Genomic DNA, 1,072,305 nt, shown 5'->3' with positions numbered 1-1,072,305 from the left:
ATTCTGGAAAAAGGTGCTGCTGAATCTTCTTTAGCCAGGAAGAACCTGCGGAATTGCAATTCTCTCTCCCTCCCCCTTTTCTTTTCTCTCCCAATCCTATTGTAGTCCAGATTTTTTAGGGGGTGGGAGCACACACATGGACACACAGCATCTCTCTCTCTCTCTCCAACTCCCTCTCCCACCAAGCCTCACAATAGCTGCTGGGTTGATTAGGACAGGAGGGCAGCAGTTCAGAGGGGAGATGGCCCTAACCTGCAACTCCTGACGGGGGAAGGGAGCCTGGTGATACCTTGCATCAGCGCAAGCAGTCCTGCTCCCCACCCACCCTGTTCTTGGCAGCTGCTCTGCCGCCCGCCCTCCTCTGCGTGCTCCTCTGCGTGCTCCGCCCGCCCTCCTCTCCTCCGCAGGGCTGCTGCTTCTGCCTTGTGCAGCAACTATCCAGAGAGGTCTGCCGGGGCAGCTTGTAGGAGGGAGCCACTCTGGCTGAGGGAGGGAGTGAGCAGTGGTGGCTCCAGCAGGAAAGAAGCCCTGGGCCCTCCTAGGCAGGAGAAGAGTGGGCAGAGCAGCTGAATTTGCCACTGCTTCCTGCTCTGCTGCCTCCTGTGGGGCCACTGTGGGCTTGAGATAGGAGGAGAGAGCTCCTTCCTGAGCAGGAGCTGTGTGGGGAGAGCAGCTGAATTTGCTGCTCTTTCCTGCTCGGTCCCTGGGTTTTATGACCTTCTGAAGAGACACCCCCCTGCCGCCCTTTTGCCTGTTAGTGCCCCCTGCCATCCCTTTGCCTCAACGCCCCCTATGCAATCCCACCGCCCCACAAACCACTGATCTAGGTGAAAGATCTTCATATATTTGGAGATGGGTATCATATTGTCTCCTAAGCATGTTTTCTTTTGGCTAACTACACCGAACTCCTCAGCATACCCTTTCCTCAAAGAATATGTTCTCCAAGTCCCGAACCTCCCCTCACCACTCTCGTCTGGACATGTTCCAGTTTGTCAATATCCTTCTTAAACTCTGGTGCTCAGAAATGGACACAATACTGCAGTTGAGGTCTGATCAAAGCAGAAGAGTGGTTCATTTTTTGCGATCTCTTAAAAAAAATTCTACTTACTGGTTCACGCCAAGTTCTTCTTTAAACTTGTTGAAATTGGCTTTCCTAAAGCCCAGGTTGCACGTTTGATTACAGTCTGCTTTCCTTTCCTCAGTGTCAAGAATCTCAAGATGGCATGATCACTCTTTCCCCACCGACTTTCACCTCATCAGCCAGTTCTTCCCATTTGGTAAAGATTACGTCTAGGATAGCTGATCCCCTTGTCTCTTCCTTCTTAGAATATGAAATTGTCAGCAAGGCAAGCCAGGAATTATTATTAGGCATTTCATTCTTTGACCTCCCAACAGATACCTGGATCTGATTACTGCTATGTCTCTCCTCGTTGCACATTTGGTCATCTGATAGGAGGGTGTTCTCCATGTCATCTGCTTAGCTTGGTGATCCATAGCAGACTCACACAATGATATTGTTTTTGAACCACTATTGGGCAGTATGGAAATATAATAAATTGTAGCTTCTGAGTTCTTCCAGATCTGTCATTATTAGATGCTCAGGCATTGGCTATGGTCAGTGCTTTTGCTCAGCTTTAGCTGATGATCCAGCTACAAATGTTCCTAGAAAGGAAGACCTGGCCATGGTCCTACATGCATGAGTTGCATCTTGCCTGGACTACAATAATGGGCCTGGACTACAGTAAAAACCTCTCAGAATCTTTAGCTAATTTAGAATACTGTTGCTACTAGTATTTTGACTGGAGCAAAGTGCTGGGGTCATTTGACCCCTTTATTGTATTAGCGGCCAGTTTGTTTCCAAGTTCAGTTCAAGGTGTTCTTAAAGGACCATCTCCTACCAGGTGAATCTGCCCATCCTTTAGGATTAGCTATTGAACTTGTCTTGGATATGCCTTTGTCTTTAGAGGCACAATTGATGGTAGCATGCAAGAAGGCTTTCTTGGTGGCTGCCCCCACCCTAGGTATGTAGAACACCCTGCCCTAAGAGGTTAGGTCATCCTCCTTATCTATGTTCCCCCATTAAGAAGTGATACGTCCCTTTAAATAAACTTTTAATCCTGCTGTTGCTTAATTTTATATATTGTCTATTAGTATTGGAGGGTAGGGTTGTATGTTTGCTGCTGCTTTCAGTTTGCTAATGTGTTTTAATATTGCTTTTAATGCCATTATACTTTGTAAGATGCTTTGTGCTACTCTTTTGAGGTTGGGGTGGGGGAAACAGGGTAAAAATTCCTTAAGTTATTATTTCCCTCTCCCTCTATTTTCACCCCAAAACTCTCAACTAACCTTCCACGCTCAACTTCATGGCTTTCCCCACATGTGTGTACATGCTTTACATATAATGTTATTCCTTTTCCCTTCCTGCTTAATCTATTCCTTTTGGATAAGTGATACCCTTCATTCCCTGTGTTCTAATCACTCTGCATAAAGTTTCTACTCAAATAATAATGAAATTTTCAGCTGCTTTTATGACAAGGACAAGTAGTTGTAATTGGTTTAATCTGCCAAAGCTTTAGTTAATTAACCTGTGGAGGGCAAGTTTAATTTGGGAGGATGAACAGGAAGACTGAGAGATCAGTGTACACCACTTTTTAAAACTGTTATGCTATTTTAGCTCAGATATTGCTGCAAGAAGGAATGAAAATGAAAATATTTTGCTCACAAAGAGCAATGGGTTTTAACACCTGTGAATTATTGGGATGAAAGACCTAAATTTAGGGCCAAAGTAGACATTACTTGAAAGTACATGCTATTATGATGATGATGATGATGATGATGATGATGGCACAGGGCCGATCTGGATTGAGACCCTAGCGTTGGGGGGTTGGGGGCCCTCCCCGCACCAACAATGTCTATGCAAAATAGTGATCCATTTATGTTATCATTCACTATTTTACATTATGCCGGTGAAAGGGGGCAATCTGGATCAGTTCTGTAGTGTATTGGTTTAGTTTTATTGTGACTATAGTTGACTGAGCATGCCTGTGATCTATTGTACTCCCTTTGAATATTTAGGGTTGTCTGTGGGTGCATCAGGTGGCACAGAATGGGAAGAGTGGTGAATTGCATCTCTCTTCCCACCCAAAGGGCTCACCAATACTTGGCCGGCCAGCCAGCCAGCCACTCTCTCTTCCTCCTGCCACTGCTGCCACCTGCCTCCTTTCTTGCCTGCTTGGTCAGCCGGCCAACAGCTTGCAGCCGCACAACAGCAGTAGCGGTGACATGGCAGTGTCTCCTCCTCCCTCCCTTGGCTGGCCACTCCCATCTTCTGCCCCAACTGTAGGGCTCCTGAAAGCTGGGACATGATGGGAGTTGTAGGACTTCTTTCTGTCTAAACACATATAGCATTGCACCCTTAAAAATTAGGTTGAAAATAACCTGGTGCCTTGTTCACTTGTCTGAAAAGGATATCCCACAGTTTGGGTGCCACCACTGAAAAGGCCCCAATTACCTTATGTTACATCTAAATACCTGGTGAAGGGTATCTCTGGCTGATCTTGAAGAGGGCAGTACTTTTTCACACAGCACATAGTTAAACTATGGAATTCACTACCACAAGATGTAGTGATGACAATAAAATTGGATGGCTTTAAAATAGGGTTTGATACATTCCTGTAGGAGAAGGCTATCAATGGCTACTAGCCCTGATAGCTATGTGGTACTTCCAGTATCAGAGGCAGTAAGCCTATATTACACCAGTTGCTAGGGAACATGGGAGGGTGCTGTTGCATTTGTGTCCTGCTTGTGGGTTCTGGTTGACAGCTGGTTGGCCACCCTGTGATCAGAGTGGTGGACTAGATGGACCCTTGGTCTAATCCAGCATGGATCTTACGTTCTTAAGGCAGTCCTTCAAATACCCAGGTTTCCTGATGTGCCTAAATGTATTGCAGTCTGCAAAGTATTTTTAAACTATTGTATGTGAAGAAATAGTTTATTAAAATTGCTTCTGGCCTTGTTAACTCTCTGTGTTATGCCTGCTGACTGTATGACTTCTTTGAGTTCCTAGAAATACACCATGGAGGATTTTAAATGTATTTATTATTTATTTATTTATTACACTTATATACCGCTCCCATAGCCAGGGCTCTCTGGGCGGTTTACAGAAATTCTAAAATTGAGGTAAAAACAAGTATACAAAATTTAAAACTCTAAAACACAGAACATACACGCATAAAGCATTAAAAACCTTAACATGTGGGTAATTAGGATGTGCCGCCATATGCCTGGGCAAAATTCAATCCTTTATAAAAGAGAACTGCACAGCTTGCAGTAATTCATTAGACCTTTACAGCTCAGAAACATCTCAAATTTTATCCACTTGATACATACATTAGCTTATCAATGTGTCCCAAATTTAATCAGTAAACCTCTTTGGCCTTGGGATTTATTTTAGCTCTTGGAAACAAATAGCATAGCCAAAATTTTAATAAGTGTAGCCAAGAATGTGGTGGTGGGGATGCTACTTTCTAAGGCCACAGCTAGACCTAAGTTTTATCCTGGGATCATCCAGGGTTCGCCCCTGCCTGAGCACTGGATCCCCTGTGTGTCACCTAGATGAACAGGTTTGACCCCTGGACGATCCTGGGATAAACCTTAGGTCTAGCTACAGCCTAAGTCAGTGTAGATGTTGGTGTAGAAGTAGCTAAGTAGTGTGGAGCTGAACCACATAGCTGTTGAGTTATGCTATGTAAGCTGTTTAGTTATGGCTCAGACTGGGACCCTGGCACATAACCTTTTGTAATAAGTCTCTGTCTGGGAAACCAGAGACTAGCAGAGTTGCAGCGGTTCTCAGCCAAGAGACAGCAAAGACATAAATTAAGGCAAAGGATTCTTGTAGGTTAAAATAAATCCTTTACTGGCAGATACACATAATTTAGTTATGGCAATACAGATACAAATACTTACAAACGGTCAATCAATACAGCACACATCAAGTTGGGTAAGTGGAAGGAAGTGAACATGTAAAACACACTTACTTTTATAGACAACCTGTACAATGATGCAACCCTTAATTGATGGAAAACCCCTTAGACAATAATTCAATTATTACACTCAATGTCCAGGTGGAAAGTTGACCTTTAAGTTCTGCTGAGTCCTCTCTTCTTCCAGGTCCTTAGGAAATTATCAAAACAATGGAAAAACAAAACCAAGATCCATTCCAGGATCTAACAATAGCAGCTTTGTCAAGACCCAGTGGACCAGTTCACATTATCATTGCAGCCCACTGTGACTTAAATAACCCTAAAACAGCCTGTGGGTTGTGGGTAACTTGTTAACCAGGCCAACAGGTTCAGATGTCACAATAAACTACAGTGACCACCCACCACAGCTGGAATATTCAAAATGACCACCAGTATGCACTGCAACCCACCAGGGCTTAAATAAGCTAGTAGGGATCATGCAAACCGGGCCTATGTCTCAGCCTGAACAGTGACCCTGTTCAGACGGCACAATAAGCCATGATGGTTAAGCATTTTGATCTAAACATTATGGCTTAGTGTGTCATGTGAACCATGACTTAGCATGTTGTGTGAATATTCCTAGCCATGGTGGCTACATAACTACAGTTTAAACACACTCAGAGACCATAGTTTAATGTGTTGTCTGAACAGGCCATTATCTATAAAATGAAGATAATACTAGTTTACCTTAAAGGTTGCTCTATATTTGCTGGTTGGGCATGATGGGAGTTGCAGTCCAATGCATCTGAAGGGCACCAGGTGGGGGAAGGCTGTTCTAAATATTATTGAGATAATCTGCGTGTAGCACTTTAAACGTTTATTATTTATATAGGAATTTTCCTAAGTAGTAGTAAATATTAATAAGAAATATTAGTTCCCTGATTGAATTGTTAGGACAGATTGAAAAACAAGGCAAGCTTTTATGTTTTAGAGTTGAGTTTACAGCTCTTCTTCATAATTAAATGACAAGAAAAAAGTCAAATTCATGTGGGGTTTGAACATAGTAGAAATAATCCCTGATTTTGTGAGAATAGTTTTCTTCTGGCATGAAAAGAATAGAAGCTATTACAAGAATACAGAGAAAATATTGATTCCAGCTTTGTGGGGAAATTACAGAACTCAGTAAATAATAATAAATGATGAAGTATGTCTGCTATGAAAATTTAATAATATTGCATTTTGGTAGTACTCCTAAAGCCTTAACTACTTGTTCCCCAATTTTCAAACACCATTCTGCCGTTACTCTCTAGGACAGTTAAAAGGATTATTCTAGAGGGAAAACAATGCATTTTCTGTGCAATTATCTGTAGTAACTGTAGCAACAGTTGCTAAAGCACTCCATTTCATGATTTGTAAATTAATTAGATATGAACCAGGCCAGGTTTCATATACATGGGCCCATTATATCCATGGTTCTCAGAGAGTGAAGCTAGCCTCTCAAATGCTGTGCTCTGAAATGTAGGAAGTACTGCTGGGTTGACTCATGTCCCTTATTGACATAATGCTACCACAGCATTTCTGCTATATTTTTGGTTATTTTCCCTGTCAAGGTATAAAAATATTATTTCTGGTGTGGGTGAGTTTGTGGCAAAACAATCCCGGGGCTGAAATTCGCAAATGAAAGATAAAGCTCTTTCCTTTTCTCTTTACCTACACCCTGTGGTGAACATATTTTGCTATTCTGTTTTTATTTCATTTTATTTGACATTGATTTTACTTTTGCATTGTTTTTAATTGCACTATTGTTATCTACCTTGTAGGTCCCATTGTTGGCACAATTGTCAGGGCTGAGCTGTAGGCAATAGACTATGGTTAATCAGGAGCATGGAATGGAAACTTAGGACTGAAGAACAAAGTCAGTGTCAACAGTAGGCATAGTTGGGAACCTGCTGAGGGCCCACACATCTTCACTTCTGCAAACCTGTTTGTTCCCTGTCTCTCACCCTGGTCCAGGTAATGGTGGTGGTAAGAAGGAGCAGTAGGCACTACTGCCTACTCTTGCTCCTAGCTCTTCTGCCTGTAAAGCAAGCAAACGGGAGCAGTGAAGAGAAACAGGATGTGGAGCAACAGCTGCTAGTGGAAATGGTGATAAGAAGATAGATTTTATGAAGAAGGAAGTGTCTTGCTGAAGGGCCCAAGGCACTGCTGGGAGCGACTCTGGTCAACATCTGGTGCATCCTGTGAGCACCTACCTGACTCTGCCTGCTGGTCAGCCTGTCTGCAAGCAGGACTGCTTCCACCATATCTCCCTCTATCTGTCACTACACTGATTGGAGCCCCCTCAGATCCCCCCACTTGGCTCTGTATCCTCTCTCCCAGGCACTTAGTGCAGGACCCACTAAAGCCAGGCAGGGAAAAGAAAAAAGCCCCTCCTCTTGCAGGCACTGGTTCTTCCAGGACACCTCAGCCAGCCAGCTTATGTATCCCCCTCCAGGGAGGGGGACAGTTGGAGGATGTCAGCAGCAGCTGGCTGAGTACCTGGGGGCCTGGGCCTGGGCCTGCAAGGCGTGGCAGTCTGCTGAGCAGAAGTCCAACAGGGAGAGGGGGTTGGTGGTAGCACAGCAGCAGCAGCAACACCAAACAGGCAGACAGGCGGCAGCAGCAGCAGCAGGTGGCTCTCCCTCTTCCCTGGGTGGTGGTGGTGGTCTCCTCCTCCTCCTCCTGCAGGCACTGGCTTGCATATTTTATAGAAAGGTAGGATAGAAGTATGTATAATAAAGAAATTCTATTTTTTAAAAAATGTATTTATTTTAATAGTTAGCAATTATTTTCTTATTTAAATAACTTTTTCATATCAGTGTTATGCTTTATTATGGTTATGACTTTCTTTCATTATTATCTTATTTTGTATTTACTGTTCATTAGTTCATATATTGAATCTGCATTTTCATCTTTTAGTGAAGATTAATATTTGATTTCCCCCTCTCGCTAAATTCCCCCTAAAAACATTCCTGATTGCCCAGTGAGAGTGTAGAAAACAAACTACAATCCGGGCCTGATTCAAAGTGCTGGTATTGACATTTAAAGCCCTAAACGGTTTGGGGCCAGGTTATTTGAAGGAACGCCTCCTCCCATATGTGCCTGCCCGGACCTTAAGATCATCCACAGGGGCCCTTCTCCGTGAGCCCCTGCCAAAGGAAGTGAGGCAGATGGCTACTAGAAGGAGGGCTTTCTCTGCTGTGGCACCCCGGTTGTGGAATGAGCTCCCCAGAGGGGTCTGCCTGGCGCCTACGCTGTACTGCTTTCGTTGCCAGCTGAAGACCTTTTTATTCTCTCAGTATTTTAACACTTAATTTTAACTTAAATTTAAATTTTACTGTTCTAACTGTATTTTAATCTTATATCAATTTTGTTGTGTAGTTTTATCCTGGTTGTGCTTTTTATACTGTATTTTGTAATTGTGCTTTTAACATGTTGGTTGTTTTATTATGGTTTTAACTTTTGTGAACCGCCCAGAGAGCTTCGGCTATTGGGCGGTATAAAAATGTAATAAATAAATAAATAAAACCAGAGGTAATCTCTGCACCAAAACAGACATTGCTTTAAATCTGTAATGCAGTGATGCCTTTCCCCCCATTTTTACTCTAGAGTAGATGCATTGACCCAGTACACATTGGGACCCTTGCATGGCTTTTAAGATCCTGCTTGGGGCCCTGCATCTACTCTAGAGTAGAAAAAAGACAGCTGCAAGATACTAATTTAAAGTAACATCTATTTTGGCCCTCTGAGTCAGCGAAATATATTTCTCAGGGATTCTACCATGGTGGAGTTAATAAGGGCCCCCATCCCACTGTAACCCAGCTGCAAATACTTGGCCATTTTTAAAAAAAAACAACTTGTGTATATTTTTGTGCTTAGATCCTCTCACAGAGTCTCCTCCCCTTAATTTCCAAGAAGCAGTGCTGAACGCTATGTTCATTCACCACTTCTTGAAAATAAAGGTTTCTATGAAGGCATCAGCACATACAGAGCAGACAGTGCAATTTCTTTCTGGAATTTCACAGAAACTGAAATTAGCGTGGACCGGATACTCAGTGGTGAGGGGAAAACCCTCTCTACACAGCATGTTGAGATGCATTCTTGATTTTATTTCACACCTTCCTATTAAAAATATCACAGTCCTGATCCCTAATTACTGGACAAGCTTGAGAAGTCACATGCCATAAAATTTGCCCTCCCAAACCCAGGGCCCTTGAGATGTGTTGGACTACAATTCTCATAATCCCCAGCCAACAGAGCCATATGCTCCAACACATCAAATTGGGGAAGCCTGCCATAATTGAACAAATGCAATTTTCTACACGCATTTCCTATAGACGGTAGTGAACCTTACAATATGTTTGATACTGTTCAGTGGAGGGAGTGCTTCATCGATTGCTGTTACGTAACCTTGCTTTGTTTTGCTCAGGGAGAGAAACATTGGAATATCTCACAAATCCCTTGGGTCCAACAAGCCTGTTATAGACTACATTGGAGCTATCAATAAGAATATGAGAAAATCACATAATATAGTGACTATTGCAAGTGTTAGCAAGAATGCAATTAAATCAAAGGAAACGTTTAAAGATGCACTCTGCCTGATAGCTTAGATACAGCTATTGCATCATTGCTATTTATAACCATGGCATGCTCACCTATAATGACATTTGCTGAGGTGTTGATAATCCATGTATATTGTGTGCTACTGTTTGCCTCATTCCAGTATCAAGTCAAACCTGTTGATTATTTATAGTACAGAAATTTAAACTGACGTGTGACCAAACCATCCCTGGATTCTTGGCCTAGTAAGTGGCTATAACACCCTAATCATTCTCTCTGGGCATGCTCCCTGAGGCAGAATTGTTAACAGCTTTCCCCCTCAATTTGTCACAATAGGGTCAATTAAAACGTTGTTTCAGCAGAATAGCTACTGCCAAAAACCAATAACATCTGCTTGGCTGGGGCTCCATGCAGCTGTGAGAACATGGGACTCCTCTTCCCAGATACATTTCGTGCATAGCACAGGAGGTATCCACTCCAGTGCTGCACCTTCCCAAGATCCACCTGATGTTGGTGTAGATAATTTGCAAGCTGACTCCAGGGTTAAGGGGGTCCTTCATATAGTGCCCTCTAGTAGCCCCACTCCTATTATTTATTTATTATTTATTTATTAATTACATTTCTATAACGCCCAATAGCCGGAGCCCTCTGGACAAAAATTAAAAACATTCAAAGTATAAAACAGTATAAAACCATAATATAAAATACAATATAAAAGCTCAACCAGATAAATACAGCAGCAATGCAAAATTACAAATTTAAAACACCAATAAATAAATTTTAACTTGGTGTTTTAAATTTGTAATTTTGCATTGCTGCTGTTTTTATCTGGTTGAGCTTTTATATTGTATTTTATATTATGGTTTTATACTGTTGTTTTATACTTTGAATGTTTTTAATTTTTGTGAACCACCCAGAGAGCTCCAGCTATTGGGCGGTATAGAAATGTAATAAATAAATAAATAAATAATAAGTTAAAAATTATTTATAGACTGTTAAAATGCTGGGAGAATAAAAAGGTCTTCACCTGGCGTCTAAAAGCATATAATGTAGGTGCCAAGCGAACCTCCTTAGGGAGCTCATTCCATAGCCGGGATGCCACAGCAGAGAAGGCCCTCCTCCTGGTAGCCACCTGCCTCACTTCCTTTGGCAGGGGCTCACAGAGAAGGACCCCTGAGGATGACCTTAGGGTCCAGGCAGGTACATACGGGAGGAGGCGTTCCTTCAGATAGCCTGGCTCTAAGCCTCTAGTTAGTGCATTCCTCTAGATAGGGCCACCATTAACATTTCCCACAATGCCCCCAAGTAACTCTGTCAAAAGCATTGGGGAAAACTAAATTGGTGGCAGTGTGGCACTAGGGCTGGCCCTGCCATTAGGCAAAGTCAGATGTTTGCCTCAGGGTCAGGCAGCATATGCTGGGAGGTGGCAACAAGCTGTTGCGGGAGAGAACTGCGTGCTGCCTTCAGGTATGGGGGAGGATACTGACCCATTGTCAGTGATGAAGAAATATTCAACTATCAGTCCAGTTGGGGTTTTGTGCATGGAATAGGAGGGGGCACCAGCTTGTTCTTTGCCTCCAACAGGAAAATGTATTGAGCCAGCCCTGGCACTTAGCAACATTAAACGGGGGTCCCAAGGCAGGCATTGGCAGTTGGGCCTGCTGAGGCATTGGGACCCCTGCAACTGCCTAAGGATTCTGTGTGGTGATAGCAGGCCTCATAATTCCTTTCTGATACAGGAATGGGGATTAAACAAATCCATGGAGAATAAGGCTATCAATGGCTACTAGTCATAATGCTGGAGATATATATTATCTCCAGCATCAGAGGCAGTAGGCCTCAAGACCAGTTGCTGGGGACACACGACCAAGAGGGTACTGTTGCACTCAGGTCCTACTATTGGGTTTCCCACTAGCAGCTGGTTGGCCATCCTGTAAACAGAAGGCTGGACTAGATAGACCCATGGTCTGATCCAGCAAGGCTCTTCTTATATACTTCATGGTTCCCAGTATGCAAATGTTCTCACAGCCATGCAGAGCCCAAATAATGCACAGCAGTATGGTGAAAGAACTTATCTTCTCCTAAATTAACATTCACCTTTAATTTCCTCCCTACTGTTTTGATAACTTACTCATAAAATGTCATTGCACTTAATGGGGAAACAACAGCATTAGCACTGGCAAGCATCTGTTCCCTCTGTTTATATTCTTAGAACGTCAGGGCATGGTGTGGATATTTTGGTGCACTGCGTGCGTCAGCGTTTGTTTCTTTGGGCACCATATGCAGCGAACATCGGAATCTTAGCCTCACCAGCTTCATAAGCCAAGAGTTGATGCAGATAAAGCCTAAATAAGGCAATTTCTAAACTGATTAAAGTTTCCAGTTGCTCTTACATGATGCAGCAACACTGGCAGTCAAATATCAAATGATGCTGAGAGATATGGGAGATGGAAAGAGAGGAAGGAGGGAAATCTGTCATGACATAAAATCAATATGACTTACAACACAGCAACTTCTGTAAGAGTAAGAATGCAATTAAGGGTACAGTCCTGTGCATGTTTAGACAGAAAATGTCCTACAACTCCCAGCATTCCCTAGCTAACATGGCAAACAATAAATCATGGACATTTCCCCTCTAATTATAGAATTCTATAATTACAATATTGATGAGTGATTATCAAACACATTTGATGGTTTATTGGAATATTTTACTCTTCCGATAAATAATTACCATTTTTTCTAACATGGTTGAACTCTTACCTACTCTCTTTAGTTCTTACATACTGTGTTAGTTTTGCCATAACAACATATTCATGTATCCTCTTTTCCATGTTTGTCTGTTCTGGGGGCTGTTCGTTGCCCACTGCTGTTGTAAATCTAAAATGGGACTAGTCATATTCATGGAGGAGAAGGCTATAAATGGCTACTAAGTCTTGATGGCTATATGCTGCCTCCAGTGTGAGGAGCAGTAACCCTATGCACACCAGTTGCTAGGGAACATGGGTGGGAAGGTGCTGTTTCACTCAAGTCCTGCTTGTGGGTTCCTGGGTTGGTTGGCCACTGTGGGAATAGAAGGCTGGACTTTCTAAGAACTTTTCGTTCTTAGAAAGAACGAAAGAGGGGATAAAAACGGAGGGGCTAAAGTTACCAATCATATTAAACTTGCAAGCTTAGGACTTAGCCCAGGCTTGCAACACCTGGAAAGGAGAGTTTAATCTCTATGTGGACATTGCAGTGGCAGGTAAGAGGAATCTGTGAAAATGAAACTGTTTCTATAATTGGCTGGAGAAAGGGGAAGAGAAATAAGTGAGTCACTGTGCAAATATTCCCCAAATACAGCATACTTTAGCTACAATAATAGATAGTTTGAATGCCCACTGCAAGCCCAGAAACAATGAAACGGTGGAAAGATATAGCTTTTTCAAGTGGACCCAAACAATAGGGGGATGCATTGGACTATTGCACCAATTTAAAAACATTAGTAGCCATCTGCAGTTTTGGAGATCTCAAAGACTCTAAATAAAGAACCAGACAGTGTGTGGACTACAGGACACATAAGTGCAAGACAGATTGCCGAAGGAAGTAGACCTTACCTTAGAGAAAAGCTTGGAGGTTTTCAGGGCAGCTGAGTTGTCCAAAGACAGGATTAGAGCCCTGGAAGGACAGACAGTGGAACTTGTCCATATGGTACTGAAGAAGGAGAGGGTGGTGACCTATAGCAAGCACAGCAGGACCATGATTGTAAACTAATAGCATTCTGGAAAGATGTGGAGTAAAGACTATCATATTCAACAGGGAGAAACCTAGACTGAAGGTTACAGAAGTACCATATATTTACCTTTTAGTGAACTCAAGGGGCCTGAAAGTAGATCTAGAAAAAGTAAGCGGTATTCAAGATACAACGTGACCCCAAGATGTCAAGTGAGTCAAGAGATTTCTGGAAATGCCAAACTACTTAACTATGTTTTGTAAACACCTTTCAGAGAACTGTGAAATCCTGAGGAAGATGGCACATCAAGAGACACTGTGGGAGTGGATGGAGCAACATGAAGATACTTTCCAAAAGCTGAAGGAGATAATTACAATACTCCCCATCTTGAAGTCTTACAACCCAGGAGAGCTGTTAATGCATCAGTGTGATGGTTGGCCACTGTGTGAACAGAATGCTGGACTAGATGGACTCTTGGTCTGATCCAGCATGGCACTTCTTATGTTCTTATGTTCTTACTTACCCATATCTAAGGAAAGACTGAAAGAGATTCAGAGGAAGGTAACATACTCCAGAGATTAAGAGCTTCTTCGCGTGAGTGATTTATTGCATACTAGTGAAGTTTGCAGATCCTTTTCATGACATTGTCAACTTCTGATGCCTTTCCCAACGTTTTCAAATGAGAATCCATCATTTTATAAAACCCTGAAAATGCTGTAATAAACGAAATTACATGATAAAACAGCACCATCTGCTGGTGATAGAAATGAAATCTATGGGGAGGAACTGGTGAAAACAGAGGGGAGCATGTGTACTTCGCTGATCATTGAACCTGTGAAGACTCTAGAAGACAAAGCCCCTGTAAGGCTGCAGGATTCTTGCTAAATGTGGAGAAGCCCTAAAACTCATGATATTACAGGGTTTGCAAGAAAGAAAATAACATGTAACACAGGAGATAACACCATTTTTCCAAATACAGGATGAACAGAATGGCATCATCTTCCATGGAGAAAGAGCAATCATACCTGATGCCCTTCAGATAGAAATCATGCACAAAGTGCGTTCATCACATCTGGGGATTGAAAGGTGTCTATGAGAGGCCAGGGAATGGCCAGAAATGAATGAGCAACCCAAGACATTCATGGGGAAATGTGAAGTGTGCAGATCCTTGGAAGGCTGCCAACCCAAAGAAACACTATTAGAATATGATATTCCAGAGAGACCTTGGGAAAAAGAAGGCATGGGTTTCTTTAGCTGGGTAGAGAAGGAATACATGATCATTGTAGATTACTTTTCAAATTGTGGGGAGATATAACACTTATTAGATATCTCTGCTAGAACAGTCATACATAAGATAAAAGTCCACTTTGCACAATATGGGATATCAGACACTATATGTTCACATAATGGGGCCCAGTTTCTTGCAGCAGAATTCCAGAAGTTTAACAGGACTGGCATTTTGAACACACCACTTCATCACCTGGGTATTCTCAAAGTAATAGCAAAGTAAAATCTGCAGTAAAAACTGTTAAACTCTTGAAAAAAGCAAAAGCATAATGGGCAGATCCATATCTAAACTTCTAGATCATCATAACACTCCATCCCGAGGCCTAAACTCAAGTCCGGAACAAAGGTTAATGAGTCAAAGAACAAAGACACTTTTACCAACATTTGGGAGGCTATTAGAACCAAGGGTTTCAGGAATATCCCTTGGTGAACTGAGGAGATAGCAGCAACAGAGGCTCTATATTGCAACTGATCAGCCAGAGATCTTCAAGGTCTAGAGCCAGGGGACACAGTGGGAGTCCAACCCTTAACAGAACACAGTCTGGCACAAGGCAACAGTAATTCAACATGACAGCCCACTATCATATCAGGTACAGATGGTGAGATGTAACAGAAGACATCTAAGGGACACAGTAGAAGAATCAAGTGATGCCATGAATTGCCAGATCTACACTAAGCAGGATATAACACTTTGAAAATGTTTTGAAAACTGTATAGGGAGTGTTTTCCTGGGCCCAAACACTTGTCACTACTGTTATAAACCATTTTAAAGCAGTAGTGTAGATCCTGCCTCAGGGACAAGCATGTAACCAACAGAGGATCCTGTGGGCTGAGACAAGCAGGGAATCCTGGACTGTCCTCTGGTGTGCTGACCAGGGCACACCAGAGGACAGTCCAGGAGAGATGAATGCAGAAGAAGAGACTGCAGCAAGGTCCTGTGAAGGACAAGGGAGTCTGAAATGGGGTTTGCTCTGTTCTGATTTAATGTTGCTTTTTGTGTCTGCCAGAATGTGTATTTCATTGTGCTTCAAGCTTCGCTGTCCCAGGCTCGGGTGGGAGGGAAGGAGCTGGGAGCGCCTGCCAAGGTCGTCTTCGCCTGGCAACTCCCACTGTAGCACATGGGGATTATCAGAGGTGCTTAGAAGTCAACTTGTTGCAGCTGTGGGAAAGAATGTGGGTCTTGCTCCTGTTGGGAGGGGTCGCCAGAAGCCCAGGAAGGGCATGGATCATGGGGCCAGGTGGCCAAAAAGGGATAAAGTGTCTAGTGCTGGAGAGTCTCCATCTTCTTTGCTGGACGACACGCGTGTCAAGGGAAGATCAGATCCGGGCAGTCAAAGGGAGCTGCTCGGAGTTAGTTAGGTTTTCTTATGTTTTAATGTGTTGGGGTATTGTGGACAAGGTCAGCTGCCGCTGCAGCTGGGTGGTGGAATGGCTGATGGTTTTATTGGGATAATTGCTAGCCTTTTCCCCTCAGCTTCTTTTCTCACTCCTTTCCCCCCACCTCCTTCCCCAACCCTCCCTTTTCCCTTCCGCTTAGCTTTTACCGACCAAGGCCTTACATGTTAGTCTTAGTGGTGTTAATTAACCTGCTTTGGGCCCTAATGTGTGTTTGTGCTTTATTCTTGGAACATCTGGCTCATCCCGGTTGCGGACAGGGAGTCTAGGATGTTTGGTCCAGGAGCTTACCTTGCAGGGACGTCAGGTGGACCCTGACTTCCATTACAGGTCCCACTCAGAGTCTACACGGAAGCAGAATAAAAGATGGCAGCTGAAGGATGTCATCACTGAACCCATGCAAACTGGAAGTAGGCAAATCATTTAGAGACCTGCACACCAGAAAGTCTATGTGAAAAGTACCAGTTTATTTTTATTTTCTTTCAGATACAAAATCTTGGATTCAGTGTGGAGAACGTTAAACGTAAAGCATAAAATGTAAATTCCTATAAAAGTGACTAGGAGCTCCATGAGACAAGCATTTTATTGCACACTCGTTACTGAGCACTCATGGATTTTGGTGGGTCCCTCTCACAACGTCATCTGCCTCCCAAGTACCTCCCATACCTTCTAGCCTTCCTCACGCAACAACAACAAAATCCCAGTAAGTCCAACTTATTTTTAAAGACGGAAGTTGCCGCTATCTCCTTCTGTGTGCAGGAGAAGCAGCAGGATCAAAACACCCCACTGAATGGGCCACATGCACATTGTTTATTTCCTCTTTCAAAAGAGGAAGTAATGAGGGACAAACACGTGGGCGGCGAAGCAACAGTAAGCAAACACGATTTTCCTCCATGTGATGACGCTCTAATTGAAGAGTCACCACTCCATCAGTGGGAGATGAGGAGATAACATACCCATTCTAATTCGAAAGGGAAGGAACTCCTGCCTCTGGTTAAGAAACTGAAGCAATGTAGTTGTTCTAAAATATTGTTTTTGAGTGCTTGTGGTTTTCTTTCTTTTTGTTTTTTATGGCTCAGTTGTTTTGGTTATGGTCCATACTGATGTTTTGGTTGATTATTATGTGTTAATATTTTTAATGGAACTTCTTTTTAGCTGTTTTATATTTGCAGTGGCAATTAATTATTTTGTTATAAGTTGCCTTGGCTCTTTTTAAAGAGGAGGAGGAGGAGGAGGAGGAGGAGGATGTCTTCCCAGGATAGAAGCTACTACAGCAATTTACAATCTTGTATCCTGGTCCTAAACATACATTTCAATGGAACTTCATTTCTAGTGAATGTGTTTATGTTCTAAGCAGTTGGTCTTGTAGCATGTGTATTGGCAATAGCAGTGCAGTTGTGGCTGTGCTGCCGGAAGATAAATGGGGCTTGAGGAATGCTGAACAGTGCCAGCCAAATTCTGCAGATCCGTCTGTTGTTTAAGGTTGTAACACGGCAGAACCTGGGGGAAGGAGCTAGCTGGCGATTGTGAGTATTGTGTGGATCAAGGAACAAGATCTGTTCAGTTCTGTCAGTCAACAGTCTTTTCCAGAAGATGACCTATTGAACATTTCCAGGAATAGCTGTGCCAAGCTTGTCAACTGCTTTCTTGGAAATACACTCAAGAAAAATGGCTCCAGGCCAACTGCGATGTACAGAAATCCCGGACTGGATCGAGGGCTATACTTAGATGAGGAGATAGCTGATTTTCACAGCTGCTGTTTTGTGATTTGGAGCTTTTAGGGATTAATAGAGTAAGTATTATGCTTAAAATCCTTTTTATAGAAAGTTCATAATTACTATTGATGGTGAATAGTAGAAAGGGAATTAAACAAGGTACATTGTTTTATTTACTGTAGTGGGTCATGGAGGTTTTTGTCATAGGCATAGGATGAAGGTAAGGGAAACATTCTTCCCAAAATGAGGAGGACTGAATTGTTTTTCCCACCATGCCATCCAAATTGAATTTAGGGAAATAATATACTTTAGGATTTGCTTCAATGTAAAAAATATAGGATATTATTCTAATTAAACTATAATAATCTTCCTCACTAATAATCTTCCTTTTTAGGAAAGCATTCAATTTGTAATTTTTAAAATTCTGTTTTAATCTGTCTTTTGCATATCTTATTTATTTGTTTTATTTAAACTGAACTTAAATAAATAAAATATAAAATATATTATCTGCTGGTGTTTTGTGTTTTAATGTTTAGTGGACTTTATTTTAAATTGTATGGATGTTTTTAATTGCTAAATTTATGATCTCTGTTGAACTCCCCAAGAGAAAAGACAAAGTCACATTCTTTAAAATGAAAATAAACTCTAATTTCATTTAAAAGATTTTTAGGCTGTCTTTTAGTAGATCTATCAGCAAAATAATGATAAAGATAAACACAAAGCAGAGCAATAGCACAACAAATTCAGCATGAAACAGCAGAGTAGATAAAATCACCACACATCCGAATGATATTATATACTAAAAAAATAAAATAAAGGAAAACAAAACCTGGACATATTAAAAAGCCTGGACAGATCATTGTTTGCTTGTTGTTGTTGTTTTTACCCCTCACTAGATGTACATATTCGTCTGTGTGGAAGCAAGGAAATAAAGGAGGAGGAATGGACACAGAGCAAGAACACATAAATGGGAAGGAACATAGAAAGTTGTCTTATACTGAGTCAGTTCATTGGTTCATCTAGCTCAATATTGTCTACACCAGTGGTCTTCAACTGGTGGGTTGCGATCCAAAAGTGGGTCACAGATCAGTCCAGATGGGTCACAGAAAAGCTGTTGCTGCCATATTGTGAAAGTGGGTCCCATGTTGTAGGTTGGGATTCCGAAGTGGATCTCGGGTCTGGACCAGTTGAAGACCACTGACCTACGCTAATTAGCAGTGTCACTCCTGAGTTTCAGAGAGAGGTCTTTCCTAGTATTACGTGGACATCCTAGAGACTGAACCTGGGACCCTCTGCATGCAAAGCAAGTGCTCTACCACCGAGCAGCAGTTCCTGGCAAATTTTTAATGTTAGAAAAGCTCTCAATCATTATGACACAGCAAAGGTGTATTACTAGCAACAGAGCTCAAAGCCAAGGAAGTTACTGCTAACATCAACTCCAAACAGTGGCAATAACATACATTTATGTAACATTTTGCAGAAGGGTGGCTGAGTTTCTTGCATCTGGTGAACTGGATTTAAGTTCATGCAAGTGTCTGTCTGCCATAATAACTGTGTTAGTCTTTAAGGTGTGCGAAGGCACTTTTCATATTTATGTGGTCTTGTGAGTTTGCTTTTGTTGTCATATCATGTGTTTAGCCTACATTGTTTTCCTGTGCCCTTGATTTTACTCAGTGCAATTGTGTAGCTCCTGGAGTATGGCAAATACGTGCACTCCATTGCCATCACCGGGGGACTCCTCAAGATGCTGTGGGGGTTGTAACTAAAACATCTGGTTCTGAAAACACAAGTATGCCACCCTGCTTTTCCCTCAGGAAAACTGTTATTCAAATAAGTTCTTGGAACCTGAAGCAGGGAAGGAAATTTTGGTGAGCATATTTCTGCCTGCTCCAAGTGAAGTGAATGGGGAAGCCCTTGCAGAAGGGAGAGGTCCCTGTTGTGCATTTGAGCTACTGCACCCACAAGAAGTTATGAAGAGTTTAAGAAAGGTTTGAAAAACTTTCTTTTTGAATAGAGGGGGTTGGCTGGCTGTTCCTGAGATAAAGCATGCTGATGGTTTTTGTGGTGGTCATGATACATTTTATATGGGTTTTTAAGGGTTTATTGTTATATTCTTTTAATTTCAGTTAAGGTCTTTTATTAGAATTATTGTATTTATTCCATTTTTTAAAAAACACCTGACCTATTTTAACTCAAGTACAGTGCTTTGTTAGAAAGTGCTATATTATCATTATATTATTATTATTATTATTATTATTATTATTATTATTATTATTATTATTGAATCTCAAGATTGAGTGCACACTAATTATGGCCAAAGAATCTCATGAATATAGCAAGAGGACCAGATTTGCAACTGGTTTGAAACTTTAAGCTTAGTTATAAGCATCCTAGCTTTCCTGATGCAAGTCATTCAGGAGGTTATTTAGATGGGTGGTATATAACAGTCTACACAGGGTTTGGGTACACATAGCCTGCAGGGCTTTTGTATGACCCACCACCACGGCAGAAATTCAGTAGCGCAGCAGCTCAAAGCTACAAGTTCAACCGCAGCTTTTAAAGCTCAACTAAAAACTTTTCTTTTTCCTAAAGCTTTAAAACTTGATGTTGTGCAGACTTCTACTGTTACTTTCTACTGTTAGTTTTACCCTACCCTGTGCCTGTGCCTGCTTACCCTACCCTGTACCTGTTTGCATTCTCTTCCCCTCCTTATTGTTTTACTATGATTTTATTAGATTGTAAGCCTATGCGGCAGGGTCTTGCTATTTACTGTTTTACTCTGTACAGCACCATGTACACTGATGGTGCTATATAAATAAATAAATAAATAATAATAATAATAATAATAATAATAATAATAATAATAATAAGGCAAGCCATGGCAAATGGGTTGACTTGGCCACAATGGCAGAATGGTATGATTCTCATGCCATCATGAGAATCATACAAAAACATTGACATGTGGTCAGTCATCTTCCGGGTTGCAACAACAGTCCACAATTAGGATTAAGGAGAACTAAAAATGTAAGAGATCAATTGGTACATTCTGATATTGATCCCCCTAAACCACTAGGAGAAACTAGGGGACACTTTTGATGTAGTGGGTGCACTGTGTGTACCTTATCTATACAAACAAAGGCTTTTCAACATCCTTCAGACAATCAGAGGTTTGTGTTGTGCCATTTTTCTTATTGTTTGACCAGATAATATATTTACATTATCATCTGCCCATGTAAGCTGATATATTTTGGTAAAACAACATGCAGCATTCGCACACAGATTATTGAACATAGCTCTAAATTAAAGCACCGTGTTGTGGAAGCACCATCCTGATGAGTTTAGATTCCTGGTCATTGATAGAATTTATCCTCACAGCTACAATTGGTGTGATCATTATAATTGACTTCTGAGAAGGGAGACAGAATGGATTTTCCAACTAAATGCTGTGCAGTCCAATGATCTAAACACCAGCTTAGAATATTCATCCTATTTGGGCTAATTATCATCTGTTTTCACTTCATTTATTTGCCCTTAAAGAAAACAATATAAAGCGTCCTTGAGTCTTTAATGATGACAGCTGGTCAAAAACTCACTGCTTCTGGAGATTTGTGTCTTTTTGGCTGGGGATCCAAGGTTTGGGGATTTGCTATTCCTTTTACTTATGACAACATTATTCTTGAAAATGAATAATATATATTTTTACACTCGATCCTTTTTTGGAGGACTTAAAAGCCTTGTTGAAATTTGAGGAATAAAACTCTTCAAATCCTCTTCTTTCCCCAACCATAAGCAACATTAAGCTAGTGAGTAAGATTGGCATTATAGCTGACATATATTAACATTCTGGTTGTGTAACCTCCACTTTGGGTTTTTTATGTAATTCTCATTTTATTTTATTTTCAAATTATGTTTTTCAGGTTGTGATATTCTGATCCCGACAAAGCAGTTGTTGTGAAACAGGTAGAAATAAAACCGGAGGCCTATAGCTTAACCATTCAGTTATCACTCTGTTATTGTAAACTATTTGAGTTTGGTACTGTTAACAATTTGTTTGGTTAAGCTTGATTATTGTTATATAAAAAGTTTGCTCACTCATGATCAATTTGTTTAGTTATGCTTGATAATTGTTATAGAAAATGTTTGCTCACTTATGATAAATTTATATAAAGTGTTTGTTTACCACCCCAGTTGCTTTGATTTTTATTTAATATTTTAGCAGTTGTGTGCTGATTATTTATTTATTTATTTAAAACATTTATATCCCACCCTATATCAATAAGATCTCAGGGCGGTGTACAGATAAAAGCATACAGTATAAAACAGTAAATATACACAGCTAAAAACAATTAAACCATAAACCAAGTTAAAATAATATATAATTTAAAAGCAGTAAAACTATTAAAACAGTTAAAACAATGTGCCAACCATTTTTTGTTTAAAAAGCCATTTTGTTAAAAAGCATTTTTCCATTTTGTCACCCCTGGTTTACAACACAGACCCTGCTCTAGTGTCTGAGCAAAGGTATACAAAAGGAAATAAAGAAAGTGTTTGAACTTTACTCGGTGAAATCCAAACTCACAATAAACAAACTCACCTTTTCAGTGGTGGCTCCCCAATTATGGAATAATCTCCCCGACGAGGCTCACCAGGCGCCAACATTATTATCTTTTCAGCGCGAAGTTAAGACCTTTCTCTTCTCCCAGGCAGTTAACAACATGGGCTGAGTTTGTTTGTTTCTAACTGACCCCAGAATAGCTGTTTGCGGGGCAGATGCAAGAATAAAGAGATGACACACAGAACTTTGGGTTTAAACAGGGGCCGCATTTATTCAAGATCTGCAAAAGGGGGGTAATCCTAATGGGCATCCAGCCTGGCCTGCACACAGGCCTTGCTACTATGTAAGGGCAAGCATTCTTGTCCAGGGGGTTGGCGCTGCATCTTTCGCCCTCCTACTGGCCGTCTCCCTTAGGGGGTAGGGAGACCTTCCATTGTCACCCCCCAACCCAGGCCACTAGGCTCAAGGTGGGGTGAGAAAGGTCCGCCTCAGAGGTAATCCTTATCTCCCAGCCCTACCACAAGGCTCAACACTGGGAGCCGTCGGGAATTACCTGTCACTGAAAACAGTGCCTCTGAATGCTCACCATTCCAATCCGTCTGGATGCCCGTTCCTACCTGCCATGGCGGGCATCAAGCCACTTGATTAGTCGCTCCACCCCCAGCTAAAATTATGGTTTTCAAACCCCTTTGCAGATCTTCTAGAAATAAATCATTACCTATGTCGGACAAATGGACACCATCCTGCCTGTATAGCTCCCTCCTGGTTAGCTTGATCTCAGGATGAATTATGCTGAAGTCTCCATGCTTAAGTAGATCGTGAAAGATCTCACTATTAACTCTTCTCCGGGCTCTCTCCATTGACTTGCGGTCACAACCTGAACGCCAAGTGAATCTGGGTAACACGCATGACCAGATTATTATTACACCAGGCCAGCGCTTGTCACTCCACCCAGCCCAGTGGCGCCAAACCCAAATGCCCAATCACCCTTGGGCATACCTCTTCCCTTGCCCTGCCCGCAAACCTCTCCACATGCCCAGGCTTTGCCGGGCATGGCAGAATGATCCTTTTACAAGGATAATGTTGATTTTATGCTTTTTATGTTTTAAAGTTTTGTATATTTGTTTTTAATGTTTATTGTTTTTAACTTTTGTAAACCACCCAGAGAGTCTTGGCAATGGGGCAGTATATAAATGCATTAAATAAATAAATAAATAAATAAATAAATAAGCAAGCAAGCAAAAAATCACTTGTCTTGTAGCTCTCGCTTCCTGGCCAGGAGAATGCAGGCCTACACAGTCCCTTAAGGTTTGTGAACTCCAAAGACCACCTATTCCAAGAAAGTCGTCTTTGAAAGTCAGCCAAATGGACTGTCGATCAACATGACATTTTTCATATTATATTTCTTCGCAGTAATCACTCCAAAGTGGAGGAAGATGCTCAGAGATATGGAAGGCAGCAGCTTTGATTAATTCCTGGAACGGGTAATGTGGTGAGGCTGATACTTCCCAGGGGCTTAGCAATAAGAGTTGTGGAATTTCCTTTTCAAAGTGTTTTTACATTTCAAAGCATTTTCAGACAACACAGATCTGCAACATGTGATTATTTTAAATGGTGGACTCTTGCTAGTAAAGTCTGGTTCTTATTACAACCCATTGAATATGACATTTTCTTATCCAATAAACTAAAGCATTTGGGGAGTGGAGGAAAATTGTTGGGTACACCCAAACCCTGATTTGATAAGTCTTTGCTTGATGTAGTTATAATGTGACTGAACATTCCTTGGAAATTCAAGCATTGTATTTTCTTTTGACTATCCATAGCCTTTAAAAAAAAAATACTACGTGCAGTGATGTGTTTGCAATGGGGTTCTGTGAATATCAATTCCATCTCTATCAGGTAAAGGTGAGTGAAATCTCCATTTCAATGGTTTGTATTGTAAAGAAACGGCTGCCACCACATGAGAGCACATTCAAACTAAACATTCTTCAAGCAAAACCAGAAAGTCAAGCAGCATGTCAGTTGGTGGTATTATTTGAGTTTCATTACTTAAGTGAATTCCTGCATGCTGTCCATGTTATAGAAATGTTCTTGAGATTGGTAAAGCCTAAGACTCACACTGCACAATGAGGCTCTTGTTCCTTAGGCCAGTGGTCTTCAACTGGTCCAGATCTGAGACCTACCTTGGACTCCCACCCTGCAAAATGGGAACTGCATTCACAATTGCCCAACATGGCAGCAACAGCTTTGTCGCAACCAATCTGGACTGATCTCATTATCAACTTTTGGGTCACAATCCACCAGTTGAAAACCACTGCCTTAGGCCATTGGATGGGGTCAGTGTTCTTTCCCCTGACTTCGGCAGGCCAGGAAACTCTCAGTTGGAGCAGAATATTCTTTCTGGCAGGGAGGAGGAAGCGAGCTCTCTGCAACTGCTACTTCTTTGGTCAATTGATAGGCCAGGTTGGTTTCCTCCTTGGCTTGATGCTGTCCTGGGGCCAATCTTACAAGTGATTTAGTGCAGAAGGGAAGCACTTTGAGGTCATTTGTGACACGTAATATCATTGCCAATCTGCAGCAACCTTGCAGATTCCCTCAGGAAAAGGCCATTTTGTCCGGGTTTTTTCCTTAATGCAGCTGCTCCTAAGCTGTTCAGCTGCTGTGTGTCTCATTTTTCCAGCCTCCTAGTAGCCCTAAGTCCCATGGCTGATGGCAGAAGCCAGAGTGTGCTTCCCTTCTTTCTATATGGGAATAATATAGAAATCCCAGTGTAGGGATTTAATCTTATGTGAAGTAGGCCTCAGATGGCTGCTTTTTGTACTTCCATTTTAATACAGAACAGGTTCATGTATTAATTTGCCTGGCTTTGCTTAATAACAACCTATCTGAAACTCCCATAATATTGTCATTGAAGAAGTTATTTTCTTGCTTCAAGTGATTCTCCTCTCTCTCCTAAGTTAGTGCTTCAGAACATTATATTATTCATAATACCAGAGATTAATGAGTGGTCTTCTTTTATTTTATTTTTTAAAAAACAACCTTTAGCTTCCTCATCTACCTTGATCACAATATAATTTGCTTTTCAGGAAAAATAATAATTTGTGGAACAAGTGGTAATTGGATAGCAGCTTTTACTCTAGTCTAGTGATTATTAATTTTCCACTGCTGAATGTTCTCTTTTGTGAGCCATAATATGAGATGTCAATAAAAACTGTATTGGCTTCCAGAACCATTATACAATCATACAGTGTCTGAAATGTCTAAAAAGCAACTGTCCAGATTCTGGAGACAGTCTAGCAATAAAAGAGGTGGCTGTCACAGTGTGTGTAGAACTGACAAACAGCAAGGCAAACAACGTCATAGGAAGCACACTTCAGGCTTTGGAATTCCCTTTTTAATTTTTGTTATATATTGTAACCTCTTAACGCCTATTAAAGTTTGGACATGGAGCCAGAGGCATCTATGATGAAACATAATTTGTCTGAAATTCGATTATACCATCTGCAGACATGAAGATGGTATAATGTACTGGGGAAAGTGATCTAATGCTCCTTACTCCCAGCTGAGCAGCTCATCATAAGGTACCCCACACTTCCACTGTGGTGGCTTTCTATCCTTATTATTATTACATATTTATATCGTGTTATTAGTGTGCATGATGCTTTCGGACTAGAAGATGGCAGGTGTCTAACCCAAAGAAATCGAAACTCTGTAATGGCCAACTCCCAGAGATGGTAGAGGGCCACCACCTACCCTTAGAACGTCCTAGTCTTTTCTTCTTATTATTTGTTACATGTGATCCTCATAATGTTCCCATTGTTTCAGGAGCAGAATGACAGTTCTCTTTCTGCCCACACAAAAATAGGTCTGCAGCCATTTTGTTTGTAGGTTTATAGCACTCCACAACCATTCTGAGAACCTGTGGGGTGTTTTTACAATTTGCAAAACAATATAGGGAGCAAAGGTGCAGGAAATAGCCAAGCAGAACCTGTTTTGTGGGCAACTTGCTCCTTCTCTGTGTCTGGCTGGTTTAAACACAGACTAGACTGCTGTCTTTCGCCTTCACACTGATTGTGCTGCTCTCCGAAGCTGATCCTCATCCTTATGTCTAATGTAAAGTGAATTCTTAATCTGCTTGCAGGCTTCCGTTATATGAAAACTGAAAGGAAAATGCTTCTCTGATTCATGGCACTAGGAATTTGGAATATCCTTAGTGACTTCAAAGAAATTGTTTTTGATGAATACTACTGTAAATGAAACCAGACCATGGAGGAGTCTCAACAATGCCCCCATGAAGATGTTTGATGTGGGAACATTTTGAAGTGGAGAAGTAAATCTAGGTAAAAAGATGGAATGTTGACAGATGACTGGAGTGGTCACGTTTGCAGCCATGGAGCGTCTGGTATCTGGATTCTGATGTGCTGTACATCGGAATATGGAAGGATCTGGAATTAATAGGAAAGAAGTTATATCTGATGACACTATGATTTTTTTCTTAATTTCTGTATTAGGCTCCTGCCTCTGACACACAATCACACCAACACACACATACATTTCCCTTCTCTTTGCAATTGTTTGCCCCTTTCTCTCTTTCTCCTCTCCCTTTTCACATACGATTTTTTTTTAAAAAAAAGGGCGGCCCTGAGCAAAAGAGTCAATACCAAACACACTTGATGTTAAGAGCCAAGCTGGTTCAGACCAAAGGTCCATCTAGTCCAGCACTCTGTTCAAACAGTAGCCAACAAATGGCTTCCTTGACCAGAATGTTGCAACCATTGTCTTAATGCCTGTTGGTCTATCTACCTTTTGTGTTATATTCACTTTTTAAAAAACCTCTCCAACCTTTTCCTTGCCTCTCATTTTACTTCCCTTAATATATACATTCTAAAATATTGTTACCTTCTCCCCACTGTTCCAATAGTCTGACACATTATAAGGCAGCTTCATATGTTCCTAAAGATGTGTGTGGCTCCCGCACTCATCTGGACCTTCAACTATGGTTTAAGTATTGTTACATGTTGGGACAAACCCTAACCTTTTCCCCTCCCTTCTAGAATATACTGTATCTATGAATAAATACACTCAGTTTGAAATTGGAGTTGATTTAGTTCTTTTGCCTAGCCTGAGGTTACTCCCCATGCCAGATTATTTGGCATACATTTCACAAAGGTTTAAAGGAAGCTTTGAAAGAGGGGCCTATCTTCACCTTTCCTAGGTACAAACCAAAGCCTGGATTATCCACAAGTTCAAGCTAAGGGTTATTATTAATCACTTGAGTGATAGCATACCTATCTTTGAAATATACATCAAAGGTGTCTTGTAGCCTGTCACAGGAATGGAGGTGCTCATTCCTCACTTTCCCAAGCAGTGTGGAAGTTCAGCGGGGTGGGGTGGCGTGGGGAGGGGAGTTTCCTGTGGAAGAAGGTTACTGGAGGCAAATGGCATTCTGTAATATTTGCATTTCTTTACAAATATACAAGTTGAGACATATCGCTTAAACATTCCAATAGAGACTGTACATCAAATCTCCTCAATTTGGAGAGTCCAAACACTCAGCTCTCTCTGATCAAAGGCTTCTGCCTGTCTCTTTTGTTTCCTTTCAGAGACACCCAGCTTGCCCCCTCCCTCTGGCTGGAGAGGTGGTGGTTAAGATGAGTCATTTTCTGAAGGCAGGGCTCAGTGAGCAGAAGGTGGATCGGGCTCTGTGGTAGATCTTTGGGATACATTGATGAGGATTTCTGTCTCCCAGCTGTTTAACTGTGGCAAGAAGATGCCCCCCACACCAAGATAGTTACACTACTAAAATGAAGAAGGCTGGGTTGGTGGGGGATATAACCACGAGTGGATTTTGTGGGAAAGGACTGTGACAGTTCAGTTTTGGTACTCAGAACAAGTTCCTGGGCTCAGAATTCTTTATTCCTGGCTCTGTTTGATGGATCATAGAGTCCTGGTAAAAGACAAAGTAGATCCTGTATATCAACACTACTAGCACCATTAAAGCTCTCCTGCCCAAGTCCCCCAAACTTACAACCATATACTTCCTGCCCTCAGGGGTAGCTGGGGTAATAATGATAGCCAACAGTTTTGTGGCATTTAAAATACTAAGAAATGTATTATAGCTTGGCATAAGCTTGTGAAAGCCAGAACATATCCCATCGGATGCATGAAGTAATTTGCTAAGCTGGAAGGATATACTCGTATGATTACAGATTATTATTATTATTTTCACAGATTATGCCAAAAGGCCAAGAAAATTTCCCGTCTTCATTTTTAAGCCTTAACTATTCTGACAAATGGAGTAAATTAAAATATTCCCTTGCCACAGTTTTGTGATTTATTGGTGTTAATTTACACTCATCATTACTATGTAGTTTGCCAGAGGCTATATTACATAACACGGTATGCCTTAACTGTAGTATTGGAAAAACAAACAAAAGGAAGAACTTTGTATTGAAAGAATGACAGGATGTATAAATACTATCACAAAATGAATTCTCCACATAAGCGCAAGGTATTATAAAGGTAATACTCTGTAAATTGTCTCCTGTTTTTATGAAGTCATTATGAAGTGTAGGAGGGACAAAGAAGCTATCTTTACCTCACACAATTTCATTCATTTGAAGAAGAGGTATTGTGTAGTTTTGTCAGCAACATACTTCTCAAAAAGATGCAGCTGTACGTCTTTTGTTCTGGTTCTTGGAACTCAGGGTATTTCCAAATGGAGGGATCCTCTTACGAACAATCAAAAGGCAGGGTGCAGCTATTTCATCTTTTTCTGGGAACGTGTTTTTTTTTCTGGCCAGAAAAAAAAGTTAGAAGTTGTTGTGTGAAAACAAGAGTGGGCAAAAAGCCTTGTCTGGAAACACCCACAGTCTGACTTGGATGGTTGAAGGCTTCCTCAGATTTTTAAATGCATAATAGACAAAAGTCTGGCTGCAATATTCTGAACCCATTGAAGTTATGAGAGTTGGCTTGGCCAGATAAAGCAACTTTGTTGGCCAAGGTCTATACAAAATTTGCTTGGAATAAATTAGCTCATCAACCCTTACCAAGCTTCAGAGTTATAAAAAACACAGGATTGCCTCCATCTTTAGTGTAACAAGTCTGATTCATTTCAATGGTTCTAATCTAAGTAGGACTAACATTGTATATAACCAATGCTTGTCCCAAAGCATGAGATGGATTGTGTGTAGTAAAGGGTCTAAGAGCATCCTCCAAGTAAAGGAAGGAACAATTTTTCAGAACAGGTCCATACTTGAACATAGAAAGATTTTCAAAAATGGCAGGTTTCCAACAAGTGGCCCCAACCTTCAGTTAACTTGTTTAGATAAAAATGTCTTTTATGAAGATCTTACTTTATAAAGTAACCAACAATGACTTTAAGCTCTGGTGCATAGGTGGTCAAAGGAGAGATCATTTGCTCATTTTTTTATATCAAAGTATCACAAGATACTTCCTGATGTTTGTGTGTGTTCGTTTGCAAAGCTAATTGAAAAGATACAGTCTCTATTGACATTATGCAGTGCTATATGGCCATTTTAACTTTAATAATAGTAACAGCCTAAAAGTCTTATTGATCTGAAAAAGATATTTAAGTATTAGTTCTAGGCTGGATGAAATATTATAAACAGTTATAAGGCTGCCTGCAGTAAGTGAATTACTTGTGGTTTTTACAGTAATAGTGCTTTCAGTCATGTTCCATTGCTGGAATTAAAACCATGCATAGAATTGTTAGATGAGCTTTCATCCACCATTTCTGTCTACAATTTATTTTGGTTCCTTGACTTTTAAAGAGTTGGTGTAGCAAAAGCAATAGAGGAGATGTGATTGCAGTTCCCTTTCCTGCTATTACTAAACCACAGATTAGACTATTTAGGTGACTATCAGTGACAAATTACCATGGGCTCCTCTAAACGTATGATTTATTCCATGCTCATGATTGGCCACTCACAGAAGTTTCTGGGTCCATTATATGATGTCATCAACTATCAACCACAGTATGCCTTGGAACTCCCATTATGAAAAGAACCACTTTTAAAGTGGTAATATCTAGGAAAAAGCAGATCTTCCGCCACTAGATGATGCTGTCTGAAAGGAAGTGAACGGAGGGGAAAAAGTACATGGTCACTCCTCTCAGCCCATGTAATGCAGCCCATAAGAGTCACACCAAAGAACCAGGAAGCACAAAAGCCCTGGATAAGCAACACAATTTCCCTTAATGTAGAGATGCTGTGTGTGACGGGGGTAGTGTGGTGGATCTGGGGAGGGTTATTTGTTTTGGAGACTGGGAAATTAACCACTTCTCATAATCAAGTCATCATTATGAATATCTAACTTAAATTTACATCAGCAGATTCATGCAACACGACTGGGCTGCAATCCAGTGCAGAATTAGGGCGCCCTTAAGAAAGCCTCTTGACTCCATTAGGCCTAGCTCCACCTAAGTCTGCATAGTATAAGACCAGTGTAACTCCTATGTCATTTGGGTAGTGAATCAACTCTGGGCTTCAGTCAGAACCAGTCAGAAATCTAAAGGAGTTATCCAAGCTGCTGAATCCATTTTCCATGGGCAGGACTTTGGATAGCTCCTTTAGAGTTCTGGCTGAAAATCAGAGCATATTCACTGCCCCACTGACATAGCAGATACCAGCCTCCACTGGGTCAGGCTGAAACTCACCAGATAAAGTTTTTAAAACAATTTTCTTTAAAGTGAATTTAACGAGTAGCAGCTGCATTTCCTCTGAAACAACACAAAGAGTCAAAACAGCCCCCAACCCCACCAATATACTGAAGCTACTACTGTTTAGAATTCTTATAGATATTTGGCAGGGTCTTTATAACTCGTGGGGTCTTTGTTCAAACAGCTATCTCCCCTTTATTTATTTATTTTATTTAAAACATTTCTTGGCTGCCTTTCAGGGCAAAATCCCTCAAAAAGCGGCTTACAACAATAAAATACACAAAATATTAAAAGCAATAAAATATTTAAAATATTAGAAGCAATAAAACAGCAACTAAAACAATAAAACCAACAATAAGGTGATCTAGTAGAATCAGGCTGTATGTCTACAAACATCCAGGGCCACAATGCAGGAAGACAGTAAGAGAAGCACACATACAGTGTTCTATGCAATTGCTCTGAAGTAATACCATTTAGGGCCAAAGTAGGTGATAACTAGGGGTGTGCACGGACCCCCCGCTCCACCCCGCGGGCCGATCCGAAAATTTCGGATTGGCCCGCTCCGCCCCTCTTCGCCACGGAGCTCCGGCTCCGAATCGGAGCTCCGCAGTGGAGGGGAGTGGCGCCAGGTAAGGCCGGGAGAGGAAGGCGGGGGGGTTACCGGGCCCTGCCGCCGTCGCTGCCCGTGCGGCGACGGTGGCAGAGCCCGGTAAGGGACCAAGGGGCAGGGGGGCCTTACTTGCGTCCATCCGCAGTCCGTTGGCTTCTTCAATTGAGCCCGCGGTTCAACCAGGAAGTCTAGGCCCAGACTTCCTGGTTGAACCGCGGGCTCAATTGAAGAAGCTGACGGACCGCGGACGGAGGCAGGTAAGGGAGAGGAGGGCGGGGGGGGTTACCGGGCCCTGCCGCCGTCGCCACCCGTGCGGCGACGGCGGCAGAGCCCGGTAAGGGACCAAGGGAGAGATAAAGCTGCAGGAGCCCTGCCTTTTTTGTATCTGGTCACTAGTGGTATTCAAGAGGCAGTAGACAGCCACCTGTCAGGTATGTTTTAAGGTGGATTCCTGCAATGAGCAGGTGGTTGGACTCGATGGCCTTATAGGCCCCTTCCAACTCTACTATTCTATGATTCTATGACTCTTCATTTATGGTGGACCTGTCCACATATACAGGGATTCTAGATGTTAGTGCATAGACAAATAATGACTGCTAGAGAAACGAGTGTATACGATCCAGAACTATTTTTACTATCAATATACAAAGGATCAAATGTAAGTTTTAAATGTAAAGATTTGTCATCGTTTTTGCTAATTGCCGCACACCAGACAATTGCACAGCACTGGAGAAAATGGATAATTTGAACTTACCTGCATGGTACCCAAATATATGGTCTGTGGCAATATCAGGAAAATAACTCATGATTTGCTTTTGATCCAAGGAAAGACAGAATCATTAGCATTTTATGCTATGTGGTGGAGATTCATTCAAAATACATCATAACCGGACTTACAATAATATATTCCCACTTCTGCTCTGAGCTTTTGGATGTTATAACAACAAATGAAGATTGTACAGCACACTTATTAATTATTTTATTTTCTTATTTGCTTTTCCTTTCTCCCCCTTTCTTTTCTCTTCTTTCCTTTTCTCTCCCCCCTAAAATTATATTTACCAAGTTTTTTGTAACAGCTTATCTGGCCCCAATTGTTAGGGAAATAATCTATTTTCTGTTATATCTAAAATTAAATAGTTGTTTTTCCTTAAAAAAAAAGAATTCTAAAGGAGCTACCAAAGACCTCACCTTCACCCAGCGTGGTGCAGTGGCTAGAGTGTTGGACTGGGAGTTGGGAGATCCGGGTTCTAGTTCCCACTTGGCCACAGAAGCTCATTGGGTGACTTTAGGCCAGTCACAGACTTTCAGCTCAACCTATCTCACAATTGTTGTTGTGAGGATAAAATGGAGAGGAGGAAATTATGTATGCCACCTTGGGTTCTTTGGAGGAATAAAGGCAAGATATAAATGTAATAAATAAACATCTCCAAAATAGGTTAAGAGCTTGGATAGCTACTTTAGAGATCTCACTGGTTCTGACTGAAACATGGAGCGGATTCACACCCACTGACATCAGAGACACCAGCCTCCATTGGCCCTTTGCCAGTTTCAAAAGCCCTCTGCATGCAGTCCAGATTTCTGGCAAGAGCTTTCTATATCCTGGCAGGCTGCTTGTGGAAAAAAAGGAGGGAGAGTGAAAGAGAGAAAGCATTGGCAGAAAGCGAGGGAAAAGAGAGGAGTGGCAGAAAGAAAAAACGGGTGGCTCTTTCTCGTTTGGCTTTGGTCCTGCCCACTGCTGGTTTCAGCCGCATTTACTGCTGACATGGAGCTTCTCTACACACAGGAAATAATCCCATAGCCTTACTGAGGCTTTTGTCCTCTGCAGTCTTCCCACCATGACAACATGGCCCTTTACATGCAACCAAGTGATTATGAGTTAAAAACTTCCCTTCTCAGAAAGGCTCCATTGAGTTCCATGAAACAGTGCCATTTAATGGTGGAATTATAGTGCAACACTGAGTTTACACACTGGGAGATCCTACAATTTTCCAGATAATAACACAGTATTTCTGTTTCTTTAAAAAGTGAGATTTCTAGGGGGATAGTGCAAGTCAGAGATGTCCTGGATGTTAATGATGTTGTGTAATAGACCCACAAATGTCTGTGAGTGGCCAACCATGAGTGTGCAATACATCACTCATTTAGAGAAGTTAATGCAGTCCCTAATAGATTAGCCATGATGAAATATAGCTCTCAACAGAAAAAAAGAAGAAGTTGCCCACCCCTGTTTGATTATCTTTGATATGGGGCATGTAGGACTATACCACAAGAGCTAGAATGTAGCAAATGGAACACTTTGATTAACTGGGGAAACTCTTGGATCAAAGAGAGTCTATGTAAAAAGTCACCTTCTGTCTCAGGAGTTGATCAGAACTCAGTTGTCTTACGGCCATTTCAATCTGTTGTTTTTCACTTTGTAAAAATGCTTGAGTTTCTTTTGAAAAGTGTGTGACAGAAAAAGGTATTAATGCTTCTTACTCATTCTGAAGTCTCAAGATGGAGGAGAAAGCTCCATGCTGGGAATACCTGGATGTTTGGCTTGGCCATTGCGTCCCCAGAAGTGAAACTGTCTTCATGCAAAGGAGGAATAATAAGGCCCGGCATGGATGTCACTCACGATGCTCACTGAGTCGCATATAGTCAGTGCTTTGAAATCCTGTCAGCATGGTGGAGGAGTAATTGAATCCACAGAAGGAGAAGACAACCAGCGTTTACGTTCTTGATCTTTTGCTTAGCTTTCAAAATATTCTTCACATAGCCTAAACTGGAGGACTAAGTACAGTGAGGAAAGAGGGGGAGGTCCAAAAAAGCCCTTTTGTGTTCAACAAGGCAGCTTGATATTATTTTACATGTTTCTTAGACAAGTAAGACATCAACACAGAGAAATTAGACTGTCATGCATGGCCCTAGCTTCCCTTTGAAGTTGTGATGTGCTCGTTGTTAATCTTTTTTTTGGGGGGGGGGGAGGAAGACCTCACTGGACATAATGCTGAAATATTTGGTCAAATTTGAAATGTGATCATTTCTATTTATTCCTTGGATGGCTACTTCCTACAGGCAAAAGGGGGCATCTGTGTGCTCTAACTTATAAGTTGGTCTTATATGTTTGAACCTCCTGGTCCCTGTTAATCAATCTGGCTGCCGCATTTTGAACAAGCTGCAGCTTCTGAACCATCTTCAAAGGCAGCCCCATGTAGAGTGCATTGCAGTAATCCAAGAATAGACAACTGAAGCCAGGTTATCCCTGTCCAGATAGGGGCATAGCTGGGCCACCAGCAGAGGTTGGTAGAAGATACTCCATGCCACTGCCACCACCTGAGCCTCAAGTGACAGAGACAGTTCTAGGAGAACCCCCAAGCTATGAACTTGCTCCTTCAGGGGGAGTGCAACCCCATCCAGAACAGGTTGAACACCTTCCATGAATTTGTCTAAAGGGGATTAGACAAATTCACGAACAGGCTTTCAGTGGCTTCTAGTCACGATGGTTATATATTTTTTCCATTATCAGAGTGAGTATGCATCCCAAGACCAGGTAGAGGGGGAACATGAGTGGGAAGGTGCTGTTGCAGTCATGCCTGGCTTGTGGGCCTCCCATGTACATCTGATTGGCCACTGTGGGAACAGAATCCTGGACTAGATAGGCCTTTGGTCTGATCCAATACCTTGTGAAAGGAAGATTTCTCAATTATCAAAACACATCACAAGTTATGCGGAAATATGACATTACAGAGAGTATATTAGAAATAAGCTTTTTTGCTTGTTGGGCAAAATAAATAAATAAATGACAAGTGTACATTGTTTTTGATGTGCTACACAAAAACTCTGCCAATCATGTTTGATCAAAGATTACTGAAGGAGATGGAATGAGTGAACTCATAATGGGCAACAATGGATCTATCATTCCGCCTTAAATTTCCAGCTAGGGGTGGGGGAACTATGTTTCTTCACCCCAAGTAAAAGCACAAGGCTATGGCCATGTCTGAAAAGGCCCTGGAGGACAATGAAACTATGAATGACACGGGAAAGCCCAGTGAAAACAATAACCTGATGAACAAAACAATCCTGACCTTTACATTGACAGGAACTGTAATCCTGGTTTTCAGCTTGTCATCTTGCAATAATGGAATGCCAAAGCACTTATACAAAAGGTGAGTCACAGGGGAAATGACTCCATTTACAGTTAAGCATAGAATCATAGAATAGCAGAGTTGAAAGGGGCCTACAAGGCCATAGAGTCAAACCCCCTGCTCAATGCAGGAATCCACCCTAAAGCATCCCTGACAGATGGTTGTCCAGCTGTCTCTTGAAGGCCTCTAGTGTGGAAGAGCCCACAACCTCACCAGGCAACTGATTCCATTGTCGTACTGCTCTAACAGTCAGGAAGTTTTTCCTGATGTCCAGCTGGAATCTGGCTTCCTTTAACTTGAGCCCGTTATTCCGTGTCCTGCACTCTGGGAGGATCGAGAAGAGATCCTGGCCCTCCTCTGTGTGACAACCTTTTAAGTATTTGAAGAGTGCTATCATGTCTCCCCTCAGTCTTCTCTTCTCCAGGTTAAACATGCCCAGTGGTTTCAGTCTCTCTTCATAGGGCTTTGTTTCCAGACCACTGATCATCCTGGTTGCCCTCCTCTGAACACGCTCCAGCTTGTCTGCGTCCTTCTTGAATTGTAGAGCCCAGAACTGGACGCAATACTCTAGATGAGGCCTAACCAGGGCCGAATAGAGAGGAACCAGTACCTCACGTGATTTGGAAGCCATACTTCTATTAATGCAGCCCAAAATAGCATTTGCCTTTCTTGCAGCCATATCGCACTGTTGGCTCATATTCAGCTTGTGATCTACAACAATTCCAAGATCCTTCTCGTTTGTAGTGTTGCTGAGCCAAGTATCCCCCATCTTGTAACTGTGCCTTTGGTTTCTATTTCCTAAATGTAGAACTTGGCATTTATCCCTATTAAATTTCATCCTGTTGTTTTCAGCCCAGCACTCCAGCCTATCAAGATCACTTTGAAGTTTGTTTCTGTCTTCCAGGGTATTAGCTATCCCACCCAATTTTGTGTCATCTGCAAATTTGATAAGCGTTCCCTGCACCTCCTCGTCCAAATCATTAATAAAAATGTTGAAGAGCACTGGGCCCAGGACTGCAGATTCTGCAGTACTCCACTCGTTGCCTCTCCCCAGTTTGAGAAGGTTCCATTGATAAGTACTCTTTGAGTCCGATTCTGTAGCCAACTGTGAATCCACCTAATAGTTGTTCCATCTAGCCCACTTTTAGCTAGTTTGTTAATCAGAATATCATGGGGCACTTTGTCAAAAGCTTTGCTGAAGTCAAGATATATGACGTCCACAGCATTCCCACAGTCCTCAAGGGAGGTTACCTGATCAAAAAATCAGATCAAATTAGTCTGACAGGACTTGTTGGCTTCTAGTGATCACCGCATTGATTTCAAGGTGTTTACAGGTTGACTTCTTTATAATCTGCTCCAGAATTTTCCCAGGGATGGATGTCAGACTGACTGGTCTGTAGTTCCCAGGTTCCTCCTTTTTGCCCTTTTTGAAGATAGGGACAATGTTAGCCCTCCTCCAGTCGTCCGGCACCTCACCCGTCTTCCATGATTTTGCAAAGATAATAGACAAAGGTTCTGAGAGTTCTTCCGCTAGCTCCTTCATTACTCTAGGATGCAGTTCATCGGGCCCTGGAGATTTGAACTCATTCAAGGAAATTAGGTGTTCTTTGACCATTTGTTTATCAATCTCAAATTGCAATCCTGTCCCCTCAACTTCTGCTTCACTTTCTCCAGGGGGGTCATAGACCCGCTTTTGGGAGAAGACCGAGGCAAAGTAGGAATTGAGCACTTCAGCCTTTTCTTTGTCATCTGTTATCAATTTACCATCCTCATTAAGCAGTTGAACCACCATTTCTTTCCTCTGTCTTTTACTACTCACGTATCTGAAGAAAGCCTTTTTATTTCTTTTAGCATCCCTCGCTAACCTCAGCTCATTCTCAGCTTTAGCCTTCCTGACGCCATTTCGGCACTTCTGCACCACCTCTCTATACTCTTCTTTTGTAGCCTGGCCTTCCTTCCACTTCCTATATGTATCCTTTTTTGTTTTCAGGTCATCTCTAAGCTTTTTGTGGAGCCACATTGGTTTCTTCTGTTGTCTTCTATCTTTTCTCCTTGTTGGAATTGTTTGTAATTGTGCCTTTAAAATTTCCTTTTTTAAATACTCCCACCCATCCTGCACTCCTTTTCTCATTAGGCTCACTTGCCACGGGACCTTACTTATTATAGTTCTGAGTTTATTATAAGCACAGTATTATATTTTCAATGCTATTCTCTCTCTCTCTCTCTCTCTCTCTCTCTCTCTCTCTCTCTCTCATACACACACACACACACCGTCTGCACCTCCATACATCTTTACCAGCCTCTCATTTTATGAGAGGAAATGCCATTGCCAGACAGAATTGTAGCACTTAACTTTGATGCTACCACTGAACCTGTACCCCTTATAGGAGGGTGTGTGCAGAAGGTAGACCAGGGCCTACAGGTAAATCTGTGGATGATTTAGGGTAGACCAGCAAGGATTTCTGACTCCCAATTAAATAACAATACGAACAACTGACTATTTTCATTGTTGGCTGCTGAAATGAAGACAGCTTTGGGGAAAACCAGGGCTAGACCTACACTGCTGCTTTATAGCAGTATTGTAGTGCACTGATAAGTGTTGGGGCACAATCCACATTCCATATACCACTTTCATGGTGTTATTTCCTGCTTTTTATTCCATATTTGTAATGAATTGACTCAAAACATATCTTGGGCAGAGCATATTTTCAGAGGCAACCTGTTCTTTAATCTAAATGTACGTCCCTTCCCTCTCTGTCCTCTAATAAGATCACTATTTTGCACTTGTAAAAAACAAGGTAGATGCTGAAAGTCTGAAGTCCACCCTGTCTTGCCTTATAGCACAATTCTATATGTCCAGTCAATATATATATCTTCCTAGGTAAGTGGGTATCGGATTTAATCTCAAGTGTGAGAAGACTGGACGTATTGACCTCATGGAGAGGGAAGAGCATTCTTTACATCAGCAATGGAGAATCTGCAGCCCATGGGCCTAATTTGACCTACAGAGTTTCCCCATCTAGCCTGGAGTGGCTTCTTCCCCCAAATCCCACCCCCTGGTGGCAAGCAGGCTCAATGGAGTGTGAGAACTTGGGAGTAAGGGTGCTGCTCTTGGGTAATGAGCTTTTCTGCTCAAGGCATTTATTGTGCAGTTTTCATTCCCTATTCATGGTTGTTTACAGGGTCTTTAGATGATATCATGATCCTCCAGCTTTGCTCCTGTTTTTAAACAGCACTTTCAGAGCTTTATTACACCAGCCTTATATTTGCTGTCACAGCAAATTGCATGCAAAGCAATCCCATGACAGCGACCATGTCCTGCTGTGATTGTGGTTGTTACCCCCCCCCCCCTTACTGACGTATTTATGTGTGCAGAAAGTCCGGTTCTTCCATAGTTTTCACCTGCTCTTAAGTGCCCTGCCCTTTGCCCCACCAGCTTCAATAGCCACTTCTGAGGGAAAACTAGTGTGGAGGCAGAGAACAGCATGCACTTGAGAGTCTGAAGCCAGCAGGAAACAGGGAGGCAGACTGGTCTTAAAGGAGCAGAAGGTGGCTAATGGTGAAGGGGGGGAGGCTGATGGGTGCCACAAGAGGCTCCTCGGGCAGTGCTGGGGCAGAGGGACAACATTCCAGGCGCATTTGAAGGAGTTGTCAGAGTGAGGAGAAATGAAATTTTGGCATCCCACAGTTGCAGTAGTAGCGGTGCTCAGGCTAGGGGGCTATGTCACAGGTGATGCTCCTGCTGAGGGAAGGGACAATGGAGGGAAAAGCGGCAGTGGCAAGCATGTCCTCCGCCTTCGACTGAGGTGGGATGAGGAGGTGCCCACTGCAATATTCTATTTAAAACTAAACTAAACCACAACCACAAACCTTAAAGCCTGAATACACCCTTCCTCATGTCCAAAAGCAAAAACCCATAAGCAAACATGGGATAACAGCAACACACTACAGGAGATGGGTAAAGAGACTTGGGACATACAAGCGCACAGGTGTAAGTTTGCAAGCTTTCATACGCTATGGAAACGAAGTTGGATAATTCAAGGGAAAACCAGGACAAAAGTGTAGGTGTGGTGAAGCTTTCAGTGATTTTAAAATAGGAGTGTTTCACTTAAAGAAAGTGAAACAAAATGTATTTGCTCTATTCCACTATACCACAGTGCCACCTAGAGGTTATGCAGTGGAAAAGCCAGAAATGAAACACTCTTCCTGTAGTGCTCAGATCTCAATTCTGTGACAAAACCAAATGAGACACAGCAGATTAACAGGCTTGTGTAGACAACTCAATATCTCCTTTGAGGGTTGCATTCCAGCCCACATAACCCATTGGACAACACCGAACCATCTCTAATTTACTTTATTAAAAAGTGAGGTTTTACAACTCTACTTTCTTTTCAACTTCATACCAACTGCAATCCATCAAATTACTTAAAGGTGAGGTTAATCTGAATCTCATTAAAGGCACAATCCAGAAATCCCAAACATCACTGAAGACTCATTGTTGTCTCTGGGAATATTCTATTGTAAGTGGAACAACTGCATCCCTAGAACAACTGTTTTGCTTGTGTAGTTTCCCCCTCCCCCCCAATCTGCTTTATAAATATATTCATGTCTATATAGCTAACAGCAATTTGGTGACATGAGAATATAGTTACATTCATCAGTCATGCAGGGGCCATATAATTGGACAGTAATTAGCAGCACTGGCAACACATTATTTAATGTGTTTCAAATTAATATTTTCAGATGGTGCTTACGCATTGTGGCTTAGAGTGGAATTATATGTGAAATTATTTAGTAAAGTCAAGACATTCTAAAGTATTTACAAAAGGGTGAAGTTTATTCTGCAATTACTGAACTTGATTATTCTTCACCCCTTTAAACTGTGAAGAATATCTCACCTCAGAAAAACAACTTGTGTGGCTAATGTTCTGGTCATCTTTACTCCTCAGAGGACCTCAGGATAAAATTTGTGATATCAAAAGAAATAACTACCATATAGAAGGACACTTAAGATTCACTTGGTATTGGAACTGCTCTATGAATAAAATACACACACACACACACACACACACACACACACACACACACATTTCTCTGCTTTTAAGCAAGTCTTAGGCTAAAGTAAAAAACGAAACCCCAAAGCATCTGTTACAGGCCAATTCACATGATCTATTTCTTACGTTTGTACAATGCAAAGATATAATAAATCGTGTGGTATATAAACCATGGTGGAGATGTGCTCATGCTAGACTCTGGGGTGCCCATGGTGCTACCGAAAGCCCCCTCCTCACTGCTTTCGCTGCTGCCCCCTCTCTGCTCACCACTGCCTCCACCCAGCCAATCACAATATTTGTCACAAAAGGCATTGGGGATTTTGGATTTTTCTACCTGGCTTTTGGATGTTTTATAATGTATGCTTTCCACAACAGATGTGTCCTTAATAGAAGATGAAAAGCTTGGGAGATTAGAAATCTTGCTTAGACATACACGTGCCCTGAGTAAATCTTGGTACCATATGCCAGCCTTTTGCTTTATTCCATCCTCCTGTTCTTTCCCAGCTCCAGCTCCTCTGCCTCTCTCTATTTTACTTCAGCTTGGCCTGAAAGCATTTGCAAAGTGCGTCTTGCAGGTGTTTGGCAATTGAGACCCATTTGGCTGTTTTGGGCTTATCCACATGGCCGGTTTATCCCACCATTGTTCTGCTTTTTCTGCTTTCTGTTCACCTGCAGGATCTGTATACTGTCTGGCTTTATCTTGCAACAATCTGCTTTTTATGTTTTCATGCAGGGGCGGAGCATAAACACTGCCACTGTTGTGGGCCTAACTGTTACATATGGTGGATGACTTGCACTGCTTCTTCCATGGTACCTTCCCCTATTCCTCCCTTCGTAGATTACTGGTCACTGAACTGTGATTGGCATAACTATGCATAGAGGGGAGGAGGAGGGGAACGTGGAGGTTAGATGATGTTGTTTTTAATAAAGGTGAGGAGTGAGAGTAGGAGTTGTGTTGCTCCATTAAAAAGTGCTTTGATCCTACTTTGATCCCTCAAACTCTCTGAATTTAATACATTTTTTAAATCACAAGCCAGTTGGATTATAACCGTGCCCCCAAACTCTATCTAATTTATGAGTTTATTGGTCTAATTTCATTATTTAATCATGTGCCTAGCAATCGTGCTTCCTTAAGAAAGGACTTACCCATTTTTGGCTGGAGATAAACAATCTTGTTAACAGATCTTAATCTTGTAATCTGTTTTCCTGTAAGCACTTGACATGCCCCTATTTGAGACATTAACAACAATCACACACAGTCACACACGGATAATAATATATATAATAATATATGTATTTGTTACGCGCCTCTCCCTCTGGATCGAGGTGGAGTACAACACAAATGCAAACACCATAAAATACATATAACTGATTAAAACATTTAAAACTAATACATTATTAAAAGCACCACATTATTAAAAAGGCATCTTAAAATTCAAATGGGTAGAACTGATGTCTTTATTCAATACTTTGCCTCTAAGTCACACCATGTCCCAAGTGGGCAGAGCAGCAGCGATGGGAGAAACAGCAATCTCAGCCTTACCGTAATAGTGTAATCCCACTCTGCCAACAAAATGTTGAAGAGGTGGAAGTGTGCAGGTATGGTAAGGCACCACACCCATGCCATTGTCATCACTGCTGATGTCAGCATAACTGCGCGCACACACCTCTATGTCTACCCACACAAAGCATTTTGTTGCTCCATTGGAGAAGTACACAGGAAGTTTGTTTGTGCAATCAGGAAAAAATACCACATTTTCCCCATTGTGAAATAACTTGGGATATGCAAGGGAAAATTGGGGGAGAAGCACTGGGTAACAACAACATCAAGTAAAGCACCCAGAAAATTCTGTACATGAGAAGTGACGATAGCACCACAAAATCAAGGTGTAGAGACACCCTTAGACAGAGTTGAAACTGTAGCTAAGGAGGTGTTGGGAAGCTTAAATTAACTACTTGTGTACTGGAAGAAGAGATGGAAGACAACATTGGCAGATTTTAGATGCATACTTCTCCTTTTAACCTCTTTTTTGCATGAGGACAACCAAACCTCTTTTTATATATTTTAGTAACATGTAATTCCTAAATCATATGAACAGAAAGAGTTTAAAGTGCTCTTGCTTTGGGCTTTAGAAGAGAACTTGTGAGATTTATGCTTTACCAGTTTTTTGATACATTGTCTGGATTTCTACTAGCTTACAACAATTTCCAAATCTCAATATTTCGAGCATGCCCATTATTTCAGGCATTTATTAGAACCAAAATGTGAGAATGTTCATCGGAATATAGCAGGTTCAGATTTTGTTGCTGTGTAAAAAGAATATGATGGCAGCTTAAAAGAAATATTTAAGAGTGTATAGGTAAACAAAAGATGTTAAAAATAAGACATCTTAAAAGTATAGACCAAGCTGGCCCTGAGTAATCTGAGTCATGTTTTTTTTTTTAACTTGGTGTTGACAATTTAAGACCCAGGTAAAATGACTTGATTTGCACATAACACTAATACATGGTTTATTTAACCCATGGTTTGTTGCCCTACCCAAGGTTTGCTTGGTAGATGATCAAATGAACCATGGGTTTTTTCTCAATCCTTGGGTTGTTTCTTTCCCTCTTCCTTTGTCCACTTCCTCCCTATATCCCAAATGCCTTTGTAGTGCTGTAGTACTGGTTTGTAGAGTGGCTTGCTTTTTTACTTCTCTTACCCACCACCTACGTAGCCTGGCGAAACAACCCATGAACAACTCACAGTTCTGGTTCAAACATACTGAAAATCAATGGTTTAAACAACCAAAAGTTCACAGTCCCACAACAACCATAAGGTCTTTTTTAACGAAATATGATTTGTTAGCATGGCTGCGTTCACATATCATGGCATCCCAGAATTCAACAACCCATACCATGAGTTAGCATTATGTACAAAGTAATGTCATCTGCACTGGGATGTATGGCAACCACAGACCTAAATCACTAGAACTACAGTCAGAAGGCAACTGTTTCCAGTCAACAATAATCAATATTCTTAGTAAGAACATAAGCCCTCTATCAGTTAATTTCAACAAGCTTTGCTTCAGCTATTCTCTCTTAAATTGCTGTGTTGTAGTTTTAGAAGTGGATGTTGCTGCAGAAACGTGTTTCTGTGCATGCTTTAAAACTGCTCTGAAAATTTCCTGAGAATTCTTGCATTAGCTAAAATGGGGGTTGGAGATGTAGAAGGGATGTGAAAGAAAATCTGACAGTATCTAACTTTTACCTTCTTTGTTAATAGATTATTAGCTTTCCAAAGTGGTTGCTCTTCAGGAATATAAACTGTTCCCGAAGAATATCTGAAGTACAACACAGTTGTACTTCAGAATGACCTTATTCATACAATCAAAATAAGCCACTTCATGGATGATTTATGTCAGGAACTAGACTTGAGGAGAGTGCAATTATATACACATTTTTGCAAGCAATTTTCTTAATATAATCCATTTCTGAATTCTGTTTTCATTAATATGTGGATTTTTGCATGCACATTTCTCTAATATATGCATTTTTCTGCACTTTTTGATTGGAGAACTCTTTGGGCTAAGTATGACACATTCATGGTCATGCGGATTGAACCATGTGACTCTCTCACCACAAGCAAAAGTGGCTTGTTTTGCATACCACCACACACCACCTCCATTAGGGTTGGGTGTGGTGTACAAAATTGGCAGTTTCTGCTTGTGGTGAATGAGTCACTTCATCTGTCACCACAAACAGGGGAAATGCAAATGCACAAATCAAAGCAAGAAGGGAGGTGAGCCTCAAGTTAGTACCCAAAATACTTGTTCATATAATGTAAAATGCCCAATGCATTTTGATTAAAGAATATAGTCTTCAGAGGTATAAACTTACATCTTTATCTAGTGAAGCCAAGTTTCTCAAGATCCTTTCTCCACACCATGTGAAAAGCATACATCTGTAACATGTAAAGTTGCCATTAGGCTCTATGTTATCCTAAGGCCACTACATTTAAAAATATCTTAAGACATTTGGCTTTATGTCCTTGGCTGAAGGATGAAAGCGGAAAAAGCGGGCTGAAAGGGTAGAGCGATATCCCAGGAAAATGGAGGGATCGTCCCTGCCTGCTCCCAGGATCCCCTGTGTGTCATTTGCATGCACAGAGATGATCCTGGGATGATCCCAGGATAAAAAGCCCCCTGGCAACCTTTTTAAGGGGATGGGGCCATGGTCCGGAAGCTTCAGCTGGTACAAAACAGAGCAGCCCGTTTACTAACAGGGACTGGCCGGCAAGATCACATTACGCCAGTCCTTTTACAACTTCATTGGCTGCCAGTCCAGGTCCGGGCCCAATTCAAAGTGCTGGTATTGACATTTAAAGCTCTAAACGGTTTGGGGCCAGGTTATTTGAAGGAACGCCTCCTCCCATATGTATCTGCCCAGACCTTAAGATCATCTACAGGGGCCCTTTTCCATGAGCCCCTGCCAAAGGAAGTGAGGCAGGTGGCTACTAGGAGGAGGGCTTTCTCCGCTGTGGCACCCCAGTTGTGGAATGAGCTCCCCAGAGAGGTCCGCCTGGCGCCTACACTGTACTGCTTTCGTCGCCAGCTGAAGACCTTTTTATTCTCTCAGTATTTTAACACTTAATTTTAACTGTAAGATTCCCTGCCTTTACAAGTGGCAGCCAATGAGATGAAGCACAGGTAGAAAAACCAGTAGTGTGATGTCACATCTTGATTATCCCTTGAGCTTACAGGGTGAAAGGAGGACAAGATACATCCTGATGTTTTTGGCATCCGTCATGCATAATGTATCCAGTTCCAGCCAAAACTGGTTAATATCTGGCAGCATTTCTTCAATTTACAAGTGAGACATTTCTCATTAACAAGCAGCAAGTTCATAACCTAACTAAAAGCTGCTGAACTTTTATTTGGGGTGAGCATTAATCCCTTATTTCAAGAAACTGCCAAAATAATTTGACCTTAGGGCACTTCATGAAAAAAATAAAAGACCAATATTCTAAGTGAAACAGCACAGAATTGCACTATAGTTAAAGAGATGAAAGACTAAAGCTAGGGTGACCATATGAAAAGGAGGACAGGGCTCCTGTATCTTCAACAGATGTATAGGAAAGGGAATTTCAGCAGGTATCATTCGTATGCATGCAGCACCTGGTGAAATTCCCTCTTCATCACAACAGTTAAAGCTGCAGGAGCCCTGCCCTAGTGACAAAAGAGGGCAGGGCTCTGATGAAGAGGGGATTTCACCAGGTGCTGCATGCATCCAAATGACACCTGCTGAAATTCTCTTTTTTATGCAACTGTTAAAGATACAGGAGCCCTATCCTCCTTTGCATATGGTCACCCTACCTTACACTCTAATCCTATGCATATTTACTCAGAAGTCCCACTGGCTTCAGTGGACTTACTCTGAAGAATGCATATGTAGGATTGCTGCCTTAGGTTGGGATAGTTTTAAATAAACCGGGGTGGTGGTGGTGGTGGTGTCTATATGACCCTACTTTGCAAATGCTCCCCCCAAAAATCTGTCTCATTGCTGCAGGAATGTTAAATCTAGATAGCAGGAGGGAGGCCATCCTGCTTGTCAAGTCCGCCCCCTCCCCAGTGCCCTACATTCCTGGGCTTACTCTGCACTGGGAACTGCCCCTAGGAATGCCCCCAAACCAAAGCCACCACTGACAGATGGGAAGAACAATGTTTTTGCATTGGAGCAAACAGAAAAGTCATGGTAAAAGGATACTGCTAAAAAGTGCAGTTTCAAAAGTGAAACCCTGATGTGACTGTGAGTTGGTGGCTGCATCATATAAACAATGCAGTGCCATTGCACAGCTACTATGGGATATACAGGGCATATAGACAATCTCCAAGGGTGTTCTAGATGAGATTTTTATTGTGCCTGCCTCATTCACAGAATTTTACAGGGGTCCAGATGACATCATCCTCAAGTCGTAATGCTACCTGGGGGCTGTCTTCACAGCGCCAGGTTGGTGCCACTCCACCGCCAAACCCTACGCTATCCCTGGTGCATGGTGGCAGCAAGTTGTCCTAATGAGGGAAGGCAACATTAAGCTCAGTGGGCCCACCCCCTTGCACAGCTTCCAGCGCCCAATAGGAGGTTGCCTTCTGCCCTGGAATGCCCCCAGAGTGGCTCTGAGTGAGGACACACTGGCAGAAGAATCAAGCTGACCTCACTCAGGCTGGAAAAGTTGGGGAAGTCTCCAATGTTTCAGCCGTGCATCTTCACCTCTTTGCCCCAGGGTGGCTTCATCATCTAACCAACACAGTGTGGATTCAGAGCCACCTGGGGCAAAGTCAACATCGAGACCACCCCCAGGTTTTTCCACCACTTCTGACTTTTTGCTTACTGCAGAAAATTTGTTAAGAAAGCAAAGATGGAATAGCTGCACCACTGCACAGCACCTTCTAATTGGTAGCACTAGGAAGGAGTCTTCCAATTGGACGCACCCCAATTGTCCATCAGCGTGTATAGTTGGCTGGAAATGGAATTTAATGAATTGTGGCTGCAGTCCAGTCCTATGAAGGTTTACTCAGAAGTAAGTCTTTCTCGCTTCAGTGAGCCTTACTTTGTGGTAATTATGTTTAGGAGTTCATCCACACAGCACAATCCTATGCATATATTTACTAGGAAGTAAGTCTAATTGTATTTAATGGGTCTTACTTCAGATAACTGTACATAAGACTGCTGGAGATAACAGGCAGATCTTACGAAGTCTTCTCTGCTTTATAGTTAAGCTGCAATCCAAAGAACACCCATTCCAAAACGTATTTAGCTGCAATTAAAAGAGTTTATTTTACGTAAATATGTTTCAAGTCAGAAGGCCTTGCCTTCTGTTAAGGCAACAGTCTTAGAATCTTAAGAAACTCACTTTTCCAAAACTGAGTAGTTGGTGACACCCAGTGGTCAAACCACTTAAATGATTAAAAGTAGAAGCTTCATTTCTCATTTGCTTGTCTTGTGAATTTTCTTTTTTTCCCCCTGTTTGCATGAAAGAAATGTGTAGAAAAGATGAGGACAAGCAAGGGGGAAGAATAAAGGGAAATAAGTATATATTTGACTAAAAATAGGAATAATTCAACCTTTGTTCTCAATGCAGTGCAGGGGACAATATCTACTTACAAAATCCCTCATGTTAGCTCTGTACTGTAAACTGAAACTGCTAACTTTCATGGCTTGCTTTCATTCATCCTCAGAAACCTGGGAGAGCTTGATCAGTGAGGAGGAGGGTAGGCTTTTCTAATGAAAAGGGTTTATTTTGGACATCAACAGCCATCAGTCCTAGCCAGAATGGCCAGTGTGGTGTAGTGGCTAAGGTGTTGGACTGGGAGTCAGGAGATCTGGGTTCTAGTCCCCACTCAGCCAAGGAAACCCACTGGGTGACTTTGGGCCAGTTACATACTCTCATCCCAACCTACCTCACAGGATTGTTGTTGTGAGGATAACATGGAGAGGAGGAGGATTATGTACTCCACCTTGGGTTCCTTTGAGGAAAAAAGGTGGGATATAAATGTAACAAATAAATAAATAAATAAATAAATGGCCAAGAATCTGGTGAGTTGTAGTCCAAAGTAGGGATGTGCTCCGCTCCGATTAGGAGCGTAGAAGCAGTAGCGGATTGGCCTGCTCCGCCTTACCCAGAGGCGGAGTAGGAGCGGACCGCGGACCCCCTAGAAGCAAGGCGAAGAGAAGCGACCATTTTTCGGAGCTCCGAGTTCAGTCGGAGCGCTCCGGTCGCCATCTTGAAAACATTTCGCCATAGGATTGCATTGCGGCAAATAATCGCGCATAACTACATTGTTTTTGAAGCTATCGTTCTGGAAATTCTTGTGCACAGAGAGTCGTGGATGGGGGTCATTTTGAGACCACTCTCACCTCTCTGCGTGCTGTGGTTCACGTGCAATAATTTTTTAAAAATCGGGTCAACCGCGGGGCTCAAACGGCGTTTCGGCTTTTCGCCCATAGGATTGCATTGAGGGAAAGAATCGGGGATAACTGGGGGGGGGTTTAAGCTATCGTTCTGAAAATTCTTGTGCACAGAGAGTCGTGGATGGGGGTCATTTTGAGACCACTCTCAACTTTCTGCATCGTACGGGTCGCGGGCTAGAAGTTTTTTAAAAATCGGGTCAACCGCGGGGCTCAAACGGCGTTTCGGCTTTTCGCCCATAGGATTGCATTGAGGGAAAGAATCGGGGATAACTGGGGGGGGGGTTTAAGCTATCGTTCTGAAAATTCTTGTGCACAGAGAGTCGTGGATGGGGGTCATTTTGAGACCACTCTCAACTTTCTGCATCGTACGGGTCGCGGGCTAGAAGTTTTTTAAAAATCGGCGGGGAAAAATACCTTTTTCAAAGGGCTGAGGGGCAGAGTCAGCTCCCGGTCATGATGATCCCAAAGTTGGAGGAGGGCATAGGCAAAACAGGTAACTTGGGATTCTGGGAAACTTCTCTTTCTTCATCTGAACGGGCTTTTCCCCGTGTTTTTTAACACAGTAGCCCCACCAAATGCACAAACACAACCTGAAATCATATACTAAGCCAAGAATAAGAGATAGAAAACACAGCACTGCTCCCCACCCTAACCTTGGTGAACAACTGAATCGATGTGGTGCAAGGGGATGAGCTCCCCTAGGGCATCTCATCGTGGACGTGCCCCCACTCTCTCCTGCACTGGAAGGCCATAGAGCCTTCCAAAGAGAGTAAAACGGTGGAGCAATGCCTATCATGAGTTGAAGTGAATGGTCACTTTTCAGTGGTGGAGCAATGCCTGTTATGAGTTGAAGTGAGCGTTTTACTTCTTCTCAGAGCTGTTGGTGGCTGTCTTGAACTGGCAGCTACTTCCCCCTCCCCCGGGCACGTCCCCCTATTGCTGGTAAAAGACAGATATAGCCTTTTTTTTTTAATTCTTCTTGCTGTTTATTGAGCAACACTGCTGCTTTTAATTCCACCCCTCCTTTGTTTATTGATTGATTTATTCCATTTTATATGCATTACTGGCTTATCCTTGGCTCCCTTCCTTATGCCCCCAGAAATGCCAGCTGCATGCCTGCCTGCCTTCCCTCCCTCCTCCCCTGCCCACCTCGCAGGGATGTTGTGTGTGGGGTGCCCGATTTTCAAAAATTCGCCAAAAATCAGGGGATGATGGGATTGCCTTGAAACTTGGCGTGTGTGTGTATACGCCCATGAGGTGTCATGGTGCCAAACGTGAGGTTTCTAACTTCAACGGAAAAAAAGTTGTTTACTTTTTTAGCTTTCAATGCAACCCTATGGGGGGGCAAAAACGGAGCTCCGGATCCGGATCCGGAGCTCCGAGCGGAGCGGAGCGGAAGTGGGCGGAGCGGGGGCGGGGCGGAGCGACCCGCTCCGAAAAATGGCGGATCTGCAAGTGAAGCGGAGCGGGGGGTCCGTGCACACCCCTAGTCCAAAGTATTTGGAGTGCATCCTGTAGGGAAGGCTGCTCTACACTCTTACAAAATATCTATTTATATATAAGAACACAAGAAGAGCCATTCTGGATCAGACCAAGCATCTATCTAGTCCAGCAGGGGCGGATCCGCAAGTCGGGCCCAGAGCGCATTTATGCGACCCCAGGGCACCCCAAAAACGATAGTCTGTACTTGCCTGTAAAAAGAAACGAGGAAGAGATGACGCCGATGACGCCGCCGATGCCACCCAGCTTCCTGCTGCCCGGCCAGCTCGGAGAGCTCTTTTTGAAGAAGGCGGGGTAGAAAGCTTTTTCCGCTTTCCACCCAGCTCTCCGTCCAGGCTGGGGAGCAGGGACGGAGAGCTGGGTGGAGAGCGGAAATAGCTCTCTACCCGGCCTTCTTCAAAAAGAGCTCTCCGAGCTGGCCGGGGAGCAGGAAGCTGGGTGGCGTCAGCGTCGTCAGCGTCGTCATCTCTTTCTCATTTCTTTTTACAGGCAAGTACAGACTATCATTTTCGGGGTGCCCTGGGGTCGCATAAATGCGCTCTGGGGCCGACGTGCGGATCCGCCCCTGGAGTCTGTTCACACAGTGGCCAACCATCTGTCTGCATAAAACCCACAAGCCAGATTTGAGTGCAGCAGCACCCTCCCGCCCATGTTCCCTAGCAACTGGTGTACATAAGCTTACTGCCCCTCATACTGGCGGTATCATATCCATCAGGACTTGTAACCATTGATAGCTTTATCCTCCATGAATTTATCCAATCTGCGTTTAGATTTACAACAGCGGTGGGCAACGAGCAGCCCCCAGAACAGACAAATGGGGAAAAGAAGGATATATGAATATGTTGTTCTGGCAAAATTAACACAATATATAAGCACTAAAGAATGCAACCATGTTAGAAAAAAGAGTGCAACCATGTTAGAAAAATGTTAATTGTTTAATGGAAGAATAAAGTCTTCCAATAAACCATCAAATGTACTTGATAGTCAGTCATCAGTTTTGTAATTTTAGAATTCTATCATTAAAGGGAAAGAACACGTGATATATGTGTTTGCCATGAGAAACACCAGTGTACATGATGCCATACAACATGGGGAGCTGCTCTTGCCATGTAATCAGGCTGGCCATAAAGATTACTTTGACTCAAGCTGAGCTCAGTTATGACATTTTGGAAAACAGGGGACAATGCCCGTGCACAAATTCCTTTTTCTAAAACATATAATTAGACTGCTATTATGCAATGCTTTCACATACTTCCTATTGTAACGGCTATTATATTTTAAGTGAATGAAGGACTATGTGAGAAAATGTATGCTTAATCTCACATTTAGTACAATTGATTTCTGTAGTCTTTATGCTGCTTAAAATAAAACATAATAAATATGATCAACTTCTTAATAATACTGAGGTAATAGCTTAACCTTTTGCTTTTAACTGAGCAACTTCACAGGCTCAAAACATGATGGGGAAGTAAAAAGTGAAACCTGTTGTTTTTTTCCATTGTACATGAAGAAAACAGTGAACTTGTTGTAATCTGATCCACTAATTCCCGTTCCACAAGGCCAGGGCCCTCTTAAATTTCATAGTTTTAATGGGTGATCATTGGAGACTTGCATGGTCTGTATTTGATAAAATCATCATGTTTGAAGACCATATCTTAAATAATTATTTTCACTTGTTTCCAAGCTTATTTTCAAAACTGCTAACAAAACAGAACTAGCGGAAGCACAACAGCAGCATAGTATACTGCCCTTAGTATTTTAGAAAGAAGTAAAGTAAAGTTCTGCCTGCAGCTCAGGGAAGTGTACATCTATAGGACATCTGTTACAGTAAGGATCAAAAGGGAAGTGTAATAATATTTGATTTCTCTCTTCATCCTGCTGCTGCTTCTTTTAATGTTATTAGCCAAAGGATAGAATTCATCAAGAACATTAACTCATGCACAGAAATTCCATAGCCTAATTCCAAACTATGGGTCCCAAGAGATTTTTTGCTGTGGTTACATTGTCCATTATACAAAGTGTATTCTATTGGATTTTTATAGAATTACACTATGAAATAAAAGCTCAAGGAAGAAGCTCAGAAGGTCAAACATTTCTGAAAGTAGTTTAGCAGAGTGACGGCAATATTCTTGGTTTTATTCTCTGCTAGAGAAGTTAGTTATTTGAGCTGATTTGATTAGCTGCAAGCCCAGAATAAATATGCAAGACTTGCAATTTTTAATGTTCTATTTGGGGACTTAGAAACAAGTCTTCTCTTAAATAATTGTGATTAGATACACCACAATCAGAACCTTCAGATTGGTATAAGAGACAGACTGTGTTCACATGGGACAGGATTCCAGAGAATCCTGGTTCAATATGTACAACCATGTGGTTCTCCCACTTTGCTCCTCTATGCTAGTTTGATTGATAAATAAATTTAAGGTGCAATCCTATGTCCCATAGACAGTATCTGAGGGACATAGGATTTTTTGGTTTCTGGGATCTGAGGTCAGAACCAAATCTTGATTTATACTGTTTTTAAACTGTTTTTATATTGTATTGTATGTTTTCTTTATGTAAACTACTTGGAAATCCTGGGATGTCAAGCAGTAAAGAAGCAGCTTAAATTAATTAAATAAATAAATATAGGGCAACTCATAAACCGATTAAATAAATAAAACATTTGCATTACTTTTTAAAGATTTCACACTATATGAGAAATAGTTCCTTAGTAAAAAACAACAACAGCAATCTTCAAAATAATAGAGTTTGTGGATTAAATATTCTTCATAAGCATACACATGTAAGATGTCTATTAGTAACAACTGCTCGGTGTTTTGAGTTGCTGCACAGGGATTTCAGGGGAAATGGGCACTGCTCAGTGACTCTTTAAATATAGTTCTCAGCCCACAGCCACATCTAAGAATGAAACTTGTCAGTTGTTAGTTGACAAATTTCAGTGACAGAAATAGTCGGTTCTGACTTGCCATCTTTTTCACCATAGACTCTTCATCCATACATCCTTTTCTTTCTTTTTTTGACATTAGAAAGTCTGTTAAGGTGGGAATGAAGGAATAGCTTCATGTCTTTTGATTTGGGACTGCTAAGAGTTGTCGATCTGGAAGAGACCTGGGTCAAATCAGTTGGTTGGAAAATAAAGTAGGTGCTCCTACTTTTAGCTTTTGCACTTTTAGCTTTTGCACAATCTAGCTTATCCTTCTTCTTTTGTGGTGTTCATATAGAAACATATGAAAGCAGAAAGTGCTTCTTGTGAAAGTGGCTCAAAAATGATGTTATTTTAGCTCACCCCACCCCACCATAAATCTTGCCACCAATCTCATGAGTTTCTTATCTCATTGAAGGTACTAGATGTCTAGATGTCTCAGAGGCTGGAGTCTTATGCAAACTTGGAAGTAAGCCCCTTTGAACTCAGTGGACTTATTTCTCAGTAAAAAAGCTGAGGATTGCTCTCTACACAGTGAACAGAAGCTGCAGTATAGATACATGCTGTGGTGTATTGTTTTACAAGTTCAATGAGACGGGTATAATAACGTGTGTCCTTTTTGGCCATTTGAAGAGGCTGTCTTTGAAAACATCAGGTTCCATGTCTATGGTAGCAGGGCTGAACTGAAAGTGGTCGCAGCTTTTCTGATGATTGTCTCATTCTTTGGACTTCAAAGTGTCTTCCTCTGTGCAGTAAAGATTCCGGAACAGAAACTGCTGACTGTAAAAAAATTTAAAAAAAAGTTTCCATTTTTCAGTTCTACTAGGGCTGAACACATAATGATTAGGTAAAGTAAAGCAGCTGATTTTTGGTGTCATGAAAAGGCACCAAATTGTCAATTATTTAATTTACCATTATTGTGTTTTTATTGTCAGGGAGGAAGAGAGGTGTTTGCAGGCTTTTCTGCCTGGTCTGTGGTGCCAGGCACCATCAAAAGGGACACGGTTTGCTGTTCCACTTCTGATGATTGTGAATGTGATTTTATTAAAGCATAATCAGGCCTTGCATTTAGCCATTTGCTCAATTATTCAAATACGATGGGGATTTTCTTTTACTAATTTTTTTATAAATAGCCTCCAGCTATTATAAATGGTTATTTCCCAACCATTAGGCAGAATGAGATATGCCTCATCTGGAGACATATCTGTAGGAATGTAGAGTGTCGGACAACAGAGCTGTTTGTGCTAGAGCTCTGACCCCAAGTTCCCTTCAGGTGGGGTGGACAGTGCTGTCCTGCTGCCAGTACATGGAATGCAGGGGCAGAGGGGAAATGGCCTGGGATGTCAAGCAGTAAAGAAGCAGCTTAAATGAATGAAATAAATAAATATAGGGCAACTCAAAAACCAATTAAATAAATAAATAAAACATTAACATTATTTTTTAAAAGATTTCACACTATATGAGAAATAGTAAATAAACATATTTATTTATTTATTTTTCTTGATCTGCGGATTTGACCTAAAATACTTTTACACACTTAAATACGTTGTTGTAAGTTCTAAAGGTAACTGCATAATTGTGCTTAAATAAACGAGTCTTTTAGTGCCAGTTAAATTATTTTTATTTTGTTAAAAAATATATTTTAAAAAATGAAAAACAAATCTGGGAGCTGTCTTCATGTCCTCCCCCCCCCCCCTTGGGCTTGGGTTTTTTGTGAAGTTATTTGCAGCACATGATGTCATGGCCAGCACACTCCCAACCAGCCACTTCCGCCTGGAAAAGCTGCAGTATCAGAGAGTTGTTTTACTCTGATGTTTAAGTTAAAGCAGCAGCTTCCAAACACTTGCTCTGCAATGTGCCTCTACATTAAATCCTGGGCTTGCCTGTGACCTGGCTGTGACCTGGGCTGCCCCGTCCCCCATTCACTGCTTTTCCTAGCATTCCTGTCGAGAGATGTTTGTGTGCGTCCTTAGAGCTACATAATTTGATTCTCTGATACTGGAGATCATCAGACTGGGGTAGGGGGGTGGGGATCACATTTCCCTACCATCACATACAGTTGCTCTTATGGGTGCTCTTATGGGAAGCCAGTATTGTAGGTTAGTTACTCCCCATTCATAAAACTGTAGTGACAGGGGGAGCCTGAAGAGGGTAACAGGCCTGGAGGGGGTAATAAGTTCTATTCCCCCCAACTCGGAAATATGTTTTTTCCAGAACTGAAAAGCCAAGTTTTAGAGATGGCTGGCTCCACCATGTAACACTGATGGAGCAGAGCCGATTTTAGCATACAGCAGCCTATGCGGCAGGGTCTTGCTATTTACTGTTTTACTCTGTACAGCACCATGTACACTGATGGTGCTATATAAATAAATAATAATAATAATACACACTCCTCCCATGCTTGAGAAGATGGGGGCCTGCTCAGGTGAATTATTCCTTTCCCATTCACGTAATTATGTCATGTCTACTTGGCCACTTGGTAAGTGTAATCCAAACAGTCTAGGCTGGGGGTGAGCAAGAGGTAAATCTCCAGATGTTATGTATTTTAACACGCCGACCTAATTAGCACACTCTCTGCTGCAAACAACAGTAGAATCATAGGACAGTAGAGTTGGAAGGGGCCTAAAAGGCCATCGACTCCAATCCCCTGCTCAATGCAGGAATCCACCCTACAGCATACTTGACAGATGGTTGTCCAGCTGCCTCTTGAATGCCTCTAGTGTGGGAGAGGCCACAACCTCCCTAGGTAACTGGTTCCATTGTCATACTGCTCTAACAGTCAGGAAGTTTTTCCTGATGTCCAGCCGGAATCTGACTTCCTGTAACTTGAGCCCGTTATTCCGTGTCCTGCACTCTGGAATGATCAAGAAGAGATCCTGGCCCTCCTCTGTGTGATAACCTTTTAAGTATTTGAAAAGTGCTATCATGCCTCCCCTCAATCTTCTCTTCTCCAGGCTAAACATGCCCAGTTGTTTCAGTCTCTCTTCATACAGCTTTGTTTCCAGACCCCTGATCATCCTGGTTGCCCTCTTCTGAACACGCTCCAGCTTGTCTACATCCTTCTTGAATTGTGGAGCCCAGAACTGGATGCAATACTCTAGATGATGCCTAACCAGGGCCGAATAGAGAGGAACCAGTACCTCACGTGATTTGGAAGCTATACTTCTATTAATGCAGCCCAAAATAGCATTTGCCTTTCTTGCAGCCATATCGCACTGTTGGCTCATATTCAGCTTTTGATCTACAACAATTCCAAGATCCTTCTCATTTGTAGTATTCCTGAGCCAAGTATCCCCCATCTTGTAACTGTGCATTTGGTTTCTATTTGCTAAATGTAGAACTTGGCATTTATCCCGATTAAATTTCATTCTGTTGTTTTCAGCCCAGCACTCCAGCCTATCAAGATCATGTATCTTAACCCACGTGCATCATCTTGCTCTACCGGGCCTTTGAAGATTCCTACACTCTCAGCTATCCATCTGGATCACTCTCAGATCCCCTGACTGGCCTTGATGCTTGGTACGACTGACTCCTGTGGACTGAACCCTGGACTTCTTTGACCTTCTCTCTGCTTTATCCTTCCAACAGTACTTGGAATCTTGTATATGACACTAGCCTGGCCTGGTTTCACTCTTTGTGGCTCAGGGGACTATCTGAGCCTTGACTGGGGCACTTGCTGGCCTTGAAACAGAACATAGAGGGATAAGAAAAAGGATACTTCAAAAGGGCATTCTGCCAGGTTTTATGCTGTTTGGGTTAAGGTGACTTTGATAGCAGTAATTGTATTGACCAATGGGCATCAAATCATGTAGACAAGATACTCTAGGAAGAGGATAATCAGTGCTAGTGTTTGGTTTTTAAAATGTCAGCTTTGTCTTGACAAAAGGCACATGAAAAATTAAATCAATTACAGGAGACGAAAGCTTAAGTCCTACAGCTTATCAATATGTGTGTGTGTGTGATAGTGAGTGAGAGAGAGGCATGCATGGATGTAGAAGGAATAATATTGTGGCATTGACCTATTGGTTGAAGCTGTTTTGCAATTGTCATTTTAATTTACTGTAAGAAGCATATGCATTTCCTCTTTGGACCAGAGTAGAACCTATTTTTGTACTTGGAACTTTCTGATCATATATGGCTAGGCAGGGCATGAAAACCACAGTCTGTTTGAATATGCAAAATTATGTGAATTATTTTGCAACATATTTTCTTTCACAGTGACTTTTGTTATATATTTTTACACAGAATTTGGCCTGATTTTACACATATGATAAAATTGGATAATTAATCTTTGCTCAAAAATGATACGTGGGTAAAAAGGATGCTTACTGTAAGTCTGGGTTAGGATGACACTATCACCCATTGAGGGTTAATTAACCCATTGTGCATTATTGTATCATCTGGCAGAAAATTTTAACCCATGGTGGCTTATTTGCCTGCAATAACCTATGGTGATAACCCACAGTCTGCAGTAGGGGTTGTTTAGCCCACTATGGTTATCATGTTATCTGGCAGGCACCATGGGTTAAATTATACACCTAATCAGTTGTGCAGCAATAACAGCTCAGCTCACTACCACACAACTCTCTGTAACTGAAAGTGAAGTTCTATGCCTGAGCACTGCCAAAAAGAAAGAAAGAAAATGCTTTTACTGCCATGGCCCACTTGCTAAAGTGCACAACTGCATATTAGCGAATGGGCGAAAAAGCACCTACCTGACAGCGCTAGATCGCTATGTCGATATAGTGTAAAAAAAGAAACGCAAAAAACCACCCCCACTGTGTGCAAAAGAGTCAGGAATGCCAGATTTTCTCCCAACTATGGGAGTCTGGACACGATGTTTCATCCCAATTCCGGCCAAGCTCCAAGTTTCTGTAGCCTCCTTCCCCTTTCCGGGGTACTTGGGATTTTTTCTCCTTGGTGAGGAGTCATGTGGGGTTTTGTTGTTGGATCAGGTGCCTTGTAGCAAGAGGAGGCAGTATGTGATGTTTGGTCCTGATCCTGCAATCCCCCAAGGCTTTCTAGCTGCAACCCCCTTTTTGGTGCACCCAGGATTTTTGCTCATTTGTGAGTGATCATGCAGGGTTTTGATTGAGTGCATTAGGTGCCTCCTGGTTAGGGGAGACTTTGTATGAACTTTGGTTCCAATCCTACATACTTCCAGTGCTGAATTAACATCTCCCCTATCATTGGGATATTGTGGAAAGTTAAAATAGGCTGATGTGATGTTGTCAATGGGTGAAACGGTGCCACAGCTGCGGGGGGGGACTGCAACAGGACAGGGGGTGGGTGATGACTCAGATTACACACAGTGGTTTAATAAACTACACTTATTGTCAGATTGTGAGTGACAGCAATAGCTTATTTTCAAAATAAGCTACTGTGAGTGGCTTATTAACCCATCATGGCTTAAAGTGACATCCAAACACAGCCAATGTGTCAAATATTTGTAAACCTGCATATAGAATTGATTTCCAGAAGAATTAGAAGAATTGTGTAATCAGAGTATTCTGATATGATTTTGTGAACACAATATTAGTTTAAAAAGTCACTCATGTGTACAATTTCATGCTCGAATTGGCCAAGTTGCAGGACATCTATAATTTGCATCTATTGCTTCATTTTGCTTCAGTTATTATCAAGCAAAACGATTCTACAAAATGAATTTATCTCAAGAAATCTCTCCAATCCTCATTCAACTTAATACTGCACTTTAAGGTTTTTGTTAGAATATACTCTCCTATAATTTTTCTGACAGGAGCTTAGTCTAGATTAACTTAAGTCCCATTGTTTTCAGTGGGTCTGTTCTAAATATGACTAACACCAGATCACACCTAAAGTGTTGAAAGACGGTAGCTGATCAAACCTTCCCAGTGTCAGGCCTCATATGAGTAAAAAATTGAAATAGATACAGTGTACATAGTTTTCCTTAATGTGCTTTCCTTTGACAGGGTAGACTGATAAATACTCAAAGGAACAGCCATCTGGGGCACAATCCCATGCATGTTTAGACAGAAAAAACTCCTTCAACTCTCAGCATTCCCCAGCTAGTCAAGCTGTTTATTAAGTTCCTGACAGAGGGGAGAGGAGGAAGAGGTGGGTTAATTAACACGTTTCATTTGAATATGCCAAGTGTTAAAATGTATACTATGAGTTGAATCCAATGTTAGTCTAACTGAAGTCTTACTCATTTCAGTGGGACTACTCTAAGTAGGATTAACATTGGATAGATCCCTATGAACATCCACAGAGTCTATTTTCAACACAATTTGTGAAGAAAAACTTCTAGCAGATTGTGTTCCACACCTCTTATTTGTACATTCCTGCTTCAAAATGTACAATCTTGCTAACAATGTTGAAATATACAATGTTATTATCCAAGTTTGCATCCAATGGAAGACAATGATCTGCTTTAGGAAAGATACCATTGTTATTTTATTTCCATACATCAGGGGCTTTTTGCTTCTTGCTGAGTATGTAGCATTTTGTTCTGCATTGCTGCCTGCTTATGGGAAACAGGAACTCCATAGAGCAGTTGATTTTCCTACCATATCTACCACAATATTCCTATCTTCTAAAGTGAGCGTTTATATTTAAACTTGTATTATAGGAAAAGAAATGCATGTTAATATTTTTTTGCAAAAAGATGACCTAAATTTGAGTGCTCTCTCTTTAAAGATTTAGGCTGAACACACTTACATGAAAGGAAGTTCTGATAACTTCTATGGGATTTGTCACTTAATTTAAAGTAAACATGGTTAGTGTTGGGCAGTACTGCTACAATCCTAAATCCTATTAAAGCTTCAACCCTATATATGTCTACACATAAATAAGCCCCATTGAATTCAATGGGACTTATTCCTGGTTAAGTGTGTATAACCTAAAATGAATTTACATCTGAGCAATCACATTGTGTAGAATCCAACTAAACTCCAACTTAGAATAGACCCACTGAAATGAACAGGATTTAAGTTAGTCATGAAACTTTAGTTGGATTCTACTCATTGTTCTGCGTATTAGAATATAGTAGAAGCCAAGCAGTTGCTTTGGGAATTCTATCAATATCCTTTTTGTTTTGATTAGAAGATCCAGCAAATGGAAGAGAGTGACATTTGGAACCCCTGTAAAAGTCCGTGCATGAGGCAGGGCAACTGCATGATCAAAGCCTCATCTGGAAGCATCCCTTCATGAATGATCTCAGAGAAATCAGTATATCTCTGCCTAATCTATTTCATAAAGTTGTTTTGAAGGTCAGATTAGATAATCCATGCATGTGCACCACATTGGACCTCTTGGAGGAAGGGCAGGAATTAGATGTGATTATATATATAGATGATATTTAAAAGATACCAACTGTAGTCTAATCTGTCATCTAAACAGTTGGTCAGTAACATTTCTTTCACAATCCCGCAGTCTACGCATTTATCCAACATGAAGTTTAAACTCTTATCCTTCTGTTTATGTAATTTCTAAGATAGAATTGATAGGAAATGGCAGACCAATGAATTCTACAAAAGTAACTCCTGTAAGAAAGTTGTATGAACTTCATTTACAGTAAGTACAAACCATAAATCCATGCCCTCACAAGTGAATGGCAAAACTGTAAAATATTAATAGCACAGTTACACAAGCATTTATGTATGAAGAATACAGTTAACAAAATTCATCATGCAGAAGGAAATTTGCAAAGGGACACTGAGGCCAATAAGACTAAGGTCCCTACTGTTACACATTACCACTAGATCTCTGAAATGATTAGGGCGTGAGATGCATCTTTCAAATGTAAAAGAGAGACAACAATATAGTGTCATCAGATGGAGGGGGGGAGGGAATCACATTTCCCTACTGTCGCTTTTCTGTAGAAGAAAAGAAGGCAGCAATGACCACGTGGCCCAATCAGAGGGTGTTATCATGCTGCTTTTCCTGTACACAGCAGCAGGAAATGGCAGCAAGTTTTGCCTCAAAAAAAAAAAAAGATTCACCAGGTCTGATTTTGTCACGGAAAATAGAGCAGAAGGAGCAGGAGATGCACAGGAGGCAGACACTGTCATCAAAAGGACCGGCGAAAAACCGGGCGTGGCCAGTAACGAGTGTGCGATAAAATGCTTGTCTGATGATGCTCATAAACATTTTATCATTTTAATTGTCTGAGAAGCTATTGGCCTACATAGAGATAGGGAACACATGGTTCTCCAGTTCAACTCCCATCATTCCTCACAATTGACTATGTTGGCTAGAGTTGATGACAGTTGCAGTGCACCAACCTCTGGAGAACTACACTTTTCCCACCCTTGGGCCTAGATTCTGGCTAGGGTTTCTCCTGCTGAATGGATGATCAGAACTTCCTGTTCTGACTGATCACACACACACTCACAGAGGCTTTTGGTGCTGACAGTGCCAAGCGTTTGGCGGTGGTTCACACGTTTCAATAGCAGAATCTCACCTAAGAACCATGGGGAAAACACACACACGTTCACAGATTTGTTTCAACAAAATACAAGCTTTTCATAAATTTGCCACAAGCTCTTTGAGGCTTTTGAATTTTCAAAAGATGATATCAGAGAGAGGAGGGGCAATCCAGTAACTGTCAGCATTTGCCAGCTAAGAGCAGAGATTGATGGCTCTCCTTATCAATGAGACAGAAAAACTGCAGCTGGGATTTCTTGGTTACTTCCAATGCCAACAGAGTTGAGTCACAGAGTAGGGCTTTAGATGCAGGCAGAGTTGGGGTTGCCATCCAAGGGGTCAAGGTTCACCAGAGAGTCTAAACACACAGAGTGTTGAACGGGCTGAACACCGGGCGTTGCATGTTGTTTCCAGCATCTTCCCTGTGCTGCTCTGAACCTTTTAACTCCTGACACAAGGTGCTGGCAATTAGCCCTGGAACTTCCAAGCTCTGGCCTGTTGGTGCTGATCACTGACTCTCATTAGCCTTTGCTCAGCTGGGGTTGGAGGAGCTTCCTGATCCCCTTGATCATTGCCTGACTCCTGTTAAAGGGGCTTCAGCCAGGTCTTGCCAGCCTCCCTGAAAGTAAGAGGTCTTGTCCTACATTGTTGCTAGTCCCTTCCCCAGGATCTGCTGGAGCTTGCCTTTCCCCTTCAACCTCTGATGATGAGGACTCTGGGGAGCCCCCCTGAGAGGTTTGGGGGACCCTGCTCTGTGCCATGCCAACTGTGGTAACAGCAATACCAACACCTCCTCCTCTCACCCAGACCTGGGGCCAAACTAGGCTTTGTGCAGGTGGTTGTTGTTGTTTTTAATTCAGATTTCATCCCTTCCCTGCATTGATCCTGAGGAAAGTTTAAGTTTGAATCTGCTTCTGAGCAAAGGGAGATGGAATCCTTCTTTGGCATCCTGAGAGGGCAGGCAATACAGGGCAGCTGTTTCTTGCTCACCAAAGAAACAGTTATAAGCAGCAGCAGCAGCTGCTGCTTTGCATTGCTCCCTTGCCCTTTTCCTCTGGGCCCAGCCACAGTGAAAATGCAGGCAAGTGACAAAAAGTCTGGTTCATGTTATATGCTGCACTTGCACTGCAGTTTAACTGTGGGTTGCTAACCACAAACAATCCAGGAAAAGAACTCATGATTTGTTGTTTTGGATTGTGAACTCTGGGTTATTTATGGCTAACAAACTAGTTAAACCATAGTGCAGGGTTTCCACAAAACAATAACCCTCAATTCAATGACAACTCATATTCAACATGTACTGTGGGTTGTCATTAATGTGAAACAGGCCAAAGCTTTCCTCTAGCAATGCAGTTAGGACTGGCTGACCAGAAAGAGAGGCTGAGCCATGAACTTTTCCTACTCACTTGCCCACACTTTCTGAGCAGTGCAAGCTACAGAATGGGTTCACTTGGCCCAATCCCACCACCCTGGTAGCCAACAAATGTGCCCAGACAAGCAGCTGGGCAAATGCCACCTGTGGTAAAGGGCTGGGCAAAGCTGGTAATAGGCCTGGGCCAGATGGGAAATGTAGGCCCCACTTCAAACTGCTCATTAAGTTTTTTTTTTTTTAATCAGTTTTAAATATTCCTGCATTGAGCAGGGGGTTGGACTCGATGGCCTTTTAGGCTCCTTCCAACTCTACTATTCTATGAATTAGAACGATTTATAAAAAAGATAATGGCAAGTGCTTTTATTCAAGATGTATATAAGACATCACTTCTTCACATTCCAAAATGCTTTACGTGCTTTTCTTTGGGCAAATTCATCAACAACAACAGAAAAATCAAGCAACTTTGCCTTGTCAGTGATAGGAGAACTACTTCGTAACAAATCTTTACCAAAGGGTCCCCCTTTGCCTCTACCAGGGGGACTCGGAGTAGGCCCCCTCAAAATCATAGGCCCATGCCAACTTATTATTATTATTATTTAGAATATTTATATACTGCTCCCCATTGAAAAAATTCAGAGCGGTGTACAAGATAAAATGAAAATAAAAACAGAATAAAACAGTTAAAACAAAATTTAAAAGAAGCAATAACAGTAATCCAAGGCTGCATGTTAAAGAAAGGCTTCTTGGAATAAAGATGTTTTCAGGAGGCGCCGAAAGGAGTACAAGGTTGGAACCTTCCTGACCTCCAGAGGCAGGGAGTTCCACAGGATGGGCGCCACCACGCTGAAGGCTCTTCCCCTGGTGGACTCCAGTCGGAGGATGGATCTAGGTGGAACCACCAGGAGCAGGCCCTCGGATGACCTCAGTGACCGGGCAGGTTGGTAAGGGAGAAGGTGCTGTCTCAGGTATCCTGGTCCCAAGTTGTTTAGGGCTTTGTACACAAGTACAAGAACCTTAAACCTGGCCCGGTAGCGAATAGGCAGCCAGTGCAGTTCCCTCAGCAGAGGAGTTACACGCTGGAAAGGGGCAGCTCCAGACAACAGCCGAGCTGCAGCATTCTGCACTAGCTCCAGCTTCCGGAACAGCTTCAAGGGCAGCCCCACATAGAGCACGTTGCAGTAATCCAAACTTGCCTCACTGACCGCCCCCCCCCCCCGCCCAGGGCCTACTTAAGTGCTACTCATTTCAATGGGTCTACTCTAAGTAGGGCTTTAGTTGGATTCTAGCCAGTGAGTCCAGTCTTACCCCTTATGTTGACCAGAGAAAGGGTGAGAGGGGTGTGTGAGAAGCACAGGCAAGCATTCAGAGGCAGTGGGGAATGACCCTGGTAACTACCACTGGCCCAGTCTTTTCCCTATTTCGTGCTTCCCCATGACTGGCTAGGGCATACTGGGAGTTGCAGACCAACACATCTGGAGAGCCCCAAGTTGGAGGAAGCTGAGGGGGTGGAAAGATAGAATAGTTGCTTTTTTCCGTTAACTCCTGGAGGCAGGAGTCCTCCGTCTGGAAGGACCCTTCGGGCAACCCCCAGATGACGACTACAACGCTGCCGCCGCCGCCACCTCGCAGCAACACCTCAACCAGCGGGTTGAGTGTTTGTGGGGACGTAAAGATGCGCTAAGAAGGGAAGAGGCTACCAGTAGCGGCTCGTGCGCCCTCAGGAGAGTAAGGGGGTAGAGGGCGGCGGAAGAGAAACTGCATGGCTTGCAGGCAGAGTGCCGGGGCGAGGGGCGGGGAAGCCTTGCACGAGTGAACGGAATGAGAGGAGCTGAGCCGAGCCCAGCCTTGCTTTCCACCTCCCGGAGGGGAAAAAGGAACTTGTTCTGCGCGCAAGACTTGGGTGGCGCAGAGAAAACCACAGAGAGGGGGGGAGGGGGCGGAGAGGCGGCAGCGGCGGCTTGGTGGGAGTTCCCGCCTCAGCACAGCTCGATGGGGCAGCTGCTGGTGGTGGCGGCGTGGTGGATGCCGAGCCGCCTCCAGGCAGCTCAAAAGCCTTAGGCAGCCCCCGCCGCTGCCGCTTGGAGCTGGAGATGGCTGGGCGGCCGCGAATGAAGGAGCAGCTGGGCGTCGGCCCTGCCGGCTGGGGGCTGGTCGCGCTAGCGCTGGCCGTGGCTGCGGCTGGAGTCGCGTGCCAGCAGCCCCTGGCGTTCCCTCGCGCCATTAGTGGCCTGGCCGTGAGCCGCAGGCACTTGCTGGTGGCCAGCGGCCACTGTTTGTACGAAGTGGAGCCCTCGCTGGCCTCGAAGACCGCGCGCCATTGCTGGGAGCCGGACTCGGTTAACAAGCTCCTGCTGCCCTTCGGCGACGACCGCCTGCTCACCTGTTGGACCGAGCCGCGAGGCACATGCTACCAGCAGAGCCTCAGCGGCAGCGGCGCCAACGACACCCTGCCGAAGACGTTTGGGGAGGAATTGGTGAGCTGCCTGTCGCAGGGCTTCGCGGTCGGGACGATGTACTATAATGGCAACAATCCCAGCTCCGGTTGGTACCTGGTGGTAGCCACGACGCGCAGTCTGGCTGATTCCTCGGATACGTGCACTGCTGTAGAAAGCACGGCCAGAATGGCGGTCAGCATCAAAGGAGAAAACCATCAGATTGTGAAAGTCGACCAGCACCTGACGGTGACCAAAGAAAATTTCTTGTACTTCGTGGATGCCTTTCTGTGGAACAAGCATTTCTTCTTTCCTTATTATCATTACAACCTCAGCATGGAGCCCAGGATGCTCATCTCCAAGCAAGACTTGGCGAGCAATGATTTAAGACAAAATGGCCTAAAGGTGTTGCAATGTGGCCGCCGGACCAAAATCCTGGCCTCTTCCTACATCGAGCAGCGCGCTGTCTGGGTGGGGGTCTTCGGCTCAGCTGAGGTAGAGACCGCTCCAACTTCTACGGCCCTTTGCATCTTCGACCTGAGTCAGTTGCTGAAGAACATGGAAGGCTGCAACTTCCATTCCATAGATTTCGTCTCGGACTCCTTTAAATATTCTTCAAATTGTGTGAGTAATTTTGGTTATTTATTGTTTTAAAAAATGCCCTCCTGGGACAGAGACGGAAGGTCCATCTTGCCTAGCACAATGCCCCTGCCATCATCTGGCCAGATGTTTAAGGCAGGTAGAGCATTTTAAAGATTAAAATATTTTCCAGGCTTGCTTTAGCTTGTTTTTAGCCTGTTTTTAGCTTGTCTTGCAGCAACCCTATGAAATAAGTTACTGTTTCCAGCCTACGCAGGAGTAAGTGAGGCCGAAACATGGTGACTTGGCTGTCCAAAGACTTCTGAAACAAAAAAATTGTGACAATAAAAAAATATACTTCCACCCTACAGTATAAATACATGGTATAATACACAAACCTTATTATTCCAGTTTCCCCTCATGACTACATGGGTGGACAGCAATGGAAACTTTTTGCATGTATCAGATAGTTCTTATGAATTCTCTTTTTCCACTGTCATTCTTTCTAGTTCAGGTTGTATCATGAAAGTACTAAATTGTGAGTTTGATTTTTAGAATTTTGGGCAATTATGAAATTGGAAATATATAGATTTTATATGGGAGAGGGCAGAACGAACGCTGAAGTAGAATGGTGGGAGAGTGTAAGTTTTAAGCATAACAATGTAGGTTTTAACCATATACTATGTAGCTTTATCCATAATGTTACTGAATAACCTAAGGGTACCTGCTTTCTCCTTATTTATATCTCTTACGTTTAAGTGTATATCCCACTCTACTGCTTATCAAGGTTCTCAAAGTGGCTTACAAAAATAAAATAATGTCAAATTAAAGTATTAAAAACAAAGAGAAGCAGCAACAACTTTTTTAAAATTAGCAATGTTTGATATCATAGTAAGATTGGTGGAAAAGAAAAGTTTTTAGTATCACCTGAGCATTCCAATATTTGGAAGGATCCAAATGACAGATTTCATTTTGGAAGGAATTTCATAACATGGAAGCCATGTCAGAAAATGGTCATAGTAGTACTGAGCCTCAGAGCTGATAGTAGAATCTGAAGCAACATTTCTCCTGAAGAAATTACTGCACAGAGGGCAGTGGGGTGGGGTGGGGTGAAGTAGATTGGGGAAGACATATGGAAGGAGACATTTCTTAACATGTGCTACATGTGGTTGCCGAGACCATTTGGGCTGCAATCCTATACCTTCGTAACTGAGAGTAAGTCCCACACTGAATTCAATTGGGCTTAACTCTAAGTTGGCATAGGCAGGATTGCACTGCATGTTAACCATTCTACTCTTGTTTGGTTCCATATGTATATTTGTAACTGCACTGTAACATTGCTGCAACGCTCATGTATTGTGATAACATTAGCTATTGGTGTGCTTCATCTTCAGAATTTTGTGTTGGCTCAAAAATTCTATGGATTGTGCTTATTTACTAAAGTACTAGAAGCCACTTTTGCAAATTTTATATAGGAGAATCTATATTCCCTTCAGTCCAGAATTTATTCTATTTTATTACATTTTTATCCAAAATTGGCATACATCTTATACAGTATTATAAAAGCACTTACAGGGTAGGTTAGGTTAAGGTACAGGTACTGGCCCAAGGTGAAGTATTTTTTGTGAGCTTAGTCAATTTGAAGTCAAAGACCAACATTATGCACTTCATCACTTTGATGAACTGCCAGTGTCTGTAACTAGCATCATTTTTTAGCAATCTTGCAAAATATAGGATATCTAAATTTACTTCCGTTATTGGACCTTTTATATCTTTAAGGCGCAATCCTATGTTTGTTTTTTCAGAAAAAAGTCCTCCAATTCCCAGTGTTCCCTGAGCATGCTGGATGGGGAATGCTGGGAGTTGGAGGACTTTCTCTTTCTAAGTATGCATAGGATTGCGCCTTAAAAAGGCAAGAGCTGTAACTGTGTAGAAAGAGAAGGCATGATCCAGCACTATCAAGTCCCATTGGTTTTAATGGGCGAGAGATTTAAGTAGACACCTTTTCCCCTGTTGCAGTAGCCTTTAAACATGGTTATCGTTGGATGAGACAAGCAGAGTTAGCAAGAAATGATACCCAGCTGCATTACAACTTGCTAAAGAAAGTTAAAGAAAACCTTGTGACATTAAACAACATATGAGGCGGAAATGCAGTGGCAAAGACATAGTTGTGCAGTAGTTTTACAAAGAAAGTCTTTTGATTTAAAATTGTACATTTAGATTTATGTTCATGTGATAAAATGAAAAAAGCCAGCTGTACATTAAGACACAACCTTTATTAAGTATTAAAATTTAAATGGCTGCAACCGCTCTTGAGTCAAAACAGTTTGCTGCTGTAATATTGTCTATTATCTAAATGGATTGCAAAGCAGAACTGTACACTGCTAGAATTTTATCAAGTCATACCAGAAGGAATTTGGCTTGCAGATGGAGAGCAATAAGTAATCCCAAATTTTATCAAGAAATTCTCATATTTCTACCTCAGTTCTGGACACGTGAAATCCAGTGAAATTTATTTCTGTGTCATCCACTAACTCAGAAGCTCCTCCCATATATAAGGAGTTCAAAGTGTGCACAAAGAGCAATTGCCCTACAACATGACTGTTCAATGCCCCAATGTCAGGTGACCCTCTATTGCTGCCCAAATGAGCCTGAGGCAACTCCCACTTGACCTACTTTGGGTATCAGAGCTCTGACTGGTCTGCTCAAAGATATAAGCAAGCTCCTCTGAGAACTGTACCAGTCTGACATGTACAAACCAGGCACTAACCTAGGCAATAGGAGAAGTGCTTGTCCCATACTGGAGTTTTCTCATGCTCTAAAGGATGCATGAGAAAGTTTAGAAAAGGAAAGTGGCTTCTGTAAAGACCATGTCCCCTTCAAAAGGTGAGCAGCTGTCCTCAGTCTCCCAGCCTTACACAGCAACACCTTAAGCCAGATTATATTAAATAAAAAATTAGGACCATACGGAGCAGCTTCATACTGAGACAGACCATTGGTCTGTATTGTCCATATGGCAGTGGCTCTCCGAGGTGGTCCTACTTGGAGATGCCAAGTGTTGAACTTAGCCCTCTGCATGCCAAGTGTCCCACCACTGAGCTACCCCTTGTCCCAAAGAACAGTTGCATAGGATGAAGAAAGTTGCAAGATTATAAAGTAACTCCTTCATATACTATCTTATAAAATGGTAAGTTTTTTCATTAGTTTCCAAAGCCTGCCTTACCTTGGTTTTATCAGAAAGACCTTGGTTTTATCAAAATCCAAACCACATACTTTCCCCTGCTACTTGCAATCTATGCCATAGTCTCTTTCCCACCAAATTCCCACTATCAATCTCCTTGTATTAATGCAACCCAACATTCCTCTGCTTTTGCCCCATACATATTTCTGTCCTAGTGAAATCAAATGGGTTGTTAGTCTGGCCTTTAAATATGCATCCTCTGTAGTGGGAATTTCTTGGGTACATTAAATTAAACCACTCACTAAAATTGGTGTTAGCTTTTTTACAGTAGATAATATTATAAGGAGTCTGATGCCTCCGTAGTAGTGTGACACATATCCATAGATATTCATCTCATGAATGTGAAGAAATATGGCCCAGTGCTAACAATGTCAGGGAGGAATGGTACAACTCATTTAGCTCTAGCACCCCACTAGAAGCAATCTTGAAATGAATAAACCAAATGTTTATTCTCATTTATATCTAATTAACATAGTCATTGTAAATCCTGCATGTTTGCTCAGAAGTAGTTCAATGAGGCCTACTCCCAGTAAGTGCATTATCATTTGCATGGATGTCGATGTGCTTCATTCAGTCTGGATTTTTATGCAAACTGACCTGATTCACATTTCCCAGACTAATGCACAGATCAGAACACAGTTCTCCTTTGGTTTCACATTTCTCTAAATTTTTCAACATCTTTGGGTAAAATTCACTCAAAGACTCATACTTCCAGGGTAAAATGCCTTAAATAATGCAAATTATTATGATTTTTTTTTAAAAAAAAGCTTTGCAGACTGATGTGGAAATGTGATGGAATGGGTGAGGAACACATGCAAAATGGAAATAGACTGATCTTCCCATCCCCATATCATTTGACTGAACTTAGTAGAATGCCAAGTTACAGTTTGTGGACATTTTGTGCTTTTTCTGGATATTTTTAGTTTGGAATTCCTAACCACCAGTTGAAGAACTTTGAATTATCTCATAAAAAAACTTAAGTTATTCCACTGGGGTATGTTACAACTTGCTGTTTGCTTTTCAAGTTATGGTAGTAATGAGAGACAGGGCTCCACAAACCTCCTCACCAACAGTGAGTGTTCTTCATTCTGTGGTGGACATCGTACTCCAGACATCTCTGTGGACTGCAGAGATCAATGGACAAAACAGTCCCTCCTAAGTCAGACACAGAACAGGGGACCTCTGTGTCCTGTACAAGCCCAACTAGAAATTAAACCAGCCTCAAAGTGGGAGGGGAAGTGGGACATACTTCTTTTTCAACAGGGCATTTGCAGAAGGCAGTTGTGTCTTGCATTGTTTCTGCTTTTTGCAAAAGCCTCATTGCTCTTTTTAAAATGAAGGTGGCCTATCGTAAATTCACGTAGAATGAATCCATGTTCCTGAAAATGAGTAAGATAAGAATGAGACAATAAAAGGTTTTCAGAGAAGCCGGGGTGGGTGGGGGGCAGATTCTACACGATATCCTGTTCTTTTTATTTTCTTGTAGTTGTTGGAAGTGTTGCAGTGTTGTGAAACATAAACAAAAAGAAACAAATGTAAGATCAAGATTGGCAGTAGTTAGGAAGGGGAAGCCTTGAGTGTGTTTACTCTATTAGCTACAGCCAAATAAGTTAACATGTTAGTTAAAATAAAATAAAAATGCATGTGATAAAGAAAGAGAAAGATGAAGGAAGCTTTAGTTGCATCATGAGAAATGTAGGCAAGATGGTGAGCCATAAAGTCACATACATTAGAAACAAATATGCTTACACTGCTAGATTGTTTCCTCTCACCCATAGAATTTAATCATTAAAGTACTATTTAAAGAATTGATTGGATTAGCTAGATGTATCTACGTTTGTCTATGTTGTAAACTTGTTTAGTACCAGTTCTCTCTCCCTAAGGGAACTTGATGGAAAGAACTATAGTTCTGTAAGGAAGGCTCTCTAGCAGATAATTATCAGCACCTCCAGCACCTACAAATCCCAGGATTCTTTAGGTATCAAAGTGGTATCATGCTGACTGGGGAATGCTGGGAATTGTAATGCAACATATCTGGGGAAAGCTGTCTTAAGGTAAAAGACAGAACAGAACAGTCTTATCTCTCTTCTGCATGCATTCTAGAATAAAAATAATTTACTACATAATCATTGTGCTGATTCACACATAATTTACTGACGATTTGCCAGGTTGTGTGCTGCTATCTCTTTAAATATGTAACTATGTAACTTCAGATTGGCCCAGTGGTAGGTTGCTGCATGATATGCAGACCTGGACACTTTTGGTTGTCATGGGTTATACACCCCATATAATCACAGATTAACTTTGCATTGTTTTAGCCACAAACAACTGAAAAGCTCCATTGGTATGTAACAGCAGCAAATTGTGTGTGCCACCACCATTTTGAATATACAACCTCTGATTGGCATGGTTGGAGGTTGCTTTCTGATATCTAAACCCAGACACAATGGGTTAATCTTGGGTCAAACAGTCCAGTTAATGTAACAACTATGCAAATTAACTGTGAGTTGTTTAACACACGATTAACCTATAATGTCCAGGTTTGGATGTCATTCAGCATCCTCTAATCAGGAAGATCAGAGGTTGCATATTCTAAACAGAGGTGGCACACAGTGCATGCACCATGACAAATTGTGAGTTAATTAACCCACAATTTGCTACTATTATGCAAAACAAGCCAAAGTGTGTATGTTTGGAAGTAATGAAGCAACCTATGATTGAGCTAATTAGAAGTCGCATGTTTGAAGAGACAGTGGCATGCAGCAGTGGCCCCATACCTGTGGAACAAACTCCCACCAACAATCCGCCATGCACCATCCTTGCAGGCTTTTAAGAAGGTCTTAAAAACATTTTATTTTACTGTTGGCTTCTCATAAACGAATACTGTTTTGCTGCTATTGCCCTTGTTGTTTGTATTGTTAGTTTTTAATGTTAGCTTTTATTGTTTTTAACTGACATTATACTCTCTATGTTTTTATTGCTTTTAATATTTATACTGTTTTATGTATGGCTGTAAACCGCATTGGGAGGGCTTCTGCCTGAAAGGCTGCTAAGAAATGTTTTATATAAATAAATAATGTATGCCGCATGCAACCTGGTAAATCTTGGGCTAATTAACTCAGGATTTACTGCCATTATATGCAAACAGGATCTGTCTGTAAGGGTGCTTCCACACAAGGCTTTTATCATGTGTCACCATGTTTCATGCATAGAATATTTTAGGAGTTCCAGACTACTTCATCTTGTAACCCCCTCCCATGTTTTTTCACCACCTCTTTTTTCACCACCTCTTTTCACCACCACCTTTTTTCCACAAAAAGTCTGTGAAGAAGGAAAAGGCAAAAGAGCCACACAATGCCTTTCAAATTGGGAATGATTGGAACCCTCCATCTGGAAGCACCCTAAATGTTGTTGAAGTTCTTATTCCACAAGTATTGTTCCACAGTACTTGATTTACTACTTGATTTACTACTTGATTGGGCTTGATTTACTACTTTTTATAGTAATTTTTTTTCAATGGACTAGTGTCTTTTCCATAAAATAGAAGTACATGAAATAACAACATCATCTTCAGATGAGGAGACCAAAGTCCTTATTTTTCCATGTTAAGCAGTTATTGTGTTTCTGCTTTGTTTGAAGGTGGTTGTGAAACTTTATACTGAGGTAAGAATTGATTAAAAAAACCCTGTTGAATATTACATGGTCCTACCTAACTTGTTTTAGGCCAGTGGTCTTCAACTGGTGCAGACCTGAGACCCACCTCAGTCCATAACATGGGACCTGTGTCCATAATTTCTCCATGCCAAACATAGCAGCAATAGCTTTGTGGTAACCCATCTGGGCTGATCTCACAACCCACTTTTAGGTCATGACCCACTGTTAGAAGAACACTGTTTTACACCACCAACCGTATAAACTGAACGGCATGTGTCATCCTCTTAAAAGTCTTGAAGTTAGGAGCATTTGACTACTGGAAGGTAAGATGAACCAATTCCTGCCCTCCCTGGCCTTAATCTTGTACTATGCCCCAAGATAATAAAAACCAGATGCCTTTACAAAACTGAGAGACAATACTTGCCTAACACCAAATTGGGAGAAAATATGTTTATTTTAGGAGAATCTAATTTCTTTTTTCTTTGGCTTGAGGGAAATAGAAAAAAAAATTGCATACTTTTGATTCATGATTTCGTTGAACCATACATTCAGGACCATATATTTATGTCCCAATCCAGCTGGGAACTATATGTACATGGGAGCACGTATCTTTCTATATATCCCTAGCTGGCTGGGGAATCATGTACTAGATCTAGTGCTTCACAAGAAATCCCCCTTCCTAATTTGGCAGCCAGGTCTGTACATTTGTAGTTTTTTAAATAAACTTTAAATCCTACTGTTTGGCTATTTGACAGAGGGGGGAAAGGGCTCTGGATTAATTTTCCTCATCGCCACACATGTTGCTCTGCATAATGCCTCTTAGATTGGAGTTTGGGGCCCAGTTAAAGAATTTGGTATGACTACAGAGGTCTTTGATCTTTTCACCGCATAGTGTTTCAGGACAGAGTTAATTACTCAGAGCAAGGATTTGGTTCAGTGTTTCATTTCCTTGTTTTCGAACCTTGACTTTTTCCGAATTTCATACTTGAGCTCTTTACTTACTAGAGTGAGGGTTTGGGGGCGGTTTGTGTTGTTTTTGCAATGAGCTAATCTGAATAATTCTTCCTTTTACTAAACTCTTTAATATAGCTTGAAACATATAGGGTAGTATCTAATGTTAATCCTACATAGAGTGGGCCCATTGAAGTGAATGGGTCTTAAGTCCAATGGGTCTACTCTATGTAGGACTAACATTGGATGCTAGGCTAAATAGGCACAGCACATTAATTGTCAGAAACTATGGACCTAAGAACATGATACTATGTTAAGTTGGGTGAGTACATCTAAACTCATGATCGAGTGGGAGCTGTGCCAATAAGGCATGGCTGTTTTCTGTATGAATGCTTACAGTGTTCCATAAAGTAAATGCCTACGTCTGTCCTGATTTTTGTCAATCTAATATTTCTTGCCAGGCTTTAAAACACACTTACACTTTTATATTATTATAGTGCACTTAACATATATTGAATTCTTTGTATATTAAGTCCTAAATTTTACTATATTGAAGTCATTAATAAAATGTCAGTGATTATGGTAGAACAAGCTTGTGTATGCAAGATTCCCAGTTCAGACATAACACCAAAATGTAGTTTACCATTACAAGAACAAACCTAACCTCCTTCTGGGCTTACACAATTACCCTGCCATTCCCTTTCTCTGGCACACCTGCAAGAAGGAGGCTGGAAACTTCTGCTTCCATTTTAGATTAACTTCAGTTGAGCATGTTCTCTGAACCCTAAACTGGCTCAGGGGTGGGTGGGTCTTAACTATGGTTCGTTGAAATAGGCTTCTTTGTAAATCACAGTGTGAAGTTGTCTTGTTTTTACCTAGTTAAGATTAACCACAACATCCAGCCTGCAATGTTCCACTAATCCCTGTAAACTCCTGTTTTCTTCTGGTATAAAACAGGAGCCTACAGGGATTAGTGGAATGTTGCAGCACCTGGGAGAGCTCCTAGTGAGCAACTTGAGACCCTACTCAGACTCCACTCCTTCCTACTAAAGCCTTAAAAGAACCTCAGATCTTGGGGCCAAATGTGGCCTGCCTGGGGTCCCACTCTATCTCTCTGGGATTCCCCAGATGACCATATCCCCTTTCCACAGTACCTTACCCTGATCAATGATTGTTTGGTAGTTTCCTGTGTTTTGTGCGTTGCTTCTCCATTCTAAAAGATTGAAATGCCTCTCCTAAGGCTTGGTTACTGTCAGTATGAGCTTTTAGCTAAAATATGCGGGGGGCCCTCTGCTTTTGTCTTTGGCCCCACCCACCACTGGAATGCAGCCCCCAAAACCTTATCTGAAATTTAACTTGGCCCTCAGACTGAAAGAGATTCAACATCCCTGCCTTAAAAGGACAGGCTTGTGGCCTGGAGCCTAGCACTCCTCTGTCTTTCCAAAAGCTCACGCTGGGCATGCTGCTGGCATTGGTGCACTGGCTCTATGAATTATGGAATTCTTGGAGATGGGTGTGCTCCAGTTGTTGGTCCAGGCTTGAAGGTCTCTGGTTCCATGGTGGTGTTTGGGCCCAGTGCCACCTCTGTTAGCACCACTGGTTCTATCCTCTGTATCTAGGTCACTGCTGAATTCAGGGGTCATGACACACAGTTTGTCTGGGTTTGGTCAACATGGCAAACTGTAGTTCTTTGAAATCAGAAGTTAAAGCGTCAGAACTCCTCCTCGTGGCTGCACCGAACAAGGAACGGGGAAGCACATAGGCCTGGAAGGAGGCCAGTCTAATTTTTGTAACACTAAACTGTGATTTAGCTTTACTTCTGAGTCAGCCAAATGGATCAGTTAAATAGATTTTTGCAATATTATTTGATGAAACACTACTTGAAATAAAATGCTACGCCCAAAATGTATAGTTCACTGAACAAGTAGGAAAATGATGTTGCACTCATGTCCTTCTTGAGAGAGCTCCTTCTCCCGTATCAACTGCCCAGTTATTGCAATCACCAGAGGGCATGTCCTGGTGGTTCCACACAGAACAATGGCCTGATTGGAATCTACCTGTGGTGACCTCCCTTCTAAGGAACTCCCTGCTCCTGGAGATTAGGCAGATGCCAGCATTGTGTTGTTTCCATCAACTCCTGAGAAGAGCTCCATTCCAGGAAGCCTTCCTTTGACTGACCAACCACAGCTTTTATTGGCACTCTGTTTTTTAAAATAACTTTAATATGGTATTTTACTTTTTAAACTTTTTATCATTTTATCTCTTATTGTTCACCACTCCGGAATCTGTTAGATGTAGAGTGGTATCGTAAATAAAATGAAAATAAATAATAAATACTTGTGGACTTCCCACAGGCAGCTGGTGAGCCAGTGTGTGAACAGAATGCTGGACTAGATGGGCCTCTGGTCTAATTCAGCATGGCTCTTCATAAGTTCTTAAGTTCCCAGCAGCTAGTGATAGTTACTAGAAAACAACATCTTGCACGTGTGATTTGATGATGTATACTCATATTTTGCTGTGTTTGGTTTTTCAGGACAAGATAGCATGGCCATTCAACAACTCAACTTCTCTGTCTCACTCTAATTTGGTGTCAGTTTATGCCACTGTGGTTCTGAACAAGACAGTTTTGTTTCTGGGAACAGGAAATGGGCAGTTACTGAAGGTAGGCAGTTATGATTTACCTCATAACTCATTGTGGTTGCATCAGTTCACAGACTCAGATTATGTAAAGTTGCAACAATATGTTTATCTTTACATCTGTTATTTTGCTTTATGTCTTTAGTTTTATTCTTAAGAGAAACTGTAGCATTAACAATTAAATAGCCAAAAACTATCTGTTTTCATGTTTAGACCGTCCCTTTTCATTGAAGAGAATGGGGAAGCTCCATGCAGGTGTTACAGCCCTGTAGTTGCAAGGAATAACTGGTCAGACTGAAAAACTACAAATGACATCAACACAGATAATTTATTACTGAATATTCATTTATTCCAATGTTAAATTACTGTATCTTTCTTGAGAAAATTATGGAAGGATACAAGATTTATGATGAAACCGCCCCCTCCAATAATTTTTCTTTTCTTTTCCTAAATAAGAATGTTTTCTTTTTATCAGTTCACTTGATATTTGGTAGCACTTCCCAGGTGCAAAACTGCCCCATCCCATCTCCAAGAGGAATACAGGTGTGTGAGCATCCCAATAGTTCACCTTAATAACTCTACACTGTCTGTCACACAATACACAGTAATAATAATGGTCATGGTGATGGTGATCATAGTTATATATTTGTGCATATAACATAAGAACTTAAGAAAAGCCATGCTGGATAAGACCAAGGGTCCATCTATTGTGTTCACACAGTGGCCAACCAGTTGCCGATCAGGGAACCACAAGTAGGACATGGTGCAATAACACCCTCCTACCTATGTTCCCCAACAACTACTTACTGCCTCTGATAATGGAGGTTGCACTTAGCCATCAGGACTAGTAGCCATTGATTGCCTTCTCCTCCAGAAATTTATCCAACCCGCTTTTAAAGCCATCCAAATTGGTGGCCATCACCACATCTTGTGGCAGTGAATTCCAAGTTTAACTATGCGCTGTGGGAAGAAGTACTTCCTTTTTTCTGTCCTGAATCACCCACCAATCAGCTTCATGGGACGTCTCCAGGTTCTAGTAATATAGAAAAATATAGTATATGATTTTGGAGTGTTAACAGCCGGTCACATACATTATCTCAATAATCAGAAGCTGTGGAAATTGCACACACAGGTTACTTCTTCTGTCTCTTCCATCTTTCAACCTCTTCTGCCTTCTGTACCTTCTATCCTTTTTCTGTCTCTTCCATCCTTGAAGGGCCTTCTCCTTCTCAGGCAATAGAAGCTAGAAGAGGAAGATTGATGCATGCACTCAACATAGTATTCACTGCATTTAACACAGCAGATGCATGTGGAGTTAGCTAACCGTTTCCTGGCCTTAACTTCCCAACAATAGCCCTTTAAGGCCATGTGAGAAGTGCTGAGAAGTGGGGGCTGTACCTGAATGGAATGGAATTATTTGCAAGCCTGTGATAGTTACTTTTATGTATTCTGTCCTTTTAGGTTATCCTTGATGAGAACATGAAGCCGAATTGTCCAGATATTTTATATGAAATTGAGAAAGAAACAGCAATTTTTCACAAACTTGAACTTGACCCTGTGGATGAGGATTACATTTATCTACCATCTAATAAAGAGGTTGGCTGAATACTGAGTACCCTGTTGACCAATCAATACAAATGCTACTTCCAAAGTTGGCTGTCAAACTTCATCTGCCCAAGTTCTGGGGGTTGTCTGTACATGGGGAAAGGGAGTGATATCAACATGGTGCTGCCGCCATGTGATGTTGCTCCAGGGTCAACCCAGGGGTAGAGCCCTGGTGGAAGACAACCAGCGATTGGTCGCCTTCCAAATGGAAGAGGGTGGGGCGGCTCTGAGACCTGGATGGCCACCCAGAAACCCCGCATTCTCTCCTCAGCATCACGATTATCCACCGCCACCTGGGGAGAGGGAAAGTGCAGGGTTTGAGAGGGACCCGTGACTACCTGATGCCATGAAGACAGCCCCCTGGTTAACTGAAGTCCAACAAACCTTGTGCAAGGATTTACTGTTGTTCTGTAGAACTGAACCTTGAATATCAGCAGGAGTGATTTCTGATAAACAGAGAACTGAAATTGTAAAAGTGATGCAATTAGTTCTTTGTATTTTAGGAGATTAGCTATCACACCATTTGCCATTGTGTAACTGAATTGCATTGTCTTGTGTGAGCATGAAGACTTCAAGGCTGAGCTGATGAAAACTTGAAAAAAAGTTGGGTGTCATGAGGATGCTAATGATATACAGTCCCTGTCAACCCTCAGTTGTTAATTGAACTGGAAAGAGCAAAGAATCAATCCCTACAGAACTCTACAAGGAATGTTTGGAGGGATGATGAGAAATCTGGATTTCCGTACTAGGCAGTAGCTAACATTCTGCAGAAACTAGCGGAACCTACTGCAACTGCTCCGGGATCCTGAAGCAAATAGAATGGGGCAGATCAGTGGAGCTTGCAAAAATGAGCTTTATTGACCTGCCCTGTTATATAAACATGCAATTCTGATCATTTCTAGGGCTGCTTTAGGAAGCACTAGCTTCCTGTTGCACTAGTGGTGGGTTCCACTGGTGCAAGAGAAAGATCAGGAGTGCAGTGACAGTATTGACTGTTGCCCTTGAAAAGAGAAGATATCCCCTAGCAGATCTTTACTAGTATTGCCAAGAACATATTGTGGTGTAGGGTGTCAAAGGCTGTAGAAAAATTTAATAAGATTAATAGAGTGCAGTTGCCCCGAGCATTCTCTCGGCTGAAAGACCACAATCATTCTAGGCCGAAAGCCAAATTAGCAGATATCCAGAAAGTTGTGGTTTTTAAGTATACCACAGATTCAAGGGCAACCACTCATCCAGCAAACTTTCTTAGAAATGGAAGGTTGAAGGCAGAGTTGTAATTGGCTGTGAATCTGCATCCAAAGTAGTTTTGAAGCCATTTGTCAACTCGCTGTGTCTGAATGAAGCACAACATAAACACATCTGGCAAAAGGCTTGCCCTTTGTCAGCTGGCCCAGGATGGGTTCAGGCTCAATTCACAAATGGTCACTCACATACCCATGAATTAGCATACATCTGATTCATCCAAATAAATAGGACAAATTTCATCCAAAGTAGCATGACGGCATACCTGAGTCCAAAATACCATTTTTTTCCGGTCTTCTACGAGTGCTATATTTAAAAGTAGTAGTTTTTGTTGGTTTATAAAGATTTGTTACTGTTCCCATATTTCTTGGGTTTATGGAAATATTATTTGAGTTTTTGAAAAGGTTGTCTAGAGATTTGCAAAAATGAATAATTTCTGCATTTTAGATCAGAAGAATACAAGTTGCAAATTGCAGCAAGTATATTTCCTGTAAAGGCTGTTTATCTGCAATGGACCCACACTGTGGATGGTGTTATTTAAAGACAAGGTATTTCTTTAATGCTTGCTAGCAAATGGTAAATACTTGATTATCATTAACCTTTTATTCTTAATAGGCTGTGGTGTGTTCAAAATTGTTTTCTTAATAAATTCACATTGGATCACTTTAAGTCCCTGATTCATAGCAGCTCTCACTAAGTTGGCTTTTGCTAAGAAAGTTAATAGAATAGCTAAAGACAATACAGGCTTCTTTACACCTTCACAGTATAGCTGTGTTTGTATTTTGCCTGAGCTAACAGGCAGAATCCTTTGGCCCAATTAACTGTGAACTTCTTCTGTATAAGTCTCAGTGTAAATCAACAGTGTATTTGATCTCTAGAGTACTTTTGCACAGCTACATTTATTTCAAAGGGATGTGTGCAGAAGGATTTTCCAGTGAATTGTACCACTGATCTCACTTTTTCCCTTCCAACTGGTGCAGTGAGTATGGCTGTATGGTCTACATTGGCTTTCCCCAACCTGGTGTCCTCCATCTATTTTGGACTACCACTCCCATTATCCCTGGCCACTGGCCATGCTGGCTAATGCGGGTGAGAGTGGCAGTCCAAAATATCTGGAAAGCACTTGGTATTTATGGAAAGGAGGAGACATTGGAGCATTCTACCCCACCACAGCTCGGACAAGGAAGTCCTATAGCTTTACTCGCACCTTGCTAGGTCTCTGGAAGAGTGCTATAGTTGTGGAGAAGCCCATCCAGAACACCTCTCTATGTGATGTTCTGGTTAAACACTTTCTACATGAATGGTATAGTCAAGTCAGAGTGGAACACAGTAATGCTGCTGAAAAATGGCAACCTGCATTGAGTTCCCTCCCCTCAATACCATCTGTTCAACTTAGTCTGTGTCCTCTTGGCACCATTAACACATATATTTCCAAAATCCTGCTCCACATCCTTGGCTCCTGGGTGCAGAGAAATGCACATTGTTATGGCATCTGGACACAATGTAAGTTGAACTAGTCATTGCAGAATAGGAACATCTGGGGTTTTTTAATGGCTGCACAATATTATTTATTATGTGTCGCTTCATCCTCAGCTAACCTTACAAATTATAAGGGAACATAAAAGAAAAAGCATTCTCTATGGTATGTAGGGCCCATGCTGGTTAGATTTTAAAAACAAAAAAACAAAAACAAAACTTTGGGACCCTGAGTTATGTCCACAAGATAGTATTGCCAGTTAGCTGCTGGAGTACTGGTGTGCCCTTTCTAAACTTCTCCTGTGGACCACAGTTGCAGCATCCATTGAAACTTCTGGGCTCAGTCAAGGTATCCCCTAATAATTAATGAAAAGATCTAAGAAGATGTATAGGATACAATAGGTATAGTACAATCATAGGTCCCAGGGAGTGGTTTGAAGGCACATGAGGCAGTTACCTTGCTAAGCAGGTCTGGGTCTGGACAGTGCGTGGAGGGGAGACCACCTGGGAATCACATATAATCATTGCGTTCCACAATGGAAGAAAGGTATTATTCCATATAAATGGAATAATAAATAAAATAAAAATAAACAATACCCAAAGATGTGCTTTCCCCTTAAATGAAGCTGTCCACTCTCTGAAGTCATCTTGCACATTCCTTTGCCTTCTGAGGTATGGTTGGCAGATTCCCTGCCCCGAAAAGCTAGATTGTTTCCTACTTTGGCATCATTCAGTCACTTCCTTTTCCAGCAAGCCTTTGATTTGTCTGCTGTATGGATTTCTTTCGTTTAGAGCAGATTAAAGGAAGTACTTCACACAAATTAACTTAGGGGATTTATTGCCACAAAATCAACTGTTTGCTGTTAACTTGGAAAGCTTTTTTATGGGCACAATCCTTTGCATGTTTAGACAGACAAAAGCCCTACAACTCCTAACATTCTCCAGCCAGCACGGCTGGCTGAGGAATGCTGGAAGTTGTAGGACTTCTTTCTGTTTAATGATACATGGGGTTGTGTTCTAAGGCTTTCAAGTAGAGGAGCCATGGGTCAAAAATAATAATTATTATTATTAATGTATATAGTGCTTTCTAACAAAGTGCTGTACATAAGATAAAATAGATCAGGGAGCTTATCAAAATGGAATAAATACAATAGTTCTAATAAAAGTCCTAGCTGAAATTAAAAGAATATAACAATAAAACCTTAAAAACCCATGTAAAATGTGTCGTGGCCACCACAAAAACCATCAGCATGCTTTATTGCAGGAACAATGAGCCAAACCCCTCTATTCAAAAAGAAAGGTTTTCAAACCTTTACTGAACAACTCCAAACTCTCGGTCAGCCACAGTGGTAGGGGGAGTGAATTCCATAGCGGAGGGACAAGGTTCTAGAATGCACGATACCATGGTAGAGCACATGTTTTGCATGCAGAATTTTCTAGGTTCACTCCCTAGCATCTCCAAGTAGGGCTAGGATGGAAGCCTACCTGAAACCCAGATGAGCTGCTGCCAGTTGGTGTTGACAATATTAGCCTAGATAGAACAATGGTCTGACTCAGTATATGGCACCTTCCTAGGTTTGCATTAGACCAGCCTTCCCCAACCCTCACCCCTCCAGATGTTTTGTGCTACAACTCCCCACTGGCACAGACTGATGGGAGCTGTAGTCCAAAACAACTGGTGGACACCAGCTTGGGAAACACTGTATTAGACAAAACTGTGGACAATAATCTGTCAATGGCCATTAGGCATGACAGAGGAAGCTTTTCTTTTGGTAGCAGTTGCTGATGCAGAAAAACAACAGGGGAGTAGTCTAGAGTGCCCGATTCTGTAGTATTGTTGAAGGTAAGAAAAAGAGGACCTGATCAGTGCCTGGATGAGAGGCCTTTAGGAGCCCCATTTAAGCCTTTCCAAACTTTCCAAGGAAAAGTGTGTGTGGGGGGGGTAAATATATATACATAAAATAAACAAAATAATTAATACTATGCTTGCTTGTAAGCTTCCTGGAAGCATCTGACAGGCTAGCTTTGGAAAGAAAATCCCAAATGAAATTGGTCTTTGTTCAAATCTAGGTGGTTCTCATTGGCCCCATTCAGAAGACACCTTAAACCACAGCTTTAACCATGGTGGTTAAACCAGAAAGCCAGGCTGTTTTCAGAAGATACCTTAAACCGTGGCTTTAACCACAGTGAATAAGGCTTTTTGCCTTAGTCACCATGGTTAAAGCTGTGGTTTAAGGTGTCTTCTGAATGGGACCATTATGTTCTTATTGCTGAGTTTCCAAAACTTCAAATCCTCTGTAGAATTTCTCAGGATCTCAGTGTCGCAGAATAGTGGCATCACAAGGCATGAAACTGAATCAAGTGCTTTTAGTGGGTTTTTTATGTTTTTAAAGCTATTTAAAAATAGTAAACCATGGGAAATTAATCAGTGCAATCAGTTCCATATATTAGAAGTATTTGCATATTTAGCAGACAGGATGGAAAGACTTGATTAAAAAGAAATGACAGCATAGATGTTAAGTGGTTTAAATTATCTCTGTACCAAATTAGATATCTGAACGATGGCATCTTAGACTATTGAGAACTGAGCAGGCAATGTAGAAATGTACAAAGTGTCCACTGTTTGGCTAGTGAAATAAAATTAATGCAATTTCTATAGGGAATCAAAACATATTGCTATATTTCCATCACACATGTTTTTGGATTTTCTTCAGCTGTACTTTAAAAGGTGAATGTTCTTTTTCAAATAATTCAATGGACTGGGCAAACATTTCAGATGGAACAGATAAATGCCTGAAAATCTACACATCACCTAATCTTGACAGAGGTGAGGTATGTTATACATAAATTTTATTGCCATTTAATTATTTATAGTATAAGGTCACGAACAGGTGTAATAGATTTATAGGTGTAATTATTTATAGTATAAAGTCATGAACAGGTGTGATTGTGAACTGCCAAGAGAGCTTCGGCTATTGGGCGTTATAAAAATGTAATAAATAAATAAATAAATAAATAAATAGGGATAATTATCTCAATACTCTAGTCTGCTGACTAAAACAGATTGGCCAGTCCTTTGTTTCTTAACCTTTTATTCTGTTGCTGGGATTTAAATATGCATAAGCACTCAAGCATCAACATTCATTTGCCAGTGCACTGATGAAGCCCTTGTATATCAAAGCTGTGCTTCACAAGGTACTTCAGGTGACCAGGTGGAAAATGGAGGGGAAGATATGGCCTCTGCTTAGGTTTTTGTTAAAGAAATTGCCAAATGATGTTTTATCTGTATAAATGTGCATGTGATACTTTTTTTTTTTTTTAAAAAAAGAACACCCTGCCTGAAGCATGAGAGAGTGAGAGAAAATATTGAAAAGAAAATAATTGCTCACTGCAGAGTGAGGGGGTATATTGTTTGTGTTGCAAAGGGAGAGAGAGAAGCTGGGCCTGCCCTGTGGACAAAAAGTCATTCAGGCACTTGTTTGGGGATCTGTCTTGATTATCCCATATGTTGGCTCCTTGCCAACTGTGATTGACAAATTGGAAGCCTTTTCAGCAGTATACAGTGCTCACTCCTGTTCCCTCTGAAACAATTTCTCCCCTCCTTTTATTTTGTTGTTTATGGTTTTGGGTTACACGCACAGTGATGAAATCCATTCTTAACACAAATCAGGAACCCTTGTAAACCGTAGATGGTTTGAAGTGAGTTTCAAGCAATGGTTGCTGAGGAGCCTGGTTTACACAAAACGTGGTTTGAATCAGTATGCAGACAGTACAAAACCATGGTTAATTCTGAGAAAGGAAGGAAGTGGGAATCAGAATCCCATGGGTTCTAGTAGATTTGCCCAACAGGGTGGGCAAATCTCAGCAGGTTCCTGCTACCCAGGCAGCTGTCAGTAAAAGTTAGAAAAAATAGTTTTAGGAAGAAATCCAATGGCACCTAAAAGCATCTAGGGGGGCAACCTCTGGCTCAGGAATCTGCACTCTGCACTCCTTCCCCCTTGCAGCCAGCACAAAGAGAACTGTGCCAGTTGCCTCTCAGAGGTTGCAAACACACAATTGTTGGAGAGGAGGTAAAGATGGGCCAAAAAGCCCATCTAGCTAAAAATCAGAGCGGGAGAGGTGCATAGGCAAAGATGGCCTCCGCTGTATTGGATCAGGACAGATTCATGCCCTTAATATATCTCATCATGAACTTATCCAGTTTGTCTTGATGTAGCTTATCAGTATTTGCACTCGGTTTTTTTTAATCTGTTTCTTCTTGAAATTCCTCCAGTGTGTCTACCTAGAGTTGAAGAAAACTTATTATCATTCTCAATTTTCACATTCTTTTAGATTTCTGTGACTGCAGTTGGAAAGTTTTCAGGACATTCTGAAAGACGTTCCAGTTGCAAAGTAATAAATGCAATGACCAAGAAACTTCTTTGTGAGAATGTGAATCCAGACAATACAAACTGTTCCTGCCACCTAAAGAGATCAGATCTAATAGACAAAGGTATTTTTTCTTAAAATTTTAGCTATGAGAATTGACATATTTTCCTTTCCTTGGTTGTGTATAAAAATTGAAAGCCTTCATAAGCTCATTGAATTCAGTGAGATGGAATGTATATTACAGTATTGGTAAATCTTTGCCTTTTGGGGTTTTATTATGATACGCACGCACACATATTCATATTCTCCCTTAGCGTCCCATATATAATAACACTTTGTTTAAAGATTTAAATGTAATAGAGGACATAGTTGTGTTATTTACATTTTCTGAAAATCTACATAACCATACACTGGATATTGTCCATTTCATTAGAGAACTTCTGTTTGGTCAATAGCTGCAAAACCTATGCAAAGGAGAGACAGCAAACCAAAATGTGAACTGTAAAGATTATTAAAATAAATTGCATCAGAGTTTGACTGTGTTTATCCATGGTAGGCAGCTGGGGGCTCTTGTGCCAAATCTTCCCTTTGGGTTATTGATCCATCATTCTCAACTTTGCTATTTTATAGTTGGAGACTTGCAGCCTTAACCAACCTCCTTTAGCTAATTTTAGAAGAAATGAGAAATTGCCAAATAGACACAGGATATTCCACATTTCTTGCAGTCTATGTCTCCTGCTACCATTCCGAACGAAAGGCATTGCAACAGAATTTCAGTTCCAGTTAGCTAGGAGGATGCTGATGAAAGCAATAGGGTAGGGTTACCAACATGCCTTTCTGCCCAAGCTTGTTTTCCGAAAGTGCTGCCCGAAGGACAAAAATCAACTTTTTTGTGCCATTGATAGACACTGATTGGGAAGTGTTCAGCAGTTGAAATTTGTATCTTAAAGGCATAGGAGTCATGCCAGAAAATAAAGATGTAATAGAAAAGAAATGAATTATGGAGAAGGTAGAACCAACTTTCTGTATACTAGATTGATGTGCCATGCCTCTACTTTCTCAATACTGGTATCTGATTTTATCGTTGTTTATGGTTCTGTTCTTTTATCTTATTCATGACTGTAATTATTCTTTATTCTTATCTATGATTTGTTAACCACTCTTGACCAACTTCTTAGCTGAAGAGTAGCATATCTATTTCTTAACAAAACGCACCCTGCTTTCAACCATATCATGGAATGTTCCAGCCCCTTGCTTGTATTTTTAGCAATGTGAAATGTGCTGATGTATTTATTATTGTTTAGTGTGACCAGGCCTTCTAAGGTCAGTGCAGTTACTACTACATCATTCATATTCATTAATTAATAATTTAAGTTGGAATACTTTGTTACGAATTGAAATGTAATGGTTTTATAATGCTTATTTTGAATAGATCGTATTGTTACTTCTCCTAAGTGGGAAACCAAATGCATCTGAGCTCTTCAGATGAGCTTTCAGATAATGGAAAAATCAAACTGCCTCTTCTCCTTTTGCTTTGGTGTTGCAATTGCTAGGATTTAATTCAAACCTGGTAATATGGCAAAAGGAATTCCCAAGCAGGCTTCTTTTCTTTTCTCTTTATTTATATTTTTTAGGGCAGAGCTAGATGTTTCTGAGGTAAACACAGGGCCTCTAACTGCCTCTTAAAGCTGTTGCAGACATCAGGAGCATTTGTGGTGAGGATGGGCGGGCAGGAAGGGGTTGCATAACTGTTCCCATGCCTACTGATGCTCCTCCATACCTTCATTACTGTTAACTGGGCAAACATATTGGGCAATTCTGCTGTCACTATGACTTCCTTTGCAAACTAAAAGTGGAGGAGCAGTTGTGGGGAAAGGAAGAAAACTTGTACAGTTATCAAGCTGGATCAAGCTAGTACAACCATATTCTAAGGGTGAAGAAGTCAGTCATTTGTTCCAGAGAAATAAATACCTGAGCAGATACTGTGATTTGGTTTGCATTAACCATAGACTCCAGATGTAAGGCTAAATTATGGTTAGCATTATGGGAACAAACCTTGAACTCATATGCTCCTCCCTCTCCTCTCTTCCTTTGGTGTGCCTCTGAAGAGACGATTGCAAGTTTTTACATCTGTTTTTTAACAAACCATGATTTATCGTTCTGTTTGAACTCAGACAAAGTGTGGTTAGTCTTCACTGTGCTTTAGGGTGGGGTTGGGGATTATTATTTTTTGGTTTGAGGGCTGAATTGGCCCCAGGATGGGACATTAAAGGCAGCATGCCAGCAATGAGTGGGGTCATTGCCCAGTGTGGGTTGATCCACTGCTGGCATGCATGCCCCTCACATTCTCACACAGAGATACATATCCCATTCACACAGAGACATGCATCATTCACATACACACAGCCCAGCTACAACCCATTCATTCAAATACACCCCATCCTCCTACACACATTTCCCATCCATAGTCCATTCAGATGCATACCCATACCATCCACACCAACATATATTCTCTCTCTCTCTTACACACACACCCCATCTCCTCAGCTCATCCATGCAGAGCATCTGAAGGCACAACATTTTCCCTGGCTAGCAGTGGGAGTCTCATTTTCTCAGCACTGAGCAAGGAAAAGGGCTTGGCAGGAGAGATTCGTCAACTTAACAGTCTTCCAGAATTTAAGAAAGCCATAAAGACTGATCTCTTCCGGCAGGCCTACCCAGCTGAATTTTAAGATGCCTTTTTTAATGGTGTGCTGCTTTTAATGATGCACTGGTTTTAAATGTTTGAATTTTATGTATTTTATAGTGTTTTTATTTGTGTTGTACCCCGCCTTGATCCAGAGGGAGAGGCGGGTAACAAATAAAATTATCATCATCATCATCATCATCATCATCATCATCATCATCATCATCATCATCCCCAATCTGCTACAGTGCTGAGAGGGAGGAAAGGGCTTACATAAGATGTACTGTGTTTCGCCTCTCTCAGCACTGGGGCAAGGATGGATGTGGCTTGGAAGATGGGAGCAGAGCCTGGGAAGAAGCTTGGCAGGTTGAATGGAGAACCCCTTGTAGGCCTTATTTTTTGAGCCATGGGCTAGAGATTTCCCATGCCTGGTTTACAGCAAGTTTGAAGCTACAGGTTTGAAGCTTGCTTGGGAAACAAGCAAGCTTCAAACCATGATTTATAATGGCTTGTTTCCCTGGAAAGATTAAGCACAGTTTAGGGTTTAAACATAACAATGGTGGTTAATTGAAAATGGAAATGTAAGTTCTAATCTCTTCATAGTTACGTTGAAGGAGGAGAGGTGAAGAGGGAACTTACGTTTGCACATACAACACTAAACCATACTTAAGCATCATGTCCGAAGCAGTTCTAAATCATTATTTGTTCACCAGGCATACAGAATAATCATAGTTTGTGTGGGTTCCTTATTCCTCCATCTTCTATGAGTCTTGGTAGATGATATCCCAAACAGCAGCCTCTGTAGAACAACATCCCAAATCATGGTTTGTTGGTTTGCTTGTAATGCCAAGCCACAGTTTGTCTAAACTAGTTTATAAACCAGATCCAGACTATGGTGTCAGATCCTAGTTTGAAAACTTCTTACAAATCATGGTTTGTTGGATGGCGTCAGTTTGGCCATCACAACAAGCCACCATCCTTCAGTGTCTCAGTGAGAGCAGAAACGTGAACTAATGGCAAAATGTAGGTAGATGAAAATGCAGAAATCAATGCAAGGCTAGAATAAATTACAGGTGTGACATCCTCATTTTATGGAATGTGTGCATGTACTTGTGCACTTGAAGGGTGACCTATCGATCACAATGAAATGTGCTCAGGTAGTAGGTCTGCCTAAGTATGCATTTGCTAGAGCAGAGGTGGGCAACACACCGCCCTCCATGGTGCTTTTGTGAACTCTTCCAAATTGTCTCTGCTTCCAAATTTGCCACGGTGCCTCCGGAAGCCTCAGGAAGTGCAATTCTGCTTGGAAACAAGGCACGCATAGTGGCAATTTCAGTGGGGGTGAGGTGCAGCCTCTGGCGGGTTCTGGGGCAGGCATTGCACTTCCTGACGCTCAGAGGTTGCCCTTTGTGGATGAGAGTAGAGTATGTTAAGGATACGGGGGAGTGAGGAGTAGTTTTATCAGTTTTCTGTTGTTCCCAAGATAGATGATGGAGAAATTTATATGTGGTATGAACCTCTGTGACTGTGCTTGCTGCAAGGAAATGAGAGAGTTTCATTGGCTTTGAAAATAAGAGGTTTGAAACTGTGCACTGTGGAGTGCTGTGGTTTGGTGGTTGTTTGTGAGTGGAGAAAGGAGAGAGAAGAGATTGGGCATCGTTTGTGGTTAAAGAGCAAGAAAACCATGGTCCTGTCTTGTGGCGATCTTGTTTTGCACATGCAAGGTTGGGAATAAATAGGGTAAATACTAATACTTTTTTCTTTTCATAGGTTAAAATCAGTCATTTCTAAATTACTCATTATATGTATGGTTGTACTTAATATATTAAAAATGCTCTGTTCTGATTCTTTCCAGTTCAAGTATTACTCTTCTCTGGTTCTCGGAATTTATCAGAAATGCTTGAATTTAATGAGTGCTCATCAAAGAAAATGTAAGATATGTTTACTAATATCTTTGATGTGGGTTTGGGGTGTGTGGCTTTGTAAAGCTTCCTCAGGGTGCTTTCAAACTAGGTGTTTCAGTCTTAATTTAGTTTTGTGAACCGCCCAGGGTGCTTCGGCTATTGAGCGTTATAATGCAATAAAATGTTGTCATAAAATCATTGTTCTGCTAGATCTCCTATCTCTTTTGACTTTTTTGGAACAAACAGAACAATGGTGCAATATCCATCGGGTACATGTCATTTTAGTGCTATTTAGGATGCAATCCTACGCATGTGTAGACAGAAGAAAAGCCCTACAACACCCAGCATGCTGGCTGGAGCATGCTGGGAGTTGTAGGACTTTTTTCTGTCTACACATGCATAGGATTGCGCCCTAAAAGTACAATCTTTGCACATTGTCCATCTAGCTGGGGCGTGTCCAAGTGGGAGGGAAGAAAGCTGGTGAGGCCGAAAGATACATCGTAAGCCACCTTCCTCTGTCCCCTCACCTCCCACCAGAACAGCCCCTTTCCCTCCTCTCCGAGGGTGCTTTTGTGAACTCGGAGAGGAAGCAGGCAAAATTGTTTCCACACCAGCTGTGAGGAGGCAGAGGCAGGGAGCGCAGGCTGCGGGGTCTGAGGTGGGAGCGCTGTCTCTGACCGTGGAACCAGGGATCCAAATTATCTTATGGGCCCCCAGAATTTCTCTAAGGAACATGGGTTTGCTCCATAAAGCATGGTTTTCGTATGTGCAATTAATTTTTCAGGCACATATATACATTTTGGCAAATAATAAGGACCATTAAAAGAAAAGTCAATCTTTTAATTTGTGCTGAAATGTGTTTTTTCTCCTATATTAAAAAAAAGAAAAAATATTTCTTTATTTGCACTTAAAAGAAGAAAAACACAATTTTACTGCAAATTTTAAAATTGGTAAAAATAAATACACTGCTTTTAAGTGTGCTATTAATTTTAGCAGCATGTTTATTTAAATTAATTTTAAAGTAGCACTACAGTGCTTCTTACACAATATTTCCAAAAACTGCACTTAAAGTAACACTTAAACAAAATGCATTTTAGGGAAAATGAAACCACTGATGAAAAAAAGGCACTCTGCTAAAATTTCACACTTATACACAGAGAAGTGTGATGATATGTAGCAGGACGTAGGCCAAAGAAGAGTGTGATGCCTCCTGAAGTGTGTGGGGGTGGGGGTGGGGGGTCAGTGGCAATTCTGCATGTAATAGAAAAAACAATGGCTGTGTAATGCTACAAAGCTGCCAGGCTGGAAGCACTCTCAGTGTAGTGAACAGTTAAATAAAACTTACAGGCGGGTTTTGTTGTTATTTAGCACATAGATAGATAGATAGGCGTGCTATTCCCGTGAAGTTCTGTTTTTCTACAGCATGGTTTTACAGCTCATGTTTCCCTGTAGTTCAGTGGGAGAGCACATGCTCTGCGTGCAGAAGGCCCCAGGTTTGATTCCCAACCTCTCAGGTAGGGCAGGAAAAACTACTGCCTGAAACCCTGGAGAGCTGCTGGTGGCAGTCCATGTTGACAATACTGGGCTAGAGGGTCTACAGGATGGCTGCCAGCAGTTGAGGAAACCATCAAACTACTAGCAGTTGAGGCAACCATCAAATAAATGGGCTGTTTGAAGAGAGTATACTGCCCATGTTCAGAGACAGTATGCCACTGAATCCAGTAGCTGAAGAGCAATGGCATGGGAGGGCTCTTGTTTGTGGGATTCCCAGAAGCATCTGGTTGGCCACTATGGGAGGCAAGATGCTGGATTTGAGGGACCTGTGGCCTGATCCAGCAGGATGTTGTTATGAAGTATTGTGCTTTCCCATGAGGTTCTCCTGCTAATCAAAATAGGGTTTACTTCTTACTGTTGATGTTTATAAATTCAATTTCCCAGTTAATAATAATATTTGTTATATGTAAGCAGATAAAACGTAGAATTGCTATACAGCACTCCAACAAAATCTTTAGGTTCTTATCTTTTCTGACAGCCCCTTCTTGGCTGGGTTTTGCTAGTCCCTGCAAATTGTGCCAACTATTTTTTTAAATGTATTGCTAGATGCTCAGAATGCAATCGTGATGGCTGTTCCTGGAATGCTAGAGAAAACAAATGTGTTGCCTCTACTGTGACTTGTAAAAGAAAGGTAAGAATGACAGGCTTTTATAGCATATTTAAATTACTACATAAATTACTTTTTAATTTAATGGATTATGGTTTTTTAGGTGTTCTTGTCATACAGAAGTATTTCCAATTTTTCAGGTGGACTGCAGTAGGATTATCAATGTATCTGATGGGAAGGATACTTCACGGAGACTAAAGGTCAGCAATTATTGTGAAATGGATCTAAGTTATACCAGAAGTTATAGGAAAACATCCATGTGTTCCACCTTTCCCTGTAACTGATCCAGTTGACTGTCAGTCATATGCTTTCTGGAATTATGGTTTTTCAAAAAACAAATATATCTCTGCACTGCAACACAGTACCTATCCCCCTTTGTGTTGCTACATGTATGCGCTGGCGCTCATCTCTCAGGGTTTATTTGGGGGGGGGGGAACTTCTGGGCCCCATACTCATCTGCCTAGTCCCACCCACTTCTGCTGATACAGATTTGGAACTGCCGTCCCAGGGCACACGTTTTCCTGGAACGGCTCTCCTTTACTTGCGGGAAACATTGATGGCGTGTGCCCTGTGAGCGCTGATCGCGGAAGCTGGGAACCATCGCAATTATCCCTCCTTCGTTGTGAAAGGGCAGTAGGTGTAGATTAGGCCTAAGTGCGTTTTCTCACATTCATCTCTTCTCACCTTTGCTTGTCTTCTCCCTCTAACTCCTTCTGTGCTCTCCTTGTTGCCAAACATTAGAATCTCTAAACTCTTTGGCATAGACCGGTCACTTACTTCTCCCTCTTATCTCCTCAGATTGACTTGGGTATTATCTGAAATTGGAAAGAACTCAGGCCTTAGCTAGACCTAAGGTTTATGCTGGGATCATCCCGGGGTCGTCCCTGCCTGCTCCCGGGATCCCCTGTGTATCATTTACATGAACAGGGATGACTCCGGGACGATCCCAGGATAAACTTTAGGTCTAGCTAAGGCCTGAGTTGATTTGATTAAAAATTGCCCTTGTGTGTCTGTCCCTAAATGACCCTCTGTCCTTCCTTTTGCTTCCTTAGATAGTGGCAGTGGGAGCAGTAGTGAGGTACAAGGAGGGGGAAATAGGGAGCTTTGTGCCTTGCTCCGTTTCCCAAGGTGCAATTATTTCTCTATTCTATTCTATTCTATTCTATTCTATTCTATTCTGTTCTATTCTATTCTATTCTATTCTATTCTATTCACTACTTGCATGGTTCTTTAGGTCCTGGCCCTTAATTTTAGATTTCAGCAGTTCATATCTAATGCTTAGAACTGTCCTACCCAGTAAGGGTACAATTACAAGATCCATTAAGCTGCAGTATGAATTGAATTACAAAGAAGTGGTAATGACCTCTAAGAATACACTGAACATGTTTCATCAAGAATACAAACAGCAACAGTCTTGAATCCTTTTTAAGAGTATGGCATTTCTGTGGTATCCTATCATTGTTATCTTCTTTGGGCATCCCAGTGAGAATAAAAACCCATAAAAAGGGAATTTAAAAGACAAGCATTTTTAAGACTGTAGATAAAAGATACACAATGTCAAATGGAATTGAAAACCTTATGAATGGCTTTCACAAAGTGTACATGGAAATGTATATAAATAGTAAGCTTCATATAAAACAAGTATACAATAGTATACAGAAATAGAAATTCTTTAGAGCAAGTCCTTGCAACCCTTTCAGATACCTGCAATTTAATCTTCTTCCTTGTGCTCTAGAGTCAAACAAGTCATGCAGTTTTGAACTAACAGAAACCTGATGAACTGTCCCACTGATAAAAGTATTTTCCTGTTTATAAATTCTTGTTAAAACCAAGATAAGGCAGATTTTACATATGTGTGATTTAGGTGTGATATGAATCAGTAGGCACATATCAGATGCACTTCCTATTGGTAGCTTTAGCTTCCTTTTCAGCAGCAAACCTTGAAATGCAATTTACATAAGTGTCAGCTGCTGCAGTGGCTTAGCACTTTTGGGACATAGACTAAAATAATTGATTTAAAAGATTCATGAGAAAAGCAAAAAAAACCAATCTTATTATTTCTAAATTGACTGTATAATTCAAATGAGGGCTTTCAATTTATAAATACTATTTAGAAATGTCATTTATATGAAGGATTGTTGCATGTCATCCAGGTATACCCATTGAACCTATTTTCTTACAGTAATTCCATTCCAATGATTGTTTCTGGATGTAAGTATACTTGTTCACCCATGGAAATCATTGGGTTGGATCCAGGTGTAGTCATACTTAGAGTAGATCCATTGAAAACAACAGAACTTTTTAGTCAATAACATACACACCTCATTCTTTTATTTGAATACCTATGCCAATTGTAGATTGGTAGGCTGGTGGATGGACAAAAGTGTGGTAGTAGTGGTAGTGGAGCTTGCTACCACTGCCCTGAGATGATCTCTGACTGCAGGCCTCTCTTTCTTGCTGTGGAGCAAGAGTCATTGAACAGCCTCTCAGCTACCCTCCTTGGGAGCTTATGATTGCTCTCCTAAGAATACAATGTAGAGTGGGAAGGGTGGCCGAGGTGATCGCCTCCATGCTCCCCCCACTCTGCATTTTAGCTAGATGGGCATTTTTGCCCATCTGGCCAAGGCATCGGAACGAGGAGCAAAGGAGGCTGGGGATAGCTCATATCCTGTTTCTGAGTCCCCTTCCTTCCCATGAGAACTCCCTCTTTCCGTCCTCTCCAAGGTTGCTGTCTCCAACGTTTTCTCCACAATAGCTGAGAGGGGGAGAGACTCCGAGGTCAGACCATTGTCTCGGACCTCAGAACCAGGAATCTGAAGTGTCCTATGCCCCCCCCCCCCGGTAGAATCTGTATATAAATAAAAAAATGAGGCTGAAAATTCAGAAGCAACGTAAGAGAAGTGTCAATGTGTCTGAGAACTATGGAGGAGCATTACGGGTTATGCCAGAAAAATGTTTATATGTCGAAACATGACTTATAAAATATTTATTCCTATTGATATGCCTGTTTTATTGATTAGGGTGTTTACAGATGGAGGGTTCCCAGGGCTACCATTCAGAAAGAATTGTGCAGATATTCCAACTTTTGTTTTCCTTAACAGTTTTTCTACAGTAAGAAAAAAGATAGAAGAATTGGTGGAAATACATAGGAGGGTTACAGGTGGCAGACATAGTCTGGACTCCCTGTGAATGATGCAGGACGATGGTGTGATAAAAGCCGTGCCAGGAAGTACCTGGTGAACAGAAATAAACTTGAAATTATTTGGGCATCATTATTGTCTTCTGCTAAGACAACCCTACCAATTTACTTAGGACAAGAAAAATAGTATTAGTGCTACTGGTATTGAAATACTAAGATACATTTGGTTCCCTGCAAACTATAGTTTCCAAATCAGGAGCCAGCATTCTCACCTCCTGTCTCTGGTATGGATTCCCCCTCCCATCTTTTATCTTACTATAGCTTTTCATTACACCTACATCGATACCAGTCATGATCAACAGTACCATGTTCCTTAACTTAAACACAGGTCAAATCTTGAATAAAAGGGGGATCATGATTAGCATTAAGCAAGATTAATGGTGGAGTATGTGTAATGCTAAATCATGATTCAAGCTAACAAGGGATGGCAGGGGGAATTCATGGGTTTCAAGGCTGGCTCTCAAGCTGTGGTTTGCACAGATCATGGACTCTTATGGGTTTGGTTATTTCCTTGTTTTTTTAATTTTTATATTTTATCTCAAGGCAACTGGAAACCAGTAGAAATTGTAGGGTAGAGTTTAACATGCTCTTCTGTAACCTGTACTACAGATAACTTTTAATAGCCACCTATTAAAAAGATTCAGAAATGCATGATTGCATAATTTTATTTAATTCTATTGCCTGGATTTTTATATTTTATCTCAAGGCAACTGGAAACCAGTAGAAATTGTAGGGTAGAGTTTAACATGCTCTTCTGTAACCTGTACTACAGATAACTTTTAATAGCCACCTATTAAAAAGATTCAGAAATGCATGATTGCATAATTTTATTTAATTCTATTGCCTGGATATTTCATTCTGGTTTTATTTTGTTTCCAACAGCCCATGAGGATTACTTCCATTGAACCAATGTGGATATCAGCATTAGGCAAAAGTGAAGTCCTAGTCATAGGAGAAAACTTTACAGGATCAAACATGTTGATGGAGATAACTGGAACCAGTAGTTGCAAACCAGATGAGTGAGTCAAAATAACACCATCAAGTTTTATCTTTGAAATGCATTTATTGCACAGACGCTTAATCAGGAGAATGTTTGGAATGGTGATTCGACTATGCAATCAAAATGGGTGTCTTCCAACTGTTAGATTTAAACTTGCTTATATTTCATGCTACCTCGGAACATGGAACTGTTTCTATTGCTTGTTACGTTAGTCCCAAGAGCATAACTTTATTGATAACTGGGGAATAGGATTCATCATAATTATTCCTGCTGTTAGCTTGCACATAATGTCTTTGGAATGTCCTTTATCTTTAACAGTTGCATAGAAAAGAGAATTTCAGCTGGTGTCATTTGAATGCATGCAGCCCCTGGTGAAATTTCTAGAGTGACCAGATACAAAAGAGGGCAGGGCTCCTGCACCTTTACTGTTGTGATGAAGAGGGAATTTCAAGAGGAGCTGCATGCATACAAATGACACCTACTGAAATTCCCTTTTCTATGCAGCTGTCCTCCTCTTCATATGGTCACCCTATTCTTGAGACAAAATTATACTTTTTGATTTAAACAATATCTTTCTTCCTTCAGGATACCTGCCACCGAGGTGCTAAATCGCACACACATGAAATTCTGTTTACCACCAAGTCGCAAAGAAGTCAAGAGCATATGCATAAAGGAAAATGGGTTTGAGTGTTCACCCCCTGTGACACTACATTATGTCTCTCTCCCTGAATGTTTCGAGATCTTTCCAAATATTTCCTGGGAAAGGTAATGTCGTCTTCTTCTTCTTCTTCTTCTTCTTCTTCTTCTTCTTCTTCTTCTTCTTCTTCTTCTTCTTCTCTGAATTATTTTACTTCTTACTAAAAATTACTACATTGTACATAAATGTTTTATTAATATTTTTATTGAAATAATTTTTATTTCATTTTCCCCTTCTGAAACAGAGTCACTCACAGCAGCTTACAAAATATAAAAACAGAAACAACAATAATTAAAACACATTAACTAGCCAAAAGCTGAAGCAAACACAACAAATGAAAACTAACAATCAATAAAGTTAAGCAACAGCAGAGTCAAATGCTTGTATAAAAAGGAATGTCTTTACTTGCCGGTGAAACGCAGCTTAACCTTTTGGGAGATTAGGGCATGGAGTTTCACATATGAGGGAGCTACAAAAGAGAAAGCCCTCTCGTGTGTGACCACCAAACATGCTTCTGAAGGCAACAACACATGCAAGAGAGATGCAAATACTGGTCTTAAAGGATGGGCAAGTTCACATGGAAGGAGACAGTCCTTCAAGTAATATGTTAAACAGTTCAACGACATCAATAGATCTTTCAGCTTTATAGCCCAAGCTCCCTTGCATTACGATCTGGTTCAGAGTTGCTGCTCGTGGTGCAAACCCAAGATATTGGGTGAGCATCAGAGACAGGAGCTTTTCTGTGGCAGTGTGGTGGCCCAGTTAGTCAGACCCCTCTCTTTGAGGTGGTGGTGGTTGTTACTAGAAGGCTTTTTTTGTATAATTTTAGATCTTACTCCTTGATATTACCTGTGGTTTTAACATATTTTTATTGCATTAATGCCTGTGATTCTTTGTTTTGTATTGCAAATTGCTTGTTGCTGCTGTTGTATTTTATTATTGTTTCTTATCTATGCTGTTGGCTGCTTTGAAGACGCATGGGACAGAAATAAATTATTATTATTAAACTTGCAACTAAATAGGAGACTGAATTGGCAGCTATCCTCTCCAAGCAAACAAGCTGCCAAATTCTGTACCAGATGCAACAATAAACTTGTGGTTTGTGGTAGCAATTAATTCATTCCAGTTAATTTGTAACATGTTACTCTTGGATGGCCTTGTACCAGGATTTTCACTGATGGAACTGAAGACCTGTGATTCTAAAGCAGCTGCATGCCTCTGACTTTCCAATAGACAAATATCACAGTAAAAGAAAGAATAATTTACTGCTAGTGACCCAAACAACACTTACTACGCAAATATCAGCACTAACTGTAGAAAGGTATTATAAATACATGAGAAAGTATAAAACATTTCCCCCCCTCTCTCATAATATTAGAACCTGGGGTCATCCCATGAAGCTGATAGGTAGGAGATTCAGGACAGATAAAAGGAAGTACTTCTTTACACAGTGCATAGTTAAACTATGGAATTCGCTACCACAAGTTGGAATGATGACTTGTGATGACTCAATTAAATGATGACTGTCAATTAGGATGGCTTTAAAATGGGATTAGACAAATTCATGGAAGAAAAGGTTTTCAATGGCTACTAGTTATGGTAGCTATTTGTGGCTTCCAGTATCAGAGGCAATATGCCTCTTCCTTTCGTAGGCTCTCCATAGGCATGTGGTTGGCCACTGTGCAAACAGATTGCTGGACTAGATAGGCCTGAGCCAGCACAGCTCTTCTTATATTCTAAAAAGGGACAATATATGTTTCAGATGTCTGCAGTTACGATATTATGGGTGAATTACAGTATCTGATACAGCCACTGTATTGATAATCTTTTTTTGTATCTGAAGCCTGGTAGAAAAATGAAAAACAGCCCTAGTCAGTCGTTCAAAAAGGGATTAAAATCAGTGTGAGGGGAGGGGGCCCTTAGCCCCACCCTTTTCACTCACTATGTTTGTCGCCCTCAACTTGTCTGTCTGAAAAGAAGAGGCTCTATCCATAAGGGCTCTCCATGCAATTTAGAAACCTATTTTTATAGCGGTCTCAAATGTTGTTGAGAGCCACCACAAGTAGAGGACGACCTAATTTTCAGACAGTTTCCCTCCACCAGTAGAGGGCGACTAATGCAACAAGGCAGAGGCGTGTGGTGTTTATTTTAATCCCTTTTTCTGAATAAGGCTAATGTTTTACAGTTATTTGGATATAAAAATCTATAGAAAGTCTTGAGTGGACCCTATTAAATGTGTTGGCATCTATTTGTCAAGCTAGGCAGGGTCCAGTATATGAAAACTCTTAAAAGAAAAAAGCCTCAACAGAAAAGCTATGAATATAAAATTCAGGGCAAAAAGATTATATGTATTCTCTCTCTCCTCTCTCTCTCTCTCTCTCTCTCTCTCTCTCTCTCTCTCTCTCTCTCTCTCACACACACACACACACACACACACACCCACCCACACCCACCCACACACCCACACACACCACAAACCACATACTCATTCCACAAACCATTCTCTGTAAAGTGTTAATTATTTCAGATTAGCATTTGGTTTTTGTGGATAAATTTGCTTTGCATTCATACCTTGAGAAAGCTAGGAATATCAGATATACCCCACTGTAAATACCTTCAGAATTGCACTTTACTTATTTTTGTTGGTAGATAATACCAACGTTAAGCTTTTATTGCTAGTATCTGTTTTTTGAATGTTTGCTGTCGTATTACATTGTGGTTTGTTGTTGTTGTTATATGAGTTTTTATGTGAGGCACCTTTGGAAGGGTTTTGCCCTGAAAGGCAGCCTAGAAATATTTTAAATGAATAGAAAAATAAATGAAATAAGCCTATTCCTCCCCACTCTTTTTAAATTTTTGTAGTGGAGGTCGCAGCATGACCATACGTGGGAAATATTTAAATATCACAGATACAGTGATTATTTTAAATGAATTGGATCAAAGGTTGACAGTAAGTATTATATTTTGTTTTGTTTTTCCAAATCTTTGATTAAATGGCTCAAAACTTATATTGAGGCGTTTCTCTTTCTGTTGAAGTTGCCAGACAAATTGAAGGTACTTGGAAAGGATTCTTTTCATTTTGATGAGCAAATAGGCAAGGTTCTGACAAACCTTGTAAACCAGTTATACTTAATTATACATGTTATAGTTCTGACAAATAGAAAGCAAACAGGATGCTTCCTACTTGATAATTACTCCAATTGTTGATTTCTGTAGCATGAGTATTCTGACTTGTATCTAATTATATCATTCTGCTAGCCCAAAGCTTATACCACCTGCAGAAACCCCATTTTCATCCTTGTGCAAGTGTCAAATCCATTATCCAAAATCAATTCCATTTGCACAAATACTTTCACAACTCATTCATTATACTAGCTGTTGCTTGCACTAGTTGTGCTAAGTTTTCCACTCTTGCAACTACTAGTAGAACGATGCTGCCTCGTACTTCTCCTGCCAGTGCTGGGGTACATCTCCTTTCTGACCCAAAGGCTGCATTGGGTGTCTGCTGGAATGGTGGTAGCCACACATGTGTGTGCTTATGCACACATATATGCGTGCAATTTCAAATACAACATACAACTCACACACATTACTCACTTACTCAAATCCAACTCATACCCAAGAGCATTTCAGAGACTTGGCACTTGCTTTGATCAGATAAAACCAACACTCCTCCCAGAGACCTCAGTTCCCAAATTAGCCATCCAGGACTCCTGGCTGCCAGCCTTTCTCTCTCTTTTAATCCACTGTCTGGCTGAAGGATCCTGACATCTCACACACTGTTACCTGGGACTTTTTGAGTCAGGAAGAAAGAGAAAAATGTTCTAGGGGGAGAGACTATAATTCCTGCCATAGAAATCCTATGCATCTATTGCTTTTAAATTATATATTGTTTTAACTTGGATTATGGTTGAATTTGTTTTTAACTGTGTATATTTATTGTTTTATACTGTATGTTTTTATCTGTATGCCGCCTTGAAAACTTAGTGATATAGGGCGGAATATAGATATTTTAAATAAATAAATAAATAAATATTTCTAGAGCATCCTAGGAAGTAGGCAGGACACTTCAAGTGCTGCCTCCTAGAATACTGTAGGGATGTTCTAGAAGCAAATGTTTTGAGGAGAAATCTATTGAGAGCTTATTGGGCTGGAGAAGACTCTCTTGCATCTCAAGAGAGGTGCTGGGGCTCAGGACCATTGAAATGGAGGTTATGGGTTCTCCCTCTCTGGAGGTTTTTAAGAAGAGGCTGGACAGCCACCTCTCATGGATGGTTTAACTGGTTTTGCTGCACATTGCAGAGGGTTGGACTAGATCAGTGGTTCTCAACCTGGGGCACTCCAGATGTGTTGGACTGCATCTCCCAGAATGCCCCAGCCAGCAGAGCTGGCTGGGGCATTCTGGGAGTTGTAGTCCAACACATCTGGAGCGCCCCAGGTTGAGAAAGGCTGGACTAGATGATCCTTGTGGTCCCATCCAACTCCACAGTTCTATGGTTCTATGTCTGAATAACTAGTTTAAGTATTCCATGTTAAGTATTTTTAAGGCCTATTGTGTAAATAACTAAGTACTAAGTTAAATCTCTCTGAAGTCAGTGGGGTTTAAACTGTCTAACTGTGCACAGAATTGCAGCCAAAGTGATATTACCTGCATTTTAACAGTGCCTGCTATATAAGTCTTGCCATGCTTTTTTTTTTAGTATTTACTTTTTTCCTTTCCTTTTCTTTTTTTTAGCAATTTACATGCCACAGAAGTAGTGTTGAATGTAAATTTACAACGCCAGCTTTTAAGGCTGAGAAAGGAACTGAAATCGCTAACGTTGTCTTATACATTGAAAACAGCTATATACCTTGCGTCCAGTTTCAATATCATACGGATCCTCAATTTATTCACTATGAACTGACAACTGATTTAGAACCAGAGCTGGAGTTAAAAATACATGTAAGTTTAAACAACAGCAACAAAATCTTCTCTTTTAAACATTCACATCATTTGTATTTTGCTGCATGTTTTTCATTTCATTCTATGTTGCCATTTATTTCCAGAAAGAAAATGACAACTTAAATATTTTAAGAAGTGAGATTGAAATTTTTCTGTCTCATATGGCTGGTAACAAATTGATAAATATAACTTTCACAATCCAAGATATTTCGGACACTACATCTCGTAGCATTATACACTGCAGAGCCAAACAGGAAAAGAATTCTACTAGCAAGATTGATACGTCCAGTGTGAAAGTTTATGTGAGTAAAAACTTTATGGTGTGTGTGTGTGTGTGTGCAATTAAATCTTATTAATTCTAAATTATATTTTAAGTTTTGACTTTTCATATTCTGAATGTGCCAGGTATTATATAGTCCTGCTGGAAACAGACCACAACATTGTGATCAGCTAGATAAACAATTGTCTGCCCTCAGTTCTGTGGGCTATTCTCAGATCTCATGAAGAAATTACATGGCATCCTCTGCTTCTTCTAAAGTGCAATTAAAGTCATAGGCAGCAAAGTCACTGCAACTTCTCAGAGCAGAAGAGTGTGCTTTTTAGTCACTAATCTTCAGTGGCTGAGAAATACTTTGCAGTTTGTGTACGTACATATGTGATTGTAGTTGCTTCACACATGTTCAGATGTAACTGTAACTATCATTATGTAAACAAGCCTAAGTGACCTAAGTAAGGCTTGCATGCTCCCTGCCTCCTCTGGTGTGGCCATGAGAAGGACATTGAAAGATTTTGCCTCAATTTTTGACAATGTGCAGTTTAGCAATATGTCCAAGCTAGACAAAAAAAAGTTAGTCTTAACTATGGTTTACTGAAATAAGCCAAGTTTAAACTTTGCTTTATAAAGTTGGCTTGTTTCAATAAGTCGTACTTGAGATGAACTGCAGTTTGTCCAGATAATTTTAAACTGTGGTTGGTATTAAAAAAAATAGACACAATAACATAAGAATAGCTATGCTGCAGCGACTTGCTCATGTAGTGGCCAAATAGATCCTATGGGAAGCGCACAAGTGGGACATGGGTGTATTATTAACCTCCCACTCATGTTCTCCAGCAACTGGTATTCAGAAGCTTCCAAATGTCTCTTCATGGCTATGCCAGGAGAGGAGAGGAGAGGTGAAGAATGTGAGCGAGATCCTCACCTATGCTTGTTTCTGCAATGATAAACCATTGTTTATTATTACACCTGAATGTAGCCCTGATGTGGAAGCTAAAATGTTGGTTTGCTAAAGATCTTGTGTGGGTACTATGGGCTGATAATAGTACCCACTCTAGGTTTTAAGTAGGGATGTTGGATGATTACATTTGGGGGCGGTGAAGTTTGACAGATTTTTTGGTTTGGCCCTGTGAATTTTGTTCCATTTTTTTTGCTGGTGTCAACTTGCTCTGTAGGAAGTTGAGCCAGTATGTGGATTTCCTGTGTGTGTGTGTTTTAATGGCTGCAATTTGTGCATTTTTTCTCCAGGTTCCACCATTTATGCATATTGTAATTTGTGCAATTTATTTTATTGGATCTTGAAATGTGCTCAAACGTTGTCATAATTTTCTTTTTTAAAAAAATTAATTGCCACTCTCTTGCCATAAATCCCCACACACACCTCTAGGAAAGTGCTACCACCGTTACTGCAAATGGGAGCTGGAAAAAGTGGGGTGGAGGCTACATCTGTGTTAAAAGAACTTGCTTGAGACTTGGGCAAGTGTGCAATGGAAGCAGGGTACCCCCAAGTGTCCGTTCAACACTTTAAACCCTGAAGATCAAATTGCTAACTGGGCAAACTGGTCCCTTTTTCCTGACCCTGTTAGTGGATAATTTGTACATGCATTGACATTCAAGGTTTGGTGTTGAAGTGACTCTTGGGGGTACCCTGCTTCCATTAAAATAAGGAAGAGAGAAGTGTGTGTGTGTGTGTGTGAAAGAGAGAGAAAGAATTTCTATATATATTTCTTGTTGTAAGCTTCGTTGGTAGGGCTCCTGCCAGGAAAGGTGGCCTAGAAATATGTTATTTTTTTACCAAAAGGCAGGAAAACACATTATTTGGGGTATCAACATATAAAATTAATTGAAATATAGAACAAAAAGGGTTAAAACTGTATGAAAAATGCTATATAGTTTAACAAGACAGAAAGCCATATGATTGCTCTAAAACTGTAAAAGCACACACATCATATCTCTGAAATTAATATAGGGCAAATACTTTTTAATGTTTTCAATTTTGTTTCTGATTACTTTTATGTTCCAAGTCATTTGTGTGCAACACAAATGTAATATTCAATGTAAGTACTATGTTTAATGTCACTTTTGTGTTCTCCAGTTTCTCAGATTACCCAAAGGGGTTGAACTCAGATCTTGACTTGAACAATTTAAGCTTTGATTAGATAAGACTGAGAGTGCTCGCCTTTCCTGTACTGCTTGTATAAATAGGAACAAAGTCATTCATGCTTGGAGACACAGCACCTCAACAAATGGAGCTAGAATAAGATGCAACTTGTTTCATCAATTGATTTCAACATGAAGAATTTACTTTTAATATTTTAATACAATTGTAGATCAGTTGGATGGCTTCCATCTCAGGCACCCAGCTACAGGGCACTTTGTTTTCCAGACAGAGGAAGAGGAGAAGGTTGCTGCAATAGCAACTGAGTAGGGGAGGGGCAGAAACGACATACCAGTGTTCAATATGCTGTTATGTTAAGGATAGATGCTAATGGAGCCAACGGTGCATTCACAGTTACGATGCTTGAGGAATTCAGTTTTTCTATGTATGAAAGGACCCTGAGTTGGATCCAGTGCTGTAATTCCACTGATGGAAGAACTTCAATCAGCAGAACCGGAAAAAGGGCGCTTTCCAACCATGGCCCCCTCCCTCCTGCAGCCCCTTTACACTGGAGGACTGGGAAACCTTCTGGTGCAGATTTTAGGGAGGTGCAGAGGGCTGCAAGAGGGAGGAGAAAGGGAGAAAGTCACATAGCACTAGTTAGCATAACATTGGTTTTGACCCCTTATTTGCATCTCCCAGAGTAATATCCGGATTGGAATTTAGCTTTCCACTGCATTTCACTCTTCTACAAATGCAAGCTTTTTTTGCAGCTTAAAGAAATCATAATAGGATATTCAGTTGCAAATACATATTTTGAGAGGGCATTTGTGTGTGGCAGTGGGAGTAAAAACATTGGAAAGTGACATGGAGCACAAATAGACAGATTTGTCCCCACCCTAATTCACAGCACTTTGAGCTCATTGTCATAATGTTAGTCTTCAGACTTCCACAAATTATTGAATTGGCATTCTGGCCACATCTGTCTTCAGCCTTACAAATTAAGCTCTGTGCAGTGATTCTCTGTGTCACCATGATACATGTGATTTATAAACTAATCTTTGGAAGGGAACCCACATAACTTCACTTATCTGTCTAGAGGGTCATGACTTTTAAAAGGCATGAGTACGATCCAGACAGAAGATGGTGGTGGTGTTTGTTTGGTTTGTGGTTCTTAATTTTACTGCTCTTTCTGATGATGATTACTTGACTTTAAAAAAAGATGCAGGGTGCACAAGTGTAAAATGTGTGGGCTTCTTACATAAAAGGCAAAGTAGGTACCATTAGTGGTAAGCAAGAATTTTCCAGTTCTTCTTGCTCCTATCTCATTTTGAAGGATGAGGATTACATTTTATTGGGCTATATGCAATGGACAATTACATATAATGTCTAATGCACAGATATGAGATGGAGCCCAATGTGTGACCCACCAATTGTATTCACTTTTCCCAGTCTGTGAAAAGACCTTAAGGTCTCCAGACACGGAGGTTTCCAATTATCCAGTGCAGGGTGGAAAGAGTGGCAAAGGTGATCTTCATCTCCTTGATCTCCAACACTGCATTTTATTTTTTTGGCTAGATGGGCTTTTTTGCCCATCTAGCAATGGCACTTTGTGAGATAAAGAAGGAGGCTGGTGAGATCTCAGGATAGCTCGCATCCCGGCTTCCCCAGTCTCCTCCACTCCCCACTCACTGAAACAACCCCTTTCCCCTTCTCTGAAGTTGCTTTTCTGAGCTTAGCCCAGCCCGTGCAGTTTTTTTCTATGCTAGCTGTGAGGGCTAAGGATGGGTGGCTGGACCTCCAACTCCCCGTTTCAAGGTTGGAGCACTGCCTCTGACCTTGGAGAGAGGAATCCCCTTCTCTCTAGCAGCACCCACCCTCTGGAAAGCCCTCCTTTTGCAGTTTGGGAGGCAGAAAATGTAACGTCTTTTAAATGCCTCCTGAAAAAACACCTTTTCACACAGGCTTTCTCTGGGCTATAACTGCTGCTGGGTTTTCCCTTTGGCTTTACATAGTACTCTTAAACTTCTTAAAGTTTTAGTGTGTCCTGTTATGTTATATGCTATAGTTTTAATTGTGAACTGCTCAGACAGCCTTGGCTATTGGAAAGTACAAAAATATAATAAATAAATATCCTCTGGCCCATCAAACAATGTCGAAGGGCCATTAAGATTGCTCTCCCTGACTCTGTCTGTATTCCCTCCCTCTCTGCCTCATCTATTTATAATGACCCATCATTAAAATTTATGTATTATTTTATTACTTATTTATACTGCCCAACAGCCAAGGCTCTCTGGGTAGTTTACAATTAAAACCATAGTATACAAAATCAAGATTTAAACTTTATAACTTTAAAAATGTCATATAAAACCAGAATACGTTACAATCCAGGGAAAGCTTGAATAAAAAAGATATATTTTCAGGAGGCATTTGAAAGATATTACATTTTCTGGGGGGCCCCCGAACCACACGAGGATGGGTTTTCCAGAGGGTGGATGTGCTACAGAGAAGACCCACCATCAAGGTCCTTCATGACAACACTGTGTTTGTCTGGGTGTATACAAGGAAAGGCAGTCTGCTAGGTATCCTGGTCCCAAGTTGTTTAGGGCTTTATAGGATATAATAGCATAACCTTGTACGTGGCTAAGTAACTAACATGCAGCCAGTGCAGTTCTTTTACCACCGATTTTCTGTGGGCAGAGCTAGGCATCCCAGGGAACGCCCTAGCTGCTGCATTCTGCACAAGCTGCAGCTTCTGAACTACACACATGGGTAGATCCACATAGAGCGTGATATAGTAGTATATCATGAAAGACCATGGCTAGCCTATCCCTATCCAGGAACGGGCGTAGCAACTGAAGTTGATAATGGGCTACTGAGGCCACCTGGGTCTCCAGTGACAAAGATGGGTCCAGGAGTACCGCTAAACTACAGACTTACCCTTTTAAAGGGAGTGCAACCATTCAGAATAGGCAAATACCCTAATTCTCAGACCTGGGAACCACCAACCTACAAGGCCTCTGCTTTATCGGGATTCAGCTTCAGTTTGTTGGCCCTCATCTAAGCCATAGCTGTCTCTAGGCACCAGGTCAGAATGGGCACGGCCTCTGCTGATTCAGATATTACAGAGAAACAGAGCTAGGTGTCACCAGCATACTGGTGACACCTTGCCCCAAATCTCCTGATGACCACTCTCAACGGCTTCATATAGATATTGAATAACATTGGGGACAAGATGATGCCCTGTGGCATGCCACAGTTCAGCTGCCATGAAGCTGAAGTGCAGTCACCCAATGCTATCCTCTGGAACCAACCCCGCAAGTAGGAGTTGAACCACTGTAAAACAGTGCCTCCAACTCCCAACTTATGAAGGCAGTCCAGGAGGATACCGTGGTCAACAGTATTGAAAGCCATTGAGAGATCAAGAAGTAGTAACAGGGTCGCACTCCCCCTGTCTCTGTCCCAAAGAAGGTCATCTGATATGGCGACCAAGGCCAATTGCATCCCAAAACTGGGCCTGAATCCAGATGGGCAAAATAGATTCCAGGGTGGTTTATGACAATACAACAATTAAAATACAAACCAAATAAAACAATCGATCAGCATAGTGATGGAAGATAAAAGTTCAAAACACAGTACCGTAAATGCCCAGATAAATAAAAATATTTCCCCTGGGTACTAAATGATAGTAGTGTTGGTGCCCGGTGAGCCTTTCTTGTGAGGGTATTCTACAACTTGGATAACACAACTAAAAAGTCACCTCCCATGACCTTGTCAATTCCCTTGTTCATATTTGTCTCTATGTATGTTTTCAAAGGTGAGGGTTGGCAAAATTTGATCTATTTTCAGTAATTAAATTTTTATTAACAGTTATTCCTCTTTCTGAGTTACCATTCAGTAAGAAAATAGTAACTTGTGCTGCTTCTTTTATCCCCATAAACAAGTTGTTGTTTTTACTGCCCATAGTTTGTTACCATTGTATATGTAATAATCTCTTTCTACTCATTCAATTTCTTATTTATTCACCAGGTCAAGGTGGGAAACCTTGTGCATGAAGTTCCAAATGAAGCACGCAACTATTCATTCTTGTACGTCTTTTTGCTAATCCCTGTAGTAATTGCAGGTAAGCAACAGTATACCTGTCTTTAGTTCTGCATTTGTTAAAAGCAGTATGCATAGGTGATGGTGGTCAGTGAGGCTAGACTAAGCCACCCACTGCTGTCCAGTACCATGACCAGGTAAGCCCAGTTGAACCCAACAGAGAGGGGATCTACTAGAGAGCACTTTCCCCAGTGCCATTTCATAAGTGGAGCATACAGGCTCAGACTATTGGCTCATCTGGTTTCGTACTGCTTACTCCAGGGTGGGGAACCTTTGGAGGTCAGGGGTTGCATTGCCTCATGGAACTCACTTGGGGGGAGGGCACACCAAGCACCTTCAGCCACCGAATTTGCCACATACACCCCCCCCCCCTGAATTTGTTGCTAAACGTGCTGTTGCTGTGGCAGCAAAAATCACAGCAATTTTTCAAGGAAACAAGATGTATGGGGCATACACACTTATTTCCAAGCAGAATCCTGCTCCTGGAATCATGATTCTGCTTGCAAACCAAGCACATGCTCCTTGCATGCCATGGTTCCTTGCAAAATGGCTGTTATTTTTGCCATCACTGCTGCAGAGCAAGTTCAGCAGCAGTAACGGAGAACACAGCTCACCACCTATGAAAACTACCATGGGGGGCACTTGTGGCCCACAGGCTTCTTGTTGCCCACCCCTGGTCTACTCTAATGAGCAAAACCTCTCTAAGGCGGACCTGATGCTGTTCTGTGATTATTTTAAGTGAAAATGACAGAGATTGAAGCTAGGACCTTCTGCATGGAAAATTTAGTGAATTATCCAGACGTGTATGTCTGCCAATAGAATGGCATCCATGAGTGGAATGGATCCCTTTCTACTCCTACAGCTCCCTATGCCCCCCATTTATGCTCTTGAGGGTTTGGAGGACCCTTCTGGAACAGATTTTGGCCCTGCAGGGGAGAAAAGGGGAAGTTCCATTACATGAGCAGAAGTCAGTTCACACAACAGTGGGTGTCGTCCATGGCTTCTACTACTGAGCTATGGACTCATTCCTATTTCTCAACTTTTCTCAGTCCACCAGATGTTTCTTTTTACATAGATGTTATATGTTAGAAGATATTGTGAAAATAGGTATAGTTTGTTCATACTTCTGTATTAATTCAATATTGACATTTTTTTCTCAGTTGCAGTTTTTGTGACCCAAAGAAAATCCAAGCAGTTAAACCGAAAACTGAGTGAACACCTGGAACTATTGGAATTTGAACTTCGTAAAGAGATACGTGAGGGTGGGTTTCCCTAGGTTTACTTTGGGGGTAAGGATTGAGACCCAGGTGTGTTCATGTAGTATGCATTAGTAGATATTGCTTTCCATGTGGTACTTTTCCTTAGTTATAAAACACAATTTCCAGAGGGGTTGCTGTGTTAGTCTAGTGCAAAACAACAGCCTACATAGAAATTTGTGACACCTTAAAGATGAACAAATTTATTCTGATATAAGCTCTTGTAAACTATAGCATACTTCACCAGAGGCATGAAGTGTTCACGAGACTTTCAGATACACATTGCAATTCTCCCCAAACCCTTCCACACACACACCTTGTCTACTATATTTGAAACTCTTGATTAGACTTCCATGTACATGAATAGCTGGGCTATAGTCCACAAAAGGTTATCCAGAATAAATTTGTTCATCTCTAAGATGCCACAAGACTCTTTGTTGTTTATAAAATACAGAATTGTGTATTTTTTAGTATCAGTATTAGAGTAATGCAGTGGTACTGGAGGCAAGGAGTAGCTGGGTCAGCACCATGCAGGCTTACAGCAATTGACCAGTGCTCAGTGTTAATTGCAGTTGACCAGTGCCCAGGTGATGTCAGTGCCCACTGACATCACCTGCCACTTGCCATTCAACAGCTGTGTGACGATTCGGTGCTGTCCCAGTTGCCCCTCCCTCCTCTTCCACCTCGCAGTCAGTGGCAGCTATTTTCTCCTGTCATCCCACTGCATTGTGTGCAACAATTTCGTTCAAGAAAACCAAACACTAAAAAGCATATGCAATCAATATTTCACATTCCACAAAAAACGGCTGGGCACAGAGATAATGTATACTGTGAAAACTGTCTTTGATAACTACTTTCCAGGATCATATTGAAAGCTGTAATTAAGTTAATGCTATATTATAAAACCCAGCACTCCAGGGGATCTTTCTTTGTTGCAGGGTTTGTTGAACTACAGACGGAAGAATTGGATGTGGTTGATAGTTTTGGAACAATTCCCTTCCTCGACTACAAACACTTTGTTCTTAGGACTTTCTTTCCAGAGGTAAATTACTGCTGATCTTTTTGTTATAAACCAATTGAAATGGTCCAAATAGCTAACATGCAGTGGCATTGCATACAATTAATGACAAAATGAATGTTTTTTTAATGGCTTTCCAACATTCCCATGGTAACTAACGCACACAGCTTTGATGTTGTACCTGTCTTATGGAATAACATTTTATGAAGTCTCTTTCCAGTTTTCCAACTCTTCTTCATTACCTACTTTATTTCTTTCACACGATTACATCTATTTCCCCCCCTTTTACTTTCTCCCAAAATCTCTCTTACTAATCATTAATAATGGTCATAATTCAGCCCTGTGTTGCACACTGAGGGCCTGGAAGCTAATGAGAGGCTACCAAGAGATGGTAGGCTAGCCCACAGTTTCTTTCCTATCTTGTCTGTTGCTTCTCCTTTCCGTTCCTCAGCTGCTGATGTTTGGTGGTGCACTGTGCCTTTAGGCACATTCAGTGAATAGCTTTCTCACAGAGTTACGCCTGGTATGAACTTAGGTTTCTGAATGCACCCAGAGAAAGACCAGGTCACCTCACCACATCAGATGATGTAACAATCCATTAAAAAGTCAGCTTAACTAGTTGACTTCAACCCAGAAAATCATTGTGTGAATCCACACCCTAAGTTTGCTTATATTTTAAACCTGAATAGTGTGGAGCAGTTTGTGTTAAGGTCTTTCTGTGAAAAATAATGTGCTCATTGCATAGCTTTTCTATTCTGTATACATAGTCAGTTTATTCTAACTCAGTTTTCCTTCTTGTAGAATAGGTAACTTAACCACATGGAAAAATCCAAATCTTCACTGCTTTTTATATTTTATATTTATCTGTTTTGCAGTCTTTTGAAGTTTCTAACAATAACATCAACGGCTCTTTTATTTTAGGCTGGAGGCACGTCATCTATCTTTATTGAAGACTCCAATGAGCCCCTTGTAAGTATTTTACATGTAATTTTAGCTCCTTTGCAAAGGTAGGCAACTGGTTCAGCAGAAAGAAACTTTAAGTAGAAAGATTTATTTCATGTTTCTAGTGCATTTTTATTGTGATTTTGTACTGTATTTTCCTTTAAATGAATGTACAGAGAATGCAGCAGCTAAATTTTATAAATAAACTCAACAAATCATGAGCTCAAAGCTAGCTAATTTTCATACATAGAGGCACATAATTCACAAAATTTAAAATATTGCAAGCACAACACAAATAAAAAAATATTAATCCAGAAAACAGTCTCGTAGAGGATGTTTGTGTAATAACAATTATTAGTGCAACATCTGTTGGCTGGGGATGACCAATAATTAATTTGGATGATGTGATTTAATCTGATTTACTATGGCTATAATGAGTTTTTATTAAGGTAGCTACCTATTCTGAAGCATTGTTGATAGGGCAGGTTATATATCTGAATGAAGATTAGAAGGTTTGAGTGAAAGGTTAAATTAAATATTACATTTATTATACATCTGCAAAGCTTTGATATAAGGGTGCTATACAAAGTGGTAATTTCTAATTCCTCACACTCTCTTTTTTTCCAGGGAACTAAGAGTGTAGTAAGTCTGGAAAAAAACCCTAAAACTTACTAGCAGGAGTTGGTCATATAAAATATATTACCTTATCTGCCTCTTTAACATTTCCTATGAAAACATTAAACACAACAGTGTTTAGTCTATATTTTGAAGGATGATGTTTGCAGCTATAATTAAGAATTAATTGTGGTTCATATTAAAAACAAATAATACACATCTTTCCACTATTACAGAGCAGAAATCCAGGACACAAGGATGAAAGCAGTATAGCATTGTATGCATTAATTAGTAACAAGAATTTTCTCGTTACTCTGATTCACACGCTTGAAAAACAGAAAACCTTCTCTGTGAAAGATAGGTATGATATAAAACTTATCTTCTTCAAGCTGTAGAAATATGAAAGAACTTACAATTGCAAATACTAGGTTTCCTTTGGATAAATTAGGCACAATTCACTTTAGTAGGTATGAATGACTTCTGTTTTACAAATCCTTTAATGGATGAATGGACCCAGAGGAATGATAACTGGAAACACTAGAGCTGAAGCTGAGAAAGACTGAGATAGTCAGCATGACAGCTACATAATTTCTGCCCCACCTTTATATTTGTGGGGTGGGTAAAGTAAAGGATTTAAGTCATCCCCAACTACATTTTTCTGGAAAATCTGATTCCAAAAATGGTTACTCTTCTCAGTTGCATAATTTACAAATTCCATCTTTATATGACTTAGAAGTTCTTTCTTATATGGACTTTCAGCAATCACTTGAAGTTCATGTAAAATTTTGACAGCACAGGTGCTTATTTGTCTTGACACTAATTTAATGCTTCTGCCCTACTTTGCTGGTTGACTGGTGGAGTTTACAGCCATGGCACTGGTGTTGTTAATTCCCTGAATAGTGCAGGCCTTGGTTGTATCTGAGACCTAGTGTTTGTACCTTGCCAAGTGAACTATCTACACTCATTCACATCACTGTGACTTAAGTCATCAAGCAATAATGCATTTTATGTAGAAGATGATGCCATATTGTTGACTCATTCCAAAAATTATCTTTGTTTCTCCTTCAATCTGTACAAAGTGACCAATTTTATTGTTCTCCGGGTGTTCTTAGTAGTTGTGGGTGTAGGAGTATGTAAATCAAATTAGTATTTTTATTTTAAGGGTATATACATTATTTCATTAGATAAACAACTTGTTAGCTTATATTGGAATCCCAACTTTTCCATCTATTAAAAGTAATTTATTATTCTCTCTATAAACAGATGCTTGTTTGCATCTTTCTTGACGATTGCACTACAAACAAATCTAGTCTACTTAACCAATATTCTAGAAGTTTTGACAAGGGATTTGATGGAACAGTCTAGCAATATACATCCTAAGCTGATGCTAAGGCGTACAGAATCAGTGGTAGAAAAGCTGCTGACAAATTGGATGTCTGTTTGCCTCTCTGGTTTTCTTCGCGCAAGTATTATATCTTTTCACTATTTAAGTTCGGATAATAGGATATTGGTTTGTTTGCTTGCAGAAATTACTACTTTTTGATGTGCATTTACAATAACTCTCTGGTAGAATCTACACTACTGCTTTAAAACTGTTTATAATAGTAGTGACAACTGTTGGGGCTCAGGACACACTCCAGATACAGTTTTCCAAACATTTTCAGAGTGTCATATTCTGCTTGGTGTAGATCTGGCCTCTGACATTGAAATCTGTTCAGTGCTGAGGAACTTGACTGCATTCAAAGTCGCTTATTGGGGCTCCTGCCTTTTCAGTTGAGTTAATCTACATAGGCATCCTTTTGAATGCATAAAATTAATAGGAGCCCCACATTTGAGCATCCGGAGATCTTTGGCTGGAAAGATGAGGAGTAGGCATATGAATCAAGAGTTTGGGCAGGGAAGGAAATGCCTTTCCAGATGCATCTGTGGAATCACCATTTCCAAAGTCACTATCTGTTTCCTACAGAAAGGGTTTTGACACAGGGGTTTGAATAGTTAATGCCATATTGTTTTATAATTAAACCCCATTTTTAGGTTTTTGTAGTTTTATGTATTTTATTCTTTCTATTGCTTTTATTGTACACTGCCTCAGCACTCATTATGTGAAGCATTCCATATAAATAAATATGTGGCAATTGCACATGTGTCTATTCCGCTAAATGCACACATACTGTACCTGGATACTGCATTTATGAATATGCAGGATACAAACTGTGTTGTTGGTTTTCTTTTTGTTTCTTAGGAAACAGTTGGGGAACCATTCTATTTGCTTGTAACAACCCTAAATCAAAGGATTAATAGGGGTCCTGTGGATGTAATAACTTGTAAGGCCCTGTACACAATAAATGAAGACTGGTTACTGTGGCAAGTAACTGAATTCAGCACAGTGGTATGTTTATGAATGTATGTCCTACAAATGAACCCAAAAAGCTTTGTGTTGGAGAAGGTGTATATTTATGATCAAGGAACTGGGATCAAGAAAAGCTGGATCCTATAACCTAATGCAATTTGCATATATTTGTTTATTTTGTATGATTATTCTGCTTCAGTCCAGTCATGGTGAATGGAAAGGAGATATATAGGGTACTTAATGGCAACATGACAATTCAGACGCTTACCTATGTCCCAGTAATAAGAGGGAAAGCAAAATATTGAAAATATTTTTAATGATAACTGAGGAAACAAGTCCACAGTGTTATGCTGAAAACAATATCTTACTTTTCATGACAAGAATGAAAAAAGTTGTGTGCCTCTTTTATTGTTTTCTTTCCAGTGACAAGTTAAGTAAAACACAATTAAGAACATAAGAAGGGAGAGAGCAGGCTTGCACATGTAAAGCTAAACTATGGTTTAGCATTATGTTTGAACCAGATCACTGATTTGTTGAAGCCACACAGTATGCCCATGAGTATGAGATTTGAACCCTGTTCTCTCTGGCCAAGCTCAGCATCCTGGCTCAGAAAAGAGCGAGTAAGTAGGAAGTGAGAGGACATTTCTGAGAAATCTATATGAATTTTCTCTGATGTAATGCAAGGTTTCTACTACGGATTCTGATGATAAATAAACTCTTAATTTATACATTTGCATGTGTAAATAAATAAAAATAACTGTCTCACTTTCAAAGTCTGTGTAAAACAACATTTGTATTGTTTCAGGCATTGGATGTTGTCTTTGAAAAAATCCAAGAAAATGAGAGTGAAGGCATTACTCAAAATATCCAAGTTAATGTCCTGGATTGTGACACCATATGGCAAGCCAAAGAAAAAATCCTGCAAGCCTTTCTAAACAAGAATGGCTCTCTTTATGGTCTCCAGCTCAGTGAAATGGGCCTTGGTAAGGCATTGCCATTTGTCATAACTTTGTAATTAGGTATTTATGTTGCTTTATCTACCCTTAGCACAATTATTTTTTAGTAATGTAGTTTGACTTTTTAAAAATGGCAAATGGACATTTCCCCATTTGTTGTTAATAGTGAGAACCACAAATTATGATGAAATCATTAAGTCTAACCTGCTTTATCTCATATTTTTTATGTATTACAGGTAGCCTGCGATATTGCATGAGCTAAAAAGTATATAGGTTTGGGCAAAAGGAATGCTATATTAGCACAATGTCACAATTAGCACTGTTAACCATCCTTGACCAGGTGCCTCCGCTAACCACATTGTGGTCAGCTTCACTAACTCTGTTCTGCAGAAGGGTTGTCAGCACTAACTTTGGCTTAAGGTGTTGTTTGACATACACCTGTGGTTATCATAGAGTGCATCCTATCATGAGAATTATGATAGGCAAAATAGTACGATCGGCTTACCACACACATACTGATTTAACTATACTGGAGCAATCCAGTAAAGCTAAGGGCAAAATAAGTTTGTCTTTAAGTGTTTTCAATGTAATTGTTTGGCAGCTTATCAATCAGGCACAGAAGCAAAAGAACTTCTGGATGTAGATAGTTCCACTGTGATTTTGGAAGATGGAAGTACCAAGCTGAACACCATAGGTCATTATGGGGTAAGACCAAACATTCTTACTATATTGAAGTTTGTCTTTATAAGGAAGATCACCCATAGTGAGCAGTCATTAACATACTGTGTTTTTGATATTTGATGGACAACCAGTTGAAAGGTAGAAGCAGAATTCTCTTACTTATGCCATTGCTTGAGATCTGCTTGCAGGAAGTTGTGTAGGCGGCAGTCTGTATACAGTGGGACCTACTTCCGATTAGACGTGCATACAAAGGTGCTTTTAGACAAGCTGCATTTCCATGTATATGTGACTGAAAGGGGGTCATAAATTATATGACTGTTTATAAATCATAAACTGGCTCTTTTCCTAAATCATATAGTAACTTGTAAATAAGAAAAAATAGAAAATGGAAAATTTTGCATTGGATTTGGGTAAAATCCAACGTAAGTCATTCATAGAGTAGACTTATAGGAATGAATGGGGCTTAGGTTCCATTCATTTCAATAGGTGTACTTTAAGTAGGACTTATATTGGATTTTACCATGTGCAGCACAATTGAAATAATGTTTACTTAGAAGTAAACTCCTTCTGAGTTCAGTGGTGTTTAATCTCAAGTGTGCATAGTATTGCAGCCTTAGTCCCAACTGACCTCATAAGCCATCTATAATCATAAAAAAGATGTGTGTCTGTCTATGTCATAACACCAAGACCATGAAACCCAGATAACATCTGATGCTATCGAAGTCTTACCAAAGTGCCAGAGGATCACATCCCATTCTACACTTGTTCAATAGACCTTATCACTTTTATCATAGAAGTTTGTTGACACAAATCAATCCGGTTTTCTTAGGCATCCTAATAAGGTGCTCACACACACTTTGGTTATTTGATACAAGATATTTTCTAGTACGCAAGTGAACTGTTCTCTTCCCCTTTTAAAAGTTGATTTACCCTTTCTGTTCCTGCTGTGTCGCTTGTCAACCATACCTCCTACTCTTTGCTATCTTCATTTTGTCTCCACTTGCTTGTACTTCATATTCTTTTCTTGGTATCTGAAGAAAGCCAGTAGCTCAGTGGTAGAGCCTATGCTTTCGCACACCCAAAGTACCAACTTCAGTCACTTCCCTCTCCAATTAAAAACATCTCAGTAGCAGGCAATACATGGCTTGATGGACCAATCGTAGCTTTGTGTATTCTTCAGCTTTCCATTTTGGTATGCTTCATCTTCTAGATCATCACATACTCAATAATTGAACCAGATATGTTTCTTCTTGCACTTCTTTCTTTTCAGTGAGGCTGCACGATTCTTTTTGCAAAGGATCATCTTTCTTTAAGTGTCTCCTCATCATTCTAATTATTCACATTTCTATACCACCCCATAGCTGAAGTTCTCTGGGCCAGTTTGCAAATATTAAAAACCATTAAGATAAATGATACAAAGTGTAAAACTATTTGCATAAAAACATATAAAGCGACACCACATACACAGACATGTATCTAAAACAATTTTAAACCATCAACCATAAGACAAATCAAGGACCTGATTTTAAAAAATTATCATATGCTGCCAAATTCCTGAGACTAAAGAAAGTCCTAATCTGGCACTGAAAAGATAACAATGTTGATGCCAGGTGGACAGCTTTGCATAGATCATTCTATAATGGAAGGGGGGCACCGCTGAGAAAGCCCTCTCCCTTGTTGCTGCTTTCCTTAGCCTCCCTCAGAGGAAGGCATTAGATGGTGAATGTAGTGTACAGGTACGCTCTTGTTGGGAGAGGCACTCCGTCAGGTATTGCAGTTCGGAGCCATGTAAGGCTTTAAAGGTTAAAACCAGCACCTTGCCTTTGACTCGGAAACAGACAGGCAGCCTGTGCAAGCGGGCCAGAGTTGGTCTTATATGTTCAGAACTTCTTGTCCCTGTTATCAAACTTCCCACCATGTTTTGCACAAGCTGCAGCTTCTAAGCCGTCTTCACATATTTTTGCTTTGTTTACTAACTTACACTGTAGGACAGAGCATGTGAAGTATGAAGACTCTATATATGTTTGTAGAAAAGTGTCTATTACAGCAAGATGTTTTAATTCATTTTCAGATTTTAGATGGAGCAACTATTAAAGTCTTTAAGAAGGAAACAGACCTATCAGGTATTGAAAGCAATGAAAACTGTTTTATTTAACTGTAATAGCTTTTACAGACATTTGAATTCATAGTGGACCATTTCAGCCATAGCAATTCTTATGAATGGGATCCAATTTTGTGATGCATAATCGGATATGAATCAGAAGCATAAGAATGGGATACATGCTCTGACTGGTTAGACCAAAAGTCCATCAAATATTCTGCTGCCACAATAGGCAACCAGATGCTTACATGTGGGTCATGAAGGCAATAGCCATCCGCTGTTGTTTGTCCCCAGCCTGTGGTACTCTGAGATACTCTGAATGTGGAGTATTGGGGCTAAATAAGATGCAGAAGTAATTAGTACTTTTACATGTTGTGAAATCAGCTTCAGAAGTCCCTGTGATGGGACTGCAAAGCTGATTTCAAGAAATCTATATATATGTCATGAGTAATGTTTCACCCCCTAGTTCAACCTGTTCCTAGTTGGTTGGAATAATACTTTGTGAAAGTATAAACTATCATCTCCTCTCATGCTAGTTGCACTAGTTAATGAAATGAAATAGTAAAACCAAATATGCTGATCGTTTCTTCGTCTATCTACCTTACTGTGCATCTAGGTTGGTGGAAATTACGATTTCTGAATAGCGATATAGTTGAACATGCCTGTCTGGATGTTTTTCTCCCTAGCATGAACTCCTTCTAGGAAGCAGTTTAATTCTCTTTACTGTATGCATTTAATTTACCCTTTTCCCCTCTTTAACATGTTGATCAGAAGGGGAATACTCTGACGACTATTGCCACCTGGTAAGTCAGCAATACCTAACAATCATTTGCTTACCTTCTTAACCACTTCATCCGCATGAACATTTGTGTAAACCCTTTTTTTATAGATTTTGCCAGACTCTGAAGCTGCCAAAGATACACAGGGTGCAAAACATAAAGGAAAACAAAAATTTAAAGTGAAGGAAATGTATCTCACCAAACTCCTGTCTACAAAGGTAACTCCTGGGTTTTATTTCAGACTAGATCAGGAGCATGAAGCATTACAAATAGAGGCTATTATCCAGCACATTGTTGCACATATTTCTAGGTCACTGATGAGATAGACCAGGGTCATCTGAGGTCAAGCTTGAGTGGGCTTCCCAATTCCCTTACTTAAGGAGATAATCGCTTTGCATACCAAGCTGCCCCTTCTATAGAAGTAAATCCAGGATGAAACGAAACTATAAGAACTGTATGGAGTCATAGTTATTTGACAAACTACGTGATCATTGCTGGAGATGTAAAAAAAATTAAGACAGCTTTTATTCAAGCTAGTTGAGAATATGGCTCTGTCAAAGATTGACTCTTGTGATATTGGTAATTCTAGAAATAACAGGAAACATTATGTTGTATGTGCTCTGAATGCAATTTTTTTTGTTTTACAAGGTTTTAGTGTTATCACACAAATTGTCTTGACTGGGGTGGCTGTCTATGTATCTGTAATGAAAGATGTATTTTTTTTCCCCTCCACAGGTTGCAATTCACTCAGTTGTTGAAAAACTCTTTAGGAGCATTTGGACTTTGCCTAATAATAAAGCACCAGTTGCTATCAAATATTTTTTTGAGTTTTTGGATGCTCAGGTTGAAAATAAAAAAATTACAGATCCCGATGTGGTCCATATATGGAAAACCAACAGGTATATACTTATATATGTATAATACCTTTCCAGCAATAGTCTTGTAGTGGGCAATATGTTCAACATTGCAAAGCATATTGAAAATATATCTTAAACTGTGGACATAACTAATGTGCAAGAGATGTTTTTGTTTGTTTTTTGCTTATTGGGTGGTAATTTCCATGAATTACTTTTAGTGGACTAGTTGAACTTTTTCTATAGCATTGAGTTTGAAATTTACTTTTTTTCTTTACTAGTCTTCCTCTTCGATTCTGGGTGAATATATTGAAGAACCCTCAATTTGTATTTGATATTAAGAAGACTCCACATATAGATGGCTGTCTATCAGTAATTGCACAAGCATTTATGGATGCCTTTTCTCTATCAGAGCAACAACTGGGAAAGGTAGTATTGCACTTACATGTTTTACAATACCCTCTCCTTAGGCTATATCTTCCAAACTATTTGCTCTACAGTACTACCCCTGTTGAAAGCAATGGTTTTATTCCAGACCATTTTGAGTAATCTGAAAATCTAACTCCACTAAAACACATTCTCTGATCCAACAAGGACTTCCATGTGAGATTAGCTCTATGCACACAAACGGGTGTTGCACAGAGTTAATGACTCTGGCATGTGGAGCTGTATATATTACAATCCTTGCTGGATTTTCCCACTTACTATGAGACACGGTCAGTGATTTGGAAAGTAGACAACCAAGTACAGTTCATATTTCAGTCCTTCCTTCCTAAGACTGTCTGACTGACTTATGGAAGACTATTCATGCAGTAGGGTATGCGAAACCAGATTGAATTTCATTTCTAATTCTTTATTATAAAGTTCCTTTGAAAATGGGGTTAAGAAACATAATGTTAGGTGTAGTCTAGGGACTATTGGTGCTCTGCCATGCACATTCAGGTTAGTCCACAAGAAGGGTTTGATAAAAATAATAAAGACATTTCTGAAGCGCAAGATGCGTCTCTTAAGTTTCCACTGCAGTTATTTATTGTATTTATTTTATTTTATTTATTACATTTTTATACCGCCCAATAGCCGAAGCTCTCTGGGCGGTTCACAAAAATTAAAACCATAATAAAACAACCAACAAGTTAAAAACACAAATACAAAAGTTGCTTGCATTGATGATAATGAAACAAATGTTAAAAAGTTACATATTAAAATTTAACCTATTTCAAAATGTCATTTTTATTTATTTAATATTATTACATTTATATCCCTTTTCCCCCTCTTGCAAGGAACTGAAGGCAGCTTACATGGTCTTCCTTTTCATTTTTATCCTCACAACAACCCTGTTAGGTTAGGCTGAGAGTTAGTGACTTGCCCAAAGTTACCTAGTGAACTTCATAGCCGGGTGGGGAGTGGAACTGGGATCTCCTGAGTTCCAGTCCAACATTCTAACCATTACACTGGCTCTCATTTGAACCGAAAACAAAGCAATTTGCCTTTTCAACTATGCAATGGCTATGGTAAAGCTTCAAAGAAACTCCGAGCTGTGCACACAGGTTGCTGCATGGGCTTTAAAGTGTTGACCGTAAAGTAAGAATTGGCTGACAGTTTCTTAACTGACAAATATCTTAGTAAAACCCAGCATGCAGAAATATAGCAAGATCTACCTGGTACCAACACTTCCTCTTCTTCTTCACTTTGGGAGTTCATTCTTTTGGTTGCAGTACAGCAGATCTGCACCACTTGTGATCCACTAGGCTGAAAGAGCCCACCAGGCACATATAGTTGCTTAACAAGTGCTTGATAAGCCTCCTGGTTTTTCAGTCCCAGGTAGGCAGCAAAAAACAGGAGGTCTGTCTAGGCCACTGTAGGCTTGGATATACAGTGCAGCTGGATTCTATTGTGCAGGTACAGTTCAGTTTAGTTCTAATTTGGAAACCTTTTTAGTACCCTCCCACTTGGCAATTGCAGTATAAAAGGTGACTACAAATCTGAGGCATGATCTATACATACTAGGATGGGAGAACCAGTGATGTTTGAGCTTGCCTAAATTCTCCCAAAATCACTTCAAAACTCATTTTGGCTCATTTCCATTTTCTTTTTTAGACCTGTTTTTGGCTTGTTGGAATGGGAAAAGTGCACATGTCAAATGCGGAAATCGCATACTTTGTGTGTATTTTTCAAAAGTCCTCAATTTCCCGCTATTGACTAAAGGGTAAAAAAGCTTTTTTAAAAAAACAAAACAAAACAGAAACACCAAAAACCACACACAGACACACATTTTAAAAATTCAATCGTAAATTTGTGAATTTGCTAACATTTCTTGAAAAAAGGGTTCCTGCTCACATTCTGGAATGCAAACAGAACATGAAATTCTCATACATTCCTAGTCCATACATTGAAGTAATATTCCTCTGGATGCCCCTGCCATCTTGACGTGTGTGGTAAGAGAGCATTTCTCTTTGTGGTGCCCCACCTATGAAATACTCTCTGGTACTCATTTCTGGTGTGAGGCAAAGAACCTTTTACTATCCTAGCCCTTTTTCAATCCTTTAACTGCTGAACAGACTGAACTTTTAATACTGTTATTCTATTTATTCTGTGCTTTAGTTTATTGAAATTGCTTCTATTGTTTGACCCTGTAATTGTAAGCCACTCTAAAAATAAAAACAATAGCATTTAAGAATGACTCCATCAGATTTTAACTAACATTTCATAGGAATGCTAAATTTGTAACCATTTACCTGGCTTTTATAACTTTTTTTTAAGGACGCACCAACAAATAAACTTCTTTATGCGAAGGATATTCCACTTTATAAAGAAGAAGTTAAAGCTTTTTATAAAGCAATAAAGGATTTGCCTTCATTATCCACTTCAGAGCTAGAAGATTTTTTAACTCAGGAATCGAAGGTATCAGTTTATTTTTGTGGTGGTTGAAACTTCACACTCACACACACTGTGCAGATAGTCTGCCACTTTGTATGTCTTTAAAGTGGCCTCCTGTGTCATGACTAAAACATTCCAGAAGCACCAAGCATACACAAACCTAGCAACATTTCCCCCTTTCTTTGCATTCCCCAGGTTCTGCCCCCACCTGCAAGGAAAAGCTCTTATCTCCAATCAGCTGCTTATTGGAGATAAGGTTCCCTTTACCTGTTATATGAGAATAGCCTATTTCTTCGATTCTAAGACACACTTTTTCCCCCATATAAACATCTCTAAAAATGGGGTGCGTCTTAGAATCGCGGTTGTGTCTTAGGGTTTTTTTTTCTGTTGGTGGTACTGAAATTAGTGTGCGTCTTACAATCGATGGCGTCTTACAATTGAAGAAATACAGTTATCGTTAAATGTTTCACCGGCTTTTCCCTTTTGTTCCCTAGAAACATGAAAATGAATTTAATGAAGCTGTGGCCTTGAGTAAAATTTACCAATACATTGCAAGATATTTTGATGAAGTAAGGCTCTCTCTTCAGTTTTCTCCAATTAACTTATATCTACATGCTAGTACAAGCTGATTTTTTTATTGTGCTTGTAGCAGGAAGTGACTAACACTGGTTGACTTCTCAGGGAATAAAATGGTCAAAAAGTTTGCAGTGTACAGTGCCCAGATTCTATTGGACCTTGGCCGAAATTTATAGCTTGGTCCATAATGTAATGCCAGATTTTCATTAGAAGGTGTATATAAATATACCTTGGGGTTTGAGTACTCCCTCTTCTGCCATCCTAAATCTCCTTTTCTTATGTACTCTAGTTCCATTCCTATTATGGAAAACCAGTTTACCATTTCATCTTTCATTTGCACTTCCCTTCCAAACCAGTTCTGCAAACTTTGATCACAGAATGGTTTAACTGGAAGAGAAAGCACAAATGTGCTAGTTTGGATATAACAAAAAGATATGGTTTACTACAAAAGAAGTGCAGGAGGGGAGTGGGATGAGAGAATACATGAGCCCAAGCCTCATTTGTCATTATCACATCATGTCTTTCCATTTGTTTCAAAAGCTTATTTTCATAGCTGCTCTTGGAAGTACTTAAAACCTTCAAATAATTCAGGAAGAAAGTAAGGTTGGAAGCACCTTAGGAGTATCTGCCTGACTTTTCAGGATTCCCTCTGGCCTGGTTTGCACAATCAAAATTAGCCATGGTGGCTTATTTAAATTGTGATGCATGTGGGACATCCTTTCCACCTCCTGGGCACAGCTTGTGTTGACATGACATGCCACACACAGGGTGGTGATTTGGAAATTGTATCCCACACACCATGATTTAAATAAGCCACAGTGGCTTATTTTGACTGTGCAAACCAGATCTTTGTGTAGCATTTTAGGAGGACTTTAGGAGCTGTCTTGGGTCAAACGGGGAGGGAAGTTTGGTTCTGCCAGACTTGATGCAGGTGCTTAAAACTGGATCCAACCTACAGTTCTAATCTCATCCTCTGTGCATCCATGTATGATTAACTGATCATCTTCATTTGAAAAGGCCCTTCAACTCAAGCTGTCTGCTGAAGTGTTTCAGAACTATGGGTGCCTTGAGAGAAACTGAGGTGCTACTTGATAGGTGCAAGTTTCTGTTCAGCCCTTGTTAGAACTGTGGGGGCAGCTTCCCTATATGGGGCCATTGTTTTCCCATGATGGTGGAAGATAGGGACTCTCTGCTGCTGTTACAATTTCACAGCATGCCGCTGCTATTGGACTTGCATTTACGAAAACATTGTGGTTTTTAATTGAGGTCGCTCTTGTCAGCAGAAGTGTTGTTCATCCTGTGATTGATAATGACTTGTAAAACAAGGCTTAGAAATTGCAAGGCTTTAGAGGGAATGGTTTGCTCAAGCAGAGAGTACTCTTTAATGTTGAAAGAATGTGTTAAAATAAATAAGCACACATTTCTTTGTTTCCATAGATACTGAATAAATTGGAGAAAGAAAGAGGGCTAGAAGAAGCCCAGAAGCAGCTCCTGAATGTAAAGGATTTATTTGAGGCAAAGAAAAAATGCAAGTGGATTTAAGAAGAGTTTAGTGATCCCTAACAGGGATTAATTAAAAAAACTTTTAGTGTCACTGAAACGAAATTCAAAATAGTGTGTCCAATCCAGTTCTACTCATGCACAACTGGTAGCACACAAGATGTGCTACTACCCAGATGGGAATGTGCATCCCAGATGCATCAACAGACTCATCCCATCAGTTCAGTGCAGCCTGGATCCACAGTGTATTGCAATTGTAGATATGCAGCCAGATGTGCTTCTGTACCAGTGGAAGACTGCTGCCGTGTACAGGTCTTTCTTACCTGATTGAAGCAATCAAGTAATTTTAGCAGTATTTTGAATCCTTTTACCATATACTACTGATATATGTGCTTTTTTAAAAAAGCTCAGATGCACAAACCTTCTATGAAATGATGTGCTTGCATTTTATTTTCAGAGTGGTGCTCCATAGGTCAGTTTGCCCTAAATAAGTCTCTATGTCTTCATTGAACTTAACAGTGCAGTGTGAGCTTTAGAGGTCCTTCCTGTAAATCCGGCATAAGCACAAATATATGTTCCTGCAACCGACAGCCTGAGTGCTGAGACTCTTAAGGCAAAGCCACTGGATGTTTGTAAAATGAGGTATGAGAGGGTCTGGGCATATTGCAACATGACCAGAACATGGCATGGGACTGACACAGAGTAGGATGGGGAAACTCCTATTCATTCCTATTCAGATGTTCTCCATACCCTATTCTTTCTACATGCACTACAGTAGATACAGACCGGTTCAAACAGAAACTGAGGAGAGGCTAGGGCTCATGAGTATTAAGATTTTTTTCTTGAGCCAGAATTCATCAATAAACATAATTTCACTTCAGAGTAAATGTGGGGCACAAGTCTTCCCAGTGGATTGCCTTGTATTCCTACCTAATCAGATCCTCAGCTTTCTTTTCACCTGGGGTATGAAATCCCTCAGTTGAACTTCATGCAAATCCAAGCATTAATGCTTGCCACTACACTCTGTCCAGGGTAATACTCACAGGGAGCATATGGCATTCCAGAGCAATGGTGAAAGAAGTTGTTGCTTGCCTTAGCCACCCTTTCTGAAGTGCTGCTCTTAGAGAAATAAGTATTCATTTTCTCCCCATTCTGAGGGAGAAAAGGTGCTTCAGTTGGCCTAATGACTTAATTTTTGCCTAGTTTTATAAAATGTCAATAAAAGAACTGCACACAAACGGGAAAATTCCTACATTAAGTAACATCTAGTTTGAAAGTACATCATTAACAAAGACATTATATTTGACTCTTGCCACGTCACTTCAACTTTGTTAGATGGGAAGAGTCACAAAGGACCAATTCTGAGAAGCTCAATCAGCCATTAATACCATAGTATTTTTCCCTTTGAAAAAGTTAGATTGTCAGGTACAATACTATAAAAGCTCACCATCTTCCACTAAAAAGGAGGGAAATTGCAGCTCTTCAAAGCCACTCTTTCCCTTGTCCCAGTTAAATATGCACATTTTGCAGACACTGCAAAAGAGGAGGGCTTATATATTCAGGGAGACCTAGTTGTTTCTATGCTTTTTACCTATTACTTGTTAAAACACCCCTGTTCATAAATAAAAAGCAAATAAACTGGTTAAAACTGCTAGCAAGTATTTTTAAATTACTGCTGTACCCTTTTCCATTCACTTCTTCAGTAAATGTTACAAATGATAACTTGTGTAGTTTGGGAAATAATGCTTGTTTTATAGAAATCACAAGGACAGTATCATCTTTAGTTTAGGAATGGGTTTTGCACATCATACAGATTTTAAAAAATGAACAGAACAGATAATTGATCAATTAGTATTTGTATATTTCTAGGGGGCACATTGATAGTGCACTAGCCTCTAAACAAAAAATCCCAAACAACCCACCTGCCCAAACAAAAACGTATGCAGACACCTTGAAAGTGTAAGTGCAGGCACTTGACTTGCAAGGACCATCAGATTTGGGAAGCACAGTTTAGAAGAAAATACATGCAATTTTAATGGACAGCGGGAGAACTGGCACAGAGAGAAAAAGCTAATAAACTGCTTTTTAAAAAACCCTTTTTGGGGCAAATTCTTACATACTTTGTACATGTACTATAGCCGTCCCATAGAGACATGTGACTTCAGTTTCATGTGGGGTTACATTTTTCATAGTACTGCAACTTTCACAGGTAATTCTCTAAATTAAAGGGAGGGGGTATACCACTACCACTCCATATGAGAACATCACAGTATCAAAAACATACATGAACCCTGTTCCTCAGGAGTGAAGGACTGCTTATTATAGGGGAAAGTGGATCTTATCCTAAGTCCTTTGAACTGTCCAGCCCATGGCCACAATCCAACAGATACAGGTGCTTAAACATGTTAGACTATGACAATTACAAATATACATTCTTTTTTTTTTAACCAAAGAACTGCTGTTTAGCCAAGGGTTTGTAAAGGGCTCCTTCCAGTTAAACTGCCTTATCTTACAAAAGTAATATGGGCATCATTGTAATATTGCAAAACAATGTATTGGCTGTAGAGCCTTTGACTGGTTTGATATTTACAATGTGTTGCATCAATCAGAGGAACAAGTGAAATGGAATCTTTGTGACAATCTGCAGATGAAGCCATAGTACATCAATAGTATTGTAACAGCATAAAACAGCCTGAATCTATTTTTAGATGATCATAGGTAAATAGTTCATCTGATCACAATACATGTAAGACTAATTCCTATTCTATGAAATAAACATTTGTATAAAAATTATAAACGTAGATGGAAAATGCACTGGGTGTTCAAATGAGATGTGTTGTTTCAAATACAAAATATCTGATATTGAATTATCTAATACGTCTCTTTGTTAAGCTTGCAATTTTTATTAACGTATCTTCCAACTTTTCAAGAAAACCCACCACGACAACAGATGGCATAATTGAAATTTCTTGATTAAATAAGGCAAATTGTTTAAGGATTGGCTTTTCTACTGTAATCAGTTTCTATTACAGAATCCCTGTTTTGCAAAACGAAAACTGCCTATCTCCAATTAGCTAAAGTGGCATGAAAAAACTCTTTTCATTCACAGCTTCTAATGCTGTTCAACATTCCATTGCTACCCAGGATGCTGGACCAAGATAGACCCTCAATCTGATGCAGCACAGCTGCTCTTATGTTCTTATGCTTCAGAGTGTACACAGTATGCATAAGAACATAAGAAGTGCCCTGCTGGATCAGAGCAAGGGTCCATCTAGTCCAGCGCTCTGCTCACACAGTGGCCAACCAGCCATCGGCCAGGGATCAACAAGGCAGGATATGGCGCAACAGCACCCTCCCACCCATGTTCCCCAGCAGCTTACTGCCTCGAATACTGGAGATAGCACACAACCATCAGGGCTAGCAGCCATTGATGGCCTTTGCCTCCAGGAATGTATCCAACCCCCTTTTAAAGTCATCCAAATTGGTGGCCATCACTACATCTTGTGGTAGTGAGTTCCATAATTTAACTACATACTGTTTGAAGAACTATGAGACATAGCTTGGTTACCACTATGTCCACATGCCATGCTATTTCTGGAATGAGCCTGATGTTCCAAGTTGGGCTAGAACTCCCCATCGCTATTGATAACCTGCTCAAGAGGACATGAGCCTATTAGCCTTATATTAATCAGAAATGCTGCTCACAGCCAAATTATTCTAGTGGACACATGGGACAGTATCTAATGGGATGCAACTAACAAATTATGTTGCACCAGTCTAAACTATTCTAGAGCAATGCCAATAGCATTAGCTGGTGCACCAATTTCCCAGAGAAATCAGTGCACCAGCTAACAGTAGTACTGTCATGCTAAAGTAGTTTACTCTAGTGCAAGATAATTTGTTAGCATAGTACATGAAAAGCAAAGCTAGACTGACCCCCAGGTGCAGTTTCCTGATGCCTTTTGGGGAAATTTTATGTATAATTTATTTGCATTTAATTAATATCCCACCTTTCCACAAAAATTGGTGCTCAGTCCAGCTAACAATAATAAAATAGAGATTAAAACAAAAATTTAATTAAAACAAAAACAAATCCACTAAAAATCAAAAACACAATAAAAGGGATACCACCCAACCAACTAAAAACCTTCAGCAGCAGACCAGCTTACATGCCAAAGGTCTGCCTGAATAAAACATCTTTATTTATACAGTCCCATCAAAGTATATGGCACTTTGGCATTCAAATCATAGGCTGCATGTAAAGAAATCAGAGAATTTGCTTACCTGTGACTTCTTGTCTAAAGTGGCCCAGGATCTGAGGTGATCTCTCCATCCCCCAGACGTCAGGTTCTTCAACGGAAGATTTAAGTTGGGACAGGACTAGAGTGTATTTTCTACTTGCTTCCTAGATTCAGTTACTTGCTGACATATCAAAAAAGAAATCACCCAGTCCAAAACTATCCCTAAAATGCACTACATGGATGTTTGGATTTCCTTGGATTGGATGATAGTTGAGGCAGAGAACCAAGAAATGGATAAATATGACGTGAATAGTATGAAACACTGAACAATGTTCAACACATGTGCCATCACAAAAAAGTCAGGGTTCCTTCTGTGCACATTGCCACTGTACATGAAGAAAAAGAACTGCGGGGAGGGGAGAGAAAGTAATTAGGTAAATTATTAGGATGGCAATCAGATGCACTTGGGCAGAAGTGAAAGCACCCTAGATAAAGAAAATCCACTGATCCCAAACTAGTACTTTCTGACCACTGCTGCAATTAAAACAAAACAAAACAAAACCACACACACACAACAAGGAAGTTGATTTTACAAAAATATATTATAATAAATAGATGTAATCACAGTTAACAAAACTCTGAATTGCAACACAAAGAATTATCTCTGAATAAAGGTAAAATCATATTCATACTTCATATTTCACTAATAAACATTTTAAAGGATTGATTATTTGTCTTGATAATCCATAATATTGTATTAAAGTGCAGGTAATAAATTTCTTTATAAAGATAATTGCATAAATCATAATCCCAAAATTTCACCTGTCTTCACAACAAACGTTGACAGAGTTCAAGTAAAGATATACTTTAGTTTTGAATTATTTTAGTATTTTCAATTGCATGATGCCAGCCTCAAAGTCACAGCATTGATGAAAGATGGAAAACTTGATATATCAAACTGGTGAATGGGAATCTTCCAAGGGATTTTTCCAAAAAGCTGATGCTCGATAAAGGTCTTGTTAGAATTTTGTTTTAGTGCAACATGATCTCTTATAATCTAAAATTAGATTCCCCCCTTCACATTAATTTTACTCGAGTCATATGTTGTTTAAAAAATATATTAAAAAAATACAAAAAGATACAAAATATATTTAGACCTTTCCTGTACTTCAAGGCACCTCTAAGTGTAAGTGTTTTTGGCAAAGGATGGGAAGTATCTAGTGCTCTAGAGTGTAACTTTTATTTGGCATCCCCAGATGGTAGATCATACTCTTCCACAAGCCTTTTTCTATCGGAATTAGAGTCAGGACTTACTACCGACTGAGCTCGCTCATTAGAGGCACCAAGCTCTCGCAACTGTTTTCTCTGTGTGGTTTCTAGTTCTTCCAGGCGCTTGCGAAGCAGAGAAAGCTCTCTTTGATGCTGTTCCTCCTTGAAATGAAGAAGCAAATCAAAGGAGAAAAGGACACATTATATTTAGCAATGTTTATAGATATATCCTGTGATAACACTTTCATTTTTAAACATGTTACAGAAGTGTCAACTATGGAAAAGGCAATCCGCTGTGCTCGTGTCTTTCTGGCTTTGAATAACATACTCTGCTATAGAAGCAAGAATCACACACTTGAAGGAGATGGTCTTGGATGCAATAGCCAACTTAATCAGCCCTGAAGACCACCTTGAAACTATATTGCCAGCCGCAGCTTATTTGCATATGGTACTGGTCCACTAGGAGATTTCCTGCAAGATCATGAGGTTCTTATATAGCTTAACTGCAAAAGTTCAGATAAGACCTCATTGAATGAACAGAAATCATAAGAGGTTAAGATCATAATAAGGCAACGATCAAAAGAACACTGCAACTAATTCTCTGCACAAGCAGGGGGGTCTTGGGGTTCTGGTTCCTGAACAGCAGCTGTCCATGTCACATGGCAAACCACTTTTGAAACAGATTTTCAGGAGCGATTATTGACATGGCACAGGGCTCTGCTACTTTAAAAAAAATGTAGTCAAAACTCTCACTAGCTAGGCCTATGGTAGATCTTTGCATTCGAGGTCTATGGCTGAAATCTATTCCCTCCCTCAACCTACTTTGGAAATTGTTTTATATGATTTTCACATCCAAAACTTTCAGAAACATATTCATTTCATTTTTCAGTTTCCAACAACTGACTATTACAAGCTTATTTTATTCCTATTATCACATTTAACCATCTCTGTGGATTTCTATGTGTCATGTCACCTACCTGAAGGAGATGAAAGGATGGCTCTGGTCCAGGAATCAAAGTTGAAGATAATAAGCTGACTGGATTCAGTGTTGGGATATTGGGAAACAGAATTAACCTGCGGAATTCATTATGTCTACGCTGCAAGTCCTTTAGTCTTTTCTGAAGGCGAATATGTTCTTCAAAGGGAACATTCTGCCTGAAATAACCAATAAAAGATAATTCACTGGGAACTGCAGCACAAGATTTTAAAATATTATGTTGTTTTCTACAAACAGCCAAAAACCACCACCTCAAATGAGGTAGCAAATAATTTAGTGTGCAATGCTAACTTATAATAACATATATGTAACATAATGCAATTCAAGACCAAGCAGCAGCTATTTATACCTATTTAACACTTGATTTTCCGTTTCCAGTTCTTCTCTCTTGGCTTCTAAGAGTTCTATCTTCTTCAGCAATTTCTTTTGCTTATTATCATTAAGTGTCTTTCTCTGTAAACAAAACACACATATATTTAGAGAAACACTGACTGACTGCCAACCTTGCATGTAGCATTGCAGTTTCTGCCCCATTTGCTCTGGTTGGGCTCCCAAATTATCAAAGCACACAAACTCTCCAGAGGACAGAAGTTGAAAGAATACTGAACAAATCCATTCTCTCACTATAGGAAAAAACAAGAGTATAAAGTATCACACATTAGCAACATTTGTGTTTTGGAGAGAGGCAGCATATAACTTTGGAATTAAGAGAAAGTTATTTTTACTTATCACATATATCATTTGCAAAAATAACCCTGAGAAAGGCTAGTAGGAACAAAGCAAGCATTGAGTAGCACTGAAAAGGTGTGTTTGGAAGAGAGGATGAGAAAGAACAAGAAAATTATCAGTGACCCCTACAAGGACATCAAGTAGCTGCAGAAAGCTTTCCACTTCTTCCTGTTCTCTGCCTTTCAAATTCCCTGTTACTTGCTTTAGTGTGCAAGAGAGAAGGAAAGAGGTGGATAGTACTCTGCAGTACTTCAGAAATAACTTGGGTTATGAAAATCTTTGTAAAAAACATTGCTTTTGGTATGTAAAAGTTAATAATTATCCACAAACAAGTAGGTTTTTTAAAGTAACAATTTGGCCTGTGTTATTTCTTGAATCTACCATAATCTCTCTTATCAATTTAAAAGCCTGAGATTTTGGTAATAGATATTATTTTGTTGTACAGATTAAGGCATTCTGTTGGTTACAATTAGAACCAAGATGTAGAAACATAATTAATCTACCCCAGAATGAAAATGTTCCCTGAGAAATAAGTTGTGAGTGACATGCCTTTTTCTGAGTAACTGCTGCTCGATGCAATTTTTCCTTTATTTGGTTATTCTTCTCTTCTATCTCTGTGATGCGCTGAATAAGTTTATGCTTTTCTTCTAGCCATTCTACACGCTTGTCTTCCAAATTCCTAGGGGGGGAAAGTAATGGCTGCCTTGCAGATCAAGTCCACTTATCAGAAAGATTGTACATGGTTAATCACCACAGATATTATTGCCAATGTTATTTCTCACTCTAAGGTGAAGAGTATGCCACATGTGGATGGATAAAGCCCAGACAGACCTAAAGGGTTTGTATCTTAACAGTTCCTCAATAAAAGTGTTGAACTGTGAAGTGCAGAATTTGAAGTGCTAAATCAGCAAGTCCAAAACGGTGTTGGGGCATCCCTCTGTGCGTGCTATATGAAATGAATTCATTTAAATAATTAAAGGCTCCTGTCAGCCCAAAGTACTCTGCCTTATATCAGGTCAGATTGTCTATTTAGCCCAGTGGTAGCAGCCCTCCAGCATTCTCAGGCACACGGCTACTTGACCCTTCTATTACTGGGATCTCTTGCATCCAGAGTATGGGCTCTACCACTGAGCTATGAATATGTTTCTGAAGGTTGTCTGATGCATCTCTGTATGAGCACTGCCCTTGTCTCCTTTCCACCTACACTTACAGTAGGCGAATCTGCGGTTTCTTGCAACTAAGGTACACTAGATTCATCTGTTGCTGTTAGAAAAGCTTCCTTGTTATGTACCTGTATGAGTCATTGATCTGGGCTTGTCCTCTTCCCAATCGAGAGGCACACTCAGAGCAGCGACTCCTGCAGTCACATAGGATAGGCTCTTCTGCAGGTGTGTACTTCTTGCTCTTCCACTGGGCTCAGTAAATCAAGAACCGTATTTAAAAGGTTGCCATTTACAGTGGCATAAAAGTAAATCCTGCAAGTAAAGATTATGGGTCCAAAACATGGATTAAAACCAAAATCTGAGGTGAAGGAAGCAGGACAAAGACAGGAGAGTCTATTACAATTGAATTAGTAATGAAGTATCATGTGTTGTTTCTCTCCAAGATTCTACAGCAAATGAGATCAGTCTTAGCATCCTCAGGCAGATTCCAATGCCCCAAGTGTTCCTCATCACCGCCACCACTTGCACACTCACCGATCTGGGTGGAAGAACCGCTGCCACCACTGGCAGCAAACAAACACTAACAGATACTGAATCTGTATTTAAAAAAAAGCATTCCTTCTTCCCAGAAAATGAATTTCACTCAAAATTCTGTGACATTTCTATTAATGTACCACATTTATCTATGTGGAATACTTTTATCTAGACTCCTTGGAACAAGAGGCACGAAGAACAAACTAAGAAGTTCTAAGGGGTCAGATGCATTAAAATCACTCTACAATATGAAAGAATTTTCAGCTGAAATGCTGCCCATGTGAACTGCCCACACCTAAATTTTATTGTGTGTAGAAATGGGATGTGTATATGCTGCTATTATATAAAAGGGTCTTTTTAAGTCAATAAGGGTTTTTTTAAAGTTAACTTCCAGAAATAACAGTGTATCAAAGATTCTTAAGTGCTCACTATAAATACTTAATTAAGCTATCATCCTGAAATGGATGACTAAGGACAGAGCTGCACATTCATATACATCACTTAGTGATTCACAGCTGAATATGTGATAAGGCGCCACTAAGAAGTATTTTGTTGGAAGAAGTATGTATGGGACAGCTAAAACAGCAATGTCAAATAGTGAGAACAAGAAAGAAAAGCAGCGTGTCCACTTTCCTCCCCAACCCTATCTCTTCTTAATGTTCAGCACAACCCAATCAATACATGTTTACTCAGAAGTAAGTCCCATTGTATCCAATGGGGTGTACTCTCATGTAAGTGTACATAAAATTGCAGACTTGGTATCAGTACTTTCAAATAAGAAGTGAAACCCAAGCACAATCAATACACATTTTAAATCTATCATAACAAAGAACATTCAAATTACAGGCAGATGAACTCAAGATAAATATCTAGGATCATATATTCTCCATATACTTTGGCTTTCTTATGGCAAGAGATGTGACAGCAGCACCAGATTAAGGAAGAAATCATACTTCTCTGAATCTAACTGAGCCCTCTCTGCTTGACTTCGTGCATTCCGACATTCATGTTTTAATCTCTCCAGCATTTCCTTGAGTTTCTGACTGGAGTCCAGCAAATCATTTTCTGACTGTGAAAGTGAAGCCACTTGGAGCTGCAAATCATGGATGTGCTGCAGAAGAAATGTATTTATTTATTTATTTATTTATTTATTGCACATATATACCACTCCCATAGCCAGGGCTCTCTGAGCGGTTTACAGATGTATTTTATTGAAGTAATCAATGAAAAATCGTTTGCCCAAGCTCTAAAGGTTGAGACAATCACACCACACAGATGTAGACGAGCTAAACAGTCATCAGTTACCAATAGAAGATACACACAGATAACAGGGACTAGGGCCATGATGCTGGCCCTGGCCTTGCATGCACAACAGACCCTCTCAATCGACAGCCACATGTTTAGTGCAGGCATCTGTAAAGAGGTGCCTATGCGGATCCAGCTGAACATGCAAAGGAGCTTTCTAAGATAGGGGTCAGGGGTCTCAATCCGCTGAAGCACCTTTGGTGAAGCTTCTACACATGAGTAATGTCTGCATGGACTATAAGGAGGATTACATTTCTCTACCAATGCCTCTTAAACCAGTTTAGTTAACATGAGCAGGAATTACTTTCATAACCAGTAGCTGTTTGAAAAAGAAAAATAGAGAGAGGCTAAATGGTCAAGTTTCAGAATGCATGGAAGGAAACTAATGCGCTGGTAAAAAGAAATGAAACTCTACGAAGTTCACAATATAAATAGATGTAAAAGATTCTGATCTCATTACACTAATGGTGTGAAGAGAGTGGAAGAGCATTTCCCCCCTTTCATAACTTTAGAATTCGGGGTCACCCAAAGGAACTGACTGGCAGTAGGGCAGACAAAAGTAAGTACTTCTTCGTGCAAAATATAAAGATGTTGCCACAAGATGAAGAAAAAGTATTTCATGAGCCCTATTTGTGCATTCCCTCTCAGGTGTTCTGCATCGTGGGGGCAGTGGGAAGAGAAGGACGTGCTTCTTGGTCCTGTCCCTCTGACATGTTCCCAATCGCCCTGCCCTACAGCCCTCCACACACTGGGGCTAAACTTTTACAGTGGGGAGGCTGTTGTACTTGTATAGGTTTTCTGCACAGCCTAGAAACCTGATTATGAGTACAGCACCCAACTTGTTCAGCCCCAATTCAGGATGGGGCTATTGGAAATGTGAAAGATGGGGCAAGGCCAATGAACATCTCCACCCTCTCTTCCCTCATGCAATAGGGCTAAGGCAAATAGGACTATCAACAGCTATCTGCCCTGATAGCTGAACAGGCCACTGTGTTCAGCGGCAACATCAATATAAGATGGTACTGGGAAACAGGGGAGCGAAACTGCCTTCACACCCTGCTTGTAAATGTCCCAGAAGCATTTTGACCGGTGATGGGCACAGGCTTCTCTTTGGTTCTTGAAATGGACAGATAGCATTTGAAACTATTAAGTCCAAAATGTGAAACACTTTGGAAAATAAAATCCTTAACATCTATTGGTTTCAATAGGAACTGCTACAAATTAAAGCAGGATGGACTAATAATCTGTTTTTGGAAGCTGAAAGGGCTTGACACCAGATTCTTACCTGCTTTAGATTTGCATTCTCACTTTTCTGTCTTTCTAGCTCCTCAGAATTAGAAACATGCAGTTGAAGCTTTAGCCTACAAATCAATACAATTTGGAATTTTGAAATGTTTCTCTAAAAACAAAATAAATGTCTACACTACATTAATATCTTCAAACTAAGCAAAATCTGGTAAAAGGTGAAACATGGAACTGAACAACAAAAATAAATTTCCAACACAAAGGAAGGAATCTCTGCTAAGAGAGGATAAAGGCACCACCTGCCCAAGCAAACTGAGTACGCTGTGCCATTCCGCTGCAGGTCTGGCTGCTCCAGAAAGACTCTTGGGACCAAACAGCACTGGGCTTGTTGCAAAATCAGGTCCCTGACTCAGCATTTTCTCCCAAGGATTTTCTGCCACCTTACATCAGCTTTCTGGAGCTGAGGCATTAACGGCTGCCAGTGGTGGGCCCACCACTGAAAAGGTAATAATGAAGAGCAAGAGTGGGCAACATGCACCCCTCCCCCAATCCCACAAAATTAAAAATATTTTATTTTGCCACCCCCACCTCCAAAACCCCTTTCGATAAGTATTCAACCTGCACTAGATGGATTACACTCCTTTTGAAGACTCAAGTTCACATTTTGGGTGTGTTCCTGAATTCAGTCCTGAACCTGGAAGTCCAGCTAGGCCTTGCTCAACTAAGCCTTATATGCCATCTGGATTACTGTAACATGCTCCACATAGAGCTGTGTTTGGGAACTTGAACTGGTCCAGAATGCTGCAGCCAGACTGTTGACTGGGGCTGGTCACAAGAAGCTGTTACAACACTCTCACTAGCTACCGTACTTTTCTGAGCAAAATTCAAAGTGCTGGTTATGATCTATGTGTGTAGTTGAATATATTAAAAGTTCATAACGAGATCCAACTTTTTAAAAGACATAAAAAAGTTTTTTTTACAGACAGTTGAAACAGTAAGGACAAGATTGAAGGAAAGAAGAGGGAGGGCATTGGGGAATGAAATGGGGATGGCAAAGCATGCACTGGAAATTGTTTCAAAGAAACGTCTGAGTATATATTATGTTTGGATCAAATTTAATCAAATATAATTTAAAATGTTTTCTTCATAGTATTTTATAATGTATGATCTAGCTTCATCATTATTGGAGGTTTCAAGTTTCCTTATTATTCGAACTGTAGACAATCATAGAAGTTCCAAGAACTTCTATGTTCTTGGGCATATACATCATGCTTGAATGGACGAAGAAATACTACCAAACAAGGTTTTTCAAATATACACACTTCTGGAAACTCAGTTTTGTGGAAAGAAAGCATATTCTGCTTAACATAAGCAGCTAAATGCCAAGGTTTGTGTTCTTGTTCTATGCAGATTTGTGAAGAGAGCATGAGGTTCTGCTAAAAAGATAAAAACTTATATTCCTAAATAGAATTAAAATCACTTCACAATACCTAAGATTCTGAATTTCCCTTCTGCTGGACTCTTCTGTCAACTGCATAGCCGATAACTTCTCTTCATACTGATCCTTTTCTGATTGTCTCTGAGCATCTTGCTCCACTTTGTTTTTTTCTAGTTCAGCTAATTTGGTCTCAAATTCTAACCTGAAATATTATGCAATATTTATAGCTGTGAAAACCAGTGGGTTTTTATTGGTCACATGTATATCATTTAAATCATTACCAGCCCAGGTAGCCATTCCACTCAATAAAGGCCACACAGTCACCACAGCACATACATAACTTCTTCTGTGCTGTGAGCACTTCTCCTACCTCAGTATTCTGTGGTTACAACAAAAACTGTGCAAGATGCCTTCCACAGAGGACATAGCCAGGAACAATTAATAAAGAAGCTTCCCTGGATAGGGAAAGAGTGATTTCATGATATGGCAGCAATAAATGAGATACCTTTTTAAAAGCACCTCATCAGCAGCAATTTTATAGCTGGAATGGAATTTACAATTTCTATGATATAGGAATGGTTTTTAACACTTTTTAAGAATGGGACAAGAAAGCAACAAACATACTTACTTTTCCTCCTGTAATGCTGCAAGTTTTTGGAAGCCTTCCTCTCTTGCAGCTTGTACTTTGCGTACTAATTCACGATCCTTTTCTATTGAAAGGACTTTGTGCCTTTCAAGTGTCGTCTTAAGTATTTCATTATCTGAGCATAACCCTGTTTTTATACATTTATAAAGTTAGCACTTCTAATTATATTATTTAAAAGCACGGAAAATCATTAAGAAGAATCTGTCAATCATTTACTGAGCCCACCCTCCATTGCCCCACATTCAAGTGCAACTAGCTGAAATTACTCAAGTGTAGCTTTGGAGGAGCCTTATAAAGCCTTATAAAGATCAGTAGGACTTCAATTTAATTGATCTAGAACTTGGTCCAGGCAATAGTAAGAACCTTTAGCAAAGCAATCATACACAGGTTTATTCAGAAGTAAACTGCACTGTTTTCACTGACACTTACTCCCATATAAGTACACACCACTTATACTGGCATTAGTGGAAATATGCCAGTATAAATGATCATAGATGGATGCTTACAAAATTGCAATTCTAATTCATGGGAGGGTTCACACATATCACATGTATGAGAACTGCAATGTGGGAAGTCATCAAAAATACATATGCCTTTTCATTAAAATGCTGTAACCCTAGAGAAAGATCACACTAGAAAGTAAAAGAAATATTCACAAGTCAGGCAGAAGTCACCCACCCACCCACCTCTGAATTCAGGAATTACTGCCAACTGTATCTATGATTACCTTAGATACCTTCTTATGTTTGTTCATGTGAGCAAATAGCTGGGGAGACTGGGATTGTTTGACCAAAATGCATGGCAATTTATTTAACATGAATCATTAAAATGAAATGTTTTCCAGTGAAATAAAGGAAACAATCCTCCCTGCCATACATAATTGTTGCACAGGAACACTTCGTTATTAGATTGCAGTCATTGTTATCCCAAAATACAATTCTGTATTTATAGTTGGAAGCTATAACAAATTGCTTAAGTAATCACGTTTTACCATCCATTTCACTTTGAATCTTGTTTCTTTCTCTTTCTAGTTCACTCTTTGCTCTTGCAGTTTCCAGCTTGATGTTTGTTATTTCTAACTTGTGTGAATGTTTAAGTTCTTGAACCTATAGAAAACATGGTATCAATTTTTAGTTTCCTTCAGACCAGCTTTTAGATTTTTTTTCTTCTTACAGGAGGGTAAGATCAGATACCAGTTTCCTCATATTTTGCTGTTAGTGCTGTTTCCTCCATGACTGTTACTAAGAAAATAATTAGTATAAAATGAACCCACCTTAATACTGATTGAGAGAGAAGTTAAGAGGACAGAACACAGCCACCAGCAAAATCTCCCCTTACGAAACAAGGTCAGGCTCAATCTGGATGGGTAAAGTGGCATTCTACTGTTTTACTCTGTACAGCACCATGTACATTGATGGTGCTATATAAATAAATAAATAAAAAAAAATAAAGAACTTTCAGTGTATTGGATCTAATGCTGTGCAAGTGGAAATTCCCTGGCACATTAGGACTTCTGCTCATGCAACAGGATCTCCCTGTCCAAGCAGTGTTGAATAAATCTGACTATTTAGATCCAGCCTAATTAGGTTTCAGACCTGAGTTTGGGATGGAAACAGCCTTGGCCACCCTGGTTGATGACTGAATGGGTGGCATGCAACCCTGTTGATTCTTCTGGCCCTCTAAGAAACTTTTGATATCATTGATCATGATATCATCCTGGATTGTTTATCTGGATTTGGCTGGGAGGCACAGTTTTAAAGTGGGTCCAGTCCTTTCTGGAGCAGCAGTTTTAGAAAGTCATGCTGGGGCACTTTTGTTCCATCCCATGACCTTTGGGGTGCCACAAGGCTCTATTCTGTTCCACATGCTTTTTAACATCTACATAAAACTGCTGGGGAAAGTCATCAGGAGGTTGGGCTGAAGTGCCATCAGTATGCAGATAATACTCAGTTCTTCTTCTCATCCATCTACACTTACCAGGCAGGTTGTCGAACTCATTAACCTGGAGGGTGTTTTGGGATGGATGATGGTAAACGAGCTGAAACAATCCAGACAAGATGGAGGTACTATGGGTTTAGAAACCAGCTACTCTGGATGGAGTACAACTGGTCTTAGATGGGTTGTACTCGCCCTAAAATAAGAGTATGGTGTAGTGGCTAAAGGGTTGGACTGGGAGTTGGGAGATCCGGTTCTAGTCCCCACTTGGTCATGGAAACCCACTGGGTGAGTTTGAGGCAGTCACAGACTCTCAGCACAACCCACCTCACAGGGTTGTTGTTGTGAGGATAAAATGGAGAGGAGGATTATGTATGCTGCCTTGGGTTCCTTGGAGGAAAAAAGCCAGGATATAAATGCAATAAAGTCTGGGAGTCCTCCTGGACTCTGCACTGCGGAACTGGGGAAAAAGTGTCTTGAAGATAATAGTGTCTGCTGTACTGTCCACAAGTGCATTTACCATCTTAAGCTGGTACACCAGCTGCGGCCCTATCTGGAGAGGGGATGGACCTTGCTTTGGTTATCAACGCACATATGATGTCCAGGTGGGATTAGTGTAATGCACTGTACATGGGGATGCATTTGAAGACAATCCAGAAACGTCAGCTGGTACAGCATGCAACCTCCCAAGTGTTGGTGGGGGCAAGACAATTTGATCATAATGCCTATACTGTGCCAGCTGACTGCTTACTGGCATGTTTTGAGTCCAATTTAAAGTGCTGGCTTTGACCTTTAAAGCTTTAAGTGGTTTAAGAGCAAATTACTTGAAGGACTGCCTTCACCCATATTAACTTGCCCACACTTTAAGATCAGCAGGAGAATTCCTTCTTATAAAGACTCTGTCAGTATAAGGGAGACTCCTGCCTGGCCCTGGGTGGTCTCATCTCACATGTGTAAGTTCCAGATTCAATCTGCTCTGAAGTGTCTTCGCATAATACAAGCCCTGAGGAGCAGTAGTGAAGGAACAAAAGCAAAACCTATTCTTGTAGGCCAAGTGGAAACTGAGATGTGCCTCCATGAACATTTGCCACATTCATACACAGAAGAAAGGCAATATAATATGAAAATTACTTTCACTTGAAGGGTATACGAATTGGGACCAATTAGATTTAGCATTCAAATCAGTGACACACACACCACAAATATTCTTTGAGAATTCTTGGTTAAACTTCAAACTAATGCTAATAAATTTAGCACACTGTGATTTGCCATTTTGTACATTTACAGAGATTATAAATCAGAACCATCACTAACCAATAACTGAAGCAGATGTGGTCCTGACACATTCTATGCTTGATGGGATGCCTCCTCATACATAGAACTTTTTATTTGAACCAGGGCTTGTTTGCTTGCATTCATACACAGAAGGGCAATCTCATATGAAAACTCCATTAACTGAATGCTATATGAAGTGAGCCTAATTAGATTTAGCATTCAAATCAGTGACAGTTTCATTCTGTCAGCCTCATTTCTAATATGTATATTATGTAACCAGTACTCACACTTACGTTTACTTTCAATTATGAGCATTCCTGGGACATATGTCGGGCCCATTCCAATAAATTGTGTTGCAGATTAGATAAAATGCTATACTAAACTCGGTAATCATAAAGCTGTTGTCTATATATTTTACAGTGTTCTATGAGCACTTTTAAATAGTCATCCAGATGCAACCACTTTGTTATTTTCACAACGTTTACACCTCTTCAAGGCAATCTGTCACCTCAGCAACGTTTGTCTTCATGCTAGAAAAGTGCTAGTCTTAACTACCTCATTAAGTCATCAGCCCAGTATTATGACTGCTGCCGCCACCACCCATCTTTTCTGTCACCCCACTAGCTTTGCACATGGCTATCTTTGGAACAGAAATTGCAACATGCTTCCTTACAAATCTAATACAATTTAAAATTAAATGCATCTATATGTACCTGTCTGCCTTGCCTCATTAAAAAAAATCCCTCTAGGTTTTCGACTGAAAATCAAAACACTAAAGACAATTGTTGTTTGAACTGAAGTATTCTATAGTTTAAGCTCTTCTAGTACAGTAATTACACGGTTGGTAAGAATTAAGTAGCTAAAGAAAAGCTCTTGTAAACCATTTACAATGTCAAATGTAATCACAACCTGTTAATGTGTGGAAAATTCAAAAGGTTAAGAATCATATATATATTTAATATGTAACTACGGTACCATTTTGGATGGCTGGTGTTTTTTTTTAAAGTAGCTGTATTTGGTATAAATTTAATAAATTGTTTATGCATTGCAAGGATTGAGCACATCCCTTCATATTCCACTAATTGTCATCAATGAAACCACTTTAAAAATGCCAACTTTTTTCTTTTTTAGACTTTTTTCTGTCTAAACATGAATAGGGTTGTGGCCTAAACCATTTTTAATCATAGAACAGTAGAGTTGGAAGGGGCCTATAAGGCCATCGAGTCCAATCCTCTGCTCAATGCAGGAATCCACCCTAAAGCATCCCTGACAGATGGTTGTCCAGCTGCCTCTTGAAGGCCTCTAGTGTGGGAGAGCCCACAATCTCCCTAGGTAACTGGTTCCATTGTCGTACTGCTCTAACAGTCAGGAAGTTTTTCCTGATGTCCGGCTGGAATCTGGCTTCCTTTAACTTCAGCCCATTATTCCGTGTCCTGCACTCTGGGAGGATCGAGAAGAGATCCTGGCCCTCCTCTGCATGACAACCTTTTAAGTACTTGAAGAGTGCTATCATGTCTCCTCTAAATCTTCTCTTCTCCAGGCTTAACATGCCCAGTTGTTTCAGTCTCTCTTCATAGGGCTTTGTTTCCAGACCCCTGATCATCCTGGTTGCCCTCCTCTGAACACGCTCCAGCTTGTCTGCATCCTTCTTGAATTGTGGAGCCCAGAACTGGATGGAATACTCTAGATGAGGCCTAATCACTGTCAATCAGTCTGAAATTGCCTGATAGGGAATATCTTTGGATTCATTTTTAGAGGTCAAATAATATTACCATATATATACACAAAGAACAAGGCAGCTCTCTCTAGAGGAGCACATGATGTGGCTTGACCTTTCTCAAATATGGCTCATAAGGTCCTGCAAATGACTCACTCCTAATGATGCATCCCATGCATCTACTTTTCACATATTTTCCCCTCCTAGGGCCTTTCCTTAGCAACAACCCCACACAATCCTGTTCATCCCTTTTCTCCCTTAGATCAGCTTTCTGCTAGGCCAAGAATAAAAGGCAAACTATCCAATTTTTGTTTTGTTTAAGAAAAAGCTAAGCTGGGGCTGGAAGTTTTTCCTCAATATGACAAGTTTGCTTAAAAATAATAATTCTATTTTTTATTTCATGCATTTTTAATACTTAAAATACTTTTTATACTTTAAAAAACAATTCTCTCAATGAGAACCATTCCACATTTTCCACTCCACGTGGGAGACAATTATGTTAAGAATATTATCAAAATATTAACTGACTTCCATACTTCTATTTTAAATTCAGTATTCAATCAGGGATCTTTCATATTTCTTTATGAAATAGGTCTACAGGTGGGCTCCTATAGTCATTTGTCATGTAGCATTGTTTAGCATATGAATTTTGGCTTCTCACACTTCACTTATCTAGAGCAGCAATGTTACAGAGTGAACGTTATTACAGGAATGAGATCAGTTTATCATTTGTACAATCTCCAACAGCCCTTTTGTGGTTATCCAGTTTTTGTTCTGTGTGGGATCTCCCTCAGTTACATATTAGTAAAATTGTACTGCATACATAAAGATTTTAGGCTCAGTTGTAATTCACTCCAGAATAAATGGGGCTCACTTTCATATAAGTTTAGAATGATGATATAAGCAATACACTTCCTGCAAAGTTTCAGCTATACGTTAGAATAATGGGCTGAGCAATTCAAAGGTTCCTGGGATGGTGTCACAGGGGCCATAGGGTACTGCAGTTTTCTACCCCTCCCCCCAAGATGCCATAGACATAACTTACGACCCACGAAGGGAAAATCAGAGTAGGGATTCCCCTCCACTCCTTGCAGCCACTATGGAATCCTCCATGGCAGCTCCTCTTCCAAAGACAAACAGCAGTCTCAAAAGAAGGTCAAGGAGGGAGAAAAGGGGGCAGGACTAGGGGAGGGGGCAGGAGAAACATGGATCCATGAGCCTCTCCATTTCTGCCCACAGAGAAAAGTCAGCTAGAAGGGCTCAGAGGCCTGTCTTGCTAAATATGCTATAACAGCAGGAATGGGAAGTGAAAATGTTTCTGTCGTTTCTACCTGTCTGCTACGATTTAGGATAGAAGGAAGTCTCCGATTTCAGGGCCCTTCATCTATAGAGTAGCAATTCTATAAGACTGCGCTCTGATTCTTTTTGCTGCTCAGTTTGTTCCTTATCCAGGAATTGGTGGGACCTGCATTCCTTAAAATGAGAAATATGAGGCAGAAATGCCACGGGACGCTTACATCCCTGCTGATTCTTATGTTCCACCAATTCTGTTGCTCAAGTAGCCCCACTGCTTGCACTATAGCAATTTAACGCTTCCGGGGCAAGCTGAAATGAGTGGAAATGCTCATTTCTAGAAAGAGGCATTTTGGTGAAGCTCGCATAAGAGAGCTCTTCCAACCAACCTCCTTCCAGAAACAAGTGTTCCCTCTTGTTTCAGGGCTTCCCCTAGGAAGTGCTGAATCTCCCTTGCGTAAGCTGTGGGTCCCACTTGTGAAATGGAAATGGCAGGACCCACCACTTGTGGAACGGCAGGGCGGAAAGGAATCGGAGGGGGACATTAGCACCACGCTAAATTCTGCCCGTTACCTTTTCTCCTCTGCCTTAACACAATTTTTTATTTTCCCTATGGACAGGTAGTAAACAGAATGAACATGAGAACAAATTCTCTAAGCTATTTATATGTCTGAGGTATGTGTGGAGTTCCCTGCTCTAGGACAATAAATGATTTAGAAACAAATTTAGGAACGAATCAATAAATATTTCTAAGTCACTTCCTGGATAGATGGCACATAGGATTTTTCCTGGTCTGGCTATTAAATCTACTGATCAATAATCTGTCAATTATGTTCAAAAATTATTCCATCAGAATATGAAACAATATAAAATTTAGCAAGTTGAAATGGAGAACACAATATGGAATACAATTTTTTTTGCTCAGATTAGCCTCCCGTACCATTCCTCAGTATCACTGTTGTACAGGCTGCCCCGTTCTAAGTCAGTGAACTCTTGCCTCACACTTAGTTCCTGTTGCAATAAATGAGACTTAACACATAACTAACTTTTCACATTGATTTCAATGGGAATAACATGAAACCAACTTAGATAAATGGACCTAACCCCTTATCTTTTCAGTCGCCTTTAGGCTGCATAGATTTCCTGCAAGCATGTCCCTTCTGACAGCTTTAAATGTTCCTCCACAGCCCCAAACAATGGAGGTGGAGGAAGAATATACTTGATAAGAAATGCGCTGTTATCACATGCAGAGGGCACATCACAGGCGATCTGAGGCACAAGTAGGCCACAATTCTGGCAGCCCAGAAACAGTTTACCACCTCAACTAAGAACCCGACTTTTGACTAGACCATACTGAGCTACACCAACCAACTTTCTGATCTGGCTTAAGGCAGCTTCTTTTATTCATAACAACAACAACAACAGCTATTAAATGTGGCTTGTGGGTGTCATTACTGCTTTAGGAAGAACAAAATGCTAGGCATGTTTTCATGCCAACAGGAAAATCCAAGAACAGTAAGAATATGGCTTCTCAAACACAGAACTATTTAAAAAAAGGGAGGAAAAAAATGAATAGAACAAAGACAGTTTGTCTCCAATAATACAATTAGTGATAATGTTTCCTGTAACGTCTCCGAAAATATGGCCTAGACATCATAAAAACTACTTACTTTTGTAGTCAAGACATTGATCTCTCGCTCAGCTTTGTGCAGCTTGCCCGTTAAGAGTGTATTTTGCTCATTGCTCGACTGCAGTTCTCTTTCCATGCGCTCAAGCTGCAGCTTCACAGATTGCTTTTCTGCCTTAAAATTAAGAAAGGGAATTTTAATTCGCATAAGGGAAGTGGCTCTTGAACTACAATCCTAAGACTGTTTAGACAAAAATAAGTTCTGCTGCTATCAGTGGGATTTACTTCCAATAAGTATGTTTGGTATTGCAGTCTTAATACGGTTTTGAACTTCAAATCTGCTTGGAGTATGTCCATACATAAAATTTCACCATAATGTATTTTAAATTGAAAGCTTCTTTGGCAAGGAACACACTCTGGCCAATCTATCTTTTGTAAATCTAGTAGATTTTAGGCATTAGAGTATCAAACAACAACAATGGAGGAAGGAGGTGGGAAGAGTGAAGCCAAGCCAGCTGAGTCCCCTTTGCTCTTCTCATTCCCAGTCAGGAAAGCCCCCCAGACAGTGAAGCGACAGCACGGGAAAGCCCTGCTGTTATTTCCGATCTGTGATGAGAAATAACGGCCGGAATCCTCATCCTCCATAACCCCTGGCAGGGGCGGTGCTTGCAGGGCAGCGGGATGGGGCCCACAGAGGTGATGCAACTCCCCATCAGTCATTTGCAGAGCCACCATGGGCCAGATTAGGCCTACGGGCCAGTCAGAGACATCTCCTTGGGGGAGATGTTTCTTTTTCTTTCCCCCTCTCCCTGCTAGATATGAATAGGACTTAAAGACTCATGTTTCAGACTGTCTGGAGTACAGATTAGGAGCAGTCCTCTTGGGAATGTGGAGGTCAACGCTGCAACACTGCAGGTTCTCCTAATAGCGAATTTGTATGGTTGAGTGCCTATCAGTTGGGAATCGAAATGGGGCCACCCAAAAATTAGGGATTCTCTTTCACACTCTTCAGATTACCCTCTACACTATATAGCTATAAAATACTGAGAATGAGGGCTGGCAGCCAACCTGAGCTATCCAGCACAGCAGTCAAGTGTCCTATTTTCTTTTCCTGTCCTAAAAACTTAACAGGTCCTTTTGTATAGCAGCACCCCCATTGTGGGACGCCCTCCCCGGTTAGTTTCAGTTTGCCTCCTCCTTAGTGTAGTTTAGATAGTTGAAGACGACATTGTTCTTCTGAGCTTTTAATACTCAGTGCCACTGTTTTATCATTAACCACTAATTTTAAAATATCTTTTAGCTTTTTGTATTTTCATGTATTATAATTTTCACATTTTTATTGAGCATCACCTTGAGCACTCATTGACTGAAGGGGCAATCAAAAAATATTCTAAATAAATAATAAAGCCTGATTAGGGAGAGACAGTCAAGCATGAGCCAATTCACTGATAGTCTAATGTGAGTTTAGGCCAATGGCCAGATTGTTCACATTCTCTCTTACATCTACACCCACACACCATGCCCAGTAGTTAGACAATTACAATTTCTTACCTCTAGGGATCTCGTCGTAGTTTGCATCTCAGCTAACTGTCGCACTTGAATTCTTTGCACATTTTCTGCTTGCATTCCAGAATTCTCTCTCTGGGCTCGTAGTTCTGTTACTTCGGCTTCTAACCCCTTTAGTTTCTGTAGTAGCTGGGCCTTCTCTCTTAACAGTGTTTCCACACGCTTATTATCTCTTGTAGGGTCAATGCTAAGCAGCTGATTATGCAATTCTTCTTTATCTTTATCCAGTCTTGTTACCTATTAGTAGTTGAACAGAAAACACTTTGGGCCCATTCCAGTCTGGAAGTGGTCACAGTGCTCAAGTGTGCCAGAATCCCACAGGATTCAATAGAGCCCTGTTTCCCCCATCCCTTCATCTTTGCATGGAATGCAAGTTCCATACATGCCTACTACAGTCCCATCTAACTATACAAGTTATTATGCTCCACAGTATGACTAACATGTATGGTGCACAGAAATGGAGGACTGGATGGAAATGCACACAGATCTCCCATTCCATGCAATGGTTCTTTGCACTACCTATGTGTGCATCTTTGTGACCATGTTAGGGCATGAACAAGAATCCATTGCACACAGGCAATCAGCCTGTACTCGGACTGGATCGGACTTTATATATTAATATATACACTTTACATTATAAAGGTAGCTGTTTCACAAATGAAGTCAATAGACGCAGAAATATTAAGAGATGTGAATTGTTAAATATATCTGTTCAAAAATGAAAATAATCTTAATAAAAGTATTAATAAAAGTATTATAGTATTAATAAAAGTGGCACAAGTTTTTCAGGCTTTTTCTGTCAGAGAACATAAAAGTGTCAGAAATTAAGTGCCCTCCATCATATTTAGGACAAAACGTTAGAGATAGATTTTCACTCAGGAAATGTGTCAATACATTTTCTAGAACAGAAAGCATTTTCACTTTATTACGGACAGCAGTAGAACAAAATAATCCATTTACATAATGATTGCAATTGTAAGGATGGAGTCCAATGTTCAGTTACTTGGGAGTAAGTGCACACTTACTTGGGAGCAAGCCCAAGATTTACATCTGAGTAAACATGTGTGGGACCAGATTATGGCCTGGTTTGCACATAACTACTCTTGTGTGGTTTAAACCATGCATAATCAGGACTACGTGTGAGTGAGCAAGCCAACCATTCACTGCTTCTGCTTTCTTAAGGGAGGAACAACCCAGATTTTTAACCATGGTTTGTTGTTGAGCGGTCAGGAGGCAGCTCACTTGCATTTACATGGGCCCAACAACCCATGGGTAGTCATTATGTGCGAACCAGGTCTTTAAGTTGTATACTGATCAATTTCCTCCCATTTCTTAAAAGATTTGTGAAACTGAAGACCTGAATTAAGACTGTTCAGATATTATTTATGTATTTTAGGCAGTACTTTATATTTAAACCAAATTAAAATGCTCAGGTTTTTATTATATCAGGACTTACCTCAGAATCATATTTTAATTTTTTCTCTTCTAAAATTCGGGCATGCTCTTCTTTCTGATGCTCGAACTCTGATTTGAGGAAAGTATGTTCATAACGAAGTTTGTTATATTCTGTTCTATATTTTTCTACTTCCTAAATTAAAAAGAACATGTGTGACTGAGCTGAATCAATGTGAAGAACAAAAAACATGCCCCCAAAATGGGAAAATGAAATATTTAAGGTATAAACTGAACATGAGTCAACGATCTTGAATTGTTGTACTTAATGGTATTGTATGCTATATTTACTGAAGCATCATATTAGGTAGCCCAGTACTGCTGGTTGGTTGGCTTAAGCTCCAGCAGCATCAGTAGGGAATGCTGCTCGCTGATGTCCATTGCAGTTGCAACCGAATCATGCTACTGCAAAATGGGGCAGAGCTGGCCTCGACCCACTTGCCAAGAAACTTCTAGTTTCAGCTACTACAGATTTGTACCAGCCTCTGTGATTGCTACGGGCCAAAAGGTTTTGCTGTGTGGGATCATAGTATCAGCCCGTTCTGTTAGCCCACAGGAGCCATTGTACCAGTAGAGAAACTAATAAGATCAAGACAAAAACTTAGAACACAGCATTACAATTATTCAGTAACAGCAAGACATTAAGAATATTTTGTTCAGTTTAGGTACCAGATTTCACAGATACTGACAAATTAGGAGAGATTTTGAAGAGAGGCATGCAGGCAAAACAGAAATCTAAAAAGCAATTTGCATGAGGAAAATAGAAAACCTTGGTTTAGCTCACAAACAGGATTACAGAGAGAACTATTTTTAAATGGCATAGCCTGGCCAATGAAAATTGGCAGCAATGGATAGGAAGACATATTTTAATTTTTTTAAATGTAAAAACTCCTTAACTATTGAGACAAGCTGCCTATTTTAATACTTTCAAGAAAAAGTATGGTTAGTCACGTGTCGCTTAATAAAAAGCTTTTCTTTCTACTTACTTCATCCAACTTGTGAAAGCGTTCTCTCATAGGTGTTTCTAAATCATGCTGTATTTGTGCTTTCAGCAATTCCAGCTTCTGCGGAGTTATTACCTACATGTCAGCAGAAACAGATATACATAATAAATAACCAAACAGTTGCACCAAAGAATATGTATTTTAAAATAAGTAACATTTCTGACTATATACGTTCAGCTTAAACATTTGGCATGTCTGAAAGTACGCTATTTGGAAATACTCTATTATCTTGCATATATTCTTAAAAATACTAGAACTAGCAATAAGCAAAGGAAATACAGGCCTAGTTCAACTACTGACATTACAAAAAGGTTGTATTCACTGGGCAATTACCAAACTGACTGAAGCAGAAGGTAACTACTTAGTAAGACTGCAACTATAAACACACTTACACATAGAAACGTACTGGACTGGACTGCACAATTCCTGCCACAAAGACTGATCTTAAGAGTACATAAAAATTGGTCCAAGGTATCTATAGTCTGGCTGAGTGCCAGCATGTGGGACTAGGACTCAGGAGATCCAAGTTCAACTCCCCACTCAGCCATGAAGTTTCCTGGGTGCCCTTGATCAAGTCATTGGGCTGGATCCCGATTTAGTCACACATAAGAGTAGATCCACTGAAATTAACAGGACTTGAATTATGACTAATTGAGATACTTCTCACAGCTTTGCTTTTTACTAATCTGCTACAACTATTTTTTACCTGTGTAGAGAAAGAGGGTCGTGAGGATACCAGAGGCAGTATTTTGGGAAGCATACAAATACTTGGCAGATTTAATATTTCTTATTATTTCTGCTTAAGAAATAGTCCAGGAGCCAGAGCAGGATTTATTTACCCGAAGAGTGCAAAAGCTTAGTGAATGATTTTTGTTTATATATGACGTAAGTGTCTCAGAAAAGTGAGTCTTACAAAATTCCAATGGTGGGGGGCTGCGTGATAACTTCATCAACATGGCTGCCCTGCTATTATGTAGTTTCTACATTTAAATATGCATAACTTCTCACCCATTTATGTTACAGAGATTATTATTTTTCTGAAATGTTTCAAATTTAATGACAAATATTTTTTGTAATTACACATTTTTGTTAACTCCATTAGTTTTGGAGATAATTTCATTTGAATGTATAAAATCTGTGTTAACATTTCAAGGTTACTTGTCCTACAGGCTCTGAAGAATTTGTAGATGTTAATTAGATCAATGTACTGTTGATAGAACTGAGCTGTTTTTCTGTGAAATCCTGATCTTGTTTTCGCTTTGAATTTATTGAACTCATCATACACTTGCTTTATATTTGAGCTTTCAATAAACATTCCCAAAATATCTTGAGAAAGGTCATCATTTAGTTTTTTCACCTGATCTTGAAGTTCTTCTAATGTACTGTTTTGTAGTTGTTCTATAAACTTCTGGAAAAGGCAGCTTTCGAGAGACAGGAAAAGTAAGATGTGTACTAGTTTACATCTGTTGAAATGCTTTTCTCCGAGAAATCCTTGTATTGAACCAGATGCCAGAATTTCACTCCCTGAAAGAATATGTTCAATACCTGAACCTTCGAGTTGGTATCCAACAGCTCCAAAGTAGGCTAACTCTGTGGAATGATCCAAAGCAAATTAAGAGATTTCGAGTTCTTTCTTGATTTTGGATCATGATTGCAGGCTTAGCCACAGCCAGATCTTAATGAACCAAGATTTAAGAATCACCACACTGAGAAGCTACTTGCTGTGATACCCTCATAGTGAAGTAAGATACAGTCTATTTATGAAGAAAACAACACCTAAAATCCAGTCTAAGGCATTCTCCAAAGTTAAAGGGATTGTCCCAACAATGCTGCCTCCATCTAATTAAAAGAAGCAATTCAGTGTCATGGCTGTGGAAATGAGCAGATTGTAGAAAACCTGACAACGTCCTTGATCCTGGTAAACACGGCTGGTACTTGGAAAATGGCAGGTACCATATAAAATGGTACGATGGTCCAATACTCCCTGAAAATCTTGAAACGGCCACAGAAGAGGACAGTGAAAAAGAAGACAAAAGTGATTTTGACAGTGATGATACCAGTTCCAATGAAAGTGAAGAGGACATCTGATGAAATTTATTTGTTAACCCTTCTCACAGAACATAGTTTTTATTTTGTAAATTGTAAATTTTTGTTGAAGATTTTAAAAACATTGGTTAAAAACAATTCAGCCTAATAAATTGTCTTTTTAAATATATCATACTCGTCCTGCTTGAAATTTTGTAAAAAACATTTGAACATGTTCAACTGTAAAAATCATGGTTGAACATGTTCAAAATGATCTGTGCATCAGATCGAGAGATATTTAGGGTGGATGCTTTTGAAATGAAAGCCCTGTACGATAAACTGTAAAATCATACAATCCTGAGAATGTGGACGTATAACAAGATATCACTCATAATTCCGTAAGTGTTGGGATAAACCCCATGTTATTATACATTTTCTTAATCCTCATTAAAAAATGCAACTTTTTTGTTATTGAGTATTCTTTCAAAAGTTGTATAGTTTTTGAGTAAATCATGGTTAAACGTCACACAAAACCAATGTGAACACTGATTTTATACATTCGAATGATATTATCTCCAAAACTAATGGAGTTAACAAAAATGTGTAATTACAAAAAATATTTGTCATTAAATTTGAAACATTTCAAGAAAATAATAATCTCTGTAACATAAACGGGTGAGAAGTTATGCATATTTAAATGTGGCAACTACATAATAGCATGGCAGCCATGTTGATGATGTCATCACGCAGCCCCCCCACCCCCACTGGAATTTTGTAAGACTCACTTTTCTGAGACACTTATGTCATGTATAAACAAAAAATATTCACTAAGCTTTTGCACTCGGTGGGGTAAATATAACCTTCCTGGCTCTTGGACTAAAATACTAGTTAGACAAAATCATCTCATGAACAAGATGCTTCCTACAGGCCACTACTAAAATTGCAGGCCATGTTCCAAAGAACCAACGAACTAGTTCCATGAGTCCAAGGGAGCTTTTGACTTCTTTAGACAGCAGTCCTCCCACCCCAGATTTCAAGACAAACCGAGCAGAGTTTCAAAAGAGTTTGTAATATTGCGTGGAGATTTTATGTTCAAAGAAAAAAAGTCACAATTTCCATTGGTCAAGTCCAAGCTCCTGTATGAGCAAGATGACCTAGGTGAAAGAACTGTGGCCTCACCTGCATTTTTAACTCCTCCACTTCTCTAGTTTTATCCAATAATTCCCCTCGGAGTTCAGCAAGTAGAAACTGAAATTTATCATGAACAGTTTGCTTTTCATGTAACAGCTGTTTGAGCTCATTTTGTGATTTTGTATATTCATCCAGTAGCCTGCAAAAAACAAATTTTATTTATTATTTATTTATTTATTACATTTTTATACCGCCCAATAGCCGAAGCTCTCTGGGCGGTTCACAAAAATTAAAATCATCATAAAACAACCAACAAGTTAAAAATACAAATACAAAATACAATATAAAAAGCACAACCAGGATAAAACCATGCAGCAAAATTGATATAAGGTTAAAATACAGAGTTAAAACAGTATAATTTAAATTTAAGTTAAAATTAAGTGTTAAAATACTGAGTGAATAAAAAGGTCTTCAGCTGGCGACGAAAGGAGTACAGTGTAGGCGCCAGGCGGACCTCTCTGGGGAGCTCATTCCACAACCGGGGTGCCACAGCGGAGAAAGCCCTCCTCCTAGTAGCCACCTGCCTCACTTCCTTTGGCAGGGGCTCACGGAGAAGGGCCCCTGTAGATGATCTTAAGGTCCGGGTAGGTACATATGGGAGGAGGCGTTCCTTCAAATAACCTGGCCCCAAACCGTTTAGGGCTTTAAATGTCAATACCAGCACTTTGAATCGGGCCCGGACCTGGACTGGCAGCCAATGAAGTTGTAAAAGGACTGGCGTAATGTGATATTTAATTATATTTACTACGGTGTACCGTTTTTTGGTAATTTATTTATTTATTTATTTATTACATTTATATACCACCCGACAGCCGAAGCTCTCTGGGCGGTTCACAAAAGTTAAAACAGTAAACATTAAAAAGTGTACAAAATTTAAAAACCATCAGAAACATAAAAACAACAGTATAAAAAAAAGGGTATCCATTTAAAAAACTTTGACTGCAATCTACACTTACCTGAGGGTATGTTGCATTGAACCCAATGTTCAATGCATGCTTAAGATTGCACTGTTATATATTTGTATAGTTCCATGCATCTGTATAGTGCCATCTATGTGCACGTTACAAAGTATAAGATAGTCCCTAGTCTGAAGATTTAACCAAAAGTCAACACAGTAAAGGGAATGGAAGAAGGGAATAAAGATATAGGCAAAAATGGGAGCATATCCCCGATTATTTCCATTACACACACTAAGGCTAGGTTACAGTAAGTATGGCAACTAGGGGAATATTAAAAGAGAAGTGGGACCACAAAGATGTTCTGGCCTGGGAAGCAGTTTTACTGTTTTCTTCCTGTTGGAAACACTAAGACACAGCAATGTATACAGACACAAAGAATGACACTTCAATTATTGTGCACCCTTTTCAAAACAGTAAATATCCCAAGAAACTAAAGACCAATTCACACAAGCCAATAACACCGCAATAGTCTCCCAAAACACAACCACTTGCAAGCTGGTCCATTGGTAATTTTTTTTGTATGGTGTGGCTTAGCATGCATATCCAGCTATTTTCACCAAAGTACTGCAAATTGCCACCAAAACGTTTGCAGAGATATAGTGAAATGGAACACTATTTGCCTTAATACATGACAATCACTGCACCTAATTCAGTTATAAAAAGCTTTGGTTTTCATTACTGAAGCCATTTCATTACCGAAAGTCAGCATGTGTTTAAATAGCATAGGAAAATTTCTACTCTTAGCTCTTTTACTCAAAGTGAAAAAGAAAGAAAGGAAGCATACCATACCTTGTATGTTCTGCTTTTAGAGTTTGGTAATTGGTTTTATGGTGTTCGCATCGCATTCTTTCATCAATTAACAGTTTTTGCACTTCTGTTTGTGAGCCAACAAGATCGCCGCTTCCACCCACGGGAGAAAGGACATTCGGCAAAGTATCCATTCTGACTAAATGTTAATGAGATGACAATCAGGTAAAAATGCTGTCAGCACAAGCCTGCCACCGTCATAGAGACTGCTTTTTCGCCTGAGGACATCCCCAGAGGCCAAATTACCTGTACAAACAGAAAAGCACCCAATTAGTTGCTGGTGTATTCATGATTTTACAAGCTCTTCTTTGAATCCATATTGCAAAGCATCATTATTTATCTGACAATACTTAGATCTTTGATTAATATATATTTTTATTTGGATTTTGTTCTCAAATCCATCTCAGTTTACTCAGTAAACCAAATACATTAGTATCTGACAGTACTGCATGTAATTCCCCACTATCTAAACTTTTTTTGGTTTTATACTGTTGAAGGTCCCTTTGGGTGAAAAGATCTGTTCCTCCAGGGCAGTGTTTACTCTAAAGCTTTATGTGAAAGCCAGTTAAATTTTCCCATATCCTCTGATGAAAATGCATCCTGTTTAATGATACATGCAACAGACACCATAAAATTTAACACTTCGCATTAATTTCTTGTTAAAATGTTCGCTGCCATTATTAGCACTAAAACTAATGTATCAATAGTAGCAGCAGAATGTCAGTAGATTATACTGTAAACAAACGATTATTTTTTCATTTGTCTGGAGAAAGAAAAAATAATTTTAAAAAGGAAGACCTCACAGCTTGACATAGGATGAGCTATTTTTGTATTTAAAGTTGTAATCTTCTTTGTGAGGATTTTTTCGCTGAAAAGTGGACTACAACTCTATTAAATAATGAAACACAACACAAATATTAGATATCCCAGGACTTACAGCATGCCAACTTGTAAAAAAACTGAGGAGGGCTCAAGGTTGCCAGAAATCATAATGTTGAGATTAAAAATCTAAAAGGGTTACAACAGTAATATTAAGAAAATTGTAAATATTAGACAGTAATAATATGTGGAAAATCCTTATTTAAATAGACATTTAAATCCACATTTAAATATAATAAAAGATTGTTGAAGTTTTATTTTTTCTTGATTATGATTTCTGGATTTAAATTCCTTTTCTAATTGTATTACTAATTTTTAAAAAAGTTTATTAAGCAGCCCTTATTTGGAAACAGCAAAATATAAAATATATTGAAATAATAATTTGGATTATACTGACATCTTGTGGGAAGTTTCTAAACACATAAAACTTTACAAGTAGTAGTTACTCCAGAGCTATACAAAATCAGTCTCTCTAGGGAAGAAAACAGATCAATTGCAGGTATTTTGGAAGTATGGCAGCACTAGAATGGTAGCCAACATATTTTAAGAGCATCTTTTCCTATACAAATCCCCTTGACAGCAGATTTTCCAGGAACACATTGCTTTAAGTTCCATCTATTTGGGAGTAAAGACTTATTCTTTGTTACTGCACCACAGTTTTAAGCCCTCTCACCAGAGAAAAGTGCCTTGCACTGTCATCATTGAGTCTTAGCCAAATAGTGAAAAAGCATCTATTCCAATGGACTTTACAGAACAATTTTACTATTTAAGTATGCTGCTGCCAATTTTAAGTGGAGTCCTTATCTTAACATTTTGATGGTTTTACATGGTGTTTGCATATTGTGCATTACAAATTGCTGCATTAAAATCCATTTCAACATTTGAAAACTAAATAAATAATTACAGTCCCCAATGTGAAAATTTGTCTATCAATGGCAGAACACTTCACAGTTAGCACATAATGAAGGTCCAACACTTCCCATTAGGTTTATTTATACATATCCACCCATGTGAAAATATTGGAATGAATGCAGCACTTCCTGCAATTTGCTCAACAACAGTCCACAGGCTGGACCAGTTGCTCAGGGGACCATTTTTGAATAAAATGCACAAACACAGGCAACTGAAAACCAATCCAACAAACATACTGTGCTAATGTCAATTTACACTGCTCTAGCATAAACTACTTCAGCACAATACTAGAGAAATTGCTATTTGCATTGCGCTGGAGTAGTTTACGCTAGTGCAACATATTTTTTTGTTAGAAGTTGCCACGTTGGATACTGCCCTATATCATCAGAATGAGACTTCTCCCTCTCTCCTGTCCTTTGGAAACCTCTGAATCAATGGAAAATCTCTGCAGCGTATCCCAAACTTCCAGAGAGGGTTTTGAGGGTGTGGGGGGACTGCGGGAATCACCGGTTCCACTGATGGAACAATTACACGTCCTTAGTTCTTGAGGAGTATTTTTTGGTCTAGTATTAACACTGAAGATAAAAGACAGCCTTTACATTTAATACCCATTTCGCTGATGCCATGGCTTGCCGCAAACGTGTCAATATGCAATTATCTGTTCCTTAACAAATTCTAATGAACCTTGTCAACACTCAAGTGATCAAATACTGGACTCCACCCATCTTTAGGTAGCATATTTTTCACATAAATATTGTGGCGAACGTAACCAGCATTGCCACTTAAAACATCAAAGCTACAGATTAGAAGGTATACCTAGAATAATATGATTTTATAAGGGTGAAAACCTTGCTATCAGTCTTGAAGGATTGTGCTTCAGCTCTTTTACTTTCAGCCACCCAAAACATGAGAGCTTTTATTTATATTACATTTTTAGGCTGCTTTTGGTCAACAAACCCTGAACTTAGTTGGGTGGGTGGGTGTGAGTGAACACAACATACAGCTGTACACTTGACAAGGAGGGCTGGCCTGGTGTAGCAATCAAAGCGTCAGGAAAGGACCAGAGGGATCCAAGATCAAGCCCCATTCGATAAAGCCTAGGCCTACCTCACGGGGCTGTTATTAAGAAGAAATTGGGTGGAAGGGAGAGTAGAACCAAAAGGGGAAAGCACTGAACGCAGCAGAGCAGCTGGCGATTAACAGTTCTCAAAAGTGCCAGGATTGATTAAAGCCCCGCGCGTTAGCGACTACAATTGGTAAGATGAAACTCCTTAGCTTACTCGTTTGACTGAGCAACCGGAAAGCGAAGGCGTTTACTGTTGCGGACTGCGGATCGCCCCCTAAAAGGAGACGTCATTCTATGAAAACGCCTCGGGTTTTAAGATATCCTGGCACTTCCGAGAACCGTTAATCTCCTGTTTATTTGATAAAAAAAAGGGAGGGGAGCCACATATAAAAGCGTGTAAATAAACACAGAGAAAGACGGGTTTAGTGTGTCCAGAGACACCTCCAGTCGGTGGGCTATGGAGAGTAAGGCAGCCCTCAGCCCAACGTGAAGGCAGAATAGCTAACCGAATTCACAGGTGAAGGAGAACCGTGGAGCTTCTCGACAAACGGGCACCAGCACAGCGCGAATCGCCTCAGGAGCCAACTGCCCGCATGCCCTACGGCCTTCTCTCTCTCTCCCTCCCTCCCTTCTTCCCTGGCTCGCTTACCTACCAGCTCAGGCGTGTAGCGGTTACCCTGGCTGTTTAAAAATGGCGCCTCAGCTCCACTCGCCACGCCCCTTCGTTTTCACTTGAGCCCTCTCGGGACCCGTATACTCCTCTACCTTTCCATTTTCCAGGCTGCAGATGCAGGAACCCACCCGACAAGGTTTTCAGCAGCCCCCGGAGCATCACGGGAATGCGGAAGCGCGGCAGCTGCCTTACAATTGGAAGCGCGGCGGGAGGCAGCGCGCGAAGACGGGAGAGGGCGGAGCTTGTAGAGCGGAACGAATAGCGGAGAAGGGGGCGTGTCGCTTGCTGCATTTGGTGTGTGTGGCTAAAGGGCGATCTTTCGGACCGTCCCTTTGCAGCGAAGCTGAAATGCTAAAGCCGCCCTTATTCCCATTTCTTAATAGGAAATTCCACTGAATTCCGTGAACTTACTTCCGAGTAAGCATGGATAGGATTGATAAACAAGGCTGTTCCCACGAATATTGGCTGCTTACCCAAAATGATGGATTCTTGGTCTAATCTAGGCAGACAGTTCTTTGAGAGCAAAATGCAGTAACATTAACTATATACAGCTAATATGTAAAGTATATGCTGGCAGAATACTTTTACTGAATCAACAAGTGCTTTTTGTTGACACAGAGTGAGATACTGCAATGTGTGATGATGCTCAGGTGAAGACTACATGATGAAGCAAAAACTTGCCGTTTTAACATTTTTAGTATCTTTAATAATGTGGATCCTTATTAGGCCAATCAAAAGGTCACAAAAATGTGCAACCTTTGGCGATCTCTACATAAAGTGGCCACTGATGAATTGCCAAAAAAGAGGAAATGCATCACCAAAACAGAGGATATGTATTTGCATAACTTTTTCATATGCTAATTTATATCTATAGATGTGAATTTAGAAATCATTAATTTAAGCAGAAATATACTGCATCTCACCATGATGAGGAAAACTGTAACCGGGTGACCTGTGTGTCTGCCTGTTCAGTCTGCTGTCCAGGTGCTAACTGTTGATGAGCAACAGTTCTTATGTGGGTTTTTTTTAATCTTTAAACTGCAAATGAACAGGACAGCCCTTCAAATAGAGGACGATCAGTAAAGAGGGCACATGGCCACCCTATGAAAGTTGTTATAAAAAGCAGGGTGTGGGAGGGGAATATGAGAATGAAAAATTTATTTATTTATTTATTTATTACATTTCTATACCGCCCAATAGCCGAAGCTCTCTGGGCGGTTCACAAAAGTTAAAACCATAGTAAGACAACCAACAGGTTAAAAGCACAAATACAAAATACAATATAAAAAGCACAACCAGAATGAAAACCACGCAGCAAAATTGATATAAAATTAAAATACCAAGTTAAAACAGTAAAATTTAAATTTACGTTAAAATTAAGTGTTAAAATACTGAGAGAATAAAAAGGTCTTCACCTGGCAACAAAGGGAGTACAGTGTAGGCGCCATGCAGATCTCTCTGGGGAGCTCATTCCACAACCGGGGTGTCACAGCGGAGAAAGCCCTCCTCCTAGACCTGACTTGATGATGAAGTCACATTGTAAGTTCAAAGTTCCATGATGGAATAGGGTAGGAGAGGTTTGCAGACATTCAAGATATTCTCCAGGTCATGTGATGCTTATAGGAAGGACCAGCTGCTGTCTACCTTTGCTATTTATTAGTTACAGCGTTTTTGAATGTAAGTTACTCATCTGTTCTGCTGTGCCTTCCATTTAACAGCATTTAACAATATATGCTAAGTTGCGTTTTTTTAATGGACCCCAGAATTGTTTGTGTTTAAAATGGATACTGTTTTATACTGTTGTTTTTATATTTTTTGATGGTTTAAAATTTTGTATACTTTTTTAATGTCCACTGTTTTAAACTTTTATAAACCGCCCAGAGAGCTTCGGCTATGGGGCGGTATATAAATTTAATAAATAAATAAATAAGTGAAAGCAATCAAGACAGACAAGGCAGTTGGAAAATGTTTAACTCACAGCAATGGCATTTTGTTTTCAGACCTCATGAAAAGTTAAATACAATAACATTCAACAGTTTTATACTAATCAGGAATACAGATTTGTAGTTAGAATTTGTACCCCTAGAGGGTACTATAACCATAGATAAAGGAAAGGTCAGTATTGCATATGGTTATGTTTTCCCTAACATAAGAGTGTGAGCAAAATGGATGCCTCCACTGTAGTGATTGTAGGAACCAGTATTCTGTGAGTGGGTGCGTGAAAGGAAGCATTTCTCAGAAACACCAGTAACTGCAATTGTGGAATCCCTGGCATTTGCCATTCAGATGTCAATTGTAAATAATTATTTTATTTTAAGTACAAAAAATAAAGGGTAAAATAATGTTAGAATTTATTCTTTCCTGCTCTGTGGGTTGGATGCAAAAGGTTCAGGCTTCAAATGGGGAGGGCTAACATTTGGGTGTAAGGTCCACACTTTAATGTGTGGTGCAGTATTCATGGTACTGTCCTTAGAAAGGGGCTCACTGTGCTTCCTGTACATTGCCAGAGGGCATTTACACTCTTCCAGCAGTCCAACATCTGCTGAACACAGGATGGGAATCACTCACATTGTCCATACCAATAGAATCATAGAATAGCAGAGTTGGAAGGGGCCTACAAGGCCATCGAGTCCAACCCCCTGCTCAATGCAGGAATCCACCCTAAAGCATCCCTGACAGATGGTTGTCCAGCTGCCTCTTGAAAGATTCTAGTGTGGGAGAGCCCACAACCTCCCTAGGTAACTGATTCCATTGTCGTACTGCTCTAACTGTCAGGAAGAGCTAACGAATGCTTTCAACCTGCTCTGCTCTATGTGGCCATTTCTGTGCCATTTAACCCTTCTCAGGGTTAAGGTGCTAGGGCAGGAGTGGTAGACTTCCAGACATTGTTGACTTCAGTACTCACCAGCCCCTGCCACCATGGCCAATCCTCAGGAATGATGGAAGTTGTAGTTGAACATTTGAAGGGCCACAGGCCCTCCATCCCTTTGCTAGGGAGACATTCAAACATCACAGCAGATCCTACCTCTGTTGGCTAGAAGTTTTTTAAAAAGTTATACTGGGAATAGGATTGCAGGGAAAACGCCCCCAAACCTTTTCTGCCTCAGGTGTAAACCCCAAATGTGTTTACCAGCAACCCCTATAGTAAACACCCTCCTATTTGAAAGGAAATGTGCATCTGCAAATGTTCAGTGGATACATGCTGGTAGCTATGGCGAATTGTGACTCTGGTCCACATAAAATGTGAGTCTCCAATACATAGACATTTATGTCCTCAAACTTGTATGTGTTTTGTGAACCGTTCAAAAAGCCTTGGCTGATAGGTGGTATAGAAATGTAATAAGTAAGAGTATGTTCACTACAGAAATACAATAAAATGAAACCTGGGTTTCTGCTTGCAAAGCTACCATCAGATTAAAGCAGAGAGATAGGTTTAGATACCTCTACAGCCCAATTCTATGCATGCATGTACCGAAGTAAGGGAACATGAAGCTGCCTTATGCGGAGTCGGGCCATTGGTCCACCTAGCCCAATATTGTCAACACCAACTGGCAGCAGCTCTCCAGGATTTCAGGTAGATGTTTTTCCCGCCTTACCTGGAGAAGCCGGGGATTGAACCTGGGACCTTCTGTATGCAAAGCATGAGCTCTATCACACTGTGACACCAATAATGTTATCTTGCGTGATGGATTTTCCAGGTAATCTTGTCACATAACCCAACACTATTGGTATTATGCAAGATGTCCCTTACACTAGCACAACATAGTTTGCATTAGCGGAATTATATCGTTTATACCGCCCTAAATGCCAATGATGTTGATAGGTCTTACTCCCAAGTAAGTGCACATAGAATTTTAGCTCAAACCCATTCTATTAACTGCTTCCCCACAAGTGTGTGTTTCCCATATTACCTCTGGGTTTTTTCCTTCTCTTTTTACCATGTGGGCAATTATTCCCATTATGAAAACTTGCTTATGAATGGAAAAACCTCAATTCAGTCATTTGTGATGAATTAAGACTTCAGGAAATATTTTAAATAAACTGAACATATTACCAATTAAATTTAAAACCCTTTATTTAAAAAAAGTCAATGGCTCCTTGAGTCAGTTATAACCACCCTTTGAAATCTACAGAACACAATAAAATAATGCTAGTACGTTTATATTTGCACAGTGCCACACAAAATGAAAGTGGATGGTTCACTGTGTGTTACATACATAGAGACAAATTTTCCATTCAGTGCAAATGGTTCAGTAGACTTTTAAATAGATTTTTCCACAGTGCCCAATTGGCAATACCTTACAAAAACAACAGGAAGGCAAGAAGGACAGCCTGGGGTACAACTTAATCTATCAAATATTTGCAAAAAATAAAATAAAATTTTACAAGACAGTTCAACCAGTCACCATGCAAACATATGTATACTGTCTTCAAAATTCATACTGAGACTATGATTCTAAACCTGGATTTGTACAATTTATGTAAACATGCTGCTTGATTAGTTCCACTTTATACATTCTCATTCCATAGTCAAATTTCACTTAAAACCAGGTTGACATGTGCTATAGATGATTCTTACTGTGAATGTTCTTTCGAAGAAGCAGCTAAACAAACACAGCCTTATAAAATATATAAATGACTTATATGTAGAACTTAAAACTGCAAATGCTTGATGTGTCACTGTATATAAAAATGTTGAGTAGTGAAGCAACAAGAACTATACTTGAGAATTTAAAGTAAAAGCACCATTGAGTTGCACAATAAGACACCATATAAGGCCAAAAATAAAATAAAATTGATGAGGTCATGTGAATGGAGAATCCAAACAATCATCTGTAACTCAGAGGGTGACTCTTTTGTGGAATAACTGTGTAGCAGTTTCAAGTCTGAGAAGTTTGCCTCCAAACCGTTTCACTCCACCTTACACATTACATTTTTACACATACAGATAGAAACAGTATATGGATGCAAACGCATGCATGTTTGCAAACATCAGTATTATAAAGATAACAGGAGGTCACAAAGTGAATGCAAAGGCAGTCTAATTGGGGCGGGGGAGGAAAGTGCTAACACATTCCAAGTGAGTACACTCATCATCAGTAAATATAATAGAGGTCGTTCAGTTAGATTCCTCAGATGCTTTCTGTGAACCTCTCTCTGTCTTATATAGATACATCTGCCAGGATGCTGGGGTTGGATGCAGCTGCTTGCTGCATGGTCAAACTTGAATTTGCTGCAAAGTAACCTTAAGCTGTGTGACCTGAAATTATCCAGGTGGTCCGGAGTTTTACAAACATGATTAGAACAAACTGGACCTTTGTTCCAGTTATCGTTAAAGCAGCACCGCCACTAGGCAAATCAATAATATGGTAGATTAACTTTGTTTTTTGAAAAAATAGAAAAAGAGGCAACCTGATTCACAAACCAGCATAGGTTGTGATTGGAGGAGAAAATATTTGCTAATGGCATCATCAGAAATTTTTCCAAACAGGATTAGGTGCAAGTCAAAGTGCCTTGTTTTCAACCAATTTATTTCCACTTAAGTCAATTGAAAAAAATTGGCTTACAAACAGTTACTTTGGCTTATGGAGGATTGTCAATTGCATTGATTCTACACAAAATCCCTCCAGCAATATTACTATTATAAATGCTTCATATATCTGTGTTTTTTATTGTCACATTACAAAGTATAAACTGCTACCCATGAAAATCTAGAATGGGGGAGAGTGAAGGAATGGGGCTCTCTTTTCTCAGTATACTGTTTTAGTCTTTGTTATACTTTTTAAAGCTTGCCCGGTAGTTTCCAATAATTTTGGGGGGTGGGGGTGGGGACTCCATAGGTATCAATATAACTGCCCATCAAAATTATGGCTACCCTTCAAGGGCTGTCCACACATTTCAAGTTATTTGAAGTAGCTGAAGATTCTCAAGAAGCAGCCAAAAGATGTAAGGTACTGCTTCTTTTAAAAATGTTTGGGTTTACAGTGCCCTCTCCCTCTTCAGCTGTTATGCTTCTTACTCTTAGCTGGCCTGGTTCAGACAACACACTAAACCATGCTGTTTAACCACAAAATGGTTAAGGGGATGCATTAAGGTTAATTCATTCCCTTAACCATTTTGTGGTTAAGCAGCATGGCTTAGCATGTTGTCTGAACCAGGCCAGTATGTCCGTTCCCAACTCCTGCTTACAAATTGTACCTTGCATGAATCCTATTTGGATTCCCACTTCCTATTCATCGACGTTGCCTGAGTTGCAAAGCTGGAAACCTGGTAATGAATAGAATTCTCACTGCATCCAGCAATTGTTTTGAGGGCCTTTACTCCTGCAGCGGCTTTCTCATACTCAGCTGTCAAGATTCACTGTCCCTACATGTGGAACACTCACATTGCATGCTAAAAATGCACATGTCCTCTTTGCAATAAACCAGACTTCCCCAACCTGGTGTCCTCCAGATGTGTTGGACCACAACTCCCATCTTCAGTGGCAATGATGGCTGGAGATGGTAGGAGTTACGGTCCAATACAACTGGAGGGCAGTATGCTGGGGAAGGCTACAGTTAACTGAAGCCAGGGCCGCAGCAGTTAATGGTTTTTAAGGTGAGACTAAGGGTAGAATGCAACTAAAGTCCTACCTAAGAGTGGACCAATTGAAATTAATGATACTCAAGTTAGTTTATGGGTCTACTCTAAGTAGGACTTTAGTGGGATTCTATCCTAGGCCTTTGGGAACTGTGGTGGCAAATTTTGACCTAAGTTTGTGCAGCTTCATTTAATCCCTGGACCAAATCTATGTAATCCCAGCAAGTACTGTGATGTTGTCTTTATACACACAACCTGGCAAGAGCATTGTTATACATATAGTTACTTATAGTGATATGATTTTGGTTGCTTACAAATCTGAATGCTACTAGCATGCTTCCTCTGTTTGACGTTGCTGACTTCTACTGCTTCATTATTTAGATCCCAAGCTAATCATTTATTTGCATTACATTGCAGTAACAACTGAGTAAGCTACATGTGACACAGAAATACTGGCAGTTTACGAAGTTACTTCAGAGAAATATTGAAGGTTAGTTTCTTCTGAGCCATAGCATGGAAACAAATAAAGACATAATAGATTTTTTGGAATATTATGTCTGCTCTGCAGTTTGACAAGATGCTGAGGTTTGGTTCAAAACCCAAACAAAAAATAGGCTGGTGGATTTCAGTTAGCTGTTTGATGCTGAACTGGGGTAGAGCTGACAACCCACAACATGAGGAAATAGATTTCAAGAAAACAGAGAGACAGGTCTGACATATTATTTTCCATCCACCGGGAAAGCTTTTGGAATTATTCAAATGAGTATGTGAATAGAAAAAAATTCTCACTGGAGTGTGCCATCTATGTAGCTTCAAGCATTGCAGCACAAGCTCCATTTATCTCATTTGGGCTTGTCAAAGACTCACACATAAGCCCCACTAAAGTGGTGATTTACAGCAAAAATACTTGCAGGATTGCACCATATTTTGTTAGAAATATGCAACAGTATAAACTTTGATTTTTCTTTTTCAAAAGATTAAAGCTACTAACAAGTGGATTCCAGATTTTATAAAACATTTCCCCAATTATTTAAATTTCAGATAGGCCAGCCTGCAGTACTATACATGTAAAATAGTGTAAACAAGAGATTATCATTCACAGATGGGTCATCTATTAGGAAAAAAAAATATTAGCATTGCACCTGAGGGAGCTTCCTTGCTTTTTTAATTTTTTTTTTATTAATCTAGAGTCAGAATTGGGGACTTTCTAAGAAGAATCATCATCAGTTTAGAAAAATAGCTTTTAAAACGGCAAATTGCCTTATGGAAATAGATGTATACAGTTAAAGGTTTCTCAATCTGGAGCACAGTTGTTGGCTAAAGGTCTGGAGCATCCCTATTGTGAATGCTTACAATACTCTTCATATGAGTAAAAACATGAAAGCCTTGTTTAACCAAAGGAAAAGCAAAATATTCAAAGGCTGCGTCACAAGGCCTAGTAATCAAAACAAGGGAAATCCTCTGAAGGGAAGGGATGCGTGAGTTCAGAAATACGTCCAGAGAAAATAAATACCTTTACCCAGAAGGGACTTCATGAGCATGAGCTGGAAAAAAGAAATTCAATTCGCATGTTAATCCTCAGATGACAGTTCACACTCTGTGAACTTGCAATGACAAATGGTTGCTCACGCAAAGTCTGATTTGAGAACAATTTAGCAATTGTCAAAAAAAAATCATTAAGATGCAAGTTATGATTGAGGCAGGATCTACACTACTACTTTAAAACAGTTTATAACAGTAGTGACAACTGTTGGGGCTCAGGACACACTCAATCTACAGTTTTCAAACTGTTTTCAAAGCATCATATCCTGCTTGGTATAGATCTGGCCTTAAAACAAATGCCTAAGTAACATATAGAGAACATATATAATCAGGTTTGAACTCAAGATCCTAAAAGGACTAAACTACTAAACATAACATAGATTGAGGCAGCCAATCTAGTCCCCTCCTTGTTGAGACACTTTGAAGTTCTTTGCTCCTCATGCAAAACATTTAGTATTACTTTAATGGTTGATTGGCTTATACATCGTGCCTCACAATTACAGAGAGGTTCTAGAGAGTTTTACAGGATAAAACGAATAACTAAATGTAAAAACATTATTAAAACATATGCCTCCATTGTCTTTACTTGTTTTCTAAAGTAGTTAACAATGCTGCATGTAATCAGCTGATATTGATGGTAACAACAACATATTGATGGTAAGAAGTCCAGTTCTGATTATTCTAAAAGGGAAAAAATTGCACATATTGATTTTAAACAATTTTAAAGTGCTAAGTTACCAATATTTACATCATCAACAACACTCTTATTGTAATATATTAGCTCCTGAAATTATGCCAAGCCTCAGGGGAGCTTTCCAGACTCTGGGCTTTCCTCAGGAGGGCTGCACCACCTTTGTTAAGCCTTCACTGTACATCAAAACAAAATTCTTGTGAGCACTGCCAAGACTGGTTTCCCAACACTCAGATTGCTAACCAAACACTTAGCCTGATCCTTCCATGATGGACAAGGTCCTTACTATAACATACTGGAAATAGTGTAGTGGTAGCTTTCTGCACAGCTACATTCAGAGGCAGAAGCCCTCATCTGGAAGTTCCTTAAGAGAACAACTCAACAGGAATTTCATCTGCACACACCCCACTGACGTATATGGGAGATCTGCAACAGGATTACAGTACAAAGCTTCATTGCATTCAATCAACGAAAGTTAATGTCTTCACAACCAGTGCTAAAAGTTAAATAAGCAGCTGTCCTTTCACCTTAAAAGGAGGGGAGAAAAATAGAAACAACAATGTAACTCCCACTTTTCACCACCCAGCGAAATGTATTCAATACAAGGATTTTGTTACATGAAGTTTTATTTTAATACGAACTTCACAGTGATAGCGGTGTTATTGTAGGCTGAAACACACGGAATGGATAAAACTACCTTGCTATAGCTAGAAGTTGGCAGGAGAGCAACATTGCTCAGCATCATACAGCTGGACAGAAAGGTTGGTAGGGAGGATTAAAGGAGGATGCACTGGCAGGGGTACCAAGCTTAGAGAGCGGAGAAGGGCAAAAGTAAGAGCACAAAAATGTGCATTTTAATAGGTGAAAGTTTAGAGTCGGACATGAAAAATGAAAACAGCCCCAGAAGAGTGTTCTGTCTGACCCATTTTGTTTCTCCCTGCACACTACTTCTTGCTGTTGGTTATAACAGCAGCCACTTGACAATCAATAAATCATCTACAGCAGGGGTAGCCCACCTTGTTTCTGTTGAAGGGCACCTTTTCATGAGGGTAATCTGTCGGGGACTACTCTCCCTCCCTCTCATCCTCATCCTGCCCAGAAGGCTGCCAGGGAAGAAACAGATTGTGAGAGGTCTGAACCAATCACATACAGAAAACTTGAAATTAGGCTGAGGGGTGCAGGTTGCCCACCCCTGCCTACAGCTTCTGAAGGAATGTAAATAGCTTTTCTTATCTATTTACATTTCTGGCAAAAAAGAATTCCTGTTAGGCCACTGAGAATTGCCCCCAAAGTATCTATACCCATATTTGGACCTTTGGAAGAACCACATGCTTAACAGGTTCTCATTCAATCAACAGTTGGGAAAGTTATTTATATTTTTTAAGATTATGAAACAAAATCAGAGTGGAATGCAATATTAACTAATTTGTAAGGCAAAAAAAAAATTCTCCAAAGGGCCAGTGTCAATAGTATGCAAGAGAGTTATTAAACACCATCACAGTTTCTAACTTTTGCATGTTGGACATCAGGAAATATAAGAAATGTGGCTAGCACTTCTAGGTGTGTATATCTCAGCTTATCATTTGCATATGCTTCATAAGGGCAAATGTAGTTTTTATCTAAAGGTAGGATGATGTAGATTCCCATTTATTAAAACGCAGTGTCCCACATAGGGTTGTTGTTAGTTACCTATTTCTATTAAACCCCTCCTAAACCCAAGGGTAGTCAATATACTGTATTCAAGACTTGATCATTAGGAGATCGGTGGTGTAAAAAGTTGATTGGATTAAGGCAAAAAGATTTACACAAGTTCATGACAGATTCACCTCATTCCATACAATATGACTGATCAGGTGAAAGCACTGCTAGGTGTTATCAGTCTTAACATTATTTATACCAAGTAGTAAAATAAGTCTTCATCTAGTCTGTGCAGTTAAACTGCAAATTTAAAGATTTGGTAGTTTGTTTAGAAGTATTTCTTCTCTTAAAACTAGAAAGGCTCCGGTGTAGTGGATTCATCTTGGTATGATCATCTTTTCTATGGCACAGACAACGTGATCCCAGTTTTTGCATAAAATTGCAAGAAGAGTTACTGCAAAAAAGGTGCAAATAATATGGAAACGGCTTCTCATCATGGGAGCTACAAACTTTGCTATGGTGGAGACACACACTAGGATGACAGTCATGAAGGCCAAGACTACATTTATACATTTCCCCAGTAGAACTTTGGCATTAACAGTTTCTGATTGCAGCGCTTGTTGTTCTTGCTGATGAAGCTCCAGCTTAGAAACCCGTGTCTGGCAAGATTCCAAAGCTTCCTATTGGCAGGAAGTAGGAAGGGTAAAACGCGGTTGAGGAAGAGGGTGGGGAGGGGAGAGAGAGAGAAAGAGAGAGAATAAGTAACTACCACTTTTATACACAAAATATATTTCCATTCCTATCTGATTATCTGTGCATCTCTTTACTCTTCCCCTGAGCCCCAGCCACCATGTACCTGTAACTCAGAGTAACAGTTCATGCATCTGGAGAAGTGGATTGATTGATTGCATTTCTATACCACCCAATAGCCAAAGCTCTCTGGGCGGTTCACAAAAATTAAAACCATCAAATACAATTCAAGGTGGATGGCAGTCCATGAAAACTTATGCCATAAGTTTGGTAGTCTTTATGGTGTTTTAAAATTTGCTGATTTTGCTCCTACAGCTATCCCTCTGGAAGTTCTACTTTGGCTATACAAAAGTTCTACTTTGGGCATGCTGGAGAAAAACAAAGAAGGAGAGGCACAAGGCACTTCCTGTGTCCCCCTGCATCTCCAAAGGTCCAAAGCTGCTCTCAAGGCTGAGCTCAAGTTTTCAGGGCCCTAAAGTGCAATGCTCTACCCACTGGACCACAGTGACTAATATCCTTTGGGAAAACACAATAACGCAGTGTATTATTTCAAGGTTGAAGACTTATACCTGAACATCTCGTGATCGTTCATAGGCCTGATATGCTACTTTTTCTTCAATACTCGCTAGTTCTTGTTTCAAGTTGGCTGTCTCATGCTGATGGAGGTCAGTTAGATCATTCAGCTGGTCTTCTAATCGCTCATACCTTCATAACAACAACAACATCTTTAAATCGGCTTTTATAGGAAAAACTTATTAAAGTATAGGTTGTAGGTTGTTACTACCTTCCCTTATCAAAATAATCAGCCTTTCCCTGAGCTGAAATCATGAAGTGTACTGAGTTTAGAGAAATAAGTTGTCTTATATGCAAGATGGACATAGTTGTCCTTTTGGAAGTAATTTTGTTTTACATTAAATTTTCCCATCAACACTCCAGTTTCTAAGTTGTAATTTTTTGCATACACATTATCCTAATAACAAATATGGCTGCCTCTGCAAGTATAAATGGCAGGAAACTATGACCAATTTCCCTTGCACATTTGCCTATACAATTTATGCAGCCAAAAGTCATGTAGTTGCCACTGCACATCTTACAATTTAATGGGTATATGTAAATGCGTACACCTCCACCACCGCCACACACCAAAAAAAGGAGTAGGAGGAAAAGAAGAAGTAATAATAGTAGTAGTTTGCAGTATGTTGGCTATATGGCATTATTTGGCTATAAAAAGTGCCTCACTGTCCAGAGTCAATGCAAGGATAGGTAATGAACCACTATGTCTAAAAACAAGTATCACTTTGGCCTGTTTTGCATATAACACAACCCATAAAGTATTTAAATCATGGTTTGTTGCCCTACCCAGGGTTTGTCTGACAGATGATCAAACAAACAATGGTTTGTTTTCTTAGTCCTGAGTTTCCTGTTTCCCTCCTTCCTTGCCCACCCCCTCGCTGTATCCCAACTGCATTTGTGGTACTGCAGTAATGGGATGTAAAGAGACTGGGTTTTGTTTGTTTGTTTTGTTTTTTACATCTCTTACGTACTGCCTCTGAAGCCATTAACAATTCACAATTCTGGGTTCATACGTAATGATAACCCATGGCTTAAACAACTCACAGTTCACAATCCAACAAAAAAACATGAATTCTCTTCATGATTTGTTTGTGGTTTACCAATATTTAACCAATAGTTCTGAGTTTAACTCAATAGTTCTGAGTTTGCACTTTATGACAACCCATGATTCAACAAACCATAGTTAATTAAGCCATGGGTTGTCATTACATGTGAGCCATGGTTTGAACCACGGGGCTTTCATATTCAATCTGGTGCCTGTGGACACTGCAGCATGTTAAGGGTTAAATAACCCATGACAAGCTGCAGCGTGTCGTCTGAACCCGGTCAATGAAACATTGCCTAAACCCAGAAAAAAGAAGGAGCAAAATTGAGCCTGTGACTTGGCTGTTCACTGACAAGGGTGGAGATAAAGCACTCTTCTTTTCGTTGCATTGCTTTGACCCACCTACATTCTCATCCACCTGTGCAAAACTATTTCAATGGAATGAAAAAATAGCGTACCTGTATCTTTCCTCCTGCAGTGTTTGAGAAATAAATCCATATTCTCTTTTGAACTGGACTTTTAAACTCTCAATATCTTCTGCTAATTGGGATTGTGCTTCCTTTATTTCTCGCAGGTCTTCCAAGAGCATAGAAAGCTTTCCATGACTGTCCAGAGCATTTATCCCTCCATGGCCAAAGGATTGGTTTCCATTACTGTCTGCAGAACCAGATGTTCCACTTGAGCACTCATCATCACTGGTGTATTTTGGCTTGGCCACTGTGGTAGCACTGCCACCATAGGCTCTAGAAGTAGTTTCTGGTCTGAAGTCATCCAAGCTGCTCTTTAGATGAGCAATATTGTCAGCACTACCAAACTTGTTCCGGATCAGGTTTGCAAACTCTCTGGATTTACTGAAAACAAACACTGGCGGTGTCAAGGAAACACCTGGAACACCTGTTTTGCCGCTCTCATTGCTATGGCCTGTACTTCTAGGTTTACCATGGGCATCCTTTAGAGACTGTTGGATTTCCTTCAAACTGTCTTTGGATGTCTCCTTGGTACTTTTGGAGGAACCATTTTGTTCAATGTCCTTAAGTTTTTTATGATACTGTTCCAATTTCTTCTGCAACTGGGCTATGGAATGGGCAGACTTTTGGTTCTTCTTTTCGAAGACTTGTTTAATTCGGCCAGCTTGCTGCTTGTCTGCACTGTTCACCAGTTTCAAGTACTCTGCAACATTCCCATCCCGAGCTGTTTGTTCTATTTTGATCTGCTCTGTAACTTTCAAAATCTTTTGTTTCAAACTGTCTGCACTGAGTTTTACTTTGTGAAACTCAAACACACCATCAGGTACATCAAAGTTGAGGTTGGTGTCCGAACCTCCCCGGCGAATATTAAGAGGCAAGCTGAGAGTATTCATGTCATGTCTCTCCACCTATGAAGAGATTAAAAATTGAAAATGGATGAGGAGTGTCTTTGTAATGTCTCTCACACACATATACAAACACATAGAGCACAAGGAGTTTTCTTATAACCTTCATAAATAACGCTAAACAGAAAATAAGTTATGACCACAAAACATGACAAATTTTGTGGGAAATATAAATCTGTTGCAGAAATCAGGGCAGTGGGGCAGAGGGGACCCAGTGCTATGCTCATTCAGCTATGTGGAAAACTAGGTACAAGTTCTACATATACACTTTTGGTGGAAACCCAAGAGGTGGCTTTCTCAATGGCCTCTCCCAAGCTGTGGAACTGCCTCCTAAGAAAGGCTAGGTTTCACTGTTCTTCCACAGGCAGGCAAAGACCACTGTATTGCTACCATTTCCAAAACTGTTGAACATATTCAAAATTACTGGTGGAGTCCTTTCAAGTTTAATTATGTTTTAGTATCAGCCTGGTTAAATGCCTTTAAAATACAAACTGTTTTTAAGCAGAAGAGAATTCCAAAGTACTAGTACTGTGTCCAAGTCAGAATCTATTAGATACTTGGCACATTGGACCAGATCAGCATGATCACATGCTGCAATAAAGGAAATAAACATTAACCTTATTCTTAAGTACATTAAGGAATACTGATCATCCAAGAGTGTTTGTCTAAGCAAGCAAGAGTTCCCATAGATAATAAAACATTTCCTTATACAACGTTTCTGTTCATGCTGTGTCTGTGTGGTAGACATTATTTTACTAGAAGGCAGTGCAGATGGGATAACATGTTCATCACAAAAGATATGCGCACAATCAGTATCAAGTTATGGTAGCTGTTTTCAATTTAGAATTCTCACAATAATAGATTCTGCATACACATAATAACTAGTCAGCACTGACTTTACTCCAAAGCCTCTGCTAACTGTGAAGGGGCTAATGCCGTATTACAGGACCAATGCTGGTTTTCAGGTTTTGTTTCTTTTAGAGGAAACAATTCCAGAAGAGACCAACAGAAATAAATGGTGGAAGGAGGGCTCTTAGCCTTTTCTTACTTATTTCCCCAGCTACTTCCACCTCCCCAAGGGTTCAATTTGGATGGATTTTAATCCAATAGAGGAAAACTACTTGTTGGACAATTTGGAGTGGGGAAGTGGCACATAGGGAAAGGATTAAGGTCCCCTCCACCTAACCATTTCTCTGTCCCAAAATTAGTTATTTAAAAAAGACACAAGGGATCTAATACATTTGTGCATAACGTAGGATGAAGCACATAGCAACTCTGTGCCAGAACCAGACCTGTCCTCAGATATTCATGATTTAAACTCTCTTGTTCATGTCACCTCTGGGTGTTCTGTTATAAAATGTCCAACAGACAGGATAGAGCAAATCCTTGTGCGGCCACTCATTTCCTAAAGCAATTCAAAACTGTTGACTCCATGCAAATTCAGACTAATATTGTGTGCTAACTGAGTTACGTTTATACAAAATCTAATCAGCAATGCTACCCAGGACAAACTGTATATGATTCCAAGGATCGGTGGTTCTGGTTGCAATCCTACTTTAATGTTTGTTTCCCTTAGTACAAAATGTTCTAAAAATATCATACTAACTAGACATGAGCCTGAACAGGGATTGCTACAATTTTCCTTCTCTCTCCCTCCCTCCCTGAAGTACTGGAATCTCTTCTCACAAATGTAAATTGCTCTCCAAGGTCTGTTACTTCCTATGACGTCTTATAAAACTGCACAAAAGGCAAGTGTGGAAACAGGCAAGAGTTTATTTTCATGGCACAGGGACAGCGGAAATCACACTGAATTAAGTAGCACAAGGCAACTTCAAGCTTACAGTGCAAAAAGTGAATCATAAGAAAGTGTGTCCCACCCCGCACCATTTTTTTATTAGACTTTAAGACCATCCAGATAACAGGACTTCTCTGGGTGGTACACAGGTAAGCTACAAACATAAAATAAAAAGCAATGATAGAAACAACACATAACAAGACCAGAATAAAACCAGTAGAAAGAATAAAACATTGTGAAGGTTGAAAAGTTTTAACTTGATTATTTTGTATTTTAAAAAGTTATGCCATAAATCAGTTTGAAATGTCTTTCTAGATATAGTCAAACAGGCTATAAACTGATTACATGAACAAACAATTTAACAGTTATTAAAATGACTGGGAAAATTCTAAGGTCTTCACTTAGCATTGATAATTCTATTGTCCTTAGGAAACATTAAGGACACATCTGCTCTTTTCTGACTCCTAATAAAGAGTGAGGAGAACCAGCAATTGTAGGTTGCTGGAGAAACAATTATCTAAGAACTTGAGGTCATTATGGGGTGGGGAGTGTTCACACGCATGTATGTTACTACTATGGATGTCAGAAACTGGAGGTGTCAATTATCTTTTTCTGTAGACAACTCAGTTATTTGGTAATAATCCTAGCAGAAGTCTGATAATCTCCAGTTTATAATGTGCATGGTAAGTATTCAATACATATCTGGGTTGGATCCACAATTAAGTTAGTTGAACTTGTCTCATTGATTTCAGTGGGAATTAAGTTCAATTAACTTAGCTTGGATGCAACTGTTATCTTTTCTTCTTGTCTAAATCCCAAGCCCCTAGCTGTTCTTAGTAATTTCTAACGTACGTCTTTCATAAACATGGCCAATACTATTTCAGTGATCCCTCTTCTTTCTAGGACAGCTAGCTAGCATGCTTCCCTTTCATTTCCTCAAGGAATTCAACATCACCAAAGCAGCTTTTTCTGTATTTTTAGCTTCTTTTTCCTCTGTGTATGGTATTTCCCATGATACTGAGAGATGCACAAAAAAAGTTGCTATTTTTAGCAACATATCTCCAGCAAAAAGCTAAAATAGGTGTGGTCTACCCTTTGCACACATGCCTCTCTGGGGAAGAGAAGCACAGTGCAGAGGGAAAATAAATTCAACACAGCCATGTCAAACTGCTCCAAAGACCACTGCTTGACCTTAATGCAAAATTACTTTTAGTTTGGAATATTTGCAGCATTTCACAAAACCATAAATTGTTCCATCACAAATGGAGAGTACACAAATGAGTTAATTGCTTATGATTAGCAATCTATCCAGCCCCTTCCCATTTTCCTGTATCTTGAGATAAAGGAATTCTTCATATGCAGGTTTTGACAGTAGAAGAGACTGTAAGGATGTGTTAACCAGAAGTAATGATACAGAAATATTGAACATCTATTAAAATCTTCCCAACATGTGAAATAATTAAATGAGTATCATGAAGAGACTCCACAAGCCAAACCATTTCTAAGCAAAAGTATTCTATATAGTGAAGACCAAATTTTTGTTTACAGTTTGCTTGCAAAAGGAAATGTGTTGTAAATTTAAATTATCTATCCATACCTTTGGTTTATTTGGAGGGGAGGGACAACTTCAGTGGGATAATTCAAATAAAGATGCAGTCAAAGGAAAATTAATCACGACACTGGCCCGGCTGAAATCAATTATTGATTCCAATGAGACTGAAGAATATAAACTTTATCCAGATTTTGCTCATTAACATCTAAACTAAACATACTTGCATTAATGCAAGAATAGTTTGTTTTGCTGATTGTGGAAGTCCAGATTGCTAAAGCAAAATATGCAACATGCACACCCATATTCTGGGTGACCTGTACAAAATGCCTTATTTAAAAAGTAGCAGAAGATCAAACCAGGTCACACACAAAGCAAACACATTTCATTCCAAGCTAATCCTTGCAGTGATGTTGATCACAGCTTCCGAGAGCTGCACAGGAAAGCAGGACTTGCAGCCGCTGTCCTGAACTGTTAGCAAATTAGATTGAAGGATAAGAGAGGCTGCTCCAGATGTGGCCTAACAGCTTCATCAGCATACAATCTGTTGCTAGCATTTGCATTTCTGGCAACAGAAAATGTGATCATTATATTTAGAAAAATGTCTTTAAACACTATTTTTGCTGTGTCCACGGTGTTCTGATTGCTGCTTGTTAAAACAACTAGCAGAATCAGCATACGTGCTACTATTTCTGCATGACAAAGCCACCCGTAGTATAACATTGCTCAGTTGCAGCATGTTTATTTATTTATTTATTTATTAAATTTATATACCCCCCCTTAGCCGAGGCTCTCTGGGCGGTTTACAAAAGTTTAAAAAAACGTGTTTGTGCTCCAGTGGCTGAAGAAGCTATACCTGGAAGTTACCTATGTGTGCAAATGGGATAAATGGATATCTCCTGTTTATTTATTACTTTTTTATACCACACAATAATCAAAGCCTTCTGAGCAGTTCACAAAATGCATTTGTAAGAAAGAGTACAATCCTCAGAGTAAAGCTACCTGCAGGTGCAGCAGCAGTGATCATGGAAACAACTCTAGGAACAACATTCTATTAGCATAGGCTGTTCGTGTAAATGGAAAACAGGTTCTTAAACTACTGAAACTGCAGATTAAATTGTGATCTAATACAGACTGGGTTCAGACAACACAATAACCAACAATGGTTTAAATAGTCACCGGTTAGTTATTTAACCCACCGTGGATTCTTTTAACCAAAGGTTGGTTATTTGGCCAAAATAACCCACGCAAAGAATCAACACTGTGCAGAGTTGGCTATTGTGTTGCGGGCTGCGTTGCTTATTTCATTGACCACCATTGGTTATTTCATTGGCCACTGAGTTGCAAGGCAATAACGGTCAAAGTGGCAGCCGCTGCTCTAGTCCAGCCAGCAGGCTAGCTTTTGCAATGGCTTATAAGACACTAGCGGAAGGACTGATGGGCGGAGAGGATGAGTGAGTCAGCCAGTGTGACCAACAGTCAACTCAACGCTGATCCTAATCCACACCACAGTTGATTACTATCATATCATGTGGGGAATACCCCCTAGATAAATATCTGTTGAGTTGGTTATTACCCCACCGTTGCTGTCCAAACACAGCCACAAACACACATAAATAAGAGTTAGATCACAATTTACTCTGTAGTTTCAGTGGTTTAGAAATTGCATATTTAATATTGGTATGCATTTAAATGTACAGTTTCTTGAAATGCTAATCCTGGCAATTCAGACTAGGGGTTTAATCCAACATTAGGCTAGTGGAAAACAGAACAACAGGTAATGGTGTTCTGCTAGAGGTTGTGGAAGTGCTAGCACAGATTTCCCCAACCTAGTGTCCTCCAGTTGTTTGGAATACAACTCCCAGCCTCCATAACCACTGGCCAGACTGGCTGGGACTGCTGGGAGTTGAAGTCTCAAACATCTGGAGCATACTAGGTTTGATAAGGCTGTGCTAGTGGAACAATTAACACAAGGCCACACCTAGCCCAATGAGGTTGTAATGAGTTGTGGAACAGTTTGCACAAGTGGAATCAAAGTATTGGGTTTGACACCTGTGCAAGTAGGTCCCACAAGCAGTAAAAGACTTGCACTTGTAGAATGAAACTATTGGTAAAAAGCTGATGAGGTTGAAGCCCACCCACCCCCATCCCCACCAAATGATATGGAATAGAATGGCGGTGGAAGCTGGGAGTTGGCTGCAGGAGGGGGATTTTCTACAAGCAGAGGCTTCTTGTCTTTCATCCTCACCTATCAAATATATTCCCTTACACAGACCAACTTTATGCAAATATTAATGCCACCTAGCACCATTAACTGAACAAAATGGACTGAAATGCAAATGCACTTAAAGAAAAAAGAAAAGAAAAGTGCAGAAATGCACTGTATTCTTATTTCAACTGCCAGCAGATGGAGCTGCTACTTCAGTCATCTCTCTATCCAAAAGAATTTCAAATCAGTGCAGAAATAGAGGAAAACGAGGACTCAAATCTGGGCTATGGATGAGCTGATCAGGACTATGATGGTTATGTCTTTTTTTGGTTTTGGTCTTGGAACGTGCATATTAATCTTCGAACTTGCAATAATAATAACAATAACAGCAACAACAACAACAACACACCACTCTTTTCTTTTTAAACACCTGAACTCACCAGCAGAATATTAAGACCACAGAAGCAAATACACAACTCCAGCTGACCTCAAAAAGGACAGAGGGCCTGTGCGTGAAATTCCTTCCCTGCAATAAGCAGTTAGACTTTCCACATCTTATCTTTGTTTCATCAACCTCTGCAGATCTTTGTTTGTCAACAGGCTTTAGAATTAATGCTGGTTACATTGTGATGTGCAGTGTGTGCGCTTTTGTTAAATTGTGTCTCTTTTAGTGATAGGTTCATACTGTCTTACTGCTGCATGCTACTTTGCTGTATTACTATATTTTAACTGATAGTAAAAAAAAATAATCTGTTTTTGTTAGATGCTTTGAATGATTTCCTTTTGGGGGGAAGTTTTGGGGGGGAAATGTTTTAATAATAAACAAACACAGCAATCCATACACCAGGCATGGGGAACCTTTGGCCTATGGGTTAAATGTGGCCTTCCAAGACCTCTCAAACCCATACCTCCAGACTCTCCACATCATCCCAGGCCTATTTCCGGTTTTGATATTATTTACTCTGTCCTGCTCTGTCCCCCAAAGACCACGTTGTTGGAGGAAACCTTCCCAATGTTGGGGAAGGGAAATCCCTAAATGCAATTCCCCACCCCCCAATCTAACTGAGCATGCAGCTCCATCCACCTTTGGCTAGGACACACCAACAGCTGGAATGTGGTCCTCAACAGGTTTCAAGTAACTTAATGCAGACCTTGACCATAAAACAGTCCCCATCTCCTGCTATACAGATTCACCTGGGAGTAGGTCCTGTGGAGCACAATGGCACTCACTTCAGAGTAGGGCTGCACTGGAAATAAATAAATGTCAGGGTCTCTCACTGGAAATTCTGTGGTGCTCTCTTGTGCCCCCAAGCAAGTCTAGCTATCCTGCCAAGATGACAGGACATTTAGACTGTATCTGCATCCACACTATTACCAGGTTCAATTTCATTTCATTCTCTAGCCCTAAATAATTTTTCCACACTTTCAATACACACAGGTGATTTTTAATGTATGCTGAATTTTTGCAATTGCACTTTTATTCTTTGACTTAATTTATTTTATGTTGTTGTTGTTGTTGTTGTTGTTGTTTAGAGAAAGGGTTTACTATTGGCCAGAGCCTTTTGTCCATGTTTATGCAGACAGAAGCTCCAATCTAGAGAAAATTAGTTGCATTTAATTTATACTGAAATGAATGAGACTTAAGTTATCCCTGATTAGCTTGTCTCAAGAGGGTTCCTCACTGTCCCACTTCCCCTGATCCTCTGTGTAGCATTTGGGGTGTTGTTGCAGGGGCTGCTGTACCACCACCCAATTGCACATGCCTAAATCTGAATCCAACCCAATACATTGTAAATCAGTTGACAGAACAGCATTCAGACTTTGCCAATCAATCTTATCCTCTGAGACTACATTGAGATATAAAAGTAAAATTGAAGATGAAATAATCTCAGGAACCCTACACTGACAGTCTCTTAATCACAGTAAGTAATATGCCATTTGTTCTTTCCAATAGACATGATATAGTATTTCATTATCCAAATATCAAATTGAAGAAAGGTACAAAAGTTCCTACATAATATTTTAAACAATTATATAGTCCTATAAACATTGTGTTTTGCTATTCACTTTCCATTATATTAATTAAATGTTAAATCTTATGTTCCCCGGGTGTTTGTTTTTTTTAAAAAAAAACCCTTATACTGGGTGAGGAGTTTTGTTTTATTACATAATATTTAATTTAGTAATGTACTGTGACTGAAAAATTCATTAAGGCTGCAATTCTATACCGGTTTATGTGAGAGTCTTCAAAGTAGACATGCATAGGGTTTCACTTTAAGTATCTTATTTAACTAAACGATTCAAAGATTATTATTCTAGCAACCATCATCAATTCATCCCTGATCATTCCTCAATACTGTTTCTTAACAGAGTTCTCAAACTCTGCCCTGATTGGCAGTCTAAAGTCAAGAAAATCGTTTTTACAGCCACAACCTCAATATTAACAAATAAAATACAAATAGCTTGCAGCTAGCAATATGATATTTACTCAGATCCCATGTCTGGGATCAGACAGACTAAAATAGAAAATAAACACCCATTTTTAAAAACATGGTTTTAGATACTGCAGATTTTATCCATCAACTAGAACAATCCCAGACAAAGCATTGTCCATTTGCCATTTCTAGGAAAGTTCTGAGAATAACCTAGTATTATTATCTACTTAATCAGAAATTCCAATAAGAGGACCAGTGCCCAGCTGCCAGTTCCTCAAAATGAGATGTATTCTTCACAATTTGTCATCAATTGACAGTTTGACTTAGCGCACCATCTCAGATTAATCTTTGGATTTGTTAATATAAGCGCTGTCGTGTTTCTCTGCACATTTTCTCTAGGCTGCCTGCCTCACCCAAGGCAAGAGACAGATCAGAATTACAGCTGGCCTTTGTGATTTTAGAAAGAGATCAGCCATTGATTCAATTTCCCAAAATGCATTGCTAGACACCTACAACACCTATCACTGGCTGATTCATTCACACTGCAAATTTCAGTTTTGAGACTGGATCTGTCTAGACCTCACAGCCATAACACCTATCCGTTTTTTTGGGATGTTAAGCTTCATCCTACGTACCTGTTTCCCTTGAATTATCCCCTACAGTGTTTAGCTGTTGTTGCTAGCTAAATCACATCCTGGGCAGCAGTGCTCCTAAGATCCTTTGCATACCAGGAAATGGGTTTAAGGGGGAAATGTAAAAAAATCATTAAACAATCAATGGATGACCCAATCTGATTCAAATTTGGTATGTTTAAAGCTCTCCTTAATATCTATTACTGTGCCAATTTTGATGTCCCTACCTTTAAAACTTATGCAGATGTAAGCATTTGTTTAATTTTTCTTTAAACATATCAAATCGTGCTCCTGCGCCCCAGTGGCTGCTCGGAAAACCACAAATGATTCGCTTGAAAACTACCAGCAAAATAGCTCAATTCTTTTTCCCTTTATAGCACAATTAAAGCAGGATGCATGGGAGTACTTCACAGTCAAAGCAGATTATAAACTGGAAAACTTCATAGTCCTTTGCACGCAATTCACAGTGATTGCACAGTATAATGCTGGTGTGATAAAGCTCTTTGTTTCTTCCTTGTCCCCTGCTGTTTTGTCTGATGAAGAGTTCCGGGCAACTCAAATGATTGCACAATTTTGTGGATTTTTGATTGGTTTCTTATGTTTGTAATACTACTACTTACAACAAAGAAAGTTGGAAAAAATATAGTCTTAACATGTAGGTCTGATTCAAAATAGGGGTTTATAAATAATGAATGGGATGAAAAGATTATTTTCCATCTCCCCAAAACACCAGAACTCAGTCATCCAGTTATATTGATTGGTGGTAGGTAGGTCAGGACAAAACTGTCCCCATCATGCCCTACTTATGAGCATTTGTGTGACAGCCAGGTAAACCACTAGATTGTTTTTTGGGATAATCTAGCAAAACAGGCTTCTTGGACTTTTAATAGTTGTGTAAAAGCATAAATTTTGGCAGATGTAACTTGTCATATAGGGGTGAAAAACCTGAACTCGCTAAAACTCTACTTCAGCACATTCTTTAATGGTAATGGAGGCTTGATTTCCTCTGCCTCCAGGTAAGCCTACTTTCTAGTAGGCATATTATTAAAAATCAGTAATCTTCAGGTCTCATATGCCCCCCTGTTCTATTGTCACAAATTTCATGTAGGCATTATTGGCATCAAATTGAAACCATCTGATGATCTAAATACTTCACTAGGATTTCACAAGAAAACTATTAAAAGGATTTCAACTATTAAATCCTTTGCATACTACATTCTTTGCAATGATCTGACAAAAAGAGACAAGGATCTATAAATCTCATACTCAGCTCCCAGTGGACAAATGAAATTTTATGTTCCTCATTAAACTTTGTTTAAAAATATGGCCTCTGTGCAGTGACATGAATGATAGATTATATCTCTTGTAAGCACTTTTCACGCAATAAATTTAATAGCCTAGGCAAAATATTCCTCACTGGAAAAAGTGTGTGTGTGTCCATGCGTTTGTGTATTTATGCCAGCCTTAAGAGTGAATAAATCAGTACAGTAGTAGTAATTTGTTTATTACTATCAACAAACCAACAATACGAAGTCCAGGATCACAACCACAATAAAATCAAGCATAAACTGTGACATACTCTGAACTATCAATCATATCATGTCTAATAGATGTCAAAATTTATTTTTTAAAAATTGCCACCTGTTCAATGATTAAGATATTAGTGGCCTCAAAAAAAGTCCTCAAGAGGGTCTTAAAAACCAAGCTTGAAACAGTTCCATGAAAGAATGCATTGGTAATAACTACATTAATGGAATGCATGGACAACCATTTCTACCTCAGTGTGATTACAGAGGCAGCATCTGTCTTTAAACTTTAAAGGGAACTCTACCAAATCTGCTAGGCTTTGAAGGCAAAAAGTTAAAATGGGCCAATAAAATCACTCTTCTACATTTAAGTATTGATAATAATAAGAAAAGATAAATAAAGAAAAATAAAGCGTACAGTTATTATAAGCAAACCAAGTCAGTACTTGGTCCACAGGCTGACACATACAACCCTTTCATTCTCCATTCCACTATAAATTCAGCTTGTTCTAATTCCAATGAACATAAACAAGCAGAAAAACACATTACAATCTGTGAACACTGATATACAAGAGACTTAAAGCACTCTTATTCCTTTAAAAAACAAAGAACAAAAACGCAACAGAGTCCTATTTGTAAACTATAAATTAAACATTTCCCACTGTAAGCACATGCTTCGTATACAAACGCCAGAACTTGTGAGAAGCAATGAGGATTCTCTGGGGAATGAATCTTTGGTCAAATTCCAGACTCCAATCAGGCATTACTTTAGGCAAAGCCCTTAGTGGCAGTACTCAGACTGGACAAAACTCATAACAAATAACTTCCAGCCCTACCTTTTCAGTATATTAAGTGGTAGAAAAAATTGCAATACAATATATATGTATATATATGTATATATGCTACATGACTAAGAGAAACTTCAGCTTGCAATCAAGCAACTTATCTAGCCTTAATAAATACTCTAGCCATCATGCAATCCACATGCCTTCCTATGTAATTAATAATTATTAACATTCATACATCCCCTCCTCACCCCTCCACTGCACCATCTTCATGCTACTGTTACTCACCCATTCACAACTTCTTGCTGTTGCCAGCTTTTGAAAGGCCAAACTGAAATAATGTAGCCTGAATGTCAGTAAAAGGTGAGACAGGTGTTTGCTTGAGTTTATATGAATAAACACTTTGCAAGCTAAGGGTCACAGACTTGTACATTTTTGCTTAAAAGTTAGTGCCATTTCTCCCATGTAAGTATAGAGACTTTTGTGAATAGCCAGGCACCCACTATTGTGCTCAAATTTCTATTGATTGGGGAAATGATTAATAATAAAGATTATTACAACAGGAATGCTTCTCCCATTCAATTCACCCCATTCCTTTCTTGCTTCTCAAATCTTACATACTCACCTACTGAACCTAACAGTGTACTGCATGAAAGCCCAATATTCTACTGGCTCCGTTCACTGAAATTTACCTTATGGTGGGGATAGGATTGTGCACACTCCTGTGATGGAAAGAATAGTATCCTTGTAGCTGTTTGTTTTGGGTAGCTTATATTCAGGGAATGGAGTGCATAATGGGCTCAGGAAGCTGAGGGGTCTATGGGAGACGGTATAGGTCTGACATGGACTGGAAAATGATGCCTAGGGAGGGGACACTGCTACTCCACCTGGAATGGCTGATGAGTTTACAGGTGAAAGAGCCATTCCATTCAGGCAGATGTTTTAGAACAAACTGGGTGAAATGATGTAAAACAGATAATCTGGCCTACCTGGCTGCCGTGGGCATTGACCCAAAGGGCAGGAATTGAACAATTCCTTCCTCTAGTTGCTCTTGGCAACTGGTTTAAGAGATAAACTACTTTAGGGAGGAAATGATAGTGATCTCCAAGCAATAGCAGGTTCAGCCTAGTGTCCCAGCATTTGCAATTTCCTTACTCCACCCCTGGAGATATCCATAATATCCCAGAGAGTATAGATAACACTAGCCGAAACATGCCATTTGTAAACAGTAATACTCCAACAGAAGGATATAAACCCAAGTTTGATTACCAAGATTTGTATTTCATTGTTTATAATTAAGGCAACAGCATTGCCTTGGAAGTAGAACTCTGGGTACCCATTTTATACCTTTCATAAAATCAGAAATTGCAAATATGCTTTATTTATACCACACTGTCCTTTTATAATATAGCTTTCTAAACATTTTATTTTAGATATCTGGCATTTTCTGTTTTATCACTCATTGTTTCTGTTTTAATGCCACAGTGTTGTTTTAAATTATAAATACATCAGAAAACATTGCCAAAAACATCAACTTGAAACCCAGGGCTGAAAAAGCATTTGGCTAATGTAACTCAATGTTGTGATTTTATGTAAGCCAAGGAAAAGAAGGCCTAAATGACCAGATTATCTTGGAGATCAACTAACAGTTGATTAAAGAAAGGAAGTCAATTTCCTTATTTTGTTACTGTGAAAAATAATCATTTTCTTCCACATTTAGGATGTAATCATAAACATACAAGGAAGTCCCAGTGAGAATTACTTCTGAGTAAACTCTGAAAGTATATTATTTCTATGTTACGTTATTGGTGTTTAGTTCAGAACTAAATAAACACAGAAAAGAAATAATTGGGCCTAACTCTGATCTGTCCTTCTATGCTGATTAAAATAAAGCACATAGTCTTGAAAATCTACAAAACTAAGAATTGGCTATAGCAACATAGCAATTACAGATAATCCTGTCATAATCTCCTCTTCAGAGTCTAAATAAATTAAGCAGGGATTTGTTTAACCTTAACACAATCTCATTTTTTTAAAATGCTATAGCTAGTCCAGATCCATGTTAGATCAAGTACCTCTTTAAAAAGATATGATACCCTGAATCTCAACATATGTGCTGGAGATTTGAGATTTTTTCGCCACAGCAGACACCCAATCAGTATATTCTATGCTAATTATTTACTTGTTGGCTTTACAAATCTAAGTACAATGTATTACAACATTATGTTAAACTTAGAGCAGAACCACATGATGACTAAAGTTAGGCTTCCTGAAGAAGCCTAACCTGGACCCAGAGGATGTTAACAACTACAGGCTGGTGGCTAATATCCCCTTCCTGGGCAAGGTGCTTGAGAGGGTGGTTGCAGGACAACTCCAGGCACTCTTGAATGAAACGGATTATCTAGATCCATTTCAATCGGGTTTCAGGCCTGGTTTTGGAACGGAAACTGCCTTGGTCACCCTGTGGGATGACCTCTGTCGGGAGAGAGACAGGGGGAGTGTGACCCTGTTGGTTCTCCTGGACCTCTCAGCAGCTTTCGATACCATCGACCATGGTTTCCTTCTGGATAGGCTGTCTGTGCTGGGAGTTGGAGGTACTGCACTGCAGTGGTTCCACTCCTACTTGGATGGCCAATTCCAGAAGGTGGTGCTGGGGGATTATTACTCTGTGCCGTGGCTCCTAAGCCATGGGGTTCCACAGGGCTCTATCTTATCCCCTATGCTGTTTAACATATACATGAAGCCGCTAGGGGAGGTTATCTGGAGATATGGACTGAGGTGTCATCAATATGCGGATGATACCCAGCTCTACCTTTCCTTTTTATCAAACCCAGGTGAGGCAGTGGCTGTTCTGAACCAGTGCCTGGGCACGGTAATGGACTGGATGAGGGCTAATAAACTGAGACTCAATCCAGACTAGACAGAGGTACTGTTAGCGGGTGGTTCATCTGTCCGGCGAGGTGATGTCTGCCCTGTCCTGGACGGGGTTGCACTCTCCCTAAAGGATCGGGTCTGTAGTTTGGGGGTGCTCTTGGATCCAGAACTGTCACTTGAGGCACAGGTGAACTCAGTGGCAAAGAGCACCTTTTATCAGCTTAGGCTGATATACCAACTACGCCCTTATCTCGCTTGGCACCTACATTATATGCTTTTAGACGCCAGGTGAAGACCTTTTTATTCTCCCAGTATTTTAACAGTCTATAAATAAATTTTAACTTGGTGTTTTAAATTTGTAATTTTGCATTGCTGCTGTTTTTATTTGGTTGAGCTTTTATACTGTATTTTATATTATGGTTTTATACTGTTGTTTTATACTTTGAATGTTTTTAATTTTTGTGAACCGCCCAGAGAGCTCCAGCTATTGGGCGGTATAGAAATGTAATAAATAAATAAACTATGCGAATGTGCTCATCACAAATCATAGAATCAACGAATAGTAGAGTTGGAAGGGGCCTATAAAGCCATCGAGTCCAAACCCCTCTCAGTGCAGGAATTCACCTTAAAGCATACCTGACAGATGGCTGTCCAGCTACACCTTGAATGCCTCTAATGTGGGACCGCCCACGATCTCCCTAGGTAATTGGTTCCATTGTCATACTGCTCTAACAGTCAGGAAGTTTTTCCTGATGTCCATCCGGAATCTGACTTCCTGTAACTTCAGCCCATTATTCCGTGTACTGCACTCTGGAACGATTGAAAAGAGATCCTGGCCCTCCTCTGTGTGAAAACCTTTCAAGTACTTGAAGAGTGCTATCATGTCTCCCCCTCAGTCTTCTCTTCTCAAGGCTAAACATGCCCAATTCTTTCAGTCTCTCCTCATAGGGCTTTGTTTCCAGACCCCGATCTTCTTCATTGCCCTCCTCTGAATCCCCTCCAGCTTGTCTGCATCCTTCTTGAAGTTTGTGCCCAGAACTGGACACAATACTCAAGATGAGGCCTTACCAGTACCAAATAGAGGGGAACCAGCCCAAAATAGCATTTGCCTTTCTTGCAGCCATATTGCACTGTTGACTCATATTCAGCTTGTGATCTACAACAATTCCAAGATCCTTCTCGTTTGTAGTATTGCTGAGCTAAGTATCCCCCATCTTGTAACTGTGCATTTAGTTTCTTTTTCCTAGGTATAGAACTTGGCATTTATCACTACTAAATTTCATTCTGTTGATTTCAGCCCAGCACTCCAGCCTATCAAAATCACTTTGAAGTTTGTTTTTGTCTTCCAGAGTATTAGGTATCCCACTCAATTTTGTGTCATCTGCAAATCTGATAAGCATTCCCTGCACCTGCTCATCCAAATCATTAATAAAAAGGTTGAAGACCACTGGGCCCAGGACTGAGCCCTGCGGTACCCCAAACATTACTCCTCCCCAGTTTGAGAAGGTACCATTAATAATCATTCTTTGAGTCCAATCAAACAACATAGATGGAATATTCATATTTCTTTAAAATGTCTTCAAGAGTTAGTTTACACACTAATTTGTACGTTATCTAGTAGTGAGTAATCAACTGATGGGAAATAGAAGTGATATACAGGACCCACTATTTGTCTAGGATTAAATGAAAAACATTCTACACAAATATAGAAAGGGGAATATGCTTTAGTTTTACTTAGGGATGTACACATTTTGTTAGATCCATTCCATCTATATTTCATGGATGGTCGGCCGTCTTTCATTTCGTCATTCATTCATTGACAGAATTGGATTTTTAAAATGGATATTCTTCGCACTTGCACAAGTGGATATTAGTGCAAGTGTGCATTAATGCTAATGTACATTAGTGCAAGTGGAAATTTGCGCAAATCTCCCCACAAAGTATAATATATATATACATCCCAAGTTCACAGAATCTGCACAACTCAGGAAAAGATGGTCCACTGCAGAATCCTCAGGTTGGATTCATAGAAATCCAAACTCATTTGAATCCTTGACATTTCTAGTTTTACTGCAGCATAACTTCACATGGGAAAAGTCATGCCTTTAATAATAAAAATGTAAGGAATATCTATATTATTGTCGATACTTGCATTTCTGAGACTGTACACCTTCAAATTTCATACATTTGACACATTAATGAATTCAGAAAAATCAATGCATGTATGAATTAGCCATGAGTACCTAAAACAAACACTTCTCAGTATCAAATTAAAGCACTACAGAATGGTAGCTAATGGATATTAAAAGTAGAATTACTAGAACAAGCAATGTTGGTGTTGCAATCACTGAGTGTTTCCTTAATCCCATGGTCATTATTCACGGCATGCTAGAAGGTCCATTTTATATTGTCAAATAAGCAGGTATCACTGCAGCACAGAACAATCTACAACCAAATGTCAGTAAAAAGTATCTCTAAATTTGTTTCTCTCATTGCAATGCAATTGCAATGCTTTGGTGAAAATACAGTAGGGACAATGAAACCAGCTGCATTTCCTGAAATTTGAGTCTATTTCGCCTGCATTAATATGTGCTATAAAACTTGCAAAGCTGTTCAAATAGTAATCTATTATACCAATATGTGTGTTGCAATGGGGTGGTTTTACAGTTCTCTACTGCTTGCATATCTATCTATCTGTCTATTTATCTATACATCACAAATTGCTGTACTGTAATACTAATTATGCATGGCAAAACAAAAACAAACGAAAAACACCCTTAGACCAACTATTAAGGCTCCTTCCACACTACCAGTTGTCTTCAGTATTGACACAATTGCCTTCCTATTTTTTTTCTGAGGGCATCTCTACATTAAGGGGGGGGGACCACACTCTTACCAGACTTTTTTTCCTTGGGTCTTTCTATATTCACTATGGATTTCTGTGATGACCATGTGATTTGTAATTGAAAATGTCCCCTCTGGGCAATGGGCAATAAAGTTAAACAAAACAGTGTCATCTAGTGGTGGAATTAACCTCACAATTATTTTAAATAATATATTATTGTTTTTTTAAAAAAGTGAGATTACAGGGGAAAGCATGGGAGGATGATAGCATTATGTAAAGGACCTGCAAACTTCCATGAATGGCCAATCACGAGCAATAAATTGCTCATGGAGAGAAGCTGTGAAACGTTTATCCCAAGCTATTGATTGCTCCCATGTTATTCAAGTGCTGATTGATTACAATTTTAAAATATTGTCAGCACAACTGTACTACAATTCTTTCACACATGGAATGGAAGAGTGGTTAGTGGTGACAGTGTGTAATCCTGCCTCTCCAGCCCCAGCAGCATCTGCACTGAGCCAGGAAAAGCCTAAAGATACTGATAATATGTGTCAATTTCATCAGATATTTCTGGACTCAATGAAGGAAAAAGGAAATCCACGTCAATTTCACTATGCATGCATACCAGTAGAATCCTATTCTACAGCTTTCCCCCTACCTCTGCACAAATCCAGAGAAGCCTTCTGAAACTGTAAATTTATCACTTCCACCAGGCTTCTTTGGACTAGCTGCTGAAGTGGGGAAAACACCACTGCATTTTTTTAAAAAAGTGGAAGCAGGGGGTACCAATGAAACTTGATAGGCTGCATATTTACCCATTGAAATGAATGAGATACTGTACAGTAACTAATGAGCATAAGAACGTAAGAAGTGCCATGCTGGATCAGACCAAGGGTCCATCTAGTCCAGCACTCTGTTCACACAATGGCCAACGAGCTATCGACCAGGGACCAACAAAGCAGGACATGGTGCAACAGCACCCTCCCACCCATGTTTCCCAGCAATTGGTGTGCATAGGCTTATTGCCTAGGATACTGAGCAGAACTTCAGTGCACTAGTGTGGTATTAATAAAAAATGAAATCACCTCTTTTTTAAGTGGGGGGGGGGTGAAGCACCCTAGCATGCATAACTTGATCAATCAGTAATATATGTATATAGTCCATACTTATTAGGTTCTATTAAATAAAGCACATTGTTCAGGGAGAGAGCATAATGTATGCACTGTTGTTAAGCTACTACTGCTTCTCCTCTGGTGATAACATTTTAAAATCAACAACTCCACCTAAATTATAAATGAAGGAGATTAAGGACTTGTGTGCAGAGCAAAATAGAATTACTCCACATAAGACTTGTGGCCAGAAATTGTTGGAGTTCTGAAATATATAATCAACATTTTCTCTTTACTTTCAGAAACAAGCAGAAAAATATTTAAGTCCATTGTGAAAAATTTCCATTGAAGCCAATAAAAATCTAAATGCATTTTTTAAAAAACAAAACAAATGGTTTTGGATTAATTATATATATTCAAGTATTTACACAGTTATAAATGCTTCGGTATTCCATTTCAATATGCTTATTCTGACACAATTGAAAACTTAGCTACCCCAACCTAATGATATATGATCCAGCATCTCCCTCTGTGTGTGTGTGTGTGTGTGTGTGTGTGTGTTACACACAATAACAAATTAAATCGCACACACACAGGGTCAGCCCTACCATTTAGCAGGGAGAGACAGCTATCACCTGCAGCTGATCATAAAAGGGCTGCAAATTCTCAGTAATTCAATTTGTTATTGTTATATTTTTACTGCCAGGGATGTGAAGAGGCACTTGTGGAATTTTCTGCCTCATATGGCAAAATAACTTGCCTGGCTTTGATATAAGGTTGATATGAGGTTGACAGCTTGATATGAGGTGTGAAGTCCCTTTCTTGCTCTGCCTTAGCCCTCACCCCACCCCAAGCATGTCTTAAATCAGCATTGGCTTAAATTGGTCTGTAACTGTAATGCTTATATCTCTGTAATATATGATTTCCTACTAAAGAACAATAGGCACTTCCTCATTCTCCTAGGACAATAATGTTTTCAGACCCAACATCCATTTTCAAAACAACAGACCTTGATTTCAGACCCTTTGAGGTCAGATCTGCAGACAATATTTAATGACTTCTCGGAATGCCTGCTGACACTCTGGGGATTAATGTGGATTTTTGATTCTTTAATGATATGTCAGGAAGGTTTTTCCTGGATACGTTGTGAGAAATTAACTTCTTACTTTTACCCTGCCAACCCCAAGAACTCTCATGCTTGATGGATAGTTGTAGAATTAGGGAGAAACAACAAGGCAGTCAATTTATGCCCCACAAGGGTCATAAGGTGCCCTCTCCCATACATAATCTATCAGGTACTGAAGGCTTTGTCTAATAATATGACCTACCTACCCACCAAAGTTAGATGGAAAGCAGTCTTTTCAAGAGTCCCATGAATGTAGGTTCTCCACATTGGTCTTAATAGTGACTACATCATTAATATAGGGCATTGTAAAAGGGGATGAGTGATCACAAAATAATTCACTAACTTCTGAAAACCCTGAAGGTATGATTTTGAATTGTAACAGCCCTTAAGGGACCATAAAGTATCAATCTTTTTCCTGGATAAAGAAGAAAGAGGGATTTACAAACAGTGCCTCATATTCAGGGACTTTGCTTTCCTCAGGTAGAATAGCATGATATATACTTAAAATATGTGATAAGCTTAGAACTGGGAAATTTGATTCACATCCTGAAAATCAATACAGAATCCCAGAGAGCCCCATTTAACTTCAGGACTAACCATATAGGATGTCTCCATCCCCATTGAAATCTCGTAATAAGGCCAAATGTATCATCTTCACTACTGTTTTTGTTTCTTTAAACAAGCTACAGGATCTCTGATCACATTTCTTTGTCAGATTCAATGTAACAGGTTCTTCAGTCTCCATAGAGATACCCTGACAAATAAGCATAGTAAACAATTGTTTGCCCTTTTCCTTCAATGCCTCAGCTTCTTTGGTTGCTAAAAGCACTCACGTTTATCTGTTCTCCAATATCTGGAACTGGCTTCCCTTTCATCTTCTGGACTAATGCCCATGTATTTTTCACCACGCCCTTAAAAGATTAGCATTTAGGTAGGGTGATCATGTGAAAAGGAGGACAGGGCTCCTGTATCTTTAACAGTTAAAGGTGCAGGAGCTATACTAGAGTGACCAGATTTAAAAGAGGGCAGGGCACCTGCAGTTTTAACTGTTGTGATGAAGAGGAAATTTCACCAGGTTCCCCATATATACAAATAACACCTGCTGAAATTTCCTTTTCAATACAGGAGCCCTGTCCTCCTTTTCATACGATCACCCTAATTTAGGACTCATACTAGGCCTTCCAATCACAATTTTGTAATTTACTAGGCCTGTGCACAATATTATACTTGAAACACTCTCTCCAGGGTTGTATTAGAGACCAATATTTTCTTTTCAGCCCCTTTGGAAATCTGAATTATTTTCTTTAATGGAGAAAATGAAAACAACTTTAATTTAATATTTAAATTCTTTAAATATTATGGTACCTCTTCAGTGCCACATATTCCAAGAACCTATTTATTCCAATTGGCCGGGGGGGGGGAGGGGAACCAAAGACACAAAGCCAGATCCAGCAAACTAGCCTGCATACATAATTTTGTCCAAAGCAACTGGTTGCCTGTGCACAGAGCCCATCTGCTGGGTGGGTGATGAAATTCAGTACTTTCCTCCCTTTCACCTGCTAATCATTCAGCAGGGATGGAGGGAGACCTGCAAGCACAGTCTGAAGTATACATTGCAATTTGATCATGGGTTCTGACAACTTCTACTGACATAATTACTAAAGAGTCTGCAGGTTTCAAAATTCCAAAAGATGCTCTCCAAGCTCTTTCTTGGCGCTTCTGGAAAAAAAATCATGATGGTTGAAATAGTCTCTGAATTAACCACTGCTTTTTTAGAGTATGAAGTTTTTATTTTAAAAAGAAACAAAAAGTCAAAGAAATTTAGGCATACTTGGCCAAGTAATCCAGATTGTGTTAATTAAGTATGAAATGGGATGGAACTGGTTTATTAATAGATTGCAATACTCAAATTATATTGATTTTCCTTAGTAGACATGTGGTGCAACCATGTTTACTTAGAAGTCCAATGAGACTTTACCCTCTAGTAAGTGTGCTTAGAATTGCATCATAAATGATACAATGAAAAGCAACACTGAAATTAATGTATAACACTGAAGAAGAAACAAAAAATTAACCCTTCTCTTCCTACTTCAATTTTTCAAAGAAAAGAAGTCTAACCATGTGAATTACAAGGTTGTTTCCATTTCCCTATTCAGGCAATATAAATGCTTCAGAGGAAACTTGCCTTAAATGTGAAAGCAAACAACAGAGGTTCAATATGTATATTCAGTGGTTAAGAGTATCGTTTTTCAATGGAGAGAACAAACACTGAAAGCAACATCCCCTATCTGAATACTGCTTACAGGGGTGATCAGCATCTGGAACAATTACATTTTGTGGTGTTAATGCCTGCTCTACCCCCTACATACTTTGCTGATGCTTTCCTATTCAAAAGTCAGACCCACCAGCCCTCCTGGAAGCACAAGCTTGTTATACTTTGTCTGGGTCTTTGTATTATGTTGTGGTCTACTGTCTGCGATCCTTTATTTTTTAAAAAGTTTGCTAGTGAAAATAACATTGCAACTGCCTCCCAACACAACTACCAAAAAGAAAACTATCAAGGTGCAATTCTGCCATGGCTTAGGTGGATGGGAAAGAAACCAGTTCATATACTGAAAAGGCAGTCACACTTTTACAAGCTGCACAAAAATATTTAAAAGATTTTGGGTGGATGGGGAAGAGAGAAGCAGGAAGAGGGCAGGAGAAGATAGCTTGTTCTCTGGAGAATTAAAAGGCATTTGGTGTATATCCTTCTAAAGTATCACACATGTAGTTCAGAGAAGCTTATTGGGTATGCATCATTTTATTTAAGCAAATTGTTAACTAATATATATAAAAGTAATAAATATAAATAATGAAAACACTTTAGCTACCACCATCATTATTGCTAAATCTATAAATCAGCTGTTTTATTATAGGCTCCTGTACAAAAGAACACTATGAATGAGAATTCTTTTTTTGAAAAACCTAAGTTAATTTTTTTAAAAAAGTTTATCTTGCATCACTTACCCATATGGCAGTTTAATTTAGCTGATCACTAAATATAATGGAACAAGGATGAAAATCCTCTGACTAGAAATAGCATCAAAATTACAGTTATCTAATCTCCTAACAAGCAGCCCTTCTTTCCCAGCTCAGTCACTTAATCTTTCAGCTGAATTTTCAATGAAAAGCACTTAGAAATGGATGAAGTAACAGCAGAAATTGTGAACAATGTCCTTGATCTCACAGTGACTTAGGCCCTTTCTACATCTATCCCAGGAAAATGGAGGGATCATCCCTGCCTGCTCCCGGGGTCCCCTGTGTGTCATTTCATGCACAGGGATGATCCCGGGACGATCCCTGGGGAAAAGGCAGATGTAGAAATGGCCTTAGAAACATCTATTACCCAAATCATTTTTCAAAAACAACAAACATCGATACCTGTTAAGAAAGACAATTTGCAAAACTGTTAACAAATTGATCTGTCAGACGTTCTACACATCATCATTCAGCTCTTTCTGTATGGCTTGTGAGCCTCACATGGCTTCCAGAGCCTTCAGGTGAACCACTTGTGCAGGTCAAAGAAGGTGTTGGGGGGGGGGAAATGAGCATATATGCTTGCATAAATAGGGCCATAATAAGGATTTGCCCTTCATCTCCCGCTCCCAGTGGCATACTTCTTTTGAAGCATAATAGGAGATGGAGGGGGAAACAATGATATCTGCACAGTTTTCAGGGTCTCAGAGTTGCTAGTCCACCAAAACCACAGGCCTGGCTGGGGAAGAAAAATGGATAATGGCCTCATATCTGGCTATAAGTCTGGAGATCAGTTGTTGGGAAAACAAAGGAGAAATGGTGTCAAATGGATTCTGTGGAGAGGATGTTTGCAAAGGTGGGAGGCAGCACTGGGGCAACATGCCTTGTGGAACTCAACCACCTGAAGATTTCAGCATGAATTTCTTAGGTTTAGGAAACAAATGATATGGATCATTCCAGATAAGCACAAACTGAATGGAATGTTTTTCTGACTGGATATCTATCTTTCTGATGGCAAGGACTGAGCAGTCTTCCTATTCAGTTATAAGTGACTTACACATTACATACAATCCATGTCAGTAACCATGAGAGAGCCATTTTGAGGAAGGGATAGTAAGTAGTATCTGACCTTATCCCTATTTCCCACCCCCAAAGTGGACCAGCAAATTCCATTGCCAGAGTAACCATTCTGTCCAGACATTCCTTTTGCCTCAGGGATGACAACTGGAGGACTAACTGGTGCTCTGGAAGGGGCCACAGTTGGCTCTGGAGTCTCCCACTGCTGACCCCCCACAATGCATGTGGTTAATTGAGGAAAGGCATAATCCACAAACTATGAACCAATGCACTATGGAAGTGCTTATCACTGACCGGATGTAGTAACAGTTCTATTTGAAAAATAAAATTAAACATATTTTCCAGTGATGGCGACTGAAAAAGGAAGAACGCTTAAAACTGTAGCCTAAGTTTTCAGCCAAAGGGGGACTCAGTAAGCTGTTTTAGAGACATCATAATCATATCTGGTTACCTTTCAAATTTTGAAGTGTGTTTGGCTTGCTATTCTTTCTCTGTATTTTATCTGAATTGTTTACATTTCCTATTGTTTGGAAAAGCAATGGAAAATTAGGAGCATAAACATGGGATACAATACTTTATTCCAAAACTACAGCTCACAGAGGTGTGTCTTAGACATTAATTACAACAAAGCTGTACTTCCAAATGTTAGGATCCCCTCCCCACTTTAAAATGAACTGTCTATTTTACTATCAGGACAATGCTGGGTATCCAAATCAGTTTCCATATTTTCTTTTAAAATAGGAAAAGAAGGGCTACTTCAGACTGGTGTATAGTAAACTCTATTGTGTATCAGCTGAACATTGGCCTTCAGAGCTATCATGTTACATATTTTTCAAAAGGAAGAAGTTAAACAAAGGTCATGAAGATTATTCAGGTTTGCAGAAAGAGGCTAGTATTCTGAAATTTTAACTATTTACAGATATATACATGTAGCACTAGATATGGAAACAAATCCTGATGTATTAACTTTTTTATTGTTTTAATGGATGTATTAGTTTGTTTTATTATGTTGTATTGTCTTTTTATTTTGATACAACTGTGGGTTCATCTACACCAAACAAGATATTCCACTATGAAAGTGGTATGAAAGCAGTATATAAAAGGCAGGAGCCTTTTATAGCGGTATTGAAGTGCACTGCAGGATCTATACTACTGCTTTGTAGTAGTACTGTTGTGCACTAACAACTGTTGGGGCCCATGACACATCTACATCAAGCAGGATATAACACTATACAAGTGATATGAAAGTGGTATATGGCATGTGTGTGGGCCCCAACAGTTGTCAGTACTCTTCAATATCACTATAAAGCAGTAGTGTGGCTCCTGCATTTTATATACCACTTTCATAATGGAATATCCTACTTGGTGTAGATGAGCCCTGTGAGATACAGAAGTGTTATCTAAAATTATTAACTTTTCAGTTATGAAGATCAGAAACAGCAGATAGCTTTACTGACGGTATCAAGGGCAATTTCAACTTTGTCTTCCATATTGTTTAAGCGTCCTACTACAAACAAGTATTAATTTTTTTAAAAAAATTAGGCCTTATAAAAGTAAAATTATATTGAAGCTTCTCAATTATTAGTAGGGGAAATATTTATAGTATTTATCTGTTACACTTTTATCCCGGCTTTTTTCCAAGGAGCTCAACATAAAAAACATGATCCTCCTCTTCTCTCTTTTATCCTCACAACAACTCTGAGAGGGCTGAGAATCAGTAACTGGCCAAAACTCACCCAGTGAGCTTCATGGCCAAGTTGGGACTTAAACCTGATTCCTCCAATTTTTAGTCCAACACTCTAACCACTACACCGCACATGCCTTTTTATGAAGTAATAGTAGCCTTTTTTTTAAAGAAATTACCTCATACACTACTTATATGCCATGTAACTATAACTGATCTAATTATTCATTTTGTTCAATTATGGCAACTGCCTTATCTCAAGTGGCTTAAAGACTACCTCAAAGCACTTGACTAACCTATACAAATTTAGGAACAGACTATGTATTTATCTGTCTAGCCAGTCTATCAGTCACGAAGGAAACATTTGTCACTATATAAAAGTATACATAAACATGTGTTTCAAAACCCTTGCAAGCTATCATTTGGACTCTTGAGAGTCGGAAGAAATTCTGCCTATCTTCATATTTTGAAAGAGGTTTAACTGCCTTAATTTCTTTAGTCATAGTGGATAAGAGGTTTCTTTACTATTTTCGATTTTTAAAATGTCATACATGTTGCCTGTGTTCTTTTATACTCTTAAAGAGAATGGCCTGCTTTGAATGAATTTAGTTTCACAAGCTGAGATATGAATAGGTCTGATACATACAACTGCATCCCTTTCTCTCTTTCCTTTGTGTTATGCCTGAATGTATGTGGATGTCTTCAATTAACCATAGTTTTCCATTTTGTCCAAATCAGGAAACTATGGTTACCAGCTTCAGAACAAGGGGCTGCCTAGACACTCTGAAAGCCCCGCGGTGGGTGTACAGTAGCGCTGCATCGATTATACGATGCAGCAGCCACCTTGCAGCTTTCCCATGAAGCTGCAAGTTTAAAAAGTCAGGGACATCTCTACTTTTTCACTGGAGCAAGGTAAATACGGTGCATCTGCCATCTAACCTCGTTCTGGCATCACAGCGGAAGCATTCCCAGGCGGATGGCACCCCCTGATTGGTCATCATCCGCCTGGGCAAAGGGCAGGCGGCAGGCACAGTGGGCCAAATGGCCATTGGAAACCCTGTGCTTTCTATGCCTTGGGATTAACCGCCACCAGCCCAAAGCAGAGAAAGTTTGGGGTTTCTTTAAATGCGGATGCAACCCAGCACCATCATGGCACCACCTAAGTTAGGATCTTACACCAACTTCAAACCATGCTTTAAAATCCTGTCTTGTTTCCCTTCTGTGTTGTTTGTGGATGAAACCTTGAGGCAGTAGGCCTCTGTATACCAGTTGCTGGGGAACATGAGTGGAAAGGAGCCATTGTATTCATGTCCTACTTGGGGGCTTCCCACAGGCAGCTAGTTGGCCACTGTGTGAACAGAATGCTGACTACATAGGCCTTTGGTCTGATTCAGCATGGCTCTTCTGAAAGCTGGTAACCATAGTTTCTTGGTTTATACTAAACGGGGAATTATGGTTATTGAAAACTTTGTTATCCATGTCTGATGAGAAAGAGTTACAAAACAGCAGGAATATATATTCACTGTTTGCTTACAGATCACATGCAGCTGGGAAGGTAGAATTCTCTATTTTACTCTGAATAAAAAATAATTTAAAATACACACACAAACACCAGTTTTAACAAACAACAACCGCTCCCCATTCATAAGATCATCAAGGTTTTTGATTTAAATATTACAGTAACGAAAGAAGAATACTTGATATGAAAGTGGAGAAAATCAATATAGTATATAAAGTTTCTAAACAGCCAGCCAATAGCTAAAGCTCTCTGGGCAGTTTACAAAGGTTAAACTTGTATATAAATAATTGTATAAAAACAATTACAGAGAATGAAAGGGCCTAGGGCAGTATCCAATATTGCCGCTGTGTGTCCTCTCATCCCGTTGTGCCAGCAAAACTGGAATTTAGTGCTTCTACAAGCAACCCTGGAAACAAACAGAAAGCCTCATTTGTGGGTTGAGACAGGTCCCTTCTGCAAGCTCCATTGATCTGCCCCATTCCAAAAACATTTTTTCTCCTCATTTGCAGTTGCTTTAAGAAATCCTACCTCCATGATGCACTAGCAGTGGCTCCCATTGGTGTGTGGGCAGCATAGGATACTCTGCCTCAGTTCACAGCCAACAGGATGGCATCAGCATACAACCTTGGGCTGCTGCAGGGGCTCTAGCAAGGCCCCATGTTATTGCTTGTCCTGCCCATTTTAAGTCTACCATTTTAATTCCCACAATGTTCCCCAAATAGCATTGTTCTGAGCATGATGAGAATTTGAAATGGCAGCTAGACTCAGCCTCCCAGTGCTACTAGGTACGTTGTTGTTCTCCTCAGCTAGGTAAGCCCACCAGGGCCCACTGATAGAGGAGGCCCACTAGAGGGCATTTTCTCTCCTTAAACCTGAAGCCATGCTAGCCAAAAGCTGAATAGACCAAGGCCCCAGGACTGTATATACAGAATAACTCTTCAACATACCAGAATAGTGATTTCACCATTCTGTTTGGTTAAGCTTTCCTAATATGCAGAGCAAACGTAACTATCCAGGAATGAGGTTTCAGGATCAAAACAGAAGACTCATGAACAGACAGTTCAATGAGCTTTAAGTTATTGAGGCCAGTGAGCAGATGTAATGGGGTGGTAACTAGTTACATTTAAGAGATCAGGAGTGGCACATTGGTTCAGAGGTTACCTCTCCTGACCGCTTCACCTCTTCAACAAAAGTCTCCCATCACTACCACCACCACCCCTTTCTCATTTCATTTCATTTATTACACTTCTATACTTCCCAATAGCCAAAGCTCTCTGGGCAGTTTACAAAGATTAAAAACCTTAAAAATAGAGATTTTTAATCTTTGTAGCTAAAAATAGTTTAGCTACAAATTTATAAACAGTGTAGACACACACACACACACACAATATCCTATGACCTAATTAAAAAAACTATCATATGCTGCCAAATGGCTGTCAGTACATATCTACCTTGGTTTTTCATTACACATGTTCCATCAACACTAATGTTACATCAGCACTGGCATTAATCACAGACAGGACTCTAACTAGGACTCTTATACAGCATAAAAACATGGGTAACCTTAACTGTGCCTAACATCAGTGTTGATGTAATGTTTAAAAATTGAGAGAAAACAAACATCTAATGTTTTAGATTCCTATTTATAGGATACATGGAAACTCCTAAATTGGATCCTTTAGGGGGAAATTGAAGAGCGGAGATAAATTCATCAGCTGCCCTCAAGTAAAACAAAAACCTCTCTGTCTGACTTCTGTGTTCACCAGTTATGCGGAGCACTGTACTCTATGAAACAGGATGCAAATATACCAACCACAGAATCTCAGATTATTGCTCTCAAGCCTGTGAAGTCAAATTACTCAGTACTAGATACTGCTTACAACTAAGCACTGACTACAAGCAAGGATTGTAAAACATGAACATGCCAAGGAGCATTTAATCAGTTTTCAGTGCCATCTTGTCCCATATCTGATGTAACCATCTTTGTCTAAAAAGTCGTGGTTTATTGGACAGAGCATAAGTATTGTGCCAGTTCTCTTCCTTCTCTTGTTCACTGTAATTCAATACTTCTGGAGATACTTGAACCACAGTTTCTGTATTTTGCAACAAGATTGCATTGTGATTCATGGTTTCAGGCATATACTTTGCAACTGTAAAAGTGAAGCCGTGCTCATTTTGAATATAAAAACCAATAGTGTCAAATCACAGAATTTTACCACTAGGAAGGAATAAGGTTAAAACAAAGGAAGCATATGAAGTACAGACTTTAAAGGGTGGTTTGTTTAATTTTGTTAGCCAGAAAGGCCTTTTCTAAGTTTAATTACACAACTAAAAGCCAAACAAAATGTGATATAGAATGGTGGGTTTAGCTTATCTTGTGACTTCAGATTTAATAAAGAGCACAAAACATTTATTTATGTTAGTTGTTAGAATGATTGACTATTAGTTTTTGTTTTTTTTAAGAGTATCAAGAAAGCAGATTTCCAACAAATTTAGGCTTTGGATTGTATCCCATGTTAGTCCTACTTAGAGTAGACCCACTGAAATCAATGGGACTCGTTAGATTAATGTTAAATACAACAAACCGAAACTCCATCCAGACAACTTTGACTGCTATGCCAGCTGTTCTCAAACAGAAATGTCCTTCCCATCAGAGTTATTCCCTCTTTGGTCATGTCAAGGTTACTGCAGCTTACTGTATTATAATGTGCTGTATGAGGGGCTGCCATTGAAAATCACTTGGGGATTTCAATGGTCCCAAAATACATAATCAAGACTGTTGACTGAATCATCCTATTCATTTCCATGAGTCTACTTAAATGAGACTAACATTGGATACAAGCCATTCTACCTGTCCTTTCTAATCTATACCTATCCTTTCTAATCCTATCCTAATTTTTGTTGGCTTCCAGTGCGTTTCCAAGTGATGGACTTTACCTATGAAACCCTATCTCCCAACTGGCTGTGGTATGCTGGGAGTTATAATTCAACACATCTGGAGGGCACTGGTTTGAGGAAGGCTGCCTAAGCAGTCTGGACTCAGTGTGTCTGAACACTCCTTCTTCCTGTGACAACCTGTCCACTCATCTAGATCTGACCGGTCAACCGAGTTGAGGGGGTAGTCGCAAGAGAAGGGTCTTCTCCACTGTGGTGACATGCCTCTGGAATTCCCTTCCCTGACAAATTCATGTAGTGCCTTCATTATCAGGTATTTTGGGCACCAAACAAAAACCTTCTGTTTTGTGTGTGCCTTTGGCAGCTCCTAGTTTCTTTTGTTTTAGCCCCTTTTCGGTTAGATTCCCCCCCCCCATGCTTCTTTTTCATTATATTGTTAGGTATTATTAATTCTATTGTTTTAAAGTTGTTTTTATTGTGATTATTGTACGCTGCTTTGGCCTCACTTATTAGAAAAGCAGGGTATAAATATTTTAATACATTAAAAAAAGTAGCAGCTAACCTTAATGCATTCCCTTAACCATTTTGTGGTTAAGCAGCATGGTTTAGCGTGTTGTCTGAACCAGGCCACTAACAGGCTGGGCTGCTAATTTCAAGCAGCAGTAGAATCAGATCCCATAACTTCTACTACTCATTAAGAATGGATGGTTTAGACATTCAAAAGCCCTAGTATTCACTAGAATCTTCTTTTCTAAAGTTCCCATATACAGAACAAGCCTAGAAAATGACATCACTTGCTTCATTATGCCAAGAAGCTGAAATGGGCTATATGGGAATGTCCAGGTTGCCTTCTGACCTAAACTTTAGTATGGAGTAACCAATCAAAGTCAAGTCCAAGAAGTGAACCCGGCAATCTCTAGAGTACAGAGACTTCATGCCAGCTGGCATCACATCTGAATGTTCTACACAGAGACAGCAGCAATGACGACAGAGCAAACTAGCGCTCCTGAATTGTCTGCTTCCCACTAGGGAAATGCCAAGCTGACAGCAGTACAATTACATGTCCTTCAAAGTTTTCCAGAAGCAGCAACCCATGAATTCACAACAGAATTATAATAGATATTAATAGCAACCTCAATTTAAGAGAAACCTGAAGTTTTCAGAAGACACACACACACACACACAAGAGTGGGGGGTGGGGTTTGAACACCTCCTCATAAGATCCCAATGAAGACTGAGTGTAATGCTGACTAAACATTGGGGAAGGGGAAAAAAAAAAGGAACAGAGGCATGGAATTGAGTGGTTAGAATGCTGGACAGGAAGAAATCTACGCTGCAACGTTTGTTTCCAGTCCCACTTGTTAAGAAAAGGCATGCAAAGTTTTTACTACATCACCTACTGCCTTCCATTCCAGCCAATCATTTAGTCACATAACAAACTTCTTACTAATCAGTTTGCAACAGGAGGAAGGACACCACTTAAATCTGTACTAACCCAGCAGGGACAGCTTGGGCGGGAAAACGGCCACTGCGGGTGGGGAGGAAAAGAATAAAATACATTGTGTGTCTTGCACACATGTGCCATTTGAGGCTAGGGCATGACAGAGCCTATAAAGCCCCGCCCCGCTAAGCATCAGCCTCTTTCACTTTCCAGCTCCCTTCCTCCATCTAATATGAGATTTAGCCAGTCGCTCCCTTTGGAGGAAGGGCTGAGTAAGAATTTTTCCTCCCACTAAATGGTGGATAGCTTTTTGCTTACTCCATACTGGAAGTTATATTGAGTAGGGTGGATAAATAGGTTGATTTTTTGTAGGGATGTGTGGGAATTTGCTATATTAGAATAGGGACGGTGAGCACTCTGGCACCTTTTGGTGATTGGCATATCCAGAGGACCTGCTCCTAAGAGGCTATGTGGCTCCTGTGTCAGGATATGGTATGCCTTTGGAGACCCTCCTGCCTCAACTGCTCTTTGTGCCACCAGGCGGGGATGATGTGGGACGGTCACCACATACAAAGTGTCACATCCTGGCTTTGGAGAGCAGCTTGCCCATAAAGCCAGGCAAGTTGCCTAAGGTAAGGACACAGAGATTCCTGCACTTTCAAATGCAGATCCAGGGAGGGGTTGAATCTCCCTTATTGTTTAAATAAAGAGGCCCTTGTTTATCCCAAGCTGTGGTGTCTGTGTCTATTCTATGCTTACTTCTCCACTCACAAACGCTTTGGTAAGGGCTGTTTGCTGGTGTAAGGTGGAGCCCAAAGCCTAAATTTAAGTGTTCTCACACTCCTATGAAATGTTTTCTTAGATGCAAGTTTACAAAAACAAAAACAAAATCAAGTGATTGAACAAGAGTTTGTAGACACACCCACCCCAGGACTCCGAAAGACAACATGGAGAAAATCCCACAATTCAGAACCTTCTGCCACCAATGCTTGACCCAGGATAGGACAGCTTAAGAGGTGCCAGAGACAGGAGAAAAACTGCACTGTTAAATTGGATTACATTTAGGTGTTTAGGCTATATGAATGCTAAATGTGTGTCAGGAAAAATGATAAATGGCCACACCCAACATATATCAGTAGTAGGAGACACTCCCTGAATACTCAGCATGACATCAGAAATAGGGAATGCAATCACATAAGAACATAAAAACAGCCGTGGTGGGACAGATCAAAGGACTATCTAGTCCAGCATCCTGTTTACACAGTCACCAACCAGTTGTCCATGAGAGGACCCCAAGCAGTGCATGAGTGCAATAGCACCTTCCCATTTGGAAAAAAATACTTTGGAGAATCTGGAGACAGAAGAAGCAGCAGGAGGAAATCTTTCTAGGAAGATAGGTGGATGGATACTATCAATACCTGATATTACAGACAATCTTCCTATTGAGCTTCTGGACACTTTAAGTAAACCAATTTCCTATTCAATGCAACTGTAAGTAAACTAATTTGTTCTAAACATAAACCAGAAGAATTAAAAAATATAGTAAACTAGGATTTTTTGGGTCTTAGCTCAGATTCATACATTATTGGTGATACAAATCTTTATATGGTGAGAAAGGGAAACACAGAAATGTGCCTTGTAGTTAAGTTGCTTGGGATCAATATCATTTTGCCGTATTAATTTATATACTAAGATCAGTGTAATTTTTTAAAAGGATAACATAACTGAAAGTTCTTGGGGCATAGTTTGCTAGATTCCTGAACGGTTCAGCAAAAGAGGCTGTCAAAAGAAAAATAGCTGTTTCAGATATAACACTTTCCCAAGTAATACTGTGTCATGGAAAACTTCAGTTACTCATGAGTTAGACACAGAGCTATGTAAGGAGGGGCTCTTCTTGGCAAAGCATATATTCTATCCTATTCATAGCACATATTCTATCCTAGGAGGAGACAGTTACCTGTTCAAACAGAAAGGTGCACCCATGAGTCATGTGCTTTGAAAGCAGTGTCTATGGAGAGTTTGGAACTCTATTTGTCTTTACAGTTCAGTGATAACGTCACTGTAATTTGGACCTTTCTTATTATTATTATTATTATTATTTATTTATTTATATAGCACCATCAGTGTACATGGTGCTGTACAGAGTTAAACAGTAAATAGCAAGACCCTGCCGCATAGGCTTACAATCTAATAAAATCATAGTAAAACAATAAGGAGGGAAGAGAATGCAAACAGGTACAGGGTAGGGTAAGCACTGCAGGCACAGGGTAGGGTAAAACTAACAGTAGAAAGTAACAGTAGAAGTCTGCTTATCCTTCTGGTATCCTTCTGTTTATCCTTCTGGTGGTGTCATTACTAAGAAACTCTCTGATTCTTATGGACCACATACACCTATGTCTTTGTATACGCTCTGCCTATTCATTTCCATGAAGCTTTTGACCTGGAGAAACTTTGGTTGAGGTAGCCTCTACTGCACCACCCACAATCTGGACACCCAGGCTGTCCTCTTTAACAAATGTGTGAGCCACAGCCTCCATTCTAACAGCTGATTGCATGGAATTGTCATTTGCACAATTTAAGCAATAGTATGAATAGGACCTCTGGTAAATCAGGCACTGGCGGTGAGGAGGCCCTAGCTCACACATAAAGGAAAGGGTCACCACCCCTCCAATGTAAAGAATGCTGCAAATGGTAACATACAAACTGGGGCCAGACTCCAGGAAATTTGTAATTAGCAGAAATAAAACCTATTCACATTGCGTTGCCATGTCTATTTATGATGCAATCCCATGTTTAGATAGAAAAAAGTCCTACAACTCCCAGCATTCCACAGCCAGCATGGCTAGATGGGGAACACTTGGTGTTGTGGGGCTGTCAAAAGATGCATAGGATTGCACCCTTAATTGGTCTAATTTGTTTTTTAGAGGTGCTTTTAAAAAGAACATCTGTAGAACACTCAGCATTTCTCTTAACCATTTTTATTCCTATTTCACTTCAGTCCAACAAAATGTGTGAACAGTGAGACCAGGAATCATCCATGAAAATGCACACACACACATACTCACACACACTGAGAGTTTCCCTCTCTCCTGCCAGTAATCACACTAAATTTCAAATCATAAGGATAGGAGAAATAAAAATTATTTTATCATTATTTTCATCCAGTGCTAAGTCATTGCTTCCAGTATTACATGTAGGGAAATGCCACTTAAGTTAGGTACATACAGATCTAGTTATGACAGTGTAACAACAATCACAGCCACCTCAAGTGAGTTTATTTATTTAAAAACATTTAATTGTCCTGAAACAACCTGAAGCACTCCCTATGTTTAGTGATAACGTGCTGTTTAATATGATGGGAGGAGCAGAAAGAGAGACTAACATTCTGTACAAGAAGATGACTTCCTTTCCCTACACAGATAAATAATCCAACTACTTCAAGCTGTGCAGTTTGTTTGTTTTTTGAAGTACTAAACATTTCATCTTAAAAGAGGGATAGCAGAACTAGTTTTACCTACAGCCAAAACTACTAAGGAAAAATTACAACATAAATAATGAAGACCCATTTTCTTTACTTTTTATTAGACCCAAATGACTTTACTTACTCATAACTGACTGGCTGAAATGTATGCAACCTAGCCAAAAGTTTGCCCAATTTGTAGTCATGACTGAAGCAAAAGCTGGACTAGTATAGCCTTCTTCCAGGCTTATCATCAAAATCACAACCAATTCACTTACATATTCATCTTGAGCAACCTCCCAACTAAGGACTGCTCCATGTGTCATTTTTTTAAAAAAAAAATTCAGATATTATTTTGTGTAGGATGAAGCATGTTTCACAGTGGTCCCCAGCCTTTTCTACCTGCAGGTACATTTTGGAATTTGAGAAACTGCTGTGGACACCACCACAAAATGGCTCCCGTAGAGGATACAGCTAGTCAAAAGTGAGCTAAAGAAGAGGACAGGAAAAAATACTGAGGCTAGGGCGGAGGTGGAAATAGGAAGGCAAAGGAGTAGAAGAGAGAGAAAAGTAAGGCTAGCGAGTAGGAGGGGAGAAAGAGTGAGCTAAAGAGGTGGAAGAAAGAAATAGCATGAGGCCAGGAGGAGGAAAAAGCAAGGCAAAGAGATGGAAGGGAGAAAGAACAAGGCTAGAGGCTAGAGAGGGGGAGAAAGAAGACAGCTAGGGATGGGGAAGAGAGAGCGACAGCAAGGAAAGGGGTTGCAGGAGGAGAAATAGGGCATGTCTATGCCATGCCTTTAGCCCAGGGTAGTCCTTGGATCATCCCTTTGCATCCACATGACACACAGGGGATCCTGGGGGCAAACAGGGACCAGCAAGGACTTACCCCGGGGATATCAGGAACTGCGGAAAACTGCTTAATGTGGATTGCTTACTAGTGAAAAGGTGTTCTACAGATCTTCACTTTAAACCCCTCTCAATGTGTAAATTTTGCATTATCTATCCATAAGTGGTCATAGTACACTTTAGATACCCCAAGATTTAAATACCAGTCATGCTTTCACTTTTTTGCATGGTTACATTTATCCTCTAGCTCTCATCTCCTTCTCTTTATTCAAGTTGAAACTTTGTAGTTTTGACTTTGTATGTCTTCAGTACTTAAACAATTGAAAGTGAAATTCACTAGCTTTAAAATGCAGTGTAAGGGAATCATGCAATGAAAGTACTGTGATGATCTTTTTTCTAAGACAACAATGCAAAAACAACCTGAGGGAGATATATTTTTGCTATATTTTCTCATGGTTTTACATATGTTTATTACCACAGTAAGCACTTCAGCTGTGTAATCATTGCATAGAAGTGATTATTTCTACCAGTAAAGCACAATTCCCACATCGTACAACTGTTCATGCTACTTCGATTAACAGAAGATGGCTGCAGTAAGACCACTGACTGGATAGAGTCTGTGAAAACAGTAGAATCTCCCAATTTTACTTTAAACCAGCTCTGCAGACATGCTCCAGTTTTTAACATAAGATGTGCCATGCTGGATCAGGCCAGGGATCCATCTAGTCCAGCCCTCTGTTCACACAGTGGTCAACCAGCCATTGGCCAGGGATGAATTAGCAGGACATCGTGCAACAGCACTCTCCCACCCTTTGCCTTGTACCATTTTCCTGGTCTAAACTGCTCCCTCAAGATGTTGTTAGCCCAAATTTCACCCTCCCAGTGGAGCTAATAAGTTTGGCAACTTAGCTCACAAAAAATGATATAGGGGGAGATTTATTCCCCTCTTCCCCCAATGTCACTACTCTGAAAATATTTGAGTGGAACTTGGCAACAATAGAGTCAGGAGAGGCAATTTTGACCTCCTTCATCACGTCTGTTTTGACTGGGCCTGAGTTTCAAGAGCAGTGTGGCTCCACCTATTTCAACATAAACCGCCACACTCTGTCAACTTAACGCCTCCTACAATACACGGAGAACCTACAGAGCACTAAACCCTGGTTTAAAGTGCCCCCTGAACTACATTCACAAGAGGTTGTGACTTTTAATTGCAGGGGCATTTTTGCCACCTTTGTACCCAGAGGATGCTCAGATCTCTGCCTCAAATTCCTTACGAGCAAGGAAAGAAACTCTTAGCAGGCGCTCCTCCGGTTAATGTTTAGCAGTTCTAGCCGGCGAGGGGCCCACAGTGTTCCATGTCCAGAGAACAACAGGGCAACACAGTAGAGAAAGGTGCAGATCCAGGCGGGAGTGGTGGCTGCTCTACCCGGCCAGGCGAGTTGCAACCTGACACTTGACACATCGCAGAAGCACGCCGCTGAACCGGAGCCTGTTTTGGGGATGTGACAGGCAGCTCCACCTGACAGCTCCTAGAGGCGACGAAAGGCACGTCCCAGGAGGGAGCCCGGCCAAGCACCCGGCAGACGAGCGCACAGTGAACTCAATTCAATTCAATTCAGCTCAAGTGAACGACAGCGGTGGGCTGCGAGGCAGGCATCATAGACAGGAGCCCGGAGGAAAGCGGGGCGGGGTGGGGGAGAGAAGAGGATTAATTACCCGGGTCTTGAGGCGCCGGTGCCTCTCTGGGTCCGAGTAAGTCCTGTCCACAGCCAGGGCGGTGTCGCTGCCAGGCATGATGGTCGCCTCTTCCTTCCCCGCACAGCCAGTGTTCCAAAGCCCCTCGCGGAATCGCGCAGGAGCCAAACTTGCTCCCCACTCGGCTTTCTCTGCCTGGCTGGCCGCGGCAGAAGCCAGCCTGCCTGGCTTTCCTTTCGCCGCCTTCTGGGGCGTGAGAGAGCGAGCGAACGAGCGGGTGCCGGCACGCCCACCCGAGGCTTCCTCAGCACAAACAAACGCCGTGAAGCCTTCCGCGGCCTCGCTCGCCGAGCCCCTTACTGAAAAGCGCCTGGAAGGGGAGTCAGAGGCGCGTGTGCTAAAGACGGATCTCTCTCTCTCTCTCTCTCTCTCTCCTCTTTCCAACCGCAGCTTCCTCTAGGAAATTGCGAAAGGGATCTGAAGGTGCAAGTCAAATCCCCCGCTCCCCCCCCGCCCCTCTACTCGAGATAGAAGTTGTCTTTCCTTCCTTCCCCCCACCCACTTTCTGGAAAAGTTACCAGGAAAAGAGATAATCCCAAACACGTAACAGGAAATCTAACGCTTAAACGAGGCTATCAGTAGGAGAAATGTGCGCGGTTCTCTTCCCCTAAAAGGCAACTTCAGCAGCTAGACGGAAGGGCACCTTCTTCCCTTGATCCCATGCTAGCCCGAATGTGTAACCCTCCAGTCGGTGATATTCCACCAGGGCCACGCCCACCTGGGAAAATGCGGGGGGAGCTGCTTAGGATATGATCCATTCAGTAATCCTGTGCTACAGTTCTGGTCGCCTCCCCGCTACAAAGAGGCTATTGTAGAGCTGGAAATGGGGAAGGAGGGGGCTACCAAACTGATCCAGGGGACTCATGCGCCTTTGCTATGAAGAGAAGCTATGCGCTTGGGTCTCTTTTGGTTCAGAAAAAAAGGTAACTGGGAGGAGGCATGCTAGGGCAAACCTTCCTCAACCAGGTGCTCTTCAGATGTGTTGGGTACAACATCTAGCACTCCAGAGGTCCTGGGGAGTGCTAGAAGTTGTAGTCTTAAATAGGGTGACCATATGAAAAGGAGGACAGGGCTCCTGTAATTTGAGGCAGTGACAGACTTTGTATTTCTGGGCGCAAAGATTACTGCAGGAAATCAGAAGACGTTTACTTCTTGGGAGGAGAGCAATGACAAATCTCGATAAAATATTTAAGAGCAGAGACACCACACTGACAACAAAGGTCCGCATAGTTAAAGCAATGGTATTCCCCGTAGTAACCTATGGCTGCGAGAGCTGGACCATAAGGAAAGCTGAGCGAAGGAAGATAGATGCTTTTGAACTGTGGTGTTGGAGGAAAATTCTGAGAGTGCCTTGGACTGCAAGAAGATCAAACCAGTCCATACTCCAGGAAATAAAGCCAGACTGCTCACTTGAGGGAATGGTATTAAAGGCAAAACTGAAGTACTTTGGCCACATAATGAGAAGACAGGATACCCTGGAGAAGAGGCTGATGCTAGGGAAAGTGGAAGGCAAAAGGAAGAGGGGCCGACCAAGGGCAAGATGGATGGATGATATTCTGGAGGTGACAGACTTGACCTTGGGGGAGCTAGGGGTGGCAACGCCGACAGAAAGCTCTGGTGTGGGCTGGTCCATGAAGTCACGAAGAGTCGGAAATGACTGAACGAATAAACAACAACAACATAGAAAAGGGAATTTCAGCAGGTGTCTTTCCTATGCCTGCAGCAGCTGGGGAAAGTCCCTCTTCATCACAACAGTTAAAGCAGGAGCTATACTGGTGTGACCAGATACAAAAGAGGGCAGGGCTCCTGCAGCTTTAACTGTTGTGATGAAGGGGGCGGAGCCGGACGTCATGACGGGTAAGATCTCTTCTTGAGAGCTCCCGAAGGGGGGGATCTGAAAAGCTAATTATCTCATCTAAAAAGGCATGGGTCGTTAATGAAAGTGAAGGAGGATGATTATGACTGTTAAGAGAGGGTGAAAATCCTGTTTTTTTGGAAGCAGACTCAGAATAAGGAGGAGAAAAACAGCCCGTTCTCTGGCTGCAAGCAGACGGAAGGAGGGGGGAGCAGAAAGCGAAACTAACTTTGGAATGTTAGAGCTCTCCTGTCTTCTAGTCTGATAAAGTGATGATTTATATACTCCTATTCTGAGAGAAAGGTTTAATTGGCAGTAAATTCACCCCTCTAAAAAAAAAAAAAAAAGAGCATCGAAGAATAAAGTGTTTATCTGTGTAAGAAGAGAGAGACGCGGTGGATTGTAATCGGGACAGTGACTGAGAGTTAAAAATAGACCCATGCCGTATATCAGAAAAAAAGGGGAAAAAACCCCGGGGAAGGCTACTTGGCAAAGAATTCATCCTTCTAACCATAATTTGGCCCGTCTTGAGAAAGTGTCTGTAGAAAAAGACTTACAAAGTTCTGGAAGTGATTCAGATGGATCTATCAAAATGGCTGAGGGTTCTGGCACGGAGCCAATTTCAGCTGCACTGGAAGAATTGAAGAAACTGATTCTAGATAGCACTGCCACTTTGAGCAAGAAGATGGATATTAATGAAAAAAATGCAGCTTCACGAATGGGGGTGCTAGCAGATAAGATCGCGGCTAATGATAGAGAGATAAAGAAGCTAGATGTGGAAGTTAAAGCACTTGTGAAAAAACAGGATGTCTTTGAAAAAAGTTGTGAGCTAAAATTTCAAAGTCAAGATCTACAGCTGATCCGACTTCAAGATCAGGAGCGGCGTTGCAATGTACACATTAAACAATTTGTTGAAGAACCAGGAGAGGATTTGAGAAAAATAGTTTTGAAGTGGTTCAACGATATGATGCCAGATCTGGATATAAAAGACTGTGATATTGAAAGGATCCATAGAGTGGGAGGAGCAAAGTATAGAGGATCAACCAGAGACATTCTTGTGAGATTTGGCAGTTACTACAAAAAAGAGCAAGTGATGAAGAAATTGAGGGCTATGGTCATGATTAAATATAAAGGCAAAACAGCGCAAGTATTCAACGATCTTTGTCAGCAAACACTCCAATGGAGGCGCAGCGTTAAGCAAATAACTGAAACGTTAACAAAAAATACAGTGAGATATGCTTGGGGTTACCCAGTTTTTTTAAAGTTTTTCTATGCTGGGGGTGAACATAGAGTAACCTCTCTGGAGCAAGGCAAGGAGCTGCTGAAGAGATTGGGGTTATGTAATGATGCAAGTTTTGGAGCTGGAGATGAGAATGGAGCCGTAGCCGGGGCGTCTGGGACGGGGTAAATGTGGAATGTTGTTATGAGATAATCAATATGATAAGTAGTTAAATACAGGGATTGTGCCGTTATGGCGGGGCGCCGCCTCCCCCCTCTCCCCTAAGTTAGATGGCCGGAGTAATAGACTCACGGGGATATGGGGAGGGGGAAAGTAGTGGGGGGGAAGAGGGGTTGGGGGGATCATTAGGGTGGGAGGGAGGGGGATGAAGGGGGGTTTAGGGATTATTTTTATATTTGGTGTTGTATATGTTTATGAGTTGCAGAGCACACGGGATCGGAAGGAAAATCAAAAGGGTGATTATGAATAAGAATATTAAAGTATCAACGCTCAATGTTAAAGGTCTGGGGGCAGTCGTGAAAAGGAGGAGAATAGAACAAATGTTAAATAAAGAAAGATCGGATATTATTATGTTGCAAGAAACACACCAAAAATTTGATGGCGTAAATGAAATCCGGACAAGGTGGTCTGTTTATTATGAGAAGTCATTAGGGATGTCAAAGAAAAATGGAGTAGCAATTTTGATTTCAAAAAAAAGTGGATTCATATTGGAAACTGTAAGAAAGGATGATAATGGTAGATATCTTATGATAAAGGGGAAAATAGAAAGTGAACAATATACATTAGTAAATGTTTATGCCCCTAATGAGAGACATAGAGAGTTTTTTATGAATTTATTTAATGAAATAGAGGAGTTTAGGGAAGGATATCTAATTTTAGCTGGGGATTTTAATATGGTAATGAATAATAGAGTGGATAGATCAAACCCCACAAATGTGGAAAAAAGAAATAATATTACTATATTGAATAAACTAGTAAAAGAAAAAGATTATGTAGATTGTTGGCGTTTACTGAATGGCTTGAATCCGGGATTTTCTTATTACTCCTCAGTTCATCAGACATACTCTAGAATAGATTATATAATGGTTTCAAAAGAGTTTGCAAGTAAGGTATGTAAAATGGAAATGGGGGTAATAAAGGTAACGGACCATGCATTGTTAAGTTTAGAATTTACAGTTAAAAAGAATTATAAGGAAGCGTTTAGGTGGAAACTAAACACAAAACTTTTGAAGTATAATAAGGTGGTAGAAAAAATGCAAAGAGAAATGATAGAGGCTTGGGAAATTAATGAGAAGGGAGGAACGTCAAGGGCAGTAGTTTGGGATACCATGAAGGCAGTATCGAGAGGGATATGTATTAGAGAAATGTGTAATTTAAGAAGGCAACAAGTAGCAGAGCAGGAACAATTGGAGGAAGAGATTAAGAAAATGGAGAAAGATTATTGGCAACATAAAAATAAATATAAATTAATAGAAATACAGGCAAAGAAAAAACAATTAGAAAATTTAAATTTAGAGGAGGTTCAAAAGAATTTAATATATATGAAAAGGGAGTATTTTGAAAACAGTAACAGGAATTCTAAAGTGCTTGCCAGGCTCACACAAAAAGAAAAAGCCAGGAACGGGATATGGATTTTGAAGGATAAACAAGGGAAGTATTGTCATACAATGAAGGATAAAGTAAAGATTTTTCAGGAGTTTTATCAGGAATTGTATAAGGGAAAGGATACTCAAAAACAAAAGTTGGAAGCTTATATAGAAAAATATATAAAGAAGAGAATAAAAATAGAGCATAAAGAGTTAATGGAGAAGGTAATAACGCAAGGAGAAGTAGAAGAAGTAATTGAGAACCTGAAGCCGGGTAAATCACCAGGGGTAGACGGTTTAGGACCAGAATATTATAAGGTTTTTAAAGGAATTTTAATACCAAAATTAATAAATTTGTTTAATTCCATATTGGAAGGGGATAGAACGCCAGAATCATGGGAACACTCATTAATAATTTTAATACCAAAACCAGATGAAGATTTGACTGTCCCTGATTCATATAGACCTATTTCATTAATAAACCAAGATGCTAAGCTTTTTTCAACTATCTTAGCAAGGCGGTTGAATAAATTTATAGAGGAATATATAGGGGAGGATCAATGTGGATTTGTGGCAGGTAGACAGATGCCTAATTTAGTGGGAAGAGTATTAAATGCAATACAGGTGATAAATAAGTCTAGGGTTAAAGCGGGAATTCTGGCATTGGATATTTTTAAGGCTTTTGATTGTGTGAGCTGGCAAGCTTTAAAGATGGTTATAAATAAAATGGGGTTTGGAAATAAATTTAAAGCGATAATAGAACAGTTATACTCTCAAAATACAGCCGTAGTGGTAGTGAATGATGGTGTGACAGATAAGATACGACTAGCCAGAGGGACAAGGCAAGGTTGTCCGCTCTCACCAGTCCTATTTGTAATGGTAATGGAATTATTGGCGAATGCAATACGAGAAGATGAGGAGATTGAAGGAATAGGTAGTATGAAGGAAATTAAATTGAATATGTTTGCAGACGACACGTTGTTGACGATAAAGAATCCAATAGAGAAGATGGGGAGAATTAAACAACAATTGAGAGAATTTGAGGATATTACAGGGTTAAAAATAAATTGGTCTAAATCAGAATTGATGTTGTTTAATTATACTAAAAAGGAAGAGAAGGATTGGGAAGAAAAGGGAAGAGAAATTAGAGTTAAGAATCAGATTAGATATTTGGGAATAAAAATTACGCAGAAATTAGAGAGTTTAGAGAAAGAGAATTTAAATGTGTTAAAAAAAGAGATTTTAGCAAAATTGGAAAAATATAAAAGGTTAAATTTATCTTGGTTTGGAAGAATAGCATTAATAAAAATGAAGATTTTAGCAAAGATTAATTTTGTATTCAGGATGCTACCAATAAAAATTTCAGAATTAGAGCTAAAAAGTTGGCAAAGGATTATAAATAATTATTGTAATGGTGATAAGAAAGCGAGGGTAAATAAAAGTAAATGGTATTTGAGCCAAAAAAAGGGAGGATTGGGTCTCCCGAATATTAAATTATATTATGTAGCTAATAGATTAAGATATATAGTGGAGGCAATTACAGGATTAGGGGAATTAGATTGGATGGAAGAAAAAATTATGAGTAATATAGAGACTAAATTGGAAAATGTATTTTTTATGGAAGGGGAAAAAAAATGGGTGGAAAGTATAAATAACCCGCTCTTGAGGTTTCACTGGGAAATTTGGAGTAAATATAAAGGGGAGCTGCTTCCAGGCGGCTCTCCTTTGTCACCGGTAATAATGTTGAAGAATTTCCCGGAGGAATTAAAGAGTAGATTAAGTAAAGTTTTAATAGAAAAAAATAAAATGAAATTAAAGGATTGGTTAAGAGGAATGAGTACAAGAGAGGATATGGAAGAGGTTTTGAAGGATAAAAAATTAACTTGGTTAAATTATAGGCAATTAGAACAGTGGACTAAAAAGTGGGTAAGAGATAATGGAGAGTGTAGAGAATTAACAAAGTTCGAGGAACTAATAGTTAAGAAAGATAATGAAAGGGAGAAAAGAACAGTGTTAAAAGGGTTGATGAGTGAATTATATAGAATATTGGTAGAGAAAGGGACGGTGGATAATTCGGGTAAAATGGTTTGGGAGACAGATTTGAAGGTACAAATAGGACAACAGGGTTGGGAGGGATTATGGAAACAAAGAGCGTTGAGAAATATGTCAGTAAGAATAAAAGAGAATTATTATAAACTTGTATGGAGGTGGTACCTAACTCCGGTTAGATTGAATAAGATAAACAATCAGCAATCAGAAAATTGTTGGAGAGGTTGTGGGGTTAAAGGAACGTATTTGCATATGTGGTGGGAATGTAACTATGTTCAGAAATTGTGGAAGATGGTGTTTTTGGAGATTGAAGAAATTGTGGAAATGAAGATAGAACGAACACCAAAAGTTGCATTGCTGTCACTATTTGAAGAAGATTTTAAATGTTAAAAGGAAACTAAGGAACTGATAACGAATTTGTTGATTGCAGCAAGATTGATTGTAGCTAGGAACTGGAAGATTCAAGGGGAATATTCTATTGAAGAATGGTATAAAGAAGTATGGGATATAGCTATTAATGATAAATTAACAAGTAATATTAAATGGAGAAGAGGTATAGCTAAATCAAATGATTTTGAAGGAATTTGGAAACAGTTCCTAATATTAGTGTTTTCAAAAGGAAGTGGGAAACCACCAGCAGAAGAAAGTATGAGATTCTGGAATCAGGAATGAGATCCCGAGGTGGGGGGTGCACTTGTAGGTTATTTTGATTATGTTATTAAGATAAGATTTTGTATTCAAATTGAACATTATGTAGTATGTTGTTGTTGTTGTTTTTATGTGAATGTAAATGTGTATGTTTAAGTATTGTAGAAAATAAAATTTTTTAAAAAAAACTGTTGTGATGAAGAGGGGATTTCACCAGGTTCTTCAGATATTTAAGGTGGATTCCTGCATTGAGCAGGGGATTGGACTCGATAGCCTTATAGGCCCCTTTCAACTCTACTATTCTATGATTCTATGATAAATGACACCTGCTGAAACCCCTTTCAATGCAACTGTTAAAGATATAGGAGCCCTGTCCTCCTTTTCATATGGTCACCCTACTTAACACATCTAGAGGGCATGAAGTTGAAGGCTGCCCTAGAGGTTTTTAATGCTATGAGGCCAAATGCTAGGTAATTATAGGTGTTGTAGTCCAAAACATCTGGCAAGGTTGTTTCTCCACGTTGCCTCTCCTTATGTTTGTTTTGCAGGTTTCCAACCATTCCACTTCTACTTCCATGGCTTTGATTATGTGAAGCTGTGCATCTTCAAGTTCATAAACTACAGATCTACTGGCTCCCTTACTCAAAAGTAAGTCCCATTGATTTCAACTGCATTTACATCCCAGTCATACTAAAATCAGATGCAGGCTTACCTTTGAGTAAACCCCATTGAACAGAGAGAAACTTACTTCTGAGTAAACACATAGAACTGATTTTTAATAGTGTGGTCACTCAGAAGCTTTCTTTTTAAAGTCTTAAAACAGCAAACTGGAAAGAAGCGCTCTGCAACCCCATGCTTACTTCTGAGGTCTTACTTTTGTTTACTCAGAAGTAAGTTTCTCTCTGTTCAATGGTGTTTACTCAAAGGTAAGCCTGCATCTGATTTTAGTATGTTCATGCTCCAAAGTCTCCAGGCAGGGTGAGGGAAACAGCCATAGCCTAGGCAACAGGGAATAACCATGTAGGTAGGAGGGCGCAGTGTCCAGCTACCACCAACCAATGAACTGTAGGGGGAGGTACAAAGGAGATCTGGGGGGATGTGCATCCAGGGCCGGCACCACCATTAGGCCAACTAGGCAGCTGCGTAGGGCACAGACCTCAGATGAAAGCTTTCACATGCTATGGAAATGAGGGTGGATAATTCGAGGGTAAACCAGGGCAAATGTGCAGGTGTGAAGGAGCTCTTTGTGGGATTGCAACTCCCAGCATTTCCAACTAGCATGTGTTGTTGTAGTCAAACACGTCTGGAGGGCGCCAGGTTGGGGGAGGCTGCTGTATGATTCCATCCCATTCCCCCACAGTTTTTGGCTCCCCCCCCCCCCCAGCAATTACTCAGCATTCTATAGACCATGAACATTGAACTATTTTGGGTTTCTGCCGATTCTTAGAGGTTCCAACACTACAATTTTTTTTAATAATAATGAAAAAAATTGTACTTCAGTAAACCTTGGATTTGTCCCAAGCCTGCTGATATCACAATTTTGTGCATAAATACTGCTATTGTGGCTACAAGGGTCTGCAGTTGGAGAATAAGTTTGCTGTTAATATATAGGATGATGCATAGTATGGAGAAGGTGGATAGAGATTTCCTCTTCTAATTAAGAGTAATTATATACTGTGGTAAGCAGTGGAGACTGGGGGCTCTGATTTTGATGGGGATGGGGATTCTCGCTAGGTTTCAGTCACATCCAGTCAGAACGCTAAAGGAGCTATCCAACGTGCTGAACCAATGGTGGGCCCAGGGTTCAGCACCTTGAATAGTTCCTTTAGAGTTCTGGCTGGGTCTGACTAAAACCCAGAATGGATCCACAGCCCCACCAAAATCGAAGCCACCAGCCACCATGGGTGGTAAGGTTTTATCATCATAGATTTGCTTGGATGTCTGTATTGATGAAAGCATATACGTTTTCCTGCTAAAGGTAAGGCTGTCTCACATTAACCACTTGGTGAGTTGGTCATATGTGTTAATAATCTGTGACCGTGGCAGATAACATCAAGTGGAGAAGGTACCACTGGGAGCTGGTGGCTCTGATGTCAGTGGGGCACTGAATCTGCTATCTAAGGTGAGGTTAGCCAGCAGCAAGAGATAGCAGGAGTTGCAGTCTGACAACATCTGGAGGGCCACATGTTCCCCACTCTTGCTATAGAGATTTATGGCTAGAGTTGTCTTTTAAGGAACAACTTTTCTTCCATGCTTTTTCTCCATGGTTTTCAGATTTTTAATTTAAGACTTCAAATTACTATTGCAAATATTGATTATATATTTCTGTATATTTGGCACATTTAAATATTGGCATTTTTCTGTTGTATTTTGAATGTTCACTTAAATTTTAGTGTGTTTTGATAAGATAAACATTTTAATATATATATAAATAAAACTGCGGCTCACTTTGTTGCCAACTTGGGGCTAAAGCATATATTACCACTGCCATGTGCTTTAATTAATGGATCATTAGTTGACAATAAACAATTGCAGGTGCATCCCTCCCTCCCTGGATCCAGACTGGAATTGCACCGCACTAAGAAACAAGATGTGGTTGCTTGCTACATCCTTAAAGTAATGTGTGCTTTGAGTGTAAGAAAATGGCTGTTTATTGCTCAAATACACTGGACAGAAACCCAGCAACAACAACAATCTAAGGGCAGAGCCTAGCTCCAGCCCATAAAAGGCTCTAAATTTAACTGCATAATGATAAGTTTACTACAGTTTGAAGTTTTTTTATTATCTGTTAAGTGAAAACCTCAATCATCTTTCTGAAGTTACAGTTCTGTGTGATGAAGGCTCTGGGCACTGCCAGCATCAAGGGTAGGTAGGAGCCCACTGCAATAGCCCTCTGGAGTTGTTCCTCCCCTTCACCACTGTAACCTGCTTGTTTACCTGCCTCTTCCTCTGGCCCAGACAATAGTGTTGGTGGGAAGGAAGAGCAGTAGATTTGCCTGCCTACTTGCTCACTGTTTTTTTGCCTGTTGAGTGAGCAAGTGGTAGAACTGATGAGAAAGAGAAGGAGCAATAGCAGCTAGTGATTATGACAGTCATAAGGTAGACTCACTGAGGGAGGGAGGGGGCCACTGAGGGGGCCTTGCCCAAGAACCTTCAAAATGCTAGAGCTAGCACTGGTGCTGGGTAGCCTGCATATAGGAGATTGATCTTGATTTTCATGGTGTAGAATTCCATACAACAGATTACTTCATATGCTCAAAAGCAACACAATCTTCTTTTTTAAAGAGCTAGAATGTTTTCCTAATTTCAAAGAGAAGGGGGAATATTTTATTGAACTCACTGAAAAAATATAGTTTGGATAAACTGTTAAAACTATGAGAACATATTAATGAGGTGGGGATAGATCCTTACCCCATAATAAGACAGTACCTAGGGATGGAGCATCATCAACCACAAAATAAAACAAAGCCAGCACGAGTATGCATTGATGCCTTCTATCACATTTTAGTACACATTTAAGAAGCAAGCAAACTTCTCCACATGGCAAGTTGGTCATTTGTATTCACCCCATGAACTAAGGAAAACCACTCCTGCTCTAAAGGAACAATAGAAGGACACAGGTTTCTCATCTTTTCAGTGTCAAAGCCAGTATTATGTTTCCCACAGATGTTCCTAGATGTTCAGCAGAACATGATACCAACAGCCCTCTCCTACTTCTATCCCCAACTTCTGGTACTTAGAGATATACTGGCTTTGAATATGCTATCAGCCTTGCACTCAAAACTGACAATGATCTGGAGGAAGAAATCAGGGAGGCAGAAAAATTAAGTATTGTAAAATCATAATCATAATGTTCAACTTCAGGTATTCTTACAATGACTGAGACAATGTACATTCAAATCACAAAGAGACAACATTTCTAGATACAATGACTTACTGTGCCTTAGAGTTATTCAAATACAACAAGCTTATTCCTTCCTCTTTTACAGCAGTGGCTTTGGGGGCCTTGTTTGCAACAGTTTCTCTCTGTACCCATAGCATCTTTTTCTAGACCAGAATAACACTTCATGCATCTATTGGTGAGATCTATTACATGAAAGGCATAAAACATTTGTTACTCTTAGAACCACAAGCCTCTATATTAGTTTGTTGCAGCAAATCCACTAAAGCCTTAGAATAGATCATAGATGCCAATTAAAGGGAAAGTGTACGTTGATGTAATCCTGAACGGTACTCAATATCTGATGCAAGATGTAAGTGGTGTCAAAACACTCATTAGCAGTGCCAACAGTGCTATTAAATTCAACACATATATGTAGATGGATGGTTGCTCAGGAAATCTAAGTCATTTTTAATTTATTTATTTATTTATTTATTGCATTTTTATAACGCCCAACAGCCGAAGGTCTCTGGGCGGTTTACAAAAATTAAAACCATGGAAATCATTCAAAATATAAACAGACAGCATAAAAGCATAATATAAAATACAATATAAAAACACAGCCAGGATAAAATGAAGCAGCAATGCAGAATTTCATACAAATTTAAAAGTGCAAAGTTAAAATTAAGTTAATAGTCTGTTGAAACTTCAAAAAAAATGAATAGTTAAAAGGGAGAATCAAAATAACTTCAGAATGTTTGTAGGTTGTTTAAAAATCACTATAATAGAAGCTCACATAAAGTGTATAGCACAGATTATAAAAGGTTCAAAATTCAAGAAAATGCCTCTGAGGTTAATGAGCAGCATCAAAACAGTTTTGCAGGATAAGAATTCTTCATTAAAAGAAAGAAAAATGAAAGTCCTAGGGAAAACATTAAGTTGACAATAAAGCAACACAAAAATAACATATTGCTAAAAACATTTTAAAAAATATTTCAATACATTAGAACTAGGAAACTAGCCAGGAAGGTTCTTTATGAGCATCATCACATGGGGGGAAATCACATTTCCTTACCATCGCTTCTCCATCCCCACATTTGTCCCTCATTACTTCCTCTTCTGTCCTGAACAGAAAGAGGAAGTAAACAAAGACCACGTGGCCCATTCAAGGGCCATTTTAATCATGCGGCTTTTCCTGCACATAGCATGAGTTCGTGTCACATTCTATTTATTTTTTTAAAAAAAACTGGTTTGATTCAAAGGGGTCTATTTTGTGATGGAAAAACAAGAGGAAGGAGTGGGAGGCAGACGTCATTGTCTAAAGGACGTGTGCACATCTGTAAATAGGCAGTAGCAAGCATGCGATAAAATACTTGTCTGATGAACCTCTATATCAGTCTTCACTTCAGAAGATATTGAACAGATGTTGGAGATACCTGAATCACATTTGGAGAGAGGGAGGGAATCTAAAGTACTAAGTCAAATAAAGGTGAGCACTCAATGTCAAATTGATTAATTAAAAATTATTAAGTCTCCAAAATCTGAATTGGCTGCTACTGATCAAAAGAGAAATCTAGGGGTCATGGTGGATAATGGAAATGTCAATTCAGTGAGCAGCACTGCAATCCTATTGAAACCAGTAGGACTTACTTCCAAGTAAATATGCATAGGATTGCACTGAAAATACTTCTCGATACAATGTATAACATTGCTGTAATGGCTTCTGGCTTAGAGGGTTTTAAAAGGTGATTTGACAATTTCAAAGAAGATAGATCTAACACAGCCTTCCCCAAAATATTGTCAGACCATTCCTGACCACTGGCCTTGCCTGCTGGGACTGATAAGAATTGTATACCATCTGGAGGAACCCAGGTGGTATAAGATTGGCCTATCAACTGCCATGAGGCATGGTAGCTGAATGGAACCTTTGGGTTCAGAGGCAGCAATGCATACAGCAATTGCTGGCAGACAAAAATAAATGTACAGCTGTTGCCTTTCTACCCTGCTTGGGGGTTTCTTGGAAGCATCTGGCCAGCCATTCTGGATTAGATGGACCTTTGGTTTGATCCAGCAAGGCTCTTCCTATCGGGTTCCTTTTAGATACCATAGCAAATAGCTACTGTGTTGATAGTACTGATGGGCAAACTTATTCCAAATTAATTCATTATTTCCTTGGAAAGCAACAAATTCATTCATGTAATTTTAGGTGAAAATTCTTTAATTCAAGATCTTGTACTGTGCATAAGAATTTTTGCATATGAGCAATATCAAACTGCATCTTGGGAACTATAGTTTTTAATCGCATAATCTGTCATTACCTTATTACATTATGTGCTCCTTCTTGAATGGTTGTTTCTACATGGTCTTCCTACATAAAGTTTACTCACTATCATCAATTGGTATATGAAGGAGAGATGATGGTGCCACCAAGGGACATAATCACATTTTCACCTGAAAGAAAAGACTTCAACCAGCCAATGCAGTGCAATGCAGCGCACATGCAGAAATGCTACAGTTTTGATGCAGAGTGTGCATGCTCTGAAGCTCACAATCTATTCTGAAATTAGAATTAATTTGTAAGACAGCAATCCAAGGTTACTACAAGGGTGAGCATTATGAACACACAGGTTTCAACCAATGAGCCAACTAATTATGAAATTTGGTGGCCTTACTAACTGATAGTATTTTCTATGAATTTCTCCAGTCCTTTAAAAAAAATAGTCATCTGAACTAGTGATTGTTTTAAATATCAGCTGGTAGTGAATTGCACATGTTAATTACACATTGACTAAACAATCACAGAGACTCAAATCCTTTAAAAGTCAAACAAAAAGCAGATGTTTTCAAGATTCATCCTGCAATATTCTCTTTAGTGCAGTGAATATTTCATCATTCACTGTCAACTGATGCCCAAGTTGATTGATGAATAGAAGAAAACCGTTGAGGATGTTAAACTGAGCAATTTCTCCCGGCCTTCATGTTATTATTTCTCCCCCCACCCCCACCCTCCCATTTCTTCCATCCAGCCCAGAAATATAATACAAGACAGCTTTTCTGTTTTCCTCAAAAATTGCCAGTTTGTACGGCTCTATTATTGTTCTCGAAATTGAAAGGTATTATACCAGGCACAGAAATGGTGCTGGGAACACTGCCTTCCTGCCTTCTCTTTTTCCTTTCCCTTTCTTCAAAATTTGTCTGTGCCCAGCAGATGTTATTTTAGTTATTCCACATTCTGAAAAGAAAATCATGGTTTTCTGATGTCATCATGGTAATATCAATGGAAAAGAATTTTTTTAAAAAACCCATTGAATCCTTATTTCACTATCAAACCTGAAGAACTCTTGAGAATAGCATGGTTCTATATATAAACATGATAGATTCTAGGAAATCTAAATACTTTTAAAACAGGAAGTAATTTCTAATGGTATGGAAGATAGTTCACATCTAACTCTGAGTCTAAACTGCCTTGAAAATCTACATATAAAGGTTTATTGGGCTATAACATGGGAGCGGGTCATAGACAGGAGCCCAGTAGTTTTCCCCTTCCCTTCCTCTATCATGCTGGCTCCTTGCCCAACAGGTGAGAACTGACCAAGAAGTATGTCATCTTTGGTTGCTAAGAAATCGTGCTTACCAGGAGTGAGGGGAATACTAGACTGGAGTCTATCCAGCAAAAAAAGGAGGGGGGGGAGAACACTTGTTCCATTGAGTTAGATTTGGTAGAAACTTCAGAGATGAAACAGCAAGATACTAACTTTATAATATGTTTGCCACAGGAACTGTTGTGCATTTACAAAAAGGGTGAGGAGCTGTGGTCCTCCAGATGTTTTGGCCTCCATGGATAAAATGGCTTATGTACACAGCCATGGGTTCCTTGAAGGAAAAAAAGGAGGGATATAAATGCAATAAATAAATAAATAAATAAATCAGCCCTAAGCAGTATAGCCAATAGTGAGGGAAGATTGGAGTTGTTAGGGCTGATGTAAAGCACCCCTGCTTTACATCAACCAAATGCTTCCTACTAGCAGGAGTAGGAGTATTCACTACTACTTGCTATGCAAGACAATGAGCTCCATCCAACGAGTATTGCATGCTCATTACTGGCCACTCACGGATAATTTGCAGGTCCCTCACATGACATCGTTTGCCAGAAAAGTCCACTTGCTCCTCTCTCCTGCTGTGTGTGGGAGAAGCAGCATGATTACAACGCCCAACTGAATGGGCCTTGTGCTCATTGTTTACTTCCTGTTTTCAAACAGGAAGTAACTGAGCAACGAAACCAGGAGTGGAGAAGCCACAGTAACCAGTGTTTTTCCCCCAGGTGTGATGGAGCTCATAGAACGGCTACCGTGGAAATCAGAGCTGTTTCCTAGGGGCTGCCTTGACATGCCGGCTTCCTCCTGCTTTTGGAAAACCCTCACACTTTCACTGCAGCAGGATGGCATCAGGTAATCCCAACACAGGAAGCAGCGCAGGCTTTCCAGCAGCCATTCTGCTCGCCGGGCCCATGCCCTGCCCCTCGCCTGGCTTCCAGCGATCAATGGAGGGTCACCTTCCACCCAGGAATGCCCCGGCACGACGCAATAACAAGGAAAAGCTGTAGTGACCTCACTTCAGCAGGAAAAGTCGGGGTAAGTCACCAACTTTTGCACCTTCGTTAGAAGGTCCTGCAGTGGTTGCTGTGTCATATAAGTGATGCAGTGCTGATTTGCAGCCACTGTGGGACTTTTAACGCATATAGTCTACAAGCAGTTTTAAGATGAGAGAATAGGGACTGAAAATAAGTAGTAATAGGAGAAAATGAAATTTCAACAGGGTACAGCCGGGAAATCCAAATTGGTCCCTCTGGGGTTCCCCAGATGACCCCACCTCCTTTCTTCCAACTATTAATCATTTGATATTTTCCTGGCTTCAGTGCATTTCCCCCCACATTCTAAAAGGTTGAAATGAGTCTCCTAAGATTTGGTTACTCACAGTAAAAGCTTTAAGCCAAAACACACTGGTATTTTTGGTACTTTGGCCCTATTGCCTTTGCCTTTGACCCTTCCCACAACTAGAACATGGTCGCCAAAGGCTTCTTTGAAATGAAGTTCAGCTGTCTGGTGAGAAGAAGTTCTGTATCCCTAGGGTACAAAAACAGTATGCAGGAAGGAATACTGAGGATGAACGTTGATATATGAATTTGGAAATGTTTTCTATTTTTTCCTTAAATCAGTGCAATAATATAAGCAAACCAGTGGTCAGAGTGCATTGCCAGTTTCATTAATGCAAACCTCTCAGCCACATGTAGGTACACTGAGGAATATAGGAATCAAGTTCAGACTTACAAACAGCAGGTGCATTTCATTCACTCTTAGCATGCATATTGGTCTGGCCCTATCCCTTGTAACGTAACAGGGTTGTCCACATAAAGTGCCCATTACAAACTAGCCTGTATCAACAAGGTTACAGTGTGTTTCAAATAACAAGCAGAAGCACACAAAGTGTGCTATGCAACTTTGTTTTGAACCTTCAAATAGCAACACCCATGAGACATGCATATATAGACAGATCATTTACACCTGCAGCTACTCAAGAGATTTAATTCTGGTTTTCAAATATTCCCACAATAATTTGCATTGTTTACTAACCCTTCTGTGCATATGAAATACCACAGTCAATGGTTCATTGCGCAGCATTAAAATATTAACTAAGCTACTTGGAAATACTGTTAGCATAATTTTGCAAGTTTTCCATATGATTACACCAATGCCTTTGTCAATAGAGAAAATCCTTTCCTGTACATTTGCTTCCTGGTAGACAACAGAATTAGCCTCTGCATAATTAGGAGGGAGTGCAAGCTAGTAGTTCATTGAAACTTTAGGCCTGGTTCTTACAAACAACAGTTGAGATAATAAATATGGACCATACTACTTTAGAATGCAACTCTGAGCTCACATGATGAAATGTTTCCCCTAAAAAAGATGTTCAGAAACACAAAAAGCTGCTGAGTTTAAAGTCTTAGCCTCTGCTTCTGCATAATGAAAGCTTTAACTTTAAATGATTGAGAAACTAGCATGTAGATTTTTTTATTACTCATTAAATTTTCATGTCCCCTGTTTGAACATTACCTGCTTGTCCTATTCTGTAAAATGGGTATAGCAATGTTTCTCTCTTTTGAAATGATTGAATAATATTAAGCCTCTGACTATGAACTGTTGCATTACAGCTAAGTATTAATATTATATGAGCTCTTTGTTGCTGAAATAGGAAATATTTAAGCCCTTATCTGCCCATACAAGGTTGAACAGATAACAGACATGTGCAAGAAATCACAAAGGAGAGACTGTCTGTGTTTTTCTTATTTCCTAGTACAGTATGACAAGAAAAGCAACTTTCATCCAAATGGTATTTGGGCTGCCATGTAAACAGAAATACTTTGCAGCACCCATCAGTGCCAGCAAATGAGAGACATGACTGCATGACACAGGACATGCTGTCTTTCATAAGAACGGTATTATTGATGAACACTCCAAGTTTCTGTCAGCCTTTCATAATCACCCAAAATGAGATATTCCAATGGCTCAGGCAAATGCCTTTTCTTCATGATAGAGCTGGTTTGAAACCAACTGAGCACTTGTTCAGGTAGTTAAAATGACTTGGAATATTGCATGACATATTTGCAAAATTGCTGCGGCCTCCTCTAATGACTAGACATAATCATCGGTTCAAAACAGTTGGCTAGTAATATGTTTACAAATTCAGATTTTTTTTACTTTTCTTCTTTAGATATGGGAAGTGAAATTTGATAAGGAATAAAATAAGTCTCACAATGTCAACTGACTCTAGTTGTGAGTCTTATGGATGATGATGATGATGATTGCAACATCAGTGTGCAACGCTGTTTACAGATTACAAAGAGGTCCTTGCACCCAGGAGCTTACAATCTGAAATTTGACACAGGGAAAACAACAGAGGAAGGGAAGGGAAGAGGAGGCAGGGGAAAGAGGCAAGCAATATTCATGGGTTTAGGCCTAGTTACAGACTGGGTTATAGTAAAGCATGGGAACAAAGGGGCTGTGCCAAAGGCTTCATGGACAGGATGGATTGTAAAGGGAGATTTGAAGGAAATAAGGGAGAAGATATCATGCAAGTGTTATAGGAAGCAGATCCAAGCATAGGTGTGGAGATGATGGGACTTATAGTCCAACATATCTGGAAGGCATCAGGTCGGGGAAGATTGGTCTTACCTCTACCAGGAATTATAGGCTATATGAATAATATAAAGGACAAAGTTGATTTTGTTTATCTTTCAGACTATGCATTTGCTCGGCAAAATGGATAGAGTCAATGTGTGGTGCGGAAAGGAGATCATGTCTACCTGCCTTGTACCCACTTATCCTTGTTTAAAGCAGTGGCCATACATTTCCTGCAAACCACCAAGGTATGTACACATTCTTGCATACCTATGGAGCATATGTATGCAAGAGTCATAAAGATAATGTGTTATTGGATGTACACACATGGGACTGTATATTACTGCACACTATCTAGACATCATTAGAAGTACCTGGAAGATGGGGCAGGGCAGGCAGATATGTTATTTGTGCACTGCTGCACATTTACTTTATCAAGTTTGCCAGTCATGTACTTAATCCTACAGTCAACCATTTGTTACTAGAATTCATTGGATGAAATCCTGGCCTATTGGCAAACAAGCACATAACCTATTTGTGCAAGTCTTTCTCCCTAGCTTGGTCCACAGTATGGAAAACCTTTTATAAAATGACAGGAACACAGATATGTAACTATGTAATCTAAACAGGTTGATAGGATGGTAATGATGCATTAAATAATCCTGTGTAATAGCCCATTTAAAAAGGAATAATCAGAGAGGAAATTTCTGTATGCTTCATAGTACTTAAAGCTCTCAAACAGCCAAAGCCCAAAGGTGTATTATATCATACCATATCATACTTCTTTATTGCGATCCATAGATCCATGAAAGAAGGTGGATTATAGGCATCTTTCTATCTCTCATACCATAAAAATTATGAGTTTGTGTTCATTGTTTCCAATCACAGTTGATTTCATGGTCCAAACATTCAATAAACCATTAAACTGAAAACAGTAGATAACCCACTTCAGGCTATGCATATTTAGCATTTAAATGAACCAAGGCCATCTTCCTTAATGAGCTACTGATTCTCAGAGGTGCGAAGTCCATGTCCCATTTTATAATTAGTGCACCTAAATCAAGATTGCAGATATTGCCTGCAGTAATTGTAAATAGGTTTTACAAGTCAGAGGGAAACTACTGTAATTTTACATTTCTGCAACAAAGTTGTTAATCTGTTTCATACTTTACAATCAAGTTTATTTATTTCTGTTGAGAAGTCTTGTCTTTACAGCACTGATAAATCACAGAACTGTACAGAAAGCCTGCACTGCCCCATTAATGTTACAGACCAATAATTCAGAAGCAACATCAAATACAAAATGAATTTAAAATGTAATTGACTAATTAATTACCTAATAAACGGCTCTGATACGCAACACTGCCTCTACCCTCACTTCTACACCAAATACTCTTCGGTAAAAAAAAATGTTTCATGTAGTTTTCAAAAGAGTTTCAAAATGTACTCAAATTTACACTGGGAATATCCTTGGTTTCTCTTGTTGTTTTTATAGTGGGGATTGGGTAGATCTGTTGAATGGAATAATTAACAGAGAATAATTATGCTTTGACCTTTCAAACTACGCAAGAAATGTTTTCCGGGGAGCCATGTTGTGTGTGAGGGAGGGCAGTTCCAGTGGGAAGGAAGGGAAGAGCAAAGATCAGTGCAGCAGCCCCAAGGTCTGGTTGCACAGGGAGGCTAGGAGCCAATCTGAGTCCTGATTGCCTTGTCAGGTTTTTTTCACAGCACGTATAGACAAACATCCAAATGTTCTATAAACAGGGAATGAATGTTCACCTGAAAAACTAATTGGTTTGTCTAATCCTTGACAGAAATAAGCTATCTAATTTTAATATTAAATACTAATATTAAATTAATTTAATTAATTAATTTAATTAATTAATTAAATTAATATTAAATATTAAATACATAATACAGTCATGGATCCTTAAGGAATAGACTGTGTCAACAACAAAAACCAGGGATCATATCAAAAACTTATTATTTTAGATTAAAAAATAGTTACATCTTAAAATTACCCATTTGCTACAAGAACGTCCATGAAATCAAGTATGAATTTATCTACTGCCTACTGTTTGGGCTCATGATTGCTCTAAAATTTCTTTAGAAGAATTATATTACATCCAGACTTCACATGGATTTAGGATCTATGAGTTAGCTGGACTTAGAAACATTGCCCATCTCCTGTCTTATATAGCTAAATATAATAAATTCATTTTGTCAGTCTGATAGTACTTTTTAAAATACATTTATAACATGGAACCAATACATCTATTTAAAACTTCAGAAAAGTCGCTATACAGTTTTCAAAACAACATGCAAAAGTATCAGCTTCCCTAGGGCACAAAATGTGGGTTGCTACATTGTGAGAAATTAAATCATAGTTATAATTCTCGTTAGAACTCTTGAAAATGACTATTGCAATGATTTAGTACTGAAATTCTTTACCCACAAGCATTTGCTGAACATGATTTGTAGAGGGCAAAATGAGGGTTTAGTGGCAGAACAAAGATACACATCCATTGATAAATCTGAGGAAATGCCAACATGCAGACATTTCACCACAGGATTGCTGTTCCAATCTTGCACTCAGTCATGCAAATTCCATGCTGCTGACTTCAGCAGGGGAAATTGTGTGTAACTGGGCACAGGATTGTATACATTAATATTTTACAGAACATGTTTCTGCATAACAAACTGACAGCAATTAGTGGTGCTTCTAATATTTTAATTTTATTACTAGAAACCTACATGAGCCATTTTTATTAGCTTATAAATCCAGGATTTTGCATAGAGAGACCTAAAGCAGTATTCTATTCAGCACTAGCCCTGGTGTAAATAACACTGTGCTAGCATAAGCTACCTGTAGTGCAATGCCAATAGCATTTGCTCACACAAAAAATGCTACTGGTATTCTGCTAGAGATAGTGCAACTATCTCTATATATTAGCTCTATTGCTGAATAGGACAGTGCCCCTACTTCAAATCCAAACACAATAGTTCAAAATATCTCAGTTTCAGCAATCTATGTGCAAAATGGGAATGATGATAGTAATTCGCATTGTAGACTGGGAAGTGCTATACATGTGGCAAATAATGTATTTATTTATTTGTTAGATTTGTATTCCACCCTACTGACAAATGCAATTTACAATCATAAAACCAAACCAAACATAATAATAAAAAACAAGGATCAAAATAATACAATATTAAATATTTAAATAATTAAGGAGCCAGCAGTCGCATTAATAATCAAAGCAGAAGAATAAAGATTAAATGCCTGCTGGAAGAGGAAGGTTTTTACATGGCATCTAAATGAAGAAACATAATAATAAAATGCAACTGAATAGGAAACACTGGGATGAAACAATGGGATAAAAAATAAATAAGGCAAACTATTCTTATAGTACAGCATACTTGCAGAGAATGATGCCTCTTGTTTATGTAAATTATAGCTACCCAAAGAACTGTGTTCTCTCTCTCTCTCTCTCTCTCAGATATAATATCAGATTAGTTGCTTTACAACCATCATAAAACATGACACAAATTAGTTATCTTCAGTGGTCAAATTATGACATCTTGGGGGCAAATGTGTAAACTGCACCATAATCATGAATTGCCGCTCGTCAGTTTTTTCTATGTTTATTGTTAAGGAACATTACATATCTGATTCAACAGATTATTTCAAATTAATATTAATTACATTCTTGCATTTCTGTCTGATGCATGGTTAAAATAAGATCCTTAGAGTTTGACAGAATTTACTTCCAAGTAACTGTTTTGGATTTCAGCAAATTTCTGATTTTGTTTAAATTAGAATGCCATAGTATATCTATACCTACATTAATGGATGTATACACATATTCAATATCAAAATAAATGTTATTTAGTATGATTTACAGTATTTTAATCTCCCTTTCTCAGCATTAAGTTGTAGATATTGTGATAATTACATTCATTACATAAAGTGCTGTCTCCTTTAGTATTATGCTATTTACAGATACAGCTAACTCTAACTGACAGTCCTTATCATTCTTGCAAATTTAAAATGTCTTGTTTAGACTTGGATGATAACACAAGCGGTATCTGTGAAGAGCATCAAAACATTTATTGATTAATGTTTCCTTAACTGATTTCTTATTGTCTTGTTTGCCTGTAAATCCTGGTAGAGACAAGACTAACCTGATGCCCTCTAGATATGGTGGACTACAAGTCCCATCACCAACAACCAGCACAGCCAATGCCCAGCTGGGGGTGATGGGGGTTGCAGACATACACATCTGAAGGGTACCAGATTGGGGAAGGCTGGGCAAGACAAATGCTAACCATGGAACTGATTAGCAGTAAAGCCAGATCCTGTTCTTAGGACCATGGTGAAAACCCACATTCAGCATATAAAAAGGAACTGTGAGAAAATGCTCTGGCCATGATTACAGCCATGATGTGTTGCTCTGCAGTGGCAATATTTTTCATTTCACATAGAATGAATATATTCATAATTTTGACCAAAAGCCATCCACGCTGGCAATGATATGGGCTAAATACATGAATATCACCATGAAAGGAAAGGGCTGAGACACTTCTATGTAGGTCTCCATAGTTTCCCCTTGAATGAAATGGGGCCCGAGAAACATGATCCCATGCTGTATGCTCTGTCACCTGAGTTATGGTGAGGCATTCTGCAATTGGGTGCTCTGTCGTGGTAATGGGAGGCAGGGTGGTCATCAATGCAGGGGCATCCATTTCTTTTTTACTTTCCCCCTCCCACTGTAGTCAATCAGAGGGAGATCCTTTGTGTTGAGGTTGGAGTAAAGTCATGGCGTTGACTGAAGTGTGGCAGTGCTTTGGAGGAATATAGGATACAGCACAAGTTTGCTCCTCCCATGAGTTGCCCCCAACCTACCCATGACTCTTCCCTGTTTTGGTTGCTCTGCTGTATATCAGATAGAAAGTGTTCTGCAAGCGTATATTTTGCAATAGTGAACATAGCAGAATTTCTGCTATCCAGTATGGTCCCTCAGTTGTGTAACTTGAGTTAGTATTTCTGCTTCTAGTTTTTAATGTTAGTTATCTCATAGGTTGCATGCTGCTGCTTTTAATTAAATTTCATTATTGTTCTCCATATTTCCATCTTTATATAGTCATGTTTTATTGTTCTAGGTACATTGAAGCAGGATCATCTGGGAGCAGGTGGTCATTTAAGAATGCTGGGCCCAAACTATATAAAGCATTAAAGGTTATAACTAACACTTTGAATTGGGTTTAGAGATATACCAGGAGCCATTCCAGATTAAATAGGACTCTGTTTGAATAGCATGGCTCTGATAACTGCCTGTCAGCAGCGGTCCTCTGTACAAGCTGTAGTTTGCAAACATCCTTCAAAGGTAGTCCCACATAAAGCTCCTTGCATGTGTATAATGACACATGTGTGACAGTGGCCAGATCTGCCTTCTCCAGGAATGGCAACAGCTGGCACAAAAGCCAGAGCTGTGCAAAGATGTATTTAGACCCATAGGTAAGACTTTGATGAAATTGCAAGGGAATACAACTGGCCGATACAAAATAGGGCACGGAATTCCATAACATTTTGGATGCTTTGTAACTTATCTAATGTTGGTGGATGTGATGGGCCAAGTGAAAAAGATAGCAAGGTAGCTGCTCTGCCATGGCATTTCAGGTCCATGTTTAGGAATATACCTGAAAAGTTATGGTGTATGACTGCTGAATATGGAAATAAAGATTCCAATCAATAAAGAGGACGAAAGGGAAAGACATAAGGAAGCAAACAGATACTGATGAAAATATGTCACTCAGAAAGGTGAGCCATCCACGAAAAAGATTTAGAACAGGGCAAGATCTGGTATCAGATTTTCCTGCTCTCCTCCATGTTTAAACATGTGTTACAAGGTTACCAGGTAGCTGCAAATGCTAGGCAACAGCTTTCATTGCTTGGAGACTGTTTTGTTTCTCTTTGAAGAATACACATCCCCGAACATTGTTCGTGTTGTTTGGAAAACATCAACATAACATAAAATAAAAATGCAAACAAAGTGAATTCACAGCACTCAAACACTGTAACTCATTCAAACTGAATCAAAGAACTGGAAAGCACTTGAAGATAATTATCACTTTATACTTAAGGACAAATCTTCCATACTTAAAATACTAAGCATGCCATAAACACAAAACAAAGAAGATCAAAGCATACCAAGCAGAAAGTGTTTATGGTCTTTAGCCACTCTGTTTCCTTTATAGGTCTAAAATATGTATTTTAATATGTCTAAATTTATGTAACAATGTTATTTTATTTGCTATAAGTTTGTGGTATTAACCTGATTTTAATATTTGAAAAACAAGTTTCTTTTCAATAAAGTGCATGTAAGGAAAATGAAATAACTATTCATTTAAAAGTTACATAGTGAAGATATATTCTCTAGCTTTAGACATCTCTTGTATCTAGAAGTTACTTAGAATCAACTTTAACAGGTTTTTGTATTTATACATTAATATTGAACTGCTAGGTTCTGTTGGATATATTGTTAAGGTGCTTGATTTCTCTGAACTGACTTCATTTCCCTGCAAAGACTTGATTTCACTTCCCCAAAAAATCACTGTATGAAAGAGTCATCTTATTGTAGCACAGCAACATAAGGCATTAATATTTGTACAGCAAGAAAATGACAACCTCCTCTGTCCTAGCTGAATGCAAAATTGGGTTTCACAGTCTCATTAGTTCCCATTAAATACAACAGCTGGGTTTGTGTTTGTCTACATAATACTAGAAAACACATTGAGTTACATCCATATCAAGACTGCAATCCTATGTTCATTCACAAAGGTGTAAAGACCATTGAACTTAATGGGTCTGACTTCTGAAAAGACAGGTATAAGACTGCAAATTAGTCATGCTTTAGTCATACTGGCCCTGCTCCAACTGGACTCTCAATGCCCCCACAGGGCTAACTGACATCGTGGCCCTGTGGGGAAGAAGAAAGAGCAAGCGGGACAGAAGCAAACATCAGGGCCTGCTGCTCCAATTGGACTCCCGTCCTTTGGGAGCAGGACAATCCCATCAGCCCTGTTCCTGGTCTTCTCTTTCTCTCTCTCTCTCTCTCTCTTTTCCCTCTTCCCTCCTTTTCCTTGTGTGTCATGTCTTTTTTAGATTGTAAGCCTAAGGGCAGGGACTGTCTTCTTTGCTAACTGATTGTAAGCTGCTCAGAGAGCCTTTGGCTGAGGAGTGGGGTATAAATATGATAAATAAATAAATACTGAAATTAATGGGAAAAGTTAATCATGACTAAGTCTCATTGATTTTAATGGGACTAAAGTATAACTAAATCTGGATAAAATCTATCAGTTGGATATTGAAAGGCTTCCAAACAGATCCCACTAGATATTTGTAAACTGTGTATAAAAACAGAATCCTAATAAAAGTTAAGGCATTGTTCATGTATACCCATAAAGTGGAAAGTATGTGTGTGCCATGTATGTCCAGAAATGTTTGCCTACTTCCGGATGAGTTAGAAACTTGCAATTTGGCATGCTGATAGGGCTGGTTGTACAATGTACCAGAAAAATCTAAAAACACAGAATTTTGAGTTTTAAGTATTTTTAAAGAATTTAATAAAAAGCAAACCTTATGCCTACAATTCCCAGCATGCGTTGAATGGAACTCCCAGCATGCCTTGGGCAGGAGGCCAGACTTACTGGCCTTTGGCAGCCACTGAGTACCTGGGCAGGGTGCCACTGCCTGTCTTTCACAATCCACATTCCTAAGGTTGGTCTTGAGCAGTCAACCCAATTCCACATAAAAGGAAACAAGTAACATAAATGTGCTGCTGCATGCATTTGCTATGCCCCCTCCCAACCTCTGTGTGATTTTAAAATTGTAATTAGATACAACAGTGTGACTTTGAGGGGCCAAACATGCTCAAAGGCACTCCTGATATCGCTGTTTTCTCAGAATCTGTGGGAAGCAAGCACACAGCCTTCACCCTTAATCATCCTGATCATCCACTTGGTGGATGAGAAGCACAGATTGAGTTAGTCCCAGTTGGATTGACTGGAGCTGGGCACATCGACTGACAGCTGCTTACCTCCCCTCCTTGGCAATGGTACTCCTCAAGACTCTATCAAGGAGCAGCATCAGCAACTAGAGGATGTCTCAGAGGACCTAGGCTTACGCCTACAACTCCCAGCATACTTTGGATGGGAGGGAAGTCTTAGTGGGCTTTGGTGGCCATCATCTGGAAGCGGCTCACCATCCTGGGCCTGAAGGGAGAGTGCCTGGGGCCTCTGTCGCTAAGATCCATCAGGAGCAGGAGGGAAGGAGACTGCAGCTCTGAGCCCATCGCCAACAGCAACGACCAAGCTATCAGTCAGTCAGTCAGCTGGCTCCCTCACAGTCTACCTACAGGCACCACTTGCACAGTGCAACATGGACTGACTCGGCCAGACCACAATTCCCCTAAGCCTTGGCAGCAGGATTCCCATTGGGCAAGTCGGGCACCATGGTGAAAGGCATGCCAGGAGTTGTACTTTTCATTTTTCTGTAGCAACAGGGAAAATCATAGCAGCAGCATCTTCCTCAGGCCTGAGTAGGCCCAACAAATGGGGCAAGTGCCCAGGCTGCCCCTGATGCTTCAGTATAGCCTCCTGTTGGAGCACTTGGTGGGCAAGAAGCACAGGATAAGTTAGGTGTAGGCCTTTGACCCAGCTGCCTTTGGAGGCTTCCTGGCTCCTGCCAAGAGCCACGAGCAGAAGATAGTCAAGCAGGAAGCCTTTCCTTAATATGCAGCCTTGAATCTCTGTTTTTGCTTCTTTTAAATGTTGTTTTAACTGTTTTATTCTGTTTTTATTTTCATTTTATCTTGTACACCACTCTGAAATTTTTCAATGGGGAGCGGTATATAAATATTCTAAATAAATAAATAAATAAATCAGGGGTGAGAGAGAGAGAGAACTAATTTGTTTAAAAGCTAACTCGCAGGCCTAGCACTAGACTACTACTTTAAGATGATTACTTCACAGACATATCTTAGGGGGCCTGAGCAATGCCAGATATATCAGCTAGTTCTATATATTTTACTGTAAACAAGGAGGGCATGATGAGGGAAACGGAGGGCAGGCAGCTGCTCTGGAGAGCACCACCATCTGCTTTTTCATTGCAGCAAGTGCCACAATAGGATTGTGGTTGGCAGGACTTTCCAGAGCATCTGCTGGAAGCGGTGGGGATACAGCAGTGGGCCCTCCTGGTGGGGGCTGGGGGAGCAGTACAACTCTGCTCTGCCACCCGATGTGGTCACCACACTCTGCCTCATGGGAGGGCCAGCCCTGTACCTTTGATATGAACTTGCATCATATTATCTAGACATCAATAAATGTAGGGTTGAATGATTGGACTTGGACTTAGATTTGCCTAATGCACACTTTCTCTTATGTTATAAGGTGATTAGGAGTACTCTAATCACCTTATGACAGGATCAATGGCAGCAGAGGAAGTGAATGTCTTATTAGATAAACTCTCTCAACTCTGTCTGCATTTCTATTTTATTCTATGCGCTGTTGCACATCCAAAGTGATGAAAAGTTCCAGTAACCCAAGTAGGCATAGTTTAATACACTGGGGGTGATAAAAGATGCCATAAAGTAGAATATTATTGTTCTCGTGTATGGGAAGTAGTTTACAACAAATGATTTCCTTTCTTTGTATGCACATTCAATTGTGTTCAACTTTATATTCCACTCAAGGTTGTTTGTAGCAACGAATAATGCAACCCATGACAGTGGCATTATTTCAAAAGAAGCACTCCTCTGTCTCCCTGTGTTTAGGGTGACCATATGAAAAGGAGGACAGGGCTCCTGTATCTTTAACAGTTGCATAGAAAAGGGAATTTCAGCAGGTGTCATTTGTAAATATAGATAACTTGGTGAAATTAAAGTGCAGGAGCTATACTAGAGTGACCAGATTTAAAAGAGGGCAGGGCACCTGCAGCTTTAACTGTTGTGGTGAAGAGGAAATTTCACCAGGTTCTCCATATATACAAATGACACCTGCAGAAATTTCCTTTTCAATACTACTGTTAAAGATACAGGAGCCCTGTCCTCCTTTTCATATGGTCACCCTACCTGTGTTGGTGGCAGTTTCATTTTATAGTCAGAATAACCATAACCTATTTATGCATCTAATAATAAAATGAAAATCATGGTAGTGGACTCATCCCGTCACATTTCAATACCTCCTAGTAGAAGACTGTAGCCAAGTTTGTGAGGTACAAACCAGGAAGTACTGACACAAAAAACATCAGGGTTTTCATACTGAAAGCACATTCACCTGGTGTCTCATTTATCTACAGCAAGTCTGGTCAGGTATCAGTGAATCATACTTGTCTAAATGTACCAATCTGAACTGAATAATCACTGTCAGACTGTTGTTATTTCCCTTACAAGCATCACACAAAGAAGTTAGGAAATCAGGAATTTTGATGTTTGTGTACTGAGATGACAGATGCAATGTATTGAAATAAGAAAGTAGGCGACACAGTCACTACACCTGCTATCCGGTGAGGCTGACTTATGTGTGATTCATATCCCACACATTTCTTCAGTTGCTGCATCCAGGCATTTCACACTAGGTATTACACAGAACTTGCCTCTCTCCTTTCACCTGTTTAATATAGCCAGCAAATTCACACATTAAGTGCATAATCGTGGGCTTCATGCTGAGAAAGTATGTGTGTAAGAAAGATGGTTATAGGAGGCTAACTGGAAGAATATGAATATCAACAAATTTCTCTCAGCTCTTATTTTAATGTGTACAGATTATCATGTCCAAAGTCTGGCTTATAATGGGGTTTTGTTGTTGTTTTACTTTATAATTAGTTCAGTGTTATATTTGAAAAGTTTTGAAATTGTTCTCACATGTGAATGTTGTAGAAATTAACCCTGTCAAAGAGAATGCTTCAACATTTGTATAGTCACTTTTTCAGAAAAAAGGCAGGTGAGTACTACTAATTGCTAACCTTTAGATTAAACATCTACTCTGTGTGTGTGTGTGTGTGTGTGTGTGTGAGAGAGAGAGAGAGAGAGAGAGAGAGAGAGAGAGAGAGAGAGAGAGAGAGAGAGAGAGGATGGACTTGCAAACAAATTTTCAGACAGCTGAGGAGATAAACACATGTATGGATCATTTACATGGGATGAGTTGTGATAATTCTTTTTCCTGTATTAAATGGGTCTGTCAACTGCATCCTTCATACAAACAAACACACAGCTACAAATCTGTGTTTATAATACTGGAATTCAAAAGCCCTTTAGAGACCCAGTGTCATTGCAGAGGTGAACAACTTGTGGCCTTCCAGATGCTTTGGCTTACAACTTTCATTAGCCCTAACCAGCATAGCCAATGGTGAAAGATTATGAAAATTGAAGGCCAAAAAATTTGGAAGGTCCCAACCCCATACTACAGAGTATAAGAGTCTGCACTGTTCGTTTATTTTTATATTGAGTAATGTTACATATTGTGTAATCCCTAAATAGCTGGGCTCTACATAACCTTGTGACTGTCTCCTTCCTTGTATCTCTAGTCAAGTGAGGATCTTTCTTTTGGATGTAGGGTGCTTCCAGACAATTAATGTACAATTTCCCTGCCTCATTCATGGAGTGTCCAGACAATGCTGTCATCCACTTACCACATTAAGGAAGAAAAGGCAGAATAGTTTCACAATGCCTAATGATGTTAATGCTAGGACCCCTCTACCTGGAAGTACCGATATTGAAAATCTGAATGACACTGGCATGTCCCCAGCAGCTTTTTCTAACTTCTTGTAAGGTGGTAAGGTGTGTCTCAAACTGAAGTTTAATGGTCAGGCTACAGTATCTTAGCTCCTGCACACCAGCATTCTGTTCTAAGCATGGTAGAGTGAAATTCTGAGCCTCAAGTGCATCTTCTAGGCTGTGCTATTAGTCCGCTTACCTGAAAGGCCAGTGCACCAGGCCCTATGACACTCCTGCCTCAGAGTCAGCCCCTCTATCCAAGCAGTGTATCTGCACTGTGAGGACTTTGACTAGTTCCTGCTTCTTTTTCTTCTGATTACGAACTCATTTTGTGACCACTACATGCCTTGAACTTGTGCCTGCTTTTGGCCCCTTAGATGCTAATTTGCCGTTCCTGATAAAACTCACACTGGTCTGTTTTTGATAATGTCTGATCCAATTCCACTAGGCCTTAACCCCTGATAACCTGGAACAGACTCCTGTTGAGACCCGAGACCTTCTTTTGCAGGGACTGCTGGAGCTAATGCAAACAGGGCAGCCTAAATAATCCTAGCTGCTCCTTCATTCAAAGGAGAGGTATGGTAGGATGTTAGGATACAGTTTCCCTCCTCATGCTTTAAGGCTATGTGTGATTTCTCCCCAAGAGCATGTTTATTCCTGGTTCTAAACACTGCATAATTAATATTATAAAACATTAGAAAGGCATATGTCCCACAGAAGCATGCCAAAGGCAGAAACTTGCTAATGAATTTGGGTGGCCAGAGGCAAAAGAGGGCAAGCCTCCTGCATCTTTAATAGCTGTATAGTCTAGAAGAGGGAATTTCAGAGATATACTTTGCCATGAAAACTATAGCTGTTGAAATTCCCTGTTCTGCACAATTATTTAAAGTGTAGGAACCTTGCCCTCTTTTGCATCTGGCTACCTATAATTATGATTCATTAACAAGTAGGATATGATGTGCAAAAAATATCATTAGTAAGTTTGAAACAACTATATCTGGACTCAGCCAGGACTGTGTTTTTTCTTTAAATAAAAGAATGTCAAATTCATCTATGCTCTGCATATGATTGGGACATACTGTACGTACTGTTATGTCTTACATTTTGACCATGTTGGATAAAACAGTTTGTGTTCATGTATATACATGAGAAGCAAAATAGGTGTAAGGAAGCTTTTAAGAATAAAAAATCTAACCACGATAAAACAAATTTTAAAACAATGACTAATATAACATACGAAGTTTAAACAGAATTTTTAAAAATAATTAATACATCACCTGGAGAAATTAAATGACCCAACCACAGGCACGGGCCTTTCCTACATGGCTGTCATAATTGTGTACGGAGAAGGATGTGGATACCATGGGAAAGTCCCATATGATAGTACCCCAAATAAACAGTTGGTTTACTTAAAATGTTCTCCCAGCCAAGGTACGTTGTATAGCTCCTCTGTGGCTGGGAAAACAAAAGTACCTAGCTTGAGGAAGATAGCCTACTTTATTTAATATAGGATAGACAAACCTTGGACTCCAGGCTATTATGTGTACTTCTCTATTCATACTATTGCTGTTCCTAAATTAGAATGAAATCAGATCAAAAGCTCATTACTGGAAGAAAGACAAAGGAAATTTTACTTAGCAGGGGGATAAATAAGATTTATTTCCCTTTGGCATAGCTGATAGACTGTTTGCCATGTAGGAAGAGTAGGTGGTTGCCTGTGACATCAACATACTAATGTTTGTTTCTAATTTTAATACATAGCAGAATTTGTGAGGCCCATCTATTTGCATGAAGCAGCAAAAAAGCAGAATTAGGTAACCAAGTAAATGTACTACTTGGCATATTCATCCTTTAGTTGAAAAAAAAAGATGACTATCAGGGGGATACATTGCAGTCTGGACTTCACTTAAAAATATTTTTTTCATTGCAATTTCCTTTGCAGTCCTAGAACACTCTGCTGTGGCACCCCGGTTGTGGAACGAGCTCCCCAGAGAGGTTCGCTTGGCACCTACATTGTTTTCTTTCCGTCACCAGCTGAAGACCTTTTTATTTTCTCAGTATTTTAACACCTAATTTAACTTAAATTTAAACTTTGCTGTTTTAATCTCATATTTTAACCTATATTAATTTTTGCTATGTGGTTTTATTCTGGTTGTGTTTTTATATTGTATTTTGTATGTGTGTTTTAAATTTGTTGGTTGTTTTTATGCTCTTCATGGTTTTAATTTTTGTGAACTTCCCAGAGAGCTTCGGCTATTGGGTGGTATAAAAATGTAATAAATAAATAAATGGTTCAAATGCCTGTGTGGGAACTATTTTCATTATCCTGACGGGCTCAAGCACCACACAGAGACTGGGTTCAGACAATCATGGGGGGAAAAAGAAGCCATCATGGCTTCTCCTCCCACCCTTGCATTTGTCATGCCTGCACCCATCACTTACATAATTACCCACACTGCAGTGGGGTTGGCATGTCATCCAGTGAAACAGGGCTAACTTCATACCCAACCTACAACCCATGACTTGCTGTAGGGATTGTAGGGTGGTTCGAAGTTTCCCCTACTGTGGCATGTGTTAGGTTTGGATGACATGCCAATCTGTGCTGCAATGCAGGTATTTATGTAAAAAATTGGTGTGCATGCAACACGTATGGGGTTGGGGAGAGAAGCCACACTATCTTCGTTTTTCCCCACAATCATCCAAACACCCCCGCAAGGAACCTAGATTCACTTTACATGTCTGGGGAAATGTTGGACAATGTGCACTATTATGAAGAGGGAAATAAGCCACAATGGCTTATTTCATGCCTGTTGCATGTTGGGGGGATTCGCATAATTACCCTTTGCATGAAAGCTTGTTGTGTCATATGAATCCGACCAAGCTACCCATGACCCATGTGCTTTGGGTGGCTTAAGCTGAGTTTGCACAACACGACAAACTGTGCTGCCAAGGGAAATTATGCTAATCCCCCTGTCACAGACCAGGCAAGACTATTTCTTGATGTTTACAACTAACACAATGCCCATTCTGCCATGCCCGGCAAAGCCTGGGCATGGGGAGGGATTTGCGGGCGGGGCAAGGGAGAGACGTGCCCATCCTGCATTGGGCAGGATTTCGCGGTACTGGGCTGGGAGGGGTTTTAGTCTGGATAAAAGCCGGTGACTTACCCCTCGCAGACCTTCTCGCTTTCGCGGCTCCCTCCCTCCCTCCCTGTAGGCAGTGTGAGCTTGCTGGTTGCCATTAGGGGGCAGAGTAGGATTTTTTGCTCACGTTCTGAATTGGACGTGAGTTGTTTCACCTACTCCACACTGTAAGACAATCTGGGAGCATAACTAGGTTGATCTGGCTGCGAGCTAATTTGGTCACTTCTAATACATGGCAGGTAGGGACGGGCATCCAGAGGGATTTGAATGGCGAGCATTCATAGGCACTGTTCCAGTGAGAGGTGATTCCCGAGGGCTCCCAGTGTTGAGCCTTGTGGCCGGGCTGGGGGATAAGGACCACCTCTGAGGCCGACCTCTCTCACCCACCTTGAGCCTGGGGGCATGGGTTGAGGGTGACAAGGGAAGGTCTCCCTACCCCATAAGGGGACGGACAGCAGGGGGGCGAAAAGCAGAGCGCCACCCGCTGGGCCAAGAAAGCTCGCCCTTTACATAGAAAGGTATGCACGCAGGCCAGACTGGATGCCCGATAGGTTACCCCTTTGCAGATCTTGAATAAAAGTGGCCCAGTTTAAATCCAATTGTTTGTGTCGTCTCTTATTTCTTGCATCCATCCCGCAATATTCTTTTTTCCTATCCTTTTTTTTTAAAAAATTACCTTTTATTTTTGCATTAGTTGTCAGTGCTCTGCTTGATCATATATTCAACTTCTTAAGCTATTCCCAGTAGACAGGACTTGTTAAATGAAGAATGCTCAAGAGTAAAGTCTAAATACCTATTCTCTGTTAAGCAACATTACACAGATGATACTATCGATAATTCTGATTTCCACTAAAGTTTGAGAAGCTAGGTATACCTTTCATCATTCAAATTGAAAATTAAATAAAATCAGGACCCTTCTTAACATTTTTTTCACCCTTCAGATTTGTTGCAACGTAAGTTATTGGTCATCCTACCAACCAAAATAATGAAGAAGCTGAAATAACTCGTCAAGAGTAAACTCACCAATGTGATCTTAAGTTTACTTATTTGAGAAAAAGTATTGTTTTTAACTTTTGTACACTGCCTTCAACATTTTTAACACAAAAGCTGGGTATAAAATTACATGTTTAAATAAATGATTTAAACAAAGAATGAATAAATAATAAGTACTGGAGTCTGTAGGGTATACTGCTAAGTGAAAGTATTCATAACTGGGATATCAGTTTTTCACTTGCACATTGCGTGGAGACAGGAAATAATTAACAGAAAGGTATTACAGCAGTGTCATATTCTGTGGCACATGTGTATTAACTAGGTGGTTTAGACCACCTGTCAGGTATGCTTTAAGGTGGATTCCTGCATTGAGCAGGGGGTTGGACTCGATGGCCTTATAGGCCCCGTCCAACTCTACTATTCTATGATTCTATGAGTCTCTTAGGGGCAGAGTCCTCACTTAGAGGCAGAGCTGAGAAGAAAAAAGAAAAAGCGTTCTCTTGTTTTGCTGGGAAACTTTGTGCTAGAAAATTGCTTAATAATTATGGGCTTTTATTATCTTGTGGAAGGTAAACCGAACTAATATTTGGGTAGAGCAGAATTGTATGGGGATAGAGAACCGTTTTTTATCTCTGGCATTTGATAGATTTATAGTGTAATTACAGGGTTGATTCCTTGAACTACAATTTATAAGCTGCAAATTGTGAATTGTCCTGCAGTCTTCAAAGTATCTATAAAGGGACTACCAAAGAGTCCAGCATTTTGTGGAACCAGAGACAGATTGAGACTGGTCAACGCAAAGTTGCAAGCAAGAATTCCATAATTTTGTTTGGACAACAATTGCCCAATTGACTAATTGTTGCATGTATTTGTATTGGGCAATTGTTGTATGCTTTGTATAACTTTAATTCTTACTAAAACATGTTTGTCCAGTTATATCTTCGCAAATTTTATTTCAATTAAGCCCCATAGAACCATATAAATAGAAGTGATATATGCACACCTTTCTCTTGCTCTACTTGTTTTGCAAGTTTTTGAAGCACTACAAAAAACTTCCAAACTTGTTTGAGGTAACTGTGGAATAAGGATGCCTGGTATGCGCAACAATACCTCCATGTAACTCTCTGTAAAACTAGAATCATAGAATAGTAGAGTTGGAAGGGGCCTATAAGGCCATCGAGTCCAACCCCCTGCTCAATGCAGGAATCCACCCTAAAGCATACCTGACAGATAGTTGTCCAGCTATTTTTGTTCTCCAACCATGCTCTTATTATCATTTACCTTTTTATTGCTTAAAGTGAGCGTCTAATTGCTTGGAGAAATACAGGGTTGTCCTCTCACTACAGGAAATGGGAGACATTTGGAGCATCTGATTAGGGCAAATTAAACTTTACACCCAAGATAAAGGTTAGTAGGGAAATCAGCATGTCAGAGTCATTGGATATTTAAGAAACTAAAACATACTTTAAAAAAAGAACTTCAAACATGTTTATGAAGTAGTTGCTCAACTATTTTAATCTAATCCTAACAAACTTTACCCAATCATCACTCAGTGTGTTATTTTAGTTCTATAACAAACTGAAAACAAAAACAGAAACTGATACTCCAGGGAATGAAGAGTCAGGAAATAAACATAAAACTAAAAAATAAATAACACACTAATTCAGTAACACCTGAAAATAAATATCTATTGAGAGGTGGAATTATGGATATAATTAATGGAATTTCACTACTAGTATACCAGCAGTACTTTTGCTAATTGGGTCATTGTTGTTTTAATTGATTTGATCATGTATTATGTATCTTATAAGGATGTTTCTCATCCTTTTTTAAGAATTTCTATTTTTGAAACTGTTTCCCTATGGTATTTTGTTTGTTTGTTTTATTTGTTTTTTGTAGGGGCGGTCCTATGAGTTGGTGAAAGGGGAAATATATTACAAAATCTCTTCTTTATCCTTGAATCTTGTTTAAGGCTTACAAATAGCACATCCTCCATAATCATGTTCAATCCTACAAACTTCAATGGGACTGAAGATGTTTTCTTATCACAGTTCTAACATAGCAGATAAGCTTTGAGAGGCTCTTTCAACTTGCTCAGATGAAAATGAATTTGGCCTTTTTAAAGTGTGTCAGGCTTGAACAAGCAGCAAGGATTGCAATGCATAATCTCAGCAGGAAAGAATTATTCCCTTTGTATTCATTAGGATGAGAGAAGCTTCTGTCCCATTTTGGACAATAGGACTTTTATAGCAGTACAGCGATAATGGGAGAATGAACAAAGTTAGCCCCGAAATGGCACTCAACAGTGTGCAAACTGTTCTACAGCAATAACTGTCTTCCACAGCGTTCCTGTGAGGGAGATAACTGTGCTCTATTAGATTTGGTTTACAAATACAAAGCTGTCTATGATCTGTATTTTTAGTAGTATCCTCTAATTTTTTAGTGTCAAACATGAATAGTCAAATAGTGAAAACAAGTTGAACATTCAGAAGGTGCCTGAATTCATGCCTTTTGGCTTATGGTTTGCCAGATGGGAAGGGAATGAGACAAAAGATGATAATAAAGGAGATCGATATTCCTTATACCCTTGTGTATCCTCCATCTCCCAGCTAGTTTCCTCCCCCACCCCCCGAAATTAAAAAAAGAGATGTGGTGCTGACCAAAACACTTATATAATATAGAATGAATGGCTGGGTGACTAGTGTCCACTCATGTTTCAGTGCTAAAAACAGAGGCACAGAAGCCATGCCAACCATCTTGAAAAGCTTGTTTCATGACCCCAAGTGTGTTGTGGCAGACTGTGGTTACAAGGAAATAGCTGTGTGCATACTGCTGAAAATGACTTTCCTGATCATTGTTATTTCATACACTCCAGATCTGAGTCCAACCTGTAGAGCAGAGGGAGAGAAGAGAAGCAGAGCTATTAAATTGCCTCTGCTCAGGGACTAGCTGCCTTTGGCTTTCTCCAACAATCACCTAGCTGGCAGCCATTCAACTAGGCTACCTGTACTGTTTCCATCCCAGTTTCATGAGGCTTTTATCATGCATTCATCATTCCCTATTCATGATTGCTTATAGGTTCTTTAGATGACATTGTGACTCTCCAGTTTCGCTTGTGTGTCTAACCAACACTTTTGGAGACCTTTTTTTAGAGCATGAAAATGCAGCATTTAATTGTCAAAGTGAAAGAAAGCACAATTTCCTATTGTATAGTCGCACTATTCCACTATACCTCTAGCACCTAGAGGTTATGTAGCTTTATAGCATGGAAGGAAATGTTCTTGAGTAGTGCTTGGACCTCTACATATCTGTTGTCATGCCTCCCTCAGATTCTTCCAAGGTTGAAGAGAAATGGCAGGTTGCAGATCTGGGTGAGGGATCTAGAAACAGCTTCACAGCCCTCAATGCCAGATAACAATCTATGCCCTGCCACAGCCCCTCTGTCACATTGGAGGACCAAGTTCTGCTGACCCCTGTAGAGCAAAGAAGGCTTAATGTGAAAGAGCAGCACATCTAAAAAAAAAAAGGCTGCCAGAAGACCGGGGACTAATTACCAGCAGCTGCTCCAGGACACTGGAGTTAAATGCAGTTGGAATTCACAGCCCAGTATTGAAGTGCAACGTCGAATCAACACACTGGCTCTTCTCAGCCTGTTTCTGGACCCTGAACCTTGCCCTCATCTGTAACCTGGACTTCCTTGGATTTTGGACCCTGGACTGCAAAAGGACTCTTCTGTACCCCATGAATTTGCTTCATAGATTTGGTAAAGACTCAAACCCAGCATCCAGCTTTGTTTATCCTGCATCACCCTCCCTCTTTCCCTGGCCTGGATGGGTTTATTACTGGGGTTCTGCATGAGATTTATGGCTGTCGGTGTAATTCAGCTTTGTTCAGCTGGCAAAGCCTGACATCTGTAGGAAATAATTTCCTTTGATCCTTCCACTCCCGATTAAAAAAAAAATAGCTGCTAAGGAGAGAGATGACGAAGAAATTATGAATGGTGACTAGAAGCTCTTACTTCCCTGTGTGTGTGATTTCACATACAGCCTCCTGTTTCCTTTGCCTGCTGGCTGAGGAGCCTTCAGAATCCTCAGCAAACAGAGGTGGGTTGCTCTCACATGGCAAGCAGAATGCATAGCCTAGCTTTAAGGCTTGATCAGTACATGGAGGGGAATGGTGGGTTGCTCTCACATGGCAAGCAGAATGCATAGCCTAGCTTTAAGGCTTGATCAGTACATGGAGGGGAATGGTGGGTTGCTCTCACATGGCAAGCAGAATGCATAGCCTAGCTTTAAGGCTTGATCAGTACATGGAGGGGAATGGCATAGGAACAAGATACAAGATGGACTGCAGAACTTCAGACAACATGTGGTGAAAATCATTGCTGAACGTTCCTTCACGTTCTGACTTTACCAGAGAACCCACTCCATTCAACACTCTCCCTCTCTGTTCTTCAGTAAAATCAATACAATCAGGAGACATCTTTGTGACTTTCTCCAAACCTCCTTTGTTTTTTGTATGCCATCATTGGTATAACAATGGTGGGGGAGGGGGATTGGTGCTGAGAGACTTTGTCAGTTTCAAAGGCGGCAGAAGTGATGAAAGTGGATGCCCTGGATGAACATGCCTTGGAAAAAGAGAAAGAGCGGATGGAGCATGCATCTCTGTTCATGTAGCATCATCAGACGAGTATTTTATCACTACTGCCCACTTACAGATGTCTGCATGTCCTTTAGATGATAATGCCCACCTCCCGCTCCTTGCCTGTTTTGTGTCACAAAATAGACACCTTTTAATCCAACTTTTTTTAAAAATGGAATGTGCCACCATTTCCTGTTGTGTGCAGGAAAAATGGTGCGATAAAAACAGCCTCTGAATGGGCCATATGGTCTTTGTTTACTTCCTCTTCTCTGGGTAAGAAGAGGAAGTATCATGGGATAGGAGCGGGGGTGGAGAAGCAATGGTAGTGACCGCAATTTTCCCATCTGATGATGCTCATAGTCACCAAAGAGACACTTTCATACAGGGGCAAGGGGGCGGGGGAGGAAACAATTTTCCAGAAATGTACAGTTGTGGGGGGGGGGGATGGTAAGTGGAGATAAAAATGCACTTTAGACAGAATGCCTCTATTCACAAGTGACACATCAAATGCAGGGGGATTGAAATGTGATTTTAAATCCACTTGCTTGCATGGCCATCAATGAATTTTAAAACCTGATACAAGGACACTTAACACCAAATTTCTGTCTTACACATATGCACTCCCAACAGCAGGAGAGAGGCTCAAAAACAATGCAAGTGGCACATGTGACATCTGTCTGCATCATTCTTCACCCTATTGATGTCATCATGTCATCAGGTCTTTCAAGCAACAAAGGCTCTGCATACATTCATTCTCTTTCACATTTCTGAGACTTCTATACTAAAGGCAGTCCTAGAATATGATAAGGCTAGCAATGAGTGCACAGCCATTTATTAGGTCAAAAAGTTATTTCAAGTGCATTGCCATTTAAAGGGAGTTCTAAGAGATGGTATCTGTCTTCAGAAACAAAAAGATATTTAAACACAGCTGTTCTTTTATGCAGTACTAAAAACCAATGAAAGGTTTTCAAGAAAACAATTGTAGAATTAAAATGTAATTTATTTGTGTTTTAACTGCATGAACCCATGGGCTACAAAATGAAAACTGCACTATAGCAGGAGCTCTTCCTTGTGTTTGGAACACACAATTTGAAAAACTATTACTAATATTAAATATTACAATAATGCCCTGCTGAGCCAGACATATAAATTATAGAACCTTCCCTAAGGAAATGCTGTATTAATTATTCTTATTTTAAGGAAATGAATGGGAACAAATGTGTGAGAAAATTAACAAAAGTGGAGAGACTTTAAAAAGAATTTTTTTTTGACCATGGATAGTGTTCTCACAACCAACACTTCATATTTCTCCTGTAAGAAAAAAATCGACATTATTTTATTCTTTATTGTGGGAGAGAGAGAGAAATGATTGAACTTGTGGACAATTTATGCTATTCTCTCACACAGAGACTATTGGGTAGATTTACCTGGTCACATTTAATTTCATTCTCTCTTAACCATATCTGAAAGCTACCACCTTTACCAACTAATTTGCTTTAGTTCTACAAATCCAATATTCATTTACAGAGATCAATATTTCAATGTGAGTAGCTTTCACATTATACGTGGTGAAAAGTACATGTATAAGTACATTTGTCCTTTTGTTTAGACACTTCTTTAGAGCTGAAAAGGGAATTTGCATACCTCTATCATAGAAAAGAGAAGATGCATTTGAACTCCAGATGTGCATGAAAGCAAATGTATTTCTCCTTGTGGAGAGAGACAAATTCTATTTTCCAAAATCATAATCATACACCTTCTTCATCTTTGTTTTTTTTTTCCTGAAAGGCTGCACCATCCCCTCCCCACCCCAAAAAGAATATAATTTATATTCTTTTTGGGGAATATGACTGGGGGAAATTGACTATTTTTCAGTTATCAAATCCTGCCTCAGAACTGAATTTATGCCAACAGACCTACTCTGTTTTTCAAGTTAAGACTGTGAGATATCTGCAGTATTTTAAACTTACCAATCTAAATTCATATATCTTTCACTTATTAGATCCTGGTGGGGATAGAATGAAATGCATTTATCTAGATCCATTTCAATCGGGTTTCAGGCCTGGTTTTGGAACGGAAACTGCCTTGGTGGCCCTGTGGGATGACCTCTGTCGGGAGAGAGACAGGGGGAGTGCGACCCTGTTGGTTCTCCTAGACCTCTCAGCGGCCTTCGATACCATCGACCATGGTATCCTTCTGGATAGGTTGTCTGAGCTGGGAGTTGGAGGTACTGCGTTGCAGTGGTTCCGCTCCTACTTGGATGGCCGATTCCAGAAGGTGGTGCTGGGGGATTATTGCTCTGTGCCGTGGCTCCTAAGCCATGGGGTTCCACAGGGCTCTATCTTATCCCCTATGCTGTTTAACATATACATGAAGCTGCTGGGAGAGGTTATCCGGAGATGTGGACTGAGGTGTCATCAATATGCGGATGATACCCAGCTCTACCTTTCCTTTTCATCAAACCCAGGTGAGGCAGTGACTGTTCTGAACCAGTGCCTGAGCACGGTAATGGACTGGATGAGGGCTAACAAACTGAGACTCAATCCAGACAAGACGGAGGTACTGTTAGCGGGTGGTTCATCTGTCCGGCGAGGTGATGTTTGCCCTGTCCTGGACGGGGTTGCACTCTCCCTAAAGGATCGGGTCCGTAGTTTGGGGGTGCTCTTCGATCCAGAACGGTCACTTGAGGCACAGGTGAACTCAGTGGCAAAGAGCACCTTTTATCAGCTTAGGTTGATATACCAACTACGCCCTTATCTGGACAGAGATAGCCTAGCTACAGTTATCCATGCTCTGATAACCTCTCGCTTGGATTACTGCAATGCGTTATACGTGGGGCTGCCTTTGAAAACGGTCCGGAAGCTTCAGCTGGTACAAAATAGGGCAGCCCGTTTACTAACAGGGACTGGCCGACGAGATCACATTACGCCAGTCCTTTTCCAGCTTCATTGGCTACCAGTCCAGGTCCGGGCCAAATTCAAAGTGCTGGTATTGACATTTAAAGCCCTAAACGGTTTGGGGCCAGGTTATTTGAAGGAACGCCTCCTCCCATATGTACCTACCCGGACCTTAAGATCATCTACAGGGGCCCTTCTCCGTGAGCCCCTGCCAAAGGAAGTGAGGCAGGTGGCTACTAGGAAGAGGGCTTTCTCCGCTGTGGCACCCCGGTTGTGGAATGAGCTCCCCAGAGAGGTCCGCCTGGCGCCTACACTGTACTGCTTTCGTTGCCAGCTGAAGACCTTTTTATTCACTCAGTATTTTAACACTTAATTTTAACTTAAATTTAAATTTTACTGTTTTAATTCTGTATTTTAATCTTATAATCAACTTTGCTGTGTGGTTTTATCCTGGTTGAGCTTTTTATACTGTATTTCGTAATTGTGTTTTTAACCTGTTGGGGTTTTTTTGTGGTTTTAATTTTTGTGAACCGCCCAGAGAACTTCGGCTATTGGGCGGTATAGAAATGTAATAAATAAATAAATAAATAAATAAATTTTGCTATACAGAAATGGAGGTTTTTCATGTAATTTGTTTTTTCATACTAAATCTTGGTACACCTTTTGCAATGCCTTTTTCTTTACTTTTCTAAAACGCTGCCCTCTGTTGCTTGTGCTTGGGAAGAAACTGAAAACCCTTCATGTTGTTGAACCTTCTGCATATACAGCAGAGGTTCTAGAAATTATCAGACTTGATATTGGAAAGTGCGCCAGTATTGACCTCAGACATGTGTATGAATGTGTGTGTGTGTGTGTGTGTGTGTGTGTGTGTGTGTGAGAGAGAGAGAGAGAGAGAGAGAGAGAGAGAGAGAATTATACATGCACACCCTCTGTTCCTGTAACTTTCATACAGAACAAGTCAATTAATAAGAGTGGCAAAGGCTCGTCATAGTGTGGTTCTTACATTAGTCAAACACACTGCCAGGGAATGGGGGCGAATTGACTGCTTTTAACCAGAAGTTTTTATTTTCTAAAACCAAGCTGTCATTTTGGCAAAACAAACGTGGGTGATAAAATGCATCTACTGTCCCCTAACCTGACTAGAGTCCTGCTGGATACTCAAGATAGTCACTTCCATATTTTAATAAAGCCAAATTATTTTTTGTTATAATTCAGGTTTTTTTTAATCCTATGAGGTCAAACCATGTAAGTCAACATGAAAAACATATCAGCACCCTGAAGAAGACCCTCAATGAGTAATTATGCACAATTAATGCTACTGCTTTTTTCTGGCTTTCTCACTCCTTTACATACTACTTCGTGGCCTCAGGGAGGGAGCGAATAATAATTTGGAATAAAAAAAAATACTGAGATAATTAATTAGTAACAGACCACAGTAATTAGGGACCTTTGCACCATTTCATGTTAAACATTGATTAAAGTATGCTATATTCATCTTGCTCTTGAAGTGTAATTAAATAATATGCATGCATTTCAGATCCAGTTAAGCTGTATACCAACACGTTTTTACTCATTATGTAGACTGGCCTCATTTGAAAATCATTTATGGGGAATTGTCTCTTTCCATAACCTGAAACACGCACATACACACTTCTCTTTCATCAAACAATACAGAAAATGGTACTTGCTCATTTATAATAATTGTATAATTCAGCAGCACATATTGGATGTATAATGAGACATCCATCATATAGCCAGACTGGTTGCTGCAGTGATAATTTAGATGCCATATTTCTTTTCAACATCTACCCACTTAGCACCCAACGGTCTCAAGAAGAATGTGCATATATCCTAAAAACTTGGGAGAACTCAGAAATTTAAAAGTTATGATACTGTCTGAAGAAGTTTAAAATTATGTTTAAATTACTTTTTATGAGACAGTGTTCCTCTTTTGAATCTGGCTTCTACTGCCTACACACACACACACACACACACACACACACACTTGTGTTTGAGGATCCCCACTATTTCAGATCTTTGAATCTATAAAAGATTGCATTACAGTCACATAGACTATAGTATATTTAGACCAAATATAAAAAGGGTTTGTGTAAATTGCATCAAAGCTGTAAAAGTGTTCTTCAATTAAATCAACCTTCCAACCAAATTAATTAATTGTTGTACAACTTCTTTATACCTTGCACTTTTAGGTTCTGGAAGTAGTAGTCCAGATAGTACATAAGATGTTATGAACTTTACTAAAAAAATAATAATAAAGAAAATGAATACACCAATACAAAATGCTAATGATCAACAGTAAATGAAAAATATTGAGAGAAAAATCAAAGAACACACACACACAAACCCAAGAACTTAATGGTGCCACTCTTTTGCCTGATGACCAGACTGCTAGTAAGCAATTCCTACTTCTGCAAGAGAACTATATCCCCTAAGCAAACACCATGAAATAACTAAATGTAACACATCGTAAAAATATCCTTTGGGATTTCCTTAGTCCTACTCACAAGCTCCTTTGAATTTTTGTTTAAAAAAAGTCTAAATCAGCAGAGCTCCAGGTGGCATTTAGCATGGCTCCTCTTTCTGTTTTGCTTACACAAGCTTGAAGCAGGCCAAAAATGCTGAAATGCCTGTCTGGGTTAACAAAAATCAGTTTGTTCTCCAGAGACAACAATGCCAGAGTCATGACATTGGCAAGTTTTGAGAGTTTCCAATACACTTAAAGATGCTAGATTGTCACTATTTCTTAACTACTTACCCTCAGGTCTGTGCAAGTCTGCTGCTCACATTTCATGCCCTCTTCCATATCCCCGACTGAATTTATAATTTACTTTGTCTAAAAAGTATTTCAGATTTCACATGTGCTAGATTTCACAGAGACAGCCTGTACAACAGTCTGTGTGCCATGACTTGTGCTGGCACTATGTCTTTAGTAACAACAAGTATCTCAATACAGCAGGTAACAGAAGATGAAACCAGTAAAACTAAAATGAACTCTGCTTTCCTAAGGTGGCAAAGTCCATAGATAACATTTGTGGTTGATGGTCAAATGAGCTGGGTTGCAGCAAATGGCTGAGAGATACCTATTAAAATCATGTCAGTTAGCTGACTCAGTCTGTAACTATGTAATACAAAGGTTTGGCAAACACTAGTCCGGCTCTGAATGATGCCAATTATAGAACCTGGCCAAACATAAAAGGTCTGGCTAGAGAAAGGGTGTCCACTTATAAGCAGAAAACTTTCTATCTGCATTACAGGCAGCAAATGGAAGAGCTTGTTTATTTGGGATTGCAGACAGAATATCAGGGGTAGGGGTAGAAAAAGCTGTTTACTATTATTGTGCAAAAAGCTGATGGGAAGAAGAGAGCAAAGGGGTTGGAAAATGCTACACCTGTAGACTTGTGTTCTCGGATTTGGTATTGAGGAGCTTTAGGATGATGGTTCTGGGGGATCTCAATGTCCATGCCAAGGCTACCAGAACCTGGGTGGCTCAGGATTTCATGGCTGCCATCACAACTATGGGGCTTTCTCAACATGTCACCAGCACTTGTAAGGGGATGCCCGCTTCATTTGGTTTTGTAGACTGGGCAGGAAGTGGGTGAATTAAGACCTATCCTATTGTCATGGTCAAATTGCTTCCTACTGAGAACTAGGCCATGGCTAAACGAGGAGGTTGCAGGGTGACGATCTCATGATTTTATGATGGCGAGATCATCGCCGTCGTCTACTCACAGCGCATGACATTGCAGCCACCATTTGGGATTTATTTTTCTTAAAGGAGAAAGAGCACACAAGTGCTCCACTGAAATTGTAAGAGTTTTTTTTAAAACAAACAAACAAAAATCTCACGCTTCCCCCACCCCACCCCCAATGGGCACAGAGCTCTGTGCCCCATGCCCAGTTCCTGGCTCCTTGTGTTACTCATGAGGAACCAGGACATACCAGCGATGGCGGGCCACACATTCCGCGGTCTTGGGATCATCTCGAGACTGAAGAAAAACCGGGGAAAATGGGTAGGGTGATATCCTGGGCCAAGGGAGGGATCATCCCTTCCTGCTCCCAGGATGCCCTGTGCGTCATGTGAACACACAGTGGCGATCCCTGGAATATCACCCCGTCTAGCTATAGCCTTAGATTCTCAGAAACCTTTTTTCTCTGCAAGGGTGGATGACCTATTAAAATGGTCCACCCACTGAGATTAATGGATTCCAGAGGGCTCTGAGGATTTTCCTGCTGGTATGGTGGGTGGTCCTGTCGAAGCCCTGGTCACTTTGTGGAATGCTAAGATGACTCGGGCAGTTGATACGATCAAACCTAAGCACCCTCTCCACTGAGCAGCTCCTTAGCATACACCTGGGCAATGAAGCAAGATGACAGATGGCTAGAATGCAGGTGGAGGAAGACTTGTGGTAATTCAACTGAACACAGGCTAGAGCTCATTATTGAGCCTACACTGTGGTAGTGAGGATAGCAAAGAGGGAGTTCTTTTCCACCAGCATTGCATCTTCTCCGTGTTGCTCAGAGGAGCTTTTCCAAGTGGTCCTTTTGCAATCTGTGCCAGGGAGGGAGATGGTAGAACCTTTGGGAGCCTACTGTAATGAGTTTGCATGATACTGTGAAGATAAAGTCTCTCACATTCATCATAACTTGAACACCTCAGTTAATACCATTCCATCTGGTTCAGTTTTACTGGATGAGTCTGAGTTGTTGCAATTCACATAGACACGCTGAGAGGAAGAGGGAAAGGGATGGAAGTTCCCTTCCCACACTCTCCTGCTACAAGGGCTACAGGGAATACACCAGCAGAACTTTCTTTTGATCTGCTTGGAACAACAGGAGAAATCCACGCTCTGTCTCTAACTCTACTGTTGTTTTTATACTGTTTTTATGTTTTTTTTAAATTTTTGTATACTTTTAATGTTTACTATTTTTAATTGTTGTAAACCGCCCAGAGAGCTTCGGCTGTGGGGCGGTATATAAATGTAATTAAATAAATAAATAAACTCACCATCTTCCTCAAGACTTGCTAGCCATAGTAGGAAATTCTAGGGTACTGCTCTGAAGTTACTGCCATACTGATCAGAAACTCTAAATTCTCATATATTTGTGTGCAAGCATGGCAAGGATCTAGAACTCATGCGGAAGCTCTTAATTCTTGTAAATGTATTTTCATTTTCACACATCTGGCTGCTCTGTTTCCCAGACACCACTAGGAGTTGTATGACTCACCAGCAACATTAGACTTAAAATAGCTAGACAGTTTTGCATACACTTTACTAACAAACTGATACTCCTTAGGACTAATAGACTTGGCTAAGGGAGGATCTATATTGTTTTCTGTTTTATACCTTTTGTTTCCGAGGCATTGCTGTATCAGTATAACATGTGCTCTGTGGGCACATGTTTATGAATATACTGCAGTAGCTGCTGTGTTTACAGTGTGATTAAATGCCACACACTGCATAGACGCGAGACATGTGAAATAGTTGAAGTAAGGGCCACATTTATTTCAGAATCTGCAAGGAAGAAAAAGATTGTGGAGGACAGGTAAGCTGATTGCTACAGGCAACTAGCCTGATCTACCGTAGGAGCCTTACCCCACCCAGAGTAAGGGATGGGCATAAATTCCCCACTTCCTGCTCAAAGCAATAAAGACTGATCTATTCCGGCAAGCCTATCCAGTGAAATTTTAGAATGTTTTTAGGATGTTTTAAGGATGTTTTAATCATGTACAGTACACTATGTTTTTAATCAGTTATACGTGTTTTATATTATTATTATTATTATTTATTTATATAGCACCATCAATGTACATGGTGCTGTACAGAGTAAATATTCACTGTTGTTCCCCACCTCGATCCAAGTGGAGAGGCGGGTAAGAAATAAATTATTATTATTATTATTATTATTATTATTATTATTATTATTAGCCATCCAGGTATCCAAATCCATCACTTCCCATTGCCTCAGAACTGCAAGTGGATACTACAGGTTAGCCACAAAGCTCATCCAAACCACAGGTCCAACAGCCCTGAGGGACAGGCCTTGAGAATGTCCAGTCATAAAGGTCCTTCAAGGAGCTCACCTAAATGTGTCCCTTCCTAACCAAAGCCACACAACCTACCAAATTAACCTAAACAGATCACTACTAAGTTTTCCAGCTCTGCAACGTTGTGTAGAGTAGGCAGAAAACACATTAACTGGATCAATCTGTTGATGATCAAAAATTCCTACAACCTCCCTCCCCAAAAGAGCAACTAGACAACATTCAGGCTCAGTAGGTGAGGTCGCAGGAGGGGGTGGACCTGCCTTAAATAAGGCATGGTTCCATCCCCACTTCTAGATGCCGACATGGCATGCATCCAAACATCATGTCATGTCACCTGCCCCTCTGGCCCCACCCACAAAGATTGCTCCCAGATGGAGCCTTTCAGACCCACCCATGGACAGGATTGCAGGAGAAGAATGGGGAATCTGAAGGTCAAATAGTTTATCATTTTATCATTTACATTTAGAGTTGCTGCCATTTAAAGTTGATTTTTTTAGGTCCAGTAACTTCATGTACACTTTGGGAGCTGTGCAGGAATGCAGTTTTAAAGTAAGTTACGTGGTTATTCACAGCTGTGTAAGTGTGCACTGAAAAATCACCTCAAAGGAAAAACCACAGATTTCCTGCCTGCAAAAGCAAGCAAGGAAAGAGCAGGGCAGGAAAAAAGGAGGAAGAGGTGGAAGGGGAATGGTGAGTAGGAGGGAAGGTGTTGTGAGAGGGGAAGGTTGCAAAACAGGTTCTACAGCCTTAAAGCCACTCTCAAGAGTTATAATAGTGCTAGATTTTAACCCACATGACCTGGTAACACAGAGAAACCACAATCACAAAAAGTCATAAAAGTAGTTTGAGAAAAATGGAGCATGAGGAAGAAATAACAACAGGACAATGGGTTGTGTGCCACACAACTGATCCAGATGGTACAGTACCAGGATAAAATGCTAGTCTATATTGCCCTTAGTACAAAAGCATGAAATTAAGACATCTAAGCAGACACATTAACAAAGAATTCACCATTCATCTCTACCAGAGTGTTTATTTCAACAGGTGGTCATAATTTGCTAATAGGCATACCAGAAAAAGGTTTGACCTGTTATTCTGTCTCATAGATTAGTAAGACAGTCCATTACACACACACAAAGTTGTTAAATGTACTTTTCATATGTTTTTATCTGTTTTAATTCTATTTAATTTTGTCCACTGCTCTGAAATTCTGAATGGGGAGTGGTATATAAATATTATAAATAAAATAAATACATAACTGCAGTATTACACCAAGGCAGGATCTACACCACTGCTTTATAACAGGTTATAATGGTTTTGACAACTCTTCAGGCCCAGGACATATTCCATATACTGTTTTCAATCTGTTTTCAAAGTATTATATCCTGCTTGGTGTAGATCTGGCCCCAGTCAGTAAATGTCTTGTGTTACATGCCAGTCAAGTATACAACTGTGTAACAGTTGATGCCCTTTGGTAGGAGCTGTGCTTTGCAGGGTAGAGGAAAAAATGCATGGAAATGGTCAGGTGCTTACCATTCACAGCCAGCAAAATACACCTTACTTCTGGCCAATTATTATTATTATTATTATTATTATTATTATTATTATTAATAATAATAATAATAATAATAATAATAATAATAATAATAATAATAATAATATAGCACCATCAATGTAATGGTCCAGGCTGTCTTAAGCCATTCTTTCTCCCCAGCATATGGGTTAGGAGCTCAGCATATACTGGTGCTTAGCAACATTAGCATGTTCTTGTCCATGTTGCAACAACTTCACAGAATCTATAAGCAATGAAGTAGTAGCCAGTTTCAACTTATTTCTGCTTGTTTCCCATACTTCTCCCATCTGCTCCTGCCCGCAACATCCCAACTCCCTGGTCTAGGTGCAATTTAATAGATTAGACAGAAAAACACTCCATTCTTGGGGGGGAGGGGAAACCCTAATTGAAACTGCTGGTTGATGATGATGATGATGATGATTTACATTTATATATCGCCCCCACAGCCGAAGCTCTCTGGGCAATTTACAAAAGTAGACACAACGTCATCTAAAGAACCAATAAATAACCAGTGGACAATAAATGTCTCATGTATAAAAGCCCATAGAAGACAAGAGGAAGAGAATTGGCCTGCACAAGCCCCTGAAGAGTTGTAGTAAGTATTCTGAAGGGGAAGGATTGGGTTTGGAGAGAGAGAGAAAACATTCCTGCACTATAGAGGGGATAGTTCTACCTCCAGAACTGCATGCTACCCCAACTATATAGCTATAAAATGCTCCAGTTTGCTGACAGATCCCTATAGAGCACAATAAGGGAACCCCTGAACAGTACAAGGCTCCTATACCAGACTGGAACAAGAAGGAAGGAAGACATGGCAACTTTATACGTAGGTCCCATTCATCTTTGAAAATACTGGAGTTCTGGGGAGGTGGGGAATGTAACCCACTTTCATCACTTGAATTGTCCTCTATTTTATGAATGACTAACCAAAGAGACCAGGAGGCCTTATATATCTTTGTCTGGCAAGATGAATACTTGTGTTAGTATTCCCAAAGTAAGGACAGTCTATTCATATCCTGCAGTAGTTTAGTTATCAAGACTGGTTTCTTTCTTCATTTGTTACAGGAAAGGGTTCTGAAGGAGAAAATATATCTAGGGATATTTTTCTCTGACATTTTGGCAGCAGCAGTGTTTAAGCCATGCAGGTTTTTATTCTAGCAAAGAATTGTATCATATTCCTATGTCCTGGAATAGTGAATTTTTATTAGTGATTTTAATTTCCCATGCTTATCACTTTAATATATTTATAATTCAGATTCATGCAAAAACACAGCATGCATTAATTGCCTGAGCTAGAGGCACAGGAGATATTTCAGAGGGCAGACTGATGTTTTTTCACTCATTGGATTTTTCTTCTGTTTTTCTTTTCCTGGTCTTCAGTGTTGCCAGTTGAGAGTACTCTGATGAAATTGTAAAGGCAGTGGAAGAAGGGTCAGCTATAGTTTACAAGAAGGTTGCATAGTGTGGCCTGTCTTTTGAAATAGAGTTCAAATGCTGTTTTCAAAATCTTAGGACTTAGTAACTCACATTTCCAGCTGCCATTTGTGTGATATGTTGCAGCCTCACCACTAGCCAAGATGACATTACAGCTTGTCTGTTCAATGAAAGTGTGTCCCATGGCATGGTACTAAAATTCATCCAGAAATATAGCTTTATATTTAAGGACTTAATAAATGGAGGTGAGAGAGACAATCTGTATATATGCAGATCAGTGCGTTAGAGCAACAGGAGAATGACTAAAGAAATAAAACCACATAATTATAACACATTCACTTCCTACACACACTTTATGGAAGGACAGTCAAAACACTTCACTAACATTATTGCATCTGGATTCATAACAATGCTGAATAAATACTAAGGATCGTGTAGTATTTATGCTCACATTAGTTTTCTTACAATTGTTGTATTATTGTTGCTCTTTTTGGTTTTACTGTAGTACATATTGACCCAGTCTGGAACACTAAACCCTACTTTAGTGTTGCGTGAGTGATCCTGCTTGATCCTTCTGCTTGCATGTTCCTCCTTCCGTCTCCTCCTCCAGTATGACCTCCTCCTCCGGTATTGGGAAGCATCTGCTTCCTGATTAGTGCTATTCCTGTTTTATCATTATGTCCAAAAAGATCAAACTGTAGCAAGTGTAAATTATTAACTTACTTTGTAGGGTTGTCTGAGGATATAATGGTAGGAAGAATCCTGAGATTCTTGGAGAAAGAGAGAACTAAATAAATACATAAATTGATGATGATGATGATGATGATGATGATGATGGCAGCGGCGGCTAAGTTCTCTCTACTAGGGTTAACACAAGATTGTGGCCTAGGGTGGACATATTATTGTAAGATATTTGGGGCAGAGAACAGTGGTTTATTTATTTATTTATTACATATTTATATACTGCTCCCCATTCAAAATTTTGGAGTGGTGTACAAGATAAAATAAAAACAAAATAAAAACACATTAAAATCGATTTTTAAAAAAGCAAAATGCAAAGTGAACCATGTCTGGTCATCAAGGAAAGGATTCCTGGAACAACAACATTTTCAGGAGGCACAGAAAGGAATACAAAGTTGGCACCTGCCTGACTTCCAGAGGAAGAGAATTCCATAGGAGGGGGGCTACCATGCTGAAGGCTCCTCTCCTGGTGGACTCCAATCGGAGGATAGGTCTATGTGGAACTACCAGGAGCATGCCCTTGGATGACCTCAGTGACCGGACAGGTTGATAGGGGAGAAGGCCCTCTCTCAGGTATCCGGGTCCCAAGTGTGAAGGACAGCCTAAAATGGCTGTGGTCTTGTTCAACTAAGCCTTGTTCGGATGATTGTATTTCACTGTCTAGCTTGGCCTGGGCTGCTGGGCCAGAGGGAGTGAGTCGGAGAAGGCTTCTCAAGGCCAATCTCATAACTGGGTAATTGGCTGTGCCTGGCAGTCCCCACTCCCACCACAGCACCTGGGAGTTTATTAAGGTTAATTGGAATGTTGATGCACTCCAGCTGTGGGAAAGAACGTGCTTCTGGAGGGGGCTTCATTCCGAAGGGAGGGGGCACCAGGGGCCCGGGTAGGGCATAGGATTGGTGGAGGCAGGTCACGGGGCCTGTTGGCTGGCAAGGGGATAAAGAAGCAGGTAGCCAAGGCTTTTCATCTTCCTGTGGGCTACATTATTATTATTATTATTATTATTATTATTATTATTATTATTATTATTATTATTATTTATTTATATAGCACCATCAATGTACATGGTGCTGTACAGAGTAAAACAGTAAATAGCAAGACCCTGCCGCATAGGCTTACAATCTAATAAAATCATAGTAGAACAATAAGGAGGGGAAGAAAATGCAAACAGGCACAGGGTAGGGTAAACAGGCACAGGGTAGGGTAAAACTAACAGTATAAAGTCCGAACAACATCAAGTTTTAAAAGCTTTAGGAAAAAGAAAAGTTTTTAGCTGAGCTTTAAAAGCTGCGATTGAACATGTGTATCAGGTGGAAGATCTGCTCCAAGCTGGGAGATGCAGCTCGGGGTTTAGATAGGGTTTTTATATTTTAAGTGTCTGGATACTTTAGGGCAGAATGGCTGTGGCTGCAGCGGATTTTAGAATGGGGTTAATGGTTTTATGGTGTGATTGCTTGCTGCTAACCTTTCCTTTGTACTTTACCTCACTCCCCACCTTTCTCTCCTTCCCCTCTCTCCCTTCCCCTTAGCTTTTACTGCCTGACCAGAGCCTTACAAGTTAGATTTTAGTTTGTGTAAATAAACCTGCTTTAGTCCTTAAAGTGTGTGTGTGTGGTTTTATTCCTCAAAGGGCTGGCTCTTCCTGGCTAAGGACAGGGCTAGGGAGGTGGCTGCCCGGGAATTAGGATGTTTAGTCTGGGGCCTACCTTGCAGGGTCGCTGAGTGGACCTCAGCCTTCCTTCACACCAAGTTGTTAAGGGCTTTGTACACTAGTACAAGAACATTAAACCTGGTCCAGTAGTGATAGGCAGCCTGTGCAGTTCCCTCAGCAAAAGAGTTACATGCTGGAAAGGGGCAGATCCGGACAACAATCAAACTGCAGCATTCTGCACTAGCTCCAGCTTCCAGAGCAGCTTTAAGGGCAGCCCAACATACAGCACATTGCAGTAATCCAATCTTGAGGTTACCAATGCCTGTACCACTATGGCCAAGCTATCCCTGTCCAGGAGAGGCCGTAGCTGGCGAACCAGCCCAAGCTGGTAAAAGGCACTATGAGCCGCCATGGCCACTTGAGCCTCTAGTGACAGAGATGGATCTAAGAGTACCCCCAAACTACCAACCTGATCTTTCAGAGGGAGTGCAAACCCATCCAGAATAGGCAATGAGCCTATTCCAAACTCGGAAACCACTCACCCACAGGGCTTCTGTCTTGCCAGGATTTAGTTTCAGTTTCAGTTTACTGGCTGTCATCCAGCCCATTACTGAGTCTAGGCACTGGTCCAGAACCTGAACAGCCTCATCTAATTCAGTTGTCACAGGGAGATAGAGCTGTGTATCATCAACATATTGATGCCATTTAGCTCTAAATCCCCTAATGACCACTCCCAGCAGCTTTGTATAGATGTTAAATAACATTGGGGACAAAATGGTGCCCTGCAGCACCCCATAGCTCAACTGCCAAGAGGCCGAGGAATGGTCACCCAATGTTACTCTCTGAAAATGACCATGTAGGTAGGAGTGGAACCACTGTAGCACAGTGCCTCCGATGCCCATCCCACGGAGTCAATTCAGGAGGATACCATGGTATCAAAAGCCGATGAGAGAGAGAGCAGAATTAACAGGGTTGCACTCCCTCTGTCCCTCTCTCAATAAAGGTCATCCATCAGGGTGATCAAGGCTGATTCAGTCCTGTAACCATATCAAAACCCAGACTGGAATGGGTCTGGTATCCTCCAAGAGTGCCTGCAGTTGCTCCGCCACAACCTTCTCAAGTATCTTCCCTAAAAAGGGGGTGTTTGAGACTGGGAGGTAGTTGTCTAGTACCATCGGGTCCAGGGTGGATTCTTCAGGAGTGGTCGCACTACTTACTGCCTCCTTAAGGGCATAATACCGAATGTTATTTTGTAAAGTGCCATGTAAAATGATGGCTCTATAAAAAAATAATGAACTAAACCAGTTCAGGGTAGAGGATATGATCAAATAAAATCACTCCACCTCATTGATCACCACACAGCCACTTAGCATCTCTATGGTTCTATAATGCTAACAGTGATACCATTTTATCTCCTGCCTGTTCTTGAAGTTTAAAGTTGTACTGTGAGCAATATCAAATCTCAAAATAGATATAAAATAAAAAGAACACAATGGTAATGCTGTAATACTTGTTCTGAAAGGCAAATGCAATACTGAGTGGGTTAGAACTCAGAACTAAAAGCAGATTTGTGGATTGTACAGAAACACCATGTTCTTGTCAAGATCAAATATGCTGTGACACTATGCCATGCTAGCTAAATCATCTTGATCTATTCTAGCTATAACAACATCCTGATGCTAACACACATTGAATTGAATAGGACATGAGTCCTGTTGATTCCAAAGTAAGTTAACTTCCGAGTAAATGTGCTTAGAATCACAGCCAGAGTAGGCTTCTTTGTTAGCAAATAAAGTAATTTACTATTTCCTTAATTGTTAGTAAAGCTTATCAAAAAGAATTCAAATTAAAGTACATGCTTTTATTTTACTACGGCACCTGCTTTTATTCTAGCTTTCCCAGTTTATCTGCACATTAGGTTATTCTGCGATATAATAAATTGAACCTCCATGAATTAAGAAATTGTTTCCTACCTACATACTCTTTCAGCTGCAAACAATTTGGATCTGCTTCTAGGCATTACCACTATGGTAGCTCCTTCCTTGGATACTCTTATTTATTTATTTTTAATAATCTATGTACCATTCAAATTACTGTCTTGACAAGACTGAGGCCACAGCTAGACCTAAGGTTTATCCTGGGATCATCCAGGGTTCGCCCCTGCCTGAGCACTGGATCCCCTGTGTGTCACCTAGATGAACAGGTATGACCCCTGGATGATCCAGGGATAAACCTTAGGTCTAGCTATGGCCTGAGATTCCACAATCCATCCTAAACCCTGGCTTAATACAATATTTGCCTATGAAGTGGCTGCTACACAAGGCATAGTAGGCTCTATGTAGAGGAATCCTGGATTCACAATTCTTTCAGAAATACCAGAAGGTATTGCTGAAAGATCTTTAACAGATCCACTGCAGCAGATTTATTCACTAGTTCCCGTTGCTGCAAAGTTATCTTGAAAAGAGCTACATCCTTAACAGTTAGGTTCAGAGTAAGTGTAACACCCTTACATTTTATGGGCTGCATCACCCAGATTCTATATGTACATAAGTTATACATGTGATGGGCCACCTATGGCTCTTACACCTTCCTTTATCATGTAGACTCCATTCATGCAATCCATTCCCCAACCTGCTGCACTCCAGACATTTTGGATTCCAATTCACAACAGCTTCAACTAGCATGGGTAATGTTCAGAAATACTAGGAGTTGTAGTCCAAAACATCTGGAGAACACCAGGTTGGGGAAGGTTGATGTACATCTTTTTGATTTTTTATGTATTTATAGCCTCCTCTTTGATGTAAATATTATATGCACGTTGGAGATAAGTGCACAAGCCCATTGCTTGCTCCTATATCTTACCACATGTATATCATAGAATCATAGAATAGTAGAGTTGGAAGGGGCCTATAAGGGCATTGAGTCCAACCCCCTGCTCAATGCAGGAATCCACCCTAAAGCATACCTGACAGATGGTTGTCCAGCTGCCTCTTGAATGCCTGTAGTGTGGGAGAGCCCACAACCTCCCTAGGTAACTGGTTCTATTGTCATACTGCTCTAATAGTCAGGAAGTTTTTCCTGATGTCCAGCCGAAATCTGGCTTCCTGTAACTTGAGCCCATTATTTCGTGTCCTGAACTCTGGGATGATTGTGAAGAGATCTGGTTTCTCTTCAGATTGTACCACATATATAATATACATGCTTGGGCTATGTGCGAACTTAATTGTGCTTTTGATAGATAGTGAGATGTATGCCTAAAAAGGGACCATTAAGTTAAATGCATGAAGGAAATAACTTTCTTGCAAAACACAGTCCTAAGCATTCTTACTCAGGACACCCCATGGAGTTCAGTGAGACCTAGTAGGTATGCACAGAATTGCATACTGTATTCCACCTTAACTTTAGTCATAGCCAAAATATGCTGCCCTGGTATCTGTGAGGATGAAGGGCTGTCTAAGAATATAGTTTGCATTGGGGGGAGGGTTAGTTAATCTATCTTGGAAAACTATTAAGATATTTTGGGCCAGAGGAATATTTTAAGATTGGCCTTATCTTTTTTTCTCCCACAGCATGTGGTCATTAGTGGTAGTCAGTTGTGGAGATTTAGCTGGTATTCATTAGGGGTGTGCATGGACTCCCTAATCCACTTCGTGGCTCGATCCGGAAAATCCGGATCGGGCCCGATCCTCTTCGCGCCGCTCCGCCCGTCTCCTACTCCGCTCTGTGGAGCGAGATCCGGCTTTGCCGCCGCCACTATATTCGCCGCCTTCACTTCCGGCTTCAACTGGGGCCTCGATTGAAGCCCGCGGCAGAGGAAGGTAAGCGTCCCTCCTCCCTGCTCCCTTGCCTGGTGCCGCTGCCGCCGCATGGATAGCAGCACCAGCAGCGCCAGGTAGGCCAGGCCCCCGCCCCTGCCCCCGCCCCCTTACCTTTCTCTGTCGCGGGCTTCAATTGAGGCCCTGGTTGAAGCCGTAAGAGGCCTCAGCCTTCACTTCCGGCTTCAACCGGGGCCTCAATTGAAGCCCACGACGGAGGAAGGTAAGCGTCCCTCCTCCCTGCTCCCTTACCTGGCGCTGCCGCCGCATGGATGGCAGCGCCAGATTAGTCCCCCTCCCCCCCACTTACCTGCAGGCGAAGTTCCGGATTGAGGCGATCCTCTTCCCCTCAATCCACAGCCCCCCTGACTCTCTTCGCCTCCGCCTTTTCCGGAGGCAAATTAGGCCGCCTCGCTCCTGCTTCTCTGAACCGAAGAGAAGCGGAGCACATCCCTAGTATTCATATTACCCTTATCTTCAAATTCTGTATATGTATACTGTAACCTCAATTGGGGATTTATTTTTATTCGCATTATGTTATGTTTTCCAGTGAAATTGTACTCGTAATAAAAATATTTTTTGTGAACCACCCAGGGAGCTTCAGCTATTGGGCGGCATAAAAATGCAATAAATAAATAAATAATAGCAAGTTTCTGAAGAAGCTACAGTGAAACAGGACTATATCTGGATTCCTGCATGCTTATCTCACTTTTCCTGGTTTCAATTCAGCATTTCATTGCTACAAATATATGCAACTGGTGCTAAATGTCTCAATTCTGTTGCAGCTAGTAATTTTCACTCCTGATTTGTGTCTTTTGTGTTTACATTATATTATATTGTGTTAAGTCAGTTTATCCTATTGTCCTTGGTGGTCATTTATACTTCGAGCAGTTGTGTGCTTTATAGCATCTGATTCTGTTGGTTACTTGCAACTGCTGCCTCTGTTTTGTATTTAAGAATATTTTTAATACATAAAAGTTATATTTGCCAATGGAGGTTTCTAAAAATAAATTTCTCCACATCAAATGTTTAATACCACAGGTGTAGCACCTAGAAAAATTTGTGCTCATAGCATATCACACCTTTAGTACGCAATGTTCATTACAGGGGTATTGGTTTTGGTGGTTCCAAATTCACTGCTATTTTATAGGTAATTTAACCGGTAAATGTTTTAATCCAGTCAGCTTCACTGGAAATTGTGGGGGTTTATTCTACACAAGCACAATAACCACCGGTATATAATCCATTTGTCTGAAACTCCTACAGTCAGTTAATACAAACAGCTCAGCAGGTGCTTCAAGAATCAATGCAAAGAAGACTGAAGGCTGACAACAGGGAACCTCTTCAACAATAATAGTGCCATATGGGGCTGTTGGAACCTGCAGAGCTTAATGATACTTAAAATCTCTCAAGTATGTTTTAGCACTATCTTGATGCATCCTGAATTTTTGAAATTTAGGCCACTCTTTCTTTCCTTTTTCTGAGTAATGCACTCAAAAATGACTTTTTAAAATCATTGCCATGTCTAGCACAGTTATAATCCCAGAAAATACTCCAGCTTGCCACTTGTTGAAAGGGCAGTCTGGAGCACCTCATTACAAACAGATTTATACTGCAATCCTATATATGCCTACTAAGAAATAACTCCCTTGTTTTCAGTGAAGCTTACTCCCAGGTAAGTATGTATAGGACTGCAGCCTTATGCTAAAATCCTATATACACTTACTTGAATTCAATGAACTGACTTATACATGAGTAATAGAAATTACAGGATTGCTTTGTTATTCACTGATAAACATAACTTTCCAAGTGAAACAGCAAAATAGGGACTCTCTGACAAGTAGATCTGCTTGCAAAAGGGTACACCATCCTGCTATTTCAGTGTCAAACTGAAGAGGGACATATTCTTTGCAATGTCTGTCTAGACATGAAAAAAATTTGCAGAAAAGTTAATAGGCTTAGTATATTAGCTAGTTAGAAACTAACATCACCCTACTTGTTAGTAGAGTTATAACCATGGAGATTATCTGCTTTCAAGTACTCCAAGCACTTTCCAATATTATTTTTATAATATTTACTACTAATAATAATAATTACAAGTAAACATTAATATAATCATTTGAAGCTTCATGAATTTTAAGGAATTTTTTTAAAGAAGTATTTGATGAGCCAACAGATCGCTTTTTATTATTCCAACGTATAGACTACACACTTAAATTTCTTCTTTGCACCATGTCACTTACGATCCAATAGTATTTGAACAGTTGTACACATGCAAAATGGTGTCAGTATCCTCACTATTCTTTTTCTTTTTTTAACATAAAACTTTAATATACTTTATTTCCTTTCCAATTCTCAACCAGATGCCATCCTTTTTCTATACGATTTATTAAGTAGAATGCTGTAAGTGTATGGCCCTTTCTACTATTTCTAAGAAGATGACCAAATCTTGCCTATCAAAGAATAATGGGAAAACCTAACATACTGCACTGTCATATGAAAAAAGAGGATATGTCCTTCTCTATTCCATAAGTATATGAACACTAGAGAAGTAAAGATTTTCCTCCTTGAATAATCCCTGAATATTTCTAACTTCATAATCCTACACATGGTGAGGCTTGGAGTGGGTCTCAAACTAGTATGTTTCCTCCCCAACCTCCACCACATATGTAGCAGCCAGATAGAGTCTGAACTAGTGGATTCCACCATGGACATCCAAAATTTGTTATTCCTGTGAACAGAAGCTATTGTCTGACTCTTCCAATTTAATTCAGCTGTTAGCTTTATTATTAGAAAAGGATTGACTTTCTTTATAATACTATCATGGTATGGTTTTACATTATTGTATTTGAAGGCTTAGTTGATTGAATAAAAATGAAAAGAATGAAAGTCTTCATAGCACACACATAGCTAACAGTCCTATTATAATAAACATCTCATTAGAGCCAAAGCAATTTCAAACCTAAGCTTTTCTTCCAAAAGGCAAATAACAGTTTATATATATTAGCACTTTACAAGCCAACAAAACAAGCTAGAATGAAACATTAACCGAGCTTGCATGATCATGAAGGGAAAATAAACTCTGCTCGCTTATTTTGCCTCCCTGTGTATGCTGGTTGTGTGCTGCCTAATTAGCATAGTTAACCTCGTTGGGCATGGGTTGTTGTAATGTCCCAACCTAGCCAAGTACCTTGAAACCTTTTGTAGCTGGGCAGGAGGGCAGGGCTCCTGCAGCTTTAACTGTTGTGATGAAGAGGGAATTTTACCAGGTGCTGCATGTATAGAAATGATAACTGCTGACATTTCCTTTTCTATACAACCGTTAAAGACACAGGAGCCCTGTCCTCCTTTTCTTATGGTCATCCTACCTAACATGGAAAGTCTATATTATTTAGAAATGGTGGAATGAGTGTTGTGTAATTGTGCCATCTAGTGGTTGTATAATGAAACATATAGAAAGGCAGCAAAAGAAAACCCCAGAAAAAGCACATGTAAAAGAGCCAATCTTAATCCCACAAACAATCTGGAAATAGAAGCCTCAGTAAAGCTGTGTGATAAAAGATTCATGTAGAAATGCCCTTAATAATTGCAGGAGATAATTTTGGGAAGGAACATGTCTTTTACAGCACAGGAAAAACAAAGGCCTGCTGAAATAGTCACATCTTCACAGCTTGCTAAAAGACAAGCAGTGATGTGGCCAGATGAGCCTCTTGCAAGAAGTTCCACAGATTCCACAGATTTTGCCATAACCAAAAAAAGACCCTGAGTTGGATCCAGATTTAGTAATATTCAGAACAGACCCACTGAAATCAATGTAACTTCAGCTAGCAATGACTAACTGAAGTCCCATTTACCTCAGTGGGTCTACTTTGCATATGACTTAATCTTGGTCCAACCCAGGCCCTTTTCAGTTATGACACCTAAACTTTGGAACACTTTCCTGAAAGTGGTCCAATCCCCTGCCTCTTCCCACGCACCACAACGTGCTTTCCCACTATAGTGCCTTCCTATTCACATCTCAAATGGCGGTGGGGCTTTTACACAGAGCAGGGCCTCTGAAGTTGATCTGACAAGGACAATTTGTATGATAGGATGCATTCCTTCAGAGGCCTGGTTTTGCAGATTGTTAGATAGCACAATGAAAATTTCTTTTTACATTGTAATGCCAATTAATTCACCCAAGATAAGGGAAACTGATTTCCCTATTAGAGACCCAGGGCTGGCCCTACCATTAGGCAGAGTGAAGCAATAAACTGAGGAGGCAGATGCCAGGGCTTCTGTGGTGGCAGCCTGGCAGCTGTATCTCCTAAATTCCACAGCTGTTCCCCACTGTTGGAGGACAGAGGTGTATATGCCATACAACCTGTCCTCAGATACCTAAACTAACTTGCTGCCTCAGGTGTGCTGGAGAATACTATCCCAGTGCTAGTTTTGAAGTAAGGTTCAACTACCCATCCAGGTGGCTTCTGTACATGGAATAGGAAAGGGGAACCATATTCTTCTTTGCCTCATGCAACATAGTGTCTTGTGCCAGCAGTGGAATAGGTTTTCAACTTTATACTATAGCCCCTATTCTCCATTTCCTTCCCCACGCCCCATGGTAATTGAATTGTTATTTCAGCTCTTCTTGTCTTTAAACACTGGAAAACAGCTGAGTTGCTTCCTCTTCCATCTCCTCCCTCCCCAAGCCTGATATCACAGGGTTTCTCCATTGCACCATGGAACACAGATACTCTAAAGACCTCCTTCTCACATTGTTTTGCATAGAAATATGAAGATTTAATATGATTAGGTCTTGGGCATGCCTGATGGGATTATACATTTATTTAAGCACATAGGAATGGCAAGAGTAGCAAATATTTGACTGCCATGCTCAGGCTCCCATAACATCATTATTAGAACAGATAGAAAGAAGGAAATGAATTATCTTTGCATTTGTCAGTTTACAGGTTTCTAATTTTCACCCTATAATATACAATGGCTCTATCTAGCCTATGCTATTCAGGTATTCCTGAATGAATGCCATAATCAGAATGCTGAAATTTTTTTCGTGCAACACACACACACACCCCTAATGAGAGATGTATATAAAGTTTTTTCATTAGCTATTTCAGCTACTTTTCATATAATTCCTAATATTAAAAGTACTCAAGGGATTTAAATAGTAAGTTCCTCGAGTATTTTTAATATTAGGAGTTACATGAAAAATAGCTGAGATGGCTAATGAAAAATGCTTAATTCACTACACTGGCATAACATATTGAGTAACAAATCATAGGTGAACATTTTTAATTTGAAACTAAAAGGGAAAGCCAATGAAGGCACAGAGCTCCGTATACAGATTTCAAAACTTTATTTCATAAACTCAACATTCAACGTAATGTTAAGCTACCTCAGGTGGGATAGTAAAGTGCTGTGATGTGAGCATAAAGAAGTACAAACTCATCAAGTTGGAGCATAGGAAGCTGCCTTATACTGAATCAGATCATTGGTCTATCTAGCCCAGTATGGTCAACATTGACTGGCAGCATTTCTCCAGGGTTATAGGGAGAATTATTTTCTAGCTCTACCTAGAGATACTGGGAATTGAACCTGGGACCACTGTGCTATGGCCTTTCCCCTAATTACAGATCAAGCTAACGTTGAGTTTCTTCCTTTGGTTTTTTATCCCATTTGATCTTTCCTAAATCAAGAATACTACAGTATTCTGTGCCCAATTGCATTAAATAGAAAACATTTTCCAGCAGATATGAGCCTGCTTAATTCCAGACCAGGCAAGAGATTGTACCAGTTCTTGTCGATTCTCATGGACATTTGAATCTTAGGACATCATACAGTGGAGCTGTCCTTGGTGTCTGTCCTCCTTCTCTCTGCAAGTAGCTGCCCAGTTTATACAGGATTTATGAAAGAAATGTTTTTTTTAAAATTATATATTTATTGCCTGTAAATAAGGGTATGTTGTTAATCACATGAAAACAAATAGTAGAACTGACAATGTATTTATGAAAGGGATTTTTGTTCCTGAAGAAATCGTCTTTGATTATGTGTATTGTTTCTACACTAATACAAGAGTCTTAGGAGATGTGCTACTATTCCATAATAATTTAAACCGTTTATCTTCAGCCTAGCAGTTTAGCTATATTAAGTTATTACTTAGCAATAAAAAATTGTCATGAACAATTCATGAAGTCTCCAGGCTATTATGGATATTGCTTGCATCCACAACAGGGCCATGATGAATTAAGCATGTGGTTAAATGGCTTTTGCATAGTCATTTTATTTAGGTATTTCAGGTAAGAAAAAAAATGTCCCCATGACTTTTTAAAACCAAGGAGGAAATAAAGTTTTTACTCTGATACCACAATCCTGAAATAACATATGTTGACTGTAGCAAAATCTTCTTTGTGTCTTACAGATTTAACATAGACCTTAGATTACGTCATAGACCACAAGCTGTATCACAAAAGCTTCTAAATCACATGCTATGAGTACCAGAAAAAAATTCACAGGAATTAAGCTGTAAATGTATGGCCAATAATAAATTTATAGCCTAGTTCATCCCAAGAGCTAAGAAAATAAAATAAACCATATGCTAAAACTGAATTCCAAATCAAAGGCTCAGTCTTGAGGACCAAAAATCTTATTCTGTTAAAAAGCCTTAAAACACTTCCAAAGGGGTCCTTCCTTATCCCATTGTCTACATCTTTGCTTCTTATACAGCTGTATTGAAGCTTGCATAAACATAACTGCATTTCCTCTTATCTATGCCTTGCTACCTTTTCACCTCTGGTCCATCTGTTCTCTTTCCTTTGTCAGACTTTAGATGGCAGATCCCCTTAGACCAGAGACACTATGTACAGGTGTGTCAAACTGCAGTCCTGTGAGCCAAATCCAGCTCACCTGGGGTTCCTGGTTTGCCCTGCAGGGTTCTCCAGATGACCACACATATTTCCTCTGACCCCACCCCCTTTCCCCCGGAGCATTGATCATTTATTATAATGGGGCAAAGAATAGTAGAGGGTCTTCAAGATATGCAGGATCTACCTGAACAGGTTAATATATCTAAAACTGTTATTCGTATCACAAAGTTGTCTAAAGAACTTTTTAATTAAAAACCAGCCAAGAAAGCCTTGGGTTCCTTTAAGTGTTATTAATACACTGAAGTGCTTCCTCTTTGGAGAATGTTGGCCATTAAAAACTGAACCAAATCCAAATGTGAGATTTGCAATTTATTTTTATGTGATCAGGTCTTAAATTATTTGGATTGTTCAATCTGTTCTTCCAACCTCATCAGTAATTTGTCAAATTGTATACAGTCTAATTGTGACTAAAAGTTAAAAAATGCAAATGAAAGTTCTTCCCCCAAAATGATTTGCAATGAGGGACAGTATCCAATGGTGTTGCTGCTTCTGCTGCTGCACTAGTGGGAATGTGTGTTGGTGCAATGGGAAACAAGTGAAGGCTTGTGCAACTGGAAACCAGCTGAAACCACCACTTCCAGGATGGGAGAAGCCAATGGAACGTTTTTGGCATATGACTGGTCCCATTCCGAAAGTGATCATTTCAACTAGTTTCCTTGGTTAGTTTCCCATTGTGCTAGCAGATATTACCACTTGTGTTTAGAATTAGTGGATTACCAGCATTGGATACTGTCGCTATTGGATACTCTTTCTATAGTGAGGTAGGTAGGTGGCACTCTAGATCTCAGTCACAGAATGAGAGAGATACCTAACCACTAGTTGATTAAATAAGTGGATTCACTGATAGAAAACAATTAGATCTGATCAATTAGAAAATACCTCTGATGAAACTAGGCAGGTTTTCCTTTTCTTTTTTTGCAACGTGAACATTCTATTGAATACCAAGATATTGGAATGAAATTTGATACACATCCAGGTAAAAAATCTACATTTCAAATTCAAACACATGCTCTGAAGAGTGTCAGGAGAGATAAAGAGTGTCATCAGACGAGCACTTTATTGCATGCTTACTACTGCCCACTTACAGATGTTCGTTCATCATTTAGATGACGAAGTCCACCTCCCATGTGCCTTCTGCTCATTTTTCCATCACAAAATAGACCCCTTTTAATCCATCTTTTTCTTTAAAAAATGGAATGTGCCGCCATTTCCTGCTGTGTGCAGAAAAACCGGCATGAATAAACAGCCCTTGAATGGACCATGTGGTCATTGCTGCTTCCTCTTTCTCTCCCCGTATAAAGAGGTCATCGCTATTGTGGGACAGCAGCAGGAGGCCATAGCAATGGTAGGGAAATGCAAAAATCCACCCATCTGATGATGCTGGTAAAGTGCAACATAATCTGACTTGATAACTGAAAGGTCAAAGTAAAAAATGAGGTGTACATTTACAATATAATTCTGAATTTGAAGAATAAATACCTGCTCAACTCCTTGTTTCCCAAGACCAAAGGAAAATGCAATTACATTTTTCATTTGCATTATGTATTAAACTAGCAAATGGACCCAGCTTCATATGGGTTGGAATAGCAGGAGGAAGGGGCAGCCATATAACTCTGTCTCTCAGCAAATGTGAGGTTGCCCTCTGGTGCTCAGCACACATACATAACCCAATACATCAACTTAATTGGCCAATCACTAGTATCATATAATAAATACTGATATTACTGATTAAATTGAAAGTGTTGAGTGGCATACAAATATGTCTCCCCCAGCTCACTGATGAAACGGCATCCATCAGAAGAATGGGTTCCCCATCCCACCCCTGCAGTCTCCTTGCACCCCCAAGTATGCGCCAAAAGTTTGAGATCCCAGATTTGGGGGCTGGACAGGGGCTTCATGGGGGGAAGAGAAGAAGTTCCACTATGTACTTGGAAGTGTGCCTACACAATGTTGGATATCTCCCTCTGACCACATGAAACAATCCTAATCAAAAGGTTGGCCAAAGAATGTTTGTATTTTATGGAATAATCCATATCAAGTGATCTTGAGAACATGGCCTAAAAAGTGAAGGTTTAATTAAATCAGAAGAATGATTGATTCTCAATAATACAAATGTTATCTACATATTGCTTAACACACATGTGCATTTACAATATTAATTTAATATGAACTGCTAAAAGTAAAAGGCTATACCACAGCACATCATTCACCTGTAACATTAAATTATATTTTTCTGTAATGTTTATTGCTGCCCACCCAATTTACACGCTACTTTTTCTCTTTAAACAAAGCAAGAGAGCCCAATCATACACATATGTTTGCAAAAGGGATAAAATTATTAACACTGCAGCAAACCCAAACACATTTGCTGAGAGAGACAAACCTATAATTCCTTCAGAGCAGCAGGGTCTATTTGCCTGCTGAGACACCAGACTAGCATTGTTTAATACAAAATGTTGCATTTCAGCCCGAGCTCTCTGAATGTATTTATGAAGTGATACAATTAACTCTGTGAGAATAACTGTGAAAAACAGACCCTTCTTATCCCTGTGAACTGCTATAAACTGCTAAGCCTTTTCAGTAATTGCTACATCCAACAACACACAAAGAATGGCACATAGGAAGAAACATGGAAAATTACTATAGGACACATATGACTTACTTAGATCTACCACCACATTTTGCATAAATCAGAATAAGAAAAATTGGAACAACACATTCATAGGATTCTATCCATCCTGTGATATTGGGTCATTATATTGCAATTTTCATGCAATACATCAACATTTGAGAGCAATACTTAAAGAGGTAAAGGAAAAGCAATAATAATTTCCAGTTGTCATAGTACTTTACCTACTAACATTTCCAAGTTATGCAATTTAAAATATGTATACTGCTGAGATCATACTTGATCCACTTTTTACTATGGCAAATGTCAGACCTTTTACTGCAAGATAGAGCACTGTAGATTCATTAAAAGCAGAGCAGTTGCTTTGCCTACAGTGTGGAAAGATAAAAGAAAGGGATCTGCACATGTGGTGTACAATCCATGTGCTTCTGTTACACAAGAAGACCCAGAGAAATGTAAGAGGTTGTTATTATTTTATCACATTCATATCCTGTCTTTGCTCCAACAAAGAAAAGTTAAACAAATTGGGATAAGCACACTGGTGTAGATAAATTAATATCAGATTTGAGGGGGGGTATTATTTATTTATACAGATTAAAAACATACATTCAAAGACAACGTAGTTTCCTGCCATCTAGGAGCATCATCAAACAAGTGTTTTATGGCACGCTCATGTCTGGCCACTCACAGATCTTTGCAGGACACTTTAACGAAACTGCATCCCTCCTGCACATCTCCCAGCCCTTCTGTCATTTTCCCCACTTCAAAATGCCACCTAGAAAATCTGATTCTTCTGGCTGTAATGCTAATTGGCACTATTTCTTGCTATGTACAGGAGAGGTTGCACCATAAAAATGCTCACTGAATGGACCATGAGGTCGTTGCTTTCTTCCCTGTGTGAACAGAGAGGAAGCTGCTCATCCCTACTGTGGGACAGAAGCAGGAGGCAAAGTGACGATAGGGAAACATTATTCTCCCCCCCCCAATCTGATGAGCCTCTATTTGTAGATAAGCTCACACAGATTCTGATATTCCACATACTGAAATAGGCCCAGGCCCTTCCACACTATTTCTAATTAAATCTTAGCTATAAACTACAAAGGGCCTCTGCAATGGTGAAGCTGGGCCCTGAAACTCATTTATCCTCCCAACAACACTGTAGGATAGGTTAGTCTGAATGGAGTGACTGTCAGGCTATTTTCTCACCCAGATCCTGGAGAGACTTCTTCAGAGGAAGAGGATTGGGATCTTGCTGAAAGTTCTACTCCAACAGAAGACCTGGAGGAAGCTGAAGATGCCTCACTGGGTCTCCTAAATAATCAATTCAACCTTATCCAGAGCCTGTCTTAGTCCTCAATCCCCAATTTATCTCTCACCCCACAGAGCAAAGATGGCACAGAGCAAAGATGGCAGCAAATGCAATAGGAAACTCAAGAGTTGCCGGAAGTGTCTGGCCACCAGGGCCGGTGCTACCATAGAGGCCACTCAGGTGGCCACCTAGAGCGCCAAGCTAATGTACATTGATGGTGCTATATAAATAAATAATAATAAATAATAATAAGGGGTGCCGGGTGCCACAGCACTCATGTGCGTTGTTGGGTGTGAGCTGGCCCAGGCCGGCCCGAGGATTCAGCTGGGCCTGGGCGGGCGAGATGGCACTTGGCGCCCACCCAGCCAAAGTGAAGCCAGGGACACTGGGGTGGGGTGGGCGGCTCCACATTCGGACTTCCTCCCGGAAGCCGCCCTCCCAGAGCCAGCCGAAGTGAAGCCAGGGAAGCTGGGTGGGGCGGTGGCTCCAGGTTTGGACTTCCGCCCAGAAGCCGCCCTCCCAGAGCAGCTCAAGCTGCCCAATGTCCAGGCAGGCGGGCAAGCGGGACTCCCTCTCCCTTCCTCCAGGAAAGCTAGGGACTTGTGGACTCCTCGCAAGGCAAACTCTCCTGCTTCTCAATCCTGCACGCGTGGATCAATGGGACTTGCATCCAAAAAAGCGTTGCACCGGGAGGCACCAGTGCGGCCCAATCCACCTATGCCTCCTTACTCAGAAGCCTTATTCCCCCGAGTAAACGTGAGGAGGGGATCGGGATGCCAGGCTGCATAGTGGGTTGCGTTCACACGGAAGTAAGTTCCGGTGAATTCCAGACGGCTCGGTCCCAAATCGAAGTGAGCCAGTTCCAGCTCTCCACTCGGTGCTCACGTTTGGACTTCCATGCAATTGGAAGTCGCCTTGCCTAGGGCACAAAATAGTCAGGCACCGGCCCTGGTTCTATCACCAAGTGTCTATTCAAGAGGAAATGTCTACTCAGGAGGAGTGAAAGACCCAGCTGTGAGCAAAAGAAGACCAGGAAGATGAAGAGCTGGAATGTATATATAAAACCTTCAGGATCCTTTGGGTTAACTGGTCCATTGCTCCAACTTCTAGTGTACTCCGGGTTCCACATCAGATGCAGGTCATGGACAGTTACTTGTTCAGGCCATCCAATGAGGTTCATTAAATTTTGTTACCAGCTGTCTCTGCAGAGGCCATCAGTGGGGGAGGAAGCAGCAGCCAGGCACCTCTCCATCGTGCCTGGATCCAGCTCCAGCTGAGAGCCCCCCTCCCTCCTGCTACCAACTGTCACTGCTGAACTTTGCAACTAAGAATCTAGTGCCTGAATTTGCTTTTCTTTTCCCCCCACTCCTCCCTCCCAATCCCCTTTCCTTTTGTGTCATGTTTTTTAGATTGCAAGCCTGTGGGCAGGGACTGTCTTAAGAAATATTTTTGTAAGCTGCCTTGAGAGCCTTTTTGGCTAAAGGGGGGGATAAAAATGCTAAAAATTATTAATTATTTAATTAATCCAGGTTTTCCACATGCATCTCCCTCATGTACTGTAGAAGGAAAACTTGATGGATTTGGGCTCAGGTACAATGGTTAAACAAAACATTATTTTTGTTACACTAATAACTTTAACCACATGTATAATTCTATTGATTCTGCTACAATACTATGATATAGTATTGATCTAAGGCCTTTATTGTCTTCAAGTATATAAAACAGCTTGGAATTGTGAAATTACAAAATTAGAATAATTACCTTTGCAATTTCTCCTTGCAATGATACTGGGTGGTATTGCCTTTTTTGTAGCACTACATTTAATTTAAATCATCTTTTTTCCCTTGCATATTCATCTAGATTTGTAGTATTTTAAAATTCTGGTGTCATATTTAAAGAGTTAATATATTTGATGCAGGAGGAATCTTAATAGACCCTATTTTGTTATTCTCAGAAAAGTCAGCTTTCAACTGCATCTTCCAAGGGCTGTTTATATACATAGCAATTTCAGGCAACAGTATATACTGTCCCATTCGCCAAAGCTTGTCACATAATTTTCCAGAAAGTGATTTGTCTTGTTTCCTTTATATTAAACCACTTGATTCTTGCCAAATATACCATTTTCTTATCAAACTTTGAAGCCAAGTTTTTTCTCCCTTTGACATGGCCAACAAATTAATCACTTGATCTAACAACATAAGAGCCATGCCATTAGATCAAGTCAAGAGTCCATTGTGTCTAGCATCCTGTTTTCAACAGTGGTGAGCCAGATGGTTCTGGAAGGCTTACTAGCAGGAACATGAGGGCAACCTCCTCTCGTGCAAGCGCTGAGTCATTACTGACTCTTGGAGGGACGCCAGCTTTCGCTGACATTTTCTTGGCAGGCCTTTATAGCGGGGTGGTTTGCCGTTGCTTTCCCCGACTGTTATTACCTTTCCCCCAGCTAGCTGGGTACTCATTTTACCGACCTTGGAAGGATGGAAGGCTGAGTCGATCTGAGCCGGCTGCCTGAAACCAGCTTCCACTGGGATCAAACTCAGGCCGTGGGGAGAGTTTCAGCTGCAGAAACTGCTGCTTTACCACTCTGCGCAACTATTGTATGTCCTCAGCATCAGTTATTTGAGGTATACTGCCTCTATAAACGTGGGTTCATTTGAGCAATCACACTTAATAGTTGTTGATTGACCTATTCTCCTATGAATTTAAGGATTTACCTATCCTTCTATAATCAAAGTTAGTTGTCCAGTTCCATCAGGGGAGTCTTCTGCTCTAGGTAATGACTCAGGCAAGGGGTCATTACAGGAGGAGGCCCAGCAGCTTCAGAACCATGGCCAGTGCTGCAGGTATCAGCGAAGGACTTTGGATTCCGTTTCAGGGCTGTGGAGCATTAGAGACCAGACAAGTTATCCCAGTACTGACTTGGAGTAACTAATAGGGTTTTACAGCTGTGCTGGGAGAGTCTTTCTGGAAGCGCCACCCCTCAAGTGCTGCATCTGGCTGTTAAAGACCCAATATCCTTTTCTGTAGTTGCTGATTTCTCCTGGAGGTTGAGGATAGGAGGATCATTTTGAAGAATATTCCTCAGGGGGTCCTTGCTCACTAGAGGAGTCTGAGTTCCACTCCTTTTGAGTTGGAAGTCAGCAGCACATCCTTCAGGTCATATTAACAGAATGTGCGATCTAAGACCAAGGACAGCAGTTTAGAAGGACTTGTTCTGATGCCTCCTTGGAGTCATTGAGATCAGTCTCCAAGGGCTCTCAGGTCTTGGCCATTATGACTTCCATAAGTTTATAATATATTGTGTGAAATAGTACTTTGGAAAATATTGCTAATAAATTTCATTGGATGACTCCCAAGAGAATTTCATCTATGGGGCATAATAATAATAATAATAATAATAATAATAATAATAATAATAATAATAATAATAATAATAATAATAATGGAAGTATCTCTCCATCAAGTTCACCTCTTAATAGTCTAAACCTAAAAGCTCCAAGTGTTTTAACCCTTTTTGTAGGGAATATGCTATGACCCCATATAATTTAAGTTCTGAACCTTTTCCATTGAAAGTACCTTTCCTTTCTTTTTTTTAAAAGGGTAACCTGAACTGTACCTTATATTCCAAACTGTAAATTGCATTCCGGTAAATTGCATACACACACACTAGAAGGACCAATGGTCTGACTTGTTCCCATGTTCCCATGTTTCCTAAGTAAAAGGCTATTTAAACAGAGGAAAACTAAGAACAGGGGAAAGTACAGACTAAAATTAAATTGAATTTAACAAAGAAAAGTACTGAAGCAGTAAGAATGTAAAAAGTCCCCTAGAGGATTCTTGCTGTCAGTGAGTACCAGAAAGAAAATATAATGCAATAATAAGTGAACCTAAAAAAGCCTTTCTCTGCTAGAATGTTAGAATACTCAGTACAACCAGTTGAGGGGAGGAACTTGCAGAGTCGGGTCTTTTGTAGAGAAACATCTCTGAACAGTGTCATTAGGGCATCTCTGAAATAGGGTGCCCCTTGGGAAGGCTTATTACATCAGTGTGGAAATCTCAAGCACTGGTTGACATTTACCAGAGCACTGAGAAGAAAGAGAACGTATTTTCCATGAGATCTTCTTGGCTCTAGAATTTCACAAAAAAGGCATAATGATTAAATCCCATAAACAGGCTGAAAAAATTAATCTAGAAAAAGAAAGCCCTAAACCAGGTGTGGGGCATGTGTGACCCTCCAGATGGGAGGATTGCAACTCCCATCATCCCTCACTATTGGCTATACTGGCTAGGGTTGATGGGAACTGTAGTGCAACAACATCTGGAAGGCCACATATTCCCCACCCATGCCCTAAACCAAAGTTTTATAATGGTTATCCTGTACAACGGTTAACCTGTCTATACAACGGTGTGAAGACAACTGAAAAATGGGTGATCTGCTTCAGAGCCTACCCATGCCAACTGTGGGAAGCCTTGGATTAAGCCTGGCAAAAGAAGATAAAGTATTCCTAGGACACCATTCTCTGTACAGAAGATGCCATCATGGAAGAAAAAGGGGGGAAGATACTTGCCTCTTTACAAATCTGCTACCCATTTAATAAATTTGATTAAAAATAAGACACCTTGTGTTCCTCTCTTTAAAGCCATTATTATGACAAGCATCTGTTTTAGATAGAATGAGCAATGGCAAGTTGTGTTATCATATAAAATCTCTTCACGCCTGAGGTATTATGGCAGTGAAATAATTCATGACTACGCAACAAACAACATATGCAGGCACAAATGCCATACACCAACAACAGCCCCTAAAGATAGCTCAAGGCTATTTCTCAGACCTTATTTCTTTACATTAGCAAAAGCAAGTTGCCTTCATCATAGGCAGCTGGTGGTAGATGCTCCTTCTCTGTTTTAATATAATATAGATGTTTTTGGTTAGTTAACTTGAACTCTTAGAAATATAACCCTTTCATTTATTTGAGGTACAAAGGGCTATAAACAATTACATGCGCTACCAGGTTGACTCAGAGACTGCAACTGACATTACTTTAAGTAAAGGAATCCATGGCAACTAAATTCTAAAAGCAAATAGCAAGAAGCTTCAGTTGTAAATGGAAAGTTTCACAACCTTTAAGGCTCCTGTCTTAAGCACACATTTATTGGGAAGCAAATTGTTTGAATATCCATGGGATATACTTCTAAGCAAATGCAGTAATGGAATGGGAGAGGGGGCAAATGCAAGTCTTTGTTGAACCCCAACACAACATTTCAGGCAACTCTGAGCTATCAAGTTTTAAACAGGAAGAGTAGCTCTGTGCAATTGTACACTTCTTGCTGTTTTCAAAGTCTTTGTGTTGAATAATCCTATTTTAAATCTCTACAGTTTTCCTCTGCCTAACACTAAACATATTGGTTACGGCTGCAGTCCTTTACATACTTACCTTGGAGTAACTTACTGGAGCTGTTGCTGCATGTTCATATACATATGTAAATTTGTTTGTGTACATATGTAATGACAAATGCAGGAATGAAAAGACCTTTTCCACTGATGTCACATGTGCACAGTAAATTTATGTACTGTGTCTAAACAAAGTGGAGAAATAATTGCTCTGACAACCATTCAGGTCCAAAGTTATAGACCTTATTTTTAACATACACAAGCACATTGATTACAAAAGGTAAAAACAGCTTTGTTAGTATACCAGCCCCCTGGTGCAGTATACTAATTCTAATAGGCATAACATAGAGACAAAGACAGACAGAGATGGGGGGATTCACATTTGCCAAATAATGAGTGGAAGGAGGTGTCATGGAAATGGCAAGGCAGGGGTTGGAAGCTACACACAAAGGAAAACTCAAATTATAGTGACAACAGTGCACTGCAGGAGGAGGAAACCGATAGGGTTAAAGGAGGAAAGGAAAAGAAATAGAGCTGAAGTATTATAATTAAGTTTTTCCAGAGTAAAGGAAACATAAAGGACCTCACTTCCTGGTTATTATTGGTCATAGATAGTTGGTGCAAAAATAGAATTTCAAATGGACAACCTTGGAATGGGACTTCTCCTTCACCAAAGAAAATAACAAACATGGAGGGAAGCAAGAAAACTTGAGGCAAAGAGGCAAGGAAGGGAACTACCCAAAAAGGTTTAAAAAGGTGACTAAAAGGTTGCACTTGGCTTGAGACATTTGGTTGCTGGTTCCACAGTGCTCCAGATTCCCTATTGAACTAAAAAAACTATTGGACTAAAAAACAACAACAAACCAGAAGCCCATACAGAGGTAGGAAGTCCCCTATAAGGCACCAAGAATGGAAATAAGGAGTGCACAGGTTATTCCATGTCACTTTATGGAATGGAACCTGCCTTTGAAGTTAACAAGCATTTTACCAGGGGGTAAAGCTTTTCTCTCTGAGTGTACAAGGTAAAACAGATCTCTCTGGGCCAAGAGTAAGCAGTGTTTTGTCACATAGGCACAACTGGCAATTTTAGAAACTGACCTTCAAATGAAAGTATTAGCCTACAGCCAGCTGCCCTCAGAGGCTTCATAAGAAAAGGATGGGAATAGCTAGAGGCCCTCACTTTGGCTGCCACTAAGGAATTTTGTTATATTAAACAAATTAAAAGTAGAAAAGGCAGGCTACCTCAGTGGTCTCCAAGAAAATTGTCCAAGGGTGCGTTGGTGTCTGAGGGAGCACTAGGGCTCACAGGTGCCATGTTGGCTACTTGTGCTCTAGGCAAAGAAGGCAACAAGGTAGTCCAAGAAAAGAAATGGAGGACTCTGACCCTGGAAACATGGGGTAGGCACCTGAGTGGAACAAGAGATAGTGCTAGGAGAGGATCACTTGGAAACCAAGTGAACCCTGGGTTAATCTGAGTTTAAACCCACAAACAGTGGTGCCTAAGCAAAAAAAGAAAGAACTTGTGCTCAAATTCAAAGGCATTTATAGGCTTCCAAACAAAGTGTATTAAGGACTCCATGGCTCTGAGGCTGTACTCAGGATGGGGCGGAACAAAGGGAAGAACAGCGTGATTCTGGAGTATGAGAGAAAACCTCTGGGGCATTAAAAAATTATTTATTTATTTAGAGTGACCATATGAAGAGGAGGAAAGGGCTCCTGTATCTCTTTAACAGTTGTATAGAAAAGGGAATTTCAGCAGGTGTCATTTGTATGCATGCAGCACCTGATGAAATCCCCTCTTCATCACAACATTTAAAGCTGCAGAAGCCCTGCCCTCTTTTGTATCTGGTCACTCTAGTATAGTTCCTGTAGCTTTAACTGTTGTGGTGAAGAGGGGATTTCACCAGGTGCTGCATGCATACAAATGGCACCTGCTGAAATTCCCCTTTCTATGCAACTGTTAAAGGTTCAGCAGCCCTGTCCACCTTTTCATATGGTCACCCTAATTTATTTATAAAAATCAATCAGGTAGCCAGCTGCAAGAACTGTACTGTGGAAGGCAAAGTATGGAAAGCAAGAGGTATCACAAAAGAGGATCAGGTGGCACTCTTGGGAGTGGGATCTCTTCAGGATTGGGCCATATTTCCCACCAAGGGTTTGGACTGGCCAATTTACACATAGCCTCATGGATTAGCTGGCTGGGCACTGATGGCAATCAGGTAGATATTTGCATGTTTCTATAGTCTCCTAGGAACAACTCTCTAATCTAATCAATGGAAGGAAGTGTATATACAATTAATTAAGGTGTCAGGGTAATGTCAATGAAAATACAAAGCACAACATGTATACAGGAGCCAGCATGTCTGAACTCCTCTGTAATAGAGCTTACTTCTTAATGGACATGCATAGGATTGCACTTTTAAATACATATTGCTGTAACCATTTCTTGTATAGCAGTAGACTTTAGACTTTTCAAATAGAAATCACAAGACAGAGCACATAGTACAGCTACCATGAATATGAAGTGTTAGGGTGGCATTCAGTCTCTGCTGTTTTCTTGGCTACACACTATGAATGAGATTGATTACTCATTCTTACAGCAAATGTTGTAAATAAAGAGGCCAACAATAAAAAAACACAAAATTCTATGTTGCAGTGCTTTACAGTATTTCCTAAAGATCACAATGCAAAGGCATCAGCATTGCTTTCAAGTCACACTCCTATTCAATTTCTATATGCCACTCAAAGCACCCAAGCAGAAGCATAGTCTTACCATGTCTCTCTATGTCAGCTTTTGCCAGAACTTTTACTAACAGGGCCTAATATCCACCCATTTTTCTGTGCTGCTTTGTACCCCAAACTGACATGACATTCTGGTGGCACAAACAGGACTCTTACTGCACACTATTTAGAACTGCCTTTCTTAGAGGGTTTTCTGGAAATGCTAGACTTGCATCACTTCAGAGAAGTGATTTACAAAAAGAAGAAAAGAGATTTAGAGAAGAGATTTAGGGAAATGCTAGGCATATATTTCAGAGGCTTTAGGTTTGGGGTCTCTTGTCTTAACATTAAAATCACTCCATTGGCTGCCAATTAGTTTCTGGGTGAAGTACAAATTGTTGGTGGTCATTATCTTTAAAGCCCTACATGGTTTGGGTCCAGGCTACCTGTGGGGTCGCCTTCTCCCATACAATCCACCCCACACACTCGGGTCCTCTGGGAAGAACTTACTTCAGTCAGCCAAAACTAGGCTGACAACTGTTACTCAGAGAACCTTTTCTTCTGTCACCCCCAGACTGTGGAATGGCCTGCCAGAGAAGATTCGTCAATTTAACTCTCTCTCTCTCTCTCTCTCTCTCTCTCTCTCTCTGAATTTAAGGCAGCTTTAAAGACTAGCCTTTTCCGGCAGGCCTACCCAGAGGAATGTTAAACCGAGAATTTTTGTTGATTGTTATTTTGATGTTGTATTGGTTTTATATGCTCTTTTAATTAACTTTATGTATCTGATTTATACTGTATTGTACCTTGGGCTAGATGCCCATCAGGTCCCATTGTATTTTATCATTTTGCAACTTCTGCAACTGAGTGCTCTCTACTTGGACACAGCTGAGAGAATTAATTTACCCATTTGAAAGAATAGGGAGTGTGCTGAGAAAGGGCTGCACAATCACTGTCAAAGTGGTCAAATTAAAAGCATGACAGGAATAACAAGGAATTACATTGTCTTGAACAGCTTTATCAGTTCCCGTGTCCACAGGAAAAAAAGAAAACCCCACTTTTGCAACAGCTGTGTTAAGAACCATTCTTGAGGCATACAAATTTCCTACTGGGAGCTATAAATTGCTTTCAGAAACTTTTGACAATTATTTGAACTGCCACATGTCCATTAGTTAGAGGTATTTTATTTCAGGAAATATCCAGCTGCACAGATAAGATAAACAGTACATCCCTTATCTCAAGACACCTGAGCATCACAGAACAGAAACTGCTGCCTGTATTTGTTGGAACATATGAGACATCCCCTGACTTCAGGCCACATGTCAAAACTACATAGCATTTTCAGATAAGCATTTTTGTTTCTTTTACATGCAGAATCTGGGGGTGGGGGAGGCTTTTGCATATTTCCTTTGTCAAAAGTTTAGCATTTTACAAACAATAAAGGCTAAAGGCCTGGGAAGATTAATCACTCGTTCTAATAACAAACTCAGCTGCTGAGTGCAGGCAGGATTATTAGCCAACAAGAGGTAGGTATTAGCATTCTCTGAGGAATCCCAAGGTTTGCAGAAACACTAAAACAGCCAACCAGTGGGGGAAACCTTAATGAGAAAAACACACCTAAGAACTCTTCAACAGCCCAATGATAATAGATCATGGGGGAAGGGGAGGAAATGGGATAGAATATCTGGAAAAGAGTGTGGTTGGCTGACTGGAATCCTGAACAGGAGCACTTCTTGCTGCAACATTTTGCTGCAGGTCCCAGTTGTATGTTACAATGAGAAAACCATAGGTAAGATCTACAACTCCCACTTCACGAATTACTTGCCATGCTTCCATGTGGCATATGAACTGGCTCTACATCGCAGAGATGTGGTTAAGCATATCCACACAGCAACTGCTCAGGCTGCTGGTTTGACAGTGTAGCTAGCATATGGGGGAAATTCAAGAAGTGCCGCTGAGCCACCATGCACCTTAGACGGCCCAGGTTGGTCCCCACCGTAATCTCGAGTAGCCACATGAACAAATGGGTAGGACAGATGCCACTTTGCATAGATGGATTGTGCAGATCAGATGGACTGGAGGTGTGTCTTTGTTCCCTACGCAACTTATGCCACAGAGCAGGCTGGAAACGAAATCAGCCCTGTTCACGTCAATGAGAATCTAGGCATTGATTTCAGCGGGTCTTGCGTTTCACGCTGAGCTAACACACAGCCATCATCCAGGGTGAGAGGAAGCAGTCAGGACAAATGGTTCTGAAACCGACTTCTGACACCTTGCCTTTCCAATAAACACGGAAGGAAAGCTACAGTTACGGCACCGAAATCCTCTCAGAAACAAGAAAGGCACTTTGCCGCATCAAATTATGAGACGAATCATTGCCTAGCGAAAGGCACCGCTTGAGGCCGGAAGGATGACTGAACCCCGAAACAAATGGGACGCGTAACTAGAAAAACAGCGCACTCTGGCGGCGAAACCGAGGCAGGATACCTAGGGGATCCGATTCGTCTCGCGCGTGTAATAATAAATGCTTTAAACGCGCTGGGTGGGTGGCTGGGCAGCCGGCGCAAAACGACCCCGGGCTTTCGTAACACCATGGAAGCGCTGCGCTACGATTGGCATGCCTTGCCCGCCCTCCACCAGGGAAAGAAGACGCCAGAGGTCCAACGGAGGGGCTTCGTTTCTAATGGGTTTCAACAGGGTATTCCCTCTCCTCCTGCCGCCCCACTGAACCCTCTCTGGTGTTTCAAATCCGGCCTAGTGTCAGGGGCGAATTCTTAGAAATGACAGCACCAGCCTCTCCGCTCGCTGGCGCGCGCTTCACTAATCTTGGAGACCATCGCGTGGAGCAACTTCCACGCCATCCCTTTCTCGAGTCTCCACCAAACGAGGCTCTTAGATGTCGCTACCCTGAAGCGCGCCAATTCCAAACGAGAATCCACGCGTGGCCGGGCGGTGGGTGGGGGTGGGTAGAGGACGGAACAGCTGCCAAGCGGGGACGCCGCTCAGTTTCCGCGACCCCTCGAGCACAGCAGCCTTACCTTCCGCAGCATGCGGGGCAAGCAGCGACTGGGGCTCCTGGCGCCGGTGGCCGGCTCGTCCTCCTCGCGTTCGCTCTTTGGCCATTCACCGGCGCATTTCTTGCTGGGGGATTTAGCCAGCCCGAGGAGCGCACATTTCATGCCCGCCGCGGCAGCGGCTCCGAGCCCCGAGCCCTCGTTTGCACATGCGTGTGGCACGCATACGGCAGGTCCCCCGAGCGCCAGGGTTGCCTCGGGTTTGCAGCAAACGCCGGCTCTCGGACTTTCCCGGGCACTAAGCAGCCTGACGAGGAAGGAAAGCGGCGGCGGCGGGCTCGCGAATGCAGCGCAGCGAGTCAACCAGGCGGCGGCAGCTGGCCTCGGCAAAACCGAGCGCTACGGGGTGGGGGGAGCGGTGAGCGGAGACAGAGAGACAGAGAGTGAGGGGAGCAGAGGGACGACTTCACGCTCCCACCCCCGCCCCCTTCTCCTCAGCGCGCGAGCTCTCAGGCGCGCTCAAGCAGAAAGGCGAACTTGAGGGTATCCAAGCATGCGCGCGCGCGCGCTCCAACGCTAATGGCAGAGGAGGAGGAGGCGAACCAGCAAGGCTGGAGCAAGCGGCTTTGCAGAGAGCTAAAACGGGAGGCACACAGGGGAGAGAGCAGGGCCCGCCCAAGACATTTTGCTGCCTGCGGAAGAGCAGCGAATGATGCACACACCCCAAGTCAAGGTGCCCAGAAACCAAGGCCAACAAAGTTATTTTGGCACCTGCGTCAGAAAACCGCACAGGCACCGTTATTAAATGAATTGATTTCTTTCGCTATTTGCTGCCGTCCAAAATCTGCTGCAGGCGGTAGCAGTCTGACTCTACCTCATGGTAGAGGCGGCCCTGGGAGGGTTAGAGGGACAGAGGTGCAGCCACACAATCTCCTCCCCACTCCCTGCACGCTCAAAACCGCAGTTCAGTTGATTTCTAACGGAGCGATTCGTGAACAGCATGTGACGCTGACATAAATACCGAGACAGACCACTGGTCTCTGAAGCCCTAGTATTGTCTAGTCCTCGGTCCGGCAACACCGGAGGTCTCTTCCCAGTCCTGCCGCGCTAACTTGACATCCTTTGGCTGGAGATGCCAGGGGTTAAATCTGAGACTTTCTGCGTGCGAAGCACCTGCGCTCTCCCACCCACCCAGCCGCTGCGCTGCGCCTCTCCCTCTTTGGCGTTTGGACTCGAGCGGGTCTGGGAGGCGGGCGAGCTCGCGCGCGAGAGAGAGACCCTCGGAATGGGGAGCTCCCGCCCGCAGGCAAAGGCACGTGCGGCGGGCTGAAGCCCCGCATATTCTGGACACGCTCGAAGCGCTTTTTCCACACTTGAGGCTCGCTTCAGTCGTTTGTAATGGGAATGTAGCAGAGGCTGCATTGGCCAGCAGGCTCATTTGCAATGCCTAAATAGCTCCAGAGGGGCTCAAAGGCAGTTTAAACCACCCGTGTGGGAAAAGTTTTCAAAGGCGCCCCTTTTTATCCCTTCCCATCTCCCATGGCTGAGCTCTGGGGCTCAAAATCAAGCTCTGGCGGCGGAACCCTAATGAGTTTTGCCTCGTCTGCTCAGTGGGAGAGTTTCATTTAGAAACGGTTAAAAAGATTCACCGGGATTTTGCCCAAGAGCCCATTTCAGTGGCAGAACTTAGCCCATGTGAAATAATAAAGACAGGCCCATAGGCAGCCTAAAAGTTCAGGGGTGGGTGGCACCAGTGGAAGAGTTTGTCTGATTTTCAGCCCTTATAAAGACAAAATTGTAAACTTTTAAAATTATTTGTTTGTAAAAATAATAATAAAAATTAAAAAATTAAGGGAGGGCAGAGAAAATAGTCCACCCCTGGCTACAGTACATTCTAGTATATTCAAAGCGTTTTCGGAGGTGTGATGTGCAGGCAGACCTGAGCTCTGACAACTGTTAGTTTAGAAATGAAACCTTATTTAGGACAGCCTATATTTCAAGCACAAAGATATTTTACGGGCAAAGATAAGCTAAATCAAGTTTGCTGTATTTTATCTGGAACCTCCCTAGAGACCAATATCTTCAATTGGAAACCTGGTCCTCTGTACAAGTGGTGCAGCTAAGTAATTTCAGACCCTAGGTCTTATTTGATAGGGGATGGGTGGGTAGAAAGACATTTGTCTTATTAACAACTAACATTTCTCTTCTTCCTCACACCCCCACCATAAAATGTTTTACAACTGTTTCTACATTCCTGATGTTAGAACAACACAACACAAATGTTGTTTGCCAACCTTGGTTTAAAAATAATAATACTCTGAGGTTGTGTAGTTTTACTCACTTAAATCATGGCACCGTCAACTGCTACTCTCTACATGGTCATTTGAAACTCATGAGCTGCAAAGGCCTGAGTTTTAGCCCCATGGTCCAGCTCTACGTGATTCAGCTCAGGCTGGACCGTGAGGCCAAACTTCAGGGCTTCCAAATGCCCACCCATAAAGCGGCAGGTGATGAAGGCATCAAGGCAGCAGGAGAAAACTCCATTTTGTTCCTGTAGTCATGATGGTGCTATGATTTAAGTAAGTTTGAAATGCAAAACTGCACATGCTCAGAGAGTGGTGGTGGGGTTTTTAAAATAATAATAATCAGGATTGGTAAATAATTTAGTTTTTCTTGTTGTTCTCACACAGTTTCCCCCAACCTGGTGCCCTTCAGATATGTTGGAGTATTACTGTAGGTTGTGTGGGTGGGTGTTGAGAGTTGTAGACGTTCTCTACATTGCGGGGGTGGGGACTTACTAGGTCAGGATCTACACTACTGCTTTATAACAGTATTGAAGTGCACTGAGAACTATTGGGGCCCATGACACATTCCATATACTGTTTTCAAACTGCTTTCAAAGTGTTATAACCTGCATGGTGAAGATCTGCCCCAGGTCTCAAATCTTTTCATGTTCACAATAGGCTCCTTCAGACCACTGTTTTTTAATTAAAAAGGAAATACCATTGAAAAGAATAGGCTACAATGAAACAGCGCCATCTAGTGGTGGAATGAATCCCATCATAAACAGATACCCAATTATTTCTGCGTTATAAAAAACAGGATTACTAGGGAGAAATGCCAGAGATGTCCTGGCTGTTGATGACATCATGAAATTGACCCACAACCTTCCATAAGCGGCCAGCTATGAGCATGCTATAAATCACTCATTTAGAGAAGTCCATAGTCCAACACATTTAGAGGGCACCAGGGTAGGGAACACTGTTCTAACATATCAGGAATACAGAAGCAGTTTTACATGTTTCATTTTATGTCTTTATGTATTTTCTTTGTATCACTTAGAGAGGTTTTTTTTAAAAAGGTACACGTTATATAAATCTATTAAATAATTTTTAAAAAGCCTGGAATGGTGGTTGGAAGAGGAAGAGAAGTTTTGTGTTTCAAAATGGAAGTAATACATATGGCCATCTAAACCCCCCCCCCCTCAGTTTAGGGTTTAGAATGACTCTGTGTGTGTGGTGTATGCATGCATACATGTGCACATTCATCTAAAAGTGCAGTGCTAGACATGGGCACAGTGGCCATTAACCAAAGCAATTATAGATGATGTGACCTAAGGCAGGAATTGGTCTCTGAATGGTGTAACAAAACTTTTTAAAGTGATCTCTAGCAAAGGGGAAGGCATTTCGACTCTGATTTAGGCACCAAAATACCTTGGGCTTTCCCTATTTATGGCATAATTTTCCAGCCATAAAAGTCTAGCATTTCTTTTTGATTTGGATAATCTTAACTTTGACAAATAAATATCCTAATCATTGTGATGACTAAATTGTATATTGACTAGAGGCTGTTGTTTTGAGATAGATGGATTATTTTTATGCACTTATTTATTTTTTAAGAAAAATGAGGTGCTTGTGATCACAATCCTATATGTTATAAAGACAAAGTATGTTATAAAATTTAATGTACATGGATATTGACAGTGTCTCTTTATTTTTCTAGTAGAACAATTGTCAGAGTGCCCCCCCCTACTTTGGATGGCCAGTACGTGTTACAATATCATCATCTTGTTTTATGTTCAGAATTAATCTGATTGGTGGAGAAGAGGACTGTGTTGCCATGGCAACATTTTTGCATTGCTGCTTGCAGGAAATGGTTTGAAGAGTGTGGTATGCTCTTATGTTTCTGTACTTAAAAGCCATGTGAAGCTCAGTTGGAGACAAGATAATAGCAAATATCCATAGAGCTGAAGATGCTACTAAGAAAACATGTGGTTTTTAGTCAAAGATATTTCTGGAGAGAGTCAATATGCCAAAATATATGGACTTTTACAGCAGGATCCTATGCATGTTTACACTGAAGTAAGTGCAACTGTGTTCAATGGGGGCTTACTCCTAGGTTTGTAGTGGTGTGTGGGTGTGGGTAGCCTCCCCAGATGTTGTTGGACTCCAGCTCCCGTTAGCCCCATACAGCATGGCTAATGGTCAGGGGAATTCTAGTATAACATTTGGAAGTCCACAAGTTCCTCTAATTTATTCACATTGTTTATTAGTCACCCAATAATAAAAAGTTAATATATCAAAATATTCTGTTGACAAAATATGTAAGTATATTTTACTATCAGATATTTTAATGTTCTTACAGTAGATTATATGAATCATGAAAATCTAGAGGTTAAGGATGTATGACACTAATGCTGATCTTGCAGTTGGTTTTCCACATACCTCAGGAATGTCATATATATATATATATATATATATATATATATATATATAGTTAGTTTAGCAGAAAACAGCCCAACACAATTTTCTTCATACTTTGGAGCTGGATGTTCCACTATGAAAGCAGTATATAAAAGGCAGGAGCCACACCAAGCAGGATATAATGGGTTGAAAGCGGTATATGGTATGTGCCAATGGGCCCCAGCAGTTGTCAGTGCACTTCAGTACCACTATAAAGCAGTAGTGTAGCTCCTGCCTTTTATATGCCGCTTTCATACCACTTTCATAGTGAAATATCCTGCTTGGTGTAGATGAGCCCTATGAGATACATAAAATTAGTGAGACTTTTTCACATAGGGGATGCATCTGAAAGTTAAATCTCTCTCCACTTACTTCAGAAGTTTTCCTAAATCCATTGTTGGGTGTTTTTTGTTATGCAAACTGCTTTTGGAAGTGCAAATCTAAGGCATTTTGTAAAATCTGGAGCAGGCCGAATAGTTTCTTAAGGAGGTGAAGTGTTCTCACTGGGTTTCAGCTTCTGTCTCTTTTCCTTGTTCCTTACATCTTTGGGCAATCTCTACCTCCTTTTGTCTTATCAGGAAATCAGGAATACAAAATTCTGGTTGTACTTTTATATTGTGGTTTTATATTGTGGTTTTACACTATATTTTACACTGTACCTTTTTTAAAAAATGTCTGTGCACTGCCCAGAGAGCTTCACCTTTTAGGTGATATAGAAATGAAATAAATAAATCACAAAATTCTGAAAAGTGTGGATTTTGGCATGCCAATGTAAGACAGTTCACATAAGGGTTTGGGAGGTGTAAGTATAAAAATGGGTAAGTATAAAAATTTGGACCAAACAAATTTTACCTTACATCCCTGTGTGACCCACTAATTAGCAAAGCAAGAGGAATAATATGCATGAACTCTTAAATAGAAGCAATTCCCTTTTCTGTCATTAGCTAGCCCCTCCCAGACTCTTCTCAGCCACTGAGAGCATAGCGTAGCAATGACAAATGGATTCTGACTTAGCAGTTTTGTGATGAAATCTCCCTTTGAGATTACTGTTGAAATATAGCAACTTTAAAATCTGTTATAGAGTATCCAGAGAAATGGAAATACCTCCCCAACTGGTTTAATACAACTTTCTCAGCAGATTTTATTTTAGCTATTTTTTTAAAAAAAGGCTTCTCTTTCTTTTTTTAAGATAAGCTAAATGGTGTTTTTTCTTTTCTTTTTACTACTCAGTATAAATGCTAGGTGTAAAGCTGCTAGTGAAACTGAAGAAAGAGAAGGGAAACAATTTGGTGTTTTATAATTTTTCCTCCTCACTTAAACTAATTATCTGAAAGGGAACAAGGAAATTACTGTAGCATAGCAACTAACACTGCTATGTTAGTAAGCAGTGCTATGGCATCATTAGCTGTGGTACTGCTCTTTATAATTCTAGGACCTCAGACGTTTAACAAATAATAATAATGCAACTTCAAATTGCAAAAGTTTAAACAGGAAAGCCTATGTACCCAACCATTGCTTTCCAAAATTATTACAACAGAGCACAGCTTTTGATGAAATGGCTCTGCGTTTTTCTGAAGGAGGATCTCTGACGATTCCAAGCCCACTGCTGCCCAGGAGAAAATTGTTCTAGGAGGAAGTGACAAGAGATTGTTCTACCCTGCTTCCTTATTGGTTTCAGCCATCATCTGCAGCACGGTCTTTTGCTAAAGATGTTCCTTAGTCGCTTCTACAGAGCTGGCTATGTTGCAGCTTCCTTTTACTGTGTGTGCTTTGATTATGGATTTGATGTTTTATTATCTGGAATTTTTACTCTATGTGTGTGTTTTTAATTGCATGTTTATGTTGTTAAGACTGGACCAATTAAATAAAGTAACTATGAAAAGAATGAGGATAGCTTAAAGAAAGGAGGACTCCATTACCTTTATAGGTGCGTACAGAACTGCCTTTTTTGTTTTGTTGAAGCGGCGATTTGGAAGATCCCACCTGGATGTGGCCTAAACCTGCCATATTAAATCACAATATTGGCGTCTGTTCTCACAAACGTCAAGCTTGGATTCACTCCCTTTTCTCCTGCTCCCAGCCACTAGGACTAATTGTCACATGCCATTTTGTACTGCCTTATTGTACAGGTTAAATTGTTTGTTTGCTATTATCTCTTTTTTTACAAGTGAAGCAAATGAAAGTTTTAGGGTCCAATCCTACACATTTAGGCAAAAAAAAAGTCCTGCAACTCCCAACATTCCCCAGCCAGCCATGGGAGTTGTAAGATTTTTTATTTTGGGGGGTCTAAATATGTATAGGATTGCACCCTAAATCTGTTTATAGTCTGTATGTGCTTATATGTGTTTGTACCATGCTTTTTAAAAACATAAAAATAACTATTTGGGAGGATATAATTTAGAAAATAAATGTGGTGGCTTCTGCTGCTGAGAGCCACTGGAAAAAATAGGTGGTCAAGCTAGAGGCACCTATTATTATTATTATTATTATTATTATTATTATTATTATCATCTTTTATGAATGTTTGGGGGAAATTGTGCTGTGGAGAAGGGTCCACTGTCCAAGAGATGGATTAGAAATTATTGTTTACCTGGGCTTTCATTTCCAATCTAACTGGGAGTAGAATGTTAAACTGCTCCTTACTTTAAGAGTTCCAAAATCTGTATTAGAATAATACCTATATTATGCCAACCAAAAAAGTGCACAAGCTTTTGAGATCTTCATATCTCTTCCTCAGAAAGTCGTTATGAAAGGAGGAGGGGAGAAGGAGGAACAACTAATGTGATGTTGAAAACACAAAGCATGTAGCTATGCCTTTTCTTGCTCAAAAGCAAACATGGGGGACCTGATCCACATTGGGACCCTAGTGTTTGGAGACGGAGGTTTTAAACACACCCACACCCTGCTGTGGTCACAATCCAAGTCAGGCCACACACCTAAAGGGGAAAAAAATCTTCCATTTGCTTCAATGGAGGCTGCCCCACCCCCACAAATATATCTGGAAGGATGAAGCAACTTGGAGTTTTTCTTAAACAGCTGCCAATCATCCAAGAATCATACTGAAGTTGGGTGATGGCAATCCAAATTTCACAAATCCTCTAACCCAATAGTCTCCAACCTTTTCAGATGTGGATTTAGTAATCATTTGCATTTGGGGTCTAAGTCCTTATTCTTTAACCATATATTGTTATGGTGCTAGTGCTACTATTGCAACCCACCTTAAGTCAATAGAGAATCTCACTCACCAGTTTAAGATTAACCCTAAGTATTTATTATTTATTATTATGTTTGTTTTTATTCTGTAACATATTTGAAAGAAGTTTAATCCAGTATAAGCTGAAATTCCTTAGCCTTGTAATAGACTTTATATGTCTGAAGGTAAGCATCCTTAAAATTCAGTGAGTCAGAAAGAAATTATGGATCATTAACTCAAAATAGGTGGTGTTTCCCATGTGCCCTATTTAACTGCAGCTAACTAGAATGTGCAGAATGACTTTAACCAAGTTCTAATTAGTTAGCTCTCCCTTTAAGCCTTAATTGCTGTCGAAGCTGTATGTATTACAGTGAACATCTTGACATTTTGGGAAGATTCACTGGTCCTATATTCAATATGGATTTGGATCAGCCATGAATGTAACCTGTATTTTTGGCAATTTATTTTGTGGTTTGACTGGCTTCAGGCTTGCTGTCTGTCAGAAACTCCCAGATGGAGAATGCTATATAAGCTGATTAATGTTCACTCTTTTATTAAAAGCTTTTCTAAGTTGGCTTTTGAGGGCATTTGTGTTTTTCAACACATCTTCTCCCTATCCTGCATCAAAAAGCTACATTTGGAAAAGGAACTAGGGAAAAAAAACTAATTTAACCTGCAGCATTTATCTATTAAATAGATAAAGCAGAGATCTCTGGCTATTGGGCAGTATAGAAATGTAATAAATAAATAAATAAATAAATAAATAAACCAACCAACCAACCATTGTTTCAATCCTTTTGTTTTCCAACCATCTTCTGCTCACACCTATCCAATATACACAAAGAATCCTTGAACTGCAAATTGGTTAGCTTTTTTCTTTTCTTTTTCTTTTTAACAAAGTATCATAATTCTTGTAGTAACTTTGCTATAAATTCTGTGCAAGGCAAATTTAGTGCCTACCAGTACAGAAATAATCAAAATTAATTATATTTACTTACAGAAGTCAGTTGCCTTGTCTCCCAATCCTGCTATAAAATTCCCATAAAGCAGATGTAAATACGCTTAGGTGTGCAATAGTGTAGAGGTCACATTTCAGTTGTTGAGTTTGAGTAGTTCATAAATCTTTAGATGTCCAAGGAACATGTTTTGGAGGGGCAAAAGTGCACAGTGGTAGGGCTGGATCTTGGGGCCAAAGCCCACGGGTCGCCTAAATGCCACCCTGAAACCTGTAGTTCATGATGGCAGCAGTAGCTAACTCAATTTTATTCCTGTAATCTTGATGAAGCTGCAATTTAAGTGAGTCTATAATGCAGAACTGGACATGCTTAGAGTGTTTATGGTTGGCAAACAATTTTGTTGCTGTTCTAACATATCAGGAACATAAAAGCAATTGTAAAGCATATAATGGCAGCTGGGGTGAAGAGAAATGTTAATTCTCTGCTTCACAAGTGAAGTAATACACACAGCCATTTAAACCCCCGCCCTCAATAATACCATTTAGTTTAGGCTCTAAAAAGATCTATCTGCACCACTTCAAGTGTGTGGAGATTTTTAAATAAACATAACAGATTCCACCATACTTTCTGAAAGTATTACTACTTTTGCTTCCATTTCAATCTAAACTGGAAGTTCCTAAAAGAGTTATATGAGGACTATCCCTGTTTGAAGCTCAAGCTACACTAAGTTCTCCCCCCACCCCATGCAACATACTGTACTCCTCTACCTTGTAGTGCACTCTAGCCATCCTGCTAGAATACACTCTGTGTATCCATTGCCATAGTTGACTTGAAAGCATAGGTAATTTTAGCTAGAGCTAGGTTATCTAAGGGGAAAAGGCTGGAAGAGACATAAGATTTTGCCAATACTGCTAGTCATGGGAGGCTTTGTAATGCTGTAGGTAGCCTCTTTATCCATGTCTCCTACGTTCTCTATCTGGATTTAATGCTACACACACACTTTTCAATGAAATTCAAGATGCTGCAGGTAACTACTATTTCAAGAAACTAAAACATCACCAGGTTGGGGAAGGGTGCCCTAAGCTAAGTTTTTGAGGACATCGCACTAGAACTGTTACACAAAAGAATGAATGCAGTGTAATGGGAGAAGGGCATTCCTTGGAAACATTGCTTGCCCTGTATTCAAGACCTAGTCGCACCAGATTGCCACTACTACCACCGCACTATCACTAGTATAATGAAGGCATGTGAAGAAGCAAGCTTGCTGATGCTAAGCAGATCTGGATGTGATTAGTATTTCAGCAGGAGACTGACTGGAAGGTGGGAACCTTTTGTATATCACCTTGAGTTTGTTCATAGAAGAATGGTAGGATATACATATAATATACAATAAATACATTTAAGATGTCACTTCAACAAAACAAAGGTTTACAGAAGGTCAAGTTGTGGCAGGCCATGTTTACCTGTGTAGGCAGGATTTATCTAGCTCAGGGAGGGCAACCTGTGGTCCTCCGGATGTTCTGGCCTACAATTCCCATTAGCCCAAACCAGCATAGTGAATGGCGAGGGATGATGAGAGTTCTAGGCCAAAATTTCTGGAAGGCCATAAGTTGCCCAAGTGAAAAGCATACAGTGGGCACACAATTAAAGGTTGTAATTTTCACATGATTCTATTAAAAAACATGAAACCCTGAAATAGGTTTTCATGGCTAAGAATGAACACCCCTTGCTATAAGATTAAAGCCAAGAAGGTAATAAACCAGGAATTCCTTGCAGAACAAAAGGAAGAAAAAGGAAAGGAACCTCTCGTGCAAGCACTTGAGTCATTACTGACTCCTAGAGGGACGCCTGCTTTCACTGACGTTTCCTTGGCAGACTTTGTAGCGGGTTGGATTGCCATTGCCTTCCCCAGTCGTGGCTACCTTTCCCCCAGCTAGCTGGGTACTCGGAAGGATGGAAGGCTGAGTCGACCTGAGCCGGCTGCCTGAGAACCAGCTTCCGCTGGGATCGAAGTCAGGCTGTGGGGAGAGTTTCGGCTGCAGTAACTGCCGCTTACCACTCTGTGCCACATGAGAGCAAAAGACCCAGAGGCAAATCTCTCATCTTTAATATAGTTTCTTATCTCAGTTGATGGTACTGAAGGAACCCCCACCCTGCCTCCCGAAGCACATTTTCTTTGTTTACTATAATAAAAGTGTTCTCTTTTAACCATAATTAGCAATTGAATGTTAACTTTCAGTACTAAAAAAGGGTCAGAGCCCTCAGATCCATTACATACAATCACATTCACATTCACACACCTCAAATATCAATAGAAGTGGGGTGGGGGCAGAAAAGTAAGGTACGAAGCCTTTGGAAGCAAGTGGTGAACTGCTATGACTTTGGGCTCCTGTTAGAGAAAAGGAGTAAGTACAGGGTATTGAGATGTGCTGGATGAACTGGAAAAAGGGGCCAAGGATTTTGTAACATGCACATACCATTTTTCTATTCAGCTTTACTGTTTCTGAATTTTCTGTGCATCTGTTCAACAGCCCCCCTGGGCAAACACAGATGCACAATTATTCATACCTGGTTTATAATGCTTAATTATACAGTACAATTAAATGCATGCTGTGTGCAATAAATAAACATTTGGACAGAGAAGAATAGTATTGTTGAGCGCCATCCTGCCTACAGTATTTAGAGGTATAGTTAAATGTAAACATTTAGCCACAGAACAGCCCATACAAAGGCTGAGACTACACTTGTTATTGGAAATCTGAAAGCCTACTGTGAAAGATCACTAGTTGAGAAATGTTAAGAATACACTTGGGTGTACATCATCTTCCCTCCAAAGATAATAATTTATTCACCTGGCCAGTGAATTGGCAGACGACAGAGAACTACCTCATCATGTGTTTACCTGTCATGCAAGAAAAGTCAAAGGAGTTGCAAAATGGCTCATGGCCAATTCCTACAAGACAGTCAGGACAGATCAGTATAGATTGGAGACATGAGAAATACATGTGCAGTTTTCAGTTCTCATTAGATGACTCACCAGGCTTGGGAGGAAAAAAGATACAAGTTTTTTAAATGTCTAAAAGTTGTTGCTGCCACCACCACCCCCTTTGTAACTTGCTTATTTTTCTCAGCTTCCCTTCCACCTCCCTTTCATTTATTGTTATCCCCATTCTTCCCAGTTGTGTAGAATGTAATATAGTAAACTAGCTGATATCCCCGGTGTTGCTCAGGCCCCCTAAGATATGTCAGTGAGGTAATCATCTTAAAGTAGTAGTCTATTGCGAGGCCTATGAATTAACTTTCAAACAAATTAGTTTTTTCCTCTCTTTCTCTCACTCAGGACGCAGGCCAGGGCCACCTTGCAACCCTAGCTCTCCATAGCCTGCTTGACCATCTTCCACTCAGGGCTCTTGGCAGGAGCTGGGAAGCCTCTAAGGGCAGCTGGGTCAAAGGCTTGTGCCTACCTCAGCTTGTGCATCTCACGCACCAAGAGCTCCAGCAGGAGGCTATACTGAAGCACCAGGGCTGGCCTAGACACTTGCCCCCTTCAATGGGCCTACTCAGGCCTGAGGAAGAAGCTGCCATAATTTTCCTTGTCCCCAAAGAAAACGAAAACTACAACTCCTGGCATGCCTTTCACCATGGTGCCCGACTTGTCCAATGGGAGTCCTGCCGCCAAGGCTCATGGGAAGGGTAGTCTGTCCGAGCTGGTCCATGCTGTGGTGCCTGTAGGTAGGCTATGGGGAAGCCAGCTGAATGACTGACAGCTCGGTCGTTGCCATTGGCGATGGGCCCAGAGCCGCAGCCTTGTCCCCTCCCGCTCCTGCTGGAGCCTAGTGACCGAGGCAGCCAGCCACAGGCACTCTCCCTTCAGGCCCAGGATGGTGAGCCACTTCCAAGTGATGGCCACTGAAGCCCGCTAAATCTTCCCTCCTGCCCAAGGCATGCTGGGAGTTGTAGGTGTAAGCCTATGTAACTGAATATCATATTAATCTTTGAACACCATCTGATGTGTGGTGGGAGACAGCTGGAAAGCGGGCCTTCTTATGGATAACTTTTTCTCAAGCAAGCCTAGAGATCGCTTTAATGGCTTTCCAGTGTAAAGTGAATTATTTTTATTTTCCAAGGCCTTTTAACTTGTTGAGATTTTTTATGCTAAGTCCCCCCCCCCCCCGGTTATAACTAAATCACAACATTCCAATATAGATGCATGATTTACTGAATAAAATTTATGAAGATGATGTAAAAGCCTCACTATATCATTGAAACAGAAGAGTGAATGGAGGAATGACTGATAGCGGAGGCTAGAATGGAATGGTGGGCGGGGTTAGTGGCAGTTGGAGAAAGTCAGGTAGAAGGAGAACAAAGACAGTTAATGAAAGGTCAGGAAAGTGGGAGCTGAGTTAGGATTGAGAGATAGTGACCTGGTTATTTTATTTAAAATCATCCACTCTACAAGCCAGGACACCTCTCAGCATGCCTTTGGTAGTGTGCAAATGCCCGCGTCCTCTGAGACATCATCTTGTTGCCAATGCTGCTCCTCAACAGAGTATCAAAAAGTAGCATCACCAAGGAGCAGGTAAGCGGCTGTCAGTGGACATTCCTAGCTCTGGCCAATCCTGCTGGGACTGCCTCAGCCTGCGCTTCTCACCCACCAAGTGCTCCATCATTGTGGGCTCTCCCACACTAGAGACATTGAAGAGGCAGCTGGACAACCATCTGTCAGGTATGCTTTAGGGTGGATTCCTACATTGAGGGGGGGGGTTGGACTCGATGGCCTTAGAGGCTCCTTCCAACTCTATTCTATGATTCTACTGAAGGGCCAGGCACTTCCCCCACCCCGTCGTTGGGTCTGTTTCTGAGCATGCACAGAGTGTCTCCCATTCCTTCCTCTCTCCCTCTTAAGGGTGACGGCTGTGCGCTTGCTTCCCCCAGATTCTGAGAAAACAGCAATGTCAGGACAGAGTACCTTTTAGCATGTTCGGCCCCTCAAAGCCACACTGTTGTATCTAGTTACGAGTTTAAAACCACCCAGAAGGTGGGAGGAGGCATAGCAAATGGATGCATTGATCTGGGTTGTTTCCTTTTATGTAGAAGTCAGTTGACTGCTAAGACCAACCTTAGGAGTCGGGATTGTGAAAGACATGCAGCAGCCACCCAACTGTGCACTCACAATAGCCATCAAAGGCTGGTAAGTCTGGCCTCCTGCCCAAGGCATGCTGGGAGTTCCACCCAAGGCATACTGGGAATTGTAGGTGTAAGCCTTGGTTTTTATTAACTTCTTAAAAAATACTTAAAACCCAAAATTCTGTGTTTTTAGTTTTTTCTGGTATTGTACAACCAGACCTCTCAGCATGCCAAATTTCAAGTTTCTAACTCATCTGGAAGTGGGCAAACATTTCTGGACACACATGACACAAACATACTTTCCGCTTTATCGGTAGGAATACATATTTGAAATATTATAGCAATGATAAATCAGGGGTGGGCAACTTCCAGAAGTCCATGAATCAATTCCCTCCCTGGAACCCATGCAAAGGGACACCCTCTCCATTATCACTGAATTGCCTGAACTGTCGATTTTACCACTGAAATTGGCCAAAAAAAAAAGCGGGGAGCTATTTTCCTTTAACACAGGACACATAGGGAGGAAAAAATTGCAGTCCTGTGGCCTCCAGCACAATTCTGCTTCCCAACAAGGCGCGCACACACACACACACACACACACACACACACACACACACACACACACACACGTTATTTTAAAGGACAATCACTTCTTTTTGATATAGTAAATTTGCCAGTAGGCAGCTACAAAAATGGCCAGGGAGGTATATGTGCTGCTCACTGTTTTAAATATTGAAGTTATGAAATGTAGAGACCTTTCAATAGTTTCTTTTGAAAGAACAGAAGCAATGGTTTTATAAGGTTTTGAGTCTGAAAGGCAGGTTTATATCATCTTACAGTAAATGTATTTTAGTGACAGGGTATAAGAAATGCAAGCCATGAAGATACTTTAGAGCAGTTGTCTAATATGTTGTTATGCAACTGCTTCAGAACAAAAGGAGTAAATTGTTTTACTCTGATTCTACAATCCCACATGTGATCAAGAATAGATACTAACTATGAAGGTTGAATCAACGTAACACTCAACAGTTCTCCATAAAGAGTTTACACAGCAAGTTATCTATGACGCCGCCAATATCTCTGGGAAAAACTGATTAAGTAATACCAGATATATTTACAAATACTGTTGCTTTCATTTTAAAAAGTCAGAAAGTCTAGAAGCAACTACTGAAGCAGATTGAGTATTTCAAACTTTGATTCTGATTTCTCTGTGTTATGAGATCAACAAGAATCAGAGTATTCAAGCAACTTCCTTCTGTCAATTTCTGAAAAGCACTTTTGAGCTCTAAATCAATGCTATTTGACACTCATCTGCTTCCAAAAAAACCCAAGAGAAGCTATTTCCTTCCAAATTAACAATAATGTAATTACTTCTGCTGAGCTGTCCTCAGCAGTAGCTGCAGTTAACTCTTCCAATTGACAATCCTTAGGGAAGGAGCACTTGATCCGAAGGTGCTGTTTCCTGATGCTGCTGATATCAATTACTACCAAAGTGTTTCCACTGCCTCCAGGCTATAAAGAGACTAAATCTGAGAAGAAAATGTATACCTCGCTGTGCAAGACATCAGTCAAGTACACTTGAGTTCTGAACAGCTTAGTCATCAGCGTTACCAGATAAACATGTAATATAGGTTACAGGCTGGTTCAAATGTAACACTAAATTGTAGTTTTGCAGCACAGAACAAACCACAAGAAGCTTAGGCAATTCAGTTCCTCCTCTGGTGCAGCAGTGAAGAGGAATTTGAAAGATTTTGCTTGTTTTAACCAGTTTGCCATGTCGCCTGAACTTGGACAAACTGTGGTTACACTTAGCTATGGCTAGTGGAAACAAGTCAACTTCAAACCATGGTTTTCGAAACTGCCTTGTTTTTATTAACTGTTGTTAAGGCTTCAGGTTAACAGTGCCCAGTTTTGTTTAGTATTATGTCCCAAACTGGCCATTAATTCTTCCACACAATAGCTTACATGCAGAACTGTATGTTCTTTTCTGAACGCTTGAGTCGAAGCTATATTGTTATCCAGAAATAAAACATGTATGTTCCTAGTAGTGATGCTCTGAAAAGTGACAAGTATGGATAACAATCAATTATTGTCCTAAGATCAGCTAGGTGAATAATGCTTGGAATTAAAGGCTAACAAATCTATAATGACACAAACTTCCATGACTTAAGCTTTTGCATCTCATTTTGTATATATACCTATTATCTGAGAGCTTATTGTATATTCCGTTTCTGATCATCTACCACTCACTGCTTCTTTTCCAGCAATACTTCAGATTTGAAAAGATTTCTGATCAAAGGCTTTTATTTTAAATACAGAGGAAAAATACAGTTTACGTTGTAAGTCTAATTCTGTGCAAATCACCATATTCCTTTCCTTTCACTTGCTAGGGGTAGAAGGTGGGACCCATTCATGTATCTTCTTACGGGTAGTAGAATATGGTACATATTGTCCAGGAGTACCACTGAGATTGAATTTATGATTCTGCCAAATGAATTTACGAGGCACTGGTGGATGCGTAGTTGGGGGGTCTTCAGTCGTGCAGTGAAGCCAACGATGCCTTAAAAAGAAACAAAAATAACTAGCAGTATATATCTTATCCCAATAGCCACTGAAAAACACACACATGCATAAAAGCAAACCATGTTTGATGGGCAAATGCTACAACATGAAAAACTTAAAATAGTTACATTTTAAGTAGTTTAATGGCGGGTTATGAAGAATCTGTTGTCTGCAGTGCCATATGGAACGTATTTTGAATAAACAAGTATTCTATTCTAAGCAAAGATGTTATACAAAGAGACACAATGAGAATATTGCTCCAACCAAACAAAGATGGTTGCAATCCAGTTGTGTCATGTGTATGAAAAAAGGCTGGTACAGGTTAACAGGACAGGCTCCTATGACTACATGAACATTTTTTTTATTATAAGAACTACACAAGTACTACCAAATACTTAAAGGGCCATAATCTGTTGGTGATAGTAGGGAAAGCGAAGCCAGATACTGCCTTCCCTTTCCACCATCTCCCTCTCCTAATAGGACTTCGGTGCGATCCAAGGTTGACAACATCATTTCCCCACAGTAACTAACATAACTGCAACAATTATAGCAAGACTGCAGTACATATACTGGGATCGCTTTGGGCATCTCATTTAAGTTCTCATTAAAAACATATTAAATTCAATTGCTTTTTACAGCTGCAAATATTTGAGAAATTGAAAAATGCAGTTTCCTGAGTTATGTTTGATAAGCTTAAAGTCATGTTAATTGGGATGGGGGCAAAAAGAGGAACTTGGCTGTGCCTAAACCCTTGACAGCTATGTGTATTTCTTACTGTTCAACGATCTTGATAAGGCTACTTCTGGCAATACTAGGTCTCAATATATGGAACACCCAGCACCATGCGAGCCAAGGAAAATGCATGTAAGCAGTTGATTCCAGCCCCTTTTATAGCATTGCAACATAATGTGAATTTCCATCGTTTTAGCTCATTACAGTGTTATGCAAGGAATATACTTTCAACCAGATTGCTCTTTTTGAAAATCAAATGCCTTTTACAAGTTATTTGTGTTTCTTGAGCAGCACGGTCTCTGACGAACAGTGTTCACTATCCACACCAGCCATGTATTTTGCCATTTGATTAGCTCTCAGTAAAGCCAGGCTTCAGAGCACATGCTTTTCGTTGGACTTCAGCTCTTAACCTCTTATAGCTCCATATTTTAACATCTTGGTAAGAGACCTTATAGAAGATCATGCAGTTTCTAAAGCAGGCATAATTATGCAAATCCCTATTTCACTGAAATACCCAAAGTTACTTGCAGCCATCTTTTTGCTACCTACAGCATTTTACAATTTTAATGCATTGAGAGTTAAGAGACGTCTATCAATATTTGTATCTGCAAATTTTTCCCATAGCCTCTCTCTTGAAATTAGGTCAAAGGCCGATTTGAAATCAATAAAGGCTGCATAGAGAGCTCCTCTAGCTTTTGATGCATATTTTTCAACCAGGTGTTGGAGAACCAAGCCTTGGTCAATAGTAGATCGCCCAGACCTAAATCCTGCCAGTTCGTCTTCTAGAATGTTTTCTTGATCCAGCCACATAACTAGTTTTTCATGAAGATGGCTGGCATACAATTTACTAATTATACTTAAAAGGCTGATGGGTCTGTAATTTGCAGGGTCCGATCTTTTCCCTTTTTTGTATATTGGGATGATAATTGCAAGTCCCCAATCTTCTGGGATGCAAGCTGAACGATCGATGTAAGTGAATAGGGCTGCCAAAACTGGCGCCCACCACTCTTTATTGGCTTTAAGTAGTTCTGGAGGGATGTTGTCTCCACCTGGTGCTTTACCCTGTTTAAGTTTCAGGATAAGGTTATTTATTTCAGAAACAGATACAGAGGGCCACTCGGGAGCACTATTAATTAAAGCTCTTGGAAACTGTTGGGAAACTTGCCACTTGCATACATAGTATAGAACTGGGATTCCCAAACTTTAGCAGGGATAAGATACTCCGGTCTAGCTGTTATATTTGGCCAACCCCTCGAAATAACTTTCCAAAAGGTGGCTGAATCACCCGCCCTCGATGCATCTATTAAACTCTGCTATGCTTCCTTTTGGGCTTGCTTCTTTTTATCTTTAATCAGAGCTTTATATCTCCTTTTGTGCTCAAACCATTCCTTAGGAAGTACTGGAAGATTCTTTTCCCTGTACTGCCTGTATTTTTTAACTAAGACGTGTTTTAAAGCAATGCAGTCTTGGTCAAACCACCTTTTAGATTTATTGGACAAGGAGAGTTGTTGTTTACCCTTTTTCAAGCAATTTTGAAGGGAGGAGATCAATATTTGGTATAATGATACTGCTTTTTCGGGGGATACTGCATTTAGTAGAAAATCTCTAAGGTGGAGAATGCAATCCAAGTATAACATCTCAGATGTTGCTTTGTCTAGTTTGGCAGACCACCTAATCCGTGAGGATCTCATTTCTGCCTCTTCAATCATTGGAAAACTGTGATCAGTGTGCACATTAAGGTTTCTCAGGTTTAGGGATAGCATTAAGGGTAGATGGTCACTCTCAACATGGTTACCCACCTTAAGCCCAGTCACCTTATTTAACAAATTATAAGAGACTATGATATAATCAATCGTTGATGCACCCAAACTTGACAGGAAGGTAAATTCCCCGTTCATATCACCCTTTACACCGCCATTCAAAATAACTAAATCAAGTCTATTTATCATTTTCATAAGGCATAAGCTGGCGTAATTACAACCCTTATCCTTAGATTGCCTATCAGGTAGGAGGTGGGCCTCCTCTGTTGCAGGTTGGTGTTCATGGAAATGGGCATACAAGGCAGCATCATTCTGACCAGTTCGAGCATTAAGATCACCCGCCAAGATCATCGAGGCTTCAGGATACAAATCTGTCAGCTTATTGATATACTCCTCCAATTTTAACCAATCTTCTTTAACCAATTGCTTTTCCCTATGTGGTGGCATATATACTTTAATTACTAGTAAATTAAATGAATTAAACTTTAGAATCAACGCGGTGGCCAAATAAGTCAGGGGCTCCAATCTAGATAGGGAGGCCCTGATGCTTGTAGCTATTAGAATACCCAGTTCTCCTTTGGGCCGCCCACCTTTGTTACTAGGAGTTGCATCTAAAGAGTAGGAGACAAAGCCATATATAGATAGATCCTCTCTGGCCCATGTCTCTTGAAAAAGTAAAATCTCATGCTTTTTTATGAATTCCATAAAGGGGGGGATCTACCACTTTACTTAGCCAACCTGCAATATTCCAGGAAAGAAGACTTATTTGTGATATGTTACAGTGGCACTTTTTTTGTCAAACTGATGCAGACCCCCCTTGTGGGAAGCTCTGAGTTGTTATAGTCACTCTGGGACAAGTAGATGAAGTTACTCCCCCTACAAGTGACTGATGCTCCTTTGCAATTTCCTCAGCCCCTGATGATGGCCTCAAGTCCTCCTCCAGCTCTTCAATCAATTCCATCTGTGTCATGATCTTGCTAACATTAGTTTTCACTGGTCCCATCACCTTTATGAGGGCGTATACAGGTTCAGCAGGCCTTTCCGGAGATCCTAGTTCCTCTTCTTCCAAATATCGCATATCAGCCCATATTGGAAATTTTAGTCTGCTGGCACTTGCAGTGATCTCTTCGGCCACTGGGTCACGTTGCACAAGTTTATTATCCTGGCGAGTAAATTCTAGTATACCCAGACCTCTCTGCGAACCTTTCTCCCCTCCATTGGAGCCGTTTCCAACTCCCCTCCCACTGGTTTGATTGTTTTTCTAGTGGATTAGGGCATGGTCCTCTACTGACCCGGGTGCTTCTCTCTTAGCCAACGGGCTTGCACATTCTGCTTGCCTGATTATCAAATGTTCTCTCAAAGAGGTCAGACGCCCCAGGATATCTTTCTGTGCTTCTAGGTCCAACGCACAGAAAGAGTCCAAAAGAGCTATCTCCTCATTAGTATAGGGTTCATCATCCTTATAGCATCTGTGCCACTGATCCCATGCTGTTTTTTGATCAGCTTGGCCTTTAAGAGTAGGAGCCCTTTCGTGGACAATGGGAATTCCACAGGCTGCCACTGAATCTGTGGAGTTATTCAAGTTTATTGAGTTGTTGGTCTGCTTCTTTCCACAGTGCTCCGGGTGTTTTATATTATATCCTCTTGAGTCCAGCAGTGATTCTTGGTTTTTTGGTTAATGTATTTTCTCTTGCAGCAAAAGCAGTCTTTATTTACAATATTTTACACCTTCTTATCAAAGCTAAGTATCAATAAAATAAAATAAATTATAACATTTAATAGAAAACAGAAGAAAATAATTAGTCACCAGCTGTTCACACTTTAACACCATTAAATACCTGGGTGAATATATCTTTCTACTTTGCTGTAACTCACACATCTGAACGTTTAACTCAAAATATTAAAATTATCAAAATGAAACAGATAATGTAGGGAAAAGAGAACTGAACATTGCTCATTGATTAATAAAATGATATATCTCTACCATAACATATGGTTGCTAAAAAAGTACAACGAAATTGAATGTGTACTAATTCAGTAATGCAAATTAAAAAATAGCATGTTTAGAATAAGCTAAGGACCGGTTTAATTTCATGGGGGGTGGGGGGAGAAGAGGTAAAATCCCACCTTTTTGTTTTAAATGTTTGTAGCTACAACAAGGTTACAGAGTGACCATGTTTATTTGATTTTAGGCAGCAATCCTATGCAGTCTCACCTGTGAGTAAGCACCATTGAACACAGTCAGACTTACTATGAATAAACATGCATAGGATTGCACTATTAATTTCTACTCCACCTTTCAAAACTTAGAAGATTCCAAAGGCAGCTTCCAAATTAAACAAAATTCAAAAACCATTATCAAGGTTACCCAGAACTGAACACACATAATAGAGAAAACAAAGTTCAACCAAAAACTCAGATAAGTCTATAAAAGCAGCAAAGCACATTATATTCCATCCAGAGAATGTCTGTTATTGAACAGTATACAAAATACCGTTCATAAATTTTAAACATTCATAGAAAGAATGGGAAAGAACAATTTTCAGATGACACTTAAATCTTAGCAAAGTTGGTGCCAAGCAGGCATCTCTGAGGATGGAGTTCCATAGTTAGGGAACTATTTGGCTCACCAGTTGGCAGAGTTATGTGGGATAGGAAATAAAAGCAAGAAGAGAAAACCATCTGCTCTATTAATATACAATTGCATCTTATCATGAATATTTTAGATCTGTGCCCTGCACTGAATAAATATTTGTGAGGTTTATGACATAGAATCTTAAGCAATGTATGTTATGGCTCAATGAAGTAAGTACAAAGGTTTACCAACTAAAAAGCAGCTTTGAATATAAACTCAAATAAAGAATAGGTTCTGCCACTGGAAGCCAGGCAAGCACCCCACACACGAAGAAAGATGCAGCCACTGACACTGTCAAGTTAGTGTGAGGAAAATCCCAATTCAAACATAATAAAAGCTGTGGTGAATTTGACCAAAAGCCTATGTAGTCCAGCATTCTGCTCCCATGTGGCCAACCAGATGCCCATGGGGAGCCCCAATTCTAATAGCTGCTTTTGCTCACATTTCTGGCACACAGGCATACTGCCCCTGATAATGGAGATAATATATAGCCATCATGACTAGTAGCCAGTCATAGCCTTATTCTCCATGAATCTGTCTACCTCTCTTTTATTTATTTATTTATTACATTTTTATACCACCCAATAGCAGAAGCTCTCTGGGCGGTTCACAAAAATTAAAACCATGAAAAGTATAAGAACAACCAACAATTTAAAAACATGAATACAAAATACAATATAAATTTAAGAAGTTGGTGGTCATCACTACATATTGTGGTAATCCCTGGGATTCTGCAGCAAGTGCATTTTATGAAACCAGTTAGTGGAAGGGGGATGGAAGAGTGGATCATAATATCGTTGGTCACATTCAATCTAGTATTGTTGCATGTGTGCACTGCTAAATTAGGTAGCGAGGTGCTTATTTTTTTCACAAATTGGGGCACAGCTGAACAACTCTGCTGTACAGAGCAGAACGGATGTAACGGACACAGTGACTGGGTTTGGACGACATGATAACACACGATAGATAAAATAAGCCACGGTGGGTCTTCAGTTTTTAGCAGCAAATGTGCATTTACCACAATGTATAGTTTGAGCATAACATTTGCCTCTTTCAGATATAACCACAGTGCCTGATCTATGTTCTGTCCTGGAAATGGTGAAGTACGTTTGCTGCCAGATTAGAGGATGATGTACTGTTAAGAAGCTTAAATTTTCATTTCCTTGCTTTTGCTTGTCAGCCTCAGATATGCTTTGAGGTTAAGTTTCACAAGGTTAATTAAACATATAAACACGGAAATGCATGTATTAAACTAGCTGATTTACCATTCAGGAGGCACCATGCTTCCATCCATATCCCAATATGTGTTCTTGCCATTCATTTCCTCTGTATATATAACCCACCTATGACGACCTTAATTGTAAAGATAACAAAACATGTAAAATGTATTAGACTGGATAAAAGGTAAGTGTGGATACATGTAATTTTATTAATTGCAAAGAAAGACTCTCCACCACCACCCCAATCTAAGCCTTCACACAACATACTAAGCCATCATGGTTAGTTCAAAATGCTTAACCATCATGGCTTAGCATGTTGTCTGAATAGGGCTAACATAAGTTATCATTGTGAAGGAAAAAAAGACATGCACGAAGAGGCTTCTAACATATATCAGAACGGAGAACTAGCAAGTAGGGGTCAAAGCCTAGACACTGTGTACAGCAGCTTTCCCCAACTTGCTGCCCACCAGATGTTTTAGTCAAAAAATGCTCAAAAAACCTGGGAATTATAATCCAAAACATCTGGAGGACACCAGGTTGGGAAAGACTGGTGTACAGTTAACTCCCCACTACAGTCCTGAAAGCTAGGAAATTGTTTCCTCTTCCTGAAAAATCTTTGGATAGCAAATTCTACTGCAGACAGCAAATGCTAGCTGCCCCCCAAAATAATTATGACCCAATATGCAAACAAACCTTAATGTTGCCTGAAATCACAGCAGGATGAAAACAAATTATTTTGGGACTGCTTCTTTGTATGATTAGATAGCAATTCTAAACTATTAGCTACAAGCAATAAGCTATTTTGGGGTTCCAGTTTCAACTTGAAAAAGGAAACCGTGTGTGTGTGTGTGTGTGTGTGTGTCCATGTAATATTATTTCCCTTTGGATTTCCTTTGAATTGCAATCAATATTTGTATTAGCATATGACTGGCAGTTAGTTCCAGAGGCAAATATCTTACTTCCGTCATGTTCATGGCTGACAGGTCATGATCACCTCCAGAACTCTGGAAATATATATCGTGCATTTGGATTTGACAATAAGTTGTGCATTTTTACCTATATGTTAAGAAGTTCCAATTTCCAAATTTAAATTCCCATCAATGTGGCGGTTTGTTTCTTTAATGCAAAATGTCATAACCAGAAGGGAAAAAATACAATATTAGCCCATGCAATCCCATAACGACTGCAGTTTTGTTTCCTTGCAGATAGGGTTTCATTTTAGTAAGTAAACCAAGGGATTAAATAACTGGGAAGGGGAATCTATTACACTATTGCCCCTTTACTAAGAAATGAATCAGCTAAGTTAGTGATAAGAAAAGCAAGGTGAACATTAGGACCCCTACTAGCAAACCCAGACTCTGGGTTTATTTATTCCCTTTCTTCACATCTTTGTGTCAGAGCAAAAACACAGCTTATATACGTAAAAGCACAAATCCAAGTTCCCTGTTGTTGTGACAAAAGTTTACAGAGACTTCTTACCACTGCTGGATCTTTCCGCTTGGCATAAAACTTAATTAGGGGAACGACTAACATAAAAAACATGCAGAATTAATAATTTGTCTTTATTCTAGTAAGTGTGTAAATAAGCATAGTTTTTTCAGAAGAATTAGCTCAAATTACTCAAGTACACATACTTACCAAAAAAGTATCTTTTATCTTCATAATATTTGTTCCCATATTTATCAATGCCTACTAGCATACCAGTCTTCAGATCATTGACCCTGCAAGTTCCCAAAAGGAGAAGTTGTATCATTCCTCCAACACCAAATTTAAATTTGAGGATCTGTGGCCCAGTGGTGGAAGACATGCTTTACATGCAGAAGGTCCTGGGTTCAATTTCTGGCATCTCCAGATAGGGAAAATCCTCTGTCTGATACCCCAGAGAGCCACTGACGGAGTAAACAATACTGAGCTAGAAGGACCAACTTCTAAGGCAGAAGGGCCTGCTTCATATGAACCTTTCCATTTTCAACTGTCCTTCTAGGCTGAATCAATGCACAAAAAGCTTTTTCAGCTTCAGGTCCCAATCAATAAAACCGGGGAAATGATCTACTTTACAAGGTAGTGGCGAAGATGGGAAAATGCATATCAGATAACTCAGTATCACAAACTTAAGCAGTTTTACTTAAAAATAGGCTAGCACGAATTTGCTTGCAACTTAACAAATTTGCAAATAGGGTGCAGTTTCCACACAGAAAGCCACTACCCAATGGTAGTGTTTAATCTTTTGTGTTTAATCAAAAGAAAATTCTACAGGACTTACCACTATGTATATTAGATAGCCTGAAATACTATAAACAACAAGTGATACTTAATCACACACCAAAGTTCTGCAAAGACTCACTGTCCACAGCTCAGAAAACAAGGTTTACTCTTATGTGTTTTTTTTAATATAAATTATTATTATTATTATTATTATTATTATTATTATTATTATTAAACACTTCAGCCCAAGTGCGTTCAGGCCAGCTAATAAATTCAAAGCTCTCTCTCTCCCCCCCACTCCCCTATCCTTTTTATTTTCACAACAAACCTGTAAAATAGATTAGGCAGAGAGACAGAGACTGCTCCATGGCCACCTACCGAGCTTCATGGCTGAGTGGTAATTTGAACCTAGTCCAGGTCCAGTAGTCTCCAGTCTTCACCAACCTAGTGCCCTCCAGATGTTTTGGTCTACAATTCCCAGGATTCTTGACCATTCACCATGCTGGCAGGGGCTGATGGGAGTTGAAATCCAAAACATCTGGAGGATACCAAGTTGGGGAAAGCTGCACTATACCATACTGCCTTCACACAAATCCAATTATATTCTAATCAAGCAACCCTCTATTTAGCCGAAGGGGAGAGAAGGCTTCCCTAATCCTACCCCACGGGCCAGGTCAGGTGAATACGCCCCCACCCCTGTCTTTCAGCAGACGACAGCTCTCACTCCTCTTTACCTTTACCCATCCTTATATTAGTCCGCCTCTATTTTTTTGTTCCTGTTTACTGAAGGGAAAAGGGTTTCAGACGTCGAGCTATTCCCATCCTAGAACGAGGCAGTCCCCTGCCTACTTGTCACAGAACTTCGTAGAGATTTGAGTTTCATTCTACTCGAAGAGCAACGTCCTCGCGCTCTATCCCCAAGGTGACTCCCATTGCAAGCCGCCGCTCGCCTCACGCCCCACATATTGAACAGCCAGCCCGAACAGAGCAGAGCCGCCCCCTTTACCTGAGCAACTGCATCACGACCCCGCGAACGCCGCCATGACCGCCAAGCTGCTGCAGCGCTCTCTTCATCACCTGCACGTACTCCGCCATCTTCCCGAAGGCCCTGAGCCCAGGCCGCACAAACGGCGACTGCGCAGCTGCGTTTACAAAGTCAGCAGCTCAAGACTCCTCCTCGTTCTTTGCTCAGGCGCCGGCTCCACCGTAATTTGAACCGTGGAGAGCCTGGGGTGAGGCCACCCTTTCTCTCTGCATTCATTAACAGTTGGGTCACGGGCAGGTTTAGTTAGTCAGGAGTTCCCAAGCTTGATCCCCAGTGCACAGAAGGCATGAAGTGTCGGGATTACGTCCAGCAATTATTTGAAGGGCAAATGTTATTTGTTAAGATTTCGACGACAAAACGATATGGAAGGTGCGTGGCTTATTCATTTACGGCAATCCTATGCATGTTTAGACGGCGGGCGGGGAATCCTACAAGTCCTAGGATGTCCCAGCCAGCCATGGTGGGAATTGTAGGACTTTTTCTCCTGTCTAAACCTACATCGCATTGCACCTTTTTTATCTTTCTGGCAGAGAGGAAGAAGCGAGCTCCCTGCAGCTGTTCCTTGTCTGGTCTCCCCCTTGGCTTGATTATTCGTGGCAGTGGGTACAGCTTCGTGCAGCTTCTCAGTGGCCCTAGGTCCCCTGGGGGAGTGTGCTGCTCTTCTGCTCTCCAATCCCAGATTGACTCTACAAGACAATCGTGATGTAACTATTTTTGGCGAGGGGATTTGTAAAAATTCACTACAACCATTCCATTTCTTACTATACCAGATCCGTTAGTCTGGTAAGTGTGGTGATAGGTTTTGTTACACTAAACAGGGTACTTTTCAGAACAGGAAATCATATTAGCTTTTAAATGTAAATGGGACGGTATAAAAGGTGGAACGGAACTGCCCGAAATGGCCCTTTTATTTAAAAACAAAAAATGTCTCCTATGTAGCTATGCGTGACTGGAGAATTTCATGTGTGATTTGTCTCAGTTGGAAGTTTTTGTTCCAGGCCATTACACAGAATACAGACTGTTGCCTGGAACAGGTACTGGAACATGGTTTTATGGCAGCTTTGTAGCTTACTGTACCACTCTGATGCAGTTATGCTTGGCTGATAAATTTGGTTGAATTGGCTCACTTGAAAGTTGCCAGTTTGGGCTGTTTTCTGGAATATGGACTATTGTCCCACCAGGATATCCAAACATGGTTTCTGTGGACATTTTGTGGCTTATTACATGCCTCCTGTGTAGTTATTTGTGTTTGGAGAATTTGGTTTAGTTGGCTCATTTGGAAATGGCTGTTCTGGGCCATCCCATTCTATTCCGAATGTATTCTGGGCATTAAAGGATTAATAATATCTCTCAAGGGTTTCTGTCCTAAAATGCACTTTTCAAGTATCTCTAACACATGTCAGTGTCTGGCATGTTTCTTTTAAGTAACGGGGCTATTCCAGCCTGTTCTGGCTTTTACACCATCCCAATGTCTGAACAGATTTATTTGCACCAAAAGAGAAGATAATAAATATAGAGATATTAAGGGATCAACAATAGCTAGAAAATTGAACTGATAATAGTGAAGTGAATGCAACTGATCCAAAGTATTAACTTTGTAAATGTAAAATTTTAATAGTTAGAAGTATAGATTCATAGCCCAAGCCTATTGTATGTAAGGCTCACACAAACTAGTTCGCTGCAAAAAAAACATAAAAAAATACAGAACAGCACTCTATAATAAAAGTTACAATTTATTTTTTAAAAATACAGCCAAAATAGAATTTACACTTCTTCAGGTTTCAAGACATTTACAGTAGTTATTATACAACAACAAGACAGCCATTGGGACATTCTGGTGCATACGCTAAAACTGAACCACAAAAAAAATGTGTACAAAAGTGGAATGAAATTGTCCAGTGACAGCCAAGAATATTTGGGTTTAACAAATGTATTGACACCAATACAGTTGACCTTTAAGGAGGACTAAAACAGGATAAATTAATTACACGATGTACCTAGGAATACATCATCAAGAAAATATATTACAATTAGTGTGTAATGCATACCTGCATGTGCCCAAGTGCATACACATTCTGGACAAAAATTAATGATTCACTTCATTATTGTTAGGGGACTCATTCTATGTAAAGAGTACTCCTTTACATTAAATCAATTTTTAAAGCCTGATGCAAATAATCCTATCCTTCAAATTACAGGCCTTTTTCATTGGCTGTTAAAGGCCTTAACTTGACAATTAGATGCAGTTGTATTACTATGATCAATACTTAACATTTGAAACCAAGGGTGAAAACAAGAATTGCCAAAACAATGAACACTATATGGGCAATCCTTGACACAGTAAATGACTATTTTGTGTTGTTGCTAAATTATTTTTACTGTACAGTAATTAAAAACAAGCAGCCTTTAGTGAATCACAAAGTGCATCCGGAAAAAGTTTTCCAGGACTGAAGATATTAAGCAGGAAACACAATAAACAACATAAAATTTGCAATTATGAGGGTACTATGATTGCTACTGTTTAGGAAAAGCAGGATGCTATTCAGTAATGTATGTTCCATCATGGTTTATTTATTTGCTTATGAACATTTCAGAAACTATCTAGATTTATCAAAATTTATTATGAGAACTTGAAACCTATCTTAGCCTTGAAGGAGAAACAGGATTCCTGTATGAGATCCAATTCCAATAAGAGTGGTACATTTTAATGTGATAGCTCATAGACTTGTGAAGAGCACCTCCATGTTAAATAAATCTAATTCTTATCTAGATGTATATGAGCACAAACATTATTAAAATGAGGATAGTTTGAAGGATGACACACAATGACCCATTTCGCATCTCTTCAACAACCCAGTTAATAAAGTGTGGGTGGTTGAAGATGCAGTGGGAGTGAGTGTGCATGCTGGTTCCCGTGCACTCCCCCCTTCCCCCAGAGATAAACAACTCTGCCATGTTGTCCGAACACAGAACTCTGGTTGTTGAGGGATGAAGCATCCCTGGGTCATTTATTACAGAGGAACTGGCATGCATGCATGTTCCTGCTTGTTCACAACTACCCATGGATTTAAATACCCATGGATTTAAACAATCCATAGGTAGTTGTAACATGCAAACTGGATCATTGAATATCTGTTGCAATTAAAATATCAAATTCTTTATTCCTAAAACAGATTAGCATCTGATATAGCTGTAAAAATGGCAATTATTTGTGGTTGAAATTAACCCAAGTAATAGTGAGTAGTGTAATCACTGCTTTGGGGCATTAGCAGGATGTCAAGCTAGTTTTTACAAATTTTCTGTAACTTCCCTTCGATTTTAACAAACACCAGTTCATTAAATAAAAAATGAAGTTTTGTATAAGCAGTTCAAAGTTATCCAAAACTTTGTAATCCAGCCACATCAGAAATAAGTTGGCTTGTTCAGGACTTCAGACTTACACCAAACTGACAACAGTGAAATTTGCAGAAACAAGATACTGAAAACACAACATTGGCAAGAAGGTTAATTTATTTTTTTCTAAAATATCAGTTGAAACATCTTGATGAAGTTTCTCTTTCATCAAAGCCTAGTTTTTGTACATTTGCTTGGAGTTCATAAGTTCCATGTATAACTAAACTACAAAAATAGGATGAACTACACTTCTTGATTTTCATTAGGTTCTAAAGTAATGTACAAAGTTCTTGAAAACCAGATAAAATGTAAATCGTCCTGTACCACTCAGGATATTCCACTGTATTTTCCAAACACATTGGTAAAGAGGAAGTGGCACCTTCTTTTATTTTTCTTGTTATAACTGCATAGGAAAACTTGTTATCTCTTGGAGATAATGTACATTTACAATCACCATGATTGCCATGGTATAGATTCCGTGATTTAACTTTTATACAGCATGACCAATTATTTGAGAGTTGTAGTCTGCAGTCTCCATTCTTAGAATATATGGTATGATGCTGTCAATCTGAACATTTCCAATTAGTCCAGCAAAGAACAATTCTTCTGTGATAGCAGCACTCATTAGTCGCAGAGCAGGTAATCTGAGAAGCAGCCTAGACAACCTGGAAGACAGATTTGACAAAAAGGGAGCACAATGTTATATACAAAGAAAAAAATGCTCTCTTCAGTAAGTGTTAAATCAATGCTAAGGGTTAAATGAAACCATTATTCACATTTTGCACAATGCAAATTTATAAGCACTCTAGGCTGTAATCCTAGACTTGCTTATCTGGGAGTAAGCCCCACTGAACTCAACCAATTTAAAACTGATGAGCTGTTGTGCATGAGCAGGGCACGCTGCCTGCAGCACACCCACCTCTTTCATTTTATTACACAAACCACAATTGACTTCTTCATAGGTTGTCCAGCATGCTGTCTGAACCTGGACAACTGGGTTGTTTAGGGGTTAACCAACACAGCAGTTAGCCTGACAACATATCATGGGTTAACCCCTGGCTTGTTTAACCCCTAAACAACCCAGAGGCTGTCATGCTGCACAACCTATGAAGGAACCAATCATGGGTTGTACAATAAAGCAAAAGAGGCAGGTGTGCAAGAAGTAGTGTACTCACTTGTGCACAACAACCCATCAGGTTTTTTAACTGATGGGTTGTCATTACATGCGAACCAAGTCAATGAGACACTTCTGAGTGAAGATGCACAGGATTTCATTGTTAGTGTATTTTTATAAAAGCCAAACTGCACACAGACTTGGTTAGATAATCTTTAGAGACAAACTTTAATGCTCTTAATATTGTAGTTGGAATTCTTTTTAATAGTGTACTTTAACTGTGATTTGTATTGTTACTGCAGTTGAAATTCTTTTTAATAGTGTATTTATATGTGATTTTTAGTATTTATATGAGAACTCAGAAATTTTACTATATCAAGTGGTATATAAGTATTACTAATAAATAACATTAAAAATAAAACTTTCTCAAATTACAATAAAACCTCAACATTCTGTGTAAACAGTGTAGTACAATTAAATAGAAATTTATAGTCCAATCATTTGGATAGGCTTTAGCAGCAATAACAATTACATATGCTATTACAGTTACAGCTCATTCCTTTCCTTGGCAGGAAAGAGACAAGCCCTGCTTGCTAAGAAACCCCTATCCCTCATCTTACTACATTTCACTGGCATACATTCGTATCAGCCTTTGCAATTGGTTTGGCCCTGAAAAGGACACAAGGTCATACAAACGGCTGGACAAGAACCTTTTAGTTCAGCATTCTGTTTCCAACAGGAGGCAGCCAGATCCCACAGCATGATGGTAGGTGGCATATTATGGCACAGTGGTAGCTCAGGTGGTATGCTTGAGACAGTATGGCATGCACAGGAGAGGGAGGAGATCTATCTCCTAGTTTCCACCACAGTAAAACAGTAAGCCTTTTTGTATTACAGCTGTTGCCAAAAGAGAAGTAAGATGCTTACACCAATCCCACACCGGCAGTGGGCTGATAGCTCTAAGTAATACACAAGATTCTTAACATCATAACATATATTTTGGTAAGAAATATCTTAATAGATTCTTGATGTGTGTATTCGTGGAACAGTACCATTTGTTCCCTCACAGGGACTCAGTGCACTTGCTCTTACACGTTCAGGAAATGTGCTTCATTTGTGTACAACCCTAATGATTTTAACTAGACCATACATATAGGGAAGTAACAATGAACCCTTTGCATTAAGCCTGTTTCTTCAGGATCTACCACTCTGAAGCAGCTACAATAATGGTATTAGAAATGAAGATTTACAACTACTGTAAGAGTATGCTGAAGTGACATTAGAGTTTACAATATAACATTTTAAAACAATCTAGTCCCACACTTGAAACACAAAAAGCCAGAAATTTCTGAAATCAATATTACTCTGAAAAGAAACACTTAAAACAATAATATTTATAAACACACCTGTAGGTATCATCTGGATATACTTTTGTTACATAATCCTGGAATTCCATATATGCTTTTTCTTGAAATTTTTCTATTTGTACCACATTTTCTAAGCCTGGATGATCTAAAATAAGTCTAGAGTTAGATCAGCTCCAAATAAGATGCACATGAGGAGATAAAACACACATCACAAGACAAATATTCTCTTATCACTCCAAATGAAAGCAAATTCTGCTGTTCAAACTGTCTGGTTTCTGTTGAGAATCAGGACTATGAGAGTCAAAGCAATTTTACTGAAATAGTAACATTTTAAATTTAGGACTGTAGCCCTCTAAATATTGGAGGACTCTCACTCCCACCAGCCCCAGCCACCATAGCCAAGGATGATGGGGATTGTATTCCAAGAACAGGTGGAGGGCCACAAATTTCACACCTCTATTTAAGACATCTTATCTTGGGCTTACAGTGGCTTTCATCCAAACATATTAGAACAATATAAATTAATAAGCAGGATCAAACCTATTTACAAGGAAGTTCCCTTCTGCCTGTAATGATGCTCAGTGGAAAGCTTAAACACCCCACACATGAACAGAGTCTGTGTGCCAGTTTGGATTCCAGGCAATAATAACCAAACTGTATTAAAATAACACAAAATTTGAAAAGCTTTCAAATCTTTTTAAAAAGAGCAGCTGTGTAAACCTCACTGGGGTCAACTCAGAGTCTTACTCAGGAGGGCTTTAAATCATCCTTCCCCAACCTGATACCCCCCAGAGCTTCAAGACTACAGCTCCCAGAATTCCTGACCATTGGCCATGCTGACTGTGGCTGATGGGAGTTTCAGAGCAAAACATTAGTTGAAGCGTCCAAATTATTTTCAAGCCACATAAAAGCACATTACAGTAGTTATCCCAAAGATTACAAAAGCATAATAAGATCCCATCTTTCATAAAAGATATGGAGCCTGTGCAACAAATGAAGCCAATAAAATCATTTTTGGCTACCACTCCCATCTGTTTATCCTGCCTATTTCCTCAGTTCTTTGAAACTGCCAAGAAACAGCCTTGGAACCTATAAACCTCAGGATCAATGAAATGGAAGTGGTGAACACTTGAAGAACTGCAGTTATAGTTAAGCAACCTGTCTCTTCTTTGTGGTTTCTGTGCATCACACATATGGGTGAGTAGCAAGGTGGGGTCAGTGTCCTATTGTAGAATGGCTGATGAAAGGAGCAGTCAGCTCTAGCCTGAATATCCACCCTGTAGTGACTGATGAAAGCCGATGGTCTTGACCAAGAGGCCGCTTGGCACAGTGCCAAAAGAGGAACACCTTTACTAAACCAGCAGTGGGTGGCCTGCCAGCTCATAGGCCAGTTTGTAGCCAGCAGTGGATGGCCTACCAACTCATAGGCTAGTTTGATGATGCACAGCACCCAGGAGGGGAACCTTTGAGATGACACTGACTATCTCCCTTGCTTGTTACCATAGCAAAGGAATGGACAGGTGTTATTAGTCTGGGATTTGTAGAATGCCAGGGCATGCCGAAGAGTAAGTTCAATGTGAGCCAAAGGCAAAGGAAAAAATGTTGACAAAACATGTTATTCACAATGGAAGTAAAGTAAGGTAGATCAACACACAAAGCTCATTCGACCTACACACCAAAGTGATTGCCACAATGAAAGCAATCTTCTAGTATTGTAGGCACGGTCCACCATAGCCAACAGTTCAATTAGCTTGGTAGCCAAAGCCTGCAGAATGACAGATGGATTCCATGCCTGACCCTGTATTGGTCATTGAACATCAATTTGTGTTGTGACGATATGGATATAAGTGTCTTTTAAGTCTATATACACACACACCAATCTCCTTTTTGAAGTAGGGGAAGCATGGAAGCCAGGAAGCCATCTGGAAGAACTTTGAGGTGATGTACAAGTTTACCTCTCTCAGGTCCAGAACTGATCAAAGGCTTCCATCACTTTTTGGAACAGTGAAATAACAGGAGTAGAACCTGTTGTGAAGTTAGCACTTTAGGACCTGTTATATTACTCCCATCACCAGGAGGGTATCCACTTTCGTTATTAACACACCTGAAGGTGCAGTGGTCCTAATAACAGTTGTTGGATGGAAGTTGTCAAACTTCAGATTGGTAAAAAAAAATCTGGGGAGACAAAGGCAATGTTTGATATTGCCCTCTTGCTTCCTAGGGCTATTCCAAAACTTAGAAGATGACTTGGGCCTTATGCCAGAGCATCTAGGTCTAGCATAAGCCCTGCAGGTGCACAAGTACACTGTCTTATCTGTCCAAGCATTAAACAAACCCTCTCCATCAAAGGGAAAGTCTTTAATCCTAAACCAGGCATGTCTATATAAGGCTAATGAACTAATTCATCACCTTTGCATTGCAGTCAGCCATCTGCCTGGAATTGTTAATTTGCTGGTGAGAAAGGCACATTGCCTCACTCTGGAATACTTAAGTCAGTTAGTTTATTTCTTTGGGGAGGTGATCGAAAAGTGATCCTATTTCTCCCATAGAGAAAAGCTGATATCTATCCATGACAGCCTGATAGTTAGCTAGTCTTAATCCCAAGATGGCAGAGCAGTAAATGAGACACCCCTTCAACTCCAATCTGCTACTTTCTTTATCCACAAATGAGTTGACTTTTGGGGTTTTTTTCTTGTGATGCCTCAACAATGACACAATTTGGGTGGAAGGCTGGTATCTTGTATCTTGTACATTTGTTCAAAGTGGCTGAAATGGGAAATGGAGCTTTCCATAACTTCTGAATACTTTGTAACAAGGCAGAAAGCATGGCAGTCACTACCAATGTAGAAATTTTGGAATACATAGCACCATTTCTTTGATTTTTACCACTTGTTGCTGGGTCTATTGACCTAGAGATTGCACCATACCAAGTATCTGCTCTGAAAAAGGACCTGTATCCTCAGACGGTGAGAGGGAAAGTTATGACCTGCCAAGTTCCCAAGGGATTACAGTCTGTCCCAATTAGAATATGGTGATTGCGATCAATACCAGGCTGCTCTTGCCACTCAGAACCCCAACTTTTTCATTCAGAGAAGATGTAGCCTAAAAAAGCCAAATTGGGAGATCCCCATCGATATTCTGGATGAGGCTTGTGGTAAAGTGATTGGCAAGCATCAGTCTGCTTTCATAGTGGAAGGTCTGGAGATAGCTTTTGAAACTCACTTTCTGTCAGGTTCCCCTTGAGGAGATGTCTTCTGAGGAGGAATTTGGCTTGCCTGAACTCAAAGATTCTTCTTTCTCCAAGAATGATCCAGAGCAGCATCTCAGGAGGGAGTTGGATATGCAGCTGAAGAGGCAGGCCCCTCTTGAATGTGCAGTGGGGGCCTCCCTCCTCCGCCTCCTTCCCAGGGCGGTTCAGATTCTGAGCCAGAGACAGTGCAACCACCAAGCCATCATGAACGATGACATATGAAGCACTGAGAACAGTCTCAGCTTCTTAAGAGAAGTGTCAGGCTGCAGTCAAGGAATTCTGTTCTGTGAGCTTACCAGAAAGCTCCTGAATAAGTTGTAGCTGAAAGTTAGACATGTCTAAGCTGAAGCCTGGATAAACAGCTGAGAGGCAGGTCAAGCAGGAGCTGGAAGCAATGTCCCTGGTATCAGTCTGTGCTCTGTGATCCTGAACCCTTGGCTTGAATTGGGCTTTGTGTTCAATTTTGTACTTATCCTGACTTCACCTCTGCTTCACCCTTATTTGGATTTCGGGCTGTTTGACAAACTGCTTTTGGTCTTGTCCTTTATCATCTGTGACTTCAAGCAATCTTGAAGGTGCTATTTTAACAGCTACTCTGCTGGCAGGGCTCCCAGTTAGAGCAAGCCTGATTGTTTAGAAAACAATCGTTAGACATGACACCTTCTGCCGTTAGGGCCATAACTACAGGGTCCTCCAGTGGTTAGGTGTCCAATGTCGGATCTGATGTTTGTTGTCAAAGCATTGAAATTAGTGATGGAGCTATAGCACCATAGGCATAGGTGGTATTGGTACCCAGGCTGCCAGTTTCAAAGCTGGGACTGCTGGCGATGGAGCCAAAGACTATGCTTTCTTCTCTTCCGACTGGAGTGGTTTATGAGCTCTTGCCCTTCTAGACTTTTTTTTTTTAAAGCCAGAACAATGTTCAATGACTAGCCCAATGTTGGTGGGTCAGTACGAATGGCCTTAGAGGTGACTGGCGGTGACGGAGACCTTGAACCCGTAGCCACGTTAAAATAGGGTAGGGTCTCTGATGCCCCATGAGGTGGGTGTCCTTCAACACCTTGGAGATTTTCATTGATATCCTGCCTTGCATAGGTTGAGGAGCAGTGCCCACTGCCCTCCTGGCTTAATCCTACAGTACAGCATGAAGTCTGGAAGATCAATTGTCCCTGGCCTGCTTATTGAGAAGAACAACCATCCTTTTCCTAAATAGAGTGAGTGCCCATGTGTTGGAGGGAGTTACTGCCACAGCAGGCACACTTGTGAAAGGGCTCAGGTAATCACAAAAGAAACAACCATTCCCTGCAAACAAAAATCAATATAGAGAAAAACAAAGAGATAGCAAAGAATAAAAAGAACCAAATTTAGACCTCAGCATGTTCTAAATTTCCCTGAGGAAGAAGTGAACAAGACAAGAAGATTCTTTATGAGGCTGTCACAACGGTGAGCAAAAGTGGACTGAGGCAATAGGGAACCCACTAGAGAAATGAGCACTGGAATGGTGGGGAAGGGTTCCACATAAAAATTCTTCAGCTACAGAAAGTACCCATTTGAGGCTCCATTCAGGCACAGAGCCCATATGTATGATGCACTGACACCACAAAGAAGAGAGATTCCAGGTGTACCTCTAATCTCCAAACTTGCTCAGTTGGGAAGATCACAACTGCCCCCTATATCCCAGACAACGTGCACTCCTCTAGACTACTGGGATTACCCACCAACATCATGTCCATCTTGTCTGATTCAGTTTTAGTCTGCCTTCCAAGCACTGGTTTAGAGCAGACATGGCTGCTCATGGGTACTTTGTTCATGAGATGTAGAACTTTGTATCATTAGCATACCGATGACATGCACCCCCCAAAACTACTGATCTCTCTCAGTGGATTTATATATATGTAAACAACAGCAATATTACAAGATCCCAAAGGGGCTAAGCTAATGTCTTAAAATGAATACATTCAAAGTACAGTCAAACAAAAAGAACAGAACCACTGTACCATAAGCCCAGAAACCCCAACCAGTTATTCAGATCTATTTAGAATTGAGTGATCTAAAGTAAAGTAGTTAAGCACATCTTCTTTAAGAACAAGCACTCTTCAACACGAGAGACTAGATGAACAAGACCTATTTAGTTAACGCAGAAACCAATAAAAACAAATGCTTTATACAAAGGCACCTTTCAAGAACACCAGATTTTCTCACTTACTGATTGTGAAAACAACACCAAAAGTTTTAGTTCCATGTTTAACGTACCAGGACTGAAGAGGACAATTGCTTTCAAATAGGCATATTCATAACCATCTAGGCAAAGCTTCACCATACTGTTACAGAACTCCTGCAGTTTGAAGATGTGTTCCATCACTAGCTTTCCTCTATCTGCTGACAGCTTATCTAAGTTAATACAAAACAATACAAATTCAACGGGGGTGTCTCTTATTATTTTAGATATGTGAATCTGTAATTTTAAGTTCAATAATTTTAAATCAAGATGCCCATGGCTGAATTAACTGCATTTTTAGAACTGTCTATATAACAATGCTTAGATGTTTGATAGTTGCCTATAAGCAGAAATAAGAGGGGAAATAACTCCCACAGAATATATGTGCAAGTAAGTTAAGTGACATGCTAATTCATTACAGATGATATAGCATATCTGTATCTGAGAGAATTGATAGTGATAGTGTCACCCAAGAGATACCATGACAACTAGATTTGCTTCTGCACTAGCCCTTTTCTCTGGAGTTGCTGTCCTTTGTTCATTTACTTTTTATAGGGAATCCAACTGAATTATGAATCCAACTGAATCCATTCCAATATTTTCATTGTCATCCTATCTTTTATTCAGAACTAATTTGTGTCCTTTGGCAGGGTGGAATATAAAACAGTAGCAGCTTCAGCCTGTGAAGTGTGTACTGGCAAAGAGCTGTTGCAGCTTTTAAAGGTTACTGTACTTTTAATTAGAAGTTCCCTCTTTTCAAATTCTGCCCCTTTTACTGCTTCCTGTTCAGAACAACTGGAGGATTAGGGATCAATTGTCCCTTCATTAGTAAGTTTCTGCTGGCTTTATTTTGTTTCCTTCCTGTTTCCCATTGAAAGAAAAATAATAAAGGAGTAATTCTGTCCTTCATGTGTAAAGACACACATATTAACTCAAGTGTTATTATTATTATTTATTTATATAGCACCATCAATGTACATGGTGCTGTACAGAGTAAAACAATAAATAGCAAGACCCTGTGTTATTTATATAGCACCATAAGTGTATATAGCACTTGACAGAGTGCCATTATTTTTTTAAACTAATTTTGAAACGGAGAGAAACAAACAAAAAGAAATAAAGAGAAAGTCACAGGTGACAAGAATCAATATAAATAAGTGCTATTAAAGATACTTAGGCCTTAAGACTAAACTAGCAAACAATAAATGACAAAGTTAAGTTATTGAGGCCATTCGTATCCATTCTCTGACTTGTAAGGATATATCTTACCTTGTTGTAAACTATTATGAAGATGATTAACAAATGCAGTTAATATAGTTGCTACATTCATTACTTGTGAACACTGTGCAAGACCAAGTGTAAAAAGTTCATTCCAGCAGGCTTTCACTAATGATATGCTGTTATCCTGCCTATTAAAAAGGAAAAGAATGTTAATGAAACTGTTTGCCTGAGTTTAATAAAGTACACTACACATATTCACAACTATTCAACAGTTTTGACATGCAGAAAAGGGGCTGGTTCACAAGACACAGCAGTTCATGTATTAAATGACTCATGGGGTGTTGGGGACAAGTGGGAGAGAGCAGACAAGCTACAACCCATGCTCCTGCCACTTCCACTTTTAATTGGCAACCCAGAAGTGGCTCTGTTGTATGGGCTAAACAACCCAGCAATTAACCCAACAACAAACCACAGGTTAAGGTCTCTCACTATGAAATCGAAGTTCCTGGCACACCTCACATGAAAAGTGTGTTCATGCTCAGGTTTCCTAATTACAGAAGAGAATGGATGCCTGTGTATGCTATGCACAGACTTACAACTATAACATTTATTTAACCTAAGTGCCATTCTTGGCCCTGGGGATATTTTTCTGATATCTTTTAGCTATGAATGTTTGACCAACACAGGAATCAAGCATGTTTATTTTGTAAATGAAGGCACAATAAAGTAGCCCGACTATTCTTCAATATGGTATTTTGAAAGAGGATAAATTATTTCCAATAAAAATGACCAGCAAGAATGACTAGAGAGAGGCTGTTAACTTGTCAGTGTCCCTCATCATTCTAATGGAGATGGGCAGCAAGCTTGCAGGTAGAGGATAATGAAGACTGTTAGAACAGGGCCCTTACAAAACATCTCCCTTACTTTCAACTCTCAGTTCTATTGGGGAATTATTCCAAGGTAAAGAAAGGAACAGATGACTGGACAGGACCACTGGAATAACATGTGCTAAGCTGAGTTCAGCAGTTGTGACTGGAGCAAGGGCTGCATGTCCAAACTGAATCACATTTACCCCAAGTACATAAATATTTGTTCATGAAAGTATGGCAATGAATAGGAAGATTGGTGACCCAGAGATGAAGTCTATTAAGTTTCTCTTGGTATGACCTGCTGACTAGCATTCATGTTCAAAAGTGGCTGATCAACATATTTAGAGTCAGGAATGAATTTTCACTTAGGTGGACTCACGGAGTCATCTGAAGTAATTTGTCTATGGTGAATTTGTTCCCTCCTTGTGGAACATTGTGTTCTAGACTGAGATGATCTATGGGGTACAGGTAGATGGACAGGCTTGCCTTATGGCACAGATGATCTTCTGGTCACTTCCCACTGCACGATTCTAATAAGTGTTTGTCCAGGTGTCAATTTTCCCAACAACATTATCCATAAACCCAGAAGCAACACAGGAAGCACCTCATAGATGGACCTGGGTAGGTTAAGATCTAACATTGATTTTGTGCTATGGTTGCTGTTTCCATTTCCCCCAATCTAGCTGATTTTGCTAATCCATTTGCAGATATCAGCACTGGGATTACCCTAATTGCAGGTGTCTGACATGGCAGCCCACCCACCCCCACCCAATACCAAAAATACAGTTACTAAAGAAAGCATTGTTTAGAAGTGCTTTAATAATAGAGGAAAACAACTGAAGTTAAAGAATGGATTAAGCTTTTCGGCCTGCACCTTTATATCTAAATTTGGTCCTCAAACTATAAATAAACATAAACCTGTGTGTGTGTTTTTAAAAAGCAACAGTCTCTTGCTTTTTGTTCCTATACACAAATCTTTAAGCAGCCAGATATGGAAGTGCCTTTTATTATGCATAAAGTAGAAAAGAATTATATGCAGGCTTCAACAATTCTGCTTACATGGCAAGTGTGGCACCACTCTCTGGCAAGCATGGTGAGTAACCAACCTAACTCAGAACATTGAAGCTACAGAGGTGGGTGGGGAATGGCAGCTGCATGGTGAATCCTACCAAACCCCCAGCTCCAAAATTTGGAGGAAGACTGGGGGTGCTTGACAGTTGCATGGCCAAAGTACCCAGAGTGCCTTCGCCATGAAGGGCCAAACCCTCAACCCCGATTCTGGCTTTTCCAGCTCTGGAGCAGGAAAGGCTGGTGGGCTTGGCAGAGGTAGGAGGGACCTTTAAGAAGTGGCACTTAAGCTGGCATCCTCCCCTTACTGGGAGAGGGGTGTGGGGGATATTTGCCAATTGAGATGGGGGTGCAGCAATATGAAAACTCAAAACTTAAGATGACACATTCTAAATGTTTTGCAGTAAGAAGGATATTTCCATGCCAAGTAAAATATTCTGAAACTTTGGTTATATTAAGTCATTTTTTCAGTACTCACCCTAGAGCTTGAAAGGAAGGAATAGACCGTGCCCAGTGCATGGATAAGAACAGTAATCTAGAGGCTGATTCGCAAATATAATGAACATTCAGGTATTCAGGCATAGGAGAAGGCATCGTGAGCTGTCATAAAAAGGTATAAATGAATTGTCTTTTTTTTTTTAAAAAAATGCAATTTCAGCAATATATTAGTAAACATTGCAAAGAAAATGATTATTTATTTATTTACTGCATTTCTATACCACCCAATAGCTGAAGATCTCTGGGTGGTTCACAAAGCTGATAAAAATATTATAATATTAAATTTGGAATACTTCATGATGTATCAATGTTCACTATGCTTTATCCTAGACAAATGAATCTTACATTTTCAATGAGATAAATTTAATATAAATTCCATTCCTTCAGTAAAGAATTGTGTGCAGAACAGTTTAAGAATAGCACAGCCAATAAAGTTTCAATCTAGCCCTTTACAGTATTGCAGAAAATAAATAAAATTTTGAAATAGTTAACAAAGATATTTAAAACAGAATGACTTCTCCCTGTTAAGGCCCTCTTCATTCCAAGTATGCCCAAGAACTTATCTCTTCAGGCAAATTCTTATTCCTGTAAGTACTTGCCTCAACTCCCTGCTCTCTTCCTGACCCTTCTCACTCTGAACACATTCAAAAACTTCTCACCTCAAGTAAGTAAATACTTGTTCCAGAGCATATCTGTTTGCAACCAAGAATCTTCTACCCCAACTTTCTGTTCTTTCAGATCCTTGAGCTTGAAGAAATATTGCGGTTTTGGAATGTTTTGCTACTTAAATAGATGTCTTCCCACCCTCCAGCATTAAAAAAAAAAGATGGTGAACTAAAATGGTATGTCCTGACTCATAGCTTTGCACAATTACCAAAATTGTTATTTAGGCTTATTTGAAGACAGCAACAAAGTTTGAAAGTGCATTGCAGTCAGTCATGTGTGCCAGTTTAATAAGGTCTAAAATCTCTGCTGTCCAAATGTGTGTTTGTGTGTGTGTATGTAGAGTGGGTCATTGCTTTCCAGTGTTGTAGGATGAGTTGTTTGTCTACCACAATAGCCCTTAAATCTCACAAATGGTTGATGTGATTCCCTATATATTAATCATGATTATGATCAGTGTTGAATATGTGCTTTAACCATGGTTGAGGATTGGAAAGAATTAAAACTGGGGAGAAAGGAGAATGGCGACCCTATTTCTGATACCTTAACCATTGTATAATATATGGTAACTTGTTGCATGTAGATGCATGCCTTGGGATGCTTGCAACAGCTGTGAAAGAAGGTGGCACAGCTGCTTAGATATGTCTGCAACCTGGGCAAACAATGAAATGAATCAATCCATTAAGTTTGCAACACTCAGGAAGGAAATCTCATCACACGTACATGCAAAAAAGGGGGTTTCATATGCAAACAAGATTTTTTGTATTGATTTGTGACATGAGAAAGCAATTGCTTCTTATTAATAACAGAGATGAACTACATGGCTAGAATTAGAAACTCATCTGGAAAATCAGAATACCCACATCTTGCAGTGAATTATTCATAAGCATTATCTCATTTTACAACTTGCAAAATTATTATACAGAGTCCTCATGGTGGTTTATTTTTAAGAGGAATCACAGAACAGCAGAGTTGGAAGGGGCCTACAAGGCCATCGAGTCCAACCCCCTGCTCAATGCAGGAATCCACCCTAAAGCATCCCTGACAGATGGTTGTCCAGCTGCCTCTTGAATGCCTCTAGTGTGGGAGAGCCCACAACCTCCCTAGGTAACTGATTCCATTGTTATACTGCTCTAACAGTCAGGAAGTTTTTCCTGATGTCCAGGTGGAATCTGGCTTCCTTTAACTTGAGCCTATTATTCCGTGTCCTGCACTCTGGGAGGATTGAGAAGAGATCACATATCTTATACATTTTCAAATGCATACTAAGCCCTTATTTTATGCTTATTTGTTGCTGATGCCACCTCTGCTAACATAGTTTGAGGGAATGCAGTAGTTAAGTGTCTCATATATAATATGCAGCCAAAATACTCAGCATTCACAAGTAGACCTGGTTTGAACATAATGGCAATCATGCATTAACCCACAAATTGCCAAAATCTAGCAAGCACACTGCCTCCAGTATGCTCATTGCTTTCAGTTAGGCAACCTCAGATTGCCCAATTTGTAGATTGTTCGTGTTATGTCCAAACCCAAAATCTGAATTGTTTTGGGATTAACATACAATTTATTGTTGGGTTAACTCTGGGTTGTTTAACCCCTAAACATCCCAAAGTGTCTGGCTTCGGACATTACACTAACAAACTATGGACAGGGTGATCGTAGGTTGTTAATTGAAAGTGGAAGCAACAATGGCACTGGAGGCAGAGCGCTCGCTGCCTGCTAGATTTTGGTAATTTACAGGTTAATTAAGCCATGATTGCAATTACATTTGAACCAGGTCATATACTCTTGAACAACATTCAGACAATCACTGAACAGCAATAAATTCTTCAAACATTATTCCTTAAATATTCACATAACTGAGATTTTAAAATATCTACAGAAGTTAAATAGTTTATAGTTATTAATAAATATATATATTAAGTACCCTAAAAGCTACATGAGCATCACTGAGAAGTGGGCCCTCTACTTCAACAATATTCATGCTTGCTTCTTCACCAACCAGACGTGCACTGGCTTCCATACTTTCTGCAGAGCTCTGACATGATGCACTCTCTCCTGGGTTTAATGCTTTTGCAAGAGTGTCAAATGCCCTATAAATAAAACATTGATAAATGTATGATCAAGCAAGTTGGGAAGGCAAGTAAAGAAGACCCAAGTATTGTTTAAATATTAACACAGAGATGCTCTTACACTTTTTCACTTTACAGGAAAAATATTTAAAATGATCAGGCCCAGAAAATGCAATTTAAACAAAGCTAAGGTATATTGTTCCCAGGAATCTCTACTCCCAGAGAATGTTGCTTCCTGGTATGATTCTCAAGACAAGATGCCTTAAGGAGAAGCTTTTTATTTCATTTTATTCTTAGCACAAAGCTTTGGGAGCCATGGGTCAAAGACACCACCAGAATGCTGATAATTCATGTCACTCATTCCTATTGCCCATTTTCAGAAATCATTGAAACAGAAATTGGTATAATAATTACACATTAAATACTCTTTGAAGAAGTTCCAAGAATTTATTCAAAGCCATAATCTCAGGAAACTATGATTACTAGGATCTGAAACCAACTTCAAATTCCAGTTTAAGATTCTGGCTTGTTCCAATACTGGTAACCATCATTTCCTTATTCAGACATAATGGGAAATGGTTAATTAACCAAGAAAATGTTGAATCACAGCACACCAAGGCTCGGCTTAATAAGTCAAGACAGGCATGTCTGAACTGAACATCTATGTTAGACTCCCCCCATTTACATGACTGGTTGAAGTGGCTTAACAAGACTGTACATGGTTAATCAATCAACATGTTCATTATGCCATTTTCACAGTTACTATGACTGAATCCTGGTAAGTCAAAGGCACTATGGGTGGGTGGTTCCCAATTCCAGGAATTACACTGTTTGCCTCTTCTAGGTGGGACCATACTCCCCCTAAAAGAGCAGGTATGTAATCTAGGGTCACCCCAGGATCCATTTTGTCACTGGAGGCCCAGGTGACATCAGGGGCCCAGAGTACCCATTACCAACTTCCGCAATGTGACAACTACACCTATTTTTTGGATAGGGATAGCCGAGTCATGGTAATCTATGCATTGTTAACATAACAATTACATTACTGTAATGCGATCTAAGTAGGCTGCCCTTGTACCTGGTTTGGAAGCTGCTGTTACAACAATGCAGCAGCAAGGTTGCTCGGTCGGAAACTCAGCTATATTCACATAAAACCTGTATTAAAAGAACTGCACTGGCTGCCTATTAGCTACTAAGCTATGTTCAAGGTTACATTGTTACATTCAAAGCCCTAAACAACTTGAGATCAGAATACCTAGCAGATCCCCTTCACCTATATATATCCAGTTGATTGTGAAGACCTTCAGAGGCGGCCTTGCTGGTCATTCCGCAAGCATCAGAACGTTGTCATGTAATATCTCAAAAGTGGGCCTTCTCAGTAGCAGCACTCACCCTCTGCAAAACCCTCCTCTGTGCAGTTCAGGAGGCTGAAAATGTGGCATGTTTCAAATCCCTCCTGAAAACGTGCCTGTTCACCCAGGCCTCTGGCTTGTAAATAATAAAAACCAATAATACGCTACTCCATCTTACTACTTTTTGTATTCTTCTGTATTGTTATTGTAGTTTTTAAACTATTTTTAATATTGTATTTTAAATGTATTTGTTTTGTTGTAGTAGTAGAAATTGTCTTAATAGTGTTTTAATATTGTATTTAAATGTGATTTTAATATTGGTATGTTAACTGCTTGGAGAATTTTCTTATTAAGCAGTACATGAGTATTATAAATAGATATAAATACATAAAATATCTAATGTTCCCATGTTGTTCTCAGAATGGTTAACTATTTTCAGATCCTACCAACCCTTACCTTGTGACATCAGTATTTGCATGCTCATCTTGCTGGAGTTCAGACAATGATGTGTCTCCATTGCTTAAGCTTTCTATCATGGACAGCTCAGGACTACTTTGAGACATGTCTTTGGACTTACTTAGACTTGCTAACGATGTTACCACATTTGCTAAAGTACTTAAATCTCCTTGACATGTTTCAACCTAAGGAGGAAAACAAAATGAACAAACAGTTAATCTTACAGTAGGACCTATACTACATTGTTAGAGAAGGTATTTTAACTGCAAATACACCAGTGGCAAAATTGAAACTCGCTATAAAGACAAACTATTATTCAGAAGCCTTTCAGAAGACATCTTGGTTCATATGCCTTAATTAATATTTTTCAAATAGTGAACACATTTACCAAAAGCGTCTAAAAGCTTGTTCTACTGCTTTATAATTATTCTTACTTATTACCCTTAATACTAGTGCACTATACTGTCACTTCAATATATTAGTTGATGAGTTTACAAGATGCGTGTATAAATGCACAAGAAACTGCTAATAAATGTATTTACCTGTCTACCCATCATTTTTCTACTAACCCTGAATGCTTAATGAACAAGCATGAATTATTTTAATGGAATGTGTCAACTATTTTAAAGACATTTTTGAAAGCAACAGTGGTAGTGGGCGGTCTGCTTCAGAATAAGATACAGGTGAGAGGAAAACCTAAGAGATAAATTAGCAACACCAGCTATGTTCCAGCAGTAAATGTCACACAACTGATTGGTAATCCTTTTCTTTGTAGAGGTAGAAATCCTAATGAACCTCATGTTTACTGATCTGAAGACGTAATCCTATGCATGTTTAGACAGAAAAGGCCCTACAACTCTCAGTATTCCCCAGCCAGCCATGCTATCTTGAAGACTTCTGGGAGTTGTAAGACATTTTTTCTGTCTAAGCATGCATAGGATTGCGCCCTTAAATGTTCAAACTCAATAGCCACAGACCTGTAAGTTTAAACACAGATTCCCCAATCATGTAGAGAAGATGCTTCTGTTTCAACACCAAAAAGGGATCCATGTACAAGTACAAAACCTTTCCCCTTCACCACAGCTTACCTCTAGAAAGGATGTCTCTCACAGATACTTTTCTCTTCGGCCAAGTTCTGATGTGCACTTGGCAGGGAAAAAAGTGCTTACACCTTACCAATGCACCCCTTCTTTTGCTTTTAAAAATCATACATATCCAACACCACAACTTGTTTTCTACATGATTGGGGTAGCTCTGTTTTGAAACTTACAGTTCAGCCACCGTCATTACTTTGACCCTTCGTCACAATTTGCATGATGAGAAAAACCATGAATAGCAAGAAACATTCTTCAGTCAGCTATCACAAGAAACAGTGACGGTTCCATGAGAGCAGTCCAAGCATGCTATCTAGACATGAGGGGAAGTAGTAAGGCTGCCAGAGCCAAAGAGGAAGAAAAGGTCAGAGTCAAGAGTGGAGCAAGATAAAGAGCTTGGGAGCAATATATAGGAGGTGCTTTGTTGCTGACACAAATGCTCCAGACGCAAAAGGAACTTATACGAATAAGGGAAGGAAGCAAACAGTCAGTGGGGAATAGAACAAAACTACAAGCAAATGAAGCAACTTGAGGCTGAGAAGTTCCTTGATCTGCAGGGCAAGGAGAACAAAATTCCAGCCCACTTCCCAGAGGAATCCCTATCCAAGACAGGCTTGCAGCTAGCAGTCCTGACCACTAGACAGACACTTAAACTTCAGTGCCAAAGCCACAAGTTTTATCTATATCCTGTTTCCAAGCCCAGCCAAATTGAATATGGACAACTGAAGATGTCTGCCCTGTGAATAGCACCTGATAAAGAGAAGAATCTTGAAACATGTTGGAAATAGTAACATTAGGGCAGCTGTCTTTTGTTTCATGTTGGCAATGACCCTGGCATTAGCCTTGGGCTTGCCAGATCTTAGACTCAAGGAAAAAGATTGTCAAGCTGTGCTTTTCTCCTGAGTGCTATACATACCCCTGTTACAGTTTCTGAGGGGGAAACAGAGATAAACAGATTGCATTGAGCTAAACTCTGTTTTTGATTAAGCACCCCCATCCAAACTTACTGTGATCTCTGGTGAGTAGGGCTGAAAGACCCTGTCCATGTAACATCATTGGCAAGGTTTCTTGCATCTGTACATGCATAAAATGGCTGGTGTCATTCCGGGGCAGACATTTCATGGGTGGGTATCACCTGATATCACAAGGGTGGATATCAGGGTGAGTAGAGTCAAGGAAGTGTCAATAAAAGTCCCCATGATGGTTTTAGAAACTCACTATTACCCCACAAACTGTCATGGGGGCTTGTCTTGGGCTCAGGGTAAGACCACAGCTTGAAGCAGTTCCTGGAACTTCCTTTACAAGCGCTCCCTTTACTTGAAGAGCAGTGAGAAGAAGGGACAGAGATCCAGAGAGAAATGGGGATGGGGAAAGACAGATTTTCTTCCTGCCTCTGCTCCCTCCCATAAAAACTTGCCGACATTTTTCCAGTGAATACTTAAATTTAAAAAATCCCAAATGTGGAATAGTATAGCAGAAGCTTTATAAAAAGAAGACATTTGGTAAGACTTCTTAAACAAACACATTTGAATGGTACAAATACCAAAACAAGTAAAACATGCATTGACTATAAATTCTACTTAATAAATGAGTTACTTCATTATATACCTTATCTGCAGTCATCAAAACTGCAGGCTCATTCTTTATACCAGACTGGTGAATGTTCACAAACATTCCAGACTCCAACATTCCTGTTGATCTGAAATAAAAGGGCACAAATGTTTGCTTATGGCCATAAGAAATGCCACAGAGCTATCTAACCCAGAGTAGTATTTGCATACCTTGCTGTTTCACTGTCTGTTACAAAAGTTGGAGTTGCTGTAAGTGGACTTCGCAAATCTTTTCGGATATAAATCTTTTCTGTAGAAGCTGCACAATTTGAAGACTTTTCTCGTGATACTTCAACAGGTTTCCTTTCACACTGAACAGCTACAAAAGAGTATGAAGCTATCAGTATCAATCCAACATTCACACATAATTAGCTGTTACAAATTATTTTCTGGGTTTTAGAGGAAATAACCAACAGTGGTTCAAATAGCCAACTATGTACAGTATTGGTTATTTGAATTAGATACTTTTGTCCAAATAACAAACCGTTGGTTAAAAAAACTCCTGCCACGCAACACGATAACCTACAGTGGGTTAAATAACAGTCGACTATTTAAACCCCCATTGGTTATCCTGTTGTGCACTTGAGTCTCTATTAGCCAATAGTTAATAAAAACATCGAAGTGTTAAACTAGTTTGTACAGATGTCATCCATTTGCACATGACAACAATACATTTCCATAGGAATTTGCTTAGAATCTGACAGCAATTTTCATTTTTTTTAACTTTCAGGAATCCTTTTCATAGTTGGTCTACCAAGGCATCCTTGTTTCTTGCAAACAATTCTGGAGCATTTGAGGGTGCGTACTTAGTCCTTATGACATACGTGCATACTCAGTTTTTGTGAAGAGACAGTGAGCCCCAAAGGGTCTGACCATCACCAACAAGGCTAATAGGGTGCTGACTAGGCCCTTTGGGTGAACACACACTCTAGAACACATTGTAATGCTCCCTTCTGGTTGCAGGAGAATGGTAATGGATGGTAGACAAATTGTCTTTCAGGACAATTTTTCACCATTACTGATCTCCTAATTGAGGATCTCAAGCATATAGTTAAAATGCAACTACTTTCAGATTCTGTTTACTTATTGTAGTACCTAAAATCACTGAACTATATATAAGCAACTAGAATATATAGGCAGATGTTTTACACTACTGTTCAATGTACATAGAGCTTCATTTTGGGGTGGTGGGGAAAAACAGGAGAGGTGTTGTGAAATCTAGAGTCTAAATATGTTTCAGACGTAATGCAAGATTATTCTTTTTTACTAGTAGTTATATATGAAATATGTTAGAAAGGAACTGAGATACTCTCAATAGACTCTTTCTTTAAGACACTTCGTTGCATACAAGATTCTCACACATAGGACGTCAGAGCAAAGTGGTCATTAGGCCTTCATAGCATTGATGTTATCTTGATACTAAACCAGCTACTAATTTAGATGCAATAGGTGAGGACTATAAAAGAGCAACTCAGCACTAACTGAGTCTTCCAACAATTGTTCCCTCTCCACAATGAACTTCGGTTAAGGCTCAGACTTACAGTCTTGTTTCATTCCAAATGCAATACATCTCTGCAGTCTACAGTACTGACATCTGTTTCTGTGATGTTTGTTAATCACACAGTCTCTTGCTCCTCGGCATGAATATACTAAATTCTTTCGTATACTTCTTTTAAAGAATCCTTTGCAACCTTCACATGTCACTGCTCCATAATGGCGCCCTGGTGGCATAACAAAATACATTAATTAAGATATATTACTGCTATGTTTTATTAAATGTCACGAAAGAAAAGACACAATTCTGAGAAGTATTACTGAAATTGAAGTACTTTAAGCATTTAAAGACCAACCCCTTTTATGCTTAAATTGAAATAAGTCCTTTTACTTAGTTAATAATATAAGCATATACAACATCATACAAAGAAATAGTATTTGCACCAAATGCTAAGAAAATGTGCCAGCAAATAATGGGCTGAAAACAGAGTAGATCATCTACTGGGCCAATAGGCTAAATACAAAACATTGTAATAGTTGTGCAGGAATTCTACCCTAAAACTGCGAACAGGCAGGCTAGTCTAGCACAAATGTTCAGGATTAGCCCTTCATCAGGCAACGTTCAAATCTGATAATACCTATTTTGTAAAATGACCAGCCAGTAGAAAGATAACATTCTTATTCCAAAAAGCTTAGGGATATAAAGCAAACTATATATAGGAAAATATTATTACATTAAGTGGCACCCTGAATTCAATTTCCCAATCTCATTAATATCCACCCAACCTAGCAGCAGCAAACCACAAAAGAAGCCAGCCCACAAAGCCTTTGCTCAGTTAATGTTCCTTTCTATGGGAGCTATGCCAAGGAAGAAGTTAAAAGAATAGTTCGTGGTAGAAATATATGATTACTTTTATTTAGCCTGCTCTTTAATAGCAGCCTTTTGATCTAGCAAAGCTAAAGGAATTGTGCTAACTCACTACAGAAGCGAAATCTACAGATTCTATGGTTTGGACTTCATGCAAGCACATCAGTACAATTCCACCCCATCTCCGGTATGTTCAATCAATTATCTGGGTAGGGTTTTCATATCAACTTTACAAGAAGAATAACTAAAATTACTATGCTGGAGAGATGAGTTTCACTATTAATTACAAGTTCCACAAGAAGCAGAAGTATACTGCAAAACTTTCAAACCATTTGATGGACATGTCTATACAAGATTTTTATTCCAGGGTTGTCCCTCGGTTGTCTCTGAGCATCCACATGATGCACAGGGGATCCCGGGGGCAACCAGGGACAACGCCTCCAGTTGCCCAGTTGTCCCGATTTTGCCTGTGGTCCTTTTGAGTAAGCGTAGCACCAGAAACGGGCACAGTGCCATGGTGTGTGGCTCAGTACCCATCAAGTGAGGGGTTGGCAGGAATTTTGCCACCCCTGGGATGGCAGGGAGGGTGTTTGGGGGCTGATTTCAGGGGGGAAGTGTTTTTTTCTTACTTTTTTATTGGAGCAGGGCCTCACTCTTGCGTGATTGGCCCCACTGCTTCTCCCCCCAAAATGGCGGCCGCAACTTCCTCCCCGGAAATTGCGCACCGCATGTAATCAAGGGGGAGGATCTTGCGATCACTATATTGCAAGATCCTCCCCTCTTCCTCCCTCTACACCCTATGGTGTAGACATGCCCAGTATCTCATTCCTGGTACATCATAAATGGGTTTTACAATCTGAAGGCTTCAGTTCACTTATTCATGTTCATGTAACTGCAGCATTTTATCTAAAGAATGACTTTGCTTTGAACACCATTTCCTGATCATGGTAGCAGCCATCAAAAGGTCTGGTGGGGGAAGGGAGAAAACTCAGTCACTGTCTAAGTCTCTTCTATATAGCAATGTGCTGGTATAAATTTAAGTTAGATGCACTGAACAAACGGTCTTTTATTAAAATGCACCAGGGAAATTTGTTTGTAGACAACAGAACTGTTGTAAACCACCCAGAGAGCTTCGGCTATGGGGCAGTATATAAATGTAATAAATAATAATAATAATAAAAGCTGTGCTTGCTGTCCTGATATAAAAGTTTCTTTATTTTAAACGCATGGTGAGGCTAGTTCTAATTAGAGGTGAAAAAATTCCAATTAATTTTACAAAGTAGGACTACAGAGCAATTTACCTGATGCCTTGTCTCCACAAACAACACAGAGATCAAATACTTTATTTAGGGTCTGTTCTGCAGAAGAATTGTCTGTTAAAATCTGAAATAAGAATAAGAGTATTAATAATATTATTAATAATAATTTCATCTCTTGCTTTCACCAACCCCGTTACTTAAATTCACATGCATAAATTAAGAGCCTGATCCTCTTTCACAATGGTATAGCTGAAGTCCAGACAACAAAAAATTCAGAGGACGTTAAACTAATTCCCCACTTAATAAATTGAGTAGAAGAAATCTGCAACTGCCTGAGAGCCAGCACTTATAACTTGAGTTTATAAACATCAGTATTACTCAATACTATATTACACATCAGTATTATTTTCAACTATTTTCATTGCAGTGTGACAAAAGTTAAGATTCTGGGCAGGTTTGCACGTCACGCTAAGCCACCCTGCAAATAAGGCACAGGTGGTTGTTTTTTTCCGCAGAACAACCCATCGGGCTTGCCATGGCTTGTTCTTCTCATTCCCCCTCAGTCCAATGCTAGCTCCAGCACATCCCAGGTGCCTTTATGGCAGAACCTATCCTGTATCCTCATCCCAGCCCCCTCCCTGCTCCATTCACTGCCCCTTTTCATTGTTGTTGTTGTTTTTTAAAAAAGTGCCTCAAAATTATGCAAATGGGTTTGTAATTGTTTTGGAGGGGATCGGTCTTTCACAAGCGCACATTTACGGCTGTCTGATATGCGTAGTCTTGCCCGATCAATTTCCTTGTATGCTTCAGCTGTCAGACGGAACACTGAAGTGGAATAGATAACATACAAGGAAATTTACAAGATAAAGCTGCAAATATATGAATTTGTGCATAGTTGCAAAGGACCAGGGGAGAAATAATAGTAAAAGAAGGGACCAGTAATGCAATTCAGAAGCACAAAAATGCGGGAAATGGGGCAAATCTGAGACCAGTCTGGTAGAAGCTACAGTCTGTGACACCTATTCTGAGTCACATGGGAAGCTATAGAATCAGGCCCAGCCATGGGAGGTCAGAATTCAGCCCTTCCATTGGCTTACAAGCCTGGAGGGGATGAGACCCAGGAAACTGATGCAGCTTTCTTCCACAGCTGGGAGACTTGACATGATGGAGGTTCCTGCTTCTTAACCAAGGATGTCTTCCATGAGAACAGGGTAGCAAGAGGATGTTTGTGCAGGAGACAGTATTTTGAGAGTGTCTCCTTTGGTGCATTGTCGACTAAAGAGGGCAGTGCTGAGGTGCCCAGTGAAGTTCAGCATCCCTGCCAGGATCAAATGTCCAATAGTGCTCTTTGGAGCCCACCCCTCTATTTCAACGAGAGCAACTGGCAGTATACTTGGCTGGAAGCAATAGTTTGTTAACCTGGAATAATTATGATGATGATGATGATGATGTGCACTTATTTTGGGATTTATTCTGTGTGCTGAGCCCAGGGTTGACTGAGACTTTTGTTGTGATGCTCCTGAACTGATTATTTCAGGGAACTACGTTGTAATCTATTAATTGTGGATCTTTTGGGGGACTGTAAAGGCAGCTGCCTACTCAGGTGTTTTTTTAAACTGTCAGAGATATGTGCATATCCACTGAAGTTCAGTAATCACAGCAGTAACTATTCTGAAAAAAAGAAACATCGAAAGGAAGCCGGGAGTTAATCTCTCTCCTTTCTGGAGTAGCAGGAGACTTGGGGGAAATGTTGAAAAAGTGAAAGACACTGAAAAGTGTCAGTTCAACAAGTAAAAGAGAGAGGATCACATCACCAAGGAGGAGATATTGTTCCCCCTCCTTTTTTGGTGCACTTGCTCCTTTCACCTTTGACAGCTGAAACATACAAGGAAATTGACCAGGCAAAACTACACATGTGAGACATGTAAGTGCGCACTTGCACAATACTGACCAATAATAATAATAAATTACAACCCCATTGGCACATTTTTGAGGCACCAAAAAAATAAAAAAAATAAAAAGCCGGGGAATCAGTGACAGTCCTTCCAAAGTGCCATTAGTCATTGGCGAAGGAGACTGGAGTCGGCACTGGCAAGATCTCAAAGAATGGCCTGGGTTGGGGTTTTTTGCAGCTCTTGCCAAGCAGCAATGCAGCTGATCTCTGCAACCCACAATAAAATTGCTCTCCTGGGTCTGGCAACACGACAACCCACCATGGGCATGAACAACCCTACAAGCTGTTGGTTCTCAGCGTTTCTTGTTTGCAAAAAATAAGCCACCCCACAGAGAAGCACCTCCCTTATTTTCTTTAAGTACCTCCTCAACACTCAACTTTTCCAGGAAGCCTTTGGATCATTCTCCTAGTCACTATACTTCATAGTAACTAAGCCAAATGTTATGCCCCTGCTTACCCATGGCTTCATTCCTGGCTTCCTCTATTTTTTTCACTGTGCCTATTTTAGATACTAAGCATTTGGGGGAAGGACTTGTCATACTTGTTCTTTGTAAAACACTATGTACCTAGTTGGCGCTGTATAAATAAATAAATAAATAAATGCAGCAACTAATGGATTGTGTCCATGACATCACCAGTGATAAAACACAAACCCGTGTCTGCCAATACTGATGCTATTTCGTGATTTATTTTTTCAAGTTTAAACTTCTTTGGAGGTCAAGAACTCCCTCAATGTACCACACGGGCACAGGATCATTCATGTCACCCCATAAAAGGACAAAAAAGAGCCAGACACCTACAAAGCCACCCGTCTCCACTACATCAGTGCAGTATAATGGATAAGAATTTGAGACTAGACTTGGAGAAACGAAAGTTCAAATTATGAAACTCATTGGGTGATCTTGGGACTGTCATAATCTTTGACCAAGACTCGGACAGGTTACTCAAATGTGAGGGGGATAACTACCTATGACACTGTGAACTCCTTGGAAATAAGCACGTAATAGATAATTTGGCCTTTTTCCAAAGCAATGCCCTAGCATTTTGTGAACCTTTAAAAAGTTCTTAAAACATTTTTCGGTTTTAAAAAGTAGCACATAATTTACCATCTTATCCATATCAATCCATAACACACAGATAGGATATTGCACTACTGCTGATGGATCAGGATGGGAGGAATAATGTGTTAAGAGAAAAGTCTGGGTTTTTAAAAGTCATCTGAAGCACCATACCTGAATGTGTTGAGCAGATATATCTGGAGATGTAAAAAACAGCTGGTTGACCCCTGCAGCATCTGGAGTTGTTAGAAAAACCTTTCCTTGAGTAGCATCTTGTCTTGCAAGGATCACTTTGCTTGGGGTAGAACTATCATGATTTGTTAAAATGAATTGTTTGCCTGCTGCAGTCTGATCAAGTGCTGTAACGATCTGAATCTTCTGCCCTGTCTGCTGATCTGTAACAATCTGGTAACACATTTATCTCAAGCTGTTATAGCAGTTTAAAGCAGGTATTGTCTAACATAATTACAGAGTGATCAAGCATGACTGAAGAAAATGGAAATATATTAACTGCTTTCAGAAGACAAATATATAGATTCCACAAATCAGCATCCAAGCCAAAACTCTAGTGTTGTGCTCTCACAAGATTTATTCATCCAATATCTAAAGAATGGTGCTCAGTGAAAGATAAGGAGGCATTAGGAAGCGCTTATAACTACCACTTCTGCTGTTGGATGTGAGCACCTCAAAGTGAATAAGGGCAAAGAAGCGCTGCATTAGGTCAGATCCAAATCTAGTCATACTTCCAGTAGACTCATTAAAATCAATGGAGCTTATTCTATGATCATTGTCTCATTGATTTCAAAGGGTCTACTCTAAGTGCATCTAAATCTATATCCAAGTCATTGGTTCTAGTATAAGGAGTATTTCTTTTGTTGGCCACAAGGTTAGGCCTCAAAAAGGCTGCAATTACAATAAACATTATATAACCTGCTCTGAACCATAAGAATCTAAGAAGTGCTGTGCTGGATCAGACTGAGGGTCCATCTAGTTCAGCACTCGGTTTACACACAAGCTATAGGTTGCATTTGTATAAACCTTTTCCTAATAAATATTAAACATGCAGTTTAAGTATTCAAAGTGCTGAATGTACATTAAATGAAATTATTAAACTCAATCTGTCCTATTACATTAGTCCTCTGAAGGCAGAGGAAAATCACATTTAGACTAAATCCAGATATTTATGCCACTGTTCTTGGGTTATGGCCTGTATGCTGTACATATATACACTCAAAGCCAAGAAGCATTTCTGCACTTAAGTGTCTACTGCCATGTTCATGAGACAAGCATACAGGGCCTTATTGCTTGTGGATGCCTGCCTGCCTTTTTCTGGCAACCTTTGATTTAATTTGAAGCAAATATCCTACTTCTACTGCCGTTCTGAACTGGGCTCTCCCTTGTGGTCAAACTTTTCACTTCTACCCTTGGTAGATTATGATGTAACCTTGATAGCATAGGGTGCAGCACTTTGCAAGTCTCTCTCTCTTTTTTTAGATATATTAATTATTTTGCTTGGTACATTTTGTGTGTGCATATCTGGGATTAAACGCCATTAAAGAGAATGGTCTTATATCTGAGTAAAATTTTATCTATCTATCTTTAGGCTCCCTTTCAAGGCCAAAGCACTCCCAGGGTGGCTACATAAAAATAGGACAGGAATGCTCTGTAAATTGAATAAACATGCCAAATAGCACATTTTTAAATGTTAAGTTATAAATTATGTATTTTATGATATTAAAACAGTAAAATAAGTTTAGGCTTGGTAATGAAGTTGGTATTGCATATATTTCAATTTCCCCCAATTTTGGGGCTTTCCCTGGAGGGCCTCAAAATTTCTGGAAATTTTACACCTGATGTTCAGGAAACGCTTTTCAATTAGTTAAAGGAAGCATTTTAGACCCAACATACTTGTATCCGCTGTGGTAAGGAGAGGCTTGTATCAGCAGGGACAATCTGAATTCTTTGTGCTGTCCCATCCATTAATGTTTGTGTAACAGATCCTTGGGAATGTGCTATCTAGAACAAAAACAGACACACTAACCCACTAAATGACCAAAATTTGACCAATTTCTTCTATATCTTCCAAAGTGCCCTTGCTCTGAAGCAGCACTGGACAAACTAGTTCACAAAAAAGTTGAGTGTGAGAAGTGATTTTACTTAACAGAAGTTATTTCTACTTACAATAAGTATTATCTGAAGGTTGTCCTATACCTTCATTCTACATATTTATGCTTGCTGCAACTCTAGAAAATAATAACTGGTTGACTACAGTGCTTAAACAGTGAGTTGTTATTTAACATTGACTGAAATGTAATGTTTTCTAGTTGCTCAACCCACCTCACAAGAGATTAATCTGGATATCCATGAAATACAAAGCAACTAGTTTACTCACAAGCCATTTGGAATGTAACTTTGTAGAGAATCAGGCTAGGTGGAGCAAACTTTTTGAGCTGGATCCAATGATGTCACTGGATCAAGCAGAACAGGGAGGGGGGCAATTCCCCATCTCTCCCTGGACAACCCCCTGTGTTCACTCAAAATATGCTCTGGATTTTGGGAAACCCTCTGGAGAAGATTTTCAAACAGCACGGCAGGCTGCAGGGGAGGAGAGGGAGGGAGAAAGTCCCGCTGTTCTAGCAGACTTCTGCTATCACGATGTTGGATTTAACCCTGGGCAGTATCCAATCAGATTCTAGCACTAACATAAATTACAATGCACTAGTGTAACTGACTTCTAGTGCAATGCCAGTAGTATTAGCTGGTGCAATTGGTTTTCGAGGGAATCCCTTTGTGTCAGTTGTACTAGAGGTCTTTTACCCTAGTGCAACGTAATTTACATTAGAGTTAGTATCTGATAGGATACTGCCCTCTGTTTTCATGTGTATCCACATACAGGACTCACTGCTAGAAACAATCTGTGGCAATAAGTAACCATCACCCTGCCTTGCCCAAAAGAGGATAGCCATTATTTCACCATACCACAACATTTAATTGAGTTATCAAACAAAGTCACCATTATCTAGAATTTTCTGGATGCTAAGAATTTAACTTACTTATTTTAAAGCTTGATATTTGGAAGAAAATAACCAAACCAACACTACTGCTCCTACTCCTAACTTCTTATAGGATTAAATCAAACTCAGTTCCAAATTTAAAATATAAATTGAATACTTTGAATTCTTAGAGGCTGTAGATTTACATCCATAGGAACATAGGAAGCTCCCTTATACTGAGTCACAGAATCATAGAATACTAGAGTTGGTAGGGGCCTATAAGGCCCCTACCAACTCTAGTCCAACCCCCTGCATTGAGCAGAGTCCAACCCCCTGCTCAATGCAGGAATTCACCTTAAAGCATACCTGATTGGTGGCTGTTCAGCTGCATCTTGAATGCCACTAGTGTGGGAGAGGCCACAACCTCCATAGGTCATTGGTTCCATTGTCGTACAGCTCTAATAGTCAGGACCATGGGTCTATCAAGCCCAATATTGTCAACACTGGCTGGTAGTGGGTCTCCAGGGCTTCAGGCAGGAATATTTCCAGGCCTACCAGGAGATGCCAGGGATTGAACTTGGGACCTTTTGCATACAAAGGATATGCTCTACCACTGAGACACAGCACCTCCCCTCTCCTCCCCTTCAAGATGTTAAGAATAGAAATTACAAAGTGGAGAACAATTGCTAGAGATACTTTTATATAACCCATATATAAACTTATTGTACAATTTGTCTAAATATATACATATATATATAGAAGTACCTCCCCCATTTGCTGTTCAATGATTTGATGGGCCAGTTCCTCAATAGTTGCCATGATCTTGAGTCACCAATGTTTCCTGTTGATGAAAGAGAATTTTAAATGTTATACCGTAAAAGAGAAAACTAGACCAAAAATAAACAATGATAGTAAAGGTTTTATTAATGGTGCAGCAACTGTGCTCTGAGAATGCTGCCGAAATGTTGTTTGTTATATTTCAGAACTGTGTATTAATCCTATTTACAAGTTAGACCATTAGTGTCAAGCTAGCATGATTATTATGTTCTTATAGCTGCTTGCAAGGTTGATACATATAGGACAGCACCTTCAGAATTTTAGGGAGGACAGAAATATTGTCATTCTAGAAAATACTTTCCACTTTCTAGAAAGCATAGAATGCACTCTAGAAAGAATGTAGTTGCTAGTCTAGAAAAGCCCAAAAAAATGTAACCATGGCAAACCACATCAAGATCAAAATAGATGCTTTGAATGTCACGGGCAGAGATAAATAAGAAATATGATGTCCTGATTCTTGAATTCTACTGACATCACACTTTTAGAGCATTTATAACTTGCAGATCATAAGCACTTCTTGGGCAGAGAAAAGACTTCCAGATACTCATTGAGTTCCAGATACTCATCGCATGAAATGCTAACATTGCAAATCAATTTTAGGGGAAGCTGAAGACACAAGCTATTACAGGACAAAGCCAGAATAAAGCAAATTAAGGGAGGAATTTCTTTACAGTTAAAAAAAAATCCTATTGCAATTAAGGATATCTGTAGGTTAGCATTCTGCTTACCGCAGTTACAAATGTTACATTCCACTTCCTGTATGCATAATCACTTTTGGGAGACTCCTATGATTAAATAAAGAAAGATCATTTTAGCTGTAAAGATTTTATTGTAAAGGTTTACAGAATGAAAATGGATTTCTAATTTTCTATCTTTCAAAGAATTAACAGAATATCAATTATACAGGTAGATATTTAAATATGTGAATATCTTGTCAGTGACTGCTTTAAAATGTATTAATTCCTAATCCATAAATATATAAATCAACTTATTAAATATAAGGCAATTATCTGGAGAAAATGAAGAGCTTTTATCTGTACAAATGATGGCCTTTGTCCATCATTTGTACACGAACAGTACAATCTTATGAATGTTTATGCAGACATAAGCCCTATTGAGTTCAACAGGACTTTATCTGAAGTAAGTGGGTAGAGGTTTGCAGCGCCACCTTTAAAAAAACCCCAAACAAATTGGTGAGAAGATATGCATTTTTATATCAAGTTCGCACTGGTGAAACCTAGACTTTATTTAGCTGAAAGCAGCTGTTCCCTGGATTCTACAGTATATCTATACCCACCCATTCCTTTCCAGGATTTTGTTGAAAGCTAAAAGTGTTAAATGTTGTACTTGATTACCATTCCCAGTTAATAGACATTAACCACTGTGTGTGTGTGTATTTTAACTCTTTCAAAAATCATCTGGTCCTAATCTAGCAGTTGGATTATACTAAATATACTAAATTAGATAACTCTCTAGGGTAGGGGTGACAAATAGGGTAGAGGTGACAAATTGTGGCCCTCCAGATGTTTTGGCCTACATCTTCCATCAGCCCTAGCTAGCATAACCAATGGTGAGGAATGATGGCAGTTGTAGGCCAAAATATCAGAGGGGGGCATAACTTGCGCACCCCCGTGTCTATGGCGAGGTAAGCAGAAAAGAAATCTCCAGATGTTTTGGATTTCAACTCCCAGCATTCCTGATCATTGGCAATGCTGGCAGGGGTTTCTAGAGATCTACTTCCTGCTCAGCGCTGCTCTAGAACATCAGAAAAAAATCTGATGCAAACTGAAAATATTCTGCTGCATATTACCCTATACTAAGTAATTTGCATGTGAAAATTCTCTAATCCAAAATTATCCAGAAAATCCAAATTACTAGTATGGAAGAGACAATCCCAACAGAATATTCTGCTGCTATCTTTTGAAGATCTGCAAATCATACACCCCAATTACTCATGAGTAAGCATCTTAGTGCTTACTCAAGATTCAATCTAGGCAGGGTGGGAGCCAGCTGATCCGCTTAGATCAGAGATGGGGAAAGTGTGCCCCTCCAACTGTTGTTCAACTAAAATTCCCGTTAACCCCTACCACTGGTCATGCTGCCTGGGGCTGATGGGAACGGGCATCCAATAACATCTAGAGGGCCCCAGGTTTTCCACTGCTGACTTAGATGAAGGGCTGTAACCTATTGCTGGAGCCTTTGAGGCTAGCTAGGAAGAATTAAGCTGTCCCTTGATCACAAAGAGAGCTTTCTAAGAAGTTCAGCTTCTCTGCCCTACAACTATTAACAGTTTCTGATGCTTCTTTAAAACACACACACAAGAATCAGAATTGCAGCAACACAGATTATTGCCAGGAATGCCACTTTGCTGACATATTACAGGAACTGCTTCTATATAAAGGCAATTAAAAACACATCAAAATGCAGGAATATAATTAGGAGAATACTTAAGTATCAGGTAAACAGTTTTAAATATCAGGTTCAGCTTACTTCAGTGGGACTTGCATCAAGTTAAAAGCATGAGATTAGGATACACATGGTATACCAGTATTGGAATCTGCATACAATGATGAAATAACAGAACCTAGGTCACTTTTATTTAGATTACTATCAGCAGTTAACCTTTTTCTTCTTCAAATAACTGTTTCAGTATAGAAGACAAACCAAGACAGGACTGTGGGGTACAAACACAAAATGTAAAATCTGACACAGTTAGCGGATGAACAGACAGCCTTCCCATCTCTCCAGGATAGACACATGTTCAAGATCAGTTTCATTTTCAATTACAATTTGAACTGAAAATGGCAATTTAGAGATTGTTATCAACTTAAATCACCAGATGATGCTACTTTGAGCTTTAAGGAAAACTATAAGTGGGCAACCAATGCTACTGACAACCATAAAGAAGTTAAATAAGTTATAGGAGCTCTTTGGGATGGGGGCATTAGCTCAGTAAAACCACCTCAAGTTCTTTCTCCAACATTTTCAGTTAGAAGAGGCTAGAAAATAACTTCGCCTGAAATACTGATGGCTCACTACCAGTTAAAGTATATAGATAGCCCATCTTTCTGCCTCCAAGGTTGTTGGGTATTTTTTTACAAGAAAAGAAATTTAATATACAATAGATGGGAGCCAATGAAGTAGTTCTGTTGATAGAACGGCTTCCATCAACAGAATGGGGCAGGGGAGATTCCCCCTTCCTCTAAAGCATGCTGTGCATCTTCAAAATCTGCACTAGAGGATTGGGGGATCTTCGGGAGCAGATTTTGGGAGGGTGCAGGGAGGTGCAGGGAAGAGGAGAAAGTTCCATTGTACAAATGGAAGTTTGCCCACTAATATGTGCTTTTTTTAATAAGAAAGCAATGGTGACTGAAAAAGGTCCTATGCTCCAACAGCTGCAGTAGCACCAGTCTTGATCCAATTCACTAATCTAATTACTTTCAATAGAATTCTCTCTCTCTTAAACTTTAAGATCACAAAGAATAACTTCAACTGTAGTATTAGAAGCCTCAGGAAGCAACTTTTAGCTTACTGTTATTCAGTAATATGGAAGGTTATAAAAATATTTTAATGTTGTTCCATCTGCCTGGTAGTGTAAGCACATTAAAATAGATTGGAAATGGATGTAAAAGCAATATCTGCATATACAGGTGTTTTGTAGCTGGATTATTAGAAAAATTGAGGAAATTAGAATGTCAGTCTTGCTAGTCTAAAAAACATTATGCAGACTAAAAACAGGATACTATTAAGATCAGTTGGATTAAGATGAATTGCATCACAGTGTTGATGGATTATTGGAATGTTTTGTTAATAGAATGACTGAAATTGTCATTTATGTTTTGGTATATTTTTATACTGCGTATCAATTTTCTAAATAAAGTATTAAAACAAAGTAAAAAATAAAGTTTGTTATTTCCCATCTCTCTAATTTAATCTTTTAAGTAAACTGCAGCTTGTTTGCATGCAGTCTTTGAGCTCTTGATGCCATGAGATGGTTGAAAAGCTCAGTTGAGTTCCTATATCAAGAGGCAGAATCAAATAGTTAGAGGCCATAAATTTAAGAAACAGTGCATTCATTTATTTCCTTTCTACAACACCTCTTGGTGAGCCCCCAAGACATTTTAAAATGCAAATACTACAAAATCAGTTTTAAAATAACAGTATTAAAATAGGATTCATGAACACCAAGCATCTACTAAATGCATTTTCATGCAAGTTACAGTCATAGTACCATATAAGGCACTACTCTTATAAAACATTTCAATTCTCATTACAGAATTTTATTACAGCTTTTATACATGTGCATATGCAAATCAACTGCAATCTTCTAGTTCACTATTCATTTCCAAAAAAAGTCCACTTGCTTGCTTTCAAATGACAACTCTCCAACATTAAAGGGTGGTATTATTAATGCATAACAAGAAATATAGAAAAGTAGATTTAAGAGCTATATTTTAACAGCAAGTTATAAACAAAATTTATTTTCAATCAATTGCACCATCTGTCAATTGCATTTTAAGAATGGAAAATAGAGAGAACATCAAGGAAAACTTTTAATGTCGCTTTCTCAGTAGCAGTTACATCCTTTCCTTTCATTGTGACAAAATACCACATCCCAGAGTTTAGAGCAGCAAAAGGGAAAGTAATAACTAGAGGGCATGTACTGGAGTTTACTTTTTTATTCAAGAATAATTATCAGACCCACTGCGCATTAAAATAAACAGGAAGAAAGGGGAAGAAACATAACATAAGAAGAACCATGATGGATCAGAACAAAGCCCATCTATTCCAGCATTCTGTTCACCAATGATCTGCCTGATGGAGACCTACAAGTAAGGCATAAATGCAATACCATCTGCCTGAGAGTGTACCTCAACAACTCGTCGACATGATATACTGCCTCTGGTACTGGAGGCAGCATATAACCATCAAGTAGCCATTGGACAGCCTTATCTTTCATGAATTTATCTATGGTAGAGCACATGTTTTGCATTCACAAGGTCCCAGGTTCAATCCCCAGCACCTCCAGTTCTAGGTAAGGCAGCACTGGAAAAACTGCTGCCTGAAACCCTGGAGAGACGCTGCTGGTTAGTGTCAACAATATTAGGCTAGATGGAGCAATGGCCTACTCAGTATATGGCAGCTTCCTATGCTCCTGGTCTTTCTCATTAAAAACCGTATAAATGGCAAACTCAACTCTAGACTGTACCAGTAGATTGAGGGTGACGTTCACATGTTTGAATGCTCCTAGGCAAAAATACATTCTTATACATTAAAAACAAAACAAAACTCTAGCACGTCTATGTGCAAAGCCGTTGATGTTTTGGTATGGAGGCACATTCAATGTTACGGGAAGTGGTACAGTCCAGTCAGAGCTTCATCTGCAGTTTGCGAATAGTAACCCTCAGTCTAACCAAGCAGCAGAGACAGCCCGATACCGGAGCGAGGCCCGAGCCCGCTGTCACTCGGAAGCACAAAATGGCTGCTGCAGGAGCAGGCTGGGAACCTTCAACTCCTCCCACACGCCACAGCGGCGGCCGGGCTGGCTCCGGCTCCATCGCGCTCGTGTCCCCACGAAGCAAAGCACTGGGCCTGGAGAGAGGAGAGGAGCGGGCCCCGGGGCGCGGCCGGGATCCGGGGAGGGGAGACGCAAGCCTTTCCTGTGGGTGAAAGGTCAGGGGGGCGGCGGCGACAGGAGGAGCCGCTGCCGCTGCCACGAGCAGCACCCCACGAGGAGAGGTGCCCTCCCGCCGCTGCAAGGCACGGAATAGGCCGCGAGGAGGAGGCACCCTGCGGCGGCAGCGCCGGCCCGGGCCCGGGCGGGTGGGCGGCAGAGGCCTCGCAGAAGCTGAGGCGTCGCCGCCGCTTCGGCTCCCTCTTTCTCCATATCCCCGCCCTCTCTGCCTCTTACCTGACAGGCGCGGCGCAGTAATCGCTCCTGTGGGTTTATTCGTCGGTGCGGCTCCGGGAGGTCAGAGTTCGTGACCCCGCCCGCTGCGTTCGGTCGAGTCCCGTCTCGCGTGGCGTAACGCTCTGCCCTTCCCCTCCCCCTTCGCAGTCGTCGTCGCTGCTGCCGCCGCCACTAGCAACACGGCTGCGCTTGCGCAAAGTGAGCCCATGGCGGAGGCGGAGCGAATGTCACCGTGCCGGCGGGGAAGGAAAAGCAAAAGGAGAGAAGAGCCGCGCCTGGAGTAGTCATAGCTATTTGGGGCGGGGAGGGCAGTGTTGAGCGTGGACGTGGGGAAAGGTCCGCAGGAACAGCCGTGTGGATCTTTAACCAGAAGGTCAGGGTAAATTTCTTCTGCGCATGCTCACGGAAGGTCTTTTTCAAGCTCTGCAAAGAGTGCTGGGCCGATGGCTATTCAGCCGTCCCTAGGGTAGCCATTGACGAGTTTCCAAAAAAAGAGAGGAAATACATCACTAAAAAAGATGACACTCATTTCCATGAGTAATTTTATATGTATAGATGTAAATTTAGGAAGGAGCATAATTTAAGTCAGGGGATGCTGGTGGCTCCTATCTCAATGGGGTGGTGAATCTGGGTTTCAGTCAGAACTCTAAAGGAGCTGTCCAAAGTGCTGAACCCTAACCCCAAAATGCGGATATTTTACCAAATTAGGAGCCACTAGCACCTACTGATTTAAATAGAAATATAGTAAATCTTACTATAGCTCCTAAGACTGACCAAGTAACCTGCGACCTAGTCCAATTCTACATCTTGTATCCCATCATGGTAACACTATATCCCTCTTGTGCATTTATACCTTGTAGGGCATACAATGAAATTTTTGCAGCATTCCGGTTAATGTGGAATATAAAAGCAGGAAATAACACTATGAAAGTGGTATATAGAATGTGTAATGTGTTCCAACAGTTATCAGTGCACTTCAATACAGCTGTAAAGCAGTAGTGTAGATCTAGCCCAAGTGACCTGCCTGTTCATTCTAGTATCTGAAGTTGGACTGGACAGCCATTCAAAGAGAGGACAGTTCTCTCACAGCCTTTGAAGTAGAGGGTGGCCTCTATAAAAGGGGACACTTGGTCACCCAACCCATCCATGTATTTTATAGATACATAGAACATATTGATTCTTGTTTTAAGTAATTTGGGGTCTTTAAACACTGACTAAAAAGCTGCAGGGTCATTAATAACCACAAGTGCTGGTAAAGATCTGAGCATAGTTCCATCTAAACCAGATGATTTTGGAAGCTAGATTGAATCATTGCTTCAGAGCAGTGAAAGTCTAGATGAACTGAAACAATTCATAAAAGAAAGTAATGCTGTTGCTTAGGGGAATCAATTGATCCTGGGATAGGTGGATAGTGTGGCTTGGATGCAGTTGCATCCCTCCATGTTTGTAGCTTTGTAGTGCTGCTTTGGGTGCTTAAGTGACAGTGGCTAAGAGTGCTTTTTACTAGCTTTGGTTCATTCACTAGCTGCATCTTTGGCAAAAGAAAACAGACCTGCCCGTGGCCATTTATGTATGGGTAACCTCCACAGCTGGCTGGGAATGCAGCTTGTGGGGGACAGAATGTGGATGGGATTTGGAGGAAATTAAGTGAAGTGAAATTGATTTGGGATATTTAGGGCTCAGACCATCCCTCTGTTGTCTTGCTTATGATTTGGGCAAGTCACGTTGTTTCTCAACGACACTATTTTGGCTTTTGTAAAATAGATGTTACAAAGCAGCAGCATATACAGGAATAAAAGAGTAGTTTGGAATTTTGGCTTGGTATTATGTCTAGGGGCACAAACTGAGTACAAGTTACTGATTTCCATCTGGTACAGCATTCTAATAAGGTGCATCTAGGAAGCTTATAAACAGGGCAATGTTGTCCCCAGCTTTTGGCATGCACAGCCACCGCCTAATCAATGCTTACCCAATGTGGCATTTCCATATGACATGTATTTATATGACACACGCACCCCTTGGTCACTCTCCCAATATGACCGACAGATGTGTTGAGGCAGTGAGTGGGGTCTCCATGCCTTTCTGAACTTCAGCAACCAGTTTCTCTTCTCTTCCTTGGCATCTTCAGCATTTCTATTTGAGAACAACTTCATTTGGTTGAAGAATGAAAATGAGAGGAGAGGTACCAGAGTTCACATTGACCTCATCTGCCTCCCTTCAGCAGTAGTTACCTCTACCACTCCAATGTGCAGAATAGGTTTACATAGTGATAAGCTTGTAACCTAGGCAACAAGAAAGGAAAGGACCATTCAGAAGGTTTGAGATCTCAGCTGCTGTAGAAATACACAACCATATGGGACTGATAGTTGCGTGTTGGACTTACTCTAGTTTAGCCTTCCCCAATCTGGTGACTGCCAAATGTGTTGGACTACAACTTCCATCATCTCCAGCCAGCATGGCCACTGATCATGCTGCCTGGGTATAGTAAGTCTGGTCCAACACAGAGGCTACATGGTTGGGGAAGGCTTCTTGAGTGGCTGCTAATGAGAACAGAGAAAGCTATGAGACTGACTGGGGATGCCACAGGGAGGAGAGTGCAGGTGTGGAAGCTAAAACTGCCCAGTCATAACTCTAGGATCACTGGGAGCTGCCTTATACTGATTCAGATCTCTAGTCATCTCACTGAGTAGTGTCTCAACGATAACTGCCAATAGCTCTCCAGGGTTTCAGGCAGGATTTTTCTCAGCCCCATATGGAGATGTCAGAGATTGAACCTGGGACCTCCTGCACACAAAGGATGTTCTCTACAACTGAGCCATGACCCTTCTGTTGTTTCTGTCTATTTTAAACTCAAACTCCTGCATTCTGACTAATTTACCAGGCCACTGGAGTGCCATTTTTGACAGAAAAGCAGGATATAAATTTATGAAATAAATAAGGGTTCTTAGGAATTAAGAACTATCTGTACAAGGTAAACCCATAATTGGCCTGTTCAAACAATACTTCAGGCTCTGTGGTTAGCAAAACTGTGGTTCTCTGGGATTAGCACTAACCACAAGCTGTGCTGCTGCACACAACACTTTAAGCCATGGTTAGAGCCGCTAACCCTGCTGCAGACGGTCTGACTGGTTAGTGAGTGAGCAGGATTCAGCATAAAGCATCACTCAAAACACCTTAAACCCTACTGCTTAACCAAAAGCCTTAACTAGCAGGGTTTAAGGTCTGAACAGGCCCAATATTGGGGTAAAGAGGCAAGTGTGCACATTTTGTCTAATTTATTGATGTATGTAGTATTTTTCATTATATACAAGAGATTGTTTTTGTTTTTATTCAAGTTAGGGTTCAGCCCATTCTGGCCGGGACTTTTTTCTGTCTCAACATGCATAGGATTGTGCCCTAAGACACTTGGGGGAAAAAGACACTTGCAAGGTTATTTTGATAAAAACAACTGCTTATAATTACTTTGTTATTTTAATTTCCAATGTAAAAGGTTCAGTTCTTCCATTTACTGTTAGATAATACAATTCTTAAACACTCATCATAAAAAGCACTTGGAAAATTAGAGGACAGCAGTTGAAACAAAAATGTTAAATACCTCTTAAAGTTGGTGACCCATCCAGATGTCAGAAGACCACTGTGGCGTTTTAAAAGATATAACTGAAGTTTGAAGCTCATTCATTTATTTAATTTAAAATTGGGCAGTAATGGCTGAACATTATGTACTACCGTATGTTGCTTTACTGCAGAGAGTTAACATATACACAGTTGGAAACGTGATTGCTTGCTCTGTTCTGAAGTGTCTGGTTGATAGGGAATTATCCACTCAAAATAAATTTTCATTTCCATCAAAACTGAAAATGTTTAATGATATAGATTGCAATCCACAGAGCCATCTAGTGATATGTGATTTATCTCTCTCTTATTTCAAATGGCAGCCCTACTTACCAAAACACTTTTGAAACATTTCAAAGTAATTTGAGATTCAGTACAAGACGTTTGGGTGGTGGAGGGGTGATAAGATTGAAAAGGCCCAGCATGCTCACACAAACCTAAATGCGATCCTGGATTGCAGCTACATTTTGTTTGCTATGTTGTTCTTATGTTTCTTTTCAAGTACTCTGAAGGCTTAAAATTAGGAGCTGACAAATTCTGACACAATCTTAATGCAATGTTCTATTTTGCTGTTTTAAAATATTTGCATTAGCTAACTGTTAGTGCCATTCCCATTTGGAACTTGTCATATCCAGGGAGAGCATTTGTATCTAAAAGACAGACTAAGTACCCTTTGTGCTTTTTTGCCCATTAAGTACTGAAATTGGGAATGATAGATATTATCCCATCAAATCAGTGCTTAACATTTATTCAATTTCATATATTAAACAATCAAATCAGTTCCTTAGTACTACTCAAATAATTATTGTCTTTCTCTTGTGGCTCTTGTTTTATCCTCTGTACCAAGTGCCCTAAGGAAGGGCCTATAAGATCTACACAAGCCACTAGATCACTATTGAGCAATTCCCATTCATTTCAGTGGAAATGAATGGGAATTGCTCAGTGGAACCTGCTCAGGGGTACTAGGCTATTCTAATCATCTCAGTTAGAACATTAGTTCCATCCTGAACTAAGTACAGCTACTGATAGTACACTGGATACTTGACAGTGAGGGGGTGTCATCAAAAGAAAACTGTAATTATTTAGTCCGTTTCCTTCCTGAGAAAAATATGGTTCAGTAGACCCCAGAAGCAAAGTGCTCAGCAAGTAAGCTAGAAGATGAATGTGAGTCCATGCACAGTCTCAAGCTCAGGCTAGTAAAAATATGGACCGCAGGAAAAGTACTTTGGGATGAGGATGGGTAAATAAATGTTAGGTTGGCTGCGCACAGTCTACAGTAGTGCAGTAGTTCTGTTTTACTGAACTCATTTTAAAACTCACTGATATTGGATACCCTTTAGGCAAAACTCTGACTTCCAGCAACTTCACTGGCATTTTGCTTTAATTGTTCCTGCTCATTAAAAAAGTTTCGATGCAGTTAAAATGTGTACTACAACACACTGCTCACATTAACTGAGATAGGTACATTTTTTGATCAGGCTATACAAAGTTCCTCAGTTCAGGGTGCATTTAAGTGCATGGCTATTTCCTCTGTTCAAGACCGAACATTTGAATTTTGTCATGAAAAAACTGATCCTACTAACAAATCAGGAGCAGCAAACTACATGAGCAGGACATTTCCCTGCATAGGCCAGTTAATATAGTGAGGATGCAATCCTATGCCAGACATATTTCTGCCTAAACATGCATAGGACTGTGCCCTTAAACATTTTAAAAAAACATTTTCAAAGAACAAGAAGTCTTTTTGGATCATATGCTGATCTTTGGCAGCAAGACAAGCATTCTACTAGTGATGTTTTTGATCTAACCACCCTTGCATTAGAAACAGACTAACAAAATTAGAATTTTCTTTTCCCTTTCTCTGTAGCTGAATTGTGGGGGTGGGGGATGATTTAATAAGAACTTCCATCAGTTCAGCCACACTTACAGCCGAACTGTAAAAACCATAAAGAGCAAGGATTTGAACAAGGAACTGGAAGCTCACTACAGAAATATCTTATTGTCAATATCCGATAGGCTTGGATATAAGAATTTAGCAGTTACCCATATTATTAATGCTCTAAGTATAGTTTCCCTGACTTATTCCTACACTTTTATAGTACTCGTTCATTATTATACACACAATTTTTCAAATATTAAATATATTCAAATTACTAATTATGCAAGTACTTTTTTGATTTTGAGTGAAAAGTTGCCCAATATAAAAATACAGTTCAAAGTATGTCTTGAAGATCAAATTGTGAATGAAGAGTTAGTATGAATGACATTTCTTGTCAATGTCATTTCTCTAAAATATTATGCATTCTTGATACTACAATTCATTTCAGCTTATATTAAAATAGTACAAAAATGTTGATTTTCTTTCATGACATTAAGTATCATGTTCTACATGATACTGGCTTCAATAGAAATATATAAGATAGGGGAAAAAACTTATGCTAAATACAAGCTTTTGCCAGACTTTAGAAAGAGCACATTGCATATTCATTTTTAAATCTCTTTGGAATTTATGATTTGATAGCATATGCGATGTAATGTTACAGGGAGAGCAGAATGATTATCCTTTCAGCTTTTAAAAAATTCAAAAACAGGTCCATGGTAAGATACTCCCCTGTTTCTGGAATATGGTTCTAATTCTAGGCCTCTTCTGATGCAGGATGCTAAGGAGAAACTTAACAGTCCGTGTATGCTGGTGTATTGCATTTCACTTCAAAAATACTCCATTAATATAGGCAGATTTATGCCCCCATAACACCATTAGAAACCAACTGAGAACACACATAAATGTACTGAAGTAAATATGACTATTTTAAGTGCACATATGACAATACTGTAGCAAACCAAAAAGCAAGGCTTGTTTACAGCTTTTCAACAAACAAAATTATATAAGGTCAAGGAAACTTTGGAATTCAATGTGAATTTCAGAAATGATTCTGACCATTAAGTAAAACAGTGGCAGAGTTTAATAAATAACACTTTTTGTATGACAAAAAGACAAGTATACATATTTCTTTAAAAATTATTATGCCTGAAAAAAAGAGGCAGGGTTTCCTAACTCTGATGAACAAACCAGTTTTGTTTAGATTGATGTTTGCAAAATTCAGCGACTCTTCACCAAACAGAACTATAGTGTTCACTTTGTCACTGGACATTTTTTTCTTTAAACAAAGAATACCACCAACCATGCTATAATATTGTGGCTTCTTGAAAAGCTTCTATCCACCTGTTAGAAAAAACAAAAAACATTTCTGTGACTAAAGAATGGTTTTTAAAGCTTACATAATTGAACATTTTATTAAAATGTTCTGTTATTTGACTCATGATCTAAAAATACAATAAAAGCCATATTGCCAGACATTATTAAATAGGTTTCAAAATTCTGAATTAAAAATACAAAGGACCATGGGATTGGCAGTATGAAATTTAAAGTAGCATCCTAGTAGTTGATATACACTATACAAACTTTGGGGAAAGGGGTGTTTTCTATACCTTCCTGCTGGATCTTTGTAGAAGCAGCAAGCATCTGTTTGTACAATCTGTAAATGCCCAGTGCAAAGGAAAAGACAGCCCTCCCTTCACTAGTTTTCCCCCCAGTTCAAGGACAATTCAGGAGAGGCATCTCTGTGCTGGGCATGCAAGTCAGGCAATCTGGTGAATGGGTTTGTGAACTGTTATATGATTTAAATAGATAGGCCAAAATATACCTGTACAACTACAGAAACTTAAACAACTATAGTAGATATTTTAAAACAGCTTGCATAGAATCCTGAGTTACTTATTAGAATATAGGTTGAAGCAATAAATGGCCAACTTACTTTTGTGCTGACTGGGTGTCATCTGCTTTGAATATGTAAAATAAAGTATTTTTGTGCAACAAATGGAAAACTTTAGATTCTAAGTGTTCATCTTTGACTTCAGCGACTGTAAATCCCAATAAAGGTTGGCTCTCCAAAGCTGCTACATCCTAATTTTACAAAGAAATCCAGAATCAGACATAGTTTTCTTATAAATGCAATCATTTCAAAAAAAATGTTTCAACCTCAACACAGTGCTAAATTCTTGGGTTGGACTCTAAGGAGGCAAACTTTGGATTCAACCCTCTTGTTTTATTTTATCTTTCTATTTATGTAATACTTAGCTCCTCTGTTATAGATTCCTGCCAGGGAAAAATGAACTTGGCCATGTTTGCACAAAATGATAACCCAGAATTCCTGAAAATCCTTGCTTTTTGTTCATAACCAGCATACTAGTGCACACTACTTAGTTCTTAGCACACTTCCCACCAGCAGGAGCAGTTATAGTACCTAGGAACTCACCAAGAGGAAAAAAGCTTAGGGCTATGTCCAGGATTCCTGGCTTGTTGCTCACAAACAAGCCAGAAATCAGAAGTCAACTTCAAACAGTGGCTTTAGGAGAGAACAATCAACAATGGGACCTTGTCTTCCTGGTAAGCGGGAGCACTAGCATGTTGGTTTGTGAAAAATAAGCCAAGATCCTCTGGAATTCTGACTTAGCTTTTTCTGTGAATGCAGGCATTTTTGTGAACCGCCCAGAGAGCTTCAGCTATTGGGTGGTGTAGAAATGTAGGTGGTATAGAAATGAAATAAATAGTTCACCACTACAACTATTTTTCAAACAGAAATAATTTTGTGGCACCTCAAAGATAATAAATGTATTCTGGAATAAACTTTTGTGGACTATAGCCCAGCCCACCTTCATCAGGTACATGGAGTATTACAGAGAGTTTCTGGTTTATACACCGTAAATATGGGGCAGGGTGGGAATAGTGTAAACAGTAATGCAAAGAATGACAACCATGCTATTAACAGTTTTTATAAACAGTGTTTATTATTAACAGTTGAATCTAATTTCTTTATGACTACACTGTCTACAATTCTCCCTCTCACTCCATACACATGTATTGTGTATAAATCTGAAACTCTTCATAATGCTTCATGCATCTGATTCATTCATTCATTTGTTACATTTCATAGAACCATAGAATAGCAGTGTTGGAAGGGGCCTACAAGGCCATCAAGTCCAACCCCCTGCTCAATGCAGGAATCCACCCTAAAGCATCCCCGACAGATGCTTGTCCAGCTGCCTCTTGAAGGCCTCTAGTGTGGGAGAGCCCACAACCTCCCTAGGTAACTGATTCCATTGTCGTACTGCTCAAACAGTCAGGAAGTTTTTCCTGATGTCCAGCTGGAATCTCGCTTCCTTTAACTTGAGCCCGTTATTCTGTGTCCTGCACTCTGGGAGGATCGAGAAGAGATCCTGGCTCTCCTCTGTGTGACAACCTTTTAAGTATTTGAAGAGTGCTATCATGTCTCTCCTCAATCTTCTCTTCTTCAGGCTAAACATGCCCAGTTCTTTCAGTCTCTCTTCATAGGGCTTTGTTTCCAGACCCCTGATCATCCTAGTTGCCCTCCTCTGAACACGCTCCAGCTTGTCTTCGTCCTTCTTGAATTGTGGAGCCAAGAACTGGACGCAATACTCTAGATGAGGCCTGACCAGGGCTATACTTCTATTAATGCAGCCCAATAGACAAAGTTCTCTGGGTGGTTTACAAAGGCTAAAACCATAAAAATACAATATAATAGCATCACATAAAACTATTTGCATATAAAAATATATATTTTTTTGCATAATTGCCAATAAAAACCCCAGGTGAATTAAAATTCTTATATGCTGTCAAATGCTTGGTAACAGTAAAGTCTTAACCTGGCATTGTAAAGATGGCAATTTTGGTGCCAGGTGGACTTTACTGGGGAGAGCATTCCAAAATTGGGGAACCACAACTGAGAAGGCACTCTCCCTAGTTACCATATCCTGAACCTCCCTTGGAGGAGGGCCTCTGATGAAGATCATAATATATAGGTAGGTTTATAGCACAATAGATGCTCCGTCATGATGAAGTGGGTTCTTTGTGGTTTTTGCTGGAATAAACTAACATGGCTAATCGTATTCTTCAGATGTCTCTTCACTGTCTTGATTAAAGTCATAATGTCTGAACAACAATTTGAACTCAGGCCTGCCTCTAATATTCTACTAACTTGCCGATAAAATGGTTTTTTTTATTAACCTGGGTTTTAAGTTCTGATTTCTTACCTCACTGGCAGCATATGTGTATAGCACCTTATTTTTTATCACAAACCACAGATGTTTCCATGGTTTTTTGCTGCCCTTTGATCTGTATAAATAGCCACTCATTGAAGAATCTTCTGTACTTGCTGACACCTAAAATTAAAACAAATATGGTGGTGTAAAGGTGCATGAATTTGTAGCACTGCCACATGCCCATCCCCCTAAAAGTGTTTTAATATCTTGCCTTGGCAACATTAGTACCCACCATCTTTATTATAAACCTGCTAAAAAGGACAAAATACAAAATAAATGAGGTGAAAGTATGCAATATTTACCAAGTAAGATAAAACCTAAGCTCCACAATAATTTAGATGTTGATAATTAGTGTTGCATCTCCCAACACTGGTTATTTATTTATTTATATTTATTATTGCATTTATATCCTGCCTTTTTTCCTCCAAGGAAGTCAAGGCGGCGTACATAATCCTCCTCCTCTCCATTTTTATTCTCACAACAACAATCCTGTGAGGTAGGTTGGGCTGAGAGTCTGTAACTGGCCCAAATCCTTTTTATAATCCTATTAGCACTCTGCTCAGATTGGAAGTAAATGTACCCATATGTGTCCCCCTGTGCCAAGACGGACAGCATTACGAGGATTAAGAGAAGCAGTGCATTTTCAGAGTGAGAAATGCATCCAACATACTTAAATCTAGAAACCCAGTTGCATTTGCAGACATTTTAACTGTATTCCCTTGCCCTGCAGGTGAATAGTTTAGCCTGCAGGAGAGGTACATTCCTAAACCAAGTCACATTTAAAGTTACGGATATTATGATACATAACAGCCACATCTTTTTCATTTGCGATGAGGGCACAGGATGAAAAACGTAACATCCTTTGGTACTGAATAAGGGACTGACCCCTAGAGGTCACTGGGTAAGCTAAAGAACCTAGGCATCTAGTAGCCCAGTCTGCCCACTGGGTCCAGGTTAACCCTACTCATCCAAGGATAATCATAGCTACTACCTACTGAATTACAGAGCAGTAGGACTCTTAAATATGCTTGACTGCAGATAAAGGCTAGAATGTGGGGTGAGATACATTACTCTTGAATCTACTCAGACTAAAACACACCAAGTACTTGAACCAACTTGCAGTTATTAAGGAAATTTAACCAGAAACATGCAGGTGTTCACAAAATGAGTTTTATTACATTATGTTCTACCCAATATACTGACTCAATATATCTGATTATCCCTTCCCACCAGCTTTCTTGACCACAAGCATCTTTAGCTGCTCCTTTTCAACTATCTCCTCCTCTCTCTGTCATTCTCAACTGCCACTCCCACCTGGCACTTCCTATGGCCCCATTTGCACATAATGGCAACAAATCAAGAAATGCCAGGTATTACAGAACTCTTTTCTCTGTGCCTACCACAGGTCTTTCTGCATCCTAATCTCTGATAACACCCACACTCTCCCCACACTAATGCGTAGTACTCTTATCTCTTTGCACCACTATAAATCTCTGAAACATCAATTTCATACCTGATTTTTCCTTTCTTTTTATTTATTGCATTTTTATACCGCCCAATAGCCGAAGCTCTCTGGGCAGTTCTCTTAAGAAAAGCGATGCTAGATCAGACTAAGGGTCAATCTAGGGTCCATCTCTTCTTATCCACAACTCCTCCTCTATCACCACCATCATGAACTCAGCAACAGCATATAAGGTAGTCTCTTTCCTAGACTATGGAGAGAATATTTACACCTACCTAGAGAACTAATTCTAGCTTTAAACTAAATTGTAGGTACAGCTCAATGTGAACAGCTTGTTGCTGAAAACATCAGAAACCATGTTCAGCAGGCATAGCTAGTTTATTAAAACAAAGAAGTTAAATAATATTTTATAGTAGAAAAGAATTAGTATAGGCCAGTCTTTCTCAACCTGGTACCTTCCAGATGTGGACTACAAGTCCCAGGATTCTTGACCACTGAACATGCAGGCTGGAACTGATGGAACCTGAAGTCCAAAACAACTGGAGGTCACAAGTTTGGGTAAGGCTGGTAAAGGTGATCACTTTTCTAGAAAAGGATGTTTCTTGCATGAAAAATTGCTTGGCACTAAAAGAGCATCATTGAAATACCTTTCAAACTTTACACTGAATTCTTCTGTGTCAGTGTTCTATCTAGACAGCATATGGCAAGTACTGCACGTAACATCCTCTCCAGAACACATTAAAAATACATCAAAATTAAAACAACTTAGGTTACGTAAATAAAACTGAATCAGGAAATTCCTTAGGCGGACTGCTTTTTCTTCAGCAAGTAAGCACAGAAAAATGTATGTTTAGAACTGGCTAAAATTTTAGGAATATTTTACATCAATTTATGCAATGAAATAATACACAAACTTGGTAAATGTGAGCACCATAAATATCCAATTGAATTGCGCTTAACAAAACACTCTCCAACCATTTTTAACTTAGATGAAAATATGTCCATGGAATCATACACAACTTTATGGAGGTCTCACTTTCTCTGTACTATCACCTTCTATTCTCTTCTATTCCGACAAATCAATTCTCCTGTGCTGTCTCTTTTCCTTCTCCTAACAGGCTGTATTTAAAAACAGCAACTGGGAATGCTCTATTATGACAACTTAGCTTTCCAGGAGTGTGTTTGCACAGTTGAGACTAGTGTGGCAACTGCATCCACTCCTAGAGATGTCTGGGACACATGCCTTAGTTACATAGCATTAGGATTACTGTAATAGGGTCTATGTGGAGCTGCTGCTGAAAAGTATTCAGAAACTCCACCTGGCCCAGAAAACTGCAGCCAGACAGTTGACTGGAGCTGGTTACAGGGAGCAAATGAGTCCCGTCTTACAGCAGCTTCTCTGGCTACCAGACTGATTCTGAGCACTTCAATGCTGGTTATGACTTATAAAGCCCTATAGGGCTTCATAGGGCTTGGGACCAGACCACCTGAAAGACTGCCTTCTCCTATATGAGCCTTCCTAGGTTTTAAGATCTTTGGTGAAAGCTGTTCTCTTGGTCTTGTCACCACTGGAGACATGTTTGGTTGGGCCTTCTTAGTGGCTGCTCCCAGGCTCTAGAACTCTCTGCCAAAGGAGCCCAGGTTGCCCCCCTACCTATTGTCCTACCACCAGCTGGCAATTATTTTTTATTATTCAGGTAGGCCTTTGGTATGCAAGCTGGTCTATAGCTGAAGAGGATTTAATTGGTTGGGTGCTTTAATTTCTTTTATTGTTGAGCAAATTAAATTAATATATGCTGCGGTAGGAAATTAGATCTGGCCTCTGGTTCCTATTGTTAATACACACAGCTATGGCTCCAGAGACCCTTCCTAGCACTTGGGGTTCCGAAGAGGCAAGAGCTGCTATTGGCTTCTCACCCTTGCAGCAGTGCCTCCCGTTTCCATAGGAAATGGGGGTGGGGAGGTGTCTGTGCTGACCAGAGAAAACAGAAGAAAAACAAGCATTGCAACTCTGTAGAAGGGCAGTGGGGGAGAGGGAGAGTTTTACTGATGATATTGTATTGGAAAATGGAAAATTCACTAACCATGGGAAGGAATGCATGTAGGTAGCAAGATAATCCAAGTGACAGTAATGGGGAAAATAAGGGAGAAATGCAGGTGACAGGGGCTGTACCTAGAGCATACTATAAGTACAGTATATCCTGGCCATACATGAAACTCTGTCTCCCACTATAACATTTTATTCCCCCCCAAAACTAAGCCAGAATAGCATAATTTACCCCACTCAAAACGATCCCAACCCCAATTAGTTTACTGAAGATTAGCAATACATCTGCTAGTAAATAGAAATAATTTTAAGGCTAATAAGCAACACATACTTCCTTGAGAGCAGCTGGAATTTTTTTCTGCTTTCTTCCAGATGGGATACTATGCAACACTGTAGACAAGGCACTAGATGGAGATCTATGGTTGACTGGAGACCCATTTTTAGGAGAAGTACACGGATTATCTGAAATGGAAACAAGTTACACTAGTTTTGTATTTCAGAAAAATAGGATGTGTAACTCCCATTTTTTGGTAATTGCAAGTTTTAAATGCACGCCATCCATTCACCCACCTCTGACAGTATATTCGTAAGTTACATGAAAAGCAACTTTTTGTTTCTCTTGTAATATTCGTACATGTGTGAGTAATTTTACTGCAGTTTTGAATGTTTTGGAACTCATGCCTGCCTTTTACTTGTGAACACAGCTGGAGTGATAGTACTAAAAGATTGTCCAGGCTCTTGCAAAACTGTATTCAAATGTATGTTTGTTTTTCCTAACACTACTAATAACTCAAAATGCATGTCTCCAAAATACAAATCAAATTTTCAAAACAACAAAAGGAAAACAAGCAAACATGACTAATTGGAGAGGTATATATTTATTTCTGGAGAACCACAGTGTTAAAAACTAAAGCAGGAGTAAGCAATTTGATACCTTCCAGACGTTTTCAACCAGCATGGTCTATGGTTAGGGATTATGGGAATTGAAGTCCAAAATATTTAGAGTGCACTGGTTAGCCTACCCCTGAACTAAAGCACATGTTACATAGTAATAATGTATTACATTTTCCTTCAGGAATTTAATTCTGCTCTGTTTAATCCTTAAATACCTGCCACAAGCTACACTGAAATAAAGAATGTCCTGTTCTGGAATTACAGTCCCTGAAAAGAAATTTGTAGCAAAAACGAAAAGTGCAGTTTTAACCTTACCCTGTTTTTGTAGTTCCTTAAAGCAATAATCACATACTCTTGCAGGGTGATTTTTCATGTAGTCTAATGCATGCTTATTTGATGAACAAGCTTGGCAGATTATCTGGAAAAAAGAAACTCATCAAGTACACACACAGACACACGTCTTTTAAAGCCTTGCTTCTCTGTGCATAGTTGTTTTGGGGAACTGGGGGTAATCTTGCTTCTCTGTGTGGGCATGTGAGTGGGTTTGGGGGGGCTGGGGTTCTTACACCATCAGTTTTCCTTCTGTGAAATGATTTTTTTTTGTACTATGTGGGATCAAATATGTAATTTGGTATTGTGGCTCTAACCTAACCTCTGTCTTGTATTCAATGTTTGAGGAAGTTATGTGTCCTTTGTGACTAGGCATGCCTAGTCTCAGTAGCCATTTTGTGGTGGTGCGCATGACAGTTGCTCATATTTCCAAATGTGCCTTCAGGCTCAAAAGGGTTGGAGATCCCTGAGGGTCTTAGGAATTAGCATCTGCTTCCTTGTTTAAACTAACCTTAATTTCTTGCCATGTCTTATCTGGGAACTCTAGTAGGTTTAAACCAGGGTTGGGCAACACATGGTCCATGGGCAGCAAGTGGCCACCACCAAAATTTGCAGTGGCAAAAAAATCTGCTGGTTTGCCACAGACTATGGAAGGGTAAATGTAATGCAAGAGACATACAGCTGGCTCTTCTGTGGCTGCTTACAAGAGTGCTTTAAAAACACAGTCACTTTTTCTGCCTTTTAATTGAAAAGATTTTATTGTATTTGCTCCTTCGAAACTTCCAATCTCCTCCTTGCAGTTGTGTCAGAGGAGAGAGATCCCTCGAGAGACAGTACTATCTTCTCAAAATTGCAATACTTCCTTAGTAGGCTGCAGTCCAGCTAATGAATATTTTGACTAATAAGAGATGCAACGCAATATAGCCATGAAACTTTCCCAACCTTTCCACATGCTCTGCAGTGATGTCTTCTCCATGTCAGTGTGAACTCGCTAGTACAAATCATACACATGGTGGCTCTAGTATCAGGAATCCAGATTGGAGCCTTTGACCCTATGGGACTATCTTCTTCCTCTTTCTCTAGATCTGCCTAAGGAAGTGAAAAAAGGATGACTTGATGCAAGAAACCTCACATGTTTACAAATGTTTAAAACTTCATGATATCTCTAATTAGGACTGTATACATTACAACTTCTCAATTATCAATATCAACACATTTTTAAAAAGCTATCGTTTCCAGAGGCCCCATTTCAGATTTCAGTGTGCATTGGAGAGGCAAACCAAGTCAGACTTCCTGCTCAGTGCAGGAAATCTAGAGCTAGAGCATGCCCAAGAGATAGCTGCCCAGCCTCTGCTTGAAGGCCTCCAGTGAGTAAGAGTTTTAGACAATGAAACCTCAAAAACTAATCTAACCATGAAGAAGTTTCTTGTAATGTTCAATGAAAATCTGTCTTCCAGTAACATGATAGCTAGAGAATTGTAATTAGCACACATCAAACATGGTCTTTCCCCCCTTGAAGTGGCAAGTTTTGCCTCTGGCATGTATAGCCAGTATATGGGTCCAGTGTGCAGAACCAGTAAATTGAATCAGAATGGCAGGTGCTCTTAGCAAAAACAGATGGCATGAGACAGGGCATTGCATAACTCCAAGACAAAATATACCAGCATTCTAAAAATACTAAATAAATAAATAGAACACCTACCTCTTCCAGACTTTTACTAGGGTTAAAAGTGATTCTTTTCTTTGTATACTCTTCAATTGACCTGGAGATAGCTTCTAACCATTCATCTCTTTCTGTGGCAGAACTATTGGGGGTCAAATACATGCTTTGGTTAAGTAACACTCTCACACAGCATTACCAAGGGTGCAATTCTATGCATGTTGATACAGAAAAAAGTCCTACAATTCTCAGCGTGCCGCAGCTGTTCTGTCCTCAACACACATTGGGCTGTCTGTCTATCCAGGCAATAAAACTCACATCTAATTCACTTTTGCGTAATTCAAACCATCTTTATTTAACATAATATAAAGAATAAACAACTATAATAAATACAGGATGAATGCTTAGTAGAAAGGTAAGGGATGGATGAGGTGGCTGGATGAGATGAAATGGACTGATAAGAGTTTAAATGCCTGGATAGACACACAGCCCAATGTATACTGAGGCCAGAACAGTGAAAAGACAATGCAAGGATAGGCCTTCAGGCTGCAATCCAGAGCAGCAGTAGAGAATCAGACCTGAGCAGCCAGCATGACTGCTGGGGAATTATAGGATTTTTTTACGTCTAAAAATGCATAGGATTGCAGCTTAGGTAGTTTTCCCTTTTTTTATCACAACACTTAACTGTTTTAAGTGCTTTTACTTCTTTTAAATTGTATATTGTTTTAACTTGGTTCATGATTTAATTTGTTTTAACTGTGCATATTTATTGTTTTATACTGTAATGCTTTTATCTGTACGCCGCTCTAAGATCTTAATGATATAGGGCGGAATATAAATGTTTTAAATAAATAAATAAATAACAACTACGAATTAACATGATTTGGGGCAGGGGCAATAAATACTTTGCTACCCAAGTATGCATAATTTTGTGTCTAGAGAACTTACCTTGCTGATAAAATGAAGGACCGTTCTACACTTTCTATGTTCAGTTCATTCTGGTAAGCTTCATGTGTTGGCTTTCTAACCTGACAAGCAAGCAGAATGAATCATCCAGTTGCATTTGGTTTACTCAGAAAAGGAAATGTTCTGTCAACTGGTCATCTCAAAAGGCTTAGCAAAGACAAACAGTAGGGCTAACAGACAGGCACAATATTTTGAGAAGTCAGAGACTACAAAGCAGAAAGCGATGACAATATAAAGAGAAAAAGACTCATTTTTAATGTGAGGGAGCCCAAATGCTGAACCAATGTAAGTCATGGTTTGGACTATAAACAGTGTAGAAGAAGCTGAAATGATCAGATACAGCAGGATGCAGGGGAAACGAACAGGTTTCTCAGCAGAAAAAGACTGGCAGTTGATGTGGAAGGAGCGGAAGAAAATGAAGACCTAGAATGGGAGAATCATGGCTGACAGAGAGGAAAGCTGAAGAAATTCTTCATGAGACAAAGAAGAAAGCAGTGAAAGAAGTCAAGAATAAGCACCCGAGACAACAGAAGACTGAGACTAAAAGATTTGATAGAGAGATGAGATGTTACTCTTAACAGAAGAAGTGCCTGTTTCTGAAAGAACCAAAGATCTGTGCTATGTATCAGGCCTGACTGAGACTAGAGACTAAGGAGTTTCTGTTGCCTGAAGGAACATCTCTGGAAGTTGGGGGAAGGAGACGCAGAACTGAAACAGACTCACTGTGGTATAACTGTTACTACTTGTTGAAACTGTATTTATTTAAACGCTGGAAGCACTTGTTTACTCTGGCATCATTGTTATGCTTATTTTAGCACCATTGTTATATATATATATATATGCTTCCCTTTTTTATTATCTGAATTTTGTACTTATTCTACCCTTAATTTTATAAATTTGATTTATTCTTGCTCTGCTGTTTAGATCTAATTACATTTCTAGGAACCTGAGGTCTGCTACAGCAGGATTAGCAACGTTTATGATTGGAACATCATTCCAGAACATCTACATAGAGCAGGGAGGAAAACTGCTGGCCTGGAGGCCAATTTGGATCACCAGGGAAGCCCATCTGACACACTGGGCCTCTCAGGTGAGTTTCCTTTACCTTTCCAAGTGCCCCCCTCCCCAAGGCTAGTGTGTAAGGGAATCCCCACTGTTATCTGTAACTGGAGATAAGAGCAGGGATTCCTTTCCCCATTACATGGAATTGCAGTTGCACATATTCATCCAATTTTCCTTGCCCACCCCAATTCCCTTTGCTAATCTCCACTGTCAAAATTTAAATAGCAAGATTTTCAGGAGAGGGACTTGTCTTTTTTTACTTGTGTTTTACTCTAAGGCATTGCCATATACCTATGAGCTATGGTAGTCCAATGCTGTAGCCACTCTCCTGTGAGGATAAAAGGGGAGACAATGTATGGTCCTCTAAGTTCCTTGGAGGAAGGGCAGGATAAAAATGTAATAAATTATAAACAAGAAAGCAAACTGTAGAGCAGATCCTCCATTTCTTCTAAGAATAGCACAAAAATCTCCATTAAATCTAGAAATTATCAGCAAATGAAAGATGGCATTCTTTTGCAAAGGCCACATTAATGTATTATTATTATTATTATTATTATTATTATTATTATTATTATTATTATTATTATTATTATTATTATTAGCAACAGCAGCAGCAACAGCAGCAGCATTTCTATACTGCCCCATAGCTGAAGCTCTCTAGGTGGTTTACAAAGATTATTACAGATGATTTTGGTACAGGAATTCAAGCTAGATGTTACAAGGCATGATAGACAAAATTTCATTCACTCACTTTCATTCCAGCCAACGACAGCATGTTGTTGAGTTTATACATTCCAGACTGTACAGGAGTTGTATACAACAGAGCATCATTAAACTGTAAATATAAATGTAATTGAAATTATATTGTATTTAAAGTACAGGAGATGTGTATGCGTCAACATGAACTTCTACCTACACAAGGCAGGGAACAGAAAGTCTACTCTGCCCCTCACCATCACCACCATCCACCATGGAAGACATGTAGCAATGAGCTGCAGCTAGGCATGGCTTGAAAAATAGTCATGGTATCTTACCAAGATAAATAAACTGTGGCTGCACAACTTTCCTGGACAACATCATCCATGTTCCTTCTTTCATAAAGACCAGGATGATCAATCAACCCCATCTTTCTCCATTCATTATTTGGGGAACCAGTGTGAAGGATATGAACCCTATGATGCTGAACTCCATGCCTCCCCACCCCACCCCCAGGTACTGCCACTACTATGGCAGATAGACTAGCAAGTTCTTTAAAGAATAGTACCTAGGTAAATATTAGATGTCTGGATTGTAAATAGACTTTGGGACATCTGAAAAAGTAGCCTTTGTTTTTACAAGAACGGAACTTTTAACCTGAACTTTGAGGGGAAGGTTTTCAAAAAGATGGGAAGAGGGCTGCATTGCACTCATGGAAGATAAATGCAAGCCACCATGAAAGGAAAACCATCAGTACAAGCTGCAATGTAAATTATTCAAACCATTAGCTGAACTTGCTATTTATTTATATTTGTAGTGGGACTGGCTGCACTATTATGAAATTACTATAGCATTAGGCATGTAAAAACGTTTATGGTATCTTACCAGAAAAAACATTCGTGGCTGCATAACTTTCCTGGACAGTTTCATCAATGTTCCTTCTTTCAAGAAGATCTGGATGATAAAGCAAATAAATAAATGTAGAGCTCATCTGCTGAAGGCATACATTCTCTCAAAAGAAAGGGAGCTTCTGTTCTTTAAAGATGTTATTGACATACTAACCAAGAGCCCAACAAGGCCACAAGGCCATGAAGTCAGGGCAGGAAAAAGCCAAAGGGAAGGCATTAGCACTAACATTAAGCCTGTACAGCCAGGTTGCTACTGCTGTAAATCAAGAGAGGAGAAGAAGGAGGCCTCATTTCACACAGAGGCAGTGATCTGGTTCGCATGTAATGAAAACCCATTGGTTTAAAAACTGAGCCGTTGATGAAAATGAGGAGAGAGCAGGGATGGTGCCTGGAACACATCAGCTTTTTCTGCTTTACTGCACAACCAGCTCCTTCATAGATTGTGCGGCATGACGTGTGAACCCAGTGCTTAACCCATGTACTGGATTCGGATGACACAATAGTCCACGGTAGATTAAACAGTCCACGGTAGACTAAATAGTCCACCGTTGACTATTGTGTCATCTGTGGGGCAAAAACCACCCCGCAGCTGGTCAACATAGCACATGCATCCCCATTTGTTTCAGGGCTGAGCGCGGGGAGACAGCAGCTCAGCCCCAAAACAAATGGGAACAGAGCTGGCAACGTGGAGAAATCATTCCGCATTGCCAGCTCCATCTTGCTGGCTGCGGTCTTGAAAGAAATGGCAGTGGAGCCAGCAATGCTGAGCAAACTCATCCCATGGCACCCACAGCAGCAACAAAGAGAGGGGGGCGGAGAAGCTCCCCTGCTTCCTTGTTGCTGCAGTGCCTGTCCGTCAGTGGCCGCCACTGCCCAAATCGGCAGAGAGGAGGTCTGCCCCTCAGTTCGGGCTCCGGCCGCTGCCGAGGAACACGTGCCGAGTATTTGTCTCCTTGTCCATTTGTTTTGACACCGAGGCTGGAGAGAACTGTCAGCTTCTCTCCCCCACCTCTGCCACTTCCCACGGAAAGCAGTGCCCCAATATGATAAGGGGGAACCAGTGCTGCCATTCCATGGGGAGAGCGGAGAAATAGGCAACCCTGCCCTTATAGCCTACTCCATGGAAGAGTTATTAGCATGTTGCTCAAGTTGTTGGGATCATCACTCGTTGCTTAGCCCCTAAACAACTCAGCAGTCTGGGTTCACCTGTCATGCTGCACAACATATGAAGGAGCCAATCATGGGGTATGCTGTAAAATGGAAGAAGCGGGCATACTACAAGCAAGATGCCCACTCATCTATGACAACCCATCCGTTTTAAAACAATGGCTTGTCGTTACATGCAAACAGGGCCAGTGAATTTCACATGTTGAATTTTAGCTGGAAGATAAGGAAAACCCTAGACTGGGTTCACATAAGCAGAGCTCCACGGAGCACCAGAAACTGGAATAGTGGATTGTGGTAATGGTACCAAACTTTGCTTTGTTTTTTCTCCCACTATGGCAATTACACTCGCCTTTGGAGAGGAAATGTTTGCTATCAGATTTGGAGGGGGGTGCAGGTGGGCTACAAAAGTGGCCTTTGTATGCTAATTTTCCCGTAATCTCCTTCATACTTGTTAGTGAACTTACCCTTCCAGGCTGTACAATCTCGTGGTGACCATTTAAACTGTACTGTATCTGTATAAGCTTCTGAAAGTTATCCTAAAGGGTTGAAGTATAAAGTCACTGTAAACAAATGGGCATGAAAAATGTTGCCAATATAAAATGCAATTGTTTCCAAGCACCAGAAAGCAACATTGAAAGCTAATTCAAATGGACTTCAGAAGTGCTTCACTCTTCTGTCTTAAGTGAGTGTTGGGGTTAAACTGAGGTGGTCCGTGGCTGTGTTTGCACAAATCAGTTAAGGCAGAATTGCTGAAAATTTTGGCTCATTGGTAATGAGCAAGCATGCTGTCCGATTGCTCCTGCTTGGTTTCTCTTGCAAGGGGGAGCAGCTATAATAAACAGGTACTTACCAGAAATAGAAAGCTTAGCGTTGTGTCTGAACCCAGATTCTGCCTTGTCACCGGACAAGCCAAGATAGAAATAAACTATAGACCCTGGCTTCAAACTCTGGGTTGTTAGAGGAGTTTGGGTGCAGATGCAGCACTGAGTTTTCAGTTGCTAATAAGAACCTGGTTATTTCAGTCACTTCTGCTTACAGGAGAAGACCATAGGAATGATCAGCCAGCATGTACTAGCATGCTCTCTTGTTACTGATAAGCTAGTTTGCAGCAATTCTGCCTTACTGTTTTATGCAAATTCAGCTACAGACCACATTAACCTTCATTTTTAACATTCACTGTTGAGGCACCTGAAGATTTAACTGGTGGAAAGGTGTTGTGTGTGTTTTAAGCAGGACACTTTATGAAGTATGTATGGTAGGCTGCCATTCTGGAAAAGACACCTTAAGTTGGTAAATGCTACTATTAAAATTACAATATTACATTAAAGTGAATTTAATAAATAAATAAATAAATAAATAAATAAATAAGCAGAAATACTTTAAAGCAGCCTTTCCCAAGTACTCCAACATTTCTGGAAGGCACCAGTTTGGGGCAGGCTGCTTTAAAGTAGGATTTAGCCAGAAGAAACCGTTTTTCAGCAGCATGCCCAGTAAGAGCCCATCAGTTAAAATCCACTTGAAAGAGAGCCTGTTAATGTCTTCGTGAATGCCAAGACGGAAGGAGCCAGATGTAAATCCCTTGCGTGGGAGTTCCACAGAGTAGCACTATGGGTGCTAGCTTTCAGCCTACTATCTAGTTGCAGATCTGCAAGCTTCTTCACAAAACAGGAACCCAACAGTGTCACAACTCAAAATGGTGGCTGCACAGTGGGGCCCAATTATAAACAGCATGCAACTATAGTAACACTGCTAGAATTGTTTTAAACACAATGCTACTGAAGTTATATTTTAAAAATCATATCAAACTCCACAACTGAGATACTACTTACTCCCTGTTTCATAATGTCATTGGCATGGTTGGCCACCTCTATGACCACAGCAAGAGCATCTGAAAAGCAAAACAGTGTTGTTGTTGTTGTAGTAGTAGTATGGACTGTACAGGACAGTATTAACAACACACATCAGTTCTATGGAAAACACATTGTGGAGCAAATCTTCTATAAGAGTAACTGACAGGAAATAAGGGAAATAATTTCCCTTAACATCAATGTGCCATTCAAGGTAGTGGGCAGGGCTGTAGGCAAAAGGGGGTAAGGTCGAAGCAACAAAACTACCAGCCTACTTTACTTTAAAGCTCTTACTGCTGGCGAGTAAGCCTTAGGAGAGGCATTTCAGCCTTTTAGAAAAGTGCATAAAAGCCGGGGAACCACAAAATGTCATAGGAAAGGGGCATGGCAATCTGGGGGAACCAGGTGAGCTGCATTTGGCTCTCAGGCCTAAGATTCAATACCTCTGCTTTAGAGCCAGCTTCATGCATCAGTTCCAAAACAGCTTGGAAAAAATCAGACAAGCTTTCCATTAGCAAAATAGACTTGGATCCAGTGGAACTTCCACAACTGGATGGGGGGTGGGTGGGGGAATTTCTGCTGATTCCCCCACTTCCTTCCCATGGCACTAGTCATGCTGTTCCAGAGTCCTCCTCAACCCTCCAGAGCCAGAGGGTTTAGGGGACACAGGAGGCTGCAGGAGAAGGGAGAGTCGAGACCCAAGAGCAAAACTCCTCTCACAGAACTCTGGATCCAACCCCAGGACTGTACTGCCAACCAAATGTCATAAATTACTACGCTCAAGTATATTTGCATTTTTCATTAAACTAGAGACTAACTATAAAACAATTACCCTGAGTATCTCTGAAGTCCGCTGAATCTTCTAAAAGGTTCTTTAAATAATCTATGGAAAGAGAAATATGATTAAGGAACAGAACACAATGATGCTATTTCAATGAACAATGACAGCATATCGTGTTAACTAAAGAATGCAACCAATAATTAGTGATATAATTGAAAAAGTGAAGAAAAAAGTCTTCCACAATCTGACTAGCATAGTATAAACATTTGTTATTTCTTAGATCAAAAATTCTGAAAAGCTGAGACATGAAATTGTTATTTTGTACATGAGCAGCTTGACTTTCATTGAAATCTGGGACCAGAAAGTAGTTAATTTTTGTTATATTATGCCTTCAGAAGAACATAAGAAGAGCCATGCTGGATCAGACCAAAGACCTATCTAGTCCAGCATTCTGTTCACACAGTGGCCAGTCAGCCGCCTAGAAAAAACCCACAAGCAGGACATATGAGTGCAACAGCACCCTCCCACTCATGTTCCCTAGCAACTGGTGTGCATACGCATACTGCCTGATACTGGAGGTAGCTTATAACTTATAAGCTTATAACCATCAGTAGGCTGGTAGCCATTGATAGCCTTCTCCTCCAGGAATTTGTCCAACTCCCTTTTAAAGCCACAATCCAAATTGGTGGCCATCAATATGTCTTGTGGTAGCAAATTTCATAGTTTCGCTACTGTATGCGCTGTGTGAAGACGTACTTCCTTTTATCTGTCCTGAATTTTCAATGCAGTAGGAATGTCCCCTATTTGTTTATTATTATTGTTTATATACTGCCTCATGTGCTAAAAAAGCCATTAAGGCGTTAAAATGGTTAAAAACGTGAAAACATTAAACTACATATTTTAAAAAGCTAAATTGAAAAGATGCACCTTTACAGCCTTTCTAAAGGCCAAGAAAGTGGAGACCAATAGTAGTTCCTGAGGGAGCACATTCCATAGTTTGGGAGCAATAGTTTGGGACTGTTAGAGCAGTACGACAATGGAATCAGTTACCTAGGGAGGTTGTGGGCTCTCCTACACTAGAGGTATTCAAGAGGCAGCTGGACGACCATCTGTCAGGGATGCTTTAGGGTGGATTCCTGCATTGAGCAGGGGGTTGGACTCGATGGCCTTGTAGGCCCCTTCCAACTCTGCTATTCTATGATTCTATGATTCAATACAGGAGAAAACTATCTATTGTATGAATCAATTGCTATGTAATCCAGACCTTAATCTTACTCTAAGGATTTGGATGGTAAAATTATTATTTTATGGAGTGAAGGCCTAGACACTTAAGAACAATTTGAGGGAAATTTAAACTTTTGAAATGCGGATACACTGACGTATGTTTAAGATACTGTGGACTGATCGAATAACAAATGAGGAAGTAATACGTAACTTCAGCAAATGGAATTAAGAAATAGAAGAAGAAAATTACAATATCTTATTCATATTATTCAAGGAGAAAAATACACCTGAGTGGGAAGAAGATTAACATCATGGCTAAAGAACTGGTATAGCTATATTTCTATACAATTATTTAGTGCATGGCGTCAAAACCAAAAATAGTTGAAATGATAGGTAACCTCTGATAGGAAATAACACTTTAAGAAGATCTATGTTTAATCAGAAGTAAGCCCCACTGCATTCAATACGATGAATCAATATTATTGTACAGGATGTTTAAACAAAGCAAAAGCTACACATTTATTTGTCTTATGATCTATTTTGCTTTTAGCCACTAGATGGCCCAGTTGAATCACATAATTCTTCTAACCAGCATAGGTTTTAAAGCTTTAATTACCTGAGAGAAAACTACAGACCACTGATTTCAAAGGGACTTTAAAAGTGCTTACTGTAACTATCTTGTGCACTAACATTATTATATGTGTATTTAAAACACTCTGATCCAGTCTTGAAGGGGATCTGGTATCACATGCAGCACATCTTCCTGAAATGGGTTGCTTTCTCTCTCCTCCAAGGCAGAGGATCACAAGAATTACAGTAGGGCATGACAGATGGGGTCAGATTGAAAGACAAGGCATCAGCCTGGCTGTTTTACAGCTATTAAGAATGTAGCTGAAAGCTATATAAAAATGTCAGGAGACCCAAGCAGGTCTTGACTGAATGTCAGAGAAGAGACAGTCTTTTTTTCTCCTAGGGATTGTTACAAAGAGATTTCTTTTAATGCATTTATATCTATAACCCACCTTTCTTCCACCATGGAATTTAAGATGGGGTGGCTGAGGTTCATATGTGGTTTCTCATTTGAGCACTGACTTGACACAGACCTGCTTAGTTTCAGCTGTCTCGTGTGCTCCCAGATGATGCCTTGGCAGAGACTGGGCATGTACTGCTAGAAATACCATTTCCCATAACTTCTGTGCTAATTTGGAGATGATTAATAGAAGCATGCTAGTTGATCTTTCTGCTTCCATGTCTGCAGATTTTGCACACAGGACTGCTTATTATTTCCAAGTGGCTTTCTAATTTTACAGTAGAGTATTTAAACATCCATCTTCAACAGCCACATAGACTAAATCTAAATTGTATTTTCAACTAAAAGTTAGATTTTTTTTACTTTCAAGTCTGAAGTCTAAACATTTAATGGGATGTGCAATTATGTGGGACAAAATTCCACATTGGTTCTCTCATAAGTAGCAGCGGGGCAAAAAACGTATTATTTATGCAACAGTTGAAGAAAGCAAAGCAATATAAATGCTTTTCTGGCAAACAAACAGCACTGGAAAAGGATGTTACAAATAATAACAGCACATCAGAGGAAGAAGTGAAGGATATGAGTAAATGGAAGGAAGGGAAATAAATAAATGATCACCTTAGATCACTGGAAGACCTACTTATTTTGCTGCTTTACTCTACTGGAATTCAATCAAGGATTCAATTGAGCCAGGGCTCCCTAGAGCTCCACCCTAGAACTGGTTTCCCATGTTTTAAGGAAGAGCCCTGGAATATGTAAAATAATAAGTGCAAGACTATCTCTTGGATGTATGCCAAATGCCACTTCCACTAGCAGTAACCACGGCCTACCCCACCTATGCCAGATTAGAGGGAAGAGCTTTTAACTCAGGCTTCAGCCCCATGCTATAAGTACAGGGGACTCCTTGTTGTTGTTGCTGCTATGATTGCACTCACAAATCTTTACGTCAGGATGGAGAAACTGTCTCCCTCAAGACATTGTTTGATGCAACTCCCATCACTCCTAGGCAACATGGCCAATTGTGGGGTATGAAGGGAGATGTAGTCAAACAACATCTTCATACCCCACTGAAACGGGATGAATATGAACAAATGCAGTTGTAGATACTAAGCTTCATTGCAGTTGGAGAGAAGATGAAAAACAAGACTGAAATAGTGTTTCATAGAGTTATCTCCTAATTTACATTTTTTCCAGATCTCATTTGCATGATTCTTAGCTCTGACGCATGTGTGGGAAGGATATTAGGTTTTCTATATATCAGAATAGTGCAATGACAAATAAACTAACCATCGGTCTTAGAATACTATGTCTTGCAGCACCTAACAAATGTATTAACACACACAATTATATATATTTGTTGTTTCTGTGTGAAACAACAACATTCAAAAGTACAATGACTTGAAAGATCTATCTTATTAAACAGAACATCACTTGCAAATCTAACAGTGTAATGTATGTCAATTACATTGACTGGTTGCCATAAGCAGTACATTAGCAAAACCACCACAAGATTGAGAAATGACAAGTTAGCTATAGTAAAAAAAAAAAAAAAGGCAAAACAACCAGTAGCAGAACACTTTAATTCTGATGGCCACAACCTTTCACACATGAACAACAACCTAATTCAGAAATCCTTGAAACAAGGTGTATGTATGTATGTCTTTTGGGGCTACAAGACTCTTTCTGCAGCAACAGACAAACAAGGCTACCCTTCTAGAATTTTTACCACGTCCATCCTGACTGCAGCCATAACTTAATATAATCAACAAATTCCAGAATCGTTTGCAGTTTGGGCAAACAGTGCAACAGTTGTTTTGGACTAACAGTTCAATCCTATGCATGTTTACTCAGACGCAAGTCCCACTGTATTCAATGGGGCTCAGTGATCACAGGACTGCATCCTAGAACTCCTATAATACCCTCAAGATCAACGAAATAATGTACCATAAGTTTTTGTGGGCTATAGAGAAGTGACTGCAAAAATGCACTTCTGGCTTTCCATATTCAAAGGTGAATTCCTCTATCAGAGGCTAATTCACTACAATTGTTATTTAAATGCCAACATTTCTTTCCTCTATGAAAAGTTTGATGTCAGATCAAACTTGTGAGCATAAAGTAGATATTGAACATGTGCTTCCAATTCTGTGTTTTTCACAATTAGGAAGTAGAAAATTCAGGCCTACAAAAGTCATACTAGAATTAATGAGCTAACAGATGTTGGCTACAATAGTGCATCCAGTTAGATATACTTAAATTCCATTGATTTCTGTGGGATTAGAGCAAGAATAACTGGAAGTAGGAGAGAGTCATTATTTCAAAGCCCCAGCCATGCAGGAACTCCCTATTTTTTATCTAGAAACCATTAAGTGTGTTCACAGGGATTCCATTTTGTCCACATGGAGTTTTCTGCTGCTAATATCAAGGAAAGAGAAGCTCTCACGTGCACAGAACTGTATGTATATGCAAGCACATGTAAGTATGTTCATATATTGTTATATGTATAGAAATGTTTTAAAGAAATGATAATACTTTCCTGGCATAAGGCATACATGTTTAGCAATTGGCATACATAGTCCTCTAAGCAACTAACAAAATGACCTATTTATTTATTCATTCAAACATTGAAGACTAATCCAAGAGCTATTTCACAGAAAGAATGCTAAGCATATACAACCCTCTGAATCATCATGGAAGGAAGACAAGTTGTGAAATGATTTCTGCATTTCGCTCCCTGGTCTCTTAAACCAAGAGGAACAATGTCAAAACCAACATTTACTGCTCCTGACTTGCCAACGCACTAACACAACACAAGGAAAGCAAAACAGAGCAAGGAAGTCTGAAGAGTGTGGAATTCACTAACTCAGCATAAATAGTGTTCTCTGCATCTTTGGCAATGGAGTTAACCTTTCTACAGCAAACCTACAGAAAGCAATGAAGAAAAACGTTTTAATCTGAGAGAAAATAGGTAACATTTAGCTCAACTACATATCATCAACACATATTGGGTGGGCTTGTACCATAGGTTCTAGATCTTCAGCACATCATTACTGTGACAGGAAAGGCCCACATGCTGCTGCTGCTGCTACTGCTCCCATTCCTTACCAGTATAACAACAGACAGTTCCCAAAATTTGGCTTTGAAGGTGCTGAAGTAGTAGACTTGTTTTACACAATAAAAACTTGTCAACAATATTTTTGCCAGGAAATGCTCACAGATTGGAACTTCCCATCTTTGTTTCAGTGTTCCATCACCAACTATGCAATTCTATACCATCCTCAACTATTGCAACAGATCTAGACAAAGTTCAGTGGTTTTTTTGTTGCTCAAATAATTGAGTAACAAAAGTACTCAGCAACTGAGTAACAAAAGTACTGATAATCTAGAAAAGATTTCCCCCCTTGACAATCTGTATAATACATTAATAGATGTATTATACAACTCTCTAGATGTTGGTAGTTTTAATGTGTTAACGTATTTTGTATAGAGTGTTTGTTAAATGTACTGTTGGTATTGGTCAATGACCATAATAAAATATATTCATATTCATTAATAGGATATTCCTACAAATCTTTCCTTTTAAAGCTAGGCAACCAAACTTTAGAGAAGAATCGACGTTACTGTTTGTATACAACTGCTAGAATACCTTACAGAACAACTCTATGCATGTTTACACAGAAGTCCTACTAAGTTTAGTGAGATTTACTTCCTAGGAAGTGTGCTTAGAACTGCAGTTTTAAAAACAACCCCTGTCCTCCCCCAAAGAAGTAGGTTTTACAGAGAGGCAGAATATGTGTGTGTGTGTGTGTGTTAAAACTATATAGATAGCTTCAGCAACATCACTCAGAGAACAGAATATGTACGGATCAGCATTTCTTCTAAGAAAAATATTTGTATTATAGCAGTTTTCAGAGCCTCCTTTCCCCTTTTGAAATCAAACCTGTTCTATCCTGAACAGCAGGACCATACTGAACAGCTGTGGAAACATAGTATAACATCATAGGCTGATACTTATCACTAGCCAAATTTATTTAACAGAAGATAATAATAATAATGATGATGATAATTTTAAAAAATCAACAGCATGCTTCCTTTGCATTTTTATCCACCTTAGAGTAGCCTAGAAGAATTTCTTGCGATATAGTAGTTTCACCACACATCTAAATTTAAACATTGTTTTGGTGAGCTTAGTTTGCTACATATTCAGAATGGCTTTTAGCTTATAAAGTTGACTTTTACCTGTCAAGAGCAGCCTGTACTGGGGGATCCTCTGAACTGGCTTGAGCAAGTAGTGCTTCAAGGCCAAGCTCGCACAGCGAGGACTCATCTGAAAAACAAACCACCCGGAATTCTGAAATACCAGCTAACTTATCTCAACTAAACAGTTTACTGCTGCTACTATATGCTGGAAAAATACGTTCTTTTTATTTTTTTATATCACCAAAAGAAGACCATAGATGGACTTGGAGTTAGAAACCGCCTTTTATGTATAGAAGTAAGATTTACCTAGCATGTCAGCTTGCTTTAGGCAACATCCAACCTTGTTCCTTCTGCAATTGACGTTGTGCTGTGTAAGCAACCTTTAGCGCAATACCAATACCATATGGGGACAGGAAGATGCTGTCGTATCAGTATAAACAATGAAGTAAGTAGAGCAACATGGTGCCCTTAGACCCTTGTTTGGTGCCCACTGAGACAATCTACTCCTCCAAATTTTTATTTTAAAAATATGTTTAGATTTGTTACTGGCAGCTGGGTTTGCTTCAAAGTGATGTGGGAGGCTCTAGCTGCTGCCCTCTTAATATTCTATGAATCCCTCTGGGCAGGTTGCTTGCCCTTTGTAACTAGCCATGCCCAACCATGACAGCCATTTTATGGCTATGCCAAGGACAGTTTCTCAATTTTCCAAATGTGCCCATGGGACCAAAACTTTGCCTACTCCTACTTGAGTTTGCATTTTGGCAGCAGATTGAATCCCAAATGAAAAGTGCTTCAGCCAAGGGACATGACCTGCTTTTTAACGTTCCACCCAAGTTGCCCAAAAATTAATTTCTTGTGGACATAGGACTTGTATAAATCACAGAATATAGAGCTGGAAGAAGATTCATAGGCCATCTACTCTACTTCCCTGTTTGATGAAAGATGAGGGATAAGAGGCTTGCTAATAAAGAAAAATGACCTTCTCTCTTTTTAACATTTATTTTTCTCAGAATATGTACATATAGATATTGAAAGGAGTTGCTAAATTGTATCTGATACAGCCCTACTTGCTAGCTGTAAGAATTGATCTACTAAGACTAACTTTCCTGAAATAAAACTACTTTTAGCCTCAATAGTTGCTTCCTACTTCAAGTTTCCAAATTCATTAAAAATGAAACATCGAAGAAAACAGAAGTTCCTCAACCAGTGTTCTAGTTAGACCCTTCTCGCATCAGTTTTCCAAGGAAGTCTATAGAACAGAGAAATTTCTGTGTACCAGAGTTGCATATGCTTTATCTGTAGGAGTTTTAAGTGCTGTTGTTGTTGTTTTTACAAAGGATTGTTTTTTTGAAAAAAGAGTTTTTCTTTTAATTGTCAGTAAAGCAAAGTGATTTATTTATTTTATGTAAATGACAATTTGGCCCCCAAAATTAACTATAAAATCTTTTGATCATATAGATCATTCCATGTTTTCCTTATATCTGACTTTTGGAGAATGACTCATTCGTAGTATTTTATTTCAGTTAGAATGGTAGCTCAAGTATTTAAAATGTTTACCTTTCTTTCCACTACTGCATTTCTCTTGGTAACATCATACTATATATTTACAGCTAGATATGATGCCCAAATACATTGCGTATGTTGCTTATCAGATATTATTCATTTTTGTTACTTAACTCTTTAAAGTCAATGCAAGCCACTACTTGGAATGTATAGAATATCCACTCACATGCATTTTAAAAGCGGACAATGAGTGAAAAATGTATACACTACAACAGCTAAGACATGTATACTCTGCTATTATATAAAGTAGCCCTTAAACAACGCTAAAGGCAAAAGGTAATATGTGCGGAGAGACATGTTTACAAAGGTTTAATTACCTCAAAATCTCGAACGACAGCAGCAAATGCAGGGTTCTTCTTACAATGCTCATGTAGGAGGGCTACATTCCTATCAAATTCTTTGATGTAAGTGGAATACATTTTTAGGTAAGGTCCCTTTTTCACAAATATATCGGCAATTCTCTGATGGTCAATCCTAGAATTTAACACCAGGAACAATTAGAAGCTACACCTACAGAATACAGCATGGAGCATATTTTCCCTCCCTTTCTGTTCTCCCCCATAACCTCCTCACTCAAAGAACAAGAGGATCCTGGGAAAATAGTGCTACGCCCTGGCTCTGGATATGCAAAGCCAGGCCCGGGCCCTTGTATAATGTTTCGGACTGAAGGGGCTTCGAATTTTGCAATATATTCCAGAATACTGCTATCCAAACAAAAATCTACAGGGGGCAGCTAGTAGACAGTGAGCTAAATCTCGCCTTTGGACAACCACCACTTCTCAGTGTATGCCGTTGTAGTTTAGTCCGGTAGGAGAGAGCAGCAACTGGACTTAATGAGGTTTTTTTTGCGGCACAATAATGGCCAGAAGGGTCGGAAGACGGGCAAGAGGCAGATGACATCATGTGAGTAATTCGTGAGTGCCCAGTAACGAGTGTGCAGTAAAACGCTTGTCGGATGGAGCTTATTGCTAGAAGTCTGACTCTCTTTAGGATCAATATTCCAATCAACCAATTAGTAAGAAGAAATCTATGCCCTGTATATACATAGTTACCAATGAGACAGCCGTTCTTCTAGCTCTCTCAAGAGGTCCCGATTAAGCTCATACAGCTGAGGTAGGTAGTACAGGATCTGATTCAGGATCCTGTCTTCAATTACTGGCTTTCCAAGCTGCCTGGAAGCATGTGCCACTGAATCCCGGAAATCCTATTAGAGTACAAATGGGAAACACACATAACACATACAGCCAATGAGAAACGGGTCTCCAAGCAACAACAGAGCTTACATCATTTCCCTTGTACACGTGCAGCAGACCCATTTGGCCAAGAACTCTAAGAACAGGCATGCAAGCCAAGGTTAAAGCCACAGCTTCTGAGCTTTGGAATAGAAGAGAAGTTCAGGCAGGGCTTATCCTATGCTTAACTGAATAAAGAATATAGATTCCGCTTATGGAAAAGTCTGCCTGAAAAACACCATTGCTAGAGCTATGCTGCTTTCCTCTCTTCGGCCTAAAACCTTGCCCTATCTACATTACAAAGTTGTATCTGTCTTGTAGCACTTTAACTCTCATGATTTTCCCCCAAAGAATCCTGGGCATGGTAGCTTGGTGAGAAGAATTTGTCTCCATTAGAGATTCCTCCCCTCACAGGATGTAGTGATGGCCACCAACTTGGATGACTTTAAAGGGAATTGGACAAATTCATGGAGGAGAAGGCTATCAATGGCTACTAGTCCTGATGGCTATATGCCACCTCCAGTATCAGAGGCAGTATGTTCATGTACACCAGTTGCTAGGGAATGTGGGCTGGAGGGTGCTGTTGCACATATGTCCTGCTTGTGGGTTTCCAGTCAACAGCTGGTTGGCCACTGGATGAAAAGAATGCTGAACTAGATGGACCCTGGTTTGATCCTGCATGGCTCTTATGTTCACACAACTAACTTTCCAAAGAACAGGGAATGATTGTTAAACCAATTTAAGTCTGGAATGTGGATATGCCTCTAGAGCTGTTCAGTTTCAACCTAGAATCAGTGATGTCTCTATAGCTTTGGAATGATGAAGAGGACCCAAATCACAGAACGTGTTCTGTCTACTCGTAAAATGGCTGCATGTGGATGTGCTGAGAACTATGTCTTGTCAGTTGTTTTAAAAGTGACCCATGCTGAATTCTACTCCTGCTGCTCTGATGGAATGATAAACCATTATTTAAATTATTTATTTCTGGACACGTAGAGCCTCTTCACACATTCTATGGCAGGAAATGCCAATCCAAGCATTCCTGCCATGTGTGCCTGTCTAATCTACACAAACATTTAGGTAGCTCGATATATTACTAAAATTTACATCCCACTGAAAGGTATTTTGTCAAGGCTTAGAACGCCCAACCACCACACATTTTTACAGGCAATACATCCAATGTGTAAACCAGCTCTCATTCCTGTGTAAAGCTGATGGTGTCTTTACATTAAGGGAAAATCACGTTGTGTTTCCTGCTTTTTGGCACAATTGTTATGGACTGCATTACACAGACGGAGAGGGGTGATAGCGTGGTTTGAATTGAATACTCCGTTCCCTTCAATTAAGACAGCACCAACTAGTGGTGCATTATCCTGCTTTTTGGGGGATATTACCACTTTAAAAGTGGTTCTTTTCATTATGGACTTTGCAACAGTTACCGCGGGAGACGTCCTGGTCATTCACGACATCATGTAATCGACCCACAAACCTCCATGAGTGGCCAGTCATGAGCATGCTAAAACCGTTCATTTAGAGAAGCCCTGATTGTAGCAATAGGAGGTTGCCTGCTCTCCTAGCTCAACAAAGAAATACAGGGCTAACTTTTGCTCTCTCTCAAAATGTCCATATTTTCAACATCTGCATGCTGGAGAAATCAGGATTGACATAGGGCTAAAAGAACATAGCACATTTCTTGACAGGCTCTTCTCTAAGCCAACATCACAGCGGTGAAAAGTGCTCAAACAGATGCTTCATATGGCATCTCTCTCCTTTTTGTGTTGGGGGGGGATAGGGAAAAGTGCAACAGACACCCTATCTCACTGCATGGTTTAATTCACTTTTCTCAACCAAGCAACAATTATATAACCAAGCATAGTAAATATATATGTACAAATGCAAGTAAGGCAAAGGAATTATGTAAATAAGTGCACAGATGTTTGAGATGTGGACTTACATGCCAAAAAAAATCCTCCACACAGTTGGGTGGGGGAATGAACATTGGCCAGCACATACTCCACCCCTTTTGGGGTTGCTTGCAACCTCTTTTAAGATTAGTTGTCTTGAAGCGGGAATGGGGAGGGGTGCCTTTTGGTATTGGGGACTTAAATGGGCTAGATTTCAATGAAAACAGATGGCTCTATTCATATGGAAATGCAATGTTTTTATATCTTGGGAGCCAACTGGCGACACAAAACTTAACTAGCTTTTTTACATCCCTGGGGTTTCATGACCTTCTAATACTGCCTTCACGTAAGGGAATAAGTCAAAGAATTACTCTAGTTAATAGAATCCAGATGGAACACAGTAGCTCCAGAGAGCTTTAAGTAAAACATAACATGCAGAACGTTAACAAGAACATTCAGAAAAGTGCCAGAGGGGGAAATATGCTGGGAATGTGTGTACTCTTAACTTGCTCAAGCCAGACCAGTGTTATCTTGAATGGCCTTATTCATGAATGTAGAACAGTCAAAGGCTAATAATGGTGAGGTCTAGCTCTTTTTGGCTTAAGCCATACAATCATTATTCCTTCTCCTCCCTCTCTCTCTCTCTATACCAATACACCCTACCCAACCGCTAACAGGGAGAAAAAAGAATACAAATGTATGCTTCTTTCTAGGTGAAAAAGCTACTGCAGGCCCACTGAGCCAACACTCTTGAGGCTATGTGGTCTTTCTCCAACAATAGAACAGAGAAAAAGTAGCTTGTAATATGAGTAGATAAGACAGGAAATCATGTATTGTGCTGCTACTTGAAATCAAGTGCAGGCAACATTTAGTCACAGTTGTTTTTATGACAAGCAATCTGTCATGATGGTAAAATGTGCTAAAGCAACAGTGCAGAACACTTTCATAATGGGGGGAGGGGGGAGGCCACAAGGTCCTCCACAGCCAGGACGACATTGCATGCAATTCAGCCCCACTACTTCATTGCCATTCTGGGGAAAGCCACACACATTGGATTTCTCTCAGTTTGTAGTTGGATTGCGAACTCTGGGTTGTTTAAACTATGGGTTGCCATTACCTGTCAACCTAGAATAATGAGTTGTTTTGTCCAGCTATGAAGGCAGCCAATACTACAGCACCACAAAGGCATTTGGAATACAAGGACGGAACAAGCAAAGGAGGAGAGAAACAAACAATTCAGGGATTGAGAAAACAAAGCTCAGTTTGTTCTATCTGCCTGAAAAACCAAGGCAACAAACCCAGGTTTTACCATGGGTTAAATAAACTATGGATTAGCATTATGTGCAAACCAAGTCATAAACTCCACTGTCAATTACAGGCTGCTTTTGAAATTCTAAGTTTTAGAAGTAGTTTGTAATGCTGTGAAGTTAAGGATGCCATCCTAAATTTTATGCATTGGAATTCAATATACAATTTGTGTCAATGTTAAAACATACTTCTAATACTTAAACAAAAGATAATTTTAAATATCAGATGTTTCCTAACAACAAATCTGAAACACTTTAAAGTAAAGGCCACACCTGTCCATCTTTCAGTATCTATTGTCTACTCACAACAGATTTTAATATGCACATATGGCTCCCAGGTGAGTCCAAGGAAAGGCTCAATTACTTTAATAAATTTTAATGGGTTACCGGTGCTGCCTTCTTGAATTACAGACTAGTAAGGTGCAGTTTCATGTACTGCCTATTAAAAATAGTTTTGCATCCACTTGCAGTAGTGTTAGATCGGTTCTAGTCAGATAGTCTTTCAACTTAAAAAAATACAAACAAAACCTTATTATATAAAAGATGTTCCATCAAAAGTAGATAGCAGATGGCATATGATCTATCACTTTGAAGCTTTTTGTCAAACTTCCCAGCTACTGGTCAACTAGCAGAACTACAAGCACAAAGTTATCCACAAAGGAATCCTTTGTTAACCTGGGTACCAAGGTTACAACCCATAGTCCATGGATCCCAGCGAAGTTCTAGTGAAGCCATTGTCTTGGTTTACATTACCTGGCATTACATGAAGGAGCCTTGTGCTCATATGTTCCTTTCTCCTGCTTTGCACTCAGTTTTAATTAGTTGCTCCCATGGAAACTACGTTTGCAATTACAGCCGAATTAGCAAACTGTGTGTTATACAATCCTTGCAAACCTGGATTTTAAAGTACAGTTTGATTCTGGTTTGGAATCATGGTTGGAAGGGACTGTACAAACTACAGCCTGCAGATTCAAAGTAATGCCAAACTGGTTTCTGTAAAAACTGAAGTAACTGATTAAAATAGGAGGATATACAAAGGAGGAAAAAGGAACATGCAAGAGTAAGAGGCATTCACATAATGCCTCTTACATAATGCCTCTCAGGATGATCAGGGGTCTGGAAACAAAGCCCTATGAAGAGAGACTGAAACAACTGGGCATGTTTAGCCTGGAGAAGAGAAGATTGAGGGGAGACATGATAGCACTCTTCAAATACTTAAAAGGTTGTCACACAGAGGAGGGCCAAGATCTCTTCTCGATCCTCCCAGAGTGCAGGACACAGAATAACGGGCTCAAGTTAAAAGAAGCCAGATTCCAGCTGGACATCAGGAAAAACTTCCTGACTGTTAGAACAGTACGACAATGGAATCAGTTGCCTGGTGAGGTTGTGGGCTCTCCCACACTAGAGGCCTTCAAGAGGCAGCTGGACAACCATCTGTCAGGGATGCTTTAGGGTGGATTCCTGCATTGAGCAGGGGGTTGGACTCGATGGCCTTGTAGGCCCCTTCCAACTCTGCTATTCTATGATAATACAAATCATCCTTTGTTATTACACATGACCAAAGCCAATGAGTCTGTTTCAAAATAAGAGATTATGGCTTGGATCCCAAGTATAACAAATCTGATCAATACATTATCATCATCATCATCATCATCATCATCATCATCTATATACCGCCCCATAGCCAAAGCTCTCTGAGCAGTTTACAAAGTTTACAAACATTATGGTCTGTACCTGTCCAAGAACAAAACTGTCGCCTGTACTGTGCTGCTGGTGAAAGCCAGCACATTTGCCTGAATTTGCCAGTGAGGCAAGTCTATCCAGGAAAAAGAATAGCAAGCAATTTGTAGGAAGACAAGAAAAGGAAGAAGAAAATGGAGAAATAAATGTGCTGTGTGAGTGATGGAAGGCAAAATATATTTAAAAAGTAGCGAGAGTGGGGGGAGGCAGGTAACTTTGCTGCCACAAGTCCAAAATGTCCAATTGTATCTAGGCAATTAAAAAAAAGCTATTCCAGACTCCAGAATCCCTAAATTACTTTATATCTGGAGGGGTTAAAATAGTTTTTGTTTTGACTTTAGGGAAAAATGACTATGAAATTAAAGAGCCCTGACCTGACAAAGCAGTCCTCAGCCTTTGAACTTTGGTCCCCAAAGAAAAAGAAAAACCTGAACAGTCAGGTTCAAACGTGGCTGTCTAGCAAATTAAGCTCATGCACTTTCTGAAATACCTGAAAACAACCAGTGGGAAATCTGTAACCCTCTAAAGGCTAGTTACTAATTATTCAAGTCTCACTTTTCTATACCGCCCCCTCTATTTGGATGCTTTTCTATGTATACACAAAAAGGCCTACATTCTAAGGGAAGGCCTTACAGGTAATGAAGAATGAACCTTGCTAAATAAAAAAATGATAGAAAGATATGGTTGTAATATCTTCGCTGATAAATGGCAATCAGCAGCAATTCCTTTCTCCTGGAAGAGAAGGCTATCAATGGCTATTAGCCCTGATGGCTATGTGCTACCGGCAGTATCTGAGGCATTAAGCCTATATGCACCAGTTGCTCGGAAACATGAGTGGGAGGGTGCTGTTGCATCGTGTCCTTCTTTGTTGGTCCCTGGCCAACAGCTGATTGGCCACTGTGTGAACACAGTGCTGGACTAGATGGACCCTTGGTCAGATCCAGCATGGCTCTTCTTATGTTCTTTTAGTATTAAAAGTCACTGTGTTCTGGCTCCCCTCAATTACATAAAATCTGTCACAAACCTCATGGCAGTTCCGTAATATTGTCTTTCCCAGCACAACAAGCTATTTATGTCAACTTGATAAGCCCATAAACAAATTAAATCTGTGTTATAGCAGTGTTACATTTTCTTAGTATGTGAAGGATTTTCAGATGTCAAAAACAAACCATAAAAGAACACCCTCCTGCTCTACTGCATTCTGACCTAGCTGGGAATGCACATGCATTCCAGACTGTGCTCAATTTCAGAGTCTCCATATCTCAATCTAGAGGTGTGAAAACATATTGGCCCCAAACAGAGCACATTCTAAGCTCCATAAATATTTGCAACATTCAGGCCAAATGTCTTGCTTGCAGCATTGCAATAGAAAAAATAAAGCAGTGGTTTTTTTGCCATTAAGGAGAATTCCAGGAGTGTAGAGTTTATTTTCTAAAGGTTTTACCCTTAAAGGCAGCCTAAAAAGAATTCTAAATAGATAAATAAATAAACAAACAAACAAAATTGTAGTTGTGCATTTGTAAAGAGGGAACATGAATAACCCCACCAGTCTAATATAATTTCAGTGACAAAAAAATTAAATTATTAACTTTTAACCAAACATACACATGAACAAAGTTAAATACTTACAATGTGTAAGAGCTTTAGCACATCTACAAACCTATTTCAAAAAGAAGAACAAAAACACATTATCAGCTGCAAAGAAAAAACATATATACAAGCCTACATGAAATATTTAATTCTACACAGATACTTACACTTTCTCTGAGCTCATGATTTCTTTCGCAATATGGTAAACCTTCGTTTTCTTCCCTGTTGCTTTAATCTGAAAAAGGAAAGAAAAAAAAATCTTAACAGGAGATAAACATGGGAAGGAGGGAGGGGAGAGAAGGAAAGAGAAAGAGTTGTTGTTTTTAAAGAAGGCAATAGCCCTAAGTTCTAGTTTCTTTTATATAAAACTTCTGCTACAATTATATCACATATTGCTCCACAGCAGCCTTTCCCAACCTGGTGACCTCCAGATTTCATGGACTACAATTCCCAGCATTCCTGACCAATAGCCATGCTATATTGGAACAAGAAAGTTCTGAATTCAACTCAACCTTATTTACTAGTAGAGCCTGTTTCACTGGTATGAGTTTATAGCTCTTCCTCATTAGGAATGGCATTCTTTGCTTAAACATACACTATGTATCCCCAGAGAATTGTGCTACAATACTGTACTGACAACTCCAGTTGTTCAAAAGTAATGAATCAGATCAGCTGTACTAGCTTTCCCTTTGTACATTCTCACTGGAACAAGCATAACTTGGCCTTATTGTATAATAAAATTATATCCAGCATACAAAAGAATTCAGTTAATTACCCATTGCATCTATTTTTACTTATTCAGGAAAGTGGCAGGGCCTACTTTAAAGACGGCATGTGCTGCTATCCAGTGAAAGACATTGAGTCAGGATAATTTTTTATCTTAGTTATTCAGCTATGGCTCAGTACTGAGAACAGGCCTGTTTGGAAGTGCTCACTTCAATAAACACTGTGAGCACAGTGCTCACAGTGCTCACTTCAACAAACATTTTTTAAGTCAAGATGTTCTGGGATACAATGTTAAACATTATTTTCCTGCATGTTATTTCACTTTTAAAATCAGGCAATAGAAAAATCGGATAGATAACCATAATAAATATTTGCTATATACACTACAGTTAAAAATGACTACCTATTGGTTTAGGACCAGATTATCTGAAGGTCCACCTGCAATCACATATATCTGACTGTGCTTTAAGATTGGATTGAAGCCTTATTTTCTGGTCCACCAGTGAAAGCTGTTAGATCGGCAAGTACCAAAGAATACATCCGGTCTTAGACTGGGCTGCACTCCCCTTAAAGGATGAAGTGTGCAGTTTGGGAGCACTCTTGGACTCAGCACTAACTGGGGAAGCTCAGGTGGCAACCAGGAGTACTTTTTACTAGCTCAGATTGGTACATCAGCTGCATCCTATGTAGAGAGAACTGATCTTTCCTTAATGATCATGTTTTGGTGATGTGCAGGCTTGATTACTGTAACACACTCTAAATTGGGTTGCCTTTAAAGATTCTTTGAGAACTTCAGCTGATGCAGAATGCCCAGATATTGGTGGGGTCTGGCTTATACAACCCCGATACTGTGCTAGTTGCCAGTGCATTTGAGCCCAGTTTAAAATGCTGGTTTAACCTTTAAAGCCTTAAACAGTATGGACTCGTTACTTAAAGGACCACCTTCACCAAGTCCTTAGAGTCTGTCTGTTCTCTAAGGTCATCAACAGAGGCCCTTCTCACTCCCACACTTCTTTTATTGAGGCTTTGTCAGGCTCCTTCTTTGTAACACTTCAGAAAAGCTCTAAAGATGCATTTGTTCTTGTTGCCATTTTCTTAATTGTATTTATGGGCTGCTCTTTCTATTTTTAATTGTTATTTTCATGGATTTTTACTGTTTTTTTCATTGTGTGCCTCTTTGGGAGGGTTCTATCCCTAAACAAGGTCTAAAAATAATTGTAAATAAATAAATAAAATCTACTGCTGTTATTTTTAATGCCTACTTATTATTCTGTTATTTTATCAATTTGGAATATTTTGTATTGCATTTTATTGATGATTGTACTGAAAAGTTGTAACTTTCCCTGGGCTGATTAAATAAAAGAAATAAAGAAGTAAAGAAATGCAGTTTTGGATATTTATCAATACTTGTTTGTTAGCCACCCTACCTCCCACCCACAGATAAGCCAAAATAGCTAACCATCTACACATGATTTTTAATCCCTCTGCAACTTTTTTGCAACAGTCAAGTATGAAGTAGATTGTTAGGTAATTTGATCCCCAGCTGCTAGATTCAATGTACGACAGGCTGGCTGCAGCCAGAGAAAGAAAAGATGTTTGACAATTTGTCTCAAGTTCCATGTTTGCTGAAAAACACAAGGAGCTCTGTGATGAAGACTAAATTATCTAATTTAACTTTTCAGGTGTATTTGACTTTGAATGCACATTATTAGATTTTTAAAATTATTGTGCATGATAAATTCTAGGAACTGAATTTCCTGTCATCAGTAATTTTCAGGAGCTGGGGCACTGAAAACTTTGCAGGATGACAGCCAGGAAGACATGGGAGGACTGTGTGCTGGGCTGGTTGGGGACACACAAAAAAGAGCATACATCTCATAAATAATTGCTATTTTGCACAGTTAATATTGTGGTGACCAATGAAGGTGGCTTCTCTTTTGGATCTTATGGCTTCAAGGACACTTTATTTTTACAAAACGCTAATTAATGCTAACAGTTTTATCCACTGTTTAACCTTTGATGTTTAAATGGTTTTAAGTTTTTATTGTATTTTTCTTATTGTTAAGAATATATCAAAGGGAGGCATAGAAATGGTCTAATAAATAAATATTGGTATGTCAAAAAATGTATACCTGCTTGTTTTCTTGTGTATCAAGCTCCCCTTTGCTGGAGTCTGAATTGCTATCATCATCCTCATCAGAGCTGTTCATATCTCTCAGCAACATCTCATCATCCGAATGTACATCTTCCAGCACCAAATCAGAACCATCAAGTTCTTCAGCTGAGGACCTACAGAATAAAATTGCTACATAATGTAACCACAGTTCCACTTCATTTTGGGTTGAAGCACAGACCACTGCTCATTCCAGAAGCTTAGTTCATTGTTAACACAATCCTAAACTCCATAACGTAACCCAAAAAGAAAAGGAAACAATTTCCTGTAGGGCCACAACCATCGTTGCATCACAATTACTATCATGGCAATCCAAGTGTCTTTACAGATTACATAGCTTGGTAGGTGTCTTAAAATTCTCAGCCAGATGCCAAAATCCATCTTTTTTGTTGTTCAAGAGAAACGTCAAGATCTCTTCATGTGCTTGATCTCATTTATTTTCTGCCTCAGAGCAAAGAAGTGGCTTCTCTTTTGGATCTTATGGCTTCAAGGACATACTTTTACAACAAAAAGCAAATTATTTTTAGAAGACTAAGATAAAGATAATTTCCCAAGACACAAATTAATTAAAATACATACCATCTATATGTTAATATTATCTAGTTAATTATATTATAGATTACATTTTATAAAATTCAGTTATTCAAATCAAACCTGCATCCTAAAAACCTTGATGATACTCCTCTCTGACAGCTGTCACAATAATTGAAATACAGGGGACACCCCACTGCTAGGACGCAAGATGATGTCACTTCTCATTAGATCCATCTACCTTGCTGTAGTAATTGAGAGAGACAGATCTCACTGAACTTGTGAGTAAACTTCCTTCTCTAATGCCATCAGATAATCCATTTTTTTTTAAAAAAAAAATGTTGTTTAGTAAGAAGCATATAAAATATTTTGGAGAAACACAATGGAGTATTAAGCAAATTTATTCTGAAGCTAATCAATAAGCTAGATAGTATAGTATATCTGTGATAAAGAATAGAATATTATAAACTCACTCAACCATGCCATCAGCTTCAGGAGAAACATGTTTGCTAGACTTGTGTAGTGCTAGTCTGCTGGAAATGAGCCATGCAAAAGCAAAATGGTAGCCCTAAGACCTTTTAGAATCTAATAAACTTAGCACATATCCTCAGGCTCTGGAATATCTGGGTATAAAATGGTTCTAGCAAGTGGCAACAGCATTCTGGTTACAATCCTTAGGCCTGTCATGGCTCATATACTTTGAAGCAGGATAAAAGTTATTGTGATTGTGCAGTTACTCACCTATCTTGGAAAGGGCAAGCTTCAGCAGGCTTCTTTCAAACCAAAGATCCAAAGGGAACTTCTGTTTGCAGGAAGCAACACAGCCCCCTGCCCTTCAATTATGAAAAGAAGCTAAAGAGAACTACACTCTCAAACTACAAGAGCTTTTACAGGGCATTGGCAAAGCAGAGGGACAGGTGGAAATGCCAATCCCCAGGAAAGAGTGCTAACATTTCTATGAACACCCAAGCTCTAAGATACTGGATACAAATGTCTGGGGACTCATGTAAAGAGAGAATTAAGTAGGAGGCAGCAGGGGTCCTTCCAGCGAGATCAAGTATTCAGGGGCTTCCCCAGAGAAATGACCTAACTTATCCCAGAATGAAGACTTTGGAGGCTAACAGGAAGACAGTCACAGTCCCTGTTCTCATGTAATGTTGGGGGATTGGAAATTAATGAACCCATGATTTGCTGTAGTGTGTGCTGTCACCATTTTGAATAGGCAACCTTCAATTGGAGCTTGCTCCATTACATCTGAACCCGGACACTATGGCTTGTGCATTAAACTAAGCCATAGTTACTTGTTAGGTTAACTGTGGGTTGTTTGACACACAGTGTCAACACACAGTGTCTGGATTCGGACATCACATAGCAACCTCCAATCAGGCTGATTGGAGGTTTCATTTTGAAAATGACAGTGGAAGTCTATACCTCTTCACAGCATTACTGCACATTATTAGCTCTTTAAATATTTTCCAGTACTCCATTTTTTTTTTGCTTATTGTCAATCATTTTCTCATACCCATTTGTCATCCACATATTCCAGTTTTTCACAAGCTCTCTCAACAGTTTTGCAAAATGAACCAAAAATATGCTGAGTTAATCTCATTTAAAATTGTAACCTCCCACGTTTTTTATGTTAAGCTTTTTTGGGGGGGGAGGGGAAAAGAAACTTCTGCATTAGCAGTCATGTGAAACAAGTCACCATTAAATCACTGCACTATTCTTTGAGTAAGAATACCCTGTCAAAGCATGTGAGCTGGCTGTCTCATGCAAACAGTGACCTTTCTGGTTTGCTGAATTTAAAAATCTGAATTTATGTGAAAAGGTATCGCCTGAAAGAATCTCAATATAAGTATATCATACTAGATCCTGTTTTATAATTAATTTTAAACTGAAGGCGGGTAACTAAAAGGAGAGCCACCAGTAAAAATGCATAAATTTAGATAAAAGTTTTTCCTAGCATAGCTCTCAGAAGCTACCTTTTGGAGACTGGGCTGCTACTAGACATTTTGCAGTGAGCTTTCGTCATGAGGCTTCCTGCTTAATCCAACATCTGAAGAATTCTTCCCTCATTTGTGAGGACCTAATATGCCCTCAATGAAAAAGCTTAATATGTTCTTAAGTCCCATTATTTAAAAACAAAAACAAAACCTTTCCTAATTATAGAAAAAGAAATAAACAAAGCACATAAAAATAGACATTTTACAGGTTTTCTATTTAAAAAGTAGATTTTATTTTACTAGATGTGCTAGCTTGCAGAAGTTTGGTAGCATACCTAATATTTAATGGTACCAACATCTGCACATAGGAGCTATCAAACTGATTGCTCCAAATCTGGGAAGTTGGTGCTTCTTTGTAGTTTACACAAAAACAAGTCCATCATTCAATATCCCTGAAAGATATGAACTCTAGACAGCTTATTCTCAAAGATCTTCACAGGTAGTGTTTCAGTAAACATTTTGAATAAGCTCCTTAGCAAGTAAATGGCTCTTTGTTTCAATATTCAAAACACTGGTGATAATATTAAGACAAAACTTTCTACTTAGCTGCAATGAATTCCTCTCTAATTCATTCTGTCTAAGCGCAAAAATTCAGCAGACATTTCAAGTTTAGGTTAATATATTAGTATTACCTTATTTCACAGACTGACTAAGATATATATGGTCCCATAAATTGTATCCATTTTATAACTCCCATAATCTCTCTTCCTCCCTCCACCGCTCCCACTTAACAGCAGGGAATGCTTATCAAATTTGCAGATGACACAAAATTGGGTGGGATAGCTAATACCCTGGAAGACAGAAACAAACTTCAAAGTGATCTTGATAGGCTGGAGTGCTGGGCTGAAAACAACAGAATGAAATTTAACAGGGATAAATGCCAAGTTCTACATCTAGGAAATAGAAACCAAATGCACAGTTACAAGATGGGGGATACTTGGCTCAGCAATACTACAAATGAGAAGGATCTTGGAATTGTTGTAGATCACAAGCTGAATATGAGCCAACAGTGCAATATGGCTGCAAGAAAGGCAAATGCTATTTTGGGCTACATTAGGGTGACCATATGAAAAGGAGGACAGGGCTCCTGTATCTTTAACAGTAATGTAGAAAAGGGAATTTCAGCAGGTGTCAATTGAAGAGGGTGAAATTCCCTCTTCATCACAACAGTTAAAGCTGCAGAAGCCCTGCCCTCTTTTGTATCTGGTCACTCTACTATAGTTAGTGTAGCTTTAACTGTTGTGATGAAAAGGGAATTTCACCCTCTTCAATTGACACCTACTGAAATTCCCTTTTCTACATTACTGTTAAAGATACAGGAGCCCTGTCCTCTTTTTCATATGGTCACCCTAGCTACATTAATAGAAGTATAGCTTCCAAATCATGTGAGGTACTGGTTCCTCTCTATTCGGCCCTGGTTAGGCCTGATCTAGAGTATTGCGTCCAGTTCTGGGCTCCACAATTCAAGAAGGATGCAGACAAGCTGGAGCGTGTTCAGAGGAGGGCAACCAGGATGATCAGGGGTCTGGAAACAAAGCCCTATGAAGAGAGACTGAAAGAACTGGGCATGTTTAGCCTGGAGAAGAGAAGATTGAGGGGAGACATGATAGCACTCTTCAGATACTTATAAGGTTGTCACACAGAGGAGGGCCAGGATCTCTTCTCGATCCTCCCAGAGTGCAGGACACGGAATAACGGGCTCAAGTTAAAGGAAGCCAGATTCCAGCTGGACATCAGGAAAAACTTCCTGACTATTAGAGCAGTATGACAATGGAATCAGTTACCTAGGGAGGTTGTGGGCTTTTCCACACTAGAGGCCTTCAAGAGGCAGCTGGACAACCATCTGTCAGGGATGCTTTAGGGTGGATTCCTGCATTGAGCAGGGGGTTGGACTCGATGGCCTTGTAGGCCCCTTCCAACTCTGCTATTCTATGAGTATATAAAAACCTAAAATGGAAGAGCTTGGAACGCTCTTCCAGAGCAACTACGTACCACGAGTTCCACTGTAGATTTTAAAACGCGTTTGAAAACTCATTTGTTTTCAATAGCTTTTGGTATTTTAGCTTGATTTACCGTTCTTATAACTATGATTATTCTCTTATTTCTGTTTTGTGAATCCCCTTCCCCCTTCATATGCTTTAATGTGATTTTAGGTTGTAAGCCTCTAGGCAGGGTATCGCTGTTTTATTTGTATATTTTGTACAGCACCAAGTACATTGTTGGTGCTATATAAATAAATTATCATCATCATCATCATCAAACAATTATTAGCCAAGGCAGGCAACCTCAGGCAGAAAGAGATGTGATATCTTCTCTGCCAATAGGATTGGCTACTACAGTGCACACTGGGGACTCCTCCCTAGATCTTTGGGTATGTCCATGGATAGATCAGCTAATCCATCACTAAGCTTCACAATGACTGGAAGACATTTTAATTTTCCCCTGACAAATCAACTGATTTACATATTACAACAGATTCTTAATTTTAAGATTAACAATAATTAGTTTATTTCTCAATAAAATGTACTAAACTCTTACATAACATAAAACTGTCAACATGCATATTCAAACCATATTTGGAAAGGTCATAATAAATAGTCATTTGTTACAATCCAATCTGAAACAAAATGCCTTAAAATCACACACAAAATTAAATATGTTGCCCCAATATATGTGAAACCTTGCATACTTTTGTTCATGCACTATGCATTGTGCAACCAGAACTCCACGCCACACTCCAGCATCCTCTGTGTCATTGCAACATTAGCTGTCCAAGGCTATGTCCCATTCAAAGCTAACAATGCAGCCACCACAGGTGTCAAAATAGCTGGGACTATACTAGTTCATCCTCTTGAAAGATATGTTGTAACAACTAGTTTTTACCTGGTGGGTTGTTGTGACCTAAACAGAGTCCCAGCCCAACCTATGACAAATACCACCATCACATTTTCCTCCCTCCCTCTCTCTCTCACACACACTTTCTTTAAACAAAAAACAAATATGGGGTATAATTGGTCTCATGCCATGGACTGAAATTAAAGATATATCCAGTTCTAAAGTATGATGGCGTTAGTACTGTAAGGCTTCCAAAGCTATATTGTAGATCAAACATGCAAAAGGGACATACTGAGCTGGTTCAGACATACAAGAAGGATTCCATCCTCAAAGGCAGCCTAGAAATAATTTTAGATAGATGATTTTCTGGCATTCTAAACCATAGATTTAACAGCTGGAAACAAGCATGGAGACCATATACTTCACCTTTGCCTTCTCCCTTTGTCAGCGCACTAATCCTAGCTAGCTCAAACTATACCTCCCAGTAAGTCTGGAAGAGAGAACTGTGGTTAAAAAGTCAGCTTATCAGTGAGAAACTTAAACTATGGTTTTAACTGTGTTCAATATGTCATGCATTCTACCTCAACCCATTTCTTATTGAACTATCAATTCCTTAACATTCGTCTGAACCATGGTTATATGACATTATTATTATTATTTATTTATTTATTTATATAGCACCATCAATGTACACTTCTCAATCAGAAGAATGAAGGATATATATTTCATCCCTGCCTATTTTATGATACATATGTGGCTACTGAGATAGCCAGAAATATAATGGCCCTGTTCAGATGCAACTTGGAGAAAGGTAGTTAGGCTAACCATGGTGTATGGTTAGCAGTAACCATACGGCGTGCACTTGCCATATGATCACAGACTCTGGTCCACAGCATGGTTACCTTAGCCACTCCCATCCTACAAAACTCCTCCAACTGCTCTGTCACACATTCCAGCGGCCTCTGCAGCTCAGACAACCGATGGCTGCCATTACAGGGCTGGCACTGCAGCAGCCATGGGCAGCCATTACAACAATGACGTTGTTTGGGGCAGCGGCTCAGCAAGCACGTAGCAAAACTGGGTCCATCCATCCCTACATGAGATCAGGAAGATCTTTGCTGCAGAGCTCTATGGTAGCACTTGGTTAGGAAGGAAAGGAACCTCTCGTGCAAGCACTGAGTCATTACTGACTCTTGGAGGGATGCCAGCTTTCACTGACGTTTTCTTGGCAGGCCTTATAGTGGGGTGGTTTGCCGTTGCCTTCCCCGGCCATTATTACCTTTCCCCCCAGCTAGCTGGGTACTCATTTTACCGGCTGAGTCGACCCGAGCTGGCTGCCTGAAACCAGCTTCCGCTGGGATTGAACTCAGGCCGTGGGGAGCGTTTTGGCTGCAGAAACTGCTGCTTTACCGCTCTGCCCCACACAAATGACACACTAAGAAATGGTTAAGTTTGCTAAGCCGTTTGCAGCATGTTGTTAGTGAGGGTGGTTAAACCATGGCTATGTAGCCACCATGGTTTGAAAAATCACCATTCAGACAACACACTAAGCCATCACGATTAGCTCAAAACACTAAACCATCATGGCTTAGCATGTTGTCTGAACAGGGCCATTATGGGTAAGCTAGAGAGAATCCAACATTTTCTTTAGTATAATGCATGATGTCACAAGTAATGAAAGGAAGGAAGGAATGGAAATGATTTTTCCTTTTTACAACATTTGAATAACTTCTTATCAAATGAAGCCAAAGTGCTAGCTTTCCACATTTATATGTATGCGGAGGATCAGGGAATATTCATGAGCAAACATGTCTAAATAATTCCCAGGTTACCATACTGGTCACAGTACTGGCAGCAGTAACAGCAATAAGGAAAACAGGTCTGAACACCACAGGGCTTTTGTCAGCTTCTGGTATCTTGCCATTGCTTTGGGCCTTTCTATGAGCTACTGATGCTATTCTATTCTTGCCTTGATGTGTATGTTCATTAGCGCCCACTCTCTTAGTTAAGAACAAAGTCTTAAGTCATGTTTTCATCTCCTTCCTGGGAACCTAATCCTCAGAACTACTCAGCCACACTATGATGAAGCATTCTGTCTAGTCAAACACCTGGCCCCTGGCCCAAATGTATTTAACAATAGCCCTGTATAAGACAAATAGCTTACCATAACACAAAACTATTCCAAGATATTATCACTTCAAACTGCAAGGAAGGGACTGCATGACTCCCTGCCCTTACCACACACACACACACACTCCTACACATAGAAATTGCCATGTAAGGGAGAGGGCAAGGGCATTATAACTCTTCTCCTGTTTGCTTTTTAACATTGGGAAGAATTCAATCTTGCAGCCCCTCACCTGTAGCCCAAAATGGTACACTAGGAGCAGTCTAGAATATGATAAACTGTTCATCTAAAAAGTCTCCAATTTGCACCAGTTCAACAGCCAGAAACTGGGTTTACCAAGCCCAACTAGATGAGACATCTACAAGACTCCACCACTTCAGAGCAGTGCAATTCTATGCACATCTACTGAAATGTAAGCCCCACTGGCCCCACTGAATTCAATGGGGCTTATTCCAAGGTTATAAGATTACAGCCTAAAAGTTCATTTGACCACACTTAGAATTACATTCCCACTGCCCCCTTCCTCCTGTGGGGTAATTCTTTTCTAAGATGGGCATGGAACCATTTCCCAGTAGCTTGGTGTCTAAATTTTCACAGAATTTCATTGTAAAGAAAAAAATGTCTAATACTAATTTGTATTTCCTAAACTAGCTGATGCTAAAAATAACACACAGGAAAAGGTTGTTGTCCAGTCATACAATTAGGCCTTTCATCTATTCTCATTCTGTGTGACCTTGGGCTCTTCTTTCAAGTTACGATATTCTTCTGTAATCACATGGTACTACATTGCTTTTACAGGAAGTTCATGTGTGGGGGAGGGGGCAAGGACTGAACTATTTCCAGTGCTTCCTTCTCTTACTCATTTGATGCAACATCCTAATTCCACACCAAACACATTACAAATTCTATAGAGCATTCCCACATTCTATTACTGGCTTGAGGAGTTGGTTATGTTAGTGAATACCGGGGATGGACGAATCAGCGTACTCATTGTACTTTCAGTCCATACTACTTTCCCACGTGTTCACCCACAAGTCCATGCATCCCATTTCCATATTCAACCATGATTTTTCTTAATCCATAAAACCATTCCATGTTAAATATTTAATGTGTATGTTTAAACATACTTTTTCTCAAATGATGCATTTTGATACGTTTTTGAGCTAAACTCTGATCACACTAGTCCTGAAAGTGCAGATCAAGTCAGTTTGTGTCAAAATTCACAAAGATCAAATTCCTCAATCACACCAGTGGAGAGAAGCTACATATTTTTATAGATGCTGACAATTATATGGCAGCATTCAGTGACTTGCTACAAAGCACCTAACCAAAAACTAGGCTGAGCAGTAAAGACAAATGAGAAGGGAAGGCATAAGTCCTAACAACTAATTAAAGCCATTTTTAGTCTTTAATAATTAGGATTTTAATACATTGCATTTCAATATATTTGCAAATTACCAACCTAAATATAGTTGTTTTGGGGTCAAAGCTAATAATGTGAAATGCATGAGTGCATTTCACATGTAAACAACAACAAAAAGCAGTTGGGAGAGGAGATGCAATCTGGACTGCAATGCACCCGTGCTGCTGTCCCAATGAAAATGCCCGTTCCAGACACCAGCTGCCATTCACATTGGGATGAAAGCTGCCAGGAGTCCCAAAAGATACTGAAACGCAAGGTAATTTACAGTTTAACAATACTACCCCTCACTCTTAGAAAGATAGGCTATCACTTATATTTTATTCCCCAACAATTTGGAAATATAAGTGATGCCTATTCTTTTAAGAGGAAGTGGTAACATTCTTGTGAAGTTGAAGAGTAACTTTGTGAAGAAAGCTTTAAACTCACTTAAATCCTGTGGCCTTATATAAAATGTGAGACGTGTCAGCATGCCAGATGGTATTTGCCAAATTACCCAACCGGGCACAGCTTGTTGTTTCATCCGAACCTGGTGGCATGGTTTGAGGAGAAAACAGCCCTCTAATAACCCATGGCCTTGGGAATGGAAGGACATAAAATGGGGGCAGGAGGACATTAAGAGTTTAACTGAAGATCCATGGAGAATTAGAGAATGACACTTTCCAAAACAACCAAGAATGCCAACTTCCTTGATAATCATGTATGGGTGTAAGAACATGACACAATGTGGCCAACATCATTCATAGTTCAGTCCTTGAAAGTCTGGAGACAGAGGGCATGTCTACACCAACCATTAAATCCGGGCTGGTCTTGTTTGGGTCCCTGTGTGTCCATATGACGCACAGGGAATCCTGGGCACAAGTGGAGACGACCACGGGCTTTCCGTGGGATATCAGGAACTGCAGAAAACCCGATGTTTCCTGCAGTCCCGGGAGCATCCCATGGATGGCAGGCAGTGTGACTGCTGCTCCTGTCTCTTCCTTTACTCCCCACGAGTAGTGGGGCTCTGAAAACAGGCAGAGAGCTGTATGGGGAGGCTCTGTGCCCATGAGGGGGGAGTGGGTTTGGGGGAATTCCCCTACTTTTCAGTGGAGCGCAATTGTGCTCTGTCTCCCCTAATTAAAAAAATGGTGGCTTCAACATCACTCTTCCCTTCCAGGATGTCGCACTGCCGTTTGGAAGCTGGGGGAGGATCGCAGAAGCAGGTAAGCCCGCGATTCTCCCCCCTCCATCTACACCCTTAGGTGTAGACATACCCAGAATGTGACCAACCCTTGAGTGTAGATTGACAGGAATATTTCACACATACTTCATTTTCTCCCACAGGATACCTTACCTGCAAAACTCTGAACAGCTCCCTGTAGGTTCATATAGCTCTTCCACCTCGTATGCATTAGTATCATGGTTTTCTACACTCCTAGAATTGTGCCACTCAAAACATGGGTTTTTATCAATGGATGCAAAAGGCAAGTTCTCATACTCTGGGATTTCTTCATAATGGCTCACATTTTCATATTCTGGTACATACTCATGAGTGAGAGAGTTCAAGTGCCCTTGAGATGTGAAGGTCTGTTCATCTAAAGACTTTGATCTTTGGCTGATTGTTTCATTTTGACCCCTGAGTCCTTGCTTTTCCTTTTGTGAGGATAGGCTGCCCATTTCTGTTGAATGTGCCTTTGAGGGTTTTTTCCCCCTTCCATTTATCATGCTGGTTGCATTTCGATTTTTGCCAGGTCCTTCTGCACTAGAAAAAGTAACAGTGGCATTATCTGTAGATTGGCTGCTCTTAGTCAAAAATTTCTGGAAGTCACTTTTCATTATGCAAACTGACAGTTTCATGTTTAAGAATTTCTTTAGTGGATTTTTCTTTGGGGGCTCTTTTGGCGGCTTGTGTATTCGCATAGTATCTACTGAAGACAAGGACTTGGCTCGAGGTTTTGTCACAACATTTGGAAGTTCAGAGTTTTTTGCATTCTTGGTGTTCTTTAAGGCTTCTGGGTTGCCTGAAAATGGAAGAATAGGATGAGGTAATTTCCAAACAGGTTTCTCCAAAAAAGACTTTGGATTATCACAGGATAGCGATGCACTTTGTTCTTTGGCTGACAAATGCCTTGTACGAGGCCCCTCCAAAGGAGCCCCTGAAAGTCTCTCTTCATTAGAAAGGTAAGCACTTTGCTCTATAAGTTCTGCTGATGCAGCCTTCTTCAATAGCCCAGCTGCAGGGATGCTATGCCGTTGAGGTTTTTTTGGAATGATTCTTGGAGAATTTTCACCTTTTAAGGAAGTGTCTTTATCCTCCTTCTTTTGTGCAGCATCATGAAGGCTTTCAAAGGCAGGCAAATGCTGATTGCATGATAATTTTAATTGCTTAGGCAAACTCATAGAAAGATTACTACATCGTATAAAGCCAGTCTCTTTGTCATTAGCAGCCAACATTCTGGTATCTTCCATTATATTACCAGTAGGATTTATTGAGTTAAGGACCAAAGAACTTTCTGCGTGGTAAGAGCTTTCATGTGGAACCTCAGGCAAGAGGTGATGTGGAATCAGTTCTTTGGAATCAGCAGATTCGTCTGACAGATGCATTTTTCCAGCAACGTATGAAGCAATCTCAGATTTATCAACTGCCTGTATATGTTCTTCATTTTTATAGGAAACACTTTGAACAAGAACATTAACTTTTGCAGTTTTTTTAACAACACACTCAGAAAACCCAGCAGAACCACAGTCTGAAGCTACTAGCTCTTTCATTCCTTCTCCTGGCATATCTATGCCATCTTGGCGGACTAGACAAGGAGCGCGTAACTTTCTTGGTTTGGGAATTGGGAGACATTTATTTAATGGAGTAGTGCCTATATCCAATGAAGACAAAGGTTCACCGCCCCCTTTTGTTTTGGTGCCTGTATACAAATCACCAGTATCCACTTTTTCCAAAGCTGCTGGGTCAAGTAAGCAGAAGCAACTGTCAATGTTTTCAGTCAAAAGAGGAGCTTCTGGCATTTCAGACTTAACACCAGCTATCTTCACATGTTTGTCTGGGTTGTCCATAACTTCTTCAAAATTGGATGAAGGCAGAAGGTCTGTAAATTCTATTTTGATGTCACTGTTAGAACTACTACTGTTATCTTTTTCAACTTTACTCAAAGGCTTCTGCCTCAAACAGCTGTTACTTGGAAAAACACTTTGTGTTAGAACATCTTTGAGTTTTTCCTCCAAAATACTAGCCTTCAAGATGACCCTATTTTTATTCATATTTTTTTCGTTATGGTTATCAAGTATCATCCTAGGTTTCAGTGATGATGATGGCTGTTCACCTATATCAATATTCTCTAGGTTTTCTAACTGTTCAAATATGCTTGAGTTTTTGCATGTGTTCTCTCCACTCCCAAATTTATGAATGCATTCAAAATTGCATGAACACACCGATATGATATAAGCAGTATTGTCTCTTGGGGCTGCATTTGTGTAATTCATATGAACCAAGTACTCAGATGTGTCTCCTTCACGTTCTTCTAAACTCTTAGAACTTTTACTTAAAGATGGTGGTGCACTTTTAACCTCAGGAACAGATGAGCACTTGGGAACCTTTGGTTTTGGTGCTATTGCTGGTTTTGTTTTCTTTGTGGGTTGTAAAATATCTGCAAGAACAACATCTGGTTTAGGTGCCACAGGAGGTGGCACTACTTTGTGTGCTACCACAAATTTTGGTTTTGGGGCCACCGGTGGCTTCTTAATCTCTAGAAGGGAGTGGAAAGAGAGAGAGAAAAAATAAAATATTAGGTTGGGTATGATGATTCTATGCAGAACACAGGAATGTAAGACTATACATATTTTAAAATATTGCTATGTTTACAGAGGATAAGGCTATCAATGGCTACTAGTCATGATGGCTATATATTACTTCCAGTATCAGAGTGAGTATGTCTCCCAGTACCAGGTGCTGGGGAATACGAGTGGGAGGGTGCTATTGAACTCCTGTTCTGCTTGTGGGCTTCCCATGGGCATATGACTAACCACCGTGGGAAAATAATGCTAAACTAGATAGGCCTTTGGTCTGATCCAGCACAAGTCCTCTTTTCTCATTTTTATTTTCTATCAATTTTCATCACTATTTATATCAAAGGTTGAGATTCAAGAAAAGAGAGAGGCTTATCTGTAAACTCATCTGCCACTCTCTGTCCTGCAATCCTTCCCTCAGGGCAGCTAATGGCATATAGCCTGGGTGGGTGGGTGAATGCGTGTCCAGCTGGGGCAGTGACTGGGATTTTCTTTTGCTTGCCTCATTCCCTCTTGCCTACGTTGCCTCTCACCCTCACCCCTTCTGGTTACTGGTCCAGTGCACCCAATAGGCAGGCAGTTAACAAGCCACAGTGGCTTGTTAACTATGCTGTGTATGCCAGGAGAATTTGTATAATTACTTTCGGTAGCACAGCTTTCGCAATGTGCGAAGCTGGACAGGGTGGCTTGCTGCCATGGGTAACAAGCCAGCCATAACCCTACAACAGCCCGTGGGTTCTGGGTAGCTTATTAACTATGGTTGATTAACTGCCTACTGATCATGTGAACCCAATCTGACTTAACTGACTCACTATGTTTCAAGATCAGCTTGAATGTACCATCCCTTGATAGTACAAACCTCCTAAAATCCTTTCCCCCTTCTTCACTGTTAAGCTCACGCCAAACCTCTCTTTTTCTTTCCCATCAGCATTAATGACTCCAGTTTAGTTACTCCACACTTCTGCTTCACATTCATCAGCCTTTTTTTAACCCAAATGAAGCACATGTCTGCAGCCTGATTTAGCTACTGTCTTGACTGCACATATTTATGAAGAAAATTGTATCATCTAATGTCCCCAAATTGACATCTGTATATTTGAAATTCTTGTTAGCTGAATCTACCCCTCTCCTCAAATGTTTTTCCCCCAGCCAAGGTCACTGAGATCCACTTGTTTTCTTAAAACAATTGTTCATCACAAAATAATCCTCCACAGAAAAAAGTAACTTCAGAACACTCAAAAAATAACATTAAACCTTGTGGCCAACAACACAGTTCTGATAGCCACTGCAATTCCATAAAATTCCAGGGCCAAAAGGAAAAAAAATCAGATGACAAGGGTCTTCTTTGTGGCTGCACCCAAACTGTGGAACTCTGTTGCTCAGAAAGTTTGGATAGATCCTTCTCTCTTGAGATTCTATCATCTGGCCAGGTTGTTTTCATTCCCCTGGCATTTGGCCTGTCAGGTTCAACTTTAATAGACAGATGCCCTATTTAATATTTTTTATCAGTTGCTCCAGTCTTTGTTCTTTATGGTCTTGTTGTATTATCGTGTATTACTTATTAATTTACTTCATTATTTTATTAAAAATATTTTTAGACTGCCCTTCATCCTCTCAGATAACAGGGTGGTGTACAATGGACATGAGTAAATGAGCCACACCAAGATAAAAAAAAAATACAGTATGATTTGTGTGGATGTTTTTAAAGTATTGTGAATGGAACAGAAAGGAGGGTTATGTATTTTTAAAATCAACTGTGTTAAATCAGATGGGCTCCATAGCAAGAACCTTCAACAGGTTGTATGTATATACTTGTTTCTTGTTTTCTCAGCAGCAACTACAAGTAGTTCTGTTTTATGGGTGCCACGTTTACCTATAGCAGACGATAAAATACAAACGTACCTAAATCCATTAACTCTGTCACATCTTAATTATTATTATTATTTATTTATATAGCACCATCAATGTACATGGTGCTGTACAGATAACACAATAAATAGCAGGACCCTGCCGCGTAGGCTTACAATCTAATAAGTTGTAGTAAACAATAAAGAGGGAAGGAGAATGCGAACAGGCACAGGGAAGTGTAAACAGGCACCGGGTAGGGTGAAGCTAAACAGTATAGAGTCAGAACAAACTCAATATTTGAAGGCTATAGGGAAAAGAAAAGTTTTTAGCTGAGTTTTAAAAGCAGTGATTGAGTTGGTAGTTCTCAAGTGTTCTGGAAGAGCGTTCCAGGCGTAAGGGACAGCAGAAGAAAAAGGACGAAGCCGAGTAAGGGAAGTGGAAGTCCTTGGGCAGGCGAGAAGCTTGCTTAAGGAGATTCAGGGCCTTGCTAGACCCAGCCGGATAAGCCGGCAGGGAGGCGGGGCGACGGCGCGCTAACTTTAGCGCGCGCCACCCCGCCTCCTAGACGGCCGACGCGCAGGGACTACAGAAGCCGTGCAGCGTCGGCCATTTTTTTTTTAGTGTTAAAGGGGCCACGTGTGCCCCGAAGACTCGGACAAGGTAAGTGGTTTTTTTTTTAAAAAAAAAAATCCTTCCCTCGCCCCCATCCTGTCCTCGGCTCTCCGGCTTTCCCCCCACCCTGTGCCATCCCCGGCTCTCCTTCCCTCGCCCCTCCGTGCCATCCCTGGCTCTCCTTCCTTCGCCCCTCCGTGCCATCCCCGGCTCTCCTTCCTTCGCCCCTCCGTGCCATCCCCAGCTCTCCTTCCCTCGCCCCTCCGTGCCATCCCTGATGTCTGGCTTCCCCCCCCTCTCTCCTGGCGGGTCTGGCCTTCCCCCTGCCCCTCTCTTCCCCCCCCAGGATCCCCCCCCAGCCCGATGGGCACAGCGCTCGTATGAGCGCTGTGCCCAGTCCGTGGCTTTTTCCAGCTACTCGCGAGTAAGCGAGTAGCCGCAAAAGGGCACAGACCCTGCTAGACGTTCCGCAGCCCCAGCCTCGGGCCGGGGCTGCGGGAAAGGCGCGCCATAAGCGAATTCGCTTATGGCGCGTTAAGGGAGGTATCACCGCGGCCTGACCCCGGATTCCCCTGTGCGTCATCTGGATGCGCCTCACAGCGCGCTAAGACCTCGTCTAGCAAGACCCTCAGACTAAACATCCATAGGAACAAGCTGCAAATGCCATAGTAACTGTAGAGAATGTGCTGAACCTCTTTTTAATTTTATTTACATCCCACTCCATCTCAGTAATTAATCTGTCTTTGGAAATCCTTGCAAAATTCAAGTTTATTTCTCCAGTTAGGATCCTTAGCTTCCCTTATGAATTTGCTCTGAACTTCCGGGATTTCAGAAAGGAGATGAATTAAAACAAGGTTTTAGCCTTTTTGTTATTCTTTGATTGCGTGTATTCTTCAATTATTTTTTATTAAAAACTTTACAAACTCTCAGAATGGAAGAATCTGAGGCAAGTGAGAAACAAGAAGGATCAGAAACTGCCTTGTCTCTGTGGGTGCTTCCAGGTTTTATATCACCATTGCCTTTGCGACATCCACAGAATGTTATAGGGTGGTGTCCAGACATTGTGGTCTTCAACTTCTAACCCTCCTGTGTTTTCCCACCATTTCTTCCGTCTTAATGAACTCCAAAACACTTCTCTCTTGGAGTCTTGTATAAAAACAGTGCAGAATGTAATGCGCAATGTCCTCAAGTGCTCCTCATCTACAAACACACAGGAGCTGATTTACTGGCACTTTAGCATATGTCATCCACATAAGCAAATGGCATTGTTTCAAAATGAAACCTGGTAAAAGCTTTCCTCCAAGAATGAGCTTTGAAGATAGTTTTGTTGGATGGGGTCCACTTTTGATGAAATCGATACCCTCAGTGATCTAAATGATTTCCATGTTCAAGTGACTACCAAGTCTTAAATCTTATTTTTAATTAATTTTGTTCCTGTCTCTTATCCACTGCATTTAACCTAACTGTAGGTAGTGCATAAGCTAAAAGCAACTCCCTCACCATTTAGTCCAACAATTTATTACCATCTATTCCCACATGCATTTTTGGCATGAAAAAAACTGCAGCTTTTACCTAGTATAAGAGAAGCACTTTGTGTGCCCTTAATGGAAAAGAATCCTGCTTCCGCTCATAGCATTCATTATTTATTTAATCAACTTCTCACCATATCTAAAGGTATCTATAGGCAATTTAGAGGTATCTAAAACAATGTTATGTTCCTAGCGTAACATGGCACTGAAGTGTACTCATCTCAAATATTCCAACATCAAATTCAGTGGTTTCCTTAATGCACGGGGAAAACAAGTTTAGACATGGTGATCCCTCACCCATCTCTTGAAAGCGCATTCACCTTCCAAGCCTACGCTTTTCCAGTTATAAAGCAGTGGCATAAATCACAGAGCATATAGCAATCTGGGAAACAATCCAAACTGAACACAGCATAAACCTATTTCCCAAACAACTGGCATGCAGCTTTCTTCCAATCACTTTCCAAGTATCCAATAGGGGTCTGTCCAACCCAGCTCCTGTGTAGCTTTGGGCTGTGGGGAGGCAGGGAGAGACGAGGCCCAAAACAGAGAAAGAGCAACATGAAGGGAGAGCAGAGCACAGCTTGCAAGAGCAGGTCTCTTATTTGTGGAGAGCAGGGAACAAGTCTAACTCAAGTTTTGTACTCTGGAGCATCCTAAGTCGGTCTCCCTGCACATCCTTCCATAAGTGGGAACAAACAGGCACAGCAGACCAAGGCAGGTGGTGGCAGCCTTCTCCAACACAATGCATTCCAGATGTGTTGGACTGCTAACTCCCATAATTCCCAGGTAGCATGGTAGCACATCTGGAGGGCACCAGGTTATTTATTTATTTATTTATTTATTACATTTTCATACTGCCCAGTAGCTGAGGCTCTCTGAGCAGTTCACAATCAAAATCGTAAAATACAACAGATCAAAACATACAAAGCTATAAAGTTTCAAAATACCATGTAAAACTGTGGGCTCAAATTCAAACAGTGTCTCTTCTTTAACATCTGTCTGCTGCCAACTCCCCCTCCCCATCCTCTAGATTTGTCACACATTGTGCTCAGATTTATAAAACCTATTAACCTAAGTGCATATGAATTTATATTTTTTTCAAACTTTAGCGCCCACCATGTATTAATATATTGTTAGTTCATCGGTATCCATCAACACTCCTATGGCCTTTAAGACTCAACCGTGGAAGGAGTTGAAATCTTAGCTTCCATAACCATTCCACACAGAAAGCCTGCTACCTTTTCTGTAAATAATCATACCAATCCAATGACTAAAAATCCTCCTGCCTCAAAGCCAGCCTTCTTATTGTAAAGCAAAATTCACATTTCACCCTGATATTTACCATATTTAATGTTGTAACCATAACCAGGCCAGCCCAAGACATATTGCTGCTTGAGTCAAAGGGCTTCCCATCCCAATTCCATGTATAGAAGCTGACAAGTAAAGTTTTACTTCAGTGCTGGTGGCAGGAAGCATCCTCCACTGCACTCGGGAGCAGCAAGCTAGCTTAGAGAGCACAGGGCAGGCTGTGTGCCACATGGATCTCTCTCCTCAAAGGCCTCCTTGTTAGCTCCCTGACACCCAGCATCTGCCACCTGAGGCAACTACCTCACTCTGGCTAACAGCAGGACCGGCCCTGCCCATGCCTGCTCTATTGTCTCAAGTTGCTCTCAACAGAGATTCATTCCCTCAACCTTACCCCTAGGTTCACTATACGGCCGTCAGCAAGCCACCATATCGCTATCTTGGTTTTCTAGCAATTAAATAGAACAGTCATTAGTGATCTCACAGTACCTCATCTTCCATAGGAACCCCCCACCCCACAATATTCAGCAGGCTCAGACATTTCCAGTAAATGCAGGAGCCTTGGATAATTCCATTTAATCCAGGTTGGAACTTGTCTTTTCCTTTATTTACATTATGAAGCGCATTTCTTCCCACACGTAACTTTATCAAGCATGAATCAGAGTCAGCTCTGCATAATGGGCACAACCCATCTGCCTACCAAAGCGTTTCAGATTCTTCTGCTTAGTGAGGATAGTGAAATTCTCATCCAGTAATTCATCTCAAATGCAAAACTGTCCATACGCTTTCTGAATAACAGCATCTCTTCATAAGCCAAGAGAATCTGCATGAATTGAATGCCTCTAGCCATTTGCCATGCCCTCAACCTCTGTACTTCTTAGACCAACTACATCTCTTATTCTTTCTTATGCAACGCCAAACAGATGCTTTCTTCCTTAAATGCATATTTAAAATTTCCCTCACTGTAATGGTTTTACAGGTTAGTATCTGCAGAACACCAGACAATGTGCAAAAATATAGACAATTGTTCTAACTTCTCATAGCCTTACTGCAAACTGTTTTTCTCCATTTATTGTTTGTACAGTGGCAGTGATTTTTTTCAGGTGCACAAGTGTTCAATGTAAACATTAAAGGAAATGACTAATAACATCCCGGAAGATGTGACAGCAGTCTTTGAAACATTGGTGGGGAGGGGGGAGAATAGTTACCAAGCATCCTTTTAGAAATAACCTAAACATATCCCAAATCCAAAAGGAAAACATTTTAAAATTTAGCTTATTGAACATAATCCTGAAGGAAAACAGGAAAATTGGGAATGGCTTTAAAATGAATAAAGAAGAGATGAAGAAACTTCCTTAATCCGGATGGTGCAGCTGTAGCTGAGTAAACAGTGGACATTTTAAAGGATCAAAAGGACACCTAACCCTTTAGACCTGTTTTTTTAAATCTTTCCAAAAAATTTTTGGAAAAGAATGATGTTCATCTAGTTGACTTCCTTTTTGCTGCACATTGTCCTCAACTGTTGCCCTACTCTTGTTCCTGATTTAAAAAGAAACTTAATAAAAATGGCATTTTCATATATACAGATGAAGAGCTGAAAATTAGTTATTGTAGTTATAATTCATATTCAAAACTGTATTTCTGCCTTCCCTTCTCTATAAGCACACTTCAATGGCAGAGACTCCAACTTCCAGTCTTTTCCAAAGTATGTTTATTTGGTAGCCAAGTCAATTTGCTGTAGTGGAACTTCTGAGTAAGCATGCCTAGGGCTGCACCTCTAAAAGACATGCAGCTCAATCCTATGTATGTACTTAGAAGCAAGTCCATAAAGTTCAGTGGAGCTCACTTCCTAGAGTGTCTAAGGCTGCAACTCCAATGCACACTTGAGGAAGACCCATTGAGCTTAGTGGGAGTTCCTTCCAAAAACACACACACACAGAAATAGTCTGCTATACGTTTGAATACTATGACATTACTTTTCCTAGGCTTGCATCTTAACATTATGCACACATGATGTATAGTCATATACATGTATTTCATAGCAAACACCAGCATTCCATTAAAATTTGCTAAATATGCATTTATCAGCAAACTTCCTGGGATGATATTTGTGTCCACTCAAAGAAACAGGAGTACCAATATTTCTTTATCATGCTGTTCATCTCTCAAGTCCATAAATAACTGAAGCTGGCATATTAATTAAGCTAACACAAAGCCCAGTTCCTAGACTTACGTCAGCAGTAAGATAGGCAGGGACACTAGCTACACTGCCACAATATTATAAAAAGAGGTATTAAGATGTTATACTGGTTCTGCAGCAATGCAGGTTTCGTGGGAGGACGCCCTGCCAGCATGTAGCGTCATACTTTCTCCAACCCTTAAGCAACACAAGAACATAGGGAGCTGCCTTAAACTGAGTCAGACCATTGGTCTTCCTAGCCCATCATTGCTGACTGGGTTTCAAGCAGGATTCTTTCCTCACTCTACCTGGAGAAGCCAGGCAAAGCATGTACTCTACCAACTGATTTATCGACCCTCCTTTACAGTCCTTTCCCTCCTGGGAAAACCCCTAGAGTGGCTTAGGAATAGGTTTACATCAATCTATAAACTGACTGGGTTAGTGCACAACAGTAATCCATGATAGTGGAATTCTGGGTTGCTGTGATCTGTGAATGTAGCCACACTAACAAACAATGGTTGTTTGTTAACCATGAACAATCCAGAAAAAGGACCCATGGTTTGCGAACTCTGAGACGTTTAACCCATGTGTTGTCATTATGTGTGAACGCAGAACTGTGGCTTGTTCAAGAATTGTTTCACCAGGCTACAGAGGCATTGGGTAAAAGCATTTTTTTAAGAAACTCAGCCACTCTACATGCCAGTACTACAGAACTACCAAGGCATTTGAGATAGAGGGAGGGAGCAGGTGAAGGATGAGGGAAATAATCCTGGGATTGAGAAATCAAACTGTTTGGTTGTCTGCCAGACAAACCTTGGGTAGGGCAACAAACCATGGGTCAATGTTATGTACAAACCAGACTCCTCATTTTCACTAAAAACTAAATTTAGAACTGTATTCAGCGGTGCAGCATCACACACTTCTCATATATCAAATGGAATACAGGAACACATGAAGCGTTTTCCACCAGAAAACGTTTCATTTTATAACCTACATGCCCGAAATTCTCCAATTCCTCTCTCATATTCAGGACTGACGTATACTTGAGTGATCAGGCTTGTGGGAAAACTCCACTGCTCCTTCAAACAGCACCTGTGATAATGCTACTGCCCACACACCCCAAAATGCAAACAAATCCAATCTGAGGAAAAATCTTCTTGCAAACTAACCTCTACAAATCCAGGAAAATATATTGTTAAACTAAAGCCAAAGCTAAGAGCAGCCCATACCATCTTATGACTGCTCTGAGAAGAGATGAGCAACTCTACAAGCATCAAAAATATGTTTAAGAGCACAATGCTATGCATGTCTACTGAAAAGCCTATTGAATACAATAAGGCTTGGTTCCAGGTATGAGTGTATAGGACTGCAACTTTGCTGTAGATGATAAGAGTTTGTGTGCCCATGCAGAAATTAGACTATTTTTACACTATATTTTGATAATACTTTAACCCTGGCCATAGCTAGACCTAAGGTTTATCCCTGGATCGTCCAGGGGTCAAACCTGTTCATCTAGGTGACACACAGGGGATCCAGTGCTCAGGCAGGGGTGAACCCTGGATGATCCCAGGATAAACCTTAGGTCTAGCTGTGGCCCTTATCTCTGCAGTACCAAAACTTCAGCCACTAATTGAATAGGTAGGCTTCCAAAACATCTTCAAAGGACCAATGCAAGCAAAACACAGCTGATCAATTAAGTATTTTCAAGAGAGCAGATCTTAGACTCACATGCTCCCTTCCCTTCAATGACAGAGTTAAACGCCTAGGCAGCTTTTTAACCAGTTTTGAAATCAAGGTCTGAAGCTGGTTTGCAAATTCTAGTTAACATCAGTAGAGACATAACACCACATCATGGTTAATGCTGAAAATGGAATGGAGAGGGGGAATTCATATAGGTGAAAGGATGGGGAAGTGAGAGTTCATCCCCACTCCCAGTCTTCTCAAATATGTTTAAGAAATTATTATTATTATTATTATTATTATTATTATTATTATTAATATCCTACCTTTTCCCCAATATTGTTGCCTCAAAATTGGAAACATAATTTTTCTACCAGGCTACAGAGTTGTTTTACGTGCTTCTTAATACTTCCACAAATGGAAAAATCTGAAGTTCATACGATGTATGTATATCTACATTATTCCTTCTTCTTTTCATATTGTTCTGCCTGTTTCCAAGTTGATGCTTATTTCTCACACCCCACTTCATGAACTGCCGCCATACAACGTCTGCAGTCAGAAAACATGGGCCACAGCAAGACATTTCCCTGCCTGAGGCAGTAAAAATGCAGTAACACATCAATTTCCTGCTGTTTCATGACACCCCAAATCAGCTACCTGAGCAGCTACCCTTCTTCCTTTTATATTGATTGTTTCTAGTGATGGGCAAACTCCATTCAGCTTGCAATTGGTTGGTATTCATAAACTTTGTTAGATAACTCTTAGGGAAAAGCTCACTTTTTCCTGAAAATTATATCCCAGCTTGTAAGGCTTAAGGCTGTAGTACTCCAAAATGCTTCCACGGAGCAAGTGATGAGTTGCAAACTTGTGTGTTTGACCAAATACTACAACTACAGTTAAAGGCCGTTTCATCTTATATCTCTTCTCAAAATCTACCATAAAAGCAGTAGATCCACATGCTTTATCTACTCTTTTATTCAATTAAGTTAGTTCTGATTTATGTTGCTAATGCAGGCATAAGGGAGCTGCTAACCTAATAGAGGAGTGAACAAAAAGATAGATGAGGTACCTCTGACAACAACAAAAATATCTGAGTAACTCTCATCCAATATCCGCTTGTTTTAAGACAAGGATTTAGCTTTCTAAACTGATAATGGTTAGGGAGGGTAAAGTACTAGTATCAGTTCAAAATAAGAGCCTAATAGTGAATGCCTTCAATATTTATATATGGGATTTTTCTTGTGTAATCTTGGTCAGGTTGGGCAGACTTCAGGTTTCTGGGATCTATTTTGCTTTTTTACTACAATCTCAAAGTCCACCAACTGGAGCTAGGTGCAAAATACTGGTTCAGGGGGACAGATATATACCTAGAATTAAGGAATAGGGTGTCTTTGAGCAAATGCCTCAGACCAAGGGCAAAATCCAACACTCTTGCTGATTCCTTTCCGCACTGCCAATTCCCTTCTGCCAGCGGTGGATCCCACCAATTTCACTGTACAAGTGGGACCCATGGTTTACACAGGAAATTTAAAGCAAGTCTAGAAGAGTGGAAACACATTTTTCTGGAAGGCAGGTTGGCAAAGCTCCCTTATGCAAGCTTCTGCCTCCTTCCAGAAACTTGTGCTTCTGCTCATTTCAGGTTGCACCGGAAACACTAAATTGCCGTTGTGCAAGCAGTGCGGGGGCACATGTGCAATGGAACTGGTGGGACTTAAGAGAATCACTGGGGCATAAGTACCTCATTGGATTGTGTCCCAAGAATTTGTCAACATCAGAACTGAGCTAGCAATCTTTTCACATAAAAATTCAGCCCTGGTTGCTTCCATGCTTTCTTCATTTCAATGGCCAAATTTGTAGGGAAGGGAAGGGTAATTTTGCTTTTGCTTTTATTAAACAACTGGGAGTCAGAAACCTTGCAAATCTACTGTTACCGCTACCCCTAGATCATCTACTTCCTCCCCCACTCCTGATCTTGATTAAGATGAATATGCTCTTGGAAAAAGAAATGAAACATCAAAATGCAATTAGCATTTAGAATTTTGTTAAGTCTACATAAAGAAAATAGAACGCACTGGCAAATATCTCCTTATTATAAAGCATGCATATTTAGAACCATTTTCACACAAGAGTACAATTCTCAAAAGATAGATTTAAGATTGTAGTTCTACTCTTCTACAGCTCTCTCCACCCTCAACAAACCCAAGACTTCTGCTATGTATTATGAAGACAATGACAGTTTACAAAGTCCAGAGCTCAGTCAGATAGCAAAACTGTTTTGTCACCAAAAGGACAACAGATAAGAACAGTCACTTGGGCTTCACTCCGGCACAGACCTAGTCACTACTTCACAAGGACAACATAGGTCAATGGAAATTCAATGCTGGATCTGGGCATGGATTCAAATTCTAAATACTCATAGGTCTTGGTTGTCATTTTACAAGTCACCCAGAGTACCTTGTTTGCTGCTGGCTACATTGTGGTTCCCATGCCACTCCCAGGGTTTATCTTTTGCCTGTGTAGCTTGGATGTACTATTCACAAAACATGCTAGCAACACCCAGCACCTAGACAAATTTATATAGAAATCACTATAAAGGCAGTAACCATGCCATTTTGGGTAGGTAACACATGAATCAGTCCATAAAGGCTGATTTGCAGATTACCAGTACAGAAACTACACCATGCATATCTGCAGGGCATAATAAAATTTCAGTGAGAACTAAGCATGCCTGTATCTGAATAGACTGCATCCAGTTCCATCACATGGCCATAACTAGAATGTCACAAAGAACTGGCTGGCATACACACACAGAAGCATTTTTACAGTACATATCACCTAATAATGCAAATCTATTCAAAGTAATTTCTGAATTGCTCACAGATAAGGGTCTATACCAGGAGTGTAGAACCTCTTTCATCCCGAGGCTGAATTCCATTTTGGAGAAGTTTTCAGGGGGTGGATTCCAGTGGTGGGCTGGGTTGAAAAAAGGGGTGGGACAAAAGGGGCAGGACCAAAAACTACCAGCGTATTTTAGCTTAAAGCTCTTACTGCCAATAACTAAGCCTTAGGAGAGGCATTTCAACATTTTAGAATGGAGAGAAAACTGCACAAAAGCCGAGAATTGCCAAAGAATTGGTGGTTGGAAGGAAGAGGCTGTGGCCAAGGGCATGGCGTGGTCATCTGGGGTCCTGGGGAATCCCAGGAGAGCCTAATTAGCACTCATGCCTGAGGTTTTACTCCTATTCGAAGTCTATAACTTAGAATTGCAGCCTAAATCAAATGGCTGAGCATAACTACAAGTAAAAACAAAACAAACTTAAATCCAGGCATTTGTTGCACTGCTGCTTGTAATTTAACATTCCCTCTGTGTTTCTCTGTCAGCCAAATTTTATTTTTCAGGACACTTTGGTACTGAAAGTTGTTGCCATGCTGTCATCAGAGAACAAGATATCACAGTTAGTGCTGCTTTTCATTAGATTAGTCTCCACCGGAATTGTTTACACATAAATTAACAAATACTCTTCAGTTGGCATACAAAGATAGCACTCTGTTTAGCAATTTTTTAGCCAAGGCTGCAATAGTAAATGCATTTCCATGGGAAGTAGATTATACTGAAATCAAAGCAGTTTACTTCCAAGTACATATACTTATGATAAGGGTGTAAGTTAGTTACTTGCAATTCTGTGAAGTGTGATGCAAACAATTGAGCAAAGGAACTAGTTCAGAATGAAAATATTTTCAGCGCAATGCTATGCCTCTCTACTAAACCCAGCTGAGAACAATGAGATTTACTCCCCAATAAATGTAATCTTATACACACTTACCAGAGAGTAAGTCCCACTGAACTCAAATTTTTGAGTAGAAATGCACAGGATTGCACTGTTAGTGTGTTAACAAGCAGCCCTCATATAATCAATAAAAAAAACATATTGCAAAGGAGAGATTAAATGCAAAAAAAAAATCATTACTAACCATTTTAAAATACAGTAAGGCATTAAACATAAGCTCCCCACAACATATTATAATCTGCAATAAAGCTGACTTTGTTTTCCGTTATTGGGGGCATGGCATAAAAATAATATATGCCTTTGTTTTCAAAGTCATGATGGGACAATTAGGGTCAAACTTTACCCAAAAGCATGCCAAAAAATTAGGCGCACACTCAAGAAACCTTTATTGTGAAAAATTCTCTCTATTGATTACCACGGCAAAATTTGACTAAGAGAAAGTTAACTAAAAGTCCATCTTCCTAGGGCTATTTATTACTGAAATGACAGCTATAGGCCTGGAGCTTTCAGAGTTGCCTTCAACATAATATCAGAAATACATTCAGCATTTTCCCAGCTATGCATTCTGTGTAACACAAAAGCTTGCTGCACGTTCTTTCAAGCAAAGAAGAGTCCAATAAAAGTTAACACCTTTCCAATCTGAATTGCTAGCCATAGAACAGAAATATATGTATGTTTTAAATGTACATTATTTAAAGGCTCTCCAACCAGTAGGTTTTCTTTCCTGTGAAAAATAACAAGTGAGAGCCTTTGGCTTTCGGGTACCACCACATGGTTCTACAAGGCAACGGCCCACCAGAAAAAAGAAAAGTGGGGGAAGGAAAAGGAAGATGTTTTTGCGGACGCCAGAAAAGAATGAGTATGGATTCATTTCCAACTACATGACACAGGAAACTGGGAATTTGTTTACTCCCACCAGACAACAAAAAGTAGTTTAAAAAAAAAACCGCATTAGGAAAAACAGCTCTGTTTCTCTGCTCTCTAGGGCGAGTATTCGTAATGAAAAGCTCTCGAAAGAACCGTCGTGGGTGGGGATCCTTAAAGTGATGAGGGGTGAGAATTAACTGCGGGGAAGAGCGCTGAGTGTGCTCAGGACCCCTTTAGGTGTTGCGCTGGCCTCCGACCAGTCGCTTCTAACCCTTTCTCACTAAGAAAAAGGGGGAAGAGACAAAACACGAAATCGGGAGCACTGGAAGGAAGGAAGAGCTGAACTTTTAGCTGGGAGGAACTTTAGACGACACCCTCAAATCCCCTCATTTCCCTTCTCGGGGCTTTAAGAAAAAGAGAGAATGAGGCGGGGGGGGAGAGAAATGAGGACAACCCGCTTCCTTGCATTGTTTCCTCAGCCGCCTCTGCCCGAGCAGCCCCCTCCTCTCTGGGTTGGGTTTTTTGTCTGCCCTTTGACCGGTCGCATCTGGCTCTGCCGAGGGCCGGCAGGAGACAAAAACTTCCCCGCAACTTTTCTCCGCGCGCCGCTCCTCCCGCCGTCGGGCACTCACCGGCTGAACTCATGGTGCCTCCCTCCCATGCGCCTTCCTCGGTTGCCTGCCCCCACCACCCCCGGGCGCCCCTTTTTAAGGCATCGCGGCCCCTCTCCAGGCTTCTGCGGAGGAGAGAAAAGTCCGCTGCTCTGTCCCGGCGGCGGCTGAAAAGCGCAGCTCGCTCCTCCGGCTCCAGTATAGCATTCCCGCAGCGCAGCGACTGACTGACGAAACGAGCTCCGACGGCCGCTTGCGCTTAGCACGGATTCTCCTGCGCGCTGCTACGCAGGGCCCCCTACAGGCCAAGAGCCGCCAGCACAGGCACACTCACAGAACCTTCTGCCGCTGACTCCCCCTTTCATCTTTTTCCTCTCTTCGCTCGGGCCCAAGAGAAACCTCCAATCAGCGCAGCGCAACAAAGGCCGCTACCTGTTCCCTTTCTTGTCCTCCCCCTCGCGCGGTGGCTACTGGGAAATGTAGTTTTCTCACGCCCGCGGTTGGGCCGTAAAAGGAGATTATACCGCCGGAGCTCGGCGGACTCGGTTTCCCATCGTGCTTGGAGAGAGCGGCACGGATGGCGGAGAAGGATGACACCGGAGTTTGACGACGAAGTGGTGTTTGAGGTGGGTGGCGTAGCGAAAGGGGCCTGGTGAAGGTTTCTGGTTCTCCACAGCAACTCGGCGCCGCTTTTCCCCTCACAGCCCTGGGCGACGGAACTGGGTGGGGCGGGTAGAGTTCCCCTCAGGGCCCGCGCTGGTGGCAGCCGAGAGGGGGCTCTGATACAGGGTGATGCTTCTGAGCTCTCCCTGGTTTTGAAATCTCATCCCTAAGGGGAAGGGAGAGTCAAATGTAAGCCCTGGTGCTTAAATTGGGGTGGGGGTGTAGACAAAAGGGGTTGCTAACACACCAAGCCTATGCATGTCTACTCAGAAGAAAGTCCCATTGAGTGTAATGGAAGGGTGTATAGGACCCTTCCTATACACCCAGGTAAGGGTATCTAGGATCACAGCCTATGGAAAGAAAAGGCATGCTCTGGGGCAGTTGTGGCTGCCCTAAGTTTCATGGTAGCAGTTCCCTTCGAATTTAAACTTACTTCCAGAGGGCTGGCTGTGTTAATCCGTAGCAGCAAAAACAACGAAGAGCCTTGTGGTGCCTGAAGGAATAACAATATTATGTCATAAGCTTTTGTGGGCTAAAGTCCATTAAATACCTAAAGTGCCATGCTGAGTTACTAGTATATACAAGGTGGGTGCCATAATAAACTTAAGCTTCATAAGCTGCTGTTGGCCTGCAAAACAGTATAAGTGAAATTTGGAAGTATCCTTGAGGGTCATGGATTCCTCTCCAGTCAAAGAGGTAGAGGCTCCTTTAAGAAAAGTGATACTGTTGAGGTTGGGGGTATTGCATTGTGCAGTAAGAAAACCTACACAAAAACTCCCCATGAAGATGAAATTTGAGACTATGTTAATAATAATCAAAACATATCTTGAAAATCATCATACAAAAAAGGGTTAAAGATTTCACTTTTTAAAAGTATACTTTGCTTCTCCCCCTCCCAACTTATTCATGTATTTACAGTCCTTTTGTCGGGACCTGAATTCCATACATGTGGTGGAGCTAGCAAATATAAATGTTATTGTTTATTTCCGTTATCTAGGTCAGATTAGGAAATTAGGTGTGATTTTAAATTACATTTGAATACAGTCCCTGAAAATGTATGGAAGTATCCCTCATGCATTTTGGTAATGCTATAGTTTATAATGATACACTATAGTGTTACAAGTTTAGTATTACAAGAACAAGCGTAGTGGTTAGTGTTACAAGAACAAGCATAGCCTCCCCCCTTTTCAGGCATAGCCATAAGGAAGACATTGGAAATCTTTGCTTCCATTTTAGATTAACTACTGCTTCCCACATTGTTTAAACTTTAGCTGGGTTTTTTCAGGCATGGGGAACATGTGGCCATCCAGACATTGTTGGACTGCAATTCGCATAATGCTGGCTAGGGCTGGCCAAACATTCCCCACCACTGCTTTATTTGAAACAAGTCAACTTCAAACCATGGGTTATGAAGCTGGATTTTTTTATTTGAACATGCGATAGTAAACCACAGATTAGGATGCAGATGACATCCTAAACTGCTGTTAATTTAAGGGAGAAGTGGAATCTTTTGATCTCATTACAACCATCTGTAGTAGTAGAGGGGATGAGGCGTGCTCAAGGCTCATTGCATCTCATTCTCTTAAAAATCAACAGTATGACTGGGTTCACACAATTACCACAGCCCACCATGGCTTATTTAAGGTGGGTTGCAGCCATTTAGAATATTCAACCCTTGTGAGGGGTTGCCATGTTATCTGAACCTGGGTAGCAGGAGTTGCTGGAGGGGGGAACAACCCTCAAATAAACCTACAACAGACCATGGCTGCGTTTGGATAACACAATAACCAACAGTGGTTTATGTTGTCAACTGTGAGTTGTGTTGTCTGTTGGGCAAAAACCACCCCATGGTTGACTATTTTGCCTAAATAATCAATGGAGAGAATTACCTGCACAACCGTTGGTTAGTGTGTTGTCTGTCGGGCTCAGTGGACTGTTTTTCAGGATTGAGTTGACTATCTTGATTGGCTACAAAGTTCCTGGGCAAGAGCAGCCAACACTGTGCCAGCTGCTCTGTTACAGACAGCTCAGCTCGCAGAGGCTGCTGGGATAGCACCGGGAAGACTGAGGGAGGGTGGGGAGAGGGGCAGGGACTGTGTCAGTCAAATGCTGGGTTGACTATTAGTCCACTCAATGCCAGCCCCAACCACTCCACAGTTGTGTAGGAACATGTTGTGTGGGGAGTACCCCCATGTGTTATTTGAGGGTTGTTTCCCCCTTCAAGAACCCATGCTGCCCACATTCGGATGTCACGGCAAAACATGGCAACCTACCATCAGGAATTAAAGATTCAAAATGGCCACTGGCATGTGCCACAACCCACCATGGCTTAAATAAGCAACAGTGGACTGCAGTGATCATGCGAACCAATCCTATGTCTTCAGTGTTACACCTGAATGTAGGCAATGTGTATGTTTCTGGTATGAGGTTGTTCCTACTAGGGGTACTTGTGGCAGAACTATAATTGATAAATAATATTTAGCGCTCCCAATTTCTCTGAAGCAGGAGGAAATTTCTGGGACTATATTTTTCTTGTCAGGGTAGAACACTAACACTTTTTTGTAAGGTCTGTTTTACTTACAAGTTGAACATGGGGGAGCAGGAAGGCACTTGAACAAGCAGTGCCACAAAGCAATCCTTCCCACCTCTCCCACCAGCATGTGATCAGTAACTAGTAGCCACTAACCATTAAGTAACTAACGTCCACTATGCAAAGTCTTTGGAAAGGGGTAGTTTTACATGTCCAGAAATAATGCTTACTGTGATATACAAAAAAAAAAAAAAAAAAGGCAGCTGTGCTGGCCATAAGAAAAGTTATAAAGTCCATATTTAGGGCTTCAGCTAATGTACGTCTAGTGAGAATGGTGTGGGATAACGGGTTTAGGAGGAGTAGGTAGGTTAGGACTAAGTATAAAATGATTAATCTCTACAAACCTTCTTGTATATAATCAAATTTTATTTGTTTTATTATTTATGTAATTCTATGTGTCAGGTTCATTTGTTAATGCTACCAAACAGAAAAATCTATTTTCTTGTTACTATACCTACAAAAGTTGAAGGAAATCAGTTAAACCATTGAGAGCCAACACAAAGTAAAAGGGCTGAAGCTTTGAGGATTCAGTGTGGACAACTGAACAAAGCAGAGGCAGATGTCCTGGGTGTTTTCCGATTTCCAGCAGGGTAGAAGCTTGAGGGAGAATAAACCTGAGACAGGAATGTCACAAGAAGGCTAGCATCATTTAAGGGAGCAATTCTATGGCCTCTAGAAAGTGTCTGGGGTGGGGGGCATAGGATGCTTCAGACTCCTGATTCCAAGGTTGGATACAGCGCTCTGACCTCATACCTAGGTACCCATGTGCCCTTCCCCCATCCTCTTGCAGCCAGCATGGAGAGAACTGCCCCAGCTGCTGCCCCAAGGTCACAAAAGTGACCTCAGAGATGAGGTAAAAGAGCATTCCAGTGAGGGGAGGGGACCGGAGAAGTCAGCTTTTGAAGTATCCCAAGGCCTCTCCAACCTCCTTCCCTCCCCCTCTGATACATCACAGCGAAAAAAGACCATCTAGCTGAAATGCAGAGCAGGAATTGGATACTCATAAGTAGGGTGACCATATGGAAAGGACGACAGGGCTCCTATAGCTTTAACAGTTGTATAGAGAAGGGAATTTCAGCAGGTGTCATTTGTATGCATGCTGCACCTGGTGAAATTCCTTCTTCATCACAACAGTTAAAGCTGCAGGAGCCTTGCCCTCTTGACCAGATACAAAATGTACAAGATACACTCTTCTGCTTTATACAATTTAAACAATATAGGATAAAGTGAACAGATAATATCAGTAATATCTGAAACATAATCATATCCCTTTTAGGAGGCTAAAGAGGCCTAGCCAAAAGGAGGCATATACTCTCTGTTTTATATAAATTGTACTTTCCTTTCTAGTTGTCCCTTTTCCCTTTGTTCCAATTTAGTTTCTGCCTCCTGAGTATGGGTGACAAAATCTGAAACCAGTGTTCCACAAAGGACTTAACTTCTGCATCCCTATTTGTACTAGAAAAGCTGTGTGTAAATCATCCTAAGACTGTATTTGCCTTCTTGTAGCTGCATGATGGTTTGTCAGTCATTGTCTAAGTTCTCATCTGCACCCCAACATTTTCTCCATTGTTATTTTCTGCTTACAAGTTCCCTAGAAATTATTGAAAATATATGTGCAACAACAGCAAAAGCAAAACTAGACATTAAACTACCGTATTTCTTTGACTGTAAGACGCTTTATCCGCCTAGAACCAAATACCGTATTTCTTCAATTGTAAAACGCCATCGATTGTAAGACGAACACTAATTTCAGTACCACCAACAGGAAAAAAAACCCTAAGACACACCCGCGATTCTAAGACGCACCCCGTTTTTAGAGATGTTTATATGTGGAAAAAAGTACATCTTAGAATTGAAGAAATATGGTACTACTGTTCCAGCAGGATACTAAAGAAATCATATCATCAGATTTGGAGTAAATTCAGGAAAGAAATGCAAATCAATCAAATTAAATGCCCCCAGAACCTTGTATTTAATTAAATTGTGTTGTGTCTGGCTGCGAGAAGATTTTGAAATACAGGTTTTTAAAAATCATTGGAGCAAAGAGAGCCTATTATGTGGAAAACGCAATCCTTAACAGAGGAAAATAATTTTGATATTTAGAAATGCATGAAACATGTACATTTCCAGAATCACTGTCTTATACTCATCTAAGAGGAGATTTATGAGTAATTTGCTAGATGATAAGGAGGCCAAGATATTTATGAGGCAAGGGAATATGACTAAGACTTTTAAATACAGCTGCTTGGCAAACCTTTGCAAGAGATTTTATATAATATTGATGTGCAGTATTTTTTTTAAGCAATCGCTTCCTAAAAGCCTTTAAGAATCCATCAACTGATTCTGGGTTCCTCCCATCGTACAGTAACAGGAGAAATCACAATCTCTCTTTGCTGCTGGTTGCTTCTGCTGATAGTGGCAGGAAAATGTGCCTGTGCAAGAGCACAGGTGCAGTTTCTCTGACTATTACTTCTAATTTTCTGCTCCAGTCACCCTGGAGAGACAAGTAGAAAGAAATGGGGAAGTGGACAAAATTCTCTCAGATGCACTGCAAGAATATATGAGAGAGCGGTGGGATCACATTTTCCAGGAGACAAGGATTGCACTGCCTGTAAGTCTTGTGTGTTTGTGTGCGCATGTGTGTGTTTGAGCATAAACTTCTGATAAACTTGTGTAGTTTTGGTTTTAGTTATTAGCTGAGTTCATATTGACCCAGACAGAAAATGCTAGACCAAGGAAGAAGTTTAAGGTTGTTGTTCGGAGTGTCTTCTTTTGTTTATGTTCGCACTCCTTGATCTCCTATCTTTAGCTTTGCTGTGGTTTTAGGCAAGGATATTATGGTATTTTAATCTATATGTGGATTTTAAGTCACAATGTTTATGTAGTTAAGAGTAAATAAATGGTTGGATCCACAGAAGGTATAATAGCCTGGGAGAGGGAGGAAACCTGAAAGACCTAATGGAGAAAGTCTTAGTCATTTCCTTTTATAATGCATCAGCAGAAATTACCTAGGTGTGGCTTTGATTTTAGCAGCTACTTGGGTAACTACTCACATTTGTAGCTTAGTTTCAATTTCATTTGTTAAAACAGGTAAATTTATTGATATTTATATTGCAGTAGTGTGATCTATGTCGTAAATAAATGCAGATATAGATAATGTAATAACAGAGAATCAATCAATAGTAAGTTAAATCTTGATTTTAAAATCTTGATAGTGGTTTGTGTAAGTACCTTCCTTGTCTCACAAACTTCTATATGCTGACTATTTGTTACCTGCTAAACTCTGATCCTTCTATATTGTAGTTTAATGATCAGTTCAGTTTGATTAAGAGATACTTGATCTTTTTAAAAATTCATATGGTAATATTTTTATTAGGCAAAAATATTCACACAAAAAATTCAAGTTTTTGAGATCTCCAGTTCTCTTCATCAGGTAAGATATTACAAAAAGCAGTTACGGTGGTGGTGGGGGAATAGGAGCGGGAAAAGGGGTAATTTGATGTTGAGGTCATGAAGTCTATACGGTCAGAGTCTTACGATGAAATGGGGAAAAGTTATACAGATATTAAAATTCTGGCCATGATTTTAACATCGTCGGCTTTTTAAAAAATTCCCTTCTATTCTTTTCCCCACCTGCTTTTTGTAACATCTTCCCTGATGAAGAAATCTAGTGACAGTTGAGTTGGCTTAAGGTATTACCTCAGTATAGGTTTTGGAATTATGGCTAACATGGCCACCTTACAATGTATTTTCAACCAGTGTGGCACTCTACAACAGTAAACCAAGATCATTCAGCTTCTTACGTCTTTAGATCAGAGGTAGGTAATCCGGTGCCCTCTGGATGTTTTAGACTAAAACGTCCATAATCCCTGACCACTGGTCATGCTAGCTGGGACTGATGGGAGTTGTAGTCCCAAAGATCTGGAAGTTGCCTATCCAGTTACTATTATTTTTACTTATTTGATTTATATCCCACGCTTCCTTGCAAGGAGCCCAGGGTGAGACCATATATGATTATTCCCATTTTCATTGGCACTTCCTTAATATGCTGAATTCTCTTTTTGTTGGCCATCTGTTTTCAGCTACTGTTTGCTGAGGTCAACCAATATGCAAGCAGTGTGATGTGCATGATACAGCACTCCAAAAACAAGATACAGCACTCCAAAAACAAAAGACCACAAGTAGTGCATCCAGTTTATAAATTTTTAATAGATTTAAAATCTAAAAACATTAAAAATTATAAACTGGATGCACTACTTATGGTCCTTTGTTTTGTTTTTGGAGTCTTGTTTCTCCATTGTCTGTCCATTCTTTCACTTTTTTCCAACCACCTCCTCCCTTAGTGTCTGATTTACCTGACCTTAGTCTTACAATTTTCCAGAATTTCTTCCAGTTTACCTTTGTAGTTCTTAAGCTGCTCTACATAGCTCTTTCTGTCTATAATATCTCTGTGATACTTTCCCCGTTCTTTACAGAAACTTGCCTGCAAATATTTTGATGCTGACAGTTTCACTCTGAGTAGCTGAAGGGTTTGTGAACATTTCATGATGTCACATCTGCTTAGCCACAAAAGGCCCATTTCTAATAGATCCAGATGGAGAAAAGTTATTCCAAGTAGCCATTATGAGTAGACATGCAGTCAAAAGATATGATGAAGATGTTACTGTTTACTTAACTAACCCCTACCATTAGGAAACTATTTTAAAACCGGAAAACCACTAAGAGTTATTATGGATGTGATCTTCTTAAGACTCCTTTTGTAATATTTCATATATTGCTTTCATGATAGCATCTAAAGGCCTCACCTCTGCCATCCTCTTTGATGAATGTCACATCTGAAAACTGCTTTAGATTAATAACCATGGTGCCTTTACAGCAGGGATGAATAAAGTATGGCCCTTTAGATGTTGGATTGCAACTCCCATCAACCCTAAGCAGGATACCCATTGGTGAGGAATGATGGGAGTTGCAGTCCAACAACATCTGGCAGGACATATGTTCCCCATTTCAGCATTATAGTAACAATTTTCAATCAATTAAAAATATCGTAACAGGTTAGTTAAGTTAAAATCACCATATTATTACATTGTTCCTTTCATGTTGTTTGTGCTCAGCATGAAAGCAACTTGTGAGCACATTTTAAAATCTGGTGAAATACCCTGTATCTCCTAATAGCCTGGAGAAGGTTGGAGGGGCGTGTCTCACAGACCTTGTTCTGAGCCTTAGAGAACTTTGCTGAAGTCAGAACAAGGTTAGGGAGAAAACCCAACTTTTTTCAGGAAGTTGAGTGTAGCTGAGTCATATTTTATAGCATTGGGGGTGAAGATAATGCTTTTCTTGCATGCTTTTTAAAAAATGGTCATGCAATAGACAATTTATTTTGCATTCATTAGCAGGCATACATCCACTTCAGGTAATTAAGCTTTTAGTGAGTGGACAGTGAAATGTTACTGTTGGGAATTCCATGTGGAAACATCAACATATATTTCTGCTAGTAATGGTCAAGGAATTTAGCAAAATCCATTAACAACATACATATGTCTATGGACAGCTGTTTATTTATTTTATTTATTTATTTATTTATTACATTTTTTATACCGCCCAATAGCCGAAGCTCTCCGGGCAGTTCACAAAAATTAAAACCATAATAAAACAACCAACAGGTTAAAAGCACAAATACAAAATACAGTATAAAAAGCACAACTCAGTTTTTGCTGAGCTTTGTCAATATCTTTTTGGAATGAAGGTTAATGCTGCATGCTACTTAGGGCATAAAAAGGTATTATTCTTGGAACTACTTTTAAAGGCACAGGAACAGAGCTAGAAAAAGAAGGGGGTAAACCAATAGGTTAAGAGCTTTAGAAAGCTACAGATGAAAGGGCATAGGGTTGCCATGCCCACATCTGAGGTGCTGCTTCTCCAGTTACTGCACCACTATGATTAGAAGAGCCATGCCAGGTGAAGTTCTCACTTGCATCTATACAGTTTTAAAGTATAGGGACTCGCTCATGGTCTGGACATAGAAAATGTAAGAAAGCAGTGAGGCCAGAGAGATGATACAACCTAGCGTTATAAGAAAATGAGCTTTGAATCAGGAAGTCCCTGGCTGAAATTGCACCTCTCCTTTCAAGTGGCCACTCAAGATTCTCATCTACAATGTGGAAATAATACTGTAGATCTATAGTATAATTGAATAATTGTTACCCATTATCACTGATATAACTGAAGTGTGTGTCAATTTCACAAAATGTTTACATGATGTGAAAATTAGTAACGCCAGGACTGAATCAGTTTCTTTGGGTGGCAAACTCTAGGGGGCTGCCATTTTCTGACTTCTAGGTCACTTTATTTAAGAAGAAATAATTATGTCACTTTAATTAAGAAGAAAGCAGCAGTAGAAGAAAGAAGCAGTAGAACAATGTCCCTGATGGTTGCATCATGTACAAATATATCTAAGGCATTGTAAGATGAGTTTTCAGCAAACATGATGGCTGAAGCTGAAGGCCATTTACAACATTTAGCTACTATCTTTTCCCTGAATAATATATACACTGTCTGTTATACAACTAGTTTTATAAAGAACTGATCGTGGCTTATTTCAGGTGTGTGTTTCATGTTTTGTTTAGGTATTTGTTGTTAATTAGGTTCTAGGTGGATAAAGCCCCTCCCACAACCAATAAATGTCATGCTAGCACCTAGCCCTTCACCACCACTTTTCTGTGCTGAAAAAAGCAGGTTGCAAAGTACTTGTTCCCAGCAGTGAAACAAAGGGATTAGGTGTTTCCTTGTGGTATAACTAGATTTCCCCTACCAATGCTATGCCATGCTGCTGTTGCACAGCAGGACATTCAGTTGGCATCTAAGAACATCACCATTGTGATTTCTTGAGATTTCCTCTTGATTCGTACAGGAAACTTCCATCTAATGTTATAGAAAGGTGTATACATACTGCTTATGAGTAAATTGTAATAATTGTGAATATGGATATACATTATAAATATGCCAATTAATTGTACCTCTTAAATTTTTATTTTAGAATTCACCACTTTATCAGTACTTACAAGACTTGGGACACACTGATTTTGAAATATGCTCACCATTGTTGCAAAATCCAGAAGAATGCACATCCGAAGAGATTCAAAAAGACATGGATACAAGTGCCATTCAGAAAGTAAGTATTCAGTTTGGTAATTCAGCTACTATATAAACTCTTGTGAAAATTCTCGTCTCTGTTTAAAAATGCATTCACTTTGTTTGCACATGAATGCAATTGAAAACATAGTGTATTATTGTGCAGGAGGTCCAGACCTGCATTTGAATCCCACATGCCAGTTGTTGAGAATTCTAGCTCTTAGGGGCAACTGAAGCCACAAAATGGGCAGTGTTCCCCTTTCCTCTGTTGCTAGAGAATAATCATAGTAAGTGGCAGGAAGATCCAGTTTTCTTCCCTTCTATAGCTGTGGTACCACTTTATTTCAGTCCCAGTAAGTTATAAGATTGCAATGCTATTCACATTTACCTGGAAATGAGCCCCATTGAATTTAACAGAATGTACTTCTGAGAAGACTTGAAGAACATTGCACTGTTAATGTTGTAATACAAATGACCAGCAGTGATGTAGTAATACATTTTGAAGTGCAGGAGTGTATGTACCATACATCAAAGAGCAGAAATATATAGCATAATAACCAATTTATAAGGATTGGCATTACTGCAAGCCTATGCATAGTTTTTTAGAGTAAATTCCATTGAACTCAGTTGTGCTTACTTCTGATTGCATAGGTTCAACTTGTCAAACACACTGAGCTATAACAAAGGATTTTCAGCCAGCTGAAATGTAACCTTTAGTTTTTAACTAGAAATGCAAACAATCGTGTAGAAAAGAGTTAGCACTTAAACTGAAGTAGAAACTCCATCAAAGAAGAGGATAGAAATATCTATCCTCATTTTCCTCATTCTCTGACTTCTCTGATAATATGTCACAAACAATAGCAAAACTTTAAAGCTTTGTTATCATCTTGTTTACTTGCCAGAGCATGAAGGATCCACCAATTAACTTGATGCCCCAGCATATGACATCACAGCTCTTGCTCTGGAAAAAGGCTGGAAGTTCTCTCACATTTCACCTCCATTACGGCACTGATAATTAGTTTCCACCAGGCACCTAAAAATGGCTAAGGCTCATCCAGTGTGTGGAAAATACCTTATTTGTTGCTAGTACATCTCCGTCTGGAAACAACAAATGAGTCAGTCAGGGTTGTGGTCCGATATCAACAGAGACCAGCAACTTGGAGCCCAAAAGATGCACTTGTGCGGGAATGGGGGAGTACAGGATATTTTGAAGGGATGGGAGTAGTAATGGCTGTTTTCCTGTTCTGTTGTTCAAATTCTGCCCTTAATATACTGCTCTGTTGAAATAGCACAACCCAAGGAAGAGGAGGATGAGATAATCCACATGGATTATTTTAACATACTATTTCCTATGATATGTTGCAAAAACAAACAAATTAGCAATGTGAACGTCTTACTTTTGCCCAATATGGTAAATTATTATTATACAGCTTTTAAACCATTTTTTGGCTTTCACTATAATGCATTCATACCTAACTAATGTCCAGTTAATTGCTGTGATGTATCAACACAGACATCTAAATGAGTACCACAAAACATTCAGAGTTTTGAATAAATAAATTTTCAAAACACTGTTGAATTTGTTCAGAATGATCTGAATGCGAGGCAGTAGTACTTCTTCCTAAGGAACCAGAAATGTGTAATTCTGCTTTGGCTCAAGAACACATTATGTTGAACACTATTGATAGGTGAGTATCAAGGAGGATATTATGATCAGTTTCAGTTGCCAGTGTTCAAACTCTTCTGTTATATCATATAGAGTAGGGGTGGAAAACATTTTTGGTTTGAGGGCAACATTGGCCCCTGCGGAATCCATCAGGAACTGGTGGGCAGGATGGTGGTGGTTGTTTTTTACATTCACTAACATACACACCTACACAACATGTATACTCACACCCACACATTTTTCTCCCACCTAGCAAACAGAAATACTGGTAGTGGTGGGGACGGTGACTTGAACCTCTCCTCTCACCCCATGGATCCTAATCAGGATCCAAATTCTGTTTCTTCACTACTATTAGCAATGAGAAAACAGCAATCCCTGCTTCTGGATTGCTGGGAGAGGGGAGAAGTTAAAGTCTCTCACCATGCAATCCCAACCAATATCGCTGTTTCCTTGCTGCTAAGTTCAGCAGGGAAATAGCTTTTTTGAAAGGGATTGCTGGGGGCAGAGAGGATTTAACCTTCACCTATTAGCAATCTTAATCAAGATGGCCGTTTCCCCAATCTGTTCCCCGTCGCCCAGATAATGACTGATAAGTTGGTTGTCAGGAAAAGTGGATCAGGCATCCGGGGGCTGGTGGGCAGAAAGTAGCTGAGGGTCACATGCAGGATGAGAGTTGTCTATATGTGGTGTGTGTGTCTGTCTATACATATACACACAGGGAGAGACATTCATGCTTTGCTTTTATACACATATCTGTATATGGTTCTCTAAATTATTATTATTATTATTATTATTATTATTATTATTATTATTATTATTATTTATATAGCACCATCAATGTACATGGTGCTGTACAGAGTAAAACAGTAAATAGCAAGACCCTGCCGCATAGGCTTACATTCTAATAAAATCATAGTAAAGCAATAAGGAGGGGAAGAGAATGCAAACAGGCACTGGGTAGGGTAAACAGGCACTGGGTAGGGTAAAACTAACAGTATAAAGTCAGAACAAAACTAAAGCCCTGAATCCATTCTAGACTGCTTAGAAGTGTTTTCAAAGAAGATAATTTGAGTGCCCAAATTACAGTGAATTTCAAGAGTGACCTCAGTGTTTACACTAAAGAGGAATGTAGTCCATAAGCTTATGCCATAATCAATGTATTAAGGTACCAGAAGATATTTAGTTTTTACTGCTACAGAGTAACATAGCTACCCCTCTGGAAAGTGAATTTCAAGGAGTCTTGAGTTGTCTGCCCATCTTACAGCAGAATCCTTTGCATGTCTACTGAGAAGTAAGTTCTACGCCGCCCTGAGATCTTAATGATATAGGGCAGGATGCAAATGTTTTAAATAAATAAATAATATTCAGTTCAATGACACATCTGGGTAAATGTATATAAGATTGTAGCCTTAGTTAAGAATGCTAGAGACAGAAAAACAAATAGTTTAAAATAATAATAAAAAAGCAAATTAAAATGGTACTCCAGAAGAGTTGACTTTGTAAAGAAAAGTGTAAGAACTCCAAATGGAAGACCTCCTGAAGTTCAGATTGTTATCCAAACAGTTAGGGCCCCCTCTGCAGTAGCTTTGGGGAGGAGGATAACTGGCTGAGGTCTTCAAGTATGTCAGTATTACAATTCATGTATATTCTGAGCTGAGTTCAAACTGCCTATTGCCCCTCTGGGTTGCAAATTTGGGCAAAAACTGAGACAGCATGGAGTAGCCTCATTCAGAGGATCCAGGTATTATTTTTTATTTTATTACATTTTTATACTGCCCCATAGCCAAAGCTCTCTGCATGGTTTACAAAGATTAAAACACTGAACATTAAAAACCAATATACAAAATTTAAAACCATAAAACGCATAAAAACAGATTAGATACAATATCCATTTAAAACAGTTATTCTGGGTCAGGTAAACACTCAACATATGCTGTTAAATGCCTGGAAGAAGAGAAAAGTCTTGACCTGGCACAAAAAGATAACAATGTGGGCGCCAGGCGAGCCTGATTGGGGAAATTGTTCCATAATTGTTCCATTGAAAAGGCCCTCTCCCTTGTTGTCATCCTCCAAGCTTCCCTCGGAGTAGGCACCTGGAGGAGGACCTTATGGCTACTTTTATTTGTGCAAGTTTCTTCCACTCAGAATTGTTTCTTTCTTAGGCAATTTCTCCTGTTCTTGAGCACTGAAGCTCCCATAGGGAATACATAGAATCATAGAATAGCAGAGTTGGAAGGGGCCTACAAGGCCATCGAGTCCAACCCCCTGCTCAATGCAGGAATCCACCCTAAAGCATCCCTGACAGATGCTTGTCCAGCTGCCTCTTGAATGCCTCTAGTGTGGGAGAGCCCACAACCTCCCTAGGTAGCTGATTCCACCGTCGCACTGCTCTAACAGTCAGGAAGTTTTTCCTGATGTCCAGCTGGAATCTGGCTTCCTTTAACTTGAGCCCGTTATTCCGTGTCCTGCACTCTGGGAGGATCGAGAAGAGATCCTGGCCCTCCTCTGTGTGACAACCTTTTAAGTATTTGAAGAGTGCTATCATGTCTCCCCTCAATCTTCTCTTCTCCAGGCTAAACATGCCCAGTTCTTTCAGTCTCTCTTCATAGGGCTTTGTTTCTAGACCTCTGATCATCCTGGTTGCCCTCTTCTGAACACGCTCCAACTTGTCTGCGTCCTTCTTGAATTGTGGAGCCCAGAACTGGACGCAATACTCTAGATGAGGCCTAACCAGGGCCGAATAGAGAGGAACCAGTACCTCACATGATTTGGAAGCTATACTTCTATTAATGCAGCCCAAAATAGCATTTGCCTTTCTTGCAGCCATATCGCACTGTTGGCTCATATTCAGCTTGTGATCTACTTGTCATCACCTGCATGCTGCTGCTCATTTTCTAAGAAAATAGCAATGTAATTAATTGGTAGCTAGCAATGTAGGCCAAGCACAGTGAACCCATTTCAAGTTAAAATTGTAGGGCCGCTGCTAAATCCTTCTGCTGGTCACATGAATGTACGTTTTGCTGGAAATTCATCAATTTTATGATATATCCTTTGCAACTAGTTGGAATATGCTCAGTGAAGTTATTTTCTGCCTGCCTTTCTCTTCTGCATAGTAGAAAGTTCTGTTTTCAATGGACAGACTCGAGTTCAGCCTTTCCCCAAACATCTGGTGCCCTCCATCTGGTGCTAAAAAATCCCACATTCCTGACTATTGGTGGCTGATGGAAGGGATCAGGTTGGGGAATTCTGATCTAGCTACATGCTAAACAAGAGTCGCCTGCCCATGTCTCTGCAAACTAGAGGCCTTTCCAGTGCCCCAAAGGTAAGGCACTGGAAAACAGGTTGACAAAATTTGATCTATGCATTCTGAAAAAATGTGGCATTTTTACTCAGCTATGGGCATGTCATGTTGCAGTAGAATTGTTCATATAAGCCAATGAGACTGACAAAAATAAAAATTGTTAGAAAAAGAATAAAGGGATAAATAAAAACAGCAGAATACTGCTGGGACAGGTTCATAAAATCCAGTATATAACAAAAAATTGCTACCTACCAGTTGGTCTCAGTGTTTATTTTAAGTTTTTTTTACTTCTGCTTCTGAGACTTTTTCCCCCTGTACAGTAAAACTGCTGAAGAACGCTGATTCATTGTCAGCATTGTACTAAGGGCAGAACGATACATTATGTTCCCTATCCTGTTTCCTTCATTATGCTAAGGCAGGGGTGGGTGGGTGTATTTGCAGGTGAGAAATGGCAGACTCTTCTCCTCCCCTTTCCTAATTCTGCTCTGCAACTGCACCCCACCCAACTGTTTTCCCCAGCTGGACTCCTAGACTATAAAAAACTTGGCTGTGGGGGAGAAATGGCCTGGAGGAGATATTTTCAGGGAGAAACTGACAGACAGAAGGGTTAATCACCATCCTCCTGCCAGTCCTTGCCTGAAAATGCCTGAACCTTGCAGGCATGTATTTAGGAAATGTGTATTTCTGGTATAATATCAAGTTCTTGTATAAGAAAGATGGCCTTATGGTTAGGGATCTCATCCCCGGAATTAAAGAATTTGGATTCTTTAGGTTTTGTCCTGATTTGCAAGTGATTGTGGCTTAAGTGTGTGACTTAAGCATTTCTGTAGTATTTATAGAGAATGCAAATCTGACACCTTGGTATTCTGTGGTTTCCATCCTGTGCATGAACTTTCAAATACTTTCCTTGCTCTTGTAGTTTTGCACAGGACATTAAGCTTCTAGACCTTCCAATGGTACTGGACGGAAATGAAAAATATATTTAGCATACTCTCTGCAGTGAATTGAAGGCTGGCAACACTAAAATTAGAAGTGGGTAATAGTTCCTGTACTTACAAGGGAACCCAGCAGGCTACTTCCCTTTCGTCCTGTAGTATTATTGACGACCACAATAAAATGTTTGTGATTGCTTATTTCCAAAGAATCCATGTTTTGTAATAATTGTTCAATTGAAAGTTGCTGATGATTCTTAGTTCAGTAATGACTATCACATTTGGTGTGATGACATTTGCAGGACAGCTAAAGATTCTCTATGCAGATCTAATGCAGACAATTATTTCTGGATAAGTGTCTTTGGAATGTACCCTTAATTGAAATTGTCCAAAATATGGTAATCACTGGTATACAGGTGTGTCTGACATTTGTAATAATTACTTCTGCTATCCTGGGGCTGGTCCACTTACTTAATCACCTTGGGTGTCCTTAGGGCTGCATCTGGGCTTATAGACAGGTGGTGCTTATGTGCAGGCATTGTTTGCATGAACTGTCATTTTCACATATAAGCTTGTATATATGACAACTGAAATGTCAATGATAATAGCAACAGCACTTTTATTGGCCCACCACCATCATGGCATATAATTTGATATCTATATGTATGCATTGCCCACATGGTTTATATGAGTTCAGGCTGGCTGCAAGCCTAGTGGCATCCTATCTATCTATAGTATTTTAGTTGCTTTTCAGGGATACCCCTTCAGAAAGCAGGCTTACCTGCAAGAGCACAGTTAGATACAAGAAGTGCCAGCCGCAATAGCAAGCACACAGAATCCTTTGCAAAACCGCTTTGAACACACAAGCCAGTTACAAATTCAACTGAAGGGTGCTTTAAACAGAAAGGTCTTTTCTGCTCACCTAAACATCTGCTTAGAAGAAGCTAGGCTAGAGATGTAAAATTGGCAGATATTTTGAGGCCATGGAAAAGAACTGTTTTCCCCCTGCTTTTTTCTGGGGGGAAAATGGAAATTTGGAAAAATTGAAAAGTAACCAATACTTATTTTTTGGTGTGCTTTTGAGATCTAAAGTCACTTTGATGCTTTAAGCCTTCACCAATCTGGTACCCTCCTGAACTTAAGTTCCCATCAGCCTGAGGCATCATGGCCAGTGATCAGGAATGCTGGGCTCTGTAGTCCAAAATATCTGGAGGGCACCAGGTTGTAAAGGGCTGCTTTAGGAACTTAAGTAGTTACCAAAAAATTTCATGGAAATAACAAATTTGGTGTAACTGCCTGTCAAGTGATTGACTGAGGTGATGTTTCTAGTCAAATGTTTTGTTAGCTTGTTTTAATGAAATAAGCAACAGCCTATTTATGTTTGCTGGTTGTTCTTCCAATATCCCACAAGCCAAGCAGAGTTTGACTTGAAGGCCAAGTAATGACAATGTACTTCAGGTTAAGCACATTAACAACTTGCGGTTTAATGGGGTAATTGGAAGGAAAACCTTTCTCTTCATTGGTGCTTTAGGAAGCTCAAATAATAATCTTCCCTCTGAGTCAGTACAAAGCTAGGTATTCATAAGGCTTGTTGGTGTGTTGTCGAAGGCTGAACAGAAACCTAAGTGACTTTAATCAATAAGGCACTTTTCTCTAGAGAAAATGACGTGTTTAACCCTAATTAACCAATTTAATTATATTTGCCTTTGATCTGATCGACCTTTTAGTTTCAGCATTTAGATAGTACTAGTTTATGAGTGCTGGTTATATAGCTGCCAGATTGCATTTTAGGGAGACTTGCCTTTGGACTGTAACTAAGAGTACTTTCTCTAGCTTATTGAAACAGAATGGGATGAAAGGTGTTATGAAAGAGAAATCCTCATGAATACATGAATGCCTCTTAGTGAAAATCCTTCTTTGCAGGTAGAAAACATGAGTGGAATACCTCATTTATTTATATGAATATTTAAGCTCAAATGTTTATTCTGGTCTTAGCATTGCCTTTACATGTTAAAGCGGTAAAATAAATTATTATTTGGGCAATAGATCTTCCAAATAGAGTAATATTTGACCAACACGGCCTGGCTTTTTTGTGTGTGTGTAATACTTGTCATTAACATTCCCAATAGGAATAAAGTCTGAAGATGACATTCCAAGATACATTAAAAATGTAATAGGTTGCTAAAAACTAGTGATATACAATACAGAATACCCAGATTGCCATATTCTTAATTTTCCAAGCATTGGTTTGTCTGGTATTTATGTTTATTCTGATTTTCATTTACTGACCAAATTGGAATAAAAATGTATGCATACAGATTGTTAAAATGGCTTCTTTGAATTGTAAAACATTTTTAGAAATGAATAATATATATCTAGATCAGGTATTAACTGCAAAGTACAACATTCAATGAAAGCCACTTTTCTGGGCTATGGCTATGATCCGAAGGGCTACTTGACTGGTGCCCAGTAAAATGTTTCCTTTTAATAGCAAATATTGCCACCAACCCGCCCACGCTCGTTATATCACAAGTCACCACACTTTCAGAAGAGGTTTGCCATATAGCCTGGATGTCTTCTGTCTAAAAAACAAAAACCCAAATGGCCGTTGGGTGTGTAGAACCAGTTGCACAATTCTTTGGATCCAGGTCTGTACATAATTCCAGTTCATTTGGAAAGGAGTCATTTCAGGTGATATCCTGACTTTCACTGGTATGTTTTACCACTGATTGACACAGTTTCCCCTGAGCTGCTTGTTGTCATTCATTATACCTTCTAGTTGTTAATGCTTTAATTCTAGGAGTAAGAAGGTTTAGTACAATTTCATGGAGTGGTAGTGGGTTACTTGGTGAGAGATAATGCCACAAACGACCAGTTTTCTTATATACCCTGAGAGTGTGGCTTGTTGAAGGCAGGATGCTAGATGAAGTCTTGGTATATCCTTGTGATATAGGGTGGAATGCAAATGTTTAAATTAATAAATATATTATTATAGTTCTTATTTTCCTAAGACAACTGATAGTATTGTTGAAGAAAGGCAATGACAATATTTTCTTTACACAAAAGAAGGGAATTATAGCGCAATTGCACAGGATCATCTTTCCCTTTATTTCTAGTGTTTTGAGGTGAGGGCCTTTGCTTATTTAGCCAAAGTGTATCCATCCATGGACATGAGGAAGATATCAGCAGGGAGTGCCAAAATTTTCAGAAATACAAAAGCATCTTTAGAGGGGATGAGAGGAACAGTCCATTGAGGACTGAGTATGCTCAGGAACCATATGTGACCTAAATCAGAATCCATTTCAGTAATATGTCATAATCCTTTTTTCATTTGGTAAATGCTTCAGAGATTGTTGAATTGATTCTATTTCTTGGATTTCATTAGCCATTTAAATGTGTCCATGATCCTCGCATGGTGATAGACCATTAAAAGGAAAAGATTATAACTTAATATTCACTTTTTGCAGATTGGAAATCAACAATTTTTGTGAACCACCCAGAGAGCTTCGGCTATTGGGCAGTATAAAAATGTAATAAATAAATAAACAAACAAACAAACGAGTCTAAGCTTTGCACAAAAATGTGTGCAACATGCAGTGACAAAACCTCTATTTGATCTTGCGTTAAAAACCTGTTTTTGAAATAGCTTACCAGGCATCGACTTCACATGTAATTAGTTCAGATGGAATAAATTAAGCTTGTTCTTGTGTTTTTAGGACAATGATTTATATTTATGGACTATAATAACTTTTTTCATTCTTTATAGAAAGACGTCCTGTCAAGCCTAGCTGAGAGTTTTACAAGCTGGCTTGCTTTTCTACCATATAAGAAAAAAGATGATATGCTCCACCAGTTGGTAAGCATCTTTTATTACAAACTTGCTCTCCTCCCAAAAAGCTCTCCCTTATTCCCATAATCTTCTGTTTGATTCTGCAATATATATTTTAAAGCTAGATTGATGGGTTGTAGCTTGTTCTGCATATTATATAACAGGCCAAAGTATTTGAAGATCAAACCTATATGAGAAAGAATTATATACTTAAGGTTTGCATGCATTCTGATGTTTTATGAATTGTGACTTTTTGTAGCATGTTAGGAGCACACACATTTCCTTTTGCAAAATTCATTGCTAAATGTTCTCTTTTTTAATAAATATTTCAACTTATTTCCTCAATTTCTTCTTTTGTGAATTTGTTCCCATTTTTGCAAATAGAAATGTTCTTGTCAGCTTGATATATCTTCCTCCTAAAACACTCTAGATCTCCTTTAATCTGGAAATTGGGACAGATCTCTCAAGAGCAATCAGTGGCTTCTGATAGGTATTGCTGGCTGGTTTACAGCCAGGTTTAATTAATAAACCCATCTATTTTAAGGAGTTATTTTTGATTAGAGGTACTATAGTAATAAGTTTATATGGCTTCGTATTTCACTATCAAGCTATAGTTAATTTCAGCAAGCTATTCATATAGCAGAAATGGTTTAGGAGTAAAGAGAAGCTAGGTGCCAGTTATTGATAAGTTTCCAAAGACTTGCGAAGCCTTTGGCACAACCTGTAGTTTCCATGCCCTACTTAGCTCAGTCTGCAGCTAAGCCAAAGCACATTCAACTAAAATAACGCCAGCCTGGGGCCAGGTTTGAGGGTGGCCTAGGCAAGATGTATTCCCTGTCCCTCCGCAGTGGTGCCTCCCAGGTGATTCTTCCCCCACCCCCTCTCCATCAAAACTGATCTCCCTCCACTTCACCTTCCTGCTACCTCTGTCCTGGTTGTTCTTCACCTATCCTGTGAGCTTACCATATTGCAGAATGGGGGTGGTACTGGCAGGAGCAAGCAACTAGGAGGTTGCCTAACTATACCAAGTACAGACATCATACCTGAAATAACTGTAATTTGCTTCCCTGCTTTCACTTCACTCCTCTTCCTCTGTTGTTTTCCGTGTGTTGAATTTTTGATTGTAAGCTCCTTTGGGTAGGGACCTGTCCTCTTGTACCCTTGTGAAGCACTATGCACACTCATGACACTGTATGCATAAGAATAACAACATAGAAACCTTTACATAGCGATAGAAAAGTGTTTTTATTTGGAAATGCTTGTGTATGTGAATGCATTGATACTATTTTTCTCATCTCTTCCTATTAAGGATGTTGGCTTTCGCTCAGAGGCTCTCTGCACCATCCTGCAACAGGAAGTTCTGCTGCAAGAGGATGTTGAACTGATTGAGCTTCTTGACCCCAGTATCCTGTCTGCGGGGCAGCCCAAGCAACAGGAACATGGACACCTTCCAACGCTACGCTCCCTAGCAACTCCTAATATTTGGTATTGCCTTGAGCATGCTATATGAATACATGGCCTTCCACTGAATAAAAAAGTTACTTTATGATTTCGATAATTTATTCTCTGTCCTAACTCATGGTTCTGGGATTGGCTTCACCTCCATGTGTTCCTTGTTAACTTGCAGAGCTATGTTATACAAAAGTATTAATTTGTATAGTATGCTGCAGGAGCATTCTCCTTGGGCCCATGGCACAAAAGTTTGGAGATGGTTGCCCACAAGCATCTGTGCACCTTGGTTCTATTAACAGTGGACTTTATGTCCTATCTTGTATTGATCCCCATTGCTCTGACATTTGAACAGCCTTCACTATTCACCCTTTTCTAAAGGAATATTTGAATACACTTCCCTCTTTGATCATGTTGTTTTGGGACTAAGAACAAGAGTGAGCCGTGTTTTACCAATTCTCTTCTTTGTCTGGACTTTTTTATATTTAATTGAAAAAGTTTGGTTCTCCTAGGCTCACTATGGAGCAAAGTTGGGCAACTTGTACTCACCCCTGCTATATGGGTCTTGATATGGAAATTACCTGATATTTAGTTTGTTTTAAATGATTATATCTGTTTTTCCTTTCTATTCTTTTAATTACTAGTACTGTATATGCAATAATCTTGTCAAGTCCGATATTTCAAAGGTTAGCTTTTGGTAAAAGTAATGCAAATTTCTCACAACTCAAAATGAACAAGAAAAGAATTGGACTTATTAGTTCATTCTCGGTGATTGGTCTTGGCTTCAAATAGAATGACTGTTCTGTATTCCTGCAGAGACCTGTATTTTGAAACAATTTTTCAAAATAACAATTTTGCAAACACACAACAGGAACCTCAACTGAGCAAAGCTTGCTTTTGGGCTTAATTGTTATATGGTTTCAAGAAAAATAATGAGCAAGCAATTCGAAAGACTGCTTACAAAGAAGTCTTTTAGATTCAGCTTAAAAATGCACACAAAACACCTTTAGAGTGTGATGTTGAGGTTAAATTAGTCAAAATCTGGAAAAACAAAACTATCATAACTGGAGGGCTTGGTTCCCTAAAGAAAATTCCTTTCTCTGCTGTCCTTAAAACTAAAAAAACATTGTTACTACTCTTCTTTGCTGAACAATTTCGCTTTTGGTCATATATTTGAAAAGGTAACCTTTTTCAATGGGTGCATTTTAAGGAAGTTAACACATACTTCTGTATAAGTTATTTGACTTTATGGTCTTTATTAAGAGGAGTGTATTTTTAATTGGTAGATAAAGAAATTAAACCTTTACTAGATTATATGGGGACACTCTAATTTGGTCTGCAAGTTAAAGTCATTTACCTATACATAAGAACAATGTATATTCCTCTTTCATGGAATATCAACCGCATTTTATCATTAATTTTGCAGTCTGCACTAGTGGTTAATCTCAAAATGAGGTTATCAGAGGCAATAAGACTATACACTCCAGTTGCTGGAGAACATGGGTTATGGTGTTGTTACACCCATATCCTGCTTGTGGGTTCTTAGTTGAATATTGTGTGAATAGAGTGCTGGAATAGATGGACCCTTGGTCTGTTCCAGCATGGTTCTTCTAATGTTCTTATGTGCCTAAGTTTACCATATTGCAGCTCCCCAAATCTAGGCAGCCTGATTTGCATATCATCCATTTAATGAAAAATTGGAATCCAAGTTAGCAAATAATAAAAATGTGCATCAGCTGGCATCCTGGTAAACTGGTAAATATAATACATATAAGTGTGGCCTTATATGTTTTACAGGGATATTTCATTACTGCTTGTCTTCATCAGCATGCTGATTATGCTTCCTTCTTTATGGAATGGATTCCTTGGATTGGTGTGGGGAGCAGGACTGTTGTTATACGTAAGCTTGAGAGGTTTGGACATGTTGAGGACAGCCAAGTTGCAAATGTCCCTAAGAAAATGTCATCTCCAACTCGAAGAAATGGTGGCTAATTGCCGAGCCTTCACTAACCTTGTGAGGAAAGCTCTACGGCTCATTCAAGAAACTGAAGTCATTTCCAGAGGATTTACTCTGTGAGTTTGAATTTTAGGTTATTTTATGAATTGGTTCACACATACAGAAATACCAGTCAAATGTTAAGTTAATAAATAGTGAAGAAACCTTTCCTTTAAATGTTTAAATCTAACATTTCCCCCCATTTATTTGTACAATGTGTTTATGGTATCCAAATCAAGTTGATTTCTAGACAGGGGATTATGAAGGCACAAATGGGAATTATGTGGGTTTTGTCATCATGGCCTTTGGCACAATTTTCCAGCCACTTAAGCATTTCAGTAAAAGGGAGTTGCAAATGAGTCATATATCTATGAATTTCATAGTTGTTTTTTCTTTTGTACTCTTGCTAATTCTTTGATGTGAGTACAGAAGAGAGAGGACATCAATATGTGCATTTAGCAAGTAACTCTTTTTGTACTTTGTTACTGAAGTGTGAAGGATAATAACCATCCATATACAATTAGATGCATGTGTCTGAAAAATGCAGGTGAAGCAATTCTATCTTTTCTGAGCTGCCTGCTGCCAAGCTTCTCAAAGACTGTACTTTAGTTACAAGTATACCAAGTAAAAAGTGTTCAAGATTCTCTTTGGGACCAGTTCATATTTCACAAATGTGAGCACATTTAATATCTCAGATTCATTCAAAACCATAATTTGTGCCAATTTCTCCTTCAGTGACATGGAATTTGCATAGAAAGTAGGTTTTGAGGTTATTTTAATCTTTAGCAGATTATGCAGTACATAGAATGCCTTCCCCCACTCCAATAGTTTACACTTCTTCAGAAGTTTTAAATACAACTTGGTGCTTAAGAGATCATTTATTTCTAATTCTGTTTTGACAATAGATTACATGAAGGGTTGCAGTGAGCTGTGAGAATTAAAATTGTTGTAGATTTATATTTTTTCTTTTTGTCTTCAAACGTTGCTCTTTTCTATAACATGTTTCACAGAAATTTGAATGTTGATAACATGGAAAAGGCAAAGAACCAGTAAAATATCCACAGTTCAAGTTGCTTAAACATTCCCATATAAAGAGAACACTTTGATGTCTGCATACAGAGCATATGCTTTTAATACTAGATCAAACGTGTGGTTTGTAAATGCAAGCAGTTACATGCAAAACCAAAAGTGTAGCTATCTTACAGATAGTAAATGTCTTAACCATGTATAATAAGCTTTAAACCGAACTTTACTGACAATATCTCTTTTTGAATGTCAAGGCATGTTTTAAGATAGTCCAAGTGTGCTTCCAAATGGAGGGCTCCTAGCACTAACAGTCAAAAGGCATTGTGGAGCAGCTATTCCGTCTTTTCTTCCTTAATGTTTTTTTTTTTTTCTGGTAAAAAAGAGACAGAAGAAGCAGTGGGAAAACATGAGAGGACTACAAAATGAAATGAGTGAACAGCCTTAAAACTCTATAAATGAGGCAGTGTGATTGCACTATAAAGACTCATCTGGAAGTACCCTGGTCTATTCTTGACAAAGTAGCATACAATTAAAAAATAGTTAATTATATAGTTAAAATAGTACTTCAAAAAGAGGTTAATGTTAGCTGCAGTCTGGAGAAGACTTAGGCAAAAAGTTTTTCCTTGATTTTAGCTAATGACCCTTGGGAATAGAATTGTCTAGCTTTCCAACTTTGAAAAATAAAGCTAATCAGTACAGTGCAATTGAGTGCTAAAGGAAGCAGAAGGCACTTCCATTTGTACAGTGGGGACGCCCAATTTACATCAATTCACCCTACCCACTATTGCCCCTCATTACATCCTACACTGATCCAGAGGGGAGCGGAAGTGAACAATGAGTGGATCTTGCAACATCAGTATATTGGAGTGGCTAGAGTGGGACTAGAAATGGGGAGGCCCAAGTTCATATCAGCCATGAAGTTCACTGGCTGACCTTAAACTAACATATCTCAAAAGGTCATTATGAAGGCATGCTGTATGCTTCCCTCAAGGGCTTGGAAGGAAGGGCAATATAGAAATGTAATATAATAAAACAAGCAGATTTTCTTCTTTTTTTTAGAACACAGTCATCTTACAATTTCAGTGAAAAGTCTTCTAACCATTAAGTTTCATAATAAGAATTTTATCCCAAGAATAAAATTGTGCGCACTAAAAGATAGAGTTACCAGGAGCAAACTAGAAATGAACAAAAGTCTAGTTTAAACTTGCTACATTTATGTATAGTGCAGAAGGAAAATTCCTAGCTAGAAGTTTTACAAATACATCATTACCTGGATCCATTACAGCATTCCTTACATATCTAGTGTACATTTAAAATCAAGGTTGTGTAAAGGCAACCCTTAGCTCTCTCAGCATCAGGTGCTCAAAACACTGAGGGACATGAACAGAAATAATCATAATATTACTGGAGTATTTAAAAATGATTTATAGAAAGAAATAACTGCACAATTATTTTTGAATGGAGCATCTTTAATGTTGCAATAATATTCTTCTGACCTTGTCAAAGCTCAAGATATATAGATAGAAATTGGACAACCCAGATTTAGAACTACTATAAGAAGCTTTTGCCACCAAGAATCAGCCACCATCTCCTGAAAATCTTCTGCTGCTTGTTCTGAAGGCTTTTGGGAAATGATTTTCAAGTAGAAAAATAATGTTTGTTTGCCTGGTTTTTAATGAAAGGCAAGCCCAACTCTGATCTAACTGTAGCTAACAGTGTCGATGCATCAACAAATCAAATAAACAGAAAAACTCCTCTTAGTTTGGCTTGAAGCCAAAGGATTTTACAGAGATGTTTAGACACTTGGTATCATAGGTGAATGGTGGTGAAATAGGAGTTTATCAGTCTGGGCAAGATTTGTGCTGGTGTTGCATTCTGTCTATGATGTAGTGTCTTCTTGAGTATTATACTTAATCTTTTTTTTAACTCCTTAGATGAAATGTGAAGCACCAAAACTTTCTATTTAAAAAACTTAAGCAGTTTTTGTTCAGATGTCAAAATGACCTTGCCAGGATTATTCATGTCATGTATAGACTGAACTCTTGCAATGCACTTCGTGTGGGGCAACCCCTTTACATGTACTCAAAAGCATAACTGGTTCAAAATGCATGCAATGAATTATTGACCAGGGCAGAGAACACATGAGACCAACTCTAAAATGGCTCCCCTTGCTCCCATTTGGTTTCCAGGCTCATTCACGGTTCTAATGTTAACCTGAAAGCTCTAAACCATCTGGCTTTAGAATACCTAAAGGACTGCCTAGTCTCATTGAGTCAACCCATGGTTTAAGATCTTCCATGGGTCCCTGAAATTCTCACCACTTAAAATATGCAAGGTGGGGGCCTACATGGAACATGACTTTTTCAGCAGCACGACCACCAAGACTTTGGAACTCTTTTCAAAGTTAATTTGAGGGAAGTTTGTTCTGCCTCTTTTCTATTGGCTTTTCACTTTCAAGGATGGTTTTACTTCAGATAATTTGTGGGGATCTCTGACGTTAATCATTCTCCTGGCTATTTTATTGAAGTATTTGGCTATTAAGTTGTTCCTGTTTTTTGGATTTGGTTCTCTTTTATTTATTGTTCAGTCATTTGTTTATTTTATGTCATCTTTTTAACAACACTTACGTTTATCACCTTATGGAGCCAAGGCCCAAAAGGCAGGATATAAATATTTTAAATAACTAAATAGGCAAGCTACAAGAAAAGCCAGTGATTGCTAGACAGCATGAATGAAGAGTGCTTATCATGTGGCTCTTGTGTCCATCACTGGTAGAATTATTTATTACTTTGAAGTTTTATACCTCACATTTAATCAAATTATTATCATAGTGGCTTAAAAGCAACAGGAAATATAATGCCCCCCTCCCAAATAAACATTAGCAGAATATGCTTCCCTTCAATTCTGTAGACCTAGGGCATTGGTAATTGGAGCTGAGTGTACTTCCTGGCAGGCAGGGGAGAAAGCAAACTCCTTATATCTGCTCCTCCTCTGGCAGATAGATGGGGCCAGGTCAATCTCCCCCTTACTGTGTGATGTTCTTCCTGGAGCAGAGGATACAATCTCCTTTGGCCCCTAGCCAGCAACAGAGGCCAAAGTGTGTCTCTTTTCTCATTGTAGGACATAGATGCATTGCTCTTCAAAATGTGTTTGCACTCAGAAGTGTATCTGATGGGGGTAAATCAAATATTGACCTGTTCCTAATTTTGATGGCCATGTGCCTAAAGGAACTGTGATGGGTAACAGTCATTTGTACAGAATATAGAAGGCCACAATAAATCTGTAGCTGCCAATCATATTTCTGCTAGCCTTTTCACACTGAAGAAACCATTACTTTTTAAAGACTAAGGAATTGGGAACTGCAGATTTTATAGGATTGTGAAGAAGCATATATCAGTAACAAACAGAAAAGCCATATATAAATGTTATCTGTAAATGCAAAAGTAGTCCTAAATGTCATGATACTTATTTTAATTTATGTAAAATGTGTTATATTTCTACCAGCTTCAAGGTAAAAAACAAAACAACCCGTATTGGATTTTATCCTATACTACTAACGTAATGACTGGGCTCTTCCTCAACATCCTTTATTTACAGAATAATGAAATGTATCATTAATATTTCAATATGTATAAGGGGATATTCCATGAAATTTGGAAAAATAAAACAATATTAATGTGTTATATTGTATTTTTATTATTCTTTAGGACATCTGTACAGTTGTATCACATTTTACTTTTCAAGTTTGCTTGACAGGGTCAGTGCTGCTTGCCCATTTAATAAAGCTGGACAGCATCCTTGTCAGCATCTCATTGGTCTTCGGAAAGCTGTGTACCGATCAGTGAGAGCCAACTTCAGAACTTCAAGACTTGCTACTTTGTATATGCTGAAACAATATCCTTTTTTAAACCTTTTCACCTAGAAAATTGATGTGGTGTTATAATGAGAAATGAAAGATTGCTGGACTGGTTTTTATGTTAACATTTTTAAGTTATGAAAATTTATAGTTTGGGGTTTGCTGTGTAAAAAGATGCCATAGTTTGGGTTTCCTTATTACATTTTTCCAACGAGCTGAGAGTGCAGCATACACGGCCTCCCCTTTACAACAATCCACTGAGAGAGGTTAGCTGACTGACCCAAGATCACTCAGTGAACTTCATTGCAAAGTGGGGATTTGAACTTGGGTTTCTCTTGTCTCAGTCCATCACTGAGGACTAGTCACTACACTCACGCTATTGCAACCACTGGCAGCTGGAAGTCCGAGAATTTGTTTCTACCCATGAATCCTGTGTTCAACATCCATCTCATCTTTCACATTTCCTTTTAACTTTTCTTCTATCTTGCTCTTTCCCCAATCACTCTCTATTATCAGCTAGCATACCATGTAATCTCATCCATGTTTATTCAAAAGAAAATCCCATTATTTTCAACTGGGCTTACATCCTGGACCCAACCTACACAGATGATTTAGTGCAGAGGGAGAGCACATCAGGGTCATTCACAACAGATGTTGCTGTTACCACTCTGAAGCAACCCTGCAGCTTCCCTCTGGAAAAGGCACATTTTCTCCTTTCTAAGGAGTAAAAATATTTTAATGAAGTACAGTGCCCCCTTTGACTCAGTTTGAATATCTATCAACTTTATATTATACAGGATATCTAGCAGACTATATAAAGGTATACGGCCAAAATATTTGCCCCTTTGCTGTGTAAAATGAGCACCCAGCTCTTTTCTTAATAGGCCACAAAAGACAGTTATGCTTGTTTTATTCTTTTAATTGATTATTCTGAAAAGGGCAGTTAAATTTTACCACTTTAGCTGTGCTGCAACATTATATCACTTTAGCTCTGCTACAACATTATATTTAGGTAGTTAAATATAAAATTCAGGTCTCTCAACAGGCCTTATGTAATTATAGGAAGGGAACCTAGAAACAGCAAGTGAAAATTTAAAATGTAAATGGAGAAAAGAATGTGGTTTCAATGAAAGAGGTCATTTTGTACTTTGGAATGCTAGAGGAATCTTTTTCATAGAGCCAAACAAAATCCCTCAAATTAAATTTCATTTATTTCAAATGAAACTTCATATTTTGTTCTATAATTATTAAATAGTCAAAGCCACTGACAAATGTAAGCCAAACTGAGAAGATTCTATATTTTAAAATTTTATTTTTTAAAAAAGTTTACCCTTTCCCCCCAAAAGTACTCAACGTAGCTTACAAAAATCAAACATCAAACAGTATATAAACTGAAACAACAATCATAGTAAAGCAGCATTTGACATAACAAGCTAAAAACTTTATGAATCACAAAGGACCAAAGAACATTATAGACCAGAATTTAATTTAGATTCAGAATTTTAATTTAGACCTCGCTTATTGGCATTTTCTATTTATCAGGGAGAGAGAACCCTGATGCTTTGCTAAAATTCTTAAACCTGAATGGTAGTGCAATCGTATACATGTCTGCTGCATCCTGAGTCATCTTTTCAGTCCTCAGTAGATTCTTAACTTAGTTTAATGACTATAATTATTACGTAGTGTGTTTATGGTTTTCATAAAGCTCATCATGCTAATGTTTTATATGTTCTTTATTGTGTATTTTAATATGGGAGCAAATTATTACATTCAATAAAGTTTATTAATGCTTAAAGACAACTGCTGATAGTTTCAGTTTTGTTGGTAAAAAAGTTTTTTATGATGTATTAGTAAAAAGAAAAGAAAAAAGCTATCTGTTTCTAAAGTAGAACAAAACCAGCCATCAAATCAGATGACGTTTTTTGGAAAACAAATGATGTCTCTCCCTGCCATCCTGAGTTTCTTCTGCAACATTATTTATTTATTTATTTATTTCATTTTCTGTACTGCCCAATAGCCAAAGCTCTCTGGGTGGTTTACTTGTTTAAACTAAAAAAAGAGTAATTTATTCTCTGTGAATAAGTTACACTTTCTAGACTCTTCAACATGTTAGAAAGGTAGCTGCTGGCTTTTTTGCATCCAGTTGTCCATGTTGTATGTACTACAAAAACTTCTTTAACTGCCTTAACACTAACTAAACTTACCCTTTGAATTCTGAGAGCGACAATGTAACAAACTACATCTGTGTGGTGCCTTTTAAGGAACTAGGTCTAGGACTAAGTGAAGAGCAGGTGTCGGAAGAAGCAGCACACAATTTCACAGATGGCTTCAGCCTGCCTGCTCTAAAGGTAATCCAGCTTTCAGACTCATTTCTCTGGCTTGTCATAATTAACCTATGTCCCATTCATTTCAATGGGTCTACTCTTAGTAAGACTAACATTGGATTCAACCTCATAGACCTTAGGATTGTCAGTCTATTTTGTTACTACTTTCAGTTAGTAGCAATTGAATAAAACTAAATTACCTGAATTATTTTAATTTAAAAAACAAATCCAAAGCTCACTCAGTTCTCTAGAACATTTTAAGCTAACTCTACTGTTCTTTGTGTTAGATTCAAGTGTTACCTTTGAAAACAGATCTTGCATGGTTTAATTGTGGACTGTTGAAAGCTTTAATTTTCATAATAAATTGGTGCAGCAACAGAAGATTGTTTTCCCCATCTTTTTGGTACTTCTTTCTCAAAATGGCTCAGAGTGTATATTACATTAACAGATTAAACATTTGTAATTGACATATGTGAGTTTATCTCATTTTTGGTATTTTATGATACAACTATTATACATCAGTGAGATGGATCCCTGTCCTCACAGATAAAGGTGTAATTATAAATAGTTGTTACGGAAATATCGTATTTCTTCAATTCTAAGACACACTTTTCCCCCCATATAAACATCTCTAAAAACGGGGTGCGTCTTAGAATCGCGGGGTGCGTCTTAGAATCGCGGGTGTGTCTTAGGTTTTTTTTCTGTTGGTGGTACTGAAATTAGTGTACGTCTTACACTAATTACACTTACAATCATGGCGCCTTACTATCGAAGAAATACGGTAGTCAACCCAATCTATACCATGCTTAATCCAGAATGATTGATGTAGTTTAGATTATTTATTTAAAATATTTTGAGATCCCATCATGCAGAGTAGTGTAGTTGATATTTTTTGTTGACTTACTTACAACAGGTTGTATGAGAAAGCAGGAAAAATGAAATATAGTTGATTCCTTTTATAATAATGAAGATTACAGTGAAACTTCTGTGTTCTTAGGTTTTATTTCAACTTTGGGTTGGGCAAAGTTCTGAATTCTTCAGGCGGCTAATTCTTCTGCTGTCTCCCTCCAATGCATCTCTCAAGAACCTGATTACGCCAGAACGTTTGCCTCTTTATATCTTTTCTGATGTGACTCAAGGCCTGCCTCACGCTCATGCTGCCTGCTTAGAAGAACTTAAACGAAGCTATGAGTTTTATCGGTACTTTGAAACACATCATCAATCTAGTTTAGAACGTTCAGTCAAAACTGAACAGAAAACAGGACAGCTAAACCGTCTTCATACAGCAGTGCGCAGTTTGCAACTCCATCTAAAGGCCTTATTGAATGAGTAAGTTATTCTCTGGGAATTAATTTCTCACTAGTTTAATTCTAGTTCTAATTGTTGATTTAAATAAAACTTGGAAATGTAATGTTGCAACTATTAAGTGTCGATAAATTTATGGAGGCAGATTACTGCAGTAACTCTTTTCTCTTGTTACTCTGGTTCTTATTTAATCAAACTAATTTAAGAAGGGAAATAGTTTTTCTTGTGCAAGTTTTTTTGGGGGGTTTTTTGCGTTAGCTGTGCAACAACTGTAGATGTAATATAGTACATTAAAAATAAATCTGAGCATTTGTTACACAGTCAGTATTTGTAGCTGGCTGTGTGAGAACTGCAGAGAGGTAAGGTTGAGTAGAGAACATGAAAAATTAGGGAATCAGAATCCAATAGTTTTTATGTGAGCTGAAGCGTATCCATTTTAATAGATTTGTTTTCATGAAAATCATTAGGCATAAGTATACTGTATTGGATTGTGGCCTATGAACGTGTATTTAATTTCATAATTCACTGAATTATTTTATTGAGATTGCTTAGGAAAATCAATATTTTACCTTTAAAGAAAATGTGTGCAATGAGTTTTTAATGAAAGAAATTGGTTTGGATCTTGCCAGTCTGTGTACCTGTTTTTTATTCTGTTTTTGTAGTAGAAAAGCTCAAGGTTTCAGTTTTTGTGAACCACTGAGAGAACTATGGCTATGGGGCAGTAGAGAAATGTGATAATTAAATAACAAAGGCCAGACATAGCATTGTGTTCTTAAACCACTTTTTCCCTGCTGAGATGTGTCACCAGTATGCCTCATATTAACTCTTCTTCAGAAGCAATGTTCAAAGCAGAAACATACCAGTCTCCTACCCAACTTTACTTGATGAATTAGAGTGCATACGTGTCTACTCAAAAGTTAATTCTCATTGGGCTTCTTCAGTTGCTCACAATGGGGAAAGAAGCCAAATTGGTTATCCCCTGATATGTATTATGTACACTGCTGTCATTTGCATAACTCCCTGCTGGTGTGTTGTCCAACCCACCAGCAGGGAATTGTAAATGCTGGTTTTGTGTGCTGATGGACAGGGGTGGGAGGAGAAGCTACGATGGCATCTTTCTCCATTGCAATCATCTGAACCCAGTCATTGAGTTTAATGGGACATTTCCAGGTAAGTGTATATAGGATTGCAGCCTTAGAGGGTTATTTTTTTGTTGAACATATAAATATATGAAGCTGATTTACAATGAGTTAGGCAATTGGTAAGGTCTAGCTTAGATTATCTGTAACTCTTTAAGGATCCAGGCAGGAGTCTTTCTGGCCCTGCTCCCTGAGATCTTTTTAGATGGGTATGCAGGGAATTGAATCTCTGGCCTGCATGCAAAGCATATACACCACCACTGATCTCTCGCCCTTCCCTATAAGGGGAATTGCTGTTGCTACTGCTGCTGCTAAGTATTCATGAATGAATTTATTTCCAGCCTTGCATTTTGGAGGTGGAGTGGAACTGCTGTTCAGACTCAGATTATTTGTCTGAAAATACTTTCACCTTTTAGACCTTGTCCAAATGCTTCTGGCATATTAACATCTTACATAGTACAAGAGATGGGTTCTACTCACTTCACAAGACAGAATAAGTTGATTTGATTTGGGTGTCATGCGAAACCATTGCACTTTCCATCATTTATCATGAAGGGAAGCACATCTCAGGATCACACAGTTTACTTCTCCCGTCTCCTCCACTGCAACTGCACAGTTGGAAGGTTTTGCTTCCGTTTTTGATTAACAGCTTGTTTCCTCCAAGTGTGACAAATTGTGGTTAATCAAACCATGGGTTATGAAGCCTGCTTGTTTCAACAAACCACCATTAAGCTCTAATTAGTACCTGTGAAAAGTCAGGCTGGCATCCATGGGTTGGCATCATTGGGCACTTGCCAAGGAAAACACCCCAGTAAGGGCCTACTGCCAACCCGAACCCTGATGCTGTTCCTTTTTATTATTGCCATCTCTTCACCTGTCCCCTCTAGGCAAACAAGCAGTGGCATGAGAAAACACAAGGAGAAGCCTCTATCTTAACTTCTCCCTCTGCATGGCTGTAGTTTGGACTCAAAGGGAGAGAACAAGCAAATAGGCAGTGGCCATAGGAGTGGGGTGGCGGTGGGCCCACTGCCTGGCCCCAAAACCCTGGAGCCAGCACCAGTCCAGTTTGTAAGCTTACAAATGCACTTGAATAATTATCCAGATACTTTAAGGGCTATTAGAAAATAGGGCATATGTTACCCATGTTCATTAAGAATAGGACAAGAAGCAATTAGTTCAAGTTATATTAAAAATGGGGGGAAACAAACAGGTTTACAAAAATGTTTGATTCAGATGCTAATGAGATACTTGTTTGAGGTTTTTTCCTCCCCTTTTCTTTAGAGTAATAATTCTTGAGGATGAACTTGAGAAGTTTATTTGTTCCAAGGAAAGTCAAGAACTAACTTCAGAAGCCTACCAAGTTGTAGAAAAAAAACTGGAATTGATTCAGCCTCATATGCAAGCTAGCAACAGCTGCTGGGAAGAGGCGATTTCTCAGATGGAAAAAATGGTTAAAAGAAAACCAGATAAAAAGGGTATGTTTTCTTCACAATTCATAAAGCATGTAACAAGGATTTCAGAAATGTGTGCAAAGTTGGGGAGGAGGCAAAACAGTAAAGCAACCCTGTGTGTGAACCCAGATTCTTGTAGGACCCGGGTACCTCTTACTTTGTTGTCAGCTGACACCATGATGCAATTGAAAAGTTGGGTTCCCACTTATATGACGGCATTCTTTGATACATGGATTTTTTCAGCATGGTCAGATATTGTCAAATAATAGGCAGTCAGCTGCCCTGCTTAGGTGTTTGCTATGATAATTGGATTACAACCTAATCAGCAAGGTCATGGTGAAAGTATTTATACACTTTTAATTGATTTCAGTTGAATTGTGTATGTATTTTAATCAGTTCATTTTGGACTGTAGTGCCAGAACATGTCTGATGTAGATATTAACTTGAATGATATTTCATTACCTTCAAAAGAGAACATATAATATTTCAGTTGTGAGAAATATACTGGATTCTTACCTAAAAGCTGTGCTTTCTCAATCCAGCACTTGCTATTACTCCTTCAATAATATGTTTGTTCAGTTCAGACAATCATATCTCATCTTATTAAGCCAAGATATGCATGAGCTTTTTTATTGTCCGCAGGACCCCTTCACTCAAGTCACAATTAAATCTGTATTAATCATACTTTCCTGTTTTGTGAAACTGGGGAATTATAGTTATCAGCTTTAGAACAAGTCAGGATATTAAACCAACTTCAACTGTGGTGGATTGGGAAGCCTAATTAGTGGGTCCTAATCCTGAGTATTTTGAAAATCAGGGACAAAAATAAGGGGAGGTCAGCAACATTTTGATCTTAAACAAAATGTGATTAGTGGGTCTCCTTAGAAAAATATTTAATATTTGGAGACCATATTTTCTCCGTTCCTTATCTTCTTGCCTCTAGGTAAATCAGAACCATCATGTGAGAACAAGCATTGTACCACGATACCTTTACTACAGCCAGCTGTGCACATAGAGGATAAAGACCCAATCCCTGAAGAACAGGTAAAAATATTATAGACCTTTGAAATGATCATGTATGTTGTGAAAACTCTTTCCCGTCCATTCAACAGATATTCTTATACAACAATAGAGTAACTTACAGTTGGAATTGTGGAATAAGCAATTATCAATAGATGCTATAGTACTCTAATTATACCACATGGTGGAGCTCCTACTATAGCTTAAAAACATTTTAAATCTACACTACTACAAAATATGCTTAACTTGAGCTGCCATCTTTATATATTTACCTGGCAAAAGTCTCATTGAACTCAGTGGGGCTTACTTTTGAGAAGACATGTATAGAATTGCACTCTTGATCATATCTAGAGCTAGAAGCAAAAACTTCTATATTTAAAACAATAACACTACTAGAAACATTTGAAGATTAATGATATGTTACATTGTTTAAAACTAATGCAACTAAACACCTTGGCTTTATTGGCATAATCTATCGTTCTTGAAAGAACTATTTGAATTATGCCCCCCAACCCATTTCTTCACAGCAAGAAATGAAGTGCTGAGGAATGAGGCGCTTTGAGAAATTGTCCTAGAAGGATTCTAGCATAGAAAACTATGCTAGATCATGTCAGCCAGAATATTAAGGGAAAGAAACTCTCAATGAGCAGAGGGCTGAAGAAACACAGTCCCAAGGGGCTATACCATATGCTTTTATTAAATATGTAGATGGATTCTCAGTGGATAATTGAAGGGTATTTTGAAAGGATTATCTTTTTCAAACTTTCCAGTGTCAGCTTGTTTATCAACAATGTCAACATGGGGTCTTATAGGCAAGTGATAGTTATTCAGTACTCTTATCATGGCAATAGATAAGACTCTTTCCGTAAGAGCGTTTAATCCAACAGACCAAAATGAGATAAAAGGAATGCTGGGTATTTTGTTCACCTTAGATGTAAGCCTTGAGTGAGCATAATTTTAAATTTACAAAGTATTGAAGAAAGTGAGATACTGTTCCAGTAGAATCTTTGAAAATTTAACTTGGCCCAGCGATTTCTGTTGACTGCATTTGCATTTCTGCATTGTATAAATCAACAGATTGAAATATCAAGTGGAGTTATTTCAGAATTTCCGTTTGGTGTTTTAACTACACTTGGAATCCACATCTTCCAATGTAAATCAATGGAGATCAGGAATACAAGTGTCTTGTAGGATTTGGGTAATGTGTAGATCAAACCAGATGTTTATTGACTTTTTCCTCAGGAACTTGAAGCATATGTTGATGATACAGATATAAACAACGAGTATAAGAGAGATGACTTTTATTACTTTTCCCTGGAAGACAGAGAGAGACAAAAACGTGAAAGAGAGGAATCCAAGAGAGTGCTGCAAGAACTAAAATCTGTGTTGGGATTTAAAGCTTCAGAGGCAGAGAGGCAAAAGTGGAAGCAACTGCTATTTAGTGATCAAGGTAAGCATTATTTGTGGTTAATTTCAGAATATTTATATGCAACTACCTGATAGAAATTTCATTTTACATGATTAGGATTAATGCCTTGGAACTTCTGTAGTCCTGATTTGCTATACCACACTAATGCTGCTTGTCAGCAGTCCTTCTCTTTCCATGGTAGGAGATTGCATTTTTGCCCCTCTTGTTAGAAGGAAAGTATTTTAGGCTCCTAACAGCCAGGTGCAGGTGGTAGGGATTGCAGAGGGGATATTTTCTTCCATTGGGTAAACTTTTGCTCTTTATTCCATTGTAACAATACAATGTCTGCACAGAACATGAAGTGAGGACAGGTTTGGTGCAACCAAACCGACTATCATGTTCCATTCTTCCAGAATTTCTCATCTAGACCCTCACAATTGTATTTTATCGTTTATTGTTGTTCCCTGCCTCGATCAGAATGGAGAAGTGGGCAAGAAATAAATTATTATTATTATTATTATTATTATTATTATTATTATTATTATTATTATTATTATTCAAGAATACCAATAATATTGTTCCCTTGAGGGATGCTTTCTAGATTCACAAAGTGTGTGTGTGTACAGTTTGATGTTAATACATCATATTACATATCAAATTTGCTTGAAACTAGATACGATACACTTGGGCAGATTTACTTTCTATGTAGATGGGGGCGAGGATAAGGATTAACAACATGTGTTGATAATACTTTCTCCAGCAATCATATGGATGGGATTGGCTGGGAAAGGATAATAGATTTTCCTGCAGAGTTATGTTTTAACATGGTTTTCTCATATTAGCCACTCTGATTAAGTTACCTGGCACAACTTCAAGTGCCAAACCAGGGACTAGCAGGATCACAATCCAAAACAGACCTGGTTTGTACAATAACTTTCGCCACTGTAGCTTATTAGTCACGATGGGTTGCAGTGCCCATGGGTGCCAAGCTGCAAGCTCCCAATGCTGAAGGTTCTTGTGTCTTCTGAAACTTGTGAGGGTTGCTTGTTGAGGGTGGTTAACAAATCACCCCACAACCCTACAACCGGCTATGGTTTACAACCACTACTACAAGCCACCCTCACCAGGTTGAGACAAAGGAAGCTGCACTCAGTAAGAGTAATTATGCAAATAAGCCAGCATGGAACCAGCACATGCAGGGTGGTTAACAAGCCACTGTGGCTTTATTAACCTCCCTGTGGCTGTGCAAACCAGGCCATTAACACAAGAAAACTGCCCTAATTGACATCTTTGCTAGTGTGTGGGCAGCTGCTCACTGGAAGCTGCTTAATACGTTATACAACCCAGGTCTTGATGTCTGCCTTCATCAATTTTAGGATTCAGGATTCATGAGTCTCTTACTAAAACTGATATTTCTATATAAAGATGAGCAGCATAGCTGAAATCCATTAAACCTTTCCTATTGTCTCTTTCTATTCTTCCTCCCTCTAACTTACCCCCAAATTAAAGGAATAATGAATGACTTGCAAAATGATTATTTTTATTTATTTTCAGCATTTTTATCCCCTTTTCACCCCAAAAAGGTTCCGAGAGCAGATTTCATAGTTTAATAATAAGACATGTAAACCAAGAGATGACATGCTAAGCATGGTTTGCACTATGGTTCTTGTGCCAGTTGTACATGTTTTGTAGGGTTCCCTCTACTCCCACCTCCCCTGAGAACCAATGGATATTTTTTTTCAAACGGTGGCGTGAGAGCAGAATCAACATTCCAATTCATGATTTGTCCATTCTGATGCCGTTCCAAACCACAATTTGCAAATCGGTATCAAACTATGGTTTCAGGTTGTGGCATGCCAAACCATTGATTTCCATCTTCGACAGTGGAAATATATTTTATCTTGTACTTTGTAAATTAATATTTTTCCTCTAAGACATTATATGCCTATTACCTGTAGCGGATCAGACAATTGTTATGTAACAGAACATAGCTCAAAGGTATGGACAATGTAACACTGCTCTCATTTTCATTACATATGTTATCACTACTATTCCATTAGAGTGAGTGAGTGAGTGAGTGAGTGAGTGTGTGTGTGTGTTCATGTTTCAGAGGATACATGGTATAGCAGCTGTTACTTAATGTGTCCAGCTTAATGTGTATAGAAAATACAAATGTCATATTATTGCACTGAGCATCACACATCTTTTGAAAGTTAAAGTAACTTTATCATGCAGTTATTTTAAATAGTAAAATAATTTTCCTCCTCTTAAGCTGCAGTGAAGCCCTTGCCTACTGCAGAGCCAGAGGAACCCATAAACATTTTGGGATTGCCTAAGAATTCAGACTCAAGCATACAGGATTGTAGCAGAAATGATAACTTGGAAGAGACGACATCTGACCCAAAAACTGATGATGAAAAAGGGAGGACGGAGTACTTATCTGATGGACCTGGTGTAAGTAAAAATGACATTGCTGCTGATGGTGACTCAGCAGAAGTAGAAAAAAGAACATGTTACCAGTGCAACGGAGAAGGCGAAGAATCTGAGTTTGCTGGTGTAGATAAAATGAATGTGTTGCAGCCACCTGAGAGAGATGTGTTACAGTCCTCCATCAAACAAAGGCTGGCTGAGCTCCATATATCAACAGATTTCCATTTCACGTCAGGTCTGGCAGCACAGGTTGCTGCCAGGTCACTCACATTTACAACCATGCAAGAGCAAACATTTGGAGATGAGGAGGAACAGGAGGAGAAGAATGAAGACTTTTTTGAAAAACACAAAGAATTAAATGACTGTGACAATGAAAGATTATAGATCATCTAAATTTTGCCTTGCTTGTTTGAACAGCTCAGAAGGCTAGAGAGGATAACAAAATTTTGGACAGCAAAGATGAGATTTTAAAATTACGTTATCAGTTGGGTGTTACTAGTCTTTTGATATATACACACGTGCAAGTATAAACCAGGCTCAAGGTATATAGTATGGTTCTTTACAGGTACCACAGATTACTGTGACATTTGTTTTAATATTTTATTTTTATTTATTGATATTATAAGGCTTTTTTCCTAACAGGAAAATAAAAATGTCTAATTTGTCATTTCCTAATGCTGATTATAATAGCAACATTAATTGTAAAACTACTTGAAATGGTTCTTTAACAAGAACATAAACAGCACCATTTGGTTCTCCCTATGAGCTTTGTTTACTTTGTTATTTCTGCTTTTTATCACTTAAAAACTGGATTTTTGTTGATCCATTGGTTCATTAGCTCACAGCCTAAGATATTGACTATTTAATTTAAAATGGAAGCCATAGCTGCTATATTCCGGAATGTTAATCTAAACTAATGCAAAATTGCTAGCAGAGAGTTACAAGGCAAAAAAAAAAGTTAACTTCTGGACCGCAGTGAATAATTTGAATATTTAATGTATTTCTAGTAATTTTTCCATCATCCAACTACAACACCACACGCACACACACTTCCAGATAGGAGAAATTAAACAGCTTCTGAACAAATATTCCTTCCAGTGTTCCTTGTGTAGATGAAAACAATTTTACTTCTGCAGTAGGTTAATTGGTGCTTGGTGACATTTGATTTCAGTTCCTATTTTAGTTTTACATTGGGTTGTACACTCTGAAAACACTTTTATCAAAGGTAACTCAGATCCTTGTTCTCTTGTTTCATTTGAATGAAACAAATATATGGCTTGGGTCCAGGTTATCTGAAAGACCATCTTCTCCCTTATGAGCTTGCCTGTGCTTTGAGATCTTTTGGAGAAACCTTTCTTTCAGTCACACCATCTTCACAGGTACACTTGGTGGGAACATGGGAGAGGGCCTTCTCCGTGGCTGCTCCAGTGCTTTGGAACTCTCTTCCCGGGGAAGCTAGACTGGCACCCTCCTTGATGTACTTTCGGAAGCAGGCTAAAACTTGTTTGTTCCAGCAGGCCTTTGGAGAATAATCTGGTCCTCCATCTATGTTAAGGAGTTGTAAAATTGTCATGTATTTTAAACGATTAGGTTTTAATATTGTAATTTTTTTTAAAAAAAAAATTTCCTAGGTTTAAAATGTATATGTTTTAAATTTTGTAAGGCCACCTTGAGGCCCAGTATTGGGCAAAAGGTGGGATACAAATTATTATTATTATTATTATTATTATTATTATTATTATTATTATTATCCTAGTCTATCAATGAGATACATACAGTTGTGTGAAAAAGAAAGTACACTCTCTTGGAATTGTATGATTTTACATATCAGGACATAATAACAATCATCTGTTCCTTAGCAGGTCTAAAAATTAGGTAAATACAAGCACAGATGAACAACAACACATGACATATTACACCGTGTCATGATTTATTTAACAGAAATAAAGCCAAAATGGAGAAGCCACATGTGAAAAAGTAAGTACACCTTGTGATTCAATAACTTGTAGAACCACCTTTAGCAACAATAAGTTGAAGTAATCGTTTTCTGTATGACTTTATCAGTCTCTCACATCGTTGTGGAGGAATTTTGGCCCACTCTTCTTTACAACGTTGCTTCAGTTCATTGAGGTTTGAGGGCATTTGTTTATGCACAGCTCTCTTAAGGTCCTGCCACAGCATTTCAATTGGATTGAGGTCTGGACTTTGACTGGGCCATTGCAACACCTTGATTCTTTTCTTTTCAGCCATTTTGTTGTAGATTTGCTGGTGTGCTTGGGATCATTGTCCTGTTGCATGACCCAATTTCGGCCAAGCTTTAGCTGTCGGACAGATGGCCTCACATTTGACTCTAGAATACTTTGGTATACAGAGGAGTTCATGGTCGACTCAATGACTGCAAGGTTCCCAGGTCGTGTGGCTGCAAAACAAGCCCAAATCACCATCCCTCCACCACCGTGCTTGACAGTTGGTATGAGGTGTTTGTGCGGATATGCTGTGTTTGGTTTTCGCCAAATGTGGCGCTGTGCATTACGGCCAAACTTCTCCACTTTGGTCTCGTCTGTCCAAAGGACATCGTTCTAGAAGTCTTGTGGTTTGTTCAGATACAACTTTGCAAACCTAAGCCATGCTGCCACGTTCTTTTTAGAGAGAAGAGGCTTTCTCCTGGCAACCCTTCCAAACAAACCATACTTGTTCAGTCTTTTTCTAATTGTACTGTCATGAACTTTAACATTTAACATGCTCACTGAGGCCTGTAGAATCTGAGATGTAACTCTTGGGTTTTTTGCAATTTCTCTGAGCATTGCACGGTCTGACCTTGGGGTGATTTTGCTTGGACTTCCTCTCCTGGGAAGATTGGCAACTGTCTTGAATGTTTTCCGCTTTTGAATCATCTTTCTCACTGTAGAATGATGAACTTTAAATTGTTTGGAAATGGCCTTATAACCCTTGATGGGCAGCAGCAATTGCTTCGCTAAGATCATTGCTGATGTCTTTCCTCCTTGGCATTGTGTTAACACACACCTGAATGCTCCAGACCAGCAAACTGAAAAAACTTCGACTTTTATAGAGGTGGTCATACTTGCTGATGGTCAATTAATCACGGACATTGGATTAGCAGCACCTGTCTGCTGTTGTGGTTAGGTTTTTAACCACAGAAGGAAAAGGACTCTAAAGAGTTAAAAAGATGTCCTTGGCCAGATTGTCTCTGCCAGGAGAGGTCCAGTATGAAGCAGATTCTTCCCTGGCCTACGTGCGGTACGAGATGTACAAGATGAAGAGACTATTGGTTAATTGGGCCAAGGAGAAAAGTGTATTTAAGAAGTCCATGTTGTATGGCTACTTACTGCTGGAACTTACTGCTGGAACTTACTGCTGGAACTTACTGCTGGTTCTTACTGCTGGAACTTACTGCTGGAACTTACTGCTGGAACTTACTGCTGATGTTATACTGCTACGTTGTTACTGTTGGTGAAAGGACTGTATATATGACCATTTATTCTGTAAGTAATTTATTTAGTGTCAGTAAAGCTTCTTACTGACCAAAGACCGTGAGTGCTTCTTTTTGTTCCTAAATTCAAGCTGAAACCATTTCCAGACTCTACGCTGCTGCTATTTCGCACTCTGCTATATTTTGGGTAAGCAATTACCCCGATAGGTTATGCGCCCAGAGAAAGTCTGGAAGGCATAATTTTTGGTTGCTGGAAAGCTTGAGAGCAAAGGAACGCTGGAGGGAAAGACGGAGTCTAGCTCAGGCAGTTCATCGAGCTCAGACGGGTCTGTATCCAGTGTGAGTCGCGCTCCAGCCCAGCCGGTGAGGATGGCCCAGGTTCAGATGGCATCCAGTATTCCGGTGGAACGGCTGAATGAGAGAAATTACTTAACGTGGTCATTCAAGATGGAAATGTTTTTGAAGCGGGACAGATGTTGGAACGTCGTGAGTGTCCCGAGGCCGGTTGGTCAGACTGCTCAAGAAGCACAAGTGTGGGAAGAGCAGAATGAAAGGGCCAAAGCAAACATTGTCTTGAGTATGGAGGACTCGCAAATTGTCCATATCAACAGAGATGAGACGGCAAGAGACAGCTGGAATGCGCTGAGACAGATTTATGTGCGTGCGTCGGCAAGCACACGGCTGAGCCTCACCAGAGAGCTGTATCGGTTAAAGTTGGAGGAGGCTGGAAGTTTGGCAAATCATCTCCAACAGGTGAGATCTCTATTTGTCCAGTTGCAGGAGGTCGGAATCGTTTTTACGGAAGAGCATAAGTGCTACCTGATTTTGGGGTCGTTGCCTCAAAGCTGGGACATTCTGACAACCAGTCTGGAAAGTATGAAGACTGATGAACTCACTCTTCATTATTTGACGGGTCGTTTGCTCCAAGAAGAGAAACGGCGTCTTTCCAGGAAGGAGGAAAACTGCCAGGAAAGGGTTAAGCAGTCAGCCCTTGGCAGCAGAGAAAGAATGCAGAGAGATAAGTGTTTCCAAGACAACAGTGTGGAGAGAACCGCAGTTGCAGTAAGAAAGTGTTATTTTTGCAAACAGCCGGGTCATATCAAACGCTTCTGTAAAAAGAGGAAGAAGGGAGTTACACAGGCTGGAGAGGAGAAGGAATGCTCGAATGCATTTGTTTCAGCCACAGTGAGGTGTAACGAGGCCCAAGAGGTTTGGCTGATTGATTCTGCGTCGTCCAGAACAATTTCTAATAATCCAGAGGCATTTCGGAAGTTGGAACCAAGCAAGGTGAAGTCAATCACGCTTGCAGATGGACGAACGTCGAGGGTGGAAGGAATTGGCTGTTGCTACGTTCCATGTCTGCAAAAGGAGTGTGAACAGGTTCTGTATGTTCCAGATTTAGATTTTTGTCTCCTTTCTGTTAGTGCTCTAACGTCTGAAGGATACGTTGTTACGTTTCAGAAGGATGAGTGCCAAGTGATTAAGGATGGACAAAATGTGGCACTGGGACATGTTAAAAATGGACTGTTTTACATGGGTGCAGGTAAAGAAAGGGTGGCACAAACTGGTAACGTGCCAGACCATAAAAATTGTGTTCATGAGTTGCACAGGCGTTTAGGTCATGCAAGTTTTAAAGTGTTAAGTCACATGCCTCAAATGTGTACAGGGTTAAGCTTGCGAAACTGTAAAAATTTCTTGGATTGTTCAATCTGTCATCAGACCAAATCCCGGGTGCAGAACATCTGCAGGAAAAGTGACAGGGTGTCACAAAAGCCTTTTGAATTGGTGTTTATTGACTTGGTAGGGCCATTCACGCCTACACAAGGGGGATCCAGTTACGTGCTTGTAATTCTGGATGATTACACACGCTTTAGTTGGTGTTATTTACTAAAGCGAAAATCAGAAGCTTTTGAAACTTTTAGGGATTGGAAAACTTGGGCGGAAAAGTTTTTTAACAAGCCCATTATTTCTGTGCAGTCGGACCGTGGGGGTGAGTTTGTTTCTGGAAGGTTCTGTGAGTGGTTTAGGAAGACAGGAATCACACACAGGTTAATAGATCCCCAAACTCCTTTTCAAAATGGGTCAATTGAGAGAAGAATTGGAGTACTTCAAATGAAGAAAGATTCTCTAATGGCTGATGCAAACGCTGAGCAAGATTTGTGGGGAGAAGCATTTTTAACCGCAAACTATCTGTGTAATAGAACCTGGAGCAGGGTTACAGGCAGTTCGCCTTACTGTTTACTTTTTGGTTCAAAGCCAGATTTGTCTCACTTGAGAACATGGGGGTCTTGGGCATACGTGCATATCCCAAAGTCCAAAAGGTCTAAAGGTGAAACCAAGTCTGTGAAATTACGTTTTGTGGGTTATTCTGGCATGCAATCCAAATCTTGGCGTTTTTCCCTAAGTCATGGGAAGGTGGTTGTTTCTAGGTCTGCTACTTTTCAGGAAGCAGGTTGGGACAGGATTCAAGGTTCCCAAGTTCTGTTAGAAACTGTGAACAACCAGGAGAAAACAGTAACTCAGAGGTTAACTTCTCAGAGCCCTCACATCTCTGAGAAGAGTGTTTCCACTCCCAAAAGTGGAAGGGAGGAGGGAAATGAAAGGGAGGAAGAAATTGCCAGTGTACCTCGTCGTTCACAAAAAAAAAAACAAAGGAATTCCACCTTTAAAGTATTCAGATGAATTCAGTGTATGTTATGTGAAGTCTGAACCTGAATGTTACAGTGATGTGTTGAAATTGTCTGAACAAGAGCAAGAAAAGTGTTTTCAGGCAGCGAAAACTGAAAGGGGGTTTTTTCAAACACATGTGTCTGTATGCAAAGGGGCAAGCAAAAGAGTACATGATTGTGGAGCTAGTGGTTCGTCTACTGGTGGCAGGGAGTTCCCAAGACCACATTCAAGAAAACTCAGCCCAAAGCTGCAGGAAGGGTTGAAACTGAAGTCTCTGGGAAAAGTTAGGTGTTACCTTGGTGTAGAGGTAGAAAAGTTTCCAAAGGAAATTACCTAAAAAGCCAGAAGCAGAAAGTTTTAAAATTGCTGAAAGTTTGCAAGTTGGAAGATTGCAAAGTAGTTCAACGCCCCAAAGCACAAAGTTTTTCAACAGTGCTTGGAAGAAGAAGAAAAGAAAAGCTTACATATAAATAAGTCTCTGGGAAATGTAACACACAGAGAAATGTACACAATGTTGGGATTGTTGTAAACATGTAAAGTTGATTTCTTACAGGTGAAATGTAATGAAATGTAAATTGTATTTTTTTCTGTAGTTAAAAATGAAAGGGTGTTGTGGTTAGGTTTTTAACCACAGAAGGAAAAGGACTCTAAAGAGTTAAAAAGATGTCCTTGGCCAGATTGTCTCTGCCAGGAGAGGTCCAGTATGAAGCAGATTCTTCCCTGGCCTACGTGCGGTACGAGATGTACAAGATGAAGAGACTATTGGTTAATTGGGCCAAGGAGAAAAGTGTATTTAAGAAGTCCATGTTGTATGGCTACTTACTGCTGGAACTTACTGCTGGAACTTACTGCTGGAACTTACTGCTGGTTCTTACTGCTGGAACTTACTGCTGGAACTTACTGCTGGAACTTACTGCTGATGTTATACTGCTACGTTGTTACTGTTGGTGAAAGGACTGTATATATGACCATTTATTCTGTAAGTAATTTATTTAGTGTCAGTAAAGCTTCTTACTGACCAAAGACCGTGAGTGCTTCTTTTTGTTCCTAAATTCAAGCTGAAACCATTTCCAGACTCTACGCTGCTGCTATTTCGCACTCTGCTATATTTTGGGTAAGCAATTACCCCGATATCTGCTACTTAGCATCTTAATTCCTATGGAAGCAGTAAGGGTGTACTTACTTTTTCTCACATGGCTTCTCCATTTTGGCTTTATTTCTGTTAAATAAATCATGACACAGTGTAATATGTCATGTGTTGTTGTTCATCTGAGGTTGTATTTACCTAATTTTTAGACCTGCTAAGGAACAGATGATTGTTATTATGTCCTGATATGTAAAATCATACAATTCCAAGAGGGTGTACTTTCTTTTTCACACGACTGTATATTTCACTTGAGCACTTCTTCCTCTATAGTTAAAGAGCAATTGCTTCAGCTGACTGTTCCAAGCACTAAAGATGGGGTTGGGGAGCTATTGAGATACCACACCAGGGATGCAGCCTCAATATCTGCAGCATGTGGAATGGCGCTCCTACATTAAGTGTTTTAGCAAGAAATTCATATGGAGCAATAGACAGGTCATTAACAAGATACTATTAACTATAATGGAAATGTTCTAAGATCCTTTTTACGATTTTGTATGGCTTTACACGACACACACTTTCCTTCTTCTCTAAGGGACTTCTTCTTCCCTATTCCATAGATAAAGGAATCTTAATGATAAAATTATATGTGTTTGCTTTGATTTCTAATCTGAAGACAAAGGCTGTTCTAGCTGTTTGTTTCCCAGGCTTATTTGAGGCACATGTAAATGCCTCTCACCTGATGGAATCATGCTTTCCATATCAAATGCTTTACTACTTTTCCTGCTTGAGCTTAGCACAGTATCAAAATGCCATATATTTGAATCCAGTACATCATTCACATTATGTGTATGTACCCTACGGGGGTGTCCCATTAACCCAGTCCATCCCAACCCAAAGAAAAAATGCTTTTTAGATACCAGATCTGAGAAAAGGAGCACATGATACAAGGTAATTACAGGGGAATCAAATTCTTGGCCCTCACGCCTTAGGGGGGCTGCTAGTCAAAATTTCCTGCGAGTCTAACCAGGTACTTGATACCTACCACTTTCCCCCACTCATGTCATTGCTCCAGATGGTACTTCAAAAACAAGATGTATCCAACATTTGATGTGTTGCATTCACCCAAGATGGGCCACCAGTTTGACAGGCCTACACTAATAACATTTGGATGTTCTTCAATGAAGATACAGCTGAACAGTACAAGTAATTGCTATGTATTCAACACTGTTGAATGTTGTCAGAAACCAAAGACAAACATTTTTGCTGAATGATGCTTTCCTGATTTACCAGGCAGAATGAACAGCCACAGCCTAATAGCATAGTCCATATGAATTAGGGACAATACACAATTTAAATTAGAGCTAGCTTATCAATAATAAGGTAAGTCAGCAATTGCCAAATTTTCCCCTAGTATTAAAGTAATAAGTTGAATGGGCTTATGATAAATTATGGTCATCACTGTGTACTTTTAATAAGCCAGTTCCTGTATTCGAAGGACTTGTGCACCATCTACCAGAAGGCTGTTTCCCATGTTAAAAATACTGAGGAAGGGTGGGCTGACTTGAGTGGTACATGAACTTTTTTATGTTTACTAGAATCCCATCTGTGTGAAATTTAGAAAGCATGGCTGCATACTCAAGATCTCGTTAACATTTCAGCGTAACTCATCTGTGTTTAAATAATCTTGATTAGGAGCTTTGATGGATCTGGCAAAGACCAAGTTAGTCTAACATTCTCTGCAAGAAATTGTAACAACCAGCAGGCTCTAGGTTGTCTCCCTGGAATTGGATGATAGACCACTGTCTACCTTCTGCTCACCCTGTTCTAAGGAACTTTGATGTTGTTTCTTGAAGTTATTTATTCCAGCAGTTATTTATTTGGAAGAACTGCTAGTTATGTACTTAAGTTGTCTCCATATGCAAAATCTACATCAGTCTTTAACTTTCTGTATGCATATCTTATAACACATATATGATGTTCATTTCATTCTTACATCACAGTGAACATGAATTAGGTTCTGTTTATCTGAGAAAGTGTTTGAGGAAGTAAAGCATCTGTGAATAAAAATCAAACTTTCCATATGAAATGTTGGGGAAACTGAGGGAAATGTTAATTAGAAGTAGACTACAGTTTTTCATTCAGTTCTCTGGCTTCTTTAAAAGTTTTGGCTGAATTTTGAAGTGTGGGATATAACAGCTAATTTATTGTGATGTCAAAACCTTAGTGTAAATGTCTGACCCATTTAAAGTACTTCCTTTTAATATTTATTCAATTCCAATAACTAGCTTCTGAGAAGAGCAAACATCATTTTAAATAAATCTCTCTTATGCCAAGTTCTACCTACAACAACTCAGTTCTGACATCCCAAAAAAAGACATATCACGTTATTCAGCATCTGCTTTAGACCTCCACCATATTTATTTATTTATTTATTTATTTATTACATTTTTATACCGCCCAATAGCCGAAGCTTTCTGGGCGGTTCACAAAACCATAAACCAGTTACGTTAGGAAGTAGCATCTTCTCCTAGGCATACAAATGTAAAATTCTAGAAATTTTGAAATCATAGAAACAACTTTTTTTCCATTTTCTTTTTCAGAGGAAAAACAAATAGTAATTTGAAGAGAAATTGAAATATATCCAATACTTTTTAAAATCAAATTTAAACTTTACAACTTTAAAAACATAAAATGTTTTATGTATCTCTTAGCATATAAAATTATAACTTATATAATTTCATAGTATAAATGCTTTAATGTTAGTCTAACAATAATTACAACTGTACCTAATGTTAGATATGCATTAACAGCTGCAATCCTAAACATGCTGAACTGGCAATAAGCACTATTGAATCAGTAAGGTTTGCTCTTGAGTAGACATTCTTAGAATTGTACTAAAATTAGATTTTGCCCGTTGGGATATAGAAATAAAATCAAGTCGAAAATTGAAGCCATCAACATGTAAACAAAAGGGAAATTCTATTATGTGGGCTTACTGTAGCAGTACCATGCATAATCCTACTCTTTTAGAAAAGAAAATAACCTATAATTAATTCAGGTGTAGCAATGCATATGGATATTCAGTAAAGAGTGACAATAAAATAAAATTCTTCAATTGTATATAACCAGAATAACTGTAAACAAAATTAGCTATCCTAAACCCATTTTTATTCATATCTCACTTTATCCTAGTAAATAATACCTTAAATACTAGCATGCCTCAAGTTCATAAGTTTTTTCAACTTCCCTCCAAACATCCATTTCCCCCCTCTAATGTGCACCCTAAAGTGGGAAATGCCCCATGGAGCTCCCATACTGCACTTTAAATTCTTGAGTTCAAAAGTCTTGAGAAAATAAAAAATCTTGCAAAATCTTGAAAAAATGCAAATATTAGTGCCATATCCTCTTTTTAAAAGCTCTTGTGCAAAATCTGCAAATCCATTTTGAAGTTGAGAGAATTTTAAAGAATGGCAGGAGGGCTATTGGGGGCATTTTGTGGAGGGAGATTCTCAGTCAATTCAGGTGTGCACTGGTCCTTAAGGATCGTAACCAATTCAGATTGGTAGTAATTCCAACTATGGACACACGGTCATGATGTGCCTGCTCTGCAGGTGTATTATTCTAACCCTGCTCACAAAGGCAAGGTAATAGTACAAAATTGTGTTTAGACACTTTACCCAAAACAACAGGCTCTGAAGAATTTAACTCAGACCTGCATCAGTTTTGGGAGTATTTGCCAGTTCTGACACCAGTAGTCACTACAGAAATACTAAACTCTCCTGAGCAATTTGTTCTAAACCGGCCAATGGTCCTATGATTATCCACTGTCTGATCCCAGGCACTTGGCTGCTCCTGCCCCATGCCTTGAATTTTATTTTGGAAAAGGTAGAACAAGGGGTAAGTCCCCCAAAGCAAAGTTTGGTTCTGCTAGACATTTCTTGTTTTGAATTGCTCCTCCATAATGCCTGTGCTTGGAACCATCTTGAAAAGAAAGGATATCAAAACTTGAAGGTGCTCATGGTGTCCGATAACAAGCACGAACTACCTGCCAGTGGAAATAGTATTTTGAACACTTTTCTAACTGCTCAAAGCACTTCACTCACAATATCTTCTGAAATGCTTGCTTGCGTTTGTTCAGGGTAACTGGAATATGAAAGCAAAGACCACAATGAAAGTACTGCAGTTCTAACAGAAATCAAGATGGGCTAAAGCATCAATTATGTGAAACTTTAAAATACATTGACTACTGTCTTTTTAAAATGTAATTCTAGGTTATTGCAGAACAGTGGAATTTTGATTCCCCCCCACACACACCCTAGACTTAATTACAAGCTCAGTATGAAGTTTGCATTACATACCCATTACTTGACTAGGTACTTTACATTAAACCTTGAAATTGAATCTGTAGATGGGTTTGCTGTATTGGCTGAAATAGACAGGTCAAGTCAGATCAGTTATTTTAATATGGATTCCTGGCTATTAAAATAAAAAGTTCTATTCCAGGAGTTCAGAAGATGCACATATTCTTCCTCCAAGTTTTCCCCCCTATTGTCTCTATACTGCAATCTTACCCACGAGTAAGTCCCACTGAAAACAATGGGACTTCTTTCTAACTTAGTGCAATCTTATGCATGTTTGTTGTATTCATTTGTGTCATAGCAGTCAGTTTTCTAAGGAGTTGCTAACACTTTTTGCCAGTAGCATAGCTTTATTCCCTTTTAACACCTGTCCTGAGTTCAATGGCTATTCATAATTTTGCTTTTGGATCCTGGACATAAAGTTTTTTTGCTGACCAATTTAGTTTCTTTCATAGTTGCAAGTCCTCTCAATTAATGGAAATAGTATTTTGAACACTTTTCTAACTGCTCAAAGCACTTCACTCACATTATCTCAATAGTCCTCACAGCTACCCTGTATAGTAGTCTATACCCAAATTATAGATGGGGAACAGGGCTATGAAAATGAGGTGTGCACTTCCACATTTCATTTTACTTTGTATAAGTAGGCAAGCTGGTTACTTCATTTACATTAACCAGTCATAAATCACTTTGTAAATGCTGCAAAGAGTCTTGTGGAACCTTAAAGAATAATACATTTATTCTTGCTTAAGCTTTAATGGACACTGTCCACTTCACTGGTAGTTTTTTTTTTCTGCAACAGACTAAAACAGCTACCCCTCTGGAGTGTGTAAATGCTGTTCTTTTGTTTTAAAGTTTAACATAACCAAAATAAGTATAGGAACATTTTGGATGCCAATTCAATTAAACTTCCACTGAATTCAGACTTCAATTGAAGCCACTGGAACATTCAATGTCACTGAAGCCCAAAAGGACACCTTGAGGAATTATTTCCAAAGGTTTTCACCTTATCTGTTTCTTTACCTGTACAGTACGATTATGGCCTTCTTTCACAGATAGTCCTTAGATTCCTCTATTGTGCATTTTTTTTACCCCTTTAAAACTAACTATCACTTTGCATATTCTGGTTCACCCTTAGCATATATTCCTTCTCCTTTACCATCGTAACACCGTGTCTGTGTTTAAAACCTGCCTTTCTTCATCATGAAACAACATACTTTTTGTCAAATGGGATGGGGTGGGGGTGAGAAGGGCAAATATATGCTCTATCAGCACTGCAGGTTTTTGTCTATTAATATAAATGCTTGTTTATAACTTGACTTTCCTCTGAAGATGAATTTCTTGCTAAATGATCTTGGCAATAGCTAGTTTATGCAGTGTACAGTGCTGGCTCACTGTTGCAGGCACTTTACTAATGAACATTGGTTACTCCTGTCCATACACCTTCTGACTGAAGACTGAGTATTATTTTTCATCACATAGTAGCTCCACAGGAATGCCTTTAATGATTCAGTTAAGATCTTAATGGCTCTGCAGCAGTCCAACAGGAGGCCTGTTTGTAAGGCCTCTGCAGAGAGCTTCTTGTGACAGGATTAATTAACTGAGAGAAGCATACCACAGCTGATGAAGCTGAGAGAGAGTATTAATAGCACAGGTATATAAAGAAGGGTGTTACTTCTGTGTTGCCTTGGCCTGTGGAAAGGTCCCAGATACCCTTTGTGTATTTTTTAAAGGTACAGATTGGCCGCTTTTCTTACAAACTTTGTATTACATGCTCTTGTGCAAACGAATCACTTCTGCAGATTAATTATAACTCTAACGTACCATCTTCCTGTCTCTGAAAGTCTCAGACTGTGGCCTATGGGAAAGATACGTTTCTCTGCAAGTTTACCCTAAGCTTTGGGTCCTAGAACTAAGCCTGTGCATTCGCCTGTAAAGTTTCTCACCTGTTTGTGACTCTCAAGCAACGGTCCATCTCTAGCTCACTGCTGCTTTTGGTACTTAAGAGTGGAATTTAGCATTTAAGTATGTCAACATGATGCTGTTAGGAGCAGAGTAGTTTTCTGTTTTTTAGTCAGTAAGCTCAGAAGAGATTTGTTGCACCCAGGGCAAAGTAGCAGGTAAATCCATATTGTGTTGAGTTGGGCTCCTTAATTTATGTGATGTGTTCGTAGAACTAAAAATCTATGCTTTTCAAGTTCTTTTAATACCTGTTAGCTTGTTTTAATGGTGATAAGTGTGTTGCTGAGGTAGTCCTTTCCCATTTTCTACCTTCCTTGGGTAATTTTGAAAGTTTGTTTAATATGTCATCAGAGTGTATATTGGTAAGTACAAATATTATTTGACAAAGTGTAACACTACCATGTCTGGACTTTCAATTCTGTCTGTGTAAGGAATCATACTTGTTTCCTGTAAACACACTAATAAGAATGTATGTATACATATGAAGACTTGAGATTGTAACTTTTAAACAAGTAAAAATCTATTTCCTATTTCAGAACTACTCTATTAACTCTTCAGATGCTTGACTTCTATAAACTGTACTTTTATATGACTTTCTGAACTTCTCTTTTCTCTCATTAAAAGCTATACTTCCCTCATCTTTGTGCTGCTTGATACTGTCACACTCATTTTTCAAATATGACTCTTATTTAGTTTCATAAAGAAGATTGCAACATTTTATCCCACCCAATTTAACAGAAAAACCATAGTTCCCTGGTTCAATATAACTGAAGTTTCAGATCACTTTTCTAACTCTACATTGGGGGGGGGGATACCCACCCAAACTATGAGTACAAAAGAGTGGTTGAGTATGAAAGAATAACTACTTTGCCTTAAATTAAAAAGAATGTGTGCCCTCACTTCTAATTTTATCTGTCTTATTTTGCAAATATTTTCCAACACATTATTAAAGCAGTCTTTATGTTCATGCCATAATTTGTTTTATGCTACTTTTGGCTTATTTTGAGTTAAATCATGGGTGAACAGTTTCCAGGCTTATTGGATCGACTTTATTTCTTTACTGGTATCCCATTTGGAGCCTAAGAATTTATTGTTAGTATCAGAACTGAACTGAGCTCACAGTCCTTTTACTCAGAAGTTCACTCCTGGTCACCCCAACCTTTCTTCATTTCTGCAGCCTAGGCTTGGAAAAGTCATATTGTTGCTACAACATAAAGCAAATAATACTCCCAATAAATTTAAGAGAAAAAAACCTGGTGATATTCAAAGACACCCCACCCCAAATAAAACCAGATGGACATACACGGACAGCACAAAACAGGCAAACCACATGCATGTTCATACATACTGCAAGACATCTCCAATAACCCCACCACCCTCGATCAAAACTTATTAGGCAGCAGCCTTTGCCTTTTCTTTCTTTTAAAGTTTTAGCTAGCTAGCTGGTTGGGCAAGCTGGGCCAAAGGCATGCTGGGAAAGGTCACGAAGAGGGAGGCATGGCTAGATATAGAGGACAATTCTTTCGCTTGCATCCAAAGTTTTAAAAGTTTACTTTTTGTAGTAAAATTGGGAGGAGCAAGGGAGGTTAGCAGTGTATGGTGGCACTGTACCACCCACAAGCACTGCCAAACCGAGAATTAAAGAACTAAAGAGAGAGCGCCTTCTCCCCTACCAACCTGCCTGGTCACTGAGGTCATCCGAGGGTCTGCTCCTGGTGGTTCCACATAGATCCATCCTCCGATTGAAGTCCACCAGGGGAAGAGCCTTCAGCGTGGTGGCTCCCCTCCTGTGGAGGTCAGGCAGGCACCAACTTTGTACTCCTTTCGGTGCCTCATGAAAACATTATTACAGGAAGCCTTTCCTTAATGTCCAGCCATGAGTCACTGTATTTGCTTCTTTTAAAATCTGTTTTAAGTGTTTTATTCTGTTTTTATTTTCATTTTATCTTGTACACCGCTCCAAATTTTTCAATGGGGAGCGGTATATAAATATTGTAAATAAATAAAATAAATAACTTTAAATTATGCATCAACTTCCTTTTAACTATTTGAGGACCTTAAATATTCTACAAGTCTTAATAGTGGAGTTCTTAAAAAATCATTTCAGGTAATCTAAAATAACTTAATGAATAAAGCTACTATTCATAGGTCTCATTCCAATGTAACACTAACCAAGTGGGAATGGGGCCTGGATTTGTGCACTCTTCCCCCCACTCAGCATAGCCATGAAGAGGAGATTGGAAACACTTGCGTCCTGTTTCAAACCATGGTTTGTATTTATGTACAAATTGGGACAAAACGTCTAAAGAAATCAACTTCCAATCATGGTTTACAATCCTGGCTTGTTCATATAAACCATAATTAAAACAAAACACAGTTCCTAGTTTAGTCATAACAACAACTGCAGTTATATAAAAACTGAAGCAAATGTTTCTAATCTCTTTATGGCCATGTCAGAGGAGAGGGGTGAGAAGTGCACAATCCCAAGGTTCACCTAGGTACTTTCCCTTAATGCTAAACTATGGTTTAGTGTTGTGTCCAAATGGGGCTATAACTTCTCAGCTCCTTTTCTACTCCCTAATACAGAAACACATTAAAATCAAAATAGCCTCCAAAATAGTGTGTCATTAAAGTACAGCCACTCACATACACATCCAAATTAAGAAACAACCTACCAATTAAAAACTGCAATCCTAACAAAAAAAGCTTGTTGCAGAATTTCACAAAAGGCAATTAATTTATTCTGCCAACTTTTTCATAAGGGAAAGGAAAGCAAAATAACTTTAAACTACCACCACTTTATGAATGTGCCCTTCACAATCAAAATACTGTCAATTTCCCTATTCTGATGTGCTGCAACAGACTACACTTAAAAACTGGATCACATGAATGGCTGTATAGACTATAATACCTGAATCTATAATCGGTAGGCAAATAGTAGCCCCTATTGAAGTTGTTCCTGGTTAGAGCAATTTGTTTTTGAAGGTCTTTTACTGATTTGCTGTATCCATTGAAAATGTAGTTGGCAAAGAGCAGCTTTCCTTGAATGTACATCTGCCAAAAATGAATAAAAAGGTGTGAGTAGAATGAAAAAGCAACTTGTTACTAAGAATAACGATACTTGGGTTGAGAGCTGAAATGACCATCAAGACGCTTTGGTATTAATGAGACTTGCAGGAGAATGGAACTCAATTCTGTCGAGCTTCACTGGCAATTTTAAATTGGTCAGGGCACATCGCATCAAGACATGCTCATGTGCCATCCCGTTCACATGTTGAACTGTATGCTCAGAAACCACAGCTTTATTCAGCACTAGAAAGACCTAGCAACTTCTAAACTTTGGCCATGATGTTTTCACAAGTGCCATTCTCCTTCTGTATCACAGCGTGAGCCTGTGTTCAATTTGTTACCTGCAAGGCATCCTAAACCCTTTTAGGCTAGCTGTCTAGCCAGATATTCATCACCTTGTGACTGCATCATCCATTTAGACAAATAGTGTACAAACTATTTGATAATGAGGATTTACATATCAAGTAGATCAGATTGGGTGCTTTCATCTGTTTTTATTTTAATTTGGGAATGGCAATCCCATCTGACTCAATTTTGTTAATACGAGAGAGAGAGAGAGAGAAAGAGAGAGAGAGAATACGTGCAAGCTTCTTGTACTTTCCTTGAAACAATATTGTGAAGCCATCACAATTTTTTGTCAGGTTCTTGCAGTTAGTCATTTAAAACAAATTAGAAGCAATAAAGAAACATTTTCTGCCATGATGATTTGGATCAAGCTTTTCCAAGGTTCTTATTAATTTGGATGTACGCTATGGGTCTTTCTGACACAATGTCAACTTGCAGCAGCACAATCTCATGCTGATTTGCTTGGAAATAAGGCCTACAGAGTTCAATGGGATCTACTCTCCTAATATTAGAACCCAATGGGATCATTCATAAAGCTGAATAATGGGAGATTCAGGACACAAATGTCAATCGCTGGGCAACATGACTGGGGAGGCACTGTTGCACTCATGTCCTGCCAATGGACTTCCCATGGGCATCTGGTTGACCACTGTGCAAACAGAATGCTAAATTAGATAGGCTTTGGATCTGATCCAGCAGGGCTGCTCTTAAGTTTAATAATCCAGAGGATTTGCACAAACAGTCATGATAACCATAGATATACACTTGCCTGTTATGAGACCTACCTCCTGATGGGGTCAAAATTGGTTTTAGGGTTCAAAATCTGAAGCAACTCCCAAATAGCTACTACTATGATGAAAAGTGATTGCAGTAGATTCAAATAGAAGGGTATCTCATTTTATAGAATAATGAAATTTCTAGATGTAGGTGAACAGGGGCCCTCTGCTGTGCAAAAATGGAAACTACCAAGCTAAAATGTCTTTGTGTTAGGGGATGTTATGCTGGAGCAACGGAAAAGGGAAAATAATTTTTGCTTCTGGAACAGGAATAGAAACACTTAAATACTGTGAAGATGGTGTCCTAATGTGAGCTAACTCCACATTTCACTTCATTTGGGAAGGCATACAATTCAGAGGCCTATTACTCTCGCTAGAAGGAAATCCCCCAGTTTGGAATGTACTACAGGGGAAAATATGTAAGAAGTAGTTTATTACTTCTATGGGAAGCATTTTAGAAGTAGTAGGGATGCTGTTGCCTGGACCCAGCTATCCTCTCTGTAATTTCTTTATCCCTTTATCAAAATAGGAAATATAGAGATAAGACATCACTTGCCTCTCTAGGTCCGGAAAGTTTAGCATGAAGGATAGGATTCTGGCTGGAGTTCTAGCACATTCAATGTTTGAGCCAGGAGGGCTGGAATAATCTGGCCAATGGAGGCTCCCAATTCTGGGGCTGGTTACCTATTTCTAATATGACCTTTGCACTGAGAAGGGACCATGTCAGCGATTTCATGCACTGGGAAGGGACCGTGTCAGCTTGCATGTGCTGGGCTCTAATGACTTCTCATACACTGGGATGTCTACTACCTGGGGTGGTACATACTCCAGTGTGGGAGTGTCTACCCATGCCTCCAAAATCCATGTGTGGGGGTCATCTTGCAGTTTCCAACATGTTCCGTAAAACAATTAGAAATGGGTTCACTATGGTGCTGCCAGCTCAGCATGTGACCTTCCTTCACTTGTCTATTTCAAACAGGGAGGGAGGGGAAAGCGAGACCCTTAGGTCTCTGATCGGAAGTTTGAGGTGGATGAGCCTCCCAACTCCTCAAAGGAAGCAATCAGAGTTCTATGACGTCTTCCAGTGTCATGCATTTTCACTATTTTGCAAAATGAAATTATGAATCCTTATGTCAGTTAAAATTATGATGACGACACTCAGTGTTGGCTCCCAGTTTTTGAAAGCCCTTCTGCAGGCAATGAGTCTACCTTCTCACCACCACCCCTCTGACCAGCTGCTATTGCTCCTCTTCCTCTTCCTCATCACTGCTACCACTTGCTTGCTTGACAGGCAGAAAACAGTGGGAGCACGTGGGCAGTACCATCTGCTGCTGCTGCTGCTGCTCCTCCTCCTCCTCACCACCACCACCACCTCAATCAGCCAGACTGAGGGGCAGGTGAACAAGAAAAAGTCCAGGGGGTTCTTGTCAATGGGGCTGGGCTGGGCTGTGGGCCCCTGGCAGGTGCTTAACCATGCTTACGGTTGACACCAGCCCTGATGACAGATCGCAGTAGAAAAAGTTGTCAACGTTGCTTTTATGCAATATAACCATTTGCTACAGAACTAAGAAATGGACATGAACAAAGAATACAAGGGGCAGATTCCAGCCACAGGATCTAGGAGCCCCTTGCTTGGAAGTGAGCCCTTCTCCCTTTTCCTACTGCCTGGCAGAGACCTTAGAAATCTGTGCTGCTAGGTAGTTTTGGTAACAATAGTCTATGTTATAATATCAATAAAGATTACAATCCAAAACTACAAAGCCTTTCAGCGGCTTTCATACCAACCCAGTTCAAAATATAATGGAAATGAAAAAGCTGTTAGCATTTATGGGAAAAACCATAAAAGAGAAACACTTTTTTAATGGGGTCGGGACCTAAAGTGCTGCATGCAAACATTGCGGGGGGGGGGGGGGGCTTTTAAACTTCATCCTTTCAGTAGCAACTCCAAAACTCAAAAAGCTAGTTCTGAAATCTAAGGGACCCTCCAGAGTAGCATTCCATGAGGCACAGGAAGTTGCCCCTGGACAGAGAATTAGCAAATCACCCTGTGTGTACATAAGTCTCTTCAAATCCTGGTTTAGTTATGAGCACATATCTGATACATGCATATCTCAGGTTCCCTGCTGATGTGTGTTTGAACTGAACTGGGTGGGCGAGTCAAGAGTGGTGACAGGAAGGATAGTTGCAACCTACCAAAAACATGCCAGGAGCAATATTATGCCTTTTCACCAGTAATGAACCACAATGGTCTGTGAACTCATCTGCAGAGTTGATGTCATATCTGAGCAGGCGAAAAGAGTCCAAGCAGCCCTACAGAATCAAAGACAGCAGCATCATAGGAATGTGTCAACAATAAATCTTATTCTATCAGTGGTTGGAGCACAATGTTCCCATTGAACAAATCAGCATTAAAGGACTTGGCTTTTTTTGCTCTTTGCTGTTCAGACTGGCAACTGTCCCAAATACATTTAACTTAGCCAGGGGCATTTCTAGTTTTCAAAATATCCCCCTGGCATATTCTCACCTTATCTTATTTAAGTTACTGGTGTTACTCTAAATCTAGCGCATCCAGGAAAACGTCAGCATTCATGCTCAGAATGAGCTCTTCCATCTCAGTCTTGTGGTGCAAACTTATACACACTTACCTGGGAGTAAGTTCCATTTTAATCAATAGGATTTAATTCTGAGTAGACATGCATAGGATTGCACTATTGTAACCCAATCCAACTACACAAATTACGTAGAAGACTGTTCCATGGCACTAAACTTAAGTAGTCTATCCTTGTTAGAAGACAAACATACCCAATCAAGCAACAGAACGAAAGGGTGCTTTTGCACCAAATAGTTGTTCAAAACATTCTGGCTTTTGCAGCAGACATTGGCCTACCTGTGTGCAAGGCATACTCCTGTTCTTGTTCTTTCTCTCATAGAGCTGCTCTAGGTGCTCATCCGTGCTAGCGTCATAGTCGGTTGCTCTCAGTGAAGCAGTCACACAGACCACTGTGATTTGCTCTGGGGAAGATACCTGGTTGTTAATCAGGCTATTGTACTCCAGGTCTGTAATATATGGAATCTGATGGTTGCTGCATCTGCAAGTCTTCACTTCACCTCCCAGCATTGTTCTTCGGAGGACTACAGGACAGGCAGTGTGAGATCTACAGCATGCCTTTTCACTGTCACAAGAAAGCAACAGCATCAGGAAACATGAGTTTGAGTAGGGCTGATATTACAACGTTTTAGGGCACAATCTTATCCCGGTGCTCATAAGCCTCCAGACTTGGAAGCTTCTTCTTCTTATTATTATTATTACTAATAATATTATTTGTATTTTTATACCGCCCAATAGCCAAAGCTCCCTGAGGTGGGCCTCATCAGGGAGATCATTCCATAATGGGAGGGGGGGGACACGACACCACCAAGATGGCCCTCTCCTTTGTTCTGTGGTTATTCTCTCTCTCTCTCTCCCTCTCTCTCTCTCTCTCTCTCTCTCACACACACACACACAGCATCCACTTCATCTGCTTTTAACTCCCACATTTCCCTGGATAGCTTTTCCAGGTACTTTCCATTTTACCACATTTTCACTATTTTTTGCTTTCCAATGTCTATTACTAGTAACAACAAGGTGTCTTGTGGCACATTAAAGACTAACAAATTTATTATTTTAATAGAGCAACGCAACAACATCAATATTCTCTCTTTTGTAAGAGCGAAGGAACGTCTCATCTACACATTTTTTCTCTCCTTGCATTGCTGCAATTTATGAAAGAGCAAGGCTTTTACGTTCAAAGAGCAAAAAACAAAATATAATCTGGTAGGAATTGAACACAAAAGAGAATTCTTTTTAAAAGGCAATAACTCTGAGTGCTGGTTTTAATTGAAATGTAAGTTTTTCTAAAAGTATAATGTGTTCACCGAGTTTTGAGGAACTGTCTGGTGCTACAGAGCAGAGAAGTTAGCCAGGCTATTACAAAGACAATTCTATCAGATGCTCTGTGTGTGGATAGACTGGCTAAACAAGTTTTGAAGTCAGTTTAAAACAAAGTGTGGAGTCTTTTTCTATGACACTGGATAACTAGTTATAAGGTCCTGAATTGCTTGCAAATGTGATATTGCTTATTTCTGTGGAGCAACTTGCTCCCAAGTGTAATATGGGTCTACCTAGCAGTACCCTGGTCCCACATAAGTAGGCTGATAACTTAACGAATTAAAAGAATGAATGAAGCTTTGCTGCACAGGAAAAGGGTGGTTTGCTTCACTTTCCTAGCTACAACTTGCTACTGCTGGAATCTCGTGCAAGTAAATGGAATAGTAAAGTCTAAGAGATTGGATCACAAGCAGCTCAATTCCATATGAAATTTAGCATTGTGGCAACATGAGTGCACCTCTTCCATACACATATTTATTTATGTTTAAATTATTAAAAATCAAACACATTTTGGCATTTCAGCAATACATTAGAAATGGAAGGTGAAAACAATAGAGAAGTGTCTTGTAGAACAGGGCTCAGGCTGAATTTGAAATAGAATCATAGAATATTAGAGTTGGAAGGGGCCTAAAAGGCCATCGAGTCTAACCCCCTTTTAGTTAGAGACAGGTGTGCTGTTGGAATGCCAGGGTAGTGTAGTGATTAGAATGTCAGACTGGGACTGTAGAGTAGGGTGACCATATGAAAAGGACAGGGCACCTGTATCTTTAACAGTTGAAAAGAAAAGAGAATTTCAGCAGGTGCCATTTGTATGCATGCAGCACCTGGTGAAATTCCCTCTTCATCGCAACAGTTAAAGCTGCAGGAGTATAGCTAGAGTGCAGGGCTCCTGTAGCTTTAACTGCTGTGATGAAGAGGGAATTTCACCAGGTGATGCATGCATACAAACGACACCTGCTGAAATTCCCTTTTCAATACAAATGTTAAAGATACAGAAGCCCTGTCCTCCTTTTCATACGGTCAGCTACTGTAGAGATCCTGGTTCAAATCCCTGCTCAGTCATGAAACACACTGCATGACTTGGGGCCAGTTACCATCTCTCAGCTTAATCTTCCTCACAGGGTTGTTCAGGTAATAAAATGGGGAGAGGGTAAGAACCATGGGTACTGCCCTGATCTTGGAAGAAGAATGGAGTATACTTAAATTGTGGGTTTTATTTGAAACCAGGGCTTATTTATTTAAATTGTTTTCAGCTGCTTACATTGTTTTGTGTATGCTGAAAAAATAAAGACTATTTTTATTATGTCATATTTTGTATTTTTATGAATTGTTGTAAACTATCCAGAAAGCTTTGCTATGGGGCAGTATAGAAATGAAATGAAATAAATAAATACCACACAACATAATGATAGCAATAACAATACAAAGCTGTAGTTATGGTTTTGGTACATTAAATTAATCCAATTGTCATCTTCCCTACCCTTCCTGCACACACATATACCACGCAATAGCATAAACTCTCTGGGTGGTTCATAAATATAATCACAATATAATCACTTGAAGAAGCAATTGAGGTGATATTATGGCTGCACTCCTATATCCATTTACCTGGGTATGTCAATGGAACTTACTTCTGAATAGACAAGTACAGAATTGCACTGTAAATACTATGCTCTAGAATGAGCGGGGGGCTTCTATCCTTAAAAGAAAGCTCCATCCAACGAGTGTTTTATTGCACGCTCGTTACTGGGCACTCACAGAATTTGCTCAGGTCCCTCACATGGCATTGTCTGCCTCCTGCACCCCTTCCGCCCCTTCTGGCCTTCCTCGCGTGACAAAAAAAAACCTCATTAAGTCTGATTTTTTTTAAACTCGGAATTGCTGCTCTCTCCTGCCGTGTGCAGGAGAAGCAGCGCCATTAGAACAGCAGACTCAACAGACCTCATGCTGGTTGTGTACTTTCTCTTTTGAAAAGAGGAAGTAACTGAAGAACAAAAACACGGGCGGAGAAGCAAGGTAACTCCCGGTGTGATGGAGCTCAGAGGCTTAAGAATAATTGATTTATTTTTTAAATGGTGGCCCACAAACCAGATGTGGTCCATGAGTCCTTTCAACTGGCCTTGTGCTCCCCTCTCCTGGACCCCACTTTTTTCCAAATCTTTTTTCCAACCCTAAAGGAACCATGAGGGGGATTTTTGGAGGCTGCAGCTGGGGAGGGAAGGAGCCTCCCTGCCCACATGCCCCCCTGAAAATGCCTGCCTCGGCCTGTCAGTTAGGCTGAAAAAAGCCTCCCAGGCTAATCAAGCATAATGCCTGCAGGATGGGTATGTGTGTGTGGGGAGAGATCTTATGTGACTGTGAATGTGTGTGTCTGAGGGAATCTACACGTCGTACTGAAGGCGCCTGCGTGCACCTCCAGTCCGCCCTCAAAACGCTGGTGTAGATTCCCTAGCCTACCTGCCCAGAAGAGACGGAGGAGGAGGTGGCTGGGGAATCCGGCCACGTCCTTGCCGCCGCCGCCGCTGCCGCCTCCCCGCCGGCCTCCTGCTGCCGGGGTAAGAGCAACCCGGGTTGGAGAGCTCGGCAACCCGGGTCGCTCTTACCCCGGCAGCAGGAGGGCGGCGGCAGCGGCGGCAAGGACGCAGCCGGATTCCTCAGCCTCCTCCTCCTCCGTCTCTTCTGGGCAGGTAGGCTAGGGAATCTACACCAGCGTTTTGAGGGCGGACTGGAGGCACACGCAGGCGCCTTCAGTACGACGTGTAGATTCCCTCTCAGTGAGTATTTATGAGAAAGAGAGAGAGCATTTAGTTAATAAAATCTGATTTATACTCAGCTGTACTCACCTTGTTTTGAGAGAGATTTGGGGTTTGTCTTTATTTAAACTGAAGAAAGTCATGAATGGCTGATTTGTTTTGAAAATGGTGCTTGATAAATGGGGAACTCTGCAAGGTAAATCAAGTCAATGTCAAGGAAAGAGGTGCACAACAACTGTTCTGCAATTCTGAGCTTTTCAACACTGGTCTGTAACACCTGTTTCTAAAGGCTTTTTATTTAATTTAGGGTGCAATTCTATGCATGCTTAGACAGAAGGAAGTCTTACAACTCCCAATATTCCCCAGCCAGCCACTCTAGGAATTGTAGGACTTTTTCTGTCTAAACATGCATAGGATTGCACCCTAAATGTATTTAAAATTATATTTAAGCCACCTTTAAGGGTAAAATCTTAAATTATTTCATACATTACATCTTTAGTGGATACACACTTGCATATTCAGCACACTAGAATTCCTAACACACCTTTTCAGAGCAGTTTGAAATCCAACCACATGGAAGTGGTTTGATGACTTATCGATTTGTGGTGTGGCTCAGGATCCAGGGTTCTACAGAGCACAAAGATTTGGCAACTCTAAACTTATTTTAAAAGCAAGAACTAATACTGCAACATTTTGTGTCTGTAGTTTTGGAAGATTTTCTAAATTTCTTTCAATTTTTCCCAGCCTACAGTTTTAAAATTAACTTTACGCTTTTGGCAGTCTGGGGGTGAGGAATGGAAAGTAATATGACACTGTCTGTTCTGAGCAAAGTATGGAATTTATCCTGAGCAACATAATCCTAAATTCGGCAGAATGCTGTGTCTGCTCCCTATTGCAAAGTCATTTGGTGGGCACAGTGGTAGACATCCTTTTCTTTTACCTGCAAGAACCAGATGACACATCGTGTGTTAGGTGGATGCGGCCTGGAGCAGACGGGAAAGGAAGAGAATTGTCCATCACGGGGGCCTCACTGCTATTGCTCTTCTCTTCTCCCTGTTTTATTCGAAGATCTAGGGGAGCACCAGCAAGCTGCATATTGCGCCGTCTCCCTCTCTGAGGGAAGGTTGAGGGCTTTTGTATATGAGGTGAGCTGATTCCTGAAATACAATACACCACAAAAGTCAACCCTGGTCTCAAAACATAAACAAGGCCGTTATCCTTGCAAGTGAGACACCTGATTCAGGTTAATTTTGGAAATGAGTTCACTGAGTACATGATTCCACAGCACAAGAACTGGAAGCCGAAGTGGAATTTTCCCCCTCAGATGGAGTCCTTCTAGTTTATACACATTTTAGTTAATTTTTGTTTAGCTCACAAGAATGTAAAATACGTGTTTACTTTGGATTGGATTGGGTCCAGATCTATGCTGGATCACCTGTGCTGCTGGAAGTGGTGTTCCTTGCCCCCTCCTTCCCAAGGCAGCCCCTCCAGTCCCCTGAAAATGCTACACAGGGAGTCAGAAGACACAGCTGAATTGGATGAAATGTGGGGTGTGGGGAGAGAGAGATCCCCCAGAATTGGGTGGAAGGGCCTTCTTGAGGAAGGCAGGTCCTAGATCCAACCCATTGTTTTTAATGCGGAGTGTTTTTCAACTGGGACAATACTGGGAAGAGGAATAATGGGGGGTGGGAGATCAGTGTAATCAGCATCAAATTTTGATCAAAAGCTTTAAAAGATTATTTTGCCATGGGAAAGGAAAACTGCTTCAGAGGAAACGTTGGGCCCCAGGGAACACCATGTTCATGGGGCCTAGCCATATGCAGCCAGCTTCCCTCTTCCAATTGGGCTCAGGATTTCACCAGCAGCAGCTTTCCCTCCTTGCCTTGGTGAGGGAAAACTGCAGCAGTTTTTATCTTCTAGCTCAAACCCAAGATAAGAATACAAAGTGTTTTTATGCTATGTAAGAATAACTCACTGGTGAATGTGCAGGGTTGGGGAATCCCACTACTTCCCTTGCCATAACATAGGGCCTGGGACCCAAGACAGAGGAAATCAAGCATATAACATTTGTTTACTTCACACATGTATGTATATCATGTGATCTATCATCACACAATGTTTATTGGCCCATATCACACATTGGCCCATGTGTGAACTCCACTTTAAAACTCTGTGTTTAAGTTAGTTTGTTCTATTTTATTTTGCTGTTCAGACAAAACAAATGTCTCACCAAGCAGCTTGTGACAATTAAAATTCAATACATTGCACTAGTTGTTGCTGTATATAAATGCAATAGTGAACAAATAGTATAATCTCAAAACATATCATGCATGAACAAATAAAATGTAAGCATGTTTATGTTAAACATTTTAATACTACAAAATACATCAAAAATGGAATGATACAACCTGTCCTTCCAATGATATTAAGGCCCCTTTGCAAGGGAAAAGCAGAAGTCATGTAGCTAACTGTAATATTTCATTTGGACAGTGCCTTTAACTGCATTGATCTGCCCATATTGATTATAATAATGTTTATAATATCTCGGACTACCAGACCCCAAATGTATAGACAATGAATTACTTATTTCATTCATATGTCTGATGAAACATAAATGAATTTAGAAATGTTAACATCCTCCTCCAATAGTTAAGCTACTCAATTAAGGACTGACCAAAAGCTCTCCGGTAATATTCCATCCAGTCTTCCAGGATATTCTTGATTTTCCGCCTTATCTTTCTTAATTCTCTCGTAGCACTCACGTCTTTGATATGGCTTAGCTCCCCTGCTGGAATCCCAGGTATCTGAGTCTCCTTTGATAAATATGTGATTTAAAAAACAGACAGCACTGCATGATACAAATATTTATCTAACAAAATCAACCATTGCCATGAACTCTTAAAAGGCAGGATTGGATTGAGATCACCATTTTACACACTGGATTGATGCTCTTTCTACAGGATGATACAGACACCCAAATTACCCTGACGTGACACGCTGGGTAGCCTATATGAGGTCATTATCTTTGGGTAGTGACTCTATTGGCACCTGGCTGCTATCTAGACCAGAACACCTCTTTTCCTCAACTTTTAGAGGAAACCTATTGTGGCAGCTGTCCCTTCCTTACTTCTGTGGTGATTCTAATTCAGCATTTGCCCCAGCAACAACAGCTATCAGTTTCACCCCATAACAAGCCAGCAGTGGCTAAATCCATGGTAGCAAACATGTTTGAGCATATGTAACTCATTTTCAGCCCCAGAGCAAAAATGGCTGCTATATTCCTATATCTTCTAAATTCCTTTGCTTGAAGGCAATAGTCAGCTGGTGAAGGAAGAGGCGGTTGTTGCTGAGCAACCAATCTGTATCTTTAAGAATAAAAAGCTTCTGGCCCTTTTGGTCTCAGAGATATGGGTTCACATGGGCGTCTGGCCCTTATGGTCTTATAGATATGAGTTCACTACCATGAGACTGCTATATTTAATTTTCAACTCTAAAAGCTCCTCTAGAGCTAGTGTCTGATGACTATGAAGATTAATGTATTTTACTCTGCCTTCAACTAACTTGCAAAAGAAAAACTGAAACTATTTTTTATACTATTTTAGGAATCCATTTACTAGCAATCTTAGATTACTTAGTTAGGGCCGTGTGTGTAATGCAGATAGATAGATAGATAGAGATAGATAAATAGATAGATAGAAAGCTGCAGTCCTATATCCACTTACCATTGAAATCAATAGGACTTACATGCATAGGATCGCAGCTAAAATCCATTTCTTCTTTTAGGAAATTTAGGCTGCAATCCTATGCATGTTTACACATAAAAAAGTCCTACAACTCCCAGCCAGTCATGGATTGCTCCCTTAGTGCATTTAGAGTAGGGTTGGGGAGCTCTGGGGGTTATTTTTGCCCTCTGGACACCCCCAGTCTATGTGATAACCCCCCAAAACGGAGCTCCATCTATGTGACGACCCACCCCAAATGGAGCAAAATTGCTGGTCTGCCACTGAAATTTGGACACAAACTGTTCCATAGCATTACAGAGTGTTAAATTTAAATTCAGCTTGTTTTGTTTGGTCATTCTTCTGCTTCGTAACCACTATGCACACCTTTTTTACTATATATATATATATATCTATATATATATCTATATATATCTATATATATCTATATATATAATTTCAGAGGAGCATCGGGGACACAAAGTGCCTACCCTTAATTTAGAGAGTAATCCTATGGATTGCTCTGTCAATAGACAGAGGGCTCTGAGATTGGATCCTTCTCTCTGTCCCATGCCCTGCTGGCAAGAGCCAGGCAGGACAGGAGGAGGATGGAGGTAATTTCCCATTTCACCTCTGAACCCATCTAGCTGAACTGCCTGTTTGTGGGCAGGAATGGCAATGGAAAGGCCATGGGATCCTATGGATCCTGGCCTCTCCTCCCACCGGAACTCCCCGTTTCACCTCTCCGAGTTTGCTGTTATAACCTCAGTACAGCAGTTGCTGTGGTGCTTTCCATGGTGTCTAAGAGGGGCAAAAAGGGAGAATCACCCGATATTGAATTCACGTTTCTGAGGTCGTTGGGGTGTCTATGGCCTCTGGAGGTGCAATCGGACATATTCTATGGTGCCTGGGATGCTCCCCCAAGAACCATAAGATTGCACTTCCCAAAGCTATATGAAGAGTGAGCAATATCTAGCAGGTTTGAAAATAATTTTTGAAAGGCTTTTCTTTTGTCTGGCATGGTGATGCACGAGTTGCTTCTGTACAGCAAAGAACTACTTTATGAGCTTTGCTGTGAGCCTGACTGTAATTATCCAAATTGCTAATATTAACAACAGCAACAAAGCAGATGTTATATAAAAAAAGGAGAGTTGATTTTCCCCCCTTTTTAAAAGCTGTCTAGTCCAGGACGAGGTTGCCCACCAAGAGTGGGAATATATTCAGCAACATTGTCATAATAATGGGCTTCAGCTGATGTGCATGTTATTGTTGTACTTCAAAATGTGTGTCACAGTTGCACACTTTAAACAAAACATCCAGAGCGGTGCATAATAAATATTGAAAATAAAGCACATTCAAAATACACCAAATAATCATAGCAAATGACAGCAGAACAGAAAACCAAAGGCAGCATCAAGCAGTAAAAATGGTAAAACACCAGATAAAAATAAAGCAGACATGCAAACATTCCTAAAAGAAAAATCAAAATCACCATTCATTTAAACCCCAAACAAATAAAATATGAACCTGGCATCCAAAACATAAAAAAGGCAGCAAATAGGCCTCTTGGCAAGGTTATTCCAAAACTGAGGCACCATCACAGAAAAAAAACTCTCTCACTACTGTCACCTTCTAACACACCTCTGAAGACAGAGGCAAAAATGCCAGCCCATCTGCAGCTCCCTTTATTCCTATTACCTTCCTTCATTTACAGTCATCATGTGGAATGTTATTTTTGCATCCAAGATCCCAGCAAAGCACAACACAAACAGCTGCAACTCTTGCTCATCTACCCTTCATTTATGTTGGGTTTGCCAAGACAAGTTCTTAGATTATTGTGCAATAAGAAATCAAAGTTGCATTGGCTGAATGAGCATTTTGCTTACAATGTTGATGGGTGTTTAAGATCAGAATATTGAAAATGAATTGCAGCAAAACATCTTTCAATGTCATAATAGATAGGGGGCAAAATACTAGGGGAAAATGTAGCACTGCAGTGTATACTTATTTTAATACTGAGTTTCTGACAGCGGCTTACTTCTGTGTTTAGAGGTTTGTGTTCTTCCTCCTCCTTTAATATTTGGCTGTGCATTCTAGAAAATCCCTTGATTGATTTAGATGACAGTTTAACTTCAGTGAGTATCTGACCCTAGAAAACAAAGAGAGAGAACAATATATATGTAATGAGTGTGTGTGTGTGTGTTATGTGCAATGTATACATTTTCTACATTTACCCCCTTGCAGCACTCCTGTGGTTTCAACAATTAGGTGACAAGCAACGTAACAGGTAAAACTTTTCTTGACATGGGACTGCAACAAAGGAGGAAGCATTGCTAAACTGTTGCATGTTACAAAACTGATGAAAACACACCAGCAGCCCTGCCAAAGAATACTAACATTTCTAGTTATGAGACTGCAGTGAGATTATCTGTAAGGAAACAAGAGTATCTTGCCATTTGTTTGGCTCCTGACTGTGATAAGGCGCCTGCTTAAAATCCAAACTGCATGGCAGCTGCTCCATGGGACAAGCTGTTCCTCTGAACCCTTTCTGCATGGAGGGAGATGCTGTTTTTCATCCTGCTTCCTTAAACCATTACAGAGAATGGCAAAATCCATAAATATTCATGGTAAGCTGCTGCACATGAACTCAGCACTGCATTTTTATTTTATTTATTTTTTGCATTTATTTCTTACCCTTTCTCTTAGAAATCCAGTGTGGTTTATATAGAAATAAATCTATAGTTTTGGCTATGGGGTGGTATATAAATTTAATTAATAAATAAATTTTATTATCACAACAACCCTGTGAGGTAGGCAGGCTGAGAAACTGTTATCCAATGAGCTCAGCTGAACAGTGAATCAAAACCAGTCTTCCCAGTCCAGTACAGCACTTGAGCCACTGTACCACCCAGGACTCTGAGCTTTTCTACATGAGAATGTTAATCAGCTGTTAATCTGCTGTATCTACTTTTGGTTTTGTTGCAGAATCAAGATCCAAGCACTACACAAGAAACATTTCTTTTCTTGTTTTTCTACTAAATAACCTCTGTGGTATAGCAAAATACTGCAAATACAGAAGTAGAAAAAGTATTTCATTTTACTTTCATAAATAATGCCGCATTTTCCCTCCTTGATGAAAGTGCTGTTTGAAATCAGAAGCAAAACTGGAGGGTCCCGACATCATCTATAGAACCCATAAACAATCATGAGCAGGGAATGATGAATGCACAATAAATGCCTCGTGTAAAAAATCCCTATGTGGCTTAGGTTTCAAATTGCTACCACACAATATGTGTGTGAGTCAGTCCTGTAGGAAGCCTGATCTCAAAATTATTTTGAGATTCAAGCTTTAAGTTGGAGAAAATAAGATAGCATCTGCGATATATTCAGACCCAGCATTTCACTATTGCAATTGCCTAGATTCACTCCAATCTAGGGCTCCAACACTTATTGCAGTCAGGTACTTCCAAAGGGTATTCCCATTGACTACAATGCAGTGTCAAGCTGTCCCTGACTTTGAGTTCAGTGGGGAAGCCTGACTGCATGGGAACAATGTGTGTGCCTTCTCATTCTGTTTTGATAACACTACGCAACAAATATTTCACTTTTTCAAAATGTTCCCACAACCAAATTCTCCCATGTACAAACATGTAGACTTGGAATCTCCATGGAATCTCTGTATTTGTACAGGCTCTAGAGCGGGGGTAGGCAACCCAGTGCCCTCCAGATGTTTTAGACTACAACTCCCATAATCCCTGACCATCAGCCATGCTGGCTGGGGCTAGTGGGAATTGTAGTCCACAACATCTGGAGGGCACCAGGTTACCTGCCTCTTCTCTAGAATGTTGTGTGGTCTAGTATAATAAGCTGTTGCAGCATACCAATTGTTCTAACTGTGGAACAGCCACACCTCGAACTGGTGACAAAGACAACCGCACGCTTTCATGATTATACTTGTAAACCAAACAAACAGCAAAGCGTCCCGAAATCCTCACAGTGATGCATTTGTTTACCTAGAGTACAACAAAAGAAAGATTTTCTCCACATTATTGTTTAGATGGCAAATTTGTCAAGTGAAAATAGAAAAACAACCACAGTGCTCCTGTTCAGCATTTCAGACAGTCAACCATGTCCTTCCCCACAATACCCCCATTCCATTCCTCTGCCCCCATCAGCATTCCAGGCCCACTAAACATCCTCTTTGGACTGTTTTTGTTTTTCCACTCCCTTTGACCCTGGGGTTTTATTTTAAATAACTTTTGTACTTTGCAAACCTTGGGGCTCCATCAAACCTGCTGACAACTCCTTCTTTTGTGTCAGTGGTGCCATTTTGGCTACTTAGAGATCAGCACTCACACTTAAATATCAAAAATAGAGGGAATTATATAAATGTCTTCAAATGTCTCACAGAAAAAAACCGTTTTAGTCCCTTATTTGAGACAACAGGCAAAGAAACAAAACTACAGTTTATTGAAAAGAAGGCTGTGATTATTTTCCCCTGGATTTCTTGTGAACTATTCCTGAGGGATTCCTCTATTTTAGTATATACTGAATTGGGAGCAAGGATAACTGTTTAATTTATCATTGTTCCTCATTTTATGCCACTAAAGGTTTCTCTACTGCTATTTTTAGTTCTGTTTCCTTTAGGTAGGAGCTCAAACGAGGAAGTGATGTGAAGTAAAACACCGCATCTCAATTACCATCTACCAGTCATTTTCCCTCCAGCCTTATGATCATCACCTGTAAGAAGTGATTCAGGTGGCGCACATCAGAAAGGTTGGTGCATTTACACACTCTTTCTTTATTAAGAGCATTTTACTTGAGAAACCTTTTTATGGGAAGAGTTAACTCAATTTGCGCTTGGGGGGGGTGTCCAAAAAAAGTTATGTGTTAAATAAATAAAAGTCTGAGTATAATTTTAAAACGAAGTAACTTCTACTTATCTTCTCTCTGAGTGGACTAATTCTAATAATTTTACTCTTTTATCATCAAAGAATTATGCTAAAACATATGCTGCCTGCTCCAGAGTTCCATATCGCAATGTTCACAGACCGACCTCCCCTTCAGCTGGAGGGATGAGAGATTCTGGGGCCCACAGTTAACAAAGGAGTTTGGTTGGTCAGGCTTAAAGCAATGTGAATCTGGACTGTGTCCAATGTGGGAGCTTGTAGGCCGCTTATTCACTCTCTATTACAGAGCTTGTTCTGGCCAATGAATAAGTTAGTCAGGAAGCTCTTTCGAATATTTCTTCCTACAAGTTAAGAAAGCAAAGACTGGCATATCCTAAAGGGGCACATCGGACACATCGTCCAAGTGAAGCCTAAGCAAGAAAATGATTAAATATCCGCCAGGCAGGTCAGAATAACTCTAGAAGGCTGAAAAGCGCTCCAAGGCACAAGGAAATAAAACAGTGGAGGTGTTTCTAGCATTTGTCTTTCCAGTTGGTTTTAAAAACAGCACCTCTTAATTCTCATTCTCTGCTATTGCTACTAGGGATTAAGAAAGGTAATTGGTCATTGCCATGGGTAAGTCCTTGTACACACAGACCTACTTTTGCACTATTACTGATCCCAGAATCCTCACAGTTGAGTATGTACTGCTGAGTGGCTCACTAGCAAAGTTGCACCGGCATCCATTCAATGGGTGCATCAATCCCAATAAGACAGAAGCCCTGCAATTTGGATAATAGCCTCGGCTATTGAGCAGTATAAAAATGTAATAAATAAAAATAAATAAATACATCAAGAGAAGGTGAGGCAGGAGCACAATGAACGTGATGGCCCTATGCCACACTAGTGAAGCATCGTAAGGTCTTTTTGGCTGCACTGTACGTGAGTAAGGCAGCACAATGTTCCACACCCTTTAAAAGGTATTCCCTGCCTGCAAAGTATAATTGGATAAATGATAAAATCATGTCTCTGTACATCTTCCCAGGTGTAGGATGTTGTGGCAATGCAGGTCACTGCTAGTCCTAATACAGCTATCATGGCTGAATAGGGTTTGGCTGCCAGATAATGAGGTAAATTATCTTCAGTTCAGATCTTGCATGATAGGAAGGGATTTTTCCCTTGACAATTTAACACATTAGTTTAAGCACCTTGTCCTAGACAAAAAAGGAAGGAACAGAAACAGAGTCAAACAATTAAATATGAAAGTGCTGTCCACTCCTCCTTTGCTTTGTACATGACTCAGACCTTAGCTAGACCTACTGTAAAGTCCAGGGGAGAGGAGGGGAGACCTCGTGTTGTGAATAACGCCAGATCTCAGCCCCGTTTACACGTAAGGCGCAACCACCTCAAGAAGAGAGCAACACAAAGTAAGGGTGTTGTTGTTGTTGTTTTAAAGAAATTGATTTCCTCGCTCCCCCCACCCTATCCCCGATGGGTGCAGCGCTCCTGAGGAGCACTGTGCCCTGTGTGCAGCTCCTGGCTCCGCGCAAGTAATCGTGAAGAGCCGGTTCGAGCCGCAGCAACAGGCCACACCTTCTGCAGTCCTGGCTCACTCCGGGACTGCGGAAAAAGCGGGCCCAAAGTGTAGGGCTGTATCCCGGGGCCCAGGATCCCCTGTGCGTCATGTGGACGCATAGGGACGATTCCAGGGTTCGCCCCAGGATAAAGGCTGGTCTAGCTAAGGCCTCAATCTTCATTCATTATTATTATTATTTATTTATTTATATAGCACCATCAATGTACATGGTGCTGTACAGAGTAAAACAGTAAATAGCAAGACCCTGCCGCATAGGCTTACAATCTAATAAAATCATAGTAAAACAATAAGGAGGGGAAGAGAATGCCAACAGGTACAGGGAAGGGTAAGCAGGCACAGGGTAGGGAAAAACTAACAGTAGAAAGTAACAGTAGAAGTCTGCACAACATCAAGTTTTAAAAGCTTTAGGAAAAAGAAAAGTTTTTAGTTGAGCTTTAAAAGCTGTGGTTGAACTTGTAGTGCTTGTGCTTTGTAGTGCTTTAGCAATGCTTGTGCTCCTTCATGGTGGAAGTATATTGTTTAAGTGTTTTTATCTTCTGTGAACTGCTCAGAGAGCTTCAGCTATGGGGCAGTATACAAATGCAATAAAATTATAAAATAATAAATAAATAAATAAATAAAATGAATTCACATACTTGTCTTCAAGTAAAGTTTGCTTGTCTTCAAGCAGGGGTGAATTCTACTGTGAGCAAATGCAGATAGTTACCTACTCCTTCTAAAACCATCTGAAGAATACCCAACTTTGCAATTATTATCTTTCCCAACAGAAAAAAACAGCCTCATAAAAAGAATAACCAATAAAAAATGTAAGTGTTACCTCTATAATAACTGGGTTATCAAGCTTTCCTGCTCCCGGCCATTTCCACTGGCGTAGTATTTCTCCATCTTTATTAGTCATCATGCCTCCTTCCTGATTAAACATCATTGCTAGGTTGCTGCAGAAATCAAAAGCCAGTTTTTCATGGTACAATTTAGTAAAACATAATAAGCAACCCAAGAAATCAACTTTGATCTTAGGGGTTTTAATTAACATAATGTTTTGCATACTTATCATTTCATAATCTTTTCACACAGTGTTCAAGGCAGGTGTGCAGGAAAGATATAAATGAACAATTCAGCCTTAGAGATAAGCAACTAAGCAAGGAGTCATAAAACTGTTTTGTAATGTACCCATCATTTCTTAACTCTAAAATGTGAAGGTGCATGAAAAGTTCCATGTAGCTCTGGTTCTTTTAAGTCTGTTCCATGTACAGTGCAGAGGTATCACGACAACCCCCCACACTTTTATCTTCTATGGCTGTGATCCACAAATCGGTATAGGCAGAATATTTAGGGTGCAATCCTATTACTACTGCATCCAAATCTAATAAGCCTCGGAACTTGGAGATTTACCAGCATCCAGCGCAGAGTGGCAGGAGTGGTAGATGCGATTGTCCCTTCTGCTGCTCTCCCACGTCTGCATTTTAGCTAGACAGGCATCTGTGCAAACCTAGCTGGGGGGCATTGGATGGGGAAGGTAGCAGACTGGAGTGGCCTCAGGATAGCCTTTCCAGTCCCCTCCCTGCCCACTGGAAAGCCCCCTCTCCCCGAGGTCACTTTTCCAACCTCGGAGAGACAGCCGGTGCAATTCTCTCCATGCAGGCTGTGAGAGGGAGAAGAAGGGGCGGGGAACACGGATTCCTCCATGGTCGGAGCACTGTCTCTGATCTAGGTCCAGGATTCTGAAGTATCTTATCCCCCCCCCCCAAGATGCTGTCTAGGGTCCATAGGACTGCTGTCTCCAGCTCATTAACATCTCTAATCCTAAATATAGGGGGTGCTCCTAGATCCATCCATGTCATTGGAGGCCAAAGTAACTTGGGGTCTGGAGAGTCCTTTACCAACTTTGTTCCCATATCTACTTTGGCCACACTATGACAAGACCTAATACTGCTGTCCACAACATCTGGGGCTCATACAGCTGCTCATCTTCCAATATGTGTGCCATCATTTGCCAGCAATGCCCCATTGCTTTCCACATAGGACAAATAGGCCAGTCTCTATGCAAAAGAATAAAGGGATACAAATCTGACTTCAGAAATGACAATATTCAAAAAGCTTTCAGAACACTTCAGCCTCCCAGGATACTCTGTCAATGACATGAAGGTGGCCATTCTTGAATAAAGTAATGTCAGCTATCAAAACAAAGTTTCTGAAACATAATTCATCAAGTGAGTCAATTCAATTTTCTTGGTTTGAACATGACAAACGCTTTAAAAAAATCACATTCAGACAACACAATAGTCAATGGTGGGTAATAATCAACTTGACAGTTATTTACCTAGGGGGTACTCCCCACACAACATGATAATAATCAACTGTGGTGTAGATTAGAATCAGCATTGAGTTGACAATAAGTCCACGCTGAGTTGACTCACTCATCCCCTGCCATCTCTCCACCCTCAGTCCTTCTGCTAGTATCCCATCAGCCATTGCTGCCAAAAATCTATCCAGCTGGCTGGACTAGAGCGGTAGCCACCACTTTGGCCACTCTTGCCTTGTGACTTTTGTGGCTGATGAAATAACCAACAGTGACCAAGGAAATAACCAACGTGCTGTCCACACAACATGATAACCACTTGTAGTTCAAATAGCCAATTCTGCACAGTGTTGGTTATTTGTGTTGGTTATTTCAGCCAAATAACCAACTGTTGGTTACAAAACTCCCTCCACACAACAAAATAACCTATGGTGGGTTAAATAACCCACCACTTACTATTTAAACTACCATTGGCTATCATGTTGTCTGAACCCAGACTATAATGTGGTAATCTGCTCACCAATACAGTAATATCTGTGTTATCATCCAACAATGTTTTGTGAATGGCAAGTGTTAAGGTAAATATCACTGTCTGTACATTTTGGGTGTCAATTTCCTCTGACCTCACTGGTTCTGTGAAACCACCCCCAAGCATGTGTATATAAATTTCCCAACTTCAGGCTAGCCCTACATGGATCTGAAGTGGATTGTGCCCACAAAAGCTTATGCAATAACATTTTTTTTAAGGTGCCACAAGGCTCTTTGTTGTTTTAAGGCAGGGTGTAACAACTGCCAGTACAGCACCTTCACCTGTGCCGGTGCTATGAATCAACCAACCCAAGTTATTACACAGGAACAACCAGATGGATCAGTTCAATGGATGTTGACACCAAATTTCCAACATCAAGGTTAGACCAAGAAGTCTGCATTAGCCTATGAAGAGGCACACTCTCAGTTCACAAGGGCTGTAATGCCACAAGCAATGTGAGAACCTTTGAATCATATGCTGTGCTCAGCACCACAAGTATTCCAAAATGGCTGCTTAAGCTTCCTATAGCCCAGCACCTGCCCTAGCTAAGATATTGCTATGCCCGTGTACACCATGTTTGATGGTGAGATGTTTCAGGGGTTCCAACACTTACCCAGGATTCAGCTTCCTTAGGAAGAGGTCACTGAAAACTTGTGGCATTTCTGTCATATAAGCATTAATACTTGAACAGAGTCCTGTCCACCAATAAAATGTCTAGGGGAACCCCTGGTCTCATAGGATTTCCTCCCAGTTCCAGCACAGTAAGGTATCAGTCAGAGTAAATTTGCTCAACCAGTTTGACCCATTCTAACAATCTCTTTTCACAACCAGACCCACAGAGTGGGTGGGTGGGTGGGTTGAGCGATCATTCAGACTAATCCTAAACCCATAACATGATGCAATTAGCAAGAAGGTCCTCTGGGATATTTATTCCTACCTGTTAGGAAAGCAAACACTACCATGACCAAAAGGAGTAAATGTTCCAAGTAAAGCACGATCAGGAAAATCATTAAATATATTGGTGTACAAACCACCACAAGGCAGATCAGAGTAACTTTGGCAGACTGCAAAGTGCCCAGAGGGATAGATAAACAGACAGTCAAGGAGTTTCCAGCATTTGTCTGAGATAGTAAAAGCTTTTCCATATGTTCAAAGATAATGCATTTTAAACTTTGCACTTACATAGCATTAGTAGGTAACTAGTGCTAGAAAAAGGGAGAAATCTAGCTGCAGAGTGAGATTGCCAACTTGCCGGGGTGGGTGGGTCTCTTTCGCCATCCGTCCTGTTCACAGGGATTTCTTTCTCTGCCTATTCTGACATTATTTACAAAATTATTAACTTTTTAAAAAGCCTTGGATAGTCTGAAGTCTAGTAACTTCAAGGCAAAAGGGGGTATTATCAGTTTTCTGAAAGCATTTTAATCCACGCATTACCCAAAAAGTCCCCCAAAGCATCTTACACAGATCTGTAGTATGACAGTCCTTGCCCTCAGACTTACAAATCAGGCGCAGATAAGAGAGGGTCTTGAATTTTGATATTCAACTAAATACGAACTAATTTGCCATTTGGAAATGAATAAAGAAAGCAGACAACCCAATTAGTGACCCTTGTTCTTCTAAAGTTATCTAGGACTTAACTGCTTAACTGTGAAATCATATGCCTGTTTACTCAAAAATAAGCCCCACCATGTCCAAGTGAGTTTACTTCCTGGTGATTGAGTTTGGGATTGCAGCTTAAATTAAATCATTTTTTGAATCTTGTCTTCTTAACTTTGTTATACAGGCCCTTCCTCCCTTTACTGCTGGATGTAATGCCCTTTTATTTTGTAAGTTCAAAGGATATTAAATGAAAGATGACCCATCAATCAATCCATAGTGCAGTTTTTTAAAGGCTGGCTCAGTCTGCTTGATCTTTGGTAACTGAGGTTTTTCATATAGGACCTCCAAGGAGACTCTGCTACTGGTATACCCTTTGATGTTTTTTGGAAAGGTTTCTTTTCTGACATCACCATAATGACGAAGAACAACAGGCTTGTCAAATCCTGTTTCTTTCAGCGTAGACGACTGTTCAGTTCTGTTTGGGTGGTTACAACAATCCAACAATTCTTTATTAAGAAATTGATAACTTAGGGAATTAATTCCTTTTTTTGTTCTAGCAGAAAAACCTATGAATAACTATCTTAAATAACAACTTGATCTTGTTCAACACAATAAGAATTTAACCTAAATAGTTTTAATCTGGTAATAGAATCAGAACAAACAGTTGACAACAGAGTATTAAAGGCAACATTCTTCTATATATCCAAGTTAAAATTTGTTTCATTCAACCCAAACACCGTGACAGGTTTGAAAACTGTTCTATTCAGACAATAAACAATTAAAAAGTAAATTATAACTACCAACTCATTTGCTTGTTGCTCAGGTGATTCTAATAGAGTTCTAACATACTAATTCAAAACACAGGCATCCGATTCTACATTTCACTTTTATTTTTTATGTCCCAAAAATGTTTGCCTTTTCTTCTGAATACATAGTAGTAAAGGGACAGCAACCATTTCCAAGATCAGGCCTAGACTGTGAGTATTGTTATGCCAATACCTGCCCCTTGCCCATTCTATAGGGCACTTACACATCACAGGCAATGATGGAGCAGAAAGGACCAAAGAGCCACCAACAGCTCTGCAAAGTAATATCCTAATTGTCATTTAGCTGCTAGGATAAAAGGGGAAAGAAGTGGAACACAGCAGCTAGCTTCCTTCACAGTACATGCTGGGGTAGAAGAGGCTGTTACACGGACAAGTGATATTGTTTTGGCTTGTACCAGCACGAGCCACTACTTGTACCACTTCAATTAAAGCAGATTTACTGGACTGGGCTGTCATTCCCACTGGTAAATAAGGCATTTACTGTGTGAGTCTTCAGGCAGCTTTATTTCAACGTCACTCTGAAATTTCTCACAGTTTACCTATTACACAGTGCTGACTTTGGAAGAGGCTGAAAATCAAAGTAAAATACCCAAACCTTTAACTAAAGCCATTAAACATGACAGCATTCCAGACACTTGTAATTCTAAATATTAACTAGAGGAAATCTAAGGAGAATCCTTGCTGCAAGCCAACATTCCTTAAGCCTTAAATTCTGTAACAAGATAGCAGTCAGGACACCTTTTTGCTGACCAGGCTAAAAATAAGCACTCAATAACCCTAAGTCAAGCGCTATAGTGTTGGCACCAGAACCTGGCAACAGTCAGCACAGTACATTCCAAAATAAAGATCAAGATTTCAGTGCCAAGTTTGTGTGCCAACCAGGGTGATAAACACTGAAAAGGAAAACATGCTCTCTTTTTCAGGGATTGATTGTTTTGCAATGGGGTTGCCTATAAAATTATATTTTAGATGATAAGTAAATTTTATATGATAATAAGAAAACATAAAAGTGTAAAAAAAAAACCAGCTTTAGCTAATAGAAGGCAGTCATTTGAGCTTGATTATGCAAGAATTCTTTATTAAGTAAAAACTAGAGGAAAATACAAAGGATGAGAGAGTATAAGTCTTCTAAAGATGCTATAGTAATTGTTCTTTAAAAAAAATTCCTTAGGATTAATGCCAACTTGGTAAAAAAGCTTACATTAAGCAATTTATTTATTTTCTAAACATCATAATTCTAGAGTTGATCTCCCTTAAAAAAAATATGTTTGTTTTTTCTCCTGTTAAATACTAAATATTTATAGTTCAATTATTGACTCTTTTCAGAGGAAATGCATTTCTGTGATCTGCTTCTGGTACTTTGTGTGCTCCTGTGATCACCCACAGGAGTATATGTGGCTTCTGCTGGACTCATGACCCAGCAGGGATTGCACGGAGACAATGATGCATGAATCAGTACTTCCATGTGCAGACTATTCATGTGATGGCTGTGATTTTTGCAAACACAGTAGCCCAGTTTGCACGCAATGAGAAGCCACTGTAGGTAAATTTCCCAGCAGGGCTTTTCATTGTTGGGGTAGCCTCCATTTTGAATATTTGGGGCTTGTCATTTTGTGCCAACCAGGTGAGAATGGGTTGTTGGGGTGCTCGGCAAGCCTCCGAGAACCCATTATTTGTTTTAGGGTTGCAGGTGGCTTGTTAACAACCCATCCTCACTAAGTTTGCATGAAATGACAAGCTACGTTAACCACTCAACAACCCACCCTACTACAACTCAAATATTCAAAATGGCTGCCACTGCCACAATAAGAAATCCCACAGGGAAATTCATCCATAGTGGCTTTTCATTACATGCAAACCAAGTCAGTGGTTCAGAAAAGCAACATCTTGGTTTTTAAAAAAATCATATATAGACTGCAATTCATAACACTGTTTCATTCTATCAGTGCCTCTACACAATCTTTACTGAGTTGAGAGCCCACCAATAGCCCTGCATACCTGACCTAGAGCAATCTGATGCTGCAGTCCTATACATATCTGGTGGGAGTAAGCACCATTTAATTCAGTGGGGTTTCCTTCTGAATAAAGATACATCAGAGTGCACTGTTGAGAATCTATGTTGGCAATGTAACATATCTTAAACTATCTCTGATTATCTTCGTCTTTAACAGAACAGAGAAATTTAACAACACAAAATAGAGCCATAATAAAATGGGATTAAAGCATAATACATTTGGTTCTTAGCCACTCGTAGTCTTTCCACTGCCCAGATATATGGTATCTTCCATTCTAGGTCTTTTGAGTCAGAGTCAGAATGTTGAAAAACCCAACCTTTATGAAGAAATGAGAACTCAGAATTAGTTTTCTTAAATGTTGTAGAAAAATTGTAAGTGTCTGTCAAATTCCAAGACATTTATCAATACATTAAAGATATTCCAGTTAATCAGAACAATATGTTAAGACAGCCAGTCTAACAGAGTGGAGAGCAAGCTGGGTTCCGGATGGCTTAGTTGCCAGCCAAAGACACTAGGAAATCTTGGGTAAATTGTTATCTCTCAGCTTCAGTTTTTCATCTCTAAAATGAGAATAATACTTGCCTTGCAGAGCTGAAGCAATGGGCACAAAGAAAATAAATATCATGCAATGCTTATTTTCTTAATAATGTCACAACTCTGACCACTAAAAAACCAAAGCCCTATGACATTGCAAAGTGTATGAGAATGTATATCTTCAGCCATTGCTTTCGGCTGAGCTTGTCTTGGACAAATTATATCAGGTTAGGCAATATAAATTTATAAAACATATCTGTGTTTTATATCTGCCAGCAACATATTAAATAAATCTTAGTTGGTTAAATGGTAGATGATTAAATGTCAATAAATTAACATATTACCAAAGCATGCCTCTTGGTGATATAATTTAACACACCCACACCCACCTAAGTATCAGTTAGTTACCTGTTTCGCACATAATGCCAATTCAAGGGTTGTTTACCCCATGAATTGGAGAGGCCACTCTAGAGCATGGACACTGCCTTCTGCATACTCACCACTTCAGCTTTGCATCCACTTTCATCAACAACCCAGGAATGCCTCATTCCTGGGTTGTTTGATGCACAGTGCAAAACTGGAACTCTGGATTACCTGAAGGTCAAACAACACAGAGTCTGAACCAATGTTTTGTTGCTGGGTTAAAACTCTGGGTTCTTTGTCCCTCAACAACCCAGGGTTCCAGGTTTGTGGGGCATTCCTGGATCATTGATGAAAGTGGATGCAGAGTGGAAGTGACAGGTGGGAGGTAGTGGGCATATGCTCCAACATGGCCCCAACAAATCATGGGTCGTTGTTATGTGCGAATTATCTATAATAATTTCTTTTTCATTCCTTATTGCACCAAACTCAACATCCTCCCCCAAAATAAAGTTGTTCTTAACTATCAGTCCTACCTGTTAAATCTCCCCCCCAGCTTTAGTTGATTAATCTACCAATTAAACTGATTAAAGAGAGAGCACATGCACCATACCTCTTTCCTTGCACAGTTCTGACGACAGTGAAAAACTGATTGCAATTGGAGAATCACTGGCATATTGTTGTGGGACTACAGCTGATTGAGGAGAAAAGAAATTGTTCTTAAACACTCTGCTACATAAGGATGTACAGATATAGTTATTAAGAACTGTTTTAATTACAAACTTGCAAAGAGCTAGGTAACGGCCACAGCAAGTGCTTTTTTTTATTACTGAATTAAGAGCCCTGATACCGTGATTACTTTTTCACTCACCTTGAAATGGGAAAGTGAAGCATTTTTAATAAAAGGCTTGAAAAACTGCCTAATTTCTCAGTTTTTTTATCCTAAGTGCTTATACCTCTCTAGCTTCAGTTACAAGGCCATTTTCTAATGTTCTTCAGCAACTTTCCTCAATTAATCATTATATAGCTTCCTCTAGTGATTGTGGCCTGGGATGAAAATAGCAAATTTTAGGACTGACTTTCTCTTGAAATAAAAAGCAATAGATATAGGAACACATATTGATAGAAAATATATTTTAGAATGTAAAGTCTCCATGGTGCCTATACATTCTATTAGGTATAAATACTTTTAGCTAGATTCTATGTATACTTGGAGGTAAATCCCCAAAAGGTGTACTGGGGCGGGTAGGGGAAGGAATGAGGCAGCCAGAGGAGGACATGAGGAGAGGGACACCGGGCTAATCACCTCTCCTCCCTCTGGCTGCCCATTCCTCCCCCACAATTTTTTATTATCTGTATAATAAAATTTTAAAAAGGGAGGAGGAACGCCCCTGTTCCTCTACTCCTCCCACCCATTTTTATTTGTTATTAATTTTACAGAAGCGCGGGGCCGCCCCCTTCCCTATCCAGACCATGGCGACCAATCAGGGGCCACTATGGGCTGTGACAAGCCTTCACTGCCAAAAATGTTGGGGTAAGTGCCCGACTTTTCAGCTGAGTTTCCAGGGTTTGCCCCCAGATGGCTTCACAATGGCGGCTGCATCATGTAGATGACTTGCCGCTACTGCGAATTCACCCCAGGGCAAACCCCTTGTGTAGACATGCCCCTGGAGTCAAAGACATAGGAAAGGAGTCATTCCACCTAAACCTATGAATTTAGGTTTTAGCATGAAAACAATCAACTTCTTTCTATTTTTGTATGCAAAAGTCGTCCCCGGGGTATGAATATGAGTAGGGTATTGGTCCAGCGATGCCTGCATTTCCTGTGTGATACTAGAACAGCCATGTGTGGCTGGAGGATGCTGGGAGTCATAGTCCAATACATCTGGAGGGCACCAGGTTGGGAAAGGCTGTATTAGAGTATTAACAGCAAACCAGTAATTTCTTCTTACTCCTGTTTAACAGGGTCCCAGGATTTTCCATTTCCTTTGCAACACCAATTGGAAAACCAATGCTTTTTCTGCTTCCCCTTTTGCTGCTTTCCGCCATCTCATTGTCAGTATATTCAGATGTGGGTGACAACCTCTTAGGCAATTCTGATGCTTGCCTTTTTCCTGATTTCACGTTTCTGTATGCTAGCGCCTGCCAAGATTTTTTATTACACCAGGCACCTTCAGTGAGCTCTTTCCAACTGTAATTCAAGATATTTAAAATCCCACAAGGTAAAATAAACTTAGACTTGGAAAAATGCTTCAACATTTCTTCTAGCTCGCATAATATGGCAACAGCCATGCATTTATATTCATCCAATGAGGTTGGTTGTACAAAGTCTTCTGTAAATGAGTCTGAAGGTGTTTGGGAAGGCTGAGCAAGAGGGTCCTCACAGATGGCTCTGGACACAAAAGGACCAAATGTTTGAAGAGAACCTGAATCTTTCTTCACTCTACTGTTTTTCACTAAAGCATCATTTCCTTCCATGTGCTCTTCTGTACATCCAGGATTCCTTCATGTAGACAGAAAACATATGTTATTTATTTGTTATTACAGTTATATCTGACCGGTTTTCCTCTTGCAAGGAATCCAAGGCAGTTTACCTGGTCCTCCTCCTCACTACTTTATCCTCACAACAACCTTGTGAAGTAAGTTAGGCTGAGAGTCAGTGACTGGCAAAAAGTCACCCCAAGAGTTAGCTTCCTCTGGTTTTCCTGACAGGGCTCCTAGGCCTTTAACAGTTTTTGGACAGGTAGATATTGTATTGTATTGTATTGTATAGATTTTATTTTATTATGCCTTTGCATTTTGTTGTGAACCAGCCACCTTGGAGGCATTATTATTATTACATTTATATCCTGCCTTTTCCCCCCTCCAAGGCAGCTTACAGGATTCTTCTCCTTTCCATTTTTATCCTCGCTAAAGCCCTATGAGGTAGGTTAGATTGACAGTCAGTGTCTGGCCCAGACTTACCTAGTGAGTTTCATGGCTGAGTGGAGACTAGAACCCGGTCCAGCACTACGCCACACTGCTCTATTAACCACTACACCACACTGCCCTAATATATTTTGGATATCTTTTGCCTACAATTCCAGAATATAGACCAAGAACTCTTTAGGGGTGAAGAGGGTGTGACTATGCATACCAGAAGCTGCAGACACACCTATGTATATGTTCAGGCTTGCTTCTTAGCTCCAGATGTGAACAGTAGTAATCAGGAAGCTAGGAAGTACAGAAGCAGCAAGTACTTCCTGTATGCTGTAATCAACATCACAATTTCATATTCAACTCATGCTTTTTTAAAAAAAGCATTTTTAATTTGTAGTGTGCCTTTAACAGCCTTGCCATTTGAGCTGCTCAGTCAATAATTTTACATGAAATGCCAAAAGGTTAATAACTACCTCTAGAATCTATACCAAGTTATTGGTGATTCACAAAAGCATCACTCTGAAGGGGCTTAATAAATCAACTGAGCGCCTGAAAATGACTCTCGTGACCTATTTAAATAATAATTATCATGTCAAAGTTAGAAGATGCTCTTCTCAGATAGTTTTGCTATGCAACAAAGCAGATTTCACAAACAACTGCTCACCTATTGGCCAGAAGAATGGGGGTGGAATGGGGGGCTGAGGGGCTGAAAGAAAGGAAAGCAAAGCAGTTTTTATTTTGAAGTCACAACTAATTACAAAATGACCCATCCCTATTGTATGATGGGTACTATATAAAACTCAGATAGGGAGATGTTTTCGAAGGGTTCTGGTCTAAACTGTACAGACAAGGGAAAGATAGAGGGAACAAAGAAGGGTTGATAGAGATGTAGTGAGGCTGGCACTGAAATGAAAGCAAGGGAGAGGCTAAAATGGTTCCAGAACGTTTTTGGTAAACTAATGAATTTGAAAGTTCTTGGGTGTAAGCTCCATTCATTTCACTTAACACCAAAAAAGGATGTAGTGAAGCTCAGAACATCACACCAGTGCACTACTAGTTTATTATTTAATTTATAATAATTAAAATTATTATAAAAAGCACACAGGTTGCTGAAGCACCATGTTTTAATAGGGAAACAGCAAAAATGCAGGGTGGTGGGGGGCAATGGAACAGTGCACATACATTAAACAGATTACTTTTTTCCCTATTACTGAGCGTGTGTTGTACATAAAAACTGAGGTTCCAACACTTTTTCACTGCAACAGCGCAGGTGTCCAAAAGCAGCTCACAGGATGCCTGAGTGCCTCACCAGCACCTGCAGCGTCCTTCATAGTGGAAGTGGGGGAGCCTGGCTCATGGTGGTGGGTGGTAGCTAACTGGCCAGCAACTGCCCATCTAAAACTTCTGCACCTTTGTTCTCCCATCCCTTTCATCTGGAGGCAGAGTTTTTAGTCGGGGAGGCTTTAGGCTTGTGGAATAAATTTACTTCATCTGGTTTTATTACTGGAACCCTGAGACCCACCAACCAGAGCCAGGCGCAAAATAGTGGCTCAAGAGAGCAGACAATAATTAAGAATTAAGGACAAGGTGCCTCTGAACGCATGCTCATTGTAGGACAAAATTCTATTCCTGGTTCCCCCACCAACCTTACTTTTTATAGCAACCTAATTTAGGCTGGGGAGCTTTTAATTCTTGCTAAAGTTAAGACAGTTGGGCGTTGGAAAGCTTGACCAATCTACTGCAGATCACTCAAAGGTCTACCCAGTAGCTTCTAATCTAACCTTTGCCTTCCCTTTCTGAGAATATGTGAAGGATGAGATGAATATTGATAGTATTACTTACTCTAGACTAAACAAAAGACTGAAGTTGGACTGAGTTAGAAAAACTGGGATGAGGGGACGTAGAAAGAGGGGGGAAATGGCTTGCAAACCGGGTCAACATCTGGAGGGTACCAGGCTGGGGAAAGCTGGGGTAGACAATACTAAGCTAAATGGATTAATGAATAGACTCAATATAAGGCAGTTTCCTAAATTAGTTCCTATCAAATTTATTCCATACCAAATAAATCCCTTCCCCCAAATAAATTCTCCTCTCCACTCACAATTTATTCCACAAAATCCATTTCCAGTTTCAGTTAATGAGCTCCATCACACCAGCAACTTATCACACTCTCGCCATGCCTGGTATATGTTTTCGCAGCGCGGTACTCACATGACATCGTCCCTGTCCTGCACTCATCTCGCCTCGTCCTCCCTTTTCCGTCTTATTTTGGAGAGGGGAAAGTCCGATTTCCGCCCCCTCCGTGTGCAATAAAGCTGTTCCTCCTTCCCGTGTATTGCTGTCCTTGCGCTTTATCGGACCATCCCGGTTTTTGTTGGGGTCGTGTGTGTTGGAGGGTGGTCTTGCTGACAAAAGAGGGTGGGCAATTCTCCGCTCAACTGCTCAACCATGAAGGGGAAGGGAGAGAGGGCACCTGGACACCCTGAGGTGAAGGCGAGTGAAGCTGCCGCTGCTGTGCCCAGACTAGATCCCATTCAACTCTATGGTTCTTACTCTTGAGTAGGCATGTCTAGGTTTCCTGACCAGAACAACGTCGGCTTCCCATTGCCTTGCCAACATTGACCACAAACATCTCCAAAAATTAATTGTAATACTTTCTTTTCACTTATATTGTTTAATATGATCTTAGGGGAAAGCATAGTGTGTTGTTTTACCATAAGTGCACAGTTTCAGACTGCCGTACTATTGTATTTGCGCAGAAATAAAAAAATATTAAATATATATATATTTTAAAAATTAACTGCAGGGAGAAGGAGAACATAGGGGGCAGGGCAGATTTTGCTGGCACAGTAGCAATACAGGTGAAAAGATACATGAGCTGAAGTAAGGAAAGGAAAGGAACCTCTCGTGCAAGCACTGAGTCATTACTGACTCTTGGAGGGACGCCAGCTTTCGCTGACGTTTTCTTAGCAGGCCTTATAGTGAGGTGGTTTGCCGTTGCCTTCCCCGGCCGTTATTACCTTTCCCCCAGCTAACTGGGTACTCATTTTACCGACCTCGGGAAGATGGAAGGCTGAGTCGACCTGAGCCAGCTGCCTGAAACCAGCTTCCGCTGGGATCGAACTCAGGGAGCTGAAGTAGCGTAACAACATACAGACATGAAAGTGCCCAGCACTAGACTCGCTAAGGAAACAGAAGGGGAAATCGTGGACTCAAAGCGGGGTGGGTGGAGTAGGTGTGAGGGAGCTCAGCAACTCAGGAATGGGATAGTTCATAACATGCAAACCCAGAAACTCTGCACTGCTTATGGGTTAAACAATGCAGAGTTAACTCAACAACAAACCATGTGTTCCTAGGTTGTTAAATGAAACCAGAATTGGTTCATAATTGCTCACATGCTCAGCTCACCCCTTGCCCTTCCTGGATTAAACAACCCTGATATTGCTGACCTGACATGCAAATTGCGTCACTGACCAGCAGTTGTTCTCTAAGGTTTCAGGAAGGAATTTTTCCAGTCCTACAGAGATGCCAGGGATTGAATTTGCGAACTTTGGCATGCAAAGCACGTGCTCTCAACATTACAGATGTTAAGAAAATAGTGCCTTAATAAAAAGTTGTTTAAAATGAAAAGAATCTACATTTTAATCTATTATTAATGAATCAGTTAATTTATTTGACTGATAAATCAATTATTACAACTTAAGTAGGAAACCATATTACCGGTAAAAGTTCCTAGTTTCATGAGGATTTGCTCTGACTGAAATTATCTCAGCAAACTGTTGTCCTCGTTCCATTTTCTCAAGCCATTTTCTCTTGCTTTTTGGCTAAAATAAAATAGGCTTTCATTAAACCTTAAAAGCTTTGGAAAAAGCAATAAAAATGAATTAACCACGAGAAGGGAAATTACCTGGTCAAAGAAATATATGGGTCCTTGTCCCAGAGTTTCAGCCATTTTTCTCTGTAAAATTCTACATCTACAATGATAAAATATTATGAAAATGACAACAAAAATGTGACACAGATGAAATGCTTTTATTTTTGAGTGCTATAATTAAGGGCTGATTAGGTGCTTTAGAAACAAAGCACTCAAACAATATATAATTTATTCCTAAAACAACACCTAATGGACATTCTTTCTCTTTCTTTCCCACACTTCCCAAACATCTGCTCCAGAATGTCCCCCAAACCCTCTAGAGCAGATTTTGAGAGCATGCAGATGACTTCAGAGGAATCATTTCCTCCTGGTTCTGCTGACTGAAGCATTTCCATCAGTGGAACTACTTCATGGGATTTCACTCAGTGGAAACTGTATTCATAGTTCTGATTTGGGCCTTCACAAGTGCTCCATGTACAGATGAAGATCAGGTGGCCACTTAAGATGCAAAAAAAATAAGATATGTACCACCAAAAAAGAGGACAAAAGAGGGCATCAATTTGCATATGCTAGTATCTATGTACACAGGGAAATTTAAGAATAAATATTAGAATTAAATTTTTACAAAACTCAAACCAATTAATTTCTCAGGCAAATTACACCTCAAAATTCTTCAATTAATTTGCATTCTACCCTAGATCCCCAAAATCAGGTTTTGTTGATTTTGGTCCAGATCCTGTTCCAGAATCAATTTTTCTTCAATTAACTACTCCCATTCAATTCAATCATCACATAATTTCCACCCCAAATCAGATCAAATTCACCATAAATAGGGTGCTCACCATAAATGAGGAGATAAAACATTGGCTTGATGTTGAAGCCATATATTCTGCATTTAGTCATAGTCTTAAAATGGAATGCAGGAGAAAAATGCAGACATACAGTGTAATCCTCTATATGTCTACTTAGAAGTCTGATTAGAGTTAAATGGGGGATATCCAAAAAAGTGGGTCTAAGGTTGCATTCTTAGGGCACAATCTTATGCATGTTTAGATAGAAAGAAGTCCTACAGCTCCTAGCATACCCCAGTCAGCCATGTTGTCTGGGTCATGCTGGAAGTTGTAGGGCTTTTTTCTGCGCCCCTTCCTAGAGTCGGAAGACCTAAAGACGGCAGTGTATGCACTGGTAACTTCAAGGCTCAATTTCTGCACTGCGCTCTACATAGGGCTACCTTTGTGCCTGGTCTGGAAACTTCAACTAATTCAGAATATGGCAGCCAGGCTGGTCACCGGTACACCTAGGGATGACCACATTACACCAGTTTTAAAATCTCTTCACTGGCTGCCAATTAGTTTCCGGGCAAAGTATAAAGTGTTGGTTATCACCTTTAAAGCCCACATGGTTTGGGTCCAGGTTATCTGAGGGATCGCCTTCTTCATTACAATCCAACCCACACACTCAAGTCCTCTGGGAAGAATTTACTCCAGTCAACAAAAACAAGGCTGACCACTATTACCCAGAGGACCTTTCCCTCTGCTGCTCCCAGATTATGGAATGACCTGCCAGGAGGATTCGTCAACTTAATAGTCTTCCGGATTTTAAGAAACCTATAAAGACTGATCTATTCCGGCAGGCCTACCCAGTTGAATTGTAGGATGCCTTTTAAAAATGTGCTGCTTTTAATGATTTATTAGTTTGAATGTTTTAATTATATGCATTTTGTGGCATTTGTGTTGTACCCTGCCTCGATCCAGAGGGAGAGGCGGGTAACAAATAAAATGATGATGATGATGCTCTACTAGGTTTCAGGTTGCTAGTTTCAGTTGTACCTTGGGATGTTGAAACAAATAATGGCTGATCCATTTTTTCCAATTTTTCCCTAACTGTGTGGCTTTAACATTCTCCCATCCCCCATCCCACCATTTACATGACACCCAGCCCGATGAAGAGATCTGGTGAACTAGAAACTTTGCTCACCATTTTGTGACATTTGGGTTGATCCTAAAAGAGGCATTGCCTTACTGTGGGTTTTGAAATTCTCCTGGAATAAGCATTTGTGGATTGCTCTAGTTTATAGAAGCTAGTAATAAAGTCTGGTTCTTGCCAATTTTTTTAACCTTCAGGCACGGTGTGAAAAGAACCTGAAGTCTGAAAAATGCGTAATTTATAGAACATTTTCACTGATCATGTTAGATTTATATTTTCAAAATGTGGTTATTAATTCTACTTGTTCCCTTCTTATAGATCCCTAGGAATTTTGTATCTGTGCTTGGAAGCTAATTATGAATGCCATAAATTTATTAAAAATAGGAATAGCCTGTTCTGGTAAACTGAACATATACAGTCGCTTCCTGTTCAAACTCTTTTTAAAGTTGATATAAATGTTTGCCTCCCTTGTTCCCTTGCTATCTGCTTCACACAAAATCTATTTTAACTCTTGTCTTTTCAAATCTTCCTTGTTAACTATGATTCTGTAAACTACAATAAATAAATGTTGTAACATACCCTTGAAGAAGACTTTCCACACAGAGAGCAGAGCTTGCTTGGTCAATAATATAAAATGAAATACTTAAAAGCTGTTCCTTTCAAGGCAGAGTGAAAAGGAGTTGTCTCTCTGTGATGGCGGTCAGTCTGTCAACACACAGTTTTAAAGCCCTGTTGCTTGGTTACTGCATGGGGTGGATTGTATTCAACCATACACTCTTTCTCCAGCCAGTTTCTGCTTAAAAGCTTAGGATCTTAAAACAGACAAGCCACAATTCAGTGTGGTCTTATGTGAAACCCACTAAAATAAGTGTATATTGGTATGCCTACTGCACAGGTGTGCCTGATATTTAGAAATATATCCCACTGAAAGCAAGCCTTTGCTCAGCCTCTGTGGTCTATCAGAATCAGTCACAGACTACTAGTGTCCCACACTGACAAGCACAGGGTAACTTTAATAAAATGGAATGAAAACGAAATCTTGATCCCAAATGAAGGATGCAATCCTGTAGACGTTTAGATGGAAAAAGTTCCTACAGCTCCCAACATTCCCCAGGCAGACATGGTGGCAGGGAATACTGAGAGTTGTAGGATATTTTTTCAGTCTAAACATCCATAAGATTATGTGCCATAAGTCAATGTCTTTGGGGTTAAAGTGATATATGGAAAGGTTAATGCCTTTTTCAGCTTAACATTTTAGTTCTGCTTTAATGGTGAGGTGTTCTTTAAAAAACCCCACTTTGGTTGTGTTTATCGATTTCTCTAAAATTGCAACATTCCACTGAGAATCCAGCCAATTTAATAGGCCAGAAGAAAAAGGCTACACTAATCCACAGAAACCACTAAGAAGACCTTTGCTGCTCACCCAACTACCTTTTACAAGTATTGCTCAGTGAAAAGCAAACCTGCTCCTGTCCTCAATTTTCTGGCCAATGCAGTCAAACTGGGAAGGTTGACAAAAAAAAGAAAAGCAGCGATATCTTGTTTCATTTCCCTGCATCACATGTATTCATCAATAAATGAGAGAGATGCAGGATTTCTATCCCTCCCTCCCATTTCAATCATAGGTGTTTTGCTCCAGTTGGCCATGGCTGGATTCCCCATTGCACCCACCCACCCCCAGCTGCATTTATTTCCTTGGCTGATGACTGTGGGCATTCATTTTTCTGGCTTGAGAGCACATTGGTAGGCACACAGCGTTTGCCTGGCTTGAGAACAGCTTGGTAGGCACTTGGCACTAATGTTTTGGTTTTACTAAAATTAAATGTTATTAAATTTATTTCATAACTCCCCTGATCAAGCTCCAATCATGTTGTGCATGACTTGCAGCCCCATTCACATTCAACAGATGTGATCATTCATTAACTTAAATTAGGGCTGAATGAGCATTGGGATGCAGATCTGTATCTACAGCTATCCCTTTCCAGATGGGTAAATTCATGTAGAAACTACTTAATTATTGCTCTTTTGCACTGACACATACATTCTTTTCTTTTCAATCCCCTCATATAGCATTAAAACCCCTTGTATATTTATTTATGAAAACTCTATTTACCCTGCCTTTCTGTCCTGAGTGACATCCAGATCTTCTAAACAAATCTAATATAAAAACAATAGACATACTAAAAAAAATCAGAAAAACAAACTCCCAGTGGATAGGTGGGATTCAACCCTGCTTAGCAGAGGATAGCTTGCGTTGTTAGTTATTTTGAGGAACATGTTGGTAAGTCATATATTAAAATATTGTGTACTGGCAGGCATGGAAGGAAAATGTGTTTCAGGGTTTGTTTTTCAAAAAAATCGTTAAAGTTTTAACAACAAAATTTTGAGGCATCTTAAAGACCAACAAATTGATTTTGGTATAAGCTTTCATGGACATTGTCTACTTCATCAGATGTGTGGAACATGATAGTGAGTTTCAGATTTATAAACATTACATGTGGGGTGGGGGGGCAAAACAAATGTGAACAGTGAGATCATTGCAAGTCTTGTGGGAAGTTACAGTACAATTCTATACATGTCTACTGAGAGTAAAACTTCTGAGTTCAAGACAACTTACTTTCAGGTAAGGGTAGCATCCAATGTTAGTCCTACTTAGAGTAGACGCATTGAAATGAATAAGAAGTTAGTCACGACTAACTTAAATGCCATTCATTTCAATGGGTCTACTCGAAGTACAACTAACACTGGATACTATCCTAAGTGGCAAACTATGGCATCTGATAAAGTGTACTCCAGCCCACGAAAGCTTATACTATAATAAATGTGCAACACTGCAATCCTATACATGTCTATTCAGAAGTGGGTCCCAGTGAGCACAATGGAGCTTATTCCCAGGTAAGTACAGTAGGTGCTGGATTCCAGCAGCAGTCTTTAAAGTACCATAAGACTTGTTTTTCCTGACGCACACACTTTGCAAACTGTTAAAACAAGAGCATGGGGCGGGTCTCCCTTTCGTTGTAGGGAACATGGAAGCTCGGGCTGTAAGCAAGTATCAATCCCGCCTCACACAAGGCAACGCTACAAGCGACATTCCTCCCGCGCCCGCGCGCTCTCCCTCGGCGCCGCCTGCCTGCCTCGGCGCCGAGTCCTCCAGCTTTCCCGGCGTGCCCCTGTGCTGCGCCATAGAGGAGCTCGGGCTAGAGCGGCGCCCCTCGCTCGCTGCCCTCTCTCCCTCGCTGGGTCTGTCGGCGGCAGTCGTGGGAGAGCGACGGCGGGTGCTGCAACATGGCGGGCGTGGAGCAAGGGGGCAGCCCCGAGGAGGAGAAGCACCTGAACGGAGAGCTGCTTCTGGATCCCGAGGAGAGAGAAGGCGCGGTGGGGCCCGGCGCTGACGAAGGCACCAAGAAGAAGCGCAAGAAGAAGAAGAAGAGCAAAGGCGCCGTCGCGGGTACGAGCTGGGCCGGGCGAGATGGAGAGCGAGCGAGTGAACGAGCATTGGGGGAGGCCGCGGCAGAGTGAGGGGGGAAGCTGAGGGAGCAACTTTCTGGAAGGGGCGAGTGCGCATTCTCCTCAATAGGAGTGGGGAGAAGCTGGCCATGTTGGCTGTGGAGGCGAGGGGGAGGAATGGGGTGGGATTATTAGCCCTTCTGCTTGACGGTCGGGTTGTTCTGTGGAGCCATGGCGGTGGCTGTTGTGGGTGAAGTCTTTGGGAAATGTTTCCGGAGTCCGGGTTTTGGGGGTGGGGTGGGATCACGTTGGGTATTAGAGGTGATCAAGTCATGTCAGTGTTATCGTTTCTAACCACAGGCGGCCAAAATAGGTGGTCAGAGAGTCTTAAACTAGAGTGCGGACTGTGCGAAGAATCACTTTCTTGGGGATTGGGTGAGGAGAGGTATCCTGCTGGAGTTTTCTTGGGAAATAGGGAGCAGGCTGGTATACAGCTGTCATAGGATCGCGGGGGGGGGGCGGGGGGAGAGGCAGGAGAGAGATCTTGGAAAATAAAGCAATAGATACAATGCTGCCATATAAGCATAATACCCTGAAGTTCACATGTAATGGGAAGCAGGATCTTAGGTACTGTGGATTTACAATTATACATTGGTATTACGCAACAAAGCGTTTCTCAAAGTAGATGCCTCATCTTTCTGTGAGAGGAAAAAAATGGAGAATTGAGCAGAGGGTTTGGAAGAAATTGAAGCCGCCTAATTTTCCTACAGTAGTGCAGACAGGACTAAAGGTGTATGAGTGTGATCCCTATAGAAATATAAGGTAAAGGGGCTTAAATTGGCCATAGAGACACTGGGCAGAAAAATGGGTATACACTCCCTTAGTTGAAGAAACATCTGGCACCTCTCCTATCGGTGGGGGAGAGATTTGGATCTATGTCCATATTTGAAAGAACATCATCCAGGGCCAGTGAAGAGTTGTAGATCTGAGAAAATAGAATCATAAGATACTGAAAGCATCTTAAGTCTGTTGCTAGACTTTTGCATGATGTTAAATCATCTGCTTATTTTGCAAACAGGACAACAGGAAGCTGAAAGAGAATCAGAGACGACACTTGATGAGATATCAAAACAGATGGATAAACAAACACTGGATGAAAAAGAAAAAGATGAAGATGAAGAGGGTAAGTATAATTTATGCTTCTCTGCCATGTGTAAAATACTAATGTACAAAATAGTTGTAAAGATCTTAAATGGGATTACTGGAGTCATGCTGAAACAGTTCTATGTAGTTGATTGAAAAGGATTGTTAATCTAAAAAGACTAAAATCAAATGGTTTATTCACTGATTTCAAAAAGTGATTACATTCACTATGGAACTGCAACCTTGGAAGCAGGAAAGCAGTATCTATTCATTACAATTCTATTCAAAATTTCATACATTGAGCCCATCAGCATATAGGAAAGATAGTGCAGGGTTAGATATAAGCAGTTAGGTGACCAGGGATTGCTGAGCAGGTATTTCAACCTAGGACTCCCTGGTTCAGCTACAACACTATCCCTACAGGAGTGTATATTGGAGTTCTTATTGGGAAATGATAATAAAGAGTCAAATTGCTATTGATAGAAGCTTATATTTATTTATTTATTAAATTTATATACTGCCCCATAGCCGAAGCTCTCTGGGCAATTTACAAAAGTTAAAAACAGTGAACATTAAAAAGTATACAAAATTTAAAACCATCAAAAATATAAAAACAGTATAAAACAACAGTATCCAATTAAGCAACAACAGAAATCTGGCTACCTTTATTACTCATAATTCCGCATCAGTCATCTGAGTTTATATTCTAAGCAAAATGTAAATCTTTCTCTAGTCATTAAACAGAATTAATACAAATCCAGTTTAATTTCCTCTGAAGTGACAGTTTATTTTGATTATTCTGTGCATAACAAACCATGGATGTAGTGGGAGCTCATTAGCTTCTGTGGGACAAGAATGTAAAGGTTTGCAACTGATTGCTCAATCCAGAGAGATGTATGGAAACAGGCATTTTTATTGTTGTTCATGCAGTGTACCTAGGCTTTGAAAAGCCACACGATGGAGAAGATGGGACTGAAGTTTTGAATAACAGTAAAAAGGGCTCATTGTGTATTATAAAGGGTCATTCTGGATCAAGGATAAGAGCCTGTATAGGACATAGTGGTTAAGTTAGCACTTAATGTCCAAGTTCTGTTACCCTCCAAGTCTTGTTCGCTTTAATTGGACTTGGACAAAAACAACACTTAATGGTCTCATAGTCTCCATGGAAGCATAATGTTTGAATAACTCCCATAAACCCCAGCCACTATGGCCAATGGTCAGGGATTATGGTTTAGTGTGACAAGAATGAGCCACAGTGAGCCTCAGGCTCATCCACTCCGCTCCTTTCGCATGGCCACAAAATGTTTGGAAGCTTTTGTTTAACATTTGTTGTGTCGTTTGAACCCAACAAATCTTAATTAAAGCAAGTGGAAACAAGCCAGCTGCCTATCGCAGATTGTGACGATAGCTTTAACCACAGTTTAGGGTTCGGGCATAATACTAAATTGTGGTCAATTGGTGGAAGTGTCAGTCTCCTCACAACCATACCAGAGGAAGAGAGGGGATGGGGAGGCATGTGAGCCTGAGGCTTGCTGTGAGTCCTTTAGCGTGATATTTGAACATAGCTAATGCAGTATTCCTTCTTAGTGTTGAAATAGATGTCTAGTATTCCACCCACCCCACCCCTGTTTAATAGCTTATGCTCTAATGAATTGAATTTTTCACTACTTCAGTTTCCTTTAGTTCAGGGAAGACTGTGAATATTAAGTGACTGTTAAGTGATGGTGCCAAAGTGATGGAAGAAACTAAGAACAATGTCAGAAGTTACTGTTAGAAGTAAGAATTGCTTTGAAGGTTATACCAACAGTCATCTAGTCCAGCAATCTTTCTTTAATGGTGGCTGGGTGAAATAGTTATGCATGTCATTGTTTTATAATCATAGCATGTGTTTTTATGTAATTCCAAGAAATAAAAGATAGTACTCTAAATATAATGATAAATGAGGATTTTTATATTTTTGACCAAATTAAGGATCCTTCAGAATCTTTATTGTTACATTATGTTTGGCAAAAGGAAACAGTGATTTTATAGCTAATGCTAAGCATATTACTTGGAGGCAAGTTCCATTCAACTCAGTGGGACTTAGTATGCCTAGGTTTCAATCTTGGTCAGAAACAGTAGTTATAGTCCACATGGAAAGCTTGCAGCAGTCTTCAAGGACACGGCAACCCAAATAGTTTGGCTTGCTAATTGGCAAATTTACCAGCAGTACCGCAGAAGAAACCTGTAATAAGTGAATAGCAGCAGCTATAGAACTGAGTATTGCCAGCGTCTGCAGTGGTTAGCATAGGGAACTGGAAAGTATTCCAAATCTGTAGATGACTGAACTATATGCCAGAACTTTTTCTGATGTAGTGTAAATGAATTAAACCCAGTTCAAGGACAAGAGAAATCTGAAACAGTTTTAATTCACTAAAATGAGAAGCAGAGTTAAAGAACATTGACTGTTTAAAGAACAAATGTATATTTGTTTCAGAATGTGCTGGAACAGATGAATAGCACTTTTTAAAAATAATAATCTAGAACTCATTTTTAAAGTAGTCATATTTGAAATGTTTAATGGCTTAACTATATCTTATTAACAATCATTTTAATCAAATCTAAAATGTATCCTCGTATCCTAGTTTTTTTTTACAAAACAGTTCACTATCGAAATGTGATTTTCTTATTTGAAAACTTTGGTTGATCTAAAATTCAGAATTATAATAAAAAAGTGCATATATCAGTAATTAGAAACTGGTAATTGGCTCCCTGAATTACCAATTGCCACTCAATCTTCTTTCTCTTTTCGTTTCCTCCCCCTTTCCCTTCTCCATTGAACTATAGAAACAAAAGAGAAACTTTCTAGGTAGTGATCCTAATCTGTTCATAGATTTTCAGCTCTTCCCCTGCTAGCCAGTTAACCCAAACGTTTCTGGAGGTATCTGTTGTAACTTCATGTCTTTTTAGCAAATAAGATGGTATGTAAATGTGAATAGTGAATAATAAAATAAAAAGAAAGGATAAGGAAGTATGTGGGCAGAAGGTGTAATTAGTGATAGGGAGAACAACATATGACTTGCTTGGGTGAGCCCTGATTTTTATTGCTTCCTAGTGTAATGCTGATTCATTAATTGTTACACTTTGAATGTGGTCGTTGTGTACACATTGCTCTATGTTGTACATAGAATTGCACGTGAAGAAGCTTTCTGCAAAAAGTGGGCAGGACTTCATCACAATTTTCAGTCCTCTTCTTCTCACAGCATGGTAAGATCCAGTTACACAGTATCAGCAGGGATTGAGACATTTAGTACAATCTATGCATCACATAATCTACATACTTATGGAACAGTGCTCTGTGCAGGTTTGATGTTATGTTAGCATGCAGTTTGGGTGAGTCTAGTCAGTTGCCATAATGTAGCTTTGGCTGTCATTTTTTGCCAAACTACTGTTGACCCGATTTTTCTTCTTGCATCTTTGGAATAAGTGCTAGCTCTATCAGTTATTTATACATTTGTTTTCTGTAGATGGTGATGGTGAAGGTGATAATGCAGCAGGGAAGAAGAAGAAGAAAAAGAAAAAGAAGAAAGGACGTAAGTGTTGACTGCATAGTTGTACCATGAATATTATTTCTATTCATGCCATGTTTCTGAAGCTTATGTATGATGCTGCCTTATACTTAGTACATGTGTTCATCTAGTTTAGTATTGGCCATTGTCTGTCAGTGGCATGCTCTTGGGCAACAGTCTTTCCCAGTGGGTATCTATATGAGGTTGCATTGGCACCTCGAGCCCCTACTATCCCACGCCTGTGCTCCTGCCGGTTGTCCCCATGGCAAGGAGCGAGCACGGGGTTTGCTTCAGCTGCTGCACCCATGCCACCACACCTGTGCACCACCATGCAGTTGCGCATCACTGCATGGGTGCTGCAGGGTGCCCCCATGGGTTTTTTAAAAAGCCTTTCTTTTTTTAAAACTTTACACACTTCTCCAGATTGGTGTCCTTCTGCCCGTGCCGGAGAAGTGCAGAGGCATTCCGGCGGTCATTTGACTCGCTGCCCCCCCTCCTCTTCCCTGTCTAGTGATGGCGACTAATCAGAGGTCGCCATTGGCCGGACACGCCTCCGAAGCAACCCTGGAGCAAGGAGACAGGCAGCAGATGCCATCGTCATATTGCTGAAAGAGGAAAAAGTCAGAGTATGTCCCCAACTTTTAAAATTCGGATCATCAGGGTAAAGCCCTGGGATGGCTCCGAAATGGGTGCTGCGCCATATAAATGACGTAGCACCACTGCGGATCCATCCTGGGGATTTCTCTTCATCAAGACAAGCCCCCAGCCCTGTCAACTGAGATCTTTTTACTGGAGATGCAAGTGACTAACCTGCATAAAAATCAAGTGCTGTATCACTGAACTTTGACCTCTTCCCTATACACTTAAGATTATTGCTTACAGTTACAATTTAATGTTTTTTAAAAGTAATTTTTTTTTAATAGCTGTTCTATAATAAATTCCATGGATATCTGCCAAATAGGCAATCTTTTACCAAAAACGGTTAATAGTTCTAATGGAGTTGTGTTGCAATGGAGAGGACTTGAGCTCTTAGCAACTGTTGGTCCTCTGGCCATTGGGTAGAGCTCTCCTGTCATAGATAAGCTACTTGCTGGGAGGGGACACAAGCTGAGGGTTGGTGATTTACATGGGACAGATATCAGAACAAAGTCACTGTCTTGATAAGTAGGGGCATTTAGACTGTGTGGAGATATTGTAGTTGTTTTAAAGAAATTGATAACTGGTATGCACAAGCCAGGCTTTTGGGCTAAGACTGACTCTTTTTAGCAGTTGTGAAAGGCACTCTGAGAAACGGCTAAGTTATTTGAGAATATCCAGGCATGGTTTCTGTTTTGGATGTGAGCCCATGCAGGAGGCAAGGTTTAAATACGTATATTTTGAAAATAATAGAACTAGATTTTGCATTCAAAGGAATTCAACATCTGCATTTCACCCAACAGCTAAAGTCCAGACAGATCCTCCATCTATTCCAATATGTGATTTGTTTCCCAGTGCTACATATCCCAAAGGTGAAGAGTGTGAGTATCCACCAACACAAGATGGGTATGTATCCTTCAGTTTTAAAATGCAGAGGGCAGTACACTTGACAGAAAATTATTTTTCATAGGATCGCCTAATTGCCTATTTTAGATGGCCAGATTATTACACTTTGCACTTTAGTTTTCTGCTACTTTAGGGGATCATTTTAATTGAAAGAGGGTATATCTTAGAGAATACCCTTCTATAGAACTTTGTGTGTTGGTAGTTGGTTTTGGTGAGAATGCCGCTGTGCTTCATGAGTTAGTGCCACTTCTATATGTTACTATTCACTTGGTACTTGGGATTTTTTTTTAGTACAGTCATGTTATGAATAGTAAGAATGTACATAACTGTGAATGTGCTAGCAACATGTACTAGAGCATCAGCACAATTCTTATTAGGCCTATGTTTGTGTGTGTATTTTGTTTGCAAAAGCCAGTTATTGCCGTTTATACATATCGCTCTGAAGTGAAAGCCATAAATATTTTATACTCCAGCAATGTATGAAGCAAGCTCTAAGTGTGTTCATCTATTTTCACAAATTTGGAGATTATACAAAGAGATCTACACTGGAGTCCTTAACCCATTTAAGAGATCAATGCACCTATTCTTCATGTCTTTAATACATTTGCCAACCTCATGCCTTGTCATGCACATGAAGTGCTTTGTGTAGGCCTAAAATCTGTGATAACACATAAAAGTATATGCACTGTGTGACAAGCATTAAGGTGGTAGAGTGGATTGTACCATTTTGGACTGCAGGTGAGGGGCCAGTTTTGAACGCCTCTGTGTAAACATTTTTCTGCAAGTGAAACAAAAACAGCAAAGCAAGGAGAACTTTCAGTCCAGCCTGCTCCATACTTTGCTGGTGGTTCCATTTGCAGAGTGGTGGTGCAGGGAATATCAAAAAATGTGACCCTTCCCATGTGCATTCTGAAGTGGTACATTCCTCTTTGCCATCTTATTCTACTGCATTTGTGTAGGCTAGGCCTAAAATTAAGAGGGGATGTGTCCAGACATCTGAATTCTTCCTTCTCAAAAGATAACCTGGCAAAATAGCTCAACTGTGGGTTGTTGTTTTTTACATTTCCCTAAATTCCAAACTCTAGGGACAAGTTACCTAAGTTTTTTAGTGGTTGATCTGGTATAGCTGCAGTATTAACAATGTCATCTTTAAAAAGTTTTCACACCAATTTCTAACTGCTTCTTGAATGTGACGATTTAAAGAGCCCTTTGGGAGGTTTTGTAGAATGAATTGACAGCAAGTATTGTTTGTACACCCCTCTGGAACTTGGCCATACTGTGCTAGCTGAAGATTAATAATTTGAGCAATTGCAAGTAGTTTGTAAGGATACTTCTGGCAATCTAAAAATGTGTATATTAATATATATTTCCTGTCTGGTACAGGGAGGAGTGGCTTATTTAGTGAACCAATTCAAGCATATTATTATCACCTAAGTTTGAATTACATGCTAGCTTAACTGTCTTTGTATTGCAACATTAAAGTCGAACTGCTGCTTGGAGAACCACAAGTGATGAAAAGAGAGCACTAGATCAAGCAAGTGAAGAGATCTGGAATGATTTCAGAGAAGCTGCTGAAGCACATAGACAAGTGAGGAAATATGTTATGAGCTGGATCAAGCCTGGAATGACAATGATAGAAATCTGGTGAGAATAGAAGACTATAGGATTTTTTATTATTATTATTGAAGGTTGTACTCAGGAGTTGAAATCTTTATAGGTTTAATTAAATGTGTTGGGCATGCTTTTGTTTAGGAGATTGGGTTCTCTACCAGTTCTCATAGTGATGGTTGCAAAATCATCATGTTTAAGCAGAGCTGTCTAGTTCTCAAACAAAACCATTATTCTGCATATATTTCTTTTTTTGTTTTGTTTTTGCATAACTCCCTACAGGCTTTGATGCTAGGGAAAAATTAGCTGTCACAAAGTTGCTGCAAAACTGTTTTAACAGATGTTGTGATGTAGCCAGAGATATGGCACTTCGCTTTTTGGGCTTGGGGCAGCAAGCATTAGTCTCTAACTGTAAGAATATTGTCAGTAGTATCCATAGCAAAACAAAATGTACTGTTTGAAGTTTCTAAAATGTAGCTCCTAGGTAGCTAAATAAAGCTGTTGGAAAACAGATCCTTTCATGTAACAGAGACATTTGCTTTCCTAGTGAAAAACTAGAAGACTGTTCTCGGAAGTTGATCAAAGAGAATGGCTTAAATGCTGGGCTTGCATTTCCTACGGGGTGTTCTCTGAATAACTGTGCAGCCCACTACACTCCCAATGCTGGAGATCCAACTGTATTGCAGTATGATGATATCTGCAAGATAGATTTTGGAACACATGTTAGTGGTGAGTTTTCTCTTGCTTATTACGCGTTAGATAATTTAGTAGAAGCACATGATTTTATCTAATTTGTATCTAATTTCAGGTCGTATCATTGACTGTGCTTTTACTGTCACATTCAATCCAAAATATGACAGACTCTTACAAGCTGTAAAAGATGCAACAAATACTGGAATAAAGGTATACTCACATGGGGAAGTGTAACTTTAGTTCTTATCTACTTTGTGAGAAAAATATATATCTTCAATTCCAACCTGTCTTGTGTGCGTACAGTGTGCTGGAATAGATGTTCGCCTTTGTGATGTTGGTGAATCTATTCAAGAAGTCATGGAGTCTTATGAAGTTGAAATTGATGGCAAAACGTATCAAGGTAAATTTATTTCCATCTAGTACACATAGTCTTCAAAATGAGGAGGGTATGTGTGTATTATATATAGTTACAGACACACACTATTTGAATGACTGCTTACAGTTGGTACCAACAAGTAAAATATTTTGAGACTTTTCTTTTAAGTTCTTGACTTTTTTATTTATTAGTCTTCAGGAATTTCATATAGCAAGTAGGTGCTTTTAAAGAAAATAATTGTTTATTATATTAGGTTAACTATTCTAATTACCTAAGTGCAATGATCTCATGATGTTTTATATTTTATATAACAGTGAAACCAATTCGCAACCTGAATGGACACTCTATTGGACCATACAGGATACATGCAGGCAAAACTGTTCCCATTGTGAAAGGAGGAGAAGCAACAAGAATGGAAGTAAGCAGATAACTCTGTACAGCCTTGACCCTATATATGAGTTCTATGGGTTTTACTCCCACTGAATGTATTCATAGTGTTAGACAGTTAATATTTACAATTGGACTGCCAAACTTTGTATGGCTTGATTTGGCATGCCCCTCCACCCCCACATTCTTGACAGAATATTTTAGTATGTATTCTGTACTAATAAATTACTTGAAAGCCAGAAATATGTAGCTGCTGCTCACAATGAAATGCTGTGAATATGTATGCATTAAAAAGTTCCATTCCCTTGTTTAGTTTTGTACAGGGAAAGATAATTTTTAGATAAAAGAAAGTATTAAGTAAAAACAAGATAAAATATGGGAGGTGAACTTTTCATTTAGGAAAAAGGGAAAGCTGGTTGGTTGATTTCAAAAGAAGGGAGTGAGATTCATGCATTATCTAATTAATACCACAGTTAATGAGAAAGACTATCCAAACCATCTCATTTAACAATGACTCTCCAGGAATAATCCAGAACTCACAGAATGTATTTTACTTACTCTGGAAATTGTTTTACATATTATTACCCACCCCAAGTATAACCGATTTGGGTTGTCACTGCCCTACTTCCTGATAGTTTATCTACCAGCAAAACTTACTGGGCCAGAAAATGTTTTCAAGACATATAACTAATTTCTAATTCTAAAATGAAGCATGACTTACACTGTAAACTGCCTGTGTGTGAGATTGCCTTGGAACCATATGTAAGTAAATGTCCAAAAAAATTCTTGGAGGAAGAGTAGATTTTCTTAATAAATAAATATTAATTATTTGAGCGAATCCTAATATGTTAGATTAAACTGTATCTAAGTATCACCCTGACAGTGTTTGAAAAAAACTTATTTGAGAGCAGAGTTCTCAGACTATGGTCTGTGGACGACTTGTGATCCATGAGCTCCATTTAGGTGATCTATACATGACTCTGCTCTTGGATTATTTTTTTCTGACAATGAAGATAGAATAAAGGAGACCTGTCTTATGAACCTGCGATTTTCATAATTTTGGAGCTGGCTTTTGAACATGTTGCCAGTGATTAAGAAATATATATTAAAATATGAGTTATGTATGTGCTTTGATTTGTAGAACAAATAAAATTTAAGTGGCCCACCATGAGCTCCAGTAATTTACAAGCAGTCTGCAAAAAACTGAGAATGCTGATTTAGAGGAAGTGAATAAAATAGTCATATATTCCACAAGTATGTTGCCTATATATCTGCTCTGTAGATCATTATGTATTTATCTGAGAACTTCAAGAGGAGAAACTGTATTAGTCTATCATTAAAATAATGTTGTGGCACCTTTGAAGAACAGATATATTGTCACATTATATTGTCACATTAGCTTTTGTGGGCTAGAGCCCACATTGTCAAATGCACTCAAACATAACCCTGAGACTAATTCTGTTTACCCTACTCTTCTTATTTATTTATTTTATTTATTTATTACATTTTTATACCGCCCAATAGCTGAAGCTCTCTGGGCAGTTCACAAAAATTAAAACCATAATAAAACAACCAACAGGTTAAAAGCACAAATACAAAATACAGTATAAAAAGCACAACCAGGATAAAACCATGCAGCAAAATTGATATAAGATTAAAATACAGAGTTAAAACAGTAAAATTTAAATTTAAGTTAAAATTAAGTGTTAAAATACTGAGAGAATAAAAAGGTCTTCAGCTGGCGATGAAAGGAGTACAGTAGGCGCCAGGCGGACCTCTCTTGGGAGCTCATTCCACAACCGGGGTGCCACAGCGGAGAAAGCCCTCCTTCTAGTAGCCACCTGCCTCACTTCCTTTGGCAGGGGCTCACGGAGAAGGGCCCCTGTAGATGATCTTACGGTCCGGGCAGGTACATATGGGAGGAGGCGTTCCTAGTATTTACCTAGTATGTGTCTCTGTCTCACTATAGGAGGGAGAAGTATATGCTATAGAAACCTTTGGTAGCACAGGAAAAGGTGTTGTACATGATGATATGGAATGTTCTCATTATATGAAGAACTTTGATGTTGGACATGTGCCAATAAGGTAAGTCCTGCTTTTTCTCAAAAAAGAAAAAAAAGTGACTTTAGTTCTGTGTGCACTGTGGAAAGGAATAGCTTGGCTAATGCAAAATTTTAAAACAGTTACAGTAAGTAGATAGTACTTATATGAAATACAGTGTAGGTGCCCTTGTGAAATAGAAATCTTGGACAAACAACTATTTACTTTTAAAAGCACTGCTGTAGAGATTTCTAATCAAAATATTCTCTAGCTACAGTACAGCATTACCTTTTACAAAGGAAATGCTGAAAACATTTGTTGTAAAACATTTTATCAATAAGAGAAAACATGTTTAAAGTCCAGTTGATCAGGAAAATTAGGGTTCAGAGGAAGTGGTAGAGTGTTGGATTGTTAGTAATATCTGAAACTTTGGTTCTAATTGGACATATTGCTATTGCAATGGAAAGAAAATGGTTTCTCTCTTCCATAACCAACAATTTGGACACAGTGGGAAATTACGATGCTCTGGATCTTGGTCTCAAGTGATGACTTAATGCTCAATCCTAAACATGAGGAAGTAAGCTCCATTAAATACAGTGAGCCTTACTTTTGAGTAAACATGCATAGGATTGTGCAGTAAGTATCTGCCCAATAGTTGTATCTATTTCAAAAGCAAATGCTTCTGTGCATCAGCCTTTCTTCCTGCTCATTCAATGTACTCTTTTCTCCTAGGCTTCCAAGAGCTAAACACTTGCTGAATGTTATCAATGAAAACTTTGGCACCCTTGCCTTCTGTCGCAGATGGCTAGATCGTCTGGGCGAAAGTAAATATCTAATGGCTCTGAAGAACCTGTGTGACTTGGGTATAGTGGATCCATACCCTCCCCTGTGTGATATTAAAGGCTCCTACACAGCACAGTTTGAGCATACCATATTATTGCGTCCAACATGCAAAGAAGTTGTCAGCAGAGGCGATGACTATTAAACTTCAAGGCCATTACCTCACCTATGTACTCTGTTGGAACACATAATCCCAGAATAAATTTGCAGTCTGTTTTAACAGTGGACCCAATGTGATAACTTTCCATATTTGGAAGAGAGGAATTTAATCAAAGGCAAGTTCTCTAATGTAACTAACCAAGGAAAAACAGCTTTGGGGGCCTCTAGAATATTTCAGGTTACTTCTATATTTTTCTTTTATGGGAAATATGCTATAAAGCACCATTTTTAGTTTGGAATGAGTTATACATATTGTTTGGAATATTTCTGAGAGAAGGCTTTTCAGATATTTATATTACCATATTCTTACTTGAATGCTTCGAATGACTTCACCTGATTTCTGCACCTAAGTTGTCTGGTATTGCCTTTTAAACTTCCTGGAATCCATTTTGTAAAAAAAATACAAAATAAAGACAGATTTTCAAATCTAAAACCAAATACGGTTTTTAAAAGTGTTACAGTCCTAAGTAGCAGTACATTGGAAAAACAGACTTATTAAATCTTGTTTTCGAAATATGCTTGCTACAGTATATCTACTTACACTTGAAGCCAACGCAAGATATGGTCTTCCTATATGGCATGAAGCTTGCCTTGTTTTGAGTCATAAAGTTATCAACTTTCTGAAATGCATCTGCTCTCACCCATGGTATACTGTGGCTTAGATTGCATAGACGGAAGGAACTTTTGAATAGGGAGTCAGAGGTCTTGCTGCAATTCTCTAATGATAATCATACTAGTCAGTATTGGCGACTTACCATCATTTGAGCTTTTGGTTACATTACTTACTTAATGTAAGCCTGTAAGTATTCCAGGTTTCATTAGAAATTTCTGCTAATAAAAGCTTGATACATTAGGCTCTCTTCTCCTGTACTTGTGTAATAGCAGTAGGGCTGAGGCTAATCAAAAAGAAACATCAGTCTCTTTCCTTTTCTACGACATTGCTGTCCATCATTCTGTTCTTGGCATTAAAAAGATTTTAGTAAGTGGTGTGTTTTCTTCTAGTCAAAACAAGTGTAAACACGATTAGTAAAGTCAATCTCTTTCTATATGGTATGGACTTGTATGATTAATGACCATTCATAAAGTATGTTTTAGTAGCCATCCAGGGTAATAGATGGGAGAATAATTTTTATCTTCCTATTATAAACTTAGGATGTGTTTTGGTAGAGCTAAGATATAGAAACTGCAGGGCTTGCTTATTAAGCTATTGCAGACATCCCAAATTTGGTGCCAAGATGTTTTGGACCATCACCCCAGTTAGCATGGCCGATGGTCAGGAAACATTTTTGATTGACTCACACTTCCTTGCTTAAATCGGGGGTGGGTGGGGAGACGGACCGCCAGGGTTTTATTTAAAATATTTCTTGGCCGCCATTCAGGGCAAAGCCCTCACAAGGTGGCTTACAATAAAATATGTCCCCAGATGGCCACATCCATTTACGAGAACTATCAGTTGTTTGGTTTCCTTGCTTTTGTACAGCTCCCCACCCCATTCTAAAGGCCTTAAAATTGGTTACTGGTAGTAAGAGTGTTAAACTAAAGCAATTTTTTTGGCCATGTCTCTTAGCTGCCACCGCCGCCCTGAGAGCTCCAAAATTGAATTTGACCCTCGAGTTGAAAAAGGCATTGCCCAATACAATAGTTAGAGCCACCAATAAGTCTCTTATTCATGTGATGACAGTTGTTTTCATTACATTTTAGCACTTTTTCTATTTAATTCTGCAACCTGGAGATTTTTTAATTTTAGGTATGCTCCACACTATTGACACTACGTGAGTGCAGAAGAACTAAAGAACTGAGTTTTTATTAATTATGTATGTGTGCTTCCCAACATGTACTTCTGCAGAAGACAAATCTAAAGCTGCAAACAGACCAACTCAATAGCAACACATTGAGTAGTTCCTGTTGTGCCATTGGAGCCTGGATTGCCCTGTGTAAAACTGAAGTAAAACGCAAAATGCAAAGAAAAAACAAGACAAAAATTCCTACTGTCAGTCAGGAGAATGTTCTGAATGATGCTACTGTTGCTAGGGTCAGAAAAGAACTGAGCCAGAAGGCAGTAGACGTGCTTGTCTGAGTGTGCCTCCTGTCAAAATGTTTCATTGCCTTGCTCTAGAAAGTTCAGAGTACTGCTCTGCACAAGCATAGAACCCATCTATGTGACTGCATAGAGACAGGTGAAAAAATATATGGAAAATATTTATTTGCATAGCACCATCAATGTACATGGTGCTGTACATAGTAAAAGAATAAAACAGCAAATTTCTGGAAAGCTGAAAGGTCCCTCAAAACAGGAAAAATGACATGAGAAAAACTATAAACATTGGCATAGAGTTAGAACAGCCTTTTTATGGTTCCAGGCAATAGTAATTTTGTGATAAGTTTCTACTAGTTTTCTTATAGTGGAGAGCTACTTTTGCTGGTGGGTTGTTACTTAAAATCCAGTCTAAACTTGGAAGACCAACACTGCAATCCTATACAGGTTTATTTGAAAGCAAGTCACATTCTTCTGTTAGGCTAGCTCCCAAGTAAGTGAGAATAGGATGTTATGCTGAATAAGGTAGATGAAGCTCTTTCTTGACAGGTACATGCAGAGAAGGAAAAGCATTGCTTGCTGAATTTCTGCTTATGTAGCTACTGCCAGAAAAATCTTTCCTGAATTCAATACAGTCCAGGTAGAGACCAGCAAGTTAGAGCTCTTAAAATACATACTGTAGTGAGTTCTTCTCTCATAGAATAGGACTTTGTGCTTGGTATGCTTGATTCTCTTCTGTGTGATGTTCAGTTGGGTTTGGGGCTCTCTCAAGATAGTAGAGCAGAGATAGAGAACTTCTTTCAGCCCAAGTGCCAAATTTCATTTTGGAGCAGCTTTCTGGGACCAGTAGTACATTCCAGTAGTAGGCAGGGCCCAAAATACAAAGAACAGAATATTTTAGGTTAAAGCTTTTACTCCCGGTAGACAGGTTTCTTACTGGTAAGTGTAGTTCTTCGAGTGGTCATCTGTGCAATCACGCGTATGGGTTGTGTGCCTGCATGGAGCCTCATATCAGAAAAGTTCTATAGCCGAGGAATTTTAGGCAGGAATCCTTCCCCTGTCGCGAACTGCACATGTCCTAAAGAGTTCCCACTTATTCCCTCAGTTTTTCGTCCGCCACTGTGGCAACCTCGTTTGGGAACCTCATTTTTTGAGGCGTTTTTCAATCATAATTGCTTTTATTCGACTTTCCTATTTCTATATTCTACTTCTTTCTTTCCTTGTTTACAAAAAAAAAAAGTTTCTGTCTTGTTCACGTCGTTACCTGGAGGGGTGCATGGCCTTCAAGCCCTTTTTCGAAAAGTCTACAAAGTGCAGCAGCGTTGTTACTGTGTCAGATGGACACTCTTTGTGCCTCCTATGTTTAGGAGAGGGACATGTAGTTGTATCCTGCCAATTCCGTCAAGCATTCTCGAAATAATGAGATGCCATTGATCAGACAGGTTGAAGGCAACCCTTTGGAATAAGGCTTTACTAGCCTTAGAACAGCTGCAGCCACAAGTGGCTCCTCCCGTGACCAATATGGGAGAGAGATCCCCTGAACCATCTATGCCAGGGACAAGCTGTCAATTTGATTCAACACCAGGCAGCTCTCGGACATTGTCAGTTGCTAAGAAATTGACAAAAGCAAAAACCAAGCCTCTAAAACATTCCACTCCAGCGGCTGCGGATGAGAAAACGTCTATTCACAAGAATGGGGATGCAGAGAGTGCTTAAAAAAACTAAAACCACGGACACGAACTCCACTACATCGACTGTCACCAACACCATCTCTTCAACCCAGTCCGTTGCTAACTTCCTCTCGAGATCAGAGGAATGTTCCTCTGATCCTTTATTAGCATCGCTGCTTCCAATTTCACAGATGGCACCAATAGCTGAGCATCGACAACTAACCTCTATGTCTGAGGGCGAAATTAGAGCTACTTCATCAATTGCACATCGATTGGAGAGGAAATACCCAAGGTCTCCACACAGAGATCATCCCAGAGGATCACCTGACTGTTTTCAATTCCTTCAAGGGATTATTATCAACCTAGAGGCAAATTTAGAGGCAGATCTTGTTCCCCATTGGATCAGGACAGGCATACGGGTTGGCCACAGCCCTATGACAAGGATAGGTACTGGGAACCAGATCCCTATGAACCTTATGCTTATGATAGATGACGGCACAAACCACCACCATTTTATCAACATAGATGTCCTTCCGCTACGATCGCTAGACCACTACCTTCCTCTGATCCAGTTGTTCCACCTCCTCCTGGGAGCACAATAGTAGGCAGGGCCCAAAATACAAAGAATACCAGTACATTTTAGTTTAAAGCTTTTACTCCCAGTCATGGAAGATTTCAGAGAAGCCTTTGAACCTTTAGAATGGGGTGTGGGTAGGGGAAGAGAACTGCACAAAAGCCAGGAAAGAATCAGAGGTTGAGAGAAAGGGTGTGTGGCCTGGAGGGCCAGATTTGGCCCATGGCCTGAGGTTCTGAACTCCTGTAATAATAGCTGACTCTTCTACTCTGCCTCTTGTACTGATGGCTGCCTTATGATAAAGGTTTATCAAAAATTAAGTAATGTGTTGAGAGAAACATTTTAATAGCTTGATTATTCAGGTATACCCTCCCCCTCCCCCCCAAATCACGTTTAAGAGAATTCACTACCAAATTTTATGGTCACCATTCTGAAATTGTATGGATCTTCCTTGATAAGCCATAATACCTAAATATTATCTCTATTTACTCAGTTGAATTCAGACTTAAGCATGAGCAACTGGGCTTCCCGAAATGGGCCCCCTCTTTTCCATTCCAGCCCCCAGAAAATGCTACATAGTCAAAGGAGCCTCTACAGAATGAGATGAACTGTGTTGAGGGGGGCACAAAAATTAGGCAGAACAACCTTCCAGAGGTAGACCCCTTCCTCACATGGAAGGCAGATCCTAGATCCCAACGTATTTCCTGTTGCTTTTGGGGGGAAAGCAACAGGAGAAAGCAATTTGAATACTTAATCATGTTCAAGTGCCAGGATGAGTAGCTAATACATGCAGGATAGATAACCTGGCGCCATCCAGATGTTTTGGACTACAACTTCCTAATTCCTTACCATTGGCCATGTTGCCTGGGGCTGATGGGAATCGTAGCCTGGAAGGCATTAGGTTGCCTAGTCCTGAGTATAGGCCTATTAGCTCCTCCTTATACTGGAATTTGTACATCTATGAGCTTTCAAATTGCCTTCCCCCGCGGTTTCATCTAGTCCCACACCCTAACTAGATCGTAAGAACATAAGAAATGCCATGCTGGATCAGACCAAGGGTCCATCTAGTCCAGCACTGTTTACACTGTGACCAACCAGCCATCAGCCAGGGGCCAACAAGCAGGACATGGTGCAACAGCACCCTCCCACCCATGTTCCCCAGCAACTGGTGCACACAGGCTTACTGCTTCAAGTACTGGAGATAGCACACAACCATCAGGGCTAGTAGCTATTGCTGTTAGGAATTTATCCAACCCCCTTTTAAAGCCATCCAAATTGGTGGCCATCACTACATCCTGTGGTAGTGAGTTCCATAATTGAACTATGCACTGTGTGAAGTACTGCCTTTGTCCTAGATCTCCCACCAACCAGCATCATGGGATGTCCCCTGGTTCTAGTATTTTGAGAGAGGGAGAAAAATGTCTCCCTATCCACATTCTCCACACCATGCATAATTTTGTACACCTCTATCATGTCTCCCCTTAGCCTCCTTTTTTCCAAGCTAAACAATCCTAGTTGATGTAACCTTCCCTCAAAGGGGAGATGAGATGCTCCACCCCTTAATAATTTTAGTTGCCCTTTTTCCAGCTCCATAATATCCTTTTTTAGGTGTGGTGACCAGAACTGTACACAGTATTCTAAGTGTGGTCGCACCATAGATTTGTATAAAGGCAGGATAATACTGGCAGTTTTATTCTCAATTCCTTTTCTTATAATGCCTAACAATGGAGTTTGCCTTCTTTACAGTGGCCGCACACTGGGTGGACATTTTCATTGAACTGTCCACCAGAATTCCAAGATCTCTTTCTTGTTTGGTCACCGCCAGCTCAGATCCCATTAGGTTATACTTGAAGTTGGCTTTTTTTGCCCCAACGTGCATCACCTTGCACTGGCTTACATTGAACCACATCTGCCATTTGGACGCCCATTCTCCCAGCTTAGAGAGGCACTAGGATCACAGTAATGTTAGCCATCTCCCATTGCCTTTGCCCAGCACTTTAGTGATTGTGTGGATAAGTTATTATAGTTTACTAAGTACAGGTATAAATTGTACTTTTTTCTTAGGAGGACTCTTCAGCTCAGAGAGGAAAGTAAAAATTTAAACAGACATGGACAAGATTTTTTTTTAATTCTGTAGAAGCAAGACAGACTCCTGCAGACAAAGTCAAAGGTACTGCCAAAAATGTAGTATAAATGCACACTTTTTATATAAAAAAATCCAGAATTACACAAGATGCCCACTGAAATTCCTCATCTCTATTTCCTACACTAAAATATAAAAATGCTGAAAAACAGCTTGAGGTAAGATTTAAAAATCCAAATGGCAATTTTCTTTTTTAAAAAAATAGCTATACAGTCGTCTAGTAACTTAGGAAGTTACCTACCATGAATATAAAGTATTAATTTATACTAAACTTTTCCCCCAAATTTTTTTTAGCAAGTACAAAAGAATTTTAACACATACATTGTTTCCCAAGACAGATTTAGCACAATACTGCACTTGTCTCAATACATGTACAAGTGACAATTCAAACTTGTACTGTACTCAGTAAATTGGCTTTGGCTTAGCTGTTACTGTCTACACTGGAACAATTAACTTCAGTATTTGGCTGTTTTCCAGAAGGTGAGTCAAGACCTGATACTCTACAATGTCCATTTGCCTGAGTAACTCGTTGGGTATAAAACAAAATGTAGGCCTGCGCCTTGCATACTTCTTCCATAGTGCACATGTTGAGCTTGGAATCATTGCAGTGTACCCAGACTCCTAAAACAGAAAAGCAAAGTAATGTAAAATCATCCTAGCACTTAATATTTTTGGAATAAAAAAAATCACAGGGTTTTAATGATTACAATTTATCATTACATTTTACATAGGGATCCTGAAGTATTGGAAGAATATTCCCTAAAAGTGGGAGATTTTATATCTAGAGCAATTGATACGATAGATCAGCCTTTCAGTGTAGTATTTGCTACAATTTTATAAGATCCCCTGTTTAAGAGTGTCTTAAGAATTTTGAGAGACTGCTTATGGCAATATAAATTCACTACAGAATGTTATTGCCTCTAAGAAGAGCCAAACTTAAAATTGGACTGCACATTTAAAATTCCTTGTTTGTACCTTCATCTGAATTGTAGCAATAGGCAGTGTAATGTCCCGAACCAAATCCTTTCCCATGATGCATCACAACAGCAGACAGGTCGTAGATAAAGCAGTCTGGTACAAGGGACTTTAGAGATTCTCTGCAGCAATAGGGCTCCATGTTTAGCATCTGATCAAAGCTGACATGCACACCAATCTTTTCACGATGATTGCGTCCTGACCATCTTAGCAGAGAAAAAAGTAAGTACAATTTTAAAATGATTTTTCTAGTTCTTTTTCTGGAAGTATTTTTAATGTAACTAAGGGTTAAAAATCTCCACTTCTGTTCTAAAGTATGAATCTCCCTCAGTGGGGGTAGTTACTGAATCATACAGTTGGAGGGTGCCATTTAGGCCATTTAAGTCCAACCCACAGCTCTGTACAGGAAATCCAGAGCTAGAGAATCAAACAGATGAGCTGTCCAAACTCTGCACAAAAATCTCCAACTGAGGGCGAGCCTACACTCCCATAGATAACTGGTGTTATTGTCAAACTGCTCTTACCACTGAGAAGTTTCTCCTAATGCTCAATCAGAATCTACTCTCCTGTAGCTTAAATCCAACAGATCTAGTCCTGCCCTCTGAGGCAGAAGAGTACCACTATTTGCCCTCTCCTATGTGACAACACTCCTCAAATACCAAAAGGGGTGTCTTATTCTCTGCCCGCCCACCCCCACCCCCAGGAGTCTTCTCTTCTCCATTGCCCACCGTTACTTTCTCATGTACTACTATGGGAACATGCCTAGAGCCACCCCCATTTCAGGGTTCAGATTCATTGCATCTGCCCTCTTCACAGAAAACGTCGCTGTTTCATTCAATTCAATGCTCCTTTGCTCATCTATTTCTTTACTGCCAAAAGTTCACAGCTTTTCTTGACTCTAGGTCTCATGTGGTTTTTACTCCTATCTCACTCTTGGCTGTTCACTGTTCAAGTCCATGTGATCCATCACCTCTAGTCCCTGCTTTTCTGTCCACTGCCTATTTAATCATGCTCTCCTTCCCCATACTGACTCCCATGAAAAACATGTAGCCTATCCGATCCTCAGGCCCTGTGTAAGCTTCCTTCATGGCAGCCTTCAGTACAGCTTTTCCCAACCTGGTGCTCTCTGGGTATGCTGAGTTGAAGTTGAATATATCTAGAGGGTGTCAGGTTGAGGAAGGGTATTTTAGTGTTCACTCTTTTTTTTGCTCAGTCCCCATCTCTCCTCCACCTCTCTTTTCTCATATTCTTGCATATTACCCCCTTGGCTACTCTGCCTCTTCACTTGTTTTGCCTATGGACTCTACACTTCCTGGGACATCTTTCCAATCAACTTTTGCATCCTCACTCTTTCATAATGTTCTCTTGATCTCTAATGCAGGGGTAGAGAAGTTGTGGTGTTCCAGATGCTGTACTACTATTCCCATTGTTCTCAGTGGCTTGTCATGTTGGACTCCAATTCCCATCAGCCCCAGCCAGCATCTGGGCTTCAAGTTTCCTGCCACTGCTCTAAGACCTATGTGAGGTCTTCATTTCAGCCAAAGTGACAACTTTGTCTCCTCTCATGGAAGCCACACTGCTAAAATTTAGATACCAATAGCTTCATTCCTTGAGCGGTTGAAATATTCAGAACATTTCATGACATACGCACTAGTTCCATGATTGCAAAAAGCATTAACACCAACTTACAGTACAGATAATTGGCACACCATCTAGATGGAGTCCAGAATTTTGCTGGAATTTCAGGAAACATTCTTTATAGCTCAACTAAATATACAGACCTTTAAAAAACAATAACCCAAAATTCCTTGAAAGAAGGCTGCCAGCCCACATTAATAAGCTAGCAAAGAGATAATTTACTACGTTACCTGAACCGCTTAAGGTGTAACCGCAAAACTTGAGGTAGTCGGCATACCATAAGCTGCTTCTGTGCTTCTGTGAGTATAACAGGCTTAGAAGAAAACTTTCTTCGTTTTGCTGTTAAAAAGAAAAAGATCTGCCACTCAAATTCATAATAGACCAACTACTCAATTAAATGAACACACTTTATTACATGCCACACAAAAGTTGCTTCATTTTGCCATTTCATTCTACAGCTACTCAACCAGATAGTGATTTAAGCAGGTATTCATTCTGGAACTATACTGAAAATATTATTTTGACTAATAGAACATTCAAGACACAACTAGACTGTATAGCAGGGGCAGGCAAGCTGTTTTAGTCAAGGGCCCCGACAGCATCCCTTGATCGAGCTGACATGCCAGATGTTGTCAAGGGAGTGAGGCCCGCCCCGAAGCTGTGATATCATTTGGCCTTGATATCCTGTGATATTATTGGCCTTATCCCATCCACTTTTTCTCTCTCTGTGCTCCTCTCTGCATGGAAAAAGGGACTCAGTTATGGCTTGCAGGACTAAGCCCTGGTCAAGTCAGGCTCTTCCGCATCCCTGCATTTTAACTGGGGTGTGAGTGGCACAGGAAGGTTCTCAACTCAGCTGAGGACGCTGATGAGGGGACAGGGCTTGGGGAGGAGACGATCGGGTCTGTAGAACATGCCCCATCTTCCATGGGCCAGATTGGGGATCTCCATACACCAGATTAGATCCACAGGCCAAAGGCATTGGAGAACATGCGAAATGTGGAGTCCTGGTAAAGAACGACTAACGTACTGATGGAATAGATATTATTACATTTCTTGAAATTTCCTTTACCTGAAACATGACATTATAATGCAAGCTCAAGGTACTGTTCACATCTCACTGTTAAACATTTCACACACATACACAAGAGGTATTTTTTCTGATTATGTGTATATATTAATGTACTTGTAGTATCTATGCTTTTAACTTTCGCTAGTTCACATGTTAAATGGAAGTCAGATGTGAAAGTACATACTGCCTTTACTCACTGTTGCACTGATCACAAGCGTATATCTTTCCTTCCAAGGCTTCAGTTTCTGTAAACTTGGCCAACATTTCTGTCAACAAGCATGGATACTGACAGGTTGTCTCCTTTCCATTGCAGTGGTATCTTTCAGGAAATTCCAGTGACAGGTCCCAGAAGGGTTCTATAGTATTTGACTTATTATCACATGCAAGACATGTTACCTGTCAAGACAAACCAGCACTTAATTTGAGTCCTCAACCCTCCGGCCAGCCCCCTCCCAATAAATTAAGAATAACAGCAGCTTGATATGTATCAATCACAGATTCAAAGAGAAACTAGTTGCTTTCTCTCTCATATTGAAGCATCTTCAACATTGTCTGGCTTCGGACAACATGATAACCCACGGTGGTTTAAATAGTTGATGGTTGTTTGTTTAACCCACCATGTGTTAGTATGTTGTGTAGCAGGAGTTTTTTAATCAACAGTTAGTTATTTGACTGAAAACCAATGCTGTGCAGAGTTGGCTATTTGAACCACTGTTGGTTATCGTGTTGTGTGGAGGCCACCATTGGTTATTTCCTCGGCCACCATTGGTTAGTTCAACAGCTACAGAGTCGCAAGGCAAGAGTGGTCAAAGCGGTGGCTGCCACTCTAGTCCAGCCAGCAAGATAGATTTTCGGCAGCAATGGCTGATGGGATACTAGCAGGAGGACAGGGGAGGGGAAAGAGGGTGGGGGATGAGTAAGTCAGCTCAGCCTGGACTAATAATCAACTCAATGCTGATCCTAATCCACACCATGGTTGATTATTATCATGTCATGTGGGGAGTTTCCCCATAGATAAACTGCTGAGTTGGTTATTACCGCACCATTGACAATTGTGTTGTCCAAATGCAGCCCCTATCTTGAAAATGGTTGACTGGTCTTTATTTTCAAGTCTAAATTAAAACCATGAAGTGTTTACTATTTACTATTTTCATTTTAATACATCATTTTAGTACATCTCAGTGAGCTCTTTACATAATCCTTCATTTCAGCCCTTATCATTCATTCACTATGAAGAAACCTAAACACATATTCCAAGCCTGGTTACCACTGATTTTTCTTAAATATTTCCCCGTAGTTACTGAAAATAGTGTTTAAATAGTGCCTTAATTCTAAAAAGCTACCCTAATCAAAGAAAGAAAAAGTGGTAAGGACCCAACCTCAATGCAAGCAACCTCACTGGTATCTTGCTGTTATTTTCCACTGTACTGGTATTAAATTTAACTGCAATTATTCTGCAAATAAATATTTTCTATCTCATCAGTACAGTGACAATTTTTTCCTTAAAGTGAATTTCTAACAGATTACAATTTTTCACAGTGAGGCAAATAGTCATCTACTGAAAGTAAAAAAATAAGCTGACATTCATTTTATATATATTAATACAAAAGTTTTATTACATTTCCTAGTTATAAGCAATCTAAAATTGCTTTAAAATACTATGTGCAAGGCAGATCTGGAAAACCCCGCAAATATGCAAAAAACAACAACCTTCCACCTTGTGGGTGGCCCTGTTTTACTGCTGATAGGCACAGGACCACCAAGTTCACTATTAGATACAGCAATTTATTTATTAAAAGCTGCTTTTGCAAATTTCAAGGTGTCTTTGATACAGAAGTAAAAACAGACGAATGGCAACAACAATATGCCGTTATACAAAGAGTGCCATCTACAGAATTATACATCGGAAAGCATAACTCTACTTCAGAGAACTCCCTTAAGAAGTGTACAAAAGCGATTTTGTTTCAAATGTGGAATATTTACAACAATGAAGGGCAGATAGTAATTTCCAGATATTTTAGGCTTCAACTTCTAGCATTCCTGACCACTGGCCATGTTGGCAGGGGCTTCTGAAAGCTGAAGTTAAGAACATCTGGATATGTACCACAGTGTCTGAAAATCTACTTTCTGCCCTAATATAAGGCATCCAGAACCATGTTCCTCTAAGAGATATATGCGCATCATATGTCACTTGAACGCCGACTTATACTGTCAGTTCAGGAAAACTCCTCCCCCTCCCCGCCAGATTAATTAGAAAAGAATTGTTTCAGAGTAAACATTACAACTAATTTATGGAAATCACTGTCACCATGCAAGGATCTGATTCCTCAACTAAATCATTACGTGGATTGGATAATTTTCTTCACATTCTAACTTTCTCCATGGAATGAGCAGATTTGTTCATGCTGTATAAGCATATGGTGAAGGGAGCAGCAGGGAGGGATCTACTGTGCCTTTGAGAAAAATCTGGCGGGATACTACACACAGAAGTACTGCACACGGCCAGCTGCCACATGGAGATATTTGAGGAAAGCCTCCACATTGGCAAAAGATAATCTTATCACCAATCCATAGTTGGAGAAAGCCAGTGTGGAAAAGTAGTTAGGTGCTGGACTGGGATTTGGGAGATCCTGATTCTAGTCCCCACTCAGCCATGAAGCTCATTGGGCCAGTCAGTGACTCTGAGACCAACCTGCCTCACAGGGTTGTTGTGATGCTAAATGGAGTGGAGTAGGGCCATATAAGCTACTTTGTGTTCCTTGCAAGAGGAAAAAAGGTGAGATTAATAATAATAATAATAATAATAATAATAAAAATAATAAATATATGCTCCCAGAAGAGCATGCAATCTGCATGAACACTAGAAACTATATTATCTGTGAAGCTCTTGCGAGCATTGTCCTTTTGATACCATGGTTATGGATTGCTTGCAGAGGCTTTCCTACAATGTTGGGCTCTCTAGGTTTCCGGGACTCGGAAGGGTGTAGATGCAGATGTCTTTTTTCCTAAGTGTAAGCCGCTCTGAGAGCCTTTTTTGGCTGAGGAGCGGGGTATAAGTATGATAAATAAATAAATAAAAATAAATAAAATAAACTTCACCTTAATGATCATGCTGGATATTTGACACCTGGCTACCCTCCATATTTCTATCAGGAGCAGCCAGTGTGCAAGTACTTCAAAGCTAATACATTTACTACCACAAAGATATTATCTGATGGTACTTCTTATAGGATGGCCATTAGTGTGAGTACATAAGTTGAACTACCACTAAAATAAGTTCTTAGGTGCTTCCAGCAATATTCTTAATGCCATTTAGGAATAGGTATGCTAGGACCACAGAGAGTATTCTAATAAACAGCTTCAAACTATTTATTCCAGAGCAGTCCCAATGTTAGTAGAGATACTCTGGAGTAAATGAATTGAGTATAAAATTACCTGAAATGCTATTAGTATCTCTCACCTCCTTAAGATTAAAGTAACTAGGTGACAGGAGGCAGATTAAATAAACTGAAATTAAGAAGAGTATATTTTCCTATATAGCACAATATCAAATACAGGTGAATTTAAGTGAAGGTATTTTACTGTATAAGAAATAGAAAAGCCACAACAGCTGCAGCCACTTATTCTGCTGGCATGCATTATACGAACATCCCAATTCAGTGACGGAAATTTAAGTCAGCTTTGACCTGGAAACCCCTCCTGTTCCAGCTGTCAGCTACCCTAGTATGTCTCTCAACTTACAGACTACACGAAGTTGTGCGGTTTCATATTAAAATGTTTGTAGCTTATAATGGGAGAATTAAAGTCAGTTTTCCCCTGTAGTACATTACAATTGTCTTAATATGCTGTTTAGTTTTATCTGTATGTAAAATAATAAAAAATAAGTGGATTGTAACTAAAAAGGAAAGCTAATCTAGCATGATATATATCCTGCTACTAACAAACTCACTGAAGCAAAAGGCCAAGACATCAGCTTCAGAAGACATTAATTTACAACTATAAGTAGGCTCATCAGTTATCACTTTGATGTGGTCATGTCATAATCAGTCTGCTCTTCTGAGGAGGAATGGAGATACTAACTTGCTTACTATAATCCTACCTCTGGCCTCCAACTTAATGCTTTCTTGAAGACACTAAAACACACACACCCTATAGCTACAATTACCATAAGAGCAGTTTTTTTGTATTTGACAGTTACTATTCCATAATTTTGACTTACTTGCTTTAAATATTTTTTAAAGTTATTTTGATTTGATAACTAGTCTATAGAAACCATGAAGTCAAACCATGGCTAAACTCACACAACATGATAATCCACACTGACTGGGTTTGTATGACATGACAACCTATTTAGATTGCCATGATGTCTAAACCCAAAATGCTTTCTATAGAATGATTATTTAGGGGCAATAAACCACACTGACAACCCATGGTTTGTTCCAGAGGTTGTTTGCCCCACAATGGTTGGCATGTCATCCAAATCCAGCAGTCATTTCACGACCATAAGAAGATGTTGATTCCCCTCAACAACTTTTCACAGCTCCCATTCAGAGTAGTTACTATGAAAAGGAGACATGAAAAGGGAGGAGTCAAGATCCGCCCTTTCTGGGATTGGAGACTTGGGAAATGTTGAATGGAAGCAGGACACTGACAAGTGGTCAGTTTAACACTTAAAACTGAGAGGATCACCATGCGAAAGGGGGAGATATTGTGTGTCCCCCACTTTTGATGCACCTACTTTTTTACCCTTGCCAGTGCTTTTCAGTTGTGCACAAAATTAGCCTATATGCAGTCTTGTCAATTTCTTTGACTGGTACCTACTGCACTTTACTCCCTTTGACAGCTGAAACTTACAAGGACATTGACACAGCAGGGCTATACATATTGGACAGCAGTAAGAGCGCATTTTTGCATTTGCAAAAGACCAACGAATTTATGACCCTGTTTGCACAATCAGAGCAGGAAAGTGGACAAGATGGGGAATCAAGACAGGCTCTGCTGTGAAGGACATTGGGATACTGGGGAGAGGACCAGGGGAAAGGAGGGAGAGAACAAGCCACGGTGAGCCCAGTAGTCTGTTGGACACATTGTGGGTTGTTCTGCAAATAAGCAACACTGCATAGCTTATTCGCAGGGTGGTTTAGCCTTAAACCACCATTCACTAATGAACTGAAAATAATACTCTTTAATTTACCAGGCTTTTTAAAAAAAGTTCAGTTTGTAAGCATTGTTGCATTATGCTGGGTTCTTTTCTTCTTTGGTATGTTTTATTATGTTTTTGTTGTATTATTCTATTTTTGTAAGCCCCTCCAACAGTTTCAGCTTCAGAAAAGCTAATAAATATGCATTCATTAAAACTCTAAACTGTACCTTCATCTATAGAATCCCAAGGGATTAAATACAATTACAATAAAAATGTAGACATAAATACAATAAAACAAAGAAGTATAAAACTATTCAACTAGTGAAAGACACAATCCATTTAAAATGCCTGGGCAAATAAAAACATTTTGACCTGGTATCAAAAGGAATATTGGCACCAGTCACACTTCGCTAGGAAGGCAGCACCAGAGATAAGGCCTTTTCTTTGTAAGCGCATAAAGCTCTTCTCGCAATGATGGAATTTGGAGAAAAGGATTCCTCTAACAATCTTATGGCATGAGAAGGATGGTATAAGAGTAGGATCTCAGGCTGTAGGTCTGGGAAAGACTTCTGCTCAAGACCTTAAAAAGCCAGCATACAACACTGAGCTAGATGGACTAATATTCTGAGTCAATATAAGGCAGCTGCACATGTTCAACTTGTGAGGTATTTAATTTCCTTTAAAATCATTTCTTAACTCATTCACTTCTAATAATTTTAGTTCAATCTTTTAAATTGTCACATAAATCGTTTAAATCAACTATGGAATGAATTCCCCACTGAAGCCCGCCTGGCACCAACATGGTCATATTTTCGGCACTAGGTTAAGACTGCCCTCTATGCCTAGACATTTAATGGCATATGATGGGGCTCTTATGTCGGCTGTCTAGAACAGTTCTGTTATTGAAATTGAATTGAAGTTTCATATCTTTAAAAAAAATGACCATGTTTTATTATAATGTTTTTATTATATTTTTCTGTATTTTTTAATGAACTGTTGTGAACCACTCAGAGAGCTTCAGCTATTGGATGGCATAGAAATAAAATAAATAATTAAATAATATAGCTTTGTGGAGATACGCAACATACCTGACTTAAAAGCTGTCCATGAAAAATAGTATTGATCACGTTCAAAACCTGTTTAATGAGTTTCCTTTGAGAAGTGGGAATGAGGGCTGGACATTTTGTCCTAGCTGTCTCCAGTTCTTGCTGTACTTTATCCAAAAGTTCACAGAGAAATTCCTGAGCATCTTGTTGGGCATAACCACGAAAGGCTGGGATTAGTCTCCAAACAGAATGGAGCATCGCAAAAGGAGACACCAAAGCCCACTTGCCAGACCACATGACTTGGAACAAAGTATGTAGTTCATGACAAAGAGAAATGTACTTTGAGCTTGGCTCCTTAGGCTGAATAAGTTCCATATTTCTACTATGCGATGCTCCACCACTTAAGCCTGATGACACACTAGATCGCCTTGCAGTAGATGTTTTATCTTTAACGTGGCTTTTGTTCACATGAAAAATAGAGCCAGCTAATAGAGGATGTTTAGATGATGATCTTGTTTTCCCATTGGCTGCAGCTGCTAACAACTCTTGAGTTTGGTTCAAATCAAGCTTTAAAAAACATTCCCTAAATATGAGCAAGTGACTCAATACCTGAAGAATAGAGTTCATATAGCATGTATTTCCCAAGTTTCGTAATCCTGTTACACCAGGAGTCACAGTAGGTCTTCGTTTAACTGGAGAGTCTATTTTTTTTAATTTTACTTCATCTGAGGTAGCTGTTACTTTCAACTCAAGAGCAGAGTCCAAATGTTGTGGCATTTTTAGTGCATAGAGTGGTATTTCTGAGGATTCTTTATTTTGATTTTGCAAGCGAAAGCTCTTCCTTGGGGGCATTTTTTCCATTTCTTCCTTCAACTGGCGCTTCCGCTCTTCTCTTTTCTTCCTAGCATTGATTCTTCTTTCTTCCGCCTCCTCCCTTAGCTTCTCTTCTTCTAAAATCCTTTTTCCGCTTGGTGTCAGTTCAAACCAAGATCTAAATACTTTGCCCATTAATGCATGCCTCCTGTGCCACAGAGCTGTGAACATACGGTCTTGATTACGAAGCAAAGCTTGTGCATTATTATGTGAAAGATCATCACTTGTGCCCATCGATCGCAAAGTCCTGCCACTACGAGTAGTACAGTCATAATTTTGACTCTTGATTGCACTTAATGTACTTCGCAAGAGTTTTAAGTCACCAGTTGCATTATCATTAAGAACATAGTCATCACAAAGGTAGCAGAAAACATACAGCTCATTCACTTCCAATGCTACTGGATGACTGCTTTCCTGAAAGTGCTTTAGTGCATGTTCTTCAATGTATCTTCCACAAGCAACATGTGAGCATCCTAGGCAGGCCCATACAGATTCTGTAGTATTGCATACCATGCAATGCCATTTGTGAGGATTCACGATGGAATGGTCCTGGGCAAGCCGCAGACGCCCTACGTGTTTACATTTATCCATTGTCAACACTACAATGCTGACAAAATGCTACAGAAATGCATCATCCATACAGTTCCCCAGTCTTTTCATTTTGACCTGAAAGCAGAAAAAAAAAGTTAGTTGCACTTGCTATGTTAAGACTCTGTAGAATACACAGTGGCTCAGTTTAGTCAACACAGTGTGAAAACTCCACTCAACGGTTGAGTTTTTAGGAGGTACTCCCCACACATGTTCTAACGCCACCTTGTGTGACTGTGGGCTACCATGGAGTTGAGCAAAATCCATTGATTGACAGTTCCTCCACCCTCTCCTCTCCCCTGGTCCTCCCAATGGTATCCCATCAGCCATTGCTGCAAAAAACCCAACACAATCCTGGTGTCTCTCCTAGAGCTGCACTCTATAGCCAGTGGGAAAAGTCAACTCAACGGAAAACTCCACAGAGCCCTCCATACAACACAACTGTTGTGCAGAAACTCTCCTCTGTAAAGCATGGATATTCAGCATGGAGTGTTCCCCCCCACCCAAAAAAAACACCCCTCCACCGTTGCATGGAATTTTCCCACCAGACAACACATTTCTCAATGGTGGTGTAAAAACTCCACTGTAAAGTTCTAAAACCACGGTTGAGAAACGTGTTGTCTGAACTGAGCCTATATATTTGCTCATTAATAATGCTCTTTTTAAACATTAAAATTCAATTGTAGTTAATTGACCCAGGTATCTTAATCAAATCCAGGTATCATAATCAAATTCTTATTTTCAGAGGTATGAGATGGTAACTTGGGAGGAGCACAAAAAGTCAAGCTACTAAAGCAACTAAGATTTAGGCATATCAATAGTATAGAGTAAGGTTATATTACCACTATCTTTCATATTAGTAATTTGTTTAACAAATTCCATTTTAGAATTACCCAAATTGGAACCTCATAAACAAGGATTTCAAAGTAGATACATTTATTTATATAGACATTTATTTTAAGATGAGTGACTAACGAAGGCCCGATTTTGGCCAAGAGCTAGTTCTTAGTGGCAACAAAACACAGGATCACATGTAAAGCATCCAGCATTGACACAAGGCGGCTTATTGCTTTGGTGCTGGAATCAAGCCCTGTCACTTGTGCTGGGTCAGCAGCTGTCACCTGCACAGCTGCTATGACACTTAGAATAAGATCCTATGTTGCACATGAGCATCATATGAGAGTTTTTTTCAAGACAGATAGCAGTAAAATGTGAGAGGAGCCCCAAAGTCCTCATACAGTCTCTAAGGGTAACTGGGGGTCCATATACTTAGTACAGGTAAAATATTGCATAGACAGAACAATGAGGGGATAGGGCTTTAAGACAAAAGAAGAATTTGTCCTCATTTGCAAGGGAGAATAGGAGTTATTTTTTAAAATGTAAATGAAGAGTTTAAGGAGAATAATCCACCTCTTCCAGAATATGACTGCAAATATAAAGACAGTGATATGACTTATTAACGTTACATTTTTAAAAAACCCAAAAAATGAATTAATTAGCTCAATTACTTTTCCTTATGCATATTTGAAAATTTGCCATCGTTAACCTGAAGCAACCAGTTTAAGAGAGACTTCTGTTTATTAACTCAAGGCCCAATTCTTGAAGGTGGTCCACTGACAAACTACTAAGATCGGATATAACACTTACTGTTTCTATACATCACCACATACTGTACCTACATGTTACCACAAATCATGGAACTGCAAACCTAGTCCATGATATTGCGAAGTACTGGGACATGAGTCAATGCACTTTAGCCTGATAAGCAGTCCAAAAAGTCAAACCTATTTCCAGTTCTATAAGTACTACATGGTTTGATAAGAGGTGCATTATGTATCTTTTATTATAAACCACCCAGATAGTTTCTGTTTTAAGGACAGTAAGAAAAATCTTTCTAGAGAACAGACAAAAACTCTACCTTGTGTAGCACTGTTTCCAACAGAGAGTAGCAAGACACCCCTGGGAATTTTCAAGCAGGGCTGGAAGGCAACAGCTCTCCTCTGTTGTTTGTCCCCAACATCTAGTGCTCAAAGGTATGATGCCTCTGAACCTGGTGGTTTAGTTAAGAGACCTCCCTTCCATGACCCTTTCAAAAGTTGTATTTGTCCTCCTGCCTATCAATTTCATTGCATGGCTATGTGTTTATGCATTATGAGTGAAGGAGAACTTCTGTCTCCACACCATTCATAATTCAATAAGCCTTTTATCATATCCTGTCCTGCCCTTTTCCCTTTAGTCATCTTCTTTGTTAACTAAGAAGCACCAAATGCTTTAATTTCCTTATTGGGAAGATCTTTCAGCAGAGAATGAGTAAACAAAACCAAGATATGATTAAAATGCTTCCTTGCAATTAATGAGAAATATATACACGGCTCCTACATTTAACAAAAATGTAAGAGTAGCCCACAGCGTAATTAGTTGTGTATGCCTGGCTTTTAAAAAAATGAGAATCTTTAAAAACAATCTAAGTACAAATAGAAACCTGTACATTAAGGCTGACTTAAGTATAATTTTATAAATCACTGATTTAAATCATCTTGGTTTGCCTCACTGTACCTTAGCTGCAGTACTTCTCCCAGCTCACTAATGGAAGAATAAAACTAATTCCCTCACTAATGAAGGATAAAACTTAAGAGTAATGATGTATTCATTCCCTTTATGTCATATTCATCATGAAATCTTCATAAAGCAGGAATTAATTTTAATTAGTAGTAAGATATTAGTAATTAACTATTTTGATTTTAACACATCTTATTAGCAAAACAGGCATTACATTCAGTGCTGGACAACTCACAGAGATACCAACTCCTACAAGTACCAACCAGTATTTTAATTATTTTACAAACAAGGCCTTCCAGCAATTTTCTATATTAAATATCTCACTAAGTACAGAAATTAAATGACCAAAGCCAGAATGTATAATGAATATATGATAAATCTGGTCTAGTACTCTAGTTTCTTGAACACTTAATATAAATTCTTTTAATAATGCAATCCTATACATTTCTACTCACAAGTAAGGCTCATTGAATCCCAGATAAATACTGCAATCTAAATGAATATGACAAGGTATATATATTATTGGCGTAATCTTATACATGTTTACTCAGAAAGTCCCATCCAATTCAATGAAGATTGCCCACAGGCAAATGCAGCCTAAAGAAGTTTACATGGACTAGTTCATAGCCAACAAAATATAAGAGCATTCTGATTTACACATTTTAGATCATTTAACTTGATTATGCACTGCCTAGTCTCTCCCAAGACCACAATATAACTACCTGCAAGGGCTTATTTATTCAGATCTAAACACTAATTTAAAAGAGAAAAATCAAATTCACATCCAGTATCAAAATGTGGTTTATTTCCTCATCAGTTGGCAGCAGTATTTTAAAATAAGTCCTAAATGTGTATTTCCTTTGCCTTGACAGCCAGAATGTCTACCAGTGGAATAATCCCAATCCCATTAGATGGAAAAGCAGTTACACTAGCTGAATGAAATATGAAAAATGGTACATCAGAAGCCTATCCAGACACAAATATAACTACAGAAATGCCACAGCATCCACAATACAGTTCTATTTAAAACAGGATGGAGACATCACAGCACCTTTCTAGAGTTATGGTGTGCATTAAATTAAGCATTTGCTGCTCCTTACGTTATGATAAGCTCACTTACAACCTGCACAGGAAACCTCTCCACAGTTTATTCATACATAATAACTTCTGCAACCACAAATTTATGTGGAGAAATCAGCAACAGAGTTGAAACATCAGCTGTCTGTTCCTGGCCCTCTGAGTGGTATCCAGAAGAAAGAAAGGTTCACCTTGTTGTTGCAAGAACCCTCAAGAAATCCAAAACAAGTGTCAATTCCCTGTTCCACGGTTGGTCTAGCTCCTGCTTCTCTTCCCTTCTGCCTCTCTAAAAATAATCATTGTGCTTGTAGTTTTACCGCTGCTGCATTTCTGGGGCTATGTGAAAGATGCTCCAAGTACAGGTGGATTTGTAGGCCCACAGGGATGAAATCCTGTTCAAATAGCCCACCTGAGACTCCTCTGCTATATAGGATGTAGAACACTGAATCCTTCAGAAAAAGAGAAATATTGGAGGAGCAAAATCTCCTGCAGAGCTTATCCTCCCCTGTAACCCTTCCCTTCTTCTCCCAGAAAGTAACTCAGAGGTGTTGATAGAATTTAAAAAAGTCATATACCATATTTCTCCCACCCCCTCTCTGATCATTACCTCTTGCTAAAATTCAAATATCCAACCAAAGGACCTGAAATAACAAGATGAACTGCCATAGGGAGTGATGATGGGAGATAAATAAATCCGGTGGTATTCAGGATGGCACTCAATTTGAAATAGTGGTTACACCTCTGTGGTCCAACAGCTAAGAATTTGGTTTGGTTCTGGAAACTCTTTGTCATCATCTTTCCCACTCACCGTAGCTACTTACAAAAGGATAAAATGGGGAAATTTCACCACAACCTAGGTTAAGTCAGCATGGTATAGCAGTTAAGATTAGGATCAAGGAGACCCAGATTCAAATCCCCACTCAGCAATGAAGCTCACTTAGTGGCCTTGGGCCAGTCATTCTCTTTCAGTCTGACCTACCTTCAAAGGATTGTTGTGTGGATGAAGAAAGGGAAAGAACTCTGTACATTGCCCTGACTCCTTGGACGAAGGGTAGGAACAAAATAATAATAAAGTAAAATATTTCTGGTCCAAGATAGCATAGGGAGTTTCATGGATTTATTGAATACAGAGTTATTTTTACAGGTATGGAGTCATTTACTGAAGTGACTCACCAAGTAAGCTAGAACTTTCTTCAAGATCTAACTGTCAAGCCCAAAATTCATCACTCAACTTTTCTTGCAGATTTTCACCTACACCAATTGAAAGCCTATAAGCTCCTGCGGTCTCACACTTGGATATGAGAGAGAAAGTTGCTTTGATTCTAAACCAAACTCTTTTACTGTGTGAAAACTGAAGATGACAAAAGCAATTATCCATAAACATTGGATTCAAACAAGTGAAAACAATTATCTCAAAACAGATCAATCCTAAGAGAGAGAGAGAGAGAGAGAGTGTGTGTGTATATATAATATATATATCAACAGACCTTTTGCTAGAGGAACATACTGCAGACTGATGTGCTGACAGAGTTGGGTCTCAGTGATTATAACACGGGGAGTCTCATGCCTATGGATTAATAAAGCCCTCTCTCATTTCCACCTAACACTTTGCAATATCTTATATAAATTATCCTATTCCTACTGTTGGTTTGGCATAATTTCCCTCAGTCAGGTCTACCAGGGATACTAAAGGGTTTTTCATGCAACTATTTATAGTAGTAAGGACAATGCAGGCCTTCATGCCTTTATTATAGGGGAATAGGAGAGGACAAGTAGGAACTACAACAAAATATAGCAGTGTGGAATACTCCTGGTTCAGGATCCCAGCCACTCCATTCCATTGTCCCTCCCAGTTTCTGTCCCGCCCCCCAACAGTCATAGTCCCAGAGCATGCTCAGTATTCATAAGACTGTACTGGGAGTTCCCTCTCTACTTTTTTTGTACTTCCACAAATTTTGCAGTTCCCCAAACCAGCCAATATCTTCCCCCTTGTACGTGTATGGTACCACAACTGACAGTGGTTCCATATTGTGTAGTACTTTCCATCTGACAATGAAAAGTGTTCCTTGGTAACAGCACACCTAACACTAGCTCTTAATTATGACTTCATAAAATTTACACCACAGTAATTTAAGTACATGAAAATTTTACTTATTACAAACTTAGCATGTGTGAAACTTAAAAGTTAGTTTTATTACCACCTGCCATCATCAAAACACATGAACTACCACTCTCAGCAATACATACTTTGAGTGGCCCCTCTCTACATAATCTTTGTTAACCTAAAGAATGCATTCATCTCCTAGAAATAATGGGCTGGCTTTCTTCATACACTGTTTGGTTTCATTTCAATTTACATTTAATTGTAGCCCCTTACTGACCTATTAACAAATCTTCTAGTTCACATTGTTTTAGAGATTCCTCTCTCCCATATCTTTTGAAACTCTCTCAATGAGATTTATGCACACAAATGGGTTTGCCTCATTGTCAGTTATTCAAACTCAACAAAAGAATTCAAGTGTGGGGCCTAAACATTGTACTTGGCTGCTTAAGAACTCCCCAATTTTATAAAATAATATGCTTAAATGCCTCAAAATTTAGCACATTTAAGAAACATTTCCTGTTTTGAGGCTAACTTATATCAAGAAATAGTGTTTGAGACCAGTCTTCAGGTGCAGACTCAAGAACATTTAACACACACTTACAGTCCTTTGTATTTACAATCAGGATAGTTAAGGAACAGTAAAAAGAACAATTTCTCCTATTTTTCTAACGTATGTTCACCTAATCTGTATTAGCAACACACAAAGCAGGAAGTATTCCAGATTAATTAGGAAGAATAGGTGTCAACTTCCAAAATTACAAAGTGCATGTAAAGAAGGTGTGTGTTCGTCTTGTGTGTAAGAGAAGATTTATGGATTCAAAGAAAATGACAACCTACTGAAAATGCCAACCAATTAAGATTCTTCCCAGCAATGAACTTATTACAAACCTACTTCAGGTGCAACAAGTGTTCCTCCTAAGGGTAGGAGTTACATCTCTGACAATGGAAGGCTTAACAGGTTTACAAAAATCTTTCCACTTTCTTTGTGTGTAGCACATCAGTCCCATAGAGGTCTTTTATATATTTTGCAATATATAAGATGTTTTAGCCCATTTCCTTCCTTATCTAACCATCTCGAAGCGAAAACATCTAGCCATCCTGAATGACTTTTAACCTATGGAACCCGCAACATATAGGGACTGTCTCTGCATGATTCTTTACCCTTAAAACACTTGTGTTGGAAGTGGGGTGGGGGTTGTTGAATAGGACAAATCTCATAATACTGCCCACTCCAACTCACTTAAGAGGAAAAAGACAATTAAGCGATCCGTCCCGGCTCCCACATCCATAGTGGCGTCTCTGGGCTTCGACCCCGTGTCTTGGGGACATCACCACAAGAGAAGGAGCTTCTCTTGTTTTACTAATTCGAGGAAGCAAAGAAAGGGGCTGCACAAGAGAGTGGCTTCCAGGGCTTGTGTGAAAGAAGTTCCCTTTCCCGGCTCCTCCGGAGACGCGCCAAAACCGAACCGTAGAGCTGGAACTTCCAAAGTGACGGGGAGAGCAGAAGACAGTTGGAAGTAACGGGTTCCTCACAAGCAGAGTGGGCATCTTCCCCCACTGCCCACCCGCCACCCTCAGTGCCCCCTACCCGGTCCCCTCTGTCTCCGGGAGGCCGGGTGCGCCGGAGTCTGCCAACTCTCACCCGACTGGTTTGAGCCACGCCGCTGGGGGGAAACTCATTTAGTTGTTCAGTACCTCGCGCAGCCGTCGTCCTCGACGCTGCCGCCGTCCGCCTGCCGCCGCAGCCGCCATCTTGTGCGCCTCGGGCTCCCAGCGTCGCAAGCCCCCGCCCCCTTGGCAGCGTCAGCGCCGGCCCTCGCTTGCTCTCCCTCAGGCAGCTTGTGTTTCTCACACGCACGCCCACAGCGGGGATTCCTCGTGTGGGCTGGAGGACGTTTTAGTCGGCGCTACGGGTCTCCAGATAGAGTGCTCGTCCTTCGCTTCTGTCCTTTTTTTGGTACTTCTTGAAGGGCTTCTTCCAGCAAGTTCGAGAAAACTTGACCATGTGCGTTCACGCGGCAGCCTGGAACTTATTTACCCAAGGCGGAACATAAGGAAGCCTCCTTGGCCCTTCTAGCTCTGTATTTGTCCACTGACTTGCCCTGGCAGTGACTCTCTAGGGCAGCCTTCTTCAAACTGGTGCCCACCAGATGTTTTGGACTCCCATCAGCCCTAGCCAGCAGAGTCAAAGATCAAGAATGCTAGGAATTGTGGTTCAGAGCATCTGGAAAGCACTAGGTGAGGGGGGCAAGGTTGCGCTAGGATTTCAGAAAGCGATCTTTTCCATCCTTACCTGGGGATAATCAAGGGTTTCTGAATTTGGTATCTATTGCTTACAAAGCATATGCCATCTTTCCCTAACCTTATGCCCTCCAGGTGTATTGGACTACAAGCCATACTGGCAGAGGGATTCTGGGAGTTATATTCCAACACAAGAAGGCACCAGGCTGGCGTACACTCGCATATGCTCTTTCACTGAGCTATGCCTCCTTCCAAAAGTTAGATGGAGGCCCTGTCAGTTCCAGATTACATAGGCCCTTAGCTACATGCCTTGCCTTGGGTGGGGTCCCTGCCCTCCTCCCATTGAACAGATCCAATCCTTCCTGCTGTGCTGCCCAGAGAGCAACGTGACTGAGTGGCTGAGTTTGAACAACACGCTAATTAATGGGGTGGGGGTAATAGGAACAAAATGGAAAACAACCATTGATTAGCGTGTTGTCCGAACTCAGCCAATGAGTGGCACTCTTATGGACAGCTCTTTTCATTACTGGAGACATTACCAATTTTATTTATTTGTAGGACTTATTTATGTCTAAACATACATAGGATTGCACCATAAAGCTTACTTATACTGAGTCATTGGTCAATATAGCACAGTGGACTGAACCTGGGTCCTTATGTATGTAAACCTTTGAGAACCACTAACTTATGGACCGTTTTAAAAAGAAAGAAAAAAGCAGGGATACATATACTAGAATTAGGGCTTTCAAGTAACTAAAGACGCAATCCTATGCATATTTAGGCAGAAAAAAGTCCTAGAATTCCCAGAATGGCAGTTGTGTAATGCTGGAAATTCCAGGACTTTTTTCTGTCTAAACATGCATATGATTTTGCCTTAAATAATTTTTTTTTAAAAAAAAAATGTAAGGAAAGTAATTTTACAAAGGGAGACATGATAGATGTGTACAGAATTATGCATGGTGTGGAGAAAGTGGATAAGGAGACATTTTTCTCCTCTTATTACTCAGGGTCATCCCTGAAGTTGATTAGTGAGAGATTCAGGACATATAAAAGGAAGTACTTCTTCACACAGTGCCTAGTTAGAATTCATTACTTCAAGATGTAATAATGACCACCAATTTGGATGTCTTTAAAAGGGGATTAGACAAATTCATGGAGGATAATGTTATCAATGGTTACTAGTCCTGATAGTTATATTCTACTTCCAGTATCAGAGGCAGTATGCCTATGGACATTAGTTGCTGGGAAACCTGGGTGGGAGGATGCTGTTGCATTCATATCCTGCTTGTGCGTTTCCCAAGGTCAGCTGGTTGGCCCCTGTGTGAACAGAATGCTGGACTAGATAGGACCTTGGTCTGAACCAGCATGGTTCTTCTCACGTTCTTATGTTCTTAGAAGCAAAAATTTAAGGACACTGTGGTGCAACAATGAAGGGAGAGTAATTTTGTTGGTGTTTTGTCATGTTTCTTTAAAGTCTAAGGCATCCTGAGATGAAATGGTGCAGGACAGAAACACTCAGGTTCTAATTATCAATACAAAAACAATAACATTTAAGAAGTCACAAAATGGTGTGGGCATGGGCATGCTGCCGGAGCTCAGAGCAGTTCCCTCTAATATATTGTTTACAAACACCCTGCCAGAAAGGAGGATGACAATTCTTTGTCCTCTTACGTTGAAAGATGTTTTTAATTGACTTTGCAGAATTTAAAGGTGATTTTGAAACTCCTGTTGTTATTGCTTGTATTTTGTATTGCAGTTCATTCCGTATCATATTTAAAGGCAAGTAGAAGTTGAGCTGAATTGTTGGTTTCCTTACATGGAACTAAGTACCACAAAGTTCAGTCAACCTTACTCCCAAGTAAGTGTACAAAGAATTGTAGCCTTATATATATAAGGTGCTATCCAGAGTTTGCAGAACATAGCCTCATCTGTATATAGTAGCTATGCTTATTTATTTATTATTTATTCATTTATTATTTCTAGCTACACTCACAACTAGGTAACAATAAAAGTGAGAACAAGAGAAGTGCCATGCTGGATCAGAGCAGGACATGGTGCAACAGCATCCTCCCACCCATGTTCCCCAGCAACTGGTGCACACAGGCTTACTGCCTCGAAGAGTGGAAAAATCAATACAACATGGGGACACTTTGAAATTATCTGGGAAGTGTCCAGATTTAGGGTTGCCAAATGCAAAAGGGGACACTTGCTGAAATTGCCTCTTTTGCACAACGACTAAAGGTGCAGGGACCCTGTCCTCTTTTATAGCTGACCATACAAGTTCAGATGAGGTACACATGCTGAGCACAGCTGCTGCTTTGGGTAGTGAAATGTTTTTTGTTTTAAGCAACAACAACAAAATGGGGGAAAAACTACAATATAGACTTTTCCTGAACCATTAAGGATACAGTCCTATGCATATTAAGACAAAACAAGTCCTACATCTCCCGGCATCCTCCAGCTGGCATGGTTAGCTGGGGGATGCTGAGAGTTATAGGACTTTTATTTCTGTCTAAGCATGCATAGGATTGTGCCTTAGGCATGTTATTCTTGTCTTACTGAACTCACTTATTTTAGTAGTGCAGGCTACCCAAGCAGCTTTGTTGTTTATTCGTTCAGTTCTTTTTGACTCTTCGTGACTTCATGGACCAGCCCACGCCAGAGCTTTCTGTTGGCTGTCGCCACCTCCAGCTCCCCCAAGGTCAAGTCTGTCACCTCCAGAATATCATCCATCCATCTTGCCCTTGGTCGGCCCCTCTTCCTTTTGCCTTCCACTTTCCCTAGCATCAGCCTCTTCTCCAGGGTATCCTGTCTTCTCATTATGTGGCCAAAGTACTTCAGTTTTGCCTTTAATACCATTCCCTCAAGTGAGCAGTCTGGCTTTATTTCCTGGAGTATGGACTGGTTTGATCTTCTTGCAGTCCAAGGCACTCTCAGAATTTTCCTCCAACACCCCAGTTCAAAAGCATCTATCTTCCTTCGCTCAGCTTTCCTTATGGTCCAACTCTCGCAGCCATAGGTTACTACGGGGAATACCATTGCTTTAACTATGCGGACCTTTGTTGTCAGTGTGGTGTCTCTGCTCTTAACTATTTTATCAAGATTTGTCATTGCTCTCCTCCCAAGAAGTAAACGTCTTCTGATTTCCTGGCTGCAGTCAGCATCTGCAGTAATCTTTGCGCCCAGAAATACAAAGTCTGTCACTGCCTCCACGTTTTCTCTCCTTCTATTTGCCAGTTATCAATCAAGCTGGTTGCCATAATCTTGGTTTTTTTGAGGTTTAACTGTAACCCAGCTTTTGCACTTTCTTCTTTCACCTTTGTCATAAGGCTCCTCAGCTCCTCCTCGCTTTCAGTCATCAAAGTGGTGTCATCTGCATATCTGAGATTGTTAATGTTTCTTCCTGCGATTTTAACTCCAGCCTTGGATTTGTCAAGCCCAGCACGTCGCATGATGTGTTCTGCATACAAGTTGAATAGGTAAGGTGAGAGTATACAACCCTACCGTACTCCTTTCCCAATCTTAAACCAGTCCGTTGTTCCATGGTCTGTTCTTACCGTTGCTACTTGTTCGTTATACAGATTCCTCAGGAGGCAGACAAGATTATTATTATTATTATTATTATTATTTATTTATATAGCACCATCAATGTACATGGTGCTGTACAGAGTAAAACAGTAAATAGCAAGACTCTGCCGCATAGGCTTACAATCTAATAAAATCATAGTAAAACAATAAGGAGGGGAAGAGAATGCAAACAGGCACAGGGTAGGGTAAGCAGGCACAGGGTAGGGTAAAACTAACAGTATAAAGTCTGCACAACATCAAGTTTTAAAAGCTTTAGGAAAAAGAAAAGTTTTTAGTTGAGCTTTAAAAGCTGCGATTGAAGTTGTAGTTCTCAAATGTTCTGGAAGAGCATTCCAGGCGTAAGGGGCAGCAGAAGAAAATGGACGGAGCCGAGCAAGGGAAGTAGAGGCCCTTGGGCAGGCGAGAAACATGGCATCAGAGGAGCGAAGAGCACGAGCGGGGCAATAGTGTGAGATGAGAGAGGAGAGATAGGAAGGAGCTAGACCGTGAAAAGCTTTGAAGGTTAACAGGAGAAGTTTATATTGGATTCTGAAGTGAATTGGAAGCCAATGAAGAGATTTCAGAAGAGGAGTAACATGGTCAGAGCGGCGAGCCAAGAAGATGATCTTTGCGGCAGAGTGGTGAACAGAAACCAAGGGACTGATGTGAGAAGAAGGAAGGCCAGAGAGAAGAAGGTTGCAGTAGTCCAACCGTGAAATAACCAGTGCATGAACAAGCGTCTTGGCGGAAGAGACAGACAAAAATGATCGAATCCTGGCAATATTATACAGGAAAAATCGACAAGATTTAGCTACTGCCTCAATATGAGGAATAAAGGAGAGCGAGGAGTCAAATATAAAGCCAAGGCTACGAGCTTCCTTGACCGGAGTAAGCGTAACATCATTGACAGTAAGAGAGAATGAGAGATGAGGAGAAGGTTTAGGAGGAAAAACGAGCAATTCAGTCTTTGCCATATTGAGTTTCAAACGACGATGAAGCAGCCAAGCTGAGATATCTGAAAGACATGCCGAGATATGATCGTGAACATCAGGAGAAAGTTCCGGAGATGACAGATATAGTTGTGTATCATCGGCGTACAGATGATATTGGAGGCCATGAGATTGAATAAGCTTGCCCAAGGGCAACATGTATAAGGAAAACAACAATGGGCCAAGCACCGAGCCTTGCGGAACCCCTACTGAAAGGGGAAAGGAGGAAGACGAGCTGCCATTAGCCAACACGCTGAAAGAGCGACCCGCTAGATAGGAGGCAAACCAAGATGACTTGGTATCCCCATACCACCAAGAACTTGCCACAGTTCGTTGTGATCCACACAGTCAAAGGCTTTAGAATAGTCAATAAAACAGAAATAGATGTTTTTCTGGAACTCCTTGGCTTTCTCCATTATCCAGCGGATATTGGGAATTTGGTCTCTAGTTCCTCTGCCTTTTCTAAACCCAGCTTGTACATCTGGCAATTCTCGCTCCATGAATTGCTGGAGTCTACCTTGCAGGATCTTGAGCATTACCTTGCTAGCGTGTGAAATAAGTACCACTGTCCAATAGTTTGAACATTCTTTAGTGTTTCCCTTTTTTGGTATGGGGATATAAGTTGATTTTTTCCAGTCTGATGGCAGCACAACCATAATTATGCTACAAAGAAATAAGTCAAAGTGATTTCAGTGGGACTTACTTCCAAGTAAGTATGCACACTTATTTGGGAGTAAGCCTCATTGAACTTATTTTTGAGTAGAGAGATATAGGATTGCATAGAAAGAGTTCTGCGGATTTGAAACTTAACTGAAATACTTCAGATTGCTCACTGAAATCTCACTCAGTAGGGTAATTGTATTGCTGCTGTATTTTCCAGAGATCTTCCTGCCTCTTCTATCTAAGAATAAAGGCAAATGTAACAACCCATTCTAATGCTGATTTGTATGGAGCATGCCTAATGGCTGCTCCTCCTCACCCAGCTTCTTGGTTCTTTTACAACTTTTCATTTACTTTGCTTTTGCTTTTTTGCCAATAGCCCCCTTTGGGAGTTAACTTTTATCTATGCTTTTAATGCATATTGTTAATAACAAGAGCAGATTAACCAGGTTTTGCCTTGAAACTTTAGAAGCAGAGAAGAGGTTTTACTCATCAAGAAAGCTAGACTAGAGGTTTTCTGTTTATAAAGCTCGATTTGCTTAAACTTGAATGTATTCCTATTTCTTCTGTGAGTCCAAGGAAAACTTAGTCCTTCTTATGCTGTTTTTTCCCTATCAGATTTGCAGCCTGTCATATAAATTAAATTAATGATAACCCTAGGGAATAAGCCGGAGACAGATTCTAATGCAATAGGAATGTATCCATCATAGTTTTCTATTGTTCTTTGGATATATATAATGTGATTTGAAGTCTCATTTAAAAACTAAGGAATGATCTTATTTCAACCAGATGTCAAACATGCAAACTGAACTGTTGTGTAGCAGTTGTTGCTTCAACAAAGTCATTGAAGCCAGACGTCGTTACACACGGCTAAATGTATATCTAAACACTTTTTTTTTTACTGTTTCCTTTTTCTTTATTTTGTCTCATTAATATATCTGTGTCTTAGAGGACGTTTCCCCCATTAATAATATTAGTGACACTGGGGGATTCCACAATCCCCTACATGGATTGTGGAATCATGCAGTTGCTTGAATTACCTGAATTTATTAAATGCTACCCACTGGTGCAGATACAGCTATCTAAAGGTTTGTAAAGGTTGAGATTGTCTGCAACAGAGATTAATTGCATTGTCAACCTCTGCCCAGAATATCAGTTAGCAGTTTGGCTGGTGTTATTATTATTATTATTATTATTATTTATTTATATAGCACCATCAATGTACATGGTGCTGTACAGAGTAAAACAGTAAATAGCAAGACTCTGCCGCATAGGCTTACAATCTAATAAAATCATAGTAAAACAATAAGGAGGGGAAGAGAATGCCAACAGGTACAGGGAAGGGTAAGCAGGCACAGGGTAGGGAAAAACTAACAGTAGAAAGTAACAGTAGAAGTCTGCACAACATCAAGTTTTAAAAGCTTTAGGAAAAAGAAAAGTTTTTAGTTGAGCTTTTAGTTGGAAAAGACAGCCAGGAGCTGGGAATCCTGGGTGAACAGCCATCCATTGTAATCCTGGCAACACAGATAAAGCCTAAGGCAGCCCTGATGATGGAGTCTCGGCAAACTATGTAGACGATCTTAAAAGGAAGCTGAGTCTGGCTTCAACATCATTTAAAGGAAATGGTAACTTATAGCCTCACTACTTATAACCCATGTATCAGCTTCAGAGGCTCTTCTCTGGGTTCCCACCCCACTGTTGGAGATGAGGTGAATCATGGTGATTGGAGATAGATTGTGGGAATGGGATTCTTTCCCCAGAGAGGTTTGCTAAGTGCTGGGTTTGTTGTCCTTTCAGTGCCTGAAGAATCCTTTTTTGTTTTCCCAGGCAATTTAGATTTCTGCTTTTAAGTTGTTTTTTAATTTGTTCAGATTGCTGTTATATTTTGATATGAATTGTTATTAATTTTAGTGTTATCTTCTAGATAAATAAAAGGAAGTGTTTGTTTGCACATCCTCGATGGTCTCGAAAACTGTACATCCCATTGTATGAAACTTTTAGGATTTGTCCTGCCGTATCTGAGATGGTTTTAGGCATACTGAAAATTTTGACTGCCATCTTGAACCAAAAAGTGAGCAAATCAGTTTTTTTAAAAAAAGATAATACAACTAGAATACCATTTGACTGGTTTCAACCAAACTTTCCATCATGAGTCAGCATTGCAGCGAGCAGATTTTAACCATGGAGCATTAATGTTTTTAGACATTAAAAAAAACATGTTAAAAGTATGAAAAAATGAACAAGCACAATTTGAAACCAGGGAAGATTAGTAGGCTGAATTATAGGCCTGTCCTCTCCCCTCTGCTGTGGGGAAGCTCCATCTAAAGGATGGAGTAGATATACCTCCACCTCAGGGGGCTATAGGGGTGGACCCTCATAGGGGCCATGCCTAGGGTGCTAGCAGCCATACCTTCACTCAAGTTTGAAGGCTTCTCTATCATACTAATGGCAATTTCAACCTATGTGAATCCTGGTCCGTTCCTAGTTGTTTTATATTGGAAGCCATGTTGAGAATCTGTACTGAGCAGGATGTCAAATAAATTTCAAAGGTTCGTATTTGCATTGAAATGCGATATAAAAGAAATGCATGTAGTGTAGAAATGAGTATAATCAAGTTTTCAGTATGAGGAAAATAATTGTGGTCCCATATCTTTTAATTTCTCCCCCTCCCCCTTGTTTTAAAAGATATTTCCATAGTAGAATTGAACTATATATTTTATCCCCGGAACGTTACACCACTGCTTATCAAATACATAGAATGATATCTAACATGATTATGTTGTTCAAGATGTCTCTTATCCCGGGAACGTTGGGAATTGTTATTTGTGAGGATAATGAGAAAATCGGAGTGAAACCTTCAGCTGCCTCACTGAATAGAATTCTCAATTTTGAAGGAGAAGACAGGTAGTGGGGGGAGGGGTAAAAATGCCATGAAAATTAAGTCCAAATATGGTTGAGTCAAAAAGTCATTATTTTGTCAGTACAGCCAAATCAAAAGGGGAGTGTCTGTAACTGCAGAGTACAGATGGATATCTAGAGCTGTACCTGTTATTTTAAGTATGTATGTCCCAGATTCCTGAGTGATTAAAGATAAAAACAAAATGAAACTCTTTTTGCCTATGAGCAGCATCATTTCAATTCAGTGTAAAAGTTTTATTGTTTTTGCTTGTTTTTAAGCTTGCTATGCAATTTTTATATAGGGTTGGATCTAAATCCATCTGGCGCCTCATGTTTTGTTAGGCTTACATCCCAAGAAATATAAACATGATCAGAAATTGTTTTGGGGCATATTTCTATATCCCGAGTGCATGAAATTAAATTAACTGATCCCATAAATGGGTGTCTTCTAGAGTAGCTTCTAAGAGGGAAAGAATAAAAGGTGGGTTCCCCACACTCCCCGCATAGGATTGTAAAATTTCCAAATTTTCCAAACAAAACTTGTGTAATTTTAACCTGTTCATTTTTCCTTCCATGAAGTCACTTCCCATGAAGTCCTTCTCATGGCTGCATCTTTCCCAATGTAGTGGTGCTTGGATGGTTTCCAGTGTCAGAATCTATTTTTCTGTGTTTGAGTTTATAATCAAGTTGCTTTTTTATCACTAGATATTTCCTTGAGTGACTTACATCACTTAACATTCTTTGTCATAAACTTCACAAATATTTCTGTCACTGCAGGAAATATTCATGATGTGATGCAATTGTATATTGAAGGAGCAGATGTTTTCGTCGTCTTGCTTTTATTTCCTATCCCACATAGATGTGCCAGCTGATTGATTTACTAACGTCAGAATGCTTTACTAGTGTTGAAAAGGTGGCTGATTGATTATCTTCTGTTATGCTTTAAAATCTTTTTTCAGCCTTGCTGATGAGCCAAGTAGTTCCTTAGCTATGGAATTCCATCCCTGGAGATGTCCACTTAAAACTAACATTACCAGGAATTTGCTGCCATAAGATGTAGTAATGTCACCAAGTGGGATGGCTTTAAAAGGGGATTAGACAAATTCTTTGTGGGTAAGGCTTTCAATGGGTACTAGTCATAATTCGCAGTATATTGCAACTGGTATCCCAATTGCTAGGGAGCACGAGCAGGGAAGTGCTATTGTACTCTTGACCTTTACCTTCTTTGTAACTTGTGCTTTTGTAACTGTTTTTAGATGCTCAGGTTTCAGCAGTTGTTATAGTACCTTTTACCAGCTTTGACTGATACACCTGCCAGGGAAGGCCACAATCATTCAGATACAGCTATCTTTAAGACTTGCTTTGAAATGTCATTTGGCACAAAATACAGCTGCCCTGCTGTTGTCTGAAGGGGAGCATTTGAATATATTTGTCAGCAAGGCCTGCAGCTTGTGAGGATGCATTTATTTATTTATTTATTTATTACATTTCTATACCGCCCAATAGCCGGAGCTCTCCGGGCGGTTCACAAAAATTAAAACCGTTCAAAGTATAAAACAACAGTATAAAACGATAATATAAAATACAATATAAAAGCTCAACCGGATAAAAACAGCAGCAATGCAAAATTACAAATTTAAAACACCAAGTTAAAATTTATTTATAGGCTGTTAAAATTCTGGAAGAATAAAAAGGTCTTCACCTGGCATCTAAAGGCATATAATGTAGGTGCCAAGCAAACCTCCTTAGGGAACTCATTCCACAGCCGGGGTGCCACAGCAGAGAAGGCCCTCCTCCTGGTAGCCATCTGCCTCACTTCCTTTGGCAGGGGCTCGCGGAGAAGGACCCCTGAGGATAACCTTAGGGTCTGGGCAGGTACATATGGGAGGAGGCATTCCTTCAGATAGCCTGGCCCCAAACCATTTAGGGCTTTAAATGTAAATACCAGCACTTTGAATCAGGCCCAGACCTGGACTAGCAGCCAATGAAGCTGGAAAAGGACTGGCGTGATGTGGTCTCGTTTGCCAGTCCCTGTTAGTAACCATGCTGCCCTGTTTTGTACCAGTTGAAGTTTCCGGACCATTTTCAAAGGCAGCCCCGCGTATAACGCATTGCAGTAATCCAAACAAGAGGTTATCAGAGCATGGATAACTGTAGCTAGGCTATCTCTGTCCAGATAAGGGCGCAGTTGGTATATGTGGTGATCTCACCTATTTGCTTGTCCCCGCAATATCACAGGGGTGGGATTTGTGTTAAGAATATGCACCCTTCCTTAGAAACACAAGATCAGGCCAAGGGTCACCCAGCTCAGCATTCTTTGCAGGAATCACTGCAACTGGCCTGTTCTGGATGGGGTTGCACTCCCTGTAAAATGTTAGGTCAGTAGTTTAGGGGATGCTCCTTGACTCAGAACTCCTGCTTGAGGCACAGGTGGCACCAGTGGTGAGGGGGCCCCTATTCCAGATGCATCTGCTTCTTCAACTACACCCCTTCCTGATGAAATCTGCCAATGTCACAGTCATTCATGAAATAGTTACCTCAGGCCTGTCATACTGTAATGCATTTTGCACGGAATATCTCTTGTTCCAAAACTGTAGCTGGTGCAAAATGCTTTGTCATCTATGAGTGCTTTGTTACAATTTTGTATGAAGGGTGAGGACTAGTTTATTATTAAGTGCTGCTATTTTTTAAAGTTTGGTAATTAAGATGAAAGCTCAGATGATTTAAAGTTGTGTGGAGTGTGCCAGTGGGGAGAGGGCGGGGGATGAGTGAGTCAACTAAGCGTGAACTAATGGTCAACTCAGTGCTGATTCTAATCCACACCACGATGGATTATTATCATGTTGTGTGGGTAGTGTTTGTTGTTGTTGTTTATTCGTTCAGTCGCTTCCGACTCTTCGTGACTTCATGGACCAGCCCACGCCAGAGCTTTCTGTCGGCTGTCGCCACCCCTAGCTCCCCCAAGGTCAAGTCTGTTACCTCCAGAATATCATCCATCCATCTTGCCCTTGGTCGGCCCCTCTTCCTTTTGCCTTCCACTTTCCCTAGCATCAGCCTCTTCTCCAGGGTATCCTGTCTTCTCATTATGTGGCCAAAGTACTTCAGTTTTGCCTTTAATACCATTCCCTCAAGTGAGCAGTCTGGCTTTATTTCCTGGAGTATGGACTGGTTTGATCTTCTTGCAGTCCAAGGCACTCTCAGGATTTTCCTCCAACACCACAGTTCAAAAGCATCTATCTTCCTTCGCTCAGCTTTCCTTATGGTCCAGCTCTCGCAGCCATAGGTTACTATGGGAAATACCATTGCTTTAACTATGCGGACCTTTGTTGTCAGTGTGGTGTCTCTGCTCTTAACTATTTTATCAAGATTTGTCATTGCTCTCCTCCCAAGAAGTAAACGTCTTCTTATTTCCTGGCTGCAGTCAGCGTTTGCAGTAATCTTTGCGCCCAGAAATACAAAGTTTGTCACTGCCTCCACGTTTTCTCCCTCTAAGTTGATTATTACCCCACCGTTGGCTTTTGACTTGGATGTTAAATATGTTTTTTAAAAACTTTTTAAAATCCTAGAAATGGGGTGTGTGATATAGTGTTCTTGTTTTTGCAAGTTCCTTTTTTGGTAATCCAGTAGGTGCTGTGAATTTGCTACGTGTCTGCTATACAGTATTCAGATCATACTAAACGTTTCCACAAGAAACTTTTATTTACTTCCATTTCGCCAGGAGATGGCACTCCAGGATAACTTCTTAGAAGTTTTCCTTCTTTCAGGTTAATCAAATGTATTGAATGTTAATACTCTTGAAAATATTGCTCTTTTTTTTTTAATGGATCTTGTTAAAATTACTAGGTAGGTCCAGCACAATAGTTAGTAATAATAAGTATCTGACATTCATATGTTGGTGGAAAGGATGGGTTTTCATAACTCTTCCAAACATATTTATTTCTTTATTTTCTATCCTGCCTTTCAACAACCAGGTTCCCAAAACAGGTTTAAAAGCAATATATGATATAATCATGACAAATAAAATAAATCACAAGTTAATGTGCTCTAATTCAAAGGTACATGCGCTGACGACGAACAATGGTTACTCATGATGTTTCAGTGCTAGTGTTTCTTCTGAACTCTTTAAATGGTGCTTTCCATAATTCTCATATTTTTATTCCATCATTATTCTAAGGAGTTTTGGCTGATCTCATTACAGCGACTTGATGAGGTAGGCTAGGCTTAGAGACAGTGATGTGCCCAAGACTACCTGGAGAAGAGCTTCATGGCTTTCCCAGTTCCAGCCCAACACTCATTCTATTACACCACACAAGCTTTTTTTTATGGTGTCTTCCAAGGGCAGTTATTGCAATAAAATGAATGAGGACTGCCAATACTAAGTGGGTTAGATCCTGACTAAGTTACTCCTGCTTTAATCCCACTGAAATCAGTGGGTTTTATGTTAGTCATAATTAACTTTTCTCATTGGTTTCAATGGTCCTAAAGCATAGCTAATTTAGTCTGTTTTATTCCATAAATGCCTTTGTCCTTCTTTACATCATTGTATTGTTTTTTCTGGAAATCTTTAAATAATGCCTGTTAAATTTTATTTTTGCACTAGATAAAAAATGTAAGGTGTCAAAATTTCAAAGGATGCATGGCCTGAACTACATTAGCATTGGGAAGAGAAAGCCACAAATCACACACAAAAGAGAGGACAGGTGCACAATAAATATGGTTCCCAATGTACTTTGAGTAAGGTCTTTATCAAAGGGAATATTTAATGTTTCTTGATTAAAACTGTTCGGGACAACTTTTCACTACAGCTCATCTTAGCAGAAAGAAAGCCACTCTCTACACCTTTGAAGGAGGCACAGAGAAGTGCCGTAGCAGCTTAGCCAAATAAATGTATGGCTTTAATATGGATATTACATTTGTGTGTGTTTTTAATGTGATTTGGAGAATACTGAATTTAGCCTTTCCAGGGCATGGGAAGGATGCAGGGTGACGAATCCTCCTGTTGCTTGATAAGGGAATTCTCCTTCACGCCACTCATTTTCCCACTAAGAGGGGGAGTGGCATGCAGGGCAATCCTGTTGTAATTTCTGATCATGGATTGGACATAAAATTCGCAATGGCGGGATTAGGAACACATGAAACCTTCTCTGCCAGCAATGTCTATGGGGAGAAATGTGCAATTGTGCTTTATTGGATGAACGTTATAGCACTTTAGTGAATCAGTGGGAGAGCCCTACAACTCTGTATGAAGTTTGATCCCGATTCACAAACCTCCAAGGTTTTATAGGGATTTTTGCTTGTTTGTGAGTACTTGTGCAGGGTTTTGATGATGCATCAGGTACCTCCTGAGCAGAACAGAGCAGTGGTAGTGATCTGAATTGCTCTTGTCGTGAGACTGTAGGTGAGCAAAATAATCCACTGTGCCAGACAAATGACACAGTAACCCACAGTGGGTTAAATAACCCCAATTGCACACAGTGGGTTATCAGAATGGGTTATTTTGGCCAAATAAGACGTCATGGATTAAAAAATTCCCAACACACAACACAATAACTCACGCTTGGTTAAATGAATCATGATGGCTTGTTTAACCCATCTTAGTTTATTGTGTCATATCAACTCAGTCTTCTTCTCTCTGGGAAGAATTTTCAACACTTTAAAATTTCACAGATTCTTTGAGGGAAGCCATCCACCATATTCTTGTAGAGTAGACAGGGTCTTCTTACAGGAACCGGGGCCAAACGGAGTTGCTCGTCCCTCATAAAAGATAATAACATCTTCATATTGGAGGCACTTTCAGGCATGGACAGCCAGTTCTTTATAGTATATGAAGTGTGCAAATTGAGCCAAATGCTATTGAACAGCTTGAAAAGAATAGTAGTGAAATGAGACAAATTGCAAACTCTGCTGACTGTTTTGACTCTTGAATTGGTTTTTTCTCCAGATGAGAGTGTGAGAAAGGTGTGCCCTGTTCTCAGGATATGAGCCAGTACCACTGTAAACAGCTGTAGGTGCTGACAATCTGTTATGCACTGAAAAAGTAGTGTTGCATCTTTCTTAAACTATGGTGTTAACAATGCTGCCATTGTTATCAAAGCCTAATGGTAAATAAGTGGTGTTTATTTTAAGCTGTGTGCTTCAATTTGGAATATGAAATTTAAAGATTGGTTTAAGCAGCTGGGTGTATGGCACAGAATATTGCCAAAGGGAGTTTGGTTTTGGGTCCAGCTCTGACTTTCTGCACTTTTAAGTGCCTTATTCTTTAGAACTGCTTAGTAAAGGGACTGTGGTGATTTATTTATTTTTTAAAGCACACATACGGTTTTGGACAATTTTTCTTCACATACCTCATTTCCCTGTTTAAGAAATAGTTGTCTTTGGGGTTTTAAAAGTGCAATCTTATGCATATTTAGACAGAAAAAGTCCAACAACCATGCTGGCTGAGAAATGGTGGGAATTCTGGGACCTTTTTCTATCTAAACATGCATTGGATTGCACCCTAACTCATTTAGCAGCAATATATAATCTTTTATATTCTCAAACATTCAAGGTGAATTTGCATAAAGTTAGTATACAGATTAAACAAAATGATTTAAAAATCATCAATAATAATTTAAACTGTACTATCTCTTTGTTTGACTTTCCGTTTAACCAGATAAATGGTGCTTACTGTCACTAAGGATGGGCCTTCCACTCATGAAATGGTTGTTAATGAGTTATCCACATTTGAAATAAACTATCTTTTGGGACAGGGTTTATGAATAAAATATACATAAATACAAATAATAAGAGTCTATTTGTTTGATAGTTCACCTGACTAACAACCTTTGTTAACACAGTGCATACTTTCAGCAGGTTAGAGCTTCTTCACAGATAATTTTACAGTTGCAGAAATAATTCATTTCAGTATTATCTTTTAATTTTGCTGACATAGCTCTTCATCTTATTTACTACTATACAGCTACAAATAACTTTTCATTAAATAGATGTTCCTTCCACTAAGACAAGCTGCTACTTGCATTTGTATGTAAAATGTAATAACCTTAAGGTATCATACTTGAAGGAGAAATTCCAGCCACTATATTGACATTTCTAACATACATTGAAAATATCTGATGCATTATGTGGAGGGTGTCTATCCATCTGGCTTCATAAATGATCAGGAAAAAAGGCACAAGGGAAAATAAACCATCCCCCCTTTTAAAAAAAAAGTACATTAGTTTACTAAATTATGTTAGAATGAGAAACATTAAAAAAATAAGGATAAGTATATTGATTTGACACTAACTTAAAGATTCTGTAAAACAATATATATACATTACCTTTCTGTTTATTCATACAAGCATTTATAGACTGCCTTTCATAGCATAGCCCTCACGTGGCAGCTGACAGTATAATAGTAAAATATTAAATATATTTAGGCTGCAATCCTACACCCACTTACTTGGGAGTGAGCACCATTGAACTCAGTGTGATTTACTTTTGCGTACACATGTATAGGATTTCACCATAAAAGAACATTTCTGAATCTGCAATCCATTTATCTGGGAGTAAGCCCTATTAATATCAATGGCTCTTCTGAGTAGACATGTATAGGATTGCACTAGGTTTGAGGGATAAATTAGAACGCATGTGCCTGGAGCACATATATGTGCTGTGCAGGTACAGCCCCAACACACCCATTGCCACCTGAGGCTCGTGGGACAAAGATATAATTTATCCCTGCTGTAAATGTTGTGGAATAACAGAATAGGACTGTTCCAGTTCAGGCCTGGACACAGTGACTCCTTTCATCCAGCACCATTTTCCCAATCAGAATCACTCCCTGAAGCTCTTATTTGCCATGTTAGGGAAAAACTGTGTTCACAAACCTATACTTGTAAGTTTCTCCTAATAAACTAGCTGCTTTGAGGAGGGAATTTTCATTGGCAAAAATGCACAGAGGGCAGGAGGGTTAAACCACTTCTCCCCTAGCATCATGATTCAAATTCTTCAAATTCAAAGACATGAGAATCACAGATCTCCATAGTTTCATTTAGTTTGGTCATCATCACTGGCGTGGTAAACTTCATGTCTTGACCATGCCACTTCAGACTGCAAGGAGGGTCTCACAGGACTGGAATGCTGCCTTGTATTAAAATGTCAGGGAGAACTCTCAGTTGTCTAGTTGTCTGTCTTGGGGGGTGGGTTGTATGGAAGTGCATTCAATCATATGACACCCCTCATAGTCTTAAACAGTCTAGTTTAGACACATGCTCACCGCAGTGAGAACTCAGTCTGAAAGCTTTCATAGTTTATTTATTTATGAAATGTATATCCCACTTTTCTGACAAAAATGGCATTTAACGCAGATAACAATAATAACAAACATCAATGAGGATTTTTTAATTGAAACAAAACATAAGAAACAACTCAATTAAAAACACAATTAAAAACAAAATAAAAGCAATAGAGAGCACCCAACTGCTCCCTTAAGCCATAGACCAGCTTACATGCCAAAGGCCTATCTAAATAAAAACATCTTTGCCTGTCTGCAGACGTTCCGAAGTCTTCGAACCGTTACCAAAACTGCCTTCTCACATTTCCACCAAATGTGCCTCTGATGGTAATGGGACTGAGAGAACAGCCTCCCCTGAAGATCTTAAAACCCAAGCAATCTCATATAGGAGAATACAGTCTTTGAAATACCCTGGTCCCGAGTCGTGTAGGGCTTTTTAGGGCACAACCAAAACTTTGAATCATATCATCAGATATATTTTAAATCCAGTATACATTTTGCAAACTACTAGGGAGCTTGCTCTATTTTTTCCTAAAGTAGCATCATTTTCATGTTGTGAAAAGCTAGGCATGGGGAACAGCTTTTCTCCTCGTATTCCTTTCTCTTGCCTGCAGTTCTTTGATCCTGTATCATACAAAGCTTCAAATGTAAATCTTCCATAGAGCTGATGAGAGAAAAAGAACCAACTGTAAGCAGTCGATTCTGTGCTTTTCACTTTGAAAAACGCATTTCCTACAGAACTGTGTGTTGGGTTTTTGCAAAGGAAGGTGGCATACATTTAACATATTCTTTGAATCATATTTAAAATGAAAGTTCCAATAATGTACTTGATGGGAAATTTTACTACCTCTGTTTTCCCTGTGTACGAAAGAACAGGAGAAGCAGTAATGTGTAGTATTGGTGAAAACCAATTTATGAAACCAACAAGCAAGTATGTTGAAGCCCTAAGAGCACAACAAATATAGTTTTTCATGAGCAAAAGAATAGACACTCGACGACATCCCAGACTTGAACTGTTTTCATTTTATGTGGGAGATTCTTTTCCACATAGATATCAATAAAAAATAGTTTTATTAGTAACAATTCGGAACTCCAGAATTAGAGACTGTACACCTACTTGCAACACCAAATGCAGGATATTGTCAGCAGCAGATGAAGAACCCAGACAGACAACCAAACCAAATGTGAGTTAGCAATGACAATGAAACAGCACAAGATAAAACCTGTTACTTTCTGTAGGGTATTTAGTTGGCCTTGTTGGAGACAAAATATTGATCTAGATTAGCCACTGTCTTGATCCAGCCAAGAAATTCTATTTGCATCTTTTCATTTAAAATATCGTCTTATATTTATTTCCTTTCTTTTCTTTTCTGATGCATGGTAAAAGACAAAGATCACATTAAGGCTGCAACCCTATTCACACTTATTTCACTTCTATGATAGTAAGTCTTAAATATGGGAGTCCATATATGAGTTCTCAGGGGACATGCATTGGATTGGACGGTTGAGTGCATGATACTGAAATTGAGCGTTTTATTTGCATTTTGGATAAAAGCCATTTAACAGCACTTTTATCTATTTAATGTTATTCATGAATTGTTTATATTAAAAGAAATTTCTAAGCGATACAGAAAAATCATAATGTTATACTGCATACTAACAGAAGATAATATTACTTTCCTGGGAATGCTTGTAGGTGCTGAAAATCCAGCAAGGTTGGTGCCTGTCTATTTTTTCTAATTTTCCCTGGATTAATATTTCAGTCATAAAAAACATTTTCAACCTTTTTCTTCTTAAATCATTATTCTCTGGAAAGATAGAGATGCTTCATTTGCCTCCGTTTTACTCTGAATGTTGTGCTAATGTGAATGAAATACATTTACAATGTGTAAATAGTTGACTAAGAGCACTAGCTCAGTTCGCATGAATAGGCCTTTTAAGCTTCTCTGCCCTTTCTGCCCCATGGTTGAATAGATAAATAAAGAAAAGAGGCCTTATTCTTTTTGTGGAGTCTTAATTTAAAAGATCGCTGCTAAACCAACCAAACTCACCCTTCACACTTTAACCCAATTACTTACTGCTACTTAAGTTGCTTGGCACAAACTGTATACATAACTCTGACAGAACACTATTTTGCGGGTGTGTTAGACTCTCTGTTATGTCCCAACAACAGCATGGACTTTCCCAGACAGACAACATGAAATCTTGCAGTGGATGGGATGAAGCCTCTGGACTGGTATATAATTAGATGGATGAAGCTTTTATCCTCTGACTTTTTTCCTTTGGTGGCATAAATCCCAGAAAAAGGGATAATCTGTGAGACATTCCCACAGGAGAGAAGAGATTGTTCAGAATCTACCATTTTAATATTCCATTTAGATAAGCCGCACTAATTATTCAGAACTAGCCCCTTTTCAGTACAGTGGAAGGTATTGATAACAACTCAATAGTATAATTCCGTTTTTATAGAGCAAGGGTTAGTAACACATGGCCCACAAGCCACATCACTGAAATTCATGGCAAAAGAAAACCCACCGATTTGTCCCCAATTTTCATTTGCAAACTACTACAGAGTGATACAGTGGTCACAATTATCTTCTATGCAAGCTAATGGGTTAAAACGTTGGGTTGTTTCTCTCTCAACAGCTGAGACTTCTGTGTTTGCACATCACAAAAAGCGGAAATGGTGGACTTGGCGAGCACTTGTTCACTCCTGCAGGGCCTTGACGAACTATGGGTTGTCCGAACCAGGTCATAATTTATGAGAAGGTGAGGAGAAAGAAAGGAAATAGTATATCTTTGGAGCACTTTTTTAATAAGTCTAATAAACCATACTGGATTAGTATGGGAATAATAATAATTGTATTTATTTCTTACCAGCCGCTCCCTTTGGATGGAGGCGGGAAACAACATTAATACAACAATACAGTATAAATCAAATGCATAAAACTAATTAAAAGAGCATATAAAACCAATACAATATTAAAATAACAATCAGGGCATCTTAAAATTCTTAGGTTTAAAATTCATCTGGGTAGGCGTGGTGGAAGAAACGAGTCTTTATAACAATCTTAAACTCAAAAAGAGTGTTAACCTGAAGAATCTTCTCCGGCAGGCCATTTCACAGACTGGGGGCGACAGAAGAAAAGGTCCTCTGGGTAACAGTTCTCAGCCTTGTTTTGGCTCACTGAGGTAAATTCTCCCCAGAGGATTTGAGTGTGCAGGGTGGATTGTATGGAGGAAAGCGTTCTGTAGATAACCTGGACCCAAAACCTGTAGGGCTTTAAAGGTAATGACCAACACTTTGTACTTTGCCTGGAAACTAATTGGCAGCCAGTGGAGTGATTTTAATATTGGTGAAATAAGGTCACCCCTAGATGTGCTGGTGACTAACCTGGCTGCCGTATTTTGAACTAATTGCAGTTTCCAAAATAGGTACAATGGTAGCCCTATGTACAGTGCATTGCAGTAGTCGAGCCTTGAGGTTACCAGCATGTGCACTACCGTATTTAGGTCTTCCAACTCTAGGAAAGGGCACAGCTGGCGTAACAGCCGAAGCTGATAGTAAGCACTCCTGGCCGTTGCATCTATCTGAGCTGTCATTTGGAGCGACAGATCCAAAGCCTTTGATCTGATCTAGCACAGCTCTTCTTATGAACTTATGTGTACATGAAAGGGCCCCATGATCTGAATTGGGATCACTATAGGTGATAAAGGGCTAGATCAGCCTCTGATCTTGATAGAGGCTGCTACATCTGCTATTTCCTTTAAAAAAGAAGAAGCATGCAGTCGCATTTGGTTTGGCCCTAACATTCCTTAAAAGGAAACAAGTAGTGCTGCTTCAACTAAAGGCACTTTGTCTTAAAAAAAGAAAAGCAAGATGAGAATGTAGAACAAGTAGAGCTTATATTACATCATTATGTAAAACTGTAGAAAGAAGCAGCTCCATCTCCCAACTGTAGTGTAAGTATGAAGTTTAAAAGGCTTCCAATTAAAATTAAACTAAAACTCTTCTGACCTCATTCTTTTCATTCCTATGAAAGTGGAATGTTTCAGGACCAGTGACAGTTGCTGACATTTTTAAATGCATATTACTTTCCCAAGATGTTGCCTTTTAATAGGTATTAAATATTTTGCACGTCCAGATGCATGCTGAACATTACAAATCAATAGAATCCTTATGTTGTAGCAGGGAGAGGCAACTGGTGGCGAGTTTAGTTGTTTTATTATTATTATTTTTATTATTATTTATTTATATAGCACCATCAATGTACAATGTACACCATCAATGTACAAAACAATGTTTTGTTTTGTTGTGTTTTGTTTTTAGATCTAATGACTATATTTAAAAAAATGTTTACAGAACTGGATAGCCACAGCCAGATTTGTATTTTGTTTGTCGTTATTGTAGCTATGAGGAATGCCAGATTAAACTCAACATGTTTAATGTGAACTACCATATTCTTATTCAGAAATTCAGAACTCTTGTGCCCTTTTTGTGGCTCACAGCAACAGATAATACAGATGTTAGGAGAGTCAAGAAACATAATGAGTATGGGTTTTGTTACATGTCCCTTTCCTGGTCTCCCTCCCTCCCTCTTTCTCAGTATTCTTGCACACCTCTTCAATCTTTGGGGTTAGAAATATTTTTAGACCAAAAGGTGGAATTGTCCAGATTGCACTGGGATACCAGATACTGTTTTGGGCTGTGTGGTGCCCTTTCCGGTATTCCAATATTGCTTTGCACTCCTCTTTTTGCAAGCATTGTGAAGTCTCCCTGCCAGCCTTGACAGGATCAATTTCCACTGGGGACTTAGGGCCTTGCTAGACCACGGGTTAGCGCGGTGTGAGGCCCGTGCTCGTCCCTGTGCATCCAAATGACGCACAGGGGATCCCAGCCTCAGCCAGGGCTAACCAAAACCGCCTGTAGCGCGGTTCTTCCCACGGTCCTGGCCTCAGGTCGGGCGTGCGTGTGGACCGGTCCGCCGCTTTTCCCGGCTACCGCACTTACGCGCGAGTAGCTGGGAAAAGCGGCGGATGGGCCGCAGTGCTCCCGCCACAGCTGAGTCCCCGGCCTCCATTTCCCACCTCCCCATGTCCCCGGCCTGTGTTGGCCTCTGCTGCCGAGTGCCCAGCCGGGGGACATGGCAGCGCCGGCCATCACAGGCCGGGGACTCGGCGGCAGAGGCCATCACAGGCCGGGGACTCGGCAGCAGAGGCCATCACAGGCTGGGGACATGGGGGGCGGGAAACAGAGGCCGGGGACATGGGGAGGGAATTGCGGGCGGGGGACCGGACATCGTGGGGGGGTGGGGGACAAGGAGAACGGGTCAGGGGACTGGACATCGTGGGGGGGAAGGAGAACGGGCTGGGGAGGGGAGAAGGAGACTTTAAAAAACAAACAAACCCTTACTTACCTGTCCTGGCTTCTGCGCTGCTGCTGTCTCTTTAAAAAAAAAAAAATGGCGGCCACGACGGCTCTCCTCCAGAGCTCATCGCGGCTCCCATCTGAATAAGGGCGAGATCTCGCATTATTCCTAACGCGAGATCTCCCTTCCTCTCCTCCGGATTATCAGGTAGGTCTAGCAAGGCCCTTACAAAGTCCATGTAACTTTCTGTTTATTTACAAAGGTATGGGATAGAAAGACAAGCATATAGATACACAATGGTAGTACCCTCAAAAACAGTATCTGTGCCCAATGCGCCACCCAAACTACTACTTTTCACTTCACCTTGCACACAAGAACAACACTGTTGGTGCTAAGAAGAAGGAAGAGGGTTTCTCTTCCTTGCCAGAGTACATGACAGACAGTAAATTAGCAGTTGCAGCATCAGTACCCAGCAGAGAGAGTCAGTAATGGAATATAGGTGCACTTTTGTGTGTTATGTTTCTGAAGGGGCATTCTCAGTGGCACGCCCACAACTGCGAAACTCTCCTGTAAAACATACCTCCCTGGGCTGGGACTCAGTGGCTTTCAGTGGCTTTCAGCATTTAACTCAGTATTTTGTTTTTTCTTGTGTGTGCTTGCTTTATTTTAAACTATTGTTATCTTCCCCAAGACTATGGGAGGAGGGAGATAGAAATTGAGCTAATCAAATAACACTAATGCTCAGTGTTTTGACTTTTTTAAAACAACAACAACAACAACATATATCAAACTATTTGCTTAAGATAGAAAGGTTCTGCTTTAAATAGCAATCATTGCAATGGTGCCCTAGCATGGGGTTAAAATGGGAGCTGTGAATTCTTGCCCTTGTTCATTATTATTTGTTCTACCATTCTGAAGCTTTGCAGCAGGGAAACTACATCGTTCTCAGAGAGGATTGGACTTGCATACTTCAGAAAACAGATTTGTTTTTGGTCTGTTTGGTCAACTAGAGAGAAAACAAGCTGGGAGGTGATAAAAATGTCAAGGTCGTAATGTTCATGGAAGCTTTTTGACCAGCCAGGAATTTTTATTAATTCTTTAAATGCAAATACCAAGGCGCTGTAGACACGCTCCAGACCTCCTGCAGAGCATTAGGTGGAAAGTTACAATTAGACTTCCAGAATGAAAATATAGTACTGAATACAAGAAGCCAAATTCTTGTACACGGATGCAAATTTATCCCCGAAATACCTCAATCTGTCGATATTAGGATCAGCTCAGGTTACAGTAGTGGAACCGAGGGATTTGTTTTGGCCCAAACTCAGGACTTATTTGGTTTAAGGGATGCTGTGGAAAGTTTCCACTTGTGTGGCAAATGTGCAGAATAAGAGATATGAGATTTGACAATGACTTGATTTGCATGATTACTGAAGCCCACTGTGGGTTGTGATGCCTGCCGATTGGAACAAGCTTAAAACAAACTGCAGGTTATTCAAAGGTTGTTTAACTCTCTCACCCCACTGGGTTCTGCCAACATGACAAGCTGCAATTGCGACTTGAATAATCAGAATGGTTGCCTGCATGTGTCACAGTTCACTGTGACTTAAATAAAGCCATGGTGGGAGTTTTGATCATGCAAGTTGGCCTGTTTCACCCATTTCTCTCTAAACATTGGAAAAACAATTTCACTTTTGTTGTGATAGCAGCAGACCCAGGTGTCTGCTATCTTGTCTAGCTTGGCCCTGAGCATAGAAAGACAGGATTCTGAATATTTGCACAAATATATGGAGGCTCTTCCTTATCCCTTTATGTCCCCTCCCCCTCCTAAATTGTTTTTAAAAATTGACAATTTCAACATAAATTACGGAGGCACTGCCAGTTTTGAGGGGTCTTAGGCAACATGACTTCTGGGAGCTTCCTGTTCCCTTGGCTGTTCCTCTCCATGGTTGCCACTACCATGAGAGAACTCTCTTTCTCCTCTTCCTCATTCTCTCCCTGCTGGCTATCTGTCTGGTTAGGTGGCTGTTTTAGCTCTCGTCTTTACATCGGCACTTTGGGGCTGTGAGGCACCTTGCCCCCACACTTACGTTCCTTCCCGACATCTGCACAGGAAGGAACGCAAGTGTGAACTTTCCCGGTTTTTAAAAGTAAAAAATAAAATAAAAAAGAGGGGGAGGAGAGGACTGAGGCCGTTCCTCTCCCCTTTAATTTTTTTTATTATCTGTATCTCCGCAGCTGTGCAGATACAGATAATAAAAAGAAAAAGAAATGGAGGGAATGAACGGGCAGCCAGAGGGAGGAAGCGAGGAGAGGGGGCAAGTACTCCAGGCAAAACACCTCTCCTCCCTCTGGCTGCCCGTTCCTCCCCCCCACATATCTTTTTATTTTTATTATCTGTATCTGTGCAGCTGCGGAGATACAGATAATAAAAATAAAAAGAAATGGAGGGAATGAACGGGCAGCCAGAGGGAGGAAGCGAGGAGAGGGGGCAAGGACTCCAGGCAAAACACCTCTCCTCCCTCTGGCTCCCCGTTCCTCCCCCCATATCTTTTAATTTTTATTATCTGTATCTGCGCAGCTGCGGAGATACAGATAATAAAATAAAAAAGTGGGGAGGAACAGCCCCATATCTCTACTCCCCACCCCATTTTTTTTACTTTCACAGGTGTGGGGCCGCCCATGGCGACCAATCAGGGGGTGCCATGGGCTCCGCTACCAGAACAGTTGGGGTAACTTTTTTGGAGCGGAGTTCCCAGGGTTTGCCCCCGGATGGCTTCGCAATGGTGCCTGCGTCATGTAGATGATGTGTTGCTACTGCAAAGCCACCCCGGGGCAAAACTTTCATGTAGACATGCCCCAAGAGTTGTGGGGCGCAGGGTGCTGGACTGGCACCCTGCGGTCCAGCTCTTGCAGCACCACTGCTAAATTATGCCACATTTTCTAAGTTGTTTTCCTCCAACTGTCTTTTTTGGAGATTGGGCTGCACATATTTAGTGGGTGTGTTTTCCCAATACACAAGGGAATTTTGGTATGGCTCCTGAGGAAGTAAAGCAGATGAGGAGGCAGAAATATAAGAGGTGTGAAAGGGCCAGTAAGGTGGATCGTGAGGCTAACCAGGTCTGAGAAATGGGAGGCAAATAAGGTCACCTTCCTATTGATTTCAATTATTACAGGCCCCTTTTCTCTGCAATAAGTGTGACAGAACGCATGCTTCAGATCACTTGGATGTGTTATTGGTTGAATGTGTGAATGAGCTGAGGTTTTTTTTTTTTTGCCTGGCCTTAAGTCCAATTCCTATGTAGAACACATCAACTATAAATATCTCTCCAAAGGTAAATAGTATAAAATAATGTTTATTGCTGTTGTGCTGTTCACAAGCAGCCAAAACTATGAGGCTGCTTGTGGACAGCACACCACCAATAAAGTTCTATTGCACTTTGATTTTTAAAACAAAAGGGAAAGAAACTTGCAGATTCCGTTTGTGATCACTAATTTTCAAGTATAAGTCATTGGGTTTATTGGATGCCTCCTTCATTCCAAAAGGGCAAAGTTTTCTTCTCAGTCTTAAACACAATGGGCTTTGGCTCTCCATTTTCCAAAGTGATTACTTTTACTAAGCTATCACCAATGAAAACTAGCATTAACTAATACCAGATGTGTCATGAAGTGTAGGTTTTCCATTGATAATGGTCACAATTATGACCAGCACAGAAGAACCCATAACATTCTAGTTATAATGAATAGCAAATGACTGCCAGAATGCACTCTGACAAAAGCAATACGTTTATTGCAAAGTACACAAATTTGGTTTTTCTAGATAGTCATTTGTGGTTCTTGTTTCTTGGTTTACAGTAGGGAAAATCATGTATTAAGGTGAATTCCCTGGCATGCATGTTTCCCTCCTAAGAGTGATATGGTAATTACCCAGTTCATTTCCCGGACTAGAACAAAAAGTGAATTATCCTCAGCATACCTTCAATGGTAGGTATTATATGTTGTTTACGCAAGAGGCACTCTTGAGAAAAGTCATCCTCAGGTCAGTGCTTAGTAGTCAGGTAGATACTGGAGTTTAAATAAATCATAGCTAGTACTGGCAGAATCTATTGTCTGCGTGAGGGTGGCAAACTGTACAAACAAAATATATTCAAATATTTGTTGACCTGATCAAACAGAGTTATTCTTAGGTACAGGAAAAACAAATTAGAACATAGGTAACAGGTAGACAGGAGTCCACAGTCAATTAACACCTACTGTAAGGTGTGATGAGTTAACTTGAATCTTAAGGCCTTCAACCATAATCTTCCTGAGATTTTTAAACTATTGTTATTTTGGGGAGTCTGCTTCACTTCTCCATTTGTTTTAACAACTTCAGAGTTGCTGTAAGATTGAATAATGCTATTTTTAGCTGGTCCTATCCCAAAGATTCTGGGTGGCCTACAATATAAAAAACACATTCAAGTAATAATATTGTAATAATATTTAATACCTTTTGATGAAAAAATGTTACAAGGTACATTCCCCTCTTTAGTCCACTCCTGCTTCCCTACTTCTCACAAATCCACCCCACCCCATTTAATCTAGTCTGCTCTGTCTCTCCCAGAGAGAATTTAGCCATCCCTTTCACCTCTGGCTCCCTTCTCCTTTCATTTATTCTTGTCTCAGGTGTAAACATTGGCCCTGTTCAGGTGTCAGGCTAAGCCATGGTGGTTAAGCATTTTGAGTTTAAACATTCCTAACTATGATGGCTACATAACACGCTCACTAACCATTTGCTGCAAAACGGTTAGCAAGCCTAGCCATAGCTTAGCATGTCGTCTGAATAGGGTCTCTGCTTACAACATGCCTGCACAATATTGCCTATATTTTACACACACACACACACACACACACACACACACACACACACACACCCCTTAACACTTTCAAATCTTGTACTTCATAACTGCAAGCACGATTATTTTTCTTAGATTCTATTGGGTATATACAGAGATTTATTTCCAGAAAAGGTTATGGATTTCCCACTTGTGGCTTGTAGTCTGTGAAATATGAAAGAAATGTGGTATTGGCCACATCTTATAAAATATTCCCATTCCTTTTATTTGGAATGTACTTTGGGATTTCATGGAATTGTTTTTGTTCTCTGTGCAAAAACATATGATTTCCCCCACCCAAGCTTCTGTGACTTTGAAGACACAATGTCATTTTTAATGAATGACTGTTCATATTGATATGGAACTGTGTGGACCCAGCAGGGGTCAAGTCCCCAAATGATCAGGTTTGGGGATCTGCAAGAGGTATGTGTTGTCAGTCCAAGACGTTGGAGTGAGGTTACATGGCCCAACAAGTCAAGCTCCATGGGCAGCAGTCCATGGTCAAAGCGGCAAGAAGCAGGTCATGCAGCCCAGATCAGGCAAGAAGTTAAGGAACCAAAGGTAGCAACCAAAGGTCAAATGGGCCAGAGATGCATAGCAAGCAGGGATCAGGTCCCATAGGCAGCATTACTGGGAAAGAGAGCAAATCCTTAGCTAGGCAAGATCTTCTATGGTGAGCTGTAGACTGAGGAGCAATTTCTAAGACTGGTGAGTACCTTGTGGTCCTCCAGATGTTGGACTGCAACTTTCATTATCCTTCCCTTGTGCTGGCCAAGGCTGAAGGGAGTTGCAATCCAACAACATCCAGAGGGTGACAAGGTGCTCACCATAAAGGCTATCAATTGTAAGCCATTCTTTTTAGTCTTGAATGAATGCCTTGAGGAAGTGCTATATTGGCAAGCTAAATAAGACCTTGAAATGCCCAGAAGTCCGTGCCCTTCACCTGCCACTTCAAGTGTGCAGAGGCTGACGTGCTTAGTAAGTCCTAGCAAACAAGTGCTGCAGCACAACTCCCAGAAAGGAAACAAACAACAAAGGGAAGTATGGCAAGGAAAGCACTGGGCAAGAAGGGATGGGTGAACATCCCCCATCAGGATCTGAGGCTATCATGGCCCCTGATAGGAGCAGAGGAATGATGGTGAGAAATGCCAACAGGAGATGTTGTACTGAAATTAAAGACGCCCTTTGAGGAATTGATCGATGTGGTATGGGGAAGATAGGGCTGCCAGACTCAGGAAGCTGGTATGTGTAATGGGAGAGTTAATATTTCTCCAAGGGCATCAATGTGTATAACTCCAAAACCAGGGCCTGCCAAGGTATCTTTATGCATAATCTTTTGCAGTAAGCACTAGATTATGCCATCATTTCAACATGCCTTGAAGTTTTTCCATATATAGAATATTTCCAGAAATATTTTTCCTCCTTGTTTTTCTCCCTGTGGCCCTGCCCTCCCACAGATTAGTGAGGGACATTCATAAACATTTTTCTTACTGAGCTGTGGGAAAGTAGCTGTGAGCTGCTTTGACCTTTCTGCAAGGTTATTTTGGAACTCACTGTCATTGAAAAACAAAACAAAACAAGAAAGTACAGAAACCTTGGGGACCGGCAACTTTGGTAGCTTATCAGTAAGCTATCTCTTCAAGGTGTTAGGAAGTGGCTGCTAGAAAGGCTTAGGGAGGGTTTAAAAAAACCCTCTGTTTTTCACTGTTGTTATGGAAGCAGATAATCATACCTAAAAATATAGGATGCATATTTGTTCCAAAATTGCTGTGTTTATTTATGCCAAGGCTAGCTTTCTATTTAGACACTTTGGTGGGACCAGATATTCTATCATTTTCAGCAACATGAAGATTTAGCCCACACAAGTAATTATACTAAAATGCAGTCTTGTTTATATTACTGTAATAGCTTTATTAGACCAACCAAAAGTTGACAAAAACTGTGCACGTTTTCAGGATCTCCCGTTCTGTTCATCAGGCAAGGTGTTTTTTTAAAAAAAAAACAAGTGGGGGGAGATAAAGGGAAGGAGAAAAATTCTGACTTGATGGTGAAATCAAAATGCCTGCATGTTTAGAACTCCAAGATGGACTGGGGGAGGAGGTGTTTGCAGACATTCAAATTAGGCTCAGCCACTCATGTGATGGTTACAGGTAGGATTTGCAGCTGCCCCTTTCTTGCTTCCAGCAGCCCCAAAACATTAAAAGAGGTTTGGTGGAGTCTGTGGAACCTCAGAGAGTGTAGCATTGGGTGCTTGCTTGGAAAATGCTAGCTGTTCAAGTCTTTCTGCCTCTGCCTCTGCACTGCATGTTCCCCAACCACGATCCCTATCATGTTGCACTTTCTGTGACTTTAGTGCCAGCTGAGCAGGAAAAATGAAGAGAGTCTTAAACCCGAGTATTATCCCAAGACCGTGGGAAAAGTCGGGATTAAATCCCTCCCTACCCCTGGGATCCCCTGTGCGTCATGTGGACACACAGGGATGATCCCGGGGCAATCCCCAGGATATCATCCCGTCTAGACATGCCCTCTGTGTCTTCTAGTGCTGGAAAGGGAGCATATGCTTTATTTCCTCCTGTAAAAGAACTCTTCCAGCGCTGTGAATGAGGTTTGTCGATATCAGTTCTGCTATGGAAAGCTTTTCTTGGTATGTGAAATTGAGAGCTCATTATACTTTTACCAGTAGGCACACTGAAAATGTGGAAATTCCTTTAAACAGAAGTTACTGTGTGGTCTTCCAAAAGTGCTGTGTCTTTCATTTACACCGATAATATATGCTGCAAGACCAATATATGCGGCAAGACTCACTCATGTGAATCAGACATGGTAAGGGTTTTTCTCAACAGTCAGGTGACAAATTTCATTCACACTATTGTGAGAGAAGAAAAAGGAAAGTGTACAGCTTCCAAAAGGAGAACTCTAGAACGGAGAAGCATTACAAATGACTATAACTTTTGTTGTTGGCAGCAGGGCTAGATGTGCTGGAGCTATGCAACTAGAAGCTTAAAATAAAGTTGAAATCATTTAAAAGCTTCCAAAATAGTGGTTATGTGGGGTGGGAGAGGAGCTGTGTGATCATCCCTCATCATGGCACCATCAAACAGGGACTCAGGCAATTACATTTCAAATTAGGAATAAAGATGTGGACTGGACTGCATAGATGTGGGGCAGGGGTGGGGGTTAAGGGGGTATACCATGTGTGGAAAGAATCCCATTTGTCTAGTGAAAAAAATACTGAAGTTTGAGTCCCAGGGAAATCTATAGCTTTCCCTAGTGCTTTATCTTTTAGCATTGGGCAAGATATTGTAAGATATCAATTCATAATACACATCAATTGAAATCATAGTATATTTTTATATACAAAAGATAGGGGGAAAAAACACAAAATCTGAAAACAGTATTATTTTGTGAATCCACAGGACCACAATAGAAAATACACATATGAACCATGGACCAGTGTGAAGCTTTCTTTCTTTTAAATGGCATTGTAGCTCTTCCTTTATTTTTTCATATAGACTATTTTTTGTGCTAGTTTAAAGCTGTATTAACAGAAGTGTAGAATCTAGTGATTAAAATGGTATAGGTGATATATCCTGTAAATTTACACTATTTTGGATGTGTATGCATTGCATGTACAAACAGAAGAAAACAAACTGACTGTTCAAGTTTAAATACTATAAAACAAAGGCCAAGTCCAGCATGGATTATGAACAAGTCCATCACATTTCAACAATTTCTTGTTTTAAGATTTCTTTTTGTAGTTTATATTGTCTCATCATAGCTGATATTTATATAATCAAACTATTAGTCTGAAGTTGGGGCTTAAGTGCAAATATATTAGTTTGTCAAAAATTACCCTTAGGTTTCCAGAGTGGCCATTGCCAGTCATGAAAGAAAACATTCTTTTTATCCTAGTTATATTGGAGTGCTTCTGTTCCAATATACTTTTACCTGCGCCATCTCTGTTCTCCAACATTAGAACTTTCACTCTGGAATGGGGCAGGCAATAAAGTGCTTTATATAATCAAATACTATGTAATGCCTCATAAGGGAAAATTTCCCATTTATATTTTATGGAGCCAGTCTTTCCTTAAAATCAAATTTCTGATGAAAGTATAGGTTCTATTTTCATTTGTGCTGGCTCAAAAAACAAATAAACTCTGGTTGCAACAAATTCCCGTGTGTTTAACTAGATAATTTGAATCAGCATCTTTAAGTGCCCCAAATGAAAATCCTATGAATCCTATTTAAAGAATGTCCCACAGAGCTTTGTTGAATAAAGGCATGCCCTAATTAGGTATTATGGTATTAGACTTTATGGTTTGGGTCCAGACATTTCAATCCCATTGAAATAAACAGGGATTCAGTTAGTCATGACTAATTTGTCCCATTGGTTTCAATGGGACTAAAGCATGATTAACATAGACTGGACCCAACTCTGTTTTCCAGTGGAGCCTTGCAACTGATGCATGCATAGTTGTCATGCATGTATATGCCTAGAAACTTGCAGTAGATATCTAATCAAAAGCATCCTCTTAGTTTTAATACACTAGTGTAAAACAAAAGAATTTGATTGACTTCATTGATTGCAACTAAGATTTACACTGAAACATGCTGGTTGTCATTTTGTTCATCACCAGTGTACATACAACTTTCCAAGGAAGATGAAAGTGAGGTTCCAACTTCCAAATAACTCAGTTGTGCAAGTGCTACTTACTTCAGTATGAGTCAACAAAGCACTTATAAAGCTGGCCACTGAATCTGTATTGATTATGAAGACTATATAAAGGCTGTGATCTGTTGAATCAATGGGACTTCCTTTCAAGCAGAACAGGTTGGCCCAAGGCAGAGAAAACCTATGAATGCAGTTCTGCTTACAGATACCCTTTCCCCCACCAAATAGATGATTGGTACGAAAGTGGAATGTGGAACTCCAGAAGCACAGCTCTAGATACACAGCCTGTTGCTGCATTCACTGGTTGCTGGATCGGGAGCACGCGCAGGATTCCATTGCACGCTCAAGTGAGGCTACTGGAGGGAGCTCTACTTCCTGAGTGAGAGTTTCACTCACAAACACTGTTTCTGCATAGGCCTTACAATTAGGACAAAACTGTCAGGAAACAGGGTGAAAAGTGATAAATCAGGATACCACTCTACATACATTTGGCACTATTCTCTTACATTCCAGTTTTCATTTCAGAAGTCTTCTTTCCATGAAATTTGCATTTTGTGCATTAACAAACGCCATGCTTAGCACTTTCAGCTACAGGCTTTTAAAATCTCCAAGACTTTTTTCCCCAGAGTTGGTTTCCACTGCTGGACAAAACTTTTCATATTGACTGTCAATCTACCAGCTTGAACATCTTCATATCCAGCCACAAGGTATTTCAAACCTGTAAACAAAATAGGCAGATATTTATTGGACTGACTAGTAAATAAAATGTATCCAAGATATGTAATCATAAGGGGGGAAATGTGGGTGTGAATATGTATTCGTTTGTGTGTGAGAAAGAGAGAGAGAGAGAGAGAGAGAGAGAGAATTGTTTAGGGAGAATAAAAAATATGACATATTTTAGATACAATTTTATATCAGTTTATTGGTACAAATGGGATCCTTGTTCTCGGACTGGCCAAAATATTTTTCAGTGTTGCTCTTTGCATAACATTCCCATGGTTTTATCAATTACAAAAATGTAATCTACAGGGGATTTTATTTGTACTTACAAGAGATTGTATCTGTACTATCTCCTTAAAAGCAGAATATACCACAAACATTGCCACATGGAAGAATTTATTTATTGTTGCTTTAAGTAACCGTTGCAGTATAAAAATAAATGTTAATAGATGTTTTATCCTTTTCTCCAAGGATGCATTTTTTTCAGAATTCCTGGAAACCTTGATTTTTTGTTTCTGAGTCAATTTTCTAGTCAGATGTATTTTAATTATGCATTTGTTGTATTTGTAGCCTGTCCTTCCTCCAAGAATCTCTGAGGGATATACTTGTGGGCTGTGACTTTTTATCCCCACAGCAACCCTTTGAGATTGCTGAGTTAGACTGAGAGATCAGGACTGGCTAAAGATGAGCTAGTTTAGGGTTACCATATGAAAAAAACTTTAACAGTTGTTTAGAAAAGAGTTTCAGCAGGTGTCATTTGTATGCATACAGCACCTGGTGAATTCCCTCTTCACAACAGTTAAAGCTGTTAACTGTTAAACAGTTAAAGCTGCAGGAGCCCTGTCCTCTTGACCAGATACAAAAGAGGGCAGGACTCCTAAAGCTTTAACTGTTGTGATACAAAGGGAATTTCACCAAATGTTGCATGCATACAAATGACACCTGCTGAAATTCCCTTTTCTAAACAACTGTTAAAGATACAGGAGCCCTGCCCTCCTTTTCATTGAGTCACCCTAAGCTAGTTCATTTAGACCTGGTTTGCATGAAATAGCAGCAAATGGTGCGATAGTTAACCCATGATTTGTTATGGCACATGGTGGGTGACTTTGGTGGACATTTTGACTATTTAACCTCTGATCAAGCCAATCAGAGGTTGCTACCTGGTTTCCAAATAGGATGATCGTGGGTTAAAAAAGCCACAGTTAACACACAGTTAGTAGTTACCTTAACGATTAACCTATAGTATCTGGGTTCAGACATTACGTAGCAACCCCTTATCAGCCCAATTGAGAGTTGACTATTCCAAAAGACTGGAACATACTCAGCATGCACTGTGGCAAATCATGGATTAATTAATCCACGATTTGCTGTTGTTACACACGAATAGTCTCTTTTGGTTAAATAGAGATTTGAATGCAGGACTCCCACAGTTCGACTAACCCTATATAGTAGTATTTGGCCTCCTTTTGTGCTTAATATCCTATAGCTCAATTTGTTTTGTGCTATCTCATCACATTATGTTTACGAACTGACAGTGTCACAAGATCAAAAGTGATCTCATCTGAGAAAATGCTTGCAAACAAGTTTTGCCTTATCTTGCAGTTTTTGAATTATTTTCATTATTTTCAAGCACATGGCAAAACTACCATATGGTTTTATAACCTCAAAAGAAGGACAGTGCTTTGGATCTTACAGTCTGTTTTCAAAACCACTGCCTGATCCACAGAAGATCTCCCCACAGAAATAGTCTTCTATTATTTATTTCTTTGTTTCTTTGTTTATAATCTGCCCAATAACTTGTTCTCTGGGTGGATTACAAAAACTGAAAGAATAAAATACAATATAAAAACATAAAAGCAAAAAGAATAAAATATAAAACGAAAAAGTAAATAGCAGAAGAATAAATATAAAATATATAAAGGTGGCAATAAGAAACCCACTAAATTCTAAAATGCCCGGGAGAAAAAAGTCTTTGCTTTGCGCTGAAAAGATAATAATGTAGGCACCAGGCAAGACTCCTTCTACTATATCAGGAACTATGGCTGTAAATCAGTGTAGCCAAATGCATATTTTAATCCAGATGTTGCCTATCTGAACCTCATTATTTTTAATGACTTATGTATCCAGATACATATTCAGATGTCCCATAATGTGGATGGGGAGACACAACTAGTCACATATAAAATACATTTTTATGTGCGAAGATGAGGGAGGAGTATGCTTGATTTTTCTTTTTTACAGTGACTGTTTATATGGCTTTACTAAACAATCAAAGCTAATGTAGTGGGAGCTTCTTTCATTTCTCTGCCCGCATTATCTCATATGTCTGAATTAAACTCAGTTAAGGAAGGAATTCTGCATGTGTGCAACTTTGAGAAAAGATTCAAATTGACAAATTCTGTGGCAGGGCTTAGACATGATGATTAGTGCATGATAGAACAGGTCCAAAGTGAAGGTAAAATTGAAAGGATTGCCTAGCATCAAATTAAATTGCTTTAATTGGTAAGAACAGTGATTGGCAGTTTGGTTTTCTGAAGCATCCACATTTTTTTTCATCTATTCCCAGTATGTGGAACAAAAATGAAATTTGTGCATAAAAGGCAATGATAGGATGAAATTTAATTTAATTCTGTTGTGTGTGTATGAACTATTTGAAATTTCATTTCATTTCATTATGTGTGTATGAACTATAACACTAATTATGCAGGGGCTGAGAGAAATAGTGAAGGTTAAAATAAAATTAGTTTCCAATTTATGGAGACAGGTTCTTCATAACAAATACCTACCAGGATTAAGTATTGGGCAAGTGCAGCCTCTATTAGTCCATGATTCCGGGTAAAGAATCCGCTTCCCTCGGAAAATCTTAAGCTTTGTAGATTTCAATACTTTCTGGATCTTCACATTGACTTCAGCATGGGAGCCTTTATCATGAGCAGACAAAATCTTTGCCTTCAACACTGTGGGGAGGAAAAACATTAATAAAACAAACACCCAGAATATAACTTGTGTGTTTATTCCAATGCTTTAATACTGAGAACCAGCAGTATGTCTATTAAAACCTCATTGCACTTTCAGGGTGAGTGCAATTTTCTTTACTGATAGAGCAATGCCATATATTTAATTTGATGCAAAGAAAGCAGAACTAGATTTAGAATAGAAACTGTGCCAGAACCTCTACTTGATGAGCCTGTTCAGTCTTTGCCAAGGGCCCGGAGCAGGGAGATGCTCAGTGACCTGATTTTTTAGGAAACATGGAGCACACACAGCTGCTTCTTCCTACTGGGATTACTGGTGCTTACTTATCATTTTAAATGTTTACACTAAACTATGAAATAAAACAATGCTTTCTTGTAGCTCATCCACCTCATCCCATTATAGGTTTAAAGTACTTATATTTTGAGGAAAGAGAAGTAATCTGGCCATTCAAAAGCTAGCCTGGTTCTTAGATGTTTATATCTAAAACATTGGGGGCGTGCGCGTTTCTCTCTCCTCCCTACCCCCCTACTTAAATCATGCATGGATGGATTTCAAGTTAGAAGCCTATCAAGGGAGCCTCTAATTGCTGCCACAATGCAAATAGTACAATAAATAGTTTATATTGGTGATGTATAGAAAGAAAGATTCATCACTTAAATGCTGCTTAGCTCACAGAACACGCCTTATTAACAGGAGAACCCAACTATTGAAAGATAAAAATCTGTTGGGAAAATTATACATGGCAGACAAAATAGGCTGGCAGCTGTATTGTCTATTGCAAGGGGGGAGGTTTTATATGTTCACCCATCTTTAAGTTACCTTTATCTTTTACAAAAAGATGTTTTTGCCAGTTCATGGTTTAAAGGTTTTCCTATTAAACTGCATTTATTAGGCCTTTCTGTGGATTTCCTCCACACATAAGTTTATTCTGTTGTAAAATCAAATTCAGAACAACAGATCAAGGATATTGATTTTCAATACTCCATATCAAATGCTTGCAGATTTTGCTCTCCAAAAGTTAACTTTGGTTTAAATTTTGAATTCCCTAAATATGCCAGATATCTGGATAATCTGACTGTCCCAAGTATTGCCATGAGGCTGTCTTAACAGTGCCTTATTGGTGCCACGCCCTCCCCAAACCCTGTGATTTCACTTCTCCAGGGTTTTGCCAGGTAATCCCCATGCCAAGGAGTAAGCGTGGTGTTTACGGCCACCTCACCCCCATCCATCCCTGGCTTTCTCCCTTACCCCCTTTAACAGATTTTAAATCGGAGACGCAAAAGGCTCTTCTGCAAAAGAGAAGCTATTCTCCCCACGCTGGAGGCAGCACAGGGTATTCTGGTGGCCATTCGGCTCGCCAGCCCACTCCCTGCTCAATCAGGGGTCACCATCCACCAGGTCACACCTCTGCATCTGTGTTCGCTTCACTCCATCCTGAAAAGTTGGGGTAAATCCCTGACTTTTAAAATGCAGGGCTTCTCTAGAAAGCCCTGCGATGGCTTTGACATAGTTGCTGCGTCGTATAATCAATGCAGCGCTACCACGGAGCCACCTCAGGGCTTCCAGAGTGTATAGTCAACCCCCATGTCTTCTCTAAGGCTATATTTAATTACCTCCCTTCTACAATATTAGAAGGGTGCTACCAGGGTGCCCCATATGAAGATCACTTGTGTCCCTGCAGAGATGAAGCTGTTGAAACTTTAGGTCATTTTTTTATGTAGCCTTCATAGAGGGGCATGTAATAGACTACTTTTCCCTATTATGAGGAAATGCCCTGGAAGGACATTGGAACAGTATTTGGAACATTTCTTGCCTGGTACAATCAAGTCAATGACAGAGTTAGTGGCTAAGTTCCTCTTCTCTGCTCAAAGGTCTCGTAAAATGATTTCTTCATCCTAATTTGTGACTTGTACTGCATGTTCTTATGTTTGTATTATATCATATGTTTTAATCATGTCCCATCTATTTTAGATATGTGAATGTTTTAATGACTATTCCTCAGCTTGTTGTGTAATGAATTAATAATTAAGTTTTTATGTTTTAAATTATTATGATTCACTGTTTGTTTGTTTGTTTTAATGGGTCTGTGACTGCATAATAAAATGAATTGAACTGAACTGAAGACAAAATATGCAGGCAGCTATATTGGTCCATTGGGGGCGGGGGGGAATCCAAAAATGCAAATGGGTAATATTATCTAGCAATCAGAAGACATAGGCAAAGTCCCAATTTGGTTTCTGTTAAACTGTACAGCTTGTGCTCTACTTAAAATCAATCATATAGTTTGCTCATATAGGGAGTGGCCCCTTTGACATATACAGTTGAATAGAAGCCTATGTATGCCCAGGAGCTCACACATAGGCTTCTTCCCTGCAGATGTCAACACCAACATTTGGACGCCCAGCGGGCAGAGCTAATGGGTGGGGTCAGCAGAACAGCTTCCACTCCCCAGCCATTGCTTCACAAATATAACAGCACAAAGGGGGCTTATGTTCCCCCTGCCTAATTCTGCTTTCTACCTCACAAGGGACCCATGTAGTACTAAATCAGCCCAGAGACATGTCTGAATGACACCTGCCTTTTATATTGTCAGAGGAAAAGCAGCCGTTGCTTCTTTATCCCAGCAGGATTTGCTACAACTTGAGATCCTTTTTCACCTAGCACGGTCTAAGATGCTAACCCCATTAAGTTGCAATAATTATTTTTCTAAATTTACATTTATATAAATTAACATATGCAAATTTGATACAAAACGTTGCCTTCTTTTTTGGGCATTTCACAAGTGGCCACTCTACCAGGTTGGGGTGGGTGGGTGGAGAGAGTCATATTAAACATACACACACAGAAAACTAGATATCAGGAGAGCCCCCAAAGGTAGGAAATTCAGTGAGCAAATATTTTGTTTTGTTTTTTGCTATTAAGGAGCATTCATTTGCATGAACTTGTTGCCCGAAGTGGTACAACACTACGACAGGCAGGCTTGCATTGTAACAACCACAGTGGCATCTCAAACCTCCTCTGCTCTGCTCTATAACTTTTTGCTAGAGCAAATATGTACAACCTGCTAGATGTGCAAAATACTAATGGCTTTTATAATTCTGCATTTGGCACCATAAGTGGCCTCACCCTACTTTTCATTATCCCTATCAGAGCAGTTTTCATTGGCAATCATTTGAAATACTAGGGCACTTGAATGGTTTATATTAATTTTAACTCACCATATGTGTATTTCATGCCACAGAAGATCTTGGCATTTCGTAAAACTTGGTCTTTGCATTCACATTTTCCTATCAAAACACAAAAATATTACCATTAGATGAAATATCCCAATTACCGTTATTTTATCAATAGCTTTGGCTATTGGGTGGTATAAAAATGTAATAAATAAATAAATAAATAAATAATAAAAAATAGTTGGATACTGTCCATGTTTATCTAGATCCACCTAGTGAACTGGGAAGGAATGGTTCTGATAATAGGATATGGTCTTAGAGGATAACATCTTTCAAGGAAAACTAGATTAGCTTTTTGCATGATATAGTGTTGTGAATGGATGGTGGCAATAGCAGCACGTTGTAACTACAGAAAGGATAAGAATAGTTGAAACTGCTGACTGGAGCCTAGAGTGTGTGTGTGTGTGTGTGTAGTCTGTTTTAATTTTGGCTAGATTAAGAATTTAACTTAAGGTTTCTGAAATTATAACAATTAATTAGACCAATGAAAAGAAAGAATTTCACAATGAAAAGGAATAATATAGTTGTATATTCATGGGCTCTTTCAGACCTCATAAATGGGTGTATGCAGGCCTGCTCCTCTTCTCCAGGCATTTATATAATATCTGAAAAGGGTTCCTGTCTTTCAGTTATTATATAGAAGGTTTTGAATTTTTAAGGCATTGCAATCTTTATGGTGGTCCTCATTGTGCAAATTTTAAAATATGCTATAATGTGACTTTGCATTGCAATATGTGAAAGGCAAATGAAGTCTCTGAAGTTACTAAGTTGTTTGTCAGTGGCATACATAATAGGATAATACTGACATTTCAGATTCAGCAACTGGAGTTAGCAGTGGCAAATCTAACAATCTGCCAACCCCTAGGAGTATTGCATGGCTCTCCAATTGCCAACCCACAGGCAAAATAGTGAGTAAAGATCATGCCAATGGACCTTGCTGATAGAGCATTCTGCAATATGAGAAAACCCTTGTCACACCACCTTCCTCTTCTTCCTCAATGTGGCTCTCCTGAAAAATTCATTGCAGACTTTGGATAATTTCAAGTGACTACGGCTGCAGTCCTACACTCACTTACCTGGGAGTAAGTCCCATTGTCATGTGACCTGGGTTGTTTAGGGGCTAAACAGTCCAGTTGTTAAAAACAAGCCACGAGTCCCCATGAATTGTGGATTAAATAACCCATGATTTGCTGACATTGTTTGTGAACCAGGTCACAGAATGCTTTCATTTCCAATGGATGAGATCCCAATATAACAAAATGGTGCAGAAAAATAGCAGGATGTCCACTGGCTTTGATAGCTCTTCCAGCAGTGGATCAAAGTAAGCGAGGAGAAATATAATACACAGAATCATTTGTGCTACACCTTATCCCTTAAAATCGATGGCCATACTTCCTTACAGTTCTATGGAAATACCTTATATGTAACTGCTTAAATTCCCATATAGCTGTGCCCTCAAGCATATGGATAGTATCAGAGAATTCAAAATGAATAAATGTGTTTGTATCTAAATATAGTAAAATGTTCAGTGACGAAGGCCACAATTTTTGTCTCCTAAAATAAAGTATTAAAGTAGAAAATATTGCCCCAGGCTAAATATATTTGATATATATATATGTAGGCTTGAAAGCAATAATTGAATACAAAATCAAGATGAGAAAAATAAACTTTGCTATTTAAAGTAAAGTGAATATAAAAATAAACCTTTTCTGATTAAATTTACTTGAATAGAGTAACAATGTTATTTGAACAGAGCTACCTCCAATGTAGGTAATATGTATTTCATACCCTGGGGATGCTCAAAAAATAACCTTCATCTGAATTAGTTTGGGGGTGGGGGGGTTGCAAGGAAATGAGAGGAGCTTTTTTCTTTCTTCTTCTTTTGGGAAGAGCAGGGACCAATCAACACTTAGCTGAAAATTACCTGACCATGACACAGCACATCTTTGAGCAAAGTCACAATGGTATAATGTTTTTTTTGTTATTTTCCCTTCCTTGACACAAAAGCCAGCTTGATTGTACAACACCAAAGTAGCTTACTTTGGGGTATGTTTGGAATTTGGTTGCAAATCATCTAATGTTTGCTCATAAAGTTTATAACTTTCTTTCTCTATGAATGAAATGTATAGAAATGTGTGGAATAAATATTTGTTTAAGGTGCTTCAGATGAGGCTTTTATTGTGCAATCATCCCAGTTCATTCACATACTTTTAAGAGGATCCAGATGACATGTCTTCTATTTGTAACCCTCCCATTTCCCCCCACTAATTTTCTGTCTCTTTCCTTATCGCAGAAAATCCATTAAGAAGACTAAAATGGAATAGCTGCACAATGTCCATCTGGAAGCACCATAAATGTACATAAACCATCTGTATATTGATCTCAGAACTTTTTGTTTTTCTTACTTTCCTTTTTGTATTTCAAAGTCAAAGCAACATTTTACTATATAATCATAAATTCCCTTAAAAACAATAAGTTGCCAGGACTTTTTGCTATCTCCACTGAGTCTATATTCTCACCTGAATGTCGAAGCGCAGAGTATCCTTGTTCATCCTCCCACCCCCATGCTGGTTCACTGTTGTTATAAGCAGGATAAAAACCAGGGATTTCATGGTACCAGTCTATGTCTGCACTGTTGAAATTAAGGACCAGTGTGAAATGTTTCTTATGAAATCAGTTCATTTCAAGTTTATTCATTACAGAGGAATTACCTTTTTATAGCCTAGGAAATTAGAAGCAAAATTATACAAATCCATATATTGTATTAATTATCTAAACATTTGTGAGTATTGTCAGAAAATTACTTACCTGTATCTCTTTATAAACTCTCACACAACAGTTTGGAAGAAATTTCTAGTAGTGCCAAGCAGAATTTAAAGGATTACCATTCCCCCAGAATTTATTTCTTGAACTAGGGAGTGGCCCTAATTGGGCTGCATGGAGATGCATACACACACCAACCTTAGTTTAGAGTTTCTTACTCTGAAAAAAATACTTTATTGGAAAAATAAATATGTCTTAAAAATATTTAAAATGAAGAAAAAATGTGACTTTAAGGAAGCAATCCTATACATATTTAAACAGAAGAAAGTTCTACAATTCTGAGCATGCACCAACCAGCATGGTTGGCTAGAGAAATGCTAGGAGTTGAAGTGTTTTTTTGTCTAAACATGCTTAGGATTGCACCTTAAATGTATGTACACACACTTCCTCAAGAACCACAGTTCAACTACTTAGTCTTCCTCAACCTGGAGCCCTCCAGATGTTTTGGACTTCAGCTCCCTTTATCCTCAACCATCATAGCCAATTGTCAGAAATGCTGGGAGCTGTAGTCCAAAACATCTGGAGGACACCTGTTTAGGGAAGGCTGAATTACTTAACATTGGATTTAAGTGACCAAGATTTGATGAAGATGTATTTACCTCCAGTGGGTTATTTTATTTTATTTTATTGAAACATATACAACAAATGAATAATTATACTCAATCTATAATTTGGTCTGTAGTTTATAGTTATTATTATTTATTGTGAAAACATTTTGAAATATAGATAGGTGTGTGTGTGTGTACAATTAAAATTTACATGGTATAGAATGCACAATATCTATAAAAGGATCTCTATGAATAGTTTTGGCTAGGCATGGTATTTTGTGTTCTAGGTCTTCCCTTATATGGTTTGTTCTTCTTTGGCATTTCAGAGGTTGCAGCTTGACCTGATTTCCAAGTGAGTCAGTGGGAGTTTTGCCATTGAGCCTTTAGAGCTTCCCTCTCCATTGTCTTTGCAGTTAGACCAAGACTATTTCAGATCCCCTGTCTGTAATACTGACCAACTAAAAATGCCAGACTATATTCTGCCAGACTATCTTCAGACTGAAAATTCCCAGGTAGTCCTTACTGTAATATATTTCCATCCACATACTAATAGCTGTTAAGAAAGGCAAATAAATCTACCAAGATTTGTCCAAAATCAGGTGCAGTGTCAATATTTAGATTTGGAATAGATTACAAATATCATTATTGTAATTCTATTTGGAATCCCTATAAACCAGTATTTCCCACTGATGCCAAGTTTGCTCTGAGATATTCGGAAGAGCTTTGGAGTTTGCCCAGAACTATCAAAAGGAGGATATGATTTGGATATAGTTTTTCCATGTTTATGATAACATTTAAGTGGCAACTCTTGCATCTCCCATGCTAGAAGATGTAGATTCTAGATCTATCTCATGTAATTCCCACTTTGGAGATACTTTGGAGGTTATCCTGAAGTATAGAAAGTTGATGTGAGTTATTTGCACATCCAATTTTCAGTGATTCATGATAAAGTCTGTGACCAACCAGTTGTTCTTCAAGCCTTAATGAGTTCAAGGTGAATAGAAGGTAGAAATATGGTTGCTCCCTATTTTTTATGCATATTTCTCTGAGTCAAGTGAGTTCATCACGTACAGTATTCCTTCTATTTTCATTCTGGAAATAATACATAAGTGGGTGGGTGAGTTGTGATTGTGAACATAAAACAGCAGCAACTTATTCTGGATGTATTTCTAGATTTCTATCCTTTTTATTACCTCTATTTCAAATATGTATTTATTGCAGATAAATATCCTGTCCCCATGGTGTCTGGCCATCTATGGCAACATGTTTGTCCACCTACCTATTGATGCAGTTACCACTCGCTGAGTCGCAGCTTCCTGCACAATCACATGGTCGGCAGCCATAACTTCCAAAGCCCCAGTATCCTACCATGCACCTATCACACTGAGGACCAGCCACTCCAGGTTTGCAGGGACAATCACCGTTGCTGGGATCACAGAAGGTGTTATTGCTAAAGGGAAGCACAGCTGATCCAACAGGGTGGCAGGAGCACACTGCAATATTAAAGCATATGTATGAGAGTACTGTCTCTGGGAATAAAATCTGGAGACTAGATACTGATGGCAGTTATACAGATTTGCTATCACCCATCCTTAGTATTCTTGTTTCAAGGGTTCAAGAAATATGGGGAACATATCCCTTCAAAATCATACAAATGTTCTTCTAAGCGCCCTCTATCACCTACTCTTAAGTATGCAAGAACCCAGCTGGAGAAGAAGCTGGAGAAGTGTTAAGAAGTAAAGAAAAAAATTAAGGTTTGTGTTACAGTTGAGCTGATGTTTTCAGTAGATACCTTTGGAGTGAACACAGGCAAGTGGACGTAAGGTGAAAGGGTACGGGGAGAAAGATTTTTGGGAGGTAGGCAAAAATGGATTACTTGTGTGGGTGTACTTTGTGCTTCTTGCAGAGGGATATGGCAGTATTGTGTTTCCCCACTTTACCTTCTTTAACAAAAAGCACTCTTAACCAAACTACAATCACATCATTCCCATTTGGGAATACTTTTTAAGTACTGATTGCCGCTCCACCAGGAAAGCTTTTGGTTAAGGAAGGGAGAGGTGGGGAAAGCCACTATTGCCTCCTTTTATCCTGGTAATTCCCCTGCTGTCCCTGAATTAAAAAAGTTTCCCACCAGAAAATAGCCGAGTCACCCCTCTTGTGTCTTGAAAAAGGGACCACAAAAATCAGACTCTCTAGTTGTTGGTAGTTTTAATGTGTTAACGTATTTTGTATAGAGTGTTTGTTAAATGTATTGTTGGTATTGGTCAATGACCGTAATAAAATATATTCATTCATTCAGGGAAGATCAGCTGATTTTTAAATATTTAACTACTTATAACACTCCCAGAACAGAGGAAAAATTCTAAAAAGGAGATGATTAGGACCTTTTTCTCTAATTTGCTAGTTTGGGACATACAGAGATTTTTTATATTTTGATGTAGAAGAAAATTCAAATCTGTGATTTCCTGCCTGCAGGATGAAGTAAACTGCCTCAAGATTAACTGAACATTCATCTGATCGGACATATTTACAGTAAAGCTGAGTGTAGCATCACCATGCCACAGTTATTATTTTTTTCCACTTGTAAGCCTTATTTTTATCTTTAGCCATCCTGGGAATCCTGTTGAAGAGTGTGATAGAAATACTCTAAATAAAGGATCGAAATAAATGAGATGGTGGCAGATCTTTTTTTAAAAGCCTGGGTCTGCCCCAATCATATAAAAAGAGGAGACATAAGGGTCTGTTTTGGGGAGCAGATGTTGAGAGTACTAAATCCTCCACCCATGGGGATACCTCCTTGCAGGCTGCCCTTCAGGTGCTTTTCTCCACAACTGAACCCCAGTATTAGAATGAGCTTGAATGGGAGAAAAGCACTTGAGGAAAAAGCTTGTGCAAAACAGCATACAAGGCAGATGTGTGGGTGTGGGTGGGTAGGTGGACTGTACACCTCCATGTGACTGGGGCAGACCCAGCTTTAAATGTAGGTGGATCTGTCACGGTCATTTTTAGTTTGGCCCTAGCAATACATATTTACAAGGTTTTCTTCCCATGTTGCCCTTGAGCCTCTCTTGTGCTATTTGACCATGTGCAAATGTTGTTATTTTGGGATAAAAATTAGAAGACAGCCAATTTTCCAACAAATGTACCTTTTAGTTAGTGACACATATTTAAGCCTCATATATGAGAATGCCCTATGGAGTCCTGGCTCCAAGTGTTTGACGGTCCTGCAGCAAGGCATCCTCAACGTGCCCCCTCCCTCAGCGAGTCCAACTTCTCACTGCCATTGCCATCAGCTACTATTGCCCCTCCTTTTTTATCATCGCTACTCCTTGCTTGCTTAACAGGCAAAGAGCATGAGCAAATAGGCAGTTGCAGCTATTGTCTGGGCCTGAATGAGAGACAGGTGAACAAGCAGGTTGCAATCAAGAAGAGGAGAAGCAAGTTCCCAGGGGTCTTGTCAGTGGGCCCCTGCTCTGGCGTGGGCCCAGAACAAGTGCCCAGCCATGCCTAACCTTGATGCTGGCTCTGGCCCTATGGGTTGTTTTCCATACTCATTAACCTGTTTTCTTATATTAAAGTCACCGTGCCACTCCTTGGAAGTGGTCAGGGGAAACATTTTAGCTACCTTGATTATGTGAACAAAAACGTTTAAACATTTCAATAATTTCTGCCAAGTAAGTGTGTGGCTGTCTCTTCAGTTTTTGAGGTATTTGGTAAAATCTTCCACTTTCTTAATTAAATATGAATAAAAAGCTTGCTTGAGTTGCCTTCTTTGCTGTTGCCACATCAGCTAATGTGACAGTGTGTGTGTGTGTGTGTGTGTGAAGGGGGGGCGTTTCACATATAACATATACATAAGAGAGAGATAAAAAGAAAATAGCTATTTAGGGTGAGATCCTATGCTTGTTTAGATGGGAAAAAGTCCTATGATTCCCAGGAGTGCTGGTAATTATAGAACTTTTTTCATGCATAGGATTGTAACCTTAGTTATTTAGGAAACCAACAAAATGTCTCAGAGTCAATGTAACTGAGATAGTAGAATAAACAGTTCTGAACTCTCAGCCAACTTCAGAAGACCTTTTTATTCTCCCAACATTTTAACAATCTATAAATTTTAAATAACATGGTTTTAAATTTGTAATTTTGCATTGCTGCTGTTTTTATCTAGTTGAGCTTTTATATTGTATTTTATATTATGGTTTTATACTGTTGTTTTATACTTTGAATGGTTTTAATTTCTGTGAACCGCCCAGAGAGCTCCGGCTATTGGGCGATATAGAAATGTAATAAATAAATAAATAAATAAATAAATAAAGCTGTTGGTGTTCAGGAGTCTCTGAATTTAAAATGCAGGGAATAAACAATATAAATGCATTTGATCTGATTACTAGAACACCAAATTCAGCTTTGGATACCAGCACCCAATGCTACAAACATGCAATATGTGTTTTTAATTTAATAATTATAAACAGTTATGAACCCATTTTATCAGCCCCAGTTACATTGTAGTAGATCTTAAAAACTCATAAGCATTGTAAAAAATAGGAGGGGGAGAAAAATCTAACCTTCAAGCAGATTGCCACAGTTCACCATGTTAAATAAGAGAATGACTTGTTTTATCTAGTATATATATCAACTCTTGAGCAAATATTACACATTGTTCACTAAAGAGTATGCTTAGTGTAGCCTAAGGATTGTGGCTTAACAGCTCTTTTGTTTGTTTTGACCTTGGAGCTTTTTCATTTTCACTTTTCCCCAGTGGTTGAGCAACAGTGTTGGCTTGAGCTGGTAATAGCTACACAGTGCCATTGTCTACCTCTGCCCCTTAAGAATAAGAGGTTATGAGACATGAAATTATCAACACAAACTAAGCATGACACAAGAGCGTTTTTTCCTGTTAAAACTGTAATCTCTACTTGATTTAATCAAAGCACAAACTTTCTGTTCAGTTGGAATATCTAAAAGGCATCACACTTTATGCAAGCGGGGAAAAGGCTGTGACTGAACAATTTCACGCAGGAAATATCTGTCTCCTCTGTTGGCTCTATCATGTGTCCTTCTGACTCCATTGCTATGGACTTTGTACAGATGATAGCAGCTGAAGATGAAACTGGGATGGTTGCCCAGGAATGAAGCTCATTATGACTTGGAGGCAGCAGCTGAGAAGAATTTCCTTTGTATCAATAGATTGTGCAGAAAAAGTAAGTTGATTAGGAAAAGTCTGAATAAAAAACTTTCAGGAAGAATCTTTGTTGTGGGCAATGGAATGCTTTTAGGAGTGATATATAGAATTTTCTTAAAGAAACACTTAATCCCAAAAATCCATGGCAAAATGTATTTTGTGGACTGGTCTGGCACGGCAATAACTTCCACAATCGAATTCATGGCAATACTTTCCCCAGCTGCTACAATCAACGGAAATGCTGCTGTCCAGTTGACTCAGTATATGTTTCCAAAGAATCCCTAACTCAACATAGTTAAGAAGATGTGTGTTTCTTGAGTGAACTGGCCCTGAGACAGAGTCAATTTACAAAAACATTCAGAGATCTGAATGTTAGCCTGGGAGCTGAATGTTAATATCCTCTGTCCAAATGTGATAATCTCCTGTAGTCAACATTGGTTCTTGGTTAGGAAAAAGAGAGTGGGTGATGGTGGTAGAATCTAATGGGTGAAAATGTCCAATCCTCCATTTACCCATAACGTTTATTTTTCTACATTTTTAAGTTGAGGGGAACAACCACTCTGAGCAGATGCTATTCCTCCTTGCTCTACTGTTGTTTAATCATTATTGTCCTTAGGCAGAAGCCTATCAAGATAGTTAGGAGGCACTGGATAGGAGTAATGAGGACAGGAAGACCAATTCCTGTTTGAATGCACTGAAAAAGTGAGTCTATTATAACTTCGATCCCCACCTCCAAAAAACTGCTTTGCAGAAGAAGTGGGTTTTAAAGAAGGAGAGGTGATGGCTAGCTTCAGATTTTTGTGGTACTTTCTATCCTACTAGTGTTTGAATTACAGGGGAGCAGCAAAGCTCCCTTGCCTTTTGTGATGGCCTCTTAGCTACTGTTTTTAGAAGGCTGTGATGGACATGATTTGACTAAACGTGGTGGGGAGAGGGCATCAAGGCTTGTGGACTTCATTGGGGGCCCTTGATCAGAGCTGGGAGTTTGACACAGTGGGGATAGGAACCAGCTGGATCAGAAAGACCACTGGTTTAACCCATGGAGGTGCTAAACCCAGACTCAGGCCCAGACACCAACCCTGAGCTGGTCAGCCAAGAGCTTGCTGAGCCACAAATCCCCAAATGGATGCATGTGCCAATGCAAGCCATGTACAAGGTGGGAGCTGACTGAGAGGCATCCAAGTGCTCAGCTCCAGGTCAGAGGGATACCATCTTAAACTTCCCCCATTTTTCAGGAAGAGTTAGCCCAGGAGGAATAGAAGACCTCAATTGAGCTCCGGTCCTAGTAGAATTAAGTTGTCTGCTTGGAGCTGTCCAAGGGCCTGCCATTCCACCCGCCTAAACTTCAAGTGTCCACTATGCCCCCCCCCCTAACTGAAGGTCAGGACTTAGTGTACCTCTATCATTTTCCCCATAACCTGAACGTTGTATCTTACCTTTCAGATCATCTCAACAGACATTAAAACAGTTTTCTATTTATTTATTTTTTTAAAAAAGAACATAGATTGTAAGAACCAAATACTTTCTGAGGTGGCTGTCCTATACCCACTTGTGTGGGAGTAAGTCCCACTGGTTGATTTATGAATTGTGTTTTTTTATTGTTTACTTGACTTTTGGAAAATAATTAAAAAATGTGAAATTCTACAACTTGGTTGGCCATTTAAAATTTTAAAAGAAGACATTTTGAACAGATGAAATCCTACATACATTTATTGAAGCACACAGTGTGTTCCATTTTCTAAAATAAACACATAAAGATATCATGGGTGTGGGGTTGTTGTTGTTTGTTTGTTTGTTTGTTTTATTATTATTATTTATTTATTTATATAGCACCATCAAATGAAAATAGGGGAAGAAATGTGATTGCCCCAGTACTTATAACCACCAGTTAAAAAATAATAATACCCATTGATCATTCCATTTGCACATGTCCATATCTTGCTAAGATTTTTGAACTTTTCAGTTTGGTTCTCAGAAGTCCATTGGTGACTTTGGTTATACTTATAAACAGCTAATTCTGTAAAATAAAGATTAAACTTCATTTAACTGCATCTATTGCTTTTAAATTATATATTGTTTTAACTTGGATTATGGTTTAATTTGTTTTTAACTGTGTATATTTATTGTTTTATACTGTATGTTTTTATCTGTACGCCGCCCTGAGATCTTAGTGATATAGGGTGGGATATAAATGTTTTAAATAAATAAATAATACTATTTTTAAACAGGTTTCTCACTTAAATTCTTTGGGTGTAGTCTAGCAAAATGTTCATGCAAGTAATAGTAATAATATATAACATATAACACCTTTCCTCCAAGGCATACATGGTTCTCTCTTCTCCTTTACCCTCATAACAACCCTGTGAAGTAGTTTAGACTGAAAGAGAGTTAGTGGCCCAAGATCACTCAGTGAGCTTCATGACTGACTAGGTACATGGCTAAGTGGGGACGGGAACCCAGATCTCCTCACTTCTAGTCCAACAGTTGTACAGTAAACAGATTTTTTAAAATCTGTTCCTTTTTCAGCTTCTCCTAAATGCAAACTTCTTGTGTTTAAGGGTTTGGAAGGGGAAAGAGCTGGAAGCAAAATGGGATGAAAAGCCCTAGTACGCATGCAAACATCAAACTCTTTATCAGCGACTTTAAAACAAACAAATGTTGGAAACCGTATGAATACTATTACAGCTACTTTCATCTGTATCATTGCTATTATGAAGTAAATGTAATGAATGGTAAAGAAGAATGGATGACAAAGTGATATGGCTATAAAGATACTGTCTTACATTTACAGGCATCTGGGGCAGAAAAAGGCCTTCTGAGGTCTCGGTAGTAGCCTGGTTTGCAACGCTGGCAGTGCTGTCCTTCAGTATTGTGTTGACAATTATCACAGACTCCGCCGCTTTGGTTCCCTGATGCCAGCCACGTTTCCACGTCAAAGTGACAAGTGTCAGAATGCCCATTGCACTTACAGGCTGAAACACAGCCAAAAGACAAATTAAAGATGCTGCTGTTTTTAAAAGAATAATGTAATGGGGATGGGACTACATGGGATGCTAGCTGTAAATAATGAAGCCAAATGCACATGCTAGCCTGTAGATGTTTTTAAAATATGTAAATTGTTATATAGCGTTTAGCTCCTCTGATGCAACTAACTTAAAAACTCAAATTGTTCCAAAAAGCAGTATATGTTACTTTTGTTAGAATAATGGAATATCTAACCAAATATTCTGAAAGCCAGATAAAATTATTAAAGACTCAATCCTGTTCCACTTCAGAGGGTCTGCTTTTATGTCATATATTTAGACTCAGTATAATTATTGTTGTTCCTGTGTTTTCTTCAAATGAAAACTGAATAATGTTACTAATGTCTGGTACAATTTATTTAGGTGTTCTATAAAATTTTGAATAGCCGATCTTGGATTCCACAAGGAAGCCAAACAAATAGTTACCTTCTTGGTAAAATGTATGTGTCTTTGTAAACTGAACTGTCACCAATGTTTAAACATGATGTGGATGGTGACATTAGCTTTGTCTTGCTAATTTATTTCACACAGAGTCATTTGCATTTTTGGAATATAAGAGGAGAATGTGTGAGGAGATGAATTCCATTTATCCGCAATTGTCTAGAAGCACTTCCATGAATTTGAATTTGGTACTTACATCTGCATTCATTTGGGGCTCCTGTTTGGCCATTTGCAGCTTTCCATGGCTGGTCATTGTAGAGAGGAGCACAATGTTCACAATGAGTTCCTGCAGTGTTGTGCTTGCACATGCACCTTCCATGGACCTAACAGTGGGGAAAAAACTATGAGCACTATAGCTGCAGAGGCATGTCCAGAAATTTCAAGGTGCAAATCTACCTACTACTACTACAGTGTTTTCATATGGTCTGTCTTAATCTAGGTGAGACAGTTCTTCCCTAGAGCCCATTGTAACCAAAACAATCCCTTTTGCCATTGGATGTCTGAGGGCTTATCTGGATGGCAATAAATGCATTTCCCCAACTGTATTTTATCAACCCTTCCATAGCCTGATATTTATTTTATTTTATTTATTACATTTTTATACCGCCCAATAGCCGAAGCTCTCTGGGCGGTTCACAGAAACTAGAATAGCGTTGATACAGTTGACCGTGCTTTTAAACAACCTAAAGGGCGGTGTACTCTTTCATAGAAGAAAGGGAATGCACAGCTGTGGGAAACTGGGAGGAAAGGGGGAGCCTGCACCACTTACAGACAGTGGGGAAATGCTCCTTCTTGAGTGGTAAAGCAGGGGACTGTGGCAGGGCAGAGTAGGGGGGGAGGAAGATACCAGTTGTGTTCATGCTGACCACCTTACACACTATATGCACAGGGGCCGGTCACAGTTGGGCAACCATCTTCCACATGGCAGTTACAATAGCCAGGGCATTTCTGGATAGAAGTAAATGCATCTTCCAAGCAGCAGCGTACTGCTATTTGAGCAGCAGAAACACTTCCTGAAGAGAAAATAGTCTCGTTCCCTCACAGCAAACTTGTAACAACTATGCATTTGTTTCCACAAATAAACAATAATGGCAAGGCTCTCTATGGCCTGTTATTGTGTAGTCCATATATGTAGCATTTCTTAGTCCACTTCTGAATCCACTTTTTCCAGCTGTACAATATCTTTTTTTAGATGCAGTGACCAGGGCCCGATCTACACCAAGCAGGATATAACACTTTAAAAGCGTTATGAAAACAGTATATGTAATATGTCCTGGGCCTGAACAGTTGTCATAACCATTATAAACCGTTATAAGCAGTAGTGTAAATCCTGCCCATAACTCTGTTGAAGTGTGATTGCACCATAGATTTATATAAGGGTGGTATGATATTGGCAGTTTTATTCTCAATTCCTTTCCTAATTATGCCTAACATGGAGTTTGCCTTAGTGTAAACTTCTAAACATCGGAAATAGAAAAAGAAATATAAAATTCCTGACTTGCCCTATTCATGAGTAATTCCATTTTGTGTTCAAATAGTTTACAATTTGGATCCATATCACAGTATTTCATCCCCATCTCTACTGAATTGTATTTGTAATGAATTATTTCAGTGTGGCAGATTAATAATGTTTTCTTGCCAGAATACGAGGCAGCCAGGAAGAGTAAACAGTGTAGACGAGGTAGCTTATCATTTGCCTATCACTATGGCATACATAGCAAAAATATAAACAACTGCACTGAATTTCTTAATCTGCACTTGACCTCCGGTTAAAACTGCTCTTATCAAGAAATTGTGACCAGCCATAAAGCCAACATAGATCACAACAGAGAGGGAGGGTGGGAGAGATTAAGGGGCTCTTCTCAAAGTTCTAAACAGGCTACTCTTCAGAAGTATTTTCTGAGTGATTTTGCTGTTTGTATACTTTGTTCTCAGGTTTACAATGCAGTTTTTTTTAAAAAAAGTTTATTTGCCCAATCTAAATTACTGAGAAGATATCATGTGATGCACTTAGAATGTTGAACCTTTGGGATATGACTGTTCACCATATTTAGGATATGGAATGAATTTCACCCAGAGGTCACAATAGGCAATGATCCTAATGGGTTGTTGTTTTTGTCTTCCCCTTCTGTATCTGAATTGGCTCAGTTGCTTGAAGATATTTGTAAACACCCTCTCTCTGTGATATATAGTATAAATGGATCTATGAGAAGTTGGAAGATGGATGACCATTTGATCCCTCCTAGTTCTATGACTTTATAATCACAGCTGGAGTATTCTGGTTCCTTGTAAATATTTTAAAAAGGAAATACATCTCTGGTGTGTTTTGAGCCACTACCATTAGTTCAATGGAGCTTACTCCCAGATAAGTATAGGATTGCAGCCTAAGCACTGTGGAGAAGCAAGTGATGAATGAGGAGTGACAAGAAGGAGCCAGACAGGTTCACTGAGACTGCAGTAGTCTATGATTGAGAAAGATGCTGAAGGGTACAAATAGGACTAGATGTTCATGTGGGACTAAAGATGGAGAAAGCTCTCTCCACATTCATTAGAAGAAGAATTCAACCCTGGCAATAACTAGGAAAAGTCATGAACTAGGGAGGAGAGGGTGGCTCAGGTCTTCTAAAAATTGTTCTTCAATCAAGAATGTCTTTATGAATTTGTTACTATCAACAAGTCACTTTGTGTTGTCACAATTAATAATTTCTAAAATAATATTAACGTTTAATTCCTGTAACTCAGCTCATCGGTGCCTAAATTATAAAGAATATATTATTTAAATTCGATATGGCTACATGCCTGACTTCATCTTTGAATTATATAAGCCTAAGGAAATCCCAAAAGGCATGCTTTAGCAGTAGTTGTCTAAGTTCTGTGCTCACCTTGCCATACACTACTTTTCCAAGACTCTTCATGCTTACTTTGACAAATTATTTTCGTGGGACTTCTTGAATTATGATCTTCTCCAAACTAGAATACATATTCTTTAATTCAAATATGTAAATAGAAACTTGTCCTATTTTATTAGTCCTAGTTAATATTTTTGTAGGTTGAATGCTGGGCTTGCATGTTCCTAAATGATGAGATATTTATTATTTTGGCTTGAATTTTTGTGTTTATTTTAATCTCCTGGGAAATAATGTGACTAAAATTATTTCATTGTTTTATTAGCTCTAACTCCCAATAAAAAGAACTACCTGATGGCTGTTTGATGAACCATCTATTGTATATATTAATGCTGTTGAGCGTATAATATGGCTGCATGGGACAGTCAGCCTAGCTGAATGTCAGGGTGTACAATTTATGTCACTCAGCTACAAACCATGAGAAAAGAGCTTTTGGAGAAACTTTGAAGCTGGAGTAGTGGAATTAATAAGGAGTAGCTGCTGCTGCAGTAGGACATAGTTCTTCACTTGAATGCTTACATACATGGCTCTGGTTTGATTCACATCCACAGTGCATTTCTGAGTGAAAACATTTTCCAGCAATTTCTCTTTACCCTGAAATTACTTAAGCGTTGCCAAATGGACACGGACACTAAAAGGACACATTTCCCAGGATGTTCCACTGTTTTGTGAAGACACAAGTAAGTTAATTTAACCAGAATTCTTTTTTCACACTATTTTTCATTCTGTCATTAGACTGCTTTCCTTCTTAGCTTGACAGCTCTCTGGTAATGTCACTCATTATGCTATACAAGGCAAACAGTGTTACAAAGTTGACTTGTGTAAGATAAATGAGTGACTGATTTTCACACATGAAAACAGTTGCTAGGGCATGTTTGCTTCCATTGCCTTTTTGTTCCTGAATTAATATATTCAATTACTTCTTTTCAAATTGTCTGTTTTTGTAGAAAATCCTTCATGACTTATGTTCCTGCGTGTACTATAGAGAACAAACTAGTTGCTTATAGACTAGGCTCCCTATCCCCACCCACTTTTTTTGATTACTGCTATTTATAGTGAAGAATGTTTTGAGTTCTACACAATAATTGCAGCTTTATTGTAGTAGATGTTATAGGAACATATGCTGAGAAAGTATAAATCTTCACAATCTAAATAAGGGATGATATTGAAAGGGCAGGAGGGGAAACAGTCTTTAGGAAATGGTTTTTAAATTGTAACTTTTATATCTAGCTCTTTTCAACAGAATGAATGGTGAAATTCTACAGCATGTAAACATTTACAACAATGAGGCAAAACAAAAGAAAAGTTTGTGGGTTTTCTGTTTTGCATTTTACCAAAACAGCATTAATTAAAATATGTTCATATGCTGAACCTATTCTACACATTATATGCTATTTTGGAGCAAAAGTTGAATTTAATTGGATTAGTTAACTTTCCTGTCATCAGTATCATATAGATAAAATTATCAGTGAGAGTGTGGAAATAAAACACAGGAGAAACCATTTCTCCTGCATTTTATTATTTGTAATGCTTTGGTCTTTTCTCTACATATCTGTAATCCAAATACTGTATTGCATATTTTGAGTGAATGTGCTTTAGTAGAAGGGATGCTTCTTGTTACATGTTTCTACAGAGACTAGACAACACACAACTACCACTATATAAATGGGTCGTTGCAATCTTATACATGTCTACTCAGAAATAAATCCCATTGAGTTCAGTGGAACTTACTACTATTGAAGTGGGTATAGGATTGCAGTCTAAGGCTGCAGGAGTAAGTCCCATTAAATTCTGTGAGAATTACTTGTGAGCAGACATATACAGAATTGCACGGTAAGCTTCCTTTCTCCATGCCTGATCAGTAATATTTCTTGAGCAGTACCCAGGCTACAGTCAACAAGCTTCCAGAAATCCTAAATTGTATTTCATGGACCTTGATCTACTAGACTGTTTAGTCTTTACTCCAGTCTGTTCTTCTTGCTTATTGCTATCATTGCGCTACAACTCTTGCAGAGCAAGCATATATGGGACACATAAATGGTGACAATTTATTTTAAAATTCAATGTTGAATGTCATTATTGGCTGCAACAGTCTACCCTGTGTAGCTAATGTTTCCCACCAAGGAAATGTTTCCCACCAAGGAAACATTTTGTGAAAGTTACTGTTTTACAATTTACACATTAAATCTTTGCAAGTTTTCATATGTCTTCTTTTCCACATCTGTAATGAGGTTAATTTTATGTTGGGAGGTATAATTTAACAAAGATTAGGTGTTTTTCAGCCTAGAATTGGCAATAGAATTTCATTTTATAGATTTCTGCCTTTTATCCCTAGTCGTTTAAAGTAGAGCATCTATCAGTCCTTCATAGTTCTTTTTAATACTAAACATCTCTATATGCCAATATTCAGAATAGCTGAATTGGTCATACTATTGATGTAAAAGGAAAGTGGAACTTCTTCACATTGCATTGGTCATGAATCATGAAGAACTTATGCAATAGGACCTATAGGCAATGTTTAAGGGAATCACTCTTAATCTTGGTTCCTTCAATTCAATCCTATTTTACTACAGATAGGGATTTCAAACAAGCACTTGATAAGAAAAGTGTGCCTTACAAGCAGGAGCATAATAGCACCTGATCAATATTGATATACGTGAAATGAAAACCTATTGAACTCAATGGGACTTACTTTTGAGTAGACTTGTAAAGCGTTCCACTGTTATATTTGTATTTATCCACAATCTAGTCAATATTATTATTATTATTATTATTTATTTATATAGCACCATCAATGTACATAAAATATGTATTTTATATACATTTGGTAAGTTTTTGAGCTGAGAATTATAGGGCAAAATTCAGAGAAGTGTGAAATTTTGATCTGCATATTAGTCTGTGAAGTGCAAATCAGGTCCATTTGTTTAAAAATGTAAACTGAACAAAATTCGTAAGCATCTCTATTTACATGGAAATACAGCATGTAGCCAGCATGCTGAACCAGCAGCCAGCATAGTTCAGGAAAAGTACTCCAAGTGAGAGCAATTGGGAGTGCAGAAATGAGGAGGTATTCAAGCCTTTACTTGTCTACTGTTTTCCTGGTCCAAACTGCATACATGCACACCCCAGGGTTTCATAGATGTAAACTAAAGGCTTCACCTCTGCTAAATCCTGCAACTTCTTCCCTTTTTTTCACAAGGTCTATCTCAGGTTCTTTGTCCCTCTGAAGTTAGAACTTGTGGGATGGGTGGTATACTTCACATGCATAATCAAGACATGTAAAGGCAATGTATGGAAACCAGCTGTTCCTGGTACGTGTAGTAGGCAGCCAAAATCTCCTGTTAAAATCATATTATCCTTATAAGCTTGTTTTGACATTGTGAACAACCACCGTAAGTTTGATAATATAGATATTGACCTGTTTCATACATAACAGTAATTCATGGATTGTTTAAGCCACGAATTGGCAGGGCCACGGCGGAGCAATGAACATGCTGCCTCCCGTGCATTCGCCATTTTTGCTTTGCATCCACTTTCATCAACTGGGTGGTTTAACGTAATGTGCAAATCCGGAACTCTTGACCATTGAGAGACAAACAACCTAAAGTTTTAACCCACCAAGGAAACATGGGTTCAAACTCTGGGTTGCTTGTTCCTCAACAACACAGAGTTCTGGGTTTGCATATCACATCAAATATCTCAGGAACAGAGGATTCCTGGTGTGTTGATGAAAGCAGATGCAAAGCAGAAGTGGTGAATGTGTGGGAGGCAGCCTGTTGCTTGCTCCCATGTAGCCCCAACAATCCATGGTTTAAACAACCTATGGGTTATCATTATGGGCAAACTGGCCATTCACAGCCTAAATCAAAATTAAAGTAGCCCAGACCTTTCTTGCCTAATTTAGGTATGCTAGATGCTTCTTGTGAGAAATTCCTTACATTGATCATCCTTTATTCTGGAACATCCTTTACCTTCAGAGGATTGATTTGGATTGCATCCCTTGTGTTCAGAGGACTAATTCTCCATCAAACTGCCACCAGCCGCAACAATGCATCTTATTTTTGAATGATTGACCTTGTCTACTTGCGATTTTGGGCAAAGCCAATATAACATAAACTTACCACATGGAAGACTCCTGCCGCTTTAACAGGTCTAAATCCTTTGATAGGCCCACAGTGATCTGCATGACCATTACAAAAGCAGCTCCCCTTTACGATAAAATCATAGATTGCATAGTAGGTTAGCTGCGGAGGTTTTGCATTCAGGTCATTGCTGTGGCAAGGGCAGGATTGTCTTTTAAGCAGCTGCACTCGAAGGTTAGTGATCTTCAACTGTGCCTGAGCTTCAGGGCTGTAAGGGTCATCAGCAGAATTAGGTGGTGATAGAGCTCGGTATATAATCTGGAAATAATATACAAAGCAGAGTAAGTGAATAAGAAAGAGGGATGCCAACTGGAGTCTTGAAAAATGCTGGCAGAGAAGGCTGCTGGCATCACTTATCAGCACTACAGCACGGTCTAGATAGTCTCCTGCAGCTTGAAAAGCCTGTGACCTCTGAGATTCATTTGACAAGGTGAGGATTTTAGAATCTGCAGAAGGATCGCTTCTGCTGTTGCAGAAATGCCTGTGAATGAAACAAGTAGTATGCTGCGTAATAAGACTTCCGCTGTGTGCTGCCCTGTCCTTGAGACTGTGGAGATGGCAAACATTCTATTAGTTTTGAATCTGCTACATACATATCTGGCAGGTTGCCATTTACTATTATTTTCTTATTTTTCTTTGGATCATAAAACTACAGGGTTGTATATTAGGAAAAAGATATAATTGTCATCTACTGTTCTGCTGAGCATTGCTGTGTAGCTGAGCCTAAAAGCTGAAAATATGACATATTCTATATAAGACTGCTCAGATATACCAGTTCTTTTTGCCATCAGGGTGAGGGTAGAGACAATGACGCTCCAGTGACATGTCACATCCATCTGAATATGCATGTATTCTATATTCAGTTTTTCAACTAGCACTACTTTAAAATCTGGAAAGATTTAATTGTAGGGGCTAAATCTGGTCATTCAGCTCCTTTTATTCCCAATTATGATTTGGAGCATTCAACTACCTCTCTGATCTTGGAACACGTCTAAATAATTTGTCAGGAATATCTAGATTCTATCATCATGGCAATAGCTCTGATTTTTTTAAATACAAAACATGCAAGATGACCCACTTGTCTTGTATTGCCTTATGAAGCAACTAAGCCTTGCTATGTTGCAGTCCAACACATCTTGAGGGCACTAGATTTGTTAAGTCTAACCCATCCTGCCGGCTACTGCTGTAAACAACAAACAGGTATGGGTCAACTCACAGGAGGATTCCGGTAGCAATGCAGTAAGGCTCAGATGCTTCATAAGGCAATATGGGACCAAGACACTGTAGGGCATCTTTGTTGATCCGAGGCACTCCCTACTCCCCAACTGGATTTGGACCTGAAAGAACAAGGAAAAGTGTAGGTTCATGGAAGGTAAGTTGTAAGCAAATTCAACTTGTGACAAGTGTTGTAATGTCATTACTGATCACAGGGCATGTCTGTTAAGGTATCAGCCTTAGCTTCCAATTTCCGAGCTTTGTGGAGCTTGAGACAACATGAGATAGCCTCACTCTGTTATTAAGGATGGTGATGATGATGATGATGATGACTGAATTATTGTATAGCCTATTAGTGTTGTAAGCATTGAATCCTAATTCCAGGTTACCATTTATATGGAATTAGAGTACTAACTTCATAGGATGTAGTTGTATGTTTCCTTTTTATACATTTTGAAATGCTATATTTTCCTAAATAAATCTTATTAACTATTCTTTGCTAGCTGCTGGATTATTCATGGGCAACAAAACCTTGGCTGATTGCTGAGTCACATTTTCCCTCCTACAATGCAGAAAAAAATGCTAAAGAAACAGTGGGGATGGTAGCTACCAGAGGTGAGCCCTGGGGTGATACTTGTAGTATCACTTACAAGTATTAAAAACATCAGCAAAAAGATTTTCGTGGAAAAACACAAAGGTCATGAGGAACAGAGCTTCTGGGTTAGATGGCATGAGTCCAGGCAAGTTTAAATCCAGCGCATCTTTATTTTCGCAAAAGAAGTAATACATTAATAAAGAGACCAGCATATCTAATTTAAAACCTTAAGCAAAAGGATTTGCTTCTTATTTTCATTATGCATGAACATATTTCAGAGGGGTGAGAGAGCCCTGTTATTTATACCCTCTTTTGAAAGTAAGAGATGTGACATCACAAAGCTGTAACAATCCTTTACCAAAAGCTCTTCCTCTTATTAAAATTGATGAATTTGTTACTTTGGTTTCTGTTTCCACCATCTCGCTTTACTGTCACTTTTGTGTCCTGTGGCTGTTGCAGATTTGAGGTGTTGATGCCAGGATCATCATGTCTAACCACTTTTTCATCCCTAACATTTTTAGCTGGGCTGCTCTCTTGGCCAAGATCTGGCTCTGTTCCAAAACTGCCAAACTTCACTTAGAGTCTGGGGGCAGTCAGACTGGGGAGGAGTTGTAAGGGAACAGAAAAGGATTTAGAGCATTTAGATTTCTGACCTGAATGGAAGCAATGAGCTTTTGTGCACCTTGTCAACATGCCAAATGTGGCAGCGGCCAATGTGGAAGAGACAGCCACAATTGGATGTCTTAGTGCCTGCAGGCAGGGCATTAAATATATCTATGGATTTTACCAATGCAAAATAAATTAAAAACCTTTGGATGCATAAGCAATGGGGGTGTACTTTTACAAAAAATATATCTCTGGGTATTCTATGAAATTAAATTTCTGTTCTATGGATTGGCAATAAAATAATCATTTTTAAAGGACTGTTAAAATGAGAGGAGGCAAAAAGTTAGGTTGGGGAAGGCAGTAAGAGGACAAAGCTCATGAATTGTGTTTGCCATGACTAAAAGTGTTGAGCCTTTGATGGGGGTATCGAAATAATTAGTAACACATTTCAAAAGTCTTTTATTTCCCTGTCTGTAACACACCAAGCCTTTTATATTGATCCAGGAAAAAGTTTGTATCAGACAAGTATGGACAGAAACTCAAAGAAATCCCAGAACCAGGTCTTGTGTACATCCCTAGGGTTTGCTATTTATCCAATTTTAAGTGTCATACAGTCCTGACTACAATGACTTTTTAGCAGCTTTGTGAATATGAGATACCTTCAGATATGAAAAAAAAATTGCTTGGATGTCATCCAAGTTCTAGGCATTCATTTCCTTTTCATGAGGATGATGGAAAATACAGGCTGAGAAATTTTCAAGAAAAACTAGAACTCAAGCTTCCTTTGATTATAGTAAACAAAAATAGTATTTTATATTTCTTCGTTTTTTCTGGGTGGTTGTTGTTTAAATCAGATTTTCAAGGAACAAATGTTGAGGAATGAAATAATTCATACTGGATATGCCAATTGCTTTAGTAGTCTAGACTGTCTGTAGATTTTAAATCAAACTCATGGGTTACTGTTTGACACAACTACTGCATTTATAGTTAAAGGCTAAAAAGCGCTTTCCAATGCTTTTGCTGCTTAGCATTCAAAATAATTTGCAACATTTGTTTAGTGCTGTTGACCATGTAGTAAACTGAGATTTTACATTTGTTTGGTTAATGAATCTTTTTAAAAACATTATTTATAGTTATTTTACGTGTTTAGTCTAAGGCAGGGATAGGCAATTGCAGAGGACCCAGGGGCCATTTTCACACACACCCAGGCCGCACTCCATAGGTTGCTGCAAAAATTTGTTGGCAAAGGCCTATGGAGCAGTTCTCAAGGTAAGTTTGATCTTTTTAACAAGTCAAATTTAGCTTTAGAACAACCTAAATATAACTGATTTACTGTTCCATAGTGGTAAAATGACAAGGTTTTTTTTGCTGCCACCATGAATTTTAGGGATCAGTGTGGGCTGCACTGGGGGCTGAATGTAGCCTGCAGGGTGAATGTTTCCCACCCTACTTTCAAGCTTTGCTGCTCAGGACACAGAGATGCCCAGGAATCATTAGGTACCCAAATCTGCATTATTACACATTCAAGGCTCCCTCTCCCTCTTGACCCCCCCATGACTCATCCCTTTCCAAAATACATACATCACCAGGAACAGGGGAATGTATGGCCCTCCAGTTGTTATTGGATTGCAACTCCCCATCAGCCCTAGCCACCATAGTCAGTGGTTAGGGACTATGGGAGTTGCAGTCCAGCAACATCTAGAAGGGTCACACATTCCCCATCATGGCTAGAGGATGTATGATCAGGTCCTCTCAGGCTATTGATCGGTCAGTTTGAATTTCCCTCTCTGGTATCCATAGAAATACTTTTGTTTGTGAAATCTTTTCTTTGACTTTGGATGACTGGCAAAGAGTCAAGACTTGAATGTGCCTCCACCTGCAACCTCCTTTGGAGAGATACTCTTTGGATTCTGATAAGTAAGTTTTAGCTGGCTAATTTGATGTTTTGTTTTATTTTAAAAGCAACCAACTTCTTTCTGCTTGGTTCTTTAATAAAGAATATACTCAGTTGGAAACTGGAATTGAGCCTGAAGGTTGTCCTTATCCATGTGTTGAACTGTTTGATAAACACACTTACCTATTTTTTACGGAGTTTTAAGGAAGCTCTTTAAAAGAGCCTATCCACCTCCATATAAAAGCCATGTCTGGATTCTCCTGTGTTCTCGTTATGGGCTATTAATGCAAAGAATGCTAAAACCTGTACCTGCAGTTCCTGTATTCGTATATTGAAACAAACAAACAAACAAACAAACCAATCTGCATATACATTGTCTTTCTTTTGCTTTCTGTTTTGCACTAACAGCACATGTGATGCCTCCCAGACATTTTACAAGATGGTAGATGACAAAACAGATACCATCTTTTGTGGGCCCTTACTGAGGACAGATGGTAAGGCAGAGTAAGGCGGGCACATGGCAATGTCTTTCACTCACAACTCTCCAGTGTTTTCCATCTTTTTTCTTATCACAGAATCTCCATTAAGGAGAAAAAGAATATCTGCACAATGCCTTCTAACTGGTAGCGCTAGGATCCCTCCTACTGAAAGCACTTCCAGTAAAATATATTCAGCTGTTAAATACTGCTAGTGGGAGAGAAGAGAATTGGAGACCAAACACTGACCACTTGCTGCTAACTGAAAAGCAGCAGTAAAGCAGGTATCATTTTGTAACATGTCTTCTAACTGGGTGCTCTGTATATTGGCAAGCAGGAATACCAGTCTACTTGAGCCATGAAAACCTAACATTTCAGAAGCAACCTCCATTAAAGTATACAACTATTCTGTGACTCTATATATTTTATATTTTGATCTTTTGAATGTTTGTGGTACTGGAATTTGGGGGCAGTAAAGAAGAATTAGTAGCTTATCTCATGTACAGAAATGCCTTTTCCAATTAGAGGAGAATAAGAACTGTAGCTTTGCTCGGGATTTCCAAAATTCCAGAATGAAGAATGCAAATAAATTAGCTAGTATCTTGCATGTTGCATTTTATAGTTTCATAGTCCAGAGAATCTAAAATGTGTACAATTATGTTCATACACCTCTTGACTGTTCTTGCATTGCTTTCTGAGGACAGTGCCGCGCAACTGATTAATGAGTTAGGAATGTCCAGGTCAAGCAGTGGGAACAAAAGGAGGGCCTACAACAACAACAAAAGTTTTTTGGTTCAAGATTTGGGAGCCAATTATCTATAGTAACACATTTTTTTCTTCTGTGATCCCACTAGGGCACCCGTCTGGCTATGGCTCATATGCATATGACTGTTCATTTTGAAATGAATATTAAAACTGACTATGGTCATTTTTTTTTTTTTTTTGCTCTGTTTTCCTTTCCACTCTAGTTTCCTGGGTCTTTTTCCCCTATTTTGTACATGCTCAGGGAACATAGTTTACTTCTGACCTGAATTTTTGAATAATCTAGCAGAAATTTACAAAATGTTCTCAGTGCTCCCACCTTGAAGACCACCTACTTGTCACAGCCACACACATGCCTCTTTTCTCTGCATCCAGCTCTAGCCAATAATTGCACAATTTTCCTATAGAAAGTACCCACGATGGCAATGAGCTTTAAACCTTTATTATTCTTATATGAAAAGCACAAACAGGAGATTTTATTGGGCCAACTAAGCTCTATTTATAGTGGGATGTAAAAGTTAAAAGCAATCACTCCCTGGGTAACTGTTATGGAAATTTGCAGCTGGCGATTGCATTGATTTGTAGAAATTGTAATTGGAGAGGGGGTAAAACATGTGTGCCCAAGGGGAGAATTTCCATAATATAAAAGCTCCAGCAGTGGCTGCTGCTTTCAACTTTAATCCAAGACACTGAACTGGGAACAATAAAAATATATGTATTAAGAACCAGCCTGTTTAAATGTTTAAAAGTGAAATATACAGCTTACCCTTCACAGTGGGAAGATCTTGTGGGACCTGTCCCAGCCAAGCAACTCTACTTCAAAGGAGGTTCTGCCTCATACTTCTGTACACACATGACAGGTCAGGCCAAGAATCATACATTTCTGTGCACAACCTGTTTTACTTTGTTAGCTCTTAAGGTAGATGATTCCCATGTTTCCCTTTCAGTGCCTTCAGTGCATTGGCTTCTGCCAGGCTTAAATGGGACTAGGTTCAGCCCTGGAACCTGTGTTCAGTGCCAGGGCACAACTCTAGAATGTCTAAAATAGTAATTCAATAAACAAAAAACCTATGGTTTACAAAACAACGTTAAGGATGTACGCTTTTCCACCAAGCACCAAAAAGCGGTGAAATTGGGAGTTAAGGCTCACAAACCTTAATGCCACATCCTCCCTAAGGAGGCAGAAAGTACCAGTGAAATTCTCATTCTCCCAAAGTAGATAAACCATGAAGACAGGATGGAGAATAGGATATGCAGAGGTGACTGTGGGGTTGTGGAAAACTGATGACGAACAACTTAGAGCCACCTACTTCTTTTTTTGTTTAAAGCAGCCCTTCCCTAACCTGGTGCCCTCCAAAGGTGTTGGACTACAACTCCCATCATTCCAAGTCAGTATGTCCCATGGTCAGGAATTCTGGGACAGCAGGATGGGGAATGTGGGGCGGTGGCTCCAGGCAAGCCCCCACCCCACCCCACTTACCTGCTCCGTCGTCGCTGGGCCCGGGCTTGAACTGAGCGCCTTGGTCCCTCCTAGGCCCGCCGCCGCTGCCGCACGAACTGCGGTGGCGGCGGCTTCAGGCAAGCCCCCCAACTTCACTTACCTGCTCCTTCGACGGCGGGCCAGGGGTTGAACTGAGCACCCTGGCCCCACTGGAAGCAAGGCCACACCAGCGGCCTTGCTTCCGGGTGGAGCTGAGGGCTCAATTCAAACCCGGGCCTGCTGCCGCCGGAGCAGGTAAGCCCCCCTTACTGCACGAACTGCAGTGGCAGCTCCAGGCAAGCCCCCCCCCACTTACCTGATCTCTCGGGGATGAGCGCAGGCCGCACTCTCCCTGCTTCTCCCCCACTCCCTCCGGGGAATCTGAGGCGCATGCATTGCGTTATCAGATTCCCCATAGGGAAACATAGGGATTTTTTAAAAAAGAATTAAAAATTGATGGAATGGTCTTTTGAAAAAAGAAAGGCCATTCCATCAATGGGGAGGATAGGGCAACGCAATCCTACAACTGGACTGCATCGTTAGGCTCCCAATTCAGAGCTTTAAGTGTGCAAAAAAATGGTCGCCAACCCGGAAGCATTTCTGTGCCGGTTTGGAACAGGGATGCTTCCCCTTTTTGTCATTTAAAGTGACATCCTGCCCTCAATATTTCACCAATCTTCTTGAAATGTGCAGGGTATGTAAAACCAGCATTTCTTTCTGGCAGTACTCCGTTTCAGAAAGATTGGTGAAATATTTTTCATTTTAGGATGCTAGAATGACCCACCCCCCAATAACTCCTTTTAACATGGTGGAATGCTTTTTTTACTGAGCATCCTTAACACAGGGAACACTGCCGTGTTCCCTGTAATAAACTCAGCTCATGCAGAGTGTCTTCTCCCTCTCCACTGCGTAACCATAACACTATCCCAATATCTAGGGAGAAATGAGGTTGTTTCTTCATATCTTGTGAATGCCATATCTACTTCGTTCCTGAATGCTCTTATCATGGTTCCTATATATGTTATTGATCTCCACTTATCATCATAACAATAGCTCATTCATTAAAGCATGATCGTGGGAAAGACTTCCCTGACCGTACCAATTTCCTTACCTTGAACATTTTCTGCCCTCGAAAACTTTTAATACCTAATACAGAGTAGTGTAAACCATCTACTGCAGAATACCTATTCGTTTCAATGGTTGTGGCATAGAAGTCATACTTAATATTTTGAGCCAAATATAATGTATGATTTAACAACAAAAACAACAGGATAATCAGCAGGTCTGAAGCTCTGATCACAGCATCAAATTGGTGCGTATATAACCACATAGGGGCCATCTAGCCACATGGAAAGGAAGCATTTGCCTTTGATACTACTTCCCCATAGATTTTAGGTAAAACAAAAAGAGGGAAAGCAAGGCCATGTTTCTGACTGCCAAATTTGCCACCCTATGTGCAGAATGCTGAGCATAAAAAGTTGCAACAAAAGTACTTTCTCTGAGCATGTGTAGAGTGCATTTCCCACATCACTGAGAAATCCTTTCACATCTGGGATTAGGGAGCAGATTCCGAAATCAAATAGCATATCTTCCACATAAACATGAGCTCCAATAACTCTAATTTGAGACATTTAGCACTATTATGCTCAGATTATTATTGTTATACATTTGCACAGCACCATAAATATGCACGGTGTTTTACAATGTAAAAGAAGATAGGTATCTGCCATATAGCTTCGCACTAGCCTAAAACTAATTAGGAACTTGATGCATTTGAGGAGCACTTGTGGGCAGTTCCATTTAGACTATTCGTATGATTTATATCCCACCTTTCATATGAGGATTTAAGGTAAGTTACAAAAAAGCTAAAACATTAAAAATTAGTATCTCAACAGCATAAAATACAACTTTTAAAAATGTAAGTAACCAAAATTAACCTAAAACAATTAAATCTTTTGCCAATCATTAAGAAGCCATCCCTGCAACCTCCCAAATGCTAAACAAAACTAGTCTTAACTACTTTCCTAAGTAAATACAGAAAAAGCACTAACTGGGTCTCTTGGCATAGAATTACGTAAAAGTGGAGTTATTATAGAAAACACAGCCTTGCAAGCCCCAAACTGACAATATCTCCAAAACATGGGAAATACAAAACCAAACAGCTGATTTTAAAGGACAGTGCATTTATGTGTCTGTACATGTGTGTGCGTGTGCATATACTGTACATCAAGGTGAACAATGAACATTTACATGGACCTCAACAATTAAAATTCCTTGTATTGCTTGCTTTACAGCAGATCTGCCCTAAATATTATGGTAACATTAGAAAAATAGTAATAAAATAACTGTAAATAGTTCCCACAAAGTAATTAATGTTTTTGTTAATATTATTATTAAGAAGTCTCATGCTGAATCAGACCAAGGTCCATCTAGATGAGCACTCTGTTCACACAGTGACCAAGCAGCTGAAGTCCAGGGACCTCCAAGCAGCACATGTTGCAACAATGGTGCAATAGTCTTATATAAGAATACAGTAGTGTAAGGCTTATTACTCGAGAGCTGCCAGACCAATTTTGCTCATTCCTGTTTTAAACTGAAGCTTAAGCAGTGTAGACATACAGATAATTCTGAAAGTTCAAAAATACCAATTAATGTCCTCCACCAGTGGCATGACAGACAACCCTGTTCGGCCAATCAGTATGGCATGACGGCAGGCTCTGGGTGTAGCTGCATGGTTAGGCTGTTGCTGCCAGCAGGGAGAGGAAAGGGGATAGAGGTAGCCTATCAGGGTGCTGAGGGACAGGGCGGGGCTGTGCTGCATGAAATTTTTGGAGGGGGGATTCACTATGCATGAGCTACATTTACATTATTTATGCGCCCTTCTATGGTGAGGGGACTGTTGGGCCAAAAAGCTGGAAAGGAGAAAGAGTATTAGTGCCTGTGGTGACATAGGCTTTATACTAGTAATACAAATATTATTGTTGCAAATGTCAAAGATTTGTTTTGCTTTCTTAGAACATGTTCCTTTAAATATTAAATGAAATGAAAATACAAACTTGCATATAGCATGCCTTTTGCAAAAAGAGACATCTTGGCAGAAACTGTAAATGATTAACAGGACACAGGAAGTTTATTAAGATTAAGTGGAATACTACTGCTCAGAGTCCTCTTCCACTATACAGTATCTTTGCGTGGCTATCAGATGAAGTGGATTCTGAATAACAGATGCCGCTACTTTTGCAATGAAACATGTTAATGGCATCTGTATTTATATAGTCACATTATACACTTCAGCTCTCATCTTGTGTGATGTCAAAAATTACAGAGATAAGAACTCATAAGACCTACAGAATATTTACAGAGAAAATATTACATTCACTAGTAGGTGGTGGCATATAAATGGGTAATTTCAGTCTATTATGGCAGGTCTTTGCTCAGTAAAAGTTCACAAAAAGGACCATTGAGAAAGCTGCCACTTGTGTCCCGGCAATGCTTCCTCTTTGGTAACATTTATAAAGCAAATATTTCAAGAGGTAAATTGACTTTTATTCAGGGGATCCACCTTTGTTCAGACCCCATTTGTTCTCAACGCTTACCTAGTGCGCATCACAACAGCAGTTCCTAGCATTAATAAATCATTGATTCCAGTGTAAGTTATAAGTGGAATTGAAACTGACTTTCTACTCTATTAAAGGATATTGTGCTTTTTTCGTCTGTATATGCCACTATGTTCTGTCCACTACAATTTTCTTAGCACTATGCTTCTGTCTTTTTAAGGCTTGTGGCATTTGACGTATGTAGTGACTTACCACGTAGCTGAACCTATCAGAATTCAGCACTTATTCACTATAGCTTTTGCAGTGGGCACCATTTTTATCACTCATTTTTAAAAGTAAAATAGTTAATTATCACTTAAATGAAAGTGCTATAGCACTGTACCCCTATAATGATATTTATAATGATCAGCAAAATTCCTTTTCCAGTCACTGCCGTTTCAGCAATCGGAAAAAGAAAGCAACTGGAAAGGGGGATTTTTTTTCCTATTAAGAAGTGTGGTGTTATAATACACTTTTATTTATGTAGTATTTTGCTATTATTTAAATTTAAAAAAATATAGCCAGAAAAGTTTAAAATATTTTTTTAAAGCTGATAGAAATACTGAATGTGTGCTGAGCTGTGATAGGTTTATCTGCCCTATAGGTAATTGCCTATATCAAAACCACATCTCTTTAAAAAAAGAAAAAAGAGTAGCACTAAAGGCATCTACACCTGTGGAGATTGTATCACTCTTCTGTTATACTAAAGAAAAAAAGAGGGGTTATGCCGTTCAGTATCTATGTGACAGGCAGAAATTCAACAAGCATAGTATTTCCTGGCAAGAAGCCACAGTGACAAGTGATCTGCATCTGTTGAATTTTGCTTACTATGCAACTGTTGAAGGCACTGAGCCATTGTTAGGTAAAGAGCTGACAACCCTAGATAAAGAAAGCCTTGACATACTTTTAATTAAAAATAACCACACACACTTTTGACCCACCTCATCCTGCAGGCTTAGGGTGGGTTATAATATTTTAATTATGATATAAAGCGTTTTCTTAATGTATTTCTGTATGCTTGATTAATGTTTTATTAAGTAAAAAAATATTTCTTTGTTTTAAAATTTCCTTTGTTTTAACTATCTTGAGAACAGAAGATCAGTGTTTCCTTGCTAGAAATCTTTGTAGATAACGTCAAGAACTGCACATTTAAAAGCAAAACCTTTATTTCAATTAGCTTTTTAATCATATGCCTTCTACTGCACTGCATGGGGAAAGTAATAAACACACTATACCCTGGACTATGGAGAAGCCTCTTTGTCCAGCAGCAAAAAAGATGTTATTTAAATACTCTTCCTTCAGGCAAGTTTCCTCCTTCCTCAAAGATTTATGCCCTTGAATTTGGCATGCCTTCACTGCTTGTTGACGTATGTCAGATCAACAAAGCTTGAACATTGTCGCAAAATTAAGCTAAGGAGTGAGTGAGCGACAGACTGAGTGAGCTGCTTTGCTTTCTAGTTCAGAGGCAAAGTCATTAGAAAACTGGCTGATTCCCCAGAACCACAGAACACACACACACACACACACACAGCATAATACGCAACAGTAAAGGTCTGCAAATAGGATATTTAGTTAGCAAGGTTTATAACAAGGATGGGAAAGCTAAGCTTGAGGGCTGGATTCCATTTTGGGGACGCTTTCAGTGGCTGCATTCCAGTGGTGGGTGGGGCTGAAAAATACAAACCTTCTCCCCATCGATTGTTGCCAATTTATAGTAGCAAGTGTGTTCAGAATAAAGCATGAGCAGCATGTCTGCTCACAAATAAGCAGGACAAGCCTCTGCATGTCTACCCAGAAGGCAACTGGACAAAGTCTGCAGGACACAGCTCAAAAGGAAGCAGGACTGAATCACTCAACAGTACTTTCAAACAGCATTTCTACTCAAAAGTAAGCATGAGCATCATGTCTACTACTAAAAAGTAAGCACAACAAGGACTGAATCACTCACCAGTTTCTTTCAGTGGATCTGCCCCTCAGGGAAGTGCTCTTATCTCCAGTCAACAGATGATTGGAGGTAAGGGTTCCCCCCTGACAAGCACTGTGAAAGGGAGCCTTTTCCATGCTAGGCAGGGGAAAGCTCTTATCTCTGATCATCTGTTGATTGAAGATAAGAGCTTTTCCCTCAGTGGCAGAGGGGGCAGGGCCAGAGAAAGGAGCTGCCAGGCAGGGAACTTCCAAGTGAGCAGGCTGGAGGTTCCCCATCTGTGGTTTATAAGAATAGCAGAAAGAGCCTTGTGGAACATTAAATACAGACTAATGTATTTCATCAAAAGCTTTCATAGGCTTATACACTTATACAATGTTTAAATGTATTTTTGAACTGCTTTTATTTCATGCATTCCAACTAGGGACAGTCCCTATTTTCATATATCTGTCCATGGTAAAACACTGTCTCTTCCTTGTTTCTATTTTTCAGGTTAGTCAGCCAAAATCTACCCTGGAATAAAACGTTCTATTAGAAAAGTGTAACGGTCAGTTTACTAATACATACCTTGTTTTAGGCTACATTGTTGTGTGAAAGAAAATGAACAGAACGTAGAGGTCAAAAGATGGGAGAAGAGCCTTTAGCAATGTGCATGGGAGGCATGTGTATGCTCAGGTAGTGATCTGAATGGTACAAATACACAAATGTCTCCATTTCCATCCATGAAATGTCAGAAATTCAATATTTTAACATTTAGATATCGCCTTATTTGCTAAAAAAAACCACACACTTGAAGGTGGTGATTATACCCAGCGGTCACACCTATATATCTGAATACTGAACAGTCCTATATGGAGCCATAGGACAGTAGAACAGCATGAATTCAGTGTACAAGAAACCTCAGGTTTGAGCCCAGGCGTGAGCTGGAGAAAGTTACACACCAACAGCAGATACACAGTAATGCTATATAGCCAACCAGATTGGCTTCGTTCAGGTAACTGGCCAATGGCTTTAATAAAGTAAAATGGCTTTAATTTGGGTAAAGCAGCCTCCTTTACCCAAACAGGTTGCAGCAGTATCTCCCACACAACGCAAGTATGCATTTTGTAGACTTGTCCACAAACTTCCAAAGTTCCCACCATGTGGGCTCTCCCGTACCTCACAATGCCAGTCTGAATGTCTGCATCTCATGCATGATCTTGCCATTGGAACATGGGGCAGGGCAGAGATCCTAACAGTTTAATGTCCCTATGCAAAAACAGCAGGCCAAATGGACTATTTCTAACTTGATTAGATCTTGAAATGTATACAAGATCAGGTTAAAGACTGCCTCAAAACAAGACGAGGTATTGCTGGAATTTCTGTTTGCAGGTCAATAAGCATAGCATTCTTTTTCTGACAATTGAACTAGTTTCCAAGCAACATGCTTGTGATGAGATATTGAGCCAAGAGCCTAAGTTATTGTGGTCATTAAACATTCCAAGGTACTTTCCACGAGAGTAAACCTATTATTCCCTGTGACTTGGCTGAAATCCCAGTTTGGATACTTGAATTCTGCTTACCTGAGTTGCTCTTGTTTAGTGGGATGTAGCATTATTCTCTTACTATTGTAAATTATGGGGCATCATTATAGATTTGTTTGTAGCCATCACAGCCTGGAATGGATGCCTTTCAATAAAGTGGGAGTCTATAATTTAGTTCATATATCTCAGATATGGGAACCGAGGGAGAATGCATTGCCTAAGGATAACTAGTGAGTTTATGGTTGCAGTGGGATTTGAATCAAGTACATCTCAGAGTATCGCCTTAGGCAAGATGCACACATACAGTTTAAGGTGACTCTTTCTTCAGGCGTGTTTGTAATACAAATATAAAATCTGTAATTGTCAGAATGCTAATTCACATTAGTTGACTGTGATCTGTTTGCTACCAAACTAAAGACATGCTAGAAAATCCATGGGCATGAGGCAGCAGAATATCCACCACAACCAGAGATATCTGGTATGGTGTAGTGTCGAAGGAAGTTACTCCGGAAGCGAAAATCTCGCTTGAGCCCTGTAGTACACTATTTGTAATGTGGATTAGCATTTTGCTCCAACTCCTTGATAATTTTAGTTGTGCTTTCCAGCCCCCAGCCCCCTTTTAAAGAAAAAGTTGCTCCAAGTTTTGATATGTTATTTTAGTTTCCTTCATGCTATGTATAGCTATTCAATGAATTAAAAGCTGACCCTAACCACCTTCAATAGTGTACCTGAAACATAAAGTCAAAATGACATTCTTTCGCCTTACGTGTAGCCCTGAATTTTTCTTAATGGCACAAATGCAAGGAGTCTGGGAAATGGCATCCTCTGGATTCTGCAGCCCAAAGTGATTCCTTCATGCCACTCCATGAATTTATGATAAAAGTGGAGCTATCTTTAATAGATCTGGTCTTGCCTCTGTAACTTGTCCGCTTCATCCAGATCATGTTTCCATTTTCCATGTCTGCTGTGCTAAAATGGCACGAAACAGAAGGTGTTAAGAAGTACTTTATGTTTCAAAAAGCAGGATGCTGAAGGAATGCGGATTTTAGTCATGTGAGTGCGCCTGTGATTGTATCTGTGTCTTATAGCAATCCTTCTACTTCAAGTCTTGATGTGATGCATGTAGGCCACAGACGGTGGCTGTGTTCATCTGTGCAAAAGCACCTGTGCAGACAAGTGCTTATACAGCTCAATCGAATGATTTTAGAGTATTACAAGGTCATGCAACTTTTGTAAGATTGAAATGTATAAGCATCCATACCAGCAGCAACATGACTCAGTTCATTTTGTCATATTTACCTTGAGACAAATTTTTTCTCTAACTCCAGCAACAGACCACCTACCCTTGCATTTCTCTTATTTCACCAAGTGGGGGTGGTGGATTGTACCTTGCCTGGGGCACCAAAATATCTTGAGACGGCCCTAGTAGGCTCTGATACTCTTTACTGCTCTGGAACCAAACTGTTGTGATGCCCTTAGTGCTTTGGTTCCCGGTCTTTTTTAATACAAAAATAATATGCAGGTACTGTATAACCTGGCTATGATCTTATGTTGCTGCTCTTATCTTTATACAAATTTTCTGTCCCTTATATATAAATCCAGATAATGGTAACCAGGATAAAGTGGGCCAGCATTTGGACTAATAAGCAACAGAAAGTTCTGCTTTGTTGCTATTGCTTTCAGTCTGAAAATCATCCTCAGTTATTTATTACAGATTCATTTTCAGCACCTTAAAAAATACTTGAAATAATTAGCTGCTATTATTAGTATTACTATTATTCACAGTATACCATTTTTAGCTGGATATTCTGTGACAACTGCAGGTTTAACTTGAATGATGCTTTCCAGATAGATAATTATATCGGGGATAGCTCAGATGGTGTGGTCAGTGAGTTAGAGCCAGACATCCTGAAGAGTGAGGTTGAATGGGCCTTAAGAAGCATTGCTAATAACAAGGCAGCAGGAGACGATGGTATCCCAGCTGAACTGTTTAAAATATTGCAAGATGATGCTATCAAGGTGATGCATGCCATATGCCAGCAAATTTGGAAAACACAAGAATGGCCATCAGACTGGAAAAAATCAACTTATATCCCCATACCAAAAAAGGGAAACACTAAAGAATGTTCAAACTATCGGACAGTGGCACTTCTTTCACATGCCAGCAAGGTAATGCTCAAGATCCTGCAAGGTAGACTCCAGAAATTCATGGCGCGAGAATTGCCAGATGTACAAGCTGGGTTTAGAAAAGGCAGAGGACTAGAGACCAAATTGCCAATATCTGCTGGATAATGGAGAAAGCCAGGGAGTTCCAGAAAAACATCTATTTCTGTTTTATTGACTATTCTAAAGCCTTTAACTGTGTGGATCACAACGAACTGTGGCAAGTTCTTGGTGGTATGGGGATACCAAGTCATCTTGTCTGCCTCCTGAGGAATCTGTATAACGAACAAGTAGCAATGGTAAGAACAGACCACGGAACAACGGACTGGTTTAAGATTGGGAAAGGAGTACGGCAGGGTTGTATACTCTCACCTTACCTATTCAACTTGTATGCAGAACACATCATGCGACGTGCTGGGCTTGACGAATCCAAGGCTGGAGTTAAAATCGCAGGAAGAAACATTAACAACCTCAGATATGCAGATGACACCACTTTGATGGCTGAAAGCGAGGAGGCGCTGAGGAGCCTTATGACAAAGGTGAAAGAAGAAAGTGCAAAAGCTGGGTTGCAGTTAAACCTCAAAAAAACCAAGATTATGGCAACCAGCTTGATTGATAACTGGCAAATAGAGGGAGAAAACGTGGAGGCAGTAACAGACTTTGTATTTCTGGGCGCAAAGATTACTGCAGACGCTGACTGCAGCCAGGAAATCAGAAGACGTTTACTTCTTGGGAGGAGAGCAATGACAAATCTTGATAAAATAGTTAAGAGCAAAGACACCACACTGACAACAAAGGTCCGCATAGTTAGAGCAATGGTATTCCCTGTAGTAACCTATGGCTGCGAAAGCTGGACCATAAGGAAAGCTGAGCGAAGGAAGATAGATACTTTTGAACTGGGGTGTTGGAGGAAAATTCTGAGAGTGCCTTGGACTGCAAGAAGATCAAACCAGTCCATACTCCAGGAAATAAAGCCAGACTGCTCACTTGAGGGAATGGTATTAAAGGCAAAACTGAAGTACTTTGGCCACATAATGAGAAGACAGGATACCCTGGAGAAGAGGCTGATGCTAGGGAAAGTGGAAGGCAAAAGGAAGAGGGGCCGACCAAGGGCAAGATGGATGGATGATATTCTGGAGGTGACAGACTTGACCTTGGGGAAGCTGGGGGTGGCGACAGCTGACAGAAAGCTCTGGCGTGGGCTGGTCCATGAAGTCACGAAGAGTCGGAAACGACTGAACGAATAAACAACAAAAATGAATAGGAGTAAGACTTCCATAATTCAAAGCAGCTCATGCTTTGGTGTAGTTTAATCTGTGATACATCTTGCTATTGGCAGTTAGGAGTAATTGCTTGAGTGTAGCAGGCTATAATAAATTAAGTGTAATGTTTGCAAAGCCTGCAGTTCTGCCATCTGGTCACCAGAATGTTTCTGTTATTACTTTGCAAATAAATATTAATAGTGTTAAAATGTAGTGAACTTTAATACGCAATCTGCCTAATCTCCAAACCCATGTATTCAACACTTCTTGAAAAATTGAAATAATGTTGACTTTTTGAGTGTGCATTTTCTTGCAGCAGTTAACTACATGATTCCTGACTTATACCAACTGTACGAGCATAGCAACACCCTTTCACCAGCTCAAAGAGAAAGACTGGGCAGAGCTATGGTCATGAAGAAAAAGGAATGGAAATTAGTCTGAATCCTATGTTCATTCTAGGGTAGGGTGACCATATGAAAAGGAGGACAGGGCTCCTGTATCTTTAACAGTTGCATAGAAAAGGGAATTTCAGCAGGTGTCATTTGTATATATGGGGAATCTGGGGAAATTTCCTCTTCATCACAACAGTTAAAGGTGCAGGAGCTATACTAGAGTGACCAGATTTAAAAAGGGCAGGACTCCTGCAGCTTTAACTGTTGTGATGAAGAGGAAATTTCCCCAGATTCCCCATATATACAAATGACACCTGCTGAAATTCCTTTTTCTATGCAACTGTTAAAGACACAGGAGCCCTGTCCTCCTTTTCATATGGTCACCCTACTCTAGGGTCTGTCTGGCCTGCAATAATAGCATAATGTTAGGCCTGGAAAAGAAGTGGCATAGCTAACTCACTAATATTGTTCAATAAATGCTGTGATAAATAAATAGGTTCAGTTGTGTCTCTGTCCTTGTGACAATTAGCAGACAGGGAGCCTCCCAATTCTTGTCACTCACCACAGATGTCTTTTCAGTGGGAATCTCAATGAGACAGAGGATAGAGTCTATAGTGGCAGAGTTGGGATGATCATGGGGTGGGGTGGGGTGGGGTGGGGTGGGGTGGGGGGAAGAAGCCACTGTGACTTCTTACCTCACCCCCACATGTGCATGACCATTATTTGCATAATTACCCATGATGGAGGGCAGGTTGCCTTGTCCGAATCCAGCATAGTGTGTGGTGGTGGGTGGCTTCTTAACTATCCTACAATCCCTACTACAAGCCATGGGTTGCAGCATGAGTAACAAGCCACCTCTGCTGCACATCATGTCAAGTTCAGACAACTCAGCAACCCATGCAAATGACGGTGGCGCTTCTCTCCCCCCTCCCCCATGATCATCTAAATCTGGCTATTTTGACCACAGCCTGAAGTATTAAGGGTGTGGTGAGAGGGTGCTAAGTAGCAGTTACTGCTGATGGGATAAAACCAAGTTGTCTAACTGTGATATTAGGGCTAGATCAACCCTACTGCTTTATAGCAGTATTGAAGTGCACTGATTGATTGATTGATTACATTTTTATACTGCCCAATAGCCAAATCTGATAACTGTTGGGGCACAATACCGCTTTCATAGTATTATTTCCTGCTTTTTATTCCACATCCATGATGATTTGACACAAGGTATAGATCTGGCCTAAAGATGAAGACTTACATTGCAGACTGAGAATTGTAGATGCTACTGATCAACATTATTCAACAATAAATGTTGTAGAATGTTGATCTGTACAAATCAACATTCTACAACAATAAATGCCTGCACTGGCTTTTGAAATTGATCAACAACAAAAATGGGATGGTGCCACAAAAGGAAAAAAGAAGAAACTCTAGATACCAAGAGAAGATTTGTTTGTGGGCCCAGTACATTTTGGAAATCCTTCCTCAGGAAATTCTTCCAATAGGAATAATTGGAGTGCCCCTTTCATTGGTGGATCATTGTTGACATCTTGCCCCTGAGGAAGGGTTTCCAAAATACATTGGGCCTATAAATAAATGTTTTTTGGCTTTTGAAATTGAACACAACTTTTCAAACTTTACCTTTTTAGCCCTGAGAACTATAAATTGGAGTTTGTTTGCTTGAAATGAGAGTGATATTGTGGGCATGACATGCATAACTTGACAGCTATGCCTCCACTTTCCAGTTTTAGATTGCCTTTCTCTGTTGGAGAAGGCAAAGCAATCTCCTTGTGCATAGATATAAATACAAATAGGTATCACTGGTAAAGAGCTATAATAAAATACATACCTAACTATGCTTTCTTAATCATCTGTACACACAAAGAAAGTGAACAGCATATAGTCCCCAAAGCTTCCCAAACAATGAAGTATTGTACCCTGAGATGTAACATATAAACAAGGCTTTACCAATTAGATTTTCATGAGTTATAAAAACAGGAAAGACACAACAAAATATAGCAAAATAAAGTAATTAAACCATAGACTGTGAGATGTCAGTGTAATGACTTTCATTTTTCATAAAACTAAAAAGATTTCATTTTAAAATGCAGCATTGCACTTATAGTAAAAAAGAAAAAAAGACAGGTGCTTAGATAAATCTAAAATCAACTTTTAGTTGTTTGTAGTTTTTGATGTCTTAATGAACTCACCTCTCCTCCAGTGCAGGGGAAATGACCAGAGTATCTTGAAGTGCAAATTGCCCCTTTCTTGGTTATGTCATCATCCAGCCCAAAGGTTGCTGAGCAGTTAGTGGAAAAATATTTGTAAGGCTTCCATGATTTCCCAAAATCCTGAGATCTTTCCAAGACCATAGCTGCTGGTCTTGGTGACTTGAACAACATGATTAAGTGAGTGAAATAAAACTCAGTTTCCAAGTTTAGTTGGATCTTCTCCTTGTGCACCCCTTGTGCTGATTGCCACCATGTATATGGCAACTTGAAGGAAGAGTCAACCATAGCAGAGGGTGGGTGAGCTTGATGGGAATGCATAGAGTTGCATTTGCTACACTTAGGCCATGTGCATATGAGGTCTACATTCTCGCTGTAGGAACAGTAAAACTCTGTGGAGTTGCCCCCGCAGTTTGTATCTGTCCACAATTTACGTCCATACCCTAGGTTTCCCATTCGAGGATTGCATGCTTTCTCACAGTGGGACCCAGTTCCAACAGTGCTGCTCAATCCTAGGTGGGGGAAAAGTGTAATAATTAAAAACTGAACAGATTATTACCTACAAAATGCACCTAATTCACAGTGAAAATGCTGACTCTCTCATAAAAGAAGCCAGGGTTCAATTCTGGCTTGACCTACACAGAGTGTAAGACCTTTGGCAAGCTATTACACTCACAGCCTTAGGACATTCCTATAAGATGGGAATAATGATACTGACTTCCACAGGGTTGCTTTAAGGATTACTGAAATAATTTATGTGAAACACTATGAACATTTGAAATGTGCTATATTATTATTATTAGTAGTAGTAGTAGTAGTAGTAGTAGTAGTAATATATTTATTTATTTATTACTCACCTCTCCCTCTGGATCGAGGCAGGCAACAACATCAATATCGTGCTGGTATTAAGAATGGTGTGTCTACAAAGCTCTTGAAAGAGGCTGTTCACAATGTAATTGGATTATTTCCTATAGGCTCTTCAGAAGCAGAAGTATTGACAAATTTCACATATGACTACCACGTATAACCATCTTCCTTCACTCCCCAGCTATTACTACCAAAAATATTTAATAAGAGGACCTCAAACCTATCTCAAAAGCACAGGTAGTGTCCAGATCATTTAATACTCCATGCCTTGGGCAGCCATTTTCTTGAGTGGTGACTCATAGATCCCTGATGAATAATGTAATGATCCATGAATATATCTTTGAAACAGATGCATTTCCAATTAAAGAAGGCAGATTTAGTTTTCCAGACCTTATTCTATACCATCAAACCTATTTGTTGACTTGTACGAAATTTTTGTCTTTTCCAGTCCGTTTAGATTTTCCACTTTGGTCAGTTGTGGAATCCTTCTGTTTTACCTTCTTCCCAAATGGATGGCATTAGGCTCTTGGCATATTAGAACAGATAACCCTCCACAAATTTGGCTGTTAGAGAGGTGTGGTTTATATTATCACGTCAATTACAGTTTGATCCATTCTCTCATGCTAAACTGACTTTATGGGGAAATCCAGATTTAAAAATTGGAAAGAGAATATTTTTGTGGAGGACATGGGCAGACAGGATGATTTTCACTTTGGACCAATTAGTGAGTCCGGACGATGAGTTTTTGACATTTCCTGAATTAAATATAATGTATCAACTATGGCCAAATGACAATACTTGCAACTGCAACACTTGATGAAATACAGGTTTGGTCCAGCTGTTTTACAGCCTCAGAGCCCCTATTGTTACTGGAAACACTTATAACAGCTGAACAAGCATATCAACCCACGATCCATGTATATAGTTACTTGTTATCAGTGAATAATGATATCTGGGGTCTAAGACAGGGATAGAATAGAGAATTGGAGCGTCCTATTTTGCCTAATCAATGGATTGTTGTTTTAGCATCTGTACTTGAAGTTTCTATGAATCTTAGGCTATGCCTTTTTCAGCAAACCCCCCCAAAAAACTTGTTTTGTGTGTATTGAACTCCACAACACTTATTTAACAACTACTTTTATCAACTACTTTTTATATTGTCTAACAATACAACTTTACATAGTATTAATTTTGAACTGCAGCAATGTTCTTTTGGAATTGCTTCCCCGCTCCCCCATCCCTGGAACTGCACATTTTGTGAATGGTTGCACATTTTTAAAAAGCCCCATTAGCATCAGTGAACAGGTCCACTATTTCTGGTAGATGTGGTGAATGAGATAAGACCTCTGATATATGTATAGGTCTACCCCTCTGTTGTTTCTCAGTGGGTAGACCTAGTGTCTGAACACATTCTTTCCACTGACAATTTAAACCCTCAATTTGTTGTCTGACTCCTTTCACCCCTGTAATGGCCCTTCAGCTATATACACACACGAACAACTCCCTCTTGCCCTTAATATATCATACTGCTGCTACAATCACAGCCCCATCTACAATTCCTTAAAATACCAACACAACAGGGGGCTGTCTAAATGTTGTCTTTGCCCCCACATTGGCTTTGAATCATCGCTGCGTCGGTTATATGATGCAGCTGCCAAAGAGATGGTGGGGCAAAGAGATGATGATGCACAGTGGAAAAGTTGGGGACTTACCCTGATTTTTCCTGCCAGAGTGAGGTCAGCATGGCTCTTCCACCATCTGTCCTCGCTGTGGTGCCACACTGGGGGGGGGGCATTCTCAGCAGAAGGCGGCCACCCATTGGCCGCCAGAAGCTGGGGGTGGGGTGAGCCCAACAAGCCGAATGGCTGCCAGAAACCCCGTGCTACCTCCTTTCGTCTAAATAACTCGCCGCCACCCTGCAACAGTGATACCGCTGGGTTTGATGGCAGAGCAGCGCTAACTTGGTGCCGTGAAAGTAGGGCCAAGGAGACTGGATAACAACACTGGACTACACTGCAGAGTTGTATTACCCTAATCTAACAACCCCTGCCTCCAAAATATGAGGGAAAATTACAACAGCTGGAATTGTTTAGCTTGGAAAAAAGAAGGTTAAGGGGAGCCATGGTAGCATACAAAATCATGCATGGTGTAGAAAACGTGAATAGGGAGACATTTTCTTCCTTTTACATTAAACTAGCACCCAGGGTCATCCCATGAAGCTGAATGGTGGAAAATTCTTTTAAGTATTATTTATTTATTTTGTTAGTTCGTTCATTCCCATATCACCCAATTTAAACAGCTAAACAGTTACAATAAAATACTGGACCTGATAAAAACAACTGACATAAATACCCCATCATATGCCAACAAAGTATGTTTAGGGTCAGGATATAAATATAATAAAACAGAATACTTTAGGTTGAAGAGTAAAATGGACCCATCCCAGCTCAAATGCATAGAGCACACTTATACCAAGAAAAGTAAATAAATACAACTGTAAAAGTCACATAATAACATTGAGCCCTTTTCAAAGTGCTGTACAAACATTAACTAATCTGCACAGCTCTCCTGAGAAGTAAGGAAATAAGTTATTATCATGTGTCTTATCAGCTAGACCTGCCATGGATTGGCCTAATTTATATGCTGGCTGCTAAGATTCTTCAGTGTTATTATGCAATGTAGTCAGGTTACCTGCTAAATAAACAGGTGAATGTTTATTGCAGCAGCTTTCTCCATATTGTTTTATAGTGTTCTTTAATTAAAACAAAAAACTGAAGTAGGAACTAAACCTGCCTCTTATAACTCAAGTAAAAAAACATGCATATTTTGTGAGTCTGAACAGGTACAGCATACAGTGTGCATTCTTGGGCACAATTTAACTTTTTGAGAATCTTGGCTTTAGTTTTGAAAACCAAACACCTAACCCTTTGCAAAGAAAAGTTTGCAAATGTGACAGATCAGTCTCAACATCCCTTCCCCAACCCACGCATGATACTGAAATTTCCAAAGGGATACTGAATCAGATGTTTGTTGTATCAGGCAAATGTAATATTTTTTTCAATTCCATACATATTCCCATTTACTTCATGTCCTGTTAGGATCTTCTATTTAGCTTCCTTAGTGGTGGTGGGTTTCACTGCCATGGAGTCAAAGAGAAGCTTGCATGTGGGAATTGATTTAGCTTAAGATAATGCAGTATATACGACATTGCTGTGAAATCTGGTTTTAAGTGTGGTACAAGGAAGAAAAATTGAGTGAAACATACAGGCAACTCCATTTTGTACTTTGTGACATTTTTCTGGCATTGTATATTATCTGTCACTAGAACATTGCAAAAAGCCAGCTTAGAAAGTAAGTATTTTACACTGCCAACCACAGGATCATAAAAGGCATTTTCTGTTCTCAGAGAGGTGCCCTTCTTCGTGCTCACTCTCTAGCTCTCTTTTTCCCTCTCGTTTGATATTTATGGTTAACTGAACACTACCTCCCAGCCTATATACTATACATACCACTGAACAGAAATCTGTAGTATTGGACAAGAGCACACAAGGTACAGCATGACTCACCTGTAAAACATTCAGGGCTAAATCATATGCTTCCTGTTAAAGTATTTTTCAGCCAAAACTTACTTGCCTTTGCAATATTTCATTCACTATTTTACAAATACGGCATCCATATTAAAAGCTAATAGTAAGATTTTTTTTTAAAAAAAAAAAAGTTTAAACACTGGAAATAGTTAAAGGATATACTGTAAATATTGTATTACTTCGTTTATGGTTAGGTATGTGCATCTAATAATCTGCAAAGCTTTTTAAAAATTTCTGTGAAACAGGCTTCTTTTCCCATCATTAACTACTGTGAATGTTACACTAAACAATAATACACTGATAATCCCTATCCTCTCCCCAGTACTGAGGTTGCAACTCCTTCTCTGCATTGAGTGTAGCTAAAATTGAATTACTTAGTGATTAATAGAAGTTAGCTAAAATATTTTAACAGGTGGAAAAAGAAGGCCCAGTTCTATCTGCTGTACACCAGGCCAGGAATCTAGAAGCTACTAAGCATCCATTTCTGGCATAAGGGTATGAATGAATGTTAACTTTTTGCTTTGTATTTCATCTTCTCCTTGCTTTAGGCCCATTCACATTAGGGAAGGCATTTTTTTGATCTGAATGACAATGGTGCAGACACCATGGGATGGCAGTTGTAAGAATCATTCCAGGTATACATCACATTGTAGATCTTAAATGTGTGTGTGTGTGTGTGTGTGTGTGTGTGTGTGTGCATAAACAATACTAGCAGTATGAAAGAATGGAGTTCAGAGTGTTCCCAGAGCAAGATGTGAATAAATGAAATATATGTAGAATAAATAAATAAAAACTTCTATCTGTGCTGGGGCATAATTGTTTTCTGCAAGGTGTTATCTGGTCCTCCTGTCTAGCTCTCATAGGTAGGAAAACATTCAAAGCAATGTGGCTGCAGGAAGGTTGCTTTCTCAAATTTTAAAGCCACAATTTACAGTTTCTATGTACAAATTGTCAGCATGTGACTTCCATGATTTGATATAGGTGAAAAGGACATAAATTCGTCATAGATGCAGTGAATTCAGGACTATTCTTGCAAGGAATCCAAAGCAACTTACTTGGTCCTCCTTCTCTCCATGTTATTTTCACAGCAACCCTGTGAGGTAAGTTAGGCTGAGTCAGTGACTGGCCCAAAATCATCCATTGAGCTTGAGCTTCACAATCCTACTGAAATCAGTGGGATAAGTTAGGCATGGCTAACTTACATCCGATAGATTTCAATGAGACTGAAGAATGACTAACTATTGCTCCAACCCAATATATTAAGTTATTTAAAAATAATAAATAAATAAAACTCCTCCCAGTAATTTAGATACTACCAAAGAAAATGTCAAATAGTTTTTCATAGATAACCAGTTATTACTTATTATTTCTTATACTGATTTTTCTCCACTCCTATTTTGAAGTCTGTCTTTGTGTCTCCGTTGCACTGCACTTGACTTTTTAACACTTTCTTCTGAAGTCATTGAAGGGCCATCAACTGTTTGGAAAGCGAATGTTGTTATCTCATTTCCCTCGGAGGCATTTAAAACGGGAGGGAGGGAGGGGGAGAGAGAGAAGCTCTCCTGATCTGAGTTTAGAATCCTTTTGCAGGTAACAAGAGACGCTTCGACAGGCATCCAAAAGCCTGCAGCTCTGTTCCAACAGGTAATTGTGTTTTTAACCTGTTGGATGTTTTTTTGTGGTTTTAATTTTTGTGAACCGCCCAGAGAGCTTCGGCTATTGGGCGGTATAAAAATGTAATAAATAAATAAATAAATAAATAAATAAATAAATAAAATTCAAGGCGAGAAGTGGGATGCTGGGGGGAGGGGGGATACTCTAGGGTTTACCTGCAGGTTAACTTTGGTCGCCGTGAGCGGTTCCTCAAAGCAAATCCAATTCGACTAATAACAGACCTGCAAATAAGGGAGCCCAAAGAAACAGGATGCGAGGAAAACACGCGCACACACACACACACACACACACGGACGGACGGACGGACGACGACGACACAGCCCAACTCTGAGGCACCAACCTGCAACCACGGCAGAGCAGCCCAGCAATACAAGGTGCCAGAAGGGACTCCCCATGGTGGCGCTCCTGGGCAAAGGGCATGGAGTCCAGGGCCGACGGCTGCCCGCTGGATCTTGCACCTACTGGCCGCTAAGGGCAGCGGCGAGGCTGCATCGCCACACGCCCCCGCGGTGCTCCAGGCGGAGGACCCTCCGAGCCAAGGCGAGCCTCGAGCCCTGCCGCGGGCATCTCCCCCACGCCTGGTCGTTGCCGCCGAGAACCGGCCCGGCTGCTGAGTCGGTTTCAGCGCCCTCCTCCACGACACCCGGGAGCCCTGGCCAGGTGCATGGAGAAGAGGCGCCGCCGACGCTACTCTCCCGCCGCTCCCGGCTTGTCTTCTTGTGCCTGATGACAGCCCTGAGAGGGGAGTGGCGGCGGCGGCGGCTCGTAGTACTGCAGTGGCAGCGCCTCAGTAGCAGCGCCTCAGTAGCAGCAGCAGCAGCAGCAGAAGGCAAGGCCGGGCTGCTCCCCACCCCCCTCCACCCCCTGAGGGAGAGGCGGCGATGTGGGGAATACAGGCCGCCTTTCAGGTCTCCCCTCACGGCCCCCCTCGCTCTCCGGCAGCCACAGCCACCTTCGGAGCCCTCAGCTTCTGCCCTCTAGGACGACGGGGCGGCGGAGGGAGGGGAGGATGGCCCCAGCCGGAGGAACAAGCGCCGCCGCCGCCGCCGCCGCGCCCTATCTCACAGCATTCCTCAGATCCACTGACTTTTTCCCGCTGTCACATCGCGGCACGCCAAGGTGCTTCAGATTGACAGACAGCCCCAGCGCTGGGAAGATGGATTCTCGCCTCTCTTCCCTTTGTCCCCCTTACCCGGCCATCTCCCGTCCCACATTGGCTTCTCCCCCAGCCTTACTATTCCCTTCCCGCCACAGCTTGCTCCTGGGGTGACTGACCGCTCTTTTTGCCCCCAGCCCACTCAAGTGTTGTGTCACTGCCGCCATCTTCCTTGCAGGCAGTTTTGCCCTAACCATCCCACAAGAAGAAGAAGGAGAAGGAGGAGGAGGAGGGAAGGTCTTTTACCTGAGAGTTGCTCTCCCCTCTCCCTTTCCAGCTCTCTCCCAGATCCTATCCCTAATCCACTTCCCATAGATACTGATAATCCTATCTATATCTCAGTGATGGCTCTCCCTCCACAAGCCTAAATTTAATGCTAACCATTTCCTCCAGTCTGCCTCACTCCGAAATCAACATCAGAGGCTCTGCTTGTGTCTTAACCTGTCAAAGGAACTAGGGTGGTGGACACAAAGCATAAACCTCAGTAGTGGCCCTCACTTGATCTCCACCAAGCCCCATCATTACCTGTTTATCTGAGTGTACAACTGAGTTAGGACTTTATTGGCTGCTGTTGTATATATCTATATCTATATGGTGCTATCTGGTTTTAATTATTAATTTTGATTTTATCATTTTTTATTATTGTTTTAATGTGTTTTGTGGTTTAAATTTTTTTTGTAAGTCACTTTGCACAGCTTTGCCCTAAAAGTCAGCTTATAAATCTTTTAAATACATAAATTAATCTGTTGCTCCCTCTTCAACCATACTTTGTTTTCTTTACCTGTCAGTTCATCCCAAGTGTTGTTACAAAATAATCTCACAGTCACTCATAATCTGTAAATTACTAAAGCATATATGTTTTTAGCCAATTTACCCCCTTAGTTTAAGTATCAGTAGAAGATGTTAAATTACCCCCATAACTGCTGTCTGTACATGAAAAGCTGTTGTATGCAACAGCTCACTATGCAGATTGCGGAATTCTCTCTACCTGGCTTCCAACTTTAGTTGTTGTATGCTATGGACCACCATAGGGAATAAAGTGATTACCATGTTGAGTCTCCTTAGTATAGCTCACAGTTTTCTAAAAATGAACTGGGAGGCTGTGAATGGATGAGGCTGTGGTGTGGGTGGAATGGGTCTGAAGCACCTTCCAAGAGTGGAGGTCTGCTTATGGAATGTGCCTCCACCCAGTTTTCAGAATCCCACCCTGCACCACAGCATACCCTACTCACCATGCCCCACTGTCCATCTGTATAGCACCTGGGTTTGCTGAAGGAGCTGCTGTGGGGAGGAGAGGGTGGGGAAGTCTGCTTCCATCAGCCCAGTGGCACACACTAAATCTTGATCCAACACACCAAACCCATCTTTACAAAGTGAAATCACATAATAGCAAAGGAGCTCCTTTTCAAGCTTATTAAGGCTTTGCATTAGTAATTTATGCCATGGTAAGTACCTGATCTTTAGGAAATGAACTGCACTGAAAGCCAAATGTTAGTTTCTTCCTGAAATAGCTACTTCTCAAATATTATGTTACAATACAGTGCTAAAATAAAACACCACACATATGAAGTTGGGTATATTTCTGGCATTTATAAGCATGGAAGTCAAATTTCATCTACTTTTGTTGCACACTGTGGAATCTGCATTTGTGCTTCCAATGTTTTCTTTTGCATTTGTTTGCATCTAGTGTTACTGGCTGACTGAATGCCAACTAAAATGTAGCTATGAGTGACTGCCATTCAACTTGATATTATGTTGAAATAGTTATTAGGAGCACTAGCTTGCTAAATTCATATGACAGAGCCAGGTTTCTTTGGAATATGGAAAGCACTCAGCAATACATGACTGGAATTGTCAAAAACAGTAGCCAGCAAGGAGGAGATTAGATATGTAGTTTTGTAGCAGAAAGTTCCTGTCTAGACACAGGCACAAACTGTAGTTGCCTGGATGTTTAGACAAAATGGTGATAGGGAAGTTTTCCTCCCTCTTATTGTGAAAGTTTACACCGAAAATTAGACATGCAGTAAATATATCACCAGCTGGTCCATGAAGTCACGAAGAGTCGGAAGCGACTGACTGAATAAACAACAACAACAACTCCTTTTCAAGTTAGAGAAATGAAGAAAATCTAAAATGTTTCCACAAATGCTAAATGATTATAATCATATGGATATTAATGTTATGAGAGGGAGCTATAGGTGCAGGGCTGTGGTAATTGTTTATAATCACAGTGATTATGTTTTGGAAACTATTTTAATACAATGACAAAAGGCAGAGATTTACAGAGGGGAAGCCATGTCAGTCTGTTGCAGCAAAAACAGCAAAGAGAATTGTCTCACCCCAAAGATTTACAAATTTCAATGAAAGGAGGACTAAAATGATACAAAGGGCAAGGATATAGGTATAAAATCATACAGTTAAAGCTGCTTAAGTTTGGCGGGCTTGAAAAAAAAACTGTTTTCAGAAAATATCTATACCTCTCCCCTCATAATGGTGTATATGTAGAGAAGAGAATTGGTAGGTTGGAGGTAAGCTTATCCCATGCCCCTTGCTTTTCCCTGCATATGTCCCCCAGAGCCCACCCACCTCCCATTCTGTAACCAGAATTATTTTCAATTTCAGAGCACAGTTTGACGAAATTGTTTAAAAATGGCCACGAGAGCAGAGACATTTGCAGGGGAGGTCAAACACGTGGGGGAGGGCTGAACCTGCCCACTGGTTCTCTACTGCAAATATTGTTGACCCCTGAATCACCATTATGAGGGAAATAAAGACCTGTAAATCCACGTTCTCCTTGTAACATGTAGTCCTGACCTGATCGACCAAAGTAAGTGAGGCCTTTGATTTAACTCATCTATTTTGTATTCTGTTTGTTTGTAATACTAGTGAACACTGAGATATTGGGATGACTTTTAATACACACATTCAGGACATATTCTACTTGTTTTAAAATTTCAAATACTAGCTCAGCCCCCACCCATTTTCATAGGAACCAAAAGAGGTGCAAAACATGCCAACAAAGAAATATTTGATTTAAAGACAGGTATCAGAATGAAAAGTCACGTGCATGCTCAATTGCTCAGGATACTATTCATCATTTCAAGTTTAATCCACACTCTAACTTCTGTTTCTGTTTTCCAGCATTTATCTATTATAAAAGAGGATGTCTGTCTGTCTGTGCCATAGCACCAAGGCTGTCAAGCTTAGATACTTGAAACTTGACATGCATACTAAGGGGACTTTAGGAATGTGTACCTCAGGATTATTTGTTTGTTTGTTTTTTATTTTTTTTTAATTAATTTTAATTAATGTTAATGTGTCTGTGCGTTTGAACCCTGCAGTACCAATTCAGGCACTAGGCAAAAGACATAATATGTGTTTCTTTATTATTATTTTTAATCCACCCAGTAACCAACGGTTGCTTCCACGGGGTGGTGTTCCATGTAGGAGGCATACACTTGAAAACAGCCCCACATGGTTGTGTCTACTGCCTAATACCTGAATTGGTACTGCAGGCTTCAAACGCACAGACACATTAACATTAATTAAAATTAACGTGATGGTTTTTTTTTTTAAAAAAAGAAATAACCCTGCCAAATTACCCTTCACTAACTACACTTCTTGAGCATGTGTAGCTTCTCCTTGCACTACTGTGGGGGGTGGGAGTACATGCTCTTCTGTAACTCCTTGGAAAAAGAGGTTTTCATGCCTCTTGACCGTTGGTCGGGCAGGCAGGGATGTTTTCACTTTACGCGACAGCTGCAGGTGTTTGAGCCTGGGAGCATGACATGCTCAATGTTGTTGTGCTGATAGCAGTGGTGTGGGTTCGAAAACATCTTTGTTCCCTGCTAGGGATGTTGCAGGTGTCCAATAAGGAGGTGGACTCTTTCAGACTCTCCCCTGCTCAGCCTGCTGGACTGGGGTCCACAAAGTCTGTTCGCTGCCCACCCTCACTTGCCATGGTGAGAGAGCCACTGGATGGCTCAGCAAGCACCCAGGGAGCATTGTGCAGCCGCCGAGCCCCTTAACAAGCCAACAATATACGTAAAAATGGTGGCTTGTTATTCTGCGTAAAAGGTCTTTCACAGAAATGGTGGCAGTATAGCCACCATTTACACAAGATTATTCACGCCTCTAATGACAGTGCTAATGGCAGCTATCTGGCAATACTCAGTTAACCACAGGGTTAACTATGGGGGCCTGACAAAATTAGGGCTGTTAACCCTTTTGCAGTGTGTGATTAGTGACAGTAGTTAAACCATGGTTATGTAGCCATCATGAAGCCCTATACACAAAATGCTTAACTATCAGGGCTTAGCATGTTGTCTGAAAAGGCCCACTGTTTTAGATGATGATGATGATGATGATGATGATGATGATGATGATGATGATTTCATTTCTATACTGCATCATAGTTAAAGCTCTCTGGCAGTTTACCACAATTCACACGGTGGGGTATTTTTTCTGATTTCCAACCTACATTTATTAATGATCAGCTTATATGTATTTGTGTTCAGGATATCCTTTCTCCTCAATAAAACTCCTTCTTCTATTGTCTTAGCTTCCCTCATATTTCATTGGGTACAATGAAATAAAATCCTCTTTGTTCCCATGTAAGATTTGTTCTCCATTCTAGCAATTATTCCAAGCTGCTCTGTACAAGGTGAAAATGAAAAGCATGGCCCTTCAAATTCAGCATATTGATAATGCATAGGAAAGACTACAACTATTTCACTTTATTAGTTTATTTTTATATAATTCAAGGCAGGATCTACACTACTGCTTTAAAACAGTTTATAACAGTAGTGACAACTGTTGGGGCGCAGGACACACTCCATAGACATTTTTAAAAATGTTTTCAAAGTGTTATATCCTGCTTGGTGTAGATCTGGACCAATTAGGGTGAATAAATAACCATATGGGAACTTGCAGAGTGACTTTCTGCAATTAACTCTTAGTGAGGATCCAGTAGAACCTGGCCTTCTGAAAGGATTCAGCATACATTTGGATGAAAATAGACATCTGAAATTGTCATCATTATTATTATTTTTACTTAGGATCACTCACTGTGATCGCTTATATATGTTGCTTTCTCCAAGTGTTTAGTTTAATTTGCTGGCTTGAGTGGAAATATTTGCTCAGCAATATACCTGCTCTTTGACTGTGCCAAACTGTGATCAGGATTCTTTGGGTTACTCTGGAGTAGGGATTGGCAGTGCTGGCTCCAGACTTTTTGAGGACCCTCAGGCAAGGCAAGCTCTCTCAGTGAGTCTGCCTTCTCAACACCATGCCACTAGATGCTATTGCTGCTGCTCCTATTCCTCATTTCTACCATCACATGCTTGCTTGGTAGGCAGAGAGCCATTGAGCAGTTAGGCAGTAGCATCTGCTCCTCCTTCTCACCACCCAAATTGGGCCATAGGAAAAGGCAGGTGAACGAAGCAGGTTGCAATGGTGAAAAGAAGCAAGTCCAGCAGGGGGCTCTCATCAGTGGGCCCTGCTGGGATGTGTGTCCTCAGCCGGTGCCCCACCATGCCTTCCCTTGACGCTGGCCCTAGGGATTGGGATATGGAATGGATGGTCACACAGCAGAGAGGAAAATTGGACAGGCTGGGCTTTTGGTGTCCTCTATGCTTATGGTTCTATTAAACCAGACATATAATTGCATCCCAAGTGGCATTCCACAGATATTTAGCACCTTTTTGTTGTGCGAGAGCACATTTGCCTTTGAAACAGGGAGCAAAATCTGTGTTCCTCTGGAGGAATGTCAAGCATCCTTCGAGACAATTACTTTTTCCTTCAGTTCAGTTGACTGGATATTATAATCGGGGACTTTAGTTTTGAAGTCCCTACACGCATGATCCAGCAAACATGCCACGGTGTGCTTCTGAAGGTCTTTCACATCTCTGAATGACCAACACAGAAAAGCTGAGCTGGGCAACTCACTGAGAATACAACAGTGGAAGAGAAGGACTGCTTCTTCACTGCCATCACCATCACGGAGTAGGTATGATAGTGTGCACTTACATATGCTCTTATGAGAGTGGTCTTATCCATGATTGCTGCCTGTGCCACAGTGACTCCTGCAGTGAAGCGTGCTGTTGTGTCTGTTTCCGATAGGCTGCATTTGTATGTGTAATGGAGTAGGGTGACATCATGTTGTTTCCCCCACCACCACCACTACGTGTGAATGCGCTCCCTTTATGCCAAGCTGATTTATGAGCATCGTTGGTATGCCACTCCGTGTTTAGTGGGAATAGCAGTGTTGCCATGGATGCTGGGGATATAGCTGATGGGTTGCTTTATTCTGTGGTGGTGATGGGGTCGTGCTATTGCTTTCACCTCAGCTTTTGAGTTCAGGTTGTATAGGATCCTGACTATAAGTTATGCTGGTGTTATACTGATGTAAGTTTTCCATAAAGCTTGCTGGAAACATTGGATTGCCTGGCTCCTCTGCCAATGAAATCTATGGTGCTTAAAAGTGCTTAAGAGAGAATTTTGCCTTAATTCTGGAAACAACTGTGCCTGGGATAGTTCATTTACTTTTCCATTAAGTTTATTTGAACTATAAGCATATTTTTTGTAAAAAAAAAAAAGAATTTGAAAAATGTGAACAATAAGGTTTATTTTTTAACCACAAGCCTGATCAAAGATCACTTTTTAATATATTGCCATCAGTATAAGTATGCAACATTCTTGTTATATTTTAACAGGGTATCTTTGCATGGGGTTCAATTATTCAGATTCTTTTACCTACTTGCAGTAGTGTCATGTGTTTTAGCTGGTTTCAGCCAAGGTCTTCATGATTTTCCTTTCAGGGAATTCAATCCCACATTAGGTGTTAAATGGAAACATTTATACAGTGGAAACATTGCTATTTAATGCTCGAATATAGAAAAATACTCTGGTATCCTGACCTTCAATACCTTCTTGGTATTCATTGTAATGGGACAGATGTTCAACTCCAAGAAGGATGGCTAGAATCTGACAATAAGGTAATATCACATAACTTGAGACTTTTAAGCTTGTATTGTTTTGGAATTGACGTAACTAACCTGTGTGGCAGAAACAGTAAGTTCAGGCACACAACCAAAGTATTGAGGTAACCTAGTTAACTATATCATCCTGCCAGGTGGTAAAGAGGATTTTACCACACACTCAAGGGGCTGTCTTCATGGCACCAGGTTGGCACCGCTCTGCTGCCATACCCCACAGTTTGGCTGGTGCAGGGTGGCAGCAAGTTATCCAGACGGAGGGAGGCAGCGCAGGCTTTCTGGTAGCCATTAGGCTCAATGGGCCTGTCCCCTCACCTTCCTGTGGCTTCTGGAAACCAATGGCAGGTCACCTTTTGCCCAGGAATGCCCTCCGGAGCAGCACCTGAGCGAGGACAGACAAGGAAGAGCCGCATCGACCTCACTTGGGTAGGAAAAGTTGGGGTAAATTCCTGACTTTTCTGTTCTGTGTCTTCAGCTCTTTGTCCCAGGTGGCTCCGAATTGGCGGCCGGGTCATATAACCAACGTAGCATGGATTCAGAGCCACCCTGGGGCAAAGACAATGTATAGACAGCCCCCATATTTTCTATTCCATATTTTCCATACTGATTTACCTCACATTTAAGGGCCCATGGACGGATGGTGCTCTTCTCAATTGTCAAGCCATTTGTATTAATCCTGCTCTGTGCATGCTTTTTATCCTTTTATAAAGAACTGCAAAATGTCGAAGAACCATACAATAAACAATGAGCACACCACACTTGTCATAGTTGTGGAAAGTTTGGGTCTGTGGCTTTTCACGTGTGAGTTGACTGTGGAAAAATGTAAAGCTAAAAGAAGTGACTAAAGATTTCCTTATTAGTTATCTTTGGAAACTCACAAGAGAATGAGCAAAATCAAAGTGCTTGTGCTTCGAGATGGATTTAACAATTACTTTTTCAAGCCAAGGATGTTTCATGCTGGACTACTGTTTTAGGCTTAAAATAACTGGAAGTCAACTGACAGTACTTTGTAACAATGCTAATAATGACCAAAAAGATTGGGATAATGAGAAGAAGGGGAAGACACAGATGATGATGAAGAAGAATGCCTCTTTGATGTGGGGAGAATAATATATATTAATATTGGTCAGTAATCCATATAGAACTGGGTCATATGAACAAGTTCAAGTCATGCCTGGCTCCATAACTACTGTACTTAAAAGTACAGAAGCCAGTTTGAACATAATGACAGCCCATGGGTTAAGCACGTGGGAGAGAGCTGGAACACTGCCTGTAGTATGCCAGCTACTTTAGCTTTTTATCAACAACCTAAAATCAGCCCATTTGCAGGTTGTTGAGAATGATGTGCAAACCCTGACTGCTGAGTGGTTTAGCGGCTAAAAAACAAGCAGTGAACAACAACAAACCATGGGTTGTTTAAACCATGGGTTGCCGTTACGTGTGAACCAGAGCAGTGTCTGTTACTTTTAGAACCCTTTCAAATGATCCAAGGCTATGTAAATTCCACCACACAGAGTGGGGAAAAATCAGTCAGCTGACTCTGCTTCACCAAAATGTCTCTAAAATAATGTTACGTGATTGCTAACACTTCTTGAGCACAGTGATATCTCTGTGAAGCAAAAGTAACTGGCTAAGTAATAAGTAAAAGACAAACACAGTATAAATGGAAGGGAAGAGTCTTCCTTAAAACTTCAGGAATTGTTCATGATTGTCCATTAGTGAGAGAAGGTGACATCTAGTGTCAGTTAGGAGAGTGAACAGGCCAAAATTCAGACAACAATTTGAAAACTAAAATACCATGAGCAGCAACTAATTCATAAATTACATTGCACTCATGTAAGCAACCTGTACCACAATACCAACAGCATTTGCTGGCATGATGGGTTTTCCAGAGAAACCTGTTGCTCTAGCAAAGGCTATTGGTGTTGCATTAGAGGTTACTTAACGCTACTGCACCATCGTTTATGTTAGTTCTAGTGCCAAATTGAATACTGCTCCATAAGATTAGGAGTTAACTCTAAGTCTAAACTCCTTGTCTCACTGGCCCAATTTCATAATTAACACTTACCTGTAGTTTCTGTTCCTCATATTGTTGTGAACTGCTTAGACATTTTAAGATTTTAAGCAGGATGAAAGTAGTATGTATAAATAGATAAATCAATATTTTATATCTCTTTCACATCTTTTGTAGCTTGCTAAACTGGCATTTCATTACTATGGTACTGATTTCTCCATATGACCCTTAGCTACAGAAGATTGTAAAATATACAGTGTTCTTCTCACTGACATGTAAAACTTTACACTGAAGATCTACACTAAAATTAGGTAGACAGATTTTAGGATGGCCTCAGCAGGAACAGTAATTGCATATTCAAGGGCTATCATATCCTTCCTATGAGGTAGTGAAAGGAGGTGGACAGGATCTGTTCAGATGAGTCTACATTCTTTTTTTTTCCAATCGACATTTTATATATAGAAAAGATAACACACAAGATATCAAATAAAAATTATGCTAATTATACCAGAGCCAAACAGCACAATCCAATCAAATATGCTATTGTAGTAATTGGCATATTTATTCTGTTTTTCAAAATAAAATAAAATTCTCTCCTCTACGTTTAATAATTATTTCCATTTCTTTAGCTCCTTTCTAGAACTAAAAACAAAAAGCAGTTACTTTAAGAACTGGTGCTTGAGTGTCCTCCTACCTCATCACTTTTTCCCCCTTGTCTTTTACACTATAAGCCTGAAGGCAGGGACTGTCTTACTACTGATATTTGAAAGTTGCTCCGTGATCCTTTTTAGCCAAAGAGAAGGGAAAGAAATACTTTAAATAAATTTTATTTATTTATTAAAATATATGGGCTCCTAATATGTGTTCAGTGCTATTAGTAGCAGACAAACTACACAGGAGAACCTTATTATGAACAATGTGTTCAAAGTCTAAGTAGCTACACTGGAATGATATTAGGATTATCCATGATAAAAGGTTGTAAATATTTTACAGGAATAGGGTGGAAGGAGTTTATAAAATGTTGTATTGTAGCTTGGAACTGTCAGAGGGATGTTGGAGAAATCCACCATGGACTCAAATGAGTTGGGATTTCTATGAATCCAGCAGTGGACTGGCTTTGCCTGAGTCACAGATTCTGTGGATTTGCAGACCAATTTTAAACTTGGGGGGCGGGATTTGTGCAATTTTGCACTTGTGCTAGTTCACATTAACACTGATTTGGACTCCTGCTAAGGTGCATTAGCACTAATGCAAACTTGTGCAAGTGAAATGAAATTCTCATACATCTCTAAAAAAAATCTGATTTCATCAAGGAGCGGATGATGAAATTAAAGATCCTTGACAATCCAAGAAACAAAAATGGAATGAATTTAACAAAATCTCTACATCCCTAACTGGAACAAGAGATTAGCAGGACTTCATCTATGACTAAACCAGCCTAATACAGGGATCCTTTTTGTAACTAAGATTAGAATTTGAAGTATATGAACTCACTGGGGCTTACAGATTTAGGCTGACAAACAGCATTTTGAAAGTGAAAAGGATTAAGTGGAACATCTATGATAAGGAAATCACAGAAATACACCCAGTAGGAAGTTGACATGAAAAACATTTATAGATGCGCATTTGTATGTACAAACTGTTATTTTATCTATAAAAAAGTTAACAGCTTAAGTATAATATTATGTTATAAGTGATCCATTATGGATTGCCTTTTATGATAATATACTAGGGAAGACTAGAGAGTCCTGGACAACATTCAGGAGAACCCAGCATGGGAAGAAAGAACAAGGCACTATTTGAACAAATTGTCTGGAATGTTACCCTGCTTGCTTAGGATATATAAAGTCTGGAGGGAATTTAATTCAAGTGTCCTAGGGGGACCTTTCCCCAATGTGGCAGGAGAGACACAAAAAGAAAGAGAGAGTTATATCTTTCCTTTCTTGTGGTCTGTCCAAAACACAGGAAGTGAGAGCAAGGATCCTTAGAAATGGGGCAAATCCAAAAGGAGGTAGAAAAGGCAGATTGCCTTGGCTGCAGCATAGGTAAAAAAACACTGGATGTGGGAGTACAAAAAAAGAGCACTCAAACCTGGGAGTCCAGAGTCAGTCAGGGTACATTTAACACTCCAAAACCTCTTCAAGAAACACCTTCAGAGGTGCAAGAACAGACACCTAAATACAGGAGTTCAGGAGCCAGCTAAATGTTGTAGATCACAGCAAAGCCACTCTCTTGAAAGTCATTTGAACGCATTCGGATGATTGTAGCAGGGTAAGAAGCCATCATGGCTTCTCCTCCCCCCCCCCCCGCCCACCTCAACATGTGTCACAATTACAACCACTGTTTGCATTATTCCCCGTGCTGCAGCATGGGTTGGCGTATCATCTGAACACCAGTGTGTGGTGCAACAGGGAGTGCTTCGTACCCACCCTACTACCTCTACTGCAAATCATGGGTTGTAGGGTGGTACGAATACCCCTGCCTCCTGCTGTGCTGAGTATCAGGTTCAGATGATACACCAACCCATGCTGCAGCATGGGGAATAATGTGAATGGTGGCATGCATGGGGGTGAGGGAAGGAGCCACAATGGATACTTCCCCCAACCGCACTCATCTAAACCCAGTCACTCAGTTCTGGTTTTTACAAACTGTAGTCTTAGTAAACAAATACTAAAAGGTTGGGTGATCCTGATTGGTGGCAATTTCCAGGTAAACAAAATAAAGACAATTGCCTCGTCCTTCTTAACAAAAGGACAAGTTCTGGACTGTTGGTGGGTGTGTTACAGTACTTCTTGTGAGGACAGTTGAAAACTTACAGCTCACAATATCCAACTGAGCAGTGATATAAACATGATGGGTATTCACCTCTCCCATGCTATTGGAACTCTGAGCGTTTTTACATGAGGCATTTATTGTGTGTTCGCGATACCTCATTCATGGTAGTTTGTGGGTGCTTGAGATGATACTATCCTCCAGGGCCTCTCCTGTGCTTCCCATGCCAGGGTTCTTAAATCACGTCTGTAAGCTACCGCTGTAGAGCAGAATCCCTGCTATGTTGGAGATTGGTGGAGCTGAGCGATGGGGACGTAATGGAAGGGGTAGGGGCCATGAGTATGCAGGGGTGGTGGGCAAAAGTTCCCAAAGGCTTGCCCTGATTGAATAAGAAAATTGAAGAGATTAAACATCTGCAATTTTAAGAGATATCAGGCTGTTGTGTAGAGGGAGGAAGTGGGAAGTGCTGCAAAGGCATTTTGTCTTAGCTTGCTAGGCCTTGCCAGCTTACATTTCCAGACAAAATGGAGAGTTTTAAGGTGGCACTGAAAGGACCCAAAAAGGAGGCGGGTTGTGGTGCTCTCTGTCAGATACTGTAAACATACTTTTCAATGAGGGTGGTAACCCACAGAAGCTTTAGGCAAAGAATTTAAATGCCAGCCCACCTACGTCCAGACACGTTCAGCTTTAGTTCAGAATGCTATGATGTACTATGTTTTGGAAGGATGGAACTTGGAAATACATAATAGAATACAATTCTTTATAGAACTCTGTCCAAACTAAAACTTGTGGGAAAATGTTTCCATATTTTTAAAAAGAGCAGGACCAATTTCCCCTTGTATTTCCAACAGGACTTTAACTTGTTTTTTTGACAGAGACTAGCAATGTCTAGAATATGAAAAATGTCAGGAACTATCAGGAGAAAATTAACAGCACAATCCTATACATGTCTACTCAAACATTCACTGAACTCAGTGGTACTTACAATGGTAGGTGGGTACACAAGCCTGCTTAGATTTTTGTTGAAATCAATGAGATTTAGCACATAGTTAGCACAAACCCAGCCTACCCATGTTTGCTTGAAAATAAATCCCAGAGTTCAAATGGAAGCAAATGTAAATATATAGGATTTTTTAAAATGATAAATATGTATAGTTTATATGTATCTTTTAATTTAGGGCCTTGTGTTTGGAAAAGGGTAGCATTTATTTAAAAAGTTAGAATATGTCAAGTTGGTGGTACATCCATTTTAGGTCAAAAAAGTGCAAATAATACATTACTACTGTTGCTCCTAGTAGACATTTTTGTTACTTATTACCCAGTATATGCGAGTTTACTAACCAAAATAGTCATTTGGTAATTTTAAATAGTACCTCAGAACAAAGAATTTCTATCAGCATATGTATTTTAAGTGAAGAATGCTTAGAATTCCTTTGCTGTTCCTTATGACTGCAACTTACTTGGTTCCTTGCCAATTTTGCTAGTGGTGTTAGGGAAGCATACAATCTATGGAACAACTGGAATATTTACCCTACAGGGAGATTTCCTTTTGTTTCCTCATCAATACAACAATGGTGCAGCGATTGCGATTTATAGGGCTTTGAGAAGCTGCCTGGCAATTACTCTGGTTTCTCTGTGACGTTATTTCCACATTGTTTGAATTTTTAGTTTTAAGGAAAAGGTAGCTGAAAGTATAATCGCTTACTCATCATATTTTTACACACATCCAAGCATTATTTGCAATGGAAATATAGTACTTCATTGGGGAAAGATTGTAGATCAGTAATAGAACACATATTTTGCATATTGATGCCTGTGTCCTTAACTTTCTTTGTTAAAAGCGTCTTGGTGGTTATAGGGATGGGAAAGACCCATGCCAGAGGCATTGGAGAGCTACAACCAGTCCGAACAGAACATATTGGGAAAAGCTTAAGTCAGTATAAGGAGAATTCATATGTTCATGAGATATTGGTGCTCAGGTTTAACAGCCCAAACCAAAGTATATTAAGCCCTGTCTGGAAGAGCCCAGGTGCTTCCTGACAAGGCTTTTTATTGTGCAATTGCCTTGCCTAATTCACAGAATTTTACAAGGGTTGGGATCTAGATTTAGTCCTACCTAGAGTAGACTCGTTTAAATAAATGGGACTTAAGTTAGCTATGACTAATTCAGGCACCATTGATTTCAATGGTTTCACTCATAGGTCATGGCTAGACCAGGCGATTCCTGGTGATCGCCCCAGGATCATACCTGTGCGTCCACATGGCACACAGGGCATGCTGGGAGCAGGGAGGGATGATGTCTCTCTTGGCCCGGAATATCGGCAGGACCTTTCCCCCTGCTTTTTCCATGGAGGCAGGCACGAAGCTCCTCAGAAGCTATGTGCACATCGGGGGTGGGGTGGGGGGAGGGCGACATGTTTTTTTTAAAAAAACAAAACCTTACCTTCCATTCGAGCACTTGTGCGCTCATTTTCCTTTAAAAAAACACACAACCAAAATGGTGGCTGCGATGTCACGCACCACATGTAGACGAGGGTGAGGATCTTGTGATCATAAAATCAAGAGATCATCGCCCTCCAAACAAACCCCTCGTCTAGCCATGGCCTAAATCTGGATCCAACTCAACAGGTCCAGAGGATAATATTTTGAATTTGTCCTGTGTTTTCCAATGCTTCTTCCATCTTTTTTCTTTCCATCAATAATCCATTGAGGAAAGGATTGCACAGCTGCACAATGTCTTTTGATTGATAATGTTTGGAGCCATTCCTCTGGGAGCACCCATTGGCTGGAAAAGCTGTTCAGGAGAGTATGCATGAAAGGGTGTAAAGAAATGTGACCTTCAAGGAGGGATGGAGGACAGTTTTAGACAGTTGTAGGATGTTCCAGGCATCGCTCTAGTGTGAATGTGCTTTGCACGGATCTCCATTTCTCTTCTATCAGTCCGAACAGCATATGCCTTTCTAAGTGACCGTTTCTGCCTCTTCTTCACCCTTCCTACCTTCTAGATTTCCCCTTTCACCAGACTGTGTTACAAGGCTGTGTGAAAGAAATTATTTCAAATGAATACAATATAATTAAATAAAAGACAGACACTAAAGCATGTCAAAACCTTTTTTGGGGAGCAATTAATACATGTTTTACTTTGTGCTTTAAGGCATGAATCCAAGAGTCAAATAATTTTAGCTACTCAGGAATGTGTAACGATAATTATACTGTGTTTTCATGTATTTGAAAGTGAATTAGGTCTTGTGGATAGTGCCACCTTGATAGTTAGAAGGTCAGATAGAGGGCAGTCTGGGTAGTGACTAGACATATGCTCTATACTCTGCCTTCACTACTAAACCCAGTTCTGGATAGCATTTCTAAACACAAAAAATAGAACTGCCATGTCTGGCTTAATCTTATTGGTGCTACCATAAGCAAGCATTCCTTTCTGTAGTTGATCCAGCTACTGGATCATCTTTGGTCATCTGAAATGCACAGAACTGAAAGTATTTCATGGAATTGTCATATAGCAACATGTAAACTGGAATTATACAGAAGCAGTGGGAGAAGAAACACAAGATTTTTGTCTCTCCCCTCCCACTTCTGTATAACATGCATAGAAGCCATTGTTTGTTTGAAAATGGCAATACACTTCATTTTAATATTAATTAGTTCAATTAAGCCTGGTTCATATAAGCAGCATATTAGGTAGTAAAGTTGTTTCTGGGCTGTACCACTTCAAACAGCAGCTGGGTAACTGTATGGGGGAATGCTTTGCTAAGAAAAAAAATTCTGTGTATACAAAACTATCATATTAGAGAGAAGGCTAAAGTGTAACTGTTCTCCCTGGCATCTAGTTTTCTATGTTTCATATATAAATATTATATACTGAGAATTGTGAAATTCCCCCACCTGCAATTTAAAATGGTGCTGTTGAAGAACAGGTTTTGCCACCTCATCTACTGTTTGAGTGAAATAGGCCCCATTCTGTCAAATACAGGAACTACACAGTTTGATATCTCAGAACTGCTTCTGTTTATTAAAAACACACACACCAGTTCTTGGCAGTTATATACAATGATCCATGATAATACAGTCTATATCAGAAATGAGGATTGTGTGGACTTTCCAGACTTCGTTGGACTGCAATTCCCATCACCCATCACCATTGGCTATGCTGGCTACTGCTGATGGGAGTTGTAATCCAACAACATCTGGGGTGTGTGTGTATACATTCCCCATTCCTGGTCTACATGGAACAGACTGTACCTTGTAAAATTGGCTACTGCTTGAGATGTAGCCCAGCTGTACTTTTCACTGTACACTGGCAGAAAGCCTGTGTTCTCCAGTGCATAATTCTTGGGAGATCTAATTTAACTGATTGAAGATAACGCAGGAGAAGATTTCCCTGTATCCTCCCATGTATGATTTCCAGTGCTTAAACTCTGTTGCTGATGGGGTTACCCCCCCCCCCATTAATAGAAGTGGACATTTCTCATAGGCTATTTAGAGCCTACCTAAATTTAAATGCATGAATCATTTACCTGCATTTCTAATTAGTCTTCATATATAGATTATCTGTACTTATTATCTTAGCACTTTGGTGTAATTCTGGGAAACATGATGGAATCACAGACTGTATGAAAATGCAGGATTTAACGGCTATAGTAGTTAACATCCTGTATTCTCATTCTTTACGGTGGAGGCTGCACTTTATTATCACTTCAGTTCTTTATACTGGTTGAATAATACTTCTGAGCAACTGGGAGGTGGATCCAGGGCTGGCATCAAAGGTAACCATGGTTGGGCACCTGCTGAGGGCCCACTGTCATACCCCTCCCCTAGAGATCCCTTCTCTGAGGCTATGAGTACATTTGTGGCACATAAGTGGGGTGGGGTGGGGTTGCCCTTTCACTTCAGACTTTGCCCCTATACACCTTCAAGCCCAGAACAAGGAAACACTGCTTTTCCTACCAGACGTTGACCGCTCTCAATACAGCTGCCACCATATATTCCCGACAATATACCTTTTGTCTCACATTGACTATCTTGAATGATAGATGCCACATGCATGTTGATGAACAAAATAAATGATTATTTATTAATAACACTTTAAAACAGAAAGATTGGATGCATTTGTGTGTATTCAATAAAGCACTGAAGTTATTGTTTCAATTTTTATTATACCTATCCTATTCTCAACCTCTAGCCCCCAAATAACAAACCACTCATCCCTGCACTCTCTAACACTAATTCTAACCCCTAACTAACTACAGGCACTCCTATTAAAAACACTGTTAACTCATGCTCTCCACCAATCAGTCATCAGCACACCAACATTCCATTCACTCTCTCCCCCTTCCCATCTTAACTCATTTACCATATTTACTCTATACAATTGGCATTGACAACATTACCATATCAACCTGTACAGTACATTACATCACATGACCAGGCATTACACCCACAACCAGCAAGGGCCTACTGACAAGAGTCCTCTCGAGTTGCTCCTCCTCTTTACCATTGAAACCTGCTTTTTCGCCTGCCTCTTGTTCTGGCCCAGACAACCAGAATGGTGGTAAGAAGGAGACACAGTAGATGCCACTGCGTACTTGGTCACTCACGCTTTGCCTTTGGCAGCAATGATGAGAAAGTAGACTCAGTGAGGGAGGGGACCTATTGAGGATGACTTGCCCAAGGGTCTCAGAAATCTGGATCTGGCACCCGGTGCATGTAAACATGGCAAACAGATACATGTGTGTTTGTTGCATGTGTTCTTTCTTCATTGAAGAGTATGGTCAAAGTGGAAAAGTAATCTGGAAAGCAAACTGGCCTGACGTCCTTTCAAAATGCCAAGTTCCGTCACTTCACCCTATCTTCACCCTAAACATTCCACTCATTTTCTCAGGCTAAATTTATCCTTTTTGAGACCCTGATGACAACTCTCTATTGGGCTCATATATCTCCAGATGTTTTGTGATCTCATCTTTTATGAATGTTTTAAGGATGTTGCCTAAAATGAAGATTGCAATCCATTAAAAATATAAACCAATTAAGTTTCTAGATTTCCTTTCCCCCCTTTTAAATCACTCTAAGTTTTCTTCCTTTCTATTGCCTTGTTTATTGGAATCATAGGATAATCTTTAAAATGCATATAACACTGTCTTAGTATCCTATGTCTGTGTATTATCTGAAACAAAATGCTGAGCCTGAGCATGAAAAATGGGTAAGGAATTCCACAGTGGACAATTATGGAACAAACAGCCCTAAGGGACATTTCTGCTAATCCCATGATTTAGAGACTGTTTTATGCCTTGAGTCATGAGATTCAACATCCATTATTAAACTGTGATGTTCTCAGTTCTTCTGTAGATTACATTATTTCATCCTTTGCTTGTTCTGTTGGAAAATTCTGTCATTGGATTTAATCAATCTGAATATAGCAGCTATGGATTGAAATGACACTTGCTGATCCTTCTAGTCAAGAGGCAGCTGGACAACCATCTGTCAGGGATGCTTTAGGGTGGATTCCTGCATTGGGCGGGGGGTTGGACTTGATGGCCTTGTAGGCCCCTTCCAACTCTGCTATTCTATGATTCTAGTCATCAAGAAACCAAGAATTTAAATGATATATTCACTTGGGCAGTTATGCCAGAATGTTCATAATTAGAAAGGACAATTTGCTTTGCTAATTAAACTATTTTGCCCATTTGCACACTTCTTTTATGCCTCCTTAGAAAATACATATAAATCTGATATACGCAACTTGATAGTGTACATACACATGCACACACACACCCCCTAGCCTTAAATTAAGTTAAACTCCCATTTTACAAAGTTCTTCCCACTTCTTGTGTGGAAATGACTTGTTTTTCATTATAAAGCAAAGAAAGGAGAAGCATAAGTGGGTGTTTTCCAGTGGAATCCTGTCAGCATGTATAACAACCATGCAGGCTCATTGTGTCTAAGTAAAAATAATACTACAGGGCCAAAGCTGGGAAGGTGGTTGTAAAAAGCACAAAGCAATAACCACCAAGAATTATTTTTAAAGTTTGAGAAATTCAGCTCAGATTCATTGCTATTAGCTTCATGGAAGATTCACATAACCAAGGATGTGTGAAGACAGAATATTTTCCAACTGTGATTACTTTGTTTAGTCAACATAAATTGAATACTGAAATGGAGAAACGATCATCTGAGTACTCTACAAAGGATTCAGTTTTCATTTAGCATACTCCTGATAATACTTTTTTTTTAAATGGGAGAGACCGGTTTTGCAGTGACATGCTGAATCTGTAGCTGAGCTGGTGATGGTTGTAGGAACGAGGCTTCAATCAGGATCACTATCCTCCCACCCTGAGTTGGGACTGCCATAGTACAAGGTAAATTTCAGAAGACAAAGGAAGCAGGTTGTAAGATTACTTGCTTATCAGAATCAGGGCTAGCTTTAGGGGTGGATGAGCTGAGAGTTCTCCTTAGGCACTGAGCTGAAGGGAGCACAGAGGTAGCTCAGGGTTTGTTTTGTGTACTGTAGCAGTGATCTAGGGTGAGAAAAAATAGTGTTGCAATCCTAGAGCATCATCAGACCAGGGGGTGGGGGGGAGATTGCGTTTCCTTACCGTTGCTTCCCACCCGCTTCTGTCCCTCAATACTTCCTCATTCTTTAAAAGGAGAAGAAAGAGGAAGTAAATAATGACAATGTCGCCCATTTAGTGGGAGTTTTTATCCCACTGCTTCTCCTGCACACAGCAGGAAATGGCAGGACGTTTTGCTACAGCCGAACAAAGTCAGATTTTTCCGGGTCTTTTTTTGTAACGGGAAAACAAGCAGAAGGGGCAGGAAATGCGCGGGAGGCAGACGTCATCGTTAAAAGGACCTGCGAAAAAACGTGAGTAGGCAATAAAGAGCATGTGATAAAATGCTCGTCTGATAGTGCTCCTAGACTCGCTTACCTCTGAGTAGACTTATAGGGCTTACCTTTGAGAAGACACAACAGGATTGCACTGTAAGGGCACAATCTTATGCATGTTTAATCAGGCTTGGGTATCCTGGGAGTTGTAGGACGTTTTCTGTCTAAACATGCATAGGATTGCTCTCTGCTAGTTGCTTGGGTACTAACTACAAAAACATACAAATCAGCGGAACACAGCTTTGCTTTGTAGGTTTTGCAATTCTGCACAAGCCATGCAATGTGGCAACACTGCGCAACTGACATGGGGAGGTCACTAAAAGCATCCAGACAATCTTTATCCCAGGGCTGGCCCTGATCAGAATTGTCTTTGAATCTCCCTGAGTATTTTATTTATTTAAAACATTTGTATCCCACCCTATATCATTAAGATCTCAGGGCAGCATACAGTATAAAACAATAAATATACCCAGCTAAAAACAAATTGAACCATGAACCAAGTTAAAACATTATATAATTTAAAAGCAGTAAAAACAGTTAAAATAATGTGCCATCTTAGTGAATTTAACCATTAAAGGCTTTGTTAAAAAGCCATGTTTTTACTTGGCGTCGAAATGAAATCAGTGTTGGAGTATGAGAAAGAGAAGTGTGGGATTGTACAGATACTTGGATGAGAAGTGTTTCAATGCAGCTTGGCAGTGTTTTTAAAAAACCCAACATACCAGGGATGATCAATTTGGGGCCATAACGACTCAATCAGTTTGTGAACTATCCCTTCCTCAACACCTTCTGGATCCTTTTGCTGGCCAATGTGACGATAAACTACATGAGCAAAGGGAACGGCAAGCCTGCACATGTACAGGTTTATCTGTGGCAACTGCCATTTTTCTGCTGCTGCTGCTGACAGCAGCAGCTAATGGACTCCTTGTCAGTGACTGTGCCAAGTGTGGGTTTAAAATGGCCATCAAAACAGATACTTTTCCCTGAGGGCCATTGGAAGGACTATTCAAATTCTTAATTGGAAGCCCGTTGAAATCAGCAAAAGCCTTTATATTGATCTCAGCGGAGCTTTAATGTGTATTTCTAATCACATCACAGTTGTGACACTGTTTTTAAACACTGGGATTTGGAGCAATGAAACTGAGGCTGAGGAGGGGCTAGATCTTTTGTTTTTTTGGCCCAGTGGCTCCTGTGAGGCTTTAGTGTAACAAGCCAACTACAATTCACAGTATTTTCCAAGAAAACCGACAATGTTTCACCCAAACTGCCTGCTGGCAACACAGTTGGAATTAGGTTTCTTTGACAGATCTTAAGCTTGGGAGGGAAAAGGAATGTCCTATTGATATAATAATATCAGGCCAAGCGGAGTGCCCTGCTTGTGTAATCCAGTTTGAGCACAAATAACACATTATGGCTTTAGCATTATTTCCATGTGAAAGTGTCTACATTTGGCTGAGCCAAGAAAGTTATCCTGATTGACACATTTATAAATGGGTCGCTTGGAATGTGCATTATAGATTCAAAGAGCAGTGCAATCCACCTGGTGTTTAGGAAGGGAGGTCCTGGGAATCTGCCCACCAAAGGGGCCCTCTCCACCTCCATCACCCCTGCCTCCATAGAAACAGGGGCAGATGGCTTTAAGGAGACCACACTATGCTTTTTTCACTTTCCATAGATTCTCATGAGTACAACCAGCTGCCCTCCTCCATCCTCTCTGGTCTGGACTCACTGCTACATTACACTTTCGACAGGACAAGCCCAAGTTCCCAATTCTTCTGTCCTGCGTTGGAGGGACTTAACCTGTAGACCTCTTGCATTGCAATCAATCCTGTGAAATTTGTGATTCCCCCTCCTAGCTAAACACAGATCAAAAGCCTTTAAGATGCTGGACGTCTCTCTGCTGGGAGAGATTCGTCAGCTTAATAGTCTTCCGGAATTTAAGAAAGCCATAAAGACTGATCTCTTCCGGCATTTTAAGACGCCTTTTAGTAATGTGCTGCCTTTTAATAATGTATTCTTTTTATGTGTTTTTAATCAATTATATGTATTTTATGGTGTTTTGTATTTGTGTTGTACCCCGACTCGATCCAGAGGGAGAGGCAGGTAATAAAAAATAAATGATGATGATGATGTTTTTGTGGGCTGCTCCATGTGGTTAGCTGTCTGAATTTGCCTTTGTGGGTGAAGAACATGTATTTGCATTTGATCTCATTCTTCCCCACACACCTATCTCAGGGCAAAACAAACTTATTCCTTTTGTATTCTATTTCTCAAGTACTTTCACCCCTTTGATATAAATGGCAGTGCATTTGTAATCAGAGAAAGAAATGAATGGCGGCATATTGTCTGGCTAAAGATAACCAATATAGGAGCACTTTAGAAATCAATTGGGTTTCTCCTGACTTAAGTTGTCATAGCAAGGATCCTATCAAAGTTCAGGATGCAGCAGGTCAATTGAATGGAGAGACGCAACAGCCCTTGAAGCTGAATGATGTCAAGGGAGTTATTGTTGCGGCTGTAAAATAACTACATAAGCTGGCTGGGAATGATGGGAGTTGCATTCCAACACATTTGGAGGATACCAGGTTGGGAAAAGCTAAGCTAGTATGAGAAGTGCAGATTTAGCCAGAGCCACTGCAGATAAACCCAGAACGAAGAGCCAGTAACCCTTCTAGAGCATTTTAGATGTTTATTGTTTACATCAATCTGGCATATTTTCTGTCAACCTCCAGCCTGTAGGCCTAATTTGGCCCATAGAGGTTCACAATCCAACCTGCCCCTTTCCCTCCACAAGCCTTGCCCTCTGGCCTGGAGGTTACCTGGGGTTTGGGAACGAAGCAGACAGATGAATCCCCATGTTCTTGCCAATCTGTGTGCAGTGAAATCCTTTTGTTATCTCTGATAATTACACAGGGATTTTCTTTGGGGAGGCGCTGAGCCTGACTTGATGAGCACTTGCAGGTGCTGGTTCCTGCAAGAGCCTTCTTAGTCCCTTCCCATGCGGCTCATTCCCCAAATGGAACGCCAGCAACATGGAGAGGAGGAGCCAGCTGAGTCCCTTTCTCCATGCACATGGAAGAATGGAGTTCCATGCTTTTCTCTGCATGGAGAAAGGAAAAGATTTGGATCTGGTTATATCAACGATTGCCCTCCTGGACTGGCTTGGTCTCGGGGCAATCTGACCCCTGGATCAAAACAGGTTGCCAACTCTTGCTTTAAGGCTATCCATTGATTTGGGGTTGGACCCAGACTTAGACATACTTAAGAGTAGACCTTCCAAATGTTTAGGTCATCTATCCCATACAGCATGGCTAATGGTCAGGAATTATGGGAATTCTCACCCAAAACATCTGGAGGGCACCAGGTTGGGGCAGGCTGGAGTGGACACATTGGAATCAATGTAATCAGTCATGACAAACTTGTCTCAATAATTTCAATAGGTCTTCTCTATGACTAAATATGGGTTGAACTCTTTAAATTCATTGCTAATTTGTCTTCTAAAATGAAATGTTTTTGTTTTTTAAAGGTCTAGGACTACTATGCCTTTTCACCAGTGTGGTAAAAAAATCTTCTTGGAGGGAAATAGAGCACTGACAACAATGGCTCTCACTCATTGACATTGGAACCACCAGCCTCCACTGAAATTGAGTTTCTGCCCAAGCCTCCAAGCCTCTGGAAAGCAATTCCAAACGAGGGCTTTAGAAGAATCTTTACAATCCACAGTCTTATCGAATTAATAAGAAAATATTTTTAACCTGTTACTTCTGGTTTTATTGTGTTGTCATCTTCAATTTCTGGAATACATCTTACTTCTACTAAAGTGAGATAAAATTCAATAAATAATTAGCATAGTGTGATATACTACAGCACTGTTTAGTTTCATCTAATATTGTATCAACATCCTAATTCATGTGCTGAACTTTTATAATTGTATATATTACTGACCATAACAACATGCCAGGCTTGTAATATTTATAAGCAAGTATGTTAGCAGTGTCTGTGCCTATCTATATGTGGAATTAGCTATAAGGTGTATACTGCTGTTACTAGATCTGACAAGCATTAAGTAAACAGTATTAGACTCTGCTTGCAAAATCTTGAGTTTCACTTTACAGTCTTTAGCAAATAAATTAATGGCTTTTCTAATTTACAGCTGGTAGGACGCCAAGCAGTTAACACACTATGTATCATAAACACTATGTATTTCTTTGCAAATACTTTAAAAAAATTACACTCTTGTTCATTTTAACATGTAATGGTTTGCATGAATATTTTACTCCAGTTTTGATCTGCGAGTTTCACCCCCTGAAGCAGTTGAAATGAGCCTAGAAAGAAACCAGCATAATACCACAATTTGGCCCAGGCATGTTTCAAGATGGATTCAGATTTTTTGGAAAGGTTCATGAACTTAGAGGAACCTCTTGATTCATGTTGTCAATAGAAACCAGCAAATTTCACAGTATCTGAGATTTCTTAACAGTTTGGGGTTTGGGGTATACCCCCCCCGCCGTATTACCTTTCTGAATTGATGAAGACATACTTCCAAAATAGTGGTTGTACCAAGGTTGACCACAAACTCCATGGCCAAGCAAAGATATGAACCCTTGTCTCCTCAATCCTAGTTTGATACTTGAATCTGGGGGTGCAGAACCTTAGATCAGGGAGTCAAATCCGGCCCTCTTGGGTTTTCCAGACAGCCATGCCTTCTTTCCCTGACCCCACCCCCTTTTCCACTGATGACCAATCATTTTGTAGTTTCCCTGGCTTTGGTGCAATTCCTCGCCCACCCACTCATTCTCAAAGGTTGAAATGCTTCTTCTAAGGCTGAGTTACTAGTAGCAGGAATTTTCAGTTAAAATATGTGAGTATTAGTCCCACCCCTTTGCCTTCAGTCCCACCTACCATTGGCATGCACCTCCCCCATCCCCAGTGCTACTTCAAAATGGAATTCAGACCTTGGGCTGAAGGAGATTCAACAAGCCCTGCTTTATAAGCATTATCTTTATAGCCATTCTATTTCTGTGGTTCAATGTGAGAAAGTCAAATTCAAATCCTTGTTCAACTCAGTGGGTAGTCTTGTGCAAGTCTTTAGCATGCAACCTCAGGAAAACACACACATACATGCTTCTTAGGGAAACGCTAGGATGCTAATGTATTAATAGAGCAGGAAATATTTGTATTAATAACTAGAAGACCAGCATTTTTCCTGCTTCTCCTTCCCATTGACTCTTCATACCAAGTTTTTTAGCTTTATTTCAGGTGGGACTTTATAGCTTTGTGTTTCAAAGGACTCTTAACTAGGTCTAACATGAACTGGTCAAATGAAGTTGCCTTGCCTCTTTGTGGGCAGCAATTCTGAGGAGCTCTGCTCACCAGCAGCCCAAAGGGAAGCAACTTGTACTGCAGGAGAGAGGGCATGGGAGGGGGAGGATCACTTACCTGCTTCTGCGATCCTCCCCCAGCATCTAGCTGGCAGCTTAATGTCCCAGAAAGGAGGGACGTTGCAGCCGCCATTTTTTATTTTTACAGAAAAGGAGCCGCGCACAGCCCAGATGCACACACACAAAAAGTTTTTTAAAAACCTGCACCCCAGCCACCACCACCCAGCCATACTGGGGATGGCGAAATTGCTGCCCCTTACACCTCCATGGGCACGGAGTCACCCCAAATGGCTCTGTGCCCGTTTCATGTCCTGGGAGCACGTGGATGGTCCCAGGACTGCGATGAAAATCAGGATAACTGGGCAATCAGTTATCCTGGGAAAATGCAGGGGTCCTCCCTGCCTGCCACCGGGATCCCCTGTGCATCATTTGGATGCACAGCGATGGCCCCGGGAAAAAGGCATGGTGTAGACATACCCAGAATGTAAATGACAGAGCCTATTTTCTTGAGCGCCATTGTCAGCTGACATGGAGAAATAAATAGGCAGTAGACTTACTTTCAAGTAAACATGCATAGTCTTGTGCTGCACTATATGGCTTGGTGTGTGTGTGTTTTTTAACATTGATCATATCAGCATAACCAACGGCCAAGGATAGTGGGATTTGTAGTTCAAGATATCTGGAGGGTACCAGAATGGTACAATCCAATACAATAGTGGCTTTCAAACCCCAAGGCAGATACAGTCAACCATGTTTTGAGCTTTCCTTCTCACCCTCTTCTTGTCCTAGGTTTCAGGTCCTCATTTGCCTTTATGGCAAAGATGACTAAGCTAATGGAGTATGTTCATTTGAGAGATGATAGACAAAAGGCTGCTTGTTTATTATTGACTTTATGAGGGTTCAGTAGACCTTGGATAGTGACGGATATAAAAGCTTTTCTGTTATAATCTGCTTATAGAGCCAGTGTGGTGTAGTGGCTAAGGTGTTGGACTGGGAGTCAGGAGATCCGGGTTCTAGTACCCACTCGGCCATGAAAACCCACTGCGTGACTTTGGGCCAGTCACAGACTCTCAGCCCAACCAACCTCACAGGGTTGTTGTTGTGAGGATAACATGGAGTGGAGGAGGATTATGTACGCCACCTTGGGTTCCTTGGAGGAAAAAAGGTTGGATATAAATGTAATAAATAAATAAATATATGAATGTTGCCACTTTCTGAGAACCTATATAACTGTTTTGTTTTGTCACTTGTCTAGCAACATACTAGCTACCTGTTTGGAATGATATTCTGTGGAAATGTAGATGCATTGGGTTCTGTTGCTGATGTCTTTTGTATGAAAATTATACTGATTATAGTATATATTAGAGTATTTCCTTTTATTATTTATTAATTTATACATAGTCAAAAACATTTTTTTCAAAAAGAGTGGCAGCTCTAGGTTTTGTTTTGTATTAGAGGGCATTAATTATTTTTTCTCTTTCCCTCTTTCTACATAGACAAGTGGCTTGAAGAAGGAAATAACTCTTATTTGCCCAGTCCTGCTCAGGGGCTTGATCTGGATGCATTTCAAGCCAGGCCAAAGGCTAGACGACCTTAATTATGAATCATCTGTGCCATTCCTATCATAGTAGTGTGGAAGGAATCATAAAAAAATTAACTGAAAGACAGCAGACTTTTTTATTTTTGTTTGTCAAAAGTATTCATTACGATAAATACAAACACCAAATCTTAGTGATTCACCATGCAGATTGTGGTTTATGTATTCCACAACTTGTTAAATTTGAAATCTGGCTAAAATAATTACGTTTTGAAATATTATTCCGCCACAGTAGATACTAGATTTGGGACTGCCCTGAAGTAGATTTCCCTCAAGGATGCTGTTTTTGCATCTATATCTCTAATCTCTCTTGGCAGAAACTCAACTTTTGAGTAATTTCTATGATTTGAAGCCAGCGTTGAGTTTCGGTTGAGAAAACATTGATGTGGAAGTAGAGCTTCCAAATTCCTTCAGGACAGTGCTGGTGTTCTTCCTATTCTCTGACAGTACAAGAATAACATTTGATTCCTAATACAAATGGCTTTGTTTTGCTCAGCACATACTTTCAATTCCAATTTGTTAATGTCAAAATATAGAAGAAGTGATAACACAGAAGGCAATAATCAAAGAACAACTGTGTTGTTAAGGAAGTGGCTTTGTTTTTTTCTTGGAATGGTCCACAGTGTTTTCAGAGTGGCATATTTTAAAGCCCCCTCCCCCATTTAGAATGGCTGCATAATTTGTGTTTGTTATTAATGCATGCAGATGATGCTTTTCCAAACAAACTTTGCCCTATGGGTGTCTAGCTTCACTGAAAAAACATGATAATTAAAAAGAAGCAACAGCAGCATATTACTGATACACTTTACATGGCTGTTCAGAGCAGATTCCCAGCATGATAAATATGGAACCATTTGTTTTATTTTGTATGGTTAAAATAAATCTACCATTGTTTTCTATTGCACATATTTCTGGAGTAAAATCAATACTTCTGGTATAAAAATGATTTTCATGAAATCAGTACAAGTACAAGTCACCTTTTTGCAAAGACATTGGAAAAAGAAATGACTGGATTTAATCCAAAGAGTTTATTTTATTAAATCAGATGGGTAAGTTGAAGCATAAATTTCCAATTCATTTTAGGCAAAATACGGACATTAAAAGTTTACATAAAGATCACAGAACTAGAGCCAGAGAAATCCTAATTGGAGTTAATTCAAAATTATCTCACAACAAATGGAAAATATACATCTGTAGTACATCAGCTTTTTATTTCACCTAACCATTCTATGTAACCCAGGGGAAAGTGAAACACTTGTGGAAGGCCTTGTTGATGAACTTGATTGCAATTGGTCCAAAGGCCCCTAAAGATGCAGGGTGAATTTGGTATATTGGCCCCTGCCCTCTCTGGTAGTACAGGAGTTTCCAACCTTTTTGGGTCAGCTGAATTTGAGAAAGTATCATGGGTGCTATCACAAAATGGTTTTCTTAGCCATTCATAAAATGGTTACTGTAGCAGACAAGACCAATCACAAAATGCTCATTTCACACAAAGGTAAACAGGTGATGCTAAAAGGCAAGTAACTGGACCATAGCAGAGGACAGCCTACTTCACTACACCTGAGGGCAACCGGCTAGCTTAAGAGGCAACCGGCAGGTCAATGGCAACCACAGCTCTGTACCACAACATCTTGCTGCCACTTCCTGCTGCTCCCCAGATGTGCTGCCTGAGGCAGCTGCCTCACTCTACCTAATGGTTGGGTTGGCCCTGCTCTACCAATTTAATGCCACCACCTTGCAGCAAATGCCACCAGGAACCAAGGAACTCTGGGATTTGTAGTTACCGAGAGAGATATCACACAGGGTAGCTTACCTCTACTCATCTCTCTTTACTCCTTTGTATCTGCATTATTATTATTATTATTATTATTATTATTATTATTATTTATTTATTTATTTATATAGCACCATCAATGTACATGGTGCTGTACAGATAACACAGTAAATAGCAAGACCCTGCCGCATAGGCTTACAATCTAATAAGTTGTAGTAAACAATAAAGAGTGAAGGAGAATGCAAACAGGCACAGGGAAGTGTAAACAGGCACGCTGTTGAAAATGTTGTTTGTTCTTTTTTAATGCTGCTTCCAAGTGGCTCTAGCAAATTTCACAAGATTTTACAAGATCTGGACACCCTATACAGATACAGGGGAATAAGTCAGATAAACATACTCAAGCAGAATCTACGACAGCATCCCCCAACCTGGTGCTCTCCAGATGTTCTGAATTTCAACTCCCATCAGCCCAAGCCTGCATGGCTCTTGGTCAGGAATACCAGGAGTTGAAGTCTAAAACATCTGCCCATCCCTGGTCTAGACCATCATAGGCATTTTTATTTCAAAATATTGTTGTTCCAGTATTCTCTGTGGAACAGTCACCTACAGACCTGCACTACCAGAAAGTTATCTGGCAGCCCTACTTGAAGTTTGCAAATCAACCATGTGCTACAGCACGGATTGGACAGCCTTTAGTTTCTATAGGCATACTAGATTTAAAAAAAACAAAATTTAATATAAGGATATGTCTGCAGAAAACAGTTCAGCACAGTATGTTTTGTTCTTTTGAAATAAAAGTGAGCAGGTTAGCTTTACAGCAATTCCTCAGCAGAGGGCTCCAGTAGGCATGATTACAAGAATTTGATGCAAACTAGTTCCCACCACCTGGTGGTCAAAATACACATAGACAACCATATACTAAGAACAAATATTTCTGATGGAAAGGTAATAATAAAATATCCAAGCATCTGAAAAATATACCCACTGACCACTATGTTGATTGTATTTGACAGATTGGACCACAGCTTAGGAGGATGTAATTTGAGCACATTCCTGTAAAACGTATCTATGATTATAACAAAGTGCTTGCACCCTTAATTTCATATAGAACATTTCTTGAACAGCGAGATATGGCACAGACCTTCACTCCCTGAAGGAGCGGCTTAGAGGTATTGCTTTCAATGTACTTCTGCTCATTAGGATTATTGCCCTATTTGGGAAGAACTAGTTTACTGCTTACTGTTCTAAAAGGGAAGCAAAAGTACAGGGTCCTCTTACATTGAAATGGATCACCACATCTATCTAGTCAAATATTCCATCTAAAAACGGCTATCCAGAGGATTCCAAGAAGATTGTAAGCAAGGCATCATGTTGGTTATTTGTCTCCAACAGCTTCTGAGCTGAACTAACTGATCTATTCTCATAGAATCATAGAATTGGAAGGGGCCTATAACCTCCTCTGTGTGACAACCTTTCAAGTATTTGAAGAGAGCTATCATGTCTCCCCTCAGTCTTCTCAAGGCTAAACATGCCCAGTTCTTTCAGTCTCTCCTCACAGGACTTTGTTTCCAGACCCCTGATCATCCTGGTTGCCCTCCTCTGAACACGCTCCAGCTTGTCTGCGTCCTTCTGGAAGTGTGGTGCCCAGAACTGGACACAATACTCAACATGAGTGCCAAATAGAGGGGAACCAGTACCTCCACAAATGTCTCACCTTGAAATGATGATGATTATGATGTTATTACATTTTGTGGCAGTATAACGTGTATTGTGGCATATAAGAGCTGGAAAGAATATATTTAAATAATTTAAAGATTTGATGTATTTAACCTTTAAATAAGTAATAAATAAATTGACAATAGCCATATTTGGTAATAACAGAGATAATAGTGGATTCCTGACAAAGAATGGTCAGGAATTCCAGAAATGGTAGAGGAATAATTGACCTATTAAATGTTTGCATCATAATCCCTACCTATTGACTTTTATGTCACCACCATCATCACACTGTGTGAGTATGTATGCAGCCTCTGAAATTGTTCACACAATTTTACTTTCTTCTTCCTTAAAATATATACTTTAACTAATTTAGCATTCTATTGGTTCATGACATTGTGCCCAGTCTTATTCTAGGCAACAAACTTAAAATGTAGGCATCTTAAAAATAATTTGCAAGGTAGCTTCTCTCATTCTTGGCAATTTAATTAACAGCATTACCCTAAACATGTTTTCTCAGAAGTCCAGGTGAGCTCAGTGAGGTTTGCTCTTAGTATGTATGTTTAGGAACTGCAGCCTCAAACTCCTAATCGAATATCAGTCTTCCCCCCCACCTTTCTTCAACTAAAGGAGAAATGAAAGCCTTACTCAACAGGTAGCATATGGAAACGTAGGGAAACCAAGGAGGAAGCACCAGCTTCTAAAAGCTGGCCTTTGTCTCCCATCCCGACTGCAGGATGTGGGATTGGCCCTGGGGGATGCTGGGAGTTGTAGTCCAACACATCTGGAGGACACCATGTTGGGTAAAGTTGTGCTACAGCCTTAACTGAGCTCTGCAGTCACATAATATCAACACCCCTTGTTCTCAACTCTATGCATGTTTACTCAGAAGTAAGCCCGACTACGTTCACCGGGACTTACTCCCCAGTAAGTGTGGACAGTAGACTTCAGGAGTAAGCACCACTGAACGTGGCTTTCTTCTGACTAAGTATCCATTACATTGCCTAGTAGGAACCAAACATAACAGGAAGATTCGGGGACTACTAGACGGACACAATAAAGACGGGAGCAGCAAATCTTTTCCCGCGCAACGGACTCCTTCAAACCCGGGGAGGGAAGAAGATTTCTTCCCACCGGAATTACCACGAACTAGGGAGCGAGAATTTTACGCAGTCCGTACCTGCACTTCCGGCGTAAAATTAAACAGCTTTCCCACTATTCCCTTCCATTGCAAAGCATACAGAGGTTTCGCCATAGAGGTGTCACTGTCTAGAGCGTCGCTACCCTCACCTGCACCACAGCCAATGGCGCCTTTCCGGTTTTAAGCGCGTTTGGACTGTGCGTCACTCGAACCATGAGTTCTCCAGCTCTAGTCCTTTAGCGGAACTCGTCCGCTCTGGCCACGCCTTCGCCTTTTGGGTAACTCTCCAATCGGAGTGTTGCTTTTCCATCGCGGACCATAGAGATAGGAAAATGTTTTGCATAACTCTATAACCGGGGCTAGGAACGTTATTCCGTGGAGGTGAAAGGTCAGGACGAAAATTCGGCGGTTTAGAGGAAGTGAGAAGACCGAACGTCACTTCCTTGCTTTTTCATTTGGAGCTCTGGCGGGCGCACGTGCTGCCCCCCAGTAATTTTTGTTGTCGCAGCCGCCCTTCGCTTGGTCGGGTTGCTATGGTGAGTTGTTGTGTATGTTTTTGGAACGGCGGGGAAGCGAGTGAGACGGGTTGTGCTACGAGGCTTTGAGTCGGAGAGGTTGGCGGCTCCTGCACCCCAGACATGGTCCTGGGGTGCGGAAGAAGGAACGTCCGTTGGGGAGGGGTCATGATAGAGCACGGGCTTTGTATGCAGAAGATCCCAGGTTCACCCACGCACCCACCCACCCACCCAACATCTCCAGATAGGTCTGGGAAATAAAGTTCTTGTCTGAACGTCAAGATGGTTTTGGACTACAACTCCCCATCAGCCCCAGCCAGCAGGGCCCGTGATTGGAGATTCTGGGAGTTCCAAACATTTGGAGGGCACTGGGTGGGATACCCGTGCTGTGGGGAATACCGAGCTTTCTATATGGATGTCTCAGGAGGAGGAATGTGTTATAGCCTGACTTGATGCTTGCTGGCTGTTGTCGGCAGCATCATTTCCATTTCTACATTTGCTATTTGGAAAGGAATCAAAAACAAAACTGCCAATATCATGCCTTTATACTATTCTAGTCTGCTATTCTATGAAATTTATGGTGTGGCTGCGCTTGTAATACAGTGTGCAGATCTGATTGCTTCACTTCAAATGATATTGTAAAGTTTGAAAAGGTTCGGAAAGCAAAAACGATCCAGTGGCTAGAGCAGTGGTGGAAACCTGTGGGTGGAGATGACAGGGGTGGTGGTATGTCAACAATGTTGTCGGTCTATGGCTGAAGTACTAGCTGGAACTACAGTCATTGCTTTGGCTGGGGCTGCTACACCTGCACAGTGTACTGCCTGATGCGGGAAGGTGTGGCACAGGCAAAACCATCCTGACTGACACTTCCACCACCATCTTGGCAGAACATGACTTTGTTACATGTAGGCTTTCCCTGGCTAGGGAATGCCAATGCACACCAAAGTTGCCCTGACCAAAGCATGGATTGGAGGTTTGCTCTTCCCTCCGCCTCCTTAGTTAGGAGTATCTTCCCTTGCCTGCCACCTTCCCCTATTGGGTGGGGGATGTGGGCAGGGATGGCACACTAAGTTAGGGGAGTTCCCCCCCCCTTACCTCTAAATGGGGGCAGGTCCTGAGGTTCATCATTCCTGTGCTAGAGCAACTCCCCTGTGAGGAAAGCTTCCAACCTTTTGGGTTTTTAGTTTAGGGGAAAAAAAGGCAAGTAAGGGGGGTACAGATCTGGAGAAAGTGAATAGATTGAAGCTTTGTCTCCTCTCCAGTAATCCTTAAATCTGGGTTCCTCCAATGAAAATGAATTGTGGAAGATTCAGGACAGACTAGAAGATGTACTTCTTCACACAGTGCATAGTTCAACAATTGAATTTGCTTCCACAAGATGTAGTGATGGTTACTAACTTGGATGGCTTTAAAAGGGGACTAGACAAATTTATGGTGGAAAAGGGAATCATTGCTACTAGTCATGATGTTTAGCTATATTTAATCTCTAGTATTGGAGTTATATAATCTCCAAACTGATATGCCTAAGGAATACAAGTTACTATCACACCCATGTTCTACTTGTGGTGCTGGACTAGTTAGGCCTGTGGCCTTGGATCCAATGGCGCCTTCCTTACGTTCTTCTGTTCCACTCTGTCCTATCCAGAGTTTGCCTCTTAATCCAAAGCCCTTCTTAAATGGGCTGACCGGGAAGCCAGTCATGGTGAAATTGAAGTGGGGAATGGAATACAAGGGCTACCTCGTCTCAGTCGATGGCTACATGAACATGCAGGTAAGCAGGTTGGGGGAGGACTTGCTTGAACGACATAGTACCTACTTGTGTATCTAGTGGCCTGTATGGTAGAGATAAAAAGCTTACTAGTGTGCCATGTTTGGATGCACTGATGGATTGGATGTGACTGAATAAACTGAAGCCTAATCCAGGTAAAACAGATGTGCTGTTGGTCAGTAGGGATTTGTTATGTTCTGGATGAGGTTGTACTACCTTTGAAAGGCCAGTTAGCTTGGGAGTGCTTCTGGACCCAGCCTTGCTCCTGGATGCTCAGATGGTTGCTGTGGCAAAGAGTACTTTTGTTCATCTAGTTATGTCTCTTCCTAAGTAAAGCAGAACTGGCTGTTGTATACATGCCCATGTCACATTCAGAAACAACAGGTGGTGTAAAATGTGGAGCCCACTTCACTGATCACATTACTCCAGTTGCCCTCCCAATATTGTATTGCCAATAAATAGTGCCAGTTCTTAGTACAAGTATTGAAACGTTAATATCTGTGGTGGATAAGAGAATCGCACAATTTGCACTGATAGGAGCAATTACTATATGTAATTATTATTGCCAATATTTTAAATCTTCAAAATTTGTCCTATCCTGAACCATTGGGAGACAACTATTATCTATTTTGTAAATCATATGGAGAATAACTTTAGACAACAGTATGTTACACACTCTTCAACTCAAGAAATACGCAATGTTTGAATTTATGTCAGACTTTAAGTAATCTTATACAAAAATTGTATTGGTACAGGAAGACAGTATAGTCTCCCTTGCTCATAAAATTGTGTTATTTTTTCTAAAGCTTGCAAATACGGAAGAATATATTGATGGTGCGCTATCTGGACACCTTGGTGAAGTTCTGATAAGGTAACTAATATTATCACGTAACAACATTTACACTGGAGCAGATGTGTGTTAGCTATAGTACTTGTAATCCAAAAGTCCTGATCTGAAAACTTTACATTACTAAAAATGCAACACTAAACAGAATACCTTAAGATTAAAGTCTTGATTTTCAATGTTTTATGAAGTCTATGTAAATAGCTTCTTTGTTATCTTTCATATGCAATGAATAAGTAGTTTGGAATTTATGTAATAGTACATCTATGACAGCATTTATAAATTACTAAAATACAGCATGTGCTTTGAACAGGTAATTTTTATTTATTATTAATTAAACATAGCAAACATAGAATACTTCAAAATAACTTGGTATGTGAAATAGTACATTGTGTAAACAAACTTTAGGAAATATTTCTTAAAATTCATATCAATCCTAGCAGAAATAAGTAACTTTTGGTTTCATTTGTAGGTGCAATAATGTCCTTTATATAAGGGGTGTAGAAGAAGAAGAAGAAGATGGAGAAATGAGAGAATAACGATTTTTGGGAAACAATTTTTTTTTTTAAAAAAATGGTATTAAAAGATCTTTAGTTGTAGCATGTTTTTTTAAGTTTATGTAAGGTTTTGTTGTATTAGTAATGATTTTTCTGGCCAAAAAATAAATATTGTTGAAGGAAAAATAAAAATGCTACTTTTCACAGTTCTTAAAGCTGAGACTTACTTTATCTTAGTCCAACAACTACTGTTTTAAAAGAAAACTGGATCAAATTTATCCTGTCACAGTTTACTTAATGTAATTCTGCTGAACTAAGCTAGAAGCCCTAGAACTATTCCAAAGATGTTTCATGTTACAAAACAATTTCAAGTAAAATAGTAATCATCTTCACTTCTTGTAGTTAAATCTATGACATTTTCCTCTCTCCGTCTAGTCTCTGGAGGCTGTGAGCGATACACCAATTTTCTTCCCTCCTAAAACAAAGGCAGAAAATATAAGCAAACCTTGTTGAATTAGCATCAGTGTTTATTTTTGTAAACATAAACGTTATTTCAGTTCTATTCCATAATGCTATAATATATAGATTCAAATATCCATATATTTTCTAATAACATACAGTGTGTCCCTAAGCATGTCTGCTCGGAAGTGATTTCCATTGTGATTTCCAAGGTGTTAAGACACCTTCCTTTTGTTTGTGTGTAAGGCAGGGTTTTGTTCTGCAGAAATGGCTTGTGGTAGAGCAGGGGTGTCCAAACTTTTTGGGCCTGTGAACAAATAGAATGCGGTCTGAGGTGGGGAATCACAAAAACAATTGCCCTTCCTTTAGCTGTGTGTGTGCACATCTGATAGTTCACCCTGTGTGTGTGCTACTCGCTCTAGCTTCTCTTGTGTTTCCCTCTTCTCTCTCCCCATCTTCCAGGTGAATGGAACAGTTTCTGTATTCATATGTATGAGGCGAGAGAGAAAAAACACAGCTGAAAATTGGAACCCCACCCCGCCAAAAACCTTATTACCCAATGGATCCTAAGTGGGATGTGGGCTTCACCTCCCCCATAGTCATTTCTTTGGCAGGGAGGACTTCTCTCCTGTCTAAGTTAATGGATGGATCTGTACATTGGTTTGAATGTACAAAAAGGTAGGAGAAAAGCCCCCTTGCTGAAAATCGGTTGCAGGGGGAAAAGGTCACCCTGATGCCCCAAGGGTCCTTGGTGTGTGGTTGGACTTTGCCTCTGTCCAGCCTTTTTTTTTAGTAGGGAGATCTCTCCCCACCCCAAGTGAATGGAAGAATCACTCCATTCACTTGCAGAGGAGGAAAATAGCTTGGCCTATGCCTCAGCCTATCCTTGCAGGCACAGCAGCACTAACGTTGGATACCCCTGTGGTAGAGAAAGCATTCTGCCGTTAATTGCAAGGTGGTTGAAAGCGCCACTTGCAGATAATGAATGGCTTGGATCCAGAATTTGAGAACTTGGAGTAGACTCGTTGAAATCAATGGCCAAGTTAGTTATGACTAAAATTTGAATGGGTCTACTCTAAGTATGACTAAGTGAATCCAATCCAGTGAAACAAATAAAGGGCATGAAGCCAACTATTAAATTCTCTAGTTTGATTCTGCTTCCGGTCAGTAAAAGTTTATAGGACTCGTGTGGGAAAGGTTAAGCATCATTGACACTGTAGTGTGTTATGATACATCCTCCAATCCAAGACACTCTGTGAAGTTTCAGGAACAAATAGGCAGTGACATCTCTTCCTCCTCACACCACCACCACCACCGTTGTCTGAGGAAGAGAGGGATGAACAAACAGGTTGCAAAGAGAAGGAGCAAATCCAGGTGACTCTTCTCTGGGCTCCTGCTGGTGTGTGAGCTCTTGCAGGTGCCCAACTAGGCCTCCTCTTGACGCTGGCCCTGAACATACCCTTGGCAATAACCAACATTTTTTGAAAAAACAACTTCTAGAGATTGGGTTTACGTGCTCATGATTTGTGACAGTTCATTGTCTTTTTTTGTTGATTATATATTTATTTAATTTATTTCTTGCGTTTCTATACTTCCTTTCTGCCAAAATACTGAAACAAACATTACAACCGCAACAAACGAACACCAGACTACAGTTCTCTCAAGGTGACTGAAGTTCTCTTCAGGAGCTGATGGCACGAGCTCCCTGGCCTGGGCTTCTCCTCTTTTTCCTTCCCTCAGTAGCCCCAGGAAAGGTGCATATTCTGAACTGGTAACCTGACTTTCTTTTGGCTTGGGTTCAAGAAACTTTTAAACGATGATTCAAGTTTGGTTTAGCATGCTCTGGGGAGAGTTTGATTCCATACAAATAAAATGTGGGGCCACCCCATTTGTCCCACTGTGTAACATTGCAGAGAGAGAAATTCATAGAAGCAGCTTCTGTGCAATGAGTCATGTTCCAGGATCATTGCGTAGGGTGGAAATGGTGACCCCACTCTCTGCCATTCCTGCTTCTAAAGGGTGACCAGCTTCTATAAGTGCATTTGAATGAATACTGGATAAACCGGACTCAAAATAATTTTGGACCTGTGCTGAACTGTATTGTGGGGTGAGTGAGGAAATGATCTCTGTGTTCTTAATAGTACTTGATGTCCAAAAGCCAAGAACTTATACTATTGTGATTAATGTTAGTTTCTAGCAAGTGATTTTAGCAGTGAATAGCAATGTGTAGCATAGGCTGTGATTATGTAAACAGCTGTACAGGTTTGCATTCCATTGCCAACCACAGGATTTATAAATACAAAAACTGCATGCACTATTATAACGGTATACCGTTAAGACAATTGAACACAATTTTTAAAGCACGACCACTAACCCTTTTCTTTGGTGCTGCAATTGCTCTCTCAAGAGCAAGCTTCAGCCGCTCTTCCTGGATTCTTTTCAGTTCTTTCAATTTGTCTTCACGAACTCTTCGAGGATTAGAGAAATAAAGATTTTGGAAAATTAGAAGACTTTACTAGTATGCTGTCAGCAGGATTCTTTCCTTTGACATTTATTCCTTCTACTGTATTGCCTTCAACTCTGCATAAAATGGGTGGGTGGGTGATAGAGGATACTAGACACTTGTCCAAGGAATGTCTCTAAGAGCCAAACTAGACGCAACACCATTCATGCAGTTAGCAAATGTGGGAATTGGTTTTTTTTAAGAGGGGGTCTTTGCTCCTTTCCCCTCAGCTACAGTCTCAGTCTGAATCAGGGCCCCTTTGCCTGCTGTTTGTATCAGGCCTGCTATTTGTTTTCTCCCAATGGAAATGGCAGACCTAGGGGGGCAATTTGGATTACTCTACCCTCACCCATGCCTGCTATTTACTCAAATATTGTGCAATTGCTAATTGTGTGAATGGTGTCATGCCTACTTCTACTCCTAAGAGAGTGGTACACCTGTACAATTTAGAGCAATTTTTAAAGATGTACATTCTGTAGCATCAGAATAGCTTATATCAGTCTATAAAATATTTAGTCATAATACTCAAACAATAAGACCTTTCGCTGTTCATGAAAATGGTGCCCTGCCTATTGTCTGCAAATCCCAATATGGCCCAGAATATGGTGTCGGAACTCAGATTTAAATACCATTCAATAATGAGAACAGTTGTCTAGCATTAGGGTTACCTTCGTCGCCTTTCTTTTGCCCTGAGTTTTTCAATCGTTTCAACAGCATCACGGTATCCTTTTGGAAGTGCTTCCATCATCTCACATAGTTCAGAAACTCGGATTTCTATTTTTTTCAGCATGTAAAATGAGGTCATGCTGGATGCTTCATCTGCTCCACAGCAAACTTTGTATATTTCGGCTATTTTTTTATTAAGTGTATTTAGCATTTTATCCTTATGATTGAAAGAAGAACGTCAGTCAGGTACAGTAAATGTGCTTACATTATACTAGCAAAAACACATAAAAGCCTATACTCTGGTATTAAAGTGCAATGAACTCTTAAAACAACTTAGATATAACCATTTCCCAAATTTAAAAGGACCATTCATTGTTTAATTCCAGGAAGTGTTGCTAGAATCCATATACAAAGTTGGCTGAATAAGCCATACAGATGAAGGTCCAAAATAAATCTAATAAAGATGGAAAACAAATTATTAAATATAACCCTATGCGTTTTGAGCTCTTGGAGGCTCCTCTTCATCAGGAAAGGTTTGAAGAAATAAATCTTTTTATAGTATCATAATGATGCAATTCCTGCAGACATTCTCAGTGGTCTTACTGTCCACCTGCTGTATAAATTAAAAGGGTTAGTTCAGAGAGGTACTGTAATTGTACAGCTTCTCAGAATGTTCCCTGACAGAACAAGTGAGCACTAAGAATACAAAGAACAGACAGAAAGACCTAATTATTGCAGAAGATTCTTTACTACTTTGAACTATATTTTCATTTCAAGAGCCTCCAAACAGGTTTGATCATTTAATATATTTATGAGTGTATCTTTATTAGATTGAAGACTTCTTGTCCTGTGCCTATTGAATGTTACTACTCTCTTGTGTTCTTTAGAGCTGATGATGCCACTTAATACAACTAAATAACACTAAATTCTGTAAGGTAAGGTACATTTATTATGTGTTTTTGCATAAGTGTCATCACATTTTACGTGGTTTGAAATATGTATAGTAGTAAGAGTTCGCTTGCCGGGGGGATTTATGATTTCCAGCTAATTGATTGTGTGTGTTTATGTGTGTTGAGGGGGCGGGGGGATAATTCAATACAGAACTGTAACAGACATATTCCCAAGTTTGTGGCATTTACAGGCTGAAAAACAAAGCAAAACTATTTAAAAATCTCTTTGGTCTGCTATTTGCTTTGATAATCAAGAATTTCCTGTCTCGTAGGTCCTCATATTTTAATAGTATTTACAACTCATTCTTAATGGCACCATAGTCCTCAGCCGCTGCAATAGTACTTGCAGGATTGCCCCGCTCGTGCTCTATTGCCCCGCTCGTGCTCTTCGCTCCTCTGATGCCATGTTTCTCGCCTGCCCAAGGGTCTCTACTTCCCTTGCTCGGCTTCGTCCATTTTCTTCTGCTGCCCCTTACGCCTGGAGCGCTCTTCCAGAACATCTGAGATCCACAAGTTCAATCGCAGCTTTTAAAGCTCAGCTAAAAACTTTTCTTTTTCCTAAAGCTTTTAAAACTTGATTTTGTTCTGACTTTATACTGTTAGTTTTACCCTACCCAGTGCCTACCCAGTGCCTGTTTACCCTACCCTGTGCCTGTTTGCTTTCTCTTGCCCTCCTTATTGTTTTATTATGGTTTTATTAGAATGTAAGCCTATGCGGCAGGGTCTTGCTATTTACTGTTTTACTCTGTACAGCACCATGTACATTGATGGTGCTATATAAATAAATAAATGATAATAATAATAATAACAACAGGAGAACATTATGAATATTCCAGTGTAACAGACAAAGGTATCATCTATATCTACTATAGTCTCTGATTGGTAGAGTTCATTTCATTTATTACATTTTTATACCACCAAATGGGCAGTTTACAAAGATTAAAATCATGACAATACAATCTAGTAATACAATATGAAACCATTCTCATACAAACAAACAAGTTTACACAATCAATAAATATCCCAGAACCTTATTATATGCCTGGGAGTAAAGTCTTGACCTTGAGCCAGATAGATGACAATGGTAGCAGCTGGCAGACCCCAGTGGGGAGAGCTTTCCACAAATGTGAAAGCTTTCCCTTGTTGCCATCCTCTGAACGTCCCTCGGAAGAGGGCCTCAGATGATTATCATAGTATACAGGTAGGCCCATATGGCTAAAGCAGACCCAGCTGTCTCGCATAAACTTTTAGGATGCTGTGTCAAGTTGGGTACTACACCACCATTTCTCTGCCACCAGTTATAATGCTAAGATAGACTCCCTCATGCCATTTCTCATGCTGGCCTTGAGTCAATCCTTATGCCATACAAATGCAGCATACTGGGAGGTACTGTTAGCGGGTGGTTCATCTGTCCGGCGAGGTGATGTTTGCCCTGTCCTGGACGGGGTTGCACTCCCCCTAAAGGATCGAGTCTGTAGTTTGGGGGTGCTCTTGGATCCAGAACTGTCACTTGAGGCACAGGTGAACTCAGTGGCAAAGAGCACCTTTTACCAGCTTAGGCTGATATACCAGCTGCGCCCTTATCTGGACAGAGATAGCCTAGCTACAGTTATCCATGCTCTGATAACCTCTCGCTTGGATTACTGCAATGCGTTATACGTGGGGCTGCCTTTGAAAACGGTCCGGAAACTTCAACTGGTACAAAACAGGGCAGCACGGTTACTAACAGGGACTGGCCAACGAGACCATATTACGCCAGTCTTTTTCCAGCTTCTTTGGCTGCCAGTCCAGGTCCGGGCCCGATTCAAAGTGCTGGTATTAACATTTAAAGCCCTAAACGGCTTGGGGCCAGGTTATCTGAAGGAACGCCTCCTCCCATATGTACCTGCCCGGACCCTAAGGTCATCCTCAGGGGTCCTTCTCCGTGAGCCCCTGCCAAAGGAAGTGAGGCAGGTGGCTACCAGGAGGAGGGCCTTCTCTGCTGTGGCACCCCGGCTGTGGAATGAGCTCCTTAAGGAGGTTCGCTTGGCACCTACATTATATGCTTTTAGACGCCAGGTGAAGACCTTTTTATTCTCCCAGCATTTTAACAGTCTATAAATAAATTTTAACTTGGTGTTTTAAATTTGTAATTTTGCATTGCTGCTGTTTTTATCTGGTTGAGCTTTTATATTGTATTTTATACTATGGTTTTATACTGTTGTTTTATACTTTGAATGTTTTAATTTTTGTGAACCGCCCAGAGAGCTCCGGCTATTGGGCGGTATAGAAATGTAATAAATAAATAAATAAATAAATAATGATATTACCCAGTTGGTGCCTCTGCCTAAGCCATTATCCATTAGTACTGAGTGCAATTGGTTTTTTAAACTGCAAGAGTTATGGTATTACAAAGATACAAACTTACTGCTGATGCTGGATTATACTCTCCTGAAGAAAACACTTTGGCTTTTAATGCCACTTCTGCACTTTTCTCCTCTTCTTTGAGGCAAGCAGCGATAAGAGCTTCTTTTTCATCTAGTACACTCTGTATTTTTTGTTCCCTGTGAAAAGAAAAGCTGTAAAAGTTATACCTAGTATTCAAAATTAAGTTTGTAGATTAGTTTTTCTGTGGTATAACCCACAGTCAATATATTCCAGACAACTCTTAAAGCTCTTATATTCTGATATTCTAGGCAAAATAAGCAGCATCTTGTTTTGCATCTACAGACAAATTGGTTTAATAGGAATTCTCTCTCTTCACGGAATCCTGGGAATTGTAGTTGAGGTCTCTCAAAGCTTGTGCAGATGTTACTACAAGATGGCTAAACCCTGTGAATCAGCCTCACCCATACTTGCTGGAGATGATGGGTTAGTCCAACACATCTGAAAGGTACTAGGTTGGGGAAAGCTGTTGCAAATTCATACACAGATGCTCTACTTGTACCAGCAGAGAAACATCAAGGAAGAAGACTCAGGATAGATCAATTCTTATTGACTAGGAAAAGAATGTTTGCTTCTTTTTTTAATTGAGGATTTCTTTGTTTTAGAAGATACTGTTAAATGCATGTGAAACAGTATGCGTTAGTAGAATAGTGCATAAAATGGATTAATCAGCAAATAAGAGAAAGGTAAGTAAAATGTTAAAATCACTCCATTGGCTGACAATTAGTTTCCGGGCAAAGTACAAAGTGTTGGTCATTACCTTTAAAGCCCTACATGGTTTGGGTCCAGATTACCTGTGGGATCACCTTCTCCCATACAATCCACCCTGCACACTCAGGTCCTCTGGGAAGAACTTACTTCAGTCCACCAAAACTAGGCTCAAAACTGTTACCAAGAGGACCTTTTCTTCTGTCGCCCCCAGACTGTGGAATGGCCTGCCAGAGGAGATTTGTAAACTTAACCTCTCTCTGAATTTAAAACAGCTTTTCAGGGCTAGCCTTTTCCGGCAGGCCTACCCAAATGAATGTGAAACCAAGAATTTTTAAGATGTGTTGATTTGTTGTACTAATGTTGTTCCCCACCTCAATTCAAAGGGAGAGGCAGGTAAGAAATTAAGATGATGATGAAGAAGAAGAAGTAGTACTTGGATTCCTTTGTGTAACTGAGTGTATAACCAAGAAATATAGTAACAGTGGCACAAACAGAATGAGAAAGTTTTACACTCACAAGGATGCCTCCAGTGTATTTTCCCTTTTAAAAATATAATACATATTCTAATCATGGAAGATTAGAGTCAAATCTTCCACTGGTATACTGCTGAAGCAAATAAACTACTTAGATGAACAGTTATCTGCAAGAATTAGCCACCTGCAATAATCTCTGAACCAACCCTTTAAGAGAGAATCCCCACAACAACAGTTCGCATGATTCCGTGCAGAGAAGCGATGACAGTCAAATTAGTATAAAACTATGTGTGTTGGCAGCTTAGGCCTCCCCTAAAAGCCAGAAAACAAATATTTATTTATTGGAAATAATTCATTGAAAGAGGCTAACTATGTAGTAGACAATAGCAAAAGAAGAAGTGTTAGGTTTTCCCCAACCCACACTAGCATTCAGCTTTAATGGTGCCTTTTCTAGTACTATGAAAAAAGGAAACATTTCTCACTCTCTGCCCACCCCACCCACCCACACATACAGGGCTCGTTTGCAGACCACCTGCGGGGCTCTGAGATGTGTGCCAGCCACCATTTGGAATATGCAAACCATGGTGGGGGTTATTTAACTCTCGCATAACCCACCCTTGCTGGGTTCGCATGAAGTAGAAGTTAGATTAGGGTGACCATATGAAAAGGAGGACAGGGCTCCTGTATCTTTAACAGTTGCATAGTAAAGGGAATTTCTGCAGTTGTCATTTGTACATATGGAGAACTTGGTGAAATTCCCTCTTCATCATCACAGTTAAAGCTGCAGGAGCTATACTAGAGTGACCATTTTAAAAGAGGACAGGGCACCTGCAGCTTTAAATGTTGTGATGAAGAGGAAATTTCACCAGGTTCTCCATATATACAAATGACACCTGCAGAAATTCCATTTTCAATACAACTGTTAAAGATACAGGAGCCCTGTCCTCCTTTTCATATGGTCAGCCTAAGTTAGATATACAAAATGGTTGCCACGCATAGCACCCTCATCATAGGTTAAATAAATTACTTAACCCACAGTGGGCTGCTGAGTTGTGCATTGTGTTTCATAGTGGGGTGTGTGATGTGGGTGGGACATAGAACAGTGATTACTGAGAACAGGTGACTGCTTTAGTGATGAAGTGGTTTGATGTTTGTTGAGATGTGAGAGTGATTACTGATACAACAGCTAAAATTTGGTATCTAAACAATTTTATGTCCCCATCAATGTGTAACTGATTTGAGGCCCAAGCAATGAGCCTGCGTAAGCATTAAGATCGGACTCAGAGGCCCTGCTGTCTTGTTTGCCAGTAAGGAAGACCCATTCAGCTGGTGAGTAGGGATAAGGTTTTCTCAGTAGAGGTCCATACCTTTTCTCAGGAGAGGCCCACACCTCCCCAAGGAAATATGCATGGCCTCATCTCTGTTTTTTAAAAACTCTGAAGACACATTTATTTCAGTCAGCATTTGATACTTATTTTTTGTGTGTGTTTTTTAGCTGCTGCTGTTTTGAGGAGGGTTTTTGTTTTAATAAAACTTGTGTTTTATAATCTAGTAAGCCATCTTGTGAGGGCTATGCAAGGCAGCTTAAACTATCTGTTAAAAAACTTACATTTGCTGTTTAACGGCATTTTCTATCTGCTGTCTGTCTTCTAATGTTCCACTGATTTCTTGAATGTTTTGAAACAGCGAAAGATTCTGTTCCTCAAGATGGCTGAGGATCTGAAGTAATTCTCCTGGGTCTTTGAAATATATCTCTGGATCCTAATGCAAAAGAAACGGTTCCATATAATTTCCTGGAAGATCAACCCTATCGATGCAGCTACTGTCAGCATTTTTGATAAAACTGAAAATCATGCTTGGTGGTTGGGAGAAAACTGTTGTGTCAGGTAAGATGGATTGTGCTTGCCTTGCTATTAAATGTGATTGACCAGATCACATGTTATGCAGAAGACATATTTGCTACATGTACACCATGTATTTTCTGGAAACACTGTAAAGCATGGTTTTTGTTTTTAAACCATTTGAAAACTTTATAAACAACTTTAAACATAAACAATCGCCACAGCAGAATTAAGAGCAGGAAAGAATCTTAAATTAAAAACAAAGTGTGGAATCAATACATTTAAACTACTAAAAAGCCCTCTGGAACAAAAAAGTTTTAATAGCCTGCCTGAAACTAAACAAAGACGAGTCAGATTAACCTTTGGGCAAGAGTTTGATACACAGGGTCCTGCCACAAAGAAGGCCCTATCCCATGTTCCATCCAACCTAGCCTCTCTTGTTGATGGGACAGAAGAGCATCCAAAGAAGATCTTAAACTATAAGCAGATTCATATGGGAGGAGGTGGTCTTTCAGATATCCTGGCTAAACTAGGTAAACACTAATACTTTGAATTGTGCCCAGAAACAAATTGGCAGCCAGTGATGTTGACAGAAGACCAGTGTAATGTGGCCAACAGAGTGTGTGCTGCATTTCATACTAGCTGTAGTTTCCGAACAGTGTTCAAGGGCAGCTGCATGTAGAGCATATTGCAATAATTTAAAGGAAGGCGATTAAGGCATGGATATCTGTAATCAGATCTGCTTTCTCCAAGAAGGGGTGGAGCTGGTACACCAGTTGAAGCTGAGGAAAGATGCTGTTGGCCACAACAACTACCTGACCATTCACAAGGAATGCCGGGGTTCAGAAGCACCCCCTGATCCTTCAAAGGGAGTGCCATCTCATCCAGAACAGGCTGTCCCTCTACACCTAGATTGGCTTTCCTATTGACCAATAATGCCTCTATCTTGTCTGGATTGAGCCTCAGCCTGTTAATTAACATCCAATCCATCACAGTGTCCAAACAGCCTCCTTGGCATCAGTTGACAAAGAGTGGGAATAATCAGCATAGTGGTGAGACCCATCCCCAAACTCCAGATGATCTCTCCCTGGTTGACCTGTGGAATAGACAAGTGACTTCCTGTAGATGTAGAGGATAAAATAGAGTTCTGATGGATTCCAGAGGCCATGAGGCCAAGCACTAGTCCTCCAGCACCTGGAAGCAGCCAGCTAGGCAGGATCAGAATCACTGCAACAGTGTGCTCTCAAGTACCATACTGGCCAAACTCCCCAGAAGGACACTATAAGCATTATCACTGAATGCTGCTGAGGGGTCCAGCAGAACAGACACACTCCTTTTCCCCATCTCCCCCGCTCCCTCTGGGGTCATCCACCAACACAACGAAGGCTGTCTCAGCCTTAATACAGCTTCCTTTAAAGGAAATGGGGCACCTGAACTATTCAGCTGGCCAGTCCCCCTTTAGTAGCTTTTACTAACAATGATGGAAAAGGGATCAATAAACAAGTTGTTGGCCTCATTCCTCCAAGCAACTTGTCTACAATCACAAGTTGAACATGAAGAAATACATCCATCAAAACTGGATGAGGAATTGCTTCAGTTGCCAGCACAGAGCCTACTCCCAGTGTGGAGCAAGTCAGAATGGATGTGAGCAATTCTCTCAACAAAGTGTTTTGTAAACTCGTTACAGCAGTTTATTGAAAATTCCCCCTCACTATACTGAATCCCAGAGTGTTATAGCCCCTTTACAACTTGGAATAACTTTGTTGGATGGCACTGTACTGATGCAATGTTGGTAGAAAAGAATGATTACCTTGCTGCCATCACTGCTGGATTTGTCCAACATTTTCCTCCACCAACACTCGACCCATTTACCTAAGCACTCCATTGCTTTAAGCTCTACAGAAAACCAAGGAACCTTAGCTCTGCACAATAGAAGGTGCATAGGAGCAATTATGCAAGTGTCCTGGTCACTTTTCTAGTCCACAGGTCAACCAGGGCTTCAACAAGAAGATCACCAGTTCTAAAGGCAGGAGAATCTTCCAGAGCATTCAGGAATCCTCCTGGATACATTAGTTTCTGGGGATGGACTATCTTAACTGTTGACTCGAGCCCACCACTGCAGAGATTCAGAGTCCCAGCAAATCTAAATGCGATAAGGTCATAATCTGTCCATGGACTTCTCTCAAATTCTTCTAACCAGAGATCACTTTCATCCTGATCAGCAAAAGCAAGATCAGGAGTATGCCTTGCCACATGCGCCCATGTTTTAATATTGGAACATATTTAATATATTTTTAACTTTTGTATATTTCTATTTATAGGTTTAAAATATCTATGTTAAAATTTTTGTCATGCCGCCTTGTCATGCTGCCTTTTGTAAGGCAGGATGATAATAATGATAATAATTGAAACAGACCCATGGTCACCATGGAAACCATGAAATCCTGAGTTGCTCCCAATGAAGGGATGTCAGCATGAATGTTGAAGTCACTCAACACAATCAGTTTGAGAAATATCAACACCATCTCTATCAATTGAGGCAGGGAGACTGCTGGGTATGAGGATGAGCAGTATAACAGAATCCCAACCTGTCTCAGTGTCCCACTACTAGGTGCAAGCACCCAAATCTTGGAAATCTTGTCTGTGGTGCACTTGAAAACATGGTAGGCACAACTGGGTCACATTAACTCCCCACCCCTCGCACAACAAGGTTTCAGTTGTACATGCCACATCGGCTTTTTCATCCTGGATGAAGAAGCGTTTGCCAGTTTCTCTCTTGGCACTGAGCAGCAGCACTTTATGACCCATTGTGTCTCCTCTGGTGCAGTCAAGAATCTGAAGGTTGGATGGTGAACCAGAAGAAGGAACAGCCATAATTTGCCTCCTTTCCCTTCCCTTCCACTGGCCTGTTCCACCTCCATCTGCCCATTACACCTGAAATGGCAGCACCCTGCCCTTCTCCCTCCCCCAAAGACATAACTGGCCCAACTCAAAACAATCAAAGTATCCTGTAATAATATACAGTAAGATATGCTATGGCCCTCCAAAGCAAGGCTTGTTGTTCCCAAGGCTGTCAAAGCCAAACACCTCTGGTACTCCAAACAGTGTATTTCAAACACAGAGGAATTTGATGATACCCTCTGGCCCCAGGCATACACTTTATTACCTCATCACTCTGTATATCTTCCAAGGAAAAGTCTTCCTCTGAAGGCAGAGAGAGACTTCTTTCACACATTCTATAAAAAGAAATTTTAATTTAGTTTTGTGTTTATACTCTCAAGCTTGCCAACCTAATGCTTAATGCCAAGAACAGGGAAAAGATGGTTCTCACTAAAGGCACTTCTACACAAGGCTTTTATTGTTCACTCATGATTGCTCACTCATGGTAGTTTGCGGGTCCTTTAGACAATGATGTCATTCTCCAGGGCATCTCTTGCTCTTTGTAACCATTATCACAGGGTGTTTTTTTCATAAGGAGGAAAGCCTGGTATTTTCTCTATATAAATAGTGTGTCTCCACTATACCACAGTGCCATCTTGGTTGTATAATGAAACAAAGAAGGGCAGAGGGGGACCCCACCTCCCAAAACAGGCATGTATTAAGGAGCCAATCTTAATCCCACTAAGAATTCAGAAGAGAATCCCTGGCAAGGGTGCAGGATAAAAACCTCATGTAGAAGTGCCCTAAGATAGGAATCACATTCTTTATGATGCCCATGACTTTGGATGGAAGGGGCTACAGCAATAAACCTGACTGGGCAGGGAATGGAAGAATTTAATGCAGTTTATATTTCTTGATAACATAAGAGCCATGCTGGATCAGACCAAGCACTCAGCTCATATAGTGGCCAACCAGCTGTTGGTCAGGAATCCACAAGCAGGACACAGGTACAATAGCACCCTCCTGCCCAAGTTCCACAGCAACTGTTGTATATAGTCTTAATGCCTCTGACATTGGACGTAGCACATAGCCATTGGGACTAGTAGCCATTGATAGTCTTCTCCTCCAGAGATTTATCCAGCCCTCTTTTAATGCCATCCAAACTGGTGGCTATCACTAAATCTTGTGGTAGTGAATTCCATAGTTTATGCACTGTCTGAAGAAGTATTTGTCTGTTTTGCATCTCCCACCAATCAGCTTATGGGATGACCCAGGGTTCTAGCATTAAGAGAGAAAGAGAAAAATGTCTCCCTGTCCACATTCTCCACACCATGTCGTCAGATGCCACAGCCTGAAATTAAGCCCAGCATCCACAGAACTGTACAACTACTTCTGCATGCCCAAGGGGGCTTTGGGCAGGTGTTTCTCAAACAGAAGCCCTCCACACCACCTTTGCAACCTGAAACAAGAGTGAATTTCCAAAAGCAGAGGTTTTGTACTGTACCTTATTGATGATTTTTTTCTCCCATCCAAGGATGATCTATGGCTCAGTCCTAGTTTTGATGGTTTTCTAAAAAATCTATAGTCACCTCCTTTGAAAATTGATAACATATAGTTTTCTTTATTCAGCAACTATGTCACATGGAACTATGCTATTTTCATAATACTTTATATTCATATAGAATCACAACAGAAGTACTGTCATAATGAAAGACAATAGGATTGTATCTATTGCAAGCAATCATTGTGCAACTACGACCCAAAAAACCTTGCCTAAAAGTAGCAAGCAAATGTTACTGTTACCATGACCAATGAAAAAACCCAGGTGGACAGCAATACCTAATTGCCTCTCTCTCTCTCTCTCTCTCTCTCTCTCTCTCTCTCTCTCTCTCTCTCTCTCTCTCATATTTATCCACATTAAATTCTCTTTCCCCATTATTTCTTATGAATCATTTCCTGAGTTATGCATGGATAAAGATAGCCCCTGATCCCACATTCTATAATGTTTGCAACTGACATTTGTCTTCAACTCCCTATGCAGAAGCTCAAGTCAACATTAGAGATGCGGTTAATTGTTTCCCTGGTGACAAGAGTGTAAACCGCCCAGAGAGCCCTGGCTATGGGAGCAGTATATAAGTTTAATAAATAAATAAATATAAATAAGAGTGGTGTGCTTTTCCCAAACTCCCGCTGAAAAGAAGGGGAGTGGCAGATGTAAGGCTCATAGTATGTTGCTGTTCCTGCATAGTTCATGGGGGATAGCAAATGCCCCATGATGTCTCTGTCTCCTGTCTGCTCCTGTGACTGGCTGAATGGGAAGCTGCTCTCTCTAGTATGCAATGTTGTCTTGGGAACACCTTTCCACCAAGCCTTCCCATCCCTGGTGCCCTCGTGATGTTTTAGACTAAAACTCCCACCAGCCCCAGCCAGAATGGCCAATGATCTGGCATGCTGGGAGATGTAGTCCAAAACATCTGGAGGGCACCAGGTTGGGGAAGGTTGGCCTAGGCTGCTGCTTGCATGGCATGTGGAAGGATTGTTCCTCCCCTTGCCCATGGTGGAGCTTAAACTCACACCTCCTGCCTGTCTGTGCATGGGGTGTAGGGGGACATCAGCTGTACAGGGATTCCTAGAAATCAGCTTTGTTTGAGCCACTGCAAGTTCCTGCCAGCAAGAACTTTTGGTACAGGTAAGCACCATCTCCACACCAGGTTCCCCTCCCTCCAATTGGCTCCTTCCTCCTTACCTTGGTTCTGTGGGCTTTTCTTCTTTTCCTCATGGTCAGAAAAAATGATTGAGGCTGATTTCCCAGTTTTCTTGCCATGGGATTTTTCTTTAAAATGTGCCCATTTGGCTAAAGACACAGTTCAAACAACATGGAATCACACGGTTATAAAACCCCCCCACAAAACTTAGAAGCTATCAACTGTTTATACACCAACCCCACACAGACCAGTCTACAAGCAACAGAGAGCTGGGACAACATGTAACATTGCTGCAGGTGCTGACAGAGCAGATAGCTCCACATGTCTCAAGTGAATGGGGCAAAAACCCGTTGGCCACCTCTGCTAAAGAACCTTACAACCCATTCAGGATAATGAACAGATTGGCTGGTTCAGTTGTAACAATTTGATTCAGGATCAAACTAGACATGATGATGGTGAAAGCTCCATTTGTTTATTCACATCTCCATTTCCCCCCGCATATAAAGCAGGAGGCAGAGGGTAGTATCCAATGGGGCTGCTCTGCCTCCACTGGTTCTGTTGTGCAAGCAGGACCCATTGCTTGCACAAAGGGGAGGTTGTGTTTTTTGAAGTATGCCCAGAAATGAACAGAAACGTGTGTTTCTGGAACAGGGCTGGTCAGCACAGCAGAGCTTCCTTCTCCGAGCTCAGCTAATCTGCACCCTTTTGGAAATGAGTGTTTCTGAGACCATCTCTATATTAAGGAAAACAACTTAACCTTTACCAGACTTTCTTCTTCTGGGGTCTTTCTGTGTACTCTAGGCTCCTTTAGACAGTGTCCAACAGCGACCATGTGATTTGTAATTCAAAATTTCCCCTCTCAGCAATGCTCCATAGAGTTCAATGAAACAACCATCTAATGGCTGTATTATAGTGCAATGCCAACTTTACACACTGGGGATATCTTGTGATATCCCGCGATAATTTTAAATAGTGCACTATCTCCAATCTTTTTAAAAGCAAGCTTACTAGGGGAAGGCATGGGATACGTCCTGGAGGTTGATGGTGTCATATCAAAAACCCACAATCATGAGCATGCAATAAATCACTCATGTAAAGAAGCTCCAATTGCTTCAGGAACTGTTAGGTTTTCCTTGCACAAGCAGGAGGTCCCACTAGCAGGCAGGCAGTATTGGAAACCGCCCAGTAGTTTTAATATAAAATGGAGTCATAGGGGAAGGGAAGGGAATCCTTTTCCACCTTACCTCCCTACAGAATCTCATCCCAGACACTTTTTTCTCAGGCGTTCTCACTTTCAGTATCAGCAAGACTGGGAGGAGGGAAAAAAAAGGTTGGACAATGACTGAGGGTGTAAGATGGGGAAAGTTTCAGCTTTCCACATCCGCACACCTCTTTTGATATTAAGGTATTCATACAGGCAGACAAGACCCTAAATAAATTGGGGCAGGTTACTTGAGAGACCGTCTCATCACTTACACTCCTGCTCACTCATTTTGATTGTTGGGGGAGGCCCTTCTGGTGGTTCCACATGTTCCTGGATTCATCTGGTCTTTAGTGCAATTGCCCCCTGCCCTCTAGAATACTCTGTCCTTGGAATTAAGCATGTGCCAATGATTGTCAGCTTTAGGCACGTGCTAAAAACACCCAAGCATTTCCATATTAATTTCTGTTGAACCAATATGCTACTCTTTACTTTTGGGGATATGTATATGTGGACATGCATATTTTACCATTTTTCTGTTGTATTTCATTGTATTTCTGATTGCACCTTTGTATTGTACACTGCTTTGGAAATTCCTTTATTAAGCGGCATATGAATTTACTACATACTTAAAACAACAACAACTAGAAGCCCCCACTCCACCTCTATTTTATATATCAGTAGGGCAGACTTGGGAACCACAAGTGTGGCTGCCACTGTCATGTCTAGTTTGGTCCTTAGCCATCATTTCCAATGAGAATTCTGGGTGAAAAGTAAAAATGGGACACTGGAGCTACCTCAACCACATATGACTGTCATGTAATTTAATTTCCCAGTGGACTGTAGTGAAAATGGCATTCTTACTTATTCTATGGTGTAACATGAGAGAGGTTGACAGTAACTTGTTTTTATCGTGGCCAGGAATAGAAATAAAAGATTTCGATAGGCCTCTTTTCTTCTCTTTTTTCCATTTCTTCCTCTTTCCCTGCTGTTGTTCTTGCCACTCTTCAGGAGAAATACTCAGCAGAAATGCTTCATAGGATAAATACAGTAGCAGAAGATCTTCAGTGTTTGCAATTTCACTGCAGACATTGAAAAATGTTGATTGATAAGAAAGCAGCTAAGCACAGAAGAAGATTTATTCTCTGTGTTATGCGATTACAGATTCCTGTTAATGGTTTTTCATATTCACATTTGAGCTATAGTCATGCCAGAAAGCATCCATGACTAATGGATGTAAAGTACATCCATTTTAATGTACTTTATTATCTCCTCTCAGTCAAGATTTGGGGGAAGTGGGAGAAGTTCTGTTAATTCATCAAGCATTTCCCCACCTCCACCCCAAACTGTTGCATTTGAGCACTCACAAATTTTAGAAAAGAATTAAGCATATGTTATAAAAGGAATGGTAACAGGGTTGTGCTTGATATGAATGTTTTCTTGAGTTTTCATTTCTGCCCCCCCTATGGCCCTAAAGATTCAGTTTTCCCATGCTGTCTTATCTGCAACTTCTATTGATTATCAAAGGTGGTAGCAATATTGATATTATGCATTATTTGTTTTATCTTATTTTAAAAACATTGGCTTGGGCTCCATCTACGTTCAGGAGGTACCTTCCATGCAGAGAAGGGATTTTACATCTTACACTAGAACATTGTACAAGAAAAGTGAAACCATAAATATTCTTCTATAGAACTTACACTATAGAACTTACCTGTTACTACTATGAGCAAACTCTTCTTCTAGCACTTACACAAGAGTTTACAGAACAACACTTGCAGCTATTTTAATTCCACTCACATTTTTTTAGATCTAATCCATTTGGTTCATGAAAATATCAGCTACAAGATCCCCCCCCCATTATACAGATTTTGTACTGAGCACCATCTTGCTTCTTCACAGAAGAATAAGATGCTGCTGCATGGAGAATCCAATCAAGAAATGCCTCTCCCATATATAAAGCAATGATCCAGACTACATATTGCAACAGGAGTGAAATAAAAGACCTCACCTTTTAAGAGAGAACACCTCATTCATTGCTGATCTCACTTCTAATGTCACTTCCATTTTAGATTTTGCTTCCTGAGTTGCTCTAAAAATAAAACAGGTGTTACAAAATGTATACGTATATAGTCAGATTTTAATGTACAGATATCTTTTCTCCTACTCTCATCCCAGAAAACAGGTGCACAGATTTGCTGTTGTTCTCCAAGTAGCAGAAATATGTGATCATTATAAAAACCCATTTCGGTCCAATAACTTAACGTTCAATAAACTAATTACAAACAAACCAATTAATTAAAAAAATCCAAATTGGCAAACTAATCCAGCCATGACAGTCACTACTTGCACAGCACTACTGCTAGGAGATACCAACAGGGAAGCATACCACCACAACCATTGGTCACAACCATTGTCTTAACAATTAAACTCCCCTGTCCTGCTGCACTAGAGAATGGGATGAACAACCTCAAAAATAAAATAAAAGGGATGCAGACATAAAGCTGGCCAAAAACATTCTGCCCAAAGCTGAGCCTTTTGATCTCTGTGCTTTTATGACTGATTAGAGATGCAACAGGCAGGTTAATTTGTCGGCTTTTTTGGTAGAGGACTAAAGCTTTGGAACACCCTCCCCCATGAGATCCACTGGGCTCTTCCTGCATTCAGATGGATATTGAAAAATCACCTATTCAAATACACGTTTTAATGTTTAACAATGTCTGATACTATAATTCCTTATTCTTAAATGTGTTGACAGTTTCTGGCTTGGAAGAATCCCATTTGAGAACTAATTGGGGACACACACATGTTTGGTCAAACATGATCCTAGGGATCTGATGTGAAACAGTTAATGTTTCAAGGTGGTCTGGTACTTATTTTGGAATGCTAAGCCCCCTGTTCCTTATTGTTTATTCAAGTATGTCATGCTTGGAGAATGACTTGCACAGAAATGGGCTAGCCATGATGCATAGGCACAGTCTCCTATTGGCAGGAGTGCATATTTTGAGTAACGAGACATCTAGGGCATCTCGTATGGCACAGGCTCCTGGTGGCTGGGCTGTATGATTCAGGACTGCTTAGAGCTCATTAGTGGAGACAGATGAGTGTAAAGTTCAGTTCCTTATTCAGGCTACTTCTCCAAGTCTGGGTTCAATCAGAAACCAGGATCAGCATCATTATGGTGCTCTACCTCTATGTGACACAATTTACTAAAGCTCTGGAGAATGACTAATGTGTATGGCACAGAGACAGACTGGGGATATAAGAACCGCATATGGTCTTCCCATTCCCTGCAGTGGCTCCCTATGAGAGTGCATCAATTTTGGCAGGAATCCTCCATGAACCAGCACTGTAGTCAGACAATCTACCCCATTATTAATAATGGGAATTGTAACAAAGTGTCTAACATTTTAAGGGCATCTACAGAACTTCTATCATTTTCTTTGAGAAACTCCTCAAACGCAATTGTATCTTCTTCTAGTTTTGTTTCAGCAATTTTGGCTCTCCTTTCTTCCTTTGCTGCCATTTTTTCCAGCTTTGACATAGTGCGTTGTTTTATTTTAACTGCATACTAGGGGGAAAAGAGGGGGGGAACAGTTACAAAAAGTTATGCAAAAAATGCTCTTCATATGCAGCATCTTGTGCAAGTAAACATCATTCCAATGAGCCAACGTTAAGTAAGGTGATGTGAGGATTGGTCACTTGCCTTTGTTCTGCTCAACTTTTAAATGTTTTTAATATGGGGTTGATTCTCGTCAGGATATCATCTGAAATATGCTCTGTAGAAACCTCTTCCAAACAAGAGGCTTGGGACTCTGCAGAGAACCCCTCTCTAACTTAAAGCTGGGAATAATCTGCAGTAGCCCAAAGACCACCTGAAGAGCCCCATTTCAGGAATGCCTCGCCTGGGCCCCCAGTAACCCCTCTGAACCCATCCTGAGCTCTGCCTTGATCACCGATTCTCTCCTTCATCACTTGGCCCTCAAAACTGAATCCAGCAACAGGCTCAGCAGGAAGCCCAGAGTTACCATAGGAGCACCCATTTGCCTGCCAGAAGGCTCTTTTGCAGGGGTCTACTTGGGAGGAATGGTCTACCCAGGAGGAGGGAGAAAATCCAGCTGAGATCCTGGAAGAGAAGGACCTAGCAATGAGTATATAAGGGTCTATGGCCCTTTCTACACCTAAGGATTATCCCAGGAAAATGTAGGGATCATCCCTGCCTGCTCCTGGGATCCCCTGTGTGTCATTTGGATGCACAGGGATGATCCCGGGGGAAAAGGCAGGTGTAGAAATGGCCTATGCCTCCTCTAGACCTTTGCTGGGATAACAACTTCCGTTTGTGCTCATTAATACTCCTTGGTTTAGCTCCCCCATCTGGTGCAAGTTAGGAAAATTCTTCTCTCTGAGATTTTAATGATAGTTGGTTGTTACGCTGGCTTGCTATTTTGAATTTATTTTTGGGTGCTTCCAGATGAGGTTTTTATGGTGCTATCACAGTTTGTTTCATTTATGGATGTTTGAAAAAGGTCCAGAAGTTGCGTTCTACTTGTGACCCTCCCATATTTTTTTACCACTTCTTGATTCATTTTAAGAAATTAAATCTATTGTATTCCATGGAGCAAGAGATGGTGAATAAGTCTGGCACAAATAAGATTTTTTGGAACGTTTGCAATTGAAGGAGCTACAGTTCATGAACAATCTTAAAAAACCCAAATTTGTGTTGAAATAAGTAGAGAAAGATCTCCAAAACATTAAAACAGAAAAATGTGTTTAAAGAGAATCTAAGATTCATTGTCATGTCTTGCTAAAATATAGATAAAATACAAAAGTTTTAATAAGAGGGGAAATCTGAGTGCCATTTTTGGTAGAAAGGCAGGGTACAAATAAAATAAATAAAATAATTCATAATCACATTGCTGTACATAGTTTAGATATGCAATGTATTTCTTAATTATTTCATCCCTATTTTTGTTTTCTAAAAATGTCAACTACAAGAAATAAAACTCTTACCTCCAGTAGAAACAGCTCCTTTTGTTCACTAATATAATCTGTGATAGACTGCTTATCACTTTGACAACCTTTAAGAAAATTAGATTTGTTAGATTTCCCTCCCACCTCAAAATTCTGCAGTGTGAGAATTTAAATAAACTATGTGCATTCAAAGAATTATATGGATAACTCGACAATAAAATCTGCATATGAATGCTTAAGAATCACTAAAATCAAGAGCAATTCTTGGTAAGCACAAAGGTACTCAGGTGTATATTTTTGAAATTCATTTTACTCACATTTTGCAAAAGCAAGAGCCCAATTCTGAGCAGTAATATCTTTTTCTATTTCTCCTTGTGTATCTCTTTCAATGGCTTCTTCCAGCTTTCTAAAAGCCTTTCGAGACCTGGCTCTTGAGGAAATGGTGCTCTTTTCATGCACTTTCAGAGTGTGCTGAGATATTCTACCCTGAAATTGAATTTCATGTTTATTATCTAGCTTGTAAGGAAAATATTTTCCTTTCTTCCCTTCTCTCATTTAGACTTCAACTTAAGTAAACTGGAGTACTTAAGTAAACTGGAGACCCAGCTGATCTATAATCAGATCAGATTTACTGGCATCTTTTTTCTTTTAAAAAAAATATTTTTCATAACCACCATTTCCTTAACTGAAATCCCCCTCCCCCCCCCCAAAGCTGCTAACTGTCCACTGAGAGCAGTTTTGTAGGGAGGGATATCAGGGAAACAGGGCAGAAGAAAGGTCAAATCTCTCTCCCCACAACCTCAGTGTCACAGTCCTGATTCAATTTGCCCCCTAGCTCAGCAGCTGTTTTGAAGCTTTGAAAAAGACTTTAGGAGAACCAATTGCATATCTCTCACAAGGATAGGGCTTATGTTCAGTTTAATGACTCAGGTTGCACATAAACTATGGTTTAGCACTATGTACATGAGCAGGAAGGAGCCTGAGCAAAGCTCACACAAAATGCTCCTCATCCCACTAGGGTAGCCACCTATACATTGGCAAAAGATGAGGACACGCATCAACAAAAGGGGATGCCACTTTGTATAATATTTACATATGTAAATATATAGGTGCAAATTTTAAAATAATAGCTATAACCCAAATAGAAATACAATACATCTCACCATAGAAGAGAAGAAAGACTAGGGGGATGTCTATACGGGTTCTTTACCCCAACCTAAATGCGCAGATTCGCGTTTCAGGACACATGACACAGCCGCCCATTCGCCGCAGCGCTGGGTTTTTAACCGAAAAATGTGCAGATTTTGAATCAACCTTTGAGTTTGCACCGCATTATAGTTGTGTGTCATTGGGGGAGTTAAATCGCATTTTGACATGTGGGCTTAGCTTTGAGGGCAGGACAAAGTGGCCGATTTCCCGCCTTCCCAACTATCACGTCCTTCTCTGGCTCCCTTGTTCCTTCGCGCCATTTTCATTTGTAATTATATGATTCTGTGGAGCTCCACAGATAGAGCTTATAATATTAAAACAAAGAGGAGGGAACGGGCAGCCAGAAGGATGAGACGTGTTCAGTTCCCCTCTCGCTCATTGGAGAAAAGCTCAGTGTGTTTAAATGCTATTGACAGTTTGTACTTGTGGTTGTGACTAAAACTATATATATATAAACTATACATGTACATCTAATGATGAATCACCGCAGACTCCACAGCCTGAGGAGGACTCACAGTCTTCTTTCTGCCGCTGCTAGGGATAGCCTCCATTTTCTCTCTCTCTGTCTTGAGTAAGACTCCTGAGCAGAGGCTGCTCCCTCTTGAGCAGACCGCCTCTCCACCCATGCCCTGTGCTTCTACTGCTTTTGCGAAACCTTTTCTTTTTGGAGGGTTGCCCTTTGCAACGCGCTGCTTCCCCCCCTCGCATCCTCCTCTGCTGCCATGTTCCTTCCCCCTGAGCTCCGCAGATGAAATTTATAGCTTCACTTGTCTATACTCTATAGCATCGCATGTGCACATTTTGTGGAGAATCAATGAAAATTCGGGTTTATATTCAATGAGGAGCAATCCCGTTGTTGTATAGATGGGGGCAAGGTGACCTGTGTGCCTGCTCAGACTGCTATCCAAGTGCTAACTGTTGATGGTCATCTTCAAGGCAAGCCCCCTGCTCCCCTTTCTTAGGATCCTTTGACTTTAATTAGACTTGGGTTGGGCACTTCTTCCAACAGAGGACACCTTCCAATGGAGGACTTCCCCTGCCAGCTCTCCAAAACAGAGGGCTGTCCTCTGTAAACTAGGACACCTGCCCTCCCTGCCTCCCACATGGCAGGAGAAGGGCTTTGCTAGCATTTACTTTCAGTTTCACAGAATCCTGGCTGAGCATTGCATATGAAATGGAGACCATGATTTAAATCAAAATCTGTTTAGTTAAACCAGCCAGCTTCATAATACAGAACTGACAATAAGAAGGAAGAGATTCACTGTCCATATTTTTGACCATGTTACAATTTATTTTACACAATATTGTCTAATACTGAAGATATTCACTAGACATTTTCTAACAGGGTATGGTGTACTCTACAGATGCAGCCAGTGAATATATTTAAATATTTGAGGAGCTTTTATAATAACTTATTGCTTCATAATCATTGTCAGAATATGAATTAGTGGTGTGGAGCAGGAGGAGTCCACAGAAATCTCCCTGTTCTAGTTGCTTTTATTAGGTGAAATGGTTTTCCTTTCCAGTCTAATATTGTGAAGTTTTAATATCATAAATAAACTATGAGCAAAATTATATCAGCATGTATTTCTAGGTTGTATCCAATAGTTATAACAAGTGACACTGCACTAATAGAAACTAAATTCTGAACTTTGCGTAAGGGGAGAATCTAATGAAAGTTCCATTTGCACAGCCACTTGCAGGTGTTAGGTTTACAAAGTGGTCTGCTAGCACTTGTTCAATCACTTGTGCAAGTGGAGCTTCATTTAGGCCATTGTCAATAATACTTGAACCTTAGAAATACATACCTTTTCTTTCTCTGTACATTCTATATCTCTATAAAGATAGATTTCGGCATCCATGCTTCTGAAAGGGCTTGTTGGTTTGTCATCTTTTCACATAAAATACAAAAGAAAAAACATTATTTTCTAATACCATTTAAGAACATCAGCATTCAACATAAACAAAAGCACTATTAGATGACTAAAAGGAAGAACCTTTTCGGTGGTGGCACCCTGGCTATGGAACTCCCTTCCAGTAGTGATTCAGCTGTCCACACCACAGTTGTCATTCAAGCACAAGCTCTAAGGACTTGTTTATTTATTTATACATTTGAGATATAGGGAAGTGTTTTACTGCTTTTAGAATTTTAGAGTTATGATCTTAATGGTGTTTATATGTTCTACTGTTCCATATGAGTTGTTAGCTGCAGTGGGCTCCTTGGACAGGATAGAAATCAAATAAATAAATCCAACAAACCATTTAAAATGTCACGTTGAGATTTGCCATCAGCCAAGTCATCCAGCAGGGTTGAGGAGGATTTGAATTCGATGGCTCACTTTAGTGAGTTTCTCCCATTCCGTTAGCATAAAATGATATAGCTATATATCATCCCCCCTGAGAGCACTATGTGCTGAAGGCTAAGAGATAGCAATAAAATAAACGCACACAATAAAGCATAACACAGCAAACATAAGGTCCTTTGCGCGGAGTAAGGTTTGCAAAGCCAGTTATAAATCCTGAGCAACCTACCACTCAAAGGCAACACAACATTGATATGCATGCTCCCAAGAACCCCAAATCCTTAATAAACCTCCAAGACATCTTTCCCTCGACTTCTGCTGCCACTTTGAGGGGTAAATTCTTGGCTATCAATACTTGAATCCCAGACCCAGTACAGAGTACAAAAAAATGTGGCTTGAGAAAGCCTCCCAGCCACACTCTCTTGTGCAAGGTTTGAAATACATGAACACACTTTTCCCAATGCTTGGTTCTACTAATCAGAGTCATTTACATAGAAACAGCTCTCTGTTCTCTGGGGCTGTCTTCACAGCACCAGATCAGCACCACCTCTCCTCAACCCTGTGCTTTCCTTCTCCCGAGGTGGCACTGGGTGATCCCAACGCCAAGGTGGGAGCACAGGGGTTCTGGGTGGCCATCCGGGTCCTGGAGCTGCCCCTGCCCTCTTCCTGGTGGAAGGCGACCAATTGCTAGTCACCTTTCATCAGGCTCTGTCCCTGGATTGGCCCCGGTGTGACATTACACAGCGGAAGTGCTGTGTTGACATCGCTCCCTTTGGAAAAGTTGGGGTAAATCCCTGACTTTTTCAAAGCAGAGCATTGTGGGGAAAGCCCCACCGTGGCTGTGACCCTGCACCTGCATTGTCTAACCGAAGGGGCACAAATCTTCATCCACTGTGGGGCTTTCCACATATATGGACAGCTGCAATCTTCGTCCGCAAGTTGTATGACACTAAACATTTGTAAGCAGCATTACATAATTTTGAAAACTGAAATGAATGGTTTTTGAGACCTTCATGTCTATTGAGAAGTCACTACCTAGTATCTTTGGAGGTGTTTCTCCAAACTGGAAGTGTAGAAGGAATATTTTACAATGGAAACACAACAGAAAGTCATCAGGTACAGTCTCGAACTGGTTTTACCATCTTGCCTTCTATCAGGTCTGGCCAAACCATAGAGACAAATTAGGGAACTGTTTGGGTACTAAAATCCCAGGAGGAACCTATATGATTTATTCCAAAAGAAACACTGCAAAACCCCAAATTCATACCTCTGTAATGGCCTTTATTAGACCAACTCATAGATCATAAAATACTGTGCAAGCTTTTGAGTTCTCCAAAAATCTTCTTTAGGCAAGAATGGGAAACAAAGCAAAAGAGGGTGGGTAGTTGTAGCTAATCTTCAAGCCATGGAGTCTGCATTTGGTTTTTGTCTTAAAATGATAAGTGGGAAGAGGCTGCAGACATGAAATTAAGCTCTATCACATATGTACCAAGTGTTGCTGAAGAAACAAACAATTATTGATCATAGAAAGGAAGCTGCCTTATACTGAGTCATTGAGCTCCAGTATTGTTGACATTGATTGGCAGGGGCTCTGCAGGGTTTCAGGCAGGAGTTTTTCCCCTGCCTTAGGTGGAGATAGAACCTGGGACCTTCTGCATGCAAAGCAGATGCTTTACCTCTGAGCCACTGCTTCTTCCCCATTTTTAAATATAAAACCCAGCTATTATTCAAAATTATCTCCATTCTTAGGCAAGACACAGATTCCTTGGTATGTGTCAAACAGAAGTAAAGAGAAACTAGACAGCTTCTATATTAACAAATCTGGAGATAATTTTAGATAAACCTGAAGCTGGAACTTTATTCTCTGCGGACACATCCTTTCCAACTACTAGGTAAAACTACCCAAATTGGCTTCCATTGATTTTTCTTTTAACCACCCCCTTCGATAACAAATTTCTGCTATGGATTTTCTAGAATTTGTCAGGACCCCCAACATTCAATCTTACAATTACTAAAGTTATAAGATAGATTTTTAATTTTTTGTTACCATTATTACACTCTGATCCCAAACATGGAGGATAAAGAGATGATAAACGTGTTGATGCCATCTCTACAATGTAAATGTAAATCTCTCCTTAGATCTAGGGAGGGAGGGGAGGGGAGGGGAGGGGGGAGAGAAAGAAACACAAAAGCAAGGAAGACTTAATATGGTTCATTTTTACCCTTTTGAAAATGCAGTACGTAGCTAAATAATAATAATAGCACAATCAAAGGCAAATATGGGAATCTTGGAGATTAAGCAGTAACATTTGAAAGTTCATGAGCTCCACAAGACTGCATAGCATATAAAAGGTTGCCTATCTTGCAACCCAAGATGTTGGACAATTGAAATATTTTTAGGGTGCAATCCTATGCATGTTTAGACAGAAAAATGTCCTGTCTCCCAGCATTCCCCAGGCAGCATGCCACAGTATGCTAGAATACAAGCAGCACATGCCACAGTACAACTATCAGCTGTATCTTGGGATGTCTCTCAATCCAGACTGACAAAGATCTATGGATAGCAGGTCCAAAGAGATCCTGGATATAAAGAAAAGTGGCATTATTCTGGGTAAAGTGTTACTTTCTATTGGAAAAGGAGAACAGGAGAGAAAGGGGAAGGCAGTAGAGGCCACATCTGAACACCAAGTTTCACTGAGAAGGGAAAAAATATTCATAATGATCAGGGTCAAAAACATGAATGTTGCAAAATACCTGGGATCTTATCAGACAACTCAGCTGCTTCATCCATTTCTCTTTCCTACATGGAGACTAAACAGGCAGCAGCTGCATATATTAACTGTCTGATCTGTGTACCTTTGATGGATAAAAATACTTCTGCTACACTTAATACATTACAATCAGGACCGGGGCAGGATCCACACTACTGCTTTATAACAGTTTATAATGGTTTTGACAACTGTTGGGGCCCAGGACACACTCCATATACCATTTCAAAATACAATACAAAATGTTGTATCCTGCTTGGTGTAGATCTGGCCCGGTTCAACCATTAGGCAGAGTGAATCAGCTGCCTGAGGTACCAAATGGTGTGGGTGTGTGGGAACAGCCACCGTCACCACTACTCTCAGGTGTTCCCAACCTCCCAAAAAAGTTTAACACATCTATTCTGGCATAAACATTAGAAAATTTATGCTAGAATAAATGGTTGTGTGCTACCTCCAGTATTCGAGGCTGTAAGCCTGTGTGCACCAGTTGCTGGGGAACATGGGTGGGAGGCTGCTGTTGCACCATGTCCTGCTTTGTTGGTCCCTGGTCAACAGTTGGTTGGCCACTGTGTGAACAGAGTGCTGGACTAGATGGATCCTTGGTCTGATCTAGGATGGCTCTTCTTATGTCCTTAACGACTCCTTGTTGTTTTAACTCTAATCTTGTTTAGAGGCTGTTGTTTAATAACATCGTGTGTGGATTTTTTTAAAAAAAGTCTACTACTTATAGTTAATTATTCATTGCCACGTTTGCATATTGGATACATATAACTGGAACAGGAAGTCACCTTGAAGGTTATTATGGAATTACATAAAACAAATGAACAAACAATCCCTGAGACATATGACCTCATAACAGAGGAGGATGCCTTCTCCATGTGCAGAGTGCCTTTCTCCCAGGACTGAGGTGAACCACATTCAATGTCTACACATCTGGAAAAGGTGTAAGAGTTTCCAGGAAAGGGATTGACCTCTCTCAGGCAAGCCAGGGCTCATCTTTTGCTCTTTTTTCTTGTTCTCGTTAATTTAGCAATCTATACTTGGAGTGGGGGACAGGGGAATTTATAACAGATCTGACTGCACCGAGGAGCTAAGGCAGTGGCACAAAAGCTGTACCCTAACCCTTCCCAAACACCTCTTTTCCAGGGCACACCCTTCCAGAAGTCCCTCGGTCGGCCAATGGAAAAGAGCAGCCAGAGAGACATGCGAAAACTGCCGCCGCAGCAACGGCACCTCCACTCGGACTGGCGAGGCTGCGCTTCTCGCGAGGAGGAGGAGGAGGAGGAGGAGGGGACGGTTAAGGAGGAGCAGCCCTAGAGCACGAGGCCGGAACGGAGCGGCTCCCTGGGAACTGCGGAAAGGGTGGCTGGCCTGGAGGCGGCCTGGAGGCAGCCTGGCGGCGCGCTCGCACCCACCAGTCAGGCGCGCTCACGGCTGCAGAGGAGCGAACTGCCCAGAAGCCCTCCGCGCTGGAGAAGGAAGTGAGGTGCGGGGTCGAGGAGGATCCCCTCGTGCAGCGACTTCTAGCGTTGCCCATTACAGTGTATTTGGGGGTGGGGGGTGGGGAGGAGAGAGATTTCCTCCTCACCCTCCTTTCACTTAGGGGCAAGTGTGGAGATTATAATCTGCGTTCCTAGAAGGGATTTTATTTATTTATTTATTTATTTATTTATTTATTACATTTATATACCGCCCCATATCCGAAGCTCTCTGGGCGGTTTACAAAGTTAAAAACAGATATACAAAATTTAAAACCATCAAAAGTATATATAAAAAACCCACCCAACAATATCCATTTAAAACAACTACTCTCGGATTGATTAATTCATATGTGATGTTCAAGTGGAAAATCTTGGAATTTGCAGTTAGTGTGGGGAGGGACACCCTTCCTTCCACTGTGTCCATGACCTGCTGAGCTTTTCAGCTAAGAATCTAGTGGCAATATTTGCTTTCCCCTCCCCTCTTCCCTCCCAATCTCCTTTTCTTTTGTGTCATGTTTTTTAGATTGTGTGCAGGGACTGTGTTAAGAAATATCTTTGTAAACTGCCTCTGGGAGTTGAAGGACATCTTTCAGTCTAAACATGCCCAGGACTGTGCCCTTAGTAGCTCCGTTCTTTCCCTGGAGTGAAAGAGAATAGAGAGCACACGGCCAGCTACATTTATGGAAAGAAAGAGCCACACTGCAGAGATTATTGTATTTAAAGGGCATTGGAGGCTGGAGGCTCCGATTTCATTGGGGTTCTGGATCCGCTCTGGATTCCAGTCAGAACTCTAACGGAGCTATCCAAGGTGCTGAACCCATTCTCGGCCCTGGGTCTAGCACCTTGGATAGCTCCTTTAGAGTTCTGACTGGAATCCAGAGTGAATTTACAGCCTTCTGAAATCAGAGCCACCAACCTCCACTGTTAAATGGATAAGTAGTTATGCCCAGCATAAAGAACGAATTTCACTTTTCTGTGGAATGCTAACACAGCAAACTGTGTGGATAGTCAGTTACTTCCAGGTCCCCCACCCTCCCCAGAACTCATATAATAGGTAACAATAGTATGATTTGAAATCCCTCAGGAAATTACTCTTCCCCCACTTCATGGAATGTAAAACATGATGATTAAACTGGTTCAAGATGGTATATTTAGCCTTGAGAAGAGAAGACTGGGGGGAGATATGATAGTGTGGCAACCTTTCAAGTACTTGAAAGGTTGCCACACAGAGGAGGGCCCAGATCTCTTCTCAATTATTCCAGAGTGCAGGACATGGAATAATGGGCTCAGATTACAGGAAGCCGGATTCCAGCTGGACATCAGGAAAAACTTCCCTACTCATCCTGAGTAGTATGACAATGGAACTAATTACCTAGAGAGAGAGTGGCCTCTCCCACACTAGAGGCATCGGTCAGGTATTCTTTAAGGTGGATTCCTGCATTGAGCAGGGGGTTACACTCGATGGCCTTATAGGCCCCTTTCAACTCTACTGTTCTACGATTCTATGACATCACACAGGGGAAAATCACGTTTAACTGTGTAATGTATCCCAACAGTTATGTATTAAAATAAATAAATAAATAAATAAATAAAATAGTATAAATCTAGCCATGGTCCGCCCTCTACTGGTGACTGTTGTTTTTATGTTTCTGATGGTTTAAAAATGTTGTATACTTTTTAAATGTTTACTGCTTTTAACTTTTGTAAACTGCCCAGAAAGCATTGGCTATGGGGCGGTATATAAATGTAATAAATAAATAAATAAATAAATTAAAATGAGAAACACTCTGGCCAGATCTACACATGCATCGGAAGTGGTGGAAGAATCCCAACGATGGGACCACTTCAGCCTGCAGAGGTGCGTGTGTGTGGCTTTTTATCAATCAAAACCAATAAAGGGTGGCATCGTCATCATAAGCACTAACAAATTTATAAAGGCACAAGCTGGGTAAACTTATGCCACAGAAAGTGCATTATTCTCGTAAGGTGCCACTAAAGTCTTGGTTTTGTTGCAACAAAATTAACAACACGGCTATTTCTTGCACATTTTGAATAATTCTTCCCACCCCCACTCCCATATATATTTTTAAAAGTATCTCACACATATTTTTCTGTGCAAGTAAAAAAAAAACTTTAATATGAGGCGGAAAGAGCTGGTGAGCTTCCTTCTAGGCTAGTTTTCTGCTTGCAAGGATGTATGTTTCTTTACATGGAGAGCACTAACAAATCTGATTCTTGCAGTCTTGAAATAGTAGAGTCCATGGGTTGGTATTCAATGTCAGTCCAACTTAAATCCCATTCATTCCAATGGGTCTACTCTAAGTAGGACCAACATTGGACACCGCCTCAGGCTTTACCATTCGTTCTGTCCCATGTGAAGATCAGGCCTCAGCGAAATGTGTGTGTGTTTGCCCTGCATGAACGCAGCCAAGTGAGAGAAGCAACACATCCAGAGAGACCGACCCTGACCTGGAACGCTTCGAGCCGCTCTCCCCGCCCTGCTGAGGCCATCCGTGTCGCTTCCACCAGGCTCACTTCGGTCTGTTTTGTCTGGAGAGATCGACAGGATGGCTGGTGCCGAGAATAAGCTCCTGCTCGAAGGTGCTCAACATCTGGTGCTTGTCTGCACCAAAGGCGAGAAATTCCTCCTTGAGGCTGGCATGCAACATCTGGCGGTGCTGGAAAATGCCAGCGTGGTGATTGGCAAGTAAGTGTCTCTCCTATAATGTGCTCTTCCAAAAATAAACCTCACCAAAGGCAAAGGGAATTTTTTTTGTTACTTTGTTTCTGTGTCCAGTCTTTTCAAGGACAGGAGACTAAAGGAAACTGCCAATGTGCTTTTTGTAACATCTTGCCTGGGGAAGAGATCTAGAAATCCCCAAAGCTTGCGTATTTTTGGTGATCTTTTTTTTTTGTTATACTATATGGATTTTGGAGGTTTCCTTTGTCAAAAGCCAAGGCTGCCTTTGTATTTTTTTGTTACACAACAGCTGTCTGTTTACTCAAAGAGTGTGGGGTTCTCTTGGGGGTGGGGGTGGTTTAATGGATGAACTTTCTTTTACCCAGTGAATTGGGCAGTTGTTTTTGTATCAATAAAAACACCAGTTTATGAATTCAATCTCATTTCCACATTGAGGATTCAAACAACACTTCTAAATCACTAGTTTAAAGGGGAATCAAGAGCAAGCACATTGCTTCAGAAAAGAGGCTTAAGGTTGGGGTGAAAAAGCTAATTCTTTGGCTTGAAACTAACTGTAGGGTTTTTGTTCATTTCCAGAGATGGCTGCATAAAGGCAGCCGGGGATGCAAGTGCCATTCGCAAGCAATTTTCTGGAGTGTCTTTTGAAAAAATAATTGATTGCTCAGGAAAGTGCATCTTACCAGGTTGGTGTATATTTCAGACTTCCCTTCACCAAACAGAATGATGCAATGTTTATCTAGGCAGAGATTCTCCACTTCAGTTAGTCAAACATTCTCTGAATTATTTTCCCTTGGAAAGAAATGTAATGGCTTTCTCCTAGCTAGTTTAGCAGTGGAAATTCAAGATGGAAGTGCCTGGGACGGATTTGAAGGAATGATGTGTCAATTAACTTTGATTTGGTGTGACTATCACTTAAGGTGGTGTCACATTCATGTGCTGGTTCTGCTAGCCTCCAGTCTGCAGGGCCTATGAAGAACGGGGCCATTTGCTGCTGTGCTCTTCTTCACTGGGAGTATTTAAGCAGAGGCTGGATGACATCTGTCAGGAATGCTTTAATTGCATCCTGCACTGCAGATCCTGCATTGAGCAGGTAGTTGGACTAGATGACCTTCAACAGTACGTTCCAAGTGTATGGTTCTATGACAGTCCCAGTATAGTTTGCACATTTTGTGTGTGATGAGCCGGCGTGTCAATATGGCTCCATTGCAAGTCAGGGTGTCACCATATTGTACTAAGAGCCAGTGTGATATAGTGTCCAGCATGCAGATAGGGTTGGGCAACTAGTGGCCCTCTAAATGTTTTTGACTACAAAACAAAAGTGGGTGTTGTAGGCCAACTAGTGGGTGTTGTAGGCCAACATATACAAGAATTATGCTCTCCTAGACCTACAAGACTAGACTATTCCACCACTGATTGCTGTAGGGCAGGGGTGCAGGATGCTTTTCAGCTGAAGAGCCAATTTCCATTTTGAAGAAGCTTGTGGTGGATGCATTCCAGTAGTGGGTGTGGCCAAATACAAAAGGAGGAGGGCCAAGGGCAAAAGGGACGAAGCCAGAAATGCCAGCATATTGTAACTTAAAGCTCTTACTGCCAGTAGAGCATTTCTACATGAGGTATATATTATGCATGTGTGATTCTTTATTCACAGTTGTTTATGGATTCTTTAGAAAACAATCCTCCAGTTTTTCTTCTGTTTTTTTCAGAGCACTTACCTGTTTTTTCTTAGAACGAGGAAAATGACGTATTATTTCTGAAAGCCCTGTTTCTACTTGTGCATTTGTGCTATTCCGCTATATCACAGCTCCACCTAGAGGTTATGTAGTTGAAAAGCAGGGAAGGAAAAGCTCTTCATGAATGGTGTGTGTGTGAAGCACAAAAACCAGGAAACCACAAAATAAATGGTGGCCAGGGTGAAGGGGCATGAGACTGAGACTCCAGAGGGGTTGGTTTTGGCCCCTGGGCCTGAGGCTCTACACCTCTGCTGCAGGGTGAAAAGAACAGCTTTGTGTGCCCTTTAATTCTGCTGAAGTATTGTGGTTTTTACTATGCTTCCACAATCACATGTAGAAGTGTGAACCCAGGATAGTGGATATTTCATCGGAACCTATTTATATTAAGGCAAAGCAAATGCAACATATACAGTTTTAAAAATATATTACAACAGAAGCTTCTCCTTCTTACGAGTCTCTCTCTGTCAGTAATTTACTGACATATTGGACTATGGAACCAAAATGCCACGTAAAGAATGTTCTGAAAAACTTATTAATTCTTAAAGTTTGATAATGTTCCCCTATTTTGTTTAGTAGTGGATAAGTTTGAAATCTCCAGGTTGTGCATTTTACTATGTTTGTTTGTTTGTTTTAAATTAGGTCTGGTCGATGCACACACACATCCCGTATGGGCTGGTGACAGGGTTCATGAGTTTGCAATGAAGGTAAATTTACATAATCAGAGAGGATTTGGGGATATATATATTCTTTTTGCACAATCTACCTTGCTTTTCTGTGTAGATCAATGTTTCCATAAAGCCTCATCTTCAGTAGCACAGAGAATAGACAACTTCAGCTGCCTGGGAATGGGGAAGCAGCAGAATGGAAACTGATTAAGGATATTGGAGGCTGTTCTTGGAAAAGAAAGAGAGAATGGTAGTTAATTCCTATGGAAGGACTGCCCTGGGAAGGAATTTAGGACACCTAGAGATGTCTCTGTGTGTAAAACCCCAGGAATGGAGAGAACCTAATGCAGTTGAAATCTTTTTCGTGTTGCAGATTCAGCACTTTAGTCATTGCTGTAGATACCCTGAGCAAGAGTCATGGGGGTGGGGGGTGAGAGAAAAAGATGACAGGGGTGGTAGCAGATGGTAACCCCACATAGCTGAGACTTCATGTGGTAGCTCTCACATTTTCTGTGCTTTGGGAAAATTCCATACCGTAGATGTAGAGCCTATTGTCCTTGCATGCAGTGGCAGAATCTGTATCTACTCTCCTGCTATACATGTATATTGCATACACACATACACAGACATGGTTGTGGGCCACAGGGAGTTAGAGGGGGAAAGTGATTAGCAGGCAAAGGTTGAAACAATACCTTCATTCCAGTCCCTTCTCTGTTGCAAATTTCCCCCTCCTGAGGCATTTTGTGAGGGGAAAATGAGGATTGGAACTTCACTACGTGTGGCAGCAGGGTCATATGTAATTTCCACAATAACACATGTTTAACAGATAGTTTTGTTTTGTTTTCAGTTGGCAGGAGCTTCCTACATGGACATTCATCAAGCAGGAGGAGGAATCCATTTCACTGTGGAGCACACTCAGAAAGCCCTAGAAGATGAGCTCCTCAGAAGTTTCAAACACCGGCTGCTGCGCATGCTCAGAGCGGGCACCACTGTGGTTGAATGCAAAAGTGGATATGGTTTAAACCTAGAAACAGAAATTAAGATGCTCAGAGTGATTGAGCGGGCTAGGCAGGAGCTGGACATTGGTATTTCCTCTACTTACTGCGGAGCCCATTCTGTTCCTAAGTAATATAATCTTTCTGTCTTGTCATTTCAAGCACTGTGCTCTCTGTGCTAAGAACAACAGATGTTGTTGAATTCCAACTCCCATTAGCCCCAGCAAGCATGGCCAAATGATCAGCGATGGAGTCCAACAACATCTGCCCACCCCTGTTTAATACATTAAGACTTTTAATTTCCATATAACGCTTATCTGGGTCACTGCCTCAGCTATTCTGTTTGATATCTACAGAAAAGAAGAAGTTTGAGGGGATCATTGAATGGGTTTATGGGTAATAATTTCTCTAAATCAGAATTGGTGAACATGTACAAACCCCACATTCTGGGAGACAATTCCTCTTCTGATCACTGAAGGCCCACATGAAGCAGAATCATCAGAGGAAATTTAGAGAGCACCGGCAGAAGGTCTACTTACAAAATCTAACTGAAGTACCTGATTGCACACCAAGTATCTATTTCATGTTGTATTTCTGTTGGCCATCTACTGTTCCTTATTAAATATGTGATGTGTGGAAGTGCCCTAAGAGTGACTTTGAACATAGTGAAGAAGTGGGGAGCATGAAAGGCCAGAGAGGTGTGCCCGTGACACATCTAGAAGAGCTTCAAAGGTTTTACAGAGACAGGAAGCATTAGGTGCCACTTGTGGTTACTGCATTCCCCTCACACCAGAAGCAGGAAAACGTCAGGCACTTTAGATATACTCTGGTTATTTTACTACAACTAACCAGAGTCAGGCGCAAAATACATATACCTAGAATTAAAGGACAGGGTTCTTCTGAGCACATTCAGAGCAAACCTAGGGATTTGTTTTCAGTACCAGAGCTGAGCTCACAGTGGTTTCACAAGAAGGCCATTCCTGGTTACACTCAAACATTATGCATTTCAGCAGCCTAATTTAGATAGTGGTGGGAAAACATTTTATTGGTATTTTTAATTGGGGGTCAGAAACACTTGCTGATCTACTGCAAATCACCCGAGGCCCCAACCCACACACACAAACACGAAAGAAGCAGACCTACAAATGAATTCGCTTTCAATGCATTGTGTGTACGGTAATGGGCCTAGCTTGCTTTAAAATATGAAATTTGGTTAAATATATCAGCAAGCACCAAATTTACTTAATTAACTGTTCATATAGCCAGGATAAAAACCTCTTTCAGTTCTTTAGGGTGCAACCCCATGCATGTTTAGACAGCAGAAAGTCCTACAATTCCCAGCATGCCCCAGACAGCATTATTGGCTAGAAGGATACTGGGAGCTGCAGGACTTTTTCTGTCTAAACTTGCATCGGATGGTGCCTTTAGATACTTTTTTCTTACATATATCAGTTTTTATACACACAAGAACTTGGAGCATGAAAAAGTTAAACGAGATTAATCTTGTGGCTTTGTTATGTTTTCTATTTAATAGGGGCAAAACTGCCATTGAAGCTGCTGATGACATTATCAATTTCCACCTTCCTAAACTGAAGGAACTTGACCTTAATGGTGAAATACATATTGACAATATAGATGTTTTCTGTGAGAAGGGTGTCTTTGATCTGAATTCTACAAGAAGAATTCTTCAGGCTGGGAAAGAGATAGGGTTACAGATTAACTTCCATGGTGATGAACTGCATCCGATGAAATGTGCTGAGGTACTTCTTTATTAAAGGGGGAAAATATAAAACACTTTTGCTTTTGAATTCTGTTTTGGGAATAGGTAATGCCCAGGCCAGCTTATCAAGTACTAAAGTACAATACTACTTTACTGCAATAAGCTACAGGAAATTGAGCAGACAATATGCAAAATCCCTGAGTTAGAAAACTGGACCCTCTGACCTTTGCTGATCAGTTTTTGCATTCCATTAAACATTGACTTTGCTTATCTTTTCCTTCTGATGTAAAAAAGAAAAGAAAAGATGGACGTTGGATGATCTTCTTCAGTAATGATAGCACTGCAGGATATTAAACACATTTTAATAGTTACTGTTTATGTGTTATTAATATCTTTCAAAGGGTACTTAGTGGTCATTACTATATGTTGTTTATAATTCTATAGTATTTGCCAGTATATTGTTCAATCAAAACTAGATTCCAAAGTAGTGCTTGCAATATCCCAAGTACTAGATATGTTGGCACTTAGGCTGGGTTTGGACATCACGATAACCCATGCTTGGTTAAATAAGCCATGATGGTTTATTTAAACCATGATGGGTTAGCATGTCGTCTGTCTTTTTTGAGGAAAACATATCCCTAAGCAAGCATAAAGCAAAGGAAAACCATGCATATAGGCAGAATGATACTTACAAGTCACTAAGAGCACGATCTTATGCATGTTTAGACAGAAAATAGTCCTACAACTCCTTGGGGAATTGGATGACTTTTTTTTTTTTGTATCTAAACATTCATAGGATTGTGCTCTTAAATTCAAACCTTGCTTTGCCATCTCTTTAGCTTGGAGCTGACATGGGAGCTAAAGCTGTAAGTCACCTAGAAGAAATTAGTGATGAAGGTATTACTGCAATGGCCCGGGCAAAGTGCGCAGCTGTCCTTTTACCAACCACTGCCTACATACTGAGGTAATTCTAATATGTATTAGGTTGTGTTGTTACTTTCTGTTATTTGCAGCTGGTAGATGCCATGGCTTTGGAAAATTATTACTGGGAGTAAAATTATTACTATTATTGCCTCCCATGTACAGTTAGAGTGGTCCGATTGTACAGAGGGCCAACACATGTGATACAACCCCTGAAAAAAGCAAGGGAACATCAGATGAACCTGAATCCCACCTGGCTGGGTGCTCATGCAGTGGGTGTAGGTCACAATGAGGACTATCTGGTGATGGAGGGAGGTGGGTCTCATGTGATTCCACCCAGCTGAATGAGCAAACAGGGACATAATACCATTCCATTGCTTTCAGTGGGACTGAACTCAACCATGTTCTGCCCAATCGTACTCCTAACCCAACCTTTCCCAATGGCCATGCTGGCTGGAGATAATGGGAGGTGGCAGTCCAACACACTTGGAAGGTACCAGGTTGGGGAAGACTTCCTGAACCTGTCAGCTGTTCAGGGTTGTATGGTATTTGTTCTTATTTCTGACCACTTCAGAAGTTTGAATTTCCTAATTTAACATCCAAGGTTGCAAACCTATCAGCACTTACCTAGGAGTAAGTCCTGTTTAATATAGTGGGGCTTACTTGCAAGTCACTTTGCAGAGGATTGCACTGTAAATCATTTTTAAAAGCCATTTTCTAGTCCTGAACTTTCCAGAGGAAGTTTTGCTGATGTTAAAAGTGGCATTATACCTGTCAATGTAAATCTGCTGGCATTTTATAACTATTTCAATATATAATATGAACTGCCCAGAGAGCTTCAGCTATAGGGTGGTGCCCAAATGCAATAAGTAATATATCCTTTTTCTAATGAGAACATTTCTAATTTATAAAATGGTCCAATACATTTTATATTGCAATTCAATGGTAATAACTAGTGTTCTCTTTTTAGATTAAAACAGCCACAAGCTAGAAAAATGTTAAAAGAAGGAGTGATTGTTGCTCTTGGCAGTGATTTTAACCCAAATGCTTATTGTTGTTCAATGGTAAGTTTTTTCTTTAGAGGCTATTATTAGATACAAAAGTATTCATTCTCTCTCTCTCTGATTATGAATATCTGTCAGGCTTGAGATATTGATTACTGTCTTGAGTCCTTGCTTTGGACAAAGATTCCATTCCATTTTCTGTAATAGCAGAGAGGATGAATTTAATTACACGCTGGGTTGAATTCACACATGAGCACTGACCATTGCAAAGCCATTGCCTCCCAATAGCAGTACACTGATCTGTAGATAGCTATTAGAATGTAAGCCTATGCGGCAGGGTCTTGCTATTTATTGTTTTACTCTGTACAGCACCATGTACATTAATGGTGCTATATAAATAAATTAATAATAATAATAATAATAATAATAATAATAATAATAATAGTAATAATATCAAGCAGGATATTCAAGGCCCTCTCATGAGGTGGGGAGAAGCAACAGAACAGGGGAAATGTCAAATTTCACCACTCTTCCCTGCTGCCTCCAATGGGTGCTCTGGAGAGCACTGCTACTTGCTCTCCCGCTGCAGCATTTGCCACAGCAGCAGAGTGGGGCCAGTGTCAATGCCCACAGGTGCTCTGGAGGGCCCTGCTGGTCCCACTCTCCCACTGTGGAAAATGACATAGCAAGAGAGCAGCCGCCTGCCCTCTGTTTTCTTCTGAGGGGATCCTCTGAGTGAAACAAATGATGGGCAGCTGCTCTCAACTATCTGCCCTCTGGCTCGCACTGAGAATCCTCTCAGCTAGGACCTGGCAGCACAGAGGGGTGTTTAGGAATGCTCTTGTGAGAGCCACACCAAACACTTCTTCTGGCCACTCCAGAGAGCCAATGCAGTAGCAGTGGTAAAGGGAAGGCGGGTTGGGGGTGTATGACAGGGGAAGGAATGAGTGGGGGCAATGTAGTAGAAGAATGGAGAGGGGAAGAGGCGGTGACAGCCGAAGAGCTTGCACTGAGCCTGCGGAACAGCACAGACAAAACCCTACATTTCTTGAAGGCAAAGTTAAATTTCTATTGTCTGAAACTAACTTCTGTCACAGTGAGCTTGGGAGCTTTCAGGTTGCCCTGAAAGAAAGATGACTGGAGGACTGTTGGTTTTATTCATCTGTGTAGTGAATTCATTGTAATATCTTCCCTTTTTTCATTAGCTTATGGTAATGCACCTGGCCTGTGTAAACATGAAAATGTCCATGAAAGAAGCCTTAGCTGCTGCCACCATAAATGCGGCTTATGCTCTTGGGAAGTCAGACACACATGGCTCCATAGAAACTGGCAAACAAGGAGACCTCATTATTGTTAACTCACCAAGGTAAGTATGTACGTTGCTTTTTAAGGCCTAACTAATATTAGCATAAACAGGAAAATTCTATATCCAGAAGAATCTAAGTAGGTCATGCAGTTTGGATGGCAACATCTGATATTTGATTAAAATAAATAATAATAATAATAATAATAATAATAATAATAATAATAATATAGATGGCGATAATAAGTTCAACTCAATTCAATTCAACTACAATTTTAACCCAATTCAGAATATTTTGAGCAGAAATTAAAAGAAAAGCTCCATCTTTGACTATAGCCAAAATTACTTTCAGTTCAATGAGGGAGATTTTAAATATCCAATCCTCTGCCTGCATGACTTTTCTGTTCCAGCATTTCAGTTCTCCTGCTTCCTATTTTGTCGCATGCACAAAATATTTTGTTGTCTTTGAGTATGATTATATATTTTACAATATCTTTTTAGATGGGAACACTTGATCTACCAATTTGGTGGCCATCAAGAACTGATTGAGTATGTCATTGTTAAAGGAAAGGTTGTCTATAAAAATGACAGCATTCTGGACTTCTAGGCACTTCCTGTAAGACAGTTGCCAGAATTTCTAAAGCTCGCAATGCTTACATCTGTACAGAAACTGCAAATTAAATCACATCCACTTGTTTACTGGATAAAACTCCAGGATTTCAATGGTTTTTATTTCCCTTCTTCCATGTTACCCTTAATCTTCTGCCTGATATTTTCAGGGCCAGCTATGAAATAAACCTGTACGTGTATAAAACTTGTCTGTGGCGTTATCTATTAATGAAGGTGATAGTCTCGATAGTCTACATCCTCATGTTAGAAGAAATCAAAGAGATTATATTACAGAGAATCCGTCCATACATCAGAATTTTTCACAACTTACGTTTACTAGTAAGGTTTGTGCTGCATGAGGCAGGCTACAGTGGCTGGGATTCTCAGGTCTGCACAACTACATCCTAAGGAGGTTTTCAGCTTGTGTTTCTTTGAACTGCCACCAACCCACGTATGGAAAATCACTTACTGAGAGAACTTCACAAAACAGTGTGTGCTATGACACTGGAGTTGGTGGTGCTACAAGGGGTGAACTTCAGGGCTGAAACCAAGCACACCCACCCATGACCATTCAGAAAGTGCCGGCTGATGGGGGCTGCAGCAAACAGGTCTGACATTAGTCTACTGGGGCTCACCACGGCTGGTACTAGTTTTCGCACTGCTTTACTTCTTATTTTTTTAAAAAACTTTTATAATTGGTGTGGTCAGTTAGGCATATATATGGTGACAGATGCTCATTTTATTATTTCTGGTTTAAAAATAGATGATCCTTTTCTTCAACAAAAAAGCTTCTGAAGCATACTCCATGTTATTGTTGTAGTCCTGATGGTGCTATGGTTTAAGTGAGTTTAAAATGTGAAACAAACTGCTTGTGCTTGGAATATTTCTCTTTTATCAGGGTTAGCAGACAGATTCTTCCTCCCCCCGCCCCCACTCTAATATATCAGGAATATAGAAGCAATGGAACAGTGAGGAGAGAAAAGAGAAATGTTACTTACATGCTTCACAAATGAAATAATATACGTGGCCGTCTCTGAGCTCCATCAGATGAGCGTTTTATTGAACACTTGTTACTCATCACTCATGGATTTTCGTGGGTCCCTCTCACAACGTCATCTGCCTCCCAAGTGCCAAGCGCCCCTTCTAGTTTTCACGCAACAAAAAAAATACCCCAGTAAGCCCGACTTATTTTTAAAGACAGAAGTTGCCACTATCTCCTGCTGTGTGCAGGAGAAGCAGCCCGATCAAAACTTCCCACTGAATAGGCCGGTTGCACGTTGTTTACTTCCTTTCAAAAGAGGAAGTAATGAGTGACAAATGCATGGGCAGAGAAGAATATAAGAACTAAAAGAACTTTTAGTTCTTTTAACTAAAGAACTTAAGAACTTTTATAGTTCTTCTAGACAGGAAGAACTATAAAAGACTTCTTCTTTGAGCTGTGACACTCGTCTTCAGAACCTACACCAAGTGATATAATATACTATATACTGGAATTGTTCTGGACAATACTATTGTTCTGAGGTAAGGACTTAGAATTATTTCCAAGGGGGGATCTACACAGCGTCCTGAAGGCACTTGCGTGCGCCTCCAGTGCGCCCCGAAACTCCTTGTGTAGATCCTGGCCAGAAGAGGCAGAGGAGGTGGCGGCGGCCCCGCATCGCCCCTCGCGGGGACGGGGCGAAAAGTTCCCAGGGCTCCTGTCAGATGCGAGGAGGAACGGCTCCGAGTGAGTGACACCGTTGGTGCCTAGAGTGTCTTTGCCACCGACGCCCACCTCCCCGCCAGCCTCCTGCTGCCGGCGAAAGAGCCACCTGAGTCGGAGAGCTCGGCGGAAGAAGGCGGGGCGGCGGCTTCTTCCGCTGAGCTCTCCGACCCGGGTGGCTCTTTCGCCGGCAGCAGGAGGCCGGCGGGGACCGGATTCCCCGGAATCTTTTTGCCCCGTCCCCGCGAGGGGCGATGCGGGGCCACCTCCAGGATCTACACAAGGAGTTTTGGGGTGCACTGGAGGCGCACGCAAGCGCCTTCAGGACGCTGTGTAGATCCCCCACCCCTGGTCTTTGCTTTCACTCGAAGTTCTACTTTTAACTAATAGAATTCTCCACATGCCTAGAGGAACTTAGTAATGCTTTAGTTTAGTTTTTTATATGCAAGTAATATGCAGTAGGAAGTAAAAGATATAGTTAACCATTTTACCATGTTTTAGTTTAGTGTTAAGCCACAAGTAGTAAGGAGGAGGTGAAGAAGGAGGAGTCATCGCAACCTTAGAAGCTCCAGTTGTTCCCTTGCTAGCTACATTTGTAGTGCCAGCTTTGTCAATTGCAATTCTTGCAGCTAATCTCACATTTGTGTTACATTCTCTTTGCCTATAATCACAGAGAACGGTTCTAACGCTCATATAACCACCCTGCTATGTTCTTTAATTTTGTATTTTTTTTCTTTTAAAAAAGTAAGCATTAAAAAGTTTTCAGTTTACATTTTTCCCTATGGTGATGTTTGCCTGGTTAGATTTAGCTTAATAGTTACCCACCAAGGTATTTAGAAACCATTTAGTGAAAGTTCTGAAGTTGAACAAGACCAAATTAACACAGATCATGCAGGAAGAGCCCTGCTATAGTTCATCCTCATGCTGGTGGTGTTCCAATTTTACAGGCCTGAGCAATTCCTAGGTAGATTGGATCCTCTGATGTTATTGGACTGGCACAAGAGCTCCCTCCTACAATCCTGCAGCTTTCACAGCCTCAAGGTTAAAGTTGGAAGGACCTTGAGCCTGTTTTTGATTATAGGACTGCCTGTTATGTTTATTTTAACCACCCCCTGCCTTCCAAAACAATCCTTGTCTCTGTTTTTTTTTTTGTTTCCATTTCTGTTGCTGCTTGTGTGTTTGCAGCTAGCCCACATGTTCAGATGTCAATGCAAGAATAAAGAAGGATAACAGAAGGTATGTTGAGCACTGTGGCATTTCTTTGTAAGGATCTTCCTTCTACGGGAGAACTTCTAGCCTGCAAATTTCACAGAACTGTCGAATTACATTCAGCTTTGGCAAAATTGATCTCCTCCCTTCGTGCAATACATAGAACTCTAGAATTTGAGTTTAAAACTTTTTTTCCTTTTAATATACCAGTTCTACAAGGCATCACTGAAAAGACTGGCACATGAGTCTTGGTAAAGATTGCAAAATTAGATTTATTTTTAAATTAAAAGAGTTTTCTCTTTTTAGTTGGCTAAATTCCAGCTTGGCATTAACCTTATAGTCACAAATGAGGTATATCTACACAGGTTTGCATGCCACTCTGCCACCCCCTATTCATTTCACGCTACAGCTAAAAATATGGTCTTATTCTTTTTGTCAAAAGTGACCCCATTGTAAAATGTTCAAACTTTTCCAGCACTTTCTCAATACCCATTAATATTTCCAGCTTTCGACTTGATTCTTCAATGCCTTTGAAATGTAGTACAGACCATGGGAATTAAAAACAAGCAAACACAACATTATCCAGTAGCTGAAGTATTGAGGTTAATTGCTTTCACTGTTCATCATATTCTTCGGAGTCGCTATGATGATGGTGTAAAGTGTTTTTGCTTGCTGCTAAGGAAAACGCAGTGGGAGAGATGGGTCTGAACTCCGGAATGTGCTCCCTTCTGTATTTTTCAATGTATGGTTCAGCTACTTCCCAAACCTAGAGGCAGGAGAGAAAGGAAGAGAGTCAGAGCTCCATCAGACCTATTTCCCCCCCTCTGGTTTGTCTCTGAGGTTTTTTTTTATCTCCATTTCATAAGCACGGCAAGGGCTCCCTCACACACGGTCCCTTTCATGTGGGTTTTCGCTTGTTTGCTCTTCCACTCCTCCTCCAGTTCATTCGTTGTGGTATTCTGATGGACGTGGGCTCTCCCCCTGCCCCGGCTTTGTTATCTAGCAATTAAAGGTTTTATCTGGTCTCCGTTTCTTTGGGCAATGAGGGGTGCGGTGCGGTTGGAGCACTAAAAAGTCCATTCAACTGACTAACAAGTCCCTACAATGACTGTGCTGGAGGAGGAGAACTGCCCTGCTCTCCCCTTTCCTTATCAAGACTCCATTAGCACATGCCCCCAACAAAGGAAAAAGCAAAAGGGTAAAACAATTCAGACTTTCCTCGCATAATAAAATGCAACCTGGGGGGGGGAGGGGCGAGATGAGTGCAGGACAGGGATGATGGCATGTGAGTACTGTGCTGTGTGCAGGAGAAGCAGCGCAATCAAAACAGCCCACTGAATGGGCCACGTGCACGTTGTTTACTTCATCTTTCGAAAGAGGAAGTAATGAGGGACAAACACGCAGGTGGAGAAGCGACGGTAAGCAATCGTGATTTTCCCCTGTGTGATGACACTCTCAGAAACAAAGGCAACAAATGAATTTGAAACTCAGCCACAATTTGGACCAAATATCCAAGGTGTGCCTGGGTCCTGAATGGGCAGTTAAGACCCATTGGCTTTACAAAGAACCTGCTCCTAGCAGATGAAAACTCCTAGAACTGGTTTGTTGATATGGATCAACACAGCCATGTGCAATGTTGGCCTCTTCTTGGCAGCATGGCTATGGGGACTGTCCTAATGAGTGCCTGCACTTCAAAATTGACCACTACACCACTGGGCAATACAGAAGAGCAGGCTTCCCTAACGTGGTGTCTTCCAGATGTGTTGAATGGCAACTCCCATACCTCCAAGCCCAGTAGCAATCCTATGGCCCCTAGACAGCATCTGGGGTGGGGGCATAGGATATTTCGGATTTCCAGCTCTCAGGTCAGACACAGCGCTCCAACCTCAGAGTTGAGCATCCGTGCTCCAGGCACCTCGCTCCCTCTCCTTCACAGCCAGCACAGAAAGAACCATGGCAGATGCCTCTCCAAGGTTGCAAAAGTTACCTTGGAGAGTAGGTACAGGGGGCATTTCAATGGGCAGGTTGGGGAGGAGACTGGAGAGGCCAGCTTGTGCATTATCTCAAGGCCTCCCAGCCTCCTTTCTCCCCCTCCCCCTCTGATACACCCCAGCTAGATGAGTGGGGGGACCCGTCTTGCTGAAATGCAGAATGGGAAATGCAGCAAAGGTACTTTCTGCTCTGCATTGGATACTCATAAGCTTCCGGGTTCAGAGGTTTATGAGCACTGAGGGAACAATCAATAGGATTGTTCCATGCAATGTTAGAAATTGACAGGAACTACTGTATGCAGGAAAAAATGTACATATGACTGCCTAAAGCAGGTCCTGTGGTCACATCAGATAGCTGTTTTCAAAGGAGGACTGATGTGCAGCCAGTGTACATCGATCCTTTGCAGCTCTGTTATAGCAAACACAGGGGGAGCGGGGGGGTGGGAGAGAAAGAGGAAGCCACATTTTGTGGTTATTCACTTTTGGAAACAAACGCTGAACAGACCACTGGAAGCTGCAGTCTGACTGCTGTCATGTCTGCTTTCAACCCTAACACCCACACCCACTCACGGACAGTTACTTGATGGAAACTATATAAAAGTGGTACTTTGCATAAGAAAACTGTTGGAAAGGACTCAAACATGAATTCTAACAAGATGACTGATGTGCTGCATGTTCTTTTTCAACACAAAACAATTTCTACACAGAATAACAAAAGACAAGACTTTCTAATTATCTTTATGATAAACTTCATGCCAGAACATAGGTCTCATGCAGACTCACCTTTTCCCTCAGCGCTGCACCCCACATGGATTGGGACCTGATATATACAATGTAACTTGGTTTTTTAAAATTGAAAAGTGTTGATGATATGCTTACTGCACCTGTTTCTGTGGTATTTATATTGCGTATTCTTTCAGTATGATTGTGTGATTATTATTTTTAACTGTTGGAAGCCTCACCCCACGCCACCCTAATGAGAAGGCATCAAGCAATGCCTTCTCATTAGAAGGGCAAAGTAGGATTTTTAAATAAATAAATAAATAAATAAATAAATAAATAAATAATAAATGCTTCACTTGCTTACCAGTCTTTAAAAAACACACACACCAAAACACCACCTTCACTTGTTTCTACTCCGCTCCAAAGCACAAGTCATAGTATTGGTTTTTACCTTTAAACCCCCTTATGGCTGAAGACAAGAATATCTCAAGGGCTGCTTGCTCCCTCATAAACCTGCCCACATGTTGAGTTCTTCCTCAGGGGTCCTTCTTCAGGTCCCCCTGCCATCAGAGGTGCGGTGGGTGGTGTCCTAAGAAGGGCCTCTTCAGTGGTGACACCCTATTTTTGGAACATTCTCCCCAGAAGTCTCACCAGGTGAGGATCATTTTATTTATTGATGCTTTTCTAAGATACTGTTTTAACGTTATTTGGTTCTGATGTTAACATTTGGTTTTATTGTTCTGCTGATTTATTGTATTTATGGTCTTACTGCTTCTTTTTAATTTTCTTGTCATATATGAAATAAATAAATAAATATGGATCACTTCCCCAGCCATGATCATCCATACCTTCTCTCACTTTCTCACAGGCGCTGACTGCTTCCCCTCACATACTGAGCTACAATTTCTTCTGCTGAGCAAGTTTTGTGAAGATATGTATTCCTCAGGTCTAAGTTCCTTGAGAGCAGCAGATTCAGTTTTGATAGAATACATAAATAAAATCTTTTTCATAGAACCAAGTTATTGACATGCACATGAGGGTACAGCCATTATGTAATAACTAGCTAGACCTATACATGGACTTGCAAATAACAGAAGGGTTTCCCCATCAGTCTTCATGAACTGCCAACATGAACACTTGCCTTCTGATCCACAAGCAGTCTGTGAGCTGCCTCAATGTCTGGGGCCATGAAGCGATCTTTCATCCAAGGCCTGAAAGGAGACAAATTGAACAACTCCTAAATCTAGGGGTGGTTGTGGCAGCAGTTAATATTTGGCCAATGTTCTCAGAAGCTGTAATCTCTGGAGAAGCGTTTGTTTGACAGACCTGACAACAGAGCGCACAAGGTCATAGACTTTCTCCAATGGGGTCGTCGTTCTCAGGGGGCGTAGAAACTCAATCCCCTGGCAGGCTGCAAGGAGTTCTACAGCCAACACTAAAGGAGAAAAACAATAGGAAAGGCCATGTTGAAGTCTCAGTTATTTCAAAGCCATTCAAAATGTTACACAGAATAGGTAGAGATTATCTCTTGTTTATTTATTTGTGTTATTTATATGCTACTAAACATAATAAAACCCCTAACAGTTAGGGGATAGAGAACAGGTATAGATGATATCTTAGGAGCAGTTTACACAGTCAAACTGGTATTTTGAGAATGTGGAGTGGAGGCTGGTGGCTCCGATTTCGGTGGGGCTGTGAATCCATTCTGGGTTTCAGTCAGAACCAGGCAGAACTCTAAAGGAGCTCTCCAAAGTGCTGCACCCTATCGCCAACATAGGTTCAGCACCTTGGATAGCTCCTTTAGAGTTCTGGCTGATTCTGACTAAAACCTGGAATGCATTCACAACTCCAACAGAATTGGAGCCACCAACCTCCACTGCGAGCCTGGGAGGACTCTGACATGTGAAACAGTTTTATGAATCTTTTACCCACACTAAGTAATTAATCCAACAGTTCATATTAAGAGATCCAGCAATAGGGTAGCTCACCCACATCAAAGCAGCAGCAAATGAGGAAAATCAAAAACTAGCAAAATTGAATTAGCCTCAGCAGCAGCCTCCGATCAAGCATAGCTTATCACTACACACAAACACAGTGAAAATGTTGGGTCCTGTGCTGGATGGGGTGAGTTGTGGTGTGTACCGGGGGGAAGGGATCCCCCAAATTGGGCAAAGGCACATTCTATGACTGGAGTCCTTCAGCCCAAAGAAGGCAGACTGTGGCTCAACCCCTCATCTGGCTGCATTCTTGCTATTTCTCTCCTCATAGAACCACCTCAAGCAGACCACGTTCTCCTGCTGCACGGAAAGGTCTGCCTAGGCAAGGTCTACACTACTGCTTTCCAGCAGCATTGAAATGCACTGACAACTGTTGGGGCCCATGATACATTCCATATACCGTTTTCAAACTGCTTTCATGGTGTTATATCCTACTTGGTGTAGATCTCGCCCGTCTCCCTTAAATGGTTTTGTGATACGACTCAGGTATCTTGACATTCTGTCCCCAAGCATGTGCATGAGTAATGCAAGCAAATCCCACTAATTTCCAGGGATACACCCAAGTGAGCTTTAGGAGAAGAGGCTGTTATGATTTGTTGTGTCTGCAAAACCAGTGCCTCGGACTTTACCTTGCTCAACGTGCTCAATGACTTTGAGTGCCTTTCTTGCAGCCCATCCTCCCATGGATACGTGGTCCTCTGTAGCAGCACTGGTTGAAAGAGAATCCACAGAAGAGGGGTGGCACAAGGCTTTATTCTCAGAAACTGCAAAAGTCCAGTAGGAATAAGTGGTGCCCTCCAAGGCAAACCATCATGGAAGCAAGGTCCCCACTTTAAATAACAGCCAGCCTTGAGAGATCTTTGACATAATACTCTATGCAGATCATAAGCATCATAATAGCAATACATAGCATTTATACAGCATTTGTTTCAGTGTTCAGGGCACTAAAAATGCACACTGCCAGAGAGGGATATGGCCCGCATGCCCTGCTTTTGGGCTTCCCATAAGCACCTGGCTAGCCACCAATGGAAACTGCATGCTGGGCTAGTTGGAGCCCGAGTCTAATCCAGTAGGGCTGTAAAAACATTATTAATGTTCTTAAAGCTTCCTGTACATTATCTCAATACTTACAACAACCCTATTCCAAATGGGGAAGGGGTTGAGATTGAGAAAATGTTGACTTGCCTAAGGCTACCTACATTGGCAGAGGTGAGACTGAACTAAGGACTTATTGGTTCACAGTTTCGTTTTTTAGCCATCACACTACACTAATTATATGGTTGCAATACCATATACAGACTTACCTGGGAGTAATCCTTCAAACGCCTCCTGAAAACATATCTTTTTAGACAAGCTTTCCCTGGACTATAACTTATTCTGGTTTTATATAACATTTTTACAGTTTTTAAAGTTTTATATATTGATGTTTGTATACCGTAGATTTAATTGTAAGCTGCCCAGAGAGCCTTGGGTGTTGGGCAGTATAAATATGTAATAAATAAACGAATAAATAAATAGCCCAATTGAACACAGCAGGGCTTACTTCTGAGTTAATATGCATAGTATTGCATTATATAAGATATTTATTGTTTTAATTATATAACCGAGAAGAGTGTGATCTATGTACAGGACACTTTAAAAAAAAGAGAGAGTCATATTGATGCAATATGAACTTGCAGTCTATGGCCCAGGTACAAAAGGATATGAATAAGAAAAAAAAAGATTCTCTAGCACAAGATATACATGAAGCAGTGATACAAATAGCTGCCATTTGGGTGATCAGGAAAAGCTTCTGTATACAGAACAAAATCTCTCGATAATGGCTTCTTTTCCATGTACAAAGTTCTACCACAAGCTGCAGATGGTCACTAACTTTGCAGTGTTTGTAAGAAGCAAGGAGGACAGCAAGGAAGAGATTTATTAACATATTACTGTGGCCCAAGACAGTTTAATAATGAGATTAAAACCATGGCAATCTCTCTCTCTCTCTCTCTCTCACACACACAGTATTCAGATACTGATTTGGAAACTAACTCAAGAAGAGTGTTAAGAACAGTGTACTTCCAAGTCATCCTCTGGAAGCCCCTTTGACCTTCATGTACTTACCCAGGGATGCTGCTGTGCAATGTGCAATCATGAAGCCAGAGTTCAGACCACCTTCTGTGACTAAAAATGCTGGCAACTCACTGAGGGACGGGTTGCAGAGTCGTTCAATTCTCCGTTCGCTAATTGCAGCAAGTTCGTGGACGCCAATTGCAAGATAGTCCAAAGCCTGCATGGTAAATAATTTTTAATTTAGGATGTTTAACCAAACCGCAATTTTATGGTGGCAAATTTTAGGGGAAGAAATTTTAGTTGACTACCTTGGCTGGGTATTCACCATGGAAATTCCCTCCAGAAATTGTCTCCTTCCTCTCAGCAAAAACCATCTTTTCAAGGCAAGTTAAGACTTCAGCATTAATAAGAAGTGCTTAGAAAGACCTTTGACTATCATTGAAATTATTATTAAAATTATTGAACTGTCATTAAAATTAAATTATTATAAGCAAAGCCCACAACAATAAATAAATAAAACTATTGTATTTATTCAATTATACTGATGGGACACAAAGAGGACCTTCTTTAGTAGATCTTAATGAGTAGGTAAGCTCATATGGGAGGACAGGAGATGGTTCTTTAGGTATTTTGGTCCTTAACCATTTAGTGAATCTCTCCCAACCTGCTACCCTCCAGATGTTTGGGGCTACAAGTCCCATTATCCCCAGCCAGCATCTGGAAAGCACCAGCTTGGTGAATACTGGTTTAGGGCTTTAAAGATAAGACTTCAAATCAACAATATCCATAAATGCATTAGGGAATAGATGCATGTCCCAGATCACAATATAACTATGCAGGAACACCCCTCTAAGTAGCTCTTCTGCCAGGAAAGCTCTCAAAGGAAGGATTCAATGCACAGGTCCATGTTACATTTTTGACCAGAGCTATTGAAGGGCAGTGAAATACATATTTTTCTCGGGTAGCATAATCATTCAAAAGATACAGGATTGTCTGTTGCACTGTTAATTTCTGTGGTGATTATGTCCTTTACAAAAGCTATTGTGTCATTCACAACACCATGAACCTGCAAGAAATGACAGACATTAGCCACATTTCATGCTTCTTTATAATTCAATCTTTTAATTAAGTCAATTTTATTTTAAGAAAATGTTCTGTCTTTCTTTGCCTCCCCACCATTGCTTATCAAATGGAGTACTGTCCTCATATTGGCTCAGGTTTTGTGTAAATGAGTGGAATCACAGCGGTGTTCTTTGTAACATGTGAGGTTCATCTCTCTTTCAGACTGCATGTACATGCCTCAAGGCTCGAAGGCTAAACGTGTCTTCTCAAACCATGTGCATGCAGAAAAGGTTGATCAACAAAAGACTGATTTTGTTCTCACCAAGTACAAAAACACTGCAGGTACTCCTAGACTCTACCTGTTGTATTTGCAGTCTGTGAAGCAGCAACCTTTCAGTTTGCTGGAAATGAGCAATTTTGGAGTATCAGATTTTCTTTAGAGTTAAAATATTCACTATAATTATCAATGTGATTGTTATATGAAATGGTTATCCTAAACTGATTCCAGTGGCCTCCCTTGACAAATGTAATCCCTAAATGAACACATTCATGCATGTGTTACTACATATTAAAATAAAAATGAAAATCCGAGGGGCATTTGTGCAGCTCCAGTCATTCTATAGCAAAAGTGCTTTAAAAAATCCACAGGTTTACTTGTGAATTAACCTCACTGATAACTTCTGTTAATGTAGAAACCACACTGAGATCCCAGCTATTCATGAATGAATGAATTTGCAACCATCTTTACCTGAGGACAGCAACGCAATGTATATGCATCTTGTACTCTGTCACAAAATCGATGAGATTCTGCAAAACACAACAAGTTAAAACAACAACAATAACAAAGCAAGGCTATCATAGTAATAGTAAAACTCTCTGGTAGAAAGTCAAAAGATGTGATTTGCGCTAGAATATCAAATTTGGATATTTTTTCAGGTTTGTAACATTGGATTCATATAGGTATCTTTACAGATGTAATGCGTTTTATCACCAGTATATTTTATACCTTTACAAGAATTGCTTTTAAATAGAAGACTTGCATATTGCTAAGAAGCTCAGAAATATAGAATGTATGCCCTGCTTTGCATATGCTTAATGCATTCTCGTTTCTATATGTGGGGTTCTTAAAACCAGAAATGTGGGCCAGAGTGTAAGAAAGGCCTTTGTGGTAACTAGATCAATGCTGGAAGCTCTGCAGAAGAACAGAAATGTGCATTTGGGGGAAGCATTAGAATACAGCCTCAAGGCCTTTGGTTTTTGTGCCTTCAGTAAATCATGCCCAAGATTTCAACAGAATTCTTCCGTAATTGTGAGGACTGGAAAAGGCATTATTAGAATAAACAAACGTGGGATTCTCAGTTGGAAAAGAATTTGCAGCAGTTTCTTTGCTATGTGGATGTGCCAAATGTGTGTATCGCCATTGAAGCCTAACGGTTGTTCACCTGCTATTTCAGAGGGATGATGGTCAGAGTCTAAAAGTGACCTGAATCGAAAAGCCACCTCAATCTGCCCACGATGTGGTCGCAATGCATGAATATCTGTTTTAAAATGAGGACAAAGAGTTACGACATAACACTTCCCCCTCCACTTATGCAAACAACACTACAAAACATCTTTTGGTTCCTTTTTTTAAAAAAGCTTGAAACTACAGTTATGTGAAATATATAGCAGGAAGCAAACATTTTAATCCAAGTCATAGTCCATTAAAATGTTGTCATTTAACACAAATTACTTGGCATTTTCCTCTTCCTCTGAGCAAATGTGATCTGAGTAATATACAATACCACTGGGACCTGCAACAAAATGTTGCACTGTGGAGTGGTTCTGTTCCAGGGTCCAGCCAGCCATACCCTGTTCTAGGACACTGCACTCCATTTCCCCTACCATGGTTTTCTGTCCCCCACACCCCACTCCCACTCTGCCTGCAACAGTCAGTTCTAAAGATGTTTCATACATCTACAAAACTTGGGTTTCCTCCAAGTCTGCTGTTGTATGTATGGCGTACAAATAATTTTAAATAAATAAATATGTAGATGGAGCTATTTTGATCACATAGGGTTCCACTATACACTATAGCTATGATTAGTCACCAATTGTCATTTTTGTCTTTAAAGAAGCATAGCAACCTCTTTTCCTGTGGGTATGGCAGTCACTAAAAAAAAAAGATGGGTTTAATATTTTCTGAGAACATAGGAAGAGCAATGTTGGATCAGACCAAGGGTCCATCTGGCCCATCATCCTGTTCCCATGGGAGCCATCCAGTAGAACATGAGTGCAACAGCACTCTTCCAATCACATGCTACGTCCAGTAGCAGAAGCAGTAAGCCTATATATACCATTTGCTGGGAAACATGGGTGGGAGAGTGTTGTTGCACCTGCATCCTGCTTGTAAGTTCCTGATCAACAGCTGGTTGGCTACTGTCTGAACAGAGTGCTGGGCTAGATGGACTCCTCATCTGATCTAGCATGGCTCTTTTATGTTCTTATGTTCATGTTCCCCAGTAATTGGTCTATGTAGGCATACTGCCTGTGATACTGGAGATAATATATAGCCATCAAGATTAGTAGCCATTGATAGCCTTCTTCTCCAGGAATTTGTCCAGTCCCCTTTTAAAGCCATCCAAATTGGTGGCCATTGCTACATCCTGTGGAATTCCGTAGTTTAACTGAGCATGTTCATAACTGAACAATCAAAGTGAGTATGACATCATCATACAAATGTGGGAAATACCAAACAAAATCCCTCAGATTTAAATATGTCATGTGAAATCACTCAATGAGCTTTTCTACATGAAGTTTTCCTACATGAATCTCTAGATGGAGCTATGCTATAGCGGAGTAGCACAAATACCAAAAGCATTTCTATATAATGCTTTTATAGTGCACTGGTGATTGCTCATTCATGGTACTTTGCAAGTCCTTTACATGATGGGATCCTCATTCAGGGCTTCTCACATTCTTTGTAGCTATTACCACTGCTTTTTCCTAATTTAATGGTCTCTATAACTCCATAGAAATCTCATGTTATTGTGCTATTCCACTATACTACAGCACTACCTAGTGTTTATATAATGGAACCTATAGAAAGGCAGAGAGAGAAAAAACCTGGGGGGGGGGGGAAGGGCGGGGAAACATATAAAGGAACAGATTTTAATCCTGCAAACAATCCTGAAGCAGAAGCCTTGGTAAAGATGTAGATTAAAAGCTTCATGCAGAAAAGCCCCCAAGTACAAATAGTCAGAAATAATACCCTATTTTCCCTGTTCTAAAAGAACAACAAGGAAAACAATAAAAACAGGGAAGTCCTCTGAAAAAACAGAAGCGAAACTGCAGCATCAGGATGTCATCTAAAAAGACCCCACCTAAACAGCTGTAAGAAACCACAAGCAAACAATAAATGTTTCCTGTAGAAAAGAATCAATACCAACCAGTATCAAAGGCTCTTGTTGTGCCCTTCAGGACTTCAAGTGTGAGGGCGGCCACGATGTCAGCTTGTCTCGCAATTGCACTGGCCCTTTCAACGGCTTCACAGCCTAGAGAGGTAATCATTTGTGTTCCATTGATAAGAGCCAGACCCTTCAAAGAAACAGCAAGTGTTGATATTCAGTGACTCTCTCTGCATGAAGACACATGGGCGTCCCTCCCTCTCAAATTACACCAGACAATTGGTTCTTCTCACTTCCATTTTTCTTTAGCCCAAAGGAAACTGGGGGAAACTGCAACTGAGAGGAAGAAAAGTGGCTTGGTGGCTGGGGAGAGACTGCTTAATCTGTTCCCCTCCAATGCTTGTGGGGTTTTGAACCCGAATCTCCCTAATATTACAATATTATGTTGGATCCAAATTATAGGATTCACTAAAAAACACACACCTCACCATTACATAATTTAGCTATATAATAAGTTAACTGTCCTATCGGGCCACTGCTAAGATTAAGAGACAAATAGGCAATTTCGTTACCTCCTTTGGCTTCAAGGTAATTGGCTTCAGCCCATGAGCTTCCAGCACCTGTGAAGGGCACAGTATCAATAATGCTTATTCAGTGAGAAAAGCTTCTTCATAAACTGATGTTTTCTGCATTCTACTTAGGAATATTTTGAAATTTCCCTCTAATGAGAAGTAGAAGAGCAGCACTGAAGGCTACAGCAGAAATGAGGATGTGTTTTCCAGCTTCGGCTCTGTTTGATACCCCCAGTTCCATACAAACTAGAAATACAGAAATCCTTTGTTTTGCATAGGAGCTGCCATGTCTTAATTAGAACTATGGTTGGTATTGCGCTGGAACAATAAGGAGCAATGGCTCTCCCAAAAATGGAGCATGAGCACCTCTTTGCACAATAGAAGGGCATGCCCTGGATAGGACTTGTAATCCCACCATGCTACAAAACTAGCAAGATCTTCTGGACATCTTCATGCAGCACCACAAACTGGCCTTCTCTGTGGCTGCACCTCAGTTGTGGAATTTGTGGCCCCATAATATGGCATTTTGACTGGTGGCTTCGAAGTCATTGGGGCAGTGAATCCACTCTAGGTTTCACTCAGAACTCCAAAGGAACTGTCCAAGATGTTTCGCTATCGAAACTATCCAAGGTGACTGAAACCTAGAGCGGATTCATTGCCCCTACTGATATCATAGCCACCAGCCTCCACTGGATTTTGCAGTAGCCGTGGTGCATTCCCTATGACCATCTAGAGAGTGGCAGGCACAGAAACAAACTCCATTGTATCCCTGTAGTCATGATGGTGCTAAGGTTTAAGTGAGTTTAAAATGCAAAATTGCACTAGGGTGGAGGAACAGAACAGGGAAAGGATGAAAGCTCCTTGAAGAGTGCTCTGGTGCTTGACAGACAACAAAACTTCTCTCATCATTATGGCGCGGTGACAGGAGAAGCTACCGCTATTGACTTACTTTGTACATCTAGCCTTGTTCTTTGCACAAGAACTACAGTATATTCTTTGTTAAAAACAAAACAAAAAACACCTCAAGGCTGATATCCTATACCCGCTTACCTGGAAGTAAGCCTCAGTGAACTCAGTGTGACTTACTTTTGAGTAGATTGGGACAGGATTATACCATTAGAAACCTAAATTTCTATAGATGATGAATCCATGCACAAATCACCCCTCTCCCTGTTCCTCTTAAATTCCCACGAATACACAAATGGATCATTTATAGCAAACCCAAAGAGATTAGGAGAGCATCCTCTAGATCCATCTTACATATTTTGCATCCGCCCATCCACTCTTTGGGGACCACATCTTTCCTTCTCCTATGAGTCCCAGAGCAAGATGGGAAAGAGGGGCTAAGTCTCCACTGGCCCCGACAGTCCCTTGCTCAGGAATGTAAGGCAAGCAGGATGCTGGGGGAGAGAAACAGGCCTTATTAGGGTTCGTTTCCCCTTAAAATACACATACCACAAATCACCCTTCCTTCTGAGATTCTGCAGTGAGCTAGAGTGGTATCTCCAGTTCCCCACCACCACAAAACTTTTAGTACAGTAGCCTTCAACTTTTTTAGACCCACAACCCACCTTGAATCTCAAATGGCAACATGGGGATCACTTTTAATTTTTTGCCATATATGCTAGTTTGGTGCAGTGGCTAAAGTGTTGGACCGGGAGTTGGGAGATCCGGGTTCTAGTCCCCACTCAGCCATGGAAACTCACTGGGTGACTTTGGGCTGGTCACAGACTCTCAGCCCAATGTACCCCACAGGGTTGTTGTTGTGAGGATAAAATGAAGAGGATGATGATTATGTACTCTGCCTTGGGTTCCTTGGAGGAAACCTTATACATGACACATTACAGTATTTTTCTTCCAACCATGAATGAAATAAAAATCATTCCATAGATGAGGTCTTGATGGAGATGGGGATGGAGGTGTGGTTGAAAGCTGGAGGGCTTAGGATTCTTTGGATCCATGGCCATTCCCTCATCACTTACCAGAATGCAGCCAAAATGCTCATTCTCCCCCTATCCCCATGAGTTCAGAAACCATTGCAGTGGCTAGGCGAAACTAAAATAAGGGCTCTGGTGTCAGGAAAACTGTTCCAAGATTGGAGATCTGCCTATGATCTTCCTACACAATCATATGGCCCCTGGGATGCTGTCTCGGGACCATAAGATTTGCTCTCAAGGAGACAAAAGTACAGTGCCATACAGAATATAATCCCTCCTCTCTCTCTTTGCATAGCTCTTGCCAAGAAAGAGAGAGGAATTGCACTTCATCATTTTTGTTTTTATTTTTTGCACAAAAAGCAATATTTTTATAAAGGCTACTTCCCCCTTTGGTGAGAGCTCCTTTCCCTTCGAAATGATTACTCTCCTTCAAAGCAGCAACTATTGCACTGAAATCTGAAACCCACAAAACCCCAGCAAAGTTCTCGCCATTTTACCATTAAATGCTTCGATTACTTGCTGAAGAGTTTCTAGTGAAATTCCACTGTATCCTTTGGCAAGGACATTGATCCTTAGAGCTAAAAGCATACGAGATCTCTCTGGAATCAAAGGCTTCCCAACACCTGGAAGGATAAACAAACACCTCAGGATTATCAGTGCTGCCTGTAATCATTGTGGGAAAACATTTGGAAATCAGCTCTTCATTACCTGCTGAATGTGACCGGACTAAATTCACTTGAAGCTCCCTCGTAGAGAAAAGAACAATATATTTAGTTCAAACAACATTCAGAAGTTTATGTTTATTGCTAAAATTGAGCAAAGAAAATAAAAATTAAAGACAGCATCTTCACCTTCAAATGATTCAGACTTATTTTCTACAGTTTTCTTTTATAAACTTTAAAAGGAAACATAGGAGACATACCATAGCTTACTGTTTGGAATAACAGTTCGTGCAAACTTCCCAAAGCCTGTAGTGATTCCATAGACAACTGAAAGAAGCATTAAAAAAAAAACCTTTAGTAAAAAAGAGGAATTAAACATCCACTATCATGTTTATATGTATTACATTCTCCCTTGCCCACACCTAGTTTTTAGAAATGAAATTATTTATTACCTCTCCGTTCATTTACAATACTTTCAATAACTTCTCTTGATTCCCTGACTTTAGTTTCTGCTTCAGGGGTAAGCTAAGGGGGGGAAATGCCCTTAGTTATTTTCTATTTTGATAATAGCCAGACAGAAGAATCAGGTATTTAGAGTTGGAATATTTCCAGATACTCACCTTGATCTTAAAGAGTCCCTTTCCTAGATTGACCAAATCTTCTGTTGTCAAATTGTTCCCATCTAAAGAAATATACTGTACAAAAGAGCAGTGTTAGAGCAAGAGATGTGTCATGTATAAGTTTAAGATGCTCCAATATGTGGAAATAGCACTGATGCTACAATAGGAATATCACATATTCTCTTTCCTGTGATAAAAGAACTGCTTAAGGTGCAATCCTATGCATGTTTAGAAAGAAAAAAGCTCCTACAACCCCCAGCATCCCCCAGCCAGACATGCTGGGAGTTGTAGGACTTTTTGTCTGTCTAAACATGCACAGGTTTGGGTCCTAAGAGAACCATTATAGTGAAATAGTCATTTTTCAGCATTTGAAGAATTGGTGAATTTACTACAGAACTAATCATGGGTGCTTCCAGATGTGGGTTTTATATCTTATTCTGTTACTTCCATTACTTAACTTCCATTACTTATTCTGTTACTTCACAGAAAATTTGTTAAAGAGAAAAAGATGGAAAAACCACATAATTCCTTCTGACTGGTAGGAGCCCTCCGTCTGGAAGCAATATTAGGAAAACATTGTTCTTTTTGGCTACTATTGTGTAGTACAAACCCAGACATGTTTGTACTACACAAACTGTAGTACAAATGGGAGTACTGTAGTACAATGGGAGTAAGCCCCATTGACTGTGTTCAATGGGGCTTATTCCCAAGACAGTGCACAGAGCATTATACATCATCATCATCATCACCATCATCATCATCATCATCCACACCAGGCTTATATATTGTCATACTGCTCTAACAGTCAGGAAATTTTTCCTGATGTCCAACCAGAATCTGGCTTCCTGTAACTTGAGTCCATTATTCCGTGTCTTGCACTCTGGGATGATCGAGAAGAGATCCCGGCCTTCCTCTGTGTGACAACCTTTTAATTATTTGAAGAGTGCTATCATGTCTCCCCTCAATCTTCTCTTCCAAAAAACAACATCTTTCATGTTTCCCCACCACGTCTTCTCAGTGGAAGCTGGTGGCTCTGAAGTAAGTGGGGTGGGTATATCCACTCCAGGTTTCAGCTAGAACCAAGGTGTGAACTGGAAGCCACTTTAGAGTTCTGACTGAAACCTGGAGCTGATTCACTGCCCCACTGACATCGGGGGCAACAGTCTCCACTGCTTCTTCTGTAATTTTTCTTACCAGAAAAGAACTATTATGGATGAAAAGATGGAGGAGCTGCACAGTGCCTTTTGACTGGTCTGGAAGTGCCCTTAATTAAGCAACTAACATTTTCTAGACAGTGTAGAAAGTTTAAGAAAACAAGAGTATCTCTACCTGCAGGCTTACAACCTATACAGTATCCAAGGGGTGGGGGAAGAAGGATGTGGGGGGATGACGACAGGGAAACAAACATATTCAAACATTATATGCAAGCCTCAGTAATTCTCCATAAATTATCATGGCTCCATACCTGTTCTGGTTCTCGATATTTACTATATCTGAAATAACACATAAGAAAACATATACTGCAAGTCGATTTACCCTTGTGTACCCAGTTTGGAGTATAGGACTGGTGATGTGCTAAACTAAATATTCTTAACTTGTGAGGCTTAACAAAAGCGATACACCATTGGAAAAGGATACAAATAAACACCCTCTGGCTGCGATGGAATGAAGTCTGGAGACATCACATCGCCTTGTATCACTGAAAGAAAAAGGGAACACATTCATTTCCCACACTTCTGTGGTTATCCCTGAAAAAGACCACATCTTGCAGTCAGAATAAATAAAAATGTATTTTGCTAAGCATTTGCTAAGCTCCTAACCTCATTACTTCACTTACCCACATCTCTTTGCACTTCTTTGTTCCCCGTTTTTTTTAAAATAGAAATCAGAGGTAAACAACATGTACACAAGGCCTGAATGCTGTTGATTTATTATTTACACAAATCATCAGTGCCTATTCTTGATACTTTACAAATGAAGCCAAAAAGACAAGTTTGATAGTTAATTGGAAACAGGGAAGAGAGATAACAAAGGATGAATTCTAGCAAATATTTGTGTGTTTTTTACATTTTTGTTGCAGTTGAAGTCTGGGATGTTGTAGTTAATGTGGTTTCAAAAACACCACACAATAATCCGTTTTAATCCAAAAGATATTTGGACCAAAATGTCTTTTTTTCCCTTCAGTCCACGCACAGAAAAACCGCCAATACTGTGCTTAGCATCCCTAGTGAAAATGCCTTCAGATGTTTAGAAATAACTATGGCTGAAATACTGCACACTTGCAAGTCCCAGTTTCCGAGGAAAAAGAGACGGACTTCCCTTAACACACGTTCAACATGTTTTGATTTTTTCCTGCCATCGTTCCCTTTCTGGAACTTCTCCTTAATATTTGCAAGCACAGCAACATTCATGCTTGTGGTTTGCGGCTTACTTACCAACTTCCACAAACTCATTGTCTTCTAGGGCATCCTCCAAAGTATCATCATGATCCAGCAATCCAAGACCTTTGCAACGGCGAACATAGAATTGTACTTCTTCCACCGAAGCAAATCCTCCATTATCCGGCTTATTTTTCATATAACGCTTCACCGCTTCTTTTCCCAGCCATCTCACTGTGTTCGTCCCGGTCCGGCAGGGCACTGCGAGCCATTCACCCCGGACATGCACTGTGTACCTTGGCATACCTGTCCTCTGTCTATGGTTGTCCCTCCAGTGCAGAATATCAATGTGCAAGCTCCACTATGATGTGCATTCTACAGCACATGCCACATGACCAAATTCCAGTGTCCCAATCAGAAAAGACCAAAAAGCCACCCACCCACCCAGAGGTTCCCTAGCTCTGCAAATACATTGTGTGGATTTCACCAGGTATGAAATCAAAAACACAGAGACAACACACCCCTTCTAATAAAGAAAGCAATAAGAAAACAGGAAAATCAAATCTAAAACCAAATGAACCAAGTTCTATATGGGCATGAAGACTGTAATTATATTTTAAAAATAGTTTTAAAGCATGTGAAAGAACCTCCTGCTATTCTCAGCGGCCCCAAGCATTCAGCTAAGGCAATAATTTCTTGACCAAATTATTTGTTTATTACATTTATATCATAGAATCATAGTAGAGTTGGAAGGGTGCTATAAGGCCATCAAGTCCAACCCCCTGCTCAGTGAAGGAATCCACCTTAAAGCATACCTGACAGATGGCTGTCCAGCTGCTGCTTGAATGCCCCCTTTCTTCCTTTTCCAAGGAACCCAAGGTGGCTTACATGATACCTCTCCTCTCCATTTTATCTTCACAACAACCCTGTGATATAGGTTAGGCTGAGAGTCAGTGACTGGCTCAAAGTGACCCAGTGAACTTCACGGCCAATTGGCAACTCGAACCCAGATCTCCAGAATCCCAGTCCAACACTCTAACACCTACACCACATTGGCTATCCAGCAAAAACTTCTGAATAAAAACTCTTCCTGGTAGATGTTGACTTCCCCTGTATTATTAGGATACTTTTACAAAATCCTTCTAGGTCAAAGCACCAGTGCAGGAATTTATCCACACAATCCTTTGAGGGAGAGAAATCACTGGTCCTGTAAGATTTTATTTCTAACTACATGCAATTCTGTCATGATTTTTCCTTCATTTTCTCCTGTGTGTAAATAATTATTCCCATGGTATAGATCAGGGAGAGGAACCTATGGCCCTCTAGAAGTTGTTGGACTACAACAGACCATTGGCCATGCTGGCTATGACTGACAGGAGTTGGAAGTCCAACAACTTCTGAGGGGCTACAGGTTCCCCACACCTGATATAGACTGTTTCCTTGATAATGCTTCCATTTCACCTGTTAGCCCACTCACATTTTATGCAATTGTTTGTAGGAAGAAACAACATATAGAAACAACATCTATGTTGTTATGCTAAGGACAATATTAGAATCCCAAGCCTGCTAATATCATTTCTGGGAATGGAGAGCTCAAGGAACTGTGAATTAGGAGCTAAACTCAAGAGCTTTCTAGACACCATGCTTCTGTCAATGGCCTCAAGGCAGTTCACACTTTAAAATGCAAACACTCCCAGGGGCCATAGTTCAGTGACAGAGTACATGTTTTGCATACAACAGGGCCCAGGTTCAGTCAACAACACTGGGCTGGATGGATCAAAGGTCCAATGCAGTAGAAAACGGCCTCTTAGATTCAAGATGATGCTAATGATAATAATCAGAGTTCTTTCAGTCTATTGGTGGCCTCTTGAGGAGCCAGTGGTTCGAGGACCTTGACCCAGGCTTCACCTTTTCTGCCCTCCCATCAGGGCACACAGGTCTTTAAATAGCCCACCCCTCAAGGTGGGGGACAGGCTCTCCCAGCTGAATCCACACCATCCATTCACAGAAGTTATTCATTCAGGCTACATTTGTATTAACAAAAACCTGGCAGTATCATACTTTGCTTATGTGTATTTTTTTGTTCGTTTGGGTACATTTTTTACCAAAAAAAAATGGTTTTGCCCCTGACACTTTGTGCTGTTTTGTTGACACTGCTCTCTTGATTTTCATCTTTCCTTATTCTTATTCACATGTTCTATGTCTTGCTGCTGAGTTTTCTGTGGAGCCACATGGAAGGGTGAAAATCTCAAAAGTAAAACAGAATGCCTACAGGACAGAAGATTATTTATTTATTACTCTCTGGGCAGTTTACAACTAAAACCATAAAATCCAGTTTAAAACTTTAAAATCACATAAAACCAGAATACATTACAGTCCAGGGAAGGCTTGTTTTAAAAGATATGTTTTTAGGAGGTGTTTAAAAGTTACTACATTTTCCGCCTCCCGAACCACACGAGAAAGGGTTTTCCAGAGGGTGGGTGCTGTTACAGAGAAGGCTTGCCGTCGAGGTTCTTCATGGCGACATTCTCTTTGTGTCAGGATGACGAGCGGGGCCAAGATGCAACTAAAATAAGAAAAAAAAAAACACGAGCTGGCTTCTGATGAGTACCACTAAAGAGCCCATGAGTAGATACCAGGGTCAGTGGTAGCTGGTTATTTTCCTACAAGCAATACATGTGCACTATTACTATTTTGAAAATAGAAGCATTTATTTATTTATTTATTTATTTACATTTATATACCGCCCCCCAGCCGAAGCTCTCTGGGCGGTTTACAACAATTAAAAATAGTAGACATTAAAAGTATACAATTTTTTTTTAAAACATAAAAACAGTATAAAAACAACAACAGTATTCATTTAAAACAACAATTCTGGGGTCCATTAAAACAAACTTAACGTTATTAAATGCTGTTAAAATGCCTGGGAGAAGAGAAAGGTCTTGACCTGGCGCCGAAAAGATAATAACGTTGGCGCCAGGCGAGCCTTATCGGGAAGATCATTCCACAGTCGGGGGGCAACCACTGAGAAGGCCCTCTCCCTTGTTGCCATCCTCCGAGCTTCCCTCGGCGTAGGCATTCGGAGGAGGACCTTAGATGTTGAGCGCAGTGTACGGGTAGGTTCATGTCGGGAGAGGCGTTCCATCAGGTATTTACTCATTGCCTGTCACCATTCTACTTCTTACGATACAAGAACAGCTGAAATAACCTCAGAGATTGCACATCTTCTTCCATTTACTTCTCTGATCACAGCTTCAGCACATGGTCAGTAGCTGCCACTTTGGGCGATAGGGCTGAGGGCAAGTACTTGGAGCAAACACCCTTATCAGCAACATTTATTTATTTAAAACATTTATATCCCGCCCTATATCATTAAGATCTCAGAGCAGCATACAAATAAAAACATACACTATAAAGCAATAAATATCTAACCCTAACCCTCAAAAAAGCCAAGATTATGGCAACCAGCTTGATTGATAACTGGCAAATAGAGGGAGAAAACGTGGAGGCAGTGACAGAATTTGTATTTCTGGGCGCAAAGATTACTGCAGACGCTGACTGCAGCCAGGAAATCAGAAGACGTTTACTTCTTGGGAGGAGAGCAATGACAAATCTTGATAAAATAGTTAAGAGCAGAGACACCACACTGACAACAAAGGTCCGCATAGTTAAAGCAATGGTATTCCCCGTAGTAACCTATGGCTGCGAGAGCTGGACCATAAGGAAGGCTGAGCGAAGGAAGATAGATGCTTTTGAACTGTGGTGTTGGAGGAAAATTCTGAGAGTGCCTTGGACTGCAAGAAGATCAAACCAGTCCATACTCCAGGAAATAAAGCCAGACTGCTCACTTGAGGGAATGGTATTAAAGGCAAAACTGAAGTACTTTGGCCACATAATGAGAAGACAGGATACCCTGGAGAAGAGGCCGATGCTAGGGAAAGTGGAAGGCAAAAGGAAGAGGGGCCGACCAAGGGCAAGATGGATGGATGATATTCTGGAGGTGACAGACTTGACCTTGGGGGAGCTAGGGGTGGCAACGGCTGACAGAAAGCTCTGGCGTGGGCTGGTCCATTAAGTCACGAAGAGTCGGAAACGACTGAACGAATAAACAACAACAACAAATTAAATCATGAACCATAGGTGAGGCCTACATCTGTTTTTATCTACACAGAGAAGATGATTTAAAGGGGAGACTGAAGAAAGAAAGCCTCCCCAGCTCCTGGAGATAGCTGGTGATCTGTGGAAGCAATACTTTTTTAAAAAAAAAAAGCGTGGAGGTAATCAGCACTCAAATGTGATTCTTCCAATGGTGATCTAATGCAGAATAGTGGCTAAACATGTGGACTCAATTTGTGGACACAAATTCAGAAGGTAACTTTAAGCTAGCGTGGCTACTTATACAAAAGAGGGGAACGAATGTTATTTGCATGATATTTGCATATGTTAATATACATTAGGGTGGATTCCTGCATTGAGCAGGGGGTTGGACTCGATGGCCTTGTAGGCCCCTTCCAACTCTGCTATTCTATGATTCTATGTATGTATGCACATTCATAAATCATTACTATAATTTCAATAGAAAGACATCTCACCCTAATGGGGAAGTTTGTGACCAGTGACCTGCTCAGTCTGCTGCTTTGGGGTAACTTCTAGGCCCTGCTCTCCCTTCTCATGGGTTTTTATCCTTCAACTGGACTCAAACTGGATAGTCTTTCAACTTGAGGACTGTCATCTGACAGACCTTCAAATTGAGGACTGTCCTCCATAAAAAGGACATGTGGCCACTCTATGAGGATAATATTGATAGCTGTGATGAATTGACATGCTAGCATCCAGACTGACATAATTAGATTTCATTTACAATGATCAAGCCTCCACTTTGGGGAGTCAGCAATGCTAGCCTGCTTTCTTTTAGATGGAATCTTTTGTTGTTTAGGCAGTAAAGTCTCTCGCCTCCAACTACTAATAAAAAGATATTTTTTTCTGGGGCATTTCCTTAAGATCTTGGTCAAATCTACCCAAGAAGAAGTGCCAAGCAGAAATGTTATTATTCTTGGAATTGGCTCATCAGATATGAGTGGTGGTTAAAATCTTAATTTTAAATAAGATATTATGGCACCATTGTTTCTATTTTTTTTAATGTGGAAGCCCTTCAGACTTATTTATTTTATTTATTTATTTATTACATTTTTATACCGCCCAATAGCCGAAGCTCTCTGGGCGGTTCACAAAAATTAAAACCACAGTAAAACACCCAACAGGTTAAAGCGTATAACGCATTTGACTTCTGATCAAAGTTGTGTCAAGTACAGACAACCTGTATTTTGGGGTGTGTTTGACTCGTGACTAACAACCCCCCCTTTATATATGCTTTATATCTTCCATTAGACAGTGAACTTCTCTTTAGACTGTTTTACTCTACTTATCTCACAAGCATATCCATGAAATACTAATTATAATCTGTGAGTCCCTTTTAGTGATTGTGTTATATCGCATGTTCTTTATTGCTCTTTATTTTTAACTTTATTTTAAAAAATAAAATAAAATTCCATTAAAGAAAAGAGTATTGGTTAGTTCCTAGCCTGAGGCTGTGTGTTCATGAACGTAGTTTATCCAGTCCTGCCTCCTGAATGATTTTTGCCCATTAAAATGGCAGTACTCAAATGTCCAAGATTGACAGGGTTCATTACACTGCACTATATTAAAGGTACAGGATAAACTGCAGAAATGCTATCTAAATATATTATTTCCATGTGCATCAGCAACTCCAATGACAAAACCAATGCTAGTCAAGAGGCAACTATGACAACATCACAACCTTTAGACTTCAACCAAATCAAGACTCTTTTGTACAGTAGGACTGACAGTATTAATCATTAATCCGACTGTGGTTTGGGGGCATTGTAATATGAGAGCATGTAACTATGAGTGGATGCTCTGATTTGTTTACTTGCTAGAAACTGTCCAATAAAATTGTTTTCATGTCTACTTGTGCTTTTAGCTTTTACTCTGCAACATGGGGGAGAAGACCTACTGGAGTGAAATGCGAATTACATCAAAGAAAAGGAGCTGTGGAGGCTCCAGATGCCAGTGGGATGATGAATCTGCTCCAGGTTTCAGTCAGAACCAGTCAGTGCAAGGAAGCTTGCATAGCTCCTTTAGAATTCCAACTAAAACCTGGAGCAGATTCATCACACTGACATCGGAGCCACCAGCCTCCATTGAAAAGGGGTATCCAACTCCTTCGTTTTCCTAATTCTCTGACTTCTTGTATGCTAATTTGTCACAAACAATAGTAAAACTTGAATGCCTTGTTATCGCCTCATTCACTTACCAAGGCAAGGCAGGCCTGTCAATTATCCTGGTCTTTCAGCAGATGGTTTCATTGCTCTGGTTGTGAAAAAGTCCCAGAGCTGTGCTGCCCTGCATTCTCCCTCCACTACACCACTGGGAAAGACATGGTATTTTAAAACAATTAAGCAAACGTGCATTTCCAAGGAAGTTGGCATTATGCTTAAAGTTTTTTAAAAATCCAGTATGGTTTACAATGCATTGTAATACACTGTTAAACAGAACATATGTTACCTAAAATTGAAATAATCTAATTTTGATATCGAATGGAGTTCAGAAACATAACTGATCGTACAATGCAAAGTCTATTCCATAGGAACCCAAGTGTATGCTGTTCCATATCTACAAAGGAACAATTTGGAGCATGTATTTTCAATATGCCACTGCATATTAGATTTATTTATTTTACACAAAGGAGTTGCTTGGTTAGGAAACATTTTGGCATGACACAGATGCTGCAGGACTCAGCAGCTTCCCCATTTTCTTTCTGGGCCCACAGGAATTTTGGGAGTGCTATGGGCATCCCACTCCCTCTACCCCAGTCACTAGCACCTCTGCTTTGTTTTTTGAAGGGCTCTGGATAAGAGCTGGATCCGATAAAACTAAATTGAACCCCTTGGATTTGCATGATTTTCACAATGGCCCTCCCACACAATCACATCAAAATTAGATGTTAGTGTTAGAGATGTACTAATTTGGTGCTTCGGGAAACAGCCCAATTCTGCTTGAACCAATTTGGAAACTGTCTGCTTTTGACTAGGGTACAACTTTGCCTGAGAAAACACCAGAAACTATCATAAGGGGCTTGATTTGGCTCAGGCCAAATCTGATGCACATCCCTGGTTAGGATTTGTAGAGCACAGTAAAAAACCCCACCAAAAATGGTCTGGTTCTTGCCAAGGCACAAAGTCAGTTCATCTATAGGATGAATACTTCCGGAACTTCATGATTTTTAGACAGGATACTGATGGAACATCTATGGACATAGAGGTGTCCTATGGTTGAAAGTGGTTTGGGGAGGGGAGCCCTTCTAAAAATACAAGAATCCATGTCTCAGATCTGTATTTTTGTACCAGTGTGGCACTGAAAACTGCTGAGTCAATGATCCGTTTTCCAGTTCAATCCATGATCAGAGGTGACTCTACGGTGATTTGTAAAAGAATCCTGTGTAAAGATTATGCAAATTCATTTTACTGGATCTTTTACCTGTGTACACATGTGTGCAGCCTGCATTCTCATGTGCATCCCATCCTCTTGCTCTGTGTGTCTGTGTGTGTGTGTGTGCAACACCCCTCTCAAGCCCTACTCCACCCTGCTTCCTCATCCCTGCCATCTCCTGGTTGCTCCATTCTCATCCCCAGGACATTGCTGCATTTCTTTCCTTGCCTGCTGGCCATCCCATCTTCCTCTGCTGGATGCTGCCTGACCCCAATGCTGCTTTGCTTTCTCTCTTTCCCAACCTTGCTTACCAGGTAATACCAGCCTTCAGCTCTATACATGCTGGACACTGTTGACTGAGGCTAATTAGGCATTCTTGATTCTTCCTACATCTTCAAGACAGGTGTTTTAAAAATGTTTTGACCTACAACTCCCATGAACCCTCACAATTGACTAGGACTGATCAAAGTTGCAGGCTGAAATATCTGGAGGGCCTGCTCACCTCTGATTGAAGAAAGAAAGGTCTGAGGGCAGGATAAATATCAAGCTAGTTGTCTAACAGAGCACTGTTATGCAATTAAGTTTATGGAAACATAAATCAAATTATCATGAAAAGATTTATTTCTTCAAATAAAGCAGCACAGGTAACAGAACAGTGCCAATACTACTTGTGGTACAGTGACAAGTAATGTATCAACTTTGCAGCATTTTTTATGGGACACATCTAAGTTCCAGAGCATGAAAATCTAGAAAAAGCCTTATTGTTTCAGGTTCAGAATAGAAAGCTTAGAAATCAAACATGCAAGTTATCATGATTTGTGCATGGGGGGGGGGCAGGGGGGGGAGAAAAAATGAAGTTGCACTCTTATGGGGGTTTATCTTCAAGTCTGCAAAGGTTTGGCTGTTTGTCCATCCAGGCCCAGGTCTTTGGCTACCAACTTCTCAGTCACAGGATGCATAGAGGCTTTGTGCTGCTGGAAAACACTGATGGCTTGATCACGAGATTTATCAAATTTATAGAGGTCTCTGCAAGAAATTCCATATAATAGAAATTAAATAAATATCTGGGTTAGGTTTTCAGTTTTGTACTAGGATGCTATGTTACCATGCTCAGGATAGTATTTGCATTTTTAAACTTTAAAAACGGACTCAGACCAAATTATTATCATGAAATACATCTAATATAAACAGTTTATTCGGTGTTCAATATTGAGCTGCTCTAACAATTTGGATTTTTGAGAAAGACAAGATGATTAACAGGAATGGAGGAAAAGACAATAGTGTGGATGATAGTCAACAGGAACAGAGTAAGAATAATACCAGAGGTAGAGGGATAAAGAGCTTTAAAGGGCACTTAACACTACTCTTGGAACTCATAGTAATTTGGAATCACTGTAGAAGTTAATCACTAAACACTATTTCAACCTTGAGACAGAATGCTCATTTTTCTGAAAATAAAATCAGAACTGATCCTCAGAACTTTGTGTTCTGCAAACATCAGATTCCTTTTATGCACCAGATCCATGAACTTGTTGAAGCATTCATGTCCGTGAATAATAGTTTTCCATATGCGAAAAATAGGTTTTCCCATTTACTGAACAAAGTGAGAACTTATGTATGAAGATACTGCAGAATATATGGTAGACTAAAAGCAGGGATCTACAATAGGCTCAACAGTCAAAAATTACTTTCCCTGGCGACCAAGAATATAGTGAAAATGCCTCTGAACACATACAGAGTGCCTTCTCCTTCCCACTCAGAAAGTGGCAGCCTGCCCCTCCCGGAGAATTAAGGAGAAGGACTAACAGTGCAATAACTTGGCATTGTTTGAAATAAGCAAGAATCCACTTGTAGTTCTCTTTCTAAAAAATATACAAAAGCCCCACTTTCCTAGAAAGCCTCACACAGAAAGCATTTGGTTTTAAAACCAAAAAGGTTAGGAGACAGTCTATTTCTCTCACATAAAAATATCCACTTCTGATTTTTCTTCCTTCTCTTCAGCAGCTCTCCTTGTTATTGTTATTTTAAACCCTTTTCCTCTTTTCTGGTGTAGAAAGGGGGAGAGAGAAAGAGAGAGAGTGAGGGGGAGAGAGAAGTGGGACTGGGAAATGGAGGAAGATTGCCAAGGTAGAGATGTTGAGGGAAGAAGGAGATTTGAAGTTGTCCTCTGCCTTCTCCCATCCAGTAAATTCATAAAGCAAACCTTCCTAGTCTTAATTTTTAACCCCACAGTTGGAATAAAGTGGCAGAAGCTTGATGCGTGTGAGATATTAGGAAGAAATAATTCTCAGGGTGAGGAGCGGAGACTGGGGCTGCAAAAGTGGAAGACAGTGCTTCTGGAGAGAAGCAAAAAAGATTGCATGAGGGAAGCAGCTTTGCAAACAATTGGGGAGAAACAAAAACACACAATTCTGAGCAGCACCATAGAGAGAGAAAATGGTGCAGCCAGCTGCTCCCCGAGTCCAATCTGTAGTATTCCCAGAAATGGAAAGGAGGAGAAAGGAAACAAATCCTTGTTGGTGCTATTCAGAAGCAAAGAATAAGGCTTGCTTCTGGTGCTGTTCAGGGGCAAAGAATGGGGTTTCTCACAAAAATCTACTCCAGGTTTTTCTGGTACCCTAATTTAGGTGCTGTAATGTAGCCTCTTCTCCCAGGGCATTCTTGTTTGCCAAGATCAAGGGCTCTGTCATCCCCGGTTTGTTTGCAAGTGGGTTTGCTGAAGGTGGACTAAAGGCCTAAGAAGTTAGTAAATGACCAACAATATTGAAGATTTTCAGAACATCTTGTTATAAAAAGGATTATTCTAGTAGTTGCATTGCTACCCTCTTTCGCTTTCAGTTTGTGAAGCTTGTATCTGTTCACAACATAGGGTTGAAAATCTGTTGTGCAGAAGTCCTCATAAGTTCCACAACAGGGTGGTAAATATGGAAGTTTTACTCTTGCACTATAGTTCTGGCACAAGTGATTTTTATCAAGATCAGTGTAATTTGCGTAAAGAACTACTGTATACATATTTAGAATTAAGATGCGGAGAATAGTCAATATTGCACAACTCTTGTCTGGTTACAAGAGCGGACATAGACATTTTATATTTATCTTACTTAAACAAGGGACGAGTAAACTTCATTCTGCCTTGTTCCGTAGCCATCTTTAGGGCTAGAGGAATGGCATCTTCCCATTTGGCTTGAATACAGAGGCGCAGCCATCTGAAAGAGTAAAATTAGCATTCAGTTAAATAGGTTTAAACCAAGATTAAGGGAATCCAATTTCTGCATCACACAGTGTGTGTGCGTGTGTGTGTATGCTTCCATATCTTATTTTGCTTCTAAGATCCAGCTATTCTAAAGATGGATTCTGTTGGCAAGAATAACACAAAATAAAAGTACTGGGAAGGGGGAGACAATGCTCTATAGAGACAGAGTTCAGAAAATACTAGTCATGTGCAGAATTAACAAACTGCCTGTCAGAACACTCCGACACCACAGGAATCAATCCGACCTCTGAAATGTCAGCTGACACCAGCCAGACATTTTCAGGCTTCTTTTCAGTCACGCTTTATAAAAATGCAAGACTAGGTATCAAATCAATCTATTGATAAGAAAGGGTTTGCCTTACAGTGCATCATAGACAGCCTAACAAATACACAAAATTGTGTGACATAGTAGTAATCTGTAGTATATCAACACTTTGCTCAGGATTTGCAGGCAAAGTTTTGGCTGAACCCATTACAAAGAAGGCTACTTTAAGGGCAGGTTTGGACATAATATTCCTAGCTAAGCCAGGAATGAGCATTAGGTCCATGCCCTCCCCCTCAGCAGATTGCTCATGGTATCTTCAAAACATGATTTTCTGCCTAGTCTGAAACAGGGAATTATGGTTTAATGGTAGTTTACTAACTAGGGTCTTAAAATGTGCTTTAAAGAGACCAGGATCAAAGCTTCAAAACTGGCAGGAGAGGTCAAGGAGGGAATGCACAGGTTTGACATTTGTTCCTGGTTTAGTTTAATAATGGTTTATTCAGCCAGGAACATAACATACAAATTAACCCAAGAATCACATGCTTGTCAGCTTCTAAGTAGGTAAGTTTAAAAACTTTGCAGGCTAACCAGCCATTTTTAAATAGAAATCTGTCTTTAAGAGATCTATATAAAAGGCAGTAGAGTACAAAGGTATCAAGTTCTACACTTGTTCAACAACTCCAGTGTCAACATGCACACACATCCCTGAATGTTCAAATTTATGCACTTCTGTTTCCATTTAATTTAATAGAAGTTACTCCTACACAGTATAACTCTATTTTATTTGCAAACATTTCAAGGTTATGTTTCTGTATTTTACAAACCTGAATCTAATTTCAGAATTATTCACAGCATTAAAGTTATAAACCTGCTGCATTTGTCTGACATGGCTCACCGGAAGAGGGTCCTAAAAAATATAAAAAGGGGTTGGGTGGGGAAAGAAACAGGAGTATCAAGACAATGACTGTTCAATTCTAAATAACTGTGCCAGCCCTAGAACTTCACACCTGAAGCAACGCATCAGTCAATCCACACAATAGGATTCCTTCTTTTTGGAAAGACACATATTGAGGATGTAAAGCAGCAAAATCGCACCCACTCTGTAGTGTGCTCTCTAAACACATTTCGTAGTCAGAGTGGTTTGAAGATGACAACATGCCACCAATTATGGGATGATCTCCCTGATGAGGCCACCTGGTACCAACATTGTTATCTTTTCAGCGCCAGGTTAAAACCACCCTCATCTCTCAGGCATTTGGCAGCATATAAAGAGTTTTTAATCAGATTCTAGATTGTCTTTGGTTGAAAATTGTTTTCAGATATATGTTGTCTGTGTGTGTGACTGCATTTACCTCCAGCAGCAGTAGTGCAAGGAACTCAATATGCTGATGGGAAGACATCTCTGCTATATCCGCCGAACTGAAGGAGTTGAGATTACTTTCAGTGGCCTAAAGACAAGCACAATTCACAGGATGTTTGAAATTCAGAAACTCCTAGTTTCTAACACCAGAATTTAGATTCAGAATTTTATTTTCAAAGTAAGTGCCAGAGAACACACTCAAGGGCTTCATATTGTCTTCTTTGACAAGAAATTTTTTCTGCATGCATGGGAATAACATTCATAGAGAGTATGAGTGAGTATTCAAATTGGGAAAGGATGCGATTAATATCCTATTTACCACTCTAGTTGCAAAAACGAAGATGGAAAGCCGTGCTTGAAGCAAGCTGTGCACAATCTGAAGCAAAGGATTGTGACTAAGTACGTGTTTTTACTGTTGAATAAAAATTTATCCAACCAACTTTACTCTATCAATGATACAGTTTGAAGTGAGAGAATCCGACTAGTAAAGTTTGAAAAGCTCATGTTAAAAATATAATGTTTAAGAGTTTGGACATGGAGTAAAAATAGTACCTTTTTATTAGGCCTTTGGTCGATTTTAACAGTTTTGGTTTGCTTTAAAGAATGTTTTGGTTTTGCCTTTATTTTGTTGTGACTTTATTATATTATTGTTTTATTTACTTGGCAAATGTTATCTTCCATGGTTTTGGAAGGCCAGTTCTTAGGAAGCCCAATCAGACTAAGACTATAAGACTGCACTGAGGCCATTTTTTCAAATGTTGTTCTATTAGAGCTAGGGAATGATTGCAGTATCCACTTTTAGTGTTATTTCCTGGACACTCTGATGGATTTCTGTTAGTTTTTTGTCTGGATGACACTAATTCCAAATCACTGTTAGGAGATGCCAAGCTTTTGAATATTGCTATTAACACTAGAACTCCAATGGTGACAAATTAAGTGGTACTGCCACCTAAGATGGTTCTGTTTCTTATTGTTTGTTTTGTATTAGGGTGGGTTGACTAATAAATTTTGATGATGATAATGAAAACAACAGTCACAAGAGCAAGCGAATAAGTTTTCAGTAAGTTTGCCTTAACTAAATTTTACTAAACTCTGCACTGTAAAACTGGATTAAGGTTATGCAGATTTGGAGAACAAAGCAAAAGTGCAACACTAACATACACTATACCTGTAGCATTTTTAACACAATACATTAACTCACTTTGATCCATCTCTGGCACAAGGCACTACAAGCATTTGACAGTGTTGTATCATACCTGGTGAAGATGGAAGAAACTGTACAAGTTAATACACTTACTGTTGCCACAGGTATCTAGAACATAAGCTTATGAACAGGCTCCTTTCATACTCCTCACTGATCACATCTGGGTTTTAAGAAATGTTATTGCCTATTATAACAATGGTATAGGCAAAATACAGAACTCTGTTTATGGGGCAGCCATAAATAAATAAGTCCAAAGGAACATTTTATGGAACACATACAAGTAACATAACTCTTACAACATTATTATTAATACATTATAACAAACGATCTCTATATGTTACATTTAGATCATTTGAAATAACCATGCTTTACACATTCATCTAGCACCCAATTTGTATGATGAAGAACCTGAACAAATAAAACATCAAGACTAATAGGTAATATAAACCAAAAAAAAGAACACTGTGTTAATCCACAAATTAAGAATCTAGTATGATCAAAGATATTTTGGTTCTATTGTAAGGTATAATTTAAAGCCTTTGAATACAAGCAGAATGTTTGATAGAAATGTTAAAGATCACTTGCTCACGTTGGTTTTACTGGGGGCATGCCAGCAGCGTTCATCCATGCATTCCAGTTAACTGTGTCAAGAACATCAACCTAGAATAATAAACAATTTGTCAAACATCTGGGTGCACTCAAGTTTGGTGAAACAAAAATGCTGCTTTTCAGGTCGCACTAACTTATGATAATGAGACATATCCAAATTAAATAATGTCATTGCATAACTGAAATAGAATTGGAGGATTCTACGGTTCTTGTAAATAAAACTGGAGAATTCCTTGGTAGCTCTAATCAGAGAAATACTTCATTCAAAGTAACATACTATCAGAGTTTTCCTTCCATGCAGTATAGACTTGGCCATATTGATTAAATACCAAGGCAGGCATAGTTGAAAAAGCCTGACATAAAAGCTATAGTTTCAAGCAGACTGCGCTCCAATGAATGATTCAGCAATGTAAGCTATTACAGGGGAAAAGACTAAGTATTTTCAGAGATGAAACTTTTCAGTTAATAATAATTCAAAACCATGAGCACGTGTGCAGCTAATCATGGTGCATAAAGTAGAGCTGCAATATCACGCAAGCAAGTCTTCTGCCAGGATACAAATATGATCTCTTCGCAGCTATATTTTGCACTAAATTATATCCTTTTAGGAAAGGTCAACTCTCAATAAATCCTTGATCCTTTGAACAGTATGCTTTGCTGCTAGCCTGGATTCTGTGGAGGCTGGCAGACAATGAGCCACAGTGCAAACATGATCAATTGACACTTGGGTTGTGCAGTGATTTGAGCCCATGCTTGCATTCAGTATCTAGAGTATAAAATGTTTGGGGCAAGTGGTATTGTTCTAAAACAGTTTACTATTAATCCTTCAGGCTGCTTAGTGGTAAAGTGTATGTTTTTGTGTAGAAAGTGCCGAATTCTATCTGCTAACATCACTACTTAGATATGTAGAGTTTAAATGGTGAGAAAAACCTCTAGTGTAGCTGCTGAATCAGAGACAGCAGTGGACTAGAAAAATCATAGATGCATTTCTACATACAGGAGTTTTGTTTCCTTTCAGCATCTTAGAATGTTTTTTTTAATTTATTTTGAACCAATTGTAATACAACATTTTGAACCGTAAGAGTAGCACTTAACCTTATCCTTGAAATAGGCGTACAGGAAATTCTTCCAGTCCTCAGTCCTTATACTCTTGAATGCAAATTGCTGGATGTATGCCCTCAAAAAGCCCATGAAGATATCTGTGAGTACACAAGATGTATCAAGCATAAATAAAGTGACATGACAGAAAAACACCACATGCTTTAAGAGTAACTTAATACCTTTTCCACCAAGAAGCTGTTCAAGATAAAGTAGTAAAGCAAAGCCTTTCTCATATGGAACGTAAGAATATGCAACATCAGGATCTACTTCTTTCAGACAAATTTCTAGTTTTGTCATGGGGTTCGTGTTCCCAAGGAGATTGATCTAGAAAGAGAAACACGTAAGTGATTATGAATTGAATGGAGCTCAACCTGCCAGCCCTCTTGACAATGTACAACTTCCAAGTTTGGGTAAAACTTCCCAGACAACTTGCCAGATGAGTCATCAACCACTTTTCAATTGCAACATTTCTAGGTTATCTAGAATCATAGAATAGTAGAGTTGGAAGGGGCCTATAAGGCCATTGAGTCCAACCCCCTGCTCAATGAAGGAATCCACCTTAAAGCATAACTGACAGATGGCTGTCCAGCTGCCTCTTGAATGCCTCTAGTGTGGGAGAGCCCACAAACTCCCTAGGTCATTGGTTCCACTGTCATACTGCCCTAACAGTCAAGATGTTTTTCCTGATGCCCAGATGGAATCTGGCTTCCTGTAACTTATTATTATTTATTATTATATTTATTTGTATCCCACTTTTTGCCCAATACTGGGCCTCAAGGCGGTCTTAAAAAGTTTAAAACATACATTGTAAAACCTAGGAAAAGAATTTTTTAAAAAAACTTTTAAAATATACAACAAAATTATATGTCATTAACATAGATGGAGGACCAAATTACTCTCCAAAGGCCTGCTGGAACAAACAAGTTTTAGCCTGCTTCCGAAAGCCCATCAAGGAGGGAGCCAGTCTAGCTTCCCCAGGAAGAGAGTTCCAAAGCACTGGAGCAGCCATCGAGAAGGCCCTCTCCCATGTTCCCACCAAGCGCGCCTGTGAAGATGGTGGGACTGAAAGAAGGGCTTCTCCAGAAGATCTTAAAGCACAGGAAGGTTCATAAGGGAGAATACGGTCTTTCAAATAACCTGGAACCAAGCCATATAGGACTTGAGCCCATTATTTTGTGTCCTGCACTCTGGCCCTCCTCTGTGTGACAACCTTTCAAGAATTTGAGGAGTACTATCATGTCTCCCCTCAATCTTCTCTTTTTCAGGCTAAACATGCCCAGTTCTTTCAGTCTCTCCTTATTGGGCTTTGTTTCCAGACCCCTGATCATCACCACTGCCCTCCTCTGAACACGCTCCAGCTTGTCTGCATCCTTCTTGAAGTGTGGTGCCCAGAACTAGACACAATACTCAAGATGAGGCCTAACCAGTGCCGAATGGAGGGGAACCAGTACCTCACACGATTTGGAAGCTATGCTTCTATTAATGCAGCCCAAAATAGCATTTGCTTTTTCTGCAGCCACATGGCTCATTTTCAGCTTGTGATTTACAACAAATCCAAGATCCTTCTCACTTGTAGTACTGCTGAGCCAAGTATTCCTCATCTTGTAACTGTGCATTTGGTTTCTTTTTCCTAGGTGTAGAATTTGGCACTTATCCCTATTAAATTTCATCCTGTTGTTTTCAGCCCAGCACTCCAGCCTATCAAGATCACTTTGAAGTTTGTTTCTGTCTTCCAGGGTATTAGCTATCCCACCCAATTTTGTGCCATCTGCAAATCTGATTAAGTGTTCCCAGCACCTCCTCATCCAAATCATTGACAAAAAATGTTGAAGAGCACGGGCCCAGGACTGAGCCGTGCGGTACCCCGCTCATTACCTCTCCCCAGTTTGAGAAGGTACCATTGATAAGCACTCTTTGAGTCCAGTTCTGCAGCCAACTGTGGATCCACCTAATAGTTGTTCCATCTAGCCCACTTTTAGCGAATTTGTTAATCAGAATGTCAAGGGCACTTTGTCAAAAGCTTTGGTCAAGTCAAGATATATTATGTCCACAGCATTCCCACAGTGTACAAGGGAGGTTACCTGATCAAACAATGAGATCAGATTAGTCTGGCAGGATTCGTTCTTGACAAATCCATGCTGGCTTCTAGTAATCACTGTATTGTTTTCAAAGTGCTTTCAGATTGACTTCTTTATAATCTGCTCGAAATTTTCCCCAGGGATGGATATCAGACTAACTGGTCTGTAGTTCCCAGGTTCCTCCTTTTTGAAGACAGGGAAAACATTAGACCTCCTCCAGTCATCCAGCACTTCACCTGTCTTCCATGATTTCGCAAATATAATAGACAGTTCCACTATGCACGTACTGTAGTACAGGGATAGGGGATTTCCAGGGATTAGGTGTGCACAATGCTTCTCTGTATCCCACCAGGGCTGAACTTCTGCCACTCACTGTGGAATTTGTCACTGAAATTGGCAACACAGCAGCAATATGTGACAATTTTATTTTAAAACAAGCACGCAGGGAGCACACCCCTTGTTTTAAAGCAAAATGGTTTTAGCCACCATGGCAGCAAGTTCAGTAGTGGGGGGGAACAAAAACACCAGTAGGAGCTGTCTATTGTCCACCCTTGCTCTAATGGGACAGGTGTTTTTCATCAATAAACCTGAACTCAAATCCAAATTATTTTGTTCTACAACAACTTCAGGTGTGTGTGTTTTTAGGCTCATTATGATGCCTCAAGCCCATTCAACTATGCTAGTTCTAATTCAGAAGTGGAAATGTTTCAGGTTTGTCTGTCTAGCACAAGTGTCCACTATGGGTACTAAATGAATGCCTGATTATTTAACTCCAGCCTCCAAGTGACAGCCCAAGCCAAAAGGAAGAAAAGGCTCACTGTAATATCTGGAAGATGGTGAACATATTCGGGAATGGAACGCCACATCTGTGGATCCATGACAGAATATTTCCCAAAACTCATTTGAGTTTGATGCTTACAGGGTAGATGGAGAACAGATTAGTTATATTCTCTTTAAATGACAGCTATTTTAACTGATATAAACTTAACATCTGTTCAGGAACTGCACATTAACATACAGCTTGTGCTGAGCCTTTCTTAGATCATGCACATCTGGTCACTGTCACTCATGCCCTGGCCGTATCCAGATTACTACAACAGAATACACAATGCACTCTATGTGGAGAGATATGACAAAGGTGTACAAAATTATACATGATGTGGAGAAAGTGGATAGGGAGATCTTTTTCTGTCTCTCTCTCATAACACCAGAGCAGAAGGGTCTAGCATTATGAGAAGCTGATTGGTGGGAGATTCAGGTCAGATAAAAGTACTTCTTAAAAGCATAGTTTATGGAACTCACTACCACAATGTAGTGATGGCCACCAATTTGGATGGTTTTAAAAGGGGGTTGGATAAATTCCTGGAGAAGGCTATCTGTGGCTACTAGTCCTGTTGGCTAAGTGCTACTCTAGTATCAGAGGCAGTAAGCCTGCATACTTCCTGTAGGCAGTTGTTTGGCTACTGTGGGAAAAGAATGCAGGACTAGATGGATCTGATCAAGCATGGCTCTTATGTGAAGCTCTGCTCCATGTTTTGTCACCCTCAGAGGTGAACCTAAGAGTCATGCTTGATCAAAGCAGCCTTCTCAGTATTGGCATTGGACTGCAGAACCTTCTTCCAAAAGAGATTTGGTTGGCAGCCTCTGACTGTAATGTTTTATTGTCCTTCTTGTGCTGCTGTTTTAATGGTTTAGTTGATGTATTGGTTTCTCATTCATTTTTATTGAATATTTGTATTTTTAATCTGAAAGCTGCTTTAGGGACCAAAACTCAGAGTAGACTTTTTCTAAAAATAAAATACCAGCTGGGAAAGGAAGATGAAGTAAGTTTTATTTCCTAAGGTTAAATCAATTCACCTTTAATTTACTTGTATTCAATATTTTAAAATAAAATTACTTAAGTCAGGCTTCAAATTATCTAGGAGCACTTACAGTATTTTGTAGTTCTCTCCAGCCTCCCAAAGCCTGGAAATGCCTGAACTGTTCACCAAAGAGCCTGCCACCAATCATGCGTTCCAAGTAAACTGTGTGACCCTCATTTAACCTAAAAACAAGCAGCACACATCATTATTTCTCTATCTCAAAAACACTTTAACGAAAGCACACAAGTTCTTAAAGTACTGGATTTCACCTACCAAAAGTGCTCCCAAGTTTTGTTTGTTACCAAATTCCCTGTCCAGCTATGAGAAATTTCATGTGCGATAACCTGAAATGCACAAAACGTGTTGTAAGTGTATTCTGAACTCTTTGGTTACTCACACCCTCACTGCCCCAATGAACAGAAGGGAGGGTGGCAAAGACATACACAACTGGTACCACTCGCATGTTATTTTCAATTCGATACTACATAAGCAGGGTATCCCTCAGCCTGCCCACTCCCATGAGCCAGATCAGGACAGAAGTCTGGGGCAGCAAATCGGGAAGGGTACCCCCAATGGCTCCCCTCACTGCTGCCACATTTCTGCCTGCCCTGCCCTGCTGCTTGGCACTGTTTCCACCTTCCTGCTTACTGTAGACAGTTGGCTTGGAGCTGATGCTGTTTAGTGCCCTTTCTGGAGGTCAGCAAACTTATTTTAAACATGAGTAATAAAAAACACACCTTATGCTCACAGTTTTGAAGGTAGTTCCTGCAGTAGTCCATGGAACTACTTTCAGCTGAGTTGGGCCTGATTTGTCCTTTTTTAAAAAATGCTTTTCAATGCAAGAATAACAGGTAGCCTAGTAGGTGTTGTTTTGTCTGACTAAAGATAGTTTAGACATATGAGAATGGATTCAGAGTTGTGTGGAAAGGAACTCTGAACTGGACACTCCTGTGGGTGGAAGGGCGAGAACCAATTCTGGCTCAGCCCCATTCCCCCTGCAGCCCTCTAAGGCTCCAGAAATGTACTCCAGAGTATATGTACCCCCCCAAATAGTGTGGGAGGTGGCACCGGCAGAAGGAGAAATGGGTGAGGGGGGCCTCCCCACATTCCACCCGTAGGAGCCACCACTAGATCTGACTCACTTCCACAAATGAAAGGAGCCCTTTTGCTTGCAGAACAGCCAGTCTGGGTCCAATTCACTGTATGGAATGCTATTAAGTTACAACATTTGCAATTTTACCTATTAACTTATGCTGTGAGGTGTGTGTTTTTAACTGTATGCTGTGAGGTGTTGTTTTAACTGAACAGCTAGAAATAGTATTTATTCAGGCAAGATATTTTATACAGCATATTCTATTTTAGGCACCTGATTTAGACTTGTATTAATATAACTAAATAGCTGAACAAATCTTATACTTACATTGGATAATGATCTGTCACCAGCCTACAACAGACAAAGATTAAAAAGTTACTTCCTTGATCCATGGCAAGCAAGAAATTCATACAATATCATTTTCTATTTTGGGCAAAAAGTCAGTTTAGGGGCCTTTTCCAAAATGCAAGTTTCCATGTAAAGCCCACAAGCTAAATGGGTTCAGGGTAATTTCCTAATAGAAACTATGCTATGCAATCCATAACAAAGTAACACTTACCAGTAATGTAGGCGTCACAAAAGTGAGGCAGGGATTCTCCATACCACCATAGGGAAATGATGGTGGCAGCACCAGCAAGTCATACTGACCCCATACGTAAGGTCCTGCCAGGTCTTCTGCTGTTTTTAACATGGCTTCAGTCTGTAACAAGAGTTAACAAAGTAGCTTTTAATGTTCAAACTTGGCATGATTTTTCAAGGTATTAATACATAAATTGCCAGGGACAAAGCTCTGGTTGCCTTAGGTACTGTTGTGGGAAGAACATGCAAGCATTTGTTCTTCTGCAAATCTTACAGCTCTTTGAAGAAAAATAAGTTAACTGCCATTCACCTTTTAAAAATATGGAAAAGCCAGATAATTCACTAACCTCTGCAAATTCATGAGCCGATTTGTCCACCAGCTCCTTTTCAGCCCACACCAGAGTTCTGGGACCAATCTCTCTGGAAAACAAAATCCAGTTAGAAAAACTAAGAATTCTGTCTGACTTCCTGACTGCTTCTCTCTTACTTTACACTTAATAGGTGGGGCATGTCTGTGGCTGTAAAGAGCATTACTGAAGGTAACGGTTTGCATGCGAACAGTTCCTTAAAATATTTCTGCTTCTAAGAGCTAGAGCTGACATAACACAGTACACAACAGTTTAAGGAGTAGGAGCAGTGGACAGGATCTCACCCTCCTTCCACCACAGTCCTTGCCCTCTTTTGAGCATGTTTCCCCTCCCATCCTTAATTATGGCTAGCCTTTATATCTGCAGTCTTCTTCATCTTCCAAATATTCTGTGATCTGGCTAGCAGAAGCATTAATGCTAAGATGCACTGCCCAAACATGTATGTACTGTTCAGCATATGCAGAACATATATCTTTCAACTTTCACTTCTCTCAGTGGCTTGCATAGCTATATTCTGCAGTGTAGTGAGGATATAGGAAGAGAAAAGCCCATAAAATTCTATAAAATTATTGCCAAAAATGTTATGAGTTCTATATTCTGGGTAATCAAAAACTGGAAAGGAAAGGTAGACTGAAGCTGATTTCTTCAAAGTAACCATAGTTTAAGATTAAAACAGTTTTTTCTGGTTTAGACAACATTATCAGGCTGATGAAAAGCGGAAGTTAAAGCTTCTGAACTACTTATAGTAACATCAGTGCAGAGGGAGGAAATATGAGCCCACAGGGAGGTTAGGCTCATTCACATCTCATGGAACATAGCCACTGAGTAAAACTCACCTGCTTTCCAAAGCCCCAGCAACTAGAGCAATCAAATAGGAGGGTATCGGAACCTAACCCAAAAGTAGAGAAAGACACGTTAATATGTAAAGATTATAAACAGGACTAGAAGTCACATATTTCACACCTAAAAGCTTGTTTCCTGAAATCAAAGTCATCCATGTAAATTATATAGTACACCATCGTGGGCTGAAAATGCACACAGCCTTACATTTTGAATAAAACGGTATATCTTCCGAGTACTTTCTTCTGGATCAGGCAAGTCTCCATCTCTCCTAGCACTCATAAGTGCCACCAGTTCATTTGGAACAGATATCTGGTCAAGTACAAAAATAGATTAATGGTTTCTATTTAATACGTTAATTGTTTCACACCATACATTCAATAACACCTTAGAATTCTACCTTAATTCTACAACAACATACTTCACATAAGTACTTCTCACTTGCATCTTTATGAATTACCCACAAGCATAGATGCAAGTTGCCCATATTTCCTGCTATGTTCACAGCTTTGTCTTCTGCTGTACTATAATACCCCAATGACTCAGAAAGTTAAGACTAGATTATATGCTAATCATTAAAATACTACTAAAGCAGCTGCCAAGTAAAGGGTTTTTGCCAATTACCTTGCAATTAAGAGTTCATAGAACCTTTAACATAAGAAGGGCCCGGCTGGATCAGAACAAGGGTCCATCTAGACCAGCTCTCTGGTCACACAGTGGCCAACCAGCTGTCGACCACGGACCCACAAGCACAGGTGCAACAGCCCATGTTCCCCAATGTATACAGGCTTGCTGCCTCTGATACTGGCTTTTGTCCAATAAGCAACAAGAATACAGGAAACCAATTCTACGAGTTTAATTTAGAGAAACTGTTTTAGAAGAAAGGCTGATAAGCACTAAAAAGGTGTCAATAAATACTAACTGTAAAGGTTTATCAGGACTAATAGAGCAGGGCTGTGCTGAGTGGTCTCCCACCCACCAATGCATATGCCAGCTACACTTCCCAAGCATTTGTTGCATGTGAGAAAGGGTCCTATGGGGAGATCAACTTACATACATAGAGCAATTCTACATGAGGGGGATTATGGGCCAATTGGATGCTCCCTGACATGAAAGAACACTGCGCACATGCATCAGGATGTGAGTAGGGTCCCTGGTCAAACATGCTGAATGCACAACTGCTGAAGGCACAGCCAATGGGGGTGTTCAGCTGCCAAACTTCTTGGCAGTGGGGTGGTGATAGCCCACACTGTACTCTCCTCCATTACCTGAACATACAAGGAGGTTCATGTGAGCCCTACGATGTTAACTGAACTGTTTTGCTCTGTCATGATGTACATAAACACATCAATCGATCGCAGGGCAATGAGCAACATTGGGCCTTTTAGCTGGCCAGTTCTTGTACCATACTAGTCTCTGAGGGTAAATGAATAGTATCTGCTTTACAGAAAGACATTGGTCAGACATCTGCTTTGACCCAAAATGCAGAGCAATACCTCTCTGGCAAGGGAAAAATTTGGTCATTTTGAAATTGTAATTTGCATTCCTTAAGTCTTCCTTTTGAGAATGTTGATTAAGACATTATGAATAACATATCTTGCTACCTGCCTGGATTCTCCACTTGTCTAGGGGCCAAAGTAGACATGATGTTATTCACGTGAGTTTTTCTTTTAAAGATGCTGGTGCAAGCCCCTCTCCCCTGGGGCAGACTGTGGTGGGTTAAAGCCACATTCTACCCCAGTTCTATCCTGCTGCCCCACTACCACTAGCCAGTTCTTCTTTAAAAAAAGAAATAACACAAGTAGTAAGACATGAACGTCACATCTAGTTTGGTCCTGTTTTGTCATTCCATAAAGCTTGAACCCTACAGGCCTGGGAACCTCTAACCCTGAGGATGGCCAGCCACCAACATTTCTCTTCAGATTTCCATCAAAGGTAACCTTTGACATCATTTGTCAGCAAGTTAATTTCAAGGAGAAAATTGATTTGGATAGGATGTACGTAAGAACATAAGAAGAGCCATGCTGGATCAGACCAACGGGCCATCTACTCTAGCACTCTGTTCACACCAGTGGCCAACCAGCTGTCAAGCAGGGACCCACGAGCAGGACACGGTGCAATCTTCTAATCTCAAACTTCTGATGTGGAAATGCTAGCTCAGCTATGTTAATAATGCCACAACAGAATTTCCCCATTCTGGAAATTAAGTGAAGAAATTTCTTATACACAACTTCAGTTCCTCTTCAGCTCTTTTTAAACACTTACTGGATTTGCTTAACTGAATTTGCTTCTGCGGTCTGGTTATGGATACTAATTTGTCTGGCACTGGTAAGCAGGGCAACCTGCCTTGAAGACCTCATACCCTCCAGCATTATTAAAAGCTATAAGAATTTTTATATTATTATTATTATTAATACATTGAAGTCAAGAAAAAAACAAAAACAAAAAATAAAACTACATATCAATAATTATTCTATAACCCTCCCTGTTCCCTCAATTTACACACCAAGTAACATTGTCACAACTTGAAATGCTACCGGGTTGAGGCTGAGACATATAATGATGCGAAGCAACTTGCCACCCAAGATTAACAATTTTCACTGAATTAGGACACAATCTGATCCCAATGCCAATCAGCCTCCGAACTTGCAGGCTGACGGGCATCCAATGCAAAGCACAGAGGTGATCTTTGCCTCTGTGCTTCTCCTGTTCTGCATTTTTACTAAACAGCCATTTCTGCCTATCTAGCTAGGGCTCTGCAGAGGGGGGGGGGGGGAGAGATAGGGATTATTCATAACCCTGCTTCCCCAGTCCCTTTCCCTCCTGCAGAACCACCCTCCTTCTCTTCTCTCCAGGGTCGCTTTTGTTGTCTAGGGGCCTGAGGATTTTATTTATTTATTTATTTATTCATTTATTTATTTATTGCATTTCTATACTGCCCAATAGACGAAGCTCTCTTAAGCTCAAGTTATCAGCACACATACTAAGTTCTATCCAGCTTACGTATTGAATAGCTCAACTGGTCAAAGGACTTTTAACATCATGGATGCGCAAGTACAATTTCAAAAAATGTTTTGAAGCTAGAAAGTTTTGATTCCTTGAGCTCAGAACCCAAACATCCTAAAGCATCCTTTTCTTTAGTAATATTCCCTGTAGAGAAAGTCAGTCAGATTTAGCATGACTATGCGCATATAAAAAATTAACTTGTATTTGACTAGACTAGTCTTTCTGTCTCCTGTGACATGAATCCTGCACAATTTCAGCAAAGTTAAGGGAAATACACTTGTTTCATGCATCTAGGTATTTAAACTAAGGAAGTAATTTAAGAGTTTAGATAAAGGCATTTCTTCTACTCTCAAGAGAAAGGAACAAACATTTAGGACCAACTGTGGAATCCGAAAATACATCTTAGTTCTGACATGGCAAACAAAACGGATATCAAATCTATCACATGCAGTTCATTTGTAACGAAGGTTAACATGCTAGGTTCCTGCATATTCAAGAGGGGTTACGGATCAGATCAGACATAACAATCCTGGCTTAATAAACAATAGTTTATTATGCTGGGAACTAGTGTTGGGCTCACATCCTCTCCCCCACAGCCTTGAGTGCGTCAGTGGTGGCATCTTTAAGCCACAGTTTTCTGTTATAGCTGAAAGAGAAACTGTAAGATGTAATGTCCCCTTGCTAACTAACACCAACACAGTATCTGCCCTCTTCCAAGCCAAACTATTCAATGAAAGACAGTCATTTTTCAGATGCAGAAAGATAAGGCAACTAGTATTCTTATGTAATAGGCTGTACTTACATCTGTGCTCCAAAACTTTAGAAAAAGAGCACAATTTGGTACTTGCCAAGACTAATAAGTATGATAAATAAAAATAAAAAAATAAAAATAAAATAATAGAGCTCAATATTCAGAATTTGTTTTTACATGGCTCAGTCTGGTAGCAGAGTTTATAATCTTCCGACACATATCCATACACTAATCCATCTCAGATGGAACTGTTAAAGAAGAGTAAATTTTGCACTCCAGGTTTTGGTTTTACCTACCTCTGCATAGTAGGTTAGCTTCACAGCAGGAGTATCCTGGCAGGGAAGAACAGCTCTGCAGTGAGTAGCCTAAAAAAAGAAGAAGTAGCACAGATTAGAGGCTGCTATTCTTATAGGCAGATATTTCAGTAAATTTATAAATGGTTTATTTTGCACTATCCAGCCATCAGCAAAAGTGTAAGACTCCAAACAACTACATCCAGCCACAACCCAAACAGGCTCAGAAGTCTGATCCAATTGCATGGGTGGAAAGGTACATGGGAGCTTCCCACAGGTAATTGGCTGGCCAATGTTTAAACAGAAGGCTCACACAGATAGACCTTCAGTCTAATCCAGCATGGCTCTTATGTTCTTAAGTCCACATTGATCAAATCAGTTCAAATCATCCTGAACGTACTTACTATTATTAAGAAAGTAGAGAGGAAGGTACACAGAGTTATAACGCCTAATGGTAATAATACTACTGATTTTTTTTATGTCACAGTGTAACAATCCTACACATCTCTACTCAGAAGTAAGTCCCATTCAGTTCAGCAGAGATTACTCCCAGGTAAGAGCATATAGGATTTCAGCTTTGTAATGTTATTAAGAACATATCCCCACTTCCCCTGTCCCGTCCCTTGCATATATGGATAGATATGTCTGGGGTTCTTTTAACCAGAACGTTAAAAGTACCCAAGACATATCTATCCATATATACAACTGAGATCGCCAACTCACTGACAGTATACAAATATAAAAACATGTAAAGAACCAAAGTAAATATTAGTGGTGTTATTGAATAAATAGAAATAATCCGAAGAAGAGATGCTCAGTAGCTACCTCTCTGCACTCACAGAAGCGAGTGCAAAGATGGGGAAACAGAGGCATTCCTGAGGGTGGGGAGGAGACTGGGATGTGCGGCTATGAGGTATCCCCAGCCATCCCAACTCCTTCCCACCCACTCTTTGAAGCTTCTCCTAGCTAAATCGAAGTCCCCCATCTAGCAAAAATGCAGAGCTTGGAGGGTTATGAGTAGCCAAGGCACATCCCATAGGATTGTGCCCTCAGTATTCTAGGAATCTTACAATTTTAGGATATTAGGATATGCAAGCCACAGTTATTGCATTTCCTCAGCAATTGAGTTATTTAGCCTCTTCTATAGCGTGCAGTAAGTATGTAGTTTCTTGAGATTATATGCAAAAGGCAGAGCTGCACAATGGCCTTCAGCTCCCATGTTGCAGAATCTTAGCAATAGAGATTTCAGCATAGTTCAGCCTGGTGAAAGAAGTGTAGGTTACTGAGAAAGTATACCTGTGGAAAATGCTGTCCACAGCATTGAAGGACAGCACAACACCTTGCTCACCTGACATTGACTGAAGAGGAAAGGATGCCTTTTCCCCGATGTCTGCTCTGGAGTAAACCACTGGAGAGCTGAAGACCTTGGAGAGGTTTCAAAAGAGACCTCTACAATCACATCTTGCCCCCTGCAAATATTCAAATAGTTAAGAATCTGTGCGCTTTTGAGTATAAGACTACCAGATGAAATATTTTTGCTGCACTTCTTAGGAAAGCTCAAACCACTGTTAAAGCAACATTTAACTGCCAATTCAGGGACATAACAGCTGGTTTGTTTTAAATGCTAATAGCCAAATAAATTCAGATAATGAATTGTTTATATGTTGGGAATCATCTTCCAACGAAAGAAAAGCTGATGATATTTTCTTGGAAGAATAGCCACAGCCCACATCTACACTGACTGCTATAAAAAAGTGGTTTTAGGGCAAGGAAGTGGTTTTACAACAAGAAACTTGGCATCAAGAGACAAGGGGTGGGGAATTTGCAGCCCTCCAAATGTTCTGGCCTAGTTTCCACTAGCTCTACCCAGCATAGGCAAAGGTGAGGATGTTGTGAGCTAAAAAAACATATGGAGGGTCACAAGTTTCCCACCCGTATAAGGAACATCACATATATCAAGCCAATAGCTGTAATATGGTCCAAAGGGTGATAAAAAAATCTTTATTTTAGAATATAAGCTACTCTCTCTGAAGCCAACACACTCCGTTTTGCCAAGTGTAATAATTCCACACACATCATATATAAATGAGTGGGAACTTTATTGGGACTGGAGCAAAGACTCTCCTGGCCCCTATTTGGATGAAACTGAAACTACCAAGAATGGAAAATTTAAGTGAAAAGGAGTTGTACTGTTTAGTTTAACCACCCCAATGTGGATCCAACAGTAGTCTGAAATATCTGCAGCATTTTCAGCAAACTTGCACTTCATATTGCATGCATTCCACAACAATTATGGGTCAAGTTGTCCAGTGCATTTCACCTCTCCCCACTCCCACCTAAATAAATGATGTGTGAAGCTTAAGGGTCCAGGAACATAAACCAGGGTTTATTCTTGGCTTACAAATGCCAGTTTGTAAAGGGAGGAATAAGTAGCATCTTATATGATAGCACAAGCAGACCACTGGCAAAAGTTTTCAAATATGACGAGAGGAATACACTTACTTCCCTAGTTCAAAAGGTAGAGTGATTTCCAGTGGTGCTCCTTTGAAGCTATGATGTTGTCCAAGAGCAAACTGAGCCTCCTGCCTGTTGACAACCACTTTATGTATTGTTAGATCCTTTGTGTCCAAAACCTGTTAAGCAAATTTAAAGGTTATTACTGACTAATAAATGCTCTAATACAGCAGTCCCCAACCTTTTTGGCACCAGGGACCGGTTTCGTGGAAGACAATTTTTCCACGGACTGTGGGTGTGTGTTGAGTGGATGGTTTTGGGATGATTCAAGCACATTACATATATTGTACACTTTATTTCTATTATTATTACATTGTAATATATAATGAAATAATTATACAACTCACCATAATGCAGAATTAGTGGGAGCCCTGAGCTTGTTTTTCTGCAACTAGACGGTCCCATCTGGGGGTGATGGGAGACAGTGACACCCAAAGTGTGTTGCTTATGTCCAGTCTACTCTGTAATCTCGTTTTGGCTGTTGTCAATGCAGAAATTGCATTGTTGTCAATGAGAACGCGGCCCGGTTCCTAACAGGCCACAGACCGGTACCAGTCCGTGGCCCGGGGGTTGGGGACCTCTGCTCTAATATATCTTGACAACAATTTTAGAACAGTAAAAGAAACACTCAGGAATCTTATAGCCCTGTAATATCAATTCTAATATATTCATGAATACTAAAATAAATAAAAAGGAAGCAAAATACTACTTCATTATGTTAAATTTTACCTCATCAACATCATCACGGCAAAAGTGTGTGGACTGAGTCATATTTCATTACATTTCCCTGCTCAATTTCCAAAACAGTCCTGGGAAGACTCACACCCTGAAAAGCAGCTTAGAAATATTTTAAATAAAGCCACATATCTTTGTGACATTCTCATGTTTGATCAAACAAGACTAGCTCTTGCAAACCTTTTCCTGCACAGTATAAGCATTTAACTGCAATAAAGATGCACAACCAGAGCTACATTCTGGCAATCTACATCTCTTTTCAAAAAGTAGGAAAATTCAATATCTAAAGTATAGCTGTTGAACGTCAAAAATGTTCATCTGATTTCATAATCTACAGACTGTGCCTTCAAGTACTTACAATGTTTATATCCTATCAACATGATTCCATAGTACTAACAGCTAAACTGCTGATGAAACAAAGAAACTTTTGCGACTTCTTTTGGCCTAAATGTAATGCATTCTTGAGGCTAGGAAGTCAATTCTTGGAAAAAGAACAGTTGCTGATCAGATGTTTATTTACACAACTGTACTGAGTAAAATATTGTGTTTCTAATTGTTTCCAGATTATACAGTCCTTATGGACAATGTCCCAGAAACTGACAAGAAAAGTGGTATACAAGCCCAGATTCTATTTAAAGAGAAACTTAGACTTCATCTTTGTTTAGAGTTTTGAGTAAGTTTAGGCAAAGATCTTGCCATTTTTAAACAACTTTTTTCCTTGTCAGCAGGAGAATTTCACAATCATCCCCATTTCATACTCAAGGTATTGTACCTTAAGCCCTGGCACACTACTAGGATTTTGCTTCTGCAAGCAAGAGATACAGTAGCAGGGAGACAAAGTACAACTTCAAAGAACAAAGTACAAATACTGCACCATTAATAACTTTAATAGCACCACCTTCAGCATTAGAGTATTGATTTTATGATATTTTCATGCTACACTTCGCTCTGAGCACCATACCTGGTTACCTTTCCTCCAACTCCCACCCCTTGAGCATGCAGGTGAATCAAAAAGGACTACCCGGTATGCAGGAGCAATAATACCACCAGCAGCCAAAGAAACGGTTTCATTTTTAAACAAAATTTAATACCGAGACCCAGGACAGCCTTACAGCCCAATCAATCCCATGCACGTTTACTCGAAAGTAAGCCCCATTGCGTTTCATGGGGGCTTACTCCCAGGTAAGCAGGCACAACATTGCAGCGTTAGACATTGTTGAAGAAGACGACAAGAGACACGCGAGAGGTGTCGGGCTCTGTTTTGGGAGGAACGAGGTGTCCACGTTTCCACTGAGGGTGCAGCTCTGGGGGCTTATGCGGACCCGCCCCAGGCTCTTCTCAGGTTTGCAGCCTCCCTCCTCAGCACCACAAGTAGGCCTCGGCGCCCGCCTAACGCAGCAGGTCCTTCCCACACAGACCCCCAAGCCACCATGCCCATCCACGGAAGGGACGGCGTTACCACGCAACGAAGGTTGTCCCGTTCCGCCCGCACGGTGAGGGCCGCAGTGCCTCTCAGCGACCGGCTCTCGAAGTCCACGCGGCACCGCAGGTGGAGGTGGTGGGTGCGGCAGCAGTCAGGCGCGGCGAAGGAGCTGGGATCTTCCAGCTCAGCCATGGCTCTGCTTCTGGCTCACACACTCGTCCACTGAGGCGGCGTACACTGGTAGGAAGCCCTTAGCGGCGGCCCTGTAGGGCTCCGAACTCCACCCCATGAGGCGTGCTCAGGGAGGGATTCTGGGAGTGGTAGTTCTTGGTCAGGCAAAGAGCCTAGGAAACTGGTAAAATAGACTGCTACTCCCATGATCCACGGCGGAAGAGCTCGCTCAGTGCCTTGTGTATGGATTGGTCAGTTAACCTATTAGCCTATTTACATACCACGAGTCTTCCAAGGGAAGAATTTAAATTGACAGAACAAGAAGGTAGTCTAAGTAAATCCTCGTTAGTATAGTGGTAAGTATCCCCGCCTGTCACGCGGGAGACCGGGGTTCGATTCCCCGACGGGGAGGTGCTATATTTTTCCCTCCCTAATTAAGCATAGTATGGTCATATTATTTAAAACTGCAAGGAAGATATTGATAAGTTACTCAACAAAGAGAACCCTTCTGCTGCTTTTAAATATACTTGTCTCCGCTTATAGAAATAGTGAAAAAAATACAAAAGTGGCCAGTAATTTACAGTTGGAAGACTACTTAATTTAGAATTCTATTGAAATCCATGGTTTATACATCTGTGCAAGCAATGCAAGAAAACTGCAGCTGATCCACACGTGCTTGAACACTATGGTTGCAACATTGGCTCAAATCGTATTTTAGATTAATCAATAAAAACATTTTAACTGATTAAAAAAGTGCCACCGTGATTAATCAGATAGAATCCACACCCACCCACATACACCCAACCTCATTGTGAAGGGCTTTGGAAGCTGACTAGTTGTTGGAGCAATGTCTAGGTCATTCATAATATTGCTGTGGTTAGTTCGATTAGACTACTTTTCCAGATGGTGTGTCCAGTCCATTGCCTGCAAAGTTAGTAGTTAATTTATGTCAATAAAATGGGTTTTTAAAGGCATTATCGGGAGTTAGTTAATCATCTCTTTTTGATTGCCCGTTGACCGATTCTCATAAAACATACTTCATTGAAAAGCTCTTGATATGCAGTTTCCACAAATAATGACACTTTTCACTATGATTCAAAGTCAGCAGTATAATTAAACAAACACAATTAAATGCAAATTGGAGCAAAATCAAATATGAACACAAAAAAGTATCTGTGCATTTTTTTAAACACAGGTGCAAGCCAAAGTACAATGTTATGTGCTCATATACAGCCTGTAAACAAATCATGAAGTCATTAAGAGACATCTAGAGTTAAAAGTAACCCAGTCAAAGTTTAGTTATTGCTTGGAAAGGAAGGCTCTCTCTTAAATTTAATAAAATAATATTTATATATTCCATGCATTGCTGATATGCCTAGATGTCAAATGTTTACCGGTAACTGTAACCAGCAGGTGAACTGTGAGTCTAAGCACACTTCATGTCACCATGCTGATTCTAGCCCTCCAGCGCCTAGAAAAGAAGCTTTGCACCCCTGCCTGGATACTGCTGCCCTGCCTTGGGAAGTCTGCATATGCAGGTGACCCATTGGCCTTTTGACAACAGTGAAGCTCTGGATGGCATCAGTCAGTATCTCAAATCAGCCCAAGTGTATGAGGCAGACTCTGCCTGCAACCATTGTCTAGAGATTTGATATCGGCAACTGTGGCCACAGCTAGACCTAAGGTTTATCCTGGGATCATCCAGGGTTCACCCCTGCCTGAGCACTGGATCCCCTGTGTGTCACCTAGGTGAACAGGTCTGACCCCTGGAAGATCCAGGGATAAACCTTAGGTCTAGCTGTGGCCTGTGTCAAGGTTTGCAAATACTGAGACAATGGTGAATTGTCAATTCTTTGCTGCTAGGGCGTAAAGGCTTCACTGCCACCACTCAGACTTCATCTGCAACATTGTCACTGATGGCTCTGCTCTTGGCAAGCAATTCCTGGAGGACATTTGCAAGTACAACAGTGCCCTCGGCTTTGTTTCCTTCTACACACCACTCAAGATGGCACAACTGCAAGGTTCAGTTTGCCATCTGATGGGCACTTTGTAGTTGGATGAGACTCCAAGCTACGGTCAGCTGTACATTATTGACATTGATGAGGCCACTATGGCTTGCCTCGAGTGAGTAGAGAACAGCACACCACTGTTCTGTTTATGGTCCCTTTGAGCCCTGGGACAATGGAACTCTCTACTACAAGTCCATCTCAACTATAAAACTTTAACCAGTGCCACCAACAATCAACTTGCTGTACCTTTTAGAAGGATGTATCATGACTGCAGAATGACTAACACTATGGCTCACTATGGCCTGGTTCTTATGATATAAGTATGGGACATCACCATTAGAGACAAGACGAACAAACTAAGATATTAAGAGCATTGTATACACAAGGGGACAGAGTATTATTCTTCCAGTAATAAGATAGGATTGGTCAATTGTACTTAAATTAAATAGTCGGTTACCATTCTTAATAAGTAAAAGAGTCTTCTCCAGCTAATAAGCTCTCAATAGCTTTACCCTCAGATCAGATGCTCCTAAATTCCATCCCAGCCAATCCTCACAACAAGGGACACATGCTGTATAGCATCTTCCTTTGCCTCCCTGTTGCTTCTAAGATGATACTGCTGAAGTTCCTCTGGTCAAACATCTGCCTGAAACTTTCTGGTGTTTGACTCTGTTGAGTACTTGATGCTTCCTCTTACTGGCATGGGATTGGTTAGGGTTGTTTTTTTAAAAAAACAAACAAAGAAAGAAAATTTCGCTGTACTGGAATAGAGGCACATGGAAGTTGTGCAAGAGCTGTTTATTTTTATTTTTCCTAAAAAGGAGAGGGGAATCAAAACTGACACATCTTTCAAATTTCAATTACTGGGTTCCCTTCTCCCTTCAAACATATAGATTTTAGAAGCAATGTATCAAAAGAGCACCTTCAAAGGTTGGGGATTAATTTATTTGTTGTTTATTTTATTACTTTTATATACTTTTAAAACATGAACTTAATTTGGGGTAACATAAAATAAGAGAAATCCTGGAGATGGTACGGGAAAAGGGTGTCTTTTTCCATATGTGGTGGGAATGCCCCAGTGCTTGAGGATTCTAGAAACATGCTATAAGTAAGAGTAGATATCAATTATACAGTTGCCTCTTATCTTTATGACTATTTTGTTTTGGTTATAAATGTGATAGGAACATTAATCCCTGTTCCAGTGTGCAATCTCTGCATGGAAGCAGCATTCCACATCGACATCTGCTTTGGAACAGGTCTTTCTCATGCCAAAGGGTGCTGCATAGGATTTAAAAAAACTGAGCCAAGCACACAAGGCTGAACAGGATTAGACACCTGTGTGCATCTTCTGGACAAATAGTTGGAACAGTCTGCTTTAGCACTGTCAATCACTTGTTTGAAGGAATGGAAGAGCTGAATCCCTGGCTTCCCCCTCTAAAAGTTGATAGGCACTGTCAAAGCTGACAATTATGACCATTATCTATTAAGTGGATGTGAGCGCACCATGCACAATTTACTGCTTTGTTCAGAGATCTGTGGATCAGGGCCATTGTTAATAATGACAAACCAAATTGTCATGAATTCTTTCCTGGTAGCTAAAATGTTATTAGTCAGAAGGTAATCAGGCAACTTAACTCCTCTAATTAAAGAGTAGAGTAGTTAAATAAATGTTGGGGTGTGATGGGTTTTAAAAACTGATCTTGTAAGAATAGGAAGGAGTGTTATAAATGATACTTCTAAAAATATTTGGCTGTGCTTGTATTCAGTTTTGGAAAAGAAAATTCTAAAACAAATGCAATATTTATCTCTTTTGCAATGTGTCACACTTTTATTGTGATATGTAGCTATCTTTTTGTCTAAAAAAACAAATAAAGCAGAACAACATGGAGGAGAAAGAGGCAATAAGAAAATATATTGTGAAGCCAGATTACTTCCCTATCTTATTCTTTTAAAATCTTATATTTAAACAAATAAAAGGAATTCCTCCAGTTAAGAGTGGTATCCTCTATGCTGTGATAAAACTGGCTAGTTTGAGCTCAGAGTCAACCCCACTGGACTGATTTTCCAAGTCAGTTAAAAATAACTTTCTATGCTGGAAATAGAATCTGGTTACTTAGAAACTACAGTCATTATTGTTACTTGCACTAGAATTTTATAACCATATGGGTAGATTATTGGAACTAAACTTTTAATGTTAATATATTAAACATTTAGTATCCCTGGAAAGATAATCAGTATACAATTCTACTATTCAACTCAGATTAATTTAATGTTCATCAATGTCTGAACTGAATAATAAGTTAATTATTATGTAGGGTTGAGTGGAGTGGCTGTTCACAGCCTCTTTCTTATTTGAGTCTGCCATGGAATATGCAGAAGGGCATCAACAGAAAGAAGGAACCACAACTGAAAACTACACAAATGGAAATGTAACAAAAACAAAACAAAAAGTCTTTCTTTGCAGCCTCTAGGAGATAAGGGGCTTTTCCACACAAGACATTTATTGTGTGTTCGTTATTCTCTACTCATGGTTGGTTTTGGGTTCTTTAGATTATGTTCTGATCCTCCAATTTCGCTAACCAACACTTTTGGCAAGTTGTTTTAAAGGAGGGGAAATGTGGCATTAAATTGTGAAAACAAAAGAAAGCATGATTTCTTCTTGTGTATTTGCACTATTCTGCTATGCACCACAGTGCCATCTAGAGGTTATGTAATAGAAAAGCAGTAAAGGAAATCTTCTTTGTCTAGTGCTCAGATCTCAATCCTGCAATGAAACTGAAAGCAGGTATAGCAGATTAACAGCCAGTTAGCAGCGTCATGTAGAAAAGCTCAAAACTGAGAGATACCATTGAGCATTACTGCTGATGTCAGTTCTGCAAGTGAGGTTCCTGAATGTGCTATTCTACATACAATAATGATATGCAGTTACATTAATATAAAATCCAGTGCTTTGATAAGACTTGGGGGGATCTACACTACTGCTTTAAAGCGCTTTAAAGCGCTTTATAACAGTTTTGACAACTGTTGGGGCCCAGGACACACTGCATATACAGTTTTCAAAACGTTTTCAAAGTGCTTTAAAGCGCTTTAAAAGCAGTTGTGTAGATCCCCCCCTGGAGACCCACTGCCACTGAGGTTTCAGTCGACCTTGGAAAACTCAGTAGCCTGTATCCTAGGAAATGAGAGATGTCCGACTCTCCCCAGTCTATACCCACTATACTCATTGTCCTTGTCCTTTCCACATTCTGCTTGTTTATTTATTCTGCTGCTTGTTTACCTTGTTACATAGGCTTAGTTGGCATAGATCTACAAAATCTACTGCTTCAACCAGTCAAGTACTATTTCTAAGGCAGGTATGTGTTTCCTGCTTTTATTCCTATCAGTTTCTTCATTGAGGATACCTAGACAATGTTAACTGACAATTAAAATAAGCAATTTCAACACTGCATGAGCTGAGCCATTAGACCAAACCCTTTGTAAAATTCGAGTTCTTCTGCAGTTTTGTTAAAAAATAAAACAGGTCAACTTTGTGAAACGTTAGTAGCAAGAAAAACGAACCTCATGTCTGCAGGAAATTAGTGTGTTAATAGTGTGAACAAAACTTAGTGTACCTAAAAGTCTAAGTTCTTAGTACACCATGTGCATAGAGCCAGACTTATCCAAGATAGGCAGTAGTCTAAGGCAGACTTCCCTAATTTGGGGCACTCCAGATGTGTAGGACTTCAACTACCATCATCCCCTCTGGCAATTGTAGTCCAACACATGTGGAGAGGCCTACATTGCAAAAGGTTGAACAGCAGAGTTTCCTGTCACTGCTGATTTCCTTTCGGTTATTTGTTCCGACCACAGCTCAGGAAATACTTTCACCTAGCCTAGGGGAGAGGAGAGCTATATAGAAAATGTGTTTACTCACTACAGGTAAATCCACAGAAACATTCTAGCCCTTCATTTTCAAAGGCTTCTCCCCCCCCTCCTTTTGCAACCGTCCCCCCTCCCCACTTGCTCGAGCCATCTGTCTCCATTGCATGAGAATTGGGGGAAGTAGTTTCTCATAGCCACAACTAGGATGAAAATACTGAGGTAATGTTACTAATGTCTTTGTGATGAATATCACGAACTCCCCCCTCCCCACGACACAACTCTAATGTGCCTCCACTTAAAACAATGAAAGCATGTTTCCTGGAAGAAAGAATCCAGAGATTTCTGCCTAGCAGCAACTATGTAATAAGTATGAACTTTGTACTATGTCTTATTTATTAAAACAACAGAAAAGTGCACATGCTTCTTTGCTGGAGCGCATTTATTATCACAAACATGGGCGCCATTGAAGGAACCTGAATGGAGCAACACACTTAAGTGTTAATATACTACAATGCCTGCTTTCCAGGATCTAAAATACGTCTCAGGAAGGAGGTGGATGGGCAGGCAGACATTTAATTGCCACACAGGAGACGTTGTGCCAGACAGGCATCATGCAGCTTCCTGTCAAATCGTATGTTGAAGACCATTTTAATTAAAAGGCGGGAGTAACACCCCCCCCCCACTTCTCTGATGAAATTGTATATGGATTCCAGAAAGAGTCCAGAAGGCATAGAAAGTGGGATCAATTACGTCAGATATAGTCAGTTTGCTTTATGAAATTTCACTGCCCCTGAAAGAGTGTGTGCGTTTGCCACAGGTAGCACTATATCCAGTCAGAATTAATGCATTGCTCCTATAAAACATTCAAGAATGTTCTCCCAATGAGGTCACTTGACTGGCCGAACGTTCTAACACCTCCTTTTCAAGAACATTTATTGGATCCTTCAATGGAACAGGCTCGCTCACCATTTTTTAGTGTCAGCACTGAGGGATGTTTTAAAAGATATGTTTCAAATATTAACATTTTAAGAGAGCAATCCAATGGCCCCTAGACAGCCTCTGAGGGGCCATAGGATACTTCGGATTCTTGGATCTGAGTTTGGAGATAGTGCTCTGACCTCGGACCCATGGGTCTGAGCTCCCTGCCCCCTCCCTCTCCTCCTCACAGCTGGTGCAGAGAGAACTGCGCTGGCTTCCTTTCCGAAGTTGCTAATGCATCCTCAGAGGGAAGGGAAAGGAGGCGTTCTGATGGCAGGGAGGAGAGTGGACAGTTTATCCCCAGGACTCCCCAACCTCCCCAGCCTCCTACCCTCCCCCTCCTCAATGCCTCAGCTAGCATTGAAACTCAACAAAAGACAATAGTATAGCTTTTTTGGGGTGAGGTGGGGGGTGGGGAGTGGGGAGACACTTAATGATCTGGTTCACAAGGTAACAAAACTTGTGTTAAATACTGTGCTGGCATGTTCCATGGCCATTATGAATATCCAACCCCCTTTTGTAATAGTCTTTGGGCTTATTGGGGCTTGCTATATGACATCCGAACCTAGGCACTATAGGTTAATTGTGGGTTAAACAACCCACAGTTAACCTAGAATTAATAGTTAGAATAAATGTTTTTTGTTTAACCCATGATTAACCTATAGTGCCTGGGTTCAGACATCATGTAGCAACCCAAATGAATATTCCAAAAGGCTGTGGAATGCACCAGCACACACTGTGGCAAATTGTGAATTAATTCATCCACTATTTGCTACCATTACATATGAACAGCCTCATTTTGTTGCTGCTATTGTTAAACAATGGTGGGCCAGAATTCCTCACCGATCTACTGCAAATTACCTAAAGTTCTACTGGAAGACTATTAATGGCATTAATTTATATATCTAAAGAGTCATTACTTGGGTAATACATTTAGAATGCAATCTTAAAGGATTCCCATCCTTTAGACGGTGGAACTGGAACCCTTCACCCATCCAAAGACTTGCCAACAAGAGCCATACATGCTGAGTGAAACATTGGAGGCATTTTTGCCTCCCGTCCACCTTAATAATTTTCAGATAAACAGCCCTCTCAGCTCATCTAGCTGACTTACTTTGCTGTGGGTGGGACAGGCGACAGACACTTTTGGATCTAGGGCAGAGGTGGGCAACTTGTAGTCCTTCAGATGTCTTGGGCTATAACTCCCATAGCCAGGTACCCTATGGTAAAGGTTGCAGGCCAAGACATCTGAATTTAGAGGAATCACATCTCTCCTCTCCCCTCCCCACCCACTGTCACACCTCCCCACACCTCTACTGAAATTGCTGTTATGATGTCAAAAGAGGAGACACCACGGAGCTTTCCACAGCAGGGCGCAGAAGTTTGCTGCTTAGATTCCCTCTCCTGGGGTAGTAGCTCTGTCTATGGTTTCATGTGTGTTGTGGTGTGTGTGTGTGTGTGTGTGTGTGTGTCTGTCTGCCTGCCTGCCTGTCTGCCTGCCTGCCTGCCTGTCTGCCTGCCTGTAGGGGGAAGTGATCGCCTTATTTTATGGCTTCTCAGGCACTGGGTGTCTCTACATTAAGAGGCGGGGAACCCCTGCACCCTTCCCAGGTTTTCATCTTCTAGAGTCTTTCTGCATTCACTACGTGCTTTTTAGATAGCGACCACATAATTTTGAATTGAAAACTTCCCCTCTTGGTAATGCTGTTAAATTTAATGAAACACTGCCATCTATTGGTGAAATTGTAGCACTACGCCAGCTTTACACACAGGGTATCTTGCGATAATTTTAAATAGTGTATTCTCTCTGATCTTTTAAAAAGCAAGATTACTAGGGGAAGGCATGGGAGACTTCCTGGAGGCTGACGCATCACGTAAAGGACCCACAAACTTCCGTGAGTGGCCAGTCATGAGTGTGTAATAAATCATTCATGTAGAGAAGCTCACTGTCTGAGGAGCCATAGGATTGCTCTGATCATACTATTAAAAGGATGCTTGATGCCTTTCGACCCCTAAAAGAAGATCTCACAGATACTACTTACAAATACTACTTACATTATAAATACTGTGTCATTGAATGTATAATTACCTGAGAGAGAATCTTGCACATACCTAGCGATCACTTTAACAAATTGTTGCTATTAATTATTATTGCTGCACTTGCATAAATACTGTTCATGTTTGATTTGTGCCTCTGTTGAGCAGAGCATCCAAGTCTCAGTCTCTGTTGTTAATTTGAGTGGCTTTATATTTTGCTCAGAATGCATTTTGGGAACCGGATATTATTATTATTATTATTATTATTATTATTATTATTATTATTATTACTCCTATTCTTAATTATTTCACATTGTGAACAACCTTATCCTTTTCTCATTCTGTACTTTCAGCATTGTTTACATGTTCTTTTGTGCATCTCAATTTGGAACTTCACGTACATGCTTGTTTAGTGTGCCTGGACAGGCACCCCTCCCTAAGGAAGCTATGACAGAAGGTCTGTGCAAATGTGCTTCCTCTTCCTTTTACTCCCCAACTTTAAGGTCAGAGGATCTGGAAAATCCTCCTCCGCCCTGCGATTTGATCTGATGATTGCAATAGTGCCACTGTTCCTCTAGCCGCCCCCCACCCCCGAAGCCCCCTCCAATCCACTTCCCTTCTCCACCCTTTCCTCTCCTACACTAGTTGTTAACTCCTTCAATACTGAAGACTGATTTTAACATTCCATATGGTTGGAATGAGAGAGAAGGGGAGGGGAAGCAAAATGCATTTGTGAAACTCTACAAACACTGCTGGATTAAAAGACAAGTTGTCCTATTTTGGTGGGGGCCCCACACATTTCCGACGCATATGCTACATGTTGCCTTTTGTGTGTACGCAAACAGTCATAGTGACATACATAAACCTTTTTATTACCCATGCAGAGCTCTGAACAGCTTTACAGAAGCAGTGCTTGACATGAGCTGAAAGTTATGCCTCTCAAGATGAGGGGTTCCTACCCCTCTGCTTTCCTGTGTACAGGCATTAACTTCAGTGGGTGGAGTTCTCCATACACCACAGAGCATGAAACACAGTGATTTCTAAAAAGCCAATATAATCAGCAAAGGGATATGAGGCTAAAACCGTTTTAAAGTTTGTATTTGTATAGACAGAGATGTTGGGGAAAACTGAGGTCACTAGTGCTGCCTACAGTTTTAAACTTTAGGAGACAATGGTTGAAGATTCCATTTTAATGTACACCAATTAATGTTGATATTTTTGTGATGCCTTTCAGGTCAGAAAGGCCCCTCAAGGCAGTTCATAGAAAGAACATGAAAACAGTTTAAAAATATAGAACACACAAAACATGTTCGAAGGAAAGCAGCAGCATGGAACAAAGTTGCTCTGCCTCCTGCCCTGTTTATCCCTTAGTCCATTTGTATGGCAGCTGCAGTGGCAGTCCAACACAGCTGGAGGGCACCAGGTTGGGGAAGGTTGTAAATAGGGTATTAGAAGGGCTGCCAGACAACTGTCCTCAATTTGAATGTGTCCTCTATTTGAGAGGTGGCGCTGTCCAATTCTGGTTTAAGGAACCATAAGAATTGTTGCCCATCAATCGCTAGCACTTGGACACCAGACAGAATGGGCAGCCATGCAGGTCACCAGGTCACAGTCTGCACTTTGATGAGATGTACTATCTTCCTATTTTAATCATAGTCATGGATGTTTTATTTTAAAATACTTTATAAATGATATAGATTTATTCAGTTTATATCCTGCCTATATACAGAATATCCTCTGTGAATTGAGCCACTGATTCCAATGTATAGCAAATATTTCCTCCTAGGGGCCTTCTAAATGCTGGGAAAGCCCCGAGATGGGTGCGTGATGGCATGGCGTCGATTATATGACGCCACTGCAATCATGCACCCACCCCGGGGCTTTCTGCTAAAGCTGCAGAGAAAAAAATTGGGAGACTTACCCTGGCTTTTTTCTCTGGAGCAAGGCAAGGAAGCTCAAGACAATGTTAAGACAGCACCTAAGCCTTGCTCTGCAGCCACAGCAGAGGTGTGGCCGGGCAGTGCCCTGTGGAATGTAACCTGTAATTGGTCGCCTTCCATGAGGAAGAGGGTGGCGGTGGCTCTGGTCCTCAGATGGCTGCCCAGAAACCCCATGCTCCCTCCTCAGCATCGGGATTACCCAACGCCACCCACAGGGAGGGAAACCGTGGGGTTTCCGAGGGTCCCGGTGCCACCCCAGCACCATTTAGACCTCCCATATGAATGGGTCCAAACTATTTCCCACCAAACCACAATAATATATAGCTGATGGGCATATAGGTAGATTCTCTTTCTATGCTGTGTTTGCCACACTTGCAGCAACAGTTGTACTTGCATGGAAAGCAGGAGGGGAATCTGCCAAGAGCACTTGGCACCTCCTGTCTCCACTGGTTACTGCGAAGACATAAAATGTGCCTTATTGACACCCTTCTTGTGCTGCCACCAAGGATCTCAAGCAGCCGTATTGATCTGCCCTGCTATGAATTCCCAAGAAAGGAGCAAGTACAGTTAGGCGTCTGTTGTTGGACTGCTATTTTGGCTCATAGTTAGGAGACAATTTGAATGCCAACCACAGGAAGCAGATGGTTGTTTCTTGGTCCAAAAGATTTGGGAACCAATTGCTGTAGCACAACATGACAGCAAGCACAGCCAGCAGCTGAAGCGGATGGAAACAGGAGAGGGAGCTCTTGCCACATTATTCAAAAGAGAGGCGATGCCATGAGGTGTCCTGCTTACCAAATCAACACAATATTGCTGGAACTCACTTTTCCTATTACTATCATCAGGAAAATTGTGTTTTCTTCCTCAGCTTCCCTTCTCGGCTAACCTCCGTCTCTAATTTGCTTCTGATCAATTTATTTTCTGTATAAAAGATACTTAAGAAAAGTACATGATGGTAAAAAAAGAGATTAAACTAACAGTGCAATCCTATACATGTCTACTCAGAAGTAAACCCCACTACGTTCAATGGAACTTATTCCTAGGTAAGTGAGTATAGAATTGCAGCCTATGGCTGTTTTAAAACTTTTCTTGGTAGTGTGGTTTATTTTTGTCCTTTTGCTGTGTATGTTTTGCCCTGCTTTCACTCTCTTGGTCACAATTGATGTGGTTTTCAAAATATGTTGCCTTGGTGCCATTATGCAATGCCTTCACCATACTCTGAGTCACTGCATGCCACCACAAACTGTGCACTGAATGTAGCTTTCAGGACAAGGCAGTTGATATAGTTCACTGGAACAGCAGCCAAGGGCCAGCGGTAGCAATAGCTGCTGCAGAAGTCGTGGTGGCAAGAGAACTAGCAGCAATTCACTTTGCCACTGATAGATTGAAAGTCTGGGTGCTAATGGTGAACTGAAAACAGAGCATGATAGAAATGCTTTTTGTGCATGTGGAGGTGGTAAATACTGAAGTATACATATGAGAAAATTGTTGCCAAAGCAATTCAGAGCTTCTTTATATTAAGTAAAAATCCTGTACTCTTTCCAAGCTTTCTTCTTCCAGAGTCTGTCCGGGTTAACGATGGGCTCCTTTAGATGGCAAACACAGGATTTGGAATTGAAAACTTCTTTTGTCAGCAATGCTCTATATGTTCAATGAAACAGCACCATCTAGTCACTGTATTATAGCACTACACCGGCATTACACACTGCTGATATGCCAAGTTAATTTTTATTTCAACTTATCTCTGATCTTTTTGAAAGCAGGATAAAGGGAAGAAAGTGCAGGAGATGTCCTGGAGGCTGATGACACCATGTAAAGAACCCGCAAACTTCTGTGAGTGACCAATCACAAGCGTGCAATAAATTGCTCATATAGAGAAGCTCATAGTCAAATTCGCAGAGCAGTCCAGGATACATATTTGGAGTACACTTGGCTACAAACCCTTTGTGTTAATGCCCACTCATTCATAAAAATGGCCTGCTTTTGTTTGCACAAAGGAAGATATTTGCATTTCATACACTTTCTTTAGGCAACATCTTCTCTTTTCTCTAAGGTGTGCCATATCTCAGAGATAACACATATGGTTTGAATGCAGAAGGTTCCCCGCTCAATCCCTAGTATCTCCATGTAGGCCAAAGAAGTAATACTGCCTGTAACCCAGACTAGATAGACCAATGGTCTAACCTAGCATAAGGCAGCTTCCTATGTTTTTGTGTGAGTAATAAGACAGCAATGGGAGCTTGCAGTTCACAAAGCACTCTCCCTTATGGCAAATCCGAATAAGTGGCTCGTTGTGAGATATATGTTGTCTCTGTGTATACTGTTTGCTTGTGTGTTTTATGCAAATGGTTTTAAACTTTGTTTACTGTATTTTAATTTTTTTTTAAAAAATTGTAAACCAGCCAGAGAGCTTTGGTACAGAACTGTAACAGATGATGATGATGATGATGCTTCCATTCAAAAGACTCTGACCTAGTTCGCATGACATGTGGGTGGCTAATAAGCCATGGTGGCTTATTCTCCTTGTACATGCCAGCTCATTTCTCTAATTAAACTCGCCGCCAAGCACAGCTTGTCGTGATGTGCCTGGCAATGGTGGTTGTTAGTGTGTGGGTGTTGTTGTTTTTTTAACAAACTGCTCAGCAATCCTCCAAGAAAGGTTTAAGGTTCTTGCACTAGTGTACAAAGCCCTAAACAACTTGGGACCAGGATACTTGAGAGAGCGTCTTCTCTCCTACCAACCTGCCCAGTCACTGAGGTCATCCGAGGGCCTGCTCCTGGTGGTTCCACCTAGATCCATCCTCCAATTGGAATCCACCAGGGGAAGAGCCTTCAGCGTGGTGGCCCCCGTCCTGTGGAACTCCCTGCCTCTGGAGGTCAGACAGGCTCCAACTTTGTATTCCATTCGGTGCCTCCTGAAAATGTCGTTGTTCCAGGAAGCCTTCCCTTGATGACCAGCCATGGTTCACTTTGCATTTTGCTTCTTTTAAATATCTATTTTAATGTGTTTTTATTTTGTTTTTATTTTATCTTAACTTATTTACTGCTCCAAAATTTTGAATGGGGAGCAGTATGTAAACACTGAGGGGATCTACACAGCGTACTGAAGGCGCACGCAAGCGCCTTCAGTGCGACCCGAAAGCGCATGTGTGGATCCTGCCCTGGAAGAGGAGGAGGAAGAGGCGGAGGAGGAGGCGTCCTTGCCGCCGCCGCTGCCACCCACCTCCCCACCGGCCTCCTGATCAGCCTGGAGGACGTGCTGGGGCTGGGGCTGGCCTGGGCAGGGAAGGAGGAGCCTGGTCCGCGGCGGGAGGGGGTCTCTCCCCCCACCCCCGTGGCTGGGATGAGGCCAGCGGGGAGGTGGGCGGCGGCGGCGGCGGCAAGGACGCGGCCGGATTCCCCAGCCTCCTCCTCCTCCGCCTCTTCCAGGGCAGGATCTACACGCGCGCTTTCGGATCGCACTGAAGGCGCTTGCGTGCGCCTTCAGTACGCTGTGTAGATCCCCTCATTGTAAATAAATAAAATAAATAAGAAAGCGACTGAGTTCTCACAACATGCTAACCCATACTTGGTGGTTGAGTGTGGATTGTTGTTGAACTGTGGGTTGTTTGTTGAACTGTCGGTTAGAGTGTTGTCTAAACCGAGGACATTTTCAGCAGGCTGGCTTATTTTTCTCAAACAAGTCACCAAAAGAACCCATGGTTTGTTGTTGGGTTGTTCAGGATTGTTAACAAGCCACCCTGTGGACAATGTCCTGCATTCAGAAAACACACTAATCCATTGTTCAACAACAACCCACAGTCAACCAATGAGTGTGGGTCCATGTGTTGTATGAACTGCCCCACTGTGGGTTCTGGATGGTTTGTCAACTACCCCACCCACCCACTCTCGCTAGGATCTCAAGACCCGACAATCTGCGCCCACTGAGAGTAATTAGGGAAATGAGCTGGCATGTGTGAGGGTGGTTAATAGGCTATCATGGCTTATAAGCCACCATGGCTTAATAACCACCCTCATGTCGTGCGAACAGGGACACTGGGTTAGGTCCAGATTTAGTCATACTTACAGTAGACACATTGAAATCAATGGGATAAGCTAGTCATGACTAACTTAAGTCTCATTGATTTCCAGCTATTTCATCTTTTCTTCCTTAACAGAATTTCCGTGGTAAGAAAAAAGACGGAATAAGTGGTTGGAAAAGACAGGAAGGTTACAAGTCGAAAACTATGTCATCTGGATCCCTGATCCAATAAAATTCCATGAACAAGGCAGGGTGATTCCACCATAAAAGCTTCACCTGAAAGCACCCTGAGTTTGTTATGATAGCAGCTTGCGTATCTGCATGTTCCCAGGCAACCATCTCTATTGAGCACATCTCTGGCACTGGGGGCCAAGGTGGAGACAAGGGAAATAAGTACACTTGCTTTTGACAGTGATTCAAGATCCATGAGGACTGTAATTTAGCAGCAGACTTCAGAGAAAATGTCTCCAGAATGAATGTGTCCCTTAGGAAAATGGGGGAAGACACAGCAATACTTGCCCATACAGTACCTGCTCTCTGTCTAGAACAACAGTCAACTCAACGTATGTTGACATTACTAAATCTAAAGTGCTCTTGATAGGTTTTAAAGGATTCTCCACACACCCCAAGTGACTAACGGCCTAAACCCATGCATGTCTACTCAGAAGCAAGTCCCACCGAGTTCACTGGGACTGACTCCCTGGTAAGTATGTTTTGGATCGTGACTTAAGGCTTCAATCTTGTGTACACTGACCTGAGAATAAGCACCAGTGCCCACTGAACATAGCGGAACTTACTCCCGAGTAAACATGCATAGTAACCATGTCCTGCCTGGCCACAATCCTTGTGTGCATACTTGGATTTAAGTCCCATGAATTCCAGTTTACCTCCAAGTAAAACATGCATCGGATCAGTCTGCATGAATAATTAAAACCTATTAGTATGATGTGATTGTTGTTGTTGTTGCTATTTTTAAAAACTGTGAATCCACTCTAGGAGAAAAGATGCTGGCTCTCCCAGAAGAAATTGAAATTGGGCCTCCATTTCTTCATCCTGTCTAGACTGAAAACAGTTTTACATTTTATCAGTGATTGTGGTATGCAATTTTAAAAGGGAAAAAAAGCCCTGCAAGTTGGCCTATGTTCATCTGCCTGGCTTTTCCAGGCAGTAGATGCTGCACCAGCATGTCTTACCCACAGAATAAGTGCTTTCTAACATTAGCATTGGCCAATGTGAGCAAAACAAAGATGCCTATATAATTATATCTTTACATGCAGTACCATTTATTCCAGGAACAAAGTGTCGTTGAGCTTGGCTTGAGGAAGCTAGAAACGATTGTGTCCTAGAACAAATATTTGAGAAAGGCTCCATTAGCATGTAAAAAAAAGAAGAAGCCAATTACACCAGAGTCAGGCCTCTGTTCCATACAGACCCTTAAGGCCTCGAACAGAAGTGGATTACGCTAAAATGCGTGCAGGTATAATGGCAGAGAGGTAAGCTATGCAACCATTTCTTAGAGAAGGCAGGTATTCTCTGGACTGGCTCATAAAAATGAGTCAAGCATGTGCTGTCTACAGGAAACAGAAAGACATTCCTTTTCTGCATTAGATTACATGTACGTGTACTTCTTGCATCTTCAAAAAACCCACGATGTTAATCAACTACTAGTATGCATCTATGTACTGTGTCAACAATAACATATTTATCTGGTCCAGGCTTCCTGATCATGGCTAGAAAAATTCTAAGATCACTTGTGCGCTTCAAATTTAGCTGCTGGGCCTCATGAATGTAAGTATTTGTCCCGTGCAAGGAAAAGATCCATCTGAATTCCAAGACCAAGGGAGCCTGTTGGAAATTGACCACCTGATAAATTGGTGACTGACTGATGAGGAAGGGGAGGAGAAGTTGGGTGTACAGCCATCACCACACTTGACTGGGGGAGAGGAGAGAAGAGGCTCCCACAGCCTGGGAAAGGCTCTCAGACAGCTTCAGTGGTGATACCTGGAGCTAAAGTTGCTCCTACTTGAAAATAGTGACAACCATTGTATTACAGTATGGTCTGAGGGTATGTGATGCAACCACTTTGTTGAAGCTAAGCAGGTTTGGGCCTGCTCAGTGCCTGGATGGAAGACCGATTGTGAATCCATTGTATGTATCTTGAGTCCCATGGTGGAATTAATGTGGTGTGAGATTGATCAAATAGAAGCACTATAATGGCTATATTAGAAATGCATACTATGTAAGCCCCATTGAGTTATATGCTTATTCTCCGGTAAGTGGGTTTAGGGTAAGCAGACTATAAAAACCTAGTAGCTGTGTTCTAGGTAGGTTCTCTGCTTCCTACAAACAAGGCATCTCATGAAATAGAAAAATACAACATAGAACTGATAGCGCAATATCATTATTGACGAATATTCAATCCACCACTTTAATCAAATCACAAATTCTTCAAGTTGTTTAATGGACCATCTTAATAGAATGTTTGCTGATCTATCATAAGCTCAAATCTTTCTCAAACTGCTGTTTGGGGAGGGCCCTGTCCTCTGGCTTGTTAACAAATTTAATAGCTTTTGCAGATGCACCTGTAGACCTTTCATGATTTCTCCTCAATCTGAAGGAAACTGACCTTGTAGAGGCTAAGAGTTTCTTATTGCTCAGGGGAAGAAAAACAAAGCAGAGACAATAGTAGATCATGATGAAAGGGAGATACAGAGGCAGAAAGAACAAGGGGGATGAGAGAGCCTGAAAGATGAACTGAGGAGTCACAATTGTTGTTTTTAAATGGATACTGTTTTTATACTGTTTTTTATGTGTGTGTGTGTGTGTGTGTTTTAAATTGTATACTTTTAATGTTTACTATTTTTAAATGTTGTAAACCGCCCAGAGAGCTTCGGCTGTGGGGCGGTATATAAATGTAATTAAATAAATAAATAAATTAAATGAGGAAAATGTGGAGCCCTCTATTGCTTTTTAAACAAATATATTCCAATTTTACAAAAATTGGAAGCTAAACAAGAATTATTTGTTCATAGTTATTACTTCTATTTTTTATACTGTAGTTTTAAACTTATACATTTTATATTGTATTTTATTATCCTGTATTTTACATTTTTTAATTGTTTTGAACAGCCCAGGAAGTTTCAGCTATGGGGCGAGATAGAAATACAATGAAGAAATAAATAATGTAAGTATAATTTTGCAAGTTCATTAACAAAAACTGCCAAAATTGCCGAAGTAATCTGGCTGAATACTTCTTCTGATCCAGAAATTGATGTCTGTCTTGATACATGAAGGAAGGGCAGCTATGTTTTTGTGTTGGAGTTCCTGCAAGGAATCACTGGTATGGATCATCCTGTATAACTTGCTGGAACTGCTAGTCTGGAGTATCAAGTCAGTCTTAAGTGACTGGATTTTATGGGAATGTAGAAGATAAAACTTCAGTTGATTAGAATTCCAGTTTATCTCTTACATTTTAATTTGAAGTCTGACTTCCAAGAAGCTGGTAGACCAAATACAATAGATTATTGAAAGCGTGGAAGGCTCTACTGTACTTTTGTTTATCACCTTCCGCCCAGCTTTCCTCTTTGTACACCAAGCTGAAAGGGATGCAACTTTGCACATGACTCCCTAAACATAAGTCCTCTTCGGTTTGTTACATAATATGCTAGCTGTGAATTCACTTCATTCGGGAGATTAATTCTTTAAATGCTCGCATAAAAGCACACAACAAGCAGTGTGACAGGGTTCTTCACAACAGAATTTCCATGTTGGGAGGGGGGGAGAGGAAAGAAACATGAGGCCAAGATCATAAAAACATAAATTTGAAACAATATCCAGACTGGAATATCATCTCCTCCCATATGTACCTGCCTGGACCCTAAGGTCATCCTCAGGGGTCCTTCTCCGCGAGCCCCTGCCAAAGGAAGTGAGGCAGGTGGCTACCAGGAGGAGGGCCTTTTCTGCTGTGGCACCCCGGCTGTGGTATGAGCTCCCTAAGGAGGTTCGCTTGGCACCTACATTATATGCTTTTAGACGCTAGGTGAAGACCTTTTTATTCTCCCAGCATTTTAACAGTCTATAAATAAATTTTAACTTGGTGTTTTAAATTTGTAATTTTGCATTGCTGCTGTTTTTATCTGGTTGAGCTTTTATATTGTATTTTATATTATGGTTTTATACTGTTGTTTTATACTTTGAATGTTTTTAATTTTTGTGAACCGACCAGAGAGCTCCGGCTATTGGGTGGTATAGAAATGTAATAAATAAATAAATAAATATCTGCAGTCAAGCACATGGTGTGCTGAAAATAAAAATCCCAATAGAATTGGAAATAGAGGCAGGATGGGGTGTTGGGTTGAAAACAAAGGCAGAACTTCATAGAGCTGTGTAAGTAATCAATCTAAAAGCAACATTGATCATAAGACCAGAGACTAAGCTGAGGAATCTGTCCAAGACGGAGACAGCAGAGGGATGCAGTGAACCCACAAGTAAGCAGGCAGGGATTCTGGAAGACTGGGAGGGTAGCAGAGTGATCAGAGGATGGGAAAGCAGGAAGGCAGGTGAATGGGGCATGTAGAAAGAGACTAGGCTGCAATCCTAAAGGCACTTCCTACAGAGTAATTCCCACCGAACACAAAGGGACTTAGTTCTGAGCAAACATGTTAGAGTTGTGCTGTAACCATACATGTAAGAGCTTAATCTGCCCATTGCCCAAGCGAAGGCCCAGCCATAGCCTTTATAGCCAATTCAGAGAGAACCCCAATGCTGCCTTAGTAAGTGGGCCATGCAGGAGCCTGGGAGGACAGTGCTTCCTGTTCCCTCCCATTCATTGTCCTTGAGTAAATCACCACTAGGGACACCAACCACCAAGAAGCTCCGGGTTTAGTCTGGCAAGTCCTGACTCTGATTCATACTGGAAATTCAGTAGCTTTAACATTTGATAAAAAGAGAAAGATGAAATTCTACAGAAACCATGTATTAATGTAAATGATGATGTCAAACTTTTAAAATTTATTTTGCCCTTATAAACTTAATTGAAAGTGAAATATTGGTTTGCCTTCTGGTCTTAAACTTTCTTTAGCTATAAGTGAACACTCTACAGCACAAGCTATGCTATTTGCCTATTGCTACTGGCAGGAATTTTGACTAGATCATCATAAGTGCTGAGCATATATAGATCACAGCAGGACTATAGAAAAAAACCCTCTTTATGACACAAGGCAGGACGCAGACTATTTCAGAAAAAGCCAGAGAAATTGTTTTAGTGCACACCTAAGACTATTCTACGTCTAAATAAATTTTCTGATACTTCAACATTTGATTGTCCAGCTGAATGTTCAGTCTGCCTCAACTGAAAAGTATTGTGCCTGAGGTCAGCGGTCCCCAACCTTTTTGGCACCAGGGACCAGTTTCGTGGAAGACAATTTTTCCATGGACCAGGTGTGTGTGTGTGTGTTGAGGGGATGGTTTTGGGAAGCCCCCCCCCCCACTCTAGTGTCCTGGCTTCGTTTCGGCTGGGCAGGCGAGATGGCGCTCCATGCCCAGGTACACTGGTGTGTGTGTGTGTGGGGGGGTGAAAGCAGCTCACCTGTGCGGCCCAGTTCTTAACAGGCCATGGACCGGTAGCAGTCCTTGGCCCGGGAGTTGGGGACCCCTGCCTGAGGTGATCAAAAGCTGTATCTGTAGCATTTGACTGTTTCACACACATAGGTCATCCAATGAACTGATGGCAACGAAGGCATCTAAACTAGGATCCCTGTAACTCATGGTAGATGAGCAAGCTTCCAGGCAAATTAGAAGCCCTGCTGTGGCAAAATTATGTAAGAATTCCCTTATATTTGTTGCCCTTACATTTCTTGCTGCTCAGAAAGCACTATCCTGAAAAACAGTGGTAATATTGGCAGCTATTAGAAAATCCAGAATACATGTAGCTTAAACATCTTTCAAAGTTGAATATTGTTTGAACTGCAGAAGAGTTTAAGGGAAGGACAGGATGGGAGTCACAAATGTGACATGTCGCTGAAATTCTGCGCACTTTTCTTTGTACAATTTATGTTTCAGATGCATGTAGGCCCCCAAAATACAGAGCATAAGAACATAAGAGTCATACGGGATCAGATTAAGTGTCCATCTAGACCAGAATTCTGTTCACATAGTGGCCAACCAGCTACCCAGGGGAAGCCCACAAGCAGGACATGAGTGCAACAGCACCCTCCTGACCATGTTCCCCAACAACTGGTGTACATAGGCATACTGCCTCTGATACTGGATTTATCATATAGCCCTCAGGACTTGTAGGTACTTCTTCTTCAGGAAATTGTCAGTATAGTTATCCACCATACCCTGGAGATTTTTAATCTGGCTGGTCGGAATAATTATTTATTGTAATCATTGGAGAGTAGATTCTGGGGCACACATTCTGATTTTCTTATAATGATTTTCCTGGTTGATGGATTTTGTATTGTGCAGGAAGCCTTTGTTTGTTTTGCAGGGAGGCAGGGATGTAGCACTCTGCACCTGGAAAACTTGTAACAGAACCAACTCAGGAATCATAGGCACTAGGTGCAGCACCACAATACTTTCCAAGGGTAGTGTGCAATCCATCGTTTTGGTCTTGTGATCAACAATTCAGGCTCCTGTTTGCCATGTGCAAGTGGGCTTTAAAAACGCTGTCTAAAGAGTGATTGCATACATTGCTAGCAGTGAGGGCATGCCCAGATAAATGCTATGGGGTTCAGAGGGAAAAGAGAAGTATGGCAGATGAAAAGTTCACCCTGTAACTGACAAATCTATATTGGAATTAAATTAATATCGCTCTGGTGTCAGGTAGGTAAAAAGCCCACCCTTCTCCCCAACCCCTTTTCCTGTTCATTCATTTGAAACAATGAAGAGAAACTGCTTACCCACCCTTCTCTCATTTGTCTTGGACTTACACTCTTGATAAGATCCTGGAATGCAAATTAATTTGAAATAGTTTTTAGCTAATTTGAATTGAGAAAATTTTGAATAAAAGAGGAAAAACATGTGGTTGCAAAGACATTTACCTTCACCTATAGATGGATTCAGAAATAGACAGAGCCAAAATAATAAACTAACATTTTGATAGGAACATTACATTCTTAACATTTCTACAAGGAAAAGGATATCCCTGCAGGAAGGAGAAAGGTGGAGTACTGCCTATGTAGCATTTCTTGTTCGGCATTGTACAATCCTTTGCAGGGACACAGGAAGAGGATTCGGAAGTTTCTACAGGAAGAAGGAGAAAAGTTCAAACATAAACAGTGGCCAAAAATTACCAGCAGTTCATTGGATTTCCTCTTGCTTGCTAAACATTTCAATATAAGTCAATATAATAAAAAATAATGTATGGATCTGTACCTGCTAAACATGCTGAAGCAGATATAAAAAGAAATACAGATTACAATGAACATAGTATTCTAATATTAAAGCCATCGTGGGGGTATGGGTATGACATATTCATTTTGTAAAAATCCAAATAGGTTTAAAACAGCATGCTGGCTATACGTAGTCTACAAAGTTGTCTGAAATGACCATTCATGGTATCTAAACCTCCAACCTAAATTAATATGGAAGTAGGACTTTTAAAAAGAGTGCCTTTTCTTTCATGGTTAGTTTTAAACCTCCAGAATTACTATTTTAAAAGTCTAATTCTTCTTTGCAGAAGTTAGCCTTAGTTAGTCAAAAGGGAGGATGCATACACATTCGGTTAACAAAACTGAGAATTAAGATGAGTCAGTTTTGAAAGTAGTATCTAAAAGCATGGAGCAGGTACACTAAACATCCTCTAGCCCATCAAGCCAAACACAGTCCACCAACCATGTTCCTCACAGAACCTCCTGTTTCGCTCCCTGCATAGAACTGGAAAAACTAAATGGTGTGTGTGTGTGTGTGTGTGTGTGTGTGTGTGTGTGTGTGTGTGTGTGTGTGTTAGTTAGTTAGTTAGTTATAATGCATTTTATAGGTCACAACACATGATGGAATATGTTTGGCCTAATGCCTCAGTTTGTGCAGGTGAGCCACTGAGCCTATGTCTTGTGGTGATGTGTGTCTTTCTACTGTCAATCCAAAACAGACCACAGTGCAACAGGGCAGATTCCAACACAGTTTCCTTGGGGGGGAAAGGCCTAGCTATAAACCATTGCTAAAAACCATTGCTTGTTAGCTTTCTTGCAAATTATGCTACAACATCCTCACAAAAAAGAGGATGGAAACTGATTGTCTTTTGAAGTATTGCCTCTTTTTTAGTAGCAGAGGGCCAAATTACACTATACTGGGGATTCGATCAAAAATTAGAACAGAAAAGGCTAAATTCTGAACAATGGGTAAGTGCTACCCCAAGCCCTCGTCTAAACAGAAATTGGGGTGGGTGGATTAAGAGAGAATTATACAAGGCACTCTTAACATGTAATTTGAGGAACAGACATGTGCCTCTCTATGGGATGTGTTTTCTCAAGAAGTATAAGTCCCAGAGCTCCTTAGTTCTTGTTGACTACAGGTTGTAACAGAGAACTGACTTCAGGGTGTGGGGAGGGCAGGCACTAAAATGATAATGGACATTGAAAACCCAAGGACAGTGAGAGCAAGTGTTGTTGATAGGATTTACATGCCCCAGTCAAAACATATGTGAGTACGTGAATTAGCCCTTTGGTCTCTAAAACCTATAACACAGTTGCAGCTACAAAGCAGAACAGTAAAGCATCATCGGGGAAGGCCAGAGAAAAGAAGTAAGTCTTCAGGGCCATCCTAAAAATTTGAAATGAGGGGTCTTGACAGATCCCTGATGATAACCCATTCCAGAGGTGTGGGGCTAATGTGGAAAATATTAATTCCCATATACTTGTCCACATAACTGCCCTGAAAAGGCCTCTATTGCTAATTGTAAAGTGCAGGCAGGTTTATATGGGTGAAGGTGGTTCTTCAAATAATTTGGTTCCAAACCAGCACTTTAAATTGGGCTTAGAAACACAATTTACACAATTTACACTGGTAACCAGTGCAACTGGCACAACATAGGTGTTATATAATCTGACTACATTGCCCACCCACCCCAACACTTGAACGACTGCATTCTACACCAGCTGAAGTTTCCAAACCATCCTTGAAAACAGCTCCATGTGTAGTCTAGCCTCAATGCCACTAGTGGATGGATAACTGAGGCCACATCTGTCCTTTCCAGATAGTACTGCAGCTAGCATACTATTAGCCTAAGATGGTAAAACACATTTCTGGACACCAGAGCCACCTGAGCTTCCCCAGTAGAGTCCAGGACTCCCAGACTACACAGTTCGTCTCCTACAGGCAGTGCAACACCATCTAGGACCAGTAGGAAACTTCCTTCTAGAGTAGTTGGTTTTCCAACCCACAATATCTCCATTTTGTCTGGATTCTCAATTTGTTCACTCTCATCCATCCCAAAACAGCCTCCAGACACGACAGGTAGAGCTCTCATCTCCACATATTGATGACACTTCAGTCCAAACCTTCAGATGACCTCACCAACCCTCAAGGAGGCATTGAACATCTCAGAGGTCCAGATACTGGCAGATTTCACAAACCAGGTTGGACAAGGATCTAAATAGCAAGTAGTAGGTCTCAATCCCCCAACCAGTTTGGCCATGTCCTCAGGTTGTACAAGCTGAAAAGTATCCATAACATGACTAGATGTTGCATTAGCCTCATCCATTTCAGACTCTGTCAAAACAAGGGCATCCAATTTGGCACAGATATGAGTGACTTTATCTGCAAGAGGCTCAGAGCAAGCCTTTGAAGGTTCAAGCTGTTGTACTTTAGAGCTTATACCCTTTACTTACTTATTTATTTATTTAATTCGTTTATTTAATTTATATTCCGCCCCATAGCCAAAGCTCTCTGGGCAGTTTACAAAAATTAAAAACAGTGAACATTAAAAAGTATACAAAATTTAAAACCATCAAAAATATAAAAACAACAGTTGGAAACAACAGTATCCATTTAATCAACAACAGTTCTGGGATCCATTAAAACAAACAAACTTGGTATATGTTGTTAAATGCTGTTAAATGCCTGGGAGGAGAGAAAAGTCTTGACCTGGAGCCGAAAAGATAACAATGTTGGCGCCAGGCGAGCCTCATCGGGGAGATCATTCCACTACTGAAAAGGCCCTCTCCCTTGTTGCCATCCTCTGAACTTCCCTCGGAGTAGACACTCAGAGGAGGACCTTAGATGTTGAGTGCAGTGTACGGGTAGGTTCATGTCGGGATAGGCATTCCGTCAGGTATTGTGGTCCCAAGCCGTGTAAGGCTTTATAGGTTAAAACGAGCACCTTGAATTGGGGTCAGAAATGTATAGGCAGCCAATGCAAGCGGGCCAGAATCGGTGTTATATGTTCGAACCTTCTGGTTCCAGTTATCAATCTGGCTGCTGCATTTTGCACAAGCTGCAGCTTCCGAACCGTCTTCAAAGGCTGCCCCATGTAGAGGGCATTGCAGTAGTCCAATTTGGAGGTTACCAGAGCCTTTAGGTGGTCAAAAGGCATTTGACCATCTAAAACGGTCTGCTGGACAACACTGTGCTAGATCAAATCAAACCTATCTAGTCTAGTATCTATCTAGTACACAGTCAGAAGCCTATGGGAAGCCCACAAGTAAATAGGACATGAGAGCAACAGCTTGTTCCCATAGTTCTTGAGCAACTACTATTTATAAGCATAGTGTCTCTGATCCTGGATAGAAATCATAACTAGTAACTATTGATAGCTCCATCCTCCATGAATTTGTCTAATCTTATTTTAATGTAATCTAAGTGCATTAGATGACCCCAAGTTCTAGTATCATGAGAGAAGGAGAAAAACACCTCTCTATCCTCTTTCTCACATCATACATAATTTTATAAACCTCTATTATGTCCCCTCTTACTTGCCTTTTTCTAAACTAAACCCCCCCCAATGCTGTAACCTTTCCTCATAGAAGAATTGTTCCAGCCCACTGACAATTTTGGTTTCCCCTTTCTTCATGTGTTCTATTTTTACAGAAATGTCCCCTAACCTGGTGCCCTCCAGACTCCCATAATTCCCATGCTTTTAGTGATACAATCCTCACTTTTATTTTGGTATCCCTTATTGTCTCCTTGCATTTCTTTTGGCAAAGTTTGTGTTCCTTTTTGTTTCCTCATTTGGGCAAGACTTCCATTTTCTGAAAGAATCTTTCTTGCCTCTGATAGCTTGACTCTAACCATGCTGGCATCATCTTGGATATGATGGTACTTTTCCTGATCTGTGGCATACATTCTAGCTGAGCTTTCATAATTATGGTTTTGAATAAACCCCAAAGGTCTGGAGAGATTTTAGCCTCCTAACTTTCCCTTTCAACTTTTTTTTTACAAGCCCTTTCCAACTGTGTTGGACTTTCTTAACAATTGTCCACTTACATATATGACGAATTTGATAGTACTGTAGTCACTATTTCCAATCAATTCAGTTTCTGTTCCTTCAATTATCATGTACCTTGGCAGTGAATAAAGCACTTTTCTCCTACCCATCCCTTTTTGAATCATGTCTTTTTAGATTGTAAGCCTGAGGACAGGGTCTGTCTTGCTGTAAGCTGCTCTTGGACCCTTTCTGTCTGAAGAGTAGAATATAGATGCTTTAAATAACAAAGAAAGAAATAAGTCTGCAATCCTTACACAGGAAGCTGCTTAAATCCCACTGATGTTTTCAGCAGCCTGTGTGCTGGACTGCAGTTTAAAGCTCAGGAATGGCTTGATTTTGCATTTCTTGAGATTGGTTTTGGTTGTCCAAGCGTTATCTTAATTTAGTCCTTAACAGAGTGCCACTAAATCTATCAGTAGGACTTCTGAAGAAACAGTTGTGCGGGTCACAGTCATCAACATTGCCCAACGAGAGTAAAAAGTACAGAAAGTGTTGCTGTTTTTTCTTTAAACAAGATTAGTCAAAATGTTGATTTTAACACAATGTAATAAATGCACTCCTATGAATGTTTTTGATTCCCGTTTGTTTTTATACAATTACGTTAAACACCATTTAAAGTGCAAATATTATGTGTATGTGGGCCCCACACAGATCTTTGTGCTCAGGTCCGCAAGAATAGTTTAATTATTCCTACTAGCTGGCATCACAACATGTTGGAAAAGCTGGATTCTTTTTTGCAAAGCCACCTTATGTTTTTTAGTAGCTGTTGCTGATGAGCAAAGTTTGTTGGTCTTGTTTGAAGCTCCTCCCCGGGGGTACAGAACAGGAAGAGGTGGAGGTCAGAGGGAGCTGCTGGAGTTCCTTGGTGTGTGTGTGTGTGTGTGTGTGTGTGAGAGAGAGAGAGAGAGAGAGAGAGAGAGAAGGGGTGGGGGGGGGGGGTCACCGTTACCATTTTACTATGTGTGTGTCTTATATTACAGCAATGCTGCCTGCACATCAGTGGCCAAAGAGAGGGGAGAAGGGAGGAAAAGCCTGTTTACACAGACTGCAAACCGCCTGGGGAATAATGCAGGAAAGGAAGTGAGCCGGCTCTCTGTCTGACTGCTCCAACTTCCTGCTCTCTCTCTCTCACTCTCGCGCACACACACCAACGGGGGGGTGGGGGTGGGGGGTGGAAGAGAGAAAGAAACAAGGGGGGAAATCAGGATCTCATTACAAGAGCAACAGAGCATTTTAGAGGACTGTCAGCATGGAAAACCGGGGGATTTTACACCGCTCCCTTTAGAACGGCCAGAAGAGGTTGGAAAAGCCCACCAGACACTGGGTACGTAGCTCGAAAGTTGGAAGTTGGAGGCAGAAAAGAGTGAGACAGGTGGGAGCTGCGTGGAAAGGGGATGGTGCTGCAGTGTTTTGTCTGCTCGCGTTTCCCTGCCTCGGGGCGCTTCAGTTTGCACGAGAAAAGAACGAAAAAAAGGCTCGTGCCAGGGGATCCCTGCCCCGCCGCAAGGCATCCGCTTCGGGCTGCCGAGGGAGGGAGGGAGACGAGTCCTGCGTGTGAGAGTGGGTCTGTGCGTGCTTGGAGCGAGCGGCAGCAGAAACCCAGTTTGAGGGCTTTGCTGCGGGACAGAAGTGCCATCTGGCAGTGGGGGTGGGGAGTGTCTGAGGGAGCAAATGGGGTGTGTGTGTCACGGCCTCCAAAATGGGGAGGCGGAGAAAGGTGAGACGTGGCTCCTTGCCTGTATGTGCGAGGGTGCAAGGAGGACCCCCGGGGGGCCGGGGAAGGGAAGGCAGAAAGGAGTTGCAGGCTTTCGGGGGCGAACACATAATGAGGGACGTGTTATGTCAGCGCCCTGTGTGTATAGACATGTACCGGAGTCTCCACCTGTCGTTGGCCGAAAAAAGGGGGAAGGAAAGATGGGGCTCTCTTTTTGGGGTGGGGGAGGAGTGTGAGGAGGAACGTGCAACTTGGCTGAGGGAGTGGGAGCCTGGGGCATGACTGCCTCGCTCGAAGCGCCTATGGATGGGGCGGGGGGGGGGGGCGGCGCTGGAACCAACTTCTGAATTGAGGGAAGGGCGGGGTAGGGTCATCTCATGTTTGGGGAAGCGGCCTTTGGGTCAGCGCTTTCTCAAGTGGGTGAGATGTAGGGTGGCGGGAGGGGGCACGCCGTCTGACAGGTTTAGAGGTTAATCTCCCTCAGAAGGGGGAGCCACTTTTGCCCGTGTATATGTGCGTGAGAGAGGCTTTACGTGTGTCTGTAACCTGTGGTGGTAGTATCCCGCTTGTAGCAGCCACATGGGCCGTTTTATGAAGACAATGAATTTGGATTTGTGTGTGGAAGGAGTGGGGGGGGGGAAAGAGAGAAAAATACACCGGACTGTATTCTTAAGGAATTAGAAGCGTTTGCTCAGGAGCAGGGTAAATTGTTGGGGGCTGCAAGGAGAGGAAGAAACGACCAAAGCAGCAGCGGCGGCGGGGGGGTGGGGGAGGCGTTTGGAGGAGGGGGGAAAGTGTTGGGAGAGTTTCTGGCTTGTCTGGAAACAGCAAGACTAATTGCCATGCGCTTCCGGTTTGAAACTGGCAGCAGACAACATCTTGAAAATGAGTCACTGCAGCTCACAAAGAAACTCTGTGGTTTTCTCCTTCTCAGGTTTATGTAGTTGCTCTTTCACCGTTTCCTTTGTAGTTTTTAAAGAAAGAGAGCAAGCGAGTTCCCTTCACTCTCACCCTCTTCCTCCACCAAACAACCCCTACCCGTCCATTTTTATACTTTACACCATCAGCTCAAAAAGAGGGGAGGGGGGGGGAAACTGAGAGTTGTTTTTGGATCTGGCTTTACTGAAGGTTAGAGGGACTCTGATGCTGCAGGAGGAAAAAGTTCCCTGAATTTTCCACTGGCTGCAGGAAGAGAGCCCATTTAGTCATGGCTAAGTAATGTCTGCACACACCAACTAATCTCATTAGGCGTTTCCGTTCCCTAACACAGGAGGGTTTTGTGAAGCCCTCTCAGACTTTCTACCACTACTGTTGAAAGTGAGACAAGTTACATCTTTATTTAGTGGGGGTGGGTGCGGGAGGGACCAAGCTAATTTAATCCTGCATCGTTTTGGTCATGTGGTCTTGAATGACTTTTTAAATGACAACTAAACACAAGGGTTTCATTTTAATTTCTTTTTAAAATAAGGGCTTTGCCTTTGTGAACATTGTGTTGGGTTTGGAGTTTTGAAGAATGAATATTTGATAATTTCACACTTTCTGATGAGGAACGATATCAGATGATAAAAGACCTTAATGATGGATAGATCTACTGAATTTCATTCCTTCCTGCCTGCTTTAGCACAGAGAAGATTTCAAAAGATTGAAATGTGCAACTATATAAACAAAAATGTGCAACTACATTTGGCCAAATTATCTTGTTGAAACAAATGCATAACGTTTTGTGTGATCATTTTAAATGATTTGTTACATTTTCATTTGAACTTAATTTTACACCTACCAATTTATTTAATTTCTAAAGAAAGCATTGTTTACAATGAAACCTCTTGGCTGGTGGCAGCCCTGTCTAGGACTGGATACATATATCACATTCCCATGTGCAACTTTCAAATTTCTAGCTGAGGTGACCACTTACCTGAGAATTTCTCCATCCTTGATTGCAATAGTGCATGGAAACATTTCCAGAATTGGTGCCCCATTGAACATATATAGTTTTTTCTTATATTTTTCTTATGTCCAACATGTTTGCCTTTGTTTTTTGTAATCTAGTGTGTGTGTGTATGTGTGTTTTCGAAGGGATTGATTTGAAATTTTATTTTAGTTTTCCTATGTGATCCCAAACCCTGATTTGGGATGGCTTAGAAGTTTAACAAAATACAATGAATATTGTGTGCGCAGACTAGAAGACCTCCTGGACCAAGCTTTTCTCCTAGATTTCAGGTGGCTTTGACATCTAGGAATCCTTTTTATCATTTAAATCTGGTGTGTTTACTTCAATCTTTTCTAGTGACTAGGGGACACAGGAGCTATCAGCCATGTCTTCATAACCTCAAAACTGACTACTGTAATGTGCTGTATAGCACTGCCTTGAGGAATGTTTTGAAGTTATAGCTGCTGAACAATGTAAGCAGCCCATCACTTTTCAGGAACAGGAAGATATGACCATATTTAGCTGGTCAGCTATGCTCATCCTTGACCTGCTATCAGTTGCTGTTCAAAGTGCAGGGTTTGACCTTTAAAACCATGCATACTTGAAGCCTTAATGAGAGCCTACTGTATTCTGGAGTGGTGCTGTTCAAATGCTACTAATTACAAAACTTTAGTTGCTGGTGGGACGGAACAGGACTTTCCCAGTAGTGGCCCATAAACCCTGGAATATCCTGCCTATGGAAATCTTTGGACTATTTATGGTCTGACACTCAGAGAATTGAGTTTGCTATTAGCATATAGGATATTCAAACAACACTGAAGAAGTCTATTGAATCAGATGATGATGATGATGATGATAATGATGAATTACATTTATATACTGCCCCATAGATGAAGCTCTCTGGGCAGTTTACAAAAGTTAAAAACAGTGAACATTAAAAACAAATATACAAAATTTAAAAGCATAAAATACAAACAAAAACAGACAATCCGTTAAAAACAACTATTCTGGAATCAGTTAAAAACTCAGCATATGTTATTAAATGCTGTTAAATGCCTGGGAGAAGAGAAAAGTCTTGACCTGGTGCCGAAAAGATAACAATGTTGGTGCCAGGCGAGCCTCGTTGGGGAGATCATTCTGAAAATTCTCCTTGGATTTCCAATTGGATTAATACATTTCAAGTTATTTTAGGGGGGAAATAAGGTTTTATGTGGGTTTAAAAATAAATAAAACTTCTCTGTTGAGTAGAGGGAAGGATTACTTATGACATAGCAGGTGCCACCAATTAATTGTGTGTACAGCTTCTTGGTGAAGTAGCTGATTTTGCTTCCCTTGAGCTTGATCTTATATAAAATTGTATGTATGACCGAAACATTGTGAATGCATTTCTGCTATGTCTGAACATTCACTAATATTCAGAAGATTAGTGTATTTGATCAGATCACTTTTTATCTGGACAATTTTATATTGCTTTTCTAAGTAGTTTAAAGCTGTTCACAACATTTTAAAAATGTATATATAATATAGATATCACCAAATAAAACAACTATAAGTTAAAGCAACAATAGAAAACACGAGTTCAATCAAAAGTCTGTTAGAAGATAAGGGTTTTGAAACCCCTTCAAGTTAATAAAAATCTTGTAACTGTGTAGCGATGACTGAAAATGTCTGGGTCCTTACCATTAACATCGTAACTTTTTACAAAGATGACCTCAATTGATAAGTGGCCTCATATGGTAAGAGAAAGCCCTTAAGGTAGAAAAAATGAGGTTCATTGATAAAATCCAGTTTTGTGCAGGATGACTTGTTGGTGCCAGGCCATGAGTTTGTCTCAGAAACTGGTGGTTAGTCCTTAGAATGTTGGTAATTGTCTACTAAGTGTACTCAGTGCTAAAATAATAATAATAATAATAATAATAATAATAATAATAATAATAATAATTCTGTGACCTGCAAATTGAGGATATTTGCATATATTTTCATAATTTTGATTCTGCTAATTTTTGGGATAAAAAATGAGCAATGCAGGTCAATGGTAAAATCTTAACCAGTGAAACTGAAATCCCTTTCCCAGTTTTGGATAGTTTTACAAACTTTGCACAAACACTTTAAAATTATCTTTGCAGCCATAAAGCTTTTAAATGATAGGTGAAGCTTTCATAATGCTGGCTTCTGCAACCAATACATTATTCTGTGACTTATCTGTATTTGTAAAGAAACGCTGAATAGACAGAGCCTTCGTTATAATTCCCTGATTTACATAGTACAAAAATTTCCCTTTCCATTAGTGTTATGTGATTGTGAGAAAGAAAAACATACCCTCAAAGCCTGAGGATTAATTATTGCACTCTACCGTGGAAACACGAAGACTGGATTCAGACAACATGATAACCAATGGTGGTTTAAATAGTCAACAGTTAATCCACCATGGGTTATTGTGTTGTGTGGAGGGAGTTTTTTTTAACCAAAAGTTAGTTATTTGGCTGTAATAACCAATGCAAATAACCGACTCTGTGCAGAGTTGGCTATTTGAACCACCGTTGGTTATCGTGTTGTATGGAGGGCACCGTTGCTTATTTCGTCAGACATGGAGTCGCAAGGCAAGAGCAGTCAAAGTGGCTGCTGCGGCTCTATCTATCCCAGCAAGATAGATTTTCAGCAGCAATGGCTGATGGGATACTAGTGGGAGGACTGAGTGGGGAGAGACGGCAGGGGATGAGTGAGTCAACTCAGCGTGGACTAATAGTCAACTCAAGGCTGATCTTAATCCACACCACAGTTGATTATTATCATGTTGTGTGAGGAGTACCCCCTAGCTAAACAACTGTCAAGTTGATTATTACCCCACTGTTGACCACTGTGTTGTCTGAATGCAGCCAGAATTTAATTTGAGAACAGATAAAACAGTATCTGATCAGATGAAGATTGGGCAAATCCTGTGAAGCCACATGGGATCTCCTACCTGTGTCATCAATACTGAATTGGATCACAAGTCTGTATAATCCAGTATTTATTTCCACTGGCCAGACTGTGGAAATCTCACAAGTAGGTCATAATGGAGATGGAAACTGCTGTTCGTCTCTAGCAGCTGATATACTTAGAGGTACTAGATTACAGTTACACATGTTTATCAAATCACAGCACAGGGAGCTTCAGAGGTTTCTCCCAAGTACAGTTCCTGCCATCAATTTAAAAGCTACTCCTAAAATATGGAGTAGCAATGTTTTCTACAGTTCCACTGCAAGGAACTGTGATCAGAAACGAAAACCAGGAAGCCTTAGCATGCACACAAAAGAGTTTGAGCTTCTACATTGGGTGTTTTTATTTTTTTTATTTATTGATTACATTTTATACTGCCCATTAACTGAGGCTGTCTGGGCAGTTCACAATTTGGCTTCCACGGCCTGCATTCACAGTCTATAAATGCCTTGCGTCTCATTGTTTATATTTCAAGGAAAAAAGTAAACGTTTTCCATTTCTGATTTTCGTAATATATGTAGCAAATTGCGGCAAACATGGATTGATGAACTTTATTTTAAATCAATGAACAGATTTTTTTCTAAGAAGTTACTTTTTCTACAAAAGATGTATCTCATACAAAACTGTGCAGCTGGTTTCTTCACATTTTGGCAATCTTTCAGAATATATCATGCACTTCCTGATCCCAAGACCAACATTTTTATGCGTGTTAGATCTTCCATACACATTATGAACAGTCTATAACACTAACAAAGGACGTTGACTGTCTGGGCTAGTTTGGACATCACACCAAACCATGGTTGACACTATAGGAACAAGCTTTCAAGAAGCCTTGGGTTTGCCTGCTTCCACATTCTCTCTTTTCTACTCTGGTTTGAGGCAAACCATATAGTTTGCCTTTTCAACCAAACTAGCAAACTATAATTTGCGCTTACCCTGCATACCAGGATTGAAAACCAGGATCTGGCTCTGTTTTCCAGTTTTGAACTGCCTAGCATGCACACCCATCATTTGCCAGTTCAGATGAAATGACAAATCATAGTTTTGTCAAATCAACCCAAGAAAGAAGTGAGGCAATTGCTGCATGTAGAAGAGAAAGGAGAGGGAGGAGGGAGCACTCAAACTCATTCTCATAGTACCAAACTGTGGTTTGGCATTTCGTTCGAACGACTTGTGTGTGAACCCGGAAATTAATATAATCATTCCTTTGATACCTATCTATCTTATAATAATACACAACTTTTCAAATGCAGTTCCACTTTACTTTGGCTTCATCATTACATCAAAACCACTTACCCTATTTCTTCGATTCTAAGACGCACTTTTCCCCCCATATGAACATCTCTAAAAATGGGGTGCGTCTTAGAATCGTGGGTGTGTCTTAGGTTTTTCCCCCCTGTTGGTGGTACTGAAATTAGTGTGTGTCTTACAATCGATGGCGTCTTCCAATCAAAGAAATACGGTACATACCAGTCCTAAACATATATGCTGATATATCAGCTCACAAAACTGCTATAATGTCACTTTATTTTGTAATTTGGTCGCTGTAGATATACCCTTTCCTAAATATTTTGGTGCTCGCCCAGTAAACCTTTAAATCCAAGCTATTAGTTCATTCATTGCAAATCATGAACAGAAATGTGTTTAAAATCTGGTGATTCCGGTGTTTATTAAATAATCGGAAATATTTGAAATTGATTAGTTTGTTTACAGAAGTTTAGTTGACAAAAATACAAATAAAGTAAACTGAACAAAAGATAGCCCTTCTTCACAGGGTGTAGTATTCTTGGGCGGGGGAAAATAGAAAATAAGAAAAAGTAAAATATAGAATGCTTAAATTATAAATGCAAAGTAATTAGCCTGTAAATAATGATATCGTGCCTAGTATGCAGAAATGTTGTATTGGAACAGGACCTACTCTAGGTCTTAAAGTGTTTGGAGAAATGTAGCCACTCATAGGTTGTTGTTTAATTTTAAAACAAACATTGCATTTTCCCTCTCTTTTTTACATTCTAAGCCAAATCCCACACCTGATTATTCAATAGTAAATGCCACTGAAATAAATGGGACTTACTCTGAAGTAAATACACATAGGAATGCAGCTTTAAACATGAGAGGTTCTGAGACTCGGAACTCTCTGTAAGCCACACATTCCAATCAGGACATTTTAATTCCAAATTTGTGTAAAGTGGCTATGATTGTGCAGTTGGAAAGAAGCAAAGTTTCTGCACATTATCAGATGCACTGTTTTTAATGGTTTTGAACAAGGAACTATCCATTGCAATTGTGGTATAAGGAGTTAGGGCGTTCTACTGGTTGTTGTTTTTTACACTCTGACAAAAAATATATCTAGGGATGCTTTCGAGTAAGGCATTGCAATTTAACATCTATAACTTGTTTGTCCTATAGATGTGCATTTGGAGGAAGGAAATCAAGGTTGAATATCAATGTATAGTAGAATTGTTTCAGACTTTGAGGTGTTGTGAAAAACAGATTAGTGAGGGGCTTCAGAATGTTCATGTTCATATTTATTGTGCATAATTGTGTTCTTTGGGTTAATTTGTGGTAGGACTAGTCCAGGACACATTTTTAACTGATTCATGTCAAAAGTAGCGTGTCTTCTTACAATGCAATGCCTTCCATTTCTGTAAATGCAGTGGCATGCATAGTACTTTACAAACTAGATCTTCGTTTATTTTTAGTTGCCACGTTAAGTAAAGTCACTGCATGACTTCTAGAAAGGTATCTGTTGGCTTTAGGCTCCTCTGTGTCATTTGTAACCACGCCCAAGGCTAGTTACAACAGGCCGCAAAGTTTGCTTTTAGGAAACATGTTTTACTGTTGCAACTCTTGGTTTATTCTATAGTTTTCTGTCTCTTGCTTCTTCTGTATTTTCCACAATACAGTTATCACATAACATGTTTATTTTATACATGTTTATTTTATTTGAAGCTTGTTGCTGAATGAATCAGCTAGTATTCTGGGGACTTTGAGAGCTCTTGAAAGACAAGAACATATCTGTTCTTAAGAATTTTGTTGAATTATGTATGACTTAAGAATTAGTCATGATTTAGAGTTGAACATCAAGATGCAGGAACAGGAAGTCAAGCTTACTAAGCATCAAAATAAAACACTGAAGGACAAAGTGGCTAAAATGTATACAGTTTGAATTGCACATGGCCTTTCTTAAAAATAGGATTAATTTTTGACATTTGATTAGTCTTTCTCACAGTATTTGTTCAAGTATTTACACTTACACTTCTATGCTGGTTGATAATATTAGGATTTGTATGGGAGGAGACAGGGTGAGGATACATTCAGCAGATTGAGAAACCAAGATAATGGAAGGTTGATAAAAAACCATAGAACTCTTCCATCTATTCTCATGAACATAGTCAATGGAAGTAGGGCATGTAGCCTGGGAAAAGCTACACATTTCTCAGGCTACAGACCTTACTTTGACAAGTACTGAAATATTGGCTCATCTGTGTATGTCCTGTACCAGAGACAAACTCATCACTATAGTATTCTGAAACAGCCCAGTGCTTAGGAGAGAACAGGCAGTTGCTGGATGTCTCAGCATCCTGATGAAAAGCAGAAGCAAGGAAATGGAGGACACTCCAAGCAACTGAAAAACACGGAGCCAACATAAATCCTAACTTGGGCGCAGTATCTTTCTGCAAGCACCTTGGGTGAGGTATCAAAACTTTAAAGGACACACATCCATGCAAGTTACATAGTGGAGAGGAAAACCAATGCAATGCTCATTTGGTAATAAATTGCAGCTACCTAGAATACTCAATAAGCTTCTTTGGAGCTCCATGGAACTTCCTTTCTAGGAGGGTTTCAAGGAAACTTTGGACATGCATTTATTGGGGGTGATTTAGGTTCAGAATGTCTCTACTAGCATGTAGTGAGAGTTTAGCTGACTAACCAGGATTAAATAATCACTAAATAATTTCTTCTAAAATAAACTTTCATCATATGCATATGTATGTGCTTGTTTCCTTGGCTGTGTTTACTTGATTTTGTTAATATATTTGTTTTTGTTCACACACCATGAATTGAAATGTTTATTATCTGATTATTTGATCCTATGATCTATTGTGCTGGGGAAAAAGAGTAACGCTTCTTATAAAAACTAATAATGCTTACAAGAGTTTTCTTTTATGCACTAAATATGATTCATAAATAGAGATCTTTTTGAAACCTATTATTTAACATGTTTGTAACAAAGGACTTGTTTTTTCCTTTAAACTTCCATCCATTCCTTTTGTGCTGCTTATTCATACATCTGGAAAACAGACTTCTATAGTGTAAGTTTCTCTTAAATGTGGTGACAGTATCATACTATAGTATCTTTGCATACTTGCTTATCATCAATCTGTTCAGCATACAGAGTGGATTTGCACATGTGTGCAAAATCTGCAAATATTTTGCTATTGTTTCCTAGGCATGTTACCCTTCACTAGGCACATAGGCACACATGTAAGGGAGGGTCATTTCCAGCCATTTATGATAACATGTATATAAATGATCCATCACTGACTAGTAGCTGTTTTCCGCCCTCTGAGTAAATTTCTGGAAATAATCTCTGAACTCATCACTTTGTATGAGTGGTGGAATGTGCAATAACTGGGAAAACAATTTTTAAAATGTAATTTATTTACGGATTTATAATCCACCAAGTTGCAAGGTAGCTAATGGTCAAATTCAATAAAACATAATAATAAAACAACACAATAAAATGGTATAATAAAAATAGCAGCAGGCAGCAGAATACCAAAATATATGGGTTTGGTTCTAGAATCTGCCTTCTATGAAAGGAAGGGCTCTACTTATAGAAGGTGCGGCTGCCCAATTTTCAGGACAGCCTTCCACCGACCCTCCGTGCAGTATTTTTCAGGGGCTGGAGAGGCTACAGTGGAGAGGAAAGGATGGGGAAATCCTTTTCCGCCAGCCCAATTGCAAGCAGTCTAGACTAAAGTTTTGGTGAAAGGGAATGACGTAACTTGCTTCTCTGCTAAAACTCCACAGAAAGAACCAGGTGGATTTATCCATCCCTACATGCTCTAATGTGCCAAGCACTTTCATGAATTGAGAAGAGGGGAAATGATTGGTTGACTGTAATGTATGAATGGGGCCTGAGAAGAGATGTGTGCAGTCAAATGAGCAAATCAAAATGGAATTTTGATAAAAGCATGGCTTACTCTTTTCTAATTTCCAAGTTAAAAATAAGTGTAAATAGAAATCAGCTCTTATATAACATTTCCCTGCACAGAGTGGCACATGGTGTAACCTCTTAGACCAGGTCTCAGTGGACACCAATTCCCATCAGCCCCAGACATGCCAATGGTCAGAGATTATGGGAGTTGCAGTCCACCACCATCTAGAGGGCCCTGTTTTAGATATATACCTGTTAAAACATATTGTTGCAATGGGTTGTCCACACCCATTACTTCTTAAAGATCTGCATATCTCTTCTGTCTTTCTTTAGAACTACATGCCAGCTGAATCCAAGAACTTAAGTTCAGTGACAACTTAAAGGTTTCCAAATACAAATTTGTCCCATTATTTACAGGGTCCCAGATGTTGAATATTTTGATCAATTCCTTTGCAATTTTTGAAGACCGTGGAATGCCTCATGAAAAATGTAAGGATTTCTTCAAAATTGAAACACTAAAATTTATTGGGGGAAGGATTTTAAGGCTGTGCTTTTTCCTATTTGCAGGTGGTATTTAAAGAACACACACTACACACCAGCCAAATAGAGATCTGTGTAGAGTGCCATCCAAAGATCCATGTGCATGTTCACAAGTGCTTTTGTGTGCATGCCATGGCAATTTGGATTTCCTCTTGTGAATGCAGTTCCTTGTTCTGCATTAGATCAATTTGTAGAGTGGTCTTTTGAAGGTTACAGGGGAACTGTGATGGGAATGGGAGCTCACATACTTGAGTGCCTGGAAGCACCACCCATATCATTTGAAATCCCCACCCTTAATAAATGCTATTGTTATTATATTGTTAGTCATCTTGAGCAACATTTTTTTTGGTGGAAAGGCAGGATATAAATATAATAAATAAAATATTGACAGCATAGCACCTACCCAAATATAGATCAATGAGAGAATAAACAACGCCCATTCATGCAGCACTTTATCTTACCTAATGTAATATAAGACGGTTCGTAGGATTACAGTACTAGCAAAGAATACTTTGGCATTTTAAAGACGAACACATTTATTATGACATGAACTTGAGTCGGCAAGAACCTGCTTCATCCCATGTGCAGAACACTTAAAAGTATGTTATAGTAGGAGGGAAGGTTATCCAGTGGCAGCCAGGAACATAAATCTGAAAATGCAGTGTGAGACTTCCCCTTTAACGTGCTTCAACAATCCTTGGATTGGGCATAGGGGGATTTCCAGTGACAGTGAAGGGTGCATCTAGTCTCAAAGAATGCAGTCTATATAATATTTCTAACACTAATAGGCTTGTGAAAAGGTTTGACACATTTACTGGTCTATTTAGTAAATATTTAGCCTATTTACTGTCAGTAAAGCAAATTACCTCCATACTGAGAAAAACAGGGTGTGTCCATGGGGGTGGAGTGGGGGGAGGAGTTCAATAGAGAAATAGAAGCTTCAAAGCCTAGATAAAATACAAATTTGTCCGTGATGAAGGAGTGTAATAAATATTCCTCACCGATCCAGTTGTCATATACAAGTAGCTGTTATATCATTGCATCTGTTTGATCCTGGTTACATCTATGTTTTCGGTACATTTAAAGAAGGTGAGTCATCTCAAGTTTTACGTACGTCAGCAAAATAATTATCTCTCTGCCACATTGACATGAGAAGAATGCAACTGAGATTCATATGGAAAGAATAAAGATACAGGCTAGCTTTGAACCTGGAAGTTCTTTAGTGTGCAACCAAGTACTCTGCCAATATACCACAGATGCTCGCCACATGAGTGGGGCAGGAAGGGTGAGGAGCCTGTGTGCATTTTGCTTGCATCCCATGGTGAATTTTTGGAACTAGTATAGATTTATGTGCCTTTCTGAGTGGTTAGCCTTTGAAATATCTGAACAGGTTGGATTTTAAAAGTCTTAATGAGGAAGAACAAGCTGCTTTTCCTTCCTGTTGAATACAGTTGCCCCACTCCTGGAAGAATAATCCATGTGCAGAACACCATAGGTTGGCATATAGAACCTTCATTGCTGTATTGGGTTTTCATGCACGTAACTTATTAGGCTTTGACAGCAGCAATCAACTGGTCAGTAGTGCAAATTCAGGGGACTTGCACAGACACTCTTAAGAGTCAGGTGAGGACCAGAATTGTCAAAGTTGATAGGACTGGCCATCTAATTTGCTTGCATTATTGGAGATGCTATTAGAACACTTCTAGAATGGCTATATAATATGTTTTATTGGATTTGATGTTTCATCATGTTTAATGATTGAGGAAGTAATTTGATTAAGAGTATTAAATTTGACTGAATTATTTATACCACATTTGAATATTAGGCTGAATACTGATGGATGAATTTTGTCCTGAATGGCTTTGTCCTGTGAATAAGCAGGTGTCAGGAATCATACCTGTTCTTTGTCTGGGTTTGGAACCCATGTACGGATTGACCTTCCGTTGTGTTCGGAATTGTGGAGATAGCAATGCCGAAACCATGCTGATGGGGATCTCATCATGGTAGTAGTGATTAGCTTTTGAATTACTTGGAGCCTATAACTACTGACCATCATCTATATTATTTCTGAAGTGTGTAACACTTAAGCTTTTGCTGTGAGATTTCCTGCAATAAAGAAGTCTCACTGATTTGGGTGTCCCGTGTCAGTTTGCCAGAACGTGTAGTTGCCTGAGGGACTGGGAAACCTAACAGCAGGCAGTCCTATACATGTCTACTGAGAAACCAGCTGGGTTCAATGTAAATTACTCCCTAGTAAGTGAGTAAAGGATTGCAGGCTAAAGCTCAATGGGACTTACTTCTGGGTAGAGCTGTGTAGGATTGCACAATTAGTTGACATTTGGAGATATTTGGGAAGTTGCTGTTGGAATTACTCTATTATAGCTATTGATTATATTTATTGATTAACACGTTATCATGCTTAATGACCAAGGGTCTATAGGTAAATTAATTAATTACATTAGCATTACTAATGTATAATTAATAATGTGCTTATTAATGAGTCAATAACTTAATAATCTATCTGGGATATTGAGTTAGGTAAAAATATTTCCATTGTTTATTTTTCTGATGAAATCCCACCAGGTAAACTATTGTGTACTGTTTTAAGAAGCAGGCAGTTGTATCTGTTATGAAGGGAAGTTTTTTTGTTAAATAGATGAGAAAGAACTATTGAAAGTTGAACAGGGCAAGGTGACAGGCAGAAAATACAAAAGAATTGAGAAAATTATGTTTATCATTAAGAGCTGCTCTTATGGGTGTAGTAGCGGAAGGGACCTTAAAGTCCATTCAGTGCCACCTTATATATTAAGGCAAGATCCGCAATGCTTAAGTTACCACTAACATCTAAATCCATAAAAAGAAGACTACAGGAATTTTTCTCTCAATATATTTATATAGCATTTTGCTATATGCCCTTTACTTCTGACTAGAAGAGGACAGGGCAGCTTGAAAGTTTACTGTCTTACCCAATCAGTTGGTCCAATAAAAGATACCATCTAAACTGTTTTGGAACCTAACTGAAGCTCTGCTTTTGCTAGTTTTCTGAAGCCATTTTAAGAAAATGTAAGGCAGTTGCAAAAATTCTTAAATGTTTCCACTGGGTGGTGCTGCAGGAATTCCTACCTTTTAAATGATATCTGCCTTTCCCAGAAGACGCCTCTGAAATATAATAGGAGGAAGTCCTGATTTAGAATTTACACTGTCAACATATTGGGGGTGGGTCGGAGAGGAACCATGAGGATGCTCTGGCTGGAAATGATTCAGTTGCTGGGCATGGGAAACACCAACAAATGATGTGTCCGTTACAAAAGAAGGAGAAGAAGAAGAAAGCCTTCCTAAAGCTTCAGTCAAAAATGTATCATAAACCCTAGTGGGAATCATGAATGAGAGGGAAAGCTGCATCAATATAGTAAAAGCACGTTTAAATACTTCCTTGTAAGCCCAGCTATTTAAGGTGACTTACATTTACGTTCAGATCTCCTTTGCTAAATATTTGACCACATATCCAAGCAAACAAATTGATACATTTTCCTTCCTTTTTGGGGGGCAGAAATGCATAGTTTTCACCAACTACATCCTATTTATTATTGTTGAAAAATCTCAGTTGAGAAATGTAGTTTGAAGCATGGCTCAGACTCTTGCTTTGTTAACTTAAAACAATAACAACATTTCTTTGCAGATGTTTCGGTAGCATTCGCCACTCCCTTTTACAGTTCTTGATTTGGACATTGTTGCACAAACCAGCATTGAGGTCATGATATTACAAGATATCACATTCAGCATATAGGTTGCATAAATTAAGAGATTGTTCTGAAAAAGGGAAAGTATGGCGAAGGAATAGGTAGAGTTTAAGCATGAAAACGTTCAGGTAGAACAGCTAAGTAGACTATAGCCTATGAAAGCTTATGCCATAATAAATTTGTTTGCCTTTAAGGTGCCACAAGATTCTTCCTTGTATAAGCTCTGATTATTCTTTAAAAATAAATTCTATGAAATCATATGAAGTAAACTTAAAAAGAGGCTTGTGGCAGATTTATTGAGCCAGAATTGTTCATGGACTGGAGCTCACTTTATTAAACGCAGGAAATTCTATCCTTAGTTAGTGGACACAGATATGCCCACTTGTTTGTGCTATGTCCTCTGGCAGTGGCATGCTATTTCCATATGCCACAAAGAGGGAATGTCCACATGTCAGCTGTCTGCATTCCCTATTGTATATGGTCACATACAAGCATAAATGTGGAAAGTGGCCCCACCTCCATCTGTCCTGGAAGAAGATAGGGCTTCTATTGTAGCAAGAGGAACCACAGACCTCTCAATCCATATTGATCCCAGAATTGTTCCTGTCAGGGCTGATACACACTTTATGTGGCGAACATGCATCTTTAAACACTTCTGGCATAAAGTTCTTGGGGGCTACATAAAAGATGGATTTGCCCTCAGTGATATCGATGGGCATTAAACAATGTGACTGGAAGCTTCTTGTATATGGACATTGGTATGAGTATGCATGATCTTGAAAATTATTCCCACATGAACATGGTCACAATATCTTCTCAGAGATTTCCAACATGCTTGCACTGAGTGGCTCAGACCTTTAGTTATGGTTATGCAGCTCATAGTGCAGTCTCTTGCATGTCTACTCAGAAATAAGTGTGTATAGGATTTCAGCCTAGGTTTGTATTCCAAAAGGCAGTAGATAAAAGATTAATTTATCTCACACTTGTTGCCTACAAATGAGCAGCTGCCACACTGATGGGAAGTGTGCCACATTCTGTAGGTCATAGGAAACTGTGTGAGAATTTTTTGAGCATTACAAGAGTTATTCTATATTGGATATTGAATTGGTAGGGAAGCTGGCTCATTTAATTGTCGTCATCATCATCAATAATATAATAATAATAATAATAATAATAATAATAATAATAATTCTGAGAAAGTGGACTCCAGTCAATGAAAGCTTATGTTATAATAACACATGTCTTTAAGGTGCCACAAGACTTTTTGTAGCTTTTGCTGCAATAGACCAACACAACTACCCCTAACACAAGAAATCAATATGCATAGAGCTATACAGAGTACAAGAGGACAGGTCCCTGTACTAATCCAACATGGAGACAACTGAGGAAAGGGCGGATATCTAAGCAAACAGTGCTGATCCTACCATTATGCAGAGTGAGATGGGTGCTTCAGGCAGCAGATGCTGAGGGACAGTGGGGCGTGGAGGACAGAGCTGTGTGTGCCAGGCGGTCTGCCCTGCACTCTCTAAGCTACCTTGCTGTCCTCAGGTGCAGCAGAAGATGTCCCATCATTAGTGCATTGAACTAAATTAAACAGCCAGCCCAGTCACCTTCTGTACATTAAAAAGGGGGGGGGTGAGGGGCGGCGACGACACACCATCTTGTCCTTCACCTCAGTTGTCTTGTGCAAGGAAAGAATATATCTTCAGTTTAGTTATATGTGCTTAGGCTTATTTAAAGTAGGGCATGGAAATTTTGTTTTTTGCCACTGCATTATGTTTGATTTTTCAGTAAAATAGTGTAATAACAACAACAACAACAACAACAACAACCTGTTTTTTCACATCCAGTGACTATCTAAACCCATTAAAGACAAAACACTCCCAATAGAAACCAAGTTGGCATTTCAGGGGTTAAGAGAAACCTGTGTTACTTAGCAAAATAAAACCAGAGCTGAGATTACAAACAAGGACAGATGTAGAAGGCCAGGCTTCCTCTGGTCCGTTTTCCCATTTCCTGCCTGCTGCCTGCAGAAATAGAGGAAGCTGAGTGCTAACGAGAATGAGAAGCTAACAATGCCCTACGTCATTCAGGTCAGGAAAAAAAGTGCTGCTAGACACAGTTGAGATCCAGTGGCGATAAGTGAACATTCACGCACTCATACTTAAGAAGTTTTTTAGCCGATCTGAAAAAGAGAGAGGGATCTGAAGAGAAAAAACTGTGTCTGCATAACTGCCTTTTCCGTGGAGATATATATAATATATATATGCTTGCACACAAACACACACTTGTGCCACTAAGTGAATGGAGGAGACATGGTAGCTTTTGCCGATGTTCATATAACAATAATTGCTCTTATTGAATCTAATTAATTTCCTCCCTTTGGGTAGAACTGTGATGAATGGAGAAAGTCCCTTGCCTCCCACTTGAAAGGGCATTGGCTCTGGGAAATCAAGAGCTCTGAACATGCAGAGAACATGCATGCACCTCTGAACATGCACAGAATGTTTTTCTCTCACACAGATGGGACAGGGAAGGCTCCCTCCTCTCAGATGTGAGACCCAGGACCTCTTCTTTGGAAAAGCACCCCCCCCCCCCAGCCCACAGCAAACCTCAGCCAGGGCCTGTGAGGAGGGCCTGTGACTTGAGGTACCTTTACAGTAGTAGACCGCACCTGTGGAGCACAACATAACACAGTACCCTCTGCAGGGAGCTTTTTTCCTTAATCTCTACATTAAGGGAAAATGCAGCCTTACCAGGATGCTCCTTTAGACAGTGACCATGTGATTGTAATTGAAAACTTCCCCTCTGGGTAATGCTCCATAAAGTACAATTAAATGTCTCCATCTAGTGGCTGTATAATAGCACAATGCTGACTTTACGTGCTGGGGATATCCTGTGATAATTTTAAGTAGTGCATTATCTCTGATCTTTTTTTAAGCAAGATTACTAGGGGAAGGCATAGGAGACTTCCTGGAGCTTGGCAACAACATGTAAAGGACCCGCAAACGTCTGTGAGTAGCCAATCATAAGCGTTCAATAAATCATTCATGTAGAGAAGCTCTCTGTGTTACCGTCTGCTGTTTTACCATCCTTTATTGTATTGTTGGCTTACTTAATTGCTTTGATAGTTGGATTTGTTAGCTGCTCTGGGAACTGTTTTGGGGTTGAAAAGTATGACAGAATAAATATTGGTATAATTTACCACCACAAGGCATTCAGTTGTACCTGTTTACTAGCAGCTAAGGGAGATTGCAGAAGCCCTGCAGAACTGCTTTCAGATGTCACATGTATTCTGTTGTGCAGATAGTGGTGAATCATCTGGTGTTCAAGCAAGGATGTAGCTAAGGGGTCGAGCAGGAACAGAAATTGTATTTCCACCCTGAAGTTTATAGGGTGCCTCTGTCTAACAAATATTTAGCCTCTTGGAAAATGTAAAGATTCAGAAATACAAAACTTTGACCATGAAACAAGAATATTAGATACAAGTAGGACCTGTTTCAGTCACTCAGCCATGCAGTCCCACTATTAATACTCCATTTCATTTCCTCTCCCACACGGTTTTCTGTCCACTCTCTGTCCTCATCAGGCTGTTTTGCATTATTTCCCCCCATAAATTATTTTCCCCCATATTTTTCACGTAAATGTTTTGTATTTACCTTCTGCAAGCCTTGGTGTCCCCTCCAACCTGCTGATACATCCTTCTTGTGTTTGTGTGGATGGTGCCATTTTGGTCACATAATGATCCACAATATTTATTTATTTATTTATTTATTTATTACATTCTTTACTATCCAATAGCCAAAGCTGTCTGGGTGGTTCGCAGAACAATCAGCTCTGAACTTCAGAAATAGAAGGAATGATGTGTGAACTAAACATCTCATAGTCTACAAGTAGGTTTGCCAATTAACCGGGTTGGCGGAGTGAAGACACTGGTCTGAATCAGTCTTGTGTTTTGTTTTTGTCAAAAAGCAAAAAGCAAGGACCCCCTTCCATCGCTTCAGCCTGTTTGGTTTAGCTGTCTACCTTAGGTGAATAAACAGCTTTTGTGGCTTGTTTCTGCTCCATCTTTGAATCTACCAAAAACCACAAGAGTTTTTCCTCAGTCCTGTTAAAAAAGAAAAGAAAAAAAAGATGAACTTCTACCCCATAAAGCCTACCACAAATATTGGTCTCTACTTCCAGACATGCCAAATCACTGGACTCCACTGCTGGATATAGCCAAAAAGACTGGAGCTGCTCAGGTGACTGTCCCTTCTCCAAGAGGGCTCTATCCCCAAGTCTGCTCAGGTATCAGAATTTTTTATTTCAAGAGTTTGCACCTTAACTACAAGAGGAGCAAATAAATTTTCTGGCGTGCAGTGCCACCTTCTCTCTCTTGTTCTCTCCCCCTGTTCCTCAGGTTATGCACTCTATTTGAGTAAAAACATCCAGTTGGTTTAGAAGCTGTTTGGGCCTACTTTTCACTTGGCTGTTGTATTTTGTGGTGGGTGGGTTCAATGGAGGGTTGAAATTAGAAAGTGTAATTAAATCCCCGAATGTGATAGCAGCTGTAAACTCTGGCTTATTGTTATGTGAATGAGCCTTGGGTGTGTGCTCTCCCTCCTTGTCCAGCATGACCGAGAGGAGGAGATTGGAAGCTTTGGCTTTTATTTTCAGTTAACCACAACTTAGTGAAATGAAAATGAAACTAAATATCTGAACTATAAACTGGTCAGTCTTAACTAGGGATTATTGAAACAAGTCAACTTCATAAACCTAAGGTTGAAGCTCGCTTGTTTCATTAAATTGTAGTTAAGACTAACCACAGTTTGTCTTCATTCAAATATAATGCGAACCTGCTATTACTTAAAAATGAAAGCAAAAGCTTCTGATCTCCTCACGGCTGCACAAGACGAGAAGGGAGGGGAGAGCGTACAAGTCCAAAACCTGCCCAGGCTTGTTGCACTTATTAGTTTATTGTTCCATCTGAATGCAGACAATGTCTTTCCTCTATAGAAGAAAAATCATGGAAGTTTATGCCAGCTTGAAAATAATTCGTTAGATTTTGGGGGGGGAACCCCCTCTGCCTAGAAGCCAACAGGAATCCTGGTTCTCCAGGAAATCCCCAAAAAAATCTACTTAGATTGTTCATTCTGAAGTAATTTTGTTCATGTGAATTCTTTGATTTTTATCTTTTGTAGTAAAACACACACACATTAGGTTGGGATCAGCCTGTAGTAGAGTCATGTTAATGTGATGGAGAGCAAGCAAGATGTTGAATTCTGACGAATGGGAGATCAAGATAGACAAGGAGACTTAACTGTGGAAATTTCTTGCCACCAGCTTTTGTGTATGCCAGATGAGTCCCACTGTTTGGAATATCAGTTTTGATACATCAAATGTTCTAGAAGCCTCTGTACTGTGAGTTATAGCCATTGTACAATGTGGAAAGTTGACGTAAAATTTTCATTGCATTCCTTACCAAAATCTATGATTGCTTAATCTGTGTTTAAATTAACATATTAATGTAATGACATAAGATCAGATGGGCAATATGCATTATCAATTGCTTTTTCGTTTTGTTTTTTAAATAACAGATTTTTCTTTGAAAGCGTTTTATAACAAAATATTAAATGGGATGTAGGATTTAACTGGAAACACTTTAGATATGTATAAAAACATTATGAAGCTAAGTAAATTGGGCTTCACAAGTGCCAAAACAAAACATATAGTTCAGCTTGAATATACAGTTTACATACACTTATATGGGCTTCCTTATGAGTCCGAAATGGCTCCCCATGAATCAGTGCCCTGCCTCACACATTACTATTAATATGTTGCATCGATGGGATTCACAGGATAGACATTTTTCTTCCTTAGGTTGTAAGGGTTATTGAATTTTCTGTTTTAAAGGAAATTGACATGTTCTGTAGCAAAATATACTCTGTGTGTGTTTGTGTGTGCGCGCACCCACACAGGTGCCCACATACACAAGAGATAATCAGGGCCGGTCAAGGCGAGCTACTTGCATCCACCCCACCCCCCAAAAAAATTGCCAACCTCAATTTTTAAGAGCAGCTGTTTTGTAGAAAAAACAAAAAGCATAAAACTTGAAACTGCTAAATTTATTTTAAATTTCAAGAATAAGTAATAATCAATCTTTGATTATCTTTCGCAAATACAAAAAAATATATTTTGGCACACAAATCATTGTGAACTAAGGAGTACTTGGTATAATGCATACCTCTGCCATTGGCAACACAACATTAAAGCCTTTTACTTTAAGTATATATACTATTTAAGTATATATACTATTTAAGGTTAATTAACGTAACCAACCCCTCATGCTACCAATATTTCCCATTTACTTACCTCAGTTTGAAATTAAGCACTAAATAAAATGTTACTGGGTTATGGAAAAGATCTAGTATCATTTATGCTCTGAATTGTCATAGTTCTGCAAACTTGATTGGAATAACATGACATAAGCTGTAGCTGGAGAATTGAAGGCAGGGGGTTTGCAGCCTTTACTGTGCCCACCCCCCATGGAAGCCCTGTCCACCCCAGCCCCACCCAAATTCCCCTCTGCCCATACTCTCGACTCAGTCCCCCAGAGATACTGATACACATTACTCATCTGCAAATTTGATAAGCGTTCCCTGCACCTCCTCGTCCAAATTATTAATAAAAATGTTGAAGAGCACTGAGCCCAGAACTAGAACTGAGTTCATCACTAGTGGACAGCCACACCACAAACTGTATTTAATACTGTATTTTAAATGTGTTTTTTAATATGTGAACCACTTTGAGATTTAATTATATCAAGCAGTATATAGGCATTACAAATAAATAAACAAAAATCACCATGGGTGATTCCTTCCTGGGCCTCAGAATCCACCAAGGGCCCAAGCTCTCCCGAGTCCCACCTCCCTCCCTCCCTCCCTCCCTTATGAACCTGCTTCAGACGTGTCCGCCCGTCTACCATGAGCGACGGAGCTGGCAGTTCTCCAGTGGGTGGCTCCCGGTCTCGGGTGTTCCTCCTTTAGGTGCGTGGGCCGTTGGGGCGGATTCCTGTCCGTGGCAGCGCCCTTCACCCGGTTCCCGCCCTTGCCAAAGCCTGCTTTGGGCAATGGGGAGGAAGGCGGGAACGGCAGGTGCTGGGGAGGGGAAGGCGCTTCCTAGCCGCCGGCGCCGGGTGCAGGAAGTTGAAACGGAAGAGTGGGATCAGGTTGGGCCTGGACGCTGCCCGGCCGGCTCACAGCCCCATGCTGCCTGACAGCAGCCCAGCTCTGCTGCCGCCCCCTGGAGGAATGGATTGGGCCCTGCAGCTTGCAGGAGCCAGGCACTGATGGCAGCGAAAAGGAAGCCGGCTGCCCTTCGTGCAGCCAACGCGCGCGCACTCTTCGGACTTTGGCTGAGTGCTGCACTGCTGCTCCGCCCCTCTTAGGTTGGCGCCCTAGGCTGCCGCCTAGTTTGCCTATAGGTAGCACCAGCCCTGGAGATAATTATGAAATGTGACATTTGTCCTGTGCATAAGGCAGTAGTGAAACACCCTGTAGTATTCCAGAGATATTACTGTTCTACTATAATGAGGCAATAGTGACCTGTATTAGCTGCATATAGGTAGAAGTGTTGTAAAGTGTGATTTTGCAAACATGTTATCAATGGCTACTATAGTGGAAGAAACAAGTGAAGCTCAGGACATTTCCAAGTTGAGTTTCTTACAGGGTGGCCTCTTTCTTGTATTGGTAAAATATGATTTGTAGCAACCCATTTCACAGAGCAAGTTTTTTTGTGGTTAATAATAATGAGAATATTGGTATTCCTCTGCATGCTATACGTTTCACAGAGTAATTGCTGTGTGTGCAAATGTGATGTCTGAAATCTCCTGAGGTTAATAAAACTGTATCCAGGTATATAATTTTTCACAAGCATTTAAACATGTAGTGACATTGAGCATGTTTTTCTGATTAAAAGAAACCCAAAACAGTTTTAAAATTCTGTTTTTAAGGTTACACTAAAGCCCGACAGGATTGCAAATAGAATCTCATGGAGTGACTTATGCATAGTTACATCTAGGATTTTGTGGAAATAATATGAAATTCTTTAATACCAAGGGGTTTCAAGGGAATTGCTCATTCACAGATTCAGAAGCTGTGTGCCATCTAGTGGCAGATACTTTGAATGGGCACAGTTTACAGATACTTTGAAAATTACTTGCACCTTGTATTTAGAAGTACTTGAGCTTTGCTCGTTTGATGGACTAGAAAGCAGACCATTATTTAATATGTTTCCCTTGGAATATTATTTTGATTTTGTTACACAGTGCATTGCTTTCGGTGCTTTACTGATAGAAGGGCAGTTTATTTTAAAGAGTGGGGATTACCCTATTTCTTTGATTCTAAGACACACTTTTTTCCCATATAAACATCTCTAAAAATGGGGTGCGTCTTAGAATCGCAGGTATGTCTTAGTTTTTTTTTCTGTTGGTGGTACTGAAATTAGTGTGCGTCTTACAATCGAAGAAATACGGTATTATTCTCTCGTACATAAACAGCTTATTTAAACAATAGATGTTAATTGTTTTACCTTTAACATTTACATAGAGACAAATTTATTTATCTAAATGATTTGTTTCCCTCCTTTCTATATTGAAGTGTACTCAAGGTGTCACAATAAAACTATTACAAAACAAAACAAAACATACGAGGTCATAAGATACAGGGAAGTGGCAGCAATTCAAAGAAGCCAAATTAGGAAAATGGTCTTTGGAATCACAATGTCTTCTCCCACTTAAAGCCGGGAGGTGAAGGGCCCAAGTGCATCTCCCCAGGAAAGCTGTTCTACATATTGAAGTCTTATTCACTTGATGTTGACTTCCAGTCACTGCCATAGTGGCCCTTCAACACTGTCAGAGATTAGAGATCCAGTGCACAGCTAGGCAAATGAAGATCCCTTGAATAGTACAGGGTTACTTCCACTGTCTGCAGCTGCTCAGTTTTCCATTCCTTGAAGTAAGGAATGTTTGTACAAGTTCCTCTAATTGAAAATGTAAGCATGTACGGAGTGTGATGCAAGCAAAAGCTGTTAGCGAAAAGGATATGCATCCCACTGAGAGAGACAAGGTGAAATTAGCGGCCTGCCTTTGTCATCCTGAGACCATTGACAAATTGTATTGAAATCAATGGAGTCTTTACTGCTTAATATTTAGGGAAATTGTCAATTTCTTAGTATTTAGCTCCTTCCAACTCATTGATTCTATATGTTAATAACTCCCCCCCCCAAAAAAAGTGTAGAATCTTATAGTATTAAGTTGTCAGGATTAAGAAAAAAATGCAACCTTTACCGGATAATTTTATTCTAGACTGTATTTGTGTGTGTTAAATGCATATTCTTCAGTATTTTGTAATGGGGTTTTTTAAGAAGTAGTGTGTGTGTGTGTGTGAGTGAGTGTGAGAGAGAGAGAGAGAGAGAGAGAGAGAGAGAGAGAGAGAGAGTGGAAGGGAGGGAGATATCCATTCTACAGTGTTGTGGTTGAAACTTGAGTCTAGGACATGTTCACATTATATATCTTTGTCCACTCTAGGCATGGAGAGTGCAATCACATTGTGGCAGTTCCTGTTGCAGTTGCTTCTTGATCAGAAACATGAACACCTGATTTGCTGGACATCCAATGATGGTGAATTTAAGCTACTTAAGGCAGAAGAAGTGGCTAAGCTGTGGGGACTCAGAAAAAACAAAACTAACATGAATTATGACAAACTGAGCAGAGCTCTGAGATACTACTATGACAAGGTATTTTTTTTTAATCTAGTAATATGTCAGTAAACAAAAATAACCATGGGCACACCATACTCTGTATAATGTTTTATATATGCATATTTTAACATTAATATATAGACACACAGTCAAACGCACACCAGGTGTGCTCCTCTGAGTGCCCTCCCCACTCCAAATATGGATGGTTTGCACAATTTGAAACAATTTTCTCAACTCTCTTGTATTAGCTGATTTGGTGAGTTTGTGTGCTTATTTTCAAATATTCGCCAGCTCCTTTCACTTGATCCAGACGAAGAAGGAATCTGTGACAATTAAGAAGCAAGAGGAGTCCGCGGCTGGGCTGGGCTTGCCACAGAGTTGGAGGCGCAATTTGATTCGCGCGGACTCCCAGATTTCATTTCCGCACCAAATAGCTGAAGATTTGCGTTTTGAAACATTTGATAGTACTTATTCAACATAAGATCCTAAGAGTGTTGCTGTGTGATTTAGTAATCTAGTCAAATGCAATACAATGTTTAGTTATGACAATAAAAACCACACCATAAATTTTATGAAACTGCGCCCCCATGATTTATTGTTTTGTTCAAGCGTTGGCCGTGCCCTGGTAGGGAGAGGTTTGGGGGAGCTTCCACACTAGCCATTTAGAGTGGAATTGCCATGCTTCATTCACTCACTTTTTGTGAGGCATCCAAACCCCCTGTTATCTCATCATGGTCATCCTGTATTTTCCCTTTGGTTCTTCTGGCTTTTCTCAGACCATAGAAGACTGACTTTTATCACAAGAGTGGAAGAGTTGTGCTATCTCTGCACGTGTAGATGCCTTTGGAGCCACCTTCCATCTTTATAAAAGGGTGGGTTTTTGATGTGATCAGTCAGTACTGGGAAAGCGAACTAATGCAACTCAGTCCATATTCATTATACACTTTGTGGTGGGTGCCAATTTATGACCCTGTTGATTATTATTTTTTAAATCAATATTTTAATTAGTGTTAAATTGCTTTTACAGCTATAATTTTAAGGCAAAAAGATATAACACTATAACGCCATAATGATATAGTGATATTTTAAAACAAGGATTAGGAAAAAAAACTTTTCCAGTCACTGCCATTAACCACGCTGCAAAAATTGTAATGGCCTGAATAATAATAATAATTTTTAAAAATTCTTGTAATGCTATAGTGATGTAGCACCAAATTAACATTATAGCCTTATGGTATTATGGTGTTATTCATTTCATTTAAATATAGCAGTAAATGCATTTTAGCAATAATTAAAAGGGTTTTTTTTTTAAATCAAAGGGCCATAAAATGGTGTCTATCCACAGCAGTTATGTCACAACCACTATATGAATGGAACACAGTGGGATAAACACATAGAAAAAACACAATACTTTGGAGAAAGTCAAATACAATTCTGTTTGTCGCTTACAATGCAGTCTGGGTGGTTCATATGTGCCAGGAGGAAGTACAGGAAAAAGAGTAGGAAGTGGAGTAGAGAAGAAGACAATGGAAAGCTGTAAGGTGGCTTTGCCAGTCAATCATACAGCACATAGTACAGAATCATAGGAAGCTGCCTATGTCAAACTATTCAGCCATACAAATAAATAAATTAATAAATATTGCTACTCTGAATGGCAGGAACTTAGGCTAAGGTCTTTCCAGTTAAAGGAATCAAGTGGGAGATGCCAGGGATCGAACCTGGAACCTTCTGCATGGTAGACCACATGCTCTGCACTAAGCTTCTTTGTCAAGACACTAATTTCCCCCCTCCCCCCCGTACCTGGTTTGGTGTTTTATGCAGAACATCATCAAGAAGGTGATTGGGCAGAAGTTTGTATACAAGTTTGTGTCGTTCCCTGAGATTTTAAAGATGGATCCCCATGCTGTGGAAATAAGCCGGGAGAGCCTTTTGCTGCAGGACAGCGACTGCAAGATACCTCTTGAGAGCAGAGAACAACACAAGCACAGCCTGTCGGTCCTGAAAAGCACAAGCCGTAATGAATATATTCATTCGGGGTTGTATTCATCATTCACCATCAACTCCCTGCAAAACCAGCCAGATACTCTCAAGCAGATCAAAACAGAGAAGCTGGAGGAGAAACTGGAGGAGACCACACCTTTGGAAGAAGTCCGGACTGTTATAAGGTTTGTGACCAACAAAACAGACAAGCAAGTCATGAGGCCCATTGTGTCATTGCCATCAACATCTGAAGCAGCCGCTGCTTCTGCTTTCTTAGCATCCTCTGTCTCTGCAAAAATATCGTCATTAATGTTACCCAGTGCAGCCAGCATCTCCTCAGCATCGCCATCTTCCACCCGGTCGCCATCTCTGTCTCCTAATTCGCCCCTCCCCTCAGAACACCGAAGCATCTTTTTGGAGTCCAGTTGCCAGGATTCTGATTCTCTTGAGCCACTGAACCTCTCTTCAGGATCCAAGACAAAATCTTCTTCTCTTCCCCCAAAGGCTAAGAAACCCAAAGGCTTAGAGATCTCGCCACCTCCAATGGTTCTTTCAAGCACTGACCTCGGCTCTATTGCCCTTAACAGCCCCGCACTCCCATCAGGATCTCTGACTCCAGCTTTCTTCACAGCTCAGGTAAGTCCTGGACACTTTGGATGACTTACTGCAAGCCCCCACGTTCTTTTCCGAGTGGGCTGTTGTTCTTCGTGGGTTGCACTGGGGCTGTGAAACACTCCAGGGATTATTTGTGCACTGTTCACTACTATATGACATGCTCTGGCCTTAGTAAAAAGTGCCTCAAAAGAAAAAGGAAACCAATCAGTCAGTCAGTCTGTAATTTATCATTTAAATATTTATTGAGTCACTTTTCTTTTAAAAGTCTTCCAAGTGTTGTACAGTCATACAAACAACCAAATTAGTTAACAATAAAAATTAAAAACACAGTCATCACAGATAAAACAAGTATAAGCAGCAGGAAAAATCAGTAGTGCAGCAGTCCATATCATCTTTAAAGGTAGCAGAATGGAGTAAATTGAAAGCCTTGGAGAATAATAAAATCTTAACCTAAACGGCAGGACTGTAGGAGACTCATGAATCTGGTTGGGGAGGTTGTTCCAAAGAGAGGCACCATCACTGAAAAATCTTAGGAATGTGGTGCCCTCTTTTTATGTGCAATACTCTCCCAGTATCCCTAGGCCTAACATCAAATAAGCCATCCTTCCCCAATATGTCGGACAACTCCTATCATCCCTAACAAGTGTGGCCACTGATGGGAACTGCAGTCTGACACAGCTGGAAGGCACCAGGTTGGGGGAAAGCTGGAATAAACTTATGGTAGTTGCCATGGTGTGTGTGTAAGAAATACTCCTTGGGCAGCCGTTCATATCACACTATTAAAGGTGGTTCCATCATATTCAGAATGTGATCAGAAAGATTAACAGACAATTACAAGTTCTTGGTTCAAATCCTGGCAATATACGCAGAGGGGTGCTTGGCTGATTTTTCCAATACCAAATGCAATTTGCTTTTATGCAAATTAGCTTGTAAAACAGATCCCATTATTGGGTTTTTTCATTAGCTTGTAAAACAGATCCCATTATTGGGTTTTTAAGGAAGGACTTTTAAGCCTATTTCAATTTCAAAGCCTTTGCATCTTCATAAAAGCTTTGCTGCATGGTTCTCTCTGCAGAGACCTACTGCATGGTCATTATATCAAATGGACTTGAGTTGTTTTGGTTGCAATCAGGTCATCTGAAATTAAGAGTTCATTGCTAAAGAAATCCACTGGCTTGATCTGAAGTTTACTCTTGAGCAAATCAACAGCATTTGTTTTAATGCTTATCGCTCTTGCTTTCATGGAGTCCAAAGGATCATTTAGTAGCCATTTAGGGCCAGGGTGCCAAAGCATTATTCAGAACAAAGAACTATTTCAATCAGTGGGTTTAGAATTGGAATGCTAGACAATATGGAAATTAACAGTGAGGTGTAGTTGCATTGCTTTGAAGTGGTGAGTTCAAACACAACCCAGTTAGCATTGCCAGCTTTTAAATTGACCCCTGTAGTTTGGCCTTTGATCTACAGCCATTAGCAGGTAATAATATTTATCTCTATGCTATGGAAAACTTCACCTGCTAATTCTTATCTAAAAGCTTTTTGTGAAAAGCATAAGAACAAGCCAAGCTGGCCTGCCACATGTGTGTGTGTGCGTGTTTTCCCCTATGATCAGTTGGCAACCTCAAAAAGAGTGTGAGACAGACTGTTAGCAGATTAATTACATTTTGTATTTTGCTGGCACCATGGCCTTTCTCAAATGAAATATGAAATGACATGTTTAGGTCAAGCTGTTTTCTTTAATCATAACATGGTTGTGTGCATTAAAAAAAGCCCTGACTCCTTCAGGGTGGAATGAGTGTGTGTGCAACTGTCTCTCCCTTTTGCATTAAGCATCAGATGAGCTTTAACACATGAACCTCCAGCACTGAGCTGCAGGCATCTTACTACTTACTAGTAGTACTATAAGTTTGGTAATGACAGAAGGCTCTAGACTAGATTAGATTGAAAAGTAGACTGGTACTCTAGGTAGAAAGGTGGAGAGCATTGATATTCTCTTTGTTTCTAGGAAGAGGTTTGTGGAAGCCAGTGGCAACCTTCCTCCTTCCACACTGCCCTCTTGCAAGTCCTTCACATTGTTCACTCAAGCACCAGAAATGAACCTGATAGTGGAAGATAATAACATGAATATGTATTTTAGAGTAGCATTTTTATTAGTATGAAGATATGTACAGCCCATTCTGATGCATATTATTTACTCAGTGGAATTTAGTACGACTGTCTTCCAACTAGTGCGTTGGACTCCAGCCATAGAAACATAATTTTGCATATACTCAAGCCTTTTTTAAAGGTTACAGGGTTCACTGAAGATAAATGTTTAAAAAATGCACAGAAAATGCCTAGTTACAACCTACAAGTTGAAAGAGGCCTTAGTAAAATTATCCAGATATATGGAAAAGATTTTCATGAGGTGACAACATTGTTCTCATGAGGTGGTGGCATGATTTGGGAGATAGTTTCACATCTAGAAACAATGCTGGTGGTGGTGAAACTCTATCACTTATTCCACATAAAAATGAATGCAAGAAAATTATTTCCACTGTGCCAAAGTCCAGACAACAGCCTGACTACCAATGTTGTGATCTGAAATCATATTGTATCTTATTTTTAGCATATATTTAGTGGACACAAACCTTCACACATTCTTTCCTCTTAGCTCTGCTCCCTTGATCCTGAATTGCAATCTATTAAAAACATGCATTTATAACAAACACTTTCCAACATATCATGAGAGCAATACTGCTTTGGTGAAGGTGGAGATATGTTTTTTCTCCCTCTGTAACTCAGGGTATACATTAATTGTTAATTTTCAGCCAGGGGAGTAGAAATTGCAAGGATGCACAGAAATGGCATGTATCTTCAGGGAAAGAGGTAGATTAGAAGCAGGTGTAGAAATTGTATGGCTTACCTTTGATGACCTTTCCCTGTCTCAAGACTAACGGACCACACCGTGCTTGTCAATTGACTAGTTCAGGTAACAGGTCCTCCAGTTGTTGCTATTTAGATGCTTTCATGGGGGCAGATTATGGATAATAACATGGATTATCTCCCCCTCCAAAGTAAGTAAAAATGAATAAGTATCTATTAGGGATAGCAGCGCTGGGTTGCATCTAGTTACTGTTGCCAGCACCAGGTGCAGTAGCAGCGTGTTGTACTTTTAACGTCTTCAGCAGCACACAATCATTATCATCATCATCAAGAACAATTTCATGTTGATTCCTGATATGCTGAAGTCCCTATGCCAATTTCATGTGGCAGATATAGTGGTTGAAGGTATCCTTGCATGAGGAAAGGAAGTATCTATGATGTCCTCAGCAATAGCTCTAGTTTGCAGTTAGATACTTATCAAGTTGAATAAATATCAGTCAGCACACAACATAAGGGTATGTGCAGACATTCCTCACCCAAAATGCATATAAAATTCTTTCCAGGTTTCTATACCATGTCAAAATTAACTTGAGTACCAAATCTCAGTCCTGAAAGAAGGAAAGAGAGTCAGGTCATAGAAGACCATATGCAGAAATGTTGCATAAAATATAAGGAAATGTAAGTGCCCACTTTCTCCAAGCAGTTAGGTTGCGATATAATTTAAGAAGTGCAACACAGTTGGACTTTTATCAGCTCTATGATTACTTAAATAAATAAGTCTTTGTAGGGAAAGAGCTCTGGCGTAAACCTTATGTAGAGAAGGCTTAATATGATATATTAATACCTTTAAGATGTACAAATGACTCTCCGTGGGGAACATAAAAGCCCCAAAGAATCTGACGGCATAACCTCTCCAGTGTTAAAACGCATAATAATCAGACAATAATCTAGTCCGGTGCACACTAAAACCACTTCTACTTGGCTTAAAGCAGGGTTGGGCAATTTATGGCCCTTCAGATGGTTTAGCCTACAATTCCCAGCATCCCTCATTATTAGCTGTGCTGGCTTGAGTTGCTGGGAGTTGTAGGCCAAAATATCTGGAGGGCCACGACTTGCCTATCCCTGGCTTAAAGAATGCTCTGTGCTCAGATTCCATAGAAAACAATGGGATTCAGATATTTTGCTGACTAGGGAGATCTTAGTTCTGGTAATGCCAAAAGACATGTGGTAGAACACTGAACAGTGATCAACACATTCTGTGATGCTAAAAAAGGGAACATAGTTATTTTGGGTACAAAAGCTTGAGAGTTTGCAGTTCTTTTAAAAATAAATGACCTGACAGTTGCTTTCTGAGCTGTGAGCTGCTTGCAAGAGAAATCTCAGATTTATTCATGAGTCACGCTATTGAAAATAGCAAACAGTGAGCACGGAAAATCCACACAAGCCTTGTTGGACACTGTAAGTCTGCAATTCTATACATATTTACTTGAGAGTAATCCTAATTGACTCCAAAGGACTTATTGTTGACTAGACATGTTACGAACATAAGAAGAGCCATGCTGGGTCAGACCAAGGGTCCATCTAGTCCAGCACTCTGTTGTGTAAGATTGTGCTGTCAGGCTGCAAGTCTATGCACACATACCTGGGTACGTTCCACTGAGCAGAATGAAAGATACATAGGATTGCAATGTAAGACTTCCAGAGAGAGAAATGTATTGCATTTAAAGGACTAAAGTCTTGTTTTTGCTGTAAGGCTGCAACTTTATGCACTCTTGGGAATAAGTGCTATTGAATTCAATAGGACTTAGTTTATAACAGATTTAAAATTTGATGCTTAGAGGATACGGAAGCTCTTTATAAGAGCCACATTCTATAGTGGCCTTAGTTGTCATTCTAGATGCAAGTATATCTTTTATTGTACAAAACAAGCCAGTTCACATGACACAGAGGCTTATTATAGGTTAATTAACCCACAATTAGCCCTGGCACATGCGGACCATGTATGGCTGCCATTTTGAACATGACTCCGATCGGGGGTTACGTGCAAACCTAGCCATCATGGATTAATCAAGAAAGATGCCTGACAATCCGCAAAAAACAGAATGAATTTAACAAAATCTTTAAATCCATAGTGCTGTTCAAGTGATAGTCAGCATGGAGTTGTCCAGACATTCTAAGTTCACCTTTGGGGATCGGTGTAACCCCTTGAGCTGAAGCTTAATCTGAATATATGCAGCATTGAAAAGAGCAACTTCACTGTCCATACATCTTTGCCTTCCCTGTGTTAAAAAACAAAGTTCCTCTTTGACTTCAGCTGGGCCCACACAGCATGTGACTTCGGAAATGGAGACCCGAACAAACATAAAAACTGAAATTACACTGTCAGTGAAATTAATTCCTAATTTGGAGTGATGTCATATCCTGCATGGGACAACATCCTCAGCAACATTTGTTTGAAGTGTTAATAAACTTCCTAACTTACACATTAAAACATAGGGAGGGGAAGAGGAAGAGAAGTAGCTAGTTATTCATTGTATATCAATTATATGCTGGTGTTCTGAAAATGCTGAAGGGTTCACATTGGGTGCCTTTTGTCTTGCAGACCCCAAATGGATTGCTGTTGACCCCGAGCCCACTGCTTTCTAGCATTCACTTCTGGAGCAGCCTCAGTCCTGTTGCTCCTTTGAGTCCTGCCAGGCTGCAAGGACCAAACACCTTGTTCCAGGTAGGTTGGAATAATGATGACCACACTCTCTCAGGTGGGTCTGGCTGCCCAGGTAATCCAACAAACTATTCACATTACTATTGTGCACAAGACCGCACCCCACCCCTTCTCCAAGGAAAGAAGAGCTTCAATAAGCAGGGCGAAACAAGCAGTGAAGGTGTCAGGCAGTCATTGTAAATGTCTGCCAGTGCACTGTGTACAAGTTGTACCCCAGCTTGTGTCACATAGTTTCAAGATCTTGAGTTCTTGAAAACCCAAGATATCCAGTTTCCCCATATAACTCCCTATCAAAATGGGAGAAAGTGTCTTGGGTATAAACATGTTAGCATCATCACCTGGAATTTGGCCTCTGAGTTCACTTGGCTGACACAGGAAAAACTGGGCCTACCAATAACAGGAAGCATAAGCAGATTGTGTCAGGGAAGCACCTGGAGCGAGCAGAGATGTTATAACTACAGAATTACGATGCTATTGAATGGTGGGGGGAGGGGAGGAAGGAAGGCACCAATACTGTCCTCGATTATCAAGCATGGTATGTCAGTGCATGTCCATGCATTTAAGTTTGTAAGATGTGCAGCTTTTTAAATTGTGTGCCTGTAGCAATGCCACTGTGGCATAACTACTTGTAAATATTCCAGTTTGTATTGTCATGCTTTGCTACCTTGTATTTCCTTGTTTGCATTTCTTGGTTTAAAGAATTTTAAAAAGAAGACTAAAGGATTTGGGCTATCAAGGATATTTGGTGGCCTTATAACTCTCTGCTGCTTACAATCAGGTCAGAGTTCTATTGCTAACTTCTGTAGAAAAGAAAAGAAAGTAGTTTTAATGTTCTTATTTTGCTTTTCCCCACTTTCCCCCACTCCTCCCAAAAGTGTATGCTTGCACTCAAAAGTGCTGTGTACCACAAGGTTCTCCCATTGGAACACCAGTTGCCAGTTATAGCAGGAAAACATCCAAATTAAAAAAACCAAAAAACCAATGTGACATTGGGTTGTGCTTATTTTATTATTTATTACATTTGTATCCCACCATTTTTCCTCCAAGGAACCCAAAAGGACATACATAGTCCTCTTCCCCTTCATTTTATCCTCACAACAACAACCCTATGAGGTAGGTTGGGCTGAGAGTCTGTGACTCGCCCAAAGTCATCCAGTGAGCTTCCATGGCCAAGTAGGGACTGGAACCCAGATCTCCCGAGTCCCAGTCCAATACTCTAATCCCTACACCACACTGGCTGTTATGTGTGCAGTTAGTCCAATTACTGGATCCATGCCATATGCCCCCGCCAACTCTATACCAAACTGAACTAATGAAATTATCGCCAGTTATTTAACCCATTCAAGTCTATGCCTGAATTTGTTTCCCCACCTCCCTGTCCTGCCCTAAAGGGACTAGCCATGTGCTGCCACACCCAAGTGAAAACACATCCAAATAAAAAAGCCCAAAGTGACATTGAGTTGTTCTTAAGCAAAGAATGGGAGGGTTAAGGAAAAGACGTTGAAGGGGAAGAGTTGTCACCAATTCCAAAGTTGACAATATACAATGCACCTAGGCAAATAAGATTCATACCAACCATATAAGTCATTATGAAAAAGTTCTTTGATAGCAGTTTCAGCTTCTTGTAGGTAATCCTGGATTTAATATCCTCACACACACACAGAGTATGGAAGGTATATTAGATTCAGAGAACTTGGAAGAAGATAAACTCTGTCCATTCAAACCCATGGATGAACCCCAGCTGATGCAAGATCTTGAGTTCTTGAAAACACAAGAAACCCAGCTTCCATATATCTTTACAGAGTTAGAGAAATTCTTTTTTACTTAGAAGATGACCTCCTATGCAGCAGTCCTAGGGTTCTCTTTTGCCTCACAGAAACTCTTTATTTTTAGTGTTTTGTAATTTAGCACACTTGATTAGAGACATCCAGCTAGGATCACATCGAAGCATCCATGACATATCCCATAGTGAGAGCCAAACACATCCAACAACTGTTAGTAGGAACTGGAAGTGAAAAGGGGATGCAGACCCGTCACATCAAGAGACCTTTATTTGATTAATGTGTGGTTCAAAGAAAGGCCAGGATAACAAATCTATTAGCATAAAGAAAAGTGTTCTTCCTGAGAATCAAACAAGAAGTGGCAGTAGCAACTGAATCTGAACCAACTCACCAAGTATTTCACTACAAAGAAAGGTTCACTGGGGATTGTATGCACTTTCCCATCCTTACAGGTAAAACTCCCCGGCCAAGGGTGCTTTGAGGGCAAATAGTTCATGTTCTACAAGTATATTTAGTAGCTAGCAGAATAGGCAAAGCATAGAAATCTAAACTTAATTTTCTTTACAAGAACAAATTATTCCTACTCACAGGAAGTGGACCCCCTCGGCCCATCCCAGTAGAAAGGCTTTCAAAGCCCCGAGCAAACTTTCTGAACCTCTTTCAAGAGCCCAAATCCAGAATTTTCTTTTTCTCCTCTTTTAGGAGCGTGTTTATAAAGATGCAGCTAACAGTGTGCTTTTCTGTTTACAAAGAAATGTACAAGCCTTACCTCCCCTTTCAATGGGGAGAATACTTACTCTAAAGAGGTGGAATGTACGTGAAATGTGTGTCTAGGTTGTTGCAGCATTGCAATTGTGTTTGGTTGCCTCAGAGGCCAAAATAGACATAATGTAATAAATAATAATAATGGCGGCAGTTCTGTTTATTGACACGCCTGCCCCTATTCGCATACAAAAGTGGGGTGCGGGTTTACTCGTACTATCAAAAGGGGAATATCCTCAAGGTCCATTGGACCAGACGCTTTTCTTCCCACCTGCCTCACATCCTGTATTGGAGCTACAGAATAAAGGATAAACCCACTCATCCCCTAGGCCCTTTGATATTAAAATTACTGCTCTATACTCCACTTTATCCATGACTTAAGAGTCATGTTGGCAGTCACATGAAAAAAAAAATGTAGCTGCTGCTATCACCTCTAGTTTGGCCCAAAGTAAATGAAGATTTGTAGTAGAGAAGCATGTGATGTCTCAAGCAGAGCTAATTAGATTCGTACAAGTGAAGCCTATTAGGAGGTCAGGTGAAGTCAAGGAAGAGGAAATTTGAATGGTGAGTAGGAGCTGCAAGGAACTCTTGGGAACAGCAGAAGAGATAGCCCTGGGCAGGATCTACACAACTGCTTTAAAGTGCTTTATAACAGTTCTGACAGCTGTTGGGGCCCAGGACACACTCCATAGACAGTTTTCAAAACACTTTAAAGCAGTAGTGTAGATTCCCCCCCCCCCCCCGGTCTCCATTAAGAGAGACCTTATGCCCTTAGAACTACAAAACTGTGGTAGCTGCTGGACACAGGAAGGTTGTTCTTGATTTTTATGGGTAAATAAATCCATAAAATATGCTGTGCATGTTGCTTATTTAAAGGAGCTAGGAACCAAAAGGCTGGATGATTAACGTTAGCTCTCATCCATTCCCGTACGTTACAAGGAGAAGGGATAAGGTTATGAAGCAGCAAATTTTTCATATTAGCCCAATGAGTTCTTGGCTAAGTTGCACCTTGAGTTCAGCTTTCCCATAGCTAACACACTCCTGCTCATCTAGCAGGACAGAGAAATGGATTGCCACATACTGATAGCCTTCTTAAATGAATGATGCACATACCAAAGGGATACTGCATGGGATAAAAATCCCAGTATCTGGGGTTATATACACAATTAATCCTTCCTAGATTGGGGTCTGCATGTACCAACCTTATAAAATGGTCAGCTTGGATAGTGTCAGCCATCTAGTTATGGGGACCTAACAGGAAACATATTTTTAAGAGCTGGACCATAGTGAGTATTCAAAGAGAAACTCAACTGGATCAAATAAAAAGGTTAAATTAGTCCAGCACTTTGCTTTAAACAATGGCCAGGCACATGCTTCTTGGAGCTTAAAAACAGAACACTAAGGTAGGTGTGTGTGTGTGTGTGTGTTTGTGAGAGAGCACGAGAGAGAGCACAGCAGCAGCAGAAGAAGAAGAATACTGGCCCTGAACAGGGAGGTTCACAGCTCAAGGAGGAGTAGGGGTTAAATTTCCTGCTCAGGTTGTTCTCTCATTTTGCTAGGTGCAGCAGAATGCTAAGAAGATTTTTCTAAAACTAAAGAAGCTTGACAACTGGGCGTAGTTCTTTGCTTGAAGTCTAGTATAATTGTCCAAGGCAGCCTTATTTAAATAGCAATATTGTAAATGCAGGTGAATCAAATGGTGATTTGATTCACCTGCCTAGAATGAAGAAGGAAAAAGGGAAAGTGTTTGTACACCCTTAAGAATGGGCTTCTTCTAAACCCCCACCATCTTTGCCCTTCCAAAAATGGTAGTTTGTCCTACTTAAATCCCAGTGGTCATGGGAGCTGGAAAGTGAAAAATGGGGCTGTACAATCCAATCTGCTGCTCACTTGACTTCCTCCAGAAACTCTGTTTTCAAAAAGGGTGCAGGTGCTGCTAGAGAAAATTAGATGCATTATTTTGGCACACATGCAAAAGCAGTTGGACTGGTGAAACCATTTATCTTAAGTTGGGTTACAGGTAAAGCAACTTCTATTTCCCAGTGTATGGAGAGGAGGCAATTCTGCAGCAGCCAGGGCACTTCAGTGGCTCAGGTTAATTGGCAGAGCCTCCCGTGGAATGTAATTAACTCACTCTGGATTTGAAAGCTTGCAGTATAATTAGGGCAATGAGAGACTTGTTCTGAGCTGCAATTTACTGTGCAATAAAGTCTAAACAATAGCAAGAAAACACAACTGGAATTTGTTGGCATCTTAAACTGTCCACTGATGGATGTCTCTGGACAGCCACAATTCATACAATTATTTGTTTGCTTATTATTTGCCTTATGGTTGCACTGAATTGACTCCAGGGAAGTCTCTAGGGTCTTTCAAGTCAGGCTGTGTACAAACAGACAAAACAAAGACAGCTCATTCTGAAGAGCTAGGACTCTGACAAGACTTGACAAGTAGAAGAATAAGGGCTATGATGTGCTGCAGAATGATTTATTAGGCAAATGAGGACAATTTGCATAATGGTAGGTAAGCTCAGCATATACATCTCTATTTACTGGGTAAATCTCTTAGTGAATCACTGCCCCTGTTTTTACCTAGGGAGGACATTTTTAGAATGTCTTTTGAAAAACAGGTTTAGGATGAGTTGCTAGTGGTATATTTCTTGACTTAATCACCGACCCCATGATTTCTAGAAGTTAAATATCTAAGAGAAATATTGTTTGATTTTAACGCACTTCCAGTTAAATCCACGTACATTAACACTCAGTTACCATGTAGCACATAGCCTGAGGAGTCACATGCAGAACTGAGCTCTGGATAACATAGGGCAATTAGGTTTTTCTAGTATAGCTTTAACCAAAATAACTCCCTCTTTGCTTTTAAAACAGGACAGAATAGAGTAAATTAGAACAGCATCTGGAGATGGAGAATTGCTTCAGAAATATATTTAGGTTGAGATGCTCACACAGGGATACTTGTTACAAGAACAGAGGTATTGGAAGTACATTAATAGAATGTAAGCCTATGCGGCAGGGTCTTGGTATTTACTGTTTTACTCTGTACAGCACCATGTACATAGATGGTGCTATATAAATAAATAAATAAATAAATAATAATAATAATAATAATAATAAGTACATAAGAGCGTCCAAATTTTTCTTGGTGAAATGGAGATTATGTTAGTGTGTGCCCTGCTTAGTCTGCAGTTATAATACAAACTATGCTTCTTTCGTGATGCAGAAACCATGTGGAGACACAAAAGTAGTGAAATACAAGAGCAAGTAATATAACTTCTTAAGGTAAATTTCTGGTAAAATAAAGTTTTACAAACAGTTGAATTTATAGCAAATCTGTTTTTCTCATGGCTGCAGTGTGGACAAAATTCTGCAAGAGACAACTGTACCCTGCCTTTTGAATACAGGCTGCACATACTTGTCCTATCAGGATACCTTAATGCTAATCTGACAGGCCTTCCAAATACTCATTTATTGGTGTGTTGTTTGTTTTAAATGGTTATCTGATCATCAGCCCTAAACCTGTTTAGCTTTAAGGTGCCTATCCATGTGTGTTCAGATCACATCTCATCAATGAGATGTAATAGATGGGAATTTAAGAACCGTGGGTAATAGAACCCCATTGTCCAGTCCACATGTTTAAGAGGCAATTATACATTCTGCAAAATCAGATTAAGATGGAAATATCACGGATTGTACTGCTACATATTGCAGGTGAGATCATATTTTTGAATGTTCCACCATGGAAAATAATTCCTCGAATGTAGTTAATTAGCACATAAAGGACAAAGCTCTGCTGATCAATACTTATATTAAGAATTTAAAGTAGTTATCCACCAGCTATTCTGTCATTTCTTGTCACTTACATAATAAAAGCATTAGCTGATATTACCAATATTTAACAATACAGTTATCTTATTTACAATGTAGCCATTTGTATTTACATTTCAATATGTTTTTCAGTGGTTCTATCATGATTTCAACTCATGTTTGACCTTGCCATTAAAAAATTCCCAGGATCCCTTTGCAAGTTAGAAAGTCTTATATGACAAATTGGAACCCCTCTTTTGCATTATTCATTGCTTTAGGTGGCTGTATTTTTGGAATATTATTGTGGCAAGTGTACATTCATCTTCTCGCACAGTTCCAATTTTATCATTCGATATAGAAGAAATATGTATGAGGTTATTACATAAAGAAATCTAAGCTAAATGTATCGCTACCCAACCCATAGGGCTGATTCAGATGATAGTAGAAGTGATCATGAACAAGCTGAGGCCACAAGCATTCCTCCCCCATTCTCTGCTCATCAGAGGAGAGGACTGAAAGCTTCCACATCTGATTCTACTGTAGCTTGCAGTTATGCAGAAACTCAGGGAACTGTGGTTTATTCTAACGCTATTTTATTAACAAGCCAGGATATCAAGCAGGGTACTGTTGCACTCAGGTTAAATAAACCACAGTTCTCACCAGGTTTATGTATCATGGGAATTTTTAATTAGTCAAAAGTAAAAATGATTTTTTTACTTGCCTCTTAGGGCATAGGCTCAATTCAGACATGACACCAAACTATGGCAAAGGACACTTAACTATGTCTGATGACTTAACTATGTCTAAATATTGACAAACCATTGTTTGTAATTGACTGGCAAACTAGAATCAGAAAGTGTGGTTTGAAGTGGGTTTGTATTAACTATGATTTGGCATGATGCCCTGAATTGACTAGGCTTCATTACAGCAATACCACCACCTCCAAAAACTGCTGTGGCATGAAGAAAGCAGTGACCTTGTGAATCTGAATGCTAAGGACAGAAAAACAAAAACAACAACTCTAAACCATGGTTTGCTTGCTGTATATTTGGAAACAGAAACCATGGTTTCCAACAATGTGTAAATTGAGCCATAAAATGCATGTCAGAGATAATAAAGATTTCTTTCTGTTCCTTTTGCAGTTTCCAACTCTGCTAAATGGTCACATCCCAATGCAAATTCCCAGCTTGGATGGGGCCTCTTCTCCAGTTCTCCTTTCTCCAAATGCTCATAAATCCTGATATCTCAGCAAATTAAGGACTCGCTAACAAACTGGATTTAACACAGCCATTCTGATGGGTTTCATTTTTCTGGTGACACCAGGAGGACATCATGAAACCCTCTTTTACTATGGTTTGCACTTTTCATTACATGGATGATCTACTTGTATGATGTTTATTTAGCATTTTTAAACAGTGTTTTTTTGTATAAGAAAATCTGTTGTGCATTAAAAATGAGTTATAATTTTTTATATCCTCGCTCTCCAAGTGTTGAACACTGTTTGTTAATGAAGTACCTTTCTTAATAGATTTCAAAACAATATCTAAAGGATGTGAAACTTTTTAATTCTGTATTTCTGCATATTATGCATCATGCTTGTGTAAACTATAACCGGCTGTGCCTTCTTTTGCATAATGTTATATAAATGATTTATATATTTTCCAGTATTAAGATAAAGGTTGAAAAGGAACCAAGTATTGACCCCCTGCCCCCATGCTAGTATTTCAGTATTCCCCTTCTGGTAGGCCATAATGGTGCAGTATATTCATGTAATTTTGAATTAAGTGCTTTCCAGTTATATAAAGAATTCCTTCTATTTCCTTGCTGAATTGAGGGGCCATAATAAATGTTTTGGCCAGTAAGTGTGTTTAAGAATAGGACACTATTTAGATATAGGTGCTTGAATTCTTCTCTGTGGTAAGAGGAACATGGCCTTAAAATATTTATATCTTATTTTAGGGGCATTCTTAAAATTAGAGGATTTAACCTTGCTCAGTACCATTCATTTTCATTGTATTCATCAGATAGTTGGAAGAGATTTCAAACTGATCTTTATTTTATCAACCATGCTCAACATATTAGACGTTACAGGAAACTTTTTCAAGTGTGTTGTTAATCAGGGGCTCCTGTTTTGCATGGGCCGAAGTTAAAAACAAACAAAACATAGGCAGTATTGAGAACTTTGAGAAGTATTTCTAGTAATCATGATTGGGAAAAAAAAGTCTTTAAAGATGATTTGAGATTATCAACAACCATGAAGCAAACACCGTAATACTCAGAAACATGTTTTTAATGCTTCTTTTTCCTGTACTAATCTAATGTTTGAACATTATGATTTTACAATACCGGGGCTTTTGGTCTCCCCAGGCAGCTAAAACTCTGAAGGCCAAGGAATGGAGGTTGTCAGTGCCTTGAATGTGACAACTGGTTCCCTGAAGATGAAATACAAGAGCATTGCATCCATCGGCTGTAATCTGGAAGATAGCCCATGCCTGCATATTTTAGGAACATGTTAACTATATAGAGAACATATTCAGATTAAATGAAGCATCTCAATTTGCATCGCCTTCCCAGAGTTCCTTTCATATAAACTGCAGTGCTTCTCTATGCATAGCCTAACTTAATAATATAATCTAGCTTGGAAAAATGCTGGTTCCACTGATCTAGATATATCTAGACACTCTGGGAAAAATGCTAAAGCTTTGGTCTTCCCGGTTGTGAAATGGAAACCTGTGTGTTTTTAAACAAAAAATATGAAATTACTAAAGTGCTCCAGCTGGTTCTCATTGCAGTTCACATTCTGAAGATTGTATCACAGCTAAATTCACCCTTTATTCTTTCTGGAACATTTTTTTGCCATTTAAAGGAGCCACTGATTTTACTCCCCCATCTCAAATTTCAATTGTATGATATGCTCCGATAGTTTTTCCAGTTTATGCTCGCCATCTTCATCCCCCTTTTGCAGGATGTATGATTTCAAACTGCAAGTTAACAAGTTCTATACATGGAAAACATATTCACTGCTGAATATATTATTTCCTATCACATAGAACTATTGGCAGATTGTTGGGATATTTGGACACCATATTTTTTAAAGTATGCTTTACAGAGTGCCATCTTTCTTCTTGATGCTTCTGATATTATATTCAACATTTATTTCCAATATAATGAATCTTAGTCTACCTTTCATTGCTGGGAACTAAACAAGTATTATTAAACTGGAAAACAGAAAATAGGAATCTTGGTAATATATGCTTAAATTCTGGAAGATGATGGAATTTGACAAAAGACATCCAATAACAACCTTTAAAAAGTCTAAGGACCAGACTATGGAACAAACATAATCTCTACACTTTTCTGTATTTTACTATATAAAACAAGAAATGACCTAAGCCTCAGCAATCAAAGAAGGAAAAACATACTAGATGGAGTAAAGTAAAAAAATAGAAAAATTAAAAATAACAGACCAACTATTCTGTAACAATGGTAGTTTGTAAACAAATAGTAGATATGAGCTACTAATTCATGCAAATTAAAAATCAACTAAAAGATAGAAAGCTAAACATGAAGGAAGATTGCCCATTAAACAGTTTTTGTACAAAGATCTGTGGCCTCTGGGATGGTTTTGGGAAGGCAAATGCTATATAGCAGTGCACTGACAATGCACAACTTCAATTTATGCAGGTTTACATCAAATGCAGGCTATATGCTTCACTTAAGTTCCTTCCAGTTCAAATGGACCAAGGTGAATGAATCATCTGGCCTTACCTTATTTAACTAGTCTTAAGTGACACGGATATTAAAATGTGGTCATAAGATTTGTACGCTTTCTTTGCAAACAGTTACAGTGCGGTAAGATATAAGGATTCAGAATGTCACCCCCGCAATAATGGAAGTGTTGTTAAGGCTAGGAAATGCCAGTGTACACACAGAAATCACATTTGCTGGGTAAAGCTGAGCTGCCGTGTTGCTCTTGTTCATATTGCCATTGTAGCATCTTCCCCAAAATCATGCAGAATTCTGCAATCTTATTACAGTCTTAATTACAACTGAAGTGTGTAAAGAAAATAGTGCTGTGATAAATATTCTAGCGTTAGGGTGCTGGAATAGATAGACCCTCGGTCTGATCCAGCATGGCTCTTCTTCTGATCTTGTGAAATTTTAGACTGTCATTTGATTGCTGGACTGATTCATTTCACAGAAAAAGTATCCATGCTGTTGTGCACAGGATAGTTAAGTAGCATGGGCTTTAGAGGGAGATGAGGGGTTAAGCATGGCATCTGTGGGCACCTGGAAAAACACCAGACATTTATTAAGGACAATAACCTAGTATGTCTTTATCTGATTACCAGTTAAGGAAAGGAGGTGAGAGTTAAAGTGGTTTTGAGTATGTAACTTATTACTGAATATTCATTTCCTGCAGCAAACACATTACTTGTGAATGTCAGTACCTGTCTCTTTAAATTTTTAAGCATACACTTGTTTCTACCTTTTGCTATGCGATACACCAAAATATACCAAGCAGTCGTGTTTGCAGCATAAAATTGTGACAATCTTGTTGCCTGGGCATTGAGAGAAGTATGCAATGAGACTCAAGGAAGAGTCACAAGAGGACACTATAATATGTTAATATGGATGTCATTTAACATTCATTGTTGGCATTCCATTAAAATAAAATTAAAACAAAACTGGAGATAACAGACCTCATTTGGAAACATGCAAACTAAATAAAGTAATTAAAGTTAGTTATGTGTAAAAGGCTTTCCTGGACCCAATAAGCAGGAAACTTTGGTCTCATGACATGCAGCAAAACAAATATTAGTTGTTTACAAGAATTTGTCACGAAATCTTTAAATGTGGCCTACAACTTGAGAGCTTATATACTTACCTGGGACACATATGTTTACATAAATGATACATGAGAAAATAGTAAACTTAGATAGCAATTAGACATTGTATTTCTGAAGGTCTCCTTTAGAGGCACCATAGTGGTTTGTAATGATGGACTGAGCAAGGTAGCAGTGGCCGAAAATACCCATTAAGCAATCCTCCTTTTCCAACGCAAATGTCCTCTAAATCAGAGAAGTACCTTATTTTAATTCACTCTTTGCATTTGTAAACATTGGAATATCTTCAAGTTATTTACTTAACCTACCTCACAGGGCTGTTGTGAGGATCAGTGATATTTGTACAATGCTTTAGAAAAAAAATTAAAAGATTACATATGTGGCAAGTAGCATTATTAAGGACAAAGTAGAGTCAAGTAAACAAGAAACCACAGATGGCTTCTTATAGGGTATGAATTCTTAGCATGGTCTTATATAATTAATGTTCTATTTAGTAATGTTTTTTAATGTAATAATAATGATCTCAGCCCCTTCTCTATTGGCCATGAGGATTTTGTTGTAGTTTAGCAGTTCTCCCTCTTATTGCTGCTTTTTGACAGTTGAATAGTTTATTAGAAATCCCAGTCAGAATTCCAATTTGGTACACTTTATATACAGAGGGCTAGTTCTTTAAGTGGAACTTCTCTCATGGGACACTTCAGCTAGAGGAGGGTGGGAGGAGGTGGTAACTTCACCGATTCCTCCTTCCCCCTGCAGCCTCTTGAAAAACTGCTCTGGAGATGCTGGGAAGCTGCAGAGGGAATTAGCTCTCTGACCATTTCCTCCAGTAGATTCCTTCTACTGGATCTCAATCCCTTATGTTCATGGAAGGGACAGTCTGGATCCAACCCAGAAATGAATAACTGCATCAAAATTGTTAATGGATCAAATTCTTTAAAACTAAGGGCAGTCTCCAACACTACACTACTGTTAATGTAAATGACATTGCCTAGTGTGAACGACCTCTAGTATACAATGCCAATAATGCTTGTTGGCGCAATGGATTTTCCAGGGAAACCTGTCGTGCCACTAAGTGCTATTGATGTTGCACTGGAGGTCATTGCTAGTGGTAGTGCAACATAATTTACATTAGTGGTAGTGTCACGTTGGACACTGCCCAAATTTTCAATCAGTTATGCACAGGGTGTCTACTGGTATCACTCAGAGCAATAACTGTTCTCACGAAAAGTAAAAGGCAACTCCTGTGGTAAATTAGACATTTAAGAGTCTGTTTTCATTATAAGAAGTTTTGATGTCTGAAGGCTGATAAACTCAAGTATGAAAATGCAAGCCGATCAATCAAACACAAAAGGCTAAAAACAAAATTGTAACTTTTTGTTTTCCAGCTTATTTGATATAAAACCCGGAGGCCCCCTGTTTTAAAGTTTCTCAAGTACACAGTGTGCAATTTGACATCCAACATATTAATAAAAATGACACACAAATTACAAGCAAACATAGTTTTTTTAATTAACCATAGTTCATGGTATATTTATTTCCAAAGTGTCACTTGTGCTGAAATTGACCCATTTTTTTTGTTCTCCTCCCAAACAAGATAACCAGAAATTGAATCACTTTGCCTTGTCTTGGATCATGTGTGTTAAAATGGAATCTGCTGCTACTGTTATTACTGATGCAAAGTAAGAAATACATAACACGCTGTACTGTATTAGCCATGTTTTGTATGAAGCCAGCCCGCTAACATCCGCAGAAAACTATGCCTTGGTTCCAGGAAACAGTGATCGAAGCAGAAGAATATGGCCTGGATAGGAGAACAGTCCTGGTCTAACAAAACATGGTTTGCTGGATCAGAATGCTTTTTCCTCCCATTCCCCTTTCTACCACCTCCTGCTCCCTTCAAACCAGGATTGTACATAGGACACTTCCAACCCAATAAACGATAGTCTGATTTTATGGCCCTTTCAAAGAGGGACTAGGATGCAGTAATCATTGCTACGGCTGATCTACATGTGCAAGCTAGTTTTTGCACAAAGTCTTCACTGGATCAATGTGCTGGTCTACAAATATATAATGGAATGCTTGTCATAAAACATCCAAACACAACTGAGGAGTTCCATATAATATTTATACTTTCAAAAGTACAATATTAATACAGGTCCATCAGTCAGAATAACAGCAATTTGTTAGCTCTACAGGGCTTCTTTAATGTAAAACCAGCTTACAAATGCTGAAAAGCAGCAGTGGTCCAACAGTCACCATCACACACAAATTTGTCATATCTTCCAGAAAAAAAAATGTTCCCAAATTCAATTTACTAGTATCATGAAATATTAATAAAACATCCCCAAACATGCCACAATCACTATTCACAAATAAAGTTAAAGAAACATACATTTTTTTCACTTAATACTGTTAAATAACAATAATAAACTACAAGATTTCCTGAACAGAAATGGTAGGACCCCTGAATGTTTTACAGTGAACATCAGGAAAAAAAATTAAGTTATCTATGACTATTTTTCTTGATATACCAGCCAAAGATTTACATAACCATTTCAAAATATACCAATAAAGATTTACAGCCTCTTGAAGATGCACTAAACAAATAGGTTCAGAAAGGCGAACACAAATGCTTAAAAATACTGTTACTATCACCAGGAGGTACTTATGATACTCACTGAGATGCATAAGCTTAGTAGTAACGTGTTGACGAGCTCCAGTAAACAGATAACATCTAAAATCTTTAAAACCCTCTTAAGTTCTCATGCTTTACAAAATCTGCAGTATGGAGTGATGTCTTCTCTCTACTATGGACTTGCATTCTTCCAGTGGATTTCCAGTGAATATGTTGTCACAGAACAGCCATGAAAGCATGGGGGTGGGGTGGGGGGGAGAGAGACTGGGACGCATGGCTCCCATACTTTTGTCTTTAGTCATTGGAACGTCAAGAAAAATACCAAGTTTCCAAAGCAACCCAGGAGAAAATGTATACAAAATGTTCTTCTAAGTATATAGGTTAGAAATTGGTAGAGAGCAAAGGTCTCTACCTTTGCTCATTAGGAGTCACATGCGTGTGTTTTCATCCACAAGAGCAACGCCTGATGAAATTCATAAGCCAATCCTCAGTAATGGAGATGGAACCCAATTGCATGGAACAAAGGAATTATTTTTCACCTGTTCGAATCAACACCTGTACGAAGTGGTTTTTTTAAAAAAGTCTTTTGTACTATTTGAGTTACTTTACATCTAATGTTAAATAAGAAATTTACGGGCCAAGAACTTAGGAGCATTAAAGACAAATGTACCTATTTAACAGTCAAGAAAGCTATGTTTACATTCCAGGAAACATTGCAGTTAAGAAGAAGAAGAAGATATAAAACTGCAGCAATAATTCATGAAGAGAAACAGATGCATTCACATATTATATAAAGCCATTGCAACTTCTGCAGGCATTCAATTGTTTGTTAACTATACAGACAGTAGTTATTTAGCAGCAATGATTCCGCAATAAATAATGCACTGTGTTTCTCAGTCCTGCACAAAAATTGCAGCTACTGTTACATTAACAGTTGTAACCTACTGGCTCTAACGGCAGAGGAGACCTTAAAATTGACTGTACAAAAATTTGTCACACTGTGACAACAAATATAAAAACATAACCAGCAGGTCTGAAATAAAAAGACTGCACTGCAAGGAGGACAGTGTAGACAAACAGAGTTCAAGTCCACCAAGGGAAGAACTGCCTTCAGACTAGACTTCTTGATGGATGTAAGAGAGCCTTGGGCTTGAAGCTGCACTGCTAATCTCAGAAAAGCATGCTTTGCCTTCTGTTCTTCCCATGTCCTAAAACATAAAACAGGAATGGTGTTAAGGAATCCAAGTAAGCGGATGGCTCCCACCACCACAGAAAAAGATCCCAGGGTCTTCAAGCATGTCACAATACATGGGTAGGTTTATTTTGCTTTTTGTTTCTATTTTATACATAATATTTTATCATGTTGTATTTTAGGGGTTGATTGTTGTAAGCTGCCCAGTGCGCTCCAGCTATTGGGTGGTATAGGAATTATATTATTATTATTATTATTATTATTATTATTATTATTATTATTATTATTACTAATTATTACATTTATATCCCATCTTTTTTCTTCCAAGGAACCCAGGCGGCATACATTATCCTCCTCCTCTCCATTTTATCCTTACAACAACAACCCTGTGGGTTTCCATGGCCAAGTGGGGACTAGAACCTGGATCTCCCGACTCCCAGTCCAACAATTTAGCCACTCCACCACACTGGTGTAAATAAGCCATTCCAGTGTGCTTTATCTCTGTAGCAACCCTCTCTTCACTTTCCTATGAAATATAGCTGGTGACATATTGCAAAACGCGGCAGCCCCAAGCTATGCAAGAGTACCCATTTCTGTCCCTTTAGCGCCTTGCACTCAGAGCAAAGACTCCGTAGGTGCAAAGTGCTTAAAACACAGACAACTAAAACACGTTTGAGCAATCTAAATAATTCCAACTATTCACCTACAAGGCATCAACTTTACAGTTTTACTAACCCCCAACTAGTGCAAACCTGAAAAAAATGGAAATCTTAGAAGCTGACATACCTGTCTCCGGATAAGTGGAATTTCGAAAGCCAGGGTCTTTCTGCAGCTGAATCTCTTTCAAAGTGAATATGGACACACCTGAAACAACATCAAAAGTGAATATGTACCTGAACAAGAGCCTCTTTTTAAAAACAACAGGGACAGAACACTGTGCTCAGAAGCTGCAATAAACTATGATGGCTGTAAAATGGAACAAAAGGAAAGCAAACCCTGGGGCAAATTAAGGGATTTAGGGGGGCAGGTTCAGGAGTTCTGGGAGCTTTAGGCTGGTATCACTGAATCATTATGTATCAAGAAAGAGGGGGAAAGGAACGTTGCCTTTCCCCCCTCATCGCCACCCTGTGGGAGAAAGTTCTCTCCTAGAATCCTGGTGTGGGTCAAGACCTATTAATTTATACCAAACTGGACTCAAGGGGGCACAACCTATTGACTCAATGCAGTCTTTAGAAAGGTTCTTGGTTTAGGAAGCAGCAGCCACAGAACAAATACCAAATAAGCACTCCGAACAAGATAGGAATTCGATTCAAACTAATACGAATGAGGGAGAGGCATGTACTTACTTTCCGGTAGACTATGTATCCTTGTTCCAAGGCTTCTAAAATAGGCATGCTTCATAGCTTCTTCTGCTGAGATTCTTTTCTTTGATTCATACTGTTAAAAGAAAAAGAAGATATAAAATATTTTACACCATAGGTCAGTGGAAAAGCTTATATTTTACATGTCTAACATCTCAAATCCAACCCTGAGCATATCTAGCTATAAAGCAATTCAGGTCAAAAGGCTGGGAAATGCTTCTCTCTGGTGAACTACCACTAGTCTGGGTAGCCAATACTGAGCTACATAAACTCATGGCTTGACTCAATATAAGGCAGCTTCCAACCAGACCACCAAAGACACAAGAACACTGTTATGTTTTCTATGTCTGCTGCAGTGGAGGCTGGTGGCTCCGACGTCAGTGGGGCAGTGCAGCTGCCCCCAATACTGCAAACCCTTAGGGGGCGCACACATCTGACCAGAAAAAAGCCAAACGCTTCTCAGTAAGACCAACCAACCACAGCCAGTACCCTCTACATTGTCGGGACTGGATTTCAGTTTATTGGCTCTTATCCAGTCTACTGCTGACTCCAGGCACCAGTTCAGCAACTAAATGGGCTGATGAATCTGATGATAGGAGAAATAGAGTTGGGTGTCATCAGCACACTAATGACACTTCACCCCAGATCTCTGAATGACATCGCTCATCAGTTTCATATAGATGTTCAAACTGCATGAGGAATAAAACAGCATCCTGTGGCACATGGCAGGATCACTGAAATGGGCAGAGCAACAGTATCCCAAGACCACCTGGAAATGTATCAAGACAGGAATAGAACCTGTGGACTACTGTAGTTTTGGCCCCACCTCCCCTGCCTTTGCCTTTAGCCCCTCTCACCAACAGAACGCAGGCCTTGAGAGCTGCTTTGAAATTGAATTCGGAAAGAAGTCCCCCCACTCCCCGTTCTGGAATAACCTGGGAGGTGACGAGGTAGTGGTGCCTCCCTCCCCAATCTGCGATGGAAGCCTCTGATGGATCAAAAAGCCTTCTATCTAAAGAAGGACATCACAGGAGACAACCTGGTTTTCCTGCAGCTATTTCTATCATCCAGCTACCCCTCTCATCTCATACTACTCATGCTAATCATGGTGAGTGACGAACAAAAACATGAAAGATTCCTCCTCCCCACTTGCCCAGAACAGGCTAAATGGAATGATATATGCAAAATGATGCTTTTGTTAGTTCCTTCGATGTAGGGATCCCTATAGGATTCAAAATATCCTCTCTTATGTAAAATAAGACTGTGCCTATCACCCTCCCCGGGGAAAAATGTGTCCCAAGGCAAATCAAACAACTTGCATCATGTTCCTTAAAATGAATGATGTATTCTAAAACTCAGGTTTCAAAAACAAACTTAACTCACAAATAAAATATTTCACTTTTTCATCCAGAAGCTGGAGAAAAAGGGATGAACATGTTGATTGGAGATGGTGGGCTGGGAGTCAGGATTAGGAGTCACAGAAAGCTGTTGGGTGTAAAGAGAATCCCTGAGCTTCTGCTCAGCTCCTCCCTGGCTTCTGCCTTCAGATTTTCATATTCTCCTCTACACCATTAGGGCTAGAAAGTTTGCTTTTATAAAGGTGTGGAATGAAGTGCTTGCATAACAATCTTATGGAAGTAGAGCACACACAAATGTGTACGTCCCTAATTATAGTCCGCTATGAATCAAGGTAGATTCCAGCGTTTTACTGTATGAAACTAGTGGTGGTGGTGGTGGTGGTGGTGGTGGAATGACTCTTACAAATAAGAAAGAGGGAGTGCCTCTGCATTCAAGAGAGCAAGCAGACCTCACTTGTATCTGGTGCTGCATTATGAACTGATCATGCACTGCAGTTAACTTTGTACTCCCATCATCTGCTAAGTAAACCATGCAACTTAAGTTGCAGCGTTCATCTGAAAAGTTCAGTATACATGTACAAAGAGTTTAAAAACAAAACCTAAAACAAAGAGCAGCTTACTTGAAGAAATTTCACTATCAGTTCAATGCCTTCTGAGTCAAGCCTAGAAAGAAACAAGAATAAATTTAGTGCTTAACAGTTCCATGTTCATAAACATTGCTTATCAACGTAGGATTTAACAACAGAGGTGATGTTTGTGTCGCTTCATTCATAGAAGAGATGTCCCCTTCCTTTCAAGATACTCAAGCAACGGAGGCAAATAAAACCCCTAATTATACACTAACAAGGAGTTTATGGGAGCCTAGTTGTGCAACTCCACTCACAAAGTCATGCCTCTGCCAATATGCATACTGTATAGTCAATACATTTTTAAAAGCTAATTCAAGGGCACACACTAGGTTAAGTTGCCATCAAGGTGTACTGGGCAACAAAACTTGCATCCCTTGAGCTGCTACAGTAAAAGCTGCTGCCTTTCTTCTATAAAGCTACCTTTAGCCTGCATTTGATTCTGCCCCCAAACATTATAAGCCAAATAAGTTGAGGGGAATCATCAGCAATCACATAATATATATCATCCTATGATCTCCCTTGCATTTAATCAAGCTCTGTACTCTACTTAAAAATGGACTGGCACATTGTGGTTTTAAAAATAAATAAATCAAAATAGGACATCCTGTAATCCTATTCAAAAGGCCTATAATCTGTATTCAGGACTCAGATGACAATGTCAAACTTCTGGGCTGCTTCCAGACTAGACTTTTACGGTGCCAACTCCTGCCTCATTCATGGAATTGTATGGGAGGTCCAGATGACATCAGCTTCCACTTGTAATCCCTACATGTTTTCCCAGCACTTCTTCCAGCTCTTTGCTTACCACAAACAAACAAACAAAATCCATAAGGAGGGAAAGATGGAATAGCTGCAGAATCATTTTGATCAATAGTGCTAGGAGCTGCCAATCTGGAAGCACCCATGGAAAGGATCTATTCCCAATTTTACAAGGTACAAAACTATTAATTGGATCATAAGTAGGTATCCCACAAACTTGCTTCCTGCCTACTATTGCTAATATAAAAGTGCTTCAGTTCACTGGAGAAAAAGTAGCCCAACATTAAGAATCTCTGGCTAACCCAAATGTGACCACATATCACCATGCCAGGCCAACACTTTATCCAGAAAAATGTGTTCATTCGTCCCCACGTCTTCAGGTGCAAACACTTATGGTTACAACAGAAAAGCAGCAGCTCTAGGGCTCTAACTTCAAGTACCTTGGAGCATGGTTGATTAAAGGCTGAGGCTTGTATTTGGGGAAGTTGTAGTTCTTAAACTCATCACTGGAAGTAATGCCTGGCCATGTTTCTTGTGATGGAGTTCCTAAGTTGAAAAATTCAATAAATTACATCCATATAACATGCACGCATTAAAACAAAATTTAAAAAATTGCATTTGAACCCCAAAGAGAAAGCAACCAATAAACAATATTTTAGTTAAATTTAGTGAAATCATAGATTAATTTGCAATAATAAAAGCACCCCCCGTTTAAGAGCAGCTACATACTGCAATTACAATTAGACACACTTTCAGAAATCTTCTTGAAAAAAGCACGGTAAAGCCATAACTGTAAACTACATATAATCTATTTACCCAGAAGTCTGAAAATCAAGTGCAATTCATCTTCAACGGTTGACCCAGGAAAGAGAGGTCTGCCAGATGCCATTTCGAAAAATATACAACCAACTCCCCTTGAGAGAGAAAAAGTTAAAATGAGAGTTAAAATGGAGTTGACAATTTTTGCGTGAGGCCTATAGCGATTCAGAATGGCTGTGATGTGCCATGCTTGACCTAACCATGTACTGTTGCTAATACTAATGTGAATAAAACAAGAGTTGTCAATGAGTTAACACATGGGGGAAGAAACCTACGCCCCCTAGACAGAATCTGGGGGGGGGGAGGGCACAGGATACTTCGGATTCCTGGATCAAAGACACCGCTCCAACCTCAGACTTAGGAGTCTGACAGCTCCCTGACCCCTTCCCCTCCCAGCCAGCATGGAGAGAACCACATTGGCTGTCTCTCCGAGGTCACAAAAGCGACTTCCTAGGGAAGGGGAAGGGAACATGCCAGTAAGTCGGGGTGGGTGGGGTGAGGGCTTATGCCATATCCCCAGGCCTCCCCAGCCTCCTTTCTTCCCCCTTTCTGATGCCTCAGCTAGTTGGGCGAAAACGCCTGTCTAGCTAAAAAGTAAAGTGGGAGGCACAGCGGAGGCAAGGAGTGCCTCCCACTCTGCTCTGGATACTCGTAAGCCTCTGAATTTGGAGGCTTACAAGTATCAAGGGCGGATCCAATAGGATTGAGCCTTAAGTTACATTATTCTCCTTTCACCAGAAGTAAAAATGTAATTGACAGAATGTGCATGCCTTGGAAATATTTTTCCTGATGAATCCCGATCAGTCTCACTACTGCAATTTTGAGATTTCAAATATGGAGGCTTTTAAGGAGTTTCATTTCTTCTTTTAAAATAATGAGTTCAGGGACTTCTGACAATTCAGCTCAGGAGCATAAGACTTATTCTCCGTCTCTTTGCCCCAAGTATAAAGTAGAGGAGCTTTGAATGTATCTGGACATGTGACAACGCTACAGAGTTTGAAGGACAAAAAGCACATACGATGCATAATTTGACTGAAAGCAAACATAAATTAATATTTAAGAAAGACATACCACATGTCAATTTGCGTTGAATATTCGGAAGATCCAAGGAGAACATCGGGCGGCCTATACCATAGTGTGACAACCTCGTTGGAATACGTCTTTGTAGGGACAGATTTTGCTCTAGCCAAGCCTTCAAAAATAAAGGGAGGTATGAATTCCTTGTAGTCCGACCAGAGACACTTTCATTTCATACATTATATACATATTTGCTTTCATTTGTGCTTCTATATGGTTGAAGGTACTACTGAGCATTTAAAATATGTAATGCTGGCTGCAGCAAAACAGGCGTGTACAAATCACTACAAGATGCCCATGTTTTTTAGAGCTTAATGCTCCCAGTAAGAATAAAACACTGGATACTTTCTCAGTTACATTGATGGTGTGGGGAAGGTAATGGGAGAAGGAGAAGAAGAAAGCGTTACGAAGTAATGTGGGCCTCCGCAGGCCATTAACATTGCCAGGGCATGTCCAGAGTTGGGGGGAAAGGAAGGGGGCAGCTTCCCAAACCTGGGCACTTTTTGGGTACTGGGATTTCCTCAGCAGGATGAAGAAAAAGAGGAGAAGGGAAAGGTCACTCTCCCCCTTTCCTTTCCCATCATTCCTGCACTTTTGTTTTGTTCACATTGGCCTGGTTTGCACCGTCACAGCAACTGAAACCTGCGGGCTAGCTGGATTCCCTTAATTGCTCACACTGTCACGGCTTGCCATGGTGCCCGAACCTGGGCGGCCTGGCTTGTTTGGGGTGGGCAGCATCCTTCAAATAACTCAACAATAGTGCATGGGTTATTGGAGGGTTGCTGCCCACCCCAAACAAGCCATGCCACTTGGGTTGGGATGGCATGATAAGTCACACTAGTGTGGGTATTTAGGGAAATTTGGCTGGCATGTGCCCGGCACATGCAGTAGCTGGAAGAAGCCATGGCTTGTTTCAGCTGCTGTGATCGTGTGAACCAGATCACTGCTCTGTTTGTGTTTTTTCTTCCCACAAGAGATTGGTCTTCCCTAGTGCCTAAAAATTAAGGCCAGCACCCAAGAATTTAAACAAGCTTTTCAAATCTAGGGCAACACAGGAAAGTGGCAGATATAGGGAAGGAGAACCATTTAATTGTGAATATGAACTGAAAGTGCATTACATAAATGCTTTTCAATCAAGTAAACTACCCCTATTATAGCCATCACAAAGAAACAGGACACATAGAAACAGAAGTAAAATACACATCAGTTTAAAATAATGTTAAAACCCAAATTATTATTATTATTATTTATTTATATAGCACCATCAATGTACATGGTGCTGGACAGAGTAAAACAGTAAATAGCAAGACCCTGCCGCATAGGCTTACATTCTAATAAAATCATAGTAAAGCAATAAGGAGGGGAAGAGAATGCAAACAGGCACTGGGTAGGGTAAACAGGCACAGGGTAGGGTAAAACTCTATTATATTTATTTATTTAAGGATTTTTATGCCGCCATTTAGCCAAAAAAGGCTCTCATGGCGGCTTACAAAAGTATTTCTTGACAGTCCCTGCCCACAGGCTTATACAGATCAGCTTATTTTACTTTTGTTTCCATGTGTCCTGTTTCTTTGTAATGTCTTTTGCTACACAAATAAATTTGTTTTGTATTGTACCTGCTATTATAGCATGCTCTACAAATAGCCAAGAGGGAAAACACTATAAAACGCTACGGGCACTTCCTGGTATCTTTCACTTCATCATCATTAGGGTACTTCTTTTAAAGAGGAATAAGCAAAAAGGACACTGAGTACGAGAATTAGAGCTGAGCCAAATGTCCATGATTTTTAGTTTTCAGCTGAAACGTGCATATCTGATGAGAGGGCCTTTCGTCAACTGCTAAACAAACAGCACGAACGTCAAGGGCGTCTCTCTGCTCTTTGTCCAAGCACAGGATATTTCTAATAGCTCCGAAGTCTTTTAAAGAGTGATTTTTTTAAGGCACCCAAGCTATTTATTTATTTATTTATTTATTATATTTATATACCGCCTGATAGCCGAAGCTCTCTGGGCGGTTCACAAAAATTAAAACCACAGTAAAATACCCAACAGTTTAAAACACAATTACGAAATACAGTATAAAAAGCGCAACCAGGATAAAACCACACAGCAAAGTTGATATAGGATTAAAATACAGAGTTAAAACAGTAAAATTTAAATTTAAGTTAAAATTAAGTGTTAAAATACTGAGTGAATAAAAAGGTCTTCAGCTGGCGACGAAAGCAGTACAGTGTAGGTGCCAAGCGGACCTCTCTGGGGAGCTCGTTCCACAACCGGGGTGCCACAGCTACTGGCCCACAGGCAAACTCCTGACCTGTGGGAACTATATAACTCCTAGTTTGTCTGTCAAAGCTTGTGGAGCTGCCTAACCGAACTGAGGTAAAGCTTAGGGTGTGTGCACTGCGGACACTTGGGCACGTATGTGTACATATAAATATACCAGTGGGGGCTGCTGGCTCCAATGTGCATATCAGTGGAGCCTGGTGACTCCAATATCAGTAGGGAGGTGAATCAGCCCTGGGCTTCCGCACCTTGGACAGCCCCATTAGAGCCCTGGCTGAAACCCAGAGTGGATTCACTGCCCCAGTGACATTGGAGCCACCAGCCTCCACTGATATTATTATTATTATTATTATTATTATTATTATTATTATTTATTTATTTATATAGCACCATCAATGTACATGGTGCTGTACAGAGTAAAACAGTAAATAGCAAGACCCTGCCGCATAGGCTTACAATATGCACAGACTTCTTGTTGTTGTTGTTGTTGTTATTATTATTATTATTATTATTCCTCTTTTCTCACTCATGGTGGATTATCATCATCAATCATCATCATCATCACCATCTCTATTTCAATTAAGAACAAGCCATTAGCTACATACCAAAGTCTGCTAGTTTCAATTCTCCCCTTTCATTAATGAGTAGATTTTGCGGCTTTAGGTCTCGGTGTAGCACTTTTCTTCTGTGACAATAAGCCAAACCACGGAGAATCTGATATAAAAATAGCTGTAAAAAGGAGGGGGGGAATAAAGAAGTTAATTCAGACTTTCAGATCTGATAACAAGTCTTGCATGGCTGATTGTCTGATCATAACCGCCAGCCCCAAAAGCCATGTGGAAAGGAAAATGAGGACAAAACCTTCCAGAGTTGCAAGCTGTTTTCAGGTGCCAAATATCCTAAGTGTTATTAGCAAGCTTATATTTTTTTGCATAAGAAAATCAAGTGCATTGTTTTAAAGCACCCCCTCTCCCTTTCTCTGCGTTCTGGTGCCTCTGGTTACCATCCCTGCTGCAGCAGAAATCTATTTGAAATGCCGTGAAAAGCGGGTTGCAGATTAAGCCAGCCGTATGATAAAGCCAACAAAAGAAACCTCTGCTTCTCAATGTATCCTCAATCATATTTGCCATACCTCCCCCAGCCCGTCCTGAGAAATTTTATGGAGATCCCACAGTAGCCCATGCCTGCTCCCCTTGTGTTTCTTCCCTCCTATCTCGCATTTGCCTCCTCAACCAGAGCTCTGGTATCCACCGCATTTCTTTTTCTCTGTGTTTTTATGTCTGGCTAACAACCTGCATGCAGCAGCCACCTGCTCCAAGACAAAAGGATCTTCACATGGATATTGCTACAAGAAACAATCCAGCTCCAGCTAATTATCATTAACAGGCTGACTGAGAAATGCGCACCCTCAAGATCCTGGCACACTGCCAGACATTGTAGTTCTGAATTCAGTCACGGAAACATTGGGGAAAGTGGCTTTTGGAACAAAAAAGTGGTGGTGGTGCTTCTCTCAAACCTTTTTCCAAAAGCGATCTGAGGATGGTTATTTCCTTATCACTTTCTATGAACCTTGTCATTACATTGCATTGGGCTGGCCTCCTTGGTAGCATATTCCTCAATGTCTTGGAGATGTCAAACCAGGGGGTTGCACTTGCTCCTCCCACCCAACCCCCACCAATATATTGATTTCTGTTGTCTGCCTCTACCCACATGTGGGGGGGGATGTCAAATAGATAAAGTTAACAATCCAGGCTTGAGGTGATGACTGATGCCTAACAGCAGTTATGAATCATTTGCAGAGCACTTTGAGTATAACTATTCTATCTGCCATGTTTGAATCCTGCCCTTGCTCCAAGAATCTCAGGGTAGTTTACATACGGCTTATTTTTTGGCCTTCCATGCCCCTGCAAGGCAGATTAGTCCAAGAGATAGTGACTTGCCCAAGGGCACCCAGGCAATTGCAGCTCTAAGCAAGGCTTTGAACCTGGCTTTCCCACGCACAAATAGGGTTGGGTGAACATATAATGTTCAAGCTCATCGGGGTTCTTTGAATTCCTCCTTGAGGCTCAGTTCACCTGCTTTAATTTCCCGAATGCGAGCTTCTTGTTTTTTTTCTTTGATTGGGAAAAATGCAAATTTTTCCATCAGGAAAAAAAAAAAAAAGATTTTTCCTCAACTGAAAATGAGCATTTCCTCCCATACGCTAAAGCGTGAAAATGCGGAGTTTAGGGGAGAATACGCACTTTCAAACACAAAGGCAAGTTTGGAAAATTGCGAAAATTTCCTGCAAATTGTGTTCCTGCTCGTGTTCACAATCAGGGTTGCGAACAGGACATGTTCACATGATTTATGAACGGGAACAAAAATTTCATACATGGATGTTCAAATGTTTTAGCTACAGCACCAATTTAATAATAACCCTGTTAGGCCTTCAGTAGATTTATTTCAATGTATGGGGAGCAGAGAATGAAGTAAATTATACTCCCAGGATCAAAGGGATTGGGGCCTTGGTGTCAGAGTTCCACACCCAATAGATTCACTGAACCACAGTAGTGCTCGATGCCATACAAGACCAGAGCCTTTTCCATGTGAAAGACAGAGGCGAAACAAGGCAACAAGTGAATGGTTTGAGCTCAGGTGTATTAAGAAAAGAGCACCATACTGGTGCCCTGCTCTCCTATAGCCATATTTTGTCAGGCACAGAGGAATGCCCTATAAATAACCATACTGTTTTACTCTGAAGGCACATAAAAGCTGCTTTGGAGGAGCTCAGACTATTCGCCCCCCTACTGTCTATTTTGACAGTGCCCCTTCTGGGTCTCAGTTAAAGGGCCTTCCTATCACTTGCTACCTGACCCTTTTATAACTGGAGATGCCGGGAACTAAATCTGGGATCTTCTGCATGCAAAACATGCGCTCTACCATAGAGCTATGATTGCTCCCCCAAACTTAAGGGAGGAAAGGATACAAATAGACTGACACAATAGTGCCTTAATGGACAACGTTAGAGGTTTTGTAGATCTCGCAGGAGACTCATATTTTTATAAGTTCCTAATAAACTTATTTTTTAGAAAGATGGGCAATAGCCTGGGAAATAAATCTGTGTACTGTGTCTTCTTTAGGCACACGGCTAACTTGTATTTGTCACAAACAGTTATCTGACTTCCTCTGAAGTACAGGCATGAATGTTACAAGGGTAGGCTGCCTCTTTCAAATTCTCCTATAGTTACCCATTCAGGCCCCCACTATATATATATATATATATATATATATATATATATATATATATATATCAGCAGTAGTCTCTAGTTCTAAAAAGTGTTCTTTGTTGCCTCCTCTACATCTGGATAGAACAGTCCATGCCCCAAGGTAAGAGGTTCATTTTCCCCCCATGGACATTATTGTTAGATCTCAGTCAGAAGAACTCAAAAGCTATAGGAAAATCATTACACCAAATAAAACCAGATATCTGAAAGGAAGGGCCCAGCAATGTTCTAACAGCAATTTGGGCACATAAACAGTTGGAATACTTATAAAAGCCAAATCTCATGTCGTTCCGGTACATTATGTTGTCAACTACATTTACTCCACCGGCTATTGTTCATTAAACAAGCTACTTTCCCTGCTTGAAAAGGGCATACAATGTTTGGTATTGAAAGGCAAGCAATTATGTGCAAAATTACGTAACTTAAAAACTTGCAGTAACAAGTTCTCTTTATATCTTTAATTAAGCCAAGTCCTTTGGTGCAAATTTTAGCATGCTTTAATAATTAAATTAGCTTTCTGAAGGAAGAATTATTCAGATAGTAATAATCCTAATGCAGGGACATGGAACCTCCAGCCTGCAGGACAAATCCAGCCAAAATGGGGTCCAAATTTGGCCCTCGAGGGTTCCCCAGAAGGCCAAGCACCCTTCCGCTAGCTCCACCCCCTCTTCCATTGACTGCCATTGAAACCATTTGGTGGTTTCCTGGCTTTTGTGCAGTTCTTTCCATTCTAAAAGGCTGAAATGCCTCTCCCAAGGCAGTGTTAATGGCTTTAAGCGAAAATATGCTGGTATTTCTGGCTTGTCCCTTTTGCCTTCAGCAACACCCACCACTGGAATGCAGCCCCCGAGAGCTCCTTTGAAATTAAATCTGGCCTGCAGGCTGAAAGAGGTTCAACACCTCTGTCCTAGAAACAGATGCTGGAAAATGTATGAATATTAGGAGCGTCTGCACCTTTTGGGGGGGGGGTGAGGGTGGGGGAACCAAAAGTGTTGGAAATTAGTGACTAGGACTCACCTTTACATTGTGCATACTCATGATGTTCCCACAGTCGTCCATATACTGCTTTAGATCTTTGTCCTGACAAAACAAAAATAAAGGTTAACAAGGATGACTTAACATGCTGTAAAATGGCCTGAATACAATAGGAGAAAAAAATATGGTTAATGCTTTTAAAATGTTTTATTACATCTTCCCATCTAAAAGGCACAGGCAAGGAACTACAACCATGCCAGACTGTATCAAGAATGGACCTGTTCAGACGACACGCTAAGCCGTGGTTAGGCCACTAACCCTTTTGCAGCAAACGGTTAGTGAGCGCGTTTAAACCGTGGCTAAGCCATAATGTTTTATTCAAAATGTTTAACCTCTGTGGCTTGGCATGTTGTCTGAACAGGGTCATTTTAATCAAATTAGGATGACAAGCTTTGATTGGTAGATTAATCAATGAAAGCCTTAGTTTATTAATTAGTAGAGTTCACTTTTAAATCACAGGGAAGTATCCAATGCTAGTACTACATAAAAGAGACCTATTGAAATGACTGATAATAACTTAGTCACAACTAACTTACGTCCCATTCATTTCAATCGGTCTGCTCTACATAGGACTAACATTGAATACTACCCAGAGAAGGCAAATTTTAGACACCAAGGCTGAGAGTTAAGGATACAGTTATTCATTTAGATGCAGTTTTAGTTCTGTTATGTCCCTGTAACAGGAAATGGAAAAAGAATGTTAAAAGAAGGCTTTTCCCTCTAAGAGTGTTGATTTGTTTTTACTATCTCATTACATTTCTTCAGTATATTTTTCAGCATTTCATAGTATACTTAAATTGAGGTCTTGGTTATTTGCAAATGAAGCAAATTAAGGAGGGACTGTGACTCAGCAGAGGAGCACATGTTCTCCATGCAGATGGTCCTGAGTCCAATCCTAGGCATCTCCAGGTAGGCCTGGAACGATGCCTGCCTGAAACCTGGAGAGCTGCAGCCAATCATTTTCATCACTATTCGGGTAGATGGACCAATGATCTGACTCAGTATAAGGCAACTTCCTGGATTCCTAATGTATGGCTTCTTCAGCACAGAGACAGGTGATCAATCAAACTCATTTTTTTAATCAGTTGCCAGACCTACTTTAACTACTCATAGAAAATGCTTAAGTCGAGGCTTTGGTGAGCCTTTGGGGAAAGATAGCAGCAGCTAAGAACACCTCTCTATGCATCCTCACCATCTGAACTGTCTGTGCAGATTAAAAAAATGTCCGTGTGAACCTAGCAGACCTAAAGAGGTCATACTGGGCATTGGAGAAAGGGTAGGCTAAGATATGTGGGGCTCAAACCGGTAAGGTGTTATGGTGTAAACCGTAACTGAACTGTGCCAGAAAGACACAGGGGAGCTAGCGCAAGCCAATACAGTGTAAAACAGGGGTGGAGCAAATGTGGCCCTTCAGCTGTCATTGGACTTCAACTCCCATCATCCCCAACCATGCTAGCAGGGGATGATGGTAGTTGGAGTCAAACAACAACTGGAAAGTCACAGATTCCCCACCGGAGATGAGGATGTAGGATTTTCCCAATGACCCACATCCAGCAAGATGGATCTGCTTCACTGTTCTTTAACAGAGAGTTGAGGTTATGGAGGCATGAATGAAAGTCACACAGTTAAACTTAGAAAGGGTGTGGCCCCTCCTTTCATACAGGTGGAGTTGGCAAAAGCCCTCCTGTTTGCTTAATACAGACACCTAAGCAATCAAGGCACAACAATGGATCCAAGAACATCTCAAGGCTGCAAGCCAGACTCCAATCAATAATATTCCCTTCTCTATTCTTTCCTCTCCTCTCCTGTTCCAGATTGTAGGCCCTGCCAATTATCCAGTCTTGTCAAGATCGGTGTAAATTTCTTGTCCTGAACACAGGCAGCATTTTAGCTGGTCTCTACCTTGTACTCAATTGCAAATACATGATTAATTGCCCAACACTTCTCTAATAAAGTACAACTGCATTTTACATGCAAGCCAATTAGGCCCCCAAACATGAGCGGATTGGCTGCATAATTCTTTTTACCATGCCAGCACAATGTAAGGTAGCTGAGACTATAAATAGTTTGGGGTAGTGCTGAAATGGCATTGTTCTTTTTTCCACTTGGTGCAAGTAAAAAATATGTATCTCAGGTAGAAGACAGAACAGCTGCAATCCTGAAAACAATGTGCACCAGGCTTCCTATAACAACTGGCCACAGAAAAGGAAAATCATGGGCTAATCTAGACTGCAACACAGATATATCTCCTTCTGTATCGTACTATGAGAAAGATCTACACTTAAAATCTTCAGGATCATAGCACCTACCTATTGCAAGGTACATCCAAAATCTTTGGAAGACAATTGCATTAAGTCTGATGCATTTTCTAGCAAAGGTAATAATTTTCACGGCTCACTAGAGAACATTTAAGAAATTGTGACAACAGAAACAAATTTTTAAAAAGGCTTTCAACATTGCAACCATGAAGCTTAAGAAAAATAAAATAAAAAAACTTACCAGATACTCAAAGACCAGTGTTAACGATTTGTCTGTATGAACAATATCATGTAACGTCACAATATTTGCGTGTTTTAGATCTTTTAGCAATGACACTGCAAAAGGAAACAAACAGAATTAAGTGTTAAAATCGATAAGTAAAACAGAAAATTAAAGTGTAATATTTTTGTGTTGAAAGAGTAGGGGGTTAAAAACAGTTTAGTCTGCATATGTTTACTTAGAGGTAAGTCCCATTGTGTTCAATGGCACTTACTAGCAGGTAAGTGTGCACAGGAGGGTAACCTTATCTATTTTTAACACACCATTAATTTAGTTTATGTGCTACAAATCCAGGAAGAACTACATTAATGCATTCCACCTATAATCAAAGGGTGCAAAGCACCCTACGTTTTCAGTGGGGTACAGGCAGACATCGTATTCTCTACATCACCCAAATTGGTGCCCTCCAGATGTTTTGGATGACAACTCTTACCATTGCTGACCATTGGCCATGGTGGCTGAGGCTGATGGGAACTGAAGTCCACAACACCTGAAGGGCCCCAGGTTGGGGAAGGCAAATCTAGATTTGTGCCCATAATAAATCTATGGGGAGTTTGAAAGCAGAAGCTTAGCCTCAGTTAACTATGGGTGTGATGGGGGGAAGAGGAAAGAAGAGACCAAACATTCAATGTAGGTTTGAAACCACGTATTTCAAGAGAGGAAAAGATACTGTGGTTTTGATTTGCTGGTACACCAAGGTAACAGCCTGTTTCACTGCGACAATAGGAGGAGTTGCTTCATGTTAAAAAGAGAAGTTCAGTTTGACAGCTGAGCAGGCAAGAAGACCGTCCGTATAACTACTGGGTTGGAGCGCTGGATGACCCAAATGCCAGAGGATGCACAACATTTTTAGAGAACTGAATTCTCTGCCAATTACGTTCAGCTGGATTCAGAGAGACCTGTTGCCCCACTAACACATCCTGAACCCTGCATTTAAGTAAACTCCAAGTATTCTATTTAGTTTGAGATATGCTTATCTTTGGGCATACTAGGTGCATTGCATTTCTTTGCAGTGCACACAGTCATATGACTAGAATTTCAACTGGCACTTTGAAATGAAAAGGAAAACATTTGCTCACCTTCTCTAATGGCTGTGCATGGTGCCCCCTCTTCATGCTCTAATCTGATTTCTTTTAAAGCTACCAAGTTTTCTGTTAGCTTACTTCTTCCCTTATATACTGTTGCATAGGTGCCCTGCGTAGCAAGTGAAAAAGAAAATATACTTACAAAAATCATTTGCAAGTACTGCATTTATTAAGGCAAAAAAGGAAGTTAGATTTTTATGAGTTCAACAACAGTTCTTTTGTTGTTTTTAATAACAGAGGTTTAAAATGCTCTAAAGTGACCTGAAGCAAATTAGGATGATGTTTTACAGGCCTCCAAACTGCATTTGCTAAAATGTACTGCACCTTGGTAATAAAAACAAGCTAGTTTATTGAAAGCTCAGGACAAGATGAGCTGGTACACATACAAGCAACCATGTGGCCCGGCTCCCAGGAACACAGGAACAGAGTCTACAGCACAACTTTTAAAAAAGAAATTATTCCTATTCAAGCAACTCAAATCAGCTTATCCTTCATCTAGACAAACAGCATTGGAATACTGAGCCCTAAAGTTAGAGCTGAATGGTGCAAAAGTAAGAGAACATATCTATTCATATAATATCATATTTTATAATATAATGTTCTCCTAGGGCAGCTTTTGTGATGTATAACCAAGCAATATTAAGCCATGTAATATTCGAGTGTGCTGAATATACCGTTCCATCAGATGGCTCAATGATCAGCTTTGTCTCGCGTTCCCATGTGTTATGAAAATCCTAGTACTTTGGGCGAACAAGATGCACTTATTATTAGCTTTCGGACCTGCCCTATCCCTTATGCAGAGCACAGTTAAGAACTTAAAAAGATAAATGAAAGCCATTGGATATAATGTTGGTCTTGGACCTGGATATATTCAGTTGGCTTGGGCAAGTCATTGTCTCTGAATGTCACTGGCACATTGCCCTAATAGAATATTGTGAGAAAGAGAAGATTTTAAAACCCTTAAAAAAATACTAATTAATAATAAAAATCCACAACTCCAGGGGTTGGGGGGATTGCACACATACCTCACCAAGTTTTTCCAATTTGATGTAGGTTTCCATTTTTCCGAATCCAATTTCGGACTGTAATAAAAGCAAGAAGTAAATTCGCATAAGCAAGATTCTCACAAAGAGCAGATCATCTATTTGAAAACAAAGGGAAACATTAGATTCTTAAGTGCACCTATATTATCTCTGACCCTTAGGAGCATCTTTTTGAAAATGTAGGAGACTACAATGTAGAGAAGGTGGGCAGGAAGCTCCCTTTACTGCACAAGCAGAATGTGGGTCACACAACTCTAGATCCAAGCCCCTGTTTGTAAAACTGCTTTATTAAGAGATTTCAACTCATTCATCTTTGGTAATCCAGAATATTGCTTTGTTTGTACAAGTCAGCCCCTTTGCATTTCAGTTATACAACACTGAAGAATGGTGTGTTGTCTCTATTGAAGCATCTATTCATAGGTAGATTTATTAGGGAATTAAAGTTCCTCCCCATTTCTCCATGAACAATAGTAGACACACTTCTTTGAAAAAAGAACTACCTCTATTAAGACAGACTATTCAGAATTGTGTTTCTGAATTAAACATTTCTCACTGTTTGTACTCCCGCACAAATCAGACTGCAATCCTAAGCAAACTTACTAGGGAATAAGCCCCAATGAACTCAGTGGTACTTACTTCCAAGTCTTTATTTATTTATTACATTTTTATACTGCGCAATAGCCAAAGCTCTCTCATATTGCACCTGTCTGTCTGTTTGTTTGTTTGTTTTAGAGTGCTCCATTCGTTGCAGCAGAGAAAAGTTTGGACAGAAAAAATCCAAAACCTTTCTCATATAAAACAAGATGTTAAGTCACTTAGTATGTGAATTGGAAAGGGAATGAACCAGGATAAGAACATCAGAGTCCTGAAAGATTAGATCAAAGGCCTATCTAGGCCAGCATTCTGTTCCTATGGTAGCCAATCCATCACAACCCCAAGATCTCTTTCTTGGTCTGTCGCCACCAGCTCAGAACTCATCAGCATAGACACGAAGTTACGATTTTTTGCTCCAATGTGCATCACTTTATACATCCTTTACAATGAAATGCATTTATTTTAATGCTCATTCCCCCAGTTTGGAGAGATATAACTGAAATCTATAATAATTAAAGGGTTACGTTCAAAACCTGTTAAAAATATGAATGAAACAGCAGCAGGTAGAAGCAGAAGCAGACTGCTCTAACAGGGCTTAATTCATGCCTGCACTCACTGCACTCAATGTTGGACCTTCTGTTTCAGCGCTACATTAAATCTGGAACTTGTGAAGCAAAAGAGATTAAAGTGTCGGTGCACACACACGGAACATTTTCTCTTCACCCCTGAGAAAGCACAGCCCATCTCCACTTCCTCTGGTTTATGAATCAAAAGTTGTGACATCCAAGCAGGTTTGAGTTCTAGTATATTCCTTTTTAATCAATTAAGCACAGTTGTTTTAACCGAGGGATAATGAGGGAGTGGTTTATTGTCACTCACATTGGTACAATCCCACTGTAAATGTGCAATTGCAAGCTTAAAGTATTCTAAATGAATAATTGTAGACATATATATACCCCATAATTTAGCACAACTGAAAACCCCCTCTCGCCAGTCTGATGAAGGGATAGCAAGGAGTGCTGTATAGCATAGATCAGTTTGTAAGAATTAAGAAAAATACAACCATAGAAAGACAATTAGCATCAGCGGTTCACCCTCCCAAGTCATGGAAAATTAATCTTAAACAAATTTTCTAGGGAAGAAATTTGTGGATATGAGTAACTCACATGATGGTAAAATGCTGGCAGGCACTTTGTGAGTGGGATTGGGCTGTCAAAGAACCTGCAAGCAAGGCAGCGTTATTCAGGCCTAGATGCTACATGTCAGTCAGATGGAGTTGGGGCCGTCACGGAAACCCCTGAATCGCTCTAGCAGTTTGTGCCTCTTAGCACTGACAGAGGGCCTGAGGAGACACATGCTGACAGAGTTTGGCTTAAGGACTGAAGATCTCACTCATGTGCGGATAGATAGGGGATTGCTATGCTGGCAGGCTCTTAGAGGAACTCACACTACAAGCCTGTTACACACTATAAGCCTGTCTGTTTTTGTTTTGTTTCTGTTTCTTTGTTTTACTTTGTGCTCCCAGAAACTGGGAGTATATTTGTGGCGTCTGTTACCAGACTCTGCTGGCAAGAATGGGAACAGACAGAGGAGGTAAGCAAGTTTCGCCAGGTAGGAACAGAACCAGGGAACCATTTGCAAGCTGCAAAGGAATGTGGTGCTACTCTTTGCAAGAAGTATATTCAATATGTATTTTATGTCACCTTGATTTTTTAAAGTTAGTATTTGTGTACCACTTCAAAAGCCATCAGAAAATGTTTCAGCTAAGCTAGGGGTACTCTAGCACCAAGTAAAAATCACCAACTGCATGAAGGAGTAAATGACTGATGAAACAATACCAACAGTTGGTCAAAACGATTTTGCCCACCTGACTGGCTACCACTTGTAGAATTTCAAATTCTACTAAAGTTCGCCAATGCCTTTCACTATTTATTTAAATGGAGCCTGCTTTCATTTTGCTCTTGATGACAAAACCTAATTCAATATCACCTTTGTTTATCTCCTATAATGTAGAAATCTGTTATTAGACCTAATCATACTTCATACCATTCTCTTACAATTTTTTAAAAAACATTCTTAAAAATAATGTAAGGATTTCACTTAAAGGGGATCAGGGCCACTTAGGCCAAATTAAAGCAAATGGGAAAAAATAAAATTGTACATCGAATGACCCCAATGTGGTGAAATCTGTCATTGAAAAAACACAAATTATTGCTATATCAACGTTACGTAGATGGTATAAGGAAGTATTAACTGTGACCCTGTTCAGATGACATGCTAAGCCATGGTTAAGCCACTAACCCTTTTGCAGCAAATGGTTAGTGAGCATGTTTAAACTATGGTTATGTAGCCACTGTGGTTAGGAATGGTTCACATGATACACAAAGTCATGGTTCACACAACATGCTAAGCCATAATGTTTAGCTCAAAATGCTTAACCACCGTGGCTTAGCGTGTTGTCCAAACAGGGTCATTGCGTTTCTAAATGTGTACTTAATGTTTTATGATTATGTTTTTATCTTAATTTTTGGTATTGTTGTTAGCTGCCTTGAGAGCCATTTCCCAGTAGAAAGGTGAGATAAATTAAATAAGCAACCAACCTTCTTCTTGCGAAACATGTTGGGCTTGTTCAGACAATGTGCCAAGCCATGGTTAGGCCCCTAACCCTTTTGCAGCAAAAAGTTAGTGGGTGTTTTTAAACTGTGGTTATGTAGCCACCATGATTAGGGATGGTTTACATGACATGCTAAATCATCGCTCACACGACATGCTAAGTCTTAATGTTTAGCTCAAAGTGGTTAACTACAGTGGCTTAGCGTGTTGTCTGAACAGAGTTGCTGTGTTCTAGGTGACATTTCTTCCTTCCTTCCTTGCACCAGTCATTTTCACCTATGTAACTTGGTTGAGGTACTTCTGGATCCCCGGTACTGGCATGTGCTTGCGCAACATCTTGTGCTAACAGACACTGGGCACCAGATTTAACTTTTGGGCAAGGATGAAAAACGGCTTCTGCCAGCGGTAGAGAATTTGTACTAGCGGAATGACAGTTCTGGATACAACTGATTGTCTCCCCCCCTTTTTTAAAAACACTATCACTTCATTGGAATCTAACTGACCTCGTTATTAGATTAGAAAAAAAATGCTTTTTATAAGCATAGGAGGGTTAAAATGTTAGGTATAGACTCTTTTGTGATAAATGACGGATGAACTAAAAGTGCTTCAAGATAATGCAATATTGCAAACACACTATAGCACTTGTCAGTCAGTACATGCTAAGCTGGGCAAATATTCCTTCCACTAAGCTATGATTCTAGTGCAAAAGTTTTGAAAAGGTAATGATCAAAATTGCAAAATAATTATTCAGCTTTAAAAAAAGTATCTTGATCCGCTGTCTTCTAAACAAGGTTTGCAACATATGCATGCATCCTGAAGCCATAAGCCTGGACCCTGGCTTTCTTAAAAACAACATTGTTGTAGCTCTCCAAAGAAGAGACTGAAAGAGCAGAAGGACAACGCCGCAGCACGTGCACGCCCCCAAACCCAAACACAGCTGCCAGATCTCAGCTTACAAAGCACAACAAGGTCTTTTAAAATATGGATGGGGGAGAGGGGCAGAGGGAGAATCCTGTAAGGGCTGTTCCATTTTAGATGCAGTTACGTTCATTAGAGGGTGCTCTTTTTCCTACCGAAGTTTTAAAAACAGTTTCCTAGAAAAAGGATTGCTTGAGATGGAAGAAGGTTAAATCACCCATGAGTACATTATATGAGATTTATCAGATGTGCTGAGACATGTGCAAAGTGCAGTCCTTCCCCCACAAAAAAATCTTTCTTTCTTGTAACTGAAAGAATTTTGCTAGAACCCTATCATCATTAGTTTTAAATGATGTTCCTATATGGCTGTATCCAGATTTATTAATTTTCTACTCATATATGTGTGTATTGTGTATATATAGTCTCTCTCTCTCTCTCTCTCTGTGTGTGTGTGTGTGTTATATTATACTACACACACATATACACATGCTCTCCCTCTCTAAGGTGACCATATGAAAAGGAGGACAGGGCTCATATATCTTTAACAGTTGTAGAGAAAAGGGAATTTCAGCAGGTGTCATTTCTATGCATGCAGCACCTGGTGGAATTCCCTCTTTATCACAACAGTTAAAGATGCAGGAGCCCTGCCCTAGTGACCAGATACAAAAGAGAGTCCTGTCCTCCTTTCTGTACGGTCTCCCTCTCTCTCAAGGCTATTACTATCAGGAAATCAGCTGCTACAGTCCAAAACACTCATTGCATCTCAACACAAACAAAGCTCCAAATAAGGCATAAATCCCCCTCACCTATAATCTTAAGTTACTTACTTCTATAGCCCAGGGTAGTGTCTGCTTTCACTGGAAACCGTTTTCCAACTTGCTTTGAAAGCCTGACTTTCACTTTAAGTTTCTTTTAGTTACTCTTATTCACCTTCCTCCCGTCCAAGACCCTACTAACAACCTAATCAAATCTATCCTGCAGGCAGGAGAGGCACCCATACTAAAAACAATATATTTCCCCAGAATCTATTCCTCCTGAGTATAAGAAGCCTTTCAATTATAAATAATATCCTGGAGTCTTTGCTGGCTGTTGCCACAATGTCTTAATAAGCTGATTTTTATGGATCAAATGCATGTAAAAGAAAGTCATCTTTAATATTTACTTTCTCATCACATTCATCAAGTACAAAATACGGAGTATTTTTCCTAATGTACCATATCTTAGCCAATATGATTTGCAAACATAAAAACAATAAAAGAGTTTGGAATGCCTTACAGAAATAAAGGCACATTTTTCAAACACTGATTTTAACTGTCAGCTCCAGCACTCAGAAGGAAAGCCATAGTACTGGCAAGCGTGAAATGGAAAGGGCAGCTCTGCACTTCACATGGCAAAGCCAACTGAGGCACATATACTGGAGTTACACTGGTGTTCCCTGCAGCAAACACATAATGAATGAAGGCCATACAAGTATCTTTCAACACCACTAAGATGAGGGGTGTGGGGGAGAGAACATACATGAACAAAAGTGTTTAAAGTATGATGTTCATTCTTCAGGAATTTGCTACAGGGAAAAAACAGTGAGTAGGCTAGTTTGGACTATCAAAGAGTCCACTGTAGCTTATTTAGGTAGGTTGTGGTGCATGCTGGTGTGTGCGAGCAGCCTTCTGAATATTCAAACAGTGGCTTGCTGTATTGATCAAACCTGGGCAGTGGGAGTTGTCTGAGGGTTAATCAACCCGTGCATAACCCATGGCCTGTTCTAGGTTATGCAAGGGTTGTTTAACCCTCGCACAAGCCCTGCCACCTGGGTTTGGATGACATGACAAGTTACAGTTTGAATATTCAAAAATTGCCCAGCATGTTCTGGCACTTGCTATGACTCACTGTAGCTTAAACAGGCCACAGTGGGCAGTGATGATCATGCGAACTGGGTCTATATGTGTGCAGCCTTTGGGTTTGCTGTGTAAAGTGCTGTCCAAACAGAGATTGTAAGTGTTGTTTCAATTTCACTTGTTTTAGTAATGTTCTTACACAAAACCCTATAGTTATAACAAGCATTTCATAGTTTATGATTTCTCAGGAACATAGTATGAAAAGCTTGAGTGTGAGGTGCTGGGGACGAGATCATAGCTGGGGACCATTCGTAGCAAGTATTAGGGAGCAAAAGCTTTGGCACGATCCAAAATGCAAAGAATGTCATACTAAAGGTGGAAGAAAGGATGATCACAGCAATATATTCCATGCAGAAGGAGGGCTCTGCCCCCAAATACATCTACTCTATCGGTGTAGAACTGTTTTGTGGTGGTGAGCTTTATTGCCACCTACCGTGGGCTGGATGACTTCAGCCCATGGCCCCATCTTTTGATGTCACCCCCTTTTTTATCCCCCCTTCCATGCTGGAACAGCACAGATAAAGGGGCCCAGGCTGCCCCACATCTCCACTGCTATCTCCAATCAGAGACTGCAGATAACCATGGGGGTTCTGCTGCTGGCATGTGCCAGCAGGTGAATCCCTGCCGTTCTCAGGCAGCAGTAGGGTGACACCCTCCAAGGGAATTCCTCCAGGGGGTGGGATTTGGAGCCTAAGCCTCAACCCCTGAGCAACCCCATGAGGCTGCGTAGGCCAGATTGGCATGGCCTGCAGCCTGGATTATTTATTTATTTTATTTATTATTGCATTTATATCCCGCCTTTTTTCCTCCAGGGAACCCAAGGTGGTGTACATAATTCTCCTCCTCCTCTCTATTTTATCCTCACAACAACAACCCTGTGAGGTGGGTTGGGCTGAGAGTATGTGACTGGCCCAAAGTCACCCTGTGGGTTTTCATAGCCGAGTGGGGACTAGAACCTGGATCTCCCTACTCCCAGTCCAACACTTTAGCCACTACACCACACTGGATTATGCCTGTGAGCCAGACGTTCTATACTTCTTATCTGGCCCAACAGTGGCCAGTCATATGCTTCTGGGAAGCTTATAAGGATTGCATGAAGACCACAACTCATTATTGTTAGCCACCTTGAGCACCACTTTCTTGGTCACATGTGCCCTTTTAGCCTAATTTCACAAGCCTCTCAGCCAAATTTCAAAAGCCCTCTGCATGTGATCAGTTCACACCTCTAGCAAGACCAACCTGTCCCTTCCTAGGCAGCTCAGTACAAGTGAAAGAAAAGGGGTGACTGAAAAAGAGAATGGCAGAAAGAGGAAAGGAGTGACCTGCCCAATTTTGACTCTGATTCTGCCCACTGCTGGCTTTGGCCTTACTCACTGCATGGCCCGTGAGAGAATGCCCACAAGGGAATGATGCCCTTGACAGAAAAAAATGTTTAAGTGTTCAGGTATACACACACACACACACACACACACACATATCAACTACAGAGGGAAGGGGAAATGCTTTTCTAAGAAGCGAGTTCAAAAAGCCAAGAAATTCCAGAGATAACCTTAGATGTGTCACACTATTACACAGAGCACAAATGAATGCAAGATACTATCAAATGAATTATGCAATTTCAGGTGCCTCAAGACTCTTTGCTGTTTCTGCTGCTACACGGAAACCTTCTCCAGAATATGGGTCGGAATGCAAATATTACCTACACATGCAAACAGTTAATTTGTCAAGTGTAGAAAAAAATGGTAGCAACTTACCAATGATGCTCTACGGGATCGTCGGCTCATTGGTTGATCGAACGGTGGACTGTTTATCTGCATCTTTTCAAGGTATCCATCAGGTATCCTGATGTCTGCGGGTAGGGACAAACGTTTGTTCAGGTCCTGAAGAAGGAAACCACCACAGTTACAGAGGCACAGGTAATTTCAAACCACAAACGCAAGGTTAATTAAAAGATGTTATTCATTAAAAATAGGGATTATGAAGCAGCAACAGCAGCTTAAAACTCCACGTGATGCCAAAGTTGAGGCAGGTTGCTACTGGACAAGATCTCAAAACAGGGATGAACAATTTGTTTTCATTGAGAGCTGTGGATACATGGCTACATTTTAAGCCCTTAAAATTAAACAAATCTATATTCCCACTACTGCACACAGTAAAACAGAAGCATGCTGCTTTATTAGCTTTCTATTATATGAATCACACAGGCATTCCCAGATCTAGTAAGTACATCCTACAAGTGAAACTAGAAGGTATATACCTTCTAGTGGAGGTATTTGGGTGGAGACCTCCTCCCAAATAGTTTGAAAAAGTGGTTTTCAAACCCTTTCAGATACTGCTAACATTCACCATTTGGTCACTTAGGGCTCATCTACACCAAGCAAGATATTCCACTATGAAAGTGGTATGAAAGCAGTATATGAAAGGCAGGAGTCACACTACTGCTTTATAGTGATATTGAAATGCACTGCAGGATCTACACTACTGCTTTATAGTGGCAATGAAGTGCACTGACAACTCTTGGGGCCCATGACACATCTACACCAAGCAGGATAGTGGAATATACTGCTTGGTGTAGATGAGCCCATAGACATATGTTTTCAAGTCTTCTTGAGTAGTTTTCCCTCATCAAATGCATGTCACAGGTTGATGATACTTGGCAGAGCCCAAGAATACAAGTAGAGCTCTGTGCAGAGCTTGTACAACTCCATGGTATACCCCAGAGCTGAGAGTGATGAAACAAAATATGAGATGGCTTGAGTGCAGATGGAGAAGAACTCCTAGTGGATGCTGGTGAGTGCCTACAGTAAGGCATATTCAGGGGCAGTGAGGGCGGCAAAAACCCAATATTTTGCTGCCACTATTGAATCATCAATCTGTCACCCAGAAGAGCTTTTCAGAGTTGTCTGGGGGCTATTACATGCTGACCCCAAGGACACTGTAGAACCTTCTGAGGCCCGCTGAAATATATGTGCTAGGCACTTCCAGAATAAAATCTCTTGCATCCACCAGGACATAGACTCCAGTGTTATAGCAGGTGAATCAGCTAAGGTATCCAGAGCACAGTCTTGTCTAGTTTTCTTGGATGAGTTTCAGTTGGTACAGCTCAAGGTCGTTGACAAGGTGCTAGGACAGGTTTGTGCAACCACCTCCATATTGGATCCTTGCCCCCTTGGCTAATAAAAGCTAGCAGAGATGGAACAGCTGGCTGGGCCAGGGAAGTGATTAATGCCTCTCTGCGAGAGGGGGTGTTCCCTGGCCATCTGAAAGAGGCAGTAGTGAGACCACTCCTGAAGAAACCTTCCCTGGACCCTGAAAATCTTAATAACTATAAGCCAGTGGCAAATGTCCCATTCCTGGGCAAGGTTGCGAGCCAGCTCCAGACACTCTTGGATGAGACCAATTATCTGGATCCATTTCAGTTAGGTTTCAGGCCTGGCTTTGGCATGGAAACAGCCTTGGTTGCCCTGTATGATGACCTATGTCGGGAGAAAGACTTTGCTGAACCTTGAAAAAGATCAAGGTTCAGTCTGATGTTGGATGGACTTGCACTAATTAAAGTTTTAATTTAGGACTGGCTACCCTTTTCAGGTACAGTACTTCATACATTTAGACTGATAAGCTTAAAATTATTGTCAATGGGAAAACAGTGTCTAATCGGTACATTAGTCCAGAAATTTGCATAAAGTCTACATGAATGGATGGAGCACCAAGTGCTGTATGTGTTGGAAATTTACAGTTATTACTACTAATATTTAATGACTGGATCTAGATTTAGGCATGGGCAACTGGGCTGGCAGAAGTGGGTGCTGGATCCAGCTCAGTGTGTTGATGTGCTTTAAAAATTAGGTGCTGAACAAAACACATTAAAAAATATACCTGCCCATATGGGCCTTCAATTTAATATAGACAGCAAAACAAATCACAAGGAATTTAAAAACTGAAGAAAGTGACAAATCAGGCAGAGGGTTGCTGCAAGAGAAAAGAGGGCGTGTCTATCTCAGAGGAGAGTAGTGAGGCCCCAAGCAAGCGATGCCAAATCTTTTTTAATTGATGCTTTTGCCAGATATACCATCTATGTTGAATTCTGTGCTGTTGTTATTTTTAGAAAACAATTTCTGGTATGTTTATAAACCTAAATTTTTGGTCAATCGAATCCTTCACAGCTAGTCATGATGACCAAGAAACCAGGTGCTGCTTAGGTTACATACTAGAACTTTGAAAATGAAGAGACAGGCTTCAAAAACCTGTTATTACAAAACACTCCATCTCTTGTTCCTCTTTATTCTCCGACGCTAGGGCCTTTCAACACACTGCCATCACATGTTCAAGTTCATTTTACAATTATAGGAGAAGCTTCCCACTGTTAAATAGTTGTGTTTCTCATAGCTTAAGTAAAGATTAGAGAGGCCACCCACAAGTGACTTCATATGATCCATCAGTTACACTTTACAAACAACAGCAGTAACAATATCAACAAGAAAAACCAACCCACTTTATTTTAACATATCTACACCTACTTCAGGAATCAATGTTTCAGGGAAAAATGAGGACAAATAAGATTAAATTTTTGTTCCTTTCAGGGGCCATGGAATGAAACAATGTAGCTATTCTTTGGTTATAAAGAGGTTGCTAGTCCAATACATTCAGCTTTCAAGTCTGTTCTACATTTCCCCCCAATTAGGCCTGGATCAGATGTAATGGGGGAAATAAGGTTTCCCGCCAATTGAATCGGCCTGCCTGAACCTCAGAGGCTCATGTACTCTATCCTCCACTCGTTTGTACACTAGGAAAAGGAAATAAAAAATGTGTGCTTAAACTTTTAACCAAACACAGTACACTGTGATCTCTAAACTGTGGTTTGTTTACAGTATGCTTTGAGAATGGTTTAAATTATGGTTTTAGGTCCTGGATAATTCTTATTAACTATAGTTCATATATCTTCCAATATCTAAGAAGGTTTCTTAAGGATAAGGCCATCTTGCATAACAATTTTTGGTGACTTCTCACCAACTCCAACAGTTCTCAAAATGGATTTTTGGCACTTTATACAGTTTGAAGTCTCTGAAGTTAAGTAAGTTAGGACTTGATCAATGAGACAGACTACTTGGGAAAAGCAGGATAGAAGATATAACTCTCACTCACTTACCAATCTTCACATAATAGTTCTGGTCTGAATCTAACAAGTGATGTCTATATGCATAACTCAGTGTTGCATTTCCACCCCCAGACTGCCAGCAAGTGTTTTTAAGAACCAAAGGAAGTTATGAGCAAAGTAAAAGACAGAGAACGGAAACCGGAAAACTCTGTGATAGAAGCCATAATGGTACAGGTACACTTCCAGGGCAGAAAAAAGAATTATTAAATAACCAGCAAAGAGACAAGAAGCCTGGGATAATTGCTTCAGGTTCCCAAATCTTCTTTATTACAGTAGCTGAGAAGCACATAAATAAGTCAAGATGACAGGAATGTAATTATGGGACTCTTAACTATTTGTATCTTTCTTACTACTGCACACCACCATTCAGAGAGAAAATAAATGAAAAGCCACGTCCACATGCCATGGCCATCAAGATCTCATAACATTCCCAATGAGCAGTGATTAGAGGGAGGGGGATCAAGATTGTGCTTTCAAAGTCTGTAGATGTCAGTTTGATTGCCCAAATAATCCATTATAGGTCAAATGAAAGTGATTTGTTCTCTTGTGTAAGTATCAACCTGAATCAGCCATCTCACCAGCTTTAACTAGCATCAGGCAGACATTATGTCAGGAACAGCCACAAGCTGCTGGCTAATAAGTTGCAACGCTGTTGTTCAGTGAAGAGTACTTAATGTGGTTTGTTTGTTCATAATGTTGTCTGTTCTACAGTTTAATTTCCCGATTAGCTGACCCTAAAGGCCCTACAACTCCACAAATAAACATATGCACAACACGTAACTATTTCATCCTGCCTTTCAAATGACAAGGAAGGAACTACCGCACATGCCCATGTCACACATAGGCGAACCTCTTACGATGTTTGTATTATGTAAGGCTATATACTGCAGGAGCTCTCCCCCTCACACTTTTTTCTTTTTCTTGAAAACTGTCTTATCACATCACATTTTTGTAACATGACAGAACTGGAACACTTGCAGCCAAGGGGATACATAGTTTGAAGATATGCAACATAAGTATGGCAAGTTCTACAGTCTTTGAACTTCTACAAGCTTTGGGTAATAAGAATTATGTTTATAACTTCCACACGTGGGACTTGCAACAAAATCTTGCAGTGCAGAGTATTGCTGTTCAGCATTCCAGCCAGCTACATCTTCTCCCAGGATACTCCATTCCATTCCATCTCCCACCCCTTATCTCCCTCCTCGTCCAATGGTCAGGGAGCATTCTGTGCCCACTGAAAACACTCAGTCCACAATTTCGGGTGGGTGGGTTCCTCTGTCTTTTCCCCCTGAATATTTTTTATACTTCTTGGGGGTTTCTGAGGCTGCTATTACTCCATCTCCTGAGCGAGAAAGGTGCCATTTCGCTACACAAGCAATGGTACTCACATCCAAACATCAGAAACAGAAGGAGTGATTTCGCTTAAATTTCTGATTTTATAGTTCTTTAAACATAGTCAATTATGTTAACCAATTCCTTTGAGTTAGAGGCTTATACGACTTTCAATTAATGTTTATATTGTGATGACCTTTTCTCTAAAGCCCATCTGAATATAAATGCTTTACACTTTTGTGTACACATTGTAAACTTAGAGCACAATCTCCTCCGTTTTACACATAACTCCATGAAAGTCACACTCTTGCCCAACACTCACTTCAGAGCAACTTATATAGGATGAGATCCTGGTAACTCTTTGTCTTTTGGAGATACAACAGTTTCTAGATGCAAAAATCTTTTGATGCTGAACTATAAATAATTGTAAGAGTTACACCTTTACAAAACTCTTCTGTAAGCACAAAGTAGAGATAAAGCAGAAAGTACTTTTTCATGCTATTTGTATTCATATTATTTTATGTGCTACTTTCATTTCATTCCTTTTGGGTTGCATCCAAAGAACTGCGAGGGGAAGAAAATAACCTCTAGTGTTGTCCCAGAAATCCTTGCACAGGAGCTCACAAAACCAACTGCATTTGGACATCATAGTCCAAATGCTGACACATGGGCTCATTCAGTCCCCCCTCCCAGGTGGCCAGGAGAAGGAGCTCAGATGCAGGAATCCCTAGCCTCTCATCTCCTCCTCCTGTGAAATCAGGAGGAGGAGTTCAGAAACTTTTCCTTCAGCTTTGAATTAACTGCAGCTTGTTGTGCTGTCTGGAGTGAAGCAACAAACCACAGTTAATACTAACAAGCCACATTGAACCCACAAGACAATATCCAATACTATCACTGTGCTTCCACTCATTTTGTTGTGTTGGTTGGAGCCACTGCTAGCACTACAGGGAGATGGGTGTTCCTCAAACAAAGCCCCCAAAACAAACAGAAATGATTGTTTCTGGATTGAGACAGGTCAACAGAGCGCCTGTCCTGCTCTGGAAACACACATTTAAGAAGCGCTTCCTCCCTGCAGCGTTAGCGGTTGGTTCTGCTGGGATGTTGGCAGCACTGGATCCTGCCCATAGATTAAGAAGCTGGTTTGTTTCAACCACAGTTAGTGTTAACTTCCCAATTTGGATGACTTGGGAAGCTGTGTTTAACTAAAAGCAGAAATGAACACTTCTGAATTCGTTATCCCAGACGTTGAAGGAGGGGGACTGTACAAACCCAACGCTTGTTGCAGGTCATTCCTGTCATGATAAGCCATGTTGTGACTTCTGAACACAGCCAGTGCTGAAAATGATAGGTTCAGCAGTTAACGAGCTTCTGCTTGTTCGTGAGCTTGCATAAGCTCTTGTACAGTGCAATAACATCTTTGGATTTGTTTTACTTTCCTGGAACAAAGCTCTAGCACAGAATATAAAATGCCTATTCCATGAACAGGCCCCTTCCATATGTGAAAGGGAGCATTTGGGTCCCAACTCATCATGGGTTTTTTAAAATTGTAAATGTTATTGTTTTGTAGGCCATGTTGGGCAACTTGTTAGAAAGGCAATATAAAACATAAGCAAATAAATAAATAAACCATCAAGATGCCCAAATAAAGACATTTAGGCAGGAATACTAATCTAAGTGTAGGAGCCAGACAATTTTCAAACATGAATCATGGTGCGCCATTTATTGGCTTAATGTATCATCACACCATGTCAGGAACACACTCAGCTAATGGCAATGAGTAACATTTCCTTCATGAAGGAAGTTCATTTTTCTAGTGCACAGAATGACTTAGAAGAGGCTGTCATCACAATGTTTATTATACTGAGTTTAATGTTCCCTAGAAATGAAAAAAAAGAAGATGATTAAATCCTACAACTCCTTGCCTTCCAAAACTAATCATTATTGCACCATTTAAAATGGCCCAGGACTCCTATATCTATTCTGGTTCTTCAAATTACCTATAGATTTTTTTAAAAACTGATGTGTTAAACAGGCTGTACTGAACCCCCACTACTGTTCATGGTGGGTGATTGGGGATGAGCACAGACCCAACAAAGGAAGAGCTTGCCCACTTTGACAGCAACTTTATAGTAAAGTATTTAAACTTGACATCATTGCTTTCTCTATTGCTCAGACCCTAGCAACCACCTCTTCAGCAGGTAGATGTGCCAAATCCTTGCATGCAGCTCCATTTACGTAGTTTCCGGCAATTTTTCGACAACCTAGATGTTTTAGCCTACAACTCCCATGGGAGTTGTGGAACTCCAGATGTTTTGGCCTACAAGTTGCCAAGTTGGCCTACAAGCACTGATGTATCCCACTGCTATATATGTTAAGGGTCTGTGAAGTGGGGGTACTAATCCAATACAGGCATTGGAAGAGGACTTCAACAGGGCATCTCAAATTCTCTCCAAAAGAAGAAGAAAAAGAGCAAGCCAGGGAAAATGGCAAGAGGAGGAGAGATGGCTGTGGCCTGAATCTCCCATTCATTCCTTGCCTCTCTGCAGCTTCCATTGTTGGCACGGTGATTTTGGTGGTTGATCACTAAAACTCTATGGTTGGGAGGAAGGTGCCTCTGTCTGCTGGAGAATCCTTGCCCTCCTTTGAACTCCAACCCCTTTGCAAGCGTCTTGTGCTTCCTGCACAATTTGAGAGTCACTGATCAAAGGAACACACTGCCTAACAAGCTAATCATATTATTCACAGTGATGGTAGCCATTTTAAACCACAGATTCTTCTGCAGCCAGTGCATTTTGCATAAATTTAATTTCCCAACACATCTGAAGCAGAATGCATCTCAAAAAGGTCAGTGAACATTAAGAGCCAACTCTGGAATGGGAGTATGCTACAACAAACGCATGGAGAACATTAACTCACAATGGACTGATAGCAGATAAAGATTAAATTTAGCTATTCATTAAGAGAATTTAGAATTGTGGATTAAAACCTAGATTGGCTAGCTTTAGCTTAATAATTAAAGTATAAAAGCATGCCTACATTAAACTAAGTGGCCAATCATTTTTTAAACTATTTGCTAATTGGATAGATGAAAAATGATTATACATTTGAAAGATTATATTCTATATTTGAGTGCACATCTTATCACGAAACATAAATAAAGATCAGAGTGAGAATACCAACTTTAGGGAGCAATGGAAAGAAGAAGAAAAGTGGATAATATAATTAAATATAGACAGATTAAAGTTCTGTATTAACAAAACTTTAAGGATTTTAAGAGTGATCAGCATCAGGTAACAGCAGATCAAAGTACTTAAAATAGACTTCATGTGCAATCCTATGTACATCTACTTGGAAGTAAATGCCGTGGAGCTGAGTGGGACTTACTCTCAGGTAAGTATGTACAGGATTGTAGTCTTAATTATTCTAATTCAGAATCACAATAAAGAGGCACAAGCTACCCTAGATGAATAGAAAATTGCAAGCAGGATTATAAATGTCTTCAGTGGTAGCATGAATAGCAGAATCATTGATTCATGTAGCACAAACTTCATGCTTCATTTTCATATTCCCATTCCAGAATCCAGACCCAGCATTCCATCCCTGCCCCTCCAGGATTTCTACTTTTTCGAGCGTAAGTAATTGTTCCTCATTCTTCACATGTTCTCTTTCAGGCCCTAAAGTAGTTTGCAGCCCTGTCCACACCAGGAAAATAAGGAGGGCCTGGCTGCAGAAGCAAACTTGCTCATTCTTCCTGTAGCCCCACAGCACTGTGTAGTCATGCCCAATGTCCAGCCTTTCTTCTCAATCAGTGAATCAGAAATACCATTTGTTTGGCACAACAGTAAAACCTTTTAACAGATACACAAAAGTTCAGGTGACAGGAATTCAAACACTCTAAATCCGGCTCAGTAAAGACACAGTCCTACACATGTTTAGACAGAAAAACCTCTTATAACTTCCAGCAACTCGCCAGCCAGCCATGTCAGCTGGGGCATGCTGGGAATTGTAGGATTTTTTCTTTCGTCTAAACGTGCACAGGATCACATCCTAAGAGGATACAAAGTTCAAGCAGTCTAAGCTATAAAAGAGTAAAATAATTTAGGAAAGTATACATGAGCTAAACTTTATCTTTGCAATCTCAAAGTTGTTTTAAGAGTGAGAGCCTTTTTTGGCTGAATGGCGGCATAAAAATCCTTAAATAAATAAATAAAATAAAAATTTTCAGAAGACTTCCCAACACAGACATCAATGATTGTGCTATCCAACAGACACATAATTGAACCATGATACTCCATTTTCAATGACTTTAGAAACAAGTATTCTAGATTCAGAGAAAAATGGAAAATACAAAGAAAATATTTCCCGTGTTTCTATGATGAACTGAATTATGACAAATATGAACATTTTTTTAAAAACCGCCAAATGTAAAAGGTTTTCAGTTTGGATGTTTAATTTTGAGAGAAAGAAGTAGAATGAATGACTGTGGCCGTAGCTAGACCTAAGGTTTATCCCAGGATTGTCCTGGGGTCAAACCTGTTCATCTAAGTGCCACACGGGGTATCCAGTGCTCAGGCAGGGACGAACCGGGATGATCCTGGGATAAACCTTAGGTCTAGCTACAGCCTGTGTTTCTTTTTTCTTTTTTAAAGTGCTCTTCCAGATTTTACCAGCATACCAAAGCTTCTCTTTACATTCTTGGTGCATAAGCTCAAATAATAGGTAAAACATTCAGGAAGCCACTCAAATCAATAGGAAAAACATCTTCTACTGACATCACTGAGTTTTGAATCAAATTTAAAAGCTAACAAAAATGCAAGAAGCAAAAGCACCCGTGGTTTTAAAAACAAACATTATTTGGGGAAAGTCCTCTTTAGGAGTCTACAATGAAGTAGACTTTAAATATAAAATAGGTTTTACCCTTGTGTGTTAAAAATCTAGTTATCTGATTTAGGATTTTGTGACAATTTTCTCCAGGTACATGAAAGGATGGCTGGTATTCATACTTAGTTTTATAAATGAAGGAAATTAAGTAGTCTTTCCTCCTTTTGTTTAGTGTCACGCAAGATTCCGTTTGTTAAAACAGGAAGAGAGAAAAGCCGAAGAAGTCAAAAGCTTCTCTATTGTGTTTGTTACTGAAGTGTTGTACAGATTATACCACCAAGAGAGCTCCGGCTATTGGGCAGTATAGAAATGCAATAAATAAATAAATAAATAAGCGGCCTTAAATGACAACCAGGAGTCAAGGACAGAATCGCTCAGAGTTTTATGCATACACTACCCAGAAGGCCTGGTTCTCATTTTGTCATTCATTACCCCAATTTCCCAGACGGCTGAAAACCTACTCAATTTAAAGGAAAGGCATGACTTGGACTAGAATCCAAACTTTAGCTACATCCAAGGATTTGGGCAAGCCCAGTAGGATTTTTTTTTACTTCTCCCATCCCCAAACAGTAGATGGCAACAAGGGAGAGGGACTTCTCTGTGGTGCCCCCCCCTCAATTATGGAACGATCTCCCCGATGAGGCCTGCCTGGCACCAACACTGTCATCTTTTTGGCGCCAGGTCAAGACCTTTCTTTGCTCCCATGCATTTAACAGCATATGTTGAGGGTTGTGGTTTTTTTTTTAACTGACTCCAGAACTGTCTTTGGCCTGGCTGAGAGTTTAAAAATGGTTTTAAATGGTAGCTGCTTTTATATTTTTATGGTTTTAATCCCCCATTTTTAATGTTCAGTCTTTTAATCTTTGTAAACCACCCAGATAGCTTCGGCTATGGGGAGGTATATAAATGTAATAAATAAATAAATAAATAAATAAATGAAATAAAAGAAAAACAAGTCCAAAATGTTGCAGACAGATGTTTGATTGGAGCAGGGTATAAGGAGCATGTGACTCCACAATTATCATTGCATTGGCTTCCAATCGATTTGTCAGCCCAATTTAAACTGCATTGGGCAAAAGGTGGGATACAAATAAATATAACAACAACAACAACAACAACAATAGCCCATTTTATCTTTTAAAGTCCTAAATGGCTTAGGACCAGGCTACCTTAAGGACTACTTCTTCTAATTCAGCCTTTCTGAACTTGGGGCGCTCCAGATGTGTTGGACTACAACTCCCAGAATGCCCCAGCCAGCTGCTGGCTGGGGCATTCTGGGAGATGCAGTCCAACACATCTGGACGCTCCAGGTTCAGAAAGGCTGTAATTAATGCAAGCCTGCCTGGGCTTTCCGCTGTCTTGCCGATGTCAGAGAAAGATGTAATAGGAGAAGGAGGAAGGGCCTTTTCAACGGCCACATCCAGACCTTGGAGTTCACATCTTGTGAACACAGAACAATGTTCTATGTTCCCAATGTTCCCAACATAGAAACCAAGTGGGCTACTACAGGATAAAATTACCTCCTCTACACCCAGCCTAGAAATGTAGCTCTCTTCTGCTAACTTCCAGCACAACAGTATTTTTTTCTTTTTTGCAGGCTAGTAACTTGGGTGGGGTGATGGTGGACATTATTTACAAGCTTGTGTTTTAAAAATGATCATAACACTGTCAAAGATAACCTATTTACTTTCTATTTCCGGTTCAGTTATACTGAACATCAAGTAGTAAAAAGTATTTAAAACAGGCAAACGAATCCCAATGGTCTTGTTAGAATAATTCCCTTCACCATGGGAAAATAAATTACCTCCATGGAAATCCGTCTGTGTATCCGGTTTCTGAGGCAAACACCTGTAGGGGATTGAACTTCATCAGATGACGTTCCAGAAGCTTGATCGCTTTCACCATCTGATCCCATTTTCAGATTTTCATGTACAATGTCTAAATCAAACAAAGCCATTAATTATTCTACTGACTTTCAATTAAGAAAGCACTCAGTCTTAATTGCTCACTGAAAGCACTAGAGCAAGCTAAATGGTACTCATTTTATCACTACGATTGTGTCTATCACATGATTAGCACATTCCAAACAGAGAATGATGTCAGCTTGGCACAATCTTTTTAGTCCTAGTTAGTTTATTCAGCTTCTATTTTTAATTGAAATCTCTTCAATTTGAAGACCAAGGTTATCAATATATAATTGGGATGCCAAGAAAAAGGAGACCTATCTAATATGCAGAATCAAAATCTACTAGAAATATTCTTAGCTAAGACTATTATAGAGGGAACTTTAAAAGGAAGCTTTTATTCAAGCACCAAGAAAGACATTTTCAAGTGAAAGGAATATTAAAGTATTGGGAAATTTCAAGGGACGTGTGTGTGTGTGTTATGGTAAATGTCAAACTCCTTGCAATTTTCAATGGATAGTGAGAAATGAAGATAATTCTAAGATTTACCAGTAATTCTCAAGAACAAAATATCTTTGGTTAATGACCAAATTTTATCCACATTTCCATTATGTATTTGTAATGTCACCTTTACCAAGGCAGAATAAGAAATGCTTAGTTAATTAAAACAAGTGATTAGGTTTACTACAAAAGAGCCTGCAACCTTCTTCCTGCTATATTTAAGTGGGAAAAATGTGTACAGGCTATTTCTCTTAGGAAGCAAAAACTGATCTAGGATTTTAAAAGCAACAAGCTGTACTTTCTAGATGAAATACTGATTGCAAGATATAGAGCCATTCTGAAAATAATTCACTGGTATGTCATATCTATGCAAACATGCATAGCATTCAATAGATTCACAAAAAAATCAAAATAGAAGAGTGTACACTTAACTCCTCTTAGGCTGCAAGTCCATGCCCACTAAAATGGGGTATGCCCCACTGAACCCAATGGGACTTACTTCTCTGTAGTCATTATAGGATTTTAAAAGTACCATAATGAAACAATTCTACGGCTAGAAACAGACCTACAACCAAACTATCCTAGGGGAAGTGATCCAGGAACACAATATGGAAATACATGCATATGCCTGATTTTGATAAAAGCTAAGCTCCTTTAGCATGTGATAACTACAGTCCTATTTACGTTGCAGGCAAACTGTATGGAATCAGTGTGTAGTGGGTCAGAGAGATCACATCGAATCTATCTATAAATTCAACGGCTGTGTGTAGGTCCTAAGAACATAAGAGCAGCCCTGCTGGATCAAACCAAAGGCCTTCTTAGTGTAGCATCCTGTTTCCCAGAGTGGCCAGCCAGATACTTATGGGAAGCTTGGAAGAAAGACACAAGGTCAGTTCTCTCTTGATGCTGTCCCTCTGGAAATGGTATTCAGAAACATGGTGCCTCTGATCCTGGAGGAAATATATAGCCATCATGAGTAGTAGCCTTATTCTCCAGGAGTTTGTCTAATCCCCTTTTAACCAGTCTAGGTTGCTGGCCTTTATATATTGTAGTAGAAAATTCCATAGTTTACCTATGCGCTATGTGAAGAAGTACTTCCTTAAGTCTGTCCTGAATCTCTTACCATTCAGCTTCTTTGGATGATCCCAGGTTGCAGTATTTCTCTATACCATGCACAATTTTATACATCTCTATTCCCCCACTTCTAGCCTTTTTTTCTAAGCTAAGTAGTCCAAACACTGTAACCTTTCCTCACAGGGGAGGTTCTCCAAAGCCTTGATCATTTTCGTTGCTCCCTTCTTTGCCTTTTTTCCACCTCTACAATATCCTTTCCAAGGTGTGGTGACCAGAACTGTACAAATAGACCAGATTATGTGAGAGCCTGTGCACGAACACATGAGTTACATATAATGTCCAACAAATGCTGGCTCAGATTTAACAGTGATCCCATTACATGCTGATTCTACAAGCTGTATGAAGGCTTAAGTTATTTATTTTTTGACTTAGTTAAAACAGTAACAAACATTAATTGCATTTATCCCATAATAACAATGGATAACTAAGGGAAGGAAACTTGAAGGCTACAATGGGGAATTACTTGCTATATGCATTAATATATATGATCAATGATTCTGTAAAAGCCTGCTAATAGAAGAGTTTCCATAAATTCCCTTGATGTATTCTAGTACTCTCAACTTTAGCTAAGTATTTTCTAGAATTTTCTTAAACAGGGGATAAACTTTATAAATGAAGTCTGATATAAGCTATTGTTGTATGTACTGCCATAAACACCTTTTACTAAATTATATGACAAATTAATGACAAAGGAAGTGAAGGCATTACTTGAAAATCTGCAACATAACTGTTGGTCTCAGAGCTGTTGACATCAGATAACAAAATATTCAAGTCACTCAGTTTATGAACACAAAGGATTCTTCTGTGAGTAATGGCATCCATTTTGGCAATTATAGTTCTGAAGCTTCCAATTCAGCAGAAGTTAAGTATAATGACTGCTGTTGTTTGCTAAGCTGGATTTGCTTCTGTTTGCAGATTTTTTTCCTAACCCTAGATATGATTTTTCTTGTTTTCACTTGAAACTAAGACTAAATACACTTTTAAAAAATTAAATATGAAGTCCTGCATAATAGAAGTTGATCAAATTCCGCAAAAATGTGTTTAATACAATTGTCAGTTGCAGGAAATAGGCCAAACCAACTCCAAGTACCCCTCTCCTTATCAGACAAAACAGCACTCCGTTCATAGGGACAAAGGCTATATTATACATTTATTGACATAAAATTACACCTCTGGGGAGCATAATTCACTTCACCAGACACAAAGAGCAGGCACGTCTGCCAGTTAATTTCTCTATGAAGGGCGGGAGAAGCTGCAATCATGAATATTTAAGCAGTATTCCAAAGATTCATTAACATAAAAGCATGTAATTGATTTAGACAACAAAATAATTGCAAAAGGATAGGTCACTGTCAGACTTAAGAAGGCAAGTGTAAGGAAAGGATTGGTTAAGAATTTTGTGCAAATGATTTTCACATATGCTGTCTCTTGCCAATGAGCTGACATCAGCCCATATTATAATTTTTTTAGCCAATACTATCATTTTCCCCTACCCCTAATTTACAATAGGCAATACTGAATGTTTTTACACGAGGACTCGCCAGTGAAATTCTACCTTCATTTTGGATCACTTAAACCACCAGAAACTTTACCATTGTCTTAAGCCATCACCCCATTTAGAAGGGAGATGACAACAAATGCAATTTCCATTTCTAATGAAGGAATGCACAAAAGACTGTATATATTGGTGCCTATACATGCTTCATTTCTGAATGTTGCACACATGATTTTTGTTTGTGACACACACTGGGAAGGGGCTCTGTCAAAGAGTGGTATGTCCTGCCTTGAAGTATGGGTTATTTAAGCCCTATTGGGCATTCACTCACACAATTAAGAATCATAATAATGAATGCCTGAATAGGGCTTTAGTCTCTTTCAAACCTTGATACTACTAACAGTGCTAAATAACTGCAACTTCATTTTTTAAAAAGATAAAATGCTAAAATCAATATAGTTGCCAATCTGCTCAAGAATAGCTAACTTGCATTTGCTTAACAGACCAGGTTTCTAACTCCACTGAAGGGTTTGCGACTTGCTAGAAGGACTCCAACGGTCCAAGGAAGGATTTGTAGTAGAAGATTTTTGTTCCTGAAATTGGGCTACTTAAGTGCAAGATAAACTGTAAATCCCTAGGTGCCAACCACTCACGTGTGAATATTTTATGAATTAACACTTTTGGCACCCATGATAATAGGGTGCCATCCTATTAAGTTGGCATCCAGCAGGTGTGGAAACCCTGGTTTACAGTAGAACTTTATAGTTTTAAGTTTTGTTTTGTGAACCTCCCAGAGAGCTTTGGTTATTAGGCAGTATACAAATGTAATAAATAAATTCATTAAAATAAAACTAAAACTTTAAGATACATTTGACTTGCAGTGAACACATCCCACTGCTTTTTATAGTGAATTTCCTTCCAAATATATTTAACAATGATATTGAGTATTAAAAAGCTTAAAATTTCTACAACCCTGTTACAAACATTGCTGCATTGCTGTTACTCTGGGGTGAAGGAGAGAAGCCAAAGAATTAACCTATGAACTGAATGCATTGAGGCGATAAGGACACATTACCTAGTCTGCTGCCATTCCTAGGCATTGCCATGAAAGAGCCCAGGCTGCCACCTATAACACTGTGTGGTCGTCGTAGTGGAGGCTTTTTGAAGGATCCCGTATACTGGTGAAGGAATGAGTGCATGCTGTGAGAAGTTGGAGGTCTTCCATTCTTCACAATAGGCTCTAACGTTTGCCAACACCAACCAATTCATCCCACAAGCAAGACATTCAGGAACATGTTGAAAGAGAAAAGGACAGAGTTACTACACAGCCTGCTTACAGCAATATTTAAAGGAGCATTTAAAACCTGGAGAGTAGTTCATCAATGTGATGCAGAAGAAATGCACAGGAAAAAGGCCACTCTTCCTCTGCGTCCCATACATATTGAGGCTGAGCACCAGAAACCCCGAGCCATAGCCTAGTAGCCATGCAGCAACCACTGGGGGTGCTTCCAGTCAAGACTTTTTATTGTGCAACTACCACAACCTCATTCATTGAATTTTACACAGAAGTCCAGATGATGTTGTCTTCCATTTGTAACCTTGTTGTGTTTTCTCACCACTTCTTCCGTCTTGTTAGCAGAGAAAAAAAATCTGCTAAGGAGGGAAAGATGGAAAGTCTTGATTGGAACTGCTAGGAGCCCTCTGTCTGGAAGCACCCTGTGACTGCTACAAGAGATGAAGCAGTCAATTCACCAGAATATTGGTGCAAAGGCCTACCCCTCTGGTAGCACTAAGCTCCTTTCTGTCTGTGCCTCTGTATAATCCAGGCAGGTTGAAGGAGTGCCTTCCTAGGGACTGGGCACAGGGAAACCCAGCTCCCTACACCCCAACATTAGCCTCTTGGGTGGGCGAATACAGGAGAGTCTTCTGCTCAAAGCACCTCTTCAGTCTTCTCCCTAAGCCGACCAATCCCAAAAGACACAAAAGCCCTGCTCTTTCTCTAACCAGGCAAAGAAGCCTGTGGAAACATCTGCTACGATTCTGCAAGAGCAGAGAAAAAGTACAGAGCTTCAGAAGTATGGGCTTCAGCTTTCAGAAGTATTTATGCGTGTTTCTAGTTATTTTGACTGTAAATATGTGCTTGAAAGTGAGAATGCCTGCTAAAATCTCAGACACCAGAGATTCTCAATAGCAGTGGTAGGGTTACAGAGTCCTTGCTTCTCCGTGACTGGAGAAATAAATTATACACTGCATTGTATCTAATGGTGTCTTTGCTAGTGGAAAGCATTTCCACTCATGCAAGGCAGGGCACCCAATTCTTCCTGGTCCCTCCTACCCACTGCAGCCGCTCATGGCTCTATACCTCCAAAGCTGCTCTTGAGGGTTGAGGGACCTTCTGGAATAGTATTGGATGTTGCATACAGAGCTGCAATAGATATGGGAAATTGGTGAAAATCAGGTGCTCAGTTTGCATAATGTATACAGGCTGAAGAATACAGCTTTTCCCAGTGAAGAATGTGAATTAAAGAATTTTAACAGTTTTAGAGTAGGATACGTGCAGCCCTTCCTATTATCACTCAGGTAAGATGGTTGGGATGCTGAGTGAGCCTCCTCCCTAGGTCTGGATGAGTCTTCATTGAAAGTCCTGCCAACTGAACCAGTTGAGAAGGCTCCACCTATAAGACGACTCATCAAAGAGGTTTTTTTGTGTGAATTTAGAGTACACCAATTTAGGCAATTTATAATAAATCTACCATCAAATACCTTAAAAGCACACTATAAAGAAAGCTTCAAGTAGTGAGAAACCTAAATTACTGTCAAATGATACTAAATTATATAAATTTATTCAATCAAGACATCAAAGAGCATCTACTGTCAGTTAAGTAGTCTTAAGATGTTCATCAAGTAACTGTGATTAACTGTGTTAACTGTGATAAACAACTCTGCAACAACTGATTGCTCAGGAAAAAACCCCACACTGTCAAGTTTTCTTTAATTACTCAAAAACAGTTATAGCCCAATCCTATGAATCTCTGGAAGAAAATTCCACTGGACTCAAGAGGATTTGCTTCCAAGAAAATATGTCTAGCTTTGAAGCCTCCACACTGGATCCATTGTAACCCTAAAAATTAACACAACTGTAACCCTAAAATTAACATAAATAGTTAAATCTTCTCAATGAGTGCAGAAGCTTTCTTTCTTTCTGTAAATGTACCACTTCATTACAATTTCCCCCCATGCATACTGTAATCAGCTTACCTTCCGTAACACAAACACTTGCACTGTATACACATGCTCTTCTACAAGGAGATTGATCCCTATGTAGAAAATTGTAACAACTGAACAGGCCTCTATTCTGGCTCTACCTGTTTGTTTTAAATATTTAACCCTGCACCTTGGACCCTCATGCCCTAAAATCTGACAGTAATACCTAGGAATGTGACATATTTTTCTAGACCTTTTTATTTATCTTTGCAGGAAAACAATATAAGAACATAAAATGTTCTATGCTGGATCAGACCAAAGGCCTATCTAGTCCAGCATTTTGTTCCCACAGTAGCCAATTAGAGGCCTGTGAGAACCACATAAGCCTGAGCACAACAGCACCCTCCTGCTCCCAGCAACTGACATACTGTAAGCCATTGTGACTTTTATTTATTTATTACATTTCTATACCGCCCAATAGCTGAAGCTCTCTGGGCGGTTCACGAAAATTAAAACCATAATAAAACAACCAACCGGTTAAAAACACAAATCCAAAATACAGTATAAAAAGTACTAGTAGTCATTGATAGCCTGATTGATCTATTTTAGAAAATTCATATACCTCTCCCAATTTTAAAAATCCCAAAGTGGTGCACAACACATTATAAAACAAGACATCATTAAAAGCAAAACAGCAAGCCCTCTCCTGAAGGTTATAGGGACTATATACGGGGAGACGATATTTCAGATAGCCTTATCGTCCACAAATTGGTCTAATTCTCTTTTAAAGCCATCCAAGTCAGCAGCCATCACTGCATTTTGTGGTAGCAAATTCCATACTGTGGAATTCAGAAAGTGAAGAAGTACTTCCTGTTGTCTGTCCTGAATCTTCCACCATTCAGCTTTATTGGATGACCCCAAGTTGCAGTACTATGAAAGAATGAGAAAAACATCTCCCTATCCACGTCTCCACACCTTACATAGTTTTACAGACCTCCTTCGTTGCTTTTTCTCTAAGCTAAAGAGCCTCAAATGCTGTAACTTCTCTGTATAGGGAAGTTGCTCCAGCCCCTGATCATTTTGGAATCACCTAGGATGAGTTATGTGAATGGATGGAACAGGTACGCTTGCCTCCTATGTAAAGAAAACTTGGGAGTTATCTTGAGCAGTACTGTCAGAGCAAAAATCCAATCCTGACAGCATCCTGGTACTGTCACTACTGTCATGTTTTGCCTTGGCCTGGTAGGCCTTACAGCCTCTGCACCTGAGTTTGCTTGAGATTCAGTAAGAATAATGCAGAATCCAGTATAGCTGTAGGAAGTTGGCAGCTATGTTCATGGCTGTCCAACTTCTCAGCTAGTTACAGGTGAAAGGAGGGATAGGATTTGAAAGAGTGAAATGTCTTATCAAATGCAGCTGAAAGAGCCAGGGTCTGATTTGTTACCTGAGAAATCGTTCATGGGAAACAAGCACAAGGGGAGGGAAGTGTTTTGGGGTGTATCTCTGCTCACAACATCAGCCCAAAAGGGCAGAGCAGAAATGCCCTGTTTTGATGTATTGATTGTTTATGGGTCAAATTCAGTTGTTGGAACAGAGTAATTATTAATGAGCTTAGAAACCACTCCCCTCTTTATAAGCTGATACACAAGTAAAGAAGCCTTGCTGTTGTCAACATTAATAAATTCATAAATACATATACTAAGTTTGTTTTTTAATGGACCCCAGAACTGTTGTTTAAAAATGGATACTGTTTTATACTGTTGTTTTTATATTTTTGATGGTTTTAAATTTTGTATACTTTTTATTGTTCACTGTTTTTAACTTTTGTAAACTGCCTAGAGAGCTTCAGCTATAAATTAAATAAATAAACAAACAAACAAGCAAACAAACATCTTTTATTGCCTAGAACTCTTCTTCCTCATCTGCAATGGTTTTTGTTTGCTGAACACTTTCTGCCTGGTCTGTTCGTGGTTCCAGAAAATCATGTAACATAAAAACTCCACACTTGCAACTGATGCTGCACAAGGAATTTGGGACTTTGTCTGGTTCCCTGCAAGGGAACAGCCACTCTATCTTTACTGCTTATTACACTTTCTGCCTGGCTCTCTTAAGTGCTTTGAACCCTAATGTTGTTCTAAGAGTTAAGTCTCTGAATAAAACTATGTACTTGCTTCTGGTCTGTTCCTTAATCTAAGTTCTGAGCTATTTGCTCTCAAGTTAACTGATCTGTAACTCCTAAACTTAAATGCCATGACTTCTGAAGTGTGGTCTGCGTCACCTGATTCACCTTTGAATAAAGCGAAGTCACTCAATCTATGTCTCTGTCACCTTGTCCTATGGTGAGGAAGCTAGGTCCCCGGGCAACTACTTTTAATGTCATCATACATTGAATATTACACCCCTTTCCCCAGAATGTTGCACTGCAAGCTGGGATGGACAGTCCACCTAGGCAAGCTACTGGCCTCTGTCACAGAATCCCTTAAGCACGCACGCACGCACGCATGCACGCACACACTCACCCAAGTTGGCCAAAGTTAGCATGTAAGTGATAGCCTCAGGCTGCAGGAAACCTGCGAGGGACAGTCCACCTAGCCAACAGAAGATGCAGCCCTGACAATAACACAAGTGCAGGGAAAAGAGGATTCCAACCTACAGAGTACTAAGGGGTAAGAGAGACTAAGAGAGGGGAACCAAGCTGAGAAGATAAAAGGGTGGAATGGGAGGGGAAAGCAAGCGAGCTGGAAAAATAAAACGGAGGAAAGGAAACTTAAATGGGGAGGCAGATGCACAGCAGCGGCGAGGGAGGGCAGCCAACCATTCTCCCTTTGTCCCTCACGATCCACCAACTTTGATTTCTCCTCACAGTTATCATGTACTTATGAAAAAGGACTGATGCACAGAAGCATTCTACTTGTCTAACTGTATTTTCAAAAAGGATAGGCAGCACATAGTGAATCAAATGCTATTGTTTGCATTGTGTCTTATATCTGAGAACACCACAGCACAAGGCGAAACTGGATGAAGTAACAGCAATGTTCAACCGCTGATAGTCTGCAGTGAAAAGCTTCCAATGACCAGACCAATGTTAACAAGGGTTGATACAAAGACATCCGACTGCTCAACCGCAATCCATTTGTGCTCATTAAATAGTAATGTTCAGCTGTTGCCGTTCACTTCTCTGAAGGAAGCAACAAGCGAGGTTGTCAGAGGTCCTGTATTTTACACGACCACCCATAACATAGGAGAGAGATTGCATTTTGGAGTGCTCTGCCTTTAGTGCTGTGGATACCGTTGATCTGTCAAAGGAGTAGATGGGGCAAAAATCCAACTGGCCCCACAGGGGCAGTGGATGCCCCTGCGTCCAGCCCCCTGGGCCTCGACAGACGCGCCCGGTGGATTTTCACTCTATTGCTGGCTGCAGGACAGGACTGGGGCACAGGTCCAGGCAGAACTCACCTGAATATGGAGATTGTTATTTATTGATGTATTTATTATGGAAGAACTATGGGAAAAATCAAATAGACACACTGGCCCATGATCCCAAAGCCTCTTCTACCTTTTCCTGATCCTGTTCCACATAGATTTTCAACACAAGGCAATAGGCAAGAAGTCATGTAGGGAAGAAAGTAATGGGAATTCCCCCAAGGAAACTGTTAAGATGAGGAAGAAGGCTTCTTTCAGATGTTCAACATTTTACTTGAGAGCAATACTCCCACTGAAATTACACGAAGAAGTATTTATATTCTATCCAAATATGTCATAACCAATTGTGTTTACAAGCTAGAGAACCCAAGCTGGCGCACTTTTCCCCAAATCAGATGACTCCTGGCGCTACCAATCGAAAGAAATTATGCAGCTACATCTTAATGGATTTTGTGCAGCTACTCTCTCTCAGTGGGTTTTTTTGGGGTGGAAAGAAAAAAAGGCAGAAGAGGTGAAAAAATGTGAGGGTTACAAGTGGAAAATGCCTTTGCTTGCCCTCCCTCATAAAATTCCGTGAACGAGATGGGGCGATTGTACAATAAAAGCCTTGACTTGCAGGGGTATTATGGTAGATTCTGAAGTGCATCCACACTTAGAATACTACGTATAGTTCTGGTCACCACACCTAAAAAAAAGACATTGTAGAGCTGAAAAAGGTGCACAATATGGCAACTAAAATAATCAGTGGGCTGGAACATCTCCCCTATGAGGGAAGGTTACAACAGGTGAGATTGTTTAGCTTGGAAAAAAGGAGGGCAAGGGGAAACATGTTAAAGGTGTACATAATTATGCATGGTGTGGAGGGTGTGGCTAGGGAGACATTTTTCTCCTTCTCCCATAATACTAGAACCCAGGGTTATCGCATGAAGCTGATTGGTGGGAGATTCAAGATAAAAGGAAGTCCTTCTTCACACAGCACATGGTTAAACTATGGAAATTGCTACTACAAGATGTAGTGATTGTCACCAATTTGGATGGCTTTAAAAGGGGGTTGGATACATTCCTGGAGAAGGCTATCAATGGCTACTAGTCCTGATGGCTATGTGCTACCTCTAGTATCCAAGGCTGTAAGCCCTTCTACACCAGTTGCTGGGGAACATGGGTGGGAGGGTGCTACTGCACCCTGTCCTGCTTGTGTGTCCCTGGTCGACAGCTGGTCGGCCACTGTGTGAACAGAGTGCTGGACTAGATGGACCCTTGGTCTGACCCAGCATGGCTCATGTTCTTAAGGCAGTTTCCATTGCTCCACCCCCATGGAGAGTCCAAAATTAAAGGTAGCTGTGTTGATTCCTATCTAGATATATGTGTGTTATATATGTGTGCATGGGGTAGCTCCCAATAATATATTTTTGCTTGTAAAATCCATTCTGTGCCCCCCCAACCCCAACCCCCTGCCAGCTATTGTGAGGATTGCAGCTATGTGCAAGAGGAATAGAGGAGTCTGGGGGTGGCAGATGAGATTGTTATCCCTGGTAATCAAGATACCTCGGTTCTTCAGCTTTGTGAGCCTTGGCTCCACCACATCACTGCTTGTTTAGAAGCACCCTTAGATAAATCTATTCAAGATAATGACCCAATTATCCCTCCAGAGAGACAACTGCACACACGTTGTACCTTTCATTTATATCCCGACTTTCTTCCAGGATGGAATTTAAGGTGTTATACATAACAATTCCGAGGCAGGCAGCTTCAGCAAGCTAAAGCTGCTACATCACATGCCTTAAGACCATGCCCTGGTCAACCATAACATTTTAAAATGAGACTATTGCTCCCAACGATAAAATGTCCAAAGAACCATAAATGAAACCACTTTTTAAATGCTTTAAGTCCCTGGTTGATATTTAGTAAGCTGCGTCTTATGATGAAATCATTTTACTACTTTCCCACAGATCCCACAAAAGATTTTAGATTATTAAGTTTTACATCTTTCTGGATTCCAGCCATCAAGGGAAATGGTGAGTAGCTACAAGAAGCGCCAAGGAGCTTTTTCTTGGCAACTGCTCACCACAACAGGATATTCCGGCCCTCTAAAAGGAGGCAGGCACATACCCACAATTTGAATCTCTTCAGAGCAGTGATGGAATATTCTATGAGACATCAACTCAAAATGATTCAAGATGACCCACCCCTTTGAGCGGACCCTTAAATTAAACCAAAATAATAATTTGCGGATAGGGAGACTGATCAGGTAACACAGCTTGCAGTTCCTTCATAACAGATGATGGAAGCAGTGGAAATAATGGATTCTAGAAGAACAGAAATATTCTCATCCAATGCAGCATGAAGCGGTTGCTTAGGAACAAGATCGGGAAGCATTTAATATAGCAAGATGTCAAAATAAACCCTCTGGCAGTCAAAGGACAGAGAAACTCTCTACTAATATATTCAGCGCCCTTGTTGTAGTCATATGTAGCATAAAACTGTGTGTTATATTTGCGGCCACTGGATCACTTTGAAAGGAAACCCAATGACATACTTATGACAACAGTAAGCCTTATGCTGCATGTTTTGCCATGATGAAATCAATACTACAAGAACCGTGGGTAGGCTTCAAGGTGAACTAGAAATTGTAACGCTGCTCCTTAATGGTGCCATAAGAGAAATCACAACATTGCACAAACAGCACCTTAAATATCTGTCCCCATAAGTGTACATGCTATACATACATGATGTACAAAGAAAAATTTTGGTAGGGGAACATATTTCTATCATCAGGATGCTTCTGTTGTGGGTGCAGTGCGTTTGCACGCTACTGATTCATAGCCTGGATAAGCAGAGCACTCCACTGACATGGAAACACATAATAGCAGAGGTTCAGATTAAAAGAGACCCAAGTGCCTGCAACACTGCCACAGTAAATCCTGCAGTGCTCCATAGTTAGGTTCTTCTTGCTCACCCAGCTCCTTGTTTAAATCAGGCCTGACAACCTTGCAGTACATCTACTATGATTATATCACAAGGAAACAAGTTAATTTTGAACATGTCTTCCTGCACATACACTGAGGTCTTATTTTGTACAAAAGAAAACATCCTATTTCCCCAAACTTGTAAAGACTATACTGCTCACGTTCTGCTACACAAACAAACCTGTTTTCCCCATGACTTTTTAAAGAAAGTTGTTACTCTAAAGGCTGTTTCCAGATGTCACCCTGAATTATTTACCCCCTTACCAAACACAGAGCTGATGTGAAGTAACGTGGAATGGCTTTTCAATGGCAGGTGGACATTTGCCCCAGAAAATGAGAGAAATACTGCTCTGGGTCATTCTGTATTTCTCAGTGGGTAAGTGCTTTCAAACACATAAGACCAAACCAGCTTTATGTTTAGCCAGGAGGTAGCGAAGTTGGGCTGTTTTGACATTTAAAAGTTTACTATTTTAAAATATCTTAAAAGTGTAATGTTGAATATATTTAGTCATAAGTTGTCAGGTTTAACCTCCCCCCCCCCCACACAAGGGCAGTATCCAATTCAGCAATAGCGCTAATAAAAATTACATTGTGCTAACTTAAGTGACCTCTAGCACAATCCCTGGAACACCCATCAGCAAATGCTGTTGGCGATATGCTAGTGATCACTTATGCAGTCTACATTCGTGCTAGTGCTGAACAAGATACTGCCCAAGGTATATAAAAACACAGCATTCGAACTAGGAAATATTATGTGTAACGACCACCATTTTAAGAACCTGGGTACCTGCAGTAGCATAAAATGGCCACCTCGTGTAAACTTAACTGAGACTGGAGGCAAGGCCTCCTATCTCAAGACTGAGTTAGGAACCATCATTTAACACCAAAGAAATTAATTAAATTATGGGAGCTAATTGTTTCAACTCTGTTCAAAACTATTTGAGTTTCCTTCAGTTACATGGCAGCTTCCCATTCTGCAATTGTAATCTGAGATTCTGATTTTGCTTGGTAGATGCAGACACATTTACCTTTGTGCCTTACTGCTCACTTGCAGTACTTTGCACAACACCCCGTTCTCTTTCTCCTTCCTACACACTTTTCCACATGCACACACACAGAACGTTCCCTTCTGCTATGATTTGTTTCTTCTTCCCCCAAGGGTTTTAGTTCTATATACATACAGTCACTTCAAACCAAATGTCAGCAGCAGGGTTCTGTTCTTAAAGGCAGGAGGTGACAGTTCTAGCCATGACTCCATAAATGTATTTTATACAAGAGCAGTACACATAAGCACTGAATTTCCTTATTGTCTGTTACACAGCAAGGCAGGCACGCAGAGCGGCCAGAATTTTGCTGCATAATGGCGAGTCAAATCATCATAAGCTATTATGCATTCTAAATTATCTGTAAACAGGAAAATGCATGTGAGCAAAGAAGAATATTCTCTTTCAAACACACATATATGTATTAGGCTAAGTGCTATCTTTCTCTTTCTCTCAGAGTAATGCTTTCTGGGAAGTTAGGTCATTTCTGAAGTAACTGTCATCTGGATGGTGAATTGCACAATGTGACTCATTCTTAGGCCTGAGCAATGAACATCTACCTTTACTATAAATTATACAAAGTAATGAAAAATATACATGTTTCCCATCTACCCATCTACCCCTAGCCCACATAAACATGAATGGTGACCACTACTCCAAGAAATAATGAGCATGCAATTAAAGGGAATAGCAAGTACAGCTGGAGTTTTATTGATGCTTCCTGCAGCAGCTCCCACTCCTACAGAGCTTTAATAAAAGCATTAGCTGTCCAGGTAGATTTTCTTATTTGCAAATAAATTCTTGTCTTCTGAATTTAGAGAAGGCTGCAGAGGGCTATGTAGAATTTCGAACTAGCAGGGAAAAGGACTTCAGCATCCTACATATCTCATTGCCTCTCACCGCTCCACCACATGTCTGGTTGAACCAAGATAATTATCTGGTTCATCTGTCTGGCGAGGAGATGTTTGCACTGTCCTGGACGGGGTTGCACTCTCCCTAAAGGATCGGGTCCATAGTTTGGGGGTGCTCTTGGATCCAGAACTGTCACTTGAGGCACAGGTGAACTCAGTGGCAAAGAGCACCTTTTATCAGCTTAGGTTGATATACCAACTACGCCCTTATCTGGACAGAGATAGCCTAGCTACAGTTATCCATGCTCTGATAACCTCTCGTTTGGATTACTGCAATGCATTATATGTGGGGCTGCCTTTGAAAACGGTCTGGAAGCTTCAGCTGGTACAAAACAGAGCAGCCCGTTTACTAACAGGGACTGGCCAGCGAGATCACATTACACCAGTCCTTTTACAACTTCATTGGCTGCCAGTCCAGGTCCGGGCCTGATTCAAAGTGCTGGTATTGACATTTAAAACCCTAAACGGTTTGGGGCCAGGTTATTTGAAGGAACGCCTCCTCCCATATGTACCTGCCCGGACCTTAAGATCATCTACAGGGGCCCTTCTCCGTGAGCCCCTGCCAAAGGAAGTGAGGCAGGTGGCTACTAGGAGGAGGGCTTTCTCCGCTGTGGCACCCCGGTTGTGGAATGAGCTCCCTCAGAGAGGTCCGCCTGGCGCCTACACTGTACTCCTTTCGTCGCCAGCTGAAGACTTTAAATTTAAATTTTACTGTTTTAACTCTGTATTTTAATCTCATATCAATTTTGCTGCGTGGTTTTATCTTGGTTGTGCTTTTTATACTGTATTTTGTATTTGTGCTTTTAACCTGTTGGTTGTTTTATTATGGTTTTAATTTTTGTGAACCGCCCAGAGAGCTTCAGCTATTGGGCGGTATAAAAATGTAATAAATAAATAAATACATGAATCCCCGTCTCATATATCACATCCCAAAGGTAGATCTCCAGATGTTTTGGACTTCAACTTCCAGCATTTCTGACCATTGGCCACACTTGCAGGGGCTTCTGGAAACTGAAGTTCTGAACAGCTGCAGATCTATCTTCTGCTCACCCCCAATCTAATCTACAACTCTGCCTAGATCATTCTTCCATCTCACCTAGCACTGACTATCAACAGGAGTTTTCCAAGATCCCTGGCAGAGGTCCTCCCCAGTCATGCTACCTGAGATCCATTAAATTAGCCTTCTCTAACCTAGTGCCCTCCAGTTGTGTTGGATCACAACTCTCATACTTCCCAGCCACCATGGCCAGTTGTGGGAGTTTATGGGAGTTGCGGTCCAACACATCTGCTGGGCACCAGGTTAGGGAAGGCTGCTTTGACTAGATTTTTGCAAGGAATTGGATCTGGGACCTTTTCATGAGAAGCATGACCTCTACCACTGACCTATGGGCTTTGGCCAAATTATGCAAAGTAATGAAAAATATACAAATTAGGGAGACATGCATAACTTCTCCAGGTCATTGATTCAGCTTTTTTGGCACAGAATCTGTGTTACCTCTGCACAGAAATGTGAAACACTGAAATGCTGCTGGTAGTAAGTGAATATCTTGGTCATACAGCAACAATCCCATCTGTTATACCGCAAATTCAAGCTAACATTCTACTGGTCATGCATATTCAGTGCTTCTAAGAACCCAAGATTTTGATAGCATAGCTTCTACTTTCTAAACAAAATGTTTCATCTACTGAAATTAAAGCACTAGCAAGAAATTGAAAACAAGGTGTAACATGAAAAAGAATTTCGTAACTCAACCAATGAATTTAACTGCTACTGCTATAAAATTACAGAAGTAGCAAAAATGACAGTAATTACAAATCATGTTTCTAGAGCTAAATATATCAAAATAACCTATAATATCTATAGAATAAACATAGTGGCAATTTGGGAACATTCACTTTAAATCTGTAACCCATCAGAAGATCTATAATACACCTAATTTGCAATACATCAAGAATTAAACAGCATGCACTACAAAACACTACCAAAATAACCAAATTAAAACAAATGGCTATAGCTAATTCCAATCATAATAAAAACATGCTGGTTTTTGTAATACTTGATAAAAAAAATTAAATGAAATGTATATATTTACCGTTATCTTTGCTACTGTTTTCTTCAATTGTCATTTGTTCGGCCAGTTCAGAGAGCGATTCATCAATAGTCTGGCTTCCACGTAACGTCAGGGAAAGTCTCCTCTTGAACTTTTTCATTCTATCAGCAATACGTCTGGCTTAAGGAAGCCTGTTAAAACAAGAGAGTTCTTATTAAAAACCTTTAGGATTCAAAAGAAATCATTTCAGCTGAAAGGATTTAGGCTGGCATGGGGTAGGGGATGCTGTGGGTGGAATTGCTGTGGGTGGAATTATTTGCAGAAGGAGCAGAGCTAACAAGTCTAAGACCCTCTGGATTGGAAAGTACACTAAAAAATCAAAGATCCTATGGATTCTTAGAAGAACTTCTTCCAACCACTTTCTCAGCCATCAAGATAAAAAAAAATTTGTGATTTTCCAACTGGATCCCTCTTCCATGCAAGTAGTAAAACCCTAAACCCAAACCCTGCCCCAAGAGAGCAATGAAGACAATCCTTGATGGATATAGCCAGAAATAGCGTTCCACAAATGTGGCCTTCAAATAACTACTGGCCAGGGCAAATTACTTCCTAGTGGCTGTCTGCCTAATCCCAGAAAAATGTGAGAAATCCCTCCCTTCCGAGAGGAAGAGACAGACCGCACCTTACTCCTGTCCTTGCGGATTTGGAGGACTCACTGCTTCCAAATGCCTTTTAATCCCGGCACAAATCTACAGAACATGCAATATTTCTCCCATGTATACAGCTATCACTCAAAATGAAGAAATAAGCAAATGAAGAAACAGAATCCTATCTAACAAAAGAGTTGGGAAGGAGAGGGAAATAAAGTCTTTTCCTTTTGGAACAGCAGCTAGTCAGCTTCCCTAAATGGAAATGAGCTCATTTTACTTGACCGGTTCAAAATTGGACAGTGTTTCAAATAATGGTGGTAGAAATATAAAGGGAAAGCAAATCAAGAACTACAATGAAAATTATTTCAGATGTTTCCTTTTAAAATTAGTAAAACATAGTTGTTTCTATTTGCTTACATTTATTGTGCTTAAATGAGCCACAACTTACAGAAACACATTTGTACAAACAAAGTTCACATACGTGGAAATAGCTTTCACGACAAAATCTATGAAGTATGATTTAAACTGCCCACCACCTATCAATGTGTGTAAGAAAAGCATTTTAAAACAAAGTTGCAATAAGCCGACTGACACACAGGGTCAACTACATTGTTAATTGATGATAGGATCCTTTGGATTAGAGACCAGAATTCTGCCAGATTCAGACATCAAGGAAAAGGTATGGTTGCTACTCCGTTCTGGTTGCTTCCCATGCTATTGCAGTAACATTTTAACCCCAACGATGAAACAGGAAGGACAGGTAAAATTATTACCCATACCAGTTTTACCTTCTCTAGGGGCTCATCTATTTTTACATTGTGATTTTATTTCTGATGTGCAGCTAAGGACTTAAGACTTAGATATCGCTTTTAGCCCAAATGACCTATAATGTTGCAGCAGTTATAACAAAACACGCAAATTATTCTCCCTTCTACAGAAACTGTGAATGACAATATCAACTATTAGTATTGGTGAAAACATTGCTACTCTGGCAAAATATATATTTCTCCACTGGTTTGCCAATGCAAATTAAAAGTAGCAGCATTTGGCAAGAGAAAAATTCTGCTTAAGGATAGTTTGTAATCTATTTCTAATCATTCTTTGCTCAGAAGAGAACTAATTTAGCATTCAACAACATAGTTGACTGCTGCATATTTTAAAAGCATGCCCTCCTAAAAGCTACAGATTTGTAGTGCTATCATATGCATATTTACTCGAGTCAATCCCACTGTATTAAATAGGGCATAGGATTGCAGCCTTAAACATATAATCAGTGAGCCAAAGTGTTGTAGTGCTTAGAGTGTTAGACTAGGACTCAAGAGATCCGGGTTCTAGCCCCCACTCAGCCACGGAGCTCACTGGGTGACTTTGGGCCAATCGCTGACTCTCAGCCTAATCTACCTCACAAGGTTGTTGTCAAGATAAAATGGAGAGGAGGATGACGACTATGTGAGCTGCCTAGGGTTCCTTGCAATAGGAAAAAAGACAGGATATAAATGTAACAAACAATAAAAAATAAAATAAATGAAATGTTCAAGAACCATACCCTGCCATTAACCTGAAAATAAATGCCCTTCATTTAACCTGAAATCAAATGTCATTAAGAGTGCAATCCTATGCATGTTTAGACAGAAATAAATACCTACAAGTGTAATTCTGGAATTTATAGGACTTTTTCTGTCTAAACAAGCATAAGATTGCACCCTAGAAGATATATCTGTTTCCAGTGGAAACTAATAACATTTCTAAGCACACTACAGCCTTAAACAGAGTAGTTGCTGGCTGAAGGGTAAAAGAAAATCAATCTTAAAAAATGCAGGGGTTAATAACCTGATAGCCCTATTCCCCTTCTATGAAGCACTGCATTCATACTACTGTTACTTCAAGCTGATGTGGCAAGGGTTATGATGCTAAACCCACAATGCAGATGCTCATCTCTTCCAACAATATCCATGACTCAGCCAACCTCCAGCTCCAGAAACTTAAAGAAACCAAAAGCAAGCCCACAAAATAAATCCTGCAGCATTTCTGCAGCCTGAGCTGTATTCAGTAGTCGATTTGGGAGAGTCAAAAGGATGGGTTATGCAAGTCAGTGCAAATATACAGAAAATTGGCCCACCTTGCCTTGGTTCCGAGGTGGTTCTGGCTCAGCCCGAGGCGCCCTGACGCCAAAGCTGATTGGCTCCGAAGCTTCGGGGCATCTCAGGCTGCTTCGCAGCAGCAGCAGCAACAGGTAAGCAGGGAGAGCGGGGAAAGGGAGGCTTTTCTAGGTGCTGGCTGTGCAGCTGGCATCTAGAAAAGGCCAAGTCACCTCGGAGAGCCCGAATCTCGCCTTGGCTTTGGCACCGAGGCGAGGCAGCCAACCCCCAAGGCACCCAGAAAAGTGGAAGTGCTCCAGGGCTGCTCCGGGGTCTCCGAACCAGCCTCTGAGGCGAATTGGGGGTCCCTGCACAGCCCTTAATCCTTAGCACAATTCACTGTGGTATTAAATACCATGTTCTACTGATAGGCAATTGTAATACTAGACAAAGTAATTTATACAACATCCTCAGCTATTAAGAGAAAGTAGTGAATGTACCAATACCTTTTGCTGTTAAAGATGATACACATGTTTAACATATGTTTTGATTTTAAAGATGCTTTATTTTACCTTTGAGTGTACAGCTAGAAACATTCACGCTCTTGTCCTGGCTAGATAGTTTTATAATTATTCTATTTTTGCATTTTCAGGATAGTAAATATTTCCCTCTGAACAGAGATAGACAGTAGGGGCCTTGCTAGACCTAGCCGGATAAGCCGGCCTGGAGGCGGGGCGATGGCGCACTGACGTTAGCTTCCAGACCCGGGACGCGCAGGGACATTGGGATCCCTGCAGCGTCCGCCATTTTTTTTTAAGTTTAAAGGGGCCACATGCGGCCCGAAGACTCCATACCAGGTAAGTCCGTTTTTTAAAAAAATGAAACCCCCCCATCCTGATCCCCCCCAAGACATCCCCCAGCCCACTCTGTCCCCCCTGCCCTCCCCATCCCTAATGCCCGTTCCGTCCACCCTCCCTGTCCCCGGCCTTGCCTTGGCAACGCCACTTGACCGCTTGCTCGGGCGGCGGTGCCCGCCGCTTGCCCGGCCGATGCTGCCCCCCTGGGCGGCGGCGCCTGCCGCTTCCCCGGACAGCGGCGCATACCCCCCATGCCGGGCATTGCCCAGGCGGCGGCGCCCGCCGCTCTCTCTCTCACCCGCCCTCCCCCTTGCCATCCCCAATGCCTGCTCTCCCCCCCTCTTGCCGGGTCTGGCCTTTCTCCCCCTGCCCCATCCCCCCCGGAATCCCCCCCCGCCCCGATGGGCACAGCGGTGCTGTGCCCAGTCCGTGGCTTTTCCCAGCTACTCATGAGTAAGCGAGTAGCCGCAAAAAGCCATGGAAGTCGCTAGACGTTCTGCAGTCCCGGCCTCAGGCTGGGACTGCGGAAAAGCCGCGCCATAAGCGATTTTGCTTATGGCGGCTTTAAACAGGCTTCAGTGCGGCCTGGGCCCGGATTCCCCTGTGCGTCATGAGGACACACAGCAGGGAAACCGGGCCTCACAGCGCGCTAAGGCCTCGTCTAGCAAGGCCCTAGGTCCTGCTAACGGGTGATAGCAAATTCAATTTGGCTCATCTTTCATTATGGAAGAGATCGCATTTTATCAGGCCACATCTTGTTGGCATAGTGTGCAGCTTTCAAATTAAAGAAAAACACATTAGACAAACAACAATCAGATTGTTACCAATCAGGAAGATCTGTTGCCAGATAAAGCTCTGTCTAGCTCAAACCCCGAAAAAGCCAACTTTCATATCACCTCACTTATTTGGTCTCTTACCTCTCTGAGATTAATGTTGCCACACTAATTTACACCAGTCTTAAAATCCGGGAGGATGGACAGCCCAGTACATTTCTGCATACATTCAAGTTTCTGATACATAAATGACAAATCAGATCACTAGAACAGCAGGTCCCAGGAAGAATAACAAAATTATGGGCATTAGTGTCAGTCTGTGACAAGAAATAGGGGGAGAATAAAGGGTAATTAGTAATTGAAAGGCAGCTAATGTCTGTATAATGCACCAGAAACCATCGCAGTCAGCAACAGAACACTGGAAAATGCATGACCAGTGAGAGCAGGCACAGATCTCTGATGATGTCACAGTTCCAATGGAGTGCGGTCTTCCTCCCAGCTAACAGATGCCTATTTGCAGATCACTGGTGAGCCATCCTTTGTCAGAATGTCTGGTGGGGCTTATGAGAAGCGACTGTGACAGTTTCAGCCTCTAAAAACACAGGCTTGAATCCAAAGGCCCTCTTACATAAGTGGAAGTCGCTTCAACTCACATAAGGTGGTTGGCCAGATTTTTGCTCCTGCTGCATCCCTGTGCCTATCCTATCCTATTATTTCATTTCATTTCTATACCTCCCAATAGCTGAATCTCTCTGGGTGGTTCACACTAACTAAAACCATAAGGTATACTGTAAAATATAAAATATGGAAGCTTAAGACCACAATATAAAACCACAATCTAAAGTACAATTAGAATAAAACTGAGCAGAAATACAAAGATGTAAAATACAGATTTAAAACAGCAGAGCGAAAAGACTACGATGGTAAAATGCTAAAATACTGGGAAAATAAAAAGGTCTTCACCTGGCGCCAGAATGTAGGTGCCAGGCAAACCTCACCAGGATCTCATTCCGCTCCTAGGGTACCACAGCAGAAAAGGCCCTTTTCCTGTTAGCCATCCGCCTCACTTCTTTTGGCAGGGGCTCACAGAGAAGGACCCCTGAAGATGATCTTAGGGTCTGGGCAGGTACATATGGGAGGAGGCAGTCCTTCAGATAGCCTGGCCCCAAGTGATTTAGGGCTTTGAATGTAAATACCAGCACTTTGAATCGTGCTCAGATATGGACTGGCAGCCAGTGCAGCTCGAAAAGGACTGGTGTGATGTAGTGTGGGCTCATTGGCCAGTCCCTGTTAACAATCTTTCTGCCCTGTTTCGAACCAGCTAAAGTTTGCTATTAGGGTCTGATGATGATGACACACACAGACTTCCCCTGAATGCAATTTCCTAACCATAGCCTCCCATAAACTGTAGGCTAAGAGAGATAAATATACTTCATTGCTTAGTTTCAGGGATACAGAACCCTACTTAACTTGCACCAATTCTCAGCACAGTTATTGGGGATTTACACTACAGTACTACACTGCTGAAGTCCAGAGGTAGCTGAGCACAAAAGTACTTGTCTTGCCCCAGAGCTTAGCAGTCATGTACTATTGTGGGAATAAACATCCATATCACTTATCCATCCTTTGTGATTCCTCCGGAATACCCAAGTTGTGTTAACACTCCTAGGCATGTACCCTACCCAGAACGTGTGGTCAAAACGGCTGGCGTTTTAAAATATGTGGGAAATTAATCTGACCAGCTTTATATTTCTCCTCACAGTAAACAACCTACTTGATGGCTAAGTGTGTTTAATTTCCTACCTTATGGATCAATGTCTGCCATTTAGCAGCAGATACTATGAGATCAGGTGCTAAGCATACCCAATGGCTCAATACTTATGCTCACCTCACAATTTCCTTCTTTGGTCTGCAGGAAGGGCAGAATTTAATCTGATGTCAACTCTGACTGGCCCAAACCATAATGGGGGTTGATTAACACTCCCCCCAACTTCGGTCAAATTCAGAAAAAAAATCAATTGGTATAATTTATACATGTCACAAAATTCAGCTTTTATTGGCACATAAATTGTAATATCTTGCCAGAGCCATGTTAATTTGAGAGTAAATTTGGATTGGTTTTACTCCCCCTGTACGTTGGAATTACTAACCAACACCCTACTCACCCCCTTTTTAAATTGAAGAATTAAACTTCAGGAAGCAACAGCTATTCAGAAACTGGAGAACAAAGGCTAAAATCTACAGAGAATGGAAAGGTTCCGTGTGTGGAAGCAACAGAACACCTCATCTAACTGTCCAACCACCACTGCCTTATTACAGCCAACAGAAGTTTTATGAGCAAGTTTCTGTTTGTTAAAGGCAGGCAGTAGTTCACTTTCAAGAAAGGTGCTCTAAGACATTAGGCAGTCTTCTTGAGTTTACAATTCCTCATTGCATTCTTTGTATTTAACCCATGATATTCCCGTAAATGATGCAATTCTTCTCAACTTGCTCTGTCATGGATTAGGATTTTGACTTGCCATTATCAGAGGCAGCATATTTGCTCCCTGGTCTGAATGTATAATGACTACTCTGCAAATTTTACATTGGCCAGCTACCAAAGAGAGGGATTGGGTTTAAGATAGTATAATGGCTCTGTTAAAGCTCTAATTCCAAGACTATACACCGTGGTAAAAAAACAAACATATTTGTTGCTGTAAGTATCCACACAATAACTCAGCAGGTAATCTGGTGCAAAATTGTATTGTTGGAAGAAAACCTACAATTCAAAGCATGTTCTCTTATAACATCTATCTGCCATTTCCCTGATATACAATCTTGAAACATATTTATAATAGAGACATTTCCAAGATGCACAGGGGTGCTTATTCTTTCCATCTCATGGAATTATCTTGTTCTGCATGGTAACTATTTATCTGTTACTACTGTGTACAGATATATATTACAGTGAAATGCTGAAAACCACGACAGGATTTTGTTAATGTCCAGAACTTCAGATATTGATGAAAGGTTGCCAATGACCTAAATGTGATTTTGGATATACACAAGTGATGCTGATCAATCACATTTAGCTCACGGTCAACAATATTAGTCATTTGAGATTGTCAACATTTATATGTGAAATGTCAATAGTCAACAAAACTTTGGACGTTCACCGCAACACACACACATACTACAGATTCCTGGGGAATAGTTCCAACACCTTCATAGTACTGCCTTTTGTTTTTAGTTATTTTGATCAGAAAATCAATAGAGTTTGCAAATTTAAAAAAATGTTTCTTGAACATGAACACTGATATTTGCCTTTCAAACAATAGGTTTCCCAAGTCCTTTAAAGTCTTAGTATTCATTACATATCTGAAATCCATTATGAAAAGCAAGATTTGTGTATAGTATAGTAATTCAAATACAGTAAAAATTATTTATTAGGTCATTCTTTTATAATAATTTCTGTACTTCCCAGCAGCTGCACTACAGAGCGTTCATTCATATGCAGGTGGCTAGCTCAAGACAAATGCAGAGATATTGCACAGAATGAGGGCGTTCTTTGCCTGTCTGTCACTGATGGAATCTGACTGTACCATTTACAGAATATCTTCACTTCCCACTTACATCATTCTGCTCAACATCAGTTTTTTTTAATGCATTAAGGATATTACGAAGTAAAATAAATATTAATGCATTATTACAAGTAGTCACTTTCAAAAGGCACATCATTTTGTACACACGTGATTTAGTTGTTGTTTTTAACTCTGCCACAGATTTAAGGAATTTCAATAGCATGTGTTTAAACACTCAGTTTTTGTCCTGTGGGGTATAGAAATGCTAATAAAATGCAGCAGCCAAAACATTACTTGCCATCATTGCTAATAACAGAGGCAGACAAACCCAATTTAGTATTTGGCTAGATTGCATAATTCAGATTCTCCAAATAAAAATTTCTATGACGATTACATGAAACTGGGCCCAAAAAATGTTGACTGAAATAAGAGTGCTTAGATAGAGGTCTGTAAAATAGCGGGGAATCCATAATTTGGCCCACTAATAAAGAAGATCTGTATCGCTCATTTTAACATCCAATCCCCCCCCCAAACTTTAAAAGGGGGAACATTTGCCTGACAAAATGCAAATAATAATCAAGACAAACAGAAATCGCATAGAATTCCTTTTAAACCACAGTTTGAAGAAAAATGCTTGAAGTGCTTTAATGATTCGCCAGCTGGATAAGTGCCTATAAACAACCCCCTCTATTCCTAATGAAAATAAGAAGGTATAAGTGCAAACAGCCCTTCTAGTTCAAGCCCAATCTCTTAATAAAGCAAGAGATGATTCATGAGCTAAATAATGTCACAGTTTGCCTATTCAGCAATATATACGCATCAGTTACAAATTCAGCACAATGAACTGTATGATAGATTGTTCATACAGAAAGCATGATGGTTTAGGAGGATATTTGCTGTCACATGGGGGAGCCATAGGAGATCAACAAGAAACAAAGTTCTTTGTTTATTTATTCAGGAGGAACCAGCAGAGAAATTTTCGCACATTCAAGTCATCCCAAATAAACACAACAGCTTAACCACTGGTTTATTGTTATTTCCTTTTTCCCTACAATTAAAACTATGTTGGCTTATGTAAATAATTGAACAAAAGCAAGATGAAGAATGACTGAATACCTTGGGAATATATAGCACACAAAATTATTATGTTTAATAAAGAATCATGGGTTGTATGCTTGTATGCAATGGACATAGTTGGCAAATCAATGCCTTGTCCCTCCTGCACCCCTACACCCCTACACCCAAATCTACAAAGGATGGTGGGGAGCTCCAGAGCAGATGGGGGACTCCTATTCCATGAGTGGAAATCCGCTTGCCTACTGTTGGATTTAGCCTCTTGAAAATACTTGCCTCTGAAATAGATTAACTCCAGTAATATGTATCCCATTATACAACGTAGAGTCAAAAATTCCAATTGCTTAGAATACAACAGTACTTCACATGCTTATCACAACATGTGGTATATTTAGTACCATACATATGCACTCGGTACTGTAAGAAATATTATGCAACCTGGGAAAACATGTCACCAAAAGAGCATATACGAACATTTCAAACTTGATAACATGATGGCTCACATCTTCCTTTCTCTAGTCCTTTCCACGACTGGTACCCTACACTCCAATTACACCCCCCCTCAATGTAATGCACTGCCCCCTCTCTACAATAATGTAGTTGCCTGCCTTCTCTTTTTTTGACATGGCCCAAGTGTGGCATTTCAGAGATAAAAGATAAATAAAATATTGGGAATTGACTGTTAAATCTAATTGCCTTATTGCAGAAGGGCTTTGCTGAGAAAAGATGGCATATATAACATTGGAAGATGAGCAAGTGAATGAATCCCTGATGTTGTGGGTAACCTGTAATAGTTTTTCCAGAGTAGATATAGGGGCAGAGCTGGCATCTGGGTTTGTTGCAGGGTCTGGTCCCTGGGTTTGTATCCTTTTGCTGTGGCTTGTTGTCAGAGAGTAGCTGTTTTAGATTGGAGACTGTCTATAAGCAAGTACAGGCTTACCACCCACGACTTGTGAGAGGGAAGTGTCATTATCCAGGATAGGCTGTAGATCACTGATTATATGTTTGAGTGGTTTTAGCTGGGAACTGTAGGTGATAGCAAGTAGTGTTCAGTGGCTTGTTACCACACCTTTCTATTTTCTTTAGATCAACTTTAGATCAAGTTTGTATATTAGACAGGTTTCATTAGAACTATAGAAAAGACATTTATGCACAAAAATGTTGCCAACAATTAAAAGGCTGTTCTGTTTTTACACTCCTTGTATCTGATAAATTGGCTTATCTTAAGCTTTCAGTTTGCAGGCAAAGGAGGGAAAACAAACTCTGAACAATCAGCATAATAGTCAACTTTTAAAAACTGAAAAGAATCATAAACTACCTTTCCTATTTTCAACAATTACACCATAATCTCATTATGCATTGACAAGTTACAAATGATTCTGTTTTTCTAAAGTTAAAGAATGATTTTAACAACTAACCTAGTCTAAATATTTTAAGATGTTTTTCAAATCATGACAGTTCTAATACACAATGACAAATATTAGTCATAGTATGCTTTCAGTGTCTATATTTTTAAAGAGAGCAGGCTAATTTACTTCAACTGTAGATTTGCTTACTATTAAAAAAATGCTATAAAGCTGACATGCAGTTGGGTAGAAATCCCTAACTAGTTGCTGGGATCTTCCAGTGGGCACTTTTTGGCAACCGAACAGCCAGCTAGTCTCCCATGCCTGCTTGTGAGAAAGCAAACAGAATGAAACAACTGGGCATGTTTAGCCTGGAGAAGAGAAGATTGAGGGGAGACATGATAGCACTCTTCAAATACTTAAAAGGTTGTCACACAGAGGAGGGCCAGGATCTCTTCTCGATCATCCCAGAGTGCAGGACACGGAATAACGGGCTCAAGTTACAGGAAGCCAGATTCCAGCTGGACATCAGGAAAAACTTCCTGACTGTTAGAGCAGTATCACAATGGAACCAGTTACCTAGGAAGGTTGTGGGCTCTCCCACACTAGAGGCATTCAAGAGGCAGCTGGACAACCATCTGTCAGGGATGCTTTAGGGTGGATCCCTGCATTGAGCAGGGGGTTGGACTCGATGGCCTTATAGGCCCCTTCCAACTCTACTATTCTATGATTCTATGAAATGGCTGCCAGCAGGTAGAAGCAAACACACAGCACCTGCAGCTAGAAGGACAATGGTATGTAATATAGAAAATGTGTAGAAATGAATCAAAAGAAGGGGGAGGGACTTAAGAAAGGAAAGGGGATTGTTAAGTAGGGTAGTGGACAAAAGAGGATTGTTAAGTAGAGAATGCATTTATGTTCACGACATACAATGCAAGGGCTCAGGGCTCAGAGTATAGGCATTGGAGTAGACTATTTTTTCCATTTACTGAGTAAACAGCTGATCCCTCTTGTAGGCAGAGACCACTTGAATATGCTCTGAAGTTTGCTCCCTTCTCCACATCTTTTAATGCTGTCCTGTTCTATAGATTATTATTATTATTATTATTTATTTATTTATATAGCACCATTAATGTACATGGTGCTGTACAGAGTAAAACAGTAAATAGCAAGACTCTGCCGCATAGGCTTACATTCTAATAAAATCATAATGAAACAATAAGGAGGGGAAGAGAATGCAAACAGGCACAGGGTAGGGTAAGCAGGCACAGGGTAGGGTAAAACTAACAGTATAAAGTCTGCACAACATCAAGTTTTAAAAGCTTTAGGAAAAAGAAAAGTTTTTAGTTGAGCTTTAAAAGCTGCGATTGAACTTGTAGTTCTCAAATGTTCTGGAAGAGCGTTCCAGGCGTAAGGGGCAGCAGAAGAAAATGGATGGAGCCGAGCAAGGGAAGTAGAGGCCCTTGGGCAGGCGAGAAACATGGCATCAGAGGAGCGAAGAGCACGGGCGGGGCAATAGTGTGAGATGAGAGAGGAGAGATAGGAAGGAGCTAGACCGTGAAAAGCTTTGAAGGTTAACAGGAGAAGTTTATATTGGATTCTGAAGTGAATTGGAAGCCAATGAAGAGATTTCAGAAGCGGAGTAACATGGTCAGAGCGGCGAGCCAAGAAGATGATCTTTGTAGCAGAGTGGTGAACAGAAACCAACGGACTGATGTGAGAAGAAGGAAGGCCAGAGAGAAGAAGGTTGCAGTAGTCCAACCGTGAAATAACCAGTGCATGAACAAGCGTCTTAGACATTTTGCTATTGATCCCCATTTTTTTAATGGGAAATCCCAAAGAGTTTTAAATCCAAAGCTTTTGCCTACACTCATTTCTGTATGTCCTCAAGCTATTTGACTGGTTCACTAAATTATCTCAGATAGCTGAAGCATGCTGCCTGATGCACACTATGCTTGCTTATGACAAAATAAATCATAGCATATGACAGATAACAAGATGGTTTATTAAACAATAGTAGCTGTGCATGTGCTATTTTCTGAATGCTCTATTCCCCTAACATTTGCTCGGTCAAATTATAGACTAAATGAGAGATGCCAACATGCTATAAATATGATGGTCTTTTGCTAATTATTGTAAATTCTGTCATTGTAAGCTGGGTACCAATACATATTTGCAGGTATGGCAAGAGAGTTCTGAGTAAAATATTCTGTCCTGTAAAACAAGTTTTCTAGTAGACATTGGTGTGGGTGTGAAGACAGACAGTGGAGCATGCATAATGATTTGCAAAACTGGGAACCAGCCTCGTGAATGGATGCTTCCTTACTTTCCACTTTCCCCTCACTAGAGCAATATTCCCCCTTCTTTCCTAGTGTTAACCATAGTTACCTAGTTCATATGCATTGATGCAAATCACTGTAAACCCAAACAAAGTCCAAAGAGATTTGGTAGAAAATGGTGATGAAATGGTGATGAAGTGTGTAGACAATGTAGAAGCAGGGCTGGCATCAAAGGTAAGCATGGCTTGGTACCTGTTGAGGGCCCACACCCCAGAAAGAGCCCACTGACTAACCACTCACACCCGGAGTTGCTCCTCCTCTTCACTATTACTACCTGCTTGTTCACTTGCATCTAGCTCTGGCTCAGACAATGGTGGTGGTGTGAAGGGGGAGTAGTAGATGCCACTGCCTACTATTCACTGTCTCTCTGCCTATCAAGCAACCAAGCAGAAGAAAGAGCAGCTGGTGACAATGGTGGTGAGAAGGAAGACAGAGGAAGGGGAGCCAATGAGAGCGCCTTGCCCAAGGGCCCTTAAAACATGGGACAACACTGGGTAGAAGACTCTCATTGTCAAAGAAATTCATTTGAAAGAAGGTTCAAGTATAGTAGAAAGAAGGCTTCAGTAAATGATAGTGCTTCTGATTCAACAGCAAACATCACCTGATTACAGCATGTACTTATATAATTAGTCCCTGTCACTTCAAAACCATAGAGAAATTGAATGGAAAAGAACTGCTTACAGTTAAGAGATACAATTGAGACAAAACTAAGTGTAACTCTGTAGCTGAGTGATTCTTATTTTGAAGAGCAACTTGATAACTCTCCTACCTCAGTCTCAGGATATGAGGAAATAAAAGGAATTGAGATACTTCCAAAAGCCACACAAGTAGCATAGAAAACAGAGAAAGATGAATATACACATATTTAATTGAAAAGCGAGCTATATTTGAATTGGAAACCTGAAAAACGATTTTATGAAATCATACTGTTACTTAAGGGTACAATCCTATCAGGATGCCTGTCAGCCTCTGAACTTGGAGGCTGATGGACATCCTATGCAGAACCAGAGGAGCGGGGACGCAATCTTCTCCTCTATGCTCCTCCCACTCTACATTTTTGCTAGATGGGCATTTTCGCCTGTCTAGCTGGGGATCTGCAGAACGGGAGAGAAAGAGGTTGGGGAGCATTCTTTGTAAGCCAGCCTCCCTACTCTTCTTTCCATGCTGACTGCCAGGGTGCAGGGGAACTCCTGGGTCTGGAATCCAGAAATCCCAAGAATCCTATGGTCCCCCAAACACTGTCTAGGGCCATACGGTTGCTCTCTTAATATTCAAATATACATTGTGCCAATGTAATAAATGGTTAATGAACAGCAGTCTGTATAGACTTTGCTTTTATTACCAAAAGTTGTAGCACAGAGTTAAGATTATCCAGGTTTCTAAAGAAGCCTGGAATTTCTCAGTTTTGCATTCCTTGCCATAAAACCATCCTCACCGTATGCCTTCACTTAACCAAGGAGCTTTTTCTTGCAATTGAAAAGGATTCAACTTCATGCATTCACTTCAAAATGAAGACAGACCCCATCCCATATCTGAAAGCATTCAACCCTAACACAACACTGTTTGAGACAGAAAATAGCTTTGTTAAACAGAGTTTAGCAAATGCTATAGTAGCTTAATCGTATTTACATGCCACCCTTGTTCACTTTCTGACAAAAGCCTGGTACTTGAAAACAACTAAGACAGAGGATTCTTTATTCATCATGTAAAACATTATTTCAAAAGCAAGCAGACCAAGTGCAGCCCTGACTGCAGACAGCATTTAATGAGCAGATACTGCTGACGATAGCAGCAAGTTCTTCAGGGGATTGGTTTCCTTCTCAAGTACTGCCAGAAGATTCTGTTAAATGAGCAGTGAAAATACCGAATAAAGTATTTATGATTTACACAGCATAAATCATATGCTGATACTCCTGACATGAATTTGTAACAAGCACGGGAAGTCTGCCATTGAAAGAGCTGGCTTCTCACATTTGCTTCTGCATATGCAAAGCAAAAGTCGCACAGTGCTTTCATACTTGTTTGTGAAGCATTATCTTCAGTCAGCCATATAATTCTAATTCTAATTTAGTGTGATTCTACCAAAGAAAGTGTGTCTTCTAATTCTTAAACACATTTTTGGGATGAGCCAGGATAACTTTTTATCATTTGTAACTTCCTACGAATTCCAAAGGCTTAGCAAAGTTTGTATAGTGTTTGTTCTCTCACACATACCAACAAATTCTCAAACAACTGCCAGACCCATCTGTTTAGAAAATCAAATCAATGCACCAGTTAACTCATACTGAAGACCCTACACAGATATTATGCAACTTAAAAAGACAGCTGCCTCCCTAAAATCCAGTGGTAATAAACTGCAGTGCATAAAGCAGAATATCACATCACTCAGTTTAATTTTTCTCCATGTTTTCTTTTCTTTCCTTTTCTACAGGTTAATGATGGGTGGTATTCAATAGCTGCAATTTGTTCAATAGTCTGCTTCATTAAGTGTTTCCTAATGTGGACTTTGAATTTTTAAATCCAACAATCTTAACTACATTCTTAAATACCTCTTCAGTACTACAAAGAACTAAGCTCCTGAGCAATTTATGACTCCAGTCCTGCTTCTGAGGACATTAAGTGCAGAAACACTCTCATGACATTTTAGAGTTCCAAACTCATCACAGCAGAGTGGTCGGGAGGTGGACTGCAAAATATGATCAATTCATGGAAATCTGGTTTCCCTTTATCACTTCCATAAATATAGGAACAGTGAGCCATAAACCTCTGACATCCCCAAAGGCATTCTAGAATGGCTTAATAAAATAGTGGAAGAGAGAGACTAATAAGGATTGCAGACAAATATGGGAACATGATGTTTGCATTGCTGATTTTTATTATGTTTGGCCGTAGCTAGACCTAAGGTTTATCCCAGGATTGTTCTGGGGTCAAACCTGTTCATCTAAGTGCCACACAGGGCATCCAGCGCTCAGGCAGGGACGAGCCTGGGATGATCCTGGGATAAACCTTAGGTCTAGCTACGGCCTTCGATGCTGTTAACAATGCTGTATTGCTCATGAGTCAATAAAAGTAAAAACAACTGAATACTGATGCTGTGCTACAGACTTCAAAATGAAATTAACAGGATTCTTTATGACAGACCACATATTCCAGATGTGATTGGTCAAATAACTCTACACCAACCTTCCCCAACCTGGTGGCTTCCAAATGTTTTGGACTACTGCATGACCACTGATGATGTTGGCTGGGCCTGATGGAAGTTGCAATCCAAAACTTCTGGAGGGCACCAGCTTGGGGAAGACTGCCTGACACATACTTTGGACTTGTGAATTTCAGCTTGTGAGATCTATTTTGTTTATAAAACAGTTAAATATTAAAAGCAATAAAAACATAAACAGAATAAAATAGCAATTAAAACAAAGAAGCCAACACTAAAACCAGCAACAATAACGGCAATAGCAGCAACAACAGTGCTTGTCACATTAAAAAAATGTTTCAAGACCTTCATAAAATCCTGCAATGATGGAGCATGGTGGACCTCTTATGGCAGCTTGTTCCAAAGGTGTGGGGTCACTGCAGAGAAGGCCCTCTCACATATGATCACCCATCTAACTGCTCTCATGGGCAGGCAAATGAGAAAGGCATCTCATCCTGATCTTAAAGTGCGGACAGGCTGATATGGGTGAAGGCGGTCCTTCAATTAACTTGGTCCCAGACCATTTAGGGCTTTAAATGTCAAAACGAGCATTTTGAATTGGGCTCAAAAACACACTGTTAACCACACTTATTTAGGGCAGGGAGGGGAACATTTTCTTGCTACTGTTAAAACAAATGGATGTCAGAAATCACTGGTGATTTACTGCAAATCAGAGATCTACCAGTAGATCCATATCTTCCTACTGCCCACCCCTGAACTAGACGAATCAAAAGGTTTGTCTAGCTGAAAATGTAAAAACAGGATAAATGTAAAGAAAAGGCATGAGATAAACAGCAGGGCATAGAACAGACAGAAGGCTCTGTTCTCTGAGCCTCTATCGAGCAGCTATCCCTTAGGATTGAGCTCTTAAAGTGTAATCCTGTGCATTTTGAAACAGAAAGAAGTCCTACAACAGTTGTAGGACTTTTTTCTGTCTAACTATGCACAGGATCATGTCCTTAGTGTCTTACAGCAAAAAATAATGAAGAGTTCTGAGATACCTTAGAAACCAACAAATTGATTGTGCATAAGCTTTTGACGACTAGAGCCCACTTTGCCAGATTATGAAACATTGCACTATAATATTTAGGGCCACACGCAGAGGCTTTTTCTAAGTACATTTCCTTTTAGATTTGGCCTTGCATTTCAGAGCTATGGATTAATATGGTATTTTAGCTAGGCATATTTATCTCTTCATATCTTATTGCGAGGCAGCCTCACATAGAGAACACAGCAATAGCCAAAATGCATTGCAATAGTCTAAACAAGTTAAGTATTATTTATTACACTTATATACCACCCCCATACCCAGAGCTCTCTGGGTGGTTTACAGAAATTCTAAAATTGAGATAAAAATGAGTATATAAAATTTAAAATTCTAAAACACAGAACATACACACATAAAGCATTAAAAACCCTTAAAAAACTAAACATGTGGGTGATTAAGATGTGCTGCCATATGCCTGGGCAGTAGTCTGAACTGTGATCATAAAACTGAAAATTAAAGGAAAATGTACAAATACTACAGTTTGTACTATTAGATATTATCTTTGGGCAATATCATTATAAAACTGAATGTAATGTTTTATAAAATTCATTTCAAAATACTGCCAGTACAGACCAATTTTATATCAACATGAGCTCAAGATACTATGCTTTTAGCTTATAGAAGGTTATTTTACAAGTTATTCTCCTATCACTGCTTTCCTCCAAAACTATTTTCCCAAACTCTATTCATACTAAAGTACAAGTCTCAGCAACTAGTGCAAAATGATGTAAATATTCAATCTAATACAGGCTAATGTGCGTCTTGATAAAGTAGCACTTCATAAAATGCAATGTCTCAAACACGTGTCCCCCCCCCCCTTTTAAAGACTTGGCAGGGAAGGCAGTAAGCTGCCATAAAGAAATGACCCCATACAAAAACCACTGGCATTATTGAGAAGGCACAGCAGGAGTGTTTTATCAGACTGTTCTCCATTTACACAGTAACATCCAAAATAATATATCAAAAATATCAAAAGATAAAGGTATGCTCCACTAAGATACTGGTGGGAAGGGAAATTCCTTCCTATATTCTTTCCATCGCCTGCCTTCCTCAAAGCAATAGGGACTTCTTTCTTGGAAAAAAAGAATTTGTTCCCATTATTAGAAACGAGGATATATCACAACAGAACCAGACTTCTGGTCAATCCATTAGACACTATGGCCTTAGATAGACCTAAGGTTTATCCCAGGGTCGTCCCAGGGTCGTCCCTGCTTGCTCCCGGGATCCCCTGTGTGTCATTTACATGAACAGGGATGACCCCGGGACAATCCCGGGATAAACCTTAGGTCTAGCTAAGGCCTCTGTCTCACAATCCAAGGTAACTGAATAGATGTGGAAATAGGCTGGTTTATGTCCAGATGACCATGAAGGCTACAGGTAATTTTGTGCTCTTGGCCTCAATTAATAGGGGTACTTTCCTAGCAAAATGGCTAATAAGATAAACTTTCTGACAGTAGCAAGATATATATAGCCAGGTAAGTAGGTCTTATCATCATTAACTCTTCTACAGACATAGCAACAGTCAACCCTACTATAGTAACAGCCAGGTTAGGCTGCGGTAATATGTTCTATGTGTGAGGCTGCCTTTTAAAGTGTTTGGAAACTGCAACCAGCCAAAACTGCAACAGCCGAACTCCAACATTACATCAATTCCAGTGACTACCAAGACCCTAATAGTTTAGGGCCAAGCTATTGAAAGACCGGCTCATCTTACTCATTTTGGGTTCTCATGAGGTACGGTAGACATCTGAGGCCCTTCTTCTTTTGCCCCACCCCACCCCCTTCAAAATGAAGCAGGAAGGCATGAGTGGGCAAGGCAAATTCACCCATGATACCATGGTTATGTCATTCCTTCCCAGAAGAGTTCTGCCTGGCTTAGTCATTGCTTGTCTTTTGGCAGGCATCTCAAACCTGGCTTAAAACAACTATTATACATTACTGCTGTTTTTCGGTATGATGTTTATTGCTTTCATTCTTTGTTGTACTTATTTGTAATCTGCCTTGGTGGTCCTTCACCTAGATGAACCCACAGCTGGGCCACAATGCTGTGGCCATGGTCATAGATACCACCAATCTTCCTTGCTCCCCTGGATTATACCAGTAGTGGGCAGTGTCCTCCCCTGACAACCCCCCAAATTGCAAAAAGCCCCCCCCACACACACACAAAATAGCATCCAGAGTTCCAAAGTATTTTTTTTTTAAAATCCTTTTATTATACACCATTTTCTATTTTAATTTCTTTAGCAGTGGGGTAGGTGTGGCCCATGCAGGGGTGGGGGGCAAAAATTGATCCCTGGACCCCCCCAAAGTTGCCTATCTCTAATCTACAGGGTGTACTGCAAACAATGGCTGTTTGCCAGTGATTTAAGGAGATTTAAGGAGTTTTAACTAGCAGTATATATCATCCATTCAGAAGATACCAACAGTGTGCATGGTGCTTACAAACTATAAGTGGACAAGTCACTGCCTTGAGGTGATTACAACCTAAATTAGTCACAGGAAGACAAAAGAGCAAGGGAAGGAAGATTCAGGCAGAATAGACAGGGGAACCATATGCATTTATTTCAATTACATATATTTAAGCTTAATAATTGTAGAGTATTGGTCTAAGAGGCTGTAGCAAAGGCTTGAAAAGATGGGTTTTGAGGTGGGATTTGAAGGGCAGAAGGGAAGTGACCTCACACAGGTATTCTAAGAGGAAATTCCAGACATAAGAGACGGCAAGGAAGAAAGTGTAGAATCGTTGAGGAAGCAAGAAACCTTTGTACAGACAAGAGACGTGAAGGAATAGTGAATGTAATGGGCAAAAATGAAGTATTATACTCTATGGCACGTCTGGGCAATCTGTGTTCTAAGAGTGCATGTGGTCCTCAGATAATTCATGCTGTCTAAAGCAAGCCATTCAGTTCAAACCTCTGGCAAAAGCAATCTGCCTGTCCCCTGGCAGCCTGCTGGGCAGGGTGAAAGGGGGGTGATAGAGAGAAGAGGGGTGCAGTGCCCCCAACAGATTAACCCCAAGGAAATGCGACCCTCAACAGAAAAAAATGTTCCTCATGGAAACGACTTTGGGGCCAGTGCCTCCTGCCCCTGCTTTAATGCCATGAAAAAACATGGGAGAGTAAAAAAAAAAAGCCAAAGGCAAGGGTAGAACCAAGCAATCTTCAAAAACAAATATTTGCAAAAGTTTATTTACAGTGCCAAGGTGCCTACGCGTTTCGAATGCAACTGCGTTCTTCCTCAGGGCTGTTATGGGAATTTGTTAAGTTGTCTACAGAAAGCTAAAGACCAAGGCTAAATGCCCTCCCATGACTGGTGGTGGCAAGAAAAAGGTTTCAGGCCTGTCAGTTAACAAAAAAATCTGGTATTTAATGGTAGTTTGTTTAAAGGTGTCATTCATTCCTAACGTTGTTAACGTGCTTTTTAAAAAGGTTTTACCCCTTCATTTAATTGGAAAATCAAATAATGATTTTTTTTTTATAATCTCCCTAGTAAAGTATAAAAAATACATAAATGATGGAGATCCTCAGGAATGAAGAAATGCTTCTCCAAAAAGGACTACAGAAAATGTTTACATCAATGCAAGCATGCCACTTGCACTTCAACATTTGATACAGTTCTCTAACCTGACCTGGTTAAAAAATCAGAAATGCAAGGTATATTGAAAAAGATATAAATGCATTGTTTGGGAAGGAGAAGCTGATGAGTTCTGAGATCACAATTATACTCATCCTCTGCAATTATCTGGAAGACTGGGAAATAACCACTGTAACAGAGCTGCAGGATTCACATCTTGATCCACCCTGCTGAACTCTGGAATAAATTACAAATTCCTGCTGACTCACTGCAGGAGGAGAATCTTATTAATTTTGCACACACAGGCCGTAGTTAGACCTAAGGTTTATCCTAGGATTGTCCTGGGGTCAAACCTGTTCATCTGTGCCACACAGGGCATCCAGCACTCAGGCAGGGACGAACCCAGGATGATCCTGGGATAAACCTTAGGTCTAGCTACAGCCAAAGTAAGGGCATGGAAAGGAATAGTTCCTTTCCAGAGAGTAGATTCAGGTAGAATAATGGCAAGGGGAAAACTTTAGGACCTGATTAACAGCGAATAAAATCCTCACTTCAAACCAGACTCCCAGCTAGATGAAGGAAGAAAACACTTAATCTTGCATGGATTGGATTTAGAAGCAAACCATGAGAATAGCTGATCAACATAACCCCAAACTAAATGAACAATAGTGTGAATACTGTAGCCACGGTGATCCATGGATTGGTAACCTCACAAATAAGATTACTATAAGGCACTTTATGGGTGTTGCCCTTGTGCCTGGTTCGGAAGCTGCAGCTAGTACAGAACGCAGCTTGCTAGGATGCTCAGTGGAGGACCTAGCTATACACACACAAGTATTCAAAGAACTGCACTGGCTGCCTATTAGCTACTGAGCCATGTTCAAGGTTTTCTTGCTGACATTCAAAGCAATTCAGGACTAGGACACCTACCTAACTGTCCCCTATATACACCAAATTGACCCCTGAGGTTATCCAATGAGGCCTTGTTGATCATCCCACGACCAACAGTGTAATGGCAAATAAGTGGGCCTTCTCGGCAGTAGCACACACCTTTGAAATGCTCTCCCACTTATGGCCCAACAGGTAGAAACTCTGGTGAACTTTAGCCACCTCATCAGATGTTCCTGCACTTCCCTGAAGTGCAATTGCACTGCTCTGTTTTACTGTTTTTCTAATGTTTTAAAGGTATTTATTGTTTTATATTGCTTTTATATTGGCTTTTATGCATTTATTATGTAAGCTGCTAAGAGATGTTATGATATCAAGGGTTAACCAAATTAACCAACAAGCATAGAAAGTGTAAAAAAGGACATTTGAGAGATGTGTTATACGGTACATAAGAAACTACCTCATGAATTCCCAGTCCAGTCACCATGTTGGCTCCATGCAAACTGCAGTTTACGACCAACCTCAGGAACAAATGCTCATTCCCTCTCTGGCACAAATTCCGACTTTCTCTCCTTGTCAGTGGTACATCTGTACCAACACTTACCATGGCTAATGCTAACTGGGTTCCATCATAGCAAAGGTTGGCAAATGTACTTCGAATCCTGGTTATCACCAGTACAGGTGTAATGGTGGGCTCTTCCGAAGAAAGGCAGGAAATAAATGCAATAAATGAACAAACAAGCTATGATTAGGGCTGACAACTTAGAAGAAGGGGAAGTGCAATTTGTGTCAGAGTGGAGAAAGAGTGTGCATTCCTAAGGCTCTCAATTTCCAGACCAGGCCTTGCTGGGAGTTGTCATGACATTTACACCAAGCTGGGGTGATTGTTTGCGAGGATAACGTTGGGAAAAGGCATGTCGATCACCATGAGTTCTTTCGAAGAAGAGCAGGCTACAAAAAATAGATAGAAGTAGCCCTTTTAAAGCTCATTTATAGTTCAGAAAGATGCTTTCCTTTTACGGTACTTCTTCTCCACTACTCCTTTTATCAAGTTCTGCCTTCTCCCAGCCCATTTACCTTTGGCATTTTGTTTGTTCCTTTGTTTTAGCTAGTGGAAGAATTTTCTCTGTGGTGATAGACAAAATGACCATTTGCTATGGACTGCTGACCTCGCCAATGAAAATGCATATTGTCAAGATGATAAGAGCTTCTTCCATTTTGGAAACTCTGTTAAGGAAATAGCAAATGTATACAAGACAGGAAATAATTTGCAACCAAGACATCAGGGGGGAATGTTCATTATTTCTGAGGACTTTGTAGAATACTAGCTAACTTTTATTGTGTTATAATGGGTTTAACTAACCACTTGATCTCCAAATATTTATTACATGACAGCTTTTTACAATCCATATTCAAACAGAATTACATAGCTTCTAGATATCAAGTAAAGAATTTCAAACTAGAAAAACAAATGTTTTGGGGGAAACCTAGAGAAAAATGTTTGAAAATGGATTAGTTTATAAAGGAAATTCAGGGTGTGTCTAGATTAAGAAAATCTGCCAATTAACAGAATTTAACAGAAATGACAGAAGTCCTGTTAGTTTGATGCCTGAAGAACTGAACTGAACAAAGCAAATACAAGTTTCACCTGAAAATATTTCACTGATATAATTAAAAAGCATAAATACCCGTAACTCCTCTACCTAGCACTAGTTCTTCTGTTTACAAACAACTACAAGTATAGAATCATAAACTAATCTTAAAACTTATTAAGTAGCAAAGAATTTCAACGAAGTGCAGTAATTGGGCAGGATACAAGGCTCTGCGTGTGGCCATGTCTGGCATGCATGTGGCCCCGATGTAGCAGTTTCAGGGGCATGCTGCAAAACGAGCAGAGGGTTAGGTGGTCTCGCCCCTTCTGGAAACGACCAGTGCCATTTGCTTTGCCGCTTCCCCCCAGAAGGGCCGTCATGCGCTGGGCACAGCTGCATGCTCACTGGGACCAGCAGACCTGGCCACTGGCACAAAGGCACCTTTGGATCCTCCCCACTATCTTTCCATTTAAATGAACTAAAAATATAAATTTTGCAATTCCTATCATCGCCAATCTTAAAGACAACCTTAATTCTGCTAGATAAAGGTGCACTGGAATGCATCTTAACTCAGCAGTCAACATTGCAATCCTATGCACACTTACTTGGGAGTAAGAGCCCTTGAACACCTGGGGCTTATTTTTGAGTAAACATATACAGCAGCTGTCCCCAACCTGGTGCTCTCCAAATATTTTGGACATAAACTCCATCAGCCCCAGCCAGCAAGGCCAAGAACCACAAATGTCACCATGCAAGATACAGATGGATTGTGTTGAGGAAAGGATTTTGTTTTGCTCAATCTCTCCAACTGTACTAAGCATTATATAACAAAGACTATAAAACTGTATATTATAGTACAAACTTCTAGGTACTCATCTGAATAATTTATATGTTTTTAAGGTGTTGAAAATATTTAAAAGCTAAGATTTATTCAGGATAGAACTGCTGCATGTACATATTTACAGTCAAATATTAAAATGATAGAAGTTCCATTATGCAAATGCTGGCTATTTATTTATCTATTGCATTTATATACCACCCCACAGCTGAAGCTCTCTGGGCGGTTTACAAAAGTGGCTATCCACATCCCAGATAGACAAGAAACCTGTGCATATTTCACTGGATTTATCCACCCCACTTAAAAGTTGTTTAAAGCACTTCAGAATAATTAAATTAGCCGAGACATTAACAGCCCTCAAAAGCTACTATAAATCTTACTGAAATCAATGTGACTTAAGCTAGCAATGAGTAAGTCTGGATCCAACCTAATGACTTTACTTAACTACTGGATATATGTTTAATTTACAATTTAGTTAACAGACACAAAACAAATTTGGTTTAAGAAATACATTGTGGTTGGCCATGGATATTAAGTTTACATTCCTAGCCATAATCACTTGAGAATAAGTGCCACTAAACTACTTCTGAATAATAATGCACTGGAAACACCTGCACAATTTCTACTAGGGATATCAAGTACTTGGCAGCAGCTAAGAATACCCATACCCATCTCTGCTGTGGCACCCCAGCTGTGGAATGAGCTCCCTAAGGAGGTTTGCTTGGCACCTACACTATATGCTTTTAGACGCCAGGTGAAGATCTTTTTATTCTCCCAGCATTTTAACAGTCTATAAATAAATTTTAACTTGGTGTTTTAAATTTGTAATTTTGCATTGCTGCTGTTTTTATCTGGTTGAGCTTTTATATTGTATTTTATATTATGGTTTTATACTTTTGTTTTATACTTTGAATGTTTTTAATTTTTGTAAACTGCCCAGAGAGCTCCGGCTATTGGGCAGTATAGAAATGTAATAAATAAATAAATAAGAATTTTAGTCCTTGCTATGATTCAACCACAGCTCAAGTCAAAGATCTGTACAGAATCCAATATATAAATTTGATTCTAGCCACCCAAAGCCAACTGCTGCATTTGAAAGAACCAGATCCCAGCCAAGCCTGCTATAATGAAATCTATATTACATACATATGCACATACTGACTAGTATCCTTAGATCAGCTAATGTTGTGATGCACAGCAAGTTACACAAATTCAGCACTCTTTAGGAATAAAATCCATCCCAAGAGATGAACACCCCTGAGGTCAAAATTGCCAGGGAGAAGCGGCTGCACAGTACAAGGGGCAGTGGCAAATAAAGGGAAAGGGGGGAAAGGGAGTCGAGTCAGGAAATGAAAAGGACCTAAATGGGAGAAGCAAAGGAGAGCAGATATGATGTCTAGAGGAGTTTTGGAAAAAGCAGGCAGGCTTTGGAAAGGACTGGTAATATAGTAGGTAAAAGCAGGTAAAATACAGTCGTGTGAAAAAGAAAGTACACCCTCTTGGAATTGTATGATTTTACATATCAGGACATAATAACAATCATCTGTTCTTTAGCAGGTCTAAAAATTAGGTAAATACAACCTCAGATGAACAACAACACATGACATATTACACCGTGTCGTGATTTATTTAACAGAAATAAAGCCAAAATGGAGAAGCCATGTGAGAAAAAGTAAGTACACCCTTACTGCTTCCATAGGAATTAAGATGCTAAGTAGCAGACAGGTACTGCTAATCAAATGCCCGTGATTAATTGACCATCAGCAAGTATGACCACCTCTATAAAAGTCAAAGTTTTTTTCAGTTTGTTGGTCTGGAGCATTCAGGTGTGTGTTAACACAATGCCAAGGAGGGAAGACATCAGCAATGATCTTAGAGAAGCAATTGCTGCTGCCCATCAATCTGGGAAGGGTTATAAGGCCATTTCCAAACAATTTAAAGTCCATTATTCTACAGTGAGAAAGATGATTCAAAAGTGGAAAACACTCAAGACTGTTGCCAATCTTCCCAGGAGAGGACGTCCCAGCAAAATCACCCCAAGGTCAGACCGTGCAATGCTCAGAGAAATTGCAAAAAACCCAAGAGTTACGTCTCAGACTCTACAGGCCTCAGTGAGCATGTTAAATGTTAAAGTTCATGACAGTACAATTAGAAAAAGACTGAACAAGTATGGTTTGTTTGGAAGGGTTGCCAGGAGAAAGCCTCTTCTCTCTAAAAAGAACGTGGCAGCACGGCTTAGGTTTGCAGAGTTGCATCTGAACAAACCACAAGACTTCTGGAACGATGTCCTCTGGACAGACAAGACCAAAGTGGAGAAGTTTGGCCATAATGCACAGCGCCACGTTTGGCGAAAACCAAACACAGCATATCAGCACAAACACCTCATACCAACTGTCAAGCACGGTGGTGGAGGGATGATGATTTGGGCTTGTTTTGCAGCCACAGGACCTGGGAACCTTGCAGTCATTGAGTCGACCATGAATTCCTCTGTATACCAAAGTATTCTAGAGTCAAATGTGAGGCCATCTGTCTGACAGCTAAAGCTTGGCTGAAATTGGGTCATGCAACAGGACAATGATCCCAAGCACACCAGCAAATCTACAACAGAACGGCTGAAAAAAAAAAGAATCAAGGTGTTGCAATGGCCCAGTCAAAGTCCAGACCTCAACCCGATTGAAATGCTGTGGCAGAACCTTAAGAGAGCTGTGCATAAACAAATGCCCTCAAACCTCAATGAACTGAAGAAACGTTGTAAAGAAGAGTGGGCCAAAATTCCTCCACAACGATGTGAGACACTGATAAAGTCATACAGAAAACGATTACTTCAACTTATTGTTGCTAAAGGTGGTTCTACAAGCTATAGAATCATAAGGTGTACTTACTTTTTCACACATGGCTTCTCCATTTTGGCTTTATTTCTGTTAAATAAATCATGACACGGTGTAATATGTCATGTGTTGTTGTTCATCTGAGGTTGTATTTACCTCATTTTTAGACCTGCTAAGGAATAGATGATTGTTATTATGTCCTAATATGTAAAATCATACAATTCCAAGATGGAATTTTCGTCTGCTGCCCCTTACGCCTGGAACGCTCTTCCAGAACATTTGAGAACTACAAGTTCAACCACAGCTTTTAAAGCTCAACTAAAAACTTTTCTTTTTCCTAAAGCTTTTAAAACTTGATGTTGTGCAGACTTCTACTGTTACTTTCTACTGTTAGTTTTTCCCTACCCTGTGCCTGCTTACCCTACCCTGTACCTGTTTGCATTCTCTTCCCCTCCTTATTGTTTTACTATGATTTTATTAGATTGTAAGCCTATGCGGCAGGGTCTTGCTATTTACTGTTTTACTCTGTACAGCACCATGTACATTGATGGTGCTATATAAATAAATAATAATAATAATAATGGTGTACTTTCTTTTTCACACGACTGTAGATAAGTAGAAATTTATTTATTTATTTATTACATTTTTATACCGCCCAATAGCCGAAGCTCTCTGGGCGGTTCACAAAAATTAACGGCATGCCAATAAATAAAAGGCATGCGAAGGTATTCCATGAAGTTTCATACATAACATCAGCAAATCGTGGATTAATTAACCCATGATTTGCAAAGACATGCATCACATACAAGCCGCTTCCAGTCTGCAGCAACAACCTACGAAGGTCCCATTTGTAAGTTATTAGTGTGATGTCCAAACCTCGACACTCTGGGTTGTTCATGGATTTAGCAACCCAAAATTAAACCATGTTTTTGTCTTAGATTAAGTGGAAGTGGCTCACACACAGCCTCCTCTCATGCAAGCACTGAGTCATTACTGACTCTTGGAGGGAAGCCAGCTTTCGCTGATGTTTTCTTGGCAGGCCTTATAGCGGGGTGGTTTGCTGTTGCCTTCCCCGGCCACTATTACCTTTCCCCAGCTAACTGGGTACTCATTTTACCGACCTCGGGAGGATGGAAGGCTGAGTCAACCTGAGCCGGCTGCCTGAAACCAGCTTCCGCTGGGATCGAACTCAGGCCGTGGGGAGAGTTTCAGTGGCAGAAACTGTTGCTTTACCGCCTACAAATTAACTAATTATTTAACTAATTAGCACATGATATGCCTCCAAATGCTGCTGTTATGTGAGAAAAGCCTCAGTACATAATCAGTATAAAGGTATGTTTTCATGTATTTTTCATTCCATTTAGAAAGCTGAGGCTGCAATCACATACCCATGGGTAAGTCCCACTGAACTCAATGGAACTTCTGAGACATGTACAGGATTGCACTATACATTAATGGCCCAAGATATTCCTGATTGCCTGATATTTTTAAAAGTTCTTCTGCCATCTGTTTACAAAAGCCAGAAGCTTTGTAAAAGTTCAAGATTACCAGTGTTTTGAGTAAAGGAAAAATAAATGAAGAATTTTTCTAAAAATAACAGTCTTATCTACAGCATCATACAACCATCAATAGCAACGCAAGCACTTTTATTCTGCTGTCTGGTTTTTACTTTGGTTTTATGTGCTGCACTGCGTTTTACCCTTTGCTGATAGTTTTAACTTGGTTTCATTATGTTCTGTTTTTATCATTGTTTATTGCTTTATATTTTGTTTTTAATTTACCAGTACAGTGCCCTGGTAAACGAGAACTCAACTTTTGTTAAGGCTAGAACCATATTGTGTGTGTCTTTTATTTTATACCCTTAGATGTTTCATACATTAAAAGTTTAAGCACGCGTTCCATCTACTACTAGAAATTTTTATTTCAATTATAGGCATGATGAAAGAATAGGTTAAAAATGGTCATGCAAAATAGTAGCATGCAAGAGTTGTACTGAAGTCAGCAATCAGGTATTTGCAGACTCAGAATAATGATGAAGTTATTCATGAAAAGCAACCATGGGAACAATTTTATTCCGCTAAAGCCATCAACCTCACTTATCATACTGAAAGTGATGTCAAATATTCTGAAGATTCTAGTCTGCTTGCTCCTAGAAAATGCTATTGATCCTGTGTGGCCCGGAATATTGCCAATAAGTTCAACAAAAGTTATATAAAAATTACTCCACATCCTTTTTCTGTTTTAAGAGGAAAAATGAATGGCATTCCTAAACACATTTAGTAAGGAATAAAGCCTCAGTGGGACTTACTCTTGAGTAAACAGGATTGCACTGAAACTGACCTTTAGGTCGGTTAACACCGCACACTTCCATTCCACCTATTTACTTTTATTTATCCTAAACAAATATGGGACTTGCGCTAGTGGACTTTGACAGTTAATCAGTTTTCACATTTGGGGATTAAGCGTTGTGCTTTCCTACTGGATAACTTGGAATCTCCATCCTTCGCTAATCAGCATCTACTTTTGCTGATGAAGAGAACAGAGAGAGATTTTAGAGCTTTAGGCCATCCAGCCCAAAATCTTTTACAAGTTTAATGTTGCAGCCAAATTGAATAAAATATGGCATGGAGCCAGAATGCTGCAGTGAATAAAAAGTGCAGCTTTGACATGAAGAAAACCAGTTCAAATCCCTCCTCAGTGTCAGACCCCAGAGAAACTTCTCCCAAAGAACTGGGGCACTACAGGACACTTCACTCGGTGAGGATGACCTAGAGGAACCTGCAGCAGACTAAAGGTAGCCTGAGGAGCTCAGTCACAGGGATACCTTATTGCCCCCTCATAACCCTGTTGACCCTATCCTAAGCCCTGCCTCGATCCCCAAATTTCCTTCCTTGCCTCCAGGGACTCCAGAGCAAAGGTGGCAGCTGCCCCAATGGGAATCACCAAAGGAGCACCAGTTTAGTTGACAGAAGACTTCATCACCAGGGTTCTACTCAGGAGGAAAGAGCTACTCAGGAGAAAGGGGTTACTCAAGCAGAAGGAAAAGTTGTGGCCAGCCAATCCTGCCTCCCCAATTAGTGCACCCTAATGATACACATGCTTGTCACATTCACACTTTACATTTTTGGCATATACTTAAAAAATAAATAAAACACATCTAGTGTGTGAACCGGTCTGTAGTTAATCTATATCATAATGTGCTAACAGTCAACATAATAAAATGGCAAAAGAATGGTAAAGCATTTTATACAAGAACACAAAAAGAGCCCTGCTACGTCAGACCAAAGGCCTATTTATTCCAGTATTCTGTTCCCACAGTGCTAACCAGATGCCTATGGCAAGCCCACAAGCAGATTATGAATGCGACAGCACCCTCCCGCTTGTGTTCCCAAGCAACTGGTATACAATACATAGGCATATCACCTCTGATACTGGAGGTAGCATAGAGCCATGAAGACTACTAGCCATTGATAACCTTACTCTCCATGAATTTGTTTAATCCCCTTTTAAGGCTGTCCAAGTTGGTGACCATCACCACATCTAGTGGTAGCGATTCCATAGTTTAACAGTGAACTGTGGGAAGTTGCAGTTCCTTTTATCTGTCCTGAATCTCTCGCCATTTAGCTTTGTTGGATGATCTGAGGTTCTAGCATTATGAGTGGGAGAAAAATATCTCCCTATCCACTTTCTCCACACCATGCATAATTCTATACACCTCTATCATGTCCCCTCCTACACTCACCTTTTTCTAAGCTAAAAAGCGCCAAATAGTGCTATAAAAATTAAATGAGCCTGGGTCTGGTTTTTTTGCTCGTCATTTCTAAAGTTGTTACAGTAGTTTTAATTGTATTTGCATTTTATATGTTTTTGTGGTTTAAAATTTGTGTATATTGTTTTTAAATGTTTTATCTTATGTGAACAGCCCAGAGAGCTTCGGCTATGGGGCGGTATACAAATGCAATAAATAAATAAATTTCAAACTGCCCTTTTAAAGAATGTAGAAGTACAATAGAAAGAAAGAAAAAATCCCAGCAACCAAAGGATATGAGCTACAGCCCATTTTAAAGGCATTTAGCTTCCCACTTCAGGGGTCAGCAGATTTTCAACCCATTACATATTCACAGCAATGGAATGCAATCTTTGCACATTTACATATACACAAGCGTATGTTCACATATGCATGCATGCACTCTCACGCTTTCAATTTTAACTGCGCTATGTTACACAGAAAATGGCAAAAGATTCTGAATAGAATGTTTGCTCTAGCTACTGTCTGCTTCACCCGTATGGTCCTTAGAATACTGGCAAACCGTAGCTGTCACAAACAAGATGCCAACGGAGTTGTAAGCAACTTGAACATTCTTTGCAAGAAGAATCAGAATCAGAGGGGCTCAAGGTCAGCCAAAGAGCAAAAAAAGGAGCTAATTCATTTGTGAAAACAGTGCAGAGTGACGGGTTTCCACCAACTCTCTCAAATGGTGATTCATACCAAGTAGGCTCCACTGTTCTTGCAGAACAGGCTATTTTGCTCATACTGAATCTGTGACATTAGAGATCCCAAAAGAGGAAGGGGGCTGGCAAGAGGGAGGTCACGGTGGTTCAGGGTCAGTAAGTGTTCATATATCCTGTCATTTAAAAAGCGCTTCAGGAGGACAGCAGCGGGAGGGAGGGGTGAGAGGCCGAGCAAGAAAAGAAGGAAAGGGCAAAGAATGACAGAATGTGCAACTGAAGCAAGAGGTGGGGGGAGGCAGTTGTTGGGAAGCAAACATCATTGCCATCCTAGGAGAGGGTTGTGTACAAAACAGACCTCGGCATGGTATCAGGATCGGGGTCACGTTTTGGTCCCCGGGCCTAAGCGGATAGAGCTGACTGTCAAAGCGAGCCCTTTCCTTCTCCCCCGCACTCCCCCCGCCGCCCCGTCCGCCCTCAGCATACACAAAGACGAGAACAATGTTTAATCCTTCGGTGTTGTTCTAGACTTCATCCTGTCTTTCCCTCTGCGCAGCTTTTCAGAGTTGACGCGAGCACCACACCGGCAAGCTCCCGAGCCCCCGCCGGTGCAGCGTTGACAGATACGCACGGCATGGAAATTTGGAGGGGGTGGAGGAGAACAGCCAAGGAGGGGGGAATCAATCATCGAAAATACCGCTTTTCTCCCTTTCCCTCGGAAGATCCAAGAGCGCAAAAGCAGAGGCCAACCACCGGCCCGAGAGCCATCCTCAACACCACATCCCATCCCTCACGCGCACTCGCCACTCGGGCTATCCCTCTCCCCGCCCGCCCCGGAGGAAGGGGGCGGGGGGGAGAGAGCGAAAGTCAAAGATCGACCATCCACTTTCGTTACCTCCAGTGGACCCCTCCATATCCATGGACGCGCGCGCACGCACGCATCCGAGATCGGATCTGAAAGCCCCCGCGCGCGCCCCCGCCCCATCCTCAAAGATTAACCATTTCGTAACAGGCACGTCTCTTGCCTTCCGCACGGCCCGGAGACCTGCCCGGATCCCCCCACCCCAAGCCCACGCCGCTGGGATGCTTCCCTCTGACGGCGTCGGGCTCCCTCGCTCGCCTCGGGCCAGGCCCCTGACCCGCGCGCCCGGGAGACAATGAGGAGCCCCCCTACTCACCAGCAGCGGCGGCACCGGGTCTCTCCCGTTCCCGGGGCTGGGCCGGTTCTCAGCCTGTCTTCCCTTCCCTCCTTTCTCGCACGCTGCTGCAGGCGAGCCCCCTGCCTGCCTGCGCCGCCGCCCCAAGAGCCGCTTCCTGTTCTGCCCTGGTGCCGAGGGAGGCGGCGGAGGGGGCCTCCGGGGTTTCCCCTTCCCGGCGCAAAAGAGTCACTTTATCCCCCGCGCCGCCAACATGGCTGCTCCCCCCGCCGGCCGGGCCGCCAACCAGTCCGAGCTGCGCCCCTCACGGCCTCCACCGCTCTCGTCAGGCCGCCGCCGCCGCGTTACTTCCTTTGCTTCGCCACGGTGCGACTCCGGATGCTGCTGCTTGACGACTCCGCCGCCCTGCGCTGAGCTCGCCAAATGGGGAGTGAGCGAGCGGCCGCCCAGCAGCAACAGCAGCAGCGCTCCGCGAAGCGGCGGCAGAGACGGGAGCCAGGGCGACAGCTAGCGGCGGGCGAGTGACTTGCTGCTACGGGAGGCGGACGCAAAGGGCGCCCCCGGCCTTCTCCGACACCACCAAGGCGCACTTGGAGCGCTGGCGCCGGCGGCCGCAGCGACGGTCCGCCCTCTCTCCTCTCGGGGCAGTTCACACGCTCGCTGGGCGAAGATGCTGGGTTTTCCAGCCCATCCCCGATCCGTGCTAGCATTGAGATGTTCAGATTGTGCTACTTATTACGACAGTGTTTTATTCTGCTACCACAAGTCCCCTCCAGCTGTGCCTATTTACCGGGGGCAGTCCCTGTATTGTCTTACACCTGTCTCTCAGAAGAATTTTCTTCCTACTTTGCTTGCTGTGAAGAATTTGAGGGTGTCTTTTAATTTTTTTTATTTCAGTCTTGTGCATATATGCACCTTTCATTCCTATTCCACAAACCGAAACTACTGCCTAAACCAATGTTGCTGAATGTGTCTCGACTTGCAGCTGTAAAAGTCCAATGTGGTAGAAATGGAGCAACCTAAATATGCATTTTTAATACCCAATGTAACCCACACAAAAATACCATCAAAATCTCAGCTCACTTCACATTTCTGGCATGAACTGCTCCATAAAATGGAGGCTCTAGTGCTTTGGGACATAGTTGTGGAGAAACACATGGATCCAAGGCATAGGTCCTCATGGTTTTTACATTGTTAGGACAGATAACATTGTTATCCTATTATTATTATTATTATTATTATTATTATTATTATTATTATTATTATTTATATAGCACCATCGATGTACATGGTGCTGTACAGATTACACAGGTTAAGACTGTTCCCTTTTCCCAGGCAGTTAACAACATGGGCTGAGTTTGTTTGTTTCTAACTGACCCCAGAATAGCTGTTTTTACAAGGATACCGTTGTTTTTATGCTTCTTATGTTTTTAAATTTTGTATATTTGTTTTTAATGTTTACTGTTTTTAACTTTTGTAAACTGCCCAGAGAGCTTTGGCTATGAGGCGGTATATAAATGCAATAAAATAATAATAATACATGGAGCGTTGCTCACATCTACCTACACATCACAGGTCACATCCGAAGTACCATGCCTCATAATAAAAGTCAAGGATCTAGTATTTTGTGGCACCACCTTGTCACAAAAATGTGGTTTTAAGACACAGATGTGCATGATTCTTTCATGGAGTCCCTGAAATCCACTGTCAAATCACCACTCATATCCTTCATGGAATGCACCATGAAAATTACAGATCTAGCAGTTTGTGGGGAGGCATGGCTCCTCACTGATCTTCACAGTTTTTTCATGGAGGCCTCCAAAACCATCATTGAATCGTGGCCCACATCTTTGTCCACAGACAGCATCATAAAACCCAATGAACCTGATACTTTATGGCACAATCATGAGGCAGACACACGAATCGGGGGCACAGGCCACCATCCCTACCACAGATCCACCAAGAAAAATCAAACCTCACATTCTTCATGGATTCCACTATTAAAAAATAACAGATTCATCATATGTGGTGTTGCCATGCTGCAAAACTGGAGTGTGTTAGAGCCGGCTGATTTTTTCCCTTATCAGAACAACAACCAGAACTATTTTGACATATCCCTATTTTTACAGCAAAGATCACTGAAATGTTGGAGGTTATACAGTTGTATGGTTGACATTTTCCACATTTTTTCAGGAGATGGCACTGGAGAGACAACTCAGCAACCTATGTCCATAGGGCAAATCTGGCTCACAGGGGAATGACATCCGGACTCAGCTGCCAACATAGAAGCAAAAGAGGTGTGCGATATCTATAGCAACAAGACTCACTAGAACACTGAGGTGGGGAGCTCAACCAACATACACTCCTTTCTGAAAATACCCCTGCTGGCATAATTAAATACACATTTACACACTTATTTGGATGTAACCAAATTTCAATTGATTCAGGACAGGCCTAGCTTCTAATCCCCCCTAAACTTTAAAGGTTAAAAGTGTAATTAATTTGGGGTGGGGAAGTAGCATGCAATTTTAGCCCTTTGCATGTAGCCCTGGCTCTCTGCAATGAGTGCTATTATCCAGCCTCTTTATTTCTCAAGTTTGAATGTCTGGATACATTTTTATTACCATCTTATAGTATTCAGTATTTTAATGTGTCAACAGCACTATAGTAGTCAGTATGTTCAAATTTTAAAAATAATCTGAAAAGCAGCCACTAGAATATGTACATCTCAGACAGTGGCACCACTTGAACTGAAAAGAAAACTTGGAAGATTGCCTTTTCTACTGGACAAATATTGTTTTTTGTTGCCTGTGTGTTCTTTCCTCTTATTTTGTTGGCTTAAGTTCAGTACTACCAACACAGTGCCTTTCATTAGACAGCATTTACAAGAGGTAGTAAATGCCTGCATGGCTGTGTGTCTTAACCTCATGATGGAGGGCTGAAGAACAGTTTTGTATGTCTCAATGGTACTAGGCCTATATGCAGTTAATTCTGCTATAAGTCATTTTTAAAGTGGGTGGCTTCCCGTAAATGTTCGAAAGTACACGTTTTTAAAACCCACACTTTCTGTTTAAAAGTATTAAACTAGGTAATATTCATGTCAGACTCACACCATTTATAATGGATGCAATTGGGCATAATAACTTCACATATTCACATCTATTTCCCAAGAGTGTTGTGATTTTATTTCCTCGTTGCTTCAAGGATAGAGCGCTGTAGTGTTTTTTGCGCAGGTATGGGGAGAGTTTGGGGGGCTGGCCTGGATATCTTTTATGATCCCTTCCAACTCTATGATACTTGACTCTAAGATTTATGTGAGTAGACCTATTAGTGTAGGTCCCATGAGGCAATACCTTTAAATACCAGACGAAGGAGTGTTAATAGCCTCTAACCTTTAGATGAGGTAAGATGCCCCCAAAAAACATAGGAAGTGATGGGCAGAGATGACTCATCCTTACCTCCCCCCTCCCCAGACAGGGGGACAGGGTGTGTCAGATCATTGTGTAAGCAGGAGACATACACTGCCTGCAGATTTTGGAATGAGTCTGAAAGAGCTGCAGAGGGCATCTGAGTTCTAGACTCAGGAAGCTAACAGCATTTAACTCCCTTAAAAGTCTGATGAGAGAGAATTTGAACTTTGGGACATATGAGGGGATTAATTCAGGGAATCCCAATTTATGCTCAATTTGTATATTTGTAAATATTTGTAAATAAATGCAAATATTACCAAAACAAAAAACAAAAAAGCTGAAATGTGGGTGAACATTGTAGCCCTGAAACCTCTCACCACTCAGAAGCGGGGTGTACCCTTAAAGATGTCCTAAAATAATTTAAAATAAAATAAATACATATATTTAATGTGTATTCAAGCACATCTTTTCTTTTCATTCTATTGATTCTGCTTGTCTGCATGTTAACTCCTTTTCTCCTGTAGCTACTGTATACAATTCAATAATAAATTAATATCACATTTTTTTAAATTTTTTTGCTTCTGATGCTCATGTCTACTACACGATAGGGAAGGTTGTAGTAGCCTTGTGCTAGGTCTCTTGTATTGGTTTTATCTAATACACTGAAATTTCTCCTTTCCTGTACTAAAATACAATGTAGGGTATGTTTTGGATTTATGGTATGCTGATTAACTTAGGTCCCAATCAAACCAGATTCGTGGGTGCTGAAGTGTAACCAATCACAAATAGATCAGAATGATATATGGAGGCAGAATGAACATACAAAGAAAGTTCACGTCCCCAGTTGACAAAGCTGGTACCCTTTTTACAAGCTGGTTGTATATTTGCATCCCCAAAATATACAAGGTGCTCTCGAGGACTGAACAAAAGTTCTTCAGGCTGGAAGCTCCCCCTTGGAGCGAGATGGAAGCGCAAAGCCTGTGGATTGTAACTTATAAGCTTTTGTGCTTGATGCCTACCTCCTTCTCATGATCTGACAGGCAGGCAATAGCTACATGACACCCAGCCAAGAAAATAAAATGTGAAAAGGAAGAAATAGGGGGAAATATATTCCAACATGTATATAAATGCATGCTCCAGGCCTGAAAATATCTCAGGCACCCTAGACATATGATCCTACCTCCTAGGAATTTTAAATATTTTTCAGTCCTGATATTCATTTGCATTTTAATTAATTGTTGTCGTCCCCCAAATGGTGGTAGTATAAAATGCCTGCTACTGTTGCAGATGAATTCTCTATAGAAACAGCTGTATCTTAGTAACATGCCAATAATAGATTGAAGGAGGTGTGTGATGGAGTGCATCAGTATGCACAATAATTTTAAACCAAAGTCTGCATATCAGATATTAAATATTATTACCACACTGGTTGTGGTACCTCACTGATGAGATAACGGAAATGATCAAAGTCTTTTTCTTTCTTTCTTTCTTTCTTTCTTTCTTTCTTTCTTTCTTTCTTTCTTCCTTCCTTCCTTCCTTCCTTCCTTCCTTCCTTCCTTCCTTCCTTCCTTCCAATATTATATATAGAGATATGTTTTAGCACTAAAAATAGTTTCTGGGGCTGACCACAATTTTAGCTTGAGTCTTGACTGAGCTGAAATTCTTATGAGACTTTGATGCAAGCAGAATCTTTATTGTTAGGCTTATTCCATTTTTCTATGATGGAGCTGTAGTTCTGTAAAAATCCATCCATCAACTGATTATCTCATATGTCCTGCTTTTACACATCATGAAACTGCCCCAGTTGGAATGGTTCAGGATGGATTAACAGTCCCATCTGTGTTTTTTTTAAAAGATTTACTCTACTATCTTAATAGAATGCATAAGTTTTCAAGTGATAATTTCTTTCTACTCTAACGTTCAGAATTTTATTTTGAGTCACAAAAGGATTTTGCTTCTTGGTATTATCAGTATTAGACAGCTTTTTCATTTTTAGTTTGCAAACTGAAGTAGCATTTTGAGGATAAACACATCATCCTGTATATAAACTGGATTAAGAATTGTTTGCTTTTATTTAGAAGTGCAACATTAAAACATTATACCCAATGAGTTCTCCAACTTGTTTGTTTTACCAGAATCAGAATGTTGTATATGGTTCTGTATCCTTCCAAATCCTGACAAGATGGATTTGTGACAGGTAGAAATTAAGCAAGTACAGATTGACCCATCACTATAAATCTATGGGAGGGAAAGCTACACTGGATGAATTCATGCTGGTCACACACCAGTTAAAGGTACAGAGAGCATCATCACACAAGGGGAAATTGCATTTCCTTACCGTGGCTTCTCCGCTTCTGCTTTTGTCCCTCATTACTTCCTCTTTCTTCTTGGGGGTGGAGAGGAAGTAAACAAAGACCACATGGCCCATTTAGGGGGAATTTTTATTGTGCCACTTTTCCTGCACACAGCAGGAGATCGCAGCACATTCCATTTTACGAAAAAGTCAGATTAAAAGGGGTCTATTTTGCGACGGAAAAACAAGCAGGAGTGGGAGATGCATGGGAGGTGGACATCATCTGCTCAGATCCATAAGTGGGCAGTAGCGAGCGTGTGATAAAATGCTTGTCTGATGAATCCCAGAGCCTCTTGTCTGGAAAAAAAACTTGTCAACCCTCTTGGCTGGAGTAGCCAAAGTCTCCCCACCTCCTTGAGATCTGTACTGTCTTGCCATTACTGTGATTGTATAACTGTACAGTTAGATTATTCAACAGGAAATGAAAAGAAATGTGGTAGAGAGTCAATGGGTGCAAGGGGAGGGAGCAGAAATACAGGCAATGGGTTCAGTAACCCAAGTAATGATCTCTTATATTAAAGGACCCGTTATTAAGATGACAGCAACCTATGAAGGCAGAGGCATTTTTTTGGTTTCTTTTTGTTTCCTCTTCCGCCTAGCCAGTGGAGGCTGGTGGCTTCTACTTTAGCGGGGCTGTGAATCCGCTCTGGATTTCAGTTAGGACTCTAAAGGAGCTATCCAAAGTGCTGCACCATATCCCCAAAATGGGTCCAGAACTTTGGATAGCTTCTTTGGCGTTCTGACTGAAACTCTGAGCAGATGTGCAGCCCCACTGAAATAGGAGCCTTCACTGCCCCTACATTGCATAACATCCATCCTGATGAAGAGTTCTGGAGAACTGAAAAGCTTGCTCACTATTTTGTGACATTTTGGTTGGTGCTAAGAAAGCTATTGCCTAATTGTGGCCATAGAGGTGGGCCTGTCTCTTCTTTGCTATGTGCTTAATCTACTTACATATTCAATTCACTTGTAGCTACCAAAAGACATGCCCCTTTGTCTGGTTTTCAAACTATTCCTAGTATGGAAAAACACACACAGCCCAAGCCTTTTCAATGCTTTTCCTCATTAGAAAAGCAAACAGTTGGGGCCAATGGTTATGAAAATTTAAAAAGTTTTGTTTCTTTTTATTTTTTCTTAATTATCATTAATTATTTAGCTAACTTTTCTTTACTCTATCAAAGTCAGTTTCCTTATCCCAGTCTTCAAGACTTTAATCCTTACTGCCTACTGGTAGTGGGACTATTCCCAGATGTTGACACACTAGATAGCGCATATACCTAGGCAGTTTGGATTTGTACCTTATTCCCACTGAAAAGGTTGATAGATCAGTGATGACCAGTCAGGGTCTTTGGTCTACCAACAACTAGAGAGCCTATCCAGAATTCCCCAAACACTATGAGTCCGTTATATCTTTGAAACTTGGACTGCCAATTCAGGAAATGAGGCCCTGTGATCATGTCACACACACACTTAGCTGGAGAGGAAAAGATTAGTTTTCAGAGAAAGGCAAGTTTTAGATCAGAAAGGGAGAACTGGCAAGCCAATATAGACGGATGACAGAAACATTCTTTTAATAGAAAATCAGGTAAAAGCAGCCCCGTTACTGGATCTGGATATATGTAGGGATCCATGATGGATGCATGGAATCAGGGTGCATGGAACTAAGGAATAGCTAAGGACAAAGAAAGCACGTTGAACTTTGGGCCAATTGTAAGCATGGGATGGCTGATGCCAAGATGTCTGTACCACCATAGTTAAACCAGCAGGCCAGAAGGAGGCTGCAAGGCAGACTTTTCTTTTCTTCTCTGCATTTTTTCTTCCTTCCTTCTTACCCTTATCAAAGTCAGCTGAACTACAGCTTCTCCTTTATACAAGTTCTATCCTGTCCATATGCCCTGGGCTCTAGGGACTGAAGAGTCAATGGACATAGCTGATTGGTCTCTCCCTGCAGCTGTATTTAACCCTTTGCTTCCCCAGAGATCAGTTCATTTTCTCACAAGCACAGTTTGGGAACACAGAAATCTTCAGAATTCATCTATTGCAGGCAGCAGTTTACAGCACTTAGCAACAGAAAGTGTGTGGGATGCAGCAATAGCAGTGTGTGTGTGTGTGTAGCAACCTAGTGACATCAAGAAAACTGCGTGGAAAAATAAACACTTTAATTTGTTTCTATTTTATCCCCCTTTGGAGCTGTAAAGGCACATTGGACAGCAAAAGGTCACCTAGATTTGATGTTCCAACCATTTAACATTGTCTACAATTCAGTAGTATTGCAGTTCAACACTGAGTTGATTTAACTAGTTAGGGACGGCATCGAGGGCTGCCATGGCCAAGAACCTGCCAAGTGTCCACATTCCAGCAGGGACCCACTGAGAAGAGCTACCTGGTGTTGCTTCTCCTCTTTGCCATGATGTCTTCCTTGTTCACGTGCCTCTCTCTGGCCCAAACAACAGTGGTGGTGAGACGGAGCAGTAAGGTGCTACTGCCTACTTGTTCGTTGGCTCTCTGCCTGACAAGCAAACAAGTGGTAGCAATAATGGGAAACATTGAGCAACAATAACAGCTGTTGACAATGGCAGTGAGATGGTAGACTATCTGAGGGAGAGGGCCATTGATAGTAGCCTCCCCAAGGGTCCTCCAAACCTGGAGCCTGGCACGGTAATCAGCAGTTGGTCTGCAAACCAGAACAAACAAAACCACGATGAATTTCTCTGGTGGCACCTCATAGAACCAGGTCTTTATTTGAGCCAGAATCCTGGAGTTTCATTCCAAAGCTAGCTCTCAGCTCTGAAAGACATAAAGGTGCTATTCCAGAACAGAGGGCAGTTGAACATATGCAGAATACCTTTCTGTCACTGCTGAGTAACCACAACTAGCATCTGCACATCTGAAAACATGGGGGAGGATTTCCAGGTGAAAAAGGTTAAGAAAAGCCCTGCTGGATCAGACCAAAAACCTGTGCAGTCCGATATTCTGTTTCCCACAGTGGCCAATCAGATGCCTATGGGAAGCCCACAAGCAGGAAATGAATGAGGATTTAAATTCAATCTAGTTAGTTTACTCAGAGAGCAATCTTATTGTGCCTGTAAGATTGTCCCAGGGATAATATGATTGTTTGCATTGCCCCTTCTGAGGTTAGAGACAGCGCTCTGATCTTGGAGGGGGAGCCAAAGCTCCAACCCTCTTCCCCCACTGCTTTGCAGCTGGTGTGGAAAGAACTGCACTGACTGTCCTCCAAGTTTGGAAAAGTGACCTTGGAGAAGGAGGAAAGGGGATGTTCCAGTGGTGGAGAGGGGAGGAGACTGGAGAGGCCAGGATATGATTTATCCTGAGCCTCCTTTCCTCCCCATCCGAAGCCCCTTTGATAAACGGTGAAATCCGCAGGGTAGGACGATGGGAAGGCAAAGATACATCACCAAGCAAGCTGGAAGTTGTAGGATTCTTTTCCCTGTCTAAACATGCATAGGATTATGCCTTTATTTACCGCTTTTTTAAAGATCTACCTTGCCTTGGTTTTGCTGCTTTATTACTTTATTGTTATACCTTTTTCCTGACACTGCTTGTGCCTTATATGTCTTATTCATGTTAGACCTCATTTTTTATCAGACGCAGGGGGTTTCTTCAGATGCCGGTGGGGGGATTGCATTTCCTTACCGTTGCTCTCTTCCTGGTTCTCTTCTACATTTGAAACTTGCACAATTGCATGGAGAAGAGAGCAGTGACCACATGGCCTGTACATTTCAATGGGATATTGCCCTCTAGTGGGCAATTTATAGCACAACTACAGAAGAGTTGGGTTTTCTGAAGTTTATTTTGTGACGCTAAAACTGAGAAAAGGAGCAGGAGATGTGCAGGAGGCTGACCTCAAAAGGACCTGCAAACATCCGTGAGTAGCCATTAATGAGCCTGCTATAAATCACTCTTTTAAAGACTCTCAAGGTTAGTTCTACCATTAGGAGGAGTGAAGCAACTGCCTCAGGCAGCAGATGCTGGGAGGTAATGGTGACAGCCCCATGGCTTGGGTGGAAAAGCAATAAAAACATGGGCAGTGGGAAAGCATAAACATGTGAAAAAGACAGTTTTGGGCTTTGAGGGGGGAATAGGTTTCCTCATTTATTTCCCGTTTCTCCCAGTTTCCCCACAAGCCTTCCCATCTCGACTTATAACACAAGTTCTCTTGGCAATTCACAAAACAACTTTCTTCTTAAAGGAACCACAAGGACAATGTTAATTACTTTACAATGCTTTTATGATTAACAACTACACAAAGACGTTTCTTTCTATTGCTGGATATGGTTAGAAAAAGAGAGATATTTCTGGGAGATTTTTAATGGACTGTGGGACTGTAGTTCTAACTAGATCAAATGTCAGATACAAAGCAGCTGGTACCCTTCCAAGTACGTTCTTTGAAGGAGTAAAAAATAATCAGATTACTGTAGGTATCAATTTTCATTAAAGATTAGACATTTTATTCATATCAACAGCTGAGTGGTTTGCACAGAGTAGAGTACACTGGTATGCTATTTGAAATGCCCACTCTCAGCCCATTTTATTTTATAAAAGAAGAAATAAAAGTTTCTTGGGTAAATCCATCAGGGCAGCTAGGTTGGACTTCAGGGCCAAAGTTCAGGCCTACCTACCAAATGACTACTCAGAGAGTAGAAAATGATGGGGGCAGTGGCAAACAGGCCCAGCCCAGCATCAGTACCGGGAATGGCATGAACATGTCAGGCTCACCTGGGCTAAAACTGCTCGCTGTAGCAACCTTTTTAATTTTGTAAAACATTTTATAGTTGAGGGTCGGCCAAGCAGGTATGTAGATACTCATTGTATATCTTTTACTTTAAAAATATATTAGCCTTTCTTAAACAAAATCATGCTTATACTCAATTAAATATGTTTAGCAACAGGGCAGCCGAAGCAAACTCCCATTTTATTCCTGTAATGATGATGGTACTATGATTTAAGTGAGTTTAAAATAGATGAAATAGAGATGGAGAGGGTAGGAGAGAATTATGTCATTTAGACCAACTCTAAAGGTTGTGTAGGGCCCATTAAACCTAGGGCCTAAAATGTCCTAGCTGCACCTCTGGGTAATTCCTGTGTTTGTTGCCAATGGCAGATGTTGAATGAACATAAAATTAGGACTTGGTGACTAAAATGTTTTCAGGAAAAAATTGGGAGATTTCAGAATAAGGGAAACACAAGATGTCTTGTGAACAGGTACACATGTGAGGTGAGTAAGGCTTTTATTAAAGGTGACTTGATCAGTGTTGCTACTCATAGTAATAAAGAAAGGATAATGAAAAAGGAACATCTGTAAAAGAAGCCATTTGCTTTGGAAGAAAGGCAATTTTGGAATATTAGGTGTGTTAAGAACATATAGACACTGGCAGAGCAATCCTGTGTGTGTGAGTGTGTGTGTGTGAGTGTGTGTGTAGGGGGGGCAGTTCATGGTGGACGACCCATTCCTTTCAAAGCCCTGCTGGCTCTTGTTCTTGCCAGGATGGGAGGCAGTTTGTTTTTCCATCTCTTTCTTGGTAGATCTTTGCTTTGAAAGCAATGGGAGGGAAAACATCTACACCAGCGTGGAATTAGCATAAGGTGGGGACCTGATCTGGGGGCATGTCAGAGAAGCGATGGGATTCTGGATCTAGAGTATTCAAGGCCTCCCTGACATGACTCCAGAATGTCCTGGATCAGGTCCTGCTGCCAGTGGAAACACTGCTGGTGATACTCCTATGCCTGCAGAGGCCTCTGGGGCAGACACACGGTCCTGCTTCATTGGTGGAGGCACTTGTCTGCCCCATGCTGATCCCCCTCAGTTGACCTTCAGAGGGTGTGTGTTTAGGACTGTTCTATTAGTAGACATTCAAATATAAGTGAAGCCAAGAAGTTTTTTGTTGAGAGGGGGAGATATTTGAAATAATAATAAAACAGACTGATTAGTTGCAAATCATCTGAAAACAAAACAAAGGAATTGTATACTGGTGATGTACAATTGGCATTGATGATGATACAATGACAGCTTCTAATGGAGGCATTTGGACTGAATATGTCAAGCTTTACAGGAATCTGTATACATAATCCAGTCTCAATCATAACCTTATACAACATTTTTAATGACAGTTCTATACCTAAAATAAATCTATGGCATGTAGGTATGTTAAGTAATCCGATCACGGGGTAAGAAGTAGATAGTACCAAATTGACTGAAGTGTAAGAAACCTTAAGGATTAATAGCCATTACTACAAGAAATTCCTGGGTATTTTAGTAAACTAATTAATTAGATTATTTAATGCATTTATGATGGAGAAAGCCATATCTAATTCATGACATGAAGCAAAACTACCAGTAATTACAAAGTCAGTAATATATTCTTCTGCGTCATATAGACTGGTTTCATTTTTTTACTATAGCTAATAAAATATTAACCTCTTTTCTTGTCTAGGGATTGACTTATATTATTGTCAATGAAGAAGAAAGGAAGGAAGAGGGAGAGAGAAATCCTAAACTCCCAGGGAAGGCAGTTTGGGGGCTATTGGATACTGTGGACCTCTCTTTCCATGGGCAGAGGACCCATGGAAACCTCTCATCCAGATCAGAGGCCTCTTCAGTGTAATGTCAGAAAGCTTATCTGCTGTCGCCAACCTGCAAGTGTTTCTCCATGTGTGGAAGGGCCAGGAAAGGGGAGTTTTGGAGGCATGTCCAGGGAAGCCATGGATCCACAGGGTCCAATATTTCCTTGTTCCCCAGACATGTCCCCAAACAGTCTGAATAAGAGTGGCAGGAGGAAGAGGAGGAGAGCAGAGGAAGGTGGGAAACAGGGCTGACCATGGACAATTGTCCTGTAAAAAAAAAAAAAAGACTGGTGTGGTTCTTCCCCTTCCCCCTTTACATTGGACCAATGGTTTACCAGAAAAAAAATGCTCATATTTTTTTTTTAAAAGGCTTTAATGCCTCAAGGGGGCAGAGGGATAGATACATTTTAAAAAAATCTGTTGTGGCATTAGCTTGCACCACATCAGTTGAAGTAGATCTATAGGATTAGGCTAAACTAAGCCCCACTGTGTGCTTTACCTGAATGTTTTTTCTTGATCAAGCGTGGTCTTCTGCCCATGCCTTCATAAATCTGAGGCAGGGAGGGAAAGGGAAAGAAAGGGTTTCTAGAGCTTGCTGCAGCCCTGTCATATTAGAGTGGGCTGAGTGAGGAGCAGTGTGACTCAGCCCACTCCTCCTTACCCAATCTTTTCACTGCAGCCTTATATGTCCTGTTCCTCAGGCAATTTGCTGCCTGCTGCCAATGAGGCTTGTGAGCATTCCTGTGGGAAGCTGCCTGCCCTTTCATCTACCTTTGTTAGGAGCTGCTGCTTGCCTTCCTACTTACGCCTTTTATAGAATCATACCGTTTCAATATGCATACTATGTTACATCCATGGTCTCATGAATGGAGAAGTCAAACTTTATCTTACCATAAATGCTTACGGCAAAAGGACATCACACATACCTGCTTATAGGAAAATACAATAAAAACGCATCCTATTATCTATATGATATTGAGTTCTGATAAACCTTTCACTCACTTTAAAAGTGATAGAATTCTCTGTATATCCTAGGGGCGGATTTTTCCATGGACTTCTATACCAGGGTAGGCAACTTGTGGCCCTCCAAATGTTTTCACCTGCAATTCCCATCATCTTTCAGCATTGGCTATGCCTGCTAGGGCTGATGGGAGTTGTAGGCTGAAACAACTGGAGGGCCACAAGTTTCTCACCCCTGGCCTATACTCTGGGGAGCCTGCTTCTCCAGTTGTGAAGGAAGCTATCACCGGAAACAGACTACCTGACACAATGCGAGTCTTGAACAACTTGCAGTCTACCAAGTCCATCAGTCAGGAATGGCAGCCCAGAAAAAGCTCATAAATCCTGTTGTTGCTGTTGCCTGGGATAGCAAAAAACCCAATAAGTGGTGGTTGTCAAGTACCTGGCAGTCCACAGTACATGGACCGGTAGACTGTACACAGCTTTGCAGTTCACAAGTGTTCTTGCCTTACAAGCTCACATTTCTCTCCATAGAAAGCAATGAAGTATATTTGTAGCACTTTCGCCTTCCTGTGCCTGCCTACATACTGAGCTGCTTGAAAACCATACACTGTTGGCCCGTTCATGCTCCAGCGAATCACCACAGCTGCAGGGAGGAATGACATGTCTATCAGACAAGAAATAGTGGCTTAGAAAACAATGGTGAAAGAATTTCTCAGAGTCCTAGAAAAACAATTAATAAGAAATGCATTGTTTCCATTTTGATTAGACTGGAGTTTGTTTTAACCCACAATCAAATCACTAATCAATTAACTAACTCATCAATTATTATTGGTTTTTGTGATGCAAAAGATTGTATTTAAAATATCCCGTTTTGGGTGGCATTACATGACTAGTCTAGTGTCCTTTTTTGCCTAGCGAAATAAGACTACAGATTGGCCATTACAAAAGACATAACAAGCCAACTGATCCAGGATCTTTTAACAGCTCCCTCCTTAGTTAAAGCACCTTTGTCAACATATCAAATTTTAAGAGTTTGATTTTAAGGTAGCATTCAGTGGCCAGAGTTTGCAAATGCTAGGCACTATATTTACTTATAAAAGCATTTTAATGCAGATATGCATAACTGCACTGGTACTTGCGTGCAAATGGTTTACGTCGCACCAGGTTTATGCACAAGAAGCGGAAGGGTGAAAAACAATACACCCCTGGGGGTACACAGAGCTTTTACATGGATTCTACTCCACTCCACAAGTTGATCATGTCAGATGATGCACACCCTCTCCATAGCTAGCGAGGCATTTCTTACCCTAAATCTGTTTCCCCCCCCCAACTCATTTTGTGACAGATCTTCCCATCACTACAGATTCAGCACAGATTGGGAGTCCATGTGATCTCAGCTTACTTCGGCACTGGTGGAAGTGGTGCTGATTGGCTGAAGAGAAAGTTGCATGGGGTGGGGGCATGGTGAGAGCAGAGGGCTAAACATGGATACCTGGAAGCAACTCATTGCCTTCCATTGCACTTTGCTGGGTACAGGAGACGGAAGGGGAGCCAGCTCTACTGCTTTGAAACTGCGCTGTTGCAAATGTGGGCTCAGTCACTGCCTTTCCACGCTTTACTGCTACACCATTTCGCAGTTGTGCACTTTCAATACTTCACCCGGTGTCAGGGGGAAAGCCACCACCATGGTGAAAGAGAGGGGCATGAAGGAGGATGTTTGCATGTCTACTCAGAAGTAACTCCTCCATTTCACTTTATGAGCATGTGAGCAAGAGAAGCCTGTTGATTCAAAATTCACAATTACAAAGGAGCACAGCTGAGAGAAAGTGATTGCATGTTGATTCAAAGCTGCGTAGGTGCGCACAGGCATCCTTTCACTGCTATGGAGTTGAGAAGGAGAAATACTTTCAGAGCCCCATCATTAGCCACAATTTGCTGCACTTTACAGCTATGTAACTGATGCATGAAGTTTCGGGGCAGGATATTTGACGTTCAATCCTGCCTATGTCTTGCAATGGTTGCTGCCTCGCAACTACAATGCTGCGGGGTTTGGAGGGGGATCTGCAGTGAAAGCGGCACTGTGTAGTTGTCCCCCTGGAAGCAGAAATGCAGACTATCCTGACAGTCTGATTCCCCACCCCCCTTGCAGCACTGATTAGATGAGGACCAGCATGGACTACGAGGATCTAACTAGGGCTGGCTCCAGGCTTTTAAGGGACCTTGGGAAAGACACATTGAATGGGACCCCTCCCTCAGTGAGTCTGCTTTCTCACCACCAATGTTCTTGCTGGTCATCTTCTTTTTCATCATTGCTTGCTTGACAGGCAGTGAGTCAGTAAGAAAATAGGCAGTGGCATCCAGTGTTCCTCCTTCTCACCACCAGACTCAGGAACCACCAACCAACAGAGCTTCCATCTTATCAGGATTCAGCTTCAGTTTATTAGCCCTCATCCAGCCCATTATAGCCTCCAGGCACTGCTTCAGCACTTTCATCACCCCAGCTGACTCAGACAATGAGAAGAAATAGAGCTGCCATTAGTATACTGACAGCACCCAACTCTGAAACCCCTAATGACCTCTCCCAGTGGCTTCATATAAATGTTGAATAGCATGGGAGATAAAATAGAGCCCTGTGGCACCCCACAGCTCAATAGCCATGGGGTGGAACAGGAATCTCCCAATATCACTCTTTGGAATTGGCCCTGCAAGTAGGAGCAGAATCACTGTAATACAGTGCCTCCTACTCCCATCTCACAGAGCCGATCCAGTAAGATACCATGACCAATGGTATCAAAAACTGCCAAGAGATCCAGGAAGATCAACAGGGTAGCACTCCCCCTGTCTTTCACCTGGAGTAGGTCATCGGTCAGAGCAACCAAGGCTGTTTCAGTGCCATGCCCTTGATTGAAACCAGACTGAAATGGGTCCAGGTAATTTGCTTCTTCCAAGAATGTCTGAAGCTGTCCATCCACCACACACTCAAGCACCTTGCCTTCAAAGGGGATATTGGAGATGGGGCGCTAGTTCTCAAATACCTCTGGGTCCAGGGAGGTTCTCTTCAGGAGAGGATGCACTACAGCCTTTTTCAAGGCAGCAGGCACCAATCCCTGACAGAGTGAGGCATTTACCACCCCCTGAACCCACCCAGTCAATCCACCTCTGCTAGATTAGCCAAGATGAGCAAGTGTCAAGCTTACAAGTGACTGACAAGCGTCAAACTTACAAGCGACTGATTTACGCATCTTGTCCACATCATCATGCTGCAACAACTGAAACTGATCCCAGGAAACATGACCAGAGCCAGACAGGGCACTGGACACCTCCCTAGGCTCTGCAAGAACTGTGGCATAAAGTTCTGAGAGAACATGAGCAACGTCCTCTTCGAAGCGCCTAGCAAATTTATTATAGCAGATGATCGAGGGTTCCAATCCTGGTTTCTCTAAACCCAAGCCTGGTCCCAGGAGGCTCTTAACCACTAAAATAATTATCTGTCATTTCCCCCCAAATCCAGAACAATGACACTGCTATATGGAATATATTTGATGTAAGCTATAGCCCAGGCTCTCTATTAACTCTACATACATGGGACCGGATTAGGCAGAAAAGCAATACAGATGTATTAATGATTCTAGCCAGCAATAAAATTATAGTAGATGGATGCTTCAGTTTGTCTGTCCAGGAATATACAAGTAGTGAATGTATTGCAGTTTGTTTATTTTTTTAAAAAAAAAATGATTTGTTATTCCAAGGTCAGAATGTTGCTCATAACTTTCCATCAGTGGCTGGAACAAATTTTAGTAATCAATTAGCCTAACCTTGAAATGAAGAAATTTGGCAAACAGGGTGACAGTAATATGAACAAAAATGAAGAGAGATGCCATCTCCCCACTTAAATCTTATGCTGTATAATTAACATAGTCAGGTGAATGGTTTAGAGATCACATTAAATATTGTATGTCATAACTCACATTTTATTTTTCTATAGCTAGCTGTAAATAATTATTTCACAGAATACTCTGCCTGACTCTGTGATTGCCTCAAACCAACTGCATAATAATAGTGGGAGCGTTACAATAAGGACTATTCGAATGTGCAAAATAATATATACAAACGTCAGACAAGAGAAAAAATAAAGAAAACATTATGATCAGAAATAATGTAATTAAAACACCACATAGGCTAAAGTTTTGAAAGAATTAAAAACTACAGTTTTAGTAAATGCTTTCCTGTAGCCATTGCTTTGTTGAAAGAAATCAGTGAAAGATATTATATTGCTAGCTTTGGCTGCCAAGACATGTTCTCAGCAAAGGCTCCAGGCCTAATTTCTTCCTTGAATATGCAATCGTTTCTCTGAGCTGAAAGTATGCCATTTAGTGTTTCCATCAAATGAGTAGCTGCATGAATGTTATAGCAAAGTGTATTACAATGACTATTGCACAGATTTGCTCAGTCACTTTTCATAAGCTGTCATGAAAGATAAACAAAGCTGAAAACTATGCCAGAATACATTTTGAAGCAGTGGATTTGTTGTGGTTCTTGTCCCAAAGAAATGTTCATAACCATCAGGTTCCCGTGCATCCCATTCATTTGCTGGTTCATAGAAGATGTTTAAGGGGATTGATCAAAGGCTGTATTCCTTTGCTTCTCGAAGAAACAGCACCTGTCCATTGATTGCACTCACCCAATTCATTTCTCTAAAGGTCTAGAGATTCAACCTACCATGTCTACCAAGGAATAGCGGCTCCTGGCCTTAAGTTAGCTCCTAATATGTTTTGTATTCTTTATTTATGTTTATAAATTCCTGGACTGAGTTTCTACTAGGATTATCCAAGATGGTTTATCATTAAATAATCATGTGAGGACACACAGGAAGGCATTTGGAGCTGAAAAATCCTTAACTAATATTTAAAACATTGCCAGTTCCTGACTGTGATTTGTCATTGGGGTTCAGCTCATCTGAGTTCAGTAGCATACAACTCTAGCACTCCGGAGGTCAAGGATAGGGAAATACCCTAAGTTAACATTAGCCTTCCTCTATACACCTCATTTGCTTCTTTATTTATTTATTAATTAAAACATTTGTATCCTGCACTATATCACTGGGATCTCAGGGCAGCGTATAGATAAAACCAAAACAATGTAAACATAATGTAAACACAGCTAATGTAAACACAGCTAATTCACTTTGCATGAGAATGTGATATGACCCATGCTGCATTTGTGCCTGTGCTGGAAAAATAATGGCAGAGCAAGCCTTGACACTTTGAGAAGCATGCTATGCTTATTGTACATTTGGCACAAAGTAATTTTATTTGTTATTTTTCTTATTGCATGCTATTCCTCTAAGTGATATCTCCTTGCAATGCTGGCTGAGTCCCTGGCTTCCTGCAGCATGCAAAAAGATCTAGCCATTGCTGGGAAGAGCGGCTGCTCCTCTCATTGCCAGCCAAGTCTGCAGCTTTGAGCAGCATGTGCTGCCCCTATGAGTGTGGCATACACCACCGGCAAGTTTGGCCAGTACTGGAAAGAGCAACTGCTCCTCTCCACTCTGGGCACTTGCCATTCACATCCCTACATCCAATCTGAGATAACATAGGGTGACCATATGGAAAGTAGGACAGGGCTCTTGTATCTTTAACAGTTACATAGAAAAGGGGATTTCAGCAGGTGTCATTTGTATGCATGCAGTACCTGGTGAAATTCCCTCTTCATTTCAACAGTTAAAGCTGCAAGAGCCCTGCAGGAACAGAGCTTCAACTGTTGTGATAAACAGGGAATTCCACCAGGTGCTGCATGCATACATATGACACCTGCTGAAATCCCCTTTTCTATGCAACTGTTAAAGATATAGGAGCCCCGTCCTTCTTTTTATATGGTCACCCTAAGATAACAATGGGGATATTCCTGGATGCCACCCCGTTCCAATAGATTTCTCCAGTTTGAAAACAGTATATGGAATGTGTCCTGGGCCCCAACAATTGTCAATACTGTTACAACCCGTTATAAAGCAGCAGTGTAAGAGCCCTGCCCCCTGGAGGCAACTACAGAGGCTCCGCAGACAAGATGGGGAACTTCCTTCATCCAGATTGGGCCCACAGGCCAGAGGTTCTCCATCCCTCCTCTAGGAAGCTTAGAAGGGTGCATATATGGTTTATAAGTGGTTTTCCTTCCAGGAGGGTTAAAGAGCCAGATCCACTTTGTTTCTGCAGTAGAAACAGCTAACTGATTAGATTTTGTTTTTATATATAGTTCTCTCTGTCCCATCCCTCTAATACCAAACTCAGCACTTGTTACCCAAAATAGGACAGGACCCAAAATAGGGGAGAGGGGAGATATCTGTACATGAAGGAGAATCCCAAGGTTTGCAAAAGTACGCTCCCACCCCAACGTGGACTGAACATGATAGGGAAACACAAAATATTTAAGTGTCTTGTGACACTTTAAAGGGAGGGTGTGGTAGGAGAGCACCTTTCAGCCTGAAGGATGAATTCAGTTTTCAAGAACCTCTGGCGAGGGAGGCAGAAATATTCCACTGGTGGGTGGGGCCAAAGAGACAGGGATAAAATATAAAAGCTATTAGCATATTGTGGGTTAAAATGGTGGTGGTGGTGGGGAGTGGATTACAAAAGCTGGTAAACCACCACCACCACCACATGACCAGTGGCTGGGGGAAAGGAGCGGGACCTGGGAAAAGGGGTGTGGCCATCCCGGGAGGGCTGGTTTTGGCTTCTGGGCCTAAGGTTGCCCACCCCTCAGAAAACGCCTGGGTTGTGGAGGGGAAGAAATGGAACGTGTCTTCTGGAAGATAACATGGTTGGAATGGCGCCCTGAACAGAAAGGTACTCTCATCATCTTAAGAGGTAGAGAGATTCAATGCAAAATTTTGCTTCACACCATATATATACATATAACCTATGCAACATCACATATTTATGGCATGCCTGTTCCTTCCTACTGTGCCTATTTCGCACAGAGGGTGGACAGGAAAATATTCTCCTGCTACGTGTGGCGACCAGTTCTACCTTAGCTAGGTGAAAGTCAAAGAATCGGGTTACCGCCCTGTCTCTCTCTTGAACCGCAAGCTTGCAGCAGGAAGCAGGCAAAGAAATACCGAAGCGGACAAAGGAAGCTCAGTCCTGCCTCCGCCCTTTGCGGCCTCCCCTCAGGCTCCTCCCCCTGCCCCGCCTCCTCGAGCTCCTCCCCGCCCTCGCTGTACCTGTTGCCCCGTTTCCCTAGCAACCGTCCGCGTGCCTCCTCTCGGGGCGCAAGCGGAGTGGTAGGGGGACCATGGCCCGCGTTCCTAAAGGCCGAGCCCGGTCCCCGCCGTTGCCTCCCCAGCCGCCCGCCATTTTCTATGGGCCAGTGGAGCCGGGGAACCCGGTGGTCGACAGCTTCGAGAGCGACCTGAGCCACTGCCTGCACTTCTTGCGGCGGAAACGCGAGGCGGGTGCCGCCAGTGCCAGGGAGCAGGAGCTGCACAGGCGAGGGTAAAACTGGGAGGGGGCTTGCGGGGCTGGGTGGGTAGGTGGAAGGAGGCAAGTTCCTCTTCTCAGTCGGTGCCGGAGAAACAAAGCCTCCGGCCGCTCAGCTGCTTCTCCACCTAACTTTCCAGAGCTGCGGAACATTGTTTACTGCAGTGACCGACCACTTCATCCTCCACCGCTCAACATCCCTACTTTGCCTTTATATCCCCAGTTTATTGCTGTGGAAGGCAGCAACTCTGGTAATGTAATGCTCAAATACACCAGACGGAAATTCATCAGGTGAATTTTCTCCCCCTTTGCTGGGGAAACGCTGCTCTGTTTGAATTTCTGCCTGTTTCAGAGCTGTCAAAGGCAGAGGAGCCCTGCACGGGAGTGAGGGATGAGGTGAGGTTATATACAAGTTCCAGATTCTTTACTTCTTATTTCTGAGTTTGGTGGACTCATGTTCATGTTTTTGTCGATACCAAATAGAAAGGTTTTATTCTGCCTATGAATCCATTGATTTGAAAATAAGGTTTGTGGAAAGCCTACACTTGCACAGACAAACTGACACAGTCACATAAAATGCAAAGGTGTGGGCCATAAGAAATATTCCAAAACCCACATTAGGGCAATATTTTTATTAGGCCAACTAAAAAAAGAAAAACCTTTTACTTTGTTTACCACCTTGCCTGATGGATAGTTCTGAACTAGTTCAAAGCTAGTAACAGGTTTTGTGATGTTGAGTTGGCCTACATTTGCTTCTTGTTTTACTTGGAGAATACTGAATTTGGCCCACACAACTCTCAGTCATTACAAAAACCACAGTGTGATTTTCAGGTCTTCTGTGGGTCTCTTCCTCCCATGCTAGACTGCTCTTGTATAGTAGTTTGCTCACATAAGCAGCTATTTGCATGAGAAAGCTGGTCGCAGCAATGTCTTCATCAGGTCTCAAAATGCTTGATGTCCAATAAGAGGAAGCTGGCCTATATTGGCCTGGTTCACATGTAACACGCCACTGTTGGTCAGTTTCCCTGCGGGGGTTGTTGCTGCAGCAGCAGTGGCCAACTTGAATATTTGGGATGCATCAGTGGTACACCATACGTGCAAACCTGGTGGGGATGGGTTGTTGGGGTGGTTGACAAGCCATCTGCAACCCTAAAAACAGCCCATGGGTTCTGGGTGGCTTGTCAAACAATGCAACAACCCACTGTTACTGGGTTATGAGAAGTCATGGTGTATCTCTCAGAATGGGAGCTGCTGCAACATAATGTGTGAACCAAGTCACTGAGTCAGACCCTGGGTCCATCTAGCCCAGTATTGCTGATACTGCCTGGCAGCTGCTCTCCAGAGTTTCAGGCAGGATTATTTCCTCGCCTTACCTGTAGATGCCAAGTATTGAATTTAGGACCTTCTGCAGTCAAAGTATGTGCTCTACTGAGCTACAGCTGCATATGAATGAAAAAGACCATCTAGCAGCTCCTTTCTTTCATGATTGGAAGCACACATCCTTTTTACTTGATTCACTATAAAAGCTGTCATTATTTTTAATTAACGAATTAATATATTTTTATTCCACTTCTCAGACAAAAAAAGATTCACTGTCCCTGTCTTCAGGCTCACAATCTAAAAAGACACACTATACAAGGAAAAGGGGATGGAAAGTGAAAATCTTTATGATAACATTATATAAGCTCTCAGAAGTTGTAGGGGATAGGTGTAAGCCTTCTGAAGTATTCAGTGCTCTGTTCCTCATTGAATATATACAACCATGTTCACAGTAGTCACCATGAAGGTGGCACTGAGAAGTCTCCAGGTGCTTCAGCTCCATAGCCCAATGCAGTTTAATGAGTGCTTATAAGGTCTTGGAGATTCTCCCTCTTCTTTGAAGTTTTGTTCTGCACAGTTAAAGCCAATCTCCAACTGTGCATTGTTCTGCTCTTCTTCAGCCTTGTACTTTCCTTCCAGCAAAGGGTGCAGCAATGTAATTTTCTGACAGCTGTTGGAAAATTATTGCTAGGGGGAAGCAGAATAACACTTTGTTCTAGCTGCAATCCTTTGGATCCTCAGTTGTGTTAGCAAGGTGAGAAACTTTTACCTACCATGTGAAGAGCCCTGGGGAGCAATGTAGGTGCATAGATACATTTACCAGAACAAGCAAAAAGGTGTAAGTAGAGTAATAGTAGGGATAAAGGGTGCTATTTTCTTTCTTTTCTGGCTGCTGTTTTATTTCTGTTTTGGTTTTGAACACATCTAAAACAAGAGTGATGTGTGGTTCAGGAGACATATTGTCTTATTAATTTGGTTGTTCATTAATGTATTTATTACGTTACAGTACTGATATTGCTTAGATATGTTGTCATTTTCTCCCACTTCTATCTTATCTCCAGTGTTTTTTGATATCTGCATGCTTTTTTCCTCTATTCTGATTGTCTGCTTTCTAGTCTGATTTAATCTGTATGTGATACTATTCAACAGTTTCTTTGTTTGCAACTGCCTAGTCTGCTTTATCACTTCTGACATTTTTCTCTTCTGATTTTGTTAGTCATTGCTCCAGTCCAATGACATTTCCACGTTGTAATTCATTGACTTTATTTAACTATCATGGAGGATTTGTAGAATGAACATCTTTCTGTATTTCTTGATGCCTAAAAGTATTAAACAAATATGCATATTAATAGTTATGACAAACCCATTTCAAAGATCTTATGATAAAAGTTATAGTCCTTTATGACTTAGAGAGCTGCAACTTGATACGTTTTGTTTAGTTTTTAATTATGGGAGTTTCAGGAAATCCTGAAAAAAAAAACCAAACACAATGGCCCAGTTTGCACATAGCGAGTAGCCAAGGTGGGTGAATTTCCCCATGTTTCTCATTGTTGTGGCCGCTGGCCTTTTTTTACATACTAGCTGTACCTGGCGTAACATACGCTGATGTAGCATATCTTAAAGTTTATTAATTAAATATCATCGCGGGGGCACGGGATGCTTGGAGGCCACCGATACAGTGCCGTCTGGCAGACTTGGGGGCAGGGAGGTCAGGGGGAGGGGGAGCAGAGCGGCCTCCCACCCGGCAACCAGGGGCTCCGGCTGTGCCTTGTTCATGCTCCGGACCATGGCGCTGCCCCCTTCGTGGGGGGGGGGTGCGAAGAGGCAGAAAGGGGGGTAGGATTACCTTGGAAAGCCTGGAGGAGTCGGACAAGGGGCTTAGCAACCTGTATCAGCTGACGTTACATGTTGTTGCTGTTGCTTAGCAACCTGTATCAGCTGAAGCCTTTATGGAAACATACCTAAGCGTTTTATATATAGAGATCATTGTTACATGTGAACCCAGCGAGAGTGAGTTGTTGGAATGGTTGATAAGCCACTCAGAACTCATGTGCTCTTTTAGGGTTGTGGGTGGCTTGTTAACCACTCCAACAACACACCCTTGGTGGATTTGCATGTAACAAGCTACAGCATGTCTCTGCTGTGGCTCAAATATTTAAAATGGTGGCAGGCACGATGACAAACACACACACACACATACCCTTTGCAGGGAAATTCAACAACTGTGGCTTCTCGATATGTGTGAACCAGGTCAGTGTGATTCCTATCATTTTTTAAAAAAACGATATGACAAGATTATTATCGTATTTCCAGCTGTAATTTTCTGTGACAATTTTTGTTTAGAACAACGACCTTGTTTAATATTTGGAACAACTACAAGCCTCGATTCCCAGATTGGTATTACAATGAAAAACTTGTAAAAGTTGGTGATCAACTTATGGAAATGAAAGTAAGTGTTACTCCTGGTGAATCCCTGTTAACATTTCCCCTCTATATCTGAGTGTGTATTCTACCAAGCGAAGATACACTTCATGCATTTGGTGAATTGGTCTCTCTCCCTAATAGTTTATGCCTCAAAATAAATAAATAAATCATAGGACAAACTGGATGTGATGGTAAATGTTTTGTTTTCAGTCAGATGAATCTCTTTTAAACACTGGAAGTTGAGCACTGGGAGGGACGGTCAGGATCATGGTGCACAGATAATCCTATAAATAAATAAAATCTCATCTCATGGTTACTTTCAGTTTGGGGCCTTGAAACTGTTACTCCTATCTATTTTCATTTCCGTGGGTATTATGCAGAATGGTGTAAGAAGATGGAGATGATGTTTGTGATTCTCTGGCTGTCATTTTAATACCTGACTCAGGTATAAATAAATAAATAAATAAATAAATAATGCTCTTGTTTTTGTGGGTGACTTCAACAAAATGGAGAAATAATAGAAAGGCATAACTTATTTTGCTGTATATCAACTATCCTAGATCAGACCAGTTTTCCTCCTGCAAATCTGCAATAATCACTTACCTCGGAGTAAGTCCCAATGACACAGTGGAGCTTACTTCTGAGTAGATATATATAAGATTCTAGAATACATGTATTATATGATTTACAATTGTAGAGAAAATAAAAATTTATGTGCTACCCATTTTTGTTTTGTTTCCAGGAATATAAGTTAGCAGTTTCACATTGCTATGGACAGTATCTTCAGCAAGTCAGTAGTCTAAATATAAACAAATCTGGATTGGATGTGCATGAATTTAAATCTAATTTTTTCCCAAATGGACTTAGAGATCAAAGTGCTGCATGTACAGTAAGTATGTACAACAAATATTGAAAGAGAATATTTTTGTTAATGTTTTTATAATTTGGTGTTAAGCAGGATTCATTAAGTATTCAATACAGATGCTTCACATTGTTTTCCCAATGCTAAACTTGTCTGTTCCTTGATGCTCTGATAATCTGACACTAAGGGCATGTGGCTACAGGTCTTTAACATATGCATTTAAATGCTGATTCAGCACAGCATCTTTTTAGTATGTTCCATATTTTGGCTGTATGTAAGAACTTTTGTTATAAAGATTTTACTTGCTAAACAAGCTAAACTTCTTCATAGCACATCTTGATTTGAAATTTTTGGTTATTCATTCTAGCTCCATGTATTGCAAAGAAGGAATATTTGTCTTTACAAAATGGTATGTGATAATGATGTTGATCTGCTGAATCAGGAATCCGTGAAGACATATTTCAGAATCTTGACCATATTTCAACTCATCATGCAGGTGACTCTACCACATGAGCACTTGTGTTGGCTTGTTTATAATGGTATGTCATTCACTTTTCTTTCCAAATGCAGTTTTAGATATTGTTTCATGTCTTAAGAAAAAGCTTTACAGGATGTCTCAAGGTTAAAAAGGGACTTTAACCTTTGGAGTTTTCTTTCAACAGTTATAATGCAATTCTAGGGGTCTTCAACCTTTTCTGGGCTCAGTGGGCACATTTGGAATTGTGAGAGAGTGTTGTGGATGCTCTCACAAAATGGCTGCCTTGGGGCCTTGCACATTTATAAAATGGCACATGGCTTATAATGAAACACTTTTGTTTCTAGAAAACAAACTGCTGAGGCTAAAAGAAAACTAATTTGTCCAACAACCTAATAAAAGGCAGAGGTGAGGTCTGAGTTCCAAAACATTTTTAGACAGAAAAAAACATGACTGGCTGGGGAATGCTGGGAGATGTAGGACTTCTTTCTATCTGAACATGCATCCTTACTATAGTTACTTTAAATGTTAAACAAGAATATACATGCAAAAATATCAAACAATTTATATTGGACAAGTTGGATTCATTAATAGATGAAGAGGAAAACACACATGATCTGCGGTGGGAAAAGAATATATAAACGCATAAGCTGTATATACAGTATATATCAAATAATTTATTTCTCCTTACAGGTACAATTCATATGTACACCATATGTAGACATTTGATGATCGTAGGTCAATCTGCTAAGGTATGGCAAGATAAATTAGAAGCATTTCTCTCTCCTTTTAACAGAGTTGGCTGTTGAAATATATATATATATATATATATATTAAAAAACACCTGTTAATGTTTTATTGTGTTTGGGGTAACATTTTAGCTTTTCCTTGTATTACAATTATGTTTCAAAAAATGTTCCTTGCTAAAACCATAATAAATGAAGTATAAAAATGGTTTTGTCTTAAGAGCTAACTGGGTAATCCTAAAACCCAGACATATCAGCTTGGGGGATTAGGAAAAGGGGGACAGATGTGGCCTCCTAACAGTGGAAAGGAGTTTTGCTGTCAGGAGAGCTCTGTCTGCCCTGACAGCTTAGTTTTGTAGGTAGTGCAAGCCCCTAAAATACAGAATTCTGCTAGTAGTTTAGAGCTGGCTTTGGATGTGCTTAGGGTGACCATATGAAAAGGAGGACAGGGCTCTTGTATCTTTAACAGTTGCATAGAAAAGGGAATTTCAGCAGGTGTCATTTGTATATATGGAGAACCTGGTGAAATTCCCTCTTCATCACAACAGTTAAAGGTGCAAGAGCTATACTAGAGGGCAGGGCACCTGCAGTAAACATGTAGTCTTCAACTATATATAAAGCACACCTTGTTAATATTTTATATGTAGTTATTTTTCATTGTATTCAGATGAAAACTGGTATAACTTTCTTCATATATCCAAACAGTTTAATTTTGTTTATGCATTTAGTTGCAAAATAATAAACTCTGTGTGTGTTTCTTTATGACTGTATAATATACATTTAATTCAGATATTTGCAGTAAGAAAATAATGTGCTCCATAATGATAGAGATGATGATCTTTCTGCTCTATTTAAGTTGAACTGTAGTGCCACCCTGTGGCTTTTTTTAGTAGTGAAATCGTCATGTCACCTACAAAGACTTGCTTAATTGAATGACACTGTGCAAAAAAAGTCAGCAAGGAAAGTGAATTGAGAAAAAAACATACCTCAGCTTTGCAAATAAGTCTGCAAAAGTTACTTGTTAGTAATTTTCAAAATAATATTTTATTATGGCTTAGTTTACAATCACATTTCCTTTAATAGGTGCTTGAATATTTATTATGGGCCTGTGTATGTATGGAGTCATCAATTCCACTGTTAGCTGTACATTATTTGACATGGAGAGCCACTCTGTATGCTGCTGTTTGCCAGTGTTACTATGACTGCCAGTCTGGTATCTATGGAGAGGTAGTAACTTATAATTATTCATTCTTCAATTTTTGTTAAAAGGCATACAGGATCTATGGGAAAGCAGAGGCATAGACCCTGTTCAGATGACACACTAAGCCACGGTGGTTAAGCATTTAGTGTGTCATGTGAACCATTCCTAACCATAGTGGCTACATAACCATGGTTTAAACGTACTCAGTAACCATTTGTTGCAAAAGGGTTAGCAGCAAATGGCTTAGCATGTCTTACTAAAGTGTGGATGATGAGGGCTTTCTTTGCTTTGCTTTCCTTGTGCAAGAAAGAAATCGTATTGGATCCACATTTAGGCATATTCAACTCAGCTTGTGGAAGCGGATTTGTCCTCCACCTCCTCTTCATGGCAGCCTCTCCAGCACCCCAAAAATGCTGCACAGCGGGTTAAGGGACTCTGCTGAATGGGGTGAGCTGTGGTGCAGAGGGGAAGGGGGATCCTCCAAAACTGAGTGGAGGCACCTTCTGTGAGCAGAAGAGCCCTTCTGTCAGCAGAAAGCAGATCCTGGATCCAGTCCACAGTGCTTTAGTCACTGACCAGCTTTGCACACTCATAGAGTAAAAATAAGCCACAGTGGCTTATTTTCCCTCCCTCCCTCCTCAGGAGTGCCAGTTGCAAGCTGCTTAATTAGGATAATTACCCTTGCCAGACATCCGAACCTGGCATGGCTGGATGGCTGGGGTGATTTACAAACCACCCTGAAAACTGTTCTAGGTTTTTAGGGTGGATTGTCAACCCTACCAATTAACCACCCTCACTGGGTTCAGATGACACAACAACCTGTACCTGGCAAGGCTAATTATGCTAATTTGGCAGCTCTTAAACGGCACGTATGGAGAGGGAAGATAAGCTACCGTGGCTTATTTTCCCTCTGTGATCATGCAAACCCACCCACTGAGTGCAATGTTTTGGGACTATTAATACCAACCCAGGGTTTGCTGGAGGTCAGTGTAGCAATTTTCCTGATGAGCTGTCTTCAGAGAAAATGAATTGGATGCACTTAGCATTTTTAGTTTCTCCCCTCCCCCCGCTTCATTTTGAACCAAAAACATTACTAGATTTGGTTGCAGTAAGTGACAAACCCATTAGTCTCTCTCCACATAATTACAGCTGCCTTTCAGGTGCTTTTTATCTGTTCATCCTAGTATGTTGCTAGTGTAGACCAGCTGATGTCTTTGGTGCAATTCAATTCCGATTATGTCTTCTCTCCCCTATCCCTATGTGATGTAGCTCTTACCTGCTCCGTTCAATCTCCCCGTTCATTCTATCCTCAACTTTCTACCTAATGTGCTTCCAGCTTTGCTCTCCCTACTTCTACTTTCTTAGTCTTTTGATTCCTGAATTTTGGACACTTCACCATAGAATAGGCATCTGGATCCGAAGTATTGCCAATGTAGGTCGTACCTGATCCACAATAATCTTCCCTGTTTTGTTCCCTTTCCTACTTGGATTCTGACCCTAGGATGGACTTTGGAATTCTGCATGCTTATGTCAGTTGGATGTCTAACTCAAAAGGAGGGAAGCATATTGTGATTTCTTCTTCTTGCTATCCCAATCTCAGAAATATATATATATATATTTACATATATTCTTACATTGTAGCTATTTGCACGCCGTGGTTTAATTAAAATTGATGAACTAAAGCAAATGGAAAACTTGAGTTCATCGCCGCTAAGCATAGAAACAAAGAAAAGGTTCAAAGAAGCAACTGTAAAGGTATGCATGTTTTATAAAGGTTATAATGTTTAAATTAATAGACAATATAATAATTGTGCATTTCTTCTCTTTGGGTCAGATGGCAGTAATGATCTTCAAAAGATCAGCATTGGAACCAAGAAGACGACCAAAAGGGATTTTTCGACCAAGGGTGAAAAATAATCTAAGAGATATACAACATGTAAGTTTTAGGCAGTTTGCCTGTCCTGACCAGGAACAGGAGCTCATGAGAGTGGCTTAGAGTAAAATCATGTACATGTCTACTTAAAAGTAAGTCCCATTGAGTTCAGTGGAGCTTACTCCCAGGTAAGTAGGTATAAGATTGCAGTCTTAGGCAGGCAGGTATGATTAGGCTGGAGTTGCAGGACTTTGGATAGCTTCGAGAAGACAACTTGCTCAGGCAAGATCTAGCGCACAGCAGAAGCCTTTTATATTTTAGTGGTTAGACTACCACTTCCAGGCCCTGCCCCCATCCTGAAGAGTAGGTGATAGGCTCTGGGTTGGGGTCTGGGTCTTGCCCTTCTACAACTTGCAGTGCTGGCCTTCCGTGGTTATTTATTCATTTAATTTAAATTACATGCAATCCCAACTTTTTTTCTCCAAGGAACTCAAGGCAGTGTACATAATCCTGACTGTTGTTTGGGGTCGGGATCATGACACATTTGTTGAAAATGTTATGATTCCTATCTAATAGTCAAATTACAGTATATATCTCATTAGTCTCTCTGTCAATGACTATTTCCCATCATGCCTCTTTTTCTTTAGAAATTCTGCTTCACAAAGCGTTACTGTTTCTGTGTACAATATAACATATTTCGTAAATAAACTGTTAAAACCAGTTAAGTCTTGCACAAGATGTTGAACACTGATTTCTACAATACTATGCATAGAGTAACTTTTAATTATCTTATAAGCTCTCACATATTACTCACTATTTTAAAAGAAACTACTTAACTTTTTGCAATTTATTTGAAATGTATGTGATCTTTTGTCTTTGTTTTTATTTAGCTACCCTGGCCTCGTACAATCACAGAACGGCTGTTGATGGAGATGTTTGATTGCAATTCAGCTCATTTTTTTGCCATCCTGGAAGCTCTATTTGATCAAAATAGACGGACACTGATCCCTGGGCCTCCTGTTCCTGATGAAGTGGAAATTCATGATGTTGTTTCAGAGCTCTGTTTTGCAGGCGTGGATATTCTTGATGGTAATTGGATCAAAATAATACTGTGATGGAAAATAAAAAAGAATATTACCATTTCCTTACTCTATGAAAATTAGCGATAGAGAAAAGTTTAATTATAACAACAGTAGTATGAGGAAAATGAAACTTAAGCCTTTTATTCTTACTTTACAAAAATAGCATCATCATCGTCTTTAATCCAGTCAGTGACTGGGATCCAAGGTCTATGAGTAGAAGAGAAATAAATGCTATTATATTTCTATATAAAGATGTATGATTGCTAGCACAATAAATTGTGCCATGTATGAGGCAATGAACATAAGAAGAGCCATGCTGGATCAGAGCAAAGTTCCATCTAGTCCAGCATTCTGCTCACATAGTGGCCAACCAGCTACATATGGGAAATTCACAAGCAAGATATGAATGCAACAGCACCCTCCCACCCAAGTTCCCCAGCAACTGATGAACATAGGCATACTGCCTCTGATACTGGACTAGCAGCCATTGATAGTCATATCCTTCATGAATTTGTCCAGTCCCCCTTTAAAGCCATCCAAATTGGTGGCCATCACTACATCTTGTGGAAGTCAATTCCATAGTTTTATCTATGTGCTCTGTACTTCCTTTATTCTGTCTTGAATCTCCCACCAACCAGCTTCATGGGGTGACCTTGGGTTCTAGTGGGAGAGGGTGAAAAATGTCTCCCTATCCGTTTTCTTAACACCATATGTACTTTTCTACACTTCTATCATGTCTTCGCTTACTCACTTTTCTAAGCTAAACAGTCCCAGATGTTGTAACCTTTCCTTGTAGGGGAGTTGCTCCATCCGCTTCATCATTTCAGTTGCCCATTTCTGGTTGTTTTACAAGTCTGCAATATCATTTTTTTTAGGTGTGGTGACCAGAACTGTACACAGTATTCTAAGTGTGGTTGCACCATGGAACTGTATAAGTGAAACATGATATTGGCAATTTTATTTTCAGTTCCTTTCCTAATTTTGCCTAACATGGTATTTGCCTTTTTCACAGCTGATGCACACTGGGTCAACATTTTCATTGACTTGTACTCATATACTGTGGACCCCACTGCTATTCTATTTTCAAGTCACCTTCCCCAAAAAATCCCAAAAAGGGAAGAAAAAAAATGTAGGCATATTTTAATAAGCAGACGCAGCTCAAATATAGGTCTGTGATATATGTTCTGTGATAGGGCCAGTTATTTGGGAAGGCATGTTCATTGACAGCCAGTCATTTGGGTGGGTCTTCATCTTCTCTTTCTGCCTACACCACAAATACTGTCACTTGAACTCTTAACTCTTGTTCTAAACCCAATTTAGGAGCAGCTCCTAACTCTTCATACTAAGGATGACTAGTGGGGAGAGATCTTAACCTCAAAGCGGATGGAAATGGAGTAGTATGCTAAATGAATGAAAACTGGCACTTTCAATGTCTTATATATCACTATCAGGAAATGATCAGCAATTAGAGCAAACTCTCTAGTTTCAACATGTATTGAGATACTTTGTTAAGAAACCAATATGTAAATGAAATATATTTCAGGATTATATATTCAAATACTATGATATCTAACAAGTTAATTTTTTATTAAAGGTGGTGGCATCAGTGGGCCAGGTAACACACCCACCAATGCTTCTAGTGTAATAACAACATCATCAACACTTATGCAGCAGATATTATCAGGTAAAGTCTTTACAACACTTGTACAGTTTTGAGATACGATTCATTAAAACGGTATAGTCACTGAGCAGGGATTCTTCAGAAAATGTCCAAACCCACATTCTTTGTCAATGTTCAACTAGCCCTTTTAGTATTTTCTATGACAGGCTTGATTGCATTCACATTTCTTTGAGATAAAGGGTCACTTCACAAGACCACTCTCCTGGGCACTTACTCCTTTGCAGATAGGATCATGCTAGTAGTGAACAGGTCAGCACAAGCATGGACAGAAATGTGGAGTTTCTATTTGTAATACATGATTCTAATGACATGCATACTGTGGGAATAATCTACTGCATACTAGAAAAACATAGCTAGTCATGTAGGTTATCGTCAATAACCAATTCTTAAGTAACAATCAGATTATGGGTAATAATGTGAGCTAAGTAATGAGACCTTTATCGTGCCGTCGCCCCACATCATTCCCAAAATTATGGGAGGTCCAGATGACATTGCCTTAAATTTGTAATGTTTTCCCATTGCTTCTATCTTTTTTCTTTCCACAAAAAATCCTTTAAGGAGGAAAAGATGGTATAGCTGCACAGTGTCTTTTTATTGTTTTGGAACCACCCATCCGGAAGGACCCCTATTTTCATCTTTTTTAAAAGGATACCAGATGCTTTATGTTCTTACCAGGAGTACTGAAAAACCAAATAAACTCTTCAGTTTATTTTATTCATTTATTTTGATATATTCTACCCTGTGTTCAAATAACGATGATGCAGATTAATATAAGAAATGTTGATAATTGACTGCAGAATTTCTAAGATCTTCCATCCTTTCCTAAACTCTTGTTGCCTGGTCCAAGGCTGCCCAGGCATCATTTCAGCCAGTAGCAAAAGGAGAGGTAGTGCTGGCAGATAGTCAAAGGTCAAGTGAAAGGTTGGAGCATGTCGAAGGGTGTACAGAACAATCAAGGGAGATTCCAAAGATGCCAAAATACATGTGTGCTATAGTGTTTCACTATGAGTTGCATGCACATGGTCATGTGTGATCTACCTGTGTGTGTCCACAGGTAAATCTTTTCAACTTGAGGCGAAGCATATTTGGGGGCCAAATACCAGCAGCCCAAAGTGGTCCCTACTATATTTGTCCCTCCGTTCACTCACATATACACACACATCCTGTTTATGCACACACCCATTTGCGAAGACACGTGCATCTTTATCTGCCCTTCTCTTTCCTTGTTTGGGGATAGCCAGAGGTAGATAAATCCAGCTCTGGACTCAGCCAGTGCTGAGAAGAGCATCTCCTTGAGGCACCAGTTTCCTTCATGTCTTGCCTTCCCCTCAGTTGACTCTTCAACTGAGTTTGGAGCTGGTTTCACCTGCTGCTTGTCATTTTTGATCAGGTCGGCACCTCAAGGATCAACTACTCAAGGAGACATTTCCATGGGCAATGGCCTAGTGGGATGGATTGAGGAGCCTCATGGGCCAGATTAGGCCTGTGGGCTGGAGGTTCCCCATAGCTGCTGAAGACTATCAATATGTTAGTGTATTTGGATCTTACTGATTCATGGAGTACACAAATTGTTAAAGTGTTGTCAAAGATACTGCTGAAATTTGGTATCCCTCAAACTTGTAGCATGAAGCCTGTTTCATAACAGTGCCTAATACTTCTGGCACTGAATAAGGCAAGTTACAGATGGGGATGGAGTGTTGGCTGTAATATACCTGCTTTTTGTTAAAAAAAAAAAAAAGGAAAAAGAGGGTGAAATTGTTATTTACGTCCCCCTTGTAATGTCTAATTTGTCCCTTATTGTATTATTATTTCTTTCTAGAGAAATTTGAATGGAAAAAATGTTGCATAACTATCTCTTGACTAGAAGTTTGAATTAGAGATCTTAATTGAATGCAGTTGGATTTATACTATTTGGACAGAATTCAAATGAAACATACTGGTCTTATACATGCATACAATACCCAACTGTTAAAAAAGAGTTATCTAAGGGTTCCCCTTGGTGTTTATGAAGACTGTGGGATTCTTATACCTTTTGTGATACTTTTATAGGGAGGAATGGTGTTTCTGCAGAGTCTGTCTTGAGGTTTCTTAAAATGGCCTTCAGCTATGAGGAGTGGGATTCCTTTGATTATGCAACAATACGGTTTTATTCTTTTCTTCAGGTAACCCAGTTTGTTATTATTAAAGGTGTATTGTTTTTTAAAATAAACAAATAAATCATTGTCTATATAAGAATTCTTATTTTTCTGTTTATTAGAGTGAAAATAAACTAGTATGGAAGAATGTAGAAGCAGAACTCAAACTACTTCTAGTAATGCAACCTTTAATATCTACAAGAAAACCAAGGCATGGTTTGTGTGTTCAGGGAGACAATATCAGAGAACTAGTGAATTTTCGTACAGGAAGGAAATCCATTGCATTTCAAGGTATGACACAGTTAACTACGGTTGTCAGCTGCAATAACTTATTTCAGTTAATGTTTATATCAGGAGGTTTTAGTACAGAATAAGAAGAAATTAGAAACCATCCTATATATATTTCTAGGTAATGCTAAAGCAACATTAATCTACTGTTTGGCATTTCTGCTATAATAGGCTTTGCAACATTGCAGTGCCGTAATAATAGTTACTCAGCCTTCCCCATCCCGGTGCCCTCCAGATGAGTTGGATCACAACTCCCCAGATTCAAAGGGTTAAGGAAAAAGACCATTTTAACAAGGTTTTATCACATAGACACAATTCAACAACTGTATTAAACAATTAAAATGCACTGGCATCTACTGATTGCATTCATGTTATACAAGAATACCAAAAGAGAAATTAAAAAAGCAGGTCAAACTTGTTTCGACACCAGGGTGTCTTCTTCAGTGACCCCAGGCTTCACAGAGCTCTTGGAAAATGTACTTGTATGGGCTGACTTAATAGAAAAGCCCTGAATTAGAGCAGCTGGTAAGCAGATAGTAACGTAGTCAGTAGCAGACAGACTGAGGCTTGCTCTATTGGATAGATGGGAGTGACAATTCAGGGCTTTTCTATTAAGTCAGCCCATACAAATACATTTTACAGGAGCTCTGTGAAGCCTGGGGTCACTGAAGAAGACACCCCAGTGTCGAAATGCGTTTGACCTGCTTTTTTAATTTCTCTTTTGGTATTCTTGTATAACATGAATGCAATCAGTAGATGCCAGTGCATTTTAATTGTTTAATACAGTTGTTGAATTGTGTCTATGTGATAAAACCTTGTTAAAATTGTCTTTTTTCTTAATCCTTTGAATCTGGATAGTTGTACATTTTGTTAAGGACAACACCCTTTCTTTTTACACGGATCACAACTCGCATAATTGGGAAAAGCTCCTCTAAGTCTTAAGCACTCTATTTGCTAGTACAGCAAGACGTGGCTCAAGTTGTTACTTTACTTTGTGTTCAAATAACAAAGTCAGTGCAGGTATTTTCAGACAGCTCTTCAGAAGGGTGAGGGGGCGGAAAGAACCATGGATGGGGGGAAAAGTATTTTTCTGTTGATTTGTTAAGGTCTATACTTGTCTTTACTAAATCATAAAAACAAGTTTGTTATTTAAACTGACATTTTGCCAGACATAAAATGATCATGCTGTTTGAAGATTTTAAATTTAGGCACATCTTGCTGTGTTTTGTTTAGAAAGAAATTATGTATAAAATGGGAACTGTACTTTATTTTCATAACTCATTTCCTATAACTACATCTACCGAGGATTTGAATTTCAGTTGTATTTTAATGGAATTGACTGCTTTTCTTTTCTTTTTAAAAATAAATTACAACTGAAGAGGGATTAGTACAAACAGGAAAAACTTCTGATGATCTTTTTCTGTTGGCACGGACTCTGTATTCCTGCATCTGTTCGTCTGAGGAGGTATAGTAAAACTGAAGTCGTGTGTATGAAATAGTTTTGTTAAATGCAAGTCAAAATAAGAGGAAATAACTTATTACAAAATGTAGTAAATAATAGATATTAGCTTTAAAGAATTACATTTGATATCTTTAGTTTTTAAACAATTAAGAAAAAACATGAGACTTCAAAGAAAGAAAGCTTTTTAAAAAAAACTGTTGCAAGAGAGAACATTTCTAGAGAATAGAGACTATTTCTGAAGTAATGTGATAGGAGGGGAGCTTGTAGAAAAGGGTGGCAGTGAAAGGGTTCTTACATACAAAATCTAAAAAGAGAGCTCAAATCTTGTTCACAATACTGTTGAAATTGTAATAAGCTGTACCTCTTTCTTTCCCAGCAGGAGATGCTGGCAGCAACAGTAATGCAGGGAAAGGCGAGTGGGCAGAGAAAGAAAGTGCCTCAGCTCTCCCATTTCAAGAAGTTAGCTGTGGGAGAGGTGAGGCACTATTCACTTACAGGAACAGGAGTATGAGGAGATGCTAGCCAGTGAGGAAGAGTAAGATGATACACCAGTGTTTGAATCTGTGAATGCAGTTTGGGATTTTTCAGTATTTTGTCAGTGTGCACCCTCTGAGGTCAACTAGCTGCATAGTTTATCACTTATAAGCAAGAAATAAGCTCTGCCTGCAGCCGGAGATGCTAAACAAACTACTGTCGGTTTGTTTAATGTTACATTTGAACTGGAATTCCTGGCTTGTCACTCCAGGAAGCCAAGAACAAATTCTGGCTTCATAGTGTGGCTTGATAGAAGAGCAACACACCTAGGGTGACCATATGACCCGGATTTGTCCGGATATGGCCGGATTTTTGCTGCAAACCGGCAGATCCGGGAGGGGGAGGGGAAATCAGGATTTTTTACAAAGAGCAGCTCTAATGGGAATTAACAAAAATGCTTATAACTCCGTCATTTTTTAAGATAAAGACATGAAACTTGGCACAATGGTAGCTCTTAGGAAGGGCTTTAGTCATACCAAATTTGAAACAGATCTGTTCATCCACTGATTTTTTAGGAATTTTTTAAAAATTAAGGTTTTAAAATTATTATTTTTTAAATCGTCATTTTTAAAGATAAAGAGATGAAACTTTGCACCATGAAAGGACTTAGGTAGAGCTTTAGCCACACCAAATTTGAAACAGATCTGTTCATCCACTGATTTTTTAGGAATTTTTTAAAAATTAAGGTTTTAAAATTATTATTTTTTAAATCGTCATTTTTAAAGATAAAGAGATGAAACTTTGCACCATGAAAGGACTTAGGTAGAGCTTTAGCCACACCAAATTTGAAACAGATCCGTTCATCCATTGATTTTTTAGGAATTTTTTAAAAATTGAGGTTTTAAAATTATTATTTTTTAAATTGTCATTTTTAAAGATAAAGAGATGAAACTTTGCACCATGAAAGGACTTAGGTAGAGCTTTAGCCACACCAAATTTGAAACAGATCCGTTCATCCATTGATTTTTTAGGAATTTTTTAAAAATTGAGATTTTAAAATTATTATTTTTAAAATCGTCATTTTTAAAGATAAAGCAATGAAACTTTGTACCATGATAGGATTTAGGTAGAGCTTTAGCCACACCAAATTTGAAAGAGATCCGTTCATCCATTGATTTTTTAGGATTTTTTTAAAAATGAGGTTTTAAAATTATTATTTTTTAAACTGTCGTTTTTAAAGATAAAGAGCTGAAAGTTGGCACCATGATAGCTTTTAGGTAGAGCTTTAGCCATACCAAATTTGAAACAGATCTGGGGCCAGTAGCAAACCCTGTTAACAACAACAGCAGCTTGCAATGAGTGAAGATGCAGTCAGAAAAAATATTTGAGGGAAGGGGAGAATGTAACACTTTTTATACTGTTGTTTTTATACTATTTTTATGTTTTTAAAATTTTTGTATACTTTTAATGTTTACTATTTTTAATTGTTGTAAACCGCCCAGAGAGCTTCGGCTGTGGGGCGGTATATAAATGTAATAAAATAAATAAATAAATAAATAAATAAATAAAATAACACAAAGAGAATATCAAAAGCTTCAAAGTACAGCAAAACCTACAAAAGTAGGAGTGAGTGAAGTTAATTTCAGATACATTGAATCTCTCACTTGTTCTTTATTTCAGTGATTTTAACATTAAGATGTTATGAAGAAGAGATTTGTCTTAAATGTGTGCTGTAAAATCAGACATGTAAAATCAGACTATGTTCGGGTGGGCACGCCCCCTTGGTGCTGGACACGCCCCCTTGGGGGCGACCATGTTGTCCTCCTTTTTGTTTTCCAAAATATGGTCACCCTAAACACACCAGGAATCCCAGTTCAGCTGTAACACTAAATAAATCAGTGCTGGAGGTTTCCTAGTTTGTTTAGTCACTCCTGTTGGCAGGCAGAGTTGCCTTAAATTAGATTAATTTAGAACAGAGATTTATCAGCAAGCTGAATGACCTAACTTCCAAATCATGGAGGAACTGGTGTCCTCTGTAATCTGAGATTGAGAGATCCTCTATCAGAATGAACTACCTTTATACAAAGCTCATTGTTCAGATATTAAAAGTAGGCAATATGCTGCTTGTTACTGATAAGCATTTCTGGATTATTTTTATGTGTGAGAACCAGCCTTTTAATATCCTATTTCATTATTTCTTGTGGCTTGATCATACACTTGGTGTAGTAGTGATAATAATGCCTGGATCAGGTTTAGGAGTTTTGGTGTCCCATGACATAAATCCAGAATCTGTCCCTTGAAATAGTTTAGCAGCAATCACTGGCATAGCTATGCTGATTTTTATAGAGAAAGGTGCTTCTGCAGTTTGAAGTGGTCTTAAAAGTAATTTTGAGTTTCCTGGAATGCAAATGCAAACATTAAAGATTTAATGTTACTTTAAAAAAAAAAAGGAAATGTTTTCCCAATGTGGTGTAGTAGTTAGTGTGTTGGACTGGGGGTCAGGAGATCCAGGTTCTGGTCCCCACTCATCCATGGAAGCTCACTGGGTGACTTTGGACCAGTCACAGACTTTCAGCCCAGCCTATCTCAAAGGCTTGTTGTTGTGAGAATAAAATAGAAAGGAGGATTACGTACCCCACCTTGGGTTCCTTAAGGAGGAAAAAGGCAATGTATATAAATGCAATAAATAAATAAATAAATGTTTGCAGTTAAAGCAAACTAATAGTCTTGGTTATCAGTCAGAAATAGGAGAAAAACAAAATCGATGTTGAAGGGACATATTTAACATGCATACCATGTTTCCTTTTTTTCTTTTTATTATAGAACAAGTGGGAAGAACGATTTGGGGAGATCACATTATTACTGCCCATGTTATTGCTCTTGGCCTACATGGCGGGCAGTGCTAGCATGAGAAATAACCCTAACAACTCACTTGAGGGCTCTCCCCATTTCAAAATTTACCGGATCAGTGTGGGATGCAACTATGTAGAAATGGAAACTACTAAAGTAGTGCAAAGATTTAGCCATTTAACAGAATTAATATGTCAAAATGCAAAATGATTTAATTGGTTACAAAACCAATTAATCAGTATCTGTTTTTGAAAGTATTGAAATTTTTCGTCTTCAGGTTCTTGTATTGGACAGAGAAATGGTAATAGATGCAACAATATTTTTGTGGCAAAGGTGTAAAGTGGCAATTCAGAGGATCCAAATGAGTGGAAGCAACTTCTTAAAGTTCGTTCATAAATACCAAACACCCAAGGTAATCGGTTTAACATGCACTTGTATTAAGTTTGGTAAAACCATGTGTGTCTGCCTGTCTACAAGTGTTCCTTGGCCACTGGCTGTGATGTTGCTCATGATGTGTATTTATTTACATTTTGCCCACTCCATATAAATACAAGATAACTTCTGTAAGGAAAATGAAAAGTTAGTTTGGCTGTGATAAATGTTCTATGAAGTGGAGGGAATGATAGATGGAAGAAGTAGGGACTAGAACATAGTGGAAAACATCACACATTAACTAGGAATGTGAGGGGTGTGTGTGTGCAATTAGCGGAGAAAAGTTGAACAGAAGCAGGAAGGACCGAAATGATTTCAGAAGCAAAATGGCTGAAAAGGGCAGAATAGGTTGAGAAGCAGGGATCTAAGAGGAGCATAAGTGCCAGTGGGAGAGTTTTAAAAGAAGTATGGGCAGAGTCAGGAAGTTGAAAGGGACAAGGAAAATGTGGGGCTTAGGAAAAAACAGAGTTCTAGGGATGGGAGAGGCTAGGTAGCATTGGGAGGTAGAAGATAAGCAACAAAGCTTTTGGAGACTCTGGTGATGGGTAGTGTGTTTGTGTTTGTTTTTTAGTAGTAGTAAAACATTATTGTTTCAACCAATGGTTACAACAAGCATAATAAAAGCAATGCTAAAACAAATCATACATTCTGCAAGGTCAGAAATTTTGCTCTATACATTTGGGCTGTAAGAGCAAAGTTGGGCAATGACAATACGACAGTCTTGTTATTGCATGTAAATAAAAAGTATATTATTTTTGAATCGGACCAGCTGGACTTATTCTCAAAAAAACCAATCTAAATATTTAGAATGAATTTGAGAATAGATAAGGCAGTAGAACACATAATGAGGCAGATCCTCCACTTTGCCAGTACAGCAAGGGCAGAGTCTCGAGCCATAAGGCATTTTATTAAAACGCTCTTCTAGCACTGCTGTTTTCATTTGTTGCATCTTTAATTGTGCGAGGGCTGATCTAAGATGAGGGCTAGAAATTAGAGTCAGGTACCGTTCACATTCAAATTTTAGCTTAGTCTCTGCAAACCAAGGTGCTGATTACTTGAGACTGCACAGAGATCCATTTGATGTGTGTGTTTGTACAATCAAATCTTTTGCTGCAAGTTCCTAGTTAGTTATAATAATGAGTAGCTATATTGATTTCATTTATGCACACATAAGCAAATGATGGTGTATTGTTTTGCAAGCTGCCTGAGTCTCATGGACTTGCTGACAAGCGAGAAGTGAAACACCTGCCCATGCCCACTTACATTCTTGGGCCTGTCCTTGTGTAGCAGTGACCAAGTTACCCTGCCACTGGATTCTGTCCTATTGTCTTACAACCTGTTTGTGTTCTGTCTCATTCACAATAAATATCCATGTCACAGAAAGGTTTTTGGTTTGAGTTAGTTAACAATTGAAACAAAGCGACTCACAAACAGGCTACATTTAAAGGTGAGATAGTGAGGACCCAGAGCAATTCAACAAGTAGTTAAGTCTCCAGAAGCCAGGAGACAAGCAGTTTCATTTGGAATTATCTGATTCTAAGATATGCCCTATGCATTAGTGAGCCAAGGCACACTGTTAAGCCTGACACTCTCCTCTGAGCTACTGTAACTTCTTAAAGGGGCAAAGCCCAAGCAGTCAGTTGAGTGTGATGTTGGTTTTGTTTGCAGTGCAAGTCTGTGGTTCCAGTGAAGGGGTGCTCTATGGAGGGATAGGGTATGAATTATGGATTATTGGGTGGGATTGAATTGATTGTATGGTTCCCTCTTCCATTTGTCTAGGGTAGTAGTAGTGTATGAGTGTATTTCAGTTCTAGGTACTGAGATGCATAGATGGATTTGACTTCTAGGCATTGGGGTTGGTGGATGTTTTTGGTTTTTCTTTTTGTTTTGTGAGATTCTTCTGTTGGGCAGTCTTAAGAAATATGGGAATCCTAAGATCTGTCCCATCCAACAAGAAATTCACAAGATACTTGTAATCTGGTATGGAAGGCCAGAATCATTTTGAGGGAGCAGGGATACATCAGCTATGTGGTATCACAACAGGCAACGTAAGTCAAGGCAAGGTAGAATTGGTCAGGACGCTGGACAGATCACTGTGACAGATGCTGGCAGGAAATTAATCAAGGAGATCTGTTGTCTCAGCAACATGTTGAGGCCTTCTGAAGGCTCTTTGGTCTGGATCTGCTGTTAGCACCCTACCCCATGCTCCCATCTGAGGAGTTGTCTATGTTTCCAAGAAGCATTGCCAGATTCTGCAGTTGCTGGCCCCTTTATGGCGGCAGTGAGGACTGCATGGGGTGGGTGGGTTGATGTCTGACTCTGAGGGGACCGGTAAAGTTACATCCTTTACACTGGAAGGCCCTGGAGTAGCAGATGATAGCTCACTGAATGATGCCTCCTCCCCCTCTGAGATTCCTTGGAGCCAGGGGCAGAGTTGAGACTAGAGAACATGACAAACTATGGTAGGTCACTATTTGGTCAAGCCACCCACCCACATCTGTCAGACACTCTGCACTGAATGTTCAGGGTCAGGTGGGTGCCTCCTTTTGATGGACTGTATGGAGTTTCTATAGTTGTCTGATGTTACCTGCCCCATCTATGGATAAGTCAGCTTGCTATTCTCCCATATGTGGAATTGTACCAATATCATGAAGAAGACAAACAGGCTGCTTATCTGACAGTATTGTTCTGTGCAGTTGCAGATGATGTGTTTTTGACTTCTCTGGTGCCTCCTTATATACCTGCTATGGCAGTCAGTTCGGAACTGAGGAGGAAGGTGGTAGTCACACCCCTTTGAGCATATATGCAGACTTCCCACTAAAACTCATTTGCCTAGCTCTAAAGTTCTAAATGTTGTTCTGCTGAGGCACAGAACTGATGTATTTGATTGTACAGAGGGCTTTTTGAATAATAGTTATAGGTAAGCATCCTGTCTGCTTGGCATTCTTAATATTCATTGGTTGTAAACAAATATATCAGTGAATTTTAAAGTAACTTCTAAGAATCTTGTTTTATTTTGTTCCCTTTAGTGGATCCATATGCTTTATATAATTAATGAAGTAATTCATACCATTAATCTTGGAGACGTCAATGCTGTGGTAATGGCCGAAGTCTCATTACGGCTAGCTTCAGTGATGGAGAATATTTCAGACTTCACAATCAAATCGGGAACCACATCAGGTATACTACTTAAGAAAACGTTGGTTGGTTACACATTTGATAATGGTGTATATACAACATTCTAAGAATGGCAAAATAATTCATTAAAGAACCCTCAGTATCTATTATCTAAAGTTGATATAGAAAGCAAATTATAAGGCCATACAGAAATGTGCCTTACTGTGTTTGACAGCATGATTCTACATCTGCTTTGGGCAGGGCAGTCTTTTGTTGCTTCTTTGCTGGTGGCCTTCTAACATTAGCATCAGATACCCATGATTCTATGCATTCCCAAAATAACAGCACTAGCAAGACTATCATACACATTTTCATCATCCATGGAAACACTGCTGACATACCCCAACCACACTGCAGTACCTTGAATGTTCCTCTATATCAACCTTCTCCATGACACACATACAACAGTGCAGATACAAGGACACCACTGCATCCTCTACAGTTGGGATGGGCCACATGCTGCTCCTGCTGTTTCCCAAATTAATTTAAAAGGCACCGTAGTGGCTAAGGAGCGCTAAAAAGGTTTCCAAGTTATTTTTTACTCTTCTGGCACTTCATAGCCATTGCAGATGCAATTTCTTAAAAGAATATTTGGGGGAGTATTTGCCAGGGGAGGGGGGGAGACTGGAGCCATAAATGCCCCCCAGACCTCCCAGAGTTGCTTGGCCCTACTCTGCAGTGTGAACCACTGTGGTGTACCTGGTACAAGTCGGTGTACTAATTTTCTATGCATCTTTACACACACACACACACACACACACACACACACACACACACTCAAATTGCAAAGTATAACTTGTAGTCGAGTGAAACAGCCAGCCAGCTCTAGCACTCATTTAGGAAAAGGCAGGTTTGAAGAATCCAAGAAGAAAGGTTCAAGTCCCAATGCCGCAGTGAGAGGAAGCTTTATGCCAGGAAGAGGGAAGGAATGCACAAAGAGAAGCAGCAAAAGAGGCCACAATTGTACCTTCACAGTGTACAGGTTCATGACCATTACCATAGCTCACCAGGAAATTGGAGAGGGGTAAAAGTCCTGTCTTGGGGAAATGTGGAATTAAGAAAAACAAAAACAAATGTGGACTTGGCTGAAGGTTTGAGGTCAGCCAGGACCCAGAACTCAAAGCCATGGGACACAGCCAGTATTTAGGACCACAGAACAAGTCATGACTGAATGACAAACCAGGAGTCAGGACTGAAAAGCAAGCTAGAAGTCAGGACTGAAGGACAAGCAAATAATACAAGAACCTGCCTACTTTGGTGGGGTCAGTCCAGGCTTGAAGATACTAACTATCTAGGCAAAATGCTTCAATATGGAGTTTGGTGCCTCACCACATGGAACAGTCACAGACACCCCCCCCCCACAAAGCCTCCCAGTTTGAGCCCCAGCAGCTCCTGACACACAGCAGCAGCAGAAAAGAGACACATTCATTACAAGCCATTTCCTCTTCCCTAGCTACTCAACCCAGAGACATGACCATATACATCTGGGCTGAGGTGCTCTGTAGGATAGCAAAACTGGGTAGGATGGCACAAGTTTCGCGTGATTGAAATCCCAGGTTCAAGCCCTGGATAAAGTAAAAAGGGCTAGGAGGAGCCCACAGGCACACCTAGGAGTGCAGTGTTGGAGAGGGTGACCATGGAACACTCATCCTATTTATTTAATTGCCTGGCTCTAAATTGAGTCTGGAAGCACATTGTTAACCAGTATAACTGGTCTGAAATACTCTTACTCCTTGCGTTTACTAGCTTTCTAGCGGCTGCATTTTGTACCATTTGCAATGTCCAAACTCTCTTTAAAGCCAGTCCCACGTAGAGGGTATTTCAGTAGTTCAATCTTGATCTAAGTAGTGTATGACTGAGGACAGATTTGCCTTCTCCAGTTTGGGCTACACTCTTTCTCTTGCTTACCTGCATGTGGTGTTTTGTCCTTGAATCCCCAGCTGAAGATTAATTTTGGGTGTTTGTGAGTGGGGAGGATTACTGAGGCAGGGTACCTGTAAAGGGTTTGAAAAGACAAGTGTTCACAGTACGCACTTCCTACATTTGTTATGATAACAGCCTATTTCTGCAAGGGGTCCTTTAATCATGGTTCCCAACACCAAAGTTCCTACATATTCTCTAACTTCAGACAACACAAGGCCAGAGTGATATAACCCCAGGCTGTGGGCCATATCATTTGAGTTATGGGTTCCTTGACAGATTTATATACTGCTTGCAGTGTACAGAAAATTCTCCCCTGAGAAGCTCACTTGGTGCCTACATTGTAGTATTTCTTTAATACTATTTTTATTGATTTTCAAGTAAGGACAAATACAATAAACACACAGAGTAAAAGAAAACACTCAACAACAATACAAATGTTCCCACAGCACCACTATAAAAAAGCATGGGTGTTCATTCCTTCAATAAGCACTTAGTAAATATAGAAATCTTAAACAAATCTATACTTTCTGGTACAGAAAAAGATGCAGGTTAAGTTAGAACCTCTGACCAAAAGGATTCCTGAGTCATTGGAGGTCTAGGTTCGCCAGGATTCATATTAATAAATGTGAAAAAGTCCAACCAGTTTTCCACAAATGTACATTGTAGTATTTTTAACACCAGGTGAAGCCTGATTTTCCCAGGTCCATTAAATTAAATTACATTAAATTAAAATGCATTTTAGATCTGGACACTAATTATCTTTTCCCTTGGTGTTTTTGAGGTTGTTTTTATATTGTTTTTAATTCTTTCTTTGTGCTGATCTAATGTTAGTTGTGTGTACTGATTTAGTTTTAAATTGATTTTTATGTTCTTGTATTGTATTTTGAATTGTAATAATTTATAGTGTTTTGTTAACTGTCCAGAGGAGTTGGTTGATTTGTGGTATAAAAATGTAACAAATTCATCATCATCATCTCCTTCTTCTACATTTTGTATTTACACTAGAAAACTATGGCTTTTCAGAATGTAATATTTCCTAATTTTTCAGTTACATACCAAATAAAAAAGCAACACTGATTAAAGAAGTGGTTCTCTGGGTCTGTAATAGGCCTGTTCAGACAGCAGTCTAAGCCATGGTTAGGACGTTAACCGTTTTGCAGCAAATGATTAGCGAGCGTGTTTAAACCATGGTTATGTAGCCACCATAGTTAGGAATGGTTTATATGACACGCTAAGTCATGGTTCACACAACACGCTAAGCCATAATGTTTAGCTCAAAGTGCTTAAGCACGGTGGCTTAGCGTGTTGTCTAAACAGGGTCAATCTGTTTATCATTAGCCTGTGTGAAAAATAGTGTACAGTTAAACTATCATTAGCATTGAATGGCAATTATTGACATATAACTCCCAAGTTTTGAACAGCATATATTCAACAAAATTTTTAGATCATGAGAAGTATTTGCAATTGTGAATTAAGGTAAAAAACTAGAGGACTTCATCACTGCTGAAGTCTTCAGTTAGTATAATATATTATCTTTCTAACTTGTTTTTTCTCTTTTCAGAAATAACAGAAACAAATGCTTCTGCATACATTTCAGAATACTGTATTGGTGACAAGCCTTCGTTAATACAGGTGTAATCTCCTTTTCCTTTATACTAACATTTGTTATGGATTAGGGTATACATAATTTAGAATATAGGCATCACCTGTGGTAAACAAAAGTAAAGTGAAACCATCACTGTATTTTTAACTGCGTGATAGAAAACAAAAGACAGTTGGGTTCACACAACACGATAACCACACTGAAAGTTGAGTATAGGTTGTTGTTGAGCCACGGGTTGCTGGCAAAATGTGGGCTATTGTGTTGTCTGAATCCAGCTGTGATAACAAACCATGGTTAGTTAAACTCAAACAGCTTACAGTTCACAACAAGCTGTAAGTTTTCTTCATGGTTTGTTAGTGCAGCTGGGTTCAGACAACATGATAACCCACATTGGAACAAAAAACCACGACAACCCACATGCAACCCATACTCAACCTTGAGTGTGGATTATCACATTGTGTGAACCAGTCATTCCCGAGGAAGGCAAAATACTAGGAATATGGGCTTGAGCCCAGAAACTAGCTTTTGGGTGCTCACAATACTAATCTCAAAGAAGAGTCATACATCACAAGATACCTGATTCTTCTTTAGTGCAGATAAAAATCCAAGCTGGAGAAGAATGCTTTTAGTTCTTGAGACTTAGAACTGGAAATTAATTGTTTTTCAGTTTTTTCTTTGCTGATCTATTGTATTGGTCATTTTTCAGAAACCCCCCCTGGAACAGTTACAGTTGGCTTATGAGTATCTGGATAGAGCAATTAGTGCAATGAATCGAGCTCGCCTGGTAACTGTTTTACCCGATGGAACATCAGTGCTTGATAACTGTTGCAAAAAGGTAAGGGCTTCAAGATGATACTTGCCAAATAAGAAAGTAGACAATTACAGTCTAATTTTCTCAATCCATTAAAAACCTGCCCGTGTCCCACTTTCTTTCTAGCTTTCATCCTTTTCTCTTTCTTCCCATCACCTCTAAACTGCTTAAGTGTGCGGTCTGTAAACCTCACCTGTTATTGTTACCCACCGCTTCTCTTTGCAAGCTAGTTTTGTAACTTTCCACTGGTCATTCCTTGTTTTTCTGGACCTGTCAGCTGCACTTTCTGTGTCTCTCAAATAATTCTCCTCAGCGTGCCATTCTGAGGAGAATGAGTGGGAAGCTCTGCTGCTGACCTTCTGGCATTTGATTGGTCACCATGAGAACAGAATGTTGGACTAGATAGAGTTTTGCCTGAACCATTAGAGCTCTTCTAATGCTCTCAAACTGGAAAAAAAAAGATTGAAAAAAGTGATGGTGCTCCCTCTGCTAAGGTGCTCTCCCATGCTTCAGTAGTGGTGAATTCTACTCTCCAGCTCCACTGTAAGCAAAATCATCCCCTGTTGATTGAGGCAAATTTCTCTTCCTCCCACCACCGAGCAAAAATCTTAGTTGATTTTTTCAGGATTTTGGAAGAGGTATACTTTCCTGTGTGAGAGTGAGAGAGAAATGCATCTTCTAAGATGCAGTGTGCCACCTGTATTTTTAATATTTAGTTACATTAAAATAATTAATAGATTAACAAATGCCTCAATATTAGAAAAGGAATTCAAGTGATAGTGTATTGAACTGTTAAAACATATTATTAGCAAATATATTTTATTGCATGTAGCAGGACAAAGATAAAAGAAAATAATTGGCTGGCTTACTACAAACATGTCCTGTTCCAGGCAAACCAACTTACAGACCTACAAGTATCAGCAGAGAGCTCCCACAGCAGATCACATAGAGCTAGCTTACTATTCAGCAAAGGTGGTGGGAAGACATAGCTCCCTTAGCTATTGAGGAAAAACAGCCCGTCTATGGAAATACAGTTGATGTATTGCCAACTGTAGACATTTGACTTGGTGAGGACATGGTTTATGTTCCTTAATAGATGCAGACAAAATGTATGCATTTCAACCCTTACCTCTTGCAGGAGGACTGGAATGACTTCAAACCGTTATAGCAAAAGTAGTAACTGATTACTTAACTGAGCAAAAGCAACCAGGAATTCTGGTCACAATTAGAAAACATTTTGCAGGCTCCATGTTCAAACTTGTTCAAAATATTTCCCCAAACTGGCTAAAATGTCCCCCCACTCCTCCCCATCTTTTCTCCACACTTATGGCTTCTTTTCTGTTGTTCCATCTCTATTTTGTTAATTCAGCATAAGTGGTGAGCTTCTGTTCAGGAGTTATGTCACTTGTACATTCTTTGCAGAACCTAGCTCACTAGTTCTAAATAAAACTTACATGGTTAACTAAATTCTCAGGAATAGGACATCAATCTTCATGTGCAAATGCAAATTTCTGTTATTAGGAGGAAAAGTACAATGTTCTCTTATTTCTTATATGCATAATCATATGTCTATTTAAATGGAATTGTCCTTATATGTATATATCTATTTAAATAGAACATCATTCATAATGCTTACTGCAAATTCATCCCAAAATCTTCAAGAGACTTGAGTTGGATGTATTTAATACAAATGTTGGAGGGAGTAATGCTGATGGTTTTCATAGTGGGTGAATTTGTCAACATATACTTATAAATGTTATAATGGAGGTAATGGGGTATGATCTTTACATTATCCTGTGATTTTTAAATTAGGCTGTATTAAAATTTTGTAAGATGGAGAAAAAAGAAAATTGGTGATTAAATTGCATTAAAAATTGAAATGCCTTCTGAGTCAAAACAAAATTAAAGTGACTAAGGCAAACATGGTATATGTGATGATGAGGCTTACTGGAATAGTGTAAATGGGCTGAAGGCGTCTATATCTGTCTATAGCTATATCTATATCTTTTGAAGTATCTTGCATATATGTTATTTGTTTTTGTTTTCATGCTGTGTTGCAACTATGTTATGTTTATTTGTGATGTAATAATTGTTCTCTATTAAGTTAAGTTTGTGGAACAATAAAACAAATACTTAAAAAGCATCTTGAATAGTCATACTGAAAAATGCTTCCTACCAATTGAGTTTTTTAAATTCCTTTTTATCAGATGACTAAAAATGATGAGAATTTGAATAGATCTTTCCCATCAGATACCAGTGAGAAATCAACAATAGGAAACAATTTTATTATGGATCTACATGTTGATCTTATTCAAGCTCATCACCGAATAGCTGTTAAAATACTTAATGTGGCACAAGGTATGATTAACTAAAATTAACTGATGCCATATGACCTTATTTTTCGTAACAAAATTTCACCCAGCAGCTTTATAATTATATGTCACAAAACTTTGTAATTAACCAAATACTCAGTGTTACTAATGTATTATGGTGGGTCCAGATTACTTCTGTAAAGGTAGTACTTTCATTACATATATATTACATATTAGTTTTAGTTTTATTAACAAAAAATAGATTCTTCCACCTATCTAGACCATTCAAGGCTATTTATTCCATGTGAAATATGGATGAATGAGTGTCATAGGCATCTATTTGATAGTGTGTACGAATCAGTAATGTTAAACACCGCATCATTTCTGAATGTTTTTTTTTACATTTAATTAAAAAAAATGTCATCAGTGCTTTGTATTTTGTGCTGTTAAAACACTGGAGTGTTTATCTAGAGTGTAGCTGGACGATTGGGGATTCACCTGACTGTTTCCGAACACTATGCAGCCTCCTCAGCTGCAGCCTTGTAGTGATCAAAAACCATGTCACTAGCAAAGAAAGTTGGTCCATGAGATTAGGAGAGGGGTTGGTGCTACCTGGCAGGACAGGATTAGCCTTAAAAGGAAAAAAAAAAGTCTGCCAAATACTGGGGAGATGAAATGACCTAGCAAGATGCTGGAAGAAGGCCTACCCCAACGAGCCAGTAGATCCATGCCCTTTGGTTGGAAATGTCTTCTGAAAAGACTGGAAGAGATTCCCACCAGGGTCCCTTTCATGGTAGAATGCGGAGGGGCCATTTGAAAGGCCACCCCATGTCTGCCTGCAAGAAAGCTAGGGAGGACACCCAGGAACCCAAGGAAAGAAATTGTACCCTTTGGTATGTTTTTCAATCAAGTAGCTTATTTCTGCACTCTACATTTCTGTACCCTAACCCCAAACCTGAACCTAGACGTATTTATTAATATCACTTGCATGCTTCCATATAACATAAACTTCTCTTGGTGACTTACGATAAATAAAGATTTAAAAAAATTAAATACAAAATAAGACGTAAAACCATAAAATCACACGTGTTTGAGCAGCAAGGCTACCATTTCCTCCTGAACTGTGCCATCATTTCAGGAGCCTTTGCTTTGTCATCTGGGACTCATTGACTGGGTTCAGACAGTTGCAGCAGAGAACGCAATCATCGTGGCTGCTCTCCTAACCCCTGTACATGCTGCGCATACAACCACCATTTGCAGTATTTCCCATGTTACAATGCAGGTTAGCATGTTGTCTGAACCTGGTGTGCGATGGGGTGAGGGCGTTATACCCATCCTACAACCCATAACGTGCAGTAGAGAGGTTGTAGCCACCAGATTGTGAAAGTCAGTTACCCCATTATATGCTATTATGAAAGCCATTGTATCACATTCAGTTTATGTAACCACTCAGTTTATGTAAATTACTAGTTAAAACAGCACTCAAAGTATTTGCAATCTAGGATCACACCTATTAAATCAGCCCATTGCATTATCTGTAGTTATCTCCAATAAACCACCTCTCTTGAGAACACAGTTACCCACACAATTTATTTCATTAGACAATCAGTAACATTCACTTCCACTAATGTGATTTATGCATTCATTTATGCAATTATATGTTCTTATGTTCCAATTGTACATACCAATTGACGTGCATGATAGAAAAGGAACCTTTGGATATGTAGTTTCAGGACTACAAAGCCTTAACCTGGAGGACAATGTATAAAGTTTGTATCACTCACACTTGTTTTTTCTTCTTAGGAATTCCAGTTTCCAAGCTTTCCAAGCTGCCACTCTTGATATCTATTTTACATCAAAGCTACTGATGAGAGCGGAAGCTGAAACATTTAGCGCAAAGGGCGCAATCCTATGCATGTTTAGACAGGAAAAAGTCCTACCATCCTAAGCATGCTCCAGCATGGCTGCCTAGGAATTGTGGGTCTTCTTTCTGTCTAAACATGCATAGGATTGCGTCTTAAATATTTAAAATTACTGTGTTGTTATGTCTACCTGTGTGTGTGTGTGTGTGTGTGTGAGATATAAACTAATATTCCCTTTCTTGTAGACATTCAGAGTGACAGCAAAAATATTAAATTCAAGACACCTGCAAAGGATGTAAGCCATTTCAGATGTTTAACAGGTAATGGAACCAAATATATACTTGTAAAAAAATTCTTATGGAAACAACATACTTGGTATGAAGAAGATTTATTACTTTGCTTTAAAAATCATTTTACAGAACCAGATGTAATGGATAAAATAAAAAAGAATAAATTGTCCAAAGCTCTCTACCTGATGCAGAAAGCGACATTGATACTTCCAGTAGGATTAGCCAGTTCTTCTCCAAACCAGCTTCTTGAGGTAATGTACATTATAATGAATGAGAGTCTTCATGTTATTCATTGTTTTCTTTGTGTTTGTTACTGGCATAATTGAAGTGGCATTCCACATAATGGAGACTCTGAGGAAGTGTTTAGCATGATAAATGTTTAAAATGAATGGTAGCAGTAAGCATGTTTGGATTTTTTTAAAGGTGTACTTTAAAAAAAACCCTGAAATCTTTGCTCTAAATCATAAATCCGAACAGGGTGAGTCTGTTTCTATCACACAATAACTGATTCAAATAGTGGGAATTGAAAGGTTTGGGTTTAAATGCTAGAAACTGATAGATCACTGGAATAGGGTATGCCAACTCCTTGATTAAAAGTCACTAGCAGTTCATGTGGCAAATATCCTGTCCAGGCATATCACACCCTACATTTTTTCTCTCTGAATGCTTTGATTCTATGATTCTCTGTTTATACATTCTTGTTTGTGTAAGTCAAATAACTTTTTTCTTGGGATTTTTCTTTATATCACAGGAAGCACTCACTCTAATTCGGAAAGCAGAAGCTGAACAAAATGCATTATGTGCCACTTTCCGACAACCGTCAAGTAGTGTGAAAAGCAAAGTTCCACCTCCTCCTATATTGCTTTTTAGGTCACATTGTTCCATGGCATTTAAGCCAGCACCATTTGCCTCACCTGTGAAGGTAATGCTTTTTAGTATGCTCTCTCTGTATGTTTCTGAAACATGGCTTCTTCTTCATGAATCACACATTATGGTCTTTGCGCCTGTGTGGAGCCACGACTCAGAATACTTCTATAACTAAGAGCGCTGTTTTAGCGGGAACTCTCCCCCACCATCCTACTGCGCATGTCTAGAGGGGTTCCCACCCATCTCCTCAGGTTTCTTTCGCTCCTCTGCTCAAGATGGCCAGAGGGGAATACATCTGATTACCCTTCTCCCCAACACTATTGATGAGACACAGCAGATCTCTCCACCATCCAGACATTCAAACCCTCCATCTTACTGCATGGAGGATTTGCTGGAGCCTCCTTCCATACCAGAAGAGATACAAGCCATTCTCTTAGCAGCTAGAAAGCTGGCTACTAGATGAGCTTATAAGGCAAAATGGGAAGCCTTTCTTCGGTTCAGTAGACTCCATGATATGGAGCCTCAAGCAAACTCCATCATCGGAATTCTGTCCTTCCTACATTCACTCTTTCAGAAGGGCCTCAAGCCTTCCTCTTTGAAGGTCTACTGAGCAGCAAAAATAGCTTACAAACTTCTCATCAATGGCCACTCCCCTTTTTCCCATCCTCTCCTTAGGCAATTCCTTAAAGAAATAAACAACCTTGCTCCCCCAATCCGATCCCGCATCCCACAATGGAGCTTGTCGGTGGTGCTCAAAGCTGTCTTATCGAGACCTTTGAACACCTCGCCACCACTGACCTAAGATTACTCACTGAAAGTGGCTTTCCTCGTCACCATTGCAACGGCTAGACAAGCAGGTGAACTCTGTGCGCTCTGTGTTGATACTCCCTTCCTCATTTTCCACAAGGACAAAGTTGTCCTCCATCTGGACATCTCCTTCCTGCCAAAAGTCGTAACAGACACCTACCCTCCTCTAGTAAGTCAGCTTGCTAATCTCCCATAATGTGTGATGCGAAGAAGAAAGACAGGTTGCTTACCTGTAACTGGTTCATCATCATCATCATCATCATTATTATTATTATTATTATTATTATTATTATTGCACAATCAGTGTACATGGTGCTGTACAGAGTAAAACAATAAAATAGCAAAACCCTGCCACATAGGCTTACATTCTAATAAAATCACAATAAAACAATAAGAAAGGGAAGAGAATGCACCAAACAGGCACAGGGTAGAGTAAAACTAACAGTATAAAAGCCGGATCAAAATCAAGTTTTAAAAGCTTTAGAAAAAAGAAAAGTTTTTAGCTGAGCTTTAAACACTGCGATTGAACTTGCAGTTCGCAAATGTTCTGGAAGAGCATTCCAGGCATAAGGGGCAGCAGAAGAAAATGGACGAAGCCGAGCAAGGGAAGTAGAGACCCTTGGGCAGGTAAGAAACATGGCATCAGAGGAGCGAAGAGTACGAGCGGGGCAATAGTGTGAAATGAGATGGGAAAGATAGGAAGGAGCTAGACTACGAAAAGCTTTGTAGGTCAACAGGAGAAGTTTATATTGGATTCTGAGGTGAATTGGAAGCCAATGAAGAGATTTCAGAAGTGGAGTAACATGGTCAGAGCGGCGAGCCAAGAAGATGATCTTAGCAGCAGAGTGGTGAGCAGAAACCAATGAACTGATGTGAGAAGAAGGAAGGCCAGTAAGAAGAAGGTTGCAGTAGTCCAATCGAGAAATAACCAATGCGTCTTTGAGTGGTCATCTGTGCATTCACACAACCCTCCCACCGTCCCCTCTTTGGTGACTTACCAACATCGATAGAGATCCTCTCGGCCTTGAGCTCAGCAAGTTGGTCTCCAGGAACTGAAGAGATGGGCGGGACATACGCAGACATACGCAGTAGGACGATGGGGGAGGGTTCCTGCCAAAACACTACTCCTTAGCTGTAGAAGTATTCTGATTCGTGGCTCCGTGCAGGCGCAGAGCCCACAATGTGTTAATGCACAGATGACCACTTGAAGAACCACAGTTACAGGTAAGCAACCTGTCTTTTTTCTTTATGGTCTCTGTGCATCACACATATGGGCTCTGTGCCTGTGTGGAGCCTCAGTTCAGGAATGTTCTATAGCTGAGGAATATAGGTGGGAACCCATCCACCATCCCAAGGTGCATGTTCTCTGGAGGTTCCCGCCTATTCCCTCAGTTCTTCTTCGACCGACATTGTGCAAGCCTCGTCGGGAACATAGTCTGTCAGACTACGTTTGTTGCTTCTCTTTTAAGCTCATGGTTTGTTGTTGGATTGTGAGCAGTCGGTTGTTCATGGTTAACAAACTATAGTTTGTTATCACTGCAGTTTTCATCGTAAGTGTACAAGATACTTACGTCTTAATGAGTTCTTAAACATTTAAGGTTTGTTAGTGGACATTTTTGTGCATTTATTTATTTATTACTTTTCTATATCATCCAATAGCCAAAGCTCTATGAGCGATTCACATTTATATATTGAGAGAAAGGGAAAATAGTGCTTTGTGCATAAGCGCAATTATTTCTGCACAGTATTTTTTTTTCCTTTTTCCTATTTCTTCTTTTTACAAATATAAATAATTCACCACTAGGTGGTACAATCTAATCACTTTTATCCTTTTCTGTGTTCTTTCAACAGTTTTTTTAAATTGCACATATTTGGTACATCAGAACATTCACCACTCTGGCACCACTTTTTAGGAAGTAAATAATTGATTATAAGGTCTAATGTCCTAAATCCTATTGAAATATAAGTGTATAAAACATTTAGATAGAAGGTCATTGCAGTTCAGCATGGGAGTTATGTGCCTGTTTCAATTGTTAATTATTATTTTTAATTAAAATGAGTATATCTTTCTTTACAACTAGCACAGTATGTTACATGGACTATTGATGTCATATGTGGCTGTGTTCGGATGGCATGGCAACCCAGATTTTTTTTAAAAAATTGGGTTACCATAAGTGAGTCTGCATGCAACTCAGTCACTCCTGCTTGGCTCCTCCTGCCAGTGGAAGCAGCTAAACAAACCAGAGACTTTCTGTCCCTAGCTTGATTAATGTGATGTCTGACTCTACCTTATCTATGCTCAGACAAGCCAGAGTCATAACCCAAGAACAAAACCTGGGTTGTGATGCTGCTTGTTAGGGGAGAGACAAGCCAGAATTCATGTTTTGTATGTCATGCTAACCATGCCAGGGATGGAAAATCTCTGGTTCATTTAACTGTTCCCTCTGGCAGGGGGAGCAAAGCAAAAGCAATCGGGGATGTTGGCTTGCTCACAGATTTTTTTAAAGAATTGGGTAATTGTGACTTGTGAACCAGCCCTTTGTGTTTGCTCCTGTGGGCACACAGAAGGCTTCAGTATCTAAACAAGCTCAGGAATTTCTGGGCTTGTCAATTTGTTATATTCAGTATAGTTAAAGACATGGCTTTCCCTTGCAGCTGTGTTAGAAGTTCATATAAGTTAGAAGTTCATATAAAAGCTTGGAAAGAAAAATATATTGTTCCAGAGAGCGGTTCCCATATTGGAAACTAGTAAACCAAAAAACTCTTTTTTATGTCTAAAACCTGAAGGTGGGATGGTGATAATATTCAAGTCTATTAACGCCTGTATGTTACAAAATTAGAAACTCTGCTCTGCTGCTTGTACATCAAATTTGCACAGTTGTATAAGCTATGCTAGGGGTTAAAATGATTAAAATGATCAAATACTTTGATAGTGAGTATTAAGTATATAAAAAGGCGTGGCCTAGCTCCTAGTGGCCATGGTCATAGTGTATACACATGGCTTTGAGTTAGCCATAGGATCAGAATCTCCACTTCCCCTCTTACATTGTTCAGGTGAGCTCCTCTCCCTTTTTAGGGGGCACTGGAACATTAATTTATTTTAGGATGAAAGCCATGATGATTTGCAAAATATTTCCCAGTAATCTACAGTTTAACTGTCTGATAATTTAGACTAACACTAAACACACATTTACTTGGAAATTTAACTGAATAGGTTTTACTTCCTGCTAAGTATGCTTAGGATTACAATTTCAAATATGATAGAAAATTCATATATTGCATTTGTCTGTTTATTTTTTAAGGTTTCATGGTACAGTATTTTTGGATGTGTAGCTGGAGGAAGTAATCCAAAAGTCCGGTTAAATAATTACAATCTTAAGAACACAGCAGAAGCGGTAAGGTCCTTTATAATAATGCTCCTCTGCAAAGATGTCTGTCTCCTCCTTCTGAACTGTATTGCTAATGAGAGCAGGAGAGGTACCGTCTGAAATCGGAGAGGGTGGAAAACATAATAGACTGTGATTGGGGAACTAGCAACCTTACACCTGCGTTCCCCTTCTCCTTAGGAGCTGCATAAGGAAATGGCACTGTTTTCTATCTATGTTTGAGTATTTGGCCATATTAGCATGATCAACAGGGAAAACCATGCATTTGGGGTTGTTTCCCCCACCCCTGCATGTGCCTGCTATATGCTTAATTACCTGCGCTGACTCACAGGTTGCCGTGCCGTCTGAACTCAGGGCATAGTGCTGTGGGCATGGCTTCTAACCCACTCCACAAGCCATGGCTTTTAGTAGGGGCTGTGGGGTGGGTTAGAAGCCATTCCATTGCACCATGTGCTTTACTTGGATGACACGGCAACCTGTGATGCAGTGCGGGTAATTAAGCAAACACCAGGTGTGCAAGCGGCACGCATGGGGGTGGGAAATAACCCATAGTGCATGATTTGTTCCTGCGATTGTGCAAATCCAGCCATAGCGAAGCAGCCGCCAGTATTCTAATCTCCACCTTCATCTCAGACCAGTTTACATGCCTAGCAACTAACACACATTGTGTTGTACTGAGAACCAAAGTTATAGTGGTGAGAAAGACAAGAATTAATTATTAGAAAATATTGACGATGAGTCTCTTCATACTTCATGAGACATGGCAAGCATCAGTGATTAACTCAGGTTAGTATTACAAGGTCTAACCTTATAGATGAGGACAAATTACTAAGGTACCAGCAGATAATAATAATAATAATAATAATAATAATAATAATAATAATAATAATAATAATATCATCTACAGAATAAAGGAATTGTGACCTTGGAGTTGATAGATCTAGTCTTAGATATTTTAATCAATACTAAACTGACAGGACTCTACTTTTAAAGGGTAATGACAAAAGAGTTGTAAATAATGATCCTGATTTTTAAGCTGTTTGTAGTGTATCAACGATTAATGGCAAGAAGCTGATATCATATAGGAGTTACAATGTGATGGAGCTAAGACTTAGTAGTATAAGAAAATAAAATTGTTTCTGCACAGTGAATCATTAAATGTACCTTTTTGTATAATTATAAAGACTTGTGAGGACTGTGGTGTTATATCTCAGTGCTGCGATTAGGGCTCATTATCCAGACCTACTAACTGTACAGTAGTCCCTGCAAGTCCAATGGAATGTTCTTATTTTTTCTCAAATGAAGTGATAAAGTTTGACCTAATGATGAGAATAAATATGGAGAACACCATTTTAAAAATGGGAAGAGGCATACCTGCTATGATGTTTGCTTACGTCTGTTGTAGGTTTAGAAGAGTGGCAATAAGGAAATTGACAGTTATTCCATAAAGAAGCCAACCAAATGGAGCTCTCAGTCAGGAATCAGCCAGGTCACTAATTCCTGGTGATGGCAAAGGTCTTTGGATATAATATGTAATCTGCATATTTCTTGTAGGGGCTTTTTAGGTTTTCCCCATAACCATATTGCTAAATGCTTGGTGCCTCCATTGTTTATTTTGGTTTCAATTACTATAATGTTTATTTATTTATTTGTTGTCCTAACAAAGGAATTCTTTATTAGGTACCAGTTGATGAAACATGTGTCTTAGAAGTAAAAGGTTTAGAGCCCAACCAAATGTACATATTTGCAGTTGCAGCATATGACTCAGATGGAAATCTTATTGGCAATAGCATTGGAGAAACGACTATGCCAGTTCTTGCATACCCTCCTCTTTCAGCTGCTACTGTCCGAGCATACCTAGTTCAGGTACTGTATGTTGTTAATGAACTGTTTTGTATTTTTTTAAAAAAATAATAATGTTAATCTTGTTTTGAAATATTACTACCATACTACCTCCCTCGCTAGCATTTTGGAAGTACAAACACTATTTGTATTAAATAGCATACAGAATAGAATTCCTTCCCTAGTGCCTTCAAAGAATATTGTGGGTCCCATTTTCTTGTAATCTGCACTCACAAAATGAAGATAACAGTGGATATGGCATAGCTAAATTTCTTATATTTTATCTTGGGGCCTCAAAAATAATGGGGGACAGCATTTACTTATGTGCCCCCTGTTATCACGGAAGCTGCTGCCAATAAATAACTGAGATCACACATTAGGTATTTAGTACACAAGAGCATGTGCCTGAGTATAGTTGAGATGAGTTGGGTGGACAAGAAATGTCATATCTGAATTAGGGATGGTAAGCAGTCTTGTACTCACCCTGAAAATGCATTGCATGCATAGCATTTACACTGAATGCTCCGAAACCCTTAAAGGGATTCTTTGAAAATTGGGCTCAAAGAATACAGCACCAGCTCTTCTCCATCTCCTGCCCCTTCCCAATGACAGAAAAAGACTCCTTGGAGAAAAGGAGTAGGTAGCAGGTGGGGGAGATCTCTAGTGAAGACTCCCCCAAACAGAAATTGAGGCCTCTGCCAATCAGAAATTACTCTCTTTGAAGCCTCTACAAAAAGATGAAGAAAAGAAGTGTGAGGATGTAGAGGAATAGGTTTTACACTTTTTGCCTGTAAATCAGACTTGGACATTTATTATCTTTACAGGCATAAGTCATGTCAATTTGCAAGCATACTTAAGTGACTGGTTTCTGTGCTTTTACATCTAATTGCATTTTGATGTATTTTGGTTCACAGTCATCTAGGATTTGTGACCTCATTAATTCCACCATCAATCAATTCTTCCCTTTCAGTAGTTTCAACATTCTCATGTACCTTATTTGAGACCAATAAGACATGTAAAATTGTTTCTCCTTCTCTGTTGTTGTCTCCACCATTCATTTTGAAGAACATTTCTTTATATGTTGTATTTGCTTTGGTTTGTGTAAGGCAAGAAAAGTAATGATTATTTTTACATTTATTTTTACTAATAAACATAACAGCTTTAATACTGATTAATGCATATTAATATGCATTGGAGAGGTATTTAAAAATTATTCTTTTCTTTTAGTCTGCTTTTCAGATTGAAAACTATGCATTATCCAAGAAGGCATTTCAACCACTCTGGGATAATTTTGTCACATTACCTTTCCCTCCTGTTGCTAATGTAACAGTTGCTTCTGTAAGCAGCACTCTAAGTGTACCTCAGAACAGGTAAACAGAGCTGATTTTTAAAGTACTAATGGATGGATGTGTAGATTTTTAAATAAATAAGTAGACTGTGTAGTATTTATAGTTTGTATGGCAAATATTTCTAAAAATCAAGAAAATTATCAAATATTCAGGGTCATAAAATTAGCTTACTATTAATTATACTTTCTTTTATATTGAATATCTTTCATAGTGCCCCTGTGCTGGCAAATAACTATGTAGGCTCAGGTACAAGGACAATATACCAGCATAATTTCATAATCTGAAGCATAGCAGTGAGTCCGATGTTTAGCATTATTTAAGTCCCTGTGGTTTTGTTAATGTGAAGCAGCCACTGCAATAGCCATCTTCATCATACATTGTATAGAGGCAATGTTACATAGCACAGAAATGTTGGGTGATGTGGTGTGTGAAAGAGCAGGGCTGGGGGATACTTGGGCGCCATCCAAAGAGTTTACCAGCAGCCAGCACAGAACTAGCAATTCCTTTTAGTCTGAGGTATTATAACTAGTTTCTATGTTGTTACTCATTAGTGTGTGATATTAATATTTATATTTTATATTGTGTGTTTGTTTGTTTTTTCTGTGCGTATTTTGTAGATTAATTCCTGAAGCTCTCTCTCGGGCATCTCCAAACCTCTTGTACCTGTTCATCAGGACCATTTTTATTATTACTGACATCAGTGTGAATGAAGGAGCTCTCTATTGTGATTCTGTTTGTCTTGATGAACTTAAGTATAGTAGACAAGTACGTGTGGCGTAACAATATTTTGGATTGGTCTTACTCTTTTTGATCTTCACATTTTTATCACAAACACACTTTCCTGTAAAAAAAACAATTACAATTGAGCTGAATTACCTTATCTGTAAGATAGATGTTTTGTTGTGGTTAAAAATATAACTTGGACAGGAAAGCAACATTTGCAATATTGTTTAGGGGAGTAGTTTAACAGGATTGGGGCTATGAAGTCCCTAAATTTGCTTTTAGTTGGCCCCAGCTAGAAGGTGGTGGGCAAGGTCTACGTTCAGGACCATGTTTAGGGAATCCATCTGAGCAGAGGTGAATCAGCTTCCCTTTATGTACTCCTTGTGACTGGATAAGGAGGGGACTGGATTGGGGAACAGGGTTACAGAGGATATAAACAAGGGGTTGACTCTAGATTGCACTCTTGCCATTGGGAGTGGGGAGAACACTTCTGCTGATTCACTCCTTCTCCTGCAGCTGCTTAGCACTTCTGAAAAGCTGCTCTGGAGGATTGCGGAATCCAACCCAGGATGTTTGGGTTCAGACTGTGGGTAGAAAAAACTAATTCTCCCTTTCGTAATTCTAGAACATGAAATCATCCAACGAAGCTGAAATGTGGCAGATTCAGGAAAGATAAAAGGAAGTACTTCTTCACGGAGTGCATAGTTAAATTATGGAATTTTACTGTGACAAGGTTTAGTGATGGATGCAACTTGAATGGTGTTAAAAGGCAATTTGAGGATAAGGCTATCAATGACATATGTAGCTTGTGGGCTGTATATTACCTACAGTATTGGAGGCAGTATAAGACAGATCTATAGGTGACTGGTTGGCCTCTGTGCGAACAGAATGCTGACCTAAACTGGTCTTTTGACTGATGCAGCATGACTTTTCTTATATTCTTAAGCACAAACAAATGCAAAGTATATCAGTAGTTTTAGCTTTGGATTAATAAGAATTAATACATTACATGCCTTAGTTGCTTTTGTCTACCCCTTTCTTGAGCTCTGTATGCTAGGGAGCATTCCTTATGTTTTAACTGTTTCCCTTTCACAACACCTTACCAAATAATTTCTAAGTCTATTCTGGTTGAGTTATTGGATCTGTAGATAAACTAGTGCTTTGATCCTATTAGCCTTGTTTACTTATGTCCATTATCTAAGGCAGAGTAGTAAGGAATGGATGGGTACAAAATGTGAGTTGTCTTGGTAGATTGTAAAAGATCCTAAGAAACTTACTGTATTTTATCCCCTTCCTCTACTCACAACTCAGACACCTTAAATTTAGGGACCAGTATATTAACAGCATAAGCAATATTGTGGATTCTGTATTTAAATGATCTCCTACCCATGAATAAGGTTTGTAGGTTCAGACACTTAAGCTGTTACCATTGCATTTCCACCCATTAGGTGGCAGACATTATATTCACATTTTCCAAATTGCAGGTTTTGTGCCTTGTCAACTTCTCTTTATTAACCAGGCATTAGAAACATTTGTCTATTCAAAATTACAATATGATAAACTGTACCTCTCTGAGATTTAAGGAAGATAGTTACATTTATAAGTAGACTAATTAGAAACAAATGAAAATTAGAGATTCTGTGCCATACAGTGTTTCTAATACTGGAATTAAATTCCTTTTTCTTATTCCTGTGATGTGATATAAATGTAGGGATTAAAATATACCTTCCTTTTTAGGTTGCTAGAATAGCTGAATGTGGCCGAATGCTAGTGGCGGTTGAACTCAGTAACTTGCTAAATGATGTACATTATGCCCTACAGTCAGTTGTCCATTGTTATGGACTTATAGCTCCTTTGATCTATCACAAGATTCCTTCACGACCTGTCATTCAGGTAAGAGGAAAACGCAAAACCCCTTGGGGGCTGGTGGTAGGTGGGGCTAAGACACTCACACTGATTCAATTCACATTCAGATTGAAAATTTTATGTTTCCATGTATTTTTACACACCATTCATGCAATATTCTGTAGCCTTGATGTTGACTGTCTATCCCTGTGTTTTCAGATCATTATTAAGTGTCTCACTGTTCTTCAAGAAATCCCAAATATTACATTGCAAAGAAGATCAACCGCATGCTATGAGAGTATACAGCACATGATAGCCTGTTTTTGTTTTTTCACAGCAAAGGTATTTATATGAATGTAAATGGTTAACTAGCAAAGTTTTTTAAAAAAGGGATGAGGAAGAGGAGGGGCTGAGGTTTTGTGGTGCGGTTGCACAGTGCAACCAGCTTCAGAGAGGGAAGCAAAAACAGGAGTGGTCATAGTAAGATCTGGAAAAAGACAGGAAAAGAGAGAAAAAGAACGAAGCAGTGAAATATCACCAATCATTCCTATGTTCTATCTGGATACTGGAGAAGACGGGTTATTGATCTTAATGTCAAGAAGGAGGAGGAGGAGGAGGAGGGAATGAGAGGTATCAGAATGGAGAACAAGAGTCTTGTGTGAGGAAAATCCCCCAAGGAAAAAGAGCATGGGGACTCCAAGGGGAAAAAAAACCCTCAGATAAATTCTGTTGTGGAAAGGCAACATGGAGAGGAACGTTTTACTTGCAGTGGGATGGTCCTAGATGGACCATGTACAGGTAAATAAATCACTTAGCAAAAACAGCTGTCAAGATGTACAGGGTAGTGCAAATTACCTCCAGAAGGAGGTGCCCTAAAAGATCATCTTCCTGATGGCCAGTTCATAGGTGGTATACTAAGGCTGTTCAGGTTAGAACTCGACTGAGATTTTGGCATTTCATGATCTCTGCAAGTCACGTAATAGATGAATAAGTGGTGGTGGTTAGTTTGTTCTCTGTGATAAATGGGGAGTCTTACTGGAAAAAATGGTCATTTGCTCTATGCAGCTAGATCTTTTTGGTTATGTTCAGACAAAGTGTAACCAAGGCGCTCATAAGGGAAACATAAAATTGTGGTGGTTTTTCCTCCTGTCTCGTAACAAACTGTATATTAGCCTCTCCATTTTAATGCTGGCAACTCTTTCCACTTTCTGAACTGCTTCTGCAAGACTTGGAGAGCTGTTTAAATTTACAGGAACGAAGTGGAGTGGGAACCACTGTGCCAGCATGAACATGGCATTTCTAATAGGAGCAGAAGCCTTTGCTACAGCTGCCAACAAGGTCCTTAACACGATAGGCTGTGCTTCCTACAAGCAGTTTTGCAATTCCAGAAATCAAGTGCTTATGGCTATCATGGATGCTTTGCTAGTTTGTTGCAGCAATTTATTGTGCCATAAATTTCAGTAGTCTAATTTAGGACATATTCAAATACCATTAGATGCTTTTGATGAAATTGGCTCTAACCTAAAAATAACAACATACTGCAATATATTTCATAGGCTTGGATCTGGAGAAGTGTGGCATTTCTTTTATTTGTGCAAGGAGGCTTTTCCAATTCCTTCTTCCAGCCGTAGCTGGCCGGACCAGTACCCTTGAAATCAGCCCTCAAAAGATAGGAGACCTTTGGAGCATAACCCCATTTGCACCCAATTGTGCATGCATACAGAAGGGCTGTATACACACTCATTTTACTTGGGTTTAAGGCTTAGTATATAAAATGGCACAGGATTCGGTTATTTTTATAGAAGAACTTGTGACTATTAAATGAAAATACATAAAGTATATTCAATAGGTATTACGCGCATGGAAAGACTATGAATTAGCAATAGTTATTATTAACTATGGGAAAAAGTTGCTGGATTCCTCACAGACAGCATCTCAAATGGCTGTAGCTGGAGAAGCAATGGATGAAGTACAAGAAGAAGAGGTAACTGCTCTAGTTTTTCGTTTCCTCTTATCTATAGTGATTTATGCTGTATAGTAGTACCAGTACATGCTTTTGTTTGGAAGAGATTAATTAACACAGGATTGAAACAGTTGAAATTCAGCAAGCAGAACACAACCCAATAGCCATGTACTGTGACGTGCCATGTATTTGACCATTCACTCTTTTAGCAAGGAGGTGTCCATGATAGCTTAAGCCCCACCCCACCCCACCCCAGGCAAGGTAAGGCTACTCCCTCCATCTAGACCCTTCTCTCTTTAGTTTGTTCCCTGCCTTTTCCCAGAACAGAATTTGCAAACAAACTTTTTATTTCTACTACACCTATATATATATATTTGCTTTCTCTACTAAAATATTCCTTTTCCTTTTTCTTCAACCTTTTCTGCTAACTCTGAAAAATTACCAATTTGGTTATTTTCTGCTAACTCTGAAAAAAAAGCAATTTGGTTATTTTTTCAGTTAACCTGTAACCAAAGCAATCATTACATGACAGGACTGAAATTTACATTTTGCAATACTTCATTGATTTTAGTAGCATGTTGTCTAGAAACAGTATTTTGTAGTATTTTGAAATTAGATGTAAATGAAATACTTTTGTGTTGATGATTCCGCTTACTATATATATTAATAATAATAATAATGTAACAACAACAATAAAAACAATTTATTAACTGATTATTATAGATTTCTTCCAAAAGGCTGAAGGCACAAATAGCTGCAGCTGAAAAAGTAAATGAAAACTTAGAAGCTCTGGAAACGAACCTGCTCAAACTGACCAAACCAGGTAGATTTTAATGCATACTTTAAAATCTGACATCATTTCTACTAAATTCATTTCAAGTTCTAAACACATTAAATACAGACACTGGAATTTTTGTTTCCTTTTTTGAATATGAAAGATAATGTAAGATTAATATTAATCGTATTTAGGTACTAATCCACTGTCGGTATGACCTTCAAATATAAAATCTGTCAGCCTGCAAAACTGATTTTTTTAATTAATCCTTTATTTTGTTTTTATTTATTTATTTATTTATTTATTACATTTTTATACTGCCCAATAGCTGAAGCTCTCTGGGCGGTTCACAAAAATTAAAACCATAATAAAACAACCAACAGGTTAAAAACACAAATACAAAATACAGTATAAAAAGCACAACCAGGATAAAACCATGCAGCAAAATTGATATAAGATTAAAATACAGAGTTACAACAGTAAAATTTAAATTTAAGTTAAAATTAAGTGTTAAAATACTGAGAGAATAAAAAGGTCTTCAGCTGGCGACGAAACGAGTACAGTGTAGGCGCCAGGCAGACCTTACCTTTTACCACAGTATTACATGTTCAGTAGTAATCAAAACTGCTTTCTTCCAAGAACATACATTTTGAATATCCTATAGGAGATTGCTACTTTCGACCAGGCTCCTGCAGGATGGTCTGATGCTATGTCTGGGCTTGCTGCTCCGTACAAAGCCCCAGCACTGCTGAGAATGGCTAGGTTGGGGTGGCCACAGTTGATGACAGCCCAAACTAATAACACTGATAGCCATCTTTTGCCCACAGTCTGTTCCAGCTGCTATATGGCACTGCAGTTGGGGTGAGGGGGAGGATGGGCAGAGAAGAGAGAGAGTGGCCATCAAATGTGAATAAAAAGATAAAGGCAAGAAAGGCAAGAGGAAAAGTGGGGAGAAGAGAAGGCAAGGGAAAGAACTGATGGGGGATGTGGAGTCCAGAGTAAACATGGAGAAGAATTTAGGAGGGAACAAGAACACCAACCAGGAGGGAAGTGGGAATATTTCATAGAAAGGGAAGAAATTCACTTCCCTGTTGGCATATGGTGCCCTATGAATTTACCTGAAATTCCTAGGAGGCAGGAGAGTCCATAGTTTTTAGAAGGAGCTTATTACACTGAGATGCCTTTTTGGGCAGAAAATTATGAGCCTTGAGTCTACCTGGGAGAACCTTGAAACAGAATCCCTCAGCAAATTTGACTCCAATTGGGTAGGAAAAGACACCCTCTTGGAAGAGAAACACTGTGGTTCCCAATTGATAGTCCGTGGAGGGGGTCTGCGTAACCCACTCAGGGGGTCCGTGGCACCATTCATATATTCACCATTCATTTCTGGAGTCCACTGATGATGAATTCCTACCAGAAGTAAAATATAACATCACTGAGCACCTGCGTGATTTAGCGATTAGCTTCAGAGATTACTTCCCTGCACCTAATCCTGAAAACTCATGGATAAGGAATCCTTTTGAATGTGGTGATGTACAACTAACAACTCTATCTGCAGAAGATGCACTTGTTGACGTGACTTGTGATGGTTCATTGAAATCATTTTTCAAAGAATATAGACTGGACCAATTCTGGGTGAAGGTTTTTCCTGATTATAAGAAGTTAGGTGAAAAAGCTTTGAAACACCTAGTTCCCCTTTGTTCCACATATCTTTGTAAACAAACATTTTCAACATTTTGTTATATGAAGAACAAGCATAGAAATCGGCTCAATGTTGATCCAGATTTGAGATTAAAAGTAGGAAATATTGAATGGGATGTGGAAGGGATTGGGACAAAAAGAGGCATGATTTCTCCCAACACATTTAGGTTTAGTAGCTGCTAGATATGTCATAATTTGTTCAATTGTAAACTAGACGTTAATAAAATTAAATTTGTCTTTATATTCCTAACTAAATCATTGTCATTTTTGCATAGTAATATCACAAATATCACAAATTTTATGGTTTTTTTTAGTATACCTAAAATCCTTTGCTTATCAGGGGCTTCCCCTTATTTTCTCCAAAAAATTGCTTCGCACAAATGGTGCTATATAAATAAATAAATAAATAAATAATAATAATAATAATAATAACTACCATAGAGATAACATTTTTTTAAAAAAAATGAGGGGGTCCATGGCTTGGGATTTGAAAAACAAGGGGTCCGTAGTACTTAGCTAATTGGGAACCACTGCACTAGAGGGAATATATAAAAACATAGTATGGCACTTTCAGTTTATTTATTTATTTATTTATTATTACATTTATATCCCGCCTTTTTACCTCCAAGGAACCCAAGGTGGCATACATAATCCTCCTCCTCTCCATTTTATCCTCACAACAACCCTGTTAGGTAGGTTAGGCTGAGAGTCTTTGACTGGCCCGAAGTCACCCCGTGGGCTTCCATAGCTGAGTGGGGATTAGAACTCGGATCTCCCTACTCCCAGTCCAACATCAGACACAATATTGGCTTTTAAGCTGTTTGCTAAAGTGGTGGGTGCTAAAAAATCCTTTTTTTAATTGATATGTGTTCAACTGATTACTCTAATCATCTTATATTTTAGTGTTTTTAGCTGATTGAGCACTATTTGTAGAGGAAATTTGTATTTTATTGAATACATACAATAAAGTAATTAACTATCATTGCAATTAGTGGCACTTAGAAGTGTTTGATTTTTGTTGGATTGTGTCCAATGTATATAACTCTTCATCTTTGCTCTTTTGTCAAGTTGTATTTTGTTTCATTTTGCCTATCTAGGACAGGATCTTACAGGAGAAGAAGATACTTTGCTCTTGTATCCCGTAGTTTCAAACTGGCAAACAAAAACTGCCTATAGGGAAGGTAACAATTTTTAATACATAATGTTAGCATATTGATTTTATTTTTCATTCAGTACTTGCATTGAGATATTGAAACTGTAATTAAAAAGCAATTCTAATTAGGACATGGTATCAATTTCAAATGGCTTTCTAAAAAAATCCAAAAGAAGCAAATGTGTTATCTTATCCTGAACAAAGTGTCAATGTACAAAGAGAACTATGGCTATAGTCACTCATTGGACCATGTCTTGTAACTGTAATCTTGTATCTAATCATTCATGCATATATTTGATTGAACTCAATAGGAATTGAATGTTTATAACTGATGACAAGATTGTTTCTTGTTAGTCTGATATAATTTAGTATAGTACTTACATTTCTGATAAAATTAGGACAGCTGGTTTTAAATTAACAATTTCAAGCTTTTGTGCATGGAAACCTGCTTCACTCAACCCATAAAGAATATTTTGAATGAGATCCGTGAAGTCTTTCATTTTGCGCTGGACCCCAATCCACTGAACAGGCTGCCTTTTAGATCCTTACTAGTTCTTAGATTTTTGTATTGTATTCTTGGACTTCTTCCTAACATAATATAATTGAGATTTCTTTGTGGATTCCTTTAATTAAAAAGTAACAGTAAAATGCTAAAACAATGCTAAATATAAGATCACATGGAATAACAATTATTTTATATTTGCATAGTGCTGAAATTCAAGAAGAGCCCCCGTTTTCTTGAATATTTTGTAAAACTTGTATACAAAGCAATAAGTGAAGAGAGATTTGCACGAACAGCAGAATGGGCTGATGAAGTACAAGACTACCTTAAAAAGTAGGTAGGAAAAAATGTAAGAGCATATAACGATTTCTTTTTCCATTTTACGGAAAATATTCTATAGGTCTTGTAGGTCAAGCAACTATAGAAGGTATAGATGTAGTGAACTATTAGCCAAAGCATATTTATGTATTAATGGGGTTGTTCCAGTATCTTTTGTCCATAATTTGCAATTAGTGGTTTGTAAGCATTAGTATTTGACCCGAGACTCCAAATTAGAAAAAAAATCAAACTTCAATGAATTATTGTTTTAGTAGACTTGTTTCTCTTACATCCCACATCTCACTTCGGTAGGCTTGTTTCTCTTACATCTCAACGGTGAAATCAGATTAGAATAAGTATGTTCTAGGAACCACTCCTTTGAAATACGGAACGTTCACAGTTCATATTGAAGTTGGATGCCATTTAATAGTGCCCATGTACTTTGTGGAAATACACTTAAAGTATATGGTTGGTTTGGAAGTAAATAGTAAATGGTTGCCTTCACAGACTGTCAAAATTGATGTTACTTTCTGAAATACACTTATGTATAATTTTCATTGTTCTTAATTACCAGGCGGAATAAATTCCTTCTTGGTATCAAGCAAACTCCAAGAAAAAGAGGGAAAGTTCGTAGTACTGCAGATGGAAAGACAAATGCAACACCAGATGTTCAACAAGTAAGTTGTATATTATTTCTTCATTTTGATTTTGAAAACTGTTAGCTGCTCTGATTATAAATGCATTAATTATATATTAAAAGTTTGGACATAGTCTGGTGTACCATCACCTCTAATATCTATTGACCTGAAGATTTATATAAAAATTCAGTTTCAGTGGTATCTTACTCCACATAAGATATGCTGTATTTTCATCTACATCAGGACTCCTGCTGGATATGTCAAGAGGGACATGCTGCTGTTTATATTAGATGTCTTGACATATGAATATTCTGGACAAAAATGTTGGAACTGTGTAATGAAATGTTGTCCCACTTAGAGTGTTAGACTCGGCATTATGGTAATTGAGGGACAAATCCAATGCAAATCAGTATACAGGCAAAAGGTCAGCCCCCCTTTCCTGGGCAGGTGTATGTGAGGGCTCTCTGGATTCAGCCTATTCAGGAAGTTTTTACTCGATTGCAGAAGCTGGGGATCGTCAGGATGTGAAGGGTCTCAGCAACATTCAGTATCTTCTTTATGGCATATAAGATCACTAGTCCCTTCCTTTTTGGATCTCGTCCCTGAAGGTCTGTCCAAGAGGATCCCACATGGTGTTATAGCAGCGTTGATGGTAGAATCTCTTCAAGGGCCTTACACTGTTACAGACCTTTCATCAGACCTGTACTGTCATGCTAACTGTATTGAGACTCTCCCCAGAACTAATTGACTTTTCAGTATTGTCAACACCGACTCCTCAACACCAGCAGGTGCTTCTGATATTGTGCAACAACATTATGTTTTGTCGGTCCTCTTTTGGCTCTATACCCCACTTATCCCTTTTTGTCAGTAATGCCACAGATGGATTTTCTAGCTCCTTCAGCATGCCAGTTAGTAGGAGTCCCTTGTTGGTTTCAGAGGAGTACCATTCTGATTTGGCATCTTTGTCTTCAGTTGTGTTACCTTTCTCCTCCCTAGATGTGGCAGTAGAAGCACAACACCCCCCTTCTGCCTCTGACAACACAAGACCTTTTATCAAGCGAGTGCTCCATATAACACATTTTCTAGGGCTGTAAATCCATGTACTAGTGGTGCCTCTAAAGGACCCAGTCTTTGAGATAGTGCAGTCTGAAGCCTTCTCCACTGTTGTGATCACAGTGTTGTCTGCCCTTTTGCAGGCTACGCAACAGTCTTAGAAAACTTCCTCCTTGGTGCCGACCATCTTAGTTCCTTGAAAGATTCAGTATTGTCCCACACTGCATGTGAGCAACTTGTGACCCTGCAGATGCTTTGGCCTACAACTCCTAACAGCCCTTGCCAGAACATCTGGAGTGTCGTGCAAGTTGTCCACTGCTGCTATAGGTACATTCCATGATTCCTTTCAATGAAGAACCATCTAATGACCCATGATTAGAATGTGCAAGCACAAACTGAGGGATCTGAAAACTAAAGGGAGAGTAGATTTTCATAAAAGAAGTATGTAATATACTTACCTGAAAAGAAGTGATTTGCTGTCACTGAATCTAATTGCAAATCTATACACTCAATGACCTGTTAATATTATTGCCTAGCATATATCTTGCTCCCCTATCAAATTGTTTTGTTCATATCTACTTTTTTATGTTGAAAAATGTGCTCTGTAGTTCACACTTAAAGTGGAGAAGAAGCATTACAAAACCTTACTTAGATAACAAATTATACAAGAACCCAGGTTATGGCATAGCAGATAGTACTGCTCTATTTATTTATTTATTACATTTCTATACCATCCAATAGGCAAAGTTCTGTGGATGGTTAACAACAATTAAAAGTATAAAATATAACACTATAAAACATAATATCAAAGTTTAAAACTAGAGTATAAAATAAAAATAAAAACCTGATAAGCCTAGCAGCAGTGTAAAGATTTTAAAAACAGTTAACAGATTTAAAACAATGCAAATGGAAGACTTGGAGACAGGTGTCTCAACTATGTAAACTTGAGGGAAACTTTTATGGTATGTTAAGAGTGCATATATTCATGTACCTGTAAACACACAATTGAATTCTCCTGTCCCAAGCACCTGGGGAACATCCCAAATGAAGAACTTCACAGGTTTGAAAGCACAAAAGTAGATTCTTGAGGTTAGCTCCTCATCTTTTCTTGACAGCCATGTATCCAGGTAAAATGCAAATATTTTCTTTACAATAAATTTGTTAAAAAATAGATCATAGTACTCTGCTATCTACTGTGACTGAATTCTGAGATACATTAGATATACAGATCTGCAGTTCATGCCTGTAGTGCACTGAAATTATGGTATTTGAAGAATACTATTTTTATCCAGACAAGAGAGTCACCAACACCCAAGAAGATGTCTAAGAAAAGAGAGCATGCTAAACATCCTGTTAAATACCGGGGCAGGCAAAAAGCTTCTGACAGGTAACTCAGCTATTTTATGTAATATAATTTATCACATAACATTTAACTGGATTTCAGTTTTGGCTGTATTTCTGAATTTGTGGTGTATTTCATTTAAGATACTAGAAATATCAATATTCATTTCTGATTTTGACTCATGGTTATCTTTCTTTCTTTCCGATAACTCTCCTATGCTTATTTTGGGTGATTTTAATATTCATGTGGATGATCCTCATGACTCTGCTGCTTTGCATTTTCTATCTTTATCTTCCTCTTTTGATCTGAAGCTTTGGTCTTCTCTGCCTTCACACTCTCTGAGGCATTGCTTGGATCTTGTTTTTCTAGGAATTGCTCCATTAATAACCTCTCTACTGCAGAGTTTCCTCACTCTGATCATCATTTGGTTTCATTCTTGCTTACTCATACTCCCCCTCCCTTGCTGCCGGTCTCTCGTGCTTGTCGCGATCTTCAATCTATTAACTATGACACTTTTTCTCCGTCTTTATCCTCCTCTCTGCCTTCTGTTACCTCTGCGGAGTCCCTGGATTCAGCTGTATCTCTTTTCAATTCCTCTCTATCCTCGACTTTTGATACCTTTGCTTCTTCTTCAACACGGCTGGTCTGTCCCTCTCATCCCCAACCCTGGCTTACCAACTACCTTTGCTATCTTCGTTCCTGTTCTTGGGCTGCTGAGCGTCTATGGTGGAGGTCCAGGATTGGGCAGATTTTATTCACTATAAATTTATGCTTTCTTCTATCTCTTCTGCCATTTCCTCAGCTAAACAGTAGTATTACTCCCAGCTTATTCAGTCGGATGCAAGGAACATTAATCAGCTCTTTACTTTCTTTCATTCTCTCCTGAAGCCCTCTTCCCCGTCCTTACCTCCTTCTTTAACTGCCACTGATTTTGCTTTTTTTTTTCAATTCTAAAATTCAAACACTTCATTCCAACCTGGCTAACTCTGCTCCTTCTTGTATTCTGGTCCCCCTATCTTCAACTCCCTCTGCCACCTTCTCCGAGTTCCCACTGTCTTCGGTTGATGAACTCTCAAGAATACTGTCATCTTCCAATCTTTCTACTCGTTCCCTTGACCCCATTCCTTCCCGGGTTTTTATTAAGCTTACTTCTGCTATTCTTCCTTCTCTACTTCACATTGTTAACACCTCCTTGGCTTCTGGTTCATTTCCCTCTGTCTATAAGCACACTACTGTTTCTCCTATTCTTAAAAAAAATCTATTGACACGCTTTAGCTCTCTAATTACCGCCCTGTCTCTTTGTTGCCATTCGCCTCAAAGATTCTGGAACGGGTGGTTTACTCCCGGTGTCTTGACTTTCTCTCTTCTACCTCTTCCCTTGATCCTTTTCAGTCTGGTTTTCATCGTCTGCATTCCACTGAGACTGCACTTACTAGGATTACTAATGATTTTTTTCTTGCCAAGTCTAAAGGCCTTTACTCTGTCCTTATTCTTCTGGACCTTACCGCAGCCGTTGATACGGTCGATAATGATCTCTTGTTGAGCTCTCTTTGTGACCTTGGATTTTGCGACTTGGTCTATGACTGGTTCGCCTCTTACTTATCAGGCCGGTCATTTAACATATCGGCGAATGGTCTCTCATCTGGTTCCTTTCCCCTTTCAGTCGGGGTTCCTCAGGGCTCTGTGCTTGGCCCATTGTTGTTTTCTCTTTACACATTATCCTTGGGTAATCTTATTCGTTCCCATGGCCTTCAATACCATCTATATGCCGACGATACTCAACTATATCTTTCTTCCCCAGATTTGTGGTCTGATGTTCAGGATCGTATCTCAGCCTGTCTCGTGGATGTTTCTGCCTGGATGCTGCGGCGCCGACTGAAACTGAGCATGGCAAAAACAGAATTGCTAGTTTTTCCTCCTAAATCTCTTCCTTCTCCTTCATTCTCTATCACCATTAATAATGTTACACTCCATCCTGTTGAGGAAGCTCGTAGCCTTGGTTTTATTTTTAATTCTTCACTTTCCTTTTCGTCACATATCGAGGCTGTAGCTAAGTCTTGTCGTTTTTTCTTGTACAACATCACTAAAATTCGGCCGTTCTTATTGGTCTCTTCCACCAAGACCCTTGTTCATGTTTTGGTTAGTTCTCGCCTGGATTATTGTAATCTTTTGTTGACTGGTCTTCCCTCTTCTCATTTGTTTCCACTGGTCTCCATTCATCATTCGGCGGCTAGGAATATTTTCTTGGCTCGTCGTTTTGATCATGTCACCCCGCTTTTAAAATCCCTCCACTGGCTTCCTATCTCATATAGAATCCAATACAATCTTCTTCTTCTTACTTTTAAAGCCTGTCATAATCTGGCTCCCTACCTTTCATCCCTTATTTCACTTCATCGTCCTGCTCGTGCCCTCCGCTCCAATAACACCATGTCTCTTACCTGCCCAAGAGTTTCCACATCTCTCGCTCGTCTTTGCCCGTTCTCGCTCACTGCCCTCTATGCCTGGAATTCTCTTCCAGTGCATTTGCGGACCACGACGTCAATTTCTGTTTTTAAATCTCACTTGAAATCATTTCTTTTCTCGAAAGCTTTTTAACCGTAGCATGGTCATACTAGTCTATATTTAGTTTTAATGTCCCCTACCCCTATTGGTTTTCCCCCTCCCTCCCCTGTCTGTTACGGTGATTTTAGATTGTAAGCCATACGGCAAATTGTCTTGTTTTGTTTTATTTTGTACAGCACCATGAAAATTGATGGTGCTTTATAAATAAATATTAACATTAATATTAATAATAATAATAGTAAATGAATGTTTTGATAATGTTTGATTTCTTTAAGATTTGCAAGTGACTGGTGAGCTCCCCAAAGCTTGAACTGGGTTGGCTTGGATTAAGTTAAACTATTTCCCCTTCAGATCAAGAAATCAAAATTATTTGAGCAATCCAAACAGTTTTGACCCTGTCTCACTCCTGATGCCTCCCTTCTTTGTGTACAGGAGGTGTCCAGTCCCAATAACCCTCCCAGACCATTCTGCAGCATAGATCTGGGAAATGTAGTTTTCTCAAGAATCAATGGATATGATTTCCCAGGTGAAGACTCTCAAGAAAAAAAATGGTTCTTTTTATCATCTCAGAGCTTTCGCCCTCCTACAGCTACTCCATTGAGATGTTGGAAAAAACCTTATTTCAGATAGCATAGTTCTTTGTATTCCAAAATACAAGATGTTGTTGTGTTTGAAAATGCTGTTCCTCTGGTTTCATTTAGGAAAGTCAAAGAAGAATCACGAAAAATGGCTTTTCAGGTGCTGGTACAAAGGCTGAATTTACGTTCTAACATCTACATAAAACGAAGAAGGTTCCGCCGAATTTACATGGAAGAGATACCATGGCGATCACAGCTGAACATTTTCCTGGCAGTTATTCACTTCAGTTTGTTAAAAAAACGGATAGAAGAGCTCTATAATATTGAAATTAATTCTTTACGAAACCTGGACAGGTAAAATTTGTTGAATGTAATTATTAGTCCCTACTGGCACAAACTATCAGTGCCCTTGGGGCCTCTTGCACATCCTTCAAAATGTCCTGCTTTTTTCCTCATCCTTTGTTTTCACAAGATAATAGCTGGCATTCCTCAGTGGAATACACGATACTCAGTTCAGAAGTCTGATTGTGCAACTCTTTTTGCGATGTCTTAACAAACCACTGTAGTTCGTTTCATTCGTCTGTTACCCAAGATGTGCAGAAGAAATTAAACTTACTTATCTATTAACAGAGTTGTCATCTTTTGGCACTGGTTCACGCTTTCCTTCTGCTTTCGTGCAATTATTGTGAACTAAATAAGCTCGGAAAGGAACAAAATAAATGACAGGTACCTAAGTTCATCAGAATTCATATCCAAAAAAACTTATTAGGCAGGACAGTCCTCTTCATGTACCTGTTCTGGTGCTTGATATGGTCTGCACTAGCCAGGGTAGTATGAAATTATTCTACTTCTTGTTCAGCAACTTCCTCCTTTTGGTTTTCTCCACATGGTTTCCCCCAGCTGGTAGTTAGCATTCGATTCTTATTTATTAATCATATTTGTATGCTCTCCTATCTCCAAGGAGCTCAGGATAACATATCTGGTGTTACTCAGTTTATCCTCTACTTAATATCCTGCCGTATCAGTTTTTAAGGATTTCCTAGTGTGATTTAAAAAGAAAAACAATAATGCACACATTAAAACCATACTAGAATGGAAGCATTTGGATTCTGGGTCTCATGATCTGGAGAATTTGGATATCTCCAGATAGTTGATATATGAACGTTTCCTTATTGGTTCTAATCTGCAACTATATATAGTTTAAATTTTATTATTTGTTTTATTTAATTTCTATACTGCCTCTCTCCATACTTGGTTATTAGAAATTAAAAATAAAATGAATACAAATCATCAAAACAGTATAAATCACAGCCTTATTTGAAGACGTGGCCAATATCAACTTTGATGATAATTGCACGTGGAGCAGGGCTTCACTAGAATATCTAAGTCCATGAGAAAGTTAATATGAAAGCAGGAATTCACAGAAACGTACAGGATTTAAGCGGTTTAGTGTTTTAAATATCAAAATAAGATTGAAAAATTTGAAGAATAACGAAGTTGTAGTATTGACATTTTATATGTATTTAGTATCTCCTGCTCACTGCCTATTTTTAATAAGTGTTTTGTTCTGCAGTTATGATGAACTGGACCCTGAAATATTCTCATTAAACAATTCAGGCACAATTGTGATGACAGCAACAATGGAAGAGCAAACGCAGACTTTTAATTCTCCCATTTTAAAAGGAACACCATCAGGAAAAATCAGAAGAAAAAATGGTAATAGATATAAATAGACAATAAACAAAGTATTTGTAATCTTGGTTTATTTCATTTCTTATTAAAATGAATTTAACCTCTATTGCCAAAACTGAAGTACTTTGGCCACATAATGAGAAGACAGGATACCCTGGAGAAGAGGCCGATGCTAAGGAAAGTGGAAGGCAAAAGGAAGAGGGGCCGACCAAGGGCAAGATGGATGGATGATATTCTGGAGGTGACAGACTTGACCTTGGGGGAGCTGGGGGTGGCGACAGCCGACAGAAAGCTCTGGCGTGGGCTGGTCCATGAAGTCATGAAGAGTCGGAAGCAACTGAATGAATAAATAAAAACAACAAAACCTCTATTGCATTCCAAAAGCTTAGTGCAAATAATAATAGCAATCACCTGTCACCATAGATTCGGTCAGAATTTTCACTTCTTTTTAAATGATTTTAAATTGTCTTTTTATTTAGGTTGGCTGTTGGTGGCTAGGACTGAGCCTGGTGTCAATGCTCAATGCTAAAAACTAGTGATTTAGCATTTAATATTACCAAAGGATTCACATGATTCTGTGAGCAGAGTGAACTGTTTTCTGCCTTGCCATGCACCCAAGTCCGGATTTGTCAATATGTAGAGATGATATTCGGTCTGCTGTATTGATCAAAAGCAGGATAGTAGAACTAAAAATAATTTGGATTTGGTAAGGGTGGAGTACCAGTATAACTAGTTTAGCATGAATTCAATCCGTGTTCTCAGGGAGCATTTTCACTGTGTTTATTTTGTCTGTCTCAGCCAATGTCTTATCTGTCCTAATACCATGTCTTTCTCTAAAGCCTGAGCTTAACTTTGCATCCATTCTGTCCTGATGCCCTGTAGTTTGAGCTGTAGTTTGTGTACCACATCTGTGTCTGGGTCCTTTATTCCAGATATGCCTGGTGTTTCTAATCATGCTTCTCTCTGTTTTCTTGAACCCACTGCTGCTTTTCCTGCTTCTGGGGTTGCGATGAGTTCTGGTTGTTGATCCTGTTCTGATTACCTGTCTTGAAGTTCCTTATCGAAATCTAGTACAGTTCATCTGTTCCAATTATTTGTTTTTATTCTGCTTGCCTGACTTATTTTTAATCTGGGTCCATCCTAGTTTATGGCTCTGAATCCCAGACATAGTCTAGAGATTCTGATGGGTCCCAGGCTAAATAATAGTCCTTTTGTTCCAACATGCAAATCATATGTTTTGTAGAGGAGCCTTTAAATATAGTGCGAATAGGCTGAATGGATCATACCTGCTCTATGACAGGACTCTTGATCTAAACCATAAGAAAGAGGCCAATTTTTAAAAAAATATCCACAGAAAGGTTTCCATTACCTCCTTAAGAGTTTTTCTTTGCTGAACAAGTCTTATTTCTGAGATCCTTATAAATATTTGAAAATGATCTGCATATTTTCCCCTTCTCCTACTCGAATATTCTTTTTCTGAACCTTGAACACACCCATTTCCTTTTGCCATTTCCTCTGTCTCATCAACATCCTTGTTGCAACCTTACACACAGTACCCCACCCCACCCCCATGAAATCTTTTGTATGCTTAATACAGCAAAACTGGTATGCCACAAATCTTGGGGGAAATTCTTTACAATTTTGACTCATTCGGTTTGTTATTCATATAATCTCAGCGTCTTCTTTTAGACATTCTTCTGTCTATCCATTTAATCACATATATTTGGTTCTCTTGTGCAGTTTAAATTTGTCATCACTAAAAACAGATCTTCAGTTTATTGTCCAGGTTAGGAGTAATAAGAAGACTAAGGTTAATAAAATAAAAGGGGCTTCTTAGTATTTCTTTGCTAACCTTTTAGTTTGGTTATTAAGGCAAAGTAGGATTGGTGGAATTTATTTTATTTGCTGTTTGGAAACTGTAAGCATGGTTTGGTGCCTTGACAAAAGTAATTCCTAAGAGCACTCATAAATTCCAGAGCAAACAACATTGCATTTGATTTCAGAACTTATATTGATATATTATTTATTTATTGCTTGTATTTTGTGTGTACACGGTATATAGTCAGTCTTGATGTTCCAAAATAATTCATCCACTTAAAGACATTTCTCTGAAAGGTATGCTGTTTAAATCAGAACATGATGACTCATCCTGACAAATGGCTACCCTAAAAGAGGTGTACTAATACAATTTTTTGTTTAAGTGAGCTTTTCCTTCTTGCTTTTGCTTTTAACTTCATAGTATTGCAGCTGTGTCCTCACTTTCCCTTTTGAGGTTTTTGGGGATTGCCTGCTATCATGGCAAGAGGAAAATCTGACTCTGGTAGCTCTCTGTTACATCTCTTAGGATAGGTTAGCTGTTTGATATCTTTTAAGGTTCACCATAGCATGTGCTGCCTTTTATCCTTCTTGCACCACTTATCTTGTCAAGTCCCAGCAGCTAGGAAATCAGAAACCCAATCCTGAAGGTCAAGAATAATGGCCTCAGCCATCAGAATTGCACTGGAAAATGGCAGAACATTTCCCTGTTCCTTTAGCTTGGCTTCTAAGTCTGTTCTTTTAATAAGCAAGGAGATCTTTTAACATTCTGTAGTCTAGGAAATTCTTGCCCTGAATATTCTGCTGCCAACAGTTTACAAGCAAGTCAAGACTTCTTGCTCTTCTTTGCTCAGACATACTTGACCCTACTTCCCCTGCCTTCGACTCTGGTTCTTCCTTGCCTGCTTCTGACCGTACATTACAGAATGCTTCTTCGGATGCTGTTTCCAGCTCAAGCCTACTTGACTACAGTAATTGTCTCACTCCTGAAACTGATGCTATGATGGATCCCATTAATCTGACCCAGCTGTCATCTTCTGTGCCAGATTCAGGTGGGTTACTACATATTGATCAGGTGTCTGTCAATCCTTGAGCAGGTCTGTGAACTAAGTTGAGAGGATTCCCCCCATAAATGGTTTATTCACCCTCTTATTTCCAGAAGAACCATCTATGAGACAGCTAACCTTCACTGCATATTGACCAGTGCTTCATCTCTAGCCTTGTTATGACTATGTTCTAAGGATGGTAGAAGTCTCATGTGGATGGGGACAAGTGATTGCAAAGTCTCTGGGCAGATGAAATGTCAAAATCAGAGTAGTTGTTAGTAAGCAAAGAAGCATATCAGAGTATATATAAGGCAAAACAGAACAGGACAAATTGAAGACCAGCAAGATGGGGAATAGGAAGAAATCAATTGTTTCTCTTGGTGATCTAGTGTTCAGTTAAAGAACAGTGACAGTCCTGAAGTTTATATAGAATAAAGGGACAGGTGGTTGTTTTCCGATAGTAATCTGGGCAGCTCTGCATAAAGGTTTCTGCAAGTCCTCAGTTCCTTTCCCTGACCAGAAAACCTAATCAGTGCTGGTAAGTACTGTGAACCGCCTAGAGAGCTCCGGCTATTGGGCGGTATAGAAATGTAATAAATAAATAAATAAATAAATAAATAAATAAATATGGCATGAAGGATATTTTCCCAGAAAAGATATTGAGTCAGGTGACCATATCGGATTGGATAACCAAAAGTCATCTTTAGATCACTGATTCCTAACTTGAAATAATCATTGAACTATAGATTTGTCGATTATTCAATTAAAACCAAATCCTCTATAATATCTATATGTTCTGTGGTATATTTCTTGAATATTAGGTAAATTGCATCTGTAACTTGAATGTTAACAGATCAGCATAACTATGGACTAGAAAGATTACGTCTCGTTATCTGTAAATACTTTTATTCTGTTATTAACAGCTCTGGAAACTATTATTTCTAATTCCAGTATCTTTGAGAACTTGTTTTCAATTGAACCCAGTGATAATTTCCTTTGTTTTCAATACAGATGCCCCCTCTGAGCACAGCACAAAGATGACTGAAAAAGACACTCTTCGACTACCTCAAGGGTATATTCCCATGAAGGAACGTGAAAGAATTCTTTGTTCTACTGCTGTGTTGGAACATTTTGCTAAAACCTTTCTGCATCTTAGAAGAGCGGTGGTAATGTCTTCTGGAATTTTTATGTTTATACTAGTATATTAGAAAGACACTTCCAGTGGGTAAAACCAATATTGATTTCATACACTTCTAATAACCTCCCTTTTCTAATCCAGGTGTCAACAGAACAGTGTAGAAGATAGGCTCTAAATCGTCGGATCTAACTCTACTAGGAGGGGGTATTTCTGGCTTTCCAGAGTAGTCTGCCTTTTTGACCTCACAGCAGGGACTTTGGAAAGCTCAGCAGGCGCTTATCTGGATTTCCTCTGACGTTTTGAGCCTTCCTGCTTTATACCCCACTTCATTTTAATGGAGGATCAGAACCAATCAAGGACATGGGACAGAAGGGCTTTTAACGTCTTTCCCAATGATTCATGGGACAGAGACAATGAAGACCCATGACTTTTACATAGTCCACTCTAGCGGGTACTGGGTAGTATAATTCAAATCTCTGACAGCCAATCTGGCAGCAGCCAAGCTCTCTACTCTAGATACTCTACTCAAGAGAGAACTATTTATAAACTATGCCTCTAGATGCATGATAAGTGAAGCGAGAAACAACTATCCAGCTCCAGACTCTTGTCTCCAATTATTAGTTGACTAGTATAGTAAGAAAACCTGGATCTTCCCAACCAAGAAGACTGCCCTGTTGGTACCTTATAAAGTACAAATTAACAATAAGAAAAAATCCTTTTCATTAATATTTATTGGTTTCTCTTATTGGGTAATATCCAGTGGTGGCAATCCACCAGCTCTAAACATGATATGCTGGTGCAGATGTCTGCTGGTGCAATAGGAAACTGGTGCTTGCCAGGAAACTAGCTGAAACTACTACATCTGGAACAGGACAAGTCCATGAGCAACACTGACTTGCCTTGTTCCAGAAGGGTCCTTTCAGCTCATTTCCAGTTGTACTAGCCAGCACTAGTTTGCTGTTGAGCTAACACAGTAGCAGCATTGGATACTGCCTACTATGTTAAATAAATCCTTTAAGAAGACAATATCAGAATTATTTTGCAAGGTGGGGTTCAGTTATCTATAGAGCTCCTTTGCTTTACCCTTAGTAAGTAAATTTCTGGGTCCTCTGAGCACATTGCTACAATGCTCAAACTTCAACCTGGCTAAGCATTTTAACATATGATGTTCCCCTGAGCACAGCTTAATCCCACGTAGGGTCAAATCCTAAATTCTACAATGACTGTGTTGCACAAAGTGAATATGAATGTTACTACTTCACACTAAATCTGTAGCATGAAGGAGCTGAAACTCGGTGGTAAAGTACCTGTTCAATCTCCAGGTAGGGCTAGGAAGGACTCCTGTCGGCTCCCATCCAGTGTCAACTGTACTGTGATAGATGGACTAATTGTCTGTCTCGATATAAGGCAGCTTCCTACATTCCTGTGAACATATTTAGAACTTTCAGATAGGGAATGTGCAATGTTTGGAGAAGATATCTTGAAACTTTAGATGAAAATTATGATTCAGAGATCCATAGTTTCCATTAACTATCTGGCTTCTTGGTTGTGGAAGGATATTAATGTGTCTGTCCATCCATCTACTGCTCCTCTTTAAAAACATGGTTTCCCCCCTCTACTTCCTGGTCAGGTGTAAGCCCCTTCCCTCCTCTCAGTTTATTTATTTATTTATTTATTACATTTCTATACCGCCCTATAGCCGGAGCTCTCTGGGCGGTTCACAAAAATTAAAACCATTCATAATATAAAACAACAGTATAAAACCATAATATAAAATACAATAAAAAATCTCAACCAGATAAAAACAGCAGCAATGCAAATTTAAAACACCATGTTAAAATGTATTTATAGATTGTTAAAATGTTGGGAGAATAAAAAGGTCTTCACCTGGCGTCTAAAAGCATATAATGTAGGTGCCAAGCGAACCTCCTTAGGGAGCTCATTCCACAGCCGGGGTGCCACAGCAGAGAAGGCCCTCCTCCTGGTAGCCACCTGCCTCACTTCCTTTGGCAGGGGCTCACAGAGAAGGACCCCTGAAGATGACCTTAGGGACCTCAGTTAACCTCCCCTGATTTAAAATGGGTATTATGTGTTAACCTACTTGACAGTTCCATGCTGTAGAAGGAAGTTTGTATTACTTCTTTGTACTTAAAGAATAAGAATGAATATATAGTTTTATAAAAAATAAAGTGTGTGTGTGTGTGTGTATGTATGAATTTCACCTTCCATGGCAGCCATAGTTTGCATGTGGTCATGAGTGACATGATGGCCTTGTATATATGACAGAAATGAAACAAAATGTTAGTCTTGGTGATGTCAGACTGCACGTTGAGATTTGGAAATTAAGATTTTAGGAAGAAATTGCAGTGGGATTGGTTCATAGTGGCAAATTGTGACTTGAATGAATTTGAGGAATATTCAGAGCATTGCTATCTGCTTTTCTATTACCTTTCTTAATGAAATATTGGGGAAGATTAGTAGTAATAGTAGATTATACATAACTTTCATGAGAAATATATACGTACAAATGTGCAGCCTGATCTTAAACTTGAAGTTAGGTCCACTTCATTCACTGGGGCTATTCTCAAGTAAGCAGGCTTAGAATACCAGCTTTTCATAATTGTACGTAATGATTAATGTGAAGCCACTGAGAAGTCTCTAACTCCCACTCTTAAAATCTGTATTTTGATGCATTATGATCAGGTTCTTGCTCATCGTGGTGGCCACTGGACATTGCTTCAAAATGCGTGTCGAGAGCTTTGGAACTATATTCCAGAAATACAGTCGATTCTTATCCATGTACTGTCTTTTCGTGAACCATTTCCTATTACCAAGGAGATATTTCTTAACACTATTTGGCTACCATACTACATGGCATCAGATATGTTGCTTGACATGATAGTTGATCTTCAGGCTAGTAATTCTGTTAAGGTAAATATATATATATATATTACTAACTTGGCTGGTATACTGTATTACGTTTATTTTCTGATTTACAGCTGGCTAAGAAAAGGTTAGCAAAATGTTATTCGCTTATTTATTGTTAAAAGCATACATTTATTTGTTTTTCATGTACTTGGACTTTGTACCTTTAAATTACTGTCCGTGTACAGTATTTATTATAACATAGCTTCTAAAAACAGAGCTTTAAAAGAACACTCAGATTGTGCAAGAGATTTATCACATGTTCAGATCATAATGACTTCTAATTACATTACAGTTCATTTTTATCTTTCAATTTCTTAAATTCTATAAGGAGTTTGTGCTTTGTTGTATCACTACTTCATATTTAATACAATGGTGTTGAAGCTAGAAAGGTGTGGGCGCTTATGGAAGTGTGAAATGGAACGTGAGAATATGCAGCAAGTTTCATGTACTTAAAGGAGAATTTAACATATCCAGAAAGGTTAGCTACATTGTTGGATAGCAACTTGGCTTCAGGGGAATATAAGCAGAGGGATCTTGAAATTGGGACTTCATGACGTTGGTGATGATGATGACAACAACAAAAATAGAATCTCTGTTATAATACTTTGTTTTCAATTTATAGATTATTGAAGCTGAAGGAGATTTCTGTGTTCCAAGTTGTGTAGGAGGCATTGCTGATGATGAAGGTGGATTTAATCTTTCCTTTGAATATCCATTTGATGATGTGAATGTTGTTGATCTGCAAGGAGTACGTAACATGGTCCTGCGCACTCTTGAATATTTATTTCATTTGAAGAAGTGGGAATCACTTGTGTACATAGCCATGCAGTTTAACACAGTTACACAGTAAGTAATGTATATGCTATCTTCTGGAAGGGAAGAGTTGTTTATCTGGAATATTAATAGGTTTTTATTATAAAATCTGTCTGGCTTTTTCTAGTGAGAGATATACTGAGCAAGTGACTCCTCTATTGGTATTTGCTCAGAGACAACTACAGGAAAAAACACAACACCGTGACTGTAATAGCCCACACCCTCAATTTAAACAACTTGTCACTAATACAGGAAACAAGGTAAAGTTTGTTAGATGTGAGAAATATGGGTGTGTTGTAAACATTTAAAGAATGTTGGCACAGTGTTCTGTATGTCTTTGCTGGTTCTGTGTTGCCTGAAAAAGGCTCCGTGATGGGGAAATCTATCTATTTCACATCCCTGAATTTCCCATTCATATGTTTTCACTCATAAGTCTGTTCATTAATCTGCAATTAAAAGCATCAATACACAAAAAATCACATTGAAATATTTATTTAAATACTTACTTTAAAATTATTTTTCTCTCAATTTTTAACATATTTTGATAATATTTTTGAGTGGAGAACTGTGTCAGAACATTCAGGAAGAGGGGAAGCTAGTGGATAACCAAGGCTCCAATCCTGTGCACAATTACCTGGGTGTAAGACCTATTGAAAATAGTGGGACTTACTTCTGGGGAGACATGCCTAGGATTGCACTCTAAGTTCTGATCTCCACTTTAGTCTGTGAAGTGCAGATCAGGTCAGTTCATATCAGAATTTGCAAGATCAAATTTCAAAGCAACCCTACCCTGTTCAGCTTCATATGTATAACTTATTAATATGAATTTTCAGACACTCATTTGGAAGGATATTAGTTACAATTAATGGTTGATTTTAATTATTTGTTTGCACATTTATTTATTTTTAATCACAACTAGTAAGTTTTCAGAAGTCAAATTTTAAGTAACTAAATATCAACAAGAGCCTGAATTTAGTCACCTTAGTTTTAACATGTTGTTAATAAGTGTGACAATGTGGGGGGAAATCTCTCTTAGGTGCACTGCAGAGACTTCGCTGCAAAAAAGCTGCATGCTATTGCCAAATGTAATGGAACAGCTGATGAGCACCATTTCGATAGTTCAGGTGAGAGCACATACTGATAAAAGTCCTAATTATCCTCAGAAGTTTTACTCTTCATATCCTTTTGAATTGCTGATATTTTTCTCCTGTGTAGTTATATGCCATTCCTAAATTATATGCAAGTCATATTAACCACAGTGATGTAAATGTTATGTTGATAATCTTCATAAACCTGGCTCTAAATACTTCTAATATTGGGACAATGTAGCAGAAAAACTGTCTGCCACTGCTGTAACTCACTGCCTCTTTGAAGAATCCACTGAGTTTGTGGGCTCGTTCTTCTTTTCAGTGAGAAAGAAGAAAATATCTGTATTGAAGCTGCCCAATTTCATTGTTTTTCTTTTTTTCTTTTCTTTTTTCATGACTCTGGATCTTAGTGTTTTCAATTCGGGAGAACTGCAGAAACCTCTTACTGAAGAGAGTTCCTTCTGAACTACTTATTTTTCTGGACTAGGATGCAGGGTCTCTCATCATCATCACTTCCTGATCTAGTTTAGCAGGAGCCCCTTTCATCAACATTTGCTTTTTGAAATTCTGTCATGATATTTTGCAGGTGCTTAAGCAAACAGTTGGCATAGAGGCACAAATAACTATTTATATCCAGGAGTTGGGATTTGGTCTTCTAAGGCATCAGGAGATTCAACCTGGGGACTTAGGCAGGCTCAGTACTCTGTGCACCACCAGGACAGTTAATAGACTGAAGGGGTTACTGGTAGGACTGTGCATGGATCCCCCGAACCGCTTCATGGCCCGATCTGCAACTTTCGAATTGGGCCGATCCGCTTTGGGCCAGTCCGACCCTCCCCCACTCCACTCCATGGATTGAGATCCGGAGGGGCGGATGGACATTTTGCCCCCCCTTCCCTACTTACTTGCCTCCGCAGTGGGCGGTGGAGGCAGGTAAGTGGGGAAGGGGGGGGCAAAATGGGGGCAGAATAAGTCCCCCTGCCCCCTTACCTGGCTCCGCCACCGTCGCCGCATGGATTGCAGCGGAGGTGGAGCCAGGTAAGCCCCCCCCCCACTTACCTGCCTCCGTCACGGTCCAGCACCGGCTTCAACTGAGGGCCAGGCCTCAAAACGGAAGAGCAGGCCATGGCCTGCTCTTCTTGCTTGAGGCCTGGCCCTCAGTTGAAGCCAGTGCCAGGCCGTGCCGGAGGCAGGTAAGTCCCCCTCCCCCCTTACCTGGCTTTGCCGCCATTGCCGCACAGACTGCGGCAGTGGCGGAGCCAGGTAAGTCCCTCTCTCCTCCCACTTACCTGCCTGCCTTCAACTGAGGGCCAGGCCTCAAAGCGGAAGCAGCTGGCCTGCTTCTTCTTTGAGGCCTGGCCCTCAGTTGAAGCCTGCGCCAGACCACGACGGAGGCAGGTAAGCTCCTCTGCCCCCTTACCTGGCTCCCCCGCCATTGCCGCACAGACTGCGCTGGCAGAGCTGGCGCCAGGTGAGCCCCCTCACCTGTGTTCAGAGCTCTGGAGGGAGGCGAACCACTTCGCCTCAATCCGCAGCTGCCTGACCCGATCCGGAACCGCCTTTGGCGGAGGCGGATTGGGTTGTTCCACTCCGGATTCGCTATCCGAATTGGAGTGGAGCACAGCCCTAGTTACTGGCCTGGTCTTCCTTGTGCTAAGAGAGGTCCCATCTCAGTAGGGGACTGGATGGCTCTAAGAATTTGTTCCAGACTTTGGGTAGTTGCCAATAAGGGCCATGCATATGTGGCCAGCCCTGCTGAGCTCCAGTCTATGCATGCCAAACCCCACCAGCCCATGTCTCGCCCCTTCCAGAAATGAGCGTCTTCACTCATGTTGGTGCTTGCCCCTGAAAGTGCTATATCATGCCCATGCAGGAACTTGGGCTAGCCAGATGCACACAGTCCCTGTTGGATACTACTCTAGGTTCCTCGGTCTGCAGAACTCATCCCACTGAGTAGCCACACAAGTTCCCTTTCTGGGGCTTTATTTGCTTTGCTTTTCCTGTCTGCCTGATCTGGAAGCTGACCTGCTAGCCTTTCTTAACCATGAGCTTCGTGCCCTTGATATGCCAGCAGCAAACTGGACTCCCAAGCTATGGCCTGTCTCAGAGTTTGGAGCAAGCCTGATAGGTCTCAGTGCTAATGCAAAGAAATAGGTTCTGCCCTTTCACCAATGTATGCAGTATATGATGACCAATTGTACTTGTTGCTTATTACATGCCTGTGATGTCAAATGTAAAAGTAAACCATTTAAACATTTAATATTTTGGTCTTATGATTAAGAAATTATCTGAACATAGTTTTATAGTTTACTAAAATATTATCTATATTTAATTTAAAATCTTATTTATTGCTTCATTTTAGATGTGTATCAAACAGGATCACCGTTTTCTGTTCCTCTGGATGTGGCAGATACACTGAAGTGTTTCAGAGAAAGCATGGAAAAATCAAAATACCACAGCAGATCCCTCAGATATAGCAGGAAATTGCTTTCATTATTCCTTGCTCACACCCAAGGTGACTTCTTGCTATAGTTTATATATGTATTTATCTGATCTGTATCCTGTTTTTCTACTAAGAAAAATGGCATTCATAGTGGCTTACAATCATAAGTAATTAAAACAATAATAAAACAATGCATTAAAACACAATAAAATACAGCAATAACAGAATAAAAAACTATCCAACCAAGAAAACCCACTTACACTCCACAGGTGTGCTTGAATGAAAAGCTACAGAAAGCCTACAAAGACAGAACAAAGCTAACTTCCCTTGGCAGAGAGTTCCATAACCGGGGAGAAGCCACCGAGAAGGCCCTTTCTCAGGTCACCACCAAATGCACCTCTAAAGGTGGTGGTATTGAAAGAAGGATCTCTCCCAAAGATTGTAGGCTCATTTGGTAGAAGGTCAGCTTTCAGGTAGCCCAGTCCCAAGTGGGTTTTTTGCCTTAATGTATAGCTGCTCCTAGTGTCAGGATGTTTGTTTTATCAATAGCAACTGTTTTGTGAATGATTGTTCATAGTGATTGTTATTGTCAATACTTTTTGCATTTAATTTCCTTCTGATCACACAGTTTAAAACCACCACCATCCCACCACATGTACTATCTCTGAAACTCTTGATAACATTTCATGCATCTGATGAGATGGGCTTTAGTCCACAAAAACTTGAGCCATAATACATTTGTTGGTCATTAAGATGTTGCAAGAGTCTTGTTGGTTTTGCCTTAAGTGTGAACATGTTTGGCAAATTAATGCTAATAATACATTCAGAATTCTTAGCCACTCTTCAAGCTGGCTACAAAGCTTTTCTGAATTTAGCATGTTTTCCATAATTGCATATCCTTAGTCTTGGAAGTAAGTGTGCAGAATCAGAAACTATTAGAAAATATATATTCAATAAATCACTTTTCTAATCTAGAAAATTCTGGAAGATTAAATACAACAGCAAGACATACATCTTCACATGGAAAAGTGGGATTTATTATGGGGGCTGAATTGACATACCAACCAGAACCACCTGATCTTTCAGAAGAAACTTTTAGTTGTCTGAGTATGGTTCAAAGCAACTCCATTCCACGGTCAAAACTGTCAGTAGTTATCTCTTCATATGAGCGAACACTTGGTAAGATTATAATCCATTTTTTTTAACAGTTGATGTATAGTATGTATGTATGTAAACCATTTTACCCCACTTTTCAGCACTTCCAAATGACTTATAGTCTCCTTTAATGACTTACAGATCAATAAAAAATAAGACATTCTCTTACAATCTAAAAACATTCTGCAAAAGGAAAAAAAAGGATAAGGAAGGAGGAGGGACAAAAGCAAAGTTGGGGATCAGTTCTAGTTATTATAAGTTCTTTGAGATGTAAACAGTTCAGAGAAGGAAGTAGCCAAAAGGAGCTGGTCTCTTAGGAGATCAGTGGAATGGTTTTGGGTGCATATCCACACATTTTCTGTACTGTAGAACATGTGGATATACTGTAGAAAAGTCTCTTTGTTCTTCTTTGTTGTCTCTGTGCATCACACGTGTGGGCTCTGGACCTGTGTGGAGCCCCGTTTGGGAAACTTCTATAGCTGAGGAATTTTTTGAATGAAAAGCAAATCCAGGTCTTTGTTGCTGTATAAGGGTTATTAGCTGCCTAGGCTACTTGTGAGAAAGGGTGAGATACAAATACAAAGATAAATAATGAAATAATAAATACAGCTTAACTAAATTGTTTTTAGTGACCAAATTCTTTTTGTTTCTTAGGCTCCCTTCCTGCAGTTAACCAGAGTATGAATTTTAGAGTTGTTATATACATGTAATGATAGCCCCTTTACTCTCAACTCCATCCTGTAACAAATTATATTGATAGCTTACATTCTTGCTTTTATATTTCTAATTAAAAATACTAAAATGACATTAACATCGTTGTTGTTAGTACATTTATATCCCGCCTTCTTTCCTCTTGCGAGGAATCTAAGGTAGCTTACATGGCTCTCCTGCTCTCAATTTTATCTTCACAACGACCCTGTTAGGCTGAGAGTCAGTGACTGGCTCAAAGTCACCCAGTGAGCTTTATGGCCATGTGGGAACTAGAATCCAGTCCAACATTCTAACAACAACAACAACAACAACAACAATAATAATAATAATAATAATAATAATAATAATAATAATAATTTTTTACCCGCCTCTCCATACCACACTCCCTCTTCTAAGAATCGTAGAAATCACTTCCTCTAATAGCTTAATGAGTTCCAACAGAATGCAGTCAAAATGGAAGCAGAGAGAAATAAGAGGGGAGTTAAATCGGCTTTCTTAGGGCAAGCCTAAAGAAACTGCAGAAATACAATACAATATTTTTGGGGGAAAACACTGAGTAGGATGATAATCCAAACAACCCAGTGAGCATGCTCAGTGGCCATAGAATGCCGAGTGGTTTTTTTGGGTGGGGTGGGATAGTAAAATTGGTACTGTGGGTAAAGTCCAATGCAAATCCTACTTAGAATAAACCCATTGAAATGAATCAGATGTAAGTTGATTCTAAGTAGGACTTAAATGTTGGATTTTGCCCTGTGTGTGTAATGGGATGTCCTGCCTTTAGCCCTGACCAGAAGAAGTCTACAGTGCAATTTATTTATTTATTTATTTATTGCATTTCTATACCGCCCAATAGCCGAAGCTCTCTGGGCGGTTTACAAAATTAAGACAATTCAAAACAAAACAACAGTATAAAACCATAATATAAAACACAATATAAAAGCAGCAGCAATGCAAAAATACAAATTTAAAATACAAATTTTAAACAGCAAAGTCCTAGAATCATAGAATAGTAGAGTTGGAAGGGTCCTATAAGGCCATCGAGTCCCCCCCCCCCCGCTCAATGCAGGAATCCACCCTAAAGCATACCTGACAAATGGTTGTCTAGCTGCCTCTTGAATGCCTCTTGTTTTACGCTATAAAAATAAAGTCCAAAATTGCTAAGAAATGTAAGTAGTAAAATATTACTTAAGATAGTGATTTACTTTAGGAACGCTTATAGGTTTATTTACATACGTGTATTCAGTACTAAATGTTTTAATGATTTCCCTTCAAACTGGTGAAAAACAGAAGCTCTTCAAACAAATAACCAGCAAGGCCTCCAGGTGCAGGCGTTGCATGAACTTGGAAATCTTCACTTTTATACAGGAAACAAAAGGTATATACAGTGCAACAGCTACAAAATGATAGCTATCTTAAATTTATTTTATTTATTTATTTATTTATTACATTTCTATACCGCCCAATAGCCGAAGCTCATTAAAAATTCTCAGTTTTAATGAATAATTAGTGAAATGCATTGCTAAAGGCTGCTAGGTGAAGGATTGGGAGATTATCTAGTACCTATAGCAGCAGGCCTAATCATGTTACAATTTTGATTAAGCCAAGCTCATATCTTTGAGTGTCAAAGTGACAAGCAGTTTCAGTTTATTCTATTCTATTCTGAGATGGCATGGGTTGATTTCTTTCATCTTTTGTTTTACTCTTTTTAGTTCCTTTACCTTTCAGTGACAATTTTTTAAAGTGGGAGTGTGTCCAGATTTTTGGTGAGAGTCCTCTCTAACGAACCAGTCATTATACAGAATTCCTTACTGTTTTCAGGAAGAAGAGATGGGGAAAAATTTTTTTCACCCATTTCACGTTTTTCAGTTTGTTTAGAAACCAGCAGGATGGTGTATTTAATCACCCCAGACAGTCCAGGTTACACTCTTTTTAGATGCCTCCTGTGTATAATTTTCCAGTTCACACCACATTTTCTGAGTTTAAACAACTGCACTTGAGGATATGATGCACAATTAAATATTGGGTTGGATCCAAGTTCTGCCTTCGGTGATAGAAAAGGCTTTGCTCATGGAAGGTCCCTAGGCCTAGTATTTGGGGATCCTCCCTCCTCTCCCCCCTGCCCCAGCTCACTCTCATGACTCTGTGTAGCATTTTCAGGATGGTGGATGGGCTGCCCTGGGAAGGAGGGGGCAAGGAAATCTACTTCCATGAGCCTAGTTGTTCATGTTTAAATCTGGATCCAACACACTGGCTCTGTTCACACAATGCTTTTCTCTACTTAGTGGGAAAACTCCACTCAACGGTGGAGTTTGTAGGGGGTACTCACCACACTACATATTCCAACTCCACCGTTGTGTGGGTATGGCCTCCTGTGGAGTAAAAGTCAACACAGTGTTCTCTCCCAGTCCTCCCAATGGTATCTCATCAGCCATTGCTGAAATCCTCCCCGATCCCAGCTGCTCTCTTAATGCAGCACCTCCTCCTTTTGCTGCTCTTGCCAGGGAACTCTATGGCTACTGGAAAACTCCACTCCATTCAACAGGACACTCCACGGAGCTCTCCAGACAACACATAATGCAACATTTTGTGCAGGAATTCTCCTCTGCACAGTGTGGAAATTCAGGACGGAGTGTTTTTCAACCGGGGTGGAGTTTTCCCTCCAGACAACACTTTTCTCAACAGTGGTGTAACAACTCCCAGTGCAGTTGTTACATCACCGTTGAAAAAAGTGTTATGTGAACTGAGCCATTGTCTTTTATCCTCCCTTGTAACAAATGGCTGAGCCTCGTGTGGCGCAGAGTGGTAAAGCATCAGTTTCTGCAGCTGAAACTCTCCCCACGGCCTGAGTTCGATCCCAGCGGAAGCTGGTTTCAGGCAGCCGGCTCGGGTCGACTCAGCCTTCCATCCTCCCGAGGTCGGTAAAATGAGTACCCAGTTAGCTGGGGGAAAGGTAATAACGGCCGGGGAAGGCAACGGCAAACCACCCCGCTATAAGGCCTGCCAAGAAAACATCAGTGAAAGCTGGTGTCCCTCCAAGGGTCAGTAATGACTCAGTGCTTGCACGAGAGGTTCCTTTCTTTTCCTCCAACAAATGGCAGGAATATAATATAGATTTTAATGTATTACAGAGCTGCTTTCAAATGCTGGTGTCAAGGCCTGGATGGAGCTGTCAAAATAGTTGATGCCCTTAATCACTGGCAAGAGTTAGATGGCTTGTCAGAGAATGCCACTGGCAACTTGGCAAATAGAACTCAAGGTTACTGTGAGAAATTTGTTTCTCGGGCTGGAATTTGGGGTTGCTTACAAGGAGCAACCTTAGCAGCAAAAATAGCTCGGTAAGTATTTTATCAATTTACTCATCTATAAGAAGCTTCACAATGCACCAAAGACTTGCTTGGGAGTATTCATGTAGATCTGATCCAGCATAGATCACTGAATCAGAATCAGCCAGTGAAGTCATGGACTAAAAGGGAAGAACAGCTGCTATAATAACTGTTGAGTAATAACTGAGGGGGAAGAGGAGATAGGCGATTGCCAGAGTTAGAACTATGTATGGACTGCTGCTGATTGGCTTGAGGTGCTGACATCAGCAGCTAGGCACTCCCGGTTACTTAACTTCCATAATGCTGATTCTAGCCGCCATCTGCCTCCACCTCCTCTGCGAGTCTTACGTTGGTTAGGGCATTGGAGACCTATTGCACTACTAGTTGGATTCTTTTTTCTCTCCAGTGTGCCACCTCACTAACTGCTGCTGTGTTTAATATTTATTATTTTATTTATTTAAAACATTTCTTGACCACCTTTTAGGGCAGAAGTCCTCACAAGTCAGCTTATAACAATAAAACAGTCAAAATATTAAAAGCGTTAAAAACATAATCACAATAAAATAGCAATTAAAAACAGTAAAAGCAACAAGAACAACAATAGCAGCAATAGCAGTACTCATGATGCGAAAGTCATGGTAAAGTAAAATGTTTTAATGTCTTCTTAAAAGCCTGCAAGGATGCTGCATGGCAAACCTCTGATGGGAGTTTGTTCCAGAGGTTTGAGGCCCTGCTGAGAAGGCCCTCTCCCACGTGGACACCCACCTAATTGCTCTCACAGGTGGGCAAATGAGAAGGGCCTCTCCTGATCTTAAAGTGCAGGCAGTCTGATATGGCTAAAGGCAGTCCTTCAAGTAACTAGGTCCCAGACCTTTTACAGCTTTAAAGGTCTTTCACCCAGAGTAGGTTGTCCATCAGAGCAACCAAAACTGTGCCCTGGCCTGAAACCAGACTGAAATGGGTCCAGTTAATCAGTTTCTTCCAAGAACGTCTGAAGCTGCCCAGCCACCATATGCTCAAGCACCTTAACCCAAAAGAGGATATTAGCAACGGGGCAGTACTTCTCACATACCTCTGGGTCCAGGGAGGTCCTCTTCAGGAGAGGGTGCACTACTGCCTTTTTCAATGCAGCAGGCAACCCCACCACCCTGGACACACCCAATCACCCCACCTGTTCTGGTTCGTATTAGCCAAGATGGGCAAGGGTCAAGCTTACATGTGGTGGGATGGACTGAATGAAGTGTCTTGTCCACACCATCAGATCTTAATTATAAACAAATTATATGGATAAAAAACATACTGAATTATCATTATCTGATAAAATCTGTAGAGAAGTATCTTTCTTTTCAAGGTCAAAGAAGTATTACATTTTGGTTGTCTTAAGACTATATTATTTTTACTTTGTTTTCTTTGCACGTAGGCACATATTGTTATACGATGTGAAATTAAGAACCAAAGCCTGTATTTTATCTGCTATTCTCTTCAAGGTAATTAATATGTTTTAATTTAGACCATATCTGGTGAGTGATGAAAGCTACTTTCAAGATTTTCATCCTCAATGAGTAGATAGCAATACATAAACTATTTTGGTATTTAAATGCAAATGGAAGATTATACCACAACAAAATGAATTAAATAGATTTGATTATACTTAGTAATGTTTGTTATAAGTATAAATACATTATTTGTTATGGTGAATAGTGAAGTACTTTGCTGTTAAAGAACACATACTGTCTTTAATATTACTTTTTGTAAGCTCTTCTGGGAGCCTCTTTCAGCTAAAGAGTGGGGCAGAAATGCTGTAAATCATCATCATCAGCAGCAGCCGCTGCCTGGTGCTGATTATTACAGATCAAGCCACAGACATAATTCTAATCCTAACATTTCTGTGACCAGCAAGCTATTGTTTGTATGCACATATTCAACAGAAGTGCCAATTGACACTGCTAATCACCTATTAGAGTAGGGGTTGGCAATCTGGTTGCAAATCCCCCCCCCCCATATGCCATGAGCCACAATCCTACTGCCCCCACTGCACCACTGAATATCGAGGGGTGGGAGGAAGTAAAAGAAGAAAACAAATCTTTAAATTCTATGCCTTGAGAACTCACCCCCACTTCCCCATTTGTTTCTTTTTAAAATAATAATAATAATAATAATAATAATAATAATAATAATAATGTATAACAAGAGGGGGTTTGGGGGAGCTGCATGTTGACCACACCTCTATTAAAGGGAAAGGATCCTAGAATCAGTGCCCACCACTCAAAAAGGTGATCAGCAGCATCAAAGTGATGAAGTAGACCATCTGATCAGCCCTTTGCTTTCTTTTATGGGCGGGGGTGGGGGGGTGGGTAAGGTTGCAACCTGCTTCTTTGAGGAGTCTGATGTCATATCAGGGTAAGGTTGCAGCTGTTATTCCCCCGGCTATGGATAGTTACTCAGGTGCCTGTCCCCCATTTCCAGGAAGGTGAGGAAGGCCCTAGATGGGTGATTGGAACTGGGTAGGTTACCAAGATATGTTCTTTAAAGAGTTGCAGAGAATTCTTACCAAGTTCAATGTTAATGTCTTTGGCTGGGGAATGTAACCTCAGGTGTACATAGAACTTGGTCAATGGATGAGTCCTGTATCAAGCATGGATACTCATACTGGCTCTTTTGGTCTTCAAGGTCAGAATTCAGAACAAGGCTCATCCAACAGTCAGTACTTCAATCTAACTAGATGTTACATCCTTAGGATACCCCTCTTGCAGAACCAAGAGGCCAACTAAGTATTGTATTTGTTATTAATTTCACTATAATGGGAATGTGATTGACCCAATATCTCGAGCTATAATAGCCCCAAATGAACTAGCTGCTATTTGAGTGGCATTTGATAGCATGGCAGAAGTAGAAAGGCAACCGAGATCTATTTGATTCCAGTTATTTGTTCTAGTTTATTAGCCAATTAAGACCTTATGTCTTGTTTCGGATCTAGCTAGTAAAAATAAATTATAACTTATCATTGAAAAGCATATATAATATTTGAAGATTGTAATGATTCTTTATTGTTTAGTCCTTGTTTAGAGTTTCACTACCACATCCTAAAGCTGATTGTGACTTTGCACTATATGAAACAGATATATTAATTCCTGGCATTGATTTATTTGTGGATTACTACAGAGCGGATATTGCAACAGTTGTTGCAAGTTTGAGTTTCATTATGTATGAATTGCATTGTAACAAGCAAAATCTAATAGTAAGTACTACTGAAATATATGTAATTCCACGGGGTTCCACAGGGCTCTATCTTATCCCCTATGCTGTTTAACATATACATGAAGCCGCTGGGGGAGGTTATCCGGAAATGTGGACTGAGGTGTCATCAATATGCGGATGATACCCAGCTCTACATTTCCTTTTCATCAAACCCAGGTGAGGCAGTGGCTGTTCTGAACCAGTGCCTGGGCACGGTAATGGACTGGATGAGGGCTAATAAACTGAAACTCAATCCAGACAAGACGGAGGTACTGTTAGCGGGTGGTTCTTCTGTCCGGAGAGGTGATGTTTGCCCTGTCCTGGACGGGGTTGCACTCCCCCTAAAGGATCGGGTCCGTAGTTTGGGGGTGCTCTTGGATCCAGAACTGTCACTTGAGGCACAGGTGAACTCAGTGGCAAAGAGCACCTTTTATCAGCTTAGGCTGATATACCAGCTGCGCCCTTATCTGGACAGAGATAGCTTAGCTACAGTTATCCATGCTCTGATAACCTCTCGTTTGGATTACTGCAATGCGTTATACGTGGGGCTGCCTTTGAAAACGGTCCGGAAACTTCAACTGGTGCAAAACAGGGCAGCAAGGTTATTAACAGGGACTGGCCAGCGAGATCACATTACGCCAGTCCTTTTACAACTTCATTGGCTGCCAGTCCAGGTCCGGGCCCAATTCAAAGTGCTGGTATTGACATTTAAAGCCCTAAACGGTTTGGGGCCAGGTTATCTGAAGGAACGCCTCCTCCCATATGTACCTACCCGGACCTTAAGATCATCTACAGGGGCCCTTCTCCGTGAGCCCCTGCCAAAGGAAGTGAGGCAGGTGGCTACTAGGAGGAGGGCTTTCTCCGCTGTGGCACCCCGGTTGTGGAATGAGCTCCCCAGAGAGGTCCGCCTGGCGCCTACACTGTACTGCTTTCGTCGCCAGCTGAAGACCTTTTTATTCACTCAGTATTTTAACACTTAATTTTAACTTAAATTTAAATTTTACTGTTTTAACTCTGTATTTTAATCTTATATCAACTTTGCTGTGTGGTTTTATCCTGGTTGCGCTTTTTATATTGTATTTCGTAATTGTGTTTTAACCTGTTGGGTGTTTTACTGTGGTTTTAATTTTTGTGAACCGCCCAGAGAGCTTCGGCTATTGGGCGGTATAAAAATGTAATAAATAAATAAATAAATAAATAAATAATTCATTTGTATTTTTTCTGTAGTCATAGGATTAAATTCAATGTTGTATGAGCAGACTTTCATATTCCAGTAGTGAGCACACTAGAGAAAATGATAAATCAATCTATAAATATTTTTTTATAGGTCTCTTATTTCTTTGCAGATTTTGCCACTATTCACATTGTATCAATACTTTGTTTGTGAAATTTGTCGGAATGCGAATAAATGTATTGAAGGAAGAATTCTCAAGGTAAATGTAACAAATATAAAAGTTGAGCAACATTTTTTTTAGTGATCATTTAATGTAAATTGGTTATTAAAATAATATCTTACTGCTAAGTCTATTTCATGGGTTTGTAACTTGTAACTTTCTGGGGAAAATATTGTCTATATGAGCTGTTTCTATGGTAAGCCCTGTGGCAAACAAAAGTTCTGTTATGCATAAATTATGGAAAGGTCCGTATGGCATATAGAGATGGATGAACATCTTTCTGCTCATCTCGAAAATCAGCTGGGTTTTGCTATAATTCTTTGTGTGTATTTAGAAATTCCTGGGGAATTTTGAGAGCACTCAAAAGGAAATGATTGCAAAATGCAGATGGGACCCCTGCTTCATGAACTTCCCCCACTTATCTTTTTTGTGTGTATGTGGCTAGGGTGAGGACTAACTACTATTGAGGGAGCCCTGGTCTGAGATGCACAGATGGAAGAGAGTACAAATCCTATGATTCCTACAAAACGGTTATTTTCTGCTCAGAACTATTTTCTGCTGAAATCATGGGATGTTCCATCTTCTCTATCTAGAGAAGATGACCCCAACATAGTGATGTACAATTTTTGTTAAATCCATTCTATCTGTGTTTTGCGAATAGTCAGACATCTTTTTCTCCAGCATCTGCTCATTGACAGAATTGGAATTTTTTATAGGAATGTACAAGAATTTCCGATACGCAAATGTACAGTTGTGCTAATTCTCCCCCAAAGTTTAAAAAGGTGCTAATTCCCCCCTCTGCCTGCAGGTCAGTTTCATAAAAATCCAAAGTCATTTGAATTTGTTGCAGATTTCTCCTGAAAGCACATGAGCATCTGAGGATGCTCAAAACATTTTAAGGTTTGCCTGTGACCCAGGATTCCCTGAAATGCTGGTGATCCCTCCTTCGCAAAACTCAGTGGTGGACTCTTCTTTTTGCAAAGGAATAATTGGTGTGAGTGACTCTCTTCAAGGATCAATCCAATGTGATATTTACTTTTGAGAGCAGATAAATGTGATCTCAACATGGAAAAGAGCTTATTGGAGCCAAGCCATCCCAGAGTTAGCTGAAGATTCTGTACTTGATCTTATTTTCTGAGGTTTCCTCTTGGAAACAGCAGCATCATATCCTGGAGATTATGTGGTTGATGAGCAAGATAAAGGAAGCAAAGGAGTCTCACACAGTTTCTGGGTCCGATGGTTTCCTGCAAAGACCAGAAAGAGTGGCAACTTTTTTTTTTATCTCAGAGCTTTAAAGATATTGCTACTATTCCAGGAGCAGGTAGCCAAACTATCAAAGAATCTATTAGTCACTCCGGACTGGTAGATAGCATCACAAAAGCTAAGTTGTTCATGTGTCAGTCTCACTGTGCCCAAGAGGACTGTGATTATTACAGATACTAGCATGTTCAGTTGGGGAGCCCTCCTTGTGATTTTGGGAACCTGGTCTCATTCAGAATTCCAGCAGAGTACAAACAGGTGGAAATGCAGAAGACCATTAAAATGCAGCATCTAGTGGGTTCAGTCAAAGAACTGGCAGAGACAACTTAGTAGAATCTCAATTCAGATTCAGAGTGGGGTCTATATCCTTCAGTATTACAGCAGCTGGCTCATTGTTGTGGGCATGTAGTATTGGACATCTTTGCTACTCCTGAGAACATCCAGGTGTAAAGATGCATCTCAAGACACCTTTCCTAGATGTCATAGTCAGAAACAGCACTGAAGTCAAGATGGCTGACTGGCTTACACTGAGCCTTTCCTCCACTCCCTCTGTTTCCATGAGTTCTTAAAGGATTCAGGAGTTGGTTATAAAAGTAATCCTCTTGGCAGCTCACTGTCCCAGGTGGCGATGGTTTCTAGACTTGATCAACATTTATTCAGGAAAGTTAAAGACTTCTTTATAGTAGGGCTTTCCTAACTGAGAGTCTGTTATGTCATTCTCAGCTGGAATATTTCTGTCTGATTTCATGAAAGCTGAGAAGCAGTGATTGAGACAACTAGGCTACTCAGAAGTGGGTTCACAAACAAGGTGTATGTGTGCGGACGTTTAGGGTGAGCTCCAGGGAGGGCAAGAATATATAGATCTCACCATAGTTCTGAGTGTTAACATTCTCAAGCTTCAGTGGTGGCATTAGGATACTGTCTTAGGTTTTAGGGGCAAGAGACCCCTCTCCTTGCTTTTAGGTTCCTCAGTGGGGTGGCCCTTCTTAATTCTTCTATAATAAAGAGTTTCCTACCTGAAATTTGAACTAGGGTCTTATGGCTTTTATGGGTGACCCCTTTGGACCATTAGTGAAATGTCTGTTTAAGTTCTTCTTCGTGGCCTCTGTGCATCATTATTATTATTATTATTATTATTATTATTATTATTCACTGTTTGTATAACAATTGCTGAGGTGGTTTCCCCCCCTTCTACTTGCCTTTCTGCCATCTTGTTTTCTTGTTTGTATTAAGGAAAATTATGTTCTTGGGACAGCTCAAAAGATTCAGGGCAAAGCTCAAAAGATTTGGGGCACATGTCCTGATGTGCCCTCCTCTAACAATGCTGATGGTGTGGAGCTTTCAATATTGGGAACGTTGATATAAATAAATGCATTAATAATACTCAACTTTTTATTTTAGATTAAGGTGCTTACAGATTTAGGATTTTTCTGTGATGCTTTCCAAGAATTATGTATTCTTAACCGTGGAGAGAAAATCCCCTGGAAGCTCCCTTCTGTCTACAGGCTTGTTCCTAAACTTCCGGTAAAAATGATCACTTTATTCTATATCATAATGCCAGTAAAAACAGTATCCCTTACACTGAAGTGTTCTGGGTTTGATGCAGTGGTCTCTTAGGTGAGACTTACTACATACTTGTCCAGTGGAAGGTTTATAGGACTACTTTTGATCTTTCCTATTTTTTTTTAATGGCTACATTATATAACCTGGATGATAGGGTTACATTTCCTTTTTCTCTCAGACCTTGATCATCCAAGGATCTGCCATCAGCTGGAGAGTTAATGCAAAAGGAAATAATAATGTGATTGATTGCCAAGTAGAGCATTGGTGTAGGCACAGAAAAGTACATTAAGTCAGATTGGGCTTTTCATTGATTTGGCTCCAAGTTGGAACAAAGTTCTATCATTGCCTCACTCTTTCAGTTTTCCTTGTTTCTTTTGGAAGTAAATGCTTTGTTGCTATATAAATTTAATCGTTATGCTTTACGAAATTCAGATCTCTGCAAAGTTTGATTCATCACAACCCCTCTTGACGAATGTGAACCTACAGGTAAGAAAATGCTTATATATCTAATCAACTAAATTTATGTGCAGTAATCCGTGTGACACTACCTCTAACGTAAATTTCATTGCACTAGTGTAAATGAACTCTAGTGCTACGCTGATAGTGTTTTCTGGCGCAATTGGATTCCCTGGAAAATTGTGCCTACCAACACTATTGGTGTTTTACCAGAGGTTGTTTACACTAGCAGCAGTGTCAAATTGGGTATTGCCCTATATGAGACTGACCCTAATTTAATTTATACACATTCAATATAAAACAGTATAAAAACAGTATAAAAACAGCAGATTATGGATTTGAATTCTTAGCCAAGCTGCTTGGAAGTGCATCCCCTCAGGCAACACATCACCAATTACACAAACCTGTACACCTTCAATAGAAATGCCCCTCACACATATATGCACACACACAACCCTCTCAGCACTAAATGAGACAGCACCCTAGAGTCTGCAATGATGCATAATGGCAGCAGTGAAACTGAAATCTGAAAATGGCACTTCCTTTGGTCTGGCCAGCTTTACTTGAAAGCTTCTTGCTAGCCACCTCTTCCAGTTAAGAGGGTGCCCCAGAGACGTCTGTGTTACTGCACAAACCCTGTCATTTTGTGTAGGTCAAGTGTCACTTTTTGTGCTTCTAAGCACCCTCTCTGAAATGAGAGGGGCCCTCTGAATAATTGCAGAGGGTTCTGTTGTCCAGGCCATAAGAGGCACCTTAAATGTTACTAAGCGTTGTGCAACTTCTGACATGGGAGGCATGACGCACAAAATGACAGCTAGGAATTTATCTAGATGTTTGTTGCTCTCTAAGTATGTTCAGTATAATTCAAGAGGGAGATACACAGCAATTTGGAATTTGACAAGCTGTTTTTGAGAGCTGGCTAGATGCCACTTAAATTTTGTGAAAATTCTACTAATCGCTAGCTATGCTCTTCAAGTTGAATTCTGTATTTAACAAGTTTTCTATAGCTATAGTAGATAATAATATCAGTATTCACATTCCTGCCCTCTTTGGATTTCACCATGTAGTTGGTTTGAAATTTTGTTCAATAGTAAGTTAACATTTTGAATTGAGTGGGCAATTCCCATTTAAACGAGGTGGAAGCTGTATAGAACCACCTGTATTCCATATGTCATTATTTACATTTGGCCTTAGAGAAATGTGGCTGGGGCACTCTGTCTTGGAAAGATAAGCTAATTTTCTTCTACAGAGTGCCTATATTATGTGGTATTATTGGTATCGTCCTTAAAATTGAATTTACTCTATTTTTCTGAGGTGTGTGTGTGTGTGTGTGTGTGTGTGTGTGTGTATATATATAAATATATATATATATATATATATATATATATATATATATATAATGAAATTTCCTTTTAACTTCAAAGGCATTAGAAGATGTTTTTAACAGGCCTCTGCATTCAGTGTGGACTTCATTGTGTGAGCCACGAATCCTGGATAGCTTCTTGTTAGCCAAAATGCACTTCATTATTTGCCTATCTGCAACATTAAATTGTGTTCCTGAAAAAGTGATGAAAGCAACATATTGTGTGGACACTGATTTATTAAGAAAGGCAGGCAAAACCACAGATGCATTCTTAAAAGGTACTGGCAACAATAAAACAAATCTTAATAAGGAGCTTTTATTTCAACTCAATAAGATTTTTAAGGGATATTATGTTTTTTAGAATGATTCTATTGCTTCACTTAGTATAATATTTCTATTACTAGTTGCTGAAAAACAGTTTGTTTACAAAGGACATGTCCTGCTAAAATTAAGGACTTTTAAAATCCCATGTTTATTTTTTTTATTTAACTGTTGTTGTTGTTTTTTAAAAAAACCCTCTTAATATGTGTTTAACTTCGGCTAGATTTGGCCATTGTTTTTAACATTTAAGATTTTATAATGCGTTTCAGCTATCTGAAAATTCTTAAAGTACTGCTTTGCCAACTACAACAGAACGTATGGGCTAGTCTTAACCCAACAACAAACCATAGGCTAAACCCCTTGATTGTTTCTCCCTCAACAACTCAGAGTTCCAGGTTTGCACATTACAAAAACAGCCCAGGAACCGTGTATTCATGGGCTTGCTTAGCAAAATGGAAGCAGGCAAGTGAACTCTCAAATAATCCATGTTTAACATACCATGGGTTGTTTTCATTGTCTAAACAAGTATTAGTCGGTCCGTGTGTCTTGCCTGCAGTCTCCATCTTGTCTAACACTTTTGCTACCTCCTCACTAATCAGTCCAGAAATGGTAGGGAGCGAAAAGTCATAGATTGAGGAAAGGGTCAGTCGTTTGTCTGTTGTTTTTGCTTCTTTGATGAAACCTGATAAGGGAACAACAAGGGAGAGGGAAGTTCAGTGCAACTGAGTGTCTGTTTGTGGATTTGTTGTTTTGCATATTGGCTATTCAGCTTTTCTGGGCCTTTTTTCATCATGAGTGCATAGGAATTGGGAAGAGGGACACTTCTACAACCCTCCATCTTTTGTCCTCATTAGAGAATATTAGCATTTCATTTTAAACACCTTCTGTTGGTTTTGGCCTTGTGTGTCCTGTAACCACACAAGCTGCCCAAGGATCATGCCCTATGTTACCACCAACTCCATGGCTACAGATGATGTGCATTGTCCCCCTTGGTTTGTCAGCACATCTGCCTTTAAGAATCCAGGTGGTCCAGGTCCCAGTGGCATGAAAATTAGGGGGGGATCAGAGTTGGAGGCTCAGTATAAAATTGCTCAGCCCAGAAGAAGAGCACAACCTTCCCCTCCAGTCATTCTATGAAGAAGGATGAGATGTGTGGCTGATCACTCTATAGATGAGGAACCCCAAATCAGGTAATTTATTCAGTCTGTACTAAGCAGAATAATGACTAAAGCTTGGTTCCATATTATCTTGGCTCTAGCTTCCTTGGGTCCTAAATCTCCAGAGGCTATATTATTTAGTTCTATTCAATACCAAGAGAGTGTTCCACCTTCCAGGGAATCAAAGTTACAACTGATAAAAGAGGCCAGTCTAAAACACATATTTTCAAGCTATAAAATAGCTGCCAGACACTCAGCAGAATGCTGGCAACTATTTATGGTGTGTGTGTTTTCTTGCTCAAAAATATATCCGGGAGAAGACTGATTCTAGACTTGAAACTTCTAAGCTAAACTATAAGACGTCCGTCCTTTCACATGGACAACAAGCTGATGAAAGTCTCTGGCATTCAACCAGGCCATTACACGGCATTGAAAGACAAGAGTAGCCCATACATTCTGGAGTTGCATAAGATATAACTCAAGAAGAATTACTTACAGATAAGGGCTCAATGAGCTGTTTTAAGCACTTCTTTGCTTTGTTTAATTGCCTCAGATTTGATAATGTACTTTATTTTTACAAAGGTTTTATGGTAGCTTCAGCATTTACAAATGTGAAGCGAGAACCAATTGCCGTGGTTGTAGAACTTGAAAGAAACAAAGATGCCTTGAATATGGCCATGCTAAAGGTAATAATATTATTTAATATATAATTTATTTATTTATTTATTTATTACATTTTTATACGGCCCAATAGCCAAAACTCTCTGGGCGGTTCACAAAAATTAAAACCATCGTAGAACAACCAACAAGTTAAAAACACAAATACAAAATACAATATAAAAAGCCCAACCAGGATAAAACCATGCAGCAAAATTGATATAAGGTTAAAATACAGAGTTAAAACAGTATAATTTAAATTTAAGTTAAAATTAAGTGTTAAAATACTGAGTGAATAAAAAGGTCTTCAGCTGGCGACGAAAGGAGTACAGTGTAGGCGCCAGGCGGACCTCTTAATAAACAATTAATATATCCACAATTAATTACAGCATTTTTTCATATGTTGTAAGTAGCAGTTTATTCCAAATAAATTAAAGAACTTGTTGGTTTCTTGGGTATAATTTGACAGGTGGAACAATGGGACTGGAGACATGTCAGTGCTAAACCAACAGAAAATTAGCTGTATTTAAAACATGTTCAGCCTGTTCTTCGCCTGTTTTATTTCTCTGGCTTCTTACTATTTCTGTCTCCTCATTTTCTTCTCTCAATTCTTATCTCCTCACATCCGTTTCTTATGGCTCATTCTCATTTAGTTTCTCCTAACTTAATTCCTATTCGGTGTCTCCCCTCTTCTCAGGTGCCTTTCTTCTTCGTGGTCTCTGTGCATCACACTGATGGGCTCTGCGCCTGTCATTCACAACTTGTTTATCTCTAGGTCTCTTCACCTTCTCGCTCTTACTGAAACCTGGCTTCCTGCCAATGATACTGCCATCTCTGCTGCCCTCTCTCTTGGAGGACCCTCTTTTTCTCACACTAGTCGCCCAGAGGGTCATGGTATTGTTGTGGGTCTTTTATTATCTAGTTTGTGCCAGTTCCAGCCTCTTTCCATTCCACCATCACATTGTTTTACCTCTTTTGAGGTACATGTGGTGAGGCTTTTCGCTCCATTGCGGCTGCGGATTGCAGTTCTATATCGCCCCCCAGGCTCGTCCTCAAAATTTATCTCTGATTTTGATTCATGGCTGTCCTTTTTCCTCTCTGATAACTGTCCTACTCTTATCTTGGGTGATTTCAATATTCATGTGGATGACCCTCAAGACTCTGCAGCTTTACGTTTTCTCTCATTATCTTCCTCTTATGATCTTAAGCTTTGGTCTGATTCACCCACACATTCCCTTGGACACTGTCTGAATCTTGTTCTCACTCGGAATTGCTCTGTCTTGGACTTTTCTGCTGCTAACTTTCCTTTGTCAGATCATCATCTAGTTTCTTTCATGATTACTCATAATCCTCCTTCACATCCAGTTTCTTGCTCTTGTTGTGATTTGCAATCTATCAGTTATGAGGCTTTTTCTCAATCTCTAGCCTTCTCTCTTCCTTCTGTCTTTTCTGCTTTCTCCTTGGACTCAGCTGTCTCTTTCTTTAATTCCTCCTTATCCTCAACTCTTGATAATCTTGCTCCATCTACGACTCGGATAGTTCGTCCTTCTCAACTCCAACCGTGGCTCACCTCTTTCATCCGCTACCTTTGTTCTTGCACCCGGGCAGCCTTTGGCGTAGGACCAGGGACTGGGTGGACTTTGTCCATTACAAATTTGTTCTGACTTCTTTCTCGTCTGCTGTTTCCTTGGCTAAACAGCAGTATTACTCACTGTTGATCCAGTCAAATGCTACGCATCCTCAGCGGCTCTTTGCGTCCTTCAATTCTCTTCTGAAGCCTAATCCACCATCTCTCCCTGCCTCTCTGTCTGCTAACAACTTTGCCTCATTTTTCAATGCTAAAATCCAAACTATTCGCTCTGATCTTGCCAGCTCTGCTCCTCTTCCAGTTCCTGTCCCTCATCTGTCAGTTCCTTCTGCAAATTTCTCTGCATTCCCTTCAGTCTCAGCTGATGAACTGTCTAGAATACTGCGCTCTTCGAAGCCTTCCACTTGTTCTCTTGATCCGATTCCTTCTTGGGTCTTTATTAATCTTATTCCTGTTATCCTTCCTTCCTTGCTTCATATTATTAATTTTTCTTTGTCCTTTGGTTCATTTCCTTCTGCTTTTAAACATGCTACAGTCTCTCCTATTCTCAAAAAACCTACTCTTGATGTGGTTTCTCTTTCTAATTACTGTCCTGTCTCTTTGTTGCCTTTTGTTTCAAAGATAGAATCATAGAATAGCAGAGTTGGAAGGGGCCTACAAGGCCATCGAGTCCAATCCCCTGCTCAATGCAGGAATCCACCCTAAAGCATCCCTGACAGATGGTTGTCCAGCTGCCTCTTGAATGACTCTAGTGTGGGAGAGCCCACAACCTCTCTAGGTAACTGATTCCATTGTTGTACTGCTCTAACAGTCAGGAAGTTTTTCCTGATGTCCAGCCGGAATCTCGCTTCCTTTAACTTGAGCCCGTTATTCCGTGTCCTGCACTCTGGGAGGATCGAGAAGAGATCCTGGCCCTCCTCTGTGTGACAACCTTTTAAGTATTTGAAGAGTGCTATCATGTCTCCCCTCAGTCTTCTCTTCTCTAAACATGCCCAGTTTTTTCAGTCTCTCTTCATAGGGCTTTGTTTCCAGACCCCTGATCATCCTGGTTGCCCTCCTCTGAACACGCTCCAGCTTGTCTGCGTCCTTCTTGAATTGTGGAGCCCAGAATTGGATGCAATACTCTAGATGAGGCCTAACCAGGGCCGAATAGAGAGGAACCAGTACCTCACGTGATTTGGAAGCTATACTTCTATTAATGCAGCCCAAAATAGCATTTGCCTTTCTTGCAGCCATATCGCACTGTTAGCTCATATTCAGCTTGTGATCTACAACAATTCCAAGATCCTTCTCATTTGTAGTATTGCTGAGCCAAGTATCCCCCATCTTGTAACTGTGCATTTGGTTTCTATTTCCTAAATGTAGAACTTGGCATTTATCCCGATTAAATTTCATTCTGTTGTTTTCAGCCCAGCACTCCAGCCTATCAAGATCACTTTGAACTTTGTTTCTGTCTTCCAGGGTATTAGCTATCCCACTCAATTTTGTGTCATCTGCAATTTGATAAGTGTTCCCTGCACCTCCTCGTCCAAATCATTAATAAAAATGTTGAAGAGCACTGGGCCCAGGACTGAGCCCTGCGGTACCCCACTCATTGCTTCTCCCCAGTTTGAGAAGGTTCCATTGATAAGCACTCTTTGAGTCCGATTCTGTAGCCAACTGTGAATCCACCTAATAGTTGTTCCATCTAGCCCACTTTTAGCTAGTTTGTTCATCAGAATATCATGGGGCATTTTGTCGAAAGCTTTGCTGAAGTCAAGATATATGACATCCACAGCATTCCCACAGTCCACAAGGGAGGTTACCCCATCAAAAAATGAGATCAAATTAGTCTGACAGGATTTGTTCCTGACAGATCCATGTTAGCTTCTAGTAATCACTGCATTGATTTCAAGGTGTTTACAGACTGACTTCTTTATAATCTGCTCCAGAATTTTCCCAGGGATGGATGTCAGACTGACTGGTCTGTAGTTCCCAGGTTCCTCCTTTTTGCCCTTTTTGAAGATAGGGACAACGATCCTGGAGTGTGTGGTCTACTCTCGTTGTGTTGATTTTCTTTCTAGTAACTCTGCTCTGGATCCTTCTCAATCTGGATTCCGTCCTTTGCATTCCACTGAAACAGCCCTTACTAAGATTAACAATGATCTTCTTATTGCCAAGTCTAAAGGCTTTATTCTGTTCTTATTCTCCTGGATCTTACTGCAGCCTTTGACACGGTTGATCACGATCTTCTTTTGGATTCCCTTCATGACTTCGGATTTTGTGGCTCCGTCTATAACTGGTTTGCCTCCTATCTAGCGGGTAGCTCTTTCAATGTGTTGGCTAATGGCAGCTCGTCTTCTTCTTTTCCCCTTTCAGTAGGGGTTTATTATTATTATTATTTATTTATTTATATAGCACCATCAATGTACATGGTGCTGTACAGATAACACAGTAAATAGCAAGACCCTGCCGCATAGGCTTACAATCTAATAAGTTGTAGTAAACAATAAAGAGGGAAGGAGAATGCAAGCAGGCACAGGGAAGTGTAAACAGGCACCGGGTAGGGAGAAGCTAACAGTATAGAGTCAGAACAAACTCAATATTTGAAGGCTATAGGGAAAAGAAAAGTTTTTAGCTGAGTTTTAAAAGCAGTGATTGAGTTTGTAGTTCTCAAGTGTTCTGGAAGAGCGTTCCAGGCGTAAGGGGCAGCAGAAGAAAAAGGACGAAGCCGAGTAAGGGAAGTGGAGGTCCTTGGGCAGGCGAGAAGCATGGCATCAGAGGAGCGGAGAGCACGAGCGGGGCGATAGTGTGAGATGAGAGAGGAGAGATAGGCAGGAGCTAGACCGTGAAGAGCTTTGAAGGTCAGCAGGAGAAGTTTATATTGGATTCTGGAGTGAATTGGAAGCCAATGAAGAGATTTCAGAAGTGGAGTGACATGGTCAGAGCGGCGGGCCAAGAAGATGATCTTAGCGGCTCGGTGCTTGGCCCGTTGTTGTTTTCTTTATACATGTTGTCCTTGGGTAATCTTATTCAGTCTCATGGACTCCAATATCATCTGTATGCTGATGATACACAATTATATCTTTCATCTCCAGAACTTTCTCCTGATGTTCGCTATCGAATCTCGGCATGTCTTTCAGATATCTCAGCTTGGTTGTTTCATCGTTGTTTGAAACTTAATATGGCAAAGACAGAATTGCTTGTTTTATCTCCTAAACCTTCTCCCCATCTTTCATACACTCTTTCAAGGAACTCGTAGTCTTGGCTTTATATTTGATTCCTCCCTCTCCTTTATTCCTCATATTGAGGCAGTAGCTAAATCCTGTCATTTTTTTCCTATATAATATTGCCAGGATTCGATCATTTTTGTCTGTCTCTTCTGCCAAGATTCCTGTTCATGCATTGATTATTTCTTGGTTGGACTACTGTAACCTTCTTCTCACTGGCCTTCCTTCTTCTCACATCAGTTCGTTGGTTTCTGTTCACCACTCTGCTGCTAAGATCATCTTCTTGGCTTTCCGCTCCGACCATGTCACTCCACTTCTGAAATCTCTTCAGTTTCTTCTAATTCATCTCAGAGTCCAACATAAACTTCTCCTGTTGACCTACAAAGCTCTCATCTCACACTATTGCCCCGCTTGTGCTCTTCGCTCCTCAGATGCCATGTTTCTTACCTGCCCAAGGGTCTCTACTTTCCTTGCTCGGCTTCATCCATTTTCTTCCGCTGCCCCTTATGCCTGGAACACTCTTCCAGAACATTTGCGAACTACAAATTCAATCGCAGTTTTTAAAGCTCAGCTAAAAACTTTTCTTTTTTCTAAAGCTTTTAGAAAAAAGCTTTTGATTTTGATCTTACTTTTATACTGTTAGTTTTACTCTACCCTGTGCCTGTTTGGTGCATTCTCTTCCCTTTCTTATTGTTTTATTATGATTCTATTAGAATGTAAGCCTATGTGGCAGGGTTTTGCTATTTTATTGTTTTACTCTGTACAGCACCATGTACACTGATGGTGCTATATAAATCATCATCATCATCTCAGCTGGCAGATTATCAGTAGAGAATTGCACCTTGATTGAGTGTAAATCAAGTGTAACCAATATAGTTGGTTTCATTCCATGGTTTCAATATAAATTCCCATGTAAGAACGCAACCAAAACTGGCTCCCAAGCAGTAGATTGAGAGCTAGAGATTGACTATGTTTAAGTACAGCGGAGTAAACTGCAAAGATTTTGATACCTAATGATGGAGATCGTGCATTATTTTAATGAATTGGATCTTAATCTATTAAGGATCAAGTGCAAAACAAGAAATAATTATAGCTTCACTGTAGGTCAACTTTGGTTATTGCGGCCTGCAAACATATATAAAATATGGAAAATATTTTTTGGTGTTTTTAAAGAACCAGAAGTTGTGCAACTAATCATTAGAACTGAATATCATTCAGGCATTTTAATGAATGTCCAGGATTCAACTATAAAACTTCCCATGTTCTAAACATTGTACCTGTTGCATTAAGTCCTGTTGATTCTAGTGTAGAATTGTTGATTGATTGTTCTCTTTGATTAGAACTAAAAAACCTAAGCTTTTTAAAATAAACTTTTCATTAATTCTGTATTAACTGGTTAATTATGTACTTTTTATTATTTTAGGGGATTTTATTGGAAGAAGCTGGAGAAAGGATTAATTTCGTTCTTGAAACCATACAAAATAAATATGGCACATTGCTTTATGCGTGTTCAGCTTCAGAATTAGAGCTTGTCATTGAAGCTAAGCTTCAGCTGGCAGCTATTGCTGAACAGAGACTTCAAACAGCATTCAGGTAAATAAAAAGGCTTATTTCAACTTGCAGCAGCACAATTGTTGGTGCCTTGTCTCTTATATGTTATTTAACACCAAATTTTCCTAAGCAACAAACCAAACATCGATTGAAAACAATTTTTTGTGAGTAATTAACTATGCTAGTTATCTTGCTGCTTTTAATTTTTTGTTTCTTTTTTATTTTACTAGCTGAGAAAGCAGTTGTCTACCAATAATGTCATAATACAATGTAGTCAATAACTTTTTAAAAGCTTGGTGTTTTCAAAATGGGATAGTCATCTAGAAGTGCAGATTTAGGGCCATCATCCTCTTGTCCTGTGCAGATAGCTTAACACACTGGTGCAGAGTGGTACATACATGCTGTGCTGATCATCTGTGCTGTTGATGAGGCACTCTGATGTGCATGTTGGTCACTGCTGACTGAGTGGAGAATACGAGGTTCAATTCAGGAGGTAACAAAATGGAGGAGGTGAGTAGGCCTGCCTGTTGTTATCCCATCAACCGCTCATTAAGGCCACACCCTAAGGATGACATCAAATTACACTACTGCTGGCCTCATGGTCCAAGAGCCAAGATTCTTCTTCAGAGGAGGAGCCTGAGGGTGCCGCAGAGGTCCATGCAGACTCATCTTGGGCCACCCCAGGAAAGTCACTGGAAGACACACTGCCAGAGTACCTCTGAAAAATGGAAACACCTCACCCAGCACCTGCCCAACTTATTTATATCCTAGAGCACAAATAACATGTATGGAGGTGAGAAGGAAGGCCTAAATGGGTGTATCGGAGACTTTCATAGGTGCTGCATTCATGCTCATGACTTTCAGCTCTTCTTCACCTGTGTGCATATATTTTCAATACCTCAATATGCCACTCTCTTTATGAATTGCTTCTCCTGGTGTATCTTTGTTGTTAGTCCTCTGCAAACATTTCTCTTCTGTTCATTTTTCTTCTGTATTCAAAGGCAACCAATGCTTGGGGAGTCACTACTTTTGGAACATTTTACATCTGGGTTTTTATGCTACATATATTTTTCTCTTCCTATATTGCAATTGACATATCTGAAGAACATGTTTGGTGCACCCCTGTAACATATATGGTGTACTGTAATCCACATAACCAATTCAACTAGGGGCATGTCTATACCATGTCTTATCCTGGGGATCACCCCGGGATCATTCCTGTGTGTCCACATGATGCACAGGGGATCCCAGGGGCAGGGAGGGAAGATCCCTCCATTTCCCCAGGATAACTGGGACTGCTTTTAGTCCGTTTTTTCACGCGGTCTCGGGATCGTCCCGTTGGAAGGAGGAGTCAGAGATCATCCCCTTCCTCACAGCTGTCATGGAAATACATTTCTCCGCTGTGGCACCCCGGTTGTGGAACGAGCTCCCCAGAGAGGTCCGCTTGGCGCCTACACTGTACTGCTTTCGTCGCCAGCTGAAGACCTTTTTATTCACTCAGTATTTTAACACTTAATTTTAACTTAAATTTAAATTTTACTGTTTTAACTCTGTATTTTAATCCTATATCAACTTTGCTGTGTGGTTTTATCCTGGTTGCGCTTTTTATACTGTATTTCGTAATTGTGTTTTAAACTGTTGGGTGTTTTACTGTGGTTTTAATTTTTGTGAACCGCCCAGAGAGCTTCGGCTATTGGGCGGTATAAAAATGTAATAAATAAATAAATAAATAAAATAGTCCCTGGAAAGGAAATGGGGGTGTTCCAGTGGGCAGGGAGGGGTGGAGACCAGAGAGGCCAGGATATGAGTTATCCTGAGCCTCTTCCAACCTTCTCTGAAGTGCCATTGTTAGGATAGGCTAAAAAGCCCATCTAGCAAAATTTGCAGGTCAGGACGATGGGGAGGCGAAGATTGCGTCTGCCACTCCTCCTGCTCTGCACTGGATGATTGGAAGCCTCCAAGTCCAGAGGCTTCCAGTCATTGAGAGTGCAATCAATACTGTTACACCCTTAATGAACTACACTGCAGATCTTATAAAAAGTCCATCTTTCCTATTGAAATAAATATGTAAATATTTTTTAGTTATTTTAATATATTTAATAAAATAGTTTTAGGCACTGCGCAAGATGCCATTTCCTCTCTTAATGATTTTCTATATCAGTGTGATAAATTATAATAAACTTTCCATCCCTAAAAATTCATTATCTGCTTAGAATATTTCATTGTGAATGGCTCAAGTTTGGGACATCTATATATCAGCAAAACTAACACTGAATGTTAGCTATAAGTGTATCTATTAAAACATTTATGGCCTTTATTCCATGTTGCATGGATTAACCAAACTCAATTAATTACAGCTGGTGTGGGTACTAGCATTATTGTACGAAAACGTAAAATATGTAAACTTCTTAACGCTTAATTGTACATTTATTTACCACAGTGCTGCTTTGGCCTTTTCTGCAATAAAACTTCTTCAGGATGCAAATATTTTCAAGAAGGCATCTAATTTACCAGAACATACACAGAAAACAGAGGTATATGTTGTAGATTTTTAATTGACCATATGATATAAACCCAATGCTGAAAATAGCACAAGTGCATTGACATTATAGTCAACATTCAAAATGGTTTTCTATAATTCTTATATATTATGAATTTTATTAGGTTTTAGTTCAATACAGAAATAACATATTGCACTGTTATTTGCACTGTAATCCACATAACCAATTCAACTAGAAACTTAACGGACATTTAAATAATTTACCCTATGTATGTAATAGTCTTTAAAAATATTTTATTTAGTTAGTTTATTTTCTAAGTGACTTTTCTTATGAATTTTAGGGAGGTGATGAATGTATTTATACTGAGGATTCCAAACTGCTTCACAATGTAACAGCACAAGAACATATGAATATACATATCTGGCTGAGATGTCGTTTGGCATTGGTGACTGCAGTTACAGCACAGGCACGAGGAATTGAAACAATGAAAGGTAACATTTCATCGAAAAACTATTCATGTTAATCCTCTAGAAGGGTTTATGCACCCTACGCCATCTTCACCTTGTTCAGAAAGGTTATTCCTTCTTAGGTAGCACTTGACTGTAGCTACATCTTGCTAGTAATGTACATGATGGTGTATTAATAGAAACTGAAGGATATGTTTATGCATTAGATATAGCATTGCAAATCTTCAAGAGCAGAGCACTTCTTAGTGAGGCCAGTGGGGAGCAATAAGGCAGATCCACTGTCTCCTCCCAGCCTTGCCAGTTTGTGCTGGCCAAGGCAGTAGGTGGAGGGGTTGGTTTTGCCTGGTGGTTCAGCCCAGCAGATCCAAGTATTTAAAATTCCCTGCACCTCTCCATCCCCAGCCCCATTGACTACAAGGGGAGAAATTGGCTATGCCGGCTCCAGAGTGGTGCAGCTGACTAGTCCAGATTGGGCCTGTCTGGGGAACAGAGTGGCTTCAGATCCAGCAGATATAAAACTGGCTTCTCCCCACCTCATCTGAGGAGCTACCACCAATGAAAGAACTGCAGGCGGCAGTGGGGCCCTCTGCCATGAGGAACATCCCCCATGGTGCTCCTCTCCACAGGTGGAGGCTGGTGAAAAGGCACCAACATGGCATCCTAACCCCTTCCAGTCAGCAAGATGGGGTTGGGGAAAGGATTGCACTCTTAAGTCACTGAAGTAAAGGCAATGTAAGGCTTCATCAATTTTGCAAATGTTTTCTAAAAAATTGTAGAGCGATTTGCATGTTGGAAATGCTATAGAAATAATTAAGAAATATTACAGTGGCATATGCTGGAATTTGGGGATGTATTGTATATATTAATGGAGGTGTTGTTGTTTTCTTTAAGAAAATGAATTGACTGAGTGTTCATGTCTGATCAGTGAGGTACAACTGGAAGCAGAGGCCTTCAATGATGTTGAGACACTTGCTGAAATTACAATGCAAGCTATTATGCTCGGCCTCCAAGAAAAACAACCAGTGGCTGATATTAAGCTGTGTTTACAGGTCTGAACACAAATATGGATAATTAATTTTTGTGAACCGCCCAGAGAGCTTCGGCTATTGGGCGGTATAAAAATGTAATAAATAAATAAATAAATAAATAAATTTGTTGCTAGCAAAATTGCTGTGAAAGCTAATTCTGACACAATTCATAGCTTTATTTTACTTCATAGTCTAGATATCAATGATCTAAGATTAGTAATTCTCAAACTGTTGGGCTCAAGATTTCTGAATGAACATGCAAAGATAGAATCCTGACCAAAGTCATGGATGGGCTGAAAGAGGACCCTAACTTAGCCACATTGGATCTGTGCATTAACTCCATCCCCACCCGTACCCTGCCACCATCCCACTAGTCAAATTTGATTTGGGCAAAGGGCAACTGCTTTGTTCTGATGCTGTTTGCTTGTGCGTTGTTTTAAGACGAGTACAGAGATGTCATGTTTAGTCCCTCTTCTAATGCTCCAGATCTCTGCATGCACACTCCTGCATTCCAGGACCTCTGCGTTTTCCTCTGTAAAGCATGGATAGTATTAGGGAGCAGAAGATAGGATAAATTCAGAAGCAGAATCTGTCACAACAGAGTTTGAAAAACACTGATCTAGACAGAAAATATAAATATATCAATTGTTTTCTCTTACGTTCATACAGGATATAATCAGGTTACTTGAAGAAAAGACATTGATTTCTCCACCAGCTTCTTTAACACTAGTGCAAAGTATGCTTTTGCTAGCTGACATAATGAGAACCCAATCAGAAGGTGGTTCAGAACATTGCACAGCTAAAACTGATCAACTGAATTTATTAATTCTAGCACACACACTTGTCGTTCAACAGGTGAGTATGACCATCACATTTGTATTCTGTCCTTCCTCCAAGGAACCCAAAGCAGTGTACATGGGCCTTTAAGGAAATAGTTTCATTACAACTTGGCAAGACTTGGAAGATACTGAGTTTTCAAGGCCACTCCATGAGCTTCACGGGATTTAAACTTGTCCTCTCTGATTTACATTTTCCACTCTGTTCGCTACGCCACCCTGTTCTGTCTACAGTACAGGTGGGCAACATGCTGAAATTTGGTGGTGCAGCCAAAAAATAGAGGCCAAATTTTCATGGTTTTAAATAAGCATTTCATGTTACTGGAGGGATCCCCTCCTTAGTGGTTTGGTTTTGGGCTCCCTCCCCTTAGGCTTTTTTCTAAAGACTTTTGGGTATCTACAAATCTTTTGGTTGCCTTAAGTCTGCTAATATATCTTTTGCATGGATGGTGCCATTTTAATGCCAGCTTCACAAGTACAGGAATGCTTGAACTGGAAGCAGAGGGAATAATACATTACGTAATTTGTATTATTAAACTACATTTGTCAACAGTTATTTATTTTGGGACAATCACTTGAACAACATGCCGAAGACCCTACACTGACAACTCTAAGGGAACCGATGAAAAACATATACCTGCCACATATCAGATTACTGGCAAAAGTCAAAATGAGAATTGGTAAGGAAACTGAGGTTACTTACAAAGCACTTTATTATTTATTTAAAATATTTGAGAATTTAAATAATACAAGATATATCTGAATTCCATTTATTTCATTTTTGTTCTTATGCTGTAAGCTGCCTTTGGAATAATATGGCCTTGATAGGAACCTAAGAAATGGCTTAAATAAATGTACATATGTACATGTTTTTGCTGGCTTCTTTGTGGAAAGATACTTAAATATCAATTGCAAAGTAACAGTTTAACTAGATTTAGCTGTTAACAGCTATCAAAAATGTAACTGGGTTATGAATATGTAAAATACTATGTTAACTCGGTATCTATCACAGTACAGTATTATTATAACAGAATACTGAGATGTATTAGGAATACTCTGCAATGGGAAGTTAGTACTTCCTAGACACAAAACCCTTGTTTTCAGAATGAGACAGGTCAGTGGAGCTCCCTTCTGTGAGTCCCACTGAACTGTTCGGTTCCAGAAACTAGTGTTTTGGCTCATTTTCAGTTGCTTTAGGAAGGGCTAGCAGTAAGTATTGCTCTTCAAATGAGAGATTGTAGTAAGGATTGTTAGCTTTTCTTAAATTTGAATTTATTTTCAAAGTTTCCTTTTTTTAGTTGCCTTGTATACATGCCAAATACAGGGCTATAAATATATCTGCAGTTTGTTTAGTGTTAAATCATGTCAGCTATTAAGGAGAATAATACATCAGATAGTAAGCAATCATAAAATAACTCCTGTCTCATAAAACTGACACATTACAATAATATTCAGTTAAGTTGAAGAATGTTTTAATGTTTAATCTTTTCCCTTTAGAATGGGAGTGCACAGCTTTTGCAGCCCCGAGGGCTGCATTTGGTATTGGCTGGAAGGCCAGGGGCTGCAAATCTGTGTGTGCATATACGTCCACACACACCACTCACATAGTGATGAGGCAAAAATCCGCCTGGGCGCACGAGGGCAAAGATGGCCCCAATGCTGCCAAAGGACAAAAGAGACGCAGGTCCAGGCAGAACTCAGTTCCACCCTCATCTGCACCCTCCCTTGTGTTAGTGGCAGGGAAAATTGTGTTTCTCTCCTCTCCCCCTATGCCAATGGGGGCCTTAACGGTCCTCTTAATCCAAGGTTTTAAGAGGGCCTTTAAGGCCACACTTGGCATATGGGGGAGGGAGGCAAAGCATGCTTTCTGGGGCCTCCAGAAAGTGTGCAATTCCCCTAGACATGCTAATGGTGGTGCAAGGGGAGATTGCACACTTTTTGGAGGCCCCAGAAAGTGTGTTTTGTCAAGTGCTTGGCCAGGGCGGCTCCTGGAACAGGGCCAGCTGAGCAGCACTCGGCAAACTCACAGGGCAAGTGTTCTGCGAATTCTTTATCCCCTACACACATATATGACCTGGGCTGCTTCAAGCATTGCTGGGGGATTGCTGTGTTCTCGTTTCCATTAGCAGTGGGAAAGCAGCAATCCTGGCAAATTTAGAGTCACTAGGGGAAGGGGAAGCTTAGTTGCCTCCCCATCCCAATGACCTTGATCAGGATCTAATGCTTTTTTGTCACCAGCAGCAGTGAGAAAACAACGGACTTGGATGCTTTAGGCTTATTGGGGGAAGGAGTAGATTTAGCACCTGCAGGCTGGCAGGGAACACAGGGAAGGGTGGAAGCCCACATGCAACCCACGAACCATGGTTAATGCATCCCTGTTTTAGCCATGTACTCTTTGATACTTGAGCAATCCTAGCCTAGTAAGATTAAATAACACCACTGTCATGACTGGTCCATTATGTTACCTCTAGAAGGTGAAATTTCTGCTCTCTGATATTCCTGCTGGAATGATGAACCCATTAGGTTGGTGAGCTGCAGAAAGCTATGTAGCCAAATGGATTCAAAATCTACTTGAATGGCTGCTCCCTTGTTGGATTCGTTGAACTAGAAATTCATTTCTACTTAGTATATGACCAAAAGGTCTTTTAGAATATGACCCTTCCAAAAAAATAAAGAAATGAAATGTCCACATTACCTTTTTTTTACCAGATATATTGATGCTAAGATGGAAATGTCATCAGCAAAATATAGTTGGAATCTATGCATTCCTAGCAGTAAAGTAGGGGAAAAACAATATATGTGGGAATAAGAGATAATATACAGACACCACAGCATCCATGGCAACCACTGCTACTCCTCACCAATTGCAGTGTAGCATATTCACTCTCAGTTCCATTAGAAATGCATTGAATGTACCAACCTGCACAGTGGCATGAAAAGATGTAAGCGGAATAAGGAGAATCAAAGGAGTGGAGGAATAAAGAAAGCATGAATTACAAAGAGAACCCCCTGACTGACTTGCTTAAATCAGTGTTCTACAGCCATGGGAGAATATCCCACAAAAGCATCAGTTTCAGAGATACACCAAATTTCAGTAGTGCAGTTGCATCCATTGCCAATTGTGATTTTGGATCAATGAGAAGATTGTGACTGTAGCAGTCTGTTGTCATTGCATATGTGTTTATTTTGTATACTTTTTAATGTTCACTGTTTTTAACTTTTGTAAACCACCCAGAGAGCTTCGGCTATGGGGCGGTACATAAATTTAATAAATAAATAAATAAATATGGACAGCCAGTGCATTATCCCCATTAGCATATAATATGAATCATGTGGTGTTAGGTCAGCTTCACACAACCTGGGACCTGCTGAATGAATGTTCAGGATGATTTGCCTAGTCTTTAGTCTTCACTAGTTTGTATGGGACAGAATTTATTTGTGCCTAAATTCCATTTTGATTTTTGTCTGAAGTGTTAAATAAATGGTGTAATGAAATTTATTTTATTTTTACAATACTTGATTTTTATTTTGAATTATGAAACAAATCATGAAATATTTTCTGGCAAATTGATTTCTAGGACATACATTAACTCTAGAATTGTCCTGCACATCTAAACCACAAAGTGATTTGCAGTGGTTACAAGCCCTCAAGCACACAGAAACAGCACTAGACCTTTGTACAGCTTCAGTAAGAAGAGACTTAGAGCTGGAAGCAGAACTACTTTTTCGGAAAGGTAATATGTAATTAATTTCACAGTACTCCTATACCTGTATAATGCATACCGTATCTGGGAGCCTCAGTGGGCATTTCCCCCAAACTCATACTGCACTTATTAGGGGTGCTAGATTTTCTCCTGAACCCACACCTTTGATCAAAGTGGGAAGGACTTGCCTCATTCATGGCTACATTGTTGGCTACATAGCTACATTCATGGCTACACTGGTATTACTTCGATGAAGTCTCTAGGCATCCTCTGCATTGGCTCTTTAGGATGGAATTAGACTTGTGTCCCCGGGAGTAGGGGAATCATTTCCCTTGTAATCAGTCTTTCCTGTTTATTGCTCTGTGGTTCTTCAGAAAGTTGCTGCAGCAGTGTAGTCTTTGGGCTTTGAGATGACTCTTCTACTACCTCACTGTTGCTCAATAAGTTTAGGGTTTTCTCCCTTTATGGAGAATTTCTTCTGGTGCTGCCACCACCTGTGAGAAACTGCTCCTTCACTGGGCATTCCCACCTGTGGGGTTTGTTATTTTTAGCAAATACTTACTTTTGCTAAAGATATAAAGAATTCCACCAACTGATTCTTTCCCACTATGACCAACTCCATTAGACTACGTTAAAACCTGCTAGAAGCAGGATATAAGAGGCTTAGGTGTGAGGTGGCCATCAACACTAGGGACAAGATGAACTGTTAGACACATTAATTTATTAAAAAGATATTTTATACATAAAGGAATACTAATATTTACTTTGGGGTTTTCAAAAGAATGCTTGCTACTACTTCTTAAGATTTCAAGAGACACTTTTGCTAATACTTCTTTTGCTAATACTCCTAATAACTTGTTTTACCAGGCCAAATTCCCTATTATTATTATTATTATTATTATTTTATTTATTTATTTATTTATTTATTTATATAGCACCATCAATGTACATGGTGCTGTACAGATAACACAGTAAATAGCAAGACCCTGCCGCATAGGCTTACAATCTAATAAGTTGTAGTAAACAATAAAGAGGGAAGGAGAATGCAAACAGGCACAGGGAAGTGTAAACAGGCACCGGGTAGGGTGAAGCTAACAGTATAGAGTCAGAACAAACTCAATATTTGAAGGCTATAGGGAAAAGAAAAGTTTTTAGCTGAGTTTTAAAAGCAGTGATTGAGTTGGTAGTTCTCAAGTGTTCTGGAAGAGCGTTCCAGGCGTAAGGGGCAGCAGAAGAAAAAGGACGAAGCCGAGTAAGGGAAGTGGAGGTCCTTGGGCAGGCGAGAAGCATGGCATCAGAGGAGCGGAGAGCCCGAGCGGGGCGATAGTGTGAGATGAGAGAGGAGAGATAGGCAGGAGCTAGACCGTGAAAAGCTTTGAAGGTCAACAGGAGAAGTTTATATTGGATTCTGGAGTGAATTGGAAGCCAATGAAGAGATTTCAGGAGTGGAGTGACATGGTCAGAGCGGCGGGCCAGGAAGATGATCTTAGCGGCAGAGTGGTGGACAGAGACCAGCGGACTGATGTGAGACGAAGGAAGGCCAGAGAGAAGAAGGTTGCAGTAGTCCAGCCGAGGGATAACCAGTGCGTGAACGAGAGTCTTGGCAGAAGAGACAGACAAAAATGGTCGAATCCTGGCAATATTATATAGGAAGAAACGACAGGATTTAGCTACTGCCTCGATGTGAGGAGTAAAGGAGAGCGAGGAGTCAAATATAAAGCCAAGACTACGAGCTTCCTTGACCGGAGTAAGCGTGACATCGTTGACAGTAAGAGAGAATGAGAGGTGAGGAGAAGGTTTAGGAGGAAAAACAAGCAATTCAGTCTTTGCCATGTTAAGTTTCAAACGACGATGAAGCAGCCAGGCTGAGATATCTGAAAGACATGCCGAGATACGATCGTGAACATCTGGAGAAAGTTCCGGAGATGAAAGATATAATACACTCACAACCAGGTCCAGCTCTTGGGTATAACCTTCCTCTGACTCTCAAAGCTGCTCTTGTTGTATTTCTTGGTGCTCGGACAGTTTAGCTGGGTTTTTATTGCCTGCTTGTGTACCCTTTTTCTGGCAAGACCTTAGGGCAGCTTCCTGGCACAATATAAACCTGCTCCCTAATCCTGATTTTTACCAGCTATTTATAGTTCTTCATGATGTCTGTGCATCACACATGTGGGCCTAGCTTTGGGAAACTTCTATAGCTCAGGATCGTTTTGGCGGGAACCCTCCCCTACCATCCCACTGCACATGTTCCAACAGGTGCCCGCCTTTCCCTCAGTTCTCTTTTGACTGCCGCATCTAGTACCCCATTGGGAGCATTGCTCTTAGAGAACAGTGTATTTTCCTGGTTGTTTGCTGATGTTTCGTCACTTTTTTTCACTTTGTTGTTGAATCTTGTTTTTCTATCCGTTTCTTTTGCTACCTACTTTTTCCTTCAGTCTTTTTATTGTTCAAGGTTTTAGCAGTCTCCAATCGCCAGAACCCTCATTTATTTTTTCTGTGTCCTACAGCACTGAGAGCTTTGTTGAAGACATGCTCTCATTGCGGGAGCAAAGTCCTGCTGACAGACTCTGTCTCCTCTGCTTGGGAGAATCCCACATAGTGGAGACGTGTGCTCATTGCATGAGCCTTTCAAAGCAGGTGTGCCACAACTACTCTGATTGGCTTAAAGCGATCCTTTGGAAAAAGGCTTTGGAGGTTGTTGATGCTCCTAAATCCACTAGCGTCTCTCAACCTAAGGGAATGCCTCCAACAACCCCCTCTTCTCCGGAATAGTAGGCTCTAGGCACAGGGTGTACAGATCTGCTGGCTCCTGGTTGTTCTTCGGCCATTACCATAGCTAAGAAGTTGTCCAAAAAACCAAGGTCACAAGCTTTCTGCTTAGCACTAAGGGGAAGGTTGGAACCTACTAGACTCTAGAGCATGTGCAGTGGGACAGGGTTTCTGCCAAAACAATCCTCAGCTATTGAAGTTTCCTGAAGCAGAGCCCATGTGTGTATGCACAGATGACCATTTGAACTTCAGTTACAGGCATTTATCCCACAGAGAAGTAATAGCTTAATATTCAGACCTTAGCTATCCACCTTTTCCTCAGCTTTCTCCTAGTTCTTTTAAAACACCACCCACCAACCAGTACCAACCGTCACTGAGTACGAATGGACACATTAAATGTCAACTTCTTAACTGTCCTTTCGCGATCACTCTTTTCACTTAGCTAGGATTCCCAGACAATCAAAATTGAATTTATCTGATCCAGGCCTCATTATAAATATTCAAAGAAATCATCTCTTTCCCCCCTTTAAAACTTCACCCAGCAACAACTACACAGGTCTTTGATAGCAACAAAGCAAGGCCTCATGCCTACAGATACATTATACATTACATCACAGGCCACACAAAGTAAGCATTATAGAACAACAGCAGTCATAGGGCCTGTTCAAACAATGCGCTAAGTCATGGTTAGTCCACTAATCCTTTTACAGCAAATGGTTAGTGAGCATGTTTGATCCGTGGTTCTATAGCCACATGTTTAGGAATGGTTTACACAACATGCTAAGCCATGATGTTTAACTCAAAATGCTTAACCGCTGTGGTTTAGCGTATCGTTTAACAGGATCATATACATGGCATTTCTTCACACCCATGAACCTGCAAATGTTATCATGCCATTCCTCCTATTGCCATGGCTAAAGAAGCAACTGAGCTACACCAGGCTGTTGTAACCTTCACCACCAGTCCCTTATTACTTCTGATCCATTCATGTTTATATTTGGTCAGACCAAACATTCCATTGGCACCCTGGCTCCCAAAAATCTTCATCATACTGGGCAGAATCCAATGCTGCCCTCATGCATGTGGCCATCCCCGCCGTTTCCAGTCCGCAAGTGGCCCCTACTACTTGTGGAAGAGCCATGTAGCACCTCTGGGAGCAAGTCCTGAAATGAGTGAAAATGCTCATTTCTGGAAGAGGAAGTTCATCAGAGCTTCATAAGGGCTCATTTTTGCTTATTTCAGGGCTTGCCCTCAGAACTGCTACATCACCATTCCACAAGCAGTAGGGGCCATGCGCAGACCAGAAGTAGTGGAGCTGGCCACGCATAGATCAGAATCGACGGAGCTGGGCCATGTACACAAGGGCAGCATTGGATTGTGCTCACTGTCATGCTAGCTCTGGCGGGGGGAAAAACACCTTATCAGATGAATTCATGTGTCTTTCTTTTTTAGGGAAGATAGAACGACAGATTGATTCCCGAGGTGTTAATAAATCAACAGTAGCTGTTGAGAGCTTCCTGGATGCCATACAATTAAGCTTGAGGGGTTACCAAAATTATGGGTGAGTGACTGTTTGAATTCTTTTGTCTTTTGTCTGTGTTCCTTGGTTTGATATTACTTCTTTATTTTTCTTGTAAATGACAGGGTAACAAGTTTTTCTCTTTTCCATATACACAGATATGCAGCCCAATCCTATCCATACTTAGAAGCAAGTACCACTTATTTCAATAGGAGTTTCTCCCAAGTAAATAAGGCTAAGGTTATTGCATGATTTAACTACAGACACTGACATCAATTTAGAAAGTGTGTGGGGGAAAGTGGGGACCACTAAATAGACATCAAACTAGGATGAAAGCTCCTAACTGAATATGTACTTAGAACTTTTTGCATTGTCACTGGACTTAAATATTTCTAGGCTTGAACAGAAAATTATATACATGCTAAATTATTAGATTATTGCTAGCTGTGCAGTGCAATCCCATGCACGCTTACTCAGGAGTAATTCCCACTGTGTTCAGTCTCCCATGTTGTAAGGTGACAGCTGAAAATAAATGTGCATACAATTTGTTGCTTTAGACTTGCTTAGTTTTAATTTGTGTTCTTCATTTTCTGTTCCCCCCCAATCTGAACTTCATTTATTTATTTATTCATTTACTATATGTATATGTGGTCAGCATACAAAACAAATATGATGTTAAAATACAATATAAAACAATTAAAGCACCCATCCTATCTTTTTTTTTAATTAAAGGCAATGAACTGGTAAATCAGACCACCAGAATGGCAATCCAATTTGCTCTTAGGCAAAAAGAAATCCTATTTAGCTGCTCCCACTCCCTGCCCAATCTAAATTGATAGCGCAAGGAGAAAAGCCATAGGATAGGCAGAACAACAATAAAGTCTTTGATCTCAAATGAATACATTGATCATGGTCAAACACATCCCTCAAGAAATGCAAGGATAAAGTTGTCCTGGCTTGGCAAAGCATTGGATATGGGGTGAAGGAGGAGGCCTCACCACTTGTGTATGTTGTGGCGTTTCCTTCACTGCTGGTCTGCTGTTATATCAGGAAATCTCTAGTCTTAAATACCCACCTAGCAAAACCAAAGATGCACTTAGGATCTTACAGTGCAGGAACATCCAGTTCTATCTCTAATACTGGGTATGTTTGTAATTATTGTTTGGATAAAATGAAGGCATTTATTCAGTTAAATTTCAAAAATATACAAGCAGCTCAGTTCTATGTGCTAAGTTATACATACTACATTTTACATTCTTGCAGCACAAAACTTTGCACATTTATTTTGATGTAACTCCTATTATATTCAGTGGAGCTTATGCTCTAGTAAATGTGTTTAGGATAGCAGCCTTAAAGTAGTGAAATAAGGTTTAGATAAATGCTGCTCTGTATGTATATATATTTCCTTAAAGTATTTCCAAACCTGATGGCTTCAGATGTTTGGAGTGGGATAATGGTGCCTTGAGGAGTAATTGTATTGCTGTCTCTGCCCACACAATATGCTTTCTTCGAACAGTACCAGAGTGGGAAATGCTATGCTACAGTACCACTACTAGTAATTTTTGAATCAGGCCTTAGATTAAAATATATCTTGGATGTGTTGATGCTGCTGCTGTTGTTTTCGGTTTTATGATGGTATTTCCTGCTGGTTTATTGTGTTTTATGGATTTAGTTTTATTGTATATTTTATTGTTGTAAGCTGCTTTTGAGTTTCTATTTGGAAAAAAGGGATGAGATATAAGCTTTTAAAACAAATAAATAAAATAAGAACCAGATAAACAGTGCTAAAAGCAAAGCAACTTGAAGTAGAAGTGATCATTGTATAAATTACCAGTACAGTGTAGCAAACTTAACTTTTATCAAATGATATGCAAAAGCTATTTCCAAGTAATAGTGGTGTGTGTCAAGTATTATCATAACTTTTGTGTGTGAGGGGGTTGTGTTGTCTATTTGCAGATTGATAAGAAGATCATACATGGAAATAGCATTGCTACATTTTTATTTAATTACAAATAAGGAGGAATCGCCAATTTCGGGCACACTGAAGGGAAGAACATTTAAACCAAAGGTATGTATCAGTTTTTAGATTAAGGGCATATTCCCTCAGTATCTTTAGTGATAAGCTAGAAGTGCAGGAAGCTTTGCTTGAAGATGGAGACTATTTTTTTTAGTGATTTAATGCAACATTTTCCTTCATGAATTGTAACACCCAAGCTGACTCCTGCAATCCTCCATGTGGATCAGCTTGGTTTTCTTGTGGAGTATATAAATCGGATCTATCATATCACTATACCAACCTCCATTAAAACTCTCATGCAAGATTGCTTACTCTTTGAAAGGAAGAATTGCAGCTCTTTAACATTATTATACTGATGTGAAATTAAGATTAGTGGTTGAATACCTAAATAATAAGGGTATTGTACTTCTTAAATACAGAAGGACCTCTCCAGTTTTGGACCCTAGTAGATGAGTTCAGCATAATACCCTGAGTTATACAATGAAATAGAATAGGTTTGGTAAAACCAATCTTTCACCTTTCGTTCCCTGAAGCTGTGCACACAGCTTCTTTCAGAACTTCTTTTTTTCTTGTTTTTAAGTACTGGCAGTTCCATCATGTAAACCACTTTTAAAAGTTACTATATTAAGAAAATATACAAATAAAAATAAGAAATAAATCATATTGGGGGATGGGAATAGTGTTGCTTGTTTTGTATTGGTACTGTTGTGACACTGCTAGTTGTCTTGTTTTTCAGAGAAAAGAAATGGATATCTATTCCATGCTCATATCAGTCCTATCTCCTCTTATTCTCCTGAGAGTCCTGGAAAACATTCCTCAACCTTAGGATAGTCCCCTGAGCGTGTAGGCCAGTCTTCATTGCTTCTCCATGGGGAATAGCCACCGTGCTTAGTGTGTTGTTCAACCAGATCACATTGGAGCTATTAAATGCCAAATCTTGCTAATTTAATTAGAGTTCTCCTTTTCTTCCCTACACCTCTGATGTGTCCTAGAACAGACAGGGGGATGTTGATGATTTGATCACTTAGGCACCCCACCCGTTCAGGCTGGGTTGGCCTACCGATGCCATAATATAAAATAAAAGCAATGAAATGTGGCAGGGTTTATTTCTTGGACTCTGGATGGGATCATCTGAGTCTAGAGTAGGCGTTCTGACGAGGATGCACAAACACAGAGAGGTTCCTCCTACCATTCCTGGGTTAGATAGCTCCCCAGATGCATCTGAAAAAAGTTGATCCTGGATTGGATCAGATATGACCTGGGCTGATGGCTTGGACTCTCCACATTGACAGAGGGACTGACTCTGGCAGAACCCAACAGGATCCATATAACAACAGACACCCACTTACTTGGCTGCAGGGCTCATCTGGAGGAGAAGGTACCTTAAGAGACTGGGATATGAGGGATGTATCCATTTCCCTAAATCCATCCTACTTTTATGTTCTTTCATATTGAAGGTCCCAAACAGCAGGTTTGAGGAACATCATGCTCATTGGTGTAGTTTTATTTTTGTTTTCCAGTTAGGGATAGAGGAGATGCTTGTTCTTGCAGTCCAATCTAGAAGGCCAGGGTGGCTTCTCCCTCCGGAGAAGTGATGAAAATTTTGAACGTGCCTACATGCTCAGGCAGAGGTGACATTCCAAGGTTGAGGAAAACCCTCTCAGAGGATGCCTCAAATTACGATTTACCTATAGGATCATAGAACAGTGTAATACTTCTGTTCTGCTAGTGTAAATGTTTAGAATGGGAGTGCGAATTACTCTTATTTATTTGGCTGTGCTGTTTTACAATGCCTAAATTTATTGCAACATAGAAATCACTAACTCCAAAACAAACAAAATTGCTTTTCCATTCAAGATAACAAAATTGCAGAATTTTATATCTTTAGGGTTGCAATCCAGTACACACAGCCTAGAAGTCCAATTTCACACTATGGGGTTTAGATACATAGGATTGCACTCTAAAGCACTCGGGATAATTGTTTCTATGTGGCTTTTCAGAAATTTACATTAGGTTGTGTGATTTTAAAAGTGTGTATGGGTGCTCTTCCGTAAACCATCTATCATTTCCAACTGATCTAAATCAGAACTCTGTTGAATTTAGCCTACCAGTAGACACCGCATTACTGAGGAAATTACAGCCCTGGAAATGTTCAGAGTGCAGGCCTGGATTGCAATAAGAGCTGCTGCGCAGGTTTGAGATTTTCCCCCTTCTTAATTTGATTGATCATACATTCCACAGTTTACACTAGACTTCTCCAACCTGGCTGGGAAATATGGAGTTTTAGTCCAACATCTGGCGGGCAGCAGGTTGGGGAAGGTTGCTTTACATGAAATAAAGAAGATGAGGTGGTTGTGGGAGTATTTGCTATCCTCTTGGATATCAGAAAGCCTCTATACGGTCAGCCATTACTTTGTGTAGTACTGAGCTCCCAAACTTTTAAATAACTTGAAAGGTAAAAATTAGCATTCTAAATTGAGCCAAGAAACTAATAGGTAACCAATGTAGATTGAACAATAGATTAGAACAGTGGTTCCCAAAGTGTATTGCCCCCTTGGGGGCAGTGGGATTGCATAGGGGTGCGTTAAGAGGCAGGGGGGTGCTAAGAGGCAAAGGGGCAGCGGGGGGGGGGGGCGCTTGAAGTGGTCTTTTCCAAGAAGCGCCTCTCCAATAGGTCTTCAGACTGAGGGACATTTTTACGGGAGAAGGTAGTTTGGTCCCAAGCCATATAGGGGAAGAATCCACACATGTATTAATACCGTTTAAGAAGAGTCCTTTTAATGGTGAATTGAAATGTTTCAAAAGCACCAAAACTCTAATGAAGAGACATACCCTGCTGCGGCGGGTGCTTCCCATTTAAAGGGAAGCAGGGGGCACTGGGCATGAATTTGTGGAACCAAGGGGGCGGTTACCTGAAAAGTTTGGGAACCACTGGATTAGAATAATTCCATTTTAGAACCACTCCATTCAGTTTCTAACTTCAAACCTAGATTTGTAAATGAGTCATAGGAAATGGATACTCAGAAATTGCTCTTTCTTATGGCTATGTTTGTTTTGAGATGTTCATAGCACCATAAGGCTTCAATAGTGGCACTTGTGGAAATAGTCTTTGTTAGCACATTAATACACTATTCAGGTTGGACAGATAAGTTTTACTACTGTGCAAAAGTGTTTAGAATATTAAAGACAGTAAAAAAAGGAAAAGAAAAAAGTATACAACATTTTTATGGTTGCATTGTTTGCTTCTATTTTGATTCAGTGTAATATAGACTCAGTGCCTTATATTTAGACATATTTCTCTGTCATTAGGCTAGATAACTGAGCAGTGTGGGTAAATATGTCTGATTTGAAATAATGTGTGTAACAATTAACTTGTCAGTGTCAGTGATTTCAGTATGCTCTGTCAAAAGAACATGGAACATTGCTCAGTCAATTACATTTATTATGTATAGGGGACTTGGCTTTTGCTACTAGTTTTCTGATTTCCAGTTTTTAAGTGAGTGGGCATTATAGTGATACAAATATGACTAGATATATCTTAATTCTAGGTCAGTGAAGCTATTCTGACTTCCCAGCAATTAAGTGGAAGGAAAGCTGTTAAATTGTATCATGTGAGACATACAGTACAACAACACATGCCAGAATTTGCTCTTCTGGATCTCAGTTCTTCCTACAAGGATTTTTTGTCTGGTATTTATCTTTTAACCTTGTATGGTCTGAATGTTGTTTAACCAGAAAATTAGCACGCATGTGGTTATTATCCCTATAAGGTGACTTTCAAAAAGCCATACAAAAAGTGACAAAAAGTTGATATCTATCTTGTTTTTTATATGTAAGTAGTAAAATGAAGTTCTGCCTCAACTTTTATTATATTCCAGATGCAAAAATTAAATTAGATTATAAAGCCATATTTTCTATCACATTCTTTGCAGTCATTAGGTAAGATGTTCTACTAATGTTCTCCTGATTGAAATAATCCAACCCTACTCACATGTTACCTCTTAAGAACTGTTGTTAAATGGCACAGGAAAGGTACCAATATGCTTCTAATCCCCAAATCTGCAGATGTTTGCCCACAGTTAATTTCAATACAGAACTATTGACATGGATAGCTGTTAGTGAAGTGAATCAATAATTAAAGTGAACAGGAAATAAGATTATGCTGCCAAAGTTACAGCAATAAAGAATTCCTCTATAGATTATTTCTGGTGCAGTGCAGATAAATAAATATCTAATTTATCTTTAAAAATATACCTATTGAGATACAGTATATAATATTAAATAAAGGATTCAATCCAGTACACCGCAAACAACACTTGCACACAGGAGAATATACATGGCAAAATAAATAAAAGAAAGAATACAGCCATGGTCCACTCTCTTCCCCTAGGCATACATACAGGCATCATACTAGGTCATTACAATATCCTTGTCCAACCTCCTCTTCCTACTGAGTCAACAAACGCAATCATGTTTCTTGACCAAGCAAAGGAGGGCAGCCTGGATGGCAATATGGGAAGTATGTACAGGCCTCCAATGAGCCATAACAGCTGCCAAGTGTAATTCCTACCAACATGCCAAGTGTAGAGAGGGAGACATGGCTCCATTAAGCAATATGGTACTCTCTGCATGCACTTTGCAAACTCAGTCAAACTCATAATACTTAATAAAGTCACTGTCCATATCTCAGGTTGCATGGTGTAAAGTACTATGGAGTAGTGAGGTGTCTCCTAGTTCCATTTTGGGAGACAGGAAATTATTTAGTCATCATTAAGAGTGTAATGTGTGAATTATTGCCTAGTCTAAGCTAGGGCTGGGTACGTAGCCTGCATCTGCTGCCAGTGTAACTATTGGATGCTTCTGTGCCTCTTTTGGCCCTGCCTTCATGCCCTGTTTGTGGTTGACACAATCATAAATTAACTTTTTTGCATTTCCGGTTCAAATTCCAGTGAGAAACAAGAATTAAACTATCTCAGAATAGGGACTGAAGTGAGCATACAGTTCAGAGCACAGCAAAAAATGCCCAAACCAATCAACCATGCCAACATCCATGAAGAGCAGATTGATTGGCAAGTACTAAACCACAGCACACATTTCTTGATCAAGTGACTGAAGCCACAAAATTGTGAGGGAAAGCAAAAAGCCACCAGTGTCACTAGCCATCAGAAGTAAATTACTCCCCAACTCCAGGTGTGATGCTGCTGGATAAAGGAAGGTTCCTTTACATGAAATAGCCTTAGGCTAGCCAATAATTCACACATTCTACTGTTAATGAGATGGGAGCTTGTTTCCTCTTTTGGGATTTAAACAGGCAGAGGAAGGCTGACTTGCATGTAATTAAGCATGTAATAGCTGAACTGTCACAAGGAAAGGACTTCATAATGGCCACTGATTGCCTACTAGGTGGCTACTAGGAGGAGGGCTTTCTCCGCTGTGGCACCCCGGTTGTGGAATGAGCTCCCCAGAGAGGTCCGCCTGGCGCCTACACTGTACTCCTTTTGTCGCCAGCTGAAGACCTTTTTATTCTCCCAGTATTTTAACACTTAATTTTAACTTAAATTTAAATTTTACTGTTTTAACTCAGTTTTTATTCTGGTTGTGCTTTTTATATTGTATTGTGTATTTGTGCTTTTAACCTGTTGGTTGTCTTACTATGATTTTAATGTTTGTGAACCTCCCAGAGAGCTTCGGCTATTGGGCAGTATAGAAATGTAATAAATAAATAAATAAATAAATTGCTGCATTTAGGATTTCTCTCTCTCTCTCTCTCTCTCTCTCTCTCTCTCTCTCTCTCTCTCTCTCTGTGTATTTCTCTTTTGTAAATGAACTATAGTACCCTTTCTAGTAAAAAAAACCCCACGACCAACAGCCATCCATTTCAGATTAAATGGAATCAAACAGGCTCCTGAGAGTGAAGTGACAGAAAACAAGTTAGTGAGAAAGGGGTGGAGGAAATGGATCTGAAAAAGTTATCTGGTGAAAAAGCCCAATTGTTTGCCCATGTATTTATTTATTCTATTTTTCATCCACCCAATAGCCAGTGTTCTCCGTGTGTGAATTTATTTTATTTTATTCCTCCATTTCTCTTTTCTCTCGATGGTACTATATTAATTAATAAATAATAAACCCACTATAGTTAGGATTGTCTTGATTGGCTCCATTGTATTGCAATTAGTTGTAATTTGTTCTATGCTAAATTGTGTACAATATGGAATTTAAAAAATTACTACTTGACAATGTATTCTTGCATATTAGTTGGGAAGTTTAATTGCACTGAAAGCTGCAATTTTTTGATTTCTAGAAGGATATGAAGTTAGCTATAAAGTCCCCATGATGTCTTCTGCACAAGAGGAAAGATCAGAAAGCGAAGGAGGTGAAAGTGCTTCTTCTGAGGAAAGCCAGGGAAAATTGAAGATACCCTGGGTCCACGTAATTCGCTACAATACTTACTTAACCAGACTGTTGAACCTGAGTCCCCTGGTTGGTAGGTAGTATTTCTCTTTTGGAGGACTAATATCTCTTAAATCATTTATGCTGTGCACAGACTATTATTTCTCTGAAGCAACTAAAGTATCACAATAGTACCAGCTCTCATCCATCATCAGCAGTTTGATAACTGTAGCTTGAGTAGGGAGGATACCCAGCTGTGTGCCTTTGTAAACTCTGAATGCTCAGTTTTCCTAGTTTCATTCATAAGGGAAAATGTGCACCTTTTTAAAAAATGTGGATTTCCACCTATATTGGGCCTGCTTGGAACCTTTAGTCTTAGATTATTATAGCTTCAGTCAGAAGAGGGAAAGTGCCATAGCTCAGTGGCAGAGTGCAGGCTTTGCATGCCGAAGAGCCTAGGTTCAGTCCCTAATATCTCCAGGTAGAGCTGGGAAAGAGCCCTCTCTTAATAGGCTGGAGAGTCACTGTAGTCACTGTACACCTGTGGGTTTTTCAGCAGAAAGGTGCAGACAGCAGTAAAAAAGTGGTAAGCAGGGAAACCCGTCCTTCTCTCTGATCAATGATCGGAGATAAGAGCAATTAAGATGCTTAAACTTTAAATGTCCTGTTGGGTGTTTAAAGTTTAAATATTGTTTTAATTGTTTATTGCTGCAATAGACGAACATGGCCGCCCTTTAGATATTGGTGTAAGTCAGCTTCTCAGATTTGTGAGAAAAAGCATGGGGCTACATGAGTATTCCTAAGGGCCCTGGAGTGTGGTATATTCCATCACTAAAGCCCACAGCAAATCTAGTGCCAAGCCTGCCATTCACTATTTTATTTAATTTCATAAATATGGGAGAAATGTTCACTTCAATTAGTTATTCCAAACTAGTAATATCTGAAATGTCCTGGTTCAGAATCCAAATGTGTTTAGTTTATAATGCTTGCATTATGATTTTTTTTGGAGTGGGTGGGTGGGTATTTTTAAAGTCTTAAGTGGGAATTGGCATGAAATATCTTTTCTTTCCACAGCTGTTCCAAAAGCAGGTGAAGGCTTATTTGTTAAAGAAGATGTGCTACTCACTTCAGTGTTTGACACAACTATTACTCTGCGCCTAGGAGAACTGCATTCTTTCTTAAAAACCTATTTGCCTATATATTCTGGCTGCTGTCTTCAAGAACCTCCGAAACAGCTATATGGTTTTGAAAAGCCTTGTTTTAGTATGACTGTTCTTGGAATGGTAACCTGATATTTAAAGTTACTTTAAAATTATTTTTATTTTCAATTTTCAATATTTGTCTTTTTGTAAAACATGCAAGGTGTCTTAACAATCAAAAATAAAATCCATACTAAAAAGCAAGTATCAATAAAACAATAGTATGACTAAAAGACTAAAAATGTAGTAAGAGAGAGAGAGCAATCTTATGGACCCTTGAAAATGTCTCAGGGGCCATAGGATACTGGGATTTCCTCCTCAGTGGGTGATCCACAATCTGGGTGGGGGAAACCCCAGCTTGCATTTCCCTCCACCCCACTCCTCCCAGCTGCTGCAGAAAGCTCTGTGACACTTTCCTCTCATGAGCTGTCACAATTTCCGAGGAAAGGAGGAAAGGGGGTGTGCCAGTGGAAGGGGTGAGGAAGTGTATCAGCTGGCTGCGCAAGCCTCTCAGTTCCTGTCCTCACCTGGAGGAAGGTGAGCAAGCTAGATGGGCTTAGAGGGCTTACGTAGAAATTTAGGTATTATTTTTAATTATTATTATTTATTACATTTATATACCGCCCCATAGCCGAAGCTCTCTGGGCGGTTTACAAAAGTTGAAAACAGTGAACATTAAAAAGAAATATACGTTGAACATTAAAAAGAAACAAAAACACACAATATCCATTTAAAAACAACTATTCTGGAGTCAGTTAAAAAACTCAGCATATGCTGTTAAATGCTGTTAAATGCCTGAGAGAAGAGAAAAGTCTTGACTTGGCACTGAAAAGATAACAACGTTGGCGCCAGGCAAGCCTCGTCAGGGAGATCATTCCATAATTGAGGGGCCACCACTGAAAAGGCCCTCTCCCTGGTTGCCATTCTCTGAGCTTCCCTCAGGGTAGGCAACCGGAGGAGGACCTTAGATGTTGAGCATAGTGTATGTCAGGAGAGGCGTTTCATCTGGTTTTGTGGTCCCAAGCCGTGTAAGGCTTTATAGGTTAAAGCCAGCACCTTGAATTGGGCTCGGAAACATACAGGCAGCCAGTGCAAGTGGGCCAAAGTCGGTCTTATATGCTCGAACCTTTTGATTCCAGTTTATAATTGTTTATAGTTATAATTAGAGTTCAGATTATTCATATAATCTGAACTCTCTGGCTATTCATACAATAGCCAGAGAGCTTTGGCTATTGGGTGGTATAAAAATGCAATAAATAAATAAATAAATAAATAAATAAGTATTTAAAATTGTCCGTGTTGTTTTAAAAAAAGTTTTTTCAAGCAACATGGAAATTTCACTTTTATGTGAATAAGCTAGTTGCGTAGTAGTTGTAACAGCCCTGAAATAATGATGCAGATTAACTAAAACAAGATTTAAGTTTTAAAAATATGTTTTATATCAAGACAGACTATTTAACAATTATCTTATGCTTGGCTTTATTTAGCAAACCGTAGAATCAGTTGCATTGTCTCGAAGATCATCGACAATTAGAATGCCTTCCAGTGTCACTTGTAGTTCTAACCTGGACATGCATTCAGACAACAAGGCAACCTGTACTCCTATCAGGGAACTTTGTGTGCAGTGGTACCTCCCGTCTTTGGAAAAATCATCGAAAGAAGGAGAGACTATGGTATGATTAAAATTGGTCCTTTCTTAGTGAATACTGTGCATATGCAGCAAAATGTGAATGCATGTGGTGCCTGTTCCCAGATTTCTTTCTAACCAAATCATGCATAAAAAGAAAACCAAACAAACATGCTAAAGTAATTCAAGTAGAATGTGGGATTCCGCTCTTCAGCTTTGTCCTTGGTTCAGGAATAATCTCCTTGTCAACCAGTTACAATCTTATGCCTGCACCCCTGCCCTGGCTGCAGGTGAACTGAAGACCAACAAGGAAAAACAAGGTGAAAATACTTCAAAATTTAATGGGTAGAGTCCTCGGGATGGTTGTAGAGTTAGATACTGTTGTGAGACCAATTGTGTCTGCTGGATGGATAATTAGATACTAATTCTGCAAACACTTTTCCTTTAGTTCTTAGACACTCTATATGTTGTGATTAATACTGAAATAACAAGTTTTTAATAACATGTAAATTTCTTTTCGTGTGTTTAGGTTTTGTTCATTTTTGCTTACAATACAAAACCAGTCAAAATAACCAACATCAAATCTTTCAATTCATCCAGTGTATATTGTGGTTATTTGTGGATCCCACTGAATAGGTAACTTAATCCAATCTCTTAATTTTGCTGCATGTTATATTGCATATGTAAGGACATTTTTATGTGCGTGCTGTGGATACTTTGTGTAAACATATTGGTGAAATGATGAATACCATAGACAGAATAACCATTTATAAGTGCTTGAAAGCAATGGCCAAGATCAAAGAGCCCCATGTGAGCAGAAAGTACTTCTTAACATGCTCAAGGGCTCACAAATCCTTACCCAGTTGCAGCATATGCCACTCTCTTATTCTCAGGAATGACTTTTAGAAGGGACATGAAGGGGTTGTCATGGGAATTGGAGGGTGAACAGCTGTAGTGAGTGTACAGAACACCAAGGGAGGCACTTTGGTTTCCATCCAATAACTGACAAAGAAAGAGATGAGTTACTAATGCTGGTACAGTGGTGGGAAAATCTAGAAGTAATGACAAGTGAAGCATAACACTAAAAATTAGGCTGGAAATCAGGTGCCAGAAATCAAGAAATCTATCAGATGGGAATTGGGAAAATACTGCTAGTACTTATGAACCAGTGGAAAGCTAGCTGAAGAAATAGTTCCATTCCAGTAGAAAAGCCTGAAATATTCATGGACTTTCCAATATTAAATCTAATCTAATTTGTCAGAAAAGCACAGTATAACCCAATAAACAGTGTTATCTAAAAAACCTACACTACACTAAAAAAATAATTAAAAATAATTTCCCAAACTTAATTACTCCTATCATTTAAACATTGGTTCTTTCAAACCTGTGCTACAGAGTCTTCCTCTCTAAATTTTACATTCACAGAAATTGCTAGAATATGGGAAATGTCTGAGAGTGAAAATTTAAAATGAGCGTCAATTGAGGTGGTATTTGCATGTTACAGCAGTGCCATAGAAGCTGTTTGTACTTGGTTTTATCCCACAGTGGTGCTTCAATGTTTAAAGGTCTGCGATTGGTGAGACATATTTCAGGGATGTTTCCCACAGAATTTGCACGAGAGGGGGTGCCAGTTCCATTGGAAAGACCTGCACCATTGGCCCTCCCCATGTGATTGTGGGCCTTTAAATGTTCTGCCATGGAATTAATCCATTGTCAGTTCCAGGCTAAACAGAGGCAGGTCCACATCGTAAGGTTCCATAGGACTTCCTCATAAACAGAACTCCAACTTTCCCCAACTTGGTGCCCTCCTGATGTGTTGGACTGAAGCTACCATCATTCCCAGCCAGTATGGTCACCAGGTCGGGGAAGGCTGCTTTAAATTCCTTGGGTGGTACCACTGCAAATGGTAAAGTTACACCTCCTCTTAAGCATTGGGCTATCCTCACCTGCATTTCTTGTCAATCTGTGGTGTCCCATTTCTACTGTCACTCCCAGGAAACTATATCCCCCATCCATTTCTCCACCCTCTGGCTTCTTGCAAGCACTCAATTGGCTGTAGCCTCTCTGATCCTTTTCCATGTGACCCAGTCACCCAACCTTGAGCCCACTCTTCCTGTCCCTTATACATTATCCTCCATAATGTTCTCACATCCTCTTCCTCTGACTCTTGCCTGCTTCTGAGGCCTGCTTCCTTACATCCTAGATCCATTGACTCCACCCCAATCCTCTATACCTTTCTGGGTCTTATTATATCTCTACTCAGTCCCTACTGGATTCTTTTGATACTGGCCATTCTTTTTCCTGTCCTACAGGCTGTCTTTGTTGCTCCCGAAGCTCCTAAAACTATCCCTGTTGACCACAGCCATACAAAAGCATACCTGTAAGGAGGGATGTACAAATTTTGTTAAATCTGTTCTGTCTGTTTCATGGATTGCCTGGCATCTTTCGTTCCATGGTCCACTCATTGACAGAATTGGATATTTTTGGCAAGAATTTTGTTCATTTGAAAATGTGCATTTGCACAAATCCCCCTCCAAATTAGAAAAAAGGGTCTGCAAATCTGCATAACTCCAAAAAAGCTGGTCCAATCCAGAATCTAAAGGTCAGATTCACAGAAATCTGATTTCATTTGAATTCATTGCAGTTTTCTCTGAAATCCATATATATAAGTAACATTTATACGGCACCTATGAAAACCATCGTACTTCAGAAAGCAATAAAAAGGGAAGTTCCAAATAAAATTTCTAAAGTTAATTTTATTACTGAAGGAGGTAAATTTTACTTCATACCTGTACAATATCTATAAAACTATTGTATAGAGTTAACATCATTCTGTTCTTTTAGTGTTATTGCAGTACGTGAACAGTTGTCCAATCTGAAGCAACAAATTGAATTGTTAATGCAATCAGTGATGACTCCTCTGGCAGCATCTGAAATACAGACAAATTTAGCTTCGACAGGATCCAGAACGAATATGGCAAAGGTGCCACTAGATGAAAAAACAAAGGTAGATAAAGACACATTTTTCATATGACAGTCCATAGGAATGGCATGCATTTTTATCTTTTGTGATGTGGTAAAATTATGGAGAAAGAAATGCTTCACATGACACTTTCACCTATTTTAAGGCATAATTAGCCCTTCTTGTATACCTTAATAATCTTCCATTTGCTTGCTTGCTTGCTTCTACCTTTTCTTTAGGGATATGCTCATGTATATAATACATGCTCTTTTAAACATTTCCAGTGACCTTCATTCTCAGGACTGATTCTGATTTGAATACTACATTTCAGTAGACTGTTGCCCTTACCAAGGCAGCTATGTTTAATGGTTGTTAGTTTTCAGCAACTACATTGCTTTTTTAACACAGGAGTCTTTCCTAAGATGCTCATCTTAACTGACGCTCAAAGTACACATTACATTAAAGGCATATTTGAATTCCATGCATGGGATATAAGCATGTTGTTTTCTATATAAAAAGCAGCTTCTGAAAGTTACATTCTGCCACATAACTGTTTAAGAATTCTGTAGTTTCAACAAGCCTACAGATAGGGTGCTCTGGTAGATGCTGTATATTTGGGCTGTCAATTTTGTGGGGTGGGTGAGTGGCGGAAATCATTCACCAAAGGCCCTAAGTAAAATTAGCAGTCATGTGGTAAGAAGATGGCAGAACTTCCAACCTATCCCTAATGTGACTTGCAGAGGCTCTTCAGCTGGCCCTGCCCTCTAAGCCCTGCAAGCCTCACTCCGTCCACAAGCTCACCTCCTACTGGAGGTTGGGGAGGAGATGGGGAAAGAAATCCCTGCTGTTATTTCCAGTCACAGACCAGAGATAACACTGAGGATTCTGCTGTGCCACTCCCCCAGTTGGGGAGTGGGAGTGGCACAGTGAGCAGGAGATTCCCCAGGGAGGTGGGGGAGAAGAATCCCTGCTGTTGTCTTAAATCACAGTTCAGAGATAGCAGTGAGGATTCCCCTGTGCAGCCGCTTCACTACATGTGGGCTTTCCCAGTTAGGGAAGCTTGAGCAAAGCCAAGTTGTCTTCCTTTGGCCCACCCCACCTCCTACTCAATGGAGGAAGGGGTGAGGCAAGCAGAGTCTGGGCTCAGTTGGCCAAGTCCCCGTTGCTCATAACTTTGCATATACACTAACTGGTAGTGACCAGAAATAAGATATTGGGATTGTAGTGGATAGCTCAATGAAAATGTCAGCCCAGTGTTTGGTAACTGTGAAAATGGCAAATTCCATATTTAGACATTATTACCCGTGCTGGATCATTTAGGGCTTTAAAAGTCAAAATCTTGAATTGTGCTAGAAACCAATTGGTAACCAGTGGAAATGGTATTGAAGTAGTCTAATATGATCTGGTCTCCTGGTCCCCAAAAAAGCAGAATTAAATGGTGATATTCTAGGCTAGTTGAAGACTCTAGACTGTTTTCAAGGGCAACCTAATGTACAGTAATGTAAAGCAGAGATGACTAGAGTGTGAATGACTGAATTCAATACTGACTTCTTTAGAAAAGGGCACAGTTGACATAACTAGTGAAAGTTGATAAAAGGCACTCCTAGCGTCCATCTCCACCTGACCATCTATTTCTATTTCTAATTTATTTATTGCATTTCTATACTGCTCAATAGCCCAATCTCTCTAAGTGTAGCACCAGATCCAGGAATGCCCCATACTTTTGCTTTGGGGGAGTGCAACCCCATTCGAAACAAGTTGCAGATCTCTTTCAAGATTATCATATTCACTAACCAACCGACATGATTAAGCATCTTGATTAAGCATTAGTTTATGCACAATTAAAAACTGCTTGTCTTCCTCAGTGGCAGATGGACACTAGTTTTTTAATGGGAGAGAGAGGAGATTTGGTGTAAAAGGAAGGGGTTTTATGTTTTGTTTTGTTTTGTTTTTGTCAACCATATTTCTTAGACTTATTAATAATAGTGGCTTGGATTTTCGTACCCCAAAAATCAAGAGAGATGGCCCAGAAATGCCTTAGTGATCTCTTTCTGATAATATCAGTGGAGTAGAGTGGTGTCAGTACAGTTCCTCCTTGATGAATGCCAAAGAAAAATAGAGATTTATTTTCAAAGTAGGAGACATTTATCATGTGACAGTTTTTTATATCCATCCTAATAAATGATTAATGATGCATGTGCTGGCATTTCATCTGATGGATATTGTGACAGCACAGACAACAGCTCCTTGCTTTCATTATCGAAAAGCTGTATTCTGAGGGTCTTGGATGGCAAATATTTCAACCAATCATATAGTAAAGTAAAGTATCCTTAAATGGCAGATGCTATTCTTTTTTAAAGACTATTTTGATTCACTGTGGGGATCTATCTATCTATCTATCTATCTATCTATCTATCTATCTATGCTTTGACACTGAAAGCAGTATGGGCATAATATTGTAGCCCTCTTAAGGATCTTCTCATTCCTAATACATTGCTTAATAATGTGTGTAGAAAGTATGATTTCAAAGTTACTCTTGAACTTTGAAATATATCTGAAAAAAGTAATGATTGGGTGATCTTTGATGGGCGAGAAAGTTCATGTGAACTTAACATTACTCAAAAAGCCCCCCTGCCCCAGTTCAGTTTGAGCACAGATACTGTTGAATTTGGGTCTGGTACAAAAATTGTCTTCTTCCCCATCCCTCTTCTGACATTTCCTCTCCTTTCCAAGCAAAAAGCCCTTATCTCTGTGAAGTGGGACAGCGAAATTAGTAGTGGAAGAGCTCAATAAATGCAAGAGAACTGGAAGTGATGCTCTTATTACATATCAGGGCCATCATTTTCTGCTGAAGATCATAATGTGTGATTTTTCTCTACTGCTTGAACTGAGGCAGAGAAAATTATTACCCCATGTTCCTTGGCATGAATGATGGCATGAGATGTGTAGTTTGCTTTGCCTCCTAATTCAATTCAGGAGGCAGAGAAAACAACATACCCATGGTCCCCAGTAGGAAATTGTCCTTGTGAACATGATCAGGAAGCATAATTTCCAACTAAGAACAGGTTTTACAAGGCCATTCTGTGTTTTGTTAATTTGTTTGCATAGGGGGAGGCATACCTCACCCATCTGGGTTTTTCCAGTCTTCCTGTTGAATGTTCAAAAATCTGTTGCAGTTTTTCAAGCAATTTAGCAAGAACACTTGTTTAAACTAAAACAAATAAATTTTGAGAGCTAGGAGTGACAGTGCTGATTGTTACACATCACTACCCCGTCAAAAATGCTACCAAATATAGTATAAAACCATACAATATAATAGTTTTTACATTCTTTTTCCTTAATACATTTAGGAAATGGTCATACAGTGCTTTTCTGAAATAAAAGTATTGCTGTCTGTTGGCCCAGATCAGCGATTACCACTCACACAGGTATGTTATTTGGATTTAAAAAATTTTTTTTTAAATGAAGTATGTAATTTTCCATAGTATTTTTTACTGCTTTTGGTTTTTAAGAAAATGTATAATCACATTCAAACCTGGAAAATATTTCTAATAGCACAGTTATAAATCCCACTTCTTTATAGCCTGAAATCCTAAGATACATGGAAGGATTTTTGATCCAGCGGAAGTGTCCACTAATGGAAGGGGTGTGCGATTTTTGTTGATTCACCATCTTTTTTACAGCCCCCTGTGCCATCTCCCATCTTCTAGATGGTCCCCCAAAACTGCAGAGCAGATTTTGGGGACTGTGGGGTGGGGTAGGGTGGATAAGCAAAAATCACCTTTCCCCTTCTGATAGCAAGTGCTGGGAATGCCCTTTCTAATCCATGGGGTTCTGCTATGGAAACTGCTAGCTCCGTATTCTGCTATTCCTCCCAGAAATAGGTTATTCATCTGGAGATAATGTGTTTCAAAGTTAAATAAGGAAAGATACTGTGGTATTTTGGATAGTTTTCCAGGTCTTCCCAAATTGGAAAGACACTGTGGCCTCCAGCGCAACTGGGTCAGGCTCCCCATAGGTAGTCTTACTTCTGAACCTGGCGCTTTCCCACAACTGAATTACTGTTGTACTTCTCAGGATCCTCTTGCCACTGCGATTTCCCTTCATTTCCTTACAGCCAGTAGGTTGTCTTCTAAACCGAATATATGGATTCTGGGCAGAAATCCCTTCCTGCTGTTCTAGCTTAGGTTACTGACAAGTGAGAATAATCTTCACAGGGCCTATCCTGGAGTTAAACCATCTCATTCAATTAAGATCTTTTTTCCTTCTTCTTAGTCAATGTTTCCTCTCTCTTTGCAGATCCCATTTGACATCACCTTACCATCAATAAAGAATTTAAGGAAATTATTTGATCCAGCTAATGGGTGTGTGATAATTGCAGGAAGTGTTTTCAACTGGATCGTGTCTTTGCTAACTTGAATATCTTTTGGGAGTAAATTTGACATGCTTCTAACAGAGTTTGAGAGTTTTGGAGTTCCTAATAGTTCCTAATTTTCCCTGGAATTTATAAAATAATTTAAGCAGTAGTACTTTAAATAATAAACATGCATGATCTGTTGCTATTTGCAGCTTATATTGATCTAGATTCAGAATTTGATTTTCTATGTTAGCTTCTTGGTTTTAAAAATGTAAAACATCTTACCCCATGAATTGTATGATTTCTATTTTGTTGTTTTAAAAAGAACTAATATGCAGGTTTTTGCTTCTGAGGTTTTACAGGGTTAATATCTGTTCCAAGTTGGAGTAAATAGAATCCATTCTTTTAAAGCTCCTGAAGTGCTGCATTGCCTTTCTGCAAGTGCTGGGGGCCAGAATTGGCAGAGCTGGCTGCATGCGGACCAGAATCAGTGGCCAGTTCTGCTAGCAGATGGACAGCAATGGATTCTGTCCCTGGAGTTTGGGGCATTCTTCACAATAGTCAGTTTTCTCTGTGGCTAATAAAGCAATTATTGGTTGGTGGAGAAATATTTTATAATAAAGATGGAATACCATGGCTACACATCACTGATGTCATGCAGACATGTATTACGCTAATATGCCCCAAATGCTTTCTGACTACTAGGGTTAGGCCCAGGTGTATCTATCAATCCCCCATTCCCTGGTATTTCCATATTACATTCACCTATTAGTTTAAACCCAAATTACCCAACAGACTGTCCTGAAATTAATTGTTTGGGTTTAAATACTGTTGGTTTCACATAATAGTTGCTAAGATTAGGACAATAAAGAATCACATACATGTTTAAGAACCAACTTGTGTTTAACCTTGCCACAGGTTAGTTTTGGTAGTGTGTATTTTGCAAGTTAGGATTGTATAAATAATCTCTACGCCCCTATCTCGCAAACACTCTGGACAGGCCATTACAGATCTTAGCCCTGATATTTCAGTATTCTGGCTTACCATAGTAGATATGCACCAGGCTGTTGCATGAAAAAAACATATCCAACAACTTGCCTATGCACTTGGCATAGCTGTTGAGGGGTAGCTAAAAAGCAGGTAGGCAGAAATGACATAGACACTGAAAGGACCTTCTCAGTCCTCAAACTTCTGCTATATTTGTAATCTGTGGCTTAGATTATTAAGTAAAATCAGTAATTTAAGACACTTTTGTCTAAAACGGACTATTTAGAGTCTATACTATTAGCAACAATTTATATACTTAGGTAAAAGACAAAAAGAAGCAGGATATTCATTACTTCTCTCTGTTTAGTTAAAAGATGAATAAAATTCCCTTATCCTTTCTCTGGTGCCGTCCAAGAATACCTCTATCAAAAAGAGGAAAGAGAAGCATTTCATAACTGATACTTCCGAGATAAAAGCACAGCAGAATAAATAACCTTTCTCCCCTACCCTTTTGG

The 1,072,305-nt window shown here is 40.1% G+C and overlaps 19 protein-coding genes, 1 long non-coding RNA gene and 1 other non-coding gene across 39 annotated transcripts; 9 read left to right on the top strand and 12 right to left on the bottom strand.

Annotated features, from left to right (window-relative positions):
* The first annotated feature begins 17,116 nt into the window (after nucleotides 1–17,116).
* LOC134403525 (uncharacterized) lies at nucleotides 17,117–28,536 on the top strand. Of its 3 annotated transcripts, XR_010025807.1 has the most exons (6): nucleotides 17,117–17,743; nucleotides 19,481–19,654; nucleotides 21,584–21,626; nucleotides 23,635–23,713; nucleotides 26,363–26,561; nucleotides 27,825–28,536. It is a non-coding gene; the product is annotated as an uncharacterized LOC134403525 (long non-coding RNA). The 3 variants fall into 3 exon arrangements; XR_010025808.1 differs by lacking the exon at nucleotides 19,481–19,654; XR_010025806.1 differs by lacking the exon at nucleotides 17,117–17,743 and having other exon boundaries at nucleotides 19,057–19,654.
* A 36,400-nt stretch (nucleotides 28,537–64,936) lies between these two features.
* Nucleotides 64,937–125,363, top strand: PLXNC1 (plexin C1). Its single transcript, XM_063133782.1, has 31 exons — nucleotides 64,937–65,902; nucleotides 76,237–76,365; nucleotides 77,802–77,936; nucleotides 79,635–79,735; nucleotides 83,378–83,495; nucleotides 84,996–85,155; nucleotides 89,573–89,648; nucleotides 91,722–91,806; nucleotides 91,923–91,982; nucleotides 95,864–96,000; nucleotides 96,567–96,746; nucleotides 99,541–99,628; nucleotides 101,414–101,620; nucleotides 101,725–101,922; nucleotides 108,022–108,115; nucleotides 109,254–109,355; nucleotides 110,288–110,391; nucleotides 111,289–111,336; nucleotides 112,161–112,285; nucleotides 113,188–113,386; nucleotides 114,167–114,313; nucleotides 115,080–115,257; nucleotides 115,832–115,935; nucleotides 117,983–118,034; nucleotides 118,784–118,815; nucleotides 118,902–119,009; nucleotides 119,527–119,690; nucleotides 119,927–120,074; nucleotides 122,406–122,546; nucleotides 123,017–123,091; nucleotides 124,536–125,363. The coding sequence occupies exons 1-31, from the start codon at nucleotides 64,937–64,939 to the stop codon at nucleotides 124,638–124,640; spliced, it is 4,566 nt and encodes a 1,521-aa protein (XP_062989852.1). The 3' UTR covers nucleotides 124,641–125,363.
* Nucleotides 125,364–129,594: 4,231 nt separating this feature from the next.
* CEP83 (centrosomal protein 83) lies at nucleotides 129,595–155,318 on the bottom strand. The gene is made up of 15 exons (XM_063134686.1): nucleotides 154,999–155,318; nucleotides 153,239–153,389; nucleotides 150,017–150,109; nucleotides 149,035–149,166; nucleotides 147,564–147,815; nucleotides 146,056–146,187; nucleotides 139,157–139,271; nucleotides 138,148–138,292; nucleotides 137,572–137,721; nucleotides 136,122–136,197; nucleotides 134,485–134,642; nucleotides 132,384–132,513; nucleotides 131,455–131,558; nucleotides 131,086–131,263; nucleotides 129,595–130,270 (listed from the first exon to the last, which is right to left on the bottom strand). The coding sequence occupies exons 1-15, from the start codon at nucleotides 155,148–155,150 to the stop codon at nucleotides 130,079–130,081; spliced, it is 2,160 nt and encodes a 719-aa protein (XP_062990756.1). The 5' UTR covers nucleotides 155,151–155,318; the 3' UTR covers nucleotides 129,595–130,078.
* A 9,028-nt stretch (nucleotides 155,319–164,346) lies between these two features.
* TMCC3 (transmembrane and coiled-coil domain family 3) lies at nucleotides 164,347–288,522 on the bottom strand. 3 transcript variants are annotated; one of them, XM_063133772.1, is made up of 5 exons: nucleotides 288,485–288,522; nucleotides 171,823–172,739; nucleotides 170,316–170,451; nucleotides 164,702–169,676; nucleotides 164,347–164,564 (listed from the first exon to the last, which is right to left on the bottom strand). In XM_063133772.1, exons 1-4 carry the CDS (start codon nucleotides 288,494–288,496, stop codon nucleotides 169,374–169,376), a joined length of 1,368 nt encoding a protein of 455 aa, XP_062989842.1. In that variant the 5' UTR covers nucleotides 288,497–288,522; the 3' UTR covers nucleotides 164,347–164,564; nucleotides 164,702–169,373. The 3 variants fall into 3 exon arrangements, with proteins under 3 accessions (XP_062989842.1, XP_062989843.1, XP_062989844.1); XM_063133773.1 differs by lacking the exon at nucleotides 288,485–288,522 and adding an exon at nucleotides 209,278–209,469; XM_063133774.1 differs by lacking the exon at nucleotides 288,485–288,522 and adding an exon at nucleotides 174,578–174,649.
* A 16,242-nt stretch (nucleotides 288,523–304,764) lies between these two features.
* Nucleotides 304,765–314,726, bottom strand: NDUFA12 (NADH:ubiquinone oxidoreductase subunit A12). The gene is made up of 4 exons (XM_063133759.1): nucleotides 314,599–314,726; nucleotides 313,026–313,108; nucleotides 311,433–311,520; nucleotides 304,765–305,038 (listed from the first exon to the last, which is right to left on the bottom strand). Exons 1-4 carry the CDS (start codon nucleotides 314,685–314,687, stop codon nucleotides 304,858–304,860), a joined length of 441 nt encoding a protein of 146 aa, XP_062989829.1. The 5' UTR covers nucleotides 314,688–314,726; the 3' UTR covers nucleotides 304,765–304,857.
* A 1,626-nt stretch (nucleotides 314,727–316,352) lies between these two features.
* On the bottom strand, nucleotides 316,353–353,415 carry NR2C1 (nuclear receptor subfamily 2 group C member 1). 4 transcript variants are annotated; one of them, XM_063133765.1, is made up of 17 exons: nucleotides 353,260–353,415; nucleotides 349,839–349,905; nucleotides 348,077–348,133; nucleotides 347,277–347,352; nucleotides 345,427–345,534; nucleotides 343,693–343,923; nucleotides 340,549–340,630; nucleotides 338,427–338,606; nucleotides 337,057–337,204; nucleotides 336,884–336,974; nucleotides 334,182–334,366; nucleotides 332,229–332,394; nucleotides 329,616–329,737; nucleotides 327,249–327,388; nucleotides 326,015–326,152; nucleotides 320,551–320,656; nucleotides 316,353–318,695 (listed from the first exon to the last, which is right to left on the bottom strand). In XM_063133765.1, the coding sequence occupies exons 4-17, from the start codon at nucleotides 347,328–347,330 to the stop codon at nucleotides 318,521–318,523; spliced, it is 1,926 nt and encodes a 641-aa protein (XP_062989835.1). In that variant the 5' UTR covers nucleotides 347,331–347,352; nucleotides 348,077–348,133; nucleotides 349,839–349,905; nucleotides 353,260–353,415; the 3' UTR covers nucleotides 316,353–318,520. The 4 variants fall into 4 exon arrangements, with proteins under 4 accessions (XP_062989835.1, XP_062989836.1, XP_062989837.1 ...); XM_063133766.1 differs by lacking the exon at nucleotides 349,839–349,905; XM_063133767.1 differs by lacking the exons at nucleotides 349,839–349,905; nucleotides 353,260–353,415 and adding an exon at nucleotides 352,558–352,958.
* Nucleotides 353,416–359,201: 5,786 nt separating this feature from the next.
* FGD6 (FYVE, RhoGEF and PH domain containing 6) lies at nucleotides 359,202–422,701 on the bottom strand. Its single transcript, XM_063133757.1, has 21 exons — nucleotides 422,632–422,701; nucleotides 405,751–408,151; nucleotides 395,457–395,613; nucleotides 392,766–392,833; nucleotides 392,638–392,668; nucleotides 385,878–386,029; nucleotides 385,143–385,299; nucleotides 383,302–383,389; nucleotides 376,863–376,913; nucleotides 376,013–376,071; nucleotides 374,648–374,719; nucleotides 372,994–373,062; nucleotides 372,164–372,247; nucleotides 370,333–370,412; nucleotides 369,427–369,529; nucleotides 368,667–368,813; nucleotides 367,710–367,812; nucleotides 366,832–366,962; nucleotides 362,983–363,111; nucleotides 360,687–360,835; nucleotides 359,202–360,094 (listed from the first exon to the last, which is right to left on the bottom strand). The coding sequence occupies exons 1-21, from the start codon at nucleotides 422,642–422,644 to the stop codon at nucleotides 360,058–360,060; spliced, it is 4,281 nt and encodes a 1,426-aa protein (XP_062989827.1). The 5' UTR covers nucleotides 422,645–422,701; the 3' UTR covers nucleotides 359,202–360,057.
* Nucleotides 422,702–423,140: 439 nt separating this feature from the next.
* On the top strand, nucleotides 423,141–463,378 carry VEZT (vezatin, adherens junctions transmembrane protein). 4 transcript variants are annotated; one of them, XM_063133762.1, is made up of 13 exons: nucleotides 423,154–423,236; nucleotides 428,353–428,474; nucleotides 432,900–433,034; nucleotides 442,660–442,749; nucleotides 444,032–444,207; nucleotides 445,969–446,244; nucleotides 450,950–451,087; nucleotides 453,250–453,397; nucleotides 454,371–454,702; nucleotides 457,099–457,292; nucleotides 458,212–458,312; nucleotides 459,531–459,738; nucleotides 461,969–463,378. In XM_063133762.1, exons 2-13 carry the CDS (start codon nucleotides 428,424–428,426, stop codon nucleotides 462,508–462,510), a joined length of 2,391 nt encoding a protein of 796 aa, XP_062989832.1. In that variant the 5' UTR covers nucleotides 423,154–423,236; nucleotides 428,353–428,423; the 3' UTR covers nucleotides 462,511–463,378. The 4 variants fall into 4 exon arrangements, with proteins under 4 accessions (XP_062989834.1, XP_062989833.1, XP_062989832.1 ...); XM_063133761.1 differs by having other exon boundaries at nucleotides 450,938–451,087; XM_063133764.1 differs by lacking the exon at nucleotides 428,353–428,474 and having other exon boundaries at nucleotides 423,141–423,236.
* ELK3 (ETS transcription factor ELK3) lies at nucleotides 429,112–839,085 on the top strand. 4 transcript variants are annotated; one of them, XM_063133778.1, is made up of 6 exons: nucleotides 429,112–429,117; nucleotides 813,759–813,862; nucleotides 819,141–819,349; nucleotides 821,135–821,929; nucleotides 827,376–827,498; nucleotides 834,999–839,085. In XM_063133778.1, exons 2-6 carry the CDS (start codon nucleotides 813,760–813,762, stop codon nucleotides 835,095–835,097), a joined length of 1,329 nt encoding a protein of 442 aa, XP_062989848.1. In that variant the 5' UTR covers nucleotides 429,112–429,117; nucleotide 813,759; the 3' UTR covers nucleotides 835,098–839,085. The 4 variants fall into 4 exon arrangements, with proteins under 4 accessions (XP_062989848.1, XP_062989849.1, XP_062989850.1 ...); XM_063133779.1 differs by lacking the exon at nucleotides 429,112–429,117 and adding an exon at nucleotides 775,967–775,977 and having other exon boundaries at nucleotides 813,758–813,862; XM_063133777.1 differs by lacking the exon at nucleotides 429,112–429,117 and adding an exon at nucleotides 812,514–812,586 and having other exon boundaries at nucleotides 813,758–813,862.
* On the bottom strand, nucleotides 472,207–500,603 carry LOC134403509 (uncharacterized). The gene is made up of 11 exons (XM_063133753.1): nucleotides 500,496–500,603; nucleotides 497,548–497,665; nucleotides 494,126–494,257; nucleotides 492,283–492,393; nucleotides 489,200–489,338; nucleotides 487,466–487,682; nucleotides 486,616–486,712; nucleotides 482,732–483,017; nucleotides 482,038–482,154; nucleotides 478,566–478,708; nucleotides 472,207–473,477 (listed from the first exon to the last, which is right to left on the bottom strand). The coding sequence occupies exons 2-7, from the start codon at nucleotides 497,653–497,655 to the stop codon at nucleotides 486,646–486,648; spliced, it is 774 nt and encodes a 257-aa protein (XP_062989823.1). The 5' UTR covers nucleotides 497,656–497,665; nucleotides 500,496–500,603; the 3' UTR covers nucleotides 472,207–473,477; nucleotides 478,566–478,708; nucleotides 482,038–482,154; nucleotides 482,732–483,017; nucleotides 486,616–486,645.
* On the top strand, nucleotides 516,814–530,378 carry METAP2 (methionyl aminopeptidase 2). 2 transcript variants are annotated; one of them, XM_063133751.1, is made up of 11 exons: nucleotides 516,814–517,060; nucleotides 518,138–518,242; nucleotides 521,709–521,774; nucleotides 523,190–523,292; nucleotides 524,775–524,936; nucleotides 525,448–525,629; nucleotides 525,709–525,803; nucleotides 525,897–525,993; nucleotides 526,284–526,387; nucleotides 528,326–528,441; nucleotides 529,129–530,378. In XM_063133751.1, the coding sequence occupies exons 1-11, from the start codon at nucleotides 516,898–516,900 to the stop codon at nucleotides 529,379–529,381; spliced, it is 1,446 nt and encodes a 481-aa protein (XP_062989821.1). In that variant the 5' UTR covers nucleotides 516,814–516,897; the 3' UTR covers nucleotides 529,382–530,378. The 2 variants fall into 2 exon arrangements, with proteins under 2 accessions (XP_062989821.1, XP_062989822.1); XM_063133752.1 differs by lacking the exons at nucleotides 516,814–517,060; nucleotides 518,138–518,242 and adding an exon at nucleotides 519,942–519,978.
* On the bottom strand, nucleotides 535,784–554,632 carry USP44 (ubiquitin specific peptidase 44). 3 transcript variants are annotated; one of them, XM_063134682.1, is made up of 6 exons: nucleotides 554,588–554,632; nucleotides 545,734–547,230; nucleotides 539,700–539,898; nucleotides 538,661–538,769; nucleotides 536,793–536,998; nucleotides 535,784–536,438 (listed from the first exon to the last, which is right to left on the bottom strand). In XM_063134682.1, exons 2-6 carry the CDS (start codon nucleotides 547,153–547,155, stop codon nucleotides 536,239–536,241), a joined length of 2,136 nt encoding a protein of 711 aa, XP_062990752.1. In that variant the 5' UTR covers nucleotides 547,156–547,230; nucleotides 554,588–554,632; the 3' UTR covers nucleotides 535,784–536,238. The 3 variants fall into 3 exon arrangements, with proteins under 3 accessions (XP_062990752.1, XP_062990754.1, XP_062990753.1); XM_063134684.1 differs by lacking the exon at nucleotides 554,588–554,632 and adding an exon at nucleotides 554,535–554,546; XM_063134683.1 differs by lacking the exon at nucleotides 554,588–554,632 and adding an exon at nucleotides 551,962–552,027.
* On the bottom strand, nucleotides 586,202–633,049 carry NTN4 (netrin 4). Its single transcript, XM_063133769.1, has 9 exons — nucleotides 632,524–633,049; nucleotides 612,408–612,686; nucleotides 605,577–605,703; nucleotides 604,700–604,888; nucleotides 598,014–598,227; nucleotides 595,883–595,995; nucleotides 593,349–593,417; nucleotides 589,941–590,111; nucleotides 586,202–587,152 (listed from the first exon to the last, which is right to left on the bottom strand). Exons 1-9 carry the CDS (start codon nucleotides 632,995–632,997, stop codon nucleotides 587,019–587,021), a joined length of 1,770 nt encoding a protein of 589 aa, XP_062989839.1. The 5' UTR covers nucleotides 632,998–633,049; the 3' UTR covers nucleotides 586,202–587,018.
* Nucleotides 671,528–674,950, top strand: SNRPF (small nuclear ribonucleoprotein polypeptide F). The gene is made up of 4 exons (XM_063133781.1): nucleotides 671,528–671,645; nucleotides 673,270–673,395; nucleotides 674,199–674,263; nucleotides 674,709–674,950. The coding sequence occupies exons 1-4, from the start codon at nucleotides 671,643–671,645 to the stop codon at nucleotides 674,773–674,775; spliced, it is 261 nt and encodes an 86-aa protein (XP_062989851.1). The 5' UTR covers nucleotides 671,528–671,642; the 3' UTR covers nucleotides 674,776–674,950.
* On the bottom strand, nucleotides 675,101–702,145 carry CCDC38 (coiled-coil domain containing 38). Its single transcript, XM_063133771.1, has 15 exons — nucleotides 702,077–702,145; nucleotides 699,535–699,617; nucleotides 696,835–697,003; nucleotides 696,557–696,624; nucleotides 694,954–695,117; nucleotides 693,558–693,638; nucleotides 692,411–692,628; nucleotides 690,387–690,494; nucleotides 689,137–689,232; nucleotides 687,927–687,991; nucleotides 684,529–684,680; nucleotides 681,719–681,854; nucleotides 678,364–678,578; nucleotides 677,567–677,660; nucleotides 675,101–675,208 (listed from the first exon to the last, which is right to left on the bottom strand). The coding sequence occupies exons 1-15, from the start codon at nucleotides 702,135–702,137 to the stop codon at nucleotides 675,101–675,103; spliced, it is 1,818 nt and encodes a 605-aa protein (XP_062989841.1). The 5' UTR covers nucleotides 702,138–702,145.
* Nucleotides 706,682–717,723, top strand: AMDHD1 (amidohydrolase domain containing 1). Of its 2 annotated transcripts, none has more exons than XM_063133775.1 (9): nucleotides 706,682–706,985; nucleotides 707,556–707,662; nucleotides 709,349–709,413; nucleotides 710,222–710,499; nucleotides 711,904–712,129; nucleotides 712,929–713,053; nucleotides 713,981–714,074; nucleotides 715,220–715,380; nucleotides 716,097–717,723. In XM_063133775.1, the coding sequence occupies exons 1-9, from the start codon at nucleotides 706,846–706,848 to the stop codon at nucleotides 716,332–716,334; spliced, it is 1,434 nt and encodes a 477-aa protein (XP_062989845.1). In that variant the 5' UTR covers nucleotides 706,682–706,845; the 3' UTR covers nucleotides 716,335–717,723. The 2 variants fall into 2 exon arrangements, with proteins under 2 accessions (XP_062989845.1, XP_062989846.1); XM_063133776.1 differs by having other exon boundaries at nucleotides 706,690–706,985; nucleotides 715,819–716,131.
* Nucleotides 719,090–736,595, bottom strand: HAL (histidine ammonia-lyase). 2 transcript variants are annotated; one of them, XM_063133749.1, is made up of 20 exons: nucleotides 736,278–736,590; nucleotides 735,481–735,541; nucleotides 735,308–735,335; nucleotides 733,843–733,917; nucleotides 733,675–733,747; nucleotides 733,483–733,549; nucleotides 733,269–733,306; nucleotides 733,058–733,183; nucleotides 731,884–732,023; nucleotides 730,624–730,671; nucleotides 730,094–730,241; nucleotides 728,108–728,203; nucleotides 727,414–727,472; nucleotides 726,589–726,669; nucleotides 725,912–725,977; nucleotides 725,655–725,820; nucleotides 724,178–724,312; nucleotides 722,878–722,986; nucleotides 722,693–722,762; nucleotides 719,090–719,603 (listed from the first exon to the last, which is right to left on the bottom strand). In XM_063133749.1, exons 1-20 carry the CDS (start codon nucleotides 736,522–736,524, stop codon nucleotides 719,451–719,453), a joined length of 1,986 nt encoding a protein of 661 aa, XP_062989819.1. In that variant the 5' UTR covers nucleotides 736,525–736,590; the 3' UTR covers nucleotides 719,090–719,450. The 2 variants fall into 2 exon arrangements, with proteins under 2 accessions (XP_062989819.1, XP_062989820.1); XM_063133750.1 differs by lacking the exons at nucleotides 719,090–719,603; nucleotides 722,693–722,762 and having other exon boundaries at nucleotides 722,902–722,986; nucleotides 724,178–724,257; nucleotides 736,278–736,595.
* LTA4H (leukotriene A4 hydrolase) lies at nucleotides 744,328–767,290 on the bottom strand. The gene is made up of 19 exons (XM_063133747.1): nucleotides 767,100–767,290; nucleotides 764,894–765,024; nucleotides 763,740–763,860; nucleotides 762,395–762,463; nucleotides 758,549–758,653; nucleotides 758,338–758,390; nucleotides 757,481–757,553; nucleotides 757,114–757,254; nucleotides 756,882–756,905; nucleotides 755,735–755,805; nucleotides 755,532–755,643; nucleotides 751,701–751,845; nucleotides 751,516–751,619; nucleotides 750,401–750,471; nucleotides 749,809–749,863; nucleotides 748,600–748,695; nucleotides 748,072–748,154; nucleotides 746,831–746,935; nucleotides 744,328–744,755 (listed from the first exon to the last, which is right to left on the bottom strand). Exons 1-19 carry the CDS (start codon nucleotides 767,253–767,255, stop codon nucleotides 744,611–744,613), a joined length of 1,860 nt encoding a protein of 619 aa, XP_062989817.1. The 5' UTR covers nucleotides 767,256–767,290; the 3' UTR covers nucleotides 744,328–744,610.
* On the top strand, nucleotides 767,574–767,645 carry TRNAD-GUC (transfer RNA aspartic acid (anticodon GUC)). The gene has a single exon. It is a non-coding gene; the product is annotated as a tRNA-Asp (tRNA).
* A 1,153-nt stretch (nucleotides 839,086–840,238) lies between the features above and the next one.
* On the bottom strand, nucleotides 840,239–928,320 carry CDK17 (cyclin dependent kinase 17). Its single transcript, XM_063133744.1, has 17 exons — nucleotides 928,074–928,320; nucleotides 895,849–895,997; nucleotides 883,284–883,448; nucleotides 878,979–879,112; nucleotides 867,558–867,683; nucleotides 859,766–859,822; nucleotides 858,735–858,849; nucleotides 857,617–857,711; nucleotides 855,100–855,162; nucleotides 851,422–851,545; nucleotides 848,528–848,648; nucleotides 847,454–847,551; nucleotides 847,078–847,183; nucleotides 845,870–845,912; nucleotides 843,877–843,967; nucleotides 843,317–843,394; nucleotides 840,239–842,546 (listed from the first exon to the last, which is right to left on the bottom strand). The coding sequence occupies exons 2-17, from the start codon at nucleotides 895,964–895,966 to the stop codon at nucleotides 842,509–842,511; spliced, it is 1,572 nt and encodes a 523-aa protein (XP_062989814.1). The 5' UTR covers nucleotides 895,967–895,997; nucleotides 928,074–928,320; the 3' UTR covers nucleotides 840,239–842,508.
* A 20,325-nt stretch (nucleotides 928,321–948,645) lies between these two features.
* Nucleotides 948,646–1,071,043, top strand: CFAP54 (cilia and flagella associated protein 54). Its single transcript, XM_063134983.1, has 70 exons — nucleotides 948,646–948,847; nucleotides 952,496–952,601; nucleotides 953,319–953,465; nucleotides 953,806–953,977; nucleotides 954,607–954,665; nucleotides 955,743–955,886; nucleotides 957,502–957,615; nucleotides 957,695–957,796; nucleotides 958,624–958,822; nucleotides 960,410–960,499; nucleotides 962,546–962,658; nucleotides 962,754–962,922; nucleotides 964,299–964,384; nucleotides 967,983–968,117; nucleotides 971,167–971,317; nucleotides 974,799–974,869; nucleotides 975,547–975,675; nucleotides 977,859–978,009; nucleotides 980,071–980,145; nucleotides 980,245–980,366; nucleotides 980,867–981,037; nucleotides 985,092–985,184; nucleotides 986,856–987,041; nucleotides 988,245–988,387; nucleotides 988,984–989,131; nucleotides 990,827–990,982; nucleotides 991,154–991,276; nucleotides 992,784–992,918; nucleotides 993,621–993,720; nucleotides 996,471–996,554; nucleotides 997,235–997,361; nucleotides 997,921–998,023; nucleotides 1,000,330–1,000,424; nucleotides 1,003,643–1,003,873; nucleotides 1,005,093–1,005,235; nucleotides 1,007,881–1,008,078; nucleotides 1,009,084–1,009,238; nucleotides 1,011,914–1,012,141; nucleotides 1,012,761–1,012,984; nucleotides 1,013,079–1,013,211; nucleotides 1,013,988–1,014,075; nucleotides 1,016,402–1,016,554; nucleotides 1,017,458–1,017,661; nucleotides 1,019,636–1,019,723; nucleotides 1,021,477–1,021,683; nucleotides 1,023,092–1,023,158; nucleotides 1,024,727–1,024,909; nucleotides 1,026,255–1,026,341; nucleotides 1,028,964–1,029,086; nucleotides 1,029,558–1,029,611; nucleotides 1,031,006–1,031,222; nucleotides 1,033,005–1,033,108; nucleotides 1,039,300–1,039,469; nucleotides 1,041,868–1,041,961; nucleotides 1,042,269–1,042,419; nucleotides 1,043,287–1,043,444; nucleotides 1,044,093–1,044,278; nucleotides 1,044,813–1,044,939; nucleotides 1,047,838–1,047,993; nucleotides 1,052,185–1,052,293; nucleotides 1,054,208–1,054,319; nucleotides 1,056,372–1,056,461; nucleotides 1,057,817–1,057,958; nucleotides 1,060,570–1,060,752; nucleotides 1,061,733–1,061,941; nucleotides 1,063,345–1,063,530; nucleotides 1,064,014–1,064,120; nucleotides 1,066,329–1,066,491; nucleotides 1,069,797–1,069,874; nucleotides 1,070,746–1,071,043. Exons 1-70 carry the CDS (start codon nucleotides 948,648–948,650, stop codon nucleotides 1,070,863–1,070,865), a joined length of 9,627 nt encoding a protein of 3,208 aa, XP_062991053.1. The 5' UTR covers nucleotides 948,646–948,647; the 3' UTR covers nucleotides 1,070,866–1,071,043.
* Nucleotides 1,071,044–1,072,305: the final 1,262 nt, after the last annotated feature.

Source organism: Elgaria multicarinata, chromosome 9, assembly GCF_023053635.1.
Source record: "Elgaria multicarinata webbii isolate HBS135686 ecotype San Diego chromosome 9, rElgMul1.1.pri, whole genome shotgun sequence".
NCBI lineage: Eukaryota > Metazoa > Chordata > Lepidosauria > Squamata > Anguidae > Elgaria > Elgaria multicarinata.
Note: the sequence above shows the minus strand (reverse complement) of the source record. Positions and strands in the feature narration are given on the sequence as shown.

Coding starts and splice junctions, on each gene's coding strand:
- PLXNC1 (XM_063133782.1), top strand. CDS start 64,937: ATGGCTGGGCGGCCGCGAATGAAGGAGCAGCTGGGCGTCGGCCCTGCC. Junction 79,736..83,377: donor TGGTGTTATTTAAAGACAAG/GTATTTCTTTAA, acceptor GATTTTCTTCAG/CTGTACTTTAAAAGGTGAAT. Junction 123,092..124,535: donor TTGCAAGATATTTTGATGAA/GTAAGGCTCTCT, acceptor TTGTTTCCATAG/ATACTGAATAAATTGGAGAA.
- CEP83 (XM_063134686.1), bottom strand. CDS start 155,150: ATGGATACTTTGCCGAATGTCCTTTCTCCCGTGGGTGGAAGCGGCGAT. Junction 150,110..153,238: donor TGGAGGAGTTAAAAATGCAG/GTGAGGCCACAG, acceptor GCTGACATGTAG/GTAATAACTCCGCAGAAGCT. Junction 146,188..147,563: donor CTACGACGAGATCCCTAGAG/GTAAGAAATTGT, acceptor CTTAATTTTAAG/GCAGAAAAGCAATCTGTGAA.
- TMCC3 (XM_063133773.1), bottom strand. CDS start 209,355: ATGCCTGGCAGCGACACCGCCCTGGCTGTGGACAGGACTTACTCGGAC. Junction 172,740..209,277: donor ACCGGCGCCTCAAGACCCGG/GTAATTAATCCT, acceptor ATCTCTTCATAG/GTGGAGAGACATGACATGAA. Junction 170,452..171,822: donor CTGCAGGAGGAAAGATACAG/GTACGCTATTTT, acceptor GTTGTTATGAAG/GTATGAGCGATTAGAAGACC.
- NDUFA12 (XM_063133759.1), bottom strand. CDS start 314,687: ATGGCGGAGTACGTGCAGGTGATGAAGAGAGCGCTGCAGCAGCTTGGC. Junction 311,521..313,025: donor AGATAAAAGATACTTTTTTG/GTAAGTATGTGT, acceptor TTTACAATTAAG/GTCGTCATAGGTGGGTTATA. Junction 305,039..311,432: donor AGCATGGTGCCTCCTGAATG/GTAAATCAGCTA, acceptor TTTCTTTTTAAG/GCATCGTTGGCTTCACTGCA.
- NR2C1 (XM_063133765.1), bottom strand. CDS start 347,330: ATGGCAACTATTGAGGAACTGGCCCATCAAATCATTGAACAGCAAATG. Junction 338,607..340,548: donor TTGTGGAGACAAGGCATCAG/GTAAATTGCTCT, acceptor TTATGCCACCAG/GGCGCCATTATGGAGCAGTG. Junction 329,738..332,228: donor ATGCTCATGTAGCTTTTAGG/GTACTTAATATA, acceptor TTTTTATGACAG/CTCACGATGCCTTCTCCTAT.
- FGD6 (XM_063133757.1), bottom strand. Junction 385,300..385,877: donor GAAGAACGGCTGTCTCATTG/GTAACTATGTAT, acceptor GTTAAATTCTAG/GATTGACCATCAGAGAATTG. Junction 376,072..376,862: donor GGACTTCAGAGATACTCAGG/GTAATTGTTTTA, acceptor TTTGCTTTTCAG/ATGCTCTTGCTGTGGTCATA.
- VEZT (XM_063133761.1), top strand. CDS start 428,424: ATGAGAGAGCGGTGGGATCACATTTTCCAGGAGACAAGGATTGCACTG. Junction 433,035..442,659: donor ATACAAGTGCCATTCAGAAA/GTAAGTATTCAG, acceptor CATTCTTTATAG/AAAGACGTCCTGTCAAGCCT. Junction 446,245..450,937: donor ATTTCCAGAGGATTTACTCT/GTGAGTTTGAAT, acceptor TTACTTTTCAAG/TTTGCTTGACAGGGTCAGTG.
- LOC134403509 (XM_063133753.1), bottom strand. CDS start 497,655: ATGATGTTTAATCAGGAAGGAGGCATGATGACTAATAAAGATGGAGAA. Junction 492,394..494,125: donor TTCCACAGTTAGAACAATTG/GTATGCTGCAAC, acceptor TTTGTTTTCTAG/GGTCAGATACTCACTGAAGT. Junction 489,339..492,282: donor ACAAACCTCTAAACACAGAA/GTAAGCCGCTGT, acceptor TATTTATCAAAG/GAGACTCAGATACCTGGGAT.
- METAP2 (XM_063133751.1), top strand. CDS start 516,898: ATGGCGGGCGTGGAGCAAGGGGGCAGCCCCGAGGAGGAGAAGCACCTG. Junction 518,243..521,708: donor AAAAGATGAAGATGAAGAGG/GTAAGTATAATT, acceptor TGTTTTCTGTAG/ATGGTGATGGTGAAGGTGAT. Junction 525,994..526,283: donor TGATGGCAAAACGTATCAAG/GTAAATTTATTT, acceptor TTTATATAACAG/TGAAACCAATTCGCAACCTG.
- USP44 (XM_063134682.1), bottom strand. CDS start 547,155: ATGGATAAATGTAAACACGTAGGGCGTCTGCGGCTTGCCCAGGACCAT. Junction 536,999..538,660: donor TTACACCTTAAGCGGTTCAG/GTAACGTAGTAA, acceptor TTCTCTGCTAAG/ATGGTCAGGACGCAATCATC. Junction 536,439..536,792: donor TTGCTACAATTCAGATGAAG/GTACAAACAAGG, acceptor TTTCTGTTTTAG/GAGTCTGGGTACACTGCAAT.
- NTN4 (XM_063133769.1), bottom strand. CDS start 632,997: ATGGGAAACCTAGGGTATGGACGTAAATTGTGGACAGATACAAACTGC. Junction 598,228..604,699: donor TGCCCCAGATGCCTGTAAAT/GTAAGACAGTAT, acceptor TTAATATTGCAG/TGTGCTCCTGCCACCCTGTT. Junction 595,996..598,013: donor AGTGGTAACTGCATCAATAG/GTAGGTGGACAA, acceptor TAATTTCAACAG/TGCAGACATAGACTGGTACC.
- SNRPF (XM_063133781.1), top strand. Junction 673,396..674,198: donor ATGGCTACATGAACATGCAG/GTAAGCAGGTTG, acceptor TTTTTTCTAAAG/CTTGCAAATACGGAAGAATA. Junction 674,264..674,708: donor CTTGGTGAAGTTCTGATAAG/GTAACTAATATT, acceptor TTTCATTTGTAG/GTGCAATAATGTCCTTTATA.
- CCDC38 (XM_063133771.1), bottom strand. CDS start 702,137: ATGGCATCAACACGTTTATCATCTCTTTATCCTCCATGTTTGGGATCA. Junction 695,118..696,556: donor AGGAGCTGTTTCTACTGGAG/GTAAGAGTTTTA, acceptor TTTTCCCCCTAG/TATGCAGTTAAAATAAAACA. Junction 677,661..678,363: donor GCAAAAGAAAGGCGACGAAG/GTAACCCTAATG, acceptor TAATCCTCGAAG/AGTTCGTGAAGACAAATTGA.
- AMDHD1 (XM_063133775.1), top strand. CDS start 706,846: ATGGCTGGTGCCGAGAATAAGCTCCTGCTCGAAGGTGCTCAACATCTG. Junction 706,986..707,555: donor GCCAGCGTGGTGATTGGCAA/GTAAGTGTCTCT, acceptor GTTCATTTCCAG/AGATGGCTGCATAAAGGCAG. Junction 710,500..711,903: donor GGAGCCCATTCTGTTCCTAA/GTAATATAATCT, acceptor TCTATTTAATAG/GGGCAAAACTGCCATTGAAG.
- HAL (XM_063133749.1), bottom strand. CDS start 736,524: ATGCCAAGGTACACAGTGCATGTCCGGGGTGAATGGCTCGCAGTGCCC. Junction 733,550..733,674: donor TATTGTAAATGAACGGAGAG/GTAATAAATAAT, acceptor TGCTTCTTTCAG/TTGTCTATGGAATCACTACA. Junction 733,307..733,482: donor ATTCCAAACAGTAAGCTATG/GTATGTCTCCTA, acceptor TTTCTCTACGAG/GGAGCTTCAAGTGAATTTAG.
- LTA4H (XM_063133747.1), bottom strand. CDS start 767,255: ATGGCTGAGCTGGAAGATCCCAGCTCCTTCGCCGCGCCTGACTGCTGC. Junction 765,025..767,099: donor GGGACAACCTTCGTTGCGTG/GTAACGCCGTCC, acceptor TTTGCTTAACAG/GTTTTGGACACAAAGGATCT. Junction 746,936..748,071: donor AATTCTGAAATTAGATTCAG/GTTTGTAAAATA, acceptor TTACTCTTTCAG/ATGGCTGCGCCTCTGTATTC.
- ELK3 (XM_063133778.1), top strand. CDS start 813,760: ATGCCAAATCACTGGACTCCACTGCTGGATATAGCCAAAAAGACTGGA. Junction 819,350..821,134: donor TGAGATACTACTATGACAAG/GTATTTTTTTTT, acceptor TGTTTTATGCAG/AACATCATCAAGAAGGTGAT. Junction 821,930..827,375: donor CAGCTTTCTTCACAGCTCAG/GTAAGTCCTGGA, acceptor TTTGTCTTGCAG/ACCCCAAATGGATTGCTGTT.
- CDK17 (XM_063133744.1), bottom strand. CDS start 895,966: ATGAAAAAGTTCAAGAGGAGACTTTCCCTGACGTTACGTGGAAGCCAG. Junction 851,546..855,099: donor TGAGTATGCACAATGTAAAG/GTGAGTCCTAGT, acceptor TCCTTTTTACAG/CTATTTTTATATCAGATTCT. Junction 845,913..847,077: donor TTAATCAACCATGCTCCAAG/GTACTTGAAGTT, acceptor GTTTCTTTCTAG/GCTTGACTCAGAAGGCATTG.
- CFAP54 (XM_063134983.1), top strand. CDS start 948,648: ATGGCCCGCGTTCCTAAAGGCCGAGCCCGGTCCCCGCCGTTGCCTCCC. Junction 992,919..993,620: donor ATGAAGTACAAGAAGAAGAG/GTAACTGCTCTA, acceptor TGATTATTATAG/ATTTCTTCCAAAAGGCTGAA. Junction 1,063,531..1,064,013: donor CGAAAGAAGGAGAGACTATG/GTATGATTAAAA, acceptor TCGTGTGTTTAG/GTTTTGTTCATTTTTGCTTA.